The sequence below is a fragment of the Chrysemys picta genome, chromosome 1 (genome assembly GCF_011386835.1).
Source record: "Chrysemys picta bellii isolate R12L10 chromosome 1, ASM1138683v2, whole genome shotgun sequence".
Classification (NCBI taxonomy): domain Eukaryota; kingdom Metazoa; phylum Chordata; order Testudines; family Emydidae; genus Chrysemys; species Chrysemys picta.
In genome coordinates this window covers 104,235,417-105,238,671 of record NC_088791.1, presented here as the reverse complement: position 1 = coordinate 105,238,671, position 1,003,255 = coordinate 104,235,417, and the positions used below count along the sequence as shown (strand labels likewise).

At 44.8% G+C, this 1,003,255-nt stretch overlaps 16 protein-coding genes and 3 long non-coding RNA genes across 69 annotated transcripts; 10 read left to right on the top strand and 9 right to left on the bottom strand.

Moving 5' to 3' along the window:
• Window positions 1-14,002: 14,002 nt before the first annotated feature.
• On the bottom strand, window positions 14,003-22,742 carry SSBP1 (single stranded DNA binding protein 1). Of its 8 annotated transcripts, none has more exons than XM_024107764.3 (7): window positions 22,720-22,742; window positions 20,969-21,021; window positions 18,595-18,655; window positions 16,770-16,910; window positions 15,968-16,055; window positions 15,630-15,718; window positions 14,003-14,165 (listed from the first exon to the last, which is right to left on the bottom strand). In XM_024107764.3, the coding sequence occupies exons 2-7, from the start codon at window positions 20,990-20,992 to the stop codon at window positions 14,122-14,124; spliced, it is 447 nt and encodes a 148-aa protein (XP_023963532.1). In that variant the 5' UTR covers window positions 20,993-21,021; window positions 22,720-22,742; the 3' UTR covers window positions 14,003-14,121. The 8 variants fall into 8 exon arrangements, with proteins under 8 accessions (XP_023963532.1, XP_005296415.1, XP_023963530.1 ...); XM_005296358.4 differs by lacking the exon at window positions 22,720-22,742 and adding an exon at window positions 22,502-22,626; XM_024107762.3 differs by lacking the exon at window positions 22,720-22,742 and adding an exon at window positions 22,492-22,603.
• Window positions 22,743-29,848: 7,106 nt separating this feature from the next.
• Window positions 29,849-56,691, bottom strand: WEE2 (WEE2 oocyte meiosis inhibiting kinase). Of its 3 annotated transcripts, XM_065565780.1 has the most exons (14): window positions 56,490-56,691; window positions 55,770-55,911; window positions 54,397-54,486; window positions 50,419-50,780; window positions 46,909-47,108; window positions 45,897-45,948; window positions 42,408-42,580; window positions 39,649-39,770; window positions 38,204-38,350; window positions 36,213-36,317; window positions 35,738-35,823; window positions 34,535-34,705; window positions 34,287-34,429; window positions 29,849-31,284 (listed from the first exon to the last, which is right to left on the bottom strand). In XM_065565780.1, exons 3-14 carry the CDS (start codon window positions 54,410-54,412, stop codon window positions 31,125-31,127), a joined length of 1,737 nt encoding a protein of 578 aa, XP_065421852.1. In that variant the 5' UTR covers window positions 54,413-54,486; window positions 55,770-55,911; window positions 56,490-56,691; the 3' UTR covers window positions 29,849-31,124. The 3 variants fall into 3 exon arrangements, with proteins under 3 accessions (XP_065421852.1, XP_065421863.1, XP_065421870.1); XM_065565791.1 differs by lacking the exons at window positions 54,397-54,486; window positions 55,770-55,911; window positions 56,490-56,691 and adding an exon at window positions 51,317-51,419; XM_065565798.1 differs by lacking the exons at window positions 54,397-54,486; window positions 55,770-55,911; window positions 56,490-56,691 and adding an exon at window positions 51,350-51,381.
• A 172-nt stretch (window positions 56,692-56,863) lies between these two features.
• DENND11 (DENN domain containing 11) lies at window positions 56,864-78,440 on the top strand. The gene is made up of 9 exons (XM_008171143.4): window positions 56,864-57,159; window positions 68,795-68,894; window positions 70,116-70,274; window positions 71,104-71,257; window positions 71,634-71,772; window positions 72,330-72,461; window positions 72,767-72,917; window positions 73,456-73,524; window positions 74,694-78,440. The coding sequence occupies exons 1-9, from the start codon at window positions 56,949-56,951 to the stop codon at window positions 74,887-74,889; spliced, it is 1,311 nt and encodes a 436-aa protein (XP_008169365.1). The 5' UTR covers window positions 56,864-56,948; the 3' UTR covers window positions 74,890-78,440.
• Window positions 78,441-83,221: 4,781 nt separating this feature from the next.
• On the bottom strand, window positions 83,222-140,155 carry AGK (acylglycerol kinase). Of its 3 annotated transcripts, XR_010592244.1 has the most exons (17): window positions 139,960-140,154; window positions 137,903-138,080; window positions 113,924-113,963; window positions 108,538-108,617; window positions 107,156-107,231; window positions 105,732-105,824; window positions 104,688-104,720; window positions 102,582-102,676; window positions 100,338-100,407; window positions 99,429-99,508; window positions 96,939-96,996; window positions 93,907-94,054; window positions 92,606-92,703; window positions 90,116-90,186; window positions 87,242-87,384; window positions 85,249-85,333; window positions 83,222-83,679 (listed from the first exon to the last, which is right to left on the bottom strand). XR_010592244.1 is itself a non-coding variant. In XM_065565813.1 (16 exons), exons 2-16 carry the CDS (start codon window positions 138,010-138,012, stop codon window positions 83,476-83,478), a joined length of 1,341 nt encoding a protein of 446 aa, XP_065421885.1. In that variant the 5' UTR covers window positions 138,013-138,080; window positions 139,960-140,155; the 3' UTR covers window positions 83,222-83,475. The 3 variants fall into 3 exon arrangements, 2 of the variants coding, with proteins under 2 accessions (XP_065421885.1, XP_065421877.1); XM_065565813.1 differs by lacking the exon at window positions 87,242-87,384 and having other exon boundaries at window positions 139,960-140,155; XM_065565805.1 differs by lacking the exon at window positions 87,242-87,384 and having other exon boundaries at window positions 139,844-139,984.
• Window positions 140,156-179,935: 39,780 nt separating this feature from the next.
• On the bottom strand, window positions 179,936-506,558 carry TMEM178B (transmembrane protein 178B). Of its 2 annotated transcripts, XM_005296362.5 has the most exons (4): window positions 504,400-506,558; window positions 409,320-409,433; window positions 214,004-214,141; window positions 179,936-180,761 (listed from the first exon to the last, which is right to left on the bottom strand). In XM_005296362.5, exons 1-4 carry the CDS (start codon window positions 504,779-504,781, stop codon window positions 180,511-180,513), a joined length of 885 nt encoding a protein of 294 aa, XP_005296419.1. In that variant the 5' UTR covers window positions 504,782-506,558; the 3' UTR covers window positions 179,936-180,510. The 2 variants fall into 2 exon arrangements, with proteins under 2 accessions (XP_005296419.1, XP_065421803.1); XM_065565731.1 differs by lacking the exons at window positions 179,936-180,761; window positions 214,004-214,141 and adding an exon at window positions 400,137-405,993.
• Window positions 506,559-515,927: 9,369 nt separating this feature from the next.
• Window positions 515,928-531,908, bottom strand: LOC103306305 (uncharacterized). Its single transcript, XR_509142.4, has 4 exons — window positions 531,448-531,908; window positions 522,373-522,572; window positions 521,743-521,847; window positions 515,928-519,801 (listed from the first exon to the last, which is right to left on the bottom strand). It is a non-coding gene; the product is annotated as an uncharacterized LOC103306305 (long non-coding RNA).
• LOC135972648 (uncharacterized) lies at window positions 524,626-530,586 on the top strand. The gene is made up of 2 exons (XM_065551359.1): window positions 524,626-524,673; window positions 524,743-530,586. Exons 1-2 carry the CDS (start codon window positions 524,626-524,628, stop codon window positions 529,105-529,107), a joined length of 4,413 nt encoding a protein of 1,470 aa, XP_065407431.1. The 3' UTR covers window positions 529,108-530,586.
• Window positions 531,909-532,041: 133 nt separating the features above from the next.
• Window positions 532,042-539,354, top strand: MRPS33 (mitochondrial ribosomal protein S33). 2 transcript variants are annotated; one of them, XM_005296367.5, is made up of 4 exons: window positions 532,080-532,181; window positions 533,775-533,822; window positions 536,106-536,361; window positions 538,927-539,354. In XM_005296367.5, exons 3-4 carry the CDS (start codon window positions 536,147-536,149, stop codon window positions 539,030-539,032), a joined length of 321 nt encoding a protein of 106 aa, XP_005296424.2. In that variant the 5' UTR covers window positions 532,080-532,181; window positions 533,775-533,822; window positions 536,106-536,146; the 3' UTR covers window positions 539,033-539,354. The 2 variants fall into 2 exon arrangements, with proteins under 2 accessions (XP_005296423.2, XP_005296424.2); XM_005296366.5 differs by lacking the exon at window positions 533,775-533,822 and having other exon boundaries at window positions 532,042-532,181.
• Window positions 539,355-542,548: 3,194 nt separating this feature from the next.
• On the top strand, window positions 542,549-554,245 carry LOC135975322 (uncharacterized). The gene is made up of 2 exons (XR_010592243.1): window positions 542,549-552,693; window positions 553,678-554,245. It is a non-coding gene; the product is annotated as an uncharacterized LOC135975322 (long non-coding RNA).
• Window positions 554,246-560,005: 5,760 nt separating this feature from the next.
• BRAF (B-Raf proto-oncogene, serine/threonine kinase) lies at window positions 560,006-690,498 on the top strand. 3 transcript variants are annotated; one of them, XM_042851830.2, is made up of 21 exons: window positions 560,197-560,337; window positions 580,880-581,220; window positions 582,443-582,544; window positions 602,262-602,525; window positions 632,612-632,715; window positions 635,951-636,053; window positions 637,903-638,051; window positions 639,237-639,356; window positions 652,905-653,064; window positions 656,235-656,271; window positions 657,707-657,826; window positions 660,720-660,856; window positions 661,602-661,719; window positions 662,066-662,150; window positions 662,566-662,742; window positions 664,541-664,587; window positions 665,342-665,460; window positions 666,937-667,068; window positions 670,126-670,260; window positions 674,397-674,550; window positions 682,593-690,498. In XM_042851830.2, the coding sequence occupies exons 3-21, from the start codon at window positions 582,461-582,463 to the stop codon at window positions 682,613-682,615; spliced, it is 2,268 nt and encodes a 755-aa protein (XP_042707764.1). In that variant the 5' UTR covers window positions 560,197-560,337; window positions 580,880-581,220; window positions 582,443-582,460; the 3' UTR covers window positions 682,616-690,498. The 3 variants fall into 3 exon arrangements, with proteins under 3 accessions (XP_005296432.1, XP_005296433.1, XP_042707764.1); XM_005296375.5 differs by lacking the exon at window positions 580,880-581,220 and having other exon boundaries at window positions 560,006-560,337; XM_005296376.5 differs by lacking the exons at window positions 580,880-581,220; window positions 657,707-657,826 and having other exon boundaries at window positions 560,011-560,337.
• Window positions 690,499-691,573: 1,075 nt separating this feature from the next.
• NDUFB2 (NADH:ubiquinone oxidoreductase subunit B2) lies at window positions 691,574-697,230 on the bottom strand. 3 transcript variants are annotated; one of them, XR_010592241.1, is made up of 5 exons: window positions 697,065-697,207; window positions 696,841-696,973; window positions 694,093-694,177; window positions 692,982-693,079; window positions 691,574-691,666 (listed from the first exon to the last, which is right to left on the bottom strand). XR_010592241.1 is itself a non-coding variant. In XM_065565735.1 (5 exons), exons 1-5 carry the CDS (start codon window positions 697,148-697,150, stop codon window positions 691,593-691,595), a joined length of 450 nt encoding a protein of 149 aa, XP_065421807.1. In that variant the 5' UTR covers window positions 697,151-697,230; the 3' UTR covers window positions 691,574-691,592. The 3 variants fall into 3 exon arrangements, 2 of the variants coding, with proteins under 2 accessions (XP_065421807.1, XP_042707773.2); XM_065565735.1 differs by having other exon boundaries at window positions 697,091-697,230; XM_042851839.2 differs by lacking the exon at window positions 694,093-694,177.
• Window positions 697,149-717,478, top strand: LOC101944303 (uncharacterized). 11 transcript variants are annotated; one of them, XM_005296369.4, is made up of 14 exons: window positions 697,237-697,398; window positions 697,610-697,712; window positions 699,831-700,057; window positions 701,604-701,969; window positions 703,310-703,401; window positions 703,610-703,784; window positions 706,619-706,847; window positions 707,474-708,030; window positions 709,783-709,948; window positions 710,974-711,167; window positions 711,990-712,013; window positions 713,598-713,761; window positions 715,117-715,366; window positions 715,722-717,478. In XM_005296369.4, exons 1-14 carry the CDS (start codon window positions 697,375-697,377, stop codon window positions 715,944-715,946), a joined length of 2,796 nt encoding a protein of 931 aa, XP_005296426.2. In that variant the 5' UTR covers window positions 697,237-697,374; the 3' UTR covers window positions 715,947-717,478. The 11 variants fall into 11 exon arrangements, with proteins under 11 accessions (XP_065421698.1, XP_065421721.1, XP_005296428.2 ...); XM_065565626.1 differs by lacking the exon at window positions 697,610-697,712 and having other exon boundaries at window positions 697,149-697,398; window positions 713,598-713,713; XM_065565649.1 differs by lacking the exon at window positions 697,610-697,712 and having other exon boundaries at window positions 697,149-697,398; window positions 715,117-715,362.
• Window positions 717,479-720,288: 2,810 nt separating this feature from the next.
• On the bottom strand, window positions 720,289-731,492 carry ADCK2 (aarF domain containing kinase 2). 5 transcript variants are annotated; one of them, XM_024107768.3, is made up of 8 exons: window positions 729,797-731,490; window positions 728,922-729,083; window positions 727,751-727,879; window positions 726,870-726,965; window positions 725,746-725,997; window positions 724,321-724,449; window positions 723,604-723,657; window positions 720,289-722,386 (listed from the first exon to the last, which is right to left on the bottom strand). In XM_024107768.3, exons 1-8 carry the CDS (start codon window positions 730,766-730,768, stop codon window positions 722,243-722,245), a joined length of 1,938 nt encoding a protein of 645 aa, XP_023963536.2. In that variant the 5' UTR covers window positions 730,769-731,490; the 3' UTR covers window positions 720,289-722,242. The 5 variants fall into 5 exon arrangements, with proteins under 5 accessions (XP_023963536.2, XP_008169346.2, XP_008169344.2 ...); XM_008171124.4 differs by having other exon boundaries at window positions 728,922-729,068; window positions 730,121-731,489; XM_008171122.4 differs by having other exon boundaries at window positions 728,922-729,068; window positions 729,797-731,031.
• Window positions 731,493-835,857, top strand: DENND2A (DENN domain containing 2A). 8 transcript variants are annotated; one of them, XM_008171126.4, is made up of 21 exons: window positions 745,337-745,773; window positions 770,328-770,420; window positions 786,781-786,879; window positions 789,515-790,735; window positions 792,258-792,385; window positions 795,865-795,986; window positions 801,161-801,358; window positions 804,173-804,266; window positions 806,423-806,473; window positions 811,340-811,527; window positions 812,856-812,965; window positions 813,244-813,313; window positions 813,703-813,780; window positions 814,355-814,495; window positions 819,995-820,143; window positions 828,389-828,566; window positions 830,224-830,265; window positions 831,815-831,932; window positions 832,735-832,974; window positions 834,154-834,240; window positions 835,080-835,857. In XM_008171126.4, exons 3-21 carry the CDS (start codon window positions 786,794-786,796, stop codon window positions 835,109-835,111), a joined length of 3,333 nt encoding a protein of 1,110 aa, XP_008169348.2. In that variant the 5' UTR covers window positions 745,337-745,773; window positions 770,328-770,420; window positions 786,781-786,793; the 3' UTR covers window positions 835,112-835,857. The 8 variants fall into 8 exon arrangements, with proteins under 8 accessions (XP_065421674.1, XP_008169351.2, XP_008169347.2 ...); XM_065565602.1 differs by lacking the exons at window positions 745,337-745,773; window positions 770,328-770,420 and adding an exon at window positions 731,493-731,627; XM_008171129.4 differs by lacking the exon at window positions 770,328-770,420 and having other exon boundaries at window positions 745,288-745,773; window positions 806,429-806,473.
• Window positions 835,858-844,700: 8,843 nt separating this feature from the next.
• LOC101947688 (uncharacterized) lies at window positions 844,701-898,184 on the bottom strand. 5 transcript variants are annotated; one of them, XM_065581960.1, is made up of 23 exons: window positions 898,018-898,113; window positions 896,264-896,367; window positions 894,841-894,955; window positions 892,291-892,465; window positions 889,984-890,095; window positions 888,788-888,894; window positions 888,337-888,463; window positions 885,641-885,761; window positions 884,745-884,830; window positions 883,795-883,919; window positions 882,113-882,172; window positions 879,416-879,512; window positions 873,325-873,509; window positions 872,275-872,341; window positions 870,054-870,148; window positions 869,004-869,132; window positions 865,973-866,087; window positions 865,005-865,142; window positions 863,671-863,837; window positions 861,693-861,781; window positions 857,125-857,296; window positions 848,054-848,180; window positions 844,701-845,232 (listed from the first exon to the last, which is right to left on the bottom strand). In XM_065581960.1, the coding sequence occupies exons 2-23, from the start codon at window positions 896,346-896,348 to the stop codon at window positions 845,201-845,203; spliced, it is 2,526 nt and encodes an 841-aa protein (XP_065438032.1). In that variant the 5' UTR covers window positions 896,349-896,367; window positions 898,018-898,113; the 3' UTR covers window positions 844,701-845,200. The 5 variants fall into 5 exon arrangements, with proteins under 5 accessions (XP_065438032.1, XP_065438027.1, XP_042707704.2 ...); XM_065581955.1 differs by lacking the exon at window positions 857,125-857,296 and having other exon boundaries at window positions 898,018-898,184; XM_042851770.2 differs by lacking the exon at window positions 879,416-879,512 and having other exon boundaries at window positions 844,702-845,232; window positions 873,325-873,522; window positions 898,018-898,183.
• A 640-nt stretch (window positions 898,185-898,824) lies between these two features.
• LOC135981037 (uncharacterized) lies at window positions 898,825-904,890 on the top strand. Its single transcript, XR_010597995.1, has 2 exons — window positions 898,825-902,533; window positions 903,925-904,890. It is a non-coding gene; the product is annotated as an uncharacterized LOC135981037 (long non-coding RNA).
• A 2,491-nt stretch (window positions 904,891-907,381) lies between these two features.
• Window positions 907,382-939,419, top strand: MKRN1 (makorin ring finger protein 1). 3 transcript variants are annotated; one of them, XM_005296389.5, is made up of 8 exons: window positions 907,382-907,737; window positions 924,331-924,459; window positions 926,308-926,534; window positions 935,019-935,245; window positions 935,760-935,974; window positions 936,703-936,813; window positions 937,295-937,433; window positions 937,779-939,419. In XM_005296389.5, the coding sequence occupies exons 1-8, from the start codon at window positions 907,592-907,594 to the stop codon at window positions 937,989-937,991; spliced, it is 1,407 nt and encodes a 468-aa protein (XP_005296446.1). In that variant the 5' UTR covers window positions 907,382-907,591; the 3' UTR covers window positions 937,992-939,419. The 3 variants fall into 3 exon arrangements, with proteins under 3 accessions (XP_005296446.1, XP_005296448.1, XP_042707669.1); XM_005296391.5 differs by having other exon boundaries at window positions 907,388-907,737; window positions 936,703-936,746; XM_042851735.2 differs by lacking the exon at window positions 936,703-936,813 and having other exon boundaries at window positions 907,388-907,737.
• RAB19 (RAB19, member RAS oncogene family) lies at window positions 920,399-954,578 on the bottom strand. Of its 5 annotated transcripts, none has more exons than XM_024107775.3 (4): window positions 954,283-954,561; window positions 953,392-953,620; window positions 951,108-951,291; window positions 920,399-924,544 (listed from the first exon to the last, which is right to left on the bottom strand). In XM_024107775.3, the coding sequence occupies exons 2-4, from the start codon at window positions 953,587-953,589 to the stop codon at window positions 924,531-924,533; spliced, it is 396 nt and encodes a 131-aa protein (XP_023963543.1). In that variant the 5' UTR covers window positions 953,590-953,620; window positions 954,283-954,561; the 3' UTR covers window positions 920,399-924,530. The 5 variants fall into 5 exon arrangements, with proteins under 5 accessions (XP_023963543.1, XP_042707685.1, XP_005296449.2 ...); XM_042851751.2 differs by lacking the exon at window positions 920,399-924,544 and adding an exon at window positions 947,807-948,496 and having other exon boundaries at window positions 953,398-953,620; window positions 954,283-954,578; XM_005296392.5 differs by lacking the exon at window positions 920,399-924,544 and adding an exon at window positions 947,807-948,496 and having other exon boundaries at window positions 954,294-954,563.
• A 2,134-nt stretch (window positions 954,579-956,712) lies between these two features.
• SLC37A3 (solute carrier family 37 member 3) lies at window positions 956,713-998,850 on the top strand. 3 transcript variants are annotated; one of them, XM_065581972.1, is made up of 16 exons: window positions 956,812-956,890; window positions 957,410-957,479; window positions 966,603-966,776; window positions 967,947-968,061; window positions 972,914-973,006; window positions 974,379-974,462; window positions 977,041-977,186; window positions 978,190-978,286; window positions 983,436-983,520; window positions 984,643-984,824; window positions 989,695-989,836; window positions 991,049-991,150; window positions 991,978-992,025; window positions 992,691-992,842; window positions 994,657-994,722; window positions 996,351-998,850. In XM_065581972.1, the coding sequence occupies exons 3-16, from the start codon at window positions 966,676-966,678 to the stop codon at window positions 996,441-996,443; spliced, it is 1,506 nt and encodes a 501-aa protein (XP_065438044.1). In that variant the 5' UTR covers window positions 956,812-956,890; window positions 957,410-957,479; window positions 966,603-966,675; the 3' UTR covers window positions 996,444-998,850. The 3 variants fall into 3 exon arrangements, with proteins under 3 accessions (XP_042707656.1, XP_005296450.1, XP_065438044.1); XM_042851722.2 differs by lacking the exon at window positions 957,410-957,479 and having other exon boundaries at window positions 956,713-956,831; XM_005296393.4 differs by lacking the exon at window positions 957,410-957,479 and having other exon boundaries at window positions 956,745-956,890.
• The last annotated feature ends 4,405 nt before the right edge of the window (window positions 998,851-1,003,255 follow it).

Sequence of the window (1,003,255 nt, the reverse complement as noted above, 5' to 3'; positions counted from 1 at the left end):
GAGGGAGTGGGAGGTGCTGATCAGCGGGGCTGCTGGTGGGCAGGGGATGCTGGGAGCAGGGCAAGGGAGCTGATGCGGGGGCTACTGACATATTACTGTGGCTCTTTGGCAATGTACATTGGTAAATTCTAGCTCCTTCTCAGGCTCAGGTTGGCCACCCTGATCTAGACTTAAAGATCCCTGCCTTTCTCTTCCTTTCTCTCATGCACACACCCATGGGTGGTATTTTATAATTGATGTCATGAACCTAAATTTTCACTGTCACCCAAATGCAAAATGGCTTAAGGCATGAACAGAAATGTGTTTGCAGTAATAAACCAATAAATTACCTTTCTTCCTGTCAGAGATCCTTATGAGCAATTATGCCCCAGGATCTCCCACATTCATACTCCACCCAGCAAACAGCACTGGGAGGAGACGGAAAACAAATAATTGAAGTTTAAGAATGAGAGCAACCTTTCCATTAACCAATGACTGTTTATTTAGGCATACTATCTTGGTTGTTAGCTTAGTGATTTACCTCAGAGCCCAGCTGACACTTTCTGCATTTAATAGCACAAGCAAATACTGTTGCATCAGAGAAGAGGAGAGTACTGGTGGGTGAATTATAAATCCCTGGAATATAAAACATAGGTCCTGTACGTCAGGAGGGAGTTCTGTGGCATAAGCAGCTACACCGAGCAGTGACAAATTAAACTGTTTCAGAGTGATATATAGGTTAGTCTGTATCAGCAAAAACAACAAGGAGTCCTTGGGGCACGTTAGAGAGTAACAAATTTATTTGGGCATAAGCTTTCGTGGGCTAAAACCCACTTCATCAGATGCATGGAGTGGGAAATACAGTAGGGAGGTATAAATACAGTTAAACTGTGAAGTTTTGGTGATTGCATAGGAAAGACAAAAGGGATCTCAAGTGGCAGTAGTTTGGTTTACAGCATTGGTAATAATAGGAAGTAGTCTTCCTCTAGGGCAAAGGTGGTAGTGACTGAGTCATTGGCATCTGACAATTGTTCTGTGGCCTGCATGAAGTTTGATTATTTCAATCCAATCAATCCTAGTTGACAGCTGGAGAAGGGCCAAGAACTAAATGAGCCTAGCAGTTGAACTAACTCCCCAGAACAAAGCTGAAGCACAGTAAGAGGGGACATATAGGTGAACTTGCACTGCCACTGCTTGTACCATTCCTGTCCTGTGGGCAGAACTTAAGAGAACTGTGTACTATAAAAAGAAGAACAGGAGTACTTGTGGCACCTTAGAGACTAACAAATTTATTAGAGCATAAGCTTTCGTGGACTACAGCCCACTTCTTCGGATGCATATAGAATGGAACATATATTGAGGAGATATATATACACACATACAGAGAGCATAAACAGGTGGGAGTTGTCTTACCAACTCTGAGAGGCTAATTAATTAAGAGAAAAAAAACTTTTGAAGTGATAATCAAGCTAGCCGAGTACAGACAGTTTGATAATAAGTGTGAGAGTACTTACAAGGGGAGATAGTCAATGTCTCCGCTAGCTTGATTATCACTTCAAAAGTTTTTTTTCTCTTAATTAATTGGCCTCTCAGAGTTGGTAAGACAACTCCCACCTGTTTATGCTCTCTGTATGTGTGTATATATATCTCCTCAATATATGTTCCATTCTATATGCATCCGAAGAAGTGGGCTGTAGTCCACGAAAGCTTATGCTCTAATAAATTTGTTAGTCTCTAAGGTGCCACAAGTACTCCTGTTCTTCTTTTTGCGGATACAGACTAACACGGCTGTTACTCTGAAACCTGTGTACTATAGGGAATATTTCTGCAGTGGCCTGGGGATTGAGTCATAGAATTTAGAGATGGATTAGATTATCCAATCTGTCATTTTTCACCAAAATTATTTCATTTTTTAAAAAGTGAAAGTAGGACACAATAAAATGAGCAACTTTTCAATTGCCCATTATCAACAGATTACACAGCAGGTAAAGCCTAGAACAAAAATGACTTGTGTCAGATGGTGATACCAACTGTTTCCAATTAAATATCTACTACTTAACAGCAACTAGGCATGCAAGTAGTTGCTCATTAGTGTACACAGCCTAGTGGTTTTCAACCTGAGGGTCCACAGATTGTCTAAGGCAGAGGTGGGCAAACTACGGCCCACAGGCCACATCCGGCCCACGGAACCCTCCTGCCTGGCCCCTGAGCTCCTGCCCTGGGAGGCTAGCCCCCAATCCCTCCCCCGCTGTTTCCCCTCCCCTGCAGCCTCGCCGCACTGCCGGTGCAATGCTCTGGGCAGCGCAGCTGCCGACCTGACTTGACCCGGTGCTCTGTGCTGCATGGTGGCATGGCTGGCTCCAACCGGGCAGCGTGGCTGTAGCGCCGTCAGCCACCGGTGCTCCAGGCAGCGCGGTAAGGGGTGGGGCAGAGGGCAGGGGAGTTTGGGGTGGTGGTCAGGGTGCAGGGGTGTGGATAGGGGTCAGGGTGGTCAGAGGGTCGGGAACGGGGGGGGTTGAATAGGTGCAGGGATCCCGGGGGGGGCGCAGTCAGGAATGAGAGGAGGGGTTGGATGAGGCAGTCAGGGGTGTGAGTTCCGGGGGCAGTCAGGGGACAGGGAGCAGGGGGAGGTAGATGGGGCAGGTGTCCTGGGGGGGACGGGCGTCAGAGGACGGGGCGTCAGGGGGCGAGGGCCGGGCCACGCCTGGCTGTTTGGGGTGGCACAGCCTCCCCTAACTGGCCCTCCATACAATTTATGAAACCAGATGTGGCCCTCAGGCCAAAAAGTTTGCCCGCCCCTGCTCTAAGGGGTCCACAAAAGGTTGTCATTACCATAGAACAGTAGCTTTCAACCTGGGTGTCTGAAGACTAAGATTTCCAAACAGGTCCACACCTCCATTTGAAATTTTTTAGGGGTCCGCAAATGAAAAAATGTTGAAAACCACTGCCTTAGCCTATCAATGTACAGAAACTGAGAATGTTCTGACAGAAGTAGAAAAAAACATCTGAATCAGTATTTAGTCTAAATCATCTTTCTGTATCCATCTGTCTTGTCTTATACTGAGAGTATAGGCCCAATGGGGCAAGGATTGTCTCTGTTGTATTTGTACAGTACCTACTGTGACGTTGTGCAGTCTATATGGTTTTATAAAAACTTGATAATAAGTCAATATAATGTAACTGAGATGGTTTTAGAGAAAATACGGTAATAAGTGAATGTAACGTAACTGGGATATGCTTCATGCAAAAGGTCTCTTGTAAGGTATCATTACAAAGCTTATAATCTACTGAGTATGATCATCTGATTTGTATAAATGTACCACTCTTGTATCTAAAACTAGAAATATAAAATATAACTCTGAGGGCCTATTGTAATTGTGTAAAGTGTGGACCATTAATGATGGTTTGGAATCTTGATGACTCCCATTGTCTGCAGATGGCTGTATTTACCTGTGAGTCTTCCTGTATATGTGTGTGCTGGCAAGTGAGTAATGAAGTCTTGCAGTGACATGTGATCATGTCACCTGAACTGGAATCCATCTTTAACCTGGTGCTTTTCCAGTGAGGGGGGGTGGAAACCCAGAGGGACAAAGGGTTCCCGCCTTATGCAAAAGATATATAAAGGGGGGAAGAGAACAGAGAGAGGGAGAAGCCATCATGAAGAATCCCCTAGCTACCACCTGAGCTGCAACAAGAGCTGTACCAGGGGAAAGAATTGTGCCCAGGCCTGGAAGGTGTCCAGTCTGAGAAAAACTTACTGAAACATCTCTGAGGGTGAGATTATCTGTATTTAGTTTGATTAGGCATAGATTTGCGCATTTTATTTTATTTTGCTTGGTGACTTACTTTGTTCTGTCTGTTACTACTTTGAACCACTTAAATCCTACTGTCTGTATTTAATAAAATCACTTTTTATTTAGTAATTTACTCAGAGTATGTATTAATACCTGGGGGAGCAAACAACTGTGCATATCTCTCTATCAGTGTTATAGAGGGCGAACAATTTATGAGTTTGCCCTGCATAAGCTTTATGCAGGGTAAAACGGATTTATCTGGGTTTAGACCTCATTGGGAGTTGGGCATCTGAGTGCTAAAGACAAGCACACTACTGTGAGCTGTTTACAGGTAACTTGCAGCTTTGGGACAAGTGATTCAGACCCTGGATCTGTGTCTGGAGCCAAACAGGAGTGTCTGGCTCAGCAAGACAGGGTGCTGGAGTCCTGAGCTGGCAGGGAAAACAGGAGCAGGGGTAGTCTTTGCACATCGGGTGGCAGCTCCCAAGGGGGGTTCTGTGATCCAACCCGTCACACCTACCACAATGGAATCTCCAGGCACGATGATAATACAAAAATAATAAAGCACATTTCAATCATGTAAAGGTTAAGTTGAATTAGCTGCACAAAACCTGAAATGTTAGGTGGAACAATGGATTAGTTATTCACTAACCTCTTATTTCTGTAGGCTCAGGTCTAAGTTTTGCTTAGATCACATGAACATTATTTTGGGCTTATCCTAGTTTGCATTTGTCCACCTCATGAACAAAAGAGAAATCACCTAACCTGCACTCTTCACTTGAGAGAATAAGGTGTGGAACAACAAGACTTGTTACATTTCAAAACTGAAATATAAAGTGTTCAGAAACTAGGGTTATGGGGGCAATCTGAGTATCTAGATATTTGTTTAGATATAGTCACATCAAGGTCCAAAAATAGAATAGGGTACACAGTAGGAACAGAGCTGAGGCAAACTGGCAAATCAGCATAAGGGAAGCTTACAGTGAGTCGTTATGCTATACCTAAATTTGCCAGTTACACCACTGTCTTACTTTCAAAGGCAGTAAATTCAATCACACAAAAATGTGAAAAGAAACAGGAAGGAAAACATCCAATTGTTCTCAGTACTTAGACTAATCAAAGGCTTCCTGACACCTGATGCAAACAAGTAGTGTTTCCCATACAGTGCACACCAGGGTATTTCTTCAAACACAGAGGAGTATTTAAAAAAAAAAAATTGAAGCTTTATGAGATTCCTAGCATCCAGTTATAATCACCTTAATACCTATCATAGTTGAACTTAGAAAACCTTGCAGGTTTCTGTTTACATATTCATTAGGCATTATTGTCTTTGGATTTAATTCAAAACTGAACATTGTAATTTTAGGAACTGTCTGTTTCATATTACTGAGTACACAAGATTCTAGAGGAAAGGGTTTGAGATGATAGAATGTGAATTAGAAAAATTGGATGTCTTAGCAATTCAACACTACTTTAAAACTCACTCCAAACATTATGTACATAAATTGCAGAAGATAGCCTTCTTCATATTCTTCCCTCTGAACAAAGTTACCAGCAATACAAATGATTAGAGGTGGTAGAAAATTGGAATTTCCATCCACTGTGAAATTCTGATATTTTGACATTTGTTTTCATCTTCAGCTGGGACAAAGAGCTGAAATATCAAAAAAAGAATTTTCAAGGCAAACTAAAAAAAGTCCTGAATGAAAATACTTCATTTCAGTTTGATGAAACATTCTCGGTCAGTTCAACATTAATCTGCATCTTGATGAGTTGCCCCAATGCATCACCAAAGTTGTAATTTGAGTTCCTCATGCCTCCATTCTACTCTGAGATGACATCTCCCATGCTGCATCACCACTTTGATTCAACCTGAAGGGAGACAGTGGTAAATCATGGGTGACATCATTCAGCCATACAGCTCAGCCCATAGAGAATGGTGACAAATCTGAGGAACTGTCCCAGATTGAGGTGTCATTAGAGGAGGTTTTGGAACAAATTGATAAACTAAACAGTAATAAGTCACCAGGACCAAAAGTATTCACCCAAGAGTTCTGAAGGAACTCAATGTGAAATTGCAGAACTCCTAACTGTCGTCTGTAACCTACCATTTAAATCAGCTTCTGTACCAAATGACTGGAGGATAGCTAATGTGATGACAATTTTTAAAAATGGCTCCAGAGATGATCCTGGCAATTACAGGCCAGTAAGCCTGACTTCAGTACCGGACAAACTGGTTGAAACCATAATAAAGAACAAAATTGTCAAACACAGAGATGAACATAATTTGTTGGGGGAAGAGTCAACATGGTTTTTGTAAAGAGAAATCATGCCTCAACAATCTACTAGCATTCTTTGAGGGGGTCAACAAGCATGAGGACAAGAGAGAGCCAGTGGATATAGTGTGCTTAAATTTTCAGAAAGCCTTTGACAAGGTCCCTCACCAAAGGCTCTTAAGCAAAGTAAGCTGTCATGAGATAAGAAGGAAGGTCCTCTCATGGATTGGTAACTGGTTAAAATATAGGAAACAAAGGGTAGGAATAAATTATCAGTTTTCGGAATGGAGAGAGATAAATTGGGTCTCCCACAGGGTCTGTACTGGGCCCAGTCCTATACAACATAATCATAAATGATCTGGAAAAAGGGGTAAACAGTGAGGTGGCAAAATTTGCAGATGATACAAAACTACTCAAGATAGTTAAGTCCCAGGCAGACTGCGAAGAGCTACAACAGGATTCCTCAAAACTGGGTGACTGGGCAACAAAATGGCAGATGAAATTCAATGTTGAGAAATGCAAAGTAATGCACATTGGAAAACATAATCCCAACTATACATATAAAATGATGGGAACTAAATTAGCTGTTACAACTCAAGAAAGAGAACCTGGAATCATTGTGAATAGTTCTCTGAAAATATCAACTCAATGTGCAGCAGCAGTCAAAAAAGCAAACAGAATGCTGGGAATCATTAAGAAAGGGATAGATAATAAGACAGAAAATATCATACTATCTCTATATAAATCCATGGTATGCCCACATTTTGAATACTGTGTGCATATGTGGTGGCCCCATCTCAAAAAAGATATATTGGAATTGGAAAATGTTCAGAAAAGAGCAACAAAAATGATTAGGGGTATGGAATGGCTTCCATATGAGGAGAGATTAATAAGACTGGGACTTTTCAGCTTGGAAAAGAGACAACTAAGGGGGATATGATAGAGGTCTATAAAATCATGACTGGTGTGGAGAAAGTAAATAAGGAAAGGTTATTTACTCCTTCTCATAACACAAGAACTAGGGGTCACCAAATGAAATTAATAGGTAGCAGGTTTAAAACAAATAAAAGGAAGCATTTTTTCACACAGTGCACAGTCAACCTGTAGAACTCTTTGCCAGAGGATGTTGTGAAGGCCAAGATTATAACAGAGTTCAAAAAAGAACTAAGTAAGTTCATGGAGGATAGGTCCATCAATGGCTATTATCCAGGATGGGCAGGGATGGTGTCCCTAGCCTCTGTTTGCCAGAAGCTGGGAAATGGGTGACAGGGGATGGATCACTTGATGATTACCTGTTCTGTTCATTCACTCTGGGGCACCTGGCATTGGCCACTGTCGGAAGACAGGATATTGGGCTAGATGGATCTTTGGTCTGTCGCAGTATGGCCATTCTCATGTTTGTATGCAATAGGGGCATGAAGAACTCCCATCAGGCACCACAGGAGCTCAAACAAGATACATATTAAATGTCAAACAGACCAACACTAAGTGTTTGTTTGGTTCAGCAAGCCAAACTGTCCAGCTTGGGTCAACCTAAATACAAGATATTTAGTTTTGATTTTCCCTTGTGGAAAATTGAAAAATTTCAGCAAAGGCCTATGGAAAATTTCAGTTTTGTGGAAATTGCATTTTCCCCCGAAGAACATTGATGGACAATTCCCAGCCATTTTTACAAATTATCTTGTTAGGATAAGTGCCTTTAAATTGTTATAGATCATGCACCTCAGTACAGTACAAGCATCTGAAGCCATATTATTAGCACCAAGAGGTGTAAATTCACTGTGTCCCAGGCTTGTAAACAGTGTTGCCAAATAAATGACAGTGGGCCAGCCCTGAAAGATGTAGGTCTTGACATTTGAAAGCGCAAGTCCTCTTCCAGAAATGTCTATTCTTTCATTAGAAGGTATCTTGTTTTAAATGCCTTTGTGGCTACATTCTTTGGATGAAAAACCCTTTTCTAACAAAAGGGTCTCCTACCACTTTGCTGGCTGAAATTAAATCCCTCTAAAATTACTTGCTGAGACACAGACTCTTTGGACTAGGGCACTAAACATTTTGCCTGAGTGAGAAAGGTAAAGGACAGTAGTATTTGCTCTATAAGTCACAGAAAAAAAAACCACATTAAAATGAGAACGCGGATGCTCTATTGTGACTTTGACTATTTGCTTAGTGAATGTGCAGAGGATCCCGGGTTAGGCAAGGTGGTGTTTGATCAGGCGCAGAGGACTGAACTTTCCTCTCTTAATGCTTCTTTGGGGAAGGAAGCTTTAATTGATGAACTGCACAATCAGCCCATTTCCCTCTGTTAAAGCACTGCCTGGAAAGTGGATACTTTGGGTAAACAAGTGTGTTCCCTTTCCCATCCTAGCCATTCTTTCCATAGCAAGCACAATTATGGCTCCCTACCCAAATCTTGCTTCCTTTCCCAAATTAGACCATCCTCTTTGTCAATTACAGGTCTCTTATAATTGAATCTTTTAAACTTTCAATTAGGATGGGGAGAGCAGGTCACAACTGCAGGAGTATTCAAAGGGGAACCAATATAAAAAAGGGAGGGAGAACAATTCATAGTAAAAACCAGAGGCAAAACAAGAGAGAGAGTGGCTCAGGGGATTGGCCATTGGCTATGGTGCCTTTCATCTCCCCTGTTACCATCAGATGCCTGTTCATCAGCCTATAAGAACTGAATTAAGTGATTGAAATTCGATAGACAGGTGGCCACATAAAACCCACCACCCACAACTAGCAGGGGGCCATGGAGCTGAAGCAAACTGGTGGTATGGGGAAGCTTCCATTGTCACTGCCTGAGTTATACCACTGCTGTTAATAAACACAGTATAATCTTCACAGCTGTCCATCTAGCACTGCTACAGGAGCAGTGAAGCTCTGGTACCCCATCTATCCAATATATATATTGGGCCTGCTATTTTATTAAAATGAGTGTTAAGTCTCTGCTATTTCAATCTATACTGCTTGTAAAGGGCCTCCGTTTGGTAGTCAGAAATAGAACTGTTGTGTATGCAATACAAGGTGCTGTATGAAGTCGTTAGCACTATATGGGAGCAGCCACATACATGTGCAAGACTGAAGTTTTGGGCTGTAGAACAATTCTTGGGGAAGAAACTGTCTTAAAAAGAGGTTGCTAGAAAGTGGCAATGTGTACCAAGTGCCAGAAAGGAGGAAAGAGAGCAGGCAAAGAATCCTTCCAGAGAATATAAATTACCCAGTATCCTGGTACATGGAACAGCAACTAATACCCAAAACTGAATATATTGTGTGTTATTGTTCATGAGCAGACATGCCGCTAAGGAAACAGACAAGATAAATATCTTCACCTACAAGAGCAAGAATGCTATAACAGAGGTAAGGACCAAGCACAGACATGCTTATCCCTACACTCTCCTGAATCTTCCCCATCATGTTTGTTTCCTCTGACCTGGGTCAGAGACTAGACTAGTTTCTACCATGCTATAAATCCAGGTTATTTTTCAATATTTCACACTTTTCATGGTGGGGGTCAATCTAGCAATGCTTTCCATCCTATACATCCAGGCACACATATGTTTATCTTTTAGTTTATGGTTCTCTCTTTGTATAAAATTGTTACCTCTCCCTCATCTTCTAGAACCTTATTTGGTGTGGCTGTCTGACATACGAGAGTGTTACTGAATGGTATACTTTGCAAACACTGACCTCTGACGTATAGGGAAGTAGAAAAAAGGAGGTTGTTCTGGGTATAGGCCAGGTCATAGGTAGGGAAAACGCTGCAGTTTTTCTTTGAAGCAGAATGGCTGATGGAAGGTATCGGAGGCACGGAAGGCCAAACAAGCTAAGGGTAAGGGATACATGGCCACTACATTAGGGCTGAAAATAGATATACTCACACGGGACATTAGGAAAAACTCACTGGATGTACATTTTATTGTCATATGTATTGGGAAAAGGGAAAACAACATACTGGGCAAATTCTACTTTATTTTACACCCATGTAACCCCAGTGCCTTCAGCATCATGGCAGAGGTGTAAATGAGAACAGATTTTTTCCTCAGTGTGTTCAAAGACTAAGTAAAAGAAAACAAACACAAAATGTAAGATTGACAGTACTGAAGAAAGTCTTCTATTAAACCACATAAGTGCGCAGACAGCAACACAAGCTTGCTTTAGTGAAGCTCTCTCACCTTTTACCTGCAGGGACTTCTCTAAGGGCTAAAAGCAACAGAGGGTCCTGTGGCACCTTTGAGACTAACAGAAGTATTGGGAGCATAAGCTTTCGTGGGTAAGAACCTCACAGTTTTCCTGCCTATGCAATTCATGACCTCTCTGCTGAGACTTATACCGCAAGTAGATGTTTGGCTTCATGATGGCTAGCTGGAATGGGACTGAAACACCAATTAATTTCACATAAGACACTAGGGAATCATCACAAGGCAGCACTAACCTGGGCTAGATTCAACCAGAGACCAAGTGGTAAAAGACTCCACTATCCATTTACCAGTCCCAAGCCATCCAGTCACTCTCTATTCAGTTTGCTACACTAATTATCATCAGAAGTGATGAATCATGAAACAGAAGCGAGAGAAGACATGTCTGCCAAAGAAATCAGACCCACTTCGTTACCAGCTATTTTTTGAGCACCCCTCATGTTATCCCATATGTGAAGTTGGGCAAGTTAGAGCTATGTTCTCAAATATAAGTCACACGTTTGTAAAGGTTAAAAGCGTTCTTCGCCATATGAATGTTCAAAACGCTATATTAGGCACCGTGCCCATAGCTCTCCCTTAATCGAAGCATTACAGCCAAAAACAAGTATAGGAGGTGGGGGGGGGGGGTTCCCCCACTCTGTTCTGGAGGCAGGGAGACTGAGTGCAAGTGACTTGGTTTGCACTCCTACAGCTTTGTCTCAATCTCATTATGAAATTCACAACACCGTTGCAAACTAGTGCTTCAGTAACGAAGGGCATTGCAAACCTCATACTCTTACCTGCTACAAATACAGTAATTCCTTTTCAAGGTCAAATGCTTTTGTAAGGAGATCCAATCAGTGCCAATAATCAAGGTTGCCCAAGAGGTTAATTAGGACAAGAGAAAGCTGAATGCCATTCCCTGAAAGACAACACTGAAACCCAGGAAAAGTGAAAATCATTTGTAGCATGAATAAATGTTAAGTTTTGATAGATAATCCCACAATTTGTAGTAGTTCAGTCTCTCTCCAGATCCAGAGTTGTAGGTAGAGGTCAGTGTGTGGGCCACTGTCAGTGACCATTACTGAAGGAAGGTCTGCTCCAAGAGATGAGTCTTACATTTTTCCTGAAGCTTATCTCCAGTATGAATTCAACAGTTAAGGGCCTTCTACTGAGAAGTCTTCATTCTCAAGTCTCATGTTTTACAGTAGGCTCCATCATTTGCATCATCCCAGTTGATTTCAGCTGTCATGGTGGGTTGTTGAGAGATAGGCAATCACTAAAATATAGAGCCTACCACATTCAGGGCTTTAAAGATAACAGGGAAACACCTTAAAGCAAATCTGGAACTGGATCAGAAATCAGTAAAAATTATAGATAACTGACACAATGTGCCATCTTTGGACTACTCTGCTTTAGAATGCACTGCCAGATAATCAACTAAACAGAGCTTTCACACTCCTCTTGCCTTCAATCCCAAATAAAGGGATATGCAGTATTGACCTTTTCCATTTTAACAAAAGAAGCCAATCTACGGCCCACCTGTGGGATTAACCAAAAGGTCATTTTAATCAGGTTTTTGTGACAAGCACATTTCATCTTAAAGTCTAGAGGATTCTGCTAATATTTGGTATTCCTTCTAGACAGCAAGGGTCTGGTATAGAAGATTGTCATCTGGTATTAGTGCTGATGCTTTACAAAAGCTAGAGAGTTTAGTTCCAGTGAAAGATCAGTTGGCAAGATCTACCTCCCCACACCCACCCCACCCACTTGCTTTTCTGAAGTTTATCAGATGAGCATGAAGTCAGTGTCACCTGCCAGTGTGACTGTGCTTCTGGTGGCATGATCTGGAGGCAGGACAGCAGCACAGGACCGTGCAGAAATAATGGAGCACTTCATATTTACATAAACACTGGATAAAAATTCAATAGCCAGGAAAGTCAGGAACCTGAGGTGGCACAAGGTGTTACTGCTACTGACAGAACAGCCTTGGTACTGCTGTGGTTCACAGCCTCAGTTTATATATGACCACAAAATATTTGTTCTCTTTTCAGCCTCAGGAAAAAAACCAACATATTTAGTTCTGGATGTAGACAACTGTGGGAAGGGCAGGAACTATGGTCAGTAAGGAACCAGTCTAGAAGATAGCACATTTAAACTTTTATTCTCCATTTCATTTTCATTTTAAAAGATGCCATGACCTCCATGTAGACACCAACCCATGTAACTAGCTAAGAATTTCCAGTGTACCCATCACTGCAGTAATCCAGAGGCCAGATACAACAACGTAAGTAGCAGCTTTCCTATCCAGGAACGGACCATTTCCTCCAAATTGATCACATTGGTAGGATCATTCTGGAGAAACACAAGGAAAGGGGATAATCTCACTAGCCATTTTGTAGGGGAAGTCCGCAAAAAAATAAAAATAAAAGTGTTTTACATTATGCCCAGAGAGATGAAACATGCGGTCTTCCTCCACTCCAACGGTAAGGATTTCCACCATCCAGGTTCTCCCCCACCCCATTGGGATCATATGCAGGAATTTGAGTCTCTATAGCTACAGTTTATAATAAAACTAGCATCCTTTTTACATAGATTACTTTGATCAGATATGGCAATAATGAAACTCATGGCTGCTCTGACAGCTCATCCAGGATTACAACATAAGAGAACATTTTATCCCATCCCATCCTAGCTGGAACGGAGACTTCTGGACCTTCCCTCCAAAGACAGGAAGTCTCTACAGTGCAACAATGTTACTCTCTAAATCAGAGGCTAGCCCCCAGCGCTTTCCCTGCTGTTCCCCCTCCCCCGCAGCCGGCACAATGCTCTGGGCAGCAGGGCTGTGAGCTCCTGGGGCAGCGCAGCTGCAGAGCCCGGCCTGACCCGCTGCTCTGTGTTGCGTGGTGGTGGCGCGGCTGTAGCACTGCCAGCCACCGGTGCTCCAGGCAGCGCAGTAAGGGGGCAGGGAGGGTTGGATAGAGGGCAGGGGAGTTCAGGGTGGTGGTAAGAGGGCAGGGTGTGGATAGTGGGCGGGGTGGTTGGGGGGGACAGGGGATTGAATGAGGACAGGAGTCCCGGGGGGGGGGGGGGCAGTCAGGAAGGATGGGGGGTTGGATGGGGCAGCAGGGGACAGGGAGAAGGGGTGGTTGGATGGGGCAGGGGTCCCGGGGGGGCCTTCAGGAATGAGAGGAGGGGTTGGATGGGGTGGCAGGGATCCACGGGTGGTCAGGGGACAGGGAGTGGGGTGTGTGTGTGTGGATGGAGCAGGGGTCCCAGAGGGGCCGTCAGGGAACAGGGTGGGTTGGATGGGGCAGGAGTCCCGGGGAGGGGTGGGGATGGAGGGGAGGCAGATAGGAGGTGGGGGCCGGGCCACGACCCCCTCCCCTAACCGGCCTTTCATACAATTTATTAAACCTGATGCAGCCCTCAGGCCAAAAAGTTTGCCGGCCCCTGCTCTAAATGGAGAAGCAGTGAAAGAAAGTCATCTGGTGGTGCATTTACAGCTCCTCCTGGTGGACGAAAACAAGTATGGCACAGATTTAAGTAAATTTTCCAGGGATTGGAATTAAAATTATAACCAGGGATTATGGGAGCCTTTAATAAATACAGGCTAAAAATGCCCAAGAAACTCAGAAATGCAACGTCTAATCATAAATGTATTGATTCAAACTGATATAGTCCCAAGGGCTGCCCCTTAGGATAGAACAGAGAAGTAGTAAAAGAAACATTCAGAGGCCAAAGCTTGAAGACCAAAAAACACAGTTCTTCCTTTAACCATATAAAAGGGTGTTTTAATTTGTTTACAGAAAATACAGCAATATGCATGATTTCAGAATTAGGAAATACTATAAAATGAAAGGAACAGCATGGGTCCAAGCACTAAACATCTCACACCTTCTCTTTGATATGGTCGCTCAGAAAAATAATGTTATCTGAAAGGAAATGCAACAGAGTAGTTAATTTTCAGGATCAGATAAGTGTTTTGTCTTGCTGCACATATCTATATGCGCACACACACACGCACGCTACTTTGTAGGGAAGTTAAAAATAAAATGCAGGGGCTTGTACTGTTTCAGTATCCAGAACAAATATCCCATGAAAACGAACACTGATGGATACAGATGATTCTCTTCTCTTTTCCCCAGGTCAAGTGACCTTATCAAGGTGAACATAGGTATTTTCAAGCATGTGTCCACAAGCGTCTAACATTGTTAATGGCCAAATATATCATTAGAGGCAATTTTCAAAAAAGATTTGAATTTGTCCCTCTTATAAATCTATTATTACTGCTAATGTCTTGCTTATGCTGGATATCCCAAAATGCAATGAGCTGATATCATCCCCCCCATAATCAGCATGGAGCAGGAGTAAGGAAAGTCCACATTTAACTTTCAGTGGTCTTCTAAATTCTCAATAACCCTACCTTAAAGAGCTATTAAAAAGAAAACTTTAGAGAACCATTGAAAGAAAAGACTTGCCATATACCTACAGGCAGGCTCTCTGAAAGTGTGCTAATAACAAGGGTCAATATCACAGTGCAGTAAGTGCTGGGCCATCTGAACAAGTGGGTTTATGACAGCAAGAACATTGCACTTCGGGAACAACCAAAAGTAAAAATTAAAAGTGCATGTTTTGTTCACCTCTTGCCCAACTTTCTATACACAGTTTTGAAACACGAATGTTTCCTTTATTACTCAGCTTTTTGGGGCCCATTGCTAAAAACAAACCCCCTAAAGTTTCAGGATACTGATCTCGCCAATAAGTCACGTAATTAAAAATAAAAAAATCATTGCCCTTTACAGAAGCAAAGAGGACGAGTTTCTGAACTTTCCATCTTTCTTCATGATTGTTCCTAGCCCAAGGAACATCTGCTTGCTCACTCCCGCTTCTGCTATTCTCGGCCACCTCACTCCTACTTTCCAAATTCCCCATCTAGCTATATCCACATGACACTCCTTTTACAGGGAGAAGACATTAACATTTAGCGGAAAGCCTGAAATCAAAGGCTTAGACAGAAAAATGTTCCCTGCTGAAGTTGAGAGTGAACTTTTCAACAAGGCCCACCTTGTACAGCAGTGTACATGTCCAATTTTCTCTCCAATGTGCAGTGCAGAGAAAATGCACAAACACCCACTTGCTACAATTCACTTCTTTGTGTCAGCAACTTTTCAGCAATCCACAAATGCTACCTCTTTCCTGCCTAATTCTTTTCATAAACTGTGTCAGATGACACCTACTGGCACAGACCAGGAACTAAAAATACAACCACAGATACATTTTCTCGAAATTCCAAATTATGAAATTTGGGAATGAGGATAAACGACACTTTATTTCTCTGTTCCCCTTCACTTCTCGAAATGGCAAAACAAGATGGTTTGACTAATAAAGTTTGTTACCTGCTATGATTGTTGTGGCCTGCCGCCTCACATTGTTTTTATCTGTATATTCACCGTAGTCTATCTTCCCTTCCACATAGATTCGAGCACTAACATGAACATAAGAATTCAGTTCACAGGCAGGAGGATTACATCATTATTTTTATTCTATAAATTGTCAGTTTAGAGTTCAGAGATCTTGCCTCATTTGTCTGTAGTCTTTGAGCACTAAATGCTTTAAGCACGACATGCTTCTATTTTAACATCTACACAAAACCACCCCCATTGTGCCTGATTCACTTCAAATTAACTGACTGTTAAGGCAATCAATCCCCAAGCACTCTTTTTACGCCACTTACCCCTTCTTCACATACTGATATGCCACATCTCTCAGGCCTGGCCTAAACACAGAGACCCTGTGCCACGTTGTCTTTTGGGTGATATCACCTATGTTACATGAAAGGAAGATTAATGAATGACAAAGGTGCCGAAGGATGCCATGTCCTCTCTCTCTCTCTAACACAACGAACTGCGGAGGGCTTGTTTCAATACTTAAGTGCTCCTCAGCTAAGAAGTCAAGTGATTGATCGGAGAAATGGAAATTTACTGTTATTGAAACTTCCACTCTTCTTCCTTTCAGGGCCAGAAACACCATGCAACATGATACAAGTATAATGAGAGCGCATATACTGTGTACCTTTGTTTAGAAACCACGGCTCATATTACATGCAATTATTTCTCCCTGCAGCCTGCACGTTGTACACAGGCTAGGAGAAAAGTATGCAGTTACAAATTGAAAGTGGCATCTAAACAAAGATGTAGTCATTATTTCATCTCCAGTGGGAGGTAATGGGAGAATGGAACCTACTCCACCCCCACAAAGTCTATGTGAAATGATGAACGAGCAATAGCTGGAGGCTTCCTCCGTCCTTCTTAGAAAAGTCTGCCACAAATCACTATTCAACACATGCCTTTGAGAAATACTAAAGTGCTTCCTGGATATACATGATAAGCAAGCTCCTTAGCTAGTATAAATTGGCATAAATAGAGCTACATGGATTTACATCAACAAAGGCTCTGGATTGGTATTATTTCATGTTAAAACAGCATTACAACAGGTGAAAAACACATTATTCCACTCCAATAACTACACAGACTCACCTGCCTGGAACACCTCACTTTCCCCTGATCGCCACATCTCATTGGTTGCAAGAGAAAAAATTGTAACAGGATTTTTTCCCTCCACTTGCCTCATAACAGGGTCCTGTCCTACTCGACCGAGTAACTGGATACGATTCAAGGCTGAAATGTGTGGGACAGAAAATATCAAACTGAGGTGCACCAGGAGCAAAAGGAGATATCCTTGAAAGAGTTAAAGTTCGGGACGACTGCTTGGATTGGTCCCAAGAACTTTTGCATGGATCAATTTCAGCTTTTCTAACCTTGATAAACTACTATCCTGACTTGTAACTTATCACAAAACCCAAGGAATCCAGATTCTCTGACTTCTAATGATGCCTACACTAGTGCTGACCAACATCTCTGAGGAGTCTCCATTTCAGGGGTCAAGGAGCTGCTCACACTGTTCATTTTCTTCTATTCCTTGTCCCAATACTTTTTTAAATTTATATATATATATATATATATATATATATATATATATATATATATATATATATATATATATATATATATACACACATACATACACACACACACATATATACACACACACAAAATAATTTTTTTTTAAATGAAATCTTGACTTTTGTATTTTTACCACAACAAAGCTGCAATAATTCTTTCCCCCCCCATCATTACAACAAGCCTTACTCAAAGCTAAAGTACCTTAAAGTTATGTTTTGATGATTACCACCTTTTCTTTTTTGCACTTTAATTCCAACAGGGTTTTAAACAGCCAAGGTCTCACTGACTCCTAGCGTTAGTAACAAATGCTTTATATCATTTGAAAAGGATTTCAAGCTTTCAGATGGTACGATGGTTTCTAGTTCTGCCAATTTATCACTACTAAAATCATGTCTGAATCAAAAGGGAGTGGGTAAAACAAGATAGTAGTCAGAATGGCATAATAATAAGAATGATAAGTTTTATGTCCAATATTTCATGGCCTGCCATGGCTATAAATTCGCACTTAGAATTCCAGCGGTAGAAAGCATTTACTTCTACCCTTGGTGGTCTGGAAGACAGTCCTGAAGAGACCTTTTGTACCCCCAAGATATGCACATATCTAAAATCGCACAGCTACTCAATTTATCACTGTAACCCTGGTCCTTCTTTGGCCCATTCCTTTTACTGTTTTGTTATCCCCACTCAATTCATTATATATATAAAATTAGAATTTAAGTTTTCAGGGGCATTAATAGTTGTACCATGAAGTGCCTAGCATACTTTTGGGCACTGTAAAATAATAATAAAATTATTTAATAGTAACTGCCTGCCTTCTATTTTCACTGGTTGGATCGCAAAAGGAGAAACATTTCTGAAGACATCACTGCAGAAATAAGATCAGATAAATATTAGATAATGTTTTATCTTAAGTTTCCCTTAAGAGGTCAAATGCAGCATGATTAAAAAGTCAGAATGGAATAAGATATTACACAAGTAAAAAGTAAAAGCTGATGATTCTTGAAGAAAAAGGAATATTTTCTTGTTCTTCCACAACAGTAATAGAAAGATATTATAACATTTATTAAAGACACCACACGTTTGACTGTTAGTAGTCTTAGCAGAGAGGAAGAGGACCGAATGGGCCTGGAGACGGAATTTACTCTCACTCTTTGCTGGTCACTCTGGGGAAGCAGATATCTATCCAGGCTTTTATAATGTGCTCATCACCATGGTTTCTGAGTGCTTATACTTGTACAGGAGCCTCTTCTGCGAGCAGAGGACATAATACATCTCTGGGCAGACCCATCAGGCACATTTCACTAGTACTAAGATTCTCAAACAAATAACATCTACTTACATCTTTCAAGTATCAAGGAGCTGGCTGAATCAGATTCGTGTCTTATAAACTGACGAAGCACCTAGGAGGACAGACAGATGTTTAAGGCTCCACGCCAGTCAATCCTGAACACCAGTTCTCCGATAATTTGAAGAGATTTAGTTAACAAATAAAGAATAATAGTTGAGTTTCAGGGTATTTTCTGAATTAGGGTCCAGTTCAGTAAAATGAAGCTAACAGGATTACGCGGGCACTTAAAAGTCAAGCATGTGTTTAATGCATTGCTGAATTTGGATCTTAAGGGCTAGATGGGAAACGCTAACGTCCCGAAACATGCCTTCAGCTAGTAACCCTTGGGAAATTTCCTGCCCAACTATCACTGTTTCTATATGATGTTTAGTAGAAAATATATTTACAGACACTTGGTATTGATTTCTTTTGTTATTTTTCTGCTTAACTTTGGGTACAGACAAGACATGCATAACAGCAGCTCTACATACGATTTTATTGGCATAAGTGGTGCAGTGACCCCAATCCACCCTTCAAAAGCTAAAAACAATTAAGTGCCACAAAAATTTGAGACTCACTGTAGGTAAACGTAAGGGGAGAAACGAGAAGGAAAGACTCAATGCTTGTAAGTGCCATGTCAGAGGAGGAAGAAAGTGGCAATAGCTGCAGAAAGTCAGGGAGCATATCTGTACAAGATCCATAAGCAAGGACTGTAGGTACGGTAAGTTTCCTACAAGGGGAGAGGGGAGTGGCAGAAGAAGCAAAGAGGACTGACAATCCTTCTAGTGACAAAGATGTTAAAATAGAGGATAATGCAAAATGCAATAGAAAAATGCTTTGGCATATTGATTTGGCCACCTACTGAGGCAATTTGCTTTTTACGTACAAGACATCTAGAATTAATGCCCAGTGTATGCCAGTCAGATTTATAGAACCATTTTTCATTTGGCTTATAATGACTGTTAAATTAACGCCAGAAAACAAAATCTTGGAATACATTCCCACAAGCTGAAAGCTCACAGTTTATCTTTCCCCCATAGGTTCTGCAGTGTTTATGAAAGAAATGAGGCACAGAATACCTGATGGGTGGAAGAAATAACATGAGGCCAGACAGACACAAAGGGAAACATCTATTTTTCCTGATAATGGATTCAACTCTGCAGTATGTACGGTTGCATGGCATAGGGGTGGTTTACATAGGAAGAGCTTTTCCTATATGTTACAACTGAATTTAATATGATGTCGTAAGTATTCCATACTGTACTTTAATAATCCCCTGTGATTTTTCTACCCACATGGGATAGTTGTACAAGTTCTTTATCACAGAGTATGGTTTGATGGATATGAATTATTAATTTAAACTGGAAATATGATACAATTTACAGTTAAGGATGGTGATGAAGAGAATGAGAATTGTGGAGTCAAAATTAATATTTATGACAGATACATTTTTGCAAATATTTTGGTGGAGAGCCTTGCTACCTTCTGGGTTGTAGTTCAATTACCTAGTGGGGCTGGAACAGAAAGAAGGCTACTGACCCTCATAGCAGTTCCAGACGAGAGAAAATTTTTGGAGCAACTATGATACAATACTTTCTGTATTAAAGCATTAAATAGATATCACTGCATAAGTTTACAACAGTGGGTGTAATGGGATCAAATACCATCTCAGGTCATACCTCTAAAGAAGGGCTTTTAGTTGTGGAAAATCTTGCTTAAGGAGAACAGTAAGAGCCAGCTGTCAGTTACTGAGGAATCCTAAGGAACCCTGATGAATGGTTTCATTTGATGGGTCTACAGAGTATTCAATTAGCCAATTTTTGATTATTGCAGCAAGGAAAACAGTCTCACTCATTCAATAGTGGTGACAGGAACTATTTTGTTTTGGAGCCCCCTACAGGGAAACACATGTGCACTTGTAAACAATACAATGTATCATTATATTAAATAATGTGTGACAGACACCCAGAGCAAGATTCAGCTAGCCTAGGATGGGAAAAGTAGTTAAAGCCTTGATTACTTTAATACAGAAAGAAAAGAAACACTGCTTACTACACATACATACATAATTTATATTTTTTTCTTACAACCTTAAAGAAAAAAATTATAGTTAGGATGTCTGGTTAAAGTGCTTCAAGTTAAAAAATGGAAGGACATAGGAATACTCACAAGCAGAGAGTTAGGCACATGTTTACAACTTTGCAGGACTGAGTATTTAACAGTGTATTAAGATGAAGGATTTTGCATGCAATTATTTTTAATGGTAACATAAGAACAATACTGCACATAGTTAATTATGTTACTATTTAAATGGCTCATGCACTAGACTGTACATCATTAGACTGTGCATGATCTAAACTTTTTAACAAAACCAGTAACTTGTTACCTGTATTATTGGTCTGCGCAACATTTCTGCGGTTTTCTTTTTCTGTGATTAGACTGTGTATTTGAGAACATGGAAGGGTGGAAAAAAACAAAAGAGAATGAGCATTAAAATTTCTCCTCCCAGTTAGGTCACGTCCACACATACGGTGCTGCAGCGGCACAGCTGCATCGTTGCAGCACATCTGGTGATGATGCTTTATGCATTAATAAAACGCTCTCCCATCAGCATAATAAAACCACCTCTGTGAGCAGCGGTAACTAAATTGGCGGGAGTACTGACACATGGACACTTATGTTAGTGTAACTTATGTCATTCAGGGGGGTGGTTTAGTCACACCCCTGAGCGACATAAATTATGCCAACATAATTGTAGACAGTGCCTCAGATCTATTTAAATCATTAGTTGATACTGCCACTTAACATTCTCCCCGCCCCCCCAGGCAGCACACCTCAGATCATAAGAACGGCCATACTGGGTCAGACCAAAGGTCCATTTAGCCCAGTAACCTGTCTTCAGACCGTGGCCAACTAAATCCAACTAACCAGTTACTTTTTAATAGTCTCATTCAAAACACAGGGCAGATCTACACAGGCTACAGTACCACAGCTGCACCCGCGCAACTGCGCTGCTGTAGCGCTTCAGTGTAGATACTACCATACCATAGTTAATAAACCTCAGTGAGAGTCGGTAGTTATGTGGCCAGAAGCCCTCCCGTTGACATGGCGCTGCCTACACTGGGGGTTAGATCAGTACAACTGTATCGCTGAGGGGTGTGGATTTTCCACATCCCTGAACAACACAGTTACGCCTACGTAATTCTGTAATACAGACCTGCCCACATTACAACACCTTGGCATTCGGGCCAAGCAGCTCAAAAGCCTGATGGCACCACAGCTACAGCGCAGCCCTTCCCTGGCTCCAGTGCAGCCACAGCAAGCTCCCGGGGCGCTGCTGGGAGAGACCTTCCTGTGCTGCTCCCACCAGAGCCCAACGAGGCACCGCCCGCCCCTCCTCCCCCCGGGATTGTGCTGGCAAACGGGACGGGGAGGGGAGCAGCTGGGAGGGGGCCCTAGGAGAGGCGGGGGGAGTGGGAGGGAGCAGGGGTGGCGGAGGGGACCTAAGATGGGCGGGGGGCGTTGGCTGACGCCGCACCCCGGGATTCGGGCGCCAGGACTGGGCCGTCACGCGCTCACCCCGCGCTGGGGCTGGACTCTGACCCCGAGGCGCCGCCGGGCGGTGTCCGGCTCTGGGCACGCGGCGGGGCTGAGACTGGAACCGGCTTCGACACCGGAAACACGCGCGCAACAGCCCAGCCCAGCCCCGCCCCTTCCCTCCGTCTGCGAGCGGGAGACTGCGAAAAGGGTCCGGCCGGAAACCCGACCCCGCATCCGCAGTTCCGGCAGCGACTGGGCTCGGGCCCAGGGGAAGGCGGTTCCCTCCCCGCGCTGGGGCTCCATCCGGCTCCTCCCCCGCCCTAAGGAGGGGGCCGGGTGCACGGCGCTGCTCTGACGCCCAGGCGGCACCTGCGTTTACCGCAGTGTCCGCGCCTGCGCCGAGGCCTCAGCTGCTGCCGACGGTCCCTCCCACCCCGCGCGCGAGCAGCGGAGCAGCGCCTTGGCTGAGCCACGTGCCCTCCTGCGGAACGCCCTGCCCCGCCCCTTCCATGAGGCCCCGCCCCTGCTCACGCCATCCCCCCTCCCTCGCTCGCTGTCATGGGGAGTGGGCGGGGGCAGGCTCCGCGCAGCGCCGACCTCTGGGCTCTCGGCAGCGGCTGGTGCGTCTCTCTGGCTCCTAGGCGTGGGGGCGGCTTCGGGGCTACACTTCCTGCCCCCGCCAGCCTGCCCAGCCCCCGGGAGCTGCAGAGCCAGCGCACAGAGAGCCCCCCGAGACCACCCTGCACGTGGGAGCCCAAGGGGGATACCGGCAGCTTCCTGGGAGCCATACGGAGCCCTACAGGCACTCTGCCTGCCCTGCTGGGGGTGGCTAACCTAGGGTTACCATATTTTGTGCCTCCAAATGGAGGACACTCCACAGGGCCCCGGCCCCGCCCCCAGCCCGGCCCACGCCCCCCCCCGCCCCAACTCCGCCCCCTCCCCTGCTTCCCGGAACATTTGATTCGCGGGAAGCCTGAAGCAGGTAAGGGGGAGTGTGGGGGGAGGAGGCGCGGCCCAGGCTGGCCCCCCTGGCGGCTCCAGACTGGGTCGGCTCGGGCCCTGGGGTGCCACCCCCGGCCCGCCCAGCACTGCCGGCCCCCGGTGGCCCGGCGCGCCCCCCGGCTCCTGGCCCCGGCTCCCCGACCCCGCGACCCCGGACCGGCTCCCGGCCCCGTGGGACCGGCCCCGCGGGCCCGGACCCCGGCCTGGCACCGTGCCCCCGGCTCCCGGCCCAGCACTGTGACCCCGGCTCCTGGCCCGGCACTGCGCCCCTGGTTCCCGGCCCGGCACCGTGCGCCCGGCTCCTAGACCCCGGCCCGGCACCGCGCCCCCGCGACCCCGGCCCCGCACCGCCGACCCCAGCCAAAGAGGCCCCGGCCGAGCACCACCGGGCCCTCCCTCCCGATTTTCCCGGACATGCCCGGCTTTTGGGGATTTCCCCCCGGACGGGGATTTGAGCCCCCAAAAGCCGGACATGTCCGGGAAAATCCGGACGTATGGTAACCCTAGGCTAACCAGACTTTTAATAGCCTGGTCAGAAGAGCTGCCTAGAGCCACCCGTGTCCCTTTTTGACAGGGTGTTTTGGTTTAAAAAAAACAAACAAAAAATACATGACTGGCAACCCGATGCACGAGGCGTGAGTGCTACTGGCAGGGCAGATGGGCTTATGATGGAGGAAGATCAGTGACCCTGCCCCTCCCCAAACCCCTTGGGACAAGGTTTCTGGAGAGTTGGACTTGACAAGCAAAGCCACAAAATCCCTGCTCGAGTACTTACTAGGAGTTATTTTAAGCTGCTTTGCCATGTCAGTCTTGACGTAGGAGGTTGACATATTGTGGTATAAGTATTATAAACTTTTTAAGTCTCTGCATCTCATTAAATTAGCATCACACTGTAAATTGATGACAATTTAAAATAGAAGCTATGACAAAATAGGAATGTTTTTAACATTTTATCTGAATAGTGTGTGCATGTGTCAATTTTATATGTTATTCAAGTATCTAAGTCAGGGGTAGGGAACCTGTGGCACGGGTGCCGAAGGCAGCACACAAGCGGATTGTCAGTGGCACTTACAGTGCCGCTGTCCTGGCCACCAGTCTGGGGGCTCTGCATTATAATTTCATTTTAAATGAAACTTCTTAAACGTTTTAAAAACCTTATCTTCTTTACATACAACAATAGTTTAGTTATATATTGTAGACTTCTAGAAAGACACCTTCTAAAAAGGTTAAAATGTAGTACTGGCATGCAAAACCTTAAATTAAAGTGAATAAATGAAGACTTGGCCCACCACTTCTGAAAGGTTGCCATCCCGGACGAGCCCCCAGATGTCGGAGAAAAACTGAGTTCTCACTCTTTTGTTTAGGTACAGCAAGTCAGAAGCTTTATTAACTCTCACATGTGCAGAGGAGAGAGCTAAGCAGGTCTCTCTCAGGTAACTAATTACAGCAAGCTTTTATACCTTTCATTACAGAAATAATGAGGGACAGCGGCATTTTGTTTATACATAGGCCATCTTGATATCTCATTTCCTCACTTGTTTTGACTCTTGCCAACATACAATATTTTCTATACCTTATCTACACAAGGTCTTCTACACCTTATCTATACCGGTCACCATGACTTCTTACACAGTTCTTTCTCACCCGCCTCACACAATCCTCGCTTCTACAAATCTCGCGTTATCAGGGTTACAGTTAGCCTGACTCTTGCTAACAAACGTCATGCATTGCAGTTCCCTTCTGTCAGTTCTTTTCTCTGCTTCCACAGTTATATATTGTAGACTTATAGAAAGACACCTTCTAAAAAGGTTAAAATGTAGTACTGGCATGCAAAACCTTAAATTAAAGTGAATAAATGAAGACTTGGCCCACCACTTCTGAAAGGTTGCCGACCCCTGATCTAAGTGATGAGACAAGGGTGCGTGATCATGGCAGAGTCCCCTAGGGGGCAGGTGTAACTGCTGTCTAGGTGCCTGGGCCCAGACCACAGCTGACACTCTGTATCCAGGCAACTGATGTCTAGGGCCCATCTCATGCAAGAATCAGCCAGAGATACTTGAGAACACATTGAGATGTGCAGGTCCGTGACCTATTTACCTGCAAAAGAGACAAAGGAAGGAGGCAAGGCAGCAGGGCCTAACTGATGGTGTCTGGTGAATCTCCTAGTTTGGGACCCAGACGGAGAGCTCAGGGTTCTGAATTCCCCCACAGCTGAACTATGTTGAACATTCCTGATTTCTGGGCTAAGAAGATCTGTTCTAGGCTGTGTCTTCATTGACTAGTAAACCCTTCTGTTTTACAATGCTAGCAGAGAGTCATTGCTGACTGATGTTAGGGTGCATTGCCCTTTGGGGACATAAGGCTTCCCCAGCTGTCCCAGCCCAGTGGGCTCACTGCAGGAAGCTCACAGTGTGAACAGGGATGCTGAATGCTCCAAGGAGGCTTCTTGGCCTGGTGAGAGAGTGCCCTTAGGGGAGAGACAGTACCTGAGAAGCCTGCCTGACTTCATTCAGAGCACTGAAACGGACTGTGTGAGAATAGTAAGTTGATGGATAATCAGTTGAGCTAAAAGAAAATTGAAAAGCATTTTGTTAAAACCTTTTCAGGCACTTGTAATATTCTCAAAACATCGGATTCAGAAAGTTGAGGAAACAACTAGAGAGCGAGCGATTTTAGATCTGCAACTAATTCATTCTTATTGGCCAAAACAAACGGGAAGGTGGTCATGGACTTAGGAGGAAGGAATCAAGCTCCTAAGGAAAGGAGGACATGAGAACAAAACAAGGACACTAGACTTGAAAGGCAGATTTCAACCAACTCAGAATAGAAGGAAGAAAAGGAGTTGAAGGGAGCTGGCAATTCCTAAAAGATGCAATACTAGAGACTCAAGCTATTCCAGAAAGATAAGAACTGCCACAAGAGGCCAATGCTATCTGGAAAAAAAAAAAAAAAAAAAAAAAAAGATCCTTCCATTTCCTGTATGTGTGCATCACCAAGGAATTATACATGGGAATAGCAGAAGTGCGTAGGGACAAAAATCAGGAAAGCCCAGGCAAAGAATGAGTTACAGCTGGCAAGGAGTGTTAGAGACAACAAGAATGGGTTCTTCAAATATGTCAAACAAAACAAAACAAAACAAAAAAAATCATCAAAGAAGGTGCGAGTCTCCCACCCACTGCAGAAGATAAGCTGGAAATGGAAGATGATAGGAAGGCAGAGCTGCTCAATGCCTACTTTGCTTCATCTCACACACACACACACACACACACACACACACACTCCCCATTTGATCAGATGACTAGCAAAGTTACCATAGACAATAAAGGAAAGGGATGCAGATTGGGATAAGTAAACAACACATCAGATCTTCTGACCAGTTTGAATTAATTCAAATTAGCACAGCCTGATGCTGTTTACCTGAGGGTACTGAAGGAATAAGCTGAAGAAATCTGAGTCACTGGCAATATTTACAAACTCATAGATGACAGGAGAGGTCCTGCAAGACTGGAGAAGGGTTAATGTCGTGCCCATCTTGAAAAGAGGAGGAGCCAGGGAACTATAGACCGGGGAAGGTTCAATGTATAAACATTCTTTGCAAATACCTGGAGGATGAAGAGGTAATCGCTAGCAACCTGCATGGATTTACAAAGAACAAATCATGATAAATCAGCTTGATTTCCTTTGACAGAGTAATTGGTTTGGTGGATAAGGGGAATTTGATGGACCTAATATACCTGGACTTCAGCAAGGTTTTTGACACAGGCCCTATCCCACATGACATTCTCATAAGTAAGCTGGAGAAATGTGGGCTTGGCAGAACTACCATTAAGTGCATACGTAATTGGTTAAACAACTAATTATTCATGGAATGATGTCTGATTGGAGGGAGGCCTCAAGTGGGGTTCCACAGGGATCTGTTCTGGGTCTGGTGTTGTTTAACAGCTTTATTAATGACCTAGATGTGGGAATAGGGAGCATACTGATCAAAGTTTCAGATGACACCAAGCAGGGCAGGAGAGGGGTGTTGCCAATATTTTGGAGGATAGAACATACATTCTAAAGGGATTTTGATAAATTGGAGAACTGGGTTACAGACTACAAAATGAAATTTAACAAAGACAAATGTAAGGTGTTACACTTTGGGAAATAAAATCAAATGCACAAATACAGAATGGGGGATAACCTGCTTGACGGCAGCAGCACTGCTGAGAAGGATCTGGGAGTTTTAGTGGATCACAACCTCAACATGAGTCAGCAATGTGATGCAGCTGCAAAAACAAGTAAATGCAATTTTAAGTTGAACTAACAGACATAACTTGCAAATCACAGGAGGTGACATTACCATTCAACTTTGCACTGTTCAGCCTCAGCTGGAGTAGTGTGTCCAATTTTGGTCACCACTGTATAGAAAGGATGTAGAGAAACTGGAAAGAACCAAGAGGCAAGCCACAAAGATTATCAAAGGGAAATGAGCAAAGGCTGAAAACTGGGTATGTTTAGTTTGGAAAAGAGGAGATTAAGGGGAGACATGAGAATCTTGAAATACTTGAAAGGCTGCCATAAAAAAAAAATAAAGATTGAGAAGACAGTTCTCTCTCGCCACCAGAGGGAAGGACAAGAATCAGTAAGTTCAAACTAGAGCATAGCAGATTTAGATTAAATCTCAGGAAAAACTTCCTAACTGTAAGAACAGTAGCACAATGGAACAGATGCCTACGGAGGTTGTGAAAGCTCCTTCACTGGAGGCTTTCAAGAGAAGGCTGGATAGCCATCTGTCTTGAATGGTTTAGTCACAACAAATCTGCATCTTGGCAGGGGTTTATACTAGATGACTCTTGCAGTCCCTTCTAACCCTATGGTTCTACATTGGAGTGGGCAAACTTTTTGGCCTGAGGGTCACATCTAAGTATAGAAATTGTATGGCGGGTCATGAATGTTCACAAAATTGGGGTGCAGGGGGTTGAGGGCTCTGGCTGGGGTGCAGACTCTGGGGTGGACCTGAGGGGTTTGGGAGGGAGCTCCACTCTGAGATTGAGGGGTTTGGAGGGTGAGAGAGGAATCAGGGCTGCGGCAGGGGGTTGGGGTGTGGGGGGGCTCAGGAGTGCCGGCTCCAGGCAGCGCATATCTCAAGCAGCTCCCAGCAGCAGGTCCCCCCTCCAGCTCCTACGTGGAGGCGCGGCCAGGTGACTCTGCACGCTTCCCAGCCAATGGGAGCTGCGGGGCAGCACTTGGGGCAGGGGCAGTGTGCGGAGCCCCCTGGCTGCCCCTACGTGTGGGAGCTGGAGGAAGGACATGCCGCTGCTTCCGGGACAACACGGAAAGCCCCTGACCCCACTCCCCAGCAGCAGCTCAAGGGCTGGATTTAAAGTTCTGACAGGCCAGACATAGCCTGTGGGCTGTAGTTTGCCCACCCCGGTTCTACACCATTTGTAGAGTTTAACTTTTTTTTATTTAAGTTCTGCAACTACGATTGCCATTTTCCCCCAAATGATAAAATCAGATTTTAGTTGACAGTAGTAATGACTGAAATAAATTGTTTTGACAGCTGATTTTCTAGACGTCATTGCATTTTAGCCAAAGCAGCTTTCTGCCAAGTTATGCTGGAGTGAAATCCTATTTTGGGGCATAAACAGAAAGTAAGGGCTAAGGATGCACTTCTAGGCTACATTGTTTCCTGTCAGTTGTTATTGAGTTCTCCAACACAACAGCTGAAAGTAAAGTTTCTCACATGGAATAGTACCAAACACTGCTGAACATTTCTATTTAAAGTACAAAATTGGCTTTCCCACCGAACTGCCCACTCCTTTGACAAGCTTATTAGTCACTGAGAACATGCTACAGTCAAGCTCCTTAAGATATCAAAGGAGCAAGACTCCTTTCTTAACCTACAACGACCATCTTAGATTTTAAAAAAAAAAAACCACACCTTTCTTCCATCAGTACACAAGTTTTAAGTCAACATTTGTCATGCTTTAGTCTCAGCAAGCCTTAAACTTGAACTTTTTAGGTGGAGAGACTTCAAAAAGTCTGGTAGAGTTACCATGATAGTATATTTTAATCAGATAGACCCATCAATTCAAAATCTTCATTAGTTCTAGTCTCAGGAAACTCACTACATTAAATGCTGGGCAATTTCCTGGTATTTCTAGATTTGATCATTACTAGCGAAAAATCAACTGATTCAGCAAGTTTGAAAAGTGGTTTTAGTAGTATAAAGGCCCTACTGTTGGGTATCAATAGTTTTGAAACAGAGTATGATAAATGCTTTGTCAAAGGAAACACTGAAGTTTGAACAGACCAGATTTGGTGGGGCCAGTTCATAAAAGCTTTCCTGGCTACTGTCCTTAGCTCCAACTACAAGGTGGTCTTGGGCTGGAGGTAGTTCAGCATTTCCATGTCCATTCAGATCTTTGCTCCCCTCGAGACTACTGGCAGGGATGCCAGTTCTGTCCATATCACAAAAGCCACGTGTCCATTAGCACATGGAAACAAACTAACCTTTTCCTCCTCTTCCTCCCCTGCTCCCGGTACAGTCTAATGACAGGGCAGTAGCCAACTCATTGAGCAGAGTTGAGCTGATGGCCTAGAGTTGAAAGATTCCATCATCCAGTGCCTTACATACACATTTGGGCGTGATAAGTATTTTGCACATGTCTGGTCTTTAAGACCCACTTTTGAACACCTTCCCCATCCTAAAAAAAAAAAAGTCCCACACACAGTTGTCTTGGATAAAAAGAATGGTAAAATCTTTATTTGCATGTTCCACTTTAAAAAATAAAGGGGAAGGACTCAACAGCTTAAAGTCTGATGCTGTCCAGCAGCTGGAAGTGAAATTAAATAAATTAAATAAAATACAAACAAAAGCCAAGTAATCAAAATAGTCGAGGGCTTAGAATCTTTTTCTAGAAATACTGCCCCAGTCATAGCTCTAACTCCCAGGGATTTTGGGCTAGAAGATATTCAATAAGAAACAATGTCACAGAGTTAAACATAACAGGGGGATACAATTTATTTTGAGTTTTAGATTTAACACTTTATATAAGCAATCCCCAAACTGAAGGATTCTAAAAAACCACTTCAACCTTCCCTCCACTTTGCTGAAAGACAAATCCCGCAGACAGGCAACTCTATCTGTAGCTCTGCAGAAAGGAAAGAGGATATTATAGACCCACCCATCACCACGTTAGAGAGGTTGTATCCTATGGGCCATCTGTTCAACTGGGCAAAAAGCCCTCACAAATCCAAAGATCAGGCTTCAGGAGCTAGCCCCCAGAAGCCCAGCCACATAATGGTTATGGATGTTTCTAGAAAGGAAAACGTTCCTTCAGATTCTGCAGGAAACTCATTTAACAGTAAAGACATTGAGTTACTTTGTGCTTTCTTCCCACAATGCAATGCCACTTAGTTCATTTCACATTGATCTGAAGTATCTCAGGACTGTGGTCTTAACGAGCTTGTCCCAAAGCTCAAATCCCAATTTGACTAGGTGGTATCATGCTTAACTCCCTTTGCTCCATCAGGAGCTAAGTGGTAAGTCCATTCATAGCTCAGGACACTATCTCCTCTTTGGACCTGCCGATGCCCCTTTTCAGTGTACCTGCACAGCCAGAATGTCAAGGCCACAGAAAGGTCTGGGGGGGAGGGGGGGGGGAGGAGGAGGAGAAAAAAAAGGCCCTAGTTTAGCTGCATGAGAGAAGAAGGGAATCAAACTATTCCTAGCCTAGAATACAACCAAAACTAACACATAGGTCAGCCAGCCCATTGCATCAGAAATAACTGGTTTAAGAGATACAAGACTGAAGCATTGTAGTTTATATTGGGTGGAGAAGGTCTCAGACATTTGTACACTAGTCACTTCCAGTCATGACAGCATGAAGCTGTATGAATGATGAGGAGGCAAGAACTACTCCAGGGAGTTTTAGCATGGCACTTTGGTCTGTATGGGTCTTCTGCTTCCACAGGGACACTTGTCAGCCTGAACAGTTTGGATGATGGGATTTTCAGTAACCCCCCCATGTAAAGCTGAATGAGCGAGAATTCTTCCCTCCTACCAGGCGCTTGTTGCAGTTCTGTTTGGAAGAGGTTTCAGACTCTAGTCTGGCACATCCCAAGGACTGGTCCTTCCTGAAGGTCTGAGCAAGACGGGCTGCTCTCAGTTCCCTGAGAGAAAGGAGAGGAAGGGAAGTCAGAGCTTGCCATACTCGGTCCTCACCAGCTGCAGAGACAAGTCATTGCTTTTCAAAGCTAGACAAGCACCATCCCCCAATTTACCCAGGTAAGTTAACAAACCTAGGTGGGAACATCATTGCAGTACAGTTGCAGGACTGGGAGCACTCAGTGCTCCCAGCACTATGCTCAGTCCACCAGGACTCAAAGCAGCTCCAGCTAAAGCTTCTGCTCCACAACAGGTTAGGTTTTCTGGCAGTTGACCTGATGACTAGGGCAACTTGTGACAAACTTGTTTCCCAGTCTGTCACGAATATCTAGTGTCCCCTGTGATGTTGTACCCCATAATGCTTTATGGGAATATGACATAACTGGAATAGGTTTTATGCTACCTGTGCCATATAACAGATCTATGTAAAGGTTATGATCTACTGAATCTATTAATCCTATTTGTATGCATTTATCATTTTTGTATTCAAAGTTATGAATATTGGCTGTGTACTGGCTTGATTTCTAAATAACCTTAGTAGAGCATTTGGTCAGTTCCTGGAGGAAGTAATTTGCAAAGTTAAGTACCCAATCAAGAAGCACTTAAGGCACAATGCATCTTGGAATGCTCCAATCCACATGGTCTTCCTGGAGACATTCAAAATACCATGTGGGCAATGGCTTCTGCCTGTAAAATCTGAGTCATGCATGGACATGTGACTTGCCCAGGTGACTCAAGGACTCCATCTTGGAGCTGGACTTTGCATAGGAGAGGGTCTCCACCCACAAGAGAAAGTCTAGTTAAGCCTGTGGGAGACCCCTCCATTTTGGCTTCTGTTGACTAAAGAGAGCCTCTCCACCCCCCAGGATACTTGAAAAACTGGAACAAAGGACAGTAAAGGGGGTGAGAGTGATTGCTGGACCCAGACTTGCAAGAGAGTAGTCTGTAAAAGGAAGCTTACTGGAACTGGTGAGATCTTATCTGTATTCATAGGCGTGCGCATGGGGTGTGCCCAGACACACCCTAATGCAGGGGTGGGCAAATGGCACCACTCCCCGGTGCGGCAAGCCACGGGGTCCGCACTCCCGGGCTGGAGTGCCCGCCGAACGCAGCAAGCTGCCGGCCCCTCCCCTGCCTTTCCCCCTCCCCTGGAGTCATACCGCCACGTGCACAGTGCTCTAGGGGCCGGGGCTGCGTGCTCCCGCAGGGCAGCGTTTGGCTCCGCGGGGAGGCTAGGAGCCTCATCTCATGGTAAGGGGTCCGGAGCCAGCAGGGTTGGATAAGGGGTGGGATCCCAGGGGGGTGGTTAGGGGCGGGGGGGGGGTGTCTCTGGAGGGGGCAGTCATGGAGAGGGGGGGGAGGGTCGGATGGGGCATGGGAGTCCTGGGGTCTGTCAGGGGGTGGATAGGGGTCAGGGCAGTCAGGGGACAGGGAGCAAGGAGGGTCCTGGGGGGGGCTGTTAGTGGGGGGGACCCAGGGGACAAGGAGCTGGGGGGTTGTATGGGTCAGGAGTTCTGGGGGTCCTGTCAGGGGGCAGGGAGTGGCTGGATAGGGTGTGGGAGTTCCGGGAGTCTGTCTGGGGGTGGGGGTGTGGATAAGGGTCGGGGCAGTCAGGGGACAGGTAGGGGGTAGTGTCCTAGGGGGGCAGTCAGGGGACAAGGAGCAGGGGAGAAGTCGGGGGTTCGGAGGGGGGGAAGTCAGGGGGAGGGAAGTAGGAGGGAGTGGATGGAGGTGGGACTAGGGCAGGGCAGGGGCAGAGCTAGGGTGGGGCTCCCTGGGTGCACACCCTAATGAAATGGGCTGCGCACACCTATGTCTGTATTCAGTTTCTTACTGTATTAGACAGACTTGTGTGTTATTTTATTTTACTTAGTAATTCACTTTGTTCTGTCTGTGTTACTACTTGGAACCACTTAAGTCCTACTTTCTGTATTTAATAAAATCACTTAAACTTATTAATTAACCCAGAGTATGTATTAATACCGGGGGGGGGGGAGCAAACAGCTGTGCATCTCTCTCTATCAGTGTTATAGATGGCAAACAATTTATTAGTTTACCCTGTATAAGCTTTATACAGGGTAAAACGGATTTATTTGGGTTTAGACCCCATTGGGTGTTGGGCATTTGAGTGTTAAAGACAAGAACACTTCCGTAGGCTGCTTTCAGTTAAGTCTGCAGCTTTGGGGCAAATAATTCAGACCCTGGGTCTCTGTTGGAGCAGACGGGCGTGTCTGGCTCAGCAAGACAGGGTGCTGGGGTCCTGAGCTGGCAGGGAAAGGAGGGGCAGAAGTAGTCTTGGCACATCAGTTGGCAGCTCCCAAGGGGGGGGGGGTTCTGTGATCCAACCTGTCACATCCCCAATTAAATTTTTTCCTTCAAAGATTAGAGGTGGCTGGATATTAGTAGATCACAAGTAGTCCTGTAATTAAAGTCTGTTTATTCCTCCCTGCTGCCCTGAATCCAGTCAGTCAAAAGCAACGCTAGTCTCCATTTGTTGTAATGCTCTTATCTGTAGGAGATTCCCTTGTCTGATTCTGCCTTGCTTTTCCAGAGTCTGCATGCTCTCTTGTCCATGGGGAGAAGAGTTTACCTCTCATCTTTCCCCTCCCTAGCTGGTGGCAGGAAAGCCAACACATCTTACCTGATCCCATAACCTCAGCTGCAGCCCCGTCCCCTTAAGGCCACTAGCAGCCCCCCACACGCCCCAAACTATACTCATGACACAAATGCCCTCCCTTTAGCTACACACTTGGGAACCAAGTTCCCTAGAGACCCACTATTCAAAACTCCAGTACTTCTAGCACCAGAGCCCTGCGCAGATACAAACATTTGTATCTGCATCTGAGCTGTGATCTGCAAAAGTGGTCTGCAGATATGGATATCTGCAGGGCTCTACCAACCATCTCAAACCAAAGGCTGATGAGCAATTGCCACGCCATTAAAGCAATCAGCTCAATGCACCACTGTCCGGCAGTGCTCCTCCTCTTTATGCCCAGATAGACCCTACCTTTCCAGCATGGCAGTCTTAAACTTCTCCACATTTAGCTGCTTCTGGAGCTGTGCAGCTTTTCCAAGAGAGGGCCGAAGAATTGGGTGTTTAGTAAGAGCCGTGGCGGATGGTCTTGCAACTGGGTCAGGGTGAACCATGAGCTAGAAGAGGAAGTGGGGAAGGAGTGGAGGGTTACAGTTTCTTCTAACGAAATGCCAATCTGAGACATCCCTTCCCCCTCTGCATTGCACCCTGAAGAGCCTCACCTTAAGGAGTCCATGAAAGCCATGTGTGAGCTGCTGAGGGATTGGTGGAAGGTTGCCTCTGCGGATATGGTGCCACATGGCATCATTGCGAGGCAATGGTCCTGACCCTGCTGCTAGAGCCATTGTTAATGCCAGGGCAAAGATGTCTGCCTTTGGCAGATAGCAGTATTGCTGTGGAGAAAAGAACCAATTACATGCACATTCTCCCCAGTATTTGGTGTAGTAAAATGGTCCTTCATTAAGATAAGAGTACAGGCTCATGGAAGTACTTTAGAAAAAGCATTTACCTGGCACTACCTCCACCATCCCAATCATTACTCTTTGCGGCTTTGACTCCGAAGAGAAAAATATGGTCCACTTCCACTGTTCCAAAACATACTGTTTAGTTTTAACAGGTTGTACACAGCTGGGAGTATCCTCCAAATCCTGAGGAACTTCTATCCCACATCCGGAAAGGCAACAACAAGATGGAAGGACTCCTTAAATTAGCTAATCTATGCCTCTGACCTTTACAACATGGTAGCAAGTCAGGCTACTGCTAGATTACCTCGCCTGTCCATCTATTTGATGCAAGGCTGGAATGTGATGGATTGGATTTGGACACTAAATACATTTTACCACAAAGGAGATTTCCATTTGGGAAGCTTCTGGGCCACATCCCCCTGTCCGTGGCCACTAACATTTTGCCTTTGTGACAGGGTGGTGGCCTTTATTTTGGTTTATGCCAGAGTGGCAAAGCTAAGGTTAGTCTAATACAGGCGATTTAGGTAGGAGACCCCCATGTAGGGAAGAAAGGGAAATCATACCTATTGTACAAATATCTGTCCAGGTGTTAATGACCCTAGCATATAAAGATGCTTTAAATGTAATTATAGCTCCAATTCAGTAGTCTGGTTTCTACCCACCAGGACCATCTGCATTTGAGATGATCTTTTCCTTCCCATCCCATAAACTGAGATGTAATGTGGTTACAGAGACTATCAGAGACCCAATTGTCAAGTATATTTAAATATTTACACATCACCATACAATTGTGCTTTACAGAAACAAGGAGGGGTTCCTGCCTCAGAATTCAACCAAGTTGAGGACCAGGAAGGAAATATATAAGCCAGGTTAATAAAGAAGATACAATATTCCACTGCCAACCCTCCCGTTTCACACATACACGCCCTATCCTCCCCCAAATGAAAGGGGCAGTTGTACCTCTTGCAGAATCTCATTGGCCAGAAAACGACTGTCTCCCTCCTCCACTTGGGGATTAGTTATTGATGTCACATGGCCCAGGTCACCTAACAGGAGAAGAAACTAACTAGAAATCCAACAGACACCCACAGATCTGCGGGAGAAGTCCCACTATGTGTGCATCTTAAAGGAGCTCCGAGAGGCCAAAAGAACAGGTGGAATCAGAGAGCTAGTGAGCCAGCTCCTCCCTCAACCCCAGGCACCTGAAGTCTGGATTTTAATCCAAAGTGAAAATAACTTGGCTGGATTCACCACAGCCCTCAGATCTATGAAGACGGATACATTTCACCAAGTCTCTCTCTGCGCTCTATGCCTCCAGGACTGAGTTTTGCAGGTCATGACTGAGGGACATAGTATCCCTATGGCTATAGCATAGTATTTAAGAGCAGCTTTAGCAAGAAGTCACTAAACAGTCCATGAGTCAGATTAAACCTACCAATTTTATATGCCACATTGGAAGAGAACCCGTCATCTTCACTGTCGCTCTCTTCCTGAGCAGCGGAGCCATCAGTCACCAGCTTGTGACAGATGAAGATGTTACCTAGAAGAAAAGAGGCTTATATGTAGTTGAACCCTGGCTATTCATAATGGAATGCTCTTGCAGGTATCCTAATGGTCAACAGATCTGGAGTTTCTTGAAGTAGATCAGTTCCCCTCCCATAGAGAGTAGTACAAGTGGCTTCTACTCACCTGATTACTGCTCCAAGTACATCTCCCCTCCCCCCCCCAAAAAAACCCCACACCCCCACCACAATCCATACACCCCAGTGTCTTAATCTTACATTTATTATATTGGAATATTTCATAGTAAAGTGAATCTGGATCTTCAAGGTAGACAAAGGAAATGGACATTGTTTCCTACAACCTCACCGCCATGGTGCAGGACACTTGAGTTGGAGTACTATATTGAGCAACAAGGGAATAGCCAGATAAGGAACAAGGAAGTCCTTCCCCCTTTGAGCGGACCTGCTTGGTCACCAATCTGAAACTGAACACTTCGATGTCAGCCAGGGTCATAAAGAGGGAAGGAGAAAGGAAGAAAAACCCTGGATCATGATTTCCAACTGTAAAGGAGAAGGTTTCACAACTACATTTTTCAGTGCAATAGCAAAATTTGAGACAGACAAGAGATGTTTGCTTAACTAGAGATTTGCTTCTTCTAGTTAAGGTACTGAACGTTACTGCAGTGATGAGTATCAAGGGCCTGAATTTAGAAATTCTGATTGCCTACAATTCCTAGTAGTCAATGGAAGCTGTAGGAGCTCAGCAAGAGAAGCCCCAAGCTACTCATTTCACTTCTTTGGAGTTTAAAAGTTCTCATTTGGTCTCAATTTTCCTTCCCCCGTCCAGTTGTGGGTTTGTTTGAATCTGGAACAACGTTCAATTTGAGTTGCACATGGCGAAACAGTTTTCCCCAGTGAGACTCACTATGCTTATTGGGTTAGGGAGGATAACCACACATCCCTGATTTATGAGACTTTGTATGTAGAGTCCTGTTTGGAGACTAAATCCCTGGCCAACAATCCAACCCTATAGTCCTTATTAAAGCAAATTCCTACAGGCCAAACTCCTGTTGTCAGAATTTTTGCCCAAGTAAAAAACTACAGGATCATGTCAACCCACAATTTTTCCAGCCCTCTTGCAAGCAAGTTACAAATGCTCAAAGTCTGCATGTAGGACACATGCCAGTAGACTGTTGCCATCTCAGAGTTTGCACTGTTCACACACATTTCAAAAACAAATTAGTTCAATGTGTGCAAACAGCACTAGTCAACTTTTGCTGGCTGAATTAAGTTAGCTCTCACTTTGAGTAGCATGTTTTTCCCAGTTACCTCCCCACCCATTAATGAATAAGATGTTAAAAATCATCATTTCTTTGCATTTAAAATTGTACAGTTGGCTGTCAGTTATGAAACTCTGCTTTGTACCATTTTAATATTGGTTCAGTTTTGAGTTGTATACTCTACAAGATTATAATATAACAGATAGAGATTTAGTGGATCCTACTTTGGTAGTTAACCCATTAAATTTAGAGATTGGCATTGATAGCACAGGGAGGAGCCCTGGAGCACCTCTCTAAACAGTGTCCTTTATATGCTTATTTGCATTTCTTCTGTTCATACCATGCACAAGAAACAGGAAGAGGGAGTGTTATAACTGTACCTGAATGCTCTTCTTACAGTTACACAGAGCATAGCAGTGCTCCCTGTCCAGATCCAGAATGATCAGTAAACATTTCTGGGGAAGTGGGGTGGGAGAGAAGAGGAAGATGGAGAACAACAACAACAACAACTTTTCCTTTCAACTGCAGATCTAGACTCCATGAGGAGTAGGAAGAAAGATACCTTCCAACCTACCACCACACAGATTACTGGACACAGGCAGCATGAGGGGAAAGGGACCAGACAAGGAAAGAGCTGTACTTACTAGGTTTGATGTCCATGTGTGCCAGGCCAGAGCTGTGTATGTACTTTAGCCCCATGGAAACTTGCAGCAGGATCTCCTTTAACTCTGCTTCTTGGAAATAGCGCCCAGTCTTAGCATTTTCCAACAGCGCATCTTGAAGGCTCCCACCTAAGAGAAATAGTCAACTTTTGATGCAGGTATTTTTCCTAGTGAAGTGAGATGCTTGAAATCATTTTCTGCTGGACTCTGGATACCCATTACTGCTAAGTACTAAAGAACTACACAAAGGGTGGCAAACCTTGGTCAGAATAGCCATACAATGTTTAGGAAAGATTTACGCACCGTACAACCCATCTGGCATTACACTTGCCATTGCATAGGATGGTGGTTTCTCCAGCTCTCTAGACTGACTTTCTATTTGCCAGGAAGGGACCTAAAGCTATTAAGAGTGGCAGATCGGGGAGCAAGGAAGTCTACGATACAGAAATCAGTGATTTAAAGAAATGTAGGTGGCAAGACTCTCATAACAGAGCTGTTTTATTGCTCTTCATTTAGATACACTCAATGCATCAGGTATTGCACAAAATGCTCTTCTGCCTAATCTTTAACCCTATGCAGCTGCACCCCCACAACTCTAGTCATGGGTGTCTTCGTAAACTGTGAAAGTTGTGCTGAGTTACAGTGGTGACTATCAAGAGTCATTTGTTACTGCAACCTAAATTTTAACTCACAACTCCAAAGCAAAAAACAAAAACAAAAGAAAAACATCGCACACCCAGACCTCACAAGCTATTAAACTGAGCCAGATGTTTGCAATAGTGCTTCCAAGTGTCCAGATGTGGACTTGCCCGCCACCTACTAATTCCTGCCAACTGGAATGAGGTCAGGAGCAGGCTGTTTGGGAATTTTCCCCCTCACTATGGTTCTGCCTCTGAGGCACTGCACTATTCACACAGCTAAGTCAGAGCAAGAGAATTTGCTTTCCAGGTATGTTCCACTCATGTACCAGATTAGCTCCTTTTAAACTGCTGTTACTCCAGTACTTGAGGCTTGATGGCGTACAGCTCTGTGGCAGACTCCCAAACAGCAATGGCATCAGGAATGCATTCCCCAGATCAGTTGTACCACAGCAATGAGGGGAAACTTTAAAAATTCCTAATGATGAGTGCATACCATGCGTGAGCTATGGGTACCCCACCCTGCATTTAAAGTTTATTTAAAGCTGCCCCTATACCCATTGTCATTATAGCATTCCCCATCACATGGGCTAGCCATTACCTTCCTGGCTCAAGGGAAAGCATTAAAGTTAGCATTTAGGTTTAACCCAAATGCTCTAGTTTAGAAACGGACCTTAAACCCAACTGAAGTTGATCTCCATTGTAAGATGGAGCTCCATAGGTTTAAGCACCACAAGGAACCAGATGTCACCCTGACATTTATGCTCTTAACAAGGCTGAGGTTCTTACCATTGCAGTGTTCATTCTGAATGATCATGTGATCATCCTCTGCCCAAGCAGAGTAGTAGCGCACAACATGGGGATGGTGTCCAAGCACTGCATGGGCATAGACTTCCCGCAATGCCATTTGCCTGGAGATGGAAACAGAAGAAACAATGGCGATCTTCTAGAAATGGGGCTTCAGTGCCCTGCAAGAAACCCTAGTTCAGAACCGGATCTCACCTCCCCAGTCAGGCCAGGATTGAGAGCTATGAGCACCTAAGAGGGAGGAAGGGAAAGATGTGCATTTATGCTGAACAGCAATTTTTAGGAGATTGAATGGCATTACTTGGCTCTGAAGCAAATCCCATCCTGTCCTTAGGAAGGAGCATTTTCAGAAGCTTATGGAGAGGAGCATCTTGAGACGAATATAAGAAGCAGTCAAGATCAGATGGAAGTAATCTATTCTGACACAAAGCCACAGCAGCCACTAATGGAGTATTGGCTGGGAATGTCAGACCTAAAGCAAGGTTGGCAGTTAGTGAGTTAACCCAAAAACTAGCAGCAACTTCAGAGTTCTACTTGTGGAGCCTCAGCACAACAGGGTGATGTCCAATGGATGAAGCATCTGATATTTGTTACTTCAGTTGTCTAGTCTACCATGGAGTGACAGAAGGACACTGATCCACCTGCCCGCACCCAAAGCTGTAAGAACGGGTGCATTCTTGTGAAATTACTCCCTCTTCTGCCAGGAGCGAAGACATGGCCTTTGTTTCAACAACCCCTAATAAACCGAGGAAGAGTGGCATTTCCAGAACTACATAGGAAGCTCCTTTTAGCCCAACAAGTATAACATGAGCAAAGAGACCCAAATCATCTTTGAGTATCAATTTCACATGCTCTCTAGGTTTCACAAAGTAATATTAGTAACAGATACAGTGGGGTTTGCCAGATAGTTGCATGGGATTGGAGATTATCCACCAGTCAGTAAAGTGGTAGATAGGGAATGTAACGCCAATTTGTAAAAGAGGTTCCAGAGGCAATTCTGGCAATTACAGGCCAGTGAGCCTCACTTCAGTACCAGGCAAATTGGTTTAAACCTATAGTGAAGAACAGAATTATCAGACACAGATGAACACAATATGTTGGGGGAAGAGTCAATGTGATTTCTGTTAATGGTAATCATGCCTCAATATATTAGATTTGGTGGAAAGTGGTCAAACATGTGGACAAGGGTGATCCAGTGGCTATAGTGTACTTGGACTTTCAGAAAACCTTTGACAAGGTCCCTCACCAAAGGCTTTTAAGCAAAGTAGGCAGTCATGGGATAAGAGGGAACATCCTCTCGATCACTAATTGGTTAAAAGATAGGAATGAACAGTCAGTTTTCACAGTGGATAGAGGTAAATAGTGGGGTTCCCCAAGGATTTGTACTGGGATTAGTGCTGGTCAACATTCATAAATGTTCTGGAAAAGGGGGTGAACAGTGAGGTGGCAAAGTTTGCCGACAACTACTCAAGATAGTTCATTCCAAAGATAATTGTGAAAAGTTAAAAGGATCTTACAAAACTGGGTGACTGGGTAACCAAGTGGCAGATGAAATTCAGTCTTGATAAGTGCAAAGTAATGCACCTAGGAAGACAATCCCAAGTATACATACAAAATGGGGTCTAAATTTGCTGTTACCACTGAAAAGAGTTATTGGAGTCATTGTGGATAGTTCTTTGAAGACATCTGTCCAATGTGCAGCAGCTGTCAAAAAAGCTAACAGAATATTAGGAACCACTAGGAAAGTGATAGATAAAACAAAATAGATCATAATGCCACTATATAAATCCAAGGTATGCCCACACCTTGAATGCTGCAAGCAGTTCTGGATGCCCCCATCTCACAAAAGTACATTAGAATTGGAAAAAGTACAGAGAAGGGCAACAAAAATGATTAGGGGGGTATGGAACAGTTTATATATGGAGAGATTAAGAAGACTGGAACTGTTCATCTTAGAAAAGACATGACTGAGGGGAAATATGGTAGAGGTATATAAAATCATGAATAGTGCAGATGTGAAGGGGTAAACAACACTTCCTTATTCACTAACAAGAACCAGGGATCACCCAATGAAATTAATAGGTCTCAGGTTTAAAACTAATGAAGAATTACTTCACACATTACACAAATCCACCTGTGGAACTCTGTGAAGGCCAAAAGTATAACTCGGTTCAAAAAAGAATTAGGTAAATTCATGGAGAATAAGTCATTCAATGGTTATTAGCCAAGATGGTCAGAGACATAACCCCATGTTCATGATGCCCCTAACTTCAGACTGCCAGAAGCTGGGACTGGATGACGGGGATGGATCACTTGATCAATTGCCCTGTTCTGTTCATTCCCTCTTAAGCCTTTGGCACCAGCCACTGTTGGCGACAGGGTACAGGGCTGGATGGACCATTGGTCTGAACCAGTATTGCCATTATGTTCTCATGAAATCCAAGATACAAAGTGAGGTGGCAAGTCAGTCCATATGGCCTCTCCTTACATTTCTACGAGCTATGAATATGAACACCCCCACTGTTTTAGTCTACTCCTCCTTCCAAGGTTTGTCCTGGAATCTGGTGTTAGTTACAAGTTTCCAAAGATATGCTTTAAAGATCCTTAGAGGGATGGAGGAGCAGTGAGTAATGTAGAAATACATGTCTCAAAGATATGCCTAGCATTCCATTAAAAAAAAAATACCCCAACTGACACAGAGCAGCGTTTTTACCACTGTAGTTTCCAGATCGTACACTCACTCATCTGAGGATCCTGCCAGAGGCCTCTTCGAGCGCTTGATAGCATACACACATCCATCTAGACGTTTGATACACTTGTAGACAGAGCCAAATTCTCCTACCCCAATTTTTTCTAGCTCCAGGAATTCCTTCTTGTAGCGGGAAACCATGTTGCTCTCTCTCAAGAGAAATCTCTAGGGGATTAGACAAAGCAAAGCAACAAGAGAAAGAAAAGTTAAGGACTCATCATATACCAAGGGTGGTCTTAAATGGTGCAGGGCGGACCCTATAAAACTAACATGTAAAGTCTCCAGTCAGCTCCCTCTTCATTTTTGTGTACTCTCAACCATTCAGACACAGAGCTCCTGCCTGCTTCTCTGTAATGGCCTCCTTCCATCACCAGTTTGCAGTTCCAGGGCCTTTGATGGTGACCTGACAGACTAAGCAGAAAGTAGCTAAGAATTCCCTCTCCCCCATGACTCACTAGCACTGCAATTAGTTAATGCAGGTCAGGAATTGGGCACGGTGTTTGCCCAAGCTAACTGTGCATAAATGGTCCCATGGCATAGACCTCGAGGCTACTTCAGCTATCCGGCTGTGGGTCACAACTACCTACAGGTAAGATAACCATCCTGGATGTGGAGCAGCAGCAGAAGGTAATGTTATCGGACTCCAATCATTAACTACAGTAGAGTTACATGGGAATTGGTTACAGATATTTGATTGGGTGGAAGGAGACCTGTACCACCAAACTGTTAGTTCTTGTCCTCCAGAAAAGGAATTTCCAGATGGAAGACCACTGGAGGGCTGGTCAGAACATATCAGTTATCGGAAGAAGGCAAATTCAGAAGCATAGGGTTAGGTGGGCAGGGTCTACCAGTCTGCAGTGTTTTAAAAGTTTAGACAGGAGCTCCACATGTCCAGCTGTGGTTTAAGTAAGAACTAATGCATGTTTTGAATTTAGAAGACAGTTTGGTATCCTGGCTAGCATGCCCTCCAAGCTATGCACAAGTTATTTCATCATAGTTGTTCTATATTTGCATACAGTAGGTGCAATACTGCAGCAGTTCAGACTGTGGTCTAGAAGCTTTCAATATTCTTCACAGTATTTGCTGAAGGTCTGTGACAAGTGAGGTAGTCACAATGCTGCCTGTCCAAGTTTCCAGCTACTACACCTGTCCAGGTCATTCTTCACACAATTAAGAGCCTAGGAAAACAGCTGGAAAATAGTCAACCTGTGTCCCTATGTTAGTAGCTACTGATACACAAGAGGAAGGGAGGAACCAGGAGTTATCTGCCACCATCACTAGAGGAATGTCCAAGGGAGAAGGGAAAGATACAAGACAACTGGACAGTATAGCCAAGGAAGCAGGGGATTAGTGAAGATGGGATATGAAATAAAGAGCAAGAGTAGTCCATGAATTTTTTTCTCCCCCCAAAATAAGACTCACATTGCACATTTTCTTCCCACATATGCAATGGCTGAGGTTCCCTCAGATGTTTGTGATCATAAGTGGAAGAGGTGCTGCACAGGACAGTTAAAATGCAGCTCCCAGATACTATTAAGCATAAAAAGCAGTACACATACCCAACTCACTGCAAACATTTTTTAAAAAGTGTCTGCAAAGGCTTTAAAAAAGTACTGAAGATACACCAATCTAAGCACCAAGCTAACATGCTCACACTTAACAGTGGGCCTTTTATTCACCCTAGACAAGTGGTTTTGTCTGATTGGTGTCAAACCAAATCTATTGCTAAGTGGTAAGACGCTTCCTTTTAATGAGCATGGTAGTCCATAATGATCCTGGATATCTCCATTGTTTGTCATAGTCATAAGTGTTATACTGCTGTTCTGCTTTGCAAGAGAAATTCCAAGACACAAGTCAAAGTTAAGCTGCATCACTGGCCCTCACAGGCAGGGAGCACCACCTCTCCATTTCTTAGCACAACCCAAGCACTGCTAGACTGCTTTCATGATGAATATATTTGTAGCTGCATTGATTCACTTATCGTCTGTGGAGTAGGGAGAGACTCCAAGGTAAAGGAGCTGAGATTTTTACCTAGTTGAATGGAGATACTGAGTTTTTCTTTAACACTCCCTTAAATGATTCTGGCTTGGTTTGATTTTTAAAGCAGCTCAATTTGTTTGGATAGCTGTCACATAGGGAAAAACTAATGTCTGTTGTAATAAATAAAAGCAAAAATATTGAGTAAATCCAAGATTAATTCAGATGAAGTGACAAGCTTTTGATTATAAAGATTAGATCCTAAAACAGAATAGGGGCCAGATTCTCAGGTGGTGGAAATTGGTTCAGCTCCAGTGAAGTCAGATGCACTCAGCCGGTGTAGTTAGCCATAGAGGATCACATTGGATGCCAATGTCTTCACTACAGATTTCTGCCAGCACAGCCATGCCAAGGGGGCCATCCCTGACCATCATCGCTATGCTAGCAGAAGCCCCTAACATGATGCACTTGTACCAGTAAAATGTGTTTGTTTTGCTCATGGGGGATGGTTTTACTATAGGGTACAGAACATAGCTTTGCCAGTATTGTGCTGGATTCCTATACCAGTAAAGCACTCTTAGTGTAGGCACAGCCTCTGCTTATACTTAATGATAAAAAGAGAAGCATTTAGCAGTGAGTGGAATCCTGACTCTTCTCAGCCCTGCCACAGAGTCACTACTACTTAGTAAACTGCTACAGAGCAGCTAACTGTATTACAGTTATGTCAGTCTTCATCCTTGTGAAGTGACTTCAGGCTTAATTGTCAGCGAAGTGCTGTGAGCTGCCAATAATGTGAGACACAAGTACTATTCAAAATCTTTTGAGAAGAACGTCCCTTTCACTTACTTGCCATGACCAAGTACAAGATTCTCTTTCCTGCTGAAGGTGGTGACTGAGATTAACCACCTAAGCAGCATTTAGGAATGTACTACCCTATTTCAAGTGTTCATGATGTCAGCTGTTGCAACAGAACCACCAGTCAATGGTTAGCTGCTAACACCTTTCACTGTAAAGTTACAATAAATATTTTCTTAAGTCTACAGACTAATATTTGGAAATTTGAGGTTACTAGCTTACTGAACACTATTTAATAGGGGTAGCAGCAGAATTACTCTTTCCAGCCATGTTGAGATAGCAAGAGCTTGTCTGTATTTACAGTAGTCTTATTACTTTCCCCATGAAGGAACATGAATTCCTGGCCATCACATGATCATTTATAGAATGGATGTTGGCCAGGACCAGTGAGAATTCTAGAACTAGTTGTAAGAGTTTCAGATCTAGCCAAATGTAAGTTTGTCAAATCAAGTAAACTACTTTCAGTCTAATGACATCGATTAATGTACCATATTTGGTTCTTCCTGGATTCTCTGCTATTCAAACTTGAGTATATAATTTTTTCCTCAGAGCATTCTTGAGTTACACAATAGCGTACATTATTAATACTAGTACAGATATAGTAAGGGGCAATTTTTTCTGTACTTGGCAACTGTGCAGAAACACTCACCTTGGCTGGCAGCCCCTGCTCCACCTTGCTCCCGCTTAGAGTGGGATCTCCCCTAAAATGAGATTTAGCCACAAGTGAGCCTGGACACACACTATCCTATTGCAGCAGTCACAAGACTTAGGTTTCACATGTTTACATTTTTAAAGAGCAGCTTCAAAACTACTCAAGTCTGGTAAAATATTTATAAGGCTCTTCCAGAGGATTGGTACACAGTGAGTTTCTTTGGATTAGGCCAAAGAAAGCTGCGATCATGAGCTGGGAAATTCATGTTCCAGTTTAGAAAGTCTACATATTCCAACTTCCATGTGGCATCCACACTAGTTAATTTGATAGCTTGCCACCACTACACTCTCTATGCAGCTCTAACAGAGGTGAAAGTTGTGGGATCACTAGGGAGGAACAGGCACCAGGGGTTTTGCCACTATGTTTATAGAACACCCTGCTCAGAGCATGTCTAAATGCAGTTTGGGACCTTCGGAAGTGAGCAGAATCTTGCTATAATCAGGTTTCACTATGTATTATAGATTAGGCCACAACCCGATCTGAACCTGACTTTTTGAAGGGGGTCAAGAATATGCAGTTCAGAGCCATTCATGTGCAATGTTTTCTGAACATACACCAGCCTTCCTAGTGCATATGGGGAGCTATGCTAGACCCACCCTTCACGACTTGGGAGAGAGAAAGGTGGGGCCCACTCCCACCACAGTTTGAATTCTGTTCTCATCTGTTGGTTATAGTCCTAGATACAAATATTGTAAGCACAGGCTATATTACATTCATAGTCCTGATAAAAGGAAGCCAGGATAGTTCTTTATTTCACATTTCTGGTTTACCAGCCCCACCTCCCTGTAGTGTTTGCTCTGCATGCCTGATTCCACTCCACTGAGTTTAGTTGTTTCATCCTGGGAGAGCGAGGAGGAAGATGTACCAAATTCTTCCATCATTGCTTAAGTTTCTTTTAAAAAATTCACTCCCTTCCTCCCCCTTCTTTGTTTAGCCGCAGTACACTTACAGCTCTCCTCTAGCTTTCCTTTTGCCATTGGGAGGGAAGAGCATCTGTCGATATGACTCTGGTGTAAATGGGTTAATGTTGACCAGCGAAGCCTGGGAAGAATCATCTGGATCAGCACCAGGAGTAAATCTCAAGTGCCGGGGACCTTTGGAGGGGAATTTTCCCACGGTTGAAGGAAAAGCAGTCTTTGTTAAGAGACTCTGGATTTAAAAATAAAAACAAAGTGAGTTAAAAGTGTCCTCTAGCTACTGTTTTGTTCAGGGCAGACAGCAATACTTTGCCAGTTTGTCTTCAGGGTCTGATCCACCAAAAGGTGGTTTTGCTGTCCGCTAACATCTTTACCCCGCTTCTGAAAAGGGACTTTTAGTATCTATATTTTCTCTCCATGAAGATTCATTCTAGTCAAGTCATGTCTCAATCTTCTCTTTGATAAGTTAGACAGATTGAGATCTTTAAGTTTAGCCCATGAGATTTTACAAGGCAAAATGCAATAAGACAATCACTCAAGACTGAGTCTTTGTAGCTTGCTGCTCCTCTAGATAAGAGCCTGGTTACTAGAAGGTGACGGGTTTGTTTGTTTTTAGTTAAGGTTTTACTGACAAAGTGCATTGAATCACCTTTCTGAGGACTCATTAATCGTCATTGTTATGGTGCTTTCCATACAGATGAAAACAAGTTTCTAGCTTCACACAGGAGATTCATCCCTACCTTTGTGTGGCCAGCTAAGGTGCATGTACACTGCAGCTGGGAAGAGTATGTCTACCCAGGCTAGATAGACATACATGCACAAACTCTGCTCAGGACAACTTCTTGAAATGGTAGCATGGCCTCTGTGGTACCGGCAGCAGCCCAGATACATGCTTAGGATCTCAGGTTGTACCCTGCCAGCTAGCCTGAGCTGACACCTATGCCTCCATGGCCAGGTGGCCGCATTGCTATTTTTAGGCATTCTGCTGGAGCAAAGTTAGTACAGCTAAGTCTACATGGGCTGGGAATTATACCTCCCAGCAGCACTATAGATGCACTCCTTGTAGCATGCTGAGATGACAAGAGCAAACTATCCCACTGCGTAGGGAAGACAGAAGTATGGTTAAGAGACCATCCTGGCTTAATCAGGAGATCTTCAGTGACCTAAAATGCAAAAAGTCATAAAAAGCAGAAACTAGCTCACATTACAAAGGATAAATATAAAAACCCAACAGCATCTAGGGACAAAATTAGAAAAGCCAATGCACAAAACACAATTAAATTATCTAAGGACAAAGGGTAACAAGTAAATATTTTACCAATACATTAGAAACAAGACGAGGACCAAGGACAGAGTAGGCCCATTATTCATTGAGGAGGGGAAGGCAATAACAAAACAGTGATAAAAAGGACTTTTAACACTGGGCTGTTTCAGTTTTCACCAAAAAGGCGAGGTCTGATCAGACGATTAATGTAGTGATCATCAGTGTAAATGGAGTCTGATTTGAGGTTAAAATAGGGAAAGAGCAAGGTAAGAGTTACTTAGACAGATTAGAGGTCTTCAAGTCAGCAGGACCTGACAAAATGCATCCTAGAATACTAAGGAACTGGCTTTTATTTATTTATGATATGTAGAGAAAAGAAAATTTTAACATTTCAGCATTTATTACATTAAAAGCAGGTCTTGATTCCCCTATTTTAGGCTAAAGGACTTCTTGGAGAACTAGCAGGATGTCATCACAAAACAAGAAAATAAACTTGTGCAATTGAGGAAAGAGATTTTAGTCAGACTGTTTAAGATTCTGTGGTTTGCCAACATCTAACACTTGATCAGAAGATTCATTATGCCAAGCTCTCAAGTTAAGCCTAAGGAAGCTCCTATTCCAGTTCTCTAATGCTCCAAGGAGTAGTGTGTGTCCAAATTGCAGTAAGGGAATGTTGCAAGTCAGAAGTGGGACACCAGAACATCATCCAGTGGATGGGCAAACTAAACTGCTATCTGCACGATTAGTCGTATGACATCTGTTCCTCACCAGACCCATAATCCATGAGAGATACAAGGAGATCCAAAAGCAAAAGCCCTTTGATGTATATTAGTCCCTGGATCGACTGGCCAGGTGGAAATCCAAATCCTATCTCCCCCCTCCCCCCACAAAAAAAAAAACTGCATCAAGAAGCATTAAAGGAATCTCCTTCCTTAGAGGTTTTTAAGGTCAGGCTTGGCAAAGCCCTGGCTGGTATGATTTAGTTGGGGATTGGTCCTGCTTCGAGCAGGGGGTTGGACTAGATGACCTCTTCAGGTCCCTTCCAACCCTGATATTCTATGAATTGGGTCTGCTGTGCTCCATTCAACCAAAGAAGCAACCTAGTTGCCAGTCAATTGAGAAAGAAATACTGGGTGTGATGGCCTTTGAGAGTCATAGGATGCAAAGGGACATCTGTGCATTTACAACAATGCAGAGAAGCCCTGTGAGGACACAGTGAGTTCCAGGTCTCCACCAGTACAGGAGGGAAGCACTGTCTGTTTTATTGATACATCACCCTATAGGGAACTCATTCAGGAACTTCTATGGGAAGAAAAAATAAGGACCAAAATCAATCAATGACCTTCTCCAAGAAACTTAACTTTGTATCTATTGCACACAAATATCTTTCATCAGTGAGCCAGAGGAAGGCAATTAGTGCTTCCACCACATTCCTCTCCCAACTCCACCCCCTAAGGGCTCATACAAAACTAGTTTGCCATGAGAATGATTCCTACCCAACCCCAGCTTTGATGAACAGTTCAGTTTTGTGCACAGAAGTATCAGCGTAGCTGGCCAGAAGAAACTGGTTAGAGGTGTTTCAGATTTGACAATGAATGGAAAATACCATTACATTCATGAAATTTTCCCTTTTTCTAGCCAGCTCTTGCTAACAGCAAGTTCCATTTAACGATCCAAAGAACAATCTGGAAACCAGGAATAAGTAATCAACTACACCATCTTGCTTCCAAGTACTATGTATGTCCAAATAATGGTCCGTTTTCTCCTTGAATCCTACTAAGAACAATTAATCTACCTCAATGGTAGAGAGTTCTAAATACTGACCACTATAAAGAGCATTTCTTCGTACTGAGCTTAAGCTTTGTTTTAAGTGGGCGCTGCCTGAATACACAGAATGCTTAAGGGGCTCTCAACACTAAGGATACATCTAAGGGTAAGGGATGTCTTTTAGCCAAGCTAATTGATTGCCAGTTAACTCAAGGTAGTTAAGCATGCTTGTTAATGCTGGACTAGACACTCCCCAAATGTTTGTTCCAGGGAAGAGAGATTTGTGGTTCACAAACAGAACTAGCCCCTGCCTTCCAGTGCTCAGTCTAGGTTTATGATGAGAAAGTGGGTAAAACATACAAACTGGGAATGAGGCAGGGGGGAGAACTAATAAGGTGGCAGTCAAAACAGCACGTTCCAAATGGTAGGCAGTAGCCCCTGCTCATCACCTGTCTAATGTAATTCTTGCAATACAACATATTTTCAAATGGGCAGAGAGACATTTCCTTGCCTTGGGAGTGTGCGGGGTGTCACACAGCTGCAGTTTTCTCCAGGTGACGTAATGCAGTGGAGTCCCAGGACATTCCCAGGCAGGACCAGTAGTCTTTCTCAAGGATGAAGCAGAGTCCACAGTGGGACTCATCCATGTTTTAGTACGAGTCAGAGACACATCACCGACTTTTCTTTTGGGGGTTACTGCAAGAGGACTGTTAACTCTCCAACTCTGAAAATCCCAGCTCTTCTGGGGGCTTGAACTTTGGGGAGCCTCTTCTTGTATACTACTGTCCTCTTCCATCTCATTCTCTTCAGCGCAGCTGGAAAAATCCAGTTTCTGGATAAGTTCATCACTCTCATCCCAGTCATCCATTGTGGCTAGAAAGACACAGAATGAATACAATTGATACCGGCCCATTTGATCAGTAAGAGGGGAAATGGAGTGTTTTTTACAAGATTGATTGTAAATAACCACCCTATTTCCTCCACAGGAGAGTCATTATTTCAGATATCAGATTTGTAGCCTTAACCCCACATATACAGGAGTTTAGATTGAGCATCACAGTCATTTGACTATACTACGTAAGGGAAAATAACTTGGAATTACCCTCCCCCCAAAGAATCCATTCAGAGCTTAGTTCAATCTTTGTAAAATAAATCCTGGTCCTACTCTCACTGGTGTAAATCAGGAATAACCCAAATTAAGTGTTATTGTGATATTAAGCCTGTGTAAATAAGATCAGGATGACGCATAGAGAGTATTCCCCCCCTCCACCAAAAAGAGTTACTAAGTATTCCATCCACTTCCCACAACAGAGACACAAATCACATTATACTACTGGATAAGCCAGATATAGTGACTCCCACTAGCTCCTTGGCACTACATTTCTAACAGAAAGTACTATGTTACATACAGCTGTAAAAGCAGAAGACCCTCACACAGTTACCAAATATTTTCTAGCAAAGCCCATTCTTAGTGAGAAACTACCAACTACTGCTGCTCCCACAGCATTTATAACCACCCGCCTGCAGCTGTACCATTGTTAATAGGTGACAATTAGAACTCAGCATCACCTGTTTACAATTGCTGGGGCCCATCCTGCTCCTATTGAAGTCAAAGGCAATTCCATTTTGTCATAGACTTAGATGGTAGTGTAGCAGAGCCCACTGTTTGCAAACAGCCCGGTGGGACAGCTACACTTTCCTACACACCTTCTCCTTACTTTCTAATTCTTGTCCCTCACTCAGTTTCCCAGAGCCTAATGAAGAGGCTGCATTTCCTGAAAGCCTGTCTATTTTAGTTTGCATTAATCTGACAAGATAGGTAGCCTGTATCTTTGTCAATTAGTCCTTTGGTTACAGGACTAATATCTGAGTCCCACTTCTAAGGTCTCCCTTTAGACTCACTGACTGAGTAGTACATTGTTTTGAGCAAGTGCTGTAACCCATGTGGAGAAATTCAATAGCATTATTTAGAATGTGTTAGACCTCAAAAGGGGGCGGAAAGGGAGGGAGAACAAGACCGGGCCTCTACAACAGGAGTGAGTTTTCAAATTGGGGGTCGGGACCCCTCAGGAGGTCACAAGGTTATTACATGGAGAGTCGTGAGCTGTCACCCTCCACCCCAAACCCTGCTTTACATCCAGCATTTATAATGGTGTTAAATATATTAAAAAGTGTTTTTAATTTATAAGGGGGGGGGTCAGACTCAGGCTTGCTATTTGAAAGGGGTCACCAGTACAAAAGTTTCAGAACCACCGCTCTACAAGGTCAAGGAAAAGATTCACAACTCCAGCTTCCTGGTGCTTGAGCAGCTAAAGATTAAAGAACCTTGTCAAGTCTGTGAATGTATAGTGTGAGATCGCCCACAGACTCGTTCATCTCTCACCCACCCAGGAGTGGGACAATGGCCCTTCTCTTTGTGGCTGTCCTTAGAAACCAAGGATTTTGTGTGCCATTGTGAAGTGCATGTTTTTGAAGAGGAATATAGAATTTTAAGGAACTGGGAACTACAATGGCTTTTTTTCCTTAGTGCCGGGGAAAGCTGCCAGAATGGCAAGCATGAAAAACGGGAATCCTCTAGCCACAGAACAGGTACAGCTCTGGCATAAGCAGTGCATGTGTTCCCTATCTCCCCTCCCTCCCCACACACATACATACCAAGGGGGCCTGGAGGGGCCACCTGTAGGAGGGAGAGGGGAGGTTCAATCGAGGGCCATGCAGTCCTAGCAATGTGAGCTGACTACTAATAAAAGGGATGGCAATTTAGGTTTTTGTACCAGTGATTAACTCATTTTATACGGGCTACTAAATAGCTATCAGAGGATAACAGAGCAGTGACCAAGTCAGCTTTTTACCACCTGCAGCCGGCTAGGAGACTGTGAACTTTCCTCTTGGATGTGGACCTTGCCCCAGTTATCCTATTGCAATGAACTCTACATGAGGCTACTCCTTAAACCATTCAGAGACTGAGGCTGGTGTAGAATGCAGGGGCTCATTTGTTGAATGAGGCATTTTACTGGCAACATGACACCAGTGCTCCAGGATGGGCACTGGCTGCCTATTGGTCTCTGGGAGGACTGGGAGGTTACGACCTATGAAGCCATAAATGGCCTGCGACTGACTTACTTGAGGGATCATCTCTCTCCTAAGCCATACTATTACAACTGCAGTCAGCTGGGGTGCCCAAGCTGGATCCCCAGAGACTGGACAGCTAGCAGGGGGGTCTTCCTTGTAATGGCTCTCAAACCCTCACACCTGCATAGTCTGAAATAACCCAGATTCAGTGACCTTCTGGGCACACTGTCAAAGACACCTGTTTGGGAAGGGTTTTGGAGAAGGCTGAGGGTGTGCTTCCCACAATGGTGAAAAACTGGAATATAGGTGTCTGGCTGGCTGAGTTCTTGTGAAATGGCTACTTTAATGCTGCGGGGGAGGGGAGATTTCAATGTGTTCTTAATGATGTGCTAGGGTGACTAGAACTTGGGTAGGAATCTTTTATTTTAAATCTAAGTGAATAAATACATAATTTCCTTTTCCAGTCACTATTAACTAGCTTTGAACTAGTGACCTAGAGATGAAAAACCTCATCCCCCCAATTGTCAGTTCCCTGTCTCCCAAACCTTCCCATCCTTATATCATAAAGGGCTTTACTGAAGAAAACCGGACATGTGATTAAAAAAAGGAGGAGGAGGGGAAGGCTTGTTACTACTTTTTGTTTCTCTTTACCATATAAAGAAGGCATAAAAGGATATTCACCCTTGCTTGTTGTGGTATATTAGGAATAACAAGACTTGACCTCCTGTGTTTGCCGGACAACTCTTTGGAGGACTGTAGAACCGGCTAAGAGATTTATCAGCCCTCAGTTAGACGTACAGGGATATTTTAAACTGTTTCAAACACATTTTGCCCAATTGTTTTTCAATTATTTGAATTAAATATGTGTTAACAGAAACAAATAGCACAGAAGCCAGATTCTCTCCTGGCATAATTCCCTTGGTTTCAATGAAGTTACTCAAGCAGAGAATTTGGCCTTGAGTTTTAAACTGTTTGTATGTCTAAAAATTGCTTCAGCTCTTAATGTACTCAGGTTTCTGTTTCCTAAGATGTTATAATTGCTCTAGTCCTGGGGGAATTTTTCCAACAAAAACCAGAACTCAATATTTGGTATTTCTAATATGAAAAATTAGGTAATTGTTCAGACTTTTCCCTGGTCCTGCAAACACTTCAGCATGTGCTTAACTTTAAATATGTAAGTAGTCCTGTTGCAGTCAATGGAGCTACTTGGAGTGTAAAGCTAGGTATGTGTGTAAATATATGCAGGATTGGCCTTTCTTTAAGCCTCATTCAGTAGCAAAACAGGCCACTTTTTTTCCCCTTTACAAGTCACCTTCCACAGAAAACGCCGTAGGCTAAATACCACATGCTGCTGCAAAGTAAAACTGTGTATAGGTTTTGTGAAACAAACAGTGCACCTTCTCAATATTGAATCTACCTGATCTGAAGTTCATAGCAGCTGGTCACCACTTGATCAATTTGAAATGCCAAAGCCGCTTTTGAATGGTGTATTGCATATCCAGACCAGCTCCATAGGAAAAAAAGTGAGACCATTAAGAATTTTATGACAATACCTTCCTTTTAATTTGGGCTGCTTAATTGGGTAATCCAATTAATCAGAAAGTCTCCAAGGGAACTGATTTAAGCCTAATAATATTTAATGACAATGATGGCTGCTTAATAAGGATAGTAATTACACTCGGTTGCTTTTGGATTGCCTTGGTAGTTCTTAGATTTTTGTGTTTCAATCTTATCCTGATTCTGTGTGCTCCTCTGAAAACAGCTTTCAGTCCCTCTGTAGGTGCAATACATCTCAGTCATCATCACTGCCTCCCCCAATGGTGAGCTTGCAACTTCCAAGCCAACTATTCCTGATGAGCATCTCTTAGCTATTGAGGGCACTGACATGGAGCAGGCAATAGGTTCTGTTTCTACCCTAGTGTAGATATTGTCTCTGCTCAATTCCATGGGCTGATTTAGTATGCCATGCTCAGTAGAGCTCTACAGCGACTCAGACAGCGGCATTTCTTCTGAAAAGAGGTCTACTGTTAGTTGGGAATTCTGCCTAATTGGGATGAAAGAGCATCCACCAGGGCCTCTAGATTCTTCTCTGTTAGGATTATAAAGATGGGTATAATAATGTACAGAAAGATTAAGTGACTTTTTCAAGAAACACAGACGTTTCCAAGTTCCCAAAAAGAATCAGCAGTAGAGCCAGAAATTTAGGAGTCTTGGATCTCTGTCCTTTGCGCTAGCCAGATTACACTTCAATAGCTATGTCTATTTTGGTTACCTTTGTACTAATTGTTATTAATATATATGGAGTCTTAATAGTGCTCAGTGTTGTGCATAACGCAGTGGAAGTCACAAGGCACAGCCCCAAGGAAACTATATCCTTAAGCACTAATTCTGCAAAGAGGTCTGTGCAGGAGTCCATACTGACTTCAATCGAGCTCTCTGTTGGTATAATGGGGTGCCCACACTCATCCACTTTCAGGATCAGGACCTATATTAGCACAGACAATATAGTTCAGAAATATTGCAGCAAATGACAATCTAATGTTTGGATCAGTGGCACAAATATCTGTTTTTCAAAAAATAATATCAAAATAATTTTATAATCTAATCTATCTATACGATCTACAGTGCACGCCACTGAAAAGTTAACGTTTCCTGGTACAGTATAAATAACCCATATTTATGATTATCTGATTGCACATCCCACTATGCCAGTTGCATTTAACAGGGATGATGAAACGGACAGTTTAGGTTCCAGGTTGTGAGGATACTAATCTCAGTAGAGAAACTGACTTGCACAAACTCCAGGTCACTTGAAATCCAGCAGTTTCTCCACTCTTGGGGTATAAAACTCATCTCTGAGTTGTGGCCCCAGCTGCACGCTTGAGGAAACAAACAATGTAGATTTAATTCCTCTTAAGAAAGGAACTTTAATCTGTGAGGAAAAAAGATGATAATTTAGTTTTTCTTCCTTGACGGAACTGATGTTCTTCTAAGTTTAAGTAATGGCACCTAATACAATGGGGATTGAGATAAATATCCTAAAACAAAGAGCAATAAAAATACTATAATAAAAATATTCTAGGCAATAGCACAGTAGCATCATCCTACAATACAGCATTTACTTTTTAATAGCACCCAGTATGTCAAATGTATCCAGGGCACTGGTTCTCAACCTTTTTTCATTTGCAGGCCCCTACAAAATTTCAAATGGAAGTGCAGACCCCTTTGGAAATCTTATCTTAGGCATAGTCTGCACACACACCCAGGGGTCCACGGACCACATTTTTGAAAACCACTGATTTAGGGCCCCAGTCCTGTAAATGGCACTGCATTGATGGATCCCTCCACTTCAGCCCACTTATGCAAAGAGGTTTGCAGGGTCAGGACCTAGGTGTGTTTTCATCTCTGTGCTTTTAGACCCGTGGTGCCGAAGGGCCGAGGAGGTGATGTAACTGCTTGTACTTGTGGGTAATGTCACTGGCTCCCCTTGGTTAGCTTTGGAGCGCTCACCAGCGCCTCAATCAACGCTTGCCATGTAGACACAAGGGACCCAGCCAGTGATGCACGAACACCCAGAGCAAAGAGGAACGCCAGCGCGGCTACAGCGCCCTGGGGACCCCCGAAGGGAACAGTTCTGCTGCTCCGCAGCGCTCTCCGCAGGCCCCGGGCTGAGCGTGCCCAGCTCCCGCCTTGGAACGCGCCGCGCGCCACTGTCCGCTGCCCCGCTGCGACTCCAAACCACACCCCCACCTCGCCCCGGAAGCGCGCGGTCACGTGACTGGATGTGAATGGCCCCTATCTGACTGCCCGGTTGACCCAAGCGGGCTGCGAGATAGAGCGTTTTCACAGCCCGGAAGCCCCGCCCCCAATCGGGTTTAGCCCCGCCCCCTGCTCCGCGGCCGCCCACCCCTTCCCCCCGTCCCTGCCCGCCCGCCAGGCTCTCCGCGGTGCAGTCGGCGGGCCGAGGCCATGGTGGAGCCGGCAGACGAGGCGCCGCTGCTCTTCTGGGCCGAGGGCCCCGCGGTCTCCCTGCCGCAGCCCGAGCCGGAGCGGGGCGGCTGGAGCCTGGCCCCGGGGGGTGGCGCGGCGTGGGGCGGCCCCGGGGAGCTGCCGCGGGGGCCGGAGGCGGAGGCGGACCAGATCGTGGCGGTGTTCGTGGTCACCTTCGATCCCCGCTCGGGTAAGGGCGGCCCGGCCCGCGGGGATGCTGCGCCTCCTCCATGCGCTGCCGGGGGGGAGCCGCGGGAGCCCCTCCCGCATCCATTACCGCGGGCTCAGCAGTGATGGGAAACGCTGCTGCCCCCTGTCGCCTTCTCCCTGACCCCCACCCCCGCGATATGTCTGCTGGGGTTGGGGGAGACTGGGAATCTCCCGTCTCTTCCCCCCCCCCCCAACGCTCCCAGGCTGAGCTCCCAGGTCATCGCTGTCGTGAGTTGGGGAGGCCTCGGCAGGGTCCCAGGAAAACGCTGCCTCCCCTCTCGTCCACGGGGTAAAAGACACCTTGGGAATCCTGCTCCTCTTCCTTCCTTTCCCCCCACCCCTCGGGCTGAGCAGCCTGGTCATCGCTGTGATGAGTTGGAGGGGGGGCCTCAGTAGGCCCTTTCTCAAGGGAAATATTGCACACCTCACCCATCTAGTGCTCATGCCCACAGGGGGATGAGAGAGAAACCATGTGGGAATCTCTTTCTCTCCTACTCTCTCCCTCCCCTACTCCCTGGCTCAGCAGCGTGATCATCACTGTGATGAGTTGGGGGGTGGAGGTAAGCAGGTTCCCAGAAAACACTGCTACATGCCTCCTCTTTAAATCCTCCCCATCACCCACTGATTTTCATGGGGTGATGGAAAAGCCCTGGGAATCTCTCCCCACTTCAGCACCCTCTATTCTGGTGATGAGCTGAGGCAGGTTTCTGCAGCTTTCTCTCACAGGAAAATATACTGTGTCCCTGTTTTCCCCATAGCTGTTTATTGGTAGTGAGTTGAGGCAAGCCATGGAAGCCTCACCCACCAAACATTGGCTACAAACAGTCACTTGCTGCACATACAGTGTTAGATGGTGATGAACATAGCCACCATCACTACAGTATGTGACCACTTCCCCAGCATGCATGTTGTTTTCCTGTGGCTTGCATTATATTTGCCGAGTCTAGTGCAACAAAGTGCGATTTACTTCCGTTCATGCAACTTTGAGATCTTGGTGTTGCTTTCCCTTCCTCATCATGAGACCTGTGCAGATTAATAACACTCTGCTTATCTATAGCGTCTTTCTTCTAGGAATTTCAAGTGCTTTACATACGCTAAGGAATTAAGCCTCTCAGAATTCCTGTGAAATAGGTAGAAGAGTAGTACAGATAAGGAAACAAGCACAGAGAGGCTCTCTTGTCTGATGACCATGCAGCAAGTCAGTGGCAAAGCTGGGATAAGAATTCAAGATCTTTGACTTCCATTCTCACTAGATTCACTGCCTTTTTACTGATTCTGCACATCCAGGGGGGATAGGGGGAGGCAGGGCGGAGAATGTATGTAGGTAGGTGTGTTGCCACATCAGAATAAGTAAGTGGGAGAAGAGGGCATATGGGAAATAGGGGTTAGCACTAGGATTTAATTTTCTATTAGTGCAGGAGGTGGCTTTCTCTAAGGTGCAACCAAAATAGGTGATCTCAGTGGTGTTATGTCAGTGTAGTGGACCGCACAGTATAATAATCAAGGGGATGGGGTTTAGCATTCCAAATAAATGTGATGTTAAATATGATTAGAGTCTCCCTGGGCAAACCTCAGTTTTTCCTAAAACTCCTCTGCCATTTTGTGAGTAGGCAGTTGGGCACACAGAGTGAAAAGTGGTTCTGCAAAAGCTGGACTACTTTCCAGCTGTACTTTTAAGTACTGGGTAACAGTGGGTAACATACCAGTACATCTTGTCTTTGGTGCTGGTTTTATCTGCTGTGGAGGGTTGTACTTAAGTGCATCCACTTATACAATATAATTCACAGGGAAATAGTGAAAATGGGATGTAAGGAAGTGGTCAAATTTGACCTCTATTGTCCACATGCAACTTTTCAAAGGGGGAAAACAATCACTCTTCACACTTCTCTACAACAAGTAACTTTAGAAAACTACGTCTAGTAGCAATAGTTAAGGCTACAATTATGTCATGGAATCTGTCACTTCCAGAGACCTCTGTGACATTTTCCGTGTCAGCCCCAGGGCAGCACCCAGGCAGCAGGGGGCCCTGGAGCTGCCAGCTGCTATGTGGGGTAGGGGTCCCCCGGAGCTCCCAGCTGCTGTGCAGTGGGGGGGGGGACCCTGGAGCCCCAGCTGCTGTGGGTGCTGGACACTCCTCCCTTCCCATTTTGTCAGGGATATTTTTAGTAAAAGTCAGGGACAGGTACGGACTTCCATGAATTTTTGTTTATTGCCTCTGACTTGTCCCTGACTTTTACTAAATATATCCGTGAGAAAATCTTAGCCTTAGCAATAGTGTCTGTATGGAAGAGTAAATTACCTCCCTTGATGGGCATGTAGAGCATTGACTTGTGCTGCTGCTTCTTAGTGTATACTCAGCGTGCCTCAGGTGGCATGTGACCAGGATTCATCACCGAATTTGGTCTGCTGGTTGGATTATTAGCTTTCCAGATTGGGCTGGGTATTGACCGGCAGTGCAACGTGAACGCTGATCCATGCCTCCTGACTTCTTCTGACTGTACCCAACAAATCATACATATTTATTGGTGTCATACCTGTCTTGAGTTCTGTCTGCAGAGGTGACTCTGATTCTTTTGTTTGGTGCTTAAGAGATTAATGTTGTTTTCCCAAGGAGTGGTGAATTTATCTCTCAACTGTTTTTCATCACACACTTGGTATCCTGCGCAGTCCTACACAAACTTGGTATTAATTCTCTTCTGTTATTGACCTCAGTAAGCAATGCTGAATCATGACACTAAGATTACAGAAAATGCTAGCCCACCACTGCATCTGCTGTTGTCCATTATTAACTTCCTGTTGGTACGTTAGAGCATACCTGCCATATACCTTCACACATGCTGTGCTGCTGTTCTGTCTGCCTCGATCTAGGGTCTTAGATACATCACTTATGTATATGTTTGTACATGCACTTCAGATAGTGTTCTCTTTCCTTCAGTCAGCAGTGACTCGCTTCTTGTGAGAGGGCCAGGGTGGCTATGGCAGAAGGGCTGGGTCACAGTTTTGCATTTTGCTCTGACGTTGTGTATCCTGACCTCTTCCAGGAGTAAGTTATGGGCAATAGCCAAGAAAGTTTGGTCTTCTGCGTGCACAAGCATTGTTCTTGAGGTTGACAGTCCCATAATACCGCAGGAACCTGGCTCTCACGGGAGGTCACGACCATGCGGGTTGTGATGGTCCCCTGGGTAACTTGTGCCAAGCCCATGGAGGACTCTGAAGGTGAAGACTTCTTCTTTCATATGGCTTGGGGAGGTAATAACAATTACAAATTTATATCTAGATTTGATAGTAGGGACCTTGCTGCAGCAGTGAGCTGGTGAATGTCCTTCAGGCCCCTGGTGAAAGAACAAAGGGAACACTCAGAAATGATGTGCTCCATCATTTGTGCCTGGTGACAACAGTCTCCTACAGGTGTTTGCCTCATTTTCCATTTAAAGAGGGTTTGTCCACATCTCCCAGGAGATGTCCTGATGTAATTCAATCTGCACCAGTCTTTCTGACATAAATCAAAACCCGGTGGTTCCTTGACAGGGTCAACAACGAGCTGTTTGTTTTGAGCAGTCGAAACACTCCCTGTGGTTCTCCATTTAGCCTCAGCATCAAAGTTAAATGTAAGAGTCTTGATGCGGACCCATAGAGGGTTGCAGGATTTTAATTTTGTCTTTGGTGGGTTCTGCAGGTCATCGTGCAGCGGGGTCTTTGTGTTTGCATTGACGTAGTTGAGAAAGTGAGATGTCTGGGCAGCTCTTCTAATCTATGGAGGCTGGATGTGCAGTAGGACTGGGAGCCAGTCGACCAGTGTCAGGAACGCTCAAATTGACTCTATGCGCATAGCGTTATTGAGTTGTGTCAAGGCATTTAGTGTGACTGCTGTGAGACCACACTGGTGCACAGTATTCAGCTGCAGAATGTACCAAAGCAGTTGTTGCGGTTGTAAGGTCCATGGACTGGAGCCTGATGATGTTCTGGCCAATTTTCTGATAAGTGCTGCATGAGACCTGACCTTATAGCGGGTGTTCTCGAGATGTTGTAGAAAGGTTAAACTCCGGTCCTGTGTAACGCTGAGATACTTTGAGTTAGCCTCATGGCTGACGCTCTCACTGCAGAACTGCACCACGAGTTTGGTATTAGCCATTTTATTGTTCAGACAGAAAGTGGTCACCATGTTTTTTTTTTTTTTTTTTGGGTTAGGCCTAAGTTTCCAGCATTGGAAATAATCAGCCATTGTGCTAAGATCTCGGGTTAGGGTGCAGCTGATAGTATGGAGGCTTGTATGCTGAACAGCTAGGACAATGTCATCTGCATAGATGAATTTCCTCAACTCTGTTGCTGGTATATCCATGGTGTATAGATTAAAAAGTATCAGGGCCAGGACAGATCCCTGAGGGATGCCCGAGTGAAGAGTCTTTGGTCTACTGATCTGGCCATTAAGGTGTACCTTAAACCAGCTGTCCCCGGTCATCACTGCCAAGAGGTGGATCATTTGCTGACAGTGAATGACACTGGAGACCTTGAGGAGGAGGCCTTGTCTCCAGCCGGTGTCATATGCCGAGGATACATCAACAAGGACGATTCCTGTCTTCAACTTCTGTTGGAATCCTGCCTCAGTGTAGCCGGTGAGTTAAGCTACTTGGTCACAGCAGTTCCTCCTCCAGTGAAATCCTGCCTGCTTCACTGGGAGGATGTCTCTGCTAATGTCAAACAGACGGTGGAGCAGCCCCCCATTCCATGAGATTTTATGTCTGGCAGCTTTGTCGTTGTCTTTTGCACGTGTTTCTTGGAGGGCCATGATGTCAATGTGATGGTCTTTGAGGGTCCTCGAGCGGTAAACCACTTTTTTCATGGACATCCTTTCTACAGTAAGTTCGTATATTTGGAGGGCTGGCCCAACTGTTCTTTTTTGGTCCTGAAAAGGGTGGTTTGAGGAAATATAATCATTGCTACTTTCACTCAGAGGTTGGTAATGTGACATCCAGTGGCCAGTTGACAACATTGGTATGTTAGTTAATTTACAATTTATATTTAGGAGGGAGGGATAGTAGGCCAATGGCTTGAGCATTGGCCTACTAAACCCAGGGTTGTGAGTTCAATCCTTGAGGGGGTCACTTAGGGATCTGGGGCAAAATCAGTAATTGGTCCTGCTAGTGAAGGCAGGGGACTGGACTCGATGACCTTTCAGGGTCCCTTCCAGTTCTATGAGTTAGGTATATCTCCATATATTATTATTACACAAAGCACGAAAAACACCAGCACTTAACAGGAACATCACGTGAAGGTTGTCGTCTTGCTCCCAAGGTGAAGGCTGAAACGTTGAATTTGACCTGTAATTCCATGAGCTAGTGAAGAGTAGAGCACTGTGGGTGATGTGCTGTCAGAGGCCTGCTTTGCTGAACAGATGGGTTTCTATGTCCTGAGTCACCAGGAACTGTTGTAAAATCAGCTGTTTCATACCTAGGTAGAGAGAATTACAGTAATTAAGCCTGGAGGTTGTGAATGCTTGGATTCCCAAAATCCAAACCCAAATGGAGAAGCCACAGTTGGTCATCCTGCGGGCTGGAGAGGGGAAAAGATGTTTTTTGTGTGGCTTTATTGGGTATCGAGAAACAGCAAGGAGTCCAGGGCTCACCTATAGGATAGACACAGGAGGAACAAGATAAAGAGAAGCTTTAAAGATTTCAGGCTAAAGAGAGATGCAATCTCGCACTTTTTGAGGGGCACTTGTATCGAACTTGTCAATGTTTGGCATCTTGGAATGTTGCTCACAGTGCTGGCTGCCCCATTATTGTTTCCAGGTGGTGCACTCTAAAAGAAATAGGAGCAGGTCAAATTATGTCTCTTGCTACTTATGTGATTGTGGTGCGCAGCCAACTATCTTGGTATTAAGTTTGGGATGTAGGGCAAGCCTACACTTGAAATGCTGCATTGGTGCAGCTGCACCATTGTATTGCTTTAATAAAGATGTTCTAAGGGCAAGTCTACACTACAAAATTAAGTCATCCTAAGTTATGTTGACATACAGCCATCGCAGTAATTAAATCACTTTTGCATGTCCATTGCACATGGAGCGTTGTGAGACGATTTCTGAAAGGCAGTAACAGTCAATGTAAGGAACACAGTGTCTGCACTGACACTAAGTCGACCTAACTAAATCGACTTAAGCGCTATGCCTCTCGTGGAGGTAGAGTTATTAGGTTGGTGTAGTGGGCGAGTTACATCAATAGGAGCTACCGTTTAGTGTAGACGCTTAGAGTTAGATTGACGTAATTAACTCTGTAGTATAGAGCAGGCCTAAGTCGATGGGAGAGAACTCTCCTTTCAGTGAAGTTGATCCACCTCCCTGAGAGTCAGTAGCTCTTCTGCTGATATAGCCCTGTCTACATGGGGGGTTAAGTCGATATAACTACATCACTCAGGGATGTGGATTTCTCTCATCCCTGAGCGAGGTAGTTATTATACGGATCTAAGTCTGTAGTGTTCTTAATAACACTGTAGCTTGTGAAGGCCCCAGTCCTTCAGCTGGCTTTGAGTGGCCAAACTACTGGTCCTGCAAGTGGAGGATCAGGCCTACAAGTGAACCAATAACTGCTTTGAAAAAGTCCAATTCACCATTATTCAGCTGTTTTGTTTCTTTTTTGTATTTCTTTCATTCTCCAAGTTGAGCTAAACCATGTTTAGTTTCACTTTCTGGTTCTCAGGCACTAGCACAGCGTTCCAGTGTTGGGTTGCAGATACTGCTTGGGAGTGTATAGATCTAAAAATGTGTTCACTAATACATAGATCTTCATGTCTGTGTGTGATGCCCCCCAGCCACCCCCATGAACAGATGGTTACTTTAATAAAGAAGCTAAATGCTGGTGTCACAGTAGCTTCTGGGAGCATCCAAAAATAAGAGGAATAGTGCAGAAAGTTACAAGGGAAACTTTCTTTGGCTCCATTCCTTCCAGAAGCTGCTGATGCTGTTTCTGACTTATCCTGGTGCTGACGAATGGCTTACAAAAGTTCTTCAAGGAACCTGCGAGCTTCTCTCTTTAAAGCTTCGCATTGTGCTCTAAAGTTCAAGTTGTTTGAATGCGGCTTGGGAAGTCCTTCCTCACCAGCCTGGGAGCTGCTTTGTGCATGGTCAGGGAACGGGATAGGCTTCCTGCTCTCTCAGAGGCTTCTCCCTTCCCCCTCCCTCCTGTCTGTGGGCAACTAAGCTTGTGCCTGTGGGAAAAGTCGCTCCTTTGTTTGCTCTAGCATCTCGCCTGACTGATTTTTATCTCTTTGCTTGCTCCATGACTGCCACGTCATCGCACAAGGCAAGGTGGTGAGAGCGACTGCCCAGGAGTACAGGTGTTGGTGGCTAATGTTCTTTTTAATGGAAGATCCTAGAAAACAGTGCAACTGAATGAGTTTATTCCAGTGTGAGCATGTTGATCTCCAGTGGCTAAAGCACAGGATAGGGTTCTAGTTCCACTTGCTCTGCCACTGACCTGCTTTGTGGAACTGGGTGTATTACTTAACCTCTGTCTGTTTACACATCTGTGAAATGGCGATAATACTTGCCAACCCCCGCAGTGATATTTGAGGCTTAACTAATTGAAGGTACTTTGGCTGAAAGGTGCTGTGGAATGATAACGTATTACTATTAAGTGTGCAGCTGAAGATCAGTAGTTGATTCATTATGAGCATTAGACTTTCAATTGCGTTTGAAAGAGGAACCTGCGGGGGAACTTGGCGCTAACCACAACTTGTGGTTGAGGGAGCCCTGATCTACTTCCTTAAACTCTTCAGGGAAGGATCATCTCGCGTCTCTTTAAAAACAGTTATAAATTTTAAAAAGTGGCTCCATATAACTCTAAACACAAACCACAGGCATTATCATAGTGGCTTCCTCTGCCAGCCTTGTACACTACTTAAAAGGCCCAGGTACATCAATAAAGGCTCTGTCTTCATATGTATTTGTACAGCACCTCGCACAGTAGAGCCCTGATTGGGGTCTCTGGGCGTTACCATCATAAAATGAGAAATCCCCTTTGTAGGGGAGGGATAGCTCAATGGTTTGAGCATTGGTCTGCTAAACCCAGAGTTGTGAGTTCAGTCCTTGAGGGGGCCACTTAGGGATCTGGGGCAAAATCAGTACTTGGTCCTGCTAGTAAAGGCAGGGGGCTGGACTCAATGACTTTTCAGGGTCCCTTCCAGTTCTATGAGATAGGTGTGTGTGTATGTATGTATATGTGTGTGTATGTATGTATATATATATATATATATATAAGTCTTCCAGAGAGTCCTTATCCCCACCTCCTTGCTTGGTTGTAGTGATTTTTCATTAGCTGTGTGATGACATTGCTGACAAGACAGCCTAGGACTGGCCTCCCCATCTCTGAACAGAATGGATGCGCGTGAAATCTCTGCTGTTATTGTAATTAACTTGCTGTATGTATTTATCTCACCAGGACCTAAAACCTATTGGAAACAATGTCGAATTGAGCAGAAAAATAGGCTACTAAATTCCAGTAGCTAAATAGAATTCTATGTGCTCCCTCCTTTGTGCAATATGCAAAATACAAAGAAGGGCCAGGATTTTCAGAAATAGTCACCTAAAGTTAGGCACTTATTTAAATGTGGCGCACCCCACAGCTCCTACTGACCCAAATGGTTGCTGCTGGGTGCTCAGCTAGTTTTGAAAATCAGCTACTTATTTAGGTGTCAATTTTTAGGCTCTTGTTTCTCAAAGTCTTGACCAAGTCTAAGGCCTTGTCTAAACACACATGTTGTACTGTTTTAACTACACTGCTATAAAGTGATGTATTCCCACACACATCCCAGAGTGGATGTTGTTATATACGGATAGTGTTTGGGAAGGGGAGTAAGCTATACTGATACCAGGTGCCTTCATATTGGCATAACTGTGTACCCACTAGGGCTTGTAGTAGTATAACTTTTGGTGGAAAAATCTCATCCCTGAATATTTGTATTGGTCCAAACTCTGTATGTAGCCCACAAATCTGTTGTGAAAGAGTTTAGGATTAGATTGACTTGTAATATTTTTTGTCTTTCTGTATGGATCATCTTTCATCTCAAAAAATATTCTCTCTCATCATCTCCACCCCAAGATCAGACTTTTTAGATATTCTTTTCTATTTCAGGCATTAAACTTTTTCTTGTTGGGGTGATAGTCAGTTGCCAGTTTATTCAGTCTTAATCTTTTCTGTATCTGTGCACTTTTGTATTTGCTGGAACAATTATTGTGCTGTAGAGTTAGGAGGTTGGGAAATCCGTGAAACATTTCAGTCAGCTCTTAAAATATTAATTAGCTTGAGACGTGTTCCATGGAAGTTGTATAAGGGCGTTGACTTTAAGATTCCTGTTTGACCAGTCTTACCAAGGAAGAAAATGGGCTTCCAGAGAAACGATCCATTGCCCAAGCAGAGCCATCAAGAAGGATAGGAGTGGTCGTGGAGTCTCCACACCCACACTTTGGGTGTGAGGTGGAATACCAGCTGTCCTGTGGTTTGTGGGCTGTCGAACCATTAAAATATCACAGGTCTAGTGAAGATTGCATGTCCTGGGCTTTGGACTAGTGAAAAGGAGGAAATCCTTTTGGTAACTAAGTTTTATATACTAAAAAATACAGCCAGCTGATTTGCTCAGAGGCTTGGAATGTTAGAAGCTTTGACAAAGATGGATTTGTTGGCAGAGTGCAGGTGAAGCAGTCAAAGGTACACCACAAACTTGTTAACCCAGTACTTACGTTTTTCACATGAATATCATGGTCGTATATGTGGCGTGCATGTATGTATGTATGTATTTATTTATATCTCTATCTCTCTATATATATATCTGTTGTTGTTTTTTTTTTTTTTTAAGCAGTAAAGTTCCACTGACATGAGCATGGCTGGTGCTACAGTTTACCATGTGCTGTGCATACACTCCTCCCTACCAGTAGTGATCATAACACTTTCACTTTTGGCCATAAATCTACATACAAAGTTCTGGCCTAGGCTTTTTAATACCCCTTCATGAGCCTGGAAGAAAGGGGAGAGAGTCCATTTTCCATTCTTCTTGGAGATTTGACTTCTAAATGATTTAGATTGTGGCACAGAGAATACACCTATAAAGTTTGCGGACGATGCCAAGCTGGGAGCGGTTGCAAGTGCTTTGGAGGATAGGATTAAAATTCAAAATGATCTGGACAAACTGAAGGAATGGTCTGAAGTAAATAGGATGAAATTCAATATGGACAAATGCAAAATACTCCACTTAGGAAGGAACAATGGATTGCGCACACACAGAATGTGAAATGACTGCCTAGGAAGGAGTACTGGAGAAAGGGATTTGGAGGTCATAGTGGATCACAGGCTAAATATGAGTGGAGAACAGTGTAACACTGTTGCAAAAAATAAAATAAAATAAGCAGACCTCATTCTGGGATGTATTAGCAGGAGTGTTGTAAACAAGACACAAGAAGTAATTCTTCTGCTCTACTCCATGCTGATAAGGCCTCACCTGGAGTATTGTGTCCAGTTCTGGGCGCTACGTTTCAGGAAGAAAGTGGACAAATTGGAGAGAGTCCCAGAGAAGAGCAACACAAATAATTAAAGGTGTAGAAAACATGACCTGTGAGGAAAGATGGAACAAATTGGGTTTCTTTAGTCTGGAGAAGAGGGGGGGGACATAACAGTTTTCAAGTACATAAAAGGTGGTTACAAGGAGGAGAGTGAAAAATTGTTCTTCTTAACTTCTGAGGATAGGACAAGAAGCAATGGGCTTAAATTGCAGCAAGAGAGGTTTAAATTGGATGTTAGAAAAAAATTCCTAACTGTCAGGGTTATTAAGCACTGGAACAAATTGCCTAGGAAGGTTGTGGACTCTCCATCATTGGAGATTTTTACAAGCAGGTTAGACAAACACCTGTCAGGGATGATCTAGTTATTACGTAGCCTGCAGGGGACTAGCCTAGATGACCTCTTGAGGTCCCTTCCAGCCCTACCAGTCTATGCTTCTTGCCTCTCTTGAACAGGATTTCTAAAATCCTTTCTGAATCCAAGACTTTATCATGGCAACATGATGCACTTACCAAATGCCTGGCTATTTAATTTTACATCCTTCCCTTTGCTCTGCTTTTGCACTACAGTGCTGAGGAGAGGGGTCAGATTTTCAGCTTTGGAGACTGAAGTCTTCTGTCCACAGAACTCTCACAGCACGAACATCAGTAGAGTTAGCCCCTCCTTCACTGCCCTGCCCAAATACCTGGAGGGACTATCTGCTGTAGCTGCTGCCTGGCAAGCCTTGGAGGGGCAAGTCTGAAATAGGTTCTGAAATAACTCTTGAGGCCCATGCAATGTACTGGTGTTCAGTGCAGCATGTCTGTCTCACAGGCAGCACATGGAGTGTGATAAGGTTGCATCTGTGCTCAGGTACTGGAGAGACCCATCTCACTGTAAGGCCATGTAATAACCGCCCTGTATTGTTCCAAAAACTTGTATTGCCTTTTAAAATACTGTTACCAGTGCACTGCTCCTTGATACCCAAGTGGTTGAAACCTGGCTGCTGTTGATTTGTTGCTGCTTTATCTTTAGAAGAGGGTGGGACCCTTTTCTACTCCAATGAAAAGTTATCGCTCCCTTGCCCCGCAGGTAACATGGTGGAATGGTGTTTGCCCCAAGACATTGACTTAGAAGGTGTTGAGTTCAAATCCATGGCAAGTGGGTCGCACAAAGTCCAGTCGGATTTCATGTGAGTATATTTGGGCTGCGCTGCTCCTTCCCATCCTCCTTAGGCACACATGCCCTCCTCCCTTAGTCCAAAGCAGTAAAAATGAACACTGCCCATCAACTAAGGCCCCCCAAATTGACTTGCCATAAAACTAGCTGCTTTGGAGTGAATTTTCCAGATATTTAGCATCTGCTGCATCAAATATCTGCTATTTATGTAGATCCTAACGTATAATGAATGACTCCTGCTCTGGTGGCCAGCCCGCCAACAAGAGCAGACCTGGTTCCTAGAGGTAAACTGACACTAATACATGAGGCACGAACAAACAAGGAAGCAAACAGAATTGCTAATTTCAGGCTCGTTAGGAATGTCAGCAGTGGGCCAGGAGGCGTGGTGGGGATGGAGCAAATTCTTTGCCAGATGGAAAAGAGCAAAACGGGGCGGGAAGGGGGGAGAAGGGGAGGGTTTTGTTGTTTGTGGTTTTAAGAGAGAACGCAGAAGAAAACATGTTTATAAAAACTTGGATGTCTCCTTTAGATGTTGAGTAGTGATCCTGTCCTGTTCCCATTTCACTTCCTCGTCCCTCCCGCCTCCTAATGGGAATTCTGGTTCATGCCCTTCCCATCGTATTCCTCCCCACTCTGCTCTCAAGGGCCCCGAGTTGTGGTGCCTCCCTTTGGCCAAGGAGGACCGACAGCTGCTCCCTTTAGAGCTTGTAGACTCCACTCTCTGATTGGCCAGAGGAGGTGTTTCATCTGCAGTGTTTCCATTCTCTGCAAGCCTGGGAGATGGCTTAGGGGCCAAACAGGCCATCGTTACGACAGCTAGTCTGACTTACTTTATAAAGTGTGGTGTGTTATCCTCGCTGTTCTTTGGAAACACGACGTTATGCTCCCTAGGCCCAGCTTTCTACCCGAGCCTCTCTTCTGAAAATTTCCCCATCGTTGTTAACACAGGTTCCACTGCACCTGTGCTAGCAAAGGTCGGGCCTTTAGTGGTAGGAGAGGCACTGGAGGCTGCCAGCTTTCTGAATACTGTGTAATGTAGACCATGCTGTCAATAGATTTAGAAGACATGGTTAAAATGGCAGAGGCCTGTGTGCACAGGAGGAGATGTAGGGGGTGGGGAACTGATATTTTTGATGGCCCTTCCTAGGATCTGCTTGTTATACCTCGCCATGTATGTGCCTCTCTTCCCACCCTCCCCCTTTCTAGTTATTTTCTGTTGCACATTTGTCCCCAGTTATTTCCGGAAAGGGCTCTGCTTCGGCCTGGCCTGCTTTGAAAACATGCCCGTGGAGAGTGAATTAGAGCGTGGTGCCCGCATGAAGTCTGTGGGGATTCTCTCCCCTTCGTACACCCTGCTCTATAGATATATGCACTTCCTGGAGAACCAGGTCCGGTAAGTTGTCTGTGGGATACAGGATTGGCTGCCTGTAGTGAAGGGTCTGAATGTTTGTGTGGATGGTTGGATGTGAAGGTTTCCCAGGCTACATTGAACATCAGGTTGCGTGTCATTTGAAAGGTAATTTTCCCTGCATGTGCAATAAGGTTTTGGCTTTGAGCTAAGACTTTGAAATGTTGCCACATTAAGACCTTTTTCCAAGAAACAGTACTTCTGTGTGTGTGTGAATTACAGGAAATGAGGATCATGATGGAGGAAAGAAATTAAACTTGAGTTAGTAATACAGGACCACTTCAGTGTGTAACACTTTTTTTTTAATCTGCTGGAGAATTGCTTGTTTTGAACAGGTATTAGAACAAAATAATTGTTGATTTCCCTCCTGTCCCTTAAAACATCAATTTGCTAAAGGTTTCTTGGAAGATTTTTAGAGCCAACAGTGAGATTTTGTTCTTGGCTACATCATGCTTCTGCTGTCTACACAGCGCTGTCCAGTGGGACTGCAGGATCAGAGCTTGCTAAGGGAATTAAGTAAGGGTAAAAGAGGACTTGCAGGAAAACGCCATCTTGTTTGAACTTGTTCTAAATGTTAAAAACCAGGATCCATTCTCCCATGCATGGAGTATGAGAGTCCTGCCTGACCATCTCAGCCCTGCCCATGTTCCTTGGATGCACTGAAAGATACAGATGCTTATGATGCTGGTGCCACAGCCTGTGAAGTCTGAGGCATCTAAGGCTGAATCATGGACTAGGAGATGTATGTGGCTGGGGGCAAGGGCCCTGGGGTCTGTGGACTCCATAAATCTTTCCTACTTTTTGTCTTTTCTAGACACCAGCTGGAGATGCCAGGGCATTACTCCCACCTAGAGGCATTTTATGATGACAAGAAGGGGGTTCTCCCTGCTGGCAAGGGTACCTCCAACTCTCAGCCACCCGTCCACTGGCTGCCCTCCATCCACAGATACATGTATCCAGAGATGAAGGTGAGGCAGGCGCTGTCCAGCTTGTATAAATGTGCAGTGCATGATGCTCCCGATGGGTGTAGGACTAGCTAATTTGTGTATAGCAAGTCTCTCTGCTAGGCAAGCTAGTGGCGTTTTCTCCATGCATTTCAGCATTTGTGGGCTGAGCTCTAAGCTGCACAAGGTAGATTCCTGTTGTTTAGGCGGAGTATCTCAGGCAGCAACTATCGACTGTTGCAGTGTGCTGCTCTTGCTCCCACGCATCTAGTGTCACAAGTGTGGTGGGTGGTGCTGGGCTGTGTGTATATAAGACTTGCTCCCATATTCTGCTTCTGTATTTAGCATCTCTGTGTTCCTGTAGCATCTCTCATGAGCCATTCTCTTCCCCGACCTTCAGATCACACACCCCGCAGGCTGTATGTCTCAGTTCATTAAGTTCTTTGGAGAGCAGATCTTCATCCTCTGGAAGTTCGCTCTGCTACGCAAGCGCATTTTGATATTTTCACCACCGCCAGTAGGAGTTGTCTGCTATAGAGGTACGGCGTCAAGATCAAAACCTTCAAACCTCTTCCTTCCCACGCCTGAAGGACAGTGACTTGTACACATGTGCACACACCCCTCCTAGCTGATATGGAGGGACGCAGTGCCGTTCTCCCAAGTCCACTGCTAGGGAAAGTGATGGGCAGGGTTTGCAAAGCAACCCTGAGGCTCCCCTTCTCTACTTCTTGCAAGCATGTTTTTCCCAGGCCTTGTTGGCCCGAAGAGCTACGAACCTGAACTCTTGTCTCTGTGTGGCAGCACCAGATGCTGTTGCCTGACTTTCATTCCACCAACAAGCTGGGTGCAGGGGGCGAGAATGTCTAAACATTCTGCAGGAACTTAAGAATTTAAATAACATGTTGCCCAATGGGAGAGTCAGAGTGAAATGTAAGCATTTCAGTGCTGGTCAGATGACACTATGCTGTGCTATATACGGTGTGTGTTTAGGAGCACTTTGGGCAAATGGGGACACGAGAAATAAGGAGGGGGCATTGTGGACCCTATTGAGAGGGAATATTGTGGGCATTGTGTTATCCCTTTCTCTCACCTGCAGTGTATTGCTGTTGCTGCCTAGCCAATGTCTCACTGCCTGGCATTGGGGGGACCGTTCCAGAGTCCAAGCCTTTCTTCTATGTGAATGTGGCAGACATAGAAATGCTGGAGACTGAAGTGTCTTATGTGGCCTGTAAGTACAACAGCCTCTTTGCTTCCCTACTGCTTCACGCCAAGCTGAAATCTCTGATGGATCAGGAGGTACCTTTTAAAACTTAAGCTGAAAAAATCTCCTGATGGTGAGAGAGACTCTGAAATAAAAGAAGAGATCTTAACCTGCCTGGGTGTGGCCAGGTCCTGTTCTCATCCAGCAATCACTGGATCGTAACGTGTCTGGGTGTGGCTGTGTCTTGTTCTCATCGAACAGCGACGCAAGTGAGAACAGCCACCGTGCAAGGAGAGTGTCTGAAAATCTTCCTCTCCCTCTGGTCTCGGCAGGCACGACGGAAAAGATCTTTGAGGAGAAGCGAGATCTCTACGACGTCTATGTGGATAACCAGAATGTGAAGACGCACCATGAGCACCTGCAGCCACTCCTGAAGATTAACAGTGCCGACAAGGAAAAATACCGGCGGCTCAATGACCAGAGGTAGTGGAGGGGACCTGAGTGATGAAGCGATGGGACCAGTATCTCAATCTCTTCACTTCCTTTGAATTTTCTTGTCTTCATTTTCCTGATTTCTTGCTGCTTTGGTTTATTCTTTTGACCCTCTCATTCAATACCTTTATGGTGGTGGTTTGTATTACAGCAGGGCCTAGAGACTCCAACTGAGATCAGGGCACCTTTGTGCTGGGCACTGTGCAAACACAGTATTAGTCAGTCCCTGTCATTTTTAAATAGACAAGGTAGATAAAGGGTGAGAAGGGAAACAGGCACGGAGATGAAGTGACTAGCCCAGGGTCATGCAATGGGTTTATGGGCAGAGCTGGGAGTAGAATCCAGATCTCCTGACTCCCAACCTAGTGCCCTGTCCATGGGACTCTGCTGCTATCTATAGATTAAAGATGAAGATTTTAGTACCTTTATCTTCAATAAAGGGTGATGTCTTCAGTCAGAATCCTGTTTGGCGCTATTGCTCTGGGGTTTGTTGCTTGTACATGTGCTTGATTGGCCTCCCTTCTCCCAGGCAGATGTTGATGTACTCTCAGGAGGTGGAGGAGGACTGCAGCTCCTGTGAAGAGGATCTCTTTATCTTGTGAGTTGCTCCCTGCACCACTGAATAACAACCAGGCTCCGGGGAGTCTTTAAAGTGTGGTTTCGCACTTGAGGGCCTGGGCACCAATGGCAGCCTGGGGTCCAGTCGTTGTCTCACTGGTTTCATATCACACTAGCTTAGCTTGCAAAAATAGAGATGTTTGGGGGGTTGGAAGCGTTTGGAGGGGATATGGGGACCCATAAAGCATGGGGTGGAAATGGAAGAGATTTCTAGAACACGAGCATCTTCTGACCTTCTTCAGAATTCCTGGCTATGTTGGGGGAGGCCAAACAGCTTGTTGAGATGCAGACAGTGCCCTGGCTGTGGGGAGCAAACTGCCTCTGCTTGTCGGCTGGGCGGTTACATGTGTGGCGGTTTCAGAGGAGGCTGGGGTGAAGGGTTGGGTAATGCTTGTGTGGTTCCTGCAGTCTGTGAGGAAATGCGTGGCAACTGAAGTACTAAATAGACCCTGGCCCCTCCTATGGAGCCCTTCACCACACACTATTATTGCTCATGTCCTATGGTGGGAAAGGGATATGCACGAGAGTAATACAATTAAATTGTCTAAAGGAAAATTGAGGGTGAATATTAGGTAGAGCTTGCCAAGACTGAGGTGCTTTGGACTATGAACAGCCTGCCACAGCGCACGGGGGAAGCCTCGTTGCTCGAGTCATTTAAAACTAGACTATGGTTGGAGAGGATATGGGACCAGGGAACAGTGCTGTACCTGAAAGGGAATGCAGGAGGTGGCCAGTCGAACTTTCATCTCCAAGTTTTGTTCCTTGTTTGGCGCTGAAACTTAGTCATAGCTAGAATCTGGTGGCTCAAGAACAGGTAATGGAGAAATCATTTGGGTCAGCATAGTGGCTTGATGCTTTTGTCCACTCAGTTCCCCCACTGTATTAGCGGAGACATATGTTGGATTTCTACACTTGGTCTTTTATTCCCCACAATAAATGTGTTAGTTGAGTCAGCGCCTAGCTTAAATAAGCCAGCCTGAAGCCTGTTGAGTAAAAGGTTCACTATTGACCTACCACATGTGCAATACCATGGTGGAAAGAAGGTAGGAATGTTTAAAGTGGGACTCTGGGGATGGTATAAAAAAATCTGTCTTCCATTTTTCTTTTCAATCCCATCTGCTCTTCCCTGTTGGCTGTGTCCTCCTGCAGGTTTTTCATGGAGCAGAACAATCGGATATTTCAGACACTGATGGAGGTGTCAGCCAGCCAGGACAAGACCTTGACAGCTGACCATGCCCGGGGCATGGGCCTGGACCCACAAGGTGACCGAAGCTTCCTAATGGACCTGCTGGAAGTGTATGGCATTGATGTCATGCTAGTCATTGATAACCCCTGCTGCACTTAAACTGAGGACAAGAGAGACAGGGAGCAGCGATGGCTTTTTAAAGACTATGGAACATTGCTTAGGAGCATCACTGGAACTCACCACACCGTCACTGGAAGGATCTCATTTATTTAATAACTTTATACAGAAAAGTATTTATAATTTTAAACAAAATGTGATTTTATTTTCCTTTCTTCAGGATTGACTGCTCAAGGTTTGGTTTGTTTTTTTCCTGATATCCATAGGAGCAATGGCACCTTTTCACCAACCCTCACAGTTGACATTGGCAGCTGTTTTTGGCCTAGTCTGGACTTCTGAGGGGCTGGAGATTTCAGGGAAAGCACCTTCTCTCATGGGGACCAATGTGAAATCATGCATATTTGAGCCTTCAGGAGTTGACTGTGGAGAATGTCCCCTCCAACTGGGTATTGTACAGTGCTCCCCAGTCTTTTCAGCATCCTCCACCCTACCGTGTCGTTCACTGGGGACAGTTAATTATGCAGGTTAGACTCTGTACACCCCACTCGCCCACCCTTTCAGCGGTTGAGTTGGAGTCCAACCACCATTCCTATCTATGGCAGAAGAAAATGGTTAAGACTAGACGCGCTACAGGATCATGTGATCATCACTTTGCATTATGGGATGCTACAAGGTGTTGCGTTCTCATTTCCACCATTTGAAAGGTGGAGTGATCTAGAGCCTACCCTCCCCATTTCGTGCCTGGAGCGCAGGAGAATGAAGAAACTTTTCACCTCCTGGTGTCTCCTAACTCCCCCTTTATTTATTATTTGCATGGATCCTGCTTTGATTAAAGATTTTTAAAACAGCAGGATAGTGTCCAGGTAGCCTCTACCGAGCAGCGACCAATATCACAACGGCACTCTGCAGTTAATGTGCTTTGCAGTCTCTTCTCAGGGCCGGGTTGAGCACCATTGATAGAGCTGTGTGGGAAATGCTTGACTCTGACACGTCATCAGCCCTTCCTTCGTTGCTAACTTCATCAACAGAACGGGCAGAATCTTTCTGCAGGGTCTGCTACTTACTTCGGCTTCCTGTCTTGTTCTCCCAGTGCCATGAGTTTGTATCAGTTTGTGCCTCGCCCTGGCTACCAACTTACCAGTCATTGTTCTGCTTGAGCATTCAGTTAAGTGGATCATCTTTTCGTCAGGCAGCTGTCAATGGGCAGCCCACTTATTTTTTCAGTGAGAGGTACAGGAGGTTGTAGCCCTGGTGCCTGGATGGCCTCACTATTTGCAGTGAGTTCCCTTGTGGCTTGGAGTTCTCTTCTGGCTCAGCTGCCAGAGGTGGAAGTGAGGATGTGTGTGTTTGGGGGGGCAGGGGGGAAAGGGGGAGACAAAGTGACAGATTTTTTTCTTCCTGCCCATTAGCTCTGCTTCTCTTCAGCATAGGGATTTCTCACTCCTCAGCAATGGATGTGGGCCAGTGACCACTGGCTGGACAATAGGGCCCCTTGCTTGTTCCCGTGAAAGGCTGGCTGTGTTCAGGATGCCTTCCTCTCCTTGCAACACTTGAATGTATGATGCTAAGTCCTAGGAGTAACTAGCTGCCTTGCAGCGTGTGATGTTTTTACTGGCCGTCATTCAGCAAGGCAGTACCACTGACTGCTCTGTTCTGGAGACATCAGTAGTTTACTCACATGCTTGAACTTAGGTATATGCTTAAGTACCTTTTTTGAACTGAGACCATAATGATCTAGCTGCCCTTTCCCCTAGACTTATTTCAGCATCTTGGCTCTCTTGTAACCCATAATCCAGCATTTCACGTTCTAGCCCTGTAGCTACCATGGAAGTGTTTCTTGCCATCAGCCGAGTGGACACTCCAGTCCTTCTTTCTTCTGGATTTTGCTGCTGGATAGGGTTCAGCCTGACCACGCTACATTCCCCTCAGTTCCTTGTTTTAACCCATGTATTTATTTAAACACACCTCCCGCTCAAAGAATCTCCTGCATTGCATCACTGATTTAGCGTCTGTGCCTTTTGAGGTGCTTAGAGGCAGGCACATTCCATCTCTCCATGGGGTTTATCTCCAGCAGACATCTCAGGTGTTAACTTGAGATTCAAGGTCTTTCCTAACCCAAAGGAGCAGAGAGCTTGAGGGAAGGGAAAGGAGGGAAACAACCTGGCACAGGCAAATCAAGGCCCTCCTAGTGCTATTTTAACAAGTATAATACGTAGCACGTCCGGGCCTTCAAGTGCTGGGTGAGCGGAGTGGAGTCTTTTCTCTCTGCTTCTCCTGGACTCCGACTACTTTCCTACAGGAGAAAAACATGCTGCTACTTTTGTTGTCTATCCTCTGTGGTTGTATTGCATTAATTCTCCCTACAAGCCTAGTGTTTGCCAGACTGAAGAATTTGAACAGAGCTGGTTGCAATTAAAAGCTCACTTCTGAGGAAGGCTTAATCTTGATTTTTTGTTTTGCTTTTGTTTTGACCTCTTTTCAAGCTGAATTGCCCAATACAATCCACATTTGACTCTGCCCTCAGTTGGTACCCTCCCACCTCATTTCTGTTGGGTTCTATCTCTCTAGCCATCCCCACCCAAGATTCTCTCTGAAAGGAGGAGGTACGGCAGACATGCGTTAGTGCGGTTTGAGTAACCTATGTTAGGAATAACCAAAGGCATTGAAACGTGAATCACCTAGCTCCTTTTTGCTACTGCTTGACTAGAGGTTTTGCGCTGATCAGCTTTTGGGGGCCCTCTCCTGTTCCCACTGAAGTTGGTAGTTCTGTTCATTTGAGCAGGAGCAGGCATTTAGTTTGTATCCTTGGGAGGTTACAGCCCTCTGCAACCTAAATCTTTCTAACACGTTTCTGAGCAGTAGCAGGGCCGTGTGTGTTCATGCGCTGTCAGAAAACCAGCTCCATCAGATGGCATTGCCAGAAGAGGATAAAGGAGGAGCAGCAAAGCAATGGCATAGCTAGGGTAAAAGAATCAGCTGACTTGCATCCCAGCTGGATAACTATAGTCTATCTGCTCTCCTGTGTAATCCGGTTTCCATAAGTCTCTCTTGAAAGGCAAATGCTTCAGGAGGTGAGAAGTATCACCCAAGAAGGGCCTCCTTGTTGCTCTATTGGAGGGAATTTGCTCCCTAAATATGAGGCAGTGCTGTGACTCATCTGCTTTGGCTGTCTGAAGTAATTCCGCCTCATGCCTCGCTTCTTGGTAGTGAAAGCAGTGGTAGTTCTGCAACCTTAGGGTAGATGTGTGCAACCCAACAGTGTAGTATAGAGGGATTGGTTAAGAATTGCTAAGGAAGCAGTTACTGGTTTCTACCTTTGAAGACAAAGCATTATTGCACATATTTCCTCCTAGCATAACAGGCAACATGAATCTGAATTCTTCCCCTCTTCCTTCAAAAGTCAACTCTTGAGAATTACTGCAACCCTGTGTAGTACTTTACTGTTCTGGGTGTTTTTTTTTTTTTTTTTTAAACCCAGTGCAGCTAGAAGGTCTTGGTAAAGGAGTGCTTTTTGGGGTGGGGGCAGAGGAGGAGAATGTGTTTAACAGTAAAGCTTGTTTGTTTGTTTTGATTAAAAGGAGGGCAAGATGGGACACTGTCTTTTTGTTATTGGGAGCTAGTGGAAAATCCTTCTGCCGAAATGTTGAAAGTACTTTGCCTTTAAAGTGGTGCCTTTTAGGTTTTTTAATGTGACTACGGCTGTTAGCATTTGTAGTTGCATGCCATCTGATCCCCTCATAACAGCCATGTGACAAAGTTGTAATGTCTCAGATTGGAGTCTTTCTAACCTCACACTAACTTCTGTATTTAAAGGAGAGAGCAACAGCCTTTCCATCAGACTCTACAGTGGCATTCTCACCGTTGATTTGAAATGGGTCTGTATGTAAGAACCCAGTTCTTCCCCGCAGGGAGAGAGAGAGAGAAGGGAAAGTGGAAGCTGGTTAAACTTCCAAGAGTTCTCTGAACTTTGTATTAGTCACAACTACTTAAGCAGGTCATAAGATCTATCTTATGATGTGTAACCCTTGATTATTTGTACTACAGGGCTGTATATAATTGTAACAGCCTGGGCTGGATCCACTGCTGTCATTTGGCTTCACAGAATTGTAGGACTGGAAGAGACCTCAAGAGGTCATCTAGTCCAGTCCCCTGCACTTATGGCAGTACTAAGTATTATCTAGACCATCCCTGACAGGTGTTTGTCTAAACTGCTCTTAATCTCCAATAATGGAGATTCCACAACTTCCCTAGGCCATCTGTTCCAGTGCTTAAATTTCAGCAAGAGCTAACTGTCAGGGTAGTTAAGACAAGAAGCAATGGTCTTATCTTTAGAGGTTAAAAAGAATTTTTTTTTCTCCCTAGTCTTTGTAACAACCTTTTATGTACTTAAACTGTTATGTCCCCCCTCAGTCTTCTCTTCCCCAGACTAAACAAACCCAATTTTTTCAATCTTCCCTCATAGGTCATGTTTTCTAGACCTTTAATCATTTTGTTGTTGTTCTCTGAACTTTCTCCAATTTTTCCATATCTTTCCTGAAATGTGGTGCCCAGAACTGGACACAATACTTCAGTTGAGGCCTAATCAGTGTACAATAGAGTGGAAGAATTACTTCTCATGTCTTGCTTACAACACTCTTGCTAATATATCCCAGAATGATGTGGGGTGGTTTTGGGCAATTGTGTTACATTTAGCCTGTGATCCACTATGACCCCCAGATCCCTCTCTGCAGTGTGTAATCCACTGTTCCTTCCTAAGTGGAGTATTTTGCATTTGTCCTTATTGAATTTCATCCTATTTACTTCAAACCATTTCTCCAGTTTGTCCAGATCATTTTGAATTTGAACCCTATTCACCAAAGCACCCGTAACCCCTCCCAGCTTGGTATAGTTTGCAAACTTTAAGTGTACTCCATCAAATGATTTAGATAAAGATATTGAACAGAACCAGACCCAGAACAAATCCCTGCAGGAACCACTTGATATGCCCTTCTATCTTGATTGTAAACCACTGATAACTACTCTGAGAATGGTTTTCCAATTAGTTATGCACCTACCGTGTAATAGCTCCATCTAGGTTGTATTTCGCTAGTTTGTTTGAGACAGTCACGCGAGACAGTAGCAAAAGCTGCACTATAATAAAAATATACCACATCTACCACTTCTGTCCCCATTCACAAGGCTTGTTACCCTGTCAGAGAAAGCTATTACATTGCTTTGATATGATTTGTTCTTGACAATAAGGTGAAAAGTAACAGCATGGATTTATCTTCTAGGTGTTTGCAAATTGCTTAATTATTTGCTCCATTATCTTTCTGGGTACTGAAGTTAAGCTGACTGGTCTAATTCCCTGGGTTGTTCTCATTTCCCTTTTTATAAAGTGGCACTATCGTTGCCCTTTTCCAGTCTTCTGGAATCTCTCCCTTCTTTCATGATTTTTCAAAGATAATTGTTAATGGCTCATCTCCTCGAGTATTCTAGGACGCATTTCATCAGGCCCTGGTGACCTGAAGACATCTACCTTGTTCTTTCCCTATTTTAGCCTCTGATTCTACCTCATTTTCACTGGCATTCATTGTATTAGCTGTCCCATTGCTACTAACCTTTTTTGGTGAAAACCGAAACAAATCATTTAATACTTCTGCCACTTTTACATTTTCTGTTCCTGTTTTCCCCTCCTCATTGAGTAATGGACCTACCCTGTCCTTGGCCTTCCTCTTGCTTCTAATGTATTGTTTTCTTGTTACTCTTTGTAATCTTTTGTGCCTTGGCCTTTTTAATTTTGTCCCTACATACTTGTTTGTTTATATTCATTCTTTGTAATTGACCTAGTTTCCACTTTTTGTGGGACTCTTATTTTGAGTTTCAAATCAATGAAGATCTCCTGGTTAAACTAGGGTGTCCTCTTGTCCTGCTTCCAATCTTTCCTATGCAGTGGGATAATTTGCTCTTGTGCCCTTAATAATATCTCTTTGAAAAACTGCCAAGTCTCTGGAACTATTTTTCCGCTTAGACTTGCTTCCCCCACCTACCAACTCCATGAATTTGCTAAAGACTGCTTTCTTGAAATCTATTATCTTCATTGTGCTGTTTTCCTTCCTACCATTCCTTAGAATCATGAACTCTACCATTTCATGATCACTTCCCCTATGCTGCCTTCCATTTCTCAACCACTTCCTCTGGATTTGTTAATCAAATCTAGAACAGCCTCTCCCCTAGTAGCCTATTTCTATGTCCCAAAGAAATAAATGTATTGCTCTGTCTAGGGATGGTAATTAAATAGCCCTATTACCACAGTATGCTCACAACAGCTCTGTGAAGAAGGGAAATGCTATTACCCTATTTTACAGCTAGGGAACTTAGTCTCTCGCTTTAAGTGATGTGGCCACGGTCACCCAGGAAGTCTGTACTGGACCGGGAATTGAGTGCAGGTCTTCAAGTCCCAGGCTTGTACCCTAACCTCTAGGCCACTATCTTAATCAAAAGAGAGCCCCAGATTTGGCAAAATTCTGCAGGGGGTTTTCAGCAAGTTTCCTTATTTACTAAACCATCTTGCTCTAACCATCCATGTGGTTGACTGATAAGTGCTGCTGGCCCTGAGGAAGGCTGGAGTTATTTCTTCAACTGTTAGTGTAATTGAACTGGAAAGTGGCTTCACGAGTAGCCACTATGCTGCACAGGAGCAGTTTGCATGGGTACAGGAAGAAGAGCAGCCCTGGCTTTTAAAGGCTGAATTGTTGGCACAGAACTGAGCCTGTCTGTACACAGAGGGGCCAAGCAGAAGTTGCACACCAAACAGCAGTTTGGTTTGTTTTTAAACTATTAAAGCTCACATTTTAACATGATGTCCTTGTTTTTCTGTCCTGGGACTGTAATTATTCATTACTGGTTCATGATGAAAGGAGGAATCAGGGCATTAGGAAGCCTTGATAATTCACTGAATACTATAACCCAACTCCTCCTGTTTGTACAACATGGGGTGGGGTGAGTAGAGAGGCTTAGGTGCCCCCTGTGAAAAAAAAATTAATAAAAACCTCCCCCTTTCCATAGCACTGTCAGGTGAGTTAGGCATAGCCATTCAGGCACCAGAGAGAAGAAAAGTGATAGCAAAACTCTAGAACAATACACCATTCAGCTTGTGGTGTAGCTCTTTCAGGTAGGGTGGTCTTTCCTTGCAGTATGGTTCTTAGTGGTTTTTCTAACCTAGTGGGCAATGTTCAATTTAGCCTCAGCCTGAGTGAACAGTCCTATTTCCTTAACCCTACAACCACCCTTTTTTTAGCTCGGCCCCTTACACTGAAAAGTATATTGCTGCAGTGATGTTTGGAAAGAGAAAGCAGCAGCAAAAGTGTCATTCAGGCAGGGATGGATTTCCTCCCAAAGTCCTGTAACTTGATTGATAGTACAAAGGCCACTACCAAATACAAAGTAATGAGTATTAACAGGGACAATTTAACCTTCATGTTACACGCTGCAGGAGTAACCACCACAATCAAAAAATCAAGGACTGACTCCCTCGATTTTCAGGGCCAGGCCCCACAGAATACATAAGCTGTTAGGAATATTCAGAGGGTTAAGGGATAGAAAAAGAATGTTAATCAGTGCTATGACTTCATTTCAGTCATGATAAAGAGCAACACAAATAATTAGGTGGCTGAGTGGAGGTGACAGCTTTTAAGAAAGGGTAGTGGCCATTTAAGTTTAAAAAAGGACTACACTAAGGAATAAGATAAAAGGGCCAGTTCAATGCTCCTCTTTATATGCTATGCTGCTGCAAGAACAAAAAGGAGAACTTACTAGAAAGCAACACACCTAAACAGCATCAAAGGGCTAATTTTGTAGAGTGTCACTCACTAGTAGAACTCTCTGGTGCTGAATATTTTTTGAAGAACTAAAAAATATTTGAAGTGTAAAGCCAACTGCTCCAGGAACCAGCAAAGGCTTTGTTTGCAGAGATCGTTTTCAAATATGAATGGAGCAGAATCCTCTTAAGTGTGAGGATGCTCTCTAGCGAGGAGGTTTCCTTACGGAAGGTCTTCAGTATCTGAAGTTACACTAGTTACAATAAAATTAACAATTTCAGTTCCCACACTTAAAGAGCATAAGCTGAGGTCACAGAAGTATTTCCCTCCCTCCAATACAGTAAGACATCATTATGTAAGTGCATTGTGGGAGTTTTATGCCTTCCTCTGAAGCATCCATCACTGACAAAAGGAGATCAGACTAGCCTACCCACGTATCTGTTCTTGTCGTGGCAATTCCTGAATTTCATAAGCTCCCCAGCAGCATCTTGTTCATAGTTTTTCCATAAATCCCAGAATTCTCAGCTCTAAACACAGGTAAGAAAGATGGCTCCAAACTCTCAAACCCACAGAAGTGTGTTTTCATTCCACTTTAATACAGACTTGCAGTAGAACAGTAGCATCTGTCTTACAGCACTCACCTGTAGTATCGTACATGGAACAGTGATGGCTTCTTTAAAAAAAAAAAGACATCACTAACTTAATCTGTTTCTCAGAGTCAAATGTACACTTTTTACCTCTTTGGTACTTGCCAAGTGAGCAGTTCCCACCAAGGTGCCAATACCTTGTGTGTTTACTGGCCAAGTAACTAATGACTCGATGGCGTTAATCAGGTTAGCGCCCGCTTGAGTGACCCTGAAGATCCTGATGAGATTGGTCCCTCTGAGGTGACTTCTGACTGCACTGCTGGCTGGAGCATCTGTTTTCTCCTTATGGGGTCGCAGAAGAATTGGAGCTTCCGGGGTAACAGCTTCACTTCCACAGGCATGGCCTCATACTCCTCGCTGTCTATGCCAAAGGAGCCCTCTGTGCCCTGCGTAGAATCAAGCATAGGTCAGACTTAATAGTGAATCAGTTGTTACAGTGATGCTGTAAGAGTGGTACCTGTGCCCACTTACATCTCCATTTCAGAGTACAGCTGGGTTCTCTGCTGGGTCTTGACCCCGTCTGCCTTTCAGCCTGTTTAGTCTCACCACTACATAGAGAGCTGTTACTGGTTGCACATAATATATTAACAGACACTCATGTAAAATATTACCTCGCTTAGTAACTAATTGGCAATTTGGCAGGAATTAAATGCTAGATCGCTTAAATGGTCTGCACTGTTTAGATTTAAGGATTCTTTGCCCTTGGAATTACTATTTACAGCTGGGCAGAGTTTGTCTTTGAGATTGAAAAAAAATTAAACTTTTTTTCATTCAAAACAATCCCGCTCACAAACCTGTTTTACACTCTCACACACAAAATCATCGGTGATTAATGCCAGTCCATCAGCGTGGTAATGGGTTTACCTTCTGTACATAAATCATGTGCTTGCGTTCTGTTACTAAAGGCCTCATCAGCAGTTAGGGGGTAAACAAAGTTTGTCTTGTTAACAGACCCCCTATTTATACTTGACGTATCCAGCCCTGAGCTGGACGGTTTTTGCACGTATTTTCAAAGCCACAGATTCTGATGATGTCGAAGCCATGTGTGAATGAGGATGCTGGCTAACGAAACCATTCATGGTTCAGTCTGGTTGCCTGGGTGAGGACTTTACCAGAAGAGCAGAGTGCCAAAGATTCTCTCAATTCCTGGGAAGGGCCACTCGGCCAGGGTATGGACCTCATTCTCCATGAGGCAGATTAGATCTCTAAAGAGGATTATAATAACTAAAGATGTGGACGTAACCTAGTAGATCGACTCTATATCCTTGCAAATGCAGGGCCTAGTCTTCTTAATAAGATGTATTGGGATGTTAAACCCAAGTAACATCTACCCCTCTGCCTTATTTTTAGGAGGCAACTAAACATTTATCTGCTCAAACATTTCTCAGCGTAAGAGCTGCCCACTTATCTAAGGTCTTGGGATTTATATCTGTAGCACTTTTTTGACCATTATTTCCCTCCTGGCCTCCGCTCAGTTAGCATGGGTCGTCATAAACCCTCACCTCTGCTCTCCATCTTTTCACCTCTGGCAGGACCCTTCTAGACTGGCAATCTAAAGGAAGATTTCAGTACTCAGAGCCTAGCCAGCAGAGGGGATGTGCACACATTAAGACGTGAACTTTAGCAGGAGGCCATTTTCCTATTCTACTCACACTGCAAGCGTGTTGACACTTTTTGCTGGCCAGATGGACAAGAACGAGCTGCTTCTGGAGCTAGGCCACGCAGTTCCTACACTAGCCACAGACATGTACAGTAGTGATGCCTGACTGGGGGTTACATCTTGGGTCTCCTGGTTTGGGAGCCTGTTTGTCTTTCTGACCTGCTGCGCTGCAGGTGGCTTGCCTTATTCACAGTGAGGACAGCATGACCACCTGTCAATGCTGGGAGTTGGGGTTTCTTAGAGTGTCGCACTAAGAAACAAGTGACCCAGCTTTCCACAATTTCTGGCTTCTCACCTCTGGAAGCTGCAAGATGCATCTGCTGGCCTGGATACACTGACTTCCTTCAGGGCACAACTGGGGGTCACACATCTTTTGACTTCTGTTCAAATCAAACGAGGAAAAAGAAATAATAGTTTCCAATAGAAGCAACCATGCTTAGGGGTGCAAGACATACAGGAGGGTCATCGAGTGCTTATTAATTTCATTTCCTCCTTTCAAAAGACAGTATGAGAGCCTTTGTGGCTGCAAGCATGAGGGACAGTTAGCGCTTCCTGGAGGTAGATGTTGCTTCTCCGCCACACAACTGTCAATGCACCTCAATATTGACCTTTAGCACCCCAAGCTTAGTGATGCTCTGGGTTTGTCCTGAGCAGCACCTGCCCACTGTGTCATCTCATAGGGTGGGTTTGTGATGTCCACTTACACGCAAACTGTATCATTCCTGTCTTCCTCGTATAGCACCAAAACCACAAAAATTACTGATGGTCTCAAAAAATGTTCAGTAAATAGTTACGTGATTGAATACAAAAGTTAGAATCAGATGTACTGGGTTTTTTAAGCTAGTGTTTGACAAAAGCTCTCCCAGTTTCATCACCAGCACAAGGTAAAGCAAAGGTTGCTTTATTAGTTTCATTCCTGTTTGGAGGTACAAACCCCATTCATTTTACCTATTCTAAATAAAATGTTCACTTGCGTAAACTTTATCAGTCTGCCTCTCTTAGGCACTTACATGACCTCCATTGCCTTAGTATATGAGCACCCTAATATTTAACATGTTTACGTTAAACAGTGTATTTAGGGAAGTACTATCATCCCCACTGTACAGATAGGGAATGGAGGCGCAGAGCAGCTAAACGACTTGCCCAGGAAGTTTGTGGGAGAGCAGGGACACGAATCCAGGTCTCCCACGTCCCAGGCCAGCACGCTACCCTCTGGTTCATCCTTCCCCTCCAACTGGTAAAAACAATACCCTCATATATTCAGATCCTTTTGTTTTGTTAATTTATCAAGGGTTAAATTCACCTCACTGCATAGAGGCAGCACAAGGTGTATGCATTCCATAAGTTCCATTAACTTAAGCTTCATTTAGAGGGCTTCAGTAGCACACAGACTTTTTGCTGACCCTCTGTACAAGACAGAATTCCCCAAACCCCAAAAGAACTGATCGCTGCATGGCTCTTTCTGCTCCCACATGCCCTGGACAGGCAGGCAAACAGAATAATACAGTCCCAACCTTTGTGTATTGTAGCTCTCAAGAAGTAGGCCACAATAATCATGGCTATTTCCACACAAGAGTTACAGATCTCTAAAACAGGTGGAGTTACTGCAGTATTATCTGTCCAGGGTTGTTCTATTAGGGTTTTTCTACTCTTACCAGGGGATCAACCTGTGGCAATCAATGCATCAGCGGTCGATTTAGCGGGTCTAGTGAAGACCCGCTAAATCAACCACAGATCGCTCTCCCGTCAACATCGCATAGTGTGGACCCCGCGATAAGTAGATCTAAGCTACATCGACTTGAGTTAGGCTAGTCACGTAACTCAAATTGCATAGCTTAGATCGACTTTTCCCTGTAGTGTAGACAAGGCCTAAGGCACAGAAGGCTGTAACAGGCTGATAAGAAAGGAAGGGGGGTTCAAACATCACTCAATAATGGATGTCCTAAGAATATATAATCAGGAAAGCCCTCTCAAAAGAGTGACGTGCCTTTGGGAATGCAAACACTCTTAGAATTCATGCGGGACAGGGGATGAGGGAAGAGGACCACACATAGGGGAGGAGGACAAAGCAACAGAAAGGAAAGCTGAGATACCATAGGAAAGGGACAGGTGAGGAGACAAGCAATGTAGATAGACATTGGGAAGGTTGTTTTTAACCATCTATATTAAAAGATTAATGAGTGAATTCAAGGGAGTTAACATTCTCATAGTAGTATATATTTATAAATCACTGACAGCATGCAATGCTGTTGATTTATACTGTGCTTTATAAACGAACAATTACACACCTTCCCTATCTCAGAAGGGTTCACCATCTAGGACTCGGAATCCTGCAAACACATCTGTGCAGGCAGATCCCTCTGTCTGCAAAGGGCCTCACTAAAGTCAATGGGCCTCCACCTGGGTGCATAGTCTGCCCATGTGGATCAAACTGCATGATCAGGGAAGGCAAGGGAGAGACAGGGAACAAAAGATCATGAAAGAGAGGGTGTTAGAGAAGCAAACAGGTATGTAGCTAGAACCAGTGTAAGTACCCCCCCAGAGGTCCTACGTAAGGGTCATGAGGGGTTTACTATTTATTCAGATCCTTACTCTGGTCTCTTATGCAGAGTAAGACCAAAAAAAAAAAAAAAAAGAATCAAACAAAAATACCTAACAATAACAACATTTTCATAGGCAACGATATCCCACTATATACTCTAACTTACACACACACACACACACACACGCACGCAAAAGCCTACTCCCTGAATCACACCACCAACTGGCAATACATGCTGTCGCTGGAACATACCACAAGAGAACGATTATCCCCTTAGTCCGTTACCTAGTCTCCAGCAGTGGCCAATGCTAAACAGTTATGAGGAACCCAAACCCCATCATAACACACAACAGTGTACAATGGAGAAATGCCTGACTTATTCCACCTGGTAACCAAGCTCATGCCCTTAGGTGATGTCCCCTATAATTTTATACAGAGCTCAAGTTGGGGAGCGGGAAAGAAAATTAGTGGTGGTACATGGCGTATCGCTTCTTTTTCCCCCACAGAGCAGCAGTTTGAAATGGAGCTATGATGTAATCACCTCAACTTAAATACTGACTTCATCCTAGCTGCAGAGGCTTGTTATTATCCACGACTGAGATTTACAGTCCTGGGGCCCTTCAAAGCGCATGGTATGACATAAATCTCACTTTTCAATCCGATGGCATTCAGCCTCCAGCACTCCCTTCAGGTTCCAAAGCGTCCACTACCTTCAATCTCAACTCATCTTCTGGTTTCCCACATAGATTGCAGAGAGGGAGGCACTATCAGTCCCGACAGATTCACCTCAATGACTGCAGAAATACAACATTTCCACAAACGTCTCCACCCCCTGGCTAGGTAAAAAGGAACAAAACTCCTCTACACAAATGCTTCCTCAAATGCTTCCAAAGACAAGCTCCTCTGCTCTGGTGACTGGCAGCAGGGACTCTGTGATGAGGTGGCTTTGATGGTGCTGTCCTTTGCGAGCTTTTCCTTCAGGTGGCATTTTCTATTGGTGTCCCCCTCCCAGTGGCCTGGTTTGCTTCACCTCTGGCTTTTTTTAACCAGTCTTCTCTTTCGAGGACAGAGCAGACCCTCTCCCTCTATTCTCTCTTTCTTGATTTACCTACAAAATTCTGGGACTAGATTAAAAAGAGGTGTTGGGTGCATGCATCCAGCTGCATGAGTTTACATTCTTCAGAGGCTTTCTGCACGAAGGTGTAACCACCGTCACAGAATGTGACATACTGCTGGGAACCATGTATCCAATCCAGCTGGGAAACAATCTGTGTTGGTGACTGACTGTGAATGGAAGATACTTTTCTATCTGAATTCCCACTAATTCGCTGGCACCTTCCTGGTGGTAAGATGTCCCAGGCAAGACCACAATCTCCGTTTTTCCCCTCTCCTGGTCAGGCAGATTCCTTTTGCTGCCGATGGTAACAGTATCATAAACATTTCCTTCTATAAAGTCTTTACAGCACAGATTCAAATGGCAGGCAACCTACAATCAACATGGCTGATGCAATTTACACCCAATGCCATCTGATCTTATGCCACTTAGGTATTCATAGTTCTGAAGATACTGTTCCCACAGAGGTAATGCAGAGTGCTCAAATAAGTTACCTGCTACTGCTATGAATATTGTAAACAAGGTACAGATATGCAGTAACCATGCGGCACCTAAAAGCTGCTTATGACATTTCCACACCTTTCCATCTGGATTCACTAGAGGGGGCCCTAGGACTGGAAAACAGCAGCTGGAACCAAAAGATCAGCCTGCTGGAATAAGCAGAATCTGATATTGCGGGAGACTCCTTGTGACGGTTCTCTAGAAACCTCACACTCCACTTCAACAAGGAGTAACGATGTGATAAACTTGGTATTGAGGGTCCTTAGAGGAGGTAGGAAAGAAGCTCAGATCAGCACTGAGTGCCTCCAAGTGGCTCATTTACAGAGTAGGAGAAAGGAGCATCTCACAGAAAAGCATCCCAAGCAGAGGGGAGGGGGTGAGGAAGGAGATGAGAAGACTCCAGAGCTCCTTCCATGTACCAGGCCCCCATGCCTGGAACCCCTGGTCTGCCCATGCTGCCACTCTATTTGTTCAAGTCCCTCCTTAAAATGCACTTCTTCCAAGAGACCTTTCCAGCTGAGACCTCACTTCAGAGATGTGTTAGTGAGCTGAGGGACTTTACCCCTTCCCTTAAAAACTGAATCCTGGCACTAACAAAGGCATGTGCCAAACATCACTGGTGCCATCACGTTGATTCTGCTGTATCCCAGCCCCCACATCGTTCATCTAAACTGCAAGATTTCTGGGGCAGGGATGTTATCTTCCTACCTGTCTTTAAAACACCTGGCCTCTTAGAGATGGTGTTATACCAATAACAATGTCAGTCAGCATTGGAGCGGAGGAAAGGGGGAGGGTGCAGAAATCGTAGAAGGTAGGGAGGGGAGCTCTAGCCACACAACATTGGCTCTTGCTTCCAAAACAAGAAAATTAAAATAAACCTGTATTTGAATGAACAAACCCCACAAGGCATTCCCCACTTTTGACCTTGCAGCACAAAAGCCAAGAAAACACAGCAGTTTTGTGACTAGAAAATCTGATGGCCCACGGCAGCCTCCCCGTACTCACCCCCTATTTATGAAGTCTCCCTTGCCGACTGAATCTGGTTCAATGCAAATATTCAAGAAGTCTTCTGTGCGCTATGGAAAAGATTTAGAATCCAAACTGTTAGTGTTTCTGCAGCATCACACCCTCCATACTGCAGCATGTGCTGGAAACCCTCTTTAAGGAGACAGCCCTTTTCCACATCCCGAACTGTCCCTCAAAAAAGAGGGTTGGGTTGTATTTTGTAAGGGATGAGAGGAAAATCATTTATTTTTTCTACTTAAATGGTCAGCATCAGGTTAAAAATGGTATCTAATGATTCCTTACCAACCATTATTCTGTACCAAACAGTAAATCACATGCTCAACAAAAATATTAAACCAATTTTTATGATCGTTTTACCGTTTATGGCATTGGTTTCTTTTTGCATTCCATGTAACTAGTAGGACAATGAAACTAGGCTATTCAGTCTGACTTCTGTTCACAAAACAGTAGTTCCTAGTCAACGCTTCTTTCAGGTTCTTACGTACCACAATGCTGCAACATTTGGCCAGCAAGTGCTGCAAGAGGAAATGTTTATTCGTTTTAAAAAAAAAACAAAAAAACAAAACAAAAAAAAAACCGATGCCCACTGGAGTTAAAAAATATGAACGATGGAAGCATTTCTTTTTGTCCTTGATTTTGTAAAAGCTTATCTGTAGGAAATGTAGATTTGGGGTCAAAGTATATCTGACATTACCCCTTTAAATTCCTGGCTCAGTTGACCCGTTGTCTTGATTTCCTACTTGCTACATGCGCTTACGTCAGGCCTGTACTAGGAATGTTAGCCCTTACAGTAATGTTGGCTAGGGGGTGTGATTTTTTTTAACAACATTTCTGCTATGGCAAAAGCCCTAGTGTAGATTCAGCTAGACTGGCAAAGAAGTTCTTTTGCCAGTATAGCTTATTTAGTCTGCGGAACTGGTGTAAGCTACACCGGAAAAAGCACTCTTCTGCTAATATAAGCTGAATCTGAACTAGGAGGATTGGCTGATATAGCTATACCTGTATAGCTATACCAGTCAACTCTATCTAGTGTAGATCAGACCTGAGCCTGGGATGGGAGGGAGGAAGGAATGACTCATGTTACTCATCTGAGATGCCTATGGCTGATTAATGAGCTATGTGATAGATTCCAAAGAGTCTCTCTATCCAGTCCCTTCAGGCTGGGGGGACAATGACGATTATATGTGGTCTCAGGGATGAGTGTAAAAGCATGGAGGACCTAAGGGGATCCAGATGGGTGGGGTTAAGATATGATATGAAGATGGTTGTTTAATGGGGGTGAAGCTGCACCTATGTAAACTGTTTTGTTCCTTCAGCCACTCACTCAAAAGGTGGCAAGTTCATGGGGCTGCACTGGTGACCACAGCAGTGAGCACATACCCCTCCCCATTGACTAGTAAAGTGCCACTAGTGCTGCTGCTGCACAGAAAGGCAAAGTGAATGGAAATGAAGAAGTGGTCCTCGGGACCGGATTATGGTCATGGAACACTGAGTTCTTCATTTTAGATCACAAGTTCTAATCCAGTCCAGCTCAGTAGTGACAAAAGCTGTTACCATCCAAGGACTGTGGACACTTTCAGTCCAGTTCCTGTTGGTTGCCTGCGCAGGGAGGCCAAAGGCTGTGTGGAAATTAAACTATCCCCGCAGTGCCACATTGTGGCATGTTGGGGCAGGGCAATATGGGGAAGCTTACACTAAGTAGCTGTTTTTAACCTGGTCCTATAAACAAAGGGCTTTGATCACTGAGAATGTCAGTCCAGCACTTTCCATCAGAACTAAAGACTTAAATCAACCCAGAAATCTTTGCTGTGATTTCACTGCTATGAAACATGGACTCCAGCCAGAGATGGTGTTAGGGGCGCTTGAAATAAACAGCGGCATATTGCGCCAAGGAGGCTCTCACAGGGACAGCTTTACTTGTCTCTCCCCAACCCCTCGCAAATAAATAAATAAAAATTACCAGCTCCTATCCTCTTTAATTTAAAATTGCCACTGTCCTCGTTTTAGTGCCAGCATTTCTGAGTCCTTCACTCTGCAGTTGGCAGAGGGACAGGGTCAACATTCCAGGCACACATCCAGGCTTACTGCTTCATTTCAGCATCAGTAAATATCTCCATTTTCCCATGGGGCAAGGAGAGAAGGTGCCTAACCCCTGCCATGAAAGCTTTAGGATTTCATTTGGTTACTGAAAACTTCCTGTTACACACACACTGCCCTCTCTGCCCCAACCTGGTTTCTGCAATCCAGTCTCGCAGGATCTTTATAATGACCCTTAAAACTGTCCCTCTCTCAGATTCTTCTGCAGTCCCACAAGGACTCCTTGTTCTTTTTGCTGATCCAGACTAACACGGCTACCACTCTGAAACCTGTCACAAAGACAGAGTTTACTCTGTGTGGTCAGGAAGATGGGAGTTCAGCAAGGAAGGAGTGCTCTGCACAGAAAGGGATTTATTTAGACTGTGCTCTTACTGTCAGGTCAAGCTGCCTGTTCTGAGTTGTGATGGAGAGTTCAATGGTGGACAGCTGCATTTCTTCCCATGCCTCCAAGGTCGCCTCCTGGGGGATTTCTGAGAATCCAGAAGGGAAGAGACCATTAGCCAGAAAGTAAATTACACAGACCAGAGTTCCATTGCTGTGAAATATGAAAGACGGGTGCCAGCTAAAGCGGCTCTGTCCCATTATTTCCACAGGTTTTGTTTCCTTCAAATTTAAAAAGCGACATATAGAGAAGGAAAGCTATGGGGGCTGAGGCTGGAAAGTTAAGTTGACAAACAGCACATTGCACAAACGCTTTAAAAGCAGTCCCTAGTGACCCCAGATTGACAGGTCTCTTGGGCTCACAGAACAGGAGCACTTAACAACCTAATAAAGGGATGTAGCCCCCACTCCAACAAAATCCAAAAGCTGTGACATTTAGGTTGCTGTGCTAATATTTATTTCCCACAGACAATCTCTCCTCACCCCTGCCACAGCCTATGCTCACCACTTAGTCCTGCTTTTAGCTCATCACTACATTTGTAGGGCTTCTGGCACAGAAGAACTGGATGGGAGTTGGAAGCCATCAATACCAGTGGAGCATGCAAGGCACTCTCCTGAGGGGCTGAACGTGCTGCCCGTGTGACACTCCCACCCCCTGCTGGGCCAAGGACTAAGTGCCAAGAACTCCTAAGGGGCAGAGTAGTGGGCCAAATTTCTCACTCCTCTCGATACTTGCACTCCATCCAGTAAACGAGAACATGCTTCCTCTGAGGCCACCATGGCTGTCCAGCAGAAGGAGGGATTCAGGGACCACTAGAAAGTGGCATGATTGGCCCCCTACTGCCAGAAGTGCCTGCACTGTCTCTCTACAAAGTGCTTGACTTCTGTCTACTTGGGCATTCCATGCTCATGGCCTCTGTGTCTGAGCACTTGCTGGCCCAGCTAATAGCTCAAGTTCTTGTTGTACGTATTGTTTGCTGGGAGAGGGCCAGAGCATACAAAGTACTTCTCTGTCCTTTTTTTGAATGTCATTATTTCCAAGCTAGCAATAACCACAATGGCCGCATCCCTGCAACCAGCCTGACAGGGTTTTTGGGATGGCAGACATAGTAAAAAAGGAGGGAAACCAGAAATAAAACCTGGACAACGTTTATACACTGCAGTAGAGTCTAAGGATAAAAGCACACGCAGACAGGATCTGCTCTTGGTCTCTCCATGAAACAGTCTTATTGGATGATGCACTGTTGAATAAAGCCCATCTCTGAGTCTATGCCCACACACATACTGCTTACCCTTTTGGGGAGATGCCCAGTACAGTGAAAGCCTTCTGTAAATCCTCACATACAAAGGGGGTCTGGATGGCTTCTCTTCCGGCTCCTCAGGAGGTCTCTTGGTTGGGCCCAAATACGTAAGGGAAGCTTGATGTTTCTGAGGCCATTCCTTGGATTTACCCAAAAAGGAGGAAGAAAAATGGCCTTCTGGTGAGCAAGCATCTGCTTATTCTGTGTGAGAGAGTGGGAGGTGACAGCTACATTCCCTTCACAGCCCGAGGATCCCACCCACTCGTAGCCCACTTTAAGTTTCTCCATCCTTCAGATTCCCATGTGGGAGCTGACATTCTCCCAGCTGGGAAGGATTACACAAGACTCCAGAGCCTGTTCAGCTAGTCCTCCCTAGCAGAGCAATGAGATGTATTTTCTCCCCAGCAGAGGGCTGAATGTGTGTTGCCTCTGCTGCAGGAGGATGAGAAAGAGAGAGAGAGAAATCTGTACTAGAAATCCAGTTCTCCTGTCTGGCAACATACAGAACTAACCATAGGGCCACAGAGGCAGCTCCAGTAACTTTATAAAGCATTTGAGAGGCAAAACACTAACATATAGCACGCTGTTACTCAGGGCCGGCTCCAGGCACCAACCCACCAAGCATGAGCTTGGGGCGGCACCTAGAGGGGGGCGGCGCGGCGCTCCAGCCCGAGAGTGGGGCCACGACTGGGCTTGCCGCCGGGGAGAGCGGAGCCCCGGCCGGGCTCTCCGCCCTCCCCCCGGCGCTCTGGCCGCCGGGGAGAGCGGAGCCCCAGCCGGGCTCTCCGCCCGGCACTCCGGCTGGTCAGGGAGAGCGGAGCCCCGGCCAGGCTCTCCGCCCTCCTCCCGGCGCTCCGGCCGCCAGCGGAGCCGCAGCAGGCTCGCCGCCCTCCCCCAGGTGCTCCGACTGGTTGGGGAGAGCGGCCCGCGGCCAGGCTCGGCGCCCTCCCCTGCTGCGCTCCCCGGAGGGGGGTGGAGGGGGTGGCGGGAGGCTTTTTTGCCTGGGGCGGCAAAAAAGCCAGAGCCGGCCCTGCTGTTACTAGAGCCCTGCAAATCTGCAGATATCTGCTGACCATGTCTGCGGATCAGAGGCGGATACAAATTTTGTATCCGCACAGGGCTCTAACTGTTATCCGGTGATATTTCTGATTCTAACGCCAGAACTTTAGAGGCTAAAATAAAACATTAGCTACTCAAATAGTGCCCGTGGCTAAAACTGGGGACACCATTTACTTCCTTTTTTAACTAACTTCTAAAAGACTAAATACATAGCCAGAGGGAATAAATGATGCCAACCGCTGGTTTGGTATTGAAATTAACACACTACAGAAATTCAGCTGATAGCCCACGTGCCCAAGGTACATATATTCTTCTTTGCACAGGACAATGGCGAGGACTGTAAGCCAAAAAGTTACAAGCTTGTTTTGGATCATAGGACTCACAATGTAGAGCCCCTCCCCTCCACACCTCTCAGCGTGGTGAAAAATTCCATCATAGCTCATGGTCACGTTAATAGGACTGATCAAATTGTTCAGAAAGAGCAGTACAAGCATACGAATATTAATGATCGTGGGGGGACAAGCAGGGCCTGAACTTAGTATTTCTTCCAAATTACTGTTATGGCTCAAAACACTGTAAAAGCTGCAATGTTTTGGGCCATCATTTTAGAATAAAGGAGAATAGTCACTGTAATTACTTTATATACAATCATGATAAGTCCTTCACCCTGACTATTATGATCAATTATGGTCACCCCATTTCAAAAGGGGTACAGCAGAAATTGGAAAGGTGCAGAGTAGGGAAGTGAACATGATTAGTGGCATAGCAAGACTTTAAAAAAAAGAAGAGATTAAAATAGTTGGGACTATTTAGTTTAGAGAAGAAGTGAAAAAGGTAACATGGTAGAGTAATGAATGACACTGAAAAAGTCGATGAGGCTCTTCTGGCTGCAAGGTGGCTCTCGAGGAAATATAAAGGCAAGAGATTTAAAAATGAGAAAAAGATTTTTTTAAAAACACAATGTATAAACAGCCTGAGGAATTTACTGCCACTAGATATCACTGAGGCAAAGTTCAGAATGCTCTTTAAGTCAGATGTTTATGTGAACAATATGAATATACCCAGTAATGCTAGCTAGGATATCAATGTATACTATTATCAACTCTCCTGCTTCAGGATCTAAAGACAACCCCTAGCTGCTTGGGGTTAGGGAGAAACTTCTCTCACGGGCATGCTACTGCATAACTATCAGTTATGGAGATTTATGAAGCATTCTGTGCTGGCCACTATCACAGACAGGATGTGGGCTACATGGATTTGATCTGCTGTAGCAATTCCTGAGTAATATCAGAGCATTTTTATGAAGGTTTGTACGTTTTAACGTTAAGGGGATCAGGAGGACAATGTGAATAGAAGTGCATCACCTTTAACACAGGTCAGATGTTAAACTTCACCCTGTCCCTTAAAGTATCTAAAAACTTTAAACTGAGATATAAGCAATTAACCTTTGTGTTCAATTTATCCCGCCTGGGAGCCTCTGTCTGATTATCAACACTCGTATACAGTCTAATTAGAGGCATTTTTGACATCAGATGAATAAATCAGGGTGAAACGTTACCACAAGGAAGCCTGAAGACAGACTGAATTGGAGAAAGATGGCTGAGCTCCCGCTACCGATTATCAGCTGCACCAGCCTCTCTCTAGCTTCAAAAGTGGTTATTTGCTCCCTCTAGTGACTTTGACTATGGTTGCAGCAGTTCCTCAGACCAGGCATTTTACAATATATTGTAAGAAACAACATACCCCGCTCAGAGCTTCACAATTAAGGCTGTATGTGTTTCTAGGTATATAAATTAGCTGAATTTCCCTCTTAGTTTATGTTGTCACTGGAACTCCTCAAAGGAATTATAATGCATGGAATATTGCTCCACATACAGTGCACATACTTTGCCTCTCTTCCCCCCTCGCTAGGAATACTTTTCCTTTTATTATTATTTTTATTTAGTAATGCAATCATACTTTACCTTCAGTGTACTGAAAAAGTGAGCTGCTTTGGTTTTTAGAGGCCCGAGGTACCAGTATCTGAAAAGAACCGAGGCAAAATTCATGAGAAAACTCAGGGGGCATTGGGTAAAGTAAAATCTTCCTTGATGCAACACATGCCAATGTATATACATTTGTTTTCCATTGAAGTTTATTCTTGTGCACTTGAACTTCAAGATACAACAAAAATGACTTATACAAGACTTTTACACTACAAGATGTGTAGTTCCCACAACATAATAGCAGCAGTATGTAATCATTAGCACTTTTAATCCACTGATTTCAAAGTGCTTGGTGAAAGAGAGTATCACTATCCTCATATTACAGAAGGAGAAACTGCAGCACAGAGAACTTGCCCAAGGTTACACACCAAGTCAGTGGCAGAATCAGGAATAGACTCATGTCTCAAGTCCCATGTGCCATTGCTGGGTTGCACAGATCAGGGAAATGCACTACAAAACCTGCACTACAGGTGGCCCAACGCCTCAGCAGCAGAGTGTCACCAAATTATCTGACACAATCCAAAATGACTCAGGTTCTCATGGTCAAGACCTGGTGGGATGCATCTCAGCAGGCTACATGAAGGGATGGGATGGAGGATGTGAAATCAGGGACTTCTGAATTAAAGGAATGGATGCTCCTAATGTTTACTTGCCTGCTCTCAGACCAAATAAGTATTTAAATAATAAAAATACAGTTACCATAAGTACTGGATAACATTTAATGACACACACAGAAGGTCATTATAGCACATGAACTTCGGCAGCTCTGGAGAGTAGGAGACCCAAACTATATAGGCTCCCATAAACCTCAACCGGGATTCTGCCACCGATGTTACACTGTCACCACTGACTCATCTGTCTACTAACTGCCTCCCATCCCCAACATGACCACCACCACACAAGACCACAGACAACATCATGGCAAAAAGAACAGGAGTACTTGTGGCACCTTAGAGACTAACAAATTTATTTGAGCATAAGCTTTTGTGGGCTACAGCCCACTTCATCGGATGCATAGAATGGAATATATATTGAGAAGATATATATACATACAGAGAGCATGTAAGTATTCTCACACTTCTTATCAAACTGTCTGTACTGGGCTATCTTGATTATCACTTCAAAAGCTTTTTTCCTCTTACTTAATTGGCCTCTCAGAGTTGGTAAGACAACTCCCATCTTTTCATGCTCTCTGTATGTGTATATATATCTTCTCAATATATGTTCCATTCTATGCATCCGAAGAAGTGGGCTGTAACCCACGAAAGCTTATGCTCAAATAAATTTGTTAGTCTCTAAGATGCCACAAGTACTCCTGTTCTTTTTGCAGATACAGACTAGCACGGCTGCTACTCTGAAAACATCATGGCAGTCCCACTGGAGAGTGTCTAGACTGGAATGGAGGGATAACCATCAGGCAGCCCACAGAGGTCCCTGGAGCCAGTTACTACTCTTATGGTCCCTTCCCTGCTGAACTTGTGGCTCAACTCTATCTGTGCCACACCTTAACTGGTGCCTTCCCTTCTACCTACCCATTATGCCACCGGCGCAATACAGAGTCTGAAGCAGACCAAGTCCTGCAAAAGGACATCACTGCACGGGAAAGATCGGGGGCTGGCAGTGGGTCAGAATGAGTGAAGATGTGGGAGTCTAGCCAGTGGCAGGAAGGCTAGTGGGTGTTGAGGGGAGAAGAGAATGCATCCCATTAGCTACTGGCCATGGGAAACTTGGGGCTACATCTAAGAGGCACTCCTGTCACACAGTGGCAAGCATCATAGCACCCTCACCAACCGCTGAACCCCCTAGTGACAAAGACTCTGATCGAAGCCAGGCCTTGTCACCCCATTCTGCTAACTCCCGACCCCTCGTCTGCTGACTGAGGTGGTTCATTTACGAACTACCACATCCTTTTGCTTCCCAGACACCCAACAGCTGCAGTACAGCTCAGCACTATTCATTTGGAGCAAACCCAGCATTTATTAGTTTAGTGATCAGAAAACAATCATCAGACAGTACATTCCATGCCACTCCTGCCAGGAACTGAAAGACATTTCTATTGCATCTAATGTTCTTTGCTGGAGTTGAATTACATTATGAGTGAGTCTCTGTGTGTGAGTCTTTTCCTTGGTGACTGATGAAACCCAACGTACAATGACTCCTCTCAGACGGGACTCAGGAAAAAGCTTTCCCATTGGCTTTGTCTGTGAAAGAACTTCCAGAATTGGACATCACAGGGCAAGTGTGAGGTTAACATTTTCAAAATCAGGTCAGCGGAAAGTAAAATGCTAAATGCATATGAAAGGGAACACTGAAATGCCTTACACTTTATCATTGTAAAATGCTATGGAACGGGCCTATGTTTGTCCTCTTCTAAAGCTCATAAGGACCTCACTGCAAGATTTGGGAGGGGAAATACCAAGGGGTATTAAAAAAAGGCACAGCTACAAAAAACACATTGTATTTCTTTACTTGCTAACTTTAACTCCTGCATCTCTGTAGGATCCCCATCTTAATCCAGTCACTGCAAACACTGGCTGCTCCTTCTCTCCCTGTAAAGAAAAGCAATGAGTGCACATTTACATTCTTTTTTGCAACCATAAAACAGTAATTCAGCTAATCTATGACCAATCCCAGAAGTGAAATTTTATAGCAAGGGTGTCCTACAATAACCAAGGGCTGGACAAAGCTCAAGTGGTACATTCTGTCTACTCCAACAGAGAGGAAATCATAGCTGAAGGTTTCCAAGGTGCCAGCAGTTCACTTTGACTGCACACCCAGCAAGGACTATTTCAGTTTGTGGAGACCAGGAGCCCAAAGAAAGGTGTGCTGCACAGCACCACTAAGTACCGGCTGGAAAGAGAGCTGTTTGCTCACAGAACAGATACACCAGAAAAAGGGGGTACTCAGAAAGGCGACAGGCATGATCAAAGGTTTTCCAGTCTCAGATTTTCCAGGATGGCAGGTTATTAATCCCAATATCTACACAAGATGTATTTCAAATCAATTCAGACAGCTATTATTATCCCATTCCTCCAGAAATACCAGCATTTGCAAGTTATGCATTCATCGAGCACTTTCTGCCTCCCCAAAACATTTTTAAATACTCAACTATTCCCTTTAGCTCAGAACATCCCACTTTATTGCATGCAATCCATTAGAAGGGCAAATGAAAGGATTTCCACTATAACGACAAAGTGATGACATCACTGACTGGAGGGGGAGTATTCTTGTGTAAACATTATCTATCAGGATTCCCCAATACTATGGAGAATGGAATGGCCAGAATGCATGAGAAATAAACAGAAAAGCCTTAAGAATACTGTTTTCACCTAAAAGTGAGAGTGGAGGGTGCCATTTTGAAACAGATTTTTTTTTTACCTTGATCTCCAGTACATCAAGTGGAACTGTCTCTCCCTTCAGAATGGCCAATGTAGCATCAGCAATGTGTCTGAAAAAAAGCCAGAAGGCCACAAAAAAGCAGTGTGGGCTTTTGAAGTATTATTTATTTGTATTACAGTAGCACCCAGAGACTGATCAAGATCAGGGCCCCACAATGCTGGGCATTATATAAATACATAGTAAGAGACAGTCACAGCCCCAAAGATCTTACAATCTAAATAGCGTGTCATTTTCTTATTGGATGGGAAGCAAAAGGAGTCAGCAGTAATGAATGACAAAAGCCAGCATAATTTTTTCAGAGAGGTTCATCATCCAATTACTCTTGGGGAACATGCACCTACTATATTCCCTACCTCCTTAAGGATTCTAATTGCAAATTTCTTTTACTATTGGCAAGCAGAGAATGTGCCGGGGGTCCATGCATAGGACTGAACTCAGTCAAAATACAGGTGTATATTACTGCTATTTTTGCAGTGTATCAGTGCACTTATCTGGATAAGGGAGCACAATACTTATTTCCTTGCACAAGACAAGATTCATTCCTCGTTGTCTTAGATTTTGTGGGCTTTGAAGGTAAGACAGTGACTGTTGATAAAATATGGGAGAAATTGAAAAATATCTTTGCTCTTAGCGTAATTTATAAAAATGATTCAGGGATTTAATGCACGTTATTATACTAAATTAATCTATTGTACGCTCCTTTAGCCTTATATTGTGCCACCATTATTGCCAATCTTAACCCAGCCTTCATGCTGCTGCTGATGGTTGCTGTTCATCCCCCAGGGTTAATATTAAACCATGACACACGGGCCTCAAAGCTTTTCTCAACAAACTGTTTAAGATTCTGTACCACAGAACCTGTTAAACATGTTTAAGGTACATTTCCTCCTTCAGTCACCGAAGAAGACCTGAGTTCAAGGTTGCGCACATTTCCCATGACAGCCACATATATAAAACACTTCTGGTCAATCCAACATCCACTGAATTCAATAGGAGTTTTTCCATTGGCTTCAATGGGCCTTGGATCAGTCCCTTAAAGAAGGCAAAGGAACCTTTTTGTCCATTTCTTGGCTCTTTATGGCTTTTGAACTCAGAATTTAAGTCCAATAAGCAAAGGTGGAACCAATATCCAAATATCTAAAATGTTACTATTTCTCATTCTTATGTCTGCACTCAGGTTCTGTTACTAACATGGGCTGTTAAGCAGCTTATTGACAAACTCTTTTCAACTCCACCAATATATTGTGGTCCCCATCTATGCAATTTGTTATCAGCAGACAATGAGATCTCTCAATTCAAATGGCTTCTTCAAAGCCCAAACATAAATTATTTTTATCCTACTGTTGATTAGAGCATTGTCCATCTTGTTGAGCTGCAAAGCACTCTGGGAGTTTTAATGAAGGATCAGATGTTATGTCAGTTTGGCTTGCAGGCACTGTGTATACCAGCAATGCTTCCACAGAGCAGAATGCTAATGAGTTACTGTGACAAGAGTGAACAGAGCTCACAGTGAAGGGAATAAATCCATTAGTATGGGAGAAATTGAAAGGTAGAAAAACATGGAGAGAGGAAGAAAAGTTGGTTCATTATTTTTTTTTTAAAACAAACAGAAAAATAAGCTTATATTTAACATAACGAAATGCAGAAATATGATCACTGCCTGACTGGATCAGACCCATGGTCTGTTTTGTCCACTATCCTGTCTCCTGGTGACCAGGAGAATCTTAAACAGATGCTTCAGAGGAAAGCACAAGAAGCCCTGCAGTGGACATATATGGGATATATTGTCCTATATACTGGGGAAGTTTCTTCCTAGCACCTTAATAGGTAAATATTGGCTTATACACTGAAGCGGGAGAACTTGTATCCTTTCCAAAACCGTTGAGTTGTTTTGTCTATTATATCTCTGGCTAGTCTCATTATCCATATGAATTCCCAATCCTTGTTTGAATCCTGCCAGGATCTTGGCTTCAAGGGTATCTTGGGGTTGGGAGTTCCACAGGATAAACTGTTAATCCTAAGAAAAAATATTTCCTTCCACGAGTTTTAAATTTGCCTTTAAATTTCATTGACTGTCAGGCCCTTAAGACTACCAATTACTGTGTAACCCAGAGAGGAAGGGAGGAGAGATAATAGAAGAAAGATCTGAAAAACCCAAACTACCAAGCAGCATTTCCCCCTCAAAAATAACACCACATCTCTCCTCTCACATGCAAAACTTACTGGACTTGGTTTAAGCTTCCAGGGTAGAGAGTTTGGCTCAGGGTACTGGACTTTCCAAGGGGAATGAATCCAATAGGAATCTTACTGAAGGTGGCCTGGAAACATGAGGGAAGTAAATTTACATTTGCATCAGCTGAATTAAGCTTCCTGTGTAGACTATTGCCCTCTTGGCATTAAGCAGTCAGGCACTTCCCGAAACGAGGCAGTAAACACATAATGACTCAGAACATGGCATTGGAATCTCTGAACCCACCAGTGCCAACTGGCTACAAAGGAGCTTTCTGTAATCATTAGGAGCATCATTACACACAGGTTGGCAGATATATACTACCTAATGTATGGATTTTGTCAGCAATCTGCCATCTCTCTGCAACTCAAGGTGGCATCTGAAGCCCTGCTGCACTGAATCTCATTTATCTTTGCAGAAGCCCTCTTGATAGAGAAACCTTGCATGACAAAGAGATTTCCTCAAAAGAAAAAAGAATGAATTGATACAGCAGAGGCTTTGATTGTGGAAGTCATTGCCTGCGTTGTTTTCTGGCCCCTGGTGCAGTAAAGGCTTTGTTGCTGGAGCAAGCTAGTGCAGCACCACATCACAATAAACCGTGTTTCCTGAAGTGTGTAAGCAAAACAATGTAAACTACTGTATATCACAATGTTCTCTCTCTGCTGGGTACTGCAGCTCGTAGCACTGTGACACTGCAAATCCACATCAGCTAAACTGTATCCCTTTGCCATCACTTGTACCTGTTATCCCCTCACTTGTAAGCCCTTACACCTCCTAGCACCCTCTTCTCACTCTACACAGTGTCATTTTATAGCTTGCAAGAGATTGGCTCTTTGCAGGCCTACTTGCTCCTACTTTGCCTTCCCACTTTACCAAAAGGGCATCTCTTTAGCGCCTTTAATGGGCTCTTCCTATAATCAGGAGTGTTGTTAAGACACAATCTGTAAAGGGAAGGCAGAGCACAAGCAGGTGGGCAGATCTGCAGATCTGTCGGTCCTCTAGCATGTGGACCGACAGTAGGGACAAAATTCTGTGGGGTAGGAGAATTCTGTGGCCCAAGAAATGCAGAATCAGAAGCTCTGACTATGCTACAATGAACTCCCTCACCCTGCAGAATAATGCAGCATGCAAAATATTTTGGGCTACTGTAAATTAGCATAAACTGCATTGCAATGCACTATCTTTCAAAACGCTATCAAACGCTCACAGTAAACAAATGGAGAAAACAGAACATTCATTTTTTTTCTCCACTCTCTTTCAATGATAGGGAACTTATGGGTCAACTGCAACATTAAGTAGTACAAAAAACTGCAGAGAAAAATGTTTTGTTGTCGTCACTCATTTTTTAAATTCATCGAGTCCCTTTTAAAAATTACCAGCTTATTTGCAAAGTTTAAATATAAAATGGTTGTCTTGTCACATTCAGACGAAATCATTGTTTAAGCAGGCATAATTCCAATTGCCAAGAGGATCATCAGATCCTGGTCTGGATCATTTCATTGCCTTTTGCCAGGGTTCTGCCAAGAGGTTTTGGGAGCACTGCTCCCCTGCTTTGTTAATTAGCAGTGTCCCATCCCTGGTAAAACATATCATCGCTTCCAGTGCAAGTTTATTCTAACATGAGCCCTTAAAATTTGCTTTCTGCAACCATTTATGTCAGTAGAAATTCACTGCTTGAATACTGACGTTAAGTGAGCATAAAAGGAGTAGGAGCACAGCCACACTGAATTCAGTTTTAGGTCGCAAATACAGAAAATCACTTGTAGTTTTTTCTACAGCTCTATTGCCAAACAAAAAACTAGTCACAATTAGGCCATAGGCCTTTGAAAGTTGTGTGTCTGGCTTCTCCACATTCCTTGCTCTGTAACTGGAAGCCCCCCAACAGTTTGGGCTGAGAGCCATTCCACTCATTGAAAACGGGAGAAAGAGAAAGGAAGTGGGCAAAACTGCAGGATACTAGCATGGCTGACTCATTAAACAGCAAGCTAGCCTTGGATTATCTGCAGGAGTTCGCTTGGACCAAGAGGTTCAGTTGAACGCCTGGGATGTCCCCCTCAGATATAAATTAAAATAAATAAATAAAAAACAAACACCCTCACCTCATCTGCTCTGCGGAGGAGTCCGGTTATGACCTGAAAGATAGTGGAAATATTTGGCTTTTGGATTCTTTTGTGCAATTACAGTAGAAACCTATGAAATGCAGACATTTGCTGTTCAGAATAGATGCACTTTTAAGAGGCCTCCAGTGTTTTATGGAAGGAGCTGTAGTTTCTTACACAGAAAGGGGTACATTTTCTGTACCCACCATAGAGAATGGCAGGGGTTTGAATGTACAATCACTGATTGAAGTCAGCATATGCATTTAAGGATGTAAAAGAACCAGATGCTTGTGCACGTGTTATGATGGCACTCAGTGTGCTCTTAACACATGAGGAAATATTAAAAAAATTAATCAATTTTAAGGCCAGAAGGGACCATAATCTAAAACATATCTTCCAGAATAGGGTGATCAGATAGCAAATGTGAAAAATCGGGACGGGGTGGGGGGGGGTAATAGGAGCCTATATAAGAAAAAGACCCAAAAATCGGGACTGTCCCTATAAAATCAGGACATCTGCTCACCCTATTCCAGAAAGGCATGGAGAATCCGCTACTTCCCTTGGTAATTTGTTCCAATGGCTAATCACGCTCATAATATGAAATTACTCCACACAAAGAGCACTCTATTTTGAATCCTTTGTAACCGTTTAAACATTCTTTGTCTGCATCCCTTGCTCAGGACTATTAACCCCAGTTTTCAGTCATTATAACTTTCTGGGTTGTGTGTGGAATATCTGCAGACTAGTTTTAACCCAAAAGTGATGGGATGGGTGTGCATAGGAGAGTCTGTCCTTTCACAGAGTTTGAGTTATGCTACTATGAATATCAGTTGCTTGGGAAAGCATTTTCTGATTTCTTTATTGCCCAGTAACTCTCAAGTGGTTTCACTGTCAAAACTAATCCATGGCATGTTTTGGAATGAACATGTCTCAGATCAGAACTATAGCATTCTGCAACTATGTAAGACAATCCTCCATCTTTCTATCCCCAATATGGTACTGTGATTTTTTCATATACGAGCCAGGAGAAAGCTCCTACAGTACCTCCTGTACAGTTCCATCCCCTCCTGCAATAATGATCAGGTCCGTATTTTCCATCAATTCCAGCAGCTTTTTTGCTTGTCCTTCGTAATCTGTCTGAGATACCAACAGAGATCAAGGGTCAGAAACTCAGCTTACCATGTCTATGGCCACATGGCCACAGATAAGTCTATGATGCATACGATTTGCTCTACTATTGGTCTCGTCAAAACACCATGCACTTATTACATAACATGCACAGAAATCACTTCACTGATGAGTGAAACAAGTCCCATTTAACAGCACTTCTTGTTGAAGCAGCTCACATGCCACAGTGAACCCTAGACAGATGTATTTGGAATACAGTTGTATTCGGCTGAAACTGCATGGAGAATTAAGATTGATTGCATGTAGTCTAAAAAGAACTTAACACAAACACCTGGATTTCCACTCTTGTTCTTGCAAAAGAAAATATCACAGGATCTTTTAATGGTCATCAGTGGTAAGAACTGTAGTTTTGACTCCTCCAAAAAAGGCAGCACATCCAGAAGAATAATGCTGGGGAAGTGGTTCAGTGTTGACCAAGAGGGTACAATGCCACCTACTGAACCACAAACTCTACTTCCTGCAACACCTCGGTTTTTGTAGTGGTCTCTTATCCAAGTACTGGCCCAGTCACATTCTGCTAAACTTGTGAAATCTAAAGCAGCACAGCTGCAGTTTGATAAGAGACTTGTAAAATAAATACAATAAATAGAATTTCTTCTTGGGCTGACACTATATTTTTTTAGTAGAATAAACGTCAATAAAAATAGGGGGCTTATCATGGAAATAACAACACAACCTCATCAATACGGGTACAAGACAGAAAGATGCATATATAAGAGTACACATATCTTCCAAAGAGCAGTTTTTATTGCCAGTGTGTAATGAATACTAAACAGCCAACATATCAGTCTCAAGGATTCTTCAGAAACAGCAGGAACCCTTCACATTTGCTTTTCTTTTTCTTTCCAGTGAATGCTCTTTGCAAATTCATGCCCCTTTGTAGTTTAGCATCCCCCTCAGGATAGCAGAACATTTCATTTTGGGAGAGCCATTAAGGTATGCAAGATTATTTTTAATTAATCTGCAGCTCTCAACCGGATCGCAAAACTTTCTCACATCAATTTTACATGTTGAGGCAGAACTGGTAACTCCAAGGACAGTCTAGACTGTGTGTCTGTATTACCATCTGACACTCAAATATTTGGGAGAGTCTCCTCTCAAATATCCGTTATAGAAGGGTTGCCTCTCACCCCCACAGACATACACATATCCTCAGTCAACCCTATTGAAAATTAAAAAGAATTCAAACGGTCTTTAAATTAACTGGGAATTTTAAAAACTCAGCATCAGTCCAAGTTCTCAGCATAACACACAGGTTAATGTAACAGATCAGGTCTTACCTTAACTATGGTTATATCCAAGCCAGATAAATGTAAAATTGGGGCGGCATTCTTTTCAAAAAGGTTTCTTGCTTTTCTGGAGAAAATAAGGGGGAAATTATTTAATCACTGAGGAGAGGGGGAGGGAGGTGGTGAAAATTCAAAGCAAAGAAAATCAATAAAAAAAAAGAGTACATGTTCTGTGGAACAAGTCTTTCAGCCTGTCTATCAAAAGTCAGTTGCAAGAGGTGGGTTTTGTTTTGGTCCAAATGTATGAATTTTCTAGACTGATTCTTAAGTATGTCAACTTTTTTATGCAGTCTTTATAAATGCAAAGGAGTTTTTTTAAACATGTTCCAAAAATAATTAGTAATAATCAAAACAAGAGCTTGAAAGAGTAATTTATTATTTAATACACAATTAATGTGTTATGGAGCACTATGCCTTAAAGTCATGAAGGAAGCAAATTCTAGTTTTAAAGGGGAAATATTTTTAAAGTTACTTGTTCTATATATTATTTAGTAAGTTTAAAAACAAAAACTTTATCTGACCTTGTTTTGGTAAAGCTTGCATGCATTTTATGCCTGGAACTGCATAATAAAATAACTATGCCATTAATTATACATTACTTGCAAGGAGCAGAGCCCGGGAATAGAAAACGGAGACTTTAAATTATGGACACTGTACATTTTTCAAAGATGAGTGGTTTGTCACAATTCCACCCCAGCGCCATAGGACAAAACATGCATGACAAAGTACTTCCAGGACAGGTAACTCACTTGTCCTTTAATATTATTCACTGAACCCCTCCCCAGATGTGACAGGGAGTATAGCCAAATGGCAGGGATATACACCTGCATCGCCAGCAAGCAGACCATTTTTACCAACACAATTTTCAAGACAACTGTTGGCATCCTTTAGAAACCCAGCCTGGTGTCTTATTTAAGCATGTATACCATGCTCAGTGGCATGGTATGGGGCAGGACCCCTTGCCCAATGGCTGGCTTCCACGCAACAGGATCATTGGTTACCTCTGACCGTCACAAATGTGGAAGACACTATTATTGGTTATTATTGTTGCTGGGGAGGAAATCAAGGTCACTTGCAGGAAGGGAATACTGATGGCCCCAAAGCAGGAAACAAGAAAACCAGCAATGGAGGAAGCTTAAAATGATTTGGGATTCATTCTTTTAACATAAACAACATTTTATTTAACTTCTGTATCTTGATCCAACATTTCTGGTGCAAGTAACGTAAGGAAGAATTAGATAACACCAGGTTTGAGCGGAGTGGAGACAAACTTGAGCCTGACAGGATGGCTGGCCTTCACAATGAAGGACAGTTTAGAAGTATAAAGAAGGGGTGCGTGGGATTTGGGGAATGAAGTGTAAGGGGAATTTTACCCTTTGCAAGCTGCTGGATTGAGAAAAACTGTTGCTTTCTTCACCTGCATGTTGGAAGGAATCAACTGGTTGCCAAACACCTAAATAAGAAGAAAAAAAGGAGGAAACAGGGAGTTTCTCTTCTAAGTCACCGGTCACTACAGTTTTAAATAATGTACAACAAACATCATCATCATACCCTCACCCCACACTACATACAAATGCCTTCCCTGTCAGGCCTATCACATAGGTTCTCATATTAGCAGAGCCTACTATTATTATTATTATTATTAGTGATTCCTTGTTCCAGTGACACAGGGAATTTCAAAGGCTGAAGTCCTCCTGAGCAAATCTCTCAAGTCTCTGACTCCCACTACCATTCCTCTTTATTTCAGACCTAAATTTTCCTGCCACAGATAGAAATCTTGGGAGTTATTCTTGATCCTAAACTTCTTTTCCCTCCTACATATTCCTTGAACGTCTACCTACCACCACCTCCACAGCATGGCCAGAATTGGTCCTTGTTTTGACCCCATTTCTGCTGAAATCCTTACTAAGACTGTAATCACTTACTAGGCTATTGGTATTCCGTCATGTACATTCTCCTTAAATTCATATTTTCTAAGCTTTCATCTAAAGGGGGAGGGAACGCTGCAACCAGACTACTTGCTCTCACAGAGAGCAGCACCTTCCCACGCCTGTGTTTTCAGACTCCATCAGTGGATTCCTATCCCACCTCTGTCCCCAGTTCTAAATAGCGCCCATGGTTCTCAGAGCTCTTCATGGACTTACTTCACTCAGCCTCTCATACCATCTGCTCACTCCATTCCTGGCCATCTTTCTGTTCTCTTCCCACAATTCTTCATTGTGGGGATGGGCAAGGGAAGATTGTGCTTTCACTTGTGCTGCTGCACCTCTGTAAAACTCTCTCCTAGCTCACTGGAAGGCATCATCACTCCCATACCAAACCCTTACAGCCTTTATTATTACTACTTTTTGTTATTTGTATTGAAGTAGCACGTAGAAGCCCCAGTCATGGACCAGGGCCCCATTGTGCTAGGTACTGTACAAAGAACAAGATGATAGTCCTTGATTCCTTTTACACGGGAACCTCTTCAAAGCATTTTGTGATGCTGAACAAGGCAGCCACTATATACAAAAAAATCTCATATTTCAGTGATTAGCTGTTCAAAATAGTAATTAACTCCAATCATCACCTTTATTATGGGAACCCGAACTAAGAAAAAAATTATACAATTAAAAAATAAAATTCAATTATCCTTTTAAAGTAATTGGAAAAGCAGGGAAAGGAAAAAGGTGTATGAAAGTGGTTGTTGGGGGAGAAAAAAAAAGGGGGGGGGAAATCAAACCATCAGCTTTTAAGTTTTATTTGAAAAACATCTGGGAAAAGCCACTGATTAAATTTTATTACAATTGTTTAAGGGAAATCAGCGAAAATGAGGGCCCTCATCAATAGTCCCCTGGTATGTTACAGCTGTTGAAAACAATTAATTATTCACTCTGGGGGAAATGTGATATATTTATTTGTTCTAAACAAACAACCTGTCACTCTTATGATTTATGACTAATGACAATCATTTCTTTATGTGATATACTTGAGGGTATTTCTGTAGAAAATTCCTGTTTTAAAGAGGAGAAATTAAAAATAATAAACAGAACAGTTTTTAAAAACTGTTTAAGAGTCCTCCATCATGAAAACAACACAGGAGCATATTTTAAAATGAGGTAATAATACATTTTAAGATAACATTTGAGAAGGTCAGTTTCTCTTTCATGTTACCTACCAATAGCCGAACTCTTTTACTCTTCACTTATATAGCACCTTTCATACAAATACGCTTCACAAATATTACTACACCACTTTAAGGTGTATTATAATCCCTATTTTACAGAGGGAGCAGCTGAAGAGCAATGTGACAAAACAGAAAGTTCCTTAACGTCCTCAGAGGTCCAAAAAGAGTAAGATTCAGAACAACGTCAGCCAATCAGATCACATTTGCAAACGAGCATATATATATATGTAGGTCAATGACAGCTAACTTATTCACAAGAAGGAGTTGTAAAAAGTTTTAAATGGTGTGGTGGGTCCCGTAAAGTACAATTTTAGATGGTCATGTAACATCACAAGGTGATGAATGTTCAAATCACCATACCCTGATAGAGTCTTTGCTTGAAATGTAGATGTACTGGTCACTTTAGCACACAGCTTGCTCCTTCCTGAAGTCTGTATGCACAGGACTTGCAATATGCTTAAGAATTCAATGAAGAATTGATATTTTAAAAATTAGCATCTCTTGTATCTCTTGTATTATTCTTTCACTGGACTGGGTCTTTTAGTCTATCTTCCTTGGATTTTTATTATTTAAATGGCACCAGAAGTATGCATGGCATTTTGCAAACAATTAAACATTACTCTTTTCCTGAGGATCTTACAGTCTAGAGGTCTGATCCTATCAGCTCTTGCTGCTGCTTCAATATAGGTTTTTATGTCACACTCAGCACCACCATTTTGATGATAAATGCACTTATGGAAATTAGAGATTGAAAAGAACTACTCATCCACCTAGTCTATCACCTTTCCAATGCAGGACAGTTCCCTGGAGGATAGTCTCCTGCGCTTTATCCACTGCAGTTTAAAGTATCTCAAAAGATGGTGTTTCCACCCTTTCATTTATGAGACTAATCCATAATCTAACATATCCTATCTTTATGACTTTCCCAATACACAGGCAAAATTTACCTTTCCTTAATTTCAAATCCATTACTTCTAAGGTAGTTCTATCTCCTTGTTCCACCCTAAGCAACTCTCCCTTTTTGCAATGACATCCTTCTGACACTATGCACATTTAGTTCTTTTATGCTTTCTGTTGAAATTATCAATAATATTTGAAATGATAAATATTAATATGGGAAACCACCAAACACTAATTTAACCATAAATTATTTTATTAAATCCAAAGGCCAAATCTTATATAATTGCTCTAAACATACCTAAATAATAGGCAATTTACTACATCCAAACAGTAGCAAAACATTTATAAGTATTTGATCAAGACACTTACAAATAGGCTAAACCTAGGGGTGCTTAGATTCATAGTGGTCAGCTCCGATGTGGTCAGGCAGGCATTAGCAATGAACCCTTTAAGAGTTTACTTTTTATATCCTTTAACAAACAAGTGATGTAATTGCCAAGTACCGACTTTAGCGAAAAACCAAACAAACAGTTTCACCCTTCTTTCCAGTCTTAATCCAGATAAGATTTACAACCTCCTTTCCTCTCCTCCTTCTTGCTGCCCAACAGTTTTCCCATTGCACCTGGATTCAGATAGGCTTTAACCCTGGTGTGTGAGGTGGGAACAGCCATGTTGACTCATTTTAAGACAGATTATCTTTTATTTAAAACCATCTGCAGTCACTCCGACTGGTCAGAGGCCTTCTTTTTAGGCACTTCCCCTTGTCTCATTAGTTATTCTTTGAACCAGACATCCTCCCTACTTTATTCCTTCTGGCCTTATAACTCACTGTTTTCAAGGCATTCCTTCCACTTAATAGTCAGGGCCTTTCTTTACAACACCCGTACACTTCCTTAATCAAGCTTAAGTTAACTCTAATTCTTCGACTTCATATTTATTAGACACTTCCTTATAAATCAAATCAATACCTCAAACCCCTTATTCGTCTTTACTCTTCCGTGAACTCCCTCCAATCTGGCAGCATCTTTCAGGTAGTGAGGTATTAACAGCTATTTATTGGAGGTTACATATAAGGCACTAATCACTTTGTTATCTAAGCACTGAACAAGACCAGAGAAAGCATAAGAGTCTAGAGCAGGGGTCTTCAACCTTTCAGAAGTGGTGTGCCAAGTTTTCATATATTCACTCTAATTTAAGGTTTCACGTGCCAGTAATACATTGTAACGTTTTTAGAAGGTCTCTTTCTATAAGTCTATAATATATAACTAAACTATTATTGTATGTAAAGTAAATAAGGTTTTTAAAATATTTAAGAAGCTTCATTTAAAATGAAATTAAAATGCAGAGCCCCCCGGACCGGTGGCCAGGACCCGGGCAGTGTGACTGGCATTGAAAATCGGTTCGCGTGCCGCCTTTGGCACGTGTGCCATAGGTTGCCTATCCCTGGTCTAGAGCAACTGATATTTTCTATCAGAATTAGTGGAGAATTTGAATGTATAAATGTGGGGAAATACATTGATTTATTGTGAGCAGAGTTCATGGGGAAAGGTTGGATATTTAAAAGGTTCTCTTATACTTTGATCAGGCTCGGGATCCATAGACTTTCTTCTGGCGAGAAGCTGCGCAGCCTGGATCACGCTGCTGAGAACACTCTTCCTCACAGCACTTAGTCTAAATTGGGGTTTCTCCGTGGGCCTCACTATTGAGCAGTTACCTTGGGTGAAGGTGTCTGAGGAGAAAAATAATTTACACCCACACCTCTCGGCGGGCCAATACTACAGTGATGGGCGATGGTTCAGAGCCCTATGAGGGCCCTTGTCAAGGTTCTGGCACGGGGAGCATGATCAGAACAAGCTTTGGTTGGCACAGGCAAGGAGGCAGTAAGACTGTTGAAATATCTACTGTGTCAACAGTGGAATGAGAATGGTGTGTGCAGTGGTGCTGTCCCTGGGAAACAGCACCCACGCCAATGAAAGAATACTTGGTAAGAGCAGGCTTCCCTTGCAGGAACACTACAGTAAGAAGTCTGCCCTAGTTAACTGGCCTTACAGACCCCAGATAGCAGAAGTAGATGTGTAAAGAGAAAGTAGTGAGACCAATGCTCCCAAAGGACAACTATGCAGACTTTCACTAGAAGCTAATATTCTCCTCGGTGACCTAAGTGAAATAAGTTGATGGTCTCCGTCCACTTCTTTGTGGACAAGTAGGATTATTACAAAATCAGCCACCACAACTGATACCCTCATTAAAAATCTTGATAGACACACACAGGATTGAAACCTGGGCAAGGATACTGGACTATCCCATTAACCCAACAGAGATAATATCTCTAGGTTAAAATTAGCATAAAGCAGCTTGCATGGTTTCTGCTGTACCTATTTTATGGTATATATAAAATTTCAGTCTCCACTCCTGTCGATCCATTTCCTCTTCACTATCACTTTGCAGACAGATGGAATAATTAAATCTCCATAACTGAAGGACTATGCAAACTGAATAGTATCAAGAACTACCTACAACTGCATTGTTTATTATGGCAAAAAAACCCACCACCATTCAAAACAAACAACACAGCCAGCATCCCTGTCAGGTTTGTCACGTAGATGAGACCTGCTGAGAGAATCTCAGGAGTCCTGCACAACTGAGATAAGATGGGGATTTTAATCTAATTGTATCATATTAAATGGTATTACCTGGGCTTCCTGGCATGCAGCTCTCCTTAGCAGGTTATCACTATCAGGAAAAAGAAAGGAGAGAATGGACGTTAAATAATATAAGTTTAAGGAGCTAAGGCAGAAATGGTTAGTTTTTTTCAAAACATATACATCTGCCCTCTTTCTACTGCTTTGACACCCAGTAAAATATCAGGTTGAGACCTTTAAACACCATATGGAAAACATTCTACATAAGAATAATTTTGCTTTTATATATATATATATATATATATATCGCATGTACATATATGTATTTTTTCTAGCTATTACCCCCTTTTTCATTATTAAAGACCAGGGTTCCAGGTATAATAATTTACAAGGCCCTAAATCTCTAGCTATTATGGTTGTGAATAAAACCTTCAGATTGTGAACTGAACTTAAACTAATGCAGCAACTGCTATCTGCCTGAGTCTGCCTGCAGCCTGAAACAATAACTCAGAAAGACGTAAATTACCCCATACACCTTAGTGTATGTAACAATACACATACACAATATACATACACAGAGCTGTAACAATGAAGTCTTGTAGTGTATCAGTACTATTTCACTACTGATCATTTCAGCAGAAATTCTAGACTAAATGTACTTATTTGTCATTAGTAAATGTAGTGGTGGATAATGGGCCAGGGTGTAGTGGGTCAATTAGCTAATAATAAAATTTGCTTGGCTGGGGAAGAGAAGGTTACCTACCTTGTGCAGTAACTGAGATTCTTTAAATTTCATTTCAGGACGAAATGCAGAGATAAAATTTCTCAATACTTTAAGTGACTGCTTCATGGAGCAGCTGGTACGGGAACCCACAAGGGGACAGGCAACTCTAGATTTAGTCCTGAGTGGAGCGCAGGAGCTGGTCCAAGAGGTAACTATAACAGGACCGCTTGGAAATAGTGACCATAATACAATAGCATTCAACACCCCTGTGGTGGGAAGAACATCTCAACAGCCCAACACTGTAGCATTTAATTTCAAAAGGGGGAACTATGCAAAAATGAGGGGGTTAGTTAAACAGAAGTTAAAAAGTACAGTGACTAAAGTATCAGAGGGGTAGCCGTGTTAGTCTGAATCTGTAAAAAGCAACAGAGGGTCCTGTGGCACCTTTGAGACTAACAGAAGTACTGGGAGCATAAGCTTTCGTGGGTCAGAACCTCACTTGCATCTGAAGAAGTGAGGTTCTGACCCACGAAAGCTTATGCTCCCAGTACTTCTGTTAGTCTCAAAGGTGCCACAGGACCCTCTGTTGCTTTTTAGTGACTAAAGTGAAATCCCTGCAAACTGCATGGGCACTTTTTAAAGACACCATAATAGAGGCCCAACTTCAATGTATACCCCAAATTAAGAAACAGTAAAAGAACTAAAAGAGAGCCACCGTGGCTTAACAACCATGTAAAAGAAGCAGTGAGAGATAAAAAGACTTCCTTTAAAAAGTGGAAGTCAAATCCTAGTGAGGGAAATAGAAAGGAGCATAAACACTGCCAAATTAAGTGCAAGAATGTAATAAGAAAAGCCAAAGAGGAGTTTGAAGAACGGCTAGCCAAAAACTCAAAAGGTAATAACAAAATGTTTTTTAAATATATCAGAAGCAGGAAGCCTGCTAAACAACCAGTGGGGCCCCTTGATGATCGAGATACAAAAGGAGCGCTTAAAGACGATAAAGTCATTGCGGAGAAACTAAATGGAGTCTTTGCTTCAGTCTTCACGGCTGAGGATGTTAGGCAGATTCCCAAACCTGAGCCAGCTTTTGTACGTGACAAATCTGAGGAACTGTCACAGATTGAAGTACTTGTGGCACCTTAGAGACTTAGTCTCTAAGGTGCCACAAGTACTCCTGTTCTTTTTGCGGATACAGACTAACACGGCTGCTACTCTGAAACAGATTGAAGTGTCACTAGAGGAGGTTTTGGAATTAATTGATAAACTTAACATTAACAAGTCACCAGGACCAGATGGCATTCACCCAAGAGTTCTGAAAGAACTCAAATGTGAAGTTGCGGAACTATTAACTAAGGTTTGTAACCTGTCCTTTAAATCGGCTTCTGTACCCAATGACTGGAAGTTAGCTAATGTAACGCCAATATTTAAAAAGGGCTCTAGAGGTGATCCTGGCAATTACAGACCGGTAAGTCTAACGTTGGTACCGGGCAAATTAGTCGAAACAATAGTTAAGAATAAAATTGTCCAACACATAGAAAAACAAACTGTTGAGCAATAGTCAACATGGTTTCTGTAAAGGGAAATCGGGTCTTACTAATCTATTAGAGTTCTTTGAAGGGGTCAACAAACATGTGGACAAGGGGATCCAGTGGACATAGTGTACTTAGATTTCCAAGGACCCTCACCAAAGGCTCTTACGTAAATTAAGTTGTCATGGGATAAAAGGGAAGGTCCTTTCATGGATTGAGACCTGATTAAAAGACCAGGAACAAAGGGTAGGAATTAATGGTAAATTCTCAGAAAGGAGAGGGGTAACTAGTGGTGTTCCCCAAGGGTCAGTGCTCGGACCAATCCTATTCAACTTATTTATAAATGATCTGGAGAAAGGGGTAAACAGTGAGGTGGCAAAGTTTGCAGATGATACTAAACTGCTCAAGATAGTTAAGACCAAAGCAGACTGTGATGAACTTCAAAAAGATCTCACAAAACTAAGTGATTGGGCAACAAAATGGCAAATGAAATTTAATGTGGATAAATGTAAAGTAATGCACATTAGAAAAAATAACCCCAACTATACATACAATATGATGGGGGCTAATTTAGCTACAAGTCAGGAAAAAGATCTTGGAGTCATCGTGGATAGTTCTTTGAAGATGTCCGCGCAGTGTGCAGAGGCGGTCAAAAAAGCAAACAGGATGTTAGGGATCATTAAAAAGGGGATAGAGAATAAGACTGAGAATATATTATTGCCCTTATATAAATCGATGGTACGCCCACATCTCGAATACTGCGTACAGATGTGGTCTCCTCATCTAAAAAAAGACATACTGGCACTAGGAAAGGTTCAGAAAAGGGCAACTAAAATGATTAGGGGTTTGGAATGGGTCCCATATGAGGAGAGATTAAAGAGACTAGGACTCTTCAGCCTGGAAAAGAGGAGATTAAGGGGGGATATGATAGAGGTATATAAAATCATGAGTGATGTGGAGAAAGTGGATAAGGAAAAGTTATTTACTTATTCCCATAATACAAGAACTAGGGGTCATCAAATGAAATTAAAAGGCAGCAGGTTTAAAACAAATAAAAGGAAGTTCTTCTTCACGCAGCCCACAGTCAACTTGTGGAACTCCTTTCCTGAGGAGGTTGTGAAGGCTAGGACTATAACAGCGTTTAAAAGAGAACTGGATAAATTCATGGTGGTTAAGTCCATTAATGGCTATTAGCCAGGATGGGAAAGAATGGCGTCCCTAGTCTCTGTTTGTCAGAGGCTGGAGATGGATGGCAGGAGAGAGGGTGGGTAGTGGAGCACCCGCAAGGACAACCATCTCAAAGAACCTCAGTTACTGCACAAGTCGAGTAACCTTCTCTTCTTCTTCAAGGAGTGTCCCCTGTGGGTGCTCCACTTTAGGTGACTGAAGAGCAGTGCCCCTCAGAGTTGATGTATGTGTGATGGAGAGCACTGATAGACCAAAATGAGTGTCTGCAGCTGACGGCTGTTCCAGGGCATAATGTTTGGTGAAAGTATGGGGCGATGCCCAGGTAGCTTCTTTACAAATATCCATGATGGGTACATGTTTGAGAAAAGCTATGGATGTGGACATCTCTCTAGTGGAGTGTGTGCGAAGTCCAGAAGGAGCTTGCAAATTGTAATTTTGGTAACAGTTTGATACAATTAAGAGATCCATTTAGAGAGTCTCTGTTTAGAAATGGTCTGGCCTTTAGATCGTTCTGTTGTGGATACGAATAGCCAGAATGATTTTCTGAATGTTTTTGTTCTCTCTATATAGAACGCCAGCACTCTGCGGACATCTAGTGTGTGAAGGGACGCCTCCCTGTTGTTGGCGTGCGGCTTGGGGAAGAATACAGGTAAATAAATGGGTTCATTGAGATGGAAGAGGGAGGCGACCTTGAGTATGAATTTAGGGTGTGGGCGTAGGATGACTTTGTCCTTGAGGAATTGGTATAAGCTGGGTGTGCCATTAGGGCACCCAACTCTCCCACCCTTCATGCTGATGTGATAGCTACTAAAAAAGGCAACCTTCATGGATAAGTGTAGGAACGAGCAGGTCACTAGTGGTTCAAAGGGTTTCCCCATGAGAGCATGGAGAACAAGGTTTAAGTCCCACATAGGGGTCAGGTCCCTTAAATGTGGGGTAAGTGTTCTCTATACCCTTGAGAAAGCGCTTAGTCAGTGGATGGGTGAAGACCATGAGTACGTCCACCTTGTCGTGAAAGGTGGTGATGGCTGATAAGTGCACTCTGAGTGAGCTAGTCGAGAGACCTGATTTTTTTAGTGTCAATATGCACTCAAGGATAGTCGGTAACGGGGCCGATTGTGGAATTATTTGCTTGTCTCAGCACCAAATGGAGAATCTTTGCCACTTGTGTGCGTATGTTTTTCGTGTGGAGGGATGTCGGCTGTGAAGTAGAATGTCTTGGACCTCCTTGGAGCAGCGTGTTTTGAGTTCTGCCATCCCTGGATTAGCCATGCCTTGAGACAAAGTGCTGGAATGCTGGGGTGACGGAGGCGTCCTGTATCCTGTGTCAGTAGGTGAGGCAGGAGGGGAAGGGTTCGTGGGTCAGGTATGGGAACCATGTTTGTCAGGGCCATGTTGGTGCAATCAAGATGACTCTGGATTTGTCTTGTCTGATCTTATGTAGGACACGACTCAACAGAAAGATCAGGGGGAAGGTGTACAGGAGCAGGGCCTCCCATTTGTTAAGGAAGGGGTCTCAGAGAGTTGTGTCCCAGTTCCCCTCGGGAGCAGTATTGTGGGTATTTGGCATTGTGGGTCGTGGCGAAAATGTCAATTGAGGGGAATCACCATTGTCGGAAAGTAGTTTGTAGAATTTGTGGGTCTAGTTCCCTCTCGTGCATCCGTGAGAAGTTCCTGCTGAGGTCGTCTGCTGTGGCATTCTGGTTTCCAAGTAGATAGGATACCATGATGTGTATGTTGTTGGAGATGCACCATTGCCAGAGGCGAACTGCTTCTGTGCAGGGCAGGTAAGATCGGGCCCCTCCTTGGCAATTTATATAAAAACAGTCACCAAATTGTCCATGAGAATCTGGAAGTTTTGTTGCAGATCGGGGGAGAAAGTGACGGCAGGCATTTCAAACTGCTCAGAGCTCCAGTAGATTTATGTGGAGATTTTACTCCTCTAGGGACCATCAGCCCTGGATGATGATGTCGGCCAAGTGTGCCCTCCATTCCTACCAGAGAGGCGTCTATGGTAATAGTGACTGATGGGGTTTCCCTTTCGAAGCCGGAGAGATGGAGCGATGAATCCCTCTGCATGACAACGGACGTGGCGATGGAGCGATCCACCGTGTCAGCAGAATCCAGAGAAGCCTGCAAAACAGTTCTGGTGATGAGGAAACCTTCTGCTATATCAGCTTTATATTGCTCTTTTTTGTCAGTTGTGATGTGCTCAATAAAAGATGACATCTGAGAAAAAATAGTGTGTGTGTACTTGGCCAGTAACGCAGAATAGCTTGCTATGCGAAACTGGAGGGTCGCTGATGAGTAGGCTTTCCTGTGAAGAGGTCTAGGCGTTTCCAATCTTTATCATGGGGGTGGGAGGTCGAGGGGGGGTTGGTTTGATGTTGCTTCCCCCTTTGATTAAATACCTCTATCAATAATGAGTTTGGAGTAAGGTGGGTAAACAAAAACTCAGCTCCTTTAGCCGGCACGTAGTACTTGTCAGATCACTCACAAGAAGGTGGGGTTGTGGCTGGAGTCTGCCATACAGTATTTGTTTTGTCCAGGATGGCAGCATTATTGGGTAGTGCTATCTTGGATAAAGGAGAAACTTGCAATATATCCATCACTGGAGAGAGGAGGGGGCCGAGCCAGAGGTGTAGTGATGAAGCTTGGCCCTGACCTGGCCGGGGTGCCATCGGTGCCAAAGAGAGGAGTTCCAGGGGTGGAAGCAATGAGTAGGTCCGCATGGCTAACAAGCTGTTGCGGTATCGGGAGACTCGGTCCCGAGCACAGGCAAGCTCAGGCTGGGAACCAGAGGGAGCGTTCTCGGTGCCTCAGACTTGTCATATTGTATTGGTGCAGCAGGTGGCGCCATAATGCTGCTGTGTGCCTGAGGTGTCTGTTCCCTCAGTGCTGACCTATGAGGCTTAGTTTTGCTGCTAGGAGAGCGAGACTGCACAGGGTCTCTCTCTCCTTGGGATGTCTCAGTATCAGACCCGGTGCCTCGTGGTCCAGCGCTCTGAGTGCCGTCGGTGTCCTGGACTCGGGGTCAGAGGGATCTCTCCATCATTAAAAGTTTTAATTGGCAGTCCCTGGCCTTTCTTGTCCATGCTGTGAGTTTCTTGCAGTGGGGACACTTTTGCGTAACATGTGTCTCCCCCAGGCAACGGACACACTGTGAGTGGCCGTCTGTCATTGGTATTGAGAGTCTGCAGGTCAGACAGCGCTTGTAACCTGGAGAGCCAGGCATGTCTGAGGGGCTAGCTGAATGAAGAATGGGAATAGTCCCAGTCTAATGCCTCTTCAGCAGCTGCCTGAGGCAGGGAGAAAAATGAGAAAGTTTTTGTTTTTTTTAAATGTGAAAACTAAAGAAAAATGAACGGAGAGATAAACAATGAGGAAAATTAACTGAGAAAAAAGCAGAGATTAAAGAAATTTGAGAGCAGATAAGGGCGCTGCTGTCATTTCGACCGAAATCAAGGGCGGTAGTGAAGGAACTGGTTGGCGGTTGGCTGTGCTCGTGAGATAGCCGCTCAGAGTGGCGCGAGATGGCTGCCACACGTGCGCGGCCAACCGGGCACTGCTATCACAAGTCTCCAACTAGAAGTGCAGGGCGCCAAGAAACCTAAAGTGAAGCACCCATAGGGACACTCCTTGAAGAAAAAAAAAGAATTCAAACCCCGTCTCCTGAAGTAGTCACTTCTGCCCTTACGCAAAAGAAGGTGAGATGATGCATCATCTTCCACAGTACCAAAAGCCCCAACTGCCTTCTAAATACCAAAACTACCTCCCACACCTTTCTTCTGAGCACCAAAAGCATTCCTAGCATTCCCCTGAAAATTTTTGAAGGGTAGGTCACTGTCAATACAAAAATCGCCAGCACAATGAAAATTTAAAATCTGTAGTGAGTGCATAATAAATTGAAAATAATATCAAAACGAGTGCTGATTGGACAGGACTGGGGGCAGTGAGGGAAAAAGCAACTGGAGGGCAGGGCAGCCCATTTCTGGAGTCCCTGAACTGTGTCAGCAACTCTTGTCAGGCCTGACATACTTACTATACATTTCACACTGTTGTCATGATTTATACCCAAAAAGGTGGTATGTAACATATTGTGGGACAACTAACAACTCATGGATCATTAATATTCTTGTGTGATGTACGTACAGGTGTGTACAAAGAGTTATGGATATGTGCTAGAATTACGTTCTTAAAATGTGTTTGGCAAGCAATGCATAAGCCCAGTCTGCCCTAGACAAAGGGCTGTATTTGCTGGTCATCAAGCAGAGACAATGAAGGCACATTTACTTAAAAGGTAAGCAAAGCCATCAACCTAGGAAGTTGGGGAGATATCATTACAGATTCAGACTCCCCCAAGATGTTAAGTAACTGAATCAACTGATGAAATACAATATTACTGTATTATAAAAGTGTGTCAAGTAAGATCTTTTATAAAAGCTCATGACATACTGGTGATTAATATCATTGTGAAATGTCCGTATTAACACCATATGAAGAAATATGGATACTTAATGATATTATGCTTTAATATCTGTGACCAAACACAGGGAGAAACAGGTTCTCTCACAGATAGGAGGAAGGGCAGCCATTTACCTGTCTCCAATTAGATTAAGCAGTGTGACCAAAAACAATGGAAGCCCCATTTCCATATGAATCAGCAGGGGGATGGGATGTCTGGAGGCAGGGAAGAATAGCATGAGCTGATCACGAGTCTGGGGACAAACCAGTGAGTTTGGGAAGATACAAGGAGAGAGAGGACACCATCTTGGCATTTCATCAATGGACAGACACAAGGAACTAGAGTTCTTGCAAGTTAAGAAAGATGGTCCTTCAACCAAGAAGTCTCTGGAAACTGAACATAGGTGAGAAACCTGCTTAGGCAAAGATCTGTCACGTACAAGAGAAAATAGCACCTTTGTACTTCTGAGGAAGGTCCTGACGCAGAGAAAGTCAGACATGGCTTGGAAGAAAAAGACTAGTAAGAAATCTACCTTGAACCAAGGCTGTAGCTCGTTGAGTTAAGTCTTAGCCACTGGAAAGTGTATTTTACTTTTATTTTCTTGTAACCATTTTTTGTCTTTATCCCTTGAACTTGAATTCACTTAGAACCACTCTCTTCTTGTTAATAAACTTATTTAACTTTTAATCCTAACCAACCCAGTTCTGTGTTTGAACCGAAGCAATTGTTAACTCCAGCTAAAGCAACAAACCACTGTGTGTTTGTCTCTTCGAAGAAGCAATGGACCTTCTCTCTCCTCTGAATGCTCCAGGAGAGCGCTGGACATTCAGGGTAGACAGTTCTGGGGAAATTCAGGACTGGGGATGTGCTGGGGTCACTCAGCAAGTCATAACCAAGGCTGCTGGAAACCAGGCTGGGGCTGTTGTGTTGTAGGCAGGCTGCTGGTATCAGAGTGCTGAACCAGGCCTGCACACCACAGAGATACTCAGACAACAGCATGCTTCTCCAGACATGGAGCTACAGCAAGAGAGAAAGCATATAAATAATATATCCTCCAAATAGTGCCTAATTAGAATATTTATCAAAGTTTTCCTCAGAGGCAGCAGCATTCCTTTAACCTAATGTTTACTCTTTAAAACTAAAGTAATAAATCATTTGTATTAAAAAACAGGAACATTACTTCCAGAAGTGACAGATTTGTGACTAATTGCAGTAATTTTACTACGGAATAATAGTTAACGCAATTCCAGCTCTGAAATGGATTGCATGTCAAATATTTCCCTACATTTGCTATACTGAGTGCCAGGGTAACAGAACCCTCACGGCTAATTCCAAACAGTAAACCATGAAGTTATTAATATAGCCCAGTAAGTCCATACTGCACCACTGACTAGATACTTCAGCCCCACCTTAAACCTTCTGGTCTCAGCTCAGTAAGCAAATTATGGCTTGGACTAGGCTATCCCCAATACCAATTCTCCCCTGTGTCCTACAGCAGTTATCAGATGGCATGCTCTTGTTGTTCATACCCAGTGCTGACCTCCTAGAGCGAGGCAGCACTCCCAGCACTCCATTATTGGTGGAGAACCTCTACTTTAAAATTCACTGTCTCTTGTGATCCACCAAAGCCTGAGTTTGATGGATTTGAGGCTATAGAGCAAGATGAATCCATCCAAACCAATTTTCAGCCCAGGAGAAGATAGTACCTTATTAATAGATAGGGAGTTCTTTGTCAACAGATGAGTATGGTTAATTTTTAAGGCCATATTATTTGGACATTCATGTGCGACAATCAGGGTCCAGACACCCTACGGTGGGGGGGGGGGGGGGGGGAGGGAGAACAGAAGACCTGAACCCCAAAAATAAGCAATTGAATTAACTGATTGCATACAATATTATACTATAAAAGTATATCGAGTTTTATACTATAAAAGTACATCTTTTATGAAAGCCAGGGACACACTGGTGATTAATATTATTGTGTGAGGTATGTATGGTTAGCATGTAAAGAGTTACATGTGTGCAGGAAATATGTTCTTAAAATGTGTTTGGGAGGCAGAGCATAAAAGGCAGCCTTCCCTAGACAAAAGAACATATATTTATCTGTCTGACCAGCTTGGTTACACACAGAGGACAATGGAAGTACATTTACATACAAGGTAAACAAAGCCATCAAGCTAAAGGAGCTGGGGAGAAGACCATTTAACAATCACATCTGCAGTGCAGAATCTGCACAAAAGGAAGCCTTCATGGCTCTTGAAGCAGAGACAAGAGACTTGTATAACATAAGGGGGACAAAAATACTTTAGTTATCCATCACTGAGGGGACTCGGGGTTCAGTGCCCTCTGAGCCTGTGAAGATGGGGAGTAATATCTTTGTGTCTCTGGACAAAGATAACAACTTGCTGAAATTGACTTTTAGTCACTAGAAAGCATGTTTTGTTTTGTATGTAACTATATTTGTTTTTATAGTCTTACCATCACAAACTTCTGTTCATTGTTAATAAACTTATTCTTCTTTTATTACAAAACCATCTCTGTGCTGTGTATTATAGCAAAGTGTGAGTCTTCAGCTAAACTATCAGGCTGGTATGTGTTCTGTGTCTTTGGAGGCAGCAAACTTAACTTCTGTGAGTGTCCAGTGAGAGGGACCAGACACTGCAGGGAGAAGTCTCTGGGGAACTCTGGAGTTCACTGATTGTTACCTGCAAGGCAAGATTTGGATTGACAGTGTCCTGAATAGTCTGTTGGCAAGACAGACAAGCTGGCATATCAGGAAGCTGACACATAGCTTAGCAACAGCAAAGCTCTTACTTGATGAGGCTGAGAGGGGTAACACAGTGGCTTACAATTCTGGGAACCAAACAGGACGTCCCATCATGCTCTCTTTAATATTTGTATTCAAGGCCAGATATGGTGAATGTGGGCAAGTAATACAAAAATAATCCCATGGACCAACTTACACAAACTGCAAGTTTAAACCAGGACATTCCATAAAGTTTGCAGCTTCTGCAGTTCTCATACCAACTTCCAGATGCAGGTTGTCTACAGTGAGCTGTCAAGTCACTGATATGCTAAACAGCCTCATCAGAGCATGCGCATGACACTTCCAAACACAGGAACTGCTGCCACTGGTGGTTTTTCATTCATTCATTTCCTTCTTTGTTAATTTTTAGATTCAGTATATGTTTATTTAAGTCATAATTGTTTTCACCGCATGGTTGGTGCTACCCCTTATTTTCTAGGGTCAAAGTGGGCAAAGTTATGAGCCAGTACTTTTTCCAAGGTAGCTGCTAGCTTGTGCTCTAGTTTTAATTTCTTTACAAATTTTGTCTATCCCTATGGTTCCCTGGTAAATTGTTTTTACCCTCCCTGTTAAAAAATAAAACAAAAGCTGGGAGAAGTACCAGTACTTTTCCTCCATAATTCATCTGCCCTTATTCATTCCATATAGTAGAACCAAAGCTCTGAAAAATAGGTTTTTGAGGGCTTCTACAGCTCACGTTTGTCATAGTTTGAACCATACTGCTCAAAAAACAGCAGATAAGCTGGTAACATTTCAGCCTTCTGTCCATAAAACATGATTCAGTCTCTGTGCATACTGGGTTATCAGACCATGGATGTTTGAAATGCAAGCTAGTAAAGAATGATTAGTTAAATATGGGAAATTTTGTACTGCTTTCTGTATTTGATTTACCAGCACCAGATAGTAAAGTAATGAAACAGTTATTGTAACACTCTGATAAGGAGGAGAAAGAGGCAGAGAGAAGTTACATATTTACCAGCTGACTGATCTATCATATTGCCTGAAAGAGTGCACAGACATTTCCTATAACTATGCTGATATCCACAGGTAAACCATCAAGCAATTTCTACCCTGGTCTTTCCCTCGAGGCTTACAGACACCGCTTATGCCTTGCAGCAAAACAAATTTAAAGTACAGCATCTGCTGGTTTATCTGGTGCTGCTTTCCTGATGTCGAAATTAACCATTACGTAGCTAGCCCAGTTGTAAGCAAGGTTACCCCTTGAAAGTGAAAGGAGAAGGAAAAAAAGGGGAAGAGGTATCTCATCGACCGACTCCACTGACAGAGCCCAGAGTGAAGCTCTTTGAAGAGTCCCATCCAATTCTCCAGTAAGAAAGGTCACAGTGGTACAGAGCCTTGGAAGGGTGGACAGGGCAGGAGGGGATTTTATGTGAAGAACCCACATGGGAAAATACTATTTGTTGCTTCTGTAAATTAGTTTTGGTCTTTTGTTACATAGTGTTGAACATAAAGATAGTGGCCCTGATTCCAGAACCTGCCATCTGGAAACACCCCCAGTGACACAGACCCAGCAGAACAGCTGTATGGCATCCTCCCCTTCCCCCATCCCAACACAGGGGCATGCCACCGGAAGAAAGGACACATGGCCAGAGTCTATTGCACTCTAGCTATTCTGAGCTGACATGCCAGACCACTGAGAGCTGTTGCAGCACAGTGTACATTAATATCCCTTGGGGCTCCTCTAACTCATACCTCCAGAATCCTGAACATACAGAGGTGCTCTCTACCCCCGGTTTCGGTACTGAGTTTCCGCAGCCAGGACTGAGAATCAAGGCCAATATTTTACTCAAAAATCACCCAAGGGGAGTATTACATCTTCCTTTGTCTTTTGCATAGCACCGAGCACAGGTTCAGCACTTAACAACTAAAACTACCACAACAGCAGCTCCTAAAAGATGTTGGTTATATCAAAGAGGCCTTTGGCTTTTCCTGATATAACTGCAGCATCCGTGCCACTTGGCACGACCAGAATATCAGTGTTTCTATTACAAGCTTGGCTTTGGGAGGATGTGAAAATCAGATGCTCAGTCTGAATCAGCTTCCCCAGACTTTGCATTTATGCTCAATGTTTTTAATGAAGTTAATATCAAAAAGCTGCAGCAGCTGCTCAGGATGGAACCTTCAAAAAAGTGACAAACCGAGTTATCATCTGGCAGGGACATAAAGTGCAGCAATCAAATTAACGCTACCAATGACACTTAGCTTACTGGCAATGAGAGCCAAAGCCCTGTGAACCTTGCCAATATTTTCTATGGTGAAAGTCAACTCCTTGTTTGTTACATATGGAAGGTGAAAATGCAACAGATATTTATACACTGTGTCCACCACTTTGAAACAATAAATATAAAGGCCCACCCTGTCAATTATGATTCAAGAGCCGATCAAAAGCATCACTGTAACAGGCTGGCAGCATTTGCCTGAAACCTCCACTTTGTTAAGCAGGTGTCGATCGTGATAGGAAAGAGTTTAGTAAACTTAATTTGGCAGAACTCACTTAAGCAGGTGACTCATTATGTCACCTGGATATACAGGAGGTGGGGGAGAAGTCCTGGGGTGTAAGCCGAGAAGTATTTTGAGAAGCAGCCAAAACTGGGTAGAAAGTTTGAGCTGATTTTTATGTTATAATTGTTATTTTCTTTGTGAGTGATGGGGCACAGTTTGGACTTCACATATTGCGTGGAGTATGTCTGTAGAGCAGGGTGGACAAGGCACCCGCTCACATCCAAGGAGATGATTTGTGCACTGTGCCCACAAGGCTGTCCAATTCAGACCCTGTTGCCAGACTTGGAGATTCCAATCCAGAAACGAGTACCAATACCAACTCATTACATCTAACCGCTGAGACGGAATGTAAGGAAGAAGCAATCTGTCACCGGGGGGCTCCAAACTTTTAGGACTTTAGAGATCATAACCACTTAGCCAGCCAAGTCACAGAGTCTCTTTGATCCTCTGAAATGACTCTACTGTAGTTCCAGCCAATTACCATGCAGTGATATAACCAGATAAGGTTATCTATCCCGTCCTCTCCCCATTTCCAAAGATAATTCAACTCTATCACCTTGATTTTGTAACCAAAGTCTCACGTAAACCTCTATTTGACTTTCAACAAAACTGTAGAATTGTCACATAGCTGCATGCACACAAAGCACCCTTGCCTTGCATCTTGAGCACATCCTTAAATATGATACACCAGACAGTATATACACAGGACAAAAGGAAACCCAGGTGTAAACTGGCATAATTCCAGGGAATGTCAATGGAAACATACTCACATGCAGCAGGACTGGATTCTACCTTTCCTTTTCCTGTGCCGCTGGAGCAGCCTCTATCCTGAATGCAAGCACTTGGATTTTTTTAAGCATTTGTATTTTATGAGAAATTAGAGTTTTGTAATAATAGCACTAGGGCTATAGTTGGGCACAGCCCAGTCAGGTATGGTACAAATTATCCCCCTTCCCATTCAACTCTCACATCTTTCTTGCATATTTTACTTTTCACCTGCAATACTTCAGCTATTCCAGTTCAGTGCCTCTCTCAAAGCCATACCACCCACCACACTAGAATATGGGATCTCCCATGCCAAACTCATTTTCACTTGTGACCTAAATCAATCAGGATGTGAACTAATGTGTCTGAAGGTGAAAGGCTAGTGCAATGACCCACTGTCGCTCCCTGGGGCAAATGCTGCATTTAAAAATTGTGTCTGCCACAGCAAGGCTGAGATACCAGCTCTTTGACCTTTAGAATGACCTACCACAATCCTCTGCCCTCTGATTAGCATGGTGGCGAGTTACCATGCTCTACTCTCTCTTTCCTGTTACCAGCTGTAGTACAGAAGGGGCATTTTCTTCAGACCCAAAGGTAGATTTTTGGGGCCCCATCCACTATAGGACACTAACCAATTTTCCCACAGGAAAGGAGTGCAACTATGGAGAAATTATGAAGACCAAGTGCAAAATTCTTGCCTTAAATATGTATGTGCAGCTCTCAGTAAAGTCAGTGAGAGCCATGTACGTATCTAAGGGGAGGATTTGGCCAAAAGCAGGTACTCCAGAGTTCTTCTGTCCCTAAGCAAATCTAGGATGGCTTTGGCTGGTTTGCCATTCATTTGCTGGAGAGGTTGTTACTTTAAATAGCTCCAATTAATGCTACAATCACAGCATCTGAACCCAAAAAGGGATGAACCTTGAAATGGCAAAAACTAAATGAGTTTCTTTCTGCAAAGTCTTGAGAAGAGGATGGAAAAGCCAAAGGGAGCCAAAAACCTTCCTTCAGCTGCACAAATGAACAAGCAAAGCCTCAGACAGCTAATTCCAGAATGTCAGAGGCTAATATGAATTGATGTCAACTAAAGCAAGCCCTTTCGTCAGACACTCCTGCAGTGCCAGAAACAGAAGCACAAGATTTCACTAAACCTTTAATCTGTTCTAAAAGGATAGATACAAGTCTAGTCAAGTACGCCTCATGCATAGTAATTTAGCCTCAGATGTCGACAACGGCAAACCTCACAGGCAACATAATCTACACTCAGTTTATTAAGCGCTTCAAGTGTTGCCTCGCACACCAGGTACGTGAGGTTAAATGCACCTCCAGTGCTCCCCGGTGTAAGCAGTACGTCACCAAGGGAGCATGGGTGCATGAAAAAAAATGCTGCAAAATTCTGACAGCCCAGAGGCTGCAGCACATTCCATCAGTGGAGGAATAACTATAGACAAAGATCCTGACCTGTCCCTGCTTCCCAGAAGCCACAAGACACATCCTCCTCCCTAGGGAAAGCAGCCCCTAGAGCAGTGTTTCCCAAACTTGGGAGGCCGCTTGTATAGGGAAAGCCCCTGGCGGAACGGGCCGGTTTGTTTACCTGCCACGTCCGCGGGTCTGGCCGATCACAGCTCCCACTGGCCGCGGTTCGCTGCTCCGGGCCAATGGGAATTGCTGGAAGCGGCGAGGGCCGAGGGACGTACTGGCCGCCACTTCCAGCAGCTCCCATTGGCCTGGAGCAGCAAACCGCGGCCAGTGGGAGCCGCGATCGGCCGGACCTGCGACGCGGCTGGTAAACAAACTGGCCCAGCCCACCAGGGGCTTTCCCTACACAAGCGGCGTCCCAAGTTTGGGAAACACTGCCCTAGAGGTTTATGGGGAAATCCTGGAAATTAGACCGTTCCCATATGATGTCCATCTGGGAGAGGTTAGCTAGTTTCCTAAGGATTAACATTCCCTTCTATTGTATTTATACAGTGCTATAGATAGCCCTGGAACTCTCTATTTTTAACAACGTACTTCAAATCAGAACACACTAAAGATAAAACAAGCAAGTTCTAAGCCAGAACGGATTACAACAAGGAAACCAGAAACAATACCTAATAAGTAGTAATAATAAAACAACAGACAAGTTTTAAGCAAAGGGGTATTTTAAAGACCACCATCCCATCAGGCTCAAGATACTCCTAGGAATATCCATCTTTCCTTTCCACATAACTCTGGCATTCTGAAAAGGGATGGGAAAAATATTAAATTAAGTACACAAATAAATAATTCACACCTGTCCTTTGGCCTCTGTCTCCTGCCCCAGCAATAGCTCTCCACAGAGATCAAGAAAGATCTATATGTCAAGCCTAGTTTTCAAGCACAAGAAATACTGTTTTGAGATAAATAACAACACTTTACAGTTACGTTTCATCTTCCACCCAAGGAACTCAAAGCACTTTGCAAATGAATTAATAATCTTCACAAAAACCATGTCAGGTAGGAAAGTGTTATCTCCACTTTGTAGACAGGAAAACTGAAACACAGGGAGGTTAAAGGGACATCAACTTGAAAAAAATCACACTTCCATGTGAAAATGATGTGCTTACTTTTGTTACAAGTAATCTCTTTCAGTTTCAGTAATGTTGGGGATTAGAGGTTGTTTTTTTTTAAAATTCCCTTCTATTTTTTCCTGTTTATTTATGTTGTGCTTTTGATAGCACTTTGTTTATAGTCAGTTTCACTGTTTCCTTGAAGATGCAGGCCCCTTCCCCAGGTCCTGTAGAAGTGTATTTGCCAGGAAAAGGATGGTGGAGCCAAAACTGACAGTAAACAAGCAGGTGCACTCACAGAGAGAAAGAAGGGGGAAGAGGGTTGTGCCTGAAAGCATTTGGTGTGGCTCTTTGGCCTGTCCAAGAGACCCTTCTACACATAGAGGAGCGGGGAGGTAAACATGTTTAAAACAGGATTTTTAAAAAACAAATGTCACAACATTCTATTTAAAAAGTTCTTTATAGTACAGAGACATCTCCACCCCCAACCCACTGTGGCAGCAGCCTGGAGGGTCTGTGATAGGAGTGGAGACCAGTAAGAAAGGTGGTCTAGGTGAACAGGGCCTACAGACAGGACCCTACCAGGACTCCCCACCACTGGTGGAAGGATCACTTGGCTTCTCAGCGGGATGCTGCTCCTGGATAACAGCCCATCTCCATTGTTTTTCATATCAATTTTTGGCTAGTGGGTCTAGTCCCCTGGCTATCAGGAATCTAGTACAATTTTCAAGCATTTTGTGGTTGCGATGTGATGGTTTAAAGTATGTGGGAGTGGCCAGGTGAGAGACCAACAAAGTAAGTTAGAAAAGGGAAGTATGGTAGAGGGAGATTTTAGAGTGGAAGAAAGGAGACTGAAAATATGGGGAAGGAAGTAATGAACATAATGTAGGGAAAGAGATATAAAGGGATTGGAGGAAGAAAGACAAAAAGATGATGAAAACAACATAAGGAAAGATAAAGCATGATTATAGAAGAGAAAAATGCAGAATTAGTGTTTCTAATTCTCATGATTTCATTGTGAATCTTGTGATATCTGGTGTTGTTCATTATGTCTCAGTTCCTGGAGACATGATTATGTGAGAATCTCAGCTTTCATTTAAAAAAAAAAAAAAAAATTAAGCTCTAGATCTCATGGTTGTAGCAAAAATGTAAAATGTGAGCCCTAAATGCTGAAAACTCCAAAGGCAACCAAAGAGACTCCAAATTAAGTATTTTTAAAATCTTATGATTTCTAAGAAAACCTCATAGTTTTTGAATGCTCTGAAAGCAATACTGTGGATTGAAGCCCAAAAAGAAATGAAGGCACTTAAAGGGGGCGGGGAGGAGAGGGTGAAAGAGATAGCAAGTCAAAATTTTAAAACATATGTAGAAAGGTGAATGACAATTTATTGTAATCAAACACAGCACACAATAAATAGTGCACAACTGTTTTATTCCTTTTCATTTCAGGAGGGTGTGCCAACATGTGTATTTTTCACATAGGCTAGAATGTGTAGGGATTAGGTACATTTTTCAAGTCCTAACCGGACCGTCTTTTCCCACCAAAACACACACACACAGATATTATATATATATATATATAGGGGAAGAGAAAGAGAGAGAGATTCTGAGACTAAGACACTGAGAATCTCAGATACTTTTCCATAAGTGGAGAAAAGTATATGAAATTCTCATTTTCTAGTCCATTCTCTCCTGCCTGTGTGGCATTGTTCCCCACAGTATATTCTCTTGTGCTTTGTCCAACATAATCACTTCTCTGTAGGACATACTACAGAACTTGAAATAATTGCTCAATTAAATTTCATTATTTAGAATGAATTCAAAAACAACTGAAATTTAATTTACACTAGTTATTAAGTTACAGGTAATTACATGGGACCATCTGCACAAAAATCAGTTGCAATTTAAAGCGCGAAATATACCATATGCAAAATGTTCACATTTTACAGTTAGTAGAAAAGAGTACTCCAGAATACACCATGTGGGCCAAAGGCAGTACAGTGATTTTCCCTCTCTGTGCCTCTGTTTCCCCTCTCACCATTTGTCTGTCTTGTCTGTTTTAGACTGTAAGGTCTTCAGGGCAGGGATGTGTCTTGCTACGCATAGATCACGTGCCTAGCACAGGGGGGCTATGATCTTGCATGGGCCTTTAGGTGCTACTGTAATACAAATAACAATGGAATAAAGCTCACATAAATGGACTAATGTGTCTTGGGGTGGAGGAGAAACATGATGAAAATGGAATTCTCTATGCCAACTACTCTTATGACAAGACAAGGGGAGCAGTACTGAATGTGGCCCATAACTCTTTTTGAAGGCCAGTGGATCAAGCAATATGTTGACCCACTGGGCCCATATCCCTGTGCTGTCCACAAGCCTCCTTGAATATTGCAGCAGAGGACTGCTCCACTGTGCTGTATGAGCAGGGAGCGTGGAGTCACCCTCAAGAGGCTCTCCAAGGCGCCCCCCCATGCAGCAGAAAGTGCTTGAGTATAGTTCTATTTGGCACTCAGGAGAGTGGGCAAAGCTTTCTCATAGGAACCTAAGGTCAGCTTTTCTGCTGCTTCTGAGGAGAGAAAGGGTCGGGGGGTGGGGGGGGGGGAAGACAGCCTCAAAGACTCACTGACACCACATAGAAAAATCGTGAAAGGCAACCTATTAAGAAGAGACATTTCTACTTATAATTTCGTGTAGTTGACATTTCTCTTTCACTGGTCTTTTGGTTATTGGAGGCATGTACGTGAAATCAGAACCTCCGTTCATCTGTCGTCACTGCTTATTCCTCACATGAAGTCGTCATGCTCCATGGCATTAATCAGTGCCACAGTAACCAATTACACTATCACAAAGAAAAGACTATGGGCCAAATTTTCTGCTAGTGTAACTCCCCTGAAAACAGCTAAGCCCCAAGAGTTAGGCATGAAGGAAGCAGCCAAAGCAGACTGACACTTCAAAACAAAGATTCTGATTTAATGCGGATATCCCTAGGAAGAAAAAAAGAACAGGGAACAAGAAATAAGAAAAATATAATACACAGCATAAGCAGATTTGTTTTCCACGGAGGCCTTGGCAGCATTTTAACATTAGGGGAAAAAGAAACAGTTAAGCCCTTGTCACACTGATTTAAAAGACACAGGGAGATGATGGAGCGAATTGCAATCCCCAAAGCAATAGCAGTTCAGAATCATTTGGCTATATTTGCATTATAGTGAAATCATGTTAACAGTAATCTTAAAAATTGGGATTGAAATTTAAGTCTGTTTAAATCTTTTCAGAAACCAGTCCAGTCCCCCCTATGGGGGAACATTTATTCCAGAGATAACAGAAACGAGCAACAGTGGATACTATATCGTATATGCTGTTGCTTTAGTCAATGGGACACAGTAATACCAGGGTACAAAATATATCAGAAGGACAGAACAGGTCGTGCTGGTGGGGGAGTGGCATTACATGTGAAAAAAAGCATAGAATCAAATGAAGTAAAAATCTTAAATGAACTAAATTGTACTACAGAATCTCTATGGATAGTAATTCCATGCTTGAAAAATAAGAATATAGCAGTAGGGCTATATTACAGACCACCTGACCAGGATGTTGTTAGTGTCTCTGAAATGTTCAGGGAGATTAGAGAGACTATTAAAATAAAAAACTCAGTAACAACAACAGGGGATTTCAACTATCCCCATATTGACTGGGTACATATCATCTCAGGAAGGGAGGCTGAGATAAAGTTTCTTGACACCTTAAATGACTGCTTCTTGGAGTAGCTAATCCTGGAACCCACCAGAGGAGAGGCAATTCTTGATTTAGTCCTTGATTCAGGAGCACAGGATCGGGTCCAAGAGGTGAATATAGCCGGACCACTTGGTAATAGTGACCATAATATAATTAAATTTAACATCCCTGTGGCGGAGAAAACTCCACAGTGGCCCAATATTGTAGCATTTAATTTCAGAAAGAAGAACTACACAAAAATGAGGAGGTTAGTGAAACAGAAATTAAAAGGTACAGCACCAAAAGTAAAATTTCTGCAAGCTGCATGGAAACTTTTTAAAGACACCATAATAGAGGCTCACCTTAACCGTATACCCCAATTTAAAAAAACATAGTAAGAGAACCAAAAAAGAGCCACCGTGGTTAAACAACAAAGTAAAAGAAGCAGTGAGAGGCAAAGGCATCCTTTAAAACGTGGAAGATAAATCCTGAGGAAAATAGAAAAGAGCATAAGCTCTGGCAAATGAAGTGTAAAAATATAATTAGAAAGACCAAAAAAGAATTTGAATTACAGCTAGCCAAAGTCTCCAAAAGTAATAGCAATTTTTTTTTAAAATACATCAGAAGCAGAAAGCCTGCTAAACAACCAGTGGGGCCACTGGACGATCAAGATGCTAAAGGAGCACTCAAATACGATAAGCCCATTGCGGAGAAACTAAATGAATTCTTTGCATCGGTCTTCACTGTTGAGGATGGGAGGGGGATTCCCAAACCTGAGCCATTCTTTTTGGGTGACAGTCTGAGGAACTGTCCCAAATTGAGGTGTCATTAGGGGAGGTTTTAGAATAAATTGATAAACTAAACAGTAATAAGTCTCCAGGACCAGATGGTATTCACCCAAGAGTTCTGAAGGAACCCAAATGTGAAATTGCAAGACTACTAACTGTCATCTGTAACCTATCATTTAAATCAGCTTCTGTACCAAATGACTGGGGGATAGCTAATGTGACACCAATTTTTAAAAAGGGCTCTAGAGGTGACCCTGGCAATTACAGGCCAGTAAACCTCACTTCAGTATCTGGCAAATTGGCTGAAACTATCATAAAGAACAAAATTGTCAGACACATAGATGAACATAATTTGTTGGGAAATAGTCAACATGGTTTTTGTAAAGGGAAATCATGCCTCACCAATCTGCTAGAATTCTTTGAGGGGGTCAACAAGCATGCGGACAAAGGAGATCCAGTGGATATAGTGTATTTAGATTTTCAGAAAGCCTTTGACAAGGTCCCTCACCAAAGGCTCTTAAGCAAAATAAGCAGTCATGGGCTAAGAGGGAAGGTCCTCTCATGGATTGGTAAGTGGTTAAAAGATAGGAAACAAAGGGTAGGAATAAATGGTCAGTTTTCAGAATGGAGAGAGGTAAATAGTGATGTCCCCCAGGGATCTGTACAGAGCCCAGTCCTATTTAACATATTCATAAACAATCAGGAAAAAGGGGTAAACAGTGAGGTGGCAAAATTTGCAGATGATACAAAACTACTCAAGATAGTTAAGTCCCAGGCAGACTGCGAAGAGCTACAAAAGGATCTCACAAAACTGGGTAACAAAATGCCAGATGAAATTCAGTGTTGATAAATGCAAAGTAATACACATTGGAAAACATAATCCTAACTATACATATACAATGATGGGGTCTAAATTAGCTGTTAACACTTAAGAGATTTTGGAATCATTGTGGATAGTTCTCTGAAATCATCCACTCAATGTGCAGCAGCAATCAAAAAAGCAAAGAGAATGTTGGGAATCATCAAGAAAGAGATAGATAAGAAGCCAGAAAATATCATATTGTCTCTATATAAATCCATGGTACGCCCACACCTTGAATATCGCACGCAGATGTCTCCTGATCTCAAAAAAGATATATTGGAATTGGAAAAGGTTCAGAAAAGGGCAACAAAAATGATTAGGGGTATAGAACAGCTTCCATATGAGGAGAGATTAATAAGACTGGGACTTTTCAGCTTGGAAAAGAGGCGACCAAGGAGGGATATGATAGAGGTCTATAAAATCATGAGTGGCATAGAGAAAGTAACTAAGGAAGTGTTATTTACTTCTTTTCATAATACAAGAACAAGGGGCCACCAAATGAAATTCATAGGTAGCAGGTTTAAAACAAACACAAGAAAGTATTTTTTCACGCAACGCACTGTCAACCTCTGGAACTCCTTGCCAGGGGGTATTGTGAAGGCCAATACTATAACAGGGTTCAAAAGGGAGCTACATAGATTCATGAAAGATAGGTCCATCAATGGCTATTAGCCAGGATGGGCAGGAATGGTGTCCCTAGCCTCTGTTTGCCAGAAGCTGGGATTGGGTGACAGGGCATGGATCACTTGATGATAACCTGTCTGTTCATTTCCTTTGGGGCACCTGCCATTGGCCACTGTCAGAGGACAGGATAGTGGGCTTGATGGACCTTTGGTCTAACCCAGTATGGCCGTTACTATGTTCTTATATGGCTGCATATATTTGTTGACTAATAATTAGAAATAAAGGGTCAAACCTAGCTACATTACTATTTAGGCAAGGGGGTTTGGGGATTTCCTCCAGTGCTCCCCACTCCCATTCTCCATCCATTGTATTGTAGTTTAAATAAATTATCAAAATAATTGAAACCAGAGTGATTACATTGTGTTATTTTGACAGAACAAGGAGTAATGGTCTCAAGTTGCAGTTGGGGAGGTTTAGATTGGATATTAGGAAAAACTTTTTCACTAGGAGGGTGGTGAAGCACTGGAATGGGTTGCCTAGGGAGGTGGTGGAATCTCCTTCCTTAGAGGTTTTTAAGATCAGGCTTGACAAAGCCCTGGCTGGGATGATTTAGTTGGGAATTGGTGCTGCTTTGAGCAGGGGGCTGGACTAGATGACCTCCTGAGGTCCCTTCTAACCCTGATATTCTATGATTCTGACAAATAAAATGTGCAGAATTTTAAAATATTGTGTGCAGAATTTTTAATTTTTTGGTGCAGAATTCCCCCAGGAGTACACTTCCTATGGCTAAGCTACTGCAGTTTCTCTCTGGATAACCATGCCACCAGGGCTGGCTCTGGCTTTCTGGCCACCCCAAGCAAAAAAAAAAAAAAAAAAGACACCTGCGGCGCGGCCGGAGCCAGGGTGCAGGGGGACTCCCTGCCCTGCAGATGTGCCCTGGCTAGAGGGGAGAAGAGAGAAGGGGGGCGGCCAGGGCTTCAGCAGGGCACTGCCACGCGGCCCCTCCCGCAGTGCCCCCTACCAGGAGGTATCCACACCACTCCGGTCGGCTGGGAGGGAAGGACAGGGGCTGCCCTGCCGGGCTTGCTGCAGTGCGCTCCCATCCTCCATGCCGCTGCCCCCTACGGGGCAGCCGGAGCGGAACAACAACAACAACAACAAAACAAACAAAAAAAAAGCAGCCGTGCCGTCCTAGGATTGAGCGGAATGCCGCCTCCTACAAGCTGCCGCCCCAAGCACCAGCTTGCTCGGCTGGTGCCTGGAGCCGGCCCTGCATGCCACTGTAAGAACCTCTCAGGGAAATTACAGTCTTGTCATTGCCCAGTAGGTTGTTCACAAAACCTTTCTGTTTAAAGGTTCCCAAGCAAGCAGCTCTATCTATAACCACCCTTCTCAAGTTTTACAGATGTTTGCCCAACTTCACTGCTGTCCACGTGCCACATCAAAAGGTATTAGCAAAAATACAGACAAAGGTTCATTGTTATCGTACTTCTTTAAGGCCAAGTAATAATTACCAGTGTTTTCCATAGAGCCAGTTTCCTCCCCAGGTGAGCAAGCAGACCCCAACTGTGGTTTTCTTCCAGTGAGTCTTGAAGGTTTTAAACATTCTGACCACCCTGGCCATGTCTATCTTCACGGGGCAATGCAGGAAGAGGACGGAAGATGAGAACTTGGAAGTCTCAGTGTGATGATCTAATAACAAGATTAATTCAATGAGAGCAGAGGCAACTGTGATATTATTGCTTCTAAAACTTCTGCTTCTTTTCCCTTCAAGGAAACTAGACATTGACCAAGAGCTGTAAAACACCTATTGATAGAGGGATGGATCCGTCTGCACAGCTAGCCTGCACAACAAAAATGCTTTCCACAACAGGAAAATTATTATAAGGTCACCTAACCATCTCTAACTGGGGAGGAAATCCTCTCCTCCCTTGGCAGGTCAGTAAAAATGCTCTTGGTTTCTGCATACCATATACCTAGGGCCCTATCAAATTCAGCCAGGAAAAACACGTCACGGACCTTGAAATCTGGCCTACCCCCATGACAACTGGTCTTTTGTGTGCTTTTACCCATACAGATTTCACAGGGGAGACCTGTGTTTCTCAAATAGAGGGTCCAGACCTAAAAGGGAGTTGCAGGGGGGGGGGGTCGCAAGGTTATTTTAAGGGGGTGTTGTGGTACTGCCACCCTTACTTGTGCACTGCCTTCAGAGCTGGGCAGTCGGAGAGCAGTGACTATTGACCAGGTGCCCAGCTCTGAAGGCAGCACCCTGCCAGCAGCAGTGCAGAAGTAAGAGTGGCAATACATACCATATCATGCCATCCTTATTTCTGCGCTGCTGCCTTCAGAGCTGGGCAGCTGGAGAGTGGCGGCTGCTGACTGAAGGCTCAGCAGGCAACAGTGAAGAAATAAGGGTGGCAATACCATACCAGGCCATTCTTATTCCTGCGCTGCTGCTGGCAGCGGTCCTGCCTTCAGAGCTGGGCTCCCAGCCAGCAGCCGCCTCTCTCCAGCTGCCCAGCTCTGAAGGCAGCTGCCGCCACCCGCAGCAGTGCAGGAGTAAGGGTAGCAGTACTGCGACACCCCACACACACCCCTCCTGTTTGGGTCAGGACCCCTACAACTACAACACTATGAAATTTCAGATTTAAATAACTGAAATAATGAAATTTATGATTTTTCAAATCCTATGCCGTGAAATTTACCAAAATGGACGTGAATTTGGTAGGGCCCTACATATACCCACTCAGTGCCTATACACCACACACAGTTTTCACCATGGAGGGCTCCATCAAGTGCAAAAAAGAACAAATGAGAGACACTCTGTGCTGTACTATACATGAGGGCACGCAACTAATTGGACAGCCCAGTACCCTCTGTGCAGCCTACAAGACCCAACCCTCACGCCCTGCAGCCTGTGCATCCCCCCTTGCTCTGCAGCCTCTGTGACCCCTGCTCCCCACTCGCCCTGTAGCCTCTGCACCCCTCGCCTGCCCTACCCCTGCAGCCTCTATGCCCCCTGCCTGCCCTGCTCTTCCTCGCCCTGCAGCCTCTGTGCCCCCTGCCTGCCCTGCCCCTGCAGGCACAATGCCCCCTGCCTGCCCTGCTCCTCCCTTGCCTGCCCTGCTCCTCCTCAGCCCCCCCCCCCCTCCTCGCCCTGCATCCCCTGGCCTGCCCGCTCACCCCACAGCCTCTGCGCCCCCCACAGCCTCTGCGCCCCCACCCCGCTCCTCCTCGCCCGGCAGTCTCTGCACCCCCCTCCCCCCCGCTCCTCCTAACCCCACAGCCTCTGCACCCCCCACTCCTCCTCACCCCGCAGCCTCTGCACACACACCCCCCCCGGCTCGACCCGCTCCTCCTCGCCCTAAAGCCCCCGGCCCGGCCCGGCCCGCTCCTCCTCGCCAGCAGCCTCCGCGCTCCCCCGCTCGTCCCGCTTCCCCCCCGCCCCTCCTCACCCCGCAGCCTCCGCGCCGCGCCGCGCTGCGCTCCGCTCCCCTCCCGTCATCGCCCTGCAGCCTCCGGCCCGCCCCTCCTCGCCAGCAGCCTCCGCGCCGCCTGCTCCTCCGCTCACCCTGCAGCCTCTGCCCGGGGCGGGCGCTTCGGATGCTCAGCCGGGACGGGGGGTCCCTGCAGCCCCCGCACGCGCCGCACTCCCCTTGCTGCAGCCTCCTTCCTGCCGCCGCCGGAGCACGTTCCCCGGCCTGTCCCCGCTGGAAACAGCTCCCGCGCTGCTTGGTTCCGAGCCCCGCGGGGAGGGGAGCTGGCCTGTAGTAAGGGGCGCCCTTTGGGGCCCAAAGCCCTGTGATAGACTCATAATAAAATGGTTAGAGTTGGCAAACACAGTCCCATTAATTTGATCAGAGCTGGAGGAATTGGGCCCATCTGGGAGATAAACAACCCCAATGAAATTAATTGAAATGGAATCACTTTTTTGAGAAATGAAATTAAATAATACTGCAACTGTAATGGGAACTAGCCTTCCCCTCCCTTCCTTTATACCAATGGGTCCCAAACTTTAACAACCCGTGAACCCCTTTCACTAAAATGTCAAGTCTCACAAACCCCCTCCTAAAAATGAATATTTCCAGGGATTTTCTCCTTTACCTCAGTATAAACTATAAAAAGTAGTGATCTTGGAAATATAAGCATGTCATAAAAACACATTTTATTACACAGTATTTATTATTAATTATTATTTATCATTACAGTATTTTATTACATGATGAAAACGGCAACACTCTTCCAAGATCTCACTTTCGTAGCTTGTATCACTTTGAATAAGCCTGTTATAAGACAAGGCTCCTATGTTTCATCAAGGAGTATCAGATGTGAAACAGCATAAAGGTATTTAAGAAGCCAGCTCAGAGTTCCTCCTACACAAGCATTCAGGTCTTGAGCAGTCCAGGCAAACAACGAACGTTACAACAAGCTTAAACTTGTTCTTCATAATAATTTAAAAAACAATACTAGCTGCCTATTTATTTGAAAAACAGCAAAAAATATCCACTTCCCTTTCCATTTCTTATAAGGAGTCTTGAAGTTTAAATCTCCTCAGTGTGCTAGATATGCTTGCTTTGATCTGCTTAGCTCTTGGAAGTCCAGAGGCTCCGGGCTGCTTGCCCCGTGCTGCCCAGGGTCCCTATGGACAGCTCTGTCCACCATTAGGGAATTTTCCCCCAAGAACCCCCTGTAACACTTTGTGAACCCCCATGGGTTCACGAATCCCAGTTTGGGAACCACTGCTTTATACATATCTTGCTCCATGACTCACTCATTTAATAATGGAATACTCTTTGGGGACTAATTTTAGGCAGTGTTTAAAGTCTCTCCTACTGGATCGCTTGGTAAAGTTGGTGCAAACGAACAGTGTGTGTTTTAATATGGTTAGATGTAAATGAATACATCTAGGAAAAAAGAAGGTAGGCCATACTTACAGAATGGGGGACTCTGTCCTGGGAAGCAATGACTACGAAAAAGATTTGAGGGCTTTGGTGGATAATCACCTGATCATGAGCTACAGTGCAGGGCCGGATTAACTTTTTGTGGGCCCCCATTGGGGAAATAGGGCATGTGATGGGGGGTGGTCTGCAGAGCGAGGGGCCGGTTGGGGGCAATGAGGCGCAGAGCAGCGGGAATGGCCCCACTCAGTCCAGCACAAGGGCACTGTTTACAAACCCACAACTGCTGCGTCTCATTGCCCAGCCCTGCGCTGCCAGAGTGCCCCTTCCACACTGCCCCCGTGCCCAGTGCCCTGCCCTTATGCCCAGCGCCCCCTCACCCAGAGACTTCCCCCACAGACCCATTATGCCCAGTACACCCTCGCCCAGAGACCCCTCCGTCTGACCTACTGTCCGGCACCCCCTTCACAGTCCCACCATCACAGCTGTACAGTGCCCCATATTCCTGAAGGAATGCTGCATCAAATTCTGTGCATAATATTTTAAAATTCTGCAATTTTTTTTTTACAATAAATAGATGTGGATGCTCCACCATGGCAGTGGAGAGCACAGGCCACTGGCTGCATGGAGGTGGGAGAATACCCTGCAGCCTCCCCCGCCCACCTGGGACAGGGACTGGGCAGTGAGACTGAACCTGACCCTGACCCTGACACAGCACAAGGGCCATTCCTGCCACAGAAACACCCTGGGGCCCTGCCCCTTTTGCGCCAGGCACAGATGTGGGCAGAGAAGTTCAGCCTGGCAGCAGGATCCAAGTGCAGAGGGATTTAGTGTGGGGGGATCCAGATGGGGGTAAGAGAGTTCTGTGTGGGGCAGTCTGGGTGCAGGCAGCTCAGTGGGGGATCTGGATGCACAGGGAGGTTCCAGGTGCAGTGGCAATGGGAGTCTGCAGTGGGGACGAAAGTGGTTGGAGCTCAGCGGGGGAGGTGTCTGGGTGCAGGGGAGGTGGGGTTCATTTGGGTGGGGGTCTAGGTGTAGGTGGGGAGGGTGTCTGGGGTGGGGCTCATCGGGGTGGTACAGATGCAGGGGAGGTGGGGCTTGTCAGGGTGAGGGTTTGATGGGCCTGCTTAACAGGGGAGCCCCAGCTGCTGCCAAGGGGATCCGCATGCTGGGCCCCCGCTTTCCCTATCCTCTTCTCTTCCCCATCCCATGCCCCTTCCCCACCACTTCATCTTCTCCCCATCCCACCCCCTTCCTTCCCCCCGGCTCTCCCCCCCTGCCCCTGCTTCCCCCATCCCCTTCTCTTCCCCATCCCATGCCCCTTCCCCACCACTCTGACCAGCCCGACCCTGGTCCAGTCCTCAGGAGAAGGGCTGGAGTGGGGGCGGGGCGGAGCAGGGGGGGCAAGAGGCAGGGCTGGGGCGGAGCAGGGGTGGGAAGAGAAGGGGCGGGGGCTTTGGAGAAGAGGCAGGACGGGGCAGCTTTCCTGGCCGGTGAGTTGGCCAGGGGATTGGGCTGGCCAGGGCCCCTTCTGATTGTGGGCCCAGCGCCATGGGAAACCCAGTACTACAGTGGGATCCTGTGGCCAGAAGAACTATTGCAATCCTGGGGTGCATAAACGCAAATCTCAAGTAGGAGTAGAGAGGTTATTTTACCTCTGTATTTGGCACTGGTGCAACCGCTGCTGAAATACTGTGTCCAGTTCTGGTGGCCACAATTCAAGAATGATGCTGATAAATTGAAAAGGGTTCAGAGAAGAGCCATGAAAATGATTAAAAGATTAGAAAACGTGACTTATAGTGATACACTCAAAGAGCTTAGTCTATTTAGCTTAACAAAAAGAAGGTTAAGGAGTGATTTGATTACAATCTATAAGTATCTACACAGGGAACACATATTTAATAATGAGCTCTTCAGTATAGCAGAGAAAGGTGTAACATGATCCAATGGGTAGAAGTTGAAGCAAGACAAATTCAGACTGGAAATAAGGCATACATTTTAAAAAATGAGAGTAATGAACCATTGGAACAATTTACCAAGGATCATGGTGGATTCTCCATTACTGACAATTTTTAAATCAGGACTGATTCTAAAAGATATGATCGTGAAATTATTTTGTGGACATTCTCTGGCCTGTGTTATACAGGAGGTCAGACTAGTGGTCACAATGGTCCCTCCTGGCTTTGGAATTTATGAATAAAGGTTTTTTTCAGTGGGTTACTGTGTGAACTGGGAGTCAGGAAACCTGGGTTCTATACCCAGCTCCACTGCTGACTCACTGTGTGATCCTGGGCTAGTTACTTTGCTATTCTGTGCTTACTTAGTTGTAATGCATATGTCTTGTTATGTGTATGTTCCCCAATATGTACGAATCTCTTCCACTTGCTAAAATCCTCTTCCAGAGCAAAGTAACCCTTACCCAGCTTTCACTCACCCCAGTCCCCTTCACTAACCATCCTCCAACCCACATGTCTCACACCCCATCCTACCTTACCACCCAGCTGCCCTCTGTACTCTCTCCACATGACATTCCTGGGCAAGTCATCCTAGGTACCCTCCACATTTGCCCCTGAAAATCAGTCCTATGCCTCAGTACAAGTTGTCTTCTGATAACAGGGACTCCCAGGGCTACGAGGGCCTCTCCCATTCTTTCTCTGCCCTGTCCAGTCGAACAGCCTGCACGAACAAATAGCTGGCAGCGTCTCTCATACAGAAGAACATGAACATGAGGTCTGTTTAGTCCATCTGCTTTCTGACTCCTCCTATGCTCATAAGATCATCATGCATGTCCAGGAAGAAAAGGTGATGGGGTGCAGAGGCTTTAAAGTCACCAGCTGGCACACACTTGCTCCTGCTACAGCAGATGTAGCTGCTGCTGGTACAATTTCTAGGAGTAACTGTTTTTTCCACAGGCCACATCCTGGGGGCCTTATGCCTCTTGCGAGAAAGGAGTCGTTCCCTCCACTGCTTTTCCAGCTCCCAGGTACAATACAACTTTCATTCCTCTTATGTGTTGGGGACAACGCACATGATGGTGCGGTCATAGTTCTTTGGCTCTTCAAGAAGCCTGTCATGGAGGTGATGTAGGAGAGAATCCAGGGGGCATTCCACCCTTAGCATTTTCATGTACAGAAAACAGACCAAAACCTATGGGTTCTTTCCCCTGCTGTGAGATATCTAATGTTTCATTTTATGCTCTGGAACAAATTGTCTCTGGAATAAAAGGTCTGTTTTGGAGTGATTAACTGCTGATTAACATTTTAGGTACATCCTGATACAACAAACATCCTTTACTGCTAAATAATCCAGCTATTTCTCTGTACAATGCACCTGTTGTGTTGTTAAATGTTCTAAATATGTCCACTCATAGATTCAGAAATTCCAAGGCCAGAAGGGACCACTGTGATCATCTAGTCTGACCTCCTGCATAGCACAGGCCATGCAATTTCCCCCAAAAAATTCCTAAAGCAGATCTTTTAGAAAAACATCCAAACTTGATTTAAAAATTGTCAGTGATGAAGAATCCACCATGACCCTTGGTAAATTGTTCCAATGGCTAATTACTCTCACTGTTAAAAAATTATGCCTTATTTACAGTCTGAATTTGTCTAGCTTCAGCTTCTAGCCCTGGGATCATGGTATACCTTTGTCTGCTAGCTAGACTGAAGAGCCTATTATTAAATATTTATTCCACATATAGATACTTACAGACTGTAATCAAGTCATCCCATAACCTTCTCTTTATTAAGCTAAATAGATTGAGCTCTTTGAGTCTATCACTATAGGGCATGGTTTCAAATCCTTTTTTCAGTCTCATGGTTCTTCTCTGAACCCCTTCCAATGTATCAACATCGTTCTTGAATGGTGGGCACCAGAACTGGACACGGTATGCCAGCAGCAGTCACAGCACTGCCAAATACAGGATAAAATAACCTCTCTACTTCTATTCAAGATTCCCCTGTTTATGCACCCAAGGATTGCATTAGTCCTTTTGGCCACAGTGTCACACTGGTGGCTCATGTTCAGCTGATTATCCACCAAAACCCCCAAATCTTTTTTCAGAGTCACTGCTTACAGAGTCATACTTGGTGTGCTGCTGAATGTTCCAGTTATATCCAGGTAGAATAGGATGACTGAATGTCCTACTTTTTGTAGGATTGTCCTAATTTTTGCCTGTCTTAAGGCGGTGTGGCCAATTGGTCTCCTTTTTTAACACTCCCATTCTCCCTATTTTGTGAAAGTATAATATGTAGTTAAAACTTTTTAAAATGCAGGGACACTTTATGATGTGTCAGAAATAACTGGCAAATACTTATAATTTTATTTCCTAGGCAAATCTCTTCAAACATATCTAGTGCACGTGTGCTTATTGAAGACTTCTGCCATGGCAAGGGTAAACTTTTAAAATAAAGCCATATTTTAAGTATGTAAACACACACTCAAAACAATCTGGAAAATGGTTAATGTCTGAAGCATTTTCTATGCTTGGGGATCTCTGAAATGGCCAAATGGAAATATATCAAAGTTCATACGCAGAAAAACACCTCTGGGCTGAATGTAAGCATGAGAAATTTAGCTCAAAGAATAATTGTCTATCAACACCAGTGCTGAGGCCCGGCACCTCTAGGCTTGGCAGCTCATAGCCCAGCACCTTTGGGATTGCTGCATCAGTTATGAATGTAAAAAATTGCTTGAGCCCTGGTACCTCTTTCATTACAAATTAAGCACTGATCAACACCTTAAAATAGGATTTGGAATAACACTGGGGAAAAGGTTTAGAATAAAATTGCAAAAGGGCCTTTTCATAAGGTTAGTGGGACACTACAATAGCAAAATCGGTCTTTGTATCTACTTAAAGTTAGCTTTCAGCTAGGTGCTTTCTGTTGAAGGTAATCACATGGGAAGCAAGAACCTCAGATGGTGTAAATCAGTGGATTTCAATGATACCGTGCAGACTTACAGTAGCTGAGAATCTGGCTTAGAAGTTCTCGATGACGCTTTCAAGTGAGCGGTAGCCACTAATAACACTAAAGAAAACAACAGATTTTATGCTTGCCTTATTATCTGGCTTTGCTTATGTACTGATGCAGAGTCCTTGCTGAAATCCCTCCTGGCAAAAATACATGTCCTATTTTTTGGCTGTGGACAGCTGATCACCCTAAAGGTAGATCACACCTACTGTGCTGCTGAATATACTAAGTACCTTCTTCCAAGCATTCAATTATTTTTCATACAATGTTAAAGGCTATTGGTAGCACAGCAGGTGCAGTGGAAGACAAGGTAAAAGGTCAATCTAAAACACCCTCTGGATTCTATACTGTAGTCATTTTTTAATCTAAGCAAAACAGTTCTGCATTTGCAGCCCTTTTCAGACTGAAGGAAGCTGAAATAAATGTTTTCTTCTCATCTGATTGTTGGAGGGTTTATGTAGGTTGGAGGGAGTCAGTGTTCAAAAGATTGGCCTGTCAAAATGTTTGTTATGGGAGCTTGAGATGTATCACCTGAAATTAGCCCACAAATTGTTTGCAATTGTCGGGTGATGCCTCATCCCCAGTTACTCAGGTCTAACCCAGTTTGAAGGGTAATGTTTTTTTCATCCTACCAGCCTGCCTGCACTACCACTGCCAAGTTTGCCAGCAGAAGCAGCCTGAGAAATATGAGACTGCCTCTGGGACATCTTTGTTTTCAGCTTACGTAAATTCACTGCATGTCAAAGATGCTTGACTAACAGCTCTATAGCTTGATTCCTCTCTTTAGCCATGCAGAAGCTTCAGCAGGAGCACAGGCAATGGAAAGCTTCTCCCCACTACCTGGCCAATATCCTTCAGTTGCTCACCCATATGGGGCAAAGTAGTTCAGTCTTCATGGCTTTTTACACTGAGTCTATGTCTACACTACCGCTGTAAGTCGACCTATGCTACGCAACTCCAGCTACGTGAATAACGTAGCTGGAGTCGACATACCTTAGGTCGAGTTACTGCGGGGTCTATACCGCGGGGGGTCGACGGGAAAAAATCTCCCGTTGATTTACCTTACTCTTCTCGTTGGAGGTAGAGTACAGTGGTCGACTGGAGTGCGATCTGCAGTCGATTTGGCAGATCTTTACTAGACCCACTAAATCGACTGCCGGTGGATCGATCTCAGAGTGTCGATCCCCACTGTAGTGTAGATCTGCCCTTAATCTGCCCTAAGACCACCAATTAGTGCACTAATTTCACTGTGGTGGTAGACTGTGACCTGGACCTGTCCACTGAGAATGGGACTGAAGTTACTTTCTTGTTTCATATAAGCCAGTGGTTCCCAAACTGGGGTTTGTGAACCCCTGGGGGTTCAAGGAATGTTACAGGGGGTTCTTGGGAAAAAATTCCCTAATGGCGGACAGAGTTGTTCCTAGGGAGCCCGGAGAGCACGAGGCCAGCAGCCTGGAGCCCCTGGACTTCCAAGAGCTAAGCAGATCAAAGCATGCATAGCTATCACACTGAGGAGATTTAAACTTCAAAACTCCTTATAAGAAATGGAAAGGGAGGTGGATATCTTTTGCTGTTTTTAAAATTAAATAGGCAGGTAGTCTTGTTTTTAAAATTATGATGAACAAGTTTAAGCTTTGTTGTAACGTGCGTTGTTTGCCTGGACTACTCAAGACCTGAATGCTTATGTAGGAGGAACTCTTTGACTTGGCTTCTTAAATACCTTCATGCTGTTTCAAATCTGATACTCCTTGATGCCACTTAGGAGCCTGGTCTTATAACAGGCTTATTCAAAGTGATACAAGCTACGGAAGTGAGATCTTGGAAGAGTGTTGCCGTTTTCATAATGTAATAAAAATAGTGTAATTATAAATAATAATTAATAATAAATAGTATGTAATAAGCATGTCATAAAAACAAATTTTATATTTCCAAGATCACTGCTTTTATAATTTATACTCAGGTAAAGGAGAAAATCCCTGGAAATATTCATTTTTAGGAGGGGGTTCACGAGATGTGACATTTTAGTGAAAGGGGTTCACAAGTTGTTAAAGTTTGGGAACCACTGATATAAGCCATTAAATTCATCAGCTGATATGTACTTTTGGGTGGCATTTTCAAAAGCACTATGAGTTATAAATCCAAATTCGACTAAAAGTCACTGTTGAACACTACAGGTTCAAATTCAGGATCTGAAGGCAACAGACCTGGGCTCGATTCTGGGCTGCATGTGGAAAGTGAGAACTGCTTCATTGGGTAATTCTAGTGTAGCCGATTAAGTTGCACCATGCTGAATCGCTAGTTCGTTCTTACACCAGAAATACACAATGCATACCGGAGTGTCTTTAGGTAACTGGAAGAGCCAAGGCTGTGAGCCTTGCTCTCACACGCCCATCCCTATCTTTTTGTTCCCTTCTTTCATCTTTGCAGCAATGGAAAATGGAGATCTCTGTATCATACTACCAGTCTGCTGGTTAATCCAAACCCTGACCGCTTATATTCAGCCAAGGCAAGGGTGTGGTGGTCGTGGGACATTCTAGGGCTACAATCAAGAGCTCCCCCACCAGTACCAGAGCCCACTCCAACCCAGTGGTGACTGTACTTCAACAAATTCCCTGCATGATTCTCAGTGGCAGAAATGGAAACTGCCAATTGGCCAACTGCAGCACTCAATAGGAGTTGCATGCTTGATAGGCCAGAATACGACCATATTCTTAACCAAACAAAGGCAGCAGAGTTCCTGGTTACTATCTTCCTCTCCCTGTACACTATTTATGTTCAGCTGGTCAGGAAAAGGACTTGCTTCTTGCTTCTGACACAAAACACTCAAGCTTTCATTTTGTCGGTGAAGAAACTGCAGCTTCACACTCTCCCATTGTCTCTGACCCAATTAGGGGATTGTAATCCAGTCTCTTTCAGGCCACCAGAATCTCTAAAACCAGGCCTGGTTTAGAATAAGGTGACCAGTCCCTTTTCATTGAAGCAAAAATCTTTCTCAGGATTGGAAGAGGGCCCACTAGGTGGCTCTCCAGATCAGGCTGTTAGAAGGGAACTCTGGCCTTGTAAGCATACACATTCCTCCAGCTATGATACTCTTTGGTAGGCTGGAGCCTTTCTATCACTGCTGAGCCATAGAAATAGGCTTGGCTGCAGAAGGCAGCAGTTTTTCCCTACATGAGGTGGGATCCCTCAATAGACTTATGACTCTGATGGGTTTCCCAGTTAGTGTTTCCCTCCTCACGTCTTTCAATTTGTGTGTCTATCCTCTTTGCATCTGCTGGGTCTGCTTGTTACCTTTTCTTCCCTAGCCCCCACCTTCCAATACAAGTCACAGCCTGGGATGGGGGAGGAGAAAATAGGCAGTTCGTGAAGCCAAGCTGAGAGGTTTTCTGGACTGCAAGAACAGAAAAGGTTCAGGATGGGCTCTCTTGCCCTCATTTCTGACACTGCCCGAGGCTGCTGGTCCCCCGACTAGTCACATCTGTAGTTAATGCCTGCTCCACTGGCTTAGAGAATGATCTAAATTACACTGGCAGAGTTTTGGTTGGGTAACTCAGAGAAAATCTGCCTGGGAATAACATTTCTTCCTTTCCCTCCACGCTTTCCTTTTGCTCTTGTACTAGAAAAACAGGTTCTGGGAGGATTTCTTTACCTTCCCCAAGCCAGAAATTAGAAGGGATGCTCCTGACACAGCACTGCAGCAAATAACACCACTTGTCCCACAGCCACCTCCCTCCCAATACTAGCCCATGGCTCAGGAATATTCCCTGGTTCTCAGATTGTATTATTTCCCTAGGGAAAAGTTAATATGGAAATATTCATGGCTTTTGAATTACACTGGAAAGCCATTAAACCATAAAGCCATTAAGCCATATTGCACCACCCAAATAGCAATCCTGTAGCGGGTCTATTCCTAAAATGAGGATTCATTTCAGAAGTCTCTGCACTCCTATGAGACATATTTTGGACAGAATGTCACCTAGATATTAGAGAGAACATCCAGGCCTGCATCCTTAGCTCTGGCACAGCACAACTGAGGTGGGCAGGGAGGCTAAGGTGGATCTAACCCACCTCCTCTGATTCTGGCGCAGGCTGAGGGTCAACTGTTCCCCCAGCATAAGTTAGAGCTGCCACAGGGCTTCCCTACTTTCCACCAGGTGGGAGAGTCCCCTAGGGAACTCTTCTGACAGCCCAACATTGATGGAGCGCAATCCCATTCTGGAGTCTCCCGTGTGCAGAGGGATCCCAAGCTACTTCTTTAATAAACATAATACTTAACTCATCAGAGGATCTCAAAGCACTTTACCAAGGAGGTCAGTGTCATTAACTGATACCGATTCCTACTTTTAGGAATCTCCAGCTGCCCAAGGTGAAGGCCACATATCTATTCCTATCTGAATGTATATCATTAACACAGAATGGACTGAGTAGCCAGGACCCCTTCAGAGAAACTAGTTTAACACAGAGCCAGCAGATTTCAGAACTGCTCACATGATCGTAATGCATTTTAAAGCAATGTTCATTTGGAAGGGCAATAACTATAGGCCAACTCCTTGGAAATAGCTAACTTCTCTAGGGTTTAAACAAACAAGCAAATATTTTCACTTCCATACAGGGAACCTCAGGAGTCTCCAGAGTCGATGATTCAGAATGGATGGAGTTTTTCAAGTCACATATCTTGCCTCTGACAGTGACCAATACCTGATGTTTCAGAGAAAAATGCACTTCTTCTTTTCTCCATAATCCATCTGGTCAACTGTGCAACTTGGTACAGGTAAGAGGGGGGATAAGAAATTTAAGGTTTTTTCCTCGTTGCTGATCCCTGTGGCAATCAGCTTATGTTCCGAAGCATGAACTTTGATTACCCGTATCTCAGTCTACATTATTGATAGTTATAATATTAGAAATCCAGACCCAATATTTAACTCATGGCTGCCATTAATGTAGTCATGTCTACACCCCATTTCTAGATGATACTGTTCTAATCAGAGTCTTTGGAAACAACTAATACATCATTAACAATTCGTTAATTTTGTATTGAGGCAGTGACCTGGGAATCTATGGGACAAGGCCTGGAACAATGGTAATCAAACAGCCACATCTCATAATCCAAAAGAAAGAGGAGAGATTCACTGATGATTTTCCATTGAACATCTCCATTTTCATTTTGTTTTGACTCAGTCGTGTAAATCATGTTAGACCACTGGATAAGTCTCTGACAACTTGGACTATGTGTCCTGTGCGTTCTTGCATATGCTTGATCTTTCACCTCTTCCAAATTTGGTACCAATACTCTACAGAGACAAGATTTTTACTTCCCATCCTTAGGCAGAGATGGGGGACAACATTATTAATCTTAATTCAATGCAAGAGGAGTAAATCCATCACTGTAATAAAAAGTCACTCCCACACTCCCATTTTTTCCATATAGGCAAAAATCTTTGCAATCATAAGGGCATGAGAATTAACTTGACTCATATTCTGGAGAGTAAGGTACAGCCCCCTGGGAAAAGGATCATCCCACTGAGTCTTTCAAGTTGGACCAATCCAACCCCTGCTGAAATGCATGTCCTGCACTTAATATTGAGAATGCTCTTTGCTTAGGAAAGCTTACTTGCCATTTCAACAATTTTTATGAGATAGTTTTATTTTATGTCTTTTAACATAATGTTGATGAAAGCACATCCATTTGGCTTTTCAGTTACAACTACCATGAACCTAATTTAGATTATTCTGATTTTTCAATAACTCCCATTTTTTCCATGTTATAAACTTTTGTTTATTTGTTTATTTTTTTAATGCGTGAGAGAAAATGGAAATTTTCTTGGTAGGTGGTTTGCTGGAGTTACAGATTTTCAGTTTTAATGTTATATTCTACTTCCAGACACCCTGGGCCTTGGAAGTTACCTAAGAATTCTTCCAACTCTGCTTTGCATGTAAGTTCTGTGACACTTACTGAAAACATGTTTGTACCTCTTTTCATGGCCAGTTAGGTTTGAGTCATAACACTGGTGGTACAGATGAATTTATCTTCTGGAAAGTTGTTACATGACACTGTTTTTTAAAACAAGTAGTAATAGTTATTTTACTTTGCATTGGGAATTTATGTCCTGAATATGAAACGCTCATTGCTTTAGAATTCCATGTAGTTTCTTTAGCTACTTATTACATCTGTTCTTTGAAGTAACATTGCATTGTGGTCTGGGATCCAATGTAAAGGATACAACTCTGCCATTAATGTTTAGTCATATTCACGTCACTTAATACACTGCTGGAAGGTGCTCGGGCACTATGGTGATGAGGGCAGCATAAGAACTTGTACAAAATTGAAGCAGTTTCCACAGTTACCATTTACTGCACCTACAAAGATATCCATCCCACTTTGTTGCTGTTCTCCAAATGGAGCCTCTTGGCTGCGACTGCATGATGGTTTTGAAAAATGATTTTCTTCCTTTGCATTAATTGCATCTTCACCCAAAAGCCAGGCAAATTCTCCACCTGTTTTATTGTTATTTTGGTTGTCTTTATTTCTTTCTCCTTGTGAAATGGCGGCACATGGATGAGCACCTCAGTCTGTAACAGCCTGAATCTGCATATCATTGGCTCCGCAAATGCCGATAGCTTGGGTTAAGCTTAAATCAGCTTCCTGCAGCAATTTGCACCTCCTGTGGCCGTTCTATATTCCACATACAAGCCTGTCTGTCATTAAAGGATGGCATAGTTCCCTACAGTAACATCTTTGAACTTCAAGTCAGTCATGAATGCAGCAGAAAGTTCATATTGCCTTATATTATGAATAAAATAACCTAATTGTTCATCCTAAGTAAATTTTTAGCTACAGTTCCAACATCTCTCATATTTATCCATAATCTTTGCCAAATGTTCTTTATCCTCTACCTCCCGACCTTTAAACGTATTGTTATAGGAGACACCAGATGACACTGTTACACATAGTTTTGCACATTCCTTTTCACAGAGTGCACCAGTGTACGGTGCTTTGTTGTTTGTATTGTTGCAGTACTGGATTTAATATGGCACCGTCGTGCTGAGCCCATTATGGTTGCCAGGTGTCCAGTTTTTGACCAGAAAGTCTGGTCGAAAAGTGGACCGGCATTATCTGGTCAGCATTGCTGACTGGACACTAAAAGTCCAATTACAGGATTAACCACAATCAGTCTCCATGCCAGGAGGGCAGGAAGAGCAGCTGCTGCTGCTTGGAGGAGCTGCAGCTCAGCTGGAGAGAGAGAAAACTGGCTCACGAGGACCTGGCTCCAGTGGAGAGAAGTAGGTACTGGCTCTGCGCTGCCCCAGGGGGGACCTTGTCCATGCCCTCACTGCTTTGCTGTGCTTGTCCCTGGCCCCTGCCTCTCTCCAGAGACTGACCCTCCCCATCCCACTGTGCTGTTGTCCTCACTCCGGGGTCCAGCCTCCCCACCCTGCTGTGCTCTTGGCCCATGGTGGCCCACAGATATGTCTTGCGCCAGGCCCACAAAAGGTTAATCTGGCCCTGCATTGTTGTTAGCTTTATGATGCAGATCCCTTAAGGGGAGTTGTGGCAAACAACAAGATATTTTGCTCTCTACCTTAATCCTCCAACTAGACTCAGTTCTTCAGTGGGATAGAATTGCGTCCTGGTCATCGGTGCTGAGGTTGAAATATCTGAACGAGGGGTTTGCCTGCATGCTGTTTGTGACACCTTTGTTCCAAGACTGGTGTATATTGTGTAAATAAAGAAGTTACACTAAGAAAGTACAGATTCCATGTCACTGATTTCTCCTCCAATGGGAAATTGTGAGGCCTCTTAATCTGCTACCACATGGCAGAAGGGCAACAGTACCTGTCACATTGCTGGGGTCACCCCCGGGAAACATAACATTACCTGTACTATGGCCCCCATGGCAATGAGAAGGATTTCAAAGTGTGGTGCAGCATTTCCTTTCAAATTGTGTTGCAAAAGCAATTACTCCTTCTGTGGTTCGATATAACTTCTGACATCATGTAATGTTCAGCAAGCACTCAGGAGGCAGGCTGGCTAAGGAGCGAAAGGGCTGATACTGTTATTAACTATAGGAGCACTCAGCTCAGTCTGCCTACTTAGCTTTCTCAAAACATCATCACTCATACTGGCCATGCCTAGTGGCTTCATACATGCACTAGCACTGTCACTGCAGTAATTACATCATCTCATTACCAGAGACACACCTCATGCTAGTCACGTGATACTTAGCCGTACAGCAACGCTCTGAACAGTTCTGTCCTGCCACTGTTTGTCAATGTGCAAGTTGTGTGGGGCTGGGGCCACATCCAGGTGCACCCCTTGTGGGTCCTAGAGCACTGCCAGTACCACTAGACTGAATGGAAATTCCAGCACAAATCTGCCAGTTGCTGACTTTTGGTTCTTGTTGGTAACTAGATTTTAGAACAAAGCAATATGTTTACTTGGACTGCTGGTTCCTGGGCATACAGTTGTTCCAGCAGAAACCAACTGAGACCATTTGAAGGATTGTAATGGAGTCTACTGGGCTAGTCTAATGCACTAGAGCCGGTCAGCAATCTCACTATCTTGCATTTCTCAGTATTTTGCAGCCAGATTTAATCTCCTTGTGCCCTCTTTCCCCCTAGCATTCCCATGCAAGACAAGACAAATGGGCTAAGGGGTTTGGTATTTCAACATAATACTAATGTGAGGGTGTATCCACTTAACTTGGTAATAACTGCATCCTGGATGAACTACCATTACAATCTTCATCCTCAGAGTTTATTTACTCCAGGACATAGCTATTGCTATGAACAAAAAGCACCCTCAAGATGTCATCTAACTAGCTAATCATCTTTTTGAAAAGCTGTTTCCTATTATCAATACAATTGCAGTACTCATTAAGTAAACAGAGCACAATAAAATATATATATATATACAATAATTGCACGCAAATGAAATTCAAAGCTCATCATGAATGATGGATAATTGTGGAGCAGATTGTTCTCCTCAGAGATTTTTATCTGTTATTTTCTGAGAAAGCTTTACATCCTTTAAGGAAATCATATTCCAGTCTCAGGATTCTCTAGTAGGATGTGGCCAGTTTGCACCACTCAGGCAGTGCGAAGTGGGCCAGGTTTTTTATTGGGGGGAGGGATAGCTCAGTGGTTTGAGCATTGGCCTGCTAAACCCAGGGTTGTGACTTCAATCCTTGATGGGGCCACTTAGGGATCTTGGGCAAAATCAGTACTTGGCCCTACTAGTGAAGGTAGGGGGCTGGACTCGATGACCTTTCAGGGTCCCTTCCAGCTCTATGAGATAGGTTATACCCATAAATCAGTGTTTCCCAAACTTGGGACACTGCTTGTGTAGGGAAAGCCGCTGGCGGGGCGGGCTGGTTCGTTTACTTGCCCAGTCCGGTCGATCACGGTTCGCCGTTCCAGGCCAATGGGGGCTGCAGGAAGTGGCGCAGGCCAAGGGGCCTTCCCTACACAAGCGGCGTCCCAAGTTTGGGAAACACTGCCATAAATGATTGGTACAAAATACCCCTTGTGAAGGGAAACTCTCGGTTGGTGTAAAACTGGTGGAGGCTCTTCCTGCACTAGGTGCTACCCTCTTTCCTGCTGTAACCAGCAAGCCAGCGGCAGGTCAGGGATGTGATGGAGCTGAGCACTGCTACAGCGATCCAAAGGTGCTTAGGTACATAGGCTGCTCTAAGTGACACTGGGGCCAGATCTTAATTTAATGCTTATTGGAGTCGATGGATAGACACTCACTGATATCAATGGGCCAAATGTTCAGACTGTTTTTGCATGCCTACTTTTGTGCATACACGTGATTGCATATCTCCCAGTGGGATCACCTATTTTGCATCAGCAAACTGCCAATTATACATGTACATTGAGCAGCCAGTTGTACATACAAAAGTGGGCATGCAAAACTGGAAACTTAGCCCAATAAGATTTAATACATAGATCTCCCCTTAATCCATACTGAATATTCTAACATAATATTCTTTCTCTCTTTGGTAAAAGAAATGTTGGCAGATAGTAATTTTTCTTCCAAATGGAAACTGTTTGAAAGTACATTGGAGTAGTTTTCTTGAGGTGTTGTGTGTGATGTAACATTTATGCTTCTTTATTAGTTTGGTGTATCAAAAATGTCTTCCTCTAACATATCTATTTTTATCAAGCCGATTTTGTACTGTGTTTTATTTATTTATTTTCTCCTGGAAGTTGTTTCCATTTATCAAAGATTAATTTGTAAACTCTTCACTACAGTTTGGCCCAAAGAAAAATCTCTCTCTTTACCTAGAGTTTAATAGAATAGGTGTGTGTGTGTGTGTGTGTGTGTGTAAAGTTCTTATTGAAAGAAAGCTAAGGCAGAAAGATGAATTTTGCATGTAGTTCTGAATGAAGAGAGATTATTCGTCACTACTCCTTTCTTTTATCCTGTTCCTGTCTACTTTACATTAATCTGAATGAATGACCTTGATTTCCTTAGAGACCTGCTTTTAATTTGAACTTTTTGAGGGGGGGATGAGGGGATATATAAACCCCACACTAACATAGAAAGAGTTAAGGAGGTGCTTTGGGCTGGAATGGCCCCATCCCAATGCACCTGGAAATCAAGCTAGGACTGGAGCATGCGTTAAAATGGAGGGAACTCCTCTCAGACAGGACAGCCCTGGCAGAGGAACAGACTAGTGAGCCTTTCCAGCCCTGAAGAGAGGACTGATGGCTTGCAGCGCCCCCTGCCCTTGCAAAGGGGGGTTGCAGGACCCCTGAGCTGAAGGGGAAACAGGAGTGATACTTACACTGGAATCCCAGTGGACCCGGAAGTGGACAGTGATACTCCCAGGCCCTTCTAACATCAGAGAGGCCCATACCATGGAGGGATCTACTGACAGGTTTTCCTTTTCCTTTCGTTTGTTTAGCCCCTTTTACTGCCTGTGGGCTGTTTGGTGGTTTCGCCTGGGACCCTGAGAGGGGAGATGATTCCAGAGGTCTTGGCTGGCAGGTTGAGCGCCAGCCCATTGGAAAGATGCCCCACAACATCTGCTAGGGTGGGGGATAATTAGACTCACATGTGTGCACTCCCCCTATAGCTCCTAGAGGTTTGCTCTACCCCAGACAGTTTTGAGACAAGAGGGTGCAGGTGTGGAGTTTTATTATATTACTAACATAATAAAAAATTAGGGCAGCTTGTAACACTTCCCAATAAGAGATCAAAATGGTGGGAGGGGAGAGAAGGAGGTGCGGGGGGACATTAAAGCAGGGCTACAAAGGAGCCAGTGAAATTCTGAGACAAGGGCCTTGAGACAGGAAAGGAAGAATTTCCTCTACCCAACTACAGGGTCAGGAAGAAAGGAGGATATGGGAAATAAGGGACTATATACAGTTGCCAAGAGACTTTGCAAGTTAAGATTTGTTTGCTTCTGCCTCCTGGCTGGAGCAAGTTTAAGCTCTGTCTTGCTTGCTGGGTTTTCTTGGATCAGGCTGTGGAAAGTTCCAGTTCTGACTCCCTGTACATTTAAAAGGGCAGAGAAATGTTCTGCAGAGAAGTGTGTACATCTGATTCCGGAAAGATGCAGTAAATGTTTTCCCTTGTCATTTCCCCTCCACTTCTATTGCCTGCAGCTAAAGTTTGGGCCATGCTTGCCCAGAGCTGTTTTCATATGTTTGCAGCAATAAAGAAATAACAAATAACCTCTATACTGTGCTCTGCCAAAGCACTTCAGTTCTGAACTTTAACACCCTGCCAGAGCATTTCTGGGTCCCCATGCCCACACTTTTGTCAATGCATGATGTTCCACAGTCCCAAGTGCAGGTCTGTGCCTCTCTTGACCAGAAAAACATCCACTGGACTCACAAATAGGTTAAGCTCACTAATTGTATTTACTACTCATCTAGGTGAAAGGGTGGTGTGCTAATTCATTGTGCCTTCTATCTTGTAAATATTCGTTTAAAAAGGTTCAATATGGTGCAGGAGGCAGAGTTTTACAATGGAGAGCGACTATGCCGCCTGTAAAGGTAATAATACCACTTAGCAATTACCTCTCCAAAACATCTTTTTAACACTAAACCAATAAACCCTCCTCTCTGAGGAGCACAATTACCATCATTTTACAGGTAGGTAAACTAAAGCAGAGAGGTTGCATGACTTGCCCAAGCCAACCAAGGATGTCAGTGTCACAGCTGGACCTAGAATTTGGGAGGGGCTGGCTCCCAGTCCTGTGCCACCTCTCCCTAGAGGGCTCCTGCCCACATCTCAGAGGAAGCTTTCGGTTTCCATCGTTAGGTTGTGAGCATTCAAACGATGTATGTAGAAAATGGATTTCAGCTCTGATTATGAATTTTGCATGCCTCCCCTGACCTCCTTGCTCCTGAGGAGGTGTCCTGAGACCCAGAACGGAGACTTCAGCAGTCACAAATTCAGCCTATTTGAGAGAGAAAGACAGAGAAGCCACCCTGCAGCTTTAACAAGAAACAGCTGGGATTGGCTAAACCAACAGTTCTCAACCTGCGGCCTGTGGGCTGCATGCAGCCCAATTAGCACACAACTGTGGGCCAGCTGTGTGCTAAAGTCCACCAGGCCGCATGGGGTTTGGGTTCCTGGCTGCCTGGCCGCCCAGCGTTACGGGGTCCGGGCTTCCCAGCTGGGCGCGGCAAGATCGGGGTCACTGGCCGACCCTGCATGGCGGGAGTCCAGAGTTGCCAGCTGGCCCCATGGGGTTCGGTACTGCCTGCCGGCCAGCCCCACAGGGTCCAGCGGGGGGCTGGAGCTGCATGCTGGCCAGCCCTACAGATGGTCCAAGGTCCGAGGCTGCTGGCCAGCTGGCCCCGCAGAGGGTCTGGGGGCTGACCCACGGCTGCTGGACAGCCCTGCGGTGTTGTGGTCTGGGCTGCCCTACCATCTGGCCCCGCGTGGCCGGTTCCAGGGTCGGGGCTGCCACCCAGCCCTGCACAGAGAGGTCCAGGGTCTCTGCCGCCCAGCCCCCCCCCCGCCTCCCAGGGCTCTCTCCTGGCCCCACTTTGTGGAAGGGTCTCTGGGCAGGAGGCACTGAGCATAGGAGTCAGGGGAGGAGCTCCAGAAGGAGCACTGTGGTTCTCAACCTGCGGCCCAGGTAACACATACGATAAATAGGTTGAGAATCACTGAGCTAAACTGTTGTGAGGACTTGGATCTTGGCCATTACTACCTATGCACAGCGATTTCATTGGGCATGCAAGAAACACCTGTGTCCTCACTGGAGAAGCAGCATTCTGGGCTGATTTTTTTTTCATTCTCTTCCTTCTTCCTTCCCAACTAGCTAGTAGGATGTCAGTGAGGAAGTAGAACTGTGGCACAAGGAGACTTGTCTTACTTTGAAGAGAGATGTTTTGTTTGGCTTTGCATTAACCTTGTGTACCTAGGGGCCTATGTACATGAGTGCTCACATACTCATTCCCAAGTTTGCTTAGTCATCACAAGGGGCTGCAGTGCTCCCTTCTCTTCTGGGCCTGGGGGGTGTGAGTGTGACAAGGGGAATGGTCCTATTGTGGGGAACTTTCCTGGCTTATAAAGTACCCAGTGGAATTGGCTAGCGAAAGAATCTGAATCCTCACTCCCACTTCCTTTACCCAGAGGCCTGCCTGACCTCAAGGACTCCCCTTCCACTCTCCTGTGGGGCAGAGTCCTCGTAACCCCAACAAGGCTGGGCCCAGGACTTCTGGGGGGCTCGACCCCCCATCTTAGGGCAGGAGCTAGGGTATCCCCACTCCAGGGTACTCTCTCCACTCTGGATGCTTCCCTGACCCACTGATCATTACATGTAGTTCAAAGCAAATATAATTTATTAAACAGCAACTAATTAAAAAAATAAGGAAAAAATGGGAAAGGTGAAAGGAAAACACGTCACCCCTGCTCTGTGGCATGGGGAACCACAAACAGCCTTCTCTGGAATGTCAGGGCAGTTCACAGTCTGTTCCTCACACGTCCCAGGCCTCCTGCCCAGGCCCTGGCTGTGCTGCAGGGATGCTGCGGTCGGACACTTGATCTGGCAGTGACCACATGTCTTCAGGCTCTAGGTGGCAGGACCCTTCTTCCCAGCGTCAGCCCTCCGTTGGGGTTACGATCCCCCTCCCAGTCTGGCCTGCAAGGCCTCTTGGCTGAGGGCATCTCCCTGCGCTGGGCCCTCTGACCAGGGCCCCCCCTCGTGCTTCCCAGCTGCTCACTGCACCTGGCTCCGGACTGCTCCAGCCCCAGCGCTAGGGTGACTAGGTGTCTAGTTTTCGACCGGAACACCCGTCGAAAAGGGACACTGGCGGCTCCAGTCAGCACCACCGACGGGACCACTAAATGTCCAGTTGGTGGTGCTGCGGCACTAAGGCAGGTTAGTCCCTACCTGTCCTGGGGCACCGTGCTATGCCTCAGAAGCAGCCAGCAGGTCCAGTTCCTAGGTGGACAGGCCAGGGGGCTCCGCATGCTGCCCCGACCCTGAGCACTGGCTCCGCACTCCCATTGGCTGAGAACCGGCCAATGGGAATCAGGGGGCGGTGCCTGTGGGCGAGAGCAGTGTGCATGGTGCCTCCTGCCCCCCCGCCTACTAGCGCCGAACTGCTGGCCACTTCTGGCGTGCGCACAATGCGGTGTCAGAACAGGTAAGCAGTCTACCTTAGCCCCCCTCGCCCCCACTGTGCCACTGACTGGGAGCTGCGCGAGGTCATAGGCGCCAACTTTCTCCATCGCCGGTGGGTGCCAACGCCCCCCTGGCCCTGCCCCAACTCCACCCTATCCCCACCCATGGCCCCATTCCAACCCCATCCCCAAAGTCCCCGCCCTAACTCCGTCCCCTCCCTGCCCCTATTGGATCCCTTCCCCAAATCCCCATCCTGGCCCCGCCTCTTCCCCCAGTGTGCTGTGTTCCCCCACCTCCCCCCTCCCTCCCTGCCCCGCGAATCAGCTGTTTTGAGGCGCAAGCGCTGGGAGGGAGGGGGGAGAAGCAGGACGCGGCAGCGCGCTCACGGAGGAGGCGGAGGCGGTGGTGAGCTGGAGCAGGGAGGCAGGGCGGGGCCACGGGGAGCTGCCAGTGGGTGCTGAGCACCCACCAATTTTTTTCCATGGGTGCTCTAGACCCGGAGTACCCACGGAGTTGGTGCCTATGCGCAAGGTAAGCCCAGGCCCCAACCCCGAGCCCCAACCCCCTACCCCAGCCCTCCCAAACCTGGAGCCTCCTCCTGCACCCCAAAGCCCTCATCCATGGCCCCACCCCAGAGCCTGCCCCTCCCCCCGCCCAGAGCCCTCACATGCCCCCACATGCCAACCTCCTGCCCCAGCCCTTTGCCCCCCCAACCCAGAGCCCCTTCCTGCACCCCAAGCCCCTCACCCCAACCCCCTGCCCCAGCCCAGAGCCCCCTCCCAACCCTGAACCTCTCATCCCCGCCCCCACCCCTGGGAGAGGGAATGTAGTGAGCGGGGGCAGGGTGTCAGGGAAGGAGTGTAGCAGGGGGGCTTCAGGGAATGGGCTGGACTAGGGTGTTCGGTTTTGTGCGACTCTACTCAGTGCTGCTGCTGCTGCTCCTCCGGCCCCTCTGGCCCTGGCTGCTGCTCTCGCCTTAGCTGGGCCCTGCTCTGGCCAGGCAACTCCAGCTCACCCAGAGGTCGGGACCCCACACTCCTGTCTCCCTCATTGGCTTGCCTGCCTTGATAATCAGGCTGACCTGGAGCACTGACCTCTCCCCGGAGACTGTCAGTCTCAGGGTCTTGATTTCTCATTGGCCCTTCCCCTTTCTTTTGGTACTGGGAGAGGCCAACCAAAGCTCCCCACTAAGTTTCAGTAAGGGGCTAACAGTCTGCTTATATTAGCAAATGCGTAACTAACAAGACATGTATACGTGCTTATCACTGCACTGATTGCTCTCCCTTTATCTGACTCTGTGGCTGTCTTTGTCCTTTTGGACAGTACTCCCCTTTGGCTCCTCTGTGTTGACCTGGTGGGGATAATTCGTAAGCTGTTGTCTGAATGAATTTGCAGCCACCCAGTCCCGACAGTAGTGGGCATGTACTGGGATCAGTTACTTGTTTCAGATTAGGAGGTAGCCGTCAGAGGACAGTAGGTTGCTATCACTACTAACATGTGCTGGATTGAAACCAGCAACCTACAGATGAAATGTTCTAGGTACCCATTACCACCAGTAGTCTGAGCCATCCAATCCGTGGTCCCAACCATGGCTCAGTGTTAATGTTGAAATCAGAGCCATGTGAAACTTAGTGGTTTTGATTTTCTGAAAACTTTCCCCTTGTCTTTCATTTATTGGATTTGATTTTCACTTTGAGTTCTGGCTTTGAACAAACCCACAACCTCACTTACACTCCCAGCATCTGGAAGAACAGGGAGTGTTGCAAGTCAAAACTGAGGTGCATTAGCAAAGCTGGGGCGGGGGGGACTTTGCAGAGCACCTTCCTACATTATACAGTCTGTAACTCTAGTCATTTTTGTTAAGCTCCCATTTTCATGAACAGAACTATTCTCTCACTTCTGGTAGAAAACAATGTGTAGCGAAGTGACTGTTCCTTTAGCTCTTGCCTAGGGAAAGGGTTCTAATCCCTCCACAGGCCTCGCCTTCAAGTCATTGATTCAGGACTATTAAATGGCACATTTGTGATCACCTCTTGCAGTGTTCTGTGCATACAGATTATCCCCTTCCCCTCCATCACACATATTACATGATGAGTAATAGTGAATGAATGGCATTAAGGGCCTGCTGTGGGGGATGGATGCTTTAAACCGTAGCTCTGAGAAGGTTTTAAAAGTGATCTGAGGATTGGAAGAAGCAATCATGAATTAGCAATCAAAGGAACAGAAGCAATCTATCACAGAAAAGCTTGGCTCATGATAGCAGAGATCTGAAGTCAACCTTTGCACACATACTGGGATCAGTATAGCAGAGAGAGCGAGAGTGGGATTGCACAGTAGATGTGCACTGGGTGTACAAGGACTGGTATAGCACAGATTAACTTGACACAGTATTGTAAACTATGCTGTATTCATCAGAGGCTGTGCTGTATGTAGGAAACCTCTCTCATCTCAACAGTCAGGCAGCCATTCTGGAATAGACTGGTCAGGGCCTTGATGCCACTACAGAAATGAAGCAAGTGCAATGTCCTTGGGTGTAAGTGCCTGGTGGCAGCTGGTTTCTGCAAATTACCAGCCCCCAGAGATCCGGTCTCTCTTCCTCATGTGGCTCAGGATCAGGTCACTGCTAGGAGAGAGATTGGTAAGGGTGCATTAATGGGTGTCATTGTAGACAGTGAATGCAGAGGACATGTCCAAGCTCCACTGAGAACCTGGTTGTTATTCCTTAAGCCTTTCCATTTACCAAATATGTGCTCTTCAGCCTGTTTCACGTTCTGTGCTAGTCACTTTTCCTCCTGAAAGGAAGATGTCTTGTCTTGACTAGCCTTGAAAGACACTAGGCCACACGTTTTGCTCTGTTACTCCAGCGTAGCTTCACGGGAGCCGATGGAATTGTTCAGGGTTTACAGAGAGTGGGAGTTAGTCCATCAGCTCTGTTTGGTGTGGGCTATAGGCTGATGACAGCGCTGTCGTGGAAAAAGTCACCCACGCATTGATTTTAGTTCACAGACTTTTTCCACGATAGCACCATAACACTGTCACACTTATTCAGCTTTCTTTCACAGCAAATCAAGAAAGACTTTTTTTCAGGGTGGGGCAGGAAAGAAAATTTTAGTAAAGGTAGCTTTTTAGGTGGCTTAGTTTTGGCCTCCATAGGAACAACTCAACCATGACTCTCTCTAGTCCGTCCCTAGGGAGGAGCCCAGTAATGCACTGGAATAATGATTGTCTGGCTATGAAAGCATTTCATTATTAGAATTCTCACTCCCTGCAGCCCCAGTCAGTTTCAGTTAACATGTGCTTCTGACAAGAAAGGCCACTGTGAGATTATCAGGCCTTTTGAAAGGAAGCGGTTGTATTTCGGCAAACTAGGGAGACACCAGGGTCGGCCCTTCAGCTTGGGAAGGATGCGTCTGCGAGGATTGCTATTCAGTTTGGGAGGGGCTGCATTTTGTGTGGCTGATCAGAGCTTGTATTAATACGGTTCAGAGGCAGAGAAGTAGTTTAGCTTCTTTGAGAAACTCAAGTTATGGGGTTCTGGAGTCCCCTTTGAAATGTTTAGTTTGAACTGCACTGCACACCACTGACTGCCCCCACAATATCCCACAGGAAACTGGGAGGTAGAGACCTCTCCCCAGAATGTCCCTATTTAGCAAACTCCTTTATGAAAAGATGGCATTTGTATCATCGTTTGATGGCAAGGCTAGTTTTCAAGTAAATGTTAGCGCTAGTTAAAAATGACAGCTTGACAAACCTAAAGCTTGAAGTCCCAGCCACATCCCCAAAACTGAAACCGCACAAGCAGTAGCAATGTGGCTTTCCCGCCCAGTGCCTTGCCACCCGTTGAGTAGTTCAGTCTCCATGATCAACTCAGCCCTTGCCCTCTCTGCTGAGATAGCTTAATAAGGGTGCCAGTTTAGGATCAGTTCCTTGATCTGCTGCATGATTTCTGTGCAACCTCTTTGTGTCTCAGATCCCCAGCTGTAGAACAGGGCTAATAAACCTTCCTTTCTCTCATCCTTTGTCTTGTCTATTTAGCAAGCAAGTGCCTTCTGACAGGGGCTACCTCTGACTAGGTGTATGTACAGTGCTGTGATATTTATGTCTGGTGCTGTGGCTCTATCAGAGAGAGAATAGCCACTCCAAACTATTAATGTCTTTGAAATCCACATATAAGGATACGGCCTGCCTGCTGTCAACCTGCAGCGGGAAAGGTCTGCTTCATGCTTTCTGACCATCTGCTGCTGGCAGAAACAATTCAGCCAATGCGGCCACAATTCAGCACAAAGTAGATGACTTCCTCACACCTGGAGGTTTGTCGTGAAGCTTTCCCGAAGCCAGAATGTTCCTTTTAAAAGTCTGCAGCCAGAGGTTTGAGGCCCATTTAAAAAGAAGGGTTTCTGCCAGCCAGGCTTCTCCTGCTTTTTTGTGCTATAAAGAGTGTTCCCATGCTAACTGAACACACATTCCTCATCTCCACACACACAACAAAACATCTCCTGTTCCTCTGCTTTCTTATACTCATCTTTCTCCTTCCTGAGATGAACGATCAACAGCTGAGCCCGCCTTTCCCTTCACCAACACCGAGTGCTTAATTTGTAATGAAAGAGGTGCCAGAGCTCAAGCAATTTTGTTACTTTCATAACTGATGCAGCGAGCCCAGAGGTGCTGGGGCTATGAACTGCCAAGCCTAGAGGTGCCAGGGCTCAGCCCTGGTAAGCCCTGGCACAAATTAAGCACTGCCCACACCCCCCATGGCAGGGTTTCTCTGCAATCCCTGCAATGAGAAAAAGACACCTGTTAATCCTCTGCTCAGGGACCAGGGTTTAATTATTTCTCTGCCTAACACTGCACTCCACAGACTTTTTCCACCCTCATTCACCTTGATCTTTTTGTCACCTTCTGACACCCTTGATCACTCCCCCTCCCTCTGTACTCTCTGTTTAGACCATTTAGAAATCTAAGTACCTGATTTGCAGGCAAAAGCAGGATTAAAAAAAAGTGCTAAGTACATCCTCCTATTTCTTTGACTTCTCTTCAATGGATCAACAGCAGAATGTGGCTGAGGACAGAAAGTGAAAGGACTGTTTTGATATTTAAAGGGCCATTCATAAAGATAATTGCATTTTTAAAAAACTTCTTATCTGTGTGTTCAGTAACAGTTTATAAAAAAAACGATGATAAAAACGGAATGACTTAAAATCTTTGTTACTTTTCTTCTTTACTTTTTGATTTTCACTCAGTTGAAACTAGTCTGGTCAGTGTCACTCTTTGTTTATTGTCACTTTTCTAAGGATAGGTTTTAAGGCTTACATTTGCCAAGGAATGCACTGATTTTTGGGTGCCTGACTTGAGACACCTAAGGTCTGTCTCAAACTAGGCACTCATATTAGTGGAAACTTTGGAAAATGTAGGCCTAAGTTATTAGTGTTGGAGTAGATGTGCAAAAGAGATGATGGAACAGTAATAAGTGACTACACTAGTGTCTCTGACCACGTGTGGCGAGAAGGAGAGGTTTTCAGACGTCTAAACTGTCTGAGCTGATTGCTTATGTAGATGATTATAAGTGCTCTGACTTCTCTCCAATCTACCTACCTTCTGAATGTTTCCTAAATGTTACAAATCACACTTCCTGGCTCTCATGCCCTACCACAATATCATAGAGTTTAGGTTCACTACCCTGCAGGGGAATGTTTAAATTCTACAGTGATTCTGAATTCCCTTTACATTTTAAAGAAATCATGACCATTTTTATTTTCATTTTGGGAGTCATAAACTTTTCATTTGAAGTTTAACTACTTGACAATATTTCTTTAAACTTCAACAGAACCTTGTATAGGCTAAATAGATCCAACGAAGGATGCTGTGATTAAAATTTGTGGGGATGTTCACAGCTCCAAGGGCTCTCCTACCTATGGGGAGCAGAAGAACCTTTCCCTAACTAAGCAGATTCAGAAACTATTCATGTTTGGAAGATTTGAGCAGAATACGTCCACACAACTAACACCTATTATTCAAAAATAGCTGATTGCTTCTCTGTTGCTCATTGCCACTAACAACACGCCCCTTCGAACCCCACCCCCTTCAACCTCTCTCCCATTTGTCAGGGGAGGAAGTGAGTGAAACCCCACCTCCTCCATCCTGACATAAGCAGACACATCCGCTTAAAACACACAACATGATTTTTTTATTTAATTGTTTAATCAGTTTACATTCCACAATTGACAGTTTACTTATTTAATTTTAATTGTCCATGAACAAGTTGTTTAATTAATAACCAGACAAGATTTTAATTGATGGAAATACAGTATTTTCTGCCAATTGAAAAAAGAAAATTGCAAGATGCAGCCAGTTTTTCAGCAAAGTCCTGCAATGTTCTCTGTGTCCTTTGTCATTCCAAAGTTACAGGAACTTGGCAATTTTCCTTTTCATTTCCCCACCCCCGAGCCCCGCCATTAAAATTAACAACTCAGGCCCTGATCCTGCCAACACTTATACTGATGCATAAGTGTTTGCAGAATCAGGGCCTTGGAATAGAACAATATATTTTTTTAAAAACTAGCTCTGCTCACTTTTTCTGTAATTATTGACGAGAAGGAACGGACAGTACAATAGATTTGGTAAGATGTAGCATTAATTGTAAAATGAAACAACACATTTATTCACATCATATCAGAACAACCTAACATAATAGTTATTTATTCATTTTATTTTTAGCACCAATGAGCCACAGGACCCACTTTGTCTCCGGCGACAGCACAGAAGTAAGAACCATGCAGGACACGCCATCCTCATTTACTTCTAGCCCATGGGATTTCATTATGCAAATAAAACCAAACTGTATGGCTACTGGCGGAGTGAATGATTGTATTTGATTCACTAAAAAAAGTCCCACATGGCTGAGTTACTTCATACCAAGTTAACTGCACATATAGTTCAAATGTATTTGACAATGCTTGAAACACAATCAGAAATGAACATATATCTCAATATGCAAAATATGCTCTGGTTTAGTATATTTTAACTTAGATCCTGATCTAGCAAAGAATTTAAGCACATGCATAGTCCCATCAATGGGACTCACATGCTTAAAGTTAGACAGGTGCTGAAGTGCTTTGCTGGATCAGGGCCTTACAGGATATGCTGGTGATGAGACCCCAGAACTGGGAGCCCGGAAATCCTGAGCTCTAATCCCAGAGTTCACACTGACTCCCTGTGTAGATCTGGACAAATCCCTTATGGTCTGGATTTTCAGAAGTGTTGAGCACATAAAATGCCAACTGCAGTTAATAGGAGATGTGGGGGTGCAGTACCACTGAAAATCAGATCATTACACTCTCTGCCTCAATTCCCCATCTGTAAAATGTGTATAACAATACTCACTGGCCTCACACAGGTATAGTGTGGATTAATTAATATTTGTAAAGCACTTTGAAGAGGAAAAGTGCTAGATAAATGCTACATATCAACACATTCCGTCGATATATTGGAATAATATGCCATTTTAGATCTTTTACGTCCAGCCTTGCAGTGTTTGGTTCATAGTACAAGTTCATTGTCACCTATATTTTAAATATGTGTGCACTGCATTTATATGAAGCATAGCGATGCCTCTTTAAACATCTGGCTGACCCACAGTGTCTACAAGACCAATGTCTTGTACCAGCCTCTTGTATCATTTTACTCGGGAATGTCATAGGAAAGGTGCTGAAATGTATCAGGTCACAGGCATTTGAACTGATTTGTTATGCTAAGCTTCTCGAGCTGTTAGTGGCAGTGTTGGGTGAAGGCAATTGGATCCTAACCAGAACTGGGGGAGGCTGTTGGACTCCTTTCTTCCTTCATAGCAAAAGAGTGTTCTCTCCTTGTAGAAGAGAGAATTTGAAGAAGGGGGAAAAGGAAGGGACCCTTCTGAATAACTTTTGGTCAATGGTGCAGCATGTGTTATCTCTGGCAGGAGAATGTCTCCAGAGCAGATGGCCGGCACGTATTGTGGATGGATAAGATTAACATTGCGGCCCTCAGTCCCCATGGTACCTTGTGCAAAATGCCCCCAGCTCTGAATGGAAGTGTTGTACAACTGTTTTGCACGCTGTGAGAAGGGAAAAATGAATGCACAAGGTGTGAAGCAGTGGGCAATCAGGCCCAGGAGAAGGAGGCCTGACCTGTTGGCTCAATGGATCTGCAAAGTTGGGCTTTTCACTTCTCAGGGCTACTAGGAGTCTTAGTGATGCTCTAACCTTCACATGGGAGGTGCTTCCCCAAGCCCCTGACTTGCAGCTGGTACCAAAGTGATATAGTATTCTCATGGCAGGCTGCCCATACACCTTTGCCACAGAGTCAGAGTGGTGATTATGGCTTCTATTAGGAGAAGGAATCGTCTTATGAAGGGGAAGCGGAAAGGCAAGCCAGAATCAAAGCCTTCGGCGTTGTGGCTTAGTCTGGCTATATCCTGAGGTTACTGCTTGGGGAGATGGGAGATGAACCCTCTTGGCAAGCCTATAATCTGGCAAAAGTCAGTGCAGCGGTGAAGGGCGCCGCAAATGATCAGGTGCCTGGGAGCTGCTACTAGAAACAGAAAAAGCAAATAAACTGGGGGAAAGGACCACCCTTCTTTAACTCCCCCACAATATATAATGTCACATTCACATTGACTTTACATCCTTTTAAAAATGGGGTTTCCTTTGACAGCAATAGTCTCAAAAACATGCAAACCCTTCATTGAAACCAGAGAGTTCTACAGCGAGAAGAACAACCGCAGAGATTTTAATATCCTAGATCTCCATCCATGATACAAAGGGAGGGAGAGAGAATACTGATGAGATTTCAGGGATGGTCTCAAAAAGTTCCTTAGAAAACTGATGCTGCATCTTTAAATTCAGTTTACGTTCAAATCCCCTCCCCCACAAGTTCATTTTTTAATCCTTTATTTCGTCTTTTTTTTTTTTACATTTTTACAGACATCTTGGATAGCAAAACAGTCACACACTTCAGCTGTTGGTATGAAAATGGGACTCATTGGAAAAAAGCTCTTCTCTCTACATGAAACATTTCCACACGCTCACGCACAGGAAGGAAGAGAGAGAGGAAGAGAGTGATCCATACCTGACCCTAAAAAAAGAGTAGGCAGGGCTTAGCAGGAAGATCAGGGTGAAAAAAGGTGGGATGGGGGACAGGGGAAAGAATTGCAGTAAAGAATGACATTTGATCTCCTGGAAATCACAGTTTCAGCTACCACTGATTACCACAGTTTCTCCCACAGGAATGCTACAGTATTATCGATCTGCTACAAAATAGGTCACTTCAACCCATCTAAGCTCCTCCAACCCCATCTTAACAGTATCTTCAACTGCTTTATTGGTGAGAGTGAAGGGGGGGGGAGTAAAAATCACCAAGTCACTGGCAGAACTGAGCTATGCAGATAGCCGTGACCATGCAGTGCCACTTCAGCTAACGTTAACCTTATCCAGGAGTTTTCGGAACTCAGTTTAATTCTCTCAGCCCCACCCAGTCTGTTGGTCTTATTGAGATAAACAAAGTTTTTGAAGCATGCGAGAGCACAGGAGTTGTCACACTGGATCAAACTGTTGATCCTTCTCCTCTGTCAATGCCTGATCTCTTTCTTTGATTGACTCTATTGCCATATGGTGGCAGGAAACAGTTGAGTTGGGGCATATCCTCAGTGTGGCTGCATCGTTGTGCAAATAGTTGCCTGACTAAATGTTCTCCCATTGATTCATGGGCTTTTTTTTTAATGTGGATAGCTCATCCTGTGCACATCAGTGAGAGAGCAGATCCCCATTGCCTTCAACATCTGGCTACCCACAATATCCTATATGAGCCGTTTGTAATACAATATATTTAGGATTCAAAAGAAATATTAAGCTACCAAAAATATGTCTTTAAGAGGAAGTTTTTAAATGTCTGTTTACTGGCAGATGGATGTCCTTTTCCAGGTCATTTGGTGGGTGGAGCAAGAGAGGTATTCACGGAGTGGCTTAGTTAATGACAGGCATGTGTTTGTTCGTTAGCATAGGTTCAGTGGTGTTCTAGAATTGGGCTGGAGGTGTGGTGCATTATAAGCAAAGATGGGCCTGAACTAAAACCCCACATCTTGACACCTCCAAACTTATAAATCTGGATCCAGATCAGAATTTTGTGAATTGAGTTCATCTCTAATGATAGGTTTGATAATCCACTTCTAGGGGTGGTGGCAAGCCCTCCCTTTAACAATCAGCTTGCTCTTTTTTGTTTGTCAGGAGGGGAGCTGCCACTGAGTTTCAACAATACTAAAGGTAGGCCGTCAAGTATCACGGGGTAGCCGTGTTAGTCTGTATCTACAAAAATAACAAGGAGTCTGGTGGCACCTTAAAGACTAACAGATTTATTTGGGCATAAGCTTTCGTGAGTAAAAACCTCACTTCTTCGGATGCATGCAAGTGAGGTTTTTACTCACGAAAGCTTATGCCCAAATAAATCTGTTAGTCTTTAAGGTGCCACCAGACTCCTTATTGTAAAGGTAGGCCCTGATCCTGTGAGTGGATCCATGTGTGCCATAGACTTCAGTGTGATACCCTGCCCACATACATGCGGTTGCAGGATCAGGGATTCAATGTGAAACACATTTTCTAATTTGTTTTGTTTTAAATCTGAGATATATAAGGATTGCAACATAGAAACAGGCCCTGGCCTAAAATTCTGTACATCAATCTAAGGGTATTCCAGACAATCATGAATATATGGACATTGTTCATAATTTTACATATATACATATAGGTACATATATACATGTATCTATCTATGGATCTAACTTACCACTGTGTTACTCCAGCTATACACCAGCATAACTCCACTGGTTGAAGCTGGAGCAACACAGTGATGAATCAATCCCTACTATGGACTAGATACCTAAAGTGGGCCCATATGTAAATATATACTCTCTCTCTCTCTCTCTCTCTCGCACACACACACACACACACACCCTCTTACCCTTTAATAGGGCCCAACCCAGCAGACTTTTCTCTGGCAAGACTCTCATGGATTTCAATCAATGGGAGTTCTGCCTGAGCAAGCGCTGCGAGTGCAGGCCCACTTTTGGTATATCTAACAGCTTTGAATTTTACAATGTATGTCACACTTAGACCTCAAAACGTTTGAAAATAATTTAAGTTGCTGCAGCAAAATACTTTCAAAAGTCCCCAGATTTGCTATTTTATATCAGAACAAAGAGAAAAAGTTTGTAGAAGATCAAAGAACAAATACAGGAAGAAAGACACTTAAGTGATGGAAATTGCTGAGTAAAAATAGTACGAGTTTAAATGAGGTGTCTATGATTGTTGTTGGTGCCCAAGCTCTATAAATAATTCAATACACCCAAACTGAACTGAGTCTACAGCTGCACTTTTTACTTTGTGGTTCTGATGACTTGATCTTTTCCCTTATGATCTACATTGTTGCCAAAACCCCTTGATAAACATGCAACCTTATATTGACAGGTAAAATTGACTTTTTGGATAAAAATGTCAAAGCACTTAAGCGATTTTGGCGTCTAAGGTCCGGTTTCAAAAGTCATTTAGCCACTTGGGAGTCTTAGTCTCAGTGTGGCTCAGGGTGGTGTACATTCCAGCTTGAGTAGACATACGGGGACTGGCTCAGATCAAGCTAGTGCATTAAAAATAGAATCTAGCCACTGCGGCGTGAGAAGCAGAAGGCGCTAACTGTCCCATGTATGATCCCACCCGAGATCCTAGGTACCTACCTGGGGAGACTAGCCCCTTCTGCTGCTCATGCCACTGTGACTATACTTCTATTTTTAGCACACTAGCTTGATCAGCGCTAGCATGGATATGTCTCCTCAAGCTGGAATGTACACCTTCCAGCTCTAGTGCAGACATACCCTCAGTGCCTAAGTGCCTAAATCACTTTTGAAAATGTGACAAGCTCCTAATGCACCTAGGTGCCTTTGAAGGCTTTGCACTTTATCTGTAGACTGTAGAGTTATCATCACTGGCTGAGAATTCTGACCAGGTGAAAATGTAGCAAAATCATGTTAAAAGAAATAGTTTGTCACCACACTTCTCCATTAAAAGCCTTTTCAATGGCTTGGGAGATCCGCTATCACTTACTGTGGCTGCTCAATGCTCTTGTAACTCACCCTGGGCAGAAAGACAGCATGAGACCCAGGCCTATGCATCACTGAAATCCAACTTATGCCCATGTTGAGGACTCAAGTGATGCTCAAGTGGTGCACAGGTGTGGTGCTGCCCCTCCACACAGCAGTGATTTTCACCTAAAGCGATCATAAACTTTTTAGATGGGAGCTGACATGGACAGAATCATTCTTCTGAATTAAGCAAAACAAAACTGGCTTTCTGCCTCAGCCTTTACATCCTAGGAAACCTCTCATGAGTCAGGATCAGCTGGTTGCAAGGAGTTCAGTGAGATTCTGTGAACACCAAGACTATCCTCCTGATGAGCCTTTGACCTTCACATTGGTTCCCCCACCGACCTCTCTGAGCAGTTTTCTTCTGTACCATACACAGCATGTATGGCTGTGGCTGGGTTATTACTGGTGTTCGGGGCACTGGAAGACGGCAGGAACTTGTGGGCAAATCAGAACTTTTTGGGTGCATTGTTTACAGCTCAGGACTGATTGGTCACAGAGGTATGATAAGGAGGAGTCCTGCCTCTGAGTCTCAGGCTAGGTCTACACTACCTGCCTGAATTGGCGGGTAGAAATCGACCTCTCGGGGATCGATTTATCGCGTCCCATTGGGACGCGACAATCGATCCCCGAATCGACGCTCTTACTCCACCAGCGGAGGTGGGAGTAAGCACCGTCGACAGAAAGCCGCAGAAGTCGATTTTGCCGCCGTCCTCACAGCGGGGTAAGTCGGCTGCGATACGTCGAATTCAGCTACGCTATTCACGTAGCTGAATTTGCGTATCTTAAATCGACTCCCCCCTGTAGTGTAGATGTACCCTCAGGGATTCGGTTACAAAGGATCAGTACAGCACGGGCAGCTCTTTAGTATCCAAACACTCTACAGTAGTGAACTCACAAATTGTCCCAATTCCATTTGCAGGCAGCTCAAATGTTTCCACTGTGCTTTGTGTGCTTCCTCACTACTCTTCAGCACTGGCACTGTATGTGATCAGTGCACACATGTGAATGGAGGGGTATAATACAGCAAGAGATGGGATTTGAATTGCTTTGCACCTCCTGATTGAAGTACAAAAGAATAGAAAAAAGGTATGCTGCCTCCTGCCATGTATTGTCTCTCTATACAGCGCACAGACTCCATATTTACAGCATATGGACATACACCTCTTGTATATATAAACTGCACATGGAAACTATTGAAGTTTTCTACCACTCTGCAGTGGTGTTTTACCAGTTAAAAAAAAGCTACTGCTCCTGAAAGCAAGGGACTGATAAGAAGACAAGCTACAGAGATGATGAATCTGCTGGCAGGCACGGCATACGTTTTCCCATACAACTCTGCCAACACGCATCAATTCTGACCTTCAACAACCCTGCTATTCTTGTTCTGGGCCCTTTCTGAGCATGTGACCTACAGCTTCCCCAGTTATTTCCATCCTGGGCTTCTCCTGAGCAGGAACGACAATTGCACTACATTTGGTGGTGATTTGGGGATGCTTTAATGGAAAGTAGGATGAGACCAAAAAATGCATTTGCCCCTGTGGCTTATTGTGTGCAAGATTTAAACCTATGCACTCACCTAGCCCCTGTTCTCTAAGTTAATCCTTGTTACCTACAGGGAATATTGTAATTATTAATTATTATTATTATTATACTATATTGGGCTCCATCCTGTGACCCAGTGATGTCAATAGGAATTTCGCCATTAATCAGCGGCAGCAGGAACACACCCCTTACCTGATATATTGCCAGGAGTGACACCAGAGCTATGGCTAAGAGGGGAATATTAGTGTGTGTGTTTACTGGAGATGGACACAGTGAATCAGAAAACATAGAAAGGCTTCTGAACCATTGCCTCTTTCTAGCACCAAACATTTAGTTTTCTGAAATGTGTGGACACGCATTTGAACTTTCAGCTCTGGACAGGACTATGCTGAAATACTGCAAGAAAAGTTGATTTCATGTGGCATAAGCCAAAGCTCATTGAAGTCAACAGGTTCATTGACTTCAGTGGGCTTTGGATCAGGCCCAAGGTCTGGGACTGGAAGCAGCAGTGCTGGAAATTTTTGAGACAAAGGCCGTTGTCATGAGATTTCCAGCTCAGTTTGGCAGAACCAAGAGGCTCAGATCGTTTGGATTTTGCAATCAAACTTCAGGTTCCTTGTTTGAAACTAGACTCCTTACCTTTGGAGATTCACCCAGCACTAGCCTTTATATGCAGTTTGTGCTTCATGGACATTTTCTACTCTTTGTCTTTCAGTGGAGTCTGGCAATCTTCCAAAGCTGTCTTAGGTTTTCACCTCAAGCCTTCCTCCTCTGCCTGGATAAGCATTTTTCTGCATGCAAACGGTATGGGACATGAAAGAGTTCTCAATTTGGCTACAAACAGATCAGCGTTGGTCGTGTGTGTGTGTTTGTTTCTTTAGTGTCTCGACGCCTGCTGTAGATGCACAGAGAAGAAGAAATAGCTCAAATAATATGTCTTTGTTTAAGCTCTACAGTTGGTAACTCATTATTTCGTTTCCATTTCACACGTAGCACTCAAGAATTAAGGAGAGATTACAGTAATTTTCTTCTCAGCTACACTTATTAGTGTAGCCAGGATCAGAGGTGCTGCAAAATGGGGAAGAACAGTCATAAAGACACAGTCTTCCAGTAACACTTGGGACAGGCAGGGGAGATCCTGCCCATCAGCCCTCACCCTAACTAAGGGCTCCTATTCTATTGATCACTTGATGTACCAGTAGGATTACAAGTCAAAACCAGAACTGGCCCTAAACTGTTTGCTTGAAGAGGGAATCAGGAGAACATTTGCATTCTTTAATGATTCTCTGCTGGGAGTGTGAAGAACTTCCACTGAGAGGAATTTGGTTTAACTCTTTCAGAGTACTTAGAATCACTTTTCACTGACCAAAACTGCTTGTCAAAAACATGAATAGCTCTGTTCACCTGAGGGGTTGTGAGCAGCTGCTGAGGATCAGGGCATGGAGGGCTATGCCTGAAAAATGTTTTTAAAATACTAACTATGAGATTACTAAATATGGGGAGATCAGTTGTGTATATGGGGAGGGTGGGGGTGGGGAGAAGAGATGGATAATATATACAGATGGGCTGGTATGAGTCTGGTATTTCGACACTCGACCAGCTTTAGCTTTAAGAGAGTGGCATATACAGTACATTGGATATAGAGTACATGGAATCCTGCCATGTAGTACAATCACACATACACTGCCCCTGGTATGTATGGACATGAGAACCCTCATTGTATCCACAGAACAACTGCACTACACGGTAATTGGAGATCCACTATAAGTAAAACTGAAGTTTGCATGCTGTAGTGCATTGAAACAATTCATTCTACTTCACAATGAGTGGCATTTCATGACGTCTGTGTTCACTTAAGCAGGTTCCTCTGTGGATCTCTGGAACATATACATTTCGTGTCATAGAAGTGAGACATGAAAGGCAATTTGTGAGACACTCTGGCAAATATTGGACTCCACAGTTATCAAGCTTCCAGTAAGAGAATCCAAATACCCAACAGTGTATTAGGCAGGGACAAGAATATCACTTCAGCAATGGGAGCAGATGGGGAAAGAGGAACGGGGGATCAGTCCTGCAAGATACTAAGCCCTATGACCTGATGCAGTAAAGCACTTTAAGCATGTGAGGAGTCAGTAGCATTACTTACATGCTTCAAGTTGAGCACACGCTTAAGTGCTTTGCTGAATTAGGATAGAGTGTTCAGCACATGGCAGAATCAAGTCACGGGTCCTTAAAATTGAGATCACTGTCAACCAATTCAGAACTACTTCTGAAGCCTAGAAACTAGAGATGAGCCCGAGTCACATCTGGTTGTAGTTTCAGGAACACATTTCAAAGCTTTCCTAAAATTCAGAGTGGGTTCAGAATTGGGGGTTCTGCTCTGGCCCATTATAGAATTATACAGTAATCACAACCTTTGGATCTGGCTTCAGGTGTGAATTTTAAAATAACCCTTGATCAAAAACTGAGCATGTGGAGATTCAGAATTCCAGTCTGAGCCAATAGAAAGCATGACAAAGGCTCTGATCCCTGATAATGTATAAATAAATACTTAGGTGTCTTGCACTCTGTTCCTGGGATTGAGTGGAATTCTGAATACTCCGTAGGGTTCCTGTCCTGATTTTGGGGAAGAGGGTGGGAGAACTGCCCTCTTGACAAATGGCTCCTTCTACAAGCCAGAGTTTGGCACACACTAAAAATTAAGCAATTAAGGATAAATATTCACCTGTCACGTCAATGGCTGTCCACATAATTTTTTACATAGTGGGTGCCCACTTATATTACCCACCCCTAGGGCAGGTCTTGGAAGGCATAGGCTAGTGAGTAGATAATCAGAGAATTGGGCCAAGTCTCCAGAGTTAACACTTCTCTTCTTCTTTAAAGCAAAATGAATGTAACTGCCCCCTCCCTCCCCACACACATACACACAAACTCACATACATTTTGTAAATTGCCAGCTTCAAAGTACATCATCATAAAGGCAGGACTATTTTTATCCCAGGTGCAGGAAGAAAGAAAGACCGAGGAGCTCACAGAACAGTAGAACTGATTTCTGCCTCTTTACATTTTGCTGCTATGCCTCTTTTGAAAATCCATCGACAAAAGAACCCATGAGCTGTCACTGATCATACCACAATGAGCCGGCTGTGTGGTGCTTTCCAGGCCACGATAGCTGATGGTGGAGTGGAGCAGGTACTCTCTGTGCACTTTGATCCTACTCAAGGCACATCAAATATAAGTACTTACATATAAGGGTTCTACTAACATACCCACCATAGAGGTGGTGGAGAGGTTTTGTTCAAAAATTGTTTCAATGAAATGTGGCCTTTTTTAAAAAAATGATTTTTTTCACAAAAATATCGGTTTGCTCAAAAATGTCAATATGTTTCAAACATTTTCTCTAAAAACTTTTCATTTTTTCAATGGTTGTTTTTGTTTTCCATTTATTATTTTTTGCTTTCAGTTATTTTTAATTTTCTGTGTTTTCTTATTTTTCCCCCTTTTACCATTGTTAATTAGTCAGCTTAGTCATATGGTAGGAATTTTGAAAATTGACCAGTTTTATTTACAAAACCATGATTTTTGAAAGCACTTTAATTTTTAAAAATTGCCAAAAAAAAATTAAAAACCAAAAAATTGGTCCATTTAGAAACCAAAACTCTTCAATTTTTTTAAATGTTTCAACCAGCTCCGTTTGCAAGCGAAATGAATGAAAACTCACCTACAGAAGGTGGCACTTTAGTGTGAACACACTCCTTTGGCAGCTTGGATTTGCTTGATTGTGGAATATGTAAAAGCCAAATCAAGCTAACAAAAAAACAAACAGCTTAGTGAGAATAAAAGATAGACAAATCAATCCTACTCTGAAATACCCCAAGAGTCTTCATTTCTTTGGGCCAGATTAATAAAACAAAATCAACAAAAAGACCTAGGGGAAGGGAAAGGAGAGAGGGTGCAGGGAACGACTGACAATGTCTCTATAATTGTATTGTATGACAATGACTGTTTTTTTTAAAAGTAGGCAAAACACTGTCTCCCCGCAGCACTATAAGCCTAGAAGTCAACACATCCTTTTTTTTCAGGAGCAAATTCTGTTTCAAATGGATTGCCTCTTCTGCCAATTATTTTTGCTTAGATGCCATGGATGTTTGTTATCTATCGACCAACTAGGACATGTGACGTGATCTATTCATGTAACAAATGGTTGCAGAGATTGGTCTTGAATTAACAACTGTTTTTTCATACCCCTTCTCCCCTCCCTGCACATTTGTCAGTAAATGCCTCAAGGAAGTGGTTCTCTACACTCCTTCACATGGCTATTCAGTGAGAGCACCCTCTGACTCCACTTTAGTTACTCTATTGGAGCCTTCTCCCCTGCATTCCTTCCAGCCACACCTTCCACAGTAGGAACTACTGGAATTTCAGGTGAAATTTAGCTTCCCTGGATGATTTATTCCTCCCCAGTTGAGTTTTAGCTGCTGAATTAGCTGTTCTGGGATCTATGAGCTGCACAATGAGAGGAGCAGAGTAGAAAGGGGATGGCAGATAGGGCAGAAGCAGGAAAAAGAGAAAGACACACACACAGAAAAAGAGAGAGAATTCTAATTGTGGATTCACAACTATATCATACAAGACTTGAGCTCATGGGGAATGGATTTTCATTCTCTGCATCTGACCCATTCTATTCCATCTGTATAGATTGTTCTCCCAAATGGAAAGAAGAGATGTCCAGTGAAATGGGGCAGTTTCCAATGACAAGATGTGGGAAAGTCTTTTTTGGCATACCTGGACACAACAAGAGGCACCACTTATTTCTCCCTTACAAAAACTTGTCCCCCTTTTCTCCTCCGCAATGGCTTTTGCCCAATGGTCTTTAATTTCCAAAATGGAAAATAAAACAAATCCTACTCAAATAAATATTCAGGAAAATCAACTGCAAGGGCTATCCCACCTCCCTTCCCCCGGATGGTTCTTTCCTGGTATCCACCATCCTGAATTTTCCATTGTTCCGTTTGAAAAAAACCAACAACCTCCAGCGAAGGAGACCGGCTGTCTCAGAACTCGTGCCTTCCCTCGCACTTCTGCAGTCTTGATGCCTCTTCCTTGGGCTACAAACACAGCATGGATGGATTATAGACGATCACATTTCAATGTTTTTAAATTTTTCTTTTTGTTAAAAAAAAAGAAGGGAAAATAGAGTTATACACACATGTATCACAGCATTTTCAAAAGGCCCCCCACTGCGTCTCTGTTAGCAGTTCAGCCTCCGTGTTAAGCCTGGATGTAAGGCAGCTGGAAGATTAAAACGGCATTGTTAGAACATCCGCTGAAATGTCCTCATGGTTTTTTTCTTCTTTGTTTGTTTGTTTGTTGTTCCATATTTATTTTATTTGTTTGTTTTTTTAAAGTTTGGCAGGCAAAGAGAAAATGCTTCCTCCCCCCCGCTTTTTTAGGCAGGAAGAAAAATAACGATGGGACAGTTTGTTTTTTTAAAGGTGTTAGGGGTTTGAAAATGGCCTCGAGGAGGTTACATTCTAGAGGTGACTCAGATGGTTGATTCGTTTCTTTGCTTGTTGCTTGTATTCTCCTCTTGCCTTGCAGTTGATAGTTTTTGGTTCCCCACGTCCTGTACAGACTCAGGTTTCACATCCTCCATATAACCTGCTTCCCCACCCACCCCAGGTGGCAGTAGATAGATGCAACAGTATTTTCACTTGACCTTTACATTATGATACTGAAGTTAAGAGTTAGATGGAAGAGCCATGTTACAGAAAAGCTTTCCCATCTCTGTGAGAAAGAACGAAGCAACAGAAAGTCCTGGGGAGATGCAGGTGCCATGTTGAACTGAGCTCTACCTTGGCACTGGCATCAGTTTGAGATAAATATATCTATACATATATATATATGTATGTATGTGTATACATATATATATATACACACATTTGTTTATTTATTTTAGCACACTGTCCCATTCTCAGGTCTGGATTTGGGGCAGTTGGTCCTGGGGACAGGTTGGACAGAAGGGGCCAGGGTGCAGAAGAAGCCCGATATAAGAGTGAGGCCCAGGCCTCCCCACGCACAGAACATGGACCAGCCGTAGCCATGACTGATGTCATCGGGAAGTCCGTACAGGTAGCGGGGGTAGCGGGAGAGCTCGAAGTTGATTCCAGCCACGCATGTGCACAGTGAAATGATGCAGAAGGTACCTGGAGAAGGACAAGAGGGGGGAAGGAGGGAGGGAAAGAATAAAGAAAGGTTAGAATGATAAAAGTAGCATTCCCCAGCTGTCTGCAAAAGAGGCAGTGTGATCAATAAGGGAATATCTGAAAGGCTGGAGGAATTGCTACAAAAAGCGGCATGGTCACACTGGGTGCCAGGAACTGCTGAGCTGTAGCACTGGCCCTGACTAGAGCTGGTTGGAGAAACTTCCATTGGAATAGGCTGTTCCATCAGAATCAAATCGCTTTGTGAAATCAGGGCAATTTCACTGGTATTTTGTTTTGAAAATAGAAAAGGGGGAGGGGAAGTTCTGACTGTGTCAAAACATCCCATTTTGACATTTTCTCACTAAAATATTTCAGTTTTTCATTTTACATCACTTTTCTTTTAATTTTTTAAAAATTTTGCAGTATATTGCATAGTATAACACATCAATTGAAAGTTGAAAATGTTCTCAAAAAAAGCGTTCTGAACCACCTGAAATGACACTTTTGGGGAATTTTTCTTCACAGAGAATTTTAAAATGTTTGGTTTTCACTCCAGTTCTGAACATTTTGAAATCTCCAAATCCTTCACAAAACGGAACATCTGTCCTCCTTGCCATTCTAGCCTCCCGCTGCCTCTCTCTGTAATACTGGGGAAGTCACTGAGGCCTGGTTTACACTAAAATGTTAGGTCAACGTTGCTACATTACTCAGGGGTGTGAAAAATCCACACACTCCCGAGTGACATAGTTAAGCCGACCTAACCCCCAGTGTAGACAGCACTAAGTTGATGGAAGAATTCTTCTGTTGACCTAGTTACCACCTCTATGGGAGTTCCCATCAGCATAGGTAATATCTACACTGAAGCGATACAGTGGTGCAGCTGCAATGCTGCAGATATGCTGCTGTAACACTTCAAGTGTAGACAAACCCTGAAACTTGCTGCCTCAGTTTTCCATCTGCAAAAGAGGATGAGAGTACTTACCTACTTCATGAGAAGCTTGTGTGTGTAATTCTGGCAGATAAGAAGTGTTATGGAAAGACATGAGTCTCATTTGAGTTGAGGTTTCATTGAGCTACTCTCCCTTTATGAGCTTGATTTTCCTCTTTGATCCCACCCCCCAATTTCACCAAATTAAATCCAGACCTCTTCACATTTCACAGGAGTGAACGATCTGTCTATGGTATGTTCTTATAATGTATCACCAAGGCACAAAACGAAATCAAACTAGCTAGAGACATAAAGGGTAACAAAAAAACCTTCTACAAATATATTAGAAGCAAGAGGAAGACCAAGGACAGGGTAGGCCCATTGCTCAATGGAGGGGGGGGGGAAACAACAACAGAAAATGTGGAAATGGCAGAGATGCTTAATGACTTCTTTGTTTTGGTTTTCAGCAAGAAGGTTGGTAGTGATTGGACGTCTAACACAGTGAATGCCAGTGAAAATGAGGTAGGATCAGAGGCTGAAATAGGGAAAGAACAAGTTAAAAATTACTTAGAAAAGTTAGGTGTCTTCAAGTCACCAGGGCCTGATGAAATGTATCCTAGAATACTCAAGGAGTTGACTGAGGATATATCGGAGACATTAGCGCTCATCTTTGAAAAGTCATGGAAGATGGGAGAGATTCCAGAAAACTGGAAAAGCAAATATAATGCCAATCTATAAAAAGGGAAATAAGGACAACCCGGGGAGTTGCAGACCAGTCAGCTTAACTTCTGTACCCAGAAAAATAATGGAGCAAATAATTAAGCAATCAATTTGCAAACAACTAGAAGATAATAAGGTGATAAGTAACAGTCAGCATGGATTTGTCAAGAACAAATCTTGTCAAACCAACCTGATAGCTTTCTTTGACAGGGTAACAAGCCTTGTGGATAGGGGGGAAGCGGTAGATGTGGTATATCTTGACTTTAGTGAGGCTTTTGATACTGTCTTGCATGACCTTCTCATAAACAAACTACTGAAATGCAACCTAGATGGAGCTACTATAAGGTGGGTGCAAAACTGGTTTGAAAACCGTTCCCAGAGAGTAGTTATCAGTGGTTCACAGTCATGCTGGAAGGGCATATTAAGTGGGGTCCTGCAGGGATCAGTTCTGGGGCCAATTCTGTTCAATATCTTCATCAATGATTTAGATAATGGTACAGAGAGTACACTTATAAAGTTTGCGGACAATACCAAGCTGGGAGGGGTTGCAAGTGCTTTGGAGGATAAGATTATAATTCAAAATAATCTGCACAAACTGGAGAAATGGTCTGAAGTAAATAGGATTAAATTCAATAATGATAAATGCAATGTACTCCACTTAGGAAGGAAAAATCAGGGAAATGACTGCCTCGGAAGGAGTATTGAGGAAAGGGATCTGGAAGTCATAGTGCACCACAAGCTAAATATGAGTCAACAGTGTAACACTGTTGCAAAAAATGCAAACATCATTCTGGGATGTATTAGCAGGAGTGTAGTAAGCAAGACACGAGAAGTAATTCTTCTGCTCTACTCCACACTGATTAGGCCTCAACTGGAGTATTGTGTCCAGTTCTGGGCGCCACATTTCAGGAAAGATATGATAAATTGAAGAAAGTTCAGAGAACAACAACAAAATGATTAAAGGTCTAGAAAACATGACCTATGAGGGAAGATTGAAAAAATTGGGTTTGTTTAGTCTGGAGAAGAGAAGACCGAGGGGGGACATGATAACAGTTTTCAAGTACATAAAAGGTTGTTAGAGGGAGGAGGGAGAAAAATTGTTCTCCTTAATCTCCGAGGATACGACAAGAAGCAACGGGCTTACATTGCAGCAAGGGAGGTTTAGGTTGGACATTAGGAAAAACTTCCTAACTGTCAGGGTGGTTAAACAGTGGAATAAATTGCCTAGGGAGGTTGTGGAATCTCCATCATTGGAGATTTTTAAGAGCAGGTTAGACAAACACCTGTCAGGGATGGTCTAGATAATACTTAGTCCTGCCGTGAGTGCAGGGGACTGGATTAGATGACCTCTCGAGGTCCTTTCCATCCTATGATTTTACCATAGAATCTGAGTACCTCTCCCTAGAGATGATAGCCAAAATAACAGTAGAGCCAATGGTCTAATTTTCCTCCTTACTTCACCCCCAACACAGTCAGGGCCATGTTATTTTTATAATATTTCCTTCTCTCGCTCTTTTTCCATTCTTCTCTTACTACTCCTCTTCTCTCTCCTTCTTGCTTTTGCCTCTTTTTCTTCCTCTTCTTTACCATTGCTAGTTGCAGCTAAGCAGTGAATTGTACACACTCCATTCTGCGGGCATGAGTGGAATTATGCTAGAGTAGAATATTTCCGGAATGTCTGAAGCCAATCAGACAAGGTGTTGGGGAGAACACATACCAAAAGACATCCTTGGCACACAGGGACATGCCAGTATGGCAAAATCCTTTTTAGAGGCTGCAGCAAAACAAGTCTAGGATCTCCATGTGAATCCCATCTCCACCATTGACCTCCTGTGTGACCTTAGGCAAGTCACTTCCTCTCTCTCTACCTGTTTCCTCCTTCCCCCTCTTTGGGTACGTCTACACAGCACTCAGAGTTGATTGCAGCACAGGATGGAATACCCACGCAAGCTTTAATCTAGCTAGCATGGCTAAAAATAGCCGTGGCACGGGCTTCAGCACAGGCTGTACAAGCATGCTGGGGACCCTGGGACTATACCCATGTTGCTGGCCTGTTCCTTGCATATTCACTGCTATTTTTAGCCATGCTAGCTAGATTGAAGCTAATGCTGGTAAGCTAACCGAGCTGCAATCACACCTCCGACTGCAGTGTATATATACCTTTTGTCTGTCTTGTCTATTTAGATTGTAAATTCTTTGGGACAGGGACTGTCTCTTATTATGTGTTTGTACAGCACCTATCACAGTGGCCCCCAAATTGTGGAGCACACCCCTTTAGAAGGCATGGAGGAACATCCGAGATGCACAACAGGGCCCAGCCCAGCCACCACAGGAGATGGGGAGGGAGCGCCGCCCAGCCCTGCTCTGCCCTTAGCTTCACTCTGCTCCGGCCTCGGCCCTGCCCTCACCCCCAGCCTACCTGCCGCAACTGTGGCCCTGGCTCCGCTCCTGGCCCCCGGCTCTCGCTTACGGCCCCAGCTCTGCCCCAGGCCCGCAGCTGCAGCTCCACTCCCAGCGGGGGCAGACACATTCCATTACAGGAAAGGTGGGTTGTGAGAGGACAATTTTGGGCACCACTGACCTAGCACAATGAGCCCCCACTCTCAGCTGCGGCCTCTAAATGATACTATAATAAAATAAATAAATAATAATAATAATGACCAATAATAATGAATAATAATCTGGTAGTGCCAAAATGCCAGAGGGCTCCCTCCATCTCTGAATTCACTAGAGACACTTCCTTTGCTTGTGTAACAGCAGCAAGGAAATCCCACATTCATTAGAAGTTGGAGACACACCTTACATGGGGTGGGGTTGTGGTAGGAAGGGACCCCTCTTGTAAGAAGCAAGCTGCTAGAAGAGTCACTCCCCTCTCCTTGCTGCCCCCATATTAATACTTAGTTCTGGCTCACATTTTCTTCATGCAAATGCCTGGGCATGCTAACCATTAACCCGTCCCGTGCTGCACAGCACAGAACGCTCTGGCCAGCATCGTACAGAGTGGAACGCTGTGACCACAGCTCTGAATATTTTCCTTTGGCATGAAGGTACACACAAAGAGTGATTAAAACTGGCCCCCGACACTTTTTTGGGCCTGATTCTCACTTGCACTGAGGCCCCTTTACATCACTCTGGGAGTGTACCTGCTGCCAGAACCTTACTGTAAGTGGGCATCGGGCTCTTTTGAGCTAAAGGTTTCACAGCCCTCTTGAAAGGAAGAGATGCTCTGAACCTGTCCCTGCTCTGAGGCTAAATGAAGACCAACAAACAGAGACCAAGAGCCTCAATATATTTCTGCTGCAGATGGTTTTATCTCCCTGCCTCCCACATACATGACCCTGGCCTCATGCATTTCCTCTCCCTCCCACTGATGTATCTGAAACTATATATTGGCACGATACACACTGGCTTGGCTTCTCTCTAGACGAACCCGCAAAGCCAGCTGCCAGCAAACACCTTCAGAACTCTGGCCATACAGTCTGCACTGCCGCCCATGACAGAAGGTCATTCAGCCTGCTCTGTGTCCCTGGTAGTGTGGTAAGCCAACCTTGCTGGCAGCTGGCAGCCTGTAAGACTCACTCCTCTAATGCACTGATGGTGTCCTTTGGCCCAGAAAGCTCCTGGCAGAGGCATAGGACGGAGAATGGGAGGAGTTTGATTTTTCACCTCAGTGTGTGTGGGGGAAATACATTGATGTTAGCCCTCATTTTCCCCTCTAATGAAGGGGCGGTTGAGGGGAACTTTGCCTCTCTGGCCAAATTCTATACATGGTGACCAGACATTCCTGAATAATAAACATTTTATGGTCCCAATTAAGATCAGGTCCCCATTGTGCAGGGTGCTGTACAGACACAGATGAAGAGACAATCCCTGCCCCAGAGGATAGACTCACCCCAGATTAAATGCTCCAGATCTTTCCAAATATTTTGTAGAGACACCCCAGGCTCTGGGGTCATCTTTTAGAGAAGTGTCACACCATTTGCAAATCAACAGCAGGAGATGCAGGCCACTGGAGGGCCTCCTTCCCAGAAGTCAGCAGGTGATCCCCTCCTCTTTATTCTGATATCAACCCACTTGTTTGATTAGAAATCTCAGTCCCTTCCCCCACATCCTCCCTTGTTAAATGGATTATCCTCGTAACATGAGACTGTATGGGTAGGAATGCAGTAGTCCCTGTGTGGCAGCCATCCTGGCTCTTATATCGCGATGGGAGGAAGGTGCATGGCAGAGATACCGAGCTATAAACCAAGCTCTATGGCTTGTTTCAAAAGGCTGTGGTTATAAAATGGCAAAAGAGTCCCTTCTTTGCTAAAAGGAATAATTTCAGCTCCATTAGAGACATAGGATTGTGAGAGGAAATATCAGGGAAAATCTCTGTTGCCAGTTTGAAACCATGTGGTTGCTAAATACGAAAAGGAAGGAAGTACTCCCCTTCTCCTACACTTTGTCTCATCTATCTCAATGCCAAACTCTTCAGGGCAAGGACAGTGTTTGTACTGTGCCCACAACAATGGGGCTCAGTTCTTAGTTGGGGTCTCTAGACACCACCATATAACAAAATAATAAATACTAATGAGGAGAAAGTTACAAACAATGGAGAGTAAAACCAGCCATGAATTTGAAACTCATTAAAAATGCTGTTTCAATCCCTGGATCAAACTCTGTGTTTTTACTGAGCTAATAAATAATCAGTAGTATGCACAACAATTTGCTGGTGCATGGCTCCGTACCCCTCCACTGTCCTTGGTTATGTAAGACGTCATGTACAATATTTTAAACTCCAATTTACCAGCATCCATCAATGACATGCCATTATCTCACTATTTATTGCAACTTACCAAGGCCCCAAAAATGCTGAATCATGCTGGCTAGAGAAAATTTTATGTCCAGTGTGTGAATCCCACATGCTGTTCAGATTCAACTATCAGAACTAGGATGGCCCCACTTACCATTAATCAGGCCTCATGATGTAAGAGGTACCAGGGCTACTGATAATAACTGAATGCTGGTGTGTTTTAGGGTGGTTTGGGGACCAGTGCAAAATGAGCTGGGGCCTGCAGTCCAATACCTAGTGAATAGATGCCTGTATGACATAAAACCACCCTCCTGATTGGCACCATTGTTGAACTGAATGGGCATGGAGATTGAACTACCCCAAGAAGTGGTCTCTCCAAGTCAGGGTTAGACCGGTGTGAGGGGAAAGTAGACTACTGTTGCCCATGATACTGTACCTATGCTAGACACAGGACTTCAGAGCCTCCAGGACTGCTAAATTTCATGAACAATTCATTGTAACAGTCTCTTCCCCACAAAAAATTAAATCCTAAAGAATTGCCCTGATAGGTTCTTGCAATCAGTCATGTACTTCCCTTCCATGTTTACTAATGAGCCAGCGTCCCAGGACAGCAGTGGCAATATAGAATTTTTATTTGTTTATCAAAAACACTTTCTGCAGCTTTGGGATAATCATCCAATCAGAACTGAATGCAGATGGGCTGAGGTTTAAATCTCCCCTCCATGGAATTGGCGGATAGAATATGAATGACAGGCAGTAATAACAGTCCACCAGGGATGCGTTGGCATCCAAGCAGGACTGGAGGGAGAAAAACTGACTTCTCCAGCACAGCTGACAGGAGTGTAATAAACTGAATTCTGTTGGATGGGGGCAGAGAAATCCAGGCTGAGATTTGTGAGGGGAGGTGAGAGTGTCCCAAATGAAACACTAGTGAATGAGACAAAGCCACAGCAATATTTTTGATAAAGGAAAAATCACATTTCATTGGGAAATGCTTCTGTCAGGCAAGACAGCAAGTCTCATCTAAGGCTGTGTCTACACCACAGAAGTTGCTTTGTTTGACATCCAGTAGCTACTCCTAATCAGACAGCTGCCCGTCCTTTAAATCTGGTTTTGAAAATGGTTGCCCTGATAATGGGGAGAGGTTAAACACCTGTTACTGCACATTAATTGTATTTGTCTAGCTATTAAATCAATAAAAGGTAATAACAGAAGCTCTATCTTGAAAAAAAAGGAGTGTAAGAACTCACCAGCAGTACTTGTGAGGTTCCCCTGCTCTGTTAATCTTGACGAGGCCAATCTGGGGAATCTATATACAATTTATTAATTCTGTTTGATATTATGAACCCTCTGTACCTATCTATATCAAAGTACAAACTCCATTATGACTGTAAGGCTGGTCTATGCCTTCTCTGCCGTCTTTTTACCTTCATCTTCGTGTGAAATTCCAAAGGGTGGAGACACAGGGCGAACAATGGTGGGTTGTCAAACCTCCATGATCTTCCATTCAAATGGAAGATACCTTACCTCAGGGAGCTATCGGGCACTCATAAGATCCAGTCCACTCAGGTGGGCTGGTAACCAGGCAGTTGATCACCTGACGAGGGGTTTGAGGCTGACCTAACAAAGGAGTCTGGAAGTCTATAAAAGGACTAGGTCTGCTCAGAGCAGCTGTCTCTCACCTACCAGAACAGTAAAAGAAGCATGTGTTGAAGGAGAGAAGTCCTAGAATCCAGATCAAATCCCAGAGGACACTTGAGTGGTTAGTAAACTGAGGCAGGGAATCACACATGGGTTTTTCTTATTTTGCATAGATCTGTATATCTCCTGTGTGTCTAAAGTAAAGAGTAATTGCTTTTTAGAAACCCTTTGCAATGTCTGTGCCTATTTGCTTCAAGGATCACATGTCCCGGAAGGGGTAAAATATAAACTAGAGAACCTACAAAGCTGGCGTTCTGGGAAAGGGTGTGCTTAAGCTACTGTGGTGTCTTTGGGGTGGGAGTGAGGTTCAGAACTGGTTCTGGGGGCCTACAGCAGTGGGGCCATGAGGTTCAACCTCCAGGTACCCAACAGAGAATCTGCATCCAGGAAGTATGTCAAAAGAGGCCAGAGCCTCCCCAGACCAAAGGAAGCTTAAAAGCATGCAGGCCTAGGGTGTGGGTACAAACACAACAGCCAGCAAGGGCTATTACATACATCATCTCATCAAATAAATCTGTTAGTCTCTAAGGTGCCACAAGGACTCCTCGTTGTTTTATCTTACATGTAGATTCTAAGCTTTTTAGGGCAGGGACCATCCTTTTGTTATACACAATGTGCAGCATAATGGGACCCTTCATCTCAATTGGAGCCTCTAGGTGCTACTGCAATACAAATAATAAATACTAATCACTATAGCACCTGGGGACCCTGCGTGGATAAGTTTTCATGGAGGCTATTCAGAGCTGCAGAGGTGGAAAACCATACATGAGTTGTGACTGTGGTTTGAGAGTCCACTTTTGCCCTCTCCATATCGGAAGCAGTACTGTGTGGAGCTAGTTACAGCCATTTTTAAGCATGATTGCAACAAGCAGGGTGGTGGGGATGTTCAGGTAGGGAGGTTTTGTTATCATCTGATTACCAGGCTGATTGTGCTTGAACTGGTTTAAACACAACCGGCTCAGTTTGCCAGCACTAGCCATGCTGAATCGGTTTAAGGTTTTGCCCCACACCTGCACTTCTGCTTTCTCACATATATTCCTCCATTCTGATTACCAAGTAACTAGTTTTAGAGTCCCTTTTATTTGCTCTGAGAACTTGCTTGGGCTCTGTGGCCCAGCCATGTGTCAATTCCTTGCAGGACCGGCTCCAGGGTTTTGGCTGCCCCAAGCAGCCAAAAAAACAAAAAGGAAAAAAAGCCGCGATCGCGATCTGCGGTGGCAATTCAGCGGGAGGTCCTTCGCTCCAAGCCGGAGTGAGGGACCGTCCGTCGAATTGCCGCCGAACAGCTGGACGTGCCGCCCCTCTCCGGAGTGGCCGCCCCAAACACGTGCTTGGTAAGCTGGTGCCTGGAGCTGGCCCTGATTCCTTGCCCTCTACACCTTTGTGAGGCCTAAGCTGGAAAGCTAGAGGAACCTCTGTATGCTGCCACAGTGCCAGAACCCTGCTAACAACAACTTTGTTTAAACATGCCTGTGGCTAGTATTTGTGACTGAGGCCTTAGATAAAGGATAAAAGCCAACTATTAGTGGAGTTCGTTCCTTCACCTTAAAGAGACACCATGGATTTGAAAGCTAGTCAGTTCCTAAAAATAGATACAAGTAGTTTCTGGTACTATGCCTGCCCTTGAGACGCCTCAAAATTTATGTGGATCTACAATCACATTTTCCTCTTGGTTTTTAAAAAATATCTCTTCTATGCCTGACTGAAAGACACACACACCCTTCACCACTCCTCCCAAAAAAACAACCACGGAAACTGACTCATGAACAGACTGTGCTTTCAAATGTGCATGATAAATAAATTGGGGGGGGGAAATAGAGATTTTTTTCCTCTCTGATCTCTTACAGTTATAAGAACCTCAGGTGTTACTTTGCAACTCTAGTAGGTAAGAACAGACCCACAGAAGTCTGATTTAGAAGATGATATTTATTTAACTTTATTTAACCCAGGCAATTCTCACTGAAATGTGAGTTTCTTTTTTTAAAGTGTTTCTGTAGATCTGCATCTGGATGTTGTTGCTATTGGTTGTTATTTGTGGTTATTAATTTCTTTGGAGGGTGTGCTAGTCTTGTGGCCGTCATCTAATCTTTCATTATAGAGCTGGACAAAACCCCCACATCACATCAGAAGCTGCATCATTTTCAGACTCTCTTTGCCCTACACGTTTTTTTGTTCCAGGTACATGAAACAAATAAATAACAAAATGCGGCCTGATCCTGAGGTAGATGTCCCATTAACTAGTTAAATTATATCACAATCCTGAAATTATTAAAGAATAAAACAACACTGCTCCTAGCTCCGTGGTGACAAACTCTGTTGTGCGGGAGCAGCTTTGCAGTAAACTCCTTCTGTGCATGGACTGAATGCCTCAGCGGCACACGGCTCTTGAGAACACTTTATTGCTCTGTGCACACTTGCACGGAATATAAATTATCGTTTAATTATACACCGTTGCATCATCATCAGCTAACAGACGGGTTGCAGAATGCAAAGGATTTACTTTAAATTTGCCCTTATAAAAAGGCTTGGGTGGAAGGAGCTATCTGATTGGCTGACAGGGTTTCCATGCTGTGTCATTATGAGACTATAAACCCACATGGGTTGGAATTTAATACACTTTTTAAAAACTAAGAACCACAATAAACAGTGGGGTGTATAGTAATGCTGTTATCGTATCATATATCTGCTGGTTGGGTGCTTCTTGCATTTGGCCTTTGGCCTCATGTCTCACAGCACACTGGAGGCATGCATAGCAAACCACGGTAACCATGCATCCTGTTGTGTATTATTTCAGCAGCAGTGCATGTGTACTGAATTGTAACTACACAAGCTGTAGTGTATTATTACACCTGGAGAATGTGTATCCTGTACATAACTGTACACCGTGTTGAGCCAATCCTCAGCTTGTGCAAATCAATGCATTTCATTGAGCTACACCTAATTACACCAGGTAAGGAGCTGGCCCTTTGTGTATTACTCTCTTATGGCACATAGATATGACACAGTAACTCCAAATTGTTGTATATTATGACACCCAAGATTTGAGCACAAGACTCTACAATTGCAGTGCACCCTGTTGTGTATGATTGCGCCAATGGTGTGTATACAGTGCACCCTATCATGTATCTCTGCATCCAAGATATGCACAACACAGTAAGTGCACACCCTCCCACGTGTTCTGCACGCAAGTCAGGAGTGACACTGTCACTGCACATCCTGTCTTGCCTTATTTCTTCAGAAGCTACAGTCGCACTATGTTTTGATGAGATGGACTCCAGAACAGAATAGAACAGGGGATGCTCAAAGCATGGGAGTTACTCAGTGACTAACGTTGAACACTGTGGGCATGGTAATGGTAAAGATAGCCCAGCAGTAATAACATGACTGACTACACCCCTGAGGCCAACATGATGCCTTGCAGCCTTGCAAGCGCGTAACCAGAGGCAGCAAAAAACTGGGCCAGTATTAGCATAGCCCTTTAGTGGTGTGGGGATAATATAGGCAGTGGTAATTAATGTCATAATTAAGTAATTTTTGTGTGGAAATAACTCCTTCCATCACTGCATGTCTGATCTCCCAGACTGTTTATCCTGCTGCAAGTTCGTCCAGTATCTGATTCATATGCCTGCCATTCCATCACATCTCAGGTCTGCCATATAACCAGATTGCTAGATTGATGCCAAATTGTATCACTGGCAGGAACCCCCTGTTATGGGCTCTCAATTAATTTGAGCTGACCTTCATTATCACATAGAAGGACTTGACTTGTCACAGTGCTACATTCACAGCAGTAAAGGTGTTGGACTGAGATTCACTTACTCAGCAGGTGGGTCTAACAAATCTTTTGGAAGGCAAAGCACTCAGTAAGTAGTGATCAATTAATCACAAATGGGAAGCTCATCAAGATGATCTCATCATGGTTACCTCCAGCACTGGACAATACGATTTCAGCTTCCCGTTGTTACACAGACTTATTTATAACTTTCTGCTATCTTCTCGTTTCCATGTTAACTCTCCTCCCCTGCCAGTACAGGATTTGTGTTAGTTCAAACCAGTTTCTTCTAGCTTTGTGGCTACTTTATCTTTTATTTTCCTCACAAATGTGATTACTCTGCAATTTCTTACACATTTGCGGTTATATGAAAGCTGAAATTTAAACATAATCAGAACAGACTATTAAAGTCACAACAGGCTTCTTATCCAGTTTAAACATACCTTTGCACCCAAGAAGAAGAGACTTTCAGCACCCTTTTCATATGATCTTTCAGCACCCTGGCTAATTTTTCCCTTTTCCAGGATGTGGAGGATAAATCTACTTCTGCTCTGAAAATCAGATCCCTATATGGAAGTCTGACTTTGGCTTTTAAAGTGAATTTAGAGCTGATGAGAATTGTCAGATTCATGGCGGCTGAGGTCCTTTCTTTGTCTATACAAGCACAGCGTAAACAGAAGCAGTGCAAACTTCTCACACACTGCCCTGCCAATGCCTCTAAAATACCCTGCAAGGAACAGTTCAAGGGATGAGAGGGTAGTGTTATCTCAATGTCCATTTAATCCTTATTCCTCTGCTGTGGATGCCATCAAAGATGCCATCTGATACCAGTTGTGGTGGTGTTCGTTGTATGATTTGGACATCTGTCCATTAGCAACTGTACTGAGACCCACCACCTCACTTCACGCAGGCAACCACACACCTGTCAGGTTATAATGACCTTTTCTTGCTCACTGTCTGACTTGGATTGAATTTGAATGGGGGGCGGGGGGGGGGCGGACCTTGCCGTAGATGGCTTTGTATCCCACAACCAGTCTCCCGAGCCATTCAGTTAGAACTGGACCCATTTATATTTATCCTGAGGGATATAATTATCCAGAAATCAAACTGAGATTTTCATTGTCCTGTAAATGAAGCCTGCAAGAGACAGGACAAATCCATGAAAATGGTATCACATGAATTGCAGAGTGGGCAGCAGCACTCCTAATCCCTTATTTTTCTGCCTTTTAAAGATTACATGGCATTGAAAAGGGCTAAGATGGATTCTTTCTTCATGTTGCAGGGAGCTAAAACTTTCATCTCCCATGAAGCTGTCCAACTCCGCATAAGTACCATATGTATGACTAACTTCTCTATCGCCCCCTAATAGGGCCCTCAAGAATAGACAAGACGGGCCCACATTGCAAGGGTACCTGGGAAGGTGGGTCTGAGTCTTGAGTGAATTTCTAAATTCCAAACTAGGCTCTGTTACACACACATAGGCAGTCCCCTTTCTCTCTCTACAGAGAGTTGTTCCTGCCTAGTAAGGTGTCGTGCCAGCTCTACCTCTCCTTCTATTACCCATGCACTGCCTTCCTCTCTGTTTGGTACTAGTATACTAAAGGCACTCAATAAGTAATTGTTAAAAAAACCCCAGTAAACTCAAGTTTTGTTTGACCATCTTCCTCTGGCCTTGAAATGTAAATGCCAGCAGCAGATCAACACCAGGGGGCGGGCTAGCTCAGTGGTTTGAGCATTGGCCTGCTAAACCTAGGGCTTGAGGGAGCCATTTAGGGATCTGGGGCAAAAATCTGTCTGGGGATTGGCCCTGCTTTGAGCAGGGGGTTGAACTAGATGACCTCCTGAGGTCCCTTCCAACCCTGATATTCTATTCTATGACATTATCAAGGAGCACAGAACTTAAAAAAAACATGTAGCTTATCTTCCCTAGCTGTTGCTGGGACAGTCCTTTGTGTTCCTATCAGAGCCTACTCCACACATTTTGTCCAGCTTTAATTCACCTCTTCACAGCAGAGCTACTGTCCTCCCAAAAGACAGGGGCTACACAGACTCTCCCCAGAGCCAAAGGCCAGATTATTTGCTGGCAAGCGGCACAAGGCATTACCTGCTTTTTCATCTCCCCAGAGGGCCGAGTGTGCAGCCTCCACATCTCTCCCAGTGCATGCTGGCCTTGGGAGTGAGCAATTAGGGTTCTCTCTAGCTATCTGGCCTACTTTAAAAAGAAATAAAACAAGAGCCGTGAAAAAATGCCTTGTGCTGCAAAATCAGGATGAACTGATGTAGCAGTCTAATGTAGGCCACGTTGAAGAAAGCGGGCTGATCCCAATCAGAAGTATAGGACGATGGGTTGTTGTGATGGAGTGGGAATTTTCTGTAAATATTTTGTATGAACCCTGTGCCTCAGTTCCCCTCATATCCTGCATTGTCACCTAGGGGATAGAAAAGGGCTATTTACTCTTAAACAGGTGACCAGGCAGCTGTGACTGAGGCCTCACTGTCTTGAGTTTGGGGACCATGCCATTGGAGAGTCCATGTAGAGAATGGAAAAGCCAAACACTGGGACATTTGCTACCCAGCAGCTAACGACCAGGGATGGCCCACTCCTCCACAGGAAGCCAGCCGTGTTTGACCAGCTGGACAACAAAGGACTGAGGAAGGGCCAGGTCGGACTGGCCCAGGAACTTCAACAAAGAGGGGACAGAGTAGGAACCAACGGGACACGACTTGGCTGGGGCTCTGAGCTACAAAAAACGAACCATGCCCGTAACTTTCTTTAATCTATGCTAACCAAGGACTTTCTATGCTGTGTTCCAGTTGACTAATAAACCATTCTAATAAACGCTGTGCGAATGACCCTGCAGATGCTGTTGGAGGTGCATTGCTCCCTAAGGTAGTAGAAGTCTCCTTCAGGCATCTGCCTCAGTGGGGCTTGCTGAATGGAGCGCACAGTGTGAAGCAGGTTCTGAAGGACCAGAGGTCCAGCCTAAGGAGGCTGTGAAGCCATGGGGCTTATCCTCAAGGAAGAGTGAGACCCCTAGGGGTCTGGCTCACTGAAGGAGTCATTCAAGAGGCTGTTCCAAATCTGGGGTCAGAGCACTGATCCTGTGGATCCGTGACAGTTGTATACACTCTCTCTTTCTCTCTCACACACACAGCTACTGTCAGATCTCTGCACCACAAAAAGCCAGAGTTCTTGTGTGATCTGATATAAAGGTGCCATAACTATTTGTGTTGGTCTTTTTTCTTCAGGGTGTGAGTGCATATCTAGGAGCAGCAGAAATGAACCACAAAAAGAAAGCATTTGAAGTTTGTCTTTGAGGTCAGCTGATGTTTCCCTGGTAATCAAATGCTACAGAGTTGACACTAAATTCTCCAGCTGCAGTTACTGATCCATCCCTTCTGTTAAAAGCATTAAATGAATACCACCTGTGTTACACCTCTGGGGTTGGACTGGAATCCACCACTGCTTCAACTTCTCACCCCCAATTTCCGCATGTAGACAAACTCTTAGGTTTTCACTTTAAAGTGCTGTGCCTGTTGGTATCGGCATAAAGATTAGGCTCCATTTCTGATGTTCTGTGCAAATCATTTAGTGAAAACTGTGTTTCTGCCAGACGGAGGACACACAGTCCCACAAGTGAACTGATGCTACAGTAGGTGGTGAGATGTGTGTTGCGATCCCTCCTTGAGGAGTATTATTGTAGGAAGTTACAAAAGGGCACTACAATGGAGGATACAGAGTGATTTACAGAAGCAATCTCAGTGAAAGCAGTGTTTTACATTCATTGTTCAAAGTGTCTACTTTTGAAACTGGGTGATATTATTTAAAAAAATGCAAAACCTGTGTGAAATGCAACAATAAGGCTGCAAAGTGAAGCACTTGGAAGTCAAGAAATGTTAAGACTAATCTGCTACCTTAACTGTGTCCTTTGGGCATATGTATTATGACGCTGTCGTGTATCTTCTTGTTGTAAAATTGACCTTAACTTTTGCATTTCCTAACATTAAAACGGGGGAGAGAGGGGTATGGGGAAGAGGTGGTATAACTATTTAATTTTCTAGATTTTTATTTTCTTGGTGAAAAAAGGAAATAAAGAAATAAAATGCCCCATTCCATAGCTGACCGGCATTAGTTGACCAAAGGATGACTGGTGACTGCTAGTCTCTCAGGACAAATATGCATTTCCATACCTATACATATATATCCCGTCAGTGCACAGATTCAAAAATGTTTAAGGTAACATAAGAGCCCCTGGCCAGCTCACCAGTTCCGTTTTTGTTTGCAGCTTAATGCAGTCTATGGCCTTAATCTTAAAGAGCTTAAACTAGTCCAAGACTTCAGATCAATTTAAGCTGCTTATGCCACTTCAAGGCCTTAAATAATTTTAAAATGCAAAAGAAGAGTAAAAAAAAAAAATCAAAATTAACAGGGTAACAAAATGGCAGGACACACTCCTGCCTGTTAACCAGTTTTGAAAGGCCTGTGTCCAAGACGTGCAAATACGAAGTAGCTCTTTGTCCCCGTCTAGTGTCTAAACCACATATAGGTGTTAATTATGTGACTGGCCCATGGTGGTATTACACAAGCACATCCTGAGCGGCACATGCATGCAACCGGTGCCCATTTTTAAGTGAATGTCTCCCAGTGTCATGGACAAATTCAAATGAGCATGCTCAGCATTTGCAAATGCTCCGACCTTTGTCAAACCACAGCTACTATTTGTCAAACCAAGGAAAGACACTATTCCTCACTGAAGACTACATTTACGCCCTTCTTCAATGTTTATGTTTTAGCCATTGATTATGTAGTTCTATTTCAAAGGGGATGGCCAGATTTCTTGTGTGTAAGTGTATGTATCTGCCATCACTCACAAATGGATGAAAAGATTTTGTATAAGCTTCCCAAAATTATTCATCTCTGAGAAGAGAACAAGCATGAGAAATTGGATTCCCAAATGAGAATTTATGAAAAGTTATAGGCATGTATAACAGAAACTCATAATGGAAAGTGTTTTCAGCCTTCACCATAGCAACTGCTTCTGCTGTGACCACTATAAGAGATGCAACAGAAAGAATTAATAGGGATCACGACCATTTTGCCACATAAAAAGTTACTAAAAAAAGAAATTGCATTAGCCTCTGCCATTTTTAGCTGAACTCCATGGAGTTTCATCTTGTCTCAGTTTTTTCCCTTCTTGCCTCCTGTGACAGGGTAGTAGCTCACCGCTATGACGCCTCCTCCTGGTCGTCTCGGGGAATTAGTTCGAACCAGTAGGGCGCCCCTTCGGGTGGCGTCCCGCCTGTCGTTTCACCTGCGTTGGGTGCGCGGACTTGCGTCACCCTCAACGTACGGAGTCCTCTTCCGGAGCACTGTCCTCCGACAGTGTCCCTTTTGTCCCTTCACACCCCCTTCCGGGGGGGGGGGGGTAAACAACGGCCCCACACCTTCGAGCCTGGTCCACACAGTCCAGGACCTGGCGTGGCTCTGGCTGGCCGCTCCCTGCGGCCGGTGGCTATGCGTAGGGCAACACAGCAAACAAAGGGGGGGGGAAGGAGGGGGAGACTCAGGCCCGCCCACTACTCTGAGTCCCAGTCCAGAGGCCCTCGGGCGACAGTCTCGCTGTCCTCCCTCTCCTTCCTCCTCTGGCTATCCCTCTGGACCGCTTCCCCAACAGCCCTTCTCTACGCTAGGCCTCCTCCTCCCAGGCCTGCCGCCTGGCAGGCTATGGAGTAGGGCCTTCTCCTACTCTCTCAGGCTGGCCTGCACTGCGCTGTCCGCGGTGCTGGACTCCCAGCTCTGGAGACAGACCTTCCCCTCTGAAGGCCTGGGACAGACTGACTGCTCTCGCTCGGGGCAGTCTTTTATATGGCTGAGCCGGGCCCTGATTGGCTGGCCCCAATCTGTCCTCTGATTGGCTCTCTGTAAGCCGTTCTCTAATTGGTTGCGCGTCTGCGCAGGCGCCTAGGCCTGCTGCAGCCCACCCTCTCTGGGAGCGGGGCAGCCGCCCCACCACACACCCTCCCCCTTAAGAACCCTCCCGGGGGTGTGTGTGTGTGTATCTTAACCGGCCTAATGGCCTAGAGCTCGGGAATTAGCCTTCGTCCCATAGCGGCTCGGCTTATCGGCTCAAAGTCTAGGAACTTAGCCCTTGACACCGGGCACTATGGCCTACTGGTCCAAAGTCCCGGAAATTAGTCCTTGTCACTGGGCAACCCGGCCTATCCTCCGCCTCAGCGGGGGGGTCCCACCGAAACACGCTGAGGCTTACCAGGTCCGACGTACCAGTCCGTCGATTCCCTTAGACTGACTCCTGTCCGCTCAGCTGCTGGAGTGTCCCACGGGTCTCCTGATTCTCCATGGGTCTCGTGGTCCACTGCCTCCGTTGGTCCCTCCCACAGTGAGGCTCCCTCTTGACCTGGGGAAGTTGCAGTCCTCGGCGGCTCCAGGAGTGCGGGCTGGTCCTCCGCCGGGGCTTCCCGCATGGGCTCTTCTCCCGCGGCCGCCTGCCTAGGCTGGGGTATGCTCCCTCCTCTCGCACTCTCTGTGCATTTGAGACATACCCCGTACGAGTGTGACGGATCCTCTGCCGTCAGGACTAACTGTCTAGGGCCTCGGTAGTTGGATTGGGGCTTGGCTGCCCCCTCACAAACCACCCCCTGCGCTAAGGATCCCCCTCCTTGGTCCGTTTCTTCGCCCTCCTCCCCTAGCCTGGAGAAGAAATCGGCGTTAGTATGGGCCTTACCCGGGCGGTGGAGCACCTGGAAGTCGTAAGGCTGGAGGGCGAGGTACCACCGCATAATTCTAGCATTCGTGTCTTTCATGCTGTGGATCCATCGCAAAGGGGCGTGATCTGTGATTACTTTAAAACTATTCCCTAGCAGGTAGTAACGTAGGGCTCGCTCGCATTGTGTAGTCCACTGTACCTGTCGAGGTTGGGAGTTCTTCGTTAGGTCTGACAAGGGGGCGGCTATAGATGCAAAGTCTGGCACAAAACGACGATAGTACCCAGCTAGTCCTAAAAACTGACGTATTTGTTTCTTCGTCGTGGGGGTGGGTACGTCTCTGAGGGCTTGTACCTTGCTAATCAGGGGTGTTAGTTTCCCTCCTCCTACCGTGTATCCCAGGTAGGTCACTTCTTCTTGGCCTAAGTGACATTTCGCCGGGTTAGCTGTTAGGCCGGCCGCTCTGAGGGCTTGTAACACCGCTGCCAGGTGGTGTAAATGGCTCTCCCAGTCGAGGCTGTAAACCACAATATCATCTATGTACGCTGCCGCGTATTGGTCGTGGGGTTGGAGGACCTTGTTCATCAAGCGTTGAAACGTGGCCGCCGCTCCGTGTAACCCGAACGGCATGGTTACGAACTGGAAGAGGCCGAAAGGCGTGGGGAAGGCCGTCTTCGCCCGGGAGTTTGGCGTCAGTGGGATCTGCCAATACCCTTTAGTTAAATCTAAGGTTGACAGATACTTGGCTCCCCCGAGGCGCTCTAACAGTTCATCCACTCTCGGCATTGGATAGGCATCAAAACGGGAGATAGCGTTGACCTTCCTGAAATCGATGCAAAACCGAGTCGTCCCGTCTGGTTTCGGAACTAGGACGATAGGGCTTCGCCACTCGCTCGTCGACTCCTCTACCACTCCCATCTCTAACATCGTCTCTACCTCCCGTCGAACTGTATCCCACATTTTCTTGGGCAACGGCCGGTGGTTATCCGTCACCCTCTTCCCTGGGTCGGTGGTGATATGATGACTCATTAAAGTCGTCCGGCCCGGGCGGGCCGATAAAACGTCTGGAAACTTCTCTACCACCTGTTGTAGTTGCCCCCTTTGTCTGGGGTTGAGGCCTGACCCCAACGTGGCCGGTCTGGGGTCGGGAAGGTCCCCTGCTAGGGGTCCAAGTTCCGAATCTGGGGTGGACGGGCCAATGAACAGGGCTTTCCGGGTTTTCCAGGCCTTCAGAAGATTAATATGATAAATACGCGTCTCTTTGCGTCGACCAGGTAGTCTGACCTCGTAATCGACTGGCCCCACTCGTCGGATCACTTCATAGGGACCCTGCCATTTGGCTATGAGCTTCGACTCTGCAGAGGACAGTAAAAGCAGCACCCGATCGCCTGGGGTGAACTTCCTCCCTCTAGTCCCTCGATTATAGAGGCGCTCCTGGCATGCCTGGGCCCGTTCCAGGTTTTCACGGGCGAAGGCCCCTAACGTTTGGAGTCGCTCCCGGAGTTGTAGCACGTATTGTGTGGTCCCAAGGACCCGTGTTTCCTGTGTTTCCCACTCCTCCTTCAGGAGGTCCAGTATTCCCCTGGGCTGCCTGCCATATAAGAGCTCGAAAGGCGAGAACCCTGTCGAGGCCTGTGGTACCTCTCTTATTGCAAACAGCAGAGCCGGCAACAAGGTGTCCCAATGCGAGGGGTCCTCCTCCACAAACTTCCGCAACATGGCTTTTAGCGTACCATTGAACCGCTCTACCAAGCCATCAGTCTGCGGGTGGTACACCGATGTCCGGAGGGTCCAGATATGGAGGAGGCGACATAGCTCGGCTATTAACTTGGAGGACACATTGGTGCCCTGGTCCGTCAATATTTCCCCGGGTATCCCAACCCGGGCGAAAATCTTTACCAATTCACCCGTGATGGTCGGTGCCGTCGCTGTCTTTAGGGGAACGGCTTCGGGATAGCGTGTTGCGTAGTCCACGACTACTAGTATAAAGCGGTTCCCTGTCTTACTTCGCTCAAGGGGGCCGACGAGGTCCATCCCAATCCGCTCAAAGGGTACCCCCACGACTGGCATGGGTACCAGGGGTGCAGGGGTTACCCCTTTCGGTCCGGCTCGCTGGCATTCTGGGCACGAGGCGCAAAAGTCTGCCACTTCCCGGTGGATGCCTGGCCAGAAAAACCGGCGGGCCACCCTCTGTAGGGTCTTCTCGCGTCCCAGGTGTCCAGCCCAAGGGTTCGCGTGGGCTAAGTGGAGGAGGCCGGCTCGCAGTCTCCGGGGGACCAACAGCTGGCGGAACGTCTCCCGGGTCTGGGGTTCCTGCGCTATTCGGTACAGGTGGTCCCGCCATACCTCAAAACGGGGGCCCTGCGGAGTCCGTAGTGTCCCGTCCCCCTCAATAGCAGGGTTGGTGGCTTGTTCCCAGGCTCGGCTTAGGGTTGGGTCTTCTCGTTGCTCCCGTAAGAAGTCCCCGTCACGCTCTAACTCTACCTGGGCGTCCTCCACCGAACGGGGCCTATCTCCAGGACAATTCACGGGGGTCTCCGCCGTCGAGGAGGTCCCCTCGCTGGGGTCACCCCTTGGCCTGCGCCCAAGCAGCCCCGTTCCCGGTGCTATAGTCCTGTCTGGTCGGGGCTTGGGTGGCTGATATCTCAGGAGGACCTCTCCGAAGCCGGGCCAATCCCGTCCCAACACCACCGGGCAGGCCAGCCTAGGGGCCACTCCTACCCGGAGACCCTCCTCTCGGCAGCCTACTCCCATCTTGACCCAGGCTGTGGGATACTGGCAGATGTCTCCATGCACACACTGTAGGTAGATCGGGGGCCCTGAAAGATTGAGATTCGGGACCAGCCCCTCTCGTATGAGGGTCTGACTACACCCCGAGTCTACGAGGGCGTTGGTGGGGTTCCCTTCAACCCGGACCGGGACTATCAACTTTCCTACCCCTCTCTTCCGTGCCCTTTGTCCGGCCATCCAGGCCTGCCCATAGCTGCAGTCCATAAAAGGGCAATCTTGCCGGAAATGTCCTTCTTGACCGCAGCCCCAGCACCTCTCTCGGGTCTCGGCCGGGCTTGTGCCTCCTCCGAGGGGGCCTGTTCGCTCCGGGGGCTGTCGCTCCCTCCGAGTCGTCATCGGTAGTAACTTGGGTCGGGGTTCAGGGTTGGGAGGCCTCGGATGCCCATGGCTGTTGCCTGCCAGTGGTTCGGAGGCTCCCACCCCACGAGAGTTCCCCTTCTCTGCTCCGCCCTTGCGACCAAGGCTCCCGGCCGCTTGGGGTGGCGCCTCCACCCACTCAGCCGATAAGTAGTCCTCCATTAAGGCCACCGCTGTGGAGAGGGTGGCCGGTCGATGCCGTCACACCCAGGCCCTCCCTCCCGGGGGTAGGATCTGGGTGAACTGCTCTAAGGCTACCATCTCCGCCACCTGGGGTCCCATCAGGCCCTCTGGGTTCAGCCACCTCCAGCAGTGGTCCCGGATGCGTTGGGCCACGGCACGGGGTCGGGCCCCCGGAGGATATTGTTCCTTGCGGAGACATTGTCGGTAGGTCTCCGGGCTAATGCCGGTATGGTCTAGGATGGCCGCCTTCACTCGGGCCTACTCGAGTGCTTGCCAGAGGTCGAGGCTACGATATGCGGCCTGAGCCCGCCCCGTCAGATAAGGGGCTAGTAACGTGGCCCAATGTTCTGAGGGCCACCGGGCAGCGGTCACCAACCGTTCAAACGTCACCAGAAAGGCCTCTGGGTCGTCCTCAGGCCCCATCTTGGTGAGGCGTATCGGTAGTGCCCCCGAGGTATCCCCCAATCCGGTTCCCATGGGGGTGGCAGGGGTGCCTCCTGCCGGGCGTAATAGTGCGGCCATCTGCTGCACCAAATGTTCCTGCTGCACCCGCTGCTGGGTGGCCAGCTCCCGAAGGAGCTGCTGCTGCTGTTCTTGGTGCTGCGTCATCAACAGTTGCTGTTGAGTAGTCATTTGCTGCAGCATTTGCACCTGCTGCTGGTGCTGCTGGGCCGACTGCTCCTGCTGCTTTTCTAGCATCCATTTTAACAGCTTCTCAGCCTCCATGTTGGGGTTCAGCGGGTTATTCCCGATTCAACCCCCACCCTCTGGACCCCTTTGGTGGGTCCGGGTCTGCACCCACAATCTGGGTCGACCGTCTGTCTGCGCAAGGCACTGCTCTGGGCAATAGTCCGCAGTCTTGCGCTGGCCCCTCGTATCAGGGGCGGACCGCTATGCCCGCATTCTCCACCACGTGTGACAGGGTAGTAGCTCACTGCTATGACGCCTCCTCCTGGTCGTCTCGGGGAATTAGTTCGAACCAGTAGGGCGCCCCTTCGGGTGGCGTCCCGCCTGTCGTTTCACCTGCGTTGGGTGCGCGGACTTGCGTCACCCTCAACGTACGGAGTCCTCTTCCGGAGCACTGTCCTCCGACAGTGTCCCTTTTGTCCCTTCACACCCCCTTCCGGGGGGGGGGGGGTAAACAACGGCCCCACACCTTCGAGCCTGGTCCACACAGTCCAGGACCTGGCGTGGCTCTGGCTGGCCGCTCCCTGCGGCCGGTGGCTATGCATAGGGCAACACAGCAAACAAAGGGGGGGGGAAAGAAGGGAGGGACTCAGGCCCACCCACTACTCTGAGTCCCGGTCCAGAGGCCCTCGGGCGACAGTCTCGCTGTCCTCCTTCTCCTTCCTCCTCTGGCTATCCCTCTGGACCGCTTCCCCAACAGCCCTTCTCTACGCTAGGCCTCCTCCTCCCAGGCCTGCCACCTGGCAGGCTATGGAGTAGGGCCTTCTCCTACTCTCTCAGGCTGGCCTGCACTGTGCTGTCCGCGGTGCTGGACTCCCAGCTCTGGAGACAGACCTTCCCCTCTGAAGGCCTGGGACAGACTGACTGCTCTCGCTCGGGGCAGTCTTTTATATGGCTGAGCCGGGCCCTGATTGGCTGGCCTTGGAGAGATCAATCACGGAGCTTTACCACATGCTTGTTTTACTAAATCCCTACATTTTGTTTGACAAATCAATCAGCAGTAGAATTATTTTTGTGAGATGGAGCCCACAGACAAGTGGAATAGAGACCCTATTTTTCATCATCATATGCAAGTTTCAACGTAGGTTAAATTTAGGATCCAAAGGACCCATCTGTGGCTGCATAGACAGACACTGCAGTTGTCATTTAATTGCAGATATGCACCGCACAGCCATAGGCAGTACAATACATAACCTTGGACTTCTTGAAGACAAGCCTCTACTTGGTGAGTTAGAGGAAGTTATGCATGTGTGTTGCAAAGAGACAGACTGATACACACAACAGCTCTGATATATAAACCTAACTAAACTGTTAGCAATTGTCCACACTCTCTCTCTCTCCTCCACATACCAGGAGTCAGTTTATCCTGAGATTTCTATTTGCCATGTGATTTATTTCCCTCAGCGTCATCCTGTTCACTGAGATCTTGGATAGTACCAGTGATTTTTTGGAAGCCACTTGGCACTGATGCACACTGGCATGCTACACATGGCTGTACTGTATTCCCGCCAGTGCCTTGCAACAGGGGGACATGCACTACTCAGATGTTGCTTTGGGCACCAGAAGGGTTGTTTCCACCATCCCCACCCTCTTCCCAGACCAGAATGCAGAAATAGATGTGAGTAGAATCTCACACACTTATACCTGGTTGGGTGTTTTCTTTAACAAACATCCCTGCTTTGCATATCTGGAAGAAAACACCAAATTGTGCGGGCAACCCGCATACTGATCCTTGACTTTCTTTTTCGTCACACGTCTTCCTTGTCTGCTTATCACTCCCGTAACAGCAGCCACAGGGGAGAGTGGGTATTGATCACTGATGTGGGGAAGGGGTATGTAAAGCATTTGTAACCCTGCCCCATATCATGTGACTAGGGCCAGACAATAAGGATGAGTCACTTAGCAGCACTCCTATGTGGTGTCAGAAGAAAACTAAATCTGTGATGAAGATGGAGCCAGTGGGAGCTCCTGAAGTGCTCAGACTGGCATATCACTGGGGGAAGGGATTGAAGCACTTCCACATGTTCCTAGAAGCAAGTGCTAATACAGAGAAATTAGACAGGAAGAAATCCACCACACTTGCTACATGGGGAAGGCCAACAAGCCCTGGAGACCAATAGTACCTTCCAATGGGAGCAAGAAGGTACTCCAAACTGCTAGACAAGGCCATTTAAAAATGTCCTGAAGTCTGTGTTTCACCCAGGCATGTCACGTGCAAAAGACAAGCAATAAGCTGCCAGGTGAAACCTCTGATCATTTTGGGACAGCACTGCATATTAAAGCTGAATTGTGCAAACAGGGACATTTAGAAGATGGAATAATTTGTCGATTTGCTAACGATAGAGGGAGTTATTGAAGGTAAAACTGATATCTGGCTCAAAGCCAAGTTATTGCAAGATTTAGACGTGACTTTGCAATGAATAGTGAATATTTGCAAAACAAGTGAAAATTGTGCTACTCCAATGACAGTGTTAACAAACAGTGAAAAAACAAAAGTGCATCTCTAATTAGAGTGTATATTAAGGCATAAATAGATACTACAAGGGTAAACAAATGGCAGAGACCATATTTGTTTGCAATAAAAGTGACTGTAATAACATGATGAAAAAGTGGTCATCACAAAGGGTGCTGTGTTATGAAATAAATAGTGCCCTACCAAATTCACGGCCATGAAGAACGCATCACGGACCGTGAAATCTGGTCTCCCACCATGAAATCTGGTCTTTTGTGTGCTTTTACCTTATACTATACAGATTTCATGGGGGAGACCAGCATTTCTCAAAATGGGGATCCTTACCCAAAAGGGAGTTGGAGGGGGGTCACAAGGTTATTTTAGGGGGGTTGCAGTATTGCCACCCAGGGCCGGCTCTGGCTTTTTTGCCGCCCTAGGCAAAAAAGCCACCTGCCGCCCTCACCCCCCCCCCCCCCGCTGCGCGGCAGGGGAGGGTGCCGAGCCCGGCCGTGGGCTCGCAATCCCCGACTGATCGGAGTGCGGGGAGGAGGGCGGAGAGCCTGGCCGGGGCTCTCCGCTCTCCCCAGCGGCCAGAGCGCCGGGGGCAGGGCAGCGAGCCCGCCGCAGCCCTGCTCTCCCCGACTGGCCGGAGCGCCGGGGGGGAGGGTGGCGAGCCCGGCCGGGGCCCCGCTCTCCCCAACCTGCCGGAGCACTGGGGGGAGGATGGCGAGCCCAGTCGCGGCCCCGCTCTCGAGCCGGAGTGCCCCGCCACGCCGCCGCCCTCCAGGCGCCGCCCCAAGCACATGCTTGGTGGGCTGGTGCCTGGAGCCTGCCCTGTTGCCACCCATACTTCTGTCCTGCCTTCAGAGCTGGGCGGCCGGAGAGTGGCAGCTGCTGACTGAGGGCCCAGCTCTGTAGGCAGCAGCACAGAAGGGTGGCAATATCATACCAGGCCATTCTTACTTCTGTGCTATTGCCAGGGCCGCTGAGAGCGGGTGTGGGCCCCAGTGAAAAAAAATTTTTGGGCCTCCCAGCAAGGGTGGACCGGCTAAACAGGGCCGATGAGAGTGGGGAAGCCGGGCCCCGCGCCCCTTTCCAGACCGCCGGGCACTGGTAATTTGTACTGGCTTCCCCCCCCAGTCTCGTCGGCCCTAGCTGCTGCTGGCAGCGGTTCTGCCTTCAGAGCTGGGCTCCCGGCCAGCAGCCATGGCTCTCCAGCTGCCCTGCTCTGAAGGCCACCAGCAGCAGCAGTAAGGATAGCAGTACCACAACCCCCTCTACAATAACCTTTGTGACCCCCTCACAACTCCTTTTTGGGTCAGGACCCCTACAATTACAACACCATGAAATTTCAGATTTAAATAGCTGAAATCATGAAATTTATGATTTTTAATATCCTATTACCATGAAATTGACTAAAATGGACCATGAATTTGGTAGGGCCCTAGCAATAAAAAACAACTATTTTGCAATAGTGTGTTGTTCTCAGTACAAATTGCAAAGAAATACAAAAGCAAAATACATTCATGAATGTACAGCTGAAGAACAGAGCTCTGATGAAGATCATGAAGTTGACAATAATAGAGTTCTTTGTTGGGTCTCTTAATACATTTGCAAAGGAAAGTTCTGCAACAGATTGTTTTTGACACTGGAAATAAATTAACAAAAAAGTGAAGTTCAAAATAGACCCGAGTGCAATGTAATCAAACTTAGCACACACACACACACGAGAGAGAGAGAGAGAGAGAGAGAGAGAGAGAGAGAGAGAGACTACTGACATTAAAATAATAAAAAATAAAAAATAAAAAGTTTTATACAGTGGGCACAAATTAATCTATGTGACAAAGCTATATTTGCACATCTGTGTAAGGACTACCACTCAGCAGGGTTTGAAATAGTGAAAGAGGAAACCCCATGTATGCCTGGGGTAGAGAGTAGGCTGCAAATGCAGATGATCAAATGGGTGATTAACTTGTCTACTGTCCATAGGTTGACCAGATAGCAAGTGTGAAAAACTGGGATGGGAGTGGGGGGAATAGGTGCCTTTATAAGACAAACCCCCGAATATCAGGACTGTACCTATAAAATCGGGATATCTGGTCATCCTAACTGTCTAGAACACAAAATATATTCTTAAATAACTTGATGAGGTGTTGAGGGAAGTGGGATGCATTGACAATGTAAGAGTTCACATTGATAGAGACCTCAGTGTGCCACCAAACCACATAAAACCTCATTAGCACTGAAAGAGAAAATAAAAGCTGAACCTGACCTGATGGTAAAAGTAGATGCTGTTAAGTGAACAGACACCAACTAACTGGAATGCTCAGGATGGCCACTATAATAAAGCCAAACAAGTTAAGAATTTGGACAAAGTCAAAAGTTTTGAGTTAGGCCACCACACATGAGTGCTACTCCCTGAGAACTGATAAAGAGTTCATGTCTAGAGGACCCCTAAATATTTAGGTTTTGATGCAAGTCAAGGCAGGTCTGAGTCAATATATAAAGTATAAAACTCTTTGCCTCCCATATTTCTTTTGGTAGATACATGTTTAAGCAAATTCCCCTTGGGATTGTCTCAGCACCCTGACATGCGTGAAGGTGAAATCCTGGCCCCACTGAAGTCCATGGGATTTTTTCTATTAATTTCCCATCATGCCCCAGATCTTTGAGGCTCTGTATGGGATGGAAATAACTGTTGATGATCTGCTGGCTTAGGGTAAAAATGATCAATGCCACAACAAGAGATGGCATAATGTTCTGCCACATATCGAAGAAAAGATTCTCAGATTGAACAGCATGAGGTCAGAAATGCTATACATATTCTGCAGCGCCCATCTGGGTATTTAGAAGTGTAAAAAGAGAGGCTAAAAAATCCTATTATGACCAAGCAAATGCTTCCATCAAAGATAAGGTCTCCAAGTGTGAAATCTGCAATAAATAGACTGCAAAATAACCCCGGAGGCTATGAGAGATTTCTGATCTCTGTTGGTATAGATACATTTGAACTAAACAGGAAAGATGACTTCTTATTAGTGAATTTTTTTTAACTTGTTGCAAAACACATTGAATAACAATGTAATAACACATTGTAAATCACCATTTACTTGTCATGGGATTCCAGATGAGCTAATAACAGATAATGGCCCACAATTCACAAGTGACTCATTTTGGCCATTCTTTTGATTTATTAGATCAAGCACACTACCTCAAGTCCTTACTATGCACAGTCACATGCGCTAGCTGCTGAGATCAGAAGACAAGTAGCAGGGTTAGGAGCAAGCCAGGTCAGAATGCCAGGATGTCAGGGTCAGGCACCAAGTTGCAGGCAACAGGCAGATAGCAGGGTCAGAGTCAAGCCAGGTCGGGATACCAGGAAGTCATACCAGCAAGGTCAGGCACTAGGTTTCCAACAGTAATTGAATAGTGACGTCAAGGACAAACCAGGGTCAGAGCCAGAGTCTAGCATCTGTCAGAAGCAGGGTCTGGAGCGAAAGCAGGCAGTCAGTCTGTGTCATTGCTCAGATAGCTCCTCATGTTGGCTTCCTGATTTAATTACTGGTATCAGCCAATCAGTGGGCTGTGAGGGGCTGCCAGTCAGCCACTGCTGGGTGGTAGTGGCTGTCAAGCCTAGCTTCACAGGGTCCTCTCATGGGAGCGTGACTTAACCCTCCCGTGGTGATGCAGCAGCATCAGTGGCCCAGATGCCGCCTGGTCCCAGGTTTTAGCCCTGCAGGTTCTTAGAACAGCCAAACAAAACTATGGAGAACACTGACTGTCTGCTTTTTGAGGACAACCACCAGAATGCTACTTGACAATGCTCATGTGCTGACAGAAGTAACACCTGCCCATCAAGTCACTGTCAGTGGAAAAATACCAAGAGCAAAAAATAGGCTCCAAGCTGCAGATGCATCTCAGTGGCTAACCTGACCTCTGCAGTAAGCACTAGTATGAGAACAAGAAGAGACCATGTGCTCAGAAAGCCAGAGGTTCAGAGATGGTAGTTACTGACCGACATTGAATATCCTGACCTCCAGCCTAGATGTCTCTATTTGTCTGCTTTATTAATTGATTGTTTCAGATTGTGGTTGCTATTTTGGGGTGATATTTCATTTGTATTTGACTTTAAAAAAGTCAGGGAGGAGGTAACAGTAGCCATTAGAGTCAGTGGCTACTTACCCATGCCACATGACAGGGGAATAACCTTTTGTAACTCTGACTCATGTCATGTAACTATGACTGACCAGAAAAAAAGTTCAGTCTCTTACCAACACATTTTTATTACAACCACCTCACTATTTGTCAGATTTAATAAAACAGTCAATGCATCTTATTTCAGTTTGAATTTGCCTAGTTTCAATTTCCATCCACTAGATCTTGTTCTTCCTTTGTCTGCCAGGCTAAAGAACCTGCTAGTATGAGATCTCTTCTCCTTGTGTAGGTAATTCTAGAATCTAGAGCATGATCAAATCACTTCTTAACCTTCTGTTCCACAGGCTAAATAGATTGAGCTTAAGTCTTTCATTATAAGGCACATTTTCTAGACCTAAAATCATTCTTGTGGCTCTTCTCTGAACACCCTCCAATCTTTCAAAATCCTTTAAAAAGCCTGGACACCAGAACTGGATACAGTATTCCAGTAATGGTCTCTCTAATACTGTGTGTAGAGATAACACTACCTCCCTACTCTGATTTAATATTCCCATTTATATATCAAAGGACTGTGTTAGTCCTTTCAGCCGCAGCATTGTATTGGCAGCTCTCATTCAGCTGGTTATACACTATGATCTTTTCAGAATCACTGCTTTCCAGGTTACAGTCCTCTCTTCTGTAAATATGACCTATAATCTTTATTCCTAGATGTGTGACCTTTCATTTAGCTGTATCAAAATGCTTGTTGTTTGAATGTCCTAAGAGATCCAGGTTGCTCTGGATAAGTGATCTGTCCCCATTGTTACTGATCACTATACCAAACTTTGTGTCATCTGCAAACTTTATCAGTAATGATCTGTTTTCTTCCAGATCACTAATAAAATTATTAAACACGACTGAGCCAAAAAATGATTCTTATGCCACCTACACAGAAACACTCCCAGTCAGCAATAATTCCCCATTAGCAACTCTGTTTTAAAATCTATCAGTTTGCCAGTTTTTAATCCATTTAATATTGTGCTACATTGATTTTGTATAGTGTTAATTTTTAATCAGACTATCCCAGGGTACTAAATCAAACTTCTTATAGATATCTGAGCATGTTACATCAATACAGTTACCTTTATCAACCAAACTCGTAATCTCATAAAAAATCATATCCACTTAATTCAACAGACCTATTTTCCATAAAATTGCTAGTACTGAGTCCTCACAGTAAACAATTTGCAAGCGTCCACAGGCTGAAATGTGTTTGCACAGAACATTTGTTGAATACAAGTTTGTGTCATAGAATGTCAGGATTGGAAGGGACCTCAGGAGGTTCATAGATTCTAGGACTGGAAGAGACCTCAAGAGGTCATCGAGTCCAGTCCCCTGCCGTCATGGCAGGACCAAGTACTGTCTAGACCACCCTGGATAGACATTTATCTAACCTATTCTTAAATATCTGCAGAGATGGAGATTCCACAACCTCCCTAGGCAGTTTATTCCAGTGTTTAACCACCCTGACAGTTAGAAACTTTTTCCTAATGTCCAACCTAAACCTCCCTTGCTGCAGTTTGTTCTATCCTTAGAGGCTAAGGTGAACAAGTTTTCTCCCTCCTCCTTATGACACTCTTTTAGATACCTGAAAACTGCTATCATGTCCCCTTTCAGTCTTCTCTTTTCCAAACTAAACAAACCCAATTCTTTCAGCCTTCCTTCATAGGTCATGTTCACAAGACCTTTAATCATTCTTGTTGCTCTTCTCTGAAACCTCTCCAATTTCTCCACATCTTTCTTGAAATGCAGTGCCCAGAACTGGACACAATACTCCAGTTGAGGCCTAACCAGCGCGGAGTAGAGCGGAAGAATGACTTCTCGTGTCTTGCTCACAACACACCTGTTAATGCATCCCAGAATCATGTTTGCTTTTTTTGCAACAGCATCACACTGTTGACTCATATTTAGCTTGTGGTCCACTATAACCCCTAGATCCTTTTCTGCCGTACTCCTTCCTAGACCGTCTCTTCCCATTCTGATTGTTCCTTCCTAAGTGGAGCATTTTGCCTTTGTCTTTGTTAAACTTCATCCTGTTTACCTCAGACCATTTCTCCAATTTGTCCCAATCATTTTGAATTATGACCCTATCCTCCAAAGCAGTTGAAATCCCTCCCAGTTTGGTATCATCTGCAAACTTAATAAGCGTACTTTCTATTCCAATATCTAAGTCGTTGATGAAGATATTGAACAGAGCCGGTCCCAAAACAGACCCCTGCGGAACCCCACTTGTTATACCTTTCCAGCAGGATTGGGAACCATTAATAACTACTCTCTGAGTACGGTTATCCAGCCAGTTATGCACCCACCTTATAGTAGCCCCATCTAAGTTGTATTTACCTAGTTTATCGATAAGAATATCATGCGAGACCGTATCAAATGCCTTACTAAAGTCTAGGTATACCACATCCACCGCTTCTACCTTATCCACAAGACTCGTTATCCTATCAAAGAAAGCTATCAGATTGGTTTGATATGATTTGTTCTTTACAAATCCATGCTGGCTATTCCCTATCACCTTACCACCTTCCAAGTGTTTGCAGATGATTTCCTTAATTACTTGCTCCATTATCTTCCCTGGCACAGAATTTAAACTAACTGGTCTGTAGTTTCCTGGGTTGTTTTTATTTCCCTTTTTATAGATGAGCACTATATTTGCCCTTTTCCAGTCTTCTGGAATCTCTCCTGTCTCCCATGATTTTCCAAAGATAATAGCTAGAGGCTCAGATACCTCCTCTATTAGCTCCTTGAGTATTCTAGGATGCATTTCATCAGGCCCTGGTGACTTGCAGGCATCTAACTTTTCTAAGTGATTTTTAACTTGTTCTTTTTTTATTTTATCTTCTAAACCTACCCACTTCCCATTAGCATTCACTATGTTAGTCATTCCTTCAGACTTCTCGGTGAAGACCGAAACAAAGAAGTCATTAAGCATCTCTGCCATTTCCAAGTTTCCTGTTACTGTATCTCCCTCCTCATTGAGCAGTGGGTCTACCCTGTCCTTGGTCTTCCTCTTGCTTCTAATGTATTGATAAAAAGTCTTCTTGTTTCCCTTTATTCCTGTAGCCAGTTTGAGCTCATTTTGTGCCTTTGCCTTTCTAATCTTGCCCCTGCATTCCTGTGTTGTTTGCCTATATTCATCCTTTGTAATCTGTCCTTGTTTCCATTCTTTATATAACTCCTTTTTATTTTTTAGATCATGCAAGATCTCATGGTTAAGCCAAGGAGGTCTTTTGCCACATTTCCTATCTTTCCTACTCAGCAGAATAGCTTGCTTTTGGGCCCTTAATAGTATCCCTTTGAAAAACTGCCAACTCTCCTCAGTTGTTTCTAGTCCAAGCCCCTGCTCAAAGCAGGACCAATCCCCAGACAGATTTTTGCCCCAGACCCCTAAATGGCCCCCTCACTGATTGAACTCACAACCCCGAGTTTAGCAGGCCAATGCTCAAACCCCTGAGCTAACCCTCCCTGCCATGTCGATTGGCATGGAGAGTGTTAATGTTGTTGGTCCCACTATACCCAGAAGGGGAATGATTATTTGTGTCATTTCCAGATTATCATTACTAAAGCACTTACCTCTGCTGACACCAGACATATCCGTCTGTGCTCCTTACTCCTATCTGCACCATAACATGACACAAGTCAGCAATAAGAAACAAATCTGTTGAAATCGTGATCTCATCAGCAAAGAACCACGTGTGGGGAAAAAAGGACTAAATCGATAAATAAACTATTTATTCTGAGTCACTCACCCAGCTCTGCCTGCGGGGCTTGACTCTGATCTCATTTACACAAACACCACTGGCTTCAGTTAAGTCACTCCTGATTTACATGAGTGGAAGATCAGAATCAAATCAGACACCATGGCATTTAAAACAACCTTGAAACCATATATAAGATGCAGAAAGGCAGAAGACATTTCTTTGCAAAACAACATCCTTACCTCCCATGAGGAAGAGAAGCCCTGCTACATACTGCATAAGGCCTCGATCCCAGCAGCACCCCAGCACCCCGATAATCCATCCAAAGAGGATGATGGCCACAGCCATGCCCATAAAGCCAGCCGTCATCCTACGCAGGTCTGCAAAGTGAAAGAGAGAACAACAGGATGCTTGTGAAATTTGATAAGTTATTCTGATCAGATCTTCATAAGAACTCTAGCCCAAACATCTACCTGCTTTTGCACAGCGTTGTCAGTGGTTGGCACAGGAAGATTTGTGTCATGATGATGCAGAGGAAGGACAGTCCAGTGGTGAGGGAGCTAGCTTGGGACTTGGGAGACCGGGGTTCCTTTTCCTGCTTTGCTAACGATTTCCTGTGTGACCTTGATCAAATCACTTAAGGTATGTCTACACTACACACCACTGGCGGCAATGTGTAGGGTATATATAGCTACGTGCCACAGTGAAAAGCAGGCTAAGTCCACACTGTGGTTTGTAGCTACACACGTCACGGGGAGGGCAGTGGGGAAAGGCTCCAGCAGTGGGGAACTACTTTCCCTGTGATGGGGAAAGGCTCCGGGAGTAGGACTCTACGCTGCTAAACATAGCAGTGTAGATCTGGAAGGCACTGCTCAGGCATGTAGACAGCCATGCAGGGTACATATCCACAGGGTTCAGATGTATCTTACCTTGCCTAAGCAATGCCTCACCATCTACACTGCTATTTATACCCATGCAAGAGGGCCTGCAGAGTATGTACTCTACATGCCACTGTAAGCCATGTGCAGTGTAGACATACCCGTAGTCTCCCCCTGGGCCTCAGTTTCCCATCTGTAAAGAGGGGATAATAACCCTGCCCTACCTCACATGGATGCAGCGAGGATAAATATATTAAAGACTGTGAGGTATTCAGCTACCATGGTGATGAGGGCCATATAAGTACCTTATACACAAAGGATGGTGGAATGGAGCAGACACTTTTTCCCCTCCTTTGGCTTTGGATGGTGAATATTTCAAATGCCTTTTTGATGGGGAGGTGTTTTGGTGCTACAGTCAGGAGTGAAGAGCAGTGGCAGAGCTAAGGGAGGGCAGGTGCCTGGGAATAAAGCATCTGGACACACTACAGATTAGGAATGAGGCGCATCAGCACAACTGTGTGTGTTACATGCACACCTGCACAGAACCTGTCTGCACTATGGCTTGCTTTAGGAAACAACACAACAGTTATGAGCATTTCATAGAAGCAAAATATAGTGGAAGAAAAAACATTCAAATTAAAATTTTCCCAGGTCCTACAGCAGGATTCATCAAAAAGGGAGGGATGGCTGCACTACCATCTCCTGCCTGCACACAGGAGAAAAATCAAACATTTTCACAGCTATTTCCAGTGTGAAATGTGGAGCTGTAGCGTCTACATGGCTACTGAAACTGCAAGGATTGCTAGAGTCAATGAGCTTCTTGACACCCTCAGATCAGATATCCAGAGTGGGGGCACTTTCATTAAAATGAACACTTGACTATTTTCAGCTACACACACACACACACATATGCATACACGGCCATACTCACCACACAGAGGAAAAATTCCACCCAAGTCAGCACCACAAACACATTCCCTCCCACTTGAAACACATTTTACTTGCAGAGGATTTTTCTTCTTCTTTCAAACAACAGAATGCACGTGGGAGGAAGGGATGCAAAAGGGGGATTTGAAAACAATGAATCAGCCACTGGGTCTAGGACATCTTTTCTCCTTGGCTGGGGCAAGGGAAAAGCTGGCCCAGCAATAGTGGTGACTAACTCCCACAGACCAGCTCCAATTCTCTATTTTTCTTTGCCACAATGGATCACAAGGACAACTAATGCCATCGGCTTAGGCTTCTCGCCCATCCTGGGGTCTGGCTGGACAGTTTAGATTTTCACCTGGCTGACTGTCCCAAAATATTTGTGCAAGTTCAGCTTGTAGAACACAAACTCTCCTGTGCATGTAATGATGACATCATCAATGATGTTGTCACCATCTCATGTCTCCTTGTCACTTTTGTTGTGGTTGTTGTGTAAGTGGGACAGTTTTACAGAGACCCTGACCCTTACTCCTAGGACAGGGGGATTGCTACTGAGCTCAAGATTGCCAGGTTCTCTTACAAAAGACAAGTCTCAGACTCCCACTTTCTGTCTTACTCAGAGAAGCTTTTCATGGTTGCCCTGATGACCAATAAGCAAAAGTGAAAAGAGAGTCCAAAGTATTTGAATATATTTAGGAGGTCCGTGGTGCTGAAAAAACAGGTACGTCCTACAGAACCAAAGCACCTGTACTGGTATCTGCTCCTCTGGGGGTTGTCAGAGGGATTGTTTTTTAACTCAAGAAGAAACTGAGTAGCCATCTTCAGTGGCAGAGTAGGTTCATATACTGGCTTTTAACCCATGGGTTCAAATCCTAATACAGGTGTCAAAGGAAAGGGTTTGCTGATCTGTTCCTTGTCTTTAATGCCTCAGACCATGTAACACAAAACCACTGCATAATTGTCTGTGTTGTTCACAAGAGACCCTTGACTTTAACTCAAGTTAAGAACAAACCGTTTTTCCTTGTGAAGACAGAGTCCAACACCCCTAAGTGTTCGGCCTAAATAGCCTCAGCTGTATTTATTCTGCTCCATGAGAGGAATGCCTCCCTAAACTGCATCTACATTCTAGCTGGCGGTTAACCCTCAAAAACCCAGCCCATTGACTGTCTTGACAGAGCCACTTCTCAGAGTATATCTACACACAGGTTTCAGAGTAGCAGCCGTGTTAGTCTGTATCCGCAAAAAGAACAAGAGTACTTGTGGCACTTTAGAGACTAACAAATTTATTAGAGCATAAGCTTTCATGGGCTACAGCCCACTTCTTCATATGCATCTGAAGAGGTGGGCTGTAGCCCACGAAAGCTTATGCTCTAATAAATTTGTTAGTCTCTAAAGTGCCACAAGTACTCTTGTTCTATCTACACACAGGCTTCAGTGTGGGTAACACAAGCCCAGCACAGACGCTCGGTATGTACTGAGCTTACTAGCCTACTCTCACCTGTCTTCATTGCTGTTGTTACTTGCACTAGCTGGATTCAAGCTAACGTGGGTAGCTCGCCCATGCAGATTTTGCTGTGTAGACAACCCCTGAGAAACTCCAGAGGGCTGGGGTGTGGCAGTGCAGCAGGATCTCTTTCTTATCTCACCGACCAAACAAACGGCCTGTTTCTCCCCATTGAAATTAGAAGTTTTGCCATTTACTTACTTAAATGGGAGCAGACGCAGGACCTAGACTCCTGGATCCAACTTGTAGGAGTGTCTCTAGTGCTGGGGTTCATTTCATCTGACCACCCTACCTGAGAGGTACCAGTCCTGGGGTTCCTTTTCTCAGCACAAAGTTGCAGTCCATTAGTATCATTACAACCCTGGGCTAAGTCCTCTTATGGAAAAGGAGAAGTGGCCCATACTTGATAAGGTTAACTTTTGGCTGACATTGAAAACCAAGCAGAAAAGATTTATTTATGTTCTGTTTAAAACTCCACTTCCCCTGAATTTTCCCTCAGCTCAGTTAAAAATTCCCACCACTTCCTCCTCCCAGCAACCCTCCTCTCAACAAGGCCTTCCACTAGACTCATCTGGAAGAACTACAAAATAAAGATAAACTTCCTTTTTGTTCAAAACCAGTTCAGTTTCTGTCCCGCCAGAACCGCCCCCAGAGGGCACCATTGGCAAATGGCAATGGCAGGAAAGGGGACTTGTAAGCTGGTTTCATAAACAGCTCTCGCCTGACTGACAATATCTCCCTGGCACTCCTCACCTAGCAGAGCTGCAGGATGCCAGTGTTAAGAACAAGTCTATTCAAAGTGATTCTCCCATGGGAAAGTACTTAATGTAGCACATCACTGAATCAGCACCCTCTGGCTATTTAGAAAAGAGGAGGCCAGAGAATGGAAGCCTGTCTCCCTTAGGCACAGGCCTATAGTAGCGGTATTATTACTATTACTGGTTTGTTTAAATGGTACTCGGCAAGGAAGGAAGGGTAGAAAAATCAAGGCTTTGCTTTGCATCATAAAATAGAATCATATAAGATTAGGGTTGGAAGAGACCTCAGGAGGTCATCTAGTCCAACCCTCTGCTCAAAGCAGGACCAACCCCAACTAAATCATCCCAGTCAGGGCTTTGTCAAGCTGGGCCTTAAAAACCTCTAAGGAAGGAGATTCCACCACCTCCCTAGGTAACCCATTCCAATGCTTCACCACCCTCCTAGTGAAACAGTTTTTCCTAATATCAACCTAGAGCTCCCCCACTGCAATCTGAGACCATTGCTCCTTGTTCTGTCATCTGCCACCACTGAGAACAGCCTAGCTCCATCCTCTTTGGAACCCCCCTTCAGGTAGTTGAAGGCTGCTATCAAATCCCCCCTCACTCTTCTCTTCTGCAGACTAAAGAAGCCCAGTTTCTTCAGCCTCTCCTCATTAGTCATGTGCCCCAGCCCCCTAATCATTTTTGTTACCCTCCGCTGGACTCTCTCCAATTTGTCCACATCCTTTCTGTAGTGGGCGGCGCAAAACTGGATGCAATACTCCAGATGTGGCCTTACCAGTGCTGAATAGAGGGGAATAATCACTTCCCTCGATCTGCTGGAAATGCTTGTACTAATGCAGCCCAGTATGCTGTTAGCCTTCTTGGCAACAAGGGCACACTGTTGACTCATATCCAGCTTCTCGTCCACTGTAATCCCCAGGTCCTTTTCTGCAGAACTGCCACTTAGCCAGTCTGTCCCCAGCCTGTAGCAGTGCATGGGATTCTTCTGTCCTAAGTGCAGGACTTTGCACTTGTCCTTGTTGAACCTCATCAGATTTCTTTTGGCCCAATCCTCCAATTTGTCTAGGTCACTCTGGACCCTATCTCTACCCTCCAGCGTATCTACCTCTCCCCCCAGCTTAGTGTCCTCTGCGAACTTGCTGAGGGTGCAATCCATCCCATCATCCAGATCATTAATGAAGATGTTGAACAAAACTGGCCCCAGGATCCTTAAGGCCTCATTAAGCTCTCCTTGTTGTGGGCATGGGAGTGGGAGGGCTCTGATGTCAATAAACAGCAGGGCATAGGAGCAAGATGATGGAATTTTGCCCAAGTTTGGTTAGCTTTGGCAATTTTTCTTGTGTAAAGGTATCCTGAAAAAGTAAACAAAACTGTGTTTGTGCCTTTTGATGCTTCCTTCTGGCGTTTAAACACATCCTGAATGTTTCTGATTTTTTAAAAGGTTTTTTTGTTTGTTTTTTACACTTTGAAATTCAGGTCTTGTCCTACACTATTTTTTCTTAGAAGACCCTCTGGATGAATGGAGAACAAGTAGGATTGTGATGTCTCAGGAGAGTGAAACCTGATCGACTGAAGGTGCATCTACACTAGAGAAATGCATTGCTGAAACTTGTGCCAGTGGGACTGAACCACTGCGAATTGCAGTAGTGTAGCGTATCCCATGCTAGCCAGACTCTTTCAGGTTCACTGCTTCCCCCTGTCCACATATGGCATGCCTTGCACTGCATTATGGGTTGCCATCCCACAGTTCCTGACACTGCAGCAGGTGCATAGACTGTAGCACTCTCATGAATCCACTTTTACAACATAATCAATGTTATGCTATTATATTCTACATATGATAATATCTAAAACTAATTATATCTTTTAGGAGTGTGGTTATATGTTGTCATAAAACCGGTTATTACTGCATTTATTTGGTAAGTAGTATAATGTATAATTCAGTTTCAAATTCATCAACTGTTTGGCTGCTAGTCCCAGTGATTTACTAGGGCATGGGTTCTCATCCTGGGGGTCATGACCTCAGGGGGTCACAACCACTCTCCCTTTCTTCATGGCTTGATGAGAGGGAAGTCTTGACAATGATTTTTCTGTTGTTAATATAGGGCTATGATATGGAAAGGGATGAGAAGCACTTTGTTTAGCCCAATGATTGTTTCATGTTAGTTCTGGCCCTATGGAGGACCTGTGTATGCACCTCTGGGAACTATGCCTTCACTCTGCAAAGAGATGGCAGAGATTGCTCAGGCTGTTGCTCCATTGTCTCCTGACAAACTGTGGCCCAATTACAACCTACACCTGCTGGAGGCACTGCTCCAGAAAATCAATGCATTTCTCTTTCCTTTCGTGTGCAGCTTTATAGAAAGCTTCGCTAGTGAAGTTTTTTGTTTCTAAATGCACAAGTGGTTTGTTCCCTAGGCTTGTTCCCTTGTGATGTTTCTTGTTATTCTTAAAGTCCCAGCTCCTTGAGTCATTTGATTACCTGAGAATCTCAGCTTTCTTTCTTTCTTTCTTTGTTTAAAAAAGTAAGTTTCTAGCCATCATGACTGTGGAGAAAAGTTTTAAAATATGAACCCTAAAAGCTCAAAAACCAGAAGGCAAATAAAAAAGCACCTAAAATTTATTACTTTTTAAAATCTCATGATTTTTTGGAGCGGCTGCACCCGCCTGCCACCGTGGTTCTGGCCTCAGGGCTGGTCACTGATCAGCTGTTTGGCGGGTGGGAGGCACTCAGGGAAGCGGAAAGGAGAGAGCGGAGGGTGGAAGGTGTTTCAGAGGAGGAGGTGGAGTGGGGACGGGAAGAGGCAGATCAAGGGCATGGTTGTGGGGCGGGCTGCGGTGCGGAGTGTGGGTCGAGCCTGTACCTGGGGTGGTTTCATGCCTTCAGGGGTGATGAAGCAGAAGGCCCAGTGTCTGGGAGTTAAGGACTCAGGGTGGACAGATCTGGAGAGACTGTGGACTGGAAAAGGTTTTGGGGGCCACTACAGGGAGTAACTAGGCTGGTGATAGCCCGGGTTAGACTGTTGTGTTTGTGCGCTGGCTACCGGTGTCAGAGCACTGAGGCATAGCAGCATAGAATTAAGGCACCCAAAGTTACATGCAGGAGGTGACAGAACTCTTGCTGGGTTGGGTGATCCCCAAAAGTCACACCCATGCACAATGTTGCTGGTGTGTATGACAGGCAAGAATGCCAGCCTCATACTTGGCACAAGGAAGATGGGAAGGGGCTGGAACAGAGTTCATGCGTGATGATGGTGTGGGCTGTGAGCCAGAGCCTCAAAGCTCACGTTTAATAATGTGTGAGAGGAGGATGGAATAGCCTCAAATCTCAGACACGAAGCTGAGATGAGAGAGTTGAGAGCTATCAACCTCATGCACAATGCTGGGAAGAGAGATCTAAAAAATCTCACAAGATTCCATGCATTCCCTAACAGCACTGCAGACCTCAGCTGGAGAGTATTTACTCTACAGGTTTCCTGGGTGTAATGAGAGGCAAAAGAGAAGCTGATCAGATTTATTTTCTCCAAATAGCATGATCTTTTGCTGTGAGTTTGCAAATGCCCCTCCCTCTGCTTTCACTCAGACATCTGTCCATCTGTGGTTGTTATGCTGCTCTGGTTTGAACGTCATAATGTGCGGGAAGTTTCACACCCCAGTAACCACAAACGGGACATGTTTTGAATCAGTGTTGTTACTTGGAAAAATCAGAGTGCCTTTTTGACCATCGATGTTTCATTCTCTCTTTTGAAATCACAAGTGAAATCACCAGGTCTCAGTCTTTCTCCCATTGATATCTGTTTGCCTCTCTATGACCACAGGAGTTGAATACCTCACAAATATTAGAATTTTTTCCCCCTTGCAACAGCTTTGTGAGGAAGGAAAATGTGAGCTTTGTTTTAAAGATGGGAAACTAAGCCACAGAGAGATTAAGAATCTTGCCCAAGATCACACAGGAAGTTTGTAGCAGAGCCAGGAAGTGAACCTAGATCACCTGAATCTCAGGTGAATGCTTTAACCACAAGAGCATCCTTCTGACTTCAGGATGCGGAATTGCACCCAGAGTTTGCTATCAAATCAATAAGAAGGGTAGAGCTGCTGTAAAGAATGTGCTAGGTATTCTGTGCTACACTGTCTACCCTATTCCCTCTCCCCACACTCTGGAATAGCCTCTGGGTGCAGGCCCTAGAGGGAGATCATCCTAAAGGAGATTTCTGTGCCACAAGAATGGACTCTCGGTGTAACTGCTCCTCTTTCTCAAACCTCCAGCCCCGCCCCCTGGGTCAAAGACTAATCTGAATCGGATTGCGGTGCCCAGCTAGGCCTACGTGTCTAGGGTTTGTGTTATAAATAAGTAGAAATGGACTGGGACAATGTACGCCTCCATATTAGGTCATTCTAATCCATGATCCTCCCAGATTTAGACTGACTTCAAATTTTCCTTACCTATGTTGGTTTAAGTTTATCCAGAGACATCGGAATCACAGACATCTCCCCCTTCCCTTGCTGGGGGTATATCTATTATACAGTTAAATTATGCAGATCCCTGCACGAGTTCGTCTACAGCTCTAAATTCGCTCACATGATCCAAGAGCAAAGTTCACTGACTTCAATGGCGCTATGCTTATTTATATTAGCTGAAGATCTGGCCCACAGTACTCTAAATTACAAACTTCTGCTAGGAGAATCAGCCACAGGGGATAGTCCTTTCCCTTTCCTCCACTTCAGAACACACTGCTATCAAGCTAGAAAGTGGGAGATGTGCGAAACAGCAATTTCCACACTGACCTCGGATTTAGCACCATCACCAGCAGAACTCAATCACACTGGGTAAATGAGCACTTCTGGAGGTAGTTTTAACTGTGCATTTTGTGGCTTGCTCATCTCATAGTTTAAATGCTGGTCTGGTGTTTTTCATTCTGTGAACAGCAAGATAATGGAAGAAATGCTTCCAGTTTGCCTGAAACACCGCCAAAATGCATTCACCTATGAGTTCCTTTTTTGCACAATTGCTGCTCTTGGAATCTCATTTTGCAATATAAGGGTTCCTACAAAGCAGCAATAACAAGAAAAACCTGGTTTAATATAAATACTAATAGTTTACGTTTATACACAGGACCTTTCACCACAAAGTGATTCACAACCGTATATTCAAACCCACTGAAATGCAGCCACTTCTGGAAGGGAGAGGGCAGCCAGGCAGATAACACTGGCAAAATGGGATTTAGAGGACCCTTACATTTACATAAAGTGCTATGGGATCTGTAATGGAAATGCACAGAAGACAGGACCACATTTTCTGAAGGTTTCATCTGCAAAACACAAAGGTCTTGTCTAGACTAGAGTTTTGGTCCTGTTGTAACACTTGCCAAACACTTAACCCGTGTTAACATAGACATGTTAGTCACAAACTTTTGTCCCTGGTTGTGGTTCATGCTAGTCAGGCTGAGCTCTGTCAGACATGGTGGGGTTGGGCTTATACTGGAAATTCTGACAAGTTTTTCATTTTTGTCATGGGGAATTGTCTGTCTGTCTGCCTAGGTGCTTACCTAGTAACCGCCCTGCACCAGAGTGTCTGAGCACTCCCATAACTATTCAAAAATAGAAACAGCAATAACACTCTCTCTCCCTCTCTTCTTTTCCATCTTGCAGGAAGAACAGCTTGATTAGTTTATAAGGTTCTTTTGTTTGGGGTTTTATGTGTCTGTATGACTCTGTTAAGATCATTAGGAAAGAAAAGCAAATCAAAGAGATGAGTTTTGCATTTCGTTGTGAATGTGCTGAGTCCCCTGGTCACTATCTCTTGTGGCAATGAGTTCCATAGTCTAAGTCAAACTCCTGTGAAAGTTCTGTCTTCTGCACTCTTTGAGCCTCATCATGATGATAGTTTCTTTTTTCCAGTGGAATGTAGCCATTGTGTGAGGACACAATCTCTCATGCACCTAAGGCCAATCCCAAGGAGGGATTTGAACTTCAGAACAGAGCCAATGAACTGGACTTTGTGTTCAATGGGGAACTAGTTCAGAAATGGGAGCACCAGAAAGCCATGTTCATGGTGACCTGTGTTCATAAGCAGCTGTCTTTTCTACCAGGTGGAGCTTTTTCAGGTGATGTGGCTTCATTCCTAGATATGAGTTACAATAACCAAGCCTGGATGTCACAAATGCACAAATCACTGTGGCCAGGTCTGCATCTCATAGGACAGGGCTCAGCCTTCTGGTTGGTGCAAATATAAGTCCCCATTTTTTTTTCTCAGCAGACTATTTGTGTATCCCATAGCACTGAGAAGTCCAAAGAGACCCAGCGGTTGTAGACTGACTACCAGTGGCTCTCAACCTTTCCAGATTACTGTCCCCCTTTCAGGAGTCTAATTTGTCTTGTGTACCACCAAGTTACATCTCACTTAAAAACTACTTGCTTACAAAGTCAGATATAAAAATACAGAAGTGTCACAGCCCACTATTATTGACAAATTGCTTACTTTCGCATTTTACCATATAATTATAAAGTAAATCAATTGGAATATAAATATTGTACTTATGTTTCAATGTATAGTATATAAACAAGTCATTGTCTGTATGAAATTTTATTTTGTACTGACTTTGTTAGTGCTTTTTGTGTAGCCTGTTGTAAAACTAGGCAAATACCTAGATGAGTTGATGTACCCCCTCGAAGAACTTTGCGTACCTCCAGGGATACGGGTATCCCTGGTTGAGAACCACTGGACAAAACTATCTGAAGGTAACTGCCATTACTAGAGGAGGCAAGTTGTCTGAGGTGTTCCTCTCTCCCTACCAGAACCACCTCAACCTTGCCTGGGTTCAGCTTTGGCCGGCTGCTCTTCATCTAGGTGCTGATTTTGGCTCAGCACTGAGAGTACTGGGAGATTGCAGTGTTTACATCTGATGTAAAGGAGACAGAGAGCTGGATGTCACCAGTGTACTGCTGGCACTTCAGCCCATGTTGTCTCCCCAGCAATCCCAACAGCTTCGGACAGATGTTGAATAATATGGCATGACTAGGATTGGTATCATTATAGAGATTTTAGCTTCAGGACAAAAACTCCAGATTGCCATGCACTGTCATGACTCCCCGTCCCTATGTACTCTCATCACAATGCACCGAATGATAGCGGGTTCCCGATTAAAGATTACCTTTGGGATTTGCTAATGTTCTGCAGCCTATTCTCATGGGACAGACCTGCCAATAGCAGGGGGCCCTGAGAAATTTGAGACGGCTGGCAGCCCTATCTGTGGCCTGATACAGGTCCCACTGTCACTCTTGGCTTTTGGCCCATAGCGCAGGGAGTGGGTGTGTGTCAAGAGCCTTTTGACACAATAATAAAAGAAAGAAGGCAAAAAAGACACCTGGGTTGTGTATGTGAGAGGAAAAAAAGAAAAGGCAGGAAGTGTCTCATCAGGCACCAAAGAAAAGGATTTGCCTTCAAGAGACTTTCTGATATGGACATTAGGGAGGTCGATGCGCAAAGGCTGCATTTGTATAGCTGAAGTTTAAGGAAGATTAGATGCAGCTCTGAACTGATGTAGAGGGTTTTATAGGGTTACCATTCGTCCAGATTCTGCCGGACATGTCCGGCTTTTTTGAGTTAAAAATAGCGTCCGGGGGGAATTTGTAAATGTCCGGATTTCCCCACCCCATGCAGAGCGCGCGCGGCTGACAGGGCAGCCGGCCGGATCGTGCCACTCGCACAGGGCTCCGGCAGCCAGAGCCCCTCCTCCACTTCCCTCTCCTCTCCCCTGCAACTTGAGATCACTTCCCTCCTCTCTCTCCCTCCCTCCCCCTCCCTGCATTCGCAGATCGCCGGCCAGCCGTTCGCCTCGGGCCTCCAGCAGTCTGGAGCTCCACCCCCTGCTCCTGCTCCCCCTGCTGCCGAGCGCGCGCTCTGCAGCACGGTAAGGGGGACAGGGGGTCAGAGAAGCAGCAGGGAGGTTCTCGGGGGGGGGTAGTCAAGAGACAGGGAGCAGGGAGGGAAGGTTGGATGGGTCAGGAGTTCGGGGGGGGGGCTGTCTGGGGGTTGGGGGTGTAAGGTTTTGGGCAGTCAAAGTACAGGTGGGGGGGTCTCAGGAGGGGGCAGTTAGGGGACAAGGCACAGGGAGGCCTAGGTAGGGGGTGGGGTTCTGGAGGGCAGTTAGGAGCAGGGGTCCCAGGAGGGGGCAGTCAGGGGACAGGGAGCAGAGGGGTTTAGATGGGTCAGGAGTTCTGGGGGGGGGGGGCTGTCAGGGGGTGGGGAGTGGTTGGATGGGGCGTGGGAGTCCCTGGTGTCTGTCTGGGGGTGGGGGTGTGGATAAGGGTTGGGGCAGTCAGGGGACAGGTAGGGGGCAGGGTCCTAGGGGGCCAGTTAGGATGGGGGGAAGGTCTCAGGAGGGGGCAGTCAGGGGACAAGGAGCAGGGAGGCTTAGGTAGGGGGTGGAGTCCTGGGGGGGCAATTAGGGGCAGGGGTCCCAGGAGAGGGCAGTCAGGGGACAAGGAGTGGGGGGGAGGGTTGGGGGTTCTGAGGGGGCGGGAAGTGGGAGGGAGTGGAAGGGGCAGGGGCAGGGCTAGGGCAGGATGGGGGTGGGGCTAGGGCGGGGCTCCTCCCGTCCTCTTTTTTGATTGTTGAAATATGGTAACCCTAGGGTTTTACAACTGAAGGTAGAGAGTTTTACAACTGTCTGACCTTTGAGGAACCACATCACGGGCTCCGCTCTGCTGGCCAAGGAGGAATGCATTGCAGCTGGGCAACAGCACTTTAAATTGGATTGCAATGGGAGGGTGTGGTGCACTCCCTTCCCTGCTCCCACTGTGCTATCTCTGTTCCATAGCATTTCTAGCTCTGCTGGTCGCATGAGAGGCTGGGTGGAAAGCTTGGCTTTTTAAATGGAAATTCTTCTGTATTCTCTAATGGTCTGGAAGAAAGCTGGAATAGGCTCGGGGTCTCAGAGCAAAGAACACATTCTTTCTTGTAAAGTGAATTTAGCGCTGGGGAAAGGTGTGGGATTGGTAGTCCTGAAAACCGAATTCCTCTATTTATCAACCAACCAGGGAAAAGCATCAGTGCAGGCTTCACCACACTGCCCTGCCCATGTGCCTCAACCCTGAGTTGGAGGGGCCACCTCTTGGGCTGAGGGGTGAGTTCTGTCTCCAGGGCCATTCAGTGCTCAGGCTGTCTACTGAGACAGTCAACAAAGGTGCCCGTTAAGGCCAAATTCTGTGAGGTAATGAGAACTTAATGTGAAGTGCTGAGCTGCCTCCGCTTCCACTAAGATGGTGGGAGTTGAGGGTGTTCAAAAGCTCTTGGAGTGTGTGGGGAGGTGTCTAGCACCTCACAGAACCAAGTCCTGTGTGTAATTTGTGAGGTTGGTTTCTGCAATGTGAACACCTGTCTTCTAGGAACTCTGTTCCCTAGACTATCAGTTCAGGGCACATGAATCAATAAACAGTCCAGCCAGGAGATGGCAGGGCAATTTCCAGTCAGGTATCAACCTGGACTTGAGAAGGAGGAGGATCTTGTGGTTAAAGTGTTAGATTGGCATTCAGGAGATCTGGGTGCACTTCCTGGCTCTGCCACTGACTTCTTGTGTGACCATGGGCAAGTCACCTGATTTTCAAGAGTGCTGAGCACTCGCTGTTCACAGTGACATCAACTCGAGTTGTGCGTGCTCATCACCTCTGAAAATCAAATCCATCATCTCTCTGCTCCTCAGTTCCCTACCTGTAAGAGGAGAATAATACTTCCCCATCTTACAGGAGGTGAAAATAGATTGCTTGTGACGCATTCAGATAACAATATGACAAGGCCATGTAAATAGATTTGAAGAAGTGACCTAGGTGCAAAAAAGCTCTGAATCCCATTACAGTCCCTCATTTTTAATTCAATTCTATAACCCATTGAGAAAAATGTGTAATTTAGTCCATTCTGTTGAACATATAGTGGTGGTTTAGGGCTAGAAAAATCTGCTTCCAATCTCCATGCACATCAGATGAAGGGGGAAATTCTGAGACCCCAAAAATGAGAATCAGGTGAGCACTGTGGGGGAAGACACCTTGGGAACCAAACATCCCCCAAACAATTATATCTAAATTAATCAGAGAGAAAAAATGAGAATTGACTTTTTTCCCCCAGTTGCTTTGTTCAAGCTCATTCAAGACCAGGTCCTGAGAAGAAGTCCACAGATTAGCCATGCCAGTGAAGAGGGAGAAATGCCCCACAGGGTGAGGGCCCCGTCTCTCCTCCCACTGGTTAACAGAGTAGCACATTATCCTTCTAAATGTATCATCATTCAGTCTACAAATGTCTCTCTGTGGAGGGCGCACACTCTGTCCAGGAAGGGCAAGAGACTCGTCCACACTAACCCCCCACTTCAAACTAAGGTACACAAATTCAACTATGTTAATAACGTAGCTGAATTTGAAGTACCTTAGTTCGAACTTACCGCGGGTCCAGACGCGGCAGGCAGGCTTCCCCGTCGATGCCGTGTACTCCTCTCGCCGAGCTGGAGTACCGGCGTCGACGGCGAGCACTTCCGGGATTGATTTATCGCGTCTAGACAAGACGCGATAAATCGATTCCAGAAGATCGATTGCTTACTGCCGGACTCGGAGGTAAGTGTAGACCTACCCTCATTCTATTCTATTCTATTCTATTCTGTTTCTTGTACTGCACCAATCATTGTGGCATCTGAGTGCCTTGTTCGGCAGTGGCCCCTCTGGAGCGATGCGGATGGTCTCCCCTATCTAGGATTCCTTGACTAAGAGGAAAGAGGTGCTACCTAATCATTGTGGTGACTACTATTAAGATGGAATCTTGACTGTTGGAAGTGCTTCACTCTCTGAATTCATGGGAGTTGATTAAAATTTAATCTCAGGCTATCACACGTGAAACCTGAGTCTATCTGAGCCACAGCCAGCAAAATGTGGCTGAGGTTAATAGGGCAATGAGTAAAGGGGAAGAGAAAATGGAAAAGAGCTTAAAGAGCTTTTTCTCTTTCTTCCTCTTTGAGTGAGGGAAAGAATGAAAAAAGAAAGAAAGGTTCCAACAGATGGAAGAAAGAAGAGCTATGAGGAGAGGGAGAAACGAGGGGAAGAAAAGAGAGAAATGAGAAAAGAATGAGGGGAGTTCATATGAAAGATGAGAGGGAGACAAAGAGGAGGAGAGGAATAGGATGGTATGCAAGGGCCTGATTCCAAGAGGTGCTGAGAGCTTTCCACAAAATACAGATTCGCCCTCAGCTCCCACTGAAGATAAATGACGTGGGAGGTACTCAGCACCTCCCAAGATTGGCCCTGGGACAGACGGAAAGGGACAGACATTGTAGCACCATCTCTGCTGTGCCACTTCATACCATCACTTACAGACCAATGGCATTTCGGCCACTGCTACCCTCCCCGACCCCTATCAAAATCTTCCTGCTCACTTTAGAAAGATTATTCTAAAGGTTTTCTTCCTGTGTGTCTCCCCACTAACCCCCAGCAACCGGTGGAATATTATGCAGTGCCAGCCCAAGAATAATGCCATCATAAAGCATTCAGAGCAGCAAGTTTGATAAATGGCTGGGATGGAAAAGGCTGGAGGCAGAAGGATGATATCTCTGCTTTATCAGCACCTCAGGGCTCTTTTCAAACATCCTCATTCCACAGAACCCAGCATTAAACATTTTAATTTAGGATTTTTGAAAAGCGTATTCTTATTTAGAAAAAAAGACTATTTAATACAAGAGAGATTGGGGAGGGGGAAGAAAGGTGGGGAAGAAGGAGGGAGAAAGTATAGAAATATATTAAATAGAGTGAAAAAGCCCTCTCCCTCATGGAGAAATTTTGATTTTGAAGTTTACTCGTCTATTAACATTTAAATTGAAAGGCGTAGCTTCCAAACTCCATACAGGAAGCCAGAAAATCTGCATTTAAATAGATAACATTTAAAAAGGGGAAAATATATATCAGCACTGAATGCGTCTCCATTTGCTTGAAAAGAACTCACCCTATAAATGATTATTAATTTTTTTTTCAAAAAAGAGAAACTGGAAGTATATTAAAATCCTACTTGGGATGAAGAGGAGCGGGGTGGATGGCTGCTTAATTGCCAGAGACCCAGGTTTTGATCTCTGATGTTCCATTTAAGAGGATTTCAGCTTCTACAGAGGACAGAATGGTCTGCTGGTTTGAGCATGGGACTGGAAGACAAGAGATCTGGTCTGTATTCCCCATGTTGGGCCTGATTCTATAACCCTTACTCCCAACGAGTAACACTTGCACTCGCAAATAATCCCATTGAATTCAATAAGCCTGCTCCCTTTGGGCTGCCGAATCAGACCATTCGCAAGTTCGTGTAGCTACGTTGTGCCTCAGTTTCCCCAACTAAAATGGGGATGATAGTTACGTATTTCTGTAAAGCGCTTTCAGCTCCTCTGCTGAGAGGTGCTGTATTAACTGGGAAAGGATCCGGCAATAGACAAGTCAAGGGGGCTTTGGAAGACCAGGCTGGATTCGTTTTGAGTGAAGTCACATGGCCACTAGAGATAGACCTGTGCCACAACTCCTGCATTTAGATTCAGATTTCAACCCCCATGAAGTTCAGATGCAGTAGGATCTGGGGTTTGGGTGCAGCCCATTATAGAGACAGGAACCTAGTATGTAATTTGGATTTGGTTCGGCATTAAATACTCTGCTGTGGTGACTGGCACCTGAGGAGAGAGACCGAGACCAACTCTGCGCCTGTGGAGCTACAAAAACTATTTTGTGGTATATCAGCTAGGGTGAAGGTGAGGAATATTCCCGCTTCACACATCCCTTCCTCTTGCCTGACACACTTTGACTCCCCTCTGTCAAAAGTGACTGACTGATTGAGTGAACATCAGAGCTACGTGCCATTTCCTCATCGCTGACCCACAGCCCCAGGCTCCTTCGTCTTAGGTTTCCGACTTGTGTATGGAGAGAGGAGGGAGGAGAAAGGGGGAGTTTCTGCCTCTTGTGAGCAGGGGCGTCTCACCTACTTTCCCTGCGATCTGCCTCAGAATCCCCTTTTGGTTTTTATCCTGAGTGATGAAATTAAATTTCACCTACCAGCACCATTCAAAGAGCAACAAAAGGCCACCTGCGTGTGGTGTTCGCTCTAATTCCACTACACAAAGGGCTTCATCTCCACTAGAGAATCCCTGGGACAATCCAATTATTAATATTCATTTCCTTTTTTTCCGCCTCATTTTCAAAATCATTCCTACAGAAAAGGATAGACACGCATTCTATCCCTTAGCAGCGCATTATCAGCAACCCACAGGGCCTTTACTGCCATGTCAGAAAAGGGATAAGCAGAGACAAGCTAAGACTGGATGCCACCAGGGGACTGGTAATGGACTCTGGTGTCTTTCACCTCTAGGTCACTGGTTTGACTCTAGGGCAGGATGGTAGTAACTGGAAGCCATCATGTGAGGGCTGTGCAGTGGCTTATGTGAAAAAAGCTATGGGGCCTCCATAAAATTGCTGATAGACAACTGTCCACACCACACTTTGGCAGCCTTCGCAGGGTGGCCTCGATGTGGAAACTCAACGACCCCTCGAGAAGGTGATGACTGAAGCGCGGTGGTGGTGTGTCTATGGGAACTCACGTTGCTCGTGCCTGTTCTGTGACAAACAGGGCCCTTCAGTTTCCATGGCTGTCAGCTAGACAGTTTACTTTAAAAGAAACAAAAATGTACAAAGCCAAAGGACAAAAATAGGGGCTATGGAAGAGGAAAGATGGTCTCATGGGTGGGATACTAGCCTGTGGTTTAGAAGATCCAGGTTCAATTGCCTGTTTTCCCACAGACTTCCTGCGTGACCTTGAGCAAATCATTCAGTTTCTCAGTGCCTCAGTTTCCATATGTAAAATGGGGATAATTTCTATCCCAGCAGAGTGCTGGGAGAATAAATACATTAAAAATTGTGAGGTGCTCAGATACTCTAGGAACAAGGGCCATAGAAATAACTTAGCTAGATATAAAGCTTGTTGTAAACTAGGGCAGGATACGTGGGGGGCATCCACTGATTTTCACTGCTGACTTCTTGCATAGTTCTATTCTCTCTAATTAAATCTAATTAAATCTGCAGCAGCATATAAATGAAAATAAATAAGAAGACAGGGAGATGTCATTGCTATACGCGGAGTCCAAACACCTGCAAACTTTGAGGGTGTACAAAATCTGAACCCTGACTGAATTTTGTAACTCTTTATGATGGGCCAAACCAAAACCATTAATCCAACACCTTCAAACTTCAGGGGTGGTGAAAACCTAGATCCTGACCAGGATCTGAATTTTGTAGCTCAAGTCCATTTCTAAATTCTATACACGAATGCCTCGTCTAATTGCAGCATGTGAACTGTAGCTCCTTACTTCTTCTGTATCTGACTTCCCCTGCTCAGCCTCACTAGGAAGGGGCTTTGTATTTCTGGCAGCATCCACTAAGGATTTTTGCTATGCAGATGGCAAAGCCTTTCTGAATTTATAGGTGATAAGAAAACAATGTGCAGTAGGAGAAGCAGGTGCCTGGGAAATGGATTCCCCTTTGCCCTCCCCTCCCCTTCTCCAAAACCCAATCATTTCCCTGTTAATAAACTCGCTGACTACAGTGTGGCATTACCCTTTTGCAATTGATGCCAGTGACATTTTGACAGTTCTACATATGGGCCTGCCGAAAGCAGAAGGAATATAAATTTGCAACATGGCGAAAGCTAGGTCAGGAGCCAAAGCAGCTAGAGGGAAGAAGGAGAGAAACAGTCAACCATCCAAACAAAAATTCCCTGCACAGATGTTACACTGAGTGAAAATGAAAGGAATACCGCCGTTCTCACAGCTGTATGTGCCCCAGAAAATACATGCTCATAAAGCTAGGCTTAGGCTCCTGGCAAGTTCAGCCTAGCCAGAGGTGCCCTCCAATGGTCTCTTCTCATAGGGGACTGGCAAATGCAGGGGGTATTCCTTATGGGAAGAGATTAGGCAAAATGTTCACAGGGTACCATATTGATGCTGGTTGCCAGCCTATTCTGTGACAAGGGAGTTGCTCTTTTAGGGGATTCTGACAGTATTTCAATGTGACCAGCAACAGGGAAACAATATGTTTATAACACTATACTAGTCTAGTGGAGCTTGGAAGGTAGCTTTGGATGGCAGATCACTAACATATCATAGGATCATAGAGTTGAAGGCCAAAAGGGACCATGAGATCATCTATTCTGACCGTGTGTATATCACAGGCTATGACATTTCACCCAGTTATCCCTGTAGTGAGCTAATATCTTGTGTTTGGCTAAAGCAGAACTCCCAGAAAAGCATCCACTGGCTTGATTTAAAGCCATTAAGAGATGGAGGATTCACTACTCCCTTTTGGTAGTTTGTTCCAATGGTTAATCACTCTCCCTGGTAAAAACAAAAAGGGTGGCTAATTTCTAATCTGAATTTGTTTGGCTTCACCTTCCAGCCATTGGTCCGTGTTATGCTTTTCTCTGCTAGATTAAAGAGCCAGTTAGTACCCAGTATTTTTTCCCCATGAAGGTACTTATGCACTGTAATCAAGTCACTTCAGTCTTCTTTCTGATACACTAAACAAACTGAGCTCTTTAAGGACGTATCTACATGGGGAAGTTATAGAGATAAGCTAGGGTATGAATTTACACTGTAATAGCTACTCTGCACTAGCTCCTTGTGTGGACACACTCATTCTGCAGTAAATGTGCCTTTTCCCACTTTAGCATGAACCACTTCTAAAGTGGATTAAACTGAACCACAACAGCTATTCTGGGCTATTTCCCTGCATCAACAAGCTTCAAGTCTCTCACTGTGAAGCATTATCTCCAGCCTACAAATCATTTTTGTGGCTCCTTTCTGCATCCTCTCCAATGTTTCAATATCCCTTTGAAAATATGGATGGCAGAACAATACACAGCATTCCAGTACAGGTCTCATCATTGCTGTATGCAGAGATAAAATCACCTCTCTACGCCTACTTCTGCCTCTCTTCTTTATAGATCCAAGGATCACATGAACCTTTTTTGCCACACCATTGCACTGGGAGCTCACGTTCAGTTGTGTGTGCACTGTGACCCCTAAATCCTTTTCAGAGTCGCTGCTTTCCAGTCTCCCATTCCGTAGGATGGCTTGCATTCCTTGTTCCTAGATAAAGCAACAGAGGGTCCTGTGGCACCTTTGAGACTAACAGAAGTACTGGGAGCATAAGCTTTCGTGGGTAAGAACCTCGTTATCTTCATACTGATTTATACCTGCCTCTGGAGATTTCCATTACTTGCATCTGAAGAAGTGAGGTTCTTATCCACGAAAGCTTATGCTCCCAATACTTCTGTTATTGGGAGCATAAGTGCCACAGGACCCTCTGTTGCTTTTTACAGATTCAGACTAACACGGCTACCCCTCTGATACTTGTTCCTAGATGTATAACTTTGCGTGGGGCTGTATGAAAACACATTTTGTTCGAACAGGCCCAGCTTACCAAACAATCTGTTTCGCTCTGTATGACTGCGCTGTCCTCCTCATTTACCAGGCTGCCAGCCTTTCCGTCAATCATCCACCCATAGTTGGAAGGCTAGTGTCAGCAGGCATCATCACCACTTTGCTGTCAGTGAATTTAGATGACACAGTGGTAAAGCACGGGAGCCCTGTCTTTAGTGCTGCCACCATTGCTATCGCTGGAAAAGCTCATCTGAGGGCTAATACAACAGTGGGATAGCGCCTGAAAAATGATACTCAATTAGCAAATCTTTTTTCAGCAGCTTTGTAACTCCTGTTAACAGGATACGCCAATGAAAGACCTGCATCTTTACACAGGCTTCTGGAACCTGCCACCCAGTTACAGAATCCTTTAAGTACACTGCAGGGTGCTGCAGGAAGTGTTATTGACGAATCAGTAGGTAGCACTTCACCCTTTTGAGTCAGTGCTGATCCAATGGCCCATTATGGTGTTGTAAGACATTAAAATTGAGAAGGTGCTGATTTTTGGATAAGAAATAAAAGAGATATTAAAGATCCTATTACACTTTCTACAGGTTCATGGGAGTGTTAGCACTTTTGTCCTGGCCAAATTCCACTTCAGGTAACATTCCGTCTAACTAAAAAAAATCTCCCATTTACCTTCATTTGCACATTGTGTTCTTCACTTTCTGTTCTGAATTCTTGTTTTCTGTTGCTGCTATTATCCACCCCAGAAACTGAAGATCCTATGCAGTCTCTAAAGTTTGTAAAGTGTACTGTGATCTTAGCACAAAAGGTGCTATCTAGAAAATCAATACATTACACTCAGCACCTCATCAATCAATCAGAATTCAGGACTTGCCAGAGTTCTAAAGCATGGAAGAAATGGCAAAAAAGTAGACAGATATAAATGTTGCTGAACCTGAATGTGACATTAATTTATGCATGTATGATGTTCACACCATTTGGTATTTGTGCACAACCCTAGTAAACATCTTGTACAGCACGTATACTTCACAGTCACACTCAATGATTCTAGAATAACCTACCATGCAACATGCCCTTTAGTTTTCCTGAGAGGAAAGAAGTTATCCTGTTATTCAAGGGGTCAGATTCCTTTCTCAGCCACACCAGTGTAAATCTGGAGTAACTCCACTGATATGCTATTTAATGTGTAATTACTCACTACTGTATGGGAATGGCCAGATACTTAAATGGTCAGTAACCACTATGACTATAATGCGTGATTGATTTTTGTGCCCTGCAACAAAGTGTTAATTAGTTTAACAGTCTGGAGATACAGATATAGCTGTGGAGCAGGTCATACGATCTTATGACAGCAGCACCTAAGGTGACTGTTGGTGGTGGAGGGGAATGGCACACTAGGTGAACTCAGAAGTCACAAAGTTCACCAGATCACATTTCTTCCTTCACTTCTTTTCTTCAAAAACTTGAGTCCAAGCTTCTGATGCAGATTGTTAGATGTGGCCAGAGTGCATAGAACACAAGTTGGGAGTGGTGTACAAAGGTAACAAAAGTTCTCCTTTATATTCTCCTATATCCTACTGTTGCTATCTATAGGTCATCCCTCTTGCACTGTGTTAGAGCAGCCCAGGTCTACTCTAACTTGCACCAAACTGCAATGGCCAAAATGAGCTAAAGATCAGCACTGGGATAGCATTGGGGTGTTCTGATCATGCCCCCTTTCTTCAGTCATACCTTCTCCCCTCTATTATGAAGGCAGCGGGGAGAATGAGAAGAATAAGAGCTCCTGCGTTGGCTCTACTTCACTGGAAGATCACCCTTACAGTGAGGTGAGCCTTCTTGGGTTGGTTAAACCAGCTTTATGGCCAGACAATGCAGGTTTTTAGCACAAAATGACCACACTACACAAGAGGCTCTTGCCCTCAGTCTTTCCACAGTGCGACCACAAAAACAGCAGTGCAACACAATACTTCATTGCAGGCGTTTGTGGCATTATCTACTGATCTGTCTGCCTACCCCTCTCGTTCTCTTTGTAGATATTTATTCTGCGCCCATCCCAGCAGTACCTGAGTGGTAACAGAGTGGTGATGTTTCCCTTCCAGCCATTGATAGGGCTTTGGCAAGTTCATGAAGAAGAACTGATTTTCAAATATTTGATTTCTAAAATGACTTCTAATTACGTTTTATGCCTACCCAGGAGTTATTCCATTAATACGAGACCCTAAAAATCCTTGTAAGATTTTTTCTCTTTTTATGAAGCATTTCAATTCAGCTTTATTGGGTGTTTCATTTAGTTCCTAGCATTTCACTGGGTCCCTCCTGGTACTGACTGAAGCTGTGAAGGGTATATTTAGAAGGGGGAGGAGAGAGGGGAAGGAAATGTCCTTTGTGTATTGCTACCACTCTGGTACATTTCCTTGCCGTGTGGTTAGGAGATCCCCAATTCCGTTAACCTGTTTGATCTCACCAGGCAGTAGGAAATAGCAAGAGGGAATGAAAAGATGGCAGTCGGGCCCGTTCCCTCTGCATATCAAAACAATTGCCTCAGCTCGTGGGGAGCAGGAGAAAGGTACTGTAAATGCCCTGATGGGAAATGGAGGCAAACATAGTTTGATTGGGGAAGAGCCCATTTGCCTCCTGGATGGTCTGTGTGAGATGTGAGAAAAATCTCCAGCACACACACTGTTGTGGGAAAGCAAATATATACAGGGGCTGGAATTCACACACCTCTGCTGTACTCTATGAGGATACAGTAATGATTTATCTTCCTGCCTTGCTCGTTAGCAGGGGAGCAGATGGGCAGTAATGTGCCCATTAAAATAGTTTATCTTGCCAAACACTTGGTGACCACAAGAAGGGAGTCACTATAGCAGAGCCCAGTGGGCTCATTCTCCGTTTTTAACTCATGTCCATCTAGATAGAGAGCAGGCCACACATCTTATAGAAGAAAATGTACACGACTGGGACAGGATCTACAACCCTTCCCCCCTCTCTCCTTCTCACTCTCGCCCCTCCTTCCCATTCCTCAGCTTGTCTCCCGCATATCTCCCCTTCTTGGCCCTCTGCTTTTCCTCTTTCTCTCTCTTCCATCCTCGCCCTCTTTATTATTTCCATCACCCTACCCTTCTCCTTCATACTCACCCTTCTCTTCTCTATCCTGCTTCCTATACCCTATAATGTCCCTCCCCTCTACCTTCTCTCTCATGCTTTCTCGGTGCAGCACATACATATCGACATCTTCCTGGTCATTTGTAAGATCTCATCCCTCTGAGGATTTGTAGTCAGAGATCAAATCTCATACATGGCCAAGAGAAGGAATTAGGGAAGCCTAATGCTACTAATGCTCAGACCTTATGGTTGCTGCTGATGGCCTGCAATAACCATACCAATGTTTGTGGTCTCAGAGTAGATTAATATTATTTTTAAAACCACATGCTTCCTCCCCTCCCCCGTTTTGTGACATCAGTACAGGGCTAAGTTAAGGTTGTCTGGGAGCCTTAACTGTGCATGTCTTAATGTAAAACATATGTGGATTTCCTTTAAGTGTAATCTTAACTTTCTATTGCTTGGTTCTGGGATAATTACAACATCCCTCAAAGGCTTTTTACCCGTAAATTACTGATATATACTCCCAACTTTCACTCCATCTTAACCTAAGTATTTTTGTCACACACGAATACTCACAAGGCACTCAAGAAGAATGCTACCATGTGACATTTCTAATGCTCGGGTATGTAATAACAACTTTAAATCATTCTTTTTCATTCTAACTTTTCAGGGCAGATTCAGCAGTACCTGAAAGCAGCAACAAAAAGCAGCCAGAGTGCACCAGCCAGGTATGCTGGGTTTACAGCCGTTTTATATCACTGCAAGGCAGCCAAAGCCTACTGGTGAATCTGGTCCTTAAGTTGCAATTGACTTGTGGGTTTAGAGGGCTAGATTAGCGAGACCAGCAACATGTGAAGGGGTGCATGGGGTCAGCCCAGACCCTCAGTCCAAATATCTCTGTGATTTAAGGGCTGCCCCTCCATCCTGCCTCAGTTCCCCAGCAGTGCCTCAGTGCACAGTGAGCCAAGACAGCATTACCAGCTCAAAGAGCACAGATGGCTGGGATCAGTAATCTATCAATGAAAACTCCTGATACATGGTGTCCAGTATCCCTAAAGTCACTGAGTCATTGCAACCTGTAGAATTGTTGCATGCAAATTAACTACAGAGGAAGGATAATAATTGATTGAGTTACTTGTGATGTCACAATAGCACCACCCAAGAGTTATCTGAGCTGTAGACCTGAGCCTGTCAGAAGCCTATATAACCACAGCAATTAGATACAATGATCATTAATAACTTTCATTAATTACAACTTAATGTCTTCATATATAGCCTTATGTGCAAGATTTCAATTAATTTAAACTATATGGGAATTTTGAAGCATCTGCGTTATTCCATTGTTAAGATAATTTGAGACAAGAAAAAGACTGACAGATGCTAAATTTCTCGAAGGATCTATTTTAAATTAATTTTTAACTCAAACTAATTATCAGATTTATTTAGACTACAGAAAATTAATTCTGTAGTCAAAAAGTAATTGTGGTAAGTTTGGGGATGATACGCAAGGGGGTCATTTTGTGAAGCACTCATCACGCAGGGAGGGGGGTGGCAAGGTGCTGATTTTTCTCTGGGAAGAACCTGCCCGTATAGAATGATTGCCCTTAGCAAGTTTGATCAGAGATAGCAGATTTGGTGCCATCAGTATTTGTAGTTTGGCCTTGTACCTCACTATATTGAACAGAGGAAATACCTTGAATACTGCAGATAGTGAGGTGATCTAGCTGCAAATACTTACTTAGTTTTGTCAAGCAATCGGCGAGTTTTTAAGCATCTCCTCCTCCCACCCCCATCTACAGCAGATAATAAATCTGAACTCTGCAAACAGTTTGAAGCAGTTTATAGCAAATTAATCTGTGCCAGCATGGTTGATACTTAGACATGTTATCTCTGGAGCATAGTCTTCCTTCCGTGGGCAGGCAGCACTACAGAGGCAATTGGTAGCTCTCGGTAGTGGGGTAGGAGGCTTGTGTTGCCTCCTAATGACCTCTCTGGCCAGTCTCAACATCATTAGCATGGTTCTAAGGAAGCTACATCTCCATCAAGATGGTCTCTGGTGCAGGTTCAAGGGGTAATGGGGAAGTAAAGAGGGAAGAGGTGTAAATGTGGGTGATTCTGAAGAAAGTGCACCGTCTCCAACTCCCCATCACCCCCTTGAAACCAACGCCAAATGTTCTCTCGTTAGCAGAATGGGAACCAAGCCCCACAACAGGTACTCACTCACATATTTTGTTTCTACAGAGCTGTTCACTCTGCCATGGATAATACAACAGGCTAGCTCAGCGCACCAGAAATGTAACCAAATTCCTAACTGAGCACTGTTACGCTTTTTTTTTTTTTGCCTTAGCTGCTAGACATATAGAAGAATATCTGAGGGGTGGTGTAATTACATGGCATAAGGAGGAAAAGAATCTACCCTGGATTTCAACACCTACTTGCCTTTCACTTTGAGCAGAGCTTCCGAAAAACACAGCAAAGGGATTATCGCTACAATTATTACTCCCCTTTTACCACCCATTCCTCTCTACCGAGCAGTAGAATTTCTCTACTGGGAAGAAACAGAGCAAATCCCTGTCATTGCAGTTCCTACTGATTTGTACTAATGTGCAAGTAAACCTATGGGAGAGATACAATTCCCTACTGCTGAGATGGTGGTGAGAGGATCAACAACAGCAGGATTAGATGGGGAGGGGACCGGAGCAATTGCCTTTCAATGTTTCCTGTTTCTCTGGACTTGTCAGGAGCCAAGAATCCCCAAACTAGGTAAATCTGGAGGTAAAAAGCACAGGGACCCAGTTTGAATCAGTTTAGTGATATAAAGCCACATTGTGTTAATTAAGGGAATTGTGATTTGCCAATGAAATCCCAGCAGGGCGTCTGCCAGCCTGATCAAAGCCTCAGCTTTCTGATGGAATCTTAAGTGCACAAGCCATGAAATTACTTTGCAAAACGGGAACATGCAGCACAAAGAGCCAGAGGAGAGGGGTGGAGGGAAGGACGGAGAGGGTGTCTTGAAGTGATTCTGTTGAGAGCTTTCATTCTCTTCTTCTGAATAAAACTGCAGTGGGGTAGATCAGAGAGAGAATTCATAGAGGACAGCCAGTTAGTACAGTCAACAATTAAAATCACCACCTCACCAAACAGGTACATTTTCTCAAGTTTCTTCTTAAAAAAAAAAAAAAACTATGAAAGGAAGCAGCAAACAGATGTAGGAAACGGTGGTTTCATTTCTCAGTGATTCCATATTTTTTCCAGCCTAATTTTGTATGGGGTTCATACCTTCTTATTTTCGTTTTAAATTTGGATATCAAATAAACCTAAAAAATTCAGCTTACTCAAAAATCAAGGCTTTTTCTTGCTTGGTTGCTTTTTTCTTTCTTTCTTTGTTTTGTGTGTGGGGTGGGGGAGGGGGCGGGGGGGAAGGAGACATATAAAGCAAGTTTCACATCGCTTTAGTGCAAAAGGATCCATCAGCCATTGCTCCAAACTGGGTCCATGTTTGCTCCCAAAGTTAGCAAACCTTTCAGCATAACTAGGATGAGTTTGGAGCTCATGATGAAGCTTCAAAGCAGGGGAGTTCTGTGTGACTGTGGGCTATGGCCCAGGATACTGAAAGCTCTTTAAATCAAGACACCGAATCTTGTTAGTGAAACATGTAGAGGTATCTATGAACTTCATTAATCATTGCTTGCACGCCAGGAGCATCTCCACAGCACTCACTAAACTTCCAAAGCCTTGTCCCATCATGCAGCAGGCTCAGCATAAACCTGGGATGGATTCTTCAAGGGCAGCCTGAGCTTTGGTTGTTCCAACCTTACGGTGAGCAATCTGGTGGGGATACCTCCAGGTCATTCCAGTTACAAACATTTCACACAAGTCTCCTGTCAAGGAGTAGTATCATCTCTGACAGCTAGTTCAGACTGGCGGGTGTTAGCACCTCCTACTTCCTAAGCACGTATTTTCTTTAAAATGATCTCTTTCACTGTGGAATTGAAAACACAACTTAAAGAATATAAGAACTGTGATAATAGAAAAGGCCCGTGGTTTGTCTCGTTTGGTATCCCTATCAGTGGCCTAAGCTGGTTGCGTCTGATGGAGCTGGAATACACCCATATGCACCAATTGTGCAATGCAATACCACATTTAAGGTTGGACTAATATAAAACCTCTGTTCAGCAACAGCATGGACCTAATAAATCACAGTCAGATGTACTGACATCATCACTGGGACTGGTGCAAAAACAGGAAATAAACAATCAGAGCCCTGTAAATGTCAAGCTCCATTCAGAATACACAGAGGAAAGCAATACACCTAATGAAAAAAAGGACAAAATCAGTAAGGAAAAACAATTGGTTTTCAAGCATCTCCATGGTTTGTGGAGCATAAGGCCAAAGGGATTTTGAAAGTCACTGCATGAAATAGAGAACACAGCTCTGGTTCTAGCCCATGGCAAAAGGCACTATATTTAATATGCCACAGTTTGGTAGTTTTATACTAATGTGCACAGACCAAAAAAAAAATTTCTCAATGGCATCAATTTAGTCAGTTTTAAAGCTTCACCGAATGTTTCTTTTTAGGCCATGCGGAAGCTGCAGGGTGAGGGAAATAGCACAAAGTGGGTCACGGAGCCCAAATACTTAACTTTATTCAACCTGATTTCTGAACAGTGGGTACCTCCCTCCATCTCCTCCCCTACCAAGTTCTACTCACCCAGTTTAGCAAAACATCTGCTGGAAATGCGATAGTCACACATTTTACTCACAGCTCTAGGGTCTAGTAAGGGCTTCTCTAGTTCATAATCGACCTCCTTGACCCAAATTCTGTCAGTTACACGGGTGCAACTGCCAGTGAAGTAGATGGGTTGTCTCCATATAATTCAGAACAGAATTTGGCTCCTTTTTGTAACTGTTTGTTTGACCTAACTTATCTTACAGTTCTAATTCTGACGTCATTCACATAAGCGCAACTCTAGACTTCAGTGAGTTAAGAATTGGGCCCCTGGTCTCTCTCTGTTCCCTTTCCCACTCATCTCTTCTTACAACCTCATCACTACAACTGATGCAAAGGCCTTCTCCTCTGCAGTTCCTGCCATCTGCAGCAGCCCCTCTCTATTCAGATCTCAGCTAAAAATGTAGCTTTGCTCCCTTGCCTCGTTTCTCTCTCCCCTGACTGTTGTTATCTATTGCTGACTCAGTCATGTAACTTTGTAAAGTCTTTGGGGTGCAGTTTATATGAAACTACACCAAATAAAGGTGGAGGTGTTCTCTGGTTGAGAACAAAATAAAAGTGCTTGGGTGAGGGTCTCTGACAGGATAGGGCCCTGGGAAGCAGCCATTTCATATCCACAGCATCTTCAAAACACCTTCCCGCTCAATGTCAGAGTGGTCTTCTTAGCTCAGGGGCAACTCACAAGCCCTACTTCCTGACTTTGCCCTGGTAGGTCCTATGGTGTGTGTAGTTATGAAATTAAAAGAATTAAAGTTAACTTAACTTTGGTTAAGAACATAATATATTTGTTTTAATGGTTTGTGGCTAGTAAGGAAAAGGCCCCAAACAGCAAGTAGAAGAACGCCGTGAGACTAATATATTACTTATTACTTGTAGTGTGGGAAAAATGTATGGCTCCAAAAGTAAACCAACAAAGTGAAAAGCTGCAGTAACAAGACAAAGGAAAACTGCCTTAAAAGAAACAAGCCCAAACCTTCCCACTGTTCTGCTGGTAAGCAAGGACAGGGCAAGAGATAAGAAAGGAAGGCCATGGACAGGGCTGGCTCTAGGTTTTTTGCCGCCCCAAGCAAAAAAAATTTTGCCTGCTCCCCACCCCACCCCTGGGCTCTCCCCCCCCCCCCACCCCACCCGCACCCCCTGCCGCCCCCAACCCTGGGCTCTCCCCCCACCCCACCCGCACCCCCTGCCGCCCCAGCCCTGGGTTCCCCCCCACCAGTGCTGACTCCACCCGCTCCCCCTCGCCTCCAGCCAGTCCAGCGCTGGCAGGGTTGGGGTAAGCAGCAGGGCTCCCGGGCCGCGCCTCAGCCCAGGGTCCCTCCAGCTGGGGCTCTCGCCTCCAGGATCAGCCGGGACCCGGGAGGGCAGAGCCGGGGGACTGCCTGGCAGAGGGCTGAGGAGCTGGGGCAGGGCAGCCCCAGAGGGAGTGGAGCCCCAGAGAGCGGGACGTGGGCCCCTCACGGCAATGCCCCAGGCACCGGTCCCCTCTATGGCCCCTCTGCTGGTGCTGCTGCTGCTCCTGGACGCCCTGTCACAGTCCCTGGGTGGCTCGGGCCGCTTTGCCCAGCCCCGGCTGCGGCGCTGGGGGGGCAGCCACCCTGTGGCACCTGCAGGTGGCTCCGTGCGCCCCGCAGGGCGGCCCCCAGCCCAAGTGTCCCGCGCTCAGAGCCCGCCCAGCCATAAGGTGCAGGCGCTGCTCCGACGCGAACCGCAGCGGCCCCAGGGTGCCCTCCCCCCCGTGCAGGACGTGCTGCTGCTGCCAGGGCCAGCTCTAGGCTTTTGCCACCCCAAGCAGGAAAAAAAAAAAAAAAAGGATGGCCGGAATGCTGCCCCTGAAAATGTGCCGCCCCAAGCAGGTGCTTGGTTTGCTGGTGCCTGGAGCCGGCCCTGGCCATGGAGAAAGGAAAGTAGCAAGAATAAACTGCTTCAAACTGGGTTTTTGCTAAAACTAGCTGAAATTAGTGGAGGAGTATAAAGAGAGCCATGAGTCTGAAGGGTCTATGTCAGACCCAACCTGAACATGCTGGAGCATGCCAAGCTGAGATGGTTTTCCTAGGTCTGGCCTATTTGTAGGTGTATTGATCACATGCTTATGAATACTTTGTTAGTGTAGTGAGAATGGTGACTGCTTATGTTTAGGCTGTTAGGCATGTTTAGAGAAATTGTATAAAATACCATTTGCCCTTTGGGCTTAAAAAAAGACTTTATGGTTACATTAGTGTCTGGTGGTCTCCCATACTAATATTAATAATTCCAACAGCTTGCCCGAAAGGGCCAGTTAGAAACATCAAACTTTGCTTTTAACTTTCTATATAGACTCGTATACATTATCATTAGCCCCAACCCCCCGACCTCTAGGGAGCAGTGTCCCCATTTGGGCAAGAACTCCTACCCTCACCTCCATCACCCATGTCACAGCCACTGTTCTCCCAGCCAAGCAGGCCTGGATGGCTGGAGGAATTTTTGTTGAGCAACATGAGGTAAACTTTCCCTGAGAAGCTGAGTTTGGCTCTGCTTCTGCAGCATCTCCTACTAGCCTGGGGCATGGGACTGGAAATTGTCTTAAGTTTTCTGGCTTGGGAGTGCCTACCACTAGCTAATAAAGCACTGTGCACGCCAGGACAGTATATGTCATTTGGTTACTAAATAAGGCTTTTGATGCTGTCTGCAGCTACACACAGATTTCAGAAACCACTGGCCAGATCCTCAGCTGGTATATATCAGCAGAGCTCCATTGTCTTCAATGGAGCAGTAGCAATTCGCAGCAGCAGGGAATTTGGCTCACGAGACACATATAGAGGTGTATGTGCATGCGGTGACTGCACATGTATGGATGTAGATATCTTTGTGCAGAGACCGGGGGCAGGGATATGCCTATGAGGAGGACAGTCTATGCAGTGGGATAAAAAGGCAGGTTTTCTTTTTCTTTTTTTCTTTCAAAGGATTCCTTTGGGACAGGGATACTTTTTTTTTTCTTCCCACCATTCCCCCAACTTCTCTCAGCTTGTGAGTGGCTCCCTCAGACCCTTTCAATGCCCTTCCAAATGCCACTTGGAGGGATGGGTTCAGGAGGGTCTGCAGGTTAAGGCACTGCACTCCAGAGATCTGAGTTCAATCCCTGTGTGACCTCAGACAAAGCACTTATTCTCTCTGTACATCAGTTCTCCCTCTGGACAATAGGACTAATCAAGCTCCCCTATTTCACGGGGCTGTGATGAGGATAAATTCATAAATATTTGTAAGGTGCTCAAATGCTACTGTAATGCCCTCTAAGTACCTCAGTAGAAAAGAGCAAAGAGTCCTGTGGCACCTTATAGACTAACAGACGTATTGGAGCATGATGCATCCAACGAAGTGGGTATTCACCCACGAAAGCTCATGCTCCAATACGTCTGTTAGTCTATAAGGTGCCACAGGACTCTTTGCTGCTTTTACAGATCCAGACTAAAATGGCTACCCCTCTGATACTCAGTAGAAAAGAGTGAGGTGCAGCCCCCACACTGCCTTCTGGGAGCTTAGAGGTGAGTATTTTGGATTTCTCCAAAGGGGGACACTATCAATTCAGACAGCGACCTCTCCCCTGAAAGAAAAGGGGTATGCAAGCAGAGACAACATCATCCGCGGTTGCTCCCAGCCCCCAGAATCTCGCTCTGTGTAGTCCATAGCTGCTCTGCTCACCATAGGCTCCCTCCCTTTTTTTATGTAATGAAAAAAAACTAATACATACGCACAGTCTCTCAAAATCAGTGTTCATTGTCGTTAGCCCCCAGTGCTCAAAGGGCATTAATTGCTTTGGGCTTCACCTCAGAGTCATTAAGTATTGATAATAACTGGTTTGCTAGGGCTTACTGCCTAAATAGCTGCTAATTACAGCCTGAGAACAGCAAGGAGCATGCTGTCTTTCTGCCACAGCCGTCTGTCTATCTGGTTTGCTAGGCATCTGTCCACCTGTCTCCAGGCAATTGTTCCTATTTCTTTCTCTCCTCCCCTCCCCACCCTTTTTTTTTTTTTGCTCTTTTCCCACCTTTTATTTTTGACTTTCCTCCTGAGTCCTGACATATTTGATCTCTTGTCGACAGGGAACACAGCGTGCCAGCTCCACATTCTGGAACCCAAACATTTTATCCTCCCCGGAAGAAGCTTGCAATGTGACAGGTGAAACGTCAGAAACAATTACAGACAAAGTGAGGCTGCAAACCCCAAAGGGAAACCATCCGGTCTGCATTCTGTGCTTGGTTTGCCAACCATGCAAAAATCAGCGAGAGCTCAGACAGACAGACAGACATGCAGAGAGACACACATAGATGGGGTTCTTCAGAAGCTCATGCAAAGTAACACATTTGGGGCCTCATCTGGATTTCTCCTTACCTAAGACCAGGTTCCTCCATCTGTGTGCACCTAAGAAATAACCCTCAGTCAGTTCCTCCCTTAATATAACCCACTTGCCTTGTTGTGACCATCTGCTCCCTCATCTTTGTGAGTCTCTGTGGGCTCTGATGATCACTCTGCCTGGAGTAGGGAACCAGGCACTGGAACTGAAGCCCAGCTTGCCACTCAGGGAGGGCCACTGGGAATTCATTCTCTGCTGTGGCCCACTGCACTGGAGTCTGACAGGAGATGGATGTGGAACTGGGGTTGGCACACTGGCTGGCAGACTGTGGTGTGGGGCCCATAGCAGAGCCGCGTTCTGTGTGGCTGCACATATCACATATCCCCGAAGTCACCCAGGCTTAAAGAGATACAAGCAAAGAAATCCACGAGCATAAAGATGCACACAGAGAGGGCCTGATTCTCTGCTGCCTCCAGCTTCTGTTAGGTGCAAGAGTATGGGATGCCTGTCAGTTCCCTGATGGTGACCCCCTAAATATCTCCCTGCCCCTTGATTCTTGCACAGGTAGTAACAGTTTGGGGGCTGCTCTAACTTATGCCAGCTGACTACAGACCCTTAGGGATCATATACCAGAGCACATGGGGTTGCCAGAACACATTGCTTTCTGGCCACTTCTTCCACCTGCCCCTCTGCACCCAACATGCCCCCTGCACCAGGGGCTGTGTGGGAAGGGAGGTGTCAGAGCTGGCTGTGCAAGCTATCCACCGGCTGAGAACTGCCCCACACTTAGAGTATTGCCAGCTGGAGACTGGAGGGAGGTTTCCACTCCTGATGCACCACCTGAGCAGTGCAAAGGGCATGGAGCGGAGCCAAGAATCTGAGCCAGAGACATCTACAAGGAAATCCACACACCCACAGATACCCACTTAAAGGGTATCTGTGTCACACCCAGAAGGTCAGGAAGCACAGAGGTGTGTGAAAACGGACAAATAAAGAAGGAGAAAACTTGACCAAATAGTTTCAAACCTCAAAAAGATCTAATTTTAATTCTTTGTGAAGGTTCAGATCAGCTCTTATTTGTATAAACTGGTTGGCTCATCCCTCCCAGTAATCCCTCTGCTTTTCCTTCTATCTCCATCTCCCCCAGGCACTGCTCACAAGCAGCCTGTCACACCTGAGTTTGTCAAACATAAGCTCACCTTTCCCATAATAAGTGCTCTTGTTCTGCAGATTTCCTGCTATTTATAGAAAATGGCTTCCCCCCTCCCCTGTTTTCTCTCTCTTTCTCTTTTCATAAAACCGTTCCGGCAAATTCTCTTTTTGGTTCCTGCTGAACGGTACAATTCGCCTCCCATGCACTTGTGCCAGATGGCAGAGTGGAGTGACTATATCTGTACAAGAGAGCACTCCAGCTTTCCACACAAGAGAAACAAGCTGAAATGAAAGGGAAAACACTTTCAGATGATGTGCCTCCTGACACAAATGGATGAAAAAGCAGGTGGTTTGGAGCCCTGTCTGTTCCCACTTTGTCCTCGGCTCACTATTCCATGTGCTTCAGTATTGCAGGAAACTTGCAAATCTCTCATGAACTTCTGTATGTGCTACAATAACAGAGATGGGCCCAAACCCAAACTAAAAGCCCAGTGCTGAGTATTCCTAGACTTTGAGGACATCTGGATTTCACACATGACCTCATCTTTACAAGGGACAGAACCCAAACCTCTGAAGTTTGGAGTGTCAGAAACCCACATCCACATCTGAATTTTGAGGGCTAAGTCTATCAAAGCTGACAAGCATCACTCATCAGGTGTGACACTCAGACATTTGGCAGCTCGGTTGTATGTGCCTGAATCCCAGCTATAATCTTATGCATTCAGCAGGACTGTGGGCAGACAGCAGCAGTTCCTCCTCCAAGATGCTGTGGCGCTGCGTTCCAGGTAATTAAGTGGCCTCTCTGCAGATGTTCTCTCTGCTTCTGCTAGTTCCGGGGGCACTGGCAGGTAGCCTGCAGCCCCCATGGAGGAGGAGGCAGAGCAGAGCAACCAGAAGAGCAGCTGTTTGGGACCCTGGGTAGGGGGAGAATCAGTAACTTTTTCTCACCATCAGCAAATGTCACACAGCTTCACAAAACAGGCCACCTCTGCTCTGTGCAATGAGACAGCGCAACCCAGGGGGGTGCTGGGCAGCTCACAGACTTTAGGATGGAGCCAGGAAAGCTTTAACAAATAGAAGCTAAAGTGGGGGAGACGCCTACAAGTAGGGTGACCAGATAGCAAATGTGAAAAATCGGGATGGGGGTGGGGGGTAATAGGAGCCTATATAAGAAAAAGACCCAAAAATCGGGACTATCCCTATAAAATCGGGACATCTGGTCACCCTACCTACAAGGGATGGTGGTGGTGCAGGAGCAGGGAACAGCTCCAGATGAGAGGTAGAGGAGAGGGAAAGGGGAATTCATCGACATTCTATAGGAAAGTCAAGTTTGCTTGAAGTTCCATCTCTCTTAACTCCATGTCTCTTTATAAAAACAGCCATGGGCAGGAGGGTAAGAGATTAACCCTAGGGCCCAGGGTCGATATCCTCTCTCAGTAAATCAGGTTCTGATGTCCAAAGGCTGCATGAGAGCTGCTTCTCAGCACACATGGGATGGATGTTGTGTTTGCCTGATCAGTTGCTGCAGCACCATGTGACACTAACTCATAGCTTTGGGATACCTGGAGCATTAAAAGCGTTAAATTGTATTCTCATCACAATGTTGCCATTCTTCACTGCTCCAGTTAACTGTTATGGCCTGGGTCATCTCTTCTAGACACCTGAGTGGTATTTTGGAACAACCATTGCTGATTTTATGCTGGGCCTGCTGTTTGCTGGGACAGGATTTTGGGGGTTTAAGTCAGTGCTGCATGGATGCCCATGCAGCACAGAAATCATCAATAAAGCCCATAGTTACACACCTGGCTATTAAGCCTCAGTGCCTGGATTTAAGAAGCTCCCAGTCCGCTTTGATATAACATTAAATATTTAAAAAATAAAGTTGTTGGCTGCATGTGTTTAAATCTGGCTTTTCCCTGGTATTATTGAAAGAAATTGCCTGAAAGTCTCATTTGGTTAACAGCGTACTAGAGAGGATGGTGATGGGGCGCTAGGGAAGGGAGTGGGCGGCGCCATTGCCAGATCATCTCAAGGAGAAAACAAGAGAGTGCAGTACGCTTCAAAATTCTAAATGATTCAACCTTTAACAGCAATGAACGCAAAACAAAAAGAGCCTGATGCCATTTTCTCCAGTGACGTGCCAGAGCTTATTAGGAAGGGGTTATAAGCTGCTTTCCAGGGTACTTGTCCTGGGAGAGATAAGCTGACTAGTGGGAAATCAATCACTATGAATTTTGATAGCGGTGCCTGCTGAAGTAATTACTTCAAACATCAATAATTCTGCTCACCTGCCTGTGGAGTTTTCATCATGCTGAAGGTTAGATTAACACCACCGTGCTTCTGAGGGGCTTTTGTTTCTTTCTTCTGCCCCTTTCTTTCTACTTTCTTAATTTTTAAAAAATGCGGATGTAACTGAAATGTCACTCTTTCTTTCTCTGTCTCCTCACCCGAGTCATCAGCACAAGTTTGCTATTATCAGTGAAATAGTCTCTTCTGTGTACACAGAAACTGTGGGTGATTCTTGTCGTCAGAAGTACTGAGTGTTGCACAGTCATGTCATCTTGCTCCTTAAGTGTTTACATGTGTGTTTAATGTTACATATATTTGAAAGATAAGCTCAAACCACAAGCCTGGAACCAAATACCCTTGAACTTTGGAGAACTTCACATCAGACTCTGAACATTGTAGCTCTGGCCCATTTCATATATAGATATCAATGTATATAGCTAACTATATGTATATGTGTTTGTATAGATATAAGATGTGTGGTTCTGTGACGTTATTGACATAAACTGGGACCATATAGATCATTGTTGCAACCAAGGTCCTGTAGTGGCACCCAAATCTTGTATAAAGGGGGTCAAACAGGGTGTCTAAGACAAGGTTATGGTTTACTGGTTATGATTATGCTGTCTATATGTGTGTATCAGTTTTGTAGTTGAAGTTATGAATATTGGCTCTATACTGTCTGTATGGCAAACTTATGCTATGCTTCTGGGTGACATCCCAGACAAGCTGGGATTAGCTCTGCCTAGCCTGCTTGATGGCCCATTAAGGACCATCAGCTATACAATGGACCCATCGAGAGAAGGCAAATATGCCTTCAGACTCAGCAAAGTATGCAGGGGCTGGCCCATGTGACTCCAGGCTCCATTTTGCTGTAATTTTCCACAGTAAGAACAAAGAGGTGTTCTTACACCTGGAAAAGACTATATAAGGCTGATGCCTCATCTCCATTTTGTCTTCAATCCTGCTTTGTACCTCTGGAGGGACTTTGCTACAAACTGAAGCTCTGAACAAAGGACTGAGGACCCATCCCAGCTGGGGATGTATTCCAGAGACTTGATTTGAACCTGCAGTTTATTCTATCGCTGCTGCAAGCCTGAACCAAGAACTTTGCCATTACTGTATGTAATTGATTCCATTTAACCAATTCCAACTCTCATCTCTATCTTTTTCCTTTTATGAATAAACCTTTAGATTTTAGATTCTAAAGGATTGGCAACAGCGTGATTTGTGGGTAAGATCTGATTTGTATATTGACCTGGGTCTGGGGCTTGGTCCTTTGGGATCAGGAGAACCTTTTTTCTTTTACTTGGGTATTGGTATTCATAACCATTTGTCCCTATAATGAGTGGTACTGGTGGTAATACTGGGAAACTGGAGTGTCTAAGGGAATTGCTTGTGAGACTTGCGGTTAGCCAGTGGGGTGAGACCGAAGTTCTCTTAGTCTGGATGGTTTGGTTTGGTTTGCCTTAGAGGTGGAAAAACCCTAGCCTTGGGCTGTAACTGCCCTGTTTAAGCAACTTGTCCTGAGTTGGCACTCTCAGTTGGGTTCCGCCAGAATCGCATCGTCACAGGTCCCTATCTGTATTCCACTGTGGGTTACATATGTGCGCCATGTGTCCAGAGTCGGAGAATTTGAAAGTAGTGTGTTGGTCCAGCATGCATACTGGCTCACCTTGTGCTTCTGCCAGAGGGGATGAAGGGCGGGGTGGACCGATCACCTCTCCAGTTCCTTTTCCACCACTAATCAGAGAAGATCCAGAGCAGAGGGGACGGAGGGTGGGTAGTGGAATACAGATAGAGACCAAGCCTCTCAAAGAACCTGCAGCTACAGGTGAGTAACCTCCTTTTCTTCTTTGAGTGATGGTCCCTATTGTAGTCCACCATGAGTAATTAACAAGCAGTTCCTAAGTAGGAGGAGGAGGCAATGAGGTAGACAGTAGGGATGAGCGATGGACAGCTGTTCCAAAGGAGGCATCAGAAGAGGAGTCCTGGACTAGGGCACGTTGTCTCGTAAAGGTGTGGACAGAGCCCCTCGTGGCTGCTTTACAGCTACCAAGGAGGGACCTGAAGCCATGCCATAGTCGCTGATTGTGCTCTCATGGAATGAGCTCTTACCCCATGAGGAGGGGGAAGGTTTGACAGTTGTTCGCAGAGTAGAATGCAGACAGAGATCCACTTGGAGATCCTCTGGGTGGAGAGTGCATGTCCCCTGATTCTTTCTGTTATAGTGATGAATAGCTTCAGGGACTTCTCCACTGATCTTGTTCTGTGCAGGTAAAAGGACCAGCCTCACTGGACACTGAGGGCCTGGAGTCTCTGTTCCTCTGAAGAGGCGTGTGGTTTAAGGAAGAAAACAGACAATTGGATCGATTGGTTCAAAGGAAATTCTGAAAGAAACCTGAGGATGAATTTGGGGTGTGAACATAAAGAAACCTATTTTTTATGGATCTACGTCGCAAACCCTTCTGGCTGAGGTGATGGCTACAAGGAATCTGACCTTTATAGAGAGAAGGGATATTGAGCAGGAAGTTAGGGGTTCAAAGGGTGACCTTATGAGTGCAGAGAAAACAAGGTTCAAGGCCCACTGAGGGGTAGGCTTGTGAATAGACGGGAAGGTTCTGATTAGGCCCTTTTAAAATCTGGTGGTCAGCGGGTGAGCAAAGACCGAGTACTCCTGAGAAGGAGGATGGTACGCACTGATTGCTGCCAGGTGGAGTCATAAGGAGCTGATGGATAGGCCTGATGTGTTTAGAGAAAGGATACAGTCTACAATGAGAGGGATATCTGTATTTTCTGGAAAAGCATCCTTTTGATGTACCCAAGAAGAAAAACATTTCCATTTAGCCAGGTAACAGTGTCTAGTGGAATCTTTCCTACTACTGGAAAATATGTCTTGTACGGCTGCAGCACACAAGTGTTCTAAGGACCATGCCCATCCGAAAAACAACCCCGAGGTTGAATGCGGTTTTGGGTGCTTGATCTTGCTGATCCACTGGGTCAGGAGCTTGGAAGCATTGGGAAGATGATCAGTACTTGGAATGACATGCACAGGAGAGTTGGGAACCGAAATTATTTGAGCCAGCAGGGGGTGATCAGGATAACCGGTGCCTGGTGCTGCTAGATTTTGCGTAGAACTCGTGGCAGGAGTAGTAGTGGAGGGAATGCATAGTTCAGTTGATCTAACCAAGGAAGAAGTGGAGCATAACGTTGGAGGGAGGGATAGCTCAGTGGTTTGAGCATTGGCCTGCTAAACCCAGGGTTGTGAGCTCAATCCTTGAGGGGGTCACTTAGGGATCTGGGGCAAAAATCAGTACTTGCTCCTGTTGGTGAAGGCAGGGGGCTGGATTTGATGACCTTTCAAGGTCCCTTCCAGCTCTATGAGATAGGTATATCTCCATATATATTAAATAGTGACCTACAGCTCTTCTGAAGCAGGATGTGATGCATTTTCTGTTCACTACAGAGGCTGGTTGGAGTTCCCCATAGATCGAAGATATTGTGTAACACTGAATCATGGAATTCCCACTCGTGGTTGACGGCAAAATATCTGCTGAGGGAGTCTGTGAGCATTTGTCGTTTCCCAGAAAGGTAGGCTGCTGATAGGGTGATTTGGGTGCAGACACACCAGTTCCATAAGCTGATCGCTTCCACATGCAAGGAGACAGATATCACTCCTCCCCGTTTGTTGATGTAGAAGGCGGTCGTAACATTGCCCGACAGTATCAGGACGTGGTGAATGGAAGAAGAGCCTTACATGTCTTCCCTACTGCTTGTAACTCCAGAATATTGATGTGAATCCTGGACTCTTGGTGACCAGGCACCTGGTATTGTGTGGTTGTTCATGTGGGCTCCCCAACAAAAAAGACATGTCTGTGATTATGGTCCTGTCTGTTGAGAAGGGGAGAAAAGGGATGCCCACGCACACCTGTCAAGGATTCATCCACCATAAAAACCACCTTGGCAGGGATTGTTACCATGAAGCTCATGGGCTGGTAGTTCAGAGTGTATGCAGACTCGAGCCATACTTGAGGGCAACAAAGATGGAGTCTTGCAAATGGAGTGATGTGAGTGCAGGAGGCCATATGGCCTAGAAGAAACAGACATGTCCTGACTGGTTCTCAAGGGCTGTTTGTGATATGGACTATAATATTGTTCATGGTCTGAAACCTGTCTGTGGACAAGTATGCTCTGAATCCAGGATGGCCCTGATGAAGTCCAGAGACCGTGTGACTGTGAGAACAGATTTTTGAGACATTTATGCTGATCCTCAGGGAATAGAGGTGTAGCATCATTAGAGTTGACACATGGGCCTCGGGGCGTGATTTGGCAACAAGGGGACCATTCGTCGAGACAGGGGAAGACAATGAGACCGAGGCATCTGGTGAGAGCTGCTGCTACTGCAAACACTTTGGTGAAGATTTTGGGGGCAGTCACTATGCTGAAAGGGAGTCCTCTGTACTGAAAATGGTCAGAACCCACCATGAATCTGAGGAAGTGTCTGTGAGAGGGATGAATATTGACATGAAAGTAGATGTCCTTCACATTGAGAGCTGTAATCCACATGTCCTTTTCTAGGGATGGTACTATAGAGGCCTGCGTGACCATACAAAACTTAAGTTTGTGAATGAAGTGGTTGTGGTGGTGGAGGTCAAGAATTGGTCTCCACCTGCCCTTCTTTTTGGGTATAAGAAAGGTAAGTCAAGTAAAAGCCGCTCCCTTGGTATTGAGGAGGGACATCTTCTATCTCCCCTTGGTGTAATACAGAGTCCATCTCCTGCTTGAAGATGTTCTCATGAGAGTGGTCCCCAAAGAGGAGAGGGAAAGGGGGTTGTGGAAGAGGTAGAGATGCAAACTCAATCATATAGCCAGAGCAGATGACATTCAGTGCCCACTGGTCTGTTGTTATTGCATACCAGTGTTGAGAAAGTGATAGCTCGCAGCTCTTGAAGTCCCATGAAAAATAACACCTCACTGGGGGGTTGAGATTGGGATGCCGAGCCTGTTTCAGAAAATCTAGGGAAGTGGGTCCTTTTAACCCTCTGTCTTTTGCGTGGCGGTGCATAGGGCTTCTGATGAAAAAATTGTTGAGCCATGGGTTTAGTCTAGATGATTGTCGATGGAACTTTCTCTTGGGGGCAAGTGTATATATCCCCAGAGAGCGGAGAGTAGCCCTAGAGTCCTTTAAGGTATCGAGGGACTCATCCATCCTCTGACTGAATCATGATTCATCAAAGGGGAGGTCCTCCACAGTATTCTGGACTTCTGTAGGGAACCCTGATGCATGGATCCATGACTCTCTGTGCATAACAGTGGTGAGAGCCATGGCTCTAGAGGAGGTGTCAGTGGCATAGACTGCGGATTGGAGAGCGGTCTGTGCTACTAGTTTGCCTTCATCTACCAATGCCTGGAAACAAACTCTATCCTGTTGCAGAAGTGAACTCTGCCAACTTGGAGTAGTTCAGGAAGTCATACTTAGCCACCTATCAGGAACTACTGGCTATCCTGAACCTGAGGCTAGGTGACAATGACCTTTCTCCCCAATAGGTCTAGACACTTACCCTCTTTCTCTGCAGAGGTAGACTGGGGGTATTGCCGTCTACCCCTTTTGGAAGCTGCTTGGACTACCAAAGAATTGGCAGAGAGGAATCAACCCCTTTGACCGGCACATAATAGTGTTTTTCTATTCTCCTGGAGGTGGCACAGGTAGCGGGAGTGTGTCAAACAGCCCTAGCTGGCTCCATTATAGCCTTATTAATGGGGAGCACTGTTTCGTTGGATCCAGATGGGTGGAGGATGTCCAGGAGTTTGTGCTTGGATTCGTGGATTCTTCAAGAGGAATCTGAAGTTCACTAACAACTCTGCAAAGAAGATCCTGGAACTGCCTGACCTCACTGGGGAGGGAGAGATAAGGGTTACTGCTTTGTCCAGAGATGAAGATGGCAGTCTTGCTGGTTCTGGCAAAACCACTAGATCCAGTGCATTTTGTTCTTCCTCTTCAGAAGGATCAAGGGGGGATCTGAGTGCCTTCTTCAAAGGGAGGGGAGGAGTGACTCCCCAGCAGACCTGACCAACTCTGAAGGGGAGTACTGGTTCCAGGGCCCCCAATATGACCAGTTAGAAAGGATCAAAAGGGGGATGTGGAGGTCCCCATGGCATGGATACCAGTGGCTTTGAGCTAAACACAAAGGTTGGTCCCAAGGTGGTGTAAGTCTTTTGGGCAGTGGTGGATACCTAGGGTAAAAAAACTAAGGCTGTGGATCAGAGTCTCCCAATGTGGAGAAAGCTGATTCCTGTTCTGGAGGCGGTACTACCGATGCTGCTGGAAGGAAGCTGTATCTCAAGGAAGGCACAAGTGATAAACTTCTCCAAGCGCACTTCGCTTTAGGTGGTGTTATGACATGTCTGGAAAGGAATGGACCTGATGGAGGGGATTCCAGATCTGGGAGTACAAAGTTGTCCTGTGGAGGGGCATGGGACCCAGTTCTTCCCAGAGTGAGAGGGGCTGTCTCTGCCTAGACCATCAGAGCCAGAGACGGTGCCGTCAAAGATGGTGCCACAGATAAGCAGTGAGCGGTCTTCGTTGGTGCTGGCAGATCCCAAAGTTTGGCAGGTGCCAAGGATGATGATACCGATGGATCATGTTCCAGTGCTGATGGAGCCCAATGTTTATGGACTTTCTTGTCAAGCCTCAGGACTTAAGATATACTAAGCCCTCTTGGACTGAGATGCTGGGCTTGCTGAGAGTCAAATCTGACTTCTTCTAAGTGAATTTCAAGGAAGACTTAGTTTCATGAGTATAAGAGTTTTCTGGGTTCCCGAGAAGATCCAGCCAGGGAGTCTATGGGGGTAGATTCTCTGGCACCAGAGTTGGACTTAGCAGCAGGAGGTTCACTTCTTGATGAGTCAGACCGACATACAAGGGGGGTTCCCCAATCTGGGGACAATTGAGGTCTCATGGTCTTTTCCATGAGGTGTTTTCGGAAGTGGAGTTCCCGCCATTCTCGGGTGCGGCTGGGGAAAGAGTCAGATGCTGCTGCGATGTGAGCTTCCCCAAGGCCGTACAGGCAGTGTTGTTGGTTGTCACTGGCCGAGAAGGATAGCAGGTAGGACACTCAAAGTTTGAAGCCTCAAGCCCTGGGCTTAGTTCAGTACCTGCCTGGGGTATGGGTGTGTGTGTGTCCACCCAAAGATTAATCTAACACTAAAGCTCTAAACTGTAAAAAATGCTAAAACTATTTACAAAGCTAAATCTTATCTTAAGGGACGAGGCTGAAGCTATGGACATAGAGAGGTTCCGACCCGGATCATGCAGCGGAGTGATGGAACCAGAGAGGCAGTCAGTCCTCCCTGCCTTTTATCGGTTGGAGGCACGAGCTGAGTGAGGGTGCATGCATGGACACTACTACCTAAATTCTCTGGCTCTGGATGCATGGTGCACATGCATTAGCCACAGTGGAATGCAATAGGGACCATCACTCAAAGACGTACATGCGCCTGTTTATCGGGTACATGCACAATTCAGAACAAAAAAAAACCAACAATACATTTTACAAAAACTCTAAGGTGACACAATGTCAGTCAAAACCTCCCCAACGTACAAAACTAAGATGCCCCCTTGCTCAGTCCCCCTCATTAAAAGCCAAATTGAATAGACAGGCATTGCAGTGTGTGTGCATGTGTGTGTGCACACACTGCAGGCAACTGCGAATTAAAGGGGCTACAGTTCCACAGAGAGGTTGAATGCTTTGTCTAGTTACTAAAATCCCACGATGAAATTATAACCCTATTTCCCAAAATGTGCCTGTTTTTCATTTCATGTAATGCATGATCAGAATCTTAGACCCATGTTCTTCACAAACTCCCATTTCCTCTGTTCTCCTCATTCCCCAAGCTCCTGGACATTTGCTGCTCTCCTCTGCTCATCACCCTCCAGGACTCCCGCTGCTTCCTCCTCCCCTTCCTCCATATTTCTTCTGGTCTCCCACTGCTGCTTCCTCCCGCCTCCAAATTCCTCACAGCCCTGCCAGCTCTGCTCTCACTGCTGGAGCAGCAGAGCATTTATTACTGTATTATTATTGTACTTCGGCTCCCAGCTACAGCAAATTCCACCCTGCTGTAACCCCTACCTCCATCTACCATTCGACAGCCTGGGATTCCAACAGACTGGCAAATGTGATAGATTTGTTTATCAGCTCATCAAGACTGATGCAAGCGTGGCTTTATTTGCTGATTGCAATTGAAAGCAGAGGAAGCTACTCCAGGGGGTGTTTTTCTAGCATTTCTTTTCACAAGTCCATGGGGGGAAGGGGGGAGGTTGCTGTGATGTACCACAAACTATTTAAAATTGTTTATATGCAGTCTCGAGTCCCACAAACAAAACGCCTCAGATTAATGTTAAACATTTGAAGGTTCCCTTTTATGTTAGCTTTAAGGCCGATCTATACAGATTTCCTTTGCTTAGATCAGTGATTGACTGAATACATGTCAGAGCTTTCAACAGAGAAAGCCCTCTGCAGACCCCATTTCAGATCCAAAAAGTATCCTGATGACAATTGCTCACATAAATCCAAGCAAAGAAAGAATGAAGATTAAAAGCAAGTGCCTTCCTGTCTGAAAGAGGATTCACACTCTCAGCAAAGGATGCTATCCATCACTCCTTTACCACTCAGCAAATCACTGCATCCATGGCTTGCTGAAAGCCAGCCAGACAACCTTCCCTGGTAGGGAGCTATGGGTACTCAGTACCTCTGAAAATCAGGCCATTTGCATTTAGGGTTCTTAATTCATATTTAGTTAGGCACCTAGTTACAGGCACTAAGGTTTGAAAAATTTGAAACTTTAGCTAAATTCTGCTCTCGGTTACATTAATATAGCTTTACTTTAGTCAAGTAACAAAGCAGATTTTGGCCCATTTTCTTGATAATGCAAAGATCAATATTTGGTAGCATGCTGTGAGGATGTCTATTTGGGCTTATTAGCAGGAAAGAGCACTCAGTTGATCTCACACTGTGTTTACCTCGTTTTTATTGAACTTCCTTTTGAGTTAACTGTTAGGGAAAGGGAGGGGAGCTCTCCAATGAGAGCATGGAGTGAGAAGGAGCTGATGTGTTTACAACATTTTTGTTTAGACCACAGCCGTTTGTGAGCAAAATAAAAATCAAAAATCCTTCCAACCAAAGCTCTTTGGATAATATTTTTGAAAGTGCCTAAGTGGTTTATGAGCCTAAGGGCTTGTCTACATGGGAGGCTACTGCCTGGCAAGCCAGGGTGTGACTGTACAGCACACCTCACTTTACAAATAGTAACAGCCAAGCTGCATTTTTAGTGTGCTGGAGCAGCATCCACATGGGATGTTACTGCGCAGCAAGCTCGTGTGTGGTAAATTCACACCCTGGCTTGCCAGTGCACTAATATCTAGTGTAGACAAACCCTAAATTCTATTGGCTTTCAGAATAGAAAGCAGCTGAGTGTCATTTGGACCAGTTTCATCCCCAGGAACCTTTTTATTGAACCTCAAAATAATTTTTTTCCCTGCCTCTGAAATTGCAGGAACGTTTCAAGATTGAAAGGTTGTGAGTTTGGTGATTCTGTTTTGGTTTCATATTAGTAGTAGCGTTAATATATTTATTAATGATCAAGAAAAGTGGGTAAAAAGTGGGGTAGCAGAATCTGCAGATGATACCATTTATTTAGTTTAGTGGAGTGCAGAAGACTGAAGAATTTCCGATGAATCTGACAAAACTAGGTGCATGGGCACAACAATGGCAAATGAAATTCAATGTTGACAAAGTATTTCAGACTGGAAGGAATAATTTGAACATTAGTGGGGTCTAAATTTACTGTAACCACTGTGGACAGCTCAAAGTGCAATAAGAGCACTCAGAAGAGCAAACAAAAGGTCAAGGTGTATAAGGAATGGGATGGAGAACAAAACTGAAAATATTATAATGCTATTACAGAAATTGATGATACTCCCTCACTTCAATTCTGCTAATCCTATATTTAAAAGCATATAGCAGAAGGCGAGAGGGGTCAGATACAAAAATGATGGATGAAAAAAATTCCATATGAAAAAAGATTGGGACTGTTTAGTTTAGGAAGGAGAAAAATAAGTGGAGACATGATAGCGGTACTCAAACCATGGATGGTACAGAGAAGGTAAATCATGTGTTCCTATTTACTCTCTCTAATTCAACTTGTTCTCTTATAATCATTGAACTGGAAGTTAGTGGTTGCCTAGGGGCCAGTGATCATGACCTGATTACATTCAATATGGGCAAAGAGGACAGTCCCAACCAATAATAGATATACTTGGTGCTTCCCAAAGCCAAGGAAAATTATGAGAAAAATTGAGTGGGAAGAGAAATTTGGACAGAAAAAATGTGAATGAAAATTGAGAATTCTTTAAGAAGAGTTTATTAAATGGCCAAAAAGCCACAATTCCAAGATCAAGAAAAAGGACAGCTTTGGCTAAAAGTCCATCCTGGTTCGGTGGTGAAGACAAGGTAGCAATTAGAAATAAAAAAAGCAATATATAACACATAGAGGAAAGGGGAAATAAATAGAAATCAATATAAATTAAAAATTATGAAGGGCAGAAAATTGATAGGGGAAACTAAGGACTGGCAGGGCTAAGAACAATAAGAAAGGAGTATTTAAATTATATTATGAATAAAAGTAATCCGAGTAATGGTATAGGCCCATTACTAGATGGAAATGGTAAAACTGTTAATAATGATGCACAAAATGCACAAGTATTCACTAAATATTTCTGTTCTGTCTTTGGAAAGAAGCAGAGTGATGTACTAGTATAATCTGAGTATAATAATGAAGAACTTTAAATTCCATTAGTAATTAAGGAGGACGTTATACATCTTCTGCTAGGGATAAACATTTGTATATCATTAGGCCTAGAAAATCTACCTCCAAGAGGCCTAAAAGAGTTGGCTGAGGAGTTTGTTGGCTCTTTGATATTAATTATTAAAATCTCTTGGACGTCTAGAGGAGTGCTAATGTTGTCCAATATTCAAAAATGGCAAGTGGTATGACCCCTGTAACTATAGGCCAGTTAGTTTGATATCAATCCTCGGCAAAATTAATGGAAAAGCTGATATAGGATTCAACTGATAAAGAATTAAAGAACAGGAATTTATGGAAAATGATCTTGTCTAGCAAACTGAATTTTATTCTTTAAGATGATTACAAGTTGATGCCAGTAACTGTGTAGATATAACATACTTAGGTTTTTGTAAGACATTTGACTTACTCCCATACAGCATTCTGATTAAAAAGTTAGCACTATACAATATCAATAGAGAACACGTTAAATGGTTTAAGAACTGGCTAACTGACTGACAGCCTCAAAAGATATTTTTCAATGGGGAATCACCACCAATGGGGTGTTTTTAGAGGGGCTCTATAGGCACTGGTATTAGATCTGATGCTATTCAGCATTTTCATCAGTGATCTGGAAGTAAATATAAAATCACTGCTGATAAAATTTGTGAATGAGGCAAAGATTGGCACAGTGGTAAATAATGATGAGGACAGGGGAGTTATATAAAGTAATCTGGACCACTTAGTAAGATGGGCCTACTCAAATAAAATGCCTTTTAATACAGTCAAATGCAAAGTTACACATCTAGGAACAAGGAATACAGGCCATGCCTACAGAATGGGGGACTGGGTCTTGGAAAGCAGTGATTCTGAAAAGGATTTAGGGGTCTTAGTGGACAAGCATCTGACCATGAGCTCCCAGTGCGATGCTGTGGCAAAAAGGGCTAATGTGATCCTTGGGTGTATAAGTATAGGAGTGGGGATTAGGAGTGGGGAGGTGATTTTACCTTTGTATATAATATTGCTGCAACTAAGACTGGAATATTGCATCCAGTTCTGAGGGGCACATTTTCAAAACATTGTTGATAAATTGGAGGGGGTACAAAAAAGAGCCCCAGAAATGATTCCAGGCCTGAAGAAACTGATTTACAGTGAGAGACTTGAAGAGCTGAGTCTGTTTAGCTTATCAATAAGAAGATTGAGAGGCGCCTTGCTAACAGTGTATAAGCACATTCTTGGGGAGAAAGAGCTCTTTAATCTACTGGAGAAAGCCATAACATAAGCCAATGGTTGGAAGATGAAGTCAGACAATTTAAAATTAGAAATTAGACAATTTTTTAACAGTACGGGTGATTAACCATTGGAAAAAGAAACTATCTAGGGAAGTGGTGGATCCTCCAGCTCTTGATGTCTTTAAATCAAGACTGAATGCCTTTCTGGAAGATTTACTTTAGTCACACACAAGTCATTGGACTCAATACAAGGGTAGCTGGGTGAAATTTATTGGCCTGTGATATGCAAGAGATCAGACTAGATTATCTAACAGTCCCTTCTGGCCTTAATTTTCTGTGACTGTACAAAAGGCAACATGCAATGAAATGGAAAGGTAGAAAATTTAAAAATGATAATAGGGAATATTTTTTACACCATCGTAAAGTACAATTGGCCTGTGGAACTCATTTCCACCAGATATAATAATTTATTCCTACTTTAAATATCTAGTAATAGTCTGTATCTTCATACAATAAATGCATTGTCACCTCAAACACAAGCAAAGCCACAGACATGCAGCTTTACCAAATATAATTCAAGACCTTTAGCCCCAATGGAGGAACTCAATCATGTGTGCTAAAGGAGAATCTCCATTTGCAAGGGTGAGAAGAGATGTGTGTCTGCTGGCAGTGTCTGAGGGAAAAGGAGATGTTAATGAGTTGAGGAGTGTGAAAAGGGGGTTGTGTGCGTCTTCACTGCAGAGCTAATTTGGGTGATTGGCATCCAGGTCTGAGCATCTGGTTAGCCTAGCCTGCGTGTGAGCGGTCACATTGCAAAGCCCTACTTGAGTGTGTCCACTCAGCTGCATCCACACTTGTGCTCCATTCATCTGTGGGAGGTGCTAGAACATCTGTGGTCAGATCCCATGGTTCTTAGCACTGCAGTCAGCTTAGGCTCTCTGTGATTCTTTATTAGTGAATTGTGGGAGAACTCCTGGGCACACAGCGGGGATTATCGGAAGGCATTGGAGGACTACCATTATTCGAGGGGTTTTGCCAGTGTCTTCACTGCAGAATGGGCAGACCAGCCCGAGTGAAAACAACACTCGGACTTTAGCCTACAGCCCCATACAAGCCATCTAGCTTAGGTGGAAAGCACCAACACACTCAGGAGAGAAGGTTTTGTATGTGTATGGGAGCTGGGTTAGGAGCAAGATCCAAGAAAGAGCCTGGGTTAACTGTGAAGACTAGCCCAGAGACAGAAGAAGGGTAGAGAAGAATGGCATGGAGTATGTCTAAGAGAGAGGAGGATTATGTCCTGAGAGCATGTGAGAGGCCAGAAGGGATGTGTGCTGGGTAGTTATGAATTGGAGATGAGGGCATGCAAGGATGGAGATTAGGGCATAGTGAATGCAAGAAAAAGATGACAAATGAAAGGTGAGGCAGATATGGGGACAGAAGCAAATGGAATGGGAAGAAATGCCAGAAAAGTTAGGGGAGGATAAAAGCAGATATAAGGAGGGATGAAATAGTGAAAAGATAAGAAAAGGATGAGTGCAGGCTTCCTTCTCCGTTCACTTTTACCTCCCTCCCTGTTACTTCTCTTCTCTTTCACCCTCTCATTTTCCCCTACTCCCTCCTTCTCTTCTTTTCTTCCCCTGTCCCTGGCAGATATTTCTCTTCAGAAAGAATGAATCCATGCACGCCCCTCTGGTACACAAGCAGGATAATGGAAAAAACCTGTCATCTCCACCTGAGCCTGTGCCTCTGTCAGCTTCTGAATCAGTGCCAGGTATGCAACACTAAAGACAGAGCAATTTTACCTTCAAAGAGAGAGCCTCATTCTGACAAACCCAAAATTTGTTTCCACCAAAAGATGTCCCTGAGGGGATAGAATTTAGCAAATCATATGCAATGTAATATTAATTCGTGTATGTTATTTCAAGCTGACATTCTGTCTATTAAATGACTGTTTTTTCCCCTAACAGGGTTATTCCACTGGGAAGGAAATTAACTCAACAAGCATTTTATTTTTCCTGTCCCCTCTCTCTGGTCTGCATTCCCTCTCATCTTCTTCTCCCTTCTAATACTTCTATCTCCCTTCCTCTTTCCACTCCACCGGCCCTGATCTCTGAGCGTTCCTCCTCTGTTTGGTCTCCCTCTTGCCTTTCCTCTCTTTCTACCTTTCCCTCTCTTCCTCCTCTCTCCTCCTTGCTCTCTTCCCCCTCTTTCCCGTACCCTTTCCTCTTTCTTTCCCTCCCTCCTTTATAGCTCACAATCCTCTTCTGCTTTCTTCTCATTCCTCCTCCTCAACATCCTTGTTCACTCTCTCTCACCCCATCCTATCTGCTCCTACAATCCCTACCCAGTACAGTGCATCAGAACTTCAGTCTCTTTTCTGCTAATGCTATAAATATTAGGGCTGTCGATTAATCGCAGTTAACTCACGCGATTAACTCAAAAAATTAATCGCGGTTCAAAAAATTAATCGCACTTAATCGCACTGCTAAACAATAGAATCCCAACTGAAATGTATTAAATATTTTTGGATATTTTTCTACATTTTCATAGTGATTTCTATTACAACACAGAATACAAAGTGCACAGTGCCCACTTTATATTATATTTTTGATTGCAAATATTTGAATTGTAAAAATTATAAAAGAAATACTATTTTTTCAATTCACGTCATACAAGTACCATAGTGCAATCTCTTTATTGTGAAAGTGTAATTTACAAATGTAGATTTTTTTTTGTTACATAACTGCACTCAAAAAAAAAAAAAAAGGTGGAAAACTTCAGAGCCTACAAGTCCACTCAGTCCTACTTTTTGTTCAGCCAATTGCTAAGACAAACAAGTTAGTTTACATTTACAGGAGATATTGCTGCCTGTTTCTTATTTACATCACCTGAAAGTGAGAACAGGCGTTCGCATGGCACTTGTGTAGCCGGCATTGCAAGATATCTATGTGCCAGATATGCTAAACATTTGTATGCCCCTTCATGCTTCGACCACCATTCCAGAGGACATGCTTCCATGCTGATGATGCTCGTTAAAAAATAATGCATTAATTTAATTTGTAACTGAACACCTTGGGGGAGAACTGTATATCTCCTTTTCTGTTTTACCCGCATTCTGCCATACATTTCATGTTATAGCAGTCTTGGATGATGACCCAGCACATGTTGTTCATTTTAAGAACATTTTCACTGCAGATTTAACAAAATGCAAAGAAGGTACCAATGTGAGATTTCTAAAAATAGCTACAGCACTGGACCCAGGTTTAAGCATCTGAAGTGCCGTCCAAAATCTGAGACGGATGATGTGTGGAGCATACTTTCAGAAGTCTTAAAAGCGCAACACTCTGATGTGAAAACTACAGAACCTGAACCACCAAAAAAAGAAAATCAACCTTCTGCTGGTGGCATCTGAATCAGATGATGAAAATGAACATGTGTCAGTCTGCACTGCTTTGGATTGTTATCGAGCAGAATCCATCATCAGCATGGACGCATGTCCCCTGTAATGGTGGTTGAAGCATGAAGGGACATATGAATCTTTAGTGCCTCTGGCACATAAATATCTTGCCATGCCAGCTACAACAGTGCCATGCGACTGCCTGTTCTCGCTGTCAGGTGACATTGTGAACAAGAAGTGAGCAGCATTATCTCCTGCAAATTGTAACCAAACTTGTTTGTCTGAGCGATTGGCTGAAGTAGGACTGAGAGGACATGTACAGTCTAAAGTTTTACATTGTTTTATTTTTGAATGCAGTTATTTTTTGTACATAATTCTACATTTGTAAGTTCAACTTTCATGATAAAGAGATTGCACTACAGTACAGTATGAGATGAATTGAAAAATACTATTTCTTGTTTTTTACAGTGCAAATATTTGTAATAAAAAAAGTGAGCGCTGTACACTTTGTATTCTGTGTTGGAATTGAAATCAATATATTTGAAAATGTAGAAAACATCCAAAAATATTTAAATAAAAGGTATTCTATTGTTTAACAGCGCGATTAATTTTTTTAATCACTTGACAGCCCTTATAAATATACATTTATATAGATCTCCACAGAGCCATAAGGGGCAGTGCAGTACTGTTTAGAAATCAGACCAGCTAGCCAAGTGCAGCCACCACTACTGCACATTGTTCTGCAGCACAGGAGTTCCGTGTGCTGGAGTCCCAAAAGGGCTGCAACAGGGACCAGGATCCAGCTCCACGTGTCCAGAAGTGAAAGGCCAGTTCATGATTTCATCGAGACCCTTATGATTCTCCATGCTTTGAGGCAGACAAGTAAGGAGGAGACAACATGACTGAGAGGGAAGGGAACAGAGATGGGGAAGCTGGGGAAGGGAAGAACATGGGAAGAGTGGATGAGGAGAGAGAAAGAAATGGGCGGCTTTCTGTGCTTATTGTGGAATAGAGAAGAAAAAAAAAGTCCTTGCCTAACTCAGCAATGCATTTAGGGCCTGCTTTTCACCCACAGCTCCCATTGACTTTGACTAGCAGTATGACTGCTCAGCACCTCAGAAAATCAGGCCCCTGGAGCCTCTCCTGAGATAAGAGCTAATCCAAGTGGTTTGTTTTTCACTGCTAATGCTTTGGGCATCTCACTCCCAAAATGCTGACTTCATTAGATTTTGCAGCTAACCTCTACAGGGAAAAAATGGAGTGAGGGAAGCAGAGAATTAACACGAACATCTCTCGCAGGAAAGCAGTCAATATCAGAGAATTCTGTCTCAGGCTATTTCCCTCACACCATTCTCCACAATATAATTTAATCTCCTGACAGCACAGGCTGTCAAAACCTGGAAGAGTGCACACATGTGCACGGGCCTGCTAGTGCGTATGTATATTTAGGTGACAGAGATTTAGATCATAGCTGTGTATAGATGTATACAGCAAATTTTCTCCTAAAGAAACTGGGAAGCTCAGTGCTGTTTTCTTTGGGGACCAGAGCTGGCTTCTGCAGCTGGCTTGATTTGTCATCTCCATATACATAACCGTACCATATGACAATATAGGCTTCAGATAATCAAACATGAAGCAGGGCTGTGAGAAGTGATGTCAACTCCAGGGATTGGACTTTTTCAGGTTCATGTTCAGGGCTTCCATAGTGGGCAGGGTACAAGGTAACCAAATGGGAGGCAGAGTGAGTAGCAGAAAATGGAGATCTCTTGACCAAATCAAGGAAGAAAGGGGCAATTATAAATCAACAGCAAATGCTACCAGTAGCTCCATAGGCTGTCTAAATGCAGGGATAAACCCCAAAACCATAGGGAAGGTGGATATTTTTATAACCAGGCTCCAGCCATGAGTGGGAGCTACTATATCAGAAGGGTTTTCACCTTGTTTCCAGAAGGGGAATGTCCAAGAGGCAAGGCTTCTGGGAATAATATTAAGTTAAAGATGTTGACCCTGGCTCAGAAACAGCATTTCTGCCAGGGAGGTGTCACTTCAAAGGGTGAACTTGCTGTGTCAGGACATTTGGGTATGCATTGGTATTGGGTCTAGCACACCAGGACCTCTTTAGCTGAGCATCCTGCATAGTCATTCTCAGAAGATCTCTGCTGGTGAATCCATGGAGTGACAAAGACCTCAGTGGATGGCTCCTATCCAACTCTCCTGATCTAGGGCATAGGTGCTATGACAACATCCAGGGTGGGAAGGATCAAGCCACATGTGGAGAAAGAAAAGCATCCCAAAAGAGACGAGGTAGGCCGTCTCCCACATGTGGAAGCTTGAAAGGAAAGGAGGGAGTCTGCCACAAAGAAAATAATTGAGGTGAGAGTTTTTTAAAACTTCATTCATGTAATAGCACAGTTTTAAAATAACCTGTGGGCCAGTTGGCCAGTGAATCCTTTGTCCTGAAGTACTGAACTACTTTTTGTGATCCGGGTTCTGTGCATTGGCCTATAGATACCCCTCCCTTTGTACTGTTCCCTGACAAGTGAGAACACCTAGGACTCTTGAACTGACCATCCCTAGATTTTCTTAAATGGGTGTCGGGAGCAAGGCATTCCCAATAGAGGGCCTTCACCACTGGAATTCACTTTTCCTCTTGGTCCTACAGAAACTGACTTTGTTAGATGTTTACTTAGGCTGTTTTTGAGGAGACTGACTCAGGGGGCAGGGTGAGGAGGTTGTTTCCATCTGCTGACATTGATTGGTGCATGTATTGTTGTGTTATTAATACTGATACTATAATTATGCTAAGTGATTGTATATACCATAGGTGAATTTAGCATAAAGAAGTAATTCCTCTGTAACTTTGTAATTACATACTAATTATTGTCCATAACAGTGTCATGCTTTCAACTTTACCTGCCTTCTAATGCACAATGCAGATTACAGTGGAGCTACTGGAGGATCTAATACAGTAAGAGGAATTAAACAGTAATCTATGGGTACCCGTAATTGCTTTGGAGTTGCAAGACATTCTTACCTGATAAGTTACCATGTAATTCATTAGAGCATGAATGTGATATTTCTTTTCTTTAATTTAGTGTAGCACATTTTTGTACGGGAAATGTTGATTTTTTTGGCTAAGCACAACTGAGACTGGAATGAAATGCAATGCCTGCAAGATACCTTGAGGGGAGAGGATAAGGGGAGAAGTGTAAACATTTGCATTCTCTACTACCCCACACACAGGCACGCATACACAGAGAGAGAGAGAGAGAAGGGACGAGAGTTTGCATTGGAGCAGCCTGTCGAGTGAGTGCAGCCAAACAGATGCACGTGTCTGAACAATGCACAGCCCTTCATGTCACCCCCATTCACATGGTAAATTCTTCCCTGCTGTGGATTGTCTCCATGTGAAGAAGAAGAAAAAGGGGTAATGCCTACTATTCTAGTAACCATGGTGACAGCAATTAGGGAGGCCAGCAATTGAAAGCACCTAATTGACCAGCAAAAGCCTCACTCCCTTCACTATCAACCTATATCATTCTCTAGCTCAGGGGTTCTCAACCTTTTTCTTTCTGAGGCCCCTCCAACATGCTATAAAAACTCCACAGCCCACTTGTGCCACAACTGTTTTTTCTGCATATAAAAGCCAGGGCTGCCATTAGGGGGTAGCTAGCAGAGCAACTGTCCATGGCCCCATGCCACAGGCGGCCCCAAGAAGCTAAGTTGTTCTGGTTTGGGCTTCCTCCCCACCACAGCTTCAGCCCTGTGCTTCAGCCCCAGCGTGGCTCTGGCTCCAGCTTTCTGCCCTGGGCCCCAGCGAGTCTAATGCCAGCCCTTCTTGGCGAACCCCCTGAAACCTGCTTGCAGACCCCTAGTGGGCTGCGGACCTCCGGTTGAGAGAGCCACTGCTCTAGCTAATTCCAGTGGATGGGTCTAGCTTATCTCTGTCATATCAAAGGGTACATTAAATAAATATCAGCGATAATGTGCACTGATCGGCTAATTAAATTACGCCTTCTTCCCAACATTTAAGACAATATGACTCAATACAGAGGAGCTTGCCAAGTCTCGTCCTCCATTCATTCTAGTCACTCTCCAGTATAAGGGAAACACTGATACATCATTCCAAATTATATGTTTTTTTATTACCCATGGGGCTTCAGAGAGCATTTCTTAGCAGCAGAGAAGAATTTAAGTAGATACACACTCTCTTTCTCACTCATACATGCTACATACACATGTTCTACTATAAATATATGTACCAGAGTGAGTGTTTCACTCTTTCTTGTTCCCTGCATTAAGTTCTCCCCATATTATACCTGCTTATGTTTTTCTTGGAGTAAATGGAAAATGAAGAATGGAAAAGGTTTTTCTTTGAGTCAATAGAAAAAGCTGAAGAGCAAAGAACCCAGAAGCTGAGGTGCCTTTTTAAGCCTCCAGGAAAATGAAAAGCTTAAACAAATTAGGAATGTGTAGGACGGAGGGAAGGTGAGTGGTGTGAGACAGATGGGAACGGAGCAGGAATAGGAACAGGATGAAAGAAGAGGATGCAGAAGTGGGCAAAACTGGTGGGAATGGAGGAGATACTGAGAGGAATCAGGGAAACAGAGTGACAGTGGGTAGGAAATATAGGAATGAAGAACTATCAGGTTGGTTCAAGGAAACAGAGCAGGAGTGGGAGGGACACAGAGAAACAGAACAAGAAGAGGCAAGACACAATGGGGGAAAAGAGACAGGAAAACAAAACAAGGATTTCGAGGACACTCGGTGAGACTGCACCCAGGATCATATACACAGATCTGGGCACCTTTTCTCAGAAAAATGTCAAATTTGGGGCCATTCAGAGAAACTCAACAGAATGGTTAAATGGTGAATTGGGCTATTACTTGGTTTATTTTACTTATTAGGGAAAATTAAAGGAACTAAATTTGTAGGTTGACTAAATGATGACCAAGAAGGGATATTATTAATTATTATGCATTTGTATGTTAAGTGGTAGGACCTACAAGCCCCTGCCATGGACCACGAACCCCACAGTGCTAGGCGCTGTACAGACATAGCATGAAAAGATAGCCCTTGCACATGGTAACCACCTGAAAGTACCAGTAAATGAAGTGTGCAGACACCAGGGAGGGAGAGAATGTGCTTAGATTGTCACATGTGGTGTATACGTTTCTATGCATTTATGTGGTGGGGGCATATCTAGGAATAATAGGCTGAAACTGAAGCAAAAGAAAATGTAGGCTGATTATCAGAAAAATGTTCAAACACTGATGTCTGATAGAACGTGTAATAGCCTCCCAAAGGAACTGCTGGAAGCCCCCTTGCTTTGGACATTTAAACTAGAGTAGAAAAAACCCTGGAACTATACTGTAGGGAACAAGCCTGCATTATACCACATGTAGGGGACGGTCTTTTCTATCTCTCATTTCTTTGAGTCTATGACTCTACGACACAGGGAAGCAGAGCAGTTGTGGATATTCAGGACATGTGTAAAACAGATCCAAAGTTGGAAGAACACGAGGCGATGGAACAGGGGTGAGTGGCAGATAGAGCAAAGGGGATATGCAGAAATGGAGCAGGATCCAGTGATACAGACAGACTTATGAATATTTGAATTTTATGCCTAAAGGAAAATTTCCCAAACCTGGTAATAAATTTTCCCAGCCCTGCAACAACCAGGGCCACATACAACTGGACTCAAAATTAGCAAAGATTAAATGGTGCAATAAATCAACTGACCTGAATGGTACCCAGAATCCATTAGAGGTGGGTACCAAACTCAAGGTCATGATTTATCTATGAACCTCAGAGACAAAAGAAAGGTTAAGTGCTAAAGGTCTGTCTCAGACAGGTTGAGGTCACGGGTCAGGGGTCCTTCTGACTCATGCAGAACATTGATGAAGAGGGGAATGGGAATGGGAAGCTTGAGGGTCCCCCTGAAATGGGCTCTGGCGATACTCATTGGTGTATCAAAACCTTTTTCTGGATTTCTAGGCATACCGCCACTTAGCATGGACTTGAACTTTGCTTTCATTGGTGAGATACTAGCCCTCCCTCACCCCACCCCTGATTCCCCTCTTTCACTCCCCACCAACTCTTGATTGCATTAGTTCTATGAATGCACCAAACTCACCTCAGTTCTGACCTCCAGCTCCAATTACACTGCATTTGAGGGCTTTGAAAAGTCAGGAAAGGACAATTTGGTTCTTTGTTCTTTACACAAAACTGCATGAAAGCTGCAAGTTAATAATCCAGTGAGAGGAAACCTCATATAGGGCAAGTGCTGCTGTTGCTCTGATCAGTTGGAAGCAGCACAGGTCTCTTGAGAAGAACCCTTAGACCTCACTAGTTAAGTCTCTGATTGGCACAGGCTCCCTCCCCTCTGCCTTCCTCACACAGCCTAGGGAATGGTGTTGAGGCCATTAATCAGCATCAAGTCCGTGGAGAACACCCTGCACTGGAATGTCACTGATGAGCAGATGGGATTTTTGGAAAGACGTGACCTGGCATGAAAATGAACAGCAGAGGAGAGGGCTAGGTGAGAGGGACATGCCTCAAGATTTGCATTTGAAAGGATGGAGGAAAAGATCTCCTCCTTCTCCCCTCATCTTAGTTGGGTTCTTTACTCTAAGCGCAGTTAAGGAATTCTGCTGAGGCTCCCTGTCCCAGCAGCTATAACCATTTCCTTTCTCTGGTTTCTAAGAGCCTGATCCAAAGCCCACTGAAGCCAATGGATAAGGCCCTGAATGGAGCAGAAACCATTGGGGAATCCTTCCACCCCAGAGAAATGAGTATTCATACTTAGGAGTGTGGGCTCAGACTCCAGTCCTGGTCAGGCACATGGTTCCATGTGGACAGCTCAGATCCACCACAGTGGCAGTCAGTGAAATTATTAGCAGTACACACACTCAAACAAGACTCGGTTCTTATATGTAACTGTCCAGTGTGGCAAGTTTTAACCATGTGATGATACTGATGATACTGGGGGTTGGGTAGCTATATTCCAGCCCAGAAAATATACCTCTCTTAATAAAAGGCTTTTAAGATCCCACAGTATTGAGGAGCACTGTCATTCTTCCAGGTTCAAACACAGACGCACTTGAAATGTTGATGGAGATTGTTTGTTTCAGCGAAGTTTCTTCTTTAAACTCATTCATCCCATCACAAAGTTATTTAGTTAAAAACAGAATACAAAAATGTATAGTTAATCTAATGATAAATAAAGCCGTGTGCAGACAGCTTAGAATACAAGCACCTGCTCAGGGATCATTAGCAACTGGAGATGGAAACACTTCACTGCCTTGCATTCTCACTTCAGACAAGTTTTTAGAAGTCTGAGGCTCTTCATTTGGTGATGCACATGGTACAACAATCCTTTGCATTTCTATCGCTCCTGCTACCCAACAACCTTAAAACACTTTCTGCACATTAACAAATTAATCCTCCTCCCCCCGCAGTGTTGCCAACTCTCATGATTGTATCATGAGCCTCACAATATTTGGTGTTTTTCGTAGGGTATGACTACACTGCAATTAAAAACCCACGACTGGCCCAGGTCAGCTGATTCAGGCTTGGGCAGGGCTCAAGGTGGGATGGTCCTGGAACTCGGGCTCCAGCCGAGCCCAAACGTCTACACCACAATTAAACAGCCCTTTAGCAGGAGCCCCACTAGGCTGAGTCAGTGGACATGGGCCAACCACGGGTATCTAATTGCAATGTAGACTTATGATTAAAGCCCCAAGCTCCTGGAGTCATGTGGATATATGAGAATCTCAGCTTTTTGTTGTTGTTGTTGTTGTTGTTAAAAGTGAGCCCTAATTGCTCAAAAGCCAGAAGGTAAATAAAAAGATCCCCATTTTTAAAAAATCAAATGATTTTTAAGCCAATCTCATGATTTTGGGGACCTGACTCATGATTTTTGAGTCATGCCTGGAGTTGGCAATACTATAACACTTCTTTGAGGTGGGTAAGTAGAATTATCCCCATTTGGTAGATGAGGAAACTAAAGGACAGCACTAAATTTAGCCCTCGTGTAAGTGAATTTTGAAGTCGGGAATTGTTCTTTCTTACAGCAGTGTTGAATTTGACCAATAAGAATAGTAAATGAGTTGCTCAAGATCATCCAGAGAGCATGTAGCAAAGCCAGCAGTAAAATCCAGCTCTTCTTGTCTCCCAGTTCTGTGCTTTAACCACAAGAAAGACCCTATTCCCCCCCAAACAAAGAAGAAAAAGTCAGCCATTTTAAACAGCAGAACTGCAACCACATGAGAAGCTGCATAAGGAAAGATAAATCTAGTAAGGAAAACAGAGTTATGGTGGAGCTTCTAATAAAGGATTAGAAACAACAAGGAGTGGTGTGGGGGAAGGAGAGAGATATTTTAATATCACCTTAACAGAGTCCCTTTGAAATATTAACCATTATTTATATTGTAAGTATTTGGGACAGGTTCCCTGTCTTCAGACTATAAGGTGCCTTGCACACTAGCACTACAATAATAAAATAAAATGAAATAAAATAGCCAATAACACCTATGTTGTCAATTCAGAGCATAGTAGCAGACAACATGAATGCTGGGCTACTGATGGATAACAAGGTGTTCAATGGGGTTTCCCCCCATTAATTTCACATCCTTAAAAGCTCATTATGGATACAGGCTTGGCATAGCTGGGACCCTGAGGCTTTTTATTTAGCTTGCAGTATGTGGGAAGGGGTGGAGCCCACACTATGTTGTTTAATGCCCAGTGAACAGGATGATATGAGCATGTACTAGGAAGGTTGCACAACCTTCCCAAAGAGAGTCTGGCTACAGCTTTTTCATGGGGGCATCTTGAAGTGCACAGGAAGCAGTAATGAGTGCCTCACGTGCACCCTCTTGTTCTGCTGTCTGTCACAGGCCAGCTGCCACCTACGTCGGACTGGAACCCAGAACTTTTGGAGAAGGCAGGATGGCTGGGTTATGCCTGTTCTGACATAAGAACAGCTATACTGGTCAGGACAATGGTCCAGCTAGCCTAGTATCCTGTCTTCCAACAGTGGCTGGTGCCAAATGCTTCAGAAGGAATGAAGAGAACAGGGCAATTTATCGAGTGATCCTTTCCCTGTCATCCAGTCGCAGTTTCTAGGAGTCAGAGGTTTAGGGACACCCAGAGCATGGGGTTGTGTCCCTGGACCTATTCTCCACAAACATATCTAATTCTTTTTTGAACCCAGTTATACTTTTGCCCTTCACAACATCCCCTGGCAATGAGTTCCACAGGTTGACTGTGAGTTGTGTGAAGAAATTTGTTTTAGACCTGCTGCCTATTAATTTCATTGGGTGACCTCTGGTTCACTGTCTCCATACCATTCATGATTTTATAAACCTCTATCATATCCTCATCTCTTTTCAAAGTTGACCTGTCCCAGTCTTTTTAATCTCTCCTCATATGGAAGCTGTTCCATATGCAATAATTTTTGTTACCCTTCTCTGTACTTTTTCCAATTCCAATCTATTTTTTGAGATGGGGTGACCAGAACTGAATGCAGTATTCAAGGTGTGGGCATACCATGGATTTATATAGGGCATTACGATATTTTCTATCTTATTGTCTATCAATTTCCTAATGGTTCCTAACATTCCATTAGCTTTTTTGACTGCTGTTGCGTATTGAGCAGATGTTTTCAGAAACCTATCCATGATGACTCCAAGATCTTCTTTCTTGAGTGGTAACATCTATCATTTTGCGTGTATAGTTGGGATGTTTTGCAATGTGCATTACTTTGCACTTATCAAGATGGAATTTCATCTGCCATTTTGTTGCCCAGTCACCCAGTTTTGTGAGATCTCTTTGTAACTCTTTGCAGTCAACTTTGGACTTAATTATCTTGAGTAATTTTGTATTGTCTGCAAACTTTGCTATCTCACTGTTTACCCTTTTTTTCCAGACCATTTATGAATATGTTGAACAGTACTGGGTCCAGTACAGATTCTTGGGGACCCTGCTATGCACCTCTCTCAGCTGTGAATACTGACCATTTATCCCTATCCTTTGTTTCCTATCTTTTAACCAGTTACTGATCCATGAGAGGACCTTCCCTTTTACCCCATGACTGCTTACTTTGCTTAAGCACCTTTGGTGATGAACCTTGTCCTCACCTTTGGTGAGGGACCTTGACACTAAATAAATAAACACAGAAACATAAATAAGCTCTCTATATAAAAGAAAAGGACAGCTCCTTCACAGAACAAGCCTTTGCATGCAATTTAACTTCAACAGCTATCTTTAGGGAGTCAGGCTATTGAATGGTTTTAAGGTCCATAAAACAGATTATAAACTGTTACACAAGAGCGATGCCATATATCGTTGAATGCAATTTTATAGGGGCCTTCAAAATGAAAATAAAATGCTGGGCAGCTGGGGATCTCTTATGTGCCTGCGAAAAGCAAGGCAAGGCAAGGAGAGATCAATTATGCAGGGAATTCATAATCCTGGAGAGAAGAGAAAAAGAAAAGAAGAGTTAATAAAAAAAATTAAAGAAATGGGGTTTATTTTAAAGTATTTGTGGGTCTTCTTGATGCCTTCCTGAAGGAGTATCTGTTAAATACAAGAAAACATCCCTGGCTAATATGTAATCAAGGCAGGAAAATGAACAGGGATTTTAAAAGCAAAATACCCTGACAAAAATTAGTTGCTAGCATTCTTTAGGTTTAATTTTCCTTGGGAAGAGGGTGGGGGAGAAATGCCTCTCTCTCATCAGTTAGGCTGAAATGATAAAATTCTCTCTTAGAGCGCAGGGGTCATGAGGGACAAGTGTGAGATGAGCACATAGAGGCATGGCCCAAGAGCACATACTGTTTCAACATATCCCGTTACTGACTGACTTGATTAAAATGACTAAACCCTCTTAGATTTTCCACATTTATAAGAAGGGAATTAAAATTAACCAGACTGCATCTGAGTTTCTGCTTCTCTTCCATTTCCATTTGTTCCCATATAGTCAGGAAGGTGAGGAGATTGGGAATGTCAGCCTCAATAACCTTCCTCAGCAGCCAGGACCAGACTTGCTGCATATGTGACCAGTCCATCCACTGGAGCTGCATAGCTTAAACGGGAATCTACACAGCTATATGTAGCATTTCTACTACAAGGTGAGCCACACTGGAGCCAGCTCTGTGAGAAGTCAGTAGGAACTGGCACTGAGCTTTTATAAAAATATCTGCGTCCACCTTGGACTTCAGAGTGATCATTACTTCTGCACATGCTGGCCACTCAAAACTATATGGAGTCACTGAAACCAGACTCCAGACCCTTCTGCTCCAAAAAGCACAGGCCCCTTAGCACTGAGCCAAATTAGTTGTAAGCAGTATGGGGTCTATGAAACACAGGTAAGCAGTTCTGGTTCTGTCCAATAGATAGTGGCACCTATTGGCACTTACTTTCAATACATTACGGAGAGTAAAATGATAAGACACATCTCCACTGCAAATGGCAGCCTGCAGCAGCGAGTCTGAGAGCCTGGGTCTAGGCACTACAGAGCTAAAAATAGCTGTGTAGCCATTTGAACTAGGCCTGGAGCTCGGCCTCTGAAGCCTACCTGTAATGCAGCATTCCCACCAATCACAGACAACACTTCGTTTTGAAAATAAGATGGTCCTTCCTTCCTTCCACAATGGGAAACAAAGATCCCCTCCCTGCTCTTCTATTTCTCTCTACCACTGTCTCTTTCTCTCTGTGAACCATTTCTTACTGGTTTAAAACCCTTGACTTCAAAAGGGGGGCTGCATCAGAGATGAATTAGCCCTAGGTCTGCTTCTCCCTCTATTTCTCTTGGTGAAACCAGTTCTCCTGCTGTCCACCTATATGTCTCCTACATACACGTTAACAGCAAGCCTTTCCAAAGCAACATTTTGCTGAAGTGGCTCAGACTCAAGGAGCTCTCTCCTACCCCAACTGCTCTGTTCCTTCTAAAGCAGGGGCCGGCAACATTTGGCACGCGGCTCGCCAGGGTAAGCACCCTGGCGGGCCAAGCCAGTTTTATTTACCTGCTGACGCGGCAGGTTCGGCCGATCGTGGCCCCCACTGGCCACGGTTCACCGTCCCGGGCCAATGGGGGCGGCGGGAAGCCGGGGCCAGCACATCGCTCGCCCGCGCCGCTTCCCGCCGCCCCCATTGGCCCGGGATGGCAAACCGCGGCCAGTGGGGGCCACGATCGGCCGAACCTGTGGCGTCAGCAGGTAAATAAAACTGGCCCGGCCCACCAGGGGGCTTACCCTGGCGAGCCACATGCCAAACGTTGCCGACCCCTGTTCTAAAGTATAGATGCTGTGACGGGTTGGATCACAGAAACCCCCTTGGGAGCTGCCACCTGACGTGCCAAGACTACCCCTGCTCCTGTTTTCCCTGCCAGCTCAGGACTCCAGCACCCTGTCTTGCTGAGCCAGACACTCCCATCTGCTCCAACACAGACCCAGGGTCTGAATAACTTGCCCCAAAGCTGCACGTTTACCTGAAAACAGCTCACAGAAGTGTGCTTGTCTTTAGCACTCAGATGCCCAACTCCCAATGGGGTCTAAACCCAGATAAATCCATTTTACCCTGCATAAAGCTTATGCAGGGCAAACTCATAAATTGTTCGCCCTCTGTAACACTGATAGAGAGATATGCACAGTTGTTTGCTTCCCCAGGTATTAATACATACTCTGAGTAAATTACTAAATAAAAAGTGATTTTATTAAATACAGAAAGTAGGATTTAAGTGGTTCCAAGTAGTAACAGAACAAAGTAAGTCACCAAGCAAAATAAAATAAAATGTGCAAATCTATATCTAATCAAACTGAATACAGATAATCTCACCCTCAGAGATGCTTCAGTAAGCTTTTTCTCAGACTGGACACCTTCCAGGCCTGGGCACTATTCTTTCCCCTGGTACAGCTCTTGTTGCAGCTCAGGTGATAGCTAGGGGATTCTTCATGATGGCTTCTCTCCCCCTCTGTTCTCTTCCACCCCTTTATATATCTTTTGCATAAGGCGGGAACCCTTTGTCCCTCTGGGTTTCCACCCCCCCTCACTGCAAAAGCACCCAGGTTAAAGATGGATTCCAGGTCAGGTGACATGATCACATGGCACTGCAAGACTTCATTACCCACTTGCCAGCACACACATATACAGGAAGACTAACAGGTAAACACAGCCACCTGCAGACAGTGGTCCTGGTTAATGGGAGTCATCAAGATTCCAAACCACTATTAATGGCCCACACTTTGCATAATTACAATAGGCCCTCAGAGTTATATTTCATATTTCTAGTTTTAGATACAAGAGTGGTACATTTATACAAATAGGATGATCACACTCTGTAGATTATAAGCTTTGTAATGATACCTTACAAGAGACCTTTTGCATGAAGCATATTCCAGTTACATTATATTCACTTCTTATTATGTTTTTATAAAACCATATAGACTGCACAACGTCACAGATGCCTTTTAGCATACCATCTTCCTCTAAGTAATTTCACTTTTGGATACTTCAGAGCCATATCACAGGGCTAGCCGAGAGACAGCCAAGGATGGCTCTGAAAAATTTCAGCAAATGCTTTGTCTGTGCAAAGAGAAATTTGAGAGCCTTTTATCAACAATTTGCTATTTGCAGTAGAAAGTACCAGATATTTAACTATGGGCTCCTGGAGCCCACCATCTCAATCAAGGCAAGGTATTTGCCAAGAAGGCAGAGGGAAAGCTCAACAATTTAGCCCAGTGCAGTGAGTCAAGATGTTAGGCTGGCCTAATATTCGGTCACTATTTTATGATGTGTTACTACAATTTGTTATCCTTTATGCCTTTGTATAGTTATTGTATTCTAGCACTATAAAGCAAATGGACACCTATTTCTAGCTTAATTCCCTTTCTTCAATCCCTGCCTCCAACTCCAATATTCCCATCTTCTACTTACGAAGCAAGTGCTAGCAACTAACCTTACCCCATTGCTCTCTGTGATGCAATAAAAATGTGTCCTTCTGTCGTGCATGTCATTTCATCTTTCATCTCTAGCCCTGGATGTCATATGGCAGATAAATCATCCTCTCCCAGGAGCCCACAAGAATATACCTAGGAAGCTTATTCATTGGATACCTTATTTGTCTCTAATTTTGATGTGGAAGGCAGTGAGAAATGCATTGCAGGCAGGGGCTGATGCTATCTCCGTTAAAAGCATATCCATTAGGTGACAGTAATGAGCATTACTCCCTCAGCAGCAGTATACAGATGCCGTGAGTTAGAATCCTGCTTTTTACCAATATTTCTTTTTTTTTTAATTAATTGCTGGTGAAAAGTGTCACACTGACAGTCCTGGAGACAGAAGTCCTCTCTCCACAGATCGCAGACAGCATAGACGTTAGCAATACAAGTTTCCTCACATTGCCTTGCCAATATGCCTCAACCTGGAAAGGGAGGGACCACTTCTAGAGGACGGAGTTACCATCTCCAGGGCCATTTAGTCCTTGATTTATCCGCGGAGATTGTGTTAGTGGTACAGGCACGTGCCCATAAGGAAATGAGCTGAGATCAACAATCTACTTACACACGTGGCACCACTGAAATGATGTCATGTAGCAATGACTTTGAGCCTGAATCAAACAAGGAAACCAGAAGCGAAAGTCTTTATACCCCATTATCAGTCAATCCCTGACTGGAGACACATAGGGAGTCTTACAATATCTGCACAGCAGACACCTAGTTAAAGGACACATGGGCTCAATCCTTAGCTGTGTCCAATCAGGGCTGGGTACAGCTGATTTGGGGAACTGTCAAAGAGCCATTCTACTCTGTTCCCATCCCTGTCATAGTTTACAGCACATCTAGAGTTGCTCTGAACTATGCTAGCGAGCTGTGGCCTCAAGGGACTAGTACATCAGCCAGGGATCACTGAAGTGCAGTGACATTTCAGCCATGCTCCTTCCTGGCCACATCCCCGATGGGTGGTGCAAGAGGTGCAAGGTTGTTGGAGCCAGCTCTACCTCCTTGATTCACATATATAAGAGAAATCCCCACATGCCTAGTTATACAGGCTTTCTAGACACTTTATGCTACCAGAGTGGTAGAAAGTGGCTGGAGCAGGGCCAAGGATCTGGCCCAGTGTTTCTAGAACTATACAGTTAAGTGTTGGACATTCTCAGAGATCTCTGGCACAGGTGAGAACCTGAACTCTTCTGGTTAGTGCCTGGAGTGCTATCCATTCTTCAGACACAGTGCACTGAGAGAAGTGGATGAGGAGCAGAAAGATGATGGGGCAAATGCTAACTATCATGGGGATGAGGATGCTGATGTTAGTGAAAATAAAGAAAATGGTTTGAGACTGATGAGGAGGGTTACAGTGTATAAGGTCTTTAAACCACGATTTGAGGACTTCAATAACTCAGACATAGGTTAGGGGTTCGTTACAGGAGTGGGTGGGTGAGATTCTGTGGCCTGCGTTGTGCAGGAGGTCAGACTTGATGATCATAATGGTCCCTTCTGACCTTAAAGTCTATGAGTCTATGAGTAAATTAGGGAAGTGAATAAATCACCCTCTTGAGTAATTTGTGAGACCGGCAAGAATACTAGTTCGAAGCATAGGTAGATATGACCCACCTTTTCCATTTGGGACAACTGTTTCTCCCGTTTCAAGAGCCACCGCTTCTGCAGTTACTGTCAATACTGCTGCAAAATTAACTATGGTGCAGCAGAGAAGGATACCTGGTATTCTCCACTTGGGGATGAGCCAGAAAATTTAACTTCTTTTGGTTGCTCCCAAACCCTGCCTCTCCCATTGTAATACAAAATGGTGTTACGATGTCACTGGGCTAACTAAAACATTATTACTAAAGAAACACCGTCTTTGGGAGGGTGGCACAAATTAGCATAATGGCATAATTCATTACAAATAACTGCTTTTAATCTTTACAGTTTAGGTCTTCAGAGAGGGGACCGTGTCATTGTGAACCTGTTCTCAAAAGTCTCATTGACGTTATCCTGCTGTGTCCTATTAAAATGAACTAAACACCACAGACCATCTTTGTGTCTTCCCTTATATAAAACTAAAAAGCTCCAATATGTTCTGGCTGTTTCATTCATTTAAAATTATGTAGGTTTCCCATCTCCATACATATTTATCATTAATAATCTGGTTAATTACAGCTATTTCTTTTTTTATTTTATGTTTTACTGGCTTTGATGCTTACGTGGGAATCAGAGAGAAATTAACATCTCTTTTTATAGCTACTTTGGTGGTTCTTCCTAACTGAGTTATTTGAATACATCTTGTTGCTGCACTAAAAGCAGACAGCTCCAATTTATCATTAACATGTTGTATTGTTAATATCACCTTTTGCAGAGGTTGTGAATTCCTGCCTCAGGAATGGTGCATCAGTGTCCAGAACCTTCTACGTGGTAAGATTGTGAATTCCTCTCCTAACATGGGGCACTGGTCTGAGGGAATTCTACTACACTATATGGCTGGATATGAGTTCTAATCCCAGCACTAGAGGACAACTGTGTTGATCAGGAGGCACCTAAACATTACTGTGGTGATTATCATTACAGCTGATGAGTGCTTAGAAATGCATATATCCAGCTTGTATCACTGGTGCTACATAGTTTACTCTATGGGGCTGATTCTCCCCTCACTTACACCAATGTAACGCCATTTACTTCAACAGACTAAATCAGAAGAGAATCAGGCCATCCAAGTGTATGAGTCCCCTTCTCAAATTGGTGTGGGGATCCTGCTTAACTGTAAGACTGTGGCCTGGTCTACCCCCAAACTTCAGGTCAACATCTCTACATTGTTCAGAGGTGTGAAAAATTCATACCCTCGAGAGACGTCGTTAAGTCAACCTAAGCCCCAGTATAGACCGCGCTAGGTCTACAGAAGACTTCTTCCATCAACCTGGTTTCTGCCTCCTGGAGAGGTGAATTTACTACAGCAATGGAGGAACCCCCTCCCATTGCTGTTGTAAGTGTCTACATTACAGTGCTGCAGCTGTGTCACTGTCGCATTTCTAGTGTAGACACACCCTGTGTTTATATTATGGAGACTATATCGGCAGAACTATGTGGGCATAGCTGTGGCAGCATAACCCCATCGCATAGATTCAGTCTACATTGACAAGAAGGGGTTTTTCCATCAGTGTAGGAACCCACTTCCCTGAATCAAGTTAGTTATGTTGATGAAAGCATTCTTCTGTCGACACAGCTGCATCTGCACTGGGGAGTAGGTTGGCATAGCTATATCAGTGAGGAATGTGTGTTTTCACATATCCCTGACCAACGTAGCTACTCTGAAGTAACTTTTAAGCGTAGACCAAGCCTAACCCTGGTTGTTCTGCACTATGAAGTTCAAGTTGCAGTCCCACCACTTGCACGCTAGGGCTAGGGCTATTATTCTTGTCTTCTAAGGCGTGCATGTGCTGGGCATTCAAAGTCCCTGAATTCTAACTGCAGCACCACTGCTCTAGGTGGCCAATTCTAGCACAGAGGATCTCCAAATGCAACCTATAGACCAGGTTGGTTTATTGATCACTTGCTGATTGTCTTTGGAGTGTAAGCTGCTCTGCTTCTTGGTTCCAGCTTTTAGTTCCCACTCAAGGCAGCTAAAAATACATTAAGTACTTTCCTAATATTTTTCCATAGAAGGCAATTGAGGAAAGTTATGCAATTGTGAATGGAAGGGGAGATGATCTGCAGGATGGTGAATTGGAGGCAGGTGTCACCAAGGCAATCTCAATATTAAAATGCAGTTCACACTATGAAAAAGATTGAGAAACCCTGCAGCACATTACATAGTGTTAGCCAATATTATTAATCCTGTCTAGTCCAAGAATGCATAGCACTTACTGCTGTAGTACTGGCCAACAGAACATGTATCTTATGGAAACCAGTAGCCATTTGCATTGTAATCTTGGTATGCAGCAAACTGATGTAGTAGAATATTGTGTTGAGTTCTCTCCATGCTGCTGCAGTAATAGAACAGAACTAAGGGCCAGATGGAATGGTAGAATGGGGACAGAAAACTGGCTTAAACAGCCAGCTTGCAATTCCTTTTGTGCCAGTGAATCCCTGGGTGATGTAAAGTCAGTTTGGTGGCCCATGTTCCTGCCTCTCCCTCCCACACAATATATAGGGGGTGGGAGAATGGTCACTGGAGCATGCTGCTCTTCCAGAAATTCTGGCCTAGCACAACAGCCTTAGGCTGTTCTAACCGGCACTGGTCTCTGGTTACCTCCTAGAAGCAGGGTATAGGGAGGCAGAAAGCCACTTATTTCCGTCCCCACCACAGACCATTTGTTTTCAGTATAGCTCAGGCACACCAGAGACACTTGCCTAAGAAACTGCTGGCTAGAGTCTAGGAATGTGTTCCTACCCAGGACCTCAGAACTACTTTACCATCCAGAATATATGGTCAAATTAACGAACACTGACCTAGTATGAAATCAAGTAGTTAGGACATGATGGCTCACAATGAACTGGTTCTATATATAAAACTCTGACATGAAAGGTTAATGAGGGTATAATGGGATGTGGTATGCAGATAGTGAAAAAGTCAACAGAATAACTAAAGGAGGGAGAGCACGATATCTGAGGCAAGGTTTATGAAACAATATTGTGAAGGTTTACATCCAGAAGTTATATAATAAGGGTTTTGAACTTCCCACTATGAAACCTGTCACTTCTGCCTTGGGAACTCAGTCCTGGGGTGATTTGAGCAGGTTTCCCCCCCCCCCCCTTTTTTTTTGCCTGTGTAGGTCTCTCCAATAGTCTGAAAAAGGATTTTCATTTCTCTTTATTTAAACAAGATTATTAATAAAAACTGAAGAACGACAACAATGCCGATGATTTAGTGAGATGTTAATCCGACAGGAAGGCTAGAGACTGAACTGGAGGGTGGTACAAAAGGAAACAGATCAGAGGAGGCTAAGGTACGTAGAAACAGAGCAAAAGAAGGTAGCTTAGATGGAAACAGAAGGAGCAGACCAGACATCTGGAAATGAAGCAGTCGTGGGAGGATAAGTGGAAAGAGATGAAAGTAGATAGGACATGAGGAACAGGAGTAGGCTGCGTGCACAGACACAGATCCTGATTCACCACTGAATTACTCCATTTTTACACTGGTAAATTCATTTAAATCAGTAGTTACACCAGCATAAAATTGGAGTAAACTGTAGTAAAACGGGCTGTTTCTTAAGCTTTGATGTTACAGTATAGCTGGTGAGGGAAAGTGGGTAAATACAGCAGGCAAAATTCTGTTTCATTTACACCAGTGTAAATCCATACTACCTCCTTTTTAGCCACTGAATTTTTAGCAGAAATTTGTCTAGAGAGTGTAAAAAGGCCTTCCATTGTTTGGGCAAAGTGCTTTTCAAACTTGACAGGAAACCCTTCAAACCTGCCATTTTTCCTTTACAATGGGACAATTTTCAGCTCTTTGGGTTGCAGCTCAAAGGTTTTGCCACAATTTTTCTAACATTGAATGAAAAATCACAACTAGAAAATAAATTATTTTGCATGGCATGGTATAATCACTAAACATCAACATGAAGCAATTTTCCATTCAACACAACCTATTTACTTGACAAGTTAAATGTTTCAATACATGTCGAGAAGCGCTTTTCTTAAAAGAGAGGCAGATTTAGCGGAGAATTTTCAACAACACGTATTTTATGGGAGAGAGATGGTTTTGTGTGCTCAGGTACTGGCCCTTGGGAACCTGAATTCACATCTTAACTGAGTGAAATAAGTTTGGGAGTTTCATTCCAGTTTTGGGTGCCACACTTTAAGAAAGATGTGGACAAACTCTGGGAAGTCCAGAGAAGAGCAACCAAAATTAGAAAAGATTTAGAAAACCTGACCTGCAAGGAAAGGTTAATATAATTGGGCATGTTTAGTCTTGAGAACAAAAGACTGAGGGAGGGACCAGCTAACAGTCTTCAAATATATTAAGGGCTGCCATAAAGAGGACAGTTATCAATTGTTCTCCATGTCCACTGAAGGTAGGACAAGAAGCAATGGGCTTAACTCTGCAGCAAGGAAGATTTAGGTTAGATATTAGGAAAATCTTTACAGTTAAAAAGGATAATTAAGCACTGGAACAGGCTTCAGAGGGAGGTTGCTGAATCCTCATCACTGAAGGTTTTTAAGAACAGGTTAGAAAGACACCTGCCAGAGATGGTCTAGGATGACTTGGTTCTGTCTCAGTGCAAGAGGCTGGACTAGACGACCTCTCGAGGTTCCTTCCAGCCCTACATGTCTATGATTCTAGGCCCTACTGAACATTCATCCACCTCCAAATGCCACATCATACCCTAACATGAATGGCAGACTCTGCTCAAGACCCAGGAATGGATTAGCAGATGCCCAGCACCTGATCCAACAAGTTCACTTTGACCACTCATGTGGCACAAAGTGAAATTAAACCAACTGGAGATTCGGACTGGAGACTTCCCCTGTCTAGGAGAATTGTCACTGACCAGGACGTGGATGGTTGTGCCTAGTGGTTGGCGCATGAGTCAGTAGTGTGAAATCAGAGCCCAGGGTCAGAGCCAAAGTCAGAGGCCAGATGCAAGAGCCCAGGGTCACAGCTGGAGTCAAGAGCCAGGAGTTGGAGCCCAGGGTCAGAATTGGAGTTACAGGTTAGCTGCCAGAGCCAAAGGTCGGAGCTGGAGTCAGACGTCAGGAACCAGAGTGAAGGTCAGGACTGGGTTCCCTAGAGTGAAGCAAGGCAGGCACGGGCCTGGAACAAGTGTGGAGCAGGATTGAAATAAGGCTGGAACCTTAAGGCTGCGAACAAGTAGGTACAGGAGCTATCACAGCTGTGAGGAAATGCTTTGAGCAGACATTGGACTGCTGCTGCTGGGCTTAAAAGCCAATCTGTTGATTCTTCCAACCAATCATGCAGCCTACTACAGGCCAGCTGCACTTGTTAGGTTGCCCACAGACTGGCTCTGCTGCATGTCCTGATTCCTAACAGGAATCTCCGTTGGCCTAAAGCTGGTGGAGGCAGGGCAGCCACCTCCTTCATCAACTTTTCTCCCCATGGACTAAGGATGAGGAAGCTGCAGCCAGCTCCCAGTGGCCATAACTCTTCATTGTATCTGAGCTCAGCTTGGAAATAGTGACGAGTTGGGGCCTGTGGATTTCAACAAAATGAGAGTCTAAATCCAGTCCCGGTATGTCCTGCAAGACCTTGGACAATCAGGAGAATTCCTGTACTATTCTGTCAGTGCCAGATCCTCACTATATCTGGCATTTCGCCCATCTGAATTTGACCTGCTTTCAAAGCTGGAGGGGAGAAACAGAAATGGCACTGTGGGAAGAGGTGAAGGTGGAATTTATCTCTTGGAAAGTAAAAAAACCCAGCACAGTTGGTTCTTTGCTGTCAAGCTGATCAGCACTGCCGAAAGTATCTGCTCTAGGGATGTTACCCAAGGGGCCATTTATGTCACAGTGACAGAGTGCATGCCATTGGCCTCTGTGCTGCTGACAGCTCCCAGTGTAAAACGCACACAGTTCCACAAGAGAGCCAGAGCAGGGTGGCAGTAGGACAAAGGGAATCAGAGCAGCAGTGGAGGTGAGATACAGCAATCAAGGCCAAGAATGGGGTCCCCACCCAGGGAATCATTAATGAGCCTTTCATTGCCTCTCTCCCCATTTAAAGGGAAGAGCATCAAAAGTATTTTTAAATTTTCACCCAGCAATACCCCTCCTGCTTCAGAGTCCGAAAGTCAAAGGTCAAAATAGGCTGAAATGGTGCAAGCTGCCTGCAGAGCAGGAGAACTTCACACGCAAACTGACCTCCAAACGTATGGGTTATTCACACACTAAGAGAGACAGTGAGCCATTCCAGTAGTGCAAAGGCTCTTTCTACTTAGGGCATGGCTACACTGCGAGTTAGAGCACATTAAAGCAGCCCTGTGCGCTCTAACTCACGATGTGTCCACACTGGCAAGGCATGTAGAGCGCCCAGACTCTGCAGCTAGAGTGCTCCTGGTAATCCACCTCGGTGAGTGGAATAAGGTTTGATGTGCCCCCGCAGGAGCGCCGCAGCACCAGTGTGGATGCCCTGGTCTGTTAATGTACTCTGATCAGCCTCCAGAAGCTTCCCACAATGCCTGTTCTAGCCACTCTGGTCATCACTTTGAACTCTACTGCCCTGCCCTCAGGTGACCAACCATCAGACCTGCCCTTTAAACTCTCTGGGAATTTTGAAAATCCCCTTCCTGTTTGCTCAGCCAGGCGTGGAGTGCTCTCAGCGAATCTTTCCAGGTGACCATGCCTTCACATGCCAGGTGATCCCCAGTATCAGGGCCAGCTCCAGGCACCAGCACAGCAAGCTGGTGCTTGGGGCGGCCCATGGAAGGGGGAGGCAGGTCTGGGTCTTCGGCGGCAATTCGGCGGTGGGCCCCTCAATCCCTCTCGGAGGGAAGGACTGGCCATTGAATTGCCGAATAATGAAGCATCGCGGGAGAGCAGCCGCTGAAGTGCCGCCGATTGCGGCCTTTTCCCCCCCCCCCCTTCGCCACTTGGGATGGCAAAAAAGCTAGAGCCGGCCCTGCCCAGTATGGAGCAATGGCGAGGTGCTGGGCCTCATCCGTGTTTGGGGGGACGAAGCTGTCCAGTCCCAGCTGTGCTCCAGCCGTAGGAATTATGATACCTTTGGGCAGATATCAAGGGACATGATGGAAAGGGGCCATGACCGGGACGCACTGCAGTGCACGGTTAAAGTGAAGGAGCTGTGGAATGCCTACCACAAAGCCCACGAGACAAACCGCCGCTCTGGTGGTGCCCCCGCAACTTACCGTTTCTACAAAGAGCTGGACGTGATACTTGGGGGCGACTCCACCTCCACTCCGAGGACCACCATGGACACTTCAGAGCCCAGTTCAACAAGGCAGGAGGAGGGGGAGGAGAAGCAAAGCAGGAGCGAGGGTGCTGAGGAGGAGGAAGACACCCCAGAATCTATAGTTATTGAAGGACCTCTGCAAAGCTAGGGGAAGACTTTTATTTCAAAGAAGTGGGTGAGCCCAGATGGGGGAATTACAGCCGTGATTCACCAGAGAAGAAAACTGTTTATTTCCCCTGAGAGTTTTATTGACTAAGCTAAACACAAGGGGTGGTAGGAGATGGGGGAGGGTGTGCAAGGATTAATTGCTCTTTTGATTTTTACATGGGTGTAAATGTTCTCTCTCTCTCTCTCTCATTAAAAACTGAGCAGCATCTCATGGAAGGCTTCTAAGGAGATTCTATTTAGAGGAAACTCTTCTTCCATGTGAAATATCTCTCCTCCCTTCTACCTCTCCTCATTTTTTATTGTTAAGTAGATGTGTATGAAAACAGGGTCTTTACCTTTTAAAAGTACTGCTGCTTATGGGGCCCGGCCCTGTGAGGTGTTGCACACTCTCAACTGCCATTAAAAGGCACCTCACTCAGAACCCCACAGGAGGCAATCTCGGCACTTTGCAGGATTGGGGCCAGCATGCCCCCCAGCCTCTGTTTTAACACCTCAGTTGGTTGCTGTGGAGATGACACAGAGGATCGTGAATTCCATGAGGTGGTGAGAAAGCTGCAGAATTATGAACTTAGAAAGAAAGGTCACGTCTTCCTACAAACGTCCCTCATAGTAAGAAATTAAGTAATCCTCTCCTGTGCCCCCCGCCAAAATAGGACATTTAAGCAGAACTGTTTCGACATAGGGTGCCCCATCAAAACCGGGACTTTGCAGTGGAAAGTGGGAAGGGTGGCAACCGTGCATAATCTCAGTTAAGATGGAGGAATTGGAAGGCTTCCAGAATTCTATTCCTGCTTCTGCCACAAGCTTCCTGTGTGACCCATAACATTTCACCCTGCTGGGCTTCAGTTTCCCCATCTCCAAACTGGGATAATAGCTCCATCACTGACAGGGCTTTTGAGTGGCTAAATTGACTGATGTTTGTATTATAAGGCATTGAGATCCTTAGATGAAGTGCTATAGACCAGGGCTGGCACAGCTGAGTGGTGGGTGGGAGTTTGGAATTGGAAAAAGCAGGTGTTTTGCAGGAGTACATTTTGCAGAGTTGGGTGGGTGGGAAGAAATTGCTTAAAGTCTGCCAGGTCTGGTCCTGGCTGTATGCAGAAACGCAGCTTCTGGAGGCTGGGAACCCGGAGTACAAATTCTTTTCTATATGATGTTGCATGTTAATGAAATAATTACTAACCGTGGTATTTGGGATGTGCCGAATCACAACTCGGTGACTCAGTCTCCCCTCAACCTGGTATTAAGCATTAAGAACTAATCAGGGGTAGCTTATGACAAAAGGGGGAATATACATGGACTGCATAAGCTTCATGGTTTAGTGCAGGTGTTCTCAAACTGGGGGTTGGGACCCCTCAGGAGATCACGAGGTTTTTACATGGGGGGGTCGTGAGCTGTCAGCCTCCACCCCAAACCCTGCTTTGCCTCCAGCATTTATAATGGTGTTAAATATATTAAAATGTGTTTTTAATTTATAACAGGAGGTCGCACTCAGAGGCTTGTTATGTAAAAGGGGTCACCAGTACAAAAGTTTGAGAACCACTGGTTTAGTGCTTTAAGGGGAACCCCGCCCCCCAATTTTACAAGAATACTGTCAAATCCAAAACTCTGCTTGTTGTTGTTCCAACCCAATTCCTCCTAAGCTTGAGGGCAGGACAAGCATATATATTTTTAAAAAGTGAACCTCAAGAATGTCTGTGAAATAGGTGAAAATCCAAGAGAGAGGCTGAGGAAGGAACCCGGAAGAAAAACAGGAGGAGGAGGATGGTGATAGAAAGACTCTCCAAGTTAGCTCCAAATCCACAGATTCATTCTGTATGGAAGGGAGATAGGTTCAAAATTCAATTCTCCCCCCGCTCCCTGCCACCCACTCATAAGGGTTGAAAGCATTAGTTCAAATTAAAATAATTACACCTCCTCCCAACCCTTCCAGGGGTTGGGGAGAGAGATTTCATGCTGCAGTCTGGATTATGGGACCAAGTCTGAGACAAAACTCTATATTTTGGTTGCAAAGGAGGTGGTACGTGAAGGATGAGGGGAGAACCGACCATTCTCCAGGATAAAGTGTTGCCTTCTTCACCTTGCCTACCAAAGCCATCATACCCCACACATCCCTAGAATAGAGAGAGAGACAAACAGCAATCGGGGGATGGGGGTGGGAGGGGAAACCCTGGTTTTTTATTCAGAAGTTGTCCTCTCCCTCAGTCCTTTGCCTCCAGTCTCTCCTCTGGTTTCCATAGCAACAGCAGGCTGTAAGCAGCCTGTCTCTCTTTCTCCCTCTCTCTCTGGCTTGAATATAGATAATTCAACAAAGGGTCAAATGCAACTGCTGGTTTCAGGGGTGTAAGTAAACACACGTCATCTTCCCTCCCCCGCCCCCATTTTTATTGGTAGTTTTTTGTTTTAATCCTATCATGTGTGTTTTTCTCAATCACTGGCACAAAACAAGTGGTTTCATTTTCAGGCAGCTATTCGGACCCTCGATCAGCCATATTGTTCGTGAATCAGGATGTTTATAACAGAAGCACCACGAAAGTATCAAAATCCCTAGATAACTCAGCTCCAACCTACCTAGCAGTACACAGGTTGCCTATGGTAGAGCTGGCTGAATAGTACAAAAAGAGGTGTGCAAATAATTTTGTAAATAAAAGTGGAGAGCACACACCACTGTTATTAATGGGATCATATTGTTTATTATTTGTTGTGTTATTTGGATAACTTATTGGTTGGTACATAAAAATGCTTGCAAATCCCAAAAGTTTCACAAATGTCTAAAACCTGGTACCAGAAGTGTGTGATTTCCTACTCAGGATAGTCTAGTCTCTTTGTAGCATAGAGGTTACTTACTGAGCATGCCCTCATGGCCAGAGGTCACTCTGTGGCACCCTGCCTCTGTTTCCCCCTCTTCAGGGCTCTTATACAGACTCCACCCACTTTTTCTGTGGTCAAAATACCCTTCCTTGGGGACTCAGTTTATTAACAGAAAATAACAGACCCAAATTAAAGTCCAACAAACAAACTTCTCTCTTCCTACTCCCAGGCCTCCTTGCCTGGAGAGTTTTTTCACTCTTTCCCCTGCTTACTCAGGGACTTTCCTGCCATAGCAGGCTACTCCCAGCCCTTCTTGGCTGGCATCAACCCCAGATCCAAATACTCTGCTAGGAGTGAGCAGGCTCCAGCAATCTCTCCTTGAGCAACCTCACCATCTTCCTACTGCTCTTTAGGAAGCACCTGGTCCCTCTCAGGTGAGGCTCATCCTGTAATCAGGGTTGGCTGAGTCCCAGGCTCTCCAACCCATGCAGCAAGCCACCCTCTTATACTTTTGTTTAAAAAGTTTTGGTCACCCAATCAAAGAGCAGAAAACCATACCATGTGACAAACTCAAAATGACTAGTCATTCCCATAGCGGACAGCTGTTTAAGTGACTGAACACTCCCTGGGCTGAAATTTGTTTGCATAAACTATTCAGCAAGTAGTTACATAACAACAAATACATTAACCATAAACAGGATGAGTTTGCAAACCCAAAAGAGGGCTAAATTCACTGGATTCTTTATTTGCAACTAATAATAATCCTACCAGCTCTATTCTGATTTCTTTAGGTTGTTTACAAGTGTTACTGAAAGTTTTAGAAATGTAAATATAACTGAAATTGAAAGTTTTCTAATCACACCATCATGCTGTACGCCTCTGTCGCCATAGAGTTCTCAGTTATGGGAATAGGGTTAGCTCCAGATCCAAAACACATCATCCTGCACGGTTCGATGTATAGTGAGTGCTATATGAAATATTTGCTGGGAGAGAGTGTCACGGAGTTCCCGGGTAATGCTCTGGAACTGCTCCCTACAAAGCCAGTCAGGACTCTGGTGAAGTCTCCTCTCTCTGAGCAGACTGTCTTCAGGGCAAGGAGCTCACATGGCTTCCACCTTCCTGGGTCTGACCTTTGGAGCATTCAGCATCCTCTGCTCCTCCGTCCGCTTCCCACAGCGAGTCCGTCCTGGCGGGGTCCTGGGGAAGCCACAGGGTCCTGCAACCCCACTTCACAGTCAGAGGTGACTCTTAACCAGCCAGTAAAACAGATGTTTATTAGATGACAGGAACATGGTCTAAAACAGAGCTTGTAGGTACAGAGAACAGGACCCCTCAGCCAGGTCCATCCTGGGGGGGCAGTGAGCCAAACACCCACATCTGCACTCACTCCTCGTCCCCAGCTACCTTCAAACTGACTCACCCTCCAGCCCCTCCTCCTCTGGGCTTTTTCCTTTCCCGGGCCAGGAGGTAACCTGATTCCTTTGTTCTCCAACACCTTTAGCTATCACCTTGCAGGGGGGAAGGGCCCCGGTCATTAGTTGCCAGGAGACAGAATGTCGGCCATTTATCCCACCACCTAGAGACTTAAGAAATGCATAGGGGAAACGAAGGCACCCCTACAATATTCAGAGGAAACATTAAGAACTGTCCCACTTCGTCACAAGAGGATAGCTAAAAAGCACTATTTCTTCTCATCTTCTTCTGCCTGCTTTCTCTTCTCTCCTTCTCCCTTTTCCACTTCCTATTTTATAACCCCACCAGCCCACTTGATCTTGGCTAGAGATTTCTGATGGCACCCAACTCCCAGTTTGGAGAAGACTATACATGGGCTTGCCAGGGCTGCAGCGCCAAGCAGGACATTTATATCTGATTCCTCCTCTTTGCTTTTCTCTCTACAGACCAGCAGGAGCTGCTAGTAGTGCTGCACCTAAGGCTCTCCCCTCCCTCAGTAGCTGAGAGCTGTTTGTCAATTAACTGTCACTCCTCCAGATAATCAGGGAGCCACACTGGCAGGTTCTGAAGTAAAAACCCCTCTCAGTCACCCCCAGGCAAAAGGAGAGTAAAAAATGTGAAACAAGCATTTTTGACACTGTCACCACAGAGGATGCTGCAACACACATTGTTGCCAAGCAATATGATAGCTGATGACATCTTCATTCCTGATTCTGTGTTTGAAAACAGGATATTTAAACAGTTTTTAAAAAGTCTCCCTCCCTCAGCCCTAGTTGAGCTGTAAGAGGCTATTGATTTTCTCCCCTCATGCTATCATTACCTCTGGATTAGAACCTCCCACTGGACATTACTCCCAAGCCAAAGATAAGAAAACTGATGAACTACTCAGAAGCACAAATTTGCTCTTTAAAAGATTGTGTGCCTTACCCACTCTTGCTCTGCTTCCACTTGTTCCACCCACTCCTGGTTTGTTTTCACATGTCAAACCTGTTCCTACTCCATTTCCACAAGTCCCACACATTCTTCCTCAATTTCCACCTGTCCCCCTTGCTTCCAGGTCTCCACTGCCACCTGCCCCACCCACTCCTGCTCTATTTCCACGTGTCCGCCCACTTGTGGTGTGGGGAAAAGCTGGCAGCCTTAACTCCGAGTTAGTGTAGATTCTCCATATTCTGTCTCTGCTCACTGTTTTTAACCCTACAACAGGCTCAAATCACCCCATAAATACTGTCTTGATGACCAGTTTCTCTTCATTGACATGCAAGAGGATTGATTTTGATTACCAGTCCTAGGCTCTGGCTCCACAGGTCAGCAGCACTGCATAGACCTCCAAGGGGTGTAAGGTCAGTATATAGAGCCTTCTAGTTGCTAGCACATCACTCCTTTTCTGTACAGCTATCTTTGTGCATGCTACATAGAGGTAAAGCATTGTATACGGGTAGATTTAGACTGATGTCTGTGATACCACTTAACACCCTTCGGAAAAGAGAGTCTTGTACCTTTGGTCAGTAACGTTTTCATTCACAGACATCCTTAAACTGCAACAGAAACTGTAAGATGTTAGTTCGTCTCTTATTATGAGAGAGGCTTGAGATGACTTGAGAGGGTATATAGAAAGTAAGGGGGGAAGGAACACAAACGCACACATTCGCACCCTCACTTTTAAACAATCACAACAGCACAAACGCATTCTGGATTTTAAATTCCCCTGTTGTCTCAGGGAGAAGTAAGCTGGCCACAAGGAAGTTGACTCAGGAGCTGAGCGTGAATCAGAGCCCAAGATTAATGTCTTTTTTTGATCTTCTGATTTCCAAAGTGGAAAACAAGGTGGGGAGTGAAGAAAGAGGGAGGTTGAAAGGGAACTGGAGTATATAATTGCCTAATTTATAAGATTTTCTCCATTAATTATAATCACTTTTAAATTAAATAGGGTTTAACTGCATCATAACCAAAATCTCTCTCTTGCTTTCTGCATTAGAAAAGCGCCTGAAGAGCATCACGAAGCTCCCTGCAAGATTAGAGCTCCTGTGATTGATCTCTTATCAGTGACCTGCAGCCAAATTCACTGCCAGCCTAAACTAGTGCAACACAAGTGAAGTCAGCAGGTTAATCTGGCCCCAGGACTTGATCCTCACTAGCTTAGAATATTGTAGAAGAGGGAAAGTAGAAATGCAAATTGAGTCTGGGATTCTGCAACTGTCCCAACCAGGTAAAAGAACATTAGTTATTTTTACAGTGCCCAAGAATGTTCAGCCATTCTGGTTGCTCAACTGATGGAACATTCCAACAACTATTTTTGGAAAAAAAATGTTGACTTATCATAGAATCATAGAAGATTAGGGTTGGAAGAGACCTCAGGAGGTCATCTAGTCCAGCCCCCTGCTCAAAGCAGGACCAATCGCAACTAAATCATCCCAGCCAGGGCTTTGACAAGCCGGGCCTTAAAAACCTCTAAGGAAGGAGATTCCACCACCTCTCTAGGTAACCCATTCCAGTACTTCACCACCCTCCTAGTGAAATAGTTTTTCCTAATATCCAACCTAGACCTCCCCCACTGCAACCTGAGACCATTGCTCCTTGTTCTGTCATCTGCCACCACTGAGAACAGCCGAGCTCCATCCTCTTTGGAACCCCTTTCAGGTAGTTGACGGCTGCTATCAAATCCCCCCTCACTCTTCTCTTCTGCAGACTGAAGAAGCCCAGTTTCTTCAGCATCTCCTCATAAGTCAAGTGCCCCAGCCCCCTAATCATTTTTGTTGCCCTCCGCTGGACTCTCTCCAATTTGTCCACATCCTTTCTGTAGTGGGGGGCCCAAAACTGGACGCAGTACTCGAGATGTGGCCTCACCAGTGCCGAATAGAGGGGAATAATCACTTCCCTCAATCTGCTGGCAATGCTCCTACTAATGCAGCCCAATATGCCATTAGCCTTCTTGTCAACAAGGGCACACTGTTGACTCATATCCCAGCTTCTCGTCCACTGTAATCCCCAGGTTCTTTTCTGCAGAACTGCTGCTTAGCCAGTCAGTCCCCAGCCAGTGCCTGGGATTCTTCCGTCCTAAGTGCAGGACTCTGCACTTGTCCTTGTTGAACCTCATCAGATTTCTTTTGGCCAAATCCTCCAATTTGTTTAGGTCACTCTGGACCCTACCTCTCCCCCAGCTTAGTGTCATCCGCGACTTATGTAATAGAATATGTGATAGATCATACCATTGTTGTGTAACTGGATGGGGAGGAGAGCTTTTTAAAAAATAAATTAAATGCTAAAACTTTATTAGGTCAAAATGTCATATTATCCTTTAAAATGGTTCAGACATCTTTGTCTATTCCTAAACAGATTTGTACATGCAAACGTGGAGGTTAAACGTGCAGTTAACTCAATCTATTTATGTAAGTGATGACATGCACAAAATTTGCATGAAGTAGTTTAAAGTCTGGTTTGAATACTTGTTCTGATTTAGGTTATTTTCTAGCCCAAATGGAATCAGATAATACTGGGAAATCTCACAAGAAAGCCTGTCCTCATGAGATTTCTAGCTCAAATTTGCAGAAAAAGAAGTTTTGAAAAGGTTCAGATAAGTATCCAAAACTTTTGGGTGCTTCTCTGTCCCAAACCTCTGAACCTTTCTTGGATCAACCATCATTAGCTGTAAGTCAGTGGAGATGGACCAATTGGGTTTGTGTGTCATCCATAGATGGGGGTATCATGACAGGAAACCTGCCTGCTTTGGCTTCTTTTCAGCTGTGATAACCACATTTGGAACAGATAATGGCTCTCGCCCAGCTGAAGAGTGGCAACAGGCACTTTAAATGAAGATCTTTATGGGTAAGATAGTGTTTCATCATTTAGACATGAAATGACCTTACTCTGCAAAATGAAGAACCATCTTTAAATAACAAGTGATGACCGTTTGCAGAGAACATAATGCCGTACACTGAACTACAACAGATCTTTTTCCTTGGGAAGCTATCAAGAAAGTTATTAACTTCCCCAGCTGAAAAGAAAAGGAGAATGCCATAGGAAAATATGCTCACACATCTGTACACCTCACAGCATAAATACATGGATATGTACAACATATGCCTGCAACACACAACAGATACTCTACACATCATAATCACATATCTCTGAAAATTATAAAGTACAGACACATGCTTCACCTATCTCTGCAACACAAAATGTATACACAAATACAGAGACACTTACACTTCAACATTTAGCATGCACACACACGCACACATATCTTGGAAAGAGCTACATCAGTGGTTTTCAAACTTTTGTCATTTGTGGACCCCTACAATTTTTTGAATGGAGGTGCACACCCTTTGAAAATCTTAGACATAGTCTGCGGACCCCAGGTTGAAAACCACTGATCTATATGCATGTATGTAAAATGTAACCACTCATCTCTGAAACATACAGCATATATACATGTGTGTACAATATTCTAAGGCAGGGGTCGGCAACGTTCGGCATGCGGCTCGCCAGGGTAAGCACCCTGGCGGGCCGGGCCAGTTTTATTTACCTGCTGACGTGGCAGGTTCGGCCGATCGCGGCCCCCACTGGCCGCGGTTCGCCGTCCCGGGCCAATGGGGGCAGCGAGAAGCCGCGGCCAGCACATCGCTCGCCCGCGCCGCTTCTCGCCCCCCCCCCCCATTGGCCCAGGATGGCGAACTGCGGCCAGTGGGGGCTGCGATCGGCCGAACCTCCCGCGTCAGCAGGTAAATAAAACTGGCCCGGTCCGCCAGGGTGCTTACCCTGGCGAGCTGCGTGCCGAACGTTGCCGACCCCTGTTCTAAGGTATCTGAATAACATACAAGATAAAAGATCATATGCCTTCCATACTTGCCTGTATCAACAACCTTACACATGTACGCATAAGGTTGCACACACATCTGTAATTCACTATATAATGCTGTGATGCTCTGTACCTCGGGGGAACACCCAGCACCCCCATGTTCATCCTTATAATATGAATGTGTGATATCCAATGCAAAGTTTGTCATGTCGGGTGTCTTCGGAAGGCTCATGATATACTGAGCATTATTGTTATAATGATGTCATAGTAACTGTTGTTACAATAATGTTATAGTAGTGTTATAGGTTATAATTTCACGTATATAGTTATGAGGCTGAAAATGTGTCTTCGTGGCTTAAAATAAGACCAGGCAAAAACTCTCTCTTCCACCTACATCTACAGACACCACACTAAGCGACTAAAGCGCTGATCAAAGGGGAGAGCCTAGCTGAAGAGCAACAAGCCAGCCTGTGGTGAGAAGCATCTAAGTTTGTAAGGGCATTGAAAGCGTTAAGTTCAGCCTAGAATGCATTTTGCTTTTATTTCATTTGACCAAATCTGACTTACTATGCTTTGACTTATAATCACTTAAAATCTATCTTTGTAGTTAATAAATCTGTTTGTTTATTCTACCTGAAGCAGTGTGTTTGGTTGAAGAGTGTCAGAGACTGTCCTTGGGATAACGAGCCTGGTGCATATCAATTTCTTTGTTAAATTGACGAACTCATATAAGCTTGCAGCGTCCAGCGGGCATAACTGGACACTGCAAACCGGAGATATTGGCTAGTGTCATTCGGTTGCACAATCCAAGGAGCAGCTTACATACTAGAGGCTGTACGTGAACAGCCCAGGAGTGGGGGTTCTCACAGCAGAGCAGGGTAACGTTGGCTCCCAGAGTCGAGGATTGGAGTGACCTAGCAGATCGCCAGTCCAGATGACACCAGAGGGGAACGTCACAAATGTACATACATAACTATGCACATAGTCGTCATCACACATCCTTGCCACATACTGCATAACACCAAATACACGTATTGACATGCTTAGCCTAAAAACTCTGCAACAAATTCTATATACAGATACAACATATATGTCCATCGATATAATACACACATCGCAGCAAAATAGACTCAGATAACAAAAGAAGTTTCAGATGTAAAATCCCTTTCAGGTGATCTAGACGATCCTTCTGCCAGTATGGGATTGTTCTTTACAGAATTATTTCCAGTACTTTGTCCCATACTGTTTTATATGACCCAGCTGATGGGCTCATATATACATATACACGTAAACACAGAACACCCACATACAGTGTCTCAGCAACATACCATGTTCATATGCAACCCATGCCCATTTCTTGAGCTACACATATGCACAACATTCTGACATCTGCATGACACAGTGTACACAAGCATATCTGCATCTACTTCCCACATAGTAGCAGTTTTTCCCTAGATAAAGAAATATTATGAACTTCCCACCCGCAACCTCCCTGTGGAGCTGAAATGTCGTCTCTAGCTGCCTGTTTACAAGCTCCTTGACAGCACTGGCATTGCCATCCATATTATTGACATTCTTCTCCATCCTCCCTTCACGGCCATCCTTGCCTGCTCTGCCTGGGTAGCCCTGCTAATATCGCCAATTACAAGAATAGCTGAGACAGCGGTGCTGACCAAGCGTTTCCACAACGCCCGTTATTGATTCAACAGGCATGCGGAAAAACGGGGGAAGCTAAGAATTTTTCTCTGCAGCACATTTACTTGGAAAAGGGTGTGCGTGTGTGTGTGTGTGGGGGGGGGGGGTTCAGAATTATGGATACTCCAGAATGCCGTTGTCATGAAAAAAATCAACCCCGCTACCCCAAGCACACACATCATACCCAGACTTATCCTGGATTCCAAGCACACCTTCCACCCTCTATTGGCAGCTAGGCAGTTTGCCATAAATCAATAAGTTCTCTTTAGAGTTCCACCTTCCAAAAATATTTACTGTACATAATTTAATATAATACTCGCCTGGATAAAGAGCTGACACATTTAATTACTTGGCTCAAGTGCTCTCCTTCTACAGAATATACAGTACACACAGCTGAGAATATGGACAATATGCTGCGGATTTTTGTTCTATTGGGAAATGGGGTGTAGGAGCAATTTTATCCATATAAATCCTCATCTGACACTGTCCTCCTTTTCCTGAGGTAAATTTGTGTGTCACCCCAGGAGGAATTGGGGTGTGCCTACTCACATAGCTAGACTAGGCTTGATGTCTGCACTGCAAACTACTGGGCTAAGAGGTCAGAGGGTAAGAGAGCTAAGAAGGGAGCCCACAGTTTCATCAGCTCAGCATAACTGCACTGATTGATTTGGTGGGAGAGTGTTCACCTCAAAGAGATCTTCAGGAGAAAGACACAGACAGAAGATCTCACCGCCACCCACTTCCCTCTTTATTCTGTTCCAGTACCTCTGATCACAGGGAATCCTAGTCACACCAAGACAATCTCTCCACCAACTCCTCTCATTCCCATTAAGGTTTGGGGTTCAGATACCTTTGTCCATGTGGATTTGACACCTACACTTTTAACTACCCTCCCCCATGCATCTGCACTTTTACCTACCCATCTCTTCACCTGTTCACCACCATGCACTGCACCAGGTTTTCTAACGGGAAATGCTTGTGAGGTCATTCTATAGCTACTATTAGAGACCATCTGTGCCAAAATGTCGCCAAAACTATCCCAGACTCCCATGGCTCTTTTTGTCCCCATTATGTTTTCATGGACTTGATTCCGTCATGCACAGTATTGCTTGGAAAGAGGACTGGGTGTGATGTCACCTATATGACATTTTGTGGTGATGGTATCACACCATGTCCAGGATGGTTAAGTCATGTCAAAACTGGGAGGAATCATCCGATTCTTAAAACTCAAGAAATGGTCAAGAACTGAGAACCTTCTCCTTCAAAACAAGAGATCTGAAATCTTCAGAAGGACTCATTTCCCAGTCTGAAGTCAAAGCCTGTTATATACTTTAACCCTCTCAGGTATCATGCAATTTTCACACATGTAGTAACAGACCTCTCTCAATATACCTCCAGTACTCAGCTTTTCTTAAGCAGAGGTTGCCAATCATGTCAAATTGTTTGCTAGGGACAAATGTCTCATGTAAAAATAGCCCTGAACCAAAAATCCTGGATCTGAACAATTCTGTAAGTTTGGAGAAGAATCAGAACCTGCCATTGTATTTTGTAGCTAACCCAATCTCTATAATGGCTGAATCAAAACTACAGATCTGAGCTTCCTTAAACTTTGGAAATTTAGATTTATATTTTATGGCTCAGGTCCACCTCTGCACATAGGTGTGATGGGGCACTTGCCCCACACTGGGCTCTAAGGGGTTAATAGAGCCCTAGGGAGGCTGTGCAGGAAGCAGCCACTCAGAAGGGTTGAAGGGAGCAGCCAATCAGGACCAAGCAGGCCCATATAAAAAAGGAGCTGCAGGGCAGAGGAGGGCAGTTCTCTGCTGGGAGCCCAGGGAGGAAGGACTGTCCCTCTGGAAGGCTGAGAGAACTGCCAGCACCAGAGCCGGCTTTAGTAAGTGCGGGGCCCGATTCGAATACCCGGCAGCGGTCCGGGTCTTCAGCGGTGGGTCCTTCACTCGCTCTGGGTCTTCTGCGGCACCGAAGGACCTGCCGCCGAAATGCCGCCGAAGACCCGGAGCGAGTGAAGGACCCGTCGCCGAAGACCCGGACCGCTGGTGAGTAAAAAAATTTAAAAAGCGTTTAAGTTAGGCGCTCTTCTTTAGGGTGCAGGGCCCAATTCAGGGGAATCGGCCTAAAGCCGGCCATGGCCAGCACCCTGGACAGAGCAGTGCTGCTAGCAGGGACCGGGGGAGCGGAAGACAGCTCCTGGCTGGCTGCCGGGGTTTGCAGGCTGAGGCCACAAGGAAGTGGCCAGACAATTAGCTGCAGTAGCCACTAAGGGAAGTGGCTGAACAGTGGACTGCAGGTCCCCTGGAAAGGGGGAGCACAGTGTGTGGCACGGCTGAAGGGCTGTGTCGCTGAAGAGGATGCCACGGTTGCTGGAGAGATGTGGGTCCTAGAGCAGGAGTGATGGCAGCAAGGCACTGCCAGAGGAGGGCGCACTGGCAAACTGAGCTAATCCCCAGGACGGCCAGGAGGAGGCACCACAGTGGTGAGTGAACCCTGTTACAGTAGGGTCAAGGATGAGACCAACACATTAATTTCACTTGTGACCTAAGGCATGATCCAAAGCCCCCTAAGGTCAATGGGAGTTTTTCCATTGACTTCAAAAGCTTTTGGAGCATGTCTGAAATCAGGATATGAATCTGATCTGCTGAGATGAACAGCCAGTGCACTCACCTGTCTGCACCAGGGTACTTCAACTCAAGCCTTTCTAACAGCAGACAGCTCTGCCCCTCTGTGACATGCTGCATGCCAGCCTCCCTGTTTCTCCCACTCCCACTGTCCCCAAGAATAGCTTATCAGAGTCTCCTGCATTGTCTATCTGGCTGTAAACCAGCTAGCAACTTCTGTCTCCATGGCGACTGATTCTTTGTCATCTTTTCCTCAAAGCCTCCTAATTAGACATCCTGTAATTTGCAGCTTTTCTATAAAATATTTGGAAGGATGGCAGGGGAGGGGAGCCTGAATAAAGATTAAAAAGTGGTGGTGAATCAGCAATCCACAAATAGCCATAATAAATAAATGAACGTAAAATATAATATTTTTTAAATGACATGACCGTGGTCTTCCTTTCAGACAAGCAGCTGGTCATTTTGTTGCTTTACCCTTACATCCAAAATCTGCTTTAGCAAAGAATAATTTGGCTTGAAAGTTTCCACCCATTCTCAATAGCATAAGACAGTCCTGATTTGGATGATCTGTCCCACACCCTGCAAGGCTAGCAGAGGATAGATTTGGAGAACTGGATAGTTTAACAGAGTGATTATGTAATCTAGAAATGTCACCTCTAAATTATCAATTCAGATCCAGGTCAGACTGGCAGTGACCAAAAAGTTGCTAGCATTTGGTGATCTCTGTGAAACGAGTTGGTGATCTCAGGACAGTTCCTAGTGGAACCCAGCACTAAAGCTACCATCACAGCTGGTGTTATTCAGCAGTCTCAGGAGACAGGCCAAACTAAAAAAGGAAGCAGGCAGGAAAAGAAACGTCAGTGTAGGGAATAGATGCACACAGAAAGAAGTCAAGAAGGCACTTGTAATCCAAAAGCCTATTTTTCCCACCTAGATCTAAGTTTACAAGTGAATCCTTCTGTCACATTCCAAGGTGCAATACTGTGGGGTTGTGTCACCACCTGCCCTCCAACCTTGGGTGCTTCACAATGCTTTGCTGCTGTAGCTCCCAATCTGGACTGCTCATAACTAGTCAAACAGCATGCAGGTCACACTCCGAGTGTCTGTGTACAGCTGCAGCCTTCGAGAAACACTCCAGTCACACTCTGGCTTCTACCAGCCTCGGTTACTACTTGCAGGGTGACCCCAACACACTCCCAGTCCTGAATTTTCCCAAAAATGTGTGTTCTGCACTGTCCATCCCTATCCTGGACAGTTCAGATATTAGAGGTCCATTGCACCTATAAGGGGTCAATATACAACAGTTTGCTCTTTTAATTGGCGTTACCCAAACAGTTCAGTTTAAACACAACATTGGATTAGTTTTGATTAAAGTTTATTTAACTACAAAGTGAGAGATTTTAAATGAGTACAGGGAGAGGGTATTAAAGTCAGAAATGGTTACAGGAGAAATAAAGATAAAACGCTTCCCAGTAACTAAAACTTAAACTAGACTTGGTTCAAAGTAAAATCCTCCATATGTTCCCAACAATAAGGCTGACCAAATTCTCAGGTCAAAACCATGTCTCCTCCGTAAAGTCCAAACAGGTGAAAAAGAGAGAGAGAGAGAATGAAGGAAAGAGAGAATTCCTGGGATGTTTTTGTCCCTCAACTTTTATAGCCCAGTCACCCTTTGAAATGCATTTTCCTGAGGGTTACCCCTAGATGAAGTTCTTCCTGCTGTGAGGACAGAGACATGGAATCTCATGGTGAAAGAAGTTCCATGTTGTTGTTTGCTAAAATGCAGATTGATCTGTTCTTGCCCCCCTTCATTGCCAAAGAATGGCCACTGACCAGTGATTGCCAATCAGCTTCGATGACACCTGGTTAGAGGCATCAGCTTGTCCTTTGTCTTTAAGAAACAGGTTTACCCCTCCCTAGATTTCTCTGGAAAACACAGCAGTCATAATTTCAGCTTATGTTCATAACTTTACATATAATGTTGCTACATACATTTTACTATGATATTATTGACCAGCAAGGTATTGGTTTTCAAATGATACCTCACAAGGCATATTTTGTACAAAGATGATTACAGTGGTGTGTAGGGTGTGAATGCAGTGGTGCATTTGCAGGGTCGGCTCCAGGCACCAGCTTGCCAAGCAGGTGCTTGGGGCGGCCACTTCGGAGAGGGGCGGCATGTCCAGCTATTCCGCTGCAATTCGGCGGGTGGTCCTTGTAGTGAGTCGGTGTGGCTCCCCTCCTGCCCAGAAGAGGGAGCCCACGTGCCGGCACCAGAGTGGGCGGGACCACCACCGCCTGTCCCCGCCCCCCGGAAGTCAAGGGGCGGGACAGGAAGTATAAAGGCCAGCCGCCAGAGCTCAGTCGGCGGCCAGCCACCACAGGGAGCAGACGTGCGGCCGGGAGCTCCCGGCCAGGAGACCGTAGAAGACCAAGGCCTGGACCCTAGCTGGCCCGAGCTACCCCGGGCCCGCTACGAGGAGGAGCCGCCGGAGCCCGTTCACGCCCGCTACTGGGAGAATCCCTGGGAACCCCACCCCACTAACCCTGAGGGTGAGGCTGGACCCGAACCCCTTCGCCCCTGCTGCTATCCAGAGGAGCCGCCTGAGGACCACTGGCCGGACTTCCCAGCAGAGCTACCAGACTTACCGCCGAGCCCGGGCAGAGAGGAGCCCATGCAGGTGGACTGGCCCGATCCCGGCGCTACGAACGAGGTAGGCTTTGAGGGGGATCACGGAAGTAGCCCGGGGGTAGCCGACCCCGGTCCGGCTGCAACTGAGTGTGAGCCTATGTCAGTGTGTTGCGGTCTGGATACCCCACTGACCAGCAGCGGCAGCAACCGCTGTTAGGGCCCCGGGCTGGAACGCAGTGGAGTGGGTGGGCCTGTGTTCCCCCCTGCCACCCTCCGCTCACGGGTGGCAGGCTTCCCCCTCACCCAACGCTCGGCTACAGAAGGCCTAGGCGTACCTTATCTGAACTATTTGCTCGCTCAGCCCTGCAACAAGGGCCTGAGCCAACTGTGTTTGCCCCGCCCTGATCCAGGGCCTGGGCTCTGAACTATTTGCTCGCTCAGCCCTGCAACAAGGGCCTGAGCCTACTGTGTTTGCCCTGCCCTGATCCAGGGCCTGGGCTTTGAACTATTTGCCCGCTCAGCTCCCTGCAACCAAGGGCCTGAGCTACCTGTGTTTGCCCCGCCCTGATCCAGGGCCTGGGCTTTAAACTGCCTGCGGACTCAGCTCCCTGCAACCAAGGGCCTGAGCTACCTGTATTTGCCCCGCCCTGATCCAGGGCCTGGGCTTTGAACTATTTGCCCGCTCAGCTCCCTGCAACCAAGGGCCTGAGCTACCTGTGTTTGCCCCGCCCTGATCCAGGGCCTGGGCTTTAAACTGCCTGCGGACTCAGCTCCCTGCAAACAAGGGCCTGAGCTAACTTTGTCTGCCCCGCCCTGACCCAGGGCCTGGGCTCTGAACTGCTTGCTTGCTCAGCCCCTGCAACCAAGGGCCTGAGCTAACTGTGTTCGCCCCGCCCTGACCCAGGGCCTGGGTTCTGAACTGCTTGCTCGCTCAGCCCCTGCAGTCAAGGGCCTGAGCTTTAACTGTGGTTGCTCCGACTCTGCACAAAAGAGCCGGAGTTTCAGGACTAACTGACTGCTTGTTCCCATAGTAGGGAGTCGGTGTGGCTCCCCTCCTGCCCGGAAGGGTCGAGCCCCGGCTAGGACCTACTACATTTGGCGCCCAACGTGGGGCACGAGCCCCTGCCCCTGTGAGAAGGGGCTAGAGGGGGAGTGGCCGTTGCCCCCCCCCGTTTTAGGAATGGATATGGAGCGGCTGTTTCAGCTGCTCACGGAGAGCCAGGAGCGACAGCAGACGGCCCAGCTGCAGCAGCAACAGCAGGCCGCTCAACTCGCGCAGCAACAGCAGCGAGATGCCGCCCAACTCCAGTTGCAGCAGGAGCAGCACACAGCCCAGCTCGAGCAACAGCAACAGCTGGTGCGGCAGTTGGGAGTCCAGCTGCAGCAGCTGCTGGTCACGCTCCCTCGCCCCGCGCCGGGGCCGGCAGGGGAGTCTGCGGAGATGCCGCGGTTAGCTACCCCCCTTCGCTTGACTATGATGAGCCCAGACGACGACCCGGAGGCATTCCTGGTCACGTTCGAGCGGGTAGCCCTCGTCGCCGGGTGGCCCAGGGACCAGTGGGCTACCCTCTTAGCCCCCCACCTGACGGGGGCGGCCCAGGTGGCCTATCGGGGATTGGCGGCTGAGGAAGCACGGGACTACGACCTGGTGAAGGCCGCGATATTGGACGCCCTCGACGTCAGTCCCGAGACTTTCCGACAAAGGTTTCGGGGCCAGACTTACCCCACCGGGGCCCGACCGCGGGTAGTGGCCCAAACCTTAAAAGAGGCTTGCCGACGGTGGCTACAGCCCGGCACCCGGACGGCGGAGGAGGTAACCGAGCAGGTGGTGTTGGAACAGTTCGTGCACACCCTACCCTCCCGAGGGCGCGCCTGGGTGCTTCGCCACCGGCCGACGACACTGGCCCAGGCAGTGTCGCTAATGGAGGACTTCCTAGTCGCCGAAGATGCGGTAGGACCCACCTTCCGACGCCCCGGGCCCGAACCAGCCCGCGGCGAAAAGAAAGGGGAAACCCCGAGCGGACCACGACACCCCGCACCGAGGCCCGACCCCCGCCGCGAGATCCGGACCCGGCACGCGGACCCGGCTCATCGAACCGGACCAGTGGCCCCGGGCCAGGGGCCCCCAAGGGCTCAGCGAAGCCCCCCCCGGAGCCCAAGCCGAGAAGGCCCCCGGAGCAGACGACCTGAACTTGGACCCTGCTTCAGTTGTGGGAAGATGGGGCACCTCCGGCGAGACTGTCCGGAGATGGATTGCAGCTATGGGCAAGTGTGGGCGGGCCACACTCGAGCCAGGCCAGCCATGAACCCCAAGCTGACCGTCCCGGCGACCGTCGGAGGACGGACTACGCGGGCCTTGATCGACTCGGGTTGTGGCCAGACGTTGGTCCGTAAGGACCTGGTACCACCGGGTGATACCCGCCTCGGATGTATTCATCTACAATGCATCCATGGGGATGTCCGACCATACCCCAGCGCCCGGGTCCCCCTAACCATTGCGGGGATCACCCGACACCTGGTGGTTGGGGTAGCTCCCCATCTTGCATACCCTGTGATCCTCGGTCGGGACTGGCCGGCCTTTGAGGAAGTCCTACGGTCCACGCCGGCCCTGGAGGCTGATCGGGTGGGGTCCTCCTCCGAGACCCCCGAGCAGGGTCCGGCGACCGAGATAGACGACACGGACGCAGCGGGACCGCCGCCGGAGCTGGCCCCTCAGCCCCGCTTCGATACCGATTTCTGTCGGGACCAGCGAGAGGATCCCACCCTTAGCCGCTTCTACGAGCAGCTCGCGGCAATAGATGGGAGTATTGTGGACCCCCAGCGGGCCACCCTGTGGCCCCATTTTGAGCTGCGCCGGGACCGGCTCTACCGCCTGGACCGTGACCCCCGCACCCAGGAACCACAAACCCAACTGTTAGTGCCCCTGTGTCACCGGCGGGCGGTAATGAAGTTGGCCCACGATGTGCCAGCCGCCGGGCACCTGGGGCGAGAGAAGACCCTCGCTCGAATCCTGGCGCGCTTCTTTTGGCCAGGAATCTCTCAGGAGGTGAAAGAATATTGCGCCTCCTGCCCAGAGTGTCAGAGGGTCGCCCCGCCCGGGATCCCCAAGGCACCCCTGGTCCCCATGCCAGTGATGGAGACGCCTTTTGAACGGGTCGCCATGGACCTCGTGGGCCCCCTCCCAAAAAGTGCCGCGGGGTTTCAATACATCCTGGTTTTGGTGGACTATGCCTCTCGGTTCCCCGAAGCCATCCCCCTGCGAAGTATTACCGCCCGGACTATCGCGGGGGAATTGCTGAAAATCTTCGCCCGAGTAGGACTGCCTAGAGAGATCCTGACCGACCAGGGAACGAACTTCACGTCCCAATTGTTGCGACAGGTCTGTGCCCTCTTAGGCATCAAACAACTCCGGACGTCTGTGTACCACCCGCAGACGGACGGGTTGGTGGAGCGGTTTAACCGCACTTTGAAAAGCATGTTGCGGAAATTCCCCGCAGAGGACCTCCGCCACTGGGACCAATTCCTTCCACCCTTGCTGCTAGCCATCCGAGAAGTCCCGCAGACCTCAACGAAATTTTCCCCTTTCGAGCTGCTGTATGGACGCAGACCACGGGGCCTCTTAGACCTGATGAGAGAGACCTGGGAACAGTCAGCGTCCCCAGCCCAGGGCCTCCTGAAATATGTCATCCAGTTACAGGAGTACCTTGCCCAGGCCGGAGCCCTGGCCCGCGAAAATTTGAAGACGGCGCAGGAGCGGCAGAAACGAACCTACGATCAGGGAGCCCAAGTCCGAGAGTTCCAACCAGGAGACCGTGTCCTACTCCTCCTCCCGTCTAGTGAGTCAAAATTGTTAGCCCGGTGGCAGGGACCTTACGACGTCGTGCGTAAGGTCGGTCCCGTCACCTACGAGGTGCGGCAACCGGACAAGCGGAAGGGAACCCAGCGGTATCACGCAAACCTGCTGAAACGGTGGCAGGATCGGGAGGGCCTCTTAATTAACCCATGCCCGCCCGAGCCGGAATTGGGACCCCACGTACCCTCGACGGATGACCCCCCGGCACCCCAACTCGGACAATCGCTCACGGAAGAGCAATGTAAACAGACTAACTGCCTGCTGCAGACCTTCAAGCGAACCTTCACAGCCATACCGGGCTACACGTCCCTGGTCAAACACTCCATCCAGACCGAGCCGGGGAAAGTGGTTCGAGAGACGACCCGGCCCCTGCCCTATCGGATGCGGGATGCGGTCGAGGAAGAAGTAAGAGCCATGCTGGCTCTGGGCGTCATTGAGCCGTCCCAGAGCGAGTGGCGTAGTCCGGTGGTCCTGGTGCCCAAGCCGGACGGTACCCGCCGCTTCTGCATCGACTTTCGGAGGGTAAACGCCATCTCACACTTCGATGCCTACCCGATGCCCCGTGTGGACGAGTTACTGGGACGCCTGGGGGAGGCCCAGTATATCACCACTTTGGATCTCAGCAAAGGCTACTGGCAGATCCCCCTCGAGGAGACCTCAAAAGAGAAAACCGCCTTTGCCACTCCAACAGGGCTGTACCAATTCACGCGGATGCCCTTCGGTCTCCATGGAGCCCCAGCCACCTTCCAGCGGCTGATGGACCAACTTCTGCAGCCCCATCAGGACTATGCGGCAGCGTACCTAGACGATGTGGTCATCTATAGCAGCGGCTGGGAGGACCATCTGCCCCGGGTTGCGGCGGTCCTAAGGTCCCTACGACAGGCGGGCCTGACCGCCAACCCCAAAAAGTGCCGTATTGCCTGGCAAGAGACCAACTACCTCGGCTATACCGTCGGGGGCGGGCGGGTCAAGCCCCTCGTCGGGAAAGTCCAGGCCCTCCTGGACTGTCCCACCCCGTCGACCAAACGGCACGTTCGGCAGTTCCTGGGCCTCGTTAGGTATTACAGACGGTTCATCCCCCAGTTCGCGACCATCGCAGCACCCTTAACTGGGCTTCTGACGAAGGACAGCCCCCGGCAGGTACGATGGTCCCCCGAATGTGAGGCGGCCTTCCGGACACTGCAGAAGTGCCTCTGCCAGGAGCCGGTTCTCTATAGCCCGGACTTTAAACGCCCATTCATCCTACAGACCGATGCCTCCGGCGTAGGGTTAGGGGCAGTCTTGTCCCAAGAAGTGGAGGGAAAGGACCACCCCGTAGTATATCTCAGCCGGAAGCTGTTCCCCCGTGAGAGGAATTACGCAGTGGTGGAAAAAGAGGCCCTCGCGGTGAAGTGGGCCTGCGATGCCCTGCGCTTCTACCTCCTCGGGGCCCCGTTCACCCTCGTCACAGACCACGCTCCCCTCCGGTGGCTAATGCGGATGAAAGATAATAATGCCCGCATTATGCGGTGGTACCTCGCCTTACAACCCTACGCATTTACGGTCCAGCATCGAGCTGGTAAGGACCATACGAATGCGGACTTCCTATCCCGCATGGGGGAGATGGAAGGACCTGGCCCCGACATGCGGGAGCCAGTCTTAAGGGGGGGTGTGTGTAGTGAGTCGGTGTGGCTCCCCTCCTGCCCAGAAGAGGGAGCCCACGTGCCGGCACCAGAGTGGGCGGGACCACCACCGCCTGTCCCCGCCCCCCGGAAGTCAAGGGGCGGGACAGGAAGTATAAAGGCCGGCCGCCAGAGCTCAGTCGGCGGCCAGCCACCACAGGGAGCAGACGTGCGGCCGGGAGCTCCCGGCCAGGAGACCGTAGAAGACCAAGGCCTGGACCCTAGCTGGCCCGAGCTACCCCGGGCCCGCTACGAGGAGGAGCCGCCGGAGCCCGTTCACGCCCGCTACTGGGAGAATCCCTGGGAACCCCACCCCACTAACCCTGAGGGTGAGGCTGGACCCGAACCCCTTCGCCCCTGCTGCTATCCAGAGGAGCCGCCTGAGGACCACTGGCCGGACTTCCCAGCAGAGCTACCAGACTTACCGCCGAGCCCGGGCAGAGAGGAGCCCATGCAGGTGGACTGGCCCAATCCCGGCGCTACGAACGAGGTAGGCTTTGAGGGGGATCACGGAAGTAGCCCGGGGGTAGCCGACCCCGGTCCGGCTGCAACTGAGTGTGAGCCTATGTCAGTGTGTTGCGGTCTGGATACCCCACTGACCAGCAGCGGCAGCAACCGCTGTTAGGGCCCCGGGCTGGAACGCAGTGGAGTGGGTGGGCCTGCGTTCCCCCCTGCCACCCTCCGCTCACGGGTGGCAGGCTTCCCCCTCACCCAACGCTCGGCTACAGAAGGCCTAGGCGTACCTTATCTGAACTATTTGCTCGCTCAGCCCTGCAACAAGGGCCTGAGCCAACTGTGTTTGCCCCGCCCTGATCCAGGGCCTGGGCTCTGAACTATTTGCTCGCTCAGCCCTGCAACAAGGGCCTGAGCCAACTGTGTTTGCCCCGCCCTGATCCAGGGCCTGGGCTCTGAACTATTTGCTCGCTCAGCCCTGCAACAAGGGCCTGAGCCTACTGTGTTTGCCCGCCCTGATCCAGGGCCTGGGCTCTGAACTATTTGCTCGCTCAGCCCTGCAACAAGGGCCTGAGCCTACTGTGTTTGCCCCGCCCTGATCCAGGGCCTGGGCTTTGAACTATTTGCTCGCTCAGCCCCTGCAACAAGGGCCTGAGCCTACTGTGTTTGCCCTGCCCTGATCCAGGGCCTGGGCTTTGAACTATTTGCCCGCTCAGCTCCCTGCAACCAAGGGCCTGAGCTACCTGTGTTTGCCAGGCCCTGATCCAGGGCCTGGGCTTTAAACTGCCTGCGGACTCAGCTCCCTGCAACCAAGGGCCTGAGCTAACTTTGTCTGCCCCGCCCTGATCCAGGGCCTGGGCTTTGAACTATTTGCCCGCTCAGCTCCCTGCAACCAAGGGCCTGAGCTACCTGTGTTTGCCCCGCCCTGATCCAGGGCCTGGGCTTTAAACTGCCTGCGGACTCAGCTCCCTGCAAACAAGGGCCTGAGCTAACTTTGTCTGCCCTGCCCTGACCCAGGGCCTGGGCTCTGAACTGCTTGCTTGCTCAGCCCCTGCAACCAAGGGCCTGAGCTAACTGTGTTCGCCCCGCCCTGACCCAGGGCCTGGGTTCTGAACTGCTTGCTCGCTCAGCCCCTGCAGTCAAGGGCCTGAGCTTTAACTGTGGTTGCTCCGACTCTGCACAAAAGAGCCGGAGTTTCAGGACTAACTGACTGCTTGTTCCCATAGTAGGGAGTCGGTGTGGCTCCCCTCCTGCCCGGAAGGGTCGAGCCCCGGCTAGGACCTACTACAGTCCTTCACTCCTGCTCGCAGTGAAGGACCTCCCGCCGAATTGCCGCAGATCGCGATCGCAGCTTTTTTTTTTTTTTTTTTGGCGCCGCTTGGGGCGGCAAAAACCCTGGAGCCAGCCCTGTACATTCGGTCACACCTCCAAAATTGTTTTTTATGTCATTATTAAGCTAGTAATCCCTGGGCTTGATTCACATCTGCTGATGGAAACTTGGAAGGCAGGACCCTGGTGGCACAAAGTAGCAGGGTGCCTTCTATGCCAGAGAACCTGAATTTCACCAAGGCACCCAGGATGTATGCTGGTCCAGCACGTATCCCAGGGAGCCTCCAACAATGTGGCTGCTTTGGAGCCTACACTGTACTTAAAAGGTGCCCACCCCCAGCAGAGTGATACTATGTCCCCCCATGCATACTTTCTACCAGTGCTGAGTTCAGCAGTGATGAATTAAGTCAACTGCGTTTGAACATGGCTGCCGGTAACCAGCTTCTGATCCCAGTGTAAATAGGGCCTGAGGGAAATAGCGTCCTTCCCTGCTTTTTTTTAAAAGAGGTCCTGCTATTTGATGGGAAATTTAATACAATATTCTCCTTGGAAGCAATTTTTGTTTATATTATATATTTATATAAACAAAAATTGCTTCCAAGGAACGAACACACACACACACACACACACACACACACACACACCCCCCACATATTGTCAGCGTTTCTCCCTCGCTTGTTTATTATCACTAGGGACATTTGCAGAGAAAGAAGATGTTTGTTTCTGAAAAGTTCATCTGTCCTTGCTGCTCATTCCCCAGTTGAAGTCCTAATCCTCTCCTTGTGACATCATAATCATTTCCACAGCAATTAATTGTGTTGTCACAAAGAGAGGCTTTATGATTTCAAAAGGGGAATAATCAGCAGGAGCAGATGAACTCTGAAGAAACAATGATCGTGTTTTTCATGGAAATTTCCGCAGCAAGAAATAATGAGAGAATGAGTTATATGGAAAATATAACATACAATATAATCAGATTTACGTCTAAATAGAACATTTCCTATGAGGCATTAGCAGATCATTAAAACGTCCATGTCCAAACCCCATTGTCAGGTAAGTTTGCAGCTTTGTCAGCAGTTTGAATTAGAGAACCCCAAAGCAAAACTGAATGTTGGGGGCAGGGGGATCCCTCACCCAGAATATAAATGCGATGTTGGTCAGAGACACCAACAGCTAGAAGAACAAAAGGATTACAAAGCCCGTTTCATTCGGCAGAGGCAGGAGTGTTGTAGCTGTCTTTGGTACCTACACTAGAAGCAAGGCTTTAATTTGAGCTGTAAGTAAAATACCCTCACTTGCCCAGTGGGCTTCTGAGACGTTTTAGGGATTACCCAGACCAGTAAGGGGTTCTGTCACACCTGCTTCGTAACTCTGGGTGCCTTAATGCTATGCTGTATGGCTCAGAGCTCTGACACCAGTAGCCAGCTCATAAGTATAGAGGTCTCAATGCTGGTTTCCTCCAGCCTTGTTACTCCTGGCAGGATGACCTCAACAACACCTTCCAAATTTTCTCCCCTGGTTTGTCACCTATGAAGGAATGAAACCTGCCCTCAATTATCAGTTCACATTGGCGCACACACTTCTTCCAACAGAGAACCGCTTGGGGTAAAATAAAGAAAAAAGTTACTTCTTAGAAAAATCGTAGATTCTAAGATGCAATAGTAAGGGAAAGCGAACACATACAAGTTACACAGGAAACAACATGAAAATGCAACCTCAGGTTTTACACTTCTATATTAGCTAAATTCTCTTTTCTAATATAAGTTATCTATTGCCTCTGAACAGTTTCCCAGCATGCTCTGTGTCCCAGAGGGCATTCAGTGTTTCACGGACAGCACCCAGCTTAAATGCTGGCCCTCAGCTTCTGGATAACCTTCCCTTCAAACCCCTTCCCTTTTAACAGGGATTGCAGGGGGGGTTTCTTTCTCCCCGACTATGGTAATTCATGGTTACGCAGGCTATGTACAGCTTATGTATGAATAAGCCACTCTCTAAGCGACATAAGTTACACCGGTGTGGACAGCACTGTCAGTGGGAGAGCTTCTCCCGCCAACATAGCTCCCGCCGCTTGCGGGGGCTGGAGTAATTAAGTCGATGGGAGAGCTCTCTGCATTAGTGTCTGCACTAGCAACAGTGCAGTTGCACTGCTGTGAGCTCTGTAGTGTATCCATAGCCACGGAGTGGGGGAAACTCACTCCTTCCTTGGTTTTCCAAGACTGGGGCTTTCTTTTCAGTTCCAATGGCTTTCCATTCACTTGAATGGTCCACAATTGTCTTTCCCTGGGTTTTACAATGCTAGGTGCTTGGATTAGTTTCATGTAAACATCTAGCCTGGGAGGGGCACCTCCCTGCCTGATTGCTTCCCCATGCTGCTATGAAGTGATGCTGTAGTTCAGTGGCTCTCAAACTTTTGTACTGGTGACCCCTTTTCAAATAGCAAGCCTCTGAGTGGGACCCCCCTTATAAATTAAAAACACTTTTTTATATATTTAACACCATTATAACTGCTGGAGGCAAAGCGGGGTTTGGGTGGAGGTTGACAGCTCATGACCACCCACCCCCAATGTAATAATCTTGTGACCCACTGAGGGGTCCCGATCCCCCATTTGAGAACCCCTGCTGTAGTTGCACCCTACTTACAATTACAATATTCTATACCTGTACACATGCATACCCATAACCTGGATACATATCTCCTAATGACCATAAAGTCCAGAACATGGCAAGCTTTCAGAAAAGACCTTATTTGACATATATTTATATACAATACCATTGTGTACAACCATTTCATTCAATTGCTTTTTGGGGTTCAGACCTTCTCTTCTCTTCTTGGGGTGTCTGGACCAGGATTGTCACCAATCATTATCTTTTTGCTCCAGCACTGGCTATTGTAGCACCTCAAGAAGACATTACATCCTGAAATTATGTCATTGCACAAGAAACTCTGGCCTCCTGGAGCTAGTAATGATATTCCCAGAAGTAAAACCTTTTTGGCGGAGCTATGTCTGGGAATGATATCCAAGACTGGCATAATATATAATGACAGGTTTCAGAGTAGCAGTCGTGTTAGTCTGTATCCGCAAAAAGAAGAACAGGAGTACTTGTGGCACCTTAGAGACTAACAAATTTATTAGAGCATAAGCTTTCGTGGACTACAGCTCACTTCTTCGGATGCATATAGAATGGCAGAATGGAATAATATATAATAAAATCTGCTCCACAAACCATCTAGAATAGAGAGCCCACTACTTAAATCGGTGGTCTTGTCTACACTTAAAATGCTGTAGCAGTGTAGATGCATTGCTGCAGCACTTCAGTGCAGACACTACCTATGCTGATGAGAAGGATTCTCCCGTTGGCGTAGGTAATCCACCTCCCTGAGAGGTGGTAGCTGGGTCGACAGAAGAACTCTCCCATTGACCTAGTGCTGTCTACACTGGGGGTTAGGTCAGTATAACTGCGTCACTCAGGGGTGTGGATTTTTCATATTTCTGAGCGACATAGTTACACCAATCTAATTTCCTATTGTAGACCAGGCTGGTATTTAAATGGATTCGGGCTTGGTCTACACTTAAAACTGAGCAACATCGCTCAGGGCTGTGAAAAATTGCACACCCTGTGCAATGTAGTTAGGCTAGCCTAGCCCCCACTGTAGACACAACTCAACTGATGGACAGATTCTTCCATTGACCTTGCTATCAGCTCTCAGAGAGGTGGATTTACTATAGCAATGGAATAACCCTTCTGTTGCTGTAGTACATGTCTACACTACAGCTCTACTGCAGTCAGGCTGCAGTGCTGTGGCTGTGCCGCTGTAGTGCTTTAGTGTAGACACAACAGTGACAAGAGGGGTTCTCCCATCGCTGTGGGTAATTCACCTCCCTGAGAGGCAGTAGCTAGGTCAATGGAAGAATTATTCTGTCAGCCTAGCACTGGCTACACCAGCACGTAGGTCGACACAACTATGACTCTCAGGGATGTGATTTTTTCACACCAGTGAGAGACTTAGCTATGCCAATGTAAGTTTTCAGTGTATAGACCAGCCCTTGTGCAAACCCCATGTGCAAACACTTATTTCTGGCTTATTTCAGTTTAGCTTAAAACTGTTCCCAGTTGACTTAAATGAAAACAAGCCAGTCTCAAACTGAGTGTTCACATATGAGTTTAGACCCCTTTAATTAAAGTGATTTAATTCACACTTTAGTTTAATCTGGTGCAAACTGCTCGTTGTAAACAAGCATTTCATTAAAAGCTATGGGTCAGATCTGCAGGTGTAACTGGCATATTTACAGTGACTCCAATGAGCTGGGATGATTGACACCAGCTGAGGTTCTGGCCCTGTATCTGCTAGACACCTGAATAATGCTGGTTCCCTGCCTGGTCATTTCAGACAGTTCTCACCATATTAGGAATTGTTCCACTGGGATGTGCACATCAGCAATGTCCATTTCCACAGCTTCCCCATGTAATGCACCAGGTATGAACCAAATGGTTTGTGAGGTTCTGGCCTCATCCTCAGCTAATGGCTCCCAGTTAACAGAACCAGCCCAAGGGCAAGGAGATGGGAGAGGGAGTTCATGAATATTTATGAAGCAAAACAAGTGGCAGAGCTAGTCCCTTTTAACAGTCTTCATTATCTCCCTCTCCATTCTCCTGATGAAGCAATTGTATTAAAAACTAGGCATCTTGTTAGTGTTTCTCAGCTGCCACTCACACACAATCAGACTCACAAACATCATTTAAACACATACACGTCTACAAATGGAAACAGGAAGGAACGGACACACATTTCTTTTTAAATCACTCTGCGGCTCGGGGACAGGACCAGACTGACAGACCTCTTTTGTGCCTAATGCCGCAAGCTGCTGAGTGCCCTCAGTTCCCGTGAGTTGGAGACCAGGGTACTTAGCCTCTCTCAGAACGCATTCAGCAGTTTGCAGAACGGAGCTCTTTATCCACAGAACACGTCTAGCCTGGGCAACAGCAGAGCAAGCTTTCCCCATGCTGCCCCACCGACCGACCAGAACAGTCTGTCTTTACAGGAGAAGGATTATTTCATTCTCCAACCTCCGTCAGTCCTTAGTTTTTCTGCTGAGGCTGCCAACAAGAGTGGAAATTACTGCTGATTGCGATGTAGAAATCTGCCCTGCTAAGACCTCCAACTCATTTTACATCAACCAATCAGCAGCAATGAGGCATCAACAAATTTCAGCCAGGGCTAGTGTTAAGATCGTGACCACATCCATCCAGTTCCCTAAAGGACCAGGCACACACCAAGAAACAAACCTCTGGTGAGATTTTTCATCCCTGCTATGGTTTCTGTTTGCCACTGGTTGAGGGAGGATTCCCTCTGCATCGTATTGCATCGGATAACCATTGGCATGCTGGGAGCAGGAGGGAGATGTGCCAGGAGTAAGAGAGGACAGGCTGGTAGTGCCATGGAGATTCTGGTTAGCACTGCCCCAGTTCGGGACAGGCTGCTGTAATTTAAGGCACTTGCCTGGAATGACTTGGAATTTGGAGCTATCCTTGATTTCCTCCTCTGGATTGCAAGTGCTGTGTTGCATCTCTACGAGACACAATGTATAATGTCGCTGATAGAGTTCATACACAGAGACATCAGGAAACAACACATCTGTTGAGACACACGAAGGAATGCACATACCCACACTCAGTAACACAAAACCAGCTCCAAGCACACCAGAAGAAACATGCAACTCACTCTTAGGTAATGACAAAATTACAGACACGCACCCTTACATACAAAGAAACTTACATATTTTCCTTACATAACATACACCCTCTTACATACATAACATACACCTTCCTTACATAAGGTGCACGCAATGTGCACACGGATTCATTAGGATATTCATTTGCAACAAAGGCCTCGTGGTTTGTCGGAGATTGTTACCCCACAAAAACTGAAGAGAAATGCAAGTGCAGTCAGCAAGGGTTTTTTCCCCAAGGGAGAATGTTCATTACACATAATTAAAACAACCTAAAGGATGCAAAGAAAGAGTCACAGAAAATTCTCCCAGCTTGAAGTTCAGCCCTATGACCCTGGGAGTGGCATTCCTGTGTTCCCACCAGCATTCTCTCCACTTTGCCACCCAACCAGTCAATTCATTGTCCTACCTTTCAGCACCTGTGAAAGAGAGTAAGGAAGCTGATCTGAATATAGCCAACCCTGCTTGGGCTGGTATTGAGGTCTGAATCCAGGACCATCAGGACTCCCTAGCACAAGCTTCTACCACTTGAGCAAAAGGAATAAATCCATTCGCTGGGAGCCGTAGCAGACTCTTAAACCGCTGTGGATGAGCCACAACAGGGAGATGCAAGACATCCACTGGACAATGGTTTATATACAGTTGGCCACTTGTTTGCAGAGACCAGGAAATCCCCCTACATTCTTGCCATGATAGTGGCCAGTCCCATCAACATTATCCCATGAGAAAAGGAAAGGAAAGAAAAGAAAAATATTCTCACATCTGGTCCCTTTGGGTGTTTCACTACCTTGGTACCTCAGGCCTCATTACCATGCTGAAATCCTAGTGGGAATGGGATCCAGCTCTACAGGCACATTTATATTCATTTCCCCGAAGAGCTCTGCCTAGGATATACAAAGTCAGTGATACAGAAGGTTCAAAGAGGCATCTTGTGTCACTGAAAAGTTGCTGACTTTTCCATAGCTTAGCAGCATATAGCACGATGCACATAGGGACAGTCTACCAACACACCTCTGGAGTCCATCTGTACACACAGCATTCGCAAACCTCCCTAAAGCACAACACTGCAGACACATTGCTCAGACCAAGGTGGAATATCATATTTGGAAGCTGTTGTCTCCAACGGCTAAATTAGAACTGTTCAAAAATGGGGAGGAGGGGTCATGGAAGATTTTGACCAAAAAATAGTTTTCATCAAAGTTTTTAGTTAAAAAAAAAAAAAAAAAAAAAAAAAAAAAAAGGTTTTTCATTGAAAAACTGAAAACCCCAAAACTAAAACGTTTTTGATTTTGGCTGAAACGTTTCAATTTTCACTTTTTCACTTTAGGCCAAAAACAAAATTTTTGCAGGAAAGCAGACACTTTATACAAAAAAATTTGTTTAGTCAAAAACCGAACTTTCCACAGAAAAAAAGTTTTGACAAATGTTTTGACCAGACCTCACCTCAGTTTGTATTACAGATGAGCATGCTTGCCTTCTCTTCCATTGTAGGTAAATTAGGAATTGCCAGTGCAGCTCCACAAGCAGATCATAGTTTCAGTGTGCCTGATCTACATACCTGATCTATTTGTATCTGTCATTTGTAAACCTTTGAGTCTGTATTCCTTTTGTATTAGTAACCCCTTTCTCCAGACCATCCACCTACTTCTGATCCTCAGGTCTCTTCCTATCTCTCTGTATCGGACAAATTCTATAGATTTGCAGCAATGACTAGATAGACTCTGCTATGTTAAGAACGAAAGTAGTTCAGGAAGTCCATCTCATTCCATCCCCTCACTTAAATTAACATTTGAAGTGCCCCACAACATTACAGGATCATAGATGATAGAGCCAGAAAAGACCTTCCAGGTCATCTACTTTGACTCTTGCAGACATTTCCTTAAAACATTCCTTTTAATATCTAATATTTTCTAGGTCTATAATTTTTTTTTAAAGCAATGGGCTTTATTGCCCATCACACTAATTTTACATTCATGTAACTCCAATGACTGCCATGGAGCTACTCTTGATTTACTCTAGTGTAAGGGAGAAGAGAATCAGGCCCATCATACTTAATGCAATTTTACGAAGCACTTTATTAGGTTCTTCTGTCATTGCCTGTGGGAGTTCATTTCTACATATAGGAGGTGGAAAGAAACGTTTTGAATATTAAGTCCATTGCCTTTGCAAGGGTAAGATACAATCCTGCAACCAAGATCAGATATAAAACTTGATTTAGTCAAAGCAGGAGGGGAGAGCACCAAGCTGTGCTATAACAGAGACGAGGGGAGGTTTAGTCTGAACTGTGCATCTCATTTATACCACATTCAGAATTGCATACCTCCAAAATATACATACCACATGTTAAAGAGTTCTGGAACATTTTCACGTGGTCTAAATGGGAATCCATTCATATTGCTTTTTTTTTTTTTTTTTTTACTGTCTAGAATGTTTAACATACAATAAAGGTGAAAGTTCTGAGCTCTCAACCTGGACAACTAATTCTGATCTGTTCTGAGAGCTGCTTGGCTGTTAGATGTAGTGGCTTCTAAAGACTGGTGCAATTGGCAGCACTGATCTCTAAACTGCTCAGAACCTTTTTACTTTGTTCTTAATAAAAGTGAAACATTTTGTTAGGCAAATTCAAGTGATTGCTTTGTGATTCGTCAGTACACAAAACATATATAAAGTCTCATTTGAGGTTCTGGTGACACAAGTTTGGTTTTGTGGTTAGTAATGTCACCAGAATTCTTCATTCCTGTCAGGGTTCACAGTATTCAGTAAGTTAATGGGGTACTGGTAAGTCATATTTAGTCCAAAAATTAGGTTCTATAAAATTTTACAAAACCTAAGACAAACAGAAACATTTCCATGAAGTTATATTTTAATTAAAAAAACACACACAACAATGGAACATTTTAAATCTAAACTAAAAATCTGCTGCAGCAATTGGATCTCTGTTATATCTAGGGCTTCTGATTTTTGGTTTTAACTGATAAACACTGATTAAAACATCCTGATATATAAACAAACAAATAGAGAAGAGAGAAATCAGTGTTTATCCAACAAACACTGGAAAACACCAGAAATGGTTACTTGTATCTAAGGGCTTGTTGACACAGAGTAATAATGCGGCCTACAGGGAGGATTTCTACAGCGTACTAATGTGTTGCATGGTAATTGGTCCATGTAGATCCTACTGGTGCACACTAAAGGTTCCCTAGTGCGCTTTAACATAGCGCTGTTTGAAACAGTACTATGTTAAAGCACACCAGGGAACATTACAAAGAGATTACTCAGTACAGTATATACAAACATAAAGCCCTGAAAACACATGAGTTTAGCACATCCAAAACTGCTAAAAACAACTCCCTAAAATTAAATTAACTCAAAAAGCAGAAGCCCAAGTTATTGTGTAAATATCAGAGTGAAATTGACTAGAAAACGACTAGTTAGACAAAAGTGAAACCAACTAACTATTCGAGAAAAATGAGAAAAATGCACAAAGGAGTCAAAGTGAACTAGATTTTTTAAATATTCATTTTTAATAATCTTAGAATCATATAATCGTAGGACTGGAAGGGACCTCAAGAGGTCATCTAGTCCAGTCCCCTGCACTCATGACAGAACTAAGTATGATCTATCCCTGACAGGTGTTTGTCCAAGCTGCTCTTAAAAATTTCCAATGACAGAGATTCCACAATCTCCCTAAGCAATTTGTTCCAGTGCTTAACTACCCTGTCAGTTAGGAAGTTTTTCCTAATGTCCAACCTAAACTGCTTTTGCTGCAATTTAAGCCCATTGCTTTTTTGTCCTATCCTCAGAGGTTAAAGAGAACAATTTTTCTCCCTCCTCCTTGTAACAACCTTTTATGTACTTGAAAACTGTTATCCTGTCCCCTCTTAGTCTTCTCTTCTCCAGACTAAATAAACTCAATTTTTCCCAATCTTCCCTTATAGGTCATGTTTTCTAGACCTTTAAATCATTTTTATTGCTCTTCTCTGGACTTTCTCCAATTAGTCCACATCTTTCCTGAAATGTGGTGCCCAGAACTGGACACAATCGTTCAGTTGAGGCCTAATCATCATGGACTAGAGCAGAAGAATTACTTCTTGTGTCTTGCTTACAACACTCCTGCTAATACATCTAAGAATGGTGTTTGCTTTTTTTTTTAATTGATTGATTGATTGATTGCAACAGTGTTACACTGTTGACTCATAGTTAGTTTGTGATTCACTATGACCCCAGATCCCTTTCTGCACTACTCCTTCCTCGGGAGTCATTTCCCATTTTGTATATGTGCAACTGATTGTTCCTTCCTAAGTGGAGTACTTCGCATTTGTCTTTATTGAATTTCATCCTATTTACTTCAGACCATTTCTCCAGTTTGTTCATATCACTTTGAATTTGAATCCTATCCTCCAAAGCACCCGCAACCCCTCCCAGTTTGGTATTGTCCGCAAAGTTTATAGGTGTACTCTCTGGACCGTTATCTAAATCATTGATGAAGATATTGAACAGAACTGGACCCAGAACTCATCCCTGCAGGACCCCACTTAATATGCCCTTCCAGCATGACTGTGAACCACTGATATCTACTCTCTGGGAACGGTTTTCCAACCAGTTATGCACCCATCTTATAGTAACTCCATCTAAGTTATATTTTCCTAGTTTGTATATGAGAAGGACATGTGAGACAGTATCAAAAGCCTCACTAAAGTCAAAACATACCACATCTACCGCTTCCCCCATCCACAAGACTTGTTACCCTGTCAAAGAAAATTATGAGGTTGGTTTGACCCAATTTGTTCTTGACAAATCCTGCTGACTGTTACTTATCACCTTATTATCTTCTAGGTGTTTGCAAACTGATTGCTTAATTATTTGCTCCATTATCTTTCCGGGTACTGAAGTTAAGCTGACTGGTTTGTAATTCCCTGGGTTGTCCTTATTTCCCTTTTTATAGATGGGCAAATATAGTGCCATTTTCCAGTTTTCTGGAATCTCTCCTGTCTTCCATAACTTTTTGATGATAATCGCTAATGGCTCAGATATCTCCTCAGTCATCTCCTTGAGTATTCTAGGATGTATTTCATCAGGCCCTAGACACTTGAAGACATCTAACTTGTCTAAATAATTTTTAACTTGTTCTTTCCCTATTTTAGCCTCTGATACTAGCTCATTTTCATTGGTATTCACCATGTTAAACATCCAATCATTACTAACCTTTTTGGTGAAAACTGAAATAAAAAAGTCATTTAGTATTTCTGCCATTTCCACATTTTTTTATATTGTTTCCCCTCCCCTCCCCCCCCCCCCCATTGAGTAATGGGCTTATCCTGTCTTTGGCCTTCCTCTTGCTTCTAATGTATTTGTAGAATGTTTTCTGGTTACTCTTTATGGCTCTAGCTAGTTTAATCTCAATTTTGTGCCTTGGCCTTTCTAATTTTGTCCCAACATACTTGTGTTATTTGTTTATATTCATCCCTTGTAATTTGACCTAGTTTCCACTTTTTGTAGGAATCTTTTTGGAGTTTCAGATCATTGAAGCCAGGGTGGTCTCTTGCCATACTTCCTGTCTTTCTTAAGCAGTGGGATAGCTTGCTATTATGCACTTAATAATGTCTCTGAAAAACTGCCAACTCTCTTGAACTGTTTTCCCCCTTAGACTTGCTTCCCCTGGGATCTTACCTACAAACTCCCTGAGTTTGCTAAAGTCTGCCTTCTTGAAATCCACTACCTTTAGTGTTCTGTTTTCCCTATCATTCCTTAGATTTATGAATTCCACCGTTTCATGATCACTTCCGCCTTCCACTTTCAAATTATCAACCATTTCCTCCCTATTTGTCAAAATCAAATCTAGAACAGCCTCTCCCCTAGTAGCTTTCTCCACCTTCTGAAATAAAAAAAAATGTCTCCAATACATTCCAAGAACTTGTTGGATAATCTGTGCCATGCTTTGTTATTTTCCTTACAGATGTCTAGGTAGCTGAAGTCCCCCATCAAGTCTTGTGCTGTGGATGATTTTGTTAGTTGTTTAAAAAAAGCCTCATCTACTTCTTCCTGGTTAGGTGGTCTAGCATGACATCACTTTGTTTCTTTACCCCTTTTATCCTTACCCAGAGACTTTCAACAAGTCTGTCTACTATTTTCACCTTAACCTCAGACCAAATGTATACATTTTAATATATAAGGCAACTCCTCCTCCCTTTTTTCCTGTCTGTCCTTCCTGAGCAAGCTGTACCCTTCTATACCAATACTCCAGTCGTGCATATTATCCGACCAAGTCTCTGTGATGCCAACTATGTCACAGATGTGTTCATTAACTATCATTTCAAGTTCTTCCTGCTTATTCCCCATACTTCTTGTATTAGTATATAGACATCTAAGATACTGATTAATTATTGGTAACATAGATAAGAATGTTTGTTTTGTTTTAAACGTAAAACCAAATTCTCTGCTGGCATAACTCTGTGGAAATACACAAACAGAGAACATGGTCCATGATTTTTCTCTTGGCTGTGTCCCTTAACTTCTCTATGTTTAGAGGAATTCTGCCTATATTTCTTCAGTCCCTAGCCTCTCATAGTGAAATTGTATGTCCTGACTTCTGCTTTTGACAGGAATTCAATAAGAGAAGCCGGAGCTCTTTACCTCCTTCATGGAAGTGGCACAAGTTTGTACAGATTCTTTTTATTTGAATCGGTAGGTGTTAGACTGCATTTTCTGTCACTTATTCATGAGTTTTCTTCCTTCCTGTTTTTTTCTTATTGAAAGTCACCTGAAAACCATGGTGATTTGTGTGGGTGGAGGTCTGGAAGGGATATTGGAGTGTCTATTGCAACAGTCAGTTGTGATGCTTCATTAAATCTTCTATTTTGCAACCTCTTAGTTAAGTAGACTTTTCTATAAGTAAATTCTGGAATTTGGTGGAGTACAAGAATTTCCAGGGATGGACTGTGGTAGTCATTTCTTCCCGTCTTGCAAGAGGAATAGTTCTTACTTTCACCCAGAGGAGGATGTGGTCTGACCACATTAAGGGGGCAATTTTTGCAGGAGCCCATCCAGGATATGGCTGACTGTATGTGTGAATCAAAAAAAACACCTGTGAGAAACCCAAGGTGGAAAGTCTGTATTGGAGGTTTTGGACTACTGGATCAACAGCATTACCAATGTGGATTCTGACATTTCCCTTCACCATTTCAGAGTGTTTCCACCAGCTCATCTAGGAAGCCTTTGGTTTCTGGCTATAGAGCAGTGATTCTCAACCCACAGCCCACTGGCCACTTACGGCCCAATCAGCACACCGCTGTGGCCCATGTGACATTCTCAGGGCCATACAGTAGTAGTATATATATTATGTAGATGCAGTCCATATAACACAGAGAGAGCTGCATATGTGGCCCATGATGGTAAATAGGTTGAGAACCTATAGAGGCAGCAATATCATGCTCTGAAGAACTTTCCCATTCATAAATCACATCATAAACCCAGACTGCCACCACTCAGCTCCAGAACCCAGCACCTCTCCTTGCAAGGATTATCATCTTATTTCACTGGGAGGATCTCCTGCATTTGGGAGCAGCAGCAAAGCAGCAATCCTTCCTGGATGCAAAAACAAACAACAGATAGGACCACGCTAGTCCGCATCTATCTGAAGCTGTTGGGATTGGCAATGAGAAAAGACAGGCTGATGTGCCAGCTTCATGCAGACGACACCCAGCTCCACATTCCCTTTACATAAAACAAACAGCATCATCCCCCAGCTTTCCAGGCAAGACTGAGATGATGCTTGTTGGAAGAGGAAAGCAGTTAAAAAAACTTGCCTTCTCTAAGTTGTTCCCATTATTCAAGGCATCTGCCTTCAGACTGTCAAGTTGGTCCACAACCTTGGGATCTGCTTGGAGTCCTCAGCTGCTACTGGATACCCAGATAGCCATGGCAGAAAAAACCCCACAACACTTCCATCTGCCACTGGCTATGAGATTGCACCCCATCCTATCAGACATAGACCTGGATATAATGATTCAGGCATTCATGACCCTCAGACTTGATTATTGAACCTCATAAGATCTAGGAATGAAGCTACACACCCTGAAAAAGCTCTACCTGGTGCAAAATGCAGCAATTTGTCTGCTTATCTACACAGGTCACCATGAACACATCACCCTGTGCAATCTCTGCATTAGCTCCTCTTTAAATACAGAGTCCACTTCAATTTTTCTGTCCTGATATTCAAAGTCCTTCATGGGATAGGGAGTAGATATCAAGGGATCACCTCTCCATCAGTGACTATGACCTCCCAGCTATAGTCCACTCAAACAATAAAATGGTTGACCAACAGCAGGAGGCTCTTGGGAGGAAGAACTTTCACAGACTGTGAAATTCACACCTCTAAGAATTAAGAATGACCTCAGGCCTCACCTCATTCAGAACTAAATGCAAAACACATCTGATGTGGCTCTTCCTCTATAAGACATTCACAAATTCACACACATGCCAGCTGCCATACACTCACCCATACCTACACAAACTAATCTAGCTATTTCTTTTACAGTCTGAGGAGGGTGAAAGAGAAAAAGAAGAAATTGTTAACGTTGTTTCCATTTTTAATTACTTGGGTGGGACTCCAATACTGTGTTGATGGAGGTCCTGTAAGCACCTACTAGACAGATAGTTTAGATAGATTAGAATAGATATATAACCCACACACCTCCTGGGCGTGGTATTCTGTCCCATCTAATGGCACTGAGACCACAGGAGGTATGTCTACACTATGAAGTTGTCGACAAAACTTTTGTCTTTCACGGGTACTTAAACACCTCTACCCCGAAAGACAAAAGTTTTGCCAATGCAAGTGGCAGCGTGAACGCGGCTTTGTCGGCAGGAGCACTCTCCCGCTGACAAAGCGAACACCGCTTGCGGGGCTGGAAGTATTTTGTTGGCAAAAGCGCTGACAAAGAGCGTTTACACACGCTGACTTTTAGCGACAAGGCTGTGTTGACACAGCCTTGTCGCTAAAAGCTGCGTAGTGTAGACAAGCCCTGAGAGAGAGAGAGAGAGAGAGAGAGAGAGAGAGAGAGAGAGAGAGAGAGAGAGATTAATGAGTCTGCTCAACAGCTTTAGCTAAGAGTTATATTGCTTTTAGCTCATGCAGTAGAGACTCATGCACTAAGCTCCAGAGGCCCCAGGTTCGATCACGCCCACGGATGACTGGGATCTGTCGGTGTTACAGATAGATAGATAATCATAGAACCCATCCCCTTTTATCCTTTCGGAATTGCATATCCCTCAAGACAGAAGGAAAACAATCTCAAATATCTTGCCAAACAACACAGATGTATCACTAGTTTCTCCACACTTTATGAATAATGGAGATCAGTGTTCCTATATCTTTCTGCTTGCCCTCTCTATCGTCTTCATTTCTGACTATTCTGTTAATACAGGCATGCAGACACACACAAACTCTGCCAAAGGTTTGGATGAAAACAATAGAAGCTACGGGGTTTAGAGAGGGACTGTCGTCAACTCACTTCTGGCTGTATTTTATTACAGCTCATACGGTATATTGAGGTCCTTAGCTGTGTTACCTGTAGAAAGCTATCAGCTAATGTTGAGGTTTCCTCAACTGCCTGATTCAACTCAGCTCCTTAGAGGGTGACCAGATGTCCCGATTTTATAGGGACAGTCCCGATTTTTGGGTCTTTTTCTTATATAGGCTCCTATTACCCCCCACCCCCTGTCCCGATTTTTCACATTTGCTGTCTGGTCACCCTAGCTCCTTAGGGATTGTTTATAGCAGTTAGGACAGGGGACAGCAAAGGAGTCAGGATTCTCAGGTTCTCTCCTCAGCTCTTCCACTGACTTGCTGTGACTTTATGCAAATCTCTCAGCTGCTCTGTGCCTCTGTTTCCCCATCTGGAGACTAGACGTATTAATACACAGCTACTCACAGGTTACTAGCTAGCAGTTGTTACATACTCATATTTTATGTATATTGAGCACAGAGTGGGGAGACACAACACACACTGACCAGTGGGTTACAACTTGAATAAAGCTGCTCCATTCTATGGGCCAGATTCTCAATGGGTGTAAATTGATGTAGCTCCATTGACTTCTATCGGTAGAAGCTCGTCACAATGTAAACCTGAGATCCTCACTATTTGTGGTCATTAAAGATCACATAGCACTAGTCACAAAAGTAAGGGTGTTAGCACTGCCTGAAGTCCAACCTGAGTAAACTACATTCTGCCTACCTAAACCCTTCCCCACTCCTGCCACAGTTTCATCTGGACATGATAGTCTACACTGCCTGTTCTAAACTGTTGTGTGTTGTTCTCTCTCTCTCTCTCTCTCTCTCTCTCTCACACACACACACACACACACACACACACACACATACAGTCAGTTTGTAAAAAGCTGTGCAATCCAGTTGGCTGAATGGCGCTATATGACTATCATAAATCATTCCTTATCTCACTTGGCTCTTTTTATAAATAGCACAGCTTGACTTTGTACATCTTAAATGTTTTGGATCATTTCTTTTGTTTGGAAAAAAAACAGTGATAAGGATTTATTCATTTACAGGGAGAGGAAGACAGGTATTAATATCTTTGTGGTGACGTTGTTGTTAATGAAAACAGTCCCAACAGGAGACGAATTTTCAGTCTTTTCTATAAAAGGTACTAGCAGCCTTATTCACTAGGCTACCTAGGATGTTGTTTAAAGCTTAACACACACACACACACACACATGAAATTTCATGTAAATTAGCCACCTGAGGGTACCAACGTGGACCCATGATTGAAATGGAAACATATTGACATTGGCATAAAAGAAGCTAATTAACTGCTCCCCTTCTGCCAATTGTATACCAGACCCGTCTAGCAGCTGAGCACTTCTTGGGCTGCCGAACATACACAAGCAAATCCTCTCATTCCATTGACTTCAGTGGAATGCCTGTTTAACACAGCTGCACAGAATTATACGGGAATAGAAGGAGGAGGGGGAAGGAACTCCAGAAGCAAAGGGATAGAGAGCTGAAAGTACATCTCCCCACCTTCCTATGCAGCAAAGCTCTCATCACGCCTGCAATATTTCTGGAAAATCAGACTTCACTTCATATGTTTTTCTTCCACTGTACAAAAAGCTATTGAAATGTTTTAGTCCAATGCAGCATGTTTTGGGCTGATAAGAATAACCACGTGCAGAGAATTTAATCCTTTGTATCACACTGAAGAAAACAGAGAGGGAGTATTTTCACTTAAAGACTTAACCCCAAACAGGATTTGAACTCAAAACCTTTAAAGTTTGAAGACAGGCACTTTAGCCAATAAACTACACAGCCTTGGTAAGAGTGAGGGGAATTTGTAGGCATTAAGTGAGAGTCTGTACAGCTTCATAAATGCAACAGAAACATATTGAGAATTTGTTTTTAAGTACTATACTATGCAAGCAGTTCTGGGCCTGATCTCCACTGCCTTAAGCCTTGTGTCATCACTTGCACCAGTGCAAGGTGGACACAACAAGGATGCAAAGTACTTTCCGGGTCTGGGTGGTAAATTCTGACGTGGCAGCAGTTTACACCCCCATTGCACTCATCTTCTAAATGGCTCTACAAGGTGCAAGGCAGGGGAAAATCAGGTCCACAGATTTCCAAGCGTATGTTCTCTAGTATTTTCCAAGATCTTCAGGTTTGCAAATTTCATGAGAAGCAGACTTCTTTTATTATCTGAGATAAGTCCAAATCAACCCCCCCAAACCAAACACCACCAAAAGCTGAGATGTTTGCAATCCAGATCTACATTTTGAAGCCGAACCTATCTTTGCAATTTATAATCCTTTTATTCTTCTTAATCACTCGTTTTCTCCACAACGTGCAGCAGAAGGGGAGATCATCTTAACATGTAACCATTCTGTATCCACATCATCACTTGCTAGAATGAAAACCTCTATTTATGAATTATACCCATGAAAGTGACATAATAATGGGTGACTGGATAGATCAGGGGAATGGTAATAGGATACAAAACCTTTCATCTTTAGGTCACCAGTATGAATCCAAATCATCTCACTAGTAAATGAAAGCCAAATGAAAGTTGTTCCAGACTGACACTATTCAGTAGCCTGTATGAAATGAGCTGGTGGTCTCGCTCCATTTCACAGTGGACTGATGTCCCCGTAGAAAAATACTACCAGAGTTGACATCACTGTTATCACTCAGTAATGAAGCCAAGGACCTAAAATGCTTGGAAGCTAAAGCTTATCCTCTCATTCCAGGTACAGCACAGGCAGCAACAGTCCAAGTTTCAGTGCAGCACAGCACGTATGTACCTCCATATGCTCTCATAGATGCAGGTGCACAATTCTAGGGGAAAGCTCTCCATGTACCAGAGTTCACAGTCAGCAAAGGGAGCAATTTTCAAGGACCCTGCATTGAGGGTGATCAGATAGCAAGTGTGAAAAATCGGGACACTTTGATTTCAAGGGGCAGGTATAGTTGTGTATAGAAGACAAAGCCCCTAATCTCAAGACGTCTGGTCACCCTACCTGCAACTCTACAAAGGTCTGCCTCCTAATAGGCTGTAGAATCATTACACTCCCACTTCTGACTCTGAGCCCATTCTAGAGACAACCCTTTCCCCTCTGGCTACAAATTAAAACATCTTTTCCCTCTCTCTCTCTCTTCCCCACCTTTCCCTTCCCTTCCCCCTTCCAGATTTGAAAATACAGCTGTAAGGAAGATGGATGCTGTGGCAACTGCAAACTGAAAATGTTACTGGTTAACGAAAATGCTTGCTAGAAATAGAAGATAAGGTTACAAGCAATGTTTCTGCTGCCAAACCCTCTTATGACTCCTGAAAAAGCGTAACAAAGGTTAGCTGTTCTACTAACCTTGCTCTCTAATTGTTTCCCCCCTCCCCTCACAGCCTGAAGAAGGCCTTGAAGCAAAAATATTATCTCTAATATCATTGCCGGTTTACAGTGTGTGCTCTTTGCAGATCTTTTCCTTTCAGCGGATACAAAGGAACTGATGAATTCTAACCACTCCTGCAGACAACAGGGATGCATACACATCCAGCTTGTGTTGCTTTGAGCACTCTGGCAACCGCCAGCTACAATTAGACAGGTGCCCTATTAGCTCTGTTCCATCCCCTCATGTTAACTTCTGAGTGTGCAGTCAGGCTGTCCTGAAGAGAAGGACCAACACTCAATCCATTAGCCAAAGTATTTCTGTTAATTGTAGAGTGTTAGAGTTTATATACTGTACTCTATGGACCATGCACTAGTGGACAACATAGTCTCACTTGAGCAGGTCTATCCAACCCAGGGCAGTGAGCATATAGGATGGGATTTTCAAAAAAGTCTGAGCGGCTTAGAAGCACAAGACCCACTGAAGTCACTAGGAGCCTGATGCAATGAACACTGATGTCAATGAGAGTCTTTCCATTAACTTCAATGGGTATTGGATTAGATTCTAGTAGAGCTGGATGAACTATCTGTAGGAAATGTTTTATTCACTGCATTTTACCCCTTTTTTTCCGGTTTGCAGGCAGACTGATTTTTACAAATGTGTTTGTTAATTCAAAATTGATGAATCCCTACTGCAAATTTCAACCTATGGATTGTTTACCATATGTTTTTATTATTTGTTAGTTATTATTACTGTTGTGTGACTCGTCACTTTACTCACATGGTATTGTTTCTGGTCCCTGGATTGGACGAGTGTAATGGAATAAAGAAAGAGACAAGTTTTTGGACCAAGTGAATAAGAAAACCAGGAAGTCTGTTACTTCTGCTTCTTCCCAAGCTGAAGAGTGTTTTGGAAGAAAACAAATTTGGTCTGCAGGCTCAAAACTCGTTTCCAAGAACAAAAGTTTGTTTGTGTGTTTGCAACAGAAACAGATATGGTGAACTACAAATCAGTCTCTGAATTTTACCGAAATGTTTGTGAATATTTTCCTCCACTCTTCACCCACTTCTGCACTTTAGTAGTTACATTACAATTCTATAAGAAACAATACAATTCCCAAACAATTCAAAAGAAACCAAAACATTTTGAGTACTTGCTTTGAAAGATGTCACAGAAATATATGTTGGTATATGTTCAGGGGAAGAGCATTTCAGAGTTTCTGGCTGTTAGCAGAGGCACCTCTGATTCCTGTCCACTTGAGATTATAACATATCAGTATGATGGTCAGATGGACCAACCCCAGAGATCTTAATAGGCGTGACAGGACACTGGACAACAGACAGCCCCTTAGCTGTGCCAGTCCTACAAACAGTGCTCCAGTTCACAGACAGAGTGGCAGACCAGAGACAGTAGCTGACAAGAGAAGATCCCTGATAGAAGCACGGGTGATCAGTAAAATAAAAATTTGTGATAAATGAAACCAAGCTGTCAGTGTTCTCATTCCTGAGAAAGGGAATGAATATTTGCTTCAGCCCCTGTTTCCTTATGATTTGCCATATCTGTATCAGATCTTTTGTTCCTCAAGTTTGAATCCCACTGCTAGCAGAGGCCCATACGTGATCCTTCAGAGAAAGGCTAATAATGTACATCATCAGTTGTGCAATACTGTATAGGGTGGGCGGGGGAACAGGGAGATTCCTTCCTGACGCCTGCACATGATCAAATTATACACCCTGAAGGAATTTGCCTTGACATTTTTGAACATGCTCAGGTTTATTTCCTAAATTGAAAGGAATCTCTTTGGAGGATAAGAATGAACATATAGACTGTTTACTTCCATTAGCCATGCCAGTCCTCTTTTAGCTTTAACACATCCACGCACATCACCAGTATATTTTGCTACGCTATTTTATCAGAAGCTTTAATAACAATAGCTCTGCTGACAAAACATGAGCTAACCAGTAAAACTGAATAACCCATGTAGCTGCCACCACCCCCCTACCTGCGATTTTGTAGCTATGCTGCTGGATAGTCTCAGAAACTTCCTTTTAATACGCTATTAAAAAAACAAAGGCACTTGCAGAACCCTCCCCACTTCAGTGTCACTACCGGGTGATATCCAGAATGGCACAGATGAGCTGCAGTGATTTAACTTGGATGGAGAGAAGGCTGCTGGAAAGCCATGAGCAGGGATTAGGAAAAGTGGGTCTACTGCTGGGTCATAGGAAGGGGATGGCTTAGGGAATGAACTTCAAAATTGGGTAGGGAAAAATTTGAGCTACAACATTCAGCTCCAGATTTCAAACTCTTCCAAATGCATGGGAATTTGGGTCCTAGGGTTTGATTAGACCTATTATAGAGACTGGGACCAGTTGCAAAATTTAGGTGCAGGTCAGATTCCAACCCTCACCCCAAAGTCTCTAATATTTTTCAGCGCTGGGGTGCCCAAAACTTCCAAAACTTTACAGGTTCTCCCACCTCCATTAATAACCTATAATGTTAATGACTATTAGTATATTCAATATTAATATTTACTCTAATATACATTATAAGGAACATTCCCACTTCAGTACTGCTCTCCCATTCCTTCAGGTGACTCATGCTATATTTAATTTTCTGTGCTTTAAAACTGATGCTGGTTTTAGTATCACCCCCCCACCCTCACACAGTGTTGATATTGTCTACAAATCACACATGACTGCAAGCAGGATTGAGCAGTGGGGCGGACAGGGCTGGGAGGAGATTCCTGGGGCTTACTCGGATCACTCTGATCCCTATCGTGCAGGGAGTGAGAGAGGTAGCGCTATGGCACAGTAGGAGCGCTGGGTTTCTTGAACAATGGCTGCTGAGCACCTCATTACTACACTGTGGATCAGCTCTCTGCATCCCTAATGCTCCCATTTAGCGTGGTGTGCACGTGTGCAGAAGAGGGGTGGGCATGCAGGTGCTGTCGTGCCATGCAGAACCTGGTATGCTTAACATACTGTTCCATGGGCACATAAGGAGGGAAGGATAGCTCAGTGGTTTGAGCATTGGCCTGCTAAACCCAGGGTTGTGAGTTCAGTCCTTGAAGGGACCACTTAGGGATCTGGGGCAAAATCAGTACTTGGTCCTGCTAGTGAAGGCAGGGGGCTGGACTTGATGACCTTTCGGGGTCCCTTCCAATTCTATGAGATAGGTATATCTCCATATATTATTATTAAGGGACATATGTGCATCCCCCACTCTATGAGATTTTGGATAGCACCCCATAGTTTGTGCACTATTTAAACCACCCTGGAATGTCAGCCAGAAGCCAATGAGCTCTGAGGATAGGGTTTTATTAGATGTCCACTGAAGAGCCAGCAGGGTCAGCTCATAGATTCTATAAGCAGAGACATTCAGCAACTGGAGGACATTCATCTCCATATTTGTGGTGTGTCTCATTTTGACCTTAAAATACTTGCTTTTAGCCCTATTCCTAAAATACATAAGACATTTGCGTGTTATTCTTTGGGGGATGGACATCTGCTCACCCAGGGCTGGCTCCAGCTTTTTTGCCGCCCCAAGCGGCGAAGCGAAAAAAACAAAAGCAAGATAAAGCCGCGATCGGCAGCACTTCGACGGCAGCTCTACCGCGCCGTTCATTCTTCAGCGGAAATTCAGTGGCGGGTCCTTCGCTCCGAGAGGGACTGAGGGACCCGCTGCAGAATTGCCTCTGAAGACCCGGACGTGCCGCCCCTTTCCATTGGCCACCCCAAGCACCTGCTTCCTTCGCTGGTGCCGACCCTGTGCTCACCTTACTCTCAGCTCTACAGATGGGTTCTCAAAACTGCATTTAAGCACCAAAATAACCATTTTAGGCAACCAAATGAAAATCTGAGTGAAAACTATCAGATATGGATCTAGGCACTTAATTTAAGTGCCCAAATTGGAAAATTAAGGCCTGTGATGAAAATGCATCAAGACGTGGTGAGGTTGTATAGCTACTTCATGACATAAAGCTACTTCACTATCATGCCACACAATTTTTTTCCTACCTGAATTAAATGTGGGAATCATTAGTGTCCTGCAAAGTGGACTTGCAGAATACAAAACTGACCTTCAAGATCAGGACAGTGCCAGGAAATTCAAGATGGGTGTCATTGTTAAACCTTCCCAGACCTCGCCTAAGGAATGAATTTAGGACAGAAATACATTTCCGTGTAGCACAAATGACACTGTTTTTAAATCATGAGGCCGCCAAACAGAATCCTCATTAAGCATTTCTTTTGTTAGTGCGGCTGCTCAGCAGACCCACTATCAGTGCTTGTGCCAAATACCCGAGGTGGCTGTGACACTGGGAAATCTAGTGGTGCAAAAGCAGCCACAGGGATACTGCAGTCATACCAAATGCATCGTTGTGTGGGCAAAGAGTAGGGTGACCATATTCCCCTATGCTGAATACTGGACACCTGGTAAAATTACTTGTATTCAAATGAGTTCAATGGCAATCAGGGCCGGCTCCAGGCACCAGCTGAGCAAGCAGGTGCTTGGGGTGGCCAAGTGGAAGGGCTCTTCGGGCTCTTCGGCGGCAATTCGGTGAAGGGTCCCTTGGTCCCTCTCGGAGGGAAGGACTTGCCACTGAATTGCCACCGAAGAAGAAAGCGGCGCGGTGGAGCTGCCGCGGATCGCCATCATGGCTTTTTTTTTATTTTATTTTTTTTCCTTGCTGCTTGGGGCGGCAAAAACCCTGGAGCCGGCCCTGACGGCAATCAATCAGAACTATGCAGTACAAACATTCAAATTAACATCAAGTTGACTGAGGCTCTGTCAAAAAGAAATACTGTGTAGTTGGATTCTTTTTATTTCCCTTCTTATCTTTAAGGCTTTATTTCACACAGGGAGAGGTGACACACACACACTCCCATACATCTCTCTCACAGTGGGGGGTGACCGACTGACCCAAACCTCCCTGCCCAGAGCTCTCCACCCTCCATGCCCACCTCTCCTGGTACCACATTTTCCTGAGGCAACATGTGGGGGAACACGCAAGATCGCATGCCCCCATCCCCAGATTGCTGCCAGAGTTCGCACCAGAATGTGGCCAGCAGCAGCCTTTCGGCACTGTGCGGAGGGAAGGGATGGGAGCTGCTTCCAGCCGTGGGGGTGGGGTGGGGGAAGGAGGATGACCTAGCCCATGTCTTTGCAGAGCTCATCTCTTCACCACTTGCATCCTCCCCGCACCTGCTCCCCTGTGGCTGGAAGCAGCTTGTCCCTTCCTGCCCACACAGTGTCGAAAGGCAGCTAACACCTCCAGGCTGCTGCTGGCTACAGCTGGCCTCCGGCTACAGCGCAGGCAGGAAGGGGTTAAGCCCTAAGGATGCATTGTGCACCAGGGCCCAGGAATCCTGACTGCAGGGGCTTCAGCAAATGAGGCCAGAAAGATGGCTCAGCAGGGGAGGGTACATAGGGGACGGAGCAGCCCCGTGCTCCCTGGGGGCAGGACCCAGGTGGGGTGTGTGTGAAGAGGGTGCTAAGCTCCTGCCCGGGAGGCTGCTGTAAAGTCTGCAGGTTCGGGGCAGGAACAAGCTGGAAATCGCTTCTGCACCCCACCCCACCCCGCTACTTCAGAGCTTAGTTGAGAGGCGGAGAAGCTTTCCCATGCCAGCGCTGTGCGGGGCTTTGGCACATGCAGGGCTCAGCTCCTCCTGGCCAGCACCCCTGGCTAGAGGGTCCTGGGTTTTCCTGGGGCGCCGGCCCAGCCAGAGGCAGTGGGGGAAGGAAGGAGCTCGACAGGAAGGCTGTTGGTGAGCTGAGCACTTTGACCAGGGACTGGTTCTCCGCACAGTGCTGGGAGTGGGACACGTCTCACCATCGGGGAGGGGATATGTAGGAGCAGTGGGGTTGGGGGGGTGAAGGGACAAAGCAGGGAGAGGACAGCGAGTGGGGGAGCACGTAAAGGGCCGTTGGATGGGCAGCAGAGGCGACATGTAACCGGCCGCCGCCTGGCACCTGCCAGCACTCCCCAGCCACCACAGCTCACAGGGCGCAGTCAGTGCCGGCGTAGTGGCACAAACTGCTTCCTGGCAGAATTTCAGGGTAGCAAAGGTAGCCAAATCCTACTGGGTAAACAAAGAAGGCCATCCTTACCTGGCAGTAACTGCTACTGGTGGGAAAATGTGCCAGTTGCAGTTTGTTCCACTACACCAGCCGGAAATGGGATGCAGGGCAGGGCCCTGCTGGCCGAGAGCCAGCACGCAGCAGGGGCTGTGCTGACGGACCAACAGGAGGAGCAGCCAACCCCACACGCTGCAGCTTTGCCCCGCCACCAGCCTTGCACACCACCCCCATCGTCGGCCACTAGACCCCTCCACTCATCACTGCTGTGCGGGCGGCTGGTGAGAGGGATTCAGCCAGCAGCAGGACCTGCCAGTACTGATGGGGGGAGGGAGGGTGAAAGAAATTATGGAACAATTTGCCTGTTTTTAAGAAGAAGGCGGGACACCTGCAGGAGAGCTTAAATACGGGATTGTCCCTTTAAAAATGGGACATCTGGTCACCCTAGCAAAGAGGAGGATATGGATGGTAAGAATTGAGGTAAAGAGATGCACAAAGGAAGCCATTTGCACCTAACAGGTTCCTATACCGTACCGGAGGGGACAATGGAACTCTCAGAATCTATCTTCAGAGTGAAATGCATCAAAATTGAACAAGAGCAAAGAGCAGGATTTTGACAGGGGAAGTTAAGTAACAGTATGGAGACAGTCTAAAGAAAGCGATAACCTGTCAACATCAGGTCAAGAAAGGAAATCTGCGAGGAGATAAACTGTGAAAGAGACGAAAACTGCCATGCCACAGGCTATGTCATCAACGCCTCCTAACACAGCCTGGCAGACTGCAGGTGCCCAGCAGTAACAGCACCTAAATCCCTGGGGAGATTGAGCTGTCCCGTCCCTGCCCAGCTCACCACCAACCCTGCGTTTGCTGGTGTTAGTCACTGGTGTCTTGTTAAGGCCATGCCAGTCAGCCTTCTAACACAGAGCCTGAATTGGCACTGGATTCCCTGCAGAGCCCGTGGCCTAACGCTGCCAGTGGGAAGGGAAGACAGTGTGTCCCGTTTACTGACACAGGGCACAGTTCTTTTTACTGACACTGCCTGGGTTTGTCTTTGGTTTGTTTCTATATGGAATGCAGACAATGGCCCTGGGAGGGGATGGGATCTGGACTCGGGAAAGCCTCATTGCTCTTACCACAATAGTTACATGTCCAGATTTATTGATCATGTTTAAATATTAAATAGTCAATACATGTCAAATAAAAAGACAAATATTCATTTAAAATGTAAAAAGAAAAATAAAGAGGCTGCAAGACAGCAAAAGCCAATGAGATATGGTCTCCCTTTCGGGGAAATGCACCGGGTCTGAGCGCCAGAACAAATGTCCTGTCCCAGATACACAGTTTCAATTCTCTCAGTGCTTCAGGGTTTATTTGTTTTTATTCCAGACGCAGATCTGCACTTATTTCTAAAATGGAAACAATAATAAAATAAATAAATATTAATAATACTCATTAATAATAACAGAATCTTACATAAACAAAATGTATTTCATCCCATAGGGTCCTGAGAGATTTACAAATAGCCTATAGTCATCCTCTGCCAAAACCATTTCAGAGCAGTGCACGAGGTGGGCAGGGCAATGCTGAAAAGCCCAAGCTATGTCTTCCCACTACCAAAGCAGGGCAGAGATGTGCTGGCCTGGCTTTGTAGAGTCTGAAGAGAGTCCATGCTAGCCAGCCCACCAGCCAGCCAACTCTGGAGAGGCTGTGTTTAAGGTTCCCCACCTTGGAATGCATGCAACAGATGCTGGACAGCTCTGAAAATCCCAAGGTCAATCAGGGTATGACAGACTGATAATTTCCTGCAATATCCTGAATGAACTTTATTGAATTAAGTTAAACCTTATTGAATTAATTTTAATGTCTCTGGAGTTCACTGTGTTAAAAATGCAGTGCTGCATGTGTTATTGTGGAATTGTATGTATTTCCATGGGAAGGGTAAATAGGAGAACAGCACCGGATGATTAGGCAAATTCACTGAGGCTGTAACATCTCTAGAGAAGCTACGCCCATAACAAATGTGCATATAACTTGTTCAAACTGGATTCTCCAGGGACCTATAGACAAATGAAGGGTTTTGGAATAAATAGCCGGGGATTTAAACTGGCATAGGGCCTTCTTCCTGATCCAGCAAGTGGATGGGATCCCTGGTGCATGGAGGGCCTCAATCCTTCGGGGAGGGTTGGAATGTCTGGGCCTACTGAGGTCCCATACGACAGGGCACTTGTTCTGAGCTGAACTTGTGATGAACTGGTAACTATAAAAAAATCTACTTGATATAATATATGGAGATATACCTATCTCAGAGAACTGGAAGGGACCCCAAAAGGTCATCGAGTCTAGCCCCCTGCCTTCACTAGCAGGACCACATACTGATTTTGCCCCAGATCCCTAAGTGGCCCCCTCAAGGATTGAATTTACAACCCTGGGTTTAGCAGGCCAATGCTCAAACCACTGAGCTATCCCTCCCTTGGGTGGGGTACTGAAGGACTGCTCCTGCCAGAATCCATGTTAGGTTGGGATAATGTCTGGTAGGTTTAATAGTGGGCATGTAGGTTCTTTTATTATTTTACATATGTTTTCTGTGTAGTGCTTTTTTCCTTAATAATAAAATAGGCTTGCATAGGAAGAACTGTATGGTACTTATAACTGTAGCAATTAAACCTGTTAGCTGTATCTGAAGAGAAAGCAAGCTGGTGCCCTGGAGCAACCTGTCTATGCCAGGAAATACACAGCGATGGCAGGAAACTGGGCAGCCTGGAAATACTCCGGTCAGGAGGGAGAAAGATGTGGGTCTCCATCCAGAAGAGGCAACACCTGGGGAGCTGGAAACCTGAGGTTTGGGTGCCCTGGCTGGACCACAGAGGGGAATACAGGTGTAGTTGCCCTGAACTGTGACACAGGGCTGTTCAAAAGGGTTGCTGAGTAAATGGCTAAGTGGTTGCCATTTAAAAAAAGCAGCACATACCAACAGGAACCATACCATGGTTTTCAAGATACCACTCTGCATACTGTACTACTACATTCTGTTGACATGCCACCGAAACCAAAGCACTAAGACTTTTTCAATTGCAACACTGGTATCCTAGCCATACTTGGTATATTTGGCAGTAGATTAAGTATTTCACAATGCATGGGATCCAAAAAGAGAATCTTAAAAGGGAGATATTTAGAAAACCATGTAACAATGGAGAAAACACCTTCTGCTAATACTCATAGGCAGTCTGTCTGCTCAGGCAGCCATCAGTGGTGAGTGTGAGGCCACCAGCACAGTGCAAGACGGGAGGTACACTGACTGAGCAGGTGATGTAAAGAGTCATGACAGGTTTGTACTTCACAAACTGGCTGCAGATGGGGATTTGAGATACATTTTCAATTTCTGAACATACCCCTTATTCAGTTTACAGCTACATTCAGTACACAATGCATTTAGGGCCTGATCCAAAGTCCACTGAAGTGAATGGAAAAACTCCCATTTGGATTAGGCCCTTATTCCGCAAATCCTTCCAACTTTGATTTCCACAGCAGCCAGGTCTGGATGACGTTACATTGTTACACAGCATAATGTAGGTGTCAGAAATGAACTCAGAGGTTGCTTGGGAAGGGACTTTGTCTTTCGGGTGTTTGTAAAGCATCTTGTCCACATGTGCTTTATAAACTATAAATACATAAGGCTGCTTGATTAGGTTTTCTTAAAATGTGAAGGTCACCTTGAAAGCTGCAGTGTAAAGTATTAAACCACTTCATCTCTAGCACCACAGCTCTGCCTGCTGCTGCAGAATAAATAGATCTTCTCAACATGGAAAACACATTTTTAACTGGCTCTTCTGGAGTTACTAGAAACATGCAGCAATGACCAAGATGATCCTGCTTCTAGGTGTTGTCCAGATGGACATTTAAGATCCCATGGCACTTTTTTTTACTGAGACTCAACAGTAACATAGGAGAGACAGCATGGCTTAGTGAATATAGTGCTGTGCTATGAGTCAGGAGACCTGGGTTCTATTATTATTCAATATTCTGATTATTTTATTAGCTACCCCAGCCGAGGAAATCATGATACTATGAATAGGTGACACCAGGATATTCTGTTGCTGGCCTGATGTCAGCCTCCTCTTTGTAAACAAACATGGATTGCAAGCAGCATCTGGATTCTTGTTTATATCTCACAATGGAGAGGTGGAACTCTAATGCATCAATTTCCTGATCTTCCCACAAAAAAGGTGCTATGAAAAAACCACAAGTATTTGCCTTTGCTATTTAAATTAGGCTCTTATGCATAAAGTAAGTAATGTTGCTCTGTATTTTATGTCACTTTAAAATAGCTGAATTCTTGCATGTGGGCTAGAAATTTCCTCTTTCTTTGAAAAAGCCCGCTGTCCCTGCTGCAGTCCATCCTGGTGTTCATCCTGTCTGACATTAGTTCTAGCCAGTGCTGAAACACTGATCATTTTAATAATTAGTATTCTTAAAGATACATTTCTCTATTTTGAGCTATTCTGCATGTAAAGGGCCACAGTTTGCATGGTGAGGAAATTCAACTAAGCGTGTTGTATCAAGTCATTAGCACTACAAAGAATAGAGGTGAAAGATTTGGCACAATAGAACAGCAGCACTTCTTTAGAGAGAAATCTGCATCTGAAATCGTCCCTTCTATTATTGTATATGTATTACAGTAGCCACTAGGTACCCCAGCAAAGATGGGGGTGCCATTGTACTGGGCATTGTACATACACATAGTAAGAGAGAGAGAGTTCATACCCTGAAGAGTTTAAATACTAAATGAACAAGACAGACAAGAGGTGAAAGAAAGGAAGTATTATTATCCCTATTTTGCAGATGGGGAACTCAGGCCCAGAGAGGTCAAGCTCAAGGTGAGGTGACCTAGCTTTGGCACAAATTGAGTCCAAGTCCAATGACTTAACCACATTCCAGTTGGAAATGGGAAACTGTCACTATGTGCCAAACAGCAGAGAGAAGGAATGGGAAATTAGCAGACTGGGAGGGGGTGAGGGTGGGGAGTGAGAATATGTTTGTACCAGGGAGACACAGAAACGGAGATACTCCCTTTCTTCCTGTTAATGAGAGAACATGACATTGACCAAATACACATGTTGTACAAAGGCAAACATCTCCAGAGAAAAGGGCAAGAACCCTGTAATTGAAAGGTTAGGATTACCAGCACACACAATCTTCCTCTCAGTTAGAACCCTGTCTCACTGTTCTTTTCTCTGACAGCAGACTTGTTTCTACCACGCAGTAAACCCAAATAATCCTTCAATATTTGGTAATTGTGACCAGGTGGCTTTCCCACCTTGTTCCAAAACACAGTCCAGGCATGGTATTAGGTAAAACCTCTACCTCCCTCTCACTGGGATTTGGCTTTATTCACAGAGAAATTAATAACAGTATTACATACATTCCAGCTCAAGCCTTCTTCTGCACACTTGAGTGCTCCCTTAGACATTCCTGAAGGACTGTTCAGCCTCTCTGATCAGAGAGGTACCCCGACCTTATACAGCATGGAATTAGCCCCACCTGCTACAAACAGTGAGTCAGCAAGAATCCACCAGTAGTTCCCAGAAGGGTCCGAACACCTACTAAAGAGAGGGTAAACAGAAGAATCCTAAACCCCTCGTACAGTAATTGTCCATTCAGTGCCAGTCTAACGATATGGTCCATGGTGTTCATTTAGGCACATGCTGTATGTGCTTAACTATCTTTTATTTTACAGTTCTCTCTCTTCTTCTGTCAAACTGCCAATAAAAACTTATTTTGTTTAAATCACTCTAAATGGGCTCTGTGACTTATCTAGGGCAGATGCTGGTGGCTCACTCCAAGATATCTAAACTCTGACGTAGGAAAGGCAGAGAAAGGTGAAGTTAACTCGTCCCATATTTCAGGTCACTAACGCAGGCTTCAGGCTTCCTCTGGAGTGGTACCACACTAGAGTTAGCGAGGGGCCCTACGGTACGAAACAAAGCGAGGTTGTCCAAAAGGCCAAGTATTAGTGAGTGCTGTCTGGGAGCGTCCACAGGAGTGCCGCCAGCTTTTCCACCGCCCTAGGCGGCGGAGGGTCCCGCCCCGAAATGCTTCCCCCCCCACACACAGAGGCGGCGGAAGGTCCCGCCGCCAAAATACCGCCGCGGTCGCCGCCCCCCAAATCGCAGTGCCCTAGGCAGGGCCAGCTCTAAGATTTTTGCCACCCCAAGCAAAAACAATTTTGGCCGTCCCCCCGCCCCCCGTTTTTTCTTACCCCTCCCCTCAGCCCCGCCTCAACTCCGCCTCTTCCCCAAATCCCCAGCCCTGCCTCCTCCCCCCAGGCTCTCAAGCTCAGGAGGGAGGGGAAGAAGCGGCGTGCGCGCCGCGGCCACTCGGAGTCTCCCCCTCCCTCCCAGGTTTGAGAGCCTGGGAGGGAGGGTGAGCAGCGGCGCGCGAATCAGCTGTTTTGCGCGCCGTGGCACGCGAGCGGCAGCAGCGGAGGTGAGCTAGGGCAGCCGGGACACATTTTTAGGGGCGGCATCCTGGCGCCGGTCATGCCGCCCCTAAAAATGTGCCGCCCCAAGCACCAGCTTGTTTTGCTGGTGCCTAGAGCCGGCCCTGGCCCTAGGCAACCGCCTAGGTTGCCTAATAGGTTGCGCCGGCCCTGGGCGTCCACATGGGATATCTAAGTTCAAGCCCCAGTCGCTCTCTAAGAGCTGCGAATACTACTGTGAATCTCCTCTTTCCTCCACCACCATTACTCTCCTGCCTAAGCACCTTAAAGAAAGCCCTGCCCTTCTCACCAAGGTTGGTAGCTAAGATGTAAGCCCTGAGGATGGAGTGTAAAAGAAGGGCGAACTGAAGATCACCAGGCACTAGCAAGACTGTGGAGGATCCCATTCTCTTCAAATAGAAAATGCACAATTTAAGAAAGAAAAGAGCTCCATGGAGAGGGTCTTATTGGCAGTTGGCTATTGATTTTGCAATATTTGTAAGATTTATTCCCTTTTATTTTTACCAGGGGAAATTATGCTGTCAGGATCTATTAACCTGAAACAGGCCCTTATCCCCCTCATTATTACCATCTTCCAGAGCTGGCTGCAAAGCCTGTCAGATGGTGAAGGGCTCTGCCTTTACTGTGTGCACATGAAGGATTTACTGCAGAGGCCAGTCAGGGGACAGAATGGATCCAGGAGTCTAATGTGCAGAATGAGAAGCCCATGATATTTCCCCAAAGCCCTGTACTGCATTCCATCTCCCCATCGCCAACTCAAGGCCTAGCGTTGGAACACTGAACAGTTTGTGCAGTGACATCACAAAGCACTGTCATCACATCCTTGCAACGTGATCCTGTTGTAATGCAGCAATACAAGGAGCAGGGTTAAGGCTGCATATGTGATTTTGGAATCCTTAATGCATCCTTAATGTCCCCTTATCATAGCTTATTGCATTTAATTTGCGAGAGTGTTTGTTCAAGAAAAAAGTAGAAAAATCAAATGAAGAATCTTAAATCTCCAGGGATTTAAAATTCTTCCAGCTCGCAAAAAATTGCAGTACAGTTTGTTAATCTAAAACTGCTTTGCTAAATACTATCAAAATTCTGCCATGATTGATCAAAATTTCAACCCAACCACCGTTTGAAAAGTATGTCGGAATTAGTAGCACTTCAGGGGAGATTAAATAGCTTAGTGGGCATTTAATTACAGGACAGAGGCACATTTATGCAGCACATCCTCTCTTAGGTGCTCAGTTAAGAAGCCTACCAAAATCTCTGCTGGACAGGTTCAGTATGTGATTTTTAAAAACTCTTAAATTGGTCAAATTAAAATTACTTTTCATAGGAACCAGGCCAATTGCTGCTCCTGAGTGCAGTCTGTTTCCATATTGACCTGCAACTTCCAAATTCCAGCCAATTCAGCACAAGCCAGCCTCACTAAATAAGGGTTGTAAAATGTGGAAAGTTATGAAGCACAGAAGAACAGGAAACAGGATTCATGCCCTCTTGACTCTACAATTGTGCATATTTCCCTGGGCTAAGGAGGCATTTCGACTGGTAGAGCAGCAGGAGTAAAAAAAAAGATACATCTTTACCGTGAGTTTTTCAAACCATTTATAAAGTTGTCCATGCTGGTTTGAAGCTATTCTGGGACCTAGCCAGTTGACTGCAGAGCTAAGTTATTCACTCATGCACAGTGCCTAGTTTCTAAGGTGTGCACTTAAACTTAGCGAAAACACTCTACTGTGTAGGCTCAGTATGCAATTTTCAAAATGCTAATAACTCTGTCAACTCAAATACAATTTCCTCTGGAAAAAGGCCATGCACTGCTCCTCAATGAGGACTATTTCCAATCCAAATTGCAACTTTCAAGCATCGGCCATTTCTACTGAAGGACTGATAAAAAATAAAATAAATAAAAAGGCACGAGAAGTTTTTCTTTCACTCCCATCAAAAACAGCTTGTTCCAACATCAAAGAAAAGAAAGGGGGGGGGAATCTAACCTCCCCCTCCCCCAAAAAGTCATGTTTTGGTGGAGCCCCTGCCTGAAAAAATTCAGCCCAAATGGAGAATTCTTCACAAAATTATTCCTGTCTGAAAACAGGGATTTGAAACCAATTTAAAACCTTAAATATAGCAGTCACTGCTGCTCCCGCTAAAATGTTGATTTTTTAAATCTAATTCCTGCCCATTTTCTATTACTTGAAACTCGTGACACTTGGGAGTGGGGGAGGTCAGAGGGAAGCATGTGTGCAGACCTCTCAACAGTCCCAGGTTTTGCAGGACTGTGGCGCTTTGACTCCCAAAACCCCGTCCCAGTTAAAGCAGAACATTTCCTGCATTCAGGGTCACCCAGAGGTTCGGTCTGTCCACTCCTCTGTCTCCTTCTACTGATTGGTATCCAGGCCAAATCTGAGTGGCACTGTGTCCCACTTTAAAATTTTGGGAGAAGTGCATGTGTGTGCGCGAGTGCGAGACAGTTTGTGTTGGCCCTGATTCTTATGCTGAGGAGAATGATAAACAGCATGCTGCCTCCTCTTTATATCTGGTTTCCAGAACTGGCACTGAAGGCAACAGCTAGTCTGGATGGTGACCCAACCAACTCAGCCAGATCTTCAATACCGTAAAAAGACTATGCTGCACCATCTGTGGTGGGTATGCATCTGTCACAGCACCACCTGCATTCCGCTGACATTACGTCTCACTGCACTAAGGGGAACATGAAGTAAAAATGTGAACTATTCTGTGGATGGGGTTGGTCTTGCCCTCCTCACACTGAATTAGGGTTGCCAACCCTCCAGGATTGTCCTGGAGTCTCCAGGAATTAAAGATTAACCTTTAATTCAAGATTATGTCATGTGATGAAACCTCCAGGAATACATGCAACCAAAATTGGCAACCCTACACTGAATGTATAGCAGTGCTATAAGTTCCTCCCAGCTTCAGTCAAATCTCAGAGCAGAGTCTGCAGTGTATGTGTGTGTGGGGATGGGTGGGTGTGGGAGGCAGGGATTAGCAACAAAACTGGTGAACCATCCATTTTAGGCTGTCTGACCTGTAAGTAATATACCCGCACGTGCATGGCCAGACTGTGATGACTGGTCCTTGCATGGTTACGTGGGGGAGGAGGTGCAGTGTGCAAGGACCTGTCCAAATGCAGTTCCTCTACTTGGTGGGAAGTGCAGGAGCTGCTCCTTTCACATGCCTCTAGGGTTGCACATTGCCCACGCCTTTGTAATGTAGATGTTGCGGGTACGCCCAAAGGGTGGTGCTGCCTGTGCAAACCTATGCATTCTAGGGAGCTCAGAGAGGAATGCTCCCTGAGACACAATCCCTCCCTAATTCCCTCTGTGGTGCTATGGTTTCTGCGGAAGCCTGTGCAATAATAAAGCACAACAATCTAGGCCTCAGTACCTCATCAACTCTCGTGAGAAGCTCCATCTTTGTTAACCCTTCTGCATCTGCGGAAAGTTGCTGTGTCTGTTTCAGAGAGAAATATCTGACTTGTGTGACCAGAATGTGGGGCTGGGGGGTATGTTGGATGTTGCTTCAGATCATAAAAGTGGAGAACGGCCTTTCCAGGATTAGACACCACTGTGTTTAGGTACTGTTATGCTGAAAGGAGCTAATGGCTGCCAGTAGGTCTGGGTTTAGAGCCAAAGACTACCCTAGAACTGATTAAAGACAAAGGGCATGCCAAACACTCTGGTTCAGGCTAACAGAAAGAGCAATCAAAGGCCCCTTAGGTAGCAAAAGCAACTGAAAACAATGGACCACCCAAGGCAATAGACCATATGACAAACCAGAGCTCAACTGTGTGGACTGAGGGATTCCTGGATGCAAACACAGGAGCTTCAGGCTATGTATACTGTAGACAGAAGGCCCTGAAAGGAAGCAGAGGACAGAGCTATGGAGACACAGCATTCATGGGAGTGGTAGACTAAGGGATTTCTGAGTAAGGAAACTGCTTTTTTTCTACTGTGTTCAGGGAAACGGGACTTTGTGTACACTTTTGTAAATAAAGAAGATTAGGCCAAGAATGTACCCGACACATTTTACCAATTTCTTATCCCAACAGGAACAACCCTGTAAGGTCCCAAATTTTGGTTTATTGCTTGGGCCAAAGGGACAACCGTACCAAGATAATACAGATGCTTCAGGAAAACCTGAGATTTAGATAGGAGGTTAGATAAAATAGAGAGATTAGACAGAGAGATAAGATTAGAAAATTGTATAAATTAGATTATAAAGAAAGGTTAGAGAGGCTGGGTAGAATGATTAGATCAGATCAAATAGATTAGCTAGAGAGATTTTAAGCGTACTAGACAGATTATATAGCAAAATTATGGAGATTAGATTGAGAGAGATTAAGGATATGTGGAGAGATTATGGAAAATAGAGAGATTAGACAGATTAGCTAGAATAACTACTTCATTCAACATGGAAGAGAAGGAGATATATATTTTGGGGCCAACTCTGCCTACACAGTCAGTTCTGTGACATTTTATTCACATGAGCAGTCTTTACACATGCAACTTTTCCCATTAACTTCAATGGGACTAAACATACAAACACAAGAGAAGAATTTGCAGGATCTGACAGACCCCCCAAATACCAGGCCAAATCTTGAAGTTCTACTTGAGTAAAATTCCTGTTGACTTCAGTGAGAGTTTTGCCTCAGTAGGAACTAAGTGAGGGCTTCAGAACTTGGCTGTACTCCTCCTCTCTCCCCCCCCCCCAAATGCTTCATTCAAAACTGAGTGGAACTGTCTTAACAAAGCCAAGAAACAAAGCGTTCCTAGAGAAATCTACAAGGCACATGAAAAGCACACAGAATTCTTAACTAGCTGAGAAATCCAACTGGCCCTTTCTGTGTACATTCAGGATTGAAGAGATGGACAAGCAGACTAAAGACAGCCCAGCCAATTTAGAGTACAGCCATTTAGAGTACATTCATGACAACTTCAGAGCATGTGAAAAAAGATTCTGGCTAATCATGTATTCGCTGATGATTCTGGAGGGGGGGGGGAAATAATACTAAAATGACAGTTCCATGTCCCACTGCCTCACGCGACAGCTGCACCTGACTCTGGTGCAGGAAGTGGCATAGCAGCTTCCTCTATGGCATGGGTCTTTAGGAAGCAAAGGGGACACCTGCTAAGAGGGAGTCTCTTTCTTTTCTGAGGGGTAGGCGTGTTAGTCTGAATCTGTAAAAAGCAACAGAGGGTCCTGTGGCACCTTTGAGACTAACAGAAGTATTGGGAGCATAAGCTTTCGTGGGTAAGAACCTCACTTCTTCAGATGACTTGCATCTGAAGAAGTGAGGTTCTTACCCACGAAAGCTTATGCTCCCAATACTTCTGTTAGTCTCAAAGGTGCCACAGGACCCTCTGTTGCTTCTTTCTTTTCTGTCCTCTGCTCATAAAGAACACATTAAACCCATTCCTTTATTATAATAAACAGGGCAGCTGTATTTTATCCCCTTGCAGACTTCTTCCTTAAACCATGCTCTGCAGGCTCTGACATGCTTGACATGAATCCCAGGTGCCTTGTGAAGAGGACAGGTTGAAAGGGAAATGCAGAGGTTCTGCGCTCAGGAACAAATACCTAAAGTCGGAGCTCCTGCTGATGTTTCAATGAGAGTGTGTGGCATAGAGGATAGACCAGGAGAGGTCACTGTGTAGCTATGGGCAAAAAACCCTTGGGTCTCAGTTTCCGTATTTGTAAAATGGGAATAATAATGTTCACCTACCTCAGAGGTGTTGTGGTGCATATTTAACATCTGAACATGCTTTGAGATCCTGAGATGAAAGTTGCTATGTGACTGCAAAATATTATAAGTCAAAGTATGTAATATGGGTAAGAATTTGGAACAGAGAATCCCACATGCTCATGTTCTGTATGTCAGAATCTACAAAGATCCATATTTTATTCCATTGAGATGAGAAGGGAGACTTCCAGTGGGAGCACAGTATGATCAAATGAAATCTCCTCCCCCATCTTCATCGTCAGATCAGCCACTAAAATCCCTATTTATTGCATTCACCCTGAAGCAACAACACCACAGCAGCAGTGGCTATTATTGTTCCCATATACAAAGTGTATTAAACACCATTTACAATATAAACTGACAAAGAATATCCTTCCCCTCCCACCCACCCTTTAATATATATCCACTGCTGTGAGGAAACCAGGACTTTGGGTACTGGGAGGAGGACACCTCTCTCAGCAGTCATGGCAGTAGAGTATAGTGTCACACAAAGGCACGGTCTTCAGGGCATACTGGGAGGAAACTCTCAACTGAAAAGGAAAGATAAAAGGCTAAAAGCTGAAGTGTTTGCTCTGTAGATGACTGTGCCTGAATTTTCTAGGGTACTTTTTTTTTAATGCTGTTACTAACTGCCTCTTTCAAATGATGTGAAAAGATGTAATCTTTATTTGTGTTCTTGTGAGAAACTGATTGCTCAAACAGCACATTATTGCTACGAAGTACAATAATAATAATAATAATATTTTGCATTTACGTCGTATCTTTCAGCCCAGGATCTCAAAGTGCTTTACAAATAATAATGAGAAAGTGTTGTTCCCATTTTATAGATGGGCAATTGAGGCTCACATAGATTAAATTACTCGTTCAAGGTCACGCAGGACCTTGGCAGGCAAGAAACTGAATCCAGATCTCTTGACTCCCAGTACTGTACATTACACAGAATATCATCCTGTCTCCTTACTAGCTTTACTCCCAGTCTATCATTCCCCGCCCCCGAAACACTTGCACCCAACAAGCATAAATTCACAAGTGCTTGCACACATGCCAACCCTGATACACATACGCATCTATGCAACTGTACACACACACACACACACACACACACTTCAATGCAGCACACGAGTAGCCATACACCCTCCCTCATACCCAAGCAAATGCTTAGAGCTGTAAGACTATGGTCTCCAACTACCCTATAACAAGTGAATTTATGAGGCTGATACAGTGACTGCCTACACTGCTCTGAGGGGCAGGGAAAGTGAGTATCCCAGGCCTCTCCTGGACCAAAGAAAGAAAAGTCCCAGCTGCTTCTAGGACTGAGTGAGGAGCAGGAAAGTGAGCTGAGCTAATACCCTCAACCTGCGATACCAGTTACTGACTGCTGGAGGGGAAACTGAACGAGGGGGCTGGCAGTGCCACTATGGGATAGGCATCAGAAGAGGGGGGTGAAGGAAGATGCTGCTGCGCTCTGTGGACCTAACAGCCGCTGTGATCATCTTGCAGCCTGTTTTAGCTAATTTACTTCACTGGGCAAGGGGAACTGTAGTCCAGCCCCTCCCCCAGGTGAGACATTTGGATAGGCAGGGAGAACCGCAGTCATGGTTAGGATGCAGGGAGGAGCAGCAAGCAGCTGCTTGAACAGAGGAAAGAAAGAGGAGGATGTGCCTCTGAATGCCTCTCTTTCATTGTCCCTTCTCCCACTCGGCAGGGCGATGGAGTGGAGAGTGGGCAGAGTGGCCTTTGGGGTGTGGAAATGAGGGACAGACGGCTGAGCAGTGCAGGTAGAAAGGGAGCATAATGGGAGTGGGCAGATGCAGGAGACACTCAAGAGCTGGAGAATGTGCAGAATGGGCACCGTCGGGTTGGACAGGCATTGTCAGGGGGAGCTGGAGCGTAAGGGAGTGAACACTGTGGGTGAAACGAGCATGTTTGGACTGGAGAATGACAGGAGTGGGCCCGGGGACTGCTGAGCTAGTGGAGGGGGCATAAAGGTAGAGCAAGGGTATTGGTTTGTTGGCTAAATATAAGAGTAAAAGGACAGAGATGCCAATTTCAACGTATGGAATGGTTACTGGTGATGGATCTTAGTGATTCAGCAGCCTACTATAATCTCTAGCTACAGACAGAGTTATGTTTGAACAGTTGAATTTTGTTTTATGTCTGGCTCATTCAGGGACCACGTAGAGCTCTTTCTTTAGGAAGCAAATCATTCAATAATTTGTTAAAAAGAAAAAATAGTTTTGCTGGGTGCCCTAATTCTAACATGTTGGGCCAGGTTCTCGGTTGCCTCACACCTTGTATAGTCATTTGCACCAATGCAAAATGCCACCAGATCAGAACGGTAGCACTTTAGACCCACTCTGTGCGGGTATAAATGACTGCACCAGGCACAGGAGAAAGAAGAATCAAGTTAATTTTTCTGAATCATTCCTGCCACCTCCTGCCAGCCACTAAGCAACCACTCATCCCTGGGTATATAATAAAACAACCTGGCTAGTGACTTTCCAGACATTCTTCCAGTCCTACACATGCTCTCTCTCTCATACTCACAAAACTGCCTGTACAAACACACACAGAAAGGCAAAGCACCTGCAAATCTCTGTGCATACAGACATACATGTGGTCTCTCTCTCTCTCTCTCTCTCTCTCTCTCTCACACACACACACACACACACACTTTCATTGTGCTGACAGCTTTTACAATTTTTCAAATGGCTTCTGTAAATGTAATTGTTCATCTTCTGTCAAAACACATGGAAATAAGTTTGCTCTTCAGTGGCAGGTTCTTAATGGGAAAGAAGGATTAGCAGCAGCTTTTCAAACAAAGCAGGAGTCCACTTCATCATCTCAGCCAATGCCATCCAGGGACCTGGGATCTAGAAAGCCTCCTTCCCTGAAGCCCATTGATCCAGTTCTAACATCTGAATGTGGAGAGGTGAGGGAGGGGAATAAAGGGGTTCAGTCAGAAAATGTATTAAATGAACATTATCATAGACAGTATTTGGTCCTGCCATGAGGGCAGGGGACTGGACTCGATGACCTATCGAGGTCCCTTCCAGTCCTAGAGTCTATGAATCTATATAGTGCCCTTCACTTGCACCGAGTCTTTCATCCTTAACTCCTCCACCACTGGTCTCCTCCAAAGTCAATTTAAGGTTAGGATGTACCTGGCACGTTTGACTGCACAGCAGGTATGTTCTAACAGCATAACTGGCTCATCATGAGACTCAGTGTTTAAAAATTAGAGATAATTGTCCACATAGCAAAGTGGTGACCTAGCAGAGGAGGAGCACTGGGATGGGGTATACAAATTCCACACTGGGCAACACCATGTTAATGAGCTAGTGTGGTCTCAGGCAGCCCCACCTCACCACGCCTTTGACAGATGTCCGATTTGGAGGGAATAGCCTAAAAGGGGCAGAGCACAGTACAGTTGGTGGCAGACCAGACCTCCAGACCACAGCTCCTGGAGCAGGGCTGGTTGAAGGCAAGCACTCCTCAGATAACTGTTGCCCAATGGACCCCCTCCCTGCAGGAAGGGAGGGCATGGTGCTGATCCACTTTTAATGGGACTATTCTTCCATATTAGCTTGTGAGCCCAATTGGGACCACACCTATGAGACAACTGATCATTCTTTTTTGTGTCTGGTGACAGCTCTGGAACGGGCAGACTCTCCAGGGCTCAGCTAGAGGGTTGAGCCTCTTTCAACTGAACTGATGTGGTGGAATGCCCAGATGTCACAGACCAGAGGCTGGGTGGGTGCAAGGCAAGAGACCTGGGGACATCCGCTAGTGGCACACAAATGTCCTTTAATGTCTCTGGGATAGACTGAGGAATTACATGTTCAGTAATAAATGTAAAATTCAGCTGACCTGGTTTTCTCGTGGTTAGTGGTTTAGTGCTAAAGATTTATCTATCAATTTGTCTGTCTAAGGTGTTGTAGAGCATTCATCACTCGAGTATCAAAATGCTAAATATAAACTAATACACAGTGGCATCAGAAAGATACCCCCATGTTTAATATCTTTCCCCTTAGCTAGTATTATCATTATTACTTACATACTACAATGTCACAGATGTACAAGGAAAACACAGTCCCTGGCCCAAAGAGTTTACATTCTAACACCAACACACACACACACACACAACACTGGGCAAGAATTCAGGTGCAAAAGAGGGTGGACAAAACAATGATTATGGCTAAGTTGGAGCGAAACAGGGGTGAAAGTAACTTAAAGGACTTACCGGTATGCTGGCGTCCTGAGCAGGGGGCATGACCTCAACCAGAAGAGGCGTGGCCTCAACCAGAAGAGGCGGGGTCTTTAAATACCCGGGCCCTTTAAATCAAGATTTAAAGGCCCAGGGGCTCCAGCTGTGGCTTTAAATTTTAAATCCAGCAGCCTTTAAATCACCCCCGGAGTTACCAGCTGCAGAGGCAGCTGGGAGGCCCAGGGCTCAGGGGCGATTTAAATGGCCAGGGGGTCCGGCCGCTGCTACCGCAGCAGAGCTCCAGACCCTTTAAATCACCGCCAGAGCTCTGCCGCTGCTACCCCAAGGCCCCGGCAGCCGGGCTCGGGGGGTGATTTAAAGGGCCCAGAGCTCCAGCCGCTAGAAGGAGCCCCGGGCCCTTTAAATCACCAGCCTGGGGAAGCCGGTCTGGCACAGCGTACTGGCTCTTGCCAATATGCTGGACCGGCTTACTTTCACCTCTGGAGCTAAATGACAGGTCCACTAATTTATAGGAAATAGCAGATTCATAAACCTTTTTATTGGAGGGGGATAATTTCCTTCATTTTATGGTCTGTGTTTTTGGAGCCATACAACCTGTGATATAGTCCTGGCTTTGGGTTATTATGGAAAAGTTGGAAGCCTCTCCATAGTTTGGGTTGTAATTAGGGTCCTGCCAGGGTTTACCAGAGTATTGTGTCCCATTTTGGGTGCCACACTTTAAGAAAGTAGACGACAAATTGGAAAGAGTTTAGAGGAGAACAACAAAAATAATAAAAAGTTTAAAAAACCGGACCTATTAGGAAAGGTTACAGAAACTGATGACAGTCTTCAAATATGTTAATGGCTGTTATAAAGAGGACAGTGATCAATTATTCCCCATGTCTACTGAAGGTAAGACAAGATGTAATCCCCTTAAACGGCAGAAAGGGAGATTTAGGTCAGATATTAGGAAAAACTTTCTAACTATAAAGGTAGTTAAGCTCTGGAATAGGCTTCCAAGGGAGGATGTGGAATCCCCATCACTGGAAGTTTTTAAGAACAGGTTAGACAAACACCTGTCAGGGATGGTCTAGGTTTACTTATGTGACACAGATATGGCCAGGCAGGTATGTTACCCGTGTCTGGTAATCGTCTCAATATTTCACCAGAGGGGCTCATGTGTGGTCTCTGCTGAAAGCTAAAAACTAGCTGAATGTTGTGGTTATTCCGAGATGTTTGTACAGGAACTAGTTTAATAGATATGTAAAATATTAGGTTGCAAAACTGTTGAAGTGAAACTTGTCACCTGAAGCGAAGTGGAGTCTCAGGGCTAACTCAGTCAACATTGAGACCAATGACATCTGTGAGCCAGCACTTTGTTTACTGTCTGGGCCAGTTAGAGACTTGAGCATTTACAGAGACAAACAAACCCCAGGAGAGTTCTCTGAAGAGGGACAAGGCACATGCCTCTCTGAGAGAGGCGGGGGGAAGCCTACCATTGCCACTCTAAGTGTGGGGTGGGACCAGGGCAATGGGATAGGACCATGGGGGCCCTGTGTTGCCGTTTGGGGGCCCTGGGTTGCCTTAATCAAGCCCTGCTTAAAACGGATACTTTTAAAATTCTTTTGCAAAGTTTTAAATGTTTCTTTGTGTTCCTCTCTCAGCCCAGTAAAACCATTACAGCACAACAACATTTCAAGCATAGTAAACTTTACTGACTACTGCAAAGCAGCCTCCCTGCTGTTTTTTAATCTATGTACAGCACATGAATACCACAGTGGTAAGTGCCTTAAAAATGCCAATGGACGGAACTGAGAAATTTTGACACTGGCTAGTGCAACCACAGGCAGTTTTCAAGGACAGGGACAGTAAAATGTTGAACAAATTGCCATTATTTGAAAATCAAATACAATTCTGCACTACTGAAGCTGATGTAAAAAAGACAGAAGATATTCGCTGACAGCCCCTATCATCATTAAAATCTTTCAGTGAATAAAGCAAAGATACTGGACTAATGGATCGTTTGTATACCATGGATTTTCACTAATTGATTTTTTTCCCCCTAGGACAATTTCAAAGCTACTAGAGAAGTATCAATGTTGGTTTTCAGAAATTATTAGGTTAGGCAGAATGGTTCACTTCTTAAATTTAATAATTGGATGAGCCCTTCCATCCCTTTTTATTTTTTTTTTAAACTGTGTTTTTATTCACCTGTACACAAAAATAGCAATTAAATTTTTAAAAAACAAATTAAAAAAAAAACCTTGCAATCGAGAAACCATTATGTTGCTAAGTGGCAACAATGTGTTGATCTATCACATAAAGCAAGGAAATTAAGGTATCAAGCTGGCGGGGGGGGGGAGTGATGATACTCCCTTACTAACCAACCTCTGCCTTCAGCCAACAAAATGAAACATCACTCACGGATTCTGCAGATGTTCAAAATATGATCATGAGCATTCTGCTGGTCTCCTCCCTCAGGGGGTTTCAGATACACTCTTAGACAGGACTGGCTTAAGGCGTAGATGCAAAAGGTGTATGTATACAGAGTCCTTTCTTCCAGACTAGTGATGAAATCAGAATCTCAGTTTTCATTAAAAAGTGTCTAGACCGCCAGGTTTTAAAGACTCATAGACTTTAAGGTTAGACAGGACCATAGTGATCATCTACTCTGACCTCCTGCACGTTGCCTCACCCACTCCTGAAATAGACCCCTAACCTCTGGCTGAGTTACTGAAGTCCTCAAATCATGGTTTAAAGACTTCCAGTTACAGAGAATTCACCACTAGTTTAAAACCTGCAAGTGACCCATGTCCCATGCTGCAGAGGAAGGCAACAAAACCCAAAACAAAACAAAATAAAACCCAATAAAACCAATCTGACCTGGGGGAAAATTCCTTCCCAACCCCAAATACGGCAATCACTTAGACCCTGAGCATGTGGGCAAAACCCACCAGTCAGTTACCTGGGAGAGAATTCTCTGTAGTAACTCAGAGCCCTCCCCATCTAGTGTCCTGTCTTTGGCCCTTGAGGATTTTTGCTACTGGCAGTCATGGGCGACATGCCATTGAAGGCTGTCTCATCACACCATCCCCTCCATAAACTTATCAAGCTCAGTCTTGATGCCAGTTAGGTTTTTTGCCCCCATTGCTCCCCTTGGAAGGTTGTTCCAGAACTTCACTCCTCTGATGGTTAGAAACCTTCACCTAATTTCAAGCTTAAACTTCTTGATGGCCAGTTTAGAGCCATTTGTTTTTCTGCCCACATTGGCGCTTAACTTAAACAACTCCGCTCTCTCCCTGGTATTTATCCCTCTTATGTATTTATAGAGCGCAATCATATCTCCCTTCAGCCTTCTTGTGGTTAGGCTAAATAAGCCAAGCTCTTTGAGCCTCCTCTCATAATGTAGGTTTTCCATTCCTCTGACCATCCTAGCAGCCCTTCTCTGCACCTGTTGCAGTTTGAATTCATCTTTCTTAAAGATGGGAGACCAGAATTGCACAAAGTAAAGAAAAGCCTAGAAATGTGAAGTGAGTGTAACCAACATAGTGATGTCTGCCCAGTGGTGCAAGTAAGCTAATACGGTCAGGTACGCCATATCATTAAGACATTTATTCCCGGTACGCTGTACTGGGGAGACATTTTCAAGAATGAACTGTGGAGCCCTGTGCAGATACAAATTTATACCCACAGATGTAGATATCATGAATAGAAATCGGTATCCACTGAACCGCAGGGCTCTCCTGGGAACTGCAGCGGCAAACGGAACAGAACGTGGGGCTGCTGCTCCCAGGAGCCAGTGCCCCGCATTGGCAGCTCCTCCGGCGCAGCTGTAGTGCCTACCCGCAGCCCTTCCATGCAGCTGCATCTCCTGTCTGAGATCTGTACAGCCCCACCGGAGAACAGGGCTGGGGCGATACAACCGTGCCAGACGAGCTGCCGGTGTGGGGCAGTGGCTCCTAGGAGCGGCAGCCCCACGTTCTGCTCCTTTCACTGCTATGGTTCCCGGGAAAGCCCTGCGGTTTAGCAGATACCGATTTCTATCCATGGATATCCGCATCCGCGGGTATAAATTTGTATTCGCGCAGGTCTCTAGTGATGGAACATTTTTTATGAGGAAGGGTGGGGTCGGAGGGTCGGTACCATACTGGTAAGAGTTATAATCTACTTGGAACACTGTCTGCCTGAGCCTGCAGGTAGCCTCCAGTGAAAGGAGAGCAGCACCCACTAGAGCCAGGGTAGAAGACATCTGGTCTCATCTCCTCCACAACAGCAAATTCAGCCTTTGCTACTCAAGGAGGGGGGGCAGGGGGAGTCCCTGATGCTCCAATCACCTGTGCTCCTCTCCTTTGGCCTGTTGGAGCCCCAATTTTAAAAAGTGGTGGTACTCTCCCCATCTAACATCCACTCATAGCACCAAAATAAGATGTCACTCACAGACGATTAGGCAGACCTTGCCTGATATGCTTTGATCAGTAGTGGTGGACTAGTTAACAATGTTTAAATTTAAATGATTGTAATTGGACATGTTAGTTAGCATCCCACTGAGATGATCGAGGCAATGCTCACCTTGAACTCCTCCAGGAAGCAAAGACATAGCCTGTGCACATCACAGAATGGATGGACCAACAGAGAGGTGGATGGACAGGACACAAACAAAGTTAAATATGAACTTCATGAAGTATTGCTTTCCCAAGGGTGCCTGTACCACTGGGATGAGAGTGATATGCTGTACGCAGATCACAACAACCCAGAGCACTGAGCTCAAGATGCGACAGTTTAAAAAAAAAAAAAAAGCATCCTGCATGGCTTATAATAGCAATAATGTCCTCCGGGTTGGGCATTTCCTAGCAGTTAATGATTGGCTGGGCTAAAGGGCCTTAGCAACTCCTCTAAGCTAGTCATTAACTGCAGGGAAATTCCCTCCCTGATGGTGGTTAATACTTAGGGGAGAGATTGTGACCATCCAAGGGAGTAAGGGGGTGTACGGACCCTCTTTATCTTCCTGCGTAGCTGTGTGTGCTACATTCAGACTGGAACTAAGGCATACATTTTGAATGGTGAGAGTAATTAGCCATTGAAACAATTTACCAAGGATTGTGGTGAAGTCTCCATCACTGAACATTTTAAAGTCGAGTGTGGCTGTTTTTCTAAAAGATCTGCTCTAGGATTTTTTTTTTTTTGGGGGGGGGGGGGGAGAACAGAATTCTCTGGCCTGTGTTATACAGAAGCTTAGACTACATGATCACAATGGTCCCTTCTGGCCTTGGAATCTATGAGTGATCTTCACTGGCCAATTCTCAGACCTATGGCAACAGACTGCGACACAGCCACATCCAGACCTTCTTGCTCAGGAGGGGGGTCCCCAGAATGTGGGCTGGAAGGTGAGAGAGGGAGAAAATCATAAGGGAACCCTTCCCCCCCTCCACAAAAGAATAAAAATAATACGAATCCAATACTATAGCTGAGACACACAGTACATCCAGGTATCTAATGGAGGTGTGTGTGTGTGGAGAATTTCAAGCACTGCATTTTGGATTGGGGAACTGGGCATCCCCCAATCTTCCAGTCAACATTGCAAAAAAATCCTGACCTGACTGCCTGATGCAAAGGACTAACCATGGAACTTGGAGTCATAAACTCTTGAATTCTAAGCCTGCCTCTGCCTCTGATTTGTTGTATGACCTTAGGCAAATCACCTAATCGGTGTGCGCCTCAGTTTCACCATCTGTAAAATGTGGTTAATCTTCCCTATCTCACAATAGTGTTGTGATCATTTTTTAATTAATGTTTGCAAAGTGCTTTGGGAACATAAAGCACTAAGTATTATTACTTCTTTTAAATGGTGCTGTGGGGAAACATTCATGCTGCTGGGAAAATTAGGTGCAAGATGGAATCAGGCAAATGGAAGTATCTGGGGTAGTCACTGCACATTTATTTGTGTTTTTCACTCTTTGGAAGGCAGCTTTCTCACTGGTAAAAGCCACCACTCCATTTGGGAAGGCTGTGCTTTCTGTTCCCTCCAACACAATGAGCTGCTGAAGGGGTTTTCACACAGTTACAACCTTTCTCCTGTGGAACACGGAAGCCAGCCTGAGAGTGCAAAGACAAAGCATTTGGAAAATCCAGCCAGAATGCTACAGGGGCAACGAAACTAGAGTGAGTTTCGTGCTGTGCAAATGCCACGCTCCCTGTGTGCTGGCAGCAAATACCTGGCAAAGCAAAAAAAACCCAAACAAACAAACAAACAATCCCCCCTCCCAACCTAGAGTGTTTTGTTCTGCATGTGCAGGCAAACTGGGAGGGATCCCCACTTGCACCCTCCCTTTTTTCCAGACACACAGAAGGCGTCTGGGAGGAAGGACCATAGCTTTGGGAGGCTCTCAGCCTGTCTGAAAGGATCAGTGGGTCAGGTGCATGCTTTCTGGGGCACTTACCCAATTTCTAGGCAGGCAAAAGAACCCACCCTTTCTCTATTTGGCTCATCCGCCTTTGTGTTTTCTGGGATTGACTTAATGCCTCCTATAGCCTTTAAAGCCCAGCTGCCAAAGAGAATAAGAGAAGCATTTGGGGGGCTCCTGATGGGAAGCAGAATGCAGTCGCTTAAAATCACAAAACAGAAAACAAAAGCACAGGCTAGGGAGACAGGGAACGTGGTGACTAACAATAAATGGCCTCATCTAGGCAGAATCCAGTGTGCATACGATAAAGAATTAGCTTATCTGTGGGCCACAAAAAGAGCCATGCCAGGGAGCCCAGGGGGCTTTAAGCCTGTCCTTCTCTGCCCCCTCTTGAAGCAGGAGAGTGGAGGTGGAGAGTGACATCTGTATTTTCCCTTTTGTTGCAGTCCATTCCCCACTGGCATCCCTCCAGTGCATGGGTGCTACAACCGAATCCCGGTTAATTATCTTCCATTGAAGGTTTAGTCTTATGTCAGCGCTGTTATTCCCAAAGTAGGAAGGGGAAGGGCAGGCAGGGAGAGAAAGCAGCTGCTTGCAAAATGAGCCAGCCTAGGAGTTCCTCCCATTCCTGGCGGCACAGGGCTGACCATCTGGAGAAGGGAGGGAGAGATGAAGAGGAAGGAAAAAAAGGGAGAAAGAGAAGGGTGACAGAGAGAAGATAGGTGCGGAAGGACAGAAATACAATAGGGAGGAAGGGGGAGTGGGTGATGGGGTAAAGGCAGGAAAGAGGAAGAAAGGGGAGAATAGGGCAGCTGGGTCCCAGATTGAATTGAGGGTGTGGCAATCCAAAAATCACTTTAAGGGCATTTACTAATTAATATGCTCACAGAGCTTGCTCAGGGCAGATGAAAGGGTCATTTAGAGAGAGGCAGTATGATCGGATTCTACAAGAATGATCTCAAGGCTGGGAGGGACTCCTACGTTTTAATCATGGCCAATGACTCACCGTGTGTTCTTGAGCAAGGCATTTAACTTTGGTGCCTCTGTTTCCCCATCTGTGAAATGAGACCAATACTACCAACCACACAGGGGTGTTTATGAGGCTAGACATGATTCATGTTTATAAAGGGCTTTGAGGCCCTTGGCTTTAAAGTTGCTATAGCAACTGCAAAGTTCTAGCCTCAGCCAGTAAAGGAATCAATCCTGACCTGAACTGGACAGAACTAATTCAAATCATGCTGTCAACTGGTCTGGGAACCTCATTCACTCAGGCTCGCCTGGGACAAATGTTAATGCCTGGCCTGGCACATATATAACACTGTAGGAAAGACTCATGACTGCTCTCTGTTCTACTAGTGGTGCTTCAAAAGAGCAGGAAAGTTCAACAACAGGGGCACGTACCCCCTTGTTCCAAGGGCCGGCTCCAGGGTTTTTGCTGACCCAAGCGGCGCGCAAAAAAAAAAAAAAAAAAAGCCGTGATCGCGATCTGCGGTGGCAAGTCGGCAGGAGGTCCTTCGTTCCAAGCAGGAGTGAGGGACCGTCCGCCGAATTGCCGCCGAATAGCTGGATGTGCCGCCCCTCTCCAGAGTGGCCGCCCCAAGCATCTGCTTGGCAAGCTGGTGCTTGGAGGCGGCCCTGCTCGTTCCCCACTGGCATGAGAGCACTGTCTACAACTATGACAGGCACTGGGGCACAGTGCTGCCAAGTGAGAAAACCCAGCATAGGAACAGCACTGGGACTGCTAAATATAGTTGCTGCTTAGGGTACTGTTAAGTGAAATCAATGAATACCAGAAGCAGCGAGGAAGCTGAAGAGACGGAGGAGGTTAAGACCAACTAAAGATGTTAGTATGAAAGGGGCAGGAAAAGCTGGAATAAGCCAAGTCATCTTAAAGCCTAATAGAGGAGAGAAGAGCATGCAATGCCCCTTTCAAAAGGGGGCGGGGGGGCTGTTTTAATTTTCCATGCATACCAGAGGTCCAGAGTTAGGTATTGCCTAACTCTTGGTGGCCTAGTTGCAAGAAATATAGTTCCAGAAGAAGGAGGAGGGAGAGCAATCCATACATGTGAAAGGTTTCCTCCTCTTCACTCCAACTATCTTAAATGTGACACTGTAGCCTGGAGTATACATGTTCCAGCAATCACAAGGTGATACTGTAGGCTTTTGATTTTTCCCTCACCTATCTAAACCATGTGGGAAATCATCAAGGAACCCACATGAGGAAGCAGTTTTATCACCCAATTCCAGGGAAACCAACAGGATGCTCTTTTGCGCACTGCTGAATCAGAAATACTGGGGGATGGGGCTGGTACCCATCATCTCCAGTACATTATTACTAAACTGCATCAATTTTGCCTTCAGACGTGAGAAATTCTTTGTTACTGCCTGTAGAAGAGCTAGTACAGTGACATCTAGTGGAACTTGTGTGTGACTCCTACTAAAGAAAAGCAAAAGAGGAAGAAATGACTTGAGGCTAAAGAGATAAACATTAACATGGCAGTTCCAGCATCATCTGGCTGAGAATTAAAAATCTCCTTCCAGTCACTGCTTAGTGTCTTTAAAGTGTTATTTAAAGCAGGCTTCAAACAATTCTCATGGCATGAGTGGATTTTTCATATTATATATGAAATATAAACACACACACACACACACACACACACACACACAGATCTAGAATCAAAAGCTGATCGGAGGAGGAATCGGTGGCATAGCCAATACACACACATAGGTATCAGGGTTCTCCGTGTGATCTAGAGATCACATTGTCAAAGTAATGTAAAACAATCCTAGAAGGGATCTCCCACATTTTCAAAGCACAATATGTTTTGTCACAGGAATTCCTCCTTTGGTTCACTCTCCTTTGTTTTTCATGTTGTGGAGGAATCCAAGTCCCTGCTCTCAACCGTATGCTCAAGGAATTTAAGAGAATTCCTGTAGCACAGGAGTCATGTCACTGGTGAAGCCAGGGGTGGGACAGAGGGGGGCTATAATGCAGGTCACTGTGGCCATTCTGGTTTCCACTGCAAGCCATAGACAACCACGGGGGCTGTCATCATTTACAGCAGACCCCAAGGCTGCCTAGGTTAGGCTAGAGGCTGTTTTAGGCCCCTGCAGCAGCCCACAATCCAGAAATGCAAAGATTATTTAAGCTTTGTTTTGTATCCCCTCCTCCTGAAGGCACAGCACAGCATCTGACTTTTTATTTGTATGAATTACCATCTCAGAAATGATATAGATATAGATAAAAACTGAACAATGAGAACTGGGAGAAAAATATTTCAGATGGTTTCCCTGCAAAAATGAATACATTTCCCAGAAGATCTGTAGGCTGTCTGAGATGTTTGAGCAGTGCATGGCACAAAAACTACAGACCAGATCTCCTGGTTACTGACCCAAGAGGTGAATATTAGGGAGGGAAACCTGTACTAGTGTCAGACTTAGATAGAGGTACCCTTCTTCCCCACTTCTACCCAGTGACTACTTCAGTTGGAATAAAGAGGACAAGGACTTGAATTGAGTTTCTGTGCCTTCTGCTAATAGGTTTTGTGGCTTTGCCCCGTGAAGGTTGAAAGTTATGGGCTGAAAACACCTCAAGTAAATATGTCCTTCCTTAGTGCCTATTAAATATGAAAAGTGCCTATTAAACAGAACAGACAGAGCCTCAAGGAAAGGATTAAATGAATATATTATCTGTGTCCGATGGAGGCAGGCAAATGGCTGAACTGGATTTCTAATGAACTCCTGGCCAGTTGTTCGTGTGAAAGGCAAGAGGGCTCGTTTACTGGGAATAAAAGTAATTGTAATCTGTTATTAAAAGGGCTGTCAAGTATCTTAGACTCAAACTCTTATTTAACTTAAAACTGTTACAGTCTTGTGAGGAGTGTCCTATTATTCCTTTTCCCTCACTCCTCTTGATTATATAGCTCCAGAGAGAGAGAAAAGGATGGACAGGTGTGGAAGACAGGTTTTATCTGCATGCATTTGGGATGGTGGTCATAGTCATAAGTGACAAAGCCACGTTGTGCAGATCATCCCTAACTCAAACTAATATGACCTTTCGACCATCACGAACCATCATGTATGTTCTCTATGTGCCACATATGCTACAGAAAAACTATTTTAAGAATGTTTCAAAGAGTTTTGTAAACTGTTATTGGGACTGAATTCTTCTGCCTGTAAAGCCAGGTGCCTTAGTTACCATGAGCTCAGTTGTACAGGGCTCAGAGGGAACAATTAATACTGCAAAAAATGACCTAAAATAGCTTTCTTATACCTAAAAATATCACAAGTTTAGACTCTTACCTCAGGTCCTTTTAAGAGTTAGAGGCAAGTGCTGATCCCATTGAGAAGCCCGGGATCTTCTCTTCCCAATGGTATAAAACTCCAGTCTCTAGCCCTGCAGAACCACATACTTAGTTTTATGTCTAGAAAAGCCATTACTGGCTGAGGACTGGACTTTCTCCATCCTGGGCTTTGGACATTGGTTACTTTGGAGGGGAAAATCCCACATTTGCAGGGAAAGAGGAAATATTACTCTGGCAGGCTGATGTTTTATCTATTTACCATCAGCTTTTTCAAGATGTACAGGGGAAGAAATGTTAGAATAAGTCACACAAAAGCAAATTAGTGGGCAGAGGCCAGGTGAAGTACTTGTTAAATGTATTGCATCACTCTGCAGTTTAATATTATCTCTATCAGCAAGCACACCTTACTGGTTTAAAAAAAAAAAATCAACCTGATTTAGACGGAAAGTGAAGGCAACTGTAAATATGTCTATCTATAGATAGGTATAAAACAAATGGAAGAAAGGGGAAGTTGATAAGCATGAATATAAATCAGAAGTTAGGAATTGTAGAAAATGAGAAGGAAAGCCAAAAGAGACAGGAGAATCTATGGCCAGCAGAGTTAAGGACACTAAGAAGGAGTTTTTAAAAATATATTAGGAACAAAAAGAATCCTGACAATGGTATTGTCAATTACTAGATGGAAACCGTAGAACTAATCAATAACAATGCAAAAAAGGCAAAAGTGTTCAATAATTCAGTTTTGTATTTGGGGAAAAAAAACAGATGATGTAGTCTCACCATATGGTGATAATACTCTTTCCATTACACTAGTATCACTGGAGGATGTTAAACAGAAGCCACTATAATCAGACATTTTTAAATCAGTAGTTGCAGATAACTTGCATCCAAGAGTTTTAAAAATGCTGGCTGAGGAGCTCTCTGGACTGTTAATGCTGATTCTCAGTAAGTGTTGGAGCACTGGGAAAGTTCCAGAAGACTGGAAGAAAGCTAATGTTGTGCCAAATTTTAAAAGGGTAAATGGGTAGTTATAGGCCTGTTAGTATGACACTGATCCCAGGCAAGATAATGGAGCAGCAGATATGGGACTTGATTAATAAATAATTAAAGAAGAATAATGTAACTAATGCAAATCAGCATGGGTTATGGAAAGCAGACCCTGTCAAACTAATTTGATTGTATATATTTTATGAGATTACAAGTTTGGCTGATAACAGTAATAGTGTTGACATAATATACTTAGACTTCTGTAAGGCATTTGACTTGGAATTGCATGGCGTGATAAAAAACTAGAATGATATAAAATTAACATGGAACACATTAAATGGATTAAAAACTAGCAAACTAATGGGGCTCAAAATATACCTGTAAATTGGGAATCATCACTGAGCAGATGTATGTTCAATGAGGTCCTGCAGGGATTGATTATTGGCCTTACATTCTTTAACATCATTATCAATAACTTGGAAGAAAATATAAAACCATCACTGATAAAGTTTGTAGATGACAAACACTGGGGGAGTGGTAAATGATGAAGAGGACAGGACAGGTTACTGATTCAGAGCAATCTGGATCATTTGGTCAACTGGGCGCAAGCAAACAACACATGTGGTTAATATGGCTAAATGTAAATATCTAAGAACCTAAGAACTGCCATACTGGGTCAATTTAGCCCATTATCCTGTCCCCAAGAATGGCCTGTACCAGAGATTCAGGTGGAGTGTACAGAACAGGGTAGTTAGAGTGAACTACCCCTGTCTTTCCCTTCCCTATCCCCAGCTACTGGCAGTCAGAGCATTAGAGTCACCCCAAGACCTTCCCTCTTATCCCATGACTACGTGGTTTCTTTAAGATCCTTTGGTAAGCAATCTTGTCAAAGGCTTTCTGAAAATCCAAGTACACTATATCAACTGAATCATTCTTGTTGACATCCTCAAAAGAATTCTAATAGACTGGGGAGGCATAACAAAAGCCATGTTGGCTGTTCCCCAACAAATCAAGTTTATCTAGGTGTCTGATAATTGTGTTCTTTACTACAGTTTCTACCAGTTTGACCGCTAGTGAAGTTAGGCTCACTCAATTGCCAGAATCACCTTTGGAACCCTTTTAAAAAGTCAACATTACAATTGCTACCTTCCAGTCATCTGATACAAAGGCTTATTTCAGCAATAGATTACATACTACAATTAGTAGTTCTGCAATTTCATATTTGAGTTCCTTCAGAACTCTTGGGTGAATACCATCTGGTCCTGGTGATATTATTCTTTTTTAATTGATCAATTTGTTCTAAAACCTCTGCTACTGACACATCAGTGTGGAACAGTGCTTCAGATTTGTCACTCAAAAAGGATAGCTCTGATGTGGGTATCTCCCCCACATCCTCTGCAGTGAAGACCAATGCAAAGAATTCAGTTAGCTTCTCTGCAATGGCCTTGACTTCCTTGAATGCTCCTTTAATACATTGGTCATCTAGTGGCCTCATTGCCTGTTTGGCAGGCTTCCTGCTTCTGATGTACTTAAAAAAATTCTTACCGCTAGTTTTTGCATCTTTACTAAGTTGCTTTTCAAATTCTTTATTGGCCTGCCTTATTATACTTTTACACTTAACCGGCCAGAATTGGTGAGCCTTGTTATTATCCTCACTAGGACTTGACTTCAAAAGGATGCCTTTTTGCCTCTAACGGCCTCCATTATTCAGCTGTTTAGCCATGGAGGCATTCTTTTGCTTCTCACATTTTCTTCTTGGATTTGGAGCATACATTTACTCGAAGCCTCTATTACAGTGTTTTTAAGTAGTTCTCTTGCTACTTGTAGGCATTTAACTCTTGTGACAGCTCCTTTTAATGTCCACCTAACAAGCATGCTCATTCTTGTACAGTTTTTAAAGTTAAATGTTACTGGGATGGGTTTTTTGGAATGATCCCCCACCCAACAAGAAGGATTTTAAATGTAATTACATTATGGTCACTATTACTGAGCAGTTCAGCTACAGTTACCTCTTGGACCAGATCCTGTGCTCCACTTAGGACTAAATCAAGAATAGCTTTTCCTCTTGTGGGTTCCAGGACTAGTTGCTCCAAGAAGCCATCATTTATGGTGTCTAGAAATTTTATCTTGGCCTCATGCCCAGAGTTGACATTTACCTAATCAACATGAAAATAGTTGAAATCACCCATTACTATTGCACATTCTGCATTTTTAGCCTCTCTAACCTCCCTTAGCATTTCACAGTCACCATCCTGCTCAGGTGGCTGGTAGTATATCCCTACTGCTATACTCTTTTTATTCAAGCATGGAATTTCTATTCACAGAGATTCTATGGTAAATTTTGTTTCATGTACGATTTTTACCCTATATGATTCAATGCTTTAAGATATAGTGCAATTCCTCCACCAGCACAACCTATTCTGTCACACCTTTATATGTAATACCAGGGTATAAAATAATCAATTGATTATATCATTCCACCAAATTTCCATGATGCCTATATATCAATATGCTCATTTATTGCCAGGCAGTGTAGTTCACCCATCTTAGTATTTAGACTTCTAGCATTTGTATATAAGTATTTGTATATAAGAACATGTTGTCAATGTTCAATTGCTTGCTTTCATGTGCTATATTTAGGTGGGACTCTGTTTCATTTGACTGTTCCTCACTAGCTCCTACCTGTACTTAACCAACTTCTTTCCTAGCCTCTTTACTAGGATATAGAGCTTCTCCTTTAATAAATTCATCCCTAAGGAACATTTCCGACCAAACCAAGTGCTCCTCTGCACCTGTCAGCTTCACCCCAGAACAAAGAATGTAGGCCATACGTACAAGTTGGGGGAACTCTATGTTAGGAAGCTGTGCCTCTGAAAAAGATTTGGGGCTCACTGTGGATAATCAACTGAACATGAGCTCCCAGTGTGGTGCTGTGGCCAAAAGAGCTAATGCCATCCTGGTTTGCATAAACAGGGGAATCACAAGTAGGAATATTTTACCTCTGTATTTGGCACTGGTGTAATCACTGCTGGAATATTGTGTCCAAGTCTGGTGCCCACAATTCAAGAAGGATGTTGATAAATTGGAGAGGGTTCAGATAAGAGACACAAGAATGATTAAAAGATTCAGAACATACCTTATAATGACAGACTCAAGGAGTCTCAATCTATTTAGTTTAACAAACAGAAGGTTAAGGGGTGACTTGATTACAATCTATAAGTATGTACATGGGAACAAATATTTAATAATGGGCTCATCAATCTAGCAGAGAAGTATAACACTATCCAATGACTAGAAGTTGAAGCTAGACACATTCAGACTGGAAATACGGTTTACATTTTTAACAGTGAGAGTAACTAACCATTGGAACAATTTAAACATGGGTCATGGTGGATTCTCCACCGCTGATCATTTTTAAATCAAGATTGGATGGTTTTCTAAAAAAATCTGCTCTAGGAATTATTTTGGGGAAGTGCTACAGATTGTATTAAACAGGAGGTCAGACTAGATTATCACAATTGTCCCTTCTGGCTTTGAAATCTATATCAGGGGTGTGTATGTTTAATCCACTATTGTTGCCAAGAAATGTTCCAAGAGTAACAGTCTCTGCTTACGTAGGATCTGCACTGTATTACTTTGTGCTGCTTCATAACCAGAAGAGGTAGCATCAGTTAATTAAAGAAAAACCCATTCCCAGAGCTGTGCGAGCATTATCGATGTGCAGGTGCTTAGACAAGGAAGTAAATGGGAAAAACAGGTTAATTAAAAATCCATGGGATACATGGAAGTGGGGAAAAGACTCTACATTATGTTTGTCTAATGGCAAAAGATGAAAACATTAAGAAAAGGGATTTTATTTTCATCCTTTTAAGAGGGTCTCACAAATAAGAAAAGCATAAAATACCAAAAATTAAAACCAATGGGCCAGAATTTAATCTTAGTTAAAATGGTCATCCAGGGTAGCTCCATTAACTTCAGTTGGTTTACTTCAAATTTGCAGTAGTAAAGATGCCCCAATGCCCCTCTGAATTTAAAAATACCCAGATTTCACCAGCAATCACAAATCCAGTACTCAGATTCTCTCTCTCCAGTGCTACTCTGCTGTCAAGCTCTAGTCAAACTTACATAAGTATATTTTAGACCAGTGGTTCCCAAACTGGGGTTCGCGAACCCCTGGGGGTTCACAGAACGTTACAGGCGGTTCGCCAGAAAAATTTCACTAATGGCGGCCAGAGGACCCCGGGCATTGGAGGCAGCAGGTGGGACTCAGTTGCAGGGCCGACAGCCTGAGCCCCAGGGAGAGTGGGGTAGGGCAGTTTGGGCTGGCAGCCCGAGCCCCGCTCCCGTCCCCGGGGGAGCCAGCAGCCCGAACCCCATCACTCCGTGTGGGGCTGGCAGCCCAAGCCCCCGGGAGAGTGGGGCCAGACAGTTTGGGCTGGCAGCCCGAGCCCTGCCCCGTCAGCGAGGGAGCCGGCAGCCTGAACCCCAGCGCTCCAATCAACTTTTGGCTGAGTTTAAGAAATGAGTACCCCCTTCTGACAGAAAAAGCTGCTGCAGTTTTGTTACCATTTTCAACAAAATACTTATGTGAGAAAGCGTTTTCCTCGTATGCAAATCTGAAAACCAAATACAGAAACAGACTTGATGCCGAACCAGACCTGAGACTTTATCTTTCTCCAGTGGTTCCGGATGGACTTCCAAGAGCTATGCTGAGCAAAGCAAGCGCATCCATCACACTGAGAAAATTTAAACTTAAATCCCTGGAAATATTCATTTTTAGGAGGGAGTTCACAAGATTTCACAATTTAGTAAAAGGGGTTTGCGGGCTGTTAACATTTGGGAACCACTGTTTTAGACTCTTGCTGCCATTGCAGATTATGCTAATATGGATGAGAAATCATTTCAAGGAATAAAACAGAAAATTAACAGTGGGATTAAATGGACTCTCATTTTTGTATGCAGCCACCATTGAGACATTGGAAAAGAACAACATTTTTGTCTCCGTTGTTTTTTTCCCTTTACTGTTGGAAAACGCTGAATTTTCTCCCTGCACTTGTGAAGCTGCAAAAGCCAATGTGACCCCATTTTGTTTTCTCCAGTGTCCATGCACCAGTGTCTACCAGATCTGTCTATCTGTTTCTTGGCCTTTCTAAAGTGCCTGTCATAGTATCTCGGCAGTTCACAGATTAAAGAAATCCGTTCAGAAGGGACAATCTGAAATTAAGCACTGACTTCTGCCTTAAAACTTGCAACTGGGTTTTTCCATTACTTCACATCTTTTGGAGAAGGTTTTGGCAGAGATGAGTCTTGCAGTGTGATACAAAAATAGGAAGGCTTGAATACTTTCTAGCTTCCCACAGGAGGGTGTTACAGGGCCTTTGCCATTGCGTTTTTCCCACTGTTGAGGAAACTCTACCTACGACTCTCCTATGTTTATACCTGGGCTCTGTCAGTTGCAATATGTTGGACAACTGCTGTGGTAAGTCTTGGAAGAAGAGGCAATCTTAGATCTAAGTTGGCCTACCCTTTCAGTATCAGACATAGGCTACCCATCAGATATTCCATTAGGCTCTTAAAGTAGTATATGCGTTGTAGATCAGTAGTAGAATCTTGAAGTGGATTTAGTTCTGGGAATTGTGGGTTTGTTTGTTTTCTAAGTTAATAACTGCAGTACAACCAGCAGTGGGAGGACAAGAGAATTAACACTGTTTCTGTATAGGTCCATGTAATGGGGTGGCACTCACTTCTCGCAAGCATCCCCTGGCTGAGCACATGTGCCTGTACTCTCTTAGTCTGTTGGTGCTTTCTCAGGCAGTTTTCAGTAACTCAGCCCTCTGCTGAGACACACACACAGTCTGTATGTGAAACAAACCAGACCCCTTCTGAGGTATACAGTCCACCAGGGACCTATCCCAGTACCCCTTCGTTGGGATCTCTGTGGCACTCACTAGGCTCAGTCTTTAAATAGTCCTGGCTCTGATATGGGGCCATACCCCCAGGGCTTCCTCCCTGGAGACAGTGTCTTCCTGCAGCCCTCCCTGGGCTCAGTCCCACAGCCCCTTCTTGGCTAGCCTTCAAATAGACCCTGGTATAGGGCCATGCCCCCAGGGCTTCCTCCCTGTAGACTCTTCACCCTTTCTGGGCCTTTCTGGCCCCAGCTGTTCTTCTATCTTCAGTCCCAGCGGCTAGCCAGGAGCTCCCTCTCGCTTCCACAGACGCTGCCAGGAACTGATCTGTCCATGGTCCTGCTGCTCCTTCAGCCAAACAGCCAGGAACACAGTCCTCACTCCTCCAGCAACTGAATGTCTCTAGCTACAGCTACTTTTATATGGCCCTCCTGGGCCCTGATTGGCTGCTTCCTGCAGCCTCTCTCCAATTGGCTGATTTCCCCTCAGCTACTCTAGGCAGCCTGGAGGACTTCTCTACTGCTCTTTTCTGAGACTGGATGTGGTAGGAACCTGAGGACGCCAGCAGGGGACCTCTGGGCCTAGTCCACCTCATCACAATCCAGCAAAAATGGTTTTAAAAAACAATATTATGGAGATTGAATTTTTGAAAGTAAAAATAGATTTTACGAGCCAAACTCTTCTCTCCAAGACATGCCTCCAGTTCTCACTGAAATCCAAGGAAGCAGCATTCATGTAACTGAAGGCAGAGTTTGGGAGTTAGAATTCAGAGGCAATTCTACATCAGAACATAACTGATTGAACTTTGAGCCTAGAACAATTAACATTGCCTTCTTAAACATTTTTAAAATAACTATTTAAGTAACCCTATGATAGGGACAGAAAACTGAAAAAAATCTGGGAAATATTTTTAAATGATTTAAGTGAAAAAAATCTGGGAAATATTTTTAAGTGATTAAGAGAGATATTCCAATTTGATGACCTCTAGCTACAGACCAGTACAACATAGGCAGTGACTCTACAAGCTGAACTCACACAACCCACCAACATGTTGGAAACCTGATGTGGGGGGAACCCCTCTAGTTCTGCATCTATGGTACTTATATGCCTCCCACTACCATAGGATCTGAGCACCTCCCAATCTTTAGTGTCTTCATTCTTGCAAGACTTCTGTCAGATCGGGAAGTATTATCATCCCAACTTTATAGATAGAGAATTGAGGCAGTGAGAAACAAGGGGCACATTTACACTGCAGCTGGAGGTGTATGGCCAAAGGAAGCAACTCTATGCTTCCTCCTATTGCAAACTTTAGTATGGGGGGACACACTGGGGAAATGAGGGTGCATTCTGGGACTGGAAAGCAGAGTGGCTACAGCACTGGAGGACTGTAACCTCCCCAGGACTGTATAATAAATTGGAGCAGTTCCCACGGCTCCTCTCACTTATGCTGGGGTGCAAGTCACCTTTGCCTCCTCCTCATCCTGGGCTGAGCCTTTTGTACTGCACCTCTCAGTGTCACTGACGTCACTGGGAGCTGGAGCTGGCCCCGGCCCCTAATCCTGTACTGCATTGTTATCACAGCAGCAAACACACTGATTGCAGATTGTTGCAATGCCTACAGTGGGGAAGCATACGTTACTGCCTACAGAGAATGTTAATGAGTGCAGTGGGGAGACAGATTGCAGGGGAGCATGAGAACATAATAAAATTTTGTCTGGAGAAGTCCCTAAAGCCTCCCCAGGTGTCAGTGTTGAAGGATGCAGTTCAAAGGCATGAGCCCAAGCTCCTAAACCTCAGTCTTGCTGTGCAGATATGGAGGACATGATGTGCCGTGTATAGACCTTTGGGGGTTGTTAGTAGATGTGTGTTCTTTCTCAACCATGTAACTACTGCCAGGTGTTTTAGGTATATGTCCAGACAGAAAGTACGTGCTATGTTGCCAAACATCCCACATATGTCCCTTTGGAATGGAACAGCTGTGTGGTTGATCCCAGGAATGACATAACATTCATTTCAATGGAATGTTAACTGAATGATGGCAGCCCAGCTAAGGTAGTGGAGAACCAGCAATAAAGGAGGTAATACTGTTCTGAGGGTACAGAGTGTGGTAGGGGTACCAGAGGAAGAGACATTGGACCAAACACAGATGCCCTTCTTTAGTACATTCGAATCAGAAGCTAGAGTGGGGAGCAAAGCAGGATCTTCACTGGCTCACCAACAGGCAAATTCTGAACCACATTCATTACCGAATCAGATAAACAGGAATAAACAAACTCCTCTTCTTTCCCTCATTTTCTTTCTATTTCTAGGTCTTTCACTCCCCCTTCCTTTCTCGCACTTTGATTCTTCATCCTTCTCCTGCTCCACCATTTTTCACTGCCTTTCTCTGTTTATTTCCAGTTTCTGCCTCTGATACTCTCTGTTTCTCTCTTTTTCTGTCTTGTCCTTTGTGTCCTCTTTCTCCCTGCCTCCCTATCTCACTCCTCACAGCTGTAGGCTTCTCCTCTATCCTTTTCTGTCCTTCGTCTCCCTTATCTCTACCCACCCCTCACTGACATAGCAAGACAAGTCTATTCCTTTCTCACTCTTTCTGTGGCTCTGCCAGGAGACAGAGTGTTAAAAATGAAGGATGTAAGTAATTATTTTGAGTGAAACCCTGACAGACTAGATTAAGAGAGCAACATGGGCTGCTCTCGGCAGGTGCGTCTCGTGAGTGGGAGCCTGCTACCCTTGTGCAGTGATATGCTGAGTGACCTTGCCCTAGGGAGATCCTGCCACCCTTTCATAGTATTTCATGTATTTCTTTAATGCCACAAGAAGTAAACTAATCCATCTAATTAGAAAGCAGGGTCTTTATGGTGTTCAGGAAATTCTCCTTTGAAATAAAAGGCAAGAATTTTGTTTCTGTTTCATAACATTTCTTGCTTTGCATTATTAATAGCACTTGGCACTTCCCAGCTGTTAACTAACTAATCCTTGCAAACCCCCCCTCCTCCCCCGCGAGGTGAATAAGTATTATCATCTCAAGTTTAAAGATGAAGAAACTCAGAGAAATTAAGTGATTTTGCTAAGGCCACAGAAAGAACTAGGATTAGAACTCAGGAGTGCTTGGGCTCCCAAGGCCACTAATCAGTCTAAGTCTCTCTGTAACAGGGCGGTTTTGCATCATCCTGTTAGCAGGCACTGGAATCCTACAGGGAGCCACTAGTTAATTCCTGGTCACTGACTGGGGAAAAGGCAGCTTTTTCAACTCCACCCTGGATATAAGGGAAGTAGGAGTAGCCCTCTGGCAAAAGGAGCTAAATTCTGTGACAGACAGGTCGTGAGTTAAGAAGCCTAGAAGCAGCCAAACCTTAATTAGAACACTCAGACTTAAATTTATGTTGTATTAGCCTGAGTTACTTTGATAATAGAGCCAAATCCCAGGATGAGGGTAGAATTTGGAATTTATGCAATGTGTGTGTAGTCTTTGTTTGGCACAGTATCCGGTCTCCGGTGTCTTATATTTTACCATTACAACTTGCTGGAAAGTACTAGAAAATACTTCAGAGCTGAAGTGCAATCAGGAAAGAGACTATGTAAAAATGGGTGCCTTCTAACAACATAGCATTTATTAGGGCTGGTCAAAATGTTTCAATTTTTTTTTTTAAACAAGAAATTGGATTTTTGACTAAACAAAAATGTATGTGGAAAGTGGCTGCTTTCCTTGAAGATTTTTAATCAGAAAAGCAAAAACTGAATTTTTCAATTATCATCTGAAATTTTTCAGACAAAAGAGGGCAAAACCTCAAAAATATTATAGTTTTCATTCCACAATGACATGGTTTGGAGGCGGTGGTGGTTTGTTTTTGAAACAAAAAGTCAAAATCTTCCACTGAAAATGTCAGTGAAAATGTAATTTTTTTCTTTTTTGGCAAAATTTTCCATTGCGGGAGGGGGAACATTTTCTGATCATTTCTAAATGCATATTTGGAATATTCATAACTTGTTACATGCATACAGGAAGATACAGATCCAAATTTTTAAAAGCACTTAGGCATGCTGCACTCAGCATTGCTGGGAAAATCAAGGAACAAGGACCTGGGATCAAATTTTCATGAACAATGGTTCTCTAAAATTGGGGTAATACCAATTCTCTACCTGAGAAGGGACTTGTAAAGATACTGTGGTAATGGGTGCCATATAAGTACCAAAGATATACAGAACTAGAGGGTTTTCCCCCAAAATCAGGTTCCAGCACGCTGGGGTGTTGTATATGGGGAACTCGTAGAGTTACTGTTTATGCTGTATTTGTTCTTTGTCTAAAGATCTTCAATTTGGCATATTTCTCTAACACTAAATCACTTAAAACATTTCCCATAATTTTTCAGTTTTAATGTCCCAATTTTGAGGTTACTTAAATAGTAATATGTGATCTCAGTCAATGGTGATAACACACGCTAATGTGGAGCATCACACACAAACGTAACCCAAATTGGGAATTCTGAAAGCTGGAACGGGAGAGTTTTCCTCTTCTCATACATTAATTGATAATTGTTTTCTTTTTCCTTCTCCTTGTTAGTTTAGTGCTAGTGAAAGTTGGCAGATTTAAAGCCCTGGAGGTAAAAGTCTTAATTATCCACAAAATAGGTACAGCAGCAGCAGCAAACACTTTCTTTCCCACACACACACACACACACACACACACACACAACCTGTCAATACACCTTACTGAAGGGACCACTTACACAGCCAAGAAAGTACTTTAATCTCCATGTCTATTCAGTATTCTTGGTCTGTCTGCTGTGATTGCCAATAAAAGTATCTGTTTGTGCTATGGACATCTCACCACTCTGAACTAGATTCACACCAGCAAATTATTTCAGAGGCTATCAAACAGGGCTCAGATTATAAAGGATTTCTGGTACTACTGACCTGATCTCTGCTGGAATTTTGAGGAGACAGGCTCAGTATCCCATTGCCAAACCTGTGAACTGTCTAGTCTCCTACTCCGCACATTTAATTTCTAACCTGACTGGGATTTATCGTGGATTTTTTTCCCCTTCTCTACAATGCATGTGTAGGTACAAAAAAAAGTCACAATCCTACTATTCTGATGGACACCTTTAGAGATAAATTGAAGGATTATCAGCAGCCAGTTGACTAGGTCCCCCAGAGTGAATTTTCCAGGTAACATGCATTAGCAAACATCCTCCTAAGAGCTGCACTGTGTGTACACACAGAATTGGGGGCAGTTAAAGGCCATTTGCTTCTCATGTGACCACTAAACACATCCGGTTCAAAGTAAAGATACCGCCCTGCCAAACCTAACACTGTCACACTCCTCCACTCACTCTTCACTCTCATTTGTAAGGAACTGCTGACATTCAACAACAGTACATTAGCTTTGGCTGAGAAACCCCAGCAGGAAGTATTAAAGTCACAGTGGGAGGAATCCCAGCTCTGCGCTCAAAACAAAATATTGGCTCTGTAAGGAAAAGAGCACATTGTATAAAAATGAAGGGGAGAGTGACTGCACCATAAGGTGCAGACCTTCGCCATCCACGAGTGTTTGGGTCATAGGGGGAAGGTCCCTGCTCTACAGGGCTCATGTTAGAAATACAAAGGGCAATCATTCCCATCCATAAAATGTTGGAAATACAAACAAATTCCCTGGTATCTGTTAGAGAATCTAATAAGAGTGATCAAGCAAGTGTGCTGGATAAGTTCTAGTCAAGTACTGGGCCGGACATGGATCCAATCAATTCCGGAGAAGTACTGGATTAACAGGTTTTCTTCCCTGCCTCCCTCCCCAATACTTCTTCAGTACTCCATGGAAGAAGTGCCAGAGATATCTTGTCTTATATCTTGTAAGTGCCAATAAAGAGATTTTGTTGGATAGCCCTGAATACGGCAATTTGAGTACACCTCTACCTCCATATAACGGGACCTGATATAACACGAATTCGGATATAACGCGGTAAAGCAGCACTCCAGGAGGGGGCGGGGGGCTGCGCACTCCGGTGGATCAAAGCAAGTTTGATATAACACGGTTTCACCTATAACGCGGTAAGATTTTTTGGCTCCCGAGGACAGCGTTATATTGAGGTAGAAGTGTATTTTTTTTTTAAACAGGACTAATCAGAATTTTCTCCCCCAAAAATCTTTCAAATAGATTTGAGACCTCCTGACAAATATTGATGTAGGTGATGCCTTCAAATCATGATATACTTACTGCCACTGAGTAATACCTTACTCTACAATCAATCCCTTCAAAAGGCAACTATTCCACATGATTTAAGAGCCCACATTGATGAACTAAACATCTGGCTGTTTCAGCATCTTACATGGGAGCACTCATAGGCCAGTCCTGACAACAGCTCCAGTGGGGTTTGGATGCTCACCTCCGTATCCATCAGTCCAATCCTCTTCCAAAGGGGTTCAAAAGGTCAAGACTTCTGATATACATCTCATTTTCATAAGGCTCACAGGGGAGAACCATCATATAACTATACTCCAGCCTACTTCAATTAATTTCAACCAGCATATTTTTGTGTGTCTCTCCCAAACAGGTTAACAAAGTCCACACACTGTTTAATCAACAATTAGATAACACAAAGTTCAGCTCAAGCATTCTCCTCAGGTTTGGCTATTTCTTGGTTCCTATCTCAGGACAGCTCAGCCCACACTCTAGATCCTCTCTTTCCCCTGTAAAGCACCTTCACTTGTATCAGAATATATATCCCTTATATCTCACTTATACCTTAGGTAGGCAACAGTGTATTGTCTTCATTTAGTCTAGCAGAACCCACTGAACTCTTTCCTAGTGGTATCAGCACCTGCAAACAGAATAGGGTGTATCAGGCAAACACTAACGTCTTGTTGCATTCTGATTCTCCTGTTTCCTCTTGAAAGTGTGTGTGCATGTGCACATGCATGTACGTTTTTAATGCTAATAAAATTGTCAGGCTGAAACTGGAGTCCCCTATTTATTCACATAACAGAAGCAGCTTTGTGCTGCAACTGTCACCAGGCAGGAGCTTTCCTAATGGCTAGAAAATGACAATCTCTTGTCCTATTCAATTTTTGACACCTCTTTCTGAGACTGCTAGTTGGTGTCCATTGTGTTGGTGGTTTGTGATCTGGGCTGGAATCAAGCCAGAGGCCTAAGGAGGCTACGAGCCAGATTCATCTCTGAGCTGGTGCAGTTGCTGGCATAGACAGAGGCAGTTTGTACCTCTTCTATTCAGGGGCTGCAAGGCGAGTATCGCCTCCCATATAGACAAAAGCAGCCCTAAATTGTGCCCTTGCTTCAGTGACCCTTACAGTCTTTTAAAGAAGTGCAGGATTGCCAGGGTTCAGATCCAACCCAGCCACATCTCCTCCAGCCCATCTTCACTCCACTGCAGAACACATGGAGCTGTTGCAGAGGTGGTAAAGAGTTGGCTGAATCGGCTCTAAACCTGAGTGCAGATGTCTCTGTGCCACGGGTATTTTCCAGGGGGACTTGCATCTGCCCTTTGGCCCTTTTGCACTGGTCTAGTTGGTATAAAGGGGCCACAGATTAACAATTATTCAAGCACTATGGGCCTGATTCAGATCTCATTAACTTTACTCGTATACCATGTAACTCCATTGATTCCATGGAGTTAATCCTAGATTACATCAGTGAGAGATCAAGATCAGGCTTGCGTGTCATATTACTAATCGCATGAACTATCCGGTCTCCTGGAGTTTCACAGTACTCAACTGAAACAATGGTGGTCTTGGAAATAGCCTAATAATTTAGCCTTGATTTGCATTTTATCCCACCCACAGGTCCGCTGGTATTTTTGGCTTGGGGCAAGCAATAATGGACTGTGCATGTGTACAGGCAGATATTGGCAATAGGAAAAATGCCTGCCAGTCCAAACAAAGCCAACTGGAGAGAGATGAATCTTCTAGTGAAAGGAAATGAGATGGCAATACCCTCAGAGTTTTTGCTTGTTTCTAAGATAAATTTCTCTTCAGTCTATCACATCAGATAGTCCTATACCGACCTATAGCAAAAGGAAAGGAAGCTCCTAGTAATGGAAGAACACTGGTACTACGAGGCTGTGATGAGACCAAAGACCAAAAACAATATAATGGTAAGCTCAGAGCTAAAACACAGTGCCTTGCTGCACAGAATGACCGTAGTGGACTCGTGTCCCTCATGCTGGTGGATCTCAAGGGTACCAAGAACATGATATGATTGGGAAGGGAGGTTGCATCTCCTGTGAATTAATTCATTGAGCTTTAGTATCCCCCAGTGGGAATTTCACCCTCCCATCTGGATGCAAGATGCTACAGTGGCAGCTGCACTAGGTGTAGGGTATGGGAGAAAAACAGTCTGAAAAAGCTGAGATCTTCATGTTGGGCTGGTCTGTGAGAACCCATAGTCACATGCTTGTAGGATGGGGAAAGGAATCTTAATAAAAAGAGAACAAGGGCAAAAGCTACTGAAGAAGGCTTTTGTGGTACAATGAAACATACGTGAAAGCGCTCAAGAGTTGCTAGGCAACAGTGCCCTGCCCTCAAGATCACTGAGCTCGCTGCCATGAGATTTCGTTCCATCATAATGCTTCTGTCTAGCATTTCACTGGGCAAGTAATTATATTGTGAGAACAGAGTTCAGTGAAAACTGATCTGAAATGGTCCCAGCTGCTTCTGAGGACACTTTGAAGCTCCCCGACTTGTGCAGCTGAACAAAGCTCTGTGGAGGAGACTGTTAACTTTCTAATTCATCTCCAGACACTTAACCAGGACTCCAAACACATAGTGTACAAGTAGTCTGAGTTTTTAAACCAAGTCTCCTTAAGAAGCCCCTTATTACAAATTAATCCCTGGAGCATTCCCTGGCCAAGAGCTATTGCTTCTCATTTGCTCATGAATTTTTCATTAGTTTTTAGTGTCAGAGGAAATTCTGCCTCCTGCCAACAAAGGGTTAACAAAAGCTCCAATAATTAAATTATCAGCAATCAGCTAAGGCACTCCCCAATGCAAAGTCTGGTAAATATCAGTTCTACTGATATCCTCCAGGATAATGTACCAAGAAAACTTCTGAAAGTCCCCTGCAGGACTGCAGCTAACAGTCACAAATGTTACTTACACTGCTCAGTCTCTTGCCTCCCAACCACAGAATGACTATGGCCCCCCATGACAGACAAGCCTTTATACACAATGGGCCAAATAGCATCAACAGAAGTTATACCTGCTTCCTCCAGGTTTGAATCTGGTCTAATATAATGGCTAATATAGTGAGTGAGTGTGTTAGAAAAAGAGATCTAATAAGGTGTTAATGAAAGACCAAAATTAATGTTGGCCCCAGGAAATTAAAAATTGCATGCTGTGGTATAAATGGAGTAAGTTGGCCTTTAATAGACCCTTGACATTTCTCTCCCTTTCATCATACCCCACATGGGAAAATCACTGTAATGTGCAATCTCTCTGAATGAAAGGTTCAAGTTCTCCATCACCAGGGAAAGTACAGATTGTTCTCCTTACTGGCATGAGATAGCCAGTTAAGATGGTAGAGATGGGAACTAATTACCATGGAAATTAGATCAGCCACAGAACCCTCTCTCCTTCTCTACCCTTCAGACTAGATAGAATCTGGTTCTGTCAGATTCTTCAGAAAGGAGAAGGGGAGACAGGAAGGCTTTCTTAACAGTTGGGCTCATACCATGAGGCTTTCAAGCCAGGATCCAAATGTAACATTTGTTAAAGCATGATGCCTAATGTCACAAAGACATCCTTGATCTACTCTCAGCAACACTAAGAGTACTGCATCCTAATCAACAGCACCACAAGCCAAACACACAAGGAATATATGAGCCAGAGAGATGATTCACCTCTGGAGGAACTGGAAGATAAATAGCAGAACTGTTGTCATCCTCCCTCAGAGATTCCCTGTGGGGAGGGTACAGGGCCGGCTCTAGGCACCAGCAAAACAAGCTGGTGCTTGGGGCAGCTTGCCGCCCCTAAAAATGTGCCCCGGCCGCCCTAGCCCACCTCCGCTGCTGCCGCTCACGCGCCGCTGCTCGCCCTCCCTCCCAGGCTCTCAAACCTGGAAGGGAGGGGGAGATCCCGAGCGGCCGCGGCACGCGAAACAGCTGCTTCGCGCGCCGCTGCTCCCCCTCCCTCCCAGGTTTGAGAGCCTGGGAGGGAGGAGGCAGGGCTGGAAATTTGGGGAAGGGGCGGAGCTGAGGCAGGTCCAGGGGTGGGGTCAGAAAAATCAGGGGGGGGGAGGGCGGCCAAAATTGTTTCTGCTTGGGGCGGCAAAAATCCTAGAGCCGGCCCTGGGAGGGTAGCTTTAAATTCTGACCAGAGATCCATAGGAACCCTGCTACTGACAGCTACCTGCAGATGTACTGATTCAGCACATTTATTAGTCAGGTTGGCCCCGCTCCTCCCTAGGCTACTCCCATTTATTTGTGGCAGCAGCTGGATATAGGGGGTTTCATGTGGCTTATGCCACTATGTCCCCAATCCTGGCAGTGAACATACATGAAAAATAACTCCCCTCTTGTGACATTAATTTAAAGAGCACAACACATTCTTTGTTTTGCAATAGAGTGTGTAGGGTTTTGTTACTGAGAATGTGTAAATGTCAAAAATATTTGTTGAGAGCAGCTTTTGCAAGCTGAGTTAAGGTTAAAATTTTAAGAGTCAATTTTACAGTATGGAAATTAGAAATTTATGAGAATTAATATTAACATTTAAACCTAGCTAAAAATTTCCAATTTGTTACACATCTAACATGTTTTTTTTTTTAACTTTAGCTAGGTTCTTTTATAGTCTTTTCTGTAAGAAGGGAATGACTTGGTGATATACAGTATGTAGTAATAACCTCAAAATTCCCTCCCAGTCACAGACATGTATTAATGTAATCTGCAAATATACCATTATTATAAACAGTATCAAAACGAAGGTACAATCAAATGAGAAATGAATTGCCAATGCACTGGTGTTAATAAGAAATGTACCATTGGCATAATAAATTATGCTGGTATTCTTCAGATACCAGAATCTTGTAATAATGGTTTGCATTTTACACCATAATTGATGTAACTAGAGTGAAGTTATTTTTCATGCCTGTTGTAAATAAATGCAACTAGATATCTGTATTGTCAAGCTAGTACAAGTATTAAGAAGTCAACTCCAGAGGTAACAACAAATAATTCAGTCATGCAGATATCTGTCCAGTTATTGAATTTTGAGGAAAGTATGTGTCAAAAGCTATATCTACAGTTAATGCACCTTTATGACTGAGATTAATGAATTCAGACAAATTTTGCAAACCCACAGAATAATTTGCCGTGCACCAAAATCCAAAATGCCCCTTTGGTTTATCTATCCCTTATCAGAATGTTGCAATGCTACAATACTGAAGCTCTCTGCAACTCCATCAAATGCTAGCATATATTAAAGTCTGAGTGATGCTATTTTAGAACATTAGGGGCCTGAACATCCCAGAAGATACATGCATGCAGCTCCCAGAATGGCTGGACCCAAGATCTTGAAATGAAGCTGTGTGTGTGTGTATATGGGAGTCTGAGAGAGACAGAGGGAATGGGGAAAGAGAGAGAGAATAAGATCAGCTCAGGGAGCTGCTGTATGCAGATTTTTCAAACATATGTTTATATATATCTATAGATATATATCTGCAAATAACACCCCACTGCCTCCCCTCCAACAGCCGACTCTTGATTCGATCGGTCTTGGCAGTGTCTGGGAGAGATGCTCCCACTGGGAAAACATCCACAGATGCCTGAGGACTAAGAGTAAAAGTCAAAGTCATCATTAGATGTGGTGGTGGAGTCTGCAGGACTGCAGAGGACACGGCTGAGGGGAAGTGGCATGAAGACTCAGTATGACTGAATTTTTTCAGTACACCCACAACTAGTATTTACAAAGAGGACTGTACTTTTCCGCCCTCCACCCCACCCCACCACCATTGCAGCTTCCAAAGTCTGTTTGGGGGTGCTGTATTTTGTAAAGGACTTTGTTAGTTTGGTTAATTGCCATGGGTTAGGTTACTGATCATGGAAATAATGGACTCAGGTTGAACTACAATGGGAAAGTGGGGGGCCGTGACTGAGCATGATTTTCTTTTAAACACACAACTCTGCCAATCATCTCAATCCTAATCTGCATCATCCCCCGTTATTCCAGTTCTGAGCCTAAGACTCAATCCTCACCTGAAATACTCCCTGGTGTTTTCATGCTTGGCCTCATAGGAGAGCTGAAAAAAAAATCTACCTTCATCCTGTTCTGCAGTGTCCTGTGCTATTCCAGTCCTGGGATCCCACCCAGCTCAGCAAATGAATCTCATTAACACCCTCTGCCATTCAAGAATGTGACGAATACCACCACACAGCAACTACGTTTTCACTTGTGATATGATGGCAATGCAAATTTAGGGCCATATTTTCAAATGCCTAAATTGAGCCTGGAAAATTTGCATGTGCACCCAATGCGCTTGCGAATCCTGCAATTCCTTGCACAGATGAGTCTTTGCACATATTATCAGTCAGCTCAGTTGCAGGTGTATCCCAAGTTTCATGTATCAGAGGGGTAGCCGTGTTAGTGTGGATCTGTAAAAAGCAACAGAGAGTCCTATGGCACCTTTAAGACTAACAGATGTATTGGAGCATAAGCTTTCATGGGTGAATGCCCACTTCTTTGGACCCAACATTTCATGTTGCTCACCCTTCGTAAAATCCTTAGACTGGCTTTGTGCCTACAGGTGTAATCATGGTGGACAGAAAGAGATTATGCTTCAGGGGTGGGAGTGAGGAAAGGTAGCAAACACTTCTTCCACAGCCTATCCCAAAAACGCAAACACCAACTTGGCTTCTTTCAGCTCTTGCTGGAGTGGAGATTGATTTGGCAGCTGCTCACTAAGGCAGCATCTGCGGTGCAGATATGCCCTCCCATTGCTGTGGCAGCTGCTGCAAGGAGACCTCCTCCCCCCTCCTGGGTCCTTCACTAGTGCCAATAAGAGCGCACTGGAAACCACTGTGTAGTCCTCCTCATCCCCTACCTTGCTGCTCCAGCAGCACATGAGGTGAAGATGGGTGGGGCACTGACTGCACTGACTAGAAGGTACAGCTCACATCTCTCCTCACTGGTGCCTGTCAGTCCAGCCCTAGTTTGAAGTTTAAAGAGCTGGTACTGGGAGAGAGCCTGGAGGCCCCCACCACCCAGGAGAAACAAGCTTGCCACCTCACTTAAATCAGGGGAGATTTGCTCCCCTATCTTGCTCTCCACACCAGTTAAGAGAGACCTCCAGCAATCAGGGAAGACTTTCCTATCTCAGCAACCAAAGAGGATGGCCCATCCCTAAATGACTACCCAGCCCACCTTGAGAAGGAACCTGCTCCCCACCCTGCAAACCTCCCCATTGCCAGAGGCCACAGGATGACCCACCTGCCCCCACCACAGCTGCTGCAAGGACTGGGTGTTTAAGAAAGGAGAAGAAGAACTTTCACCAGGCGCTGGAGACAGGGAAACATGGTGAGGCTGGGAGAAGGAGGACTGATGGAAATTTTGAGGTAGGAAAGAATATAAAACTGATAGATTTAGGAGGGGAAGTGAAGAAAACAGGAGGAGGAAATAATTTATCCAGGGAATATCAAATGTATCACCAACTTGGCGGGGCATGGGTGGAATTTGAGGGAGCCCCTTTTCAAAATGTCGGCAACATACCCCTGAGGGAGACTCTTGCTGGCTGTCTCAGCAAAGAAGCTAACTATTGAACAGGCCACGAGATGGACTTCTTCACTCACCCCTGCCAAGGGTCTCTCCAAAACACATTACAGTCATATCAGCAGGGCACTGGGGGGCATGGATCAGCATTCACGTCGCATTCCCTGTCAGTACCCGGCCCAGGCCAGGGAAGCTAATGGTCCAACCAGTGGACCAAATTCGATGATGAATCTTGGTCACATGCCACCCGAGGCACATTGCGCATACGCTAAGAAGAAGCAGGGCAATTTGCAGTGATACTCCTCATGCTGTACCGCCACCTGCTCTGTGCATTAAGGATGGGATTTTCAAAAGTGCCTAAGTGACTCAGGATCATGAGTCCCATTAACCTTCAATGGGACTTGGGATCTTAAGTCACTTATGTGTCTTTGAAAATCCCATTCTAAATGAATTCAGTCTCCAGAGCCATCACTATGCTGGTGCTTTCTGCCAGCATTTATATCTACTAGATGTGGGGAGGAAATTGATTATAAATAACAAAAATAAAACTTTGGCCAACAAAAAAAAAAAAAAAAAAAAAATCAGCAATTCAGGTAAACGTGGCAAACAGCCTTTTTTTCTTAGTCTGCTGGTTTCTATTTTTCTGAAGCTCTCTGGGCCAGTCAAAATGCAAGCCTGCAGCAAACAATCCAGTGAGCAATTGTCACTTAACTGCACTAACATCCATGAGATAGAATGACAGCATTTTCTTTGTGGATCGCACAGTCCTCTGACAGAGAGAAAAAAACAGCTACAGTGAAGCCTCTCCAAGAGACCATGCTTATCAGGCAACTCCTGATTGTAGGAGACAGATTACCGCAAAGTACATACACACACACACAAATTCTCATAACCTTACTCACATTATATGCTGAGAAGTGTTGAACACCCACACTCCGAAAAGCAAGCCCTTTTAAGGTCTCAATTTCTTGAGACACCCAGATTCACTAATCATGTCTGAAAATTTTATGTTTAATTTAATACAAAGAAATATTTAAAATTGGCCAAAACCATTCTCCTGATACAACAATCTCTTCTAATGACACTAAAATCTCAGGATCTCTCAGCATGCTTTTCAGACTGCTGCCTAAAGATCACGTAGGCCATTTTTTTCTAAACAGCCATCATTTTGCTGGGGCAAAATATGACTCTGGGTTTTAAGGCCCCTTTGAAAATTTAGCCCGGGATATCTGGAATGTGCCCTTTGCTCTTGACACAGAAGTGTCCAAGCATATGGAAAGAGGCCATGCTGCCTTCTCCTTCCTGTCAAGATCAAGGAGTCACCAAAATGTAATAACTTGGAAGAGGACAGAAACCAAGATCAAAATAATGTACAAAGGATTTACAAGGAGCTGGAGACGAGTTACCAACTTGTTTACCTGCCACTAAGAGCCTATCCCTTCTTCAGGACTTGCTTGGGTAAATTATCACTCTGCAAACCAGTGAACAGGGATTAAGTTGCCCAACTCTCGTTAACGTTAATGATAGATGCATAGCTAAATCTTTGCCCGCTAGTCTGAAGCTAAATCACAGACTCATATCTGTAGGGTGCTCAGAACTCAGTATATTTGCAATGAATGGGACAGCCATTCTTTGCCAGGCCGTTCTTTGAAGCAGCAATGAGAATGAGGTAGGTGTGCTGTGTATTAAGCCTCTCCTTTACCCCACTAGCACTTACCCAGGCAGCTTTGCATTGAAGTAGGAAAGGGGACAAGTAGAGCTGTATGATTCTATCTTGTTGCCATCCCAGTAATATCAGCCAATCACTTAATTAATTTATTTTATTGAGGAAGAGAAGAGAAAAGAAGTCACAAAAATTCTATACATGTGCTACTGCAGCTGATTTTTAATAAAGGATGAAGGCTGAAACATTTTCATATAGGGATTTGGAAAGCTAAAAATAACTTCTATTTAAAAAAAAACACAAAACAAATGCCCCTGGAAGAGTCTGTGCTGAATATATTCTGCAGGAAATCTCTAATTGTGTCTTTTGTTTTCTTTCTTTTCTGCCATCCTTTCCCCAGCCTACCCCCTGTCGTTTCCCTGGAGTTGAGGGACACATGGTCATTTTTAAACTGCCTCAAAGAATCCTTGGCTGAAGAGGGTAGCTAAACCAGTTAATATTTCACAGGAGGCTGGTTCTGTCCAGTTTAGGCTCGCTACAATTTGCCTCCGAGATGCTGGGATTTTGTCTGATTTGATGGCAATCATAATCTTTCACCTCACACAGTCTCTATGTAATAGTGCTCCATAAGCTTTTAGACCTTTTTCTCCCTGCCCCTTGTTGTTCTACCGCAGACTCTCCAACACATTCTCTCTCTTTGCAGAACTTCTGTACAGTAAAAGAATCATATGAGAGGGTAGCAGGGGTTACCATAGGATAGGCAAGAATTACAGAGCATAAGTTAGGGATAATCAATAGGTGGACCACAGGCCAAAACCAGACCTGCAGATGCTTTTGAACAGACCGCAAAAATATTTTTATTTACTTATTGTTGTCATTATTGTTATTTTAAAAATTATTTTTACCCTCTCATTCTCTCACAATGCGATCTCCAATATATCGTACTTTGAATTAATGACTGACTGGTTCTCCTTAATTCCTATTCACTTGGTTTGAGCTATCAGTTTTCACCAATAAAAAACAAACAAACCACAAGAGTATTTTCCTTTTAAAAAATATTACATTACATTTTCCACTGTACGCTTAGAGGCTCCTTTACCCTATTGAAAGCTGTAGTCCCACCTGCGGCGCTTTCAACCTTTCACAGCACTATGTTTAAACATGGCAGCAACAACAGCAAAAAGGAAAATTGACACCGAAAACTGTTCATTTACAGAAGAGTGGACCGATGCTTACTGTTTTCTTTTGCCAGAGTGTCCAAAGGCGCAACCGGTATGTTTAATTTGTACAATGGTTTGATTTTATTTTTCATGTAATGCACTAAGAATATTACAAGGGGGTATATTACTAATGGACAGCATTGAATATGTTTGTTGAACAGGGGCACTTGCGGCGTTAAAAATGTCTCTCTAGAGTCTGGACCTTGACTATACCTTGACCAAGAAATTTGGACACTGACAAAAAATAATTGACTACCCCTGGTGTACGTCCTTCATTTCTAGAGATGTAGGGCCAGATACACAATCCTGATACAGCCCCTTTGTACCACGCTGGCTGCAAAAGCATTAATAAACCTGCTCTAAGCAGACAGCTGAGGAAATTCTGGGTGGCATAAAGCTGGAGTCGCTTGCTCTGTGCCATTCCCTCACAGCCCCCACCGTAAGGGTGTGTTGGGGGTATGGCCAGAGAGCTCTTGGACTCCAGTGAATCCCAGCAGGTGTAATGGCCTCTTGAGGGCCATTACCACTCAGTGCAAGTTAGAACATCCCTAATTCGTGCCAGGGGCCTGCCTACCCCTAGAAATGGAAGCATGTAAATGTGTCATAAAGCCACTTTTGCCCCACACTCCAGGCCCGGTGCTAAAGACAGTTCAGCTGCACCCAAAGATCAAGGCCCTGTGCTGACATCTTGTCTTAGTTATCAGATGGAGAAGAGTTTAGTAGGCTCACCATAGTCTTTCCAAGGTGGATAAAAATCAATGAGTTTAAAAAAAAAACAACAGAAGGTTTAAATTGAAATTAAATATAGATTTTTTAAAAACAAACTTATTTAAAATTTAATTTTAAATCTACAACTTATGTTAGGGCCTAACTTATTATAATCTATTAAAATCATTTACATTAAATACAAAAAGTATTCCGTAGTACAGGTTTGCTCCCAAGCTGTAAAGAAAGTCAGACCACTAACCTGGTGGAAGTCACTGACTAAGCACTTGGACCCTGAGTCTGTCGACGTGCTAAACCAGCTTTTGACAGCAGTAGCCCCTTTTGCAGGTGCCTGGAAAATACTTTCTTCATTTCAGTTTATTTAGCTAATTCAGTTCCAGGACTAGTTCATATAAAATTAAGAAACCAATTGGACGCTGAAAAACCAGGAAACCTTGTTTCCCCTTTCCAGTCTACTAATACAATCTGGGCATGAAAAGATAAGATCTACTAGTTCTAAAATCTTGATGGAGATGCTGACCAGACACAATTGGTTCAATTCACTTACTACAGACAATACTTCCTTTTTTTAATAAATCATTTTTAAGTGCAAAACATGTTTTGATAAACTTTCTTTTTATGTGTCCAGCACATTTAACATAGTTTAAATTAATAAAAAAATTAAAATGCTGTTTTTGTACATTAGCTGATTTTGAATTTCCATCCAAACAGAACTTGACACAAATCACAAGTAATAATTAATAATCTCAAACAAGAAATGCATCATTCACCATTTTCTAACTAAATACATGTAAAAATTAAAAATATGAATATATGAAGCTATATAACTTCTTAAATAAAATGTGTGTAGATATCGTGCATCCTCCTGGTTAACAAAAAAAAAAAAAAGCACAAAATTAAGTGTAAAGGCTATATTTATTTGCAAGGCAATGTGTTTTAATGGTTACCAACCAATGAGAATCAACCTTTCTTTAAGAAAATAACTAAAGAGTACAAATACAAAAAACAATTAAAAATGGATGATTTATATCAAGGTTTTCTTCTTGCTGATTTAAATCATGATTAAAATTGATCCACCCTGAGTCCTTCAACAGAACACACTGGCAGACCACCGCGCAATCTGACACAACTGGCAATCTCAAAGAAGAGAGACTAGTGGGTAGAGTCAGAACTGAGATGCATTTCAGGAAGAGCAGGAATAATTGCAGGCCAAGCTTGAGACTCATTGGAAAAGCACTGTACTAGGCCAGCCAGGGATCGCCTGTTACTAGAACAACAGTTTTGTAAGTTGTGATTGAAGTGCACTGGCATAGCTGTAACTGGGAAGCTTGCCCAGTGCCTGCTTGCAGTATGCAGGCAGTGCTAATCAGTCCTCGCTTTCATAAGCAATACATTATTTCTAGAGCTGTTGATTAATCGTAGTTAACTCAAAAAAATTAATCGTGATTAAAAAAATTAATCACGATTAATCATAGTTTTAATCACACTGTTAAAAAATACCAATTGAAATTTATTAAATATTTTGCATATTTTTCTTCATTTTCATATATATTGTATTCGGTGTTGTAATTGAAATCAAAGTGTATATTATTTTTTATTACAAATATTTGCACTGTAACAATTATAAACAAAAGAAATAGTATTTTTGAATTCACCTTATACAAGTACTGTAGTGCAAGCCTTGTTGTGAAAGTGCAACTTACAAATGTAGATTTTTTTTAACGTAACTGCACTCAAAAACCAAACAAACAATGTAAAGCTTCAGAGCCTACAAGTCCACTCAGTCCTACTTCTTGTTCAGCCAATCGCTAAGTGAGCACTATACACTTTGTATTCTGTGTTTTGTATAAATCAATATATTTGAAAATGTAGAAAACATCCAAAAATCTTTAAATAAACGGTATTCTATTATTGTTTAAAAGTGCAATTAATCATGCTTGACAGCCCTAATTATTTCACATTTTTTAAAATAAAGGGAAAACTCATCTTATTTTGGGAGCCAGTGTTCTGTTTCTGGTGCCCATTCATTCACATCAGAAGCCCATCAGAACATTCACATCCAGTTGTGTCTCCTTTACTTTTATTGATGATGCCATCTTTACAGCAGAACAAACAAAACCCCACATTGAATTCAGGACAACTGAAAATTAGTTTTCACTCCTTTGTAAAACAAAGGAATCTAATGTTATTTATGATATTTTCTACCAGGAGTATCCCACTTTGGTTAAAAGCTCCTGTGTGCCACTGGTTATGTTCCTGAAATGGTCTTTTATCTGATAGCCCTCATGGCTGCTGTGGCTACCTATCATTTTCTAGTGCATACTGTACAGTGTGTTTTTATAGCTCAGTCCTCTGAGTGGTCAATGACTCCTCCAGTATAGCTGCTCGCTGGCTAATAGTGTGAATATATCACTAATATATGAGTGCCCCTTCATAAGTCCTTCTCGTTATGACCAACGCATTGGTACTTGGGGACTATAAGGTACTGGCTTGTTCCCAGCCCATAGAGGACCCACTACTACACCCAGAAGCTCTTTCTAGGAACAGTTTGATTTATCACCAGGGTTCTCAAACTGGGGGTCGGGGCCCCTCAGGGGGTCACAAGGTCATTACATGGGGGGGTCGCAAGCTGTCAACCTCCACCCCAAACCCAGCTTGCCTCCAGCATTTATAATGGTGTTAAATAGATTAACCAGTGTGTTTAACTTATTAGGGGGTCGCACTCAGAGGCTTGCAATGTGAAAGGGGTCTCCAGTAAAAAAAAGTTTGAGAACCACTGATTTATCAGATATAAGCAAATACAGTAAGAATAGTTCCTTAGCCTCCCTAGGCTACAGATGGATTTTTCCCCTCTGTCCTTCTCCATCCTTCCTGCTTCAGGGCCTATTGTATGATTCTTCTGTGCTCTGCTAACTGAGCACTGCCTCCAAAAGTTTTCTCCCTTGAAGCCCTTTTTCCCTAGCCGGTTGTCACTGTCTCCCCTTCCAGAGGACTCTGGCAGCCACTCCCAGGAAACTTCCTGCTGCTCCTGCTCTACACACTGACTTGTTTCTTCCTTCCCTCCCTCTCATTAAGGGAGGGAGGAGCTTGGATTGTGCTGACTACACCATGTCAAGGATACGCCTGCCCTGTAGTGCCCTCTCCCCCCATGATGGGCCAGCAGGGTTCTGCTGAGGCCTGCCTCAGTTTTCCCTTCACTCAGGGCCCCTTAAAAAGTCCACACAGTCCAGATATTCACAACATTCCCCTTCCGAGGTCAAATTTATTAAGTGCTGCACAAAGTCTTTCAAAATAGTACTCGACCATACAAAGTGATTTAGTTGGGGCTGGTCCTTCTTTGAGCAGAGGGTTGGACTAGATGACCTCCTGAGGTCTCTTCCAACCCTAATCTTCTATGATTCTATGAAAGTCTCCCTCCCACTTTCTGCTGGGCCCAGCCCCTCCCTGAGCTCTGTCTTCCCTTCAAAGTTCAAACACTCTTCTGCATCAGTTCCAAGCCCTTCCTCCCCAAGGATCTGTCTTCCTGCTCTCCCAGCACGTCTCTTCTGGAGCGTAGCCTTCTCCACAGACCTTCCCCACTAATGTCTTCCCCCCTGCTAACTCAAGGCCCTGCAAGAGCGTTCTTACTCCCTACAGCATCTGTAGGCACCTCCCCAAAACCGGCAGCTGTCTCTCCCTTTATAAGACCCAGGTATCTTCCTTAAGCCCAACTGGGCAGCAGGTAATCAGTCTGGATGCACTGGACCCGGAGCGGCCGCCCCAAGCACCTGCTTGCCAGGCTGGTGCCTGGAGCTGGCCCTGGGTCCAGTGCATCCAGACTGATTACCTGCTGCCCAGTTGGGCTTAAGGAAGATTTCCCTGGGATTCTCTATTATCCTTCCTTACTTCTCCCCAACCTATCTATTCAGATACTTTATTAGCCCTCCTCACCACAGTAACAGAGTATCGACTCATGAAAGCCCTCATTGCCGTTACCCTCACATAACCCATCAGTGCCACCCCACACAGCCTCCAGCAGAGATAACTTGATTGCAGCACAAGGCACTGCCTCTTCCCTGTACTACCACTGCATCGGTGGGTCTCGCACTTGCACAGGAGCCCATTTTCACTGTTTGTGTGTGTGTCAGGATTAGGGACTGAAGGGGCTGTAGAGTAGCAATAGCCCTGTTGTTGCTGGCTGGATCATCAGACAAGTGCCCAAGGCAGGAGTTATGTCCCTCTCATTTATCATCATCAGAAAATGTGAGGGGTTCCTCTATGCTTTATTCTTGGTATACCCCTCCTTCCTTCCCTCCCTCTTTCCAACAGACCAACTTCTGATCTTCTTTCCTCTTGACCACAGTGACACTGCTGACCTCTTGAACTATAAATATCATTTCTTCCCATTGTCTGCTATAACACCAAGCTGGAGCAACATTGATGCTCTGTAAAGAAGTGGCAGCCAAGATCTCATCACGAAGCCAACAAACAGATGACAAGGGATCTTTTTTTTGCTTGTACCCCTTGCTGATGGAACATTTGATCTCCCCAAAGCAGTGATAAAAACAAAGATCACTGCATGAGCCCTCTGACCCCTTCCCCAGTAAAACAGAGAAAACATTCTCTCTGAAGTTCTGTCCTCTCCTTTTGCTCAGGAGGTGCCATCTCATGCAGCTGTCAGAAGGCAAAGGGGAGATCGTTAATCACAGAGCCATTGGAATTAGAAGAGAAGAGATGGATTAGCTCATCTAATCCATCTCCGCGTTGTGAAGACACTTGCACTGCCACTGTCTGTGCTATCTGGTCTGTCAACAAAGAGCTTCAATTAACAGAGTTGTCAATTCAGCCCCTTCCAGTGCCACTTATGCCTCCTAGAAAACTCTGGAAGCATTCTACTGAGAAACAATACCACTGCCATGTCAAATATATTCTGAATTTCTCATCCCTTGTTCTTTATTATGAAGAGTTTTGGCACAAAAAGAATTTCTGTTTCCTAAAAATTCACTACTCCTTCTGCTTGAAAATTAATCTGCTCCCCCCCTGAAATCACAATCCACGGAATGTGACATGATCCTAGTCATTGTAACATCACAGTTTGAGGATGTGGAAGACAGACAACTAAAGCTTCGGATGGGGAGTAAAGAACAGGAGCGGATGAATACTTCAGAAAACAAGATCCTGCAAAAGCGCTTAGTAATAAAGAACAAAGGGTAAAAAAAAATACAGTTAATATGTAGACCCAGATGCTCAGGACCAGCCATGCTGTGCTCAGTGGAGGACCTCCCCCGTCCACCACCACCACCACTCTAGGACAAGCCAAGGGCCACGTCAGCCCCAGGCATAAGTTACAGCAAATGGAGAACTGCTGTAACTTACACTTACCGGTAACATCTCCCTAGGGGCTGCACAAGCAGCCAGGAATCATCAGACTGCAGAGGCACTCGTGTCACCCCGCCCGGTCCATTCTCAGCATATCTTTGATATTCCCACTATGCTTTTTTGGGGGGGCCGAACTGAGGCTGCAGAGCCAGTTGAACTGGCTCTATGCCAGCCTGGAATTCTCCTATACAAGTTGACTGCTGAGTTGCCCTGTACTGTGCCATCCAGGACCAAGAATCTGGACCACATCATACTGGACAGTGTTTCTTAAAAAAAATATATATATTTTACATATATTCCATGAGGCATCAACATCTTTTTCAAGCTTACCTTCAGGTTAGTTAAAATAACTGATTATAGTGTCACATTACATTCTGAGAAGTAATCTGGTTAATTTCCAGGTCAAACAATAATGCACATTTCTTGCAGGTACTTTTCAGTTCAATTATGTTATTCTTGCCCTGAGCATAAGTGAAGTTGTCATGGCAATTAACAGGGACACACGCTCAGTGTGTGATTCACACATGGCAGAAAAGCCACCTAATATTAATCCACAATCTAATAGAGACGAGCTCCAAAAATTATTAGGAATTTTGGGTACCGATTTGAGATTCCTTACAGGGCCTGTTTTTAAGAAGATGCTGAGCACCAGCCTTTTTGAGCATCAAAAATCATGAGCCATTTTTTAAAATCCTGGATCTTGTATCTAGAAAAAAAAATCACCAGTAATATATGTAATGGATTCTAGTCTGTGACCAGTAATCATTCACATGCAATTAATTGACATTTTAAAAATTATCTTTAATAACCCTGTTAACCTCAATAGGGTTATACCCTGGTCTTTTTCTAGGATATATGCTCTAGCGTCTATGACAGGAGTGGCCAACCTGTGGCTCCGGAGCCACATGCGGCTTTTCAGAAGTTAACATGCGGCTCCTCATATAGGCACCGACTCCGGGGCTGGAGCTACAGGCGCCAACTTTCCAATGTACTGGAGGGTGCTCACTGATCAACCCCTGGCTCTGCACCCCCTCCACCCCTTCCCCCCCCCTCCCCTGAGCCTGCTATGCCCTTGCTCCTCCCCATCCCCCTCCAAGCCTCCTACACACCATGAAACAGCTGATCAGGCAGTGCGGGGAGGGAGGAGGTGAAGCTGATGGGGGCTGCTGATGTATTACTGTGGCTCTTTGGCAATGTACATTGGTAAATTCTGTCTCCTTCTCAGGCTCAGGTTGGCCACCCCTGGCCTATGACCTTGCCTGCACTTGTGGCAGCACATAAAGTATGTGTAGTTACACACGGCTCAGCCTTTCCCTGCTGCCGCCCCACTGCTGGAGCCTTTTCCTGCTGCCGGAGTCTTTCAGTGCAACAGGGAAAGGCCCCAGCAACAGGGAGGCAAAGGGACACTCCACCGCTAAAAACTGCAGTGTAGACTTGGGAGGCACTGCTTGGGCATGTACAGAGACATAGAGGGTATATACTCTAGGGTTCAGGCATGTAGGACACCCTACACTCTGCTTGCCTAGGTAATGTCTCACTGCCTAAACTGCTATTTATGCCCATGCTAACTAGGAGTGCAGTGTCTGTATGCTACATGCCGCTGTAAGTGTAGACCTACCCTATGACACTAAAGGAAGAAGAATTGCCTAGCACTGGGAGTCAAGAGACCTGAGTTCCATTCCTGGCTCTCCCACCAAGTAACTGTATGACCTTTGACAAGTCACTTAACATCTGTGTCTTTGTTTTTCTATCTGTAAAATGGGCATAATGCTTATGCTATATTAATACTTCCTATACCATATCTATTTCACAGAAGTGTTGTATGGAGTAATAGTTGTGCAGTATTTTGTGATCCGTTGATGGAAGTTTCTCTATGCATATTAATTATTATTATTAATAAAGGAGTCTTGTGCAATTCTAGAATCAGTCTACCTCTTTGGAGTCTAAAAATCAAAATGTCTAAAACCTCAGAAAGTTGATTTCTTTTCCTGAAAATTCCATTAAAACCTTCTGGAGCCAGAATCTGATTTCACATTGTAGTTATAGCAGACTAACTACTTTGATTTCAGTGGATTTATTCCTGAATTACACCAGTGTAAGTGAAAGCAGAATCAGTCTCCTAGTTCCCAGCCTTATTATCTCCCCCGCCACACACACACACACACACACACGCACACTAGGATCCCCATGAACGTGGATTCATGTCATTACTGATTCTCTCATATTGACAAAAAGACTATACAGTGCCCTGCTTTGATGGATAGCATCCTTTTTCCATGGCAACATGATTTGACATGAGAGGTATAGGTAAAGTTTGGTTGTGCACAGATGTCTGATCACAACATGCAGCAGAATGGACACCAAAGAGAAGATCCTGTTTAGTATGAAAATGTGTGTGGTGGGTGGGGGAGTGGTGATATTGAGCTAATACATGAGCTACAGATTTTATCAGATAAATGACAGAGCCAATCAGCCATCTCCTTCTGCTCTCCCATACAATTTTAATAAGGCCAGCCATGAGGGAGGAAAAAGGAGACTGGGACCCTACTGAATTATTCACAGCCTTAGTTGTGTATGGCAGAGGAGTCTCTCTTATTTGTCAGTAAGCGATCTTCTCCCATTGATTTTCCCCCCTCAGGATCCCAAGGTGAGAGTTAAGTTTTGAAAAATATCAAAAGATAAACAGAAGCTAAGGGCAAACTGGACAGAGACAGAGGCTGATAGGGACAGAGATGGTGGAGATTTTTATATATGTGACAAAGAGATCAATCAACTCTAGTATCCATCAATGATGGAAAGACTCTAATTAGCTGTCAGAATGGTCATGATGCCCAGGCACACACATGCTCAACTTCCATTAAGAATAACCTATATCTGAGCTGGCCGGATGAGAGCTGAGTGGATGAGCCCTGAAGTCCCATGGGAGAGACCTGCAGCTGATTTATGTTCCTGCTTTCCCATTCCCACATCAACGGCACACTCACCCCTGGAGGGGAGGAGCTCAGCTGTGATCCGCCCAGTCAATTGGGGAGTCATGTGGATGGGCTTTGAAGATAATCCTCTCTCATTTGCCTAGGCCAGAATGACGGTCAACTGTGATTTGAGGCTTGAAGCGTGGGGTCTAGTTAAGTGGTGAAATGATCAGGGCTCATCAGTAGGGAAGAGGAACCCAAAGAAAGAAATCCTGTACCTGCAATACCTGTTTTCCTTCCCTTCCCAAACACCAACAGACTCCTGTACTAGTGTTTTCAATTTTTGTAACCATCAGACTACACCACCATTCCCTAAATTACAACAAATACTTCTCAGTATGTATTTAAAGGCTGTAGAACACAAGAAGGGAGGGAAACTGTTTCGGGTTAAATAAGGGAAGTTAACTAAGAGTAATAGCATTAAAGGAAAAAGAGATAGGCTGGATATAAGGAAAGACCTCTGGAAAATGAGGTTTATTAAGGTGGTAAAAAGTCTTTCACTGGAAGCAGTGGAAATGCCATCACATGGATCATTTAAAAGTGAACTGAACAAAGCACTGGAGTATATTGTGTAGGGAATAACTTACACTGATAGGGGCATGGACTAGATGACCTAATATGATCCTATGTCTTGTCAGATAGTATTCGCCACCAGCAGGATCTTCATTACATGCTCTATTAATACAAGCCCTTTGCCCAAACGGTTTCTCGCAAAAACAAAGTCCAGATGCAACAGTGTGAGCTTTCTTGGGGATACTACCAACAATAGTTTCTCGCTGGTTACCAAAACAATAATACTGGCATGCTTTACATTATACATACAGAAAAGGATTCAGATTCCCAGTTACACTGGTGTTTATATGGAGCAAATCCACTGAGCTCCTCTCTGTCTCATTAGTGGAGATCGGAATCTGACCCAGCTGTAGCTATGCCAGCAAACCCTCCTAGTACAGCTTATATACTAACAAAACAGGGCTTTCGTTGGTACAGTCCCCGAAACAAAACAATCTATACCGGGAAAAGCACTTTTTTACTAGTATGATTGTGTCCATACTAGAATTTTTGCTGGTACAGAAACATCATAAAAATCATATTCCTAAGTGACATCTTTATACCAGCAAAAGTTTCTAGTGTAGATGTGGCCTAACTTATTTAAGGACCTGAAAAGGTATCATATAAATCAAAGCAAGGTTTTTAGGAAAATATACCGTACATAGGCACAAACATGAAACAACAGCAATACAGGGGAATTTTTACCACATTGGAATTAAACCAGTGATGCACTGATAACATAGCAGTGCTTTGATTGGCAGATATTTAGACAAGTAATTGCACAATGATTACATGCCATTAGAGTGGATTCGTTTATAAAAATTGCTAGTACAAATCTAAATACTCCCTTTCACTGTCCTACAATTGAACATCACTGGAATAATTCTCTTGTGTTGCTAGAGATGAAACCCTTCCTCTTACTTTAACTCCGGTGTTAACCAAAATGGCAGACCACTGGGAATTCAAAACTCAATAAGGAATTTTTTAAGGGAATGCAAAACACAATGGTAAAAAACTGTGAATAAATCCTTGTGGCTCCGTGTTGGAACTGCGCACATTGGATCTGATTCTCATTTCTACTCAGGCCCCTTTCTATCCTTCTGGCATTGTAAAGGGGCCTTAATGTGGGCATAATTTCATTGTATCTAAGACCTCTTTATTCTGCCAAGTTAGTGTAAACGCGTGTTAGTGTACATGAGAATCAACTCCAGGCAGTAATTCACAATATCTTTATGTCAATGCAGCAATTAAAATGGCAACTATTGTCTAGGACAGAGGTGAGCAAACTACCGCCCGTGGGCCACATCCGGCCCGCGGGACCCTCCTGCCCGGCCCCTGAGCTCCTGGCCCGGGAGGCTAGCCCGGGCCCCTCCCCCGATGTTCCCCCTCCACCACAGCCTCAGCTCGCTCCACCACCAGCACAATGCTCTGGGTGGCAAGCTCCTGGGGCAGCGCCGCTGCAGAGCCTGGCCTGACCCAGTGTTCTGTGCTGCGCAGTGCGTGGCTGTAGCGCCGCCAGCCACCGGTGGTCCAGGCAGCGCGGTAAGAGGGCAGGGAGCAGAGGGGGTTGGATAGAGGGCAGGGGAGTGGTTAGGGGTCGGCACGGTCAGGGGGGCAGGGAACAGGGGAGTTGAATGGGAGCAGGGGTCCGGGGGGGGCAGTCAGGAAGGAGAGGGGGGTTGGATGGGGCAGCAGGGGGCAGTCAGGGACAGGGGTTCCGGGGGGTGGATGGGGCAGGGGTCCCGGGGGTGGGCCATCAGGGGGCGAGAACCAGGGGTGGCAAATGGTGGGGGGCCACACACCCCTCCCCTAACCAGCCCTCCATACAATTTCCAAAACCCAATGCAGCCCTCAGGCTATAAAGTTTGCCTGCCCCTGGTCTAGGACTATCAGGATTTTAAAAACACCTACATGATTCAGCTTCAAGATTGTAACAGGTCAAAGTCAGGTTAGTTGATTCCTAGTTTGTAGTCACATCTCTCATACTGAGTGCTGTGATGTTTTATTAGGGTTGGTGTAGGCCTTTATCTAAGCAGATCAGAAGAGCCTCACCTCCAAAATATTCTGCTATAAAATCTGTCTGTATTGAAGCAAGGCAATATTTGCTTCTCATTGGTAAACCGGTGTGCATGTAATCACCTTGAAATATTTAACTGGCCAGATTTCATTTCACAAACAGCAGGGGGCGTGGCATCAGATTAGTGTATAAATAAACTGGGATATAAATCACTATAAACCAGCCATTAAATTGGTATATAAATAAAAAATTATAGAAGTCAGAGATGGAAAAGACCCATCAGATCATCCTGTTTGTATTTTGCAGTGTTCTCACCCTATGAATGCACCAGACATCACTCTTGATTAGCCAAGAGACATAGAAAAACGCCCTCCCCCCATCTCTCTCAAGAGAGAAAGTGAGAGAGACAGAGAGAGCGCCACATGCATATTAATAGAGCTATATTTTGACTGGCTGAATGATTTGACATGATTAGTGATGGTATGCTTTACCTGTCAACATCTCCGCACTGCAATAGGAAAAGCCTCTAATATTCCTATGCAGAATATCATAGATAAGGTTTGGGAGAGGGGTGGTCACTTTCAATGGTGCTATAATTCTGGGGATCTCCCTAAATGCCCTATATCTGTTTTCAAGGATGAAAGTAGGCACCTTTCCACTCTCTTCTATGATACATATGAGAGAAAAAGCCCAGCCAGCCAGGAGGTTCACAGAATCAGAATATTCTCAAATATTACACACAGAACAACTATGTTAAAAGAACATTATTGAGGTTGAAAAGTCAAGCATTCAAGAGTTAGGAAATGCCAGAATTATGGTTGCCCATACAACCTTAATCCAGCTCCTTCGTATGTATGGTTTATGACACCATCATTAATTACATGATCACATATGTCTTTTTCTACAAGACCTCTGCCTCATTCAGTGCAGCACATGGACGGTGCTCACTTAATGAGCAGCTATTCAATATTTGGTTTTATCCTCATTGTTCAATGCGTGACCCTAGGTATTATTTATTGTACACTATTCAAACCCTGCTCTGAAGACAGTATTATGGAATTCCAAGACCTTCAGAACTCGAAAGACTATGGGCAGCTGCCAAATGACTGACCTTCTTAGTGGTCTGTCTCAAACCCATATTAATAAGCAATATGCATTCAGGAATAACAACTGGCATTGACTGGTGCAGTGATGTCATACTTTGGTGTCCATAAATTTGAAGCCAAGTTAGCAATTTTTAAAACAATGCAGATATTCTTCTGGCGGTAGGAAGGAAGGAGGATGTGAAGAATGGATAGCAGGCTAGAAGGAGCATGGGAAGGCTAGAGAAAAATAGCAGCAAGGAAAGAAGGATGTTGATTGTTTATGTCAGCTACGCGTACATACGGCTTTCCTTATTATTCAGAAAATAAGTAGGGCAAAAATTCTCTGCAGTCAGCATTTAATACAGATATGATAATGACATATTTATCATAAGGTACAGAATTGATGGAAAACTCTTCAATCTCCGAAGACTTACTACAAAGAAAAGTTCTTGAGAAACTCAAACGTGAAGCCCTTTTTGCAGATGATTGTGCTCTACTTAGTCACAGTGAAAGTGACCTACAGCTTATCCTAAATTGGTTCTCAGAGGCAACTGAACAGTTTGGACTCAGCATCAGTCTGGAAAAAAGTGAAGTCCTCTTCCAACCAGTTCCATCAACCGTTACCATTGAGCCAAACATCATCATTGATAGTACAGAACGTTCATCACTTTACATAACTTGGCAATGCCATCTCAAGTGATGGTTTGCTGGATCAGGAAACATCAAATAGAATATGAAAGGCAAGGCAGGCTTTCAGAAGACTTCGCATTAGGATACACAACCAGCATACCATCAAACAGTCAACAAAACTGATAATATACAGTGTAACACTGACAGCATCCCTTTTATATGGATGTGAAACATGGACAGTGTACCACAGACATATTAAGCAACTTGAAAAATGTTACATTCACTGTCTCAGCTCTGTTCTGAAAGTCCACTGGCATGACAAAGTGTCAAACATTAACATTCTTGAAAAAGCAAAAACAACCAGCATCAAGGCAATGAGCATCAAAGCTCAGCTTAGATGGACATGTCATGTTATCAGAATGGGTAACGAGAGACTCCCCCCAAAAAAGCTTTCTGTCATGAGCTGAACTTCGGAAAGCGCAAGAGGGGTAGTCAGCAAAAACACTTGAAGGACACCCTTAAACAGAATTTGCCCTTATGCAGCATAAATAGTGATGGCTACTCTTTGAAGTTTAAGGACAGACCTGAATGGGGAGCAGCTATCAAAAAAGGTTGTTAACACTTTGAGGAGAACAGATGTGAAAAACTGAATGAGAAAAAAAAATAAAAAGGCCAAGCTTCATGCCAAGTCTTCAGTGGGAGCCTGCGTATTCCTATATAACATCTGTTCATGATCTTCCTCCTCACGGATCAAACTATACAGCCCCATGAGAACACGTGCTGCGGTGACAGCATCGTTGGATATAACGACAACCACACAAATTTACCCTTGCTTTTACAAATATCAGCTCAGGTCAGCCCAAAAAGCAGAATGGTGTTACCTATACATTGTCAAGCAGACGACTTGAGTGTCTGTGCCAACTTCGGCATCTTGCTCCTGGGATGGATGCAGATGTGTTTAGCTCCTGAGGATTGGGAAGTGAAGCCCCATGTCTTTTCTCTAATAATACTTGCTAGCTACTGTATCAGTATCACAGATGAGCCCCAAAAGGACATCCATCCAGATCCCTCATGACTTCAATGGGGCTTAAGCAAGTGCTGAAGTAATTTGCAGAGCCGAAATTGGGGAATAATGATAATATTCGTCTCCGCCACCACACAGAGGCAACGTGAGGGTTAGACCAGTGGTTTTTTACCTTTTTTTCCATTTGTTGACCCCTAAAAAAAATGTCAAATGGTGGTGCAGACCCCTTTGGAAATCTTAGACATAGTCTGTAGGCCCCCTGGGGGCCATGGACAACCTGCTGAAAACCATTGTTCTATGGTAACGACAACCTTTCGCAGACTCCTCAGACATAGTCTGCTGACCCTCAGGGGTCCACAGGCCACAGGTTGAAAACCACTAGGTTAGATCATTCATGCTTGTAAAATGCTTCAAGTTCCTAACATGGAAGTTGCTATGTAAATAAAAATATTATGTCCATCTTCCATAAATTCTTCACTTTCCCCGATGATTGTCCCCCTGCCCACCATCAAAGTCTTCTCCTTCTGACATCACAATAAGTTTTTTGCAGGTGGCTTCCATGATGCTATATAATTATTATGCACTCATATTATGAATATATATAGGATTATTATGAGCTTACATTATGAGTTTATGGAGAAGAGGCAGCTATCATTCCAATGAACATGCCAAAGCATAATGGTTCCTTTGCTCCTGACAATAGGGTTGGCCACATAAAAGCTGTATGCTCAATGCCAATGCCCTTACTAATAATGATCATGAACATACAAAGAAACATACAGAGGAGATGACACACAGTACCATAATTGTTTCCAAATAAACAGGATATTCTAAACATTTTGGGGGAAGCATCAGCTACTTATTTGTAAGTTGAATCTCTCTAAAGCAGTCTGGTGACACTATTTCTATCCAAGTTGCACAGGGAAAGGAAGTCAGTTTCCATAGCAATTCCACGGTCACTTTATGACCAGATGGAACACATGCCCCATGTTCCGGAACACAAAACACAGCTGTTCATCCATCACCATTGATGGGAAAGGCCTAGGTAGTCGGGGAAGAAAGGCCTAGTGGCAGCAGCAAGGCTTGGAGGAAAACAGACAACGCTTTTTCCCCTTTTAGCCAAGTTTATTCCAAAGTATAAATTCAGGCCTGTGATACACAGAAGGTTGAAATAGAAGGTTTAAAAATACAGAAATATGTGTAGTGTGGAGGACAGTGGAGCCCTGTGAAAGAGAAGAACAAAGGTCTTTGGAGAGAGGGAAGCATGTTTTATCTCCCTTCTGATCTGGGAGGCCTACACGTGATACAATATGATCTCTGGAGGGGACACACATCAGTGTTTTGGATTACAAACAGTATGGGCTTCATGTAGCATTTGCCCACAGTTCCTGCTATCACCAGGGGGTTTGTTTTGTTTTCATGAAGAAAAAAAATCTTATTAACCAGGAACATATGGCAGGAATTTGTTTGTTTGTAAGCTTTTTAGACTCCAATACCTTTCTCGGTGGCCTCCTGAGGAGCAGTTCTTCCCTTCCTGCCCTAAGCAATATGATGCAGAAGACTGCCTGAATGCCCCAAGGACTGCAGTCCTGGCTGGGGCTCAGTAACCAGAGAGAGGTACACTTGGGGTGACAGTGCTCAGAAGGCAGAGTCCTTCTAATGGCTGTATTATTTTTCTTAGTGACATGTTTTAATAATAATATAGGGTGTACACACACACACACACAAAATGAATACAAATATTTTAAAAGGAAGAAATAAATGAGCGTAGCACATGCAGCCATTTAGACCAAAAGGACTCAGCCATAGAAGTGAAGGGCAAAAATAAAATGCCATCATACCAAAGTAGTTCTTTTAAAAAGGTATTTTCTTACCAAACAACATTATATCAGGGTACAATACTTCCCCATCTCTATTCTCCTACATTATTTGGCTACCTGCCTTCCTTAGAGCAGGTTTGGGATACAAATAAATGGTTTATGGCTAAAGCACAGGTCTTGGGCTCGGAAGACCTGGGTTCTAGTCCTTGTTTTGCCACTGACTTCTTGTATGACCTTAGGCAAGTCATTGAGCCTCTCTGTGTCTCAGTTCCACAGCTGTAAAATGGGGGTGATGATATTCACAGAGGCAGCATGACATTAAATCATTAATATTCACAAAATACGTTGAGATTCATAGATAGAAGTGTCAAGTGTTGCCATAAACAGTTGTGCTGGCCTCATCCACTATTTTTTGTGGACTTGGATTAGGACACAGAAACATAGGAGCAGCCACACCAGAGCAGACTAAGACCAGAGTTTCTAAAGGTGTTTAGGTTCTTAAAGATACAGATAGGTGCCTAGTGGGGTTTAAAAAAGGTATGTCGGCAAGCTAGATGCCTAATTCCCACTAAGCATCTATCTGCATCTCTAGGTGATTAATGATCTTTGAAACTCTGGCCCCAATTGTCCATTGAATATGCTGCCTTCAGCAACGGCCAACACCTAATAGCTGCAAAGGAACAAACCAGATCCTAGGCTCTCTGTTGCTTATCCCATTTCCAAAAACTTTCTGATGGCTCATAATGCCAGACGAGTCAGCTGGTGGTTATTTCTGCTCCAGTGAGGTGGAACCAAAGGAATAGCTACTCTCCAGTCCCCCGAGTGCCACAAGAGGTATTTTTATATGCTGGTCCTCATTCCTCAGCAGCACTAGAGATGGGCACAGCTGGCACACAAACTGGATACATTGTTTTCCCTAGTGGTTTCATTGGTGTATGGAATGTGGCCTTCAAAACAACCAAAATGTTTCACACACTTTACCACTGTACACCAGATTTAGGTCTCCAGAAGTTTTCAAGATAGGCAAAATAGATAAGGCCAGATCTGCAGCTGGTATAAATTGGCATAGCTCCAGTTACTCACACCAGCCGAGGATATGATTATTACTATTATTGGATTTACCAAAAAAGGGTGCGATTTTAAACCAGTTTAGTCAACCCACTGTGTGGACACTCTTATTTTGGTTAAATCAGACTTATTTTGGCTTAACTTAAATCAACTGAGAACAGATTTAAGCTAAACCAAAGTATGCCACTACCAAACATATAGTGATTTTAATATTAAAATAAATAGCCCGGGGACAACTGTCCTAACTGGATTATTTATTTTTAGATTTAATTCAATAGAAATCTCAATTTTTAAAAAATATTTAATGAAGTTGCCAAAGATCTTTAGAAGCCAGTTACCCTACTGCAGAATTCCTCTCCACCTTGCTGTGCAGTACACAGGGCCTTATTCACAGCATTGCATTTGGTAAATACACTTACAGTACCCCAGCCCCATCACTATGCTTGGATTTTCCAGAGAGACATGTTAAAAGTTGATGGTCAAAATGTTCTTTTCCTTCCCTCTTCTCTTCCCCTCCCAGCTAGTACAGATTGTCATTTTGTTTAATTGGATGAACATTTATCTCCTGATGGGGGGAGCTGGCAAATCTACAGTCACACTCCCTGCCATTCCTATTTAACAAGAGACTGTTGAGAGGAACTGATTACAGGGAAGTGAAGTTCTATTTCCCTGGCTCTCACTGCCACAGGCAATCAATTTGAAGCCAAGGTTCTATCTTGAAAATCCCAAACACAATTGAAAAAAAATGCTAAAATCAAAAATGAAAAAGTTGGCCTCAGTCATTCCTCTGGGTCCAGCATCTCCCCTGGGTTCTTCTGGTGCATCACTCAAAGCACAGCTATAGGATATACTTCACTGTGCTGACTGCTGTCACTGGGGTCCTCTGTATCAAATGAATAACCCCTCACCCTCTCCCACCCTTGAAAAGGAATGTGCTGGAGAGTCCATTGTGGCTGTCAGGCTGAGAAAAATGGGCTACTCAGCACCACTAGGGGCCCATCTATCCCTCACTCCACCACTTAACAGTCTGTTATGAGACCAAAGAGAGCTGCTGCAAAGGTAGCAAGAGCAATAGAATTCCTTCCTAACTCCAACTAAAGCAATCTTTTCCTATCTGAGGGGGAAGGGAAATCATAGCATAGTGATTTAGAGATGGCAAAGGAGAGCAAAGGCTCTAGCTAAGGCACAGAGTGAATTTTGGAGGAAGGTTAGAGCTAGAGTACTGAACTATACCTTTTACCTCTTTCTTGTACCTCTATGAAGCCATAGACTGAGTAAAGCACAGGCAGCCATAACCCAGCCTTCTCCCATGTAACTTTGTCATACTCCCTCAACCCTGAATAGCGAGGACCAGTACTGAATGTAGGAGGGGAGCTCAATCTCTAGTCACGTCTTGGCTTTTCTGCTTATGCTAATTGTGGTTCTGGTTTCAAGTACTTTCACTGTCCACCGCAAAATACAATCTGGCCTCTGCTCATAATAGCTACCAAAACCAAACTCAGGACTCCTTGTGTCAGATGTGCACAGCTAGAAGTAAGACTGCTATTACCCCTGAAGCAAAAAGTATGTGCTACTTCCTGGATTGATTCAGGATGGGTTGGGGGAAGCGGATCCATTGGAAAGAAAAAATCCTGAAGACAGTTAAGATCTCTCTTGTTTTTCACAGCTTTCCAGTTTCCTATTCTCTTCATCCTTTGCCTCTGCGACAATAATCCTAAATGTGAAAGATGCAAGATGTGCTGCCTTAGGATGTTCACTGTCAAGTCATCTCTTTATTGCTGAACCATGGATCCCTTTGTTTTCAGGTATTATTTGCCCCTGAATATTTTTGTATTATTCATGTATAGCAGGCAATATAATAATAATTTACCGGAATGTAGTGCTCTTTAGTCCTTTACAAACAGTAATTACATAGGAATCACATCAGCCTCCTCTGAAATGTAGCCACCTCTGGGGTGGAACTGTTTAACAATGCACAGCAATACTAAACAACCATTTAGGTCAGGGACTGAAGAATACTGTAGCCAGTTAAAACTGCAGAGAAAATCTAGCAAGACAGTTCATAATTAACAAAGTTGAAACTTGACCAGGACATCAACACTAGATATGGCTAAAATCAGGAGTGGTTTTGGTTTCGCAAAACCTCATTGTCAGAGTTTTGATTTTGCACAGCTAAAATCTGGGGTGGTTCAGATCTAGATCCCAATTTATCAGAATCCCCCAAAAGTGTATGAAGGGAGATGGATAAATGACACAAGTTTGAATCCATCTGACATGAACACCTCCTTGCGTATAAAAAGGTACAGGGGACCTTTAAGGAGCACAAGTGATCAGGGCCTTGGTTTTATAGCTCATCCAGAAAACAGCTACTACCGCCACACAGGGCTTCTTAGGGCACTGGCTCAGTACTGACTATGGGTATGTCTATACTGCATGATTGTAGCTTGTGCAAACATACCTGAGTTAGCTTTAGTCGAGCAAGCTCAGATATCAGAGCTGTGTAGCCATGGCAGCATGTGCTTCAGTGCTAGCTGTACAAGTCCGCCTGGAACCCTGGGTAATTACTCACAGGGCTAGCCCATACTAATGCGGCTTCACTGTGCCAGTACCTGAGCTATCTAGATTAAAGCTAGCTCAGGAATGTCCACTCAAACTACAGTCACACCCCATGGCTGCAGTATAGACATAACCTCAGAGGGAACGTTGCCTTTGAATCACCAATCCATTTCCTGCAACACCTACATGTTGCTTGGAGGTCTCTCAAAAAGGCATAACTTGCCAAGACTTATACTCCTAATATATAGTATGATGTCTATAAATTCCTAGCTTTGGTACACTAGGGGGTTGGATGTTTTCTGGCTCGCCAAGTTCCTATTAACTCATGGTTCATTTCTGTCCTCTTGAAAAATTAACTTATGCTTCCAGCTACATTGGCAAAGGAAACATTAAAAACTGAGTAACAGGCCAAAGGTAAACAAAGTATAAACCCAAATATTGTGACAGCTGTAACTCTTCTAATCAAATAGCTTCTATGCCTATTGCTGCCATAGCCTTTTGAGGATATCAGCCAGCAGGTATAGGAAGGGAAAAGGAGAGTGGACTCCATCAAACCATCCTCATTCGCATGGACAACATCTTTAATGAAGGCCTGCCCCTGTATCTGCTATGGCCTGTCTCTTAGTGTGCCCCACACAGCTGGGAGAACCATGACCTGTCCCAGAACTGGAGGCTGTGATCTGGATGAAACCAGCCTAGCTGTACAATATGTTGTCCATGGGTATGGAGGGGGATATGGTCAGAGGGTTTGTGTGAGTAAACTTATTGTATTGCTCTTTGCCTAAGCTAGTGACCACCTAATGAAGATTCCAGAAGCTCTTTGAAAAGGGAACACCTCCTCCAGCCCAAAAAGAAATTGAAAGGAGATTGCTAATGAGAGCTTTTCTAGCCCCCTCCCTCCTTTAAAACTGAAAGTTGGTCAATTGATAAGGTAGCAAGTCACAAACACACCTACCTCCACACAGTAAATATACCTATGGCATCAGTTCATTGTTAAATACAGTGACCTTCAGACCCTCTAGTGGCTATGCATGAACCCCACATATCCAATACTTTGAAATGTAAAGCCACTGCATAAGACAAATTGATCTATAAACACAGATTTATCAAGGCACGCCTCTCCTTTTTCACCTTTGTTGAGAGGGACACAGATTCGTCCCTCAATCACATACAACTATCTACCTACACTTATCTGATTCATGAAGCATCAAGAAAATCTAGGTCAGGAATATGCACAGATGCACATGCGCCCGCCCACACATCCATTCCCTGTACCTTCCACAGTGAGGAAATAAACAACAGCCTCACCCTGAAAGTGCCTCGGACCAAATTGGATATGTAAATGTGTCAACACTCTGTGTCTAGACTGCCTCTTCAGAGACTGGAAAATATGCTACTAAAGATTCTAGTCAGCTGCTAACACTTTGCATTCTCCCACGGAGCTTAGCACTAGAACAGGAAGGGAGAAGCACTCCAAGGGACCAATATGACCAGCCATGTCAGCAATTACACTTCAGTTGAAAGAAAATACATGTACATCCTCTCAATGACCCATAACCCTAAACGTTGCTTAGTTAAAGATACATGTTTTTTTAAAGACAATAATTCCTGCATTAATTTGCGAGATTCCCAGAAGGTGGTGACAGGAGATAGTCACTGCTGCTCAAAATAGAGGAGAAGAATTTCCAAAGTACAACACAGTATCCAATATATATGTATAACAAGAGGATGCACTCCTGTTGGCATCTTCCCTTTCATGTGAAATCCTAATTCTTCCATTTTGTCAGTGAAAACTCTTTGTCCATCTCCAAGCCCATAAGGAGGAAGAGAATCTATAAGGCCAGCTCTGCATATCCAGGCAATTCCATCCCTGTCATGTCTTATTGCTTCAGTCACTGCTACAAGTTGATGGCCAATGGCCACAATTATCACCAGAAGCCAGGATCCTTCCCTGTGCCTTTAAAGAGCAGCATTTCTTTTCCTAGACTCTCAAAGGCAAGAAGTGTCACTGAGCAGTGCCTCCCACCCAAGAGACAGGGTGTGGGGGGGTAGAACCACATATTTCATGACAGAACCTACCAATTTCTGCTATGTGCTAGTACTGAATTCTGCTGGAAGCTGGAAATTCTGCAGCAGCGTGAAATGCATGGGAAAAATGCAAATGCATTCGATTTTACTGAATTAAAAATTACAAAAATTATTTTATTCATGTTCATATTTAATTCAATACTAACCTCTGCATATGAATGTTCCCCCCCACACACACACTTAATGCTTTCATGCTAATGCAGAATTTCCAGTCACCCAAACAAATACACAGAGCTGTGGGTGCTAGCAGCAAATTGGCTTATCTGCCATGACGACTATCCGCATGAGGCATCTCTGAGTGGGTTGTCTATCAAAGCCCCAGTTCACCTTTACTGGTTACTATTGCCCTTTATGTGCACAATAGAGAAAAGGAAGAAAAAAGATGGACACACTTACGCAAGGCATGCCACTCATCCTGGCGGATTGTCTTGGTGATGTTGTAGGTGAGGTTCTTGGGAATTGTTGCTGAGGAGTAGTGGTACTTGATGTACGTGCACTGATCAATTGCTCCTGTGACAGCCAAAAAGAAAAATAAATAAAATGTTGTTAAACAAGAGCAATTTATTCTCCCAGTCAAGGCCCTTCACTACCAAAAAACAGAGTGAAAGCCAAATTAACTGCTTGGGTAACTTCGTTGAATCTATTGGGATTGCTAGGGCTGTCTTTGACCCACTAGGGCTATCCTACTTACAGATATGGAGGGCACACTTTTTGGATCTGTCCTTCAGTAAGAAAAAGCATAGTAGAGCAGAGATGAAATATTTTTATATATATATTTCATCATACATATATAAAAATAATTCTCACATGCAGGGCCGGCTTTAGGCCAATTCCACCAATTCCCCCGAATTGGGCCCCATGCCTAAGAGGGCCCCGCGTCCAGTGGCAGGGCTGCCCAGATTGGGGGGCAAGTGGCAGAGAATCCCTTCCCTGGCTAGAGGCACCTTTTTAATTTTTACTCACCTGGAGGTGCTCCGGGTCTTTGGCGGCGGGTCCTTCAGTGCCGCCGAAGACCCGGAGTGAGTGAAGGACCCGCCGCTAAAGACTAGGAGCACGGCCGGGTGAGTACAAGCCCCGCGTGGTTTTTTTATGTGTTTTTTTTTTTTTTTTTTTTTTAAGTCATCCCTGTCGGGGCCCCGTCGAAACTGTTCGAATCGGGCCCCGCACTTCCTAAAGCCGGCCCTGCTCACGTGATTTTTCCCCTGGGAACAGGAAGGAGACAGAGAACCACACCTGACAGATGACAGTCATGCAGCTTAGTGTACCTCTGGAAGGTGCTCAGATACCATGGTGATGCGTATGGTATAAGAACCAGAAGAGAACAGAACAGAAGCAGAATGCAGTGGCATCACATGACCAAAAAATGACAAGCTTCAAACTCAAACATGAATGGCCAGCATTGTGCCCTATTTATTGTGTAGCTGAGATTTCATCTGCAGTCTATGGGAGGCAGCTGTATGGGATACTACTTTTTTGTTTGATTTGATGCTGGAGGGACTACATTTTCTTTTTATAGCCATTCCCCTCTCCCCACAATAATCCCCACTGCAAGATTTGGTCTCCTGAGGAACCTCTCCGTGAAAGTAATGCCCATGGAAGCAATGGGTTCACTTTAGTCACAGGCTCCCCCACAACTCATGCCTTAGCCAATATTTGCTTCTGATCAGAAACACTTAGAAGTTCAGTGATGCAAGGATGGTTGCAATGACAGTAGGGGTTCCTACATCCCTTTCCCTGGCACCCCCATCAACATTTCTTTCATCAGACCATTTTGCTAAGCAATTAGGGTCTGACCAAAAGCCCACTAAAGTCAACTTTCCTTTGACTTCCATGAGCTTTGGATCAGGTCCTTAATAAATAAGTAGATATTCTCAGTGTCACTCCACTGCCATGCTCAGTTCACCACTCGGAGGAGACACAGACTTTGCTAACAGTTACCTCTCTGATTGATACTCAACAGATGATAGAAAAATACATTAAAGCAATACGCCATACACCAATAAAACAAATGAGAAAATGATGCAATCCAGTACCAGGGCCAGGAATGGAGCACCCACCATTAGCACCAACTTAAAAGGCATTTAAACACATGATGCCAAGAGTCCTGTCTTTCAGCTCCAAAGGGTTAATTATGCTTTCACCATTCGCCTCTGGAAATCTAGGTTTCAAGCTGCCTCAGGTCATAAATGTTACTTGGCATGAACTGAAACAATGCACCATGGATTCAGAGTGTGACTAAAACATTATACAACAAAATTATTAGTTACAACCCAGACTGTTAGCATCTTCTGAAGTTAGTGCAGCACAAACATTGGAGGTCCTCACTGTTTGCTTTTCTTAAGTGTTCTTTGCATTCTGCCTTTGACAGCAATTAGATTAGACAAAGCCAAATATTATAGGGGGAAAAGGCAAAATATTTACATATGTATCCGCCTGCCCTGACAGCGTGATGGGCTTCTGTGTGTGCCTGCACCATCTGGGCACCAAATGTACGCCCAGAATGAAAGTTTCAAACCAAGAATAGTATTTAAAAAAAGAAAGCTACCGTGGAAAGATCTTCTTTAAAAAAATATATATATATATATCAACCTTCCTAGTGATGAACTTAACGTCTTCATGCTAATTTGTAAAAACATTCTACCCGCTTTTGCTCAGCTACATTCATGGTTCAGAAATTTTGGCAGAAAGATGGAAATTGCTTATTTGTCTGGAAATAATCTTCATGTTATCCGATACCTATCCAGAGAGAGGACTTGCCTAAAGCAGCAGCAAGGAACACAGATTCACAACTGAAAAAAAAAAAAAACCATAGTATTCCATTTATTAATATGTTTAAAGGAATGCAATCAACACTGATGGGCTGTGCTAACTTCTTGTGAGATGCTGAGCACCCTCCATTCCCATTGCTGTCATTGAGACCTCGGCACCTTGCAGCATCAAACCCTAAGACAAGAAAGAGACTATGACCTCAATTCAGGGCATAACTTAAGCATGTGCTTAAGTCCCATTGGCATCCATGGGATTTAAGCACATGCTTAACTGTTATCCTGAACAGGAATGCATTCCTCAACAAAGGCCTGTGTTTGCAGTGGTAATTGTTTAACTAAGATAAACAGCATTTATGATGAAAAAAAATTGGCAATAGTTAGGCGAGTAGAATGCCATATCAGTAAATTCCTCCTGTGCCTACAGAATTTAAAAGACTACCGAGAATGTAGTTCAGAATATGTCAGAACCACATTTGATTAACTGTCCAACATACCTGAATTATTTCAGATTATACAACACTGACAACTGATGGAACACACTCCCTGTGGAAAGGATGTGCAACTGTGACTGCTTTCTACTCACCGTCACTGACAGACAGTTGTTTGCAGTATTGTGGTAGCCATGTTGGTCCCAGGATATTAGAGAGACAAGGTGGGTGAGACAATATTTTTTATTGGACCAACTTCGGTTGGTGAAAGAGAGCAGCTTTCAAACTACACAGATCTCTTCTTCAGATCTGACAGACAGGGCAGATGAGCTGTAATAAGGTCCACTCAAGATTTCCTGGTCAAATTTACAAAATGTTTCCTGTAGCCAGAGACAAACTCAAGGCATCATTCTGACCTTGCTTGCACAAGTGTAGATCTGAGTAAACTCCACTTCAGTCAATGGAACTGCACTGGTGTGAAACTGGTGAGAGGAGAATTCACCCTTAAACATCCAAAAGGGTTTTCTTTGTCAAAGTCTCTAATCGCAGCCAACAAAAAGAGGATTTTGTGCCGCCAATGTTTAAGTACTTCACAAGAGAGATTGCTCCCTTCACCCCCACAGATGGTCTAGCTCGTAATGTAAATTACTTCCAAGTCCTCTGAGTACTCATCCTCTAGTGCCCTGGGAGGATGACATGATTCACTACAACTGGGCCCAGAACTACTTCCCTCATGGAAGGCTCGCTGAAAATCCCTGCACTCATGAGGGCATGCAACTGTGGCTTTTCTTTTCAGAGAGAAAAGAAACTCAAACCTCTCCTTTTCATCCACTGAGGGAGGTGTCTCCACCCCATCACATTGACGCACAAAGATTTAATACTGCTACAGCTCACAGAGATTCACATTCAGTTCAAGTGACTGGGCCAGGGCTGGATTTACAGGCAGGCAACCCAGGGACTGCCTGGGGTATCGGGCCTGGCGGGGGAGGGGGAGGCGCTGGGCCCAGTGTGCTGTTTTTGTTGTTAGCAACCAAAGGGAAAATAGAATGTTGCAGTAACATGTTTCAGATATTCTGTATGTGGATTCATTTTCCACTAACCCTCCTAGAACGTTCTTTGTAGAATCTCGTGGAACCTTCCAGACTTTCCGAGAACTACATTTTCCTTGAACCTCCTAGAATGCTGTCAGCCATGCCCTTGCGGGTATGTAAGGGGAGGGGATGTTGCCAATCAGTCAGTGAGATATAAGAACAAAGTAAAGTGAGAGCCCAGCTGCGATATTATGAACCTAGTTTTACTGTGTAATTGTGAAAGTGTACTTGTGTTTTAAAACTTGAAGCGTGTAGATAGTGACTAATAAAGGACATATTTAATGAGATGCCAGAGATATCTATCGAACTCTTATCTGCGCAACAATATAAAAAATGCTGTTACTTCTTTTGCCGTGCTTAAAACATGTTTGATGACTTGATGTTAGTACATTTCAGTTCTTAAAATTAAAAAGTTTCTAGAAGCTTAGAGAAAACAATTTTTATTTGCTTACATATGGCATGAACAACAAATTTACAGATCCTAGCATGCAAATTTATCATCTTGTATGACAGGATAAATCATGCATGCAAATTGTGCATCAAAGTAGTGAAATGGGCTACAAATGTAATAAAAAATAAGGATTCAAAAGTTTAACAAATGGAAAGGGGGCACCAAAAACACTCTTTGCCTGGGGCACCAATTGGTCTAGGGCCAGCCCTTGACTGGGGCCAATGTTTGGGGGAGAGGGGGGGGGGAAAATCACACTGAGTGCGCTCTTTTTCCAATGACCCTGAAATCTATGCAGCCGAAGTGAATAATACGGATGGCCACTGTCAAGACAATATGGCTACAGAACTGTTAAACTAGGAGATGTAGCGCATCCCATGTTCCCCTTGTGGAAGGGAACCAGGAGCTGCTGTGCTGGTTGCCCCACACACTCGCCCCTGGCAAAGGGAGGAGCCAGGTAAGGGGTGTGTCAAGGGGCCTGAGCAGAACTCAGAGCAGAGCCGCGCTCAGCTACATCAGTCCTCCACCATTAGCATAAGTCAGAGCAGACCATAGGCTGATGCCAGCTCCAAAAGAGTTACATATGCTTTCACTATTCGCCTCTGGAAAACTAGGTTTCAAGCTGCCTCAGGTCATAAACATTACTTGGCATGAACTGAAACAATGCACCATGGATTCAGAGTGTGAATAAAATGTTATGCAACAAAATTATTAGTTACAACCCAGACTGCTAGCATCTTCCAAAGTTTGTGCGGCACAAATACTGGAGGTCCTCACAGTTTGCTTGCTCCACCCCTTGGCTCCCTTCCACTCCTATAAAAGGAGAATTGTTTCCAGGAGAACCATCACACCATGGCATGGCAGGGATACCACCTGAATACCCTGGCTCACCACGCTCTCTTCCATTTTCAAAGCACATTCCAATATTATGGCCTCAGTCCAAGTGGTAATGAACCTGTGCCCCCACACACGACTTGCCCTTTAAGCGTCACACTTGCTGGCAGTGTCAGCAGAGAGACCAAGGATGGGCATGGGGAATAAACTGCCCTCTCGCCTCAGAGGCAGTAAAGAACAGCATTGAGGCACATTAGTAGGGACACTCACACTGATGTTGTCCATGCTGAACCTATTCTGTGAATAAATAGAGGGTTTCAATCTCCAAGGCTCTCAGGCTAGTACCTTTCCTTAGCTGATAATTGGCGGATTGGAGGACTCTGACCAGAGTGGCCAAGTTGACTTTTCCAGAGATAGTTTCATAGATATTAAGGCCATAAGGGATCATTACAATAATCTAGCCTGACTTCCTGTATAGCACAGGCCTCAGCTTAGTTGTCTGACAGTGGCATGACTGAAGGTGCTGCTCCAGCAAATGATTTCTCAAGGTAGTCAGGAACATCAAGGTTAAAGGCCACCATAGATGATCAGCATCAAGAGAAGATTGCATCAGAGTCTCTTTACTTGCAAGTATCAGAGGGGTAGCCGTGTTAGTATGGATCTGTAAAAAGCAACAAAGAGTCCTGTGGCACCTTAAAGACATGCGTCTGGCGAAGTGGGTATTCACCCATGAAAGCTTATGCTCCAATACATCTGTGGCACCTTTAAGACTAACAGGACTCTCTGTTGCTTTTTACAGATCCAGACTAACACGGCTACCCCTCTGGTTCATATAACATGTTTGTCTAATAAATTTGAAGAACAGAGTTGTAAAAATTAAAGCCAGAACAAAGGTTGAAATTTGTGGAATAAATTGTTTGTTATGAACAGTTCACCCAGCTGTATCTAGAACACAGGAATGAGAAAGCTGCCTTCAGTCTTCTTGGGGAAGCTCATAGTACCATAGTCCATGGTAACAAACAATAGAACAAACAAACAAATGATGGGGCTACAACTGAATTTTTCCAAGAAATCAAAGTACACACTGGGGGGTGACAAATGCTTTCAGCTGATTGGTCTTTGTCTATCTAAAGGAAACATTCTGTGGAGTTTCTGTCGGGTCAGTGCTCTAGGCTAAATCTGTTGTGAAGTTTAGATTGTCCCTGTCAAATGTAATCCAAAACAAATTAAGCCTAGTGACAGAGCTCTCAGCAACTGCCATGTCGGATTCCTGGCCCCTCATTCTCCAGGATGGCAGCTCATGGAAGGTGGTGTGTGGGAGGAGTTCCCATGTTGTTAACATTGAGCCTTCTGGCTAGCGAAGGAAAGCCATTAATAAGTCCAAAATAAACCCCTTTCTAACTTGTAAGAATGGTCTTCATGATGTGGTGCTCTGAATGTGGGGAACAAAGATGCGTCCTCCAGTGGGACTGGGAGGAGTCAGTCACTGTCACCATAAAAACAACACCCTTCCCCTCTGATTTAACCCCCATCTATCAAAGCTAGGATCAATATGGCATCAGTGCCATCGGTGCAAACTGACGTTTTTCTTGATGTTCCTGACTACCTTGAGAAGTCATTTGCTGGAGCAGCACCTTCAGTCATGCCACTGTCAGACAACTAAGCTGAGGCCTGTGCTATACAGGAAGTCAGGCTAGATTATTGTAATGATCCCTTATGGCCTTAACATCTATGAAACTATCTCTGGAAAAGTCAACTTGGCCAGCAGCTTTAATTTCCCACGATTCACATCCATACATTGCTATGGAAAAAGTTAGGCTATTCACCAATTGCACCTTCATACATTTTGAGATGCCATATTTTTCTCCCCACACTTTCTACGGGAACCCATAGCTGGCCGAGCCATTCCTAATCTTCTTGTGATTTCCTTGGAAGGGCCTCCCTGATTTGATATATGATCCCAACTAATTAAATTCATCTACTGCCTCTACAGTTTGTCCATTAATCACGATGTCCACTTGTTAGTCCTGTCAATGTATATGCATTTTGTTTTCATCATATTCAGGAACGGTCAATATTCCTCATTAAACTGTTTTTACAGACTCCAACATTTGTTGCATTGCACTGATGGTTGTAGCAAAGAGCATCATGTTATCAGCATATCAGAGATTGGTTAAGAGGTGTCCATCAATGGAAATCCCAGCTCCTTCCACTTTGTCAAAACCTTCAAACGGCTTGTCTGATAATAAATTCTGCATTTATGTTAAAGATGCTTGGGACAAAATCCACAGTGGAAAACAACTCACTGTCTCCTACTGCTGTTCGCACCGTGGTCTGCTGTTGGTAGTAAAAAGACTTATGACAATTTAAATGAGATGCTTTGGAATCCCTACATCTGCCAGTATCCTCCAAAGATGGTCATGTCAGACAGCAAATGCTTTTGAGTAGTCGGTGAAACCCATGATCAATGAGATTGTGTACTCTGCATTTTCCAGTGATGTGATGGATATTCGCTATTTGGTCAGGGATGCTTCAGCCCTCTCTGAAACCAACTTTGTGGTGATAGTTCTCTTTCTATCCTTTGTTTCATGAGATCCTTGATTATGTAGCACATAACTTTGCTTCCATGGGATACCAGAGAGATGATACGATAGTTACTGAGCTCTGTTATGCTTCTCATCTTTGTTAAGGTCAAAAAAAATTCTCTTTTGTCTAGTCCTCCAGCTAATTTCTAGTCATCCGTACATCATTACAAATTTTCTGCATAAGATCAGTACTGCATTTGCCAACCACTTTTAACAATTCTTCAGGCAAGTTATCTACCCCTGGTGCTTTCCCAGGCTTCATTTTCATAATAGCACGCCCCACTTCCCCTTGTACGATTGATGGCTCTGGTTCCATACTCTCTTTTCTGTCACCCCGTATTATGACTGGGTCTGGTGAGGCATACAGATTGGGACAGTAATCTCTCCACCTGCACTTAATATCATCACAGTAATGGTGCCCACTCACCTCTGCCTCCGATTGGCCAGATGCGAACCTGCACTCTCTCTGCTTATGGTGCCCCCTGTTGGCTGTTTCCCTCATCAAGCTGGTCCTCAGTGACTCCAGCTGAGTCACACATGGTCTAACTACATAAAGCAGGGGTTCTCAAACTTTTGTACTGGTGACCCCTTTCACATAGCAAGCCTCTGAGTGTGACCCCCACCCCCATCAATTAAAAACACCTTTTAATGTATTTAACACCATTATAAATGCTGGCAGCAAAGCAGGGTTTGGGGTGGAGGCTGACCACTTGCAATCCCCTCATGTAATAGCCTTGTGATCCCCTGAGGGGTCCCAACCCCCAGTTTGAGAACCCCGGACATAAAGGAATCCCTTCCGGAGTAAAAGGTCCAACAGGGCCTGTCCCTGTGCCCTTGTTACTGTCTTTAGCCCTGTCTCGAGGCTCAGACCTCAGCCCCTTCTGGGCTAGCTTTAAGCCTGTGTCTTACCTGATAATGAGCAGTGTCCCCAGGGCTTCCTCCCTGGAGACTCTTTAAATCCTGCCCTTCACCTGGACCTCCCTTTCTTGGGGCTTAGGCCACTCTGCCACTGGGGGGACCAGGGCCCGCCCACTACTCTGGGTCTTGACCCAGAGACTCTATAAATAACAGCCACGTGCTGCTTCCTGTAATAGTTGCTGCTGCTAGTCCCTGGGCCACTTCCCACATAGCTCAGTCCTTACCTCAGGACTGAAGATCTCAACTCCTCTCCTTCGGGTTCCAACCAGCAACTGATCTGCTCAGGCCCTGCAGCTCCTTTTTAACTGGGCCTGCTGCGCTCTTATTGGCTGCTTCCCTGCAGCCTCTTTAGGCAGGCCTAGAGGACCCACCTTCAATGCTCCTTTTCTGGGGCAGGGATTAGTAGGACCCTAAGACCTCCAGAAGGGGGCCTCAAAGGGCCCAGTAGATCCCATCACAATCACCCTCTGTGAAGACTCTGCCATCATGATATTTTATGTTTGATCACAGGGAAAGCCTTTTGGTAAGAAGTCTGACCACTGTGAACATACCTTTTGTATTATTACTCTCTATCATTCTCAAGTTCCATGCATTTTGCCCCTTATATATTCAGTCATCTCATCTAGTCTGCCTTTAAATCTGTCTGCTCAGTTCCTTATATTCTTTCCTATATTCTTCCACCTCCAAGCCATTCTCTTTCACTCTGTGTAATTCTTCCTCCAGTTCACCCAGGTTTTCAGTTAACCAGGTGCAATCCAACACAGACGTTTCAGAATGTGTGCTTTAACAGTTTCAAGCACGATAGTTTTCATTTTATTTCAAAGTTTGTTGGGAGTGTTCTCCTCCTTCGCCTATGCCAATGCCTCAGACCCATTCTGAGCGAAGATTATATAATCTTCATTGAGATTCGGGCCCAACGGCAGTGGAGCTGTTGAACGTCATATCTTTTTAAGTTTTAATTGTATGTTTGAGGCGAATAGCTAGTGGTCTGACCCGCAGTCTGCACTCGGGAAAGTCTTTGTCCATTGGAAACTTGCACTCCAGCATTATATCATTACACAGTCAATTTGGTTCTTTGTCATACTGTCAGGTGACCGCCACGTGAGCCTTAGAATTGCCTCTTAGAGGGACTCAGGGGTGGTGTTTAGTTTTCCCAGGTTTCTGGGTGGGAGCTTGAGCCAGTTCTGTACTGTAACGTTAAGAGGAATCCCTAGCTATTAACCCCGGCCCTTGTTGCTGCCAGCACTGCCTGGCAGAAGGGTATATATGTATTAGCCAGAGATTTTTAATAGGAAAAGGAAAAAATAAATAAATATAAATTAATTAATGGAGATATCCCATCTCCTAGAACTGGAAGGGACCTTGAAAGGTCATCGAGTCCAGCTCCCTGCCTTCACTAGCAGGACCAAGTACTGATTTTGCCCCAGATCCCTAAGTGGCCCCCTCAAGGATTGAACTCACAACCCTGGGTTTAATGCTCAAACCACTGAGCTATCCCCCCCCCCTGCATAAAAGTTTTCTTTGCAGCCAGGAGGGGAAACTTCCTATTTCCTTTCCTCTTACTTCTTTCTCTTTAGTACTTCTTCCCAATTTGCTTCCAAATGAAGAGCATCTCAGATCCTCTAGATTAGGGCAAATTGTACAGGTACTGGTCAGCTGGGGGAAGGAGATCGGTAGAAATTGATGAGGGGAAACTAGCTATAATCCTATAAAAATACCCTCAGTAGGCAGCTGAATTTCAAGAGTAAGGAAAGAGATAGAAAAAGTCTACACAGCTTTTGCCAATGCTGTTTCCCATGTATTGCATACCCACAGCTGGCAAACTGCAGTTCACTGAAACTGTTCCGCTGATGGAAGCATAAATATTCTACCCGTGATAAGAAAAGAAGCCAAGTATAAGACCAAGTTTTGAATTTCCACTGGGAAATGAGCAGCTTGCACTTTCTCTCAAGGGACCAGAGGAAGGGAGTTTCAAGGAAGCTGAAGCCAGGAAGATGGTTATGAAACACTTTCTTATTTCTGCTATTAATAACAATCTCCAGGCCATGAAGCACTGGAGGGGTAGAGAGACATCCATTTGAATTTGTTAATCTTCATGTCCAGTTATTTACATGGTGGAGAGTGGGGAGGAAGGAGAGATGAAGAGGTTAAAAGGGCTGTAAATTATTTATTCCTGCTTGTCTAGGTACAGAAATTAAGTGATCAATAGAGTCATGGAGTCAAGTATCGGGGGTATCCATGTTAGTCTGTATCTACAAAAACAACAAGGAGTCTGGTGGCACCTTAAAGACTAACAGATTTATTTGGACATAAACTTTCGTGGGTAAAAACCTCACTTCTTCGGATGCATCCGAAGAAGTGAGGTTTTTACCCACGAAAGTTTATGTCCAAATAAATCTGTTAGTCTTTAAGGTGCCACCAGACTCCTTGTTGTTTTTTTAGAGTCATGGAGACAGCAATGACCAGTAAAGACTCACTGAAGATCCGGCACTACCAGCCGGATGAGAGTATGCATGGTAGGGGCTTGTACAGCAGAACAGGGTGAGAGAGGGGCTAAGGGGGGCATGGAGATGTTTGTCCTTGGTTCTCTAGCCTCCAAGTATCAGATGGACAACGGTGTTCACTGATCTAGGAAGCCATCTCACTGTATGAGCAGCTCCTCTCCAATCACAGCATTGATTACAGGCCTTGAGCTTTTTTACTGAGTTGTTAACACAAAGGCAGTGTCAGTATCTCTATCTCTCTGCTGATCTCATTGTATAGCCCTTCCACATTTAAATACACTGGGCCAGATCCTCCTCACACTTATGTTGCTTTTATACCCAAGTAACTCTTCTGATTTCAATAGAGTTACTCCAGATTCACACTGGTGTAAATTCAGACAGAATCAGGCAGACACAGGCCCTGTTTCTAAGAGTGGGTCTGGAAATGTGAGGCCAGTTCTTCAGATGTAAATAGTAGGGTGACCAGATGTCCCGATTTTATATGGACAGTGCCGATTTTGGGGTCTTTTTCTTATATAGGCTCCCCACCCCCTGTCCCAATTTTTTACATTTGCTGTCTGGTCACCCTAGTAAATAGGTACAGATCCACTGACATCACTGATTTACACCAGTTCAGGACCTGGCCCATTTTGTGTAACAGAATCTCGTCTGTACCTTGGAAAACTGTTTACTATTTCTGTTGCTCCAAGATGTAATCTGCCTTTCCCTGCAATGTGTTCCTCTCTGCCCGCTGAGGAAAAAGGAACACACATCCCGCTCTCCAGGTCTCCCTGCTGCTGGTTTTTGGCTGCTCCACAAATTGCCATGCTAGACAGTATGCTTGGCAAATATTTTTTCAGTATTTCACCCCAGTGTCTTAACAGCAGAAGCACAACATGACAAAGGGAATAATTCAAGTGCTCTACAGCCCACAGTCCAGAATTACAGTCTGCATTATGTCTCAGCCCATCTCCCAAAAGGTCACACTTACAGACCCAGTCTGATCGAGAGCCCTTGAGCATTCTCCCTTAGAAAGTTCACCTTGCTAAAAAAACATGCATGTGGACTGCAGCATGTGTCTAGATAATACTCATCACATTTCCATGCAGAATTTATGTTCTTCACCTGATGTTGGTGAAAGTTATGAGTTTCGCATTGGAAGATGTCATGAGCGCCGTAGGTGGCCCCCATGGGTTTCATATGTGGAAATTCATAGGGATAAAACAAAAGAAAAAATAGTGTAGACAAACATTTAGGCTAAATACCTTCTCCAATGCCTTCAAAGATGGCATGTACACAAAATGTTTCTCTCCAGAATTGTTTCTTAACTTACATTTGGAGGCAGGTTTTGTTTGGATTAAATAACCCAGGAGTAACATGACTTTTGTGTGAATCTCACATCTTTTTGCATGTTTTAATAAAAGGGTTTGAAGCCATCACCATTGAAATTGATAGCATCCAGAAGAATGGCATTCCTGTAGAGTAAATGTAAGAGGAAATCTCTGTGCCTTATTTTCTTTAGGCTAAGGTCAGAATTCAACCAAGATTGATTTTTTCCCACCCATTGGTGAAGCAGGAAAATTCTGATTAATGCAGACTGTTTTGCCCATAAATAGTGCTTTCAACTGATCTCTGCAATAAGTTTGCAACATTCTTTGTAGGCAAGATAGACAGTCTTTATGCTGGACTTTCCAGGCCTTTTCACTGTGAAAACCTTTGAACATACTCTTTCCCTCTGGGAGAGTTTGACTTGATTTCTGGGGAGCATGTACTTGGTCTTCTGGGTTCCCCAAGACTCAACTCTTTGCTCTGCCCCCTATGTATCCCAGTTGCTTAATGCAAGTGTTGTGGCCAGGGCCAGCTCCAGGCACCAGCTTGGCAAGCAGGTGCTTGGGGCGGCCACTCCGGAGAGGGGCGGCACGTCCAGCTATTCGGCGGCAATTCGGCGGAGGGTCCCTCACTCCCGCTCAGAGTGAAGGACCTCCTGCCGAATTGCCACCGCAGATCGCGGCTTTTTTGTTGTTGGGCTGCTTGGGGGCGGCAAAAACCCTAGAGCCGGCCCTGGTTGTGGCTGTGCTGTCATTATTGATGGACATTATCAAGACATCACTCAGCAAAGGGAAGAGTGCTGGCCATCCGCGCGCATGGAGGTCTCCTACAGTTGTTGTATGTATCATATAGTTTAAGGCCAGTGGGCAAGATCATTCCTAAAAATTGAGTAGAATAGCTGATAATACACATCTATTGCTCCATGAACTGTGCAAGTTCTGTCTCTGCTTAGATGACACCTTCGGGGATACTGCCAGCTAGACACCTCAGAGCTACATTGCCATAAACCCTGGAAAAGCAAGTGTTGGTGAGCTGAGATCATACATTATAAGGATGCTCCCTCTTCCTTTGTAAAGGGACCCCCTCCGAGGTAGGGCAGAAGAATGTTGGTCTCCTATTTGACCATGCCCTTTCCATGTAAGGCCATTTGTTCGATGATTGTTATTTGAGTTACACTGAGTAGCACCCAGCAGTCTGAATCAGAAGCAGGGCCTCAATGTGCGAGGTGTCGTGCAAACAGACAAAAAGAGGCAGCCCCTTCCTTGAAGTGCTTGCAATCTAAATAGAAACAAGATGCAACAAAGAGGTGTACAAGGACAGGGAAGGCAAGGGGAAGAGGAAGAGGAAAAAGATTGTGCAGTTACACTGCAGTATCCTAGGCTGGCAAGTGCACAGTTTGATCATTCTGAAACATTTGGACTATAAAAAACTCTCCCCAACCACCACTCTCCCTAGCCATCATGGGTGGCTGCTTCCTTGCAGGCACAAAGTTAATCTTGCAGAGGGATTTTAAAGAGGAGAGGTGGTCCCAAAAAAAGATATTTTTCCAGCTGCGTAATTTGACCAGGGTGTCCTTTATCCCATGATGAATTTTTGCAATAACAACATCATATGCCCTTGTGTCCACAAGCCTTAGTTAATGATAGTCCCCCTTAGCTGGCTTTCCAGCAGCACATCTTTGGTGCCTGCAGGTTGTGCCAGCTGCATTCACACACTAATATTTATTTAAACATTTTAGGCCTAGATTCTCCAGTGTGCACTGGGCACTTTGCACTGAGTAACAGCACAAAGATCTTAAAATGGAGACAGTCAAAGGAGAATTTCCTTTACGCAAAGAAACAGAAACCTGGCAAGGACAAACTTTCACCACCTCCTGAGCCAGCCATCCCCCTAATCCAATGAGAGAGGTGGCATGGACAGGAAGGGACACATCTGATCCTCCACTTGTGTAACATCCATTATGGACCTTATATCCATGGTGGAGGATAGATTAGTCCCCTCGCTGCTCCAATTTCCACCAGGATGGGGCGACCAGGGATCAAGTTGCGGTCCCTAGCGCCTTGAGGCTGCAGCTCTCCACTAGCTCAGTCATAGCAGAGAATCAGGGTATTTACTTTATTTATAGCATATGCATAAATTATGCAAATTTAACATATCTCTCAAAATGGATTGGACAGCAGAAGGCAGCTCAGGTGACATGACTGGATAGCAAAACTGAAAGAAAGCATAAGAAATAACTCAGCAGCTGCAGTAACATCAATAGCTGATTTAAAGATGCCAAGAAAGATACAAATAGTCATAAAAATACATATTACACTAGACTAGACTGAAAGAGCTGGCATGTTTAAATGGACTGAAAGTCTATTAAGGGATGAAAACTTTCTCATCCAGTAAGTGCCTACTGAGAGGTTAGAGCAGTCTTGGGAGTGCTCTTTTTACAGTACAACAGTTCCTTGTCTGTGGAACAGACTCATGTCACTTGTGTGAGTAATCTACCGCTTCTCATATCCCATTGTCTGGATTGTCAAATCACATCAGAGGGTCGTTGTGTGAAACCTTCTTCCACTCACTTCACCATAGAACATTTTCTGACCAAAGCAAGACAGACTGAGCATTTCTGTTGCCTGTCAGGTAAGGTTTGTAAGTTAAAAGAGATCCTTGAAGAGTAGCTGTTAGGTTGGTTGAAAGAACCTTATTCACGGCAGCAACAAGTTTTATCCACGAGGTATGTACCCCAACAGTAAGAACAACTCCTGCCCCTCCAGCCCTGCACTTAAAGGGATTAGCTGAATTTACATTGGCCTCATTTGTTTTCACAGCCCATAGAAGTATTGGCCCTGGCTATAATCAAGACCTACTTCTTGGGCCTTGTCCTGAAAGGAGTCATCCCCCTTCTGGAGACCCAGTCACCACATCTGAGGTCAGCAGGTGAAATTCATAGATTCTAAAGCCAGAACCATTGTGATCATCTGGGCTGAAATCCTGCATAACACAAGCCAGAGAACTTCCCAGAAATAATTCCTGTTTGAACTAGAGGTCAGCAGATGATTGTGCCTTTGCTGTAGTGGTCCTGAGGGTATGGTAATGAAACCCCCTTGAAATCCATATTAGAATCTTCATCCCTATTTTTAAACCAATGCTTTACATTTGGAGAGGAAGGATTGGGGAAGTGGATGTTTGCTGTATGACTATTGTGACTCATTATTCATTACCTTTACCTTAGTAGTAGCAGTAATAAATAGATATTCTGGTAGCACCCAAAGGCCCCAATTGGGAGTGAGGACCTGTGGTGCAGAGGACTGTACAAACATTGGAAAGAGACTATCCCTGCCTTGGAAGGCTTACATTATTCCTTTTTTGTTTTGCATACCCCCTTCCCTATCTCTTTGCAAGTTTTGTTTAAAATGTGAAGAGAATACCTCTTCAGTTATAACATTTAGTTTTACAAATGTTTTAATTGCACTATAGCTCAGCACCTAATGCACTTATCAATACAATTAATGTTAGTGCTATTATTATTATTATTATAATACTATCTTGTACTTATGGAGCATTTTTCATCTGAAGATTGCAAGGTATTATACAATGGTAGGTATCATTGCCTTGCCTTAGGTTAAGTAACAGAGGGGCAGCCATGTTAGTCTGAATCTGTAAAAAGTCTTCTGTTAGTCTTAAAGGTGCCACAGGACCCTCTGTTGCTTTTTGCCTTAGGTTATACACCTAACCAGTGGCAGAATTCAAGCCTCGGACTCCTAGTCCCATGCTCTAACCAGTAGGAACACTGCCACCCCTAATCACAGTAGGCTGCTTGTTGCCATACAGACACTAGTCCTTCATTTAAATATCTGCAAAGAGGGGTGAACAAATCTATTTTTATTTTTCACCCATAAATTCACAATTATAAGTTCAAGAACTATCAACATGAGAAGACGAGGATCCCTGTTTATTCATAGGTCAAGTAAAGGACAGCAACTTATTACAACATGAATTTCCTACGCTGCCTCAGAAAGTCATAAAAGTCATAGTGGTTGGAACAAAAGACCAAGCAGATGCTAACTTACATCCCCTATTTACCTTTCCTCCCATTCTGGTAGTGACAACGTTTGGCCTCTCAGAGTTTCAAAAAGGACAGGGTTTCAACTCACTGAATGCAAGTTCAGCAGAAGAGACCTAATATGTCTCTAATGGACCATCAGCATTTCTGATGGAGTGTGTGAAGAGGACACATCAACCTAATGGAATAACCCATTCCTTGAAAAACATCCAAAACACTAAAAAAACCCACCATCAGCATTACTTCCTGATTCCCTGGGGTTTTGCAATGTAAGCCTTAATGACAACAAAGATCATAGTACAGAAAGCCAGAGAGACAGCTGTTTGTTGATCTTGTCCAGAGACTCCAGCCATCAGAGGAACCATCAGCTGCAGCATTACGAAGAGGCTGATGGGATACCAGTCTAACAAGTCAACTTCACTCAAATCAATTCCAGTTTTTAAACATTGCAACTAGCCAAACCAAAAGGAGACAATGGACAATAGATTGTTACAGCAGTAGCACAGCTGAGGTTCACATTACTACCTTCAGTACAGAGGGTTTCCTCTTTGGAAGGAAAAGGAAATAAGATTGGTCTCATAGCTCATCAGAAGTGATAGAAGATTAGAGAAAAGGCAGGCCCAGTGACTACCTGTTAGTGCTTTGTGATGACATGCAAGAGACCTGGGTTTGATTTTTGTGGTTATCTACTGGGGTAAGGAGCACTGGAATTGATTTGAACCCCTCTGGCAAATTATGAGTTGCATGGATATGCTAAGAGGAAATTGCCTCCAGCCTTACATGGCTAAAAGGATGGGTGTTGCCATAGGCCTGGGAAGTAGAAGTGCAGGGGCTGCTGCAGCACCCCCAGGTTTTATGAGAGGCCACCAGCCCCATGCCCAGGGCTCCACTCCCCAGCTCAGGTCCTGGGGGCCAGCCCCATGCCCTGTTCCCCAGCCACTGGCTTTGCACCCGGGGCCTTGCACCCAGCCCCCCGCCGCTCCCAGCTGTGGCTACAGCCTCAGCCCCCTTATCCTTGTCTGGGTCCCCCACTCCCAGAGACACACCTCTGCTCCCAGCCCCAGCTCTTGGGGGGAATGGCACAGACAGGGGCAAGGGGGCTGACTTTCAGCACTCCCACTACTAAAAGCGTTCCAGCACCACTGGGGGTTGCAGTGCTAACACTTGAGGGTGAAGAGTGGTGTAGAGGGAGCAAACAACAAAATCAGAAGCATGATCTTGCCAGCAAATTAAAGAAGTATGGATTGGAAGAATGGACTATAATGTGGATAGAAAGCTGGCTAGATCATCAGGCTCAATGGGTAGCGATCAATGGCTTGATGTCTAGTTGGCAGCCGGTATCAAGCAGAGTGCCCCAGGGGTCGGTCCTGGTGCCAGTTTTATTCAATATCTTCATTAATGATCTGGATGACAGGATGCACTGCACCCTCAGCAAGTTCGCAGATGACACTAAGCTGGGGGGAGAGGTAGATATGCTGTACCAGGGGAAAGAATTGTGCCCAGGCCTGGAAGGTGTCCAGTCTGAGAAAAACTTACTGAAACATCTCTGAGGGTGAGATTATCTGTATTTAGTTTGATTAGGAATAGGGTCCAGAGTGACCTAGACAAATTGGAGAATTGGGCCAAAAGAAATCCGATGAGGTTCAACAAGGACAAGTAGAGAGTCCGGCACTTAAGACAGAAGAATCCCAGGCACTTCTACAGGCTGAGGACCCACTGGCTAAGCAGCAGTTCTGCAGAAATGGACCTGGGGATTACAGTGGATGAAAAGCTGGATATGAGTCAACAGTGTGCCCTTGTTGACAAGAAGGCTAATGGCATATTGGGCTGCATTAGTAGGAGCATTGCCAGCAGATCGAGGAAAATGATTATTCCCCTCTATTCGGCACTGGTGAGGCCATATCTCGAGTATTGCGTCCAGTTTTGGGCCCCCCACTACAGGAAGGATGTGGACAAATTGGAGAGAGTCCAGCAGAGGGCAACGAAAATTATTAGGGGGCTGGGGCACTTGACTTATGAGGAGAGGCTGAGGGAACTGGGCTTATATAGTCTGCAGAAGAGAAGAGTATGGGGGGATTTGATAGCAGCCTTCAGCTACATGAAGGGGGGTTCCAAAGAGGATGGAGCTAGGCTGTTCTCAGTGGTGGCAGATGACAGAACAAGAAGCAATGGTCTCAAGTTGCAGTAGGGGAGGTCTAGGTTGGATATTAGGAAAAAGTATTTCATTAGGAGGGTGGTGAAGCACTGGACTAGGTTACTGAGGGAGGCGGTGGAATCTCCATCCTTAGAGGTTTTTAAAGCGCGGCTTAAAGCTCTGGCTGGGATGATTTAGTTGGGGTTGGTGCTGCTTTGAGCAGGGGGTTGGACTAGATGACCTCCTGAGGTCTCTTCCAACCCTAATCTTCTATGATTCATGCATAGCACTTTGTGTAGCAGAAGGGCATGAACAAAATAGAAGAAAGCAAAAAGGTGAGACTCCTATTTCTGGGGTGTATATGTTTACTGATAACATCCTCTTCCTGTGGTCTGACTGCAGCTCACTGGTTACAAACACAGCTGCTTTCTAATTTCCAGGCTTATGGATGATACATAGTTTTCTTCCTGAAAAATACCCGCAGCCAACAGCTATACGACGTTGGTTAAGTGGCCCCATGGTTTTGGCAGATTATGCCAAACTGGGGCTGCCAAAAAGGGAACAAACTGAATGTTCACTAATCTAACTGAATCCCTGGTTACAAACCCCCCACTTCCCTGCCAAGCACATGCACAGAATTTGAGTCTGCAGGTCAGCGCTTTGTAATTTATTGCATTAAAGAAAAGAGAGCTCAGCAATACAAAACCCCAAAGGTTTGATAATGATTTTTTCCAATATCAATGAGTGAACAAGTAAGGCAGAAAGGGAAAAATCCCTTGGTACCTAGAAACCAAGGGTTTCCAAGGCAGGATTTTCCAGCCTCCAGCAAACATCTCCTCTTGAAAAAGAAAAGAAAAGAAGGAAGAAAAGGGGGGGGGGAAGAGAATGGAGGGTACTAGGGGGAGAAATAAGCAGGCATCCAGGCCCACAGAGCCCTTTAAAATACTAGCCAGCTGGCTATGGAATTCAGTGCTAACTAGTGTATTCAGGCAGAGGGCCAAAATAAATATGAAATGAAGAGACAGCCTAACGGCTTTGCATGTCGTTGAGGCTGCAAGGTTTGGGGAAGCTTGTATTATGCCTCTTTCACCAAAGCTTGCTGTATCAAGATGCAGCATTGTATGCTGCTTCAAAACAGGAGGTTGGAGACAGGACTCCTTTGTTGTACACTCAGCCCTGCTACTGGTTTGCTGATTATTAATTATTCGTATTATTGTACCATCCAGGAGCTCCAGTCATGGACAGGACTCCATTGTGCTTTGTGCAGTGCAAATCCAGACCAGAAATACTGTTCTTGCCCCCAAAGAATTTACAGTCAAAGTATCTAAGGTAATCATCTCTCTCTGCTTCCATTTCCCCATCTATAAAATAGGGATAACAGTTTTTATTTGGTGAAATGCTTGGAAGTCTATGGAAGAAAAGAGTTGCACTGTAACACGGTGCTGGCTAGGAGATCCAAGCCAGGTCCCTGTTAGCCCGGCTCCGCTTAAAAGAGGGATTAGTTAGGACTGGGTGGGGAGGCCACACCCTAATCACCTGAGGGGATGCAACTGCGGGCCTGAGTGGTCAGCCTGCTATATAAAGCTGGCTGGGAGGAAGCAAGGGGGGAGAGACAGGAAAGGGAGGAGCAAGGAGCTCTAGATGCCTGCTGGCAGGAGAAGCTAGCCGTCTCCCAGGGTGTTAGTCTGTAAGATATGTAAATAGTAGGTGGTGGGGATGGGCATGAACAATAAAAGAGCACTGGTGCACGTACTTCGGAGCGGTCTCCGACGGAGTTTGTGGAGGGGCCGGGAGAAGGCACCGCTACATGCACACAATGCTAAATATTATTAATAATCAAACTCTGTAGAAGAAGATGCCCCCTCTCAGCAGCCTCACCATGCTCAACCATATCTGCACTCTCTCACTCACACACGCTAGGTGTCTCTTGTGGACACGTTCAGGTTTATTATTGCTGGCATGGATCAGGGGATTATTACCATTCCAACGCATGGAAAACACTCTGCAAATATCTCCAGTCATTTTTATAGTTGGAGAATTAACTTCTCCTAGCCACTCTCCCTCTTCTGCTTTCAGCAGACGATAGCCTTCAGTTCCTGTGGAAAAAACAGTACGTGATCTGGTAATTAAAGACTGTATCAAAATGCACAGGTGCAAGGGGACCAAATTAAAGTGGTTAACTCTGGCATTTCCTAACTTTTTAGTAACCGACTTCCTAGTCTGAATATTATGAAATCTAGCCTGAACTTTTGATCTCTTCTTTAGCCCTAATCCTGTTCTGTAAGAAAGTCCTATAAAATCAGTACAGGGGTTTACTGCAAATTAGGCTCTGTCAACACTACAGAGGCACAGCTGCAGTGCCGCAGCTACACCACTGTAGCGGAGACGCTTCCTGCATCAACGGGAGGACTTTTTCTGGCAATGTAAGTAATCCAGCTCTCCGAGAGCTGGTAGCTATGTCTATGGAAGGATCCTTCCATCAACTTAGGCATGTCTACACAGAGTTTAGGTTGCCCTAACTATGGTGCTCAGGTCGTGACATTTTTCACAGCCCTGAGCAACGTAGCTAAGTCGACCTACACTTTAGGTCGAGACTGGGCCTTACTCATCATGAACATGCATTTCAGTACTAGACAGCTCCTAGGCAGATCACCATGGATGCTCCACAAACTAAAATCTCTGTAGATATGTCTTAATGCTTGTGATGCTTAGCATGTTGTCCTCCTGACTGGTTCTGTCCACCACAACAGCGGCGGAATTTAAGTAGTGCTGTACAGTCTTTGCTTTCTGGACCTGAAGGATCCTTGTCTCAACTCTGAAAGGAAGAAGATCACTGTCACCATGGATGCCCTTGGCAGGGAGGCAGTGCTAAATTAGTGGCCGGTTTCCTGTCTTTGGCTGGAGGATGCTGCTGCCTGATACACCATAAGCCTATTGGAGGGAGGGAGGGAGGGAGGGGAACACTTCTGCTAGAGGACTGGCACTGCCCTGTCAGACAGATGCAGAAGGTGTTGTGTCATGACAGCCAGAGCAGTCCTGAGTGAGGTGAGACATTCCTGGTGGAGAGCTATGCCACGTCTGTCATGTAAGGCAGAAAGATCCTGGGATGGGGGGTGGGAATGGGGATTTTTCTGCTGGAGGGTCAGTGCTGTGCCAGGGTGCCCAGTCAGGCATAAGGATACTGAGAGAGGAAGAAATATGAGCACCTTCCTGCCAGAAGCTCTGTGTCATGTCCCATCAGGCAGACAAATCCACCTGTGGCAAGGGTTACTTGATGTGACAAAATGTGGCTCATCATGAAGCCTCTAAAATTATCCTCTCCCACTGCATATGCCCTCACTTCCTAACCATGAAACACACCCTCTCTGGACCACCAACTACAGTCATAAAACGAACAGTGGATGCAAGTGGATTGCTAGGACTCGTGGAGGCAAGGAACCTAACGTCTATTCCCCACCCCAAACTAAGTAATTTAGCATGGACCACACCACTTAGCATGTACCACTACTGAACAGCTATAAAATAAATTAGGAATAAAAGTCGCTGTGTCTGTATAAAACTGGTTCTAAAAAAGAAATAATCCAGGTTCTGATTTACCATTAAAATTAACTTCCATCCAAGCTCAGCCAGTGCTACTGAACTAATATTCTTTTCAGAAAGCAGAGCGGATTGTTTTATGAGTGAGGGATATGAATCGATATGAACTATTGTGCTGGCTGCTTCAGCTAGAGATCAAAGGGTGCAGAAAAGCAACTGTCTTAGGCCTCTTTCCTTTTTTCCCCTCCCTTTCTTCCCCCATCTTAATTTTCAGTATACAACTCCTATATTACTAAAGCTCTTCTCAGGCAGAACTATTCCTTTTTCCCCTGACAACCATCAGCCCCCCCCCCCCCCCAAAAGGCAAATACAGCACCCTATGAGAATTAAAGCTCTGAATAAGATAGATCATAGAGGACTATACCATTACACTAAAAAGCCATCACATAACTAACGAGGGCTAAGTAATATTCAAAGGAGTGGACACAGCTTGTCCTGATTTCTTTCCCTATGGCACTTTGGCAAGAAGTCAAATCTCATTTCAGGGTGGCTGCCTGTCTCTTTTTTTCACAGCAGTATGAGCAGTGCTACTGGGTTACGAGTTCCTAATGTCCTTTTCTTTTTCAGCCCCTTTCCTAGCTTAAGTATCAGCTTTTGTGATAGCTGGATGTTTAATCTTTCCTTGGTTTAAGAGCTACTCAGAGATTCTGATCCATTCTAGTAAACTGCAGCTGGAGGCAGTGAGTTGGCAGTGACAACAGTGAATGAGCAATGGAAGGAGAATGACAATTTTTATATGATTTTTTTAACAATATAAAAGAAACTCTTTCTCCCAGTAATTCCTCAGAGTAAGTCACAATGCAAAGCATTTTCCATTGGGGTTTGAAAATACTTCAATAGTTATTCTGATCATAGGCCGGTGTCTTGTCACATAGTTCAGGAACTATTCTGACTTTCATGATTTATGCCCATATATCTGTTTTTCTGCGTATTTTTTTCCCCCTTCGCAGATGCCCTGCACCTTAGGATAGCCACATGGGCGGCAGAGGAACTCAGGACCCACAAAATACTCCCAGGAATGGTTTAGGTGTACTTAATCCTGCCTCAGTGCAGTGGGCTGCACTAGAGGTCTTCTTGAGGTCCCTTCCAGCCCTACAGTTCTACTATTCTGTAAAGTAAGAGTGTAGATAGATTACACTGGGCCCCATTCTCCTTTGTCTTGCACATTGTGCAGTCATTCACACATGCTGAGAGGGCAAAGCAAGGGTAAAACCAAGCCAGAGTGGCAGTATTTTATACCCACTGTGCACTCACTATGCACTGTAGTAAATGACTGCACAAGAGGCAGTGCACTGTAGAATCCACTCAATCTTTGAGCAGGGCACTCTCTCTCAGGGCTTGTATATACTGGGCGGATTTTTGCCTTGATGTAGCAATTGACCAAAATAGATGCACTTCACTGATTGAAAGCAGGCTTTGAATCATTGTGTCTTAGGGTCTGTCTACATGGCTCTCCAGTTCAGACTACAGGGATATGATCTGCAGCATACCCCAAAGTGCTGAGCTGCAACTGCCCGGCATGGACACTGCTGGTGTGAGCCAACAGGTACCTAGTTTGTGTTAACGTAGTCCTGAGGAGTTCTAGGTTAATTCAAACCAGTTATATTTGAGTTCGTGCTAGCAGCATCCACACAGAGCGGTTACAGCTCAGCACTTTGGGGCATGCTGCAGTTCACACCCTCATAGCACACACTACAGCGCCACATAGCCATAGCTTTCAACTGGATGTGAAGGTGGATACATCGCCCCAGAGCAACCTCCACGTTCAGTCAGTGCAATGCGCCTATAACTAGGGGGTTGCATTACTGTAGCTATACTGTGCTGAAAACCCCAGTAAAGCACAGCCCTTCAACACATAACCCCACATTGCTACCTGGGCTGGGTCTGAATTAATGCCTGTGTCTCTGAATGCAAGTGTCAAATATGGGAATATAGGTGCATCTTCTACCACATATGGGAGAAACACAGGCTCATGGGGTTACTGTTGACACCAATGGAAGTTATGCATTTAAAACAAGATGTTGTTAATGCCTAATGTAAATATTTTGCATTTTTTACTACAACCAATAGCTACCCACAGCAGGTACAATGAAACACAACTTTACTTTAGATAATGTGTACCATACACATTTATCCCCAAATGCTTTGTAGAGGTAAATAATAGCAGATGGGGAAAGGAGTTAAGAGGCACTGGCAAAGGGAAAACATATGTTTTCAGATGAGTTTTGAAATGAGACAAAGTCAATGAGGCAGAGAGGCATAGGCAGACTGTTTCAGATGGCAAGAGCTGCAAAGGAGAAGACTCTCACACTAATAGTGGCTAGAATGTGGAAGGTGAAAGGTTAGACAGAAGCTTAGGCTAGCAGAAATAGATCTCAGGAGGAGGAGCAAAAAACATAGTAATACACAGGGGACTGCTTGGGTTTCTTGGAAACACAGAAAAGGGAAGAGGCAAAGAGAAGCTATTCAAGGCTCAAGTCTACGAAGGGTACGTCTATACTTACCTCCGGGTCCGGCGGTAAGCAATCGATCTTCTGGGATCGATCCCGGAAGTGCTCGCCGTCGACGCCGGTACTCCTGCTCCGCGAGAGGAGTATGCGGAGTCAACGGGGGAGCCTGCCTGCCGCGTGTGGACCCGCGGTAAGTTCGAACTAAGATACTTCGACTTCAGCTACGTGAATAACGTAGCTGGGGGGTTAGTGTGGACCAGCCCTTAGACTCTGTATGCTTTGCTGCTGTGACACCACCACACTATTGGGAAATTAAACCCAGGCCTCACAACTGATCTCCTAATATAAAGGCGAAGATAATCCATCTTGATGCCACATTTCACCCTTTCCTCCCTCCCTGGTCCCATGAAAGTACTGTTTGGGAGGAGCTTCATAGTTGCTTCTGTGCCACTGGAATTGTGCTGTTTCATAATCAGACTGCACTAAAGGACTCTAAGTACTATTTATTCTTGAAGGGTGGAAAATGCTTCTGAATTTACTTTGCCTGGTAATGAATTGTATCTCCTTTCATTCTATTGCAGATATGGAACAGTGATTCCTGTTTAATGTATTTGCATTAAATTTCATATTTTTTTTAAACAAATTTGTTATCCATCATGGTGAAAGCCGGATAAATAAAAGAATACCATAAGAGGGACAGAAGGGAAGGCCAACAATAAGGGAAGCTGAGATTTTCCTTACAATAGCTACAATAAATTAATCAAAATGGGAGGGAGAAGAAATATCAGTGGAAACAGAAGACATGCAGGTCAGTTTATTCAGGAACTGAGTTCGTTGGTATGGTTATAAAGCACCCAGCAATACTTAACCAATCAGAATGTTTGATTGACTGAACATTACTTGTCCTCTAATAGCACTGGAATGCTGACAATGACAATAGACTATTTCACTGTAGCAATGGAGAGAGAGGAAACGATTGCATTTTTGTTTTAAAACTTGTGTGTGTTGGTCTTCTAGGAAGACTTTTTTAAATTAAGATAATGTTCCATTGCGCAGTTCTGCCTATCGGAATTAGAGAACTCCTGGTTCAGAGTTCAGCTATCATGAGAGAATCATTGATATCAGAGATGGAAGAAAAGATCTAGTATGTTTCTAGTGCCAGGGCCAGAAGTATCCATCTTTATTTCACAGTCCTATTATGCAATGTCTGAAATGGCCACAAGACAATGTCCTCTAATTCCAGTGACTGAACAGTGGTTTATAAACAAAGGTATAGAGTCTCAGCTGGGCTAAGCTTATGGTCAAATCGGCTGGCGTGGAAGGGAGGAGGGTGGCTCTAAGCCATCTTCCCACAACCCAACCCTTATGCCACCAGGGGCCAAAGGCAGTCTACGAATTGCTCTAGCATACATCACCTGGAGCAATCCCATAAGGACTGCGCCACCAGCCAAGGATCTGCCAGAGGACTGTCTGCTTAAGCCCTGCCCCCAAAATACCTAAGATGTGACTGGCGTAAGGCCAGCTATACCAGCTGAGGATCTCCTTGCACTGGGGGAATCTTCAGCTGTCTACCTGAGGCTGCTCTAAGTCTCCTTTGCATTGCTGGAATGGTGCAAAGGGGACTTAGGCGATTCAGAGACTCATAAAAAGTGACCCCTGGTTAACACTCAAGTCAAGGTCAGCAAGTTCTGCAATAATCTGCTAAATAACTGCTGGTCGGTCAATTTAGAGATGGCTGGGGGAAGCTCAAATCTACACCCCCAATTTCTGCTAGATCCCTTCTAATATCATAGGCAGATTCATGTGACTTGATCATTAGAGCCAATTGCTTCTCTGTTCTATGTTTTTCTGTCCCCATCTCGCTCTCACAAAACACATCCTTTTGAATATTCCCATTTCTTTACCCACCAGGAACTAGTCCAACATCAGCTATAAGCTACCAAGAAAAATTCCATTCCTCATTCAGATCAGGCACAGCCCTGACATCTGCAGGGGAAAGTGAACATAATTTGCAAAGACAGGATGTTTTTATATGGTTCAGGTTATGGACAGGACATCTCTTTGTCAGGTCAGGCATATATTTCCCAGTGTTGCAGTTAAAATATGGAGAGCAGCCCATTAATTGAACTAATGGATACTGTGTGTATAATTTCCACGTTATTTTGAAAACGTGCCCAACAGTTAAAGAAATCCATTCCTCTCCTTTCATTGCATGTGTGTGTGTGTGTGGGGGGGGGGGGGGTCCTAAGGTGAAAAGTGCTTTTCAGTAACACCACTGTGCACCTATTTAATGCCTTTCATTTTAGCATCTCCTAGAATTTTAATTAAGCATCACAAAGTACATCACCGTTAACACATTATAATAAAATTATTTCATTGATAAGTAAACTGAGACAAGACACTAATTACTCCCTTCCATTAGATCAGTTTTATGTCATTCTGCTGGTACAAAGCTGACCTGGTCAGCTAGGCCAGTCCCAGGAGTACTATGCCCTGGTTATAGAGGATACAAGTTTGTCACAAAGTTGCTGTGATATCTCCTATATCACCCCTGTAACCATAGGCAACACGTGGGGTGGGGAGGGCATGCAGGGTCATGTGCCCCTCATTTGCTGCTTAGGTTGTACTGAGCATGCTCAGTAACACTGTTAAAGCCGGCTGCCCTCACACTACCTGCCCCTTTCCTGCCCTGCTCCCAACCCCTCCCACACACACACACTATTGGCAGGCACAGGTCAGCTCTGCCTGTAGCTGTGGCCAGCATAGAGGTTGTAGCCATGGGAAAGGCAGAATGGACAGGGAATCCCTACACTCTGGCAATCCCTGACTGACATAACAGCTTTTTGAAGGCGCTGGCAGCCAGCACAAGTTAGAGTGGCCTTAAGCCTGCTCCAACTAGCACTGGAGGACTGGAGTGGTGAAAAGTGACCACTGCAGCTGGGAAGCACAAAGGTGGCTTAAAGCAACATCTGCACATAGGCATACAAACCTGAGCTACAATCAGGACCAAGGAGTCATTATCCAAAGTTTATCCAAATGAGTCACCCAAGGATGTAGACCGCTGTTATAAACCACTGTTCAAGTCATTGGCATTAGAGGACATTGCCTTGTGGCCATTTCAAACATTGCACTTATAGAACTGTGAAACAAAGCCGAATGCTTCTCTCCACCCGAGTAACTTGCCCAAGATTCTACTGCAATTTAATGACAAATCTGGGAACACAATTTAGCAGCTTGGCGCCCAAATCCCAATGAACACACATATAGAACAGCACTTAATCAAAGATTTCATAAAAATTGACAAAAAAACAAACACCTGGAAGAGATACTTAGGGCTGATCTACAGTTTAAAAAGTGTTACCAGAGTAACTACGATGGTAAGGAGTGCGAGTTTTGCTGACACAGCCTAGCATGGATACCACTATAGCTTATTTTTGGCTCCTGAACTGGAATAAGCAATACCAGTATAAGCATATTTATACCAGTATAACCGCATCTATGCTAGGGAGGCTTTGCTGCTTTAACTAAGCCATGGTGAATGCTTCCCACTGGGAGGCGAGTTCAGGACCACCAAATTTACTGACACGTTAGGCTGGATTTGAACCCTGCATAAAAAGTCAAAGGTTCACTGATAAAACCTGCCAACTCCAATTCTGTTTCCCCCCCCCCCCCATTTCTTAATGAAGGGGTTATTGCCCTTCCAGAATGATCCATCCTCAAAGTGATTTGGAAACTTAAGTGTTAGACAAATGGTTTATGGAGAAAAGCACCTGGAGGGTATTGCTGCCTCCAGGGTTGGAAAAAGTCCCATATTGCTATTTAAACACACACACACACACACACACACACACAAGATTGGCAATGAGCTACACAGTCTCTAATTTAGCTCACCTATTTGAATCAATCTTAGGTCAGTAATCTAGAGTTAAGTGAATAATTCACAACACAACTTATTTGACAAGTTTTGCCCTTTTTTTCTTTTCATTAACTGTCTGCTAACAGACAGGAAAATTCGCAAATTTATTCATTATTCAAAATTATTCATAAACATCTTCAGTGAATAACTTTTGGCTTAGCAAATATCTCAAACTGTAAATGTTACAACTGAATATACAATTTGCAAGTCATGGTGTAACTTATGTAATGAACTTTTGTAACTTATATAACTAACTCATAGTTTAAGTAGCTAACTAGCAAATGCATTTTTAATTACCGTATATACTCGTTCATAAGCCAAATATTTTTGGTAAAAAAGTGACGCATGATTTTGAACTCTATGGAATCACTGAATTGAATATCTAATAAATTGTCGTTTTGTTTACCTGAAGCATCTGGAGGCATGGAGCCACTCAGCTCCCTGTGGCCGCAGTTTGCTGTTCCCAGCCAATGGGAGCTGCGGGAAGTGGCCGCCACTTCCTATTCGCCATTGTCCGGGAACGGCGAACTGCAGCCACAGGGAGCTGAGGGGCTCCATGCCTGCGGACGCTCCAGGTAAATAAAACATCCCGACCCACCAGCAGCTTACCCTAATGGGCCAGGAGCCAAAGTTTGCCAACCCCTGAAATATAGAGTCAGCTTATGAAAGGGTCATACAGTTTTTGCTATTTTTCCTATCCATCTTGTGGGGGGTCGGCTTATAAACGAACAGGCTAATGAACGAGTATATATGGTATATGTTTGATTACAATATTTGCAACTGACAGTCTGTTGGCTGGTTATACAAATCCTCCATCCAGGATGCAGAAACAATGCCATGTGACTCATATAGCATATACCAAATTTTACATTTGAATATACATGAAATTCACTTTTGTCTAATATTCAACCATTCCAGTTACAAATTAGCTTTCTGCATGCATCTTGTGCCAGTAATGCTTGAGCCAATATAAAAGGGACATGAACATAATCAAAATAAAGTATGCTTATTAAATTCCAAAAAAATATTTATAGACGGCTTTTCTATTTTCAGTCAACTCTACAGTAACCAGAGAAGTTTAAGATGCACACACCTATTAGGCTATCCGGTCCAGCTGCCTACCAAGTTAGGGTTGTCTTCTACAATACAATTTCTAGTAGTTTCTCCAACCAAGTTTCAAGAGGCCCAAGCAAGAGGGCTTCCAGCATTTATTTTGGGAGACTGTTCTATAACCAGTCAGGAATTCTGCCTGATATTTTTCTCTCTCTTAATTTTGTCCCATTACTCCTACTTTCCCTCCTTGGTATTTACACCCTTCAGAGATTGTAGACTATTATGTCCTCCCTCTCAGTTGCTTCTTTGCCAAAGTATGAGCCAGATTCAGATACCCTTATTTATGCCAAGTAGTACCTTTCTTATATATAGTCAACTGGAGAGAACTGATTTCATTGGCACTACTTGGAGAGTTGATATTCAACGTCAATAAGGGTAGCAAAATCTGGCCCTATATATTTAATTTATGAGGAAAGGTTTAAAAAGTTAATCTTCCCCATTTCCAAATACTTTTTTTTGTTCTTTGATTTTCCAAAGTTGCTCAGTATCTTTCTGGTATTGTAATGCCCAGAACTGAATGCAATAATCCTGTGCAGTCAGACAATAGAAATATCATAATCACCTATGGTCCAGGATGTGATGGTTTGGTCTCTTTTAGTGTCCATCATCATCCACAGTAGAGTTTGGCAAAAAAAATTACATCTATTTTTTTTAAATGACCTTTTTTCAAAAGCTAAACTTTTCACAGAAGAGTCAACATTATCGACATTTTCAATTTTTTGTGACTTTTCCATTTTTTATTAAAATCCCACACTTTTCATTAAAAAGCCCACATTTTTCAATTCAGTAACAATTTCAATTTCAATTAAAAAAAATCACTTACAATGTCATGGAAAATCTCACAAAAATAAGAAAATGGATCTATTTCAAATTATGTGAAACTATTTTTTGTATGATTATCTTCCCCTGTTTCTACCAGCTCAAATTCCTGGGTCTCTTTCTATTCCCAAGGCTTCCCCCTCACCCTCACACCCATCCCCACCCATTGACTATATGTTCCTGATTATTTTGCCCTGTATGTGCAATTAGTTTCTTGTATTTTTCCAAGACTCATTTTATTTTCTTTCTAGTTCCCTTTCCCTGTCTTGACCAGTGTGTGCAGCTCTTCCTAGTACAGTATATCAGTGAAACTCTCCTCTGTGCAGAAGGCCAGTATGAGGCCTATGATGCACTTAAGAGTCACTCAGCCCCCCCAAAAAAATAAGGTCCAAGACAGTGGCTCTCAACCTTTCCTGACTACTATATCCCTTTGAGGAGTCTGATTTGTCTTCTGCACCCCCAAGTTTCACCTCACTTAAAAACTATTTGCTTACAAAAAGTGTCACAGCACAGTTACTGAAAAATTGCTTACTTTCTAATTTTTACCATATAATAAAATACATCAATTGGAATATAAATAGTGTACCTATATTTCAGTGTATAGTACATAGAGCAGTATAAACAAGTCATTGTATGTATGAAATTTAATTTGTACTGACTTTGCTAGTGTTTTTTTATGTAGCTTCTTGTAAAACTAGGCAACTATCTGGATGAGTTGATGTATTCCCCCAGAAGACTTCTGCGTACTCCAGCAGTATGAGTAACCCTGGTTGAAAAGCACTGGTCTAAGAGATGCATAGGCATCATGCTGATGATCCTGTGTGCAGGAAGAAGTACTGTATCACACATTTATGAATTACATTAACATGCTGTTTGCTTCCTCTTCAGCGTACCCTCTGCTAGCAGCCCCTTCTCTTATCCCAATGGGGCTCCAGCTGAGATGCTCCTGCCAGCCACGCAAGAGGGGTGCTCTTTGGGGGCCACATTCCAATACCCTTATCCACACTGAGTACATTAAGTAGCACCTTACGCTGCAAGGAGTCTCCTTGACTCCAGCAGGATAGCCAGTGTTGCCAACTCTTGCGATTTCATCACGAGTCTCACAATATTTGTTTTTTCTTAAAGGCCCAGCTCCTGAGGTCTAGTGATTCTGTGAGACTCTTCACTTTCATTTTCAAAAAGTATGCGTCTAGCCTTCATGGTTGGGGAGCAAAGCATGAAAGTGTGACCTCACTGTATCCTAAAGGCTCAGAACCCAAAAGAAAGGGATCTAGGGGTTATAGTGGACCACAAGCTAAATATGAGTCAACAGTGTGATGCTGTTGCAAAAAAAGCAAACATGATTCTGGGATGTATTAACAGGTGTGTTGTGAGCAAGACACGAGAAGTCATTCTTCCGCTCTACTCTGCTCTGGTTAGGCCTCAGTTGGAGTATTGTGTCCAGTTCTGGGCACCGCATTTTAAAAAAGATGTGGAGAAATTGGAAAGGGTCCAGAGAAGAGCAACAAGATTGATTAAAGGTCTTGAGAACATGACCTATGAAGGAAGGCTGAAAGAATTGGGTTTGTTTAGTTTGGAAAAGAGAAGACTGAGAGGCGACATGATAGCAGTTTTCAGGTATTTAAAAGGGTATCATAAGGAGGAGGGAGAAAACTTGTTCACCTTAGCCTCTAAGGATAGAACAAGAAGCAATGAGTTTAAACTGCAGCAAGGGAGGTCTAGGTTGGACATTAGGAAAAAGTTCCTAACTGTCAGGGTGGTTAAACACTGGAATAAATTGCCTAGGGAGGTTGTGGAATCTCCATCTCTGGAGATATTTAAGAGTAGGTTAGATAAATATCTAACAGGGATGGTCTACACAGTATTTGGTCCTGCCATGCGGGCAGGGGACTGGACTCGATGACCTCTCGAGGTCCCTTCCAGTCATAGAATCTATGAATCTATAAAAAAAAATCAAACAAAACCAACAGGTTTTTTTAAATCATGACTTTTGCAGCCTGACTCATGACTTTTGCATGCTTGGGGCTGGCCATGCTGGATGATTCAAAGAGTAAAACGTTGCTCAGTATGAACAAGAGAATCATAATGCAGCCCTTAGGCAATTAGGTCTCACATGAGAGTTTTGGCACTGCTGGCACCACTTGCCACACATATAACACACCTCCACACACAGCACAAGGCAGTGGGGAATCAGGCTGGGGCATACAGAGATCATCTGGTGCAGAATGTTACACAAAAGTGTTTATTTTAATTTGTAATATAGAGACATGTCAACTTCATGAAGTGTGTTTATTATAGCTTGAGATGGGCAACTTGTTGCCTTTGCTATTTGTTACTCTTATGGAAATTAGGGTTACCATTCGTCCGGATTTACCCGGACATGTCCTCCTTTTGTGTGCTAAAAATAGCGTCCGGGGGGAATTTGTGAAGCACTCACAATGTCCGGGATTTCCCCCTCCCCCGGCTGGGAGGGCTGCAGGAAAGTCCCGGGCTGGACTCCAGAGCAGCTTCCTCCTCCCACCCCCCCCTCTCCCTGCATTCTGAGCCGGCCGGCAGCTCCTCCTGCAGCCCGGTCCCGCAGCCCTGTGCAGGGCCAGGGACCGGGTTTTGTGTTTTGCAGGGGAGCTCAGCCATGTGTCCGGCTGGCACAGAGCCCAACACCCTGTTCTGAGCAGCAGGGTAAGGGGGGGGGCAGGAGAAGGGACAGGGAGGTTCTGGGGGGGCTTTTGGAGGGGAGTGGAGAAAGTTTTGGGCAGTCAGGGTACAGGTAGGGGGTAGGGTCCTGGGGGGCAGTTGGGGGGGGGTCTTAGGAAGGGGCAGTTAGGGGACAAGGAACAGGGAGTCTTAGGTAGGGGGTGGGGTTCTGGAGGGCAGTTAGGAGCAGGGGTCCCAGGAGGGGGCAGTCAGGGGACAAGGAGCGGGGGGTAGGGGGCTGGGAGTTCTGGGGGGGAGCTGTCAGGGGGCAGGAGTGGGGAGAGGGATCGGAGCAGTCAGGGGACAGGGAGCAGAGGGGTTTAGATGGGTTGGGAGTTCTGGGGGGGCTGTCAGGGGGCAGGAGTGTGGAGAGGGATCGGAGCAGTCAGGGGACAGGGAGCAGAGGGGTTTAGATGTGTTGGGAGTTCTGGGGGGGGCTGTCAGGGGGTGAGGAGTGGTTGGATGGGGCGTGGGAGTCCCAGGGGTCTGTCTGGGGGTGGGGGTGTGGATAAGGGTTGGGGCAGTCAGGGGACAAGAGGCAAGGAGGCTTAGATAGGGAGTGGAGTCCCGGGGGGCAGTTAGGGGCAGGGGTCCCAGGAGGGGGCAGTCAGGGGACAAGGAACGGGGGGAGGGTTGGGGGTTCTGGGGGGGCGGGAAGTGGGAGGGGCAGGGGCGGGGCTAGGGCGGGGCTCCTCCCGTCCTCTTTTTTGCTTGATGAAATATGGTAACCCTAATGGAAATGGTGTTATTACTACATTGCACTAGAGGCCATCACAAAGTAAGCAAGCCTTTAGAGAGACTGAGGCTACATCTCCACAACACACCACTGGCAGCAGCAGGCAATATATGTGTAGCTATCATGCTCCACTGTGAAAAGCCCTCTGCATCCACATTGCAGGGTGTAGAGATGTGTGTCAGACAGGCTCTAGAAGAGGAGAGACAGGAAGTTCTCCAGCAGCAGGGAGCTACCCAAGCCTTTCCCTTCTTCCCCAGCCCCACCAGAGCTTTTCCCTACTGGGAGAGTCTTTTCCTGCAGAGGTGAAAAGGCTCCAGCAGCAGGACACTACACTGCTAAATACTCTGAGCAGCACCATTGAAGTTAACAGGACTACTGAGCTGCTTAAAGATAAGCACCTGCATGAATGTTTGCAGAATACAGGCCTAAATAAGGACAAGATGTGAGAAGGGATGAAGAGGGAAGATGCAGATAATAGGAGCACAAGGTTGCATAGACTAGCTAAGCATACAGTTTGCCAGCTTCTAAGTTTTATCTCCCTCTCTCTGCCCAGACAATGTCCTGCTTCAGTAGAACGCTTCAATCCATGTGTAACTTTAAGCTCAGGAACATGAGTATTCCATAAATGTCCATGGAGCTAGGCACATGCTTAGGTGCTTTGCTGAATTGGGGCCCAAGTGAACAATAGATTTTAATAAATCTCATTTGTTTAATCAGCTTTATCTACTCACAAATAAACACTGCATGCTTCAAGTCTGAGTGCATTTGTTGACAGCACACTCACTGGCCGTGTTGGGCTAGAGGCCTATTACTGGGCGGCGGTAGCACTCCCAGGCAAAACCTTAACGGTGACCTCAGCAGCATTAAAGGAGAATAACTCCCCAAATATCACAGTCAGATGTGCTGGTCTGTTAATATTAAACACAAGGTCACTGTTAATGTTTGGTGTTAGATGAAGCTGGGGTATGTATTGTTTTTGGGCAGGGAATTAAAAAAAGTCAAATGACACTAAACTCTATATTCCCCAGTGAAAAGTGTAAATTTCTTTACCCTTGACTACACCAGTGCTTTTGGTTAGCTAGTGCAGATGGAAGGGAAAGCCCTATGGTGTGTGTTATCAACAGCATTGGAGGAGTCGGAAGGTGACAAGAAATGCACAACTCTTCTTAAAATCTCATTTCCTTGCTTTTAAGGTTCTGGGTGAATAGGGTGTGTTGTCACCCTACCTGTTGTTAAGTGTAGTTTGTTTCTTAATACAGCAATGCCAGAGTTCCCCAAACTGAGGCAGGCACAGAGGAATGGTCATGGGGGCACAGCTGAGGCCCAGGCCAGGCCCCACAGGGGGCAGGTAGGGAGCAAGTGCTACCCATCACCCATCCTGGCCCCATGCCCGCCAGGGCCACGCAGCTACTCCAAACAGTGGCCCCAGCCCTCTTACCCCTCTCTGCCTCCCCCCCCCCCTCCTGGCCACAGACAGGGCGGGAAGGACACAGAGGTAAGTGGGGACATGAGGTAAAAAGTTTGGGGACCACAGCCATACCTGCCATTAATACCCCTACTGGCCAAGCACACCACTACAGGGACTCACTGACAATGGCCCCACACCAGGGTTCTTTCTCTCTCTCCCCATCCCTCACATGGTTCAGCCATTCAGGTCGGTTACTCTAATCAGAATCTAATCAGCTTCCTAGAGTAACAAGAACTCAAACAAAGGGATCTCCCACCCTGCTTGGGTTCCTCTTCAGCCCACCCTGGAAGTTCATTGCCAGTCCCTTCTGGGTTAGCTTTAAGTACCTTTGGCTCCAGGATAGAGCTCTGACTCCTAAGTCATCTCACATGCTTCCAGCTTCTCCCAGCTACCTTTCAGTCTTCCCTGCTCTGAGATCCAGTGCTGACTTTCCGGCTGCTTCCCTAGAGCCTTCCCAGACCATCTATAGGAGCCCAACTTCCTTCCAAACTCAGTTTTTTCCGTACATTGATGAAGCCCAGGTGTTTCAGACTGGCACCTGACCCCAATTACTCCAGCCCCCTAGGAGGCAGCTAATTATGGCACAGGCGGGGCTGGCTAGCCCCAGGGCTCTTAAAGGGGCAGGCCACCCTGACAATCAAAAAGAGGAGAAATCTTTAATCCACCCCCATCAGTTGTGAAATTTCACAGGATGAGAAGACTCTTTCCCTAAGACTAAACTAGAAAATGTACTGAAGAATAGGGTTTTTTTTAAATTGTATCACCAATTATAAGCAAATTGCTGGTGGCAGCAACCATCTCACAGAGAATATGATGGCATGTTGAGCAGGGGAGTTTAACATGGGGAATTGATAACCCCATTTGGAACACACTCCAATATTAGTTGAACAAATATAAGGAGAACGTTAACTTTCCAGAATGAAAGTTTGCTTAAATACTAATTATTGTGGGTTTCTTCTGATCCCAACCCCAGATTTATAATCCTAGACAAAAGAGGTGGATGAGACCTATTGGATTATCTAATCCCTCTCCCAACCAGAGCAGGATTGCTCCTGACACTACATTTATTAGTACCCAAACCTGTCTAATTTTGTACCAACTAATCAATGAGGCATCCACCATTTCCCTAAAATCATTCCACAGTCTGCCTCCCTGGAAGGAGCTAAGAACCACAGTTGCCAATTTTCACATGGTAAATAAGCACCCCAACTTTCACAATAAGACAAAAAAAATCAAGCTAATCCCATTTCAAAACAAGGCCAAAACAAACCAATTCCTAAAAACCCCAACACTATCTGACTAAAATCCCCTGGCATGCAATCTGGGACTGTGGTGGGCCTGCTGTGCACCCTGACTCTCTCCCTGTCTTGCCCTACCCCTTGCCAGGAGGCCATATTGAAAGAAAAGAAAAAGAAAAAAGCAGCAACAAGTTATACAAACAAACCAAGCAACTCTCAAGCCAATTAAGCCCCCCCCCAAAAGCCCAATTTTTGCATTTTTCCCATGGGTTTGGCATGTCTGTTAAGAACAGATGGCAAAGGGGGAGGAAGCTTTGTGGCCTACAGGCTATTGTGAACTATTCTCCCAGGCTGGGCATCTGAGAGCTGCTAGAGGTTTGTAATGACTGCTGAAGGGCTGCAGCTACAATGGCAGCTCTTGCACGGCACCGCAAGTATTGCGAGCGCCTGCCACACCCCTAACACACCTTGTGTCCACACAAGAGAGTATCTGCAGTGGTGCATAAGCACTGCTGCTATTGCACTTACTCCAAGGAGGCTCATCACGATTGCATCCTGCCTGTGGATGCTGAAGTGCTAGCATAGATCCCAAGTACTGGCATTTCAGCTGCATTGGTGCAACTGGTCTTCCCAATTCAGTTCCTCCATACTCCTTCCATCCATCTTGTCAGCTCCCTGATGCTGTGGCTAGCCAGGGCACAGAAGCATTGCAAACATACCCCTTCACTTCAGCAAAAGCACCTACAATAGGGGAACCTACATCCGGTTTATACTGCCCAGGATCTCCAGATAGCCAGTTAAGCTGACTGCATAGCCCCTTTGCTGCAGCAGAGCAGTACAAAGGAGCAATAACACCAGAGAATCTAGCTCCTACTTTCTAAAATAAATTCCTTTGGTCCAATCCAACTGTAGATAATGCCAGAAGAGCAAAAATTGGGTCCAGGACAACCCTTTCCAATTGTCAGTCAAAGGTATACCCAGCCCAAAAGTTGCACAACCCTTGGGAAGGAAGCTGGCCTCTGCTGAGAAGACACTTTATTAGAATAACAGAGCCCTCCTGCTCTCCCTGATGGGTACTGAAGTACACAGCTGCCTCCCATTATTGCAAGTTGGAGCAAAGTGCTGGCTATGCCTTGTTAATCCTGGCTGGTGGTTTTTGTCCCCATGCCAGTGTGGGTTGGTGAGATGGGGTGAGGGTTGTCTATTGACCTGCTCTCACATGGGGCAAAAAAACAGGCAGTTAGAACTGGTTGCAGCGTCTCTTCTTCCCTTCACCTCAGTTGTCCTAGGTAACTGTTGTGAGAGAATTTTCCTTTGCTGGGTATTAGCCCCCTAGGCTCAGGCAAAGCCAGTTGAGCTTTTGTCCTACTCTCCCTGGGACTCCGACAGCATGGCCATGGAGCAACTAGAACTACTCTTCTCCCTCTCCCGTCATGCAGCAGCAGGCAGCCAGCAAGGGAGAGGCAGGCAGAGACCTCTGGCTCTGAGCAGTGGCTCGCATTAGAGCAGGGAGGCAGGTGGTGCCCCCTACTGACAGAGCTGATTTGCTCCATTTAAAAACCATAGGATGCGGCTCAGGGAGCACATTTTCTATTTGTAGTCAAGTATACATTTGCTTCTTAACAGAGGCCTTTGAGGGCCACAAGTGGCATCCATGCTGGCTACTGCTAATATTAGCTCAGGATTTGGCCCTTCAACCACAATGTTGAGTTAAATGGGATTTTCCTCAACCCTCACCCCCCCCCCAAACAAACAAACAAAAACAAGCCCAATCATATATTTTCTCAGGTGTATTTTCAGTGTTCACTAGACAGACGCAATTAACATCTAGGGGCCTTATGCTATTTTTTCACACAGTAGTAAGCGTGTATCAAGCAGCTAAAGTAAAATGGGTCATCAGGCAAAGAGTGAGATAAGAGTGTTCAAAAATATAGGCGATGCAACGAACCAATGCAGAGGGCTTGCGTCCGTCTCTCTCTCACTTCTCTTTCCATCAAAAAGCTGCAAGGCAAGTATCCACAAGCCAAGGGGGAAACATTCTGCTCATTGTCCTGGCATTTTGTCCCCCACAAAATCCCTATGAACGTTGCACACATGCTGAAAATGTGCTCCTGTGTAGAGCTCATGCTAAATATTTTTGGAATCTCTTTATCTGCACTAAACCCATCCTGTTCTCATGTTGAACGGCCATGAGCACTGCAGCAGATCAAATAAAGAAAAGCAATATACAGCTTCTTTGGGGTAGAAAGAAACTAAAATAAAAATGGATAATACGGAAACCTCAGTAGACTTGGCTACTGACACCAGAACTCTAAGTAAATGGTTGAAGTCATATGTGTCTAGAATTGCAAACACACATAGTACTTCTGCCCTTTGATCAAACAATTATCCCCAAGGGAAACATAAGAGGGTTTTCCTCCTCCCTAGCCCAGCTGATCCTAGTTTAGTTTAAAGCAGCAGAACAACTGGAAGAAAAAGGATGGTGGAGAAATGACAAGGCATTATTAATCACATAGAACTTAGTTTTCAAAGGACAAATAGATCTATCACAAACTCCTAGAAAAGTGCTATTTTGATCATCTTCTAGTCCCTCTCTCTTCCAGGGCAGGATTGTTCCATGCAGTATTTTCTTCTAGAGTTTCATCTTATCTAATTATTAAAGTCTGAAGTAATGGGTCTTTCCTGGGGAGATTGCTCCTCGGCAGCTCAAATCCTTTAGTGATAGGTGCCAGGCAACAAAACCCTGAGATAGGCAGCATGAGGATACTATACATCTCAATGGCAGGAAATTTGTCCTGATATTCAGGCTAAATTCTCCCTCAATTTTGTCTCATCATCACTCATTATACCCCATAAGGGGCCATGGGATTAAAACTCAGGGTTGTAGAGCCCAGGCTAGCTGCTGTTCCCACATCACCATGGGAGGATCATGTAGAACCATATCCAAGGAACACTGTGTGTGTTGCAGGAAGTACCACCCAGAGGGACAGCACCCAGTGGCCTTCTGATTGGTGCATACTCACTACTCAACTTACTGGGCCAGTCTCCAGGGTTATTTAGGCAGCCATGCAGATTTATGGCTTGCTGTGACTCCAAACCTTTTACTGTTCTCCCGTCTCTGATCCTTGCCTGATTCTTGTGTGGAGATTCCAACCTGGTCAGTACCTCTGATCTCTGACCCCAGCCTGACTCTTGCCTATTGATCCTGGCTCTAGTGGTTACTCTGATTCCTGCTTGCTGACTCCTGTTTGTGGCTGTTGTTGACTTGGGGACACCAGCTGAGCTGTGACTGCCTATGCCCTGGTCCCTTACACATCCACCCTGAATAGCATTAAATAATTCCTCCCTCTCCCTAGTATTAACACCCTCCAAATATTTGGAGATTGTTAGCACATTACCATCTTAGTCATCCATTAGCCAATTTTAGCATTTTGAATCTTTCCTTATAATTCAAACCCTGCAGTCTCCTGATCATTTTTATTGCTCTTCTTTGAACTTCCTTCAGTTTGCCAGTATGTTCCTGGTAATATGGTGCCCAGAGCTGAGTGTGATGTTCCAGGTGTGAATGCATCAGAGCAGTATAGAATCAATCTATTACTATCCTGTCCTGTAACAGTGCAGGGGGCTGGACTTAATGACTTCTTGAGGTCCCGTCCAGCCCTACATTTCTATGATGCCTCCATATATGCAGTTCAAAATTGTATTTTTTTTGTTGGACATAATGCTTTACGAACGAATGTCTATTATGTTATCCACTATCATCCCTAGGTCTCAGCCAAGGCTGGCCTTACCATGAGGTGAACTGAGACGGCCGCCTCAGGTGCCAGACTGTGGGGGGGCGCCACTAGAACCCAGAGTGTAGAAAATTGTTTCTGCTGCTGGTGCATATGTATTCTCTCTGCTCTAGATGCACATAGATGGTGGAGTGCTGTGGTGGAGGAAGGAGGGCACAAGAGACATAACAAGCAGGCAGGAGAAAAGGTGAGAGGGAATAACAGAAAGCAGAAGCAGCAGCAGAGAGAGAGAGGAGGAGGAGCCTCTTATGTACCTCTCTTGGACCCTCAGGAGCCTGGACTGATTAACACCAGCTTCTCAGGGAGCTTCCTGTTTCCTGCTGTTTCCCTGAACCCACTTGAGGAGAACAGGCAGTTAACTGAAATACTAAGAGCCAGTTAGACCCTTAAGATGCTGATATCTTCTCTCACTCAGGCCCTGCTACCAGCCTGCTTATTTGTCCCCTTCAATTGAGTGTCGAGAGCCACTATAGCTGGCACAGAACAGCAGTCATGAGTGAAAGAAGAAAACGCCCCTCTGGGGCAGCATTCAGAAAAAGAAAGAAAACAAAGGAAACTTTTCTATCTAAGCAGGAAGGAGCTTTCCTGAGGTACATAGACACAAATGTTCACAGTGAGCCTTCCGGACCCAGTAAGGATGTGAGTGGTGAGGAGATGCCTGATCTTCCAGTTAGTCAGAATGCAGGTGACCTGGCAGCTACTGCAGCATCCATATCTCCATCTCAAATGGATGTAACTGTTGGTGTCACTTGGCATAACCCTAGGTAACTCAGGAGGGTGGAAGGCCACTAGTGTCAATGAAGCCTTCCTGCACTAGGCCCAAAAGAACCAAACTTCTCCCATGTTTAAACTCTAATCGACTTCACAAGCCAGGTGCAATTGGAATGTGTAAGCAACCAGTTATCTGTGTGCAACCCCCTGCTCATACCGGCACCAAGCGGTAATAATGAGGCCTGCATGTTTCTGGCTGAAGGGAAAATAACAGTTCAAAGGGAAAAAGGACAAGATAACGGTTTAAAGAAGTTACTAACAAGCTAGACTTATAGCTGCCAAGAATGACTTAACTGCTTAAATGTAATTGCTATTTGCTTAGTAACTGTTACCAGGGAAGGGGAGGGGGTGAGGCTTAGCTGCAAAAATGTATAAGAAGAGAGAAACTGCTTATGATGGTGTACTTGATTTGAGACGTGTCAGTCTCCTTGCACCGCTTTGAGATCTCAAATAAACTTTGATTGCTTCTCCACCCTGGTGTGTTTATTGGCGCGAAGCACACCGGGCAACGAACCCCACTGTTGCTGTCCTCGGGCACTCTGTGCCGGCAACATAACCATGCACATTCCTGAAGAAAAGTGTAGATCAGAGAAGAGTGTGGTGGAGGTGCAAGAAACAGCTGCTGCTGAGTTTAGTTCCTTAAGTCTAGCTGATCCACGACTGTGGACCCACTTGAGCAGTAGACCTGAGGGACTTCCTTGTACTCCATGGGCCACAGCAAGTGAAAAACTTTATGTTCCCCAAAGACAATGAAAATAGAAGTTTCCATCCAACACATTACTGGTGTGAAATCCATGAGAAGGCAGCAAATCACCAAAGAGCATTCCATAGGTGGAAAGAGCTTGAGATGAGACTAAGGTTAAAGGCCACCATAGATGATCAGCATCAAGAGAAGATTGCATCAGAGTCTCTTTACTTGCAAGTATCAGAGGGGTAGCCGTGTTAGTCTGGATCTGTAAAAAGCAACAAAGAGTCCTGTGGCACCTTAAAGACATGCGTCTGACGAAGTGGGTATTCACCCACGAAAGCTTATGCTCCAATACATCTGTTAGTCTTTAAGGTGCCACAGGACTCTTTGTTGCTTTTTACTTGCAAAATGTTCTGAAAAGGCTCATTGCCATTGTGAGAATGCTTGCTACCCAAAACCTAGCACTGCATGGCACTTCAGATCAGCTGTATGTGCCAAACAATGGAAACTTCCTTAAAATTGTGGAGCTGATGGCTGAGTTTGATGCTGTACTCCAGAAGCATCTAAGAAGAGTCACTACCCAAGAAATGTACACACACCACTACCTTGGAAAAACAATTCAAAATGATATCATACAGTTACTGGCAACAAAAGTCAAACAGAAGATTGTGGCAGATCTGAAGTCAGCAAGATATTACTCTGTTATTCTGGACTGCACACCTGACATCAGCCATACGGAACAAATGACTTTAATGGTGCGTTTTGTAACAACAGCAGAACCTAGCGAAAATATCACTGCAATGGTGACTGTCAGAGAGCATTTTCTAGAATTTATTGACATTGATGATACTACAGGAGCTGGTATGACAAATGTGCTTCTTAAAAAAGCTGGAAGATACAGGAATTGCGATAGCTGATATGAGAGGTAAGGGCTACAATAATGGTGCCAACATGAGAGGAAAGAACAGAGGAGTGCAGACATGGATCCGAGAGTTAAACCCTCGAGCTTTTTTTGTCCCGTGCAGTTCTCATTCATTGAACTTGATGGTCAGTGATGCAGCATCAGCTTCTAGTGAGGCTGCTGAATTTTTTAATGTAATTCAAAGCATCTATATATTTTTCTCTGCATCAACTCATTGATGGCAAATTTTGAAGCAACATCTGGGAACATCTCTCTGACACTGAAACCACTGAGTGCCACACGATGGGAAAGTCGAGAGGAAGTGATAAAGCCTATCAAACACCAAATTGGGAAGACAGATGATGCCATAGTTGCCATTATGGAGAATAATGCTATGACAGGAACTGTTCATGGGAGAACAGTGGCAGAGGGAAATGGAATCACCAGAAACATACATAACTTCAAATTTTTGTGTGGTTTAGTGTTGTGGCATGACATACTGTTTGAAATAAATGTTGTAAGCAAGAAACTCCAAGGTTTTGACCTTGATATATCTGGAGCAATGGTACAACTGGACAAAGCAAAGTCATACCTACAGTCTTACAGGTCAGATGAGGGATTTCAAAATGTCTGAAGAGTGCACAGAAGTTGGCAGAGGAACTTCACACTGAAGCTATTTTCCCACCCATTCAAGAATACAAGAGTCACCGAAGAAGACGACATTTTGATTACGAGGCACTTGATAATCCCATAAGAGACCCCAAACAACAATTCAAAGTTGAATTCTTTAACCAGGTGCTAGACTGTGCAATACAGTCAGTTGAAGAACGTTTCATGCAGCTCAAGGAACACAGCAGTATATTTGGGATGTTGTATGATATTCCAAAACTCTTCACTATACTTGAAGAAGACCTACACCAGCAATGCAGGGCACTAGAGACAGTGTTGACACATGATGACATGTGCGATATTGATGCAGGTGATTTAGGTGATGAACTGAAAGCCCTTTCAAGATACATTTCAGCAGGATCAACTCCAAAGGCTGTTCTGGAATATATGTGCACAAATAAAATGACCACCCTCTTTCCAAATGCTTTTGTTGCTCTGCGCATACTTCTAACACTTCCTGTAACAGTTGCCAGTGGAGAACGCAGCTTCTCCAAGCTGAAGTTAATAAAAACACATCTACGCTCCACAATGACACAGGAGAGGCTGGTCAGCCTTGCAACCATCTCAATAGAGCATGAGCTGGCCCAGACTGTGGACCTTCAGGAAGCAGTTCAAATCTTTGCAACCATGAAGGCACAGAAAGCATCACTTTGATTATTCAAAAAGATAAAAATGCCAGTGTTTACTATGCAGACAAGAAAAGTTACATTTGCTGTTCAGGCGTTTGAAAGTTAAGTGTTACTTAAAATTTTTGAACAAGGCATTTTAAGTTGTTCGTTCTTTTTTATTGGGGTACGTAGCAGAGCAGTACCATCAGAGGAGTAGAACAGGAAGAAGGCAGAATTGAGATCTTTCAAAGTTTTGGTCCAAGCGAGGGGGCATGGGAGTGTCATTTGAGCTCCCCGCCTCGGGTGCCAAAATGTTGTGGGCCGGCCCTGGTCTCAGCATTACTATTCTCTAGGTCTCTCCCTCCTTTTGAGTAGTATGTGTGTCTTGGATTATTTTCCCCAGATCTTGCATATTTCTGAGCTGAAAATCTATCTAATTGATACTGAATATACACACAGATGCAGCAGGCCTCAATGACAACAGCATCAGAGTATGCTACGCAAATCAGCAGGGGGCCTTTGGCAAATGTCCTGAAGTCTCCACAATGCGTGGCTCCTCAAAGAAAAACAATCTAACTGGGCCGAATCCTGACCCCCATTCTGTGTGAGTGCAGAGCCCATCTGGATCTCCAAGGAACAGCCAAAAGCCACACCCACACAATCCTCAACAGCTCCACAAGTGTATAACCTCTTTGTCCCCTTTAAGGTGAAGTTTATGATTTCAATGTCCACGATCAGTGGCATTGCTAGGGAATGCCATGACGGGGAGACAATGCTTCCCGGGCCATGTGGCATAGTGTTAAACTGGGTGACTGACAGATAGGAAGCTCAACCAGGGAGACACTGAGGAACTAATAATTAGCTAACAGCTGTGAGTGGGGTCCCAAAGGAAGATCTCTCATATCTCATACACCTAATGGGCAACTGGGGGAGGAGAGACCCCAGACCTCTCTAAACCCCCACCCACCAGCCTGCTAAGATTTAGGTTCCCATGCTGAGTTGCTCACTCTCTATCTTTGGGCTCCCCCAGAAGGCTGTTACATGAGAGTTACTATAATATAACCCCACAACTTCAGTAGTATTTGCTGTTCTTGTCTGAGTAAGAGAGGGGCCAGGAGCTGCACAGAGCTGGGGGAAAGGGTAGGGAGCCGCTTTGCATGAGCTCCCCATCCCCTTGTGAGGCTGGGAGCCACTCCACACCCTCACCACACCATCTTGACCATTCGCAGGATTGGTCAGCTTGGGGCAGAGCTCCCTTCCCAGGATGTGCCCCTCTAGATTTGTGTGCCCCCAAGTACACAGTAATACAAATCCATGGTGCCTCCCTATGTCTCAGGGTGCTGAAGAAAAGCAGTTTGAATCCCATGTGTCACCACATGCGAGCTGCAGACCTTGCAATCAGTCAGTGTATGCAGGTACATGGTACTGGCAGCTTCCACCCTCCCCTCCTTTGATCTGATCCTTTGCTGCACTGATATGCGCTTACGTTTGTGAGCAGCCATCAAGGTGACACAAGAAGCTCTTTGGCACTTCTAAGATCAGGAACCTTGTAAGGTTCACTTTGCTATTCACGCAGGAAGGTAAGAATTTGGTACAGAATGGGCAGGGGCTGGAAGTGGATTAAATAACAGGCTAGCTCACGAGGGTGCGGGCGGTACCGGAGAACAGGGTTAGGGAAAAACACAGAAAAGGAGGGAATGGAGAGGAGTAGGATCAAAGGACTGAGAAGAATAGGAGTGAGACCACCAAGAAAGGAATCTCAGTTCTGGTCTCTCACTTTGCAGGTTAGCAAAATCTGTGCACTCAGCCCGTCAGGGGTGAATGTCATATCAGTCACAATCACATTCCCACTGGCTGACCTAGAAGTGGCTTTACCAGGTTCCAAAGGGAGTCCCATTCAGTCCTCCTTGACTGAGATGTTGGGGACTGCAACATAAGGCCTTTGTGGCGGGATGGGTGAACTAAAACAAAGAAAAAGTTGGGGCTTCTTAGAGCTCAGGCACAGATCCACACCCAGAGGAAAACAATTGCATCTTTTTGGGGATGAATGGAGCCACCCTCTGCATTTCAAGCATTACTGATGCAATATCAGGAGAGGAGCCATAGACACAGACCTGTCAGTGATTCAGTTGATTTTAAAGATAATATCCAAGATCCATTGCTGCTGAAGCAAAACCCAAATGCACATCTCTGAAAGGACCCAACAAGGTCTTGTATTTTTCCAAACAGTAACTGAATAGAGCAAAATGCAATGCAGAAATATAATAATACCTCGCTCTAGCTTATGTCTATCAAATGGGGTGTGGTCACTGGGAAATGCTGGGAACTCACGTAAGGGGAGCAATGTCTGATCAGACAGTGCTGCCCCTTCTCCCCTGATTGCTCAGTGCATTAAGTACATAAGAATTGGGTTAAAATAATGTTAAAGGTCAGACTCAGCACCCTCGAAAAGAGTAGTGAGAACTCAATGAAAGCTGAAACCATGTCCTCGCCTCGCCCTGGAGAGATGGAATATGGCAGCTTGCAGCACAGAATGCCGATGGTTTCTGTCACAAACTGTCAGTCTGCAGAACACATAAGTTAGATATACAAATGCACCCTCCGGGGATCTTGGAGCAGTGCTCAGTGTCAAGTGCCATAGCTGAGGCAGTACCAGTGCCCAGAAAAGAGAGAGTATCAACTTGGAATGCTGCATGCACCCAAACGGGTTCAGGGAAGTGGAAATTACATCTCCCTGGGGCAGCTCATCCCTCTGCACCTGAGCGGGATTCACCCATAGACAGGGCAGAAGGGGTGCCTCAGGGTGTGCTCCAGGGGAGGAAGCAGATTTCAGTTGTGGTCAGGGTTCCCAGGAGATCTGCTGACTGAGGCTGCCAAATCAGCTCACCTCTCAGACAGCACCTTCCCAAGATGGCACCAACCCTATGGCCCACTGCAGTCCCATTCTCCTCCAAAGGAAGTGTAATTGAAGCTGCCTTCTACTTCTACTGGCTGGTGGACTTTCTACTGCTGGGGCACTTCTAGCAGGACTTGTATTGGTGGAAGCCGGTGTACAGCCATGAATGAAGTTGGACTGGAGTTTTCTGGCTAAGAAAAAGTGCAGCTGTGAGACAATGGGCTATATAAAAATGGTGCCTTCTTGCTTAATAGATCTGCTCCATGACTGTCTTCAAGCCATTCCATGTTGTTGTCAGATGTTTGGCTGTGTGTGTTCCCTCTGTATGCCATCCCAGCTCTGCGCAGAAAGCTGGCACAGCAGTCCTTGAGCAAACCGCCCAATGACCTCAAGATCTGTTAAGGTACAAAGGCACCCGGCCAAGTTTATTGTCGATGACGCATGGTACTAGTATCCTGCAGACTCTACCAGACCACTAATACATGTGTGCCCATAACAATGGACCAGCTCAGTGATCGATGGGACTTTCCATTCCTCCCAAGGCCAGACAAAGATACTCTCTTTGAGGAATCATTTTATACATCAATACAAACAAGTTACGTATTGTCCCTCTGACATGGGCTGTTACCACCCATTACCTTGTACATGTTGGTTTGATCAAAACATCTTTATCCATCACGCTGTCATCCTGACTTTATCTTTAGGCGGGGTCAGTGTGTTCTTGTTATCTTTGGGGGCAGGGAGATGTTCTGGTACCATCCTTCTGGAATGTGTTTGCATGAGTGTCCTGTGCCTAGCTTTTCTTAGGAATGTGTGTGTTTTTGCAATATCAGCTCTGTTGCCAGATTCTGTGAGCTCACAGCCTGCTCTTGCTAACTTTTGCTTTATATTAGCGAGGCTTGACCACAACTTTAGTTCAGGCCTCAGGCCTAAAACCAGGCCTCTGATACAAGGGCGTATGTCTCTGGCTCTCTTCCTAATACACGTCTGGTTGCTTTACAGACATAAGTGAGTTTTTACCAGTTAGCATAGCAGAACCAATTAGGGTGACCAGATGTCCCGATTTTATCGGGACTGTCCCGATATTTCCTTGTTTGTCCCACGTCCTGACCAACGTTAGGTCGGGACACTGGACAAACAAGCAAATACTCCAGAGCCCGGAAGTGCTCGTGCTCCCCCCCCCCCTGACTCCGCCCCCTCCTTCCCCCATTGGCTCCTTCCCCGAATCCCTGCCTCTTCCCCAGGCTCGCCATTCCTCCTCCCTCCGACGCTTGTGGAGGGAGGCCCGGGAGATGCAGGGGAAGCACGGGGCCGGGGTGAGTGAGAGTCCGGCCTGGCCCCAGTGCAGGCAGGACTCAGTCGGGCGGTAGGGAGAGTAGGGGGGCGGCCCGCGGGGCCAGGCGGCGGCTGTTCTCCCCCGCAGGCAGCGGGACTCGGGAGCAGCCGCTGCTGCAGCTGCGGCTCTGGCGCCCCCGAACCCGGGCCTGCTGTGGGGACCCAGCAGCGCGCACGCTGCGCCCAGCCCCTGACCAGTCGCGTCTGGGCTGCTGCCCAGCTGGTGCAATCCTGCAGCGGCCCCGGGGTGGAAGCATTGGCAGCCCAGCCCCGTTCGTTCCCCTGCAGGACCTAAGCGGGACGGGGGGGCTGGGGCCTGCTGCCCCCACTCCGGGGCCGCCAAATTCACTGTTCTGACTACAACAGCAACTTAACTTTATTTGAATAAAGATTTTCTGTTTTGAATTTACTTTTCTTTGCATTTTTTTAAACAGTAGAAAAGAAAAATAAACCTAGAAAAAAAAAAGCAAGAATCATTGTCAGTCTGTCTGATGTTTGTTGTGACACAATACACAGCTGTGGAGAATGGAAGCCAAGGGAGCTTATTTATAAGGTTTTCAAGCTTTGATAGAGATCAAAGAGCTTAAATGACCCATTGATAAAGTCAGGGGAGATTGTAAACTGCACAAGATGAATAGAAGTGGAGCAAGATATTTACAAGATCGTATAACAGACCTTATAAACTGTGAAAGTTGATTATGTCCAGATCTTAAATTGATTTTTTTCCATTTTTACCCTGTTTTCTTTTTCCTTTAAAAAATTTAAAATGCAAGAACCCCAGCGCTAGTGTAACATGGAGGCTGCAAGATCAGCTTGTCAAAAGTCAGGATGTTCCGAAAGTTAAGAATGATCCAACAATATTAACTCAGCCATGTTGTACAGCTGTACTATTTACTATTCCCTTGTTAAATGTAAAACCTGAGGCATTACTCAGCTTTACAGTGCATTACCTCCTGGAACAATACATTATTTGTATTACATAGAATGGAAGGATGACCCTGTGGTGAATGCACTTGAGTGGGACTCAGGATATTTTGGTTGAATTCCCAGCTCTTCCACAGACTTTGTCTGTGACCTCAGGCTAGACAGACCCAGATACGCAGAGATATTTAGGTTCCAAATCAATGGAAGTTAGGAGCCTAAATACCTTTTGTGGATCTGGGATTTAATTTCTCTGTGCCTCGGTTCCCCATCTCTCTAAGGGGATAATAGTACTGCCCCCTCTCCTGCCCTGTGCCTTTTCCAGTTAGATTGCATACCTGGAGGCAGTGACTGTCTCTTAATATGTATATTCACAGTGCCTGGCCCTGATTTGGTTGGGGCCTCTAAGCTCTGCCAGAACAATGTAAAGGGATCTTAGCGTAACTGGGAATCAGACTCCCTGAGCTTTGAGTGTTTGATTTTTTTGCAATCTTTGTGTAGTATTAATGCTCTTAAGGGGGGGGCGGGGTGCACGATGCTCATAAATGGTCACTTCCTCACCAGCAAGCCCCCTCTAGGATTCCTCCAGCAGGCTGAAGCCCTTCTATTTTGTTGAATTTCCATTTTGCAAGTGGGAATGGAAGCTGATTGGCTCCGTCAGCCTCTCAGCACACCCCCAGGGCCTCATTCTCCTCTCATTTATACCACCTCATGCCTTTGTAATTCCAGTGAGGTCAGTGCAGTGACTGGTGATTTACCTCAGTGTGAGTGAGAGGAGAACCATGCCCCCCATTATCTGCTGTGACTCCCGTGCTCCTGTCTGTGAGCCTCCCTGCCTCTGGGGACACCTCCCTCCACCCGCCTTTTACGCTGACAGTAGCTGGACATAGCTGTCTCCGGACAACCGGGATTCAGACACCACAGTGAAGGCTGTCTATAAAAAAATTAGTGAGATCAAACAACTGACGCTCCTCTGCTGGGGGGGTTTCACACTACTGGGAATGAATGCAGTGCTTTCTGGAGCGCTCCCAATCCTGTGATTATTCAAAATGGGGGCACCCAGGACTCAGCACAGAGGCAACTGTAAGGGGGTTACCAGAAAGCAGGGTTTGACCTGTGTCCTGTGGTGGATACAACTGGTGCAAGTAAGGATGCAGGCAGAGATCCCCACTTGGGATCAGCCTCCAGGAAGATTAGGGTTTTAACCCTGCGAGTGCTGTTTTGCTACAACTGTGAAAAGGGATATTGAAATGTCATACAACTGCCCCAGGGTTATGGAGCAGAAAGTGATAGGGAAGGGAATTCTCTTGCCGGGGCTCAGCAACAGGAAGGCATCCAGGGCTTCACAAGGGCATCACTAATGGAGAATACCTGTGAAATGCCCTGAATGGGTCTGATCCAAAGACCACTGAAGTCAATGGGTGTTTTTCCATTGACTTCAGTGAAATTTTAATCCCCAAAAATATCTGCTAGGGCCCTGGCCACACTCCTCCCTAGCTGGTTGGTTCCACCCAGTTGCTGGGCTGCACTCCAATTCCCCTCCTCCCCCATGCAATGGGGGTAGTTCACACACACATTTTCCTCCACGGGGAGTCCACAACCCTGGTTCCACCAGCAAGCGCAGTCCCTGCTCATGACTCTGCTTTTCTGCCACCAAAGAGTTAATGACACTGAGGTGGGAAAGAGGGTTTGGGAAATCTGTCCCTGGAAAGCACGGTATGTGAAATTAAATAGCGCATTTTGAAAGTAAATTCAACCCAGGCCTTGCCAGGCAGCAGGCGTCGGAGGCATGCCCAGTGCTTTTACACTCAATAAGTTCTGAGTGCTAAGTCCACCTTTTGTATTAACTAGTGATTAGGGGGGTGGGAAACTTTACGATTAAAAAAATACACTGGCAAAAATGTAATGTTACCCTTAAAGTGAAGTCCACTGTAAAAAGAAGCAGACAAAGCAAAAGATGAGTCCCTTAAGGGTGGGTGGGAGTGATCCTACACTCACTCCAGAAACATGTCAAAATCACTAAGGGGAAGAAAAAGACACACAGTAAATCCAGAGCGGGACATATTTTAAAAGTAGCTGGAAACTCAAATGATGTAACAATAGTATCCAGAGTTGCTGGCCATGAAAATGTAAAGAGTTGGATTTTAATCCCCATCCATCTTCTATATGCAAGACCTGGCATAGAGGTCATGTTCAGAGTGGCAGAGGTGGCCCATAGCACAACAAGCATTCTTGGTGGCACTGCAGTCCACCGGGCTACCTGAGGAGGGAGCTGTAACTTATGGCAACCCCCATGAACTGCCTCATTTACACGGAAGGTCATTTCAGTCCCTGGAGCACCCCAGAATTGGGAAAGTACAAAGAAGGTATAATGCCACCATTGCTCTCCCTCCCCTAGGGCCCCGAGTTCAGTTCTGCATCTCTACAAGGTATAACACAGTCTCTCAGCCCATTTGGTTTACCACAAAGCCCGGTGTATAGGGGCAGTAATATAACTTTTTTATGTGAATGTATGACTCAAGAAGGCACAGGACTGTCAGCCCTGTAGACAGCTGTCCTCTTTAAGCACAGTGGGTCAGATCCTGCACAGCACAGGTACTGAGTATATTGTTGCACAGAAGCACAAGGTCAAAAACTGATCAGCACAATCGGGGCTCCACTTCTCTAGTCTAGCTGAGCCGAGATGGAGGCAGAGGTTGCAATGATGGCTTTATGCCACCTTCGCATCTCCTGGATATTGAGACTGACTGGGGACTGAAGCAGTCCCTGGCATAAGTTAGAGCCGCCCTTAGGGTTCCATTTGTGAATGTGGTTTGGTGATGTAAATATTTGTCTGCTAATAATTAGACTGAGACAACACACTTCACTTGTGGTGATAACTTTGGTCACTACTAATGTGGGCAAGATTCAACCTGCAATCAATAAGTGAAATGCTCTGTATTCTATGACTAGTCCCATAAAGCATCCAGTCTCTAGCCAATATGCAGTAATAGTGTAAGACTGGACCTGCGTGGCTGGCATAGAAAACTAAAAATGCCAGCAAGAAAATGTCTTTCACCTTACCCTTTGTTGTCAGAAATGTGAATTTCTGCTGGACTGCTAGCATATTGGGTGACTATAGGGAGAAATTCACCCCCGTACAGAGGGCCAGCTCAAAGGACTATGAACCTCTTAAGTCTCAGAATTCTATTTTGAATGCTTGAGTGGTGCGAAAGCCCTCAGCACAGAGGTGAATTTCACCCTTGAGGAATGTGTGTCTTTTCTTCTTCCAAGCAGACAGCTAACAAAAAATGGCTACAGTCACTCCAGTTTCTTTTCCACTTTTGCATTGCCTTCATTCGGTTTCATTGTTTTTATGCCTCACTCTCTTCTTCCAAGCTGGGGCTTGAAAATTAAACGACATGCCCTACAATAACAATACTGCATGAAGCTAATAAGCAGCATATGAAAGCAGCATTTTTGCTGAATGCTGCAAATGCAATGGGAAGGAATTTAGCACATTTGTTGTTTCACATAAAACGCTGGGTTGGGGAGGCAGGCTTGGGGGAGGGAGGGAGGGGGCGAGGGGGGGTTCCCAGTTGATAATATTGTTGCAAAGCACAACCTCATTCTCCTCATGGGACACGAGCCCCTACATTAGTGCTCCAGAATACACTCAGCTGGGAATGGCATGGGGCCCAATTTCCACTCCCACAGTCCAGGCCTGCTTGCAAGTCCTGAAAATCTGGTCAGAACAGATGTGCTGACTTTGTGATTTGCCCCGAGGGTGCTAGAGCCTTGCTCTGCCCCAGGCCCTGCCCCCACTCAACCCCTTCCCCCAAACCCCCACCTCACCCCATGCCCCGTCTTCCCGCCTCTGCTTCACCCCCGATTCTTCTTGCTCCCGCCCCTCCTCCTCCCCCCCAGCACCTTCTACACATCACTGAACAGTTGATCACTGGTGGGCAGGAGGCACTGTGGGAGAGGAGGAAGAGCTGATTGGTGGAGCTACGGGTGGGTACTGAGCTCCCACTATTTTTTTCCATGGGTGCTCCGGCACTGGAGCACCCACGGAGTCAGCGCCTATGGTCAGAAGTGTCACAGTGGGAGCTGCTGGAAGTTGAGCACTTTTGAAAATCTGTCCCTGATTGGGGGTGCAGAGTCTTTGAAAATCTGACCCTGTGACCATTGTGTGAAGCCTGGAGGCTAGCTAAAGGAGTAAAGGAGGTGTTTTAATTAAAATAGTGCATTGCTATCTATTTTAATATTACAGTATACCATAGGGTGTAATATTCAAGTAGGATTAAATTAAATAACTATATGATATAGCGTGTTTTAAAAACCCCTGCAAGATGCAAAAGAGCTCAGTGTTGCGTGAAATAACACTAGCAAAGTATGGCCTAGGGAGTTTGCCTGGAATGGGAGGCTGTGAGCTGAGCCAGGGGACGTAGAAGAGGGCAGCACTTCATGACCTGCAGAAGAAAACAGAGATTTCCATTCCAAATGTGCTGAATAGCCCTTTCTCCAGCTATTCAAGGCACTCTGCATATAATGCATAATTGTCTGGTGGAGGATGGGGAGGGCTTGGTTAGGTGTAATGTTGCAATTCAGCATCAAATCCCTGCTGTAACAACATCCTGCTCTTCATTTACATTGTGCTGTGACATAACTTAATGGGAGATACTGATTTATTTATTCCCATACAGCATTTATTCCCATAACAATGAAGGAAGTTCACTATCCCTAACAGGCATTTCCCTTTCTTCTTGCTCCTCTTCTCTTTCCACATTCTTTATTCAGTCATTCCTTCTCTTTCAGTCTCTCCCTCTCTTCCTTCCTCCCTGTCTAATATGGTTTTTCAAATAATTCTTGTTACTTTTTTTAGATACATATTAAATCTAGCGTTCCAGCGGCACCACCCACTTCCCTGGCTTTCCCCTGTGTTCTGGTGTCTATCCTTCCTTGCTACCTCCCTCTTGTGTTTTCTCACCCTTTCCTTCCCTGCTTCTGTCACCCAGAGAGAACAGAAATGGTGTGGGATATCTGACAACGCCGCAGGACAATTCTGACTCACTGAGCCACGCTCTGCTCTTAGTTCCCCAAGTATAAATCCAGCATGACTCTGCTGAAGTTAATGGAGTTGCTTTGGATTTACATCAGTGTGACAGCAGAATGTGGCCCACTGTTCATAGGGGATCTGGATTACTGTGCTGCTATGCCACTAGATCAACCCAGCTATCAAAACCATGGTCAGAATCTGGGCTTCTACAATTAACTTATTTGTGCTCACCCCTCCACCTCCGCGCACACACGCACACATACACACACTCCCCTCTACCATTGGATTCTGACTTACACTCAGGAAAGCCAGAAAAACCCTGGGAATGTTGGTGTCAGTCCTTCCTTTTGTTGTAGTGTTAAAGCTGCTCCTTAATGTTCATACATTCATATTGTATAGATGAATAGCCAAAAGGGACCACTGTGATCATCTAGGCGGACCCCAGTGTAACTCAAGCCAGAGGACTTCCATGAATTGATTCCTGCATCAACTAGAACAGATCTTTTAGAAAAACATTCACTCTTGATTTTAAAATTGCCAGTGATGGAAAATCCACCACAGCCCTTGATATGTTGCTCCAATGGTTATTTCTAGTCTGAGGGCTTGTCTGCATAGTGGGGCATTGCAAGGGGGTGCTTTTCTAAAGCGCACTAACTTGTTGTGCATTAATTGGTCTAAGTAGACCATGCTGATGCACACTAAAGTTTCACGAGTGTGCACTAATATAGTACTCTTTCAAACAGCATTACGTTAAAGCACATCAGAAGGGTCTAGACCAGTGGTGGGCCACATGCAGCCCATCAGGGTAATCCGCTGTCAGGCCACGAGACAGTTTGTTTACATTGATTGTCCGCAGGCATGGCTGCCCGCAGCTCCCAGTAGCCACAGTTCGCCATTCCCGGCCAATGGGAGCTGCGGGAAGCCACGCAGGCTGCAGGGATGTGCTGGCTGCCGCTTTCCGCAGCTCCCATTGGCCGGGAACGGCAAACCGCAGCCACTGGGAACTGCGGGCGGCCATGCCTGTGGACGGTCAATGGAAACAAACTATCTCGCAGCCTGCCAGCGGATTACCCTGACGGGCTGTGTGCGGCCTGTGGGCCGCAAGTTGCCCACCACTGGTCTAGACAGAGCAATTAATACACAACATGTTAGTGCACTTTAGAAATCACACCCCCATAGAGCGCATTAACCCACCATGTAGAGAAGCTGTCAGACTAGAAATAAAGGTGCGACTTTTGAACATTACCATTGGACTAACACACCAAGAGTTGTGGGAGATTCTCCATCACTGGCAATTTTTAAATCAATATAATCTCTCTAGTCCAACTCAATATTCCCCATTTATACATACAAGGACTGCATTAGCCTTTGTGCTCACAGTGTTGCACTGGGAGCTCATGTTCAGCTGACTATCCACCATGACCTTTTCAGAGTCACTGCTTCCCAGGATAGTAGGACGCATCCTGTAAATATGGCCTATATTCTTTGTTCCGAGATTTATACATTGACATTTGGCCATATTAAAATGCACACTGTTTGCTTGCACCAGCTTATCGAGTGATCTAGGGTCACTCAGAATCAGTGACCTGACCTCTTCATTGTTTACCACTCCCCAATCTTTGTGTCAACTACAAACTTTACTGGTAATGTCTTTGTTTTTTTTCAGGTCATTGATAAAAATGTTAAATAGCTCAGGCCAAGAACTGATTTCTATGGGACCCCAGTAGAAACACACCTGCTCAATGATGATTCCTCATTTAAAGTTACATTTGAGACCTATCAGTTAGCCAATTTTTATTCTATTTAACGTCTGCCATGTTTATTTTATATCATTTTGATTTCTTAATCAAAATATCATGCGGTACCATGTCAAATACCTTACAGAAATCTAAGCATATTACATCAACGCTAACTTTATAAACCAGTCTTGTAATCTCATCAAGAAAAGATATTATATTAGTTTGATAGGATGTATTTTCCATAACCCCATGTTGATTGGCATTATTTATATTACCTTCCTTTAATACCTAATCAAATACCATATCAACTGTTGCATTATTTTGCCTAGATTGATGTCAACTGACAGGTGTAAAACTGACCCGAGTCATCCCATTTACACTTTTTAATTATTGGAACAATGTTAACTTTCTGGAACTTCCGCAGTGTTCCAAGACTTATTGAAAATCAACATTAATGGTCTAAGAGCTCCTTAATCAATTCTTTTAAAAAACTCTTGGATGCAAGTTTTCCAGACCTTCTGATTTAAAAATGTCTAGCTTTAGTAGCTGCTGATTAACATCCTCCTAAATTACTTTTGAAGTGGAAAATATTTCATCATCATATGACATAAATACATCATCTGGCTTTTTCCCAATTACAGAACAGAAATATTTGTTGAACACTTCTGCCTTTTCTGCATTATTATTGACAGCTCTACCATTTCCATCTAATAATGAACCAATACCATAGTTAGGATTTCATTTGTTTCTAATACACTTAAGACTCCTTCTCATTGTCTTTAACTCTGCAGCCCATAGATGTCTCTTTATGTCCTTTTGCTTTGCTTTTCAATTTTCTACAATGCTTAGCTTCTGATTTATATTAATTACTATCAACTTTCCCTTTCTTTTATTTGTTATATATGCTTTTTAAAAATTATAGCTGCTTTCACTTTTCCTGTAAACCAACTTGATTTTTTTTAACCAGTGCAGTCTTCTTTCTCAGTTGTGGAATTGTGGCTTGAGCATCTAGTAAGGTGTTGCTTAAATAATTCCCAATTCTCACTCACATTTTTTGTTAAAATTCTTTCTCTCAACTGATTTGGCTCATAATTGTTTTCAGCTTTGTGAAATGTTACCCGGTCAGCTCTTCCTTCACATATTTTAGTGATATACAGTTACAGGCATATGGTGCAGTGATGTAGCTATCCAAAATAGATAGAAATCAATCTATATATACTGTATTGATATCAACCAACAAGTATAAGAATGCAGAGAATTACATTTTGTAGGCTCAGAATGTGCTATTATTCTGCCATATGTTTTGTCATCATCATGCTACTATCACCCACAGATGTATAGAATCAGCAAAACATTTTTTAAATTAAATCTCAGATCAGTCACTACACACAAGTATCGACTTATCAGATTCAAATGTAGACCATGCTATGAGTCTGAAATTAGCTATTTACATTGATGAAGCAGAATGGTTCAAGTAACCCCTAGCTCAGCAGTGCTCTGCCACCTGTGGGTAAATAAATCCTTTCTGTGCACACAGGTTTAGTCATCAGTGAAAACTGTGGGCTCCCTCCCATTCAGGACTGTTTTTTTCTTTCTGCTGGTCTGAGGTCAGGTTCTGCAGGCAATTGATAAAGCTTCAATTAAGTGTTCCTCTTCCAGCACTTGCTGATATATATATCTTGCTCCTGTATCAGCCATCTTGCTGAATAAGTCCACATAATAGAAAGGACACCCCTCCCCCATACACACACCCTCCCAAGATGTCTAACTTTACCTACTTACAATAGTAAGCACCCGAAAACCAGTCACTACCAAGCAATTTAAAATAAAGTGATATTTGATTTTTTAAATTATTATTAAAGTTGTAGAGTGCATATTACAAATGTTAATAACAATGCCCCATTTAGGTGGCTAATAATACGTGGCATATCTTATTCCAGGCAATCTGTGTGTGTTTCCATGTGTGTGTACACTCAGATTCTACCACGATAGCATAGTATAAGAATCTTAGTGACACAAATATCATTTTATATTTAGCCAGGTCTCAGCAGTGGTACACCCGCATATAACTGGTGTGACATGAGTGCAGAATCAGACCACTAAAGAATTTGTAATTGAATGTCTAGACACTAACTACTCATTAACAGTCCCACTAAGCCCCCACTTCGGACTAAGGTATGCAAATTCAGCTACGTTAATAACTTACCGCGGGTCCAGACGCGGCAGGAAGGCTCCCCCGTCGATGCCGAGTACTCCTCTCGGCGAGCTGGAGTACCGGCGTCGACGCCGAGCACTTCCGGGATCGATCCGGGATCGATTTATCGCGTCTTAACCAGACGCGATAAATCGATCCCAGAACATCGATTGCCGGCTGCCGGACCCTCCGGTAAGTGAAGACGTACCCAGTGTAACACTTACTATAGTGAACAATTCCATTGTGGAAGTATTACACTCAGCATTGTTCACAGGTTCAGGCTTCAGGTTAAGGTAACTTGATTCATAATTATTACAAATACTTTAGGGAAGGGGACAGAGGAGGATGAAGGTAACATCAGTTAGACTATGCAGATGAATTAGTTGGTACTCAACGCATCTTGGAAGTTCTGAGCTCTCTGGTAGTGAGTGATATTGTCTGTCTAAAGGGAACATGAGCATTTTTAGCTTTCACAGGAGAAGTAAGTTTTGGGGAGAGAATTGAAAGAGGGGAGGCATGATGGACCATTTTAGTTAAGTGACTCTCAATATTCCCATTTGTAAAGGGTTTATATTACTTGATGTAAACTGTCAGGTTATTTTATTTTACAAACATGAAATCTCTTTGATTTCATTTTTCTATATATATAGTTATAATAGCCTTGAAAAATTGTCCTGAAAACTTACCAGCCTGGGCACAAAATCTACTCACTTGCCTCTTAGACTATGAGAATAATGAAGAAAAAATCACCGCTCAGAAAAAGTACTTACCCCCAACAAAATAGCAAGTAAAATTTGGCAAGACTGTTGTTGAGATGCTTTTATCATATCAATATGTGTATTTTTAATTGTACATGTTGCAGATCACCTGCGTTGTATGTAACTTATTACCTCTAGGCCTACCTCCAGATCTGCCACAGGGCACATCCTTCCCTGGGGCTCACAGGGTTAGACCTGTGCTGGAAAGACTAATTCAGAAGGCCTTCCTCCATTTTTACTCAGCCCCTCCACAGACAACACATTCCGTAAAATCCTAGTCTCACTGAAAGGGAGGTTTGCCATTCTCTTCAATGGGGCCAGGGTTTCATCCATTGGCTTCAGCAGAAGTCTTGCCTGATCAGAACTAAATAAAAGCTGATCTTCAAGATTTTGTCCTGGGACGACTTCAGTGAATATCAGCAACAGAGGGTCCTGTGGCACCTTTGAGACTAACAGAAGTATTGGGAGCATAAGCTTTCGTGGGTAAGAACCTCACTTCTTCAGATGCAAGACTTCAGTGAATATGGCCCTCAGGATGTCCAGCTGCTGCCATCACAGTTTATCAAGGAAATAAATAGTGAGTGCTTTTTTAAAATGCAAATCATAATGGGGCATAGTTAGGGTCCTACCAAATTCACGGCCATGAAAAACATATCATGGACTTTGAAATGCTGGTCTCCCACCGTGAAATCTGGTCTTATGTGTGCTTTTCCCCTATACTATACAGATTTCACAGGGGAGACCAGCATTTCTCAAATTGGGGGTCCGGACCCAAAGGGGAGTTGCAGGGTGGGGATCCCACAGTTATTTTAGGGAGGTCGCAGTATTTCCACCCTTACTTATGCGCTGCCTTCAGAGCTGGGCAGCTGGAGAGCGATGGCTGTTGACCAGGTTCCCAGCTCTGAAGGCAGCGCCCCACCAGCGGCAGCACAGAAGTAAGGGTGGCAATACCATACCATGCCATCCTTACTTCTGTGCTGCTGCCTTCAGAGCTGGGCAGCCGGAGAGTGGTGGCTGCTGACTGAAGGCCCAGCTCTGCAGGTAGCAGTGCAGAAGTAAGGGTGGCAATATCACACCAGGCCATCCTTACTTCTGCACTGCTACTGGAGGCGGCTCTGCCTTCAGAGCTGGGCTCCCAGCCAGCTGCCACCGCTCTCCAGCTGCCCAGCTCTGAAGGCAGCGCCGCCGCCAGCAGCAGCGCAGAAGTAAGGGTAATAGTACCGCAACCCACCCTACAATAACCTTGCAAACCGCCCCCCCCCCCATCCTTTTTGGGTCAGGATCCTCACAATTACAACACTGAAATTTCAGATTTAAAAAGCTGAAATCATGAAATTTACAATTTTTTTAATCCTAAAACTGTGAAATTGACCAAAATGAACCATGAATTTGGTACGGCCCTAGGCATTGTGTGTGTGTGTGTAAAATAACATAGAAAACATGTGTTTTAGTAATATCAGGGATCTTAGTAAACTCAAAAGAGCCAGAAACTAAGAGTTAAGAGTAGAAATCTGGGATCAGAGTCTATCCTGAACTTATGCAATGAAGGGCAGAGTATCAGCATGGATTTACTCTGATTTTCGTTGCTTTTCTGGGTTTAAGACAGACCCCCTAATGTTCTTTTAATATGGATTTGCTACAGGCTCACCAACAGAATAACTGACAGGCAGCCATGAATTACAGGGATATAAATAAATCAGAAGGGCTGCAATGACTGGGGCTGAGACAGTAAGTGATTACTTCTCAGCATTGCATTTTTAAGAAGTAATCTGATTACTGATTATTTCAGGTAACAAAGGCACTGTGATTACTTTCACTTAATTTTCTTGGCAATCCTATCATTCCCATCTTGCCCAGGAATAATGATGCCATCCATGGTGCTGTACCCACTTTGCCCCTAGTGGGCACGCACAGTGCAAAAGTAATCATGTCCTATAAAAAACAATCAGCAATATGTATCCAGTTATTTTTCAGGCAACAATAACTGGTCAGTTCATGGAACTATAGGGAATAGATGGTGGCTCTGAAAACAGTCTTGTAGTAGGGATGGCTGAGGTATGCACCCCCAGTGAGACCTGGTGGACATATACAGTGCCTCCAAGAGCACTGGAAGTCAAGGTGGACTTTGAAAAGATACCACATGCATTGCTTCCCCCAGGCCAAGCCAGCTCCGCTAGCTAGCATTGAGAGTTGGGACAGCCTCAATCCTACCCTCCTCTTGTCCCTTCCTGCCCCCTTTATGCAGGACAAGTCCATGGCATGCAGTAGTTTGGAGGAGCCCTTGCTCTCCGGACTGAGCTCCTATGCAATGGCTAGTCACGAGGCATGGGAAAGTTTCTTGAGCTCTCTTCCCTATTTCTCCATGCACACGCCCAGAGCTAGTTACAAGCTACTAATAGGAGCTGAAGACGAAAAGATGTATTAGGTCATCTAATCCAGAGGTTCTCAACCAGGGGTCTGGAGCCCCCTGGGGGGCCGCAAGCAAGTTTCAGGGGGTCTGCCAAGTAGGGCCAGCATTGGACATGCTGGCCCAGGGCAGAAAGCCAAAGCCCCACTACATGGGGCTGAAGCCCGGGGCCTCAAGCCCCACCATCCAGGGCTGAAGCCAGCCTAAGCAACTTAGTTTCACGGTGCCCCCTGTGGCGTGGGGCCCTGAGCAATTGCCCTGCTTGCTACCCAGTAACGTGTGCCCTGGCTTTTATATGCAGAAAAACAGTTGTTGTGGCACAGGTGGGCCATGGAGTGTTTATAGCATGTTGGGGTGCCTCAGAAGGAAAAAGGTTGAGAACCCCTGATCTAACCCATCCCCTGCCAGTGCTGGAGTGTTCCCTGCAGTATTTTTCCTAATACTTTGTCCAGTCGAATGTTATGTGTCACTCATAGTAGATTTTTTCCAAAAATAACTTTCACAGTCCTGCAGTTGAAGTTATCTGAAACCACAGGACTGGAGTTCAAATGGACTGTGATGTTCTCAAAAGCCAAGCCATCATGCTGTTCCTCAGCCACCGGTTTTCCTTTCTGTCCTTCGCTGAGCTATACAAGCTATGGTGAAAATCCAAAGGAGCCAGTGAATCACAGGTGGTAAAACAATCTCCCTCTCGCACACACACACCATGCCACATCCTGCTTAGCTTCTTCAAATGAATAAGTCTTGTTGAAGTCAATGGAACTGTTTGGGTAAGTACAGACAGAGAGATATGGCCAGAAGGATTCAGGGCCTGATCCTCCAAAGTGAATGGCAAAACTTCCATTGTAGTCAATTGGACACAATTGGGCCCTTAAAAATGAAAGATTTTTACCAATGAGGAAGGCATAACAATTGGGGAAGTCTTGTTTTATTGTAAATTATTCTCCATATGATAGTATTCTCTAGCTTCTCCTGTTTTCACTGTGATCTGAACTACTCTCATCCCTCCCAGAGAAATCTTTAGATTATCCAAAAGCTCAATTACTCAAACTTAGTCAACGTCTCCCATGATGTTTGGACTATATAGCTTGTGCTGTATATTGATTTCTCTTCTCCTCCTCCCTGCCCTCTGCAGACCTCTTCTCCCATTTCATGTACATATTCTTCCTGGATTTCAGTGGGAGGTATCTCAAGGTCACACCAAGATGTTTCAGTAGGAGCCTGTAGCTGAGTTATGAAAAATGCATGCAGTTCACAATATTGTTTAAAAACAAATGACTGGAAATCAATCCTATTGCCTGAAGGTGTTCGGATTTATTTAAAATACATATGTATGTAGGTGCAGTTCTAAAAATTTCTATTATATTTTAATAGTTCAAACAATGAGAATGAATGAGGCTGTGATCTGTCAAGCAATCCTTTGTCACTACCAGGGCAGGGCTGTAATCCCTCCGTGGTGATTATGCAGGAGAATATTACATTGATCCTGTAAAATATCTCTGATTGGATCAACGTTATTTTCTCTCGCATAGACAAGGTTTTACCAGAGAATGAATATAATTCCACGGCTAACACTGTCTTACTGAAATCCCCCAATAAATCCTCAAAGCAGGGCTGTTAGTAATACCTTTATTAGACTAACTAAACAAGATATTTATATGCAGGGCTTTCCTGATCGCTCTGGTTCCTGCTTCAGATCAAGGAGGAAAACCTGAGCAGAGGTGCTCTTGCACAGAGGAAGAGACCTGCTGCTCTGCAAGAAGACTTGCCCCCACAGAGATTCTGTTTGAACATAGTTTACAGAGGAAATCATCCCCACAAAATTCACAGGGTCGATCAGAGATTTGTCAAGACAAGGGCAATTTATCCCAGGTGTGCTATGGTGATGCTGCTTCTCTGGGTGCTTCCAGTATCCAAATAGACCAAGGGTGTCAAACTCATTCAGAGGAGACAGGTGAATTCTATGTTTCAGTATGGTCTGTGGGCCAGCATGGGGACTATATGCTCTCCACGATGCACAGCGGAACACCCGTGTCAGTAGGGCTTGCAAAGAGATCAAGAGCAGAATATAGCCTTGAGGTAGTAACTGAATGCTTAGTTACTACATCACTTATTATTTGTTCAGTGCCTTCTTGTCACATTCATATCTCAGGAGAAAATCTGCTCCCCTTTGGGCCTCTATTTTCTCTGTCCCTTGCTTCTCTTCCTTTCCTATTCTCTCTTTTGTTTCTCTTTCTCTTCTCTGTTTTTGTGAGTGTCTTCTGTTCTTTTTCTCCATTTCTTTTCCTGCAGCCACTCTGAGTTCCCACCCTAGTGGGCTTCACTGCCATTCTGACCTCAATTTCCTCCACTGAAATAGCCAGTGAAAGTGAAGGGTCCTGTATAGGCTTTAAAGTTGATGCTCCAATCAGATTAATGGTGCTAGCCCCTTTGCATCATTTTTTGTTTCAGGCTGTCTACACACTCTTACAGTGGTTACACTTGGTTCACATGTGGAAGGTTTTCTCTACAGACATGGAGGCTAGAAACTTATTGGGAGGGGTTGTTGGCTTGTTTTTTAATGCAAGCTTAGATTCTGAATATGTCATGTGGACCCCAAAAATACATCATATGAGCCAAATCTGGCTTACAGGTCATATCTGACACCTTTGAAATAGACACCTGTGCACCACATGTGCTTAGAATGTTACGTTTCTGAAGAACAGAGCAGCGTTTGGCTAAAAGAGACCTTTTGGGCTTCACTCATAATACCCTTTTTCCAAATCATACCATCCCAAATTTGGCCCAAATGAAGGCCACGTTAAGCACAGATGATATTCCTTCTCTCAGGGTAATTAACTGATGTACAATAGCTATCACAGAGGTGGAGCCCTGGGTAAACAAACTAGAACATACAGCTACCCATAGCAGCTGATGGAAAGGTCACAAAACAAACATCAGTGATCAAGAATATCAAGCACTTGTTGGAGGATGTGTCTTCCTAGACCCTTTGAAATTGGATTGGCAAACTGTGACAAACACAATTTGGCTCCTATATGTCTCGTGAAAAACGTACTCACATTCCTTACATCTGTGCACTGAAATGTCAAAAGAGTCACCTCTTGGCATGAAGACCCTCAGAAACAGAAGAAAAGCAATCACCATCAGCCCTTGAGAATGTACACTGTGCTGACTTAGGGAAAGCTGTCTGTTTAATGACTATTGAACACCATTGGTAAGAGACCCACTTCTACATTCAGTTCATTACATGTTGCTTCCACATTCTGGTGCCAATGTCTACCTAGGCAAATCTGTAAGAGATGGAAGAACTACGAGTGGGACTAAGGCCCAGATCCTCAAAGCTATTTGGGCTCCTAACTTCCATTGATTTCAACAGAAGTTAGGAGTCCAAATACCTTTAAGCATCTGGGCCTAAGTGACTGTGGTAACAATTTCCCCCTTAACAATATAGCCAGCTCTTATGCTCTGGATATTTTGGTGACCTTTAGGATGATGGATCCGAGATCTATGCTATTATGTTTTTATTATAGTAATGTAGTACATGGAAGCCCCAACCAAGATCAAGGCCCCAAACACATGGCAAGAGATAGTCCCTGCCCCAAAGGGCTTACAGTGTAAACAGCCCGGACAAATGGGAAACTGAAGCAGAGCAGTGAAGTTGTATCATGATCAGTGGAAGGAGAGTCAGACCGCCCATGTTCCCTGGAGGGACTGTATTGATAAAACACCAGGAAAACAGGGAACGTGAGCAGTCATGGAAGCAATGCAGCCACATGGACAGAGCAGAGCACAAGGGTTTAATAACACTCCTCTTGTTCTATTTAACCTGCCTTCAGCTTCACTTTTTACAAATTAAACATGGTGGCAGTGCTTGAGCTGTGAGTTCTCTGCAGTGCAGCAGCTGGCAGTAGCATGAGCCATGGAACTCAGTCTAAAGCCCCTCCAAAGCCTTGGATTCCACTGATACAAACTTAATCCAGTGATGGACTCAGTGGAAGGAGGAGTTTGAGCTGTACACTAGGGTGACTAGATGTCCTGATTTTATAGGGACAGTCTCCATATTTGGGGCTTTGTCTCAGATAGGCGTCTATTACCCCCCACCCCCGATTTTTCACACGCTATCTCATACCCCTACTGTACACAGACCTGGCCAGGCAGGAGGACAACAACAGCAGGAAAGTAAAACTGCTATTTTACCTCTCTGGGGAACAGGGCAGAGAGATCTACAGCACTCTCAAGCTCACCACTGACGCAAGCCTCACAGCAATCCTAGGAGCCCTGGAGACCTATTGCTCCCCAAAGCAGAACGAAACTGTGGGGCCACACAGGTTTTTCATGGGAGACCAATCTGAAGGAGGAGATAGACCCCCTGTGTTACTGCCTGAGGCACATTGGCTACCACGTGCAATTTTGGGGACTCAACAAACTCCTTGATTGAGGACAGGATCGTCTGCGTCGCTTGGGATCACCACCTGGAGGAAGGCAATCTCACAGATGCTTAGACATAGGGTGCCCAGCAGATGCTTCAAGAGAAAGGGTGAAAGCCCCTGGAGAACCAACATCCCCAGAAGAACATGCAGTGAGACAACAGCAAAGGAGAACGGGTGGCCAGGGTACCGTACCAATAGTGAGATGCACTAGGAAAGCATTGCAAGGAATGTGGCAAGCTGAACCACTTTAGCAGTGTGTACAGGAGCAGAGGAAGATCCCAGAAAGATTCAGTCAGGCTTGTACAAGAGGAAAATGGCACACGAGCCAGTGGTGATGACATCACAACTCTCTCGTTAAGTCCAAGAGCATGTCGGGTTCAGGCTGTTGGGACAGGAAAGCAATAAGAGACAATACCAACCTCTGTGCATGCAACCAAGTTAATAGGGAAAGATCCTGTGCAATTTCAGCTGGATAACGGGGCCTCCTGCACTGTGATTCCTTTGGGCGAATTGGACTTGAACACAGCCATTACAAAGAGCAGGAACAATCTAACAAAGTACCATGAGAGCATAATGCAGCCTGCAGGAAAATGTGACCGCGATGAACTGGGGGTTCTGCCAGTCCCACTTCTGAATTTTGAATGATTTTATGAAATTTTATCATGAAATTATTGTGTCCTGGAAAGCCTTTATTATATGTGGATCCCCAACATGGCGGTGTCATGTCTCTGCCAGGCCAGAGACAATGGGGAGTGACCAGCACTCAATAATCATCTGTTTAGAGTAAAACTTCTTTGGACAATGGGTTTGTTCCGAGTGAGAGAAGACACTTCCTCCACTTATCTGAAGGAGGGGGAGTTAGGAGTACTGGAAAATTACCAAAATGAAGAACAAAAGAAGCAGGTGACCCCAGAAAGAGTCTGTAAAGGGACTCACATGGGGCAACTGGCAGAGAGAGACATTTTTCACCCGATTAAGATGAGGGAGGCTGCTGCAGGGGCAGGGCAGGCAAAGGGGCGGAGGACCCTGCCTGCCTGCTGGCCGGCCGACCGGACAGAACACAAATGATCACCCAAGGGACGGGTGAGCTAATGACGGACAGTTGTGGTTAGGATGTTCTGTTTTTTTGTATGATCTGTACTCTCCTGTGCATGATTAAATATGATTACATGATTAAATATAAAGAGCATAAAACGGTTAGACTGTACAACGTGTATGTGTACTGATGCTTCACAACTGCTGCATGGCCCTGAGGGAGTTAAACTGGAAACCAGAAGCCAAAGGGGTCAGTGCTGTGCCCAGAGGGGCTAGGTGACTGGACAGTGGGTTCCAAAATTCAGAGGGGTATGCCAGATAGAAGGTTTGTGCCCTGAACATGAGCTTAGGGACCCTTAGATTGGGGAAGTGGCTGGACTCCATTCATCTCCAGGAGCTTAAACACCCCTGGGAATCCAAAGCACAGAGGCTTGGATTCCCCTCACAACAACCATAGAAATGTAGGGCTGGAAGGGACCTTGAGAGGTCATCAGATCCAGCCCCCTGTGCTGAAGCAGGACCAAGTAAACTGAGACCATCCCTGACAGATGTTTGTCCAACCTGTTTTTAAAAACCTCCAATGACAGGGGTTCCACAACTTCCCTCGAAAGACTATTCCAGAACTTAACGACCTTTATAGTTAGAAAGCTTTTCATAATATCTAACCTAAATATCCCTTGCTGCAGATTAAGACCATTACTTCTTGTCCTACCTTTGGTGGATAAGGAGAACAACTGATCACAGTCCTCTTTATAACAGCCCTTAACATATTTGAAGACTGTTATCTGGTTCTCCCTTAGTCTTCTTTTCACTAAACTAGACATACCCAGTTTTTTAACCTTTCCTCATACGTCAGGTTTTCTAAACCTTTTATCATTTTTGTTTCTCTCATCGGGAGTCTCTCCAATTTGTCCATCTCTTTCCGAAAGTTTGGCACCCAGTATTGGACACAGTACTGCAGCTGAGGCCTCACAAGTCACAAGCAGAGCAGGACAATTACCTCCTGTGTCTTACATATGTTAATACACCCCAGAATGATATTAACCTTTTTTGCAACTATATTCAATTTGTGATCCATTATAACCCTCAGATCCTTTTCAACAGTACACCTCTACCCCAATATAACGTGACCTGATATAACACGAATTCGGATATAACGCGGTAAAGCAGCGCTCCAGGGGGGGGGGGCTGTGCGCTTCGGTGGATCAAAGCAAGTTCAATATAACACAGTTTCATCTATAACGTGGTAAGATTTTTTGGCTCCCAAGGACAGCGTTATATCGGGGTAGAGGTGTATTGCCATCTAGCCAGTTATTCCTCATTTTGTAGTTGTGCATTTGATGTTAACTTCCTAAGTGTAGTATGTGCACTTATCTTTATTGAATTTCTTCTTATTGAATTCAGACCAATTATCCAATTTGTAATGGTCGTTCTGAATTTTAATCCTATCCTCCAAAGTGCTTGCAATCCCTCCCATCTTGGTGTCATCTGCCAGTGTTATAAGCATTCTCTCCACTCCGTGATCCAAGTAATTAATGAAAATATTGAATAGTCCTGGACACAGGACCAACCCGTGTGGGATCCCACTAGATACTCCCTCCCAGTATGACAGCGAACTATTGATAACTATTCTGAGTATGGTCTTTTGACTGTTTTGTACCACCTTATAGTAATTTAATCTAAACCGCATTTCCCTAGTTTGCTTATGAGACTGTCATGTGGGACTGTGTCAAAAGCTTACTAAAATTAAGATATAGCACATCTACTGCTCTCCCACCCACTAGGCCAGTAACCCTGCCAAAGAAGGAAATTAGGTTGAGTTGGCATGATTTATTCTTTACAAATCCATGCTGGCTATTCATTATAACCATATTAACTTCCAGGTGCTTACAAACTGATTGTTTAATAATTTGTCCCAGTACCTTTCTAGGTGTTGAAGTTATGCTGACTGACCTATAATTCCCTGGGTCCTCTTTGTTCCCCATTTTAAAGATAGGTAGTATGTTTGCCCTTCTCCAATCTTCTGGGATCTCACCCATCCTCGACAAGTTCTCAAAGATAATTGCTTATGGTTCTGAGATTGCTTCAGCTGGTTCTTTAAGTACCCTAGGATGAATTTCATCAGGCCCTGCTGACGTTAATACATCTAACTTATCTAAATATTCCTTAACCTATTCTTTCCCTATTTTGGCTTATGTTCCTTCCCCCTTGTTGTTAATATGAATTGGATTGAGGATTTGGTCACCATTATGCTTGTTAGTGAAGACTGAAGCAAAATAGGCATTAAACACCTTGCTCTTCTTGATGTCATTTCCTTCATCTTTCTCTTGCTCCTATTGACTTTAAAGAACCTGTTCTTATTGCCTTTTATGTCCCTTGCTAGGTGTAATTCATTTTGTGCCTTAGCCTTTATTATTTTGTCCAAATGAAATTAATGGGCAGCAGGTTTAAAACAAATAAAAGGAAGTTCTTCTTCACACAATGCACAGTCAACCTGTGGAACTCCTTGCCTGAGGAGGTTGTGAAGGCTAGGACCATAACAGGGTTTAAAAGAGAACTAGATAAATTCATGGAGGTTAAGTCCATTAATGGCTATTAGCCAGGATGGGTAAGGAATGGTGTCCCTAGCCTCTGTTTGTCAGAGGGTGAAGATGTTCCTCTGGGACACCTGGCATTGGTCACTGTCGGTAGACAGGATACTGGGCTGGATGGACCTTTGGACTGACCCAGTATGGCCAGTCTTATGTTCTTATGTATTCTTATGTTATATGCTTGTGCTTTTCTTTTTTATTACTCCTTAGCAATTTGTCTATGTTTCAACTTTTTGTAGGATTCCTTTTTGATTTTTCAGGTCATTAGAGCTTTTGATGGCGCCATATTGGCCTCTTACTGTTCTTTCCATCTTCCATTCACATACAGATAGTTTGCAGTTGTGCCTTTAACATTGTCTCCTTGAGAAACTGCCGGATCTCCTGAACTCTTTTTCCCCTTAGATTTTCTTCCCATGGGACCTCACCTACTGAGTCTGTTAAAGTCTTCTTTTTTGAAGTCCCTTGTCCTTATTCTGCTGCTATTATTCCTTCCTTTTCTTAGAATCATGAAATCTATCATTTCATGGTCATTTTCACCCAAATTTCCTTCCAGCTTCAGATTCTCTACCAATTCTTCCCTGTTGGGGGAAGTTTAAATCAAGTTTAAAATAACTGATTACTTCCTCCACTTTCTGGAACAAAAATCTGTCCCCAATACATTTTAAGAAATTAATGGAAAATTTGTGTTTTTCCTGGATAGTTAAAGTCCTCAATTACTACCAGGTCTTATGTTTTAGATATTTCTGTTTGTTCTAGAAATGCCTCATCCACCTCTTCTTCCTGATTTGGTGATCTAAAGTAGACTGCTATCCAGACATCACCCCGATTTTTACCCCTTTTAACTTTACCCAGGGACTTCCGACTGGTCTGCTTCACACCCCGTTCTGGACCTCAGAACAAGTATATAATGGAACCCTTCCTCCCTGTTCATCCTGCCTGTCCATCCTGATCTAGCTATACCCCTCTATATGACTATTCCAGTCTTGACACTTATCCCACCAAGTCTCTGTGATGCCAATTAAGTGATAATTTAGTTTATGGACTAATACTTCCAGTTCTTCCTTTTTATTCCCATACTCCTCGCATTTGTGTAAAGACAATCCTAGTGAGTGGCCAGGAAAGGGCGCTTGCTAGAATCTGTCATGATGACCTCATAGTTACTAACCTCCCAAAAAAGAAACAGTACCAACTGAAGTCTCTGGTGGTGGATGGTAAACACCACAGACCTTTCTTTGGGTATACAGCAACACAAGCCATGGATCTGATCAGGGTGCAGCATCAGAATGTTATAGCTGCAAAAAGGACAATGGAGACAATTTCATTGTTGAAATGTTTTCAAAGGTGACTGGTGCCTCGAAGGAAAGCTGTGACTTAGGTTCTCCAGTCTGGTTCTCCACTTGCGAAGTAACTCCCTGCTCTCCATGTGTCAGTATATAATGCCTGCATCTGTAACTTTCACTCTATGCATCTGAAGAAGTGAGGTTTTTACCCACGAAAGCTTATGCCCAAATAAATCTGTTAGTCTTTAAGGTGCCACCAGACTCCTTGTTGTTATTGTGGAATCTACTTTATGTACTTACTAGGAAGGAAAATTCCAATGGCACTACAAAATCCAGTACACAAGGAGCTCAAAAGTCTGCACAGCAGGGGTATCAGAGCAACTGTAGAGGCCAGTACAATCAGGGTACACAGCATGGTGGTGGAAAAGAAGCCATCATGCAAATTATGCATCTGCATAAACCTAAAGCCACTGAATCAGGCATTGAAAAGATGCCACTCTCCACTGCCCACAATTGGTGACATGACTCGCCAAAATTTTCCAAAGCCAGAATCTTTACAGTCTGTGATGTGAGGAATGTGTTTGAACACATAAGCCTGGCTAATGAGTCCAGCATGCTGTCAACCTTTGCAACACCATTTGGTCGCTACAGATCACTCAGCATGCCAATGGGCATAAATCCAGTGCCAGAAATGGTACAGAGAAGACTCATAGAAATGCTGGAAGGACTGCCTATGGTGAAAATAATTGCAAATTATAGCTTCATTGTAGGTGAATGGACCAATGATGCACAAACTGAATGAGACCATGACAGAAAACTACAAGCTTTTCTACTGCATCAGGTGACATATATTGGACATCTGCTCACAGCAAAGGGAATGAAAGCAGATCCCAACAAGATCAAGGCAGTCAGAGTCATGCCAGTTCCAATGGATATGAAAGGGGTACAGAGCTTCATAGGAACGATAAATCTTCTGTCCAATTTCTGTCCACACCTGGCTGCAGTGGCAGAACCCATACGTCAACTCACAGGGCTGGATGCTGAGTGGGACCGTCACAACAGCAAGCATTTGACACACTGAAACAAATGATAATGGATGCCCCTGAAGTACTACCAGCCACGAGAGCCACTGACACTCCAGCATGATGCATTGGAAAAAGGATTGGATGTAGCTCTTTGCAAGAGCAGCTGTTCACTTATGCCAATGAAGCCTTGTCAGAGACTGAACAGGGGTATGCACAAATAGAAAAAGAGCTTCGGGCTGTGGTATCTGGAATGGAGCCATAGGCACCGGCTCCATGGGTGCTCCAGGGCTGGAACACCCACGGAAAAAAACTGGTGCTTAGCACCCACCGGCAGCCAGTTCCCCCCTCCCCCCAGCGCCTCCCATCCACCAGCGACCCCGCTGATTAACCCCTTCTCCTCCCTCCCAGCGCTGCCTGCCCACCGCAATCAGCTGTTCCGCGGCATACAGGAGGCACTGGGGGGAGAGAGGGAGGAGTGGGGACAGGGTGCATTCGGGGGAGGGGGAGGAACTGGGCAAGAAGAGGCAGGGCAGGGGTAGGGGCTTTGGAGAAGGGATGGAGTGGGGGTGGGGCATGGTCTGGGGCAGAGCGGGGGCAGGAAGAGGAGGGGCGGAGGTCAAGGCTTGGAGGAAGGGGATGGGTAGGGGCAAGGCCTGGAGCAAAGCAGAGGGTTAAGCATCCCCAGGGCCCAGAGGAAGCCAGTGTCTGTGAGTGGAGCAGACCTATGGCCACCCAGTAATGCAATGAGACCACAAACCTCTAAAGATAACTATAACAAAGGCTCTTCTTCGTACTCCAAAGAGATTACAACACATGTTGATGCACCTCCAGTACTACCAGGTATAGGTCAAATATTCTCCAAGATGATTAGTAGCATCAGCAAATACTATGAGCAGGGAAGGAGATTAGGACATAGTGTGGCATGTTAATGGATTCAATCTCCCAGTTTCAACAGCAAAGCTGATAGAAATCAGAGGCTAAGGAAAAGGACATCCAACTACAGCCAGTAAAGAGAGAGATACAAGTAGCGTGGCTAGACCACAAAAGTCAAATAGTAGAAGAACCATATTTTCAAATTAAAGATGAGTTTAGTGTGCAGGATGGAATCGTATTTTGAGGACAGAGCTGTTATTCATGCCTCATTACATAAGGATGTCATGCAAAAAATACATGCTTCTCACCTGGGCATTGACAGCTGTCTTAGTGGGCATAGGGCCAGTGGCCAGAGAGGGGAGCCAGCGCCCCAAGAGCAAAGCCCCGGGCGCGGAGCCCCAGGCACAGGGTCAGCGACCGGGGCATGGGGCCAGTGGCCAGGACCCGAGCCCCGGGCGCAGGGCCAGGGAGTGGAGTCCTGGGCATGGGGCCCCAGGCACAGGGCCAGGAGCGGGGCCCTGGTGCAGAGCCCCAAGTACGGGGCCAGCAGCTGGGGAGCAGGGCCGGGGGCTGGGACCCAAGCCCCAGGCTAGGGAGTGGAGGCGCTGGCCCCACGTAAAACCTGGCAGTGCTGCAGCACCCCCCGTGCCCCTAGTTCCCGTGCCTATCCACCTGACCAGGGGAAAAATGGGAGCAGACTTATTTTATCTTAAAGAAAAAGCAGTATTTGATTACAGTGGACTACAACTCACATTTCTGGGAGGTCGATCTCCTGCCTGATACAAGGAGCAAGTCACTGATTGGCAAACTGAGGGCCCATTTTGCAAGATATGGCATTCCAGACACTGTATTCACTTACAACTGACCCTAACTTGCCTTGGAAGAATTCAAGGAATTAGCATGCAAATGGGAATTTGACCCATACCTCCTCCCCAGCATACCCTCTGAGTAATGGTGAGGTGGAATCAGCTGTCAAAACAGCTAAGAGACCATCACACAAGGCTGTTTTTCCTGGTTTAGACTCTTCATTATCATTTTTGGCAGACAAGAACACCCCATCACTAGGGTGCCAAAACAGTCCAGCGCAAGCACTGATGGAACAAAGGACCAAAACCTGCTACCAACAACCGGAGACCTCCTGTACCAAAAGGATGGAGACACCACTGAGAGAAGATGGCCAACAATCAGAGAAACAGACACTAGAGTACAACAGATGAGCCAAAGACCTACCGGTCCTGGAGACAGGGACTCCTGTGAGGATCCAGCCATTAGAGAGATACCAGAAGGAGTGGACTAAAGGAGTCATGAGGGGTGCAGTGGCTCCCTGGTCATATGAGGCAACTATGCAACAGTGACAAGTGAGCCAAACAAACAGGAGACGCTTGCAAGCCAGCAGACACAACACCCAGAGAGTGCCTACAGAGATATAGAGATCACCACAGACTGGAGAGACAGAAAACCAGTGGAGGCTCCCCACAGGAAGGCAAGAGACTTCACACAGAGAGAGTTTGCTGGACTTGGACACAAAGACAGCTGTCTCCACATGTAGTTTGTTCTCCTGAATAGGCAACTATCTCAGGACCATGCAACCAGCCGAGTATGTGGTAAAGACTTCAAATCAGCAATGTGCTAGCAGCATCTGATCAAAGGGACATGAGTGGAGGTCTGGGCATCAATTATTTGTTTTTAATGATTATATTAAAATGTTTGTAAAATAAGGAAGACGTATCATGATCACTGGAACTAGAGTCAGGGAGCCTATGTTCTCTGGAGGGACTGTTATTAATGAGGCATAAAGAAAATAGGGAACATGGGGAGTTAGGCTGGAAGCAACTCAGGGCTTGTCTACATTACGCGCTGGATCGACGAGCAGTGATCGATCCAGTGGGGGTTGATTTATCGCGTCTAGTGTAGATAAATTGACCACCGAGCGCTCTCCCGTCGACTCCAGTACTCCACCGGAGCGAGAAGCGGAGTCGACAGGAGAGCATCAGCCGTCAACCTACCACAGTGAAGACACCACAGTAAGTAGATCTAAGTACATCAATTTCAGCTATGTTATTTACATACCTGAAGTTGCGTAACTTAGATCGACCCCCCAAGTGTAGACCAGGCCTCAGATGCATGGACAAAGTGGACCACAGAGTTTAATAAAGTTCCCCTTGTTCAACTTAACCTGCCTTCAGCTCGGTTCCTTGTAAATGAAACAGAAGTGACTTGCCCAAAGTCATACAGAAAGTCACTGGCAGAGCCCGGACTAGAATCCAAGACTCTTGACCTCCAGTTCAGTGCCCTATCCATTAGACCACATATGTATTGATGAAGCAACAGTCTGTATGGAGATGGCCAACTATGAACATTTCTGCATCCTACATGAATTATGTTACAAGACTGGTGGCAGGACTGCATGAGGTTGGGCCCAGTATGGTGCTGGGCGCTCATTACACCTCTCTCCTTTTGGGTACATCTCTCCAAGACCCTTAGGAGAGGCTGGGAAGAATTCTGCCTTGTGGTGATGCACAGCATGGACTGATGGAGGACACAGCCCAGATGGAACATAACAGGGCACTTGGGAACTGTGTGGTGAGTTAAATGAATGTTTCCTGGGAGGTTCTGCCATGACAAAATGACACAGGTTGTCACTTGGGCCCTCCTATTTTGGAGTGCCACATAAGTGGCCTTCACAGTGTATTTCACTATTTTTGAAGCAGGTTTTGACACATGGGAAAGTATAAGGGGGATGTAGCTGGCAGTGTCATACTGCAGTTATCTGTTTTAAGAGAGAGAAGGTAGAAACAGGAAGGATGGAAACATTGCCTTGGTGGGTATTGTCACAGGATGACTGGCCTCTTTAAAAGGTCCAGCCTCATCTGTGACTCATTCAGCTCTCCTCCCAAGGTGGGGAAAATCAATGTAGCCACATGACAGGAAGGTCACGTGTCTAAATCAATCCAGGCCTGGAGATAAGAGAAGCCTCCTGAGAGGCAAAGAAGGAGAGAGAGAGACAGCATGAGCAGACAGCTTGTAGAGGAGAATATCTCTGCCTGCCCCAAGAAGGAGGAATATGGGACTCTTGAGACAAAGAGAAGAACCTTTCCCTGAACTGTAGTACAGCCCCCAGGAAGGAAGGTTGTGGGACTCTTGAACCGAGGAGAAGAGGGATTTGGGACTGAGATGCCAAATAGTCAGTATTCTGAAAATACTTAATAAATAAGACCCTAAAAGGGGGATCTTACTTTAGGTACTCTGACCTGTGAGCAAGTTACTGCAAGAATCACACAGGAGCTGAGGACAGGGTGCCTGTAGGGCCATGCTGTGCCACAAATCAGAATGCTCTAGGCCTGCACCCTGCCGCCGTGCATGTCAAGCTCTGTTGTGGTGATGACTGTCTCCTTAGATTGAATACAGAGATAATCAGTGCCAGCCAAAGAATGCATGGGACCTTAGCCCAAGAACACATGCATTGCTGTGTCCCAGATATAGAATTAACTATTAGCTGAAAACTCCAAAATGCAGAAGTGTGTGGATCTCCAAAGTCATCCAAATAGCATCCAAATTCAAAGGGCCAGAAGAGGAAGATTTAAAATGCACTGGTATGCAGAGATTTCCATGTAATAGAGAGAAAGCACAGATGGATCACCCTAAGAGGATGATTTCACCTGTAGCCTCTAACTCACAGGAAACTGCAGCTCACCTACACAGATTTTAACAACAAAGAGTCTGGTGGCACCTTAAAGACTAACAGATTTATTTGGGCATAAGCTTTCGTGAGTAAAAACCTCACTTCTTCGGATGCATCCGAAGAAGTGAGGTTTTTACTCACGAAAGCTTATGCCCAAATAAATCTGTTAGTCTTTAAGGTGCCACCAGACTCTTTGTTGTTTTTGTAGATACAGACTAACACGGCTACCCCCTGATACTACACAGATTTTGTACTGTGCAGTGAGACATATAATGAAAGGGGCATAGCAGTATGGACCACAACGGTATAGGAGATATGGGGGAAGGGAAGAGACAAATGGGAGTTTTTTTCCTAACAAGCTAACCATGTTGATATTCTTGAACCCAGAACGTAGGCTGTCTTTTTAACAAGCTGGAGGTGTCAGTTAAAGCTTTCCCTCTGATGCTTTCATTAACATTAATGTGGTTGATATCCCAAAGTTTCCCTGACCTTGGCAGTGTAACACTGGACAACTTTACACAGTATGAATTTTTTCCTATATGTCAATGATAGAGCTGCTGAACATCAAAGCAATCCCTCAGAGAGATCACATCTGTTTTATCCACTGTGCCTTCAAATTTGCAAAGGTGAGCAAACTGAGAACTGGATACCATGGCAGATGGATTTCCCCCACCAGCACCAAGTGTTTCCCAATTCAAGACAAAGCAATAACAGATGCAGGAGTATCCAGTCCCTTTATTTTTGTTCATATTATATTTTCATCCCTTTGGAGGCTTCTTAAGGGCCTGATCAAAAACCCTTTGAAGTCAACTCCCACTGACTAAGGGCCGTGCTTCTCCACCTTTTCAGGTTGGCAACTGCTTATTTGAAGTCAAAAAAATTTGCAACCCCCTTATATTTACTATAAGAGTGAAAATGTATGGATGATAATAAGCCTATATAATTCGTGTGTGTGTGTGTGTGTGTGTGTGTGTGTGTGTGTGTGTGTGTGTGTGTGTGTGTGTGTGTGTGTGTGTGTTGGGAGGTCCACAGAGAATACTTGACATTGAACAGCACGGGTGTGCTTTGCTTTAGGTTGTAATATATTTTCAATGCTGCACAATCCCCCAGTGGCCTTTTGTAGCCCCCTGGGAGTCATGACCCACCAGTTGAAAAACGCTGAGTTAGAGTGAGCTTTGGCTCAGGTCCTACATACTGCTCCTTCCCTAGTTTGCCTTCACAGGCAAGTCCCCCCATGTTCTCTCTGGCAAGCCGGACCTAAATCCTGCTGCAAAGTCCCTGGGTTCTGCAGCGCCCTGGTGTGGCAAGCTGGAAATTCTACTGCAGCTTTATTGAAATTTTAAAAATGGCAGTTGCTGATGAATTAACTATGAAAATGAATAATACAGTCAGGACAGTAGTCCCTGTGTTTTTCATTTTGATACTAAATTCAGTGTATTCTACCCTGTCCCTAGGTTTTCTGTATGTCACAGACCTTTTCACTGACAATAACTGCAGGGTAAAAGCTGTTAGGAGGTTTTGGCAGCTGAGTGAGGACACTTGGGACTCTAGACACCTGGGGAGGCAATATGGGATTGTGCGAGAAGGTGGGTATTTCTGCTCAAATGATCAGCAGTGAACTAATTAACATTTATATTGTGATCTTTAGGTTTCGGGATTAACAACCTCTGGAGCTGTGTGAGGCAATTTCTTGCTTTTTTCCGAGCCATTCTTTCAGGCTATGTGCAGACTCGTGCACACAGCCCTGCATTGGTTTACACTCGGTTCATATTTTCAAGGTCATCTTCACAACGGTGATGGCTAGAAACACTTATTTTAAAGGAAAAATTAAATTCAGGAGCACCATCCTGCAGTGAGGGTGGAACCTGTGGCAAAATCCACAGCTGTGAAATTGCAGAATGCACGGGGGGCTTGACTACAGAACCCAAAGGGGTTGTTTCTTACATTACAAGGTTGACAGGTGGGCTAATACATATAGTGCAGTCAGATCCCCAGATTCTCACCTGTTCTCTTCACAACAGCTAATAAGTATTTGCCATGCTCGGCAGAGCTGTTCTGAGCTTCTTCAATATAACTTGGCATTATGTGTTCCTATTCAGAGGGAGGGAAGTGGTTTAGACTGATACCTTAACACAGCCTGAAACTCCAGACAAGAAGCTGGATCCTTTTGATATTTCAAAGTCAAGAAGGTGAAGTAATTTTAATGGAGGAAAAGTGTTCATAACAGATAAGTGATCAAACAGAGTAAGAGCCCAATGATCAGCTGGTGTAACTTGGCTCCACTGAAGTCAACAGCGCTATGCCAATTTACACAGGCTGAAAATCTGGCCATTTGGACCTTATTTTGAAACATGGGCACCTAAAGTAAGTACCCAAATGCCATTTGGGAGCCTCAATACATGTTTTAGGCCACAGATGCTGGATACAGATGCCTAAATCGTGTGCCCAAACGGAACACGTGGTATATCAGCCCGTGTTCCAGGTGCCCGACACAATGCAGCATCCCAACACAGCAGTAAAGCAACTGCACTTTATATACGTGCCCTCAAAGTGCAGGTCCAAAATCCGGCCATGCAAGAATTCAAAAGGAGGAGGAAAAGTAATTCAAAGGGAGGAGGAAAAATAAAGCAGTCCAAGTGATCCCAGTGCCTTCAGAGCCAAACACTGTCATCCAATTGAAGTACAGTACCACTGTCAAATACAGCACTGGAACAATCATGGGAATGTCACAAACCCTTTGTCAGGAGCAAAGCTAAAGCAAGTGAAACAGAGGTTCGGTCTGAAAACCTGACAATGTCTAAGACCTTTGGAAAATGTTCTCCTTAGAGAAATTCTCCTTAGCTATCATTTTTCTGTGCCTCTCCTCCCTGTCTTTTTTTGTTGTTCAAAAATTATTATTCCTAGCGCTATTCATAAGGAAACAGGATCTTGTTTCTAAAGAGTTCATCTGCTCCTGCTGCTTTTTCTTTATTCAAAGTCATTGACAACACAGTTAGTTGCTGTGTCCCAGGCAGCATTATAACCTTAAAGGGTGAACAAGATGCACATGAGGATGGATGTGCTCCTTGACTCTGTTGTAGCACAAAATCTGTGATACCACTCATGGCAGAGCCCAGGTTCCCATTCAGAAACAGGAAAACTGGGAGGAGGAAGGAATAAACTACTGGAAGCTACCCCTGTATAGTAGTTCCCTTCCCCCCTCCCCACCCCCCCGCCCCAGGGTGAAACCAGAACCCAAACTAAAATCTACCTCCCTGCCATTTGACACTGTCTGCCTATGAAGAGCATTTTATCCTCCCGCTCTCCTGATTTAAGACACAGAGCTTGGTGCCTTTAACCTCACAGGTCCAGCTCACTCTGTGACGGACTCCTTTACTGTAGGATGGAGCATCCCTGCCCTCACCAATCAGGTGGTTGGGCTTCTGAACTAAAATACACTTCTTAAGTCAAACGTGTGTGGATAAGATTTTTGAGACTGTTTCCCTGTCTGCAGTGCTGAGGACTTAAGGAAAGTATGAAAACACCAGGGCTTGCATTTGTTTTATTTTATTGTACATGAACTGCTCTCCATGAAAAAGTGAAAGAGCATTGTAACAGGGTGGTTTGCCCGCGGGTTGGAGAGCCTGGGGCTAAGCCACCCCTGATTGCAAGATGAGCCCCACCTGAGAGGATTCCCATAGAAAAGGCAGTAGGACGCTGCAGGGAGGGGTGTGGTTGAGAGAGGAGCTGATGCTGCCAGAGGCAGGAAGCCTGGCACTAAGCTTAGGAAACTGCAGCTATCCCTGTAGGGAGCAGTGAGGAGACATCTGAGTTAGTAGGGGGAAGACTCCAGCTGAGAAAATCTCTGGAAAAAAGACAAACTCCAGGCGGGAAGCAACTGGGAAGCTGACAGACAGACTGACCCACCCTCTGGGAGAAGAGGATGTGCCCAGATGAAACTGGGATAAAGACTGTGAGAGTTTATTTTGGGCTACTGGATGAGAGACACTGAACTATGGGTTGGGCCTGAGGGGCCAATGTGTACCCAGAAGAATAAATAAATGGGATCTCACGTGGGGACTATTTCAATTACCTTTGAACGATGAGTTCTTAAATGGGCCCTGTAAAGTGAAGAGGAAATAGAGGCCACAGAGGCAACCCTAGCTACAAGGGGACACTTGGAAAGCAATAAGTGGCCACTGTGCTACAAGCACTGAGATAACAGGGAGTGACTAGTCACTCCCACACCGTATATGTACCTGTGGCTGAGAATTTAACAGACAGCTGTTTGCTTTTGCAGAACAGAAGCAATTAGAAACAAAAACAGATTAGCTGACATGAAACAAAGTTCTTGTTAACTAAAAGAGGGAAGGAGAGAGACAGAAAATATGTTCCTGGTCCTAATCCTAAATCCTACATGAATGTGCAGGGGCATAATGCAAAGGAAATACTGCACGCCTCGGATCCATGTAATTTAATCCCTGCAGTGGAGTGAAGTGGAGCAGCTGGCTTGTCTGAAATTCCTTCCCACACACCATGCAGTGGTAGTTAGCATCAGGTTCTACATGTATGCCAGGGCTCTGCAACACAGGTTGGGCTGAGGGTTCCTCCCATTAGGTCCAGCCTGCTACAGAGCATTTTTAAGTCAGCAAGGCCCTTGTAACTGTATTCAGGCTTTGCTCACTTTTTCAGGAAGATAATTCCTTGTTGTAACAAACTTCTCATAAGAACATAAGAACATAAGAACGGCCGTACCGGGTCAGACCAAAGGTCCATCTAGCCCAGTATCCTGTCTACCGACAGTGGCCAATGCCAGGTGCCCCAGAGGGAGTGAACCTAACAGGCAATGATCAAGTGATCTCTCTCCTGCCATCCATCTCCATCCTCTGACAGACAAAGGCTAGGGACACCATTCTTTACCCGTCCTGGCTAATAGCCATTAATGGACTTAACCACCATGAATGTATCCAGTTCTCTTTTAAACTCTGTTATAGTCCTAGCCTTCACAACCTTCTCAGGTAAGGAGTTCCACAAGTTGATTGTGCGCTGTGTGAAGAAGAACTTCCTTTTATTTGTTTTAAACCTGCTGCCTATTAATTTCATTTGATGACCCCTAGTTCTTGTATTATGGGAATAAGTAAATAACTTTTCCTTATCCACTTTCTCCATTCTGAGAATTTACCATTTATTCCTACCCTTTGTTCCCTGTCTTTTAACCAGGTCTCAATCCATGAAAGGACCTTCCCTTTTATCCCATGGCAGCTTAATTTACATAAGAGCCTTTGGTGAGGGACCTTGTCAAAGGCTTTCTGGAAATCTAAGTACACTATTTCCACTGGATCCCCCTTGTCCACATGTTTGTTGACCCCTTCAAAGAATTCTAATAGATTAGTAAGACACGATTTCCCTTTACAGAAATCATGTTGACTATTGCTCAACAGTTTATGTTTTTCTATGTGTCGGACAATTTTATTCTTAACTATTGTTTCGACTAATTTGCCCGGTACGGACGTTAGACTTACCGGTCTGTAATTGCCAGGATCACCTCTAGAGCCCTTTTTAAATATTGGCATACATTAGCTATCTTCCAGTCGTTGGGTACAGAAGCCGATTTTAAAGGACAGGTTACAAACCTTAGTTAATAGTTCCGCAACTTCACATTTGAGTTCTTTCAGAACTCTTGGGTGAATGCCATCTGGTCCCAGTGACTTGTTAATGTTAAGTTTATCAATTAATTCCAAAACCTCCTCTCGTGACACTTCAATCCGTGACAGTTCCTCAGATTTGTCACCTACAAAAGCCAGCTCAGGTTTGGGAATCTCCCTAACATCCTCAGCCGTGAAGACTGAAGCAAAGAATCCATTTAGTTTCTCCGCAATGACTTTATTGTCTTTAAGCGCTCCTTTTGTATCTCGATCATCAAGGGGCCCCACTGGTTGTTTAGCAGGCTTCCTGCTTCTGATGTACTTAAAAAACATTTTGTTATTACCTTTGGAGTTTTTGGCTAGCCGTTCTTCAAACTCCTCTTTGGCTTTTCTTATTACATGCTTGCACTTAATTTGGCAGCGTTTATGCTCCTTTCTATTTGCCTCACTAGGATTTGACTTCCACTTTTTAAAGGAAGTCTTTTTATCTCTCACTGCTTCTTTTACATGGTTGTTAAGCCACGGTGGCTCTTTTTTAGTTCTTTTACTGTTCTCATCAAAGGATGCTCCAGGTTAATGTTTTCAAATGTGCCCCAGTGACTTAGGACTTGATGTCCCATTTTCAAAAGTGACATAGGTACTTAAGGCAAGATTTTCAAAGGTGATGGGATTGTAGTGTGCCCAATTTGATAAACAGGCCTGATTTTCTGAAGGTGCTGAGAAACCCCTTGCGAATCAGGTTCATTTATGGTGTCTGAAGTCGGCCACTCAGAAACTGAGACACCTAAAATTAATAGTCACTCTTGAAAATCATGATATTAGGATCCTAAATTCCACTGATTTAGGAGTTTTTAAGGTTCCTACATACTTAAATCACTTTTGAAATGGGTTTTAGTTGCCTAAGTCACCTATGTATTTTTGAAAACGTTACCCCAAGTGTTTGTTTAAGCCCCATGATGCCCCATGAAATAGTAAAGTCATAGATAGCGATCTCTATACTCAACACTGAAATGCAGCCACCTTTGGGGGTAGCTATTTAACAATCTAATGCAACATTGCATGAATTGATGATAAGTGAAGAAGACCATTGTATCTCATTGAAACAGCAGGGCAAATGTCTTAGGGGATTATAATTAGTTGAGTAGGAATTTGTACACCGGGCTTATATCCCTTCTCTTACAAAACATGCCATCAGATTCTGCATGACCACAGGTGGCCAGATATTTAGACTTACATTTCATACAGTGGATGGCACTTTCAGCAGCACAGTGCTTCTGATCCTATGCAGGGGCAGTGGTTTGGTGCTGCCTCAGGAGGAAAAGTGAATCACCACCACTCCTTGCCAAGCACACTGAGCAGTGCTCCGTGGAGGTCACCTACATATAAAACTATCCCTCAATAGATTTTTATTTCAAAGTTTGCCATGAGTTACCTCCTTAAGACCTAACCACCTTGAGAACCCTTTTAAACAAATGAGTCTTTCTAATGGGATCAGAGTGTCAGATACACAGAGTGAGACTCTCCAAAGTTGTGCATTATTCACTGTCTCATTACAAGCAAGGAGCATTATTAAATATAACCTACCTCCACTACCCTCCCTTTAACCAACATTACATTTTGGATGCAAAGCCAATGAAGTCAGCTCTTAAGCTGCTTCCTTAGTTTGCGTCATTGCAAAAAAAAAATAATAATAATAAGGCATCACAGGTGTGCATGAATTCTCAAAGCTTAAAATAGAGAGGAACGATAGTCCAGTGATTAGGGCTAACGTAGGATTTGGGAGACGTGGATTCAAGTCCCTGCTCTGTTACAATCATCCCACACCTGCAACTTAGCTGAATCAATGCAGACCTTGGAAAAATCACTTAGGGCTTGTCTATACTTAAAATGCTACAACAGCACATTTGTGCCACCGCAGCACTTCAGTGTAGACACTACCTATGCCAATAGGAGGGGTTCTCCCATCAGCATAGTTAATCCACCTCCCAGTGAGGCAGTAGCTAGGTCAACAGAAGAATTCTTCCACTGACCTAGCGCTGTCTACATTGGGGGTGGATCAGTATAGCTCCATCTCTACATTTCACAGCCCTGAGAGATGTAGCTATACCAATGTAAAATCCTAACGTAGACCAGGCCTTAGTTTCTCTGGGCTTAGGTTCCTGAGCTATAAAATGGGGTAATCTCTACCTCTGCAGGGCGTTGTGAGGATAAATACATTAAAGATTGCACAGTGTTCAGATTATGGTAATGAGAGCCATACAAGTACCTAAAATAGATAATTTGTGCTGGATCACCAGCTACTGTGGCTCAGTGAGCTCCTTTGAAATCAGTGCAGCAACCCTAATTTGCACCAGATGAGAATATGGCCTTTAACTTTTAATTTTCTTTCTTTTGTCAGTTTCTGTTACAATCTTTACATTATTAAACTGCCCTGGGGCAGAAAGGGGTGGCGTCTCAGATGGGTTTTTATGAAATTTCTTTATTTAAAAAGAAGCCTTCATACATTCAAAAGCATGTATTAATTATTGAAGCAATTGGGTCAACACCATTCATATTTAAGCTGAAGGATTTTGTTCAAATCTCTCTGTTTGCATGATAGAACTAGAAGGAGCCATTCTGCTCCATCAGATACGGTCAAACTGTGTTAAGGTGGCTTTTTTTAAAAGATGTTTAATTAAAAGATCCAATAAACTGCAGATCTGCTTGCCATTAAATATGGCCAGCTTGCATTTTCACAATGACTAATGATTTTGGGTGCACTGATTTTAGGGTGGTAATTTGAGGCACCTTAAAAGGACCTGTTTCCAGAAGGTTCTCAGGACTTTCTGAAAACCAGGTTCCTTTAAAGCATCTCATGTTCGGCACCCAAAAATTGAAACACCCAAAATCACTAGTCACTTTTGAAAATGTAGGCTGGATTTGTATTTATCTTTAATGTTGTTTGCACAGTAGACTTCAGTAATCAATTGGCTGATTGGCCCTAACTTGACACCAGCTACTGTTATCAGATCTGGGAAATCCTCCAGATGCTAATAACACTGCTCTCTTCATTTTGTCCAACCCGGTGGATGTGGCTGAGTTTCCTTCTCAGTGTATGGTAGTGGCGACACAGAGGTAAAGCAGCTGGCTAAGACCCAGTCTAGGGAAGACTGAGGTGATGTTGCTTGGGGAAGCAACTGGAGGAGATTGTAAAGATTCTGTCAGCCCCTCTGACTGAAGGTGGGTGGCTGCCAGTTTTCAGTCATGTTAAATTCTCATCGCCCTTTCTCCCTGATGTGAACTTTGCTATAAGCACCCAGGCCTTTGTAACTTGAAGGCATTACTGCAATGCGCTCTACACGAGGGTACCCCTTAAATCAATTTGGAGACTGAAGTGGGTACAGAAGACAACATGTAAAGATCCAGGAGTGAGGGCCCCCAGTTTCAGCTGTGGGACTCTGGGTCTCTGACACACTGTTGTCGCCAGCAGGGGAGACAGACAAAGCAGCACCTCATTAATCCTGGAAGGTCAGGCCCCACAGGAAGTCCTGTTAGGGCTCCCAAGGCTTGGGGTCACCTGATTGGCTTGCACCTACTACTTAAACCAGGAAGTCACCCAGGTGGGAGGTCCAAGCAACTGTGCAGACTCCTTGTTGCTGCCACATCGACCTTGCTCTTTGACTGACTCCTGCAATCTGCCTCCAACTCCGTTCCTGGTTCCTGCTCCATTCCTGTCCTGTTTCTGGTTCCTGCCTTCCTCCTGCCCTCATTCCCAATTCCTTCCCTGCTCCATTCCTGCCCCTTGCCTTGTCTCTAATTTCTGCCCCATGCCTCACTCCTGACTAGTGGCTACCAACTCTGGCTCTGACCTTTGGCTTGATTCTTGACTGTGGCTCGGACTCCTGGTTCCTGATGCTGGCTCTTGCTTTTGGCACTGTTCCTGGCCTCTGAGTGCCATTGCCATGACCACAGGGCATGACCGCCACTGCTCCAACCAGTAGATCTGACCCCTACAGCCTGGCTCCTAACACAGCAGTCCACTTGTTAAGCAATAAGAACAGGAGTACTTGTGGCACCTTAGAGACTAACAAATTTATTAGAGCATAAGCTTTCGTGGACTACAGCCCACTTCTTCGGATGCATAAGAAGTGGGCTGTAGTCCACGAAAGCTTATGCTCTAATAAATTTGTTAGTCTCTAAGGTGCCACAAGTACTCCTGTTCTTTTTGCGGATACAGACTAACACGGCTGCTACTCTGAAACTTGTTAAGCAATGAGTCTCATCATGATCCCACGATGGCAGCATTCCAGAATCTGCACTGGTTGGCTGGCAGTTTCTGGGTGGAGTTTAAGATGTTGGTCCTGGTCTATCAAGTCCTAAGTGGCTTGGAACCGGCCTACCTGAGACACTGTGATCGCAGAGGCACCTGAGCTACAGGAGTGTTGGTATACGAGAGAAGAAGTTGCTGGCATGGCCTCTCAACCCTTTAGTCGAAAATAGCCTGAATTTGTTCATCTGTAAGACAAGCTGAAAAGTTCATTATTTATTATCATCATCATTATTATTTTATTATTATGATAGCACCTAAAGGCTCCAATTGAGATCCAGGCCTGGTTGTGCTAGGCACTGTATAAATACATAGTGAGAGACGGTCCCTTACAATCCAAGGGTGAAATTCTGACCACATTAAAGTCAATGGTAAAACCCCTACTGACTTTAATGGTGGGTGTACAGAATTTCATTCCAAATAGACCAGACAGACAACTCCATGTTGATGATCCTTAGCCGCACATTTCCTCACCCTCACAGGTTTTCGACCTGCAGTCCTGGTTCAACTCTCCCACTCACCAAAAGGGTCACATACTTGATTTGGTCTTTACCAAGCATTACTTTCATCATTTCTCTGGTCTTTCCGTTTCTCTGTCTAATGATCACTTGGTTCTTCAGCATCACCCATTCCCTCCCTCCTCCCCATCCCCACCCCCATACACCCCGTCCCTTGGCCATTTCATGACTTCTGGACCATCGCTGCTGCTATGTCAGCTGTTCTCAGCCTTCTCCTTCCTGCCCTCTCTTTCCTTTCTCCCATGGATATGGTCATTGAGTGTCTGTTTGCTTCACTGTCCTCGACCCTTGACTTCTCCCCTCTCTCCTATCATGAGGTCTGCTCTGCCATCCCCTTGCCCTAGACCACCCCCAATATCCACTTCCTCTGCCCCTTCATGTCCTTGGCAGAAATCCTGTGATGAGGATAACTTCTTCCATTACAAACTCATTCTCTCCTTTTTCAGTTCTGCCATCTTCCTAGCTAATGTCTCCAACTTAATTGAATCCCACACCTGCAATCCTAGTGCCTTTTTGAGACCTTTGACTCTTTCTTCAAATCCGCCTCCCCTGCTGCCTTGACTTCTGTCTCCACACAAGATCCCATGAATTTCTTTCAAGAAAAAATGGACAAAATACAACGTAACCTTCCCCTCCCATCTACTCTTCTTTCTCCCCTCCCCCTAGAACTCTCTTCTCCTTCTCAGTCACAGATGCAGGAGTTTTTCATTTGCTGTCCTCCTCTCACCCCTCCATTTGCCCCTCTGACTCCATCCTCTCTCCCGATCTCCCTTATGCCCACTTTCATTCCCCTACTTTATTCATCTTCTTAACTTCTCACTCTCTGTATTCCCCAATTAAAAAAAAAAGGACCAACAAAAATGCCACGTTGGCTAAACATCAGAGTAAAAGAGGAGGTTACAGGCAAAAAATCATCCTATAAAAATTTGAAGTCAAATAATAGTGAGGAAAATAGAAAGTAGCATAAACTCTAGCAAGTCAAGTATAACAGTATTATAATGCAGGTCAAAAAAGAATTCGAAGAGCAACTAACTAAAGACACGAAAACTAACAGCAAACATTTTTTAAGTACATCAGAAGCAGGAAGCCCGCCAAACAGGCGGGGGGGGGCACTGGATGATCAAGGTTTTAAACGAGCACTCAAGGAAGACAAGGCCATTGCAGAGACGTTAAATGCATTTTTTGCATTGGTCTCCATTGCAGAGGATATGGGAGAGATCCCTGTACCTGAGCCATTCTTTTTCGGTGACAAATCTGAGGAACTCTCCCAGATTGAGGTGTCAATACAGGAGGTTTTGGAACAAATTGATCAAATTAAATAGAAATAAGTCACCAGGACCAGATGGTATTCACCCAAGAGTTCTGAAGGAATTCCAATATGAAATTACAGAACTACTAATTGTGGTATGTAACTTATTGCTTAAATCAACCACTGTACCAGATGACTGGAAGATAGCTAATGTAACACCAATTTTTTTAAAAGGTTCCAGATACTATACTGGCACTTACAAGCCAGTGAACCTAACTTCAGTACCAGGCAAATTGGTTTAAACTATAATCAAGAACACAATTTATCAGACACATAAACATGATATGTTGGGAAAGAGTCAGCACAGCTTTTGTAAAGAGAAATCATGCCTAGCCATTCTATTATAGGGTGTCAACAAGCATGTGGACAAGGGTGATCCAGTTGAGTACTTGGACTTTCAGAAAAACTTTGACAAGGTCCCCTCTTCAAAACAGAAAATATAAAATACTGCATGCAGGTCTGGTTGCCCCATCTCAAAAACGTATATTGGAATTGGAAAAGGTACAGAAAAGGGCAACAAAAATGATTAGGGATATGGAACAGCTTCCATGCGAGGAGAGATTAAAAAGACTGGGACTGTTCATCTTAGAAAAGAGATGACTAAGGGGGGGATATGATAGAAGTCTATAAAATCATGAGTTGTATGAAGAAAGTGAATAGGGACTATATAACACAAGAACCAGAGGTCACCCAATGAAATAAAGGTTTAAAACTAACAAAAGGAAGTACTTCTTTCACATAGCGCACAGTCAACCTGTGGATCTCATTGCCAGGGGATATTGTAAAGGCCAAAAGTATAACTGGATTCAAAAAAGAATTAGGTAAGTTCACGGAGGATAGGTCCATCAATGGCTATTAGCCAAGATGGTCAGGGATGCAACCCCAGGCTTCAGATGTCCCTAAACCTCTGACTGCCAGAAGCTAGGACTGGACAACACTTGAAATTTCCCTGATCTATTCATTCCCTCTAAAGCATTTGGCACTGGTCAGTGTCGGAAGACAGGATACTAGATTAAATGGACCATTGATCTGACCCAGTATGGCCGTTCTTATATTCTAGTTTTTTGCTCTTCACACAAGCATGCTTTTGTCTTTCCTATCTAAAATAATCCACCCTTGACCCCACTTGCCTCTCTAACTAATACTGACCCATTTTCCTTCTCCCTTCTGTCTCTAAACTCATTGAGCACACTGTTTATGATTGCTGTCTGGAGTTCCTCTCCTCCAATTCCTCCTAGACTCTCTTTAGCTTGGCTTCTGCCCTTTGCAGTCCACTGAACACACTCTCACCAAAGTCTCTGAGAACTTCTTCCAAGTCAAAGCCAGATCCACTACTCCATCCTCATCCTCCTTGACCTGATAACCCACCTTTGAACACCATCAACAGTGCTCTTTTTTTTTTAAATCTTATCTTCCCTTGGCTTCCATGACTGTCTTCTCCTGGTTCTCCTCCTACCTCTTTAATCATTCCTTCAGCCTGCCCTTCGGAAGATCCTCATCTTCCTCCTTTTCCTCTAACTTTCTATGGAAGTTCCACAGGGCAGTCCTTCATCTCTTTTTCTTCTCCCTCTATCCCTTATCTATGGGCGAGCTCACCTGCAAACACAAATTCAGCTACCATCTCTATGCTGATGACTGCAATGGGAATTGTGGTGCTCTAGGGTGAAATTCACTCCCCTTCAGAGACCCAGCACAAGGCCTGGGCATAACGTATGGTGAGGCATTGCTTTAAGTAAAGTTACAGCTGAACCCTGTGGGTATGTACCCTACACGGCTCTCTACATGCCCAAGCAATGCCACCCGTCTACACTGCTGTTTTTAGCAGTATAGTGTCCCACTGTTTCCCCACTGCCAGAGCCTTTCCCCGCCACAGAAAAGGCTCCAGCAGCAGGGAAAAGGTCCGGCAGCTCCCTGCTGCTGGAGACTTTCCCCACCACAGGGGAAAACCCCGGTAATGGGAAAAGGCTTTGGCAGAGGAAAGCAGTTGGGAAAGGCTCCAGTAGCTCTCCACTGATGGAGCCTTTCCCTACTGCCTCACCCTGCCAGAGCCTATCACTGCTGTGTGTTAGCTACAGACCGCAGCATGGACCCAGCCTGCCTTTCACCACAGTGTGTAGCTACACGTACACGGCATGCCGCCGCCAGTGGTGTGCAGTGTAGACGTAGCCTTAAGTAGTACCTTAGCAGTGCATGGGCCTTGTGCTGGACATGTGCACAAGGACAACTTTAACCTTGGAGGAGACTTGAAGGTGCTTGCAGTCCTGAAATCAATGGAACTTTCGCCACTGACTTCAACAGGAGCAGGATTAAGCCCTCAGTGAGGTCCACTTCATAAAGACGGAGTAATAGGATAATTGTTTTGGTTGTTTTGAAATAAAATATCATTAGATTGCTTTAAATTTATGAAGAATCCGTGAAAAACGAATGTCCTTATTCACCTGGCAAAACACTGATTTAAAAAAAAAAAAGTCAATTTCAAAGAACTGCAGGATACTGCAATTTTTTTAACGGACATAAATCTTTCTACTCCTATACATACCCGCAGTAGCTGCTCATCAGACTTTTCCAACTGCCTATAAATAATCCCTAGTGACCGCTGGAATGGTCTTGTTATGCCTTTCTCATTCAGTTGTGCCATGCATCTGACAAATCTAAACACAGAGTACCTTCATTCCAGAATCCTTGCACATTATTTGCTGTGGAGTTAGCCTGCATGGGAATTAGATTTTCTTTTTGTTTCTATGTTGGCATGGGATAAAAATACTCACAATAAAGTGTTTAAAAAATAGGACTTAATATGACTGCTGTGTATCTTTGGGGGCAAAAAATTAAGGTTATTGCCATATTTTTCTATAACTGGATTCCAGTGGCAGCAAGCGGAGACCATACCAGACAGTTTTAATTGGCAGTCTTCCAAACACATGATGAAAGGTCCTCTGAGTAGTAATTGTCTAAGTGGAATGATCTCAGGTTATTGTGTAACTTCTTCATATGTGGTATTGTAGCTTTATTATGAAATGATTTAATCTTTTTTTTCCCCGTTCTTGTTTCCCTTACTGATCAATACAGAGGGAGCTTCCAAAGTTGCCATCTGATACAGACTCAAGAAGCTCTGTTTTCCTTTTGGGTTATTATGAGTCAAACACAATAGGATGTAATCTGATTACTGCAAAGGCAGGAAATAAACTCCTCCCTCTCCCAACCATGTACCACACTGAATTGACAGTTCTGTGCATTAAAGGTCTTTGCTTGCTGGCTTGTTTTTTGCTTTCCACTAGAGAATCATTACTGAAAGATGGACCACTGGTCCAAGATGGTATAGTGACTCCTAAGTCCAAAATGAGTGCAGCAACAGTGCTGTAAAATTCATTCTTCTTGGAAGAAACCTAGATTATTCACATGAATTAAAATGAAGTTAATTTCCTGCTACTTAGACACTAGAAAGGCTTTCAAGATCAATGGTAAAATCCTGGCCCCACTAAAGTCAATGGGAAAGATTAAACCCCAAGACAGAACAGAATCAGAGGCCCAAACACTTACTCCCATAAGTAGGCCTTACTCCCAAGAGTGATCCTATTGAATCCAATGGGACTATTCATGTAGGGGGGAGGGATAGCTCAGTGGTTTGAGCACTAGCCTGCTAAACCCAGGGTTGTGAGTTCAATCCTTGAGGGGGCAACTTAGGGATCTGAGGCAAAATCAGTACTTGGTCCTGCTAGTGACCTTTCAAGGTCCCTTCCAGTTCTAGGAGATAGGATATCTCCATATGCAATATTTGGAGCTGCAACCTGCATTGATTTAAACAATTCATAAATAGGCACACTGGCTGAAAATGACATTTGTGCAGAGGGGCAACACAAGGTTGGTGCACCACTTAAATGCTCCAAATGGTTTTACATGGTGCTGGCCCTCTGCCCAAGGAGAGATTTCACCAGTAGTGCATATGCAGCCCACTTGTGGTATTTGACTACTGCAGGCATGGTAAGATCTTTCAGAATCCTTCATGTTCACACATGGCATGCTGAGCCCAGCTCCTACACACTCAGTTTCTACTACCGGAGGAGATTCTGTGATGAGAGATTAATCATCCAAGGATCATGAATATGTCAGAGTGCCTCATTTTGGACCCAACACTGTTCTCTACACCTGACAGCAGTGGAAAATATACTTACACCACATCCACAATATTACTACAGAACCTAGAGAAATGCAGGAATCTCTGCCCTCAGGACATGGAACTGGGACACTATTTGGTTGCCCATATAAGGATGGCCTATACACATATATATTGAATACCTTTTGCAGTGATAGCTGGATGCAAAGATTTTTAATGGAGTTTTAAAAAAATTACTTTATGGTAATAAGTAAAGTCCTTTAGTTCTTTGATATTTTTGTATCATATATAGATATCATATAAAGATAGTTATACTGTAGCATGATGGTTGAGAATTTATTTTTGAGTAAGGTAAAGCTTCACATTCCTAAGTTGTCGTAATCTTTACTTTTCTGTGTTTTAATTCTTAAAGTTATAAGGCAATGCAACCCCCTATTTTTAAAGATAATGAGCAAGTATTACGCTGCATAATGACTCAGAGTTGTTATATAGATGTATCCTCAATCAAAATAATCCCCCATTTCACTGTAATATTGACACTTGCCTTAAAAGAACCTCCCTCCTTTTACCTCTCCCTCTTCACCCACACAGAAAAAGCTAAAGGTGTATTGCAAAGCTTCAAAAGATAAAGACAAAATATTGTTTAAGCTCACAAATCATGCAACAATATACACCCAATTTTCAAACCAAATGGCAACCAATTGCATGCATATAATTGTGCAACCTACCCAAAATGCAAACACAAATCTGATATTTGTGCACAAACATTGACAACTGCCTGGCTGGCCCTGGCGTAATCATATATCCAATCTGCAGGCATGCATTGGGTACTTGAGTCCATAAATTAGGCACCTGCCTCCGTTTGAATATCTGCCTCAATATGTTTAGGCTAAACTGATCGCACACGAAAAATTAAAACTAGATCTTCCAAAAATCAACTCTTTCTGCAAATATTTATCTGCCTGAGGTTATGGCTGTGTGTTCCACCATCACTAACACCTAAAACAGTGGTCCTTACAGTGGTTCAGATGTTAAGTGATTTCAACAGCTCTATTAGGGGAAACAGATTCCTCAACTTAGGACATAGCAGGCAGGCAAAAGGAGGATTGATTTTCATATATTTTGTTTTAAAATGAAATGCATTTATAATCTTTTAAACTACATTTTAAATAGACTTAGTATTTGTGAAATTTGCTGGAGACTGAAATTCACTATTTATCCTTATACCAGGCAGAGCACACATTATAGTGCAAGCAATCCCTGCACTGTCACACCATTATGCCTCAACCCTGACCTGGAGGGATTAAAGGACTCCTTGGCTTCACAGCTGTGACTGCCAATCAGGGTGCCAAACGTGATGACAGGTTTTGGATGTGGTCATTTGTCCATTACAAAATGGACTGAAGCCTCCAATCTATTTCACATAAACGACTGAACAGCCACCACATAGTAATGACTTGCTCACTAACAGCCTGGGCTAGATTTGAACTAGCAATCTAGAGGTGAAAGGCTCCATATTTCATTACGCATTTGTACTTCGTGTGCCTATGTGGTGTTATTAACCTTTTGCGGTTCACTTTTAAAATAAACAGAAGTAAACTCTATATTCATAAATGTGATTAGCTCCTTCGATATTTTTGCATGTGGTATTTGTAAAGGGGAGTAGGACAGGCAAAGAGAATCACTAGAATTTTGGATAGCTAATATATTTAAAACACAAGTGATTTTAAAGATTATATTGTATAAGAAGCAATCAATTCATTTTGGGGAAAATATACTAATAGGTAATCCTCTGAATTCATCATAAGGACTCTGGCGAGAAAGGATGTTTTGTTGTAGGGAATAGCATCATGGGACCAGCAAGGATGCTGTAATCCTCAACTGGAACCCTAATCATCTTGCAAAAACATCCATCTTTTTTGAAGGAATGTTTAACTTAGTTGGTGTTTGTACACAGCTGTTTGTGCTGCGCTCTGGATCAAAGAACCGTTCAAGGCAAATTAACCATCATCCTCACCAATTCCTCAGAAAAATAAAACAAGAACAGCACAATGATGCTACTGGCAAACATCTGTGTCTCCTTCTTGGGAGAAAACCATTCCTCTTCAGACCCTTCTTGATGAATCAGTTTTGGCACAGTGAACATATTCCAGAATCTGGATTGGAATAAGCAGCAAGCAGGCTGTATTCTCTCTCTTGCTCTCTGGCATTTCCCTTTGTTTATTCCCATTTTCAATGTTAGAGCAAGCCTGTGTGTTTAAGGCAAATTGTGTAATTGGGAGCTGATGTTGAAATTTGATGTGGCAATCAGGAATAGTAAAATACACACATGTACAGCCGGGGTAACAAAACAAACAAAAAATGGGCTGGACCAGCAGGGTCAAATGAAGACTTTTCTAATCTGCGAATTATTAATATTGTTTACTCCTCCAGGCAGGTGCTCAGAGGGCAGCCTTATGAAAACCTTAGACAGAGAGACAGATTACCCTCCCTGCAAATATGTAATCATGCCATTCTAGACTCCCTCCCCTTCAAGTCTCAGTAACAGAGAACTGGACACCGTGTACCAAACGGTTAAGCAATGGTTTGTGAGATTACACACTTCAGAACCTTAAACTGCAGAATCCCCATTGCAAGGAGGGGTCCATGGCTGGGAATGTTTGCTCTGCTATGTTAGATAGTGGGAACTAGCTGGAACTAGGGGTGCTGTTGCACCCACTGGCTTGAAGTGGTTTCCATTATACACATGATTTACAGTTTGGTTCAATGGCTCTGGGCACCCCCGCCATACAAATTATTCCAGCGCCCCTGTCAGGCGCTGTAACTCAGCCCAGCTCAGCTCATTCATTTTGCAAAGCGGGCCTTACCTTTGGCAATCAGCTCCTCCAGCTCTTGGTCGAAGCCCAGTCTGTGGCATTTCCTCCAGAGCCCCATGTTGGTTGAGTTGTACTGTCTGTTGCACTCATCGGCGGCGCTCATTGCAAAGAGCTGCCTCCTGTTCCTTGCCAAGAGGAGTTTCCCTTCCCAGCGGTCCAACCTAGATCTGCTGGCCCTCAGAGGCAGGTTGTTGTTGGAGTTGTAAATGAAGCCAGGGTCGTTTCTCCTGGTGGTGAAGCTTTTGCACCTCTCTCTGTGCTTCCTGGCGTCCGTTTCATACCAGTGGTCGGAGCAGATTGCCACCGCCAGCATGCCCAGGGCACACAAAGCTAGAGAGAGGCCAGCATAGAGCAGTAACCTTCCCGCAGCCATACCTCAGCTTCACAGCAACACCATGGACATCTTCACAACAGGCAAAGCCCTTCCACGCGAGACCCCGCGGAAACCTCCAGGAGCAGCTGCTGGGAGTCACTTGACAGCGCGTCTGCCTTCAATGTCAACAACTCGGGCGGGTTCACATCCAAGCCGCCGGAGCCTGGAAAAGCTCTACGAAGTTCTGGCCTGGAGGCAATCCTGGAGACTCACCCGCTTCTCTTATGGCTCCACTCTTCCAGCGCAGAGCATGCCAAGTGCAGACCCGGCGAAGAAATCTGAGCTTCCCACTTAAAAACAGAGGCGTGCCTGTACAGAGGTGTGTGCCCCCCGCTGCATGGGCATGGAAGGGGTCTGGGGGTCAGGGCAAGGAATCTTCCCTTGCAGTGTCCTGAAGGCTCTGGCCGTAAGATCGGTCCACCAAGCTCTTTCGATCTGGCCAGCTGACGAAGACAGAAGGGTCCCTTTAATATCAGCGTGTGACCTGCAACATCCCAAGAGCACAGGGCTGGAGAGGAAAGTTCAACGGCAGCAGTCACAGCTATCCTGGTTGCAAGAATCAATGACTTGCCTTTTCTTTGTCAGTAGCCCGACAAGCGCATCAGCTGGTTGGCTGGATGGTTAGGGTCGGGAAGGGGAGGTGGGGAAGAAATGTGTTGTTTTAATTTCAATCCCTGGTCTGGGGGGGGGGGTCCCTCCACCCCTAATTAGCGATCCACACTCGCAGGCGTCTTTCCATTAGCAGACTGCATGTAGGTGTGCAGCCAGTGACATCTTTGTTTCAAAACCACCTCCGCCTCTGTCCCAGCCTTGCCATTCACTAGGTTTGTTTTGTTGTCGGTGGTGCTGTCATCAAGGCAACGGAATGGATCAGTTTCTTCCCTTGACTGGCTGAAGCTGGAGCGCAGCGACTTACCCACCGCACCGGGGTTCTGCTCTCATCCACAGAAACGCAGCAGCCCCGCCGGTGCCCAGGGCTCAGCGTGAGGCGGCTGGAGGATGAGGGTTGGAAGAGATGCAGGATTCAGCACCATGGACCGTGCCAGCTTCCTTCAGGCAGCAATGAAGACAGTCCTAGACCCCAGCCTTTTTTCCCTCGCGTTCCCCTCCTGTTGTTGCAAAGAGTCCTTTTTCACCGGGGCTTCAATTCGTTGGGCAAGGTTTTCCTAATACACAGGCACGTTCCCCATCTGCAAAATGAAGGCAGGCAGGCAGGCAGGCAGGCAGGGCTGATTAAAAGGATGGTAGGGAAAAAACAACCAACCTAAGAAGGGGGGGGGGGGAAGGAAAACAGCCTCTAACAGTTGTCAACAGCTTTCGGTCTGCACCATTTCTCTGACATATGGCCTGATCTCCACACAGGAGCCAAGATCACTAGCTCAGCAGCTTCCTGCGATTCCTATCCCCAGCCTCAGCAGTTATATATTCAGACATTTTTTTTTTTGCTTAAATTTCCATTCCCTTCTTTTCTAACGGGAATAACTCACCCATCTCGCCGAGATCGGGAGCAACAGAAGGCGAGCTGGAGTCCGCGAGCTTTAAAAATCTCATTTCACCGTGTTCAACCCAAATAAGAGCGAATCCAATCTTCTGTACACCTGGGAATCATTCCTTGTTCAAACACTGAGCCCTGCAGCCTTGGCTAAAGGCTACAGACAGAGAATACAGAGCACTGAGCCAAAAGCCAGTGATGTCACCCATGCAACGTGAGACTCATTTCTTATTTCTCTAGCCTCCTTAAAGATAAACTGCACCACTTCATAGACAGGAAACGTCTAAGTCTTACTCTGTTAAAGGGGGGCGGAGGTAAAACCTGGATCTACCTGTACCCTGCTGGAGTCTGCTGATTTTTAACCACAAGCCCTCCAATGGTGCCACCAAAATACACAAGTGTAGCCGTGTCTTACTGAACCAACAAAATCAACCCCCCGAACGTATCCCATGGCACATGAGCTCGCCAAAAACCTGGATTCTATTGGCTCCAGACAAATTTTGGCCCCAGTCCCAGTCATAATCTTGAACTAGAAAACAAGAACAGTGGTTCCTACTACATAAAAAAAAATCTGGACCCTGACACATCGTGGAGCAAGCGCACCGCAAAATCCCAAACCTGGCACATGGATTCAGGGGCATTGGAACAATATGTATAGTGGGGGTGCTGAGCCATTGAACCAAACTGTAAACCCTGTATATAATGGAAACCACTTCAAGCCAAGGGGTGCAGTAACACCCCAGCACCCCTAGTTCCAGCACCTATGCATGGATCCATCCAGCTGTATGCCCCCCAATAGAAAACAAGTACAGGCACACCTGCCTCAAAAAATCCAGACCACGATGCACCCCAGAGAAGTAGTATTGCAAAATCCTGGATCCATATGGATCCTTGCAACTTTTGGCCCCAATACCCAAATTGTACAATCAAAAGAGACAGAAAGTGCAGCCTTTCCCACTTTACTGGAATAATAGAGATTCTGCTGCATCATGGCCCCAGCAGCACTGGAAAACATAGATCTGGCACCTGGATCCTGCCCATTTTTAACCCAATCCCTTAAATTCTACTGTCTAAATAGAAAAAGAAATGTAGTAATTCCTAGTGCACCAAAAAAATTTAGATCCTGTTGCAAAGTGATGCAGCCGCATCACAAAAATGTTGATTGAGCATCTGAATCCAGTTTGATCCTACCAAATTTGGCCTTAAGCCAAAACAAATTGTACCAGGAAAAGAGACAACACATGTAGCATCTCCTGTTTAACCAGAAAAATCCAGATTCCAGTCCACTGTGACTTTCAAAGCAGCCTATTGGATTTAGATACACAGCTTACATTAATTTATGCTTAAAATTAATAAAAAAATATGTTTAAATCACATGGGGTGTTTAGGAAATCACAATGGAAAGATGGTAATCTAAACCTACCTTTAATGTGATCATCCACATCTGCTAGACCAGTTCCATTGCCAAATTTCAATATTATGGTATGACTGGTTGTTGGCTGGTGTCTAGAAAGATCCAGATGTCAGATTAAGTTTGTTGTGGTTTCAGTGAAACAACACATTGGATAAAGATTAATCAGATGTAGAAATATGGCTCCCTTCACTGTTTATCTAAAATGTAAAACTTGGAGTATTTAGGTGAAAAATGGGCTAGACCATACGGGATCCACATCCATATTTGGATTTTTCAAGTGATCATGTTCCAGGATATATCAAGGTGTAACAGTCTGTGCTCCTATGTTCACTCCTTTTAGGAGATTATGATAAATTTTGTACAAAGTATGCCTTGTGAGGTATCATTTGAAAACTCATAATTGGCTGACCATTATTGTCCTGGTAAAATATGTATGGCAACATTGTGTGTAAAGTTATACGGTTCCACTGTATGATATTACTAAAACATGTTCCAAATCTGGGGAGCAGTCACAAACCAGTTCCTCAGAGACAAAAGGCTAGCCAACGCCTCAGCCAGGTGTCAGCAAAATCAAATGGACCATCACCTGGTTAAGTGGTCATTCTTTGTCAGGAAAGTGTATGTGGGTAAAAACCTACATCTTGGCAAAGAAACAGCTGGGGGTTCCTGTCTTTGTCTCCTGAACTGCAGATGGAGATGATTCTCAAAGACGAGAAATAACTATAAGAAGAGAGAGCAGATGCCCCAAATGATCTCTCCCTTTCTCTCTACTCACAGCATTGACAACATTTGAAGAACAAAGGAAGCAACATTGGTCTGGGAGAAGGATCCTGACCTAAAGAATTCAGCCAGTAAGACTGCTAAGACATCTGGTGAGAGAGACTTTTTTCTTTGAATCTATTTAGCGTGTTAAGTTAGGAATTAGTTGCAATTTACTTCTATTTTTTTGTAACCAATTCTGACTCTTATGCCTCATTACTTGTAGTCACTTAACATTTATCTTTCTGTAGTTAATAAATTTGTTTTATTGTTTTATCTAAACCATTGTGTTTGGATTCAAGCGTTTCGGAAGCTCCATTTGGGATAACAGGATTTGTGCATATTATTTTCTATTAATAACATGACAGACTTTATATGAACTTGTATTTTCCAGGAGAGAGCTGGGCAGTACAAGACATACATTTCTGGGGGTAAGTCTGGGACTGGGAATTTGCTGGTGTTGCTCTGTAGAATAATTCAAGGGTGGCTGGCCATAGCACTCATACAATACAACTGCAAGTAACTTGGGGTTCTGGAGGCTGGTGCCCCAAGTTGGAGATTTGAGGGGACACAGCTGTCCATCAGTTCAGATTTCACCCAGGGTAATGTTGCACAGGGATCCAATTTTCATAATGGATTAGGAGCAGCTACACTTTTGGTCTCCACTTAGACAGTAGAGTTTAGAGGGTTGTGGCCAAACATTTGCTGGATCCAGAATGATTCAGATGTCAGCTATGTCTTTCTAGGTTGCTTTTGCATGGGGATGTGTAAGAAGCTGGAATTCACTGGTCAAAAAAGAGGGGCAAAATGCATTGTCTATTTTGATGGAACAATGTGTTGGCATGGGGCACAAATATTAGGATCCAGGAGGTGCTGGGTGTTAGACAAGTGTCTTTTACAGTATTATTGAGCAGCAATATATAGGCATCTGGATTTTTACAGTGCAGTTAGAGCAGCTATACTCCTGCTGCTGGTAGAATTTTGGGGTTTGGGCTAAAACAACCAACCTAGCAGAAGCCAAGTCCTAAATGCATGTTTTATGGTGCTGTTGCACCACTTTGAAACTAGGTGGGATGAGGTGTTCACCCCACACAAGGTGGAGCAGATTAAATTAGGTTAATTAACCTGACCGGCTCCACCTGGGGGAGAGTCAGGGCTCGACTGAATCAGCTCAGCTGAGAAGGAACAGCGGGGCTGCCATAAAGCCAGGAAGTTGGCAGCAGAAAGGGGCTGCAGTGAGGGTAGCCTTCAGTCTTCATAAAAGGGAGGTGTGTTTGGGGCTATGGAGTTAAGTGGGCTGTCTTGGGAGGAAGGAATTTGAGTTGGTAAGCCTGGAGAGGGGGAGCCAGAAGCTGTAGGAAGGATTCCAGGGAAAGAACAACAGGGTCTGAGAACAGACTGCAGTTGCTAGATGTAGGGTCCTTGGAGTAGAGAGTGTGTCTGGGATCCTATACCAGCCACTGGGGAAGTGGCACAGACTTGGTAGTGGAGCAAAAGACTGCCTGGGATAGTCATCCATTGGGACTTCGAAATCCTGGAAGGGCAGACTGTAGTGAGCTGGCTGGAGAGCCTAGTCACAAAGGAGTACGTCAAGTCCCTGGGGGAGTGGGGGCAGGTGTGAGGAAAGGGGCATTGGAACAGACAGAAGGAGGTGCCCTAGCAGTGAGTGGACTCTGTGACACAAGGTCTAGATTTTGTGGTGTATTGGAAGCTATTTTTTGTCTATTGAGACTGTGGAATTGGGGGGATCAGGGTTAAAAATCCATTGTCCGGTTACTAGATCTGTGTTTTTTTTCCCAGTGATATGGAGCCAAGATGCATCAGGGGCCACAGGAATAATCTAAGATAGGAACGTCTACACATGTTTTCTATTTAGACATTAGAATTTGGGGCAAGGGGCCAAACTTTCGCAGGGCTCAGCATGATCCATGTACCAGACTTTGGTTTTTGTGATACTCTTGCTCTTGGATGCATCAGGGGCTGGATTTCCCCCCCCTTTTTTTTTTTTGCAGTTGGAGAAGCTAGACTTGCTCTTTATTTTGATCACCTACAGTCTGGGGACTTGAGGCCAAAAATTAGCAGGATCCACCTAGATCCAGGTTTCAATTGTTTCCTTTCAAAGGCAAACCCGTGGCACTCTATGTGCAATTTTTTTGCTTGTATTTGTAGCACTGTCAGACAGCAATCTATGTCCTCCCTCAAGTCACTTTCAGTATATAAATGTTCAAGAAAGTGTAGGGTTTCACATTAACTTCTATTTAACTCTTAGAATTAAGATTTTTTCCCATTGTCTCATTCTTCTCAAAAGGGGTAGATTACTGCTCAATGCAGACCTTACAAACATTTTCTTTGACTCCTAGCAAGATTATTATAGGCAGCCCCATCTCAGCATAAACAGATCATTATTAAATTCTCTCACTCCCATGCTGCCCCCACCTCACCAAGGGAAAAACAATCATTGTGGATCCTTTGATGAATGTAAGATGGGAGAACGATCTTAAAGAAGTATAGAAGAGTACACAGACTCTTTTGGGTCCTATATACAAATGTTTCTCTATAGTTAATTAGGGGTGTCTCAGGGAAGGGGATTAATACAATGATTTGAAATCAGTTTGGATATAAAGATGTAATTTGAGGAAATTATTAAAATGAAAGTTGAGGGATTTGTTTGTGTAGATTACAATATCTATGAAAGATAGACAAGATAAGGCACTGGTGCACTAAAAACCATGTCTGAAGGAACAGCCCAAAGATTCCATTCAGAACAAATTCGTTGTGACAAGCTGCCTGTATTACTGGTTAGACCTCACCACAGATGTTATCTTACAGATAATGACAGTCCATTCTCCCTCTCTTTGCAGGACTGTTTCAGTTCTCCTTAGCATCCTTTAGACACAGCAGCCTAATGTCTTTCAAGAAAACGTCAGTTACAGAGAGAGGCCCTACTAAGGTGCATTCGGGCATTTGGGGGTCAGGGTGGGGGAATGGCAGGGTTGCTTGGAGAATCAACTGCAATTTGCTTTTCTTCATATTTTAAAATCAAAATGACCTCCACCATATTTTTCCTCATCGTCCTTCTCTCTTTTTTAAGAAAGAGAGTTCAGTGCCATCTAGTGGGGGAGGGGATCAAACAGCTCAATACATGTTTCTGTTCACAGGGATCTGTGCTGCTAACTCAATTTATTCAATGGAGAGAGCTGAGCCTTAGTATTTCCCTTCTCTCTTTGGCAATTCTTTGCGCTACTAGCCTGGGCAGAGTGTATAATAGGCTGGGGAAAGCAGTGCCTCCCCAAACAGCCCTATGTGGCCCCTCCCACGCTCCACCCCGAGGCCCCTCCTGCTGCCAGTTGGCCTCAGCCCAGGCAGGCTGCTCCTCTTTTCAGAAGGGAAGCCGTCTGGGGCTGGGGCTAAGGCGGTTGGCACTTGGGTGGCTGGGGCTGCGCTGCCCACCTGGTGCTCCGGAGCAGGGGGGGGGCCACGCACCGCCCACCCAGTGCTCTGGGGCATGGTGGGGGGGGCTGCATGCCATGCACCCGGCACCCTGTGGCTGGGGAGGGGCCCAGGCGATCCAAGGCTGGGGGGGACTGGCAGCTGGGGGGAGGTCTGGGTTGGGGGTGGTGGAAGGGGCGGGGCCTCAGGCAGAAGGGGTGGGTCAGGCTGGGGGCTAGCCTCCCCAAGCCCATAGTTCACCCACTGCCCATGAGTTTTTGGGTGCACAAGCAATACAAGATCTATCACAGATTCTATAAGAGGGAATCTAAAATAGAGAGGGAAAGGATGGTTTTGGGGTCAAGCCATTGGACAGAGACTCAAGAGATGTGGATTCAATTCTTAACTCTGTCACAGACTTGCTATGCATCAGAGGGCAAATCACTTAGTCCTTCAGTTCCCTGCCCTTTCTCTGTCTTGTCTATTTACATTGTAAATTCTTTGAGGCAGGGACTATCTCTTACTTTAAGTTTGAACAGTGCCTAACACAGGAGTTCACTGTGGGGATTGTGGCCTGTAGGATGGACACAAACAGGAGTCGGAGGTTGTTGCCACTCTGCTCCTCCCATGTTAATAAGATTGGAAAAAGGGCTAGATCCCAGCTAGTTGGAAGTCAGTCACCATAGTGAAAAGGACACTACTGTATACAAAAAGTTGAGAACTACTGGCCTGCCACAATGGGATTCCAGTCTTGGTTGGAGTCTCTCTAGACACTGCGGTAATATAAATAATTAGTTCTTGATCTTTTTAATTCAACCCCAAATTTTATCCATTCTTTTTCTATATGATCTCCCATCCTGTAATCGTTTACAGCCCTGTCTCACATTCTTTTACTATATTTCAGTCAAAACCCCCAAATGCTGTTACAAATTACATCCTAGTTTCAATTTAGTGAATTGGCTCCTATGTGTCAAAAATAAACATAGATCATTTTTTAAAAATATATTCATATATAATTTGTGCTTTTTATGGAAAAGCTCATGAATTCTACGTTCCCTAATGTAGTTCAAATTATTACTATTGCAGATTGTCCAATATTAATTCTTTTCAGTGCTACATATGCAATAATGAATCCAGGGGCAAAGTCTCCTTTTGGGAGACCAAAAGCTCCCATTCTACAAATTATATAGTAAGACAGCACACATATACATACTTGACACAATATAGTGATAATTTTACACAATGTAATAGAGTAAAAGCTGTGCTATCTGGCATTTTATCAACCAGAAAGCTCTATTAACCAGCATTTCTGATATCTCCTAATACAAATCTTCAGTCTAGTATCCGGGACTAGTATACTGCCCAGGAGGTTATGCAATTGCACATTCTGCAATCGACTTTTATGCAAAAGAGGCAGAAGACAAATAAGCAAGCTGATATCAGGGATTTATTCAAAAAAGCAGCTTCCAAGGTGTGTCATAGGGTCATTACAGATTCAGCCCAATCTCCTACACCTTCAACATCTACAATGATAATTGATGTTGATAATGATGACCCTGAGGCACTGCAAGATCCTGAAGTGCCTTCTGAATCATCAAAGATTAAATTATGTTCGGTATAGTTTTAGTGTTAAGTGTATTTTTAGTGATCTGTGTGTATGACATGCACTGCCCATAGCGATATGTAGTGTTATAAGATAACCTACTGTATAGAAAACTACTGGATTGCTGAGTACTTGTGTACTATTTTATACTTTATTCATTTTATTGTATTCTTATTCTTTGAAAATTGGTATTTCGTTGCTAAGTATAACTCTTAATTAACCAAAATTTTTGACTAACCCGCACCCCACCTCCCCCATTTCCCCAACATGTTGGATTACAAAGCTTTTACTGTAGATCAAATTTTGCTCTAGTAAACTCACCTAATACAGATAAATTCTACTAATGGCAAAGAAATTACTCCAGATTTTCACCAATGTAGAAGAGTAAAATTTGACTGATGTTCCCAGGTGATAGATATATCATATTATTGCACAAATTAGAAACCTATCAATACATACACACACTGTTTCTCTACATCGGTAGATATAGTACATAAAAAAACCCTATGTTAAGGGTTGCAAAATTAAACATCCAAATTAGGAAATGCCAGAATTAAGGCTACCTGTGCTATAGTAATTTACCCCTCATATGTATGTCTGCACATTATGATAGCTTTTAACTACATGATCACATACAATTTTTTTCTACAGGACTCTTGCCTTTTTCAATGAACAGGATAGATGGCACTCACTTAATGAACAGCTATTCACCACTTCTTTTTATCTTCATCATTCGCTGTGTGGTCCTATGCATTGTTTAATGCACTGGCAAAACCCAGCACTGAATACAGAATTATTAATTTCCTCATGGGCTTTTCTATGGTCCTGTCAGCGTAGTGTCTTAAATTAATTAATGTTTGTAAAGAACTAACTTCAACACCCATATGTTACGTCTGAGGTGGTACTATCCCCATTTTACACAGTGGGGATTGAGGCACAGAGATTAAAGCCAAAATTCTCAAGTGCCAACATATTCTGAGCATTAAGTTTGAGAAGTATAGGGCCACATTTTTCAGAGTACTGTACTAGCATTTTATATTTTCAGAGCACAGCTTTCATTGACCTCAGTTGCAGTTGTGAGTGCTCAGCACTTCTGCAAATCAGACCCCATGTGTCTCAAGCGGGGTGCCTAGAAAATGAGGAACACACAGAGGCCACCTATGAAAATGTTGGTTCACGTGACTTGCCTAGCCTCTCACAGGAACTCTGTGGCTGAGGCAGGGATAGAATCCAGTTCTCCAGGGCAGCATTTGGTTGTCTTAACCATGCAACATCCTTTCTCTTCCTGCAGTTCTCTGCCACATTCCCTACACACCTTTCAACTTCAGCAACCAATGAATCAGGGTCCTACAGACAACAGCACGTATGATGAGAAGGGATTCCTACTCATAAAGTATCTGGGGGTAGCCGTGTTAGACTGTATCCACAAAAACAACGAGGAGTCCAGTGGCACCTCTTAAAGCTGGGCCTAATATACTGCTATTAAAGCCTGTTAGTTAACTCCCACTGAATAATTCATACCTTGCTGTAGCGCATCAATATTTGGTTCATATATGTGGTCTTATACTTAAGGCGCATCTCTACTACTGTTAGTCTGCATCTGGTGAAAGGTCATTCTGTACCTCCCCATAGATGAGTGGTTGTTACTGATGGCTACCGTGACACTATTTTTTTTTCCAAAGGGACTCTTGGCCACAGATCATATCAATGATATTTCATGCATTAGTCCACTGAGAAATGGAGCCATAGCCTAAGCTTAACATTTTCTCCTAGGGATGAGTGTATCACATCTGCATCATGCCAATGCCAACTCCAAGCTGCCAATTCAATTTGCTGCTTCTGTTGGCAACAAAAGAAAGACAAGGTTTAATTGTTTGTTTTTAAATGTAATTCACAGAAGATCATGAAAAAAATCACAGGAGGGACTGGAAGAAAAGCCAGTTAACAAAACCAAAAACTAGCACCTGGCCAGAAAAGCATGTTCTCTAAAAAGTTCCTTAATTCTGAAGCATGACTTAGAAGAGAAGCCTTGATCCTATAGCCTGATCAATTATTATAATTATAAAATTTATAGAGGTGCAACAGGTACTTGTCTTGAATAACCCGTTCTTTTTCAGGTGGCTACCTAGTTAATTCTGAAGATGAAATTGGTGAAGCATACACAGATATTATGAGCTTTACTTAATACAAATAATTGAAATCATGGGAAAAATCAATATACATAAGAATAAGATGTTCATATTTAGTTTTTCACTGTGCATACTTATTTTCCTTTCATCTTTGTTTCTAAGGCTCTCCATCAAGTTATAAGTGGAGATCACAGGAGAGCACTGGGTCAGGCTTCCCCTGGTGCCCCAACAATAGGTTGCATAACTAAATCTTTTATGACAGGTTTCAGAGTAGCAGCCGTGTTAGTCTGTATCCGCAAAAAGAACAGGAGTACTTGTGGCACCTTAGAGACTAACAAATTTATTTGAGCATAAGCTTTCATGGGCTACAGCCCACTTTATCAGATGCATAGAATAGAACATATAGTAAGAAAATATATATACATACAGAGAACATGAAAAAGTGGAAGTAGCCATACCAACTGTAAGAGGCTAATTAATTAAGATGAGCTATTAGCAGCAGCAGAAAAAAAACTTTTGTAGTGATAATCAAAATGGCCCATTTTAGACAGTTGACAAGAAGGTATGAGGATACTTAACATGGGGAAATAGATTCAATATGTGTAATGACCCAGCCACTCCCAGTCTCTATTTAAATCTTTTATACACCTCTTATTTCATCCATGCATGTCCGGGACCATATATGATAAGGTTTTGGCCCCTGCCCATGTGTGCTATTCCAGCTAACCCTAGTTAAACTTCTGACCACTGAAGCAACCCATTTGTGTTAATGTACCAATAGTTTTGATATGTGAATGCAGTTAGCTGCATGGCTACCTTATTGCAAAGGTACCCTAAGGTACAACCGTATGTTCGTTTGTAGTTTACCTATTTATCACATAGTGCATTTCTAAACTATCACAAGATACATTTTGCTAACACAGAATACTCATGTTAGCTTATGCGACTGCCAACTACTTTTGGACCTCACTAAGCCCTTAATACTAAAAACCTATAGCCAAGCCTATTTTTAAAACATATATTTGGATTTTTCTAGTTCCTGTTACAGCTTCAATAATGTATATTATTATTTCTCTAAGGAGGTTAGCAAATAGATTATATTTTACCCAAAACCATATGCCCTCCAAGGTCAGTTTGGGGCCACCAGTCAACAATCCTCATGTATCTTTGTTGGCAGTGGAGTCCCAGCTGAGCAGGTTCTTTCAATAGTGAAAACAATTTCTATAAGAGCAGGTGACATCTACGATGAAAAACAGTCTGTTTAGAAACAAGTCTGCTGCTATCTCCTATACTTCTGAATTTTGCTCCTTTTTCTTTATTAATAAAGGTATTTGCATAAAAATGCATGCTTTGGCTCTTCAGAGTTCATCTATTCCTGCAGCTTTTTTCCCCACACATGAAGTGTTTGTGATATCACAATTGGTTGCTGTGGAAATGATTAGATCACAAAGAGAGGATTATAATTTTAGGTAGGGAATATGCAGCAGGAAGAGATGAACTCTCACGCAAGGAGACCTAGTTTCTATGCAGTTGTCATTGGTTCCTTCTCTTTCTCTCATTCTGTATTATTACTAAGGAAAGAAAATATGTATTTCTACAGAATTGCTACGTAGGATGGCTTTCCAAGTGGTGTCAGCAGCTCTACTTCCGAAACCAACAATGAACTGAGATCACAGTTTCTTAGACACCATAGTTATTTCCCATTGAAAATTGCAATCTGATACATTATAGTTCTAAAGCTGACATGGAAAATGAGGCATTATTATAAACCTATAGCAAGACATCTCTCTCTTAGATTAGCATTTTCCTATGGCACCTTTCAGACTTTTGAAAGGATGGATCACTGGCCACTGGCAGAAGAGAGAATACTGGACTACTGACTCAGTATGGCCATTCTTTTGAGATACCCAAGTGTTTTACGACAATATGTTAGATATTCATAGCGCAGTGACTGTGAAAGCAAAATCAGCAGTCACCAGGCACTTTGGGGAAATAGCTGTTCTCAGTGCCCAGCCTGGATAATTGGGCTAGCTACTGGTGTTTTCCGAGGGAGCTGAAGGAGGAGATCTTCCCCCGCTCCCCACACCTCCACGTCTATCTTGGTGCTACTACAGTAGCCTCTGTACTCCTGCACGTTGGGTCAATGTTGGAGATTCTGTGCAACAACAGATCAATTGTTACTGTGTTACATCCAAACAGCCACTGCATATGGTTGTGTGGGAACCCTTACGGAGCTGAGTTCTGTAGGGATGCTGGGTGTGTGCATAACCCCTGGCTGCAGTCTCTAAAAAAATCTGTTTCCTCCCCCCTCAATGGCACTGAACCTCTACTGCTTCAGTCAGGGCCCTCTACACGCATGGAGGAAGGAGCAGGATTTGGAGCTCCACAACAGTTGACACAGATCTTGGTACTGGGAATCTGTTTTACTGAGAAAACCCCATGTCCTAGTCAAATGCCCTATCCCTAGTTCTCTTTGAAACATGCCACAGCAGCTCGAGACAAAGGGAGTTCAGTTTAATATCTGCTCAGCAGCAGCAACCCTCACCCCACTCCAAATACCACACTGCAGTGTCAGCATTAAAAATAATGAAGCCAAGCCTAGTGTGGTATTGAGCCCAATGCCTTCTGAGTAAGAGGCAAGATGCTGCCAACAGAGCTATACAGACAGCTTTTATAAGTGTCTAAAGGTTCCAGGAGGGATATTAACTTCTCAGGGGAGTAAATTCTCAGGTAGTCTGTGCTATAAAAAGAAGAGAAAATTATGTAATACAGAATGGAGAGTTTAATATGCATTTGCAGGTCACCCCTGAGATTGTTGATGGCACACTTCTGTTTATTACTCAAACGGGCTGATGAACCCTCTCGGACTTTTTGTTTGAGAAATGGTTATCTTCCTGAGGGTTTTATCACTGGAACACTTTTTTTAAAAACAGTTGGTCAAACATAGTTAGACTTGGACAGATGTTTTTCTTCATTTTGGAAACCCTTGAAAGATACGCTTTCAGATGAGCTCTGCAAGGGATGATGGGATAGGAGCTGTGAGAGCTTTTATCAGCACAGAGCCAGATGTCTCCATTATGTCTTTTTCCTTTCAGTGGATTCTGTCATTTTAATTTTTCCTTTCTTTTCCAATGCAATATTTCGTTCTTGTCAAAATGACAGGCTTTTGTTGCTGCTACTTTTAAAAAGTTTTGTTGAATATAATATAAAATGCTGGTAAAGTAACAAGAACACTCTACATAGGTAAAAGCCCCTTTCATCTGCATACGTCAAAGCATTTTAGAAACCTCAATTATGCCTCACCATTTGTAACCGACAAGGCCGTGCACAGGTGGAAGCAAGAGTTCAGGCTACCAGTTAGAGCTGGTCCATGATGGGCAGAGTCAGGAAATGAGCCAAGGGTCAGTTTCAGAGGGACAGAAGCCAAATGCCAGAGGCAGGGGGTAAATCAGAAATGTAAGCCAGAGACAGAGACAGGGATCAATTCCTGAGAGACAGACGTTGTATGCCAGAACTAGATGATCAACCAGAGCCATAAGCCAGAGGCAAAGCTGGAGATCTAAGCCAGAATTCTGAAGCTGGTGGGGAGCAGGGACTGGAACAAGGGCTGGAACAATGCAGGAGCAGGGACTGGAACAAGGGCAAGCACAGCTGAAGACATGGTACACATTGAGCAGCTGCTGATCTGCTGTGGGGGCCAGGCTTATCAGCAGGGCTGCTAAACCAGCAGCCAATCAGGGGCTGTGGCCACTCTGTCAGTTCCAAAGCAGTGCAGCTGGGCTCATGGGTTACCTAGAAGCAAAGTTAATCAGGAAGCAGACCAGAAGCTCCTGGACACCACTCCGTCTGTGAAGTATATTATTATCCCTAGTTTACAGAAGCGTAAGTTGTCAAACAGGTTAATTCACTTGCCAAAGATCACACAGGGAGTCAGCAGCAGAGCTAGGAATAGAATTCAACAATCCCAATTCTTCTTCAAGTTCTGGTCCCTATGTGAATTCCACACGTGGATACATATACGTGCCATGTGTCTGAGTCCAGAAGTTTTTCCAAGCTGTTCGTTGACCCATACATGCGCAGTATCTTCCCTCGTGCTCCCGACTGAGGAGGTGGTGCGGGTCTATGCCTCTCCAGTTCCTTATTACTTACGCATGGCGTGAGTTGCAATCCTGTCCTCCTTTGCTTTTGCAATCGCTAAAAAAAATATTGTAAATATTTGATGTAAATAGTTGTCTTGTAGTTTAGAAATCTTTGAGACTCTGTCGCTATAGCAGAAAGGCCAAGGGGCCCAGCTATAACCTCATAGAGAATTTCTAAGTGCGTCTTGGAATGCATATTAGAATAGTATCAAATAGCAAAGCTTCCCCCTCCTAGGGGTGTTACAGCTCACTCCACGTGAGCACAAGCAGTCTCCACAGCATCCTTATCAGACATCCCATTGCAGAACATTTGCAAAGCTGCAACGTGGCGATCTGTCCACACATTTATGGCAGACTACGTCCTGACTCAAGCAGCAGCTGCTGATGCAGCAATAAGAATGGCTATATTACAGGCAGCTCTGCTACCAGCTTCCTCGCACCCACCTCCACACTTATCACTGCTTGCAAATCACCCACCTGTGGAATATATATAGGGACCAGCACTCCAAGAGGACAAGGTTACTTACTGTAACTGGAAATTCTTCGAGATGTGTGGTCCCAATCTGTATTCCACTACCTGCCCTCCTTCCCCTCTAGTTTGGAATCCTACTGCATGGCGATAAGAGGAGGAACTGGAGAGGCATCGACCCACACCATCCCTTATACCATCGGTCAGGAGCATGAGGGAAGATACTGTATATCTGTGGGTCAACGGACACTGCTTGGAAAAACTTCCAGACTCAGGCACCCGGTGTGCATGCATACCCACGTGTGGAATACAGACAGTAACCACACATCTCAAAGAATGTCCAGTAACAATAAGCAACCTCCTCTTCCCAGGCCCTTGATCTAACAAGGAACCATCCCCTCTCTTAAATTTTAAATATTCCATCTAATGTTAGCCATGTATTAGGACATACATTTGAACTATGAATCATTCAGTCTAGATGACATGCATTTGAGGGACTGGGAATTTTCTGTATCCCCCTTTATTTGTCCCCATTCATCCTTGTGTACCCCATACTGTGCTGATCAACTAATCCATTCAAAAAGGACTTGATGCACTTCCCTCACATACGGTCAATACCATTTCAAGTATCAGTCAGAGGGTAGCACTAGAGACATAAAGCGTGCTTGCTCTCTTTCCCCAGGAGGTGAGACTGCTGCCTCCACAACCCCACTGGCCTGGAAAGCAATGAGCTCGAGACTCAAACATGCTTTGAAAAAATAATTTAGATTTTTCCTTTAAATTGATGCCAGTCTTGAAATCTCCTACACCACAGTGTTTCTAACGGGTCCAAAGTGGCAGCATTTAATAGTGGCTTCCTTGCAGATTTCCTTCTGAAGCACTGACTTCAGTGAGTTATCTTAAAGCCACAATATGTTGCAAACACCCACCCAAAGACTATTGGTCTAATAAAAGATATTACCTCACCCAAAGACTGTCATCCACCTAGTACAACACATTCTCCATAGTGGGATTTGCATTACTAGTTATTCTCAGGGCTTAGTGTGAATCACTGGAAAAGACAGCCCAGTTCAAGTTCACAAATTAATCACGTTAATCATTAACCACACACAAAAAAAAAAAAAAAGAAAGAAAGAAAGAAAGAAAGAAAGAAAGAAAGAAAGAAAGAAAGAAAGAAAGAAAGAAAGAAAGAAAGAAAGAAAACAATATCAGAAATAATGTATTTTTTTTTAAAAGACAGCACTTGATACTCAATGCAAATTAACACAGTGCCCTAAGGAGCTCTCTACTTGAGTCAAAATACATCTTCTAACTTCAATATTTAAAATAGAAGTCTAAAAGCTATTCCTTCTACAGTATGAACTACCTGCTATGAGCAAATTGATAGGCTTAGGGATATTTATCCCATCCACAGTGGACTAGAATTTATTACCACGTATTACACATTTCCAAATATAAATAAAAATTAATACATTGAGACTATCTGTGAGTCACAAACTAACTGGTGCACAGATCTATTGTACTTACTGGTGGATGTACTACTGCCCTCTAATGGATAGACTGAGACAGGCTCCAGCATGCCTAGTGTGTCCAGAGTCCTACTGTCCAGGCCTCTTTATGTTCAATTTTAAACTAAAATGTACAAAAAATATGAATCAACCAAATAGGTAACTTCATATAATTTATGTTATTGCCCTGTAATCTGCACACAGGGTTTGCCCTGCACTTTTACCATGACGTCTGATTAACCACTCCTTTCTATACTCTACTCTGCCAATGCCCTGTGTCTTGATACTTCCTTCATCTCAAGTTCCCATGCGTAGAATATCCACTCTGGTTTTATGCCCCATGTAACTCTCCTTCAAAACCGTCTTCAAGACTCACCTCTTTTGGTCATCTTTGTACTACCAACCCTCATCCTAGACATTGTCCAAGCCAAAAATATTACTTTATTAAGAACCAAAAGCCAAGAAAGCTCTAAAAAGACATGTTCATAACACTCAGCTTATCTTTCAATCTTTCTTTGTTGTCACCCTCCAATACCTCCCATTCCCCCTCCCTTTGCTCTTCTTCTCCCTCATTGTGTCAGTCTAATTTAGATTATAAACTGCTCAGAACAAAACGTCTCTTCATTTGTCAGTAAAGCACTATGCACACCTATAGTACTGCATCTTCTTCAAGTGAGGTCTCCAATGTAGAGGCTGTTGACCACCAACTTCCATCTTTTGCAGTCACAAAAAAGTTGTAAAACTCCACTCTTCTTTGGATACCAGTCCACCTGATGACATTTCCAGTGTAACTGACTCTCTTTCTTCCTCTTCCTGGTTTTCCTGTGATCTTGCCTGATAGTATGAGTGCTGAAATGTCCACAAAAAGATGTTAGTCTTTTACATAGGGTCTCAAAGTAATTTTACTCTTTTTAAATTAATCCTTCCCATCATTTCTTCATTCATATGTCTACACGTACAGTGCTGCAGCGATACAGCTATGCTGGTACAGCACGTCTGGTGAAGACGCTCCATGCTGGCAGGCGAGAGTTCTCCTGTCAACATAAAAAAAACACCTCAGCGAGTGGCAGAAGCTCTCCCACCAACACAGCACTGTGCACACAAGCACTTATGTTGGTATAACTTATTTCGCTCAGGAGTGTGGTTTATTCACACTAACATAAGTTATGCCGACATAGGCTGGCCATATGTAGTACTTCAGCATTCTAGTGCAGATGTGCAGTTTTAAATTTTGACAACACATAAATCTTTGGAAGTTGTTGAATATATCTTTTACAAGCTGTAGCCCTCTCTTGATTTCTTCATCACATCTCCTGTCTGAAGTTGTTAGATCCCTTAAGTAGGGAAACCTATTCACTTGTTCCACCACTCAACCACCAAAGTATAGATGTTGCCTACTTTGTGCATCACTGTTTACTTACTTAGTATTGCATAAATAATCAAAATAAAAGCCTAATTAAAAAGAAGTAGCTCTGCCCTGTGCTCTGAACACCATCAACTTCAGGAAACAGGGTGAAGTGTAAGCCTTGTGAACCCACTCTGTTTCTTCATCCCGTATCTTCCTGTGTTCATCATCCTGGGCTGGAATGGAGGTGTGTGGTGGGGCGATTACCCCACACCTAGAGAGACTGGGCTGCGGCAGGCCTAGGCGCCTGCGTAGACGCGCGGCCAATCAGGAGAGGGCTTACTGGGAGCCAATAAGAAGGCAGATTGGAGCCAGCCAATCAGGACCCGGCTTAGCCATATAAAAGGCTGCCCAGAGCAGGAGCAGTCAGTCTGTCCCAGACCTTCAGAGGGGAAGGTCTATCTCCAGAGCTGGGAGGCCAGCACCACGGACAGCGCAGTGCAGGCCAGCCTGAGAGAGTGGGAGAAGGCCCTACTCCATAGCCTGCTAGGCGGCAGGCCTGGGAGGAGGAGGCCTAGCATAGCGAAGGGCAGTTGGGGAAGCGGTCCAGAGGGATAGTCAGAGGAGGAAGGAGAAGGAAGACAGTGAGACTGTCACACGAGGGCCTCTGGACCGGGACTCAGAGTAGTGGGCGGGCCTGAGTCCCCCCCCCCCTTTTTCCCCCCTTTGTTTGCTGTGCTACCCCACGCACAGCCACAGGCCGCAGGGAGCGGCCGGTCAGAACCACACCAGATCCTAGACTGTGAGGATTGGACTTGAAGGTGTGGGGCTGTTGTTTACCCCCCCCCCCCCCGGAAGGGGGTGTGATTGGACAAAGGGACACTGTCGGAGGGCAGTGCTCCGGGAGAGGACGCCGACGTCGGGAGCAACGCAAGTCCGTGCACCCCACAGAGGCGAGACGACAGGCGGAACGCCACCCAAAGAGGGCGCTCTACTGGCGCAAAACTAATTCCCCGAAGCGGCCAGGAGGAGGCGCCACAGCGGTGAGCCACAGACCCTGTCACACGTGGTGGAGAATGCGGGCATAGCGGTCCGCCCCTGATACGAGGGGCCAGTGCCAAGACTGCGGACTATTGCCCAGAGCAGTGTCTTGCGCAGACAGACGGTCGACCCAGATTGTGGGTACAGACCCGGACCCACCAAAGGGGTCCAGAGTGAGGGGATTGAACCGGGAGTAACCCGCTGAACCCCAACATGGAGGCTGAGAAGTTATTAAAATGGCTGCTAGAGAAGCAGCAAGAGCAGTCGGCCCAGCAGCACCAGCAGCAGATGCAAATGCTGCAGCAGATGACCACTCAGCAGCAGCTGCTGATGACTCAGCACCAAGAGAATCAGCAGCAGCTCCTCCGAGAGTTGGCCACCCAGCAGCGGGTGCAGCAGGAACATTTGGTGCAACAGATGGCCGCACTGTTACGGCCGGCAGGAGGCACCCCTGCCGCCCCCATGGGAACCGGACTGGGGGATACCCCAGAGGCCCTACCAATACGCCTCACCAAGATGGGGCCCGAGGATGACCCAGAGGCCTATCTGGTCACATTCGAGCGGGTGGCGACTGCTGCCCGGTGGCCCTCAGAACATTGGGCCACGTTACTAGCCCCTTATTTGACGGGGCAGGCTCAGGCCGCATATCGGAGCCTCGACCCCCGGGAAGCACTCGAGTATGCCCGAGTCAAGGCGGCCATCCTAGACCATACCGGCATTAGCCCAGAGACCTACCGACAGCGTCTCCGTAAAGAACAATATCCTCCGGGGGCCCGACCCCGCGCCGTGGCCCAACGCATCCGGGACCACTGCTGGAGATGGTTGGACCCACAGGGCCTGACGGGACCCCAGGTGGCGGAGCTGGTAGCCTTAGAGCAGTTCACCCAGATCCTACCCCTGGGAGGGAGGGCCTGGGTGCGACGGCATCGACCGGCCACCCTCCCCGCAGCAGTGGCCTTAATGGAGGATTACTTGTCGGCAGAGGGGGCGGACGCGCCACCCCGAGCGGCTGGAAGCCTTGGTCGCAAGGGCGGCGCAGAGAAGGTAAACTCTCGTGGGGCGGGAGCCTCCGAACCACTGGCAGGCCACAGCCATGGGCGTCCGAGGCCTCCCAACCCTGAACCCCGACCCAAGTTACTACTGGGGACGACTCGGAGGGAACGACAGCCCCCGGAGCGAACAGGCCCCCCCGGAGGAGGCACAAGCACGGCCGAGACCCGAGAGAGGTGCTGGGACTGCGGTCAAGAAGGACATTTCCGTCGAGATTGCCCTTTTATGGACTGCAGCTACGGGCAGGCCTGGATGGCCGGACAATGGGCCCGGAAGAGAGGGGCAGGAAAGTTGATAGTCCCGGTCCGGGTGGAAGGGAACCCCACCAATGCCCTCGTAGATTCGGGGTGTAGTCAGACCCTCATACGAGAGGGGCTCGTCCCAAATCTCAATCTTTCGGGACCCCCGATCTACCTACAGTGTGTGCATGGGGACATCTGCCAGTATCCCACAGCCTGGGTCAAGATGGGAGTAGGCGGCCGAGAGGAGGGTCTCCGAGTAGGAGTGGCCCCTAGGCTGGCCTACCCGGTGGTGTTGGGACGAGATTGGCCCGGCTTCGGAGAGGTCCTCCTAAGATATCAGCCACCCAAGCCCCGACCAGACAGGACTATAGCACCGGGAACGGGGCTGCTTGGGAGCAGGCTAAGGGATGACCCCGGTGAGGGGACCTCCTCGGCGGCGGAGACCCCTGCGAATTGTCCAGGAGACAGACCCCGTTCGGTGGAGGACGCCCAGGCAGAGTTAGAGCGTGATGGGGACTTCTTACAGGAGCAACGGGAAGACCCAACCCTAAGCCGAGCCTGGGAACAAGCTAACAACCCTGTCATGGAGGGGGACGGGACGCAACGGATTCCGCAGGGCCCCCGCTTTGAGGTATGGCAGGATCGCCTGTACCGAATAGCGCAAGAACCCCAGACCCGGGAGACGTTCCGTCAGCTGTTAGTCCCCCGGAGACTGCGAGCCGGCCTCCTCCACTTAGCCCACGCGAACCCTTGGGCTGGGCACCTGGGACGTGAGAAGACCCTACAGAGGGTGGCCCGCCGGTTTTTCTGGCCAGGCATCCACCGGGAAGTGGCAGACTTTTGCGCCTCGTGCCCAGAATGCCAGCGAGCCGGACCGAAAGGGGTAGCTCCTGCACCCCTGGTACCCATGCCAGTCGTGGGGGTACCCTTTGAACGGATCGGGATGGACCTCGTCGGCCCCCTTGAGCGAAGCAAGACAGGGAACCGCTTTATACTAGTAGTCGTGGACTACGCCACACGCTATCCCGAAGCCGTTCCTCTAAAGACAGCGACGGCACCGACCATTGCGGGCGAACTGGTAAAGATTTTCGCCCGGGTTGGGATACCCGGTGAAATATTGACAGACCAGGGCACCAATGTGTCCTCTAGGTTAATAGCTGAGCTATGTCGCCTCCTCCACATCCGGACCCTCCGGACATCGGTGTACCACCCGCAGACTGATGGCTTGGTAGAGCGGTTCAATGGTACACTAAAAGCCATGTTGCGGAAGTTTGTGGAGGAGGACCCCTCACATTGGGATACCTTGTTGCCGGCCCTGCTGTTTGCAATAAGAGAGGTACCACAGGCCTCGACGGGGTTCTCGCCCTTCGAGCTCCTATACGGCAGGCAGCCCAGAGGAATACTGGACCTCCTGAAAGAGGAGTGGGAAGCACAGGAAACACGGGTCCTTGGGACCACACACTACGTGCTACAGCTCCGGGAGCGACTCCAGACGTTAGGGGCCTTCGCCCGTGAAAACCTGGAACGGGCCCAGGCAGGTCAGGAGCGCCTCTATAATCGAAAGGCCAGAGGGAGGAAATTCGCCCCAGGCGATAGGGTGTTGCTGCTGCTGCCCTCGTCCGAGTCGAAGCACCTGGCCAAATGGCAGGGTCCCTACGAAGTGATCCGACGAGTGGGACCAGTCGATTACGAGGTCAGACTACCTGGTCGACGCAAAGAGACCCGTATTTACCATATTAATCTCCTAAAGGCCTGGAAGACCCGGGAAGCCATGTTCATCGGCCCGTCCACCCCAGAGTCGGAACTTGGACCCCTAGCAGGAGATCTTCCCGACCCCGGACCGGCTGTGGTGGGGTCAGGCCTCGACCCCAGACAGAGAGGACAACTGCAACAGATGCTGGAGAAGTTTTCAGATGTCTTATCGGCCCGCCCGGGCCGGACGACCCTAATGAGTCATCATATTGCCACAGACCCCGGGAAGAGAGTGACGGACAACCATCGACCGTTACCCAGGAAAATGTGGGACACCGTCCGGCGGGAGGTGGAGACGATGTTGGAGATGGGAGTGGTAGAAGAATCGACGAGCGAGTGGCGAAGCCCTATCGTCTTAGTACCGAAACCAGATGGGGCGACCCGGTTTTGCATCGACTTCAGAAAGGTCAACGCTATCTCTCGTTTCGATGCTTATCCTATGCCGAGAGTGGATGAACTGTTAGAGCGCCTCGGAGGAGCCAAGTACCTGTCAACTTTAGATTTGACTAAAGGATATTGGCAGATCCCACTGACGCCAAACTCCCGAGCGAAGACGGCCTTCCCTACACCTTTCGGCCTCTTCCAGTTCGTAACCATGCCGTTCGGCTTGCACGGAGCAGCAGCCACATTTCAGCGCCTGATGAACAAGGTCCTCCAGCCCCACGACCAATACGCGGCAGCGTACATAGATGATATCGTGGTTTATAGCCTTGACTGGGAGAGCCATTTACACCACCTGGCTGCAGTACTGCAAGCCCTCAGAGCGGCCGGCCTAACAGCTAACCCGGCGAAATGTCATTTAGGCCAAGAAGAAGTGACCTACCTGGGATATACGGTAGGAGGGGGGAAACTAACACCCCTGATTAGCAAGGTACAAGCCCTCAGAGATGTACCCACCCCTACGACGAAGAAGCAAGTGCGTCAGTTTTTGGGATTAGCTGGGTACTATCGTCGTTTTGTACCGGACTTCGCATCTATAGCTGCCCCCCTATCAGACCTAACAAAGAACTCCCAACCTCGACAGGTACAGTGGACTACGCAATGCGAGCGAGCCTTTAACACACTCAAGGAACGGCTCACTCAAGAACCAGTACTACGACATCCCGACTTCACGAAGGAGTTTATACTACAAACCGACGCTTCGGAAGTCGGCCTAGGCGCAGAACTCTCCCAGGAAGTAGACGGGGAGGAACACCCAGTACTGTATTTAAGTCGGAAGCTGTTCCCCCGAGAAAGACACTTCTCAACAATAGAGAAAGAGGCCCTGGCGGTACGGAGGGCTATCGACGCCCTCCGTTACTATCTGCTCGGGAATAGTTTTAAATTAATCACAGATCACGCCCCTTTGCGATGGATCCACAGCATGAAAGACACGAACGCAAGAATCATGCGGTGGTACCTTGCCCTCCAGCCTTACGACTTCCAGGTGCTCCACCGACCGGGTAAGGCCCATACTAACGCCGATTTCTTCTCCAGGCTAGGGGAGGAGGGTGAAGAATCGGGTCAAGGAGGGGGATCCTTAGCGCAGGGGGTGGTCTGCAAGGGGGCAGTCAAGCTCCCATCCAACTGCCGAGGCCCTGAACAGTTAGCCCTGACGGCAGAGGATTTGCCACGCTTGTACGGGGTGTGTCCCAAATGCACAGAGAGTGCGAGAGGAGGGAGCATACCCCAGCCTAGACAGACGGCCGTGGGAGGAGAACCCTTGCGGGAAGCCCCGGCGGAGGACCAGCCCACACTCCTGGGACCGCCGAGGACTGCGATTTCTCCAGGTCGAGAGGGAGCCTCACTGTGGGAGGGACCAGCCGAGGCGGTGGACCACGAGACCCGTGGAGAATCAGGAGATCCGTGGGACACTCTGGCAGCGGAACCGATAGAAGGCAGCTTAAGGGGAGAGACGGACTGGTACGTCGGACCCGGTAAGCCTCAGCGTGTTTCGGTGGGACCCCCCCGCTGAGACGGTGGATAAGCCGGGTTACCCGTTGGCAAAGACTAGTTTCCGGGACTTTGGGGCCAGTAGGCCATAGGGCCCAGTGACAAGGGCTAAGTTTCTAGACTTTGAGCCGGTAAGCCGAGCCACGGCGGGACACAGGTCGCTCTCCGAGCTCTAGGCCATTAGGCCGGTTAGGATACCCCCCCCCCCCGGGAGGGTTCTTAAGGGGGAGGGTGTGTGGTGGGGCGATTACCCCACACCTAGAGAGACTGGGCTGCGGCAGGCCTAGGCGCCTGCGTAGACGCGCGGCCAATCAGGAGAGGGCTTACTGGGAGCCAATAAGAAGGCAGATTGGAGCCAGCCAATCAGGACCCGGCTTAGCCATATAAAAGGCTGCCCAGAGCAGGAGCAGTCAGTCTGTCCCAGACCTTCAGAGGGGAAGGTCTATCTCCAGAGCTGGGAGGCCAGCACCACGGACAGCGCAGTGCAGGCCAGCCTGAGAGAGTGGGAGAAGGCCCTACTCCATAGCCTGCTAGGCGGCAGGCCTGGGAGGAGGAGGCCTAGCATAGCGAAGGGCAGTTGGGGAAGCGGTCCAGAGGGATAGTCAGAGGAGGAAGGAGAAGGAAGACAGTGAGACTGTCACACGAGGGCCTCTGGACCGGGACTCAGAGTAGTGGGCGGGCCTGAGTCCCCCCCCCCCTTTTTCCCCCCTTTGTTTGCTGTGCTACCCCACGCACAGCCACAGGCCGCAGGGAGCGGCCGGTCAGAACCACACCAGATCCTAGACTGTGAGGATTGGACTTGAAGGTGTGGGGCTGTTGTTTACCCCCCCCCCCCCGGAAGGGGGTGTGATTGGACAAAGGGACACTGTCGGAGGGCAGTGCTCCGGGAGAGGACGCCGACGTCGGGAGCAACGCAAGTCCGTGCACCCCACAGAGGCGAGACGACAGGCGGAACGCCACCCAAAGAGGGCGCTCTACTGGCGCAAAACTAATTCCCCGAAGCGGCCAGGAGGAGGCGCCACAGCGGTGAGCCACAGACCCTGTCACAAGGTGGATAAGGAATGTAGGAAAGAATGCCATGGAAACAGGGCCACAGATATGCTTACTGTATTTACCACCACCACGCAAGTCTCCTTCCACCTTGGACAGCAAAGAGCCCCTCTCTGTGACTAGAGGCGCTCATAATAATGTACCAGCCAAGTGATCACCCATGCACTATATCATTAGCAATGGTCCCAGATGGTGGGAGTCTTCCATTCCAGCCCATTCATCTTAGCAAATGGTTAATGGTCTTGGAATCCAAGTAGGACCATAGAAACAGGAGCATGATCACTTGTGGACCTTTGGGAACAATTCTGTATATAAATGAGTAGTGTGCTACAGACCTGCGAGGTTTTCACAACGGTGCTTAGCACTACCATAGACAATTAACATTACTGCACTTCTTATCTACTGTAAATACTACTGTACTTAATATAGGCAAGACCTCAGGAAGAACAAGTTCTGCAGTCAGGAGTACTCTACAGATGATTCCCTCCACTAGTCCCATAAAGTCTAGGAACTAGCAGATCTTAAACTTCTTGATGGGCACTAGAGAGAGAAAGGCAATCTCTCAGACCATTTACAGCTTCACAGATTGTAAAAAGTACCTTATTTTCCAGGTGCAATGTAACAGGCACTAAGTGGAAACTACATTTCTGCTTTGTTAACTATTGTGACTTTGTCTTCCTGTATGTTTGTACAGTTCCTGGCTGAATGGGGCCATAATCCTGGCAGCTCTTTGCATGCTACCATAATAACTAATATAAATACATATAGTAGTAACAGATAAGGAACTGATGAGAAAACAATTTTTTACTTTACTACTGGTCTAAGACTGAATAACATTTGGTTGTTGTTTTGTTGACAGAAGGAACTATTGATCTGCAAACAGAAATATACTCCCTGATTCTGCACTTATGCACATGCTTAAATTTACTCCCACAATGGGAACACTCATGTTCACAAATTTAAGCATGTCCATGCTTGCAGGGCAGAGGCAACACTGAGAAGAAGAGGAAGATCTTTCTAGCAGGACGGCTTCATGATGGAGCCAGTGGCACAATGAATAACAATAGATCAGAACCCAGTAGGTTTGAATCTTGCCTGAGTCATGAGTTACTGCAGCTTTTATAGTGTAGCAGTTCTAACGTTAGCCTAAGACATTAGATGTCCCTTAGCTTGAAACCAAGCAGGATTATTTTAAGCAATCAGACACCATGGTGATTATGCTGCATACAAACTTAAATGGAAACAGAACCTTTACAATAGGCACATTTTTAGGCCAACCAACACTAAAAGGGAAATTAGAAAGGAAAAGCACCTGCTAGGTCATCTAGTCATTGCCTTGCCAGCGTCGGATTGTTCTGTGCCATACATTTGCTCATTCATTATCCCTTTCAATAAGGTGGTTGTTCCAAGCAGGTAATTCACTTATTTAAAATAGTGGCAGAAGATCTGTGGCGTTTACTGACATTCAGGAATGAGCTTTTAGGGTGGCAGGCAGATGCCGTGGGGCAAAGCTCCCTGCGGGGGGAAGGGCTGCTGAGCATCGTGCAAAGAGCCCCCTTCTAAATGAATGCCTCGAGGGCGCTGCAGACAGGGCACTGCCTCCATCCCCTTAGCTCCTGGGGGGCTACTGAACACCCTCTGCCTGCCCTGGGGAGTAGGCAGCGGCTGCCTAGTAGAGCTCTCGCCGGGCGCGTGCCCCTGCCCTCCGCCCCTCTCCCAGGAAACCCCGTGCTGGGATAAGCCCCTAGTCAGAGGGAAAGAACCAGCCGCCGCCCGCCCAAGAACGGGCGGTGACCTAGCAGCGGGCGCGCGCGCCGCGCCCCCACCCTCGGCGCTGCAACAACCGTACCCTGACGTCACCCACACGGGGAAGAAGGGACCCAAGCTGGCGGCGTCCATAGAGCGCATGCGCACGGCTAACAGTCTGCTTGGGTTGGGTGGTTACGGGGAACCGTCGCTCTGTGGCTTCCCCGTTGCAGACCGGAGAGATTAGCGGGAGGGACGCTTCCGGTGGAGTGGCAGTTGCATGACGGGCAGGGCAGAGAGGTGAGGTCGGGGGGGGGGGGGGTCTGTGAGGCCCGGTTAGGGGGAAAGCAGGGAGCCCAGGAGACTGTGCGCCAAGGGGAGGGGGCGCTCCTGCGTGCGTGTTGGGGGGGAGGGTACCTGTGGTGCGGGAAGGGCTCGTGCGTGTGTTTGGGGGGGGGGGTGTACCTGTGGTAAGGGGAAGGGCTCTGGGCTCGTGCGTGTGTTGGGGGTTCCTGTGGGGAGGCTAGTAAGAGGGAGGGGCTCGTGCGTGTATATATTGCGGAAGGGGTACCTGTGGGGGGAGGGGTGATAGTTGGGAGGGGCTTGTGTGTATATAGTGGGGGAGGGGTCTCCTGTATGCTATGATGTGGGAAGGAGGCATGTTGCTATGTATGGGGCTTCTATGCAAGTTGGGTGGGATGGAGGAGAAGCTTGTCTGTGGGGTAGCAGCTGTACCCAACTATAACGAATAACTTAGTGTAGGGAGTGAATTTATTGGCCCTGAACTGTATCAGTGGTTTCCAGCCTCAGAGACATGTTGCGATATCCCTGCCATGGGTACTGCAGGCTTTTGCAATTGGTGCTCGCCAAGGATTCCATCAGGGTCTTGTGAGTTCTGGATGTGGCAATGAGATTAAATGTTTCACTGTTTTTATAAAAAAAAAATTCCTTCACTTTTTAAAAATAAAACTAATGGGAACATTTTTGTTATACTTTGGTACTGTAACCCAACCCCTTTATTCTTGTTTGTCAAAATCTAAACCGTGCTTCCTACTTAGAATGCTAGTGTCCTTCCTCTTCATGGAAAGCACTTGAAAATAATGTAGGGCCCTTAGAATGGATAGCACTGTAACATTAAGAATTAGTTCATATTTTATCAGAAGGTATTGGAAGGAGACAGGTGGCTGTTGATGGGGATCACTCTCTTCTGCTTCTGGCTCTCTCTTGCATTGTCGCCTATCTCTAAAGACACTGTCAGGTTACAAATTATATTAATAAGGGAGAACTAATTCTGTGGTCTGCAGGTCTTTTTAAAGACTGTACTGTGGGGGCCAGAGTGGAGGAATGGGGAGAGGCAATATGCTGGAGGAGTTAGTAGAAGCAAAGGAGTGGGAAAGAGTGGCATTCAAGAGGAAAAGGGATGGGGAGGACAGTGAAGGAGTGGGATGAGGTCAGGGCAAACAACCTATCAGAAAACAGCATTCAGTGTTAAACTGCTAACAGTCAGTCTGATAACATCACTGTCATCCAGAAGTGTGGGCCAGCCCCTAGTGTGGCTAGCTCAGGGGTGGGCAAACTACAGCCCGCGGACCGGCCCACTAGCCAATTTAATCCAGCCCTCGAGCTCCCACTGGGGAGTGGGGCCAGGGGCTGCTCTGCGCAGCTCCCGGAAGCAGTGGCATGTCCCCCTTCTGGCTCCTATGCATAGGGGCAGCCAGGGGGCTCTCCATGCTGCCCTCGCAGCCCCCATTGGTTGGGAACTGTGGCCAATGGGAGTTGCGGGGGCAGCACTTGTGGACGGGGCAGGGCACAGAACCACTTGGGGCAGGGGCAGCGTGCAGTATCAGTAGTTTTTCACCTACTATGCTCAGACTTTCCATCTGCTTCTCACAGAAACTCAGGTCACCAAGGAGACCAGCTTGGATAGCTCCCCAGACACTGGTGAGAGTTTTCAACTTTTACCCATTTAATCTCTCAGCTAATCCTATCTAATCTAAGAATACCAAAGGACTCCAACCTTGGATTAGGCTATTTAGAAGATCCCTGCAGGGACTATTAAATTAAAAGCCCATCACCATTCTGCTGTCTTGCACATCTAGGAGCTAAGAGTGGTTTCAGCTCTCCTGGCACAGTGGAAAAGGGAGACTGGAGAGGGTTGGTTGTGGCACAGTAGAGTGCATTGGTATCTGTGAAGGTGGTGGCCAATGCAAAATAATAATCAATCCCATTTATGCAAATACAGGACTTTAGGATATCTATTTAGAAAGGGCCAGTGCTGTGATTCAGCATGGCTGTGTGATGTTCTCTAGCTGCTGAAGAAAGAGAGCCACTGTAGCACAGGAGAGGCTTATGTTAACTCTACCACGTGTAGCCCATGGTTGTGATAAACTGAGATACTGGACTGCAGCTGTTCCAGAACTTCTCTCTTCTCACATTAAGACATTTCTTTGCCTTAAAGCCTCTGACACTTTGCTTGCCCTCCCATTGTAGTTCTTCTCATATTCTCTTTTGACCGAGAACACTTCATTATTATTTGGGTGCTGAATTCACTTCCTCCCCCTGTTTCGTCGCACTATTGAGCACCAGTGGGAGCAAATCTAAGGAGGCGATTGTGCACCAGCTCCTCCACTATGTAGAAGCCCATGTGGGGTAATATTTACTTCAAGATAATGTTATTAAACAAAATATTCCCAATTGATTTAGTTAAATCTACTTGGCTCTGTCCTACAGATTGTCTTCACTGTTGCTTTTATACATCTCCAATATTTTACGCTCATCTTGATTCTGTTGTTGGTTTCTGGATGCAGTTATGAAATGCTTTTTAAAAGAAAACACAGACTTTAAACTTTAAAGACGATCTAGCGCTCATGAAAGAAGGCTGACAGCTCTAGAGATTTAAACCATCACCTATTCACCAGACAGGCATGGTATGGGCCGCACAGGGGGTTTGAAGTCATTACAGGGTCATGGGAATCCCGTATGATCTTGTTCACTAACCCTATATGACCTATAACATAAATTGCTTGAAACTCCACTGCCAGGAATATCCCAAACAGAGGATTGTACATCTGTGCCTCATATACAATGCTTCCCCAGTGGAGCCGACTACAATAACAGAGAAAAGCAGATCTAATCCTCTTCTGTGTATGTGCTATTCCTTTTTCCGTAGGATTGACAGCTATAAACAGGAATATCAGAGGGGCGCTCTGCTGCTGAAGGCAAGACAAATAAAAGGGTTCATCTTTTCCTTCTCTCCCTCTCTCATTTGTCTCATCTTATGTAGCTGCTTCCCCATTGATCCCAGCAAGTAGAGTGAAACTAACAAGGATTGTCAGGTTTCATTAAGTGGACAGTAGGAGCTTGAGAGCTATTCTGTAGGGAAGAACAAATTTAAATAGAGAGGAAGATGAGGAAAGAAATGGGGAAGGAGAAATGTGAAGAGAGCTGAAGAAAAACATCAAAGGGATCATTAGGGTTGGGAGAGAAAGAATTGCTCTTGCAGTCTAGCAGTAATGGCTAAAAGTTTGGAGTATCACTCTGAGAGTATCTTATATTCTAGAGATTCCATTTGGCTGTCTGAAGGCGCAGAAGTGAGGGACTCTGGAGGGAGTCTCCTTGGTTGGAGGGAAGTTTGTTGACATGTTGGGTTTCTTGGAAAAGAAGGCAAAAGTGGAAAAATAGTTGGAAGAGGGAGGCGGGGACATGCTTCAAACAAAAGGACAGATATGAGAGAAAACTGACAGAAAACAACGACGTGGTGGAGCACGCGCATGAAATCCAAAGAGATGAGGAATGGAAGAAAGAAATGGAGATATGAATCTCCCTAACTATATTGACATCAATGAGAGCTAGGTGCTTAAAAACCATTTGAGGATCTTGGCCTGAGTCTTCATGCCATTTAATCCCTGACTTCTCGGCAGAGACTACCAAATTAAGTGATGTCTCTACGTGGAGAACTGTATATTAGGAATTAGACTAATTTTACATAGAGCTGGGATGACAAACCTCAGACGTGCTAAAAGTGATACTTAATGTGTTTTACGGTTATGCAAATGACATTGGCATCAACTGTGTTGCAGTGAGAAATGCAGCCTCAAGCATGATGCCCCTCATCTCGTGTGAATTGCAAGTGTGATTTGAGGGTGGAAGACAGGATCATACTGGCAAATGCTTGGGATCCTGGAACATCTCAAATAGTTGCAGTTTTTCCTCTTCCTTCTGTAGGGAAGTGTGTATATGTGTGCGTGTCCATTCTTTGCCCGGAGATGTCTGCTCTTTCCAATTATGCCTTGCGGATGGCCCGCCTGAGTGCCCGGATATTTGGAGAAGTTGTCAGGCCAACAGACAATAAGTCCATGAAAGTAGTGAAGCTGTTCAGCGAGCAGCCCCTTGCCAAACAGAAGGAAGTCTACGATTGGTATCCTCCTCACAACACCTACGTCGCCCTCATGAAGAACCTCCGCTTCCTTGGCCTCTACAGGTGATCCATGTGTGTAATTTGGGGGGTGAGGGGGATGGACTGGGCAACAAGGAGTTGTGGCTTCTATTAGGGTTGTGTTAAAGCAGCAGCAGAACTATTAAAGTGGTGCAGTTCAGAAGACAAACAGGCCGTATAGAAGAAGCACTTTTTTTGGTGTGCTTGGTGTGGGAAGAATAGAGTAAAATGTGGACGGGTTGTTTATGTAGTTTTTCCTATTTGGATGCACCGAACCTTTTGTGGGCAAGAGTTCGTAGACCAATGGGTGTAGTTAAGCAATCACATGTCAATATGGAGCATGTTTCTTCTAGCTCAGCGGTTCTCAAACTGTGGGTCAGGACCCCAAAGTGGATCGCGGCCCTGTTTTAATGAGGTCGCCAGGGTTGACGTTGGACTTGCTGCGGCCCGGGCCCAAAGCTGAGACCCGAGCACAGGTTTGACCCGGGACTGGGGCTGAAGCCTGAGCCCCACCACCTGGGGCGGTGGGGCTCGGGCTTTGGCTTTGCCCCCCTCTGCTGGAGGCAGCAGGGCTTGGGTGGGCTCAGGCTTTGTCGTCCCCCCCCTCCCCTCCCACCGTGGTCTTGTAATCATTTTTGTTGTCAGAAGGGGGTTGTGGTGCAATAAAGTTTGAGAACCCCTGTTCTAGCTGTTTGGGACAGGGGCCTTATCCATTAAGAAAGCATTGCTTTGCAAAGCTGATGAATGATAGGTGTGATGTCTGTCTGCAGAACAGAAGCTAAGGCAACAATTATGGGGTGTCCGGATCTTTCAAGGAGCTGCAAAAGATGTATAGCATGTTAATACACCAACTGCTAAAATACTCTTACCCTGTGTTTATGGCTACTTCAGTACCCACCCTTGAAATTTGGTGGTGGTTGATTTTTCTTTAAGTTTTAAAAAACTAGGTCACCTTCAAACCATCCAAAATGAAGGGAAATTGTTTTCCAAATATAGGAGGACAAAATTGACTAGAAACACTTATATTCAAGCTTCTAAATGAGTATTACAATTTTGAGTAAGGAAACACTGAACTAATTACTTGTAGATGTTCTTTGAGGCAGTTAAATGCAGCCCTTACTCTGGCCAACTGGCATGGAATTTATAGGAATTTCTTTAATAGGTAGGATTTCTATTTCTAGTATGGTATAGTGACAATCCAGGTGTTGCCTGCACTATTGTAAGAACAAAACTTCCTAGAATAACTTCCTCTTGGCACAAAACGCCAAACTATAAACTGTACTTGCTCAAGTGTCTTGTTTCTTGTGTAGGCTCAGAGAGGCCTGCAGTGGCTCAGGTGTGCTATTCAGAAATAAATGTTGTGATAGGCAGTAGACGTTAGACACAGATCTAAAGACCAAGGGGGCCTGGGAATAATTCTTATACTTTTCTGGAAGTATTAAAAATAGCAGGGCAGCAGCCTTAGACAAGCTTGAGGTGCTACTACCCATTTTCCCCACACTTTCCACTGCTAAGTTGCATTTGGATGGGAGATGGAGTGGAATTTATTTAAAGGGTTCTCCAGGATTTCCTATCCTGTCCTTCCCCACCCCTGTTCACTTTTTTACTGCTTTTTTACAGCACCTAGCGCAGGAGGGTCCTGCTTCATGACTAGGGCTCCTAGGCACTATGATAATACAAATAAATAATAAAGATCCCACTGATCCCATAGGTTCCTCCAGAACCCTTCAGTGAAATCAATTGAGAGCAATGCCAGGTGTAACTGCAGCCCGCCCTGCCTCTCTCCTCAGGAGCTAATGACCCAAACTTGAGTCTTTGCATGGTGTTACAACACAAGATGAGACTTCTGAGCTAGCTTGGAGGGGGGGAAATTTTGATTTTTTTTCGTCTCTTGTTGATTTTATATTTTACTTCCCATTTGAGCACAATGGATCAAGAAATAGACTGTAAGAAATATATATCATTTGTTGCTGATAAAGGCAATCTTGTTAATTCCATCAGTACCAAAGGAAATCTTTCAAATTATTCTGTGAGTGTTTGCAATATTATTGCTAACACTAAACGTAATGAGATTCAATATAGGCTTCATTCTCTAACACATCTGGACAACCATCAGACTTGCCTGGGAATAGGTATGGGTGTGGGAGTTGGAGAGCATTGGATAAACAACAAGACTGCAAGCCAGGAGATTTCAATCCTTTTTTTCATTCTGCCACAGACTTGGTGTGACTCTGAGCAAGTCCCTTCACTTCTAAGTCTTGGTTTTACCCCACCTTTTAAAATGGAATAACATTACCTCACATGTTGATGATAGGCTTCATTCCTTAATTTCTGTTAAGTACTTCGAGATTCTGGAATGGAAGGTGCTGCTGTAATGCAAAATATTATGTTGTTGGTTTGTTTTCCTCTTGATATAAAACACACTAGGATAATGTACATGTTGTATAATGTTTACTTTAGTTCTCATCTTGTTTTGTGTACAGCTCTCCATTCTTCAAGGTGGGAATCTACCATTCTGAGTGGGAAGTATTGGCCGCCAGAACCCACTGCACTCTTGTTCTTTTGGAAGAAGTTAAATTTAACCCTCTTCCCTCTCTTTCTTCCATCCAGAGATGAACATCAAGATTTTAAGGAAGAGATGAGACGGCTAAAGAAGCTCCGTGGTAAAGGAAAACCCAAGAAAGGAGAAGGAAAGAGAGCTACCAAGAAGAAATAGTGCTACTTTGGAACTGCAACAGACTAATTTGGAAATGTCAGAGCAAAAGTAACCCTATCCCTTTCTTCCCAGCCACAGATGGATTTGCATGCAGCTGAGTTCATGGCTGCAGTGGGGATTGGGTGTAAGCAGTCTGCCAGATATTAAACTCTGAATTGAACTCTCTTTTTACTAGGCCTCTTTGAGCACTCAGGTTTTTCACCAGTGACTGTATATATGGGAATAATTCAGTATGTTTCAGCACCCATGATGATGCTGATTTGGGTTTCAGTTGCTATGGGAGCCCTTTTCTACCTGAGTCAGCAATAAAAATAAGTCTACATTTTTGGTGTTCACCTCTGCTGCTTTCTGTCCTTGTTTCTTTGACTTTTCACTTTCACCAAAATACATGTTCTACCTTCTTTCATTCATTAAGTATGTCTTACCTGCTTATATTGATCCCAGTGCTGTTTGGTTCAGACTCAGTAAGAATGATGCCTTCTGCTACTGTGTAGCCTGCAACATCAATTTATAATGCATGCAGCTTTACCCGCCCTACCCTTTACCTTGGTGGTTGCTTTTACTTAATACTAGAAACAATTCATTTGCATTCTGCACTGGAGGGCACTTCCTGGTCCCCTCCCTGGCCACAGTACTCTCATTGTACTGTGTGTAATTAGATCTACAGATGATAGAAGTTGTGGTGTGAGGATTCTAAATTGCTTCTAAGTTCTGGTCCCTACCAAATGAATTGTTAAATATGTATTACTCCAAAAGGAGATCAGACAAGGATGTTTGTTTGTCTGTAAGGACATGTATGTAGTATTCCACAAGGAAATTAACTCTAGTTCATTGATATTAGGGGCACCTTTATAGCTAGGCTCCCTACAGCGTTATCCATATTAGCAACTATGTGTCCCCTTACCCTTCTTTTGTCTTTCTTCCTGTCTATTCTTTCCCATTATGTGGGTGCAGCAACAGAAGATACGTCCACCTTTGTTCCTGTGTTTTAGGTGTACCTTTCTGGCCCTCTTCCCACTTTACGTGCTGATGCCTTCTCTTCCAAGTGTATAGGCCCAGCTCTTTCCCTTTCCCCACTTGCACAATGTACTGTTAACAGTACTCCCTTGGTTGCCTTCCTGGATATGGCAAGCGAATTAGCAGGAGAGGGCCAAGTTAAAAGGCTTGTGTGCATGACGGGGGAGACTGTAGTATATAGCAAGCTTTCAAACTCCAGAGGCACCTACTGAAATAAACACCTTCTGCATACCCTGGAACATACAGACACACGCTGAAGGTAAAAATAATCAGGGAGGTGTACTCTTCCCTGTGTATCTATACTATATGCACTTGAGAATGGGGGTAACTTGATAGGTATACTCCAACTGGAGATACCCAGTAGAAATAGGTGTGTGGGTCTATGCATTTACAGTCATGTTAGGGTTAAGGTTTTATATAGACAATCCAAATTCAAAAATATGGCTTCTGGAGCATACCATCCACTCCTTGGGCAGCTCTCGCTTCCTGGCTCTTTGAGCTGTGGCGCAAACATAGTTACTGTACATGAGATTTTCTATGTATCTTATGTTAGTTAATCCTTATTTTGTGGTGTCTTCCCTGGCAAACAGTAATCAACTAGGTTTTCTTTCTCACACACACACTGTGTGTTTAGAGTGCTGAAACACAGTTTGAGAGGAGACTTTAACTTTGTTTCTAGGCTTTTGAGCATTTAAAATCTCAACTAATATTACATAATTTATTTTTTCCAATTCATACTACACTATACAAATGAGCACGCATCACAAATTCTGGCCACCTTTGGCAAATGTCTAAAACAGGTAGGCAACCTGTGGCACGCGAGCTGATTTTCTGTGGCTCTCACACTGGCCGGGTCCTGGCCACTGGTCCAGGGGGCTCTGCATTTTAATTTAATTTTAAATGAAGCTTCTTAAACTTTTTAAAAACCTTATTTACTTTACATACAACAATAGTTTAGTTATATATTATAGACTTATAGAAAGAGACCTTCTAAAAATGTTAATGTATTACTGGCATGTGAAACCTTAAATTAGAGTGAATAAATGAAGACTTGGCACACCACTTCTGAAACGTTGCCGACCCCTGCTCTAAAAAATAATAAACTCCAGCACTTACACCCAAACAACCACTACCCTCCCCTCAATCACCCCCCTTCCCAACTCCTTGCGGGGCAGAGAGAAGAGATGGTTCTTACAGCATGCCCTGAATAATAAACTTCAGGCTATGAACTGAAGCTGCAGGGCGGTGAGTTTCAAGGCATAGGTTTCCACCAGAAATCACCTCCCAGCAGCCCCATCTCTCTTATCCTAAAGGGACTTTATCTATCTGAAATACTTATATGATCCCCTTTACTGTAGTATCAGAGCACCTCATAATGTTTAATACATTTATCCTCACAATGCCCCCATTCGGTTGGGAAGTGTGACTATCCTCATTTTACAGATGGAGAGCTGAGAAAGAGATTCTCGGGGCACCTCTCCACTGCAATATAAGATCTGTGGCTTGGCCACAGCTGGCCCTAATCAGCTGACTTGGGCTTGCAGGGCTAAAAATTGCAGTGGAGATGTTTGGACTCCGGTGCCTGGTCTCTCAAATCCTATGAGGAGGTGGGTCTCAAAAGCTGGGCTCTAGCCTGAGCCGGAATGTCTACTTTGCATTTTTTAGGCCTGCAGCCACCCTGTGAGGCAGAGTCAGCTGAGCCAGGGTCTCAAACTGGATGCTGCAGGTTTTTTATTACAATGTGCTTTGCCCTTGTATAACCTTTCTTAGATTCAGAACCACTGTTGTTTTTATAGTGAAATTACCTTACTTTGATATTTAGATGACATGCAGGCTGAGAGCACCTGAAATAATGTTACACCTGAGCTCCAGCTCTTGATGATGACAAACTTGGTTCATTGACCTTTAAATAAGGAACTGAGAGCCAAATGTCTGCTTTCATCTGTATCCTGAACAGGTTTATCAAGGTATCTTGGACAATTTGTATCCTAAGGTAAGAGGGTCAGTGTCACAGTTTATTTCAAGTGAGGCATGATGGTCAAAGTGTGCTTTGAGATCTAGCAAAACATTACAAAGTATAAAGAAATATGTTTCTCTATATCTGAAAATCTAGCCTTGATCTTTAGAATGCATTTATACTTGTATATTATGATAGTAACAGCAACCTTGAATTCAGGCAGGGTATTTTTAAGGGTAACAGTGTTCTAAAATAGGGTTCATGGGGCTCTTTAAAACTTACTCTCTCGTTATGATACAAACAAGTAACAGGGTGACTGGCCCCTTTAAAAGGGAGCAGGATCCAGTGCACCTGGACTGATTACCTGCTGCTCAATAGGGTTTATGGGAAGGCAACTGGGCCTTGGGAGGGGATGATGAAGATAGTTACAGGTGGCTGGCAGATACCTGCAGAAACTGCAGCTAGTAAGAAGGTTCCTAAGTCAGCAGGGGGAAAGTACCAACTGGGAGGGCTTGTAGAGAAGACCAAACTGGAGGTAAGAGGTGCTGAGAGATAGACCCTCATGGAGGAAGAGCAGTGTCTAGCTTCAGATGGGGGTGAATGAAATGAATTTAAGGGAAGGAAAGATCCTCAAGGAGGTGGGACAGAGCCCAGCTGAAACCAGGATGAAGATTTCATATGTTTGAGTTTTCTTTTGAAAGACTTCATAGCTAAGAAATCAGATGGGGGAATATTTTGAATATCTGGCCTATGTGGACTTTTTAAGGGGCTCTGAGTGAAGGAGAAATTGAGGCAGGGTGCTGCCAAACCATATTTGGCTAGAAGAAGGCACAACAGGGCAAGTATTTCCTTTGATAGAGGCACGCTGAGGACTTTTTGAGCAAAATAATTGACCTTGCACAGCCCTACCTTTATGGGATCCAGTGTTGTCTGTCTCTTCAAATCATGTCTATCATGCAGCCTCCTATTATATTCTAGTCTAATAAATGCAAGTTTCTTTTGGAAACACAGTGAAGAAGTTAAAATAAATACTATTGTGAATGTAGCTATTACTAGCACCACTTATTGAAAGTGTGGGGCAAATTGATTGATAACTTGTATATTACTATAACAGTAATAGTAGAGGGGGGAAAAGAACAAGTAGAACTTTTTTCACACCCTGGGCATGTGTGCTTCATTCATGATAATAATTCACCGGGGGAGGGGGTATTTTATTCCACTAGTTTGAGTGCAGAATTGGGTAGCTGGAGATCTAAAATATGTCCCTAGTTCTGCCAATCAGTTCCTGTTTACTCTGTCTCACTATGCCTCAGTTTCCCCATCTATAAATTGGAATAATGTTTACCTACCTCTCAGAAGTATTATGCGGTTAAGATGCTACCTGCGCTGGTAGAGTATGTCCCATTCAAAGCAGAGGTAAGCTCCTACTTGTGCAAATAGCAGCTTTGCCTGTCTACACTAGGGCCTACACTTGTGTAGCTATGCCAATGGCTGGCTATGGTGGCTGTAACTGGAGCAAATCTACAATGGAGAATATACTTCAAAACCTGATTTCAGAGGGATTCTTTTCATGAAAGAGTTGATGACACCAATAACACCTGAAACGAGCTGTATGGAGCTCTGCATTCACTGTTCTGCTTTAGGTGTTGGCGATGTTCCCCTCCAGTAGCTGCTCGCTCTGGACTTAGTTGATAAGTGGGGGGGAGAAAAAGCTGATTTTCAAACATTTTGTTTTAAATGGTAAATGTATCTGCAACTTTTAAGTGTAAACACACATTCCCTTAGAGATATGAGTTAAGACCGTTTTGCATACTTTAAAAAAAAAAAAACACAAATATGAAGGGAATGTCACTTTAGCCCCTAGAATTCTATTCCTGTGTGTGGTCATTGGACACTTCTTGTACAGCTTTTGGATTGGAGCCCTGCAAGCAATGCAGCTTATCAGAGAACATCACCAAAGCCTTGTCTTCCCCGCTAAAAAAGGTGTTTTTAAAACAAAAAATAAAAAAAAAAAGGCCTCCAGGCAGCTAATACTTGTGAACTATCTCAACATGAAAAACCCATGAAAACAAAACACTTTTTTATCATGAGATAAATTAGGCAAGATCAAACCTAGGCAAGGGTAGAGGGTTGACCTCACCTAGTTTACCTTGTGGTAAACTAAAGCCTTCTCTTCACTGTTTTTTTTACCTCAGGCTAGCTTGTGTGTGCATTACCATGTGGTAAAAAATACAATTTTTTTTTTTTTTTGGCAGTAAAGAGAAGGCTTGGTCTGTGCCCTCTTGACTGAGAATCCCAAGTGTAAGGGCAGGCACTCTTCCTGTGCAACATCTTCTAGAGGTTGGAGGCTGTTTCATGTCTCCCAGACTACTTGCATGAAATTCCTATATAACAGTCTTAGACTCAAGCATCTAATTAAAAACAATACTTAGTAAGACTAGAGAGAGGAGCAAATTAAAACAAATGGTTTACATAACCTATGTAGTTTTTATATTAGGCGAGAATTAGACTAGGTAGGTACATCTTGGGTCAGAGCCTTAAGACTGACCTTTCTGGGACAGATCAGCTTGGTGGAAGAGGAGGTGTAAAGGTTGCATGGCCTGATATCTTATTTCCTGCTCCCTGCACAATTTCCTGCCTCCTTCAAAACCAATCTGTGTTAGGGAATACAGGGGAAAAAAGGAATAAAAATTGTTAGTCCTGAGAGGATTAATTTATGATCATAGAATAAAAAGAGCCATGTAGCTAAAATGTGGTTAAATGCTAACTAAATAGATATATAATTGTTTGCAAATATTTGACGCTTCTAAACACCAATGCAGCTGAGAGATTGTTTAGAATTGTCTAAGGGGATATAAATAGGACTAACCAATTGCTGATTCTGCTGCCACTGCTGAATCTTAGTACTCTACAACTATTAACTATTTAATGAAATTGAGAAAGTTAATTTAGGCTAAATAGTGGGGAAAAGTTTCTAAGGTGGTTATGTAGTGGACTGTGGATTGGGATCCTGAAAGAAGTAGATTACACCTCCTTGGACTGAGCTATTCATTCAAAGCTAGATTGGACAAAGCTTTGTAAAATAGTGTATGGAACAAGTCTGTGCTGTGGGGGAGGGGAGATATGCTAGCTGACCTAACCGGTCTTTTCCATCTGTAGCTGCTATGAGTGTATGAAAACAAACCTCTCCAAGGGATAAGAAACAGGGGGGAGGGGACCTTATGGTGTTTTGTCTAAATCTGAAAGTTCTTTACTTCATCCCCCTGCTCTTCAAACCATTTGTAAATATTTGATGGAGTTCAGTGGGTATGCTCCATTCTCCTATGTTGCTTGTCTGATGTGCTTTTTCAGTAAATGGACCTTTTAGCAGTATCAGAAGCAGAATGCATTCAATCTGGACAAAACTAAGAAACTTGACATGACATAGCAACACTTTTTTTGCAGCAACGTTTTTGCAGCAAAGGTAAAAGTAAACATATAGGGAACCTAGTGTTTCATTACAACTCTTGTCTGGATACAGATTCATAGGGTTGCTCACCCCAGGATTTCAGAATTGGGTGGCTTAAGTTAGGCTTTATATTCAAGCAACTAAAGAAGTGGCCTGATCTATTTATTTTTTATTTTTAAAATGCTGAGCACCCAGTATCACCCATTGATTTCATTTAGACTAATACCTGTGTAAGGACTGAGGCCCAGATTCATAAAGGGATGCAGGCACCTAAACCCCAGCTTCAGGTGCAACTGTAATCCACAAAACCCACTTTCAGCTGCTGCCTAACTCTATAGGTGCCCAAACTCACTTGGCCCCTAAACTTTCACTGTAAAAGTTCCCTAGGTGCCTATGTTTCTGCCTCCAGCCATGTGTAGAGTGCCTCCCTCTAGACATCCAGATGCCTTCTCCTGTCCCACCTAAGCCCCGGTGTGATCCGTGAACTGGGGGAAGATCTATCTCACCTATGGTGCCTGAGCTGGTAGGTGTGCTCAGAAGCTGCCTACTGGCTTGAGCCCCATTCAAAATTGAGAAGGAGGTGGTGTACCCCCTGTAAGTTTTAGCCCACTGGTTAGAGCACTCACCCAAGACCCAGGTTCAATTCCTTCCTCTGGCTGCTGGGGAGAGAACAGGGATCTTACACCTCTCATGAGTGCCCTAACCACTGAGCTATTGGATATTATGATGTGGGGGTAGGGGGTCTCCCTCCATCTTGCCTGTTGAAGCTGTTCCACTGTACATAACTAAGTACAGACTCATTGAAGCAGGGGGACTGGATCCTGGGTCTCCTACTTCCGACCTCCATTCCCCAATCACCAGGCTATAGAGTCATTCTTTCACTCTCTGGCCCAATGACTATTTAGGTATTTCTCCAAAGTGGAACAGCATCAACAGGAGAGATTGAGGGGCTCTTGGGGTGCTCCACATGGGAGTAGAAATTGATGGAGTCTGGTATTTTTTGATGCTATTGTTCATTTAAAGTCCTGCTTGTCCAAATGCAGGAGAAACCAAAAACAAGGGATAGCTGCTTTGCTTACAGCCCCAAGCTTCTTTAGCCAGCACCAGACCCCAAAGCTCTGTCTGGGCTTCTCCAAGGTCATGCTGTGTTTATAGGCTCCTGCTTGGTTTTTTTTCATTGCCTCTAAGTCTCTGCCAGTTTCTTGTCTGTTTGCCCACCTACACTTTTTTTCCATACCTGCAGACACCCAACTGGTCAGAACAATCCCCAGCGGAACCCTCTGCCCAAATGGTGCTAGTTTCTGGGCAGACTCCATTATGCCTTGCTTTAGATGTGGCCCCTTAACTGCCCTTTACAGCAATCTTAAGTGAAGGGCACTTTCACACATGAGTTTCAACCATGTTTTAACTCAACCCATAACAAGGTTTAACCCAGCTCATAGCACTGAGGTAGATGCCTTCCTGAACCCCTGACTTAGGTACCTAACTCTGAGAGGGGTGGGGCTAAGGACACATCCCTCTTGTTGCCATCTCACATTGGCAAGCTTAGGTAGCTCCCCACCTAGCATGCTGGCTTTTATGGATTATATTTTAAGGTGTCTATCTCCCTATTTGTTGTATAGGGAGCCTAGGCCACTTAATCAGGTTTTGTGGATTCCGTTGTTGTTCCAGCAATTTTTCTAGGCACCTAAAAGTTAGGTGTTGTGACTCCTAAATCCCTTTGTGAAGCTGGGCCTAAGTAAATACTTAGTGAGGACCTCAGGATGCAGTCCCTGGAGAATCTTTGTATACCTGATTCAGCATGGGCTAATGCATATTAGGCCCCAATTCAGCAAAGCACTTAAGCAAGTGCTTACTTTTAAGCATTTAGTGAAAAGGGATCAACTTAAAAATGTGTTTAAGTACACCTCTGACCTGGGGACTTATTTTGTTTTCAGCAGATTTAATCATAGGTTACATTTTTTTTTTGGTTAAAGTACTACCAGGAACGTGTATAAAAAACTAAACAAAGATGGCATGTGCCTGAATGGATATTGCTTCACCTGAGTGAACCAATTACAAGAAAAAGGTAGAAGCAGTCTCTGGAAATAAGTCTCCACACAAACCAACTACCAAGAAATTCAACGTTAAGGCTGCCATAGTTCCCTAACTAAAACAGGGACATTGGATGGTTCAGAGGGATTGGTAATGGCCATAGAGCCTTTTTCTGTTGCCACAACAAATCTAGCTCAGGTCAATAGTGACCAAAAGATACTAGCATCTGAGGGCTGTTCAGCAACCTGCATGAAGTGAGTGGATATTCTCAGCAGGCTGGTGTTCATGTCCATAACCATGATCACAACTGGTGTAGGAGGAAGACCAAAGGCTGAATCCAAGTGGAGACTGACCTATCCTATTACTCAAAAGATGGTCCTTCCAGGTTGGGACTGAGGTGCAGTATAGGAAGCTTGTGTTGCTGCTGCCTGGCTGTTCTGTGCCTGTTTTTATTATTATTGATATTATCATAGCAGTGAGGAACTCAGTCATGGAGCAGGACCCCACTGTGCTAGGCACTGTACAAACACAGAACAAAGAAAGTTTCTTCTCCATCCCCACCCCCAAAGAGCTTACAATCAAAATAGGCATTATGATAATAATATTAAGACAAGAGACAATGGATGGACTTTCAGTTTAGCACTGTTCACAAACACTAAATTCACACTTAAAAAAAAAAAGAATAAAATAAAGTAAAAAAATATCAACCAAAAGCATGAGAATCTTGCAGTCATAATTGACTCTCCTGGAAAGTAGCATTCCATAGCCTCTTGGCTTGTTTATGCTCTTAGCCACCCTGCTTATATATTGTGTCATTTTTTCAAGGCACTGCTCTGTTGCCTGGTATTAACCCAGGCACAGCTATAAATTCTCTCTGTATATTGTCAAAATCAAACTGCTAGTTAAGTCCAACGTGCCATCAAATAAAAGCTCTCTATATAATAAACAATAATGCCTTCTGAGTATAGATGAATATTTACAAAACCTACAATTCATTTATAAAAACAGAAATAAGAAATGGATCTAAGATGGAGCCCTGCAGAACTTCCCCAGTAGGGAGTATCGGGGAGTTGTATTCATTTACTGAAACAAATTGTTGTCTTTTGTAGGGAGAAGTCATATCAAATTAGAACAGGAATACCCATGTCCAGAAGCCTTTAGTGTAACTGATGGCTGCAAGCAATCCACAGCATCAAAAGCCTTTGAGAGATCATTGAACATTGCACCAGAAATTTTGCCTGTGGTCTATTGCATCTTAAGCATTCTCAGATACTCATAGAAATGATAACCATAGAGTATTTCAGTGAGTTGCCGGATTCCCAGATGCTAGACAAGCAGATTGCATCTTAGGGGAAACTAAATGTAAGCAAGTCTTCTTTTTTTTTTACCACTGACAGACTATTAATTGTGGCATTAACCCCATCAGTACTCAACCTTAATATCTATATATTTCAGTATAAAACTTCCATTAAAAACCAATCCGCATTCAATGCATTGCTGAAGAACAAATATTAAAAACTAATGAAATCCCCAGCTAAAATTTAACACACAATTCTGACAAACAATTTTCACAACATGAATTGACACATACCCATCAACTGAAAATTTCTGTCTGGACACGTAGGCAGTGTGTTGTGGAATAATAGGGAAAAGCATGGGATGTTGGTGGACCTTGGAGGGGCATCAGGCAGGTAGGGGGAGAAGCATAGGTGGTAGAGGGCCTGGAGCATATAAGAGGTAAGCTCCACTCATCAAGGGCATGTGACTTCCATGTGCTGAGGCAATCCCTGCTTATGCTAAAGAAGCTTCCACCTCTCCTAGACAGGTTTTCTCCTGTACTGAGGAATTCCTGCCCTTTTCTTTGGAGGATTCTCCAGCTCAGGGAAAACCTGTACATCACGAACGGGACATCACTACCCTTAAGGAGGCAGACTGCCCCATCACAGTGACAAATTGTTGTTCTTTACTCTTATCACTTGATACTCTGTTACCCCAGAGTTCTGTGAAAATAAACAGTGAAGATGGGGAGGGTTGGCAGGCTAGCAGGCCAGCCCCTGAAGATGATTAAGTGGAGAGGAAATGCCCACTCTCCTTCACAGAAGCTACAAGGTTCATTTCCAATCAGCTACTTTAACAACCATGGAATAGTTGCAAAGAATTCCCAGCTGAAATAGCAGAAATAGTCATAAAACCAATACAACCAACATCTCTTACAGCAATGACCATTGATTGGGCAACATTATTTCACTGTTCCATTCCAAAGCCGCAGTTTCTTTAGTCACCATATTGATTTAGCCTCTTCTTTGTCTTATAGCTTTCCTACTCCAGACCCATATAATCCCTAATGACTTTTGCTGTTCTGTGAAGGAGGTAAAAACTGAAGAGAAAAAAAAAACTGAGTGAGGGGATGCATTCACTTGCTCATCTGTTAGCATTAGATCAGAGATGCAGGGAGAACCTCACTTCCTTGAAAGTCCTGGGGGGGTGTGGAAATCAAATTACAGCAGGTGCTGAGGTCAAAGGGAAAGCTCAAGGAAACAAAGACAGAAAATGCAAGCCTGGGAGTTGTGGAAGAAACTTCTAAGACCAGGCTGTATAACTGGACACCAAATTAAACTGTTTTATGTGGAATCCTTGAAATTTCCCTTCCTGCAGCCCCGGTAAGTTCTCTGAGCTGTGTTTTGTACGCAGTTAAGCAGTTGTAGAATATGAAATGTGACCATCAAGTGGAAGTATAATACAAAAAAATCTACAGCCATTTAGCACTTAAAGATACATCTGAATTGTTAATGATAGAGTTTTTTTTAGAAACCAGATATTTGCACGATAGCATAAATCAAAGCTATGAGAAGCATAAGTAGAAACCCAAGTTAACAGCAATGTCTTGGCTGATTCTATCAAGTATGGCATTTGATCCCTGTTTCAGCAAAACAAAGCAGGCAATGCAGCTACTTCTCTCTCTTCCCTCACCTTCCCATTTTCCACAGCTTCCCATTCCCCACGTCCACTGCCTCTCTGCCCCCTTCGCTGGTGGCTTCTGTTCCTACTTCATTCTCTCTCCATCTAATATTCTATCCAACCCCTGCCTCTCTACCGCCTTCTCCCATAGCTACCTCCTGCCTGCTCCCCGTTTCTTACCTTAATGATGACTTCACTTCAGGACCAGGGGTGAAAGTAACTTAAAGGACTTACCGGTACGCTGGAGTCCTGAGCGGGGGCGTGGCCTCATCCAGATGAGGTGTGGCCTCAACTGGAAGAGGCGGGGGCCTTTCAAGATTTAAAGGCCCTGGGGCTCTGGCTGTGGCTGGGAGCCCCAGGGCCTTTAAATCACCCCGGAGCTACCAGCTGCAGAGGCGGCTGGGAGTCCCGGGGCAAATTAAAGGGCCCGGGGCTCCGGCCACCGCGGAGCTCCAGGCTCTTTAAATCACCGTGGGAGCTCGACTGCCAGAGCACTGGCAGCGCTTTAAAGGGCCTGGGGCTCCCTGCAGCAGTAGGAGCACTGGGCCCTTTAAATCACAGCCGCGGAAGCCAGTGCAGTCCGGCACGGCGTACTGGCTCTTGCCGGTACGCTGTACTGGACCGTACCAGCTTACTTTCACCTCTGACCTTGAAGTCACCATTAGGGTAGGAGATGAAGTGGATTGGTGTGTGTGGTTTTTGCTTTGTTGTGAGGGTGCTGAAAGACATGCAGGGGATGGAAGGGAGAGAAATTAATTCTTATTTAGCTAGTGATATGTGCTCCAGGCCCATCCCCTTTATGTGACATATGGCCCAATCTGACCGCCTTCCCAGCTGCCAAGGCCCTCCCTGATGTGCATAGTCCATCAAAAGGGAAATGTTTTGGTTTTTGCTTTCCAAAGGTCACCTTGAATGTGTGAGTTGTATTTCAGAGTAATGTTTTATCAGAAATGATCCTGCAAAGTTATTTTCAAATGGAGACCAGTTAAAAGCTTGTGTCTCGGTAAATATGCCTCTTACCACTCCCAAAATAAGAAGTTAAAAGTTTTATTTTTAAAAGGGGGTTATTTAGGACATAATTTCTTAAAATGTAAGAATGGTAACTGAGTTAAGAATTTTGTGGACTTTTCCTTCTTTTAAATAAATACAAAAGGCATATATATTAAAGAGGAAAAGCTATGAAGTTTCTTAAATTAATATTCCAAAGTATTTTTTAAAAAATAGAATGTTCTACATAAATATTTAAAACAAACATTAAATATGATATATTTAAACTATAAAACACGTGTCATTTTTAACATTTAGTTTTTAACAAATCTTTTAATAGTGTGAAATCTCTGAAAGTTTGGATCTAATGTGCAGCCTTTCAAAGGCCTGGTCTACAATACGAGTTTAGGTTGAATTTAGCAGCGTTAAATTGAATTAACCCTGCACCCGTCCACACAAAAAAGCCATTTACTTCAACATAAAGGGCTCTTAAAATTGATTTCTGTACTCCTCCCCGACGAGGGGAGTAGCGCTGAAATCGACATTGTCGGTTCGAATTAGGGTTACTGTGGACACAATTCGACGGTATTGGCCTCCGGGAGCTATCCCACAGTGCACCACTGTGACTGCTCTGGACAGCAATCTGAACTTGGATGCACTGGCCAGGTAGACAGGAAAAGCCCGGTGAACTTTTTAATTTCATTTCCTGTTTGCCCAGCGTGGAAAGCACAGGTGACCAGGCAGAGCTCATCAGCACCATGGTAACCATGCAGTCCGAGAATCGAAAAAGAGCTCCAGCATGGACCGTACAGGAGGTACTGGATCTGATCGCTGTATGGGGAGACGATTCCGTGCTAGCAGAACTACGTTCCAAAAGACGAAATGCCAAAACATTTGAAAAAATCTCCAAGGGTATGATGGAGAGAGGCCACAATAGGGACTCATATCAGTGCCGTGTGAAAGTTAAGGTAGATCCAGGGCAGAGCCGCAGACATGCCGCTTCTACACTGAGCTGCATGCAATTCTAGGGGTGCCCCGCCACCACTACCCCACCCCTGACCATGGATTCCGATGAGGGGTTACTCTCAACCATGCCTGAGGATTTTGCGGATGGGGAAGATGAGGAGGAGGAGCTTGCGGAGAGCACACAGCACACCGTTCTCCCCAACAGCCAGGATCTTTTTCTCAGCCTGACTGAAGTACCCTACCAACCCTCCCAAGGCAGTATCCCAGACCATGAAGCCATAGAAGGGATCTCTGGTGAGTGTACCTTTGTAAATATAAAACATGGTTTAAAAGCAAGTGTTTTTTAATGATTACTTTGCCCTGAGGACTTGGGATGCATTCGCGGCCAGTACAGCTACTGGAAAAGTCTGTTAACATGTCTGGGAATGAAGCGGAAATCCTCCAGGGACATCTCCATGAAGCTGTCTTGGAGGTACTCCAAAAGCCTTTGCAGAAGGTTTCTGGGCAGTTCAGCCTTATTCCGTCCTCCATGGTAGGACACTTGGCCACGCCATGCTAGTAGCAAGTAATCTGGTATCATTGCATGACAAAGCCTGGCAGCGTATGGTCCCGGTGTTCGCTGGCATTCAAGCAACATCCATTCTTTATATCGCTGTGTTATCCTCAGGAGAGTGATATGGTTCATGGTAACCTGGTTGAAATACGGGAGTTTAATTAAGGGGACAGAGGTGGCCGTTCCTACTGGGCTGTTTGCCTGTGGCTGAAAGAAATCCTTCCCTGCAGTTAGCCAAGCGAGGGGGTGGGGGGGTTGGGGGTATTGGCGCTGAACTGTTCGCATTTAGCTAGCAGGGATCTTCCCTGATACCAGCCACGCGGTGCGGGGAGGGGTAAAACGATCATCCCAGAGAATTGGATTGGGAGGGGGGGGTTAGTTTGGTTTCTGCTGCTGCTGCTGCACGTTAACACGAAAACCGCAGCACTCAACGGGCTTTGCTTGGTATGGGAAAGGAGGGCGCTGCTTTTATGAAGGTTGCAGAAGCCGAAAGACAATGGCTTACCATGGCCGCATGCAAGCCGAATTCTGTTGCTGGGCGCTGCGTCTGTGATCTCTAACACCAAAGCCACAGGCACTCAATATTAAGATGCAAAATTTGACCTTGTACCGAAATCACATGTGCTATGTAATGTGAATAGTGTTGTTCACCGTGAAAGAGTATAAGCATTGTTCTGTAAAATGTATCTTTTTAAATACTTCTCTCCATTTTTTCCCTCCCGCAGCTGCAAATTTTTCAAGCCTCCCTCCTCCGTCCCAAAGGCTATCTCAGATAAGGCGGCGAAAAAAACGCATGCGAGACGAAATGTTCTCTTAGATAATGCAGTTGCCCCGCAATGGAAGAGCTCATCTGAATGAGTGGAAGGACACGGTATCAAAGTACAGGAAAGCTGCCAATGAACGTGAGGACAGGAGGGACGCTCGAGATGAGAGGTGGTGGCAGGAAGATCAAAGGAGGCAGGATGCAACACTGGGGCTGCTGCGTGATCAAACAAACATGCTCCGGCATCTGGTGGAGCTTCAGGAATGGCAGCAGGATCACAGAGTGCCGCTGCAGCCCCTATATAACCGCCCTACCCCCTCCCCAAGTTCCATAGCCTGCTCACCCAGATGCCCAAGAACGTGGGGGGGAGGCTCCGTGCACCCTGCCACTCTACCCCAGTGGACAGCCCAAGCGAAAGGCTGTCATTATTTTCCTTCCCTCCTATCCTCCTCCCAAACCCCACCTAGGCTACCTTGTCAGTTCTCTCCCTATGTTTATAATCAATTAATAAAGAATAAATGATTTTTAAACTATAGTGACTTTATTTCCTTTTGAAAGCAAGCTGTGATCGAAGGGGGGAGGGTGGGTTGCTTACAGGGAATGAGTCAATCAAGGGGGCGGGTTTTCATCAAGGAGAAACAAACAGAACTTTCACACCATAGCCTGGCCAGTCATGAAACTGGTTTTCAAAGCTTCTCTGATGCACAGCGCTTCCTGGTGTGCTCTTCTAATCGCCCTGGTGTCTGGCTGCACGTAATGAGCAGCCAGGTGATTTTCCTCAACCTCCCACCCAGCCATAAAGGTCTTCCCCCTTACTTTCACAGAGATTGTGGAGCATTCAGCAAGCAGCAATAACAATGGGAATATTGGTTTGGCTGAGGTCTGAGCTTGTCTCAGCGGGGGGTTCGGCGGCGCGGCACTGGGGGGGGGTTCGGCAGCGCTTGGGGTGTGTGTGTTTCGGCGGCACGGCACTGGGGGGGTGTTTAGGCGGCGTGGCACTTGTGGGGGGCGTTTCGGCGGCGCAGCGCTTGGGGGGTGTTTTGGCGGCGCTTGGGGGGGGTGTTTTGGCAGTGCGGCGCTTGGAGGGTGTGTGTTTCGGTGGCACGGCGCTAGGGGGGGTGTTTCGGCAGGGCGTTTGGGAGGGGTTGTTTTGGCAGGGTGGCGCGGCGCTCGGGGAGGGGTGTTACGGCGGGGCGGCACTCTTTTTTTTTTTTTTTTTTTTTTTTTTTTTTTGCTTGGGGCGGCAAAAAAGTTAGAGCCAGCCCTGCAGGTAGGTGTTTGTTTATTTATCATTTACTTGTTTCAAAATGCTCCCTTCTTTGAAAAGGAGATGGCAAACAAGACCTATCTTAGGTCTGACTGAGAAGCCTTTTCACACCACTGGACACTAATTTCTTCTGAGCATTCTGTCAAGGTAATGTGATTTCTTTGTGGAAGGACAGCTGATGTGTTCAAATTTCTATATTGGGCTAGACACTGTCACGTAAACTGTCTTATTTTCTACTGACTAAGCATTTTGTCTTAAAAATGTGTGTGTTAATTTGACCAATACATGTTATGTTGGGTAATCTAAATGATGTCTGTGCCCTTTAACTACCTAACCAACTTATTTTTCTGAACAGAATTTAACCTTTTTCTTAAAAAAAAAAAAAAAAGTTGGTGCCAAAAAATGGCATAAGTACACATTCCTTGGAAAGGGGCAGGTTTTTTTATGTTTATAAATACAAATTACTTGCCATAATAGCAGTTAGACTGTCTGTACTACGTCCTAGGAATGACCCACCCAGAGGTCTGGATGGTTTAAGGGTTGGGCAATGAAAAAACAGAGCCCTTCATATGTAGGGCACTAATTTGACTTGAACTTATGTTGATAGTGACTGGAAGTAGCAGCTAAAGGCTGTCTGGTAGCCTCTGCAAAATGGAGTGGTGGTATTGATCCTTAGTGAACAGAATTCTGTATCAAAAGCGCTGTTACATTTAACACTGATTAGCCTCCTTTCTGATGGCCTAAGCAGAGAAACGAAAGATGATGCAGGACCACGAAATATGAATTATATTCATCAATGGATGTGGACCCTCCCAAAGAGCAAGGAGGTACAGTGTGAACCTTCTTCTCAAGCCATCATCTTTTACCAGCAGGGCCGGCTCTAACTTTTTTGCCTCCCCAACCAAAAAAAAGAGCGCTGCGTGGCTGAAACACCCCCCCCCCCCCCCGACCTCGAGCGCTGTGCTGCCCTGCCGAAACACCCCCCCCGAGCACCGTGCCTTGCTGCCCTGCCGAAACACTCTCCCCCCCCCCTCCCGAGCGCTGCGCCACCGGAAAAAAACAAACAAACCCTGAGCGCTGTGCTGCTGACCCCCCCCCCCAGCGCCATGCTGCCAGGAAAAAAAAACAAACCCCCGAGCGCCGTGCTGCCGAAACATCTCCCCCACCCCCCCAAGTGCCACGCCACGCCGCCGAAACACAAACAACCCACCCCCCCCGAGCGCCGCCCGGCCGAAACAAAAACAACAACAGAAAAAAACCCAAGCACCCCCCGCTACCCCAAGATTGGCTGCCCCTTACAAGGTGCTGCCCGAAGCACATGCTTGGTCGGCTGGTGCCTGGAGCCAGCCCTGTTTACCAGCATTGCATTCTCTCTTTTATTTAAAAACAAAACAAGCAAACAAAAAAAAACCCACCCACACCATATGTATTAGGTGGTAACTGTTAGCTCTAATTCTAGTTCTGGTTCTCAGCTGGCAGCATTAAGGTTCATACTTGCAGTCCTTAATGTGTTACACAGTATAAATAATAAATAATAATAACATAGTATGACTAACACTCTCCATGTGAACACAAACCTCCTGATAAAATAAAATGGGCAAGAACAAAGCAATGTGGGATTATTAAAGGCAGTAGAAAAATGTCCTAAAAAATTGTAGATTGATGGTAGGCTACTGGTGCTGATGTTAGACTTACACCGTGACTGTAAATTGTTTGGAGAATAAAACATGGATTATGACTAAACTTTGCACAGTAAGGCCAAATTCATCCCTGTAGTAACTTCTATTGAAGCAAAAGGAGTTACACCAGGGATGAATTTCACCCAGTGACTTTTTCATTAACAGGTTTCAGAGTAGCAGCCGTGTTAGTCTGTATCCGCAAAAAGAACAGGAGTACTTGTGGCACTTATGCTTATGCTCTAATAAATTTGTTAGTCTCTAAGGTGCCACAAGTACTCCTGTTCTTTTTCATTAACATCAGCTACCTAAGGAATGTGCCTACCAGATAAGTACTTAATACTGCACTTCTTTTAATTTCCTTACAAGTACAGGGAAATCTCTCTCAACATTCTAATCTTCATTGTTACATTTATTTCCTAATCTGTGTTTTGCCTACAGGCTGTGTACACTTTTTGCCAACACTTCAGATTCTTAGCTCACATAGGGCATTGTTGACTATTATCTTTTCAACAGTATGTTTAGAACACAGATTTGTAAGGCATAAAGTTACAAAGTTGGCAAGTAACTTAGTTTTTATGTTTGGTTCTCTTACAAAGTGTTGGTTAGTGGTGGTAGTACTCCGAGCCACCTGTGACACAAAAATTTGAGCTTCTATTCAGTGGTGATACTGTACTGCCCTAGTAGGGAGGTGCTGTGTTATTAAGGTGTAGTGTGTCGGATGACTTGTTAAACAAATCCCTTCTGCATATCTCTGGTGGCTGTCCAGGTGGGAGTTAAATATTGTGTGGCCTTTTGAACAGAGCAGGAAATAATTTTGACCAGACTTGCGGCCAAAGTTCCTCCTCTTAATAAAACAGGATCTAACGTTCCAGCTAGGGTGACCCGATGTCCCGATTTTATAGGGACAGTCCCGATTTTTTTAGGCTTTTTCTTATATAGGCTCCTATTACCCTCCTACTCCATATCCTGATTTTTCACACTTGCTGTCTGGTCACCCTAGTTCCAGCCTGTATGGGAGCTATTGCTGAGCTCATACAATAAATAGCTGTTATACTTATAGTTAATATTTATAGTACCACCAGCACAGAACTCATTTCCAAGTGCTTTTACAAAGCACTAACTTGAGTGTGAAAGGTGCCATATAAAACCAAATTTTATTGTGTATATATATTTTATAGAGTATTCAGCATCCCAAAACTACATTAATAGAATGAGAAGGCTGCATGTCAAATGTCAGGAAACGCAAAAGTTAAGGATGCTTGTGCCATCTCAAAGGGACGCTGTCAACTTGAATCTGTTTAATTGACTAATTTAAAATATTCCAGGTTGTGACAGAACATCCTTTAAATAGGATGGCTTGATTTGTTTGTTTGTTTTGATGTATTTTTGGTAATCTTTTAAAAAATGTGCATGAGGTTTTTCTGTTGCTTTCTTGAGGATATCATGAGAATATTTTCAGCAAGAGAGCAACTAAAACCCCGATCCTGCAAACACTTACATACATAAATAAAGTTAAGAATGGGCATAATGTTTGGAGGCTCAGGCTGTCAATAAACAAACTGAAAATATTAGTGGTGTTTTGTTTTTAACTCCTCTCTGTTTTAATAATCTTAGGTGTTAAATGTATTTACTCTAGTTACAATTATGTCTGAAAACTGATTTTTCAAGCTGGCAGAGTTCCTTTAACTGTTTCTTTTGTGCATGTCTATAAACATGTCTTACATACATGCTTACATAACATTTCTCAAATGTTACATCATAGTTTTTTAATACATTTAAACAGTTGTAGCCTCTTGCAATAGTTCCCCATTATTGTATAATAATTTTTATTGTCAATGTTCTGGTATATTGTTAACTTATACTGTAATGTATTATCTCTCTTGGAAATGTATTTTAATAATATTGTCAGCACTCATGTATTATGCATTTTTTTCCAACTGCAATTTGGAAAACAGTATGTTATGTAAAGGAGTTAAAGATAATTTTGTCTGTACAATCTTAATGTTGGACTCTTCTGATATTCAGTACTTAAATATGCACCCTTAGACCCCAATCATTCAACTGGATCTGCACAGGCAGACCCTTGTGCCTATGGCTTCTTCTGCAGGATCAAAGCCTTAAGGTTCTAGAACATACTGTAGTTTTGAAGAGACTATTTTACCCATAAAAATATACAGAATTGTGATTGTGGGCCCTTTGAAGTTTACATTCAGCTTTCTCACACCCTCCTTTTTTATATCCACATTTTGCCCACTAATTTCAGAAGTGAAGTCCTGGTCCCACTGAAACCACTGGCAAAACTCCCATTGACTTCAGGGGGGGCCAGGATTTTACCTTGGTGTCTAAATTGAGACATCTAGGGCATGAGTTTCCAAATAAAGCCAATGGGGGGCTGCAGGCACTCAACACCTCTGAAAATCAGATCCTAAGCACTTCAGGTTGGTTACCCTAGAATCAGTGGTCACAGTTGAAAAATTTGTCCTAAAGACTCTTTACAAATGACTTTTCTTTTTATGTAATATTTTCTCAGTACAAAGGTGTTTGTCTTTTTTAGTTACTTCATGCTTTGTGGCATGCCAGGTTAGTAGAGGAGCAGCACATTCTGATGTATTATTGTTGTTGCTTTTGAACCCCCCTCCACTTGTTGGAAGACTATCTTCCTATATAGCAGAGCCAGACTTTAATCTTTTGAGCTCCCTCTCCGAGTAGAGACCCCATCTTAGCAGAAGTTAGTATCCTACTTCCAATTCGTGACTTGTCATTGTGCTTCCTGCCCTTGCGTGATTTGCTAATGGTGTATTTTTAGGTGAAAATATGCTGCTTCAGTGCTTTATACTACTACTAATTGCTAAATTGGAAGAATGAGGGATCAACAGGCTAACACTATACCCAAGGGATTTTCTGCCCTGACTCGGGTAAGAGTCTTGAGGTGGCCTCTGAGGGGGAGAGAGCCACAGGAAAGGCTGGGGTATTGGGTAAGGAAAGCGTGCATAGGCCCTGGGAGGATGGTAGGTGGGGGAAGGCTGTTAGGGGCTGGCTGGAAGGAGGGGTCTATGGAGAGGGAGGTATATGTAGAGAGGGGAAAGGTTGTAGGGAGCAGGGAGGGAGGGTGTGTATGGAATAGGCTCTAGGGCTGAGGTGGGAGTACTATGCAGCTAGTATCGTGGGGAGGCAAAGAATGGAACGGAGCTGGGAGAGACTGGAAAGGGGCTTTAAGGATGTTAGTGAAAGGGGTCGGGGAGGAGCTTATAGGAAAGGGGCGGGGTTACATCCCGCGCCCTCTGAGTTCCCTGGATGACGTTTAGTCGCGCCGTGATGTCAAGGTGTTCCCCGTGACGTCAGACGGCCCATGCGCAGTGACAGCGGCTATTACAGGTGACGTCACGGACCGAGTGTGACGTCTAGTGGTGCAGGCCGCTGGAGCTCTCCGGGTTGTGTGGTTCCCCCCCCCCCCCTCCCACTACGGGTCGCGGCTGGGGGCGGCCTGGCAGTGGGGAGGCGGCTTCCCCCTCCCCTTCCTCCAGCGCTTCGACCCAAGATGGCGGCGCTGAGCAGCGGCAGTAGCTCCGAGGGGGCCTCGCTCTTCAACGGGGACATGGAGCCTGAGCCGCCGCCCGGAGCTGGGGCCTCGTTCCCGGGGGGCAGCGGCGGCGGCGAGCCGGCCATCCCAGAGGAGGTGAGCGCCGGGCGGGGAGAGGGGCCGCCGGGCGGGGTGTAGTGGAACCCCCCGGAGCCGCTGCCTGGGGCTTCCCCGACCCCTGGCTCTGCGGCCTGAGCTGCCGCCGCGAGGCAGGAGGTGCGCGCTGCCCTGGCCCCTGCCCCCTGCCGGAGGCTCCCCACTGTGTGGCCCGGGAGCGGGTTGTGCACGGCGGGGCCGGGGCTGCCCAGGGGCCCAGGTGAAGGGCGCGGCGGCGGCGGCGGGACGGGGTCTCCCCTCCCCCATGTAGCGGGAGGGGGCAGGGGATGACGGGGCCTCCCTGGGCGGGGGATGACGGGCGGGGGAGGCCGCGGCAGAGGGGGATCCCTGGCGCCGGCAGGCCCAGCCCGGGCCGCTCCGCATTGCTCCGATGCTGCGGCTTGGGAGGGGGCTGCTTAGCTCAGCTGCGCCCCCGGTTGCCGCCGGCGCTCCCCCGGGCCACCCCGGCCGCTTTGCGCCTGGCCATGGCGACAGCGTCTGGCTCCCAAGGGTTAAGGCAGGGGGGCCCGGCGCGCACGCTGCTCCTGCTCAACAAGTGCAGGCGGCGCAGGTGGCTCCCGCCGGCGGCCTGGCCCTGGGGCGCGGGCAGCAGCGGGCCGGGGTAGTGCTGTGTATCTGCAGCGCGGGGTCGCCTCGGCAAGGTCCCTGCTCGTTGTGCGGGGCTCCCGGCCTCCCTTTGCCCGGAGAGCTGGAGAAGCTACTGCGCGCCTCGCTTTGATGTAGGGCCGCTGGTAGTGACAGGTGCAGCGTCAAGGGATCTGTCTCTGGGTCAAAAAAGAAAGTCGGGGGTCTTCAGGCATCCCCCCTACGGCTCCTCTGTGCTGTGCATCTGAGAAGCTGTAGTACGCTTTTGCAATCAGTTTATCTTGTGGCTGAGAATCTCAAAGCACTTGTCGGATATGAATCTCTGTGTTTGCGGGATTGTGCCCTTAATCGCTATTGCAGCATAAGGTCTGTTCCCGTGGATTGGCCACTGGGTTGGGGTTCAGGATACCTGGGCTCTAATTTGTGTCTGTCACAGCCATGGTGAGACTCCTGGACATATCTGTTAACTAGCCGGTGTTTGTTTCCCAATCTGTAAAAGGAGGTAATACCTCTCTTACTGGGGTGTTGAGGTTTAAATTGCTGTTTGCAGAATGAGTTCGGCACTGGGATATGCAAAGTATTTTGAGGTTTTTGGGCGATTTAGGCACAAAGACAAAGTGACTTGACCAATGTCACATAGCAAATTGGTTCTAGAGCCGGGTTTAGAACCCAGAAACCCTGATTTCTGGTCTCTTGCATCAGTCACTGATGGTAAAACTTTCAAAAGCATGTGAGTGATTTGGGAGCCTGGGCATCCAAGTGTTCTGGGTCATCAGACTCTACTTCTAGGACCTCTACTTTTAGCTACACCAGTTGCTAAACAGTTGCCATATTCCTACCTTAGCAGTAAAAGTGTTTTCATGTTTACTTATATCACACGAACCAAATTTTCAGTATTTCACAAACACAAATGAATTATGCATTGCATAATCCCTGGGAAATATTTTTTGTTTGTTTCCAGTACACTTTACAGATGGGAAAACTCAGACAGGGAATGGGTCTATGGCAGGGCTGGGATTAGACTCTTGATCCCACAACTCAGACTTCTGTCAGTCACATAATAATTCTTTTCTGTAAGTAATCATCATCATCATTTGTTTCTAACTCTAGTTCTAATAGCATTACTTGCGTAGTAGACAAGAATGGTAATGTCAGCAGTCAAAACTTTGCTAATACATAGTAAAAACTGAGATTTTTATTCCTGATACAAAAAAGGAATTTACAGTTTAAAGATTTAAATGCCATCACATCAGTGTGTGCACGCACGCTCTCTATATTTTACACAACATGTAGGAAGAGAAAGTGATGTGTATGTAGCAAGAATTATCATATTTTGTTACTGGTAAGTGGCTACTGCTCTTGGACCAAAGACGTTTGTTTTAAGTAAAAACCTGAATAGAACAGTAGGAACCAGTTTTATTCATGTAATGTGTTCATCTGCAAATGTAAATATTTTGTACATAGCCTTTAAACAGAATAGATTTGTAACAGATAAAGCACTATACTTCACATACATTAAGTTGATATAATGAGGAACTTTGGCTATTATGAATACACTTTTGAATTCAGCCCTGATATGTTCAGTTGCAAAAATGTATATTTATGGTCTATACTTACTCAGCTCACACACATTTTGAGGAGGTCTGGTTAGCTATGAAACAAGAGACCTACCAAACCATCTTGTGAGGGGTGACTTTGCTCTTGAAAAGCTTAGCTACTTAAATTCTAACACCCTCGTTTTTATATACTTTATGCTTCTGTCAAGTTCCCAATCACAGATTTGTAGAGAAGAATTCTTTTTTCTTAAAGACAATGGAATTCTAAAGTTCTTAAGTACCTACTACAGAGTCTCATTAAAAAGCTCAGCTTCAGTTGCTTTGAGTTAATATCTAGAATGGCTTCAGGGTCAGAGTGAATGTTGTCTTGAGCCCTTGTGAAAACCTAAGCTGAACTTACTGACACATTACAGGAAATGTAGCTTTTTTGGTAATGTTCTTTTTTGGGCTATTCCATAGTTTTTGTTTTTTTTTTAAATGTTAAAAAAAGGGGGTGAAAGTATTGGGGAAATTTTGAAAAAGACTGACTGACTTAGTATTTCAACACAAATTTACTTGTATTTTAGTTGAGTAGATAATTTATACTGAAAACATAATGCCTTACTATGAGGTTATGTGGCTAATGGCCAGAGCTGAAGTAATACCTTACCAAGATTTAGAATTTAAACCAAAAAAACAAAAACAAAACCCCCAACTTTTAGGCAGATGTAGTTAAGTCTTTATGAAGAATTCTTATCAAATCTTGAACTTCTTGCCTCAGATGTTCTCTGTAGCCCTAACCATTAGATAAAAAGCCTGTCATAATAAAGTGTATTGATCATTAATTCTTGCTCTGGTAAAGAAAACAAAGTTGAATACATGCGTAAAACTAAAAGCTTATAGCTGGTGGTGTGGGGGGGAAGAATTCACTGTGCCAGAATGTAGTAATTGCAAGAGCTCATCTCATCTGAAAAATCATGCAGGATTCATAAGTGTACTTGGAACCATACATGTGCTTACAAAGCGTAGTACATTTAGGAAATTACTCTTGAGGGCATTCTGTGCCAAAAAATTTAATTCTGAGCACAATATTTTAAAATTCTGCAAGATTTATTTCTCAATAAATAAATGCAGAGGCTCCAGCATGGCAGTGGGGAGCACAGGCCACTGACTGTACGAAGGTGGGAGATCACCCTGCAGCCTCCCCCCCCGGGACACAGACTCAGTGGTGAGGCTGCACCTCACCCTGACACCGCACGGTCTGGGCCTGCCCTTCTGCACCAAGTGCACCAGGCGTGGGGCTTGCAGGCTCAACCAGGCAGGATCCAAGTGTGGAGGGGCTCAGTGGGGGGGGGGGGCAGGTGTGAGGTGAAAGCATTTTGTGTGGGACAATCTGGGTGCAGGCAGCTCAGTGGGGGATCTAGGTGTGAGGGGATCTGGATGTGGGGAGGGTTGCAGGGGCAATGGGACTTTGCAGGGGCTTCCAGGTGAAAGTGGTTTGGGCTCAGCAGAGGGGTCTGGGTGTGGAGGTCTCAGCGGGGGTGGTGGTCTGGGTGCAGCTAGTTGGGGGTCCGTGGTATGGAGGTCTGGATGTGGGGGCTCAGGGTAGGGTGACCAGATGTCCAGATTGTATAGGGACAGTCCCGATTTTTGGGTCTTTTTCTTATAGAGGCTCCTATTACTCCCCCACCCCCTGTCCCGATTTTTCACATTTGCTGTCTGGTCACCCTAGTTCAGGGTGGTGCAGGGGGTAGGGCTTATCAGGATGGGGGTCTGAGTGCAGGAAGCTCAGTGGAGGGGGGTCCGGAGGCAGGGGACTGGGTGCAGGGGGGCTCCAGATACAGGGGTTGAGGTTCAGTGGGGTGGGGTTCTGGGTGTACCGGGTGAGGCTTGGTGAGGGTGTCTGGATATGGGAGGTCCAGATACACAGATGTTGGGTGGATGGGGGAGCAGCTCCCTGTACAGTGACCCCTCCCACCCTGGAGCTGAGGAGCAATGGGGGCAGGAAGCAGGGGAGGATGCTGAGCTTCCTGCAGCTGGGGGAGGTTTCTGGGGGTAGGTCTGACACACCCCTAGCCGCTCCTTGCAGAGGAAGAAGTAGTCCCGTTCTCTCCTGTCTCCAGCCCAGCCGGGACTAGCAGCTGATCCCGGCTCAGGTGTCCCCAGCCCTGCAGTGATTTACCTCTCTGCTGGCTGCTCCAGGTGCCTGCAGTGATGTACCTGTTGAGCTAGGGAGTGGTGTGTGACTCCTTTTGCAGCTTCCCTTTGCTTCCCTGTCAGAAAGTCATTTTCTGCAGGGAAGCAAAGAAATCTGCGGGAGATATTCTGCGCACGTGGAGTGGTGCAGAATTCCCCCCGGAGTAGGAAATACATACTTTCTAGAGGCACCAGGACCTGTAGACACTGGAGGCGAGTGCATTTAGGGTATATGTCTTTTACCCCCCTTCTCCATTCCCATCAGTTGTTTTCTTATAAGCTGGACTCTCAGATGAGGACAGGGTTTTCAGGACCTGGTGAGAACTAGAGATGAGCCTTGGGGAACAATTAAAGTATTATACCTGACTTCTAAGAGGGGGCAAGGTGGACATTTCAAGGTGGGAAACCAGCCCTCCGGGGCTCCCTCTGAGTCTTGCCTTCTTTCTTGTCTCTTGGGGCATGGAGACTGAGGCATCCTCCTCAGCTCCCAGTGGCCAATCCAGTTGCCCGGACTCAAGCTGTCTGTCTACTCTTGGGTGAGTTTCGGGGACATTAGAATTCAGGCTGGTTCACCCCAGGATGGATTCTCAGAGCACAGGCTCGTTCAGGTGGGGAGCATCATGGGTTTGCAGGATGTTTGGACGTGTTTATCAGCTGGGAGTAGAGACTATATTCTTGTCACTGGGGAGTAGTTCCAGAATTATTAAATCATTCCAATTAGATTCTGTTCTTTCAGAGGAAGAAATTCAAAATAGATGACTCAGGAAGTCCCTGCGGAGACACCCAGACTTATTGGCCTCCTGATGCCACTTTAATGGCTGGGGAGAATAAGTTCTGCTTCAGCCTTTTTGGAACATGTCGTTATTTTCAGTTTTGAAATTATTTTAATTTTTAATAGTCCATAATAAATTTTTCTATTGATCCGAAACAGCTTTCCCCCCACATTTTGAAACTTCTTGCCTTTGTTCTCTTTTGGAACAGTTTATTTTTCAAACTCGCAGCATTTCCCACAAAACAAAAAATCAAGTTTCCACCCAGCCCTAGTGAGAAGCCACCTTTAATTGAGTGATACTTTAGTTCATACTTCTTTAGTTTGGAAAACATTTTTTTTTCTCCTTTTGAAGTATTTTCCTGCCAAGTGTAACTTTACGTAACAGATGTTTGGGGATTGAATGGATTTTTTCTTATGATGAAAGTTAATGCAATATGCATTCCCAATGGAAGTACTCTACTATGATGATGCCATTCACTGTATTTTCCTCATTACAAGACACAAGATGCTAGCATTGAAAGAGTCCACGTATCAACATTCACTCTTTTTGTTGAAAGCTGAATCTTAGAAATCAATTACTTTTGGTTTGGAAAAATGATTGCAATCAGTTACAGGTTGTTGATGAAACTGAGTATCTCTGGCCTGGTCTACACTATCACTTTAATTCGGATTTAGCAGCGTTAAATTGAATTAACCCTGCACCCGTCCACACAACGAAGCCATTTACTTCGAAATAAAGGGCTCTTAAAATCGATTTCTGTACTCCACCCCGACGAGCGGAGTAGCGCCAAAATCGATATTGTCATTTCGAATTAGGGTTAGTGTGGCCGCAATTCGATGGTATTGGCCTCCGGGAGCTATCCCACAGTGCACCATTGTGACCCCTCTGGACAGCAATCTGAACTCTGATGCACTGGCCAGGTAGACAGGAAATGCCCCGCGAACATTTGAATTTTATTTCCTGTTTGCCCAGCGTGGAGAGCGCAGGTGACCACAGAGAGCTCATCAGCACAGGTAACCATGCAGGCCGATAATCGAAAAAGAGCACCAGAATGGACTGTACGGGAGGTACTGGATCTGATCGCTATATGGAGAGAGGATTCAGTGCTAGCAGAACTTGGTTCGAAAAGACAATGCCAAAACTTTTGAAAAAATCTCCAAGGGCATGATGGAGAGAGGCCACAATAGGGACTCAGATCAGTGCCGCATGAAAGTCAAGGAGCTCAAACAAGCCTATCAAAAAACAAAGGAGGCAAACGGTCGCTCCGGGTCAGAGCCGCGGATGTACCGCTTCTACGCCAAGCTGCATGCAGTTCTAGGGGGGCCACCACCACTACCCTACCTCTGACCGTGGATTCCGAGGCGGGGATAATCTCATCAGCTACACCTGAGGATTCTGCGGACGGGGAAGAGGAGGAGGAGGACGAGCTTGCGGAGAGCACCCAGCACTCCGTTCCCCCCAACAGCCAGGATCTTTTTCTCAGCCTGACTGAAGTACCCTCCCAAGCCAGTATCCCCCCTGGAAGGGACCTCAGGTGAGTTTACCTTTTTAAAATATAAAACTTGTTTTGAAAGTAAGCGTTTTTTAATGATTACTTTGCCCTGAGGACTTGGGATGCATTCGCGGCCAGTACAGCTACTGGAAAAGTCTGTTAATGTGTCTGGGGATGGAGCGGAAATCCTCCAGGGACATCTCCATGAAGCTCTCCTGGAGGTACTCCAAAAACCTTGCCACAAGGTTTCTGGGCAGTGCAGCCTTATTCCCTCCTCCATGGTAGGACACTTGACCACGCCATGCTTGCAGCAAGTAATCTGGTATCATTGCATGACAAAGCCTGGCAGCGTATGGTCCCGGTGTTTGCTGGCGTTCAAGCAACGTCCGTTCTTTATCTCGCTGTGTAATCCTCAGGAGAGTGATAACGCTCATGGTAACCTGGTTGAAATATGGGAATTTAATTAAGGGGACAGAGGTGGCCGTTCCTACTGGGCTGTTTGCCTGTGGCTGAAAAGAAATCCTTCCCTGCAGTTAGCCAAGTGCAGGGAGGGGAGGGGAATTGGCCCAGAGCTTTTCGCATTTGGCTAGCAGGGATCTTCCCTGATACCAGCCACGCGGTGGGGGGAGGGGTAAAGCGATCATCTAGAGAATTGGATGGGGGTTAGTTTGTTTTCTGCTGCTGAAGGTTAACAGGAAAACGGCAGCACTCAACGGGCTTTGCCTGGTATGTGGGAAAGGAGGGCGCAGAAGCCGAAAGACAATGGCTTACCATGGCCTCATGCAAGCTGAATTCTGTTGCCCGGACCTGTGTCTATGATCTCTAGCAGCAAAGCCACAGGCACTCAATATTAAGAGGCAAAATACAACCTTGTACTGAAATCACATGTGCTATGTAATGTGAATAGTGTTGGTCACCGTGAAAGAGTATAAGCATTTTTCTGCAAAATGTATCTTTTTAAAAAATTCTCTCCTTTTTTCCCTCCCTCCAGCAGCTGCAAATTTTTCAAGCCTCCCTCCTCCGTCCTGAAGGCTATCTCAGATAAGGCGTCGGAAAAAGAAGATGCGAGACGAGATGTTCGCAGAAATCATGGAATCCACCCGTAGTGAAAGAGCTCATCTGAATGAGTGGAAGGACACGGTTTCAAAGTATAGGAAAGATGGCAGTGAACGTGAGGAGAAGAGAGACGCTCGAGATGAGAGGTGGCGGCAGGAAGATCAGAGGAGGCAGGATGCAACGCTGGGGCTGCTGCATGAGCAAACAGATGTGCTCCGGCGTCTGGTGGAGCTTCAGGAACGGCAGCAGGATAAGAGTGCCGCTACAGCCCCTGTATAACCCCCCTTCCCCCGCCCCATGTTCCATAGCCTCCTCACCCAGACGTGTAAGAACGCGGGGGGGCAGGGGGAGGCTCTGTACACCCTCCCATTCCACCCCAGTGGACAGCCCAAGCAAAAAGCTGTCATTTTTTTAACCTTTTTTTAGTGGCCTTTTCCTTCCCGCCGATCCTCCTCCCAAACCCCACCCGGGTTCTCTCCCTCTTTTTATAATCAATTAATAAAGAATAAATGATTTTTAAACGATAGTGACTTTATTTCCTTTGAAAGCAAGCTGGGGGAAGGGAGAGGGTGAGTTCCTTACAGAGAATGAGTCAATAAAGGGGGCGGGTTTTCATGGAGGAGAAACAAACCGAAATTTCACACTGTAGCCTGGCCAGTCATGAAACTGGTTTTCAAAGCTTCTCTGATGCACAGCGCTTCCTGGTCTGCTCTTCTAATCACCCTGGTGTCTGGCTGTGCATAATCAGCAGCCAGGCGATTTGCCTGAGCCTCCCACCCCGCCATAAAGGTCTTTCCCCTTACTTTCACAGAGATTGTGGAGCACACAGCAAGCAGAAATAACAATGGGGCTATTGGTTTGGCTGAGGTCTGAGCGAGTCAGTAACGATCGCCAGCGAACTTTTAAACGGCCGAGTGCACATTGTACCACCATTCTGCACTTGCTCAGCCTGTGGTTGAACAGCTTCTGACTCCTGTGCAGGCTGCCTGTGTATGGCTTCATGAGCCATGGCATTAAGGGGTAGGCTGGGTCCCCAAGGATAACTATAGGCATTTCAACATCCCCAATGGTTATTTTCTGGTCCGGGAAGTAAGTCCCTTGCTGCAGCCGTTTAAACAGATTAGTGTTCCTGAAGACGCGAGCGTCATGAACCCTTCCTGGCCAGCCCATGTTGATGTTGGTGAAACGTCCCTTGTGATCCACGGGTGCTTGCAGCACCATTGAAAAGTACCCCTTGCGGTTTATGTACTGGGTACCCTGGTGCTCCGGTGCCAAGATAGGGATATGGGTTCCATCTATCGCCCCACCACAGTTAGGGAATCCCATTGCAGCAAAGCCATCCACTATGACCTGCACATTTTCCAGAGTCACTACCTTTCGTAGCAGCACCTCAGTGATTGCTTTGTCTACTTGCATCACAGCAGCCCCCACAGTAGATTTGCCCACTCCAAATTGATTCCCGACTGACCGGTAGCTGTCTGGCGTTACAGGCTTCCACAGGGCTATCGCCACTTGCTTCTCAACTGTGAGGGCTGCTCTCATCTTGGTATTCTGGCACTTCAGGGCAAGGGAAAGCAAGTCACAAAGTTCCAAAAAAGTGCCCTTCCGCATGCGAAAGTTTCGCAGCCACTGGGAATCGTCCCACACCCGCAACACTATGCAATCTCACCGGTCTGTGCTTGTTTCCCGGGCCCAGAATCGGCGTTCTACGGCTATAATCTGCCCCATTAACAGCATGCTCTCCAAAGCATCGGGTCCCGCGGTTTGATAGAATTCCATGTCCATATCCTCATCACTCTCGCCGCTGCGCTGCTGTAGCCTACTCCTCGTCGCCTGGTTTTGCAGGTTCTGGTTCAGCATAAACAGCACAATAACGCGCGAGGTGTTTACAATGTTCATGGTTGCTGTCTTGAGCTGAGTGGGCTTGCCATGGTATGGTGTCTGCACTGTTCACCCAGGAAAAAGGCACGAAACGGTTGTCTGCCGTTGCTTCCCTGGAGAGGAGGGAGGATATACCCAGAACCACCTGTGACAATGTTTTTTGCCCCATCAGGCATTGGGATCTCAACCCAGAATTCCAATGGGTGGAGGAGACTGCGGGAACTATGGGATAGCTACCCACAGTGCAACACTCCAGAAATCGACGCTAGCCCCGGTACATGGATGCACACCACCGAATTAATGTGCTTCGTGTGGCCGCATACATTCGACTTTATACCATCTGTTTGCAAAATTCAAATTATATAAATTCGGATTAATCCCGTAATGTAGACATACCCTCTGTGACATCTTCCCTGGTAAAATGAAATGTAGTTGATACCCTATTATTATAGAAGCACTATAATTTTCTCCAAAGTACCCAACAGCAAGCAAAGAAATGTACTAATTAATACACTAAAATGTTTTTACTATAAAAATAGGTTGCATAGCTCAGTTGTCAGTGAGTTTTTAAAAATAAGAATTCTGTTACGTAGAGGGATACCAGCAATAATTTCTGCAGCATATTGTTTAAGTGTATAGCATATTTAAGCCTCTGAAACAATGTTATTAGTAAGATAAATTGAAACAGTTAAACTTGCTGAAAATTGGTAATTTTAGTTTTTAAAACAGTATTTGAACTGTTGCATGAGTGAGTGTGATAGAGCATGGAGTCTGATTTTTTTTTCATGTATTTTACTTAATGTTGTCTGTAACTTTTCTTGATGTAAAATGTTTTCCTTATTTGACAAGTTCCTTATTTTAATGTATGAAATGTCTGAACTTCATTTTTTTGCAAAGCATTGCAAGCAAAATTGCTTTTTGGAAATTTTTCTTTTTTTTTTTTGGAGGTCCCTTAACACCTTTCATGAGGGTCATCTTTGACTTGTAAACTTCAGCCTGGGCAGAATTTTTTCTATTAATTTAATGGAATAAAAGTTTCTTCTTCTCTGTTCCCCTTCATCCAGATGTCCTGGCACAATAACTTTTTTAGTTACTGTAGTATTCTCCATGATTTAAATATTCTAGTAAAGGGAAAGGAAACAGGTAGCTGATGCTTCTACAAATATACCTCCAGCAGAGCTAGCTGAAAGGGTATGCCATAAAACTTTATATTCCAGACATTTTGAAAAGAGCTTACAGTTTTTGCTAGAGTTACTATAAGATCTTTCAGTGTCCTAATTGCTCTGTGACTCAGGAAAAGCAGGCCATTCCTTTTATTGGTTGTTTTTTTATTATCTAGCACCTAGGTGCTTATTTACAAAATTTAAAAATATCTCACACATTCACAGTGGATAAGGATGACCAGGTCTGGAATCCCTTGGGTCTTCTGGCTCTCCTTATGTTCACCTTGGCTTATGCCAGCTGCACTAGCTGGGAAGGGGAATCAAAACCCGATTCAGCCTTGACGGAGTGACCACACTGTTACCACATTCCTGTTTCTGCTTCCCTTATGGGCCAGAGTCAGTGGTCTTCTTTACCAAGTATCTGCAGCAGTTACTCCAGTTGCAGTTACCAAATCCGGTTCCACGTATCTTAAAATAAATGTATTTGACATAATGCAGGAAAATCTCTAAATAATCAATTGTAACTAAGTGTATCTACTAGGATATTATGATGTGTTGATCGTTTGACACACAGTTTGGATTACAAGTATGAAGTATTACCTACAACATATATAAACATTGTTTTTAGTCTTCCTCCATCCCAAACTTCCAGATACGTAGGGCTGTCAGGCTTTCTTGCAGCATGTCCAATTAATGTTAGAGTACATCTCTTTGAAATTCTTTGGTTCCATCTGTACTAAGCAAGTATGCTATTATAGGGACATGGGTTGCATATAAGTTGTTGGTTGCATGGATTGTCTTTGCATTGATGCAGCATGTCCACGCTGCAGATCAGTTTGAAAAACCACTTTTATCATGTTCATATGTAGTTCTTTCAGCTGGTCCTATATCAGGGCATTTTAGGACTAACCTATCTCATGGTTCTAGCATAGCTTTGTGGAACACTTACAAAAAATTGTGATCTGAAGGGCATTCTGAAAGACTTGTTTAAGCGTTCTTATTTGTTGCAGTGAATCCCTTTGGGGTTGTCACCTTTTTCAGCATGAAGTGCATGAGAGACGTTTTTGGTGCAAAGCCCTAGTACCAGTGTCACTGAGCTGTTGGCCTGGAATCCTTTGGCTTCTCTGGGTTAGCTAGTATACTTCCCTATGAGGAAAGGGGAGGGGAGAGACTTAAGTGACATCTGTCACTGAAGGCTCTGGGTCTCCAGCAATGTTAAATGGGGCTACTGAATTGATCTTAAATAATTTCCTGAAGGCTGCCAGAAGTTTAATTTCTCCTGACGAAGAATACCATTCAGCTCATGCCACTAGGTGAAAGAAGAAACAGATTCTTTACATCAGGTATTTCCAAATAAAAGGCAAGGAGTGTCTCAATATAAAGGATCTAGTATTTCTGGTAGGAAAAGGTAGAAAATAGTGTGTCTGCAATTATGTAACTTCCTAAGGAAGGTGACTGGCTGTGCTCTCCAGACTTCTGCAAACACTTAAGTGTGTTTTGGAGGTGTGGGGTGGGGGAATGTAGTGCAACCACTGGAAATATCACAGGTTTCTTATAAGAGACCAACACTAATAATTCTGGGTGTTGCCTTTTGGTCTGGCATCAGTTATGCATTTCTGTAAAATACTATGGCAGCCATAGCCTAATACCATAATATTTGAGTACCTCTGAGACAGACCCCCCTTGGCAATGGATCCCCTATTCTCAAACATCTCACTGAGATTTGACAGACTAAACTAAACTAAACATGTCTTACATGACATTTATTTGTAAACAGTAACATGTAAGATATCTATAAAAAGCTCATAACTTGTTAAGATTCATAATCATTGCAAGGTGTATATATATTGAAAGTATGCTTTCTGCACTTAGAGTAGAAATTAGTCATCTGGAGATAATGTAATGGGCCATTTGGGCAAGGGGGAGTTGCCACCCCACCCTGTTTGGCTGGTGATGCTATGCAAGCTCAGTTGTTTAGCCTTGAGCAATACTACTAAGACTTTGAATGGGAAGCCATCAGAGGCAACAACAAACAAATGAAACCAATTAAAGGTAAAAACAAATAAGAAAACATTACAACAAGTAGGTATTCACCCTGTCTATGAATAGAAACTGAAGGCTGGTTTTGGTACAACAGGGAGGGAGAAGCACCCCATCCATTTACTGGGGATAACCCTGTGTGGAGTGGGGATGATTTTCTGAACTTTCAGATTATGGTTCTTAAGAAACCAGCTATCCCTGCAACAGACTGACCTTTTGGCGGAAATCTACTTTATTAAATAGAAGGGTAACTGTTGATAAGTGTAGACCCAGATTCACATTTTATGATTTTGTTTTATATTGTAAACCTTTTCATAGAATATCAGGGTTGGAAGGGACCTCAGGAGGTCATCTATTCCAACCCCCTGCTCAGAGCAAGACCAATCCCCAGACAGATTTTTGCCCCAGGTCCCTAAATGGCCCCCTCAAGGACTGAGCTCACAACCCGGGGTTTAGCAGGCCAATGCTCAAATCACTGAGCTATCCCTCCCCCCGCCCCACACACTTTTGTTTCCACCGTTCTTATTTCTAGTTAAATCTTCATTTTTACAGCAAAACAAAAATAAGTTTAAGTGCTCACAAGTGTTGTGTGTTGTACAGGAGTGGTGGTTTAAGGTAAAATAGGTAAACTGGGGTATGCTGAACTAGGGTTACCATATTTCCACAATCAAAAAAGAGGTCGGGGTGGGGGGGGAGCCCTGCTCTAGCCCTGCCCTGTCCCACCCCCATCCACTCCCTCCCACCCCCGACTGCCCCCCTCAGAACCCCCAACTCCCCCCGCTCCTTGTCCCCTGACTGCCCCCTCCTGGGACCCCTGCCACTAACTGCCCCCTAGAATCCCACCTCCTATCTAAGCCTCCCTGCTTCTTGTCCCCTGACTGCCCCGTCCTGAGAACCCTCCACCCTAACTGCCCCCCTAGGACCCTATCTGTCCCCTGACTGTCCCGACCCTTATCCACACCCCCACCCCGTATTCACACCCTCGCCCCCAGACAGACCCCCGGGACTCCCATACTCTATCCAACTGCTCCCCGCCCCCTGACAGGACCCCCAGAACTCCTGACCCATCCAACCCCCTCTACTCCCTGCTTGCCTCGACCCCTCTTCACACCCCGTCCCCCTAAGAGTGCCCCCAGAACCCCCGACCCATCTAACCCCCCCTGCTCCCTGTCCTTGCCTGCCTCGACCCCTCTCCACACCCCTGCCCCCCTGACAGCCCCCCCCAGAACTCCCGACCCATCCAACACCCCCCCTCCCCCGCTCCCTGTCCCCTGACTGCCCCCCTTCTCCATCTCCCTGGCCCCCTTACCGTGCCGCTCGGCCGGGCGGCGTGCTGAGGCTGTGGAGGGGGGGGAGGGGCCCTGGTCGCCGCTGCTAGCCCCACCACCACGTTCCCTCACAGGCGCACAGCTCCGCCCCCCAGCGCTGCCGGGCGGCGTGCTACGGCTGTGGAGGAAGGGGAAAGCGGGGGAGGGGCTGTGGCCGCCGCTGCCAGCCCTGCTGCCGCATTCCCTCACAGGTGCACAGCCCCGCCCCCCCAGTGCTGCCGGGCGGTGTGCTAAGGCTGCAGGGGATGGGGAGAGCCGAGAAGGGGCTTTGGCTGCCGAGGCCCCAGTGCGAGCGGCGCTCGGCTGCCCTGTCAGCCGCTTTTCACTCTTTAAATAGCCGACTGGGAGGAAATCCCGGACATTTTTAGATTTTAGAAATCCCCCCGGACGGCTATTTAAAGAGCGAAAAGCTGGACATGTCCGGGGAAATTCGGACGTGTGGTAGCCCTGGCTGAAACTTTGGGTGCAGAGAATCTGGAGTTTCTGTGAGTAGCCAGTGTTGGGGGCTGGATATCACGGGAATGATTCAAAGGGACTCGGGGATTGAGGTGCATCTATTGTTAATCTGCAAGGCAAATTTAGGGCTGCCATAGCCCAGAGGAGAGTGCTTGAGTGGTTGAAAGGCTGGTGGCATCCTGGAGCTGATGCCCAGGTACCTCAATAAAGACTCTTTTGCGGAAAGCAGGGGGTAACAAGGTGACTCTCAGTCCTGGCTAGCCGAAGAACTGTCACAGCCTTCCAAGAGTAAGAACATCTCTCTCTCTCTCACCCCCCTCCTCCCTCCCCACAGCAAAAGTAGGCTTGTGTGTGTGCGTATGTTGTATTTATTATCCTAAGGCTTGTCAACATGGTACTTTCGTGCGCACCAAAGGGATGTAAATTTTAATCCTCTTGTTGCACACTAACCTGACCCAGGTGTGGTGCACTAAAAGTTCCCTAGTGCGTGTTAATATAGACTATGTTGACATACTTTAGTGCATGCCGTCAGGCTCCACAGGAGCCAGTAGTGCATGACACACTAGTGAGGACTAAAATTTACACCCCTCTGGTGTGACTAAATCTCTGTAGACAAACCCCTGGAAAAAGTGATGGGTGCAGGTAAGGGTGCAGTTAGAAGAGAGCTGGAGAACAGAGGGGTGTATTGCATTTAGCCTGCAAAGTCACATAGTTAGTGGTTATTATTATGCTAGCCAGCAGTGAGTTCTATAGTCTTGGGCTGGTTCTTGCAAAGATCCTGTCTCCCATGACTAAGTTGCCCATAAGTTGTTGTGGCAGAAGATAGCTGTAAGGGAGAATGAGATGTGATGATCTCTTGTGTAGCTAGAGCCATAAGAGGCTCATATGCACTTGCTTGCTGTTTGGACAATTGGAAGGAACCTACACATCTGTTCGTGCTGCTGGAGGCAATGGGCTTCCTTCTTAAAGACCCAACATTCCAGCTTTTCCCACATAGATGAATGGGATGTGACGTTGCACTCTAGCATATTTTCATAAAATCATATAATGTAACAGGAATATGCTTCATGCAAAAGGTCTCTTGTAAGGTATCATTACAAAGCTTATCATCTACTGAGTGTGGTCATCCTGTTTGTATAAATGTGTCACTCTTGTATCTGAAACTAGAAATATGAAATATAACTCTGAGGTCCTATTGTAATTATGCAAAGTGTGGGTCATTAATGGTGGTTTGGAATCTTGAGGGCTCCCATCAACTAGGAGAACTGACTGTACATGGCTCTGTTTACTTGTAAGCCTTCCTGTATATGTGTGTGCTTGCAAGTGGGTAATGAAGTCTTACAATGACATGTGATCTTGTCACTTGAACTGGAATCCATCTTTAATGTGGTGCTTTTCCATTTAGAAGGAGGGGTGGTAACCCAAAGAGGGACAAAGGATTCCTGCCTTGTGCAAAAGAGATATAAGGGGGTGGAACAGAACAAAGGGGGCTGCAGTCATGAGAAATCCCCTAGCTACCACCTGAACTGGAACACGGACTGTACCGGGGAAAGAATCATAGAACATCAGGGTTGGAAGGGACCTCAGGTGGTCATCTAGTCCAACCCTCTGCTCAAATCAGGACCAACACCAACTAAATCCCCAAATGGCCCTCTCAAGGATTGAACTCACAACCCTGGGTTTAGCAGGCCAATGCTCAAACCACTGAGCTATCCCTCCTCCAAAGGATTGGGCCCAGACTAGGAAGGCATCCAGTCTGTGAAAAAAGCCTGTTGAAACATCTCTGAGGGTGAGATTTACCTGTATTCAGTTTTCTTACTGTATTAGGCTTAGAGTTGTATGTTTTATTTAATTTTGCTTGGTAATTCACTTTTTGTCTGTTATTACTTGGAACCACTTAAATCCTACTTTTTGTATTTAATAAAACCATTTTTTACTTCTTAATTAACCCAGAGTATGTATTAATATTGGGGGGGGGGAGAGAACAGCTGTGCATACCTTTCTATCAATGTTATAGAGGGCGAACAATTTATGCGTTTACCCTGTATAAGCTTTATACAGGGTAAAACGTATTTATTTGGGGTCTGGATCCCATTGGGAATTGGGTATCTGAGAGCTGGAGACAGGAGCACTTCTTAAGCTGTTTTCAGTTAAGCCTGCAGCTTGTGGGGGACGTGGTTCAGTCTTGGATCTGTGTTTGCAGCAGGCAAGCATGTCTGGCTCAAACAAGGCAAGGCACTGAAGTACCAAGCTGACAGGGAAAACAGGCTCAGAAGTAGTCTGGGCACATCAGGTGGCAGTCCCAAGAGGGTTTCGGTGATCCAGCCTATCACATAGGGTACCTTGTGTGGAAGCCCAACTGGACTCAAGGCCTTCTGCACTGGTACAGTATCAGTGGTGTGGACCTAACAGAGAAGAGATGTTGGAGCCATCAGGCTTCAAAATGGATTAAGTTACAGATTTGGGACCTGATACCCATAACAGTAGCTAATGGCATGGCATGAGGTGACAGCTACGGATGCTGTAGTGGTAAAGTCAAGTGTTCTTGTGCTACATGTGATTGACTGCCTCCATGAAGTAGTGGCTTGTTCACTGGCTAGCTGCAGTTAGGCAGGGACTTCCAGATTGCCTCAATCAGATTGAGTAATCACATGCTTCCTGCTTGAGATGGGTTGTACATATGTGGGGCTTCATTCTTAAGGAGCTGTTCTCCCTAGGACAGTCTATAGATTAGTGATCTCCAACCTTTTTATGCCCAAGATCATTTTTTGAATTTAGGAGCAACCCAGGATCTACCCCCTCTGCTCACTCCACCCCCCCCCTCCCGTTGCTTACTCTCCCCCACCCTCACTCACTTTCACCAGGCTGGGGTAGGGGGTTGGGGTTCGGGAAGGGTACAGGCTCTGGGCTGGGGCTGAGGGGTTCGCAGTGTGGAAGGGCACTCTGGGCTGAGCCTGGGCAGGGAATTGGGGTACAGGAGGAGGTCAGGGATGCAAGCTCTGGGAGGAAGTTTGGGTACAGGAAGGGGCTCTGAGCTGAGGCAGACTGTTAAGGTGCTGTAGGGGGTACAAGGTGCTGGCTCTGGGAGGGGGCTCAGGGCTGGGGCTTGGGGTGCAGGAGGGAGTATGGGGTGCTGGCTCTGAGGGGAGTCAGGGCTGGGGCAGAGGGTTGGGGTGCAGGAGGGAGTATGGGATGATGGCTCTGAGGGGAGTCAGGGCTGGGGCAGAGGTTTGGGGTGCAGGAGGGGGTTTGGGGTGCAGGAGGGGGTTTGGGTTGCTGGCTCTGGGAGGGGGTTCAGGGCTCGGGGATGGGGTGCAAGAGTGGGTTCGGAGTACAGGAGGAGTATGGGGTGCTGGCTCTGGGAGGGGGTTGGGGTGCGGTCTCCTACCAGGCAGCACTTACCTTGGGTGGCTCCCGGTTGGCAGTGCAGCAAGGCTAAGGCAGGCTCCCTGCCTGCTGTGGCCCCATGCTGCTCCTGGAAGGGGCCAACAAGCCACTGCGGCCCCAGGGGGAGGGGCATGTGGCTCTGCGCGCTGCCCCTCTCTGCAAGCACTGCCCCCCGCAGCTCCCATTGGCCACAGCTCCCTGTTCCTAGCCAATGGGAGCTGCGGGGGCGGTGCTTGCAGGCAGGAGTAGCGCGCAGAGGGAGAACCCTGACACACACACACCCGCCCCCAGGCTGCGCGGCCGCGCTGGCCTCTTCCGTGAGCGGCGTGGGGCTGGGGCAGGCAGGGAACCTGCCTTAGCGGCAGCCACGCTACACCACCAGAGATTGTGATTGATTGGTTGGTGACCACTGCTCTAGATGCAGCTTTTTTGAGATAAGATCCATGAGGTAAGGTTCAGAGCTTTCACTGACCTAGTATTCCCAGAAATGGTTGATTCAAACATATAGGATCCTCTCTATGTGCAAGGTAGAATGGGTGTTGTCTCCTGTGTTAAGCAATTCTTCAAGGATGGGGTTGGGCAGTGTACCACAATATGTCTAATTACTGGTTACTTGGCAGGAAAGAGAACCTGATTGTAGACAGAGTATTTCAATCAATGTGAGAGCCATATGAGTTGTCTCAGATTGAAGCTAGCTCTTTCACGAGTGGGGCATACCAGAGAGATCTGTTTGTGGTGTCTGCAAGCAACACACTATTGGAGTTCTGCATAACTTGTTTAATGATCCACTTTTGAGGGATGCTTTCTTTACTTACTGGATAGGGAGGGAGTTCATGTACCTTTCCTCCTGTAAGTAATGCACCTAAGGGAGTAGAGCTCAAGAGGTTAATTTTTCTGGTAGACTCCTTCCAACCATCTAGGAAAACAAACCAATTCCAATAGAAAAGGTCCATGATTCAGTGTGAAAAGGCATGGTTTAAAACTTATTGTGTGCTCTTCCCCAACTCCTTTGAGTACATTTGGCAGCTATTTGGGCTTTTCCAGGGCTTTAACTCCAGTTTTTGGCTCTGAAAGGCTGCTCTCTATCTGCCTATCAGCTGCTGAATAGAGAGGCCCTCTGTTCCTCCTGGTGCTGCTACTTCTGTTATCATAATAGTGTTAGAACAGTAGAACTGGAAGGAGGGAGAGAGAAAAAGCAGCTCAGAATAGTAACTGCTGGATGCAAAGTAGAAAACATATTTGCAGGGAGGGAGGAAGTCATTCACCCTCCAGCCACCACAGAGGAGAAATGGGGAAGCTTCTGATAGTACAGGGACAACCAATGAGACCACCTTGTCCGCTGGCAATTCCTTCCTCAACCACCTATGTATGTGATGCTGTTAGTGTAGGAATGGGATGTTGAGTCTTAAGCCCCTCCATGAGGTGGTTATCCATGGGTGGGATTTTCAGAAGTGCCTAAATGACTTAAAAGTGAAAGTTGCATTGAAAGCCAGCGAGACTTGATTCTGAATTCACTTAAGTGCTCTTGAAAATTGCCAACCCTACCAAGTGGAGAAATAGCTTAGGGACTCCAGCCATAGTGGTAGAGTGGATATCTCATGCTCACAGAAAGTGTGGTGTGGGCTGGGAACTCTGTGATCTCTGCTTAGTTTTAGGATACCTAAAGCCCTATTTAACACTGGAGGTAGATAAGTTTTTTATTTTGTGTGTAGTACATTTATAAGCTCAAGTGCCCGTGCTGGATGTCAACGAGGTGATTAAACTTTAGTGTAACAACCTCCTTTTCAACCACTTGATATATGAGCAGACTTATTAAATGAAGGTTCTCCTTTGATACTGGGGATTTCAGCTTGTGTCTTGAGTGAGCGTTAGGGCTCTGTTGACAGATCCAGTTGCTAAATATCTTCCAAGGTAGTGCTGGGATTCCACCTTAATCCTCCTGCCAACTTTCTTTCCCAACATCCAAGCCAGCAGGGTCTTATTCCATCAGTTTACCAAGTAAAACTCCCTACTCTCTTATCTGGAACAGATTAGATGACAGAGAGAGCTTTCTGATTCTTTTGATATGTATACATTGCACAGCTCTCTCATTGCTGCTTCTTGGCAGGCATACAACATAATGGTCATATTAATAAACATTTGTGTGAGTTCAGAGAAAAAGTTGGTCTTTACAGCCAGCCTCCACTGAGTTTACATATTAAGATTTGGAAGGCAGCCACAGAGTTCTGTTGAAATTGGCCTCATGAGAAGAAGCAAAATTTATCATCAGTGCTTCAAACTTGTATTGGGCTAGAGGTTACCCAACTGTCTTTCCACCTTGTTTTATTTTGGTGATGTCCCCATCCTTAATAGCTACTACAGAATAACAGATATCTTTATTAAAATATGAGTTAGGTGTGTTTTGAACTTCTAACATGTTTGTTCTGTGGTGCAGAAAGATTTTTCTCTTTACTTACCTTCTAGTATAATGTTTGAGACATTAATGGAGTTGGGGTTCTGTTACTGGTATCTTTTAATAGAACATAAAGCTAATTCCCTGCCATTTTATCCGTAACGGTATAAGTTCTATCACCACCATCCCACCTCTCTTCTTAGAGACTGAGGGATTTGTATTTTCTTTCACTGACAGGTCACAGGAATCTCTGAGGTTCTATTGGAAGAAGCAGTATGCAAGTCTCCATCCTGGAGCTGATGGCTTTTGAATTTTGAGCTATATTACTTTCTCACTAGTCTCTAAGTAATAGCATCAGTTTTGAATAGTGATACTTTTATAAATGGTACCTTCAGAGAACAGATAAGTATTTTTTCTCTGGCTTGTAGAAATTAAATCTTTCTCAGTTTTCATCACATTAAGTTGCTAGCAAATGTAATTCTAAGAAAAATAAAAATCTCTTTTCTGGAGGCCAGAGTCTATTGGTCCAACAAGTGAAAAAATTCGACTTCTACTGGATCAAAGTACCTTGTTTTCCTGTAAGTGAACTTACTATTGTATTGATTCAGCTTCAACAATTGAACATTGCATAGTGATGACTTACACTGCAAGGTAGCACTCATAGTCATCTCATAATACTAACAGTGGTTACAAGTTGCAGAGTCAGTGGGAAAAACTTGCAAACTGAGGCAATCTAGAGCCCCCAGTGTACAATGTATTTAAGATCAGGGCATTTAAATACTGCAGTGATAGGTACATTAGAAATATCTAAATCGGGGTCATCAATGTTCAGCACGCGGCTCGCCAGGGTAAGCACCCTGGTGGGCCGGGCCAGTTTTATTTACCTGCTGACGCGGCAGGTTCGGCCGATCGCGGCCCCCACTGGCCGCGGTTCGCCGTCCTGGGCCAATGGGGGTGGCGAGAAGCGGCGCTGGCCGCAGCTTCTCTCTGCCTCCATTGGCCCAGGACGGCAAACCGCGGCCAGTGCGGGCCGCGATCGGCCGAACCTGCCGCGTCAGCAGGTAAATAAAACTGGCCCGGCCCGCCAGGGTGCTTACCCTGGCGAGCCGCATGCCGAATGTTGCCGACCCCTGATCTAGATCATGTGATTACAGTAGTTACCAGTTTACCACTGAATGTTTGACATTTGTTGATTTGCAAGTGTCATCATAGCAACTTGAACAGATTAATAAAATCCTGAAACTTTGAACATTACATAGATTAGTTTTCTCCTCTAATCAGATTTCTGTTTTGTACTGTAACCTTAAACAAGTCACTGTACCTCTTTACCTCAGTTTCCCCATCTGTAAAATGGAGATAAGACTTTGTAAAGTGTTTTGAGATCTCCATATAAAAAGTAATATATGAGAGAGATGTTTGTTTTTAGCAGTTCCTGCATTTCAAAATGAAAGGGTCTTTGCTCAGTTTAGTTTAAGACTGGAACAGAACTGAGACTGTATTGATACAGATAGTAGGTGATCATAATAACCACCAGTCGCTGTTTTTGATTGATGTTACTGATACTTTGAAATGGTATTTTCATTAAGGACTTCTGTCAACAAAGCTCTGGAAAAAATGATTAATTTGGGTCTAGGACACATTTTACAGTCATTTCAGTAAAATATGGAGTCTGACTTTTTTCAGCCTTAAAGATTAACTTAGTTTTTAGCTACTAAGATGTGAGTTCATGGTTTTTAATTTTTTAAAATCTGTCCCAGACTTGCCTCTTTTGATTTATAAAAATATATTTTTATATTTTAGGTATGGAATATCAAACAGATGATTAAGTTAACACAAGAACACATAGAGGCGCTGCTGGACAAGTTTGGAGGAGAGCATAACCCACCATCAATATACTTGGAGGTAAGCTTTGAGTATCAAATGAACTCCATTGAGTTAGTGTAATATGCTGTATATTTTTCAAGTATAAAGTAATTGTCCAGTAGAAGACTGACAGAAATACTTGTAATAGAGAACTATTTCTTCCTTGACTATATAAAAACAAATTATGCTTCTAATACTTAAAGATAGAAAAGAGATATTAGTGAGTCTTTCCCTCTTTTGTGACAAGCTGTAGGGTTCCTGGTGAGTAATGTGTGTACTACTGAGGGAAAGGCAGAAAACTATTGAAGTAGGTGCGCTGTTACAACTAGCGTAAAACATAAACTCTTAGCGGCAGCTTTCCATTCTGCATTCTAAGTGCGTGTAGGTGTGCATATGTATATATCTGGTTGCAACTCCATAGGTAAGATAGAGTTGTGTTGTGCATTGAAACCTTTATTTTGTCTAGGGAGAAATACAAACTTAAAACCAATTCCCCAAATTTAGAACACTTACTCTTTGAGCAGAGTGAATTTTCTGAGAATGTATAAGTAAATCTGTTAATTTGTTTGCATTATAATTAATAAAATTATTACTTTTTAAGAAATGTAGTAGTATTTGGTTTTTGTTCCAAATAATCCTAATGGAATAACATACTTGAAATTTACCATGATAGTTGAAATTCTTTGAAATCTTAAACTGTTTGAGGTAACTAGTTATAATTAAGCTATGTTGTTGTCTAAATGGGATCAGTTCAACAGCTCAGGTAACTCTCAAATGGGACCATTTGTGACATCAATGCAACCAGTTCCCCTCCCTTTCTGTACATCTAACTTGCATGCAACAGTTTTATTAGTTGTAGTGGCTCAGTTGTATGAGGGAGACTGGACATATAATGAGTTCTTCTTGGTTAGATTATTTGCCCCAACTGTCATTGCTCTTTAAAGATTCTGTAGTGCAGACTAGTGAGCTAGTAATTTGCCTTTGCTCCATTGCATGTTAAGGCAAAACTGCTGGGGGCCCAAGCACAGGGGGAGCCCTTAGAGCATGGACACTGGGACTCTAGGATTGAGTTCTCACTGCCTTTATTCACATAGCACTGATTTTACTAACACAGCACTCTGATAAATCCATTGCAGTTTAAGGGCCAGATTCACCATTACACTTAGGTTGCTTTGCTCTGCTTTGGTGTACTGCTCTTAAAAGTTAAAATAATAAAAAATTGTTATATTTTTAACAAATTATTATAAATATGTGATTGCATTCTCTTTGTGTTTCTTGCTTGGTGTTCATATATGACATTTTTAAAAAATGAAGATAATTCTCAAACCAAAAAGCTGCTACTTTCTCTTAACCTTAACTTCATCACATCAGTAAGTTTAAGGATAAAAACATTACAGGAATGTTGTAATTCGACCAGGAAATTCAGAGATAAGGTTACACTTAAAAGAAATCCAGATTTGTTAAGGTATGAAAATGCATATTTAAGGCACCCAGATGCATCTAGGGGATAAAGAGATAGGATTAAAACTGATATTTAAACATATGAAAGAAATACCTAATCTGGGACCAGAAACACTAAAATACTTTAATCAGAATCCTATATTCTTGGCATAACATCACTGCAGGCAGAGATAAGATTGTTTGGTTGCCTTGACTGTGCATTTCTATATCTAAACATGTTAAGATTTCTTTGATCAACTTGTTTGTTTTAGCCTGGTGCAAAAGTAGTGGTTGTCGCTTACTAGCTTGTTAGAAGTTGCCGTGACACAATTGGTCTGAAACTCTAGTGTATCACAGTGCTGGATATAAAGCAGCCTGACACACAACAAACAAAAACACATCTTGGTGTTGATTGCAGGGTTGAAAGTACAAAAATGTAGAAAATATGTTCCACCATCTTATTAGAAACAGTATGGTTGCCAAAGTATGGAATACAAATGTTAAATTTCAGCAAGTGCATATGAACAAATTTACCAAGAAATTCTCTACATATAAGAGACTTTAGAAGGGAGATAAGGGAATACTGATAAGTAAGTTACAAGCAGCTCAACAGATATGCATACCGTTGAGAAATCTAATAAAAATGGAAAAACAATGTGGATAACCTGTGCACCACCATCTTGCCTGTTGCTCAGGCCCTTACCAGGGCATCATTTTCAAATCAGACCTCTTTTGGTTTTCATGACCAGGCTATGTCTACATCTTGCAGATTCTTTTGGCATGACATACCTAAAATATGCCTTTCTTTTCCATCCACACAGCTAAAACTTTTGACCAGGTCTGATCATATCATGTGTAAATTATTGCAACATCCTTTCCTGTCCTTGACAAATGCAATCTTGTCCCATTCCTGCCTATTCAGAATTCTCCTGCAAATATACTTTTCCTAGCCCATCACTTTGACAATGTCAGCCCTTTCTTTGCATCTCTTTTTCTGTTGAATCAAACATAAGATACTTGTCTTTGTTTTCAAGGCCCTTTGTGGCCTGTCCTCACCTTTCTTGTCCTCTCATTCACTATCAAGATGTGGACTTTGTCTCAGATTGACCCATGATACCAGCCTCCATTGCCCACATGTTAAATTTTCAGAGAAGCACCTTTGTGCTTTCTTCCATGCTGCCCCTCATGCATGGTAGGAACTCCCCATGAACATCTGCAAAAGTAACTTACTGTCCTCCTTCAAAATCCTCCTTAAAACTCTTTCTTTGTACTTCCCATCAGTATCTGTCCATTGTATCTTCTCTGATGCTTAGTGTGCCCTTTGTTGGAATACTGAGAACTTAGTGACAATAGTTGAGCACTGCTAGGGAAAAAACTGCTTCAGTGTTGAGCAATGAAAGATGTGGAAACATGCAAAACATCTTTCTGGGGACTAAAACACAACTTATTTTAAAAAAAATCAATCAGAAATGGTTTTAAAAAGTGATACAACAGACAGTTGCTGCTGGCTCCTCTTGATCCAACAAGTGACTGTAAAAAAAGGGAATGCTGGTTACTTCCACAAAAACAGAGCAAAAATTCAGTTGTTGCCACCAAGCATATATGTATTGTTTTGTGTGTAAGGTGCTCAGGAATGAAAAATCAGTCAGGGAGACAACCCTTAACCCTCATCAAAGATTTCCAGATATACTCCTTGGAACACTTGCAGTGAGTCTACAGAGAGCTGTGCTGGCTGTTTTTGTTTCCAGCTGCTCCTGCAGTTGACAAAGCTCTTCATTGCAAAGAAGAGTATAGAAGCCTGTAAAAGCAGCTGGAAACAAATAGGAGCCCTTGTCTCTCCTTCTGCTGGAGTCCACTGCTACTTGGAGGAAGAGAAAAGACTGGAGACACTGCCAAGTATTAGAGCAGTCCGCAGGAGAAGAATGTTGAGGTGAAAATGGAGTGACGCGTTCGGGAAGCATGTCAAGGGGAGAAGGGAGCTAAGAAAATGTCTACACAGCCTACAGGAGCAAGTCTCCCAACCTGGGTTGAGAGCCCACTCTCCTCTCTAGGTTTTAGTGCTGGAGCTTCAATCTGAGCTGCAGTTTCAAAGTTGCTGTCTACCCAACTATTTTTAGAGCTCTAGTGCGAGCCTTGCTAACCCAAGTCTGTTGTCCTGGGCTCGGAGGCTCACTCCCACGGGCTGTGTGGATATACTGTAAGTGACGGGGACACAGGTTGGGGACAAAAAGGAACATAACTGCAGAGAAACTTGCAGGAGAGTGGTGAAGGAGAAGAGGGAGAGGTGAAATGAAGAACAAAAAATACAATACGATTAACTGACCAAAAATGATAAAACACGTGTCTTGTTAGAAAGCCAAAACAACATTAAATATTTTTCTGAGTAGTCTTCTGTATAAACTATTGTTATATTTAATCTATCAATTTAAGTATCGCCCAGTATTCTCTAACATGGTTGTAACGGGGCTCTTCTGTCCATACAGCCTACATGGAATAACCAGTTTTGGGTACAACCACATTTAAACATATTTTTTGTAGTGTAGCTGAGGGTTAATTTTATTTTGGGTCATCTCAGTTTTTCTCAAATTCTCTTTCAATAACTCATCGTATTAGGGCACAGTTTTGTCCAGTTTCAGCAGGTACTCTGCATAAGAACGGCCATACTGGGTCAGATCAATGGTTCATCTAGCCCAGTATCCTGTCTTCTGACGGTGGCCAATGCCAGGTGCTTCAGAGGGAATGAACAGACCGGATAATCAAGTGATCCATCCTGTGTTGCCCATTCTCAACTTCTAGCAAACAGAGGCTAGGGACACTTCAGAGCATGCTTTTGTATCCCTGCCTATCCTGGCTAATAGCCATTGATGGACCTATCCTCCAGGAAATTATCGAGTTATTTTTTTGAACCCTGTTATAGTCTTGGTCTTCACAACATCATCTGGCAAAGAATTCCACAGGTTGATTGTGCGTTGTGTGAAGAAATACTTCCTTTTGTTGGTTTTAAACCTGCAGCCTATTAATTTCATTTGGTGACCCCTAGGTCTTGTGTTCTGAGAAGGAGTAAATAACACTTCCTTATTTATTTTCTTCACACCAATCATGATTTTATAGACCTCTATCACATCCCCGCCTTAGTCATCTCTTTTCCAAGTTGAAAAGTCCCAGTCTTATTAACCTCTCCTTATATGGAAGCTGTTCCTTACCCCTAATCATTTTTGTTTCCCTTTTCTGAACCTTTTCCAATTCCAATATACCTTTATTTATTTATTTATTTATTTATTTATTGGAGAAGGAACAACCAGATCTGCACGCAGTATTCAAGATGTGGGAGTACTATGGATTTGTCTAGAGGCAATATGATATTGTCTGTCTTCTCTCCCTTTCTTAATGATTCCCAACATTCTATTAGCTTTTTTGACTGCCACTGCACATTGAGTGGATGCTTTCCGAAAATTATCCATGTTAACTCTTTCTCTTTCTCGAGTGGTAACAGCTAATTTAGACCCCCGTCATTTTATATGTATAGTTGGGATTATGTTTTCTAATGTGCATTACTTTGCATTTGTCGGCATTGAATTTCATCTGCCATTTTGTTGCCCAGTCACCCAGTTTAGTGAGATCCACTTGTAACTCTTCGCAGTCTGCTTTGGACTTGCCTGTCTTGAGTAGTTTTGTATCATCTGCAAATTTTGCCACCTCACTGTTTACCCCCTTTTCCAGATCATTTATGAGTATGTTGAATAGGACTGGTCCCAGTACAGACCCCTGGAGGACATCACTATTTACCTCTCTCCATTCAGAAAACTGCCCATTTAGTTCTATCTTTTAACCAGTTACGGATCCAGGAGAGGATATTCCCTCTTATTCCATGACCGCTTACTTTGCTTAAGAGCCTTTGGTGAGGGACCTTGTCAAAGCTTTCTGAAAACAGTATCCCCGATAATGTCACAGCTAACCTGGTGGCTGAACTTTGTGACTTTGTCCTCACCCACAACTATTTCACATTTGGGGACAATATATATCTTCAAGTCAGTGGCACTGCTATGGGTACCTGCATGGCCCCACAGTATGCCAACATTTTCATGGCTGACTTAGAACAACGCTTCCTTAGCTCTCGTCCCCTAACGCCCCATCTCTACTTACACTACATTGATGACATCTTCATCATCTGGACCCATGGAAAAGAAGCCCTTGAGGAATTCCACTATGATTTCAATAATTTCCATCCCACCATCAACCTCAGCCTAGATCAATCCACACAAGCGGTCCATTTCCTGGACACTACTGTGCTAATAAGCGATGGTCACGTAAATACCACCCTATACCGGAAACTTACTGACCGCTATACTTACCGACGTGCCTCCAGCTTCCATCCAGGACACACCACACAATCCATTGTCTACAGCCAAGCTCTAAGATACAACCGCATTTGCTCCAATCCCTCAGACAGAGACAAGCACCTACAAGATCTCTATCAAGCATTCTTAAAACTACAATACCCACCTGCTGAAGTGAAAAAACAGATTGACAGAGCCAGATGAGTACCCAGAAGTCACCTCCTACAAGACAGGCCCAACAAAGAAAATAACAGAACACCACTAGCTGTCACCTTCAGCCCCCAACTAAAACCTCTCCAGCACATCATCAGAGATCTACAACCTATCCTGAAAGATGATCCCTCACTCTCACAGGTCTTGGGAGACAGACCTGTCCTCGCTTACAGACAACCCCCCAACCTGAAGCAAATACTCACCAGCAACCACACATCACTGAACAAAAACACTGACCCAGGAACCTATCCTGGCAACAAAGACCGATGCCAACTCTGCCCACATCTATTCAAGCGACATCATCATAGGACCTAATCACATCAGCCATGCCATCAGGAGCTCGTTCACCTGCACATCTACCAATGTGATATATGCCATCATGTGCCAGCAATGCCCCTCTGCCATGTACATTGACCAAACCAGAGAGTCTCTATGCAAAAGAATTAATGGACACAAATCTGACATCAGGAATCATAACATTCAAAAACCAGTAGGAGAACACTTTAACCTGTCTGGTCATTGAATGTCAGACTTGCGGGTGGCAATTTTGCAACAAAAAAGCTTCAAAAACAGACTCCAACGAGAAATTGCTGAGCTTGGATTGATATGCAAATTAGATACGATCAACTTAGCCATTCCCAGACTCTATTTAAGCCTGAGCCATTACAAACTATCTCCCCATGTAAGTACTCTCACACTTCTTATCAAAGGTTTCAGAGTAGCAGCCGTGTTAGTAAGACAACTCCCACCTGTTCATGCTCTCTGTATGTGTGTATATATATATCTCCTCAATATATGTTCCATTCTATGCATCCGAAGAAGTGGGCTGTAGCCCACAAAAGCTTATGCTCAAATAAATTTGTTAGTCTCTAAGGTGCCACAAGTACTCCTGTTCTTTTTGCGGATACAGACTAACATGACTGCTACTCTGAAACCTGAAAATCTAAGTACGCTATATCCACTGGATCACCCTGGTCTACATACTTGTTGACCCCCCTCCTAGAATTCTAGTAGATTAGTGAGATATGGTTTCCCTTAACAAAAACCATGTTGGCTCTTCCCCAGCAAATAGTGTTCATCTCTGTGTCTGATAGTTCTGTTCTTTACTACAGTAACTAGCAAATTGGTTAAAACTAAAGTTAGGCTTACCGGACTGTAATTGCCAGGACCCCTTTTTAAAAATTGGTGTCACATTAGCTATTCTCCAGCCATTTAGTTCAGGAGCTAATTTAAATGATAGGTTACATACCACAGTTAGTAGTTCTGCAATTTCATATTTGAGTTCCTTTAAAATTCTTGGGTGAACACCATCTGCTCCTGGTGGCTTATTACTGTTTTTAGTTTATCAGTTTATTCCAATACCAGTAAATAAATATCAGTTTATTCCAATCTGCGGCGGTTCTTGAGATTATTGTCCTAAAAAAGAATGGCTCAGGTTTGGGAATCTCCCTCAAATCCTCAGCCATGAAGACAATGCAAAGAATTTATTTAGTTTCTCTGGAATGGCCTTATCTTCTTGAGTGCTCCTTTAGCATCTTGATTGTCCAGTGGACCCACTGGTTTAGCAGGTTTCTTGCTTCTGATGTACTTAAAAAACATTTTTTTTTTTTTTTTGCTGTTACTTTTTGAGTCTTTGGCTAGTTGTTCTTCAAATTCTTTTTAGGACGTCCTGATTATATATATAACAGAGTTTATGCTCCTTTCTATTTTCCTCAATAGGATTTAACTTGCACTTTTTAAAGGTTGCTTTAGTTTCTCTAAGCTGCTTCTTTTACTTTGTTTAGCCATGGTGGCACTGTTTTGGTGGTCTTACTATGTTTTTTAATCTGGATGGTAGTGTCAAGTTTTCAATTTACTTTTGGATTGGTTAATACAGAAAGAAGAGATGAATAAACATTGTATTGTTTTGCCTTGGAGAAGCTGCAAGAGCATCTTGACATTCTATAGCACACTTTGGTAGTATTCTGTATCACAGCCACTAAAAAACTGCACTCTGGAATTAAAAATATCTGTTCTTAAAGTGGTGGAAAGACAACAATTGCTGAAGTGCTGTTTCCCCAAATGTGCAGTGTATGATTAGCTGTGATTGGCCACTTAAAAGGTGGCTGATCATATTGCGAGCACCCTAAAGGAAAATTGATTGTTAGACCTGGTATATGCACTTTCAGGACTTATATTTTTATTTTTTAGAATCCTCAAAATAAGAACTAGTGTCACTTTTGACACTAGCAACAAGACTGATGATAGGTTTCAGAGTAGCAGCCGTGTTAGTCTGTATCCGCCAAAAGAACAGGAGTACTTGTGGCACCTTAGAGACTTACAAATTTATTAGAGCATAAGCTTTCGTGGGCTACAGCCCACTTCTTCGGATGCATAGAATGGAACATATATTGAGGATATGTGTGTACACACACACACACACACACACACACACACACACACGTTGTCTTACCAACTCTGAGGCCAATTAAGTAAGAGAAAAAAACTTAGCCCAGTACAGACGGTTTGATAAGAAGTGTGAGAATACTTACAAGGGGAGATAGATTCAATGTTTGTAATGGCTCAGCCATTCCCAGTCCTTATTCAAGCCTAATTTGATTGTATCTAAATTAAATTAATGGAGATATCCCATCTCCTAGAACTGGAAGGGACCTTGAAAGGTCATTGAGTCCAGCCCCCTGCCTTCACTAGCAGGACCAAGTACTGATTTTGCCCCAGATCCCCAAGTGGCCCCCTCAAGGATTGAACTCACAACCCTGGGCTTAGCAGGCCAATGCTCAAACCACTGAGCTATCCCTCCCCCTCTAGTTTGCATATCAATTCCAGCTCAGCAGTCTCTCCTTGGAGTCTGTTTTTGAAGCTTTTTTGTTGTAAAATAGCCACCTGCAGGTCTGTCATTAAATGACCAGACAGGTTAAAGTGTTCTCCCACTGGTTTTTGAGTATTATGATTCCTGATGTCAGATTTGTGTCCATTAATTCTTTTGCATAGAGACTGTCCGGTTTGGCCAATGTACATGGCAGAGGGGCATTGCTGGCACATATCACATTGGTAGATGTGCAGGTGAACGAGCCCCTGATGATATGTCTGATATGATTAGGTCCTATGATGATGTCACTTGAATAGATGTGGACAGAGTTGGCATCGGGCTTTGTTGCCAGGATAGGTTCCTGGGTCAGTGTTTTTGTTCAGTGATGTGTGGTTGCTGGTGAGTATTTGCTTCAGGGGTTGCTTGGGGGGGTTGTCTGTAAGCGAGGACAGGTCTGTCTCCCAAGATCTGTGAGAGTGATTATCACTTCAAAAGTTTTTTTTCCTCTTACTTAATTGGCCTCTCAGAGTTGGTAAGACAACTCCCACCTGTTCATGCTCTCTGTAATGTGTGTATATATATCTCCTCAATATATGTTCCATTCTATGCATCCGAAGAAGTGGGCTGTAGCCCAAGAAAGCTTATGCTCAAATAAATTTGTTAGTCTCTAAGGTGCCACAAGTACTCCTGTTCTTTTTGAAGACTGATGATCTACAGCGACTGAAGAGGTAATGTGACATTGATGCAAAAGGAGACTTCAGGAAGGAAATAGATAAACTACAGACCTATAAGTTCAAATTTGGTATTAAAAACATATTTTAGTTTTTGATTATGGAGAAGCTAAACATGTATACAGTACAGAAAGGTCAAAAGCAGTCAGCTCGGATTTATAAAGGAGAGGCCATGCTTAAAAATCCAAATAATTTATTTAAGCAAGTGATAATGAGCCAACGACGGTGAAGTAGTAGACCTATTCTGTTTATTCACTTAATGTTTCTATGAGCCCAGATTTACAGTACTGTATAAGTGACAGTATGCAAGGATGGCAGAGAAAGGCTTTTGGAAGTTTAAAGAATTGATATAGCTGTAGTAACATGCCAGAATATAGTAGTTCTGTAGATGGGTACAGATTAGGTTGGAGCAGGGGTTCTTAAACTGGGGGTCGGGACCCCTCAGGGTCATGAGGTTATTACATGGGGGGGTCGCAAGCTGTCAGCCTCCACCCCAAACCCCACTTTGCCTCCAGCATTTATAATGGTGTCAAATATATAAAAAAGTGTTTTTAATATATGGGGGGGGGTCGCATTCAGAGACTTGCTATGTGAAAGGGGTCACCAGTACAAAAGTTTGCGAACCACTGGATTGGAGGGTGTTGCTAAGGGTTTTTCAGGGATCACATCTACGCCTGCTCTTTCAAACTATTATACCAATACCCTGAATTAATTGTTACAGAAAATCTACTTTGCAAATGTACACCCAGTATGAAAAGGAGAGGGCTAATCAAAATATAGGAAGAGGACTAAATGGTTTTATGGCTTTTATTTTTGTTTGGGGGAATCTTCTTCCCTCCCAATTCCTTCTGTTGAGAGACAATCTAGAATTACAAGGATGGAGGTGGGGTTGAGTTTTCAGATAGCATAATTTCTCATCTCCCTTTCTGGGTCTCTCCAAACTTCTGCTTTTCTGTATTAGGGAGTTTTGCCATTGACTTAAATAGGGCTAGGATTTAATTTCAGGTTTCTACATAACTCAGTGTCTTCAGGAACCCACAGGTTTACTTAACAGGATAACTTTTCTCTCCTGTAGATACAGCATGTAAATTGTAGATACAGAGAGTAATAGGGTTACCATACGTCCAGTTTTTCCCGGACATGTCCGGCTTTTTGGTAGTCAAACCCCTGTCCGGGGGGAATTGCCAAAAAGCCGAACATGTCCGGGGAAAAATACCGGCTGGGCACTTCCCCTCCCAAGCTCCGGTGGCACAGGGTCCAGAGGCAAGGGGGCTGCCCGAAGCCGGTAGTGCTCGGGCAGCTTGGCTCTTAAACAGAACCGAAGAGTCAGAGGAGGAGCACAGCAGCTGGAGCCCGGGAGGGGAAGTGCCCGGCCGGCAGCTCGGGGTCCGGAGGCATGGGGGCTGCCCGAAGCCGGAGCGCTACCGGCTTCACGGTTTGCCGGGCAGCCTCCAGACCCTGCGCCCCTGGCTGGGCGCTTCCCCTCCCGGGCTCCAGCTGCGCTGGGGAAGCGCCGGCTGGGGTCGCAGGGTCTGGAGGCTGCCCGGCAAACCATGAAGCCGGTAGCGCTCGGGCAGCCCTTTTCACATGGCTGGGAGGGAGGAGGGGGAGTTAGGGCGGGGACTTTGGGGAAGGGGCAGAGTTGGGGCTGGGCTGGGGGTGGGAAAGGGGCGGGGCCAGGGCCCGTGGAGTGTCCTCTTTTTTTTATTTTTTAAATATCGTAACCCTAGAGAGTAAAGTTGAAAAGAACTGGAATTGCTGGATCCCAGATCATTTCATATTGCTCCTTGGACTACCAGGAAAGTACTACCATGCAGGGGTAGGGGCACAGTGATGCTGAGTTATTGTGTGGTATTCTCCCGTTTGGGTGAGTGTAGGAATAAATACCAGACTCGTATAAATCTTCACTGAACTTAAACCCATGACCCTGACACACACACACTCAACTGGTAAAATGGATTGGGACAAAATCTGAGTGTCTAAAGTTAGACTCCTAAATCATATTTAGTTTGTTAAATAAAAATATCCTGGCTATCAACAATGCTTGACCCCTGCAGCTCCCATTTAGTTTGGTGGCATTTGGGGGTTCTCAGTGCTTTTAAAATCAGGCCATTTTTGTTTAGAAGCCCAACTTGAAGGTCCCAGATCTGGAAACAATGTCATAAACTCTGAACGTTCACACGTTTCAGGGTTCTGATCTGGTCTCTACCTACTTGAGATGAGACTTAATTTCTCACCAAAAGTCACTACTCCTGCTAGGGAATACCCATCTTTTTCCACTTGACATTTCAGATTAACTTTTTGAAAACTTTTCTCTTCTTGACATTTCTTGTTCCTTAGAAAAGTAGTAATGAGTAAAGTCTGGTTATGGCCCAGGAAAGTGACTCTATAAAATGTACATTAGAATTCTTTTATTTGTTGGCATTCACTTCTGTGTAAAGTTAGAAAATTCTTATGTGATTTGTAAGCTGAATTAAGACCACCACAAATCAAAACACTCTTTATAAAACTTCGCAAATTATCACCAACAGCAAAGATTCTGGAAGTAGAATTTTGCTGGCACTTCTGCAGAATATAATGCAGTTTGCTGTTTTGTGGATATATTGATTCTCATGAACTCTCACTAGTAAATTTATTTTGTCAAATAGGTAACTACGTTTAAGTTTAAGAGGTTTTACTTTTTCACCTGTATTGATTGTGGGAGGGGATGGGGTAGGCAGCTATATTATGGTATGTGAATGTATACACCCCATATAAAACACACCAACTGTGTGTAACATTTTGGATATGCTCCCCAAATTACCTCTTTAAAGGGTGTAGTGAATACATTTAATGTATTTAATGACTGCTGTTATCCCACATGCTCAGAGTCTAACTTATCGCCACATTTGGGGTCAAGAAGGAATTTTTATTGCAGCTTCATTAGTGTTCTCACTTCCATTATATCTTTTGTGTATATATAAATGAACTTGCTGTAATGTCTCAGATAACAATAGTGTTCTCTATCATGTGGAATATGTGGAAACTTCAAAGCAAAGGATTAGCCCTTTAAATGAAGGGCTTAGGGGCAGTGGCAGAGTGGCTAATGAGAACAAGGATATGGAAGTAGACATTACCACATCCAAGATGGAAGTCAGACTCAAACTGCTTAGTGGGACTAAATCGTGGGGGGGGGACAACGACAGATAATCACCATTCTATTTTTATATATATATAATATATACACCTATACCTATCTTATAGAGCTGGAAGGGACCTTGAAAGGTCATCGAGTCCAGCCCCCTGCCTTCACTAGCAGGACCAAGTACTGATTTTGCCCCAGATCCCTAAGTGGCCCCCTCAAGGATTGAGCTCACAACCCTGGGTTTAGCAGGCCAATGCTCAAATCACTGAGCTATCCCTCCTCCCATAATCCAGGAAATTAAAGGAATTGGCCCATGAAATTGCAAACTCAATAGCAAGCATTTTTAATGAATTTGTAAACTTGGGGTTCATACCCATGACTGGAGAAATGCTAATATAGTACCTATTTTTAAGAAAGGGGAGAAAAAGTGATCCAGTAAACTACAGGCCTGTTAGTTTGACCTCAATTGTATGCAAGGTCTTGGAACAAATTTTGAAAGAGAGCGTAGTTAAGGACCTAGAGGTAAACGGTAATTGGCATAAAATACAACATGATTTTACAAAAGGTAGATTGTACCGGACCAACCTGATCTCCTTCTTTGAAAGATAACAGATTTTTGTAGACAAAGGAAATGCAGTAGATCTAATCTACCTGGATTTCAGTAAGGCATTTGATACAGTTCCACTTGGGAAATTATTAGTTAAATTGGAGAAGATGGGGATTAATATGAGAATTGAAGGGTGGATAAGGAACTGGTTAAAGGGGAGACTATGATGGGTCATACTGAAAGGTGAACTGCCAGGCTGGAGGGAGGTTACTAGTTCAGTTCCGCAGGGATTGGTCTTGGGACCAATCTTATTTAACATTTTTATGAGTGACCGTGGCACAAAAAGTGGGAGTGCTAATAAAATTTGCAAATGACACAAAGTTGGGAGGTATTGCCAATATGGAGAAGGATCGAAATATCATACAAGAAGATCGGGATGACCTTAAAAATTGGAGTAATGGAAATGGAATGAAATTTAATAGTGAAGAGTGCAAGGTCATGCACTTAGGGACTGACTAAACAAGAATTTTTGCTATGAGCTATTATCAGTTGGAAGCGGCAGAAGAGGAGAAATACCTGGGTGTATTGGTTGATCACAAGATGACTGACCCACCAATGTGATGCAGCTATGAGAAGGGCTGCTAATGCAGTCCTAGGATGCATGAAGCGAGGTATTTCCAGTGGAGACGGGAGTGTTAGTACCATTATACAAGGCACTGGTAAGACCTCATCTGGAATACTATGTGCAGTTCTGATCTCCTATGTTTAAGAAAGATGAATTCAAAGTGTAAAAGGTGCAGAGAAGGGCTACTAGGATGATCCAAGGAATGGAAACCTACCTTATGAGAGGAGACTCAGAGCTTGACTTGTTTAGTCTAACCACAAGAAGGCTAAGGGGAGATAGGATTGCTCTCTATAAATACATCAGAGGGATAAATGCCAGGGAGGGAGAGGAGTTATTTAAGGTAAATGCCAATGTGGACACAAGAACAAATGGATATAAACTGGTCATCCACAAGTTTAGGCTTGAAATTAGACAAAGGTTTCTAACCATCAGAGGACTGAAGTTCTGGAACAGCCTTCCAAAGGGAGTAGTGGGGACAAAAAAACCTAACTGGCTTCAAGCCTGAGCTTCAGTTTATGGAGGAGATGGTATGATGAGACTGCCTACAATGGCATGTAGCCAGTCTGTGACTGCTAACAGCAGATATCTCCAACGGCCAGTGATGGGACTAGTATAAATGATGGATTCTATGTATCTTGAAGTCTTTAAATCATGATCCGAGTACTTCAGTAACTCAGCTAGAAGTTAGGGGTCTATATTACAGGAGTGGGTGGGTGAGCCTCTGTGACCTGCAATGTGCAGGATGTCAGACTAGATGATCATGTTTGACCCATCTCACCTTAAAGTCTGAGGCTAAATATTATAACATTTTCATTTAATTGTGTAAAATACAGTAGAATCTCACAGATTCATACTAACTGGGAGCCCCATCCCCATCGTGAATTACTTATGCTGTGAACTAGTGAGCAAATGAGCATAATATATCAAGAACAAAGTTTTATCAAATGCACTTCATTTATATGGACTATTGTCTAATTCAAATTTAGTAATATTTTGGTAGTATTAGCAGCATAACAGCAGTGTGCAGGGGCCAACCAAAAACAGGGCCCCTTTTGCTAGGCATTGTACAAACAGAATTATACACTGTCCATGTGCCAAAGACCTTAGTGTAAATCAAGAAGACGCCCACAGAGTAAAGGAAAGGGATATAACATACAAGCAGACTGATGTTAATTCCATGACCCTTTTTTTTAAGTCTTTTCTGCAGTGGGGTTGTGTTAAGAGGAGATTCTCCAAATGGAAAAACAAAGGTAGGAATGAGGAACGTGGGATCCGGGCAGGAGATGATAGGGCAAGAGTGCAGGAAAGAGGCAAGCATAGAGGGCAGCTGGATAGAGGCTCATGTGAAGTTTTTGAGGGAGAGGACTGTAGTAAATAGCCAGTCAGCAAAGGGGATAGTGTCCAGATTAGACTGCTTTCTAACAGTTTTCAGTGACCTCTTTAGTGTTCAGCAGTCCCTCCTGCAGTACCTGCTGAGGCTGCTGCTTCTGTGTATTCCTGCTGGCTTGAATTTCTTTTCTGACACCTTCATGATGTACAAGTAAATGTAGTGAAAATATGGTTGAATATTGGGTAGAAAGAAATGTAGTTTTAGGAATAGTTTGCACTTACATAGCACCTTCCATCAAGTAGCCTAAAGCACTTTACAAGCACAAATTTATTTCCAAAACCCCGGAAGGGTTCAGGGGGAAGTATTACCTCTCTTCCAGATGGAGGAAACTTAGGCCAAGGGTGATTATGCAATTACTCACATAGCTGTGAATTTGGATACCAGTAATGTCATGCTTTATTGAAAATTCTGCTTTCAGAGAAGATCCAAGGATGTCATGCTTGGGGAGGGTTTCTATCTTGTGCTTCAGTAAAATGTTGAGTGTCTTTCAGATTCTTCTTTCCTGAGAAATTTAAGTTCTGTTGCTAGTTTTTACCTGTCAGAGAATAAACAGCTTGCATCCATTTCTGTAAAACATCAGTCTCTGAAATGGTTATCCATATTTCTGTCATAACAAGATTAGATTACCGAAATTCCCTTTAGGTTGGCTTGCGTAATAAGGTTTTCCACAAACTCCAGCTGGTGCAGAACACAGGTGCCAGGTTCCTTGTGAAAAGGGGGTGATCTGAACACGCTTCACCAGCTTTAGTTGCTGGATAAGCATAAAGGCTTTAAAAACTGCAGTTTTTAATCTCCAAGTGCTACATGTCCTCAATCTTGCACAGTCCACTGTTCTACATTTATTTTCTTGGCTGTATATGGAGCTAAACACAAATATTAAACTTGTCTTGTAGCAGAATACTGCTTGCTTCCATTGGAAAAGCAAAAACTTAACAGATTTCAACCTAATTTTTTTTAATATTTTATAAAACCCTATTACAATTTTAACTCTGCTCATTACGTTGACAGAATATTTAGTTAACTAGGCCTTACTTACAATACAGTGGAGATGATCTAAGACTCCATTTTAAATAAGCATTACTTTTTCATCAACTAAATCAACCACTATAAGCAAAAGAAGGAGCAGAAATCAATTTTGACTATTAAGGCTTTGTCTAGATTGTCTAGATTTTTTTTTTTTAAGGGCCATTGGTGTAGCTGCACCAATGCAACTCCCCAGTATAGACAAAGTTTCTATTTGTGTCAGTGCAGTTTATCACAACTTTCAATAGAGGGTGAATCCTCTTCTTCTAACTGAGGTTTAACATAGGTCAGTCTACCTTTCTGTTGTAATACAGTAGTCGTATATCTTTACCCAAATGAAGTACAGTAGGAGGATTTTTTTGTTTTTTTTCCAGTATGGTGCAACTGTGCAGCTGACTCTGTTACATGTACTATAGCAATCAGTCAAAACCCATATGTCTCCAAAACATTTTGGCTTTGACAAAATGAAATTAAATTGAAAATGTTCTGACCAGCTCTCCGTTCTGTTATTGCTTCTTGCTTATACAAGGGATTGACTTTTAAACAAACTGCTAAAATCCAGTCATAGATATCTAGTTGTGTGACATGTTTTTGCTGTTTCTTCTATTACTCTTTGACTAACAGTTTAAAGTCTAACAGGCTCTGTTCCCGTTCCCATTAAAGTTAATGAGTTTTTTCCATTGATTTTGGTGGGAAGGAGCCCAAAATTAGTTTACCAATGTCTGTCACTTACAGTCAAGTGACTTATCTATAAAGTATAACTTAGGTTTGCAATAGTAATATCTTTGCTTGCCAAAATAAACATTCTGCGTATTTTGAAAAGTATGTGTAATTTTGTCCAGGAACTAAGTTAAACCCACAAATATCTTACAGCAATGTGATACTGTGTGTGTTACAAAACATTATTTGAGCTAATGTTTATGAAAAAAGGAAGTAAGAATAGATTTGGAAAAGTATATTGGCAAAACTATAGTAGAAGCTTGTGACTTTTAACATTTGTTTGGCTTAAGATAATTCTCTGCGTATAATTTACTGGAATTATATATGGAAAAACATTCCACTTCCCTGGAAGTAGGAGAGAAACTTGTATTAAAAGCTGATTTTCTATAGACAGGGCCAAATTCTTCCCTCAGTTACACCTGAGTAAATCTGGAGTAACGGTTTTTGACAATGGAATATAATTTAGGGCAGAATTTGGTGTCCGTTTGTGAAGCGCTAGACCCTTTTCTGGTGTATAAAGATTCTATCATTTCCTTTTAAGTTTTTCTGGGTTCTTGTTGAGATTTAGTATTTGAATTTGATTGTTTTTTCTCACAACTTTTCTTAATCCCACAGTGAAGTCATAATTCTTTGTCAGTCTGTTGGCATAGAAATGATGTCACAAATTCAGAGCACATCTCCATCTTGAACAGTTGGTAAAGGCTGATAATGAGGAAGAGGAAGACTGTTTGCTCAATAAAGGCAGAGTGGTTAGCTGAACTTGCAAATGCAGTTGTGAAGGAGAAATACAAAAATGACAAAATGGAGTGCTTATGACAGGCTCATTGAAAGTGTTAATTTTTCTCTCCAGTGAATGCTAATGGCTTCTCCACACATGGGCGTTGGACTCCAAAATCTTTAAGATGTTCTGTTAGTTCAGTTGTAAAACATTTCTTCTAATAAAAAAATTAAGACCAGTTCAGCACATTAAAATTACTATAAAATCAATTGGAGGAAGTGTATAGCTAGAAAACATTGCGTATGAAAAGCATGAGAAATACAAATGGATTTAAGTTGGAAATTTTTTAATGTTTCTATAACAAGGAAGCCCCTCTAATAATAGTCAAAGCAGGCAGTATGCACCTTGACATCAGTCTTGATTTCTTGTGTGGAGGATAAAGGGGAAAACTTCTGCCCTCTTCAGCTATTTAGATGGCAAGCTCTTGGGCGCAGAATCTATCTTAGTTTGTCTGTAAAATGCAGCGCGTACACTTGTGTATACTTTTTTAAACCTCCAAACTCAGAGAATCATTGCAACTAATCTGAAAGTTTAATGTTAGTATTAACTAACACACCCAACAGAAACACTTCTGGTGAGCTGGCTGCAGAGTTCAACATTCTAGATGAAAATAAAGCTAGGCTATTGATAGTATATGTTTTGGTTGAAAATGAGTCTGATTTCAGGTATCATATTTGTTCTGTGGGTTTCTTGTCTTCATCTGGCAGGAAAATCCACAGCACAACGAGTGATTTTTCCTTTCTTGTGTCTGTGTTTAAAACATTTGTTTATAGCCAGACTTAAAAACTGTTCTATTCAAAGGATAGTGTGCTGTTTTTCAACTAAGGGACACTGTCAAATAGTTTTGGATTCAAATTTTGAGCTAGCTTTAATTATCTGGTGGAAATGCACTGGATTCAAAATATTTAACTTGTCACACAGTTACCAAATACCATCTTTTAAAAATTGTTTTACGTCCTGGCAATTGTTTGTCCTGCTGAAAAGCCCTTCAACTTGAGTGCACTTTCTAATTAAAACAGTGTTTTAAGAGCTGTACTGGCATCCTTGATAATGTAAGAGGCGAGGGATGATGAGGAATAAACAGGGTAGCTTGTCAGCCAGCAATGATGAAAAATATGAGATCAAAACAGGAGGCAAAGAAATGCTATTCATGAACCCCTGAAGGGGGGGCATAACAACGTAGAGTGAAAATAAGAATTTTTTTTTTAATTGACACTTTAAAAAAAGAGAGAACCATGTTTAATTTAGTGCACAACTAGTGTTAGGGAACTGGGCTGTAGTTATTAGCAACTTTTATTGTGTAGTTTTTAGCAACTTTTCAAGTTATAATTTCTCCATGATGATGAAATACTAAAATGTGTATACTAGAGATGAAAACTTCTGTTTCCCCCTTCATTCCCCCTTCATTCTTACACTGCATATGTTTGGTTTTGGTTCCAACGGAGTAATCAGTTTGTAGCAGAGTTCAGTGAAGTAACCAGCAAACTTTAATATATGGAAATATACCTATCTCAGAGAACTGGAAGGGACCCTGAAAGGTCATAGAATCCAGCCCCCTGCCTTCACTAGCAGGACCAAGTACTGATTTTGCCCCAGATCTCTAAGTGGCCCCCTCAAGGATTGAACTCACAACCCTGGGTTTAGCAGGCCAATGCTCAAACCACTGAGCTATCCCTTCCCCCATTAAAGCTCATTACTTAAGTTGCCTGTTTTAGGTACTACAGTATCTTTGGAGCATTTAATTTGGAGTTGATCGTCATGATGGTTTTTATATCCCATCAAAAGATGAGGTATTGGTTCAGTATCAGCTTGGCTTAACAAATCAGTAGCAATGTCCTGTATTTCCTGTCTCTCCTTCCCCCCCCCGTCTCCTATCCCAGAACTTATCAGGCCTAATTTTGTGTAACTTGAACCTTCTGTAATTACAGTCTAAAATGTTATGGCTACAAATTCACACTCAATGCAGCTTATGCATCCAAGATGCCTAACTGATTTTAAATAACTTTTTCCCCTCTACAGGCCTATGAAGAGTACACCAGCAAGCTAGATGCTCTACAACAAAGGGAACAGCAGTTATTGGAATCCATGGGGAATGGAACTGATTTCTCTGTCTCCAGCTCAGCTTCAACAGACACAGTTACATCATCTTCCTCCTCTAGCCTCTCTGTAGCACCTTCATCCCTTTCAGTTTATCAGAACCCCACAGATATGTCACGGAATAACCCCAAGTCTCCACAAAAACCTATTGTTAGAGTCTTCCTACCCAACAAACAGAGGACAGTGGTGAGTCAGCACTGCATACGTGCTCATAACCTTAATTTTTTGTGCATCTGTCCCCCTCTTTCCATGTTTTTGAATCAAACCTGAAAGCCAAAAAATGTATCTGTGGACGTATGAAAGCAAAAAGTGTAATGTAATTCTTGTATTCTGCCAAAGTCTGTAGGTTATTTCAACCTTGCTACACATGCTGCTTTGTACAGTGTTAACACTGAGGAGATTGATTCTGTTATGTGCAACAAAAGAGGTAAAGCTTTAATTTCTTCAAGCATGATACAAAAATGGATGCTTAGAATAGTTTTCAAAAATTAAATCTAGGTCAATGAAACAAATACAGTCAGCATAGCTATTTCCCAGACTTAGTTTTGAGTAGTATTGTTTCACTGTATATTTATTCTGGGTGTTGGAGATTAGTGTTATATTTCCATGTAATGTGTATTGCAGGTAACACACTGGTTTCCAGACTGGTCTCTGAACTGCTGGTGGTTTACAAACACATGGAGGCCATAGTGGTGGTGGTTCTTTGCCTCCAGTTACTTCTACAAGGCATTCCAGGCTCTTCATTACCAAGAGCAGTCTTGGCAGCAGTGAAAGCAGGAAGGGAGCAGGAAGGAAACAAGATAGTGGAGCCAGCCTCTTTTGCATCCACTTGGCTATTGCTACATAGAAGTGTAGTAGGTGAGGAACTGGCTATCCTGAGACTGTAGCTGCCTGGACCTGCTAATGTAACTGGAATCGCTCATGGTAGAGAAATGTCCAAGGGAGTAGAAAACAAGTACTTGGGTTGTATGTCCAAGGGAGAGGAGGGCCAGACATCAGGGAAGCATGTGTCTGAGGTACAGGGAAGCATGTGTCTGAGGTACAGAGAAACAAAACAGATGGGAGGAGAATAAGTACAGAACAAATGTACACAGTTCATAAAGGGGCAATTGTTAACTTATATTTCAGGTAGACATTTGACTTTTTTTAATTTAAACTTAAAATAGTTGTATGCAGCGTTGTAGCCGTGTCGGTCCCAGGATATTAGAGAGACAAGGTGGATGAGGCAATATCTTTTGTTCGACCAACTTCTGTTGGTGAAAGACAAGCTTTTGAGTTCTTGTAGCTCAAAAGTGTCTCTTTCACCAACAGAAGTTGGTCCGATAAAAAATATTACCTCACCCAGCTTGTCGCTCTAATAGTTAAAAGTATCCCCTAAATCAGCAGTTCTCAAACTTTTTACAAAGGTGACACACACAACTGCATTTTGTCTTTTTGGGGAACCCACCATTACCCCAGTTGGTTCCCTTCATCCCCCTTGCCCTCGCTCTCCCAGTTCTGCCCCCTCCTGCAGCCCCAGCTGGCCACTCTCTCCCCGTGACCGACCATGGCCACGATCTCTTCCAGGCTGCTGACTGTCTGCTCACTGGCTCAGGCCGCTTCTTCCGTGCTGCTGCTGTCCAGATTCCACTCCCCAGACTGCTGCCTGCTGCCCAAGGGAAGTGAGAGCCAGGGTATGTCTACACTATGAAATTAGGTCGAATTTATAGAAGCTGGTTTTATAGAAATCGGTTTTATATAGTCGATTGTGTGTGTCCCCACATAAAATGCTCTAAGTGCATTAAGTCGGCGAACCGCGTCCACAGTCCGAGGCTAGTGTCGATTTCCGGAGCATTGCACTGTGGGTAGCTATCCCACAGTTCCCGCAGTCTCCGCTGCCCATTGGAATTCTGGGTTGAGATCCCAATGCCTGATGATGCAAAAACAGTGTCGCGGGGGGTTGTGGGTACATGTCATCAGGCCCCTCTGTCAGAGCAACAGCAGACAATCGATTCGCCCCTTTTTACCTGGGTTACCTGTGCAGACAACATACCACGGCAAGCATGGAGCCCGCTCAGTTCAGCTCACCATCACCATATGTCATCTGGGTGCCGGCAGACGTGGTACTGCATTGCTACACAGCAGCAGCTAATTGTCTTTTGGCAGTAGACGGTGCAGTATGACTGGTAGCTGTCATCATCTATCTGGGTGCTGGCAGACGTGGGGCTGCATTGCTATACAGCAGCAGCTCCTTGGCTTTTGGCAGTGGATGGTGTATTACGACTGGTATCTGTTGTCATCGTACTCCTCAGTGAGTTCGGTCAGAGGCACCTGGGCAGACATGTTTTGTCTCCTGGAGACTCAGTCCTGCCGGCAGTCCTATTGAACCGTCTTGACGATGATGGCTAGCAGTCGTAATACAGCATTTTCTGCCAGGCACCCAGAAGATACCGATGGCTATCGGTCATGCTGCACCGTCTGCTGCCAGCTTAAGATCTAAAAAATAGATGGACCAGATTTGTTCTGTATTCATTTGCTTCCCCCTCCCTCCGTGAAATCAACGGCCTGCTAAACCCAGGGTTTTGAGTTCAATCTTTGGGGGGGCCATTCTGTGTGACAGTTGTTTGTGTTTCTCCCTGATGCACAGCCACCTTTGTTGATTTTAATTCCCTGTACCTGTACGCCATGTCGTCACTCGTCCCTCCCTCCCTCCGTCCGTCAGACAATAGTTTCGTGCCTTTTTTCAGCCCAGACGCCATAGCGCTGGGATCATGGAGCCGCTTAGATCACCGCGGCACTATGAGCACTATGAACACCACGCTCATTGTCCTGGAGTATATGCAGAGCCAGAACATGCCAAAGCAAAACCAGGCGAGGAGGCGATTGCAGCGCAGCGACAAGAGTGCTGAGGAAATTGACATGGACATAGACCTCTCACAAAGTACAGGCCCCAGCAGTGTGCAAATCATGGTGTTACTGGGGCAGGTTCATGGCGTGGAATGCCGATTCTGGGCCCGGGAAACAAGCACAGACTGGTGGGACCACATCGTGTTGCAGGTGTGGGACGATTCCCAGTGGCTGCGGAACTTTCGCATGTGTAAGGGCACTTTCATGGAACTTTGTGACTTGCTTTCCCCTGCCCTGAAGCGCCAGAATACCAAGATGAGAGCAGCCCTCACAGTTGAGAAGCGAGTGGCGATAGCCCTGTGGAAGCTTGCAATGCCAGACAGCTACCGGTCAGTCGGGAATCAATTTGGAGTGGGCAAATCTACTGTGGGAGCTGCTGTGATCCAAGTAGCCAACGCAATCAAAGACCTGGTGATATCAAGGGTAGTGACTCTGGGAAACGTGCAGGTCATAGTGGATGGCTTTGCTGCAATGGGATTCCCAAACTGTGGTGGGGCGATAGACGGAACCCATATCCCTATCTTGGCACCTGAGCACCAAGCCACCGAGTACATAAACCGCAAGGGGTACTTTTCAATGCTGCTGCAAGCCCTGGTGGATCACAAGGGACGTTTCACTAACATCAACGTGGGATGGCCGGAAAAGGTACATGATGCTCGCGTCTTCAGGGACTCTGGTCTGTTTCAAAAGCTGGAGGAAGGGACTTTCTTCCTGGACCAGAAAATAACCATTGGGGATGTTGAAATACCTATCGTTATCCTTGGGGACCCAGCCTACCCCTTAATGCCATGGCTCATGAAGCCATACACAGGCAGCCTGGACAGTAGTCAGGACCTGTTCAACTATAGGCTGAGCAAGTGCCGAATGGTGGTAGAATGTGCATTTGGATGTTTAAAAGCGCGCTGGCGCAGTTTACTGACTCGGATAGACCTCAGCGAAGCCAATATTCCAATTGTTATTGCTGCTTGCTGTGCGCTCCACAATATCTGAGAGAGTAAGGGGGAGACATTTATGGCGGGGTGGGAGGTTGAGGCAAATCTCCTGGCCGCTGGTTATGCGCAGCCAGACACCAGGGCGGTTAGAAGAGTACAGCAGAGTGTGGTGCACATCAGAGAAGCTTTGAAAACCAGTTTTGTGACTGGCCAGGCTATGGTGTGAAACTTCTGTTTGTTTCTCCTTGATGAACCCTGCTCCCCCCACCCCCCGGTTAACTCTACTTCCCTGTAAACTAACCACCCTCCCCTCCCCCCTTCGAGCACCGTTTCCAGAGGCAATAAAGACATTGTTACTTCACATTCATGCATTCTTTATTAATTCATCACACAACTAGGGGGATAACTGCCAAGGTAGCCCGGGAGGGGTGGGGGAGGAGGGAAGGAAAAGGACACACTGCAGTTTAAAACTTTAAAACTTTAACACTTATTGAAGGCCAGCCTTCTGATGCTTGGGCAATCATCTGGGGTGGAGTGACTGGGTGGCCGGAGGCCCCCCCACTGCGTTCTTGGGTGTCTGAGTGAGGAGGCTATAGAACTTGGGGAGGAGGGCTGTTGGTTACACAGGGGCTGTAGCGGCGGTCTCTGCTCCTGCTGCCTTTCCTGCAGCTCAACCATACGCTGGAACATATCAGTTTGATGCTCCAGCAGCCGAAGCATCGACTCTTGCCTTCTGTCAGCAAGCTGATGCCACCTATCCTCTTCAGTCCGCCACTTGCTCTCTTCAGCCCGCGATTCAGCCCGCCACCTCTCCTTTCGTTCATATTGTGCTTTTTTGTACTCTGACATTGACTGCCTCCACGCATTCTGCTGTGCTCTGTCAGCGTGGCAGGACATCTGGAGCTCCAAGAACATATCATCCCGAGTCCGTCGTTTTCTCCTTCTAATCTTCACTAGCCTCTGTGAAGGAGAAACATTTGCAGCTGGTGGAGGAGAAGGGAGAGGTGATTAAAAAAGACACTTTTTAGAGAACAATGGGTACACTCTTTCACGTTAAATTTTGCTGTTCACATTACACAGCACATGTGCTTTCGTTACAAGGTTGCATTTTTCCTCTTATATTGAGGGCCTGCCGGTTTGGTGTGAGAGATCGCTCATGCAGTGCCAGGCAACAGATTTCGGCTTGCAGGCAGCCATGGTAAGCCACAGTCTTTTGGCTTTTTTAACCTTCTTTTAACATGTGGGAATGGTTTCAAACACTAGCGACCTCATTTCCCATACCAAGCACCCATTGGGTTGGCCATTTAAAATGGGTTTGCAATGTAAAAGGAGGGGCTGCGGTTTCCGGGTTAACATGCAGCACAAACCCAACTACTCCCCCACACCCCAATTCTCTGGGATGATCACTTCATCCCTCCCCCTCCACCGCATGGTTAACAGCGGGGAACATTTCTGTTCAGACAAGCAGGAACGGGCACCTCTGAATGTCCCCTTAATAAAATCACCCCATTTCAACCAGGTGACCGTGAATGATATCACTCTCCTGAGGATAACAAAGAGAGATAAGGAATGGATGTCTGCATGCCAGCAAACACCAGGACCATACGCTGCCATGCTTTGTTATGCAGTGATTCCAGACTATGTGCTACTGGCCTGGCGTGGTAAAGTGTCCTACCATGGCGGACGGGATAAGGCAGCCCTCCCCAGAAACCTTTTGCAAAGGCTTTGGGAGTACCTGAAGGAGAGCTTTCTGAAGATGTCCCTGGAGGATTTCCGCTCCATCCCCATACACGTTAACAGACTTTTCCAGTAGCTGTACTGGCCGCGATTGCCAGGGCAAATTAATCATTAATCATTAAACACGCTTGCTTTTAAACCATGTGTAATATTTACAAAGGTACACTCACCAGAGGTCCCTTGTGTGCCCTCAGGGTCAGGGAGCACGCCTTGCGTGAGTTCGGGGGTTACTGGTTCCAGGTCCAGGGTGATAAACATATCCTGGCTGTTGGGGAAACTGGTTTCTCAGTTTCCTTGCTGAGAGCTATCTTCATTGTCTTCATCATCATCTTCCTCGTACCCCAAACCCGCTTCCCTGTTGCGTGATTCTCCATTGATGGAGTCAAAGCACACGGTTGGGGTAGTGGTGGCTGCACCCCCTAGCATGGCATGCAGCTCCGTGTACAAGCGGCATGTTTGCGGCTCTGCCCCGGACCTTCTGTTTGCCTCTCTGGCTTTGTGGTAGGCTTGCCTTAGCTCCTTAATTTTCACGCAGCACTGCTGTGCGTCCCTGTTATGGCCTCTGTCCTTCATGGCCTTTGAGACTTTTTTCTAATATTTTGCCCTTCCGTTTATTGCTACGGAGTTCAGCTAGCACTGATTCGTCTCCCCATATGGCCAGCAAATCCCGTACCTCCTGTTTGGTCCATGCTGGAGCTCTTTTGCAATCCTGGGACTCCATCATGGTTACCTGTGCTGATGAGCTCTGCGTGGTCACCTGTGCTTTCCACGCTGGGCAAACAGGAAATGAAATTCAAAAGTTCGCGGGGTTTTCCTGTCTACCTGGTCAGTGCATCTGAGTTGAGAGTGCTGTCCAGAGCGGTCACAATGAAGCACTGTGGGATAGCTTCCGGAGGCCAATAACGTCGAATTCCGTCCACACTACCCCAAATCGGACCCGCAAAGGCCGATTTCAGCACTAATCCCCTCATCGGAGGTGGAGTAAAGAAACTGGTTTAAAGGGCCCTTTAAGTTGAAAGAAAGGGCTTCGTCGTGTGGACGTGTCCAGGCTTAATTTGATTTAACGCTGCTAAATTCGACCTAAACTCGTAGTGTAGACCAGGCCCCAGTGTGGGGGGTGGACACCTGTGGTAGGTCGGGGCCTACTATTTGGGGAACACTGCAAGATTAGAGAAATATTTTCTGTACTTTTTGAACTGTTTACTGCCTTTGACAGTGTTTTGTATGTAGTCCGTTTTCCTCCTTTTTGTGGGACTTTTGCACACCACTGGTGGAGGAACACTTTAAAAATAGGAAAACATAATTGTGAAGCCACAAAAAATGGCATGGGGACTTGAACCACTTTTGTACATGAAACTACTTTTAACTTTTTTAAATTGACTGTTTAATGCTTAAATAAAAAAAACCCTACAAGAAACTTGGTTGCATTAAGGAGAAGTAAAAAAGATATTCTGTGGGTAGTATTTTTTTAAAAATACTTTACTCCAGTTGCTGTAGTTGCCATAAGGATGGTGAGTAATGGCTTGAAGGTGGTTCATGAGAAAATGTATCCAAGATCTAGGCCATACCAAGAAAGAGTTTGAGGACATCTGGAAGTGTGCATTTGGTATTTGAAAACTTTGAAAAAGAGCCAAGTGTGTTAATGACCACTATTCATGATATCAGAGTATAACCATCCTTACTGGATGAGTACACTTTCTTTGGCCAAAACTGAAAATGGGAAATATTGATCAATGAGGGATGAGTCATAAATCTGTTAACAAGACCTCTTTGAACTAAGCTGATTTGTGTACTGTCCAGTGAGTCTATTCTTGCCCTCACTCCCCACTCTCTTAGCCTGCGGTTACCCAGGCAGCTCAGCAACACTTTCTAGGCAACTCAGCAGTTGCACTTATAAATGTATTTCTTGACTTTGAGATTTCAAATAAAAATGAGTTTACTGTTCATGAGAGCTGCTGGACTGATCACTCCGGTGAATTAAGTTCTTATCTACAGAACGTACAACAGACACAGTAGTAGTATAAGCTTCACGCCCCTCAGTTCTTTTCTAAAGGTGAAGGTAGTTCAGCCTTTATGCCTGTTCAGTTCTGCATGCATCATCTGAAACCAGCAACAAGATGCCAATTGATGTCAGTTATGAATATGACTTTTGTGATTTACGTATTTGTTCCTTAGAAATTGGATAAACACCAAAAGTTCAATTTTTAAATCACCAAACACCTATTGGATAGTAAGCCTTTTAGCCACTTCAGCATACATGAGTCAGAATACAGCCAGTGACTTAGAGGCAAGAGGTTTTAGATCTTGTTATCCAAAATCTTGATCCAGTCTCAGACTCATAGACTTTAAGGTCAGACGGGACAATTGTGATCATCTAGTCTGACCTCCTGTACATTGCAGGCCACAGAACCTCACACACCCACTCCTGTAATAGACCCCTAACCTCTGGCTGAGTTCGTGAAGTTCTCAAATCATGATAAAGACTACAAGTTACAGAGAATCCACCATTTACACTAGTTTAAATCTGCAAGTGATCTGTGCCCCATGCTGCAGAGGAAAGCAAAAAAAACCCAGGATCTCTGCCAGTCTGACCTGGGGGAAAATTCCTTCCTGACCCCAAATATGGTGCTCAGTTAGGTCTTGGCCAAATGGCTCAGGGTCTATCAGCCAGATGCCTCAGAAAGAATTCTCTGTAGTAACTCAAGCCTTCCCCCATCTAGTGTCCCATCACTGTCTGTTGGAGATATTTGCCGCTAGCAGTCACAGATCAGCTACATGGCATTGCAGGCAGTCTCCTCATACCATTCCCTCCATAAACTTACCAAGCTCAGTTTTGAAGCCGGTTAGGTTTTTTGCTCCTACTGCCCCCCTTGGAAGGCTGTTCAAGAACTTCACTCCTCTGATGGTTAGAAATTTTCACTTAATTTCAAGCCTAAACTTGTTGATAGCCAGCTTATATCCATTTGTTCTTGTGTCCACATAGGCCCTTAATTTTAATTCCTCTCCCTCCATGGTACTTATCCCTCTGACGTATTTATAGAGAACAATCCTATCTCCCCTCAGCCTTCTTGTAGTTAAGCTAAACAAGCCAAGCTCTTTGAGTCTCTTCTCATAAGGTAGGTTTTCCATTCCTTGGATCATCCTAGTAGCCCTTCTCTGCACCTGTTGCACTTTGAATTCCTCTTTCTTAAACATAGGAGACCAGAATTGCACACACTATTCCAGATGAGGTCTCACCAGTGCCTTGCACACACTATTCCGGATGAGGTCTCACCAGTGACTTGTATAACACTTCCCTGTCTACTGGAAATACCTTGCCTGATGCATCCTAGGACTGCATTAGCCTTTCTCACAGCCTTTTTCAATTCTTCCTGTTTTCCCCCATACGTTGCTGATGTTAGGAATTAATGCTGCGTTTGAGTACACGAAACTTAGAGCTAAAGCAAGTCCTGTCATGGAATAAATCCCTTTTATTAATGTATCCCTGGAATAAACACTTATTTTTTCAGCCGTGGCCTTGTCATCTATACTCTTCCCTACTTATACATTTTTACAGTATTTTATGTTCCAAACCTCTCAGTAATTTCAAATGGCTGTCATTTTAGTAAAAAGAAGCTGCCACAAGAATATCATGCTACCCCTCAAATGTGTATCGGATAAAAGCAAGGATTTAGAATTTAGCTTCACCTATTCAGACTTTGACCAATGACAGTTTTAAGGACCCATTTTTTTGCAACGTGCCAAAGCTAGAAATAACTCCTTTATATAATTTGAAGAGCAGGGTTTCACAACTTTTTATTGATGTAAAGCATTTGTTCCTAGAGAAGTGTATTGAGAAAGTGGACCTTAAATAATGACATGATAGAAAAACTATTTAGGGAAATATTTAGTTCTTGAATGTATATTAGGACTGATGTCACTCCAACAAATGCACATTGTAAATGAAATCAGCTTTTCTTCACAACTTTCCATCTGTATTAGTTTTGTGCAATTATCTACGTTTTTTTTTAAAAAAGGGGGGGTGGGGTGGAAAAGCCAATATCTCTTTCTCTTCAGTGTTTGACAGAAACAAAAGCTTGAAAAAATGATTTGGTACATACACAAACTGTGACTGTCTGATGCCACTTCCTCTCCACAGCTGTTCCCCCGGCAATTTGAAGGAATAAAATAGTAGTGCACTTCTTGTGTTCTGTTAAATAAACTATTCAATAAGTAACAGTGAAATCTGGCAAGAGTCCATGGAATGTTACTAAATTAGACCTCATTACTATTTCTGTTTGTTTGTTTATACCATCGGCCCCTACCTGCCTTTACTCTTTACACTGTGATCCATTATAGGAAAGAGAGTATCACTTGCTACATTGTTTTCAGTGTTGTTCCTTCTCTGTCCCTATACTTATCATTTTCTCCTATGTTGCTATTGCCCCTCTTCCGCCACGCCCCACCTCCCCCCCCAAAATCTTATTACAGGCATGGTACTGCCTTTAAGGCTCTTTAGCCCTTAAAGCGCAGGGATCCAACCTCTTTGTTTTGCATGAAGAATACAGTGTATGTTCTCCAATACGTTGTAAGTAAAGATTAAACTTTGTTGGGTTTTAAGAGTATATCTGTTTGAGTTCAAATTAATTTAAAATAGGACCTACAGGAAAAGTTTCCTCTCTGATGTTTCTCCGATGTCTTGCTAACTAAGTTGGATAAAAACCAATGACTAAATAAAAGCATCCTTTAAAAAAAATTTTTTTGAAAAATAAATCTATTTAATTTTAAACTTGTGGCAACTTGTTCAAACATACAGGGTTGGAAGCTGGGACCTTGAGGGTTCTAGGCTGCTGACTCCTACACAGCCACAGGAGGCTTAGGCTGGGCTTCTGTGGGAGGTCCCTGTGAGGCTGGGCTCAGCAGGAAGTACAGCAGGACTGGAGTGGCAGTCCCTTTTCCAACCCCTTGATTGGCAAATACCAGTATCTAAATGAGGAAGCCGTGAAGGGGAGCTCTCTGAGCAGCAACACAGACTGTCTGCCTGCCCATTTCTGCTCCAGACTCCGCTTTCAATAGACCCTAGACTCCGGCTGCCGACCCTGGTTTGTCCTCAACTTAGCTATTTGATTGCTGTCTGTAACCTGGTACCCCACCCCAATCTCCTGGTAACTTGAGCCTGCCTGACATTTGACTCTGTTTACCCTCTGGCTCATCTTGCACTTTGACTTCCCAGTACCTGACTCCTGGTCCGATCACTAGGTCTGACTGTCCATGTCCCGGTTGTGACACAGCCTATGTTAAGACGCAAACTTACAATCCATTAAAATAATTTACATGGACTACTTATTATTTTTGTATTTAATGTTTGCAGCCAAGTTTTAAAGAAAGTCAAACCACTGAGCTGCTGGAAGACCGTGGCTAAGCACCTGGAACCAGAGTTTGTTGTAGTCCTAAACCACCTTTTGATAGCAATAGCCTTTTCTGCAAGTGTAGAGAGAATATATTTAGTTTCAGAGTATTCAGCTAGTTCTTTCAAAGTTCAGAAACCAGTTGGGAATTGTAAAAGAAGGAAAGTTTGTTTTCTGCTTCCTATCTAGGAATCAAAACTAGGTGTGAGAAGATGAGATCATCTAGTTTTAAAATCTTGAAGGACATGGTGACCAGAAACAATAACGGTAGTTCAGTTCACTAACTACAGATATTTATTTTGTTTAATAAATCAGTTTTAAATGCAAAACACATTTTGATAATTTTTTTCCTATGGATCCAGCACAGGTATGGTAGTTTCATTTAATAAAAATTAAAATGTTTTGTGAAAATAGAACTTGACACAAATACCAAGTAAAATAATTAATTATGTAGTAAATAATAAATGCATCATTCATCATTTTCTAGCAATAAAAAAATGTAAAAATTAAGAGTCTGACTAAACTATATGTTGGCTTAAGTAAATGTGTATAAATATATTGTATCCTCCTGGTTACCAAGAAGAAGCACCAAATTTAATGTAAAGGGTATATTTAGTTGCAAATCAACGTGTTTTAAGGGTTATTCACCAATGGTAGGGAAATAACTAAAGTACAAATGCAAAACACAATTAAAACTAATGGCTTAATTCATGATTAAAATGGGTGATTTAAATCACTTTGATTTAAACCAATCCACCCTGTTGCTAATAAAAGGCTGGCTTGTTTAGACTTTATAGTTAAACCTCATTGCTGGATAGTGATGAATGCAGGTTTGAAGAAGTTAGGTTGCATTTAAAGTTATTAACAATTGTTTTCTCCTATCTCTTCCATCATATTCACAAATAACACAGGTATGTAGGCACAAAATGAGGAAGGTCAAGGCACAAAATTAGATTAAACTACCTAGAGACATGAAGGGTAACACCAGAACATTCTACGAACACGTTAGAAGCAAAAGGAAGACCAAGGGCAGGGTAGGCCCGTTACTCAATGAGGGTGGGGAGGGAAACAATAGGAAAAAATGTGGAAATGGCAGAAGTGCTAAATGACTTTTTCAGTTTTCAACAAAAGGTTAGTAGCGTTTGGACATCTATCATAGTGAATGCTAGTGAAAATGAGGTAGGATCAGAGGCTAAAATAGGGAAAGAACAAGTTAAAAATTACTTAGACAAGTTAGATGTTTTTAAGTGACCAGGGCCTGATGAAATACATCCTAGAATACTCAGTGAGCTGAGTTAGGCAATATCTAAGCCATTAGCAATTATCTTTGAAAAGTTATGGAAGACAGGAGAGATTCCAGAGGACTGGAAAATATAGTGTCAATCTATAAAAAGGCAAATGACTGGGGAATTACAGATCAGTATCTGGAGAGATAATGGAGCAAATAATTAAACTATCTATTTGCAAACACCTAGAAAATAAGCTTCCTTATAACTTTCTTTGACAGTGTTATAAACCTTGTGGATGCGGGGGGAAGTGGTAGATGTGATATAGCTTGACTTTAGTAAGGCTTTTGATACTGTCCACATGACTTTCTCATAAGCAAACTAGGGAAATACAAACTAGATGGAGCTACTATAACAAGGGCGGGCAAACTTTTTGGCCTGAGGGCCGCATCGGGTTTTGGAAATTGAATGGAGCGCCGGTTAGGGGAGGGGGTTGTGGCCTGGACCCCACCCCCTATCTGCCCCCTCCCTGTCCCCTGACTGCCCCCCACTGCCCCATCCAACCCCCTCTCTCATTCCTGATGCCTCCCCCCCCAGGACCCCTTCCCCATCCAACCACCTTTTCCTCTCTAACCGCCCCCAGAACTCCTGCCCCTGACTGCCCCCTGCTGCACCATATAACCCCCCCATGCTCCTTCCTGATTGCCCCCCCGGGACCCCTGCCTCATCCACCCCCCGTTCCCTGCCCTCCGACCTCCCCAACCCCTATCCACACCCCTGCCCACCTTCCTGAACTCCCCTGCCTTCTATCCAACCCCTCTTCCCCCCCACTCCCTGCCCCCTTGCCGTGCTGCCTGGCGGCGCTACAGCTGCACCGCCCGCTCGGTGCTACAGCCACTGCCCCAGTAGCTCACAGCCACACCACTGAGAGCATTGCGCCGGCGGCGGGGTGAGCTGAGGCTGCGGGGGACGGTGAACAGCAGGGGAGGGGCTGGGGGCCTGCCAGCCTCCCCGGCCAGGAGCTCAGGGGCCAAGCAGGAGAGTCCCGCGGGCCAGATGTGGCCCGCAGGCCATAGTTTGCCCACCTCTGTACTATAAGGTAGGGTGTCCAGAGAGCAAGTATGAAAAATCGGGACAGTGTGTGTGGGGTAATAGGCACCTATATAAGAAAAAGGCTCAAATATCGGGACATCTGGTCACCCTACTATAAGGTGGGTGCATAACTAGTTCAAAAACTGTTTCCAGAGAGTAATTATCAGTGGTTCACAGTCATGCTGGAAGGGCATATTGAGTGGGGTCCTGCAGGGATTAGTTCTGGATCTGGTTCTGTTCAATATCTTCATCAATGATTTAGATAATGGCATAGAGAGTGCATTTACAAAGTTTGTGGACGGTACCAAACTGGGAGGGGTTGTAAGTGCTTTGGAGGATAGGATTAAAATTCAAAATGATCTAGATAAACTGGAGAAATGGTCTGAAGTAAATAAGATGAAATTCAATAAGGACAAATTCAAAGTACTCCACTTCGGATGGAACAGTCAGTTGCACACATACAAAATGCGAAATTACTGCCTACCAAGGAGTACTGCGGAAAGGAATCTGGGAGTCATAGTGTATCACAAGTTAAATATGAGTGAACAGTGTAATACTGTTGCCAAAAAAAAAAAAAGCAAACACCATTCTGGGGTGTATTAGTAGGAGTATTGTAAACAAGGTGCCACAAGTCCTCCTGTTCTTCTTAAGACAGAAGTAGTAATTCTTCCATGCTGATTAGGCCTTAACTGGAGTCTTGTGTCCAGTTCTGGGTATAACATCTCAGGAAAGATATGGAAAAATTGGAGAAAGTCCAGAGAAGAGCAATAAAAATGATTTAAAGGTCTAGAAAACATTACCTATGAGGGAAGATTGGAAAAATTGGTTTTGTTTAATCTGGAGAAGAGGATACTGAGTGGGGACATAACAGTTTTCAAGTACATAAAAGGTTGTTACAAGGAGATGGGAGAAAAATTGTTCTTCTTAACCTCTGGATAGGACAAGAGGCAATGGGCTTAAATTGCAGCAAGGGTGGTTTAGGTTGGACATTAGGAAAAACTTTCTAATTGTCAGGGTAGTTAAGCACTGGAAGAAATTGCCTAGGGAGGTTGTGGAATCTCTATCAATGAAGATTTTTAAGAGCAGATAAGACAAACATCTGTCAGGGATGATCTACATCAATGGTTCTCAAACTTTAGCAACCCGAGGACCCCCATTTTGATTTAAAAATTTTTGGGTATTGCCAAACCCCCCCACTCAGCCCTTGCCCTGCCCCCTTCACCAAGGCCCGCCCCCCTACCCCTGCTCAGTCCATACACCCTCCCTCCATCGCTGGCCCTCCCCCACCCTCACTCACTTTCTCCAGGGTGGGGCAGGCAGGGGTTTGAGGTGCAGGAGGGTGTGCAGGCTCTGGGAGGGGGGTTAGGTGCAGGAGGGGGTGTGGGGTGCAAGCTCTGGGAGGGAGTTTGGGTGCAGAGTGCTGGCTCTGGTCGGGCAGTGCTTACCTTGGGCAGCCCTGAAAGAGACCTGCACATCCCTTTAGCAGCGGCTCCTGGGTCGGGGGGAGGGAGGGGTCTCCGCACGCTGCCCCTGCCTGCAGGCACTGCCCCTGCAGCTCCCATTGGCTGCAGTTTCCGGCCAATGGGAGCTGTGGAGTCAGTGCTCGGGGTGGGGGCAGCGTGCGGAGACCCCTTGCCACCCTCCCCCAGGGATATGCTGGCTGCTTCCAGGAGCGACATGGAGCCAGGGCAGGTAGGGAGCCTGCCTTAGCCCTGCTATGCCACCAGACTTTTAGCATGCAGGAGGCGCTGGGAGGGAGGGGGAGAAGTTGATCAGCGGGGCTTGCGGACTCCCCAGGGTACCCTCGCGGACCCCCCCAGGGGTCCACAGATCCCAGTTTGAGAAACACTGGTCTAAATAATACTTAGTCCTGCCATGAGTGTAGGGGATTGGTCTAGATGACTTCTTGAGGTCCTTTCCAGTCCTACAATTGTATGATTCTATGATTCATTCTCCAGCAGATAAGATAATGCTACATATTAATATTAGTCTCCTCACCTAACACAAAACTTTAGTGATGACCTTATACTTTCTCTAGGATTCTTGGGTATGTCTCCACACCACTTTAAAGTGTAATTGTAGCAGGGGTAGGCATATCCCTGCTAGCTTTGATCTAACTAGCCCAAGTAACAATATTATAGCATAGGCAGGGTGGCATGGACTAGTGACCAGAGTTTAAGACATCTGGGGAGCCAGAGTATGTACATGGGTTGCTAGGCGATGCCACCACATCTACCCTACTGTTACCCACGCTAGCTAGATTAAAGCTAGAATGGGTATACCTGTGTGTGCTACAGTCACACCTTCACTTGAGCTATAGACATACCTTTAGAGTGACCCATCAAATGGTTAACATGTGTGCATGTTAAAGCTGAATATTTGCTTACTGAAGTTTTGTATTATGCTGCCGGGAAGGTTAAGGTGTGTTGGGCTGGAGGATGAAGAAGGTTCCTTTTGGAAAAAAAGGAGTCAGTCACCATCGGTGGAAATATGCTGTATGGTTAAGAGATGTCGGGTAATTTAGCGGATTTTTGCTTTTATCATTTTGCGTTGGGGGTATTTCGCACTTATCTAAACTTAATCCCTTTCAGATAGATTTTGTTTATGGAATATACACTGTGCCTCTTCTAATTCATGCCATCAATTTCTTCCAACTCTGTCCACCTCCATTCTAACACCTATAGCCCTTGAGGGATCCATTCCTGGGGCCTGGAAACTTTACCAGACAACTTGGCCTGATCCATTAGTCAGTGAAGACAGTGGAAGGACTCCCGCTGACTTCAGTGGTAGACACTTAGGGACAGATCAACGTTCCTAGCCTCAGAATGAAATGAAACACATAAGGCCCTATTGTCAAAGCCAACTGCTTCCCCCTCCTCCTGCCAACCTCAAGCTGCTGGAAATGGGTGAGGCTGCTACTTTTCGAACCAGCAGTGGTGTCTCTGAAACTTACTTGAGACCTCCAATCCTCCCCCCACCCCCCATTGCTTTTAGTCTGAATTTGAAGTCTGTCTCCTTTGCCCCACTCTCCTTTGGCTACTGGAAGGGGAAGGAACAATTTTTCTCACTCCATTTCCGCCTTTTATTCCTCCTTTTCATCTCTTGGCTTCTGCAAGGGTACTTGGATGTCTAAGTTCTATCGTTCTCATGTTGCTACATGGTTCTCTCTAACAAGTAGCTCCAGTGCCTCCTGCCCTTGCTGCTGTCCATAGTTTTCACTCTTTTCTGCTTGGGAAAAGCTTATGAGAATCAGAGTCACTTGGACTGTCTATCTGCAGATTTAAGACAGGACTACCTCCATTTACATTGTTTGTTTGGAAAATTTTCTTCAACTGTAAGGAATAGAAACTTTTTTTTATAAAGAAAGCTTAGATTTTGCAGACCATATGTTGGTACAGAAAAGCTTTCTGTTCATCACAGATTAGTGTGGTTTCTCATGCTCTGTGTATAAAGAGGTTATGGTACTTGTTGAAGATGATCTGCATAGTAATCATTGCACACTTATACCCATCAAATATTAAACACACCGCCATTTTGTGTGTATATAAATATCATGGGTTTCTGTATTTAAAATAACGCCAGTTAATCACAACAACAAAGGCAATGCAATATATACAAAATACCAGGCAACATGGGACTGTTTCCTAGACTTTTCTTTTATCCCAAGGCATTTAGGAATTCCAGAAACTAAATAGGAGTGTGAGCGCTGTTCTGCATAGGGACAACAGTGCTTGTTACTCAGAGTTCTGACTTTTGTCACACCTTTTTCTAAATTAGAACACCAGCCCTCTAATTACAGTAAAAGGACCATTTGATTTGCTCCTCTTCCCTAGGGGTGTGAAAACTGGTAGAACCAGATCTTACTTTTTGCTAGTACCTAAGTGATTGACATAGGCTAATTTTATGCAGTACACAGTTGGATCCTTTCTGCTATTCTGTTCCTAAATTTATTTGAGCAAGCTTTAGGTAATTAAGTTATCCATAATATATTTGTCCCATTTTGCCTCTAGATTTGCATATTGCTTTCTGCAATTTGTGTTCTGAGTTTGATACCCCTCAAAGTTTGCAAACTATAACCATTGAGTTTCTACAGGCATTCAAGTAGTCCTACTGGTTTCACCTGTCAAGTGTGAGGAACTCTTCCTTCTTGGAAGTTTCAGACAGTTGAATAAATTAGTTTCTTACCACTACTCACCTTCTTTTTGACTGGCATAACCTAATGGGATTAATCCAATTACAACTACCCACACATTTATCAATCAAATATTGAAAATGGAGTTCTTGTGCAGTCTGTGGCAATGAAGACTTACAAAATGGACCTGAATACTGTTGGTTATAATTTACGTGATATGTATAACGTGAACATATTGGGTAAAACAAACCAGTAACTTCCAGGCAAATTTATTGATCTTACTGCACTAATCCTTCAGTAGATCTTATGCTGTCAGTCTATCCAGGCTTCTCCTTAGTCCCTTAGGGGTTCTTGTGCTGCTTACACATTGGGCAATCCAGTTCTTCCATTGATAGTAGTTGCCCACTAGTTGTAATAATTCTTCCCAGGTGATGCCAGTTCATTCAATATCTTCTGTCACTGACTTCTGACAGTTCTTCCTTGGCCTTCCTCCCTTTTTCTTTCCTCGAGTACCCAATTCAATGCTTGCTTAACATGTTTCCCATTTTCCATATAGTGTAAATGTCCCAGCCACCTGAGACTTCTTTCTTTGATATTTTCTTTCCATAAAATGTGTAATATCTTCCTCAGCCATCTGTGATGGGCAGCCTCCACTCTCTCTCTTTTTGTTAGCCACCTCTCTACTCAGTACAGTAGCATGCTAAGTATAATCACATCATAGAATCTGGCCTTTAGTTTGGTGTGGAGACCTCTGTATGAATAGATGTTGTTCATCCTTCTAAAAGTAGTGTTTGCTTTTCCTAATTTTGTATGAATATCTTTATCGTAGCCACCTTCAAATGTCATCACACTCCCCAGAACTCTTCTACCTGTTTGATTTCTTTTCTGTGTACACTCTTGCATCTATTGTGCAGTTTCTTACCTTCATAATCTTAGTTTTCTCTATTTTTATTTTCAATCCAATTTTTGCTGCTTCCTGTTCTACCTCTGATGTAAGTGAAATCATTCCTTTCCACATTATACTTAGTACAGTAATGTCGGTAGCAAACTCAAGGTTGCGTAATTCATCTCTGCACACACTACTTCTGTAAAAAGCAACAGAGGGTCCTGTGGCACCTTTGAGACTAACAGAAGTATTGGGAGCATAAGCTTTCATGGGTAAGAACCTCACTTCTTCAGATGCAAGTCTTGCATCTGAAGAAGTGAGGTTCTTACCCACGAAAGCTTATGCTCCCAATACTTCTGTTAGTCTCAAAGGTGCCACAGGACCCTCTGTTGCTTTTTACAGATTCAGACTAACACGGCTACCCCTCTGATACTCGACACTACATCTGGTTTTTCCTACACCTTTGGCACCATAAAATATTCCCTTCTATTAAACAAATAACTGCTTCATGATGACCATGTGGAAGAACAGTCACTAGTAATTGATGCCACTATCTATAAATAGTTTAGAAGCATGATTAATGGAATGTTAAATCTTGCAAAGCAGATCAATTCTATTCAGCTTTGCTTTGGAAGAGGGTTTGTGTCACTGCAATGGAACAATTCCCCCATAATCTTTTTGTAAATATTGATGCTGTTTTAAGAATTTATTTTCTTAAACTACTGCTTTTGCTGGAGGTTAGAACATAAAGGCTGACCCCAAGATCCAATGGGGGAAAAGCTGCCTTCCTTCTAATTTTATGGAGGACATTTCTGTATGTTTCCTGTGTTTCACATAGTGTCCAAAACCCTTACTTTTTATTTTAACAGGGAGCAGTCAATTTTACCCTGCACCGCTGTTAACAGATGATTGGCTAAATGTCCTGTGAACAGCTCTGGATAAGAAATAAATGCCCAGTGATAGTCTGGATCTCATATTTGGGGTTTTAGTAAGAAAACAGCTGAAAGTTTTGAAGGCAGAAGTAGTTACTTTAAGCAATACCTTTCCTCTCCCCCCACCTTCCCCAAAGACAAACATCTGGTCTAACATGAACTGAATTTTGTATGACTAATAAATGGTAGTGTCACACCATTTTACAAGAAAGAATCCACGGCTTTCCCATGTGTTGAAAATGTGGCAAGATATGACTTTCTAACAAGTACTTCCTAGTGATATTTCAAAATAGACTCCACCACTTATAATATCCTAGATATAACTAATTCCACAAGATGTACGGTACTAAAATATATAAAATTTGACAAAACTCAGCTAACATTTTTCATACAATTTCATGAGAAATATAAATTTAGAAAAACAGGCCTTGTATTTAAAAATATCATAGAATTGTAGTAGATTAGGGTTGGAAGAGACCTCAGGAGGTCATCTAGTCCACCCCCCTGCTCAAAGCAGGACCAACCCCAACTAAATCATCCCAGCCAGGGCTTTGTCAAGCCGGGCCTTAAAAACCTCTAAGGGTGGAGATTCCACCACCTCCCTAGGTAACCCATTCCAGTGCTTCACCACCCTCCTAGTGAAATAGTTCTTCCTAATATCCAACCTAGACCTCCCCCACGGCAACTTGAGACCATTGCTCCTTGTTCTGTCATCTGCCACCACTGAGAACAGCCAAGCTCCATCTTCTTTGGAACCCCCCTTCATGTAGTTGAAGGCTGCTATCAAATCCCCCCTCTTTTCTTCTGCAGACTAAATAAGCCCAGTTCCCTCAGCCTTTCCTCATAAGTCATGTGTCCCAGCCCCCTAATCATTTCTGTTGCGCTCCGCTGGACTCTCCAATTTGTCCACATCCTTTCTGTAGTGGGGGGCCTAAAACTGGATGCAGTACTTCAGATGTGACCTCACCAATGTCTCGATCTGCTGGCAATGCTCCTACTAATGCAGCCCAATGTGCCATTAGCCTTCTTGGCAACAAGGGCATACTGTTAACTCATATCCACCTTCTCGTCCGCTGTAATCCCCAGGTCCTTTTCTGCTGAATTGCCTCTTAGCCAGTCGGTCCCCAGCCTGTAGCAGTGCCTGGTATTCTTCCATCCTAAGTGCAGGACTCTGTCGAGCACTTGTCCTTGTTGAACGTCATCAGATTTAGAAATAGTTTGAAATGACAAGATAGTTAGATCTCTGGTAAAAAAATAAATAGCCAAACTGTGTGCACTTTTTTTTCTACAGAACTTAAGGTCAACATTGACAACATAAAGTTAAATTGGGAAAAAGAAATGAGCCAGCAGCTCACTCCTGAGGATTGGAGGAAGAACGTACAGCTGACAGTGGCTGGCATTACAACTTCTCTCTCTTGGAGTGAATACCAGTAGAAATTTTGATTCTTCTTGGAGTCTTGGTCCTTATTGTATTCCATCGAGGGCTATTCCACCATGTGCCCGGAGCTGGAGCTCTTGAAAGTAGTACTGTTCGGCGGTCCACATATATGTCCTGTGCTGCCTCGTGGTCTCACCCGAGGTGATAAAGGGCACAGGGGGTTGCCAGCGTCTCCAGTTCCTTCTCACCACTGCATGGTCTGAGTTGGAGCTTCTACTCCTCTCGTCCTTATAACACACTTTCCAAAACTTTTCAGAACTATCCTTAGTACTGTTCGTAGTTTAGATTGGTTATTCTGGAATTTTTTGTTTTGTTTTGTTTTCTGTTCGATTCTTCCTTTTCGTACCTGATTTAGGACTTGGCTTTGGTGGTGCTTCCCACCAAACTTTACTGCCTTCCTCATCCCCCAGTACCTGGGCCTGAGTACTGGATTATGCCGAAGATGCAGGGGCTCAAAACCTGTGCGTACTGCCCTTGCTTGTTTTCCATCAGTGACGAGCACCAACGCTGTTTGTGCTGCGTGGGGGAAGCCCACATCGTGTCTGGGTGCAGTATCTGCCTTTCCTTTCCTGCCCATACTTGGGAGAACTGGACTCTCCACCTCAGGAAACACCTTATGGAAGCTGCCATGGGACTGACATCGGATCCTGGCCAGGGAACCCCCCTGTACATCAGCCTGAGCAGGTGAAGAGCACCCCCTACCGCGGAGCCTCTATCAGGCTCCGTGAATACCCATGCTAAGGACCCTGCTTTGGGGCCAAACCAAGGAAGCATGCCCATAAGCATTGCAGTAAGTCTTCCTCCAGGTCTAAGAAGGACTCTGCACCATCCATGGGTTCTGTCCACGAAGGAACCACACTTCTAAGTCTCACAAGACCGAGAAATGGTTGCACCAATTGCCAGATCCACTGGTACCGACTATGGACCCGTCGACTCCGCCAATATTCCGAGAACCATTGGTCTCCAGAGAGACACAGTTCCAGATACTGACTCCTTCAACAGAACGGATACCATTGACCCCTGGGAGACTCGGAAGCACCTCGGGTTCCCACGAGTTATTCACACTAGAGGGACTATGGTCTCCATGACGCTCAATCTGATCAACATGTCAAAGGGACCCTTCTCCCGCTATGTTCCTGCTGCATTCCGTTCTGGTGGTTCTGACTGCGCAGCCATTTGGTGAGGTTTCTGACTCCTCTGATTCAGACGATACGGCTGTCCGACATGGTCCACCGCTCCCATTCTGGAAGCACGAGTGCCAGAAGGCTCTGATGGCACTGTGGCAGTTCCCCACCTTGCCTTAACTGCAGAATTGGTTGCCGGTACCGTGGTCAGAGGCTATGCAACAGCAGGGTAAACCGAGCTGGCCATACTGCAGCTTGTGGCCCCCATACTCAACCTCCGAACGATCCCACTTGGATTGGGACGACTCCCCCACGTCACCATCACAACTCTTGTTAGGTAGGTCAAATTATTCAGCCCTGATAGCCAAATATGATTTTGTTAACTTTGGGCGATTGGCTGAGTTCACAGACAAGCTACACTTGCAAGATCGCAACCAATTCCAGGCAGTTTTGCAGGAAGGCAAGTTATTTGCCAGGTTAATGGTACAGGCTGCAGTGGACTCAGCAGACACGGCTTCCCGTGTCCTGGCAATGGGGATTTTCAGGAGGAGGGAATCCTGGTAACACTCCTTTGGCTTCTCAGGGAGGTGCAAAACATTACAGAAGACTTCCCATTCGACAAATTGCATCTCTTCAATCAGAAGACCTCTCGGTATCTTCAAGGTCTCTTGGTATCTTCACACCAGCACTCAAGAGGAAATTCTACCACCTGCCCCAATCATATTGTTAAAGGGTCACACGGCTATACCACCAATGCACCTATGAGCCTCCTCAAAAGCACCCTAAGATTCATAGACCCCATCAACCTATGTCAACTACCCAGCCATCAACGCAACACATCCAAACATCACATAAGCGGTTTTTCTGAGTGTCTTTAGAGAGCGGCCAACCACTCCGTACACCAATGCCCATTTTGTCTACTGCCTTCAGGGGTCGCCTCAAACTCTTTTTGTCAACATGGAAAGCTATAACAATGGACAGTGGATCCTAGATATCATCCAGAGTGGCTACATCATAGAGTTTACAGCGACACCCCCATCTTGCCCTCTTCCTCGGTCCACATGCATGGAACACCCATGTGACGATCTCCGCCAACTTGAGGACGACTCCCTATTGCAGAGGGGAGCTGTGGAGCTAATCCCAGACTCCTTTCAGGGAACAGGGCTCTATTTGAGCTACTTCCTAGTCCCCACAAAGATTGGAGGATGGAGACCGATATTGGATCTCCGATGCCTCAACTGCTTGATTTTCCAAACCAAGATTTTGCATCGTCATGCTCGCACCAATCAATCCCTCATTAGAAAAAGGCATGTGGTTTACGGATCTCCATATGCAAGATGCCTACTTCCATAACAATATACACCCAACACACAGAAAGTTCCTGAAGTTGGGGTGGGATGGGGCCTCGGCATCTTCGATCCAGGGTCCTACTGTTTGGACTCACCACTGTCCCGCGAGTAGTCACAAAAGTTTTCTTGGTGGTGGTAGCCCATCTCAGACATCAAGGAATCCTCGTTTTTCCATATCTGAATGACTGATAGCAGGATGGTCCAAACAAGAGGCCCAGAATCAACATCCCAACTGCTTTTCCTCCTCTCCTCCTTGGGAGTCAACGTAAACATCGAAAAATCAACTTTAAACCCTACACAATCCTTGGAGTTCATAGAAGCTTGCATAGACGCGAATTCCACCCGAGCTTATCTACCAAGGGAAAGATTCCAGACAACGAGGGAACTAATCATTTTTTGGTGTCTTCCAACCCTTTGGTTTTGGCCAAAATCTGCCTCTGTCTTGGGACACATGGCGGCCTGCACAAATGTCATGGCCTTCAACTCTGACTGGAAAGGGTCTACTCCCCCATGCATCAACCCATGCACACTCTGCTCCACATGCCACCAGAAGTTCTCTCCTCTCTCCAATGGTGAATGAACCTGTTACAAGTCTGCTCGGGGATGACTTTCCTTCCATTCTCGCTCACTGTGGCTACCATAATGGACGCATTCCTCATGGGCTGGGGTGCCCACATGGGTGACCGCATGACACAAGGCACCTGGACAACACGAGTGGCCAAGTTGTACATAAACATATTGTAACTCCAGGCAGTACGCAATGCTTGCCAGGTGTTCCTACCAGCTATCTAGAACCGATATGTTCTTGTCATGTCAGACAACACCACAACCACAGTCTTCTACATAAACAAGGGGGGACAAGATCCTGAGCCTTCTGTGTGTGTGAAAGTTATACACTTTTGAGAATGGTGCGTCGCACATCATATTCTTTTGATAGCAGCTTACCTACTGGAACATGATTGCCGATGTCCTCAGCAGAAACTTTGCAACTGACCATGAATGGGAGTTGCAGGACTCTGTAATGGCCGGGGAACCCCGGTGAGGGATCTTTTCGTATCCCACAGCAATACCAAATGCACCCAATGTTGTTCAAGGTGAGGATTTGAAACTCAATCACACGGGGACACCCGAGTCCTCGATTGGTCGGATCTGACAGATTTTGCCTCCCCACCTTTTACCCCTCCTACCACAAGTGATCCACAAGATCAGATAGGAGAAAGCAACAGCCATCCTGATTTCCCCCTAATGGCCTCGCCAATTTTGGCTCCTGGTTCTCCTCTGTATGTCGAACAACCCTCCACTGACGCTTTGGACGTTCCTGGAGCTACTGACCCAACACAACAGCAGACTCAGACATCCCAACATGCACACTCTTCATCTGATGGCTTGGTTTTTGGATGGACACCTCCACTAGCGCAGGAATGCTCACTGGCAGTGCAAGATGTCCTCTGAAGCAGCAGGAAGGAGTCCACAAGACTCTCGTATCGAGCCAAATGGATGCGTTCCACTGCCTAGGCTACCCAGAAGGGCCTTGTCCCTGAAGTGGTGGACATCCCACTACTCTTGGATATTTCCTTTATCTGAGGGACTTGGGACTGGCCCTCAGTTCCATTAAGGTGCATGCAGATACCCTTAGTGCTTTTCACCTGCCAGTGGACGGCCATTCAATCTTTACCCAGCCATTAACTGTGTGGTTCTGGAAGGGCCTTCTGCAAAAATACCCTCCCATTCAGCTTATCGCCCCCCAATGGGACCTGAACCTAGTCCTCACCTTGTTGATGTCCGCCCCTTCAAATCTATGACCTCATGTTCACTATCTCTCCTTTCCATGAAAGTAATTTTGCTCGTCACCATTACATCAGCAAGGAGGGATGGTGAACTGGGAGCCATGATGGTTAACCTCCCCTTCACCCTTTCCATATAGACCAGGTCTCTTTACAATTTCACCCCAAGTTCCTATCCAGGGTGGTTTCCCAATTCTACCTCAATAAACCCGTACATTTACCTACCTTCTTCCCCAAGCCTTACGCCTCAAATGACTAAAGAAGGTTCACTCATTAGATGTTCAAAGGGCATTGGCTTTTTATCTTGATCGGACAAAGCCCTTTCAGAAATGTCCTCAACTTTTCATTGCCATAGCAATGAAAGGGCAAGCCATTTCCACCCAGAGACTCTCCAAGTGGGTCTCAGGGTTCATTACGTGCTGCTATCAATTATCGGGACAATCCCCGCCTGAAGGGATTCAGGCCTATTCCATGAGAGTGCAAGCATTAACTATAGCTGTACTCCACAAAGTGCCCTTCGCAGACATATACAAGGCATCCACGTGGAGTTTGGTACGCACCTTTGCCACACACTACACTGTAATGTATGATTCGTTCAGAGGAGAAGTCCTCCATTCCACAGTCTCCTTGCACAATCCTCTCACATAGGCATTGCTTGTTAATCACCCTCTCTGGAATTCAATAGGGATCATCACTCAAAGAAGAAAATGAAGTTCTTACCTGTAACTGAAGATGTGTGGTCCCGATCTGTATTCCAAACTCTCACTCCTTCCCCTCTGCTCCGGATTCAACAGCTCTGCAGTAGAGAAGGACCTGGACATGCCAGCGGCCCACTGCATCCTTTATTGCCTCAGGGGAGACCACAAGGTGGCACAGGGCGCATGCGCAGACCACCGTACAGTACTGCTTTCAAAAGCTTCGGCTCTGGGCACGTGGTGCATGCACATAACCCTCAGTGGAATACAGATAGGGACCATGCATCTCGAAGAATCTCCCGTTACAGGTAAGTAACCTCATTTTACTTTTGGCATGCCAGACTTGCAAACAAAATTGACACAGTTCATAGTAAAATACTAAAAGGATACCATGGTGTGTGTCATGACCTGCCCCTTCCTGGGGCCAGCCCTTGTTCAACACCAGTGGCTCTAGGACACTAACCCTCAGCTTCCTCTCAGGATGCTTGCCTGTGAATATTGGGCGATCCTGGCTGCTTCTCCTAACTCTACTTCCAGGGCCATGTAGATTTCTTCAAAACTACTATGTCTCTGACTTCTGGGTTTGAAAAACCACTGAACTTTTATTTAACCTGATTAAACATAAAAGAAACATACCAATAGCTTTCAGTAACCCTTTTGTTTCTTACTCCCAGAGGGAAAATCTAATCTTATAAGAGCCCTGCAGTGCTTCCCTTCCTGATTGCTGCCTATTTGTCTGATCTCCTCTCTGATCCTGTTCCCTCTCCTCATGAGCCAACCAAAGACTCTTCAAATTCAAAGCCCCCAAAGTATCAAATGAGCAGTTTGGATGAAGCTTCCATGTCTCTGTGCACTCAGTAGCATATGTTTTTGCCTTCAGCGAAATAAACCATCATACAGTTTCGCTTAACAGCATGGAACCAGCTTTCTATCTCCTGGGAATGTCCCAAAGTGAAAGGTCTGATGTTAGAAAATTGATGCAAGAGTTATTTCAGGGATATAGCCCCATATCCTCTTATTACAGTGTTACCGGAATTTAACACAGATTTACTGAAATAAAGCATTTCTAGACACCTGCTTAGATCCTTGTGACTGTGGTTAATAAATGTATTTCAGCCATATGGTTGCAAATACGCATATCCACTTTGCAAATATTTGATAAGAACAAAAGAACTGAGAAATGGAACAATTGATTGTCTAAATAAATTAATTTGAACTACTGCCCTGATTCAGGAAGGTTTTTAAGCACAAGTATCCTGGTCATTTCATTGGGACTACTTACATCCTCAAAGCTAGGCACGTGGCTAAATACTTTCCTGAATGTTTGATGAAAAGTGCATCAAATGGGTAAAACTGAGTCATTTGTTAAAAATGATGTAACTTACTTTATTTTTAAGTACTTAATGCAGCTCACAATCTACACAGCCGTAGCTCTTCAGTGTTCCCTTACGATATATATTCAACACCCTCTCCTACAGCTTATGTAAGAAAATAATTTGTCCCAGCAACAATTCTATTTCTCCTTGATTAAAAAATATTAGCTGAGGTTGAGAAGGAGAACTGGCCTGTTAAATTTCTCTTCTGGTTTTACTCAAGATTGTCTCAAACTGCACGTTGGGAAGAGTGCATATAAGTAACTTAGATTCAGAAAAAATAGATCACTAGACTTCTGGAAATAATACAAATATGAGCAATGTGCAGCCTGAGTTTATAAGAAATAAATATTGCCAAACTAACTTAGTTTATTTTTATATAATTGCAGAATAAATGGATAAGAAGGGAAAGTGGTAGATATGTGAATTTTAATAAAGCATTTTATGTAGTCTCATTGAATCCAAAATCAAAATTTAGTTCAGCCTATCTTGGATAGGAATATAAAGGTATGGATTAGAGCTGGTCTGAAACTTTCCAGTGAGCAGTTTTCTGTCAGAAAGGTTTGATTTGATGGAATTGAAACATTCTGTGGGAACATGCCAAATCATTCAAAAATTTTAATGGAAACCAGCCAGGTTTCCCCCCAGCCAAGTGGCTCCCAGTCCTGTTCTCTCCACCTCCCTTTCCTCAGTGGCTCCCAGTCCTAGTCTCTACCCCCTACAGCTCCCAGTCCCAGCCTCCCCTATCTCCTCACCCAACTCTCCCAGTATCCTTGCCAGAGCAGACCCAGTCTCCCTCCTCCAAATCCCAGTCACAGTTTCTTTCCCTCCCTCAATCCCCCCAGTCCTACTAAACTCCTTGTCTCAATCTACCCCTTCCCTTGTTTCCTCTGCACTTAAGTCAGCTGGCTTCCTCCTCCACACTGTCTAGGTGCCATCAGGGGATCATTGAGAGCACAGGATAGACAGGCACAAGCTCCCTGTTCCCAGACCAGAACAGCTATTATGGGTAAAGCCTTCTGAACCCCCTGAACTGGAGCATGCTCATTTGCTCTGTGGGGATGGTGCATGCACAATCTGGTCAGCATGAGAACCTGGAAGGGGATGGAGCATGCTCAGTGAGGATAGAATTTTTGGAGATTTTAGGTCTTAAGCTCTAGTCATCTTTAGTGAGCATGTGCGAACTGTGATTTTTTTCAAAGGCTTATAACTTGGCCAAATTTGGGTGAGTTTTCACAGGGATGGCAAAAAGCACAGTTCTGACATAAAGGCCACCCCCTGCCAAATTTCAAGTCCCTGGTCCAATGCTAGAGCATTTCAAAGAAAAAGTCTCAATTTTTTAAAACATGGGCATAATTTATTTTTCCCTAGCTACCCTCTTGGAAATAGTTAACCCATTTCGATTGAAATTTTCCAATCAAAATCAGCATGAAGCAGATACCTAGCAAGGAAAATTTCAACCCAAACAGTTAAAGTTTAGCAATGTTATAAGCATTTGAACTCAGGGTCTTATAATGGGAAGTGTTGGACAATCTTAATAATAGGCTGTGCTACCAGTCCCACCTGTAACAATTTGGCTAAGTAACAAGTACGTGGGGGCAGAGGGGCGGGAGAACATAATTCTACAAATAATTGAAGGGTGGGGTGTAAACACTATAGAGGGGGAGGTTGGAGAAATGGTGTATTTTGGAATAATGGAGTGGATTTATGGAAGGGAAGGTCTAGGCTATATAGCGAGAGAAACTTTGACACACATTTGTCTGTAAAATCGTTTCTATAAAAGAAGTACTGGAAGCCCCATTTCTTTGAACTTTTAAAAATAGACTAGATAAAATGTACTGTAAGGAGCAATTGTACATTGACAGGGAGAGGGACCATGACCAAAAAGGTCACTTCCATTTCTTTCTTCTAGGAGAGCATACACGTAGAGTCATAGAAATGCAATAAGTAGTGTAACCTCAGTAAAGTGGCATTCACAAGGACACTTGAAAGAGGATTGTCATTGTTATCTTTAAGTAGGAGACACAGGCTTCTATCTACATTTAGAATTTTTAAATGTTAGCTGCTCAACTGAGCTGTGATCAAAAGTCCTTTAAAGTCTATGGAAAGACTTCTATTGACTTCAGTGGGCTTTCAGTCAGGCCCCTGATAAGCTGTAAATAATTAAATTTCATGTGGTCTGACTGCTTTTTGGTTAGTTAAGGCTGAGGAGTTTCCTAACATGGAATGGGCTCATTTCAGAAAAAATAAAATACTAGGGATGAGCAGAAGGGAAAGTACTGGTGTATATACCAGTTCAGTAAATAGCACCAGAAGTATTGAAATGGTAGTGTTTGATATGTTTAGTCACCCTAATATATCTTACCCTTTTTTTTGATTGCTTAAGGAACACTGTCAATTAAAAATCACAGTTTGCTCTTTACCAAAAAAAAAAAAAGAAAAAAAAAGAAGCTTTACTACTGTTACAGGAAACACCTAAGATCATTGAAGAGATTAAAGGAAAAATTATATTAGAGAACTGTATAGTTTGTGCACTTCACAATACTTTGTGTTTGGTCAGTTTTAATCTGTTTCCTTTGTATTCAACTACTCCTCTTTGCTCATGGGGGTCAAACAGCAAAAGGGGAAAGAAAAATATTCTTTACAAATAGGAAAATGTGTCTGTAGAATCACAAATATTGGCAGGGGCCTCAAGGACAGATGTGTTACCAGACACCACTATTAATTCTTTTTTTCTCTTTTTAAATTGACTAGATTTGAAGTTGGTATTTTCCATTTAAGAGATCTGTATCTTATTTCAATATTTACGTAATGAATTTTATAAACTTGTGGCAAGTAGTCCAGTACAAGCTAGTTCATCCAAGCCTATTGCCTGTTTATTTTTAGTTCCAAATGACACATCACTCCACTTAATTGCAGTACAAGCTCTTCAAAATTAACATATGTATAAATAGCTTTTAGTTACCTATCTCTCTGCCATCTCTGTTGCAAAATGGATAAGGATAGAAGGTCACCCAGGGTCAACTCAAGTTTTCTCTCTCAAATGTCATTAGAAATTTAGGTGGCATGCATGTCCAGCTGAGCTGGGTTTGATATGGGCTTGTATGCAGTTTACATAATGTCCACAATGTGCAAAGTACTTTGAGAAATTATTATTTAGGATTCTATGAAGTTCTGTAAAAATGAAAATTGGCGCTTTTTGTATACTTTTTAGGGACTGGAACATTAGTTTGCTTCAACCATGAGAATGAATTGTAATCTCTTCCTCTAATGCTTATGTCTTATATTTGACCTTGCAGGTTCCAGCAAGATGTGGGGTGACAGTCCGGGACAGTCTAAAGAAAGCTCTGATGATGAGAGGTCTTATCCCAGAATGCTGTGCTGTTTACAGAATACAAGATGGGTATGGTTTATGTGGGTGTGGGTTTTTTACGCTATCAGGGTTCTTTCTAGGAGTATACCAGCATGGGCCAATTCCATTCAACACTGTGAAGGTAAAGATCAATCTCACTAAATTCAGAATGAACTATTTAGTTTGTGCTAAAATGGTTTGGGCCAACACAAAATATGGGGTGATAGCCACAAAACCGTGCCTAAAAGGCTATGACATATGAAAAGTTTATGGGGAAATCTCTAACAGAATGCAACAGGCTGTTATCCCTGAGGTCTGTTTTAGCTGCAAAACTATGTGAAAACATCTAGTTTTAAACTATAAAGTAGGGTTGTTTTGAATTTTTAACTTTTATTTGGTTTTATCTGAAGTGGGTGTCAAAGTGAAGTTTTGTTAGACACAGGATTTACATGAATAGCTCTTAAAATGAGTTTCCATCCTTAAACTTCTAATTAAAATCCTACCATTCCCCCAAATTAGTAAACCCTCTGAAAGTCTGTTATGGGGACAAATTAAAGAGACAAAGTAGGGGAAGTAATCTCTTTTATTAGACCAACTTCTGTTGGAGAGAGAGAGACAAGCTTTCAAGTTACACAGAGCTCTTCCTCAGGTCTGGGAAAGGTACTCAGGGTGCCACAGCTAAATAAAAGGTTGAATAGATAGTTTAGCATAAGTAGTTAGCACATGTTCTAAGGGCCATTCAAGGTGAGTATGTGCTAACTACTTATGCTAAACTATCTGTTCGACCTTGTATTTAGTGACAGGTTTCAGAGTAGCAGCCCTGTTAGTCTGCATCCGCAAAAAGAACAGGAGTACTTGTGGCACCTTAGAGACTAACAAATTTATTTGAACATAAGCTTTCGTGGGCTTCAGCCCACTTCTTCGGATGCACAGAATGGAACATATATTGAGGAGATATATATACACATACAGAGAGCATGAAAAGGTGGGAGTTGTCTTACCAACTCTGAGAGGCCAGTTAAGTAAGAAAAAAAAAAACTTTTGAAGTGATAATCAAGATAGCCCAGTACAGACAGTTTGATAAGAAGTGTGAGAATACTCACATGGGAAGATAGTTTGTAATGGCTTAGGCTTAAATAGAGTCTGGGAATGGCTAAGTTGATCGTATCTAATTTGCATATCAATTCAAGCTCAGCAATTTCTCATTGGAGTCTGTTTTTGAAGCTTTTTTGTTGCAAAATTGCCACCCGCAAGTCTGACGTTCAATGACCAGATAGGTTAAAGTGTTCTCCTACTGGTTTTTGAATGTTATGATTCCTGATGTCAGATTTGTGTCCATTAATTCTTTTGCATAGAGACTCTCTGGTTTGGTCAATGTACATGGCAGAGGGGCATTGCTGGCACATGATGGCATATATCACATTGGTAGATGTGCAGGTGAACGAGACCCTGATGGTATGGTTGATGTGATTAGGTCCTATGATGATGTCGCTTGAATAGATATGTGGGCAGAGTTGGCATCGGTCTTTGTTGCCAGGATAGGTTCCTGGGTCAGTGTTTTTGTTCAGTGATGTGTGGTTGCTGGTGAGTATTTGCTTCAGGTTGGAGGGTTGTCTGTAAGCGAGAACAGGTCTGTCTCCCAAGACCTGTGAGAGTGAGGGATCATCTTTCAGGATAGGTTGTAGATCTTTGATGTTGCGCTGGAGAGATTTTAGTTGGGGGCTGAAGGTGACAACTAGTGGTGTTCTGTTATTTTCTTTGTTGGGCCTGTCTTGTAGGAGGTGACTTCTGGGTACTCGTCTGGCTCTGTCAATCTGTTTTTTCACTTCAGCAGGTGGGTATTGTAGTTTTAAGAATGCTTGATAGAGATCTTGTAGGTGCTTGTCTCTGTCTGAGGGATTGGAGCAAATGCGGTTGTATCTTAGAGCTTGGCTGTAGACAATGGATCGTGTGGTGTGTCCTGGATGGAAGCTGGAGGCATGTAGGTAAGTATAGCAGTCCGTAGGTTTCCGGTATAGGGTGGTATTTACGTGACCATCGCTTATTAGTACAGTAATGTCCAGGAAATGGACCGCTTGTGTGGATTGATCTAGGCTGAGGTTGATGGTGGGATGGAAATTATTGAAATCATAGTGGAATTCCTCAAGGGCTTCTTTTCCATGGGTCCAGATGATGAAGATGTCATCAATGTAGCACAAGTAGAGATGGGGCGTTAGGGGACAAGAACTAAGGAAGCGTTGTTCTAAGTCAGCCATGAAAATGTTGGCATACTGTGGGGCCATGCGGATACCCATAGCAGTACCGCTGACTTGAAGGTATATATTGTCCCCAAATGTGAAATAGCTGTGGGTGGCAATTTTGCAACAGAAAAGCTTCAAAAACAGACTCCAAGGAGAAACTGCTGAGCTTGAATTGATATGCAAATTAGATACAATCAACTTAGGTTTAAACAGAGACTGGGAGTGGCTGAGCCGTTACAAACATTGAATCTATCTCCCCATGTAAGTATTCTCACACTTCTTATCAAACTGTCTGTACTGGGCTATCTTGATTATCACTTAAAAAGTTTTTTTTCTCTTACTTAATTGGCCTCTCAGAGTTGGTAAGACAACTCCCACCTGTTCATGCTCTCTGTATGTGTATATATATATCTCTTCAATATATGTTCCATTCTGTGCATCCGAAGAAGTGGGCTGTAGCCCACGAAAGCTTATGCTCAAATAAATTTGTTAGTCTCTAAGGTGCCACAAGTACTCCTGTTCTAGTATTTAGTTGTGACGTATGAGTACATTTCCAAGACCTGAAGAAGAGCTCTCTGTGGCTTGAAAACTTTTCTCTCTCACCAACAGAAGTTGGTCCAATAAAAGATATTACCTCACCTCCCTTGTCTCTCTAATATCCTGGGACTGACACGGGTACAACAACACTGTATACAACATGGGGACAAATTGTCACACAAGCACTCTTTTTCTTTGAATGGATAGAAAAGTATCTGTCAGTTTTGGACCCAAAGGACCAGCCATTCTCTGCAGTTGTAGATCTTTGCTGAAGCTGGTTTGAAGAAAAGAGTGCATCTCTTTACCCTGCTGTTTGTCCAAGAGTGATGCAATTATTTGGGGGTAAACTCAGATTAATTTCTTGCCATTTAAATTTCTAATAGTGGAAGACTGGATAGCAAACCTCCCACAATACCACTATCCTCTCGATAACAACTTTTCACTTCTTTAGCATAATGTTTGCAAAGGTTTGCAGGTTGGTAACCATAAAGGGCTTGTTTACACTTCAGAGAGAAGAAGCCCATTGGCTGGGACACTGACATTTCCTGGCTCACAGGAGAGGAGTTGCACGTGGAAGTCTTGGAGAATGTGCCGCTTACCACACACAATTTTGTACGTACTTTGTATTATGAACTGTCTAAAATGTTCACTAGAGTTGAATCTACTTTTGAACATTTTAAATCAAAATAACTTTGTTTTTGAACAAACATTTGTATCTGTAGTGGGGAAGGTTGTTGCATAAGAGGTTTTTAATCCAGCAGACTCAGATGAACTAAATCTTATTGCAGTTGAGATAATTGACATTAAAATAAACACAACTTGACTTTCCTTAACATTTTAAATCACCACTGCATTGCAGAGTGGTAATAATAATCCACTATTTTTGTATGGTTGTATTTATAAAATGTGTTCTGTGCTTCCCTGCTGACTCCGCAGCAGCAATTAACTAATGAACCATATTCCGAGAGCAATGCTGACGTCATCAGTGATGCCGGTGCACAAATATGTTTTGACCCGATGAGGTGCTACATGAGTGGAAACTGTTTAATAGAAGCCCTCTGGGTAATTCTAGGTCCATACACAGACCTGGAAATAACATTTACCACATGGAAAAGGGCAAAATCTAAATGAAAGCTATTTTATTTTTAGGCTTAGGGTGTATTATACAAACAGTGGACCGTTAAATGAATGCATAAAAGCCATTATAAAAATTTCTGGACAGCGTCCTTTAAAACTTTTGATTGTTACTTGTAGGAAATCTTGCTTGTGTTACTTTTAGGCTAGTTGTGTTTTTAAGGTGGGGAACCAAAATAGAACACAAGTTTTGTGCCTTGTAGTTTGGCTCTGTAGTGTAGCTTTTTCTTTTTTACAATTGCAAACATTTCCAGGTTTTACTAAACAAAATTATAAATAAGTTGGGTAGAATTTGATTTTTTTTTTTTTTTTTTATAATTGTGATGGATAACATCGATGTTTATTTTTGCACAGAAAGGGGTTAAGTCTGGAACATTTCTGGTAATTAAAAAGAGCTCTTTCTCTGGAACTTAGAAGTATGGTGTCCCTCAGGATATTAGTACAACCAGCCAGCAGTCTGCTCAATGCCACGTAGTCCTGTTGTCCACACTGTATGATAGGTGGCAAACCTCATTCACACTGTGGCCAGGAAATAAACCTTATGCAGCATTTAAGTGTAGGCAATGGATGTTTCAACCCTTACATTCAATTGTCCTTCCAAATTGGAATGAACAGACGTTAGGTTTACAATGCAAGCCAACTCTTTAAATGCCTGCAAGAGTCATATCTTTGAAATAGGGGTGCTTCTTTTACAGTTCTGACACAGGGATACTTTTGACTTTGCTTCACAGTCCTGTGGCCATCGTCTTCACTGCTCATAGAGTGATGCACATTAATTCGGATGGTGGGAATCTTAGGGGCACTTAGAGGCTAAAGATCAAAATGTTCAAACTTGGATGTTAAAGTTAGCCACTTTAAATCCATATTTAGGCAGCTAAATAAAGCAATATGATTACCAAAGGTGCCAAATGCTTCTGTGCTCCTACTGAAGTATGGTTATGCGCACCTCTGAAAATCTAGCTACTTCTATCTAGATGCTTAATTATGGATTTGAGTGACTAACTAGGCACCAAATTTTGAAAACTTTGTCCTAAATTCTTATTCCATTTTTATTACTCAGTATACTTTGTATAGTATTTATATTAGTCTGATAAGAAGTTGAGAGGATGACATAATGCTTTATAACTAAGATTACATCAAATGTAAGATCTTTATGTGTTTAAAATAATACTCTTTGCTTATTGTGTATAAAGTATATTTCCAAGATCAAAAAAGAGAGTTGTAGGTATTTTTTTCAGGGCAAGATGACAGTAATATCTTAGTGGAAACATAGAGCCCTGTCAGATTACAAAAGTATCTAACTAACTGTTTGTTTTCAACACTACAGGTACGAAAGACATTCTTCACTTTAGCATTCTGTGACTTTTGTCGAAAGCTGCTTTTCCAGGGATTCCGATGCCAGACTTGTGGTTATAAATTTCACCAGCGCTGTAGTACAGAGGTGCCACTGATGTGTGTTAATTATGACCAGCTTGAGTAAGTAATCAAAACTCCTGTGTTCTTTAATTCAGACTTTTGTTGAGTTTCTTTACATGACACAAGAACTAGTTGACAGATGTGACTGAAAAGGTCAAGAGAAGTGTCTGAGAAAATACAATAGTGAAGCTGTTTCAGTGAGAGTATATAGTTCTTATTTTCTCAGTGCTGGTTCAGATAACCAGTTCAAGTTTTCTGTTTGTACTGTGAAACTCTTTCTTAGAAGATGAATAGGAGGGCTGAACTCTTGATTCAGCAAGACAAACTTTGCACTGGTCACATGTGTTATTATCCAGTCAAAAAAAATTCCTTATGAGGGGAATGATAGTGCCTCACTTAAATGTGTTTAGATGCAGGTGGTCAGCTACAGTTAATTTGGTCTCAAATAACATTGGACTTTCTTGATCAATTAGATGAAGTTGACATTTGTTTTACTGCAGGCTTGGTTGAAAAATAAAACCCACTGGTGGTTTTTATATACCTGGGTAAAAAGTATCAAGCAGAATCAAGAAAAGTGCAGAATGTTTCAATATGATTTGTTCTTGAATTTTTATACTCAATTTGTTCTGTACCAGGACTCCTAACCAAGGTTTCTGCTCAATCTGTAGTGATCTTAGTACCTATCAGTTACAACAGGGCCAAGTAAAACCATTTAAAAAGACTTCCCCATTGGGGAAAGCTTCCAAATGTTTTTCAAATAAAGTTTTACTTCCAGTTTGCATTCATCAAAAGTCCCCTGGCCTCTTCTAGATGATGAACTAAGAGTTGTGGATGCAGTTGTTTTATCCTAGTCATAGCCCCATTTGAAAGTCCCTTTTTAATATTATACTACCACCTTCCATATAAGGTTACATCACAGTCTTCTTTATAAATTACTGTGATTTAACACGAAGGTATAAGTTGCCTGCTTTTACACTACTTAGAAACTAGGTTTTTACAATTTCTAGCACTCAAAGGTCAAAATAACTTTAGACAAAATAGTGTGCAAGGCACTAACTCTTGCTCCCTTGCAATTAACTAACAACTTGTGAAAATGTACAGGGTAGTCTGCCAGTGCATTCTCTATTCTAAAATTTAGAATTTGATACATGACTTTTTTTTCTTCTGTGCATATTATGTTGTGAACCTTCTGGGTTTTGCACAAGTTAGGTTTGTTTTTGTTTTGTTTTTGTTCTTGCCTCACAGTTTGCTGTTTGTCTCCAAGTTCTTTGAACACCACCCAATATCGCAGGAGGAGGCCTCCTTAGGAGAGACCACCCAAGCATCTGGATCATACTCCTCAGTGCCCCCATCAGATTCTATTGGGTAGGACCTTACTCCTGCTGCTTAATGACTTGACATTTTAGTACTGTTTGCCTTGATGTATTCAGAATACTCCTTCAGAGCCTCTTCGCTCACCTGCGTAATTAGGTCCCCATCCTGCTAATACTCGCACATGTGCTCAACTTTAAGTTCACCAGTAGTACCACTGATTTCAATGGGAACTAGTCACATGTTTAAAGTGAAGCATATGCATAAATGTTTGCAGGACAGGGACCTTAGTTGTACTTTTTTGCCTATAGTGGTAATGTAGGCCTGGTCTAAACTGGAAAGTTTTTTGATATATCTTTAGGTTTTTTCAGTATAAATTGCTTTGCATCCACACACAAGCTCTCTCTTTTTGCTTTATTTTGCATCTTATCCAGCTATAAATAATTCGCTTTGAAGCAACATAACTTTATTTCAGAGTGAGTTATGGAAGTGTATGGTTTGTAGGGACACATCTCCATTTCAGATGAACAACACTGCTTCAGGTAGTCCTCCCACTACCATCCCTACCTGCACATTACTTCACATCTACATTGGCCTGCCTGGCTACCTGTGCTTTGGAGTCCTCTTGACTGGATGTCCCCCCTCTGTTTAAACACTGACATATATCCATATCCATCTGTTTGCGATGCCAGCTTGTGATAAATTCACACACACCAAATCCTTTCAAGCCACCGTGCTCTGTACTTCTGCATGTTCCCATCAGGGAATGCTGTACTGCCTTGCCCTGCGGAGAGAAGAATATGTTTACTCTCATCTGTCCAGTAATCACCGGAATGCCAAGATTCACCAGCAGCTAGCAGAGCAAACGCAGGAGAAGGGGTACTCCTGGGACACGAGCCAGTGCTGTGCCAAAGCAAGCAGCTGATTCAGAATTACTAAAAATGCTAAAGATAAAAACAAGACCTCCGTTAATGCTCCCATCACATATGCATGCTTTGAAGAGCTGGACTGGATTTTTGCCCCAGAGGCCACCACAGAACCCCGGTATATGTTGACAGCTGAGCCCATGGTCCGTAATAAAACAGACACACCTTTGGAAACTACACAGGCAACCATGGACACCTGACCAGGAGGGATTTCCCCTGTGCAGCCAAGATCTCTTTAACAGAGACCCAGCTTGATACACCCCCAGGGACCCTGCCAGAGAGCTAGAGTGAGAATGCTGCAGAGGGATCTCATCCAGTAAGTACTGAGTGCTGTATTACTATTATCCATCCCGTTAGTGCCTGCTTAGGGGGATTTGGAAACCTTTCTTCTGGGTGCTGGCTGTGCGACGCCATGTCTAGTGGATGTTGCTATAACGATGGCAGACGTGTCCATCTCTTTGCAGCATCTTTACTCCTTGGCTTACTCAGCTTTTCTCTGGTCCCAACAGCATGGAAGCTGGAAACACAAGCTGAAAATACAAATTGTTAAAAGTAGCTTTTCTCCCCATGCAAAATATTTAATCCCACGTCCATAGACCAAAACACACCACCCCACCCCATGCTGCTTGATGTTAAATTTCTCTATCCCTCAACCACCTCTGTCCCCACCTACTACCACCCATATGGCACTACACAACATGGTGACTAGACAGCAGAGAGAAAAATGTAAAAACAAATTGCTTCCGATGTAGGGAAAGAACAAGCAAGAAGTAGTAGAAAATTCATGTAAGACCATAGTTTAGTCATTGCCTTGAGCTTTTTCATATATGTGAAGGTAAACAAGATAAATTGGCCACTAGAGGTTCTTTTAGGCATTTCATATTACATAGACTTGAAGGCATATGTGGTGGCAGGCATTATAAAAGGCATATAAGCGTTTCACAAAGCACTCATTTATTGCAGTACATTGCGTTGGTAAAGCCAGTACAGGACATGCATCACAGCTGCAAAATTCTGTTTATTTTGTAGTGTGCTTTATGCTGATCAGATGGTTTAGAATTAGAAATAAGACTTTTAAGCAAAGATAGTGATATAGTTTGACACACACATTACAAGATATTGCTGCCTTCCCAGAGAGACTCGTGTAGGTGATGCTTCACTCCCGCAACAGCTCAGTGACCAATAACAAATAACGATGCTACATATCTTCCTGGTTGTCCTTTGCTTTCTGAACATGCCTCAGAGTAATACCCACCAATGTAAGGGCAGGCTGCAGGGTTCTACAATCAATTAGCCTGTCTCATGGGAACACACATGCCTTCCATTCCCCCATCCCCAGACAAGCAAACACACATACACAAAATGTAAAGATAGTTTTAATTTAAAGGGTGCTACTACACCATATTGCAGGGAACCCCACTAGAGGGCAAATAATGTCAAAAAAGTATTATATCCAAGCGTACCGCAGGCTGGGAAGAACTCAAGGGAATGGAATTCCAAAATTGAGAAAATTTGGAGAGAAGTAACATTTTGTCATTTTTGGCATGGTGGCTATTATATTGGTATAGTAACTACGTGTATGGTTTCTCTGTTCTCCTAGTCTGTGGCATGGCACAGCCCACATTGAATGGGGTGTTACGAATAGCTGAGTTCCTGGCAATCCTCTAAGGGTAGAGAGAGAAGATAAAGAAGATGTTTGGTGACCTCATGAATGAGTCCCAGCAGAGGGCAAAAAACCCAGGGAACGGAGCGAAAGATTTGTGCTGCGGGATAGGAATGAGAGAGAGGACAACAGGGCATATGCTGAGGAGTTGTCAAGAGAGCACATGGACTGACTGACCAGAGAAAGGGACATGTTGGACATGATGCAGAAGGAGACAAGTTTGCTGGAGAACAGTGTTACGCTATATTCCTGTGTAACACTCTAACCTAATCCTGCACTGCCGCCTATTAAGATCACAGTGTACTAGGAGCCCCCATTCATTCCCCAACTGCAAGAGAGAGACAGTTCTCCACCCCATTCAACCCCCAAGAGAAGGAGAGACCGCCAGTGATCCCCACCTATACATTTTTGAGTCCCTATCTTAAGAAACATATATTCCCTCTATACCTTTAAGTGCAAACTTAAAAAGAATTTTCCTATGTGTTAAATCAATAGTTTGTTTACCATTGCACTTGTGTCAATGAAGTTTTTCAGCCAGCTCTTCCTACCAATATGCATTCCTAATAAAGTTAATTCACAGACTATATACATTACTTTGTATTCATTTCATTCAGTACATTATGTGTATTTTCCTCACCTGCACCCTGCTCTCAAATAGCACATTGCACCTGTGACCTAGTTCCCTGGACCACAGGGACATTTGGTTTAGGTATCCTTTCCGGCTATTCATAGTGTTCCAAAAGTCTCTATACTGTTAATTTAGCCACACCAAACTCGTTAGCTACTGACTTGTACAATTGGAGGTGGTGACCTTCCATATGGCAGTGGCCACATACTTCTCCATGCTAAGGGGGGACACTCATTGTGGTGGTCCAGCATTGCAACTCCAGACTGAGTTCTACACCGATTTCTAGGAAAGTGCCCTTCTGTGTCCTGAAAGTTTGCAGCACTGTCCCAGCCCACCAGTAGGTGCTGACTGGCTGGGGCCACAAGTAATGTTGCACTGAGTAAAGCCTGTCCCAGAAAATGTTGTGCAGAAGTAGCTGCTCCTTCTCTAGTAGTATCTGCCTGGCATTGTTTGTGGTATCCATTTTATCCACATGGAGGGAGAGGGGTCAAGTCTGGCTTAAGGGGAAAGAGGGTTCTTGCCCTCAGGCAGTGGGAAGCCCTGGGCAAGTCTGCCCTGCACTCACCCCACAGCAGCAGCTCTTGCCTTACAGGGTCTGAGCTTGGCTCCCTACTCTGGGTGATGTGACCATGTGCCCTGAATGAGGAGCCAGGCCGTACCCTGTGGACAGGGGCCACCGCTACGGGCTGAGTTTTTTCATTTTCTTTTCTTTTATACATTATTTGTTTTATTTCGTGTTATTTCATATTTGTGTAAAACACAGGGCTCTAGCAATCTTCCATCTCCTTCAAAGCCAACGGCTTGATTACCAATACATCTGGAGTGCCCTGTTTGTGTTAATTAGGGTTGCCAACTTATTTCTAAAAACCGGACCCCCTGAGGCTCTACCCCTGCCCTGCGTCTTCCCCTGAGGCCCCGCCCCCGCTCTCCCCCCTCCCTTTTCCTCATTGCTTGGTCCTCTCCACCTCCCTCTGCCCCAGGGCTGGGACGGGAGTTTCAGCCTGATGCAGAGTCTGCTACTTGCCTGCCCACGAGATGCAGGTAGGAGGTGGCCCTGGCTGGATAGGGGCTGGCAGGCAGGTTGATGACCTGGTGCCTCTGCCCAGCTCCCCCTCCATGGTAACAGGACTTTTGGAGTATGGTCAGTACATTTAATGGGATGCGGCCAGGTCCCCTTTTTGACCAGAAAACCAGACACTTGGCAACCCTAATAATGGTCAGGATCAAGGTGCTCAGCATCCTGGCGGGTTGTAATTTGAAAATTTGTTTGAAACTTCGAAAAAATGGTGCTGGCTAGCGAAAAACAGGCTAATTATGGCATACAGTGAAAGGAATCATGGGAGTTTGACCCAAGTCCCAGAATTCCAGTAGGTATCTCACAATCTACCATGACAAATAACTTATAATGCATTGAACCTAGCGCCAGAAAATTGTACCCTGAGATACCAGCCCAGAAAATGGCTCTTATTTTGAAAAATCATAGTTCTGTGTGGATGCTGCTTCTCACAAGCGAAGTGGCCTAAGCCACTTTAGACAAAGCAATGTTGGATACACTCTTTCACTTTTATTGTATCTGTATAACTATAGTGAGGGAAAAACTATATCAAAAAACCTTTCCTGGGTAGACAAAGCCGTAAGCACATGAAAAGTCACGTTGGTGGGTATAAGGAAACATAGACAATTCATCTTTGGTATTTGTAAGGGGAACAGAATTTTAAAAGACAATTATATATTTTTTAAAATGTTTCAGGCATTTAGATATTTTGAGGACATTGTGTGTGTGTGTGGTGGGGAGGAGTTGTGGTTCTGTAAGATCTATGAAATATTAATTGTCATTTGCAGGCATATATCCAAGCTGCATTCCTATTCCCAGTGGCCTCGAACTTGCATCACTTGAAGTCATTGGGAATGTTGCTATTTGTGACAGTGGGCAAAAGATTAAATCTTAGACTGTCTCATTAGTGCAATAGCTTAGGCATGCTCTCCTTTCTTGGGAGATTGAACGTTACTTTTCTCTCTAACAGAAATTCCTGCAGGTTGATGTCAGTAAAATAGGAATCAAAACAGGACTTCATCCTCCCTTCTAGCACAAACACACTGTAGAAATACAGAGTCTGTTTTCAATTGTTATAGGAGTTAAAGTAATATCTTTTAAGGGGTAGGGATGTGCCAGGCATTTGCCATGTAGGCCATTAATATTTTATTTATGACTGATTTAAAGGCCTCCACAGTGGAAGATTGGAATATATGTATATGGGCCTGGGAAGATACTGTGCTGGATGTGACAAACCTCCCAGTATGCCCAGAAAGAACTCTCTTCTCATATAGCCTGGAAAATGAGAGTTAACCACAGCCACAAACATCAGAGAAGCAGCAGACTTTCAGAATTTGGCACATAAACTACTCCCCTCCTTTATGAGTCCTGGAAGTGCATCACAGCACCAGTTTGCTGCATCTGTGCCACAGTAAACAGCTCTTCTCATAAGAACATAAAAATAGCCCTATTGGGTCAGACCAAAGGTCCATCTAGCCCCATATCCAGTCTTCTGACAGTGGCCAGTACCCGGTGCCCCAGAGGGAATGAACAGAACAGGTAATCATCAAGTGATCCATCCCCCATCGCTCATTCCCAGCTTCTGGCAAACAGAGGCTAGGGACACCATTCCTGCCCATCCTGGCTAATAGCCATTGATGGACCTATCCTCCATGAATTTATCTAGTTCTTTTTTGAACCCTGTTATGGTCTTGGCCTTCACAACATCCTCTGGCAAGGAGTTCCACAGGTTGACTGTGCATTGTGTAAAGAAATACTTCCTTTTATTTGCTCTCTGATTTAGGCTACTGTTCCTTGGATTTTGTTAGCAGCTCTCCCTTCTCTCCCACCTGCTGCTGCTTCTGTCTTCCCCTCCTTATCAGCACTCTGTACCCATATTGTAGGCTGGGGTTTAGAGCTGCAGCTGAACCCCACACACAGGTAAGGTCATACCCCAAAGGACAATGGACTATCCCTTCTTCTTCAAGTAGTGTCTCTATGGGTGCTGCACTGTAGGTGTGCTTGCATCCCTGTGCTGCTGATCAGAGAACTTTGGTAGCAGTGTGCATTAGGCCTGCACATGTGCTGTTTCCCATTGTGCTCTGCCACAAGGCTAACCAGCACTGCACAGGTGAAACCTTCTCAACTGCCTCAGTTCCTTCTCAAATGCCTCTGGCTAGAGATGGAGCCATTGGCAGTCCGTTCATTGGATCGTTATCTATTAGAATTCAAATAGTTAATCCCATTCTTAGTAGTAGAGTTCTTCTAGTTTTTTCCCCTTTGTCTGGGGACTGCCCCAGTGCAGGGTATGCCCAATTCCCTGGGGTTTAAGAGGCGCCTCTTGTGCAAAGAGAGCATCCCAGTAGCGAACAGACATTCCCGCTGCATCCATTGCCTTGAGGAAAGCCACATTTCCCAAAAGTGTGGTCTCTGCCAACAATTAAAATCCAAATCTCAGAAGGACTCAGAACTGAGACTAAAACTCCTCCTCATGGAGGCAGCCCTTCAGTCTTCCCTGGACCTGTGCGAGGAGTGACCCACGTGGTGTGAATCTTCCCCACAGCCCTTGACATCTAAGGACTATGAGTAGAAGAAAACAGCCATGGATCCCTCAAAAAATGTTTCAAAAAAGAGAGCCGTGGGTCCCCAGAGTGAGACTCGGGATAGCAGAAAAAGATCTCTGTCACGTTGGGTATCATCAGTACCAACTGCACCAAGGCCATCCAAACATGCTCCTGAGGGTCTGGTGCGGCAGGGTCTGGTGTGGCAGGTACTGTTGATGCACCTAAGGACCTGATGGGCATAGGCACCGAAGCAACAGTACTGACAAGGAAAGGGAAGGACAGAGACCGTGCCACCTCCATGAAGATGTTGCCAGAATGGGCATTACCTTTGGCACCATCAATGACATGCCATCCAGCCTCAGAGCACTCAGTATGGCCTAGATTGCCAGCTGCCTCGGTGCCATGGACCCAGCACTGACAACCACCGTTGGTACTGAGTATGACAGCACCATAAGAGTACAGACATTCAGAGGATCTCATGGGTATCTGAGGTACCAGAGTCTCCCCTGCTTAGTACTGGGGCCCCAATACTGAGTTTACTTTGAACACGGGAGTCTCCACCGGTACCATGTCATGCACTTCCATTCTCTGGTGGAGACTCAGATAGTGAGGAGAACCACGCTACTTATAATGTCCGCTACCAACCTTGGCCCCCTCAGTCATACCCTTCATTTGCTCCTCAACCCCGGTGGTATGGCCAATCATGAGCCTAACCATGAAGACCCTTTCCACCGCCCTAGTGGCCCTACTGGGATCCCTGGATGGCATACAGACTCCAGGCTTGCCGAACATCTAGTGTAGCACATCATGAACCTTTGAGGCGCTCTCCCTCAGCCACAGTATCCAGAACCTCTGAACCTCCTGAAGGGATCATGAAAGAAGAGGAGGTAAGATTTGAGGAGGAGGTCACACTACAGACCAACATCTCTTCCTTCTCTCTAGGCAAGGCAGTGATGCCTCCTCTGCTGTCTCTAGCAAACAACTTCAGGCTATTTCAAGATTTGGCAAAATAGGTAGCAGACAGTTTGCAGATACCTCTTGAGGAGGTAAAAGACACCCATCATAAACTTCTGGACATCTTGCGTTCCTCCTCTTCCTCCAGAATAACTCTCCCCATCAACGAGGTCCTTCTGGACCAATCCAAGCTTAGATGGCAAACTCAATCATTGGTCATGCCTACCTGCAAATGGGCTGATAAGAAATATTATGTCGTGGCTAAGGATACAGAATTTTTTTCCCCATCCCCTCCCTAATTCAATTGTTGTGGATGCAGTGAACTCCCTAGGTCATCCACACCAGGTGAAGTCCACCCCTTATAACAGTGACTGGAAGCGTCTCGACCTATTTGGAAAAAGGCCTATTCATCCACCACACTGTAATTTAGAATTGCAAATTATCAGGCCCTGACAGCAAAATATAATTACGTCAGTTACTCCAAGCTCAACACATTTATTGATCAGCTCCCAGAATCACACCAGGAACAGTTTCATGCCATTGTTAACAAAGGACAACTGGTGGCCAAGACAGCACTGCAGTCAGTGCTTGATGCAGCCAAGACAACAGCCCAATCCATCTCCACAGCTGTTGTTATGTGGCGAGCATCATGGTTGCACCTGTCCAGCTTCCCTTTGAGGGCAACAAATTGTTTGCCGAGAAGGCTGACTTGTCCCTCCATACTCTCAAAGATTCCAGGGCTACTCCTCAGTCATTAGGGATTTATATACCTGACAAAAAAGAAAATTTAGTCTTGAGCCTCAACATAAATCCCACACAGCACACTTTCCAACTCAGTGCTACTATGAGCCTCAGAGGAAAAAAATCCAGATTTTCAAAATGCAAACCATCAGACCCTCAGTCTTCCTCTTCACAACCATCCGCCTCAAAACGTTAATTTTGATGCCTTGATTAGGGTGCCGAGAGACCACTCCCCTCAACACCAACTCCAGCTAGCCAACCTGTCGCATCCATTTGGGTGCCGCCTTGCTCTGTTCCACAACTGGGAACAAATAACATCTGATAAATGGGTTCTGGAAATCATCCACAATGGGTATGCAATCTATTTTATCTCCCTTCCCCCTCCCGCAACACCCTTTCCCATCCCTCTTCAGAGACCCTTCTCACGAGAGTCTGTTTTAACAAGAAATAGATCACCTTCTCTGCTTAGGAGCCGTAGAACCTGTGACTCAGCACCTATGAGGCAAAGGTTTTTACTCTTTTTATTTCCTGGTACCAAGAAGAAGGGAGGTTGGAGACCCCATGCTGGACCTCAGAGCACTGAACAAATTTGTCAAGGCTCAAAAATTCAAGATGGTCACACTAGCAGTGATTATTCCATCTTTGGAACAGGGAGATTTTGTTCTCGGCCCATACCTATTTCCACATATCAGTCTTACCTTCTGACGGACAATTCCTCAGATTTACTCTGGACCAGGATCATCACCAGTACAGAGTATTCCCCTTTGGTCACTCATCGGCTCTGAGAGTATTCTCCAAGGTCCTCTCCGTAGTGGGAAGGGGATCATGATCTACCCCTACCTGGACAATTGTCTCCTCAGAATCCTCTCCTTCGACGAGGCTCTTCAGATCACCCAAACAACTGTGGAGTTGTTCACGGATTTGGCCCTACAGATCAATGTCCAAAAATCGACGTTAGCCCTGGTACAGTGCCTAGAATTTATAGCCAATCTTGACTCATCACAGGCGAGGATGCTCCTTTCACAGCAGAGATTCCACAACTTGTCCACACTCATAGATTCAGTACAAACCACCCTCTAATATCAGCCAGACACTGCCTTCAACTTCTGGGGCATATGGCTGCAAGCAGGTCCCTGATAACTCATGCCAGGCTTCACATGAAGTGTTTCCAGGTGTGGTTCTGCTCGGTTTACAGGCCGAACAGAGACAGACTAGACAAACCTCTGTCGCTGCCCACCAAAGTCAAACACTCCCTGGACTAGTGGAAGGACCCAACAAATGTCTGCACAGGGATCCCCTTCTCAGAATCTTCCCCATCATTACTACTCACCACTGATGCATCCCTCATAGGGTAGTGCGCACATCTCAACAACCTCACGACACAGGACAAGTGGTCATCCATGGAGACGTCTCTTCACATCAACCTCTTTGAACTCAGAGCAGTCAGATGTGCTCACTTCTTTCCGCTGATCAGAAGTACACATACAGGGTCATAACAGACAACATAGCATGCATGTACTGCGTTACATAAACAAGGGGGGCACCAGATTACCCTCCCTTTGCACAAAAGCACTAAAGCTATGGAACCTGGTGCCTTTCCCACAGTATCACAATATCAGCGTTGTACCTTCCAGGAGTACAGAACACAACATCAGACAGTCTCAGCCACAGGTTCCCACATGACCATGAATGGGAGATGAACTCAGAAGTACTACACAACATATTCAGACGGTGGGGGACACAGACCATAGACTTATTCGCCACTTAACCTGAACAAGAAACGTCCATCCTACTGCTCCAGGGCAGGCCTCGGACAACACTCCTTAGGGGATGCTCTTCTTCTCTCGTGGGATAAGGGCCTTCTATACATCCCTCTATTATTAAAATTCCTGTTAAAAATACAGAGAGAGAGAGCAAACATCATACTGATTGCTCCCACCTGGCCGAGACAGTTGTGGTACCCTTACCTATCACAGCTGGCAAGGTGTTTGCCAACCCCTCTTCAACCTACTCCATACCTCCTCTTGCAGAACGAAAGACACACTCTCCACCCCAACCTGCAGATACTCCGTCTCAACGCCTGGCTCCTTCATGGTTCAGCGCATAGAAAGGTCCTGCTCTGAGAAGGTACAGAAAGTGTAACTACACAGTAGGAAATCGGCTACTCGTCATATGTACCTGCAAAAGTGGACCGGGTTTCAGATTTGATGTAATTCCAAGCAAATTTCCCTGACATCTGCTACTCTCTAAATGGAAATCGGGACTATCTCTTAGTTCACTGAAGGTACACCTAGCAGCCTTTCATCAACAAATAGAGGGATACTCAGGGTTCTCGCATCCAACTACAAAATGATTCCTCAAGGGTATAGTAAACTTTTTTCCCTAACCCAGGCGTCCCACCCTAATATGGGACCTAGAACTTAGAGTACTTAAGAGCCTAACTAGGCCGCCCTTTGAACCCATGGCCACTTGTTTGCTCACATACCTGTCAATGAAGACAGCATTCCTGGTGGCAATCGCCTTGGCAAGGAGAATAGGGGAGATATCGGCACTGATGACTCACCCCCGTTATACAGTATTCTTTCGAGACAAGGTTACTCTCAGACTGCACCTGAAGTTCATCCCCAAGGTGATTTTGGTTTTTCACATGAATCAACTGATTCACCTCCCAACTTTTTACCCTAAGCCTTACTGGGATAACAGGGAGGCTGTACTACACATGGTTAGAAGGACTCTGGCCTTTTACCTGGACAGGACAAAGACCTTTAGGAAATCTCCTAAGCTCTTCCTTTCCATTGCAGACTCATCAAAAGGTACAGCAGTATCCGCACAGAGACTCTCAAAATGGGTCTCGAACTGCATTAAACGATGCTATGAGATTTACAAGATCATTCGTCCATCTGAAATCTGTACCCATTCCACCAGGTCAATTTCCACCTCAGTTTCCTTCCTCAAGAATGTCCCTATTTTGGAAATCTGTAGACCAGCCACCTGGGTGTTTGTACATACCTTGGCAGAACACTATGCAGTTACAGGTGACTCAGCTTCTGATGCCAACTTTGGTGCTGCAGTATTATCATCTATAACAGATGCACCTCCAAAGCCCCAGCTCTCCATTGGGATACTGCTCATGAGTCACAGCGGAGCACCCATAGGGATACTACTTGAAGAAGAAGAGGAAGTTACTCACCTTGTGCAGTAACGATAGTTCTTTGAGATGCATATCCCTAGGAGTGTTCCATGACCCACCATCCTCCTCTCCACTTCAGAGTTCTTGTCAGGGACTCTGCAATAGAGAAGAAACTAAGGGGGGGTTTGCCCATGCAGCGCTGGTTAGCCCCATGGCAGAGCACAGTGGGGAGTACAGTGTACGTGCGGGCCGAATGGACACTGCTACCAAAGTTCTCTAATCAGTAGCTCAGGGAGACAAGAACACCTACGCTGTGGCTCTTTTGGTTAATGTTGAGTTCTAATTTGACTCCTGAACCACTGAGGTCGGAGTACCACTGTCTTAAAAGTAAATGATGCAGGCTATCCTAGATGGGAAAACTCAGGGTCCCTTATTCCCTTGCAAATGTTCCCCAGAAGGAAAAGAAAATCAAGACAGATTGTGCTTCCCCGATGCTTAGCTTTTTGGAGAAGGGTAGTGAGTGCACAATAATTTGGTTGAAAGAAGCCATCTATTTCCAGGGCCTATGCTAAACTATATAAAATCTCTAATGAAAAATGGGATAAATATGGCTCTGCCCATAAGGTAGACTTCAAGATATCCTCCTTGGGTTAAAAATAAAAAAAGACCACTGTCTCTGTTGAGGGTGCTGTTGCCCCTAAAGATCAGTGAACAAAAGATTAGAAAGAATTTATTTAAAGGGGACATGATAGAACTTTGTTGGTGCTACATGCTGCTTTGTCCTTTGCCTCCACTTCTAAAGCCCTTCCCTAGCCTAGCCTTTGTGGATGTGGTTAACTCATCTATCAGTCTCCAGACTAGAGGACTGCTCTGTTATGAGAAGACATATTTGCAGTTAGTTCAAATTGACTGTTACCTGCTATCAAGTGTGCTGTAAGTGTAAAGTGTCCTTTGAAGAAGAAAAGCAAGCATTTCTCATTGACTTTTTGCCTAAATCTATTAAATCTTACCGACAGACCCAGCAATGATTGACCTTGAATTGAATAATAGACAAATATTGATTTACTACCCTTAACCAGAGTACCAAGATAAGTGACATATTGCCTTTTTACTCATAAAAAGGATAGGCACATGTAGATACTTTCTCTGTTAAGTAAATGCACAGGACTCCACAAATCAAAGGTTAAGGTTTTAGTGGCATTTTAATGACCTGCAACAGCTACTTTTCCTCAAAAACTGGTCTATATATTCTGAACTGTATGTTTCAGGTCAAAGCTCTCCAATTCAGTTATTGTAATATTTATAAGTAATGTTTAAAAATATTTAATTGTTTTAAGTGATTTGCTGAAGACAGAGGTTAAAAGTTAATATTTTTATTTTTAGTTTGATACTAATAATTCCAATTACAGTGACAGCCATAACATTGTTACCTTTGCTAACTTATAGTTTTCAGTCCATCTCTACTGCGCAGCAATTCTATTCTTATATGCACTTTATTCTGCGAGATCATTCAAACGCAGGTCACTGGTGTAGTACATCACCTTTAATTCTCATTGGGTTACCGTTAAGAAAGGGGTACCACATTTGCCCCTTAGTATAAGAAACTGTGGAGCATCCCATTCTCTGCAATGCACATCTGACCTCATTGATTCCTAGCATAAAGGGATTAACACAGGTAACTAGATGCAGTAAAGATTGTTTATGCTTTAACCCCAGAACATTCTGTTTCACTGTTTTGTAATTAGGGAGTTCACACAGCAGGGATTAGTTACAATTAATCCTAGGGGAGTATAGACAGTTAAATATAAATTGGTTTTGATTGGGTCTTTATACTGGCCTACTAAAGAAATGATCTTTTTATATATATCATAATTGAAAAGAAAAGGATTTGTCACACCCACTATAGAATATGTGAAGCCATTTGTACCCCTAAATCCTCTTTTTCCTTGACTTTGTTTCTCAGACCACCAATTCTCCCTAGTCCTTCTCCTTCAAAATCCATTCCAATCCCACAGCCCTTCCGACCAGCAGATGAAGACCATCGGAATCAATTTGGGCAACGAGACCGCTCGTCTTCAGCACCCAATGTGCACATCAATACAATAGAGCCTGTCAATATTGATGTAAGTATCAATATAAGTTTGATCAATAACAGTGGAGTTGATCAGCTTTCTTAATACATGCCACTGAGCTCGTAAAACACACAAATGTTATTGTTCTAAATAAATCCTTGTTGATCTGCTTAAATCTTCATAAATCCTAACTAACAAGAGAAGAGTTTTTACCAGCCAGAGCTGGGAAAAAATCAGGCAATCCCTTCACAAATAATATTGAATCTCTCTTGACAATCATATCCCCACTTCTCCACACAAGCACACTGCCACTAACAATTAGTTTTAAGATCAATTCCTGAACTTATTATTGCTAGCAACACCCCACAGTGATGATCCTGAAAAGCCAGTAACAACTCATGTAAGACATCCCAAGTATTGGAAATGTTGTTTTAAATGTTTGCTTTCTTGTATCACTTACAATGGGAATAATGTTTCTGGCGTTGGAGGATGTGGTTCTTGCAATAAACTGAATTTGAAATTACCAGATGCTGCTTTGAATCTCAGAAATCGTCTATTGCCCCACATGTATGACCCTTAACATTCTCCTTGAACCTCCAATAATTTTCTACAGTATGATTGTCTTGAATTTTTTTGTCTGTATCCTTTGACATTTTGGAGGCTGAATTTTAACATTTATGAAAATGAAGGACAAATACATTGTTTCGAACTAGGCATAATGCTGTCCAGCACTATGCAAGCTACTACTAACACCAGTATCTTCCCAGTTTTTCTAACACATACCTGTATCCTAGAGAGACAAGGTGAGTGAAGTAATATCTTTTATTGGACCAGCTTCTGTTGATGAAAGAGACAAGCTTTTGAGCTTACACAGAGCTCTTCTTCAGGGCTGGGAAATGTACTCAAGAGTGTCACAGCTAAATACAAGGTGGAACAGATTGTTTAGCGTAAGTAGTTAACACACATTTTCAAGGGAACATTCAGTGAAGTAGCCTGTTAACACCTCTCCAGTCATAGGGGGCGAAAGCTGGGGGAGAGATTTAATGGGTTATAGATTGTTGTTATAAGCCATAAATCCAATGTCTCTATTCAGTCCTTGTTTTTTTTAATTTCTAGCAAACTCATGAATTTAAGCTCCCAGGCTCGTCTTTTGAAGGTGTGCAGGTTTCCTTTGAGGATGATGACTGAGAGGTCAGATATAGAATGATCTTTTTGTGATAACTGTTCACCCACAGATGATATGGTATTTTTGTCTTTTAGCATTTTTCTGTGTGAGTTCATTCGAGAATGTAGTGATTGTCTTATTTCACCTATGTAGTTGATATTGAGGCATTTAGTGCACAGGGTGAGGTATACTACATGTTGTGCTAGGCATATGTGTAGGATCTTGAAAGGTGTGTTGTGGAGGGTGTTGATCATTGTAGCAGTGGAGATATGTCTGCAGACTTTGTATCTGTTCTGGCAGGGTCTGGTGCTGCTTTGAGTTGGTGTATCCTGGTCTCTGGGGAGCTTGCTTCTGATGATGAGCTTGGAGAGATTGGGGCTATGTTTGAGGCCATAAGACAGGGTTCAGGAAAGATTTCTTTCAGGATGTGGTCTCCATTGAGTATGGGTTTTAACTGTTTAACGATACCCCATATGGGTTCCAATGTGGGGTAATAGATGACAACTGGGGATGTACAGTTGGAGGGGGGGTTATTTCTATAGTGAAGCAGGTTCTCTTGAAGTATATGGGTGGCCCATTCTATGGCGTGATCTACTTCTCTGTTGGAGTATCCTTGTTTGGTGAAGGCGGTTTTAAGAGTGTTAAGGTCTATATCCTGGAATTTCTCCTCAAAACATGTTCTGTGGTATCTGAGTGCCTGGCTGTAGACAACAGATTTCTTGGTGTGTTTGTGATGGTTATTGGATCTGTGAAAGTAGGTATGATGATCCGTGGGTTTATGTATTTAGTTGTCTGTAGGGTTCCATGGTTAAAGCTAATCGTGGTGTCCAGGAAGTTGATGTTAGTGTGGGAGTGTTCTAGAGAAAGTTTAATGGGTGGGTGGTGGTTGTTAAAGTTGTGGAGTAAGGGAGTTTAGGTCATCTGTCCAGAGGATGAAAATATCATCAGTGTATCCCAGGTATATCATTGGTTTCATGGTGCATTTGTCCAGAAATTCTTCCTCAAGGTGGCCCATGAAGAAATTGGCATATTGGGGAGCTATCCCAGTATCCATGGTTGTTCCCATGATTTGGACAAAGTGTTGTTGAATGTAAAATTGTTATGGGTGAGGATAAAATGGATGAGTTTGGCGATGTGATTGGGGTACTAAAGCCTGAATCCTGGTTTTTAGTACCATTACCTGTCCGTTAGCCTGCCCTCTGAAAATCACTGAGTTGTCAGTTGAGTTGTTTTGATTTAGCAGCAAAGCTACCGAAACATAAAGATGAACAAACTCCTTGAACCTGTGATCTAAGTAAGAGCAAAAGGTTAGTACATTAACCTACTGGGTCACCAGGCCACCAGATTCAAACACTTAAGGCTCATTAATGAAAAGTGATGCGTGAAGGGAATTTGCATAACTTTTCTCTGTTCAAAAATTGATGTTTACTACTACTTGTAAAATTGCTCAGTTATTGTGTTATGGTCCCTGGATATTTTGTAGCAAATGCAATCAATGCATACTACATTGCAACCTAAAAGAACCTGATAAAATTAATTAACATCTTTGAAAAGAACTTGAGAGCATTTGGTGTAGAAATCAGGTACCTTGTTACAGGAAAAGCTTAAGGAAACTTTTGTGAATCAGTATCGTCCACTTAAGAAATTGGTGTCCCAGCTTCTGATATGACATTCAAGAGCATTTTATGTCTCTCACAACATAACTGGAAAAATGATTCCTGATTTGGTTCAATATTTCCCCTTTCATGTTGACTAATTGCAGGCCTAAATCAATACCTGCAAGTATGTATCTGTTTTAACTAGCCTATATTTCAGGTTAGTGTTGGGTTACACTATTTGAAATTAAGTGATTTCTTAAAGTTTCATACATTATTATATATTTTGTGTGCTACTGTAATTATTAGATTGTAAGCTTTTCAGGGCAGAGGCTGGCTTTTACTCTTTGGACAATTCTTAGTGTGATGGAGCTTCAATCCCGATGGGGCCTTTTAGGCAATACAGTGATACAAATAATAATATATGAACCAGATACATACACTTGTGCTTTTGTTTGTAGGACTTGATTAGAGACCAGGGGTTACGAGGAGAGGGAGGTAAGTAGTCTTAGAACTATCTTCTCTTACTAAATGTAATGACATGATTGCCTTAGCCCCTCCCCTTTGTACTACTTCATTCCTCCAAACACAGACACAGAGAGAAATGTGAAAAGAGCAATGAAATGTATTTACATTTGTTTGTCCATGATGTTTAGCATCTGTCTGATCAGGGTTTCAGTCATTCTAGGAGTGGGGGAGAGGGAAGGAGGAAAGGCTGTGAAATGGTAGCCAGTGTTTTTTAATTTTAAAATAATTGTATTTCTAAAGGGGAATTCCCTCTGTTCCTGATGGAGCCTTGAGGATTCTCCCCAACATATACTTAACCTCCAATCCCATTCTCAAAGCCCTTTATGTCAGCCATGACCCTTCCATCTAAGGAGTCATCAGGGACTTCCTTTGAAGTCTGTCAACATGTTTTGTGAACCTGGCCATATAAACTGCTGTGTGTTGTAAATGGCATTAGATACTTGAGCTCCTTCTTCCCTTCTCCCCAGCTGAAGCTGCTGCTTTGCTGTACTGCATGCCTTTGTTAACCTGGGAAACAAATAATTATGACTATTAAAGCCTGATCTCTTGTATGCCTTTCAACAGCACTGTTGTAGACAGCCTTAACTCTTAGCTAAGGCAAAATTAGTGAAAAAAAACAGAATTACCATTTTTCTTCACGTGTCACACATGAGCCCACAATCACTACTGTGAAGTCTGCTTTCCCTAGGAAGAACCCTAAGCACTGGCTGTCAAGGTCTTGTGAAAATGTCTCCTTTGTTGTACTTAGTCACTTGAGATGACATAGCTGACTCTTAATAAAGAGGAGATGTATGTGACCACTCACCCTGCTCCAAATAATGAACAGGCCTGATATTTCCTATTAACTATGACTTGCTTCACCCCTCAGCAAAGTCTTGAGTTAGCCTGATCTCTCTAGCTCAGTGGCTAGGGTCTTATACCTTAAGCTACAACTGACTTTGGTTTTGCCATCTGTATCTGGTAACTAGTAAGGTGGTAGCTGGCTACTGCTTTGTGTTTTCAGGAGCTATGATTCCTTATACTGGCTCTAGTACCACCCCTTTTTTCCCCCGCCTTAAATCCATGAACCTACTTATAAAGAATTTGCCAGTTTTAACTATCTTGTATGTCTTGATAGCTGTGGCTTTCAACAAGTTTTGCCCATTATGTCCAGCATTTAAATGTCATACTATCATGTCAGTTTTAACTTTGGTCATAAGCTGTCTGCTTGGCATCTGAGTACAATTGGCTATTCCCATTCTTGAAAGTATGTTTTTAATAATTGGAGATGTTTTTTTCCCTTCAAAATCCAGAAGCAATCTATGAATAGGCGTCAAAGCCTCCTAGTTATTTCCCATGACTTCTTTCATTTCTTCTGTGTGTCTGTCTTCCTGTCTCTGCCTGCCCGTCTCTTTCTCTCTAACAGCCCCTTTGAACCAGCTGATGCGCTGTCTTCGGAAATACCAATCCCGGACTCCCAGTCCCCTCCTACATTCTGTCCCCAGTGAAATAGTGTTTGATTTTGAGCCTGGCCCAGTGTTCAGAGGTAGTTGGGCTCTTCTTTCTCGTTTTCACCCCAAACAAAATAAGTAACACTACAGATGCTGTTTGTGCCTCACCCTCACACCGTGTGTATGTAAGTGTGTGAGTTTACCAAAACACCTCAATTTTTTGCTTGGCCTGGCTGGAATGCTTTGAATGTGCTTTTCACACATACTCACGTCCACCTTTATACATATGCAACTACTGTATGTTAAATCTGACTTAAAGGTTCTAAAGCAAGGAATTTCAGAGTTAAGGTTTCCATACTGTCCCTAATATAGCTTGTTTATTGCAGGGATCTCAGATTGCAGTGGAATGAGGCCAAGGACATAGTGACATCCTTAACTTTGAATTTCCTTGACTGTCAATTTAATGTTCTAAGAGTTTTCTATATTTAACATTCTCTGTTTTTTAAAAGTACTGTAAGAAATAAAATGCAAATTGCAAACATTTCCCTTGATATTTTGTTAGGTCTTAGGCTTTTGGAGATCACGTAAGTGTCAACTTGCTATGATTCATATGTTTTCAGAGAGTTGCACTGACATCAAGTTGGGGATCTAGATAAGTTGGATCAGATCAGACACTAGTGCAGTTATTGCAGTTCTCTGCATAGTCCCATTAAAGTCAATACTTGTTTGTGTACTAAAATTACTAAACAAGATCATCATTTTGATTTCTTATCAGGCCTAAGGATCTCTCAGGCATGAGGCCGTCAATAGATCTGTTGTTGTATTGTACAAAATCCCAGAGTACTCAGTGGGATTTCATATACTAAAGATACCAAGTATTAAACAATAGCCTAGAATATTAGTGTGTGTGTGTGTGTATATATATATATATATAGATAGATAGATAGTAATGGATAGTCCAGTGCATACTGTATATGTTTTTCAAATACTACTATCCTGGCTGTTTCAAAGATTTTTGTTTCAGGATACTAAGAGCAATTCACTTTATGGACTAAACTCTTGGAAAATTGTTCCAATGATCTTTTTGAAGAGAGGCATTTGCTATTCAGTTTTCATCTAACAGACATGACTAAACAAATCAGAATTAATTAAATATAGTGCATAAAATATATCTTCAGATTGCAGGCTGATGGCTTGCTGTACAAGTTTCAGTCCAACAGAAGCTGAAGTAGTCAAACTATAATTACTGGAAAAACAAGGCTTCTAGGTTACTTACAAATAGATTAACTAAAGCAGTTCTAACTTTGTGCTGTAATCATATTCTCATGGAAGGCTGAGTATTGTGTTGCTATTTCTGTATCTTCTGTTTAAAGTTGAATACAAGACCTACCTCTAAGGAAGAAACCATTCTTGTTGAACTTTGACATTACAGCTAAAATCTATAATCTAATAAGGTTGTAGGAAAATAGCACCTGTCCTTTAAATGTCAGACAGTTAAGTTGAAATGTTTGTAATTCAGAAACATGGTAAAATTAACACAAAAAACCTAGCTACTATGATATTAGTATAAAAAGGAGGAAATACTAAGGTATTAGATTTTAAAAATAAAACCCCACCCTTGCAAAATCAGTGGTTTCCAACTATTGGTACAAGTCTGCTTAGGTAAGACACCTGGCACATTTATCAGTACTAGTGCTTCACACCTTTATGATAATATTCTAGCTACTCCTTCCCAACCTTTATGATGAGTTTTCGTGATGGCCTGTGTATCCCTTTTGTCTGCCTCCCCTTTTCAACGCTGGGTTTTGGAGCAATGAGATCAAACCTAATTGAAAGGGCAGTAGCAGCCGTGGTCTCAGTCTGGCAGGCTGGTATACCCTGAAAAGTAGGAACCATTGAGCTCTAGTGCAGCAGTTATTAATTGGGATTTTAATACTGCTTCAGTAGAAGTCTCCTTTCTAACAAGAATGGAGCTGCTGCATGAATTAGAGGAAGGAAAAATAAGTGGCTTGTACCAATTCCTCAAGCACCACTGTAATAGAAAATATCTGTGAAATACTGGAGGTCTTGCATGGTGACATGTAATGATTAGCAGAGCAGCACAAACTTAACTAAAAAGTGGCCCTGTTTTATGTCCCTCATGTTGGGAGTGTCAGTTTAACCTCGCTACTAATAATTATAGGCTATTTTAGAAAGCAGTATCTAGTTTGAAGTGTTCTGTATAAACAGGCATTGAAACTCTGAAATGCAATCCTGTTATTAGTGACATTTTTCTGTGTAGCTTTGTTTACATACACTGTATGCTAGGCAGATGGACTGCTCTTTTTGTATTTAATGGAATAAAACTCAAGCAGCTAACTAAAGTACTTGTTCTTTTGAATCCCCAGTGCACTCTAGTATGTTACTTTGAAATAAGTGCTCTCTGCTAGCAGCTAGCTTTGAAACAGCCAAATGTTTTTGAGATGGCACTTGAGGACTCAACTGGAAAACATCCCTAGTTTTTATAGTCAATCCATTTTAATCCCAATTTGTTGCATCCCTGCAATTGTCAGGGCCCTAAAAAGTTGGCAACAGCAAGTCTGGGAAGCTGGCTCTGTTAACTAAAGTATTAAATTTTTATTTTTGTTATCAAAGAAACTGGATATATCAAAAATAATGTGTAGTGGTGTTTTTGTTGTTCAAAGAGACTGTCCTTTTAATAAATCAGTAACCAGGTATTGAAGACTCTTTGGCATACAGGGATGTTGCTGTAGATTAAATTTTGGTCTTTCCTGCTTTCTGAGTAAGACTTCAGTACTAATCAGATATTAATACAGTATTCCTAAGTGCACGTTTCCGTACTCTTAACATTTACATTTGTGTTTGGAGATATTGCATCTTAAACACAATTCCTGCACTTAATATTTTTTACAATAAATTAGTATATACACTGTCTTTATAAAAAAAATTTACATAAAAATTCTTCCATTTATCTAATCTCCAATTTAGGTTCAACCACCGGTTTGTCTGCCACCCCACCTGCCTCCTTGCCTGGGTCCCTTACCAGTGTGAAAGCTTTACAGAAGTCCCCCGGACCACAACGAGAGAGGAAGTCATCCTCATCCTCAGAAGACAGGAATAGAATGGTAAGGGGCAGATCAACTATGTATTACTGCTTTTGTATTAGGCATCCTTATTCCTTCATCAAAGCCATGTAGAATTATTCTGAAGAAACTGATATTTGCTATCATATACGTTAAGCCAATAAATAAGATAACAGGACAACATTAGGCTACTTAGATGTATGAATCAGTTGTAAATCACTGAGTATATACAGGTTTTCTAGATGGCATCCAAAAGATTCTATATACTTCATAGTGTGGGGTGCTGATCTCCCTGAGAGAAAAACTTTTAGAATTTTCTTACATCTCACACATTTTAGCTTCCTGATTCTAGATTTAGCCTAATCCCCTGAAAGTTACTGGGTTTTTAAAATTCACAATTTAACCATTATTTGTCTTTCAAATTCCAACCTAGTCATGAGTTTTTTGGTTTATTAATAATATCTCAATTTTACTAGTGACAACTACCAAAAATCTGACTCAGTGATGAATGCCTCCATGATAGGAAATTATTTAGTGCACCTCTGTGCCAGAGTTTAGAGGTACAGTATGTGCTCATCTTCAAAAAAATCACAAACACTTAAGAGTAAAGATTAAATTGTAAATAAAATATTACTAAGTACTTACTTTGGAAATCAAATGAAAATAAATTTTGCCTAATGATAAATGACCTATTAAGGCTTCAGGTTTAGAAAGATACCCAAGTAGCCTTTAGCTGGGGAAAAACCTGTTTTAATGAAGATTACTACAGTTGCATTTCTTTTCAAAGAAAACCCTTGGTCGACGGGACTCAAGTGATGATTGGGAGATACCAGATGGGCAGATTACAGTCGGACAAAGGATAGGATCTGGATCATTTGGAACAGTCTACAAGGGAAAGTGGCATGGTATGTAATCGTTGTGGTAAAGTACTGTTACCAAGCTTCATAGAGGAAGTTGTCTGGGTGTCTTTTTATTTAATTTTTCATTTAAACAAAGCAGTAGATCAAATGTGTGATATTGGAACTTCAACAAGTTAAGAAACAGATATCTTGCTAATTTTAGTGAGTAAAGTAATTATCACACTAAAGGTGAATCCTAATTACTCATGAGCATGAGGTGTCCATCTCTTATTGAATAAAGATTTCCAAAAGTATGTGTATGTGTGTTCTGATCTATGTTGCATTTCCTCATTGAGTGATCTGTGTATACTATATACATCTTAATTTTGTTTATTAAATGGCTATTTTTAAGGTGACGTGGCAGTGAAAATGTTGAATGTTACAGCACCCACGCCTCAGCAATTACAGGCCTTCAAGAATGAAGTAGGAGTGCTCAGGTAAGAATGTGTAAATTATCTTTTTGATGACATTAGATAATCAATATGCATTTACATAGCTTCAGGAGTTATAACTCTTGGGTATTCTATTCAGAACACTGCACTTATTCCCTTTATCATAATATTCAGAAGCAGAAATAATTAGCTTTTTTCAGAAATGTTTTGGACCTATTCCTAGTTTTTCCTTTCTAAAGATAAATTTGAACAGTGAGCAATTCTTGACCTGGCATCAGAAGTGTTTAAATCCTTCCATATAGTGAAAGAAGTTTAGAATACTGCACACACCCAGGCTGTGATATTTCCTTGATGAAACCTGCATTTGTATATTAGTACATCTAAAGGCAGTCACATCATCTGGATTGTGAAATGTCCATTAGTGCTTTCATTGATTTCCAGTGAAAATTTTCTTCTACAGGAAAACCCGACATGTGAATATCCTACTTTTCATGGGTTATTCAACAAAGCCACAGTTGGCTATTGTGACTCAGTGGTGCGAGGGTTCCAGTTTGTATCACCATTTGCATATCATTGAGACCAAATTTGAGATGATCAAACTCATTGATATTGCACGACAGACTGCACAAGGCATGGAGTAAGTATTGCATCACTTGTTTGCAAATGAACTTTGAGATAATATTGAATTCTTCTTTTTCTTTTGCTCTGCACTTGAAGTGCAAAATGAAGTTAATATCGATGTGCCACGGCCAGAGTCCTATCCTGATATATCACATCATTTTATGACCGTACTGAGTTATTGCTGCTGAAGAAAAGAGTAAAATAGGCCTTCTAATGTACTACTGTTAGAAGCATGGAGATATATTATTCAACAAGGAATATTGTTCCAAGAAGTAATATTTCAGAAGGAAATAAAGGTACTTAACAAAAATTAAAGGTAATTAGATAAACTTTAGTATGTCTAACTTTAGCCTAGTCAGTCTGTTTATCAAAGCCCCTGTAGTTCTTGTGTTAAGAAGAGTGAAACAGTAAATTTGCAGAAATCTGAAAATCTGTATCCAGAGTATTTGATTAAAAACCAAATCCTGCAAATCCTTTAGCTATTGCCAACACTTCTATTGCAGTGGATGATCAATTCTAATATAAAACATAGAGTTTCAAGACTGAAGGAAGAATATTTATCAAAAAGATGGGATGCCAAGGTTTAATTATGAGCTCTGAGATATAGTGTTAGGTTTAAAGCAAAGGACCAAATCAGTAGTCATTATGATCTTTAACCTGAGGCTTATTAACACTGAGATTTTACCTAAAAATCCTAAAATATCAGTAAAACAATAACTTTAGGGCTGTAATCTGTTGATTACTTTGATAATTCATATGTGTGCTGTTGTTTGTAGTTTAGAATACAATCCTATTTCATGCATTCATGCACCTGAAAAACTTGTGTTGAATTATGTACAACAGTTGTAAATATGGGATCTGCATTTTGGGATTTTGCAATCTCTACTTGCCTTCTAGTAATTTATACAGTTTTACACATTGTAGGATCCCCATCCCAGGCATCTAGCACCTTACAATAAAAAATAAAATAAAAATAAAACAATCACTCCGAATGCGCAATGAAACAGAACTCTGCAATATACCAGAGAAGGCAGATTACCTCATCAGCATTCAGGATCAGTTTCTTTACTGTTAACTTAAACATGTCAATCTCCAATTCTGATACAGATATTTGAGTTTCTAATTTAAATACTAGAATTCAGTATTTGAATAATACAGCTATTCATATCAACCTTAAAGAGCTCAGGTGATCCTGCAAGGACTGTGTGAGCAATCCTAACTCACAGGTGTAGTCCCACTGAAGTCAATAGGACAATTTGTGTAAATAAGTGTTTATTGGACCCATATTCTGTACTTCAACAAATTAAAATACTAGTAAGGTCAAGATTCACCCTCTGACTGAAAAATTATCAAAGTGACTAAAGTTAATAATAGTTCCAATAGATAAGATTCTATGCTGAATACAGAGGTATTTTCAGTCAAGACTTGGTGTCTGGGGATCACCATAAAGAAGGCTGGAAGGTGGAGCTGTTCAACACAGAAGGTCATTTCAAAAGCTTTGATTGAAATTCCTCGATGCTGGCTTCGAATGTTGAGTTAAACACAAATAAAAAACAAGGTTTCTGCAGCACAGCTGGTTATGTTATTCTTCAGCAATGCCAGATTTGACACTAGAAATCTATTTCTTTCTGCAAAACTGCTCCTGGTTTGATAGGACTATCAAGGGTAACTGAAGATTTACTACTTTGACTCTGTGCATTTTTAATATGTAAACTGTTTGTTGCTTCACTAGAATAGAGAGTGTACATTGAACTGTTGATGAATGAAACATCCTTTAGCCCATCCATCCCAAAACATTCTTTGTTTCTTTTCAGTTACTTGCACGCCAAGTCAATCATCCACAGAGACCTCAAGAGTAATAGTATCCTTTCCTAAAGATGTGACCTTGGAACATGACATGAAGCCTCTTTCTTGTGCCAGAAATGAACTTCCCAAAGTGAAAAGCAGCTCACAAGTGATTCTTTTCAGAAATGTTAGAGGAGAGTTGACATTTGGGTGGGAATGGGGTAATAGTACCAAGAGCAGAAAAGAAATACTCATTGCGCCTTATAATACGCTAACAAAGGGAAAGCAAGTTTTGTTGAAGTATCAGCATTCACTTCAGATAACCATTCATCTTATAAACATGGAAGGATCCTGACAACTCACTCACAGACTTCCACTATATCTGCTGTTTCCAGCAGCCCTTTAAGAATTTGACATTGCAATGTGATCATCTGGTCCATAGTCTGCTTAGTACTAGTCTAACCCACTAGTCCATTATAGCTATCTTTAGAGCAGAGGTTCCCAAACTTGGTTCGCAGCTTGTTCAGGGTAAGCCCCTGGCGGGCTGCGAGATGCTTTGTTTACCTGAGCATCCACAGGTATGGCCACTCGCAGCTCCCAGTGGCCGTGGTTCGCCGTTCCCGTCCAGTGGGAGCTGCTTTAGAGGATAGGACTTCACAGGCTATTTGGAATCTAGGCCTATGCGAGAACCGATCACTTGAAAATTATACTGTGTATGGATGCTACAAACTGGTACACCTAACACTGCAGGCAGAGGGTCATGTAATGTGTTCGTGCTTGATAGGAATCTGTATTGTCATTGCTTCTTTTCCTTTACATTTCCTCCGTAGATATATTCCTTCATGAAGACCTTACTGTAAAAATAGGTGATTTTGGTCTAGCCACAGTGAAATCACGATGGAGTGGGTCCCATCAGTTTGAACAATTGTCTGGGTCCATTCTATGGATGGTAAGTAAAGGGGAATGGTGTAGTCCTTTCAAATTATTTGGCTGTAGATGGCCTTTGAAACGTCAGCTCCTATTTTTTCAAAAGGTTTCCAAGGTTGACCAAAGGTCTCCAAACACCACTCCTCAAGCACGCAGACGTATAGAATCTGACTTAAGCTGACATGGTCAAGATCAACTAAATTAATACTTGTAACTCTTCTTTAAATACATTTTTAAAAAAATCAGCAAAATCTGAAATGTTCTCACGTTTGTTTAAAAATAATTTGCTTTTAAGTTTGATATATTCAAGTGTAGCTGATGTGAAGAAACTATCATAAAGATTATCCAGATTGATTACCTCTTCAGAAGAAACTTATTTAGTTTTGTTTAGCCCAGCTTTACCCTCCATCCACACCTTAAAACTTTGATGGCGGTCAGGGTTGTTTTAGCACTGTTGTAATTCTACTTTCAGAATTGCTTCTCAGTCTGTAAAGTGTCAGTTGGCCTGTCATAGTGCAGTAATGAACTCACCCAGTTTGATAGCCAATGGATTTAGAAATCCATGTTCAGATCCACCATATTAATGCTGTAGCCCCAGCAGTTCTGGACAGAGCCATCCCTTGGATATGGCGAATCAGGGCAACAGCTCCAGGCCCCACGCTTCAGTGTGCGTGTCATGCGGGGGGGGTGCTAGGCCGGCCTGGGGTGGAGGGGGAGTTAGGGGTGCCTGGGGGGCCAGGGCAGCCCAGGGGGTGGGATTACAGGTTCAGGGGACCAGGTTGGCCTGGGAGTCTAGTGGGGGCCTGGTGCCGGCAGCGGGGTTCGGACCTGCACTCACTGGCGGGAAGCATGCGTTGTATTTTTTTTTCTTGCTCGCCCAATGCTGCACTGGCCTTCAGTGTCCTAGCGCCGCCAGAACACGCCAGTGCCAGGCTGACCCCATCCATTGCCCTTCTGCCCCAGACCCCTCTCTTTTCTGGGAGCCCCTAGCACAAGGGGGCCCCCTGACCCCTAGCACAGGTGCCACCATGTGACGCTCCATCTTCCCTCACCCCCCAAGCACTGGTGTCTGTTCCCCACACTAGATTTCACCTGTATATAAAATATTAAGAGGGGCCTATACTGGCTGATTTGTCCTGAGTCCCGCACCCCCTTAGGGACGGCCCTGGTTCTAGAGCATCTGTTTTCAGCAGTGGACCTGAACAAATCCAAGTACATGTTTCCAAAGTTACAAGATTTTAACAAATACCTCTGGTACAGCAACTAACTGAGAGAAATTGGGTAATCAGTACGGAGGAGAGAGAGAGAGCATGGAAGCCTATGTGTTTTCCTATTGAGCAGTTGGAGCCTAAAACTGAAAGACTGCATTTGCATGGCACCTCACTTGGTGTTGTTTCACTGCTTGTTTGTTCTTTTTTAAAGCAAAAGTTTTGTATTTGGTGTGTGAGATGGCAGCCTTAGGTGGTAAAATGCAAAATAATCCTCTTTCCTTTTACAGGCACCAGAAGTAATCAGGATGCAAGATAAAAACCCTTATAGCTTTCAATCAGATGTATATGCATTTGGGATTGTTCTTTATGAACTGATGACTGGGCAGTTACCATACTCAAACATCAACAACAGGGACCAGGTAAAGAGAGCATGGGTTTGGGGAGGTTTTGATTGCACTGTCTCACTAGTCTGTTGTAGGTGTTAACTGCAATGTAGAATAATTTAGGCTAGTGAAATGAACGAGCTAATGTTTTTCAGCTGTCCCTTCTCAGTGTAGACTCATTTTGGCCACCTAGCATCATTCTCACACTTCTTTTAATTCTCTTCTGTTTTTCTTACTGCAAGTTTCAAATTCTGAAAACTCTTAAAGAGAGAACTTGTTATTTATGGTAATCTAATTTAGTTTTAATGATCTGCAAAAAGCAGATGATCTTCCGTATATTTACATTTATCCACCTTCCTCCTTGCTGATTACTTCAAATTAACATAGGCTTGAGAAATAGTTCAGGAAAAGAACTGAGGAGGCCAACAGATTGTGTCCTATATTCAGCTCATACATTGAAAAGTGCATACATTAGTTAATTGAAATTCAGGATTTCAAGCAGCTCCCAAGGTCAGCTTAGTGAAACACATGGCTTTCCAAAGTGTGCATATCCTGGAAGAAGATTACTTAATTGTGACCAACTAATCAGTAAGTCAGGCAGTGTTGAGGGAACATAATATGCCTCCATGTAACAATGTTCAGAGACCTTACTTTCTTCATAATTTTTCAGTTTAATGTGGAAATTGGATGTGTGTGTATGTGTCATGGCCTTTAGTGAAAACTGTCTAAGGTCTGGGTGATGCCATTTGTTACATTGTTTGTGTCTCCATCCCTGTTCTTGGAGTGTCAATATTGAGAAATGCAGCCATAGCAATGTTCATCCACAGAACTTAATTTTATATGGCTATGTGACAGGGTGCTATCAGCAGCACCCTGATCACTGACATTGCTGCAGCCTGGAGAAGGCTGAAGGCAATTACACACTTTCTGATGGGGGACTGGGAGCATCTGGGTGACAATCACTGGGTTAACAAGGTAATTGGGGAGAATATAAGGGGAGGAAACAGTCTGCAAGGGGCAGCCTGAGAGGGGCTCAGAGGGTGAGTCTGGGCTGGGGAGTGAGGGCTGCAGGGAAGCCTACCCTTGCTATAAGCCTGCGTTGCATGCTGTTGTTATGTAAGAGGGGAATGAATACACGCTTTGGTGAAAGATAAACAGCCTGGTATGTGTTTGTGACTGAGAAATCAACTGAACTGGCCAGGCAGTGAGGTTCACCAGATAGTGACAGAGGCGCCCTGTGACAGGCTGCTTCCATATATGTCAGAATGCTTCACAATTCATCAGATCTTGAGTGACTCATTCGCTTTCTTGTTTCTGCATTTTACATCTTTTAAAGGAGGGGGAAATGCCAACATTCCCAGCCAGCAGACTGTTACCACTTACAAGTTGTACTTGGCCCTGTTTCATTTTAATTTTTTGACAGCTCTGACTCATGAATCAGTTTTGTCTACCTGGTGATAGATGACATGGATGCTGACTGTTGTTTTCTGAAACAAATTTTAAACCACAGGTGCAACTGATGTGTAAAATGCAGTGAAATGCCTTGAGTTTATCTTCCTCGGTCCATTGACTGAAAAGGATGTAAACAGGGTGCTGTATGTTTTGACAGTTCTAGGCCACGAAGAAAACAAACAGTTTAGCTATGACATGAAAAGTTAAGTCCAAGTTTGACAATGGGCAAAATCTATGTCACTCCTTATTGGCTCTGTGATGTAATTGAACTCTGGCATGCCTGTTTATAGATTATGCAGGCCTTAGATTAGGACTACTGTTCTTGTGATGTTCCTCTACTCGTAAAGATTTAAAAAAAAAAAATAAAGTCCTCAATGTTAATTAAACCCGTAATATTGAAATCAGCAAACAAAAACAAATTATCAATAATTTCAGTGTTAAATATTTACTGTAGTCGAAAGAATGCTGTCTCCTGGATGGCAAAAAGTCTGTCTCTTTGGAGCAGAAGCCAGGGGTAGACTAGACAAGTTTTTACATTGGATACTTAGTTGGTGCTTGTGAGTTTCCAAAGATGTTGTGTGGGAGCTTCAGGCTATCTCCTAAAGGGAGGGCAGAAGCTCTTTGGGTCCAAAGTTTAAAGAAGGAGCAGTAGAATATGTTAACTTAAGCAGCCTCCATATGTAACTTGACATGTAATTGCTTTGCCTCCCATACAAGACATAAAATAATTACATTTCTTTAAATATGAAGTCACAACACGCCTGCTGGATCCATCTGGCTAGTTATTCAGCAAAGGTCGTGTTTGTCTGTTACAGCATGAATAGATCTTTGACTAGTTTGAAGAGGTTTTTAGTATCAACGGAATGTTCAAGCTCCATTATATTTGACCTTTGCTTTACATAATAGTGTCTGCTTCATATTTCTAAAAGAAGATGCACCAGAATTTACTTTGCCTTCCCACTAGATATTTATTGAGTTGGAGTTGTGTGCTTCAGTTTTAGTCCTTTCTGGAATGCAGGCCTTCCCTGTTCAATAAATTAGTATTGAAAATGCAAGATCTATTTCCAAACAAAGCAGACCCATAGCACTCTGGCTCAGTAGAAGAGAGGCAATCTCTCCTTTCCCAATATGTTAAGAAAAAGTAGTCAGAAGAGAATCAGGAGAATTTCTGATGGAAAAGTATGGTGCCATATGTTTCTTTAATTGTCCTAAGGTGTGAATTTGCCACTGACTTCTGGATAAAATAGCACAAAATCATTAAATGGCACAGAATATTTATCCTTTAGTCCTGCAACAGAGCCATTTAGTCCTTTTATTATAACCTCTTTCGGTGTTCAAGAATTGTTCCTTATATACATTCCTGCAAATAGTATTGTCTATTAGCATTTATGGTTCCCCCTTAGTTCCGTTTTAAAAGGGGAATGGAAAAAAGAGCATAACTCCTTTTCTACTGAAATGATTTATGAAGTATATCAGCAAAGTCATTCATCTCAAATGGTGTGGAATGTACTATGCCAGATACTTCTACATATGTGCAGAGAACTACTGCTGGAATATTGACAGTTAAATATGTGTAATTCTTTCTGATTTGTTACATGGTTTTGTTTTATGAATTTTCCCTTTCCCTTTTTCTTTAAAAAGATCATTTTTATGGTGGGACGAGGATACCTGTCTCCAGATCTCAGTAAAGTGCGAAGTAACTGTCCAAAAGCCATGAAGAGGCTAATGGCAGAGTGCTTGAAGAAGAAAAGAGATGAGCGACCCCTCTTTCCACAGGTAAAAAATGTCCCCATTTTGGATTGAGGTGGCAGGTAAAAAGTAGTCTGGTGGTTCTCATCCATTATTGGGCTCAGGACCCATTTGTAGACTTAGATGGCCTGCCGTGATCCAGTAAATAGCATTGGTGCTAAAAACATCTGGCTTATGAAATATTTCTTACCCACAATATATTTACTCCTGGAGGAATTCTGCGCCATTGCGCATGTGCATATTTCATGTGCTGTGCATATTTTTTGTGTGTGCAGAAAATAGCTTCTGCTGAAAAGTTGCTGCAGTTCCGCCTTCTGCTCACCAGAGGGCTCTGTGGCGCTAGACCACAGCAGCTGCTCCTGGCAAGCTCTAGCTATAATAGGGAAGAGAGCCTGCAATGCCTTCTTCACAGTGCCTGTCAGGCCAGGTCAGGAGACAGGAGATATGGGATGACAGACAGTGTGGGGTTGCTGGGGGGGTCACAGACAAGTGCTCATAAGAGCTAGTTGGGGAGGACAGACTGGGGAAGAGGCTGAATGGGAGTGAAGGTGCAGGGCCATAGGAGGAAGGGAGGTGCAGGGCCACAGGGGGCGCAGGGACACATGGAGATGGGGGGAGGGGGCTGGCTGAACTGGTGCAAGGACACATGGGCAGAAGGGGAAGGGGCGCAGAGCCACAGGGGGAAGGGGGATGTCTGAGTGGGGGCACAGAGACACATGGGCACAGGAGCAGATGTGCCTGACTGTATGGGAGAGGCTAGGGCAGGGGTTGGCAACTTGCAGCTACGGAGCCACATGAGGCTCTTTGGCTGCCCCCTTGCGGGCAGCCGTTTTTTGAGGGGATGCGAGGTGCAGGCTCTGGCCGGGAGGCGCTTACCACAGGCAGCTCCCGGCTGGCAGTGCAGCAGGGTTCAGCAGGCAGCCTGCCTGCCTGTCCTGGCCCCACGCCGCTCCCGAAAGTGGCTGGCTGCTGGCACGTCTCTGCATGCCCCTTGTGGGGAGGGGGCAGCGGGTCTCTGTGTGCTGCCCGCAAGCACCACCCCTGCAACTCCCATTGGCTGGTTCCTGGCCAATGGGAGCTGTGAGTACAGTGCTGGGGGTGGGGGCAGCACGCGGAGCCGCCGCCCCTCTGCCAGGGGCACGCAGAGATGTGCCAGCAGTGTTGTGGGGCCAGGGCAGGCAGGCAGCCTGCTGAGCGCTGCTGCGCTGTCGGCTGGGAGCAGCCTGTGGTAAGCGCCTCCCGGCCAGAGCCTGCACCTCACACCCCTCCCGCACCCCAACCCCTTGCCCCAGGTCAGAACCCCCTCCTGCACCCAAACTCCCTCCCAGACCCTGCACCCACTCCTTCACCCCAATCCCCTGGTTTATTATCAAGGAAGACTGGCACCCAGTAGAAGAGGTGGGAGGTTTGCATGAGGGGGATTCGGAGTCTGATACAAAACCAGGGTGAGGTTCTCATAAGCACATAATCCACCACAGCACAGGTGTAGTTATTGTGTCGTCTTGGGTATGCAATGTTCCTGGCACTCCATGATTCAGAAGGGCAGATACCACTCATCCCCCAGGGAGCACACATATTGTACAGTGACATTGCATTACTGTGACCCCCTGCCAGGATCCTGGCCTTATTCTGAGCCTCACTTGAGGGACTGTCACGTCTCTGCAGGCCCTGTAGCAAATGCATTTTAACAAACCCAAATCTGAATGCAAGTGTTTGCAGGAGAGATGGGTCCAAACTTAGTTGTATGTCAGTAACATCAGTAGGCCCCAACTGAGATCAGGTCCTCATTGTGCTAGGGATGCTGTACAAATGCAGGGGGTGTGCCTACATTGTAATCAGAAGCGTGATTGCAGCTCTGCTAGCTTTAATCTAGCTACCCTAGCTAAATATATCACTGAAGATGCAACAGCATGGACCCAGCATGGTTTAACACCACAGCTACATACCCAGGCTGTGGGCAGTCTGGTACAGTCCTCGCTGAAGCACCTAGATTCTAGTTGCATTAAAAGTATTGGTGAGTAGTAATAACTTTAATATGTTCAATTATTATTAGTTGATAAATTTTAACTCTATAAGTAGTCTTGCGTGTGATGCAGCTTTTGAAATATTTTGGTCAAAGACAAAAACCAAAAAATGGCTCCTCTTCTTTGAAAGGTTGCCAACCCCTGAGTGAGGGTCTGCATGGGGATGCTCCCTAACAGTCCCTCCTCTCTCTTCCATACTTTTCCCACCCATACCCAACAACCCTTCAAGTTCATACCCAGACTTCTTCCCAGCAATTACTTCCCTCTCCCTCAGCTCCTCCGTTACCCCTGACTCCCCCAAGCCTTTGCACTGCTTCTGAGGGGTGTGGGAAATACGGTTCTGTACTGTAGTTTAAATGAATTATTACTCAGAATTCTGTATTAATATGCCTTGTAAGGAATCTGTTTGTCAAAAAACATGTCCTGAATCTCTTTTGTTGTCTGTATTGTTACAGACATACTTGCTGACAGGTATTTTGAAATAAATGACCAAATATAATTGAAACTGGTGGGATTATATTGTGTTATTTTGACAAAATATGCAGAATTTTAAAATATTATGTGCAGAATTTTTATTTTTTTGGTGCAGAATCCCCCAGGAGTAATATAATATACACATTAATATCATAAGTACTAAATAAATGCATTGTGTATACCATAGTGATGACTCCTGTCTCAAAAGCTGGTTGGGTGTGGCTCCTTGCTCTGGGTATTGCGATCTCCAGGGTTGAGCCCTGATGGGGATCTGGCCAGGCCGAATTTGTGAGAGCGGCACTGTGGCTTGATGCATAGGGACACAGAACCACTCACTCAAATTTGGCCTGGCTCTTTCCCTGTCATCAGGATGGAAGGGTGGCTGGGCTAAACCCGATCATCACTGTGACTCCGTGCTCCAGGTCACAAAGCCCAGAACTGGGAGCCAACCCTAGCCACCCCACAGGACCAGAGCCACAGGAGCCGCTGCTGTGGGGTGAGTGTGAGGTGGGCTCTGTAACATCCTCCTTTCCCTCTGGCCTCCCACATGACTCTTTGATACATTGTTCAACCCAGTTTTGAGTAACAACTCATGGGTTAAGAAACCCCGGTCTAAGAAACACAGCTATAGTATGTACTTATTGACTGATTCAAGGTTCTCCCTTTAAACTGGGACATGAGTTCCAGCTGAAGATCGGACTAAGGCTACGTCTTCACTACCTGCCTGAATCGGCGGGTAGAAATCAATCTCTCGGGGATCGAATTATCGCGTTTTGACGCGACAGTCGATCCCCGAATCGACACTTGTACTCCACCAGCACAGGTAGGAGTAAGCGCCGTCGACGGGGGAGCCACGGAGGTCGATTTGCCGCCGTCCTCACAGCGGGGTAAGTCGGCTCGGATATGTCGAAATCAGCATAGCTGAATTTGCGTATCTTAAATCGACCCCCACCATCCCCCCGTAGTGAGGACGTAGCCTAAGTAAGATTGTAAAGTTTAGCACATAGTTGGCATGTATAGTTAGCAAAGTGCAAAGAAGGCACATTCACACAGCAAGTGGATGCTGCATTAACTTCTCAGTTTTAGTACTTACTATATATTCTCTGAAATTTTTAAATCTCTGAATTACCCCCAAAACACTATAAAGGGGAATTCCAAAACTTGACCTGCCAATCCCTCTATGAGTGAAAATAACTTTGGATTCTAAACATTTTTGGCTGTATTTTTTTTTTTTTTTTAAGTACATGAGTTCAACACTTAAAAAATATAAAAAGGTGAGTTCCCTCTGCAGGCTTTACAGTAGTGGTTTGAATCAAATTATTTTCCAAAGCTATGTTCGTTCCCGGTGACATCATTGATGCTGGTGCATAAACAAGGAGGTTAAAAAAAAATATTGTCACCTTCGTCAGACTCACTGAAGAAGAGACAGTATATTCCTTAAGGGAAAAAGTGATGCAATTTCTTCATAGATGTTTTTTTCAGTCTCCCCAGGAAGTATAACAAAAACTTGAGTGCAAAATGTTAAACTGTTTAAAAAGTGGTGGCTTAATTGACCTTGAGTCACTCATTGTTTGTAACTCTTCAGTGTTCTGCCTTTGGCTTTGGGGTGCTGTTGCCATTCTACAGCACCAGGTTTGATCTTCTCTTGTTTTCTGCTTCTTTTAGATTCTTGCCTCCATTGAGCTTCTGGCTCGGTCATTGCCAAAAATTCACCGCAGTGCATCTGAGCCCTCATTAAACCGGGCTGGCTTCCAGACGGAGGATTTTAGTCTGTATACTTGTGCTTCTCCAAAAACACCCATCCAGGCAGGGGGATACGGTGGGTTTCCAGTACACTGAAAAGGCGTTAAAAGCATGTGCCTGTGTGAGTGCTAGTCTGTTCCCATGTGTGCATGCACAAGTGTGCGTATGTTCTGAATTCCTACCTTCTGTTCTCTTTAGAGGTGCACTGAGGGAGTAAACACTCACGTGTTAGGAGTGTGGGCATTGTATGTTCCTGGCATGAAAACTGTTGCTGGAAATGGATGCCCTGGGAATTGCCAGCACAAAAGGATTAAAAGGTTATCTAAGAGAAAAGGGAAAAGTCACTTCAGACAAAACAAAAAAGCCTGTTTGGGTTACTGGGTCATACCTTGCATTTCCTTTGCTTTCTATGCCTTCTTTCCTTACTTTGCTGGTTGGGTTAGTTGTGGGTGTTGTCTTAATGTTTAAATAATCAAACTATATATTTTTTTCAATTGAATTGTCCATATCCATGAGCAACAGGTTTTAGCTTCTCAAATTAGTGGTGATATGTGAAGATGGCAAAAAGAGCTTAGCTTCAAAGCTGAGCACAGCCAAAAGTTGGTGTAGTCAGCAAAGATGAGCAAACACAACACAGATTGCAAAGGAAGGCTTCGGCAGTGTGTGACTTTTATTTTTAAATATATGGTTTAAAAGAGTACTGGTTGGAAAATATCTTTTACCAGAGAAGGTATCTGTTTTTTTGTCTAAATGGTCTGACCAGTTCTACTTTAAAACCTTTTACAAATCTCTCATATCATTGCAACGTAGAACAAACTTCAGATGTCTGGTGTTGCTTCTGAACAGCACATATATCATGAATAATCATCCCCGTATCCTCCAAATTAGAAGGAGCCTTATTTTAAGAAACTTGACGACTCTGGAGAACATAACCAAACATGCGTCTGCTATGCAATAATATGTTAACACCCATAATAGGAAAAACTTATTTTGTAGAAACAAAGCAGTAAACTTGAAAAGTTGTTTTCAGTGGGAAATCAATATTGTACCATGAATTTCAGTTTTAAAAAATGGTTTGCTATTATTTCACTACTTTATTTTAGTTAGTAATGTTGCCGAAGTAGCCTCTTTTCTGTGGGGAGAATTTTTTACTTTTGTATAGAAGCTACTGGGTTGACTGCAAGTACCTAGCAAGGCAAACTAGAAACCCTGCTAAGATCATAATGTCAGCTCACACCCGATTTTTCTATTTTTTTTGGATTATTCATCTGGAACAGGTAAATGACAGAGTAGTCCTATCTGTTTCATGTTACACTGACCTCTAGTGGCAGACGTTAAAACAGTAACATTTTCAATGTGCATTGTCATATTCCTGTCCTATTTGAACTGTGTTCTTGTATATTTTACAGTTCTTTTAAATATTAAGCTATTTACTGTGAACAGTTTCTCTCCACCAGAAACAAGATTTTGCTATTCTGGTTGGGCCTTCAAGGAAAGGAAAATATTTCCTAATGGCTTCTGGTTTATAATTCGTAGAGAAGTTTGCAGTGGTGCTGCCAGGATATCTTACTGTTAAATGTGGGGGAACAGAAAAAAGCTTTCCTGCATGCCAGACCCTGCTGTAGGAGTAGAGTGGCTAGCCATATGGTCACAGATCCTTGTGATGCAGTAGTTGGTAGCTGAGGGCTTGAAGAGGCGTGAGCAATTCCTACATTCCAGAGGCTGACAATAATCGCCTAGCCCCTCTAATAGTCACCCTGGTTCCTTTCTATCCACCTGCTGGAATAGTAACAGAACAAACCTCTTCCCCCCCCCCCCCATTTCGTAAGATAAGGAACTCCAATTGTAAATTGTGGTTTTATTAAGAGTTAGGTTTAGGATTAAAAGCTTTTATGTTTTTTAACATTTTTACCGTTGTTTTGTCAATGTTTGGGTATTTTTAGTTCATCATGGCAGACCTATCTTAAAACCAGAGTTTAAAAGGTTTTTTTTTCTCTTGCCCATGAAATTCCCTACTTCAGAGAGTCAAGAAAAGTGCCTCTTATGCTTTGGGAAAGGGCACTCAGCTGAAGGTTACAATGCCTCGCCAGAGCAAGTAGTATGGCTGCTATGCCTCTCTTGCTGTCAAAACAAGATATGATGCAGAATCCCAGGCCGAAAGGGCTTATCCTCTCCTGGGTTCGTCCTCTTGTACAATTATCCTGCAAGGAACCGTCAAAATGGTTTCCCTCAGCTAAGGGTGCAGAGTAAGCAGACTCAAGAGGCCTCTTGATAAGAAAAAAGGTGCTCTGACAAGGATCCCACAGTCAGATTTTTTTCTGCTTCCCTGGATCTCGGAGAAAAGTAGAACTTGTTTGGATCTGGGCCAGCTGGATCAGTCATCCACATCGGGGCACCCTTCCATGTCATCTAAGTACCAGGAGCCAATAACCTTTGAAGGCTCTAGTGGTGGGGCTGTCAGAGAACACAGAGCCATCATCACTGCCCAGCCCCAGCTTACTCCCTCTTACAGTCGGTCAGATCTGGTCAACCTATTCTTGGGAGCAGTCTTCCCCTCAGTGTGTACAGATGAGCCTTTGATGCTGTGGAAACCACAGTTCTGGAAAAACCCAGTATCATACTCAGATATATGGGGCCCACGTTTCCTGCTATGTCTAAGCTGAGTGCAGTGGACTTCTTGGAACCAAAAAAAAAAAAGGGTTACTTGCCATTCTGCTGCAGGTCCACCTCAAGGGGAGCCCTGTATGGGCACAGGAACATCCTTGGAGCCTCAGGTGTCAGGTTGGGAAGCTCCAAAGTTTAAATCTTACCCAGACTTCCCTCCTGAACACACTTTGGGGATTTTTACCCTATGGTCTTCCACCACCTGTGTCAGAGGTCTCTTCAGCGAGGAGTGGTAACAAAAGACCATGGTTTCCTACTCTCCCAAAAAATCTCCTGAGAAGGTCAAGGATTTAGCAGGGATCCTTCTGCCATCTCCACCTGAATTCACTAATTTTCCTCATACGAAATCAAGTCCTCAGAAATATAACTGTCTACCTCATCCTCTGATGAGACCGTCTTAACTGCTTCCTCCTCTCCTCCAAGTAATAGCAGGGCCTTCTGTGATTCCCATCACCTATCCTGGACCTATGCAAAGAGAGAGAGAGGGGAAAAAAAGCTCCAGAAAGTCTAATTTTGCATGGTTTCTTTGGGGTGAACCCAGTCCCTATTCTCAATCCCCAGGATTGAGTATGGGTCCTTATCCTTTCAAGATGCCTACTTCTTTATCTTTTTAGGGCAAAAGTACAGTGACTACCTTAAGTTTATGGGAGAAAACAACCTGTACAAGGTAGCAGCCTGCAGGATATTCACCAAGTAACTAGTAGTGACTACAGCTCATCTGTGTTGACAAGATTTACAGGTGTATCTGTATCTGGATAACTGGTTCATTAGAGCCCAGTCTTACTGTCAAATAGTTTATTCCCAGTGAGACTTGCTCCTTCTTCAGATCTCTTGGTCTGAGACTAAACAAAGTGAAATCAAACTTGGTCCCCGGGCAGGCTCTAATCTTCATAGAGGCCCACCCTAAATTCTACAAGAGTTCTAGCTTGCCTATCCCAGTCAGTCAGCCTAGCCATGTCCATGCTAGATGGTCCTGTGAGATTTTATCTGTATGCATGAGGCCTGATGGAGACCTGCACCTATGTCAGCCCCCTTTGCAAGTATATAAATGTGACCCAGGTAGAGGTAGCTGCAGCTGGTGTAGAAATATTTTCATCTCGGTGGATCAGATACTCACTACTGCTGTGGATACTGCCAGTGTGCATCTCGAAGGCCAGGGGATGCCCTTCTCTTAGCTTGCTTCTCAGACAGTGTTGCGTCAAATCTGGGTTAAGGAGCACATTGAGGATCTGGGAGCTGTGAATAGTCTTTGGAAACCTCAAGAGTCCAGAGTCCACATACATTTGCTAGAGCTGAAGATCCATAAGTTGGATCGCAAATCCTTTCTCCCAGAGATGAGGAGCAGCTAGTACAGACCATATGAATGTGATTTATTATATGGACATACATGGGAGAACTTGGTTGCCTCTTATTAGAGCAGTTTTTGGAAATTGTGCATTTGAAACAAAGTGGGTCCATCTGCTCTGCACCTAACAAGTATGAAAATGCCTTAGCCAACTACTTGAGACAAATGGGGACCATCATAAGTGGTCATTCAAATAATCTATGGCATTTGGAAATTGAGTTGTTTGCTGAAAGTCAAAACAAGTGTCAGATGTTCTGATTGAGAGAAGGCAGAAATCCAAAAATCAGATATTTTTCTTACGTGCTGAGGGGAAAATTCTCTTACTTGTTTCCTCTCGCATCCAGAGCATTGCATAAGGTTCAGCATGACAGAACCAGACTGACCCTATTCACGCTGGGCTGGGCACAGCAGACTTGTTCTCAGAGTTTATGGCACTGTCTGAAGATCATCCATTCAGTCTTCCTCAGAGTCCAGATCTCTTGTCCCAGCAGAACAGCTGGCTAGTGAACATCTCAAGTTACTTCATATGACAGCATGTTTGGTGGGTTTCAAGAACCAGAGGTCTGTGCTTGTCAAGTCAGTCATTCTACAGATAGAGGTTGGGGGGTTAGGGGTATAGATCGGCTGAGGCAAGGTTTTTATATCCTCAGCATATGAAATGTTGGGATAAGGGAATTTGCTCTTAACTGCCAACTACTGCTCAACAGAGTTCTGTGGCCGTATGGCTGGACACATGACTCTCGCAGCATGGCTGTGTGGAGCCAATTCACTTGCAGAACAAGAGCTTTTGTTGGCAAGTAGACTTTTTTTTTTTAATATATGTAGTCTTATCAAATTTTAGAAGAAAATTACCTTGATTATGTACCACTACAGGGCCAGCATGTTATCTGCACTAAATTTGGCAACCATTCAGTTAAGATTTATTATCTGAGATCAGGCTAGCACCTGAATGTTAATAAGGATAGACTAAAATCCGCTTGTTATAAATGTCACTTTACTAAGATGTAGATGTAGACAGACTGAAAAATGACTGACAATATTGACCTGTTTGCATCTTCTATGCATCATATCAGTCACTAGTTGAAATACTTTGACCTCCTAGCTCTGTTCTCCTGCCCATTCATATTAGTAGTTCATCTTCCATCTTCTGAAGTCCCTTAGCAACAATTAAAAACTGAACTATTAGCTGAAACAGGCACAAGATGAGTAAAGAGGGAGCAATCTCTTGTTTATAAATTAATCTTTAATCAGCTGTTTAGGAAAGTAGACTGAAAAGCAAATTAAATAGAACGTGTTTAGACAGTTTGGCCTGTTAACCTCAAAGAGGCAATATTGTAACCTTTTGTCTTTTTTCCCTTTCAAAAAAAGTACAAAAACACGAGGTCATGAGTTTTACTAAAAGGCCTGGTCCCCACTAAGCCCCCACTTCGGACTAAGGTAAGTACCTTAGTCCGAACTTACCGCGGGTCCAGACGCGGCAGGAAAGCTCCCCCGTCGATGCCGCATACTCCTCTCGGCGAGCTGGAGTACCGGCGTCGACGGCGAGCACTTCCGGGATCGATCCCAGAACATCGATTTCCTGCCGCCAGACCCTCCGGTAAGTGAAGACGTACCCAAAGATGTTGTATATATGCCAGAGAGAGGCAAGGATAACATTAAATATATTGAGTGTTTGAGAGCAAGGGTTTCATCTGTTGTTAGGTTAAATGAGTATTAACACAGTAAACTGACCACGTGGATAAAACACTTAATTTAACAGGATTATCTTTCAGTTACATGCAATAGAGTACTTGAGCTGTCAGAGGGCATACTTTTACTTGCAAGTTGCATGTGTGTGACTTTCGCATATTATAGGGACGCTAAACCTGTTCAAGCCCCAAATTTGACTAATTTTAAAATGGTGAGACATTCTCCAGACAGTTCTCTTCCTGTGCTCCCTCCACCCCATACCTTAAATCAACAACTGTGATGCTGGAAGATTTAAAGTGAGGAAAATGAACATTGCTTTGGTATAATGTCCCTACTGCTGCTCTCAGGATGAAATTCATCCTTGTGCAGAGGGCTAGTGCAAGGCTTATTATGCACTCTTCACATCCCAGTTAAGCCTTCAAATAAAGCTTAAATGTGGCTTAAGCAGTGCAGTGAACTTGGGCTGGCCCCTCTGCTCCTGGATAAATTTCATCCTCCAAGCTTATCACTATTCTGGTGTTCTCTTTAATGCTGATTCCCAGAAAGATATAAACAAATAGAAGTTGTATTGGATTTTTGCCAAATGAAGGATGACAAAAGTGCTACTGAAGGAATTATGTTTGAGCTTGCAAAAGGATAGTCTGGAAAAAGCTAAACATTGTGAAATGCTTTTTGCATTGTTACTACTTAAAAATAACCCCACCAATAAACAAGATACACATGGTTCTGTAGTTTACAATATGCCCACTTCTTTATCCCAGTCCCCCTTATTTAGAGATCTTAGAAGCACTCCCTCACTCACTTCCCATGACACTCTCCTTCTAGTCAAGACCTTTGATTAGTTTCCCCAACTCCGACTCCCTTGTGTGCTCCTATGTCCTTAGGGAGTACCTCAGTGCATGCAATTCTGTATGAGTTATTTCTAAGAGTACTCTCTGCGCACGTTCTCCTCACATGGAGAATTTTGTTCACTCTCCTTGGTTCCTTCCTTTGTAAAGCAGGCTGTTCTACACGTTTTGAGGAACTGAGTTTCATTTTGAATTGAATTAATGTAATTCTTTTTAAATGCTACTTGTGAATATATTTCTGATTTTTTTCCCCCCGTATTCAGGGTATACATGTAAGACAATACTTGTACTTATTTTTCTTTAGACTATTTGGGCTGTTTTTCTGAAGGTGGAAGGATACCAAGATAGGGAGCAGTTGTTTGATTGGAACAGTGTACAGAATACCTTTGCTGAGCAAAACAAAGACTGTTCTGTGCATTTATCAATCATCCACTATTGGAAAAGGATTCTGAAGGTTCCTATGGACAGGTATCCTCTTGCAGGAGAGTGGCATAACTTGTCCTACCATCAGTGTGTGAACCCAGTAATGGAGACTGTAGACCAGTTTCTTTTCCTCACATTCAGTCCCCTCTAGTTAAGCACATATAGAGATCCTCCATGAAAAGCCTGCCAAAGTACAATTTATTGGTAGGGAGGAAAGGAAAGTCTTTTGGCTAAAGCACAGAATCTGGGGGCAAGAGGCTTTTGTTTTATTCTAGGCTTTGCTACAGGCTTCCTGTGGTGATCTTGGGCAACAATCTTAATCTCTGTGCCACGGCTTCATTTCTGTGAAGTGGGGATATGGATCTACCGCTCAGGGTGTTGAGGCTTAATTAAATGTGTATGTGAAGGCACTGTATAGAAGTATTATTTATTGTTAAATAATTCTAAAATGGCCATTAGGGTTGTTTCAGACTCAGGCTAGGCACCCATTGTTGTGCTTCCTGTCCTTGGTGAGTGAATGTACTTCCACCACTCTGCTTTCTGGCCCAGGAGTGAATGGATGAGCTCACATCTCAGGTTCCCATCCCACTAGATTGCTGCATTGATCTATAAACAGTTTCTGATGTACTTTAGTATTGGGTTTAATAATCAAATGGACTTTAATGCGTAACACTTAAAGACTCATGTGTAAGCACAGTAATTCTTTTGATTATTAAACCAGTTTTCAAGCAAGATAAAACTGGTTTACAGGATGACAAACTGCCATTATTACAAATGTCACTTTTCAGCAAGTGGTACGCACCTGACAGTAGGAAGCTTAGAAATGAAATTCTAAGGCAGCATTTTATTTTAAAACTCATGATGAAAAAGATTTCTTCCTGTGAATGTTCAGACCTCTGCCCTGAGCAAAATGGGCCTGGCTTGCTTTTAAGAAATCTTACTTCAATGAAGTATGCTGTGAGTATACTTGATGTTCTGTCACTACAAGTATGATCTTTCTGTGCCTTAATTTTAACTGTTGCATTTTTTTTAACATCTGACATATTCAGCCTAGTGTTCAACTAGACTGCAGAAATCTCTGTCCAGCTGATAATTGAGATCACCTTTTTAAACCAAGATCTTGTCCTCCCTCTTGTCCTCCCTCTACAGGAGAATTTGCAGCGTTCAAGTAGCCACAGCACCATGGCAGCACCTACTCTATTATTTAAGTCTTGTGTTCCTACAGTTTCTTAACATCAAAACTCTGTTCTGCTCCTCAAAACCTAAAGCAATTTAGGAAAAGATATCCGTAAGCTTAGAGCGGAGCAGAATGGAACTGCTGGTCCAACACAAGGGTGGGGGGGAATAATCTTTTTAGGAACCAGAATTCTCTGCTGCCAGTGTTTCTCCTTCAACACAAAACACCACGTGTATTCAGAGACCCGCAGTGGCTGCCTGTACCGTTGTCATCATTCCCAGGAGAGAGGAGAGGGCACGCGTGTTTTGACTTTGGTGCTCAGGCATAAGGGGATGGAACTGCTGCAGCAACTTAGGAGACTTGCTTTGGATGTCTGCCAGTTGGCTTTCTCCCTCTAACAACGAATCATCAGAGGCTGAACATCTGATGAGAGTGCTAATCAAAAGAATCATCTTCTGTTCTGATTTATTTTTTTCCTGGCATGCTTACTGATTTATGGGTCAAAATGCAGTATCCCCTTTTCATTTAAATGCAAATATCAAACATTTCAATCGATCTATGTCATTGACTTTTATCCCAGTCATATTTGATACTTTGAGGGGTGGCAGATGGCTTCGGGAGAAGTTAATTTGGCGGAAAAGGGGATGCTGCACCATTTTTCAAATTTACTTTTCACTTATCCAAAAACTACCCTTTTCTTGTTTCTAATACTTTCTGGTGTGCTCAGACAGGGCATCTTTCAGAAGGGTTGGGAAGCTCCTCTCGTTGGTCCAGCAACAAACTAAAGTTAACAAAAAAAAATGTAGGAAGTTCTCAAAATATTTTTTGTATCATCTAATTCAATGTATTTTTGAGAAATGCGATAATGGCATCTGAAGTCTGTAAAACTGCTCATACAGACTCTGGAATGGTGTATGTACCTATTTTAAAAGTTTTATTTTAAATGAGGGTGCAGGTTAATGCCAGGTACCTTACCAATGTATAAGGTTTTCATAAACAGGAAAAAATAGTTCTCAGGTTGAATTGGAAAAAAAAAATACAAAAGTGCCCCCCTCCCCTGAACTAGACATTCTGCAAATTGTGTTTTGGTACTTAGAGAGCTTTTTTAAAAGGATTTTTATCCTGTTAACTCAGTGTTCTCTGATAAGTGGGTGTGTAAATGTGGAGCATCTTGTCCCAATGGCAAGGTGTTAGATTTAGAAAACAATCAATTACTACAAAAAACGGTACTTGCTGGATCCACGCTGACCTTTTCTCCTCTCATTGGTTCCCTCTGTTTGATTCTCTTGTTCCCATCCCTCCATTTTCCCCTTTTCCACAGTTTGCAAACTAGGATAAAGGTGGCAGTATCCACATTAAGTTTCCCTTGTTTCCCTGCCCTCCAAGCCCAGTTCTCAAATGGTTGGTAGCTTTGTGACAAGCTACCAAATCAGAAGACAAATTCATGAAGTTCAGCACAGTGTTTACCTCTAGTAGAATATCTTGTGATGTGATCTGTTTGCAGAATTCTCCGATATGTGGTATTAAACGTAAAATATTTGTACAGAGGCAAGTCAGACCATAGTAGAAAGAAATTCAAGCTCACACGGAAGTCTTCAGAGTTCGATTAATATCTGCCCTATCCCACTCTACATGAGGCAGGAGAATTTACGCCACTAATTGGCAGCACTATTCTTAGGTGAATAAAATCATGTGACGCATGTAAAGGAGTTAAATGTGTACATACGCACATGGCGTTGGCTGAACACATTGTTTCTGCCTCACTAGGTGAGCGGGGACCTTTACTGTGTACAGAAGGGTGCCCCTGGAGATCTAGGTAGCCTGTTATGTTTGTCAATTATTATTTACTGTGGTTAAGGGGTCCTGATTAATTTGAAGTGAAATATAATTGAAATACTGTGTATTCATGTTAATTCCACAAACATTAGCCAGACAGCAATAGAGAGTGACGTGAAGTTACTACAAGGATGAAGCAATTCATGTTGCTACATGAATAGAATTGATTTTATGTACAGGATGCATTTTAACGAACAAGCACAACTTTTTTCTTCTCTGCTGTGGGTCTTCAGCTGCTATTAGGTTTTTTCCTTCCTGAAATGGGCAGGAATTAAAATAATCAGTAGCAGTGTCTACTGTACTTTTCCAGTGTGGAGAAGCAAGCAAAGTGAGCAGTAGTGCACAGTCAGGTGAAGTCACCATGCACCATGTTAGTGTAATGGCAGTATACAGTGCTGTCTGAGGCAGGTGACAGACCAAGGTGGAGAAAGCTAGGAACCAAGTTGTCAGCAACAGTTGAGAATTTTTACAAATATTAACTCCAAGAGAGCGAAGTCATTACTGTATCAATGTTTTCCCCTCAACCTTTTTTTTTATTATTATTATTTTTTGGCCTGTGATGTAGCTTGTAAATGTAGGGCACACTGAAAATTACATATGCTCCTAAAGAAAGGTATAGCCTAAGTATGTATTGCTAGGTTAAGAATTATCATTTCAACGTACTGGATGAAAATCCTAGTTTCCTTCTATATTTTTTTGCTGGCAGAGAAGTATTTGTTAAAATAAAACAGTAAGGAATGATTTTTATCCTTATTTTAAATGAATTTATTTTGTAATCCTTCATTACCTGTTAGTCTACAATATGCTTCTTGAGCCCACAGGAAAAGCACAAGGAAAATTGCTATCCTTGTCCATGCAAAGCACTTTATAAGTAACACATGGTCTTTGATTTCCCCCGCCCCCTGAAAAACATGTATGTTGTTTGACTGTTGTTTAGTTAAGTCTTTCAGGTTTCATTTCTATTATCTTCAAAGTTTTTTTCTCTTAAAGTACCTGTAATGCTTTATGTTTGTGTCCAGCTTTCTATCTGTATAAAGACCACCTTAATCCTCATGCAAAACTTTGGGAAAATTTGGTTTGTAAATAATTGTTTTTCTTCATTTCTTTTTCTTCAGAAATTACTAAGGACGTTTTGCATGAAAATAGGATCAGTTTTAAAGGTGCCTTGCAGGTGTTTGGTAAACAGTGAGACAGTAGCAGGGACATGTATTGAAAGCCCCAGATAGCAAGGGGGTGAAGAAAACAATGAACTCTTTTAAAAAAAATAAAATAAAATTCAGGCTCTCTGTTCACACCATACAGCTTCAGCTCATCTGTGATTTCCCCAGCTCAGTACACTAGGGCATAAACCCACATGCTGGGTTTGGTAATTTTATTAAATATTTTTATACTTGTTGGAATATAAAATTATCTAGGCACTTATACTGCTTTAAGATCCAACATATCTGAGCAGCTAATAAACCTTTTCAAAACCACCACTTGAGCACCCATAGCCCAACTCCATGGAGTACATTAGCTGTGAAACACCCCTTCTTCCCCCATATACAGAAATTAGAAAATACCTGTCCTATCATCTAGTCCCATCTCCCTGTCAATGCAGGATTCTTCCCACAGTATATTGTCTGGGGCATCATGGTGGCATTGAAGTCAAACAGAGTGAATGTAGGAGCCTGATTATTTTTAAGGTAACAGTATCAGTTAAATGCTGAATGTCTCTATATTCGACATAGTCCCGCCATTCTCACTTTTCACAAAACATTTGCAGGTCACTGAGTTAATCTGTTCCTGCTTGCTTTATTCCTTACCTGAAATCATCCTTTCTCACAATTGAGTTCTTTGGCAATTACTGATAATACATATTATTTTGGGTCAAATTCTGCCATCATATTTTTGTGGCTTCTACTTAAGTCAGTATATGTGCTCTTTAGAGGACATTTGGCCTACTATGACATAAAGTGAATAAACAGAAGCGTGAACTGTTAACAAAGATCACATCTTTATGCAAATGTCCAGCAGTAAAAACATACTGAAGAATTGCCTCTATAGTTATATTGTGCTGTCTATGTACACGGTGCTTTACTGAACACTTTGAAGACAAGGTCCATTCCCCAAAGACACGATGATCTAATATCAGTTGAGGCATCGGTAGTTCTTGAAGGTATCTGTGTAGTGGAGGGCCGAATTAAGAGCTGAAGTGTGCAAACATTTCACACCTTTCCAGCCTGCAGGTTTTTATGGAATATATTCCCTTCTTGACTGTGAGTGCAGCATGTGTAGCACAAACTATTCAGAGTACTGTAGACAAGTATCTTTCCGTCCATTGAAACAATGTCACCAGGACGTAATATGATAGTCTAACCTTTTAGGTACATTCGAGATTCAGGTGAAAACCAGTTGCAGGACTGTCATGGCATCACTTCGAAAATACTGGATGTTTTGTCTCTCAATGGTTTGGCTTTTATTTTCTTTATAGATACTAGTTTATCTCACACACACACACATTTTCTTTATAGATGCAAGTTTATCTCTCGCTTTCTCTCTCTCTCTCACACACACACACACACACACACACACTTTCTTTATACATACAAGTTTCTCTCTCTCTCTCACTCACACACACACACACACACACAACCTTTTTTGGCTGCTTTATTATTTCTTATTTGGTAAATCAATGCATCAAAAACAGGTGTTGAGACAATTGGAGTACAAACATTTTGTTTGTCTTTAGGTTTTAAAGATGCTAATATAGAAGCTAGTCAGCACCATGAAAGCAGTGAATAGTAATAGTCTTAAGTGTGTGTGTGTGGGATGAAGGGGCAGTTTCTCAAAAATAGCAGGATGGGGATGCTGATGTGAACAAACCGAAGAAGTGAAAGTTAGTAATATTTATATAGAAAAGATGTCCAGAAACTCTCTTAAATGGTATACATGAGGCTTCCCAAAAGTTACCTTTGCAATTTGCCAAATGATCTTGTGCCTTCATGACTTAAAACAACAATATATATATATTAGGTGCTTTGTAACTAGAGCAGTGGCTTTGGTTTAATTCCAATGCAGTGTCTTCATATTTCGATGCAAATATGGACCTTTCACAAAAGTTAGCAGTTTTTGAGTTTGTAAATGTAAGCAAAAGCTATATGGAGGTGATGGGGAGGGGAGAATTTACAGAAATATCTGGTGTTTGTATCCAAAATGAAGTGTATACAAGACATGTGCATGTCTGAGAAAATCTGCAACATGAAGCTACTCTGCAGAAAATAAAATGAGTTGCATTTAAAAAAAAATTAAGACTTTTTGATGCCTCCAAAAATCAAGCATCTTGTTATGGAAATGTAATATAAAGTTCTTAGGAGAGAGAAAGTCAGAATATCCAGAGCAGTGTATGAAAAGTGAGATCTAGAATAGAAGGCTGATTGTCAGTACTGATAAGCCATGAACATCATGGTAATTTCCTGGTCCGGGGTTATGTTGTTTAATGGAATATCAGCAGGTTTCTTTAGTTCTTCCTCAGGCCTCATATTGATACACTGCTAAACCTCTACAACCCCAGCCACTGTTTAATGATCATATATCCTGTAATCACATGTTTACCTTGGGAGATGATGAGTATATTATCAGTTTAGGGGCAAAAGATATGTTTGGATTTGATGTGTTCATATTTCAAACTTATCTTCGCTCCTGGCAGTACTTTAATACGAGTGTCATATTTCATCTGTATGTCCATAAGGAAAAGAGAATGGTCTTTGTTCTTAATGTTTTTCAAGTCCTTTCCCTGCCTTTGTTGTTGGTGGAGGACTTTGGATATAATTCTGTGTTATATAAATCAGTGCAATTAAATGCACAATTATTACAGAATATTAGACTTCTATTAACCCCTTTTTAGTTCCTTTTATAAATCAGGGTGTAATGTTTTTTAAATGTTTTACTTAAATGCCCAGGAAATATCTGGAACTTTTCTCCCTCTTCCAACCCACGCACTGAAAAAAACAACTATTTCCCTATTTTGTGAAGGGGAGAGGGTAACGTTGGGGAACTTTTCAACTGCCTAAGCATTTGTTTTAGTATGTCATAGCAACAGTATGGTCAACCCATCCAGATGCCCTAATAGCCTACATGTACTATCCAGTCTTTCTGTCTGGCTTATCATATCTGCAGTAATTGTAATTTAGAATAAGCCTGTATGTCATTTACTTCTGAATTAGTAAAACACAAAGCCAAGATTGTTGTTTGAGTTTTAAATAATAGTTTGTTTTGACAGATATCATTTCATTTGGGTGCTCACCCTGCTTGAACTCAATTTATTTGTTTTGTGTGTTTGGAAGTTCAGTAAAATGTTAAGACATGACGAGCAATGAACCCTATCTGGGCACAGATGTTGGGGGGATAGGGGTAAAATGGACCAAACTGGGATGGTGGGTAGTTTGGGGATAGTGGGGGTTATGGGGGTGGGTATAATTTAAATAACTTTGTCTAAAATAAAATGTAAGTGCAATAAATGTGCTTTTTATTCAAAGCTGTGAACTGTTTAAAAAAAAGACATGCACATCATTCCTTCCTGAGCCTTGTTTTTCCTCCATTTCTCCCCAAATGACTGAAACCTGGCAGTGGCCAACCTGCATGTCTTATCTAGTATCATGATTTAATATGTGCTTATCTAAACCATGCCATTAAAAAAAAATATATATATATATATCTCCATCCATCCCCCTTGGTAGGACTAACAAGGCAAATCCTGCCCCTACTTCTGCACCCCTGGAGCCTCCTTATAGTGCCAGTTTGCTATGCTTCACTTGGAAGGGCAGGCTGTGAACATCCCGTGAGGTTGGAGCACTGGCAGGGGCCCTGAGGATCTGCTGTGTCCCTCCTCTTCAGAGGGGTACAGAGCCTACTCCAGCCATTGGAGTAGCCTCTTGAAGTAGGAAGATTCCTTCCTCTGCATATGACTGGCACTTGTTCTGGCTATGGGCCCCAGTGCAGGGCAGAGGATTTTTTTCCCTAAGCAATTAGGAAGAGGGCCAGCAACTTCCTGCTCAGGTCCTCTATATTCCTTTTGTCAAAACAATCATGCAGGCTGGCCCCTGTTTTCTCCTATTACTCCACCTTGTTTTGAAGGAATAGTTATACATATTTTTAATCACTTGTGTGGTACTTGCACAGTCTCTCCCTTCCTCACTCAAGATCATGCCGCTTTCCCTAAGTTAGGAAAGGTGCAGTGGTCTTTTCTCCACAATGTTTCATTAAAAAGTTCATGAAAGCGTAGCACTCACTAGTTGGACCCTATGGGGAAAAGCAAGGATGGCTTTTTAAAAAAAAAAAAATTATAAAGATGTTGCCCCATAATATCTTGTTTATGAGCAACAAAATACTCTAATAAGGAGAGGAAAGGGAAATCATATATAGATTTGATTTTTTTACTTAGTGCAATGAAATGTACATCCCACAGTTTGAACTCTGTGCTAACTAACACAACATTCCTTTAAGCTGTATTTTTTACCACCAGAAGTTTTGTGAGGGTCCGAGTCTTCACTGTAGAAGGTCCAATCTGGTTACTCAAGAAAACAACTGTGTTAGTAGATTTCTATAGCTGCTTTTAAAAACTACAATGGAGTAATTGTTTTAAAACTTGTATTTATTTTTTAACTCATAAGAAAATGTTTATTTTCAGTTTTCTGTTACACAGACCATGGCAACTCCCATTCTTTCCCTTCCCAATGTCCCACAGTAATTGCTAATAAAAATTATTTTTCTTGCTTGTTTCCCTCCCCTCTTCTTTTGTTACCCCTTCCTGCTCAAGCCCCTTCATTTGTACTTTGAAGTTTTTTCTCATGTAAATTTGTACAATGGGAAATATTGTCCAGTTTGGTTAGAGAGCATGGAGACTTAAAGAAAACATTAAAAATTTGATAGCTGAAATTGATTGAAGAAAACTTTGTGTAAAGTTATTTAAAGAACTCTGTATTATATAAAAGGCAAAAAGTTCTATGTACTTGATGTGAATATGAGATTACTGCTATAATAAAGATTGACTGCATGGAGAAACATCTGAGATGAGATTTATTTTTAAGGGTCCAGTCTACAAGACATTGTCCCAGATGTGTTTTAACAAGCATAGTTTTGTTATTGTGACAGCTCTGAAGTTTGATAATCAGCTCATAAGAGTGGGAGTCAGCCCTTTAGCCCCGTAAAGTTGGGTTCTACTGTGTCTTCCTTGTCTGTTTATTGACCTCTATTAGAGCAGATATTTGCACTTTAAGAAATTTGGATTCGAATTTCCACACTGCCTTTGAGGAAATACATTAGCTAGCTTTTACATATGCACTTTTCAGCAATAGATCTCAAAGTGCTTTACAGTCTTTAATGTATTTATCCTCACACCACCACTCTGGGGTAGTGAAGATTAACATGTTCAAGCTAGGGCAATGAGGCTAAATGATTTGATCAAGGTCACACTGGAAGACTAGTGAAGCAGGAAATTAAACCTTGGTCTCACACTTCCTAGGCTAGTGCGCAATTCCAGTTTAGATATATGCTTTGTGTCTGAGGGGTAGCAGTATCCCCTCCTGCCTGCAGCAGAAAGCTACTATGAGGTTGCTTTGCATTTTTCTACAGTTGTCAGTAGTTTTTATTTTTAAAATAGCCCACTTATTGTGGAAAGTTCTTCCTACATTGAAATATCATTAGATGCTAGTTTTAGGTTAGGCATTAATATTATTGACATTTAAGAGGCTGTACTTCAGTTTCTCCCCCCCCACACACACTTCGTAACTTGCCTAAACAGAATGAGTAGATAACTTAGTTTTGTGTAACTAATACTAACTGCTTTGTCCTCCCCTACATGAAGCCATTTTCTGAACATGGATTTGTCTGGGATTACACTTGCTGCTGAATACTATTCAGCACATCTTCAGCTGCCACCACAGTTCATTAGTGTAGCACAGACCAATTCAAAGTAAAGTTGTGAAGCAACTGCATGAGCATGTTTGGCTGGAGAGTGGAAAGTATATAGAAGGTAACTTATTCAATTGCCCTTTCCTCCCCCCATACAGAGATGATTATTTTGCAAAGAGTTTCTATAGAACAGTGATTTAGTCAACAAAAGAAACAAAGCACAAGCTTGTAACTTGAGTTTTTATTTACCATGTGGATTTGCTGAGACAGTTATACAAGAGCCAAAGCTTCAACTTCTCCAGAGATCCCACCACAGGGCCTGCAAGTGACAGATGGGAAGAACATTAAGAGAAACTCAGGTTGTCCGAGTCCCTCCCATATCAGTACAAGCATATGCCAATAAAACCCAAACCATCTACTTAAGCCTTTTTTGGCAGGAACCTGTTTTCCCATGATAATGTTCTAGTGCAAAAAACACCTACATTAACAGCTTCAATGGTTTTTAAAGACCTTTTTAAAAGTTTGAATTCCCACCGCAAATGGAAGAAGTTTGTCTTTTAACCAGTCTTAGATGGAAACAAGGGCTTGACAGCAAATACTTTCATCTTTTTGACACTTGGGAAGGGAGGGAAGATACTTCCTTTAACTGGAGAGCTTCAAATGGGGGGGGAGGTGTGTGTGTGAAGAACTAAATCAATGTCTCCATTACACTTTTAAAAGGGATAGTAACATCCTTCTTCGGTGGATCACTAGTTCTTAGCATTAGTAGAGGCAGCAGAAGGCAGTTGCTGGATGAGCATAGTACCTCCTACTAGCTTTTAGAACTCAAGTGCCCACTCAAAGATTTAACAGATGTCAGTCTACATTCCAGACAAATCCTAAAAAGGAATACAACTAAACTTTGAAGCACAATCCTGTTAGGATTAAAACTAGTCTTAGGGGCCTATGTGCATTTAGAATTAGGAATGGGATCTAGAGCCTTTCAACTCTACTTCACTGGGTACAGTAAGTTATGGCATCAGGAAACAGATGGAGAATTCGATGCAAAAAAGCTTTAGTTTATTCTTGAACTTTTATAAAAAACCATGGTGAACAGTGGCAGAAGATACAAGATTTATCCCACTACATGAAATAGATTAAGGCTATCACAAAACTACTGAATGACTTAGTAGCAGGATAAGTGCAAATACTCCTTTGGCTAGGAATGTGAAATCTATTCTTCTGTCCAATAAAGTAGCATGTCCTCAAAACTAGATAAGGATAGTCACAAAGCATTCTAAGCTCATGTAAGTCCCAGACAATAGGGGACAATGCAAACAGCTAAGAAAAAAACTACCCAATTCTGTGAATCAGTACATTAACAGAGGAAAGCAAAAGGCTCCTGAAGCTTGCCAGTAAATCTTACTGGCAGATATCCCTCTTCATGTTCAGGAATACCCTGAGCATGACAAATAGGACAGTACAAACACCTAAGGACTCATCTTGAACTCGGAATCAACTGTGCTATGGGAGAATCCTGTTCAGTGTTCACTGTACATCTACATCAATTCACAGGGGACAGAGGTTGGACATTAAGACAAGTATAGCTTATTCTAAAGATCATCTGAAAAAGGGAAAGTTTCAAGAGAACCTACACATTGGTAGCTGAGCTGTAAATCTATTCTTCATCATCAGGAGGGATCCCCAATTCCTCATCTGTCCATTCCGAAGGATCTGGGTAAGGAAAGTGACCCTTGCAGCAGAGGAAAAACATTCAATAGTTAGTGAATATTTCATTTTCTACTGAGGGTCGTGACCTCAAGTGGGATCATTCCATCAATATATGGGGGTCATAGCAATCCTGAGTGTACGGATGACACCATTTCATTAAATGGTATCCACTGCACAATGTGACCTCACACATGAGTGCAAGGTCATGTAGGATGCTATTTTGCTCTACAAAATGGTGGTCCCTCTCCAATGTGATCTCACATACACACGGTGTGTGCCGATCTTGAAAATCAAAATCCATATGGCATGACCTTACAGGTACAATGTGTGCAAGGTCACGCTGCATGGAGGAGGCTATTTCAGGAGCAAAGCATGGGAAGCAATACATGACAAAATGGGGTCATGCAGGGAAAACTTTTGGGAACTTCTGATATACTACCCCAAGAAGAGATCCCAAATACTTGGTTAGTAACTATAATGGATGCTAGAGGCCCATTCTTTCTACAAACACAACAAATTTGGGTGCTATAACATCTATCTCCCCCTGGACTGGATCGGTTTGGGATGGCAAAGGCATTGGATTGAATGGTACTTAGGCACCTAAATCCCAGTTTTGGCTCCACTGGGATCCACAAAACTGCTGCCAAACCCTGTGGTCACCTAAACTTGCTTGTCACCTACATTTTTGGGTAAAAGTTCCCTGAACATCTAGGTTTCTGCCTCTGTGCAGGTGCACTGCTGTCTCCCTCTAGGAGTCTGGACACCTATCTCCCACCTAATCCCCACAGCGATTTGCAAACCAGGGTTAAGATAGGCATTTGGCCACTTAAGTCACATGCAGGTCCCAATCTAGTAGGCATGCCTAGAGGGCACCAAATTTCAGATGGAGGAGGAGCTGAAGGTGGTGGTGCACTCCTCCACTTTTAGACTATAGGTTAGAGCAGTTGCCTAGGATGTGGGAGATACAGGTTCAATTCTCCCACCCACCCCCATCCCTCTGGACAGGGAGAAAGGATTTGAATGGAGGACTCCCACCTCTCAGGAGAGTGCTTGAACCATTTTGAGTTCAGGGATATTCTGATGTAGGGCTCCCTCCATGTCTCCTGCTGAAGCTGTACCACTGTGGATAAATGATAAAGTGACTGGAGCAAGAAGTCTAGCCCTGAAGTCTCCCACCTCCCAGGCAAGTGCCAGAACCAATGGACTACACTGTCTCTCTCTCTCTCTCTCTGGCCCAATAACTGTTCCACTTTAGAAAAATATTTAAATAGTCAGTGGCCCAGGAAACAAGAGAATATAAGAATGATTCTGCAGTCCAGTGGCTAGGACACCCATCTGGGAAATGGGAGACCCCAGGGCAAGCCCTCTTATTCCAATGACTGGAAATAAGGCTTACATTTTTAATAGTCAAAAATAATTAACATGGGAACAAAATATCAAGAGTCAAGGTGGATTCTTCATCACTGGATTTTTAAAATCAAGATTGGATTTTTTCTAAAATCTGCTCTAAGAATTATTCTGGGGAAGTTCTCTGGCCTGTGCTATAATCACAATGGTCCCATCTGGCCTTGGAATCTAAGACTATGAATATCTCATCATATATCCACAGTAGCACAGCTTCAACCTGGGTCTCCCACATCCCGAGTGCTCTAACCACTGGGCTCAACTACCAGTGCTGCCACCTCCTCCTTCGGCCCATCTTGTGTGGAGTGAGGCAGCTGCTTAACTCATACTACTCCTGGGGGAATTCTGAACTACTGTGTGCATAATTAATGAGCCACACATTTTTATTTTTTTGTGCAAAAAAAAAAAAAAGCCTCTGCAGAAATGTTGATACAGTTCTGCCTTTTGCCCACCAGAGGGCGCTATAGCGCTAGAGCACAGCAGCAGCTCCTGGCCAGTGAGGGAAGAGAAAGAGCCTACTTTCTTCACAGCACCTGTCAGGCCAGGTCAGGAAACAGAGGCTATGAGGAGACAGACAGCATGGGATTCTGGTGGGGTCAGTCAGGGGTTTATAAGGGCTAGTGGGGGAGGACAGACTAGGGCAGGGGCTGAATGGGAGTGGAGAGATTGGGCCACAGGGGGGAAGGGGTACAGGGACACATAGGGACAGGGTATAGAGACAGTGGAGTGGCTATGTGGGGGCACAGACACATGGGGCCAGGGAAGGGGGTACAGAGCCACATGGGACAAAGGGAGGGGTGCCTGAGTGGGGGTGGAGGGACACGGGGTGCAGGAACACATGGGGACAGAGGCAGATATGCCTGACTGAATGGGAGAGGCAAGGGGTCAGCCAGGGTCTGCATGGGGGAAGCTCCCTAACAATACCTCACTTCCCCCGGGTGCAGCGCCTCCTGCTGGTCATCCTGGAAATTAGCTCTTTTCCAGCTCTGGAGTGCCCTCTGCTGGCCGGTGGCTCACCTGCCTCAGGCCCCCCCGTGTCCCTCCCAGATCCGGTGCCCTTTATCTCAGAGTTCTGACCCAGCAGTACCCCCACACTCTGGGTCTCCCCTCCCTGGGGAACCCCCAACCCTCTAAACCCACCGTGCCTCAGTGGCTACTGCCAGTCATCATCTAGCCCCCTTTCGCTGGGGCAGACTGCAGTCTGTAATGGCCACTCTTCATTGGCAAGGTTTGGACCAGCTGCCTCTGCCTAACCCCAGGCTGTATCTCTGCAGCCCCAGTACCCTGTCATAGACCTTCATCAAGGCCTTTAGCCTGGGGGTTTACAAGGCTGGAGCTCTCCAGCTCCCTTGCCCTATTCCCCAGCACTGCTCTGGTTCAGGTACTTTCCTCTCAGGCAGCTAGCCCCTCTCCCTTCAGGGCTAGAGTGAGACTCTTATAAGGGCCAGCTGGGCCCTGATTGAGCTGGCCACAGCTGTTGCTGCCTCCCCAATCAGCCTAGCATGGCTGCTTTAATCCCTGTTCTTCAGGAGTGGGGCAGCTGCCCCACCACACCCTGCAAAAAACCTGTTTCATACTTTTCCCACCCATACACAACAACCCCCGCTCCCCCCCAGTTGACACCCACGCTCCTTCGCAGCAATTTACTTCTGTCTCCCTCAGCTCCTCTGTTACCCTGACTTCCCCAGGCCATTGCACTGCCTCTGAGGGGTGCGGGAAATACAGTTCTGTATTGTAGTTTAAATGAATTATTACTCAGTGTTCTGTATTAATATGCCTAGTAAAGAATCTGTTTGTCAAAAAACATTTCCTGAATCTTTTTTGTTGTCTGTATTGTTACAGACAAACTTGCTGACAAGCTTTTTGAAATAAATGACCAAAAATAATTGAAACTGGTGGGATTATATGGTGTTATTTTGACAAATAAAATATACAGAATTTTAAAAGACTGTGCACAGAATTTTAAATGTTTTGGCACAGAATTCACCCAGGCGTATCATACCCATAAGAAACAGCTTAATCACTTAAGCCCCTTGACTCCAGAAGTGGGGTTCCCATTCATGGATCACGAGGCAGAGCTAGAAGCCTCCCTGCAGCAAGACCAAACAGTCCCCCTGAGAAAGAGGTAGGACTCAACATACCATCCCCCTCCCAAGTCAGCATCTCCCCCTGGCTAACTTACACAACTCACCACCTAGCACGGTCACTTTGGCAGAAAGGTGCCCCGCCCCCCATTGTACTGGGGGCGGAGGGGCTTAACTCGGGCTTTGTGCCGCGCAGGCTGGTCCTATGATTTTCTAGGCACCGCAGCCATCAGCATTGGAACCTCCCCGCTCACGGGCCCCTTCCCCCGCCGCGCCGGGCCCGGCCCCCTCTCACCAGCACCGAGCCCGGGTCGTGCCAGAAGTGCCACATGATCCAGAACCACATGAAGCCGCTGAGGAGCTCGCTGTGGATCACCTGCCGGCGGGTGACCTTCGGCATCTGCCGGTAGCGGGGCTCGTCCCCCGCGCTGCAAGGGAGACAAACACAGGGCCCGTCAGCGCCCGGCCTAGCCCCGCCCCCGCCGCTGCCCCCGGTTCCCGCCCCCGGCCCCCACTCACTGCCGGAGCCCGGCCGCTCTCCTCACGTCTCTGGCGCGGAGGATCCGGACCAGGCCGCCCCCGGTGCGGCCCAGAGCCCCGAGCATGACGCCACCGGCCGGGCCGAGCCGCCCGCCGGTCCACCAATGTCACCTTCCGGTGTGGAGGAGGGAACGTGACCTCCCAACAACAGCCGCTCTGATTGGCCTGAGCCCCAGCTGGGACATACCAACTGTAACCACGGAGGGGGGAAAGAGAGACAGAGACAACCCTACCGCCTCGACCTGCGACGGGGACCCTTACCCGAAGTGGTGCCCTCCCGGTCCCAGTAATGCGGAGAAGCGCCACCCTTATGGTAAGCAAATAATTGTTATCCCCCCCCTTTTCCAGGAGTGGTAGCGGTCCAGGCGCTACCAAGTCCCGGGAGGGGGATCCGGTGAGCTGAACCCCATAATTAAGGCGGGTAAAGAGCGGAGGAAACATGGCAACTCCACAGAGCCATACATGGCCCGCCCTCCTGTAGGGGTGTGTGTGTGTTACCTTAGTCTTTATTAACGGACGTGCAGAAAAAGGCTCCCCACAGCGCCGGAGATGGTTCCGTCCACGGCGTCTGGTTACCAGGCAACGGGATCCTGAACTGCAGATTCCGACAGGCGAGTCGAAGCCCGGGTAAGTGAGGGGCGGAGGAAGGAGCATCCCCAGACACCCCTGCCCCGGGGGGGGGGGCACACACCACACACCGGCCTTGCCTTGGGGGCCCAGAGGGAAACGCCTACACACCCACACTGACCCCTGCCCTGTGGGGTAGAAGAGACCCACACACACACCCGCCCTGGGGTGGGGGGAACAAATCCCCCCACACACATCTGCCCTGGGGTGGGGGGAACAGATCCCCCCCACACACACTGTGCCCTGTCCTGGGGTGGGGGGGGAAGAAATTCCCACACACACACACACTGTGCCCTGTCCTGGGGCGGGGGGGAAGAAATTCCCACACACACCCTTTGCCCTGCCCTGGGGTGGGGGGAACAGATCCCCCACACACACACCTGCCCTGGGGTGGGGTGGGGGAAAGAGATTCCCCCACATACACACTGTGCCCTGCCCTGGGGTGAGGGGAAGAAATTCCCACACACACATACCTGCTCTGCCCTGGGGTGGGGGGGAAGAGACCACAGACACACACCTGTCCTGCTCGGTGGATGGAAGGGGTCAGAACCCAGAGCGCTCCATTCTCAGCATCTCACAAATATAAATACATCGGGGTCCATGCTGTTCGGGGAGTAAAAGCAGGGCTGGGCAGTGATGGCCACCACCTTCCAGACAGAAAAGGCTCAGAGGGTGATAGGGAATTTTAGGGGAGAAAGTACCAAGCAGGGCCGCCTCCAGGCACCAGCGGAGGAAGCATGTGCCTGGGGCAGCACATGCTAAGGGGCAGCATTCCATCCATTCTTGGGGCGGCACAGTCCGAGCGGTTTTTTTTTTTTTTTTTTTTGGCTTCAGCAGTTTAGGGCGCCATTTATTTATTTATTGCTTGGGACAGCAAAAATGGAGAGCTGGCCCTGGTACCAAGCATAGGCATGGAGGAGAAGGTTGGATTGCCAGACCCAAATATTCACAAATCATTACTCAGGCCCCCCAAAATCATGAGATTGACTTAAAAATCAAGAGATTTAAAGAAAAATAATACATTTTTGGTCATTTTTATTTTCTTTCTGGTGTTTGAATCTCTAGGTCACACTCAGGTGACATTTTCAAGCCCGAGGGCTAGAAACTTAGTTTTATTTTTTAAATGAAAGCTGAGAGACTCCTGTAAGCACATGATTCCAGGAACTGGAACTTTAAGAAAAACACCACGTAGTGTTTCAAAGTAGCAGCCGTGTTAGTCTGTATCCGCAAAAAGAACAGGAGTACTTGTGGCACCTTAGAGACTAACAAATTTATTTCAGCATAAGCTTTCGTGGGCTACAGCTCACTTCTTCAGATGCATAGAGTGAAACACACAGACAGAAGATATTTATACATACAGAGAACATGAAAAGGTGGAAGTACGCATACCAATTGTAAGAGGCCAATCAATTGAGATGAGCTATCAGTAGCAGCAGAAGAAAAAACTTTGAAATGATAATCGAGATGACCCATAGAAGGTGTGAGGAGAACTTAACATGGGGGAAAAAAATTCAATTAGTGTAATGACCCAACCACGTAGTGTGAATCTCATGATAAAATCATGAGAGTTGGCAACAACTCTGCAATTAACAAAGTATTAAAATGCTGGAAACCAGCACATCTTTCCCTAAACTAAGTTCCCTGCTGGTTCTATTAGCCCATGCAGCTAAACTAGTGATAGCACCAATGGGAATTGTTTTTAAAAGGCTTTTATCTGCATGAGAGAGTGATAAGTTAACTGTAATATCCCTGAGTTAATGGGAAGTGACATTGCATCCACACACAAATTGATGCTACAGCTGATGTCTGCTGGCCAACAGTCTGTGAAAATTACTCTCTACAAGTTCTAAGGGTGATGCTGTAGTTGGTGCAAGCTCATTCATCTGAGTGCCTACATGATGCATCCTGCTACTGGGATCAGATGCTGTAGTGTAGACAAAGCTTTGGGTGTGTGTTTTTAAAGCAGTTGGAGAACTATGGGAAAGTAAACACACTGAGTGACATATAACTGCTAATTTAGCACAGATATTGGGAATAGATTGGATTCACCTTGTACCACAAGCCCTTTGTAAAGTCAGTTTTAAGAAGCTTTTCATAAATGGTCTGTTTGTTTTGCAGCTGGTTGTCTTTGTGCTTTGGCCATGTCGGTGCTTTCTCATCCCTGCGGTGCCACCTTACCTTTGTTTGGTGATCTCCAAGACCAGAATGTCACCTTTGTGGTCAGTATGTTGGAAGGCATGTCCTCCAAGCAGGATTTTCTGAAGGAGCATCTCATAAAGACTCTCTTCTCGATGGCCAACAGTCCAACAGAGTCCACATTCAACATCATAAGTTTTGCCAGCAAGGTAATGCCAACACAGCCATTGCTGGGCAAAGGGTTAAGATTTTATAAGAAAGGTGACATCAATGGAAACAATGCTTATCATTGTTGCTGTGTTTGAATTATAGCAATTAACTAGTGTAATCTCTGCCAGGTGAGGTGGCTGTAACAAGTTAATGGTCCCCAGTGGGGTGAAATAAGTATAATAGGGTTGGAAAATGCCTAGCGGATTACCCAGTCCCTCTCCCTGCCAGCATAGGATTATTCCTCATAGTATAATTTCTTGTGTTTTGAGTACTTGGTTCCACAGCTGGCCTGGGTATATCCTGCTCCTGTTTGAGAGCTGACAGTTGTGGCAGTGTCAAATAAAGGAATTCTAACATCAAGTGTGATGGTTGGTCCACACATTTTCATGGTAATACTCCAAAATCTGGAAGAGCATTCTCATGCAGTAGCAATGTTGACTTCTGAGCTCTGGGAACAAATGGAAAGGGGTGGGATTTGCTGGTAGATGCCTTGGGATCTTTCATGCATGCTTCCTTACACTTGCTTCCTTATTGCCTGGTCCTCATCATCCCTTTCACACTTTGCCCATCCATGTGGTCCTCTTCTAGAATAGTGAAAGATGATTTTCCTGCTGCCCTATCACCATATCTTCCTTTAGTTGAGGGAACATGGAACCCATCTCTCTGACATCTTCTCTTGGATGTCTCACCAACAATTTAAGCTTAATATAGCCAAAACTGAACTTCTGACCTCTCTTCCCACTATCTGTCACTATTGTTAACAGTACCATCCTTCCTGTCATTCCAGCCCCATAATGTGATATGATCTTTGACTCTTCCTTCTCTCTAGCCCAACACAGCCAGGACATGTCCAAAACTTGCTGTTTTTCCCTTCATAACATCACTTAGATTTGGTCTTTTCTCTCTGTCCATGACTGAAATAACTCTAGAACAGAGGGAGTTAGAGTAATCTAGCGTATTGACTAAAATCAGTCAGCTCACAGTTACCATACTGAGTTATACAGATGGTACACAGAAAAACATGAGGTGGAGGTAGACAGCAATAAACTTGGGCTTTGGAATCTGTGATTACACAGAGAGTCTCATAAGACACCATCATAAGACTGACATTCCTTTTCATTTTTAACCAGGGAAATTTCTGGCTTTCTACCACAGCCCTTGATGGGTGATAAATTCATTGTATTCTCCTTCCATCTTCCTCCAAAGAAATCCTCTACAACCCTGTTGGGAGCCTCAAAACTCCCCTCACCCTTAAAGTCCATAGAATGGCACCCCGGTTTCTTCTCCAGAAAGTTTAGAGCCCATCAGATCTTAACTGACTAGAGCAATTGTATTGCAAGATGTGAGAAACTCCCTTCTCCATCCCAGAGGATGAGCAGGCTGAGAATCAAGTCCCGGATCTCACATATGTCAGACCATTTACCAAAATATCAACTAGCTAACCCATTTCTCAGGTCTATCAATTTTTTAAAAAATTCTGTGTTATAAAATATTTGCTTAATAGATGTTTATTGTGTTTGGTTACATATTTTGGCTTTTGTACAGGTGGTAAAATGGTGCACTAGTTTGGTCAAATGTTCACTCAGTAACATCATTGAAGCAACTGCCTGGATTAGAGCTCTGCAGTGTGGGAATGGTGCAGATGCTGTGAGTGCTTTGGCTATGGCATTTGAAGATCCCACCTGCCAGGTGGTATACTTGGTCACTGATGCACTCTCTGAGAGTGCTTCAGAGGAAATCTGTAGCCTTCTTGCAGAGACTGGCGAGGAACGCCCAGTGCACACTGTGTACTTGGTAGAAAAGCCAGGTGACTGTGAAAGCAGCACACAAAAAGAAATGGAGAAAGTAGCCAAACAGTCTGGAGGATCCTTTCAGGTGATCACCCTGCACCCTTCTAGAGCTTCAGAAGAGGTAAGTCAATAACAGCAGTTTTAGATTAAATGCATTTTTGGTAATCCCAGTCCACATAAACAAAATTTCACAAAACCAGAGCTAGGGCAGAGGAAAATTTTTCTCTAGAAAGGTGGCCAGTACATATTTTGTCTGGCTACCTGCAAACAGAGCTTCCTGTGAATAAAAAAAGGAAATACATTCAGAGTCTCTGTTAAAGATTATGTCAGAAATTTGAATAATAAATAATGGAGATAACCCATCTCTTAGAACTGGAAGGGACCTTGAAAGGTCATTGAGTCCAGCCCCCTGCCTTCATGAGTAGGACCAAGTACTGATTTTGCTCCAGATCCCCAAGTGGCCCCCTCAAGGATTGAACTCACAACCCTGGGTTTAGCAGGCCAATGCTCAAACCACTGAGCTATCTCTCCCCCCCCCCCTGTGAAGATTGCACATGCACACAGTTGTTCTGAGTACTCTCTCCCTTTCTGTAGCACTCACAGCTTTAGACTCATACTTGGGAGTGTAGTGCATGCAGTATGCTCTACCTCAGGGGGAAAGGAGCATCTCATACTGCTCTTGAACAACAATACCTGAGACCAGTATTAGGGTTCAAATTTAGATATACATAGGTGCAAACCTGAATTTGGCCTCTGAAGTGGTGTAGATAGGCTTTCAAATGAACTGATTTCAGCTTTTGAAAGGAGAGACCGTGGTATCGGGGAAGGAAATGGAGATCCTGGAGGAAGCCCTTGCAAAGAAAGTATACCTTACTCCTGCCAATTCATTTCACATTTACCATGCTAGCTGTTTGTGCAGCAGTGATGGCTACAGTAGGTCCAAATATCTTTTTAGACATCCCATTGCTATTTGGATCACCGTCAGCAGGTAACATTGAATATTGTCCTTCTAAAAAAATAACGGTACTGTTAAGCAGTGCATTTAGTAAGCAAAATATTAATAACACTTAGCATTTGTCTAGCATAGGTTTTCACAGATTTTTTCCACAGTGTGGACCACATCTTAATAAAAGGGTTATGTAGGGCACTTGGACACTGACTAAAGAAACAGATGATGATTTAGCTACCACATGTTCACAGCTTTGGTTTATTTTGTATTTATTTTCTAGTCTCTTAATGTTCCTCCTTTTAAACCTTTAGATTGCTTGAAATGGCAGAAATCAACTATAGCACACTTATAAGAGCTCATATACATTGAGGGGTGTGGTTAAGAACCAAGGTAGATTGCTGAATTTTGTTTGAGTGTGAATTGAAGCTTTAAATATAAAATAACTGGTTTATGGGTTTATGGCTTCATTCAGAAATTAGTTTAATTTTCTGCTTCTCTTCCCTGTTTTCCAGGTAAACCCAGGATGCACCTCAAGCATCCACTGTTGCAATGCTATCAGTAAATACCCCTCTTGTTCTCTGCTGATGGGTATTCCCAAAGCACAGTAAGTCCAAAATGTGGAGCATGGGACTGCCAGAACCATTAGCATAGTAGCTCAATTTGATAACCCAGTGATGGAAACAACTGGGAAACCACCCCAGTTTTGGGTGGATTTTCTTTGTCTTTAATTTTCATAAATTGAAGAAATCTGCATTATCTACTGTGAGAATCTTCATCCCTTCCTAGAACATACCACTATCCTGTTTCCACAGCTTTCCTGTGTACGTCTGTGCAAATTCTCCTAGGATACCTCTGACAACCTTGACAAAGGGAGATTTAATGGACTGGTCCCCAGAGGCTCCCCATTTGCTGAGAGGGGCCCGAGTCCTGGCTAGGAGAGAGACTGATGGATATTATTATCTGGGCCACATTGCCCAAGAGGTGAAGGTAAGTCGTTAATGTAAATGATGGTTGTAAATGATTCCTCCTTGGGTCACATGTGATGTTTCTCCCTATTCCTCACCTGGGGTTTCGCTAGGGTGGGTCTCCTTTGGCTACCCCATCTCTCTCTCTCTTGCTGGATGGGTATCAAGATGTCCTGCAGTGGCTCACAATGGTAGGAATCAAGCTCAGGGCAGATTGTTAGGAAACAGGGCACAAACCCCAAACTGGTTGTGAGTTCTATATGTAGATGTCACTAATCAATTGTCAAGTGTAAACTCCTCAGGCAGACAGTCCCCTTGAGTACTCTGATGTATCTCACCACCCAGGTAAGCTTACTTTTGTGATCGATGGTCCCTTACACCAAAGATCACAGCAATAGAAGTCAGGTTACTCTCAGTCCCAAAGAACCAGTCACTTGCCCTAGGTCAATTGCACTTTAGATCTCACACCAAAGACGACACTTGCAGCCAATCCTATAACAAACTATCTAAAGATTTATTATATAGGAAAAGGAAACAAGAGTTATTTACAAGGTTAAAGCAGGTAAGCATATATACACACAAATGAGTTCCAATCTTAAGTTTTAAAAAGTAATAGAAGCTTCCATAATAAGCAAGCTCTATATGTCCTTTAGGGATAACCCAGGCTAAGCACTGAGGATCTTTTGCTTATGCTTAGTAATTCTTGCCACTCAGAGTCCAAGCAATATAAAGATACAGTTCCTCCCTGTTATGGCATTTTATTTGCTTCTTCTTCACGTGTTTTGAACTGAAAACTCAGCTGATGAAAGGAAATCACTTGCATGACTCCTTTTCATCAGAGGGAGGAGAGCAATCAACAAAACTCTTTTATCCTCTCTGATGTTTCACAATAGTTCACCTGGGCCTTTCTTTTGAGACAGGACATAACATCTTCTGTTGGAGATTAGCACTTTTACACTAATTAATGTCTCCTGTCTGGTGACTTACACAGTCACAGAGACTTATAATACAAATGCTTAAATATTACCTTACAATATGGGATACAGATGTTAGAAGTGAGATTAATACATGCAGCAGCTTACAAGCATTCAATAAAGTCTAAACACTAAGCACATTTTTATAATTCTAATGCCTGTTTACACACAGGTGAGCCAGAATGGTTCCAGTAATGTATTCGTTAGTGTTCCGCTGAGGCTTGAGGTCCTTGGCATAAGCTGGTATCTGGGGCTTCCTAATTATGTTGTTCTTTGCTTTTCAATGACTCTTAGCTGTTTACAGCAAGGAATCCTGCAATCAGAAGGACACACATTTTTGGTGAATGCCACAAGTTGTCATTCAGAGCCAGTCACAGCCAGCAAGTCGTTTATATTGCCTTCACCCAGCTCCATCCAAGCTGGCATGAAAGTCTAGCAGCTAAACAATGCTTGCCAAAAAAACTGAACAAACTAAAAAGGCCCCTCTCCTGGATCCCTTCCTCCATAGGCATCTCTGCTGGGGTGGGTTTTTTCGACTCCCCTCTCTCTCAGTGGCAGCCTCTGTTGTTCCCTGGGTCTCTATTTGCAGCAGATCACCTGCCATGGAGTGGCCTGGCTCCCAAGACTTCCCCTTCTGGGGGAGTATGACACAAGGGCCAGAATATGCCATTACAGTGCTCTTTGTTCAGAGGGCCTGGCCTTTGTATAACAAAAGTGAACAAAAATGCTTTTGTTATGGAGCCAATCTCTGTAGTTATCAACTAAAGACAGGTTTTCTGAAGAAGGGAATGCTTACTGAAGAATTCCATTGGTATGAATTGTGTTTGGTTTTTAAGATGACATAATCTCAGGCCTCCTTGGCTTTCTTCTCATTGGAAATGTGCAATCAGCAACCTTTTATGGTCAACTGAGTATTTCATAGCCATACAAGGAAAAGCTGGGTAAAGAACCAGGGTTTGAGCTAAGGATCACTTAAATTAAACAAATGTGACTATTGCAAAGCGTTGATATCATTCGAATGTGCAATCACTCCCCGTATGAAATCCCCAATACAGTTAATATAAGTCATTGTTTTGTGAGGGAAAAGGAAGATGCTATCAAAGACCTTCAGAGATTATTTTATCTGGGCCAGTGGAAATCAAACATTTTGCAAGATGATGTGTCTGAGTTCAGGATGAGGATACTAGGGGGCAGGCTGGCTGAAATAGCTGCTCTATATCACCATTGTTAACTCTGTGACCTACCCCAATAGTGGAAAAGACCATGCCCTCTCTCGTTTTAATCAGCAGGGAAACCGACTGTTTTGGGAAAAACAGGAGAAAAGGATGTTGGCTTCTTGGCACTTGTAGAATTTAACATTGACCTTTCCCAACAATTTGCCACTTGCGGAGCAGAGGAACTACCTGAATTACTCCCCACTCCTATAGTGGATGCTCAAATTAAAGCAGTAAAAATTATGGCATTGGGAGCATTTTACCATTTTATTTTCCCCTTTATTACTATGTAACTGAACAGGCAGCCAAAAGCAGTCTGTCTTGGCTACCCTTTTTCCACCGACTGGGGTGATAGAGGTCTTCCTTAGCATGGCAGTTGTGCTGCTCATCCCCAGTGAACACATTACTTGCAAGATCCAAGAGTGAAGGAAGGGGAGGGCTTTACCTGGCAATCCGCTATGGTCTTCAAGCTCTTTAACTACCCTTAAAGACAAACGTGGACAGAACAGAGTAAAAAAATGAGTGTTCTAGGTTCAATGGATTCTCTGACCATGTGCTATTTCTTGGAATTTCTGCCAGTTCCCCCTCCCTAGTGTTAGCAGCCCCTAGCCCCTGTGTTTGGCCATTTGTGGGACTCACCTTGCATACTGCACGGTTTAATCCTGCAGGGCTCCAGGGAACGTTTTTTAATCGAGTTTGAGAGAAGTCGGTTGCTGAAAGGCAAGGTACAGTTTCGCATGCAAGAAACACCCCTCTATGACATTATCCACTATGAAGATGCCAGGCGACAGCCACTAGCTCCAGGAGACAGAGTCTTGGCACCATGGGAGGCTAAAGGTGAACGATATGGCCCAGGCACTGTACTAAAAGCTGCAGAGAGCAGTGAAGCACAGTTAGGTACAGTACATTTTTTCCTATTGTTATTTATATTGGAGTAGCACCTTGAAGTGTGCTAGACACTGTACAGAGAGGAAAGCAGTGTCTGCCGCAAGGAGCATACAATCTGTAATTTGCTTTCCCTCTTCAACCCTTCTCTTTTCCTTTCAGTGCGGCTAAGTAACCTTTTCCTGTTCAGTGCCAGAATCTAGTGCTGCTCCATGAATCAAGCTGTAGGGCTGCTTTATGAATGGGGACTTCGAAAGCATTTAATCTGTTGTGGAGCCAGGTGATACCACTTCTAACATAAAGAGAAAAAAAAGTTCTGGGGCCTCTTAGGTACCCAGATGATTTAGGCTACTCTCCAGATGCATATTGGGTGAAATCCTGGCCTCACTGAAGTCAGTGGGAGTTTTGTATTGACTTCAGTGAAGACGGGATTTTACCCATTGTCTTCTCAGTACGTTTGAAAGAGATTAGTGTGAATCCTAAATATATAAAGCAAAACCACTTTTAAATGGTTACAAAATCTTTCCCTGCTTTCTATAGTACAAGATCTTGTTTCATCTCCAGGTCTCCAAGATGTCAATCAGGCATATTTTTGGCATGCTTCTAAAGTACTGTTTGTCATTTATTTCTATTTGTAGCCAGTGAAAACAGCGGAGTGCTGGTGAATTTCTGGAATGGTCAGACTAAGAAGGTGTCCTCTGATTTAGCTCTAAGGATCCCTCTGCCCCTAAGTGAACGCATCATCCTGGAACTTCAGATGCCATTAGTAGCCAGGCAAATGTTGGTGGACTCAAGCTCAGACTATCCCTACATTGTGACACCTGGTTACAGAGCTTCAGGGCATGGCAGACAGGATCACTTAGATCCAGTTTGCTGGCAGGGTTCCACACAGATTCAGTCATGTCCTAACTGCAGCTCTGGATGTTCCTCACTTTGCCATTGCTGCCTTGGAGCCTGGGTGCCCATCAGGCCCACAGTGAACAGAGCACAACCAGAAGATGTCCTGATCCCAGGAACAAGCCTGACCAAAGAAGAGCTGAGCAGGAAGATAGAAGAACAGCTGTCTAAAGGGAGAGTCCCCATTTCAGAAAGGGTCTCCAAAGAGGAAGATCAAAAGGAAAAGAAGAAAGAAAATGTCCCTAAAGATTTAGGATCCTCTGTGGAGATAGGAAACAAGGGTACAGAACCCAAGAAGGTAGAGAGTGCTTCATACAGACTATGGTATTACAATATCCTTTGCTATAGCTGCAGTAATATCCATGATTCTGTTTTCTGTGGCAAAACATTATTAGAAATACTGGACTAGATTATCATGTATACCTGAGTTCTGCTAAGGATGGGGAAATCATAGATAGCTTTCTACCACTTTTCTGAGCCTTTGATCCAGGGAATAGCTGGGGTCTCATTTATTCTCTGGCACTGGCTGGAATAGACTCCTAGTGGCTACTCCACCTGTTCAGGATCACTGGAGCACAACACAATCTAGCCACACCTCATCCTGACTTGGCATGCCCCCTTTACAGTGTGGGTACGGGCAGGAGAGGGTGTCACTAAGATGGTTTTGTACCACTCAGTACAGAAGGAATCCCTATTCACCCTGTTAAGGCAGCTCCATCCATGACACAAAGGAGATAGGACTAAGACTGAGGATCTGGCCTATATTGGTTCCACACTTAGGTATTTTTGGCATGTTTATTGTTTCATTGACATGTTGACTATTGGTTCCAAAGTAACTTGTATGTTTCACTCTTAACATTTGATTTGCTTGGTTATTGTTGTTCTGCATTAATATATGAAATAATACAGTGTTAAATGCACATACAAAGATAACATTTATTGCATCAGATGTCTGTACAATTAATTAGCAGCATACCTAACTGGCCATATGTAAATCATGATAATTACTTGTACAAATGTAGGCATTTTTGTGCACACTAATGAGTCTCTTTGGCTTTAACAAATTTGGTCCCCCAAAGATTTTTAAACCAAAGATCAGAATAAAGATTTCTTTTTTTATAAACAAGCACTTTGTAATACTAAACAGTCCTTCAGAATTTGGGGGTTTTATTTTATTTGCTTTGTTTGTAGTTTATGACACTTTGGGCTGAGTGTTAAAGGCAGATCCTCAATTAGTATAAATGGTCAGAGCTCCATTCATAGATTAATACATTTTCAGTCCAGAAGGGACCATTATGATCATCTAGTTGAACTTCCTTCATAAAACAAGCCAGAGAACCTCACTCAGTAACTTGAAATCACTGGAGTTATGACAATTTATACAACTGAGGATCTCCCCCATAAGATTTTGCAATTTAATAATGAATGCATTTCTTCCTTTTCTGTTTAATTTGGTGCTCATGGGAGGGAAGGCTATCAGCTAGAACGAGGCCTAGTTCATGCAGGTACTGTGCAAGCTTCTTCGTATGGCTCTCCAGAGAACCACAATTCTGATTTACCTCACCTCCTTCTAGTGCGTGTCTGCCAATGCACCTTATTCCTGGCCTGCTATTCCAATTTTGGGTCCCTTTAATGCAGAAACATTGTCAGTTGTGGGGTAGCTTTTAGCTGCAGACAAACCTAAGAAATAGGCAGAAACTCCTATGTTTAAAGGCTTCACTTATTCCTTGAATAAAGAAACCAGTTTTATTTTCCTTCTGAAACCCCAATTTCAAGAAGAAGTTTGGATTGCTTGTGTCGATGTCAAAATGACAGTAAAGTTGGTCACCACTGTGTCAGCAATGACAGCTCTTCCTCTCCAAGCAATGTTTCCCTACAGCTGAAGGCTCGCCAGTCATTCAAGTAGTATCAGCCAGGGTTAGTTTATACTAACGATGGGATTAGTGCAGTAATGGCAAGATCATACAGTAGCTTATTTTGTAACTTCATGTTACTGACACATTCTACTCCCCAATGGCTCAGCATTTTGATAGTTTCCTGTTGTTTCCAGAGCCCTCAGAAGGAGATGACTTCAACACGTTTGATGGGAGGTGCTCGTGCCATGGTTGATATTGCTGTCCACCCAGATACCTGCCTAATGGAGCCAATGCATGATGACAAAGAAGACAGCAGACACTATGGGGCTGATCCCGACTCTCTTCAGAAGAATGAACCTGGTATTGATATTGTATCAACTAGCTGTTTCATACAAGCCTAGGACATGCCATACTAGATGAGAGCACTGGTTCTTCCTGTCTGGTCTCTTGTCATTCCTGGTGCCTTAAAGGAAGATGAAAAAACACCATAATGCATCTGGTCAATCGTGCTCTGGTATGTGTAGGCACTAGTGGTTGTGCACTATGGTGATTTACTTATCTTCCTCTGAAACATGAACAGTTTCTTTTGGGCTCCTGCGGCTGCCACCTTCCCTGAAGTATGATCTTTGATTGCCCCTGTCTTAGCATGCACTACAAATTTTATTAGTCCTAAAGCTATCCTACCCTTTTAAAAATCTGACTGTAGTATTTGACTGGACTGCCTATGGCAAAGGATTTCACAAATTGACTATAATCTGTGTGAAGAAATACGTACTCTTCTTTGTTCTGCTCTTTAATTGCACTTTAATTTAAGAGATTACTGCTCTTTAATTGCACTGGGTAACCCCTTGTTCTAGTATTATAAAAAAGGTTCATAGTCTAAAACATCTTTTAATTAAGTCCCCTTTAACCAATGCCTTCCTCACTTAAGAGAGATCTGTGAGATGTGCAGGCAACTGGGAGTGGATTCCAAAGGCCAAAGCCTCCTCCAGCCGCACCACCTATTTAGTGCCATTGTTCCATTCCCTGTCCTGCCTCTTACGTGGAGAGGCTGAAGCTGGTATAGCAGAGATGCACATTTCCTCACAGCCAGTAACCTACAGTAACTCCTACTGAGAGAGGCTCAGTAGATGTGAGCACAGTCAACGCTTCATCCCAGTTACTGGGTAAAAACTCCTCCTTGTCTATGTTGGCAAGATTATTTTTGAAAGTGGTGACTGTCCTGTGGTCACTAAAAAGCTCTCACTTCCTTGGGGAGAAATAGTACTTACTGGTAATAGAAAGGTCTTGCTTGAATGCATTTTACATTAACACCCTTTTCTTTCTATCTGTTCACCATTTTATCAGGTGTCCATCATCTGTTATATCTCTAATTTGTCTGAAAGCTCTTTTTCAGTCCAGCATGATAGAAGCTCCAGCCCAGCATCCCCCAAGGAACCCTCCCGTGAAAGCACATGCTTTCAGCACTTCCAGTCTCCAAGCTATGTTTGACCGAGTGGATCAATCACTGAAGAAAGACCGCTTGACCATTGAATCAGTTCTGCGTATACAGAGACCCCACAGTGCTCCGAGTACACAGGTTAAGAGCACACAACATTTTCTAGAAAGAATAAAGCAAACATTTGTTATTGCTGACCCAATGCCTGGTCAAAAGCCTATTTAAATCAGTTGAATAGACTCATGATTGGCTTATGCCACAAAGTTCTTTTTGTCAATTTCCTGAAAGGTTATTTTCATATGGGCCTAATTAGAAGTAAGGAAGTCTGATCTCTGATTGGCTAAATGTCAGGAGAATGAGTTGACTATTGGACACTGGCTCAAATTCTCCAGTGCACCAACTCCCATTATCCTTGGCCATCTCTATGCCAGCATAAATTAGACAGTCTGAAGGCTGCTCTAATTTATGTTGATTGTCAAGAGGACAGGGATACCTGGCCAAACCCCAGTCACACTCTTTGCTGGCAGCTGGAGGTGTAGGTACCTCTACCCCATTGTGGGGGAATCCTCCAATGGTGTAATCCTCTGGGCCAGACTATGCTGTTTTAAGGGTTGCATTATGTGGAGAGTGTGGTGCAAAGCAGCTGTACTATAACACACAATCTGGCCCAATTAGTTCCTGGCCATTAGATTCACAGGATTTATTCACATGGCATGGTATAAATCAACTAGCATGGCCTCATTTTTGTCTATTTTATGGTGACATGTACTGCGATAGAAGATACATACACCCATACAAACATCAAACCCCCATCAATGCATGGTGTCATTGTCCAGGAACAGGACATTTTCTTGTATGCTGATATTAATACTTAGCCCTTCTGTGGAGCTTTTCATCTTCATATACTGACTAATCCTCTCAATCATCCTTGCAATATATAAAAGAATAATTCTTCTTTTACAGATAAGGAAACCAAGGAACAGAACAGTTAAGTGACTAGCCCAAGGCCATAAGGGGAGTCCATATGAAAGCTGGGATGAAAATTGAGGGTGTCTTAGTCCTCAATACTGTGTTCTAGCCACTAGATCAGTGGTTCTCAACCAGGGGTATGTGTACCCCTGGGGGTACGCAGAGGTCTTCCCGGGGGTACATTAACTACTCTAAATATTTGCCTAGGTTTACAACAAGCTACATAAAAAGCACTAGCGAAGTCGGTACTAACTAAAATTTCATAGTTTATATTGCCCTCTATACTATACACTGAAATATAAGTACAATATTTATATTCCAATTGATTTATTTTATAATTAAATGGTAAAAATGAGAAAGTAAGCACTTTTTCAGTAATAGTGTGCTGTGACACTTCTGTAGTCTTATGTCTGATTTTGTAAGCAAGTAGTTTTTAAGTGAGGTGAAATGTGGGGGTACACAAGACAAATCACACTCCTGAAAGGTTGAGAGCCACTGCACTAGATCACACCGCTTTTTCATCTTCCATTTATAAAGCACCTTTTAATTTTTTGAAGTTTCACTTTATTTGTTTAAAATCTTTCCAGCTGTAACACATTAAGCATGAACCACTCACAGGGCCTCGGTTTTGCACATGCCACACAGCAAAGAATAGGAAAACACTCGAAAGATTTAGCAAAGATACCTACAGCTTCAGACACTGACTTTTTAATTAAAAAACAGCAGAAACTCTACATGAGCCTTCTAAGGACAACCAGGAAAATAGGGAAGGCAATTGCAGCCTACAGTTCCTAAAGCAAAGGAACTATAGCTTATTGTTATTTAAATTCAAACTTGTATCTGAAGCTTCAGGTACACTTGTATTAGGAGTACACTGCATATTCAGGAGACAAAGTAAACACTGCACAATGAGATAAGAACTCAGCGGATGCTTCATTGCTCATGCTTTTCATCCCTAAAGATATACTTTTACAAACTGCAAATAAGAAACACTCTCCAGCACTAAAATACAGCCACTTCTTATGTGAAACATGACAACTGCTTAACACTGGATAGCAACATTACACCCCAGGAAGTCATGAATATAATATCTGTTCAAAACTACAGGGAGAAATTTCCTTTCCTATAGGTAGGCAGAATGTAGTTATCCCCGCTGGAAATTGTCAGCACATGTAGGTTAATACCCCAAACTCTTGTAAAATCCGATGTGGGATTTTTAACAACCACAAGTGGTCAGAACTTCTGTTCTAATCCAAAAGTTGCTGTAACAACAACATAGAGCAGTTCCATGTATTGGGTCAGTACTGACTAAGCTGGAACAGTACTGCCTACTGAATTGTGAATACCATTTCTTGAAGTACCTGGATTTTCCTTCACCCAGCTAGTTATAGACCATGCTTGACCCTTCCATAGAGCTCCTGAAATGTGCTAGTGTCAGACCCATCATGCTCACAGCTGGGAAATGATGCTGTGACAACAATCAATAAGTGTTGCTCTCAGAGCTTAGGAATGACATTGGAAAACTAAACCTTACTGATTATACAGGACTTCAGTTTACATTAGGAACAAACCTTTACTGATATTAAGGACTTTTTCTTTCAGAAATCAGTCACCAAAGGTGCAACTCAAGAGAGCCTGAGAATGATGAACTTCAACACAGCCAGGATTGAGCACAGAAGGCAGCAAGAGGAGCTGAGGCAGCAGAAGAGGGAACAAAAGCAAGAGGCAGAAGGCCTCAAATGCCAGTTGATGCGCGACAGCAGGCGGTAACAGTGTGGGGTGCAGGTGGGAGGTCACAGCGGGGAGGAAAGATTTCAGCAACTCCTGAGGGTTGTCCATCTCTTTATAAGTACTGCGTATTCTGTAGGGCATGCTTCCTGAGCTAGTGCTTTGGTACAATTTATCTTAAATGTTTATAGAGTGTTTCCCCACCCGTGTGTCTGAATGCTGGTCACAATTGTCCATTTAGAGCCTAAGACTTGGCGGGGTTGAGCACCCTCAACTCCCATCCGCTTCCAAGAGAAGGGAAGGCACTTACCACCTTGCAGGATTGGGCCCTTAAATAGTACAGTTGGTTTAGTTATGGTTATGAAATGTACTCCTTCTGCCCTCCCCAGCAGCTGGAGTTTACCCTCTTCTTCCTGCAGTTTGATTAATTGAGGAATTTCCAGTGGTGACTCATGAAATCATACATCGTTTAGTATGAAAACATTCTTACCGGTATATTTTATTATGAGGCAGAGGAGTCAAAATTATGCCTAGCTGAGGAATCTGCATTGGTAACTTGCCTGTGAGGGCAACACCTAATTGCATGCAATAGAGTGGGATCGCAGTTGTCCTCATCTTTGGGCTTGCCTACACGAGGAGTTATTCCTAATTAACTCCCGGTGTGGATGTTCTCTTTCTGGAATAAGAGTGCCTTCTTCTAAATTAGCGTGATCCACTTTGGAAGTGGATTATGCTAATTCAGAAGAAGGCACTCTTATTCTGGAAAACAGCATCTATACAGGGAGTTAATCAGGAATAGATATTCCACTTTGAATTCACACCCTACCTTAATTCAAATTGACTTTCCTGTGTAGACAAGCCCCATCTTGATCTGATCTCATCATATGCTGGTGAAAAAAGAATAGTGTATGCTGGGACCTGCTGAGTCAGGCTGCATCTCTAGTAAAGATTAAGGTAGTCTTGGGCTAGATTGTAGACTGTAAATGTGGGCTGCATTTGGCAACAAATTGCAGTTTAGCCACCCCTGTTCTAACAGGGCATAGCAAAACTGGGCACAATAAAGCAAGAAGTAAAGAAATACATGGTGGCTTGAAAATGCAAGATGAACAGAGGGATGCAGAATCTAATAGCTAGCGATGGTTGCAAACTTTAGACAACAAAATTTCACATCTTTTTACTATTTTCCCACCATCTGTAGTAATTATTTGAGCAGGAATTTGGCCAGGAGATTGGGGTTAATCTCCTTAACATTGGAAAAAGTGGTATTGTATCTTCAATGTCCAAAAATTGTCTGGACTTCTGGTTTACATCCTATTTATTGACACTTCTATGGATGACCCTTTGTTTCTCCTGGTTTCTGACAAGCTTTCTGGAAATTCTGTTTTGGAAACAGAGAGAGGTCTCTTCAGAGGACACTGCAAAGCTTGGAGAAGCAGCTGGAGTACAATAACATGGCCTGCCAGCACATGGCAAAGCTCCAGACTGCCAGGGCAGAGAGGAGCAGAAAGGAGTCCTCCTTGCAGGAAGAGGAGAAGAGAAAGGAGTGTCAAAGGCTGCAGTTCTTAAAGGCACAGCACTTGCAGAGAGAGGAGTTGCAGGCAGAATACAACCAGAGGAACTATGACCAAGACAAAAAGAGGCAGGTGAGGGTTATTTCACTAATGCTTTTCTTGGACTCTTCCTTCCCCTGCACTGGCACCAACACACTGTCTAAAATAGTGATATTATTTGGAGATACAAATATGAAATGTGAATTTAACACATGCAAACTGATGAAAGGAGAGACCGAGATCTCCATATCTCTAAGGACTATTTCAAAATGCTGCATGCCAGCCTTCTGCAGCAGGAGTCCATGTAGAGAACTGTTTAGAAGGTGCTGGCTGTGGCAAATTCACAACTACCCCATTCCCAGTTTCTACCAGAAACAGGCACTGGATGAGACTGAGACTGAGAGCTGGTTGTAGGACTTCAAACATCCCTTCACTTCCTTTGCTGTAGGATATGCTGAGGAGCAGAATGCAATCCCGGCAGGAGACCTTAGAACGAGAAATCCAGGAGCAGGACACCCAGCAGAGGAAGCGTGAAGATGCCAAATGGAGAGCATTCCAAAATCGGGATCATTTCCAACAGAAGCTGGAAAAGGAGTGCCAAAAACATTATCACCTCCAACAGTACCTCAGAGAGCAGAAACTTTTGATGCTCCGGGCCTCGCTGCTGTCATAAAAAGACTGTCTTCTACGTATGAGTCCGTGTGCTGGGGCCTAGGAAATGGTGTTATTGAAACAAGCAGAATTATTATTATTAGAGCTATTTGATATCTCCCCTTCATCACAGCTAGAGGGCCTTTTCAGGTATCTGTCGCTTACGGGCCTTTCTTTTTGGACAGTCTAACCCAACTATTCAATGTTAAGACTCCCAGCCAGCTGTCTAGCTTCCTTGTGCCTTATGTGCTACATGTGTAGTAGTCTAGCAGATGGATGCAGCCCAGGTCAGGGCTATGGATGATAATGCACAGGAAACGAGAGAGGAATTTGCAGTGTGATTTGCCAGCACAAAAAAACAGCGCAATGTTGAGCTTCAGACACAGACATCCCAGGGAGCAGGAAGGTGAGAGGCCCTGCCTGTGGGACTCCAATGAGAGCATCCCTGCAATATTGCATTCAGTTCTGAGCCCCTCAGTGAAAGGAAGATGGCGATGAACTGGAGGGAGTGAAGTACCATAATGATTAGAGTCAAAATAAAAATACTGTATAGCTTGGCCAAGAGAGAGGAACATCAGGCTGCAAATACCAAGGAAGGAGAATAATTATTTAGGCTTCTACAAGAGGTATACTTAGGAGTAGGGACATAAAAATAAGAAACATTTGAATGTCAGGAAAAGCTTCCTGAAAGCACAGTCTGTTAAACTGTGGGTTAAACTTTCCCATAGGAATTGTGGAAGCCCCATCCCTGTAACCATTTTAAACTAGCCTGGGCACAGCCAAAGGAAGTCTAGTGTTGTGAACAATTCAGCACTGGCAGGGGGGTGAACCATGTGACTAGGTGTGACGTTCTGTACCTCAAAGTAGCACCCTGGAGCCCCCATATTCACTACTATGAGATGATTAGGATGTGTTTCATACCGAGGATGCCTTGGGAGGTATCATTTTAAAAGTCTTAATCTGTTGAATATTAATCTCCTGTTGGATTGTGTGTGCTATCATTATATGTGAAGTTATGAAGTATTGCTATATGTTGTGAGGTTGAGCACACACAGACAACTAGCCTTTCAGTTACAACAAAGGAGACGCCATCAATAGCCAGACAGCAATAATAGCTCATCAACACACAATTCAATATCCCAGAGACTTCTCCGAGAAGGCACGTACACCACGTAACCCACATCACAGCAAAGATCTTTCCAGCAAGCTGGAAGAAAGCATAAAAGAGAGGCAGTGACATCATCATCACTTGGCCTTTCTTCCCCCACAACTCAACACCTGGAAGAACGTCTGGCGGACAAAGACTTTGAACTGGGGAACTTTGGTCCCAGGTTGGAAGGTAATCCCAGCCTCTGTAATGAGGAACTGCAACCTGCTTGGACCATCTGTCAGGGTGAGAAAAGCTGTTTGTTTCAACTCTTGCTTAGACTAAAAGTTTAGGATTTTGAATGCGTGTTTGCTTTTTATTTTCTCTGACCTTTATGCCTATCACTTATAATCACTTAAAAGCTATCTTTCTGTAGTTAATAAATCTGTTTTACATTTTACCTAAAACTGTGTGTTTTGGTGGACGTGCTGGGGAAATTGCAGCTCAGATTACCAAGGCTAGTACATGTTCACTTTCCTATGAAGAAGAGGCAAACTAAATAATGAACTTACACTGGTCAGGCTTCTGACCAGTGCAAAATGGTACAATTCTGGGGAACTATGGGGACTGGCTTCAGCCTCTCTAGTGATGGTTCATGAGTGGCTGGGAGCTCATTCATAAAATAAACCCTTAGACAGTTCATTACAGAATTGGCTACAGGTGTTGTCTCTGGTGTAAGATCTAGTGTACCAATTGATCTGGGATAAGTGACTGCTCTCTTGGGACTGAAAGTAACCTGAATATGGTGTGCTTTTTGATGTAAGTGACCATTTATCACTGTCTAGTTTGTCTCTGGGTGGCAAGATAGACTGGAGAGTCTAAGGGGACTGTCTGTGACTCCATGGTAACACTGTTATAGTGAGCCAGTTCACATTTGTTACTGGCTTGGTAAAAGCTAATTATAGCCCATACCACCAAGTTTGAGGTCTTTGCCCTATTTTTGATAGTCTGCCGTGAGGTAGGAACTCACAATTGTGAGCCACTCCAGAGAGCAAATTTTTTCAGTTAAAATTAAAAACCAGAAGCCCTAAACCTAACCTAATAATTTTTTTCCACTTCTGATTTCTCTGGGCCTTGGGCCCTCCTCTGCTGTGCTCTACAAGGGTTGCAACTGCATGTTTATCATATGCAACAAGAGCACTATGGACTAGGAAAGGTAGCTATGTGGCATTCTCCACACACATGCTTGCCCCCACTACAGTGATACCATGTCTTGTGAGAAGCATGGAGGGGGAGTCAGGGAGCAGCAAGGTGTGTGGCATGCAGTTGTGGAAACAGGTTTAGTTATACAATGCTTTGCCATGTAAAGTTAATGCTGCAGCTTTCAGCTTTAACTCCCCGCATCTGCACCCTCCTTCACCAGTGGAGGGGGTAATTGTAAGCAACCACAGAGGGGGAACCAGTGGCTGCACAGCATATAAACAAGTTGCACTGCTTGTCACAGATATTGCTGCAGGCGGCAGAGAGGACAGTCAGTGCAGTTCTGGGTGCTTTAGAAAAGCTTATAGATGACCAAACATTAGCCAGGTTTGGCTTTAATGTAACTTCAGAGTCTTCATCTCTGAATAACCATCAGGCCACACTCCCTCCCACCTCCCCCCTGATGCAGGCCACTCCTCATAGGGAGGAGCATGCAACCTATAAACCTGGAAACCAAACTTATGGATATTTTCTTGTAAAATGTCACCCCTTCCTGTTGTTCTGCTGTGGGGGAAGTGGCAGCTAACTGACTAGGGACACTGATGGGTAAACCTGAGGAACAGAGTCCCTTCACTGTCACCATGAATAGCCAAGGAGGAGAGTAGTCAGGCACATAACTAAACATTTCTGTGAATAAGACTAACAACTCTAGGATGAAATTACAAGGGCTGTCATTTCTCATGCTTCGTGCAGAAACTGATTAGCAGCTGGAGAACAGGAAGTATTTCCTTCCTGATGTGCCGATACTATATAGAAGCTTTCAGTACTGGTCACTGCCATAGGCAAGTTGTCAGTTCTGCTGTACGTTCCTACATTTTCCCCTGCATGTGGCCTTCCCAGCAAGGGGAGGGGAGGCCCCAACAAGCACCTTGCTTGGACAAGAGCACGTATCTTTAAAGCATCACACCCAGAATAATACAGGCTACTACTACATCCACGTGTTTTTCTTTCCTCTCCTGTGATGGGAGATTTAGCCACTTCATTTGATAAGAATCCCTTTTATTGCAACTCTAAATGGTCTGATTTCCTATACGGTATGATAAGAATAATCCCAACTTGAGATACTGTGTTTTAAATTATAATATTACAGAACCAAGATTTAATTAAATAGATAACACTACTACTACATTACATTCCGTGCACTTTGGGAAACTGTAACAATTGCTTGGAATATTGATTGTACAATGCAAAACCCACAGAGATGAGGGATTATATAAATTCACATCTTCCCAGGACCAGCTGTTTATAGACACGGGCCTTTTCAAAAGAGCAAGCGTCTTTTTTTTCCCTAGCACGTTTTTAAAGCAGAGTAGTTGACCACTTGCACTTTCTGCTCTTCAAGCATTAGAACATATTCCCATAGATGAGGCTTGAAGGTCATGCCCTCAGATCTTTCAGTGAATGCCAGTTACATAGAACTAGGTCATGGATCCAAGTTCTTTCTAAACAATCTAAGGGCCTTGGCATCACTGCTAAAAAGATGTAATTTTTTTACACCAGGTAACTAGCATGAGCTATGCCAAGGTAAGAACACAGTGAAGACCAGGCATCTTAGTTTTATCACAAGGCAAACTAAGCAATGGTAGCACTACACACCTGCCTTGGACTGACCTTGTCTAAGTTTACCTCGGAAAGAGCAGGTCAGACTAGATGATCCTGATGGTCCTTTCTGACCTTTGAGTCTGAGTCTAAAGCGCCTTGTCGTCACTGTTTTTAACCTCGCCATACCTCCCTTGGAACAGCTCTCTCAAACCATGACTAACAAATGTTCCCATGATTGCACTTTAATTATGGAACCAACTTTTTCTTTAAAACAAATCATCTCCTTTATTGTTTATAACTCAAATTTCTACAGCACTGGGGTAGCGCATCAGAACCTGAGAGTGAAAAAACTGACTAGTTGATTTTGTTCAAAATGATTAAGAACACAGGGGAACCCTGCTCCTCACTGGGATCTCAGGGCACTACGGCGGTACAAATAGAAATGATATTGATAAATAATACAGTGAAAAGTATGTTTGATTTTTCAGATGATTTTAATAGCCAGAACTTTTAACTCACTCGTGTAGGTGGCACCAGGCCTCTGTGGTCACACTGGGTACCAAGGCATCACCACTCATGCCGGATGGCTCAGAAAAGTAATAATGTAGTGAATATTGTTCCTTCACATAATCAGATTACTCACGCCTAATACAATGACAATGTCGTTAGTATAGTCAGTTACTTTAACAATTTTGATCGACAGGGGGAAAGAATGAAAAAAAATCCCCAAACATTTCAATATAAAAATGGACTGACAGGCCTCTGAAACTATGTATGATGAGCCATCTGATCTTGTCCTCAGTTGCAGTTCAGCATGTTATATCTGATAAAAATCAGCAGCTTCTCCCAGGTGGATATTCCAAAGTTATTTTACTCAGATGTTCATAAGCCAACAGATTTTTTGTAAAAATCATGTTCCATGTAAAGGTACTTACAATATCAACTACTCAAAAATGTGTCAGCCAAGAGGGGATTGATAAATGGTGCATTTTAAATTACATCCTTCGCCAGAGTGCTTACTCTTTCAAGAAAATAGTAACAAAACAAAAGCCATTTTGTAACATTTAATCTGTGGAAAGGCTTATGGGTAACATTCAAATGGCGTTAGGAAGGGTAGCGTTTAAAGACAAATGAATGCTGTCGCTATAGGAAGGTCAGACCAGGTCTCCATTGCTGTTCCAAAAGTCAGAACAGCAGAGTCTTCTCTGCACTCTCGTCTCACTGCTATTCACACTAAGCAGCACAGGGTCTGATCCTGCATCCACTGAAGTTAAGGGCAGGCTTGAACCCCTGCTCCTCAGACTTCAAACGCTTCTGCTCTTGCACACTAAGATCCACCTTTAATTTGCTGGTGCTTGAGGAAAACCATGCTGAGCTTGTACACAGTGTCAGACCCTACACTAAATAGGATGCAATCTTCTTCCAGCAACAGAACACCTGGAGATCACCAGCTCCCCAAAGAAAGAGATGCTTAGCAACTATTTAAAAAAATATGTATAGCTTCTATTTCTTCAAAGCCTGAAAATAATACACCCCCGCCGCCCTATTTGACAATGACTGATCCCTTCCCCTAGGACTGAAATGACACTGAAACTGATCTGGCTCTTTAAAGCCCATTCCAACAATAGCTTTTAGGAGCTAGCCTACGGGGGAGATCACACATGGTTTTGTTCCACAAGAGAGAGGTCTTGTTTGTTTGTTTTAAATTAAAACTCCTGACCACAGCGGTAAGATCTAAACATTTTTCAAAGATGTTTCTAACCCAGACGACTTACCCCCATTAGATTATAGCAATCTTGGGAACCTAGCTGACTTGACAGTGTCACTTCAGTCAGGCTGAAGGAAAACCCAACATCCTGTCAAACCCAACAAACAAAGAACACCAGATTGTATGAACGTGTAAAATTCTAAAAGGCCCGTAAGGCTGAAAGCAAAGTTCTCTCTAAGGGAGTCAGAACCCATCCACCATTTCAAGCTGCAAAATGTCTGATGTTTGCAATTGCATTTCCAAGGCTTTTCTGTCTATCCACTTGTATGACCTCTTCTCATTGCAGTTTGAGTGCCTTTCAGCAAAGTGGGACTAATCAATAAGGAGGCCTGATTCCTAACAAGTCTCACCGAGCTCAGTGTCAATACTTGTTACTCAAACTTGGATACAAATTAAAGGGCTTTATTGTCGTAGAACAGCTTTCTCTCATAGGCAGGATGGGGAACCATGAAGCCAGCTGGAAAGGTCTTTGGCACCTGGATGCTGCCTAGGTGGTGATGGCGGATACCCAGTTTAATGGGGAATACCCCACTGCTTCTCATCAGAGAGGAGAGGTGAGGGCCTGTCCCCAGCTTCAGGCTGTTCCCCCATCGGCTGCCAAGGAGCACAGACAGTCCTGCCAAAGAGCCCAGCAATGCAAGACAAACGTCAGTGGCTGCTGCTACTCTAGGAGAGAAGCAGCGGTTCTCATGAGAAGTGGTTTAGCTGCCTCCAAGATGTCCAGTTCGGGGTCCAACGAACGGGCAAGCCCTTCCAAAACCATGATGGCAAAGACAACTGAGGCGAAGTTACTCTCCAGCTTCACCTGAAAGCATAAGTGCAGAGGTTGTAACGGACTTGGGTGTCTCTGTGCTTTCCAAGCCCCTTCCATTGAGGTTCCAGCCTGCGGTGGGTGGGGGCTGGGAGGGCATGTGTGTGTCTAGACAGCTGGACTGCGACACAGGAGTTCACTCATTTCCCTTCAGTTTCAAAGCAGCCTTGCTGCAATTCAGAAGGAGGGGAAAGCTGATCATTTCAAAGGAAACGTCCTAAGTCAGCCCAGTAGACAGTGTTCTGCACTTCCATATAGGAGAAGATTTTTCCCTCCCTGGAAGAGTAGGAGTTAGCAGTGCTGCCCAGTGCCAACTCCGCTGAAGGAGCTTCCATGGACAAGGCAAGTACACATGCATGAAAAGGGGCAATGTGCCCCCCTCCCCTCTGCCATGGAGGGAGCCCCATGGAACAGAATCAGACCCCTATTCCACATCTGGACTGCCTGCAGCCTGCCCCCCAGCCATGCAAGAGAACTGCTCCACATCCTACTGCCTTACACATCTGCTGAGCAGGAGGCAGGATTTGCCCTTATTGGGGCTTTGGTCACATTTAATGTTATTGGGGATAGTTCGATGGGGTTTAACATCCAAAAAGCTGAAATAAAATAAAGTTTGAGGGGGCACTGTCCAGGTCGAGCACCCCAGCATTTGACCTAGACACTGTTCTGATCTTTGTAAAGTCCCTAGGACAGATCCTCAGCTGGTATAACTTGTCATAGCTCAGCTGAATTCAATTAAACAAGTGATTTTTTTTTCTGCTTTAAAGTAAGTGCCAGCAGCTTCTGACTCCTGCGTAACCCCCTCACAAACCGGCACATGGAGCCCAGCACTCCTACACAACCAGACAATAACCAATCAATGCATGGAGGGAAAAAAGCAAATTGTTTTCATTTTACTTTTAACAATAAGGAAAATGGAGACACCGACACTGGCCTTTTACGGTCTGGTGTCAGTTCTGAAATGCAGGCTATTGAAGGCCAGATCCAAAGCCCCTTGAAATAGATGGAAAAACACTCACTGGCCTCAAAGGCTTTAAGGCACTCTTTTCCAAACATCACAGGCAATACAGCATGCACGATCCCCCGGCACATTTCAGACACTCTCCCTCATCTCACACCTTTGCAATCCCAATGGTTCCCCCCTGCTCATTTTTCAGATGGCAAAGCCTGGCACAACTTTTAAGGAGAATGAAATGAACAGAGAACCTCACCTTGTGGGTCATCAGTAACTTAAAGACACTGGAGAGCAGATTCGCCACTTGAAGCTGGGATGTAAAGATACAAAGAAAAAGTTAACTCTGCTGATCAGGAGACCATGAAAACTACTGCCAGCAGGAACGGGAGGGATTTACCAGAGTAAGCTATTGGCATATTGTATGATCAGTTTAAAGTCTAAGAATATTAAGTGTCAGATTTTATTATTAGAGATATTGCTCAGAGAACAATATTTGCTATGCTCCATTGACAGCCTTATCCATCAGGATGTTGGTAAATATTCACAGGGCATCAGCTGAGACCCCACCAATATCTATGGCTCTCTTAACCCCACCGCCCAGGAAGGAGGTAAGAGGGTTGAGGAGACAACAATCGGCCCCTGCTTTGCTCTGCAGCCTCACCACTGGAGCACTTCTATTGGTTTCAAAGGGAGTCCCAGTAGGATTTAGCCAGAAGGATACAGGCTACGACTCCTTGGATTAAAAAAAAGTCAACACTATTTTGAGTTAGAAAGAAATAAAAGACGAGTTAGGGGCGTGGACAGAGTTTTTCTCCAGCTGTGAGAATAAAGAATCGTAAAGAATTGGTAACACTGACAAGGGAGATGGCTGATGTGTAAGCATCTGGTCTTTCAATCTGGGCCCGTTTATCTCTTATTGAGTACACCCGTGCTTTTAGTGTCCTGGGCTGGGTACCATATTTAGTCTGCTCACCTTTCCCAGTGCTACAGTGTTCGTCCTGGCCTTGGTCACTAGCTCTGCCATTTCAACTTTGAATCTCTCTATGTCCTTGCACTGGTTAGCCCTGGCGTGATGAAGGATCAATTCTGCCACTCTCTCCCCCTGTGAAACAAGTAGGAAGAGATGTGTCTAAGAATCCCAGACCATGGTAACACCACCAGATCTGTAATGCAGCTGCACAATGCCCTCACTCTCAGGCTTCCACTGGCACCTGTAGTAATTAAATTGCTTCCTATAACAGGGTACACTGGCCCTTTTCGACCAGAGGGGGAGCTCTCAGGGGTCAGACTACCCTCCTCAGGAGTTTGAGGGCAGATAGAGACTGACACTGAGCGAGAGGAAGTGGTTGGGGGTGGGAGGGGAATCAGTATGTGGGAAAACCTAAAGCTCCTGTTCCTTTTAGGGCCTGGGAGTAGGAGCATTGGGCCGGCCAGAACTCCCTGTTCTCTCAGCCAAGCAGGACAAAGTTCTGCTGGCACTAACTGCCATGCATGCTGGCAGTCTCAGAAGAGAGGCCAAGGACTGAATGGGCATGAAGACAGAACTACATCCTCTTGCAGTGAGGTGAACCCTCCAGCTCAAGAATGAGATGCAGCAACAGGGTAGTGGAAGTGCTGACGTGTGGGCTGTACCTGTGCTGTGGATAAACAGAAGCCTTCAGGGCTCAATTGGGGAAGGGACCGTCTTTTTATTCTATGGTTGTATAGCAAAGCACAATGGAGGCCTGGCCCATGACTGGGGCTCCTAGGTGTTACGATAATACAAATAACAAATCATTATCATCATCATCATCATCCAGTTCACTAGAGGCACAACGCGGCTGGAGATGGCCAGTGGAGAATTCCCCCTGCAAGGCTCTTCTGCCTTCTGTGCCCGTTGCTCTCCCCAGTTCCTGGGACAAGGAGAAGGGGTGTGTTGTGGGCATTCTGGGAGCAGGGCATGGGAGGATGAGGAGGGGAGCAGCGTGGCAGAGCAGAGTTCCACTACACGGCCTCTGCCAATCTGGCTTAAATCCTGAGGGACCTTACACACGCTGCGTGAGCTGGGGTTGCCTGCATGGAGCTCTAACTTGCCATGGGGTTGAACAACCCTGAATTGGGGAGCTGCGACTGCCCTCTGACTCCCGAATCAAGCCTGGCACTCTCCTGGGCTAACTGAACTTGTTCAGAAGGAGAACCCAGAGAACCCACTTTCTTTTGTGTGTGATACAGTTATCAAGGCAGCTGAGAGTGTCTGAGAGGCAGCAACCTTCCTTCCCCCTTTTAAGAACCCAAAATGGCACTCGTGTGGGGAATAGTTGTACAATGTACTGCTGACAACTGAGATGACTGAAGAACTCCAGATTTCTCCCTTTCCCCAACTCCAGAGCCGTCAGCTCCCATCTGGAGCACGCCTCACCTGTCCCTGTACCACAGCTGTGAAGACTGCCTTGAAGTTCTGAAGGTCAGCTCCCTGCAGCTCTGCCACAATCCCTGCATCCAGCAGCATCAGACGGAGCGGGCAAGGGGACGGCCGCACTTCCACGATCAGCGTGTCACACATGTCCACAATGGAGGTCTGATCCTTGCGACCAGTGCTGAAATGGGCAGTGCCCTGGACCAAGATGTTCCCAGGGTGCAGGTCACCATGGACAAAATTATCAACAAACACCTGGAGGGGGTGATATTTATCATATGAAAAGGACAAAGGTAACTGGAGTAAAATCTTCCACGGTGCGAGACCTGGTTCCAAAACCTGACTAGATGGTAAATGGCATTAGTGGGGTGGGTTCAGTCCTGCCCCCGTGATCTCCTTGCCACATCACAAAACCAATACACAATGATACAGTTAGTAGTTCTGCTCAGGAGTGGCCCAATGCTGAAACAGCAGGAGATGCTGTAGGCGAAAGTCAAGGTGCATCAGCAAAGCTGCATGTAGCAAAAAGGAAGATTTGCTATGAGACCAAGATAGTTCTGGGGAATCACGGACCAGGAAAGCATTAGTCTCTGGAAATAAGCCCTAACTGGACAGAACTCAGGGTTTTCATTGTCAGTACCCATTCAGAATCCAGCCTTCACTCTGGCCATGACTGAGGAACTGAATAGTTACAGGTTGCCAAACCCGCACTGGGCTCACTGCCTTGCAATTCAATAGAAAAATAAGGAGGGTACGTTGCATTGCTCGCAAGAGCTGGCCAGATTTATTTTCTTTGCTCCATGCTTAGTACATTTCACCTACCTATAAATTGGCAGCAACAGATGCTTTGACAAATGGAACTAGAAAGTTAGCTGGTTTCCCTGGGGCTTTTATAAGCCCTGTAGCCTCCGTCGAGAGGACACTTAAAACTTTGTGCTTTACATCTCCAAAAAGATGCGTAAATATTAATTAAATGCAGTTCTATGGCTCCCCAGAGCAATACACTTGTGTGTGTGTGTGTGTGAGTATATGTACATACATATGTATTAGGCTAATTGAATTATTTTAACAATGGGAAGGCACCCTCCTCCTCAGTTCAACTCTAACAACACAGCCCAGACTCTTACCATCTTTAGGAGCATGTCTATGCCCATCTTGGCTAGTCTCTTCCTGAGCTCTGAGGAAATGTCCACATGCAGATACTGGGATATGGGCTGACTCTCCTTAAACAAAGACAGAATGGGAGTCAGACAGATCCTATAGATCCCTATGTCTCACTTCACCACCCGCATTCCAGGGTCAGGGTCTCTCCTGTCCTTGGCAGAGCAATGAAGATGCCACAGGGGGGGCTAGGTTAATACAGGCTGAATTTACTGTGGCTGATGAAGCCAGAGAAGCAAAGGTTTGGGACTGGGAGGTGATTGGCTAAATGGGTGTGAAACAGGCCATGAGGGATTTTGGGGACAAGAAATACTAAAGAAAATATATAGCTAGAATTGACACACGGAGTGGGGTTGAAAGAACAGCTTTGGGAGCTGATTCAAAGCTGGTCCACAATGAAGATGAACCAACAAACCCAACTATATCCCTTTATATGGACCAGCTCAGGTTAGATTCCTGAACTATACACCCAACCCTAACACAGAAAAGGAGAACTAGAGTGTGTTTTATGGGCAGAAAATGCAAACAGAAACATAAGATTGCTAAAGAACAGTTCTGGTTTCCTTTTGGCACCCAGGAAACCAGTTGAGTTTCCTACACTGAGCTGAGACTATATTTCTCACCCTTATTCCAGGGAATGCGACCTTGAAAAGAAGAGCAAGAAAGGAAAGAGTGAAAGAAGGACCCAGACACATTTAAGCCAATAGCAGAGAGATGCACTCTCCTACCACTCATCTTTCCCTCCCTAGGCCACCTCTAGAAAAGGGCTTTGTGTTGAGGTTAAGATCAACCATTGAGTGTAAACCTCCAGCACCACCACCCTTCTCATGGCCGCTGTAGCTCTTACCTCAAACGTTTCCACCAGGATGTTTCTCGTTACAAAGGGGCGAAGTGGAGTTGGGAACTTCACAAAATCCACATCCAGGAAATTTTTCTGGAAGCGCTCCAAGTTTCTGGCTTCGTAGCGTAGGTCAAGCTAAAGAGGGATGAAGAGAAAAGGGAGTTTGCGTGGTGCAGGGGGTGCAGATCTAGGAGGACAGGAAGCCTGGAAGGTCCTGCCTGCGCTACCATCACACTGCCTGACACTTGACCCCAATGGAGCTCAGCCAACTCCACCAGAAAACTGGTTAAAAAGCAAGAACCTCAATGAAAAAAAAAAATAGATGGTGCTCCTTAGCTAAGCTCTCCTAGTGGAAATATTACAGAATGAGGCACCCCAGGGGTAGGTATCTTAGAACTACCTCAATTAGATAGAAAAGTGACAAATATTACTATTTATTATCTGTATTACAGTAGTGCCTCAAGATCACAACCAAGATCAGGACCCATTGCACTAGGTGCTGTACATACATATAAGTGATATTCCTTGCCCCCAAAAGAGTTTACAATCTAACTAGACATGCCAAAGGGTGGGAGAAAGGAAGTGTCATCCTCATGTTACAGACAGAGAACTCAGGCAGGAAGAAATTAGAAGTGTCTTCCCCAAGGTCACCCAGGCAGTCTGCAGCAGAGTCAGGAACTGAATCAGGATTCCAGAGTTCCAAACCAGTGCCTTAAGCACAAGACCATGCTTCCTCTCTAAGTCACACTCCTTCATACCCCGCCACCCAACATATATTTCTTAGCGCTCAGCTGCAGTTCGAGGATTGAAGCATGAGGGTGACATCCCCTCCATAATTTAGAAATGATGACTATCCTGTGAGTATAATTATCCCCCTAAAGAGAAATAAAAGGAAGCGAGGGCAAGTTTCTCAGATACTGATCCTGTCCTGACTCTTCTCACAGTTTGTACCCTAGGCAAAAGGCCTGGCTGCCCGACCGAGGAGGCACTAAACACCCCGGGCTGAAGACATCCCTGGTGTAATTACTGATGTCACTACTGTGCACCAGAATGCAGTGCTGCTGCACAAGATGACAGAGTCTCTTTGTAATTGCTGGTAGTAACGGGTAGGTGGATGCATGACAAAGAGAGGAAGCAACTGTGCTTCGGTATATGCAGAGCATGGAATTATGCTCACCTGTTGGGTCATGAGCTTCTCAAATTCCTCCACTATTTCAGCCAGACTGAGCCACTTGAGGCCCGGGAAAAGCCCAATGATCTTGCTGCCCATCTTCATCAGAAGCAGATCTATCTGGACCTGGAGGACTAGTCCAGGATGCAGGACCTGAGCGAGAAACAACTGTAGGCAGATCATCTCCCATGGGCATAATGCCGATACTGTAGGGAAGCCAGTCCATTCAGTTTAGTAAGCTAAGAGGATAGCTCCTGAAAAGTCACACACCAGGCTATAACGGAAATACCCTTTAGAGTAAAAAGGGTCTGCTATTAGCTCTGTCAACAATGCACATGTCCCATGGATCCATGGTTCAAAATGTGACTAAAGGAAGTCTTTATAATACTCTTTAAACTGCTCAGATTTATTCAGTTTAGAGTCTACAATGTCACCAAAACTAATTTACAACTGCTTTTCCCATCCTCCCTTAAAGAAGCAGAGAAGGGCTGGACAATTTACTTAAGACCAAAAGTGAAGTCTAGCTCAATACACAGTTTTAAAATATATTGGGCCTTAATGGTCATGTCTAGTGCCCACATGGCAGTCAACATGGCATGACTGGAGTGTCTGTATTTTGGAGAGTCCCAGACATGCAACAGCAAAGGCTGTTGAGGATCAAGTTTGAGGAGCATTAGTAGCATTTTGTGGCAAGCAGTACCACAGGCTGGAACTGAAGAGTACTGGGAAAACTGCCTGGGCAGAAAGGTTAAGCAGCACCTCTCCTGCACTGCATTTAGCCCATGCCACATCTGTTAATTTTTCGTGAGAACTAAACTCTCCATCAGATTCACTCAGCAATCTCTAATTCCAGTCATCCGCCTACAATATATATTACTTACTTTAATGGCTACTGGAATAAGATGGTCCATCGCATCTAAACTGTCAATAGATGATGTGTTTGTAGTTAGCTGAGATCCAGACATTTGCTCCTCAGAGGTAGCATTTCTATTAATACCTTCATTGAAACGTTCTTCCTTAAGTGACTGGTCTGCACTACTGTCTTCCAAACTCTCTCCACCCTTCCCTTTCCAGGGCCATCTGAAGAGGCCCCTAAGACCAGACACTTCCCAGGCTTCAAAAGCAGATTCTGTTTCAGAGTTCTTCACTAGTTCCTTGAACTGGGGGTCATCAATAGTAGTGGCATCAGCATAAGCTTTATATACCTGGGCAACACAACCTGAGCCAATGGGTTCCTTGCTTTTAAACCTGAGGACTCTCTTCCAGTCTTCCCCAAATGCTCTCCTGAGGAAGTGTTTGGTGTAAACCCAGGGATGAGGTGTCACCTTGACATGAAGCTTGGAAAACTTGATGCAGAACTTTTCAGAGAAGAGATCTCTCCTGGTGCATGCCCACTGGCCCAGCTTGATATAAGTGGGACCCGAGGACTCTGTGGCCTTCAGCAGGAGATGGAGCCAGAGGGCTGCAAAACCTGAAGACAGGTAGGTCACTGGATAAAGCAGAAGCAAAGGGCCAAACTTCAACAAGAGAACACAAGCCCGGAGTCCCAGGCGAAGGGCAAAGCCAAGACGCCAGAAAAATCCAGCTGAAGGTTGTTGGTCTTTGGCAGGTTCAGGGAATAAGGATGCACATTGGTTTGATACTTCCTGGCATCTCACAACAGACACCTTCGTGATCCCCCAGCACACTAAGGTGGTCTTAGCCAAGGCTTGCGTTTTGATCAAGCTGTGTTTATCACTAGATGGGGAGTTGCCAGATTTATTACCCCATCTTATCCAAACTAGGTTTTTCCTTACATTAAGGGGCCTTAAATTGAAAAGGCCAATTCTAGCAGTGCAGCCCCAGGCAATCATAATCCTGGAGGTCAAAAATGACAGAGAAAGTTGTGTATCTATTGGTGGGCAGTGCAGCCTAGGTAGAGAATAACAGCAACCAAATCAAACATTTGTCATTTGCTGTTTTGCTTCAATGTTGGTGAAAAACTGGAGAATAAAAAACCCAAGATGATGCTCAAAAACTGGATTTACAAGGTTCGGTTTTGTTTATTACACCAAAGTGCAAAAAGAAAAAAAACAACATAGGCGAGTCTGTGCCTGTCAGCTCCACAATCTGCTGTTATGGGATCAGAGGCTGGGGTTTGGGCTGACTTGCTCCCCTCCATGGGTAAGTAGAGACACCCCCCCACGAGAATCAGGTCAAAAGTCTCTGTTCTTACGTCAGAGCGCAACCTCCACCAGGCACGGCCTGGCAACAGAGGCAGAGGGCCACAGCCAGGCTCTGCTAGAGGCGAGCCTCTGCATTCCGTTCACAGCCAAACCGCTCGTCCCTTCACTTTCCCCATCTCGCGCGTTTCCCTGCCTCCACGGAGTCAGTTTCATTCATACTCAGCTTCCCTCCGGGGAGCAGAAGGCAAAGCTGGGTGACGAACAGCGGCGATTCCCAGCCGTGGATCCAAACCACCCGGGAGCTGGTGGGAGCGGCAGAGCCCCCGCTGCGGGCCGATCTGCTACAGTCTCACTCCGCAGAACGCGGGGCGAAGCGAACATGATACACAACGTTCCAAGCCCACGGACTTCCGTGGAAAACGATGGCCCCGCCCCTTAAAGAGACAGCGACTGGCGCTGGGCGCTGCTGTGCAAAGCACGGGGGAAGACCGTCCCTGCTGTACGTTGTGGGGCTTGCAGGGAGCGCGTTTTCCTCTACGGATCGCAGGTATCAAGCACGCAGTGTTGGTGCTTCGCAAGTTTATATAGCGGGGTGTATGTTTGTAACAACCTTCCAGCTGGCCCCGTTATCCTTTCGCCAGCCAGTTAGATCCCTCCTTTGCTGGCGGTAAATTCTGTCTACTCGGGACAGTTATTAATTTAGGACATTGTCTGTTTAGACATAGGTTGTGCTGTACATTTGTATCTCCCGTCCTGATATTAATTGTATTGTTGTTTATTATTGTGTTTAAATATTTGTTTCAAGTGGAGTCGTTACAAGCTTTTATGGTCCTACATTATCAATATATCTTGGTCCTAACTTTCCTGGCCAGGTCTCACTTAACCTATGTACTGTACCGTGGAGTCAATCCCTGAAGTTATTAAAATGATGCTAAAAGGTGTTCTACTTCTTGGTAAATTACATTTTCCATCCCTTGTTAATTTCGGCAGGTAGAGCCGCTGGCAGGGGGGAAATTAGTCCGTGTCCACTGCTCGGATAGTTTGGGATAGAGGCATCTCATCTGGCAGAGTAAGGCTGTTTTGCAGGCAAAAACTATTATGGCTTTTTCCAGCCTCTCCTTCTAGTAGCAGAAAATAATATTTTAAGTTGATTTTGAGTCTAAGTCTTAAGATTTTGGGTTTAATTCTCTGCTCTGTGACTTCTGTGTGGGACATTTTATTTTGTTCTTTAATCTTGTTTTAACTTTTGAGATATTTCTCTTGTTTTCATCTTGTTACTAGAGGGAGAATATGTAAAAGTACAGTAGCTCCTTTTCCTGGGGGAGAAACTATATTTGAGTGGGGAAAATGATGGATTTTGTAGTTCACTGGGCATTTTGAAAATTCAAGGGAAAGTTTTATTTGAGGTTAGAACTGAAAACAAAAATTTTCTAAAATTTTTGGTCAATTGAAAAGGGAAAAAATCATTTTGGGTTGAAGAAAACATTTTGTTCAGACAAAATCAAAATGTTTTGTTTTTATCTTAACCATTTTAAACCGTTTTTTTAAACAAAACTAAAGGAAATTTTGAAATCATTTCAAACCAAAAATTGAAATGTTTCATTTTTAAAAAATCTCAAAACAAAATTTCAAATTTTTTCTGAATTTTTTTCACAACAAACAATTCAGCAAAATCTGCTTGAATTAGCAAAATATCATGGGTGTTGTCAAATCTGCATTTCTCACCAAAAAAAAGTTTCAGATGAAAAGTTTCACCTACGTCTACTCTACATGAATTTATTCTTTGCTGTGCCCAAGTATAAAAGAGCTGGTTGATCGAGGTTTATGTCAAGGAAAGAAAGAGTCTTTTTGATCAACAAACCAGGAATTGATAACATGCCTCTAGCTTTATAAAACATAGGGATATGGTGAGAGATCTTGTACATAAAATTCTGAATTGTTACTGGCAATAGGTGGAAGACATGATTATGGTATTTATTCCTTTTAAAAGACAAGTTAATGTATTGTGTATTTATAGCTCTGATCGCAACAGCTCAAGGCTTTTCATATGGGTAAAAAAGCTAAAATCATCTAATGTTTATTTCAACAAAAAGTCACCACTCTCATAAAGAAGCTGAAATATCACACTGTTGGAATCTCTAATCTAATATAGATTGGAGTGATTACAGACACACTGTGATTATTTAATTTTGTTCCAAAAATACTGAAAGAGAGGGAGATAACTGGAAATGCCTGGGAGCTATAGATGGACATGAAGGTTAGCTGATCTAAGTGACAAGACAGGTTTTACCTATGTGTGTTGGTGGTGGATGGGGGTGTTCTGGAGTGAATGTAACAAATGCAGGAGCATTTGCTGTGTTTCATTTAAGCAGACGGTTAGCTCAGATAAAACCAGGACAGGGACTCATAGACTTTAAGATCAGAAGGGACCATCATGATCATCTAGTCTGACCTCCTGCATTTTGCAGGCCACAGAACCTCACCCACCCACTCCTGTAATAGACCCATAAACTCTGAGTTACTAAGGTCTGCAAATCATGATTTAAAGACTTCACGTTACAGAGAATCCATCAATCTGTTTGCTCTCAGGAGCAAGTGATTCCACATTTTGGTGTAAATGCCTCTGGTTTAATGTAGGAAAGAGAGTCTAGGCTTGTGTTTAAATAAATATAGGAAAAGGTCCAGGCATTGAAAGGAAAACGATGTGAAGAAAACCACGAGTCGTATGTCTCCGTGGATGGTAAAGTACAGGACAATGTGTCTTTTTTCAACGGTTACAGAACTGTGTATTAAATATTGGAGAGCTGGGCTGTACTGAGCCTTTGGGGGAATTCTCCAGGAAAATGCTTGGGATCTCAGCTACTCTCATACGATTGAAAAAACTGTGTATTGACTTAGCTCTCCCAACCCAGTAATATTACAGCCCTGCAAAGAGTTCCTGTCTGCTCACTGTGGTCTGGAACCAAACCCCTTGAATGCCCTTCTCTCCCACCCCCACTTGGGGGAGTTGGGAATCTGGTCTGGGTCTGAACTTGGTGGTCTCCAGGCCCATTTCAGATTCGTTTGTTTGCTTTTAATCTGTTGCCCCTGTCACATCATTAACCACAGGGAGCAGGACTGGGGTTTCTCTGCCTTACCAAAGGGAAGGGAAGGCCAACATTTTCAAACTTGAGTGCCTGAAGTTAGGTACCTACATTCATACTGAGGGATCTAAATAGAAGCGTCTCAGTTTTTAGAGGTGCTGGCCCCCAGCCAAAACCATCCTCTGATATCAGTGAGAGCTGCAGGTGCTCAGCACACTTAAAATTGCAAACCCATGAGTTGTGGGTGGCAGACACACTACCAAATAAATCACACATGGAACTGCAGAGGCTGGAGGAGAAACCCTCCTCCCTCAGCTCCAAAACCCCAGAGCTTTCGCCAGCAGGTCTTTTGTTCTGTGGCCCAGCCACTATCGAGTGACTGCTTTCTCGGTACGTTGTGTTAGTCTTTCAGCGGGCCGTACAAACAATAATTAACCCTCACTAGATCTGGGCAATTGATTTTCAGCAAATGGTAAATTAGCTGAAAAATGCATTTTTTTTAGAGCACTGGAACTATTTGCAAATTCAGGTTGAATTTGGGGAATAATTGTGGGTGAAAAAAATTAGGAAATGTCAAAAGGTTTTGATGTTTTTGAAAGGAATCATTTCCACATTTTGTTTCACATTGACAGTTCATTTTGAAAATGTCATTTGAAACATTTTGTTCAACCCCCCCACAAATTATTTTTATTTCTGTGCTGAAAAGCTGGGGGGAAATCAATCCATTTGAAATGGACCCATTTTTTAATTTTATTTTTCAGTTCCCCTTCAAACGAAAACTCAATTATTCACTCAGCTCTAATCCTCCCTCCGCCTCTCCTGTGAGGGAGGAAAGTATTATTATCTCCATTTTACAGATGTAGAACTGAGGCACAGAGAGAGTAAGACCAGCATTTTCAAAAGGGCTCAGCACCTGTCAGGCTGCTGATTACTCTGAACATTGGCAAGAAACACTAGAATCCCCAGAAACACCACAGCCAGTGAGCCAGCAGTTCTTCCTGCTGCTTCCACTTCAGAATCTCCTGCCTGAGTCCTCCTGTATGGGCCAGAGTGAGGGTGGGACTGGCTCTGGGAAGTGAGCTCCCCCAATCTAGGGAGAGGAGGGGGAGCTCTCCCTGTGCCTTCAGCAGAGCTCTGAGAACTGTGCTTCCCAGTGCTCCTTCTTACCTTGGCCCCTACACTTGACTCTCTGGGAAGTCCCAGGGGAAGTCCAGTGTAGTGGGATTTCAATGGAGCACTGCCATCAGGGAGCTGGGGGAAGACTTTCCAAGGGGCCGAGACAGTGTGGGGGCAAAGGGTTTCTGCAGATGGTCTTGGCTTCCCTTGGATCCCTAGGTTCGAGAATTGGTCCTGTGCCCTTTTTTATAGATTCACAGATTCCAAGTCCAGAAAGAGCCATTGTGATCATCTAGTCTGACCTCCTGTATAACACAGACCATAGAACTTCCCCAAAATAGTTCCTAGAGCAGATATTCTAGAAAAACAGCCAATCTTGATGTAAAAATGGTCAGCGATGGCGAATCCACCGCAACCCTGGGTAAATTGTTCCAATGGAGAATTATTCTCCGTGTTAAAAATTGACACCTTCCTTTCAGTCTGAATGTGTCTAGCTTCAACTTCCAGCCATTGGACCATGTTATACCATCTTTTGCTGGAGTTAAACTTCTCTCCACCCACTCCCCTTGACATGACAATGTGAAAGGACCTCTGAGAGGAGATCCTTGCGGGAACTCCTTTCCTCCTCCCCTCCCACCAAACAACTTTGGAGTGGACAGAAACTTGGTGAGATATTATCCAAAGGAATGAGAGATGGTACAAAGAGCTGAGCACTGCTGTCATTAAATGACCCAATGTCCCTCAGCCCCCCAGGTGGGCTAGTGGCACCCCAGAGCTGGTTGCAAAAGGTCAACAAAAGATTAAACATTTTAGGAAATTATTTTTCCATTTTCTGACCGACTATGGAGCCCAGCTATGTCACAGCACAGAGCATGGGAGCTCACAACCACAGCTCAGCTCCTCTGTGGGATGTTGTATCCAGCCATCCTCAGAGAGTATCTCATTGCTAGGTGTGAGCTTCTGGAGATAGGGGAGAACAAGGAGTCTCCCAAGAGAACCTCTGAGAGGGTGTGGGGAGGGAAAGACAACCTTTGCTTTACACATTCCAGTTTAGGGACCCCTTTAAGTTGTAGGAATCCTTCTCTCCTTCCATTGTTCTCCTTTATTAACCCCAGGAGTCCCAGCCTCCTAGTTTATGATACATTTACTGACCCCTCTTAACACCAGATTTGGCTGGTTGGAGGAAGTCGCTCAAGAGCACTTTCCTCAGGGCAGAATGACCTATGTCGGTGCTGCGGTGGATGTTCTTCCCTCCCCAGGGTCCAGAGGGTTCTGCCTCTTCTGTTGTTGTACATTATCACAGCTAGATGGCACTCTCCACATTTCTGATGTTCAGCCTCTAAGAACTCCTTAGAGTTGCCAGTTGGCCCTCCACGGAAAGGTGCAGGGATTCTGTGCGGAGAGTTTCGTTGGTTCATTTATTACAATTTTCCAAATAACCTTGTGTTTGGTCACATACAAATCATTAAGTTCCTACTACAAGCCAGAGGCAGCGGGTACAGCAGTATGGGCTAATGAGTAGAGCCCAGGGCTGAGAGCGACAGTCAGGAAAGCTGGGTTCTTTTCCTGGCTCTGCCACAGATTTGCAGCATGGCTTTGGACAAGTCACTTGAAATCCAGGCTCTAGTGAAGCCAATGGCAAAGCTCCATCTGACTTAGGGCCAGAATTTCACCTTCTATGTTTGTTCCCTATCTCTAAAGTGGAGGCAAAATAATACTTGTCTCATAGGAGTGTTGTGGGGACTAGTTAAGGGCCTGATTTTACAAACATGTATGTGAGTAACTAGTGTATAGGGGTAGGGTGCATCCCTTTAAATAATTTTTGAGCCTTTTATTGGCACTCACTGTATGTGTTATGTTTTAGAAGCTGCCAGTTTTTTTAGCAAAACTAATCAGCTGTTCAGTAAACACAGTTATCTGGGACTTAACTGTGCTTGTATGTTAGCACAACAAAAACAATATGGAGAAAAGAGCAAAGGACAAGACTGTAACTCTATTCACATGCATAGTCCCATTGAACTCATAAAGTTACATGTGTAAATGTTGGCAGGACAGAGACCTCAGTTTGTAATGTGCTTTGAGATCCTCAGACTTGTAGCCAATTAGTTCATTTTATCATCTATTTATCATTGTATTATATGATGTTATGGTCAATTTATATGCTATTTCATATATAATCAATGTATGCTAAATAGATTTAAGTTGTAGGATTATAGAAGTATAGGATTGATAAGTATTTAGGAGTGATGACTATGTAGTAGGTATACAAGTAAAGCATGGCTGAAATCAGGGGCAGCTCCAGGCACCAGCGTAGCAAGCGCGTGCCTGGGGCGGCAAGCTGCAGGGGGCAGCCTGCTGATCGCGGTGAGGGTGGCAGTCAGGAGGCCTTCAGTGGCATGCCTGCGGGAGGTCCGCCGGTCCCGGGGTTTCGGCGGCAATTCGGCGGTGGGTACGCCGAAGGCGCGGGACCCACATATCACCCGCAGAAACACCGCCGAATCCGCGTGACCAGCGGACCGCCTGCAGGCACACCGCCGAAGGCCGCCTGACTGCCGTGCTTGGGCTGGCAAAAAACATAGAGCCACCCCTCGCTGAAATGCAAGGCCTGCAGGCTGAGAGCTGTAAGTTTTTAGCTTAGCCATACTAGGCCATAGGCTTAAGAATGCTTAACATGAATGAGTGACCTAGGAATAACCCTACGCCCATAAGGTCACAAGGTAACTAAAGATGTGCCAATAGGTGATTGCGATAGACTGCAATGTATTGCCCAAGACCATGAGACACCTGATTGTATCGTCTTTGAATGTCTGTCTTGACTACACAATACATGTCAGGTGTAAATGCTCATGAGAATAAGAGGAACTACTGTAGAAACAACCTATGAAAAATGGGGCAACGAATATTCATGGGGTGTGGAAGTACAAATAAGGAAAAGAGGGTTGACATTTTCATGCATATACATAAGGTGTTAGGTGTGGTCACAAGTACCATATAAAAGAGGGTTCCATGGTTTGGTAAAAGTGGGAAGACCCAAGGGATGACCCCACAGGAAACACCAGCAGGAACCATCCCTCTAGTGATGATTGTCTATTGAGAGGTCCATCAGATCCTAGAATATCGCTGAGGCTGTGAGTATGACTACAGTTATAATTATTGCATAGTTTTTTATAGGATTTCCATATGCATGTGAAATTGTAACTTTTCTTGTTACTTTAATAACCCTTGCAGTACAGATATGACTTTGTACTTGTGATTGTGTCTGTGGTCCTTATCCTTGGACTTCATGTGTTCCTAGAGCCTCCACATTTCAGAAAATCACCAGAGGCAATTTCAGTCTGAGCTTGAAACTGTAGCAACCAGAGCCGAAGCCACGGTTCTGTAATACGACATCACTAAATTCCCTTTAAATAAAATAAAAGGCTACAGACTGAAGATTCTATGTAGGTTGAAATATCCTGCAAAAAGAAAACAGACTGGAATCATACAGTGTTCTCTCTTTTATTTTCTTCACTATTACACATATTACAATTCTCTATGAAGTCAACAGTTATTTGCAATGGGAGACAGGTTATATTTGCCCCAGGATACTTATATATGACTTTCTTACATACAGTTCTTGTCCTTGCTTTTACTATACACATTATTTTTGATCCTAACAAAAACAGGAGGAAGAGGGATTTTTTTTTTTTTTTTTTTGCCATCCCACACAACAGGGTCAGCACAGCACAGGGAAGGGGAAAACAATTTAATCAGAGAGATGTAATTACATTTCAAGAGCAAAAATAATTTGAATGGAGATCTGTGGGGATGAAATCAATCTCCTCTTCTTATGCCTGAGATGCCAGTGTTTTGGTATCTGAAAGTTATGGGGATGGGGCCTAGGTATTGTGTGTGGGCAGCATCCTAGTAAGATATATGATGCTTTTTCAGACTGCCAGTTTCTGTGTTGCATTAAGAAAAACAGGAACAGGGCTCCATAAAATGCACCTCAAATGGATCTTGCTATTGACTTAGTAGAATGCCATTGTATTGCAGCAACAGTGTGGTTATGTTTAGCTTGGCAAGGTAAAATTCTGCCCTTTAATTATTACTGGGTTTTGTATTACAGTAGTGTCTGAAGGGCCCAACTGAAATTGGAGCCCCATTGCCCATATCCACTGGTAAGAGAGACTGCCCTGAAGGGTGCATACTGTCAATAGACAGAAAATAAGATTATTGTTTCCATTTTGTGGCAGGGGCCTGAGGCTCAGAGAAAGATTAAGCCATTTGCCTAAGGTTATTCAGTTAGTCCTTTGTAAAGGACTTGAACCCAACTCTTCTCAAGCCCAGTCTAGTGCCGTAACCATTAGACGAGGCTTCAACTTTTTTTTTTTTTAACCTTGGTTGGGAACTCAGAGCATTAGATATGGAGCTGTTCACTTGTGGAGAGACAACTGGCAATCACTGGAGTTTTCAGATTTCGGGGGCCTCTTCCGGTCTGGTTGTAGGCTAAGAGTATGTCTATACTGCAAGTGCAACAGTGGCACAGCTGCAGCAGTGCTGCTGTCATGCCGTAATGTAGACACTTATTACAGTGACAGAAAGGGTTTTTCCATTACTGTAGGAAATCTACCCCCTCAAGAGGCAGTGGCAAGGTCGACGGAAGAATTCTTCTGTTGACCGAGCTGCATCTACAGTGTGGGTGAGGTCAACCTAACTGCGTCCCACACGGAGGAAACTTTTTCACAGCCCTGAGCAGCGTAACTAAGTCGACCTAAGTTTTAGGTGTAGACCAGGACTGAGTTATGATGGCAGAACATTGAGCCTTGTTCTTCTTTTCGTCTCCTTTTGGCGATCAACAATCCATGTGCCCAGGCTGACTCTTTTGGATCTATAGTTGTCTTTGATACTGTTGCCCTTGAGGGGTTTTTGACACCACGAATCTGGAGTGATTGATGAAGCACTGGTTCAGTAGCTCAGCTCTTTTCAGAGAGAATCCAAAAGGAAGCAGCAGGCAATTGTTTTTGTGCCTTAAAACCCTCTTCTCTGTATGAGGAGATGCAAAAAGCTGTGGCACCTTGTGTGAGGCTCGAGGGGGAGATGGCGAAGCAGTATGGGCGGCAGTGCCTTCATGATGCTGCTGCTGTTCAGCTCTGCGTTTCCTCCTCTTTGAACTAGGAGGATGATCTACTCTGGGCATGTGGGGTCTCAGTGAGAGTGAGCTGGCAGAAACACAATCCACACAGGGTGGAGATGACGCCAGTTCGTTGGGGACGTTGTCTGGAGGAGATGGCAGAAGGTGTGTCAGCCTGCTTAATGAAGGATTGTTGCCTACCTTTTGTTTTTTCCCTCAACAGAAGTTGATCCCATTAAAAAATATTACCTCATCCCCTTTGTCTCTCTAGTATCCTGGAACCAAAAGTTCTACAACACCACTGCCTTTTGTTAGTCAGACATGCAAAGCAGGGTCCTGCTGGACTGCTGACTGCTTTCTGATGGTCAAATAGCAGCAGTGGGTTTGTCCATCTGTCTCTCTAATAAAGAGATTGTGACCTTTCTTCCTTGGTGCAGCCTGCGCAGCAGGTATCTGTGTCTCTGTCACCCTTAGATTGGGTCACTGCAGTACACTCCACAAGGAGAGCCACCTGAAGACTGCATGAAAACTTCACTCAGTTCAGAATGCATCGGCCTCTTAGGCCTGGTCTACACTACAGAGTTAGGTTGAGACTTGAGGCACCTTACGTTGACCTAACTCTGTAAGAGTCTATGCTACAACGTTGCGCCTGCCGATATAAGTCACCCCCTACACCAACCTAAAAACTCCACCTCCGCTCACAGCTGTCAGCCCCAGGCGGGGGAGGGCAGTGGCTCCAGCTGTGAGCCCTGTGCGGGTCGGGGGAGCTTCAGCTGACAGTGCCTTACAATGTCCCACACAGTTGAGGCCGCACACTCATAGACTCATAGACTCATAGACTTTAAGGTCAGAAGGGACCATTATGATCATCTGGTCTGACCCCCTACATGCTGCAGGCCATAAAACCGTCCCTACCCCTTCCCTGGACTCTGCTGTTGAAGTCCCCAATCCTGTTTTTAGTGACTGCAATCGGCAGAGACCCTCCTGCTAGAGATCCCTGCCCCATGCTGCGGAGGAAGGCGAAAAACCTCCAGAGGCTCAGCCAATCTGCCCTGGAGGAAAATTCCTTCCCGACCCCAAATGTGGCGATCAGTAAGACCCCGAGCATATAGGCAAGAGTCTCCAGCCCGACCCCGTTAGCCATTATACTATACTGACAAAGGGGACGTAGTGTGGTCCTGAACTGCAGTACCTCGATGGCGACCTAACTTAGGTTGACTTAATTTTTGTAGTGTAGAGTTGCCCTTACTCGGGAGCATGTTTTATCTGGTGCATGTTACAATCCTGATCCTGAATCTGCAAAGCTTTGAGTTATTTCCCAGATGCAGTTCAAGTTCTTTATGGTCTGAATTTTAGCTATTTAGAAACCACCTCTCTCATCATGCCCTATGCAGTATTGCCAACCCCAGCATTCAACAATCGTGAGTCAGGTCCTCAAAGGAAGTCATTATGTTAGCATCAAAATCTTGGATTTTAAAATAATAACTCTTGGGTTCTTTTTATTTGCCTCCTTGTGCTGAAGGGTTCAGGCATCATGTTTTCAAGCTTTTCTCTGCAACCACAAGAGGTAGAAACTTACTTAAAAAAAATAAAAGCTGAGACTCTCAAGGTAACAACCTGATTCCAACGGTTGGGGTCTTTAAGAAAAACAGCTGGGAGACCCAGCATACCTCTTATAGCCATGGCTCATGAAACCTTACACAGGACACCTGAACAGCAGTAAGGAGCAGTTCAACAATAGACTGAGTAGGTGCCGGATGATCATGGAATATGCCTTTGACAGATTAAAGGCGTGCTGGCGATCCCTTTATGGCAGGTTAGATCTCAATGAGGATAATATTCCCATGGTCATAGCTGCGTGTTGTATATTGCATAATCTCTGTGAAGCTAAGGGTGAAAGGTTTGCTCAGGGGTGGAGTGCTGAAGCAGACCGCTTGGCTGCTGATTTTGAGCAGCCAGATACCAGGGCTACCAGAGGGGCCCAGAGGGAGGCAATGCGAATCAGGGGGGCTTTGAGGCAACACTTTGAAAACGAGAACCAGTAATGTATATCTCTGTGATTGGTGATGTAATGTTACATTACATGTAGTTTTCGTAGGAAGCAATGGTGACATTTGAGGCCTTACATTTCAGTAAGCAAATTATTAAACTACCTCTGTATGTATTGGTGGTGCTTGCTATCTCAATCTGTAGGAAACAAATAAAGGTGAGTTACCGTTCAAAAACTTTGCTTTTATTGCACAAGAAACAACACACACCCACACACAAAGACGCTTGGTGGGAAAGGAGGTACCTGGGAAGGACAGACTCTCAGAGCTGTGTGAGGTCCAGCTATGATTGTGAAAGTTGTCCGAGGTGGTGGAGTGAAGGGGAAACTGAGAAGTCCCAGAAAGGGGAAAGGACTGTGCGGGCGGAGTTTTGGGGGGCACCGAAAAGATTTCTGAATGTGCTGCAGGGGAGGGGGGGCATGCATCTGCTCAGTCTGCAGTTTTATTAAGGACTTCAGAATCTGCGTTTGCTCCTCCATTATTTTAATTATCCGCTCAGTAGCATCCTTAACAAACTCCTGATTTTCTTTTCTGTCCTGCCTTTCAGCTTCCCTCCACTCCTTGCATTCCCTTTTCTCTCCATTGGAGAAATGCAGTATCTCCTGAAACACGTCTTCTTTGCTCTTAGGCGTTTTCTTATCTGGCAGAGATGCTCGGACGGTGTGTGGGGGGTGTTCCTCAAGGCTACATCTGCCGAAGCACAAGGAACAATGCACAGAAGCCTGATTTTTAAGTTCACACACAACATTGAAACATTTCAGTAAAATATATCTCTGGGAACATACCAATCACTTTCTCACTGACCCTTGGCAAGCACACACCTCTGTGAACACCCAAAGCATGGTGAGTGTTGGCTGGGGTGGGGGAGCGCTCTACACGGGGGAAAGAGCACTCTGCAAGTGTTATGGTGCAGCCGACTAGGGAAAAAATTCTAAAATTCTTTTCCACAGGCAGGGGTCATTGTAGCAGATATCTCACTGCTGAGGGTAAACAGGGAAGTGAGGTTGCATCTACTACACACTTGTGGCTTCCACTCTTTTGTCAACAACACCCTGTAGTGTAGACAAAGCCTTAGTAAAAATACACCCATTTTCCCCCTCCAGTTTTCTCCTTAACTGTTTTTGTCCCTTATCCTGCAATTTGATCCATACAGGCACAATCCTGCCCCCCTGCGGAGTCTCATGGACTTCACTGGGGCCCTGTGCAGGTCTGCAGGTCTGCCCATGTAAATCATTTTGCAGGAGTGGGACCTTAGTAACTAACTGTTTTCAGTGAAGCACCTGAAGGCTGGAGTGGCAGGTTCTCCTGGCAAGAACAAAATGTCAGGGAGACTGGCACACTTTCATGGGCAAACGCTGATTTGCAGCTTCCTTCTCTAATGTGTCTGTTCCTGAGCAGGGAAAGCGTTGCCCCTCTGCCTCTCTGCCATGTTCCTCTTGGCCAGTATGGTAGCATTTGAAAAAGAGCAAGAGGGGGAAGTGGGGGAAATGCTCCTGAATTGGAAGCAGCAGTAGGATGGTAAATGTCTTCATTATTGTGTCTCCCACAGAAGGGCAGAGATAACTTTCAAACAACAAGGGAGGCAACAGGGTCCTGTAGGTAAAGTAATGGACAGGGTTTTAGGAGAGCCGAGTTCAATTCCCGACTCTGCCACTGATCTGCTAAGCAACCCTTGGCAAGTCACTTTACCCTTCTGCTTCTCCTTTCAACCTTTGTCTCATACCAGGATGGATTAGTACATACTGTCTCCCTGCTTTTCTTATGCAGCACCAAATGGACGCAGTGTTTCCGCCTCTTGTGATTTTATCGCAAGCCTTGCAATATTTGGTGTTTTTTCCTAAAGTCCCAGCTTCTGGAGTCTGGTTATTTCATGATATTCTCAGCTTCCAGTTCTTCAAAAAGGAAGTTTTTAGTCTTTGTGGTTGCAGAGACAAGCTTGGAAATGTGACCCAAGTGGATCCTAAAGGCTCAGAAACCAGGAGACAAATTAAAAGACCCTCCAGTTTAGTATTATTTTATTATTTCTCATGGTTTTTAAGACAGTCTCATGATTGTTGAGGCCTTATATGTTTTGAACGCTTGGGGTGGGTGATACAATGGGCATAGTACTTCCTATCCCAAACAGTTGCATAGTGTGCCTGTGCAGTGCTGAACATTCGCCCCATTCCACGCCAGAGGAGGCTGTTTCAGCACCGTGATTCCTTTGTGCATATCAGTGTGTTTGTAAAGGGAACCTTTAAGGATGGGGAGCATTATATAATGGTAAGACCACTTTTACTTCTCACGTGCTGCATTGCTCATGATACCCTACAAAAGTCTGCACTTCCCCTAACGAAAAGAATAAAATGCTGACCGGATGCAGCGATCTGCCATACTGCGGTGACATCAGTGTGAACTGTAGTGTTTTGGAGAACGGTGCCCTAAAATGCTGGTGTAAATCTTGGGGCCCAATCTTGCCATACCGTGCTGGGCAGAACTCTCTCAGGTCCCATGTCAGGAGGCTGGCAGAGCAATGCTATTTGTTAATTACTGTTTGTAAATTGCCTTGAGGTCCTTGGAGAAAAGGCACTAACCAAGTACTAGCAGTTACTGATTTTATAAGGGTGACCCTTTAGATCAGCAAAGGAGAGAGTCGGTTTTGCTAGGGAGCTTTTGGTGAGCTTGAAAGCTGCTGGGACTTTAGGGGCCAGTTCACAGAGGTGAGAAAGTATTTTAAAAGTCAGCAGCACTGAAGGAGTTAATGCACCTCCCACTCCCCCCCAAAAAAGAAAAGTGTCCAGCAGAAGGTCCTGTTTACTGTAGTTTCCCCAAGTCAGTCAAGTATTCAGGGACATGGGTTTCCATGGTAATGGGGCCTGTTCTTCAGCCAGCTGCAGATTAGCTCACTGGAAAGGAGTCAGGATGGGTCAGGCTAGGGAAGGGTGGGAAGAAAGACACAGGAGGGGGAAGGGGTGGAATTAACGTCACGAGCTTGAAGAGATAGTCACAAAATCAGGAAAGAGAGGAAAAAGTAACGGAAGAGTCTAGGGGAAATAAGCTCCACAAAAGCCAACGGGGGCAGGAAAAGGCTCTGGGCAAGAAACCGCTCTCCTGCTTGTGACTGGGGAATGGTTGAGAATGGAAACTGATCTGTATGGAGCGGGAACGTGGGGCTTTGGAGCGAAAGGAAAAATCCTGTCGAGTGGATTGTAAGGAACTCTGCTAACAAAAGAGGGGGCGAGCCAGGGAGCCATGCATCCAGATGTTGCTGCTGCTACCCGGGTGGAACTGGAGTTCCCCAAAATGAGAACTGAAGGTAAAAGAGCTGCAGCCCAGCTACTGCCACTGAGAAAGGTAGGACTGGGATGCCAGTGTCAGAACTCCTCTGAAATTAGGCTTTGGGGTGGGGAAGGGATTGGGAGGAAGGGCCTGGGGTGGAAGAGGATGGTGAGATAGAGGGGGAGCAGTTTGGGGATCCATTCTGCGACTGGCGTTGGAGCTGTGGAACAAACTTGTCAAAGCAGCTGCATTGATCAGGGTGTGGGGAGGAGGGAACATTGTAATTAGCTCCAATTGGTCATTGACAAAACAGATTGCGGTGCCCCCTATTTTTTTTTTAAAGGGAGAAAATGCAACCATGCTAACAAAAGGGATCTGCAGCGAGAGCCCAGCGTCTTGCTCACAAGTAGTTTTGGGGCGATCAGTAATGCAGAGAGTAAAGCAGCCTCCCCCCGCCCATCTCACCACTCTCTTTTCCCCCTATAGTTGCCGTGCGGAGCTCCCAGGAATGTAGATCGCGCCGCAGACTTACACATGAGGGTTTTCTTTCCTTTTTAGGGATCATTTGTTGTTTTAAGGAGCCAGATGGAGGCTCAGTCTAGCGGGGCTGGAGCTGTTTAATGTCATTGTAACATAAGGCTAATGATATGTGCACGTACACATACACGTCTCTAACTCTACCCTTTGATTTGGCTGGGAGAAGTACTTGCATTAGCCTCTTGGTTTATTTATTTTTTCCCAGCAATGAAACATAAATGGTTAAAGTTCTCTCCATTCCACACACACACCCCAGCCCAAAGAATTAATTAGCTGGAAAGCGCAGCTATCTAGAGAACTGACTGATTTCACACACTGCACTGCAGGAATGGGGTGGAGACCGTGAGGAAGGATGATTAATTTTGGAAGGGAGCAAAGGTCTGTGAGCCTGATTCTCTTGTCGCTTGCGCCTATGTAAATCAGGAGCAACTCAGTGGAAGTCCATCAGTTACAGTGACTTGGTGTTTGTTTGTATGAAAGGGGGGGAAAGTCTCCCAAACATTTCAACACAGTTATCAATTGTAAAAGCATTGGTGTTGCAGCAGAGAGGAACAGACTGTTCCCTAAATCATTTTGAAAGTCCAGGTTGAAAGCAAAACAAAATATCAAAACCGCTCGGGGGCGGGGGCAGTGAGAAGGGTGTTGGATGAAAAGATTGTGTAATGTTGCTGTCTTTCCCATCACACTTCAAAAGCACACTCTCCTTCATAACAGACCATCATTAGAATTCCTGAGAATGGAGAAATAAATAATAATAATAATCATAATGAAAACAATTTCCCCAGCTCAACGACAGTTAGTCTCCCTTGGATGGAGAAATTGTAAGTATTCCATTGCCTTTATAATGCTTTACATTTCCAGCAGCACATTCCCAAGTGGAAAAACTGACAGGCACATTTTTCCTCTAAATTATAGGGGGGGAAGCAGTAATAAATAGAACAGAAATTAAAAAAAAGTTGCTGGGCTATGTCATGTAATAATGGCTGATTTTCACTCTGCTGCTTTAAGACCCATTGTGGAGTCAAAGCAAACTCTTTGCAAGGAAACGACATTGTTGGGTTTTTTTGTTCTTAGTACAAGGAAAAGTTGTTTTAATTTCTGCTGATATACAGGAAAGAGACAATAGGACTTTTGCTTTCTCGTGGCTGGAGATTTTAGATAAAGGTATGATTTAAAGGGATAAAGCTGAGGGACTTGAGAAATTAGGTAAAAGCAGCAATGTGCAAACTGGTTTTGTGTATCACCCCTGGGAAGAGAAATGCAAAAAACTCAGAGGAAATTTTTGTCTGTTCAATTTTTTTTTGTCTAAATATTTGCTTCTGATTTACGAGACAGAAAACAAAGGTGGTAAGCATATTCCCTCGTAAGAACAGCCATATTGGATCAGACCAATGGTCCATCTAGCCCAGTATCCTGGCTTCTGTCAGAGGCCAGTGCCAGATGGTTCAGATGGAATGAAATGAACCAGGCTATTTCAAATGACCCTGTCGTCCAGTCCCAATTTATGTCAGTTCCTTAGCTCTGTAGCGGTCTGTAGTGTACTTTTAATCCAGCATTTTCTTAACAAAAGCAAATTTCAAAAGAATATTGAGATCCAAAACCAGTCACGTGTAGGTCACTGGTTTGAATGTAGCCCAGATAAGCAGTGACTCTCAATAATAGCTATTTTATTATCGTTCAACGAGACCTATGTGAAATAAGTTGCTAGTCTCAGTCCAGTTCCCAGTGGACTAGTGTCTAATCACAAAACCCACTACTGAACTGGCATTCAGCAAAGGCATGGAAGATTGAATAGAGATGGGCACATAACTAGTTTAATGTCTCACCCTAGAGGTTGTCCCTATTTCAGGGCTGAGGGGAATGGATGGGGCAAAGTGGGTGACTTGCTTGGCAGCTATCAGTGGTCTTTTGCTACTAAACTGGAGACTTCACTCTCTGGTGCTTTCAATCCTGCGCCTTTGTTTAGCACTAATCTGACTGTAAAAAATAACACAATGACCACAATCAAATGCTCAATGAACTAATTCTTAGGATGGAATCCTGGCCCCATTGAAGTCAATGGCAAAATTACTTCATGGGGTCAGGATCTCACTCGTAATTTTTAGTTTGATTGGCTTTTCATTTCTTGGATTGCTTGAAATGTCCTTATTTAATTTACTATAGATGGAGCTCTCAGCACTAACTACATTAAGTGGCTCAGTAAACATGGCATCTGATTTCTACCCTTGATGGTGACCCTGAGAGAACTCACCTGACCATAGAAGAGAGGCTCAAATCACCTCCCTGTCATAGTGTCTTATGATAATGAACATTAATTAATTAGCCATAGGGCTCAGTCGGAACAACAGCTGGGAGGGGAGTGGGAGAGAATGTACAGATATCTTTGATCCTGTTCTTATATTGTGAAATGCACTATGAGGGACAAACTTTGTGAGGTGGCACGGCCCGTCAGACCCAGAGCTTCTGGTTCTATCTGTTAATCTAAGCTGTGGGGTGCCCAGATGCCACAGGTAGGGGTGCTATACAAGAACCTTGATAGAATCTAGGCATTTATACTGTGCTCATCACCATAGTACCTGAATCTGATAGCTGGACGCAGCAACTTCCCACCAGTAGTTGTAGCTCAAAGGAATAGACTACAAGCTTCTTTTGCCTCCTAATCATAAACACTAAATAGACTTTGCTTGGTGGCCCTGGTGGTTAGTACTTTGCAGGGCATTTCACAAGACCACAGTTTAATTGCTGGTCAGGTTGGCAGAGCCTAGAGACAATACTTGACCCTGGGCAAAGCTTAGTAACTTGTGGCTCTGTAGCAGCTCTCGCCATTAAAGCAGGGGTGTTGCTAGGCTCTTGAGACAGTGGCATCTAGACTGCGAGACCTCAGCTGGCATAACCTCGGAGCTATGCAGCTGTGGTTCAATTCTCTGACACCAATAGCCTGCCCACAAGCAGAAGGCCCCAGCCTGGCTCTCACTAGCCTAGTTACACTTTGCAGAGTGACAGGTGGCTCTGAGAGTAGGGGAGAGATGGAAGGGGAATCCTGAGGGCTCCAACAGGAATGCAAAGGTCCCAGAAACATGTGGTTACCGTCTCATCCAGTTGTGTATAATCCTGGGATAATTTCTGTGACTGGATTGTGGTTCATTACTGCACAATGATCTACATGCTTCTGGCACAGAGTTTTCTAATAAAGCTTGAGGGCTGCATTTCTGAACCACCAGAAAGTGAGTAACACCAAGTCAAACCAGCACTTAGCTCTGTCGGAGTGGAATATTTTCCCTTGACACTGAGAGCCTCTCATTGTAATCTTAGTTGTCATCATCATTATATCGTTTGTGTTTTCACATCTGGTCTCGGCAATAATGAATTTAAAAAATTATACAAAATCTCAGTATGTCAGTAGGTCCTAATCATCATTGTTTAGTCTTTCAATAACTGAAAGTATTTAAATGAGATGAAATCAAAAGATTCCCAAGACAACAGGCAGCTCTTAGAGGAAGTGAAGAATAAGAACTGAGAACAAAGAGTGCTAGAGTGACCAAAGTAAGCTGCAGATTTATAGCTCAACTGGTAGCACTTTTTGATGTCTTACACCAGTCCTTGGCTGAGCAGTCAGTGCTGACAAGGCAGTGCAGAACAGGTCATTGCTAGAGATGGCCTTCTTCAAACTGAGAGCTTAAAACAAGGTCCTTTCTGCCTCTTTGTAGTAGCTGTTGAAGTTCCCATGGTACTGCTTGTGAAGTCAGGGATAAACTCTGTGTCCCAAACATCATTCTCTGTCTCAGTTAAACAGATTCTAATGACAGCTGCAGCATGACAACTATCTAGCTCACTGCCCTGTATAGTGCTTTGGGATACCCAGGCTATACAGGGCATGGTGTGATGCTGACTATTCTGTTAAAAAGAGAGGGGCAACTACATCCTCTATTTAGTGTTGACAGCATGCTCAGTGCGCTATGTAAAGGAAAATATAATTCCTTCTCTGAAGAACTTACCGCCTAAATGAAAAGGCAACATAAGATGCACTGGGAGACCCAGAGGATGATGCTAACTTCCTTCAAACCTTTCCACCATGCCTGCCACATTAGTCATTCCACAATTTTCATATTAAAAAAATAGAGACTATACATAATTAGTTAAGGCACTGATTTTTGGAAGTGCTGGGCACTTCAAACTCAAGCTGAAGTCAATAGGAGCTGGGGGCGAGGAACTCTGAAAATCAGGCTTTGATGGCACATAACTTATTTATGTAGATCAGAACTGAAGCCACGTTGTGCTGGGCACTCTAAAAACATAGAGGCAGACATAATGCCTGTCCCAAAGAGCTTGCAAACTAAGAAGTACTTCAATCTGACTTGGGGGCCAGAAAGCCAGCTGGTTAAATGTGGGTGATACGACAACGGGGTATTTTGAAATAACCTGAAGGATGTCACACCCTTTTTGGCTCCCTGTGGATATGTTGCCATGTGCTTGTGTGGTTCTGTTTTTCTTTTGTAGCAGTTGGCACTTTCTGTCTTTCCTGAATGGTTGTGGAACAAAAGGAAAACATCACCCTGCCAGATGGAGGCCCAACTGGGAGGAGATAATTCTCCTCATCCCACTCTTTGTGAAATCCAGGGCTGTTGAGAGGGGATCTAGCTGGGAGGTTTCTTCAAGTTCATTCTGTTGTGGGAGCAGGTTAATTCAGATGCTGAGAGGTGCTCTCAGCTAGTCAGGGCATGGCTATCAGCTCTTCAGGACAACATTTCTTAGGTAAGGGCTTAAGTTTTAGTGGTTGTTACAGCTTTTGACAGAATCCCAATTGCTGGCTTGAGGAGGCTCAGAAGGGGTGGCATTTGCATTAAAGAGTGAAAGTTGAAATAAGATTTGTCATTAATCAGCTTGTCAGTTTCTTAAGGACTGAAAGTCTACCCTTGGGGAGGTGATGACCATCAGGATCTGGACATTCCAGCCTCTCTTTGACAGCCTATTGTGACACAACTCTAATGAACTGAAAAATAAACCAGCTGCCGATATTCACTAGATGCTGCCGAACTAGGAGGATACAAGATGAGCACTTCTTTGTCGTAATGAGATCCGGGGAGAGGTGGTGTTTTTCCCATAGAAAATTAGAGCGAATGGGTCGGGGGTACTGGTTCAGCACGCATTGCATTTTGCTTGTGGGATTTTTTTGTTTGTTTGCTTGTTTGTTGTTTTGCATATATAAATAGTTCTAACTATATATGTAAATAGCTGGAAGTGACAGCTGGGATCAAACTGGATTCATCTACATGCTGTTCTTTGTGCCTAGTGAAGTGCAATTGAGTTCAGTTTCATCCTAGTTGCTAGCGATTGGCTATTTGTGTTCCACACTATTCAATCCATGGTTTTTCTATAGCGCCTGTGGCCATAGTATCTAAATATTGGCTTCAGCAGGAGCTGAGGGTTATCACCACCTCTGGAAATCAGGTCTTTTTTGTTTAGGTGCCCAGATCTAGATTTAGGCACCAAGTTTGGAAATTCTGACCCAGGTATGTGTGGCTAGTGGCATTAGAGGGATGGTCTGTTCCTGGAAAAGCCTGTTTTCTCAACCGAGGGGTCATGGCATTATGTCAGGGTGGCAACCTCCCTGCCCTTCCCATATTGTTAAACAGGAGGGGGGTTCTGGTTAGATTCCCAGCTAGATATGAGAGGGACCAGTATGGAACAGGTTGAGAACCTCCTTTGAAGTGTGTCTCACTGAGAGCTTCATAGGGAGACAGCCATGCTATGAAGTCATTTAGACAGATATTTAATGCCAAATTTATAGCATGGTTCTAGCATGCTTTCCCTGACTGTTGCAGACAAGGATTTTTTTCCTCTGCGAGAGCCCGGGTACATGGTCCAGAACAGTGGTGCTCTGGGATATCCCCAAGCTTTCTCCAACGTGAGCTTAGCTATATACACATCTCTCAGCCTGCCACGGTTCCAGTGTGGGACACAATGTGTGTGACCAAGACCTAAAGGTAGGGACACCAGAAATGATTCATGCAAGAAGTTTGAAATGCCGTGTCACTCCTTCCTGCACGGTAGGTAATATTTTTCGATAGTCTCTGTTTCATCCTTTCTGATGTAAATAATTTTCCATAACAAAACGGACTTGGACTCTAGGGAAACGTAAAGGAATGGCATCCCTTGGATCTGAGAGAGAGGCAGTTGTAATGCAATCCTCATTTAAAAAGTAAATAAATAAAAAGCTCACAACCCCTAAGTTAGGGAAGCCAGGCTAGAATCAGCCCAGTTTTAACCCCAGGAGTTAAAAGAGTAGTCAGCAGTGTGGCATGACCACTGACGTTCACTTTAGACTGATTAAGCTTGTTGAAAGAAAGGATTAAACAGCGAGGGCCTGATTCTTGTTTACACCAAGGCCGCTTCACACTGCGAATCAGGCCCAAGTGTTACCTAATGTCTTTAGTTCCTAAGAAGGTCCGTTAACACATGACCTTTGCCACAGTGGTATGTGTGTATGCTGTGATTACCTCCCAAAGGGGTGGAGGATGCAAAGGCATGTGGGTGTTAGGGTGACCAGATGTCCCGATTTTATAGGGACAGTCCCCATATTTGGGGCTTTGTCTTATATAGCTGCCTACTACCCCTCACCCTCTGCCCCAATTTTTCACCCTGGTTGTGTGGTCACCCTAGTGGGTGTGCACATTGGAGCAGTTGGAGCGGGAGCAGTAATTCAGTGGGCAAGCTGCTGTGCTCAATGGAGACTGAGGGGGTTAGCGCCGGGTCTCGCTCTAACTGATTCTCAGGCTCTCCAAACAGCTGTGGAAGGCCTTGCTCCGTTCTGTTCTCATGCGCTGGGAAGCAGCAATGTTTATGCGATGAAAGGGAACAGAAGATGGCTTTTCTTGACTGCTCCCTTTACGCGTACACACACTGGCCCTACGCCAGCCATGATGGAAATTCTCTCCTCATGAGCAGAGAGAGATGGGCGGGAGGATGGGGGAGCAGGGAAAGAGCGGCCCACAAGCAGAGGAACCAGAGGAAGTGAAAATAAAACCTCAAACCCAAGCACAGATCAGACGGTAACAGCTGCGCCAGAGTTCATTAGTGGGTCTTTTCTCAGGTCAGTGGCTTCAGATACCCCTTCAACAATAACTCACTTTCAGCAGTAGGTAAGTTCAGTGTGGGATGCTGGCCCTTTAAAAATATGGGATGGAAAACCAAAGTAAAAGCCAAAATGAGACGAACAGGGATTGTAAATTAAGCTGTTGGAGGCCTTGTCTGCATTGGCTACAGTGGGCCCCATACACTGGCATAGGTGTAGCACTGCTGGTGGTAGCAGTGCTGGAAGATGTAGTGTAGACAAGTGTCAGACATTTTTGCCATGGTCTGCACTATAACTTCACGGTCGCTAACACTGGTGGAGCTGCAACTGGGCGTGAATTAACGATCTATTGTTTACCAAAGTAGATACAGCCAGTAAAAACAGAGAGTTAGAAATCTGACTTGGGAGAGATAGGGAGAGGGTTCCTCTCTCCACCAGTCAGAAATACACCCCCAGCCATGGCCTCCCGTCACAACCATCCTGCTATGCTATCTCCCGCTCTTCAGGTTCTCAACCAGCAACCTGACCGTGACTCACCAGCTGACAGTGCAATCTGTCCCCCTCCTGCCTCATGGGGTGCCCCATTCTCCCTGCCAGGCTCCCCCAGCAACTTCAGTGATGCCAGCTGGATCCCTCAGCTGGTGCTGCGTTGGCAGCTCTCTGGCTGGGGCTGCAGCAGGAGTGGCGCTGGTAGCTATGCAGCCCAGTTCCCTAAAAGGAACACCGCTCGTTAGGGGGAAATAGAACTGTTAGGCCAAAAATTAGGAACATGGGACCAAACAATGACACCTACATAGAAGTGGCCTGGTTTTCAGAAGTGCTGAGCGAGCGCCCATGAATCCCCAGGAAGTCAACGGGAACTTTGGGCGTTCAGCGCTTGAGAATCAGGCCACACTCATCTAGGACCATTAATACAGATTTCAGAGCCTATCGTTAGGCACCCAGGTTTGAAAAGTTTGCCCTTGTTTTGATGATCTAGTGCCTGGCTCATCATCATGGCTTCTCTTCATGAGAGAAGGCTGGTGTTTCCCTTCCCACAATCACAATGTACGCTTCATGGGGGCTGCTTCACTGCAGTTGCCTTTGTTATAGTACCTGCAGTGGAGCTGATGCATTGTGAGGGAGGGACTAGTCCCACCTGCAGTGACTACTGCAGCACCACAACTCTCTTTTGAATCAGCCACAGTGGGTGTGAGTGCAGAAGGGATGGCTTGGTGCAAAGCAGAGACATTAGCGCTGTACCTAGACTTCGTGGGGTCACAAGCGCAGAGCCTGCCAGTTGACTGAGCCCTTCATCATTACAAGGAGGTGAAATCAGTATTGTTCAGGGGTTTGGTGTGACAGCTTAAAAAGCAAGATCCTGGTCTGCTCTGCATGGATTTGAGATTTGCAGTGAGATCTAGGGTTTGACTAGAATGATGTAATACATTGGTAGGGCAGAAGGTGCCACTAGATTTATCTTTCTCCTTGGTACACAGGCCATACTAATGTGATGTTAAATGTGATTCTACACATTTAAGGACTGTCATAGTTAAAACTGTGTCCTCTGGTTGTGGTTCTTGCCTGCTCTTAATACTTAATATTGTGTTGTTAGTTAACACCTGTTATAATCCAGTGTTATTTCCCAGTGTAGACAAGCCTTTCATAAGACTAGGATTTTGCCCTTGGGCATTTAGCGAAACTGTCCTGCTCCCTACACTTCCACAACACTACCGGACAGTTTCTCTGAGCCTGATGGCGATATTTCTGCACTCCTGTGTGGATGTGGTATAGATACCATCACTCCAGAGTGCAGGTTGCGTTTGTTTAGCTTTCAGTTATCAGCCTGAGGTTTGACACCTCCACTCAGGTGTGTACTGTCTGCAGGACCAGAAGAGTACAGTGTTCTGAAAGAATGGGGCTGCCATTGCAGCATCTCCACGGTAGAATTTCCAAACTCTGCAAAGGAGTTTGCGATAAAGCTTCCATCTGTTTCCCATCCCAGGCGAGCCATCTTTGCCGGACCAGGGTCAGGGCTCCACACAGGAATTTCCAGTCAGTGCTCAGCATGGACCTGATGCAGTTCCCACTGAAATTAATGGAAGACTTTTTATTGGCTTCAGAGAGGACCTGGACTGGGCATTGTGGCCTCAATTCTGCAAGGCTCATTATTTTTATTATTTGTACTATTGTAGTGCCTAGGAGTCTTGCTCAGGGAATAGGTCCCCATGGTGCTGGGCACTGGACAAACACAGAACAAAAAGAATGTCTCTGCCCCAAAGAGCTTACAATCCAAGTGTGAGACAACAGATGGATACAGACAGATCAATGGAGCAGTACAAGGAAAGGATGACACAGTATTGGTCAGCACGGCAGGCAGTGATCTCAGCACTCCAGCAGCTTAACCACTGTTCAGTTTTTTGTAGTTTCACGGAGCAGGAGAGTTTTAAGGAGGATCGATTGGTTTTGTGGCTGTTTATAGGGAACTTCTCCCAAGCATGAGGGGCAGCACTGGAGAAAGCACAAACATGCTTGATGGAAAATGTAACAAATGGATGGTGGAAGCTGGCATTGTGGGCCGATCTGAGGTGGGAGTTGACTTTTTGATACTGCATAAGAGATGACCGGTAGGGTGGGGATAGGTCATGAAGGGCTTTGAAAATGAAGACAAGTAGCTTATGTTACTCATGCATGTTACATATGCAAGTAACCCCAATGATGTGTGCAGTTCAGCACATGCTTAACCTGCCTGCTGGATTGTGGTTTATTAATGTAAATCCTCATCTCCTTATAAATGAATCAATGGAATTTTTATTTGTAATGTTCTTTGTCTTGTTTTGGCTTCTTTAACTGTTTTTTCTTTTTACCCAAATTAGTGAATAGTTTGTATCTGATTTATCTAAAAGAGCTTTTCAAGAAAATAGTGTTTAAGGCAGATGTAGAAATAACACTTCACAAGGTTTTTCTTTCTTTCTTTCTTTCTTTCTTTCTTTCTTTCTTTCTTTCTTTCTTTCTTTCTTTCTTTTTCTTTCTTTCTTTCTTTCTTTCTTTCTCATTAAATGTAAATTTTATTTTAAAGAACATTATTAGAAGGTTGTAGGTTTTATTATTTAAAAATCTGAAATGAGTTTAAGGTTAAAAGTGAACATCTGGAAGTCAGGCAACTAAAATGTTGTGTCAATATTTAAATAGAAATTCAGAAATCAAATTTAAGCCAGGACCAAAATGTTCACTCATGGGTGACTATCGGCAAGACACATCTCACTTCACTCTCCCCAAATGTCAGGATTGTATGTTCTAGTTGTAAAAATGTAAGCAAAAGATTGTGTTATAATTCACATGTATAGGGAAGAGTCAAATCCTTTCATGTCATAACTAGGCTCTGATTCAGCAAAGCGCTTAAGCATGGGCTTAACTTTAAGTTTGAGTTGGAAGCAATGGGACTACTCAGGTATTTAAAATTAAGCACATGCTTAAGTACTTTGCTGAACTGGGACTCAAATGGTGGTCTAGCTAGAGTTCGTTGGAGGAACTTCGATGGAGCAATATTTCCTTGGAATATATGGTTCTGTCAAAATCAAAACGCTTTGGAAGATCAGGTCAATGTTGCTGGAATTTAATGTAGAGGAAAGAAAATGCGGGGGGGGGGGGGGGGAGAGTGCAGACAATGTCAAAACATCTTATTCCAGCTTTACAAAAAAAAAAAAACTAATATAATACCTCCCATGAAAAAGTCAAAATCAAATCAAAACATCAAAACATTTTGAATGACCTAAAAATGTTATTTTTTAAATTTTCCTTCACATTGAATTTCGATGTTTTGCTCTGATTCGGAATGAAGCTAAATTTTAAAATCTCAAAATACTTTACAAAGTAGAATTCCCATTCTCTGCCCAGTTCTAGTGCTAGCCTGCAACAGTGAGGGGTTCAAGACAAGGCTGGTGTTGGATCCTTAATTGAGGATTTCCAGATTCTGGCATTTAGATTTGAGCTGCAGTGTTCTGCTTTCCTGACTGTTAAATGTTTGACAACTTTAAAATACCAGCAGTGTTCTAATCACTTTGTGTTAAATTAATAGATATTTGCAAGCATAACTAAGGTGTGTGGGCTTGGGGCTTTTCTTGGTTTTGTCTGGGACTATAGCCAATGAAGTACTTTGGGGAGTAGAATATTCAGATCTATGGCACTGATTCAGCAAAACACTTCAGCTCATGTTTAACTTTAAGTATGTACTTAAGTCTATTCCTATTTAGCAAAGCACTTAGGTCACTAATTCAGGAAAGCACATAATCAGGTACTGAACTTTAAACACAGGCTTAAGTCCTATTGAGGCCAATGGGAATTAAGCATGTGCTTAAAGTTAAGCACCTGCTTAAGTTCATTCCTGAATAAGGATGGACTTAAGCATGTGCTCAAGTCCTTTGTTGAATCCACGCATGTGTGCATTTCCACACTAGAGACAGGCAGGAATGTTGCCCTCCTCTTAATATCCTGTGAGATTCTTTGCCAAGGTCATGCTGACGAGCCACGTTACCACAAGCAGTTCAGGCGAGATGTGCTAATAGTGCTGGTATTTTGCTAGCACTGTGCATGACCTGCACATGTGAATGATTAAATCAACCCATCAGAGTGTCCTACTGAGAGAAAAAAACACTGAGCTTGCTTTGGGGAAGGGGTGGATAACATGCCCCTCTGCATCTTTTGCTGAAAGGTTTCCCACTGCACAGATGTGAAGCTGTTGAGATTCCGTTGCCATAAAGCTGCACAGCACAGCAGAGTGAGGAGAATGCAGAATGCAGGAGGCTTGGTGGGCCATAATGCTGGAGGTTTTATTTTCATGGCAAAAAGTGCCAATTTTTGTGGAGCAACACTGCAAATTTCACAGAGCAATATTAGAACTCATAAACACATATCTTAAAACCCAGTATCAACCAAACAATACTTTATAAGATACTACAGATGCTCCAGCACATACCTTGAGAAGGGAAGAAAAAAATTCCACTCCATTTTTCGATTGTTGAGATTTACTTCGAAAAAGTCTAAAAATCAAAAGATCTGGGGCATGTACCGGGAACTCATTCAAAAGTGCATCACATTTGAAGGGTTAAACATCTAGAAATAGGATTCCTTCTAGGAGTGCAGTGTTGGGTTATTCAGAGCACCGAGTGGCACGTTAGCAAGTGTAAATGCCTCCACCATATTGGGAAGGGCTTCTTTTCACACACACGTTATGTTCTGCTTTTATACTGCAGAGCTCAAAATCTGGCCAAAATAGACCCCATAGGCCTGATCCAAAGCTTACTGAATTCAATGCAAGCCTTTCCATTGATTTCAACAGGCTTTGGATCAGGCCCTAATTGAGAATCTGCTTTTGTCTGCCTTGCCACTTTAGGCTGTGCGTACAGTAACCCATCGTTGAATTCTCAAAGTTACTGAGAAGCGGCCTTGCGGTGATGGATTTTGTTCTAATTTACACTGAGGGGTCATGCACTTTGTAGCGCATAGACCAAGCTTACCGCACGCACCAGGGCTCCATGTTGCTAGGCTCAGCAGAGAGCCGGGGCTTCAGGTGTTCCCTCTTTTTTCCCTTTTGTTTTCCAATTTTACCGCAAATCAGTAGGGTTCTGGTAATTGATGCCAAGAACATTCCCTGAAATGTTGAGATTGATTGGATGCTGTATTCATACGTTATTGTGTTACAGACAGACAGACTGACTGACAAACGGAGAAATGCCTTCAAATTCAGCACAAGGCCTTCACAAGCTTGACCAATAAGAATCCCTCTGCCAAGATGGCTGCAACATTCCAGTCCTGCCAAACACAGAGTAGAAGCATAAAGTCCCACCACCGGGAAACCAAGACTCAGTGGCTGTGTCTGCATTGGAATATTTTCCCTAAGATTTCCCACTGGTGCATTTCTATCAGTGGCAGCAACAGTGGCGCTAGTATAGACATGGTTCTAATTGGTTACTGGCATTGAGTGATCCAAACATCTGGCTCTGAGCAATCCTAGACAATACAGTACTAAAAATACTGGTGGCTACCTCCCACCATTGCTATCACTGTTGGGCTACACAGCGGAAAATTTGAGGTGGAAAGAAAATCTAGTGAGGGGCCACTGACTAGTCTTGTTACGGTCCTTAGATGCCCAAAGATGCCAGGCAGCTGGGAGCTTCTCAAGAAAAAGTGGGATTGGCTTTAATAACCACAAATTTAACCAAAAGGTGCCAGCATTTCAGGAGCTGTTTGGCTTTTTACACTTGTAAATTCTGGGGTGCTTAATACCCAGCTTGTATAAGAGTTACATACGACAGTGGGGAGAGATTACTCTTCTGAGTTTGAACAGTCTGGGGACTTTCTCAGAGACAAAGAACTCATTCCTCATGAGCACCATGGTTTTTCAGCGCAGACAGCACTCACTGAGGAAATAAGAATCCCAGACCTCACGTACATAGAACTGGAGCTATTTATGCACCCTGGTTCCAATCCCTCTGGTAATTCAGCGAGGTTAGGCTTCCATTCAAACTCTTATTTTATTTTGGGCTTTCTGCTCTTTAAGAAGTCAAGTGTGATTTTGAACTATGTTAGACTTTCTTTTTCCCTTAATAAAAGGCATGTAGAAAATAGTCTCCACAAATGGCTGGCACACAGATGTACACCAACCCTATTCTTCTTTCATGTCGGGACTTATAGAATTAATTTAGCATTATATTTTCCCTCTTTCTTTCCCCACTTGTGGACAATCCTTTCTATGGAAGATGATTTTGGTATGATTTATAATGAATTAATTTAATCCAGAATAAAATAAAATGTTGTACTGTGCAACTTTTCTTAAACAACTGTCCCAAAGAGCCAACAAAAATTGGTGATCTATTAGAGGTGGAGGATATTGGCTTGAATATGGACGTGGCCAATAGAGACCAGGGTCAGTTCCTCAGCTGATGTAAAATGACATAGCTCCATTTGACTGCAGTTGAGTTACAACTGTCTAAACAAGTTGAGGATCTGGTCCCAAGATGGTTTGCCATTTGAAAGATATTTCATGACTCATGTGAAATGAACTGGTGGCAACCTGTGATTCTATTTCAAACATTATATTTCCATTGATATGCTGATTTATATTCCCACACAAAGTACTCTGTAAACACAATTTTATAAGTATTTTAACAATACATTTGACATGGAAACTTCTTAATCCTACTGTAAAGTACAATATTATGAGAAACAGCAATGAATATATTGTCAGAGTTAAGGTTGAATTCTTATTTATACTTCTATGCAAGTATATAACTCTTGGATGAAATGTTGTGTGAAAGAAGTGATTTCTCAAGTTTGTGAAGCAGGTTTGCCTGTTACTTTTTTATGTTTTTAACATTCCTTTCAATTAGTAATTGACTTAGCTCCATGTTAGCACAATTTGTTATGGTGAAAATTCTCCCCTCCTTTTTGTTTGGGATTGTAAATGTTAATGCAATTAATGTTAATGTTAATGTAAATGTTAAAGTAAGCTGATGACAGATTTTCATTAAGTAAATACTGTCACATGTGAATGTTTATTACTTATGGAGGAGGTGGCAGGAGGAATGCATATTTAAATGCTAAACATACTTCTTACCAGCCAAGAAGTAGATCAAGTGTAACATTACAAAAGCACTTTTGGGGCCTCCTCTAGTGAAAAGAAGATGACGGGAGAATTTCCTCTTAGGTCTGGTCTACTAATAGTTCCTATATAGACAATATCCTCAAAATCATCTTTATTTGCAGTCACAGATAACATAGGCCTGGTCTACACTAGGCGTTTATGTCGAAGTTAGCGCCGTTAAATCGAATTAACCCTGCACCCGTCCACACTGCGATGCTATTTAGTTCGACATAGAGGTCTCTTTAATTCGACTTCTGTACTCCTCCCCGACGAGGGGAGTAGCGCTAAATTCGACATGGCCATGTCGAATTAGGCTAGGTGTGGATGGAAATCGACGCTAATAGCTCCGGGAGCTATCCCACAGTGCACCACTCTGTTGACGCTCTGGACAGCAGTGCGAGCTCGGATGCTCTGACCAGCCACACAGGAAAAGCCCCGGGAAAATTTGAATTTGAATTCCTTTTCCTGTCTGGCCAGTTTGAATCTCATTTCCTGTCTGGACATCGTGGCGAGCACAGCAGCACTGGCAACGATGCAGAGCTCTCCAGCAGTGATGGCCATGCAGTCTGTGAATAGAAAGAGAGCCCCAGCATGGACTGATCGTGAAGTCTTGGATCTCATCGCTGTGTGGGGCGATGAGTCCGTGCTTTCCGAGCTGCGATCCAAAAGAAGGAATGCAAAGATCTACGAGAAGATCTCTAAAGACATGGCAGAGAGAGGATACAGCCGGGATGCAACGCAGTGCCGCGTGAAAATCAAGGAGCTGAGACAAGGCTACCAGAAGACCAAAGAGGCAAACGGACGCTCCGGATCCCATCCCCAGACATCCCGTTTCTACGAGGCACTGCATTCCATCCTCGGTGCTGCCGCCACCACTACCCCACCAGTGACCGTGGACTCTGAGGATGGGATACTGTCCACGGCCGGTTCCTCAGACATGTTAGGGGACGGGGAAGATGAGGAAGGAGATGAGGAGGGCGAGGCAGTTGGCAGCTCTCACAACGCTGATTTCCCCGACAGCCAGGATCTCTTCATCACCCTTACAGAGATCCCCTACGAAGCGTCCCCAGCCATTACCCCGGACACAGAATCTGGTGAAGGATCAGCCAGTAAGTGTTGTAAACATCTAAACATTTATTTTTAACAAAACAGGAATATTAACAATTAAAAGAATGGGTTGTTCATGATTAGTGTGCCCTAGGCGCTTAACGGTTTAGTAAGGGGCAGTGCAAGTTTTGAAAAGAAATCTAGCAATGTCCGGTTTTCAGTGATTGTCCTGCACAAGCCGCTCTACTGTGTATTCCCTGCTACTGCAGCTACAGTAAAATGCGGTCTATATGTGCGGGGATAGAGCAGTAATCCTCCTGGGACATCTCGATGAAGCTCTCCTGGAGGTAACTTGAAAGCCGTTGCATGAGGTTCTTGGGGAGAGCGGCCTTATTGGGTCCTCCGAAGTACGACACGTTGCCGCGCCACGAGATTATCAGGTACTCGGGGATCATTGCTCTGCACAGCAGGGCGGCATACGGCCCTGGTCTTTGGAGGCTTTCCCGGAGCATTCTCTCTTTGTCGCTCTCGGAGATCCTCATCAGGGTGATGTCGGCCATGGTAACCTGCTTTTAATTAGGTAGGGGAATGTTAGTGTTGGGACTGCTTTCCCGTTCCTTTACAGAACTGTAACCGCTGGTTTGCAGCCACGCGGTGGAGGCGGGAGAGGGGCAGCCGAAAGGGATCGTTCCCGGGGACAGCCGCGAGGGGGTGGGACAGGGGCAGAGTTCCCGCTTGCCGGATTGCTGGCAGCAGGGACTGACATTGATTTAAATGTGAAATGAGGCCAGTGGTAATATAAAAGTTTTAAACTGCCACAAGTGTACGGCTTACCATGTCTGCCTGCAACAGAAATTCCGTTGTGCTGCCTCGCTTCTCAAATGTGCTGTTCAAGACCCCAGGCACAGAATGCGAAGGCCGAGAATTCGACCTTGTGCTGAGTGCGCATGTGAAAGGTGCTGTGCATGGTCTTGTTCACAGAGAAAGACTATGTTCTTTGTTCACAACTACATTTATCTTTCAGAGGAATTCACTCCCTTTTTCCCATTTCCACAGCCCCGTCTGCGACTGTCTCACAACCTAGCCTGGAATCACACTCCCAGAGGCTAGCGCGGATTAGGCGTAGGAAGAAGAGGACACGGGAGGACATGTTCTCTGAGCTTATGGCCTCTTCCCAAGCCCAGGCAGCACAGCAGACCCAGTGGCGGGAGAACTTGACCCGAATGCACCAAGCCAACATGGATCGGGAGGAGAGGTGGCGGCAGGAAGACCAGCAGGCGACTCTAACGCTGCTTGGACTACTGAGGGAGCAAACGGACACACTCCGGCGCCTTGTGGATGTTCTGCAGGAACGGAGGCAGGAGGACAGAGCCCCGCTGCAGTCCATCTCTAACCGCCCTCCCCCGCCACCAAGTCCCATACCCACCTCACCCAAAGTGCAAAGAAGGAGAGGCGGCAGAGTCCCTGCTAACTCTCACTCCACCCCTGCAGAGAGCTCTAGTAGCAGAAGGCTCTCATTTCCCAAAATTTGAAAAGTTCTTTCCTTACCGCCTGACACAAGCCCACGTCCAAGTTTCACCTCCCAATGCCATGTGTAGTTGATAATAAAAAATTCGTTTCTGTTAACTACTGTTTCAATCATGTTCTTTTGGAGGAGGAGGGGAAAGGGGGTTGGAAATTGGACAGGACAGTCTCCTTTGGCAGGGTACATAGTCGGGGGCAGGCACAGCAGCAGGGCACATACACAGTGCAGTGATGCAGTGACTAGTTGCCCCGGTTAGTCTGGGAGGTTGTTTTGATGTAATGTTGGGGGGGGTGGGTTGCTCTGTGACTTTGTGGCGGGGGAGGGCAGTTACAGATCTTAAGCGCCGGTCCTTAGACAGGATCACAGAGCCACACAGCATGGGATCTGTAACCGTCCTCCCCCTGCCACAAAGTCAAATAGACCTCCCATACACACAGTCCCGATCAGGAGGGGTGACAGGCTCCGTTGAAACAAGCATCCCACCGCAGCGGAGCCTGTCAATCCTTGAGTTTAGAAGCTGCATTCGCATCACAACACTAGACCCGCCCCGCACCACAGTCTGCGTCCCAGTTTTAAAAAATTCCCGCTAAAACAGTATTAAAGAAAACGGTGTGCTTTAACAAAGTAGAACTATTTTTATTTCGACACGTGTGTTGGAGGGGGGGTGAAGGGGGTATGTAACTGGATAGGATAGTCAACATTACCTGGGTAAAGAAACGGGGGCAGGTTTAGCTTCTCAGTACACAAACTATAAAATCACAGGTTACCCTGCTCACTCAGGAACTTTGCTTTCAAAGCCTCCCGGATGCACAGCGCTTCCCGCTGGTCTCTTCTAATCGCCCGGCTGTCTGGCTGTGAGTAATCACCAGCCAGGCTATTTTCCTCAACCTCCCACCCCGCCATAAAGGTCTCCCCCTTGCTCTCACAGAGATTGTGGAGCACACAGCAAGCTGCTATAACAATGGGGATATTGGTTTCGCTGAGATCACAGCGAGTCAGTAAGCTTCTCCATCTCCCCTTGAGACGGCCAAAAGCACACTCCACCACCATTCTGCACTTGCTCAGCCGGTAGTTGAAGAGTTCTTTTTCAGTGTCCAGGGCGCCAGTATAGGGCTTCATGAGCCAGGGCATTAGCGGGTAGGCTGGGTCCCCGAGGATGACTATAGGCATCTCCACATCCCCAACAGTTATTTTGTGGTCCGGGAAGTAAATACCTTGTTGCAGCCGTCTAAACAGACCAGAGTTCCTGAAAACACGAGCGTCATGAACCTTGCCCGGCCATCCCACGTAGATGTTGGTAAAACGTCCCCTATGGTCCACCAGTGCTTGCAGCACCATGGAAAAGTATCCCTTTCGGTTAATGTACTGGGTGGCCTGGTGGTCCGGTGCCAGGATAGGGATGTGAGTTCCATCTATGGCCCCACCGCAGTTTGGGAATCCCATCGCTGCGAAGCCATCTATGATCGCCTCCACGTTTCCCAGGGTCACTACCTTTGGCAGCAGTACATCAACGATTGCCTTCGCTACTTGCATCACAACAACCCCCACGGTAGATTTGCCCACCCCAAACTGGTTCGCGACTGACCGGTAGCTGTCTGGCGTTGCAAGCTTCCACAGGGCTATGGCCACTCGCTTCTGTACACTCAGTGCAGCTCGCAACCGGGTGTCACTGCGCTTCAGGGCAGGGGACAGCAACTCACAAAGTTCCAGGAAAGTTCCCTTCCGCATGCGAAAGTTTCGCAGCCACTGGGATTCATCCCAGACCTGCAGCACTATGCGGTCCCACCACTCAGTGCTTGTCTCCCGTGCCCAGAATCGCCGTTCCACGGCATCAACATGACCCATTGCCACTGTGATGTCCTCGGCGCTGGGTCGCCTGCTTTCTGACAGGTCTGTGCTACTCTCAGACTTCAGGACATCACCGCGGTGCCGTAGCCTCCTTGCCTGACTTTTCTGCATCTGCCTCAGGGAAACCTTTATGATAAGCTGCGAGACGTTGAGAGCGGCCACAACTGCAGCGATGGTCGCAGCGGGCTCCATGCTCGGAGTACAGTGGCGTCCGCGCTGTCAATGACTGGAAAAGCGCGCGAACTGTTTTCCCGCCGGCGCTTTCAGGGAGGGAGGGCGGGAGTGATGGACGGATGACGACAGTTTCCCAAAAGCACCCTCGACTCATTTTGTTACCCAGAAGGCATTGCCGGCTACACCCAGAATTCCAATGGGCAGAGGGGACTGCGGGAACTGTGGGATAGCTGACCACAGTGCACCGCTTCGAATGTCGACGCTATCACCGTTAGTGTGGACGCACAAAGTCGAATTACTGTCCTTAGTGTGGACACACACGTTCGACTTTGCAATATCGATTACAAAAATTCGATGCAAGTAAAATCGAACTACTCTCGTAGTGTAGACAAGGCCATAAACTGTTTGGAGACCTTCTTCAGGCAAAAGACCCAGTGATTGATTTACAGAGTTCATTCCCACCCACCACCTTTACACATCGTGGCAGCCAGGGCCGGCTCTGGCTTTTTTGCCGCCCCAAGCGAAAAAAACAAACAAACAAACCCACGGGCGGCAAAAAAACCCGGCAAAGTGAAAAAAAAAAAAAAAACAACCTGCGGCGCAGCCGGAGCCAGGGTGCAGGAGGGGGAGGGGGAAGGAGTGGAGGGAGAGAGAGAAGGGGGCGGCCAGGGCTTCAGCAGGGCACTGCCACGCAGCTCCTACCCCCGCGCCGCCTGCCGGGAGGGCTCCGTGCCGCTCCGATCGGCTGGGAGGGAAGGACGCGGACTGCCCTGCCGAGCTTGCTGCAGCGCGCTCCCGTCCTCCGCGCCGCCGCCCCCAATAGGGCGGCCGGAGCGGAACACCCACACACACACACACACAAAAGCGTCGGTGCCGCCCTAGGATTGGGCGGAATGCCGCCTCCTACAAGCTGCCGCCCCAAGCACCAGCTTGCTTGGCTGGTGCCTGGAGCCGGCCCTGGTGGCAGCAGCTAGAACAGTATCCTGGGGCTCTATGGCTCCTGAGCCCTGCAAGAGAGACATCCTGTGTCCTTGGCTCTTCCAGCCTACAGCTCTTCCGCTTTCTCTCTCCCCACTTGGCACTTCCTTCCTGTGCCTTTGCACCTTCTGAGTCACTGAGGTAATTAGGCTGGGGAGAGTTAAAAGCTATCTTCAATCTACCAATTTAGCAGAGTTCCCATATTCAGGTATACGGGGCCACTGATTGAAGTCATAGTGATCAGAGTGCTGGATCAACTGCTGTTGCCCAGCACTCTGTCACCATGTGCTCATTTCTCTGGGAATTCCTGTCAGCGTGAGGGAACAACTGCTTGAGTGTGGATGCCTGATTGAGCAAGAGGGACATTAAAAACTAAGGGAGCAATGCTAGCTCCATTGAAATTAAGGGAGAAGTGAGGCAATGGTGATTCAGACATCCCAGGAGCAATCAGTGGGTCTGGGAGCTTTGGAGCCCCTACAAGGGGCTTGACTACAGAAGGGTCCTGCTTTGACCCTTTGTCCTGGACCCTGTAAATCCTGGCTACAGTGCTGGTGAAATGCATTCTATGTTAGCTTCACTGGAGCAAATGCCTTCCCCATGCACAGTAAAATATCTTTGGGCCTGATTCAGAGCATACAGGGTAGGACACTGGAATACAAGACTGGATGTCTTTATAAAAAATATACTGTAGCTCATCCACAAGATATGGGCTTGATGCAGGAATTACCGGGTGAAATTCTCTGGCTTGTGTTATGCAAGGGGTCAGACTAGAAGATGGTCATAATGGTCCCTTCTGACCTTAAAATCTATTAATCTATAAATTGTGGGCAAAATGGGTTTGTCAAATGGCTTGGCATAAATAAAAGTAAAGGCAAAAATGTAGGTTAATACTTCACTGTGTACATCTGAAATTCAGCACATCTCCCTGACTGGAGAAGTGATCAATATCTACATACGTGGTAAGTCTCAAGTTTCAAAGTTTTCAGCAATGAGGGACTCAAAGAAACATTCCAATAAAAAAGCAAAAATTTCCAAATGAGTCATTTAAAATGTTTCTGGCTTTTAATCTATTTCACGGAATCACTTAAAAACCTTCACAGAAATTAAATCTGGATCCTCTTACTAAATGATGTGAGTTTGGAAAGGAAATATTTTTCTTTGCTAATAAATCAATGGAATAAGTCTCCACTTTAACACTGTTTTGCAATGCAGCCTTAACTATGGAGTCATGACCAATGGCTCCATAACAGTTTGTACTGCATTTGTGAGATTTGACAAGCAATTTGGAGTCATCTGGAGTATAAATGTCAAGAATACCATTATTTTGTATCTTTTCTTCAGTTTGCTCTCATCTTGGCCGCCTTTCGGCTGCTTGCTTGCCAGTTAATGTGAGAAATTTAGAAACAAATAAACAAACCCTCTTGAACATAGAAACTTTTTCCATTTAAACACACACACACACACACACACACACACACACACACACACACACACCCTCCTCGTAAAAGTCTTTCAAGAAGGGGAGGATGTGTGTTTCAGGTAATTCTGTAGCACTCCAAACCTTGATGAACTTGTGACAGAGTATGTGACTGTACAGAGACACACATTGTAATGTGCATTCAGATTTCAAAGGAATCCGAATCAGCCTGACTAATTTGATGTTTGTTTTACTTAGGGTAAATTTTCAAAAGCACTTAACCTAAGTCCTATTTTCAAAGGTGACTTAGGCACTTACAAGCCTAAGTCACATTGACTGTCAACAAGACTTAGGCTTCTAAGAATCAGATTTTTGAAGGTATTTAGGCACCTAAAGATGTAAATAGGTGCTTCGTGGAATGTTCAAATGCGCCAAGGTGTCTACAGCCCATTGAAATCACTGGGAAATCAATGGGACCTAAGCACTTTTGAAAACCCCATTAGGCGCTTTAAAAATCTGGCTCTAAATCACTTTTGAAAATGGGACTTAAGCTAATAAGTCATTTAGTCGCTTCTGAAAATTTTACCCTTGAGGTTTATTTTATTTTATTTTATTTTATTTTTGCCGCCAAAGGTCTTTTAGCAGGGCAAAAGAACATGAGACATGGTCCTTTTGCTGTATTTCCACCATCCACTGACTAAACACCATGAGAAGATCAGCTCTTTCATTATTTTGGTCCTATAAATTGCTGCGTGGTTCTCAAGCTACAAAAAAGTCAGTGAAAAATGTAAACACAAACACAAGCAACACAAATGCTACACCTCCTACACATGCAAGCGCACGCTTCACTGCAGGCGGAGAAAAGAGATTAAAGGCACTTTGTCTAAACTGTTTTTTATTCAAATTGCCAAAAATCAGATTAGTGAAGGGCTCTCCTGAGAGGAATTTCGAGGCATCTGAACTGTTAGGTGTCAGATCCCAGAATCTCTGATTGTTTTGTTTTTAGCAGTGGTAGCAATTGTAGCTGCAGGTGGTAGTATCTGTATTTCCACAAGCCACCGCCTTCCTGACACTAGCTCTGTATTTCAAGGTCTCTGCTGAAATCCTCCAATAGAAATGTATACTTCCTTTGGAATTACTGCTCTGTGTGTGCGTGTGAGAGAGAGAGCGAGAGAGAGAATTGAAAGGGGGAAGCAGGAGAGGAAAGACTCTTTTTCCCAAGTGTTCTGCTTAGACTTTTTCTTTCTTTCTTTCTTTCTTTCTTTCTTTCTTTCTTTCTTTCTTTCTTTCTTTCTTTCTTTTATTGGCCATCAGTGCAATGACCCACTTAACCACATCATCTCAGCTTGCTCCCTCCCCCACACTTCCTTTACCCTTGCAGTGCACAGGCTCTCATATTTCCTCCCTCGTGTAGGGCGGATGGAGGCTCTCTGAGCTACATTCCTTCTATTACAAAAGAAAGGGGAAAATTTCTCTTCATGCAGGCAGATGGTCGACTGTTTCCTGGCAGCTCCAGTTCAATATCCTTTTTCTATTGTCTTGACAAACCTACAAACACAGCAGCTTTCCCCCTTTAAAAATAAATAAATTCAAGTCCTTTCTGCAGAGCAATCTGTTTGGGCTTCTTCCAAATAAGGATGATGGGTGACCCTCTGGTGGCTGATATCCTGGCTGGTTATCTCCTGGCGCTGGTCTCCTTTTAAGAAAGTTGAATTATGGGGTGCAGCACATATTGTTCCCTGCTCGGGAAACACCATCTTTCTTAATTCTGCTCCGTGGATGTGTGAGAGCTGACACTTTGGAGACTGAACCAGAGATCTCTGGAGCTAAACTAATGGGCTGTTACGGCTTGAGCTAAAGAGATACGCTTCTGTAGTTGGTGGCTGTCATAGTCCAGCCTCCTATCCTCTGTGAATTGGCACAGTGGGGTACCTGTAACACAGTCTCATTAATGGGTTACAGATGGTGCCCAGATCCAAGGGTGATGAGCACCTCACAAGGGTGTTTATTAAATTTTGCTAGGAAGGGGAATGATTCAATGCTCAGTGCACTGCAGGGTAAAGACAGCAGCAGGAGAAGTTAGGTGAGGTTGGGGTTGTCTTCACTTTTCCACCACTTACTCCCTGGTGATAATTTATTTTTATCACTTTGGAGAGGAGTTGGCATCCTCCACTTTTTTGTTTCTTTATTTCCCTTCTTTATTGAGGACAATCTGTCCTTCTAGCCAGGGAGTTCTTTGTGGGGTCATTCGTCAACAAACTTGACCTAGCCAGAAGGGGTCACTCAAGGTCCCATCTGTACTGGAATCAGGCTCAAGTCATGCCACAGTGCTCCGGAACACTGTGGTGCTATCACTTATGAGTGATGGTTCCAGAAGCACATTCCAGCACTTCTTTTTTTTTTTTTTTAGGACTCACACGTTGCCTGGAATAATATGGTGTTACCTAACCCATGTCCAAAACAGATTCAAATGTGGTTCATGGCTTGACCACCATCTTACAAAGTGAGTTTACCAACGCTTATTGAAAAACTAGGCCCTCTACCTCACCCAGGATGACCTGACTTTCTCTTATGGCCACACCCCTCATAAATTATGTAGACCACCCCAAACTTCATTGTCCTGATTTTCAAAGATGTGACTGAGCATTCCTAACTCCAACTGCAGTCAGTGGGAACTGCAAGTGCTCAATGCTTCTGAAAAACAAGTGCCACAGCAATAAAACCTCTGTCCCATCCCATGCTATCAGCCCCTAATCCTGCCACCTACTAGACTGAAAGAAAACCATTTCTGGAAATATGAAACCATTTTTTGGTCTTATATCTCTTATTTCCAGCTGAAAGGTCAGGCTCCTTCAGTAACATGAGGTCAACTCTCCAGGCCTTTGAGGAAGAGAGAAATACATTTTAGTAATCAGCAATTTACCTAAGGCCCCATTTCAGCAATGCACATAAGCACTTAAGATCCAATGAAGTCAATTGTCTTAAGTATGCGACTAAAGCTAAGGATGTTCTTAAGGGCTTTGCTGAACTGAGGCCTAAAGTAGCCTTGCCATATATAGTACTGTTGTGATTTGGAGCTCTGATATTTTGGGAGTCACCTGTGTGTAGCCTAATCTATAGCTTATGTATTAATTATAGTGATTACTTAAGAATTCCTAGTTATTACTTTGAGGGTTGACAGGTCCTTGTCCCAAGATCAGGCCCAGTATTATTAAAATGACGATATAGTTGGGAACCCGGATGTGCACAGTTGCAACACTCACACTATAGGAACTCTTCTATATTTACAAGTAGTTTATTAATCCATTTAGCAAAGTCACAAACCCTCTAACTCAGTAAGGTAGATAGCAATACTACAGAATGTATATTTGAACATCCATATACTCACACCATCCCTTGTAGAACAACCTGAAATGTTACCCATTGTCTTCCTCATCATCATCACCTTCCTCCTCATCGCCAGTGGCCATCATTCTGGCACCTCCCAAGGGCTACATCTCTCTCTCCCACTGCCCACAGGCTGGGATGTAACTTTTATAATATGTTATGCTGACACAATTATGTTGGCCTGCTAAACCCAGGGTTGTGAGTTCAATCCTTGAGGGGGCTATTTAGGGATCTGGGGCAAAAATCTGTCTGGGGCTTGGTCCTGCTTTGAGCAGGGGGTTGGACTAGATGACCTCCTGAGGTCCCTACCAACCCTGATATTCTATATTATCCAAAGGCTTCTGTAATGCATATTCAGTAGGGGTTTCTCCCCTCTTCCTTATTTGTATTTCTTCATTCTACTAATATTGCGGTGTCCTTCTTTTATATTAAGAATGTCAACTAATTATCATATACGTCAATTTGTTGCGCTGGCACTCTTGTGGTTGGATGTTCTTTCCAAAACTTTCCAAAAGCTGGTGTTAGCTCATGTTTTTGTGGTTGGCCGATGTCATTATGGACAAAATTCCCCGTTACACTCTGTTTCTAGTTCCCCAAAACGTAGGGGTTACCGTTGAGCTGTTTATCTATGCCAAAGTTCATAGGCCTCAAGCTTCATGCTAACTCCTGAAGCCAATGCCTTACAGGATACAGGCTTGTAGGTTACTGCTGAATATAATAAATGCAGAATATAATAAAGGCAAGGCAGTGAATATAATAAAGGCAAGCTAGCCCTATGGGCTACAGCGCTAGAAGTGAACAGTAGCCTTATGCCAGTGGAAAAAGACCTTGCAGGATCTCTAATGATACTCCAGTTTCTAGCCCAGATGCTTCACAAGGTATCAGACCTTAAAACAGTCACTGTTCCAGAGCTGAATATGGCCCATTCTACACGTTAAGGCAGTATAACTTCGGGGGGAAATTCTGCATTTTAAGGGAGAATTAAGAAAGCCTTTTTAGTGGCAGGTTGTTTTCTGTACTGTCAAATATTTGGGTTCCTTTTAAACGTAACCATAATGGTCTCTAATGGTTGGTATTTTTTTCAATAACTACCATGTTTTTGGATGTTTGTTTATTTTTTCTGTTATTCTGAAATTACTGGCATGAAATTCTGGCCCGAATGAAGTCAATGGCAAAACTCCCGTTTACTTCAATAAAGTATGGATTTCATCCAGATATTTCCTCTCAACTTTAACTCAGTCTTAAAGTTAACAAGATTTTCAAATTTAGGTGTTTAAAGTTGGGTGCCTAAATTCATTTATAGATACTGATGTGGCCTGATTTTCATAGGCGCTGATCAGTTAAAGTCAATTTTGTAAAGTGTGTGTGTCTGTGTGTCTGTGTGTGTGTACACAATAAATACGCACAGACACTGTCTGTGTCTTGCCTAATGGTCTGAGCACAGGCCTCATAGTCAGAAACCCTTGAGTTCTATTCCTGATTCTCTATGTGCTCTAAGTCACATAACCTGTCTGTTTCTCCATCCATAAAATGGATAATGGTATTTATCCTACCACACGTGGATATTGTCAGGTTTATAAATCACTTTGAATAGGAAAAGTGCTATGTGTTATTACTGTTGTTTTGTTAGGTATGATCATGAGGCATCCTGCTGTGAAATGGAGTGTGAAGCTGGAAATGGAGCGCTTCCATGTGATACTTCAGGGACATCTGTTGCATAAATTGACTCACTTTTTATGTGTATGACTTGGAGTTAGAAATCTACAATTAAGATCCTGCTGAAATGTAATAATGGGAGTTCTGCTCTGAGTTTCTTGAATCGACTTGGTCAGCAGAAGCCTGGAGCACTATACAGCTGGCACATTCAGATCTTGGAAAGAGATGAATGCTTTACGTTGCTCTCAAGTAAATGCACGGAGCCGATGCTTAGAAAAGCACGGTGGGTTTCTACAGCTTGCAGGTATGAGGGTCACCACAGTATCAGGACTGCCAGGCTGAATGGGTGAGGGAAGGAAATGAAGGTGACTCGGAGAAGCCCCTTCAATGTAGTTCTGAGGATCAGCTATTGCTGACTATGGGCCTGATAAAAGCCCATTGTGGTCAATGGAACTCTTAGGCTATACTTCAATAAACTTTGGATCAGGCCATAAATATCCTGTGATCGAGTGTCAGGGACCTCATATCATCCCATCCTTTATAAAACCCATTTCTGTCTCCTAACTGGTCCCTGGTACATCTTTGTGACCAAGATTATTTACCATGCTTTGCACCATAGAAGGGCAGCATTGGGCCCCTAGAGTCAGCATTTTCTACCCACTGAGCTCGCCTGCTCCATATGGGGAATTTGCCACTTGGTTCTTCCTCCCATCTCCTTCATGCCAGGCTCTGCTACCTTTAGAGCACTGGGAGCGTATATCCCTGCCCTGGAGACTTCCTCTCTGTTTCTCTGTGATTTGACACAATCTAGGTCAAACTGCTGTTTGAGATCCCAGAGGAAATGAATTATCTGACCTATACATGCACATGCATAACAAGGAGACTCCTTTGAATGTTGAGAACCTGCACGCAGGCCACGCAGAGGGCTTTGTGTGTGCGATTTCTTTTTCCCCTAAAGGGAAATAGCCTTTAAATAGAATATAGGGTGGGGTGGAAGGGGTTTGAATTCAAGTTCCCAACTGTCGGCTCAGCCCTACTCGTGATCTTCCTGTTAGTATTTTGTCTTCCTGGCATCCTTCCTCTTCTTTATATATTGTTTGCTGGGTGTTGCCTTCTGTATGTTATATTTGCACTGTAAAACACTTTGAAATTTGAAAGCACTATAAAAATGCTGTGTATTGTTGTTGAGTCTTATGGACCTGAATAAGAAATTGATGTGGTTTAGATATCTTCAAATGTAAATGACTGTGGGGGAGGGAACCTTTTTGTGGGCATCTTAGAAAAGAAACTGGGGATTGTCCCTCCTATAATCTTTAGGTCTTTACCCTCCTTGGGCAACAGTTTCTGCAAACTGGCAGGTGAAGCGCTCTGGTGTCATTCTGGCGATGTGAGATAATATTTATTATTATTGTTATTTGTATTATTGTAGCATGTAGGAGCCCAGTCATGGACCAGGACCCCATTGTGCTAGGTGCTGTACAAACACAGAATCCCTGCCCCCAAAAGTTTGTAATCTGAGATATTGCCTTATCCTCTAACATGCTGGTGGCTGGCGCTCCATTCCAGGTTACAAATGGCTAAGGTTCATTGTACAGTGAACATCTCTAAAACTACAAGGTCCTATGTGGAATGTGCTTTTTTTATAGCACCATAAACAGTGTAACAAAGAGGGAGCCCCTAAAAGGCTTATTATTATTACTCCGTGACTTCATTAGATACAATGACTAAACTGTTTAATGTTTGATTCTCCCATGGCTTACCTAATTAGAATTGTCCTACAGTTTTCAGGAATGTGTTTAGAAAGCTGCAGAAGGTGAGTACCTGTTCTGATAGCAGATTTCAGAGTAGCAGCCGTGTTAGTCTGTATCAGCAAAAAGAACAAGGCGTACTTGTGGTACCTTAGAGGCTAACAAATTTATTTGGGCATAAGCTTTCATGGGCTAAAACCTACTTCATCAGATGCATGCAGTGGAAAATACAGTAGGAAGATATATATATATATATATACAGAGAACATGAAAAAATGGGTGTTGCCATACCAACTCTAACAAGACTAATCAATTAAGGTGGGCTATTATCATCAGGAGAAAAAAACTTTTGTAGAGATAATCAGGATGGCGCATTTCAAACAGTTGACAAGAAGGTGTGAGTAACAGTAGGGGAAAAATGAGCATTGGGAAATAGTTTTTAGTTTATGTAATGACCCATCCACTCCCAGTCTTTATTCAAGCCTAATTTAATGGTGTCCAGTTTGCAAATTAATTCCAGTTCTGCAGTTTCTCGTTGGAGTCTGTTTTTGAAGTTTTTTTGTTGAAGAATTGTGACTTTTAGGTCTGTAATTGAGTGTCCAGGGAGGTTGAAGTATTCTCCGACTGGTTTTGGAATGTTATAATTCTTGACGTCTGATTTGTGTCCATTTATTCTTTTGCGTAGAGACTATCTGGTTTGGCCAATGTACATGGCAGAGGGGCACTGCTGGCACATGATGGCATATATCACATTGGTAGATATGCAGGTGAACAAGCCCCCGATGGTATGGCTGATGTGATTAGGTCCTATGATGGTGTCCCTTGAACAGATATGTGGACAGAGTTGGCAATGGGCTTTGTTGCAAGGGTAGGTTCCTGGGTTAGTGTTTTTGTTGTGTAGTTGCCGAAGCAAATACTCACCAGCAACCACACAGAAACTGCAGAACTGGAATTAATTTGCAAACTGGACAGCATTAAATTAGGCTTGAATAAAGACTGGGAGTGGATGGGTCATTACACAAGCTAAAAATTATTTCCCCATGCTAATTTCCCCCTACTGTTACTCACACCTTCTTGTCAACTGTTTGAAATGGGGCATCCTGATTATCACTACAAAATTACCCCCTTGTTAAGATATCTCAAGTTGGGCATCCAAAATCACTAGTCCTTTTTGAAATACTAAGCCCTGGTTTCCCTAAAGCATCCAGCATCCGTAAAGAGAAGCACGTGTTTTATTTTACTACTGTGTTTTGAGTGGGAGGTTGGGGAGAAAGGAAAAGAAAGGAAAACTTAAATTAGAAGAAAACCAAACAGTGACTGCTGGTGACAGATGATTACAGCTCATTTCCAGGCCATTTCCTGCATGCCAATGATAGATCAGTAAACAAACGCCTCGTTGCAAACACAAAGCAGGCAGGAACTCTGTTTGGAAGAGAGAGGTCCAGGCAGGTCTCACTCTGCCTGGCAGCAGGAAGTCCCTGTCACATGACCCTGGGAATCATAAGGCCATGTGCATGTGGGAGATATGTGGAGAGCCTTCTGTCCTGAGACTTTGCATCCTTCCCACAGTCCAGTCAACAGGTTTGAGAGCTTCTTCCCCTTCTTCTTTCCTCCCCTCCCCCTTCAGGGGGGAGGGATAACTCAGTGGTTTGAGCATTGGCCTGCTAAACCTAGGGTTGTGAGTTCAATCCTTGAGGGGGCCATTTGGGGATTTAGTTGGGGATTGATCCTGCTTTAAGCAGGGGGTTAGACTAGATGATCTTCTGAGGTCCCTTCCAACCCTAATAATCTATCTATGATTCTTGTGGCATTCCTTTCCCTGGTTTGTTATGAAATAGTGTCAGATGCCCCTGCCCCTCCTACCCCCCAAATCCCTCATCCCTGGCCCCACATGAGAGCCTGCACCCCCAGCCAGAGCCCTCCCCCCACACCCCAACCCCCTGCCCCAGCCCGGAGCCCCCTCCCACACCCTGAACCCCTAATTTCTGGCCCTACCCCAGAACCTGCAACCTCAGCCCAAAGCCCATACTCCCACCCTCTGCCTCAGCCTGGAGCCCCCTCCCATACTCCAAACGCCTTTGCTCCACCACCCCAGCCCGGAGCACCCTCCTACACCCCTCATCCCCAGCCCCACCCCAGAGTCTGCACCCCCCACCAGAGCCCTCGTCCCCCTCCCGCACCCCAACCACCTGCCCCAGCCTAGAGTTCCCTCCCACTCTCCAAACCCCTCAGCCCCAGCCTGGAGCCCCCTCCTGCATCCCAAATCCCTCATCCCTGGCCCCACCCCAGAGCATGCAACCCCAGCTGGAGCCCTCACCCCCTCCTGCATCCCAACACACTGCCTCAGCCCAGAGTCCCCATTTGCACCCTGGACTCCTCATTTTGGGCCCACCCCAAAGCCTGCACTCCCAGCCTGAACCCTCACCCCCTCCCACATCCCAACCCCTTGAGCCAGCCCATTGAAAATGAGCGAGTAAGTGAGGGTGGGGAGAGCAAGTGACAGAGGGAGGCGGGATGGAGTGAGTGGGGGTGGGGCCTCTGAGGTGGGCAGGGCATGGGCGGGGCAAGGGTGTTCGGTTTTGTGCGAGTAGAAAGTTGGCAACCCTAGTGGTGGGCTGCACCGCAGCTCCCCACAGCTGCCCGCACAGCTCTTACCATGTCCAGGCTGCGACTCCGAGCCCCCCGCACGCTGGAGCTGGGTCGGGGAGAGCCACTTGGGCAGCTGTGGTGAGCCAGCGTGGAATCGTGGACCCTCCACTGGCTTTGGGCTGTGCTGGGAGCTTGGGGGTGGGGACATGGGCTGGGGGCTGCCCTCAGCCCCCCTGCACCGAAGGCGGGTGGAGGGTCAACACATGCATCTCCCACAATTGGCTGGGCTCCCTGGCTGGGCTCCATGCTGGCCTGGCCCGGGGGAAGAGGAGGGGAAGGATCCGCCCTGGCGAAATGTGGGAGGGCCATGGGCCCCTGCCCTCCCCGTTCCGGCACCACTCCCTGGGTGCCTATGGCTACCTTCTGCCTCCTCCCCTGTTATTTTCCAGTCACTGCTACAGGCCCGTGTGGCCAGGGAGAGATGTGCTGCTCTAGCCACAGGTTCAAGTCCCAAATACACATGAGGCATTATACTCGCAGCTGTCTCTCTGTGGCTAGAAGTGAACCCTCCTGCCTAGAGCAGCCCTGCTCATGTGGTCACAGACTAGTGTCCCTCAGCTCCTAAGCAGGAGCAGTGCAGAAAGCAGCTACGGACAGGAGTCTCTCCTGGCTTTAGTGGGAGACTGAACAGGTCTGCACCCTCCTCCCTCCCCCCGCCAATGATGATCCATTTCTTCTTCAGCCTCTCCTCCCACCTCCCACAGTGGCTAGTTTAGCAGTGTGCTCGGATCAGATGTATGACCCATGTTGACTGCTACCGCCCATCTGCCCACATCTGAATGCTAGCAGATAGGGACACAGTGGCAAAGCAAGGACAGAAACATGCATGGAATTAAGTGGCAGGCTGCAACTTTTATTAAACGTGAACGTAGGGGAGGGCCACTACCTGCCCATCACCTATACCAGGCATTCAATTGGTTTCAGTGCGGGTATTACAGGGCTCCTTACCATATAACCCGTAACTGGCACCAGGTTACAGAGTTCTTTACCATATAACCCATAATGCAGGGTGGTTCTCCTCAGCCTACCCCCCAGGACTCAGTTCTCTGTAAGTCCTAGCACTCTCCTCCCCCTGAGGGAGACAAAGGGGGCAGGAGGGTGGAGACCTTGGCCCACAAGGGCCACAGGGTCTGACCGCGGCCCACAAAGACCACAAGTTTTATCCTATCGTATGAGCCCAAGGCCAAAATCCCAGGTCTTTCACCTCTGGGAACCATTCATTTTATTCTCTTAACCTCACTGGAAACCGGCTGCATGTTGCAACAAGTAAGCAGCACCATACCAGTACCTCAATTAGGTACTAAGCACCTTGCAGATGCTGCGAGGAAGGGAAAAAACTCCCTGGTCCTCTGCCAATTGACCCATAGAAGAAAAAATTCCTTCCTGACCCCTACACAGGCTAGACCCACAGCATCTGTCAGGCTGGGTTCCCCTTCCTAGTTTTGGTGGGCAGGGTGGGCTGTTGGAATGGAGCCAAAAGAGGCTCCAAATGGCCCCTTTGCTGGGCTAAATTCTGAGAGCTGGGGAATGCTGGCCAATCAGCACCCCTTCCCCCCATCTGGCCAATGGGTGCTAGCGACTCCCATGGGAGGAGCTACCTATTGTCCCTTGGCAAGTGCCTCCCTCCCTTACTACTGGGGCTGTCCCCCTTTCACTGCTGGCCCCATCAATTTTCCCCACCCATTGGTGCGGGTGGGTGGCATCTTTCTCCTGATTTTCCACAGGGGGCTCTGCTGGCAGAGTCAGAGTTTATTGGGTGGGGGATTGCATGGGCCAGGGAAGGGAGAGGAGCCCCCCCAATCCTATTGTGATAGACTTCGGAGCTTGCCAGAAGAGAAACTCCAGAATGGTGATTAAATGAAGTGGTTATATATACCCCAGCCTCTATTATTATTCATATCGTGGTAGCTCCTAAGAAATCCAGTCATAGGCTAGGACCCCATTGTGCTAGGCGCTGTACAAACACAGCACAAAGAGATGGTCCCTGCCCCAGCGAGCTTACAATCTAAGTGCAGAACAATCTCTGTTACAGCTCTGGAGAAATCTACTTGCCCACTTGCCTGAATGAGTCATTCTGTGGACAGAGGAATGAATGATCTTCCATTTTTTCATTATCCTTAAACATAACAGCTAATGAGTGGGTGAATAGATTTTGCTCCTTGGGCTGGTCAATTTTCCTGACAATTTTGCAAGGTTGCTCTGTCATTAGAAATGAATTGGGTGTTGTGCCAGCTACTAATGAGGAAGAGAAGCAGCGGGGCTTATTGCCTGGGGAAAGAGAGGACATGGTTTGTAATAAATTACCCTGAACCTGTACTCATTGAGATGATCCAGAGTTCACTCTGTCTTACAGAATGTTGCCTGGGCAGGGTGAGAGCTCAGAAAAGAACAAGACTGAATTATTTCTATTTCTCCCTCTCTCTCTTTAAAAGTATGTAGACCATGGAAATGAGAAATACTTTTATATGTTCATTTTCTTGAAAAGTCCTAGGAACTACTAACTTTACTGATGCGATTGGTCTTGCTGCCAAACTCCAGCCGTGGCAGGGGAGAATCTGATAGACCAGCCAAGTGGATAGACTCCAGAGGCTTTCAGGGTTTCAAAGTATTGTGTAAGAGACAATGAACTCCTTCCTGTCATTGAAATGCTTTTCAGTGGCCACAGATAATGCCCTCCTGAGAAGTACTGACACTGCCTTGTGGGGTGGTTGGCTCTTAAAGAGCCAGAGTTGGTTTTCAGGACAAGACTAAAAGGAGAACATCTGTTGCACAGACTGTGAGTATGTCTACACTACGGGATTAATCCGAATTTACAGAATTCGAATTTTGGAAACAGATTGTATAAAGTCGAATGTATGCGGCCACACTAAGCACATTAATTCGGCGGTGTGCGTCCATGTACCGGGGCTAGCATCGATTTCCGGAGCGTTGCACTGTGGCTAGTTATCCCATAGCTATCCCATAATTCCCGCAGTCTCCCCCGCCCATTGGAATTCTGGGTAGAGATCCCAGTGCCTGATGGGGCAAAAAACATTGTCGTAGGTGGTTCTGGGTACAGCCTCACCCCTCCCTCCATGAAAACAACGGCAGACAACCATTTCGAGCCTTTTTTCCTGGGTGAACACTGCAGACTCCATACCATGGCAAGCATGGAGCCCGCTCAGCTCAAGACAGCAGTCATGAACATTGTAAACACCTCGCGCATTCTCGTGCAGTTTATGCTGAACCAGGACCAGAAAAATGAGGCGAGGAGGAGGCGGCGACGGCAGCGCAGCGACAAGAGTGATGAGGACATGGACATGGATACAGAATTCTCTCAAACCGCGGGCCCCGGTGCTTTGGAGATCATGTTGTTAATGGGGCAGGTTCTATCCGTGGAACGCCGATTCTGGGCCTGGGAAACAAGCAAAGACTGGTGGGACCGCATAGTGTTGCAGGTGTGGGACAATTCCCAGTGGCTGCGAAACTTTCGCATGCGTAAGGGCACTTTCATGGAACTTTGTGACTTGCTGTCCCCTGCCCTGAAGCGCCAGAATACCAAGATGAGAGCAGCCCTCACAGTTGAGAAGCGAGTGGCGATAGCCCTGTGGAAGCTTGCAACGCCAGACAGCCACCGGTCAGTCTGGAATCAATTTGGAGTGGGCAAATCTACTGTGGGGGCTGCTGTGATGCACGTAGCCAAAGCAATCACTGAGCTGCTGCTACGAAAGGTAGTGACTCTGGGAAATGTGCAGGTCATAATGGATGGCTTTGCTGCAGTGGGATTCCCTAACTGTGGTGGGGCGTTAGATGGAACCCATATCTCTATCTTGGCACCGGAGCACCAGGGTACCCAGTACATAAACCGCAAAGGGTACTTTTCAATGGTGCTGCGTTCTTACACGTCTGGGTGAGGAGGCTATGGAACATGGTGAGGGGGGAAGGTGGTTATACAGGGGCTGCAGTGGCAGTCTGTGATCCTGCTGCCGTTCCTGAAGCTCCACCAGACGCCGGAGCATGTCTGTTTGCTCACGCAGCAGCCCCAGCGTTGCATTCTGCCTCCTCTGATCTTCCTGCCACCACCTCTCATCTCGAGCGTCTCTCCTCTCCTCACGTTGGTCCCTTCTGTCCTCACGTTGGTCCCTCATGTCCTCATGTTGGTCTCTCCTGTCCTCACGTTCACAGGCGTCTTTCCTATACTTTGAAACTGTGTCCTTCCACTCATTCAGATGAGCTCTTTCACTGCGGGTGGATTCCATGATTTCCTGTGAACATCTCGTCTCGGGTCCTCTTTTTCCGATGCCTTAACTGAGATAGCCTTCGGGACGGAGGAGGGAGGCTTGAAAAATTTGCAGCTGCTGGAGGGAGGGAAAAAAGGAGAGAATTTTTTTAAAAGATACATTTTACAGAACAATGCTTATACTCTTTCGTGGTGTACAACACTATTCACATTACATAGCACATGTGATTTCTGTGCAAGGTCGCATTTTGCCTCTTAATATTGAGTGCCTGTGGCTTTGCTGCTAGAGATCACAGACGCAGGTCCGGGCAACAGAATTCGGCTTGCATGTGGCCATGGTAAGCCATTGTCCCTTCGGCTTCTGCGCCCTCCTTTCCCACATACCAAGCAAAGCCCGTTGAGTGCTGCAGTTTTCCTGTTAACCTTCAGCAGCAGAAACTGCCCCCCCCCACCCCGCGCTTGGCTAACTGCAGGGAAGGATTTCTTTTCAGCCACAGGCAAACAGCCCAGTAGGAACGGGCCACCTCTGTCCCCTTAATTAAATTCCCGTATTTCAACCAGGTTACCATGAGCGATATCACTCTCCTGAGGATTACACAGCAAGATAAAGAACGGATGTTGCTTGAATGCCAGCAAACACTGGGACCATACGCTGCCAGGCTTTGTCATGCAATGATACCAGATTACTTGCTACTAGCATGGCGTGGCCAAGTGTCCTACCATGGAGGACGGAATAAGGCTGCACTGCCCCGAAACCTTGTGGAAAGGCTTTTGGAGTACCTCCAGGAGAGCTTCATGGAAATGTCCCTGGAGGATTTCCGCTCCATCCCCAGACACGTTAACAGACTTTTCCAGTAGCTGTACTGGCCGCGAACGCATCCCAAGTCCTCAGGGCAAAGTAATCATTAAAAAACGCTTGCTTGTAAAACGAGTTTTATATTTTAAAAGGTAAACTCACCTGAGGTCCCTTCCATGGGGTCATGGTCTTGGATACTGGCTTGGGAGGGTACTTCAGTCAGGCTGAGAAAAAGATCCTGGCTGTTGGGGAGAAGGGAGTGCTGTGTGCTCTCCGTAAACTCGTCCTCCTCCTTCTCCTCCTCCTCTTCCCCATCCACAGAATCCTCAGGTGTGGCTGATGAGATTACCCCCGCCTCGGAATCCACGGTCAGAGGTGGGGTAGTGGTGGCGGCCCCCCCTAGAATTGCATGCAGCTCGGTGTAGAAGCGGCATGTCCGCGGCTCTGACCCGGAGCGACCATTTGCCTCCTTTGTTTTTTGATAGGCTTGTCTGAGCTCCTTGACTTTCACGCGGCACTGATCTGAGTCCCTGTTGTGGCCTCTCTCCATCATGCCCTTGGAGATTTTTTCAAAAGTTTTGGCATTTCGTCTTTTCGAACAAAGTTCTGCTAGCACTGAATCCTCTCCCCATATAGCGATCAGATCCAGTACCTCCCGTACGGTCCATGCTGGTGCTCTTTTTCGATTATCGGCCTGCATGGTTACCTGTGCTGATGAGCTCTCTATGGTCACCTGTGCTCTCCACGCTGAGCAAACAGGAAATAAAATTCAAATGTTCGCGGGGCTTTTCCTGTCTACCTGGCCAGTGCATCCGAGTTCAGATTGCTGTCCAGAGCGGTCACAATGGTGCACTGTGGGATAGCTCCCGGAGGTCAATACCGTCGAATTGCGGCCGCACTAACCCTAATTCGAAATGGCAATATCGATTTCGGCGCTACTCTGCTCGTCGGGGAGGAGTACAGAAATCGATTTTAAGAGCCCTTTATTTCGTAAGAAATGGCTTCGTTGTGTGGACGGGTGCAGGGTTAATTCGATTTAATTCTGCTAAATTCGAATTAAACTCATAGTGTAGACCAGGCCTTCGTTGCAAAGGTGAGCCAAGAGGATAGATTGACACCCCTGCCCCACAAAGAATAGAAATCACCATGCAAAGAATAGTGAGCAGTGACCAAAACAACTTCTGCAGTTTAAAGACCTTAGGCCAGGGATGCATTTCACCCCTTAAATTCCCAAGGGAGATCAGTAACACTCTCTATAATGACCCACTAGAGTGAGAATACATCAGGTGATCAGGAACCTGAGCACAAAGTGACCATGGGATCTACAGTAGTTTAATCAATAAACCTCTCAGCTGGGTACCAGTCCAAGAAAGCTGTTGATACAGTGGCTTCATAAGCCATGGGGCTGTTAATTCTCTGGATCAGACAGATTATTTTTAAAGCCATTTTTAACAGTCTCCTGAGGGAAGACAGATACCCAAGTGTTATAACAAAAATGTTTAGCTTTTATGTTGTGTCTTGCCTGTTCAAATCACTGTACAGCCATTGACTAGTAATATTACTAATCATGTTTATTATGGCAGTGCCTATGGGACCAGTTGAGACGGAAGGCCCACTGCGCACAGCGCTGTACAAACACAGAGTAATAGACAGCCCATGCCCCAAAGACTACCTAATTCTCACAGCACTCTGGGGAGGTAGGTGGATAAAAATGCTCATCACCATTTTACAGAAGGGGAAATGGAGGCAGAGAGATGAAGTGACTTGCTGCTATTATCCTACTGGATTTCCAGGGGCAGGTTTTGTGTGTGTGCTTGGAGAGAGGAGGGACAGGGGAAGTTTGTCATGTTGGAACAGACAGTGTTACCTGTCACAGTTTAGGGCAACTGCACCTGTGTTCCCCCTCAGGGGGTCCAGCCAGGGCGCCCACTCTCAGGCTTCCAGCGCACCAGCAGTTGACTTTTTGGATGGAGATCTGCATCTCTGTCCCTTCTGACTGGGGTATTTGCAGGCTGAACAGTTCCCTGCCATCACTATAGTATTCCCAGCTCAGACAAGCTGCCCTAGCACATCTGCTTGCTTTCTCTGTGGAGACAGTTAACTTTGTCCTCACCCATAACTATTTCACATTTGGGGACAATGTGTACCTTCAAATCAGCGGCACTGCTATGGGTACCCACATGGCCCCACAGTATGTCAACATTTTTATGGCTGACTTAGAACAACGCTTCCTCAGCTCTCGTCCCCTAACGCCCCTACTCTACTTGCACTACATTGATGACATCTTCATCATCTGGACCCATGGAAAAGAAGCCCTTGAGGAATTCCATCATGATTTCAACAATTTCCACCCCACCATCAACCTCAGCCTGGACCAGTCCACACAAGAGATCCACTTCCTGGACACTACAGTACTAATAAATGATGACCACATAAACACCACCCTATACTGGAAACCTACTGACCGCTATACTTACCTACATGCCTCCAGCTTTCATCCAGACCACACCACTCGATCCATTGTCTACAGCCAAGCTCTATGATACAATCGCATTTGCTCCAACCCCTCAGACAGAGACAAACACCTACAAGATCTCTCTCAAGCATTCTTACAACTACAATACCCACCTGCTGAAGTGAAGAAATAGATTGACAGACCCAGAAGAGTACCCAGAAGTCACCTACTACAGGACAGGCACAACAAAGAAAGTAACAGAACGCCACTAGCCATCACCTTCAGCCCCCAACTAAAACCTCTCCAGCGCATCATCAAGGATCTACAACCTATCCTGAAGAATGATCCCTCACTCTAACAGATCTTGGGAGACAGGCCAGTCCTTGCTTACAGACAGCCCCCAAACCTGAAGCAAATACTCACCAGCAACCATACACCACACAACAAAAACACTAACCCAGGAACCTATTCTTGCAACAAAGCCCGTTGCCAATTCTGTCCACATATCTATTCAGCGGATACCATCATAGGACCTAATCACATCAGCCACACTATCAGAGGCTCGTTCACCTGCACATCTACCAATGTGATATATGCCATCATGTGCCAGCAATACCCCTCTGCCATGTACATTGGCCAAACTGGACAGTCTCTATGTAAAAGAATAAATGGACACAAGTCAGACATCAAGAATTATAACATTCCAAAACCAGTCGGAGAACACTTCAACCTCCCTGGCCACTCGATTACAGACCTAAAAGTCACAATATTACAACAAAAAAACTTAAAAAACAGACTCCAACGAGAGACTGCTGAATTGGAATTAATTTGCAAATTAAATTAGGCTTGAACAAAGACTGGGAGTGGATGGGCCATTACACAAAGTAAAACTATTTCCCCATGCTTACTTTCCCCCCTCTACAGTTCCTCACATCTCCTTGTCAATTGCTGGAAATGGGCCATTTTCATTACCACTACAAACAGTTCTTTTTCTCTCCTGTTGATAATAGCTCACCTTAACTGATCACTCTCCTTATAGTGTGTATGGTAACACCCATTGTTTCATGTTCTCTGTGTGTATATATATCTTCCTACTATATTTTCCACTACATGCATCCGATGAAGTGGGCTGTAGCCCACAAAAGCTTATGCTCAAATAAATTTGTTAGTCTCTAAGGTGCCACAAGTACTCCTGTTCTTTTTGCGGATACAGACTAACACAGCTGCTACTTTGAAAGTTAACAGTGTGACTGCCCATGGTTATAGAGACCACACAGCTCTTCTTATGTGAGCCTATGTTATTATTAGGGTAAAAGCACTGTCGAGAAAATGTGTTTAAAACAATAGACAAACCTACCCGCATGTCAATAAACGTACCAGACATTATCCTAACAAGGGCTCTGACAGGAGCAGTCCTTCGACACGCCACCTGAGGAGTTTCCTTTGTGGTCACAAGTTCATCACAGCTTCAGCTCCATATAAGTACCCAGTCTTATGGGGTCTCAGTAGGCCCCATACTTCCAATCCTACCGTAAGGATTGGGGCCCTCCATGCACCATGTTTGCTGGATGAGGAAGAAGGCTCCAAGTCAGTTTAAAACCAGACTATTTATCCAATAAATTTGACTGTTGGTCACTGGAGAATCCCATTTGAACTAGCATATGCACATCTCTGCGTGGGGGGAGCGGGAGAACATTTCAAAAGGCTGATAACAGAGGAAGTCCATTAGCATCCCCCTCTTCCTAGAGAAGGTCCATACAGTGCCCCGTAACACGTACACAATTGCATTTTAATACAATGGAATCCCCAAGGTACTAACCCTGATTCAATCACGTTTTACTTAATTCAGTAACATTTATCTTCATTCCATAACCTTTGGTCAGGATACTACAGGATATTGTTAGTCTGTCACAATACCTCTGATCATTTCAGTGTTGCTTTGACTTCCCCCAGGTGACCTGTCACCATGCCAGGTGCTGACACGATGACAGCTAGCAAGGCAGCCGACGTGAGCAGCAAGTCTGAAAACGGTGTCTGCAAATCCATTGAGAGGTGAAAAGTCCTAAATTCTTGTTTTTCTTTTTCCCAAGGGAGGGAAGTGGAGAGGGAGTCATTACTTTCCATTGGTGCTCTCTCTCATAGCCTAAAATGTGCCTCTAGCATCAATATGCCTCAGCCGGTGTCTCTAGGCCATCAGGTTGTACGTTTAAATCCCACATCCTGATGTTAGTCTAATAACTTGTGATGATACCACAGTGCACTGCTAGACTAGGGGTGGGGGGGTCCACCCCATTAGAGGCATCATCCAAAAGGTTACACGAAAGTCCCTCCTCCCACTGAAATAGGCAGAAATTACAGGAGCATGAGACTTGGGGACAATGATACCCTGGTAGTATCTCCCTTCTATTTGGCAACCACAGATGCCAATGTCCAAGGCTGGGTGTTAGCTATGGCTGGATGCATAATGGCTGCCAGGTTTGCTTACATGCTCACTGCACTACCAGCAGGAAACCTAGGGCTGACCTACACACTGTGTTTTTGCACCATTGTAACTAAATCGATTTAGTTGTGTCAGTGCCAACCCCTGGTGTAGACGCACTTCACCCAATTTATATGAATCCAGCAGTTGATAGAATTAAACTAAACTGCGGTAAGTGCATTTATGTTGGTTTAACACAGGGGTGGGCAAACTACAGCCTGGGGGCCGCATCCAGCCCTCGATCTCCCGTCGGGGAGCAGGGTCCGCGGCTTGCCCCGCTCCAGCGCTCCAGCTGGGGAGCTGGGTCCAGGGCTTGCCCTGCTCCGCACGGCTCCCAGAAGCAGTGGCATGTCCCCCCTCTGGCTCCTATGCACCGGGGCAGCCAAGGGGCTCTGCATGCTGCCCCCGCCCCAAGCCCTGCCCCAGCAGCTCCCATTGGCCAGGAACCGCGGTCAATGGGAGCAGTGGGGGCGGCACCTGCGGATAGGGCAGTGCGCAGAGTCGCCTGGCTGCCCCTCCATGTAGGAGCCATAGTGGGGACATGCCACTGCTTCTGGGAGCTGCTCGAGGTAAGTGCCGCCCAGAGCCTGCACCCCTGACCCCCTCCCGTGCCTCAACCTCTTGCCCCAGCCCTCATCCCCCTCCAGCCCTCCAAACGCCTTGTTCCCAGCCTGGAACACCCTCCTGCACCCCCAACCCCTCATCCCCAGCCCCACCCCAGAGCCCCACACCCCCAGCCAGAGGCCTCATCCCACCCCACTCCCAACCCCCCTTGCCCCAGCCCTTAGCCCCCTCTCCCACTCTGAACTCCTCATTTCTGGCCCCACCCCAGAGCCCGCACCCCCTCCCACACCCCAACCCCCCAACTTCGTGAGCATTTGCCCACCCCTGGTTTAACTTAAGGGGGTTGTGCCTCTGTAACTAAATAGTTTTAAAATTGATTTACTTATAGTGATGCCATCTTTCTAGCATAGACAAGTCCTTATTGTCTCTGAAGAGCTTTGGATTTGAAGTGATTATGTTATAAATGTAAATGTCTTCCCAGCTGGGGCTTAATGGATGTTGATAAAAGCACTTTGAGATCCTTGGGTGACAGGTGCTCGGTGAAGTACATGTTTGTCTGATGCAGCCAGGTCTCATGTAATTAAGTGGTTTTTATCCTTTGCCACGACAAGCTTCATTTAGATGGCGTGCTCTGTGGGGCAAGAACTCTCTGTGTGGTGTGTGTTTGTACAATGGGAGCCTAATCCCTTTGTGGGTCCCCTGGATGTTACAGCTGTGTGACTGATGAACAATAATAAGAAGAAACATAAAAGTGCAATGTTATTGTGTTAATGGGCACTCTGGAAAAACTTGGAAGGTGAAATTATTGGGGGAGAGGATCACTATTGGTGAGGTTCTTTCTTCTGTTTCATCGATCTCAAGGCAAGAAAGGGCTGCTGTGATAATCTAGCCTGACTGCCTGTGTAACACAAGCCATAGAATTTCATCCAATGGCTCCTTCATCTAGCCCCTATGTTTTAGAACAACATCCAGCCTTGATTTAAAGACTCCAAATGATGGCATGAAAATCATTTGCATTGGTTAATTTCCCTCCTTTTATTTCTAGTTTGAACTTTGCTAACTTCAGCTGCCAGCCACTGGATCTTGTTATGCCTTGTCTCGATGATTAAGCCAAATAGTCTATTTAGAAAGGCGTTACCGAGTAGACTTTAGAGGATTACCTACGGTGTCCCAAGTCTGCACATCTGTTTGATAATCATGTGCTAGCTACTAAATCTTAAATAAACTAGAGTCCATTTTGACTTTTATTTTGATGCACCTGTCTAATGCACTAAGTAAAAAAGCCCTACTATTCTATTTAAAATGCATACAACAATACAAACGGACCTGTTCTCAGTATGAACATTCTTAATTTTCAAAACCTATAATCCCACCCATGCTCACCCCATTCCACTCCCTCAGAGAAAGCCTGGGATAATAGACAGGTCTTGCATCAAACTGGGCTCTGTCATAGCAAGAGAGAGAAGGAGTGCATTCCAGAGTCCAGGATCCTCCCCTGAGAATGCTCTGCAGCAGCCCCCATCTTTGAGCATCCCTGCCAACCTCACCTGCTTCAATAGAGCGTATAGAGCTGGTGTACTGATGGCCAAACCTAGAATGATCAGCAAAAGTGATTTTTTCTTCTCTTTTGTCTTTGCTGTGCAGGGTCAAGCTTGCAAGTAAAAATAATAGAAACACGGTGAAGGAATTAGAAAGACTTTGGTTTGGGTCTTCAAGTGAAAATTATTCTGAAGGTGCCAGTTTCACTCTGAGTCTAGGACCTAAAGCTGAACAAGTTTCTTCTGTGGTGAAAAGCCCATTGAAATCACTGGAGAACTTGGTGCTAGATCCAAGGCTAGACTGCTTTCAGCAGAACATGCTGAGTCCCAAAATGATTATCAGTGACCAATCTGTGGATCTTAATGTCAAGGAGAGCAGCGAAATCATAAGGAGACAGATAGGAGGCACTCAGCATTTACAGTTAGCTGGGAAAGTCAGTTTGAGGAATAAGCCCTTCAGTATCAAGGACAAGATTTCCGAGTGGGAAGGGAAAAAGGAAACACCTTCTCCTCTGGTCAGTCGGAAGGAGGAAGAGCAAGGAGTTAAAGAGGAGCACAAGATGCCATGTGTGGTGGAGAAGATGAGTGGGGAAGTTTTGGGGCCTAGGAAAGTGGACACCAAGAGACTTATAACCTGGGAGTTGGAATGCAAAGGGATAGGCAAAGAGAATGAAAGAAGAGTGGGCACTTCAAAGAGCATGGGGCAGGGAACAGAGAGGAAAGTGGAAATGCAGGAGAAGGAAGAGGAGGTTGATTCCAGTGTTGGAAAATGCAAGGAGGTGAAAGGTGGTAAGTGGGAGGTCCAGAAAGAGAACCTTTCAGTACTGACTCAGGTCAAGAAACTGGAGCAGGCCTTGAAAGAAGGATCAGCAGAATTGCAGCCACAGTTGCCAGGTACTTATTATTCCCCACACTGTCTGCAGGAGAAGGCAGATGAGGGACAAACCTTCCCAGAGGACCAGGAAGGTGTTTGTGGCTCTGAACTCAATAAGAGGCTCCTCAGCTTAGACTCAGAAATCAGTGAGCCCATTTTTGGGACTCTGGAAGAGGTGAAAGCATCTCAAGTGAAATGCAAGGATCACAGCGTGGAGAATGTGTACACAGAACCAGGGATACCGGAGAAGAAACCCTTCATCAACCCACTTCCAAAGCCCAGGCGAACTTTCAAACATGAGGGAGAAGAGGGATGGATTCCGGCAGCTAGAAATAAGAGAAACTTGCCCCCTCTGCCATCTATACCTCCCCCTCCTCTCCCTTCTTCTCCTCCCCCATCAGCTGTCAGCAGAAGACTATGGAATGGGAAACATAAGAATAATGCTGACCACAGGTATTCTGGCTTTACTATTCTAATGCTGGTACAGAAGTTCTTGATTAATTTGATGGTGGTGTACAGTTCTGCTTCTGAAAAGGGCCTCCACAAAAGTGGCATCATTGGGGTCTATGTTTATTGGGTCTCAACCTTGTTCATTAGTAGGAGGATGTCTTTCTGACTATCCGCTCCCTAAATTCACCCTGGGCTCTGAAAGTGAAGTAGTGTTCTTTCCGCCTCAGCAATGTCAGTGATCATGAGCCTGCAGGATATATTCTGCTCTGTTACACCTGTGCAAACACTCAAGGCCGATAGGTTTCCACAGGTGTAATGACTTTGAGATGGAGATCCTATGACTAGTGACAATGAGTGAGAATGAATGATTCCAGCTTGACTCGCCGATCCCAGGATGAGTTCATGATGTTGCCAGTTTAAAGACAAAACAAACAATCTTTTTTGCTTGCAGAATGAGCACAGCTGATCAGAAGCCATTGAGAGATGGTCAGGGGGGACCTTGCCATGCCATTTTTACACTGTCACTTTTCAGAGGAGAGCTGCCCTTTCTGCTCAAGTCTGTTCCTTGTTTACTCATGTTTTATTGGAGGTTGCTCCCCACCCCATCCCCTTTTGTAAGTCCAAATATTTGATGGTAGGGGAAAACCTGCCTTAAAAATGTACTGCTCTTTTTGAGCCTATCCTCTGCAGTGGATCTACCTTAAAAATAAAAATTCCTGACTTCATTTGGACTGGGAGAGGACTTTAAACCTCTCTGTGATCGACTGGCTAGGATGCTCCACTGCTGTCCCTTCTCATTATTCAATGTTGCATATTGCTCTCCTGCACCACTCATAGGAGGCCTGATTTCTGACAATGCTTACTCAAGTTGAGTAGTAATCAGTGGGACTGCTTGTGGAGGAAGACACTACTTCGGGTATGTCTAGTCTGCAGTCAGAGGTGTGATTGCAGCATGGGTAGGCATATCCACGCTAGCTTTACCTGTGCTAGCAGAACTAAAAATAGCAGTGTTACTGGGGCGACATGGGCTTAGTGCGAGCTAGCAGTGCGAGTAGGTACCCGGGGTCCTTGGCGTGCTTGGACAGTCCACACTGAAGACTGTGCTGCTGCATCTACATTGCTATTTTAGCTGTGCTAGCGCAGGTATGTCTACCCGTGATGCAGTCAGATCCCAGATTGCCGTGTAAACGTGCCGTAGGGGTTGCAGACTGTGGCCCATAGTGTTTTACATGTGTGTTAGAATCATTATACACTAAATAAACCATTGCAACCCTGACATTTGCTGACTAGTCCCAGTCTGGTAAAAACTGATTGTTGTGTCAACATTGCTTTATACGTTGTACGGGATGGATCTGTGGTGCGCTGGCTCCTCCGTAGCTCATGTTGCTGGCTGAGTGACTTGCTGGAGACGAGTGAATGATATTGAATTATTGGACTTGTAAAGTCTGTTTATCTCTACCACTCTCCATCCTATTTCTCCCCCACCCCCTCCTTCTCCCCTCCCCTTCCCCCCCGAATGGCACAGGAAGTCCTATGAGTTTGAAGACTTGCTGCAGTCGTCGTCCGAGAATGGCAGGGTGGATTGGTACGCTCAGACCAAGCTGGCCCTCACACGCACTTTATCTGAGGAAAACGTCTATGAAGACATTCTGGGTAGGAGCTTCAAGAGGGGGATGGGGAGGGGTTGGACAACTAAAAAGACTTGGAGACCATCGATAAAAACGTGTCACAGTCCAAGGCCTAACCTAGGAGAGTGTATTTATTAGGCAAGAGCATGCTGTGGTGCATCACACACAAAATATCAGCCAGCAGGAAGAAAAATATTGTGTGAACGGGTGACTGTGAAATTAAAATATTGGGTCCCACAATCCCTGGGTTCGCGTTTGTGGCACTGTGATTTATTCCACCCTTCAGCGTTAGTGCAGGTGCCTGGGGATGGCTGAGATTCCATCAGCGCCATTCCCAGGAATATTATTTTATTATCCTACACTTACATACACAGTGTTTTCCAGAACGTAGAGCAGAACACATCCCGTGTCCTGAAGAGCTTTGAGTCTAGCTGTCGCAGAGCTAGAGTTAAGTGAATCTCTTGGCAGAGTTTAGCTGGAGAGGAAGGAAATCAGTGCTGTTGTATTCTACAGAGGGGGGTCACGTTGTTTGGGATGGGAGAGAGCCACAGGAACCAGCAGGGCATTGCCATTTTGATCTTAGCAAACTCTCATGGTGTTTGGTTAGAGAGGTCTCACAAAGGATACACATCATCTTGGGATTTGCTACAGACAAGGTGGAGATGCCCTGTCCTTTCCCCGATCGGAAGAGATGGGCATTAGTTGTAAATTTTAAAACTGCCTGCCTCTTTTGCAAGAGTTAGGGGGACCTTATGTGCCCTCTTTCCCCAGCTGGTTTGGGGGCCAAAGGACAGGGGATTGCCTAACAGCTGCTGGTCAAAGACACTATGTAAGTGTCACCCTTCCAGCTGGAATAACATGGATCATATTACAGGGTTAAAGCATTGGCAAATCCCTCCATTCCTAAACAGCCACACCTCTCTCCCCAAGCTGACAAATTTCAGAGTGGTAGCGGTGTTAGTCTGTATCAGCAAAAACAATGAGGAGTCCTTGTGGCACCTTAGAGACTAACAAATTTATTTGGGCATAAGCTTTCATGGGCTAAAACCCACTTCATCGGATGCATGGAGTGGAAAATACAGTAGCAGGTATAAATACACAGCATATGAAAAGATGGGAGTTGCCTAGGGTTACCATATTTCAACAATCAAAAAAGAGGACGGGAGGAGCCCCGCCCTAGCCCCGCCCCCATCCTGCCCTAGCCCCGCCCCTGCCCCTTCCACTCCCTCCCACTTCCTGCCCCCTCAGAACCCCCAACCCTCCCCCCCACGCCTTGTCCCCTGACTGCCCCCTCCTGGGACCCCTGCCCCTAACTGCCCCCCAGGACTCCACCCCCTACCTAAGCCTCCCTGCTCCTTGTCCCCTGACTGCCCCCTCCTGAGACCTTCCCCACATCGTAACTGGCCCCCTAGGACTCTACCCCCTACCTGTCCCCTGACTGCCCCAACCCTTATCCACACCCCCACCCCCAGACAGACCCCTGGGACTCCCACGCCCCATCCAACCATTCCCCACCCCCTGACAGCCCCCCCCCAAAACTCCCGACCCATCTAAACCCCTCTGCTCCCTGTCCCCTGACTGCCCCCTCCTGGGACCCCTGCTCCTAACTGCCCTCCAGAACCCCACCCCCTACCTAAGCCTCCCTGTGCCTTGTCCCCTAACTACCCCCTCCTGAGACCCCCCCCACCTGTACTCTGACTGCCCAAAACCTTACACCCCCAACCCCCAGACAGCCCCCCCCCGAACTCCTGACCCATCCAACCCTCCCTCTGCTCCCTGTCTCTTGACTACCCCCCCCCCAGAACCTCCCTGCCGCTTCTCTGACCCCCTGTCCCCCTTACCGTGCTGCAGAGCGGCGCGCTCGACAGCAGGGGGGGGGAGCAGGGTCGGAGCTCCAGACTGCCGGAGGCCGAGGCGAACGGCTGGCCGGCGATCTGCGAATGCAGGGGGGAGGGGGAGGTTGGGAGAGAGAGGAGGGGAGTGATCTCAAGTTGCAGGGCAGAGGAGGGGGGAAGTGGAGGAGGGGCTCTGGCTGCCGGAGCTGCATGCGAGTGGCTCGATCCGGCCGGCTGCCCTGTACGCCGCGCACGCTCTGCATGGGGGGGAAGTCCGGACATTGACAAATTCCCCCCGGACGCTATTTTTAACTGAAAAAAGCCAGACATGTCCGGGGGAATCCGGACGAATGGTAACCCTAGAGTTGCCATACCAAGTGAGAGGTCAGTCTGCAAACAGCGCTGGCAGCAGGAAGAGAGTTGCAGTGTCCCCTGGTCCTGAGTGCTAATTCTCACTGCTCCTGTCTCTCCAGTGTGTTAAATGCTGATCAGATAATTACAGTTGGAATAATTCACATCCATGAAAAACCTACACCTAAAATAAGTTCTCTAGTTCAGGGGCAGTCTGTGGTTCCAGAACATTTGCATGCAGCTTTCTTTGATAGACAAAAGTACTTTTACCTCCCTCACCTTGGTGAGTCCAGACAGTCACTCATAGACTCATGGAGTATCATAGGAGAAGAGGCAGAAAAGGTCTTGTGGTGTTGTGTCCTTGTCTGATGACTTCAGCTGCGGTCCCGCCCCTCCATTGACCTCCGGCAGGGCAGGCTGTTGCACAGCCAAAGAAGAAATACAAACCATATACAGGATCCAAAGCTAAGCTGCAGTGCCTGCTCCAGCATTACTGGCCCCCTGGTTTCATTCTCAGTTAGGTGTGTACAAGAACAGGAGAAAGAAGGTTGCTTTTAACTACTGGCTCTCCGTTGTGGTGGCACGACAGTATGCATAAGGAAAGGGAAGGCTCGTAATAAATTGCCTGCCCATTCAGATACTTGGGCCTACATTTTCCATCACTGATTTTAGGTACCCAGACTGAGACACCTAGGGCCTGATCTCTCAGAGGCGCTGAGTATCTTCAGCTCACTTTCAAGTTAACTGGAGTTGAGGGTGCTCAGCATTTCTGAAGAATCAGGCACTAGCTGTCTCAAGGTGGGCACCTACAAATCAAGGCACCCCAAATTAGCAGCATGAGGCTTATGCACCACTTAAGACCCACTTAAATGATATTTGAAAGGCTTAGGTGGGACTTAGATGGAGCACAGGCCTTTAATTCAGAGAGAACAGGGAATCAGAAGAAAGAAGAGAAGGGATATTAAGGGCCACGGTATATGAAAACCTTATGACTTCTCCACTGACAGGGAAATGGACTGGAGGACTTAATGGGTCTTTTCCATCTCTAACTTCTGTGACATAACTCTGTGGCTGGATACATCCTGGTCAGGATTTGGATGCAATCCAGTAAGCAGCTGGACTCCCAGAGCTGGAGAGAAGGAAGGGATGGCAAGAATGTTTGAGAACAATTTTTTTTAACCAGCAGATGTGTGTGTGTGTGTGGGTGGGGGGGGGTGGGGGGGGGGGGAGAAAGCCATAGGATCCCAGCAGAGATTTTGTGGGACTCCTCCAGGATTTTCTGCATTTCTTACCTATAGCGTGTGGCTCTTTGCTGCAGATCCACCATCGAAGGAAAACCCCTATGAAGACATTGAGATGAACAGCCGCTGCCTGGGGAAGAAATGTGTCCTGACTTTCCCAGCCTCCCCCACCTCCTCTGTACCTGGCACGCCCTCCAAGGTATCCTGGTTCAACCAGCATGACTTGTGACCAGTTCCCAAAAGGCTTTGGGAGAAATCCTGCTCTCATTGAGGCCAATGGAGTTTTACTATTGACTTTAATGGGGCCAGGATTTTACCTTTTAGGTTTTAGCTACTGTTGAGGGGAGGTGCAAGAGCGAGAACAGAGAGCCATGGGCACAAGAATTGCCATGTTCACCCTTTGGTACGGTGTCTTGTTTTCGTTTTTCTCACACGGGGGTTAACTCCTAAGCAGTATGCCAGGAGCATGCATCTGGAACTCGCTCAATAATCCGTGATAAGATTTAAGGGTTTGTAATTGTCAGTGCTACATTAAGATTTTATGCAAGAAGGGTGTGATACCAGGATCATGTTTTGTTTTGGACAAAATCCTGTTTTGATCCATTTCCTCTGTAAATATGTGTTCCCAGTGAAGTCTCCCCATCGTGCAAGCAGTTTGGGGGAAAGCAAGCAGATCACAAAAGGAAGGGCAGCTGTTTGATCTTAACCAAGATGGTAACTCATATATGCACAGACTTGCTAAGGGCTGTGATAGTGCAGTGGGCTCATGTCGGCCTTTCGCCTCTGGAAACCTGGAGTCAGATTTTTATTAGGTTCCAAGTGAAAATGAGTTGTGCTCTGATCTAGTCTACACGTGTCCAGCACAAAACTAACTGTGGACGTCCGTTGCAAAATTTGGTTCCAGGGCTGACCTCTCCTGAGGTTCAGGGGCATTTGCATTTGGGGTGTTGGTTTGGGCCCAGTTCTACAGAGAATCCCCACCAGATGGCAGTCTCAGTTTCAATCTAGCGGAACCCCAGAGCCGGAGAGCAGGGTGGGGTTGCGGTTTAGAGTTGAGGACCTTTGGCAGAGCTATGAGGAGGAAGTTTTACCTGTTCCGGGCTGCTTTGTATTTCGCTCAGCCTTGCGCTTTTAGCCCCACAATTTTGTGAGTGCTACATTCACGCACAATATTTAAAACCAGGGAAAGGCCATTTATTGCTGCAGTGTAAGGTAGCCTCCTCCTCTTTAAAGTGGCACTGGATGCGCCGCCAGTCAAGACCCAGTAATCTCATCAGCATCCATGGGCAATATGTAATCCATTTTTGCAGCTGTTAAGAATTGTGAAGTGAAGCATCTATCACTCCCTCCATTAGGAAGGTCCTGTTGGATTTCCGTTGATCAGTTTGGTTAAAGGTAGCAACCAACTCCCTGTGGTTTCACTGGGAGGCGCTTACTAGAATTCCTGGCTAGCTCAGACAGCCTTAACAAGTGCACCCTTGAGGTCCTACTTTCTTGGGGACTCCCCCATCTCATGCAAGCGCTGCAACTCTCAATCTGACACTGTCTTTCTCTTGAGCAATGAGACCAGAGGAGGGGGTAAATATATGGTCTGCGCCTCTTTCTGGAAGCTTGTGATCCAGTGAAGGGCAGCCATGCTGTCTGCCTCCTGTGTCATTCCAGTTGGTACCTGTTCTACCCTTAGACCCGGGGTTCTCACAACCAATTTTTTGGTGACCTCAGAGTGCAGCCACCAACTCTTGCTGGTGGCTGCCCTGACAATTTTTCCTAAAATACTTAATTAACTTTAGGAAAAACAAATAAATACGCACATATATGCTTCCAAATCATTGTAATTTAATTATGTAGAGTTTGGGTTTTTTTGCAGACTCAATAATAAAAATAATGTACAGTTGTCACTGTTCTGTATTGGATCTAAACAGAATAGAAACCCAAATAAGGTGCTTTGCACATTCTTCTCTCTTTTTGTTGTTTCTTTGGCTTTTTGGTAGCTTTTTTTAAGACTTGCTAGCTAGTAAGTCTGCTGCTGCGAAAAGTAACATTTGTATGTTTGTTAATATTGTTTTTCACAGCCTCCCAGCTAGCTAGTAAGTCTGCTGTGAAAAGTAATATTAACAAACATACACATATAAATTTTCACAGCAGACTTACTCAGCCCTGGCAAGCCAGAAGCCCTGGACGGGGAGGTGGGTAGGGGGACAGCAGTGTCCAGGAGCGATGGGGGGGTGGATGACTGATCGGTGAGGCAGCAGGGGCCAGGGGAGATGCGAGGCGTGTGTGTGTGAGCCAAGGGCCGGCACCAGCCGCCGCATGGCCAGAGTCCAGAGCCAGAACCCAAAACCACATGACCGGATCCTGCTGCCCACCAACCCAGGGCTGAAACCAAGACTCACCGCCCCTAGCAAGGTGGGGAATTCACTGGTTGCCTGCTCCTCTGACGTTTGGGGCTCCAGATGGGGGCAGGGCCCAACCCCTGCTGGTGGCCCTGGGGGAGGTTCCACTGCTTTGCTGCCCCACCTCCACTGTCCAGGAGGCTGTCGTGGCCGCAAGAAAAGCCCCTGGTGGTCACAGTGGCCGCATTTGGGAAACGCTGCCTTACACTGTCCAGGCTGCCTCAGGCTCAGCCCATGTGACAGTAGACGATCACGCTAGTAACAAGTAATGTCGACAGCGGGGGTATAAGCTCAGTTTTCCTTACCAAGAGCCCTCGCCGTGCTATCCAAGCTGCAGATATTGTTATTAGAGCTGATTTCAATTTTTTCAAAATGTTGAAAACTTTCCCCCCCCAAAAAATGTTGCTGTTTTTCAAGCAGCTTCTAGGGTGATTGAGATTTTTTAGAAAATGTGAAATTGCAATGAAATGTTCTTATGAAAATGTGTCTGCATTTTTTGATCAGCTCCTTACCCCCCAGAGGTAAACTGTAGCATGGCTGTATAGCTAATCTCTTCATCACAGGTATTTGGGATGGAATTCCCACCTGTGCAGAGGGCACATACAAGGACCCATCCACCTCGTAAGTCCCACTCAAGCTCTCAAAATGGGACTGAACTATTGCATAGGCCTTGTGCTGGCCCTCTGCACGGGGATGGATTTCATCCTTATGGCGCCCCCTGTCAAGGAAGTATCTAGGAGCTGAAATAACACAGTTATACTGCTACATGGTTCTTAACACAAAAAATTGCTGTCCCACGTTGGTCAGGAAAAATGTGCTGTTAACACCCTGTCTGATAGCCAGCATAGTTTCAACTATAGCATGGACCTTACTGGACCCAAATCGTGGTAGAGCCCTGCCCCGTCCCATTCCCCCAACCCAGAACTGACTACGAATGTCTGAGAGGCTCCCCACCCTGAAGACCCATCATAAATAATTTGAATCGTTGGGTTGATGGAAGAAGCAGTGGAGGCCAGTCTCCAAAGGAGAAGTTTCTTCACCCTCTTGGAAGCCGTGAAGAAGCAGATGGCTCATTTTTGCCCCCAATTCCTTCCTCCCTGGAAGGTGTTCCATTCCTGGGAGGGGGGGCAGAGTAAGCTCTTCAGGGCAGGGATTGTCTCTGTGGGTGTACAGCACCCAACACAAGAAGAGCTGATCCTGCTTGGGCCCTCCGGGTGCTGCTGTACTATAAAGAAGGAGAATGCGATAAAAGTTGTTACCGAGAGTCATTGCACTGAAAAGCAGCTTGCTCGGATTTAACCAGAGAGCTGAATTTGAAATCCATTTGAATTAACTGTTTGTTATCTAAACAGCAGTGGCCTAACTCTGTGCCTGTTGACTCAATGGCAGAACTCCCATTGACTTCAAACGGGAGCAGAATTAGGCCAACGCTGAGGGCGTTTGAAAATCCTGCTATCACAGGAGTGAGTTGAACTTTGACCCTCTTAAAGGCCAAAGCTCATCCTGTGACATACCAACAGGAAAAATTGTAGGCACTGGCCAATACTGACAATGTAAAGGGAAGCTGCACCTTCACACCCACACATAGGTTCCTGTAATTTCGCTAAATAAAAAAGTTACAAATAGTCAGGGCCGGCTCCAGGCACCAGCCCACCAAGCTTGTGCTTGGGGCGGCACCTGGAGGGGGGCGGCGCGGTGCGTCGCTCCGGCTCCAGGGAGAGCGGGGCCACGGGCGGGCTCGCCGCCCTCCCCCCCGGCGCTCTGGCTGCTAGGGAGAGCGGAGCCCCGGCCGGGCACTCCGCCCTCCTCCCAGGGCTCCGGCTGCCTCCCCCGCGGCGCCCTCCCGCCAGCCGCCGGGGAGAGCGGAGCCCCGGCTGGGGCTCGCCGCCCTCCCCCCGGCCGGGGCTGGCCGCCGGGGAGACTGGAGCCCTGGCCGGGCACTCCGCCCTCCTCCCAGGGCTCCGGCCGCCCTCCCCCCTGGAGGTCTCCCCCCGGCCACCGTGGAGAGCGGAGCCCAGGCCGGGCACTCCGCCCTCCCCCCGGCGCTCTGGCCGCCGGGGAGAGCGGAGCCCTGGCCGGGGTTCGCTGCCCTCCCCCCGGCGCTCTGGCCGCCGGGGAGAGCGGAGCCCCGGCCAGGCACTCCGCCCTCCTCCCAGGGCTCCGGCTGCCCTCCCCCCCGGCGCCCTCTCCCCGGCCGGGCACTCCGCCCTCCTCCCAGGGCTCCGGCCACCCTCCCCCCGGCTGCCAGGGAGAGTCACCGCCCTCCCCCCGGGGCTCCGGCCACCCTCCCCGCCCCCCGCGCCCTCCCCTGCTGTGCGGGGGGGCAGGGAAGGGGCGGCAAAAAATAGTGGAGGGATTAGAACTGGTGAGGAGAGAATGCTCCATGACTTCCATCTGTATTCCCTCCTCTACTTCCTCTTCACACTTCTCCCAAAGTGTCATTTCACAGTGGCCCTATCTCTCTCTGGAGCTTCTCCCAGCATTGTCCAGGAGTTGCTCCCTAGGATATATGAGGCACTCCCTCCCCCTGAGTATGCTGCTTTGGCACTACTCCCAGCTCCTTTGGTCTGGGGAATTTAGAATCTGAACATTGATACTATAATATATCAGCCTGTTGGGCTACGACTGGACTTAACCAACCATTTACTGATGGGGTTAGGAAGAAACTAATTCCATTGCTGTCCATGATGGGGTTTCTTGCACCTTTCTCTGGAATATTGTTTTTAATTGTCTGGCACAATATTATCTTTAATTGTCTTGCACAGTAGTCCTGTGAAAACTGTGACAGCCATGCAAAGTTCTTGGGCCTGTGAGAATCTGCCAAGCATACTGGTAAGCCATGTCTGCCTGTGTGCTAGCCATGTGCTCCAGCTCACCTAATTGAAATTAGTGCTGTCACAATGTTTCCTTGAGACGTATGGTGAGATAGAGAGTGCTGTGTTAATTTATTTCCTCTCCTCCGTTCTGTCTCCTTCCCCAGTTGCTTTCCAAACCCATTTTCTTTCGACAAAACTCAGAGCGGCGGAGTTTCAAACTGCTGGACATACGGAAACTGAGTCGTGACGGTACTGGGTCCCCTTCCAAAATCAGCCCTCCCTCTACCCCCAGCAGTCCAGATGATACCTTCTTCTCCCTGGGAGATTCTCAGAATGGCAAGAGGAGAAGGAAGATTCCCAAGGTAACTTCAGGATTTTTTTCCCCCCTTATCCTGGCTTCTCATGTGTTGTTACATTGATAAGGACAAATTTTTGGTGCAATTTCCAATGTCATGCCCATAAAATTTAGGAAGAGTTCTGGGCTATGACTTGATTTCCGTTAACCTTTCACAGTTAGTACTAAACATTTTCTACATCCCACCCATCCTTTTTCTCATGGGAAAAAAGGGGTCCAAAGATCTCTGCAAGGTCTAAAGCAGTGGTTCTCAACCAGGAGTACATGTATCTCTGGGGGCCCACAGAGGTATTCCAGGGGGTACACCAATTCCTCTAGATATTGGTCTAGTTTTACAACAGGTACATAAAAAGCACTAGTGAAGTCAGTACAAACTAAAATTTCATACCGACAATGACTTTATACTGCTTTACATACTATACACTGAAATGGAAATACAATATTTATATTCTAGTTGATTTATTTTATAATTATATGGCAAAAATCAGAAAGCAAGTAATTTTTCCACAATAGTGTGCTGTGACACATTTGTATTTTTATGTCTGATTTTGTATGCAAGTAGTTAAGTGTCATGAAACTTGAGGTACACAAGACAAATCAGACTCCTGAAAGGAATACAGTAGTCTGGAAAGGTTGAGAGCCACTGGTCTAAAGAATGTATTTTTCTCTTTGACATGTCCCACACTATTGTGAGGGATAAAACAAGTAAAAAAGCAAATTCAGAATTAGAAATTTCAACTAGATTTTTTTAATGAAATTCAAATGTTGATAGAAAATTGATCAATTTTTCGCAAAGAATACATCTTGGTTTCCAACCATGTTTACTGAAGGACATTGAGAGCAGTGGATCCAATGAAGGGCCATGTGTCCAATAGTTGTTACCTGGTGATAATATATATTTTCTTTCAAGATATTATTCACTAGATGTCTCAATGTGCTGTAAGAGTTCCAAGCAGGGGTATGATCCCACGTAAACAAAGGAGACAAAGCTGGAACTCAAGCTGTGTAGAACCTTGTTTGTTTGTCTGTAGTTATAGATGTTTTCTTTAATAACACTTCCTGTATAAGATTGACTGTGATTTCATATATCATGACACTATTTTAGATTTAGATCGGGGAGTAGTTGGGTTCAATTCAAGTGAGGCTGTGGACCACGTATTGAATGCTTTCAAAACATGGTTATTTTTCCTGCTCTTAGCAAGGCTCTGGCAAAGGTTAGCAGTGCTAGGCTGCAACTGTGTCTCTGAGCAGACAGTCTTCCTTTGGGAAAATGTGTGCTTGTGTGTATTTATGTCTTCTGATCATGTGTTCTCATGTGTACAAATCTAATTGTGCATGTGTTGTACATATTGGGTCTTCACAATGTTTGTGTTCATGCCTAAAAAGAGATGCAGATTTTTCCCATGTGTCTACTTAGTGTGCTTGTGTGTGTGTGTGTGTGTGTGTGAGAGAGAGAGAGAGAGAGAGAGAGCGCATTCACGTTTCAGGATGTGCATGTGTGTACACAAGTTCACATTAAGTGCCATGGATGGGGAAGTTAAGGGGTGTGAACTTATTGGTGAGTGTAGTGCTGTGTGCCCGGGAATAAGATGTACTATATACATTGATGTTGGTACCAACATGAGAACCAGGACAGACAGCTCGAGATGTGAAATAAATGATCTCTCCTAAAGGCTTTTGTTTAAAGCATTTCTGACCAAATTTGTACTAAGTCAGTAAGTCCAGCACCTCTTTATCATTGTCGATTACACGATGGTTGTTCTCCAGGCTCGCTCATAGGTGTGTATGTACTAGCGTAGTAACAAAGCCACACTGTTAACATAAAGCCTTTCTGCTTCTTGTGGCCCCTTCTTTTGCCTCCCCCAAGATCCCATCTGCACGATGAATTGTGTCATGCTGGGCATCCATTTCATATTTTAAAATATCAATAATTGAGCTGTGCCGCTGGGGTGGATGGGACGGGATTCATTTGAAATTGTTCTTTAAAACTCTCGGAGCTGGATCTTCAGGTTTACCTGTGTGTAAGTTGCATTCTGCCACCTTGTTGCCATCCCATACCCAGGGAATGTTTCGGGCCAAGGTAGATCAGCCTCAGGTGCTCTATATATCCTAGGAGCCACTGGCCTTAGATGACAGCAAGATCTGATCATGCCCCATTCATCCTACTCCCAGGACACCAACTGGACCAACTGACAGCCACGAGCCACCTGGCCTTGAACTGGCTATAGTGACTTCAAACTACCTGGGGATTTCCCTACACAAGGGGAACCCCCATTTGCCCTGTGAGAGTCACTCGCTGCCTGCAGTGCGAAGAAGGATGACGAGCTGACCCCTTGAATCTACAGCCCTGACTAGTCTACAAAAGGGACTGTACTAAAAGACTTTTTTTAAAAGCTCATTTTAACAGTGGCTTCAGTTAGCAATGATTTCCCCCCATGTGGAAAATGTATAAAGTGTCTAAAGCATTTTTTTAAATAAGGTTCTCAGTAACCTAAGTAGGTTTTCAAATCCTCAATAGGTCTCTAACATGCTTTCTGTAAGAGGTGTTGAGAACAGTTTAACCCCAATCTTTACTGGTAATCTGTTGTTCTCGAATCCACTGGAGTGGGGAGGGCTGGTCCAGGGCATGGCCCAGGGGGACTCATTGTCAACAAAGGGTAGACAGGGTCATAGTGTTTATGGTACCTATAGGGTCTAGTGGTGAGAAGGTTGTTGACCAGGATTAGGAAACTGAAAATTCCCTTCGGAACAATAACATTTACATCTCCCTTATTGGGGAAAGGGCACTAACCCTGTTTTCTGTCTCCTGCTTGCTGAGCAGCTGGTATTGAAAATCAACGCCATTTATGAAGCCCGAAGGGGGAAGAAGCGCGTCAAGAGGCTGTCCCAGTCTACGGAGAGCAATTCAGGGAAAGGTAAATGAACATTGACCAAAGCTGAGTCTTTTTGAGAGTTTCTACCTGGCTTGAATTTTTTACTGTGATGTACAGTGTGTTTTCTAACACTTTGTCTGGTTCAGTGTAAAAGGACTGGCTGGGGCTTCCTTTATGAATATGGCCCTACTAAATTCACGGTCCATTTTGGTCAATTTAACTATCATAGGAATTTAAAAATAATAAATTTTATTATTCCAGCTATTTAAATCTGAAATTTCACGGTGTTGTAATTGTGGGGGTTGCAGTACTGCTACCCTTACTGCTGCTGCTGGTGGCGGCGCTGCCTTCAGAGCTGGGCAGCTGGAGAGCGGTGGCTGCTGGCTGGGAGCCCAGCTCTGAAGGCAGAGCCACTGCCAGCAGCAGCGCAGAAGTAAGGATGGCCTGGTATGGTATTGCCACCCTTATTTCTGCGCCGCTGCCTGAAGAGCTGGGCCCTCGGTCAGCAGCCAACACTCTCTGGCCACCCAGCTCTGAAGGCAGCAGCGCAGAAGTAAGGATGACATGGTATGTTATTGCCACCCTTACTTCTGTGCTGCTGCTGGCGGGGAGCTGCCTTCAGAGCTGGTCACCCAGCCAACAGCCGCCACTCTCCGGCCGCCCAATCTGAAGGCCGCGCATAAGTAAGAGTGGCAATACTGTGATCCCCCCTAAAATAACCTTGTGACCCTCCTGAAACTCCTTTTGGTGTCAGGACCCCCAATTTGAGAAATGCTGGTCTCCCCCCATGAAATCTGTGTAGTATAGGGTAAAAGCACACAAAAGACCAGATTTCACGGAGGGGTGGGGGAGACCAGATTTCATGGTCCGTGATGCGTTTTTCATGGCTGTGAATTTGGTAGGGCCCTTTTTATGAAGCTAAAGGCTAGTCCATTATCTAAGGCTACGTCTACATTGCACACCCTACACTGTCTACACTGCACACCCTACAGTGGCACAGCTGTGCCAATACAGCAGTGTCATTGTAAGGTCTCCCGTGTAGCCCCTCTTTGTCGGCAGGAGAGAGCTCTTCTGCCAATAAAATAAAACCAGCCCCAACAAGGGCAGTAGCTTTGTCGGCAGGAGAGCATCTCCGCCAACATAGTGCTAGCCACACCGGCACTTTTTGTCAATAAAACTTTTGTCAGCCAGAGGTGTGTTTTTTTTCATACCCCAACTGACAAAATTTTACTGAAGAAAGTGCAGTGTAGACATAGCCTAGGAGCTCTTACTGTAAGGACATATCCCCACGACTCAGTTTTAGTCCATTACTCCTAATGGTAACCTCGTGGGTTGCACTGAACAATTCCTCCCCTTCTTGGTGTTTCTTTCTCACAGATGCTTGTAGATGTTTGTCATGATATATATATATATATATATATATATATATATATATATATATATATATATATATATATATATATACACACAAAGCTTGTGTTTTGGGTTTTAAAACAATCTCTTTTAGGGATTAGAAAGAGACCTTAATGGGGGCAGATTACTCCACCTTGGCCTACTCTGGGGGTTTCTTGCACCTTTCTCTAATGCATCTGGTTCTGGACACTGTCTGAGGCAGGATACTGGACTAGACAGACCATGCGTCTGATCCAGAATGGAAATTAACTGTGCTCCCCCTGTCCCTCAAGTTATTGTGTAGCCAAGATAAGCACGTGAGATCCAAATTTTGTGCTTAGAATCATAGAATATCAGGGTTAGAAGGGACCTGAGGAGGTCATCTAGTCCAACTCCCTGTTCAAAGCAGGACCAATCCCCAGACAGATTTTTGCCCCAGATCCTTAAATGGCCCCCTCAACTCACAACCCTGGGTTTAGCAGGCCAATGCTCAAACCACTGAGCTATCCCTCCCCCCCATTGGTTACATCCATACAACCAACTGAATGTCAATTGAAGCTTTCTGGATTTTTCCTTTTGCTCTATACACATAATTGCTTTTGTTGCTCTTTTCTGAATGCCCTCTAATGGAGAGGAAGGTATCAAGAATGGTGAGCTAAGGCTCCATTGTTGTGGGCACCCCTGGGAAGAAAGAGCCCTTGTATGCGATACATTCTGCCCCCTGAAGTGGTTAAGCCTGGTTTTATTCTGCCATCCATAAGAAGTGCAATATTTTTAGACTGTCTTTATTTCATGTTTCCTGGAAGTTACAGATGAGAACAGTGAATCGGACAGTGACACTGAAGAGAAACTGAAAGGTAAGAAAAGTTTGCCCTCCGCACACACATGGGAGATGGTAACTCACAAACTCACACTTGATTTCCAGGGGTGTATTAGCTCTTTCCTCTTCTCTTTGAGGCACTTAGAGAAGAGTCTCATTTCCACTCAGAAAAGAGAGAAGTCAAAGGCCACAGAACCGCAGGAGAAGCTCAGTTTGAGACACATGAGAGCCCAAAACAAACCGAGAGCCCGTTCTAACTCCCACAGAAGTGAATGGGAGTTTCTAAACGGACTGTCATGGGAGTTGGCTTGGACACTGAGGCAGTTCAGAAGAGGTTTCGATAAGTAAAGGGTCACAAATGTGTGAAGAAGGCTGCCAGAGGCAGCATTGCAAAGTGACAGCATGAGCATAGTCCAAAGTCCTCACTTGAGGAGCAAACTATTGCAGCTAGGAACACAGCTCAGTGGAGAGATTGCGCTGCACTACATGCTCTCCTGTGAAACTCCTGTGCCTACGTGAGACTGTTTGCTCAGTCCTAGAGGAACTATGTGTCGAATCAGCCTCCACGGGATTCCTGCAGAATCTCCTTGAATTCCCTGCCCTGGTTATCACTCCAGCACTGTACTAGTGACACTATGATTATGTCTGGTTTTATAGCTGTAATTAGAAACCAGCCAAAACTGGCATTTGAAATCGAAACTCCTCCAACTATAAGGGTTTTCAGATTCCTGTGCAGAGATACAACCCTAGCCCTGTGGTTTGGGGAACAGGTCAGATCCTGGTGCAGGGCAGGGGTAAGCAGGTGGCATTCCCACTCTGCTTCTCACACAGTGCACTAGTACTGGAGATGACCTAACCTTATCCCTTTTGAGGGATTGCCTTAATAGAAAAATTAAAACAAACATAAACATCACCCTGAGCGTCCTCCTGAATTTAGCTGTTAGCAGGGTTTTTCCCTGCAGGACCCTTGTGTCCCTGACCAGGGCCGGCCCTGACTTTTTTGCCGCCCCAAGCAAAAAAACAAAAAAAACAAAAAAAACAGGGTGCAGGGCGGCCGGACCCGGAGGCAAAGCCAAAAAAACCCAAAACCCCTGGGCGCAGGGCGGCTGGACCCAGAGGCAAAGCAAAAACAAAACAAAACCCCTGGGCGCAGGGCGGCTGGACCCAGAGGCAAAGCAAAACAAAACAAAACCCCTGGGCGCAGGGCGGCTGGACCCAGAGGCAAAGCAAAAACAAAACAAAACCCCTGGGCGCAGGGCGGCCGGACCCGGAGGCAAAGCAAAAAAAAAAAAAAACAGGGCAGCCATGCCGCCCTAAGATTGGACAGAATGCCGCCCCTTAGAATCTGCCGCCCCACGCACGAGCTTGCTCGGCTGGTGCCTGGAGCCGGCCCCATCCCTGACTCAACTTATCTCTGCATCAGAAGGTATGTCTACACTGCAATTAGACACCTGCAGCTGGCCCATGTCAGCTGACTTGGGCTCACGGGGATTGGGCTAAGGGGCTTTTAAATTGAGGTGTAGATGTTCACGCTCAGTCTGCAGCCCTCCCAGCTTGCAGGGTCCTAGAGCCCAGGCTCCAGCTCCAGCCTGAGGCCAAGTGTCTACGCCACAGTTAAACAGCCCGTTAGTCCAAGCCCCACAAATCCAAGTCAGCTGGCACAGGCCAGATGCGGGTTTTTAATTGCAGTGCAGACATACCCTGAGAGACACTCGATGAGCCTCATAGAGCCCTTTTCTAATCCTGGACTCGAGTTAATATGAACTGTCTGGTCTGGCTGCCAGGTTGAATCAGCTCAATAGGCCTGTATCTCCGTGCAGGGTCCTAGCACCTGACCGCTTATCACAGGCGTGTTATCCACTTTGCAGTTAGCTGAAATCTAGTGAGGACAGCTCATGAGACTTTCGTTTGAACCTGAGTTAGAGCCCTGATTGGGCCTCAAACCTACACTTAATCCAGATCAGGGTCCAAACACCACCTCTTTGGCCCATACATTCCAAGGCAATGTGGGAACAATTCTACTGAAATACCATATAGCCATTGCCCAATCCCTACACCAAAATCTTCCAGTAAAAAATGTTAGTGTGTTACCACTGTACCACAGTGCTAGAGTGGTAAAAACTACACAGCCTCTGTGTTCCCATGTGTTCATGTGCTGAAAAAGATTGTAATTCTACACATGCGTGTGGGCATTCCATGTGTTCAACGAGAGCAGATTTCGGGACTTTCTTCTCCTTGTTTCACCAGCTTTTGCTTCCATTGCTAGTTTGCTTTTTCTATTCATGGAAAGTGCATCTCTTTGGAGATGGAACCTGCCTGTTTTAAAAATCCAGAAGGGAGGATTTTGCTCTCCCATGAGTAGGAGCCGGTTAGTGTGGAGAGGCAAGGTGGGTGAGGTAATATCTTTTGTTGGACCAACTTCTGTCGGAGAGAGAGACACGTTTTCGAGCTTACTCAGAGCTCTTTTTCAGGCGTGGGAAACTAACTCACAGCCGAACCAAAACCTCAGATCCAAAGAGCACCAAACTCCGAGGGTCTCAGAATCCAAACATGGCTCTGAATCTGATTGTGCAGATAACACCTGTCTCTATAAAGGTGTGAATCAGAACTCTGGAGCCACGATGTGTTGCTGAGATGTGTTCCCCGTGCACTTATTCCCCTGACCCAAACAGTATGGTGTCACTGTTTTAAATACTAGGAAAATGGGCCCGTTTTGTAATTGAAATGTTTTATGTTTGGGGCTTTCCGTTTGAGACAGTATCTTAAGTGCTGTCCATAAGGGAAGGGAGAACGCTCTGAAGCCAGACTCTGCCATGACAACAACAGTGCAATCCCATTAGCTTTAATAGGGTTGCACAAGACGTAAGCCAAGGCAGAATTTGATGTATAGGCTGCACCTGCATTGCACACGACTGCGGGCAGCATGTAGTGTACGTGTAGCTACAGGCTGCAGTGAAAAGCACACTGTGTCCACACTGTGGCGTGTAGTGACGCATGGCAGTGAAAGACTCTCTGGCAGAGGCTCAGGTTTTCCGTGCTGCCTTCTCCCTGCCAGAACCTTTCCCCGCTTCTGGAGTCTTTCCCTGCTGCAGGGAAAGGCTCCAGCAATGGGAGGCTGATAGAGCCTTTCCCTGCTGACGGAGTCTTTAGCTGCAGCAAGGAAAGACTCTGGAAGGGGGCAGGCACTTTCCCCACTGCCTCCCCCCTGCCAGAGCCTTTCCCCAGCAGCCAGGAGGCAGCGGGGCACTATGCTGCTAAAAATAGCAGTGTAGATGGGGAGGCACTGCTTGAGCGAGTGGAGAGACATGTAGTGTATGTTCTCACATACATACCCACAGCCTTCAGGCATGTCTGTACCTACTCCCCTAAGCCGTGGCTCATCATTTCATCCTTCTGTTTATACCTGTGCTAGGGAGACTACACACGCATGTACACGACATGCCACCAAAAGAAGGGTACAGTGTACATGATGCATCCTTGGGGGCAGGGGTGGCATTTTCAGAAGTACTCAGCCTACTTTGCTCCTATTGAAGACAGTAGTAAAACTCCCATTAGCTTCAGAGGGAGCAGATTTAGGCCAGCACTGAATGTTTTTGAAAATCCTGCCTTAGACAATAAAGGGCCTTAACCCCACCTATAGCCAGGCCCTGACTGGTGCAGGTGGGGTGGGGATAAAGGATGATTGTAAGCTGTATTTCCAGTCCCCTTATATCCTGACCAGGCATTGTTTCATTCCTGGTGTAACTTAGAGCAGCCATAGGGCTGCTGTCAGTTGTATTCAGCTGGAACCTATGAGCAGCACAAAGCAACCTAATGAGGGGCCAAAGATCTGGCCCAAGGCATTCATATAAGTCTCCAAGGGGCTGCCTCTTCTTGGGCAGAGCTCTTGTTTGCATTCACTTTATTTGGTGCTGATCAGTTCCAGTACACCATCATGGATTGCCCCTGTCAAACTTGGGGGCATCTGGTGCCTGGCTGTGAAGTATTCTGCAGTCTTGTCTTGGAGGGTGGGGGCACTTTTGGAGATTTACTTTGAACCTAACTATAAAACTACAGGGGAAAATGTTCCAAAGGAATCTTGTCTGGCCTCTCCCCAGTGGGGGGCCTTTCATTACTTTCCCGACTGGAGTGTTTATTGTCCCATAGTTTGTACATTGTGATAGTCTCAGGCTGCTAATCAGTTTTGCTCTTTTCCCAGTATCTTTGGGTGAACTTGGCCCTTGTTTTAAAAAATAAAAGTAATTTGAGCTCTGATTAGCTTCAGGCATAGTATGGGCTGGCATCAGGCAACCTTTTTCACTCATCCTTCTGTCGATGCATTTCATTCCTGGCCTACAGCTTCCCCCATCACACCATTACAGCCCTGGGGCCGTGACATTACTCAGCCTGACTGTGTTCTGACCTACAGTATCCCCAGCTACTCTAGTTCTGGGCTTCAAGTGCTGCCAGCGACCTCTATCCATCAGTCACATGTGCTGGCTTTGACATGGAGATGAATAATGACGAGGATGACCCCAGGAACTCTCTCTTGCTACCCCACCTGGATTTCAATTTGGGTCTCCCTGGCTGAAAAGCCTACCTATTAAATCACTGCTCCACCTAGACCCCATAGGTTGCAATTTGGGCACCTACACTCTTGTCCCCTCTTCCCGTGTGCTTTTGGCCAGTGCTACACACCTGGGTTGAAACTCTGCTCGGATTACATACTGTCTCAGCCATTACAGCTTTTCCTTGGAAGCTGGATAGCACAACTTCCAAATGTTTCTGCCTCTCACTCAGCCCTTGGGAAAGGAAACACACTACAGTCACGATGAGCTCACAATAGGTCATTCCAAAGCATGGCGGGAGCTCTATCCAAATTCCAGTATCAAATGACTCTCTCTCTCTCTCTCTCTCTTTGTAGCTCACAGCCAACGGCTGGTACATGTGAAGTCCCGCCTGAAGCAAGCCCCACGGTACCAAACCTTGGAGCGGGACTTGATCGAGTACCAAGAGAGGCAGCTGTTTGAGTACTTCGTCGTGGTATCACTGCACAAGAAACAGGCTGGGGCTGCATATGTGCCTGAAGTCACCCAGCAGTTTCCATTAAAGGTTCGGTGCATGGGCAAAGGCCTACTGGTGTAGCAGTTTCATCATTTAGGTTCTACATCCGCATCTGGAACCCATTGCCCTCCTGGCTAGTGTGCTGCAGGACACATGTTTAAACAGGAGACTCTCAGGGGAAGTTAGAGCTCTCATGTTAGCCCATAACGTAATGCAGGATAATCCCCTGCTGTGCCATTGTTTAATAGGACAGAGGATTTGGAGGTTGTCCTGCCCTCCATGAACTTCATGATGTTCTTGAATGCAGATGGAGCAGCTACTTTGATCCTTCACTGCCCTGGGAGAAAGTGTGTACAAAATTCTTCCGCCATTTATCTCAATAAAAGGGAAGCAACTTGGTACTGCTAGGGGAGACCAGCGACTGTGATTCTCAGGGTGCAGAAAACTCATTGCAGGGAGAGCAAAGCTATTACCAACAGGTCTCTCTTGGCATGAGAAACAGGACCAAATGAAAACATGTGGCAATGCATTTTCCAACATGGTGTAACAAGAGTTTGCTGCAGGCTTTATTCTGCACACACGTCCCCGCACAGATAGCCTCCTCCCTTTACCGAGCTCTTAGCTATATCACAGGATAGAAGTGAGACCCAGCAGGGACAAACACATGAAAAAGTAGGATTTGGTGGGCAGGGCCGGCTCTAACTTTTTTGCCGCCCCAGGCAAAAAAGAATAGCGCCGCCCCGCCGTACCCTCCCCATGCAAGCGCCGCCGAAATCCCCACCCCCCCAGCACTATGCCATCTGAAGCCCCGCCCCCCTCCGAGCGCCGCACCGCGCCAGCCCCAGCCCCCCGAAGCCCCCGCCCCCCAAGCACCGCGCTGCCCGAAGCCCCGCACCCCGAGCACCGCCCGAAGCCCCGTCCCCCCTCCGAGCACCACGGCGCCCGAAGCCCCCGCCCCCCCCTCCGAGCGCCGCGCCGCCCGAAGCCCCCTCCCCCCTCCGAGCACTACGCCACCCGAAGCTCCGCCCCCCTGAGCACCACGCCGCCTGAAACCCCCGCCCGCCCTCCGAGCGCCGCACCGCCGAATCCAAAAAAAAAAAAAAAAAACGAGCACCGCCCTGCCCCAAGGTGCCGCCCCAAGCACGTGCTTGGTCAGCTGGTGCCTGGAGCCGGCCCTGTTGGTGGGGAGTGTGTGAGGGGAATTACTTAAAAAAATTCTAAGGTCAGGTGAGCTAGTAGAGCAGCAATTTTAATATCTTCCAGGCAGAAGCTTAGTCTCTGTCATCACCTCTTCATTTATCACAGGACAAATATTTGAAGCCGTTCCATCCCCACGTGACTAATTGAAAACATTCCCTCCTTCTCTTCTCCACTAGCTCGAGCGTTCCTTCAAATTCATGCGAGAGGCAGAGGATCAGTTGAAAGCCATTCCCCAGTTTTGCTTCCCCGATGCTAAAGACTGGGCGCCCATCTACCAATTTGCCAGGTAGGCAGTGTTTTCCTCTCCCCCCCATGAGAACTGGGTTTGTACGTACAACTCACTTAGCCATGGGAGCTGTTAAGGCAAAGAGAGAGAAACCCAGTGGGGGCAGAGACACTCCTGGAGAGTCCAGAAGGGAACAGAACTGACAGCGTGAGAGGGGAAAGATGGAAATATGAAAGGAGTAAAGTGTTCTCTGGGCGGTGGAGTCGGTGTGTGTACGGTGGTGTTTCCTAATGTGACAGGTTTTTTTCTTCTTCTGGTCTCTGTTCTCCCTTCTGCAGTGAGACCTTCTCCTTTGTCCTGACTGGTGAGGATGGGAGTAGACGGTTTGGATATTGCAGAAGGCTACTGGTAACTATTCATTATTCTGTTACCTAAAAGGGTCCGAAGGGGAAACCCTCCTCTGTGGTGTTTGTATTGCTGGCACCAACTGGACGGGGGTGGGGGACTTCTGCTGTTCTATTCAGTGAAGAAGCAAAAGGCACAGCAGAGGAGACTCTCCAGCTTTCTGCTTCCCTGTGCTGCTCTGTTTAAGGTCCCTCTTCAGAACCCATCCCCTCACTCCAAAATACAGCCCCTCTTCGCGTTTCTCACGATTTCGTGCTGAGAGCTTCTTCTGTTTCACCAGCCAGTTCCTGAGCGATCAGGTCCCGAGCAGCACAGAGAATGCAATCGCTTGCTCTCTGTCTAGGTTGAACTAACTACCTTTTTTTGGTGCGTTTGTGTTTCTCTCTTGAAAGCCCAGTGGGAAAGGGAAGCGTCTCCCTGAAGTTTACTGCATTGTGAGCCGCCTTGGATGCTTCAACCTCTTCTCTAAGGTGAGGGGGAAAGAGGGAGAGAACCTGCGCTGTGGGCAGTAATGAAGCTGAAAGCAAAATCAAGGCTAGAAGAATGAGGTTCAGTAAAGTGGAGGGCTCAGACTTACCTATCTCATAGAACTGGAAGGGACCTTGAAAGGTCATCGAGTCCAGTCCCCTGCCTTCACTAGCAAAACCAAGTACTGTCCCTGACTTGAGAGCCTGGAAGATGCCATTGGAAGGGGGAACACACACTAATTACATGAACTTTGCAAACAGACTATTAAAAATTAAATTACATAAAATATGGATCAGCAAACATTGGCTTGTTCCTTTAATAAAACGACCAAGAGAAAGGATGAAATCCTGGCTCCATTGAAGTCAGTGGGTTTTACTGTTGACTTCAGTGGAGCAAGGATTTCACCCAAGGTTTCTACTCTAGTCTCTCTTGCTCACTCCATAGTATTATGATACTGCATATTTGGGCTCCACACATGCTGGGGTAAGGAGGGAATGTTAATGTTTTTATATTTTATTCTCTGTCTCCCTCTTGCCTCCTGTTTATACATCGGTGGCTTGATGTTCTTTCTTCCAGATCTTGGACGAGGTTGAGAAAAGACGGGGGATTTCCCCTGCTTTGGTGCAGCCTCTCATGAGGAGTGTCATGGAAGCTCCTTTCCCTGCGCTGGGCCGGACCATCACCGTCAAGAATTTCCTACCAGGCTCAGGGACTGAAGTAAGGACAACACCAGAGCTGGAGGAGGATGGGATGATAGGACAGGCCAGCAAGCACCTGCTGGAATAATAAATCAGGCCTGCACCTGTAGTGCAGGGCTGTGGGAATATGCAAATTCCTGTGAAGTGGAGGCTCGAGTTTAGAGTCAAAGGGATTGATTCTCAGTTCCTCTGTTCCTGAGGCAGGTGTCTTCAAAAATCCTTCATGCTCCCTGTATTCTGGGGCTGTTCAGGGCCACTAATGGCTCTAGTTCTCTGTGGTCTGCCTCGTCCCATGACTCAGCCCTCTAGCCAGGTCACTTTAAAGTCTCTGCCCTTCCGGAATATGAGAGTCCACAAAGAAACTGTCCACTGCCTTTCTAACAAGGTCTTCAGCCCCAAGTCTGGGCCTTGTTGTCCTCACACCCTTCTCTCAGGGTGTTGCACTCTCCTTATCCCCTTCTCAGGGGCCAGGATTTCTCAGGGTTCTCCTCTGGTTCCCCTAATACAAATTCCAAACTAAAGGTATACTAACTAAAAAGTCAATTCCTGCCCTCCTTGGGCTTCATCTTTTATCCCTCTCTGCTGCTCTGGTCCTCCACTGAGCACTTCCTAGGACTTTTTCCATGGTAGAGTCCAAATCCTGCCCTTCTATCAGGGCTTACCACTGGAGCCTGCTCCACTCCCAGCGGCTGTTTTATCTCTCTTCTGGCTTCTGCCAGAGCTCTCTGTTTAGGAGAGGATCGCAGGGCCAACTTCCTTGGCTTCTTCCTTGAGCCGCTTCATTCTGTAGTCCCAGAGAGTTACCGCAGACTCTCTCCCGGCAGCCCCCTCCTCCTTCATCTTCTTGGGTTTTGTGGCACAGCAGAGTCACATTCTGTGTGTCTTACTGCTATGCACTGGGCTTTGGAGGTAGGTTATAATTTAAAGTCTGTCACCTTTCCCAGTATTCTTAAAGAATTGCAAAATAGCTTTTTTAATTGGGCCCCCATTTTCCTTGTATTCTGGACAGGACTGGCAAAGAAAATATCCTTATTTATATGGAAAACTCAGAACCCTTAGTATATCTCCTTTCACTGGTACAGTTTTTACAATTCCATGAGAGATGATCCATCATTTGCTGGGCCGTACATGTTTCACATAGTCCATCCTTTTGTTTGTTTATTGGAAATAGGTTACTATTTCATCCACAAAGACCTGTTAACATTTTGAATAAAGCCATTTTGCTCTTAGAATCATAGCATTGTAGGACTGGAAGGGACCTCGAGAGATCAGCTAGTACAGTCCCCTGCACTCATGGCAGGACTGAGAATGTTCATCTCAGGGCCTTGGACTATACCAACATTTTCAACTATTGGACATAATTCACAGAATTTTTTCCCTTTTATTTCATGTGCTCACAGTTCTTGCCATTTATTCCTTAGTTCATTTTTGATTAAGTGCTTAAATTCCAGTTTGCTTAAGGGGATCTCTAGGTCAACTTGTTCGGCCTTAATAGCATTTTTTGTCTCTTTGTCGGCCAGTTCATTGCCAGCTAGCCCTACGTGTGCCGCGATCCATGCTATTATTATGGTCACATACAATTGTGCCAATTCAGCTGTTAGCAGTAATATTTCATTACATATGTGTCTGCTGTCAGACTTGCCATTATATAGTGTCTGCAACCCTGATAAGGAATCAGACAAGGTGGCCATGGCAGCTGGTCGCAAAGCTAGGGCCCAGGTTAGTGCCAGCAATATCCCTATTAGCTCAGCCGGAGATAAAGCTAGTGAGTCTTATGGCTTTCTTGAGTCTGAATGTGGGTGCCCAGAAAGCTATTCCCACTCTACCCATTCCTTCCTCTGGAGCCATCAGTATGCATTTGACAATAGTGTTCCCACGTATCATAGCTACATTGATTTACTATATCTTGTATATTAATCATTCTTCTCCTTTTGTTCATCATATAGTTCCATATCTATCTTGAGGAGGATGGAGTATTTTCCCAGTGCTAGAGATTTTGGCCTCTTTTTTAAGCCTTTATTTTCACAGAGATCATTTATCCACTTCCTTACCCTACTTACTGAGGATTTTTGAGTTTTGTCCTACCTGCTCTCCACTTAATTTCCAACAATTAATATATATTAGCTTAGTGTTATCTTCACTATTATCTAGTACTTTGGCCCTAAAGGCTAAGTCTTGGAGCTTCATTCTCAGAGTGATAGGCATGCTCCAGCTGCTATCTGCATTACATACAGAGGCGAGGTAATGAAGGCACCGCATGCAATATGCAATGCCTGTGCTTGGATACAGTCTAGTTTTCTCAGATTTGTTTTCAATGCTGACCTAAAGGCCTAGCAGCCATACTTAATAATAGGTCTGATTAGGGTTCGCCATTTTCTTAGTAAGTTGATTCTCCCTTTGCACTTATCTATAATGTTTTTGATATGGTCCTGTCATGGGGTTCACAACTCATTGCTAGGGCCGCCTCCTCCTGGCTGGTTTGGGGATTAGCTCTTTCGGCCTGACGCCTCTTCTTATGGTTTCTCAGCCCGTCATCTCGCTCTGTCGCCCTGAGGCCCTTCTCCTGCTCCTCAGGAGCTGCAGCACCTCCTCTTCATGGCTTGCATCTCTGGCCAAGTCACAACAGTCCTCCCCTTCCGTGGTTCTATCACAGTCTTCCACAGCATCCCAGGCAGTCCTTAAATCCACTGCCCTGGCTTAAGTAACTCCCTCAGTGATGGAGATAGGGCCCCTGGATGGATAGTCCCAGATGGTCCTCAAGATCACTGCCCAGATTGGGTCACTAATTCAGTGGCCCATAGGGGAACCCAGGCCCACCCTGAGGTTCCAGTCCAGGGGCCCTATCTCTGGCAGCCAAGGTCTGTACTACCCCAAACCTTCCTACCTCTCTCTTGGACTACTTCCTACATTGCCTCTCCCAGGCTTTCATTCTCCACCCTTCTAGCCAAATCCTTTTCCTCTGGGTCTGCGAGGCAAACCCTTCCTCTGGGGTCTAAATCTCTTTCTCTTCCTTGTCCCATGAAGAGTGACTGAAGCCCTCTTCCCGGCAGCACCCCCTTCTGCTACCAGCTCTCTGGTTTTACAGATGCCCGGCCTGTTCCTGCACAGGTGAGCTTCCCTTAATTAGGGCTTTCCTCTCATCTGAAATGTCCCCTAGTCTGCAGCCTAATAGGTTAATTGGCCCATCTGGCTTATGTTAACCCCTTCAGGGCAAGTGGAGGAAGCACGCTCCATCACAGGTCCCTCCAGGTGAGCTTATTATCAGATATCACACCATGTTGTGCAGATCATTCATTTAGTTTTGTCAGTGGAGAACTTGAAGCCCCACCTGTTTCCCCGTTCTGTACTCCCACAAAGTGCATCGCTGATTCCTTTGGTGGCATGTCCGAGGTTTCTGCTTTTGGTCCCTATGGCCTGTTCACCAGCAAATCATGTGATGCCTATTCCTGCACTCGTTTCCTTTGGAAGGTCATTTATCATGATTTTAAAAAGGGCTGGACTAATGACAATCCCCTGTAGAGTTCAATAAACAGTGGAAAAGTCTTTCCCTACCCGGACCCGTGTAGTTCTTTGTGTAGGAAATCCCTTGTCTGTTTGTATATTCTTCCTACAGTACCCAGGGTTGCCACTTTATATAATAGTCCCTCTCTCTGTAACACATCACAGGTTTTTTCTATGTCCAGGAAGGTTACTCTCATGTATTCGTTCCTTCTCAAGCTTTTTTGTGCTTCTGTGTCTATTGGTGTCAGTTGCACCCCTGCTATCTGAACCCACATTATGTTCCATCTGTGAGCCTATTTCCTTCTGAGTGTGCTACTCATCTCTCCATCCCCAGTCTTTTCATGGTTTTGGCTAAACATGCTGTGAGGGCAATTGGTCTGTAGGCCTCAGGCCTAGAGTGCCTCTTGCTGGGTTTCTTCACTGAGGCACTAAGCACGTTTCCAGTCCCTAGATATTTCCCCTTTTCTCTGTATGCTATTCTGTCATTTTAGTATTACACTCAGGCTTTCATCGCCTAGGTATTGGAGCACTTCAAAGCTTACTAGCCCCCTTCTGCTACAAGCTTCCTCTCTTTATGTTAGCCAGCCTGTTCCTGCCCAGTCCCGGGCTTTATGATCAGTTAAGCCTGGCTCTCCCTCCAGGTGTAGCCTGCTATGTAAATTGGCCATTCAGGCACACATTAACCCATTCAGTGCCAAGTGGGGTAGAGTCTGGCTTGGCCCTGAGGGTAAATTTAAGTGGCCTTAGGGTCTCTGGGAAACCCATATAGAATATCTGTACTGGAGCATGCCCCAGCCACACCCTCGGACTGCTGCCCACACCAGAGAGCTTCACTGTACGGGATTATTCTTAGGGGGCTGTTTCTGCTAAGGCCCTTTAAGCTGCCACAACAGCACATGGGGCCTTAGCCTACCTGAGAACCAGGTCCAAAGTTGAGGGTGGGTCATGTGACGTACTGTGAAAGAATGGGCAAGGTGCTTTGAAGCTGGTTGCACTGGAGGAAAGATGGTCTAGCAGTTACGGAACTGGCCTAGGACATGGGTGACCTGGCTTGAATTACCTGCTCTGTCACAGACTTCCTATGTGAACTTGGGCAAGTCACTTTGTGCCTCAGTTCCCCCTCTGTAACACGGGGATGATAATACTGCCCTATCTCACAGCGGTGTTCTGAGGAGAAAAACACTAATGGCAGTGAAGTGCTATGGTGAGGACTGTATGCATAGATAGAAGCAAAGGCAGTAGTCTGTGTTGTAATTGCTACCAGAGTGGATAGTCTACAAGTTAGACCTTGCTCCCCTCTCCTTCCCGTCCAGATTCTCATAGTGAAAGTGATCCTGGCTGTTTGAACTGACTGAAGAATTAGAAACATCCCCTGCCTCCATCCTTGCCCCTGTACCCTGCAGAGTGCTTCCCAGAATCCATTCCTGATGGGAACAAAATTCCACTCCCTGGGACTGCCCTTTGTCAAAAGACTAAACATAAAAGTCTGCTTGGGCATCACACACATAGGGAGGGAGCTCCCTGTGCCTATTTCAGTGGGAGAATCTGCAATGGATTTCTGCATCACCTGGAATGGACTCTGGATAGAGCCCCTGAGAGAGTGCAATCTGAACTGTTCCTGTGGCCTACTAAAATATAGGCCCTTACCCAAACTGAACTCCAGGTTCTACTTGTTATTAGCCCTGTCTGCTGAACCTCATGTTGGGAGAACCTATTCATCTATGATAGCCATCTGCTTCAGACCTCCTCACCATCACTGCTCAAGGGGGTGGGGAAAATATGATGGGAAGCCAGTGCTGGCCTTCAGCTTCATCTGCAGGCCTTCGTTTGTGGGTCCTGTAGAAAGACTAAATCTCAAGGCTTGCCACTCACTAACATAAAGTCTCCTTTAGCTCCAGCAGCAATGCTGTTTCTTTTGGTTGAGAGGGTCCCTGGTTAAAGTCCTGGGGGAGTCTGGCCCCTTGCTTGTCAGTGCACTGATTGAGGCCGTGACCTGTGTTTTGCTTCCTTCTGGCAGGTAATTGAGCTGCGGCGGCCTCTGGACTCGAGACTTGAGCATGTTGATTTTGAGTCCCTGTTCTCCTCTCTCAGCGTCCGGCACCTGAGCCGAGTGTTTGCGTCCCTGCTTCTGGAGAGAAGAGTGATCTTTATAGCAGACAAACTCAGGTACCCACCTTTGCATCTTCCTCTTGCGTTCTTGTAAACTAAACGTTAGTTAAGGAGAGACTGAGAAGGGACTACTGGCCCCTCTGTGTTGTTCTTTTGTTCTTCTCTGTTATTTCCCAGCAAGTACAGCCAATGCTCCCAAAGGGCAGGAGCTCTGATGGGGTGACACACCCTCTACTGGACATGCTGCGAGAAACCTCAGCCCAGCTCTGGAACTTGCAAAAACTGAGCTTCCTTTGGTGCACAAAGGAAACCAAGTCCCCTTTACTCAGAATCTCACCGAGGCAGAGCTCCTTGCAATAAGGAAGCAGAACCCCACCTATTGCTTGGGAGGGAAACAATGTTCCCTTCTCAGCCATGCTCAGGCACCCACAGGAACCAAGCCCAGGGGTAGGGGTAGGGGAGAGGAGAGAGGGAACTCAGTGTCTCTTAGCCCTTTCGCTGAGGTTCTCAGATTCTGTTGACTAATTTTTTAATATTGGTTCTTGAGGTTTGGGGTTTAAACTGATTCACTCCCACAAGTTCAGCACAGGGGTCCAGGTCTCTTTAAGATTTTATGCAGCTGGTGCCTGGCAGCCATCCAGCTCTTAAGCACTTGAGGATTCAGAGAGAAGAATTCTCAAAGCTCGGTGACGGAAAAGCTACAGATGAGTAATGACACTTATGAGCGCGATCAGGTTTCAGCAGCGTACAATACCCCCAAGCTGTCTGTTTTCACAGATCCCAGCCAGCCGGGCTACAGCTCTGGGCCTGGGGGAGGGAAGGCAAGTGGAGAGGCCCCTTTTATAGGGGAGCAAAGGAACAAGTCGCCCTGCAGGGGTCCAGGGCAGAGCTCATACAAATTCATCACACCAATGGGGAGGCTGGGTGCATACAGGCTGCAGCTGGTAGCACACAGGCTGCAGTTCCCCACTTTTGCTCCTTTACTGCTGCTTTGGGTCAAGAAGGGGAGGATCTATTTGGTTACATTCGCTTGACATGTTACATACATAGAGTTTTTTCATATCTTCTTAAAAGTACATCAATATGCAAGGCATGAAAGCACTGATGCTGCCCTTAACCTGAGACAATCCTATGTTTCCCATGTCTAAACTACACAAATAATTTTGGTAATCTTTATAATGACAAGGTTTTGTTTGGGAGGTTTTTCCTCCCATATAGGATAAGTGCAGCATTATGACTGGATTCATTAGGGACAGGGGCATAGATTAACCTTTACACGATGATAGCCAGTGAGAATATGTGATGCCATGCAAGGATTTTATTGGTATAAATTTGGAATCAGCACATTGTTAGGCAGATGGTCCCCAATGAGTGCCGGTAAAACCCTTATATCATATTGCACCATCATGTGGCATATCCAGAATACGTGTGTGACAGAAAATATTGCAAACATGTTTTCTATCAGTATTCTTCTGACAGTAAAACCAGGTGCCTTAGTACTGAGTCCAACTGTCCAGGACTTGGAAAAAGAGAGAAAGTATTACAAACTGTAGAAGCCTCTAAAAATTATATACAATAGCTTTCCTATACATAAAGGTTTTAAGGTCTAGTATCTATGAATCTACAAGGGCTAGAATCAAGTACTATGTGCCATGTTGCCATCACTCATGATTTTATTGTGAATCTTGTGATATTTGGTATTTCTCTTAGAGCCCCAGCTCCTGGAGTCAGTTATTTCACGAGAATCTCAGCTTTCTTTTTTTACCATCAGCTTAAACTACGTTTCTAACCCACATAGTTGTGGTGACGAGTTTGAAAACATGACCCAAGAGTACCTTAAAGGCTCAGAAACCAAAAGTCAAAGAAAATAACCCAAATGTAATATTAAAAACAAAAATCCTTGATTTTTAAAGCCAATCTCATGATTTTTGAGACCTGACTCATGATTTTGGAACATTTGGCATTGGCAACACTGTAGTGTATCATAATGGGAAGCTGAGAATCTTTTCCATCCATTGATGGAAAGCTCCTATTCCTATCAGTGATGGCTTTTGAGATATTGGACTTCAAATCTATCACTGATTCAAGGCTGACCGTCACTCATCCTGGAACAGGGGACAAGGAAATTGCCAAGTATTAAATAGTGTTTACTTTGGGAATGGGAATTGCACATTTTGGGGGAAAGAAAACAAACATTTATCTGGCAAATAGATTTAAAAAAAAAGTAGAAAAGACAGCTGTTTGAAGCTGCTCAGGGGTTTGGAATGCTAGTAGGAGTCCAGGAGGGATGAATTAATGGTCAGAGTGCAGGTGAAGTGCTGAAAAGTGCGTGATAAATTGCGTTTATCGCACACCACTCTAATTTATCATGTGAATGTCATCACTGTGTTTATCTGTATGTGTACTTGTTGTGAGGGTATGTATGTATATATTAATAGAGAGAGAGAGAGAGAATGATACACACATAGTTTATTTATGTGTTTTAATTGCTACAAAATCTGAAGTCTCTGTGAAAGGAAGTGGAAAGGACTCTTGCCAAGTACTGTGTGAATTATTAAATGTTTTCAAGCTGAGCCAAAAACACATCTAACAAGTATAAAGCAAGTGAAATGCTTTTCTCTTTTCCATCTTTGGAATGAATATTGAATGTTTTTTTAAAAATCTGTCAATCCAAAGCTTGGCAGTGGACAAAGAGAGAATTTGGTTGTTAGTTTTATTCCCCCTGGCCATAGCAACAAGAGTAAACATTCCCTTTCAACCCAAAAAATGACTACCCCCCAAAATTGTTGCTCTATTGAGATAATCTTTCCCCAGCTTTGCTCAGGCCTGAACAGGCCTTCATGTGGGCATGGGAAAACACCAGTACTTAAGGTCTGCTATGTGACACAAATGGATTAGACTATCTTTGTAGTGAGATTTTGTTTTCAAATCAAAGTGCCAGAGTGACAGTCCTGGACACTGAAGACCAAGATTTGCAAAAACAGATGTCTCAGAGTCAGACGCCTTAAGCCGAACCTAAATAGGTGGCCTGATTTCACCAAAATGCTAAGAATGTGGCAGTTCCATTGGGCTGAGTGGAAGCTGCTGAGAACTCAGCACTTTAGAGATCAGAACATTTATCCAGGAGCCTAAATATGGATGTAGGAGCCTACCTTTAAGGTACCCATTTTTGAAAATCTTGGTCTAAAGTCCTGTGAGGGCCTGGAGGTCACCCTGGTGCACCCCCTTATGGTCAGGCATGGCACCGTAGGTGCACCCCATCTCACGTCCCTTCAGCTGGGTTATAATCAAGTCAGACGGATCTTTTTAATCAAAGAGCACCCTCCTTGCAAGGGTCTCATTTATTAGTGACAGCCACAAGCACAAGTAGCTCACTCAAGTACACCCAGGGATATTCGTTGCCTTGAGCTTAGTCCAGCTAGCCATCTCTGGCTCCTTCCTTCAGGAGACTCTTTATTCCTGTGCCTGAAAACAGCCTCTGGTCCAGCAACCCTTCTTGATTCATTCTCAGGGTTACCCCTTTTCAGTCCTTCCTTAAGCTGGAATCCCCAGCTCTCCTCCTGGGAACTGTGCTGTATGAGTTAATTCCACCCTTTCCCCTCACCTAGGAGCCTCACCAACTCTCCTCGCTGGAGCTGGGTGGGCTCTGTTAGGCAGATTTTGTGGTCCTCCCTAAGCAGGATTCCTTAGCTGTCCTCTCTGGAACGGAGTCATGGATTAGCCAGCTGTGGGACCTTTACCAGCTTCACCCCAAGCTGGACCAGCCTTTCCCTGCTGGTGTCGCCTACTGTCCACTCTGCTATGAGAAAGGAGGCAGCTTTTATGCTGTTCCCCTTCTTTCAGCTCATCCCAATTGGCTGGGGGAGAGGGGAGCCTTGCCCCTCTCTCTCTGCCAGGCTTCTGGCTTTGTGTCCTTAAAGAAACAGTAATGGGATTTCATCCCGAATGCTTTTTACTCCCGGGACCACTTCCTCTCTCTGCTTATCTCCCCATCCCTGTATATATAAACAGGCCTTTCACCCTCTTAAAGGGCCAACCCATGTGATGGGGTGGGTTGACCATTAGGCACCACTGCTCTTAAAGGATAGATTACCCCGTCACAAGTCCTATAGATCCCTGCTGGGGACTGCAGCTGTGTCAACAACGCTTCGGGGTCAATAGTATCAAAGGCAGATCTAAAAGAATCAGCATGGACACTTGATTTGGATCATCACCAGTAGGAGATGACAAACCAACAAGAGCAGCACATGCTCCATGCTATACCTAGGTCTAAAATCAGACTGATCAGGGCTCAGGCTGTCTGAGCACTCTGGAGTTGCTTTTCTCTCTTCTCCCTACCCTCAACCTGAAGGAGAAGATTAGAGAACAGATGGTAACTGATAGGATTCCCAGCCTAGAGAGTATGTGCCTAAAAATCATTTCCACATGACATGCCGCTAATCTGCCACGCCAAAGGGAGGCATTGACAGTCTCCACAAATAGTGGACCTGTGTCTTCCTGCTAGATTTTAATCGTTCTAAAGCTTCCATTTTGCAGTTGAAAGGCTGAAGTTCCCTGAATGCATCCAGTACCAATGCGAGCAGGGCCGGCTCCAGGCACCAGACAAGAAAGCACGTGCCTGGGGCGGCACATTGTAAGGGGCGGCATTCTGGCCAATTTTGGGAGCGGCCAGCCCAGCCCTGCAGGAACATGAACTAGCGATCCCCGCCGCTCACCGTGCTGCCAGGCTCCCCGGGACGCGCCACTCCCGCCGCCTGCACCGGCCTCCGCCTCCCGTGCCGCTCTGAGCCCAGCCCGGCCGAGCCGCCTTTAAAGGAGCGACTGAGCCAGCACCTCCTGCAGCCCACAGGGGCTCCGCCTGCCCGACCGGGAGAGACACCCCATGGGCGGAGGGCTGCCCACGGGCGGAGGGAGCGGGTGGGTGCCGCCCTTGACCGCCCTCCACGCGCTCCCTGTGGCTGCCATTTTTTTTTTTTTTTTTTTTTTGCTTCGGCAGTCCAGCCACCGTTTGTTTGTTTGTTTGTTTTGCCTGGGGCGGCAAAAAAGCTAGAGCCGGCCCTGACAGCAAGCCATATTGGCTGAAACTCAAGCAGAGGAGACTCCACATTTGTATTCTTCCCCACACCCCTACTCCCCAAAGCAACTTCTCTGCACTCCCGGATGCTGATGGATCTGAAACTAAGCAATCTGATCCACAAAGTAGACTGAAAATTCTGCAATGGGAGAAATGTTCCACACTGAGAGCAGATGACCAGGATTAACCTGGGAGAGTTCTGGTGACCAGGATTTCAGAGATGCTATGGTAAAAGGGAAGGAAACCTTCTTTGCTTCCTGTACAGTCACAGCATACAACTAAAAAAAAAAATTGTCATAACCAATGCAACTGAGTCTGTGACTTCCACCATCTGTCCTCCCAGGCATCTTCCCTCCCACTTCCGCTGTCACATGCCCTCTGTATTCCACTGTGACTTGCAAGCAGGGGAAGAGGGAATGGAGAGTCACTGTAATGCTGGTAGAGGACAAAATGTTTTAATATCCCACTAGCCCCCAGGTAGAGTAATGTTTTGGCTGCACAATATTCTTCCTTAGAGCTGTCTGGAACCAGACCAATTAGTTTCATTAGTCACTAAGGCCAACCTTTCACATAAGTTCCTATCCCTGGATAGAGTTGCTGGCTGTGCCCTGAAAATGAAGGAGGCAGAGGTTGCTTCACGACAAAGATTTAACCTCTACTCTTGTCACCTGCATCCCAACTCAAAAAAAAAAAAAAAAGAGCTCCAATGCTATCCTCAGAATAATCCCATAACGCTACTGATAATTGGTGACAGTGCTTCCGCACAAATGCTGCTAGTATTGCTGCAGGTTATAAAATTGGGGAGGTGAAAAATATGCTAGGAAATAAAGAAGGAGGAGGAGGAAACCCCTGCTTTTCAATCTCGGATAATGTTGGCCCCAAAATGTGTGAGGAAAAGCAACGTCTCCTTAAAGGAGACAGTTTTAAAGGGACACAGTCAGGCTGATGTTCACATGGCAGGCCTACTCTTGTTACAAGTTTGCTGTAAATGAATGCAATCGAAGAACGTTTATTTTTCATGTTGTTTGCCTTATGCAATTGACAGGACCCTGTGGAGAGTCAGTATCACTAGCTGTGGTTGGTGCAGGCCATGCAAAAGGGGACTTGCTGGTGAGAGCAGAAGCAAATTGCAAGTGGAGGTGAAGGGGCAGCAGGTGGGAATGTGCACAGGGAGCAAGAAGGGGGTGGGAACATGCTTTAGTGTTAAGGTCCTGCACCCTTCTGAACATCAGCTGGGGAGTAGAGCCCTCTGCCCTTTTTTAAAAATCCAGGAGATGCTCCATCAGAAATGTCAATTTTTGTTTTTTACAGTTGTCAGTTAGAAACAAATCAAGTTGACAGTGTCCCTTTAAGCAAGGAAATGAAAATCTGGGACTCTTTTATAAAGAGAGACTCCCTCCATGTGGAAGCCCCTTGAAGTAATTCCCTAGTATATTCTCTTCACCGTTAGAGTCACTGGTAAAGCCGAAAGAATAACAAAAACCTAGCGCTTATATAGCACTTTTCATCAGTAGATCTCAAAGCGCTTTACAAAGGAGGGCAGTACCACTATCCCCATGTTAAACTGAAGTGTTAAATGGATTCCCCTCTCTGCCCTAGGATCGGAATTCACTTATCCCCTGGCTGCCATGAACCTCTGTATAAACTGTTCAGAGCACTTCTTCACCTGGTCACAGTGATGTCCCAACAACAGATTCACACTTTGCCAAATTGAATGTATCCAGTGAAAAGCAGCCAAAACCTGTAGCCCAACCATGATATTCTCCTAAACCCACTCTGCTGTCATGCTGGAGGGACTCAAATTTACCAGACTTAATTGGAACAAAAAATCAGGCCTCTTACTTTCTGAGCGAGCACAAGACCACATCTACCAAACCTCCTTCTCTCTCTTTCATTACAAGTCAGCAACAGCTGCCAGAGCCACATTTCTCACTGTAAATTCCCCCCATGGAGTTTAATACAAGCCAGCTGTGAGTGCTTTCCTGGCCATGTGATTCCTTCAGGCCAGACTAGCCTTTCTCCCCTCCCCCATTCTTTCAAGAGCTGGATGCTAGTAAAACCGAAATGACGTTATGTACACAGCTTGTTATGGCGAGCCTCCCCATCCCCTGACATGCACAAACACGTCCAAAGCCAGAACAGATGAGTAACCAATGTCCCGCAGCGTGCTCTGCATAGCCCCGTGAAACTGACCGCACGCCCCACCCACCTCTCCTTCCAGCGCTTGGAAGAGTTCTCTGGCCAAACCTTCTTGGAAGTCGTCCGTGAAGGAACTTTCAGCAGAGTCACTGGTAGCATTTGAATGGGGAAAGCATGAACTATCCCAGCTCCTCAGGGTATGTCTGTACTGAAATCGGGAGGTGTGATTTCAGCACTGTAGGCATCTATATAGATCTAAGCTAGCTGGAGTAACAATAGCAGTGAAGCTGCGGCAGCATGGCATGGCTGGTCACTCGCGTGTGTGCTCCAGGTCCTGGATGGGGTTGCACTCAGGAGGCTAGCTGATGCCACTGTCCGGCTGCCACGGTTACCCTGCTCTTGTTACTGACGCTGGTTTTGATTCAGCTAGATAAAGGCAACTCAAGTATGTCTACCCCGTATACAATCACACCTCCCAATTGCAGTGTAGACATACTTGCAATATAGTCCCTCCCCACCATCCTCTTGGGTCAGCCTGGCCTTTTGAGGCCCTGTCTTGAGCAGGATCTGTATAGTAGTATAGTATTTTGTCCTGGTTTCTATTGAGTATTTAGTCTGTTTTCTCTGAACAGTTCATTATATGTGCATTGATACCCTTTTCCCCTGCAGCCTTGTTCTTCGCTGAGGTGTATGCTGAGTGTCAGAAAGAGATGTTGTTGTTAATTAAAAGAGTGTCACTGGGCTGGGAGAGAATTAAGCATCAGGACAAGCAGTGCCTTCAATACTGTATCTCTGTTCTCTAAAGAAAGCAAAGTTGCACAGTTAGCCACTTCTGTGTTTCCTTATCAGGCACGCACTGGAGGCAATGGGAAACTGCCCCTTGTTATGTGACAGGAATAGCTTTCAGTAATCCTGACCCATTCCATGTGTTTTCCATGGAAATAAAGATTGGGGACAAGAGTTTTGAAAATGACTAGTGACTGTGGGTGCCCAACTTGAGACACCTGAAAGGGGCCTGATTTTCAGTAAGTGCTCAGTGCTCACCCTCTGCCTTGCCTCTACTGCTGTGTGCTTTGTGTTGTCTTCTAGCACCTTGTCGAAGTGTTGTCATGCCATGGTGGCTCTCCTCTACCCCTTCACCTGGCAGCACACCTACATCCCCGTGTTGCCGCCTTCCATGATTGACATTGTGTGCTCACCAACCCCATTCCTGATTGGCCTGCTCACCAGCTCACTGCCCCGCCTCAAGGAGCTACCGGTGGAAGAGGTGAGCCATGAACTCAGATGAAATTGTTGTATTTAAAAGCCACAGGCGTTGGCTGCACTGTGTTGTCTTCTCACCCAGAAGGGTTTGCCTCTTAGATTGTGTCACTGTTTTAAGGCAGGGTGGCATTGTAACTACCTGTGGCTGCAGAAATACAGCTATCCCAGTTGTCAGTGAACTGCATCGTGAATAGAACCCATAACCTTTGGCTCCAAGACACACACGCTGCTACCTAGTGAGCAGGGACTTTGTTGCAATTGGTAGGGGGAACTGATATAATGACCTTCATTTTTCCTTCCTGTCCCACAGGGAGTTGGGAGAAGGGCTCCAGTGGTGATTTTGCTGGTGGGGTTTATTATTACAAGTTTTGTTATAGTTATAGTGCTACCAGGACAGTGCATGTGGAGAGTCAATCGCTGAGTCTGTCATGTATGAATTGTTCTTTTTAGAGATTGCCAGGGCCTGGGACGGTGGTAGTTAGTACAGACGCCTGTCTGACTGGCTGTATCAATTTGTTGTCTCTTGTCTTATACATATCCCTAGCCTCTGCTTGCCAGTAGCTGGGAATGAGCAACAGGGAATGGATCACTTGATGATTACCTGTTCTGTTCATTCCCTCTGGGGCACCAGGCATTGGCCACTGTCGGAAGACAGGATACTGGGCTAGATGGACCCTTGGTCTGACCCAGTATGGCCGTTCTTATGTTCTTATGTAGATTACAAACTCTTTGGAGCAGGGACTGTGTTTTAGTTCTGTTTGTACAGCACCTAGCACAATGCAATCTGGTCTGTGACTAACTAAGGCTTCTAGGTGCTCCCACATTACAAATAAATAATAATTATAAGCAGGCCTGTAAACAAATGACTAACTCTGAACAGGACTGATGTGTGGTGTGCAAGGGCAAACGCACACACACACAGCGTGACAGGTCATAACATTTTTCAGCCGTGCATCCAAAGTGTTTCTAGACTCCAGTGCAGGAAAAACCTTTGGTGGGCTACAACCTTCTGCCAGTCAGTGGCACTGATGGTGGTGAGGTGTTAAGGGAAATAATCTTTTAAAGACAAGCTTATATCAGAGACCCTGTTTTTCTCCCCACTTCACACCTGCTCTATAACTACCAACACTGTTCATACAGAGCTGATCTTTGCAGAGACATACTGAGCAATTACTTCCAATATTCCTGTGGCAACGAGTCCCACAGATTACAGATGATGTGTTTAAATTTTTTTTAAAGTTGCATTGCTTTGTTTTGTGTGATAGAATAAATACTAAATAGGAGTTCATGATAAATCCCCATATTATTTTGGTCACTCACTCATCATTGGCTGTGTAAAATAGCCTGTGGCTTCTTTATAAAGCTTTTTGCTTAGACAATAGATCTGATTGTGTTCTAGTCTAAGGGTTTGGGATGTGTAGGGGAGAGGCGAAGGCAGGAGGGTTAGGGAAGGCCAGCTTCTTTCAGTTCAAGCTGTCATTTTGTAGCTTGTGGTGAAGTGGTCAGAAAACCACAACAGGGGCCCTGCTGTTGACCAGTGTTTATATCTCCTCCTGCTGCTGTGGTTCTGTGAGAGGGGAGGAGTTTTCCTGGAGAGCCAGGAAGGCTTGGGATAATCTCTGATAACAGGAAATAACAATTCCCCATTCTCTCTTTGGTAGGTCCTTGTGGTTGACCTCGTTAATAACCGATTCCTCAGACAGGTGAGTAGAGCTGTCCCATATGGGGCTTTTTTCTCCCACTTCCTCCCTCTCCTTGCCTTGATCTGTATTTGCTTATTCTGCTTGGCTGGCTGGGCCAGGAGCACCTGCCTTGACCCAGGCTGGGAGGCAGGATTTGATGGCAGGTGCTGTTTAATAGTGATGTCACAGTTCTTTGTGCTTAGGTAGCACCTTAAAGAATTTCAAAGCACTTTACAAACATTAAACCCTCCATAATCCATGTGAAGTAGAGAAGCATTATCCCCTTTTAACAGATGGGAAACTGAGGCACAAGGCCTGCAGAAGTGTGTTGTCCAAAGTCACAGAGTGAGTCATAGGCAAAGCTTGGAATTGACCCAAGTCTCGACACTGTCCTTTGCTCTAAGCACTGGTCAGCACTACCTTCTAGGGTAATATCTGCACCTTCCAGTGAAGAATGGTTTTAGTAGATCTTTCAGTTTCTGTCATCATCGGTCCCTCTCATGTTCCTCTCTGTCTAGTCCTTGCATTACCAGACCATAGTGGGAAGACAATAAATGGGAATCTGGCCATCAGTTTGCAGACAAATACACCTCTTCTGATTCCCTTTGACCTGGAGCAGAAGAGCATGAATTTTGGGGTGTCCTGGAACATATTCCTAGACCTGGAAGCCAGGGATTGATTATCTGGTGGTTTTGTTTGTTTTCTAACCAGAATCCACTGTGAATCACAACCACAACCCACAGAGTTCAGGCTAGGGCAGGAAATCAAGCATCTGGTTAAGACATTGGACTGGTCCAAGAGCGCTGGGTTCAACTCCCATCTCTGCCACAGACTCCTTGTGAGACCTTGGGCAAGTTTCTTAGTCTCTCGGGTCCACAGTTCCCCATCTGTAAGTGGGGATAATAGCACTGCCCTCCCTCCTAGGGGTGATATGAGGACAACGGCTGTTTCTTATCTTTCAATACAGTTTTCGTATGTCAGCTGCTCTGGCTAGACAGCCCTCTTCCAGTGGCTTAGAGCGTGGCAAACCCCTCCCTTCTGACTCCCAACCCTGTTACTGCCCAATCCGTCTGTGGTGTCTCTGTGCCTCTCCCGCTGCTCCCTGTATGGGGCCGGGAGAGGGGTGGGGGTGAAAATCACTTAGCCATATGCAGGTCTTAGCCTAGCTGCTTGCTGGCATTGTTTGGCTGACTCCCGCTCCTGATATTATCAGAGCAACACCTTACCTCCAGCAAGGCAGTGGGGTCAGGGCTGGGAGACGGGCGACATGATCTCAGATCGAACAGCTGAAACGAAAGGTTACAAATCCGTACAATGCGAGGTGGTAGCTGGGGGTGAGACACCCACTTTAGTGCTTATAGAAGGGATGGACAGTCCCGAACAGAAGGCACTAGATAAGCACCGAGTATTGTTGTTATTGCTCTCCCGGTCTCATAACAGATAACCTTCCATGCCCTTGCCCCATCTCTCCCGGACTCCACGCGAGCTAGCTGAGGAGAAATGCAGGTTCCCGGAGCCAGCACAAACCCCACCCTGAGAAGGTCCCTGAGTGTGTGCTTGTGTTTTCTAGATGGAGGACGAGGACTCTATCCTGCCTCGGAAGCTGCAGGCGGCGCTAGAGCACATCCTGGAGCAGAGGAATGAGCTGGCTAGCGACAAGGAGGAGGGCGCTCTGAATGGCAGACACGGTACAGCCTGCAGCCTGGCTGCTCGTTTTCATCGGGTGGGCCCGGCCCAGCGGCCCTTCAGTCACTTCCCCAAAAGGGGCAGTTTTCATCCCCTGGCCCAGGTTTGAATGGAGGTTGCAGTTCAACGGCTAGAACTAGCTGGGCTTTGCTAAACTCTCCAGCATGTTGGTGACCTTTGCTATGTGACTGACTTCCATGGGGGTCTCCTTCAGCCTCTGCCCCATACGTCCTGCCTACACACACACACCTTATCCACAGCCAGACTCCTTCTAGCCAAGGAGGTTGCTTTGGTGTCAGTCCTGGGAGTGAAGCCTTCCCCTCCAGCTGGGCAGAGCCTGTGGCCTCCACAGCACCCCCATCCTGGGCAGGGGTGAATCGGCAAAGTGAGATAAGGCCTCCTGCTTAGCCACTAGACTCAAACAGCACCTTGGAGTGGAGGTTGATGGGGGGGCCACACTGAGGTTTTGCACCTTGTGCATGTGCCACGCTGGATCATCTGCCAGGGGCCTGCAGCCTACATAGTGCTCCTGGGAGCAGTGGCAGCCCACTCCCAGCTTTTTAGTGGAAAGTACATGTTGAGGTGTTCTCTCTCCACAGCTGCTGCTCACTCTCAGACCCGTGCAGGGCACAGTTCCTAAAGAGGCCAGCAGGGCTAGTAAGGTGGTGTGGTACCAAAGCCAGGAATGCAACTTCAAAGTAAACCAGGGTGTGACCCTTCCCGCCTAGTGCATCCTCACAGTTCCACCACCAGCACCACCGTCACCTCATGGCTTTCTCTGCTTCTCCCCCACCTCTTCCTTAGATTCCAGCCCCTTGAATGAAGTGGTGTCTGAAGCCTTTGTTCGTTTCTTTGTGGAGATCATGGGCCACTACTCCCTGTTCCTGACCCCCAGCGAGCGAGAGGAGCGGACCCTACAGCGGGAGGCCTTCCGCAAGTCTGTCTCCTCCAAGAGCCTTCGACGCTTCCTGGAGGTCTTCATGGAAACCCAGATGTTTGGAGGATTCATTCAGGAACGGGAGCTGCGGAAACAGGGGGTCAAAGGTTGGGGCTCTTCTTCTTATTCCAGCTAGGCTTGTGGAATCTTTGTCATCAGTCCCCTGGGAGTGGTGGGTGAGCAGCCAGCATCGTCCCCTGGAGCAGCACTGGCTGTAGCTCTGGGGTGAGGCCATGATGACCATGTGTTTTTGAAAGATTGCAGTGATCCCATCCCTCTTTGAGAGAAGTGTGGCTTGAGTATAGACCCAGGTGCCAATAACTCCTGGGTTCCATTCCTAGCCTCTATCTCTGGTCTTGGATAAGTCACTTAAATGCTCTCTGCCTCAGTTTCCCTATCTGTAAAGCTGGGGGAACTATTACTTACATCACAGGAGTGTTGTGAGGCTTAGTTCATGTTTGCAAAGTGTTTTGAAGTGATGAGTTTATTAATGAATGCTGGGAAATAGCAGCAGTTTAGAGGTGCTTCTCTGTGAGCACCTTCTCATGATGTGTTAAGCAGCATAACTAGTTTCTGTCACATGTGGTTCCTCTTCCGTTCTATGTTGAGTTTTTGTCAGGGATGCTACAGAACTAGCATTAGCTCCAGTGTATTGATGTATAATGTATTTACTGTCGTAATGCCTCCTCCTGGGAATAGACATTTGAGAGAAGGGTGTTGGGAAGCTCTTAACTACTGTCCCATGGCCTCTACGGTTCCACTGATTTGAGGGGCCTGTCTCATCCAAACGGCTGGTCAGTGCTGGTTGAGCCAGCTCCTCAAAAGATCTAATGACTGGTGGACATTGGAAATGGCAGAGGGATCAAAGAGCTTTTCCTAGATGGTGAAAATGTGGTCCCCAAATGTTAATTCCTCAAATGGCTCCACATTCTACTATCAGCTCACTCCCTGTCAGAGAGATCAAGAGAATTCTCTTAAAAAGATTCCTCCATTCCCTCCACGAAGCAAAGATGCTCAGTCTGGCTAGTCATGCCTGCATGACGAAGCAGTGTGGCCTAGTGGATAGAGCACTGAACTGTGGCTCTGGAGGCCAGGTCTGCCACTGGCCTGCTGGGTAATCTGGGGCAAGTCAATGTCTGCTCTGTGAGCTGCAATTTCCTCCTCTGTATAATGGGGATAGTGGTACTCATCTCCTTAGTAAAGTGCTTCTAGCTCTACTAATGAAGAGGTAGGTATTATTGTTATATATTTGGAACCGAAAGGATTGTGGGTCTTTTTTGCCGCAGGTCTGTTTGAGGTACGTGCCCAGGAGTACCTGGAAACGCTCCCCAGTGGAGAGCAGAGTGGAGTCAATAAATTCCTGAAAGGACTTGGTAAGATACCAGAGCAACCACTGACTTTTCACGGTGGTTGTGTTGCAAGTTACTCTTAACACCAGCTCAGTGATTTGGCAACAAAGATGCTATTTTAGGTAGCTCCACTCTCCTGAGGGTTGAATCTGCTTTCCCCCGGGGCCTTCAGTCAGTGGTCAGGGTTGGGCCACGTATTAACGTACACGTATGTCAGTGGCACTGGGAGCTGCATTGCCGAGGCGGGGGTGGGGTGTGTCTGTCAAAGTTTGGACCCTGAGCTCATTACCTGACTCCCAAAGGAGGAAGGCTGGTCTTGTGGGCTAAGGCACTGGGATGGACTGGAGCCCCACATGGGCAAGTGAGCTAATCCCCCTGTGCTTCAGCCCTCTCTGCTGAGGTGAGGATGAGGAGATTACCTCCCAGCAGTGTTGTGAAGATAAATCTATTAACAGCTGTAAGGCGCTCCGCTATTGCAGTAGTGCAGACCATGTAAGTACCTAGAGGGACAGAGAGAAAGAGGGCTGGAAGTCCTTTGAAAGCACAACTTTTAACTCCTGCCTAAGGAGGAAGGAGGGAGAAGGCCGTATCTTGTTTCCCTTTCAAATCGCCCCTGTCCGGCTGACACATGCAGTGCCTAACTCCAGCAGGAGCCAATTCCTTCCTTGGGGGGGGAGGGAGGGAGGGAGAACTTGCTCTTGAACAAGACCCAGCATTGCTGGGGGGGGGGGGGTAATTCCGAGGCAGCAGCTCCTCCTCAGTCCTTGCTCCAGTTGGCTCTGGGGGTGAGAGATGGAGCTCAGACTTTCTCCACTGTATATGTGGCTATGTAACGGCTGTTTTCCTCACTTCATCTCCATCAGGTAGCAAAATGAAATTCCTCCACAAGAAATAAGAGTCACGAGCACCATCATTCCATGGAATAGAAGGATTTTACAATTCAGCAGAAACAAAATGAACTGTTACCAACCATTCCCACTTAGCCTGCTCCCAAGGGGGTGAAAGCCCTGGATGCTGAGCTCTGGAGGCAGAAAGGCCAGAATTTGCTCTTGTGTGAAAGTGGCCCCATGAGATGAACAGATGGTGGTAGAGCAGCCTGGAGAGGTCTCTGGACTCCTACAGTAACATGCACTGGACCAAGCACTCTAAACTCTGCAGTAGCATTTTGCAGACCTCCAAATGGATTTGATTTCTTAGTTATTATACTTTTGTTCTATTTATATTGGGGTTAGGAAAAATATTAACCATTGACACATGCCCTGCCTCCTTTCCGAGTGGCACTGTTGGATGTGATAATGGAGACTGGGGGGAAACGGTCGTATTACCCAGGACTGAGAACGAAGGGGGACAGAAGGAGGAGAGAAATAGAGGAAACATATGAAAATAGGTCTTGACAAAAATGAGGACACTGAGGACTGCAGGGATGCCGAAGGACATGGGCAGGTTGTGCTTACGAATGAGGAAAGGAGGTGGAGGGTGAACCACTAAACCTACTGAGAACTTGATATGCCAGCCAACTAATCGACCGCTATGCTCTGCAAGGCAGCTGTGTCACAGGCCTCGTGGAGAGGCCTTTCCTTGTATTGTCTAAGTTGAGAACCTTACACAATGTAATTAAAAGTGAGTGGCGTAAAAAGAAAATGAGTTGGGAATTATTGCTGAGAATTATAGATTTTTTTTTTAACCCGCTGCTTCATTTATAGATATTTTTCTTTAGCCTTCTAGGCTCACTGCGAAGAGCTACAAAAGGATCTCATGAAACTGGGTGACTGGGCAACAAAATGGCAGATGAAAGTTAATGTTGATAAATGCAAAGTAATGCACATTGGAAAACATAATCCCAACTATACATATACAATGATGGGGTCTAAATTAGCTGTTACCACTCAAGCAGGGCCGTCCTTACCCATACGCAAAGTACACAACTGCGTAGGGCACCAGGAAATTTGGGGCCCCAAATTTCCTGGTGCCTTGCGCAGCTGCAAGCTGCTCCAGCCGCTGCTCTGCCTCTTCCCCAGGGCCCCTGCCCCTGCTCCACCCCAGCCCTGCCTCTGGGCAGGAATGGTGTCCCTACTCTCTGTTTGCCAGAAGCTGGGATTGGGTGACAGGGCATGGATCACTTGATGATAACCTGTTTGTTCATTCCCTTTGGCCATTGGCCACTGTCAGAGGACAGGATACTGGGCTTGATGGACCTTTGGTCTGACCCAGTATGGCCATCCTTATGTTCTTCTGCCTCATTTTGTATGTGGGTCAACAGGGCCATCTAGTGGTCAAATCGAATACTTGTTTATCCACCCACCCACACACTGATGCTCAAGCACTCCTGTTACAACTCTCTTATGTCTCTCACTTTCATATAACGCCCACCAAAGAGCTCTCCAACATGAGCCCTGCCCAGCGTCCAACCCTTAGAAACAGGCTTCCAGAAGTTCAAGTGGGTTTCCCTTTTCCAGACCCCAACTTTGACAGGGCATCCGCTCAGGCACAAAATATGGCCGCTCAGCCAAAGCTAAAACCCTTCTGCTCTGCCAAGACAGGCAGTGTCTGTTGTAGTTAGCTTGTGATGCTGATGAATTCCTGACGGGTTCTTGCATTTTACATGGGATCTGACTGCCATGTTCTGTGGAAAGTTACCATGTTTAATGTGGGTGATTAATTATTAGGTGTTACACAGTGTTTGATTGGCAGTGGTGGCATGCCAGGACATGGCTGATGGCAAAGAAGGGGCACTGCCAATGGGTTCACCACCTCAGGCGCACCTGGAGCGAACAGCCAACTGTGTCCAAGGCAAATAAAAAGTTTTAGGACTCAGCCTTTGAAGGTAGGATGTTGTGGTGTTAGAATTTGTATTTCTTTACGTGGGTCACTGGCAAAACCAGTTTCATGACCCCTTTCGTTCCTAGTCCACTAGAGTATAGCAACTTATTACTGCTCCCAGCTAATGAGGTGGCTCCTTTTGTGGATGTGGTAGAGATCTGTGCTGCGACATTGAAGGTTCTCTGTGCAAACCCTGTGAGGATTCCCCGTGCCAGCGCTGTGCAGGGCTTTGCACATGCAGGGCTCGGCTCCTCCTGGCCAGCACCCCAGACCAGAGGGTCTTGGGCTTTCCCGGGGTGGCGGCCCAGTCACAGGCAGTGGGGGAAGGAAGGAGCCTGCTGGCCAGGCTGTTCCTAAGCTCAGTACTCTGACCAGGGGCTGGTTCTCCGTGCAGCGCTGGGAGTGGGATGCATGCCACCGAGGGTGTGGGGGATATGGAGGAGAAGCAGGGGAGAGGGGGTGAAGGGGAAAAGCAGGGAGAGGACAGCGAGTGGGGGAGCACGTAAAGGGCAGATGGATGGGCAGCAGAGGCGACACTTAACCGGCTGCCACTTGGCACCTACCCACATTCACCAGCCACCACAGCTTGCAGCGCGCAGCCGGTGCCGGCCGGAAATGGGATGGGGGGGCGGGGTCCTGCTGGCCGAGAGCCAGCACACAGAGGAGGCTGCGCTGATGGACCAGCAGGGGGAGCAGCCGGCCCCGTGCGCTACAACTTTGCCTCACCACCAGCCTTGCACACCCACCCATACCATCATCGGCCACTGGACCCCTCCACTCACCACTGGTGGGCGGGCGGCTGGTGAGCAGGGATCCGGCCAGCAGCAGGACCCACCAGTACTGATGGGGGGGAGAAGACAGAAAATACCGGACAATTTGTCCGTTTTTTAGAAAAAGTCATGACACCTGCAGGATAATATGAGACTGTCCCTTTAAAAATTGGACGTCTGGTCACCCTGCTGATGACTCATGGGGCTGGGGGTTTATTACAGGTCCTCCAGTTCCCTGTCAGAACCCTGGGGATCTCCTCACTGGTTCCTTGCACTTTACACCCTACACCTATATGATCCCACATAAAACAGGCTCAGGTAGGATTCCCTCCCGAGCTTGCACAAGAGCAAGATACTGGATGGCTCAGTGTGAAACACTCTTTCTGTGGGTGTTAATCAAAGCGCTTCTGCAGCACTCTCACCCTCTGCTAGCCAAGAAAGCAAGAGCGTAGGCCCAGGAATCAAATCCAGGCCTCTAACAAGGCAATATAGACTGTTAGGAGGACACTGTTAGGTTTAAAACCATATTTTTTAAAAAAATGGTTAGCAATGAAAGCAAATTATGAAAGCAGGAAGTATTTTATAATCTAATTTGCTTTCACTATTTCTGGTGTTTATTTTCTGCATTACGCTCAGTTTGGAAAATGAAAATTGACAAGCCAGTTTCCCTTTTGTTTAGAATGGATCTCTAGTTAATTTTTCTTTTAGATTTTTAGGCCCTAGCCCAATGCTGCAATGTCAGACTGTAAACACTGCCAGGGGAATGGCGATACTTTTTTGCAAATTGTTTTCATTGGATATGTCTTATTTGATGCAAAATGTTTCTATTGTTTTTTCTTAAAAAGATCAGTTTTAAAAAAACCTACATTTGGGGTCTGATTTGACCCAAAGTGTCCCTTTAGCCATCAACGTGATGTTTGAAAACTTACAAGCTACAACTAGAGACATCAAGGGAGAAAAAATAAAATCACTAACTCCACCTGCACACGCTGGACTAGGAGAGGTCTTTGGCGGGATGGAGTGGGAGAGTTTGTATGTGGCTCACATGACTGCCTTATTTCACCTGGGATTTTGAACCTGGTCCCAAGTACCAGCCTAGCAGTTAAAAGAGAAAAAAAAAAAAACATGTTTAGCCCCATCACCATGAGGGGGAGCTGTGAAGAGTGGGCAGGAGGCTGGTTGTTGCTTCCCTCCCCTCTCCTCTCCTGCTCTGCTGGTTCCAGGCAGCAGCTGTTTCGCTCCCCATCATCTGCTGAGCCATGCTCTGTCCTACCCTGTTTCTCTCTCTCTCAAGGTTGTGGGGGAGGGAAGCATAGGAGAATACAGGGCATATACCAAAGCAGACGTGTTGCTAGAAGTTCTTCCCTGGCTGGCATGAGAGTTCCCCTCTCCTATTTCAATTGCCTTTTAACCCCTGCTCATGAAGACACCCAGATGAGGAGGGATGGGAAGTCCTGAAGCTCACCTGCTCCCTGGAGAGAGGCCAGACGGGAGGAGCCCCAAGCCTTCCTCCCTGGAAAGAGGAGAGAAGCCCCACATCCACCCTCTGTGAGAAAGAGAGTGAGTGGAGATGTCTCCTGAGGATGCACGCAGGTAAGGGGAGCTTTAGGGATGGTGGTGTTTGGGGAAGGTGGATTATGGGGGAGTGGGACATCCCTAGAGTCAGAAAAGCCCACCCACAGTCCTGGATATTCATCTGACACCCCTCCCCCAGACCATGGAAGGGCCTTGACAATTCATATATCCAGCTTAAGAGCAGCCTACATTTCACCAGAGTCATGCATATAAAAGTCCCCTCTCAGCACCTGGGGGGCTGGTGGCCTTTGATCCTTGTGTTCTGGAGAGTTGTGCCTGCAAAACTTCTTCAAATGTTGGCACCTCTCTTAGAAGGAGCTGTGGTGGGTGCAAAGAGTGAGTGGTGGGCAGGGTGGACAGGTGCCTTTCAGAGAGATGGGTGAATGTTAATTAGCTAATGTCTGTATGGTGCTTAGTAATTTATATATTCTTTATGTTTGTACAGTGTGTAGCATAACTGGGCCTCCTTCCTGGTCAGCCTCTGGGCAATAACCCAGTATAAATGTGAGATACAAGTATGATTATTATGGGGACAGTGATAAATAGACAAACTTCATTAAGAGCTGCAAAGTGGAACCCTGGATGTCAGGAAGGGCTAGAGCAGCAGCAAAACAGGGTAAAACCAGCTGATTCTCAGCTGGACCTTTAAGACCCCCAAAGAGCCTTCCCCTGGGAGACTGGGTTTGCAGAGGTAGCTTAGTAACACTAAATATATCTAAAGTTATTGACTTTTTACCAAACTTGGTATTTCATTTATCGGGGTGTCTCTCTCAAAATGCTTTACTGAGTTAGATGAGAAGTGGAAGACAGAAATTGAAGCAAGCGTAAGGAATGTGTTTTCGAATGGTATAAAACGAGGCCGCGTTGAGGCAGAGAAACTGTTCCAGACAGTAGGAGCTGCGGAGGAGAAGGCTCTTGCATCAAACGCAGTAGGAATGTGAGAGGGGGCTGTTGCTAGATATGAGAAGGGAACGGGGCAGAGAACGGGTCCCTGAGGTAGTCTGAAGCAAGACTGTGAGGGGATTTAAAAACAAGACAGGCGGTTTTGAAGGGAATAGTGAGCCTGTGGGATTGTTTGAGGATGGGCATGATGTGGCTCTGCTTGCTCTTCGTGTGAGAAGACTGGCATCAGCCTTCTGCATACGGTGGAATGGGAAGAGCAGGAATTTGAAGCCTCAGAGCCTGCAGTCCAGGCTCAAAGTTGCTAGAGGCTTATCATCTTAATCACCCCCTCCGCTTTCAGTGCTGCTATTTTGGGGTGTCCAAGCTGGGACGCTCGGCACCTGGCTCTCAGAAGTACTGTACGCTCCGCTTAAACTCAGTGCTACTTAATTTCCAGTTTTCCTCAGAAGCCAGTAGTGGCATCCACAAAAAATCAGTGGGGCCCGCTGCATAATGTAAGGTTAATTATGTGTAGGTGTTTTTTGTTTTTTTAAATACCCATTTCCTTCCATCAGTTACAAATTAAATTGACAGGTTTCAGGGTAGCAGCCGTGTTAGTCTGTATCCTCAAAAAGAAGAACAGGAGTACTTGTGGCACCTTAGAGACTAACAAATGTATTAGAGCATAAGCTTTCGTGGGCTACAACCCACTTCTTCGGATGCATATAGAGTGAAACATATATTGAGGAGAAATATATACACACATACAGAGAGCATGAACAGGTGGGAGTTGTCTTACCAACTCTGAGAGGCCAATTAAGTAAGAGAAAAAAACTTTTGAAGTGATAATCAAGATAGCCCAGTACAGACAGTTTGATAAGAAGCAAGTGTGAGAATACTTACAAGGGGAGATAGATTCAATGTTTGTAATGGCTCAGCCATTCCCAGTCCTTATTTAATCCTGAGTTGATTGTGTCTAGTTTGCATATCAATTCCAGCTCAGCAGTCTCTCATTGGAGTCTGTTTTTGAAGTTTTTCTGTTTTAAGATAGCCACCCGCAGATCTGTCATAGAATGACCAGACAGGTTAAAGTGTTCTCCCACTGGTTTTTGAGTATTATGATTCCTGATGTCAGATTTGTGTCCATTAATTCTTTTGTGTAGAGACTGTCCGGTTTGGCCAATCAATTAAATTGAATGTGCTTTGTTCTAGAAGCAGGTAGAGAGGAGAACCCAACTGATCTTTTCCATTTGTTATTTTACCCACCTCGATCATGTAACAGCCCAGTTTCCAGCGGTCAATTGCCAACATCACAAACCCCACCATCCATTTGTGGTTTGTTGGCCACCTTGTCAGTAGCCTCAGCAGACAGGCTGATGGGGGCCAAATGAGAATGGAGATTTGAACTCCCCTTTCTCTGCTAGGTGCTGTTCCTCCAGAACAGGGTTGAATCAATATCAACTGCTGCTGTCTCTGATCTGGGGATAATTTCTGTCTCTAGAGCTGTCAGCATAGCACAGGGATCGGCAACCTTTGGCACGCGGCCCACCAGCGTAAGCACCCTGGCGGGCCAGGCCGGTTTGTTTATCTGCCGCATCCGCAGCTTTGGCCAATCACGGCTCCCACTGGCCGCGGTTCACTGCTCCAGGCCAATGGGAGCTGCTGGAAGCGGCACGGGTCGAGGGATGTGCTGGCCACTGCTTCCCGCAGCCCCCATTGGCCTGGAGCGGCGAACCGCAGCCACTGGGAACCGCGATCGGCCGAACCTGTGGACGTGGCAGGTAAACAAACCAGCCCGGCCCACCAGGGTGCTTACCCTGGCGGGCCGCGTACCAAATGTTGCCGATCTGTGGCATAGCACTTTTCACCAGCATTAAATTCACTTAATTAATGTAAAATAAATACAGCAAGTGGCATTTACCGTTTTGCTTTATTTAGAAGCTTTTCCATCGACCTGCACAAATCTATGCCCTTGGTCTTCATGTCAGATTCCACTTCCAAGTATTGTCACTTACAATCATTCTGTATAGGGCAGGTAAGCTACATATCTTCCACCTACCACTAGAAAATCAATGGCAGGTTTCAGAGTAGCAGCCGTGTTAGTCTGTATCCGCAAAAAGAACAGGAGTACTTGTGGCACCTTAGAGACTAACAAATTTATTAGAGCATAAGCTTTCGTGGACTACAGCCCACTATGCATCCGAAGAAGTGGGCTGTAGTCCATGAAAGCTTATGCTCTAATAAATTTGTTAGTCTCTAAGGTGCCACAAGTACTCCTGTTCTTTTTTTGAAAATTAATGACATTTGCAAGCAGTGACTTCTAGTGGGTTAGATGAATGGCTCAGTTGAAGTCACTGTTTTTGTTCTGTATTGCAAGAGCTGTGCACAATAATGCAATCAAACAAATAATCAGGGGGAAAAAAGTTAGACACAACTGTTGGCTATAACATCATTTGCAAACGCCTAAAGAGAGTCCCCTGTTCATTGTAAACCAAAGAAACCAAGCATTCTTGGGATTGTTTACAGTGCACTCATTTCTAGAGTCAACTACAGGGAGACCTCAACCATTTTAGTCCAAACATCCTGAAACCTTCCGTGTGTGGACAGGAGGGGGATGGGCTCAGAATCCAGATCTGTAATCCAAGTGTGTGACTATTGCAAGGACTTGACAGATATTAGCGATGTGTGAACATAAACACACAAAGCAGGGATGAAGCACCAGGAGGCCAATCCACTGTCTGCTAAAGTCAGTTGGAAGACTCTGGCTTACTTTAGTGCAATTGGATCAAGACTATGGGCCTTCTTCAGCCCTAACAACTCTGTTATCTGTCTGTGATTCTGTGACTTGTAAAGAGTAGTTTCTGCAGCTACCAAAAATCTTGGTGGACTCCCGCTGTGGTGATTTCCACGGAACAGTTTGTCCTCACTAACCTAAAGCTGTTTCTTTATATTTAAAAAAAAAGGGTCAGGGAAATGTAATGATAGATAAATGGTGAGAAACTAGTGTTACGGGCCCCAGGCCAGCCAAACACTTAACCATGTGCTTTACTGCATCTGTAATCCACACCTGTGCAGTGTAGTGTTCTGTTCCCCGCTAAGGGCGTCAGGGCCACATACAGAGGTTGATGAACATGCTAGGGCGTTGGTGAACAAATCTGGGTCTCTTAGCACAGGTAATAGAGGCTCATGCTGTTAGAACCCGAGGTCTCAAGTTATGTTTCCGCTCCCAATGACGCACCAGAGTTGCTGCTACACATCACAAATGCTTAGCTGAGTAAAGCACATTTGAAGTCAGTGGGACATAAGCACGTGCTTGGGTACTTTGCTGTATTGGAGCCAGAGTGGGGGAAGAACTAGGAAAGTTTCCAGACATGTTCAAAATACTAACTGCCTTCTAAATTCATGTTTATTTTGCATGTGGACACGCTGAAACTGGTGTTGTGAACCAGGCAGCTTTTAGTGAAACACCCCTGATAGTAGCCACAATAAAACAGGCCATAATTCACTCCTGGGGGGATTCTGCATGACTGCACACCTGCAGAAAACGGCAGGGAAGCAAAGGGAAGCTGTGTGGAGGGTGGGGGTGGGACACCCAGGGGCACAGTGTTTTTGGGGAGGTTGCCCCCCCAACAGAGGTGAGGCATGGTGGGGGCACACAGGGTTAAGTGCCACTGCCCCCCCCTCCCCATTTCTGCTAGCACAGAGCTGTCCAGCTGAAGGAGGCTGCCTCTCCACTCTGCTGACTCTGCAGCTGAATGCTGCCTCCTGGGTCCTAGTGCCAGTTGGGCTCCCCTTCTGTGTGGTGGGAGCCTTCCAGTTTTCTCTGCAACAGTGAGTGCCTGCAGTGGGGCTGGGTAAGCGCGGGGGGGGGGGGGGAGGTGGAAGGGGAAAGAGGGGAGGGGGAAGAGGGGGTGAGGTGGTGGATGGAAGAGGCAGTGGGGAAGGAAGGGGGTGGAATAGGGGAGGGGGAGGGGAATGTGGGAGTGAAGCAGAGCCATAACTAGCTATTTTTGCACCCGAGGCAAGAATATAAAATTGCGACCCCCTCCCCAGCACTGCCCGCCCCGCAGAAACAAACCCTCCTTCCCCAGTGCCGCCCCGCCAAAACAGCTGTGGGCCGAAAAGGAAGGTTTGGGAGGGGGAAGAAATGGCACACATAGGGTGACCAGATCACAGCAGTAAAATAGGACCCCTCCCCCTCCCCACTTGGCCCCACCATCACACCCCTCTTCACCCCCTACCCCCCCCGCTGGCTTGCTGCGTCCCTCCTAGTCAGTCCCCCCCCACCACTCGCTTCCTTTCACCTTCTCCCTCTCCTGCCAGAAACCCCTATGCCCGCCCCTAGAACCACTGCTGGCTCACTGCTTGCCTCTTTGCCCACCCGCTTGCCCCCGACTCACCGCTCGCCCCCACCCCCCCCAAGTATAAAGCCTCATTCAAAGACCCAGGGGTCACTATATTACTGCACACAGTAGTCAATCAATGCAGTTGTAGATAAATCTCTGCATTATGCATTTTTGTATAACTTTTATATGACTTTGTATTGAACCTTGATAATATATTATAGTGGGCCCCTAAGGTAGTATAATTAAGGTAAAAGAAAAATGTCTTTTTGCTAGAAGTAGAATAAGATCTTCCCCCCACTTTGTAATCAATTGCCCTGTTGAATGAATGAGGTGTGAATGAGGAAGGCATGGAAGGCAGCACCTCCAGATAGTTTCATTGGTAGTCTTAAGGAAAGAGCAATTCAAATCTATGTACCATATGGAATGTTGAAGACTAAAAAGCAAGACTGTGAAATGTTTCTTGTATGGAATTCTTCCATTTAAAATGAGAGCTATGAAGAAATACAAAAAGTTTGGGGCTCTAGGCTGCAGTACGACTTTTCCAGCTTGAGATCGTGCTGTGTCAATCAACAGTTAGCAGGACCAAGTACCTCAGGTGCTTTGTACGCTTTGGTAGAATCCACCTACAGAGAAAAAAAACACACAACGCAATAAGCGTGATGAGGGATTGATTAGCTGTAATCTCAGTTGTACTCCTCCTTCAGACTTGGGGCTTGTATTGATTTGTTTAGAGCTAATGGAGCTGCCAGTCAAAGAAACAGAAGCAGTCAATATGTAAATAAGTTAAAATAAAAAAAAATGAGCTCTAGTAACATCTATCCTTAATTAAACACCTATAGCAAATTCATACAGACAACATTGTTTGCCTGTGTGTTCATAACACTCAGCATTTCTATAATGCTTTCCATCCCCTAATGTCAATTTGCTTTACAATCAGTAATTAATTAAGCTTCCTACCATGCAGTAGGGCAGGTTTTATGTTCATTATGCAAATGAGGAAGCTGATGCACAGAGAGGTTTCTCAAGTTCACACAAGACCCCCGTGCAGATCTGGGACTAGAGCCAAAGTCTCCTGACTGCTACTCCAGTGTCTAAACCTTGAGACCATCTTTCCCCCTCATCTTGCTTACACTGACATGCTTAGCATCTTGTGATGGGATGGAGGGTCAGAGGACAAATCTGAGATCTTATTACAAATCTAAGGAAAACAGCAGTATCTTTCCACTGATCTTTTAAAAAAAAATTGATTTATATGGCACTATGAATGGTTGGGGCGCTTACAGAATAGATTTGTGCTTTGCAGGTCCCTGCCTGTGACAGGCTATGCAGACCTGGTCCAGGGGTTGACAGGAAAGGGGTTTCATGTTAAATAAAGGATTGCAGTTCTGCTGCCCTGAGTGCAGACACTTGCAAGGCGAGCAGGATTGAGCCAGCTCTGGGGAATTAATCAGTTCCCTCACTACCCTTTAATAAGCATATGTGGAGCAGGACTTTAGATCTTTCTTTGGACTTGGTTGCAGCAAGCCAGGCCTTATGCCATCAATTTAGCTGAGGAAACCCCTGTTTTTGTGTTTGGCCTTCAAAGGGACAGGACACTCTGTACATTTACTTTTCTGTTTTTCAATAAAGCAACACCACAAGGCTGTGCACATTCCACCTAGCCAGGCAGAGTCTTACTCTACACTTGGAGCTGGGGTGGGGGTGTTTCCCAGCTTGAGGAGACATACTTGTGCTAGCTCTGATCAAGCTAAGCTACCATACTAAAAATAGCATGGCCGCCAGCTGTGCAAGTGGTGGGATGGACTAGCTGCCCTAAGTACTTACCCATCCAAGACGATAGGCATGTACTTGGGGTGGCTGCCTGTTGCGCCGCTGCAGCTATGCTCTATTTTTAGCTCACTAGCTCTGATCAAGCTAGCGCGAGCGTGTCTCCCCAAGCTCCAAGTATAGACTTACCCTAACTGATCTGTCAAATTGCCCCCAAAAGACTGCCCTCTAAAGGCACAAGTCAGGATTGCACCATACACAACACTAAATCGCACAGGGTGAGGACTCAATAGTTTGAATAATCTAAGTTAAAATCTTAAATGCAGTTACTTGGGGCTTGTCTACATGGGAAAGTTTTGCCATAGCACAGTTATACTAGTATAAACCCGTGTGTTTATACTAGTATAGGAATGACTTTTTGCTGTTTAGCTTAATCCCCTTTCTAAGCGTCATAAAGGAAAAACTGAAAAAAGGTGCTCTTTTGCTAGAATAAGACTGTCCTCATGGTGGTGGGGTGAGGGATGTTATGTCCATGTAACTATATTGGTTTAAATGTACACCTTAGGTTACACAGAAAAATTGTTCCCACACAGAAAAGGTTTTAGAATATCCACATTTTATTATGACAGTAGATAGATATGCTGTTTAAGGTCTCCTGGTGTTGTTTCTATGGCTTCACAAAGAACACTTACACGGGATTCTGTGGGTCTTCTAGTAGTCTGGACTAGAGTGTCCACACAGGGTTTTGCACCGGTTTAATTAAATCTGTTTAAAATCACTCCTATGGTTTGTTTACACTACAGATGCTACAGCAGCACAGCTATGGTGCTGCAGCTGTACCACGGTAGCACCATAGCATAGACACTTGCTACAGTGATAGGAGGGTTTTTTCCCCATCACTGTGATTAATCCACACCCTCAAGAGGTGGTAGCTAAGGTATTGGAAGAATTCTTCTGTCAAAGTAACAGTGTCTATGCCGGGGCTTAGGCTGCTTTAACTATGTCTGTCGGGGGTGGATTTTTCCCAACCCTGAGTGACATCGCTGGATTGACCTAAGTTTTAGGTGTAGACCAGGCCTTAGTATACTTTTTTAGAGTGTAAACCAGGCTCAGGAAAAAAGGTGGTGGTCTGTTTGATTGGAGTTTTTCTTTTTTTGGTTTTGTTTTACTTACCTCAGGGGTAGCTAACCCCATTTGAAACACCAATTAGCAGCTAAGGCTAAGCTAGATGCAGTGTAACACATTTACAATCATGTTAGCTAATGTAGCAGTCAGCCTGAGGAAAAAACTAGTATGTGATCCTACTTAAAAGCTGTATCTTAGTGCACATATGCTCAAGGGGGCTTAATGGTAGTTGCACACACAAGCTTAATTCTGGCATTTTCTAACTTGAGTGTTTAACTTTGCAACCTAAATCACTCAGGGCTTGTCTTCAATACAGAGTTAACGGAGGCTAGTTAGTGCTCCATTACTTCCCTGCCTGTAGCTCACTTGTTGAAGCTTGGAGGAGTTGTTATGTGCAACACAAAGAGAGGTTTTGAAAAAGTCCAGTGTGGCATTTTGGTGTTGGGTTTTTTAAGTGACATACATAAAGCCCCTACCGTCTGGCCATCTGTAATGGACCCCTGATGCATTCATTGCTGAATTGGGCTGGCTGACATGGGAGTTGTGCAGTACCTGTCTTCCTGGAAACAGCTTTCAAACCACACTTCCCCCTAGGCAGTTTGCAGGTGTAGAGGCCAAGGCAGCCATCACAATCTGAGGGTTTCTGGCAGGTCTTAGACTGAATCCCAGGACAGGAATACTGGAAGGAGAAAGGGAGAGAGAGGCTATCATACCAACACACTCCCTCTGCAACCAACTCCCAGCCCAAGTGATCCCCACACCCTCAAACTATACTGAACTTTAATTCAGGTTTCTAGTGGTTACACTAGTAAATGCACTGAATTCCCCCCAGTTGAGGGGAGGGTTATCTCTATACATAAACATTTACTTTCTGCATAGGCCCTTTCCCATGAAAGTGTGGATCCCGATCCAAATTTCATTTCCTCCTTCTACCCCCAGTATTTGGATCTGGGGGTTTGGTTTGATTTGCTCTAGCACTGAGGAACAGCCATGACAGTGGGATCTAGGGTCCAATTTCGAAGTGCCCTTCAGTCCAAAGTCTGGGGTTTCCACAGTTGGAGGTTTAGTTAAGGCCCATCTCTGCACTTCAGGTTAATAGTTAAACATTGTGAGGTGGAACTGAGCTCCTGATTCCTCCCTCTTTCCCCTTGGTGGTGCTCACTTTCTTCTTAAACTCTCTAAAGTTGCAGGGTGAGGATTTCAGAGTCCTCTAAACCTGGATTGATCTGGGCCAGGACTATCTTTTTGTTAAAGTGTGCACGGTGCCTAGCACTGTGGGGCCTCTCAGAGCTACAGCAGTGCAAATAATGATCCATCCAAATAAAGTCCTCCTCTTCTCTAAGCATAGCTGCAAATCAATAATAGGGACTAATAAGCCTAGCTCCACAGGGACTTCATAAAAAAATCAGTTCCTTCCTGTTTTTAATTTAGCAAATTATATAACAGCCCTATCTTGTGTAGGTGGCTTAGCAACTACCACATTTAATTACTTGCCCCTGGGCTGAAACATGACAGCAGCTTCTCTTAAAGTGAACTACTTTCCTGGCAGAGGTGCGTGGCAGAGGCAAAAGGATAGACTTTTCACAGGCATTAAAGGGCAGGTAGGCACCTGATTGCCATTTGTGCCTTTGAAAAAATCGACCCCAAAGCCACTAAAAGGAGCTTCTGTTTAAAGCTGTACTAGGGTTACCATATCTCATAAATAAAAAAAGAGGACCCTCCACGGGCCATGGCCCTGCCCATTTCCCCACCCCTAGCCCCGCCCCAACTCCGCCCCTTCCCCCACCCTAACTCCGCCCCCTCCTCCCTCCCACTCCCAGCCAGGGGGAAAGGGCTGCCCCAGTGCTACCAGCTTCACGGTTTGCCGGGCAGCCCCCAGACCCTGCGCCCCCAGCCGGCGCTTCCCCAGCGCAGCTGGAGCCCGGAAGGGGAAGCGCCCAGCCGGGGGCGCAGGGTCTGGAGGCTGCCCAGCAAACCGTGAAGCCGGTAGCGCTTGGGCTTTGGGCAGCCCCTATGCCTCCGGACCCTGCGCCCCCAGCCGGGCACTTCCCCTCCGGGGCTCCGGCGGCTCTGCGTAACTTACACTGTATAAGTTACACAGAGCCGAAGAGGAGCAGAGTCCCTGCAGCTGGAGGCTCTGCTCCTCTTAGGCTCTAAGAGCCGGGCTGCCCCAGCGCTACCGGCTTTGGGCAGCCCCCGTGCCTCCGGACCCTGTGCCGCCGGAGCCCGGGAGGGGAAGTGCCTGGCTGGGGGCGCAGGGTCCGGAGGCAAGGGGGCTGCCCGAAGCCGGTAGCTCTCGGGCAGCCCGGCTCTTAAACAGAGCCTCCAGGGGCTGGGGCTCTGTGTAACTGACACTGTGTCAGTTACACACAGCCCAGGGGGCTGGAGGCTTTGCTCCTCTTTGGCTCTGTGTAACTGACACTGGGTCAGTTACACAGAGCCCCGGGGGCTGGAGGCTCCAGCCGCTGGAGGCTCTGTTTAAGAGCCGGGCTGCCCAAGCGCTACCGGCTTCGGGCAGCCCCCCTGCCTCCAGACCCTGCGCCCCCAGCCGGGCACTTCCCGTCCCGGGCTCCGGCGGCGCAGGGTCTCCAGGCACGGGGCTGCCCGAAGCCGGTAGCTCTCGGGCAGCCCGGCTCTTAAACAGAGCCTCCAGCGGCTGGGGCTCTGTGTAACTGACACTGTGTCAGTTACACACAGCCCCGGCCGCTGGAGGCTCCAGCCGCCCCCGCTCTGTTTAAGAGCCGGGCTGCCCCAGCGCTACCAGCTTCGGGCAGCCCCGTGCCTCCAGACCCTGCGCCGCCGGAGCCTGGGAGGGGAAGTGCCCGGCTGGGGGCGCAGGGTCTGGAGGCGGGGGGCTGCCCGAAGCCGGTAGCGCTTGGGCAGCCCGGCTCTTAAACAGAGCGGGGGCGGCTGGAGCCTCCAGCCCCCGGGGCTGTGTGTAACTGACACAGTGTCAGTTACACAGAGCCGCAGCCGCTGGAGGCTCTGTTTAAGAACCGGGCTGCCCAAGCGCTACCGGCTTCGGGCAGCCCCCCTGCCTCCAGACCCTGCGCCCCCAGCCGGGCACTTCCCCTCCCGGGCTCCGGCGGCGCAGGCTCTGGAGGCACGGGGCTGCCCGAAGCCGGTAGCGTTCAGGCAGCCCGGCTCTTAAACAGAGCCGCCATTTTCCCGGACATGTTCGGCTTTTTGGCAATTCCCCCCCGGACGGGGGTTTGACTGCCGAAAAGCCGGACATGTCCGGGAAAAAGAGGACGTATGGTAACCCTAAGCTGTACGGCTACTGTGCCATTACTAAATAGGGCTGGCTTCTAAACTGAGCTGCAAAAAGCCATTTAGTTCATTATTCAGTTTTATCCGTGTCAGTCAGTCAATCTCAGGGATTGCACTTCTCGTGTGCCATTGTCTCCAGCACTTGCAAATTGACAGCAATAGGACGTTTGGAAATTAGGTGAGCTCAGAAGATCCACTTTATCTCTCCCAGACAGCTGGAGGGATCTTTAATGAATCCAGGAGAAAATGAAGCCAAGTTGCAAAGCTGACTATGAAGTAATGTGATGAGCATTTGTTGCCTGTTCTGGGCTCCTCGCTTCATTTTTCTTAAATGGTCTGGATGTACAGTCTACATTAGCTAGACCTTGGCTCTATTTAGAGACAGAAAATGGTAGATTACAAGGATCTAGAAAGGTCCGGGGGCTTCAGTTCCATTTTTACAAACGTAACAAGCAAAACAAAACAAAAATTCTAAAAGCCATAAATCAACTGAGACTGAAGGAAGGACCATGGTACTAGATCTCTGCTCTCTCCAGGTGGCGTAGCTCTCTCCTCATCCATTTGAAATTTGCTGGAATGAACCTGCAGGAAGAAACCACCCATTTCTCTATAGAGTTGAGCACCAATGTAGAGAGCTAGGAGGAAGAAGTCTGAGTAGGCCTGGATGAACTGAAAATAGTACATGTGGACACTCAGTGCAAGGACATGGACAATGAGCTGGGTTTTATTAGATAAGAAACAGTCCCTTCCAGAAAGAAGGACATGCAGTTGAGGGAGAAGTTGTTGATCAGCTCTCTCCTGGATACCTGCCATTGAACTGGGGAGGGCAAAGGGGGAAAAGCAAAGGGTGCAGACAGGGGACTCTGGCTTGTACAGCTACCTCTACCACCCTTTAGTTTTTGCAATACAACCCATTGCAGCTGGGTTTGTGTAGTCATTACCTAGACAAAGTTCAAGGAGATGTTTTTCTTTATCGTATTTCTTGGTTTATCCATTTCTTCATTCTCTTAAACAGTATCCTGTTTAAATACAACTCTAATTTGACTTTGACTGTTAATACTGAGTAGGATAAGTTTGAGCTATTGACAGACAGCAGAGCCTATGTGTCACTGGCGCCTCCTCCTGGTCGTGCTGGGAATTAACTTGAGACCAATGTCCCCATCTGTGGTGTGCACACTGGCACTCTGTCTCTGCTCCTGCCTATGGCTCCTCTCTCAGCTCCCAGAATCGCAGTGTCATCTTCTCAACTCAGCCCCTGGTTAAGTTGCCATCCACTTTTCCCCTCTTCCAAGGTTGGGGGGGAGGATATTTCTGTCCAACAGTCCTGCCACTTCCCCTCTGGTGAGTGGGGGGGACCCAGGCCCACCTACTACTCCAAGCCCCAACCCTGGGACCCTGTAAATAGCAGCCTCCTGTTGCTTCTCTGTAACCTTGGTCAATGCTGCTCTATTTCCCTGGGCCACTTCCCATGGCCCCAGCCCCTAATCTCAGAGCCTCAGCTATTCAGTCCCACGAACTAGTCACTGCTCTGTCCAAACTTGGTGCTTACAGTTCACTCAGCCCTCCAGGAACACAGTCCTTGCTCCCTGGGCTCCCAGCAGCAACTGCCCCTACCCTGCAACTCCCTTTTATATGGACCCTCTGGGCCCTGATTGGCTGTCCCTCCCAGTCCCTCTCCTACTGGCTGTTTCCCACGCAGCCTCCCCAGGGCTCTGTTAACTCTTTCTCTGCCAGTGTGGGGTAGTGGCCCCATCACACTATGTCATAGGTGCTAAGGAGGAGCTGTGTTCCCAGCCTTATGATGAGGTGCTGATCGAGGTCCATGCTGGTATAAAGAAAGCCCTCTTGCTATAGATTGGTATCTGTTTTAATGTGAGTCATCAAACCTTGGCCAAAGTTTAAAGTGACCTGGGTTGCAGATCTAAGACCACTGCAGTGAGAAGTAACACAAGTCAGGTATTCAGTGAGTCCATAGTAGCACCCCTTGATTGGAGGTGGAGCTCAGCCCCCATGGGCTACAGCCCCTATAAACTACCTGCTCTGTCAAGATGCTATTTTTAAACTTAGACACTTAAAGTTGATATTTAGTTGCCCAGCTCCAGACACCTGTGTTTTGAAAATATGTTGATGAATGGTACCAGCAATGGTGACATAATTAGTGTGAGGTGAATTTTTTTCAGCCAATAGTAAATTTGCCAAATAATATTCAGGGCCCCAAAACTATTCATGAATTTGAGGTGAACTCAGCAAATAGTTTCAGCTGAAAAATTTTTTAAAAATGTTGAAAGTTTCCTTCTGACATTTTTCAAACTGGACTGTGTCAACATGTCATTTAGGAAATGTCGTTTTGAATCACCATTCAAAATGTTTCTTTCGACCAGAAGAAAATTTGTGTTTTTTTGTCTTGTTTTGGCAAGGGAACACTGGAGGAAAAAACCTCGTTTTGGTTTAAAACAAACCGAATATTTGGGGGTTTGGTTCAGCACCAAATTGAAAAATCAAATTATTCACTTCGTTTTAATCATAACGCTCTTGTTTAGAAGGGAACAAATGGCCTGGGAATGAGATTTCTTACACTTCTTCTTGCATTTCCAGCTTAGAACTGGGCTCGTCTGTTTATGCTGAACTCTAAGAAGAGACAAGTTCTGCTGCGTCAGTGCTCTGCACCCGTCCCTGGCTAACCTACGAGCAGGGTGTCGACGTTCCTGACTGACAAAGACAGGCCATCTCACACTGCTATCTGAGCTATGGCTGCTGTTTAGTATTAAAGATAATCTCCCCAGAAATATTGAAAAAAAAGCTGTAATTTGATTATGAGCTAGTGAATGACAGACCCCGATCTTCGGTGACATCACTTTAAGCCCTGCAGCCAGAGTAGCTATACTGGATCACAAAACTGTATGCGCACATACCACACAGACTAGGAGAACCCCTTGATGGCTTTAGCTGGTTGTTAGGCAGGCACAGAAACCCCCCAAGAACTCTTTTGCTCCGACTCTCCCATACAAATCCTCAGTATGCGTCTCCTTCAGGATGGGATGGCTGGGGGAAGAGGACATTCTCTGTTGTCTCCCCAGACCTTAATCATTGGTTTTTATTTCACCCTCTGATGAGATGAAGTAGGGTCACTTCCCCACCACCCCAGGGGCAGCTGTTAGGCAGGGACAGAGTCTGAGGTGAAAGCAAGATAGAGGCGGAGGGCAGTGGTGTGGTGTTATACTCACAGTGTCAGTATTGAATTTCCCGTGGCCTTCCAAGTGGTTGCTGGATCCTGGGCTCTTTCTCTTGGGGGGCTGCAGCTGGGGGCTCTGCTGCTTGCTAGTGGCCTTCTGTTTACTGCTTTCTCGCTGTGGCTTGCTCAGCAGTTTGCTGTGGGACGTTGCTCCAACTCCAGCTTCTCCTGCTGCCTTCTGCACTCTGGCGGCAGGCTGACACCTCACTGAGCTGCCTTTTGGTGCTTTCTCTCCTCCATCTGATGGCTGAGGTGCTTTTCTCACTCTCTCAGCCCCCACTTGCTTCTCTGGAGCTACCAACCCTTTCCCATCCCCAGCCTGAACCATGAAAGAGAACTGCACCGAGAGGACAGCAATGGTGGTCACTGCATAAACCTTCATCCTTGGGCTCTGGTTTCTTCTCAGCTACTGTGTGTTCCTGTGCCCAGCCCAGGTGCTTGTAGGGAGGATCAGAACTGCCTCTTGCTCAGTGTAGGCGGCTGAAACCCTTTTATAAAGCAGAGATCTTCCTCCACCCCACCCCTCTTTCTGGGTGTCAATGACACTGAAATTCTAGCTTTCCTCTTATACCTGCAAACCTGGCTGCTACTGCTGGGAAACTCCCCCTCCCCCAAACTCTCTCACAGCCCTCCCACTAGCAACACCCCCCCCCTCCTCTTTTCAAAGGTATCTGTGTGTGTCTAGTGTTCTCTTTCCCAGTTGTGATCATGGAATAGTTTTGGCTAAACTATTTGCAGGCAGGATTGAGATAAATAAATGGATCTGCTGGCAAACAGTGCACATCAGGTGCAGGGAGGTGCTTGAGAGGAAGGGGCTAATTTGGTCTCAAAGGCATCTTTTACAACCATACATCTTTAAATACCTTAGATGACTGATTATGCACTTTCACCACTGGCATGTTGGGGGTATGTGTTTCTTTCACTGATTCCAATGGAAAGACCATTGGTACGCCCATTCTTTGGTTAGGCTGAGGTTGCCCCCTGAATACACAAAGGTGGTGGGAAAAGGTGTTGGCTCGATGGGAGCTGGTGCGAGTATGTGTACACAAGTAGGGAATCACACCCCCAGATCATAGTGTAGACAAAGTCTTAGTGAAAAATGAATATCCCTGAGACTGTATAACAGGCAGAGAAGTTTCCTGCTTTGTTTCCTGTGGTGCAAAGCACAACTTCCAGTGCTCACAGGTGAGAGAAAAGCTAACCATCCACCTTAGCTGGCCTTGCTGCTGAATTTAGCCAATGAATTGCTAACACTACCCGCTGATTTTGAAGAGGAGGAAGGTTGGGCCACTGTAATACTGGAGGGCTAATGCTATACACCCACCCCCCAACTGCTCTCTATCAATAAGGGCACCAGTGAAGGAGGTTTAATTGCACAGACAACCACCAGTCCACTGAACTCTGAAGCTGAAAATTGAACAACCCCAAGGAGCAGTGCTTAAAGTTGCAAGGTTGGGGGTTAGAGACCCAGTGAGAGAAAAATCAAGCTGAATCACTGAAGGGCGCGCACACTCACACTCACACTCACACACTCTCTCTCTCTCTCTTTAAGCACTGTCTTACCTCTGCTGCTGCTCCCAGCTTACGTGAAACCTCCCACTTTTTGAAGACCACTTTAAGCACTGCCAGCAAGTTCAGGCTGAAACAATAACAGGATGTTTCGCTAACCGTATACTTCCATCTAACTTGTAAAACCCCATGGATGTCTTCTGAGCATTTGGAACTGCAAGCACATGGACTTGCATAGTGGCTCTTGTGAGGTGAGCTAGGAATTGGGTTAAAATCATCACCTTCATTGTCACTTGTGACCTGAAAATGGTTTGAGTGGTGGTACCTAGCCCCAGGTCCTCTGAGGTATTTAGGCTCCTGTGACACAGCGGCCCAGCGGTAGTTCACTACTTTGTCTCCGTGACTCTTGTCAGGCCTGACAACCTCATACACCTCTCACACCAATTATATTTATATAAAAGGTGACATGTAATATATTGTTGGAAATCTACTAACACACTGGTCATTAATGTCACTGTGAAATGTTTGTAACAGCACTGTAGGTGAGATTATAGATCCTCTCTGATATTATGTCTTAGAGACAGAACGGACAAAGGAGACAAAACACATCTTTTTTCCAAATGAAGGGAACAGAATATGGTGGCAGAAGTCCCATCCAGGAAAGGGGTCTGACTTGCTGCCTCCGGGTCAGCCAGTGGCTAACCCTCCTGCAGCTTTATAAGGGGGGGGAGATGTGACCCTTAGAGCACCCCAATGCCAGATGGAATAAACCTACTTCTCATAGGTTTGTTTGCTCAGTGGTCAGAGGATTAGCAACTTGCCAGCAGCCGAAGGACTATATCTAATTTGTATTAATGGTGCAAATTGTTACTGCCCTTAGTAATAAAAAGATGGATGCCAGAAAAGCCAGAGGTAGAAGGATCGTCTTGTGGTTAAGCACTGGGCTGGGAGCGGGTAACTCTTGGTTCCATTCCCAGCTGTGCCACAGACTCACTGTGACCTTGGGAAAGTCACTTAATCTCTGTGCCTCCCATCCCCCATTTGTAATACAAGTACAGTGCTTCCCCACCTCAGTGAGGAGATGTGAGGTTACATTCATTTGTGTTTTGGAAGCAGCTGGACATTGCAGAGGGGCTATAGAAGTTTCTAGATATTTAAGTCCCAGCATACAATGCTCTACTTTGATCACTGGGCCATCTCCTAGAACTGTGTGCCAGTGGGCTGCTGTTCGGCCAGCCCATATATAATAAGCATATTGTCTGAGCTATCCATTGTTTTGCCGACGTGGTGGCTGAGCAGGGCTGTTGAAAGGAGTTTGGTTCAACTCTCTGGGCTGGAGGAACAGCTGATTGGCATCTACACTACGAAGATGGGAGGAAGAAATACAAGCTTTTTCAGGAAGGTGAAACCCAAGCTGTTTAGGCACCCTGATTTTTTTTTTTTTTTCTTTCTGGGAGGTGCAGTACCAGATATTGGCTGTATGGCACTGGGGGATTGACAGTGGGGGGTGGAAATCTGAAGTCATGTTGCACTTCAGGTGCGGTTGGAATGGGGAGGTAACATCTGCTAGAGCTCTAGAGCATAAGCTCTAATTCATCTTCCACATCTTCACCTCTGGCCAGCTCCTAGCCTTGACCTGCTCCAGGTTCACGCTGACAGTACTGATCTCCCGGGAGATGGGCTCGTATGAACGGAGGGAGAGGCAGGCAGCGAGCAGGCCCATCCGGACGCAGGTATCTGTGTCATGCCCAGCAAGTAGCCCAGCGATTATCCCTGCCATTAAACTGGAAAGAGAAAGAAAACGCAGCTTTGGACACTGGGGAATGGTTTTGATTCTGCAGACCTTGCCTTCCCAAAGAGAGACTAAAGTGTCTCTACTCACCAAACAAAGCTAAGAGTCCCTACAGCAAATCAAACTACAAGCAACAGAAACTGGGATGGGGGAGAAGAGGGTCTAACAAGAGGTTTGGGTATCCCTAAGGAAGACTGAAAGTCTCCTCTCTTGTCGTGTCCCAACCTCAGGACGCTGGGTCACAGACATTCACCTTTTAATGGTGATGGGTATCATGTCCTGGAGATGTTCCTTCCCTGGTTCATGACAAGACTTTAAAACAGTGAGTGCCCCCTCATTTTATACTGTCCCGGCATGCCACTGGCTTTGGAAATAGAGTTGCCAACCTTCCAGGATTATCCCGGAGTCTCCAAAAATTAAAGATTAACCTTTAATTAAAGATTATGTCATGAGATGAAACCTCCAGGAATATGTCCAACCAAAATTAGCAGCCCTATTGGGGAGGTTAGTCAGTGCTGCATGGCTACTCAGTACAGACATGACCAGTAGAGTTCAGAATATGTAGCACAGGTGCTGGAACTGGGGGTGCTCCCACACCCCCTGGCTTGAAGTGGTTTCCATCATATACAAGGTTTACAGTTTGGTTTAGTGGCTCTCAGCACCCCCACTATACAAATTGTTCCAGCGCCCCTGATATGTAGCTCACTACTGAGCCTCAGTGCCTTAATTTAAGAAGCTCCCAGTACCATTGAGATGTGAAAAAGAGAGACAGAACTTCCTATAGAGACTCTGAGTGACGTTTCTTACCGTAACAGAGGAGTTAACAGGAGATTCCTTCCTTTGTCATGCGCACATCTGGCTACTCCCAGTCTCCTGGGGCAGAGTGCACTGCCTCTGAGATGTTTATGAAATTGTTTTTAATTTTCTGAGACAAGGTGGGTGAGGTAATATCTTTTATTAGACCAACCTCGGTTTGTGAAGAGACAAGCTTTGGAGTTACACAGACCTCTTCTTCAGATCTGGGAAAGATACTCCCAGCATCACAGCTAAGTACAAGGTGGAACAGACTGCTTAGTATAAGGAGTTACCACATGTTGCAAGAGACCATTCAAGCTCTCCCCCTCCCCCCCCCCCATAGGCATTTAACAAGGGGGGTGGGGAATAGTTAGGATAAAGGTAGGGAATTGTTGGAGTTGGAAGATGGGGGATGGGAGTATGAGCTTCTAAGCTGCCTGACTTGCTGGTGGCTGGTTCTATTGACTTCTGCTGCTGCATGTGGGGCATTCCGTGTGATGTATTCAAGTTCTATCACGGGCATCTGGGTATATGGATAGAAGCCTCTTTCTAGCATTTGTACACATCTAAATAAATAAGTACCGAGACAGAGGAAACAGCAGTGAAGACGAGGAAGAAGGGAAAAAGGAAAGACGAGGAAGAGAGAAGGTGATGGAGATCATAAGAGGGAAAAAAGGGGTGGTGACGTGAAGGAAATGGAGAGTGGGGAAGATGAATGGGAAGTCCTAGCAGAATGGAGGAGATATTTTAAAAAAGCAGAGAGAGAGCACTAATATCAGGGGAAGGGCTTAGGGCTCTAAAACAGAGCTCCTATGTTTGCAGAGGGAAGACATCCTCTACAGATAAAGTAGTCCTGTCAACTTGCAGCCTGCGGTTCATCTAAGGTCTCTGCAGGCCTCATCTGCCTAGTAAAGGCAACAGCAGCTGCAGGTGGCATCTAGCGCTACAGCCTCATCGGGTCTGGGGAGCTACACTTGGCTACCCTTGCCCTGTGCAGGCAAGCACTCGATCTGGTAGCTATGGGCCAGCAGAGATTTACACTCAGTACCAGCCTCTGGAGAGCGGCTACTGCTAAGAGCTTCCAGGTGCTTCTCTACATCCTAGGGGATGGGACGGAAAAACTTCCATTTCTTACTTAGATGAATTACCTCAGTTTCTGCTTAACAAAAGGCACAGAACATTGTGGTTTGTGATGACCTTTCAATCTCTCAACAGCTCCTGAGACTTGGAATGAATATTTTTTTGTGGGGGGGGGGATTATTCCTTAGCAGTGCTGTGTATGTGCACGCACTGTTATGTTGTCACAGCAACCAGCGTGCAGGGCGCAAACAACTTCCACAAACTGACAGCAGACCCAGCCATCTGGGCAGGGATTCCAAGAGAACCTTAAGATACAAATGAGCTGCACACTCCTCTTGAGCCAGTGCCTCTACCTACACCATTCCCTCCCGTGCCTCCTGCTGGGAGAGACTGAGACTGGAGTAGCTCTGAGCACCTTCCCCAAGTCAGAGCTTTGGCACCATTAACTACAGCACAGTGAACCTTGCTGGATCCCAGCACAGAATTTGGAAGGTTAAACTAATTGAGACACGAATGTGTTGGCTACTTCTGGTTAGATTCCATTGTTCAATCCCTTGAAACTGTTCACCGCCACCCTGTACGCTTTGGTTTCTCAGCACATATAGCCTGTGTGAACATTGGTCTTAAAGGCCTGGCAACAAGGAGTCTGTTCTTGCACCCAGCACTGTATGGAACAGAGGCTTTCTGCAGAGCGAAGGAACAGCCATTAGACAGCAGGAGAAGGAAATTACCATAGAAACTAGAAGATTATGAGAAATGCCAAATGGACTCAGAGAAACTGAGTTTCATGAGAGCAGATCAGTTTAACTTTAATAGGACTACAGTAATACAGATACTAATGGGCCTGAACTTTCAGGTCCTCCAGGAAGAAAAAGCTAGGTGTCATCAGAAATATCATTGTCAATGTCTGGCAGGGGAGCAGCTTAAAACAAATAGGAAGTTTAGGTAAATTTTAAAAGAGAGCAAATGATAAGATATTAGGCCAATTATAACAATTATTCTGGAGGAGGTTAGGTCATTGTTCAACGTATCGTGCCCAGTTGTGGTCACCCCACCTTCGAGATGTGGCTGAGATTGAAAAAGTCTAGAGAAATGCAATGCTGAGGGATAAAGATATGGCAGGATTTACATACGAGGAGTGATCAGAAACATTGTGATTATTTAGTCTGGAAAGGATAAAGTAGAGGAGAGTTGACTGAAGTACTCAGAATTACTAAGGTTCCCATGAAACTAACCAGTCCCTTTTTATGCTGTCCGCCAGCATGAGAAAGTGAGAGGCTAATCACTCCTTTAAATTAGTGGCAAATAAATGTGGAAAAATCTGCCTCATATAGACTTCCCAGACAGTTCACTGCAGTAAAATATCAGTCATTGCAGTTTATGAAAAAAGGTCTGGATAATTATGACTGTATCACATGTAGTTATACAAGACAAGGAGGATAATAAAGATGTAAGTTGATCACTATAGGGTCAGTAAGTAATGCCTGTCCCCTCCGACCCCAATGTACAGCATTGCATCAATGATTAGGTAAGGTATGGTGAGAACTCAAAGCATAAGGTACCAGCTACTCCCACAGGCAGAAAACTGGATTTGATGAACTGAACTTGTATGGTTTCAGAGTAGCAGCTGTGTTAGTCTGTATCCACACACACACACAAAAAAAGAACCACAAGTACTCCTGTTCTCTTTTTGACTTGTATGGCAACTCCTGCCTTTAAGGCACTTCCTGGCTCTGGTGGGTCCCACTTTTAGCAAACCTTACAATGAAGGTTAAGTCTCACTTCCACTGTAGAGAAACTGATTCAGCTTTGTCTTAAGGTAGTTCACTTTATTTTGACTACTGCCATGGTACTTCAATAGCCAATAAACTTCAAGAAGTTTGGCAGCCCAGCCCAGAGTAATTCAGAACTTGTAGCTGTACTGCTGGGACCTAGAATGCTGTAGCATATGTTCACGCCAGTTCTGGGAAAAGGAGGATGAGTGGCCAGACTGGCTTCAATAGACATTAAGCTGTTATGGGCAAATTCTTAGTACACACTGTGGGGAATTATGTTCCTTACTCCTTATCGGGTGGATTTAGTGCCAGGGCCGGCTCCAAGTTTTCTGCCGCCCCAAGCGGCGGAAAAAAAAGCACCGATCGGCAGCACTTCAGCGGCAGCTCAATTGCGCCGCTCCATTCTTCGGCGGCAATTCGGCAGTGGGTCCTTCACTCCCTCTCTTCCTATTCGGCGGCACTTCGGCGGCAGCTCAAAGAGGAAGAGAGGGACTGAGGGACCCGCCGCTGAATTGCTGCTGAAGACCCGGACGGCTGCCCCAATAGCGGACAGAGTGCTGCCCCAAGCACCTGTTTCCTTAGCTAGTGCCTGGAGCCGGCCCTGTTTAGTGTTAATTCCCAAGTATCAGAGTGAAATCTGTCTTCATGGTAGTGTTAAAAATTCCAGATTGGAATTCAGCTGCAGAAAATAAAGAAATCCCATAACTGCATCTTTTCTCTGGGTAATTAGTAATATACCTGTCACCTGCTCCTGAGACATTCACTATCTCTTCCCTGGAGATGGGGATTGCTGGGTAGTGGGTGGCACACAGCTCGCCTGCAGGATTCTGTAGAGAGGGAGAAGAGGAGTGGCATTACTGGGAACTCACCGAAGTCTAGAAGCAATATTTGGACCTGGCTGATCTTGCCCACAGCTGCCTCAATACTTAGAATCCAAATACTATTTCTTTACATTTTGAATCACCTTCACTTTGCCTATGTTTGCATCTTTTGGGGTTCGCTTTCCACCAAGATTTGTGCAACTAAGTTTTACTAGCATGTAGGTCCATGGAGAGTGTGTTTCAAACTTGCATTCTTAATTACTGAGGGGAAAGCACATTTTAAATGATCACTTTCTGTGATCACTCCACAGATATGAATCACTGTATGGTAGGATGGCCCTTCCTGGAGCGCCCTCCTATGGCAAGCTACAGCATGACTGAGGCACCTGCCTCAGTTTCCCTTTCAGAATCCCCAGTAACTCCTTGCAAGCTTATCCTCCAGTCCTTTGATGTGGTTTATTACCAAAAACATATTTCAAATAATCCAAAACAAAAAGTACCAAACATAGTCCATTTCTCACATCCCAGTACATAGTCTTTAAAAATCCAACAACATGCCACCCCAAATACTACACTCCAGAATTTTCCACCACACCTAGACTTCTTGTCAGTCCTCCTCTGTCCTTCTGCCAAGACAGCCACTCCAGCCCTTCCAGCAAGAGTTAGCCCTACTCTCCCCAGCAGGAACCCCCAGAGCCTTACCAGGGGAGCATCCCTCACTCCCCCTGGCCCTCTCGCTGCTTCCCTGGGGCCAGCTCTCCAGTGTGAAGTGGGATAAGCCCATCTTCAGCCCTCTCTAATGCCCTGGGTTGCAGCTTAGACATCAGCAGGCAACTCCGACTGCTGCTTTCTGGCCTTCAGCCTTGGTCCTCTGGCTTAGGGACACATGCCAGCCACCAAACCCCTCTTGCTGCTCTCCTGTCTTTAGCCTTTTCCCAGGAACCAACTACAGCTTCCTTGCAGGACCTTCCACCATTCCCCTGGTGTGTGGAAGCTCTCACCTGCCCTTTTCCTGACTGACTCAGTCTGTGCTCTAAGACTGCTTTCACTCACCGAGTCTCCTTCCTCTTTCAGATTCTCCTGGATTGTTTATAGTTAGGGCCCTACCAAATTCATGGTCCATTTTGGTCAATTTCACGGTCATAGGATTTAAAAAATCGGAAGTTTCATGATTTCAGCTACTTAAATCTGAAATTTCATAATGTTGTAATTGTAGGGGTCAAGGAGCTGTGGGAGAGTGGGGGTCACAACATTATTGTAGAGTGGGTTGCGGTATTGCTACCCTTACTTCTGCGCTGCTGGTGGCGAGGCACTGCCTTCAGAGCTGGGTGCTTGGCCAACAGCCGCTACTCTCCAGCCACCCACCTCTGAAGGCAGTGCAGAAGTAAGGGTGGCAATGCTATGAGCCCCCTAAAATAACCTTGCGACCCCCTGCAGCTCTCTTTTGGGAAAGACCCCCAGTTTGAGAACGCTTGTCTCCCCTGTGAAATCTGCATAGTATAGGGTAAAAGCACACAAAAGACCAGATTTCACAGCGGGAGAGCAGATTTCCCGGTCCGTGATGCGTTTTTCATGGCCGTGAATTTGGTAGGGCACTATTTATAGTCCCAAGTGCTGCCTCGGCCTCTCAACTGGCCAAACTGAGAGCACCTGCTCTGGCACAGTGGACCTGGACCTGCCTCCTTTGCCACCCTCTGACACACAGTGGCATAGGAAAGGAAGGCTCAATTTCCATTATTAATCTTCAGAGCCGTCCAGTCCTCCAGGGACAGGTAAATGTATAGCAGCATCAACCTTGGTGAGAGAGGCTTGAAGAGTCACTACTATGCCAGTGCTCCCAAGCACAAGGGAATGAGAACTCCTTGCCACTCAGTTGGTCTTCCTGAGCTGCCTACCTGTTTGCGAGTTCCAGGGCACAGCGAGACACTCCCTTCCACTCTCCTGCCACACAAGAGGACTCCATGCATGCCGAGTGTCACCACCACACAGTGCAGTTGTGTCAGCAAGGGGTGGGTTAGGGTCATCGCAGTCCTGACAACATCCTCCAGCCTGGATGGCAGATCTTTAGACAGCAATGAAAGAAAAGCTGCAACATCACTTCAGATCACAAAACTGCTGACTTGAGCTTTCCATGTCATGGGATGTTGGCCTATTTGTGAGTGGTTTTCAAAGTCTAGCCGGGAGTTTACAATGCTCATGGAAAACGCTGACAGCATAGCCAGAGGCAGCCGCAGAGCTGACATACTATGCAAACTTCCCACTCACAGCTCCACCGTGTGCTTCTCACTCCTGACCCGCAACCCTCCCCGTACCTGCTATTCCAATCCTGGGCTTCCACACAGCCCCTCCAGTGCACCTCCATTCCGAAACGAGGGTACCACCTCTCATGAGTTTACACCTGTGTATGCACACAGGGGCACAAAATAACTGTGTCATGTTGTCGGTATCTTAATGCCATTGTGTTGGTGTCAGCATAGGGCGATGTTTCATCTCCTATAGAGACAGCGTCACAGTCTGAAGACAAATACTGTCATACTGTGATGCTTCACTGGGGCATCTGAAATAAACTAGTGATCCTATTTCCTTGGGCTTGTAGCGTGCATGATAAAAACAGTGACTCAAACTCTAGGCTACGTAGCAACCCCAAACCTAGAGCACTCTGCTGGACTAGTTTTTTGCCTTATCTGAATCAAGTTTTAGAACTTGTGGAGATTTTGTGAGGTGATTCAGGTGCCTCATTAGTTAACCAGGGTCATTAGGTTCAGTGCATTTGTTTTAACACACACACACACACACACAAACAAAAAGACCAAAAAGGGACTGAAATAGAAATTAATTCAAATACAAGTCTGTGTACTAACCCTAGAAAATCCATGTTCTTTCAGAACACAACCAGTGGTCACCAGCTCCTCTGCTTCAGTGAACTGCAGCTTCTAAGCTAGCTCATCACTCTCCTGCCCAAAGCTGGCCTGCCCTGATTCTTGGGCTTTGTAAAATCTCCAGCTGCCGTAGCTGTTTTGGTAACCAAAGTTAACTCTTCTGGAGGCAGCACTATGACAAACAGCTCTGCTGCTTCTAGAAGTGCTGGTTCAGCCCAGCGAGGGACTTGCGGTCAGTGGGAGCAGTCAGTCTGAAATGGCGGCAGGGGTGGGGAAAACGCAGCTCCCTATGCAGTGTCTAGGTTAATCTGAAAGTATTTCTCTCTCGTTACCACTTCAATGTACTGTACCTGCCAGCACAGGGTGCCCGAGGGTCCGATTTATTGCCCTTAGTTCTCGCAGATTGGGGGAGATGTAGGTCAGTGCTTTCCAGCTGTCTGAAAGGAATGGCTTAGAAGCCTTGTTCTCATCTGTTGGCTCATAGCACACTTCAAAAAAACATTGTAGTTGGTTAGCTGGGGTAACAATCTCTCGGCTTCAGGACAGACAGCTATTTGGAATGCTCATTGTGATTTTTACAATGTTTGGTATCTACACTTTATTATAGCCAGGAAAGGATACGCTATCTTCAACCTCCCTTTCTACTGCAACAGTAATGATTAAACTGCTTCTGACTCTGGGGTGATGCGATGAGAGGCACAGTCAGGAATGGGCATTTAGTTCAATAGACAGGCCAGTGAGCCAGCCAGCCAGCAAGCAGGAACTACCTTTGTAGTCTCTGCTCTCTGGCTGAGTCTGGAGAACTGTCTCCCCCTGCAGAGCTTACTTCTGAAGAAGGCGGGGGAACAATTCTGAAGTCTTAAGATGGGTGGTGAAGAGTCTTCAGCAAACCAAGATTTTCACAGGGAGCAGGGGCGGCAAATGGTTTTTAAAAATAGGTAAGTTAAAATGTATTGCTTTGCTGAATGCCACAAGCCATGGGAGGCATACAGCATACAAGTCTGTGCCTGCCACAGCTTTCAGCTTAGCTTTTCAGTTCCCCTTTAACATTTGCAGGGCTGTAGATGTTGCCCCGATAGAAATCGGATGTAGCTGAAGAATAAGAAAAACTAAGAATATATGAAAACATATTTCATAGCTTTAAAAAAAACATGGGGAAAGTGGGGAAGAACTTGATGCAAGATAGTGCTGGTGCCTTCAACTCTCAGTCTCTCACTGAAGTTAGCAGGAGCAGAGGGTGCTCAGCACCTTGCAGGCCATGTTTCAGAACACGCAGGATTATGCCCCAAAGGGTCCACTCGCAGTGAGTTCTCCTTACCCGCTATCTGGTGCTCTCTAGCAATTTCACAGACGTACTGAATGGTGGCAACTGGCACGTTCCCATCAATACATACCAGTGGGGCCAAGCACAGACTCTCCTTGAACTTGGACACCTAGTGAAAATACAGAACATAGAACAGAGGCAGCTTGATCCAGCTTGACTCAACTGGACAAGAATGAGATATGCGAACCTAGCACATCTTACTGATAGACTCAGGTGGCTAGGATGTATTTGCAATATCAATTTTTGTGGAAACTCTTAGACGCAGGCTTGACGTGAATCAAGAAGAGCATTTTCCAAGAGAAAGCAGGTCTTACAGGTTCTCAATTTTTTTCCTTCTCTTTCCCATCCTCCACTATCAAGCCTTGTACCAGACTAGCCTGTCCTCCTCACAGAGGAAGGTTGCTGGTAGCTCCCCCTCAAGATCTTTACTGCTGCTCCTATAGCAACTGAAGGTCTCTAGTGAGCAAAATGAGATGCTTCCTCCCCTTTGAGTTCCAGTGGGGTGCCTCTACAGAGCTCCTAATCTCAGCTAGACCAGGGAGCAAGGGACCAAATCTCATTCTCAGATCCCCATGTGTCAGTCCATTGCAGTACCAACACTAAATTGCAGGACTATCTTGGAGAGGAGCCATTAAAAGTTACAACATGTCTCATGGTCAAGCTAGAATGATTAGAGAGGGCAGTTTACTCAGACCCTTGAAAATATTTTATTTCAATGGCAGCTAGACACCTAAATACCTTTTGAGATCTGGCCCTTTTTCAATAACTGTTCTAAACCAAAACAATAGAAATAACAGGCCACATTCAGACCTGATATAAACAAATGCGCCAGGTCTGAATTCAGCCCAACATGTTTTCCTCATCTCTCTGAAACCTTGTGACGGTATAAATAGAAGATATGAGTACAAAGGTGACAAAAGACTGATTTGAGTTAGAAGAGGACATCCCAACATATAATGGTGACACAGCCATCAGTCTAGCCCCAAATTCCTTTATCATAATGAGTACCTGCCACCCAGGAAATCCTACCAAATGCACTACCTGCATATGAAGCCTGTGCTGAAAGTCAGAAGGAAAAGAGGTTCGCATTCAACCCATTTGGGGAGAGGAGCTAGCTAGAAATTGCCTGCACACTCTGAAGGCCAAGGAGAAACCACCAAAACCAGACGAACTTTCTAGCCAATCAGAAGTGGGGTGCCTAAAGTTAGGCTCCAAATGCCATATTTAGCCAATGGGAGCCTCTGGGTGCTCACTGCCTTGGAAAGTCAGACCACTTTTTAGGGGCCTAAATATGGACACAGGAGCCTAACTTTAAGCACTGTCTTAAGCCTTTGAGCTCCTGTGTGTTACACTGAACATATCCCACTCACAGGCCTTCAAACTCCCATATTCATCCTTAACCTTCTATATTCCTGGGTCTTCAAATCATTCCCCTTCTCTCTGTGTTTGTGTCTATTACTCCATTTGCAGGCCTTCAAATGCCCCCAATTTTTTATGCATAACCTGTTAACTGGCCTTTAAACATCCGTTCAGGGAATCTTATTTCCCCTCTGCCTTTATCTCTTAGGTCTGAGGCCTCACCTCAGTGCAATCTTTCCCTCCAGTGAGAACTGAATTGAGATTCTCTTCAGCATGCATCATCTCTGCTGCTCCCTAATTACCCAAAGGGGTCACAGGTGTGAGATCAAGCTTTCCCTGTCCCAGAGGCTGAAGATACTGTCTCCACAGTACTTCCAGATCTTGACCACCTAGGGGTGAATGGCAGCAGAGGGACTGATCACTTAAGTAAGCAGCCCAGCATTTCTTGTTACTTAGCTAGAAATATTAAGGTACAACATTTTAGCAAACGCTTCCTATCACAGTAGCCATCTCCCACAACCCTGGCATCCCTGAGGCAAACGTACAGAATTCAGAGACACTGTGGTAATGTGTCCCCCAGCCCTGCTGTGGCTCTTGGTGGCTGGCATGACAACACATTGCACAAATGGCTGCCACCCACGTGCCATAGACTTCCATCCCTACTCCAGCAGTCTCTCTCTCTCTCACACATGTCTCTGCTAAATTTCCTTGAAGTAAACATCACCACAATGCAGCTTTCATCAGTAGCTAGGCTCAGAGTTTCCACTGGTTATTTTGCAAAGCTCGTGAGGATTAACCCATCATGTAAAGGTTTTGTTTTCCTGTCTGATGGCAAGGGGTAGGGAGGGGAAGGGTGGAGATGGAAGTGGGAGCAGTGACCACTTTTTTCCCCTATGAATTCTGAACCTCCTGGGGGCCCTGCTGCTAAGTAAATTACACTTGCCTTCCAAATCTCCATCAGTTGTTAAGTACAGGCTCTTGTTTTGTCAACAGTGGAATTAGTGGGGGAAGCGGGTAGGGCTGTGGGGGTTTGTTTGAATCAACATCACTTCCATTAATGTCCTGAAACCTTCCCTAACCACCAGGCTGAGAAGCAGGATCTGTTTAGCTGTGTTTAAATAGCTCAGCATGTAGAAACAGAGAGAATGGGGGAGTAGAGAGAAGGTGATGGGACAGGAAAATGGGCTTTCGGGGCTCTATCCATGCTACCTATTTTGGTTTCCAAAGGAGAAACACTATCTCCAGGTCAGTGGGCATGAAGTTACTGAGGGCTCAAAGGGGCCTAGAGAAATAGGCTGCCTTGGATTAGTTTTCGAGAAGTCGGTGGCATAGACTTTGTGGATAGGGCAGCATTGATGACCCTCAGTTGGGAAAAGAATGTTTTCCGTTTCCATCTGGCTAGCTGGAAATAAGTAGCTTTGGCGGACCAGCAGCTTGCTACAGTGCCATGTCACTGACCCAAGTTTGAGGCTACCCTTAGGCTTCCACAGGTTGATGCTGCTTTCAGTATGCCGCACTTGCAATGTATAATGATGTTATCTAGGCATCCTCCACCCACAAGCGCGCGTGCACATTATCTTGCACACATGCACTAGATGCTTGCTGCTGTCACACATCCAGGCTCCTACTCATGAATAAAGGAGTATAGGTCAGAGGGCGTCCTTACATATTGCTCTGTTATCTGCTGGTGGATGTCCATGTCTCCCAAGCCAAGGCTGAGCTCCCCGCTGCCTGTAATCACTGCACAGTAGGTAGCTGTACTGTGCCCCGCAAGCTGAAGGACTCCTGCCATGTCCTAAAACAGGAGGAAGAGTCATAAATGGAGTAAATGTCCCTTCTCTGCCACACTCAGCTGACTTCAGGTTTCGCTTCCCCCAGCAGACAGCTTCGTGGCAGCCCACCTATCTGTTCTCGGTTCCACTTCCTCCCTATCTTGAGCTGAGCAACATCAGTGAGGAATCCCATAATACCCAATGTGGACAATACTGGTTGGTGATTTGTTTTTAATGGATGTAAGGCACCCAGGCTCCATGGAGATGGGTGCCTAATACATTATTTAGTAAACGGAAGTGACAGATCTCTCCAATAGAGTTTGGTAGAGCCCTGCTCCCACCTCTTTCTGATGCTCTGCCTGAGGAAGGAAGGGGGTCTCTGACTTCTGGTATTTATATGGATGATCAGCCAGACACATCCCACTGATGCACAATACAGTTAGTGAGTTGAAGAAAGCCAGCTAGTTCCCTCCCAGTCCTGGCAGTTTTGGTCCAATGTTCTAATGCAAGCACCATTGAGCTATTATCCCAGGTACAGGGCCGGCTCCAGGCACCAGCAAAGGAAGCAGGTGCTTGGGGCGGCACGTCCGGGTCTTCAGCGGCGGGTCCCTCACTCCCTCTCGGAGGGAAGGACCCGTTGCCGAATTGCCGCCAAAGAATGAAGTGGTGCGGTAGAGCTGCCGCCGAAGTGCCGCCGATCGTGGTTTTATTTATTTATATATATTTTTGGCTTCGCTGCTTGAGGCGGCAAAAAAGATGGAGCTGGCCCTGCCCAGATAGATTTGTTCTGCCTGCATTCAGGAGAATGATGGCACAGGTTAGAGAGCTGTGTACATTTGGATGATGATAGGGGATTATACACATGCAACTCTGGGGTTTCTGTACACCAAAGAAGTTCAGTTATCATCTCTGTTCCTCTGGGGAACTGTCATTGCATGACCTACCATGTGGCGGCAGTAACGCAAGATGGACTCTGAATGTTCATCCTTCCCCAGAGCTGAGATAAAGAGAGGGGTCTTCCCAAGACGGCTTAAACAATCTAAAAACAAATGGCAAGGGAGCAAGATTATAATCCCAGCAGAGGACCGTGTGCTTGAGCACAAATTCCAACCTGTGAAGGGTGAAATCTTTGAACATTTGTAGGAAGGTCCCTCTTGGAAAAACTGGTGCCCTTCTCCCCACCCACCAGTCCCTTGCTAGTACGTCTTCAGCAGAACTGTCTATCAGGGCTCCCTGTGGCTGCCCATCAGTCTGTCTGGCATGGGAAAAAGACAAGTTGATATGCTGGTCTTCTGCCACAGAAACTACTGGCTGTGTGGCTAGTTTGAATTGGTAATGGGGGAAGTGAAGAGGTGGGCAAGGAAGAAACACCCCCAATCAACACCTTTCTTCCTTGGGATCCCACCTGCAGAAGTGCAACCCAGAGTCCCCCCCTATCATTTCTATGCATGGACTCTGTGAATACGTCTACACTGCATTTTGTCTACACTCCAAGCCTGGGTCAACAGACTCGGAATAGTGCTCTAAAAATGACTGTGTAGACAGCACTTTGAAGATGTGGCTTGGATTCTGAAGCCTATGGAAGGGGATGGGCTTCAGAACCCAAGTTCCAGCCTGAGCTGCACCTTCAGAGCGCTGTCTACACAGCTATTTTTAAGAGCACTAGTGCAAGCCCCGCTAACCTGAATCTATCAACTCAGTCTGGGAGACTCGCTCCAAAATGCTGTGTAGACATACCTTATCACCACTAGGCTTCCCACTCCACTGCTCCAGCTGTACCTTGGACTAGAACTGACTCCTAGTGGAGAATGAGTTTCCCAAACTATCACAAATATTTCACTGGCATGGAGGGTTTTTTTTAAGCCCATCCGTTCCTTGCTCTGAGGTGATGGTAGATTCACATTAGCAAGATTTGGGGACTGACCTCAAAGCTTAACTCCAGGGTTCACAGATTCCAGGGCCAGAAGGAACCACTGTGATCATCTAGTCTGACCTCCAGTATAACACAGGCCAGAGAACTTCCCCAAAATAATTCCTAGAGCAGATCTTTTAGAAAAACATCCAATCTTGATTACAGTCTGTAAGTACCTATGTGGGGAACAAATATTTGGTAATGGGCTCTTCAATCTAGCAGAGAAAGGTCTAACAGGATCCAATGGTCAGAAGTTGAAGCTAGACAAATTCAGACTGGAAATAAGGCATAAATGCTTAGCAGTGAGGGTAATTAACAATTGGAACAACTTACCAAAGGTTATGGTGGATTCTCCACCACTGGCAATTTTTAAATCAAGTCACCCCTTAACCTTCTCTTTGATAAGTTAAATAGATTGAGCTTGTTGAATCTATCACTATAAGGCACATTTTCTAATCCTTTAATCATTGTCGTGGTTCTTCTCTGAACTGTCTCCAATTTATCGATATACTTCTTGAATTGTGGACACCAAAACTTTGGACATAGTATTCCAGCAGCAGTCGAACTAATGCCAGATACGGAGGTGAAATAACTTCTCTGCTCCTACATGAGATACGTTAGGGTTTTTTCTTTAAACCTTCTCTCCTTTCCCCAAATAAACAAAATATCAAGCTCTGCTCATTATGGCACCGGTAATTCAAATAGTCTAAACCTGAGCTATTGGAGTGGTGCCAATGACTTCACAGCACATATCTTATTATGTCCCCCTAATGATCACAGCCTTGAAGGTCCCTTTGTCTGCGTCTCCCACAAATATTTCCATGCTTGCCCCTTATGCGTGGAACGTCCTCCCTGAGTTAATCTCTAAAGCTACTGTGGCTTCCTGTAGGAAGTCAGCTAACTAATGCTGACTAGGTTTGCAGCAGTTATCAGGGAAGACTGATGTTTGTTGGTTTAATTCTGATTTGGAGCCACTGCGCTGTGAAATAGTTACTGCATGTAATTGTTTTCATTTCCCTTGCCTGCCTTCCAGCCCTCCCCTTCTATTTCTTGTAATGTCCACTTGTTGCGTCTGGTTTCCTAATAGATTGTAAGCTCTTCAGGGCAGGGACTGCATCCACTTGTGTGTTTGTACAGTGTCTAGCACAGTGGGGCTCTGATCCTGATTGGGGCTTAGTCACTCCTGCAATACAAACAATACACAATAAACCGTTACTTGCATGCCCCCACAAACAAAACCCACCACTAAGCACCTGCCAGGTTTCTCCCCACACCTCCGAAAGATTGGCTCACTTGCCCAGCGTTTGTCTGTCCGCCAGCCTGAAAGAGTAAATCGGAAGTTAGTAAAGTTGGGAAAGTTGAATAGAACAGAGAGAATTTCTCTGAATATATTTAAAGTGAATTGAATGATTCTGAAATGGTAGGCTTGACACAGCTGTGGAGACTGACATCCTCTAGCTTCAGAACAGAAAACTGTGCAAGCTTTCTTATCCTACCCACCTGCTTCAACTCTGAGCAGAAAGGACCACTTCTGGGGGTAGGTCAGAGGGCAGTTCATGCTCCTAGTTCATTGAATATATTGGCCTTATGTGCTGAGATTACTTACAAGGATGCCAACTGTAGTGTTTTATGTGATCTGAACAGTTCTGTACTAAGACAGTGACCAACTCAGACTGGACTTGAACCACTGGCCCTCGGGCAAAACACTCTGTATTCCATTACCAGCCTCCAACCCATTCATACCCTCATTTAAGCAGTTTAGGAATATCTTTCTTAAATCATTTAATAGATAGTGTCGGATTAAACCTCTGCTTTGCAATGTCTGCCTGTGCTGTGCATCCTTCTCTCTGTCCCCAGAAGTGTCTGCGTCACTATCTATATATCCTTTCCCCCTCCATTCTCTTCCTAAATGTCTCCGTCCTCATGAATGCCCTTCTGTTCCATCTGTCTGGCTGCTGCTTTCTCTCTCCTCCTGCCCATTCTTTCAACTTTCTCTTGCTTTCTTTAAAGTGCTCTGTTAGTCTGTCACACACATGGTCAGATTCTGGGCTGTGGAACAAACTCTGCTTTCCCCCACCAGTACATTACCTCACCAGGCTCCTGTTGAGATGCAGCAGCCCTAAATCCTCCAGCTAGAAACAGGACAGGCTGCTTGCCTCACCCCACCTGGCAGGTGAAAGATCTCTCTCAAGTCAGTTGGGGTGTCATCGCTTATTATCAACAAGTCCTAGAGCTCTTAGCGCAAGAACCAGAGAAACATGTGTCATAAATATACACAGGGCAGCTGTACTGAATTGCCTTACCTGTAAGGGGTTAATCAGTTCAATTAACCTAGTTGGCACCTGACCAGAAGGACCAATGGGGAAAGAAGATACTTTCAAATGGCGGGGGGAGGAAGCGGGGAAAGTTTTGCTTGTGCTCCCTTTGGTTGTTCCCTCTCTGGACGAAGAGAGGGTCCAGGCAGGAAAAACATCTCCTGGAAACATACCTGAAATTAGCATCTAAGATTACAAAAATTGTAAGTAAGGCAAGGAAATGCATTAGATTATCTTTTGTTTTAGTTTGTGAATTTTCCCTATGCTAAGAGGTAATTTCATTCCTGTTTTGTAACTGGAAAGCAGAGTCAGAGGGGAATCCTCTGTGTTTTAAATCTTTTTATTTACCCTGTAAAGTTACCTTCCATCCTGATTTTGCAGGTGTGATTCTTTTCCTTTTTTTTTTTTAATAAAATTCTTCTTTCACGAACCTGATTGATTTTCAGTGTCCTAAAAACCAAGGGGTTTGGTTTGTGCTCACATTGTAACCAATTTGTTAGTATACTATTCTCAAGCCTCCCCCAGGAAAGGGGATGAATGGGCTTGGGGGAATATTTTGGGGAAACAGGGCCACTTGGAGTCCCTGTTTCCCCATTTTCCTGAATTTGTGTCTAAATCACTTGGTGGTGGCAGCAATACCATCCAAGGATAAGGAAAGGATTTGTGCCTTGGGGAAGTTTTAACCTAAGCTGGTAAAAATAAGCTTAGGGGGTCTTTCATGCGGGTCCCCACATCTGTACCCTAAAGTTCAGAGTGATGAGGGAACCCTAACAACACGTTTTCCTGTTCTTTCAGGGGAGGTCACGAGGATTATCATTGCTCTGGAAATCCCAGAGATTTCAAGGAGGGGAGGAATATTTTCCAAGCATACATTTAAACAGGGTGCCGAGTGCCAAAATGCATCCCCAGCCAGCCCCCTGTAGGCGCCGGAGACGGGGGCAAAAGGGCCACTGCCCCCACCCCTTTTTAAAAACCTGAAATGCTCATAGGGCACGATTTAGGTGGAAGGGCAGTTGCCCACCGCCCAGTGATCCTGCATCCTGGGGAGCCCTGGCTGAGGTGCAGTGTAGCTTCCTTGGGTTGCAAATGAACTGCATCGCTTTCCCCCTGAGCTGGGAGGCCTGGCTACAGCTGGTGCGCTAAGCTGACCCCAGGGTTGCTCCAGAACCCTGCCCTCACCCGGAGAGCCATGACTGACCTCCCCACGCTGAACCCCAGGTGCCTGCAGCATCTGCAATCATTCAAATGTCTGACTTAACAGAACAAACTAGAAGGGTCATGCTTTCATAAATATTTCTACCAACTGTACTGTAGCTCTAAGTGAGGAAACATTGTCTGCAAAGGCTCAGACAAAGAGGATGAACTGAAGGACTAATAGCCAGACTTTATGCAGCCCACAATGATGCAGAGACGGGCAGTTTGCTGCATATAAAAGTGAAATGAGCAATCGCGTTCCAGAAGATACAGTCATCTTCATACCACCGTGTCTTTGCCACCTTAGAGAGAATTCGGCTACATAGCTGTTATCACTAACAAAATGAACTCATACAGCCTCCCAGTGGCTGCTGGAGATGCTTGCAGTCAGAGAAGTTACTAGACACATTTTCCTGGCACTGCCATTGGAACCAAACTTTCTGATGTCACATAAATAGCCTGAAAAATACCTTTGTAACAATCCTCACATTGGGTCATTCACATGGACTGAATCTGTAGCATCAGCACCAAAAGCCAGGCCCCTACCACATGAGCTAAACATGTAATGCCATTACTGGTATTACAAGTAGGCTTTTATCTTGTAAATGCCTATTACTGCTACCAACTACCAGATTTACTCATTTAACTGGTAGAGGAACAGTAGACTCATCCTCTATGTGGAGCAGCCATTAGAGAGGGACACAACGTAGCCAGTGTGTTATACCTTTAGCATGTGGTTTAATACAAATCCAACTTACTGTATTCAGGGAAATATTTCCAAATACAGAATGTAATATTATGGAATATTTCCCACTGCAGAATGCCCCCTATTCACAATAGCAACAGTAGTTGTTGACAAATGTATCGCTATATTATAGCTCACAAAAGAATCTTATGATTTAAGGTGAGACTAGACAACATACAAGGAAAAGTGGGCTTTAGAAAAATCATATAATTTCAAACTAAAATACGGACACAGAATAATTCCAGCCTTCCAGGAAAAATATCCCAACAGAAATCAAGGCCCCATTGTACTACAAACTAGACAGGAGAAAAAGAAAGGCAGGAAGAAAGAATTACTATTATCCTCATTTTAGATACAGGGAAATAAGCACAGAGAAATTAAGGTTGTGTCAGACTCAAGGAATTAAACTCTTATCTCCTGATTTCTAGGCCAATGGTGTAATCACAATGCTACCCTACCTTCCCAAGTTTTCAGTCACCTGCATTTCTGCCTGCTACTTGTTTACCAGTCCATGCTCTATTGCACTATGCATACTGGAAGTTGGAAAAAAGCCAGTAACAATAAATTGTTAATACCCTGGGGTTACTACCTGTTCTCATCATTTAGTTGTGTAACTGCCTGTATAGTCTGTGAAATTAACAGCTTTCTCAGTTGTGTACAATCCTGTAATACACACACAAACAGTTATTTAAAAGGAAAAAAACTCTTGTCTTGTCCATAGCATATACCGAACAGCAAATGCTCATTTTGCCTAGCTGCAATGACCAACCCAGCAGTGACCTAATCCTTTGGCATCTATTACATTTTTGTATTTTTTTTAATATTTTGACCCCATTTTAAATAAAACTGTTTTACAGTACTTTAAAAGAAAGTGCTGGCACTTCACTCCTGCAGGGAAATGGTGTCAGAATGCAGGGCCCATCAATGAGAGATTTACACTTTTTCAGTTGTTCTGCGCCTAGTCTAAAAGTATTGCTCCTTTCCTCTGCCCCTCTTCCCCCCCCCCCCCCGCCACGTATAAGGCTGGGATGTAAAAGATCAGAGAGCCTTATGTAAGGGGACTCTTGGGGGGTGTTTTGGTTGGCTAGCTCCCAGTACCAAAAGAAAGGGGAAAGGTCGATGGGAAATCAGGTCCCCGAGACTGATAGTGCCCAGGAACAATGGGGAGAGACCAATGCTCCACGTCAGCCTGATTGACAGGGCGGGCAGGCTAATCAGGGGGGTGGGGGGGGTCTGTCCTCCATGTGAACTGGAATTGCCTGGGTCAGACAGAGGGGGCCCAGCTAAGTAGAAAGCAGGGGCCCAAGCTGAGCGGGGGAGCAGAGCTGTGCCAGATCTAGAGGGGCCAGAAAAGCAGCCCCGGAAGCAGGTCAGTGCTGGGAACAGAGTCACAGAAGCAGCCCACAGAGCAGACCTGTGCTGGGAGCAGAGCTGCAGCAACCAGAGCCAGAGGGGCCAGAGAAGCAGCCCAGGGAGCTGGAGGCAGAGCAGCAGCAGCAGCAGTGCTGAGGCAGGGAGCTGGAGCTGGAGCAGTGGCAGAGTGGAACTGGAGCAGTCCAGAGCTGGGTGCGGTGAGCAGCTGGAGAGTGTGAGGGGGACCCTGGGCAGCGGGCCCAGCGCAGGGAGACGCCCCCAGCCAAGAGGCCTTGCAGGCCAGACTTGGAGGGGGATCGTAACCCCGACGGGGCAGGGGCGACGCTGGGGAGAAGGCTCCTGCCACCTAGAGCCTGAGAGCGTGTGGCCACCGCCTGAGCAAGTGTCCAACCCGCAGCATCCCTGCAGCACAGCCCGGGCCTGGGCAGGAGGCCTGGGACATGTGAGGAACAGACTGAACTTCCCCTACATTCCAGAGACGCTGGTTGTTATGTCCCTGTGCCACAGAGTGGGGTGACGTGTTTTCCTTTAACCTTTCCCATTTTTTCCTTATTTTTTTAATTGATTGTTTAATCAATTGTATTTGCTTTGAACTGTATGTAATGATCAGTGGGTCAGGGAAGCATCCAGTGCAGAGAGAGCATCCCGGAGTGGGGACACCCTAGTCCCTGCCCTAAGTGACCACAACAAGGTTGGGGGTCAAGCCCCCCAGAAATCCTGGGCCCAGCCTTGTTGGGGTTACGAGGACTCTGCCCCACAGGAGAGTGGAAGGGGAGCCCTTGAGGTCAGGCAGGCCTCTGGGTAAAGGAAGTGGGAGCGAGGACTCAGATCCTTTCATTAGCCCATTTCACTGGGGTAGTGTATAAGCCAGGAAAGTTCCCCACAATAGCGGGACCATTCCCCCGCTCACACTTAGCCGGTTAGTGTAGAGAAACACACAACTGAGTCAAATCAAAATGGAAACATTTTATAATAAAGCACCTGGGTATCCCTTCAGTCTTTCTCCCCTCACCACTGACTGTTGTCCCTCATTTACTATTGCCTCTGGCCTTGACCCACCTGGCCCATAGGTTAAATTTGTCAATGGTACCGGTACCTGTGAATTCCTGCTTGCTTTCAGCACTACCAGGAGTAAAGAATTTCCTCCTCTACTTTCCCTAAGCGCTTGCCTATATGAATGCTGCAAGGTTTACATAGCCCCGACTGACAGCAGCAGATTTTCTAAGCACCAAGCGTGGCTATTTTAACTCTGACACCCACTGTCAGCAATAGATGTAGCCTCAAAAAATCTCACCAAGGAGTTAAAAGCCAGGGTGCCGTGAGTCAAGGGCACTGCTTTGAAAACTCATCCCTATGTTAACGTTAAAGCAACCTGCTCGCAGTGTGAGTCCACTGAAAAGGAAATAATCCATTTTACAGCAATCCCAGTTACATAGATTTCAAAACTGGCTCCAGTAAGAATACTGAAAGGTGCTCACAGCACCTTCTCATCATTCTTCTCATCACAGCAAACCCTGCAAATTCCTGGTATTGTTCAGTCTCCTGAAACAGAGTGCGGCCACTACAATTCTTTTACCATCACTTTGTGCATAGATCAGAGCATGTGAAGCTTTGTCACCCCCCTAAAGTTGGTCAGGCATACAGCAACGGAAAGAAATTAAACAGAACATCTTTTGAAAGCAGCAGGTGATTACTGTTATGGAAAACTAGCAACCTGCTTTCACAGCAAAAACAGATGACTCCATGTGGAACAGGTTCTGGATCTCCTTGGATAATTATGGGGGTGATACTCAGCTCTCTCTCTCTCTTTTTTGCTGAGCCCTGACAGAGCCTGTTTCCTTTTGTTTTTCTAAGCTAGGAACTGGATAAAAACCTGCTCACTTGAGCTTATTCAAGACAAGACAGAGGTGATGCTTGCTGGCAGGAGAAAGCATTTTGGGGAACTAAATAAGGACTATGATTTCATTGTTATTGAGGGCCTTTATCCACCTCTTGTCAAGGTGATGTGCATTCTTGGGGGAAAGAATAGACTCTTCTCTGCTTCTGGATTTCCACATACCATGGCAGCTGCATTGCCTCCCCCTGCATCTTTATCTGGCCAAAAAATTGTGGCCATTCTGCTGCAGGCTAGATTACTTTCCTTTTCAAGCACTCTATTTTGGGCTACCCTTGAGAGTCACTCAGAAGCTATAACCAGTACAGAATGCAGCTGTCTTCTTGTTAAAAGGGACAGCATGATGAGAGCGCATCACACCAGTGCTCTGATATGAATAGGCAATGCAGAACAATGAGAGCTCTTTTAAAAATCTGACCCTAAAAGCCTAAATAGACTAGGGATCTTGTATTTTACAGTTGGCTTCTTCCTCTGTGCCCTGTCACAGCTGCTGTCACTAAGGCTATTTCTGATGTCAGTTCCTAGATAAAACTCCTGGGGACCAGCAACAGGGTGTTCTCAGCTCTAGAATTCACTCTCAGTGATCTGGCATGGCCCACATCTTATTACTTTTGTGTGCTATATAACCTCTTCGTTCATGTTCCCTAACTATGAATGCTGGATTCCTCCAGCAATTACTCCCCTGCACAGGTGCGGAGAGCAGGATACCATATTGGAGAGCAGGATTTTGCCCCAGTCCCTAATTCAGCAATCAGTGCATTGTAATTTAAGCCAGGAGTCCCACTCAACCTCACATAAATGCATAAAGCCATATTCAGCTGTACTGTATACTACCTCCCATCAGAAAACAAAAAAATAAAAAGTACACATACATTTTAAAGGCAAGCAGACATGCTTTGAAATGGAGATGACACAATTCTGTTCCAGACAAAACTCTTGAGACACCAAATAGATTTTAAAAGATACTTCCTTTAAAAAAAAAGTGAGAGAATGAGTTGCTGGTGACATTTACAACTTCATATTTTTTTTAGACTGAAAGTGATTTCCCATCCAAATCCAAGTTAGTTAAGCAGATTGGCTGTAACTGTAACACCACAGCTTTTGTGAAAGACTTCTTAAGATTTGTTTCTGCACAGATAGGAGTTCCCCCTATGTAAATGTTCTCTACTCATACACACAGGCTTCCTGTACGCACACCCAGAACTGCATCATACACTTACTCGCCACGCTATAGTCTGTGCAATTTGACACACTGACATGCGCTATACACACATATAAAAATAAACCTGCCCTCACTACTCTACATACAGACATTGGACCAGATTTTGGCTCCTGCTCCCATTGGTTTGCATCGCTATGGTTTGGCAACAAAAAGGACAAAAAACTTCCTCCTGGGAAGTGCCAGTGTAAAAGGGTTATCCTAGGGTGCTGCAGAAGTAGCATAGCTGTTCCATCGGGGGAGGTCCCGAATGACTGGAAAAAGACTAATGTAGTGCCCATCTTGGAAAAAGGGAAGAAGGAGGATCCGGGGAACTACAGGCCAGTCAGCCTCACCTCAGTCCCTGGAAAAATCATGGAGCAGGTCCTCAAGGAATCAATTCTGAAGCACTTAGAGGAGAGGAAAGTGATCAGGAACAGTCAGCATGGATTCACCAAGGGCAAGTCATGCCTGACTAACCTAATTGCCTTCTATGAGGAGATAACTGGGTCTGTGGATGAGGGGAAAGCAGTGGATGTGTTATTCCTTGACTTTAGCAAAGCTTTTGATATGGTCTCCCACAGTATTCTTGCCACCAAGTTAAAGAAGTATGGGATGGATGAATGGACTATAAGGTGGATAGAAAGCTGGCTAGATCGTTGGGCTCAACGGGTAGTGATCAACGGCTCCATGTCTAGCTGGCAGCTGGTTTCAAGTGGCGTGCCCCAGGGGTCGGTCCTGGGGCCGGTTTTGTTCAGTATCTTCATTAATGATCTGGAGGATGGCGTGGACTGCACTCTCAGCAAGTTTGCAGATGACAATAAAGTGGGAGGAGTGGTAGATACGCTGGAGGGTAGGGATAGGATACAGAGGGACCTAGACAAATTAGAGGATTGGGCCAAAAGAAACCTGATGAGGTTCAACAAGGACAAGTGCAGAGTCCTGCACTTAGGACGGAAGAATCCCATGCACTGTTACAGACTAGGGACCGAATGGCTAGGAAGCAGTTCTGCAGAAAAGGACCTAGGGATTACAGTGGATGAGAAGCTGGATATGAGTCAACAGTGTGCCCTTGTTACCAAGAAGGCTAACGGCATTTTGGGCTATATAAGTAGGGGCATTGCCAGCAGATCGAGGGACGTGATCATTCCCCTCTATTCGACATTGGTGAGGCCTCATCTGGAGTACTGTGTCCAGTTTTGGGCCCCACACTACAAGAAGGATGTGGAAAAATTGGAAAGAGTCCAGCGGAGGCCAACAAAAATGATTAGGGGGCTGGAGCACATGACTTATGAGCAGAGGCTGAGGGAACTGGGATTGTTTAGTCTGCAGAAAAGAAGAATGAGGGGGGATTTGATAGCTGCTTTCAACTACCTGAAAGGGGGTTCCAAAGAGGATGGATCTAGACTGTTCTCAGTGGTACCTCATGACAGAACAAGGAGTAATGGTCTCAAGTTGCAGTTGGGAAGGTTTAGGTTGGATATTAGGAAAAACTTTTTCACTAGGAGGGTGGTGAAGCACTGGAATGGGTTACCTAGGGAGGTGGTGGAATCTCCTTCCTTAGAGGTTTTTAAGGTCAGGCTTGACAAAGCCCTGGCTGGGATTATTTAGTTGGGAATTGGTCCTGCTTTGAGCAGGGAGTTGGACTAGATGACCTCCCGAGGTCCCTTCCAACCCTGATATTCTATGGTTCTATGGTTCTGTGGTTCCATAACCTTCCTTCCAGCATCTGGTACCAGGGATGTGACTGGAGAAAATGGGAGCCTGGCAGGGCAACTCTGTGCACCAGCTGTTCTGCTAGAACAGCCCCTTGGGATTGGGAGCAGCTGGATTGTAAATTTGAGCTGCCTTAACTTACACACCTGGGTCAGAGCAGCCTCCAGAGACAGCCTCTGAACATGAGGGCCACAAAGGAGGTATATTGCCACTTTTGTGCCTCCTCTTCTGCCATGAAATACACTGAGATCAGCTTGGATGCAGGTCAGATTAGGCTATGACATGTGCCCACATATACATATTACACCAGAGGTAGTCAATTATCTTTTGTCACGGCCCTAATGTCTTGGTCAAGGTATAGTCAATGTCTAGACTTGAGAAAATAATTAAAAGAAAGAAAACGATGATGATGATAAGTTAATAAAAATATTCCAGAGTCCATTCAAAAGCATCTGGTGGTCTGTATTTGACCCACAGTCCACCTATTGACTACCCCTGTATTACACACCAATACATGACACTATACCCTCCCCATATATAAAGGCACATTAGGCACCCACTCTGCACTTCCATATTCAGATACGCTACACATGCTTGGAACTCGCATGAAAGTAGTTGAGAATGGTCGTATCTACGCGTGCTTTAGATACAGTACCTGTATGGTGGTATTTCTCGCCTTGGCTATGAAGTCCACATTGATGCCTCCAATCACCACCTTAATGAGAGGGGCGGGGGAGAGTGGAGGAAAAAATTGGCCAGAAGAAGTGCTGAGTTTTGTTTGCTTTTCTCAAGCTCGCTCTCCCACCAACCTCTCAAAGTAGATGAAAATCATAGTGTGAAGGCCTGATCTTATCTGGCTAGGCCAGATCAGACAGTCCTTCCACAGAGCACCTTTGGAAAGAAAGGAAAATCTATTCTGAATTCTACCCTCTGAACTACTCCTCCTTACAGCCAGCCGCAGAAGAATAAATTGCTTGGGGCATGCAGGGTATTAGGCGCACACCCGACACCAAAAATACAAAGTTTTGTCGGCACACCTATGTTGGTTATGAGTGTGGAAAAAATAATAAAAAACCCCCAAACAAATAGTGTAAATGCAACTAGGCTGACAGAAGAGTGCTTCTGTCAGCCTAGCTAATGTTGTTTGGGGAAGGGGTGTAGCTATGCCAGCAGAATAACTCTTTCTGCAAGTTTACACTGTGCCTACGCTAGGGGGCTCTGCCAGTATAGCTATATTGGCCAAGGCTCTATATCTGGGGTCTCAAACACGCGACCCGCGGACTTATTTCCTATGGCCCACCACCGGCAGCCAACCTCCCCTCACCCCCCGTCCGAGTGCGCTGCATCCCCGCTCCTCCGCCTACCTCCCAGTGCCTCCCACCGCCAAACAGCTGTTTGAGGGGGGAGGAGCGGGGACATGGCGTGCTCAGGGGAGGAGGCGGAGAAGAGGTGGGGCCGGGGCGGGGATTTGGGGAAGGGGTTGGAATAGGGGCAGAGAGGGGACAGAGTTGGGGCAGGGACTTTGGGGAAGGGGTTGGAATGGGGGCGTGGAAGGGGTAGGAAGAGGTGGGGCAGAGGCAGGGCCTCATGGAAGGGGTGGAGTGGGGGCGGGGCTGGGGGCAGAGGCGGGGGCTTTAACCGAAGTAATTCTAAAAGTAAATGCATGTTTTGTCGTTTGAGCGAGGTGCATTACGGAGTGTTTATATTTTATTAAAACGCCTCTTTGCATTACAGTTTTTAAAAAGTTAATACATTGACTTTTAATAGCATACTATATTACTCTTCATTTTTTCCATTTTTGACTATACTTTTGTATCATTGTATGAAAAGGTTTCAGTGATGCACCCCTCGGACCAATGTACTAGTCCTCATGTGGCCCTCGTGGTGATTTGAGTTTGAGATCCCTGCTCTATAGTGCAGACATGACCGTACTTTGCATTGACGTCAATTAAGTTGATGTGTGTGTTGGGAAAGGTATCTATGTGGGGGGAAAGGGGGAAATGTGAAAACAAGATAGGACCTTAAAGGCATTTGTAGGAAACCCAAGCTGAATGTGCAGGGGTCCTCTTTGATGACTAAGGCCAATGCCAGTGCTAATCACTGAGGACTCTGGCTCAGAGAAGCTTTTAGAAAGGGGAATGAAAATAAAGAATGAAGAGGATTTAAAAAGCACCTGAGGGAAATTAGAGAGCGAAGAGAGACTCTCCAACTGTTTACAGCAGAATGGATGGTCCTTGTCCCTCGGTGAAGAGTTATCATGTTTCGGACACTGGCTGTGAACTTATCTATAATGCTATTTGTAGATAGGCATTACACACAGAAGAGCAGAGGACTCACAGGTCTAAGTGCAGTTACTTTCTCACGCCGAGGCAGGTTGCCCTTCCCTGTGGAAGTTTGGATCTTGCTCAGGGCCACAGCTATGCGGCTGCCCACTCTGGCATTGTTCTGGATCAGAGCAATATCTGAATGGAAATTCTTTTTTAAAGAAATAAACGGCAAGAACCTGGTCTGGGAGAAGCCTGTGTAGGAACTTCCCTTCCCTAAGGGGAAGAGAACAGGAAGTGGAGGCTGGGACAACGACACAGGGGGACCTCTTGGTCCTGATTCACCCCACTCTAGTTATTGTACATATGCCAGATTCTCCTAGTGCGTGGACACCTCACAATCTTTAAAGGCATTTATCTTTACCACATACCTCGGGCGCAGGGAAACGCTATCAGATGGGGAGCCTAACAGTTAGGTGCCTAAATACCTTTGAGGGTCTGGTCCTACCTGACTTGCCTAAGATCACACAGGAAGTCTGTAGCATACTAGGGAGTTGAATCCATGTCTCCCAAGTGCACTCCCTAACTGCTGGGCCATCCTTTTTCTCCCCATATGCAGGGTGGTTGACCATGCTCCAGTACGCTCAAGCACAAATGCTACTCAAGTGGCATATAATAATGATGCCCAGAGTCTTCTCTCTAAGACAGAGGGAGCCTGGCAGCTTGGGTGTTTGGTGTACTGCCTGTCCTGAAAATTGCAGGAGAGCCTTGGCTTTAGAACACCTCCTCTCTTTGCCAGTCACCAGTTTTTACAGCAGAAATTGAGGGAGACAGAGTGTTAACAAGTTTAACAACTGTTTCTGTGCATTCAGCTGTTTTGAAATGCTAAAGTATTTGCCCTTTCAAGTTTCCAGATTAACAACAGTGACGGTATTCTGTGGTCAACCTGTCCAATTAAATTTTTTTTGGGGGGGGGGGGGGGGGAGGATTGTGGAATATATTTTTTCTTTAGTAAAAGGATACTGGAGTCCAACGATTTTCCACTAGTCAGTTCATTCACCTTCTGTAGCATAAAGGGAGTCAGCTCTTTCCCTGTGATCCCTTTCGACCTGCAAACAAAAAGAAAATACCTTTTGATAAGAAGTGAGCTAGCAGGGCATCAGAGTGGACGCACTGATTACTAACAGATAATCTAGCTATATAACTGCATGCCATCTAAGGCCCAGTAAACAAGCCTCAGTACAGAGAACTATAGTGAAAATCATATCAGGGAGTCACCCAGACCTGAGATTAAGGACATAGTCTGCACTATATCCTTGTTGCAGTGTAGTCTAGAGAAATGATCACAGCAAGAGTAGTCTGGGGCCCCTGAGATCTGCAACATAATCTAACTATAGATTTTAAATTACTACTCATTTTCAAAGCAAAGTAGTTAGAAAAACATTTTCTCCTTTTACTTAGCTGTTAAAAATTGTGTTCTGGGTTTCCCTCACCTCCAAAGAACAGTATTTTTCTGCACTTCCTTAGCTTGCCTTAGGAGTTATTACTGATATGGAGTGAAATTCATCTCTCTGCAGAAGAGGGTTCAAGTAGTACATAGATTTTGTTTTGGCAATCTGCACAAGGGTGAATTTCACACATAATGAATAGTTGCAGGGGAAAGTGAAAGGGGGAGCTAATTTTCAAATCATTTTTGTTTTGAAATATAAATGTATTTAAAGTTTCTGTGTCTGCCCATAAATTCTGATTTAGGAGAGGAGATGGGAATATTTAATTTTTTTTAAGGCAATGCTGTTCTCTTTTAAAATGCCCATCCCTGGTCTGTGCCAAGGAGTTGAGTACTTATGATAAGCACTGGAGCCCCTTAGGTGGTCACAACCACAGAGTAAATTAAGGACAAAGTTTGGAGTGTTTCTCACCGGGCGTTGCTCAGAGCTTCTTGGATGGCAGCTTCAATGACCTGTCCTGAAGCAGCTTCCTCCTTAGGGCAGGGCACTGCAATCAGCACTCCACTGCCCAGGCCCAGTGCCAAGGTGCTGGCTGAGAGAGGAGAGACAGCTGTTAGTTGTGTCTGTGTGAGCTGAATAATCCAATCAAACTGTGAAACACCAAGGCATAGGAGAGAGAGAGTGAGAGCGCGTGCATAAGTGTGATGGAATGTTCCCTGGCATCAAGGAATGAACCAGTGATCTCCAGAGCTGAAAGCACAAGTCTCTGCAGACTGAGCTAAGAAGAATCAGGCCTCATAGCAGGGGGCTATAACACACACATCCTTTGTGGGTTAGGCACAGCTGGGAACACATAAGTTACACGAGCCTGTAGGTTGTCTATGTAAACTCTGATGCGGGGAGGGGAGGTCTGTGTATATGTCAGGTATATGTGTGAGGAAAGCAGAGACGTGAAGACAACATTTTTAAAAGGGGCTCCCTTGTTGTCTAGACCTGCTTTGAGCAGGGTTAGATGAGTAGGTGGTGGTAACACCTGTGAGTCTGTGCTCTGACTACTGTAGTGCTCCCACTGTTGCCGCCAATGGTGGTGCTGCAGCAGTGGGAGATTTCCTGAAAATGGCTAGTGTAGACATATTGCCTAAGCAGTTCCCTTGCCTGGCAGCTGGTCCCTACAGTGGCAATGCTGGCAGACAAGATTTCCTGTGGCCTTGATTGTGGGATGGTTGAGTGGGCGGATAGCAGTTCTCTGCTGGCGGTGGGCTGGGTAGTCAGTTGGGGAATAAGTTTCTTTTGGTTCTTAAGGTGGGCAAGTCTCCCCTGGCCACTGGAGGTCCCTCCTAGCTGGTTTGTATGTAAGCAAGACGGTCTCCCCAATATGGTGAAGTATGAGGATGGGTGGGAGAGTGAGTGGGAGAACATGGCTCCACACTCCCTCCTAATACCAGTTCTTCTGATTTCAGGCTGGGGCTGGGCAGACACACAATCTCTGGCCAAAATAGTAGCTTGCTGTGGCCACAAGACTCCCACACAGTGCTGTAGCAGCTTGGCCCTGTCTCCTCATCCACTGTCAGGGATGGTCTAGATAATGCTTGGTCCTGCCTTGAGTGCAGGGACTAGATGACCTCTTGAGATCTCGTCCAATCCTACGATCCTATGATTCTATGATTGCTGGTGGAAGTTTGGAGGGGCTGCAGGGACCATGTGGGTTCTCCCTCATGACAGGGGACATAAGGAGAGAATTCCCTTTGCAGTAGCAATAGTGGCTGAATTCAGAGAGGGCTGAAGAGTTTAACGAGCAGAGCCAGCTTCATGTTCCTGGGCAGATTGCAAAACAATTTATTGTCCCCCAATATGTAACCAGTTTCTTTCACAATTATACCATGCACGGGGCTGCACTGAGGATTTTGGGGGAGAGTCTGAGAGATGATTCTTCAGGATATACCCAAACTAAACTCCAGAGCTGTGCTGGACCCAGATTTTTCATTCCAGCGGGAGTTTCACAATTTCAAAATTGTTTCTTTCCAGAAGGGATTGAAAACACAAAACACTCCCTACAAACAAATATTCCAAAAAAAGAAAAAAAGTGTTTTGAGTCAATTGAACTGTTTTGTTTTGACAAAGTAAAATAGTTTGGTTCTGATTTTGACTTTTTTATGACTTTTTGTTTCAATTTTTTTATTTTCTATTAGACTTCATAAGATAAAATGAAAAAATTGAAACAAAAAGTCATTTTGAAACAGAAGATCAAAACATTCTGTTCTGAAAAAATCAAAATGGCATGTTTCAACCTTATTGAAATGCTTTTTTTCTACTTTTGTCTCAAAACTAATTTTCATCAAAGGTGACATGATGCATTTCTGCAAAACGTTTTGCTTTCAGCAAATCAATGGGAAAACATTCCATCGGAAAATTTCCAAAGCCTGCTCCAGAAGTGGAGAGCAGGTGTGTGTGTGTGTGTATGTGTATGTGTGCGCGCGCATGCAGGGAAAGGGAAGGGAGGAGGTAGAGGGAAATCTGTTTGTATTCCCAGCCTGCTCCAGAAGTGGAGACCAGCTGCATAGTCCCTTCAGCCGTAGCAATCCGTTTGCATCAGCTTATATTTTCAAGTCCATCTTTACAATGAAAAGGGATTTAGACTTTTTTTTTTTTAAAGATAGCTGTGATTCTCCTTCCTGAGGTCCAGAGGCCAGCTTTGTTAACAAGGGGCTCACCTGAAACCCCTCCAGATCCTCAGAGCAGGTAAACTGCATGTATGTGAGAGTGCCAGGGTGTGTACGAATAACTCTGTGCCACTCAGAGCACAGATGCTGGAACTGGGGCTGCTGGGGGTGCTGCCACACCCCCTGGCTTGAAGTGGTTTCCATCGTACACAGGGTTTACAGTTTGGTTCAGTGGGTCTCAGCACCCCCACTATACAAATTGTTTCAGCACCCTTGACTCAAGGCATATGTAACTTCTGCTTAGTTGGTTCCATCTAAAGGCTGACCCTTTTCTCTTTCTCTGCTTCCAAAGCAAGGGGACAGAAAAGTTGTTCTTCTGGACAGCCACCCTCTAGGTGAAATTAACACAGAAAGTACATCATTAAAACACAGCAATCTGTGTGAACCCCTGCCTCCTGATCCAAATCTGAACTTCACAGCTTGGGCCTTTCTCCACCGCAAACTCACCAATAAGTTTGGCAGCCTCCTCCTCATTCTGCACCTGACACGGTGCTTGGAAGCCACTCTGGCGGGAGAAGAAGGCAGGGAATTCCCTTGAGTCTCCAAAGGCAGCCACGCAGACACCCTGAGTCTCCTACAACAGTGAAGATGAGATGAACAAATTATCAGCAGATGGAATGAAGAGCCACCAACAGTGGCTACTTTCCCACCTACCCAGCCAAGAGTTGCCACATTGTAGAATAGAATTTGGTTAGTTTTACACATCCTCTTTTCTACTCTAGATATTGCACAGTAATTTTCAAAGCAAGGAGTCAGATACGTAACTGTGATGGCAAATGTGATGGCCTTAGAATCTGACTTAGTGAGACAATGTTGGCAAGAACAATGGGGTCATAGGGGGTTGACTGGTTCTCTGCCCTCATTTTCAGCAGCCCACACAGCAACTTGTGCTACCTACCAGATATTCCAGCGTCCTACCAATGTCCAGAATAGACTTAACGCCTGCGGAAACCACAGCAACTGCAGTGCGTCCTAGCTCAGTCAGGTCAGCACTCACATCCATAGCTGTTAAGGGACAAGTGGCCTTTGTGTTAGTGACAGAGTTGCATTCCTAATTGTCATGCTCTCCTCACTTGCTGGGGAGATGGAAGTGAAGAAGAATGTTGCGTCCAATTAAAATTGCAGTGCAAATTTTACATAAGAGGAATATAATTCTCTACATTTGGGCATTGGCCAGAACACGATGAGTCATACCCCCTCACTTGCAAAATGTGCTGTGGGATCTTTCTTGACCGCAAAGGATCGTGGTCTTGGTTTTACATCTCATCCAAAAGGCAGCCCTTTCAGCAGCACAGTGCCTCCAACACTATGCTGGAGCATTTGGTTCAGTACTGATTCAGAAGGGAGAATGCCACTAAAAAGTCATGTTCCTACAGCATACTAGGTTGTCCTTTATGGGTCACCCATCCTAAGCACTGACCAGGGCCCAATTCTGCTCGCTTGCAAAAGCGTCTCACCTGAGTACAGAGAGCTAAGCATATTTATCAGTATCCCCAATAACTTCAGCTTCCCTGATAGTCTGTATCAACATAGCTTGCTACTACAAAGGGTGCAGCCAGCTCCCATTGGACTGAATTACTGGCTAGCAAGCACCATCAAATGGTATACACACCGTTCTGTGGATGGGAGAAAGGTCAAGAGAAGCTCCCACCTCCCTTGGGAAATATAAGTGTTCCAGAGAAAGAAGTTGAGCCTTGTGGAGAGAAAGAATTGGAAAGAAAGGCAGGTGAAATATCAGAGGTTCTGACGACACTCATGCTGAAACCATTGCTAGCATCAACTATGTGTCTACAGGCCTGTTCCTGGTAGGGTTCTTGTATGATTTCCCTGGCCAGTGTAGTCAGGGATATTTTTCTGAGAAGTGTGCTAATTAAACTTTGTGCTATAGATACCCAGCATAGTGAGGTCAGAGCCTTAGTGTAGATTTATCCACATCTTTGGAATGAGGCAGGGGGTGATTGTTTTACTCTTCCCAGCAGGAGAATACTGTGGGCTTATACAGACTAATCAAGGGAAAAGGTGGACATAAACAAATAAAACTTTAACATTAATTCAACAACAAAGAGACAATATGAAGTGCAATGTTCCTCTTACTCTTCTCTCCTTCGCGATGGACCCCTCCGATCCCTCCTGTCACAAACACGGGAATTCCTGCTTTGTGTGCCACAATCATCGTCCCTGACACAGTGGTACCGCCAGACAAACCCTGTCATGGAACAGCCAGTCATAATCCACACACTATGTGACATGGGGAACTGTATGTTCATGGACAAACTACCAGCAGTTGCAAAACATTCTGCTGTGCCGAGTTTGCAGGTAACAGAGTACTGCTACAGTATTCTTTTTAACAAATCCTCAGGGAAAACCAAAAACATTCCTTTGCAATAATAAACAATAGGGCCATACTCAGAGATGTTGAGTAAGGTGGCATACCTTAAATTTCCTTACGCAGCCTGACTCCGAAGGGCACTCAAATAATACAGGGTGTGTGTGTGTGTGTGTGCACGTGCAGTGTAAGAACTGGGATGGAAAAGTAAGTGCCGAGGAAACTTATTTTGATATAACTGATACACTGCAGAGTGTCTTTAACTTCCACAGTCTTGCACCTTGATGGATGTTGCTTTTCTTGCTCTAACCCTCTCTTTGTATAGCCAGTTATACTATTGTATCTACTGGCCTCTCAGTATGTGAATTACACTAACTTGGGCTCCTTAACATATCAGTAAGTGGGTGTAAGTAGGTCTGAGGAAGTCTAACTGAGTGTAAGAGATATGCATCCAAAGAAGTGAGGTTTTTACCCACGAAAGCTTATGCCCAAATAAATCTGTTAGTCTTTAAGGTGCCACCGGACTCCTCGTTGTTTTTGAGTGTTTTTGTCCTACGCCATCTTACATTTGGTATACAGTACAAAACACAAGCTGCTGAGCTGCAAAGATAGGGTAACTAATGCAGCCTAGCTCTTGCCATTTTTCAGCGGAGTAGGGCATTTTATGGAGGGGATGGTCTAATAGGACTTTTCCATTTCTAACTTCTGTGAGGGATGTATCTGCTACCATGTTCATGACGTATTCACTATTATTATAAGGTAAGCTTGTGCTCTGGATAGCAGTAGTGATTACCTGGTTAATAAAAAGGTTAATGAGGCATGATTCATACAAGAAAAGGAATGATTGTGACTGGTATGAGATAAGACGCTGTTAGATATTGCTGATGAGATGTGGAGTAATGAAATGATGTGGCTCCCAAAGGAGAGCATTACATGGCTGCTGTTGCCAGAGGTATCAGGCCAAATGGAATCAATGGGGCTGTGCCCATTTACACCAGCAGAGAATTTGATCTATCATTTCTCTGTCAGGCATCCTTTCTTGCTATTCATGGGTACTATGGTCTCTAGATGCTCATGCAGGCAGACGCATTGATGTTAGGCTCCAAAGGTCAGCACTAGACACCCGAGCCATAATAACACCAGGAAGAGAAAGGAGTCACTCATCATGAATGGAGATGAAGTCTCTTGAGTCTTCCTGTATAGACTATTCAGATGGAGCATCTGTGTCACAAATCTTTGTCCAAGCTATTGGGAAGGAAGACAAGCAAGAAGTCCCAAATTCATGAGGTTGTACGGTAAATATTTGTTTAAAAAATCCTAGTAATGGCTCGTCACCAAGCTGAATCCAGTCCAGACAAATAACCTAAAGTAATTGCTGTCTTATTGCTGTTCATTGGCCTATGCAAAATGAGCAGATGGTCTCAGTCTAATTCCTAGTGGACAGTCATCCACATCATAAAAAAAACAAAACTAAAACCCCACCATAATAATTGGCACCCTTGTTAACAATCCGAGCAGAGGGGGCAAAAAATGAACTCCCCTTCATTCCTGGAAGTGTTCCCATTATACCAGGATTAAGGCACGTTGGCAAGTCTATGTGAGGAGTCTTGTACTGCTGCCATTTTTGCCATGCGTGCTTTGCTGATAAACAGAAGATTTCAGGCACCAGGGCTTTCAAATTGGCAACTCTCCTGAGCAGTTAAAATCACTTTAACAGTTGTGTGGATGTTTAAAGTGTATGGCCTATCATTGTTGTTGCATTGGCCATCATTTGCAACACACCACTGCTTTTTCACTATAGTGTGCATACTCTAAGCCAAGCCTCACTTTTCATGCTGTGAGCCAACACGGAATGATTTCCTTGGGGAAATGGCTATCAAATTGTGGTTTCCTAGATCTACTAGTGTGGAACCTAGTTAGGAACATGTTTTGTGAACATGTCATCTTAATAATAGAAAATTGTATATGACATCTCCAAGACACTGAGAAGTACTTTTCCCACCTGGGTTTAGGCTGGGGCAGCATAACATTGCTATAAAGAAAACTTGATGGCAATGAAGATCTACATACAGTACCTGGCTGAGAACGTAGGGAAGATCCCTCCGAGATACCTTAACTAAATTTTTGCTCTTTGCCAGAAACTGAAGTTCCTCATCATTGAGGCCGATGTGGATCCTGCCATTTAAAATGCCCACGGTTGCAGGTACTGACCCATTTGTCCTTACAATCTCTTCCACCTCTCTGGCCATGCTGGAATAATATAGACAGAGCAACAAAAAATAAAACAGAAAAATGATGAGGTGGGAAATATCTTCAGATCTCTCTGCCACCATGTTCCAGTTCCTACTTTATAACATTCCCTCAACTTCTGCTAAATCTGGTTCCTCTCCTGCACCTTACAAATAGCAGAAGTCTTTGGATCTCATTGTCAGAGGTGCAGATCTTCCCACAGCTCCCATTGCGAATGCTCAGTAGCTCTGAAAATCGGGCCCTTTATATGTTTAGTTTCCAGTGGGTGTCTGAAGGTCTGACCTGCCTGTCTGTGTTGCATAGATTAGAGGAGATATGATTTGTGGTGGGGGTGTTTAATTACAGTCTTCCCTCCCTAATATGCAGCCAGGTCTATTCTGGGGCCAGTGAGCAAAAGAGTGTATGTCCCAAGTCACTTATCAGTTCTGACTTCATCCTAAAAGGTAAACTAGGGCAGGTGTGGGTGGAAGAGACTGAGAACTCTTCCTAAATTGTGCCATAGATTATTTGTTTAAAAGTGGCTTTCCATATCACAAAGCAAACAGGTGTGGATGGGATTTGTTTCCATTAACTTGATTTACTGTACCCTGCCAGCTTTTCTCTCCACCAAACAGCGGAAGGTGAATATCATGGAGAAATGAAGGGTAATGATTTGGTATGTTAAGGAAGCAATTACACATAATCTGGTATGTGCTTATATTAGGTACCTCCATACCTGCCATGTTTTGTAAGACATGAAGATTGTAGGCCAAGTGCTGCCAGTTCCCTGAAAAGTGAGGGTATTTAGTGTAAATGATCCTCTTGAAGGATGGGATTGTTTTTTATAAAACATTTTGCATAACTGGCTAATGAGTCACAGCTCATACACCTTTACTGGATAGCTGCCTATTCCAAGTCTTCATTAGACACTCAGATTCCTCCTCTCATAATACTGACTTTGGATATGGACAGTGAGAGGCGTGGGATACTGAAGGGCTGCAAGTTGGGGCTTCTTCATCTTTGCAGGCTTTTTATTTACTAATTTGTGAGACCACTTCATTTCTTGTTGGCAGGTTTGGCAGGTCCTTCTGTCCCCAGGGCTTCTGTACCTTCCCTAGACAGCCTCAAGCTGCCTTCTCACTAAAACAGAACTCACTGCATTCTGATCTCTAAGGAACAGCACCAGCAGAGGTGAAAGTAAGCTGGTCCGGTATGGCGTACCAGCAAGAGCCGGTACGCCATGCTGGACTGGACTGGCTTCCCTGGCGGTGATTTAAAGGGCCCAGGGCTCCAGCCGCTGCGGGGAGCCCCGGGCCCTTTAAATCACTGCCGGCGCTCCGGCAGTGGGGCTCGGGCGGTGCTTTAAAGGGCCGCAGTGGCAGGAGCACAGGGCCTTTTAAATCCCCACCGGAGCCCTGCTGCCCCAGGGTAGCGGTGGCAGTGCTCCCGTGGTGATTTAAAGGGCCCGGAGCTCCGCGGCGGCCAGAGCCCCGGGCCCTTTAATTTGCCCCTGAGCCCTGGGGCTCCCAGCCACCTCTGCAGCTGGTAGCTCCAGGGTGATTTAAAGGCCCTGGGGCTCCCAGCCACAGCCAGAGCCCCAGGGCCGTTAAATCTTGAAAGGCCCCGCCTCTTCCAGTTGAGGCCCCGCCCCCGCTCAGGACTCAGGCGTACCAGTAAGTCCTTTAAGTTATTTTCACCCCTGAGCACCAGAGAAAAATAATGGCTGTATACGAAACAAATAGAAAATTCAGTACAGTAACCTTCCTCTGCCGTGGCTCAGTAGCTAAGCAAAAGTATGGGAGATTGCTTACATTTTTGGTACTGTCACTCAGAGGAATACTTATATAGAGGGTACCCACAAGTAAAGGGTTGGTTGCAGAGATGGGGTTCCTTGGCACAGTGCTGTCTTAGCATAGGCCAGCAAGAGAATCCAGGAGAACATTGTAGTGGCATTTACAGTCAATTTACAGATGAGCAGAGGTCATCACTGTATTCCAGTAACTTTTACATTATAAAAGATGTAGCCAAAGAAACTTATGAGTACTTAAGGTCTCCACAAGCCATCCAGCCACAAATGCCTGAGATCTCTATCCAGACAAGGCAATGTCATCATTTGCTGCCACTTTGTGAAGAAAGCCAGGGATTTGATGCTACAGATGGATATGTATAGTACATGTAAATCTGGGGTTTGTCATGTAGTTCTGCTATCTTTGAAAGCCCAGATGCAGCTGTTTTGTAACCAAGGTCATATTCTGCACGCTTGTCACACCCTCAGTTCCCACTAATTTTAGTGGCAGCTTTGGGTGAACCACAAATACAGAAACAGGCCCATAGATTATCAGACACAACCGTACAGTTTTGCTGCACTAGGGTCATCAAATCATCAAATCTACAACCTCAAATTCTGGGGATAAGGCATGCCATGTGTAATGATGGTGCTCTCCAAGGCTATGATCGGTCTCCCATCAGCCAGAGCTTCCTCCACAGAAGATGAAATCCTGAAATGAGTTCCTAGGAATAAAATATAGGAAAATAATATATATTTTAAGGCGACAATAGACTTCTTGATTTATCAAACTGATCTACATTAGGCAGTGTGGGAATAGCTGTATAGGGAGTTGGAGGATCAGACTAGGATGAGCATACAACCTAATTTTTATGGGACAATCCCAATTTTTGTGAATCTGTCCTGTGTCCTGCAAAGCCATGCAAGAAGCAAAACCTGCTGAAACGATTAAATCATTTGGGTAAGAAAAAAACCTTTTATGCTTTACAACGAAGTTTCATCACACAATCAGAGTGTTTTTCTCTTCCTGCAGAACAAGATGGGAAAGGTGGTAACACACCAGCATTTGCAATCCTGAACCCTATGCCTCTCTTGAATACACCAAAAACTCAACAGAATCAAAAAAGGGCTGAAAAGAGAGTTTTATTCCATATTTTCAGTGGCATCAGATTGTAAAAAGAGCAAACGTAGAATTGTTTTGCATATATGGTAATTCAGCATGGAATTTACAGGATTTTTTTAAAGATAAATGGTTTACTAAAATTCTTCAGACTTTTCCAGTAAATATACTACTTAGTGCCACAAACTAGAAAAGAATTAATCATTTTGAGACCAATTTTAGGGGAAATTTTGAGAAGAGAATGCTATGAATTCATTCTATATCAGCTCAGCACCTACAACACTCACCGTAGGTAGGAATTCAGATAGCCCAAGATCAGATCTATGCCCAAGGTGCCATCAAATTTAGACAAACAATTTTATTAGGAGTAATGTAGAGCTTGAAGAGTGATTAGGATCCTTTTAATCCTAGGATTATTCTTTTTTTTTTTTTTATTGAACTAGCATCGAAGGGTCCCAGTCACGCCACTCCTGAAATCTGAACTGTGAAGTCAATTGTCAATCAATTTCATATTGAACATTATGGGCCTCATTATCCTCTCCCTTCAATTTTACAGCTGTGTAACTCCAGGGACTTCAATGGAGCTAATCCCAATTTACACTGGTGTAAGTGAGAGGAGAACTGGGCTTTGCAAGTCTGTCATGATTTGAGAAGGGTGTGCACATTAAAAGAGTGGAACTGTCAGTGCTAAAAATAGCACCACAGCCAAGACATTACAGTATCATGCACTGAAGTTCCCTTGCCCCATATTTTTTCCTATAAATGCCGTAAAACAGAAGCTCTCTGTGAAATGAGTTTTAAAAGGCCTCAGGCTACCTTGAGTGAGCTGCCTCTACATTGTTCCCAGACACTGCCAGTTCAGGATCCCGGTTGCGTTCCAATCACAGGGACTTTTTCAGAGGACACTACTCACCATGCAGGAATCTTCTCATCTGGATGATCCTAGGCGCCACAGCAGCTGTTTGCCTTCCCAAGGTACAGGCCAGATTTCCAATCATGCTGTGTGCAGGGATGGCACTGTCAGGAGAGCAATGCCATGTCAAATGAAAGTAGTATAGAAGGCAGTGACATTATTTCCCAAACCGCTGGTTAATCATGAACTGCAGCCCGGCTCCCTGTGATCTCCAGATTGAGAAAACAAGTTGTATGTGTTGTAGAGGATGGGCTAACAGACGGAAAAATCCTATGTATAGAGGAACTGGGGTTTTGGGTGCTTTAGACAAAGTGGTAAGCAGTATGGTAAAATGTGCAAAGAAAGAAACCTGCAGACAAAGAGAGAGCCAGATGGCAGATAGTAAATACAGAGAGACAGATTAGCTTCCCCAGAAACAAGAGGACTGACTAATCTCTTACTTTATGTAATCACTACGTAAAAAGGTACAAAGGGCTGGAAATGGGGAGTTTCAGTTCAACTCTAGCAATAGTTCCTTCAGTCCTTCTCCAGAAGCTATTCTTTTCTCTGAACAACTTCTGTTAATGTTTGTGAAACTATTCCTTCATTCTAAAAAAATTATATATCTAAATAGAAAGCTAGCTCCATAGAAAGAGATGGGCTTGTGGTGAAGGCAATGGACTGGGAGTCCGGAGCAATTCTTGGCTCCCTCACAGACTTCCTGTGTGACCCAGGGCAAGTCTCTTAACCCTCTGGGTCTCAGTTTTCCAGCTGTGAAATGGGATAATACTTCCTTTGTCTGTCTTGTCCAGTTAGACTGTAAATTCTTCAGGACAGGAAGTGTCTTTTACTATGGGTTCATGCAGTGCCTAGCACAGTGAGGTCCTGTTCTCAGTTGGGACCTCTAGGCACTACTATAATAGTAATAATTAATATATACACACTCAGTAGGTGATTTTTGCTAGAATCTTAGAAATCTATCTGTAAGGGAGGGATGGGTCTGGTCTGTTTTATACAAAGAGGGGGAATAGTTCTTGTAGACATCCTCTCTCAAGCCACCAAACAGCAGTTGCCAAGAAAGATGAGACACTCCTGACCTAAACAGTGGGCCAAACCTAGATGTCCATACTCCTTTTTTAATCTGTATTTACTAAAACAAACCCCCCATTTCATTAAATGTTTGGAATCAGATATGATCCATAGGGCGCAAAATCCCCCTTCTATATATGTGCTCTTTATTAGATCTCTGCAAAACTCCAACAGTTTGGGATCCCCAAGGGTTCGCACAAACTTTCTAGTTTTGAGTTGTGTGAGCCTGCCACCCACAGGCCAAATTCAGCCCTCGCGCAACTCCTTTGAAGATAGTTGGGTATCGAGTTTTGTGCTGAGTTTCCAGTTTTAAACAAGCCCGCAAACCAAATGTGAAACATCAGCTGAAATTGCCAACTTGCACCTATTTATGGATCAAAACCAACTTGTTTCCACCCAAAACCTTACATTACCTCAGGTTTACTAGAAACTATTCAGCCAACTTTCAGACTAGGTTTGCTGAGAGATTTTTGAACTTGGCAGACATTTTAGCAAACTCTGCCTGACCTTTTGGTTTGTAACAAAAGATAGGAAGTTTCATTACAAAAGTTTCACACAGTTCTAGTTTAAACTAGCTTTTCCTCAAGTAACCCTCCCCCAAACCCACCCAGCCAGCAGCCCTTTGTTACACACCATCAGCATTTGATTTCATTAAGTGGTAGACTGATATATTGTCAGTCTCTTACCTCTGGGTTTCTGTCTGACATACATGGGCTGTTGTCTGCACTGAATTGTCACTCAAGCAGCTCTGCAGGGAGGTGGGACTAGTGGGGCTTGCTGCAGAATTGGCTTAAGCTGCTCCGCATTCCAGCCACATGCTCCATGCTGAGATAGTCTGTCTATCATTAACAGCCTAAGCAGCTCTGGAACTGGTCCCTGTGTAGGGGATAGGAGAGGATTTCACAACTGGATGGGGATTTCTTTTCCTAACTCAGTGCCAAATATTTTTCCCTCTTTTCACATCACTTTTTTTTTTCACTTTTCATGTTCCTTTGTTCTTTGTACTAGGTTTTAAACATGAACTTAGTGCTGGTGAAAGCCACTAAAGAGAGAGCCCTTGAGATTTAAGTTCTACTTATTTATCCACAGACAGTACAGAAAGTAGCAGTACGAACTTCTTTTACAGCCCTACCAACATGGGAGGTGTTAAGCCCACCTTTGGAGGAGAGCAGGTAGTTCACTCTAAATGCCCATTCAGTCCTTGGATGCTCCGCAAGGAATGCTGCTGGAGTTAGTGCCAGGTTTGGTTATGCCTTTTCTGACATGGATACCTGTCCCCTGGCACATTTATGGAGACCACAAGCTCATTTCATAAAGGCCACTGGGGGCTGGTTCACCTGCACATCTACCAATGTGATATATGCCATCATGTGCCAGCAATGCCCCTCTGCCTTGTACATTGGCCAAACCGGACAGTCTCTATGCAAAAGAATAAATGGACACAAATCTGACATCAGGAATCATAACATTCAAAAACCAGTGGAAGAACATTTCAGCCTCTCTAACCATACAAATCAATTTGGTAATCAAGCGGCATAGCCAGTGGTTGACCCCTGTTTTAGTGAATTGACACTTTAGCCAAGGCCATTCTCATTCAATATGACCTCAGCATGCAGTTCACCATATCAGGAAATCCAAGTGTAACAGTTCCGAAGAAAATGCAGCCTTCGGTGTATGTTTTCTTCTGTTATTTTTCTCCCCAAACCAAATGAAAACCATTCTCTCTGTGGGTGTCAGGACTGCAGGTCAGCTCTGCAACTTAGCCATGTAGAGCACAGGTGTCACTATACTACTCTGGTCATGTGCTAGTAATCTTACACTTCTTGTAACCTTACACCTCAGATATCTGGAGTACATATTTTAGGTTTGCCATAATGAACATATGAGCTTTCGTGAGCAATACACTGAGACCAGTTCTTCCCTCAGTTCAATTTAAAGCCGTTAGGCTTCATAATCAGTGAAAGAGAATAAATGACTTTGATACTGAATACTCCCCCATATAAGAGGCAGACTGGCAGCAATGTTCTAGAGAGAACAGAAGCTTCTGGAATGGGGAATACAGTGAGTAATGTCAGAAGGACCAGAGATAGGGGCAGGAGTAGGGTGGGGAGTCTAAAAGACTGTGACAGCTGGAATCAGTCAAAGAGAGGAAAGCTGACGGTCAGTTGGGAGCCAGCAAATCAGACTCTAAACTGAAGTAAGTTGTTTCCCAAAGCCCTAGGGAAAAGGAGTTTGCAGCTAGAACTGGTTGGGAATTTTCTGAGGTTTTCATTGGAAAATGACAATTAATTGAAACCAAAATGTTTCACAGAAATTAGGGCTGTCAAGCGATTAAAAAAATTAATAGCGATTAATTGCGTGATTAATTGCACTTTTAAACAATAATAGAATACCATTTATTTAAATATTTTTGGATGTTTTCTACATTTTCGAATATATTGATTTCAGTTACAATACAGAATACAAAGTATACAGTGCTCACTTAATATTTATTTTTGATTACAAGTTAGGCTGCCCAGATAGCAAGTGTGAAAAATCAGGACAGGGTGTGGTGGGTAATAGGAGCCTATATAAGAAAAAGCCCCAAATATCGGGGCTGTCCCTATAAAATCGGGACATCTGGTCACCCTATTACAAGTATTTGCACTGTAAAAAAAACAAAAAAAATAGTATTTTGCAATTCACCTAATACAACTACTGTAGTGCAATCTCTTTATCATGAAAGTTGAACTTACAAATGTAGAATTATGTACAAAATAAACTGCATTCAGAAATAAAACAATGTAAAATTTTAGACCCCAAAAGTCCACTCAGTCCTACTTCTTGTTCAGCCAATCGCTCAGACAAACAAGTTTATTTTAGGATATAATGCTGCCCACTTCTTGCTTACAATGTCACTTGAAAGTGAGAACAGGCATTCTCATGGCACTGTTGTAGCTGGCATTGCAAGATATTTATGTGCCAGATGTGCTAAAGATTCATATGCCCCTTCATCCTTCAACCACCATTCCAGGGGACATGCATCCATGCTGATGACAGGTTCTGCTTGATAACAATCCAAAGCAAAAAGAACAGGAGTACTTGTGGCACCTTAGAGTCTAACAAATTTATTTGAGCATAAGCTTTCGTGGGCTTCAGCCCACTTCTTCGGATGCATAGAATGGAACATATATTGAGGATATATATATATATACACATACAGAGAGCATGAAAAGGTGGGAGTTGTCTTACCAACTCTGAGAGGCCAATTAAGTAAGAGAAAAAAACTTTTGACGTGATAATCAAGATAGCCCAGTACAGACAGTTTGATAAGAAGTGTGAGAATACTTACATGGGGAGATAGATTCAATGTTTGTAATGGCTCAGCAATTCCCAATCTCTATTCAAGCCTAAGTTGATTGTATCTAGTTTGCATATCAATTCAAGCTCAGCAGTTTCTCATTGGAGTCTGTTTTTTAAGCTTTTCTGTAGCAAAATTGCCACCCACAGGTCTGTCATTGAGTGACCAGACAGGTTAAAGTGTTCTCCTACTGGTTTTTGAATGTTATGATTCCTGATGTCAGATTTGTGTCCATTAATTCTTTTGCGTAGAGACTCTCCGGTTTGGCCAATGTACATGGCAGAGGGGCATTGCTGGCACATGATGGCATATTTCACATTGGTAGATATATATCACATCCAAAGCAGTGTGCACCGACACATGTTCATTTTCATTATCTGAGTCAGATGCCACCAGCAGAAGGTTGCTTTTCTTTTTTGGTGGTTTTGCTGTTTCTGTAGTTTCTGCATTGGAGTGTTACTCTTTTAAGACTTCTGAAAGCAAACTCCACACCTCGTCCCTCTCAGCTACAGCACTCAAGTGCCTTCCAAAATCTATCTTTAGAAATCTCACATTGGTACCTTCTTTGCATTCTGTCAAATATGCAGTGAAAGTGTTCCTAAAATGAACCACATGTGCTGGGTCATCATCCGAGACTGCTATAACATGAAATATATGCAGAATGCGGATAAAACAGAGCAGGGGACATACAATTCTCCCCCAAGGAGTTCAGTCACAAATTTAATTAACACACAATTTTTTTTAACGAGCGTCATCAGCATGGAAGCATGACCTCTGGAATGGTGGCCAAAGCACAAAGGGGCAAACAAATGTTTAGCATATCTGGCATGTGAATACCTTGCAATGCTGCCTACAAAAGTAGGAGCGTAAGGGAAGTGATTATTCCCCTCTATTTGGCACTGGTGAGGCCACATCTGGAATATTATGTCCAGTTTTGGGCCCCCACTACAGAAAGGATGTGGACAAATTGAAGAGTCCAGCGGAGGGCAACAAAAATGATTAGGGGGCTGGGGCACATGACTTAAGAGGAGAGGCTGAGGGAACTGGGCTTACTTAGTCTCCAGAAGAGACGAGTGAGGGGAGATTTGATAGCAGCCTTCAACTACCTGAAGGGGCGTGTGACATTATTGACATGAACTGTGACAGTATAGATCATTGTTGCAACCAAAGTCATATAGTTGCACCAAATCTTGTACAAAAGAGGTCAAGTAAGGTGTCTATGAAAAGGTTATGATTTTCTGGTTATGATTATGCTATCTCTATGCATGTATCATTTTTGTATTTAAAGTTATAAGTATTGTCTCTATATTGTCTGTATTTCAAACTTGTGCTATGCTTCTGGGTGACACCCCAGACAATTTGGCATCAGCACTGCCTAGCCTGCTTGATGGCCCATTAAGGACCATCAGCTATACAACTGACCCATTGAGAGTAGGCAGATACACCTTGTGACTCAGCAAGGCATGCAGGGACATGCCTATGGACAGAACTCAAGTTTTTCCATGCCATGTGCCGGGTAGTTTGTGCTTGGAACAAAGGAAGCACAAGCCACATGGCAAAAGGACTATAAAAGGCAGCTGCATCATCTCCATTTTGTCTTCAATCCTGCTTCTTACCTCTGGAGGAATTTTGCTACACTGAACCTCTGAACAAAGGACTGAATGACCCATCCAAGCTGTGGATGTACTCCAGACACTTGATTTGAGCCTGCAGTTTATTCCATCACTGCTACAAACCTGAACTGAGAACTTTGCCATTGCTGTATGTAATTGATTACTTTGACCAATTTTAGCTCTCATCTATATTTCTTTTTTTGAACAAACCTTCAGATTTTAAAGGATTGGCATAACCATGATTTATGGGTAAGATCTGACTTGTATATTGACCTGGGTTTGGGGCTTGGTCCCTTGGGATCAGGAGATCCCTTTCTTTTCTTTTACTTGGGTATTTTACTTGGGTTTTCATAACCATTCATCCCCATAAGGAGCAGTGCTGATGGTGATAAAGGGAACAGGAGTATCTGAGGGAATTGCTTGTATGACTTCTGGTTAGCCAGTGGGGTAAAACCGAAGTCCTCTCTGTTTGGCTGGTTTGGTGCCTTCATAGTAAAGGAACTCCAGCTTTGGGCTGTAACTGCCCTGCACTAAGCAATTTATCCTGAATTGATACTCTCAGTAGTGTCCCACGAAAGGCCGCCTCGTTACAGGAGGTTCCAAAGAGGATGGAGCTACGCTGATCTCAGTGGTGGCAGATGACAGAACAAGGAGCAATGGTCTCAAGTTGCAGTGGGGGAGGTCTAGGTTGGATATTAGGAAAAACTATTTCACTAGGAGGGTGGTGAAGCACTGGAATGGGTTACCTAGGGAGGTGGTGGAATCTCCATCCTTAGAGGTTTTAAAGAGCCCGCTTGACAAAGCCCTGGCTGCGATGATTTAGTTGGGGTTGGTCCTGCTTTGAGCATGGGGGGTGGACTAGATGACCTCCTGAGGTCTCTTCCAACCCTAATCTTCTATGATTCTAAGAAGAGGGCAGCATTATCTCCTGTAAATGTAAACAAACTTGTTTGTTTTAGCGATTGGCTGAACAAGGAGGAGGACTGAGTGGACTTGTAGGCTCTGAAGTTTTACTTTTTGTTTTTGTACACTTTTTGATTTCAATTACAGCACAGAATACAATATACATGAAAATGTAGAAAAACATCCAAAATAGTTAATAAATTTTAATTGGTATTCTATTGTTTAACAGTGCGACTAAAACTGCGATTAATTGTGATTTTTTTAATTGCGATTAATTTTTTTGAGTTAATCACGTGAGTTAACTGCGATTAATTGAAATCCCTAACAAAAATGTTTTGATTAACTTCTGACGAAACACATGGAGGTGTCCATAGGTTTCCCTCCAGTTCACAAGGGCGTCCAGGTGTGCAGCTCCAAGGCACTCCGCTGTGCAGGCTGCCCCAAGGTCAGGGATCCCTGTGATGCCAGAGCTTCCGGGATCCCATTTCTGTGACAGAGAATCTGGAAGCCCGGGGAATCCCAGCTCCCAAGTTCTGAGGCTCCTGGCTCAGGCATGGCTCACTGGGCTTCTAGGCTTCCAGCTCCCCATCAGTCCATGCTGCCAGGGAGCTGGGAACTTAGAAGTCCCAGAAGCCACGACTAAGACAGGAGCCTCAGAGCTTGGGCTCCCTGGCTCAATTTTGTTTCAAAACTTTTGAAATGGAAAGTTTCTAACATTTCTAAATGATTTTTTTCAGACTTTCCCTTCCACAAGAAATTCTGAAAATTCTACTTTTGGTTCAAAAGCGGACTTGATCTTTCTGCAGAATTTCCTACAGAATGTAAATTTCAACTTTCAGTGAGCTCCAATAACAGGAGAAAAGGATTTTTAAAAGTATATCTTGCATAACTATTTTACCTATAATCGTAGGTAGGCCTATCTTAACCCAGATTTCTAATCTCTGGGGTTTGGATGTCAGCAAGTTCCCCAACAGTATCTGCTTCCACCAACCGCCCCCCACCTCCATGCCCTCAGGGACTCCTTTGGAATCCAGTATGAGTCCTTTTTTCTCCTGTGTTTTCCGAGCCTGGTTAAACCAGTCAGGTGACTCAGCGGGGTGTTGGAGTAGCAAAATTAAAGTCAATCATCCTGGGACTTCATTGAGATGCTGTAATCTGGGCTATTGTCCTCCTTCCTACCTGCATTTCCTGACCAACCTGCTATGGCACTGACTCCATATATGCATACAGCAGACATCACAATAACCCACTCAACACGTAACCGATAAATCATTACAGCCAATTCCAGGTCCGTCACACACTCCACATTCATTTCCCTCTCCAGCTCAAAACTGACTACCTTATTTTTTAAAATGTTCATTACCTAATGGACCTTGTATTTTCGGTATCCTCCTCTGCTTCCTCTGCTCATTCAGCACTAAACTGTTCTCTTCCCCTGCGGACAAACTCACCACTGTTGATGCAAGAGCCTTTCCTCTGCAGCTCCTGCTATCTGGAACAGCTCCTCTGCATTTTTCCATCTCACTAACTCTCCTCTTTTCAAATCTAATTTCAACATGTTTTCTCCCTTGACTGTACCTCTTCATTTCTCCTGCTATTGCTATGTAACTTTGTAACTGAATTGTTTTAACTCTGTACACGCTTTGAGATGCAGCTTGCATGAAAGAAACTATAAAAATAAAGTAGCATGGTACTGTATTATCATCAAATGACTAAAATAGAAAGCCTGGGTTAGAGGCCAGTTAATCTGGTCATTGTTGTTTTGAGGGAGTAAAATTAAATTTGACACCCTCCCAGTGCCAGATGGAGTATAAATCAGAGGTGGACAACTCAGGACAAATTGTAAACGATCTTCTCCACAGAATAACTACAACCTGGCCCTGAACAAGGTATTTGACAGAAAGATTAAATGAGCAGTATTGCCAACCCTAAACAATAACAAATCATAGGTCAGGTGCCAAAAAATCATGAGGCTTAAACCAAAGAATACATGTGGGCCCTTTTTTGAGGCCCTTAAGATACACTTGGGTCACATGTTTGAGCTTTTCACCACAGCTGTGAGGGCTAGAAACTTGGGATGCGGGGTGTTAATGAAAGCTGATATTCTCAAAAATTCGTTTGTCTCCAGGAGCTGTGGCTTTTACGTAAACCAGCAACTATTGTGAGATTCATAATAAAATTGCAAAGTTGGCAACACTGACATGGATGATATACATTGTTCTTCAAGTTCCTGCTAGGAGGGAAAGGGCTTAAAAGACAAAAAATAAAAGTTTGAATAGAAGTTGGCTGCTAGTGTGCTGAGAGTACTGCTTATCATGCTGAATAATATTGTCTCATTGTTTTCACGTACTCCCCCCGTTGATCTGTCTATATCCATCTCTTTTCTCGTCTTTTGCTTAGATTGTAAGTTTTTGGGGGCAGGGATTGTCTTTTTGTTCTGTGCACCTAGCACAATAGAGCTATGGTCCATGACTAGGGCTTCCATGTGCTATGATAATACAAATAATAAATAATACTAAGACATGGATTGGGCAGAAAGGTTTACTTAGTGGCCACTCAGATTCTCTCTGGGGTAGCTAATTTGCAAAGCATAATTGGGGTAAAAGAATTTATCTTCCCTGATTTAAGTATTTTCCTTCTTGCAGCTGCATATTTTTCAAATTATGAAATCTTTTCAAGTACATAAACAAAGTGCCCACATAACTGTATTGTTATAACCCATATCCTTCTTCACCCTGTTCCTTTCAGTTTGTTACCTGGACTTCTTAGGTTGCATCACTGTAAACTCTTTGTTGGGTGGACCATGCTTTCTTATATCGTCTATGAAGGACTTAGCACATATTTGGGCACTATAAAACAATCATAGATTATAAGATTGCTTCTGTGGTTCTTAAATGAATGTGCTTATGGTTATGGATGTCTGTGGAAACAGAATTGCCGATGCACATCTCAAAAATAAAACTTGGAAGTAAATGGACTCAGTAAATTTAACATATTTATTACAGACAGGAATTGACATCCCCCGTATTTCAGCCTCTCCTGGAAAAAAACAAAAGCCTGTGGATTAAAATATCAATAATTTATCTGAAAAGAGCAAATGCCATTAAATTATTGAACTTCTATTCAAGCTTTTATTTTTTTTCTTTTAAGCCATTTCAGACCTTTGACATATCCAATTACTTATGTAATATAAAAGGTCAAAGAAGAGTTCTGAAGCGGAACCATTCAGGTCCTAGGGATACTAGGCAAATCCTCTTGCTGTTGTGAAGAGATTTGCCCAAGTTTCTGAATCTGCATAGATGAGGGGAGAGGTCAGGAAGCCTGCACATCACATGAGCTAACTCAAAGAGCACATCTATAAACACTGAAGAAATGAAGATATCCATTGTCACTGGGGGCATTTCAGGTGTGTGTGTGAGAGACAGAGACCGAGAACATTTCAGTTGTGTGCATGTCACTGAGGGCATTTCAGTTGTCTTGTGTATGTGGACATTTTGTGTGTGAGCAAGAATGTTTCACTGTGTGCAGGAATTTATTGCTCATGACAGCTTTACTGGCTTGCCAGCCCCGAAGGCTAAAGGCCTCTATTTATGCCCAGAGCAGGTACAGCAGGGGCAGCAGCCATGTGGGCTTCCCAAGTGGCTGGCCAGTGTGCCTCCCCAATTCTGGAGTGAGAGGCTTGTGATGCCTCTGTGCCCATTGAGGCGGTGGCTTCCCTGATGCTGTGGGCAGGGTGAGGTCCCTGTCTGGCTGCTGCACCTGTGTGCCTGACAATGTGGCATCACCATACTGTGGTGTACAGCACCGTGCACAGGTTCCTTTGGGACCCCCCCCCCCAGGGGTGTTAGCTACGCTGGGGCCCCAGCAACCATGATGTGCTGGGCCTCAAACTGCCCTGCAGCTCCTAAGCCCAGCCCCTGCCACTGGGGCCACTGCCTAAGGCAGCCCCTTGAGCCACAGGCTAAGCCCCGTCCCGCTGCTGCCCTGGGTTCGGGTCAGGCGGCCAGAGCCAGGCAGTGAGGGGGCTTGGGGGGAAGCTCCTCGGGTTCCCGCGGCTTTCATTCTACGGGCGAGTGGGCGTGGCCAACTGGTTCCAAGCGCCCCGCCCACCGACCTTGTGACCACGCCCCTCCCCGTCTCGCACGTCGCGCTCCTGAGTGGGCGTTACTAACGAACCGATCCACCAATCAGCGCTGTCCTTCCGAGTGGGCGGTACCACGGTGTGTTCTTCCCGAGCCTACGCCTGCCCGGCGGCCCCCCGCGGCCCCGAGCAAAACAAAGGGGCGGGGCCACAGGGGTCCCCTGAGGCCCTCCCGACTCGCCCCCTCGCCCTCTCTCCCCCGCCTGACCGGAAGGATGTGCTCCCGGAAGTTCCGGTGCCGTCGCTGTGTGGGATAAACAGTAATGGCGGAGGCTGCGGCTCCGGGAACAACAGCGGCAACACCGGGAGCAGCGGCCACGGCCTCCAGCCCCACAGCCGCGCCCCCCGCGCCGCCGGCTGCAGCGGGGTCGGGAGGAGGGGGCGGCTGGACCAAGCAGGTCACCTGCAGGTAACGCGCTGCCAGGGGAGCGGAGGGACACTGGGGACCCCTCGGGGCTGCTGCCCTTTCCCCGTCTGGGTCCCCCGGCGGCTGCAGCCTGGCTGGCTCCTTCCCAATTCCTGACCCCGCGTCGCCTCTGTCCGGGCCCCCCGGGCAGCGGTCCGGCTAGGGAGGCATCGTCTCCGTGTAGCCTTGCACCCCCGTGACTGTGCCCGGGGGGCCCCCGCCAGACCGGGCCCCGCCTCTAATCCAGGAGCTCCCCACCCATGCCGGCGCCGGCCCGGCCCGCTGTACAATTGTTCAAACTTTGTATGTTGTTGTGAAGAAGCTGGAGCTGCCTGCCCTCTGGGCGCTGCCGTGTAAACGAGAGTGAGGAATCGGATCCGCTTTCTGAGGCCGAGGGAGGGAGGGAGGGAGATTTTTTTTTTAAACGCCCCCCCCTTCCCTCCAACATCTCAGTGACCCAGATTTGCCAAAGCGACTAGAGATTTTGCTGGTCCAACTGGAGGTCTCTTAAAGAGGCCTGGCTTTTCAGAAAATGTTGGGTGTGCTTGCAGTCTAAAAATCAGGCTCTCTTAAGGTATCTCAAACTCGGCACCCAAAAATCTAAAGTAATACAAATGGCTCGATGTGATGAAAAATCTTAGCCAGTGTGTTTGGGTTTTGTTTGTTTGGGGTTTTTTTAAATCCGAGGCAGACCTTATCCTACTTTATTCAAGTTGGAGTGGTGGGAGAAAAGTAGGTCTTGCCCAAGCAAAAAATACCAGCTCATGTAAAATACATTTAATTTCAGCTTCTTCTAAAGGGAAAATGCTGAACGGTGGAACTTGGTGTAGCAGATGGGTGGGCAAAGGTTGACAGAGAGGGTGTTCTTCCTGACTGCTGGTTTACCTGGTTCAATTGTGGGAATGATCTATTCTGAGGATCTCTTTAAAGTGTCTAGGCAGGTATTTGCATGGAGAAATTACTATAGTTGAGCCAATTGGCTGTTCTTGGTTAGATGACAGGAACTGTTTCTTTGTGTGGGATTATATCCCACCAATGGTGGATGCACATAGCTGTCAGAACATAATGTGGAAGACCCACAGTGATGTTCCAAAGAAGATGATAAATGCAGGAAGTGTAAAAATGTGGGAGCCTTACATTCTCAATTCTAGATATAAATAATGTAGCATTTACTAAAATATTGGATTTATGGCTGACCTGCCCAAAGCTTGACATTTAATAAACAAGGACACAGGAGAAAGCTACAAAAAAGTAGGGAAATTTCTCACTTTTGCAGTACATTATGAAGCTCTTTGTTACACTGTATGATTCTTTTATTTAACTTTATATAATTTTGCTTCCTTCAAGCTTATTTTATTTCTGCAGGACCATCAGATATACAGAGGTTTGACACATTCTGCTGAGACTTTCTCAGTGTACAGAAATCTGCAGATCATAAACTCTACAGGGCAAGATTGGCAGGATGGGCCACTTTTGAACCATATATTGTAGGGATGCTTGCAAGTAGAAGTAAATATGAAATATTGCTGTTTTGATCATTCACAATAATTAAGGTAAAAATCAGGTCATACTGCAGTCTGCAATAATTCAAGTACTACAGTATCACACAGCAAAATGAAAATTCAAGCTCATATCTGGGCTCAGTCTTCTAATTTCTTGGCATATAAATATGTTGGACATTGCAAAGATAAAAAAAGTATCCCTCTCTTGGATTAAGAGGTAGATCATGTCATTCTGCAATACCATATGCCTCGTTGCTTTGTACAGCAATTAAACAAAAGAGCTGTGTGCCCATTCTCTAAGTTAGAAGACATGCAACATTGCAGCTGCTATCAGAGAGTGTAGCTTGGAGTGTTTTGCCTATTAATAACAATAGTTCTGTAAGTGTACATAGAGCTTTACAAACCACAAAGATGCTTCAGGTTCCTCACTTGAAGAGTTTATAATCACATTCTGATAAGATACGCAGGATGACAGTTCAGTCATGAGCAGGTCTATGAAAATTTTCTCTGCTCTTTAATCCTTAATGTTTTGTTCTGATAATCAGAATTGATATGAGTGGATGTTATTGTAGTTACATTTCTCCCCTCTTAGCATAAGAATTAGATTTCATTTCACAAGCTAATTTTTCAGTTTTGCTGACTTTAAAATCTAATTGTAAGTGGAACATACAACACTTGTTTCGTTAAGGTAGGGGTGTGACAATTTGACACATAGTTAAAGAAGTGACAGTAAAATGTTATAAGTGGGATTACCAAAAAAACTCACAGAAAACTGAAGAGTATTTTGACAGAGACACATAATTTTCTGTCTTGAAAGTCAACTGCTGACTCTACTAGAAAACATTAAGTAATGATATCAGGCTTTTAGAAATTAGCAAGAGAAAAACTGTCAAGAGTTTGATCTAAACACTTAAATAAAATCCATTGTTTAGAAAGTAAAAATGTCAAGTTATACAAAAGCATAATTAAGGAGCTGCTCAGCTTGTGGGCAAAATCTGTGCTGAATTGCAATTAAAATGGACATATTTAATATACTATAGTAAAAAATATTCCAAAACCACTTGGGGAGGTAAAATAGAGAACTATTGGGAGGGAAGTATAAAGAACAAATTCTAGCTTTGAATCACATACCATCTGTCTCTTCTCCTGTATATTCTTCTAGTAGAGCAAATGCACCCTCAAATATTAAAACCATTATCTGAAAGTAATACAGTGGAACCTCAGAGTTAAACATCTCCTGAATGGAGGTTGTTCATCGCTCTGAAATGTTCATAACTCTGAACAAAGCACTATGGTTGGTCTTTCAGAAGTGTCCAACTGAACATTGACATGATATAGCTTTGAAACTTTACTATGCAGAAGAAAAAGGCTGCTTTTAATCATCTTAATTTAATTGAAACAAGCACAGAAATGGTTTCCTTACCTTGTCAAATCTTTTTTTTAACTTTCCCATTTTTTTTTAGTATTGTACAGTACTTGCTTTTGTCATCTCTGCTGCTGCTGATTGCATACTTTAGGTTGCAAAATGAGATTTGTGGTTGACTGGTCAGTTTGTAACTCTGGTGTTTGTAACTTTGTGGTTCTACTGTAAGAAGCTAGCTAGGAAGCTGGCTGACCATGTTTCAGATGTTTGCTCGTTTGAAAGTGGCTTGGAGTGTCTACAGCCAGCTATTATAAATGGTGCTGATATTTAGAATTGTATATCTCCATTCTGAGTGATGGCGAGCTGTAAAATGATGTGACTATTTGGACAAGGAAAGCTAGGTCCTGTAAGAGAACTGGCAAGCTGGAAAACTGGTCTGTTTAAAATAATGTGAACCAGGCCATGCCTGACTCCTTGGAAGGTAAGAGGTTGTGTCATTTGTGCTATTAGTGTAGATATTTTGGGGTACCGCTAATGGAAGGAATCCCAAATCTGATAAGATTACATAGTGGGAAAACAAATGTTGAATTTTGGGGGAGTATTGAGGGCTGGCTGGCACATTTTTGTAAGTTTAGCATGGACTGTTGGGTCTACTCTACTCTATTCACAAGTGAAACTCCCATTAATCTCAAAGGCAGTTGAACATGCTTATAGACTCAGTGTGGAGCTCTTGAATGTGAAGCAGCAGGAGGAGAAATGGCAGAGAACTGTGCCTAGCTATGTACTAAGTGGACTGGAAGAGAAGGAAACAGTTTGTCTTACATATACAGAATGTAGCCTATTAATTTCTGAAAGCCAAGCTGGTTACATGAAATTAAATAAACTAGTGATCTGGTGTGTGTTCGTTCTTGTTTGCAATTCGCTCAGATGAATGGATGAGTTATCTAGTCATGTCATTTTGAAAGCACTTGCTGCCATGATACCTAAGTATCACACCTATCAGTGTCAATATTGCCCAGCCTAATGACCATACATAATTACTAGTATATACAGGTATTCAAGCCCACAGAATTTTGTTGAGTGTAGTAGAAATAGACCTGGAATTATACAGCTTATCAGAGGCATGCAACCACAAGTTAATAGTAGGCTATCAAAAGTTGCTCTTTGATAACTGCTAACCTGATGTGCTCTAATGCAAGCTTTGCAGAAAAAGTGTGATATTAGCTGTGGATGAGTGATGATGCAAAGAGTGATGGGGAGGAATTCATTCTGTTTCAGTAACTTGCTAGTTACCTGATTGATTTTTTTTTTTCTGGTGAATTTCTTGATTTTTAAAGCTAAATGTACATTGCACTTCCAAGCTTTTGCAAACGTGTGAAAAGAATAGTTTGCCTAAGTTCAATTTGCTAATAGGGAGTAGTAGAGAATTTTTATTGCCATTGCTTTGAGAGGTTTTTATTGTAGGTTAGTTGGGGTAAAAAGGCTTGGTTCTTGCTCTGAAATTTTATTTTAGTTCTAGTAAAACAAGCCTGAATCTTACCATGAAATGTGACAGGACATAATAGTCTTACTAAACAAAGATGATTACTGGCTTGTCTCAAGAAGCAACTTCTTTGATCTTAAATACTCATGAGAAATGCTTCTCCTACCCTAAGGAAGTCCAGAGCAAGTAGTTTGCTCTGACGGATGTTTTAATCTCTTGCATCATGTTGAAGAGCTTAACCTCAGATGGATATCAGCTATTAGGCAGATGTTCTCAATCCGTGGTACAAAATGTAATATTGAAACAAAGACGGGAAGATTCTTAAGGTTTTAATATTTTGATGTTAGAGAGCAGGAGGAGGAAGAAACAAGGTTGAAATATTCTAGATAACTATTCTAGATGAGTTGTTGTGTTGTCAGCAACACTTCAGTACTGTGTGAAACTTTGGGATGGTTATCCACAGAGATTCAAGACTTGTGTATAGGGAACCCTCCCTCTGCTTTACAGCTTGTGGTAAAGGTTTCTAGTTGTTGCTTTGGAATTTTATAGTGGAACTGCATCTATCTTAATACCTTCTCTGTGTAAGACTATATGCCCTGTAGATCTGTGTTCTTTTTTATGTTAGGTTTGTCACTGAAATGTGTATGGGTGGAAATGAAAGGAGTAATGGTTACTGTCATAAACATTACAGCTAAGGGTAGCATAAAATCCCTCTTTACCCTGTAAAGGGTTAATTCCTCTTTTACCTGTAAAGGGTTAAGAAGCTCAGATAACCTGGGTGACATCTGACCAAAAGGACCAATAAGGGGAGAAGATATTTTCAAATCTGTCTGGGAAAGTTTTGGTCTGTGTCTCGGAGCCAGCCAAGAAACCAGGCAGGGAAATTACATCTTCTTAAGTATATCTGAACTAAGCACCTAGTCTTGCAGAAATAGTAAGTAATAGCAGAAAAGAAATGCGTTCGATTACTTTTTTGTTTTAGCTTGTGAATTTTCCCTATGCTAAGAGGGAGGTTTATCCCTGTTTTTGTAACTTTAAGGTTTTGCCTCGAGGGAAAATCCTCTGTGTTCTTGAATCTTTTTTCAGAGTAGCAGCCGTGTTAGTCTGTATACGCAAAAAGAACAGGAGTACTTGTGGCACCTTAGAGACTAACAAATTTAATGTTAATTAAATCTTGAATCTTTTGTTATTCTGTAAAGTATTTACCATCCTGATTTTACAGAGGTGATTTTACCTTTACAGAGGTGATTTTACCTTTTCTTTAATTAAAATTCTTCTTTTAAGAACCTGATTGATTTTTCATTGTTCTTAAGATCCAAGGGGTTTGGGTCTGTGTTCACCTGTACCAATTGGTGAGGATATTATTCTCAAGCCTCCCCAGGAAAGGGGGTGTAGGGCTTGGGGGGGATATTTGGGGAAGGTAGGGCTCCAAGTGGCCCTCCCTAAATGTTTGTTTAAATCACTTAGTGGTGGCAGCGACACTAAAGCTAGAAAGGAATTTGTGCCTTGGAAGTTTTAACCTAAGCTGGTAAAAAATAAGCTTAGGGGGTCTTTCATGCGGGTCCCCAGATCTGTACCCCATAGTTCAGAGTGGGGAAGGAACCTTGACAGTTACCATGACACTCTGTACCTCAGAATGACACCCTGTAGCCCCCATATTCATCATTCATATATGGCTGTGATATTTCATACAAAGCATGCCATGTGAGTTATCATATGAAAGGTCATAATCTGCTGAAACCTGTTTTGTCTAAATAGGTTTATCACTAGTGTGAATACAATTATGAGATTGTGCTGTATTGTTACCGAAATATGCTGTAAGTTTGCTAGTGGCAGACAAAGGATCCTTGGCCAGGTGGGTGTTGACCGCCCATTACAATTGGGAGTGGATGGGTCATTACACAAAGTAAAAACCGTTTCCCCATGCTAATTTTCCCCCTACTGTTACTCACACCTTCTTGTCAACTGTTGGAAATGGGCCATCCTGATTATCACTACAAAAGTTTTTTTTCTCTTGCTGATAATAGCTCACCTTAATTGATTAGTTTCATTATAGTTGGTATGGCAACACCCATTTTTTCATGTTCTCTGTGTGTGTGTATATATATCTTCCTACTGTATTTTCCATTGCATGCATCCGATGAAGTGGGTTTTAGCCCACGGAAGCATATGCCCAAATACATTTGTTAATCTCTATGGTGCCACAAGTACTCCTCGTTCTCATTACAACTGTATGCAACTATGCAAACACCACATAAGGGGAACTGCATTGTGACCTGGGGGCTGCTTGTTTACTGTGACTCAGCAAAGCCCACCAGGACATGCCTGGGTTAGTGTCTGCCAGGCACATGGGCCAAGGGTATAAAATAAGGAACAGTTGCAACATGAGAGGGCCTTTCTCCTCGCCCACCTACGCTGGAAACAACAGGGATGCTGAAAAGAAAAGATCATCTGAGGAGACTGGTCCAGGCTTCAGGAGGGAAGGCTGTGTATTAAGGACTTTAACATCCAGTGGGGGTGAGAAATTGCTTGATCTAAATACTGTCTGGTGTGATAAGGTTTAAGATTTAGATTGTGCACTTATTTTTATTTTCTTTGGTAACCATCTCTGTCCTTTCATGTGTACCACTTGTAGTTAATAAACCTGTTTTATATTTTACCAAAAACAGTGTATTTTGCTTGAAGTGTTTGGGAAACCTTTGCTCAGTGTACAAAAGCTGGTGCATGTCCTCTCCACGTCAAGGGAGGGGTGGACTGGGTAATAAACGTACACTGGTCAGGCTTTTGACCAAGGTAAGATCGTACAGCTCTAGGCCCTAGGCTGGGGAACTGGGTGAATTGGCTGGTGCCTCTCTCTATTGTTAGTTCATGAGTGGCTGGAAGAAGTATTCATGTAACTCAGCTGGGTGTGTTCCTTCCTGTGGCTGTCTGTGTAAGTGCAGTACCTGGAGCGGTTTGCAGCTTGTCACGCATCAGTGTGAGAGGGAGCCCAGGTTGGGAGGACAGAGGGCTCAGCGGTCCCACAGTTCAGGTTGCACCCTGGGGATCCCGCCACAGTTGCACTTCAAGTTTTGTTGGATAATCAGCTGCACCCAACTCATTCTAGAGGGGGAGTGCCACAACAATTTTGTCTTGGGAAGAGATTGAACTGTGCGCGCATCAATACTGTTTGATATGCCATCAGCAGCCAGGGGCTTGTTCTTGCAAGATGCTCAGTTCTCTGGCCCCAGTCACAATGCAGGTAAGCACCTGCTTAACTTTAAGCATGAGACTAATCCATCTTGCAGGATCAAGCCCTAGATCACAAGTTGGATACAATTTTTTTTTTTAAATACATAAAATAAATTTTAGTTGGATGCCTTCCATAAGCAACTCAGTGTTTGACTCAGAGAGAATTTAAATTACCTCTTAGGCACTCCAAGGAAAACTGGTCTGCCACTCGACTACAACTAATCAAGTAGAGGATATTTTAGACATGCTCCCATCCTTTGAAGTTTTCAGTAAAACCTTCTCTTGGCTATAGAATATTTCTTCAAACCCAAGTATTTTGAGCTACTTCCTTTCTTAGTAATAGTGTGACTCTGTCTCCCAACAAATATTCTGCTTGAATTCTTGTATGTTTTTTGAAGCAGGTTCTATTGTAGTACCTTTTGCTGATTTTTTTTTGGGGGGGGAGGGAGGCAGTTAAAGCCTCTAGTATAGATTCTTCATACCTATGGCTAGTTAGGGAATACCCTAACTGTAAATGATATTGTTTTATCCAAACAGGTGGAAAGTGCCTAGAATGGTAGACAAAAAATTCATGTCACTTGCGTTTGAAATTATCACTCATCTGAGTTTTCACCTCCTTTGAATGTATGATTTGTTAATCTGTTGATTACTCAGCCATGGTATATTACAAGTATGGTGTCCATTAGATGATTGGGGGGGCGGGGAGGAGGACAAGGTGAACAGGGTGAAGAACCTTAGTTTGTCCCTTTTATTCCATTTTTGTGGATCTTCCACTTGTGTATTTTTGGAACAAAAACTGAAGGGGTTAAAATTATGTGTTAACTGATTCTTTGACCAATTATCAGAAACTTACTGTGGGGTTGTTGCTTGTTGGTAATAATGTTACAAGCAGTGCACCATAAATCTAGGGGTACTTTTTGTGCACTCAACTAAAAAGTAGAATTTCTTAATGAGTCCCATGAAATGTTTCTCTTAATCTCAGTTTACAAGAAATATGGCTGAGTCTGTCAAACCATATGATAGAAATATAGAAACAAATATTATTAACTGTACTAAGAGCTATTGTCACTTAAACTATACCATTTTTATATTTATAATAAGTTTCTCCTCAACTTTCTTTTTCTGGAAAATGACCATCATTTGTTAATATCTTCTAACACTTTCACAGTGCAATATGAATATTGGTTCTCTTGCCCCTTTTATTTTGGGGCATCCCCAACTTAATCTTTAGATAAGGATATGTATTACAGTGTCCTTTTTTCCATAAGCAGACTGGAGGATTTGAATGAAACTGATATGATGGCTTGCTAGATCACTATAGTAGTGTCGGAGAAAAACTGAGTTCTCACTATTTTTGTTTAGGTACAGCAAGTCAGATGCTTTATTAACTCTCACATGTGCAGAGGAGAGAGCAAGCAGGTCACTCTCTGGTAACTAATTACAGCAAGCATTTATACCTTTCATTACAGAAATAATGAGGGACAGCTGCATTTTGTTTATACATAGGCCATCTTGATATCTCATTTCCTTACTTGTTTTGACTCTTGCCTACATACAATTAGTTTCTATACCTTATCTACACAAGGTCTTCTACACCTTATCTATACTGAGGTCACAATGACTTCTTACACAGCTCTTTCTCACCCGTCTCACACAATCCTCACACAATCCTCGCTTCTACAAATCTCGCGTTATCAGGGTTATCAGGGTCACAGCTAGCTTGACTCTTGCTAACAAAGACTGTCTCTTGCTAACGAAGCCTGACTCTTGCTAACAACCATCATGCATTGCAGTTCCCTTCTACGAAGCCTGACTCTTGCTAACAACCATCATGCATTGCAGTTCCCTTCTGTCAGTTCTTTTCTCTGCTTCCACAGTAGTTTGTACAAAGTGTTCTGTATGTTAAGAACAAACAATTTTCCATTTCTACCTGAAGTAAATTCTTGCATACCTGTTGGAGGATGGTAGTTCTTAAAGGGAATGGAACAGAACTAATCTAGCATTCACTCTTTTTAATAACAGCAGTATTGATGGGTGTTTGGCTGCTTCCTTAGACAGTGTAAGACTTGCAGAAGAATAACAACTGTTTTGTGGGGGGAACAGATAGACAATGGCTAGGTGAATAACTTGGTATCTTGGTAATAAATTATAATATCTAGATTTTGTCAGTTACATATCTGTATTTGAATATAGTCTTGTGTTTTTTTTTTTTTTTTTTTTTTTTTTTTTTTTGTGAATAACACATAACCCTCCCATTTAGGAATTAATTGTCACTTCTGAATAAAGAGCACTCATGAAACAACTGTTTTAAAAGACTGTTTTTACTGAGTATTCTGATCCTTCCATGAAATGCTATCTTCTTGAAAGGAGAATACTAGCCTTTATTAAACTCACTGTGTTTTCCTTCTATTTTTAGAAGAATAATTCTTTCCAAGAGGGTGTCCGAATGACTATAGTAGATTTCTCTGTAATTGACCTGGATTCTCTGATTTAGGAATTCTAATGTTAATTTCAAATGTTTTTGTGTGTTCTCACACTTCTTTATTGTCTCTCTCCTCTCCCCTCCCCCCCCCCCCCCCCAATGGACTACTAACTCAATTTATTTGATCCTAGTGAAGTTTTATATTGCTACCTATAAAAATTATACAAACTGGCTCATAACATCTTTTGAATGATCTGTATACACATATACCCACTTCTCAATTCACCATCTTTGTTGAAAACTTAGATCGTTTATCTATGCTTTAGAAGCAGCTGCCTAGTCAGCAGAGGGAACTCAGTTAAACTAACGAATTCTGTCCCTGGTATCTGTTACTGGAGTACAATGAAGTGGCCATGGAGCCTGGTTAGCTTGTTAACTTAATCTGAAACAAATAGAAAAATATATCTTTTTCAGGTGGATAAGAAAAAAGGAAGGAAGAAAAATATGGTGCCACAAGTACTCCTGTTCTTAAAATAGATAGTATGTTCAGAAATAAAATGAGAGATTTTTTTAGTTCATAATAAGCATGCAAGTTTCTTTGAGTCCTAGGACACTAAACTAATACAAACTAGCATGATCTGACAGATTTGTGTGGCTTTCTGAATTTAAAGATTGGCACAGACCCCAGGCAGCACCTTAAAATGTCAAAAGGTGCTAATAACAATTGTATACATATTTTCTCCTTAGTTGGCATTGGGCATCCTCTGAAGAGGAACTAGATCCATTTTCACAGGGCCCACATAGAGGTCAGTGTCACTGAAGTGAAAAGGGTGAAGACAGTGGCTGAATAAAGAAAATGGAGCTACTTGGAGACAGAATAAAGTACACTAAATTCAGAACTGATATATGCCTCTATCCCTATATAAGGCTGTCCTCGGGAGCCAAAAAATCTTACCGCGTTATAGTGAAACTGCGTTGTATTGAACTTGCTTTGATCCACCGGAGTGCGCAGCCCCGCCCCCCAGAGCGCTGCTTTACTGCATTCTATCCGAATTCGTGTTATATCGGGTCGCGTTATATCGGGGTAGAGGTGTACTGAACAGACAAATCTATTAGAAAGACCTTCCAAATCCATGGGAAGGAAATGTTGCATATTGACTTGACTAATAGTTGTACTATTGATAAGACATTTGATGTATAACAGGAGCTACTGAAAAAGCAAATATAAACGTATAATTCAAGACTATGACGATCTGCACTCAAATGTGGAGGTGACCACTTTTTGGAATAGTTGGTTACAAACATACTTGTTCTCTTCTGAGGTGAGCTTTAAGTTATAGTTAAGGTTGTAAATAATTCTGTTAAGTGAAAATCTTCAATAGGATACTTAGTCTTCTATCCAGGCAATTCACAGTTGGTTACACTTAAAATTTAAAAAATTAAAAATGGAAATGGAGTACAAATAGGAATGATAGAGGTCATATTGGTGAAGAGGTCATGCTGCTAAAGCAGTGGCCTTATCTTTAAAAAAAAAAAAAAAAAGTGTGGGGGGGTGGGGTGTCAAGATTAAAATCTTAAATGAATCAAACCGTACCATAGAATCTCTGTGGATAGAAATTCTATGCTTTAATAATAAGATTATAGCAGTAGGATTATACTACAGATCATCTGATCAGGATGATGACAGCAGTTGTGAAATGCTAAGGGATGTTAAAGAGGATACAAAACCAGAAAACGATATAATGATGATTTCAACTACCCTCATATTGACTGACAGTCACCTCAGGGCGCGATGCAGAGATATATTTATTTATTTTTAAAATTTCTAGACACTATAAATGACTGCTGCTTGGAGCAACTAGTCCTATAACCCACAAGGGGAGAGGCAATTCTTGATTTAGTCCTAAGTGGAGCACAGGGTCTAGTTCAAGAGGTAGCTGTAGCTGAACGGCTCAGTAATAGTGACCATAATATAATTAAATTTTGCTTAGCATCCTTTTTGGAGGGAGGGATACCAAAAAACCTCACCACAATGACATTTAACTTTAAAAGGGGCAACTACACAAGTCCTGAGGACACTAGCTAGACAGAAATTAAAAAGAGCAGTCACAAGGATAAAATGCGTGCAAGCAGCATGGAGACTACTTTAAACGCACAATAGAGGCTCAGACTAAATGTATACCCCAAATCAAAAAGATGGTAGGAGGACCAAAAGAATGTCACCATGGCTAAACAGCTGCATAATGGAGGCCATTAGAGGCAAAAAAGGCATCCTTTCAAATTCAGAATCAAATTCTAGTGAGAATAATTAACATTCACAAACTCTGGCAGGTTAAGTGTAAAAATATAAGAAGGCAGGCCAATAAAGAATTTGAGAAGCAACTTGCCAAAGACACACAAACTAACAGTAAGAAATTATTTTTTAAGTACCTCAGAAGCAGGAAGCCTGGCAAACAGGCAGTGGGGCCACTAGATGACCAAAGTGTTATGGGAGCGCTGAAGGAAAACAAGGCCATTGCAAAGAAGCTAAATGAATTCTTTGCTTCGGTCTCCACTGCAAAGGATATGAGGAGGAAACCCAGATAGAGCTATCCTTTTTTGGGTGACAAATCTAAATGCTGTCCAACAATGATGTGCCAATATAAGAGATTTTTTAGAACAAATTAATAAATTTAAAAAGTAATAAGTCATCAAGAACAGATGGTATTCACCCAAGAGTTCTGAAGGAACTCAAATATGGAATTGCAGAACCACTAACTGAGGTCTGTAACCTACTGCTGAAACAAGCCTTTGCAACAGATGACTAGAAGGGAACTAATGCAATGCCGGTGAGGTGATCCTCATAATTACAGGCCAGTGAGCCTAACTTCAGTACCAGACAAATTGGTGAGGCATGATTTCCTTTTACAAAAGCCATGTTGACTCTTCCCCAACAATTTGAGTTTATGTATGTGTCTAATCATTCTTTTCTTTACTATAGTTTCAACCAATCTATTAGTATTATTTTGAGGGAGTCAGCAAGTATGTAGATAAGGGTGACCTACTTGATGTAGTGTACTTGAATTTTCAGAAAGCCTTTGAGAAGGTACCTCATTGAAGGTTTTTTAGGAAGCTTAATAACCAAGGGATAGAGGGATGGTCCTCTCATGGATCAGTAACTGGTTAAAAGATAGGAAACAAAAGGTAAGAATAAATAGTCAGTTTTCACGGTGCAGAGAGGTGAACAGTGCAATCCACCCAAGGCTCTGTACTCGGATATGTGCAGTTCAGTCTCTTTTCTAGGTCATTAATGAACATATTGAACAGTGAAGTGGCAAAGTTTGCAGACAGTACAAAATTATTCAAGATCGGTAAGTCCAAAGCAGACGGCAAGGAGTTACAGGGGGATCTCACAAAACGGTGACTGACTGGACAACAAAATGGCAGATGAAATCAGTGTTGATAAATGCAAAGTAATGCACACTTGAAAGCATAATCCCAACTATACATATACATAAAATGATGAGTCCAAAATTAGCTATTACCACCCAAGAAAGAGATCTTGGAGTCACTGTGGATAGTTTTCAGAAAAACTTCTACTGCACAGTTGCAGTCAAAAAAGGCTAACACTACGTTAAGTCTTGTGAAAAGTGGGTGAAGTAGAGGTCCGGCTCAATAGGTGATATGCATGTGGATTGCAGATGGGGTGTGAACTACTTCTGGAGCATGGTGGGGCATTTGGCTCATAATAAAATAAAGTGAGGAAAATAGTCTAAGGACAACGCCAACCATTCAAAATTTATAAGCAAAGTCTTTCACTGGGGTGGAAGTGGGGCTTGTGTTTGTGCTTTTTCATTTTACATTGCAGCAGGCATTTGAAATGTCTGCAGAATTTATGTCCAATATGCTGTAGAATATAGGAGGACCATCTCACTGTGTTTGATTGCCATATCTTCATTTCTAAACAGGTTTCACAGAAGTGGAGCGTGAATCAGCTGGCTACTTACATCCTCCATGTTCCAAATTGTGCTGATACAAGTCTTGGCCACTGCTGTGTGACAAGCTTTCTCTTGTGGGATTAAATGACCCTCTTCAGTGTGCAAGGGATCACTTTTAAAATCCAATTTCAAAAAAATCTTTGGTAGAAACCTGAGACTTGGTCCTGCAAGATATTGTGTTCTCTCAGCTCCCATTGACTTCAATGGGAGTTGAGGGTGCTTGGCATCTGACAAGTTTGGGCTTTCCTGGCTTAACAAGATGAATTCCAGAACTTGAATCATTTTGGTGCTTAATATGGAGTTATTGAAGAACCAACAGTTACAGTTGTACACACTCATAACCTTTCCTGGTAGCCTCTTCCAGTTCGACTCTGGTCAGTTCACATATTCCACTCTGGCCTCAGTCCTGGCCATCCAAATTACTCAGTTGAGTTTTGAGTATATTTTTAGTTTCTCTCCATGTGCTATTGTGTCTCACGTAGCTTTTCAAGCCAGTTCTGCTTATTAGGAGGCAGAAAGAAGACTGGCTTAAAGATGGAGTCTAGCCTTCATGCTGGGAATCGGGGATGGAGGGGCTCCTAAAGAAATCTGCTTGGTCCAACTACTAATTCCAACTGTGCTGATTTCCATTTGACACATCAGCAGAATCTCCCACAGACCTTGATGATCACATAAGTTTCATAAAACCTAGTTAAAACTTGAAAGGCCACCAAGAATCTGTATTTAAATCACGTTACAACCAAATTAATTAGTTCTCCATGTATGTGCAATTCCAGCCCTTCAGAAACAGCTGTTGCTACAAGGCAGTGTGTCATTAGGACTAACTTAGAATTCAGGGGCACCCTAGGTAAAATGACTAAATCGGTCTTTGTTGAAGGATCGTACGAGGGTTCATTGCTATAAACCAACTTGTATATTTTGATCCTGAGATGGTAAATTGTGGGTGGGGTGTGTTGTCTCAAATTTACACCCTCTCTTGAACATTTCTAGTTTATTGACTTTCTCAAAAATATTCAATATATTGAAATCAGTATAGTTGTCAAGAGTTTCTGATAGCTAAATTTGAGAAGCAACTTTACTTATAAAATGGAAGAAGTTCGAGTTGCTATTTTTTCCAGTTCAGTCTCTCAGGATGTAATAATGTGTTCTGTTTAGCTTATTGCTTCCAGCTAAATTTAAAGATTATCTTACCTTAATATAAATTTATAAATGCTCACTTTGGAATCTGAACACTTGTGTCATGACTCAATTTCTAGTATCTTGAATATGAATCTATACTTGTGTTTACAGTTTGAGCCATAATGTTATCTCAAGCTGCCTTTCAGGGACATATGTAGGCATAAGTAAGCACCATATATGGTATTCTAAAATATGTCCAATGTGACTGTTATGCAGTCAGAACTTTGCCTTTCCTGACTTCTGAATCTCAAGAACAATGTTGCGTTAAGTTTAATTATAACCATGATATTCAAGTGAATTTTGTTTACACTATTTAGGCTAACTTTGAACATTATCTTTAAAGGTTGCATGAAGAGCTTCACTATCTATATGGGGTAGGAAACTCAGGGCTGGTCCACACTCACTCCCCAGTTCCAACTAAGATACGCAACTTCAGCTACGTGAATAACGTAGCTGAAGTCTAAGTACCTTAGTTCGAACTACAAGATACTTACTGCGGGTCCACACGCAGCAGGCAGGCTCCCCCGTCGACTCCGCGTACTCCTCTCGCGGAGCAGGAGTACCGGCGTCGACGGCAAGCACTTCCGGGATCGATTTATCGCGTCTAGACAAAATGCAATAAATCGATCCCAGAAGATGGACTGCTTACCGCCGAACCCGGAGGTAAGTATAGACGTACCCTCAGTTTCTTCCAAATCATCCAGTAAGGAGCAGGATTGCCAGAGTTCAGCTATCTGAATTCACTGATGGCCCAAAACTAGTGCTGATTTCATGACGCTTGCCGGCAGCAGAAGCATACTATTGAGGCGGAATACCTCTGCAAGGTTCCTTCGGATCCTGACTTCACTATGGCAGCTTAGCTCCTTCAGAAACTTTGCTGATGTGGTCTTGTCAGTGACAGCACTGAAGGCCTTAGTGATAGAGCTTGCATTATTAGAGGTGGTGTTACAGCTGGTTGAACAAACAGTATCTTTCAGGTAGATTTCAGCCCCCTGGCTTTTCCGTGGCCCAGAGCCATTGGTGGGCTTCTGTGGTACCTGGGTCAAAGTGAGAGAATAAACTGCTACTCTCCTCACAGAATTGGTGTTCCAATTTCCTTCTCCTGGGTTTTGCTACCCTTTGCACCATGTGGCTCACTGGCTTTTTTTTCTTCTTGGCAGTCTAACAACATAATCTTAAATTTAAAAGTACAGCCAAAGTGCATTTAAAGTGGGGTACCTCTCACCATGATTTACTCTTAACCACCTTCATTTAAACTTTATTTATAGCCTTACAGTGGCATGTGGTCCAAGAGCTCATCACTCTTTACTACTGAAGTTCTTATTAATTCAACATTGCTTTCACTTAATTTACATTTACTTTGGATGGTAATATATCTGAAAATCCTAATCTGCACAACTCTCTTCATTGGTTCACTTCTGTAATCTTCTGTCTTGCAGGTATTTCATGCATGGGGTTTGCAAGGAAGGGAACAACTGCCGTTACTCTCATGATCTCTCCACAAGTCAGTCTGCTATGGTGTGCAGGTATTATCAGCGAGGATGCTGTGCTTACGGAGATCGTTGCCGGTAAGGAAATATTGCTGAATGTTACTTCTTTGAAAGAGGGGCTTTCATCCACAAGTTCCAGTGTGGAAGACTCAACAGAGGATGTCTATTAATGGGAGAAAATAAGAGATAAAACAAAACTTGAGCAATATTTTCCTATATTCCATTGAAACTGCCAAATTGTTTTAATAAGAATCTCTCCTTCACAGCCCACCTCCTCCCTTTTGCTGAGTCCTACAGTGATATCTCAAATGTATTGCTTACTTCACAGCAGGAATAAACAGCAAAGGGAGGGAGGAGACCATTGTTCAGACACAAGCAGAATTCAGATCTAATAATTGCATAATTAGATATATTTGTCAAAATCTAGATGACTTTCAAACTGACAGGGCTGGTGAGATAATCAGTTACACTTGGTAAGTGGGTCATTGTCTTCAGAAATAACCGATTTCCCCTTTCAGCAGTGCTTCTGATTGTACTCATAGCTGTTGAAAAGTGAGCATGTGACCCTTTTGAGGCCCTCTCTAGGGAATATAACTTTGAAGTATAGTAGCGAGGCATGTAAAGTATTGTTTGTGCAAACAGATGCGAACTTGCTCATGCAAACTTAACCTTACTTAAAATAAGAGGCCTGTAACTCTCCAACAAGAGGAGTGTGCATGCAAAGGATTTTGAAATTGTCCCAGTGTGGACCGGGTTTAGCAAGGCTAAACAGTCATAAATTGAATAAACTTCAAAGACTACTCTAAGTCTCTGACTTAACACCCTAGTTATTGAAACCTGCATATAGTCAAATATTTATAGCATGATTGTGTACAGTTGCACACTGAAGAAACAGTGTTCTCAAAATAAAACCTAGTACAAAATCTAATCTTTTTTCTCTCTCATGGATAGTGGAATTACTATTATATGAATGTAAACCGGGGGAAATCTCTGAACAGCCATTTTAATATGCTGGCCTATACCACTTAGTCGTCATCCATTTGAAGATGTGCATAGGTGTGAAGGCTTAAGATGGTCAATTGAAAGAGTAAGGGAACCATGCTGAGAGGCATGGTTGACTTCCCTTTGAGAATGTTACTGATTTACACCGAACTAGGACACCCTCTCCAGTCAGACTGAGCACTTCTCCGCCTTTTATATTTTAACAATTGGATCTTCTTCATTAACTGTTCCCATCAGTGTAAATATCTTTGGCAAATATCTCTGAAATATTAACAGAAAAATAAATCTCAGATCTGCGAATGAAACTAATTTTCTAGTCTGTGGAGCCTGAGGGCTGGCAGGACTTGGACTTCTAAGGAAGCAACATTTTCAGTCTCTTGGTGGATAGGGAATTAAGGGCTCTCATTAGTAAATAGTGACACCTTTTGTGTTCATCATGTACGTAAGGCCAAGGAGTTTGGATGGGGCAGGTGAAAGTATGTTTACTGAGTCAAAGTAGCTGTTTGGTTTTTAATGTCTGAAGTTAGACAGAAGGGTATCTGAATGAGGCACAATGATGAAATGTTGAGCAAGTAGAAAGTATTCAATAATGGCATACCTGCATATGCTTTGAAAGGGCCAGCTTCAAATATGGTTGAAATAAGCAGTTGTAAGAAGCACACAGGCAAATTTGCTGTGGACTGCTTCATCTCCTGCAAAATCACCAATAGCTACTGTCCCCTTAAACAGTGCTGGTAGCTTTTAAAGTAAACTGTATCTGTTTATGTAAAGGGTCACTTTTCTCATCTAGCTCTGGGATATCTAGGGCACCTCTGGTATTATGCCTCAGTGACTCCATCTCCCTGTACTTGCATATCAGTCCTTTGTACAAGGCTATTGTATGGGTGACTTCTTACTGAGTTCACATGCGGCATTTAATTTTAGATATGAACATACCAAGCCATTGAAGCGGGAAGAAGTGACTACTGTGAATCCAGCTGCAAAAACTTATCCATCAGCATCTTCGGACCTCCCGTCTCTCCCTGAAGCACTTGAAGCAAGCACTGGTGAGACTGACATTGAAGATACAGATCTGGCAGCTACAGGAGCAGGTGCTGAAGACTGGGTGAATGCTGTAGAATTTGTCCCTGGGCAGCCATATTGTGGACGTGGTAAGCTGATCATGGGATAACGGTAATTTTCTTTTGTGGGTTCACAAATTACATGCAGTATGCAAACTACTTGTTCAGTGTTTTGTCATCTTAAGCCATCTGTAATGAGTGTGAATGTTTGTATTTTTAAAGTGGAATATATTCTTCTTCATGAATTGTTTTTAATTGATCCCCCTATTCTGAAGTTGGCTCGCGCACACTTGCATGGGCAGTGCAGTGATTCCATAGCAGTTATTGGGGACAATGGAGCACCTGGGGCACAGACCCAAATGTTCTAGAACCTATATAATGAAGGACTCACCCTGTAATTCCTCAGTTCCTTCCTTCCCCGGCCCCCCCCGGTCTAAGTAGGTTGCAGAATCTTCTCCTTCAAGTTCCCTCTCTCTCCCCTTACAGAAGTGGTGAATGTGTTTGTTGTACATATACAAATTTTTAATATTAAACACTAGAAAGAAAAGAATCTATCTTTCTATAATTGACTTTTCGTAGAAAACCATGGATGATGATGGCAAGAAATCAGATTTCAAGAGGGTGCTCTTGTTACCAAAATATATGTGATCAGTACATCTGTTGTCTGGTCTGCCTTGAAGAATCTTTGTGTTGCCTTTATTCCCAGGCCCAGGTGGAAACAAGCTGGCTGAAAATGCTTAATTAGAAGAGGTGTTGCTGCCTGGCCATATAGCATCTGTGAATCAGGGCAACAAAAACTTCAAATAAGACCTTGGAGTATGAGTAGCTGTTACCACCACACCATTATGGCTGGGGTGGAGGGAACTTTGGGGTTGACTCATTATAGTTCTGAGATTTTTTTTAGACCCATTCTGTTCCTGCAGCAACCCTTGCTGCCCTCATCTGCATACTGAGTCCACCATCTACCTCTGCTGTTAGTGTGAACTGGGAATAATTTCACAGTTAAGACTCCAAGGAAAGGGCAGCTTTTGGGGCTGTTTGATTTGAAGGCAGTCATCTTGCAGGTGAATTCTGTTCTGGAGGTATCAGAATTGGTGACTGCAGATGATCATTTGGTCCATGTAGCTTGGATGTTCCAGTAGGTCCACAGGAATAAAGATCCACCTGTTTTCCCTTGAAGTGCTTCTTATCTATAGTGACAGTATGCTGATCTCTGCTTTTACTGGAGCAAAGGGGCACATAGTTTAAAAAAAATACAAAAGAACCCAAAACACTTCTGCTTGTGAAATCAGTTGAATACTGGATCTGAGAGCAGAGCTGTGTGTTTTGATGTTTCTTCTTCAGTGCCTTGACATTTAGGAATGCTGTCTGGCCAATATTCTTAACCTGCTTGGTCTTACTGAGGTTGGGTCCTCTCCATGCTTGGTCAGGGACACAATTTATGGAGACTCAGGGTCACCAGAGCATGAGTCTAACAAAGCTGAGAGGCATCATCAATACAGAGGATGATACTGGAAGAACTGGATGACTTTGAGGACTGGAGTAATAGAAATTGAATTAACTTTAATAGTATAAAGTGCAGGGTCATGCATTTCGGGACTAACAAGAATTTTTGCTGTGAACAGGGGTGTCATCCGGTTAGGGGACCAGATGTCCCATTTTTAAAGGGGCAGTCCTGTATTTAAGCCCTCCTGCAGGTGTCCTAACTTTTTCTTAAAAGATATGGGACAATTGCCCATTTTTATCTCCCTCCCCCCCCACACACACACACCATCAGTACTGGCGGGTCCTCCTGCTGGCTGGAGTGGGGGAGGGGGTCTAGTGGCCATCAGTGGGGATGGGAGTGGGTGTGAAAGGCTAGTGGCTGGGGTGAAGATGCAGTGCGTGGGGCTGGCTGCTCCCCGTGCTGGTCCATCAATGCTCCACCTCCTGTGTGCCGACTCTTGGCCAGCAGGGCCCCGTCCCGTTTCCTGCCAGTGCTGGCTGTGTGCTGTGGTAGCTGGTGAGTGTGGGCAGGCGAGTGTGGGCAGGCGGCAGCCGGTTACATGTCGCCTCTGCTGCCCACCCATCAGCCCTTTATGCGCTCCCCCTCTCACTGTCCACTCCCTGCTTTGCCCCCCAGCCCCTGGTCAAAGCACTCAGTTCACCAACAGCCTGGCTGGCGGGCTCTTCCTTCCCCCACTGCCTCTGGCTGGGCCGGCACCCCAGGAAAGCCCAAGAACCTCTGGCCCAGGATGCTGGCCAGGAGGAGCCAAGTCCTGCATGTGCAGGTTTTAAAATATTTAAAAAAAAAGGGGGGGGGGGAATTGGAACAGGTGCAGAGGAGGGCTACCAGGAGAATGGAGTACCTAACTTATGAGAGGAGACCAAAAGAGCATGGCTTGCTTAGCCTAGCAGAATGAAGGCTGAGAATGGTTATGATTGCTCTGTAAATACATTGCAGGGGCTAGGGGAGTTAAACAGCAGAAGAGCTATTTAAGCTAAAGGATAATGTTGACATAAGAACAAATGGATAGCTCTGCCCATAAATTCAGGCTGGAAATTAGAACGTGATTTTTAGTCCTCTGAGGAGTGATGTTCTGGAACAGTAGGGAGCTAACAATGGGGACTAACAACCTAACTAGTTTTAAGATGGAGGTTGGTAAGTTTCTGAATGGAATTACAGTAACTCCTCACTTAATATTGTAGTTATGTTCCTGAAAAATACAACTTTAAGTGAAATGATGTTAAATTAATCCAATTTTCCCATAAGATTTAATGTAAAGGCGGGGGGTTAGGTTCCAAGGAAAATGTTGGGGGGGCAGACAAAAGGCAGTATACAGTACAGTACTGTACAGTGGTGGGGAGGTGCCCCTGGCTTCCCCTGGGGCTCAGGACTGGGGGTGCAGGGTCTGGGAGAGAGTTAGGGTGCAGGGGGCGCTCGGGGTGTGTGTGCGGGGTCTGAGAGGGAGTTAGGGTGTAGGAGGCACTCAGGGTGGGGGTGCGGGAGGAGGCTCAGAGCTGGGGCAGGCAGGAGGTGCAGAGCACTTACCTGGGGCAGCTCCTGTTTGGTGCAGGGGGTGTGCAGGTGGCTCTGTGTAGCGCAGCACCGCCCCCATGGCCGTGATTCTGGGAGCTCTTCCGCCCCCCAGCCCCCCAGCAGGCAGGGCCACCCGGAATGCAGGGGCTTTAGGGGTTGCAGGGCCTTGGGTGAAGGGGGCCCCGGGCCCTGGCCTGCAGCTCTAAAGCCCCTTTCAGAATGCGGCCTTGTGAGCACGGGCCGGAGGACTCAGGAGGAGCAGGGGCAGCCGCGCAGCCAGCGGCCGGAGAGAAGCGGCGCTTTCCCCTTCAAAGTGCCACTTCTCTCCAGCTGGCTTTGAAGGGGAAAGTGCTGGGGGGGGAGGCAGCTTCCCCACTCCCTCCTTCCTTCCCTCCCTCCCTCCCAGAAAGTCCTAAGCACTGTCAAACTACTGATTGGCGGCAGGGGAAGCACTGGGAGGAAGGGAGGAGGCAGAGGCGGAGAAGAGGAACTTGTGCAATGCTCGCTTGTAAAGTCAGCCAAACGACGTTATAAGGGAGCATTGCCCAGCGTTAAACGAGTATGTTCCCTAATGGAGCAGTGACGTAACTTCGAAACAGTGTTAAGCAGAAGGACATTAAGTGAGAAGTTACTGTATATGGGAGGTTGTCTGCAATAGCAGGGGATTGGCGTTGACCCCGGAGGCCTCTCCTAGTCCTATGTTCCTAAATAACTTTCCATTCCCCCAGTCTCATTCCACATCCTTTTATTTAAAAAATACTTTCTATTCCTTGGAGTTCTTCAGGGTATTTATTTTAATTTACAAAAGTTACTCCTAGGGGAATTCTGCACCAAAAAATTAAAAGTTCTGCGCACAATATTTTAAAATTCTGCTTATTTTATTTGTCAAAATAACACAATATAATCACTCTGATTTCAATTATTTCGGTAATTTATTTAAACTACAATAAGGTGGACGGTGAATGGGAGTCAGGAGCACTGGAGGAAATCCCCAAGCCCCCTTGCCAAATAGTAATGTAGCTAGGTTTGACCCTTTATTTCTAATTATTAGTCAACAAATATATGCAGCCATATGCTCAGTGTTACCGCATAGGAAACTGAAGAGCAAGTGAGGGCTGGGAAATCGAATTCACAATTTATATTGGCTACTGACCATCTCCAGAAAGTCAGTAGCAAACAGTTCACGGAGCACATTTTGATAGGAAATTTTTTCAGTCCAAAAATTTAGACCAGTTCTAATCATGAAAGCACCATAAGCATTTATAAGGCCATACTGTCCTTTACAGTAAGGCTCTTTTACACCTCTCTGGCAATGTGAAGGAGCCTTAAAACTTTTACACCTGTTTTATACTCCTAGGGGAATTCACAAAGATAATGGGAACAATTCACTAAGCAGGCAGGCTGCTACATTCTGCTCTGCCTGAGGGGACAGAGCCTGCCCCATGCCTACCTCCTCAGAAACACCCTGAAGCCCTGCCCCTCTATGCTGAGTGTGCTGCAATAGTGAGTGAGAGGGACAGTCTGTCTGTCTGTCTGCCCCCCCCCCCCCATTGCGCAACTGCCTCCCACCCCCGGCAGTGATTTGTCACCCAAGCCAGCCTGCCTGTGCTGCTGGGGAGGGGGGAGGAGCGCATGACCACTCTTGCAGCTTCCCTTTGCTTTCCCATCAGAAGTCATTTTTCTGTGGGGAAGCAAAGAAATCTGTATGGGATATGAATTCTGCACACACACAGTGACACAAAATTCTCCCAGGAGTAAAAAATGCTCATCAATCGCTGGATTCTGAGCAGTACTTGTGGGGGGGGAGGACACAAACAATATACTAGCTCCGGGGGCAATTCCTCCTGAGTACCTACATATTAAAATGACACTTTTTGGAATTGGAGAGGAAGAGGAACTCATGACTAAGGAGATTTCTTCCAACTTGCATGAGGAACATATCCCAGCTTCTTCCTGTTTTAATACATGCCAATGATACTAGATCTTGGGAACTTTTTGTATATGCAGTTCAGGAAAAGACAAAATCTTTAGTATGTTGGGAGATTTTTAAAGGTATCCGGTACATAAAGCTGCAGATGAGCATCTTGTGGGATTTTCAAAGAGGACTATCTGCATTTTTAGGTGCCAAGAGAACTTTAAAAGATAGCTAGCTTTAAAAATAGAGTCCTGGAAATCAAAAGAGGGAAATATTAGTGTGCCTTATGGCGTCTACAAAAAAGCTTCTGTTGCAGCTAGCCATTTGTTTCAGTAGCAAAGAACCTTTTTCAGGGCCACAAGGACTTGCCTGACTGCAAGTTCTCAACTGGTTTTGACAGCCATTATTTGGACAAGAAGATCAGGTCTTTCAAGGCTGCAAGATCAGCACCTCTGGAAAATAATTCGAGGACACTAGGTCAAATGGATAAGAGCCAATGCAGTTGTGTTCTTTTTCTGGTTCTTCATGAAGATTGCCATTTATCATAGTGTTAAGGCAAAATTATGATTTGCACCTTTAGTCCAACCTCCTGCCCTTCTTAGAATATTATTGTTAGTCAAGAGAAATGAAAACTGTTACTTGGGACTGTCAGGAAACTGCTAAAGATAATGTGTGCTGCTAACAATATATCTGATACATGTGATGTTCTGAAAGTGACCTTAAGAAGACATCTGTATCTCAGAGCTTCCAGGTTGTTTCTGTAAAGTTCAGATTCAAGCTTTCATGGAAAATTATGCACAGTAACTTGAAAAGCAACAATACTTTTCCTCAAGATTAGTCTGGAAGCCTTAAGGTCTTTGAGTTGTATGCTTCATGTATGTTTGGAGTAGCAAACACCCAGGAAATACTCTTGAGGTTCAAGCTTGGCAATTCACTTCCAGCACTTAGGCATTTCACCGTAACCTAGTGTTTCCTAATCTGTGAGGCAAGCCATGCTGGGGGTACCAGACTAGTCTGTGGAGTGGCTGAGAAGAACAGCCAAGCAGTGTGGAGTGGAAATTTTCATGATCCAGGATCTACCCCATTTCTCCATTGTAAACATCTTGAAAGCTGCTTCCTTCCCTTGATGCAGATGAAAGAATAGCTTGCAGGCTCACTCAACAGCCTGCTGGACCAAATTTTTTTTTTTTTTCTCAGCGAGGAGAGTTACGTGTACACCAACGGAGGTCCCTTCATCCCAATGTAGTATCATGATGCATGGAGGATTGAAGAAGGGGAGCAACTGGAGAGCTTGCTCTTTGTTAAGAAGCAATTCTTTGAGATTAGTGAGTTGAGAATTAAGTCATTCTTTTGTCTTTCACTTGCCTGGGGCAAAAAAAAAAAAAAATCCATAGCAAACAAGCTGAGCCAGGATCAATATGACTGATCTTTAAAGTAAGCCATTTGTGCTTCAATTTACCTTGAAGTGGGGGCATCCAGAAATACTTATTTGCTTCTGCAGAGAATACCAAATGCCTGACAATTTGCACAAAAGCAGTGATGCCTGCCCCATACTTTTTTGCTCCATGGGGGTGGAGACCTTATTTCCCCCTCCGCTCTTTTGCCTGTGGTTCTTGTAGAGGAGATGCAAGAGGCAACACACAATTCTTGTAGTACCAGATTATAAAGTAGTTCTGGTTCTAGGTCTCATTCTGGCAGAGGAGCAACAGGTGATTCTTCTCTTCTTTTCCAGACTTGTTATCTCGCAAAGGAGGATTGAACCTGCACCCAGATCCATAATTCCTTCCTCTGGCATTTTACATCTTGGAGTTTAGTAGATGAAGATTGCTCTTGGAAGAAGTCCAGCAAATTACATTAGAATCTTGTAAGCTGTCCATTGGAAATCTTATGCCCTAAAGTGGAAATGTTTCTCATTCCTTTAAGGAAAGAGCCTCCAGATCGTGTCCTCTTTGTTTTATATTGGATTGTTTTCTTTCCCATATCAAATCTTGGATTATCTTTCTCCACAGTTAAAGTAAGCCTCTATTAAGCCTTTAAGAATAGCTGTCTTCTTTCACCTATCCGAACCTGGTGCTCACTAGGCCAACAGAAGATCCATTCGAACCTATAGTTTACTGTTTTCTTCATTGCTTATTTTTCAGTGTGGATCAGAAATGCAAGTGAAGTGCAAGGTGCCATTGCTGATCCTCCTTAGTGTTCAATATGGATAAATTTAAGATTTGTACTCATGCCAAAGAGGCATCTCACTTGTCATTTAAACTGAACCATTGTCTTTTCTTGTCTCACGACTGAGTTGGTGAGGTTATTCCATAATTCGGATGATAAAATAAAATTCAGTTATACCATTTCACAAATCATCCTGTAGGTTCCTGGCATAGAGGGAGAAATCCCAAGAGGAATAATCCATCTCAGCCCAGAGAGAGAAGACAAATGGATAAGGTTTTCAGCTCAAGTTATGACCAGACAGGGATCCTGCTAATCAAAAGCTCTTGGGACTCCTTTTACTAGGCTTGCTGCAACACTGCCAATTTAATTTAGTCTGTAGAAATATCTAGGAACTTGGAGAGCATTTTCTTTAAATGTAATTCACAAGCTTACTCAGTGCTGTTCTCTTGATGACCAGGATAAATCATATGGCTGTTTAGGAACAGAAGTCCTTCAGTCCTTTAATCACTATTTCAGCTAGTTCCTGGGGGACTAATGCTGCTAGTTCTTCTCCCCAGAATGAAGAACAGCTGAGGCAATTCATGAAGAGGAAACAAAGATTACTTACCTGTGATCAGAATTCTCTGCAGGTATGATCTCAACAAATCCATGCTCATTATCCCTCCTTACACTTCAGAAGGGGGATTAGCGATTTGCCACAGTAGTAAGAGACTTGGGCAGGGTTTTTATATCCTCTGTTCTAGAACATTCTTGTGAGTCCAGCAGTGAAAGCCACCCCAGCAACTAACTGCTTAAGAACTGCAGCCTGTGCAACAGCATGCTAACTAACATGACTCATGAGCATAAGAATCTGAGGCAGTATTTTTGGAGCTCCAAGTTAGTCATCCTGGTAAGTATCCTTCCTCTTCTACAGGGCTTAGCTGTTGGCTGTATAGGGACAAGACACCAGTTTTAGTGGTTGAAGCACAAGAGTTTAACCATCATGTACTGAAGCTTGTTTCAGCCTGTGTAAATCATGTTTGAACTGGTTCAGAAAGCAAGAGGGACAGGGTTTTTAACCTACTTTCAGCATGATTTAATTCAGTTCTTTCTTGAACCAAACCTTGTTACAAGCATGGTTGACCCACAAGAGTATTTACCCACTTTCAGAATTGGGCAGTTTTCTTAGTATTGACCTTGTCCTGTTGGATAAAGTTGAATCTCACCACTAATGCACTGATTGCCTTGCCTTGCTTATTATTGAAAGCTGAGAAAATCCGAGCTGAAACTACTTCCTCACTTCCTTCTAGAATGAAGAAATTGCTAAGTCATTTTAGGGCAAGGTTTGCAGGATTTATTGACACAAGCCTAGTGCATTTTTTTGTTCTGTTCCTTGGATAAACGGAGTTGGTTTACCCGAAGTTTTTATAGCTGAAAAGCATGTATTGCAAACCCTAACCCTCAAATGTAACACATCTCTAACTTCCCCCTGCAGCTGCCCCTTCCTGCATTGAAACACCCTTGCAGGGAATGGTAATTGAGGAAGAGTATGAAAAGCAGCAAGCAAATGTGGAGATGAAGAAGCAACTGTGCCCCTACGCTGCAGTAGGAGAATGTCGTTATGGAGAGAACTGCGTGTATATCCATGGGGATGTGTGTGACATGTGTGGGTTGCAGGTCCTACATCCAGTTGATGCTGCCCAGAGATCCCAACACATAAAGGTAAGCATACCGATGGCTTGTGTTGAATAGTTTCAAGTTACTCCCTTGCCTTGTGCAATCACTTGTCATTCATTCCCTTTCTTCTGAAGTTGACTGTATACAAGTCAGTCAGTTAACAAGAAGGTTCACATTGCAAACTGAATTATTTCCTGTCAAGGCTGTTTTCAAAGCAGCCTTGTTTAAAAGAAGCTGGACCCTGTCTGCATTGAGGATAAAGTCTGTATAACTGTACTAATACTCATTTCAAACACTCAAATGTGGGTAACTTAGGTCACTTTTCGTGAAGTTTTAGTTCAGCTATTTCTGCCTGGGTTCTTGGAAAAGAGCTTAACTTGACGTTGACCGTTGCCTCCTATGACCTAAAAGACTGTTTTTTGAGGACCTGAACCTCCCAGGTGGTTTGTCCTTTTTAGTGTAGAATGTAGGGAGAATAAACTTAAGATGAAACTAGTGAGTTAAAACCTATTAAATAGTGCACAAGATTACAGGCTGGTTTTCTCTCTCTCCTCTTTAGTCTTGCATTGAGGCTCATGAGAAGGACATGGAGCTCTCATTTGCCGTCCAGCGTAGTAAAGACATGGTGTGTGGGATCTGCATGGAGGTGGTATATGAAAAAGCCAACCCCAGCGAGCGCCGTTTTGGGATCCTCTCCAACTGCAACCATACTTACTGTCTCAAATGCATCCGCAAGTGGAGGAGCGCTAAACAATTTGAGAGCAAGATTATAAAGTGAGGCACTTCCCCATCTTGATTGTGCTTTGTTACGTGGGAAGAATTTAGTGTCTTGTGACAACTTGCAACAAAGTCCCCCCACAAAGACTGCATTTAATGCATCCTAACTAACGTTAATCCAGAATTGAAGTCATCTTCCAGGGGTAGCATTTTGTTTGTATTTACACTCTGACGTAGTTAATCTAGATTGGTTTGCAAAATCCACTTATTTGGATGAAAGTCATGTTTTGTCTTCAGTTAGTTACCATTTAAAGGTTTCAGGCACCCAGATTAGATGGTGAAAACAGATTAACCAGTTCTGAATGTATGTTTCCTAACTTTTCACCTCCCTGATTAATTAGCCAGCCAATGACCCATACCCTCTTTAAGGCGTTCTAAAGAAACCCAAACAAACAAATACAAAAACCAAACAAAACTACAAAAAATAAATTTATCTAAATCTAAAGAAAAAGGAGTCTGTGTGAAATGTTTTTTCTCCCCCAAGTTCTATGGAGACAAAATGATCAGCTGCTGAGTTGAGTTCTGAAAGAAGAGGAAGAGTTTAGGGTGTCTTCTTGTGCAAAAGAGAACGTAGATTGAAAAAGAAGCACAAAGTCCTGGCAGTAAGTGCCCAGGCACAATAGGATACATCTTTAAAGATGGGATATGTGCCATGGTATGTTTTATAATAGGACAGAGCGCCCCTGTAATGTGGAATTTTGCAGTGCAGTCTCTTCGTTCCCCAGGTCCTGCCCAGAATGTCGGATCACATCTAACTTTGTCATTCCAAGTGAGTACTGGGTGGAGGAGAAGGAAGAGAAGCAGAAACTCATTCAGAAATACAAGGAGGCAATGAGGTACGAGCGCTGCAGCCTTTTGTCAAGTTAAGACTGCAGAGATAAGGGCACACCTGGAGAACAAGGGTGTTTATCTAAAGCCCTCTCATACCTCCTTTCCACCCCCACACGTGTGAAGTGCATCCTTACTTATCCACCCGCAGATGCATGCATCAACACAGTCACCTAGCTTTCCTATGTATTTATTGACCTCACAAGCTTTTTCCTTACCCACCCAATACATAATTGATACAGCCATAAGGTAGTAGACTTGTGCACTGTGAGTCATCAGCTTCCCTATGCATGCATCTACCCACGCGCACATCTGTTGGGTATGCACATAGTGTAATACATCATTTCTGTGTATGTATTTTTTATTGATAAAATGGCGTCAGCGGCAAATGGTGCATATTTAAAGAGACCCCCTGGACCATAAGCAAATGCAATACTGAATTCTGACTGGCTCTGCTGTGAGTAAGGGTTGCGATATTTTCCTTTCCAGCAACAAGCCATGCAGGTATTTTGATGAAGGCCGTGGGAGCTGTCCATTTGGAGGGAACTGTTTTTACAAACATGCATATCCCGATGGTCGCCGAGAGGAGCCACAGAGACAGAAAGTGGGAACATCGAGTAGATATCGGGTAAGTCTCACTGCTTTTAGACTTTTTGGAAGAGGGAAGGAAAAGGTGTGAATGCCTCAGATTTGCTTATGTAGTAAAACATACATAGTGGATTGGAGGGGAGAGTGGTCCAAAGACTGGAAGTGATGGAGGGGAGACTGTGGAAGAGACACATTGCTTAATGTCACCTATATCTTGAGGCAGAAATGTTGGTAGTCAGCTATAGCAGGAGTAAATGCAGATCCCAGTGTGACGCATGACTAGCTGCATGTTATATACCTGGGAGCTGAGCATTGTAAGCCCCAGGAGCATATGTATCTTGTAACTCTCGGTCACACAAGAGCAATAACTGTGTTCCCTTTGCAGGCCCAGCGAAGGAATCGGTTCTGGGAATTCATTGAGGAGAGGGAGAGCAGCGATCCCTTCGAGAACGACGAGGATGAGGTTGTGACCTTTGAGCTCGGCGAGATGTTGCTCATGCTTTTGGCAGCAGGAGGTGATGATGAGTTGACAGACTCCGAGGACGAGTGGGACTTGTTTCATGACGAGCTGGAAGATTATTATGACTTGGATCTATAGCACCTGTCAGCGGAGTTTGGACTGTCTGCTTGGCATCAGGCAGTAGCTCTTTCCTGTGGTGTTGTGGCAGTGCCTGTGTTTCTCCTAGGCAGGCCTATCAATTCCAGGTGCTGTTGTAATAACTTTTACCCAGGGTCTGTCTCCTCCCCTTGCCCCAGGAGTGTTTGTTTTTCTCTGTTTAAACAAATAACAAGAAATCTTTAAAACGTTAGTTTTTGTAAAATGAATTAACTGTCAAACAGTTAGCTTAGGTTTGTTGCTTCATCTGTGTTCCTGACAGGATTCACCCAGTTCCAGGGTTAAAGTGTTTACAGGACTTCCATACTCATCTTGAAGAGCCCAGATACAAAAATGAGAGCAGTGGCCATGCAGTGGGGGATATAAATTGGCCAGTGGCCTTTTTCAGCTGTGGACTTCAAATCAATACTTCCGATTTCGTGCCAGACACACGTACTTCTTGCTGGCTTCAGTTCTGTTCCAACCCCCTCATGTACACATCTTCATTTGTGGTTTTGGTCTCTTGTTTACTTGCACATTACTATTACTACTGTGTAACCAGAACCAGGTGCGAATGTTCCAGGTTTTTACTGTGTTTAGCATGAAAGGAAAATGTGTTTGTACGTGAAAGGAGAACTTTCAATGTGTATAAACAAATAAACGCAGAGTTGGATCTCAAGGGCTGGGAGACTCTGTATATGTTTAACAAACCAAAAACTAACTCTCCTCCCCTTTTGGTGCATGAATTGTAGTCTCCAGTCAGTTGGACATGAAACTGGTTTAGTGGTCTCAGCCCAGTCTGTGGCAATGGTCTTAACCATCAGGTATAACTTGGCACTCCTTAATACACCAGCTCTCTCTAATGTATATTATAGAGACTGACTAAAAGTAGGAACCTGGTTAGCCAGAAGAGGGTTCTCACCATATTGTTATCCAGTAGAACATCAAGTCGGGATCCCTTAATTGCATTGCTTGCATAGTTTTATACCATCAATAACCACTCAAGCCATGAGCTTATCCAGGAAATCACTATACTACTTAGTTGGTTCAAGGCACTCCTGGCTCATATCCCATCTGAGTTATGCAGGTTGCTTGGAAGAGCTGTGAACTTGTTGTGAGTTATTGGGTTACCTAGAAAAGAACTAGCAGTCATGCAATAGCAAGATAGAATTCCATTGATAAGAGCTCATATTTTGCCACCAAAGCGCCAATGCAGGAATTTTCACCTTGCGTTAAATTATTGCTGCTCTTTTCATGACTCATGGATGCCCCATGATCTGTTCTTCTGCTGCTTCTCTTGCCCTGAGACAGCCTCTCCTTTCACTTTTAAAATGGAATAAGAAGTTGTTGCTGAGCTCTATGATGTATTGTTTTGCAGCTGCCTTTTGTAAGAAGCACTTTTCCCAAATAAAAAACAAACAAACAATTAAACAAGAAGTCTGTTCTTTCTTTAAGCTGAGTCTCTCTAGATCTCAGCCTCTCTTTGTATGCCCTTAGTGTAAACTAGTCTGGTTACTACTAATTACTGAGTCCTGTGCAATGCCATAGTCATGTTGCAGCATTACACAATTGTATCTTGTCAACAGCCTTATGCAAAACAGGAAATTCTATAATATATAAAGAGAGAGAACATTTTATGAACAAAGACAGCTGAGACCACCAAACTATGAAAGTGCTTGGGATTACCACTGAGTGAAACAGAGGTAGTTTTCCTTCTCAGAGTTGAGTTCTAAGACTGGCTCAATTCTGTCAGTTTGTTCTGGGCTGTACATTTTATAACATGCACATCAAATATTGCTTGTGGTGTCAGTGGGTAATCAACGCCTGCTATAATACTTTGTACTTAGTACTGTTTATCCAGAGAACTCAAAGCACTACTGTAGGCTAACTACTTCCTGGTAGACCACACCCTTCTTTACGGGCCACTGTGTCTATTACATTGTAAACCGCCTTCGTCACTGGGAAACGGGAGATATTTAAGTAAACAGCTGTGAAAATGTTTTCAAACTGACTGTGGGGGCAGGGGTGAAGGAAGAGGTGAGTACTGTTGAAACTGGTCTTAGACCAGGGGTTCTCAGACGGGGGGTCGGGACCCCTCAGGGTCTCGAGGTCATTACATGAGGGGTCGCGAGCTGTCAACCTCCACCCCAACCCCGCTTGCCTCCAGCATTTATAATGATGTTAAATATATTTTTAAAAGGGTGTTTAATTTATTAGGGGGTCACACTCAAAGGCTTGCAATGTGAAAGGGGTCGCCAGTTAAAAAAAAAAAAAAAAAAAAGTTTGAGACCCATGGTCTTAGACTATCCAGATATCTTATCCTGCACACAGACATTATGAGGTGGCTAGTAGAATGCACAGATCCCAAATAGGGGGGAGAAATGTGGGGGTGGTAGAGGCCAGGCAGAGTAGGGGAAAGGATACAGAGCTAGGTGGGGGAGATGAAAGCATAGGAGAAATAGGGAAGGATGCAGCGAGAGGGTAACAGTTTTGGAAGGAAGTGGGAGAGGAAGAAAAAAGGGTTTAATGAAGAGAAAGCAGAGCCAAACATGATAGACACAGGAGCGGCGTCAGGGTTTTTTGCCGCCATAGGCGGCAGCGCTCCTCCTCTGAGCATTCAGGAGGCCTGGGGTCTTTGGCAGCGGGGGGTCCTTCCGCTCCATGTCTTCGGGGCACTTCGGCAGTGGGTCCCGGAGCGAGTGAAGGACTTTCCACCGAAGATCCGGAGTGGAAGGACCTCCCACCACCGAATTTCCGCCGAGGGCGGCAAAATGCCGCCCCCCAAATCCTGCCGCCCTAGGCAACCACCGGCCCTGGATGGACAAATTAATTTTCCTGTAGAAAGCTAGGTGCCAAATCACTTACAAATGTGCACATAATGTTAAATAACAACAAAAATGTGGCTCTGTAGGATATTTTGTGGGAGAGGAGGAAGTGTTGAGAGAGAAGGCGGGGAGGTAGCAGACTTGGCTGTGCAAAGGAAAGGAAAAGGGAGCCCAATGTTCTCTGTAGGGTTAGGATAGAATAGTATGCTTTATCTTCATTGAGAATAAGCTGTGTGCACTGAAGATGTTGATTTTGGCTTTTGAATACTCAAGCACCATTTGTTTCTGCATCTCACATCAGATGCAATTGGGCACTTGGGTCAATTTGGGTGCTCATTCATTGGTATATCAACAGAATCTAGCTGGCCACAGACAGGTTCTTCTATTACAGAATTCCAGCTCAATACAAGGTAGGCACTTCCTTTCTCTTGATTTTTTTTCTTATGTTCCTAAATTTTTTAAAATGCAAGCGATTGTACCTGTTTTATTTTCCCAAGGGGAGGTGCCTTCCTATATCATTGCACAGCCTCTCCACTTGAACTTGGCTGGCTATGGGTCTGATTATTAATAAATAACCAGACTTGTTTATAATCGATTCTGATTCTGACTTAATTCTGATGGGGCTAGCAATGCAACAGATTAAATCTTAGAGAAGAGGATATGTGAGCAGTATACAAAAAATAAATGGTATAATCAATCATTGGCTTCTATGTACCCTTTCTCAGCATACAAGAGTAAGAGGAAGTTCAATAAGATTGAAAGGCAACAGATTTTGAAATAGTAAGTGGAAATGTTTGTAAACAAAATTGATCTGTGAAATGTGCTACTACAGTGGGTTTTTTTGGTTTGTTTTTTTTAAAACTTTAGATTCTGAAATAGATGAGACTAATAACATCCACAGTAATTCAGGATAAAAATGTATAAAAGATGTATAAACTCTCATGCTTCAAGGCATAATCCTGCCAATGAAAACTTGGAATTAGAAAAACTTCTCCCACAGCCATGTTCCTTCTTCTGACATCTTGGATTAGCCCTTGCTAAATTTCACCTCTGCTAAAGAATTATGCGATGGAAATTTACATTGGTTCACTTGACTTTTGTATCTTGTGATAGTGCAATGGGTCCCCACAACCCATCCCACATAGTATTAAGTTGTTCATATGTGCTCACACAACACTCCTTCAGCTGTTGCATTGTGGGTAAATATTCCAGCATAGGTCCTGGTGCAGTGTTCCCTCTAATTTTTTACATCCATGTGAGGAAGGAATTTTGTGATGTCCATCAATATGGAGATGATGTGTGGTGGGGGTGGGGTTTGGAGTACAGGAAGGGGCTCAGGGCTAGGGCAGAGGGTTGGGGTGTGGGGGGATGAGGGCTCTGGATGAGGATGCAGGCTCTGCGGTGGGGCTGGGGATGAAGGGTTCGGGGCGTGGGAGGGGGCTCAGGGCTGGGGCAGAGGGTTGGGTGCAGGGGGTGAGGGCTCTAGCTAGGGGTGAAGGCTCTGGGATGGGGCTCAGGGCTGGGGCAGAGGGTTGGAGTGGGGGGGGTGGCTGGGGATGAGGGGCTTGGGGTGCAGGCTGCGGCAGGGGGAGAGAACTCCCCCCAGCCCTCTCTCGCCGCAGCAGCTCGAGGCCGTGTGAGAGGTGCCTCTCCCCGGCTGCGGCAGCTCCAGCGGGGCTGCACTGTGCTGGGCTGGGCCAGGGAAGGGGCTCCTCTCCCCAGCCGTGGCAGCTCTGGTGGGGTGGGGCTCCTCACCCCGGCAGCTCTGGTGGGATGGGGCTGGGTTGGGCCAGGGGTGGGAGGCGCTTCTCCCCGCCTGCATGGCCCTTGCTAGCCTGCTGGCTGTGTGGCCACGCAGTTTACAGGGAATTTAGATCCTGGGAGCAGGATTATTTGCCATAGCAAACCACAGTGGGACAGGTGCTATATATTTTTGTAAATAGCATTTTAACATGTTAACCTATCATGCATTTTGTAAAATGAAAGGATACTGCATAGCAATATCCTTTTCTTTTTAAGCAATAATCCTTAAATGGGCATGAGTTTTCTTTTATAAGTAGCAATGCATACATACAATGACCAGCACTGCAATAGCTCAAACTTGGAAAAATCAGAATGGGAGTTAAGGCAAAGAGTAGTGACTCCAGAGATTGCTGGAGCCTTGTGGGATTGTGCTGTAAGGACCACTTGCAACTGCAATGCCCGTTCTTTCAGTCTAATTGCATAAGAATGGTGTAGTGACCTCAAGCATGGACATAATTGTGGTGAATCTTCTTCCAAGCAAGTAAAATTGCAACAGGTATGGCACAGCTTGTGCGTGAACATGAGCTGAATCATGCTCAATTCCTGGAATACTCTGCAGTAAACTAATCTTAATTCTGGGCCAAGGTCCCTAGATTTTTTTTTTTTTGGACACTTTTGGTGTGGCAGATGAAATTATATGGCAGCGATATTTAAATTTAAATCCCCCCCCCACTGATTTAATTAAATAAAATTGACAATGCAGTCACTAGAGCCTCGGCTTGCTGAACATAGCTTGTCCTTTGCAGTCAACCTGGGTTCGGTGTCCAATCAATAATGGTTCAGTTTCATACTACAGACAACATTGATGCAGGCAGGTGTAATGTAGTACAACCTTAACTAGAGCTACCTTGTAAACACTTCTTCCAGGAAGTGGTCAATATTGCTATTTTAAATCTCATTAGAGGTAGTGTTTACTCTGTTTATACCGTGTTTTAGAAAAACCATATTACTGCCTAGTAATGCAAGCTTAAAATATTGACTTCCAGTGAGATTTAGGCTCCTAAATTCCTTTTGGAAAGAGAATTAAGATTCTAACTCACTTAAGTGCCTCTAAAAGAATGTACCCTTAGGCTCTCCTAAGGGGAACTTTCTACTCAGTTTTAAACCAGTTCAGTTAAAACAGAGCAGTTATATAGAACTGGGTTTTGGTGGCCTAACCTGTTTGTACTGAAAATTTCAAGATCGATGATGCTCTATGCTACAGGTCTAACCAGTTCGTTAATTTCCCAGTGTAAACAGACCCTAAAAGGTCGAGGCCCCTGTCTGTATGGGGATATAGAAGTGTTTGTCATCATTCCACGTAGAACCTTTCTCGGTAACATTTGAACTCTCCTGTTGACTAGTCTTACCTGAATCTTGCAGTTGGAAGAACAGTTGGTGTTTCTAAGTCTTGTAATATTTTATATTTGACAGCCCCAGTTCCTACAGAGATTACATGAGACTCTCAACTTTCATTATAAACCCCACCTCTTTCCCCACCTCAAAATAAGTTCTGTCCCTCATTGTTGTGGAAAAAAAAATCTTGAAAACATAAGTGTACCCTAAACATTCAAAAGGCAAGTAAAAAAACCCCACATTTAATACTTGTGGCTTTTAAGCCAATCATATTTTGAGGCCCTGACTCATTTTTAAATGCTCAGCATTGGCCATACTGCAGTTGATCTGTTACGGACACCACTGATAACCATAGGCTTGTCTCAAACAGTCTCAGCTGACACCAGTGTAAAGGTCTGATGTTAGTGAGTGTAACAGCCATTTGAAACTAGTTTTATGGGATTTTAAAAGTGTTTTTTAGCAAAATTAGGCTCCGTCCATCTTTTCAGTAGCTAAGAGGGCTTTTAACTGGAGGACATGAAATACCAGCAAGCTTGTGAAATGGCACCATGAATGTCTAGCCTCATTTTCTACCCACTTCTTAATGGAGATGTTAAACACAATACATTTACAGCTGGTAGGAGTGGGAAGTGGAACAAATACAAAGAATCCTAGAGCAGTTTAAAAGAAAAATCACCTTGCCTTGGCCCAGGCTATATACCCCTGTGCTTTTTAGGGAGATGTGCTAAATAGAGTTAAGTTGTTCAAATTTGGCAGATAGGTATTTTTCTTCTGGTGGCTGCCATTTTGTGTCCCAGAATCTAAGCTTCCATTTTCAATAAAGTTTCTCACTGTTATTGCTTAATTTACACTGGAAAATACTCTGTAATCATTAATATTGCCTAGGATACTAGAGCTTTTGCATTAGCAATCCTATTGCACTTTTCTGTGCATTCACACACAGGAATGTAGCAAAGTGTTGTTAAACACATTGCCCCTTGGGCTCTGACCCAGCATGATTACTTTATTTAAGGGCTTGGGAGAGATTTCAAAAGGGAGTCTGAGTGGGGGTTCAGTGGAATTGTGGGAGATGGGATTAAACTCCTAGAAGTCCCAGGGAAGAGTAGCCTTTTCCTTCATATCATCCCAAAATGGAGGCTAAGCTGAATCCTCAGTGGTAGGATTATCTGCTTGAGCTACTGAAGACTTGCCAAGAGTCCCCCAGCAAGAGTTGGCAGGCACTCACTTCATGCAAAAAGGCTCTGCTCCCTCCTCTACGAGGTAGAGGGAAGGGGACCTGTGCCAGGTGAAGCAACAACTGCAGACCAGTGAGTGTTCTTCACATGGTGCATGGAACAATGCTGCAGAACCTCTTGATGAGAAGAGAGACCACCCTTGACAGCTTTATTGCCTCAGGCAAAGCGAGTAGCAGTAGCCCTGGGGAAGCTACCTACACTGGACAATTACTGGTTAGTGGAATATCAGGTTGGGGAAGTCACAGTAGGTCCAGTAGTACTGGAGGTATGCAGGGACATGTAAATAACCTAGCAACTGGACTGACCAGCATTGAGGGGCTTCTCTAACAGTCCTGCAGCCTTTGGTGGTAGGTACCCGGGCTCCAGCCACTCTATCAGCACGAGAAGTATTAGGAAAGGCTACTCATGGTAACTTTCGTGGACTGGCTCATCAGTCTTGGCTATCTAAACAAATAGGGCGGCTAACATGCACAAGGGTAAATGGTTTTTGGTTGTTTTTATTTTATTAAGGCTGTTTTAGGAGGGAAAGTTACTTTCAAGGAGGGATGATATAATTGGACGCTCACATAAGTGAGACTTGGTTTGCATGCAGAGCATGGGGGAATGCTTTAATTAAAAACAAAAAACACCCACCTTCAGCCCCTGCTTTTACACTGTTAAGTAATGTCCGATGAGCAAGCATCAATCACTGTACCAGCCCAAAAACTCAAGTGATTTTTGGATTGTTAAAACCAGGGCTTTGGAGCAGAGCCCAGAGCTGCAGGTTTTTGCCTGGAGCTGGAGCGAAGCACAGCTTCAAAGCCGTGGTTAAAATGCTACATTACAGCAGAGGGAGCAGCACTACCTCTCTGTTCAACTAAGTCTGCATTTGATCCTAGGCCCCTAGTCACCAAGAAGTTAAATAGGAGGGCATGGAAAAGAGGAATAAGTGACTAAAGGGGCGGGATAAACTGAAGGAGCATGTTTGGTGTAACTAACTGATAACCAACATAGGCTATAACTTTCCATTAGGTCTATCTAGCCAGGGGGCATAGAAGTATGCAGACAAGTATTGGGCTGACACGGTAAATGTGAGTGCCCTGTCTGTAGCCAGTAGTGGGAATCCCCCATTACTTCAGCTCTTAGTTCATAGAACAGCATGGCAGATAAATATAGCTGTTAACATGCCTAATGTGTTAAACACGAGAAGAAACTGGGCCAGAGGAAGTTTCATTGTGTTTAAATATATGCCCAACAAATCACAAACCTTCAATCTAAAAGTCAATGTTTAACATTCTTTATGAAAAGGCTTGTCTGATCAAGCACGAAGGAGAGATTCTGCCACCTGTTATTCAAAAGCAGAGAAGAAAATGTGATCCTTAAGATACCAAAGGCAGTTTACCAAACCTACCACACCTACTTCTAGGGCTCCTGTGCATTATGACCAGCTCTGTATTTTATTGTAATAAAGTGGGAATTCTAGCTTGTAATTCACCGGTGACAGCATAACTAAAGAGGCATTTGAGTAGAGTACAGAGGGACACAGCCAAGGTTTTTTAGGGCCATGCTTTGAGTATCCCTTAGGCAATCTCCTCAGAAAGGGTTAAACTGGTATTGTCTCACCTCCCCCAACCACTAGTTTGATATTATGGAGTTAAAGGAACAGCTTCCTGGAGCCTTCCAATAAACTGAGTAGGAGACCTATGCAAGCAGAAGCTTTTGTCAGGAATGGTAAAAATGTGTCCACTGTTAACACAACTGCCCATTTTAGCAGCTCTCCCCTCGCATTTCTCATTAGAAATCTCCCAAAGCAGTGAAGAAATTCTGGGTTTGCAGAGAATACTTTTGAAAGGTCATGACAGGAAAAACACGCCCCCCTTGCTAAAGATAAGCTTCACAATACAAGAAGTTTGATTGAAACCAGTATTGGGGCCAGCTTTTGGTGGCCAATGTCTTACTGAAAAATGCAACCCAATAGCAGTACTAAGGGCATCTCCATCCTGTTTCATTACTGAAAATCAATTACCGGTACTTAGAGAGCCATTCTACCTGTCTAAGCAGCTGTACAGAAGCCTGAAAGCTATCTCTGAGTTCTAAGACTAAACTATGGTGTCATTTCCACAACCTGAACTGTTTTAGATAGGCTTTTGACTAAAAATCATCCCTTCAGTTTAAGCAAGGGATTAGTAAGAAATAATAGGGAGTCTCATCTCTCATTTGAATTCTGGCCATTACTATTGGCTTGGAAGGGGTTTCACTAGAGAGTCTATATCACAACAGCAACCACCAAAATGTGGCCCTGGTACCAGTCAGTGTCAGCAGAAAGACCAAAGAAGAAGACTGAAGGCAGTTCTCACCCACTGAAGTTGGGAAAAAGTCCTGGGGGTACCCCTAGGCCCACTGGCATACCAGTCATATTGTTCTGGCTGCTATGCAAGCAATAGGGATGGAAGCTAAGTTGTCTGGCAAAGGGAGGAAGATAGATGTGGCAGCATTGTCTACTTGATTACAATACCAGTAGTAAGTTATGGCGTGGTATCTGCAACAGATCTGCCATCAGCATCTCCCTGAATGGAAATCTGAACACTGGAGTAATGCAAGCCAAATGGCCATGAACAAAAAAGTGTAAGTACACGTGTCACACATTGTAAAGCTATTTATGAAGACCAAAGAATTTGACCTACAGCAGGTTGTGTAGCCTGACCTAAAGGAAACATTCAGCACAAAACCTGGTTACAGTCAGCCTCTGGCACAGCCAGAAGACTCTATTCAGAGAGTTTATCCAAAGGCAGTTGCTTCCATTTAGGAGTAAGAGTCTTCACAGTTCTTTGCAGGCTAGCAGCGCCTAGTCTTCTCCTCTCAGCTCAAAGTCTTTGCTTAAGTACCAACAGCTGCCATGTTCAAGGCAAGCCAGCACTTTTGACCATTGCAACATCTATCTCCTGGAGAGAGTTACAGGTCAAAACAGCAAGGCAGTGATACATTAGAATGATGGTTGAGGCCAAACAGGAAACGTATGAAATAATCAGCCACACCTTCACAGCTCTTATGATTGAGACATCTCATCAGCAAGAGCACTGGGACTTCTCTACACTTGGACTAACAATCACCGGCCTGGAGTCCAGATAGATGCTGTTTGAAGGATGCCCTCCATGAAGCTGCAAGGTGTTGCGGGCTATCAGCTCCTTTGCCATCAATGTAAACACCTCATCTACATTCTGGGCCTCTTTGGCTGAAGTCTCCAACACAGCCAATAGCCCATGCTTCTCTGCCAGTGTACAGGCATCTTCAAAAAGGACTTGGCGGTTCTCCGCTACATCCGATTTGTTCCCTTTAAATAAAAAAAGGCTTCCATTAATGGTCTGCATTCTAATGTATGAATGCAAACAATGCAATTGGTTAGTTTCCCCAATGTTTTTTTAATATTTATTTTAAAGGGATTTTGTGCCAAGGAATAAAATTATGCCAAACAAGATTTCTAGTGAGCAGAACACTAAAACAAAGAAAGTGTCATGCATGGAAACTACAGCAACTTTTTGGGGCCTGTAGTGAAGGTTACCAAATTCATGCTGCAAATTGTTAATACATTTTCTTGCTCCTAGACTTGCTGTAGGGAAATGGTGCAGGAGCACTGACTTGGAAAGAATTAGATTCACCTACCACTTTGTAACTTCTTTGCTGAGTTAGAGAATTCAGTTCAATACAGGTGTTATTTCTAATGTGGCTATTTTCTTTCTAGGTAGGTTAGCTGTTAAAGGGATATCACACACAAAATGCCAAGAGGACCTTGTGCACAATATAGCTCCTTATAAAACATGTCTCCATATGTTCCAAATATCTGTGTTAATTTTCTCACCAGTATCAAACATCCATTCAGAAAACCATTAATGGAAGCCATATATATTCTGGTACTACCAAATTAATTTGGCCTATATCTTTAGGTGGATGCTGAGATCCCAGCACCAATACTGGGATATTGCTGGACTAATTCAGGTCTCCTAAGGGAAAATAGAAACATTTATAGCCTCAGCCTGTGGTAAGGGAATACCTTCCCAGCTTTGGATATTAACAAGATCCAGTATTACAATTAAGGAGTTTTGGGGTAAAGTCAGAAGGTACATGAACCTATCACTGTTGGCCAGCTTTATATAGGCTACAATTTAAATATAAATAAGCAGCAACTTTGCATATGCAAATAGAACTGTTATACAGTCAATCAGTATAAATCAAAATCTAATCCAAAACCAGAAGGCACCTCTAGCTAATAATAGTGTCAAACATCAATTTCACTGTACACACACAAACCAATGAAAAATGTTTCCACTGATAATAGAAATCAAAGTAGGAAAAACACTGCTTGAGAAATTAGAGTTTGAGTTAAGGCTATTTAATTTATTTTTATATATAATGTGTGTTTTAATGGTTATAAAGTTGCATATCCATCTTATAAAACAGGTTTTCTCCCCCAGCCTGAACTTCCATATTCTCCTGGCATGTACCATATTTTACTAGTGATAACTTTCAAATTGCTCAAGGATGTTGAAACTTGTCTTTTCAGCAAATTCAAAATGTATACTGTCAGGAGCCAATCTTTTTCTAGAGGGGCTTTATAAAAAAACCTACACCCCAGCTTTATAGTGTATCTGTTTATTTTCTTACATGTCTCCTCTCTGTCCCCTCCCACCCACCCATTTCAAATGTTAAAGGGTAGGAATCAAATTATTTTGCATTAGAAATTTACACCAGAATGAATTAATATATAACTGAATAGATGGGAAAGATTCAGTAGACAGTTTGAGTAGCAAGTAAAAGCTAAGCAGTACCAACCTTTCAAATACAGTCAATGTTTTATTCTGAGACACTGAATCTATACTGGACATTTTCTAAAGAGTTTAGGGCTTTCTTCATTTGTTTGTTGAGCATAATAGATTGTGTTTCCATTTCAGGAAAGAAATAATAAACAGACTAAGGGCTATAGAGTTCAAGTGATGCCTATTCCCTTGTTCACACCAAGATCTACAACTCCATGCAAGTCAGAACTTGTTTTTCCATGTCACATCTTCAGAAGAGTACTAGGAAGGACTTACCTAATTCTTCATAAATAGGAGTATAACATTTTAAAGTGTGTGTTAGCACAGGCTCAGACCCCACAGCTACCAGGCTTGGGGGTCCAGCCTTGCCAAGGTATGGGGCCAAGTCAGATTGTTGTTCTGCAGCTTGTATAAATATGCCGCTCTCAGCACAGTGCTGATAACAGAACAGGCAAAAGCGGCAGGCTCTCTCACTTTGGCAGCTCAAACCTCTTTCCTGTGGCTGAGAGCAGCAATAACTACAACTTCTGATTGCAGGAGGGAGGGATGGGAGGAATAACCCTGCTTCCCATCAACCACTCTCTTTGTCTGTGAGGAAAGAAAGGGGGAGACACAGGCAGCAGCCTTCCTGCTCTGGAAGAGGGTCCCCATTGCTAACCTGTTTCCACTTAGGATCAGCCCCCCTGGGCAGTAGAAGCAAGTGCACGTCAGTAGAACGGACACGAGAAGGCGAACATATGGAATATCAAAGAGGGGTTTGAGATGGGTGCATTTTTGCCCATTGACAACTTGTTATGCTCGTGCGTTTTGGAACCATTGGGCCAAATTCATCATTTCTGAAAGTGGGCCCATATCCGGTGACCTCAAGAGAGTTGCAGTAAGCTTTTTCCATTATAATGGGGCAAAAACAAGGAATAGGATATGAATACTTGATATTGCTTGGTTCTGCAGTATAGACAGGAATGGGACATTTTCTTTCAAAAACATATAGCTCAAGTTACTACACTCATTCTGTTCTCTGTATTTTGAAAAATTCATGTAACTAGAGTCTGAGATGAAGTGTGGGGAAGGGGGGGGAGGTTAAGGCTATGTATCAAAAATAAACTAAAATAGAAAAAAAGTTTGACTTACCAATTAACATCAGGACTAAGTTAGCAGCTCCATATTTTTCAATTTCATTAATCCAATGAGGAATAGATTCAAATGTGGACCTCCTGGTAAGGTCATAAGCAAGGATGGCACCATGGGCACTGCGATAGTAACTCTGAGTTATCGTCCGGAAGCGCTCCTGGCCCGCTGTGTCCCACACCTGGATCTGCAGGAGGAGAAAAAAAAGAAGTAATGCCAGTGAAGTCTAGTGAATGCCACTTCAGAGTTTGCACTGGAATTTAAGGTGCCACTGGACTCCTTGTTGTTTTTGTGGATACAGACTAACACGGCTACCCTCTGATACTTGACACTGGAATTTATGATATTCAATACTACTAGGCCTTATCTACACTCAGGGTATGGCCACCCTAGAGATCTTATAGCAGCGCAGCTCCACCGATGCAGCTACGACGTTGTAAGTTCTGTAGTGCAGATGCTCTAGGCTGATGGGAGAGCTCTCTCCCGTCGACTTAATTAATCCACCCCCCAATGAACAGCAGCAGTTATGTCCGTGGGAGAAGCTCCCCTGCCAACATAGTGCTGCGCACACCGGTGCTTAGGTCAGTGTAACTTGGGTCACTCAGGGCGTTGGCTTATTTACACCCTGAGTGACATAAGTTTTGCTGATATATATGGGAGTGTAGACATAGCCTAAGGCTACAGCCGGTATTGGTGAATCTACTGACAAGTTTCAGAGTAGCAGCCGTGTTAGTCTGTATCTGCAAAAAGAACAGGAGTACTTGTGGCACCTTAGAGACTAACAAATTTATTAGAGCATAAGCTTTCGTGGACTACAGCCCACTTCTTCGGATGCATATATATAGAAGTGGGCTGTAGTCCACGAAAGCTTATGCTCTAATAAATTTGTTAGTCTCTAAGGTGCCACAAGTACTCCTGTTTTTTCTACTGACAAGATGGTTTGGTTTTGCCTGTGTAGATGTGACAAACTATGTTATAGCCAAGTGCAGCATAGTTATAACACAATTCAGGCTGGTCTATGCAGACAGAACCAAACCATGCTATAATGTGGCTTGGACATTATTCTGGAGGAATTATTTTCCCTAACTGGTTTGTAACTGTATTATGGAGAGGGCGAACATGTTGTGTCCTTAGGAGTGGGAGAGAAGAAAAGAGACAGTATCTTGTGCAACCAAGGTATGGAAAAGGATGAAATCCATCAGTCTATTCTATCGCCAAATACTCGGGGCTGAGCTGGGAGGAAGCTCAAAATAAGCGCTAGCTACGTTTTTCTATTGTGCCAATCACCACAGTATCCCAGTTCTTCAGCGTTCCTCAGAGTTGAGTGCGCTACCATTCAAGGAATTGCAGATCTTGGGGAGAGCAAAGACCCAAGTTCATGTCTCCCACTTGATCACTGGATTCAGCTTCTAGAGTGCTATCCTTTTCACCACAGAGATTAGGGGGAGAGGCCCACGCCCAAACCAGCCTTCAAATAGCTCATCTATTTCCATCAGGGGTTAATCCTCAAGATTATAATTTTTTTAAATGTACATACAAGTCAAAATACATGCGCAAATAATGCAGACAGACAGCACTCAGGTTTTACCCTGCTGTTCCTTTGGAGCACACTAGAATACTATATTTACATCTATGGGGGCAAGTTCTTCCCTGGTCTTCAGCAGAATTACTAGGGATGAGTCAAGCTCATTTTACAAGACACACAAGGCATAATGAGCAATTTGGAGGCCAAGGGGAAATCTGGGCAGAGCTGGGAACAAAACCCATGTGTATGTAGCCTGTGCTTGAACTAGGAGACAGAGTTTCCCCCATCCATGGGGGTTGACAGGAACAGGGATGGCCCACCCCACCTACAAGTTAACACTCACTTGCTGTGACCTGGCTCAGAGGGCATAAGCGGTATTCGAGCTGTAGCCCTCCAGAGGGGGTATCTTCTCATCACAAGAGGAGCCCACCCGTGGGTTCAAGAGGCAGCGTGCACTCAGCTTTGCCCAGGGCTGGAACAACAGGCAGGGCTTGCTGCAGGTAAGTTTCGGGCAGGTGCGGGGGGACGTCCCTTGCAGCACAGCGCAGCTCGACCGCGGGGTACAACATCGCTCAGTTTCCTAGTCATTGCAACCTATTTCTTCCTCCCCCATCCTCGGGTGCAGGCAGCTAGTTTGTCCCGCGCAGGGCATATGAGCAGAGGGAAGACTCGTCTCCTTCCCGCCCCCCCGTGCTGATCAAGATGTTTAGTCCTAACTGTCCCCTGCTCTGGGTCACCACCGAGCCTGCGACAGCCACTAACCTTCACCTTCTTGCCATCGATCTCCAGCGAGCGCACGGTGAAGTCCACCCCGATGGTGTTCTGCTGCTTCTCGTGGTACTGCCCCGACTTGAAGCGGTGCACCACGCAGGTCTTCCCCACGTTGGAGTCTCCGATCAGGATGATCTTGAACAAGTAGTCGAAGGCTTCCTCCGACCCGGAGCTGGAGAAGGGCATCATCCTCCTCCCCCCTTAGCTCAGCCTCTCCCCCCTGGGAGGGAGAACAGAGACGGCATTCAAAGCCCCGGAGCATGGCCACCCGTGTTGCACGTGGGTCGAGAATTGCTGCGTGCGGCCTCCCACGCAGGTCATATAAGCCGCAGAGCGCTTGGGCAGCGGGCAGATGCAGAGCCGCTGGCACGTGAGGGCCACTCCTCTCCCCCAGAGCAAGGAGCCGCCTTGCGGATGAGCAGCCTTTCCCTCTCCCTCTCCTCCCCGCCAAAGGCTTCTGCCTCCTCTTTCGGGAGTCACTTTGGGGGAGAGTTTAATTAGAGCTGCGTGCCCTTGTAGACAAGCGAAAAAACACTCGCCTGGCCTCCCCTCCCCTCCCACTGCATTGCAAAGTGGCTTAAACACAAAGAAAGAAAGAAAGACAAACAACCCCACACTCTTTCCGGAAGGCGCAGCTTCACCTCCAAATCAGAGTGTGCTGAAGCCACGTGTCTTCCCTGCACCCTTTCCTTCATTGAATTGAGTCCATCTTAGCTTGTTTGCTTTCACAACTTCTACACGGCTTTAGCGCCGGCCGGCCGCTCTGCCTTCTCCAAGGGGACCAAGCGCGGCTGAGAGTTACCGAGGCATTTAGCCTCACGCAGCCATAAGCGCCCAAGCCAAATGCGCCGCGCCTCCCTTCCCCCGCCTAGGTTTACTCACCTGTTACTCACCTCTGTCTCGTACCTGTGTGAACAGGTATCGCTAGCTCTCTTTGTACCCTCGCCCGCCCCTTCTGGCCTTTTCCTCACTGGCTGCTGGGAAACGTAGTTCGGAGACAGGGAGAGCTACTTAATGCCGCGTCTCTAGCCACCCCCTAACGCTCCCTTAGAAACGTGCTAAGTGCCAGAGCAGTGGTAGCTAGCAGCCCAGTGTGGAAGCGGGCCCCCTGCCCAGTCTCCCCCTCCCCCGGAATATTTCTTTGTGGACTAGGGGCAGGACCGCCTCCAGGTTTTTTGCCACCCCAAAAAAAAAAAAAAAAAAAGCGGAGTGACGCCGCCGCAACAAAACAAAAAAAGGGCCAGAGTGCTGCGGCAAAGGGCCAGAATGCCGCCCCTTGAAAAGTGCTGCCCCAAGCACATGCTTGGGACGCTTGTGCCTAGAGCCGGCCCTGACTACGGGAAGAATAATTGGAAATGAGCTCAGTAAATGCTCATAAAACAGCCCCTATTTGCTTCCATTGGAGATCTCTTATCTCCCTCCAGAATGCATCAGAGTCTTCTTAAATAGCCAGGGTGTCTCCGTGTGGCACGTGGAGCGGTCAATGAAATCATTAGCTCAGAGGGTCGCCGGGGTGGTGTGTTTATTACAAGAGGGGCCACGGTAAAAGAGGAAAACTCCGGGTGGCATGTAGACCCGGCGGGAAGTGCTGAGCAGCAGAAGGGCGCCGGGGGTTGATGGTGCAGAATGGGAACCCGGGCTTCCCCTGTGCCTGGGAACAGGCTCGATGGGGCTGCCAGGGGCGCACGTTGTTACTTGGCTAGCTGTTTCTGTGGTGCCTGGCCCTGAAGTTGTCTCTCACATGACGTCATTATCCTCTGGAAACTGGCTTGGGGCTTCCCCTTTCCCCCCCACAGCTGCCAGGTGGGAAGCTAATGTGCGCAGATCTCCCGTGGCAATAGTTATTGTGTCACATTAACTGGGTTTCCCTTGAACGTGCCCCCGGAAGTTTGTCCAGCTAGCAGCCCTCCCAGTCTACAGTGGTCCTGGGGTTTTATCATCTCTCCCTTACCCTGTGTAAGTACTTTGGGGGACCCCCAAAACCTGCCCCTGCTTTCTAAAAAGCTCCACAGGGGTCCAGTGTTAGGAGAAGGACTAAAAATAACAGTCCCATGGGTGACAGGTTTCAGAGTGGCAGCCGTGTTAGTCTGTATCAGCAAAAAGAACAAGGAGTCCTTATGGCACCTTAGAGACTAACAAATTTATTTGAGCATAAGTTTTCGTGGGCTAAAACCCACTTCATCTGATGCATGGAGTGGAAAATACAGCAGGAAGATACACAGAGGACATGAAAAAATGGGTGTTGCCATACCAATTATAATGAGAGTGCTCAGTTAAGGTGAGCTATTATCAGCAGGAGAAAAAAACCCTTTTGTAGTGATAATCAGGATGGCCCATTTCCAACAGTTGACAAGAAGGTGTAAGTAACAGTAGGGGGAATATTAACATGGGGAAATAGTTTTACTTTGTGTAGGTTTCAGAGTAGCAGCTGTGTTAGTCTGTATCCGCAAAAAGAACAGGAGTACTTGTGGCACCTTAGAGACTAACAAATTTATTAGAACATAAGCTTTCGTGGACTACTTATCAAACTGTCTGTACTGGGCTATCTTGATTATCACTTCAAAAAATTTTGTTCTCTTACTTAATTGGCCTCTCAGAGTTGGTAAGACAATTCCCACCTGTTCATGCTCTCTGTATGTGTGTATATATATCTCCTCAATATTTATTCCACTCTATATGCATCTGAAGAAGTGGGCTGTAGTCCACAAAAGCTTATGCTCTAATAAATTTGTTAGTCTCTAAGGTGCCACAAGTACTCCTGTTCTTTTTACTTTGTGTAATTACCCATCCACTCCCAGTCTTAATTAATGGAGATATCCCATCTCCTAGAACTGGAAGGGACGTTGAAAGGTCATCAAGTCCAGCCCCCTGCCTTCACTAGCAGGATCAAGTACTGATTTTGCCCCAGATCCCCAAGTGGCCCCCTCAAGGATTGAACTCACAACCCTGGGTTTAGCAGGCCAATGCTCAAACCACTGAGCTATTCAAGCCTAATTTAATGGTGTCTAGTTTGCAAATTAATTCCAATTCAGCAGTTTCTCGTTGGAGTCTGTTTTTGAATTTTTTTTGTTGGAGTGTTGCGACTTTGAGATCTGTAATCGAGTGACATGGGAGCTTGAAGTGTTCTCCGGCTGCTTTTTGAATGTTATAATTCTTGACGTCTGATGGGTGTGCACGGTGCGGGACGTGGGAGTGGCACTGGGAAGAGGATGCAGCAGCCGCCACAGCTCGCGGGCAGCGCGGCAACTCGCTAGCGTGACCGCTACGCTATTGGCCCAGTGCGGGGGGGGAGAATCTCAGCCGGGCGGAGAGCGATTGAGCTGGACAAGGACTACAACTCCCAGCATGCACTAGCGAGGCGCGGGCGGCCTTCCCTCCCGGAAGAGGCGGGATCACGTGACTTCCTGTAGCTGGCCTGGGGATGCTGGCAGGTGAGCTGCGTTGACGTGGAAGGAGTCGGTGGGAAGCTTCTCCGCGCCTAAAAAGGGAGGTGAGCGCCGGCCTTGGCCTTGTGCCTAGGGAGGGAAGGGGGAGAGGTTCGCCCCTCCCCCGTTTCACTGCACTGGGGGGGGGGGCGATCTGCCTGCAGCTGCCATGTGGCCCCTCTGCTTCCACCCGGGGCTGAGCCTCACTCGCTCTAATAATGGACTTCTTTGCTCAGGGTGGGGGTATTGCCAGCTTTTCTCCCAGGTGCCATCTGGGAGCTACTAGCTCTTCTGCTACTCCAGAGACGTGGTCTCTTCTGTCTTCTCTTCAGCCAGAAGATCCTTGCTGTTCTTGTTAATATCAGTTGGGCTCCCCCTTGTTTGCTCGTGTGGGGTTTAGGGTCTGTATGGATCAGGAGTTGTCACTGTTTTCAGGCCTGGAAGAGTGGGTTTGGGGTCCTTGATTGGAAACAAAACTTGCTTGTATTCAGTAGTGTTGGCCATCTGAGAATTTCGAAATGCTTTGCGAACTGTAATGCTTCACGAGACCTCTCTGAGGTGTGTGTTTTTTTTTTTTTTTAAAGGGCAATACTCCTGCTCCTAATGCACACGTTCAGAACCTTTGTGTGCAGAAATGCAGGCCCTCTGCTGCAGGTGTGAAACCAGAGGCAATTCAGTATCCTTTGGAATTTAGGCTAATAACCTCAGTGTTCTGCAGCAGACTGCTTTAACAGGAATAGTGCCACTGCTAGATGGTTATAGCTTATTGAAAAAGTTAATGAAATGGCAAGTAATGATGCTATGCAAATACTGGTAATCTAACTCAACAATCACTTTTTACTAAAATTCCTTAGCATTGGCTCTTTCAATTAAGATTTTTTTTCCAGTAAACTCATATGTTAAAATAGTCAAGACCAGTGAACACAGTCAAAAGAAAGTGTTCAAAATTTTGAGTGAATTCACTGACTCTGTAGCATTTATTCTTCTCTACTTAAGAGTCAGTGTTGATATGTGAAGAAATCTCTCCCTTTTGTAATAACAGTTAAAGCAATTAGAAAATTTTGATGTGTTAAAAATTGAAAATAGTCTGGCTTTAGAGCTGACCTGCAAATGGCTTTAGAGAGATCTGCTCTTGTACCCTTTTTTTGTTCTTTATAATGTGGAGAGAGAGAGAGTCTGAAAAGAGTTTTTTTTTTTAAAGCTTTTCTTCTAGTTTTTCACCTTAGAAATATCAAGAATATTAATTTGGGTCTTCCCTAGCTGGTTTGTAGGATCACTGGCTGGTATGAGGAATGTTTATGAGCTCTTAATACCTTAATTGAAGTGGGGGAGGAGGGTGTTGAGTCTTTAACAAAGGCTTATTCAGAATGTTAATTGGTTGAAGTTAAATAGGTATAAACAAACTGACAAGACAGTTTTAAACAGTCTTAACTAAGACCTTCCCCTCTTAAAGGCTTAACTTTCACTTATTGGGTTCCTGTCACTTCATTTGTTCTCTTGTCCTCACAGTATCTTCTAGCCTAGAAAGGGCATTAATTCCTAATGTGTAAAAGTCAGGGGAAAAATTGGTTTAAAAAAAAAAAAAAAAGCTCAGGCTTTTTTTATAAAGCATAAAGTATGTTTCCCTTGCCATATCCCTGCAGGTCACCTTCAGGAAATGTAGCTGGGATTGAAAAGCTTCAGAGAAGGGCACCTTAGATAAAATAAAGATATGTGCTCTATAAATACTGTAGAGGCCATACGGTCAAAACTGTGGCTAGATAATGAAAAGGGTGGGGCAACTCTCACAAGTAAGATTTGCATTGGTGTATGGTAAAGCAGTGTCAAGTAACACTCATGTTTCAGACTGTAAGCCGGAGTAATCAATAGATGGACTTGGGGCCAAATCTGGTCCGCCAGATGCTTTTGAATGGACCCTGAAATCTTTTTATTTACTTATTGTTATGTTGTTTTTTATTTTCTCTGAAGTCTGGATCTTGATTATACATTGACCAAGAAATTTGGACCTTGACAAAAAAATAGACTATCCCTGTAAGCTGACCACATCAGGAAGGATTTTTTGTCCCTCTCGGTACCATTGGCAAATTGCCTTATGGGGTGCTTAGGTTTCCTCTAAAGAACTGGGTATTTGTCATTGCTTGGTGGCTAGGGAGGGGTGGATGGACAAAGATGTCAGGATATCTAATTTGATGCAGCAATCATTTGATTCTGTATAGCAAATCATATGCTCCTATAGTTATGTGGTGAGGGAGGCAGCAGGATCCAGTGGATAGGGTGCTGAACGGGGACTCAGAGCCAAGACTAGAAACCAAGTCTCCAGTCACTGACCCCTTGGGAGACCTTGGGCTAGTCGCTTCCTCTGTGCCTCTGTTTCCCCATCTGTAAAATGGGGCTAACGATACTGACTTCCCTTGTAAAGTGCTTTGAGATGTGCTGATAAGTGCTATATAAGAACTAGCAACTACATAATTTATTCCCAGTGTACTGGGAAGCAGGAAACCTGTGTTTTTTGCCCATCAGTAAAATGAGGATAATACTGCTTAACTGTCACAGAAATGCTGAGTCTTAAATCATTAATGTTTGAACACTTTTTGAGATCCTTGAGGGAAGGGACTGTAACAGTGTAAATGCTGTTATAACTAAGGCTGGCCAGAAAATAAGACTTGTTTCATGAAACACTTCAAGGTTTCAATATTTGTCTGTTACAATATGGAATAAAAACCTATTGAATGATTTTGTGAAATAATGAGAGACCAAGACTCGCCCAATAGTCTGGTTTGAACCAGAGTCTCACATCCTATGTGAGTGCTCTCACTGTCAGGCTAATGGCTATTCTGAGGCACATCTACGCTCTGTATCCTTCCATGTCCCCAACCAGCCCTAGTTATAACCCGTAGCTAGATTTGCAGTCAAAAGATGGTTGTCCCTGTATATTTCTCTTCTTCCACTATTCCCAGGGTAGGTGCTTTGCCTATTTAAATAAACGAACCAATCCTGGAACACTTTGCCACTTAACATTCATCAGCAGTTAGTGGTGTGACAGACCCAGACCAGTGGGGTACAGGAGTCTGGTAGAGGGCAAATATACTGGTCACTGGATGAGTAGTTTTCTGTTCCCTGACTGACCAGAGAAGGGGCTGCACTAGAGTAATCAGGAACCTGCTAGAACCAGTTAAGGCAGGCAGGCTAATTAGGACACCTGGAACCAATTAAGAAGCTGCTAGAATCAATTAAGGCAGGCTAATCGGGGCACCTGGGTTTTAAAAGGAGCTCACTTCAGTTTGTAGAGTGAAAGTGTGAGGAGCTGGGAGCAAGAGGCGCAAGGAGCTGAGAGTGAGAGGATGTGCTGCTGGAGGACTGAGGAGCACAAGCGTTATCAGACACCAGGAGGAAGGTTCTGTGGTGAGAATAAGGAAGGTGTTTGGAGCAGGCCATGGGGAAGTAGCCCAGGGAGTTGTAGCTGTCATGCAGCTGTTACAGGAGGCACTATAGACAGTTGCAGTCCACAGGGCCCTGGGCTGGAACCCGGAGTAAAGGGCGGGCCCGGGTTCCCCCCAAATCTCCCAATTGACCTGGACTGTGGGTTCTTCCAGAGGGAAAGGTCTCTGGGCTGCTCCCCAACTCACATGGTGAATCTCTGAGGCAAGAAACTCCGCCAATAAGTGCAGGACCCACCAAGATAGAGGAGGAACTTTGTCACACTGGTGTCAGGAGTGGGATCTTGGGGTGCACGGCGCGGCGGAAGAAGGAGGGTGATTTAAAAAAAAAAGAGGGTTTATTTTGTTTCACCACCATGGGTGACATAGTGCAGGCACTGATACAAGCTACGGCGGCCCAGCAGGAGGCTACCCGTGTCCAGGCAGCTGCCCAACAGGAGGCAGTGTGGCTGCAGCAAGAGATTAATCACCTGCTGATGGACCAGGCTGCTCAAGACCAAGCTATGTTGCGGGAACTGGTAAACAAGGTAAAGTCCCTTACAGAGCTGAATCGCGGCCGTGATGGGACGTGGCTCATACGGGCTAGCCATTGGCTGCAGAAAATGACACGGGAGGATGATGTAGAGGCATACCTTCTGGCCTTTGAGAGGACAGCCCTACGGGAGGCCTGGCCTTGAGATCAGTGGTCTGGCATCCTTGCCCCATTCCTGTGTGGGGAGGCCCAGAAGGCCTCCCATGATCTGCCTGAAGAGGCTGCGGCAGACTACCCCCAGCTGAAAGCAGAGATCCTGGTCAGATCTGGGGTAACGACAGCAGTGCGGGACCAACAGTATCACGGTTGGAGGTACCAGGAAGACAAAACCCCGCGGTCCCAATTGTATGACCTCATCCATCTCGCACGAAAGTGGTTGCAAACAGAGTCCCGGAGGCCGGAAGAGATACTAGCGGTTCTGGTCATCGACCGATACATGAGGGGACTACCACCAGACCTTCGTGCCTGGGTAAGCCAGAACGAACCCTCCACCTATGATGAGATTGTCGCCCTGGTAGAGAGGCGAAGGACATCGAGGGAGCTGACTCGACCAGTTAAGGAAGAGGCACCCCGGGTTAAACTAGCAGCACCAAGCCCTAAAGTCCGGGTGATTGGGCCACCAGGAGGGCCCAGGTGGAAAAAGAGAGAGGCTGAAGGCCCATCATAGGCCACAAAGAGTCGGAGCACTGAGGGAGAAGAGGTTCGTGATGTTAGACTGCCCAAACCAAGAGACCGGGGAACGCCTAGGGCTCCATACAGATGTTATGCCTGCGGGGAGTGGGGGCACATAGCTGCACAGTCCCAATGCTGAGGAGCCTATGCAGTGTAACCTGGGGAACTGGGCAGATCCATGCTCCCTAATCCACCTTGTGGGGGGTTTCACTAACCCCACATATGTATACCAGACCAGTGAAACTAAAGGGGGTAGGGACCACGGCACTGGTTGATTCGGGGAGTGCTATCGCGCTTATCTCAGGGAAGCTCCTGAAGCATAGTCAGCTGCTACAGACTAAACGTACAGGGATAACATGTGTCCATGTGACAGTTAGCTACTACCCCACCATCCCAGTAAAAATTGAGATCCAAGGGAACACTACTGAGGTAGCAGCAGGTGTAGTCCCTAAACTTCCATCCCCGGTGCTCATAGGGAGGGACTTCCCAGGGTTTGGAAACTTACTCCCAGTAGGGGGATTGGAGAAAGATGGGGATGCAAAAATTGGTGAGGCATCCACAGCAGATTGTCAACCCCCAATCTTCTCTGAAATATCCCCAGATATGTTCTCCACTCCCAGACAGGGTAGAAAGACAAAGGGAAAGAAGGGCAGCTAAGGCCTTGGGAACCCGAATACTGACCCAAAGCCAGAGGGTCGGTCTTGTAGGTAGGCGGATCCGCGCAGCTGAAAAGGAGGCCACGCAGGAGGGAGAAGCACCTGAGTCTGATTCCCACCCTAATGCTTCTGAACCAGTAGAGGCAACAGAGACTGGGCCCCTAGGTCTTGGGCAGATTAGCCCTGGGAGAGGAAATTTTGGACGGGACCAGGCAGAAGACCCAAGGTATGACAACATTAGGAAGGAGGTGACTGAAATAGATGGGGTCCCCGTGGAAGGGAAAACCCAGGGACCAGGACCCTACTTCATAATGAAGAAGGATCTCTTATACCGGGGTTGCACCAGTACAGGGGCAGAAGGTACAACAGATCCTAGTACCTCAAAAACACCTGAACGCTGTATTAAGTCTTGCTCATAGTCATCTTTTTGGGGGGGGATTGGGGGGTAGAGAAGACCCTGGTACGAGTCCTACGATGGTTCTTCTGGCCCGGAGTACATGAAGAAGTGCGGAGGTACTGTGCCTCCACAGAAGAACCTGTGGAGTAACCATGGGATGGGGGTTTCCATAAACATTTTGCTTTTCTGCCTTAGGGCTCAATTGAGAAGCAATGCAGCAGCCAGTAACCCAGAAAAGAGGGAGGGAGAGAACACTCACCACCCAGTCTGAGTGCCCCAAATTGAATTGTGTGGCTGAAAATTTGAGATGCGTCCACTTTATTTTAGTCCTGTCAAACATGTGAAGCATCGCAAAGGCATCTGCACATGTGAAGGGAGACAGAGGAATTCTGTTTCTCCTGTCCTGCTAAGCTCTCTTTGGTAAACTGGCTCACGGCCGAAGGAGGAATGTTTCCATAACTGGAATTCAGAATGTCTGCTGGGTTTCAGGGCTGTTTAGAAAACCATTCAGTAGGAGCAGTGTTACAAATTTGATTTGGCTAGCCAGTGTTGACAGGGCTAAATCACAAGTCTCCCCACCCATGCAGTGTTTAAAATGTTTGTATAGCACAGTGTACTGACACTTTTTTTTTTTACTTGCATAAAATACACTGTGGGAGGGCAAGGGAGTGTTAACTAGCTGGAAATTGGCTGGTAATACCAGTAGCTAGTGATAATATTCCCAGAGCCAACTGTATAGCAGGATCCAGGCTATGCTCTCTAGGGAACAGTTCAGCCCTGGTGGGGCGGAGGGGATGTATTAGAGTAGTAGTCGCCGACTGGTCAATCCTGGAGACTCTCCCAGTTGATCATGATCTCCGGCTGCTAAAAGTAAAAGCCCTGCTGCGCTGCCGCTAAGGCAAGCTTCCTGTCTATCCTGGCCCCACGCCTCTCTTGGAAGTGGCCAGCAGGCCCCCGCGGCCCAGGGGGTAGGGGCAGGGATCTCTGTGTGCTGCTCCTGCCTGCAAGCACCACCCCCCGCAGCTCCCATTGGGCGAGAATGGGGAACTGTGGCTAATGGGAGCTGTTGGGGGGGTGGGGGGGCTGCAGAGGGGCAGCATGCAGAGCCACATGCTCCTCCCCCATGGGATGCAGGGATGCGTTGGCCCCTTCCAGGGGTGGCATGGGGCAGGCAGGGAGCCTGCCTTCGGCCCACTGCGCCGCCGGGAGCTGACTGAGGTATATGCTGCCTGGTGGGAGCCCGCACCCCAGCCCTGAGCCCCCTCCAAGACCCAGCACCCCATACCCCCTCCTGCACTCCAATACTCTGCCCCGCCCAGAGCCCCTTCCTGCACGCAAACTCCCTCCCAGAGCTTGTACCCTCACCCCCTCCTGCACCCTCAACCCCCTGCCCTAGGCTCAGCCTGGAGCCCCCTCCCATACTCAAAATCCTTCGGCCTCAGCCCAGAGCCTGCTCCCGAACCCCAACCCCAGCCTGGTGAAAGTGAGTGAGGGTCAGGGAGAACAAGTGAGGGAGGGAGGGAGGATGGAGTGAGCAGGGCGGGGCTTTGGGGAAGGGGTGGGGTAGATCCTGGGTTGCACTTAAATTCAAAAAGTGATCTTGTGCATAAAAAGGTTGGAGACCACTGTGTTAGAGCTAGTAGATGTTAATTAACAATAACTTCATGGTTGACTTTGCAGCTGGGAGTAAAGGGGGTCTTACACTAGGGAGTCTGTCTCACCCTTCATAGCTTCTAGAGACCAAGCACCAGGGGCTCCTTGCATTCTTCCATTCCCAACCCCCAGCTCCCTGTGCCCCACCTTCCCATCCCCTCTATTTCATGTGCCCCTCGCAACTTCCTCACTGGCAGCAGCTTTGTGTGCGCACCCCTTCCCTCCCTGTGCTAGGTGCTTTGTGTGACCCCCTTGGCCCTCACCAAGTTCCCCCATGAAGGAGTTGTATGTCCCATTGTTTTCCCCATTGCAGGATTCCCACATGCTCATCTGTCAGAGGGGATGTCTCCTCTGTAGTGCCTCCTGCTGGCCTAGCAAGGTCCTGCAGACACATTTTCCTCAATTTCCTCTACTGGGGCTTTCAGAAATAAACCATTTGCCTCCAGAAGCTTTACACAATATACAATATATCTCTTGGGTTTGGTTTATACAGCTTTCCCCAAAAGCACCCCTTTCGTGTCAGGAGTCTTCCCAGCCTTCCTCCTAGGGACTGGGGTTTTCCATCAGACAGTGCCCTGTGTTTCTTACCTCAGGACAGCTATGACTTTCCAGCGGCTCCTTCAGCTGGTCCCGGTCTCTAAGTAGCCCACCGAGTTCAGCGAGTAGACTGCCTCCTCCTGCTGGTGTCTGAGCTGAGTCAGGATGTATACATACAGCCCTCTTTCCCAGAGCTGGCCCTTGGTTGCTTGGGAGAAAGGGGAGCTGTCTTGCCCCCTTAAAGGAATAACAGTACAGATTTCCCCCAAACACAAACTGTTCCCCCAGGACCACTGCCCCCTTCCCAACACCTGCCTTTGTCATTTTCCTAGACCCTTCTGTTCTAAACCTTAAAGGGACACATTACAGGATGGGTGGGATGACCCTTAGGCTCTACTATCCTTAAGGGTTCAGATCCCACTTCACACAGGTCCAGGGCAGGGGCTCTGTGTGTGCCCTGTGTCCCTTTCTTTTCTCCCATTCCAAGGTCACCTAATCTCTCTCCTTGCCAAGGGTGCTCTGTGCCCCATTCCCCCTCCATTCCCACTTTCTTCCCCATGCCAGGGCCTCTGTGTAGCCCCTATTCTAGAGTCCCCCATTCTTCTCATGGCATGTGTTCTGTGTCCCCCATTCCTCCTCTCTGCATAATAGGGTCCCTTATTCTCCCCCAAGGTAAGGGCTCTATGTGAACCGTCTTTTCCCTCACCCCATATGCCCTGCCTCCATACCAGGTTCCCCAGTCTCTCCCTTGGCAGTGTTGGAAAAGGTAGGCACTAGCCTGCCTTAGCTGGGTAGCACTGCTGACGGGACTTTTAACATCCCGGTCAGCGGTGCTGACTAGAGCAAGGCGACCCAGTACTGGGTCACGACCCACGGTTTGAAAAACATTGGTCTAGTCCATTCCCCTGGTTTTTAGCAAACACTGCATACTCCTTCCTTGCTGTGGTTTTGCTGATCTAGCTGTAAGTCTCTAAATAAAATATTACAGTTTTTGACTTGACCTTAGTGTCAGAATCCTTTCACTAACAATACCTTAGATTGGTAGAAGGTTGGGCAGGTATGAACATCCGTCTACAGATGGGAATGGTGAGGTGCAAAGAAGTTAAGTGGCTTGCTCCATGTCATACATCATGACAGGGGCCAAGATGGGACTAGAATATAGGGCACAGGACTAGTAGGCAGGAAGCCCATCTACTGGATCTCATCACCCCATAATTTCTAAGCTAAGCTTCCCCTTTTCCAGCTGTTCTCTCCCCCCCCCCCCTTTTCCAACTGTGTCCACTCTCTTTTGTATATGATCTCTTGTTAACATCTTATTGGCAAAGGAAGAGACGTTTAAATTCAAAATCTCACACTTGACTCCAGCAGATGCTGGCAAGAATCAGATATGTGAATGTGAACTATTGCTTTAAGATCACCGGTGTGTGTCAGCCATATAACAGTAGCAAGTAAGACTCTTATGATCAGTCTGTATGGTGCAAAGAGTGTTCATTCACTGAGCATTTTGCAATCTAAGTTGGACAAATATGAATAGGGAATGGATGACAATTCAGGGAGTGGGGAGAGACCCCCTGGGGAGTTTGTCCGCTGATGGGCACCCTTTAAGAACCTAGACAGACAGACGACATAGGAAGGGCATGTGAGAGAAGTGGGACTATGAAGGTGCTTGGTGCATGAGAGAGACTGTTCCAGGCATTACTGGTGCCAGGAAAGGAGAAGCTGATGAGATGGGCACAAAGATGTGCAGAACATTGAAGGTGAGGTTAGAGACTTGAACTTCAATGGGAACAAGTGGAATAGCATTGTACCCCTTGCTGTGTTCCAGCTACTTGCTGAACATTGTTTTATAAGTGAGCTTTTCTTCAAAATTTCCCCCCCTTTTTTCCTTTTAAGTGAGAAGAAATATGACCTAAACTAACTTCCAGCCTTTGAGGCCAAGGGCCGGAAGGAGGGCGAGGCCAGAAGTATGGCTGTGCCTAGGAATTTGCGAAGGCAGCCTGCGGATGGGTCCCTTGTGTCCCATTGCACTCATCACCACATTGCTGTGTTCCTGCTTACCTTCTTCAGGTAGGTTGGCCGCTCCTGGATCTGCATGACATTCATCCAGTTGAATTTGGGGGGTGGACGGGTGGAGGGAAATGAGAAGATCTGACCATTGGTTTTATAAAAGGCCAAGTAGTAATAGTGATGTGTGGAGGGAGGAGGCACAGTGTCAGTAATGTTGTGCCCGGGTTTCCTGTGCATTCAAATAACGAAATGCATATTCCCTGTGTGAATACTGACATAAATCAGTGGTTTTCAGCCTATGGTCCATGGACCCTGGAAGGACTGCAGGCTATGTCTAAGGGATCCACAAAAGGTTGTTGTTACCATAGAGTAGTGGTCTTCAGGGCCAGCTAAGACCCTATCTTTTGGTGGAATTTGAAGTAGGTGGAAGTTGAAGTACCTTAATGTGCAGTTAGATACTCTGGTTGTTAGTGTGGAGAGGAATGCGGCTGTGGTCTGTGGACCCTGGGGGTCTGCAGACTTGTGTCTAGGATTTTCAAAGGGGACTGCAGCTCCATTCAATTTATTAGGGTTCCGCAAATGGAAAAAAAGTTGAAAACCACTGACATAAATAGTACTCGTGATGAAGGACTTCATTGACCTGTCCATCTGCCCGCATGCAGAGTTACACTACGGAAGAGTGGAAGCAAGTGGAGCCTTCCAAAACCAGAGGAAAATAAACAATCCCAACAATGAGCACAGCGTGCTGTTGGTAGCTTCTTTCGCCACTCTGCATTCTACACACAGTGATTCATAGATTCATAGATTCTAGGACTGGAAGGGACCTCGAGAGGTCATCGAGTCCAGTCCCCTGCCCGCATGGGAACTCATGCAGAGTTCTGGAGGAGAGAGGATATCTGATGTGTCTTTAGATGAGAACCTATGGTGGTGATTAGCTGGGCAAGTGTTTTTGTGTGTGTGTGTGTGTTAAGTGTATAACCATTGGTGGACATTTCATCTCCCTCCAAATTGAGATGTCAATCACACTCCTAGGCCTGGCATTCCTCCCCACACTAACAACAATCAGAGTATGTAACTGCAAATTAGGGTGCTTCCACTCCCACCAAAAAATAAAGAATAGGTTCTTGGCTTGGCCCTGAGGCAAACTGTGTATGGAATTTTGGGTCCCTTTCGCTTTCTGCTCCAGTGAAGATCTGTCAAACCTATGTGTGTTCACTCTCTGTCTTGCAGTTACTCCCTGCTCCATGCTTCCAGAAAGACATTCAGCAATGTCAAGGTCAGCATTTCCAGCCAATGGACTCCTTCCGACATAAATACCACGGCCCTGGAGCTCCAGCCATATGAGGTGAGAACAGTCAGGACTATCAACCTAGCTGGCAAGTTTTAATACAGACACACGAATGCTAGTTCATGAATGGCCCAACTCAGACACTGGTGTGAGAGAGATTATTTTTTGCCAGAGATACCCCTTGCTACTTAAGTACTTGGATAGGTGGGAGTCTCAGGTGACTTAAAACAGTAGATCCCACACTATAGTCTCTGGACCACCAGTGGTCAGCAGAGCCTTTCGTAGTCAGCCACAGAGTGAAACTTTCTGAGAAGCTGGGGAGTCATGGTGTTGGGATGGGAACTGGGTCCACAGAAACATCTGTGTATGGTAATCAGCAGAATGCAAAAGATGGAAAAACCACTGACTGTAGCTTCAGGTGCCTGTGTGTGAAATGAGTAATGAGCAATGGAGGGAATTGCATCTCAGAAGCAGAGGTGTTAGTAACATCATGGATATGGTTTTGTCAATGGTAGTGCTTTTATCTCCTTCTGGAAAGGACGGCTGACGTGGGAGGGAAGAAAACTGCTACAATCCAAGCTCATTATGTGTAGCGGCCAAGATATTCCTAACACTAGGCTGATATGTCCACATTTAAACACTTGAGTAAGTGACTGGATTTTCAGAAATGCAGAACTATCAGCAGCTCCCACTGCCTTTAAAATCCCAGTTCCTTTGTCGTGAATGAGAGTGTAGCCTTGTGGTCAGTAGGACCAGGATTTGGCCTTATGGAAGTCAATGTATTGTACTTGCTTACATACAGTTGTACTGGATTTCCACGAGGGGTAAATGAGCACAGAACATGGCCTATTATCTTCTACAAGGCCTACCTGAGTGTGAGGAGGTGGCCCTGAGCCAGCTAAATATTTACTATGATAGGTGTGGGGTTTTTAGAGCAGCTGGCTGGCTAGGCCAGCAGAGAGAGGAATTTCGACTCTCTTCTTCCTCAGATTGCACATTTCCTAGGCTCCTATTTTGAGAATCACACATTGGAAAAAAAATACTTGTTTTCCCTTCCTTACTAACAAGTAATTCCCATTAAAGTGCAACACAAGTGGGATATATCTACTTGTATTGGGAACGCAAGAACTGCCCTATTGGATTGGACCCGTGGTCCATCTGGTCCAGTATCCTGTCTCCAACAATGTCCAGCACCAGATACTTTAGAGGAAGGTGCAAGAAGCCTTGTATATAACCTGCACAAAAGGAAAACTTCTTCTTAGCCCCATGAGTTAGAGTTTGGATATTACCCTTCCAAACCTCTTGGGTGGTGGTGTTTCTTTAAATCCTTGCTACTGTAACTCTGAATGTTCATGTTATCCATAGGAATGTCTGTTCCTTTGTTGAATTCTTGGCTAACGGATAAATCATAAAAATCATAGAAATATAGGACTGGAAGGGACATCAATAGGTATCTAGTCCAGTCCGCTGCACTGAGGCTGGACTAAGTATTATCTAGACCTGTGGTTTTCAACCTTATTTCATTTGCGGACTCCTAAAAAATTTCAAATGGAGGTGCAGCCCCTTTGGAAATCTTAGACATAATCTGCAGACCCTCGGGGCTCTGCGGACCACAGGTTGAAAACCACTGATCTAGACCATCCCTGACAGATGATTGTCTAACGTGTACTTAAAAACCTGCAATAATGGAGATTCCACAACCATCTTAGGTACTTTGTTCCAGTGATTAACTACCCTGACAAGAAGTTTTTCCCAATGTCTAACCTAAATCTGCCTTGCTGCAATTTAATTTCATTACTACTTGTCCTGTCCTCAGAAATTAAGGAAAACAATGTATCACCCTCCTCTTTATAACAACCTTTTATATACTTAAATATGTATATATATTATGTCCCCCCCTTAGTCTTCTCTTCTCCAGACTTAACAAACCCAGTTTTTTCAATCTTTCCTAGTAGATCATGTTTTCTAGACCTTTAATGATTTTTGTTGCTCTCCTCTACACTTTTTCCAATTTGTCTACATCTTTCCCAAAGTGTGGTGCTCAGAACTGGACACAGTATTCCAGCTGAGGCCTTATCAGTGCTGAGTTGAGTGGAAGAATTCCTTCTCGTGTCTTGCTTACAACAATTCCAGGTGCAATCCAGACCACTGAGGGGTTATCACCTCCTGCCTTGCAATCTTGGGTGCCTCACAATGCTTTGCTGTTGTGGCTTCCAACCGGGGCCACTCTCAAACAGCTAAACAGCATTCAGGTCACACCCTGAGTGTGTGTATAGCTACAGCCCTCGTCCAGCAACTCTGACCCCAGTAGCCTGTCAGCAACACACCAGCCACACTCAGGCTTCTACGAGCCTTGGTTTACATGTGCAGGGTGACCCCAACACCTTCCCAGTCCTGAATTTTCCCAAAAACTTGTGTTCTGCACTGTCCAGCCCTCTCCTGGTTTGTTGCACCAGTAAGGGGTCATTATACAACAGTTTGCTACTTTAACTGGAGTTCCTGAAACAGTTCAGTTTAGAAATTAGAGGTTTGTTGCACCTGTAAGGGGTCATTATACAACAGTTTGCTACTTTAACTGGAGTTCCTGAAACAGTTCAGTTTACACACAGCACTGGATTAGTTTTGATTTAAAAAAATAAAACACGTTTGTTTAACTACAAAGAGAGAGATTTTAAGTGAGTACAGATATAGGGTATTAAAGTCAGAAATGGTTACAAAAAAAAATAAAGATAAAACTCTTCCTAGTAGCTAAGACTTAACAAACTAGACTTGGCTCCAGGTAAAATCTTTACCACGTGTTCCAAGCAACATAAACTGACCAAATTCTCAAGGCAGGGTTTGCTCCCACACTCCAAAGGGCTGGCTCCTTTGTCATCTTAGGTGAAAGAGTGCGAGAGAGAAAGAAAGATAGAATCCCTGGGGTGTTTTTGTCCCTCACTTTTGTAGCCCAGTCACCCTTTGAAATGCATTTTCATGAGAGTTACCCTAGATAAAGTTCCTTCCCCCTGTGAAGACCGAGACGTGGAGTCTTGTGGTGAAAAAGGTTCCATGTTGTTTGTTAAAATGCAGATCAATCTTTTCCTGCCCCCCTTCGTTGCCAAAGAATGGCCACTTGACCAGTGATTGCCAATCAGCTTTGATGACACCCGGTTAGAGCTGTCAGCTTGTCATTGAGAAACAGGATTTTCCCAGACTTGTCTGGTAAATGGATTTCAGTCATAATTTCAGTTTATGTCCATAACTCTTAATATACACATTTTATAGATATACATTTCACCATGATACTATTGACCCATGAGTTACTACTTTTCAAATATCATCTCATGAGGAATATTGTATACAAAGATTATTACAGTGGTGTGAATATAGGGGTTCATTCAGTCACATCATCTCAGACTGATGTTCCGGTGTTTTTGCAACAGTATTATAATTTTGACTCATATTTAGTTTGTGATCTCCTATAACCCTCAGATCCTTTTCTGCAATACTCCTTCCTAGGCAATCATTTCCCATTTTGTATTTATGCGATTGATTGTTCCTTCCTAGGTGTAGTATTTTACATTTGTCCTTATTGAATTTCATCCTGTTTATTTCAGACCATTTCTCCAGTTTAAGATCATTTTGAATTCTAATCTTGTCCTCCAAAGCACTTGCAACCCCTCCAGCTTGGATACCTTTGTGTAATAAGTGTAAAATGTAAAGCATAAAATTTTGGAGTGTAATCTGCCTGGATCGGGACCTTAGGTTTTTATTATGTTATAGTAAAGGGTCTAGCACACCTGTGGGTGATGTAAAATGAAGTATTGTGGATGTATATTCTACCTATTAATTGGTATTTAACCACTCATTCCCAATATGCTCAGCATTCTGAGCTAGCAATATAGTTTATTAATAGACTGACAGATGGATACTACTGACCTCTAGTGGCAGCAATAATTTTCTTCAGTGGCTTTACCTTTATTATTGCATCTCTTTTTTACACACTGCATTTTTTGGAAAACATAACTAAATAGAAGCCACATCTGTCAGCTGCTGCCTGGTCAGTTGAATAAGGCTAGCTGTGACGAGTACTTGGGTACAAGGCACTCCAAATACAGCCAGGCCTGTCCTGACTGTAGGCAGTGAGATGTGTGGAAGCACAGCTATCATTTACTATTACAATAGTGCTTAAGGGCCCCAATCATAAATCAGAGCACCATTTTGCAAATGCATAATTAAAAGGTGGTCCCTACCTTGAAGAACTTGATCTATGGCAAAAACTAAAATGGAGTTGATGAAAGTTGAGCATAGGAAATGTCACCTTTAAGGTTGATTTCTTCCCCCCCCCCCCCTTTATTTATTCCTTCTACCCTTCCTTCAAATCCATCCTCAAAGCTTGCTACTTTCAGCTCGTGTTCTGTCACTAATCTCATCTCTGGGACTACTGATTCTCTCCCTGTGTCAGATGACTGAAAATAAAATTGAACTCCAGTTTAAACATAAAATTGGAACAAAATAAGTGATCTGAATTCTCTGTAAATATCACTCCCAAGAACAGTGTATCTTTTCCCCCTGATTCCTCTGTTCTCTCCCTTCTCCTGGTCATTTCCTGTTATGTTATCCATTTTATGTAGATTGCAAGATCCTGAGAGCACCGGCATTATATATAAAGCAGCATGTAGATCAGCAACATTGTTACCATAAATATTAATTGCAGTGTTTCTCACTCCTGGTGTGCTAGAAGTTAGTTGAGGTCTCTAGCAGGAAAAAAGTGCTTTTCATAGAATTTGAAGTCAAAGTTGATCCTGACTCAATCAATTAGCTAACGCATGTCAGGGATGGGATGTTACTGGAGCCAGGTATTTCTTGAGTATTGTAGATGAGATCTGTCTCTTTGGAAGACTCATGATGCAATTGCTTCTCTTTGTAGCTCTGGAACAGTAGCCATTTATTTCCCAATGCAGAAGAAGCCACTCTTTTCCTGGGGATGTTGGACACTATCTTTCTCTTTTCCTATGCCGTGGTGAGTAAAACTTAATCACAGCTGCCAAAGTTTGGGTGGGAAGGATGGTGAGGATAACCCATCATGTTTGAGGGTGGAGGGACGGGATCTGCTCTCTGCTCCTGGCTAACACTAAGGGTTTGGGAAGTGAACAGATTCCCTTTGGCTACATTATTTTTGCCCTCATACCATACTGGATATGTTACATCTTTTAAGGGGTCTGCAAATAGGTTTAAGAGAAATCCATCTACTTCAGAATTACATGCTGAATGCTCCAAATAGCAGTGGTGAAAGGCTGTCAGCATATAATCTGCTTTTAATTTACCCTCTCTGTCCTCACAACCTCTTTCAGGTCTCCTAGAATCCATTAGTCTCCAACACCATACGTTAGCGGCATGTCACATCCACCACAAAGTCTGACATAACAAGGAGCCAGACAATAGAGGAGTTTGTGGAGGAGGGTTGTAGGATCAAATAAATGCCTTTTGCACTGGTATGTTGCACAGATTTAGGGAGGCTTTTTCAAATGGTTTTGTATCATGCAGGGTAACAAACACTCTGCAAAAGACACTTATTGGGCACTTCCCCTAATACTCTGGCTCCTTACTGAAGTCTGCTGTAGTAATGATATGACATCATCTGCATGTGGGTACATCATAGAATATCAGGGTTGGAAGGGACCTCAGAGAGGTCATCTAGTCCAACCCCCTGCTCAAATTCCCCTGCTGGAATGTCTCACAGGTGCATGGCAATTTGCACTTCAGGAGGCTTGAAAGGACTGTGGAAGATAGGGAGCCTATATTTAAAGTAGAATATTTGCTGGTACATTTACCCTTGCTGTTTGGGACACTTATTAGATCACTCTAAAGTGGATGGCACTTTCTTAACCTTTTAAGTCATATTTCTAAAATTAGGCAAATTTCTTTGCCTGTGTTATTAGTAACACCTTAGATTATTAAAGCTGAATTTTTAGAAATCTAAGCTTTCGCTATTCTGTTTGCTTTGTGTTTATTATCTACAGTTGAACACCAAAAACAGACTTGTAATTTTCGCTTCTGTTCATAGTCCAGTGTCACTTTCTCAATCTAGTACACTAGCACAATGTTGCCATGTTTGCATTGCAAATGTAGCAGGAGAGCCTCTGTCGAAACAAAGTCATTGTGATTGAAATTTCAGGAGCATAAGTTAATGGAAACACTTCTGTTTGTATTAGATCTTGTAAAAACAAACACCGCCACCAGACTTCTACACACCTGCACTTGGGGTCAGCATGTAATTCTGAAGTAGATGGATTTCTCTTAAACCCAGCATTCCTTCAACTCTTCTTACAGATCATGTTGAAAACAAATGTAAACTATGTGGCTTTGCTTAACATACTTATCTGTGTTCTTAGGGTCTCTTTGTCAGTGGCATAGTTGGGGATCGCCTGAATTTACGATGGGTCTTGTCTTTCGGCATGTGCTCCTCTGCTTTAGTGGTAAGTTGAAAAATGTCTCTGTTTTGGTGAAGCGTGATTACTGTGATTTAGAAACTCTCCTTCCCTCTAAAACACTTGGTTCTTGTTTTTGTTTAGAGTAGAATGGCAGAATTTATCTGACCCTAGCCTGTGGGTGCAGGGGTTGGCATAATAATAATACTTGCTCTACACCCCAGTGCTTCCTAAGTAGTGTTATTAGGGGAGTGCCATGCTAAGCTGTTCAGAATGCCTCATTTTTATTTTATTTTTTGAACTTTGTGGCAAAAATAGTTTGTTCATGGAGTTTGGCGTTGGGCCAGACTTACTGTTTTGTATCATGACCAGATTCTGAGGCCTACAGAAGAGCACTTCCAACCCCCCTAAAGCCTCTGTGGCAGTATTCATTTGTATAAGGATAGTGGAGACGTTTCTTCAAACATAGATGTTGTGACCTACTAAAATATGAACAAGAGTTACTTGAGTAGGAGGAGCCCAAATCTGGGCCTACACATTCTCTTCTTCAGTCTGTTTTCTGTGTGTATCAGGACTGTTTTTTAAAAATGTCTTTCCTTCCAAATCCTTCCTTTCATTTCTCTTACAAGAAAACACTAACAATAAACTAGTATTAACTTACATGATTTTGCAGCTGGTGGTGGGCGAAATAAATCAGAAGGGAATATCTGTAAGGAAAGATTTCTTCAGTTTCAAGCTTCCATGGATAAACACTGAATGTATTTTATCTTATTGGGTTTTTAATCATTAACATTACATGGCCATGCCCATACCTTAATTCATCACAATGACTGGGAGACCTATTGGTGGATTATTACATTTCGCGAATATGGATAAAAACACCTGCATAAATCAAGTATATTGCATCACAAAGCATGCTTTGTTTATCCTGGATAGTGTAGGTTAGGGCTAACGTTTCTGTCAGTCCCACATGATATTCTTATAAGCAAACTAGGGAAATACGGTTTTGATTAAATTATTGTAAGATGGGTGCACAACTGGTTGAAAAATCATATTCAGAGAATAGTTATCAGTGGTTCACTGTCAAACTGGTTCCCTGTCCAGAGGGAGCAACAAAAGAGGTGTAGAAAACATGGCCTATGAGGAAAGGTTGAAAGAACTTGGCATGTTTAGGGCATGTCTACACTACAAGTGCTACAGCAGCAGCTACGCTGTTGTGGTGTAGATACTTGCTACAGCGATGGAAGGGGTTTTTCCATTGCTGCAGTTAATCCACTCCCTCAAGAGGTCGACAGAAGAATTCTTCCATTGACCCAGTGATACCAGTACTGGGTCTAGGGTCATCTTAACTGTGTGTCTCAGGGGTCTGAATTTTTCACATCCATGATCCGCGTAGCTAAATCGACCTAAGATTTAGGTACAGACCAGACCTTAATCTAGAGAAGACTGGGGGTCTGAGAGGGACTGTTAGGCCTAGTCCACACTAACCCCCCCACTTCGAACTAAGATACGCAACTTCAGCTACGTGAATAACGTAGCTGAAGTCGAAGTACCTTAGTTCGAACTTACCACGGGTCCAGATGCAGCAGGCAGGCTCCCCCGTCGATGCCGCGTACTCCTGTCGCCGAGCAGGAGTACCGGTGTCGACGGCGAGCACTTCCGGGATCGATTTATCGCGTCTAGACAAGACGCGATAAATCGATCCCAGAAGATCGATTGCTTACCGCCGGACCCAGAGGTAAGTATAGACCTACCCTAAATCTTCAAATATGTAAAAGTAGTTATAAAGAGGACAGCGATCAATTTTTGTTCTTCATGTTCATTGAGGGCAGGACAAGAAGTAATCAGTTTACTTTACAGCAAGGGGGATTTAGGGTAGATATTAGGAAAAACTTTCTAACTAAAAGAATAGTTAAGATCTGGAATAGGTTACCTGGGGAGGCTTTTGAGAACAGGTGAACCAAACACCTTAATCCTGCCACAGTGTGGGAGGATGGCGGTTCCTTTCAACTGTACACTGCTGAGATTCTATGCTTATGCTCCCTAGTGTTCTAGTAAAAGTACAGTCATCATCTGTTATATTGGTGAAAATTTTGTAATTCGAGACCTGACTATAGCATTCTTTGCTATTAAGTGTTTGCTGATAAAGACCGTGAAACCACTGTAGGTTTTTTTTGCAGGGGTTTATGCATCAGTAAAGTGGGAATTAGTGAGACTTTCCTGTATTTCAATATTGTTGCATATTTAATTTGACAGATGTTTTGTCCATCAATCTTTGATTCAAGTTTTATTTTTGTAAATTAATGGCAACCACTACTTCTAGGGTGGGCTGTAACTAAGCTGGGTACCAGCTGGGAGGAAGGCACGTTTAGATGCTGTAGGACATGCTGTTGGTGACTCAGCAGGTGGTGCTGTTACTTCTGAGTCATCACTGAACATTGGCTGAGCATGGTATTAGGAACACCTGAGCTTTTAGAGATGCTGTCACTTGAATGAAATGTAAAACATAGGCCTTGAACCTCTTCCTCTCGTTCTTTTTTTTTTTTCCTTTCAATTTTGCATTGACACTTCTGGTCAGTCTGGAAGATTTGTAGCAGGATCACAGTTTTCCTCTCTTTCCCCACAGGAGTTTGTATTCGGCACTCTCACAGAATGGCTGCATTTCTACAACAAATGGTTCTACTGCTGCCTCTGGGTTGTGAATGGCTTGCTGCAGTCCACTGGCTGGCCCTGTGTTGTTGCCATCATGGGCAACTGGTTTGGAAAAGCTGGGTACTTGGTATTTCTCCTTCGTTTAGTAGCTTATCTGTGATGCAGAACAGCAGTCTTGACTGAATTCCCAAACCAAACCAATTCTCTGGCAAATCCTGCTAAACGATAACGTACTTACCTATTGTAACCTGAGCATTGACAAGCAGTAAATGAATAGTGAATGACAGAAATCTTACCCGTCCCAAATAAACAATAAACAAACTACTCTTATCAGATATAAAATACAGTAATGCATATTTCTTCACTACGTAACAGCTTTAACTCTGACAAAACAGTTTTCATTTTGGGTCAGATTAAGGCTGTTGTATTGTGCCGAAACTTGCATTACTTTTTGTACTTTTCCCCCCTTGTAAAATGGGGATAATGATATTGACCTCCCTTTGTAAAGTGCTTTGAGATCAAGGGATCAAAAATGTTCTATAAGAGCTGGGTATCATTATTATACGTTTTCTGCTCTTTGTTCATTTGGCCATTGGCATATATAAAACTCAGTTTGAACACACAATTGCAGTGACTGTGAGCACACACAAAGTGCACAACTGCACAGCTGAATTATTGGAAAATCTGGCCCATAAAGTGTTATCATTAAATTTAAGGTTTCAAACATCTCTGAAGGCTGTTTCAGAACACCTAAGGTAGGGCAACAGCAGGTGACATTCATAAGGGCTAGATAGAAACTTTGACCTGTTGTAGAATCAGAATTTGTCAGATTTACGTGGATAAATGTATCATGTCTCATGTGGGCTGGATCTGGTCTGATGTCTTGACACCACTGACCTCGACCTTAGTTTGACTCAAGTGAAACAGAATGGGACATGATAGACAAACTTGTCTATTATGAGCTGATTATTTTACAGTATATTTTATTTTAAATGAAGCTGCTTCTATGTGGAGAATTTAATACTATTACATGTCAGTTAAAGCCAGTTCTAACTCTCTATCTTCTCTGTCTCTCTCTCCCCTCCTTCCCCCCCTCCCCCTCCATTTTGCTGTGCTTTCTCAGGAGGGGTTTTGTTTTTGGACTCTGGAGTGCCTGTGCATCAGTGGGGAACATTCTGGGAGCATTCCTCGCCTCCTGTGTTCTGCAGTATGGCTATGAGGTGAGTAGTTGCTGTCTGACTTGGAGTTATGCGTAGGGGCTGTCTTATCCCAGGGAGTCTTTCCCTGTCTCTGGCCCACTGAGACCAGGTGAGCAGATAAATGACGTGTTTTTCTTCTTTCGCATGTCTATGGGGGAACTGTGTTCCCTATATCTTTGTGGCGACAGGTGATAGACAGAGCATAGTAATCCTCTCCTTTCCTTCTCAACTCGAGAGAGTACAGAATATTGCATGAGATTTGGAGGGGCTCTGTCCCTTTAAAACTTACCCATCTGTGGGGGGGACACACTTGGTCCCTTTAAAACTTACCCATTTCTGCTGACCCCCTATGTCATGGTCACCTACCATCTTCCTGACTTGGAGAGGACAAAGTGCTGTTTGGAGCCAAATCTAATGCTGCACGTCAGCTGGCTGACAGACACTGCTGTTAAGCAGTGGTGAGGCATGGACAGGGCCGGATTAACCTATAGGCTAAGAAGGCTATAGCCTTAGGCCCTCCTATTTTTAGGCCTTACTTTAGGCCCTAATTTTTAGACCCTACTGTAGGCCCTCCATTCCATATTGAAGTAACAGCTGAGCGGCGGTAGCGGGGTCCATCGGGAAATTTTTTCATCTCATTAGATATTGCTTTGTACAGATTAAATCCATCAAGATTGTGACTTCTATTTATGGTGGTTGTGATTTTGTCTTTGTGGGCTAAGTAAGTGTTTGTGGGCCCAAGCAATATAGAACTTTGTACTCAGTAGGCCTACACTGGACAATAGAAATCATGTCGAAGAAAGGAGGATGGCAGAAATTGAAGGAGGCCAAAGAAAGACGGCAAAGACAGGATGTAGTACTGAAAGGTATTCCTTCTCTCCTAACGTTTTTTCCTCCTACTAAGTCTGATGGTGAGGAAGTCCAGGCGAATACCAGCCCAAGTGAACCTGCTGTTCCTGCGCTTGATGAAAAGGAGCAGCCTCCTGTGACCTCTCTAGCTGCAGTCTCACCCCACCCCTCTCAAGACTTTCCCAGTGATAGTAATACAAAAAAATCCTTCTCCAGCCATCCAGGCGCGTGGGACGTGACTTCTCAAGATCTCATTGCATATTGGACTGAGAAGGGCTCACAGAAATGCCAGAATCTAGATGCTGACTTGTGATTGACAAAGCGAGAGTACACCAATCAGAATCCTTATCTGGCCAAACCAATGTTTGAATATGCGAAGCCTAACAAACAGACTGGCAAGCGAGAATGGCTCATCTATTCGCCTTTTAAGAAGAAAGTGTACTGTTTTTATTGTCGCCTGTTTTCTGAAGTGGGGAATGTTCTGCAAAGGCTTCAGTGGTTGGACGAATACTGCATACATTACCAATCATACAATGAATGAGAAGCATACAGTGTCAGTTAGCAGCTACCATGCCCAATAGAAAGTTAGTGGCAGAATTGATACCCAAATGGAAAACCAGTTTTTGGAAGGTTGTGCTTATTGGAAGAACGTTCCCAGATGCATAGTTGAAACCATAGTTTTTCTTGCTGAGTGTGGTCTGCCATTCCGTGGCTCAGGTGAGAGTGTTGGATCGAAACACAATGGCAGTTACCTTGGCGTTCTAGAGCTAATCGCTAAGTTTGACCCTTTCTTAACTCAGCACATCAATGAACACGCAAATTATGGAAAAGGCCATGCATCATATCTATCAAAGACTATTTGTGATGAATTCATTGCACTGCTGGCAAAGAAGATACTATCAGCCATTGTAGATGAGATTGAAGATGTGGGATATTTTTCAGTGTCTGTTGACTCAACACCGGATGTATCACATGTAGATTAGCTGACTGTCATCTTGCATTATGTGCTACCCAGCGGACCATTTGAGCATTTCATGACTTTCATAAACATCACCAACCACACAGGAGAAACGTGCCTTGTACCTACTTGATTTCCTCACCCAAAATGGGATTGACATCCGCCTTTGTCGTGGCCAAAGCTATGATAATGCAAGTAATATGAGTGGCAAATATTCAGGGATGCAGGCAAAGATAAAACAACGCAATGCTTTCGTTGATTACATACCATGTGCTGCTCACTCACTCAACCTTATTGGCCAGTCTGCCATGGATTGTTGTGTTGAAGCTGTTTCTTTGTTTGGTTTTGTCCAAGAATTGTACAATTTTTTTTTTTCTCTGCATCAACCAGTCGTTGGATGATTCTTAGAGATTCACTACCAAAGGGATACTCAGTATCCAGATCACTTTCAGGGACACGGTGGAGTGCCAATGCTGAAGCTGTGAATGCAGTTGTTCTGGGAAACCCTAACATCCTTGAAGAGCTAGAGAGCATCAAGGATAATGAATCTAAAAAATCAGCAGCAAGAAAAGATGCGAAGATCCTGAGTGATGCAATGTGCACTTTGGAAACTGGTATTTTGTGGTCTGGAATGATATACTTCAGCCATTCAGCAGGTGCAGTCTAAGCTTGCAAAGTGCTCAAATTGACCTTTCCACTCCTGTAACCTAATGAGGAGTCTTGGAACTGTTCTTCAACAAATGCAGGATAGTTTTGATGAGTATGAAATTCAGGGAGCTGCAAGGATTGCTAACCATGAGTATAAGTCAGCCAAATGCTGCAAAAGACAGAAGACATGCAACCATGCTACTGCCCACTCAGTCAGTGACAAGGAGGCCTTCAGAGCTAATACCTTCATCACAATCATTGACAAACTGAAGAGTTCATCAGAACATCGGATCAAGGCTTACGAAAATATTGACAAAACCTTTAGTGTACTGACAAATTTTTCACTTCACGAAGTTTTTCATTTCAAGTTCTGAAGTCAGTGAAGGTATCAAATGTCTGGGTACTTCTGACACAGACAATCTCCCAATAGATTTTACTAAATAATTTCTTCAATTTGTTTAATTCGCATCACTCTCAGATATAGAGAGAAAAGGTGACAAAAGCAAATCGTATTTGTACATACTGAGTTATCACTGAATCCAATGTGATAGAATGTTTCCCAAATGTTGAAATTTCATTATGCCTGTATTTGTCACTAATGATCACTAGCTGTAGTGGAGAATGTTCCTTCTCTCTTCTAACCAGGGTCAAAAATGTCGTCCTATCCACCATGACTCAAGAGCATCTCAGTCCTTTGTCCCTTTTGAGAATTGAGAACGAAATCGTCAGGTCTTTGAATTTTGATGACATCGTTCATGACTTTGCTACTGCTAAAGCTGGGGGGGGGGGAAATTTTGTTTGAAGAATTGAGTGTAGTGAGAGTAGAATAAACTTGTTAATTTTACATAAATAAATAATATGTAGATACATATGTAGATAAATGTTTGATGACTTCATAATTTTTTTGCAATATGTAATTCATACTTAGACCCTTCCCTCCCTTTAGCCTTAGCCCTCATAACCTTAATCCGGCCCTGGGCACGGACATCCATCAGGGTGTGGGGATGGGCATGCCGCTGCTTCAGGGAGCATTTAACAAGGATTAGCAATTAATATGGTTTCTTATAGAAATAGACCCAAATTATGATATAGTTAAGGTAGAAAAACAGCTTTCATTATAACCACCTGTTTTCAGCCACTCTCAGCTTCCCAAAACATCCACCTTTTGGGCTAGAATTGTCTATTCTTGACTTCCTCCTGGAGGTAAACACTTTTTGAAAGTTTGAGTAAAATACCTTCAGCTGTTCTTGTGTTACGGACCAGTAAAAATTTCCCTTCTTACTACATATTTTTATATATACTTTTAAAGAGATTAGGCTGAAATTTGAAATGTAGTTCTCACTGTGGAGTTCGTGCTTTCCTTCTCTTTTGGGGACGGGATATAAAAATAATCAGTGCTAAGGTCAATCTGACTCTGCTCAGTGAGCATCTTGTAAGATTTTTAGCAGAGTCTAAGAAAGCTGGGCCTTTGTTCTGACATCCCTGTACCTGCCTGGCTTGAGCAGGTGCAATCTGGTGCTTGAGAACAATAGTATTGTACTTAAAAACAAAACTCCTCCCCCAACTGCCAGTCATCACTTGAGTAAAAATAGTTCCTTCAGGAAGACCTATTTATTGATTTTGAGTTCTATAGGATAAAAGAGCTGCTCTCCCGTGCTCTAGGTGTTCTTGACAAAGTTACAACTTGATCTCCAGCACTTCTCCACCCCACAATGGCCAAGCAACAAAAAGATGTTAAACCCACCTTATCACCAAAAGCCAGGGAGAAAATGAAAGGGTTTGCATTGTGGCTTAAAGGCCAGACGTGAGCTGTTTTGGACCAAGTTGGGGAAGAGTTCCAAAGTCAAGGACCCTTCACAGAGAACCCCCTGTTGGCAGCCTTTTCTCTCTAATACCGAGGGGGCTCCAGCTCGAGCATGTCCACTGACTGCAAATCCGGTCTTCACCTTTTGGACAATACAACCTGATTTTAGGACGTTCTCTCCTTGTCTGCCCACCCCTGCCCCTTGTAAAGCAATATTATATAGCTAGTGACCTGAGAACAAGGCAGTATTTATGGACTAAATATACACATCTCCAATAGTCACTCTCATGGAAATCTTAAATGCAGCAGAGTGTAACGGGAGAAATGTTCATGCGCTCTGCTCAGGAGCCTGAAGATCCTTATTGCACAAACTTGAAAAATATTATAGAAATACAATAGCTTATTATTTTAATTTATTCCCCTCTGCCAACAGGAAGCTAAGCTCCAGGAACATTTGTTAGGGTTCACCCTTTTGAATGGTAGATGCCTGTACGTACTCTGCTTTGTAACCACAAAGGGCAGTGAGGTGCTAGCTGTGGCCATTACTGTAAGACGAAATGTTCATTATCTGCCTGCATTAAAGGGAAAGTGAATAATATCTGGTGTTCGGTATCTAAGCTCCTTCCCCGCCATCATGTGTTCCATTTCAGTGCTCCCCCTCCAGCGTGATAAACAGCATAGAGTCTACTCTGGAGGGAGGGGTGACTGTGTTTCTAGGTTTTATGGAGATAGTCTATGTTGGTATGGCTTACTCTCACACAGAGATAGGGTACAGAGAAATTGCATGTCTCATTGCATGGAGACCCTGTGTGATTGAAAGTGGTTGGAAAAATAGAAATGAATGTTTAATTTAGAATGAGATGCCAAAGAGCAATGTGAAAGGTAGTTCTTTTATTCTCTCTTCTCTCCAGTATGCCTTCCTGGTGACAGCATCGGTGCAGTTTGCTGGAGGAATCATTGTCTTCTTTGGACTTTTGATTTCCCCGAAAGAAGTGGGTAAGTAAAAGAGGTCTATGTCATCTTAAACCCTAGTCGGCAAGCAGGTTTGCAGCTCCCTCATGTGGCATTAAAAATGTGGTTAACATTGTCACGTCACTTCAAAAGCCCAACTCCTGCTGCCAAAAGTTCGTCACCGACACAGTTCTAAACTTGCTTGGAAGCCCGGTAGTGGCTACCTGAGTGAACGTTTTCCTGGCCTGCAACACGCTAGGTGCAGACAACGTTATTCATGTGGACAGAGGGTCAAAGAGGGGTCCGACTAGTGTGCAAAGCATATTCCTTAGAATGCACCCAGTTCCCAAGTGTCCTTCCTATGGAACTAGGTGTTTTTCTAAGAGTTAATGGAGGAACATGCAAGTGACTTCCATGGGAGTAAATTGTGTTGAGCAGTAGTTTTAGAATCCTCTCCATCCCATGAGGGGAAAGAATGCTTTGGGTTTGCAAAACTCTGCCTGCTGATTAAGGCTTGGCATATGGGCTCTGAAGGGGGCATAGGCCTTATCTGAGAAGATGGTTGGCAAGGCAGAGTCTCCAGTGTGAGTAGAAAAGAGATCTTCAGGGCATTGTCAGGGACATGGTGGAGTCTCCTAAGTTTTTGGGGAGGTTGTAGAGGAGGTAACTGTTGAAGTGTTGGAATGTACGTAAGGATGTCCTCCAGGTCAGACAGCGTAGGAGCGCTTCTAGCAAATCCACCATACAGAGTCTTCCTGTTAGTTCTTCTGTCAGAACTGCTGCTGGTACACTGTGAGCATCCATGTTCAAATACTGCCTGAGGTGATGTGTGCAGGACCCACGCACAGGGAGTCTAGCCACTAAATAGGGGGAAATGCACTAATTTGTTGTGTCTTCCAACTAATGGCCAGACACTCAGAACAGACAAAGCCGACGCCAGGATCAGACAGAATACTTTCAAGAGCGCTAGAAGACAAGGGGTAGTTTCTACTGGCGACTCTGCAGAACACCATCTAGAAGAGTTTCTAAGCCAAAGGAGGATGGAGGTATGGGAGAGCAAGTGGGGTGTCAGAAGGGAGAAATGCTTAAAAGGAGTGAGCATGGGTTTTGTGTGGGGAAAGAATGGTGTTGTCCTTTGTTACTCGTGTACATTCTCATGTGTTCTAGGCCTCCCTGAGCTTGGAGAAGAACAGGAGGGTAGTGCTGAAGAAGATGCAAACAAACCCTTAATCAGCAATAATGAGGAGGATGAGGATGATCAAAATTACTCTATTCAAGCACCTGATACTAGCAACCAGCCCAAGGCCATTGGCTTTTTCCAAGCTTGTCGTCTACCAGGTGTTCTACTGGTAAGGACTCAGCATTGTTGTTTGTGATGATTTACAGTTTTAAAATTTTTATTAAAGCTAATGTTAAAAAATATATACATCATACACAGGTTAGGAAAAGAGTGTCTGTACATCTGGGTGTAGTGCTTAGATTATCCACAAATATAAAGTTAGTTTTTCAAAGTCATAAGATGCATAGAGTGCATAATCAGCAATAGTCCAAATTTAGGTGAATAGATTTAACAGTACAGTTTAGATATTAGAATCCGAATACTCGGGTACGTTACTCATAAAAAGTGGTAAAGAGATTTGGTTGTGGAAAACAAAATATATCAGTGAGTGGTGATTGTCCCTCAGTAATTGAAAATTAGGTTGGTTGTCCATTTAGAAAATACAATCCACGAGGAAAGTATTTTACTTTCCTGACTGCACTTCTCATCGTCAGTCCAGCTCATTCCTCCTAGTATTGCTGATGTCCAGTGAAGAATACAGATCACACAATCATCACTCCGAGAGCTAGAACCATGCTGGAGAGGACTCTGAAGGATACCATCCGCTGCCAATACATGGAAAACCTGAAACAGAAGCCAGACCAGGGCAAGGCATTCGAGGTGATGTGCAAGTGGGATGCCAGCAACCACTTCCTCGCCGGGGGCAGCTTCACTCGTTTCGCCCACTGGCGGTTCATCCACCATGCCTGGCTCAACTATGTCCTGGTCAATGGAGCCCTCCGCCATGGGAATCAGGACAAGCGATGCAGGAAGTGTAGCTACGCCAATGAGACGCTACCCCATGTCTTGTGTAGCTGCAAGCCCCATTCGAGAGCTTGGCAGCTGTGAGACAACACCAGAGCCATCCCAGCACCCGTGAGGAAGGTTGCCATGAGCTCTGCCATCCCCGGAACCAACAGCCAATGGTGACCGGACATCGTCATCAACAACGAGGACCGGAAGAATATAATCATGGTAGATGTCACAGTGCCCTTCGAGAACAGGACCCCGGCCTTCCATGATGCCCAAGCTCGAAAGGTAGAGAAATACGGCCCTCTGGCCGAAACCTTGAGAGCTAAGGGTTACCAGGTTCAGACGCATACACTGATTGTTGGAGCCTTGGGCGCATGGGACGTAACGAGCGAGTGCTGAGAGAACATGGAATCGGTCAACGCTATGCTCGGCTGATGCGGCAGCTCGTGGTGTCAGATGCCATCACGTGGTCGAGGGACATCTACATAGAACACATCACTGAACACACACAAACTGTCTTAAAAGAACATTGTTAAGATTGCAAAATCAAGCACTCAAAAGTTAGGAAATGCCAGGATTAAGGTTATTTTAGCAACCAGAATTGACTGCTGCCCAGGCGGATGGGCAGATATGGAAGTGAGGGGGACACAAAATTAATTAGAATGTTGAGGCTTGGGGAGAAGCTGGGAACTCCACACCATTAGGCAACCAGCGAGAGGTCCTTCAGTGAGGGCCGAAATTACCTTTCCCTATAACTTTGGGGAAACAAACACGCATGCGGCAGGCAAGGGGAGTACAAAAATCAAGACAGAGCAAAAGCCACACACAATTTTTGTTGTTGTTGTTTGTTGTCAAGTCATGATTTTGAGGGCTCTGAGTCATACATGTCAAACTTTTGGGGTTGGCAATATTGCCCTTGTGTGTATGCATTATGGTAATCTTTAATTACGTGATTGCACTTTTTCCCCACAGGACACCTGTGTCATTCAGTGCACAGGACGGATAGCGCTCAATTAATGAGCAGCTAGCTGTTCAATATTTTGTTTTATCCTTGTTCAATGTATGGCCCCCAGTCTTATTTGCTACACACTATTCAAACCCTGCTCAGAATACAGAATTTTTAATTCCCTCCTGGGCTTTCCGATGGTGCTCATCACTACAGTATCTGAATGCTTAACAAATAGTAATTTATATTCATAACAACCATATGAGGTGAGGGGTGGTATTATCCTCATTTTACAGATGGGGAACTGAGGCATAGAGAGATTGAGATCAAAGTGCCCACTAATTTTGGGTACCCAATTTGAGATGCCTAGGGTCTGATATTTTTTATTTCAGAATACTTAGCAGTATATGTCCAAAGCACAGACTTCAGTTGCAGCTGAGTGTGCTCTTCACTTCTGCAAATACAACACACACACACACACACACACACACACACACACACACACCCCAGGCTTGTAACATGGCAGATATTCACAGGAATAGCAAAAGGGCCATCCCTGATCCTGACACAAATGCCCCCCTCTGTGAAGCATCAACTTCCTGTTCCAAGTGTGGGGCACTAGAACTTTTCAAAGAAATAGTCAGAAATGTTTTTAACGTGGGAAAGACAGTGTGAGAGTAGCCTTAAGCTGACTCACCACTCTGGGCACTTGGTAAACATCCCCACATGGGACAAATTAGGGAGATACACCTCTACCCCGATATAACATGAAATTGGATATAACGCGGTAAAGCAGTGATCCGGGGGGGACTGCGCACTCCGGCGGATCAAAGCAAGTTTGATATAACGCAGTAAGATTTTTTTGGCTCCTGAGGACAGCGTTATATCGGGATAGAGGTGTAATTGGTTAAGGACTGAATGATTAATCAATTAACCAGGTGGCTCAGCACACCGGCTGAGGACAGCTAAAAGCCAGACAGGAAGAGGGGAGGGATAAGCTGGAAGGGCCAGAGAAGCCCAAGATCTCTTCCCTCTCACCCTGTGCCTAGGGAGAATGTATGAACCCTCAGATGTGGGGAACTTGTTCTGGTTTATTTACAGTGTGACTAGCCTTTTAGTTGGACTTGTCACTAGCTGTGTGTGAGGACTGTTTGCAGACAGGAATCTAGGGTGAAGGAACCCTGCCCCGTGTCAATGGGCAAAAGAACCTTGTTCTCAGAAATGGCTAAACAATTTTGGCTTAAACTTAAAGGCAAAACCCCACTAACCTGAGGGGCACACCTGGCATGGAAAACTTCACTCCCAATGTTAAAGTTTGGTAAAGTTATAAACAACTGAAGACAGGGTTTTATACTGAGACATGTTTGATGACCTTAATGGGTCTGGCAGCACTGCCTATGCTTACGGCAGCACCTAACGGACGGCCACAGTGAGAGTAGGGCTGCCATTGGATGGGGTGCTGTACAGATACCTCAGTCACTGAGGAGTTCCATGTATACAGCTTGGTGAAGTGATGACTAAGGAACAGAACCACCTTGAGCTGTGTAAAGGCCATACAGGAAGAGGACTAATTTTTTGGTGGGGCGGGGGGACGTTCTGGGAGAAATGGGATAAAACGGTGAATGAAATGGAAGCTGAATATTAGAAAAAAGTTTCGGATGGTGGAATAACTCCCCAAGGAAGTAGTGGAAGTCCCCTCACTTGAACCCTGTAAAATTAGGTTGGTCAGAGCGCTAACAAATACATTGGAGGAACAATCCTGCGTGGCCAGGGCAAAGGACTGGAAGATCAAATGGATCATCTATCCTGTGGTGTTCCAGAATTACTTCAGTGTACTAATGGGGCCTTGTGAGCAGCTTGGATGTGAGACTGGAAAGTGAATGTGGATCCCTGAATACAAACAAGGATAACTTCCAAGAGATAGATACACTTATAAAGCAAATCAACTATATTCCTACTCTGGTTTTCCTCAGTTTTTTCCCCTTCTCCAACTGAACAAGTGCAATGGAACTGTCTTTACACTGACAGCCTTCCTCTCGGGTCTCTGAAGATTGAGAATGGCTAATCTCTCAAGCAATCCAGTCGACCATTCTGAGGTGCTTTGTAATGTTAAGCAGTGGGCTCAGTAAGGCCCAGGTCTGCTCTTCCTGAAGAACTTTTGCTGACTTCAGTGGGAATCCTGCCCAGGAGGGAGGTAGTGTTGGGCCCTCTAAGACAGGAGGCTTAAAGGGAGGCAAGCCTCCATTATTCCGTTTGCTAATCAAACGCCTGCTGAAGAAATCTGTGTGTTCGGAGGTATTTATTTTATATCAAAATGTCTTTGGCACTAATCACTGTATCATCTATGTCTCTTACCATATTAAAACAAGTCAATAATTACACACCCACAATCTATCCTCTTGGGTACCTTAAAAAGCTACAGCACTTGCCACTCAGCGCTGGAACTCTGCAAACATGGCTCCCTTCTACTGTGACAGTGATGGTCAGCCAAAGACCTGACAAAATAAGCATACCTTACGCCTACCCTGACAGCAGCTGAACTGGTTCTCTGGGCTGCCCGAGGGGAGGTATTTGCACTGAGAGAGCCCTCCTACAAGCTAAGGCAGGTTCACTCCCCAGAACCATCGCAAGAGCACCACAAACAGTCTCAGCTGTAGAGAGACGTGGTGCTCTCAAGCATGCCTAAAGCTTGTGTCTGGAGCTCTGGGATACAAACATTTGGGTATTACGAGGAGTTTTTGTAGGGTGCTTTGAGTATGTAGCAGTATTCTGAATGGCACATAGTGATGCAGATAAAATGTGCTTGCCATAGTCTTTCTCAACATAGTGCACAAATAATTAAGGGCCCCTGGCTTGCTTAGTGTCACATGGTTAACTTCCTCCGATCTAGGAGATGAACAGATTGTTTTCCTCTTTAGAAGCTTGTGCTTCAAGTGAAGCTGCTGGAAGAATTGGTGTTTCAACCCATTGTGTCCAATGAAAAGAACACTAAAAATAGACATCCTGGTTGATTTTTCTCCTCCCCCCCACTCTGTCCCTTTGATGTTCAGCATGGGCTTTCCTGACATTGCATTCTCATGTGAAATGCAGAAGCACTTACCATGGGAGCTTCAGCTGGGGGCTTATTGGAAGGAGGAGGAGTTGCTGCTTGTGTTTTTCTAATGCTAACTACTTGCTGGTTTTTTGGCTATTTTTGTCTTAGTATTCCCTGGCCTATGCCTGCTTGAAACTAGTAAATTACTCCTTCTTCTTCTGGCTGCCGTTCTACCTCAGCAACAACTTTGGATGGAAGGAGGCTGAAGCTGACCAGCTTTCAATTTGGTACGATGTGGGAGGAATCATAGGTAGGTACAGCAAGCAAACAACTTCTTTTTTTGGTTGCCCAGCTCTTAGGTCTCTTGCTCTTTAACATGAAGGAACCACATGGGCCCAGTTTACTGAATGTGCCCAGCATGCAAGGCCTGGTTACGTACACTGCTGCTCTGGCTGCATTGTAAAACATAGGAGTAGTGAGTACCTCTAGAGAGCTCACAGACTGTTTAAAGGGGTACTACCCTATTAGTACACTTCAGCAATAAGAGTTTTTCGTCACTTGCTATGAACGCGAGAGTATCCCACTCAGTCAGATGTCCCCCAGGTTTCCTGTCCTACTTCCCACTGGAATCCCTGAGCGAGAGGGTAGGCCTAGATTAGGGGTACACTCTACCCTAGCAACCGTCCCCACGTTGCTGCAAACAAAGGGCTCAGTTCAGCTGGGGTAAGCAGGCACAATTCCATTGTCTTCAATGGAGCCAAGTGTAGTTGTGCTTGTTTATGCCAGTGGTAAAATCTGTACCTGTGCCTCCTAGCCAGAACAAAGAAAGCCTCTCTTTATGGCTTGAGCTCTGCTCTCTCATGTTCACTGTTTCTTGGCTGGGTAAGTAGTCCACTCTGATTTCCTGCAAGACACTCCTGTTCTGATCTGTTCTGGGTCTGCTTTGCTGCCTCTATGGCCTTGTTTATACTAGGACTATTCCCTAATGCATTATCAGCAGTGCAGCTGCACTGGTGATTGCAATGATGGGCATGCTAATGTAGACAAAGCTGCCAGCATTGTAACCCTTGTGATGTTAGATCTGCTCTGAGCAGGGTTAGACAACAAAGTGTTAAAAGTGTCACTGGGGTGCCTAGAATCGGTTATGTGCTAGTTCTCCCACCAGCGGAGCAGAGCCATTAATAGGAACAGTAGGAAACTCTAGGAGACAGCCACGATGTGTTACATTGCGCAGACCTAAACTGAGATTACAGGAAGGGTGTGTGGGGAAAGGAACAAACAGCAGAAGCGCTGACTGGCTAAACGCAGAGAGAGCAAGACATAGTAATCGATCCTCGCTACTGTGTCCTGAGTACCCTGATTTGATATTGCCTTGACTGTGTCTCAGGCGGCAGTGAGAGTTTTGTCCACAATAGAGATGCCAGAGGTAAAGATAAAAGAACAGAATTCAGTAAGTGCAGCAGTGTGTGTGTTACATATGTTAATTGGAAGGGCACAATGAGCTTTCATTTTATTTTTGCAGGTGGGACAATCCAAGGCTTGATTTCCGATATGCTACAGAAGCGAGCTCCAGTGCTAGTGATCAGCTTGCTTCTGGCTATAGGGTCTCTCTTTGGATACAGTCGTGAGTATATTTTGCATTATTGTGGGCAAGGGGGGGGACCTTTTGGGCCAGATGGATGGACACTTGCCAGTTTCTATGCCTTGAACCTGTTTCTGGTTCAGGATATTGCCCTTCAGAGTATATTTCTGGGCCAGTCACACTCTGCACGGTTGTATTGTGCCAAGAGATCATGGCACCTGTGAAGAAGTCTTTCTTCAGATTCTGGTTAACGATGGGGAAAGATGTGGGCTGAGTGCTTGGGTTTCTTTGTGCCAGTGAGGAAGCTGGTATTAGATGTGCTCCTTTGGCTGCATTTCTAGCATTGCCAACATGTCAGAGTTACAACCCGTAAAGCAGTAATGCAAAGGTGCAAACATCTTGAAAGAGGAAAAGCCAATGGGTTGGGGGTGTGTGTGTGGGGGCAAAGAGTGAGAGATGATCTAGGAAAGGATGGGAAGTCTGAAGCTCTTAAACTTCACACCATTTACAGAAGCACTCTAGCATCTGGCAACCAATGGGATTTGGAAACAGTCTGTTAGGACAACTAATTAAAGGGCACATCTAGGCTCAGTAAAACAGTGGACTTGGGAGCCATCATAAGGTTGAAGATCTAACATCTCCATGTATGTTCTCTGGCCGCACCAAGGGAATCCTTTAATTGGGTGACCTTTGGCAGGTTACTTGATCATTCTTTGCCTCCGTCTTCCCATCTGTAAAATGGGGGATGATGAAGCTGATCTCCTTTGTAAAGTGCTTTGAGATCTACACATGAAAAGTTCTGTATAAGAGCTAGATATAATTATTTCTTATTTTAACAACACTCCTCTTTTCTGTCTGCCCCCTGGCAGGTTCTCCAAACAGCAAACCTATCAATGCGTTCATCATGGCCATTACAGGTATGTCATATAAACGCCACTTTCACCCCAATAGCTGTGTAGACAGAAAAGAAACAATAATGCTGCTGTAAAACCTTGTTAATATATTCAAGTGTGCTGCCTTCTCAGCCAAATGCCATGGCTGCAACAGGAGTGACCATGAAGGCCCAACTGTTTTTTTAATTTTAAAAGAACACTGTTTTAAGAAGCTTTCACAGAGGTGCAGAATAAGGAATTATGCTGCAAACTAGAATAGCTCAGATGGCAAGCGTCGCTTGTGTTCTTTATACTATGAGAAGCTGTAAGCTTCCTCTGCCACTAAAGGTGCATACCAGGGAGCTTCCCTGGCAGCACCCCATGATGAGGACTCTATATTAACCAGTGTGAGTGAGGGTTCTTGGTTTCAAACACGCATCTTTTAGGGGCTTCTGGGAATTTCCCCCAACTTCCTCCCTTAGACGCACAGAGAAGCACATCACAACCGCTGTGAGGGATAACTAAACCCTCTGGGAGCGAAGCATTCTTCCCCTTACTGCAACCTGTTCCCATAACTGAGACTTCCAGAACATCCCCAGCCCTTGACATTTGGGTGGCAGAAAATCCCTGCCCTATGAAACTATCGGGTTGCGCCATTGGCAGCTTCTTTGCAGTGCTATCATTGGAAGATGGTCTTTTGGTGCTTTCAGGATTTTTCATTGGAGGCCCATCTAACATGATCAGCTCTGCGATTTCTGCTGACCTGGGACGTCAAGAATTGGTCAAAGGGAACAGTGAGGCTCTGGCAACAGTCACAGGAATTGTGGACGGAACTGGGAGCATTGGAGCTGCAGTGGGCCAGGTGAGATTACGAGAGAGGAACTGGGGAATTAGGGAATGTTCCTTTAAAATTCTACGTGGGAGTGACATCGGGGCTGGGGGAAAAGCTTCCAACCCCAGCTGAAACGTTTCTATTCATCTTTTTTTTTTATTTCCAGTGGAAACAGTGTTTTTTAACAAACAAGCCTTCTCTGCAGAGTTTGTAATGCAAATATTGTGGCAACAAACTTTGAGAATGAAAGGGGGTTTAGACACTTCCATAACCTGAGCTGTTGAGATATGGAAAACATTTGCACTCCATAAATAGTGAAAAGAAAATTGGATTTTTAAATTATTTTCAGTTTTTAAATAAGGTGGTGTTAGCAGCCCTGGTGAAGAAATGTATTTATGAAATATTGTTTTTAAGATGAATGTCCTCTTTACATAGAACATAAGAATTTGTTATGTTAGACTAATTCGAGTCTAACCTAGGGCAGACTTCACAACCTGTAAGACTGGTATCACTTGCTTTCATCTTCCATGCTGTGTGCCGTTGTAGGAATTGACCACAGATTGTTACTGAACAGACGCTGAGGGCATTGGCAATAGGAACATACTTGTTATGCAGAAACAAAATTCATGCACATGAAAGAACATAGTGCTGATTTTTGGGTTGGACAGGGCCTGTGATGTAACTGGCCCCATACTACTAGAGAGAGTGTAACATCATGAAATACCAAGATGTATGTTGGAGTGGAATCCACACCCCCATTTCCCAAAGGAATTTGGGTTCATAATTGGCACTTGTGGGAATATTCCTGTGAATATCAGTAGTGCTGATTGCAGGCAGAGAAGAACTTGTTAACTACTGACTGAGGTGGTTCTCCCCAGTAAATGAAATGTTCATTCTTTCTCTGAGATGCTGTCTTAGTTTTCCACTTTTAACAGGCTGCTAACACCTTTCAAATCTTATTTGGAAACAAATTTCCCAGTGTCATGCTTCCTGTATCTTCCCCTTTCCACACATGTACCACTTCTTAAGGAGAGTATCATGGAAAGTGGGTCTCTCTTTCTGAAAAGTTCTGCCTGTCACTGCTTCCCTATCTGGACTTGCAGTCATATCAGTGGGAATGGCTGCAGTGTCACTCCAGGTGGGGGAATAAGCAGCAGAAGCACCAGGAGCGCTTCCAAAATGAAGATCCTGTTTTTGTGCCAATGTGCTCAGTAATAGAGAGGTTCAGAGGAGCTTTAAACAGAGTTGTATTCAAATACTGTGTATAAGGGATCATTTCTGCCTTTACTTGAAGCTTGCAACGCCCTGTTGAGCTCAGGATGTAAATCAGTGCAGAAGCCTGAGCATCTTATCTGCATAACAGAGTGTTGGAAAGGGTTAACTAGCTAATGCTTGTATAGCTGCTGAAAATGCATGTCCTTTTTAAGTTGTACATCTTCCTAGAGTGATCAGCTTTTGAGGGTATTTACATTCACTTACGTAAGTGTATGTTCTGTGCAATAAAATCCTCTGTTCAGTCTAGTCAAATTGTCACCCCTTGAAGCTGTTCTCCTCACTGAACATCGTTACCTATAAAGCTTCAGGCTGGTATCTCTATTTCACCTATCTTGTATGGATTTATATAGAAGGATTAAGGCAGCAAGTCTCCCATTATGCCAGGCAAGGAGCCGCTAGATACTGAAAGAGAGAATTTGTGATTTGCTTTTTTTTTTCTTTTTTCTTCCCCTCTTCGATAAAGGTTCACAAACTCAGGGAGATGCAAATGAAAGGGTGACACCAGAAAAACACCCCTCACAGTTGCACACATGTTGATGATCTAAATATTGTATTTTGTTTCTTTACAGTATCTAGTTTCTTTGATCCAGGACAATCTGGGATGGATGTGGGTTTTCTATTTCTTCATTCTTATGGTAAGAGGTCTTTTCTTCTTTAGCTTTTTCTCCTGTGTTGAGTCTGCAGCTGAAAAGAATTTCTGAACCCTAGAATAATAAACAAATAAATAATAGGACTTTTTTGTGAGAGCTTTAATGACTTTCGCACCTTAAACTGTTTCTGCCACAGCTATTAATTATAATGCTGTTCCCAGAGCTGGTGTATGGCTGGGGCACACCAGGAAGTGATCTAAATCAGCCATGGTAATATCAGTTTCTTCCACCAATCAAAAAACGGATGTTGAATTATTATTGCCAAATGAACAAGAATAGATTTTTAAAGCAGGTTTTCTAAGTGATAGAAAGTGAAGCACTTGACATTGCCCCTTTAAAAATTCTTGTATTTGGTGTGCAATATTCATTTTGGTTGAATTTCACTCTGTAATTTCCAAGTTAAGGTTCTGCCCCCTCCAACTCCACTGTGTGCAAGTGCATTGTCACATGGCTTCCAGTGTTTCTAAGGAGCTGATGTAACATAAGAACAGCCATACTAGGTCAGACCAAAGGTCCATCAAGCCCACTATCCTGTCCTCTGACAGTGGTCAATGGCAGGTGCCCCAAAGGGAATGAACAGACAGGTTATCATCAAGTGATCCATGCCCTGTCACCCAGTCCCAGCTTCTGGCAAAGAAAGGCTAGGGACACCATTCCTGTACATCCTGGCTAATAGGTCCATCAATGGCTATCTTCCATGAATCTATCTAGCTCCCTTTTGAACATTGTTATAGTATTGGCCTTCACAACACCCTCTGGCAAGAAGTTCCAGAGGTTGACAGTGCGTTGTGTGAAAAAATACTTTCTAGTGTTTGTTTTAAACCTGCTACCTATTAATTTCCTTTGGTGGCCCCTTGTTCTTCTGTTCTTGGAAGGAGGAAATAACACTTCCTTATTTACTTTCTCCACACCACTCATGATTTTATAGACCTCTATCATATCCCCCCTTAGTCGCCTCTTTTCCAAGCTGAAAAGTCCCAGTCTTATTAAACTCTCCTCGTACGGAAGCCATCCCATACCCCTAATCATTTTTGTTGCCCTTTTCTAAACCTTTTCCAATTCCAATATATCTTTTTTGAGACGCGGCCACCACATCTGCACGCAGTTGAGCTGGTAATTTGTGCAGTCCTTTCTTTTGGGTTGGTGGGAGGGATGATCAGACATGGAGGGACCAAAATGAAAATGTTCTATAGGGCTGGCCCAGTATGGTGGAAGCACAGTGCATTTGTCTAGGAGATCAGAGTTCACACCCTGAGCTGTTCAGGTTGGTAGTGGCTGGGAGTGTTGCATAATCCACCTGCATCTCCTTTAGGGCTAGGACTGGGGTGATGCCTTGCTTTGCTCTGTGATTCCTTTTTGAACAACTGAACAAGCTATTTGATAGGCTCCAGAGAGAGCAGTGCAAAGCCATTGAGTAGAGGGAAGAGCCTTAGCTTATTCAGTAACTTTCCTGAAAGTCTAAAGCCCACTTTTGTCCTTCTGATAGGCAAACTTTGACTTTCCTGTTTCACTTCCAGCTTTCTGTGCTTACAAATGCCTCTAAAATGTGTTGGAGGGAAGATGCAGCGGCATGTACATGTGCTAATTGTCCTTCATGTTGTTTCTTTCCACAGACAAGTTCAACAATCCTGTTCATCTCACCCTTACTAGTGAGGGAAATTAGATTGCTCCTGCATGAGAGACGCTTGCGTATGCGGACTGGGTGACTGCCACTTCCCTTCAGCGGGACTGTCCAAGGAAAATCAACCACTGGGAGACAAATCAAAATTCTGGGAGGTTTGTTTGTTTTCTTTTCTCCCCCTCCCGCCCGGCAAGTTTGGACTAATTCAGAATGTGCCACAAGGTTTTGCAGAACAGCCTTTGAGAACTTGCTGTTGGGATACCAAATACCCAAATGGATTGAGGCCATCTGCAACATGGAGCTGCTGTTCCAAGATAGAGGAATTAATCGGTTTGGCTCTAGTCCCACCGGAGCCTTTCAAGTCAGCAAGTGCGCTCTTTCCTCCTGGTTTGTGGTTCCATTCCCATAACCTTTACTGATTATTTCTGGATGTCGTGACAAGTGTCAGATATTGAAAACTGAAGATGGGGAATCAATCTTACAGTGAATGGTGAGACCTCGTTATGCTGGGGAAACCGGACAGCCCACTTCATGAATATTCTGAAGTTCGTTCTTGCTTTGGTTAGAAGAATGGGCAAAAAGTTTCTTTGGAATCGGATGCATTTGTGCTGTCCAGGTGTCCTGAAAATACCTTTGCTAAATCTATATACAGATTAATCTCCACTATCCTTGGTTAATAACTCTCCCATATACAGATAATTTCTCCATCAGAAGCTAACTCCATGCTTGATCTATTTATTGTTGTTGCGAAACCTTGCAATTTCTGAATATTTAAGTAGCCAAATACTGTAGAATGGGGGGGATAATCATTTTAACACTAATTTTCAAGGATTGCAATAAACTTTATAGATCTAACAGCGGCCACTTAGATGGCTTTGAGGATTGGGACTGGGATACAGATTCTTTTACCAGATCAGTTGTGACCTGAAGTCATTGCTCTCTGCATTTGATGGCTATTTGGGTGACACTCCTTGAAAGAAGCTGGTGTCATCGGTTCTGTTCTCTGTGGACAGTTGGCCATTTATCCTTCCTCAGCACAGCAGACCCAGGATTGAATGAAGTGAGTCTGAACTATTCCTCTGCCTTTATATGTGATGCTTCTGGGTTAGGATTGAGGCACGTTAGTGGGGTAGTGTGACGAAACTGACACTGCATTGCCCAGGCTTTATTGACGTGATTGACAGACAGAAACCTTCAGGCTCCAGGGCTGTCAGTCTGATAACTCATAAGAAAAATAGATGTAAGCCAGCTACAAAAGTATGTAATTATATTCTATGCTTAACACCGTTGCATCTGAGCACCTTCCCATAGTGCATTAAGCAAGTGACTAACATCTGTCACATGTTTGTTAATGAAGTTATTTGAATCATTTTACAACCTCTCAGCTGCTTTTTATATTTTTTTCTGTCTGTTGCCACGGGTGACTTTTCTTGTATTCACATAGACACTTGTTGGTTAAAAAGATTTCTGATGAAATATTCAATCCAATTAATTGTTGCTGCCTGGATGGAAAAATTCTTAGGTAACTGAGAATTTGAAAAAAAAAGGAACTTTTTAAAATAGAAAATTTGCCTTTTTTTTAAACTTAGTGTACAGTGATTTTTTTTAAATGTCTGAATGTAAATGTTTAATCATGTGATTAATGTGGGAAATGGTTAGTGCCTTATTGTATTGAATTGTTGCTCAGAGATTGTTTGCTGATCCTGCAGTGCCAACTGTTTTCACAGCTTCACTTACTGGGAAAACATGGTTGCTCTATTTCTTCTTTGGTTTCTGAAAGTCCTCCTTCTTTGTCTGAGATGTTTTCTGCTTTTAGATCTCTTCCTCTCTGCTTTTAGTTAACCTTCAGACAGTCCAGTGGTTGGGGAGAAGGCACAGTTAATCATATAAGGGACCTATGTTATTGTCTCCTCTTCCCACCCTTATTCCAATTTTTGCCATTTTAATTCGGGATGATCCTGAGGAGATGCTGTTCGGGGACCTACCCTTGTGCCCTCAACTCATTGGGGCACTTAGCTTAGTATTCAGATCCCAAACCAGTCCTTAGTCCATTTCCAAATGGAAGCGAACTCCTTGAAATTCATGTTGGAAATTGTTGGTGGCACTGTTTGCCCAGTCTGTTGTTCATGTGTCTGAGAATGGAGGTTTTGGATTCCAGGTTTTTGTTGACTGTCGAGGTGCCAAGTAAGTTCTGACGGAAATGAAGATTGCAGCCTTCGGAGCAAATCACTTCATGTCAAATTGGTTGCAAACTCCATCTGCACACTAAGCTACAGAGTATGTGCAACTGTTCAAAGGGTATTTTGGAGCACGGCATATTTATTGCTAATACTTGTTTGGCTGTGCATTCCACCCAAGTCTTAATATATTTATTTTTACACTAGACCCTTTTGGCTGGTGTATTTCCTCAAGCAGTGGTGATGAGAAATGTTTTGATTCTGATAATGTCAAATCAATGTCATCTGAATAAATCATTATTTTTGGTGAACTCATGTGGAATTCTTTTGTGTGCTTTATTCCACTCCACCCCACCGTTCTAAAATCATAAAGTTCACCAAACAGAACTCTTCCTCCTTTTATATATAGTTCCCAGTTACAGGTGTAAGTGTTGTTGCAGTTGTTTTTCTAGTAATTAGTTCTGAAGAGCTGGGCCTACACAGCCCTTGCCTGCTGTATATGCCTGTTTCTCCTTGGTGTTCTCACTTCCTAACTCTTGTGAACACTTACAACAAATCCCCATCCCAACCAGAAAGAGGCGATGTGTTGCTGTTTGTCAGTTTGGCACACTTCCTGATCAATTTCATAAGAAGCTTTGTGAGACTCCCTACCAGAGGCACTGAGAACAGTGTGATTAATGGCCTCTGAGAAGCCACACACACCTGATTTTCCCTCCCCCCTCTGAATATAGAAGTCATATGCTGCTCATTCAGTATTAAACACGACATGCTTGCTATCCTTGCTAGGTACCCTCTTTGTTCATTTATCTGAGCACAAACCTGAACTCGCCCTGGTGCCTGTCTTTAGATGGACACAGTGGGGAGCTTTTTAATTGTGTTCTTGTTTCGTAGCACTCTGTACACTCAGATTTGGGTGAGACATTGGCTTTCTTGAGCCACCCAGAGATCATGGTCATGTGCCTGGCCCCTCACTACATATAAGAAAACTATTTAGCAGTAATTTTTCTGGGAAGTAGTGATTATCTCATTTCTTGCCCTGCTTCCATGTTTCTGTGAATGACTGGAATCAGAATATCCTAGCCTCTAGGTACTTGAAGAAAACTTTCTTTCATTTTAATGGCTATTTGAACAAGATAATGCTAAACAACCTCAATCCCTCTATTTCCCCCCCCCACACACACACCAAAAAAGCCCACCCACCACTATGATCATGACCATGATCTCTGGAACCTATCATTTGAGCAAGGAGAGAGGCAGAAATATTGGTTGACTTTCAGAGTTTAAAATCATAGAATAGCAAAATACCAAAAATGCTCCCCAGGTGTCTGGGCGTTACCCAGAATGTGACCGATCTAGGGAGTAATCAAGTTGGTGGGGAACAAATTAAAAGGATGTGCACTGGCTACCCCTTTGCACCACCCCCTACAATACTTTCCCATTTTAAATTACACTTGTCTGGTAGACCCCTTTCAAGCATCTTGAATAGTGGAATGTCATGCCATAGATACTAAGCTAGTCAGTCTTGATCCTGCCAGTAAAGCTCATGCACTGGAATGCCCTGGATCTGTGTGATCAGACACTGCACATCTCTTAGCTGGATATCATCTGCCATTGCCATCTCCAGTAGTGGTAGGAACCCAATTTTGCCTTAACCATTGAGGACCTATAAAGATCGTTTGTAATGTATTTTTTCTCCTGAGTTTTTGGGGAGAACCTTTGCTCTAAAGGAGAAAGTGCACTTTCAATACTCTCCTTCTCCCCATGCATCCATTTCCCCTTACATCTCCCTCCCCCACCCCCAATTAAAATATCTGATCCTTTTTAAATTGCCTACTGTTCTCTGAAAACCTGAAATACAAGCAAGATTTACAATTCCTAGATACTTCTGTGGTGGTTGGATTCCTGGTGTGACCAAGTATGCTGGATGTGCGACCTTTCTCTGTCACCTAAGCTTAGGGTAGATTCATCTATATGGTTACTACAATATTGAGTAAGAATTGGGAAACTGATTCTGAATGTTCTCTTGGACTCCCATGTAGCCAATGTTTCTCCCAAGAGTCCATGTGTTAGACTATTGATTCCACAGTCTCTGCGATTTGGCAAATGCCCTTTGAGGATGCCAAAAGAAGACGTGCCAGGGGTGCCTATGAAAACCATTGCAACTGTGAGATCCAACATTTTCATCAAAGACCTCTGATGCTAAGGGACTCGGTTTGGTCTTCCAAAATACTTCAAACTATTCAATAGAGAAGGAGGAGGGCTTCTGTCTGAGATCAGCTTAGCAGGGCTCCTGCATAGTCTGTCTATCTTAGGAAAAAGCTGTTTTATTTTGGGTAGTCTGAATTGTAATGAGCTTCACTTGACAGACAAGTAGCTGATCTGGTATGGCAAATTCTGCATTCAGACCCTTGAATTCCTCTGTGCGCTTTCCTTGATCAGCCATCTATCCAGACATGGGAATGACACCTAGATTCTTATCCCATGTGGATTTAGGGTGACCAGATGTCTTGATTTCATAGGGACAGTCCCAATATTTGGGGCGTTGTCTTGTAGAGGCACCTATTACCCCACACCCTGTCCCTATTTTTCACACTTGCTATCTGGTCACCCCATATGGATTCATCCTTAGAAGCATACAAGTGGCCCTCAGATACAGAGCATAAAAGTCCTCTGCCTTCTTACAAGAACAGGATTATTCAGACAGTCTTTAAAACTCCTCTTTTGTAACCTATTGGTTGAGGTCTCTGAGATTCAGGATGGGTTGTAATGCTCTGGATTCTTGGACTCCAGATGCATCTGGAAGAAATCCTGTTCCCCTTATTTGTCCCCAGTGGCACAGGTTCACTGGCTTTTTCAATCTGGCAGGTGGGACAGGCTTTCCAAAACTAGCTATTCCTGATATTACTGATCTGAAGTGCAGGTCTGAGGGGAGCAATGTGTCTTCTCAAAGCTAGATGCTTATATGCAGCTTGTAACAGAGTAATGGTTATGAAAGGTCTTACCCTAGATTTGCTACTGTGGGGAAGAGAGGTTTTGCAAGTGGATGGAGGTTTGGGGATGTAATGGTCTCAGGGGTTACTGCTGTCTCTGATCTTTACTCTTACATCAGATCATTCCAATACATCTGCTTGGACCTGGTCTGATCTACTCTTCATCTCTCCTACCTCATGACGACAAGCACAACACATGGAAGCAGGTGACTGCATTTTCAGCCACTGGCATGTGAAGAAGCAGCTGTACTGGTGACCAGACAGGCGAACATGTTCCTGCAATAATATGGAGTGTAGTGCTGGAATTGTATTAGCCACAGCAATTAGTAAATGAGTCCCCCATTTTGGCTCTCTTGGAAAGTGTAATGGAGCACAAACTCTGAGTTGGTAGGCACGGCAGAACAGCTCTTTGTATCTAGTGTCATGTGCATGCACCTACACAAGATTTTTCTGGGGTGGGATGTACTGTTTTATAATGAGGATACCTTTTTATACTAGTGCCTTGTCTGTCTAAGCTCATGCGCCGGTTGTTCTCAAAAACTGATTTTCTTGAGGAAGGGAGGATGTTGTTAAAGCATGATTGCTACTAAAGTAGCACCCAGAATGTGTTAGATGTTGTACAAATATACAGGTAAGATGGTCCCTGCCCCAGTGAACTTAAAATCTTCAGGCTGGTTCATGTTTCTGCCTCTACTACTAAATATGCAGGTCCGACTCCAAATTCATCCCTAGTGTAAGGCCTTTGGATGAATTTAGTCCACAACCTTTTTCTTTCATCCTTCCTTCACTAATTTGTCGGGCTGCCTGGGAAGAAGCCGGTACATTCTGTACTAACAAAGGGAGCATTGTAATGTAATCACGGTATGGGTGGATGTGAGTGATGAAGGATGTACTTCTTCTGGTAGGGTGTGGATTGGAGCTCCAAGGTGACTTTGGAATTGCATAAATTCACACTCAAACTTCCCTAGAGAATTAAAAGGGGGCGAAAAAATGTGATAAATGAAGTGTCGGAAGTAAATACATTTACATAGTAAATGCTTATAAAGCATGAATATTTCCATGGTGAGGAGCCTCCTTCAGAGGACAGGGTAGTACCTATGTAGAAACAATGTGTTCAAATCGAGTAGAAAAAAACAGATTATGTTTAGGTGAGAACATTTTAGTTTGGCTCTATAGGCCACAATCCCAACTCAATGGTCCAGGAAGGTGGGTGAGTGACCCATGGTGTGGTACATGCAGTCTAGTTGGCCTCTTGGTACAATACATTTCTTGCTCACTTAACAGGTGAGGGGGCGGGGGGAGGAAAAGAGTCTTTACTACAGAAAACAAAGTTGCTCTTTATCAGTCAGACTGATTGGCTGTTGAGAAATGTTTAGCTGGCATCGCCTGCACTCTGCAGCAGTGGTCCTAACTGTATTAATTCCTTTTAAATCTATCCTTAATCCAATTCCCTTAGCCCTCCCCCATTTATAATCTTTGGCAAAGTGGTTTAACTACAGTAGATCCTACCTGGGATGCTTTCCTTTGCAACTGTTACCTTTGGAATCTGTCTGAAACTGATGCATGTTTCTTGTTTTACAAAGGGAGAGAAGAATTTTGTTTGCCTACAAAAACGTGCGTGGGTGGTTGGATCTGAATGTGTAGTGTCAGAGCAGATTATTCAGACTGTTAGACGTTACTAAACACAGGATGTTTGCCTCGCCTAGTGCCTTCATCTCATGATCTCAACA

Bases quoted from the DNA above. Each gene is read 5' to 3' on its own strand.
- SSBP1 (XM_024107764.3), bottom strand. From the start codon at position 20,992: ATGTTGCGCAGACCAATAATACAG. The intron at 18,656-20,968 runs GTAACAAGTTAC...CTGTCCTCCTAG, and splicing joins TGCGCAGACCAATAATACAG to GTGCTTCGTCAGTTTATAAG. The intron at 16,056-16,769 runs GTGAGTCTGTGT...CATGTAACATAG, and splicing joins AAGTGAGGTGTTCCAGGCAG to GTGATATCACCCAAAAGACA.
- WEE2 (XM_065565780.1), bottom strand. The intron at 42,581-45,896 runs GTGAGTGTTTCT...CTAATCCCCTAG, and splicing joins AGCAGGGGCTGCCAGCCAAG to AGATTTCTCTTGAGAGAGAG. The intron at 34,706-35,737 runs GTACAACTGCCC...TTTTCTCCACAG, and splicing joins CCAATGAGATTCTGCAAGAG to CAATACTGCTATCTGCCAAA.
- DENND11 (XM_008171143.4), top strand. From the start codon at position 56,949: ATGGTGGAGCCGGCAGACGAGGCGCCGCTGCTCTTCTGGGCCGAGGGC. The intron at 71,258-71,633 runs GTGAGGCAGGCG...CCCGACCTTCAG, and splicing joins ACATGTATCCAGAGATGAAG to ATCACACACCCCGCAGGCTG. The intron at 72,918-73,455 runs GTAGTGGAGGGG...CCCTTCTCCCAG, and splicing joins CGGCGGCTCAATGACCAGAG to GCAGATGTTGATGTACTCTC.
- AGK (XM_065565813.1), bottom strand. From the start codon at position 138,012: ATGGCCAGGGTGGTCAGAATGTTTAAAACCTTCAAGACTCACTGGAAG. The intron at 108,618-113,923 runs GTAATACCATTT...CTTCTTATTTAG, and splicing joins CTGCATGCCAGGAAGCCCAG to GTGTTTGGCAACCAGTTGAT. The intron at 90,187-92,605 runs GTAAGAGCACAG...TCTTTTCCATAG, and splicing joins ACAGGCAGCTTGACCTGACA to CGCACAGAAGACTTCTTGAA.
- TMEM178B (XM_005296362.5), bottom strand. From the start codon at position 504,781: ATGGCTGCGGGAAGGTTACTGCTCTATGCTGGCCTCTCTCTAGCTTTG. The intron at 409,434-504,399 runs GTAAGGCCCGCT...TGGCTGTCACAG, and splicing joins GGAGGAGCTGATTGCCAAAG to GAGCAATTGATCAGTGCACG. The intron at 214,142-409,319 runs GTAAGTGTGTCC...TTCACTTTGCAG, and splicing joins GGATGAGTGGCATGCCTTGC to ACCTGCGTAGGATGACGGCT.
- LOC135972648 (XM_065551359.1), top strand. From the start codon at position 524,626: ATGGGGCCCGAGGATGACCCAGAGGCCTATCTGGTCACATTCGAGCGG. The intron at 524,674-524,742 runs GTGGCGACTGCT...TTGACGGGGCAG, and splicing joins ATCTGGTCACATTCGAGCGG to GCTCAGGCCGCATATCGGAG.
- MRPS33 (XM_005296366.5), top strand. From the start codon at position 536,147: ATGTCTGCTCTTTCCAATTATGCCTTGCGGATGGCCCGCCTGAGTGCC. The intron at 536,362-538,926 runs GTGATCCATGTG...TCTTCCATCCAG, and splicing joins CGCTTCCTTGGCCTCTACAG to AGATGAACATCAAGATTTTA.
- BRAF (XM_005296375.5), top strand. From the start codon at position 560,200: ATGGCGGCGCTGAGCAGCGGCAGTAGCTCCGAGGGGGCCTCGCTCTTC. The intron at 636,054-637,902 runs GTACGTACTTTG...TCAACACTACAG, and splicing joins CGCTTACCACACACAATTTT to GTACGAAAGACATTCTTCAC. The intron at 667,069-670,125 runs GTAAAGAGAGCA...TTCTTTAAAAAG, and splicing joins ACATCAACAACAGGGACCAG to ATCATTTTTATGGTGGGACG.
- LOC101944303 (XM_005296371.5), top strand. From the start codon at position 697,149: ATGACGCCACCGGCCGGGCCGAGCCGCCCGCCGGTCCACCAATGTCAC. The intron at 708,031-709,782 runs GTAGAGAGTGCT...TGTTGTTTCCAG, and splicing joins AGGGTACAGAACCCAAGAAG to AGCCCTCAGAAGGAGATGAC. The intron at 709,949-710,973 runs GTATTGATATTG...TTTGTCTGAAAG, and splicing joins TCTTCAGAAGAATGAACCTG to CTCTTTTTCAGTCCAGCATG.
- NDUFB2 (XM_065565735.1), bottom strand. From the start codon at position 697,150: ATGCTCGGGGCTCTGGGCCGCACCGGGGGCGGCCTGGTCCGGATCCTC. The intron at 694,178-696,840 runs GTGAGAGGGGGC...ATTTATCCACAG, and splicing joins ACGACCCGGGCTCGGTGCTG to TGGTACAGCTTCAGCAGGAG. The intron at 691,667-692,981 runs GTAGGTTCTCTT...TGTCACTTGCAG, and splicing joins TACAGCTCAGCTACCAATGT to GCCCTGTGGTGGGATCTCTG.
- ADCK2 (XM_024107768.3), bottom strand. From the start codon at position 730,768: ATGATTGCCTGGGGCTGCACTGCTAGAATTGGCCTTTTCAATTTAAGG. The intron at 725,998-726,869 runs GTAAGAGTCTGG...CACCCCCTCCAG, and splicing joins TAGACATGCTCCTAAAGATG to GTGTTTGTTGATAATTTTGT. The intron at 724,450-725,745 runs GTGAGGCGTGCT...CTTGTTTCACAG, and splicing joins CAGCTGTGGTACAGGGACAG to GGGGAGAGAGTGGCAGAATT.
- DENND2A (XM_065565602.1), top strand. From the start codon at position 786,794: ATGCCAGGTGCTGACACGATGACAGCTAGCAAGGCAGCCGACGTGAGC. The intron at 790,736-792,257 runs GTATTCTGGCTT...CGAATGGCACAG, and splicing joins AAGAATAATGCTGACCACAG to GAAGTCCTATGAGTTTGAAG. The intron at 831,933-832,734 runs GTACAGCCTGCA...CCTCTTCCTTAG, and splicing joins CGCTCTGAATGGCAGACACG to ATTCCAGCCCCTTGAATGAA.
- LOC101947688 (XM_065581960.1), bottom strand. From the start codon at position 896,348: ATGATTGGAAATCTGGCCTGTACCTTGGGAAGGCAAACAGCTGCTGTG. The intron at 884,831-885,640 runs GTGAGAAACACT...TTTTGTTTGCAG, and splicing joins GAAGCTCTGAGCAACGCCCG to GTCGAAAGGGATCACAGGGA. The intron at 863,838-865,004 runs GTACAGTACATT...TGCTGTCTAAAG, and splicing joins CGGGCACCCTGTGCTGGCAG to ATCTGCCATCCAGGCTGGAG.
- MKRN1 (XM_005296389.5), top strand. From the start codon at position 907,592: ATGGCGGAGGCTGCGGCTCCGGGAACAACAGCGGCAACACCGGGAGCA. The intron at 907,738-924,330 runs GTAACGCGCTGC...TCTGTCTTGCAG, and splicing joins ACCAAGCAGGTCACCTGCAG to GTATTTCATGCATGGGGTTT. The intron at 926,535-935,018 runs GTAAGCTGATCA...TTCCCCCTGCAG, and splicing joins GCAGCCATATTGTGGACGTG to CTGCCCCTTCCTGCATTGAA.
- RAB19 (XM_005296392.5), bottom strand. From the start codon at position 953,589: ATGATGCCCTTCTCCAGCTCCGGGTCGGAGGAAGCCTTCGACTACTTG. The intron at 951,292-953,391 runs GTTAGTGGCTGT...CTCCTCCTGCAG, and splicing joins TCGATGGCAAGAAGGTGAAG to ATCCAGGTGTGGGACACAGC. The intron at 948,497-951,107 runs GTAAGTCAAACT...TTTTATTTAAAG, and splicing joins CTTAGTCCTGATGTTAATTG to GGAACAAATCGGATGTAGCG.
- SLC37A3 (XM_042851722.2), top strand. From the start codon at position 966,676: ATGGCTGTGCCTAGGAATTTGCGAAGGCAGCCTGCGGATGGGTCCCTT. The intron at 991,151-991,977 runs GTGAGTATATTT...GCCCCCTGGCAG, and splicing joins GTCTCTCTTTGGATACAGTC to GTTCTCCAAACAGCAAACCT. The intron at 992,026-992,690 runs GTATGTCATATA...TGGTGCTTTCAG, and splicing joins GTTCATCATGGCCATTACAG to GATTTTTCATTGGAGGCCCA.